This window comes from Balaenoptera physalus (assembly GCF_965194825.1).
Source record: "Balaenoptera physalus genome assembly, chromosome: 13".
Taxonomy (NCBI): domain Eukaryota; kingdom Metazoa; phylum Chordata; class Mammalia; order Artiodactyla; family Balaenopteridae; genus Balaenoptera; species Balaenoptera physalus.
The window spans coordinates 37,522,628-38,497,802 of NC_138892.1; the positions used below are offsets into that span (position 1 = coordinate 37,522,628).

At 35.2% G+C, this 975,175-nt stretch overlaps 2 protein-coding genes across 21 annotated transcripts; one reads left to right on the top strand and one right to left on the bottom strand.

The window, feature by feature from the left end:
• Nucleotides 1-357,991: 357,991 nt before the first annotated feature.
• On the top strand, nucleotides 357,992-824,893 carry PPFIA2 (PTPRF interacting protein alpha 2). 15 transcript variants are annotated; one of them, XM_082418868.1, is made up of 34 exons: nucleotides 357,992-358,873; nucleotides 364,678-364,928; nucleotides 444,306-444,359; nucleotides 625,891-625,914; nucleotides 638,168-638,269; nucleotides 649,640-649,804; nucleotides 655,822-655,896; nucleotides 685,295-685,411; nucleotides 710,414-710,635; nucleotides 719,388-719,534; nucleotides 720,582-720,716; nucleotides 725,728-725,814; nucleotides 726,242-726,325; nucleotides 726,588-726,719; nucleotides 728,266-728,328; nucleotides 732,253-732,344; nucleotides 736,789-736,924; nucleotides 738,639-738,859; nucleotides 741,298-741,535; nucleotides 745,153-745,182; nucleotides 746,238-746,368; nucleotides 748,095-748,249; nucleotides 759,621-759,714; nucleotides 784,625-784,706; nucleotides 788,932-789,132; nucleotides 797,280-797,342; nucleotides 798,593-798,622; nucleotides 800,192-800,385; nucleotides 804,297-804,394; nucleotides 811,498-811,673; nucleotides 812,556-812,624; nucleotides 819,398-819,557; nucleotides 820,746-820,837; nucleotides 822,838-824,893. In XM_082418868.1, the coding sequence occupies exons 2-33, from the start codon at nucleotides 364,680-364,682 to the stop codon at nucleotides 820,802-820,804; spliced, it is 3,885 nt and encodes a 1,294-aa protein (XP_082274994.1). In that variant the 5' UTR covers nucleotides 357,992-358,873; nucleotides 364,678-364,679; the 3' UTR covers nucleotides 820,805-820,837; nucleotides 822,838-824,893. The 15 variants fall into 15 exon arrangements, with proteins under 15 accessions (XP_082274994.1, XP_082275001.1, XP_082275003.1 ...); XM_082418875.1 differs by having other exon boundaries at nucleotides 800,210-800,385; XM_082418877.1 differs by lacking the exon at nucleotides 820,746-820,837.
• Nucleotides 824,894-825,710: 817 nt separating this feature from the next.
• Nucleotides 825,711-973,949, bottom strand: ACSS3 (acyl-CoA synthetase short chain family member 3). Of its 6 annotated transcripts, XM_082418962.1 has the most exons (17): nucleotides 973,507-973,633; nucleotides 958,877-958,951; nucleotides 940,286-940,430; nucleotides 924,547-924,735; nucleotides 920,736-920,870; nucleotides 914,743-914,883; nucleotides 905,941-906,021; nucleotides 905,765-905,860; nucleotides 878,295-878,446; nucleotides 869,027-869,130; nucleotides 854,844-854,939; nucleotides 852,026-852,089; nucleotides 842,616-842,697; nucleotides 840,337-840,459; nucleotides 828,248-828,347; nucleotides 827,987-828,162; nucleotides 825,711-827,146 (listed from the first exon to the last, which is right to left on the bottom strand). In XM_082418962.1, exons 3-17 carry the CDS (start codon nucleotides 940,415-940,417, stop codon nucleotides 827,078-827,080), a joined length of 1,740 nt encoding a protein of 579 aa, XP_082275088.1. In that variant the 5' UTR covers nucleotides 940,418-940,430; nucleotides 958,877-958,951; nucleotides 973,507-973,633; the 3' UTR covers nucleotides 825,711-827,077. The 6 variants fall into 6 exon arrangements, with proteins under 6 accessions (XP_082275088.1, XP_082275087.1, XP_082275089.1 ...); XM_082418961.1 differs by lacking the exon at nucleotides 958,877-958,951 and having other exon boundaries at nucleotides 973,507-973,949; XM_082418963.1 differs by lacking the exons at nucleotides 958,877-958,951; nucleotides 973,507-973,633 and adding an exon at nucleotides 942,105-943,784.
• Nucleotides 973,950-975,175: the final 1,226 nt, after the last annotated feature.

Here is a 975,175-nt window from a genome sequence, read left to right on the forward strand (position 1 = left end):
GACTGTTACCCAATGACTACTTTCCAGTAACAGCTTTACATAAACTCTACTGTGAGACAGAAACTTAGAACAACAATGTATTCTGCTCAGAGTTGAAAGGTTAGCTTCGACGCTGCTTGCACATTGTGTATTTCTGCTTAGCCATCAGATTTTAAATCACATCTATGTGTAATAGTCACTGATTCAACTATTAAGTTAACATTTATCTAGTTATATGAAGTCTCATATTTATAAACAAATGAAATTCAGTAAATTAGTAGAATTGTCTATATTAACTCTTTATTCATATTCAAATGGCTTCTCCTTTAGACTGATAACTATTAACATGATAAGAAACTCTTAGTGTGTCTTAGTGATTCTAATTAGATGTGGAAAGGTAGTAAACTGGGCTCAATTTTATTTTTCCCATTGGAGTTCATTATTGTTGCTGTTTTAAACTATATTTGATATAAACATTCTCAAAAAGGATTATGAAGGGAACCAATTCCAAAAATCCTGGGCATAGAACGAGTGTATTCAGTGAAAACGATGCAGAAACCAGCGTATTTAACCAGATAAATGAGAGTTACAGAAATGCCTAAAATATTTTTCTCGATATTCTTTTTCTTTTTCTGAATTTTTGAATTTTATTTTATTTATTTTTTACACAGTAGGTTCTTATTAGTTATCCATTTCATACATATTAGTGTATACATGTCAATCCCAATCTCCCAATTCATCCCACCACCACCACCACCCCCCGCCACTTTCCCCCTTTGGTGTCCATACGTTTGTTCTCTACATCTGTGTCTCTATTTCTGCCCTGCAAACTGGTTCATCTGTACCATTTTTCTAGGTTCCACATATATGTGTTAATATACGATATTTGTTTTTCTCTTTCTGACTTACTTCACTCTGTATGAGAGTCTTTAGATCCATCCACGTCTCTACAAATGACCCAGTTTCATTCCTTTTTATGGCTGAGTAATATTCCATTGTATACATGTACCACATCTTCTTTATCCATTCATCTGTTGATGGGCATTTAGGTTGCTTCCATGTCCAGGCTATTGTAAATAGTGCTGCAATGAACATTGGGGTGCATGTGTCTTTTTGAATTATGGTTTTCTCTGGGTATATGCCCAGTAGTGGGATTGCTGGGTCATATGGTAATTCTATTTTCAGTTTTTTAAGGAACCTCCATACTGTTCTCCATAGTGGCTGTATCAATTTACATTCCCACCAACAGTGCAAGAGGGTTCCCTTTTCTCCACACCCTCTCCAGCATTTGTTGTTGGTAGATTTTCTGATGATACCCATTCTAACTGGTGTGAGGTGATACCTCATTGTAGTTTTGATTTGCATTTCTCTAATAATTAGTGATGTTGAGCAGCTTTTCATGTGCTTCTTGGCCATCTGTATGTCTCCTTTGGAGAAATGTCTATTTAGGTCTTCTGCCCATTTTTGGATTGGGTTGTTTGTTTGTTTAATATTGAGCTGCATGAGCTGTTTATATATTTTGGAGATTAATCCGTTGTCCGTTGACTTGTTTGCAAATATTTTCTCCCATTCTGAGGGCTGTCTTTTTGTCTTGTTTGTAGTTTCCTTTGCTTTGCAAAAGTTTTTAAGTTTCATTAGGTCCCATTTGTTTATTTTTGTTTTTATTTCCATTTCTCTAGGAGGTGGATCAAAAAAGATCTTGCTGTGATTTATGTCAAAGAGTGTTCTTCCTATGTTTTCCTCTAAGAGTTTTATAGTGTTTGGTCTTACATTTAAGTCTTTAATTCATTTTGAGTTTATTTTTGTGTATGGTGTTAGGGAGTGTTCTAATTTCATTCTTTTCCATGTAGCTGTCCAGTTTTCCCAGCACCACTTATTGAAGAGACTTTCTTTTCTCCATTGTATATCCTTGCCTCCTTTGTCATAGATTAGTTGACCATAGGTGTGTGGGTTTATCTCTGGGCTTTCTAACCTGTTCCATTGATTTATATTTCTGTTTTTGTGCCAGTACCATATTGTCTTGATTACTGTAGCTTTGTAGTATAGCCTGAAGTCAGGGAGTCTGATTCCTCCAGCTCAGTTTTTTTCCCTCAACACTGCTTTAGCTATTCGGGGTCTTTTGTGTCTCCATACAAATTTTAAGATTTTTTGTTCTAGTTCTGTAAAAAATGCCACTGGTAATTTGATAGGGATTGCACTGAATCTGTAGACTGCTTTGGGTAGTAGAGTCATTTTCACATTGAATGACCTTCACGTTATCTTTTGTTGGGAATGCAAATGAGTGGGCTAAAATCTATTATATTTTAAACTCTTTAAATGTAATTTTTAGCACTGTGGGATTTTAGAATGATCACGCCCTGGAAGCAATATCGGTGGGGAAACTCTTTGAAAACCAGCATCTGCATTAACATTTTTAATAAAAATAATTATTCAAATTTCTAAAATAGTGTGCAGTATTAGAACTACCTAATTAATAAGGAAAGAATGTCATTTCTCTACCCTATGATCTTTTGGCCAAATCCCAACTAATGTTGAGTTTTGCATTGTCATTCAATATGCCAATTCATAGTTAATTGTTGCCATTTCACCCTTAGTTCTATTTGGCATTGTCAGAGAAATTATTTAAAATTATTGAAATTCAAGATGCCTGGGGATTAAGTAGAGGAACGAATAATTTCAATACTCTGTAGGATTTTGAAATTTCTGGCAGATGTTATTTGTAAAAGATGCATTGTTCCAATTGGATATTTTCATTTTAACTGTTTTTATAGCTGATTTTGCCCAGTACATTACAAATTCTTGAAGGAGAACAAAATAATCTGTTTTCTTGGGAAAAATATAAACCTAATTGAAATAATGAGCTACTGGATCCATCAGGTTACTTTGTTGTTATGGTAGCTTCAGTTTTAAAAAATAAAGAAAATAAGATGTGCTGTAAGTTTTGAGTATGCTTTTATTATGAAAAGTTTATCTTCTACAGTGCTTAGTATGCAAAGTACTTGTCTTTAATACAACACGCTTAATTCCATAGGGCGGACACTTTCATGAGATTTCTATCTGCAGACAAGAAACCAGAAAAAAAAGAAAGAATAATTGCCTAGATTTAACTAAAACTATCAAAGCATATGAGACAAATTTTTTTTTTCTTTTTATACTTCCCAGAAAATGTAAGACTGCCCTAGACTGTTGGTTTAAGAACAGATCATTCTTTAATTTGAAAATAATCACAGAATTTTGTCTAGTGTTGAAAGGTACAAGATCTCAAAATCTGCATCTGCCTGTCAAAGATTTCCATCTAACTAATGAAGCATTGTGACAGACTATTAAAATACATTTTCTTAAGCTAACCTGAATAATTAATTTTAGTGGCATCAAGTTTTCATCAGGTTTAATTCTTTGCAATTGAAAATTTTACTTTTTTTCCCCCCTGAATTAACTAAAATGTCACTCTTCATGAAGAAGCATCTCAGGAAATAGTCTGCACAATGCCTAATGTTAATAAAGAGTTCAAAAATTCCGTATTTTATGAAAATCTCTTAACTATCCCAAACTCTCAAGATGATATATTTAGTGAGTATTAACAATGGGTCAAATCCTGATTTAAGTTTCTAGGAGCACATTGATTAATAAATCACAGCTCTTGCCCTCAAGAAGCTTATGGCTTAAGGGGGTAAAAGATAATTCAATGAGCCATTAATATACAGAATGAGGTGTGATATAGAAATTAGGGGATGTGTAGAATTCTGTGGGAGCAAGGGGCACCTATTTCAACCTCAAGAGACCAGGGGAGGTTCCCCAGAGGAGGCAATTTATAATCTGATTTCTAAAATATAATTAGGAAAAAGGCAAATGGTGTCAATGGAGGCACGTTGGAAAAGGGAAGCACTTCAGTGAAGAGCTCTCAAGGTGCATTAACAACTTTATTGCTGTATTGGAGTTAACGCCAAATTGTGCCTGTGGAGAGACAGTTCTCCACAGGTCTTTCACATTTCTGTACATCTTGTGAGCAGACATTAACTGCTATTTTTCTAGACCATCTTTTCAAGAATGTATGTATAGTAAACAGCTTTGCAAGATGGAAGTAGTGTTTTCTTCTTGGAGCAAAGGACAGGTTTGTTTCTTGTCCACTATAGTAATATCTCCTTCTGAACAAAAGTCAGGCTCACTTACTGCCCATTATCAAAGAGTCAAGGTCCCTAAGCTTAGGGTTTCTCTTCTGTAGTGCAATGCACGGGATGGGTAGGCATCACGTGGCCCCTTTCACATCCCTCTTTGGGAACCCAGGATCAGAGAACTGGCTCAAATGCTGTTGCTTTCATTACTGCCATTTCTGTAGTAATAAAATTCTTTGTCTCTGAACAGTAATCTTGTGTATTATGTCAGCATCTATGAAACTGGCAGGCAAACTTGTTAGCTAGCAAACAGGGTAAATTTCAAGCCAGTAAAAGTCACAATCTCAGACTCCTTAAAATAATTAGAAAATAATTTCTCTCTATTTTCTTCCTGAAAGAGAGATGGAAAAAAAAGAAGAAGATTCTGTAACTCTGTTAGTAAGTGAAAGGTTGCTAATTCATTATATGATGATTATTGTGGCTAGATCATAACGTTTTTATTTAGGTAAACAAATGTTATCAGTCAGATGAAAAACGCCCCATTTGTTCAAAGTTTAATAAACATATTCTTTGTTATAAAGTATTTTTTTTTTACAGAATGGAGTGTTTATGGAAAAAGTAATGGGAACTATTATGAAATAAATGGGGTCAATTATTATTGTAATAGTAACAAATTTCTTTCTGCTCTGACACTTTTAAAAATGAATTGTCAGAAATACTGTTTATAAAAATACACAACAGAAATGAGAATTATTGTGCAAAATATGGCTTAACAGCATCATTCATCTACTCATGTTTATTGTTATCTGTTGTGTACCAAGCACAGTTCTAGATATGGGGGACACAGAAATGACCAGCAGACAAAAGCCTTGCTCTCATGGCACCATATTCTAATGGAAGGAGGAAGATAATAAATAAGTAGACAGACAGTTGTATAATATGTCCAGCTGTAGTTAATGCTATGAGTAAAAATAAAACATGTTTAGTATATAGAGAATAACAGCAGGAAAGTGTCATTTTTTTCATAGAATGGTTAGAGATGGCCTCTATGCTAAGGTAACATTTGAGCAGAGAACTTAAGAGTGGAGGGAGCAAACCCTGCAGGATTCTGAGGAAGAAGGTTCTAGGCTGAGGCAAGAGCAACTGTAAAATCCGAAGGCAGGAGCTTGCTTGGGATGTTTGAGGAGCAACTAGAAGGCCAGTAAAACTGCAGGACAATGAGCAAGAGAGTTGTAAGAGAATGTGGTCAGAGAGGAGTAGAGTATGAAATCATGGAAGGCCTCTGGACTTTGAATTTCACCTTGAGTTAAAAATCTTGGCTCTGCCATTTACCAACTAAATGTCCCTAAAAGAATTCATCAAAGACACCCTAGATTAGTGAGAAGACCAGGCAGAGAGAAAAGAAAAATATTTCAATTCTACCCACAGTATAGTTTACCAAATTGCTCTTAAGTCATAACTAACTTGAGGAGAAGGGCTTCCCTATATCTGGAAAACGCAGATCAAAACCAATAATATTCTAGACAAAAACCATAAAAATTATAACTATATTCACCAGTTCACTCAGTAAACAACCCTTTTGTTGACTTTTAATGAAGCCATCAGGTTTTCCACTAGGATTCTTTAATTTCTTACCCAGTTCTGTGGTATGATTTGAAATTTATCAGAGACCTGTAGTTGTCAAAAGGTCCTTGCTATGAATCTTCTTGAAGATGAAGCACTTTTACAAAAGCATCAGAGGACAACAATAACTGTCTATAAATGACAAACGACTTTATTTTATTTATTTTTTATTGAAATACAGGTGATTTGCAAGGTTGTTAGTTTCTGGTTTACAGCAAAGTGATTCATATATATATATGTGTGTATTCTTTTTCATATTCTTTTCCATTATGGTTTATCACAAGATATTTAATATAGTTCCCTGTGCTATACAGTAGGTCCTTGTTGTTTATCTGTTTTATATATAGTAGTTTGTATCTGCTAATCCCAAACTCCTACTTTATCCCTCTGTCTCCCTTTCCCATTGGTAACCATAGTTTGTTTTCTATGTCTGTGTGTCTATTTCTGTTTTGTAAATAAGTTCATTTGTATCATATTTTAGATTCCACATATAAGTCATATCATATGATATTTGTCTTTCTCTTTCTGGCTTACTTCACTTAGTATGATAATCTCTAGGTCCATCCATGTTGCTGCAAATGGCATTATTTAATTCTTTTTATGGCTGTGTAATATTCCATTGTATATATGTACCACATCTTCTTTATCCATTCATCTGTTGATGGACACTTAGGTTGCTTCCATGTCTTGGCTATTGTAAATAGCACTGCTATGAACACTGGGGTGCATGTATCTTTTTTAAAAATTAATAAATAAATAAATTTATTTATTTTAACATCTTTATTGGAGTATAATTGCTTCACAATGGTGTGTTAGTTTCTGGTTTATAACAAAGTGAATCAGCTATACATATACATACATCCCCATATCTCCTCCCTCTTGCGTCTCCCTCCCATCCTCCCTATCCTACCCCTCTAGGTGGTCACAAAGCACGGAGCAGATCTCCCTGTGCTATGTGGCTGCTTCCCACTAGCTATTTATTTTACATTTGATAGTGTATATATGTCCATGTCACTCTCTCACTTCATCCCAGCTTACCCTTCCCCCTCCCCGTGTCCTCAAGTCCATTCTTGACATCTAATTAGAGTATTCTCTGGATATATGCCCAGGAGTAGAACTGCAGGATCATATGGTGACTCTACTTTTAGTTTTTTTAGGAACCTCTATACTGTTTTCCATAGTGGCTGCACCAATTTACATTCCCACTAACAATGTAGGAAAGTTCCCTTTTCTCCACACCCTCTCCAGCATTTACTATTTGTAGACTTTTTAATGATGGCCATTCTGACTTGTGTAAGGTGGTACCTCACTGTAGTTTTGATTTGCATTTCTCTAATAATTAGCGAAGTTGAGCATCTTTTCATATGCTTTTTGGCCATCTGTGTGTCTTCTTTGGAGAAATGTCTATTTAGGTCTTCTGCCCATTTTTTGATTGGGTTGTTTGGTTTTTTTGTTATTGACTTGTATGAGCTGTTTGCATATTTCAGAAATTAATCCCTTGTGGGTCACATTGTTTGCAAATATTTTCTCCCAATCCACTGGTTATCTTTTTATTGTTTGTTTATGGTTTCCTTTGCTGTGGAAAAGCTTATAAGTTTGATTAGGTCCCTTTTGTTTATTTTTGCTTTTATTTCTATTGCCTTGAGAGACTGACCTAAGAAAATATTGCTATGATTTATGTCAGAGAATGTTTTGCCTATGTTCTCTTCTAGGAGTTTTATGGTATCATGTCTTATACTTACGTCTTTAATCCATTTTGAGTTTATTTTTGTATAGGGTGTGAGGGAATGTTGTGACTTCATTGATCTACATGTGGCTGTCCAGCATTCCCAATACCACTTGCTGAAGAGACTGTCTTCTCTCCATTTATATTCTTGCCTCCTTTGTCGAAGATTAATTGACTACAGGCGTGTGGGTTTATTTCTGGGCTCTGTATTCTGTTCCACTGATCCATATGTCTGTTTTTGTGCCAATATCATACTGTTTTGATTACTGTAGCTTTGTAGAATTGTTTGAAGTCTGGGAGAGTTATGCCTCCAGCTTTGTTCTTTTTCCTCAGTATGGGTTTGGCAATTCTGGGTCTTTTATGGTTCCATATAAATTTAAGGATTATTTGTTCTAGTTCTGTGAAAAATGTCATGGGTAATTTGATAGGAATCCCATTAAATCTGTAGATTGCTTTGGGTAGAATGGACATTTTATCAATATTAATTCTTCCAGTCCAAGAGCATGGAATATCTTTCCATTTTTTGAATCATCTTCCATTTCTTTCTTTTTTTTTTTTAACATCTTTATTGGAGTATAATTGCTTTACAATGGTGTGTTAGTTTCTGCTTTATAACAAAGTGAATCAGTTATACATATGCATATGTTCCCATATCTCTTCCCTCTTGCATCTCCCTCCCTCCCACCCTCCCTATCCCACCCCTCTAGGTGGTCACACAGCACAGAGCTGATCTCCCTATGCTATGTGGCTGCTTCCCACTAGCTACCTATTTTACGTTTGGCAGTATATATATGTCCATGCCACTCTCTCACTTTGTCACATCTTACCCTTCCCCCTCCCCATATCCTCAAGTCCATTCTCTAGTAGGTCTGTGTCTTTATTCCCGTCTTGCCACTAGGTTCTTCATGAACTTTTTTTTTTCTTCCTTAGATTCCATATATATGTGTTAGCATACTGTATTTGTTTTTCTCTTTCTGACTTACTTCACTCTGTATGACAGACTCTAACTCCATCCACCTCACTACAAATAACTCAATTTCGTTTCTTTTTATGGCTGAGTAATAGTCCATTGTATATATGTGTCACATCTTCTTTATCCATTCATCCAATGATGGACACTTAGGTTGCTTCCATGTCCTGGCTATTGTAAACAGAGCTGCAATGAACATTTTGGTACATGACTCTTTTTGAATTATGGTTTTCTCAGGGTATATACCCAGTAGTGGGATTGCTGGGTCGTATGGTAGTTCTATTTTTAGTTTTTTAAGGAACCTCCATACTGTTCTCCATAGTGGCTGTATCAATTTACATTCCCACCAACAGTGCACATCCTCCGTTTCTTTTATCAGTGTTTTATAGTTCTCAGCATATAGGTCTTTCACCCCCTTGGTCAGGTTTATTCCTAAGTATTTTTTTTTAATGCGATTTTAAAAGGGATTGTTTTTTACTTTCCCTTTCTGATATTTCATTGTTAGTGTAAAGAAATGCAACTGATTTTTGTATGTTAATCTTGTATCCTGCTACCTTGAAGAATTTGTTTATCAGTTCTAGTAATTTTTGTGTGGAGTCTTTAGGGTTTTCTATATACAGTATCATGCCATCTGTCTATTTTACCTCTTCCCTTCTAATTTGGATGCCTTTTATTTCTTTTTCTTGAATGACAACAGACTTTAAAAGGCATGGGTTAAATACCTGATTACAATGTAATCGATAAAGAAACTTGGTTACAATAACTAGTTTTATGACTGATTATAATAACAACCCTTAAAAACCTTAATCTCTGGCAAAAACCAAGAAATAAGTAATTGTGAACTGTTTGTCATAATAGCATTTCCTGATTGGGACACTTATGTTTTCATCTTCCTCTCCTAAGAAGGCAAAGGTAGGTAAACTTAGACCTGCCTAGCAATTAATGTTCCAATATTTTATCCTATTTGAAATGACACAGATAGTCAATGAATTCTCTTCATTTAACTTGGTTTAGCTTCAAGTTAACAAAATCTGGAGCAACTATTATAGATAGACATTCCCAGAAGATAATTATTTGTATAGAGTTTACCCAAAAGCTCTTATTTACATTTACTTAAAGTTTCATCATATCAAGTCACTTTACTTGCTAAAAATTTGCAACAGATATAATAAGGTCTTACTTGCCCTTAATAAACCAACATACAACAGAATTATTATACTTAACACTGATGACTCTAAAGAGCTCATCACAAACCAGTCTCGGCAAGCCATCTGGAGGCAGAGGCATTCCATATTCACAAGATACACGTATACGCACATATATCCATATAGACACAGAGATCTCACAGTTTTCCTGCTAGAGTTTAAAACGGCGGCTCTTTCTTTTTGTTTTTTCCTTCAAGCTCAGGAATTAGATGCAAGTTCCTGAGATTCCCAGATAGACCATTTACATCTCAAAGGCACAGGAAGAGAAATACCAATTCCTTCTAGAAAGCTAACTTCCTCAACAACATATACAAAAACCAGTTTTAGAATGTCAAAAGAGTCCTATCTTGGACATCTTCAGGGATTTTTTTTTTTTTTTTTTCAGTTTCTAAATAGCCAATTCGGTTTAAACAAATAACAGTATTAGACAATAATACATATCATTCACTCACATTCACATGCCTCACTTTCAGAGGAACATGAATCCGCATTCAAGTTACTAGAACTCCCTAATGAGGGTCAAAACCAGGGAGAGAGAACAGGATTTGAACTCAAGGTGCTCTTGCACACACTCCAGATAAAAGCCAAACCAATTACAAAAGGCTCACTTTGATACAACAGTGGAGCCATTAGAGACATTGTTCTCCAGGTCTCAAGGAGTCCTGAAGCCAAATAGCCTTACAATAAAAATATAATTTTCTTTCATTTATGAGGGCATACCTGAAGGTCTCAGTTTTGCAAAATATACCCTAGGGGAACTGCAAGATAGAACAGAGCTCTGATCACCCCAGCACCATATTTCTTCTGTTTCTCCTAAGCCTACTATGACTTGTGCAGCCTGAGCAACTGAATGACCTACTAAGGGACTCAGGATGGAAACTAAAGCCCCAAACCATCCTTCAGGAGTGTACTGTAGTATCGTGTCCTTCATTCCTGCTATATACAATTCATTGTATGTGCCCACATACAGCTGAGCATATACAGCGTGTTTCATGCCTAGCTCTCTTCATACATCCTGTAGTTCTCCCATGGTTTACCAAGAGAGAGGTGTAGTAGGTACATCCCCTTTGTTAGGCCAGGTGACACGACAGGTGGCCCTTATCCAGGAGAGCAGGGAAATCACTTCATCCTCATTGATGGCCCCATATAAGCACTGCCACAGGGCTGGGTGGCTAGTCACAGAGGCCATCTTTAACATTTCCTGGCCAGTTAACACAATGTCGTCCCAGTGCTGGGGCGCCTAACCTTCACCTCAGCTATTAGCTCAGCATCTGTGGCCTTTCTTAACATAGAAAGCAATAGCCAGCCCCCAGCCATAGCCATAACCTTATTGTCTAACTTCCTTTTTCCCACTGTAATGGCGTCCAGTATCTCCGCAACAGCCTTACGGGTGTCTATGAGTTCTCTGTACTCTCTTGCAAGCCCCCATTCCTCAAGGACGGCCACCACTGGGACCCACATACTAGGGACAGCCACAACAGGATTACCCCTACAACTTTTGGGATTACCCCCGCACCTTTCAGGCGACGGGCTAGTGCATGGCCCCCGCATTTTCCATTCCCTGTCCTTATGAGACAGGAGGGTGGGGGGCAGGGCACAACCATTAAAAGAATGACACAGCCATTAAGAATAACAGGATATGACAAAAACTGGTTAGAACTCATTAGGCTCAAGGTGGCAGAAGATTTGACTTCCAGAAGACCTTGAGCCTCCTTATAAACTCACTATAATATATTAGCATACTAAATGACACACCCACGAGCACCATGACAGCTCTGAGGCCGGCCCAATTCCTGGAAATCCCTGCCCCTTCTCCAAAATAGTTAGAATATTCCTACCACCCGTTAGCGTATAAGATTGCCCAGCCCATAAAAACTAAACTCCCACGGCCCAGGGCCGCTCTCACCTTCTGAGACAGACTGCATTCTTCCTATGGCTAATGTGTCTTTCTAAATAAACCTGCTTTCACTTTACTATGGCTCACTCTTGAATTCTTTGCTGCCCGAAGCCAAGGACCCTCACTTGGCGGGCTGTCCCAGGGACTCACTCGGGACCTGGGACGTGACCATTCTCTCACACACCGTTTTCCTGCAACGCGTATTTCCCGACATCTCGGCGCTCACGGGAGTTTCCTCAGGATCTCGGCTGGCTCCGCCAATTGTTGGGCTGCACCTCGCTGCAAGCCCCGTACTTACCCAGCTTCAAGACTGAAGAAAGAGCCCGGAGTCAGCAACAGAGACATCAATGATTTAATGGATAGGGGGAGCTTACTTGTCTGCAGCAAGGTCCTGGAGCGACACCTCACCGTGTGTGGATGGCGAACAAGACATGGCAGCAGTCTTCACTCCCGGGAGAGGGGCGGTTACCTGTTTTAGTGGAAATTGACATCAGGTTGGCTCCCCCCTTACCAGGGAAACCAGCAGAGGGGCACGCCCCTCACCGCCCCTATGATAAGCTATCCTAGTGGAGATGTTCTGATCTAAAGCTAGAACAATCATTATCTGGGGACTGGGGCAAGTACGTAGGAAGCGAAGAGTGAAGTTATTTATTGGTTTACAGCTTTATTTTTCTCTCGGCAAAATTTCTTGGAACTAAGTCAGGTTAACAGGTGATCTATAGTCTCTTCTGTCATAGTGACACAGATGCCTTCAATTCTCAGTTGTTATTTGTTGTCATTCTTCCTCTCAGGTTGGAGGATAGATCATTGTTATCTGGGGAAACAATCAGTCTAGATCTATACCACCTTTTGTAAAGTCATGATTGCATAGCAAGTTGCTGGTGGTAGTTATTTCAACTGCTACACATATCAGGTTTTCTTGTTCTTTTTGTAATATCATTTTTGGGGATCACTTGATAGGACGGTGACTGTATAGTAGGGTATTGTAACCAAAATTGGGGTCCAGCTGCTCGCTGCTCAAAAGCCAATAAAGAGGCAAGTTTGGTGGACAGGAAAGTTTGCTTTATTTTGGTTGCTGGCAACGGGGTGGGGAGGGCGGATGCCTGTCCAAAGGCCGACTCCCCTCCTCCCACAACCAGTGGGCAAGAGCTTTTATAGGTTAAGGGAGGGGGCTACATGTAGAAACAGTACAGTCAGCTCTGACAGTCATCTTGAAATTGGTCATGCGATGGTCTGATCAGCGTCATCTTGATTGTTTTAAGTACAGTTAATCTTCAGTTCCAGGGTCGGTTTGTTCCCATTTCCTTGAGGCCAATTCTAGGAATTGTGGCGGCTTAAGTCATGGCTACAGTCTGGCCATCATGTAGTTAACTTCTTCCACCTGCTGGGGGTTTCAGCATCTACAAGACAGCCCACAGGATATGGTTCAGAATATTATCTATAGCCCTTGAGAAGGAACTAAAGTCCTTGACTATGCTTACTGACTAAGCTATTATTATTTGGTTTCCTGTGACTGTTTTCCTTTGTTTCTGCATTTTCTCACTTCTCTGATTAAACTTATTCTTGGGCTAAGGTTTTTCCAAGACAAAAAAAGGCAGGCGGAGGACGTGGGGGGGGCAAGGACCATAGGGTCCTGCTCCATTTCAGTATAAGATGTTGGAGATCACACATTTGAACTGTGCCACTCAGACAAATACGAGGAGCATAATTATAATCAGAGTTTGTAGACTTCTAAGCCTATATCCGAGAGTACCTAAATTAAACAAAGAAAACAGATCCCATCTTCATTCTGAAAAGTCTACAGAACCAGATTTGGAGGTATTAGCCAAATCAATTAATTGCATAATTTCTTCATTGGTTTTTCAGATCTTCTTAGTAATTTTAAAATTCTCGTAAATTTTGTAGAGATGAAAGTACAACAATTTTTTCCTCTCAAATGGCATATTGACAACCTCAAGATGCCAGTATTCTGTCTAGGGCTCCTCTGTTTCAAATCATCATATTTCCAATCTCATGCAGTTCTTAGTGAGATTGTCTAGCTCCTCTGTCAGTCATTGAACCATGGCAGGTAGGAGCTTCCTCACTTTCTGTGTCTCCTTTAAAGCATAATATGAAAAGCCCTGAGGACAGAACAAAGCTATCTAGAATTTCCATTGAGTGACTAAGGTTTTGAACCTCAAATTGAGGCCCAGTTTTTTTCCTTCTTGTACCAAGTTATAAAGGGAGCTCTTTTTCAAAGAAGGAGAAATAGGGGGCCCAAATGGACCCTGTGTAATATCAGAGATCATCCTGAAGACAGACATCACTTTACTGAGATAACTAGACCCTGTCCAGCTTTTTGAGAGTATCTAATACATTATTATTATTATTGCCATAAATTCAATACCAGGCTTTGGAGTCTATCCAATGATGTGGTCTTGGCTATAATACCCCTATGGGGTACCTCAGTTTCATTGCATGGTTTCAGCCCCATTCAGAAGTAGTTAGGTGCTAGGCAGGAGATTATAAAGTGGAGACATGATTAAATAGATAAACGGTTAGATCTGATAGGGAATCTGACGCTTACATATTAAGCCTTCTTTGTAAGGTCTGTAAATGTAACAGAGGTAAGATGCAAGCCATCAGTTTCCTATTTTCTTTCTCAGACTTAACTCTGGACTATTATGTTATCTACCAGATTAAAAAGTCATGTCTTGTTTGAGTCCAACTACTGATGAGAGCAAATGTGTTTTTACAAGGGATTGATACTTAAAGAAATTGGTTGGCACTCAGAGGTAAATGTACTCAAACCAAACAGTTCAATTGTACATTTTGTTTGAATCATGAAAAGATTGCAACCAGGGATTGGACTCATACCAAGGAGTATATGAGGATTCAGAAAGCAATGTGAAGTGTAAAATGTGTAAGTATTACGGTTAAGAAAAAAAAAACACATATTTTTGTAAAAATTCAAAACCTTAATCCAGCAGGGGACAGAAATCATTCAGGAAAATGAAGAACAGAGGCATGAAGATTAAAGCAAGACAATCTGTAGCTCTGGTGAACTAGATCTTGTCCTGCAGGTTTTGGGTGTATGCTGTCTTCATCCTACAGTTATCCTCTTGATATGAAGCCCTTGGTTGATGAAGTCTCCTTCTGATGACTATCTGCTTCTGAAGTATTCTTAAGAATCCTTTATTTTATATCTCTCAAAGGAATGGCAGTCCAAGTATTGAAGTATGAAGCTTTGCATCTCTTTAGCTGAGATCCATGACTCTGAGGATCTACACCACAGATTTTAATTGCTATGTTAGTGGTTAGAAGTACCTAATACAGTTGTTTCCAAAGTAGTTCCAAGGCATTTTCCATCTTATTTCTTTTTCAGAAGATAAAATCTCTGAGTTCTATCATGTAAAGTTTGAGAGGACATGAAGGAAAAGCAGCTTGTCCATGTTGGTGATAAAACTAAATTATTGCATGAGTTCTTTGAAGTAGTTTGCCATGTGCTGTTGTCTGACTATGTAAGTTAGACTAGAACGTCAGAGGAGAAATACCCACCCTCATATAGTGACATGTAATAACTTTATATGGTGACAGTTGATGGGTCTCAGAAAGTATGGATCTCATTGTTATGAGAACATTCTTAGTGAAGTCAAAGAGTGACAGATAATTTTGCCCACTTGAATTTAAATGTGCCATTGCCTCTCTCTGCTTTGTTAAGGATTGAGTGTAATCTGAACAATAAAGTTTCTAATTACACGACAAGGCTTTCAAAGTTCTATAATAACAGTCCCAGGAAAATGAGTACCTTTATCACTGGAGAAGTAGGTTGGAATTCCCCACACTGAAAACATGAAATTAAGTAATTTTTGCTACTTCAGAGCCATGTCTCTTTCGCAAGGCTCATGCTGAGAATAAGCAATGAACTGGACATGCTATAAACTCATAGCATATGTGAAATCTATTTGCAAGTGTTCAATGGGACCAGGAGGCTTGGGTTCTTCTTTTTTTTTTTTTTTTTCTTTGTGTATTTAACATACTTTTATTTTTATTTTTATTTTTTTTAACATCTTTATTGAAGTACGATTGCCTTACAATGGTGTGTTAGCTTCTGCTTTATAACAAAGTGAATCAGTTATACATATACAATACGTTCCCATTTCTCTTCCCTCTTGCATCTCCCTCCCTCCCACCCTCCCCGTCCCACCCCTCTAGGTGGTCACAAAGCACCGAGCTGATCTCCCTGTGCTATGCGGCTGCTTCCCACTAGTTATCTATTTTACATTTGGTAGTGTATATATGTCCATGACACTCTCTTACCCTGTCACATCTCACCCCACACCCTCCCCATATCCTCAAGTCCATTCTCTAGTAGGTCTGTGTCTTTATTCCCGTCTTGCCACTAGGTTCTTCATGGCCTTTTTTTTTTTTTTTTCCCCTTAGATTCCGTATATATGTGTTAGCATACTGTATTTGTTTTTCTCTTTCTGACTTACTTCCCTCTGTATGACAGACTCTAACTCCATCCACCTCATTACAAATACCTCCATTTCATTTCTTTTTATGGCTGAGTAATATTCCATTGTATATATGTGCCACATCTTCTTTATCCATTCATCTGTCGATGGACATTTAGGTTGCTTCCATGTCCTGGCTATTGTAAATAGAGCTGCAATGAACATTTTGGTACATGACTCTTTTTGACCTATGGTTTTCTCAGGGTATATGCCCAGTAGTGGGATTGCTGGGTCGTATGGTAGTTCTATTTGTAGTTTTTTAAGGAACCTCCATACTGTTCTCCATAGTGGCTGTATCAATTTACATTCCCACCAACAGTGCAAGACTGTTCCCTTTCCTCCACACCCTCTCCAGCATTTATTGTTTCTAGATTTTTTGATGATGGCCATTCTGACTGGTGTGAGATGATATCTCATTGTAGTTTTGATTTGCATTTCTCTAATGATTAATGATGTTGAGCATTCTTTCATGTGTCTGTAGGCCATCTGTATATCTTCTTTGGAGAAATGTCTAGGTCTTCGGCCCATTTTTGGATTGGGTTGTTCGTTTTTTTGTTATTGAGCTGCATGAGCTGCTTGTAAATCTTGGAGATTAATCCTTTGTCAGTTGCTTCATTTGCAAATATTTTCTCCCATTCTGATGGTTGTCTTTTGGTCTTGTTTATGGTTTCCTTTGCTGTGCAAAAGCTTTTAAGTTTCATTAGGTCCCATTTGTTTATTTGTGTTCTTATTTCCATTTCTCTGGGAGCTGGGTCAAAAAGAATCTTGCTGTGATGTATGTCATAGAGTGTTCTGCCTATGTTTTCCTCTAAGAGTTTGATAGTGTCTGCCCTTACACTTAGGTCTTTAATCCATTTTGAGTTTATTTTTGTGCATGGTGTCAGGGAGTGTTCTAATTTCATACTTTTACATGTACCTGTCCAATTTTCCCAGCACCACTTATTGAAGAGGCTGTCTTTTCTCCACTGTATATGCTTGCCTCCTTTATCAAAAATAAGGTGACCATATGTGTGTGGGTTTATCTCTGGGCTTTCTATCCTGTTCCATTGATCTATATTTCTGTTTTTGTGCCAGTACCAAACTGTCTTGATTACTGAAGCTTTGTAATATAGTCTGAAGTCAGGGAGCCTGATTCCCCCAGCTCCATTTTTCGTTCTCAAGATTGCTTTGGCTATTCGGGGTCTTTTGTGTTTCCATACAAATTGTGAAATTTTTTGTTCTAGTTCTGTGAAAAATGCCAGTGGTAGTTTGATAGGGATTGCATTGAATCTGTAGATTGCTTTGGGTAGTAGAGTCATTTTCACAATGTTGATTCTTCCAATCCAGGAACATGGTATATCTCTCCATCTATTTGTATCATCTTTAATTTCTTTCATCAGTGTCTTATAATTTTCTGCATACAGGTCTTTTGTCTCCTTAGGTAGGTTTATTCCTAGATATTTTATTCTTTTTGTTGCAGTGGTAAATGGGAGTGTTTTCTTAATTTCACTTTCAGATTTTTCGTCATTAGTGTATAGAAATGCAAGAGATTTCTGTGCATTAATTTTGTATCCTGCTACTTTACCAAATTCATTGATTAGCTCTAGGAGTTTTCTGGTAGCATCTTTAGGATTCTCTATGTATAGTATCATGTCATCTGCAAATACTGACAGCTTTACTTCTTCTTTTCCGATTTGGATTCCTTTTATTTCTTTGTCTTCTCTGATTGCTGTGGCTAACACTTCCAAAACTATGTTGAATAATAGTGGTGAGAGTGGGCAACCTTGTCTTGTTCCTGATCTTAGTGGAAATGGTTTCAGTTTTTCACCATTGAGGACAATGTTGGCTGTGGGTTTGTCATATATGGCCTTTATTATGTTGAGGAAAGTTCCCTCTATGCCTACTTTCTGCAGGGCTTTTATCATAAATGGGTGTTGAATTTTGTCGAAAGCTTTCTCTGCATCTATTGAGATGATCATATGGTTTTTCTCCTTCAATTTGTTAATATGATGTATCACATTGATTGATTTGCGTATATTGAAGAATCCTTGCATTCCTGGGATAAACCCCACTTGATCATGGTGTATGATCATTTTAATGTGCTGTTGGATTCTGTTTGCTAGTATTTTGTTGAGGATTTTTGCATCTATGTTCATCAGTGATATTGGCCTGTAGTTTTCTTTCTTTGTGACATCTTTGTCTGGTTTTGGTATCAGGGTGATGGTGGCCTCGTAGAATGAGTTTGGGAGTGTTCCTCCCTCTGCAATATTTTGGAAGAGTTTGAGAAGGATAGGTGTTAGCTCTTCTCTAAATGTTTGATAGAATTCACCTGTGAAGCCATCTGGTCCTGGGCTTTTGTTTGTTGGAAGGTTTTTAATCACAGTTTCAATTTCAGTGCTTGTGATTGGTCTGTTCATATTTTCTATTTCTTCCTGGTTCAGTCTCGGCAGTTTGTGCATTTCTAAGAATCTGTCCATTTCTTGCAGGTTGTCCATTTTATTGGCATAGAGTTGCTTGTAGTAATCTCTCATGATCTTTTGTATTTCTGCAGTGTCAGTGGTTACTTCTCCTTTTTCATTTCTAATTCTATTGATCTGAGTCTTCTCCCTTTTTCTCTTGATGAGTCTGGCTAATGGTTTATCAATTTTGTTTATCTTCTCAAAGAACCAGCTTTTAGTTTCATTGATTTTTGCTATTGTTTCCTTCATTTCTTTTTCATTTATTTCTGACCTGATCTTTATAATTTCTTTCCTTCTGCTGGCTTTGGGGTTTTTTTGTTCTTCTTTCTCTAATTGCTTTAGGTGCAAGGTTAGGTTGTTTATTCGAGATGTTTCCTGTTTCTTGAGGTAGGCTTGTATTGCTATAAACTTCCCTCTTAGCACTGCTTTTGCTGCGTCCCATAGGTTTTGGGTCGTCGTATCTCCATTGTCATTTGTTTCTAGGTATTTTTTTATTTCCCCTTTGATTTCTTCAGTGATCACTTCGTTATTAAGCAGTGTATTGTGTAGCCTCCATGTGTTTGTATTTTTTACAGATCTTTTCCTGTAATTGATATCTAGTCTCATAGCGTTGTGGTCGGAAAAGATACTTGATATGATTTCAATTTTCTTAAATTTACCAAGGCTTGATTTGAGACCCAAGATATGATCTATCCTGGAGAATGTTCCATGAGCACTTGAGAAAAATGTGTATTCTGTTGTTTTTGGATGGAATGTCCTAAAAATATCAACTAAGTCCATCTTGCTTAATGTATCATTTAAAGCTTGTGTTTCCTTATTTATTTTCATTTTGGATGATCTGTCCATTGGTGAGAGTGGGGTGTTAAAGTCCCCTACTATGATTGTGTTGCTGTCGATTTCCCCTTTTATGGCTGTTAGTATTTGCCTTATGTATTGAGGTGCTCCTATGTTGGGTGCATAAATATTTACAATTGTTATACCTTCCTCTTGGATCGATCCCTTGATCATTATATAGTGTCCTTCTTTGTCTCTTGTAATAGTCTTTAGTTTAAAGTCTATTTTGTCTGATATGAGAATTGCTACTCCAGCTTTCTTTTGATTTCCATTTGCATGGAATATCTTTTTCCATCCCCTCACTTTCAGTCCATATGTGTCTCTAGGTCTGAAGTGGGTCTCTTGTAGACAGCATATATATGGGTCTTGTTTTTGTATCCATTCAGCCAGCCTGTGTCTTTTGGTGGGAGCATTTAATCCATTTACATTCAAGGTAATTATCGATATGTATGTTCCTATTCCCATTTTCTTAAATGTTTTGGGTTTGTTATTGTAGGTGTTTTCCTTCTCTTGTGTTTCTTGCCTAGAGAAGTTCCTTTAGCATTTGTTGTAAAGCTGGTTTGGTGGTGCTGAACTCTCTCAGCTTTTGCTTGTCTGTAAAGGTTTTAATTTCTCCATCGAATCTGAATGAGATCCTTGCTGGGTAGTGTAATCTTGGTTGTAGGTTTTTCTCCATCACTTTAAGTATATCCTGCCACTCCCTTCTGGCTTGCAGAGTTTCTGCTGAAAGATCAGATGTTAACCTTATGGGGATTCCCTTGTGTGTTATCTGTTTTTTTTCCCTTGCTGCCTTTAATATGTTTTCCTTATATTTAATTTTTGACAGTTTGATTAATATGTGTCTTGGTGTGTTTCTCCTTGGGTTTATCCTGTATGGGACTCTCTGTGCTTCCAGGACTTGATTAACTATTTCCTTTCCCATATTAGGGAAGCTTTCAACTATAATCTCTTCAAATATTTTCTCAGTCCCTTTCTTTTTCTCTTCTTCTTCTGGGACCCCTATAATTCGAATGTTGGTGCGTTTAATGTTGTCCCAGAGGTCTCTGAGACTGTCCTCAGTTCTTTTCATTCTTTTTTCTTTATCCTGCTCTGTAGTAGTTATTTCCACCATTTTATCTTCCAGGTCACTTATCCTTTCTTCTGCCTCAGTTATTCTGCTATTGATCCCATCTAGAGTATTTTTAATTTCATTTATTGTGTTTTTCATCATGGCTTGGTTCCTCTTTAGTTCTTCTACGCCCTTGTTAAATGTTTCTTGCATTTTGTCTATTCTATTTCCAAGATTTTGGATCATCCTTACTATCATTATTCTGAATTCTTTTTCAGGTAGACTACCTATTTCCTCTTCATTTGTTAAGTCTGGTGTGTTCTGACCCTGCTCCTTCATCTGTTGTGTGTTTTTCTGTCGTCTCATTTTGCTTATCTTACTGTGTTTGGGGTCTCCTTTTCACAGGCTGCAGGTTTGTAGTTCCCGTTGTTTTTGGTATCTGTCCCCAGTGGCTAAGGTTGGTTCAGTGGGTTGTGTAGGCTTCCTGGTGGAGGGAACTAGTGCCTGAGCTCTGGTGGATGAGGTTGGATCTTGTCTTTCTGGTGGGCACATCCACGTCTGGTGGTGTATTTTGGGGTGTCTGTGGCCTTATTATGATTTTAGGCCGCCTCTCTGCTAATGGGTGGGGCTGTGTTCCTGTCTTGCTAGTTGTTTGGCATAGGGTGTCCAGCACTGTAGCTTGCTGGTCGTTGAGTGAAGCTGGGTCTTGATGTTGAGATGGAGATCTCTGAGAAATTTTTGCCGTTTGGTGTTACGTGGAGCTGGGAGGTCTCTTGTGGACCAGTGTCCTGAAGTTGGCTCTCCCACCTCAGAGGCATGGCCCTGATGCCTGGCTGGAGCACCAAGAGCCTTTCATCCACACGGCTCAGAGTAAAAGGGAGAAAAAATAGAAAGAAAGAAAGAAAGAAAGAGGCTATAATATAGTGAAGTAAAATAAAGCTATTGTAAAGCAAAGCTATACATACAAAATCTCACCCAGAAGCATATACATATACACTCACAAATAAAAGGAAAAGGGGAAAAATTAATATATCCTGCTCCCAAAGTCCACCTCCTGAATTTGGGATGATTCGTTGTCTATTCAGGTATTCAACAGATGCAGGCACATCAAGTTGTTTATGGAGTTTTAATCCGCTGCTTCTGAGGCTGCTGGGAGAGATTTCCCCTTATCTTCCCTGTTCGCACAGCTCCTGGGGTTCAGCTTTGGATTTGGACCCGCCTCTGCGTGTAGGTCGCCTGAGGGCGTCTATTCCCCGCACAGACAGGACGGGGTTAAAGGAGCAGCTGCTTCGGGGGCTCTGGCTCCCTCAGGCCGCGGGGAGGGAGGTGTACAGAGGAGGCGGGGCGAGCCTGCGGCGGCCGAGGCCGGCATGACGTTGCACCAGCCTGAGGCGGGCAGTGTGTTCTCCCGGGGAAGTTGCCCCGGATCACGGGACCCTGGCAGTGGCGGGCTGCACAGGCTCCCGGGAGGGGCGATGTGGAGAGTGACCTGTGCTCACACACAGGCTTTTTGGAGGCCGCAGCAGCAGCCCCAGCGTCTCACGCCCGTCTCTGGGGTCCGTGCTGATCACCGCGGCTCGCGCCCGTCTCTGGAGTTCGTTTAGGCGGCGCTCTGAATCCCCTCTCCTTGCGCGCCGCAAAACAAAGAGGCAAGAAAAAGTCTCTTGCCTCTTCAGCAGCTGCAGCCTTTCCCGGACTCCCTCCCAGCCAGCTGTGATGCGCTAACCCCTTCAGGCTGTGTTCACGCCGCCAGCCCCAGTCGTCTCCCTGCGATCCAACCGAAACCGAAACCCGAGCCTCAGCTCCCAGCCCCGCCCGCCCCGGCGGGGGAGCAGACAAGCCTCTCGGGCTGGTGAGTGCTGGTCGGCACCGCTCCTCCGTGCGGGAACCTCTCCGCTTTGCCCTCCGCACCCCTGTGGCTGCGCTCTCCTCCGTGGCTCCGAAGCTTCCCCCCTCTGCCACCCGCAGTCTCTGCCCGCGAAGGGGCTTCCTAGTGCGTGGAAATCTTTCCTCCTTCACAGCTCCCTCCCACTGGTGCAGGTCCCGTCCCTATTCTTTTGTCTCTGTTATTTCTTTTTTCTTTTGCCCTACCCAAGTACGGGGGGAGTTTCTTGCCTTTTTGGAGGTCGGACGTTTTCTGCCAGCGTTCAGTGGGTGTTCTGTAGGAGCAGTTCCACGTGTAGATGTATTTCTACTGTATCTGTGGGAAGGAAGGTGATCTCCGCGTCTTACTCTTCTGCCATCTTCTCTCCCCAGCCTCTTGGGTTCTTCTTGACCATGTCTCACGCTTATACTGGTGACAGAAATGATAGGCACTGGAGACATACTCAGAAATTTTAGTAAAATTCTCCCACCTCCAAGTGTTGGCTGAGTACAAAGGCTATTTTGTCTTCAATGTTGTGGGTTAATTTTGTGTAAAATATTTGCAAATTTACACTTGAAGACCTCTGCAACCGCCAAGGGATCATCTTGGAAGCACTAGAGATTATCCTCCTGTAATGTGCATCTAGATTTCTCTCAATAACCCTTTTGTCATTTGGCAGATGGTATATATCTATCTAACCATTTATTTTATTTGGTAAGTCATTTTTTATTTTGGAATAAATCATATCAGTAGCAATGAGATAAAGTGTATGTATAATGAAAACTTACAGTCTGATTGTCTCTTATTCAAAAGGTTGATGAGGAATATGTAAACTATACAAAATGTTGGTCAACATTTATTATCCACTATGGAGGCCATAATGATATATCTGACCAGAAACCAGAAAACCTAAATCTTCTAAAAAAGCATAAATCATTACCTACTTCAAAACTTTATCAGATACTTGAGACTGTGGAAGGCACATTTAGATTAAATGAAGTTAGTTTTGCTTGTTCTTAATCCCAGATTTTCTTTTTCATATACAAGAAAAATGATATGTTAGGTTTAATTAATTGGATCCATTAGCAGCAGCAGAATTTAGCAAATTGTTAAATTATGCCAGTTCCACAAAAATGTCATTAGATGCTTAAAATAGGAAATTAGTTAAATTTTTATAATGGCTTGCGTTTAAACAAAATACTCATTCCATGGAATCAAAGTAAGTCTTTTGGAAGCTCATCCTGGAAAAGGAGATATATTTAGCATTATTAAATTGCTGTTGTAAATTTCGTTTAAAAGTTAAGAAATAAATTTAAAGTTTTTTGGGTTGATAATGCAACTAAAAGTTTTTGTGTAGAGTACAGTGTTGTTATAGGAAGATGGCTATTAACTAAATTAAGAAACCTACAACATGGAAATGTACTTGGGATATGTTATGGTACACACAAATGTCCAAATATATGATTTTTAAAATATATACATACTTAGAGTAACTGAATAACCAATTGTCTGTAACAAAACTGATGTCAAGTAGAAGTAAATACTTCAGCATGGCAGTGAGTACCTTTTTTTTATCGCCCAGTATCATTCAGAGTTTAGAAATGTTTGAACCTTTGAAGAACTATCTGTAATTGAATGTATCTTACCATGATATTGAACTTTTAAATAAGTGATTTCTCTAAAACTTGGTTGCACTTCACTGAAAATCAATGAGGCGTCTTTAAATATTCAACAAACAGAATGCCAAGAGTCTCTATTTTTTTAAGCTTTTGGAGAATTGCAGTATTGAAAACAAAGTTTACAAACAGAAAGACTTGGAAATTTATCCATAAAAAGCAAACGAAGAAGAGAACAAATTAAATGATAGGAATTCAAACAGTATATAAGATTTAGTTTGAAATTCTAGAATTGCATTTGGAATAAGTTGATTTTGATAGAGATCTCATTTTTCATTGGTTAATTTAGATTCTGTACAAGAATGCTAAGAAGGCATATAATTTTGCAAGATCTAAATTTGGCAAAACATTTAAAGCAATTATAAATAGAGATAACTTACTTGGTAAGTTTTTCATGTAAATCTTTGTCAGAGATAAATTTTCTGACTGCAGGTAAAAATGATGTGCTTATGCAAATATTTACCATGAAATATTTACTCATTTAAATAATATTAGAATTGAGAATATCCTCTTTTTAGCAGAATTTGCTTTGAGCTTATCGGTTATCCCAGTTCTGTAGAGAGAATATTTTCTTAGTGAAAAGTATTGTGATCACAGAAAAGATTCTATTGAAGATATCAACATCAAATTTATTAACCCTCTGGTTTTGAAGAAGATTGCAGAGAATTTTATAAAAATATTAAATAATGAGACAAGTAAATATACATTTTTTAGAAAAATACCAGTGATATGGTGTTGGGACAGTTACAACTAAGGAACTGATTAAAAGCATTAGCCTATGTACCAGTATTATTTCTGCTGTTTACGCTATTTTTTAGTATTCTGATAATCAAGATAGTTTCCTCCTTTATTAAACTCTTGTGTTATCTTTACTGTCTAAATAGAATTTTAATTTTGAAAATATCTTTCAATAGAATTTTATACATCCACCAGCATAATAAAACCAAACTTTAGGCAAGCAAATAATATTTCAAATATTTATATTAGTATAATTATTTTAGTGACCTGTATTCACTCTTAAAATGCTTTCAGTTTGGACAGTAGATGATATGATCTCTCCAGCTCATGGGGTAAATAAAAGAGAAATGGTAGGAAATAAAGTTAAAAAGGGAGGCAGGGGTCAAATTATGAAGGACACTGAAGGTGAGGGTAAGGAGTTTGGATTCTATGGGAGAGACAGACAAGGAAAGAATTATTTGTCACACATTTAAGGTGCAGGAAACTGAGCTAAAATTGATTTACCCTATGCCTTGAATAGTCTATTACACCATAAGATTCTATTTTTAACATGAAAATAATATGATAATCGTGATGCTCTTCCAACTGTTAATTGGTTGTAGAATCACATACTTTTAGGAAGAATAAGTTTTTCATGAAAGCTTATTGTATTTTATGAGTTTAGTTTATCACGTTGAACTGCCAACACCTTTTTGGTGAAGATTAATTTTAATCTTATACGATGGCTTTGCCATCTGGCAAAGAACTTCCATACACTTAGTCAAAATGTGGTACACACCTGAATTCAGTTCACCATTTTCCCTCCTTTCCCTATTTGGCTTATTGGATTTAAGGTGTTTGAAAATTCTTTATTCTTTGTCTGAATAATCCTTTCCTTCAGGTGTTTGCCTTTTATTTCACTCAGGTGTATGGTCTCAACATAATGTGGTGTTCATTCTTATCCAGCAATCTCTCCACTTGTCTTTTGCTTAATGTTTTTTTCTACATGGTTGACCCATAAGAAATTATCAATATTTGAGCTACAGAAACAACAATTTCAAAAGTTTTAACCTATTGCATCTCCTCTTGCTTCTTATCCTTCTTGTCTTGGATACCTAGATCACTTATCTCTTTTCTCTTCCTTCTTCTCCAGTTAGTTCTATGGCATCATTTCATCCAAATAATTTTTATTATTTTAACATCCTGGGGTTTTCATAGTATATTAGGTTGGCTTCATATTGTATTAGATTATTAGTAAGCAACATTTTTGAGCACTTTCTACATGCCAACTATTTTCTATGGGCTTTACAAGTATCAACTCCTTTACTCCTTCAAAAAACCCTATGAAGTAGATGCTGTTATTATCCTCATTTTACAGATGAGGAAACAGTTACTGATGGTTTAAGCAATGTTGCCATAGCCACACAGATAATAAATAGCCAGGTCAGAATTTGAACCCAGGCACTCCTTACTACTATACCATACTACATTTTATAATTAATAAAGGTGGAGGGGGGATTGGGAATTAACACAGTATAGGACACAATAGGGCAAAAGCAGTAATTCCAGTGAAAGGGCTAAAAATAAGTTATTTGGTTTAAATAGGGTCGTGTCAAATTTAGACTATTTCTGGCAAACATAACGATCACAGAGGAGTTTTTAAACGATGGAGAACTTTGGGGACTCGGCTTCTGCAATACACTATGGAGGTTGTAGAAGCCTACTATTGGAAAGAGTTCCATCCAGAGATATTTATTTTGAAAACTATTTAGGAAAGAGTGGGGGCAAGTCTAGTCCCTGAGCTAAAGGACTAAGAAGAAAAAGGAAAGAGAATATGCACCATTCAGTAATCTGATGTATCCTTCAGGGATGTCCCTGCTCAAGGTACCAGTGATCTAGGGGACAAGAGTTGAGGGAAGTTCTGAAATAACAAAAGCCCACGCAGGAGGGGCTCATATAGATGGGCCAAGTTCCTCACAGAGACATTCTGGAGGAACTGCCACTTATTACCTAGGTTCAATATTTGTTGATGCAGCAGGCAGTTTCTACATTGCTGATTGCGTGCTCATCACAATCAGCTGGGATGAGGTTCTGATTGTGATAATTATGACATTGCTAAGAGAATCTTATCACACTTTCAAAATAATCATATCGTATTCCAAACATCTCAAATTTATGCATTATGTTGTTAATAAATGATAATGTAAAATTCTAAGAAAACAGTCATACCCCTAATAAATCATTGTGTATATTTATAGGGTATGGTAGAAAATAGATTTGATATGAATGCTGGCTCTTTGAATGTGGGTAACTTGAATATGTATGATAACTAGTTGTGTAAAAGTTTAATTTCTGGCCTCATAGCATATAAATCAATTGTGATTTGTTGAATATAGTTTCAGTTCATATATAACTGTAGCAAATGAAAGAAAAGTGAGACAAAGATCCTTAAAGAGACTTTTCTCATGATCCAATTAGATAAAAAGAAGTTGCTTTGCAACAAGAAAATGTTCCACTTTTAGCCTGTAGGAGCTTTAAATCTTGGCAATGATAACATGGTGCACCAAATCATACTAACTTAGGAGTTTTTTCTCTTTGAGCAAGATCAAGAGAAGTTAAATCCTCAAGGTACGTAGAGTCCTAAATTCCTTGAAAATTTAGGGGACTTTTACAGGCAAAGTTTATACATTGACTTTAAATCACATGTTTTCCGATTGTCTAAGACAAGTCATATATACAGTATTTGTGTTAAAATGGGCTACTCTGATACTTTCATATATATTATACCTATTATATAGACTATATAATAGTGTGATTGCACAGCATTAGGTTATAAATATAATTATTATTACAGCTTATAAATTTATATCAGGATAATTTAAGGTATTTCAAAAATTGTTTTTGACTAATGATATATCCTAGCAGGGGTTGATAGCTTTAGGACACAGTATGTAGACAGTATGTATATCTGCTTGTAGTGATCAAGGTGAATTCAAATGATAGGAAACTGAGGTCATACTTCCTAGCAGCATGCTGCTGAGCTGAAGAAATTTGTAGGCTTATCCTAGTTCTTATAGAAAAAAATTGGGGGAGTAAATAACTCATGACTTGTGGTGTTTGGAGTTAAGGGTAGTGGTGAAAGGTGTTAGGATCATAGAAACCAGTCTCCTTTATGCCTGGAGCATTCTGAAATCTCGAAGTTGGCTGATGGTAGGGAAGGCTTACAGTCCTTTCAAGTTATGTTTAAATGTTGAAAGTGTTAAACTAGACTTGCACTGTCCAATATGGTAGCCTGTAGTCCCATGCCTTTACTGAGCATTTGAAATATGGCTGGTCCTAATTCAAATGTGCTCAAAGTGCTAAATACAAATAGGATTTTGAAGATTTAGTATTTAAAAAGAGTGCTATATATCAGTTTAAAATATTGATTACATGATAAAAGGGTAATATTTTGGAATACTGGATTAAATAAAAATACATTAACGAAATTAACTTCACTGTTTTTTAAAATTTTCTTTTTAATATTGTTACTGAACTATTTAAAATTGTATATGTGACTAGCATTTGTGGTTCATATTGTATTTCTATTGGACAGCGTTGAGCTAGCCTAAAGTCTTGCTTCTCTATTCATTACTCATTTATTTTTTTATTTGAAAAGAGGATAATTTAACTGTTAAGTCTGGGAAAAGGAGCTGACTACCCAGACTCAGTCCTTCCCTCTCTCCCTTCTTTGGGAGGCAGCCTGTCCATCAGAAGCATGCCTTATCATCTGCTTTTCTGCCAAGGATTAAGGAACCTGCTCCCGGAGGCGGCGGTGGGGGTGGGGGGGAGAATACTACAGTTTTCCAGCTGTGCCTATGACTGGGTAGGTAATTCCATCTTATTTGGGGTGATGTATTAGCAGGTTCTACCAGCACAGTTCTAAGCCATTTCCTGTAAACAAGTTTTTAAAAATAATCACACATATCGGATCTCCATCTCCATTTTTTTTTTTTTTTTTGGATTCCTGTATCTATCATGTAGTTTGATTTTATCTCAGATAGGGAAAATTCTCCTTTATGTTAGGACCTCTCAAACTCTTAACAGCTGGAAGAGAGAAGGGATTGGAGAGTAACTGTCTGTATCCTGACAATCAACATGACACAGATGCATGAGTTTACTGTGTATTAATTGATTGTCGTGGAATATAACCAGGTTTGAGCCATCCCAACCTAATATCAATCAAGAGGGTAGAGTCTGGGGCCAAGAGGATTCTAGCAAAAAGAGGCTGAGCAGTAGACTGCCAAGGGCAGGGGCTGGAGAGGCAGAAGATGGGGTTTGATGGAATGGGAAGCCACAGGAGGTCAGTCAGAGAGTGCCTGACCCCTCCCGTGGAACTGTGCAAATTAGAGACGCCTGTGGAGGTCTTCCAGAAAATCCTCATTTGAATGCCTGTCTCATCAAGAATCCTAATGGCTGGATTACAATACTAATCATTTAAGAGATGGTTTTTCCTTTCCCCCAACTATTCTCCAGGTCTTAGGTTTTCAGAGAAGAAAGAGAGATACAAAAGTAGCAGAGTGAGGTGGGAATGACAAATAAGAAAAGTGCAAGAATAGACAATCTCCTCCTTCCCTGCGTACTAAGTCATGGTTCAGGCCTTGAATTGATTGTGAAACCAAATTTTCTGGTGAAACTCTACGAGATATTTTAATGCGTGAAAACACATAGTGAAATGGAATGATACGAGAAAGCAAGAGACCTGTCTGAGGAGTCCTCAAGGAGTAGGAATGGGAGAGGTATTACAGCAGGGATTATTAAATGTTACTCTGCATCAGAAGCACTTGGAGGGCTTGTTAAAATACAAATTGCAGGTCCCATCTCCAGAGTTTTTAATTCAGTAGGTTTGGGAGGGTCTCTGGGGCCTGAGAATTTACATTTCTAAATTTCCAGGTGATAAAAGAAATTTTCCCATATTGAGGTATGGGGAAGTCATTCTGGCTTACACGTGAGTTAACCTGAATGTTATGCTAATTAGAACAGCCTGTTTTTGGCCTATTGAACATATGTTGTACATCTGCTTTAATTATTAAAGAAAAGAGCACACTGACCAGAAGTAAAGATTGTCCATGTTAAAAATAAAGATTCAGTGCCTCTCTTCCTGGGACGCCAATGCTGCTACTCCTTTGATGATAAGGCTCCCTTCCCTGGTGCCAAGGCCACACTGACTCACTGTGTACGTGCTGGTCTATTGTTTTTGGAACCTTGAAGAAATGTATCCCTGACTTGTTGATTATTCTTTATTCTGACAAGATATAAAACTGTGCTGAAAACCATGCTTCTCCAGAGCAGTTTCTTAGAGTAATCTGGGAAATTGGCTGCCAGGCTATCGTCGTCAGTTTGGCTCAAACAAAACTCTTTTCTATTCTTATTATTGTTTGTTTATTGATTATTTTCATCGACACAGGTGATATTAATACTAACATTGATAGTTTGGAGACCTACTTTGAGAACCACTGTTAAAGGCAGTAGTAAAACAATTCAAAACAACAATAACAAAACAATCTTTCTGTTTGCATCCATGAAGTTCAGTCTATTTCCTAAACCAGTTTATAGACAAAGATGGGTGTATAAGAAATGTTTATTGCAACTTTATTTGGAGGAGCAAAGCATACCCATAAATATGGGACTGGAAAATTATGGTATATCCTTAAAATGGAATATTACATAGTCACTAGAATCACATAAAAACATATCTCAGAAGTATTTTCAAATTATAAAAATCAAGTAGCCCAGCAATGTGCATTTTTTATAAATAACACATACTTGCATATGAATTAAAATCATATGGAAGAAAACACAATAATATGTTAACAGTGGTTATATCCTTGGCTGAAGTCAGATGGTAGAGAGTCTGTGGAAGGAATTTGACTTTGGAATTTATATTCTTCCAAAACTCTTCCATCAACTGTTTGTATCAATGAAAGAGTAATAGTTTTAAAGAATCTGTGCCTTTGCATATGGTAGTCCACGTAAGCTTAATGCTCTTCTACCTCTTCTTTGCCTGAAAAATAGCAGCCTGCTCAAGTATCTAATCTTCCTTATGAAAATTTCTCCAAGTTTTTCCTCACTCAGTAACCCCACTATTGTGGGCTGAACTGTGTCCCTCCCAAATTCCTACGTGGAAGTCTTAACCCTTAGAATGTGACTGTATTTGGAGATGGGACCTTTAAAGAGGTAATTAAGGTAAAATGAGGTTATAGGGGTGGACCCTAATCTAACATGACTGGGTTCCGTAGTTTAGGACACAGACATGTGTGCACATAGAGGAAACACCACGTGAGGGCACAGTGAGAAGGCAGCCACATACAAGTCAAGGAGAGAGGCTTCGGAAGAAACTACATCTGCCACCACCTTGACCTTAGACTTCTAGCCTTTAGAACTAAGTAATAAATTTCTATTGTTTAGGCTACCCAGTCTGTGGCACTTTGCTATGGCAGAGTCCCAGGAAATAAGACACCACGGTGCTTTGTTCATACCACCCTGAAACATTTGCCACATCACATTTTAATGTGCTTATATTTCTTGTTATCCAGTAGATTATAACACCTCTGTATTAGTTTTCGATTGTTGTTATAACAAAGTGCCACGAAGTTAGTGCCTTAAAACAACACTAATTTATTATTTTAGAGGGCCAGTACCAATCTCCCAGAGCTAAATTCAAGGGGTCAGGATATTTCTGAAGGCTCTAGGGGATGAGCCATTTCCTTGCTCATTCAGAATTCATTTCCATGTAGTTGTAGGACTGAGATCTCTTTTCTTTGCTGTCTGTCAGCTGGAGACTACCCTTGGTTCCTAAACACTCCCTGCATCGCAGAACTAGCAACAGAGTGGTGAATCCTTCTCACTGCCGTTTCTTTGATGTCATCACATTTCTCTCTAACTGTAGCCAAAAGTTTCTCTGCTTTTGAAAACTCATGTGATTAGATTGGGTCCACCCAAATAATCCAAGGTAGTCTCCTCATCTCAAGGTTTATAATGTTAATTGCATTTGCAAAGTTTTTTTTTTTTTTTTTTTTGCCATGTTAGGTACCATATTCACAGGTCACAGGGATTCAGCCATGGACACCTCAAAATTTACGGGCAGATTTCATTCATTTTTTGCATCCTTTACCAAAGCTTGACAAATAGATTTTACACCAAATTTCTTACCTTGAACATGCAAATGAAAGCCATAAAGAAAGAGACAATGGGAGTGAGGGAGGGAGGGGAAAAGGAAGGAAAGAAGGAAAAACAGAAGAAAGGGAATAATATATCCCCAACAGAACTTCACCTTATCAGGTAGAAGTCCTAGCATAATGTTCAATACATAATGTTTAGTTCAGTTTAGTTAGCCATCTACTATATTAGAGAAGGCATATAAAAGGCATTTAATAAATGTTTTGAACAGATCTGAGTCATAATGGTTATGAATTTAGCTGTTAATAAACTCACCAATGACTAATATACAGAGGTAATAACAATCAATTTCAGTAAATTGTATTATCTATCATGGTTGGAAATGAAATGCTTTTGCTAGTCAATTATTCTGGTTACGTTGTAAATCATATGATCCTCTGTAATTTTAAAGTACTAAAATAAAATAAAATACTCTTTTTTTAAAAAAAAAAACTTTGTTTTACAATAAAGAAAACCCTGAAATTCTTGAAGTGAGTCATATTATAAATATCTTTCAGAGTAATGTCACCAACTAGAGAGACTACTTTTAAACAAATTCCAGAGAAACCAAAATCTTTATCCTTTCCTGGAAAAACTGACTTATTCTACAAATGCTATTTGACCTTGGAGATGCCACAGTAATTTCTAGATTTAGGTATAATCTCCCTAGAAAAAAAACTTAGTGAGTAAGTGGAATTTGTCATGTGTTACTTTCAAAGCATACTGATGAGAAGATAATCTGTTTTAGTCATCTTGGTTGAGTTTTAAGGGGACATCCTTGAATAAAATGCAAAGGCCTTACTCAGCAGCAGATAATTACTGGAGTGGGACGGTTCATAGACCATCTGAGAAAACATGATGCCCTTGATGAAAGCATTGCAGGATTTCTCAGCAAGACAGGGATTATAATCATAAAGTTGCTTTCTTGACACTTTTAAATTTTCTTCAACTAACTAAATTCTCATAGATCTCTTAGTATGGGTGTTGTCAGTGCATAGGTTTTCCTGTCAATTGTTTTCACGGCAATCTAAACACTTTCACTTTAAGCTAAGCCCCTGGCAGCTATATATCTACTGGCAAGCTTTTTTTTTTTTTTTTTAAATCTGAGAAAAACAGTATTAGGTTCTTTAGGTTAATATTCCAATTCCAGACACATTACATCAGTACACCTGAAGTGCTTTGCTACTATGGTAACGCATAATTCTGAAGTGCACAGATGATATTTATCATGCTCTATTTCTCACTTTGTGTACAGGAGGAAGCTCCGTGCAGCCTCCGAAGAGCAAAGGTGGTGGCGCTGGGCCAGAGAAGGAAACGGGAGGACTGGAGATGGATCGCCTGACTTGCAATTTCCTCAGTTTTCTCCCTCCTCCGAGTGACTATCCGATGAGAAGCATTTTTTCTTAATGCTATAAAGATGGATCTCAATTATCCATGATAATTAAGTTCAGAGTCAGAAAAAATGAAATCCACTGGTAATCAAAAACACTAATTTAATTACAAGTTTCAGTTTCCCCTCCTAACAATATTTAACAAATTTGCTGCAAAGAGACTAAGTGGAATTATTTCCTTTTTCCACTGTCATTCCTTTCCTTTTTCAGTTTCTACTAGAAGCACCAAAGAATATAAGGAGGGAGTTTTCTGGATAATTCCCAAATTGGATAATCAACTTCTGAATGGCCTAGATTGAGAATAAGTTTTCTACAACAAAAGATATGTGCACCACACAGTATTTTATTGTAATTATATATTTTCTCATCATGAACTGTGTTTTTTATGTTACACATTTCATGCTCATCAATTTGGTGTGTGTGTGTGTGTGTGTGTGTGTGTGTGTGAGGAGTTGACAGTGATTAGTATGACATGGTAATGCTGCAATTTAATGACCTAACACTCATAACATTTTTTTGCTCTTAAATTTTTATCTGGATGAAACATCCTTAATGTTCTTATATTATCAAAGAACAAATAGAATTGTGACTTTATATTGCAGTTTGGTTACTAAGTTCATGGGTCATGTTTTGTTATGGTTCCAGTAGTTACACCTGGCTTCTCTGTGAGTTGAGGGTCCAACACTGAGTTATTTCCTCTTGCATCTTTCTGATTTTATATTTAATACTAGATATAACAAATGGGTAATAAGCCCAATCTCATACACATAATGGCTGAGGAAAATTCTTATTTTATTCTTTAGAAACAGAGATTTATTATCACTCCTGAAGGTGTCATTTCTATGATTGCAAAATAAAAGCAAACATATAAACTCTATAGTTCTTAGAAAAGTCTTGATAACATGTTTATCAAAGCATCTCTGGAGAGTTAAATTGCTGCTTTAGAACTTATTTGTCCTTAGGAAGTAGAATTTTATTTTTAAAACTTTCTCTTGTAACAGTGATTTTTCTGTAATCTGAAAAGAGTGCAACATGGGTGGAAAATTCTCCTTATTACCATGTTTCCATCATGCACCAGTATTTAAAAACAAAAACTTGATTTGCTTACATTTTCCAGATGCTCATCTTTTCAAAACTATTTATTAACTGATTAGTGTATGTGAAAATTAATCATATATAAACCCTGTTTGAAAGAAATCATATGTGAGGAACAGAGGGCATGCACATAATAACTAACATATTAATGCATAGAAGGTGGAAAAAAACAGAAGAGGGTATAGATAAAACACTATGGAAATTTAGAGGAATAGAAATTATTACAGATTAGAAGAGATTTTGGAGGAGGAGATTAATTAATAATTAATTAATCAAATATTTACTATGCACTTACTATATGCTAGGGAAAGCAGATATAATTCTTTCCCCTTACAATTAGATGGGAGTTAGCAGTTGAGTTGGGCTTTGAAAATCAAGTAGGACTTAGAAGCATAAAGATAAATGAAAAGATGGTTACTTGAACTATGGTTCACTTTTTCTCTATATATCTATCATCTATCTATCTATCTACTATTTCCAAAGTTGGACTGTCTGGATTTGGAACTTCAATTTGATTTTATGAATATTAAAAAAATACTGGCTTGAAATGACAAATAGACAAGGCTCTCTTCTCTCTCCTCAAATGTATGGGTGTGTGATCTGTCTTCAGTAGAATCACAGTGCTATCAGGAAAGCCTTTTGACTCCAAGAATTTATTGCTTAATTTATAAATCCTGGGGGCATGAGTGACCTATAAGGTTCCCTTTGTCCCGCATATTCTGAGAGGTCAGATGTTGTGGAGTCCAGGACCACCTGCCTGCTACCTTATCTTCCCTGACATTAGCTGCCACCAGTATTTTAGTAGGGGGAGACATATTTCTGCCACCTGAATTTTAACCTGAAATATATACTTACATGACAAAAATATGAACCAGAGCTTCATAGAGTTGAATCAGTGCTATTAGTATTTGTTTTAGCCACATTGTGGTGAAACTGACTTTTTTCAGGTGGAGACAAACATTAGTTCTCTAGGGAAACAAAGTTCCAAATAGGCAGGTTATAAGCAAACTTTTGGAAAATACTTGTACTCACAAATGGTGGGCTGCATATATTTGTCAAGAAAATATTAAATTTTGATAAACTTACTTGTTTGGTGTCTTTCTCAGAATAAAGAATGTATCTTGAACAGCAGTGAAATGTCTAAATATAAGCCATGAGCATCTTCTTTCAGCCTTGTCAGACACTTTTATACAGTAGGTAAAGAAGACAATGACATTTATTTATTGTGATAGTTGTTTTAGCAGCCTCAAGGTTGATATAGCCCTGGAGGTTTTTTTTTTTTTTTCATTCCTCTGTGTATGACTCAATATATTTCTCTTTCTTGAGGCTCACACAGAACTATAAAGAATGAATAATACATGTAGGAGGTGTTTATAATTTCTTCCTTTGGGACAATTACTTTCATCAATTATTAAGGGCTGATAATCAATGTTGATTATCTGAAAATGGGCTAAGAAAATTAGAAACTTGGTAGAAACATATGCAATTTATGTACTAAGGGAGAATAATATAAATTAAGGAGGCAGTTAAAAGATTTAAAAAGGGCTTTGAGGCTTATGTATCATTTCAGTTAGCCTTTGATGTTTGAGATGGGGATGCTGTCAGAGCAGCCTGTGGGACAGATAAGCATAGAGTGAGCTAGATGGTGAGTGAGCAGCAGTTAAGCTAGTATAGCCAGAGTTGTTAGCAAGACCAGAAAGGATGAAATGATCGATAACATCATGAACCATGTGGGGATGTGGCCAGGCCTGAGTTTCTAGAGGATTGAGAGGATTTAGACTAATGTTTGGGGGGCAAACAGCCCAAAGAGAAAGCATTTAGCCTTGAGACTGCTTGCAGAACAAAACCGAAAGGTGGGAGTTTGAGGGAAACTACATCCAACATAAGGCAGTGCCAGGTAATAACAGAGTGTTGCAAGAGCAACACAGAAGCAGCAGAAATAGCAATTATAAGACCTGGAATGTCAAAAAATTAGTAGTAAGGACTAATAATGAAAAAAATTAGCCCCTTAAAGATAAACATATATGTAAAGGTAGTAAGCACAGTGTAGGATATATGGTAAGCATTCAATAAATAATATTTGAAGTTGAATCTGAAATTCAGAAGGATTCCAGCAATCTGTAGCAGCCAACTTGTAGAGACTACTGTCATATTAAATGAGGACAGCGAGAAAATATGTGATAATCCTAAAGGATCAGGAAAGAGACTTCGTCTCCAGTCACAACTACCTAGACGAAGACTTAGAATATCCTGAGAATGTTTTGATATTAAATTGCATTTGGGGAATCCCCTTAAGAAATTAAGTTTATTTGTGACAAATTATTGTGTGATATTGCATATGTAAACATTTCCCCTTATATCGCTGTTTTCTTTTCCCTTAAACTAATCCCTTTTACAATTTCGAAAGTCTATTTTATAGAACTCTGTATGTGTTGAAAATTGGCTCATCCTAAAATAGATACACTGAACCATTCATTCATTCATTCATTTACTCAGCAATTATTTATTAAGTGTCTTTTTAAGGGTCAGATATTATAAAACTTGTTGGCAAAGAGGGAGATTAAAACTTAGAAACATAACAATATACACTAAGAGCTCTGGAAGCATCAAAGAAGCAACCAACCTTCTTTGGAGGAGATACTTTCACATATGAGTTGCAATTGGCAAGGTAAAGATGATGGGGGAAGGATCTTCCACCAGGAAGATTAGTTTGCAAGAGACATGGAGATATAAAAGGGTCTGATGTGGTTGAGGAAATGGTGAGAAAAAAGTCATGTGGCCAGAGTCTAGCAATCACCAAAATGAGATTCATTGGCTTGGACCATGAAGGCCCTGAGATGTTGAGTTAAGAAGTATGGGTCTCATTCTTTACTCTGTCAAACCAACAGATATTCTGAACTACAGAAGTGACTTGATCTGAATTATGTTCTAGAATGTTAACGCCAGCAGTAGTTGAAAGATAGACTGGTGCGAAGAAAAACCAGGTCTAGGAGGGAGAAAACAGAGATAGTTATCACAATTCTCCAAGGAGGAAATAAGTGCTTAAATATAAAGGTAGTGAGGATGGAAAATAGAAACCAGATTCAAATGTATTTCTTAAATAAAATTCATGGGATTTGTGTCTAGTGGGATATGGGAGGTGAGGGAGAAGAAGTAATTGAGACTGGTTTGGAAGTCTTCATTCTGAGAAACGGATTCAATGATGATATAAATGAAGATTAATAATAGAAGAGGCTGTTCCAGGTTCCCACCTGCTAGATCACTGCTTCTATAGGAAAGCATTTTTATCCAACTGGCATCCAAACAGGGACTAACACTGTCAGGGTATTGCTTGGTAAGCCAGACTTAAACATAAAATAGAAATCACACATAAGAGATATGTTCAACTGCTTATGCTTTGGCACGAGTGGCAAGCAACTTTCTTATGCAGTGGTATGAGCAATGGCAACATCTCTTGTTTCCATATTTTTCCTTTAATGTTTTCCCATGCATGGCAAGTTTTCCATATGCTCTGCTGGGTAGATTCTTGTTGCCATATGGCAGCATGTAATATGAGAAAAAAATCATAAAGAAGATCCTTCTAAATGTCTAAAGGGATTGCTCCTGGAAAATCATAATTCCATGCTGGGTTGCAGAACTATTCTTATTAAGCAGAATGTCTAGGTTAAGAGGTTGGCCAATGCAGAAGCCATTAATGTATGGATGCTGAAGATGTAGTAAGTTTCCTACATTTCTTACCAAAAAAAATAGACAAATTGAACACAAAATCAAAACAAAATTGGTCACAGCTTGATACTCTTGGGGATAATTTTACTCTTGCATAGGGGAAAGCTAGACAAAGAGATACAGTGGCTGCTTTTGCTGAATTATCCCTTGTAGAACTGAATATCTATTTCTTCTCAATTCAACTCAGCAAACATTTTTATGAGTATCTAGGTATCTGGAGTATTAAAAGATGAAGACACTGTGTGAGTAGCACTGTGGTTATGGTATCAGACAAATCTTTTGTCTGAAGCCTGGTTTAGTGGCTGTGTGCTCTCAGGCAGATCACTTCACTTCCTTGAGCTTCAGTATCCTCATCTCTAAGATGGAGGTAAGAGTGCCTACCCTGCAGAGGTATCAAGAACATTAGAAATAATATCTGTAAATGTTTTATGATACTACCTGTCACAGTAAATGGAAGTCATTGTTATTTTGGCTTTCACCTCTATACATACACCAAGCCTGGTAATTCCCTTCAATGATAAACAACTTCCAACTATATTTGGATTTTATTCTTTTATTTTGTATATATTGACCAAATACATTTAATGTGAATTTAGAAAGTTTCAAACTGCTGTTTTCACTAAATTTGGGGCTCTATGTGACGTTTTACTCACTGGTGATAAAACTAAGTAGTTTAAAAGATGGACATTGTGTGATCATTCAAAATGTTTCTTATTCTTCAAAATGATACGGTTTTGAATAATTGTACAGTGGTGAGGAAGTTTATTAACAGGGAGACAATGACTTGCTTTTAAAAATGAATGTGCAGTTTCTTAAAAATTTAATTCACTGAAATTAAAGATAAATGTTCAGCTATTTAACATTTCTGGTAGCCCTGGACGGATGCATGGATGTTTTACTTATTACTAATAATTTTGAAACACAAATTGGCATTACTCCGTTTGGTTTGGTTTTGCTTTGTTTTCACTGAGATAATGCTGGGAACAAGCAACCACAAGGATCTCAACAGGTTCCAACAATAAACATTTATTTTTCTCTCTCGTGGGTCTCCGGGTCAGCTGCTGTTTGGCTGATCTTGGCTGCGCTCCTCTGCTTGAGCTAGTGTAGGCTAAACTCCCAGCTTTGGTTTGGATTCAATTCTACTCCACGTGCTCTATTCCAGGATTCAGGGGGGAAAGGGCTACATTGGGCACATTTTTCTGGCAGAGTCTGAAAATTCTAGGAGGCCAAGTCAAGTGACACAATCACCTTTACAGCCCTCCATAGTATGTGGTGTGTATATCTTCACTTATACCCCATCTGCAAAGGCAGGCCAAATACCTAGACCAAATGTTATTGGGGTGGAGACATATGTACCATGTCAAAGGAAGGTACCACAAAATCAAATGCCAAAGGGTGTGGATGTGACTCTGTTAGAGGGCAGTAATGAAGAATTGGGAACAAAGACCCAATATACCACAGTATACAATAAAAACTATGTTGACTCAACCACACAATGAATCAAATAAACTTTATGTTATTCTCTTTAAAAAAAGCTAATATGAATACATTTAATAATTTCTGCCCGTTTGTACAATGACTATATAGTTTTTATTTCACGTAATAGATATTTACTGAAAACCTACTTCCAGGACTGCTTCATAATGTAGGGCCAGCTGTGCTCTAGGTTGCTATGTGAATGGAGCCCCCTGAGACTATGCCACACAGTTGCCCTGCCTCATGATGTTAGAGTACAAAGAACTGAGGAAAGAGAGTTCTAGAATCCTACGGATGCAACTCCTGGCCCACACTGTGCTGACGTTAGCATCTAGGGGTCACAGATCAGATGTCTGTAAGAGGACACCAGACAGTGACATAAATGGGAAAGCAGATTGGTTATGGTGCAACAGGTATAATAAGCTGCTTGTATTATGATTAAGAACAACATTTATATTTGCCTAGTACATGCCTTTTAAAACACTGACTTGAACAAAACTTTATCATCAAGGATGAGTTTGTCAAACGAGGAAGAGAGGCAGACATTAATCAAAGTAATTATGCAAACTGAGATGTAATTAACTATAATGTGTACTACCAAAAAAAATTTGTGAAAAGCGAAAGTGAATAATGGATTCTTCTCTAGCCTGGAAAAACTTATCCATGTGGAAGCAAAACATAAGCAGACCCTCTGGGTCAGAGAGGAACTTGGAGCTGAAGTAAGATGGAACTGAAGTAAGAACAGTGGCAAGGGTCATTTTGGTTTCCTTATAGTGAACCACGTTTTCAGTTTAAAAGCAGCACCTATCGGGCTTCCCTGGTGGTGCAGTGGTTGAGAATCTGCCTGCTAATGCAGGGTACACGGGTTCGAGCCCTGGTCTGGGAAGATCCCACATGCCACGGAGCAACTAGGCCCGTGAGCCACAACTACTGAGCCTGCGCGTCTGGAGCCTGTGCTCCGCAACAAGAGAGGCCGCGACGGTGAGAGGCCCGCGCACCGCGATGAAGAGTGGTCCCCACTCGCCACAACTAGAGAAAGCCCTCGTGCAGAAAGGAAGACCCAGCACAGCCAAAACTAAATTAAAAAAAAAAAAAAAAAAAAAAAAAAAGCAGCACCTATAATTGGTACTAATTGTCATTACATATTTCAATGTATGGATAGTATATAAAACATTCTGTACATGTATTGCCTATAGGGAAAGGAATTAGGTGGCAGGGGCATGAACGGGAGGAAAACTATGAGACTTTATTTTTTAGAGAAGTTTTAGGTTTACAGAAAAAATTGAGCAGAAAGTATACAGAGTTCCCATATGGCATGTCCCCCCTTTCCCATCAACAGTTTCCCTCATTATTAACAACTGGCATTAGTGTGGTACAATTGTTACAATTGATGAGCCAATATTTATACATTACTACTAACTAAAGTCCATAGTTTACATTAGGGTTCACCCTTTGCATTGTACATTCTATGGGTTTTGACAAATGTATGACATGTATCTACCACTCAGTTTCCTACAGAGTAGTTTCACTGCCATAGAAATCCTCTCTTCTCCACCTGTTCATCCCTCCCTCTCTCTGAATGGAATGTTACTTTTTACAGTATATGTTTTTGGTCCATTTTAACCTTTGTGGCCTGGGTATATATAACTTAATTAACAATCATAATTAAAAATTTTAATTCCTAAGGCTTATAACAATAATTGAATGGAAACCTCACAAACTGGTACCAGAGAACTGTACCACAGATCAAGACTGTGTCGGCAGAGGCAAGCATGCTCTCAAACAACAAGCACAAGCAGGCATTGGTCAGACTCAGAGACAGTGGGTGAGAAGTCATAATGCACAGGGAGGGTATCAATTTTAAACAAGGGTGGATGATAGAGAGTTAAAAATGTGGGCCCAGAGTACACACATATGAACCCTGCAGTGCAATGATTAAGGCTGTTGAACCCATGAGTGTTGGAAAAGCTGCATCATAACTGATAGGACCCATGATTTCTGCACTGGAGGTAGACCGCGTTAACCCAGCCCTGTCATGGCCTATGCAAGTGTGTGTCAGAGTTTTGCTTGGAGTTCTGTGGGAACACAGAGGAGGGCACAGAGTTAAATCAAAAAAAAAAAAAAAAAAAAATGTGTCCCAGCGACAGAATGTGATGAAGCACTAGACTCCATTACCAGTCACAAATACCTATTGAACAGAGATTCTGAGTTCTGCAGCATTATCACTAGAAGACAATGAAAGGACTTTCAACTATTAGAATATTTTGCTTATTTTTACTAGATAGTATGAATAAGTAATTTCTGTCTTCTTTTATTACTAATGATTGGATTTTATTGTTTAGCGACACATCAAGTATCAACCAAACTAAATCTCAACCCTTCTATTTATCTAGCTTCTGAATTTCTTTTCTACATTTCTAGAACAAATTTATGCTTTCATTCCCTTTCAAAATGCATGAAAAAAGATTAAGTTGATATTGAAGAGATGACATAATGTTATAAACTACCGAAGAACATGAAATGCAGAAGAACTGAATGTAATCATTTTAGGTTAAGAGAATGGGGAAAGAAATCTCAGCCATGTGTATTAACTATGTGCTTCTACTCACTATATTTGGTTTAGTAGGACATATGCAAATCAGCCCAGCCAGAGAATGCACATATGTTGGAATTCCTCCATGTGTTATCTGCTTTTGTTGAACAAGTTAACAGGTTGTTGTGCAAGTAAAATGTTCCACTCTTACACATCTGACCTCTTGCCAAAGCCTATTTATTTTACTTCATAGAATTTCAAAAATTCAACTTCTTGTCTGCATTTCCACAGCCATAGTCTTTATCTAGCTACAATAATTTCTGGCATAAAGTCTCTGATCACTGAGTGACCTTTAAAAATGCAAATTTCATCATGCCTCCTGCCTGCTTAAAGCTCTTTACTGATTCTCACTGCTCTTAGAATAAAGTGAAGAATCCCTCGCATGGCCTCAGTGCCCTGTCTCAGAGGTCGCTGTCCACTTCACCAGCCTCCTCTGTCACATCCTCCCTCCCAGCAGCTCAGACGGTTCACATTCACGCTCGCCTCCACCAGGGAGCTCTTTTCCATTCTCTCCCACTCCTTTGCTTGCTTGTAACCCACAAAACCCAACTCTGACTAATTTAAGAAGGGAAAAAAATATTAAAAGATGTTTGGAGGCTCACAGAATTATTGGGAGGGCTCTAGAGAACAAAGCTTGTGGCCATGCTGCCAGAACCACATCCCAGATCACTCCAGACCTGGTGCAGTGCAGACATAACGGTCCTCAACGCCAAGCCCCATATGTGGCTATTTACTCTGCCAAGTCTGTTGCCCAAGCAACTCATTATCGCTGCATCAGCTGATACCTACAGAAAACATCCCTTCCATTTCCCATTCATTTTGTGTCACTCGTTCTCAGTTCAGTCTTTCATATATGTATATGAATGTGGCTGCACTTTAACCGCAAAGGATGCTGGGAAAATGAGTATCCGGCATTTTTAACTTCTTTTCACTGGCATGGACTCTGCCCCTACAAAAACTCATTAAATGATAAATTTTTAAACAAAGGGATTTAGATGCTGTCTGGCCAAATAACAATATTAGTTAATTCCTACTCATTCTTCAGCACTCAGCAGAAGTATAACTCTCTTGAGGATGTCTCCATGGGCCACCCCCTCCTCCCATTCCAGGTCAGGTCTCTTAGTAGTTACACTTTCACAAAACCCTCTACTTATTTTCCATAGCATTATAACTATTGTTATTAAATGATTAATTGCATAATTCTTTGCTTAATTCCTATCTCTCCCTGCTAGAATATAAGATCCATGAAGATAATCACTATGTCTATCTTAGTCAAACCTTTATATCTATATATAGATATATAGTAGGTGCCTAATAAATATGTTTTCAATGAATGAATGGTGCAATGAATGACATAGTCCTCTTTAGAATGCTTTCCAAACAATATTGTCTACAGTTTAAGGGATTCCCTACTTGATGGCAGCTTATAAACTACCCATTTCTTTTGTTGAAAAACTAGAGATGGGAGGTGTACGGTTGGGAAAAAAAACTTTTGCTCTGCCTTCTTAGGTTCAGTAGCTGGAGTCTGCAAATTAAAATGGCAAGTGATAGATTAACAGAAAAAGGTTTATCATGCATTCACATGGGGCCTCCAAAAAGAAAAAAAAACAGTGAAAAGATGTGGTTAGGCTTGAGAGCTTATATATCATTTTAACAAAGTCAATAAATTGTGGAGAGGTGACAAGATAGAGAGAAAGGCGTTTGGGCTTCTAAGGGCAGTAAACTGTGGGAACGTAAATATATGAAGACAGCCAATGGAAGATGTGTTGTTCAGTAAGGTCTGTTACACAGACTAGAGTTGGTGCCATCTCTGGTTGATGAGTTGAGTTGTCTTCAGTGTTTAAGGGTCATTGTCCTCTTCCTTGTGTGGAAGAGGGGAGGGGGAACACCTTTACTAAGATAAATTTACTTCCTACTTTTAGGCAGAAAGGCAGAGTTCAGAGATTTGCTCTTGTGTCTATTGTTTCTTAATTGTCCTCAGCTCAAAGTAATTCTTATGCTAAAGTGACATATTTTGAGGTGGCCTGTTTGATCCATTTCAGAGGATAAGCCTTACATGTGTTAAACAAATTTGCACTAGTGATTTAGGTTAAGAAGATGCCAATTCAGCATGCATTATAAAAGAACTTAATACTTCCTTTGGATTAGTTTCTTAGTTTTATTTTTCTAAAGTTTTTACACTTAAACTCATTTATAGAACTTTCTCAAAAAACTTTCATGTTTTTGAGCTATGTTACCCAAGTCTCAAACCTCTCCCTTAATTTCCAAAATTATCTTTTCTACCTATCTTTTCCCTAGTTTAGGCTTCTGAAGGATTTTGCACTGCCTTATAGTGATTATCTGCATTTTTTCCAATAGGCAAGTTCTTGGTATTCTTTTCAGAGTATACATGGATGCCACAGTTTCATATAGATCACAGTTATGAAGATCACAGATCATGCTTTTCAGAGAAGCAATGTCATAATTTGGGGTTCTATTTTTACCTAAGGGCTAAACAACACATACAACAAGTAAACCCATTAACATACGGCAACTATAAACTTTATAATCATGCAAAGTAGGGAAATTATGTTCCAAGCCCTATAAATGAACTTAAGTAAATAAGCAAATAGGTAAAGGGACTCGCTATTAAAATTTGCTAGATTTAAAACCAGTGTACTAACTATTGAATGGACAGTTTTACATGTATGAGTGGGTGAATAAATCTGGTTTTCTTGTACATCTGTTTTAATTGTTCTTATCTCTTCTCCACACTTCCACTCTTCTCTCTTTTTGAGAATTATTCTTGGAAAGGGCTCAATTATTCAATAAGTATTTATTTATCCACTCTGTGCAAGGTGCTAGATTACACTGTTGAGCAAAACATACCCTTCATTGTCCCTTATGGAACCTACAGTCAATGAAAACTCAGAAATTTTGTATGGATGGTCTTCAAAAAACTAAAAATAGAATTGTCATATGATCCAGCAATCCCACTCCTGGGCATATATCCAGACAAAACTATAATTGGAAAATATACATGCACTTTTATGTTCATAGTAGCACTATTTACAATAGCCAAAACATGGAAGCAATTTAAATGTCCATCAACAGATGAATGGATAAAGAATGAAATAATGCCATTTTCAGCAATATGGACGGACCTATCATATAGGTCCTATCATATCTCAGTAGTAGAGATTATCATACTAAGTGAAGTAAGTCAGACAGAGAAAGACAAATACCATATAGCACTTAACATGTGGAATCTAAAATATGACATAAATGAACTTATCCAAGAAACAGAAACAGACTCACAGACATAGAGAACAGATGTGTGGTTGCCAAGGTGGAAGAAGGTAGGGGAGGGATAGATTGGGAGTTTGGGATTAGCAGACACAAACTTATATATAAAATGGATAAACAACAAGGTCCTATTCTATAGCACAGGGAACTATATTCAATATCCTCTAACAAACCATAATGAAAAAGAATATGAAAAAGAATATATATATATATGTCTATAACTGAATCCCTTTGTTGTTGAGCAGAAACTAGCATGACATTGTAAATCAACTATACTTCAATTACTTAAATAAAATAAATTTTAAAAAACTCAGGAATTTTATTGAACTATGGCAGATACTTATTAAAGAATCACACTGACACACAATTACTATCTACAATTGCACAATTACATAATGACTATCTGCTGTGAGAGACAAATATGGGATGATGAAAGCATTTAGAAGGGTTTGTTATCTAGTCTGGAACGGTCAGGAAAAGCTCCCTTGAACAATGTTAAAACAGGCAAAAGTGCATACAGGTATAGCAGTGGGATGGGGGATAGTGAACGTGACAAGATGGAGGCACTAGCACTTGATGACACTGGAAAGTGTCTGTGGACTGGATGAATAGAGGCTGTGTGTGTATGTGTGTTGACAAAGATTCTCTTCTTGACCAAACTCTAGTCAGGCTCCTCTGAACTCTCTTCTCAACTAGGCCCTGATTTTTGAGCTTCTGTGTTCAAGAATCTTGCTAAGTCAGTTTAGCCAGAATCTCCTACCCTCAATATGTGATCAAGTTCCTCATCCTCTACCATTCCCCAGGTGATGTCTGATCACCCTGACTTGCCTTCAGCAAGAGTCTGGTTGTGTTGTTATAGCCAGAATCCTCCCCAATCCTTGATATTTCCTTTTAGTAATTTTCCATCCACTGATACCCACCTCCTGCTTTTTGGTTATAAATTGCCATTTTCCCTTGTTCTATTCAGAGTTAAGCCCAATATCTCTCCCTTACTGCAAAACCCAAACGTGGTACCCATATGCCTATCATGATAGTCCCCCTGAATAAAGTCCGCCTTACTATCTTTAACAAGTATCATGAAAAATTCTTCTTTAACAGTTTAAATATTTCTTTTTGTGCTAGTTCCTCAGCTCTCTACCTTATGCATGGCTCATCACCAATAGCTTAGAACCATGAGGTAGAAATAGCTAAATATATGGGTAAAGTTGGCCTTGAGTAGAGGGTAGGCATGGCATGGACCAATGAATGAAGGAAAAAGTGAAATGCCAAGCAGCTAACTGTACTCTAGAGCTGCACATCAGAGAATAATGGTATCTCCTATTTGCCTGGCCATTATTTCTGTTTCTTTTAACAAGAGAGGTGCAGCTTTTGAGTAAACTAAACTCCTTGATCCATTAATCTCACATCTGCCTCTGTTCCATCTCCCACACCATGCTCTCTGCCTGGAATGCCCTTCTGGCCCGATTAACAATCTTTTACCTTGATATCAAATTTGAAATCTTTCAAATTCAAGTGGTTCTTTTTCTTTTTCTTTCTTTTTTTTTTTTAACTTCAAAGCTCATGATTTTTCAGCTATAGCAAGAGGTTGACTCTCCTGGTTATTGTTCTTTGTACCATATGCTTTAAACTTCTCGGTCCCTTTATATAAATAAATAAATAACCACTTGTATTTCTATTTAAATTGTTTGGGGCCCACAATCCCTCTCTTATTCATACTGTAACTGCTTAGGATAAATTATAAGGATTTAATATTCTTGTTGTGAATTTGCTTGCCTCAGGCTGCTGCCAAACGTATCCAGGAACATTAGCAATTTGCAGCTGTTCCAAACCACCATCATTTTATAAAACAAAAACCAAACTGCACTATGATTACATAGAAATTAGAGCAATCAATAGACATAGTGTTTCCCTTCACAATACATATAACCCGGTAGATTATAAAATAGGCTGTTAGTGCACAACTATATACTTGTATTATTCATTATTTTTTGTGCACAAATGTATGAGCTATGGCAGGTATAATGAGAACGGAACTGAGTAGCGAATCCAGTCCTCGTTCTATATAAGGGCAGTCTTATGACCTTGAGCAAGATACCCACCTCCTTTAAATATAAGCTTTTCTATATGTAAAACTGGAATGATCAACCCTTCCCTGACAGGGTTGTTAAGCAGATGTGAAAACTTTTTGGAAATGCAAAATTTAAGGTGTGATAATGGTTATTGAACCCAATAAAATAACCATAGACTTGCAGAGTAAAGTACGTTTAAAATGGTACTGATGTTACATACATTTCCTGCAATTGGATGAAATCATCTTTACAAGATGGAAAAACTGAAGCTGGCTGTGTTGTTTTCTCCTTGGCAGATGTTGCTATGTGATACGCTTTGTTCCTTTGGGAAAGCCTCAGAAAACTGCACATTCGTTTTAGCACTAGCTGTATGCCTGTGTGAGATACCAGAAAAAAGATTAGCCTTCTGCAAGAAATATGCTGAACAGTGCATCAAACCCGTTAATGCACTGAATCTATCAGACCTAATTTCTGGACTGCTTGATTTGTAGTTGCTAAAATTTACATGTTATTGTAATAAAAATTAAAATAGGCATTTAAGTAAATTTGTTGTTTGTAGAAATTAGCATTGATTTAATCAAGCTGCATTCAAGATCTTCCTACAGAAGTTTTGTTTATCAATGAAAAAATAAATTTTAAAATATTATACAACCATTTGAAAAACAACAACTGATTATCAAAGATGAGAAGGCTGGTTCTTGGCAGAATTTCAAAAGGACTTTTACAAAATGTATTTAATATGTATGAATAAATTAATTAATCCTCTCACCATTCTAGTGATGAACTCAAAGTAATAAAATATATGATACCAGTTTTCTGCATAAGGATACTAAAGTAGAAAGGTTATTACATGCTGTAGGCCATTCTGAGAATCAATGTCTGAGCAGGAAAAAAAAAAAAACTTTGGTATGTGCTCTGGCTCCTAAGAAGGAAGAAATGTCATTTGGACTTTGTTTTTCTATTTGGGGCTTTTAGTGGTCTACCTCAGATTTACTACACTCGCATGTTATTTGTTTTGCTTTGTTTTGCTTTTTTTATGCACTTTTTTAATTTTAATTTTTTAACTTTAATTCTTAATTTTTACTTTTGTATTGATGTATAGTTGATTTATAATATTATGAGTTTCAGGTATACAACATAGTGATTCAGTATTTTTACAGATTATACTCCATTTAAAATTATTACAAAATAATGACTATATTTCCATTGTGTTGTACAATATATTCTCATTGCTTATTTTATACATAGTAGTTGTATCTCTTAATGCACATGTTATTTGTATTCTCCTCTTCTCAAGCCACTTAATTTTCTCTCAAATAATATTTAACAAGGAAAGCAAATCTCATCCATATGTGGCGTGATGCACGTAGGTTGCTTAATACATAGTATTTGATTGAATTGCTGAGAGTATAATTAGAAGAGAAGAGGCGGCTACTTTAGTGAAACCAAAAAGAGGAAAATGTTCAGTTTGCTATATCTCTTTATTTGGTAGGCCTCTGGAAGACTGACTTCCTAAAGGGTACCTGATGGTCATTTCTATTTTGCTTGTTTAATAGTATTCTCTTCACCCAGGCTGCTATTTCATTTGGTTTTAAGTGACGCTGTCTGTGTTTCAGCATGGTGAGGGAGTCCTGCCACATCTGTTTGATTATTACCTGGTATGCCTGGTCCCAGAGTGGGCTTCATTCCCAAAAGGCAGGTGGGGCGTTGATCACACAGCTGCTCTACATGGATAACAGTAGAGGCTGCTACATTATTTTTATGCCATCTCACGCAGCTTTTTCAGGAATATTACATTTTTATATGATGTATGTGTCTATCAGAAAATAAGCTTCAGTGAATTGTGAAAATACATCTGTTACGTTTTTATATGACACTTGGTTCTTAATTGAACATAATTCATAGTAGTGTTCCTCACACCTCCCCGAGTTATATACATATTTCTATCATTCAAACACTTAATTTTATCAATTAAGCAATAATATATAACATTAGGTAAATGTTTCCTACTGCTTTAATTATCTAAAAACATCTGTTAAGAGATGAAATAGATTAACAGGATGTTGATACACCAGCTAGTCATAACCAGATTTGTATTATTACAAGCCAAAAAAAAAAAAAGCAATACAAATAAGTAAAAGCTGAAAATGAAAGCTTACTTGTAGATCAAATGAGGTGAGGAGAAAATTTTTTATTATGTTTTGGTCCATTAGTGTATGGTGAACTGAGTTTGGGCCATCAAAAATAGCTTTAGAAAGAAACAGATTGATTCATACAGGAAGGATATAAGGGAATTTTCATGACCACACTAACCAGTTCATTTATGTCCCAAGAGATGGCAGTTTCATATATGAGAAGAGATGTGGAGAGAATAAGGAAGAGCAGGAAAAAGAAACCAAACTACTAAAAGGACTGAAATGAAACCCAAAAAGAAAGCTTAGAGCAAATGGATTTAGACTTGAAGGAGAAAATGGAATATGAACAGGGAATGCCTTTGGGTATTTCAAGGTCTGTTGGGACAAATATTGTCCATAGCTATTTGTGACCTCTGAGTCCAGATAATACATATGGTTGTAAACTTCATAGGTGATTTTGATCACATAAGAGTTAAATTCAGCATTGGACACCTCAGCATTCCTTAAAAAGAATCATTAAAAAGAGCTTAGTCCTTGGACTTAGTTGAGTACGTTATTTTAGTATCTTGAGTATGTATCTTGTCACATGTGTTTTTTTCAAACATTTTACTATGTTTATTATACAAGTTATATTTAATGTAAAAATTATAATAAGTGGAGAAGCAAAGCAAAAAATTTTAACTTTCACTGTGAGATATGTAATGTTGCTGTTTTGTATTATATACTCCCCAAATTTCATATTTCATATACATATACATACACACATACCACACAATATTTTATATGATTTCATAACTTTTTTCAGTTTTCTTAAATATATTTCCATATCTGAACATATTTCTGTTTTAAATATTCATCTTAAGTAGGTATTTAACCTCTCTCCAGACTGATTTTGTCAACCTTATTCATTTTTCGTGCAAAATTTACTTAGCACCTACTATGTTCCAGGTAATGAATAACACAAAGTCTCTGTTCTCATGAAGCTTACATTGTAGACAGATAATAAACAAGTAAAAGACATCTCCAACGAAAAGATGATATCAACTCAGAGAGTTGAAATTGCTACGAAGACAATAAAAGGAGACAAATGTGGTAAAGGGTCACTAGTGAGAGAGGGGAGTTGTAAGGCAACGCTCCCCAACCTTTTTGGCACCAAGGACCGGTTTCATGGAGGGGTTGAAGGAGGGGTGGTTCAGGTGTTAATTCTAGAGATGGCGAGCAGCAGATGAAGCTTCGCTTCCCAGCCTCTCACCTCCTGCTGTGCGGCCCGGTTCCTAACAGGCCTCGGACCGGTACCTGTCCGTGGCCCGGGGGTTGGGGACCCCTGTTGTAAGGTATCTGTCTCGGGCTACTGTGGGAATTATGTATGTAAAAGGTTTTGTATGATGCCTGGTGTATGGTAAGTACTCAAATAGAAAAAATGATAATAATGATAGTGACAGAGTAATGTATTATGGTAGTGCCTACTGTTAAAAGATAAACTGAGGCATATTAAAATTTTTAAGAGTTTATTTGAATAAAAATTGATTTGAATCCGGCAGTGCCAAACTGCAGGTGGTTAGGAGCACTCCACCCACAGTAGGCAGAGGAAGGACTTTTATAGAGAAGAAGCGTTAGAAAACCTAGGAAATTATTTGACTGACTACAGCTTACGTGGCTGTATTGATTGGTAAGGCCTAGTTTCCTATTTGTGATTGGTCGTCCTTAGGTTTCAATTTCTTAACCTTGAGGCATTTCAGGCTTAGATTTTGGTTGGCTTTCATAGGCTACTAAGGCATTAGGCCATGTCAGTGTAATGGCCTTCTTGTTTAATTAATTTAACACTACATTTGAATATTATGTAGTTGTTGTATTCATTCTTTGGCCTCTTGTTGCCCCTGCCCCCAGTTAGCCATCTTCCAAATGATGCTTTCCCATTCCTGATAAACTCTTATTATTAAGCATTATAATTTTTAGTATCTTTTGTTTACAATTTTAAATTTCTTGAGGGTCAAAAATAATCTTGGAAGCAAGAAAAAAGGCAACATTAAATACACCACTCATTTGTAAAGGCCTTAAACATTTTTTTTAAGTGAATTAAAAAAATTGGACTTACCTGTTATAAACAGTAAAATTAGTCTTCATAGCAGCCTACAGATTTACAAACGTTTTTTTTTTTCAAATAAAGGAGGTACTTAGTTGAATTAAGCAATTCTCAGAGGTTTTTAGGGAAAAATTATGTCCTGTATCGCTTCTTATCACCCAATTTTGCTTCCCAGACACAGACACTTACAACTCTTTTTTCTGTTTTTGTTTCCCTAGGTATTCATCTTTTTGCTCTCTCCAAAGATTCTTATAGTGCTCTAAATCAATTTTGCATATTTATTAACACCCTCTGGTTGCACAAAGATCAGCTCTCTGTTGTATAACTCTTCTCCATACACTTATCTCCTTTCTCATCTTCTTAATATGGCTATATCATAGTTTTGGTTACATCATTCATTACTGTTTACATTTAAAAACAAAGTAAGGACTTTCATGCAGAGTCAAGAAGTGGTTATATATCCTTTCTCATGCAACTTTTTGATTTTCTTAGAATTAATACTTTTCTTATTTGCCTGGTTTTCTATGTACTTAAGTTTTGTCCCTATGCTTCACTGGAGCCGTTATAAACACGTTGACAGTATTTTCCAAAATGTCAACATATCAAATCACTATCAGCTTGCTGTTTTCATGGTGGCCATCTTCCCAGAGAACTCAGTCCTTCACTCCCAACTGGACTGGTTAATCAGGAGGTTAGATGCACAGCTGCCTTTGGGAACCTCTTTGACCTCATCATGGAAATTCTCTTTTCCTCTTTCCTTTGTTAATTTCTCTCTTTCCTGGAGGGCACATCCTCTAGCAAGTTCCTAAGAAGGGGTAATGATGGAGAAATCTTTCTTTTACACTTGATTCATAATTAGAGGCATCTGGATTTCTAGATTAAAAATTATTTTCTCTCAGCGTACTGAAAGCTGTGCTACAATATCTTTCTAGTGTCATTCAAGTCCAATGAAAAACTTATTTTTATGCCTTCTTGAGTACCTGTCTTAACTTTTAAAGAGTTTTTAGTGTCTTTTTTTAATCCCTGATATTCTGAAATGTTATAATGATGCATTTTGCCATAGATAATTTTTATTATTTCTCTCCCTCTCTATCTCTCTCTTTTTCTGCAGGATATTCTGTGAGTTCATTTACTAGGAGATTCAGGCAGTTCTGGGTAAATTTATGTTAGTACTTTGGGGTTTTTTTATAAGTTACTCTTAAGGTTTTCTTTCTGTTCTTCATTTCTGATGTTTCTTTTATCTAATGTTGAACCACTATGATCCTTTAATTTTCTCATCTTTTCTTCTTCATTTTCCTTCACTTTGCTTTTTGGGAAATATTAGCATGATTTTCAAGCCATTGTCTTGATATTCTGAAATCTCAGGTAGACATATATACAAATACATGTATAATTGGATTTTTTTCCCATAATTTGTTTCTTCGTCTACCATCCTGCTCTTTCTTTAAGGATATTCTATTTCCTGTTATCTCTCTGAGAATATTAGGTTTTGTCTGGTAAATCGTCTTCTGTTTTTTATATTGTCTCTACTCTTTCATGTTTTTCCTTGTGTTGATTTTGATCTTTTTCTTTCAGACAACTGCTACTGAGACCCACATAACAACTCAGTTTGTATAAAGCAAGGAGAAGCACCTATTTTGAGCAATTTGACATCACCTTTTGTTGTATATTCAGCAGGTCAACTCTCTGGCAGAGACTTTTCTCCAGAAGACAGAAGCTCCACATATTCCAGGCTCACTGATACTTACTTTCTATTCTAAACCCAGAAACTAGCCTGTAGTACTGCAGGCAAGACATACTGGCAAGGGGTTGCTAGACTTATAGAAGCACTATGATCAGACACACTGTCCACTGGAGAGTAGAAGGGTCAAAGGAGAGATAACAGAAATTTTCCTCCTACTTGTGGAATGTGCTGGGATGCACTGATTCTTTTTTTTACAAAGACAAACCTAATCTCTTAACCATCCAGGAAAGAGAGAAACCTGCCATTTTGGTTATAGTTATAGGAACTAGGCACTTCCAGAAAAGCCAAACCATGCAATTGATCAGTGAAGGCATAATTTTCTACATGTGCCGCAATAGAGTCAAGTAGGACCTGCTCTAGGCTGATATGTTCTTTGCCTGCATGGTCATCGTGTTGTAGAAAAAAGGAATCAGATCCATTTATCCTAAGAAATGAGAGGCAGTTTAGTGTAATCTAGCATGAGACTACGTGCATAATAAGCCACTGGTCAATACCTGTAATAATTCTAAAACCCTCAGTTATTTCCATCTGTAAGATGAAGATAACAATTCTAGTTTACAGGATTGTCATGAAGGTTAAATGAGAGAACCTATTTAAAGTCTCTTACATAATGCTTGGTTCATAGCAAAAGTGCAACAATGACTGAGTATTATTATATGTACTAGAGGCTAAGAATGAAGGAGAAGAATGATTGTAAGTAGAGAATCTGCCACTTAACTTGTACTTCAGTTCAGTCCCAAAGGATTGAGGCTATTGTAAAGGTGGCTCTAGGTCAAGGAAGTGGTGCTTGGAGGTTATGGAGCTATCGGAGACTGACCTAGGGTTTCCCTCAGTGATTAGCAATGCTTTGAATAAGACAAGATTTAGAGTTATTAGTTCTCTAGACATGGGGCATTGAGAGCCACTGTAGAGGCATCAGCAGGCAGCAGCAATAGAGATTTCTGCAGTCTTGACAGTGACAGGAGATGTCACCACAGCGTGTCAGAGTGGAAAGCAAGAAGAATATAAAATGCTTCAGGCTTGCTAAGAGGACTAGTCCATGGAGCATAGAAGAGCTATCCTGTGGGGATTCCAAGAATACATGGGAGGCATGTTAATGCCAGTGGCAGTGGTGGTGATGGTGGTAGTAGTGGGGGAGTTATTAACAGTCCAGAAGGATAGGTATGGATGCAGGCAGGAAAACACTGTGTTTCTTTGTGACTATTATTGTGATCCTGTATTTGTGTTGTTGTTGTTGTTGTTTTTTACTCCCATGATGAGGTGGTTTGGTTTATGAGGATTATAATTAAAATAGATTGTTGCCGCTACCTGAAGTCAGTCTGGAGGAACTCAGTTGAATTTCTTTCTTTCTCTCAAGTACTCCACAGTCTCTGTAAGGCATTTCTGAAGTCCTCCTTGTTTCTTTGGTGTGAATTGCCTTATTTTCAAGGACCTCAGATCCCCACATCTTCATGCATTATTTCCATAGACCTTTGGAATTTGTTATGAGGTTAATATGGAGATTTGAAAGTCAAATATTATGTATGTTTAACCCCGGATTTGAAGAATATTTTTCATTTTGGTGTTCAACAATATCATGGGTTACAATGGCTTTTGTAGGCCTAACCACTAGGAGGAGAAACCTTATAATTTAGTTGGCATTTCACTTGGATACTTTCTTTAAAGCATTGTTAATATTTGAAGCCTCTGGGGGTGGGATTTCTTTGTCTCATGTGCTTGATTATGATTTGATAATAACTCCATGGTATAAAGTTGTAGGAAGGTGTAACTTTGACTAAGGGGTCCAGGACCTTGGTTTCTGGCCCAATGGTTTGATATGCTAAGCTTGAAGTTACACATATCCTGCCTTCCTGTAATTTTGCTCAACTTGTACCTCCTTACTGGCCGAGAAATTGTTGCATGTTCAGCAACCATTTTCTTTTCTTCTTTAGTGAAATGAAAAATAACTATTTCGCTGGAAAGGGTGTGGAGAAAAAGGAACCCTCGTACACTGTTGGTGGGAATGTAAATTGGTGCAGCCATTATGGAGAACAGGATGGAGCTTCCTTAAAAATCTAAAAATAGAGCTACCATATGATCCTGCAGTCTCACTCCTGGGCATACATCTGAAGAAAACTCTAATTAGAAAAGATAAATGCACCCCAATGTTCATTGCAGCACTGTTTACAATAGCTAAGATATGGAATCAACCTAAATGTCCATCAGCAGAGGAATGGATAAACAAAATGTGGTACATATATACAATGGAATATTACTCAGCCATAAAGATGAATGAAACAATGCCATTTGCATGGATGGACCTAGAGACTATCATACTAAGTGAAGTCAGACAGAGAAAGACAAATATCATATGATATCACTTATATGTGGAATCTAAAATATGGTACAAACGAACTTATTTAAAAACAGAAACTCACAGACATAGAAAATAAACTTATGGTTACCAAAGGGGAAGGTGGGAGGAGGGATAAATTAGGAGTTTGGGATTAACACATACACATTACTATATATAAAATAGATAACCAACCAGGACCTACTGTATAGCACAGGGAAATATACTCAATATTATGTAATAACCTATAAGGGAAAAGGATCTGAAAAAGAATATATATATGGAATATATATATGTATGTTTAACAGAATCATCTTGCTGTATACCTGAAACTAACACAATATTGTAAATCAACTATATGTCAATAAAAAACTATTTCATAAGAGAATTCTGACAATATAATGATGTCAGAAAAATATGTCATCTTAAAATTTCACTTTTTTAATTTTTATTTTTTGTCAAAGCATAGTTGATTTACAATGTTGTGTTAGTTTCTGGTGTCACTTTTATATTTCCTTCCTAACCAACTATTACCACTCACTACCAGTTAGTTGTCTATTACTACCAATTCTAATTTTTCAATAGAGTTCAATTTTTTTCCTGCTACCACAATCTTTGCTGTAGTTCAAACTCTCTTTACCTCTTGTTTGTGTTTCTGCAGCAAACTCCTCAGGTATCTCCCTGCACCCAATGTCTCCCTTCTTCAGTCTCTAACACACAGTCATCAAGTGGTATTCCTACTAAAGATAACCAATGTTTAACATTTATAATTTCATACAGAATAGAGTCCAAATACCTCAGTGTTATTTAAAACCCTTAACAATTTGAACTCGATTGGACTTTTCAATATTGTTTCTCACCCTCACCTCTCCATTTCTTGTCCCCCCAATGACGAACAGCTTTTCTGGTTACCTTGCAGAACAGTGAAAATAATTTACTCTCTTGGACTAGAGGATCTTTGCTACACATCTGTTAAAAATCTATGTATCTTTCAAGAATGAGCTCAAATGATCTGCCTCATGAGCACTGCTCTCTCCTGTAGCTATGCTTTATCTCTTATACCACAGGATGCCATGTTTTAGATGCTCAAGGTTAGAATTGTGCAGGCTGGCTCTCTTATCTGTCTCACAGGACAGTGAATCCTGAGAGAGCAGGGACAGTATTTTTTGTATATGGTATACCCCCACCATGTCTAGCAGAATACTTTAAATAGTTTCTCAGCAAATACTTATTGAGTTAAATTAATTGTATTGATTTGAGTCACTTTTCCATTTTAGGTTTCCCCAAAGACATGGTAATATTTTTAAGTTCATAAGTAATACAATCTATAAAGGTATGTCTCATCACCCTTGCTTAAATTTCCACCGATGAAGCTCTGCAAAGCAAGCTACAATTCAAAAGTCACATAATGACCACTAAACAGAATTCATTCAGAAATTTTATAATCCAAAATTTGAAATAGCATAGACTTCATTATGCAACAAAAAATGTGTTGAGAGCCTAGTATGTTTCAGGCATTGAGACAAGTGCCAGAGACTCAAGAATGAATAATCCAGTTCCTTTGTACAATAGTTCCCAGTGCAGTAGAACATTTATTTTAGTCTAATAAAAATGTGTTGAACACTTACTGTTAGGTGACACAAAGATAAGAAGGTCTCTGTCCTTAAGCAACCTATACCCTATAAGGGCCAAGACGAATGCATAAAGAAATGGCTATAGTACAGAATGTGTTATAATAGAAAAATCCATAAGGGGGTTTTGACAGATGGAAGAGAGTAGATTGCCTAACGGATCTGGAATGTTAATGACAGCTTCCTATATAGATGTGTAAACTCGTAAAGAATTTAAAAATCATGAGATAAGTGTTATATGGTAGATTTATGAACAGTATGCATAGAGTCAGACAGGAGACAAGACAGAAGTTAAGCTGGGCCCTAAAAATGAGTAGTATTCATCAAGAGAAGGGAAAATGGCATCTAAGAAGAGGGAACAGAAAGTACAAGTGCAAGGGGGCGTGCATTATTTTAGGGACTGGTACCTAGAAGCCTGTGATTGTAAGATGGGGGAAAATGGCAGGCAACGAGGCTGGGAAAACAGAATGGAGAGGGGTGAGATTGAGAACGGCCTTGTGTGCCAACCTAAACAATTTAGACAATGTTTTCGGGGCAGGGAACTCTTGAAAAATATTTCTTCAATTTTAACATTTAATTAAAGTACAATATACTACAGTAAAGATCATATACAATAAGTGCATGGCTTGATGAATTTTTACAAGCTCAACACAACCATCAAAATCAAAAGACAGAGCATTCAAGCACCCCATGAGCCCCTGCTTGCCCCCCATTCCAATCAGTACTCCAAGGGTAACTACTATCATGACATCTAACATCATTGATTAATTTGATTATGTCTTTTAGATATGAAATCACCATATGTACTTTTTGCATGTCTGCCTTCTTTTGCTAATATTTGAAAGACTCATTCACATTGCTATAGATGGTTGTAGATTATTTCCATCTCTGTAGGTTATTCTATTGTATACATATACCATATTTTATCAACTGTACTGTTATTGGACATTTAGCTTGTTTTCAGTTTGGGGCTGTTTTGAAGTATTTCTCTGAGCATTCTAGTACCTGTCGTCTGGTGAATATGTATGCATTTCTGTTGAGTGTGTATCTATGAATGGAATGTCTGATGTTTGTATCAATTTAGATTCCATAAGTACTCCTGTTGCTTTACACCCTCAACAATACACACTAAAGATGTTTAAGAAGGGGAAATGCATTTATTAAACAATTACTATGATATTTTATGCCACTATTGGGGTAGTGGGGTAGGTATCAGTACATTGTTATTCTCATGTTACTAATAAGGAAACTCATTAAAACTAAGAGGGTAGCACAAAGTCTCATAATGTGGATAATAATTAACATTTCTTGGAACTAATTATGAGCTAGGGTCTATAGTTGGCAGAATAATGCCCCTTAAGATGTACATGTCCTAATCCCTGAAACCTGTAAATGTTATCACATATGGCAAAGACTTTGCAGATGCAGTTAAATTAAGGATCTTGAGATGGGGAGATTATCTTGCATAATACAATGGTGGCCCCTAAATGCATTCAATCACAAGTGTCCTTGTAACAAAGAGGCAGAAGGATATTTCAGACAGAAGAGAACATAATGTGACCAAGGAGGTAGAGATTGGAATGATGCAGCCACAAGCCAAGAAATAGTAGCCACCAGTATCTGGAAGGGGGAAGGAACATATTCTCCCATAGAGCCTCCAGAGGGAACACAGTCCTGCTGAAACATTGATTTTGGCCCAGTGAAACTGACTTTGGACTTCTGGTCTCCAGATCTGTGAGAGAATAAATTTCTGTTGTTTTAAGCTATTAATTCTGTGGTAGTTTGTTATAGCAGCAGTAGGAAATACAGATGCTAAGCAATGAGCTAAGACTTTTCATGCATTACGTCAGTTAACACTATGAGGTAAGTGTGATTAACCCCATTTTACAAAGAAGGGAAGTGAGAGAGTGACTGAATAACTTCCCCAAGGGCACAGAGCGAGCAAGAATCAGAGACAGGATTTGAAAAACAGAGATTATATAACTCCAAAGATAATACTCATGACCCATATAGTAAGTAGAAGAATCAGGCTCCAATCCAGGTTTCTCTGACCCCCAATGTCATAATATCCCTATAACATGCCATGTAATGGATTTGTGTTGCTAGAAGCTTTAAGAAACATAATGGGGCTTCCCTGGTGGCGCAGTGGTTGAGAATCTGCCTGCCAATGCAGGGGACACGGGTTCGAGCCCTGGTCTGGGAAGATCCCACATGCCGCAGAGCGACTAAGCCCGTGAGCCACAACTACTGAGCCTGCGCGTCTGGAGCCTGTGCTCCGCAACAAGAGAGGCCACGATAGTGAGAGGCCCGCGCACCGCGATGAAGAGTGGACCCCACTTGCCACAACTAGAGAAAGCCCTCGCACAGAAACGAAGACCCAACACAGTCATAAATAAATAAATAAAAATTAAAAAAAAAAAAAAAAAAAACCATAATGAAGGATAGATTAGAATGAGAGTCAGGAGATAGGGAGACCAGTTAGGAAACTAATTGAATTATTTAGGCCAGAAATGTTGAGATCCTGGACCAAATATAAATGGGACCCTAGAGTAGTAATAGAATGGAAGATTCTTTCAGTCACAGTCATTACATTACAGACTGAAGGTGCATTATTTTACATCCGTAAATCAATGATTGAATGAGTGAGTAAATGACTGAATGAATACCTTCTCAGGATTATTGTTCTTTAAATTGCTTCAGATCACAGGGGAAATTTCTTGCCTGATGGTAGAACCATATAAAGAATGCCTTCAATCTACAAGAAACTTTGTTTTTGGTATCAGTTCAGAACCTTGGATAGGAAAAAAAAAAAAAGCAGGATTGGAAAGAGGTTGCTTATTTTATTCTATATAAACTAGTGGTTTCCAGTTCCCTATGCAGAAAATGACTGGAAATTATGTAGGATGAAAGAACCCAAAATAATAATATGAGACTCCAAGGTCAAGGCATCCGTTTCTTATCAGGGAATCTCCTTGTCACTCACATGTCTTTAGAAATTCTGGTTATAAAAGTAATGCATGTTCATTTTCAAAATTTTGGAAAACAAAGAAAAAGTATAAAAGAGATAATACGAAACACTCATTAGCCCACCACTCAGAAATATTTGCAGCTAACATTTTGAATTTCTTTGCTATGTATGTATGTTAACCCATTTGGGATCAGAGAGTATCTGAATCCTGATTTTTTTCACCTATTATTTTACTAAAAGGAATTTTCTATTTCTTCCAATATTTTTCCAAATTAAAAAAATAATTACTTGATTTATTCAACAAACATGGATTAAGCATCTATTATATGCCAGGTATTATATGTTTGATGCTGAAGATCCATTGGTGAAAAGTACCTGAGGTCCCTGCTTTCAGAGGTATGGTCGTCTAATGGAAGAGATAGGAATTTAACTGGCAATTAATTGAGAAATCTTTAGATCTTTAGTCACAGGACCTCCTAAATAGCTCTTTTTGAGAGGTGACCGCAGGTGCGTATAAAAATATAGTTGTCACCGTTAATTCACTGGCAGTCTCTTAGCTTCTTTGCTTTTTATTCACAGTAAGCCTCTCATAGTTTTCCTAGAGTAGACACCTGAATCATGGCCTAGCTGAATTTTACAGATTAACATCTGGAAGCCATTTTACAGTTCTCTCTATAGCTCTTTCTTGGGTGTTTTCTTTGAGTTTCTGAGGGGGCCATGCCACAGGAATTACTCCCTTTGTTCCTTAAAACAGTGTCCTGTATTTAAGTGCTGAAAGAGAGAGCGAGATCTTCCACTGCTTTACCATTATTTACCATTATTTACCATCTAGTTATAAAAAACTTTACTATACCTAGACCTGGCATGTAGTTGATCTCCCATAGATGTGACTTCTTCAAATGCAAAAATGTTACTGCATTACTGTGGCATGCACCAATAATAGACACGATTGCATTTCACTTTCTCTGCATAATCTTTAACTCACTGAGTACATGTATGGCTATAGGTCATTCACATGCTATTTCTCTTATTTTTATTTTTTTGAGGAGTCATTAAATTTGTGCCATGTGTACCTCTACCTCTGTGCTTTGAATTGGCACATAAGTACCTACATGCTTTGAATTAGTATTTGTCTAAGGCCCAAAGGATGTATACTCAAAAATTATACAAAGTCAAATATCTACCCCTATATGGAAGATTAAAATGTCCAAAAGAGACCCTAGTTCTCCATATTTAACTGAACTGAAAGAAAAATACCTCTTCCATTCTTTTACTACTGAAACCACTTTCCACCATCATAGTCTAACTTCCTGACATACTTTGCCATTATCGCCCAAAAAAGGGATCCCAAAAGAAGGGAGTATGACTTCTCAAGTTGCCTGGCTTTGGCTCTCCTGCTTGTTCTTAAATGTGTAACAATCCAACAAGGGCCTTCATAAAAGTTGCAAGCTTTTCCTTCTGTGGCCTTGACTGTGTAGGCATTTTGAAGACCAGGGAGAGGAACATATGAAGACTCTGGTCTTTACCGTATTTCTTTTGGGGTGCACTCATTTTTTCATTCCAGACTGAGCTCTCCCCCAGGCTTCCTTTAGCATTATATAAGGTTTTCTTGTTTCAGTACTTTTCATTGGTGTATAGTTTCCTATTGGTGCTACAACAAATTACCACAAATTCAGTGGCTTAAACAACACAGATTTAATGTCTTATAGTTCTGCAGGATGGAAGTTCAATACTGATCTCACTGGGTGAAAATCAAGGTGTTTGCGGAGCTGTGTTCCTTTCCAGAGGCTCTAGGGGAATATCTGTTTCCTGGTCCTTTCCAGCTTCTAAAGGCCACCCAAATTTTTTGGATTGAGGCTTTCTTCTCCATCTTTGAATCTCTCCCTATCTTTCTTCTGTAATCACTCCTTATGATTGGCTCTCTTTTTTGCCTTCCTCTCCCACTTTCAAGGGCCCTTGTGATTACATTGGACCCATCTGGGTAATTCAGGATAATCTCCCTACTTTAAGGTCAGTTTATTAATTAGCAATCTTAATTCATTTGCAACCTTAATTCCTCTTTGCCATGTGACAATATATTCACAGGTTCTGGGATTAGGACATGGATGGCTTTGGGGAGCCATTACTCTGTTACCACAATTGGGTATTATAATCATATATTTACTTGTCTGTATGTTTTATGAGAACATGAAGTCTTTGGAAGTGTGGTATGGGTTCTACTCATCTTCTCTTCTCAGTCCCAAGCAAAATACCTGGCCATAGTATTTGTCAATAAGTTGTTGTTGAGTAACCATTTGAAGTGTTACCTTGTAAAGAAAAACAAAAGATGTAAAATAAGTAAATGGCACTGTAAGACTTGCCAACGGAGGTGTTAGATATATGTAGTCTTGTAACAAGTGTGACTTTATTCTAGTTTCATTTCAAATGTCTTTTTAAAAAGTTTTTTTTAAGTTTAGATTTATAGAATAGATGAGCGGAAATTAAATGTTACAAACTCTGGGAAGCATTTCATAATATATCGTTTTAGAAAGAAAATCAATATATGCTTAGGTTATTATAACTACTAAATAGGTAATCCAACAAAAGCAATTTCCTAACCTTTAAAGAGGGGAAAAAATGACTAAGGAAATAGATTTTATATTTAAAAGTTACTTGTTGTGGTCTTTAAGGATCTTTTCCTCTGTCACTCTGCCAGGTTCAACACACTTACCCCTGTAGATCTTAGGGAAAGGGAAAAGATTTCTTTGTGTTTATTTGGGGATCTCAAAATGTATGCGCTGAAGGAAATTACAGTGGTGACTTTAGCGCTCAGATTAATTAAATCTTGAGTTTTTCAAATGTGTGCCTATACTTTGGAAGATTCAAAGAGGAAAGATGAAAAAGAAGCAAACTCTAGGAATACCTAAACAATGTAAACCTGACAAAGCTCAAAATTATTTACAAGAAAAAGGAGGGATTCAAATGTCAATGTTTGCTTCTTCCTCAATAAAAGTTTCATAGAATCCATAATTTCAACATTTTTCCCATTATAAATGGAGGAGTCAGCCATATTAGGATATCAAATATGAGTTTCACCAATTACTAATCTCTGGGTTAGACCTCATTTGCTCAGGCAGAGGGGTTGAAAATGTGGTTCTGGAAAGAGACTGCCTGTCATCTACTTTTAATTCTGCCATTTCTTCTTTGTGTGACTTTGGGAAAACCTATTTTTATTTATTTATCTCAATTTTCTTATCTATAAAATTAGGACACTAGCAACTTCCTGATAGGTTATTTGGAGGATTAAGTGTGCTAATACATATAAAGTATAGAATAGTGTCTCTTCAAGATATGCTATCTGTTACTACCTGAAAGACTAGCTATAGAGTCAAGGGAGAGGTATGAATGTGTCAGCTCTGTACCCTGCATGCAGACAAAATATTACAATACCTCAACGCTATAGTTTAGGTTGCTGGCTAACAGTCTATAATGTAATAATATAGTACAGTAGGATCACTCAATAACTTACCTTCACCATGTAAAGGGGTTTTACAGCACAGTCTTTTATTTGCCCTAAAATATTCATTTTTATGATACAATAGATTGGCACCAAGTAATTCTGTGCATACACAGACTAAACTCACCAATGTCAAATATGAACCTCAATTAAAATTTAATATGTTTGCCTTATTTGAAAATTTTCCTTAGGTTTAAAACAGATGAAAAAGACTTGCTAGTTATATGACATTTGAAATGGCATCTGGCTAGAAGCCCCCAGTGCAACTTCTCCCCACCTCTCTATAAAAACTTATAAAGACAGGAATGAAAAATTAAAATTTGCAATAATACTGAAAACAAAAACCATAGCCAAATGACAATCCCTAGATATTCTGAGGTAGATGACATAAGTTTGGCAAAAACTATTAGTTTCACTTCTTGGCACACCTGGAAAAATGGGAAAAAAGGGTAACATGTACAAGTATTTCGTGTACATATTCACTTGTAAAATGTATAAATATACACATATGGTAACAGATGCATACAACAGGTGGTTTTTAAAGAGCATTTTGGAAAGCCAGAACAATTTGTTTTGCTCAATCCCAAATAACATTTGAAAAATTCAATAGTGCATTTGCCATTCATAGTTTTGCATCTGAGAATGTTTAGTTGCAATTTCTAAATAGTTGCTTCCAATTATTCAGTGAGGGTGTTTAAATGTTTAACAACTAGCTCTCTAATCAACCAATCAAGCAATCCACTTGTGACCCTATAGCTTAGCATAGAGCTTGCCACAGTGTAGGTATTTAATTAATGTTTCTTAATATCATTGCAAAGAAAAAGTTTTCTCAATTTAATAAAAAGAGGTAAATATAAGGAGTTTTATAATCTTATTCAATAATTCCATGATAATTGAACTTTAAAATATAGAAAAATAAATAAATACATATAGAAAAATATTTCAGAATCAACTTTCTTAATCATTATGTCATTACTATGAATTACCAGAGTCATATTGTTAGATTTGTGAAAACCACACTTTAACTTTTTGAAATGATATCAAAACCAGACAATTTATACAAATTTAGTAAAATTTCTAAAAAATATCTAATGTAAAATTTAGGTTTTGGGCTTCCCTGGTGGCGCAGTGGTTGAGAATCCGCCTGCCAATGCAGGGGACACGGGTTCGAGCCCTGGTCTGGGAAGATCCCACATGCCGCGGAGCAGCTGGGCCCGTGAGCCACAACTACTGAGCCTGCGCGTGTCTGGAGCCTGTGCTCCGCAACAAGAGAGGCCGCGATAGTGAGAGGCCCGCGCACCGCGATGAAGAGTGGCCCCCGCTCGCCACAACTAGAGAAAGCCCTCGCACAGAAACGAAGACCCAACATAGCCAAAAATAAATAAATAAACAAATTAATTAATTTAAAAAAAGTAACAAATGTTCAAGTACAACTGGTGTCTTTAAAAAAAAAATTAGGTTTTAATTAGTCCTATAATTTAGGACTAATTCAAGAACGCACAATTGCCATGACCAACTAATTTGAACTCTGACAATCTTGGGCTCCTCCCTAGGCTCCTCCTTCTTTCCTGCTCTGTGTTTAGTTAATCCGTTATGTCTTATTCATCTTTTTGTTGTTTCCTGCCTTAATTCCCCCACTCCAATCCAGGCTCCTCAAACCTGAATTATAATATCATTTGATCAACACTTCAAGATCTCAATATCCCATTTCTTCCTATTTATAGCTGACAAATTAATCCTTGTTATTCTGTTTCTTCATTTTATTCTTATATTTGAAAATCTTCCAGGGTTTCCTTTGTTTACAGGATAAATAAAGTCCAAAGTCCTTGGTCACCTTTAAGACCCACGTGATTTGGAACCAATGGATCTTTAAAACTAACTCTCACCAATCCTCCAGTCCATTAGGTTTGGTTTTCTCTTTGGTTTCCCAAATATGCCTCGCTTGTTCTGTCTCTTGCTTTCCTCTTCTTTTGTCGATTTGAATCCTATTCATTTTTCAGCTGCATTGGGTTAAATAGCTAATTTATACTGTTACTTTTAACTCCCCTATTTTGTTAACATTTTTAGTACACACTGTTGGTACCCCACTCATGTCTCCTTTGCACTGATTATTTCAATGCATCCTAGTGCAAGAACCATTGGTTCTCTCTCTCTCAGTTCACACAGGGCAGAAATCACATCCTGGAGGAGGTGGTGGTTAATATTCCCAGCACCCACCCTTAGCTAAGGTTAGATGGCAGTTGGAGGATAAACACTCCATTTTTCTCCCCTGTCAGGAGGAATAATTCTGAGTTATAGTCTAGCGTCTCTTAGAGTTCCCCAGTTGATCACAGTGGGAACTGGCCATGGGAACCCACTAGATAACGTACCCCTTCTTGGCTTCCCTCTCTTCCCCATCTCATGTTTCTGCCTCCTTACCAGTGCTTCTTATGATTACCTCCCCAACGCACTGTTTACTCTCAAATCCTTGTCTATGTGGGGGGGATTCTAACCTAAGACGACACTCCAGGATAGTAGAATCCTCTTTTCTTCCAGACTGCTGCATTGTTTATACTTTGTATCAATCATTTAGCATGTAATTCTTTTCATCAACAGCATTTATCAACTATGTGTCTTTCACTGTTCTAAGCATTAGGGATACTATGCTGAGAAAGACTGGGGAAAGTTCTTCCCTCCTTATCTAGTGGGGGGGAGACAGAGATGCAAGCTAATAAATGACAATAAAATGTCATCATATACTGTCATACATAGGCATATTGCATTATATGCTGCCTTGTATTGAGCTGATTTGTTATAACCCTGATCAAAGCACTGTGTGGTAGAATAAACACTAGTCCATCTGGATTCTCCCTCATTGAGAGTCAATGACTCATATCATGCTTTCCTCAGTTTGAGAGGCCACTTGCCAATCAATTTGGTTTGTTTATTCTGCTAGGGTCTTTCTTTTTAAACTAATATCTTATTTTCTTTCAGACAAGCTTTTAATTCAAGCTGGGTTAATAAGGCTAGTACTCTAGGTCTAACAGGCTCTATCATTAGAACAACTCTAAAATATACTGAAAAGATAAAGCCACAAGCCAGTAAAGGTGTAATTTGTTGATTGGAGGATAAATTCCAGTGGCAGGTATACATCTCACTGGGGACTAGGAAATAATGACCCCATATAGATCTGATTGAATTACTGAGCTCATTTCCTGGAACATGTTGGACTTTTGACTGATAGTTATATGCCTTTGGTATTACTTAAATTTTAGATTGCCATCTCTCTGACTAGATTTTTAGTTTAAAGGATTGAATAGTACCTTTATAATTTTCCCACCACAGTATTTGGCACAATCTTCTTTAAATAGGCCTGTTGTAGGTACTCATTATTTTTGAAAGAATAGATTGATGAATAATATTAATATAAAGATATGAGATGTATAACTGAATTACATCAGGAAAATTTTAACTGATAGGTCACATTCCATCTGTATTTTTTGTTAACAGAAGACATAATGGCTAATACAGCTCTTTAAAATGTATATTATTTGCTTTCTTATCTGAACCTCACCTCCCTTCAAATGATTTAGACATGAAATATACAGTTTTAAATTATGTCAAATTCAATAACAGAATAAAAAAAGAAGAGAGACAAGCTTAGAGAAGCATAAGGAGTTTATGTCACCAGATTTCTCAGATGACCTCATTACTACTGCTGGGCACAAAATTTGGCTTAGTTTCCTGGCAGCTAAGGCAAAAAAGGAAACATACTGGGCTAAGTAATATTCATGTCTGATATCAAAGGCATAAAAATTCCTCTGCAGGGGCAAATTATTTCTTGGAAATAAATTTAGTGAGACATATATCATGGAGATTTATGCATAATGGGCAGCCTGTAGATTTGATAATATCTTCGTTTTTGTTCATATCAAAGGAATAAAAACACTGTCAGATAAAGAGTTTTTGTTTGACCTCTTATAAAGGTTTAGAGCAGAGCATTAAATCAGAGGAAGGAATAGCAAATAACTCAGTCAAGGCATTTCTATGGGACACTAAGCTATTATGGTTCAGGTACTTCATGTGACCCATGTCTAATTTATTACAGAGACAGAATTGACCAAATCCAGCTGAACGGTGACTTACCATCTCATGAAACTGTCATTCTCGTATATCTATATTTTAAGATAGTCTTTAACAAGTGCTCTTGACAACTTTAACCATCAGATGTGAAGGGGTAAAGCTGTCATTCTTCTATGATTCTAAAACCTGAATTAATATTCTTACCTGAACAAAGGGCTAACTTACTTTGTTATGGATGTGGGTAGGAGGCACGTCTACAGAGGCTTATTTTCCTCTTCAAAAGAACTGCATATTCTCATTAACTCTCAAGAGCTCCTAATCTTATAACATGGAAGAAAATTTGGATGGGAAATGTTGAGGGAGTGTATATTGACCGACTTCATAGTTCCAAGAATTTAAGGGTGGCCTCTTTAGAACAATATGATTTCAAAAGATTTGCCTCTTGACTCAAATCTGCTAACTTTCTAGCTGGCATAATCTACCGTTGGGTTATTGAATGAATTTTTACCTTTACTTATTTAATTCTGTACTCCTATGTTCCATTTCATTTTTTTGTATAGAGATATCTTACCAATAAAATAAGTTCAATTTATTGTCAATTCAAACATTCATTCATCAAACATTTACTGAGCATCCAGTGTTGAGGACATATCAGTCAACTAGACAGTCCCAGCTGCTATATTCACAGAGATACAATCAAACAGGGAAAATACATACTGAACAGTAACTATACTTTCATTTCCAGTAACATAATACATCAGAAGCCTAGAGATATCCTTTTCATATGCAACCTAAAATTTATAAATAAAATATTTAAAAAATATAAGCCACAGGGAGATTTACTATGAAGTTTATTGAAGCTTAAGTTTCAGGGCCCCTTCTAAGGTCCTAGCAAATTTGTATTTATTCTTCGGTATCCTTTTTCTTAACAAGTCTCCTCCAAATTATACAATGTTCAGGTCCTACCAAAGTGATCCTTCCCTGTATCTATTCATAGATAAATGAATGAGAACATAAGAAAAAAATCTCAGAGGTAACATACATGGAAAAGCTGTGAATCCAGAAAGGTGAATATCATTAAAACAGAACTCATCCTGGAAACATCTATGCAACCTCTGTGGCCCTGGTAGGGAGAGACACAGCACACTTTGGATGGAAGTTAGATAGGAAAATCCCTTCACAAAATCAGGATCCCTAAAGGTGATATCTTCATTGGGTAAACCTAAAACAAACAAACAAACATACAAACAAATAAAACCCCCCAAACCAAAAACACACTACAAAAAGGTACACTGATGATAGTTGTCTGTTTGGGATTTGTTCTGGTGGAGTGCAAAAAAGTACTTCTTAAGAATTCCTAACCTCAAGCCTGACCTCAGGAGGATTTGGGGCCAGAATTAAATGCATTCGTTTAACCCCATGCTTAAAATTTAGTTAAAATGTCACACCAAATTCTGTTCACACACTAAGCAGTTATTTCTTGGGGCTCTTCTTCTCTTCCTTTATCATATGTTGCTAAAAGAATCTAATGGACAATTCCAACATTCAGCTTGGAAATTGGTCAGCCTAAATCCTCAAGTTCACTAGGAATATTTTATATATTAAAGTTACTGTGGATAACAAATTTACCAATTGTTTTGCTACTACAAAAGTACAGCTCACCATGCTTTCAGTCTCTAGTATTGGATTCCTTGTGACTCATTCAACTATACCATTTCTTTGCTGCCTTTGCAGCCTCTGCCCACTGCCCAGTCTCAAAAGTAATGTCACATGTTCCAAGTTTTGTTCCCCAATTCTAGTACCAAATTCTGTATCAGTAATGTATTGCTGCAAACAAATAACTCCATAACTTAGTGACTTAATATAGTAATTTAACCATTCTTCATGATTCTGTGGTTTGGGTGGGTTGTTCTTCTGCTGGTTTCTTGTGGTTCACTCATGTAGATGTACTCACCTCAAGGACTGACTGGAGGCTGGTCTCTGTCTCACATGGTAGAGGTAGCATTCCAAGAGGGGAAGCTCCGTGCATAAGTACTTAAGCCTGTCACATTTGCTGATATCCATTGGCCAAAGCAAGTCCGATGGCTAAACCCAGAGTCAATGTGGGGACCACACAAGATTATGAATATTGGAAAGTGTGACTCACTGGGAGTGGTTAGTGTTAACAATCTACCACAATGAGATAGAAGTTGAGCTGCTGCTTTTATATAACTATATAGCCAACTAGTTTCAATTTCTTAAAATTATTCCTAGTTGGAGGATATAAGGTTAATCAAAATAAGAGAGCTGGTGAATAGTTGGATCCATCATATCTGATAAATTGTAAACATTTTAGTAGCAATGAATCTTCTTTGGAGAATTTTATCAATACTAAGTGACTCTGGTAAAATATTCTACAGTGGCTGATTCCCAAAACACAAACTCTTGAATTTAAGAAACGTTATTTTATAGTGGAAGGAGCAGATTTTTGAGTCACTTATTTGAGTTTCGTTCCACTTAATATATTGTAAAATGAGAATGCAAAGCTTCTGTTATTATCTCCTCTGCAGTGGCCATGCTGAGAAAGTGTGTTCTGCAAATGGAGTTCATTTTCCCAACAACAGATCCACAATATCTCATAATATATTCTGACACTAGTGAGTCATTGGCATCCTTAACTGGTTTTCCTCATTTCTTTCTTTCCTTCTTCGTTTTTCTTCATTTTCTTTTCCTTTTCTTTACACAGTAGCACAGATATACATATGGGAACAAAATTATTTATAATAGCAATAATTATCAGATTGGCTAATTTTCTTGTTTCCCAGGCAAAAAAAAAGTTGCTAGTGATTTCCAATTTTCTACTGTTAATATGTACATAAAGAAAAACAGTTCAAAAATAAGCTATGAAGAAAGTGATCTCAAATTGCCTTGGCATTTTTAACTCTTTTCCCAGAAATTTCACCACTACTCAATTATATTTGTGATGGCAATTAGAATGAATAATGCTGATAATTAAAATAAGATAAAGGCCAAAATGCTTAATTTCAGCATGGTTAAATATATTAATTTCCAAGATGAATAATCATAAAAGACAACATTTGAGAGCTTACCATGTGCCAGATACTATGTTTAGTTCTTTATATACATTATTTTATTTGATTCTTAAAAACAGGCCTATGAGTTATCATTTACAGTTTTTATTGTTTGTTTGTCTTACTTTAAAAAAATTGAATATAGTGATCTACAACGTCATTAGTTTCAGGTGTACAACATAGTGATTTGATGTTTTTATAGATTATACTCCATTTAAAGTTATTATAAATAATTGGTTATATTCCCTGTGCTGTACATTACATTCTTATATCTTATTTATTTTATACCTAGTAGTTTGTGCCTCTTAATCTTTCTCCTATCTTGCTCCTCCCCCGACTCCTCTCCCCACTGGTAACCATTAGTTTGTTCTCTGTATCTAGGAGTCTGTTTCTGTTTTGTTATATTCATTCATTTTATTTTTTAGATTCCACATATAAATAAAAATATATGGTATTTGTCTCTCTCTGTCTGACTTACTTCACTAAGCATAATAGCCTCCAGGTTCATTCATGTTGTTGCAAATGGCAAAATCTCATTCTTTGTTATGGCTGAGTAATATCCTTGCTGAATTCACTTATTAGCTCTAATAGTTTTTTTAGTAGAAACTTTAGGGTTTTCTATATATAGTATCATGCCATCTGCAAACAGGGACAGTTTTACCTTTTCCTTTCCAATTTTAATGCCATTTATTTATTACTATTATTTTTTCTGATTGCTATCGCTAGGACTATGGCCAATACTATGTCAAATAGAAATGGCGAGAGGGAGCGTCCTTGTCATTTTCCTGATTTTAGAGGAAAAGCTTTCAGTTTTTCACCATTGAGTATAATGTTAGCTATGAGTTTGTCATAAATGACCTTTATTATGTTGAGATGTGTTCCTTCTACACCAGCTTTGTCAAGAGTTTTTATCATGAACTGGTGTTGAATTTTGTCAAATGCTTTTTCTGCATCTATTAAGATGATCATGTGATATTTATCCTATAGGTCTTTTTTAAAGACTATTCAGACTCAGGCTTAGATAGCTTAAATAAAATACTGAAGGTCAAAGCTGGCAATTGGTAGTGACCAAAATGTACTCAATTCTAATTTTAAGCTAACTGCCTTAACTGCTAAGCTCTATTATCATAAGGACTAATTAGTAAACAGTAAATAAATTTTGGCTTCTCTTTTAGAAAAGTATCCTTCAGACTTATCTCACTTAACATTATTAAATTGTATCTCATTGTATAAGTTATATGGTGATAAGTTACAGATTTCTTTGTACGCAAACAAAAGATGATTCCTATGAACAAACATTTCCTGAGTAATCTGTGCCACTATCTCTAACCCCGTTTCCACACCTTTTCCTTCTTAGAGTAAAGGTGCTAGAAAATTAGTGAAAAAAACAATTATAGTCCCTACCCTCATGGAGCTTACAGTCCAGTGAGGATACAAGCAATATGTAAGCAAAAACTAATACATGTACAGTCATAAAAATATAGTACATGCTCTGAAGCCAACACTCTGACCTGGAAATGTTCTTATCAATCTAGGTGATTCTGATTCAGGTGGTCTGGGGACTTCACAGGGAAGATCCTGGGAGGCCTAAACAAGGGGTTACCAGACATGACTATTTAGCAAGGTCAACTGGCCAGCTTCCAGAGAAGGAAGATATTAGGGTTCCATCCCAATCAGCTAAAGCAGTGTGCTCCCAGAATCTGTATTTGTATTTACAGCAAGAATTGTTGAAAGAGCAAGGTTTAGGAAATGCTAGCATAAACAATCTCCTATGAACTACCTGTATAGCTACTTCCTGTTTAGTATGAAGGTTTTAAGTAAGTACAATAAAGAAAACATACAAGAGTACACTGAGTATTCACTGAAGGCTAAATGTTACTCCAAATAAAGATTGAAAGGAGATATAAAGTTGTTAAGGTATTTACCTGGAGATTTTAAAGGCTAGAGCTAGATTTCTAGGAAATACTGGAAAACAAAAAATTTGAGGAAGTAAGAATGCTTGAGGTCCTGAGCTCTGACAGAGATAAGGGAACAGGAAAAACATGCCCAGCTTCTAGTAAGAAAAACTACTAATCTGTACCAGGGCCCAATAATAGTGGTTCTTTCTAATAATAACCCTTAAAGTACCAGTGAATTAGCTATTGTTTGTTACAGTTCTGTACAACGTTAAGCATTTTGAAGGCACTGACTTTTTAACCTGTAAAGTTTTTTGAAGCAGTTTACTCTTATTATCCTCATTTTTTTAAGATGAACAAACTGAGGCTTGGAGAGATCAAATAACTTTCCAGAGGTCATACAACTTATATGTGGCAGAGCCACGATTTCAATTTGTCCAATTTACTACAAGGACAGGTTCGAAGGCTTGAAGGAATTGTATTCTTTCGCTGATTTTAAGTTGCACATTGTTTCCATATTTTAATACCTAAAAAAATTAGACGATGTTTTTATAATTACAGTCGATAGCATTTTTTTCTTTCTTAGTGGAACATAAAATTGATAGTGCTGTTGCAATCACTGGCATTTTCAATTCAATAAATTGAGGTAGCAGGTCACCTTATGCAAATATTACCACACTAATAGTGAATAATCTGCCTCTCTCCATGCCTAGCTTGCTATTCTTTATTTTCTAATCACAATTTTTTATTCAGAATTTTACTTACTTTCACGTTATTTTCATAAACATTTTGATACAAGCTTAATGTATCTAGTTGCAGACCTCAGCTGCAACTGTGAGGGATTGTTGATTACCATCAATCTACAGATAGTATTTAAACTGATTCCATTATATAAGGAGCTCAGTTTTTTTATAAGCCTACTACCCACCTACTCACTTTCCAGATAAAGAAACTGAAAATCAGAGAAAGTAAATTATATGCCCAAAGTCAGGTAGCTAATAAGTGACAAAACTAGATCTTAATCTTTAGTTGACTAGCTCTTTGTTAAAGTGCTTTCTAATGTACAACACTACTTTCTACATCAAGATGTTGAAACTCATGTATATTATACTCCCTCTTCATTCTTTAAGGAAAAGTCTTAAAAAATGTCATTATTTGTAGATAAAGACAAGCTTATTTTAAAATTTTATGGAGTTCAAAGGAATTAAAATAGCTGGAACCATTTTGAAAAACAAGAATAAAGTTGGAGGAATCCTATTACTCAATTTTAAGACTTACCATGTAGCTACAGTAATTAAGACAGTGTAGTATTAGTGGAGGAATAAACTCATGTACTAATAGAATAGAATAGAAAATGTAAATATACCCACAAAAACATGACCAATTTCTCTCTGACAAAGGAGCAAAAGTATTCAAGAAAGAATAACCTTTTCAACAAATGCCACTGGAACAATTGGACACTGATTGGCAGAAAAATTAACCTTGACCTGACCTTACACTGTACAAAAATTAACTCAAAACAAATCATAAATCTAAATGTAAAACTGTAAAACCTGTAGAAGAGAACATATCTAAGAAGTCATCATATACTTTTCCATTAAATAGATAACTTTTAGTGTTCTATTTTACTTCCCTTGTTTCTGTTACTATATATTTTTTAAGTTATTTTCTTAGTAGTTGCCCTGGGGATTATAATTAGCATCTTAATCTGCTTCACATTAATAACAACTTAATTTTAATACTATACTAAAACTTTGCTCCTAAATAGTGCCTTTCCCAACCTTACTTCTTTGTGCTATTCTTGTCATGCAAAATACTTCTTATATATTATAAGCCTATTAACAAAATTTTATAATTATGGCTTTATGTTGTCTTTTAAATCAGATAGCAGGAGTAAAGAGTGCAAACAAAAATACATATATACTGTATTTTATATTACCTATGTAGTTACCTTTAGTGGTGTTCTTTATTTCTTCACGTGGATTTGAGTTACTATCTATTGTCATTTGATTGTTTTTTAACAAACTCCCTGAGGATAGGGCTCTTTCCACTGAGCAAGCTTAGGTAAAATACAGATGAGTCCTGTGAATGGGGCTTTTCCAGAGAAATGACAGACATGTCAAATAGTGACAGTTCTCTAGGAATTAGACTCTTGAGGAAGCTTCAAAACAATTCTTTCCCCTTCAGTGTCTGCTAGGCTTTTGGCTTGCATACCTACCATGGTGTGAGTCTGCTAGTTTCAAGACTATGGTGGAACTAAAAAGAGGGTCATGGGAATAAAGCAAGTTAAGAGGCCATGAAACTCACTGTTCTCACTGAGATTCAGCCCTTTTTCTTGAATACATGCTCCTTGGATGATTACAAGCCTTCTGTTTAATTTCAGGAGTTCTGAAATTTAGATTCTGACAATTTCTGATAGTGTTCTCATTGCCTTTATGGAGTAATGAATTTTGAAAGGTTTTCTTCTCTGACATTCTGAAAGAGCTTCTCCTGTGCTCATTTTTTAAATTCAACAATTAGAAACTAATATATTTCCCCAAAAGCAATTAGTAGCTTTTGAGAACATGGAATGGAAGAATGGATGCTGGGAAGTCAGTTGGCAAATATTCACTACAGCAAGTGGTTCCTGAGGGTTTTGGAACCTCTCTATTAAAACTTTCATTTTATTGGATCTAGTTCCATCCCTATAGGGTGAGAACAAAGAATCTAACTAATATGCTTGTTGTCATGATATTTGTTTAATACAATGATTTATACATTAGAATCAGACAGAACTAGGTAGCAATCACAATCCCTTTACTTATTAAGTATGTGTTCTTGGGCAAGTTATTTAACCTTTATTAATTTTAGTTCCTTCATCTGAAAATTGGAGATTATCTGAGAAAATCATGATATATGATAGACAGACACTGTAAAAATGTTGGCAATTTTAAGCAATCATTCAAGTTAAGAACATCTTTTTTTCACAGGTAATGTTAGCAAATGTTTTGATGTCTTTTTATAGAACTTGGCAAGTATATTAAAATAATTTCAGGTAATAATTTTTTCTGATTCAAAATAGGGATCATGACTTGATAAAAGATGTGTTTTTTCTAAATGGTGAATTTATTTATAAAAATATTTTTAAAGTATCAAAACATCTGGTAGTTAAATATCCTTTGTTTGAAAGAAACATAATTTAATGGAGGATTAAATTGGATTGTTTTGGACACCCTAGGACATAAAATATTTATTCCCAAATATAGGTGGTGGTTTAGTGTCAAAAACTGATTAAAGAATCATACTAGCTAGTATGTTATTACTAACTTCTGGTCAATTTACTTATTCAAAATTGAACTTCCATAAAGACCCTCTTTTTGAATTCCAAAAAATACCCCAAAACTTTAACTTGACATTTCATATTATGCTTCTTCTTTTAAAAACAAAGAACTCAATAATTACTATCTATCTATTTTTTAAATATATAAACATAAAGGATGAAAAACAGCACACACACACACTTTTTTTTCCTTTCTGATACAAAAATAAGATTATGTCATGGACATTTTTCTGCATTTTTTCTCGTGTTACAGTAGTTCTGTGCTGTGATATTCCATCTGAGCCAGCTAAATATTATCAGGCAAGCTAATGCATTCTTTTTGGGATTAGCTAACATCCTATGACATGGATTTATCACAGTGACGCACATTTGGCAATGATTAAAGATATTTTCAACTGTTATGACTTACAGGAAGTGTGGGAAGTGCTATGGGCATCTGGTGGGTAGAGGCCAGTGATGCTGCTCAAAATCTTATGCTGGACAAGATAGGCTCCTGTATGAAGACGTATCCAGCCCACAGCGTCAGTAGTGTCAATTCTGAGAAACTCTTGCTTAATTGTATACTTTCTCACCTCTTTCCTTTTTGATTTTTTAATACCAAGTTGCAAAAAGTCCATTTCCTGTCTTGGTTATAAAAGTCTTTTCAGACACTAGGTTTCAAATACAGTTTCTTAAGTTTTCTTCTAATATTTTTATTTTTACGTTTAAGTCTTTAATAAATTTGTTTGTTTTATGCTGTGATTTGGAGTTTGCCAGCACCACAGATTCAGTAAACTATCTTCTTTCTCACTGAATTAAGATACTATTGTTGGGTGTTGGGGGATCTCTATTTTGTTTCTCTGATTTATTTGCATATTCTTATACCAACAGCTCATGGTTTTGATTATATTAGTTTTAACATCTAGTAAGGCAGTATAATCACTTAAATAATTGGTCAGGCTAATCTCCCCTTAACTTTTACTATTTCATATTTTTTTGCCTCTTTTTAACATTTATTATTTCATATGGTCTTTAAGATGATTTTGTCCAATGTTGAAAAAATCTTTGACATGTATATAATTATAATATTGTAAACATAATATTTTATAATAGTCAATATTTTATACATTATATAATAGGCTTATGTAATTAGATAATATTTTAATTACATAAAATAATATATCAAATCTATTGTTTTTAACTTCTTTTAGAGTTTTGTTAATACATTTCTCTATTAGTTTATTTTTATTGCTCTCTAGTTTTCCATTGGATAAATTTACTAAAATTTATTTATCTAATCTGCTGTTGATGGATATTTGACTCATTTCCAGTTTCTGGCTCTCACAAATAATGCTGTTATAAATGTACTTACATATGTCTCTAGATGTACGTATATGTGAATTTCTTCTGGGTATATATGTAGTAGTGTGATAGCATTGTCATAGGGCGTGTTCATGTGCAGCTTTAGTCCATACCACTGAACAATTTTCTAATGTGGTGTGCCAATTTATCTTCCTACCAGTAGAGTGTGAAAGCTCCTATTGCTTTGCAACCTTGCCAATATTTGATATTGTCTATCTTTTCATTTTATCCATACTGCATTTGTGCAGTTGTATTTCATTTAGGTTTTAATTTCCCTGATGCCTAATCCTCTCCAGAGTGGTACATTTTTTACAATTGATGAATCTATATTGACACATCATTACTCTTGATGCTTTATATTCTATGGATGTATTTGATTTTTGATGCTGATCTAAGTGGTACCATTTAAATATTTTATTTTGTAATGTCAGATGATGGCACATAGAAACACAATACTTATAAAAAATGATCTTCTATGGCAATCTTGCTAAATTTACTTACAGCTTAAATTTTTTTTTCTGTAGATTTTACAGAATTTATAAAATACTATCATATTATCTACAAATAATGTTATATTCCTTTTCTGATTTTTCAGGTTTCTTCTTTCAATTTTTCTATTTTTTATACCTTGCATTTACTTTTCTTGCCTTAGTGTTCTATGTCTGCCAGTACAATGTTGAACAGAAATTGTGATATGCTTTATTTTTCCAAACTTGTTTGTGAGCTGAACTTGAATTTCCTGAATCTTTTGCGGGGAGGTGAGGATAGAGGGTATTAAGATACTGCATTCATACTTGAGCAGTCTAAATTATTTAAGGATAAGTTTGTTTTGTCTCTCTTTTGGATACAGGATCACTTTCCAGTCTCTGGGTCTTTTGTCTGGTGTCCAGAGTGCCTTAACATCACTGATAGTTACAGTGAGAGGCACAGTGGTTGCTATTTTCATGGGCTAGTGGTTCACTTGCAAGCAGTTTGTTCACTGTGTTCCCTTTTCTCCTCAAAAGCTGGTACTCTTTCAGTGACAATAACAGAGAACTCAACTTGTCCATCTGGCTTCTCTGTTCTTTGGGGGAAATTAGGTTATTTTCCAAGGAACAAACAGTACCATGACTAGGTGTAAGCCAGGCTCTCTTTGAAATCAAGAGTTGGCTTTAATTCTCAGTTCAGTTCTCTGCTGCTCTTACCTTGACTCTCGTCTATACATCTCTGTCCTTCAGGATTCCACTGGCGCCCAAAGCCTTGTTCTCCTCCTCCAGGCACTGGAACCTATTGGTTTGAGAGGGATAGAGTAGAGCGATTATGTTGGGCCTTGTCCAAGGCCTGAAACAGCCATCTTCCTTATCTCTCATTTAGAAAGAACAGTAACTGTTTTCAGCTTTTTTTGTGTGTAAATGGGTAGTGAATATTCTTTATTAAGGTGTCTACAAGTTTTATCCTATTTTTAGATATTCTGAAAGGAAGAAAATTTTACACATTTTAATAGGGGAGTACCCCCCCCCCCCCAATTTCATGTAGTGTCCTTTTCAGTAAGTTAAGTGCTGCAATTCTTTGAAAGAAAATATTACAAACAACTCATTTGAATGCTGAATTGTGGGCATTAATGGTTATTTATAGTGAAGGCCATGTCTAGTAAATTCCTTGAATTCTTTTGGAAGCAATGTTTGTAGAATTCTTATTAGGAATATGCTTTCTATGAGATTTTAATAGTAGTTCTATTTTTATCCGGAAAGAAATGAAGCTTACGATACTAATTTTCTCATTTAATGGATTTTCTTCCCTTAAATAGGCCCAGTTCTCTAATATGGGGTGTGAGGCAGTTTGCTTTAGCCTGTGCAGAAAAGTGCACTTACATTATATATGGGAAGAAAAATTCAAGTAAAATGTGATTTTAACCTCTCTTTGGGAACTGAAGAAGTCTATTCCTAAATTTTTTTCATATCTCAATTTGGAGGCAGTTTTGCAAAAGTAAGGCTTTCAAATTACACATGAACTATTTTCTACGATGTGTCAATTAGTAGGAAAGAACATATTTTTTAAAAAAAATGCATCAGAAAACACAAAGGATATGTTTTTATTGATTTAATAAGTATTTCGTTGTGTGCCTACTCTGTGTTAGGAACTGCTCTAATCACTGGAAAAACTGGTGAGCAAGACAAATGAAATGCCAGCCCTCAGGCAAGTTAAATTTGTGTTTGTGGGAAGATAATAAATAGAAAAACAAATACATATATAACATAATATCTGGCAATGACAAGTATAATGAAGGAAAATAAAGCAGGGAAAAGGCATAGAGTTGAGTGCATTTTAGACAGGACACTGTCATCTTGAGTAGCAGCTTGCGAATATATACATACGTATGTGCAGCTTTTTACAAGAAAACAATCATTTGAATTTGAAATTTGTTGCCATATATTTATATGTAGTATTTACTCATAATTTTATCTATCTGTGACTGTATGTTTCCTTTCTTTTCTCCATACTTATTTTTTCTTTCTGATTTTTTAAACACTTGATTGGTATAGCATTTTATTGGTCTTCCCAAAAACAAAAACAAGAAACCCTTCATTTTAATTTATCTTTTCTACATTTTTTGTTTTTTATTTCCTAAATTTCAGCCTCTATCCTTATTATCTATATATTTTCTTTTAAATACCTTCTAATTTTTCAAAATGATATTGAGTTTTCTCTATTCTAGGCTTTCTTCTTAGTAATTATTTCATTGAAATCTACACATTTCCCTTTAAATAACACACTGAACATACTCTCCTAAGCACATTTCAGAGGTAGCCATGAAAGATAATAAACCAGGAAGAATCTTCTAAATGCAAAGCCAGGGGCCATGGAGGACAGTGATAAGGAAATTTCTCTCAGAGAGTAGAACCAGGAGGTGCCAAATGAGCTATCCAAGGAATTACTCCATAGTAATGGAGTAATGGAAATAACGTGTCCAACCATTGTGTCATGTGGTAAAATGCAAGTGTGTACCTTCCCTGTGCTCTTCTTCCCTTTCTGCTGGTGGAAGCAGATATGATGCTGTGAACTGTCACTTTAGACAGGTGGATGGAAACTATATAAGGATGGCAGGGTGATATTGGTCCCTGTTAATTGCAGAGTTGTATACTTACCTTGAACTCTCGATATGGACATTTACATGAGATATAATTTAAATACCCATTTTGCTTAAGACATTGTTTATTGTGGGTCTTCATTACAGCTGTTGAAACTGTATCCTAAGTAGTACCAATAAGGAGGAACATTTCTGGAGGAAGAAACAGAAGAACTGTGGCCCTGGGGCAGAACTATGCTCACTGCTTTAAGGCTGAGCTGTGATTCCTGCTTGGCTGGAGCTCATTGTGCAGAGATTGAGACAGAGGAAGTGAGGTCAGAGAGGTGACAGGAACTGGATGTGTGAAACCTTCTACATCATAGATTTTATTGGATTTTCTCCTAAGGGTCCTGAGAAGCCACTGCAATTTTGAGAGCAAAGGAGTGACATGAGTTGATTTATGCTTTAGAAAATACATGAGGTGTGAAGTCCTATTCTACAGATGTAAGAATATCAAAATTTCTAACTCAAAACAAACAAACAAACAAAAAACCCAAGCATGTCTTTTAGTCTCATAGTAATTTAAGGAAAAAAACAAGAAAAAACAACTGAAGCCTTGCCCCTCACTAGATATTACCTCATTATTGCTGAGGACATCTTTTAAAATCACAAATCTGATCCATTATTTCTCTGTTTAAAAACCTTTGATACTTCCCCAGGGATAAAGACTTTCTGATGTTTTTACAATATACCTAACTGGGCTGGTTTTCTGACATTTCCTCATACTATAACATGGGCACATGGAAGCACTCAGACAATAAGTAACAGTAATTATTGTGTGCCATCTGCCATCTACCGGCATAAATTATGTTCCAAAATATACCTGTGAACAAGAAAGACAGTATCTGCCCTCATGGAGCTTAGGGTTTTAAAAGGAAGAGAATTAAAAAGGGGATCATATGGGGAAGGTTTTATTTTCTAAGCCTGGGGTTGAAGGCTATCACTTCTGCTTATGTTCCATTCATTTAGGCATAACGCAAAGGAGTCTGGGAGATGTGACATAGCTATCTATACAGGAGGAGGAGGAGGAAATGGGTGAGCATGTAGCAATTTTTGTCACAATTTCTAATAAATTTTGTGTATAAATGAATGAATAGTGCTTTTAAATTTCATAGGAAAAGGAGGACACATCTAAGAACATAATCTCTTCCTTCTTGTGAAGGTGAGTATTTTCTTGGTGTTTTGTTTGATGGAGTTTTGGGTGTTTGGTTAGTTGAGATACTTAAGTTAGGTAAAGAACGAAGAATGTTCAAGGGCAATTACTTACTGACGGAGACACAAGTAATGTAGACACTTTTATTTTGCTTCTTTTTTCCTGCCTATAATGTAGTCAATGCAAAATTTAAGTGTTAGGGTGGTTTTTCTTCCTTATATACAAATTTGGACTTGGGTTCAATTAGTTATTGTACAGAATTCCTTGTAACCAGAATAAAAAGCTGAATTACAGTCATAAACTGAATGAGTAATGTGGCATATGATAATCTATGTGAATATAATCATCATTTAAATGCTCACAAATCATTAAAGTTAATCTTCCATTACAGCATTACATGATTTCCTTATTCATTCTCTGAATATAATACTAGAATACCTTAATCTTTTTATTTTTAAAAGTTCACTGTAAATTAATCTTTGTTACATCAAAGAAATTATATGTTAAAATCTATTTTCTTTTATACATCTCTAACAAATGTCATTGCCCACATCATAATCACATTTTAAGCTGTTTGAAAACAGGAAGTTTCTACCTGAAATAACCAAATAACCAGGAAAACATCTGTTGGCTTTTTTTTTTTTCCTGGAAGTAGTATGTGTGCCTCTCTTTCATGATACTGTAACATTTTAGAAAATAAAATCACCTTTGTGACTTTCTGATGTATGCAAGTGCCATTTTGTCCATGAGTTGCAAAATAAGTAGGATTATAAATAAGTTTGTTAGTGGTTACTCATACTTGGTTGATTTTCTACTGTTACAGTGAGAAGTTTCAAGGGTCCAAATATATAATTTGATAAAAATAAAACCATCTGAGAACTAGAAGATATATAAAAGTCATCCAGTCAAACATCCTCATTTTATAGATTAGGAAACTTAAGTCTAGAAGACAAAGTAACTGGACTGAGGTCCTAGAACTTTCTAGCAACAAAGTGGAGATTGGCCATACCCACCCATGCTCACAGTCCAAAGATTTCCATTCTCATCAAATTTAAACTTAATACATGTAAAATCTCCCTATCAAATATATATTAACAGTTTCTTTCTCAAGTACATACACATTTGTGTTTGTAGTGAATATATAAAATGGATAAAATCAATATTGATAGATAATTATATAAATATTCCAATGAGTATTATTTTTTATTCTTTTACTATTAAGATCTCTTAGTGAAATATATGTGTGTTTTATGGTGGGAGAGGCTGTGTCTTTGGATGTAGTAAGGGTTAAGCAGGAGCTATTCAGAAAATGAATGTCCCCAGAGAAAATTGTTGCAGTATTACAATTCAGTCACACACATACATGCACCACACACACACACACAAACACGTTTTGAACCAATTGTTGTCTTTTTGGTCAGTGATGTTTATCAATTACAATTATCACTATGGGTACTTAAGTATTCATCATTCAGTCATTCATATATTCACTCATTTAACAAAAATATATTGAGTGTATACTGTGTGTCAGGCACTAGAGGTGCTTAGTGCAGCTTTTAACAGCCATACAGAGATATGAAGAAAGATATTAGTGTTCTGAACCTACCTACACATTAGAACTTCTAAGGGCTGCACTATAGATGTAAGGATAAAGTTGAAGCAAAGAGGTCCTTGCTGGGAATTGCAGTTTAGCTTGAATGATGCTAATCTCTGAAATTCAGCTAAGGTGATCTTCAGTGTGCCTGTGCCCTTAGGAGACTAGAAACAGTATACCTTAATCCTCTCTAGAAGAAGGTAACATAATTTTAGTATCCAAATTGTTTCTATCAACAATTTCTCAAATACAATGCCTGACATTAAAAGCCTAAACAAGAGGAACCAATGTGGAAAAAATAAAGCAGTAAAAACACTTGTAACAGTCGGGCCCTATGATGTTAAAGAAATTGTGTTGGGAAAATGTGTTCTGTTAAGTCTGTGGGAAGCCCCAGTTGGGGAATCACAAAAAAACATTCTTGGAGTTCTGAAATAAGGTCATGCCATATACAGTGGATAATTATATTCCTTTTGAAAGGTAGTTTCTGAAATGCATTTGATCCCTGATAGAGTCTCTGACCATAAGACATCAAGTGACCATTCATCCAGAAGTGTCCATTGTAAGACATATGAGATCTATCGAGTCATCAGATCAGGCAAGACCAGTACTAATCTTAGAAGAAGGAAGTGCTAAATCCAGATTGAACATGAGCAGAACCCCATAGCACAAGCAATCTGCATGAGCAGGCAGCACAGACCCCCACGTCATCTCCCACTCTTGTCCCACTCCCTTCCTCAGCTGATCCCTACAGCCATTAAGGAGATCCCTTATAAGCAGCTGATAGAGAAGAAAAATTCCTGAGCTGTGTTGGCTTGGTATCTGGGGGCAAGTAAAAAATGGAGAGCAGCACAATAGTCTCATTTAGGGGTGGTCTTGAAAGGCATGGTAGGGGAAAATCTTCCCAGTAGGTGAACCTTTGCACAGTGCATGTGGGTGGCTCAAGATAAGAGTACATATAGACTCCTGGGCAGTGACAAATGGCCTGGCCTTTTGGTCAAGGGCCTGTAGAAGACAAGAAGCTCAGGAACAAAAAAGGACTGGGGTAGAGGCATATTCATAGATACATGGGAGTGGGAAAAAAGTGTGAAGATTTTTATATCGTGTATTATTCCTGCAAGAGAGCATCTACCATGGATGAGGCACTAAACAAGTAGACCAAGTAGACGAAATAACTCAGCCAGTTGGTATGAGCCAGCTCCTGATACTGGTTAACTTCAGTGCTATACCATGGGTGCATGAATAAAAAAAGTCACTTTGGCAATACTGTAGGCTATTTTTGAGCCCAACAACATGAGGTCTGATTTAGCTAATGAATGTCCAAATTTACAGCAGCAGAGACCATTCTTGAGCCTCTAATATGACACCATTCTACATGAGGCTTCCTCTAGGAAAGGCCAGCAATTTGATCTGGCAGGAAAAATACCTTTTCTGAGTATGATTTGCCTTTCTTACCTGCAGAGCCTCAACCAATATCACTATCTGAGAGTTTATGGAGTATTTAATTTCTGGCCTAGGATCTCACATAACATTGCATCAAACCAGGGGACCCACTTTATTGCAAATGAGGACTATGATCATGGGATCCACTGGTTGTATCACATACTGCACCGTGCAGCCCCTTTCTGAGAACTGGAATGTCCTGCTGGAGGCATACCTGAGGCACCAGCTGGGAGTTGATATCTTACAATGATGGGACACCATACTCCACGGAACAGTGCACGTCATGAATCAAAGACCTTTATATGGCACCAGCCATGCTTACTCCAACTCCCAATGGCCCACTTGGGGAATGTGTGTTGCCTGTACCAACAACTATGAGCTCTGCATGTTAGGGAACACTTTCACCAGGGGACACATGAGAGGAGCATTGAACTCTAAGCTATGACTGCCACGGCACTTCAGGATGTTTGTGTCCAGGGACCAGTAGGCAAGAAGAGGAGTTACCATCTTGCAGGGGTTATTTGCCCCAATTATCAGGAAGAGTTAGGGCTGCTGTTACTCAGTGGAAGTGGGGAGAACATGTTTGGCACCCAGGCAATCTGCTTAGGTGCCTCTTTTGACTCTCCTGTCTGTTGTGAGGGTAAATAGCTAAGTTCAGCATCCCCAACCTGAGAAGATCTTGGTGACTAGGGGCTCAGTCCTCTTAGGATGAAGGTAAGGTCTGGGTTGGGCCACCATATAAACCAGCAAAGGTAGTAGATGAGCGTAAGGGGAATCTAGAATGGATGGTATGAGAGATAAGTGTCAGTTACAGTGTGAGACCAGCTGCAGTACAATTTGAATTCCAAATAAACAGCAAACCTTTTTTTTTTAGTATTATTACAAGCATGTTTTATGCAATATGTATACAAAAATTATTAGGTATTCTGTGTTTCACTTGCTAAAAATGGTCACCCTACCTCTGGTGGACATGGGGTATGCCTGTGTGCCTCCCAGACGTCTCATCAAAAGACTTGTCCCCAGTGCTGGGAATGCTGTCAGCAGATGCCTTCAGCTGTTGGCCCTTTTAGAGATTGCCTCAGATACAGAGACTTCAGCTCAACTGAGCTCACACCCCTCCAGGAATGTCTCGCATCCCATCACTCACTGGAGCAGATAGATAAAAGTCTGGCCACTTTTACCAGATGGGCACAACTCTGATAGGACACTTCAGCTTGAGAGGTCCTGGTGGGGTCAGCTGATGCTGTTGGGCCTCTGCTACATTCAAATACTTCTGCTGCTGAATCCTCCTGCCCCCTTCTCCTTTCCACAGGTGTCGATCCCAAAGGAACTCCCAAATAAACATCCTTCACACACCAAACTCTGTCTCAGAATCTGCTTTCTGGTGGAAGTGAACTGCTACATTCTATTCCCCTGGACTTCCTTGTATAAGAGACAGAAAAAAAATCTGTCTTTCCTTAAGTAATTTTTTATTGAGATATAATTTATAGGCATTAAAATTCAGAGATTGTAGGTGTAAAGTTCAATTAGTTTTGACAAACATACACTCATGTAACCCACACCGTCATCAAGATACAGAACATTTCCATCAACCAAGAAAGTTTCCTTTTGTATCTTCCCGATCATTTCCCTGACCTCCACAAGAAGCAACCACTGATTTGATTTCTATCACTGTAGATCAGCTTCATTGATTCTCGAATTTAATATAAATAGTCATGAACTATGTATTATTTTGTATCTGGCTTCTTTTATTCAGATTAAGGCTTTTGAGATCCGTCCATGTCATTAAGAGTATCAATATTAGACTTGTTATTGCTGAGTTATTATTCCATTGAATCACAGTGAGTTAATCATTCTCCTCTTAATGGATGTTTCCCACTTGGGACTGTCATGAGTAAAATTACTAGGAATACTTTTATCCATAGATTTATGTAGGTATATGTTTTCATTCCCATTGGACAAATATGTAGGAGTGGAAAAGTGCTGGCCCATAGGTTAAATATGTTTTATTTTTAAAGAAACTGTTAGTTTTCCAAAGTGGTTGTACTATTTTGTATTCCCACCAGCAAGGTTGGAGGTTCTGGTGGCTGTACGTCCTCTCCAACATTTGGTACTGTCAATATTTTTCATTTTAACTACACTGGTGGAAATATACTGATGTCTTGTTGTGGTTTTGATTTGATTAAATATCACTATTTGATATCCCTGATATCTAATAATGTTGAACACTTTTCATGTACTTATTGACCATTTGTATATGTTTTTTTGTGAAGTGTCTGCTCAAATCTTCTGCTTATTTTTGAAACAGGCAAAAGATAAACATATATATGATGTATATAAGATATACATTATAAATATATGATATGTCATTTGTCATATACATGTGTTGTGTATATTTTCTCCCAATCTGTGATTCACCTGTACATTTTCTTAATGTTGGATTTTGGTGAAGAGAAGTTTAAAAATTTTGTTGGTGTGCAACTTATCAATTTTTCCTTTTATAATTGGTGCTCTCTGTGTCTTTTTAAAAGTCATATTTATTTTGAGTTCTCTTCATAAGAAGCTAAAATTTGTCCTAACAGATATGCTTTTTCATAGTAACAAAATAAAATTAAAATATTTCAATTTTTAGTTTAAAACAAATATATATGTTCCTTAAATGTGAATTTCTTTAATTTTTCTTAACCATTTTAGGTCTCAGTTGATAACTGGTAGATGTGAATTCATATTTAAGCATATTTCATCATATCAGAAAAGAAAAAAAGATTTTTAAACCTCATAAAATTTGTATAGCATATTTAATTAACTAAACAATGTATTCTACTATTAGTATAAATATTTGAGGACTGAGTATATAGTCAATATTTTGGAACTGTTTATGTTTGACATACTTATTATATTATTAGTCTTTCCCTATATTATAAATGCTAAATAAATTTTCAACATTATAAATTTTCTGATAATGGTGTGTGTGTGTATGTGTGAGTGTGTGTGTGTATTTGAAGTATGTGCATTTGAAGTGGAAAAATCCACTCAAGATTTTCAAATGAGTATAATATTTTTATACAATGGAAAAAAATAACTCAGTCTAAGAGTATGTTCATTAGATAAGAAAAGCAAATGATAAGAAAGTTGTGCTCAGTAACATTATGCAGAAGAAATCTGCTTACATGCTAAAAATAGAAGACATGCTATTGAGCAGGATAATATTTTCCAGTGATTTATATTCAACACTTGCATTTGTGCTGAAATGGGAGGCACTTACTTATAAAAGCACTAAGATGCCTTTAAGTAAAGCACTGAAGGAGGTTGGTAGTAAGTTAATAAAATACATTTCAAAAGGAAACACTTAAAATTCAATCCTTTAAAAATTTATCTAACCACCAGTTTTTAATTTATAAGGTGACACCTATGGCTGATTTTTAAAATATATATAAAATATCTTATCTCTATGTCTCAATTTCTACAATGCCTTTCTTTCAGTTTTAAAAAAATATATTTTCTGGTGAATAGTTTATTTACACCCATTTTTTCCTGCTTTCTTCTTTTTTGCTATTGTTAGTTTATCTTGAACTTATTTATTTATCTTGTACAAGTTCAAATCCTGGCTCCACTGAGCATCAGCTATGTGAATGTGAACAATTGATTAATATATGACACTGATATAATAATAATGCATAACTCACAAAATTGTGGTGGAAAGCAAATGAAATTATGCATGTAACTAGCTTAAAATAGCACCTGGGGCATTTGGTAAGCATTAAATAAATGTCAACCATTGTTACCAGTATTATATATGCATACATATATCTTAGTCTGCTTGAGCTGCCATAACAAAATATTATTATAGACTGAGTGGTTTGAAAAATAAAAATTTATTTCTCACTGTTCTAGAGCCTAAGAAGTCCAAGATCAAGGTGCAACTGATTTGGTTTCTGGTGAAAGAGCTCTTTTTGGCTTACAGTTGGCTGACTCCTCACTGTGTCCTCACATAGTAGAGACAAAGAGAACTCTCTCTCTCTTCCTCTTCTTTTAAGGCCACAGTCTTTTATCTGATCAGGACCCTGCCCTTACAACTTCATTTAACCTTAATTACCTCCTAGAGACCTTGCTTCCAGATTCATTTACATTGGGGGTTAGGGCTATGACATGTGAATTTGGGGGGAATACAGTTTAGTCCATAGCAACATATTTATAAAATATCTATCAATTATATTTATTTTATGGAAGGAATCATGTGCATATAACATGAATATATGCATATATATATACAAAATATATAAATATTCCTTATAGAAATAAATATATAATATACATTTGTATATAGTTTTGTTTATATTTGTATTTAATATATAAAGTAATAAACATAAATATTTCTTATAGAAATATAATTATTTCTACAATGAAAACTAGATTTTTGCATCTATCTACAATGATATATATACATGTAGCTTATTCACTTTGTTGCACAGCAGAAACTAACACAACATTGTAAAGCAATTATACTCCAAGATATAAAAAAAATCTACAATGACTGTAATTTTTAAAGGATGCCATAAAAGATGCTATTGGAATGCCTATAATGTTTATACAAGACTAGATGACTCACACACCATTTCCTCTTCTTATTTTCTTCTCTTTTTTCCCCCACTTTTTCACCAACATAGCAGATTGCTATAAATGACAACACACTGGTGAAGAATTGCTGTTCTAAAAATGGGCAGAAGACCTAAATAGACATTTCTCCAAAGAAGATATATAGATTGCCAACAGACACATGAAAGAATGCTCAACATCATTAATCATTAGAGAAATGCAAATCAAAACTACAATGAGATATCATCTCACACCGGTCAGAATGGCCATCATCAAAAAATCTAGAAACAATAAATGCTGGAGAGGGTGTGGAGGAAAGGGAACACTCTTGCACTGTTGGTGGGAATGTAAATTGATACAGCCACTATGGAGAACAGTATGGAGGTTCCTTAAAAAACTACAAATAGAACTACCATACGACCCAGCAATCCCACTACTGGGCATATACCCTGAGAAAACCATAGGTCAAAAAGAGTCATGTACCAAAATGTTCATTGCAGCTCTATTCACAATAGCCAGGACATGGAAGCAACCTAAATGTCCATCGACAGATGAATGGATAAAGAAGATGTGGCACATATATACAATGGAATATTACTCAGCCATAAAAAGAAATGAAATGGAGGTATTTGTAATGAGGTGGATGGAGTTAGAGTCTGTCATACAGAGTGAAGTAAGTCAGAAAGAGAAAAACAAATACAGTATGCTAACACATATATACAGAATCTAAGGGAAAAAAAAAAAAAAAGGCCATGAAGAACCTAGTGGCAAGACGGGAATAAAGACACAGACCTACTAGAGAATGGACTTGAGGATATGGGGAGGGGGTGGGGTGAGATGTGACAGGGTAAGAGAGTGTCATGGACATATATACACTACCAAATGTAAAATAGATAGCTAGTGGGAAGCAGCCGCATAGCACAGGGAGATCAGCTCGGTGCTTTGTGACCACCTAGAGGGGTGGGATGGGGAGGGTGGGAGGGAGGGAGATGCAAGAGGGAAGAGATATGGGAACATATTGTATATGTATAACTGATTCACTTTGTTATAAAGCAGAAGCTAACACACCATTGTAAGGCAATTATACTTCAATAAAGATGTTTAAAAAAAAAAAAAAGAATTGCTGTTCTATATGCTACTAATTTTTTCATAAAAAATCATATGCTCATATACTTCCAACTTCAAACATAATCTCAAAAATAGATGGTCATTCTCTTCCTGGTGAATGCTGAGAAAGAAAATAAAAGCAGTTTGTGGTGGAGGATGAAAGCAAATAATCACCCAGCATGTGTATTTGGGGTCAAATAAAGGAGTTTTTTCAAAATGATTTCAAAACTGTCCTAACACCTTTGTTTCATATCTGATAGGAATCCAAAGGGGTGCCAGTCGAGCTGAGCTGCTTGATGTGTTTAGAACATTTCTGGGTGTGGATGCTGTTAACCCAACAGTGAATGTATCATAAAATTAATTTCCATTCCTAAATTTTTTAAAATAATATTTCTTATTCCTTGGGGTACTGGATTTTTTCTCCATGTGGTTTTTATGGTTAAAATCAAGAGATTAATATAAAGTATTTCCTCCCATGGGCACAGTGGAAAAGTACAAAGTAAAATACGCCATACATTAGAGAGAAGAAACATAGGTGATAGCTGGAGGTCTAAAGTCTAGAGTTTTTTATTTTTAAAATGTTTATTGAAATATAGTTGATTTACAATGTTGTGTTAGTTTCAGATATATCTATCTATCTATCTAGATATATATTTATATATATAGACAGATATTCTTTTTTAGATTCTTTTCCAGTACAGGTTATTACAAGATGTTGAGTATAGTTCCCTGTACTATACAGTAGGTCCTTGTTGTTTATTTTATATATAGTAGTGTGAATATTTTAATCCCAAACTCCTCATTTATCCCTTTCCCTCACTTGCCTTTGGTACCCATAAGTTAGTTTTCTATGTCTGTGAATCTATTTCTGATTTGTAAATAAATTCATTTGTATCATCTTTTTAGATTCCACATATAAGTGGTATCATATGATATTTGTCTTTCTCTGTCTGACTTACTTCCCTTAGTATGATAATCTCTAGGACCATCCATGTTGCTGCAAGTGGCATTATTTCATTCTTTTTTTATGGCTGAGTAATATTTCACTGTATATATGTACCACATCTTCTTTATTCATTCATCTGTTGATGGACCCTTAGGTTGCTTCCATGTCTTGGCTATTGTAAATATTGCTGCTATGAACATTGGGGTGCATGTATCTTTTCGAATTATAGTTTTCTCTGGATGTATGCCCAGGAGTGGGATTGCTAGATCATATGGTAACTCTATTTTTAGTTTTTTAAGGAACCTCCATACTGTTCTCCACAGTAACTGCACCAACATTCCCACCAACAGTGTAGGAGGATTCCTTTTTCTCCACACCCTCTCCAGCATTTATTATTTGTAGACTTTTTGTTGATGGCCATTCTGACTGGTGTGAGGTGATTTAGACAGAATGAGGTGGCAGAGGAATATGTTTCAGATGAGGGAACAAGATAAAATCCCAGAAGAACTAAGTGATGTGGAGATAGGCAATCTACTTGAGAAAGAGTTCGAGTAATGATCATAAAGATGATCCAAGAACTTGGGAGAAGAATGGATGCACAGAGAGAGAAATTAAAAGTTTTTACAAAGAGTTAGAATATATAAAGAACAACCAAACATATCCAATGTATCATTGAAGACTACAATAACTGAAATGAAAAACACACTAGAAGAAATCAATAGTAAAATAAATGAAGCAGAAGAATGGATCAGTGGGCTGGAAGACAGAGTAGTGGAAATCACTACTGCAGAGCAGAAAAAAGAATGAAAAGAAATGAGGACAGTTTAAGAGACCTCTGGAACAACATCAAGCACACTAACATTTGCATTGTAGGGGTCCCAGAAGGAGGAGAGAGAGAGAAAGTGCCTGAGAAAATATTTGAAGAGATAATAGCTGAAAACGTCCCTAACATGGGAAAGGAAAGTGTCACCCAAGTACAGGAAGTGCAGAGAGTCCCATAAAGGATTAACCCACAGAGGAATATACCATGACACATTGTAGTCAAATGACAAAAATTAAAGATGAAGAGAAAATATTAAAAGCACAAGGGAAAAGCAACAAATAACATACAGTGGAACTCCAGTATGGTTATCAGCTGATTTTTCAGCAGAATCTCTGCAGGCCAGAAAGCAGAGGCACAATATATTTAAAGTGATGAAAGGGAAAAACCTACAACCAAGAATACTCTACCCAGCAAGGCTGTCGTTCAGATTTGACAGAGAAATCAAAAGGTTTACAGACAATCAAAAGCTAAAAGAATTCAGCACCACCAAACCAGCTCTACAACAAATGCTAAAGGAATTTCCCTAGGCAGAAAAGGTCACATTTAGAAACAAGAAAATTACAAAATGGAAAATCTCACCAGTAAAGGTGAACATACAGTAAAGGCAGAGTTTTAGATTTTTCAGGAATCATTATTTTTGGACAAAGCAGTTTGTAGAAGGATCTAAATATATATATATATATATATATATATTTTTTTTTTTTTTTAATCTGCCCACCATGTATATTTAATGATTGTACTGTAAGGTCAGACTACCTGAATTGTGTCTTGAATTTGCTCCTCATTGCTCTGTCACTTTCTCAGTCCTTCTGCCCTTGGTTTCCTCACCTGTAAAAGAGGAATAACAGTAGCACTTCTATGTTAGGCTTATTATATTAATCAGTCCTTGAGATTATACCAAGCAGTGTGCCTGACACTAAATAAAACAGTAGTGTTACATATTATTGTTAGCTTATTAACCATGCTTTCTTTACTGGCTTCTCTGTTAAATCTGGTAACAGAGGTGGGTCGGTAATTCCGACGCTGGACAATCAGAATATTCCATTCTTCTTGTTGCACTCATGGGTTTGTTTGAAAATATGATCTGAAATGGACCAATCAGAGTCTCCTGTGGACTTACTTCATTTCTGGACTTTATTTTTCTTAAACTGAGATTCAAGCTTAGGGATTGTACCACTAGTATCCATCTTCCAAGGAGAGCAAGGAGAGATGGTCTGGGGGGAGGGAGAGAGAGAATCTGATAATACTTGAATATCTAAATCCATTTATGCCAGAAGGGAGCACAATTTACTCCTAGACCATTTAGTTAGTGGGCCATTAATTTTCTACCCTCCTGTCTTCCCTCCTTCCTTCCCTCCCTCTCTTTCTACCTCCCTTTCTCCCTTCTTCCTTTTACTTTTCTTTTTCCTCTCTTCTTTTATTTATGCTGGTTTAAATTGGTTTTCTATCACTTGCCATTTGACCAATACATAATGAAGAAATTATAATAATAATAATTTTAATATAGATTTAAAAGATTTGAATGGGGACTAATGCAGTGCAGACACAGCACTGGAATTTGAGGTAATTGGGTTTTTTTTACATAATATTGAATCAGTCCTGTGAAACAGTAGGGCATATTGCTTGATAAAAATTATTTATAGGACAAAAATCACCCTAAACATTGCCTGCTTATATAACGAAATTTATCTCGCTTCTTGAACTTATTTCTGCTTATTATGAAGGAAATCATTATGTGAAAACATTTATTCAAGGAATTCACTCTTGTGTATTATACATATTGAAGTTTAATGTCATTAATTGAATTTCAGTAAATCGTAGCTTCTTGTTTAGATGAGAATCAATCACTGAAGAAAAAGTCATTGATTTTCCCCCATAAGCATCAGATTAATATTTACAAAGGTAAAGAATACCAAGTTTGGAATCTTGTAGGCTTGGACTTATGATTAAAAATACATGACATACTTATAGACTCACAACAGCCAAATGGAGTGAGGTAATTATCTGATAACAGTTTTCAAAGAAGATATCTTGGCATTTACCAAGATTCGTGGAAAACCTACTAGGATGATTACTATGGCAGTGAATGCAGAACATGACATTCAAAGTAACTGACAAAGTTCAGTTTTCTTTGTGCACTTGCAAGAAAAAGGACTTAGAAGAAGAAGGCTTACAATGGATCAGATTGAGTATCTTAAAATGTTGCTATCACATAATGGCATATTGGATCTCATTCAAGGCCTCTTCACTGCCACATTGTTTAATGGAATATGTCTGTATGTGCATGGATCTGGCATATGTTCAACACATCCTTGTTAAGCCATCAAGAAAAATAATGGTTTCGTATTACAGGAAAGGAAGGAACCTTACATTTCAGGACTTAACATTTCTAGACTGTCAAAACCTCTTGGTTAGCTCATTGACTTTTCCATATCTCTTTTGTCTTTATTTTATTAAGAAGATACAGTTTCAGAAAATTTTTTGCTGATTTTACTTAGAAGAGACACTAAAAATGTTTATAACTCTAAGTCTCATTTATCTTTCAAATCCGAGGTTAAGTTCTACCTACTTCCCAAATCTTTGTCTGATTTACAGTAATCTTTCTTTGTTGAGATCCTCAGATAATTGTAAAGATCAATTATCTTTACTAATTGTTTAGTACTCATTGTTGAGGCCACTGGAGGTGGCAATAGAAATCACATCTCTACCCCACCCAAATTCTGAAGCAATTAAAAAACAAGACAAATGGGGCAGACAGGGGATAAAAAATACCGTCTTCATTACTGATAAACTTGATATAGGTAAATGTGTCTTATATCTTACAGGCAAACAAGTTTACTAACAGTGTTCACCAGAATATTATAAATCTACTGTAGCAGAGATACCAGCTGCTTACCAAATCTGCATATGCTTTCAATATTCCCTAGCTCCCTTGCAGTTAAACTGAATAATGTGATGAGTTCTAGACAATGCCCTATGACACATATGGTATGTCACCTCCAGGTTAAAGCATCTAAAAGCTGCTGTGCAATGTTTTGTCTTCACCTTAGCAACATTACCAGAAATTCATATGCTCAAGTGGTACAATGGCAAGACATAAGCCGACTGGATCTCTGACTCATTGCTTGGAAGTGAGTAGCTCTGGAGAGCTGCTGATCCAAGCCGACTTTGATACATGAAGTCACTGAGATTTTGTTACCTCAGCATTGCCTATTTCAACAAAACAAAAACTCATTCCCAGCTAGTTCTGCATACAACTTGTAGAATGGGGCAGCAGAGTGGAACACATTCTTTCTGTAGAGAGAAAGGACAGCAAATGGCTGGGCTAAACATGCCCAGTTTCTTTTCAGCCACTCATGGATCGTTGGTGGGGTGGAATGAGTGAAGAGATGCAATGATAGTGGAGCTCCTGCTACATATAAATAAATATCAAGAGTGTGAAAAAGAGTTCAACTCCCCTAACATCTAGCTACTCTTGTTCTATTAGTCTACTGGGTTTATCTAATAAGCCTGTGGATTACCAGTGTTCCCTTTGGAGGAAGAAGTCATTAGCCTACATGACACTCCTGCTTCTACCTTCATGAGACCACTTCTTCTACATAAACTACTGCTCCTTTGGGTATTTTTCTCAGACCACTGATGGGCAGTACAATTTTGTTGCCACAAGGCTCTGAAATCGGACAACTTTCAATATTAGATTAACATTTAGGTCACACGTGTAAAACATTGAAAATTCATTTCCATGTCTATTTCCCTTCCCAGATTGTTCCAACATAGCCTATCAGGAATTCATGACAGCGTCAAATGACCACATTAAGCTATTCAAATAATGAAGTCAACATGGAGATACCCCAAATTTCAACATGAGCCCCTTCATATTATCAATCACTAGAGAGAAACTGACATTCAAGAAATTAAATCCTCTTGCATGTTAAACTCAAAAATGTAAAAATGTAAAGAAATTGAAGTTTAATATCAAATACTCTTGTTCCTGGTTGTTAAATTTCAAAGAAATTAAAATTGAACGTTTATCCTTCTCTCTTTCTCTTTTGCATCTGAGCTTGGGGGGATTTCCTGTATTTGGGGGTGATTTTGGACTTTTTCAGCAGCTGCACCCTAGAAGAACTCAGAAGTTAATTAATTGAATGCCAAGTCTCTAAGTGGTTCACATTTTTAAAGTCCAAATACTTTATAGAACACACATAAGTATACTGTGCTCCCAAGCCTATTGAATTTAGAAAACTAACCATTCCCCATTCAACAGAAGTTATTTCAGGCAAAATTATATTGCCAAGAACCATTAGGAAAGCCTCAATTATTTGAGTGAAGGGGAGTAGGATAGGGAAAGCTTCTACTGCCACAGTTTAGTCTCACTAGGATCCTAGTTAGTTTACACCAGAAACCTGGGATTCATGACTGTGAATCTACACACAATAAGGGAAATTCTCACATTAGCATGTGAATTTTGGCATCATACCATTATCATACCTAGGAACAATATGCTCATGCTTCCTGTTTATGCATGATGAGTGAGGTGTCGGGCACAGTGTCTGGCTTAGTCTGCTGCTATAGCAAACTATCCCACAGTCTCCATGGTTTAAAAAAAAATCTTTTTTTAAAAACATGTTAGCTGCTAGTCACTTTAGATCACCTGGGTCTGTTCCACATTTCTTTTTTTCTTTAAATTAATTAATTAATTATTTATTTATTTTTGGCTGCTTTGGGTCTTTGTTGCTGCACGCGGGCTTTCTCTAGTTGCAGCGAGTGGGGGCTACTCTTCGTTGCAGTTCACGGGCTTCTCATTGCAGTGGCTTCTCTTGTTGTGAAGCGCGGGCTCTAGGTGTGCAGGCTTCAGTAGTTGTAGCATGCGGGCTCAGTAGTTGTGGCTCTCGGCAGACTCTAGAGCTCAGGCTCAGTAGTTGAGTCTCCTGGGCTGTAGAGCGCAGGCTCAGTAGTTGTGGCGAACGGGCTTAGTTGCTCCACGGCATGTGGGATCTTCATGGACCAGGAATTGAACACGTGTCCCCTGCATTGGCAGGCAGATTCCTAACCACTGCGCCACCAGGGAAGTCCCCACATTTCTTTTTTATTCCAGGATCCGGGCTGAAGAATCTTTGCTTATTTGGAACATGCTGTTCTCACAGCAGAGGGAAAAGAGTAAGAGAGATGGCCACACACACACAAAAAAAAGAGCAGTGGCTATTAAAGCTGTTGTGTGGAAATGATGGATATCACATTTGCTCACATGCTGTTGGACCAGAGCAAGTGACGTGGCCAAACCCAACATCAATGTGACATATGTATACTCTTCCACAGGAGGCACTGCAAGTCTTATGGCAATGATGAGATTCATAATTCACTTACAGAAAGTAGGAGTAATATTTGGAAACAATACAAGCTATTACTACCTCTTCTTTGCAAAATTTAAGAATTGTAAATGAGGTCATCTAATTGCTGGGTCTCCTTCATCCATTATACTAAATATATCTTAAGTTCCATTTCCTCCTTGAGCCCCATACTTCAGGAGCCTTGTATTCATTAAAATCTGAGTTTTGTCTAGTGTAATAGCATCTACAATCTCTCGTGAGAAGACATTCATTTTCACACGTTTTCAAAACTTCTTCTATGGATTTGTTTAGGCCCCAAATAAACTAGCTTCCTAGGAAGTTTTATGATAAATTCTTTGACTCATAGTTTTGAATGGTGTATTTTTAGTATTCCAAGTGTATCTTTTGGATATTAACTTCCAATTTAGTAGCACTGTAGTCACAAAATGTCTAATAAGAGTGATATTTGAAATTTGTTGAGAGTGGTTTTATAGTTTAGTGTGGGGTAGGTTGTGTAAATAAGTCATAAGTGCTTGTAAAGAATGTGTATTTCTAATTTGTGGATGCAGAACTCCATATGTATTCATTAAATAAAGATTATTAGTTGTGCTTTTCAAACTTACTATATTATTAACTTTTTTTCTGCATGACTCATCAATCATTGAGAAAGGCATACTGAAATACTTCATTATAATAGTCAATTCATCAGATTCATCCTCTATATTTGCCTTACATATGTTGAAGGTATTTTATCAAGGGCTTTCGGTTTTATAATTGTTATGTCTTCCTGTTCAATTGAATTAGATGGCACATAGCCTCCTAGTAAGAGAGTTCCTCTTTTGGCCTCCTTTGCAACCAGTTGTATCCATGTACCCAAGTGCTAACTAATGAGATAGGAGTAAAAATGTAACAACTTATGTTAGAAGGAAGATGATTGCTTTCTCTCTCTCTTTTTTTCTCTGTTCTGTTAGCTGAGACATGGACACATTGGTGACCCAGCTTTAGGCTCTAAAAGAAAAAAAAAAAGATGAACAACACTCCTGATGGTGGTGGACCAATGAAGCCGAAGGACTCTGAGTCTTCTAATGACCTTGTTGTCATTGCTGCTACCTTCCCTGGACTGACTGATCTCTTGCCCCTGGACTGTCACAGGATAGAGCAGCTGTATTTGAAGCCTCACTTGTTTCCGCATCTCAGGCTGTACCCTAACCAAGTTCACTGGCTTAAAGTCAAATTGGTCTGATAGTAAGAGAATCACCCCAGCTCTCTTTTCATTAGTATTTTCCTGGTATACTTTTTCCAGCCTCTTAGATGAAACTATGCATTTTATTATATTTTAGGTGTACTTTATAAAGAGCATATAGGGTAGAATGTTTTCCTCTCCAATATGAGAATCTCTGGCAAGTTCAGTGTATTTAATTTTATTGTTATTGTTGATAATTTTGGACTTGTTTTAACATTATTTTTTCTCTTTTGCCACATTTTTGTGCTTCTTTTTATCATCTATAGTCTTACCTAAAAGCTTAATTTTTTTCTAATTCTTTCTTCCCGTACTTTTGTCAATGATATTGTAATATAGTTTTTCAAATAATGTTTTGATCCAGTTTTGAGTTTTATGGAAATTAAACAGCACACCCCTCAACAACTAATGGGTTAAAGAAGAAATCAAAAGATATCTCGAAACAAAAAAAAATGAAAACACAACATACCAAAACTTATGGGATGTAACAAAAGTAGTTCTAAAGGGAAGTTTATTGTAATTAAGAAAAGAGAAAGATCTCAAGTAAACTAACACCTCAAGGAATCAGAAAAAGAACAAACTAAGCCTAAGGTCAGCAGAAGGAAGGAATTAACAAAGATCAGAGCAGAAATAAATGAAATTGAGAATAGAAAAAAAAACCAGAAAAGATCAATAAAACTAAGTTACCTTTGAAAAAAGATAAGCAAAATTGACAAACCCTTAGCTAGACCAAGAAAAAAGAGAGAAGAAAAACAGATAAATCAGAAATGAAAGATGAAACATTACAACTGATACTACAGAAATACAAAGAATCATAAATAGACTCCTATGGACAATTATACACCAACAAAGTGGATAACCTAGGAGAAATTAATATATTCCTAGAAACATACAACCTACCAAGAGTGAATCATAAAGAAATAAAAAACCTGAACAGACCAATACTGTAATGAGTAAGGAGATTGAATCAACAATCAAAAACTTGCTCCAAAACAAAAGTCTAGGACCAGATGGCCTCACTGGTAAACTAAACTTTTAAAGAAGAATTAATACCAATCCTCTCAAACTCTTTCAAAAAATTGAAGAGGAGGAAATATTTCCAAACTCATTTTACAAGGCCAGCATTAGAACATTGTGTTTTTAAAACCTTTTCTCACATATTTATGCTTACTCTTTTGCAGACTGTATTTTCCAAAGATGGCCATCATAATATATCCCATCCCACATGCTCTTCTGCAATGTGACCTTTCCACTTCCTCATCAAGAAGTGAGACTCTCTCTCCACTCAAATCTGAGTGAATACTGTGACTGCTTTGACCAATACTCTATGTTGGAAATGACACTGTTTCAATTCTGAGCAAGGCCCTTAAATGGCTTGAAAGTCTTCCACTTAACTACTTCTTGGGATTAAGGTTGTTAATAATTTTTTAGTATAAGTGTGCCTCAGGCAATATTTAGGATATTTTATACTAAAGAAAAATTGTTTGTTTACCTGAAATTCAAATGTAAGTGGGTATCCTATATTTTTATTTGCTGAATATGGCAACCCTACTTGGAAGCCAACAGACATACGAGAAGTGTGATTAACATGAAATTGCCATCCTTGAGCTCAAGCTGAGTGGCCAGAACTTGGAGGATGAGACACCATTTGGAGAGAGAGAAGCCAAGGAGCAATGAGGCAGAAGACATATGAATAAACAAGGCACCTTGGATGTAGCTCCTCCAGCCCCAGTGATTGCAACTACCAGCTAAGACTTTCTCAGATTCCTGACACACAGAAGTTTAAAAAAAGATTTATTTTAAGCCCAAAACTTTTGGGGTGTTTTTTTATGTAACAATTAATAATTAAAATAAATTTGAAATTTGAAAAAAAATCCTGATGTCTTTGTAGGTCTAAATTTGTTGTTATTCCTTCTAAATTCTTCTGGTTTTGGCCATCTTTGGTGACATACTCATAGGCGATTGCTTTTAACAGGTGGGAATCCTAAGTACCAGAACTGAAATTATTCTCCTGGAGGGAGAGAGAAAGTTTGCTGGAACCAGGTCCCAGATTTAATGCAGGTGTCTCAATTTTAGCTCGCAAGAGCTCACCAGAGACCCAAAGTTCAGTACTCTGGTCTAAACAATTATACGAACAACACCCCCTTTCACCTTCACTTACCACTAGCTACTCCCTATTCAGGTTTCAGCTCATGGGTTGTTGTTTTTTCTTATTTTGGACAGAGAGGAGGTAACATGGAGATTTCTCTCAGTCCCTATAAATTTAACAATGTATTAAAACGTATGTTTTATCTGGAAGTGCTTTTTAGGAGAGAGCCACTCAGATATCTGCCATATTGCATAATTTCCTTCTGTTGTTTCTTCAGAGATTTTGAAATGGTTCTTATGAGAGACAGATTCATGTTCTGTGGTCCTAAAGGAGCTACACCACTTCTTTGGTGGCTGTGAGGGAGCCCCAATTCCTTAGGAGCATCGATAACCCTCTCTAAGACCCAACATGATAAAAAGTTTGAGAAGAATTTCATTTTTTTAGGCCTTTTACTTGAAAAAAAACAAAACAAGATGGCTCAATCTGAGGCTTTAATTCATTTGGATTTTGATGTCTTGAATTTAATTTTTGTCTCTTAATTTCTTCCTTGGAATATAAAATTGAGAGAAAATTTATTTCACATTTGGGAATCTCTACTGGCTACTATTATTGGAATATCCTAATTCAATATTTGATTCTATGTGTAGAATCTTAGATAGTTTATGTTGGACAATACGAGTGGGTTTAATTTGAGATGGGAAATAGAAATGAGAGGGTCCTGTTGGATTTAAGCACAAAATGGCCTTGCAGTTAATTCCTAGTGGAACAGGAAATGAGCAATCCTCCACTGCAATTAGTTGGACACAAGGAGAAAATCATCAAGTTCAACTTGTGATGGTACTGTGCCTTCAGTTTGGACATTGTGCAGTTTTATACAGTTATATAATTTTACTTATCACGTGAATGATTGGACTACTAAAAGTATTTTGCACCATAGATCATTTCTCTGATTAAATAAAAAAGAGTAGTTGCCTGGCTAAGTGGGTCATTAGCTGAAATTTTGCGAATAGATTCTTCAAGTTTGATTTGCAAGTTTGGCTGTGAGCCTTTTAGATAAATCTTCTGAGTTAAGTTTTTAAAAATTTCTGGGCCTAAGAATAAAGATTTTTCTTCCTTGTCATCAAAAGCAGTCTGTAAATATCCCTATTTCATAATAATTAGATTAGCCCTACACTTTTCATTTTGGAGGGATTAGTCATAATTCTAAAATTTTTCTCAACCAGTTTAATTGATTGGTATTTTAAATCATTTCAGAAATTTTGAGGAACAAAATCTACAACTGTCCACCAATGATTCCAGGAAGGTACTAAAAGAAGTAAAGTTTGGTAAAGGGAGAAGTGGCCTCATGAAAGAGGAAAACTGTCAGGATTCTCCTGTAATCTCCATCAAAGGGGACAGGTAAATCCCCATTTAATCATAAGCTTAAGGTTTAAACTCAATAGGTTAGGAGAATTAATGGCTAAAGAAGATTAGTAGGGGGATGCCTCTTCCCTACACTTGATATTTCCTTCTATCTGGAGGGAGTCCCAAAAGTGTAACCTTCCTAGCCTCTCTCCTACTCCCCCTCACTCACTTCTTCCCACAAATGTGGAGTGAGTTATTTTATTGGAGAGCTTGGAAAAAGGTAGTGTGCATGTGTATTTTAGTTCCCTTCTCTCTCTCTCTCTCTCTCTCTATCTCTCTAATGCAGGTGATTTTAAAATTACTTAAAGACGCTCTTTAAAAATTTCTGGCCCCCCTTTCCCGGGATCTAATTCAGTAGGTCTAAGGTGGGCCCAGGATTTTGCATTTTTAACAAATTCCCAGGTGGTGCTGATGCTGCCAGGCCAGGAACAACACTCTGGGAACCACGGCTGAAATACAGCTCTGCCCAAAGAAAGCGCACATTCTGCTCTGCTCCTCCCCCACCAACAGTTACGCAAAGGCAGCTTCTGCCCCTGTGGTAGGCTCAGCACTAGGATTACCTCTAACAAGGTTGGTGTCTGGCCAATCCTGGGTCAATATACAAATGCCTCCTTTGTCACAAGTGGAAGTGCTCTCCCTGATTTTGATTTTCTAGCTGTCTTGACATTTTGTCTATATTTTAACTCGATCAGAATTTGAGTAGGAAAGAAGGGTGCTATTGCTGCCTCACCTCAGAATCTCAAAATTAATATCTATGCCCTCCTGTAGTCTACCTGCCTGGATTTTAGGAAATGTAGAGAGAAGGATGATAGTTCTCTATCTTTGTAAAGTCAGTATGCAATCCAGTAATGCCCTTTGTGCACTTGAACCCGATGCTGATTAAAGAAAATCTTACAGATAAATATTATTGTCACCTCCCAAACAATGAAATATTTCACTGTTAGCTAGAATTTTATACGTTATCTCAAACACATGAAATTCTTTTTCTGTAGAGTGGACTATTAGCAACCTGTTTTGAAGAGCTAATGCTGCTGAAATCATTAGGATGGGACTTTCGGGAATGATGTCTAGTGCTCAGTGAGTAAGCCATCTCGATATATGCTATCCCAGGAAGTTAATTTTTCAAGTTTGATTAATCATCGACTTTATTCCTTCAAGGTTTTCTGTCTCATGCTGGGTGGATTACAGTCCAGCGACTACTCCTAGCAGCTAGCCAGCTGGTGATAATTGCTGTTAATTTCCTGGTATTTGGCAACCAATTGTTCCTTGACAACTGGAGGGAGATAACATAAGAAAGTGTCAGAAGGGAACTGCAAAAATAACATTTATTGTTTTTGCTTGATTATAAAAAGTGATACATTCTTACAGTTGAAAGTTTTAAAAACGTGGAAAACAAAAGGAAAAAGTAAGACTTTAAACACAATCCTTTTATTCAGAGAAAAGCATAATTTTTGCATAATTTTAGTGAATTTCTCATCTCTCCATCATCTTTCCTTACATATCCTGATATGTACATACACACCACCACCATCACTACTACCACTTCTACTAAAAATTTAGCATCGTTCTGTTTTTCCAGCTCTGAATTCTACTTTTTTCTATTTAAAAATCAATCCTCAGCATTTTCCATCTTTAGTTTTCAGAAGAATTATTTTTCATTGCACTACAATATTCTATCATATGGTTGTGGAGTATATAACCAGGAGCAAAAAGGTAATCAAACTGGCAACTTACCCTGAAATTCTTTGTAGAATCCAGGAGGAGTGATTCTCAAAGCAGTCAGATAATATTATTTCACTTGATATACTTTAGTCTAATGAGGGCCTATGCAGCCAAAGAAACAAGTCTAGTGTTGTAGGACATATGTTATGTTTTTACTGTATATATTAATCAGTCAAAAACCCAGACTTGAGGAAATGAGAATTTCTTTATTTTTTAATAACTAAATCTGAGTCTCACCTAGATCTATCTTTCTGAGTTATAAATAAATTCAGTCATTATTAGGAATTCCCTTTCTCCCAGGTATGCAGTGTTTCCATAGTCCAATGCAATATCAAGATATTTTCTATGTGTAAGTGCTGATTGAGGTATAATGCTCGCTTGTCCAGCCTACAGGAGCTCCTCCGATGCTTAAAAATTACTCTGAAAGATTGGTACTTGCATTAGTCAGTGTTCCTCAGAGAAGTAGAACTAATAGAATACATAGAGATAAATGTGAGGAGATTTATTATAGGAATTGGGTCATGTGGCTATGAAAGCTGAGAAGTCCCACAATATGTCATCTGCAAGCTGGAGAACCAAAAAAGCTGTGGAATAATTCAGTCCTATCTAATGCCCGAGAGCCAGGAACTTTGATATCTGAGGGCAAGAGAAGGTGGATGTCCCAGCTCAATAAGAATGTCAATTTGCCCTTCCTTTGTCTGTTTTCCATTAGGGTTCCCAGTGGATTGAACGATGACACCCACATTGGTGAGGGGGGATCTTCTTTACCCAGTTTACTGAATCAAATTCTCATCTCTCCTGGAAATACCCTCACAGAAACACCTGGAAATAATGTTTTACCGGCTATCTGGGCATCCCTTAGGCCTGTCAAGTCCACACATAAAATTAACCATTACAGCACTCATTGGTGTTCCTGGGTGCCTATTCTTTGGGTGCATATCACAAGTATTTCTTCAGAGTCTTACCAATGTCCCCAGCTACTGCCCTAAAGTACTTAGGGGTGGAACGTACCTTCTGCCCTCCAAATTTATTTTAGTCTGTGGGAAATATCTCCTTTTATTTTCATGCTCTTTGAAGATATAATATTTTTAATGAAATACGTTGTTAATTAAAATAGGAAAAAGCACTGTTTTCCAATAGTTCCTGTTTTGGTGAGCAAAAAATCTCTAAGACAAGGAAGTATCAAGGACTTGGACCAAAATGAAAAGGACATTATATAAAGTTTAATATATATTTTTGAATACAAGAATGGATGAATGAATGAATGAATGGTTAGCAAACTATGAATAGCAAGGATTTCTATAGTGTGTTATTATTCAAAAAATCACCTGTATTGTCTTATTTTACTTCACAACGACTCTGAGGTATAGAAATCATTATTCCCATTTTTTTAGAGAAATTGGTGCTCAAAATAGTTTCGACATGCCCAGAGCCACATTTGTAGAAAATATCAGGTCTGTGGAGTTTTGATCCTAGGATAAATGTTCATTTTGCCAAACATGATTCATACAATGGAGTAACCACTAGAGAAAGAAGAAATAGTACAAAAGTCTAAGGAAATTGAGTATATAAAAATCCACAGCAAGCATTCAGAGAATGGAGACTGATGACTCAGAAATGAAAAGAACAACTCTGTAAATTTCTAACTAGTACATATGCGACTTGTTGCATCAAGGGAGACACTCAGGAGAAAATGTGCTTTGTGAAATAGGATGAGAAAATATCTGGAAATCAAAACAAAGCCACACAGATAAAGAATTTTAAAAAGTGATGTAAGTAGGAGAGTAGAGAAACAAACTGTTCTACTGGAGCTCTAAAATCAATAAGCATGTTCTATTATAGGAAATCTAGATTTCTGGGAAAAACAATGTAACAATGTAATAAATCCCCTGAGTGTCATTGATTCCAAGAATTCAGTATAGTTCCTGGAAAGTACCTATGGTTGATTATTGACTCCCAGCTGAGGGTTGTAGACCTAACATGAGCAGCTGGGAGATGTGCTCATTGACAATGGGATGTAACAGACAGCCTGCCCCTCCTTAATCTAATCTGCTGGATGCTAGTTGCCCCTGCTAATTTACAAGGAGGTGAATGATATTTCCAGAGAAGGGCTCCCAAAATCTTAAAGAACTGTGCAAAGTGACTTTGAACAGAAAACTGAAGTACTTCAAAGAACAGTGATGTTTTTAAGTGAATTCAGGTATTACAAGAGGTACTGAAAAAGGGCATTTGGAGTCTAAATCATAATGTCAGAATCCTTGGCGAAGAAATTAGCTCACCTCACAGGAATCAGAAGAATGTGTTTGTTTTTTGCCTGCAGACTGCATGGCTTGTCCAAGAATGCACTGAGCTGAATAGGGAGGAGAGATTCAAATTCTAAGATAAAGGAACAAAACTGTGGAGAATAGAAATACTGGCTATTAAGAAACATAAATAATTATTTAGAAGAGGCTAAAAATTAAACTTTATGGTCTCAGATGTCTCTAATATACCAATTTTTAGCATATGGATAATAAAAAAACTAAACATGCGATTATTGCATAAGGTGTAATGTTTAACCTCAGTGATGTCATAAAGAGTTGTCGGAGTGGATTCACAAAGGAAATAAGTAACTGGAGCTAGTTAAAAAGCAAATACAAATCAGGAGAGGAGAACCAGCAGTAATCAACATCAGGAAGACTTATGCTAATGTGTTGGATTGTAGAGTGGATTAGGGCTGTTACTGATACATAGATGTGAGTACATTCTCTTCCTAATGGCAGTATATATATTTTTACATCCATTCATCTTCATGGGGTTAGGAGCTTCTTGGAGAAAACAATATCAACTATAGAAAAATGGAACAAATTAAAAACCAAACAAGCCTTGACTTTTTCAGTACTTAGGATGTCAGCTAGATAAGCACTACTGGTGAATTGAGGCATCAGGAGGCATCAGAAGACAAATTGTAAAGGAGTAGGGGGCTGGGAGTGGAACGTTTGGCACCTGAGAAAAATTATTTTAAAGGAAAGAAAATTTCTGATCATCAAAGGACAGCAGTGGCTTAAACTATAATTGGGAACTGGAAGAAAAGTGAATCTGTAACTCACTTCCTCCCATTTCCCCCAAGGCAGGCAATTTTGACTGGACCAGATCTCCTTGTGAATATTCTGGTGAAATTTGCCAGCTGGAAGATAAATGAAGGTCTTCCAGGAGCCGCTGTATACTGACCAGGTGTCCTTTTAGCAGATAATTTCTGTTTTTTTAGGACTGTTTATTATAAATAAACCTACAATGGATTTATGAGACATGACTGTATTGGAGAACAGAAGTTAGTCACATAATCTTTGTAGTTACATGATTAATAGGATATAAAGCCTGAGAGAACCCCAAGCTAATTAGCTTCTCTGTAAAATTTGTAACAGTCTTTGTCAGTGCTGGTTACTCTAACCTAAAACACACTTCAGAGTGAAAGCGAGTTTAGGAAGGTGAATCTGATGGGGTTAGGGCATCCCAAATTTTGATTTGGCATTGATTGTGGCTACTCTCTTGTGACCTTTGTGAACTAGGAGTAAAGCTCAGTGCTGGATAAGACTTATTCTGTGTGAGTCTGATTGAGAATTGTGCCTTTTGGAGGAGGGTGGTGCTATTACTTGAACTAAAGATGAACTGAGGTCCCATAGCCAGGTATGTGGGATAAATGAGCTAGCAAAATCTAAGTCTCTATGATTTAATGTTGAAGTGACTTCAAACTAGGGAGCATTTGTGAGAAGGTAAAAGGAGAGAAGTGCTGAAGAAATATCATTATCATTTCAGAGCCAAGTACATAAATGCTGCTTCCCTACAATCCTTACATTTGAAGGTGACAGACTAACAGATGGAAGGAATGGATGATGCATTCCTGACACAAACTACAGAACTGGCACAGAGGCAAATTGAGGGACTTTCTGGACATCTGCTGGAAGTCTCAGTTGGCTAAAATCAGAGTATCTGACAAGTTCTTGACCTGCTTTGCTGGTGACTTCATCTCCCAACGGGTAAAGAGAGCAAGAACAGAAACTGCTATTCCAATTTTGACCCTCTCTTCCAAAGAATTGGTGGACTAGAAGAGATGGAAAGCCTTGAGGAAAAGAAACAATATTATTTTGTAAGTTACTGTGCCATGAAGGGAAGACTGGGCCTAAACTGACCTATAATCTAGATATTGTGAAGGCCAACTCCATAAAAGTCAGGGGAAAATAGGCTCACTTCCATGAGATAGAGCTCTACAAGGGAAGAGTTGTGAGTATTGGTTTTCGATTGCCGCTATAATAAAATTACTACATAATTGATGGCTTAAAGCAATGTCCATTTATTACCTCACAGGTTTGTGGGTTAGAAGTCTGGGCACAATGTGGCTAAACTGGATTCTATGCTCAAGGCATTGGAAGGTCAAAATTAACATGTTGTTTGGGCTGAAGTCTTACCTGAAGGCTCTGGTGAAAATTTCACTTCCCAGCTCATTCAGGTTGTTGAACAAATTCATTTCTTTGAGGTTATAGGACTAAGGTTTCTATTTCCTTGCTGGCTGTCAGCCAAGGGCTAGTCTTTGCTTTTAGAGGCTGCCTGTGTTCCTTCTCCTGCTTTTTATGTGGCTCCTTTCAGTAACAGCAGATTGAGTCCTCTGACCTCTGCTGCATCTTTCTGACTCCATCTGGAGAAAATTCTCTGCTTTTAAGGGCTCATGTGATTAGATTGGGTACACATGGATCACCCAGGGTAATCACCCTTTCTTCAGGTCTGTAACTTTAATTATATCTGCAAAGTCCCTTTTTTCATGTAAAAGGGGAGGGATTAGTGCATGGATATCTTTAGGGGCCAGCCATTCTGCACATTAAATGAGAATTTTCTTGATAAGATTTAAACAATACATAGGATCAAAGTAAGGCATGGCAAGTGCAGATAAAATTTCCCTTGAGCTAAAAATTTTAAAGAATATGTGTACAAAGTTTTTAGAAACTTACATTTTAAGAATAGTGTCAGGAAGACTAATACCCTAAATGAGCTATGCATCTGAAAATGTTTAAAAAATACCGAAAGGACAATTACATTTATATTTTCATTAAGAAGATAGAGAATTTTAGGCTTGGAGCCAGCTGAAAGAAGAGTATTAATGAATATCCAAGAGATGAGGAAACTTTTCCTTTAAAATAAATTATCTTCACACTGGAAAACAATTCAATCAGGAAATATAAGAAATAATTGTTTTAGCTGCTCAAATGAGTTGCATCATTTTTTTTGTTTTTTTGTTTTTTTTAAAAATTTATTTATTTACTTATTTTTGGCTGTGTTGGGTCTTCGTTTCTGTGCGAGGGCTTTCTCTAGTTGTGGCAAGCGGGGGCCACTCTTCATTGCGGTGCGCAGGCCTCTCACCATCGTGGCCTCTTTTGTTGTGGAGCACAGACTCCAGACGCGCAGGCTCAGCAATCGTGGCTCACGGGCCCAGTTGCTCCGCGGCATGTGGGATCTTCCCATACCAGGGCTCGAACCCGTGTGCCCTGCATTGGCAGGCAGATTCTCAACCACTGCGCCACCAGGGAAGCCCAAATGAGTTGCATCTTGACCTACTCTAGCTGAATCATATGCTAGGGCAGTGAGAGGATTTAAGAAAAAAAAACACCAAACATAATCTTTGAGAAATCATATTGAATGGGAGAGATTCAAGAAATACAAAGCATGAAAGCATTGACTCTGTCTTGTTCTGTTCAGTATTTTAGACAAGGACTTACACAAGGATACAGAAAGGTTTGCTTAGAATTATCTTGTTCTTTAATTAGGAAGAGGAAAGTTAACACACATTAAACCTTCCCAAAACTGTGATTTGAATGTTTATTATTGGAAACTAACAATGAATACTCATTCAGATGTTATAAATTGATGTGGACACAAATGGTGGTCAGATAATATTCTTAAAAAGATAAGGGAGGATTGACAGTGCCTGCAGACTCGTTTTGTGTGTGTGTGAAACAGAAATATAAAGATGATATATAACAAGTTCTCATATCAATCGCTAGTTTTTCCACATTAAGGAACCAAAAACTTTTAACCAGAATGGAGAAAATAAATTTTCTCTGGTCTGACCTATAGTTTTTTTTCCCCAGAATTTGGTAATTAAAAAAAGATTTTGTCGGGCTTCCCTGGTGGTGCAGTGGTTGGGAGTCTGCCTGCCAATGCAGGGGACACAGGTTCGAGCCCTGGTCTGGGAGGATCCCACGTGCCGCGGAGCAGCTGGGCCCGTGAGCCACAATTACTGAGCCTGCGCGTCTGGAGCCTGTGCTCCGCAACAAGAGAGGCCGCCATGGTGAGAGGCCCGTGCACCGCGATGAAGAGTGGCCCTCGCTTGCCACAATGAGAGAAAGCCCTCACACAGAAACGAAGACCCAACACAGCCATAAATAAATAAATAAACAAATACTTAAAAAAAAAAAAGTAAAAGTCTATTAATTAAAAAAAAAAAAAAAGATTGTGTCATGTTCCTCTTGTCCTGAACAATTTGTACTTAGTAACCATTTTTTATTTCAAATTGTAAATTAAAACAATATGTTCATTTTTAGGCAAATGAGTTTTGAATACCTGTTATAGATCAGAGGTGGCTCCAGGAAGAGTTGTACTCTTTCTTGAATCTCTGCTTGTTTGTGGGATCAGTTTTCTTATTCCTGAAATGCATTACTAGAGATAATTTCCTCCAGTGAGCGTCTGTTGAAGGTAAACTTCCTCAATTCTTATATGTCTGAAAACGCCTCTATTTCACAAGCACAGTTAGATGATAGTTTAGCTAGGTATAAAACAATATAATTTTATTATAAATAAAATTCTCTTAATTTATTTCAGATAGTGAAAGGTATAATTCCTTTGCCATGAATTTTTTGGTTGCTGTTGAGAGTTCTGTTATCTATTAATTGTTATTATTTTCTTGATAATCTGTTTTCTCTCTTTGGTTGCTTCTCCTTGTCTTTAGCATTCTGCAATTTCATTTTGAAGTATCAAAGTATGGATTTCGTTTTGTTTCATTTTTCCAAAATTGTTTTTATACTTCTTGATTGCTGATTTTTGATATCCTTTATCAATTCTATATATTTGTTAGCTATTTTTTTCCTTGAAAATTTGCCTCTCCCCCACTCTCTCTACTTTTTACATTGTATACCTTTACAATTTGTCTTTTAGAGTCCTTAATCTTTTTATAGAAAACTTTTCTCTTTATCTCTGCCTGCTACATTTCAGATAATTTCTCCAGTTGTAACTTCCATTTTACTAATTATCTCTTTTATTTCTTCCAGTTTTATTGAGATATAGTTGACACACAACACTGTATAAGTTTAAGGTATACAGCATAATGATTTGATTTACATACATCATGAAGTGATTATCACATTAAGTTTAGTGAACATCCATTCTCTCATATAGATACAAAATTAAAGAAATGGAAAAATGTTTTTTTCTTGAGATGAGAACTCAGGATTTACTCTCTTAACAACTATCATATATAACATACAGCAGTGGTAATTATATTTATCATGTTGTACATTACATCCTTAGTACTTATTTATCTTATAACTGGAAGTTTATACCTTTTAACTACCTTCATCCAATTCTCCTTCTTTCCCATCCCTCACCTCTGGTGATGACAAATCTGATCTCTTTTTCTATGAATTTGTTTGCTTGTTTGTTTGCTTTTGAATTACAGTTAACCTACAACACTATGTTAGCTCTTGTTACACAACATAGTGATTCGTTATTTCTATACAACTAATTATCTCTTGAGCAATTGGTCTACTATTTGACCAAGTCATTAAAGTTTATTTTTATTTCAATGACTACATTTGCAATATTTATAAGTCCTTTGGCTTCTTTTCCAAAGTTGCCTGGTTTTGTTTTCTATAGATTTCTTTCTCATATTTTCAATTTTATCTGTATAATTATTTAAAACATCCATTTGATAATATTTAAACTAATAATTACATAATCTGAAATTCATGAGAGTAACTACCATATGTGTTGCTTCCACTGACTCTCACTCACAGTGTTTGTTTCCTCCTATATTATGGAAATCTGCATATTTATGCTTATTTTCATGAGAGCTTTATCTATGGGAATCCTACAGGACTCAATTGAATATTTGCTTCTGTTAGGCACCTATGGAATTTTATATATATATGAAATTCATACCCTGAAATTATATGATGGCAGGACTTTGGGAATTTTTAGGAGGAAACTTATTTGTTTCTACCAGGATTCTAGACTGGACAATGTTTTATTTGTTAGGAATTAGTGATCTTTTGGATATGAATGTAAGAACCCAAGTTGGCTTATGCAGGAAAGTGAGGTTTAGTGGGGACAGATGAGTTACAGAAAATCCATAGAGTTAGTTACTGGTAGATAGATAAAACCCAGCTCACCTGTCTGTCTGTCTCCCTCTTTTCTCTCATTATGAATTATTGGAAAAGGGCATATTGGGTCAATTCATATGGTCTGAAAGCATGTTCACATCATATGAAATGGATTTTAGAGGACCTGCTCTTTAGGTAGGTAGAAAATTAAGGAAGGAATAATAATAATTTTGAGAGACTGGAAACTATTTTTTGGTGTAATGTAGGCTGACTATGAGCTCTCAGTTCCCAAATACTAGGCTTATTTAGCAAGTTATATTTGAAAATTGATGGTATTAGCACATGAACAGATGTACCCAGTGAACATAAAAATTAGAGAGCAGAAACATCATTAAAAATCTAAATTATGGTACCTAAGAAAAGAATGGAGATGGATTAAGTGTGACTATCCCAGAGGACTCCCTCATACATGGCATAGAGCCTATGGAGGGGGTAGTGATTCTCTGGGTGCCAGTAGTGAGCAACATACAGAGGAAAGTGTGCCTGTCATCACCCTCAGATGCTGCAGCACAGTGGCCAGAACACAGATGTATGAGATATGACACATGATTCCAACATAAATCCAACACATGAGCTCAAGCCAAAGGGTTGGTCAGCAGTATGCTGTTGGCAGCTCAAAGCCCTGAACTCACCATGTGCCCCATGTCAGTGAGCATCACACACAATCAGCTTGTCAAGGCCATTCTGGAAGCTCAATCTTATATAAATAATCCTGTGAAAGAAATAGTACACTGGCTTGCAGGGAGCAATTGTCTCTTTAGGCCACCCTCTAGGAAATAAGGCCCAGCCCAGTGGACCCTGAAATGACCCATAGGCATGAGTCCTGGAGCTCCTTGGGGCCTCTGGTTGAACCCATGCATAGGATTGAAATTTGCAAAGTGCCTGGAAAGGAGACACGGGGACCAGGGGCTATACAGGTCCTAATCTAGGCCTGAGACTTTCTACCTGTATATCACTGCAGACTTCAGCTGGCACAGGCACAGGAGGAGGACTTTGACAATTTTGAGAAAGATCCTTTAATATCTAGGGCCCCTCGAAGAGCAGAACCTGAGGCAGGGGCCCCACTTGCCTGGATCTAAAGGAGTTACTGGTCTCCATTATGAACTCCAAGAGGGCAGGAAAGAGTATGTTTTCTTCACTGTTTCCTCAGTGCCAAACACTTGATAAATATTCAAAGAAGGAATGGACTGGAACTTGATTGCCACACACATTAAAGGTTAATTAATCATGACAAAATTTTAACTTAGGGTCCTAGCCCTTAAATGTAAAGTATATATCATAAGATTTAAAAAATATTACTGTGATAATTCATGTAAAGTACTTAGAAGAGTTACTGGCAGAAATGTATAATTAATACGTATTAGTTGAACGTATAAATTAATTAATCCATGAATGAAAAAGAAAGTTTTTTAGATTTTCTGCTTGTAGAGCTTTAATTCGTCATTTAATTCATGATTTCTGACTCTACTGTGACTTAAAAAATTAATTTCAGAAATGGTAGGTCCTGTCCCTGATTTACTCTGGTTGGGTAAAGGTCCAACCTTTACCTGGAGAGAATGTAGACTTTGCTGGAGAATATGTAGACTTTGTCTCCTGTCCTTTTTAATTTTTTCTTTATCAAAGAAAGGAACCTCTGGGGTGCCAGGCACCAGTATTTAGCTTAGTGTTTATATACAGTAGGGGCTTAATAAGTTTTTGTAGAACTTAGTTGATTTTACTGAAATAAAATTGATTGGTTATATTGATGTTGCTCTGGCCTTAGAACCTGCCAGGGTCTGTATAGAAGTTCCTAGGATTTTCTTATCTGCCCTATTTGTGTAGAGCCCTTGAAGATTCTGAGAAAAATCTGGGTTTAGGTTTAGAGACTTCCCACTAGAAAGGCTAGAAGTGAACTTAGAGGGGTTAATTTCCTTGGAGTATTTCCATATTTTTCATATTAAAAGTAGCACTCTCAAAGGCTCAAAGATTACAGGAAACATAACTTAAATATTTGAAGCATGTAGAATAACGCTAATTTTTCTTTTATTCTTAAGTTATGTACATTGTATAACAAACAGAAAAATGTTGGATATTTAATTTATCTGTAGGACTCTAACTCATATTAATAAAAAATATGCTGAGAGTTGTTCATAACATACCTTTTCTTGGAAAGTCTTTGAGGGCTAAGATTATTCTTTTATACATACATAGAACCCTCATTCTCTGGCGTATTTTATCTTAAAATAACAACCACTGTCTGAAAAAAATGTATAATTCCTTTGTAGCTAAAAGCTAGATATATCTCTGCAGAGGTCTGGCATATTCCGGAGGAGAATAGAAGAAAGTCTGTAATTTTATTTGAACTTGAGATTAAAATAACCAAAATATGTACTCCTTTAAATTAAAAAATCTTTTTAATGTTTTTGTATTTAAAATGTCATTAGTATATAATGACACACAACTAGTATCTTAAAACTTTGGCCACATGTTTCTCACCTTACATTGGACTGCATTAGGATAACAGCTGTCGGTATGATCTGACATAAATTGAGGAGTCTGCTCTTTTCCACTGTAGTCCCCGCTACCCATGAAGTCCCAGATACCCATAAAGTCCCAGCTACCCATAAAGTCCCAGATGCCTGTGAAGATGGTGTCAACTTCAATAATAAGTACAGAACTGTCCTCCCCAGAGCATGTCATGATCCTCTTTATCACAAAGATTCAACCTGAACATTAACATCATGCTAACTGGCAACGTGTAGTTGATATTAGAGAGTTTACTTTGTTTCCTTTTCTAAGGAATAAAGGAAAATAGATAGATGAGTTGCACCATGAAGAATGCATAGCTGGACAACAGCTATTGTTCCCTTGATTGCTGATGACTAATAGGCATAGGAATTTCCCATCAACTAATTTAAAATCACTGTTTGAACAGTATAGCTTAAAATAATTCCCTAAATACTTTCTTACTTAGAAATCCTGAAACAGTGGCAACGGCCTCTATGCTTTTGATTGTTATAATGATCATCACTTTTAGGTTTAATCAATCTGAAATGGAGAGCACTTTTTGGCAAATGGGATTCGTTTCTATTGAGTCTCACCATCAGACCCGTGAAATATATCAGTACACCATGCACTGAATCACCTGTAAAGGTGGAATATGCTCAAAAATTGAGGGAGGGTGTCTTTTAGCTGCTTTTCTTGTTGTAATTGAATTTTGATAACTGAAAGCCTCTACATTCAAAATGTCTTCAAATGCCAATTGCTCCACACTGTATGCTTCTTATTCTTTCTTGAAATTGTAACTGGTTATAACATCAATAACTGACTTTTAGTTCATTTGTGTTCATTTGAGCTATTTTGATGTTGTGTGCATGCAATATGAATTATAAATGAAGAATGCAAAGCAATAATCTCACTAACTAATTAGATCTTGCTTTTTAAATTCTATTGCTATTAAATGCAGTAGGTGTGTGTATGTGTGGGGTCAGATAGGAAAGAAAGCTACTATTATTGATACCATTCTTCTGGAACAATGTCATCAGTTCAACCCAATGCATATTACCCACATCTAGACATGCGTAACGTTAAAGATATATGGATATTTACAAAAAAGTAATAACATCTAAGTGAACAGCAGAAAAATTAGTGTCTATTTAAAGCAGATTAATAGATGAAAAGGAAGTTCTAAGCAGGTATTTGCTCCCTACATGTCTTACAGATTTCTGGATCTTATTTTTAGAAAAATGTCACCATTATTTCGGGCCATTCATCACTGAAATAAGCAAGATTACAGACAAAATGCAGCTGTAGTAACCTAGTTTAGGCTTAACATATATTGAAAACTTAGGCTTAAAATTAATTTGGAAAAATTTAGAATTAAGATTGCTCCATCCCCAAGCTCCTTCAATATCCTTAGCAGAGGATATTCAAGAAGCTTTAAAGCAGCAGCTTGGCATCTAACTACTTTTGTTATTAGTTATGCTCTAATCTTTGCCTCAAAGCCTACATACATCTGAGCTCTTGCCTGAAGTCCATCTCTCCTAGGTGGGTCCCTGCCACAGTTTTGTGCCAATCTCTTTCATGTTGAATTTAACACTGACCTTTTACTATATTTTCTGGTTATGTTGTATTTCTCACCTTTTGGTCCCTGTATTAGTTTGCTGGGGCTGCCATAACAAAGCACCACAGACTGGGTGGCCTAAACAACTGAAATTTATTTTCTCACAGTTCTGGAGGCTGTAAGTCTAAGATTAGGGTGTCAGCAGGGTTGGTTTCTTCTGAGGCCTCTCTCCTTCACTTACAGATGGCTGTCACTTCCCTGTCTCTTCACATGGTCCTTCCTCTGTATTGTGTTCCGTACATGTCTGTGTTGAAATTTTCCCCTCTTATAAGGATACCAGTCATATTGGATTAGAGATCACCCTAGCGACTTCATTTTAACTTAATTACCTCTTGAAAGACCCTATCTCCAGATACAGTTACCTTCTGAGGTACTGGGGTTAGGATTTCAACATATAAATTTGGAGGAGGGCTATAATTCAGCCTATAAAAGTTCCCATCTTTTCTTCTCCTTTTACAACAGCAACAACAGTTATTATGATTTTCATAGCTAACATTCATTGAGCGCTTATTAGAGACCAGACACTATTCTAACTGCTTCACTTCTACTGTGCCATAAAGATTAGAGCTCTGATCCCACGCTTTAGATTGCCAACCCTGTGACATGAGTCTTGTTACCCTCTGCCAGAGTCTCTGATGTTAGCTGGTTGATACCTGACTTTGTAGAGACAGGATTGCCTAGTAGTTAATCAGTGTGGGCTTTAGAGCTGGACAGCATGGATTTTAATTATAGATCTGCCCTTTATTGGTTGATTGATCTTGGGAAAGTTACTAACCTCACTGTATTTCAGTTTTCTCATCTGTGTGAAAGAGGAAATAATATTAGCTATAGAGTTGTTGTTGATGGTTAAACGAGTTAGTACAAGTAAAGTTCTTAGTTTTTCTGGGTGTGTGGTAGGCACAGAGAAACACTGAGTTTAGTGCATCCTACAATAATGCAATTTTGGATAAAATGTGATTGGCAATCAGTTCCCATCCTCTGCAGCAGCCTTAGCCCAGTCATTTCATTAACTTCAAATATTTTAACTTCACATTGTACAGGTTATATTTTTTGGATCTCACATATGGTATTATGATGGAGTTTCACTGTACTTGTTCTATTTTAACTCTTACTACGGTTTCATTTTTTCCTGACACTGGGATTCCTGCTTCTGTTTCTATACTTGCCTTGATAACATCTGTTATTACCTTTTATGTAGGTATCACCTGCCTGAATTGCCACCTAACTGTTACTCTGTGAGTACTATACCAGCCTGCTTTTGCTTCTGACTGCTGCCTGTAATAGGTTTGCCCTACTCCATTGAATATGTCTAATTCCTCACCTGGTTTGGTCATTCTAGTGCTGACATCCCATACTGGAATAAGGCATGAGCCCTTAAAATTCACCATCTGCTGCAAAGAATTTTGCTATCTGTGTGTAAACACAAATAACCAGTAGGTGACCATGTTCACTGGAGTGATAAAATTAGTTTACTCCAATTACTCAGCAATGTATGTCTTCAAGCTTCTACCGTCTCTCAGTGTCTCATCCAATAGTTAGCTGTCAATAAAATTCTTTGTTGCCCTGTGCTCGAAGTTGTGGGCATGGTAATAATATGTTTAGAAGGTGTCATAGTACATGAGTTAAGTCTATCACCTCTGGCGTCATATTGATGGGTCTGAGTATCAGCTCCACCACTTACTAGCCTAATGATTTTAGCCTCGGTTTCCTCATCTGTAAAACTGGCATATTTGGACCTATGGAGAAGATGCAGTGAAATAATTTACTAATCAATTACATGTGCCAAGTGCTCTACAAACATTATCTTATTTGATAACCATAACAACTCTCTGTGTTAGTTATTATTATTCTTGTTTCATTTACAGAAGTGTTGTGATCCAACCAGAGTAGACCCTGCATTCTTTCTACACTTTGCTACGTTTTCTGGTAAAATATCTTCTATTATTTGGATGTTCATATATTATTTATGAGCTTCCTGGACAATGAAAATATGTTATGTTTTGCATCATGCTAAAACCAGCTCTTACTCCTGATAATTACATACTATATATATTTTGAATAAGTAAATTAATAAATTTCCTGAAAGTGATTTTATAACAAAGCTTTATCACATGGGGATCTGTCATGGCAAATAAAGAGAATTGTATTTTTTCACTTTTCTAACAGAACAGTCATATGTGAGAAGGTGTAGAAATCCCATGTACAAGAAGGATAAAAGCAAAAGACACTGACCAGAAAAGATCATTGTTTTCAGTAGAGGTCATATTGGGACTATCTTTTTTTCTGGAAAAAAGTTGCATAGCTTTTTAAAAAAGGTCATTCATGGGATGGCACAACTCAAATTTAATTTTGTCTTATTTTAAAAAATGACAGGAGAAATCTTTTAAGAAAAACAACTATAGTAGAAATGCCACATATTAGAAAAAGGTGATACTATAATTGGCATCAGAACCATAGTCTATTTGGGCTGAGAATGAACTTGAGTGATGATCCAGTCAAAGCTCTCAAGATAAAATGAGGAAACTGAGCTCTGACTATGCCATGTGCCTTGCTCAAAATCACACATATAGCATCAGAGCTAGGTTTAGGACCTTGGTCCTATGTCCTTAAAAAATATAATATTAATGGATGTTGAGAAAAATGGCCCTTAAAACTTTGTGTACTTTGTACAGATTTATTCTACTATAACAAACATGTTAGACTTGCCTCATTTAGGCTCACTTGTCATTAATGTAATTAATTCACCTACTGATATGTGTATTTGTACCACAGTCACTCTCAGTTCTGCACTGTAGCTTCTTTGTCAAAACACTCATTTATGCTATGTGCAGTCATTCAGTTTGCTCTTGATTGTATTTTCTTTTTTTGCTCTATAAATGTTAGCTTCTTTTTATTTATTTATTTATTTTTAACATCTTTATTGGAGTATAATTGCTTTACAATGTTGTGTTAGTTTCTGCTGTATAACAAAGTGAATCATCTATATGTATACATATATTCCCATATCCCCTCCCACTTGCACCTCCCTCCCACCCTCCCTATCTCACCCCTCTAGGTGATCACAAAGCACTGAGCTGATCTCCCTGTGCTATGCAGCTGCTTCCCACTAGCTATCTATTTTGCATTTGGTAGTGTATATATGTCAATGCTACTCTCTCATTTCGTCCCAGCTTATCCTTCCTCCTCCCTGTGTCCTCAAGTCCATTGATTGTATTTTTGAATACATGAATGATGTTATGTAAATGTAATTTCATTTTGAATTCATTTAGAATAAAACCTAAAGCTAATCGAAGGGAAGCTGCCATGACATATGGAACCTGGAACACCTGTCTATCTTTCTTCTTGAGAAGATGGTGATCATCTATCCAAGGATCGGTAGAAGGGATCATTGTTAGGTTGACCACATTTCCTGCTATTGTTTCTGTTCTTATTCTCTTCAGTGTCACCACATGTGGACATTTCAGTGTATTAGACTTTTCTGAAAATGTGGGGTTTAATACTATACCAATGAAAATAGCTTATAATTGAATATTAAATACTCTTTGTTCTAAAACATTCCCTTTAGCCACAAGAAAGTTCTCCTCTGGTTACTCTGTTGCATTCTCATTCTCTCTCTCTCTCATCTCTTCCCTCCCCTCTCTGCACCATTCCCCCCACCAATCCCCCGTCTCATTCTCCTCCCCCCCCCACCTTCTTAACTTCCTCCTCCTTCTCACCCTGGTCCTCCCCCTTTCTTCTTTCTTCTCTGCTCTTTTACCTTGAAATTCTCATTGATTTATTATGAAGTTCAGTTTAGCTATGGCTTTTGTCTACTTCATTATTGTATAACCTAGATTCAGCTTCCTCCCTAATGAGGTTACATCCCTGTAGCAAATTTGGAAACAAGGAGTTTTGCTTCACATCTGCTGCTGAATCAGTTCCATGCTGCAGCTGCTAATCTTACTGCCTAGCCCTCTTCCTCCAAGTGATGTTTCAGGTAGATATTGTCCTACACAAAGATGCCCCCCTTTTTTTACAAGCATCTAGGGCATCCATGTTGCAATAATAATGTTTTTCCATCTTGAATTTAAAAAATCTTGCTTTACTTTCTCTTTGTATGTGTCATTACTTGACCTTGATATTATCTAATCCAGTGCTTGCTTCTCTGTTTACTGAATCAGGAGATTTCTAATTCTTATTCTACTTGATTTCCATACCATTACAGCAGGTGGCATTTGATAGGTATTTACGTTTCTTGTTAGAGGAAAACACAGATGACTTTTTATATGCTTCTGGTCTCTTAATTTTATCTCCTAACCTTTGGCTTTGGCAAATAGCATCAAGATTTAGTAATTATGGAGCAAGAACTTAAATACAAAAAGGAAACGGGTCCTTTCCTAATAATTAGTAAATGTTATATCTAATTTTATAGTTTTACATCTATTATAGAATTAAATAACATCTTTAACATCTTCTGAAATGGCAAGACCCTGAGAACTCAAACAACTTTAAGGTTATAACCTGTAGACATGTCAAACTCATATCCAAAACCCAACTCATCATTCCTACTACAAGTTGTTTTTCCTCCTTGGTTTCTATGGTACTACCATACATGTTCCCTTGCCCAACTGTAACACATGGGTTCATCCTTGACTTTGGTCTCTCCTTCACTTCTTAAATCCAAATCTTCTCCAGTGTCTGCTTATTCTAACTGTTGAATATCTCTTGAATCTTTTATTGTCAGTCTATCCCTACTGATAACACCTTGCAACAACCTGCTAACTGGCTTCCCTGTTTCTAGTCTTGATTTTGTTCATTCTGTTCTTCACACTGAAAGAGGGATATTTTTAACATGAAAATCTAAGTGGCTTCTTCCTTTACTCAGTTCAATGGCTCTTAGTTGTTTTTATGATACAATCTAATGTTACATGGTGAATACAACAGCTCAGCTGCCCACGCATTCAATTTTCCTTTTCCCATATCCAAAAACCCTTGGTTCTATTGGTTCCCTATGGTTTTAGGGATATTGATTCCAACCAGGCTCCAAGCACTGAGCAGGAGACATGGGTGAGACAAATCAGTCCCTTCTAATACCTAGCTTTCATATGACCTAAATTGACCCAACCAAAGTGAATTTCAGGATTTTTCTGTAAATAGGACTTACCTTCCCTTTTTGTTTTTTTAATGCTGGCCGTGAAGAGGAAGCAAGTAGATTTGGAGAGCTGCTTACAGTTACTTTAAGACTATCAGTACAGGTATTGGGTTGCCAAAAGTGAATCAGTGGTGAGGTATTGGATCTGAGGAGAGGAAAGAATAAAATGGGTCTTACTTTAATTGTTTGCCCACCCAGCTGAGGATTTAGAGGTGATTTTTCTGTTACTTGGTGCTGAAAGCATCTTAACTGATACCTCTTACCCTTAATTTAATCTCTACAATAGAATTGTATAGAATTTCATTCAGGTCACTCCTTCTCTCCTTTCTGGGTCATTGCACATATAGCTCGCCGCTGTTGAACAGTTTTCTCTCTTTTATGTTCACCTTTTAAAAACTTGGCTAATCTCCAAACATTTTTAGGTCTGAGTTTTGATTTCAGAAAGCTTTCCTTCCTCCAATTTCAGAGTTGGTACCGCTGTTTTGTTCTCCTCTCTCACAATATTTGTGATATTGGTTCTTGTAATTATATACTTGTCTGTACCTTCAGTAAAATTAAGTGCTTTCATGATAGGGATCATGTCTATATGGTTCATTACTGCATCTTTGGCACCTGGTTCAGTGCACGGCACATGGTAAACATTTATTCATTCACTCAGTAAATATTTATAAAGTACCTAATATAAACCTGGGACTCTTCTAAGATCTGGGTTTAGAACTGTGTATATTACAGATCTTATATTAAGATCTGGGTTTAGAAGTTAGTGAGTTAGTGAGGTTAGTGAGTCCTCCGCTCGTAGAGTTCATATTCTAGTGGGTTGATATGAAAAATACACCAATAAACCAATAAATATATAATAGGTTAGGTGGTGATAATTGCTATGCAAATGAATAAATCAGGGGGAAAGCAGAGCAAATGAATGAATAAACTTCAAGAAGTTGGGCTTTTGTTTTATGTTTATTATGGTATATGTTTATTATGCTAATTTAAGACACTTAATTGTTCTGGTCATTGTTGACCTAAAATAGATTGCCAGATATTTCTCCAGCAAAGATGGGTTTATTTGGGATCAGTAGAAAATTGCAGTTTATGGTATGCAACCATGGCCAGCTATGTGCAAGTAACCCCATGGCAAAGGAAGGAGAACACTTTTATAGAGGGGAAAAGGAAGTTGGAAGGGCTGTAGCAAACAGAATCCATGGCTTTTCATTGGCTGGAAAGAAGAGTCTTCCTTCTTGCTGTTGGGCTCTGCTATTGTTAAAGGGCGTGAGAGCTCCCCCTTCTGGTCTCCTGACTCTATTTATTTGAGGTTTCTGATTATTAATTTTTTACACATTTAAACTGTCCCTAACAATTATTTCCTAAAGAAAATGCTTTACTTTTTAAAATAAATGCCCAGTAGTTGGAAGAGCATTGTTTAATCATCACCTCCCAACATTTCTCTTAAACCTCCCTCCAAGTCTACATTTTTAAAGCAATAACGTTATGAAGTAATATTTCTAAGAATCTGTTAGCCACCTTCTTAGCCTTTTATTCATTGTGTTTGAATAGTTCAGATTATTATTAAAGTATAGGTTATTATAACTTAAAATAATAAATCCTAGAGATTATTTACGAATATTTAAATTCCTCAATCATATCTTTGAACAAGTTGTCACTTTAAAATTGCCTTTAAAATGATATCTCAAAGTGACTTTTTCGTTTTCTTTCCAGAATCATGAATTATAAATTATAGTATAGAAGTATCTATGAGACAAGACTGAAAAAGAGGTAGTTCATAACATCTTTGAAGTTGTTTTAAATTACCGTAATTTCAGCTTTTGAGTCCTGATATAATTTTCACTGAAACTAGATACATATGCTATCATAAAGGAAAGAGGTTTTTGTTGTTATTTTTTATGAATGTTGACCTTTTAAAAAGATACAAAAAACTTCCATTTCTTTAAATTATAGGTATTTGGAAATATAAGTTTTTAGTTTGACAGCAATATTTGCTTCTTGTGTATGTGCTTCTTTTAAAATTTATGTACATATTTATTGATGTATAGTTTTTTTTAGAAGGTCCACTTTCCTTTGCAATATTAACAAAAATATCTAACATATCACCATATTTTCTTTTGTTATTTTATATAAAAAGCGGTAGAAGGGTGTATTTATTTAATCAATAAATATTTAGAATGCCTAATGTGTGCCAATTACTGTGTGCTCTTTACTCTCAATTATTAAAATCAGAATATTACTATAACATTATTTAAAAATATCAGCTAGAGTCTCAGCAAGCTATCTCATTGAAAAAAAAATTCTATGATTGTTTGGAAATCCTTCTGTACAACTGAGATGGATTCTGTAGCTCAGAGATTTAAAGAGCAGAGAGGAAAAGGATGTTTCTTCCAGAGGATAAATATGACTAAACTGGAGAACCCCCAAGAGTATCTAGACTTAAATGGACATGAGACAGTATAAAAAGTTTGCTTTAATATTTACTTACTTGGTAACAAGTGAGAGGCATAGTGCTAAACTGACATTTTGTGCTATTCTGCTCTTTCAACTTTGCAACAGTGAAGCTTTCAGATATCTCTGCTGGTTTTGCATTATACTCTTAGGTTAGAATAAAACCTATGCCTCTGTCTGTCTTACAGCAGCACAGCACAGGGAGATCAGCTCGGTGCTTTGCCATGACCTAGAGGTGTGGGATAGGGAAGATGGGAGGGAGGCTCACAAGGGAGGGGATATGGGGACATGTGTATACATATGGCAGATTCACTTTGTTGTACAACAAAAAGTAACACAGTATTGTGAAGCAATTATACCCCAATAAAGATCTATTTTAAAAAACAAAACCTATGCCTCTAAAATTTCCTGCTTGCTAAGCACACCTTGTCTGGGCCATTGGGACAAGTAGGGCTCAGCTTACAAGGTACATCATGGCAGTTTGGTAGCCAGCCTCTAAGATGGTGCCCAGTGATTTCTGCCTTTTTGTATCTATACCTTTATGATTGCACCAGGGTTGTCTCTGTGATCAATAGCAATTAGAAGAAATGATGGTATGTCACAAGGTTAGGTGTAAAAGACTGGAGCTTCTGTCTTTTTCTCTCAATCACCACTTGCTTTAGGGAAAGTCATAATGTTTTGTGAGCAGGAGAGGCCTCTGCAGAGAGGCCCATGTGGTAAAGAATTGAAACCTCCATCAGAGGTCACATGACTGAACTTGGAAATGGATTTTCAGCCCCTTAAGAGGATAGCAGCTTTGGTTGACTTGACTGCAATCTCATAAGAGATTCTGAGCCAGAACCATGCAGCTAAGCCCTGCCTGAATTCCTGACCCTCTTAAACAGAGCCGAGATAATACATGTTTGTCAACGTAAGCTGGTAATTTGGGGGGTATTTTGTTACACAGTAATAGATAACTAAAACACCTGTAAATTATTTTTGTCTTTTGGTTTCATAAACTAGGCCATGGGTTCAGCACAATGAATTTTCAATAATTGAAATCTATTCTTAGGGAAAACTCAGGAAAATTTATAGAGACTTGCCATTTTTTCCATGAAGTAGAAAATGCTTGTCATCTTATTTTTTCAGGCTTCCTTTTCTTAAACCCATGGACATGTCTTTAAGGAAGGAAAAGAAGGAGAGAGGACATGAAAGAGGGACAGTGGGGCAGCATCTTGAGTGCTTGCTATATTTCAGGACTGTGCTAGGCAACCTACCTAATCTTGTCAACAATGTCAACAAATCTTGCCAACACCCTTTTTACTTGGAAAAGTTAGATGACATCATGCAGCTAAAACACTTCACAACCAGAATTCAAACATGGCTATGCTTGAGTCCAATGACTGATTTTACATTATACAAAGCTACTAAATAAAAACATCAAAGACTTAAGTCCATAATGTGTGAATGCTATTTTGTCCAGTTCAGTTAAAATATTTGGGGAATCCACTCTAAATATCTGTATCGAGAAAAATATCTGTATTGACAGATTTGTTGTATGGATAAAATGATAAAGCAAGTGCAAAAAAAGCTTTCACCACTGCAAAGCACAAGGCAATATAAGACCTGGTATGATTTTTATAGGTCTTGTGATGGATGATCTGTTCATGGATAAAGCTGCTGAACAGAAGTAGATTTTATCATTTTGTATGCAAAATGAGTTTTTAATACACGTTAGCTTGATAATCTGCATGTTTCTACATGACTGCATAGATTTAAATTTTTTTCTCTACATGTACCCAATATATATTTATTTCTTGCATTGAGAATCTATTTTTGAAATATTTCTATGTATATAAAATTTGTGAGAGAAAAATAATCTTCAAGTTGAGTGTATAGAATGTTACCACTCTACATTGTCTGAAGTGCAAGAGTGTAGATGGAATAGTTTTCAATTGCTGAAAATATATGTGTTAATGTCAGTTTTGGTTACTTTATCTTATATTTGCCAATTGGTTTTAGATATGTATATCATTTTGTAACTGCTTAATGTTAGCTGAGGCATTACCAATGTGCATTTCTGGGAATGATTTGTTTCGATTAATACCAAAATAGATTTGCAATTGTTCCTTTCACCTTAATGTGTTGGTGGCATGTTTGTACTTTTGTTTTACTGCTTTACTAATGTCAATTCTAAAAGCAGCCATATTTACTAACAAAGATTACTAACTTATGGTTATAGCTAGGTAAATAAGGGAACAACTGGATAATTCTATGTGCAAGCTTTTGCTTTCTCACAGGGAAATGAAGAATCAAGTGAAAAAAACCTGAAAATGGAGGTTTGGCTGGTCCTCAATGATTGCTTTGTAATACTGATGAGCCACAGATTAGATCTCAGTATCCTTATATGTTACAGAAATGTTTGCTAAATTCTTTTTGAAATTATTTTGAGTTCCATGACATAGAAGACCAGGAATTTATTTTGTATCTACACATAATGAGTTAAGACTAGAGCCCAAGCAGCTGACTGGTTAAGGCTTCTAACATGGGATTGGGGGCAACGTACATACTTTGGGCCAAAGAATGGGAAATTGTGATTAAAAAGGAAACCACATAGAGGTAGGCTTGTGTTGGCCCCTTATTTATTAGATCCTTAAATATATATATATATATATATATATATATGATAAATTAAAAATAATATAAAATTTTTTAGGTTTTTTATTTATTTAAAAATAAAATAATTAATAAAAAATTAATAAATGAATTAATGAAACTGGAGAAGCAATCATATGCCAGTCTTTCAGGTTATGACAAGGTTTTGAATTTTATCCTAATAGAACTGGGGAACCACTGAAGGGTCTTAAAGAGGAGGTGAACAGATTTTAGATTATAGAAAGATCATCTGATGGCAAATTGATTAAACTAGAGGCAATAAGTCTGATAATATGGCTGATCCGGGCAAGAGATGCTGGTTTGTTAATAAGAATCATTAGACTGGGATGCAATTCTGAACAGTTGGTATATTAACTAGAAAGTAATATAAATAAAGTAATATGCCAATGTTTGGCTGCAAGGAGTAGAAAACCTATCTTGCAGTGGTAAATATCTAGTTTATTTTTTTTAACAGACTCCTAAAAGTAGATGGTGGCTAATGTTGGTTCAGGATCTCAGTGATATAAGGACCAGTGTCTTTGTAGTTCTTTGGAAAATCTCATGTTTGTTTTCTCTTGAATACAAAAGTGATGTGGGATAATGGCTGAAGAGAAAAGGGTTCTGCTAGGTACATATATCCCTTTTTATCACGAAAGGAAAAGCTTTCCTAGAAACTCCTTCAGCAGACTTCCTTTTAAGTCTTTTTGGCCAGAGCTAGATCCCACAGCCATCCTAGCTTGAGGGGAGGTTGGGAAATCAGGGAAAAATATGGTCATGATTTATTATCATGATCCATCACTAGGGTGCCATATTGCTTCCCTAATTAAAATCATGATCTTCTTCTTAGTAAAGAAGAAGGGAGAATTAACAGTGTCTTCCACAGTTAGCCATTTTGACCACAGTGGCACAGTGAAATAGGTTTCTGTGACTCTCTGTATTTAGGTGTAAATGTGCTGCTTCATTGGCTGATTCATGTCCATGATTGTTTGTGATAGCCTTAATTAGTGAATATGTAACCTAAATGGATGTGAAAATTCAATTAAAAAATAAAGCTTCTCAAGCAATTTAATTTTCCTTATCTCCCATTTTTATTTATATCATCCATACACACAACCTGTACCAACTAAAGCATCTCTCTCTTTAGCCAGACTGCCGTAGAGCTTTTTGGTTCCATGACGATAAAATGTATGATTTTCATTTCAGTGAGAAGGAATTGAAATACAGGCTTCAGAACTAGAATGTCAAAGGATACCATACTACTGACCTGCATTTAAAATTTTTCATTATTCAGAGTTCTATTATTTTAAACTTTTTCATCAAGGCAGTTGATTTTTCTTGTGTCAGTAGTTCCTCAATAGGAGAAAAATCATATGATTATGCAGCCTTCACAAACTGCTTCAGTTCTTTGGCAACAACGGCTGAAAGGATATTAACTCCAGGGAGCCTTCATCAGGCTTGAAGAACTGTGGCATCTGGCGTGTTAATCAGGGATTTTTGTAAAGTCAGTAAAAACAAAATATCTCCCATGTATTTTTAATTCGTTTAAAAAAATTAAATGCCATGGACCTTTAAATGTTATCAATTTAGTAACTGAATAACAGTAATCAAGCTCTTTGTCTGTTGAAGTGAAGGTATTATGTGATTTCCTAAGAGGTAGTGAAAAGAGCTTGCTTCTTAATTTATCTTTAAGGGAGAATTGAATGTCTTAAGCAGTTTTGTTATAGAGTAATTTTTTGGACAGAAACTAAAAAATATGCGACTAAAATATATAATCAGAAAAAAAGGAAAGCTAATAATCTTAGCCAATGAAATTAAATGTATGTCATGTCTTGTACTATTTTCTATAATGTTTTCTATTTTCATATTTTATATTTATATATGATATATTTTTATTGTTATGTACTATAAATAAAGACTAAGCTGCAAATAGATATGTCTTATTCCATAAATGTGCTTACATGTTAGAATATAGGCTAAACAAAAATATCTTACTCATCAGAAAAACAAAACAATTGACAATGTAATTCTTAGAGTCATTGAATTTTAGATTACAGAGATGGTTTGAGATCAATTGCTTAAACCTATTCATTTCTCAGATAAAGAAATAGATAGCTCAGGTCATTGAGTTACCTGTTCAAGATCTCACAGCTTATTAGGAACAGTCAGTACTAGGGTCACAGGCTCCCAATATTCAGTGTTTTCTCATGATCCCAAATGCATATTCCTAAATGTACAGATATAGTCACTACTCAAAACAGGAAATCCTTCAACTGTACACTAACAGCAGATAGATGGTGTTGGTCTATTAGGCACCAAAGAGCCCCTTACGTAGTTACTCTTTGAACCTCAATTTGTAGAAGGGTGGAATCTGTGGCAGGGTGGGAGATAGTTGACTGGAAATCATTTGAGGTTTGCCTCATTCATTCATTCATATAACAGATATACATGGAGTATTTGTCAAGTGCCATGTATTGTTTGAGGCGCTGGGGTTATAATAATGTACAAGACATAAAATTCTTCTCTTAGCATTTGCATGTAGAGAAGATAAGTAGGGATTAAGCAGACAAAGGAATAAACAAGAAATGTATTTACCTGGATATGTTCATTCTTAAAACCTTTAATTTCCCAACTCTGAGAGATCCTACTCATTCTTTGAAGTACATGCAAAATCCCCTATTCTTCAATATTTTTAAAGTTTGTAGAAATTTCTTTAGTAAGGGAATTATCTAGCCTTCTTTTGGCATTGCACACTAGAAAACTGTGGGCTTTGGAATAAAAAACACCTGGGTTCCTATCTGCACTCAAGCACACATCGTATTTGTGACTTAACTTTCATAAGCTTATCTCCTCACCTGCAAAATAGACCTAACACTATGCCCAGCACATATTATTAAATAGGTACTCAATAGATGCTATTTCCATTTACTCCCATTATTCTTAGGGTTCGCTCTACATTGAGAAATATAGATTCAGTGCCTGAGTTAAGCCTGAATAAATCTCCTATCTAAGGAACCTCTATCCAGAATCTAATTCTCTTAGAAGTATAGAGTGAGTAATTACCAAGAGTTGGTGGATAGCAATATCTTGATATTATGTCCTCTAGCTGAGGACATAATCAAGTCTTCACTAGGCCTTTCTACCATTTTACGGGTAATAAGACCAATAAATCCCATGGACATTAGCCCTTTGTCTATGTGTTTTGCCATTTGTCTGGTGATTAGAAGTAGTGTTGTGTGGGACAAAATGTTGATGCATTAGTAAGTCCACAGATGGTGGCTCAGATAGAAGCATGATGGGTAAGGAAAGCAAATTCAAAAGCATAGTAAGTGTCTATTTCCACAAAGATTTTTTACTGCTTCCTTCATGATGGAAGAGATCCAGTGTAGTCAATCTGTCATCTTCTAGCTGGCTGATTTTATTAAGGCTTGATAGCATGATGAGGTTCTAGATTTAGTCACTACTTCTAAAAAACTAGGTGACAGTGGTGGAAGAGAGATAAGTCTTCATGAAGAGAACTCCATGGTGCTATGCCCATGTGTGTTCTTTATCCATGCCAGCATGGCCGCCCACCTTGTTATGAGTCCACTGAGCAAGCTCTAGTTTGCTGGGAAAGAGGCTAACCTACTTCCAGAGTAGGTGAACATGTGCATCAGATTATTAATGGTCTGCTTCACTGTGAAAGTGTTTTGTTGAGTATTTCTTCCCTAATGTTCTAGTCACAAGTCTTTAATCTTGTTTCTTACAAGTCCCTAATCATTAGCCACAGCCCAGTAATAATTGGTACAGCTCCTTCCCTCAAGCCATCTATCTTTGCAGACAAAGTCACAATGAGATATATGGCTAATATTCCGCCAGCTGAAAGAATTTTCTTTAGTCTCTGACCTTCAGAGTCTTTCAAAATGTGGCGAAAATAGTCCACTTTTGGATCTGTGTCTGGGCTTTAGACATCTTCCATCTATTGGTCTATGTCATGTGGTTTTGATTATATTTACTTCATGGCAATTTAATAAATATTAGTATATACTTCCTTTCAGCATTTTCCTTTAAAAATATTACTGCCAATACTTGCATATTTCTTCTTCTATGTGATCTTTTATATTAATTTAGTAAAACTAGGTAGTTCTATTGTTTAACTCAGTTACTCAGGGCCTATTTTAAGACTTTTATTAGAACTGAGTATATATTTTGCCTGGTTTTGAAGGCCCTCCATAATAGAATCTCACTCAAACTATTTAACTTTGCCTCAATGATCAATCAGACTCTTTTCCTTAGAGTAACTCACACAGCTATTTAAATTAATAACAGCAATAAAATATTTTGAACGTACTATATTCTAGTTGCCAAGAAGTTCGCAGAAGTTGGTCAAATATACTCCCTTTCTTCTAAAAATTTGCAATGTAGTAGAGAATATTTGTTATTCATGAGTAACAATGGCAAAAGCTAATCTGTAATATATGTTCCATAGTAAAAGTGTGAATGAATTATGGACCCAGCCTGCCCATCCTGTCTCCATCACTTTCTCAGTGTTATCCATCTTCAAAGCCCAGATGAAAATAATTTCCTACATGAGGTCTTCTATCATGACTATACTTCACAGTGATCTCATTCATTCCACTACATTTCATAATATTAACTATATAACTAACACTGAATCCATTTCCACTTTGTGCTAGATATTGTTGTAGTGCTTTAGAAAAGTTTATTCTCCAGATTTATATGGGAGGATGCATTACTATCATTCTCATTTTATTTAGGAAAGAACTGAGGCTCAAAGAATTTTCGTACTCCAAAGTCATTCAATTAAAAACTGGTAGAGTTAGAATTTGATCCTATATTTGTTTGGCTTCAAGGTTCAGACATTTTCCAACTTATTTCCTCTTTACTCAGATTAACACTAATTTAATAGTCATATTTTTGTCATTTTTTTTAGCTTCCCATTGAGCCATGTATATTATTTTATTCCCTCAAGGGCCATTTGTCACTAAAATTCTATCAACATGTTGGCTGAGCTTACTCAGCATTATAAACAATTCTTTTATACATTTAACAAATTTTGAGGTCCATTTCTCCCTTTAAAAAATTACTCTTTTTTTCCTCATTTATTTATCTATTTATTTATTTATTGACATTTTTATTGGAGTATAATTGCTTTACAATGTCGTGTTAGTTTCTGCTGTATAACAAAGTTAATCAGCTATACGTATACATATATCCCCATATCTCCTCCCTCTTGCATCTCCCTCCCATCCATCCTATCCCACCCCTCTAGGATGTCACAAAGCACGGAGCTGATCTCCCTGTGCGATGCAGCTGCTTCTCACTAGCTAGCTATTTTACATTTGGTAGCGAATATATGTCAGTGCTACTCTCTCACTTCGTCCCAGCTTACCCTTCCCCCTCCTTGTGTCCACAAGTCCATTCTCTACGTCTGCATCTTTATTCCTCTTCTGGCCCTAGGTTCTTCAGAACCATTTTGTTTTTTAGATTCCATATATATGTGTTAGCATACGGTATTTGTTTTTCTCTTTCTGACTTACTTCACTCTGTATGACAGACTCTAGGTCCATCCACCTCACTACAAAAACTCAATTTCGTTTCTTTTTATGGCTGAGTAATATTCCATTGTATATATGTGCCACATCTTCTTTATCCATTCATCTGTTGATGGACACTTAGGTTGATTTCATGTGCTGGCTATTGTAAATAGTGCTGCAATGAACATTGTGGTACATGACTCTTTTTGAATTATGGTTTTCTCAGGGTATATGCCCAGTAGTGGGATTGCTGGATCATATGGCAGTTCTATTTTTAGTTTTTTAAGGAACCTCCATACTATTCTCCATAGTGGTTGTATCAGTTTACATTCCCACCAACAGTGCAAGAGGGTTCCTTTTTCTTCACACCCACTCCAGCATTTATTGCTTGTAGATTTTTTGATGATGTCCATTCTGACCGGTGTGAGGTGATACTTCATGGTAGTTTTGATTTGCATTTCTCTAGCGATTAGTGATGTTGAGCATCCTTTCATGTGTTTGTTGGCAATCTGTATATTTTCTTTGGAGAGACGTCTATTTAGGATTTCTGCCCATTTTTGGATTGGGTTGTTTGTTTTTTTGGATATTGAGCTGCATGAGCTGCTTGTATATTTTGGAGATTACACATTTGTCAGTTGCTTCATTGGCAAATATTTTCTCCCATTCTGAGGGTTGCCTGTTCATCTTCTTTATGGTTTCCTTTGCTGTGCAAAAGCTTTTAAGTTTCATTAGGTCCCATTTGTTTATTTTTGTTTTTATTTCCATTTCTCTAGGAGGTGGGTCCAAAAGGATCTTGCTGTGATTTATGTCATAGAGTGTTCTGCCTATGTTTTCCTCTAAGAGTTTTATAGTGTCTGGCCTTACATTAAGGTCTTTAATCCATTTTGAGTTTATTTTTGTATACGGTGTTAGGGAGTGTTCTAATTTCATTCTTTTACATGTAGTTCTCCAGTTTTCCCAGCATCACTTATTGAAGAGGCTGTCTTTTCTCCATTGTATATTCTTGCCTCCTTTATCAAAGATAAGGTGACATATATGCATGGGTTTATCTCTGGGAAGTCTATCCTGTTCCATTGATCTATATTTCTATTTTTTTGCCAGTACCATACTGTCTTAATTACTATACTTTTGTAGTATAGTCTGACATCAGGGAGCCTGATTCCTCCAGCTCCATTCTTCTTTCTCAAAATTGCTTTGGGTATTCGGGGTCTTTTGTGTTTCCATACAAATTGTGAAATTTTTTGTTCTAGTTCTGTGAAAAATGCCATTGGTAGTATGATAGGGATTGCACTGAATCTGTAGATTGCTTTGGGTAGTATAGTCATTTTCACAATGTTGATTTTTCCAATCCAAGAACATGGTATATCTCTCCACCTGTTTGTATCATGTTTAATTTCTTTCATCAGTGTCTTATAGTTTTCTACATACAGGTCTTTTGTCTCCTTAGATAGGTTTATTCCTAGGTATTTTACTCTTTTTGTTGTAATGGTAAATGAGACTGTTTCCTTAATTTCTCTTTCAGATTTTTCATCATTAGTATATAGGAATACAAGAGATTTCTGTGCATTAATTTTGTATCCTGCTGCTTTACCAGATTCATTGATTAGCTCTAGTAGTTTTCTGGTGGCATCTTTAGGATTCTCTATGTATAGTATCATGTCATCTGCAAACAGTGATATTTTTACTTCTTTTCCAATTTGGATTCCTTTTACTTTTTTTTCTTCTCTGATTGCTGTGGCAAAAACTTTCAAAACTATGTTGAATAATAATAGTGAGAGTGCGCAACCTTGTCTTCTTCCTGATCTTAGTGGAAATAGTTTCAGTTTTTCACCATTGAGAATGATGTTGGCTGTGGGTTTGTCATATATGGCCTTTATTATGTTGAGGTAGGTTCCCTCTGTGCCCACTTTCTGGAGAGTTTTTATCATAAATGGGTGTTGAAGTTTGTTGAAAGCTTTTTCTGCATTTACTGAGATGATCATATGGTTTTTACCCTTCAGTTTCTTAATACCGTGTATCACATTGATTGATTTGCGAATATTGATAAATCCTTGCATTCCTGGGATAAACCCCACTTGATCATGGTGTATGATCCTTTCAATGTGCTGTTGGATTCTGTTTGCTTGTATTTTGTTGAGGACTTTTGCATCTATGTTCTTCAGTGATATTGGCTTATAGTTTTCTTTTTTTGTGACAGCTTTGTCTGGTTTTGGTATCAGGGTGATGGTGGCCTCATAGAATGAGTTTGGGAGTGTTCCTCCCTCTGCTAAATTTTGGAAGAGTTTGAGAAGGATAGGTGTTAGCTCTTCTCTAAATGTTTGATAGAATTCACCTGTGAAGCCCTCTGGTCCTGGGCTTTTGTTTGTGGAAGATTTTTAATCACAGTCTCAATTTCAGTGCTTGTGATTGGTCTGTTTATATTTTCTATTTCTTCCTGGTTCCGTCACAGAAGGTTATGCTTTTCTAAGAATTTGTCCATTTCTTCCAGGTTGTCCATCTTATTGGCATATAGTTGCTTGTAGTAATCTCTCATGATCCTTTGTATTTCTGCAGTGTCAGTTGTTACTTCTCCTTTTTCATTTCTAATTCTATTGATTTGAGTCTTCTCCCTTTTTTTCTTGATGAGTCTGGTTAATGGTTTCTCATTTTGTTTGTCTTCTCAAAGAACCAGCTTTTAGTTTTATTGATCATTGCTATTGTTTCCTTCATTTCTTTCTGATCTGATCTTTATGATTTCTTTCCCTTTGCTAACTTTGGGTTTTTTTTGTTCTTCTTTCTCTAGTTCCTTTAGGTGTAAGGTTAGATTGTTTATTTGAGATTTTTCATGTTTCTTGAGGTAGGATTGTATTGCTCTAAACTTCCCTCTTAGAACTGCTTTTGCCGCATCCCATAGGTTTTGGGTCATCGTGTTTTCATTGTCATTTGTTTCTAGGTATTTTTTGATTTCCTCTTTGATTTCTTCAGTGATCTCTTGGTTATTTAGTAGTGTATTGTTTAGCCTCCACGTGTTTGTATTTTTTACAGTTTTTTCCCTGTAATTGTTATCTAGTCTCATAGCATTGTGGTCAGAAAAGATACCTGATACGATTTCAATTTTCTTAAATTTACCAAGGCTTGTTTTTTGACCCAAGATACGATCTATCCTGGAGAATGTTCCATGAGCACTTGAGAAGAAAGTGTATTCTGTTGTTTTTGGATGGAATGTCCTATAAATATCAGTTAAGTCTATCTGGTCTAATGTGTCTTTTAAAGCTTGTGTTTCCTTATTTATTTTCATTTTGGATGATCTGTCCATTGGTGAAAGTGGGGTGTTAATGTCCCCTACTATTATTGTGTTACCGTCGATTTCCCCTTCTTTGGCTGTTAGCATTTGTCTTATGTACTGAGGTGCTCCTATGTTGGGTGCATAAATATTTACAATTGTTATATCTTCTTCTTGGATTGATCCCTTGATCATTTTGTAGTGTTCTTCTTTGTCTCTTATAATAGTCTTTATTTTAAAGTCTACTTTGTCTGATACGAGAATTGCTACTCCAGCTTTCTTTTGATTTCCATTTGCATGGAATATCTTTTTCCATCCCCTCACTTTCAGTCTGTATGTGTCCCTAGGTCTGAAGTGGGTTTCTTGTAGACAGCATATATATGGGTCTTGTTTTTGTATCCATTCAGCCAGTCTATGTCTTTTGGTTGGAGCTTTTAATCCATTTACATGTAAAGATACATAGGTTCCTATTACCATTTTCTTAATTGTTTTGGGTTTGTTGTAGGTCTTTTCCTTCTCTTGTGTTTCCTGTCTAGAGAAGTTCCTTTAGCATTTGTTGTAAAGCTGGTTTGGTGGTGCTGAATTGTCTTAACTTTTGCTTGTCTGTAATGTTTTTAATTTCTCCATTGAATCTGAATAAGATCCTTGCTGGGTAGAGTAATCTTGGTTGTGGGTTTTTCCCTTTCATCACTTTAAATATGTCTGGCCACTCCCTTCTGGCTTGCAGAGTTTCTGCTGAAAGATCAGCTGTTAACCTTATGGGGATTCCCTTGTATGCTATTTGTTGCTTTTCCTTTGCTGCTTTTAATATTTTTTCTTTGTATTTAATTTTTTGATAGTTTGATTAATATGTGTCTTGGTGTGTTTCTCCTTGGATTTATCCTGTATGGGACTCTCTGTGCTTCCTAGGCTTGATTGACTATTTCCTTTCCCATGTTAGGGAAGTTTTCGAGTATAATCACTTCAAATATTTTCTCAGAGCCTTTCTTTTTCTCTTCTTCTTCTGGGACCCCTATAAACCCCAACAAATGTTTGTGCGTTTAGTGTTGTCCCAGAGGTCTCTGAAACTGTCCTCAATTCTTTTCATTCTATTTTCTTTATTCTGCTCTGCTGTAGTTATTTCTAATATTTTATCTTCCAGGTCACTTATCTGTTCTTCTTCCTCAGTTACTATGCTATTGATTCCTTCTAGAGAATCTGTAATTTTATTTATTGTGTTTTTCATCATTGTTTGTTTGCTCTTTAGTTTTCTAGGTCCCTGTTAGACATTTCTCGTATTTTCTTCATTCTATTTCCAAGATTTTGGATCATCTTTACTCTCATTACTCTGAATTCTGTTCCAGGTAGACTGACTATTTTCTCTTCTTTTGTTTGGTCTGGTGGGTTTTTACCTCGCTCCTTCATCTGCTGCATAGTTCTCTGTCTTCTTATTTTGTTTAACGTACTGTGTTTGAGGTCTCCTTTTGCAGGCTGCAGGTTCATAGTTCCTGTTGTTTTTGGTGTCTGCCCCCAGGGGGTGAGGTTGGTTCATTGGCTTGTGTAGGCTTCCTGGTGGAGGGGACTGGTGCCTGTGTTCTGGTGGGTGGGGCTGGTTCTTGTCTTCCTGGTGGGCAGGGCCACATCTGGTGGCATGTTTTGGGGTGTCTATGAACTTAGTGATTTTAGGCAACCTCTCTGCTAATGGATAGGGTTGTGTTCCTGTCTTGCTAGTTGTTTGGCATGGGGCGTCCAGCACTGGAGCTTGCTGGCCATTGGGTGGAGCTGGGTCTTAGCGTTGAGACGGAGATCTCTGGGAGAGCTCTCGCCGACTGTCATTACGTGGGGCTGGGCAGTCTCTGGTGGTCCAATGTCCTGAACCTGGCTCTCCCACCTCAGAGTCTTAGGCCTGACACCAGGCCGGAGCACCAAGACCCTATCAGCCACATGGCTCAGAAGAAAAGCGAGAAAAAAAAGAATGAAAAAAATAATAATAAATTAAAATATTATTAAAATAAAAAAATAATTAAAAAGAAAGAAGAGAGCAACCAAACCAATAAACAAATCCAGCAATAACAAGCACTAAAAACTATACTAAGATAAACATAAAAATCAAAAACAAATCAGTGGCAGACAGCAAACCCAAAGTCTACAGTTGCTCCCAAAGTCTACTGCCTCAATATGGAGATAATTCATTGTCTATTCAGGTATTCCACAGATGCAGGGTACATCAAGTTGACTGTGGGGATTTAATCCACTGCTCCTGAGTCTGCACTGAGATATTTCCCTTTCTCTTCTTTGTTCACACAGCTCCTGGTGTTCAGCTTTGGTTTTGGCCACCCCTCTGTGTGTAGGTCACCCTCAGGCTTCTGTTCCCACCCAGACAGAATGGGGTTAAAGCAGCAGCTGATTAGCAGGCTCTTGCTCACTCAGGCCGGGGGGAGGGAGGGGTACGGTATTTATAATTGGAATGCGGGGTGAGTCTGCAGCGGCAGAAGCCGGCGTGATGTTGCAACAGCCTGAGGTGCACCGTGTGTTCTCCTGGGGAACTTTTCCCTGGATCACGGGACCCTGGCAGTGGCGGGCTGCACAGGCTCCTGGGGGAAGGGGTGGGTGTAGATAGTGGCCTGTGTTTGCACACAGGGTTTTTGGTGGCTGTAGCAGCAGCGTTAGCATTTCATGCCCGTCTCTGGAGTCCGAGCTGATAGCCGCGGCTTGCGGCCATCTCTGGAGCTCTTTTAGGCCGTGCTCTGCCTTCTGTGGGCAGACAGGGAAGGAATCCCCTCTCCTCGTGCAACCCAAAACAATGGTCTCTTGCCTCTTTGGTAGTTCCAGACTTTTTCCCAGACTCCCTCACAGCTAGCTGTGGCACAGTAGCCCCCTTCAGGCTATGTTCACGCAGCCAACCCCAGTCCTCTCCCTGGGATCTGACCTCCGAAGCCCTAGCCTCAGCTCACAGCCCCTGCCCGCCCTGGTGGGTGAGCAGACAAGCCTCTCAGGCTGGTGAGTGCTTGTCGGCAGTGATCCTCTGTGCAGGAATCTCTCCACTTTGCCCTCTGCACCCCTGATGTTGCACTCTCCTCCGTGGCTCTGAAGCTTCCCCCCACCCACCACCTGTCTCCACCAGTGAAAGGTCTTCCTAATGTGTGGAAACTTTTCCTCCTTCACAGCTCCCTCCCAGAGGTTCAGGTCCCATCCCTATTCTTTTGTCTCTGTTTTTTCTTTTTTCTTTTACCCTACCCAGGTATGTGGGGATTTTCTTGCCTTTTTGGAAGTCTGAGGTCTTCTACCGGTGTCCAGTAGGTGTTCTGTAGGAGTTATTCCATATGTAGACATATTTTTTATGTATTTGTGGGGAGGAAGGTGATCTCCACTTCTTACTCCTCTGCCATCTTGAAGGTCCCCCCTCAAAATCTCTGCTTTTACCTTGAGAATTTTTCAGTACACATCTTTCTATTTTATCACTAAGTGATCCTATAAAATAGTGAGTTTAGAAAGTGATTCATAAATATTCTAGTTTAAAATGTAATGAGAGTCACGTTTTGATTGACTATACCTGACAATTTTGTCTAAAATATTCATTTCCTTCACTGTTAGTTTTTTCAGTGTCTATTTGTTAACTGCCTAATTTATTATCTTTTTGCTAGACTGGGGATATGGTGGCAACTAAGTGAGGGTAAGATGAGGGCACACAGGCAGGAAACCCATTCTAGTTTGCAGTATTCCCAGAGAATGTGACACCTAACCTGAGAGCTGATGGAGGAGGATTAGCTAGACAAAATAGAGGAAGAGCACTTTAAACAATGGAAAAAGTATGTGTAGAAGTTCAGTGGTTTATGAGAGCATGGAGAATTATTGAAGCGGAATACGTGCATTGGTATGGAGTGGGACTTGGGAGTGTGTGATAGGAAATGGGGAGAGAAAAGACCTGAGTTGTGTGGAGGGGAATGGTTATACAGCTTTTGAAAAGACTGGACTCAGTTGGGAAGTCAGTGAACTGTTCAGATACTTCAAGAGGAGTATGATACTCAGAACATGGTAGGAGAAAGATTATTTTACTCTGGCTCAACTTTGGAGGATGCATTGGGTTGCAGAAGGTGTTAAGATTAAAAGCAGATAGCCCAGTCAAGTGGACAAGTTAAAAAGATACTGGAGGTGGAACCGGCAGGACTTTGTGATTGAATGAATGCAGAGATTCAGGAGTACCACAGACTGAAAACAGTAGACCAGCCATATGCAACCTGAAGCTACAATTTTTGAAGAAAATATTAAAGCATAATAAATGCAAAGATGATTATAATTATAGGTGTTAATGAAATGAAATATTTTATAAACACAGTGGAAATGAAATATTTTATAAACACTATTTAAAAATAATTTCTAGGCAACACATCAAATGTTAAAATGGCCCTCAGATGTGATCAACATGTAAAGGCTGTTTTGAGATTTTTGAAGTGCCATAATTTGTTCCATTCCTGGTTTTATTTACAAACAATATTTACTTAGCCAAAGATACTCAGGAAGACAGTGATTCTTTCTTATACACAGTGATTTGGCTAGTTCAAACCTAACTAACTGTTATATTAACATTTTTCTGACAATGTAGAATGTGATGTGGTGTTTTTAAATATATGTATTTCATTGCTATTATATGTTCTTGTTGCTATGAGACATTAGTACTACCCAGAAATCCTTCTTTCTTATTTGTTATTCATTTCCTCATTGCTATCAAACCTCGAATCTTTACAAATTATTTCATTAACATTTTTTTTCCCTCAGATTATTCCATTATCCCTATAGGTGAAATGTACAAGATGAAAATTAAACTAAAATTAAACATAATCAAACATGATTTCATCAAACCTCAGCACATATTCTTTAATGAATGTAAATATTTTGTCTCATTATACACTAATGTCCTAAGAATGAAAGTAAATTACATAGAAAAATTGCCAATAAAGAAAAGGGGAAATGAATAACCTAATTGCAATGAGAGGATAAATGATTATGAATATTGTTATGTTATTTAATTGCAGTATACTCTTTTGGTGCCAGTATTACTCAGTTATTTAATCCAAGTTACTGTCATTTGAAGTAATGCTTATTCCAGGGTACAATAGAAGGCAAACACCAGTGGTATAGTAACACTAATTAGAATATTTTCATCATATTGGTGAGTTAAATTTGTTTTCGATGTTTTATTTATATTCTATCTACCTTTGAGAGTATTTGGATATCTCATTTGATAAACACTTTCATATCTTTACCTTTTTTGATCCTACTAATAATACTGTTAGAAAATTATTTTTATCATCATTTTATGTAAGAGAAAAATTGAGACTTGGTGAGGTTTAGTGACTTTTCTGACAACACCAAGCTGGTAAATATCAGAGGTGGCACTCAAACTTAGATGTTCTGACTCTAAATCCTATTTTTTTCCTATATCATCATTATGCTTAAAAAAATGATGAAATGTAGTGACTCATTTTCAATTCCACTGGCATTCATTAAATGCCTAATTAGGTGCTGAATGTTAGTTACGTGCTACACCACTCCAGTTGCGAAGGCTAACAGCAGATCTAGTCTCAGATACAGGTAACTTCAATACATTTTGAAATATGCCTTTTAATTTACATTTTTGTTGAGTTAGTATATTCTTTGAAAATGCAAAAGAAATACCATCCACTGTGAAAAATGTGAAGAATCAAATTACAATTCAGATTGTTTTCATTAGAGTCCAGTGGTAGGATAGGAGGTGACAGTCTATATTGGTAACTCATCTGTGAACAAAGGTTTCCCCACCCTGCCTCACTGTGGTACTAAAGAAAAGGGTTCAGTGAATCCAATAAGCATAAGAACCCAAGTATGGTCCTCTGCCATTTGTCAGATTTTGCACAGCTTTATTCAGCCAAACAACATGGCACACCTCATTGCCCTAGATCACAGGAACTAGTGGACTATTTCAAGTGCCATATTTAAAGTAATCTCTTTTTAAACAAAGAGGACCTATCTTTTTCAGTGGTTTGAGAGATGAACTCTAAGTAGCTTTTCACAAATAAAAAGAAACAAATACATATTTCTAACAGGCTTCCATATAGTTTGGAGAGAAGCTTATTTTTGAACTAGAAATGGGACTTATTGTTTTTGTCCTTCAAAAGTAGTCTTAAAAGAAAGAATAATATTAGGACTACTTTCTTTTATTGGAGTTCAACATTAAATTTAAATTTCTTGCATTAAAAAATTTCCCCCATTGGGACTTCCCTGGTGGTCCAGTGGTTAAGAATCTGCCTTACAATGCAGGGGACGGGGGTTCGATCCCTGATCGGGGAACTAAGATCCCACATGCCATGGGGCAACTAAGCCTGCGAGCCGCAACTACTGAGCCCGCATGCTCTGGAGCCCGCATGCCACAACTAGAGAGAAGCCTGCACACTGCAACAAAAGATCCCACATGCTGCAACAAAGATCCCGCGTGCTGCAACTAAGACCCGACGCAGCCAAAAAATATATATATATATATATATATTTCCTCCGTTATATCAGCTTGAGTCTTGGTTGAGTTTAGATAATGTTTTCAATTACAAATATTGATTTATTAGGAATTTACTAAAAATGAAATGATTGCTGATAGAGCAAGCATTGCTCCCAGTTTGCAGCAAGTTGATTATTAGGTTAATAGACTTTAAGTAGAAACCCTCATAGGTAAATAGTCAAATACAAATTATAATGCTCTGAATGAAATTATCTTGGGGAATGTGAACATTTTAATATGCTTGAAATTTTTATTCATAGCATTTTTTTTTTCCAGTTTACTTCTTTTCATAGTCAGAGAGAGAGGAAAAAACTGCTTGTTGATCTTTGGAAGCCTAGTTTTTAGTCAGTGCTATTTGCTGTTGAAATTCCACTGGAACAGATTTAAAGCTTAAAGGATATTGAAAACCTTTCTGTCTGAGCATGAGGTCTCTGAAGCATAAACAAGCTTCAAGAAACTACCATACAAATCTCAAATTATTGAACTAAGGTAAGGAGCTCCAGTTTTATAACCTGAGCAGATTCTCTGTACTTATTAAAGAATTTTTAAAGAATGTAGCCCTGGAAAGTACCAGTGAATTTACCCTATCTTTAAATGCTTATAAATGCCCTGTATTGAGCTGATGGAAGATTTGAAAGCATTTGCGAGTGGGGAAAAAGTTATCTAGTGCTGCTGATGGCAGCTGAGGAGACTGCCTGCGTTTGGTTCGTAAGGGGGCTATGTCTGAGGGAATACTGATAGCGTTGCCAAACAGGTTTTTCTGCCAGACACTCAGCAAGCCAAACTGAGATGCCGAGGTTTGCAGCAAAGAGTTTATTCACCAGGCAACCAAGTGAGGAGATGGGAGAACAAGTCTCAAATTTGCCTCCCCAAAGGAGAGGGGCTCAAGATTATGTATGAGTTTAAGAAGCAGGGTGGTCTGAGGCATGAGGAAAGATGATTGGAGATAAGAAAAAGGTGAGGTAATCGTCATTCTGCACAGGGTCAATTAAGCTACAGGCTTCTTCATGGGATGCATGTTTAGAAAATTTCTTAGGTCACTTGATTCATCCAGTTTTCCCTTTGAAACCCAACTCCTTCACTAAAGCAACTCCCTCCTCTATTTCCTCCTTCCTCAGAGTTTTGAGTATGTTCAACATATTCTGCTGTCTGAACATGATGCTTGAAGGCATTCTATGCTACTTGTCGCCATTGGTACACAGCACACAATGTTCCCTAGTTACTGCAAAAAGATTATATTGTACCCTGGTATCATGGTAAAGCTTTCTAGAATCAAATATATTTCTACAATTTTTGCTAACTTTCTTACCCATATGTAGGTCCAAGTTTACCACTTTCATGTGCTTTCCTCTATCTTTATAACTTTCAACTTTAAATTAACTTTTGAATATAAGTTTTTATTCTAGCACATGAGCTTTTCTAGGGCTCTTAATTCAATTAGTTTCCTTAAAGCCTTTTACCTGTTTTTGAAGACTTTTTTTAACTTAATAATGTGGGGGAGATTATAGCCAAAATACAAAATACATTTAAATGACAGAAGTACAAAACATGATCCTGTTGGAAGAAAAGCTGAGATATGATGTCAAGTTAATCTTACATTTTCTTTTCAGACTCACAGGCAATTTATGTTTTTGTTAACACATGCATATAGATTCACTGTAAAGCTTTTTGATTTGGATACAGAAAATTGAATCTACATGACAGTACTCCATGGAAGCATATATTCAGATAGAGAAACTTCAGCTACAGAGAATATAGCTAACTGGATTTTTGTTCCAGCTTTTCACTCTCTCTTCAGTAACAGGATTATACATCCATACCCTTTACCATGCAACTTTACAGTGCCCTCCCACTCTGGGAAGGTTGTCCTCCCCTGTCCCTTATCTGGGTTCAGCAAGTGACTTGCTTTGGCCAGATATTGGCAGATATAATGCAAACAGAGGCATGAAAAACATATGTGTGATTGTGCCTCCTTTCCACTGTCATGGGAAGAACATGCCAGGTCAGCACTCTGGTCCCAGGAGGAGGATGACAGATACATGGAGCAGAGCCAACCAAACCAGGTTGACCCCAGATCAGCCAACCCCCATCCTTTCCAGTGAATGAGCCCAGCTGAGACCAGCAGAGGCACTCAGTGAAGCCTAGACTAGAACAGACAAACTCTAGCCAACCCACAACTTGTGGGCTAAAAAAAAATTTATTGTATGCTGCCGAAATTTAGTTGCTTTTTTATAAATGCAGAATTATTGTGGCCATAGTTAACAGATATAGAGGAATACTTACATAAATAACTGAAACATAAGTTTCACATAACAACTCTTTTTGTATGCTAGCTTAACGTTATTAAATACTATGTACTCTGATTTTTTCTATAATTATGCTATTTTTATTTTTCCCTCTTTTTGTTTCTATTTCATTATTTAAAAGTGATGGTTGTAATCAACTAGAATATATTACATGGCCACTACCGGATCTCCATCCAAAATATCTTTATCATTTTGTTGTTTCAGTTCTCCTGGACTCCTTCCATATTCCTCGTGACATCTCATGTTCTGTCCTTAAATGTGACATAGTCAGTTTGGAGATCTTGTTACTGTCAAGCTAACACATAAGATTGGCAAGGCCAAGCCCAAGGCTTTATTGATCCAACTGGTAAAGATACAATGAGCCACTTACAGATTTAGACCATTTATTACTTACATAGGCAATGGAAAGAAGATTAAACCAAAGGTGTCAGTTCCCTGTGATTCTTGTTCCACACACTAAGAAGGATAATATTGAAACAAAAGGGGCTGGATGATGGCAATGAGATCTGTTGGAGACACCATTGCTGAGGAACCAAAGACAGACTGTAGCTATGTGGGTTTATATTCTGACACTATACTGAGGGGGATGGGGTAGAAAGCCCCATACTTCATCAAAACCCAGAGACCATGAGAAACTGTTTTGTAGATTGCCTCCCAGGGGAAAAAAGGTGAGTAGGAAATGGCCTCATAACAGCTCCTTAGAGGCATCCTATCCTCTTGTACTCCAAGAGAATCATAAGGCATCCTGCCAAGACTCAGATAAGCTGTGATTCAAACCTCTGTCTATTTGGATATGCACAAGGTAACCAGGACTTCATGGCAGTTATTCCCCTAGAGTTAACACTATCTGATTTTGTTACAGCAAATGCTCAAAGTTCACAGACTTTGCAGAAGTGTGACATGCTCCAGGAGTCTATGTAAAAATAGTAATGGCCTGTTTTACTTGTTATCACAAATGGCTACACAATAAATATATTAGCATCTTTCTTATAAGTGCACTTAGTAACTGATTTTTACCTCTGACCTAATAATTGTTTTCTCCTGCATAATTAGCATTATGCAAGTGCTGGTAATTAAAGGGTTACTTAAACCTCTTTTGGAAGGAAGAGTAATTTTCTGCCTCAAGTCTGAATTAACTATGGACTTAGGCTGCACAGTGCCATGAGGTTTCTTGTGTAACACCAATAATTTTCCTCCAGAAGCAATTTGTTCAAAGGCTTTAATATTTAATCATTTCTTTTGATATTATTATATTATTACTATGCTCTAGTAGTTTTTTGATGGCATCGTTAGGATTTTCTATGTATAGTATCATGTCATCTGCAAACAGTGATAGTTTTATCAATGAATTCCATAAAGTTACAGGATACAAAACTAATATAAAGAAATTTGTGGCATTTCTATATGCTAACAACAAAATATCAGAAAGAGAAATTAAGGAAACAATCCCATTTATCATCACATCAAAATTAATAAAATACCTAGGAATAAACCTACCTAAGGAGGCAAAAGACCTATACTCCAAAACTGTAAGACACTGGTGAAAGAAATTGAAGATGACACAAAAAGATGGAAAGATATACCTTGCTTGGATCGGAAGAATCAATATTGTTAAAATGACCATACTACCCAAGGCAATCTACAGATTCAATGCAATTCCTGTCAAATTACCAGTGGCATTTTTCACATAACTAGAACAAAAAAATTTTTAATTTGTATGGGAACAGAAAAGAGCCAAAACAATATCCAAAACAATCTTAAGAAAGAAGAACAGAGCTGGAGGAATCATGCTCCCTGACCTCAGACTATACTACAAAGCTACAGTAATCAAAACAATATGGTACTGACACAAAGACATACAGATGAATGGAAGAGGATAGAAAGCCTAGAAATAAGCCCACACACTTATGGTCAGTTAATCTACAACAAAGGAGGCAAGAATATACAATGGAGAGAAGACAGTCTCTTCAATAAGTGGTGCTGGGAAAACTGGACAGCTACACATAAAAGAATGAAATTAGAAGATTCTCTAACATCATATATAAAAATAAACTCAAAATGGATTAAAGGACGAAATGTAAGACTGGATACTATAAAACTCCTAGAGAAAAACATAGGAGGAACATTCTTTGACATAAATCATGGCAATATTTTTTTGGATCTGTTTCCAAGAGTAATGGAAATAAAAGCAAAAATTAAAAAATGGGACCTAATTAAACTTAAAAGCTTTTGCACAGCAAAGGAAACCATAAACAAAATGAAAATACAACCTATGGAGTGGGAGAAAACATTTGCAAATGATACGACTGATAAGGGCTTGATTTCCAAAAGATACAAACAGCTCATACAGCTCAATATCCAAAAAAGCAAACAACCCAATCAAAAAATGGGCAGAAGATCTAAATAGACATTTCTCCAAAGAATACATGCAGATGACCAACAGGCACATGAAAAGATGCTCAACATCTCTAATTATTGGAGAAATGCAAATCAAAACCACAATGAGGTATCACCTCATACCAGTCAGAATGGCCATCATCAACTAATAAATAATAAGTGCTGGAGAGGGTGTGGAGAAAAGGGAACCCTCCTACACTGTTGGTAGGAATGTAAATTGGTGCAGCCACTATGGAGAACAGCATGGAAGTTCCTTAAAAAACTAAAAATAGATTTTCCATATGATTCAGCAATTTCACTCCTGGGCATATATCTGGAAAAGGCAAAAACTCTAACTTGAAAAGATACATGCACCCCAATGTTCACAGCAGCATTATTTACAATAGCCAAGACATGGAAGCACCTAAGTGTCCATCAACAGATGAATGGTTAAAGAAGATGAAGTATATATACACAATGGAATACTACTCAGACATAAAAAAGAATGACATATTGCCATTTGCAGCAACATGGATGGAACTAGAGATTATCACACTAAGTGAAGTAAGTCAGACAGAGAAAGACAAATAGCATCTGATAACTTATATGTGGAATCTAAAAAAATGATACAAATGAACTTATTGACAAAACAGAAATAGACTCACAGACACAGAAAACAAATTTATGGTTACCAAAAGAGAAAGGGGAGGGGGGAGGGATAAATTAGAAGTTTAGGATTAGCAGATACACACTACTATATATAAAACAGATAAACAACAAGGACCTACTGTATAGTACAGGGAATTATATTCAACCTATATATTACTATGCTAGAGAAAGATACTAATTAAATAATAGTTTGGAATTTGTATTTCAAATAGTATTGTCAGATGTAAGTTTTTTTGTGACTAAACTTTTCAGAGGATGCAAAATATTATTACATTAGGGCAGTGAAAATACTTTGTATGATGGATACATGTCATTAAATATTTGTCCAAACTCATAGAATGAACCCTAAGGCAAACTATGAACTTTGGGTGACTATGATGTGTCAGTGTAGGTTCATCAATTGTAACAAATTCATTACTCTGGTGGGGGGTGTTGATAATGGGAGGGGCTATGTATGTGTGGAGGCAGGGGTATACAGGAAATCTCTGCACATTCTCAATTTTGCTATAAACCTAAAAATGCTCTAAAAAAAAGGTCTTTTAAAAAAGACAAAGATTTATTACAGTTCAACCATTAAGTTGTACTTACTAAAATGTAGTTTATTTCACAGTAAATTCCATTTCCTTATAAATATAGAAAAATATGAATTAGATCATTGAAATTTCTATACAGTCAGAAAATGTCTTTTTCCATAATTGGCATGATTATAAAATTACTAAAATAACTTCATTAGGTTTTTCATGACCATACATGGCTTGATTGTTCTGAGAGAGATAAAGCAATTAATTATGCACATGGTTTCCACAATGTTTTGGCTAATGAATCCATCAAAATAGCAATTTATATCTCTTAAGATACTTTTTATAGGACATAGGTAAAAGTAAAAATATCCCCAAATATTAGGGTTAACTCTAACGATTTAAAATAGCTATCCTTGAAGAAATTTTGCATGACAAGTTTAAAATTAGATAATGGTTGATGCAAAGATGTTAAAAATAAAAGATGGAAAAGAAGTGTGTTCCTTTAATATACACAGTCAACAGTTTCAACACTATAAAAAGAAGGCCATTTCACAACTTTCCTAGAAATTGCATTGAAAAAACAAAGTTATAACATCAAGCTTCCGGCCTCATGCAGATCCATCTGGAAATTGACTTCTTGTCTCTCAGCATTGTGTGCCTCAGCTCAGTGACATTTGGATAGCTATTGGGCTCTTCTTCCTGGCTTCTCTCCTACTTTCCCATCAAAATCAAGAATCTTTTAGCGATATGTTAACTCTTCTGGGACCAAAGCTTCCTTTAAAAGAGTAATCATGATTTTACTAAAAAGTCTTCATCAGTGTTGTGGAAGCGTTGACCCACATTATCTTCCCCAATAGCAACGTTTTGCTAACTGTGTGTGAGTACAGCTGTGCTAGACCAAAATACTTCTGAATACAGTTTCCAGGTGTCCTTACATAGCAGAAGCTAAACAATGTTGCTGAAAAGAAAAATAACTAAGATTTTGAAAGTTTTTTGGAAGATCTCAGCTTCTTTTTGAAATCAGACCCTCAGAGTATGTCTAATAAGGAATTAAGAGTCACCTGAAAGAAAAAGAAAAGAAAAGGGAGGGGTGCCACAGGAAGATGTTCTTAAAATTATTCTAAGAAGAATATTGGTCTAGAAGCCTGACTTAGTCTTTCTCACCTGACTGGGGAGATTCTATATATGGTATTTTACATTCAATTTTATGCAAGGGACAATTTTAATCACTTGATAATGATGAGCTAGAGGGGTAGGACTACTTGGTGTCAATTTCTAGATTTTTCAGAGGGTGCAAGTCATAAGATAGTATTATAGATTTGTTAGGAACTAGAGATTTTGCCTGCTTAGTTGAAGTACGTCTTTCCCTTTCTCAAAGATATATATATACACACACACACACACATATATATATATATACACACACATATACACACACACTATATATGTATATATATGTATATTAGTTTTTGAGAAAATTTGTTGTTATTTAGCTGGATTATTTTATTATAATTTTGTTGTGGTCATTAGGGTTATTCACAAATCTTTTGTTTCTCTGCCTTTGTTGCTTTGGCTGAGAAATTGTGAGCAGATACTGTATGCATAACTTCCAGGTGTTAACATACCAGTGTGGGATGCAGACTGTACCAGCGTAGGTCTGTAAGTGACCTCCGTGAACAGCCTCTCTGCTGACCTGCATTGGACATGTAGCATGAGGGAGAAACAGACCTTTGTTGTCTCAAACCAGAGAGATTTGGGGATTGTTTGTTACTGCAGCGTAACTTAGCCGGCCTTGCTTACCCTAATACTCATGATTTCTCTCTTCCAAATATATCCCCATGGTTGCTGAATGATTTCTAATTTGTTAAAATTTCTATCAAAATATCTTGTTGGAACACATTAGTTTTGTTATTCCAATCATCATATGGTGTTATATCATTAAATTACATTCCACAAAATTCTCATCCTTGTTTCTACTTCTAAGAGAATTTGTACCTGGTTCTCCATGCCACCACTTGGTCAGATCATACTCATATCTTCTCTGATTTTATTGTCTTAGTTGTCATGTCATACAACCTTAGCAGTTAACATTAAGGAGAGCCTCCACTGACCATATGTTTGACTCTTAAAATTAATAAACATCTTGCATAAATTGGTGTACCTGATACCTACTCATGCCACTGCTTATAATACAGGGATGTATCGTCTTCTGAGAAGCTGCTCTGATCTCACATACTAGGAAAAGAAGTTTTTCCCTCCCTCTGTTTATAACATGGGGGAAGATTTTGTTTCATTTCAACTGGCAACACTGACTATAAACATAGCAAATTCTTTCGGGGATTGATTCCACGAAGTCATAAAGTTTTATTTAATAACATTTAAAAATAAGGTCCAAAATAATGTAACTAAATTAGCTTTTCATCCAACAACAAAGCTTTAAATTAAGATGGATATTGGAGAACACAAATTTTGCATCAATCGTTAGAACCTATAATGTTACATATGACATTCATTTCTCAAGAATTTTATTTTTTCTTTTGCAGTCACTCTCTTGTGACTTAATTTGCAGTCTGCCTGCCACAACTAAGACCCCATGCAACCAAATAAATAAATAAATAAATATCAAAAAAAAGAATGGCTAACTATTTTAAAAAGTTTTTTAAATAAAAATAATCTTTCCACCAACTGATGCTCTCTGGCTTTGACCTCTCATTCATCTATCTTGTCTTCTATCCTACCTCAGTCATATATTTCCATGGAAATACCCCTAAGGCCCTGTCCTTACCACAGTTACAGCCACTCCAGATTTCAATTTTGTTGTATTTCACTCTCTAACCACATCCTCTTTTTATCATTTACCTCGAGTACCTAGACCTCAAGCCTCCTTCAATCTAACCAGTACCCTCACTGCATTCATATGGCCATTATTTCACTGTTCTTCACCCTCCTCAAATCTTTTTCTTCCACTCAGCTTAAAATTGTGATCTCTGATTTTAATTCCTTGTGTATACTCTCTACTCCCTTACTTTATGTTATTCTTGCTTTATTTTACTTCCTTAGCAAAACATGTCTTGTCTAATTAAACTATTCTCTTATATACCAGGCTCCCACCTGTGCAACATAAGGCTGGGAAAAAAGCACAACTATGCTAACTTGTCTCACTTTAAATTCATGACTTTGAATCACAGATGGATCCTTCATTATGCCCAGCAATCTTACTCTGTATCCCTAGTCATTTCATATTTCCTCTTCTAGATGACTATTTATTTTCTCTCCTCCTCAAACTCTCAACACCTCTTCATCCTCACCTTACTAACTGCTTCACTGAGAGAATTGTGGCAAGTATCAGTGAATTTTCACAGAAAGCCACTACTACATCTAACAATCTACCAATATTAGCACGTTCATACTCCAGTCTTCCTGCTTGTCGCCATATGTGTATTCACAGTGTTTCTATTTAAAGACTACCCCTCTGCTTATGCACAAGATGCCATCTACTGTCACATACTCAATGCCTTTGTTCCAGAAATCCTCTCATCTCCAATATGATTTTTTACTTGCTAGTGGATTGTATACAAATATATTGTTATTTCTTCTGTCTGAAAATATTTCTTTCCCCATTAGCCTTAATGCCGTTTTTCCAAAGAAGATATACAAATAACCAGTAGGTACATGCAAAGGTGTTCAACATTATTGATCATCAGGAAAATGCAAGTAAAAACCACAGTGAGATATCACCTCACACCTGTCAGGATGGTTATTATCAAAAAGGCAAGAGATAAATGTTGGTGAGGATGTGGAGAAAACGGAGCACTTGTACTTTGTTGGTGTGAATAGAAATTGGTACAGCCATTATGGAAAATAATATGAAGGTTCCTTAAAAAATTAAAACTGAACTACCATATGATCCAGCAATCCCACTTCTAGTAATGTATCCAAAGGAAACAAAATCACAAAATCACTATCTCGAAGAGACATGCACTTCCATGTTCACTGCAGAATTATTCACAATAGCCAAGATATGGAAACAACCTGACTGTCTGTTGACAGATGAATGGATAAAGAAAACATGACATATATGCCCAATGGAATATTATTCAGTGTGAAAAAAAGAAGGAAATCCCGCCACCTGTGACAACATGGATGAAACTGGAGGGCATTATACTAAGTGAAGTATACATACATAAAAAGACAAATACTGTATGGTATCACCTATACGTGGAATCTAGACCAAGAAAAGTCAAACTAATAGAAACAGAGAATAGAATGGTGGTTACCAGCAGCTGGGTGATGAAGGACATGGGAAGATATTAGTCAAAGGGTACAAAATTACAGTTATAAGTTCTGAGGAATTTATAGTACAGCATGGTAATAATAGTTAATAATACTGTATTATATACTTGAAATTTGCTGAGAGTAGATCTTAAGTGTTCTCATCATACACACAAAGTAACCATGTAAAGTGATGAATGTGTTAATGAACTTGATTGTGGTAATCATTTCACAATGTATACGTATATCAAAACATCAGGTTTTACACTTTAAGGATATAAAATTTTACCTGTCAATCATATCTCAATAAAGCTGGGGGAAAACTCACTATTTCAAATTAGTTCTTTTTAGAGTAGAATATGATTTGTTCCAGACTTAGCCACACATTTACATATTTTAGCTTCTAATCATTTTTCTTAAGTTGTACACAGTTTTCTTATGAAAAATCTTTTTAGGCCTTGATTTCATAATGAAAAACTAAATACTATTCCATAAAATAACTGGTAAACCTGATGTTGCAAATTTACCCAATAGAAAATACACTCTTCCAAGAATTTATTTGTCAAGATCCTGTAAACAGATTTTATTCCAATTGTTATTTCTGTCCTCACATGTCCTTTATAGAAAAAGGACATGTTGCTGTGTTTCAGATTCATCAGTATATTTGTTTAAGAATTCTGTTAAATATGAAAAGGAAGTTGATCTTAAGAAGTACTATAAATGGTACACATTATTCTATAGGGAGGAAATATCTCATTTAAGTCATATGCCTGCTTATTCCATAAATAATTCACAGATATCTTTGGCCAGCTCAAAATAGAGTCCTGCTAACTCACAAACTAAATGTGGAACTTGTAAGAAAATAACAATATGGGCAATTCTAGTTGCACAATTTTAATGGCAGATTATTGCAAAGTTTATTTGAATTTTTTGACTTATTTTCTTTATGGATTATATTCTACATATTTTGGATAGGCTCTTTACAATATTTAGTTTACAAAAATGGTACCACACTTATAATAATCGTTGCTTCTAGTTAATAGAGGTATATTTATTTACCTAGAAAATGCTCTAAGATTCTTAGATTTTATTAGTTTATAATTTATGAAGTTGTAAATTGTTTCCTATATATTCATGTAAAAGGTGTTATCATGTAAAATATTTTGAGCACCTTTTTGATATATTTTTTAAAGTCAAGTTTATAAGCAATAAAAGAAATAGCCTGATGAAATTTAATTGTGAATCACTCCATTTCACTGGTTTTTACGTTTTTATGTGCATTTGGAAAACCATGCATAGAGTACCTCTATGTATAAATATGTACATACGTATGTATATATGTAGCAAATTCTTATGATTCACTCAACTAATTAAAAACACCATCAGACTTCTTCAACAATCACATAGTTTTATTTGTGATTCTGATTTTTTAATCTGAAGAAGTAGACAAGGTGAGAAGGTGAAGACATGAGACTTTTAAAAATGGAATTAAAATAGTTGTATTAAGTGAGTTTTCACTTAGAAAATAATCACCATTGGTGACTATATATTTGTCATGTTTAAAGTATTTTACAGCATGCTTTTGAAATTATTTTTGAGTCAGATTTATGAGTGATAAAATAATTAGCTCATTGTTAGACTTCATATATAATGGAAATGTAGTTGAATTCACACCCACATTTTTAGAGTCAAAACAGCAGTCTGAAATTTTAGCCTGGTAACCTTGGGCTACATATAAGTTCGAACAAAGAAAACTTCAAACACCAAACAAGAAAAAATGTTTCATTTCGTATACTGAATTAAAGTTCTCACCAAATTCTATTAATCTGTGTTATACATTGCCTTAAGGGATAATGGGGAAAACTGATTAGGGAACACAGTCACACATGTAAAAATTACCTGACATTATAATATAAATGTAAGCTAGATCAGAATCCACTCATCAGTTGTACCATTTCAGTGGTTCTTTTCAACCTACCATTGGTCTAAAAGACATGAATTACCTACAGGCATGATATATTGATTTCCACTGTCTAGAAAGAAAGTAAAATATTTCAGTTGAGCCAGTACACCAACACCAAAGTTATTTTTCTGACAACTGCACAATATGCATCCTGCTTTGTTTAGAAAACCGATTAAAGTAAGATATCAAATCAAATTTGATCTCTTTCTGTTGTAGCAAAGTCAATACCGTGACTTTCCCCCTTTCATTTTTTCTCATATTTTTATTTTGTCTCCATGAGAGTAGTCCTAGAGAGTGTGCTGGATTTTTCTCTCTTTTCTCTCCACCCCTAGATTCACCGGATGTAGTAAGAAGGAAGTAGGAAGTACCTAAATGATTAGTAAAAACTATGAGTCCCAGAGAATGAGAGATAAACTCCATAAACCTTGGAAGCTTGCCATATCTGTGTTGATCCCAGGGACCCAGAAGTCTGCAGCATGTCAGGGTACTCTCTTTAAAGAAGAAGACAAATTTCTATACCTTACACAACTCACCCATGAACAAAGAGGCACAATACCTGCTGAGCTTCTCTGGATGTTGGTGATATCAGAGGTGACATTTCACTCACTGAGTAACCCATAAGCTTTGGGTGGGATCTATCAAAAGTGGATTCTGTGGAAAGTGTATGTAGTGGTGCCCACCATCCTGCCCCTTATCTGGATCCCCTACTGAACTCAGAAGATGCAATAATAATTGAATAGCTGTATCAGATTTTATAAATCGCCTCATTTATAAAATTTTTGTATCTTGCATTTATGTAACCATGTAACATAGCTTAAACTTTTTAAAAAGGCATAAATAAACAACGAAAATGTCAGTTGAGTGTAGAATAAAAAGAATAAAACTAGAAGTGCGTTTGCTTTGCTATTTTTTTTTAACATCTTTATTAGAGTATAATTGCTTTACAATGGTGTGTTAGTTTCTGCTTTATAACAAAGTGAATCAGCTATACATATACTTATATCCCCATATCTCCTCCCTCTTGCATCTCCCTCCCACCCTCCCTATCCCACTCCTCTAGGTGGTCACAAAGCACCGAGCTGATCTCCCTGTGCTATGCGGCTGCTTCCAGCTAGCTATCTATTTTACATTTGGTAGTGTATATATGTCCATGCCACTTTCTCACTTCGACCCAGATTACCCTTCCCCCTCCCCGTGTCCATAAGTCCATTCTCTACGTGTACGTCTTTATTCCTGTCCTGTCCCTAGATTCTTCAGAACCGTTTTTTAGATTACATATATATGTGTTTGCATATGGTATTTGTTTTTCTCTTTCTGACTTACTTCACTCTGTATGACAGACTCTAGGTCCATCCACCTCACTACAAATAAATCAATTTCGTTTCTTTTTATGGCTGAGTAATATTCCATTGTATATATGTGCCACATCTTCTTTATCCATTCATCTGTTGATGGACACTTAGGTTGCTTCCATGTCCTGGCTATTGTAAATAGAGCTGCAATGAACATTGTGGTACATGACTCTTTTTGAATTATGGTTTTCTCAGGGTATATGCCCAGTAGTGGGATTGCTGGGTCATATGGTAGTTGTATTTTTAGTTTTTTAAGGAACCTGCATACTGTTCTCCATAGTGGCTGTATCAATTTACATTCCCACCAACAGTGCAGGAGGGTTCCCTTTACTCCACACCCTCTCCAGCATTTATTGTTTGTAGATTTTTTGATGACGGCCATTCTGACTGGTGTGAGGTGATACCTCATTGTAGTTTTGATTTGCATTTCTCTAATAATTAGTGATGTTGAGCAGCTTTTCATGTGCTTCTTGGCCATCTGTATGTCTTCTTTGGAGCAATGTCTATTTAGGTCTTCTGCCCATATTTGGATTGGGTTGTTTGTTTCTTTAATATTGAGCTGCATGAGCTGTTTATATATTTTGGAGATTAATCCTTTGTCTGTTGATTCGTTTGCAAATATTTTCTCCCATTCTGAAGGTTGTCTTTTCGTTTTGTTTATGGTTTCCTTTGCTGTGCAAAAGCTTCCAATTTAGATTCCTTTTATTTCTTTTCCTTCTCTGATTGCTGTGGCTAAACCTTGCAAAACTACGTTGAATAATAGTGGTGAGAGTGGACAACCTTGTCTTGTTCCTGATTTTAGAGGAAATGGTTTCAGTTTTTCACCATTGAGAACGATGTTGGCTGTGGGTTTGTCATATAAGGCCTTTATTATGTTGAGGCAAGTTCCCCCTATGCCTACACTCTGGGGGGGTTTTATCATAAATGGGTGTTGAATTTTGTCAAAAGGTTTTTCTTCATCTATTGAGATGATCATATGGTTTTTCTCCTTCAGTTTGCTAATATGGTTTATCACATTGATTGATTTGCATATACTGAAGAATCCTTGCATTCCTGGGATAAACCCCACTTGATCATGGTGTATGATCCTTTTAATGTGCTGTTGGATTCTGTTTGCTAGTATTTTGTTGAGGATTTTTCATCTATGTTCATCCGTGATATTGGCTTGTAGTTTTCTTTCTTGGTGACATCTTTGTCTGCTTTTGGTATCAGGGTGATTGTGGCCTCATAGAATGAGTTTGGGAGTGTTCTTCCCTCTGCTAAATTTTGGAAGAGTTTGAGAAGGATAGGTGTTAGCTCTACTCTAAATGTTTGATAGAATTCTCCTGTGAAGCCATCTGGTCCTGGGCTTTTGTTGGTTGGAAGATTTTTAATCACAGTCTCAATTTCAGTGCTTGTGATGGGTCTGTTTATATTTTCTATTTCTTCCTGGTTCAGTCTTGGAAGGTTGTGTTTTTCTAAGAATTTGTCCATTTCTTCCAGGTTGTCCATTTTATTGGCATATAGTTGCTTGTAGTAATCTCTCATGATCCTTTGTATTTCTGCAGTGTCAGTTGTTACTTCTCCTTTTTCATTTCTAATTCTGTTGATTTGAGTCTTCTCCCTTTTTATCTTGATGAGTCTGGCTAATGGTTTATCAATTTTGTTTATCTCCTCAAAGAACCAGCTTTTAGTTTTATTAATCTTTGCTATTGTTTCCTTCATTTCTTTTTCATTTATTTCTGATCTGATCTTTATGATTTCTTTCCTTCTGCTAACTTTGGGGTGTTTTTGTTTTTCTTTCTCTAATTGCTTTAGGTGTAAGGTTAGGTTGTTTATTTGAGATGTTTTCTTGAGGTAGGATTGTATTGCTATAAACTTCCCTCTTAGAACTGCTTTTGCTGCATCCCATAGGTTTTGTGCCATTGTGTTTTCATTGTCATTTGTTTCTACGTATTGTTTGATTTCCTCTTTGATTTCTTCAGTGATTTCTTGGTTATTTAGTAGTGCATTGTGTAGCCTCCATGTGTTTGTATTTTTTTACAGATTTTTCCCTGTAATTGATATCTAGTCTCATAGCGTTGTGGTTGGAAAAGATACCTGATACGATTTCAATTTTCTTAAATTTACCAAGGCTTGCTTTGTGACCCAAGATATGATCTATCCTGGAGAATGTTCCATGAGCACTTGAGAAGAAAGTGTATTCTGTTTTTTTTGTATGGAATGTCCTATAAATATCAATTAAGTCCATCTTGTTTAATGTATCATTTATAGCTTGTGTTTCCTTATTTATTTTCATTTTGGATGATCTGTCCATTGGTGAAAGTGGGGTGTTAAAGTCTCCTACTATGATTGTGTTACTGTTGATTTCCCTTTTTATGGCTGTTAGCATTTTCCTTATGTATGGAGGTGCTTCTATGTTGGGTGCATAAATATTTACAATTGTTATATCTTCTTCATGGTTTGAACCCTTGATCATTACGTAGTGTCCTTCTTTGTCTCTTGAAATAGTCTTTATTTTAAAATCTATTTTGCTACTCCAGCTTTCTTTTGATTTCCTTTTGCATGGAATATCTTTTTCCATCCCCTCACTTTCAGTCTGTATGTGTCCCTAGGTCTGAAGTGGGTCTCTTGTAGACAGCATATATAAGGGTCTTGTTTTTGTATCCATTCAGCCAGTCTATGTCTTTTGGTTGTAGCATTTTATCCATCTACATTTAAGGTAATTATCGATATGTATATTCCTATTACCATTTTCTTAATTGTTTTCAGTTTGTTATTGTAGGTCTTTTCCTTCTCTTGTGTTTCTTGCCTAGAGAAGTTCCTTTAGCATTTGTTGTAAAGCTGGTTTGGTGGTGCTGAATTCTCTTAGCTTTTGCTTGTCTATAAAGGTTTTAACTTCTCTGTCGAATCTGAATGAGATCCTTGCTGGGTAGAGTAATCCTGGTTTTAGGTTTTCCCCTTTCATCACTTTAATTATGTCTTACCACTCCCTTCTGGCTTGCAGAGTTTCTGCTGAAAGATCAGCTCTTAACCTTATGGGGATTCCCTTGTATGTTATTTGTTGCTTTTCCCTTGCTGCTTTTAATATTTTTTCTTTGTATTTAATTTTTGATAGTTTGATTAATATGTGTCTTGGCGTGTTTCTCCTTGGATTTATCCTGTATGGGACTCTCTGTGCTTCCTGGACTTGATTGATTATTTCTTTTCCCATATTTGTGAAGTTTTCAACCATAATCTCTTCAAATATTTTCTCAGTCCCTTTCTTTTTCTCTTCTTCTTCTGGGACCCCTATAATTCAAATGTTGATGCGTTTAATGTTCCCAGAGGTCTCTGAGACTGTCCTCAATTCTTTTCATTCTTCTTTCTTTATTCTGCTCTGCTGTAGTTATTTCCACTATTTTATCTTCCAGGTCACTTATCCGTTCTTCTGCCTCAGTTATTCTGCTATTGATTCCTTCTAGTGAATTTGTAATTTCATTTATTGTGTTATTCATCATTGTTTGTTTGCTCTTTAGTTCTTCTAGGTCCTTGTTAAACATTTCTTGTATTTTCTCCATTCTATATCCTAGATTGTGGATCATCTTTACTGTCATGGCTCTGAATTCTTTTTCCGGTAGACTGCCTATTTCCTCTTCATTTGTTTGGTGTGGTGGGTTTCTACCTTGCTCCTTCATCTGCTGTGTGTTTCTCTGTCCTCTCATTTTGCTTGACTTTCTGTGTTTGGGGTCTCCTTTCTGCAGGCTGTAGGTTCGTAATTTCTGTTGTTTTTGGTGTCTACCCCAGGTGGGTAAGGCTGGTTCAGTGTGTTGTGTAGGTTTCCTGGTGGAGGGGACTGGTGCCTGTGTTCTAGTGGATGAGGCTGAATCTTGTCTTTCTGGTGGGAAGGACCATGTCCGGTGTTGTTTTGGGGTGTCTGTGACCTTATTATGATTTTAGGCAGCCTCTCTGCTAATGGATGGGGTTGTGTTCCTCTCTTGCTAGTTGTTTGGCATAGGGTGTCCAGCACTGTAGCTTGCTGGTGAGTGCTGGTTGGCAGCGATCCTCTGTGTGGGAATCTCTCCACTTTGCCTGCTGCACCCCTGATGCTGCACTCTCCTTCATGGCTCCAAAGCTTCCCCCCGCCCACCATCCGTCTCCACCAGTGAAGGGCCTTCCTAGTGTGTGGAAACTTTTCATCCTTCACAGCTCCCTCCCAGAGGTGCAGGTCCCATCCCTATTCTTTTGTCTCTGATTTTTCTTTTTCTTTTGCCCTACCCAGGTACGTGGGAATTTTCTTGCCTTTTGGGAAGTCTGAGGTCTTCTGCCAGTGTTCAGTAGGTGTTCTCTAGGAGTTGTTCCACACGTAGATGTATTTCTGATGCATTTGTGCAGAGGAAGGTGATCTGCACGTCTTACTCCTCCGCCATCCTTAAGGTCTCCTCCTGCTTTGCTTTTTATGCAGTGATCTTGCCATGAGGTATGACAGACAGATCCATAAACAACACTAACTTCCAATTAGTTAATTCGCTCATGGGGTAACTAAATGACTGGTTAAATATTAATCAATTTTAAGTAAAAATATTGTCATTCATTCACAAGTCTTTTCAGCAGTACCTGGTAAAGAATTGAAAAATTCTTTTGACAGAGATTTCAAATATCAACTTTTTAAATAATTTTCTCATGCTACTGAATTCTGTTTGTGATTTTCATTGTGAGCTGGGAGGTAGTATGATATAATAGTTAAGAATTTAGGCTTCAAAAAATAAATGAACAAACGAAACCAAATAAAAACAAACAGTAGACACAGAGAACAGATTAATTGTTACCAGAGGAGAAGGGTAGGAGGAAGGGTAAAATGGGTAAAGGGGGTCAACTATATGGTGATGGATGGAAGGAAACTAAACTTTTGGTGGTGAGTACCCTGTAGTATATACAGAAGTCAAATATAATATTGTACAGGTGAAATTTATTCATTTATTTTATTTTTTATTAATTAATTAATTTTATTTTTGGGTGCACTGGGTCTTCGTTGCTGCGTGTGGGCTTTCTCCAATTGTGGCGCATGGGGGCTACTCTTTGTTGTGGTGCACAGGTCTCTCATTACAGTGACTTCCCTTGTTGTGGACATGGGCTCTAGGTGTGCGGGTTTCAGTAGTTGTGGCATGCAGGCTCAGTAGTTGTGGCGCATGGGCTTAGTTGCTCCATGGCATGTGGGATCTTCCCAGACCAGGGCTCGAATCCATGTCCCCTGCATTGGCAGGCAGATACTTAACCACTGAGCCACCAGGGAAGCCCCATGCACACGTGAAATTTATACAGTGTTATAAACCAATGTTACCTCAATAAATAAAAAGTAATTGACACATTAAAAAAAAAGGACATTCCTTAGTAGCACACTTCACAAAAATAAAAAGAATTTAGGCTTTTTAGTTAAACTATAGATATTCAAATGTTAAATGTGCCACTTTTAAATTTTGTGGTCTTTAGTAGATTATGTCTGACCTTCTATTTTCCCCCATGTAAAGTGGGGATAACAATGGTAATTGATCAGAGGTTGATGTGATGTTCAAATGAGATAGAACATGTAAAATGCTGGTGACAGAGAAAGCCTTCAATAAATGCTATGTTTTGATATTCAGGAAACTACATGTTAGCTTCTTCAACTGTAAAATTTAAAGTCCTTTATAACCTCAAAATGTTAGATTTCTGTTATTTTAGGTCATGTCAATGTAAACTGAAGTAGACATTTAGTCAGTTATTCAGTGAACAGAGAAAAGAACCACTCTATAATCAAGGTTTATGAACAAATTGTAAGGACCAGTTTTATATTAATGACCCACTGAAAAATTACTCGTTTTTTAACTGTAAGAAGTCAATCTCATTAAACCTCCTTTTTAAAGCATTTAGATATGCCACAGATGTAGTTATATTGTATGCTAAATTGTCTTAGCTCCCAATTACCTCACCCTTTTCTTCCAAATTATTATATTTTTTCTTGTCTCCCTCACATTATGGATTTTGCAATTAGAACAAAGCATGTATATAATTAGCAACTTAATTTAGGTTGAAATAATGTTCTCATGTTGTGCTTGGTGAAAAGACACAAATTTTTCCTTTTCTAAAACATCTTAATTCTCTCCTTACCTGTCACTAAATATTTGCTAAAGATGATAATATTAATGGAAATATGGGTCCATTTTCTCTTCCAATAGAAGAGCAAAAAAAGACTGGAAAAAAAAAGTTTATTGGCATTTGCAATTACAGAGGGTCTCACAGGAGAAAATAACTGGGTAATTGTTTTGTCAATTTAGAGATCATACACAGAATTATAGCATTTGCGTCATTTCACTGCAAGTCTTGAATTGATAGCGTAAACTATTTGGGGACGATTTTGGTTTCAAAATATGCAATGGATTTTTTTCCATCAAAATCAATATCTCTAAAAATGTGTGCATGATGAATGAAATTTTATGCCTTTAGTGATGACCTCCACATTTCTCAACTATTTCTTACTGTGAAGTACAAAGTAGCTACCATAAAATGAACTTGCATCAGGCTGTCCATTGTTTTCTTCAAATTGTACACTGATTTCTTATATTTGGATTTTACTGCCTGACCTGAAATTGGCTCACTGATTGTGATACATCTCTCTGTGCTTCTTCTAGTAATTGTTTGCCAGAAAATGTGGCTTACACATTAAATGCTAAACAGTTTGTGTAGGATTGGCCGATATCCATGATGACCCAAGAATAAAATGCATGGTATATAATGAAATATTGATAACTTTCATGACATAAATAACACTGAAACTAGCAAATTCCATTGAAACCCTTATAATTAAAAAGGGCTTATAGTCACAGACAATCATAATTTTAATATTGCTCAAATATTGTTATTTAAACTATGGAAGAAATTAATGTGTATATTAATGATGAATGAGAACATCACAAATATCCTGTTGGAAAATCAGCTTTATCTGCGACAGCAAAGAAAAGACTTCTGGCCCCTTCTCTCTAATTCTCTGTTACTCCTAAATTTAGTCCAGGTCTCACAAACATAAATGCCTGAGAGAACTGGAACATAAATGGGTAAAGAGGGTAGAATAACAGACAATAAATGTGTTTATGAATCCCATGCATGGTATCTGCCTAATTTCACTGCTGCTTATAACAAACAGCTCATACAGGTCACACCTTGGTTGAGACTAGTTTTAACAACTTTGTTTAGACTGTATCCTCACTTTGTCTAACCTGTAGCAACTATTGTCTCTGCTTTCCACCTCCAATAACTCAAGTACACTCTGCACGCCTCTACACTAGTCGGCTAAATAACCAAACTGATTACATCATTTCCTGTTGAAAATGTCCTTAGTTTTCCTTTTACTTCATGCAAACACTTCACTTTCCAATACCATCCTCTGCCTCTGGCCTCACTGCAGCAGCCCATGCTCTAGACACATGAATGTCTCACTGAGCTCTTTCAGTCCCTCAAGATTTTTCAGGACTAACATCCATCTTTTAATATCCCTCACTCCTGAAAATTTATATAGAATGTAAATCCTTCTTTTAAAATCTACTGTTTTTCATCCTGATTCTACCTAGATCCATACACTTCTCACACTGTATTGCAATTTTCAGTGCCTGTGTATGTTTCTGGAACTTGGCTTCCAGGACAAGGAAAATTCTTGTTCATATTTGCAGCAAAACCTAACAATATCTATTACTCAAGAGATTTTCAACTAATGTGTGTGTGTGTGTGTGTGTGTGTAGAAACAAATGAGTGAGCTAGCAGTGTGGTAAAATTAAAATCCAAATATGTGCACATCAAAGTATGGTAAATGTTTCCTATAATTTTTCATGTAGTGGAGATTGGTTTCAACAAATGTGAAAGTATAGAGAGAAACAAAAAATGCAGTGAGAGTTTTCAAAGGAAATGGTTCCTTTATTTCCATATTAGCAGAGATTAGCCTGCACATGTATCTACCATTGTTCCTTAGCCTTGACCCAAGTGCCTTTCATATCTGTGGTTCTTTTATGATTTGCTACTTTTCTGTAGAGTTTTCACTTGCTTTTCATTTAAACAACAGAACTGTCCTTGAAATCTCAATGTTTTTAAAGTAACTGAGCTCTTTAGCTGTCTGTTTCTGAGATAACAGACTTTTCTATGATATCCTGCACTTGGGTCTCAATTACACCTCAAAAGACAAAGCCAAAAAACACAATAAAGTTTAATTCTGTGCATGAATGTGTGTGTGTGTGTGTGTGTGTGTGTGTGTGTATGTTTAAATAGGGTGGGCTAAAGCTAGTGACTCGAAAATTCAGTGTAGTATTCTAGAACACATATTATTACCTAGGCCTCCATAAAAACCTTTATTTTTCTTTGCTGAACTTAGAATATTGCTATTGCCTGTCTTTGTGATGATTCTGCTCTATTATTGTAACAACTCTTAATTAAGCTTCTGTTAAAACTGATTATAAAGACTGATGGAGGAACAAAGTCGTTGTCTACTTTTTAAATAAAGGCGATTATGTATGTCTAAGATATGGCATAAAACACAATTTTCTTATCTTAATTTGTGTTATTTTTTCTGATCTCTTTAAAAAACATTATCCACATTTTTATTAAATCACACTTTAAAAATAAGAAATGTTTATATTTCTTATTGCTGAGTTACTTTAATATTTCTCTGTCCTTTTCCATTTCTTTGGTTTACTACAAAGTTCTAAAACTGTTCTCTGTGATTTCTGTGTTCCCCAGAGAGTTCAAATTATGAATTGAAGCTTTAGTGTCAAATCCAGTTAGAATAACATCTCTGCCAATTATTTCTATCTTGATTAAGATATTTAACGTTTCTAAGCTGTAGAGAAAATAAGAATAATACTAGAATCCATGTCATAAAGTTGGGAAGATTAAATAATAAAATGCATGTAAAACAGACTGCAAAGTATCTAGCACATTAGCATTCAATAAATGTCAGTTGTTGGAATAATGATGAGGTCAATGATGATGATGATGCTAAATATTTTCTCAATGTGCATTTACACTGCAACACCTTTGCAACCCAGCTTCTACCTGCATTGCTTCACATATATAACAATTGCTGCCTATAATGATAACCATTCATCACATTCAATAAGATCTTCTAACATGCACCAGGCACTGTTCTAGTAGATGGAGATACAGCAATATATGAAGAGACAAAAATCCTAGTCCTTTTGAAGCTTACATTGCGGTTGAGGGGCAATAGATAATATGAAAATAAAAAGTGCATTATGTTGTATTTTAGGTGATGATAAGTGCCATGGAGAAAAATAAAGCAGGAATGAAGGAAAGATAAATAGGAAGCAATGATGAAGTTTTAAATAGGGCAGTCATGGAGCTCCTACTAAGAAGTTGATATTTGAACAAAGACAAAAAGAGGTTAGAAAACACTGTGTCACTTGAGGATATGGGGAGGGGGAAGGGTAAGATGTGACAAAGTGAGAGAGTGGCATGGACATATATACACTACCAAATGTAAAATAGATAGCCAGTGGGAAGCAACCGCATAGCACAGGGAGATCAGCTCGGTGCTTAGTGACCACCTAGAGGGGTGGGATAGGGAGGGTGGGAGGGAGGGTGACGCAAGAGGGAAGAGATATGGGAACATATGTATATGTATAACTGATTCACTTTGTTATAAAGCAGAAACTAACACACCATTGTAAAGCAATTATACTCCAATAAAGATGTTAAAAAAAAAAAGAAAACACTGTGTCAGTTTCCTAGGAAAGATCATTTCAGGTACAGGGTAAATGCTTACTAAGTGTGATGATCAGAATAAAGTCAGATGGTTATAGGGGTCAGGATAATGCTACAGATCAGTTCCACTGTGATACAGGTCATTACTATACTTTACTTTTGTTCAAGGCAGTGGAGGTTTTGAGCCCTTGATCATCATATCTTTTCAGATTAGGATTTCTGTATGTGTCTGTTTACAGAAACAACGGACAAGAGAGCAGCAGAGGGCACTCAAGTGGATCATTTGATTTCCACACAGATCCTTCCCTGTCCTCATTGTGTGAAAGCATCTCTACTTCCTGCTGAATGGAGTCAGTATCCCAGGGAGGATGGTGAACGCCTCTTTTTGCCTGTTGCTCCCTTGACACAGGAAGTCTAAAGCTCTGACAACAGCCATAGCTTAAAATTCAGTAGGCCCTTGTGGCATCTCCTGACAAGAGTGTGCCTCCTTTGGGCACTGAGGCCTCTAAAACTGACAAGACCAGAGTCATGGGGCCAGGAAGCACAAAATCCTCCAGTGTGTCGTTGGAAGGCATGGTAAGTAGGATAACTCCTGCTTCCTGGAAGGACCCGTGTATCTTTCCTATTGAGAATATAACACTATACCGTGGTCTCTGATTTAACGAATACACTATGTCCTGAGGGGATAACGCATCATCTTTTCAGAATGCTTCCTTCAGTTACGCCTTTAGAAGACTGTTGCAGCCTTCTACGGGAATAGCTGCTTCTGGATGGCATGGCACAAGATTTGATCAGTGGATTCTATGGTCATGGTCTCATTCTTATACCTCCTTCACTGTCCAGGGGGTCCCCTGGTCAGATGCTATGCTGTGTGGGATTACATGCCTATGAATTAGACATTTCATAAGCTCCTCACAGTAGGGTTGGCTGAGGCGCTGCAGGGAGGAAAAGCAAACCCAACCCACAATAAGTATCTCACCCTGTGAGGAAAAACCCCTGGCTTTTCCAGGATGGAAGGCGGATCATGTAGCTAATTTGCTCCCTGACCTTACTAGTAGTTACAGTAAATACTGCCTCTTGGTTTCTGGCAATTAAGTACTACCTCTAGCATCTGTTATTTCCAGGTCCCCATCATTCCATGAACATTAGCAACACCAGCTCTCTGACCTCCTCTCTTCTACTTCCCTGGACTACAGAGGATATCCACCAAGGGATTTCTTAGTGATGATACCCCTCTCACCACACATTCCTGAAGGACTTGCTGAATGGTGTGTTCTTTGGATCTTCTCATGGATCTTAATCCTCTGGTGGATTTTTTGCCCTTACATAATATAGCCATTTCAGTGTGCCCACTCCTCTCAGCCTCTTAATTCCTTTCCCAATCATCTTCCAGGGTAATTTAGGCATTTTTATTTCACTTAGACTCAACTATCATTTTTTCCAGGCATCTAACAGCCATTCCAGCAAATACTCTACTCCACCTGATGGTGTTCTAGGTAGAGTATTAAATTCATGTCCTGAGGAAATGCCCTACCTCCTCAAGTCAATGAATTCTTCCTTAGGCAGTCTTACATTCTGGCACTCTTGACCAAGCACTCTTAAAATGCAATCCCGGGAGCACCCCCGGCTCCTGCTGGTAAATGCCTGCTAAATCTTGCAATTCCTTAATGTATATAGTTTCTAACCTTCATCAGGCTGAGCACATCCTCAGCTGGATTATGTTGGGATGTAACATTTGTTATCAGCTTGGTGTCCAGGAGAGGAGGTGGAAGAACACTTGATGCTTCATGAGAGAGAGGCTCCTGCAGCATATTCCAGCAGAATGAAATGTTAGCTCTTACCAGGGAAGAGTGGATCACCTCTCTGCTAGACCAGAGAGTCTGAGAAGGTCAGGAGTCTCCATCCAAATGTCCCCAAATCATAGTTTAGCATCTCAGGTTTTCTCTACCAGGCCCTAAACTTTGTATAACATACTTGACTTGATTGAGCATTCAGATATCTCTGAGGCTTTGTGACTTCAACAGTCTTCAACAAGATGGTCTACTATGTCTGTCCTTCTACTGCAGGTAATAAGAAGCTCTATCACAGTGGTTCTCTGTCCCAAGTATTTAGCCATTGACTACTTTTTTAATAGCCCTCAATCTCTCTAACTAATAAGAACCTACTGTATAGCACAGGGAAGTCTATTCAATACTCTCTAATGACCTATATGGGAATAAAATCTAAAAGAGAGTGGATATATGTATATGAATAGTAACTGATTCACTTTGTTGTACAGCAGAAACTAACACAAAATTGTAAATCAACTATACTCCAATAAAAATTAACTTAAAAATAGCCCTCAATCTCTCATTATCATTCCATAAGGTATCGATATAATTTAGCAGTACCCAGTAAACTCCACTGCCTTTCTAGGTATCCCCCTATCCCCCAATTTTTTAAATGCCTACATCATTTCACCTGCCAAGTGAAAGTCTCCATTGGGACTGTTTTCTTTCTTCTTTTTTAATTTTCAAGTCACTACAGGTAAAATTGCTAGCAAGTACACTGCCACTTTGTGTCAGTGACTAGCCATGTCCCATTTATTAAACACAATGACATTCTCTTCACCTTTTGGGTGGTGGGTGAGCCAGTCCCAAATCCTAATCTTATTGCCTGCTTTCTTACATCACCCTACTTCTGATACCACTTATATTAGTCTAGGTTCACCAAGAAGCAGACATTGAGATGCGTTAAGTAAGCAAGGGTTTTGCTAGAGAAAATGCCTCTAAGACAGAAAATGAGAGGGAGTTGGAGAAAGCTGGGGGAGGCAAGTCTGACCCATGGTAAGGGAAAGTTAGGGGAAAGCAGCTTAGTCTGCCCTGCAAGTTCAGAAGCTTCAGCGAAATCACTAGAGAGTCCTGGAGCTATTTTAGGGTTCCTGGTGTGTTCAATCATTGGTGGGGAGCAGCCAATAAGGAGTATGGCCTTGGTGAAGATATGGCGGTGGATTCAGAGTGCAGCAGTTGATACCTGTGGACAATTAAGCTCCCTAGAATTGGAGGTTTGTAGGTGCATCCTCATGGCTGCCACATTAGATGAATAAAATATAACACGTTAGTTCAGGGGTGGAGAGGAGTGGATTACAAACTCAAAGCTACAGAGGTGAGGCAGGTAATATAAATTAACAAAGTAGGCAACCTGGCTACTGGAAAGAAACAATGCTCAAGCGTGAAGATAAGAGCCTCAGTGTTGGAAAAATAAAGTTTGGTGCTTGTGAGGGAATGACTGTTGCATGGAGAAATTGGAGTCCACCATTGTCAAGTCATCTGATATATTTTTTTTAAGAAGCCAGAAATGTACATATTTATATGGATATTAGTTTTACATACTGAAAACTAATTTTACAAAAACCTGTTGGGCTAGCACAATAGATGGCATTAACAAGTTGATTTTGGTTTAAAGACTTCAAATATGCACTCTTCCATTTAACTAATCTTAGTAGAGGATTCATTCTTCTCACCTTCCTTTCTATTTACATACTACAGGGAGAATGCTCTAGCTCATTCTGCAGTCCCAAATGTGAGATGGGATAACTCCATCACCTACTCTTTATTCTCTGTGCCTTCTAGTACTTGAATTCCTGGCAATGCTGCACAAAGGCAAAGGTTTAGGACAACGAGGTGAGGAAAATTCTGCCCTCTTGTGCTGCACCACTGTCATGGTGATTGCCAAGGATGCCTTCCACCCTTCCCTACTAGTTTCCATTGATACACTCTTCTTTCCTCTGGCCCTTGCCAATGATCTTTCCCAGGCTTACTGCCACCATTGTATATCTGTTACCATTTCAACTCAAAACTAATAGCCACTTTTACACTATTACACTCTTTTCTTTAGACAAAATACTTTCCACACGTATGTACCTGTAACTTGCCAGCTCTCTTCTTAATGCAGATGGGCAAACTGAGAAAATAAAAGTGCCTGGAATTTTTTTCCCCTTGTTGTAGAACCTCAGCATCAAAACTTTTCTAAAGTTAGAATGGGCTGAGAGCTGATGTTTACTACATTAGAATGTGTTTTTTTTTTCCCAGTGAGAAGATACATAGTTTTCATCTGAATCTTAAAGGAGTCCTTGACCCAGAAAATATATATGAAAATTTGTGTTCTTTGTTTTTTTTTTTTCTGATTCAGAACCTCTTTTATGAGGGAAGTGCACCTCAATCACCCTTAGGGCACTTTTCTGTGTTCTCTGTTTCAAATCCATGACTTTCTCATCCACCAATAATAGAAATTTAGAGAAGTAAATGTTCTCTCCTGCACACTCCTCCACACCCTAACCGTTCCTCTCTTAGAATTAGTCCCACTCAAGAAATACGTGATTGCATCATTCCACCTTTCTTCCCTTAAGTGTTCATCCAAAGAAAGAGAATTTAGAGAGATCGAGTCCCATTCGCAGGCATTATTTTCAACCCCTAGTAACCTCAATCTAAACTACTCAATTGCTTATTCTCAATGCTAAAAGCAGTTTAAACTGAGAAATAAGAAATGTTATTATTTTAGCATGTGTAGATATAGAAGTCTCATTCATCCATTTCCTTATAAAAACAATGCCACAAAGCTTACATTTCCCGTAAGAATGTTATTGAGGATGTCGTTCAGTGCATTAAAGAGGGTCTTTTGAAAGGGTCCATGGAATAAATTTCACTCTGATCTCAGAACCAGGAAGAGTTATTGCTTCCTTGAGAAACTAGTTGTTTTTATCTTAACACACTGAGAATGTAACTGAATAAATGCCATTCTTCTGGAAAGCTTGGAGCCAACCTGTGAACCCTTCAAAAAGGTTAATGGTATTTATTTTGTATTAAGCTCATGCTGGCTCCATTTTACTTCCATGCTTATTTTCTCTCCGCCTTGTATTTCTTCTCTTTTTAGAATTTAATATTACCTTGCTATATGGTATAACGTCTTTCATTGTATATCTTCTTAAAAGTCTTTTCTGGACCAAAGCAACATATAAATACATTGCACAAAAAGTCAAAACACTCCTCCAACTAACAAGTTCCTAATTACACTGAATGGCCACATCTGAGGCTTAAATATCATGTAAGATTTTATGAGAGCCTTTAGCCTGCCCAATTCTGACATATTACCACAGGTGGGATTAATTTTAGAGTTGTTTCCTGAGTACATGGCGACATTTATTGAAAGCACATTGCAGAACGAATGCACAGAGTGAAATTCGGTTATGTCTATCAGCAGAAAACTTGTGAAGTGTGGCTCTACATGGAGGCTGACATTCTTCAATCCCTGCTTCTCACCAGTGTCAAGATAGTCCTGTGAGATGTGACTTCCTGAAGAAATAATTTGACCTTCTAAACCTAGACATTTGTAGAGAATAATTTGCTGCTCTTCCGTCTAGATAGAGATAAAGAGAAGAACATCATAAGCAGGCTAGGGTTTCATTAAATTTCTGAGGCTTCAACTCTGTCTTAGATCAATAACCTCTCATAAAAAAACTCAGACCTTAGTTGATATTGTCTTTAAAAATTTTTTTTGCATGTAATGATTGTTGATTCCTCTAGTTTTTTCTCTGAAAACTCTATACTGTTTTATTGCAGTGTGGATAAATTTACTCTTGCTATTTCATGTATTACAATTTAAAATGCCATTCATAGGGCTTCCCTGGTGGCGCAGTGGTTGAGAATCTGCCTGCCAATGCAGGGGACACGGGTTGGAGCCCTGGTCTGGGAAGATCCCATATGCCGCGGAGCAGCTGGGCCCGTGAGCCACAACTACTGAGCCTGCGCGTCTGGAGCCTGTGCTCCACAACAAGAGAGGCCGCGACAGTGAGAGGCCCGCGCACCGCGATGAAGAGTGGCCCCCGCTTGCCGCAACTGGAGAAAGCCCTCGCACAGAAACGAAGACCCAACACAGCCAAAAATAAATTAATTAATTAAAAAAAAATGCCATTCATGTAGCCTACATTTAATTAGACTACTAACAGGTTAAACATTCATAGGAAAATTCACTATTTCAAAATGGTGGACATCACATCTCCACTGCTTAGGACCCTTCAAAAGCTTCCCACTGAATTTAGAATGAATCTAAAATCTGTACCACGACTTGCAATTCTCCCCTAGTCTGATGTCTGCCTAACTTCTCTGACCTCACCTCCTACCATTCTCCGTTTCATTTTCTGAGTCCAGTAATACAAGTCTTCTTTTATTCCTCTAATAACCAATATGGGTTTCCTCTCAAGCTTTTGCACTCACTCCTCCCTTTTCATGGAAATTTCCCCTAGAATCTTGAAATGGGTCTTTCTTTTTATAAGTAAACCTAAATAGCGGACTTTTATGAATAATAGTCTATAATATTTATAATAGACTACTTCCCTGTGTCCCCACTCAATCACCTCATCACATCATTCTTTTGTTTATTTTATACAGATTAATTCATTTGTTTGTTTTTTATTATAGTTACTTCCTGTTTGTTTTCCATTAATATGGTATTTCTGCAAGAAGGTATCTTTTGCCTTCCAAAAGGCATTTTGTTGAGATTGACCAAACTGGAAAGTTGAATGGTCTTGAATATCTTTTCTTATGGTTCATTTATTAAACATCCAGTGTAAATAAATGTGAATCTGATGTTTTTTAAATCTCAAATTAAATACATAAGAAAACAATTTTCTACTTATTTGGAGGTGACATCTCTGAACCAGGAGATAAATTCCGAAATAATTCAGCAAGTTTCATTTTGCACCTACTATGAGTTTACTCTAGTACATGGTGGGGATAAAACAATGAAAAAGACAGATGTTAGTTCCACCCCTAAAGATATTATAGACTAATAGGTTCCTTGTCAGAGCTTCACTGAAGTGTCAAGCTTAAATATCTGTCACACCTTTTGATATGTTTTGAGGTTTGTGTATCTGCTTTTACTCCATTACCATCTGGACAGTCAAGAAGAATAGCATAATGAAAGGAAAAACTGTCCAAAGTATCTGTCATTTGATTCAATTGATACACATTGTGAAGATAAATCTTACTAATAGGGTAAGCAAGAATGAGCATTGTCATACTGTGTATAGCAAGCTGGAAATACAAACATAAAAGCAAACAAAGGAAACCCAGTTCATGCAACAAATCCAGTTCAAAGTGAATTCAAGGTCTACAGAAATGGGACCTGGGTAAAAATTTTTAACTGCTTTATATTATTATTCTCTTCAATTATATGCTATAGACTATTTCTAAAATGTGTTCTAATGTGGGAAGATATTTACAAAATAATAAATAATCCCCAGTGATGAAATTCTATTCTCCATTTCTTACCAAAGATATTTTAATCCTTTAAGGTATCATTATTTTTGCACTGACCAAAATCTCTTTGTGGAAAACCACTGGTGTAGTATGTGTGTGTGTGTGTGTGTGTGTGTGTGTGCCTGTGCATGTGTGCGCCTATGTGTGCATTGTTGCATATAACCCTTATATTTTTCCCTATTTCATCTGATTCCCTGTCTTATACTATATGCATTCTAGGGTTTCTGCTAAACTGCTATTCTGTATTAAATTGCAAATTCTCATGAGGAAATATCTCTTCTTTCTCTAAATAGATTTAATATAGTCATACAAAGGTTTATTACCAAGACCTTTAGCTATATTCCATAAATATGCCCAAATAAGAGCATGCATTATTTTTCATATCATCAGACTCAAGGATAATATTCCTGGGGCAGCTTTATAGCACTCTATAATATTACATGTATGTAACTTTTTTGTTGCAGTTACCTAGGAACACATTGTATTTGAAAATGCTTCCAAGAGTCACAGTGAATTTGTAGAAGTAGAATTGAACCAAGTACAAAATTTTGCTTTATGAATACAGTTTACACTAAACTCCTTTGAAAAATCATACCCTGAGATGTGGTGATAAATTTGCTTCGGAATTAAATAGAAAAAGTGTAGCTTATACTTAGTCATATTTGCTAAAATACTAAAAATTGCCACATCTTTTCTCACATGACTTGGTTGCTAGACTACATGGTTAATGATGTTTAATCTATGAAGGTGTGAGTACTCCCTTAGTACTCTGACAGGATGTTTCAGTTAATTATTTCTCCTATAATTTATCTTCAATTTTGAATGTGATTCCAGAGGCAAAAGGTTTAAAAATAAAAATATATTTGCTATATCATTTTGCTTTCTGGGTGAGGAAATATTTGGGCCTGGAAAGAGTTTTACTCCAAACCAGTGCCCAGTGTTAGGAAATGCATGGCTAGAGCAAGCTGTGCTATTCAAAAGTGTTCTGCTTTTGCCTTTTTGAATAATATAAATAAATGTCCTATTCTTTCTTGCTTATTGAGTTTTTTGCTATGGGTCTAATTTTATTATATTATTATTAGTCACTAAATACCATTTCAATCGGTATACATTTTACACAAAGTATCCTATTAACTTGTACCAAGATTACTGGTGTAAAAAGCAATCTGTATGTGACCTTAATGTAATTAGAGAATTATGTAATTGCATAGAGTTCTGATTGGTTTTATTTGATTTGGACAGGCAGTGATCCACATCTCAAAGATGCAGGGAGCATAAAATATTCCTGCAGCAAATGTAATACTGTCTGAGTTTTACATTTAAGATGATATGTGACAACCTATATTTGTTCTATATAATTTTTTTAAATGGCAGTTCAACAAATTCTGCAGATGAAATAACCCAAAACACTATACTCATTTACATTATATCTATAAGCCAGATATCGTCTGGGTGGAATCTCCCACCCCTTTGAAATCACTTAAGATAGGCTCAAACTTCCAAACATAACCTTTGGAAACCTAAGCCCTTTCTCTAACATTGTGTGAATTTATTGGAGCTTCTGTGGTTATGGTCTCTGCCTTCAGGCTTATGCTTTTGTACATGCTGTTTTATCTCATACAACTCAGAAGCGAAGCTTATTTCCATTCACAATGTTTTGGGGAAAATATCCTACAAAAAATCACTCGTAACTGATGTGGTCCATCAAATTGGAAAGCATATTATGATGGAAAGCATATTATGATGAGGTGCTAGAGTTGGGAGAGGAGAAGCTGTATATTGAAGCAACAGAATTAACTAGACAGTAAATAATTTCCACTGGATACTTCTCACAGGTATTCTTGCCACACACGTCTCTGGTTCTTCTGACTCTCTCTCTATTCTTTCTTTGTCTCCCTGGTTCTTCTGACTCTCTCTCTATTCTTTCTTTGTCTCCACACACTTTCCTCTCAAGAGCAAAACAAATGCCTACCCTTGTCTCTTAATAGAAAAGTTTAGTCACGTTGTATCTTGGTTTTTCCTGATACTAACGTCCATAGGACTCAACCTCTACAGAAAGTAGGTTAGCAGGGAAAATACTCAAAGACCTTTCCCTTCCAGGGTAAGTTCTTCTTTTTGCTTTGCCCATATGACTTTTGTGAATGCAATGTTCTTATGTGAATGAAGCAGAAATGGTTCACTTGTAATAGCTGAGGGTTTGACAATCTCTAGTTACGACCACAGGGGGCGTCTTGAGATGGTTGGTTAACTTAGCTCCTCACAGAGCGGTAGCTTCATCAGTCACCAAGTTTACCCTATGGTAGAGCTACTTCTGTAAAAGTAAAGCAGTATTTTCATAGGAAAATAGTTCAAGGGCTTCTTTCTCTGGTTTCAAAGGACCAGACTTACCACTTCTCACAGCATTATAAGGGAAGTGAGTCTTCTCTTTCTGTGTGACAAGTATATTCCAGATATTTGTAGTATTAGTAATGAAAACCTACGTTTATTAAGTAATAAATTGCTAAATTTTTAGTATCTACCCTCATAATAAAATTATATTAATTATGTAATAATTTCTAAATTGGAATATGTGTTATCAAATCAGGTAATACCTTCTTGTCTTGCTATTTTCCCAGAAATAATATCTGTAAAATATAAAATCTATTTCCAGAGCAGAGTCATTGATCCAGAACATCTGCATAATTGTCTGTTTAGAAGCTTCAAGAGTTACAACAAAGAAACCAAAAGTATTTAGAAAAATTCTGGGCCCTGGCAGGCCAACAGGGCCGATGCAGACCTGAAAAATTATTATTAAAAATTAACACAATAGGGTTGAGATTTTGCTTTCTATTTCACATTCAATCTATCCACTTTCTCTGAATACACACACTCACACATACAATTCATTTTTGAAAGAGAATATTGAAAATATTTATTTTAAAATAATAGACTTGATTATACAAAAATGTCAGACATATTACCATAGACCTTTTATGATCATATTTTAGACGTGTCTTTGTATTTAAGAAATGTTTTATGTAGTTGCTTAGCAACAGTCTGGTCATTTAGTTCAAAAATGATCTCTAAATCACAAAGTCTTTTGTCAAATAGAAATCAAATAGTCTGTTTTTTTTCATGTACAGGAAAAAAAGCAGAAGTCTATTGTTATATATAAAGGGCTATAGTATGAAATGCTGAAAAATAACATTCTGACTAGATTATTTGTTGTGATCTTTATTTTATGTCTTTTTATTTAAGACATTAATAACAATGAAGTCAACTGTTCTTCACTCTGTTCAGTTGCTGGTTAATGTGACATCCAATTTATATCCAAAAGGTTAAGTGTGTGTGGAGAGCCTAATCTTTTAAGGAAAAGCTATATGAAAATGCGCTCCTTTATTTTCTGTTTTTGTATTGCCTGAAGAAGGGATTAAGTAGGGACTTAATATTTAAAACACATAAACATGTATTATATGCATAGTACTTACTTGTATTGTAGAAACTTGTAACATTCTGCCTGGTATTAGAGTTTTGTGCATATTTTATCCTCCACACTAGTCTCTGTGTTCCTTAAAATCACAACCCTTTCTTATTCATCTTTGAGTTCCTACATCTAGTATATCTTGTATACAACAGACACTCCATAAATGTGTCAAATTGAATATTTAATAATAGTAATAATCATAATAACAACCATGACATTTTTGAGCAGTTATCTATGTGTCATGTATTATACCAAGTACTCTCTTTTAACTGTAGAGGCAAGTATGGTTATTTTTCCTGTTTATATCAAGGACAGAGGAGAAAGAAATCTTACATTATAGCAACTGTAAGGGTTGGGAAACACTGAAGTAGAAGACCAAGAATTGCAGTCTTCCATATTGTGATAAATAAGGTAAATTTAAATGCTTATACTCTTAAGATTGCTGGGTTTAGCTATTGTTTGTCACAAACTTAGATCTCAAAACACAGCAAGAATAATTGTTTATATCTTAGTGTAGCAGGTATCTGTTGATTTAGCCTGTGCACCACCTATTGTCTCTTCTGGTAACAACATTCTGTTTTTTTCTTAGGGCACCTCCTACCTTCCATTCTCAGTTGATGGGATTACAGTGGGATAGTCCATCCTCCAGCTGCAGGTGTGGGAACACGATCCAGGCCTGGTCTATGACAGTGGCCTTCCCTTTGGCTATCCCTGTGGTAATCAATACAGCAATGACTATATGACCCAAACAAAGGAAACAACTGGTAGCACTAGATGTTTTGTTGCAACTGGAGGAACTTCTCCTTTCAATGGGATTGTTGAGCTGGTTGGACTTAATCTAGAGCTACTTGTAGTCACTATTTCTTTAGCAGTGTCCCTGTGAGACTGAAGCTAATGAAGAAGAAACAGTGCCAAGGCAGACATCACAGAATAATCGTTCCAGACAATATCCACAGATGGGTGATAAAATCATTGGGTGAAAGTTTGAGGAGAAACAATTTGTTCGCATAGTCTCAAAAGTGTCTCTTCCAAGTTATTTATTAGTTACAAAGGAAGCAATGTTAACTTTATAATGGAGAATCCTGGCAGAGAAACCTTAACTTATCAAGGTTAACATCTCCAGAAATAAGATTTATTGACATTGTGTTCCTTCAATATTATGCATTTAGAGAAGATAAAAAGTCATTACTTCTGTGGTATTCTTGCCAAAATTGCCTAACTTCAATCTAATCATTAGACAAGAAGAAACACCAGACAAACTCAAATTGAGACCTATCTGCAAAATAAGTGACCAGTACTCATCACAAGTATTAAGGTAGTGAACACAAGGAAAGAATGGAATTTTCACAATAGGAAGAGGCTGAAGTGACAAAACAACTAAATGTGTGATAGCTGTCTGGATTGGATCTTGGGAAAGGAAAAAAGACTTTAGGAGGAAAAAAAAAAAACCCTAGTGAAATTCAAATAAGGTCTACCATTTACCTAATATTACTGTTCTAACATTAATTTCCCAGTCATAAAATTGTATTTTGGCGATCTAAATAGTTAACATTAGGGAAAACTGAATAAAGAATACATGTGAACTCTTTGTAATAGTCTTCCTAATTTTCTGTAAGTGTAAAACTTTCGAAATCAAAAGTTTAAAAAAAACAAAGAAAGAAATGTAGTCAAGAGATAAAGAACAATAGATTCCTGGCACTTTATATACCTCTATCCAGCTATATTTCCACACACTAGGCTTTTCAGGTACACGAACTGAAAAATTCTTTAATCATTTTAGCTGGATTTCTCTCATTTCCAAGCAAAAGCAATATGCCAAATATATATTTCTTTTCTTTGCCAGTGAGTTTACCGTGTCCTGTCTAGAAAATGCCTCATGACCAATGAAATGTTTCACAGAAGGGAATTTTCCAGATGGCTTCTGTATTCAAGGCAGTAACTTCTTTAAATTTTAATACTTTTGCATGGAGGCATTTCTATAATGTACTTTTCACTTTCATGTCTTTGTTGTAGAGTGTACTGAAGTTGATTTTTCATTCTTTCAGTGATTTTCAATTCATCACTCTAAACATCTTCCATCATATAATGTGTTGGTATCATGATCAGTTGAGGTGTAGAAATGTATGTTTCTACATAGATTGACCTTTGATTAGGATTTACTTTGTCTCATAATTTTTATGAATCACCCTTAGTGTGTATGGTTTTACATACATTTTCTCTGCTGATAACCTATGTATAGCATTTCCTTCCCTCTAGAATTTTCTGCTATACATTTGCTATTAGAAAGCACAACCTTATTGAAATCAAATCTAAACCAAGAGTCATACTGAAAATGAGGGTGTCTCATATGATCAGAAGGCATGGATTTTGTGATATCCATTTTGGACAAAGCGATTTTGTTGGTTTTGTTTTCTTCGTATTTGTAACTATGGACTACAATCTATAATGGTGAATATATTGCATATGTGACTTTGGGATATGATAGTGTGACTTAGTTAGAAGTTAAAGTTTGTTTCAATTAAAATTTTTCAGCATTTGTTTTCCTAATAAGTCATCAGTACTCCTGTTCACCATGATACATTTCCCAAAATGGCCTAAGAAAAATGAACATCACATACTGACAAGAACTAAGAGTAACTCCCTTGAGCAGATTAAATGTGTCTCCGTGTGCCAGGGCCTGTGATTACCTCGCCCTGTTTACAGAGTCATTCATGATGTCCCTTTTGTGACAGGTCCTTTATCTTAGCTGATGTGAATTAGAATTTTCTTTTTTGTCTGAATGTCAATTCCCTACAGCCACCCTACCTGCTTACTCCCTTTTATCTTGGGTTCCTTCAAAATTTGTCTCTGCATACTTACTGGGCTTGTACTTAATCTGAGCTGATGGCACTTCTTCTTATGGCCCATATGCATCTATTATTATCTATTCTTTGTTTTTTTTTTGCTTCCTTCAATCCAGCAGCAGGTATACTGTATTGTCATTTCCTTGGCCTGGAATCAATGGTCTCTTCCTGCCAAGTGCCATAGATAGCTTCAGAGCCTTTACTATAAACAGCATGGAATTTCTCAAAGGTCTCCCACTGATTGTTCACCAGATTAATCTCTACTGATAGTCTTAATTCATAAATTGACATTTTAGCAGTCCTTTCTAAATTTTTTTCCCATCAAAGTGCCAATTAATTTTTATTGTTTGTAGGGATTGGCTCTTAATCATTTATTGTTTGTTTATTTTACAGCACTTACATGTTAAAATATCTACTCTTAAAGAAGGAGAAAAAGAAGAAATAAACACGAAGATTCAGAATCTTCCACCCTGTCTTGTTCTTGTGAACTGTTTTTCCCTCAACCCTCCAAACAGACTATAATTGTGAAGGGACTCTTTCTGTGCATTCTGTCAATTCTGATCATCAGTTGCTAAGCAAATTTATTGATAACTGACTTTGTTCAGAGTATAGTGTTCAGTAAAAGCGAAATGATATAATGGAGAAAACCTGTGCAGGGAGCCAGAAGAGGTAGCTTTTAGTCCCAGCTATGCCTATATATTTCTGTGTACTATTGTGTAAGTTCAATTCCATCTTCTGAAAATAGTTAGGCTTGACTACATAAACTAAAATTGCTTTCATCTCTAATATTTTATGAGTCTACTGTGCTCCTTAAGGAATTCACAATTTAATTGAGATGTGAAATGAGAAGAGTGGCACTGGCTGCAATTCTTATAAGAGTTCTGCAGCACATGGACCATGTCTTATTGCTCTATGGTCCTTAGGCCAAGCATAAGCCCCAAACAGAAGTTCCAATTTTTTCCTACTGAGACACAAATGACAGATGACTTTCACATTCATAACACCTACTCAAAGGGGTACATAGGATTATGAGCTATTCCATGTCCAAATGGTAACTTACATCCTCCTCTGTCATACTGAAATCCAACGATACTCTTGAACCTGCTGTTCTTCATGTATTTAAAAATCTTTATTCAAGAGTAACTGATAAACTTTAAATAAACTTTACATATTTAAAGTGTACAATTTAATGTGTCAGCATATGTATACACCTTGAGAATTATCACAATCAATATAATGAACATATCCATCAATTCCAACAATTTCCTTGTGCTTCCTTGTAATTCCTCTTTTCTACTTCTCCATCATATTATTCCATCCTCAGGCTACTACTGATCTGATTTCTATCACTAGAGAGTAGTGTGAATTTTCTAAAATTTTAAACAAATGAAATCAAGGAATGAGGAGATACTATTTTGGGAGGAGGTGGAGGTCTGGCTTTTTGTACTGAATGATTATTTTGATATTTATTCATCTTGTTATAAGTATAAATAGATCATTAACTTTTATTCTTGGTCATATTTTATTGTATGAATATACCACAGTTTGTTAATCCTTTCCACTGTTGGTGGACTTCTGTTTGTTTCAAGTATTTGGCTAATACAAAGTAAAGCCACTGTGAACATTTGCGTATATGACTTGTATGGACATACATTTTCATTTATTATTGGGTAAATACCCAGGAGCAGAATAACTGAATTATATGGTTGGCATATGTTTACATTTTTAAGAAACTGCTATACTTTTTCAAAGTAGTTATACCATTTACATTCCTACTAGCTGTGTATGAGAGTTCTAGTTCCTCAACATCTTAATCAGCATTATGGTCACTCATTTTAGTTTCAGCCATTTTAATAGGTGTGATTGTATATCATTGTGGTAAATTTGCATTTCTTTAATGATTAATGATGCTGAGCATTTTTTTGGTGTGTATATGATAGAGATTTGTGTATCCCTTGTAATGTGTCTGTTAAAATCTTTTGCCCATTTTTTATAAATTTGGGTTTTTTGTTGTCTTATTGCTAAGTCTTGAGAATTCTTTACATATTACGGATATAAATTATTTATCAGATATATGAATTATACGTATTTTCATTCAGTCTGTGGCTTGAATTTTCATTCTCTTTATAGTTTCCTTTGAAGAGTAGAAGTTTTAAACTTTGAATGCTAATTTATTTTTGAAATAATAAATGGCTTGCAGATTCTGGAAGAGTAATTTTGGAATATAACCACTGAAAATAGGAGAAGGCGAACACAATAGGTTACTATGTGTTGTCAGATGTAGGAAAGAGCTAAGGACAAATACTAAAAGTCCAACAATATCTATCCATTACCTAATTCTTTAATATTAGAGCTCCCAAGTTTTAGCAGAGCTTATGGCTATCATGTACAGGCTATATGGTTATCACCTACAGGCTACATTCCCGGCTTTCTCCACAGCTGGTGTATCTGTGTGACTAAGTTCTGGCAAATAGGGCGTAACTGGAAATAAAGAATGACATTTGTAGTCATGCTCATAAAATGAAATGTACTCGTGGTCTCTTGCCTTCTTATTTCTTGCTTGTGGCAGATAGCAAGTACTGGAACAGCGTCTTTTGCTCCAAGGATGGAAGTCATGTATTCAGGACTACTGATTGCCTTCTAATCTCAGGCTCCTTACCTCCAAAGAGGTAAGGATTTATGAGAGATATAAGAACCATCTATTTTCTTTGTTTCTTTGTTTCTATATCTTTGGATTTCTTTTTTATAGTAGTTTAGCTTGTGCTCTAATTAATTACGTCAGGATTATTAAAGAAAAGCAGGTATCACAAATTTCTAAAGAGGTATAGAAAACAAGTTTGTTTCATATATTTTAATTTTTCTGAAGTTTGATAATGTATGGAAAACACTTTTAAATACTAAAATTGGACTATTTCCTCAAAATAAACTGTGTATATTTTCACATTATAGGGATGTTGAAAGGATTCATCTGCCAAATGATTTTTTAATGTGTAACCTGAGTAAAATGGGCTTCTTCAGAGGTCATTTTAAAATCTAATGGATACTCTTCTGGAATGGTAAATAAGATATCTGATCTCAAGGTTAGGAATTATTGCCTAATTACATATGCAGTGGTTACTTCCTTCCCAACAAATTTGCTGATGCACACATATACGCATATGTATATATACACACCTATGAATGTAATCATGCTTAAAACTGATAACTCAGTCTTTACGAATTGTACAGATCTGTTTTTTTATTGTATTATTAGGTTTAAGATTTGTACATTTCCCAAGGTCTGGACATCTTCTGGTTGAGCCTTGATTGCAGTTTTAAGCCTAAGGTTAGTAAGTGGGAGTTGTGGTAGTTTTTGACCTTGATAGTATTCAGAAGCTTATGTGGTTCTTGACGTCAGTGTTTCCTGTTTTGAAGTTGACTATTTACCATGTAGGCTGAGGAGGTTGCTTTGATCTTAGCCTTTTGTAAGGGTTGGCCACATGAATTTACGAACTTGCCAGGTTACTACCCTTTATGAAAGCTTTATTCACAGTCTTGTAGCAATTTTTATTTAGGTGAGCAAGTTTTATGCAGGCAATTGGCTATTTTTAAATCAGTAGGACTACAGCAGCAGCCTTAGCAAATGTAGGTGGACAGTACTGCCTTTAGCAATCATGCACGGCAGAGGCAAAGGATTTGGTTATAGAGAAAAAGTGTATTAGATTTCTGTGGCCGTGTAACACATTTCCATAACCTTAATGGCTTAAAACAATACAAATACTATTTCATTGTTTCCATGGTAAGGAGTCCAGGCAAGTGTTGGCTGGATTTTCTGCTCAGGTCTCCCACTGTTGCAGTCAGGTGGGAGCAGGGGCTGTGTTTGTATCTGAGGCTTGAGGACCTCTTCCAAAATCATTCAGTTTGTTGGCAGAACTCATGGAAGATTCCATTTTTCTTTTAGACCAACCCAGAAGAATGTCTCTCTCACACCTCTCCTTATTTTGTCTGTCTGTCTGTCTGTCTATCTATCTATCTATCTATCTATCTATCTATCTCTCATATATCAATCTATCCATCCAGCTATCTGTTTTGCTATCTACGTATATATCTATCTATGACCTATTTATTATTGTGGTAAGAATATTTAACATGAGTTCTACTCTCTTGACAAATTTTGAAGTGCACAATACAGTATTGTTAATGGCAGACATAATGCTGTATAGCTGATCTCTACAACTTACTGAATAATCGAAACTTTACAACCGTTGACTGGCAACTCACTATTTCCCCTTTCTCCTCACCCCCGGCAAATACCATTCTACTTTTTGTTTCTCTAAGCTTGGCTTTTTTAGATATTCATATAAGTGCCAGTATTTATCCTTCTGTGACTGCCTTATTTCACTCAGCATAATGTTCGCCAAGTTCATCCATTGGTGAATAGTGTTGGGAATACTGAATATTCACATGCACAAGAATTAAATTGAACCCTTGTCTTATACCATACACAATATCACCTAAAAATGGATTAAATACTTAAACATAAGATCTGAAACTGTAAAACCCCTAGAAGAAAACAGGGGAAAGCCTTATGACAATGGTTTGGATATAACACCAAAGGCAAAGACAACAAAAGAAAAAATAGACAAGTACGACCACATCAAACTAAAAAGCTGCTGCATAGCAAAGAAAACAATCAACAAAGTGAAAAGGCAACCTGCAGAATGAGAGAAAATATTTGCAAACCATGTACATGGTAAGGGGTTAATTTTTAAAACATATACAATTGAACTCTTAAACTCAATAGTAAAAAAAAGAAATGACTTGACTGAAAAATAGGTAAAGGCCTTGAATAAATATTTCTTCAAAGAAGACATACACATGGCCAACAGGTGTATGAAAAGGTGCTCAACATCACTAATCCTCAGGGAAATGCAAATCAAAACCACAGTGTGAAATCATCTCAAACCTGTTAGGATAGTAATTACATATATATAAAAAAGACAGGTATTGGTAAGTTTATGAAGAAACTGGAATCCTTAAATGCTATTAGTGGAAACATTAAATGGTGCAGATGCTATGGGAACTATGTGGAAGATCCTCAAAAAAATTTAAAAAGGCACTATTATATGAGCCAGCATCCTGTTTCTGAATATATGTCCTAAAGAACTGAAATCAGGATGTTGAAGAGACATGTACACTTTTATGTTCATTACAGCATTATTCACAACATCTAAGATATGGAAACCACCTAAATGTCTGTCAACAGATGAATGGATAAAGAAAATCTGGCATATACATTAATGGAATGTTATTCAGCTTTTAAATAAAAAGGAAATTCTGCCACTTCACTTTACTAAAGGACTTACCTGATCAGGTCAGACTCACCTAGGATAATCTCCCCAATTTAAAGCCAGTTGATTAGGTATTTTAATTATCTGCTAAATCCTTTCACAGTAGCGCTTATATTAGTGTTTGAATAACTGAGAGAAGTTGTATACATTAGGGGCCAGAAATCGTGGAGTCAGGGAGAGGCTATCTTACTCTTATCAATTCTGCTTATTTCAGGGAATCTCTCCTAAATAGGTCTTTAGACATTAAGGTGAGAAATAATTTTTCAGCTTCTTAAATTTTTTCTCAGCTGAATCTACAAACTGAGGCCTAAGTTTTTATTCATAAAGAGAGTTGAGTTCCAAGTAGTGCTATAGAGCTCTGATGACATTTTAAACTAAGATTGTTCATGCCGGGCACACATGCCTCAAAGTCAAGAGTAACCTTCAACCAACCTGCTCTGGAATTGTAATTACTGAATTTTGAATATAGCTTTAGATATCTGAGCCTCAATGTGTCATTTCACTTACAATGAAGTGATAGATATTATTTGTAAACAAACAAAAGGAAATAATTTCCTATTATAAAAAAAAAAAATCCATCTTTCAGGGCTGTGATAGTGGAAGAAAACACAATGACATTATTGCAAGCTTCAAGGATAAGACCCCAGTAGCTCTCATACAAACAAAATGGCAGGGTAGGCAGAAGCTTAGTAAAGAGAACTAGGGAAAGAGGCAGTCAATAAAAGCCCTCCTGGGATCATAGACAACACTAGGATTTGGAAAGCACATATACTACTAGGCTGAGCCCACTCAAGAACAGTCAGGGCAAGAATTGAAAGCATACCCCAAGCCTCACACAGATCAACAGTGTCTGTCTGAAGTTTCACAGGGGCTAAAACACAACTTCTGACTGAACACTGACAGAATAAGTTACTCTAACCAGGGGTGACTACTCAAAAGCCAAGTTTTTAAATAATATCAAAGTCATCCCTGGAAATCTCAAAGACCATGCGCATGCCCAAGGCTGCATTCTCTTAGTAGTGATCAGAGAAGAAACTTCAAGCTATCATTCCTGGCTGAACATGGGAAGAAATATAAAATCTCTGAAATGTGATAGTCTCCAAACCACACAAACACATTCAACAAAAACCTAACTGGCTAAGGAGGCTTATGTGTAACCTTTGACCAATAAGTGGTTATGCTGACCCAAGTGGCCAGGCTTAAGAAAATAAAGGGTTGGGGGACATGAGCAACAAACATGAGTCTGCACACTGCAGGGGAAATACACTTTATAGAATCATTTTTTTCAAGTCACTAAACAAATAAACTAATGACCTAGCAAGTAACAATTCCCAGGGGTGATAAGTATCTAGAACTTGTACAATATATTATCAAAAAATGTCCAGTTTTCAACAAAAATAATGGAATGTGATAACAACCAGGAAAGTGTGACTTATACATAAGGAAAAAATTAGCAGTAGAAATTTCTCAGAGAGTGGACTGAGCAGAAGAAAAACTTCAAAGCAGATATTGCAAATATATTCAAAGAACTAAAGGAAGCAAAGCTTAAAGAATTAAAAGAGAGTATCTCTTTTATATCTCATAAAATATTGAACATCAATAATGGAATAGAAATTTTTAAAAGGAACCAAATTAAATTTCTATAGTTGAAAAATACAATAACTGAAATGAAAACTTCACTAGAATGGCTCAACAATAGATTTGAGAAGACAGAACTTCAAAAAATCAAAGAACTTAAAGAAAAAGCAATAGAGTTATGTAATCTAAAAGAGAGAATACGGAATTAAGAAAAACTAACAGAGGCTCCCACACAAAAACTGCTAGAACTGATAAACAAATTCAGCAAGGTAGCAGCAAACACAATTAACATACAGAAATCAGTTGCATTTCTTTAGACTAACAATGAAATATCAGAAAGGGAATGTAGACAAACAATCCCTTTTAAAATTGCATCAAAAAAAAAAAAAAAAACTTAGGAATAAACCTCACCAAAGAGGTTAAAGACTTATTTGATGAGAACTATAAAACATTAATAAAGGAAACTGAAGGTGATTCAGAGAAATGGAAAGATATCCCATGCACTTATAGAAGTGCACTTACAGACTGGAAGAATTAATATTGTTAAAATGGCCATACTACCCAAAGCAGTCTACTGAATTAATTCAATCCCTATCAAATTACCCATGACACTTTTCACAGAACTAGAACAAATAATCTTAAAATTTATACAGAATCATAAAAGACTAAGAATTGCCAAAGTAATCCTGAGGAAAAAGAACAAAGTAGGTGGCATAGTCCTCGCAGACTTCAGACCATACTACAAAGCTACAGTAATCAAAACAGTGTGGTATTAGCACAAAAACAGGTATATGGATCAATGGAACAGAATAGAGAGTCCAGAAATAAACCCACACACCTATGGTCAATTAATCTTCAACAAAGGGGGCAAGAATATAAAATGGGGCAAAGACAGTCTCTTCAGCAAGTGATGTTGGGAAAGTTGGACAGCCACATGCAAATCAATGAAGTTAGAACACACCCTCACACCATAAACAAAAATAAACTCAAAATGGCTTATTGCACAGCAAAGAAAACCATAAACAAAATAAAAAGACGACCTACAGACAGGGAGAAAATATTTGCAAATAATGCAACCCACAAGGGTTTAATTTCCAAAATATACAAATAGCTCATACAACTCAACAAAAAAACAAACAACCCAATCAAAAAATTCACAGAAGACCTAAATAGATATTTATCCAAGGAAGACATACAGATGGCCAATAGACACATGAAAAGATGCTCATCATTGCTAATTATTAGAGAAATGCAAATTAAAACTACAATGAGGCACCACCTCACACCAGTCAGAATGGCCATCATTAAAAAGTCTACAAATAACAAATGCTGGAGGGAGTGTGGAGAAGAGGAAACCCTCCTACACTGTTGGTGAAAATGTAAATTGGTGCAGCCACTATGGAAAACAGCATGGAGGTTCCTCAGAAAACAAAAATAGAGTTGCCATATGATCCAAATATCCCACTCCTGAGTATATACATAGACAAAGCTATAATGTGAAAAGATACATGCACCCCTATGTTCATAGCAGCACTATCTGCAATAGCCAAGACATGAAAAAACCTAAATGTCCATCAACAGATGAATGGATAAACAAGATGTGGTGTATATGTGTGTGTGTGTGTGTGTGTGTGTGTGTGTGTGTGTGTATACAGTGGAATATTACTCAGTCATCAAAAAGAATGAAATAATGCCATTTGCAGCAACATAAATGGACCTAGAAATTATCATACTAAGTGAAGTCAGAAAGAGAAAGACAAATACCATATGATACCACTTATACATGGAATCTAAACTATGACACAAATGAACTTATCTACAAAATAGAAACAGACTCACAGATATAAAGAACAGACTTGTGGTTTTCAAGGGGGAGGGGTCTGGGAGGGTTTGATTGGGAGTTTGGGACTGGCAGATGCAAACAATTATATGTAGGATGGATAAACAACAAGGTCCTACTGTATAGCACAGGGAACTATATTCAATATCCTGTAATAAACCATAATAGAAAAGAATATGAAAAAGAGTATATATATGCATAACTGTATCACTTTGCTGCACAGCAGAAATTAACACAACATTGTAAATCAACTATACTTCAATAACATTTTTTAAAAGATGTGAAAAAAACAAAAAGAAAAATTAACAGAGTCTCAAGAGAAATGTGAACACAATTAAACACACCAATGTATGTAATAGTACTACCAGAAGGAGAGGAAAGCAAGAGAGAATAAACAATTAAGGAAATAAACGCTGAAACCTTCCCAAATTTGATGAAAAATATGCATACATGACAGTCAAGTACTTCAACAAACTACAAGAGAAAAAGGAATCATAACATCAAGCTGACTGCTCATCAGAAACAATAGAGGTCAGAAGGCAGTGGGATGTACATGTACAAAAGCAACAACTGTCAAACATAGAGTGTTATGTCTAGTAAAGCTATTTTTCAAAAATGGGGGTGAGATAAAGCCATTCCCAGATAAACAAAAACTGAGAATTTGTTGTGAGTAGATCAACCTTAAAAGAAATATTAAAAGACTGAAAGCAAGTGACAGAGAGTAATTCAAAGCCATAAGAAAAAACAGAGTGCCACTAAAGGTAATTATGTAGGTATTATAAAATACAGTATAATTGCATAGTTTTTCTCCTTTCTTCTCCTGACTGATTTAAAAAGCAATTGCATAACACAATGTGTGTATGATTATATTATTGAGCATATAACACAGAGAAATGTAATATATTTGACAATAACAGTATGAAGGAAGAGGATGGGAACAAAACTATGGTGAAGTAAAGAAATTACACCAGGTAGAAGAAATAAAGAAAACCAGAAAGGGTAAATAAGAAAGTTCATACAACAAACTCTAAACACATATACATGCTTTTACTTCTTTAGCTTTCTTAAAATATATAAATTATATAAAGCAATAATTATAACATTGCATTGTTCAGTTTGTAAAATGTATAAATGTAGTACATATAACAGTAATAGTATAAAATATAAGGAGGAAATGGAGTTATATAAGAATAAAGTTTCTATATATTATAAGAATTGTCAGTATAAATCTGAAGTAGACTCTGATAAGTTAAGATGTATATTGTAAATCCTTGAGAAACTGCTTTAAATGACTCAAATTGTAATTAAAATTTGCTTGAGATTAAAAATGTTACACTAAACAAAAATCTGCTTAATATAAAATAAGTCAAGAGAGGAGTGACAAAGATGGAAGTAGGAAGACCCTGAGCACACATCCTACCATGGGCATGTCAAAATTACAACTATTTACAGAAGAAATATTGATGAGAATACCTGAAAACTAACAGAAAAGATCTTCTACAACTAAAGATATAAAGAAGGAACCACAACAAGACAGACAGGAGAGACAAAGATGCAGTATAGTCAAGATCCATATCCCCTGGTACACAACCCATAAGCAGGAGGATAAGCACAATTTCAAAGGTTCTCCCCAAGGACTGAAGTGTTCAAGCCCCACATCAGGCTCCCCAACCCAGGAGTTCTGCACTGGGAATATGAGCCCCCACAATGTCTAGCTTTGAAGGCTAGTGGGACTTGCTTTGGAGAGAGCCAGAAGGATGTAGGAAACAGAGACTCTGCTCTTATAGGGTGCACACAAAGTCTCACATGCTCCGAGACCCAGGGCAGAAGCAGTAATTCAAAAGGAGCCTAGGCCAGCCCCAGTTGCTGATCTCGGAAATCCTCCTGGAGAGACAGGAGACAATTGGGGCACATGCTGGGGACACAGATGCTGGTGGTAGTCATTTTTGAAAGCTCATTCTACCATGAAGATACTGGTGCTAGCAAGTGACATTTTGGAGTTCTCCCTCTAGCTTATTAGTGCCAGAATCCAGCACCACCCACCAGCCTGTCTGCACAAATTCTACGACTTTCCAGGTCAAGCAATTAGCCTCACAGGGACACAAACCCACCCATCAGTAGGCCAGAAACAGTCACAGCCACCCCCTCCCCAGACCCCCACCCTTCTAGGACTCAACACTGCCCACCAGATGGCCCAGGACCCAGTTCCACCCATGAGTGGGTCAGTACTAGCCCTGGAACCTCCAGGACCCTGTATCTAGCCATGTTGGGACCTGACCCTACCCACCAGTGGGCTGGCTCTGGGAGATCCTGAGCCCCATAGCCAGCCACCCCAGGAACCAGCCTCAAACACCAGTGGCTGGTAACGTATATACTAGACAACCAACAGGACCAGGGATAAGCCACACCTACCAGTGCACCCATAGTAACTGGCCCCACCACAATAAAAGGGCCCACACAGCCTACATAAGGGGCACCTCTAGAAATATAGCTTGGGTGAACAGAGGGGAGTGTGCTGCTGGACCCCATAGGACATCTTCTACATAAAGCCACTTCTCCAAGATAGAGAAAAGTAGCCAACCTACCTAATATTTAGGAAGAAAAACAGAGAATCAGGCAAAATGAAGCAACAGGGAAATATTTTCAAAATGAAGGAACAAGATAAAATTTCAGAAGGGCCAAGCAAAGTGGAGATAAGCAATCTACCCAATAAAGCATTCAAGGTAATGATCATAAAGATGCTCAACTAACTCAAAAGAAGAATGGATGAACACAATGATAAGTTTAACAAAGAGCTAGAAAATATAAAGAAAAATCAAACAGAGATGAAAAATGTGATAACTGAAATAAAAAGTGCACTGGAAGGATCAATAGTAAATTAGATGATACAGAGGAACAGGTCAGCAAACTAGAAGACAGAGTAGTGGAAATCACTCAAGCTGAACAGAAAAAAGAAAAACAGAGTTAAAAAAATAGAAGAGTTTAAGAGATCTCTGAGGCAACATCAGGTGTACTATATTCATATTATAGAGGTCCCAGAAGGAGAGACAGAAAGGGGCAAAGAACATATTTGAAGAGATAATAACCGAAAACTTTCCTAACCTGGGAAAAGAAACAGACATCTGAGTCCAGGAAACACAGAGAGTCTGACAAGATTAAACCAAAGACATTCACATCAAGACACATTATAATTAAAAGGGCAAAAATTAAAGATAAAGAGAGAATCTTAAAAGCAGCAAGGGAAAAGCAACTAGTTATGTACAAGGAACCCTCAAAAGGTTATCAGCTGAATTTTCAGCAGAAACTCTGCAGGTCAGAAGAAGGTGAAACAATATGTTTAAAGTGATGAAAGGATAAAACCTACAACTAAGGATGGTTCAATATCTGCAAATTAATCAATGTGTTATACCATATTACAAATTGAAAAATAAAAATCACATGATTATTTCAACAGATGCAGAAAAGCTTTTGACAAAATTCAGCATCTATTTATGATAAAAACACTCAAAAAAGTGGTGGGTATAAAAGGAATACATCTCAACATAAAAAAGGCCATATATGCCAAGTCCACAGCTAACATCATACTCAAAGCTGAAAAGCTGAAAGCATTTTCTTTAAGATCAGGAAGAAGACAAGGATGCCCAATCTCATCACTTTTACTCAACATAATATTGGAAGTCCTAGCCACAGCAACCAGATAAAAAAAAGAAAGAAGGGAGGGGAAGGGAAGGGAAGGGAAGGGAAGGGAAGGGAAGGGAAGGGAAGGGAAGGGAAGGGAAGGGAAGGGAAGGGAGAAAGAAAGAAAGAAAGAAAGAAAGAAAGAAAGAAAGAAAGAAAGAAAGAAAGAAAGAAAGAAAGAAAGAAAGAAAGAAAGAAAGAAAGAGAGAGAGAGAGAGAGAGAGAGAGAAAGAAAGAAAGAAAGAAAGAAAGAAAGAAAGAAAGAAAGAAAGAAAGAAAGAAAGAAAGAAAGAAAGAAAAGGAATCCAAATGGAAAGGAAGAAGTAAAACTGTCATTGTTTACAGATGACATGATAGTATATATAGAAAACCCTGAAGATGCTGCAAAAAACTGTTAGAACTTATCTGTGAATTTAGCAAAATTGCAGAATACAAAATTAATTAACAGAAATCTGTTTCTGTTCTGTACACTAACAATTAACTATCAGAAAGAGAAATTAAGAAAACAATCCCATTTACAATTACATCAAAAATTATAAAATAGCTAGGAATAAACCTAACTAAGGAGATAAATGATCTATACTCAGAAAACTATAAGGTACTGATGAAACTAATAGAAGAGGATACAAACAGGTGGAAAGATATACTGTGCTCATGGACTGAAAGAATTCATTTTGTTAAAATTACCATACTACTACCAAAGGCAATCTATAGATTCAATGCAATCCCTATCAAAATACCCATGGCATTTTTCACAGAACTAGAACAAATCTAAAATTTGTATGAAAATACAAAAGACCCCCAAATAGCTAAAATAATCTTGAGAAAGAAGAACAAGCTGGAGGACTTTAACACCCCAGTTACATCAATGGACATATCAAAGTATACTACAAAGCTACAGTAATCAAAACAATATGGTACTGGCACAGAAACAGAAAGATAGTTCAATGGAACAGAATAGAGAGTCTAGAAATGAACTCGCACTTATATGGTCAGTTAATCTATGACAAAGGAGGAAAGAATATACAGCGGGGAAAAGACATCCTCTTCAATATACATGTTGGGAAAACTGGACAGCTATATGTAAAAAAATCAAACTGGACTACTTTTTCACACCATTTACAAAAATAAATTCAACATGGATAAAATACTTAAATTTAAAACCTAAAACCAGAAAACTTCTACAAGAAAATAGGCAGTACATGCTTTTATTTTAAAATTAAATATTTTAGGGGATACATCTCTTCAGGCAAGGGAAACAAAAGCAAAAGCAAACAAATGGAACTATATCAAACTAAAAAGCTTTTGCACAGCGAAAAAAGTCAACAGAATTAAAAGGCTGCCTACTAACGGGGAGAATATGTTTGCAAATGATATATCTGATAAGGGGTTAATATCCAAAATATACACAAAACTCATACAACTTAATATCAAAAACCAAACAACTCAATTTAAAAAAGGGTAGACAACCCGAATAGACGTTTTTTCAATGAAGACATACAGACAGCCAACAGGCACATGAAATGATGCTCAACATCACTTATCATCAGGGAAATTCAAATCAAAATCACAATGAGATATCACCTCACACATGTCAGAATGGGTTTTATCGAAAAGATAACAAATAAGTGTTGACAAGGATGTGATGAAAAGAGAATCCTTGTGTACTGTTGCTGGGAATACAAGTTGGTGCAGCCACTACAGAAAACAGTAGAGCAGTTACTCAAAAAATTAAAAATAGAATTACCATACAATCCAGCAATTCTACTGTTGGGAATTTATACAAAGTAAATGAAAACATTAATTCAAAAATGTATATGTACCCCTATGTTCATTGAAACACTATTCATAAAGCTAAGAAATGGAAGCAACTCAAGTGCTCAGAAATAGATGAATGGATAAAGAAGATGTGTGTGTGTGTGCACACGTGCGTGTGCATGTGTGTACATCCAATAAACTCTTTAAAGAAGAACAAAGTTGGAGGGCTTCAACTTTCTGATTTCAACCCAACTGCAAATTATAGTAATCAAGACAGTTAGTTATTCCAGTGGTACTGACATAATTATAAACATATGGTCAATTTATTTTTGAAAAGTGTGCCAAGAAAATTAAATGGTGAAAAAAATAGTCATTTCAACAAATGTTGCTATGAAAATTGGATGACCATGTGCAAATGAGTGTAGTGGGACCCTACCTCAAATCACATGCAAAAAAATACAATATAATACAACACAGTACAATAAAAGGAAAATAACTCAAAATTGATCATAGACCTAAATGTAAGGACTATGAATATAAAACTCCTGGAAGAAAACATAGGAGTAAATCTTAACAACCATGAGTTAGGCAATGGTTTCTTAGGTACTACACCAAAAGCACAAAGGCTAAAAGAAAAAAAAATGGACTACATCAGTTAAAACTTTTGTGCTTCAAATGATACCGTCAAGAAAATAAAGTAAAATAAGTTTCATAGACTGGCAAATACATTTGTATATCATATATCTGACAAAGGACTTGTATCCAGATATTTTAAAAGGACTTACTTTTCAATAATAAAAGACAAATAATGCAATTAAAATGGGCAAATAATTTAAACAGCCATTTTCTCCAAGGAAGATATACTTATGACCAATAAGCACATATAAAGATGTTCAGCATCATTAATGCCAATCAAATCAAAAGCACAATGATATACTACTTTACACTCATTAGGATGGCTATAACAAAGAAGACAGACAATAACAAGTTTGGCGAGGATGTGGAGAAACTGGAACTCATACATCATTGGGGATAGTGTATAATGGTGCAGCCATTTTGCAAAACAGAATGGCGGTTCTTCAAAAATTAAAACACAGTATTACCACATGACCTGAAATTCAACTCCTAGATATACACTCAAATGAAATGAAAATATTTGCCACACAAAAACTTGTATATGAATGCTCATTACAGCATTATATAGCAGGGGGATTGAAGATGTTCTAAATTAGATTTTCACAATGGTTGCAGAACTTAGTGAATATACTGAAAAATGTTGAATTGTATACTTTAAACGGATAAATTATACAGTTTGCAAATTAAATCTCAATAAAGCTGTTTGAAAACAAAAACAACAACAAAAAGAGCAATGACATACAAGGCCAGGGACTTTCTGAAGCTGTACAGGATAATGTATTTAAGATCACTTGACAGAAGTTGGTCCATCCTAAGCCTCTGGGGTCACAAGGTACAGAAAAAAGCAGAAATGTTCTACCTTAGAAATATGCTGACGGTGATTCTCCAGTTGAAACAAATGAGAAGACTAGAGGAAGCCTTTCTTATGCCACAGATTTCAAAAGTCTCTACCCTTATTAAATGACCTAAAGCACAGGACTAAAATGCTTGCTGACATAATAGTGTGAAAGCATAGAGCCCCAAAGAGAAATAAATTAGAAAGGATTGAATTAAATTTAAAGGCTAGATGGGGAGAGAGTAAAACAGCATATGGTGGCTGGAACTGGTAGCAGTGCAAACTTCTAGACTTTGTAAGAAGGCAACAATAGCTCAAATGTTGCATGAGAAAACAGTATGAGTAGGTGGCTTTCCCAGCTCCAAATGAAAAACATTTAGTGAAAAACATTAACTCCTCAATGAGAACTTTCTCCTGATTGTGTTTCTTAAAAGTATGTTTAAATATACACTGACACTGAGTGTCTGACTTCCCACCATAGCTAAAATAAATATTTTCCCCATTTGTTCTCCTTCCTTCAAAAACCATTGAATTTCTTCTGTGGTCTACAGCAGTGATTTTTAACTCTGACTGGACATTAAAATACCCTGAGCCAAGATGTCCTTCAATAGGTAAATGGATAAACAAACTGTGATATATCTATATGTTGAAATTTTATTCTTCAATAAAAATAAATGAGCTCCGTGAAAAGATATGGAAGAATCTTAAATGCATAGTGGTAAGTGAAAGAAGCCAATCTGTTAAGGCTATGCTCTGTATGATTCCAACTAGGGTATTCATGTGAAAAGGCAAACCCGTGGAGACAGTAGAAAAATCGGCAGTCTCCAGGGGGTGGTTGGAGGAAAGAAGGGATGAGTAGGTGGGACACAGGGGACCTTTAAGGCAGTGAAACTATTCTGTATAATACTATAATGGTGGATACATATCATTTTTTTAAATAAGGCACATTGGAGACTTTGGCGGAGATAAGCTCAACTTTATTGGTGCTATGGGATTTATAGTTTTCTCAGTAGACAAAAACTGATACTATAGCTGCAAGTATCCAGACCTCTTCTTGCAGAGATTAAATGGAATAAGAAGTTGGGTAGGACTTTAAATTCATCAGGCTTTAAATTCTTTCATATGAATAAATTATTTCAATTTTAAACGTAAAATTTCTTTGGACTGCTTTTTTCATATCTTCCTGTGAATTAATAATGGAAGGGATTTATATTCAAATATGGAGCATATCTTAGTTGTTATTTTATCACTAGTAAACTTAAACTCATTTAATCTTATTGCAGAAACTGATGAACTATAATGACATGAACTGACATAATTTGGGTTGGGAAATAGTAAAGGGTATTACATTGGATTGAGCAACACTTGGAGTTAATTTGACTGATACATTAAAATAGTTTTAGGATGGGTTGTGCAGCTTTTTGTGGGATATATCTTACCCATCATCAGATCAAAGATAGTCCAAAAAGGAGCCATTGGTATTTTGGTTGGAGCCTTTTGGTTATGGCAGTGGGATAATTCTGAGAAAAATGCTGATGTGCTCACCTGAGAGGGAAAATCACATCCTAGGTAGATCATAAGTCAAATGATCAAGTCCTATAGCTGAGATTGAAGAAGTCCTCGGAGGTTGACAATGGCCACTCCTTTCTTTAGCAAGTCTGCCCTAGAAAGGAGGTTCCTAGGATGGGCTGTCCATTAGAATCACCTGAGGAGCTTTAGATAGTACCAGTGCCTTGGTAACACCCAGGCTAATTAAAGAAGAATACCTTGGATGAGACCTAACATCACAGAGAAGTAGACATGACATTATTTAGTGAATTTGGAAGAACACATTGAATGTATGCAGATCACCCACTGCTTCCTGTCCTCTGAGTACAGAGAACTATATTATCTACGCCTTCTTCTTCAGGATCAGGTACTCGTGGGTGAGACCTGCAGAATTCCTCTCAGGTTTGTGACTGGGTATGTAAATCTGACAAATTTAGGATAAGTTATTAGAAGATTGCCCTTCTCCAACTTAGATTTGATCACTAATTAAAGCTGACAATTTGATCTCTGTTATGCTTCCAAGGTTGTCTCTCCATTGGTTCCAAACTAGGCACCCAATTTATTAGCTCTGTACAGTCCTAACTGATATGTCCGTGAAGCACTTAGGAACCAGAGGACTCTCAAAGAACCCAGTTGCAAAGAATACAGCTAATTTCATATGTGCTAGGTTTATAAGTAGCCTCCCTCCTGTTCTTTTGTTATTCTCTCTTTCTTACACTTGAATTCTCTCTCCTAGTTATTTCTCTCAGGCTGTGTGCTGCACATTGGCTTCATCCTTTCTCTTTAGATAGACAAGCTTGTCGATGAGTCTCTTTGTAGCTCATGGTGACTCTAGGTTTCTATGACACCGGTTTAAACACCAACTGAACAATACCTTATAACTCAAAGAATCAATACCCACAAACTAAGTCCCTGAATCAGAAAACATAAATTTCCAAGAGAAACAATAAGATTAGGTTATTTTGGAATATATGCCCATTTTTGTTCCCATCAATTGTGTTTGCAGGGAAGTCACAGGTGCATAAGAGGGCAGTTCAACCGTTTATCAGAGCCTGGGTCTGGGGATGCTTCTCAGAGAAGTGTTGGCTGGGAAGGCATCCCATAGTATACCTACAGAATCACCAGCTTTCTTCTATTTCTATATTTATTCCAGGTCTTCTAAGTAACCTTCAAAGAGCCATTGAAACCTTTCATCCCACAATTGCAAAACTACAAAAATTCTCATTGTAAAAATAAATGAGATAATTGTATGCACCATTTTGAGAATTTTAGGAAAAGCTCATTTCATTGTATATTTAGGTAGTTCAATTGTATATATGAAAATTCAGGTGAAATAGGAGTAGTTGTTTAAACTTCAAAAGTTGTTACTATTTTTAAAAACATAGAATGATTATTGCAGGCAATACGACCTTGGGAAAGATAATCACAATCATTTTATTTCAATAATGATTATTTTTAGACACTAATTATTGCTCCATAACACTTATTTTTAAAAAATTCTTTAACGTGTGTATTAACTGCACTCTTGAATATTTGATTTTGTTTAAAAATAGTCTCGACTGAATTTTACCTCTCTCATGAACTATATAAAAATTGATTTTTGCTTCTCAAGAAAAGGGTTGAAAATGTAGCTTGTTAAGAAAGGACTGTTTCATTTTGTTTCCTTCCCCATGTTCTCTTGCATTGTTTGATTCTTTTCATCTAGTTGTACTTTAATGTTGTAGGGCTTGAAAATTTCCTAGGGAAATGAAAGTGCCTGTTTTGGTTTCCCCTTTTATTAACCAATCATTGATTAGAAGCAGTACTTTTTATAGTTGAAAAAGCACTGGACAGAACTTCGGAAGACCTGTATTTGATTCTACCCCTCTGACTAATGAACTGTATGACTTTGGGTTGGTGACGGTATTTCTGAACCTCATCTGTTTTCTGAAACTCCTCACAGTTTTCTCATCTGTGAAAGGAATTACAATATATTTTCTTTAATTACCCTTCTAGCTCTGATATACTCTTCTATGAATGGCTCTGTGGCATGATTCTTGTTTCACAGTTATTATGGCAAACAATTACATGACCAGAGAATTACATTTAAAAATGTCTGTGAAACACCATCAGAGGCTCACTGTCAATGAGAGACACTTGTACTACAAGAACTTTGCAGAGAATCCTAAAAAAATGCTAGTAAATCTTGATTTATTCACATGCATGAACATTTTCTCCTGATCCAAATGGTCTCTGAATTTGCCTGAAGAATGAAATGCTATGGTGGTAAAGGCGGGGAGTGTGCCCAGAAACAAAAGATATGAGATTTGAAACTTGTGCAAAGAGTAGGCTCTTTTCTGAGAATCTGAAAGTAAGTCCACCAAATCCAAATTTAGGAATGCTTCATGGTTGGGGTCCATTCCCAGTTTTGTTCATTCATCCTGTTATCTTTAATGTTTGCTTTGAGTCATGGGCATATGGATGAAGGGGGCACACAAAACAGAGGTCCAGGCTCTGAACTGGTATGACATCACTCCCATTGCCTTCTAGGGGTCAAAGAAAGCCACAGGACCAAGCCTTGTGGAGAAATAAGCTTCATCTCTTAAGGGGAGGAGCTGCGAAGTATTGAGGTTATTTTTGAAATCTATACATCCTTAAGTTTTGATAAAATTAGCATATGATATATACCTTACAGAGTTTTCATGAGCATACAGTGCCTGTTTCAGTGCCTGACAAAGAGTAGCCACCCAACAGATATCTCTTTATCAGCTTCATAATTATTGTTAAATATCTTACCTGTGTTTAGGTCATCAGGATAACCAAATTCTGTTACTTTTACTCCTATTTTGCGCTTCTTCTCTATCTTCTCAACAACGCCTGTTGCTACTGACTGAATTGTGACTCCCCCCACATCACTTCTCACCATGTTTATTGAAATAACCTCTTAAATACTAAGCAACTAGCTAGCTATCTCTTTTGAGGAACTATAAACTCCATGAGGGCAGGACCCTGACTTTCTGATTTATAGTTGCATATTTATTTCCTGATACAGTACATTCTCACAGATGTTCCACAAATGTTTGCTGAGTGTATGAATAGAAGATTAAACTCTGCATACAAATAGTTTTAGAAAAATCAAAATCTTGTTACTCTGTTTCTTTATATTCCTCCAATGGCTCGCCACAGTGTTCAAAATAAAATTTAAGTTTCTTAGTTTAATCTACAAGGCTCTCCATGATCTGACCCCTGCCTCTGAAACTTCATCTATCACTCTTCTGGTACATGTAACCTATCTTCCAGAAGTTTTCTGACTCAATTATTATTTACTGAAAGATGTCCTTTTCCCTTGGAATAGCCAGATGTCCCTTATTTAACTGGAGAAACTCCTAACTGTCTTTAAGGCTTAGGTCAGTAATTTCCTTCTCTAGGACATCCTCTTTGAAGTTCCAACATTAGCCAAATGTTACTCTTTTTATCTCTTAGCATACTGTGCATAACCATGTCACAAGAATTATCAACCTACAAATCAGATGCTACGTTTTTCATCTCCATATGACCTGCAAGCATCTAGCATATAGTAGATGTTTCATAATTACTATTTGAATGAACACAGGCAGGATAGCAGGTATGGAGGAAGTGTAGCTTTAAAATTCATTGCCAGGAATTTGATGGAGTATCCCACTTAAGCCTGGAGATGTATATTTCTTCTATTATTAAAGTCTCATTCGAGTTTTCCCCCACTAAATGGACTAAATTGACTTTCTTTGTTGTTAAAATAACTCTTGGTAGTAAGCCTGGTGTTACTCTATCCCCAAATGACTATTGTCCTAACCTTTTTTTGCACTAAAGCTTGACTTCATTTCTTTTTGACTGGTGGATTATGTTTTATTCCTGAACAATTTCAAAAGACTTTGACTACCCCAAATAAATCTATGTTTGTATGATGCCAAACGATTCATTTGGTAGTGGCTAAATTACTTTGGCATCTTGAGCACAGAGCCAGTCTCAGCTTCTTCAATAATAATAATGATATTTTGTTAGTATAAGTGCCTCCAGGAAAAAAGAGAAATCCAGCATCGATTTGATAAGACTAATGTTTAAGTGGATCCTGCAGCATTTGCTCTTCAATGGAAAGAAAAATGATAGTTGTACAAAGCAGCTCGTGAATCCTGTGTGTGCCATTGGTGCATCAGTTAAAGTTGCCCCAGGCCACTTTTTACTTACTCTTCCTTGATTTACTGTCTTTCTTAAAGTGGAATACAAATGCATTCTAAACAATTTTAGGTCACCTAGGGCTTTTCCATTTTTCCCAGCTATAGGCCAAATTTCTAAATTCTTAACTATTTAGAGGAAGAATAACAAAAAAGCACATAATTTAGTAAAGAAAAATACAGCAGAACATCAAAAATAATCTACAATATGTGAGTAAGCACATTTCCCCATTTCTTAAGATTAAACTAAAGCTAATCCTTTCATAAATACACTTGATAATTTCAAAAGACGAGTGAACTTCTTTTGGGAAAATTTTTATCTTTTATTTTTCTTGGTAATGTTACCTAAGATTGAGCATGTGCTTTCATTGTGTATTAATTCCTCTCCTTACTGCACTAAATAATAACTGACATACTTAAAATGCAACTTAGGATGAGTAGAGGTTTTCTTGATGAAAACTCACATCCTCTTTATTCAGGTGAGAAAACTGAGGCCCAAGGAAAGCATGTGACTAGGACAAGGTCATACAACTGTGGACAAAGAATGCCACCTGTCATTTCAGTAAAAAAAGGATGTTGCAGCCATAAAGCCATCAGCCACTGCAGCTGCCCCTGACGATGTACCCTGAGGGAAATTCAGGATGGAGAAAAGCAGGATAATGGTCCTAGATAGTTAAGGTACATATCAAGGGAATAATTTCAATAAGCTTAGAATCTTGCATCTTCCCATATATAGAAAAGCACTAAAATCATTAACCTTGATCATTAATCTGTTTTTGTGATTAATAGTAATCTTTTGATGTTTGACTACTTTCTTTTTTTTCATCATAAACTCCTATGTATCCTGGCTTCTCTGTACCTCTTTGGAACAATCCCTCACAGCTATCTGAGAGGCAGTATCCTGGGCTTAAGTCCTCAGTAAGTTTGCAAAATAAAATATAATTCTCAACTTTTGGGTTGTACTTTTTTATTTTCAGTCGACAAAGCTATTTAATTCAAGAACTAAACCAGGTATTAAGACTTCAGTCTCTTTCTATTCTTCCACTACATCAATATATTTTTTATTCTACTTGTTCTTTCGGTGTTATCTTTCTGAATTCTTATGAATTAATTATTTTAAAGATAGCTATACAGTTTAAAAGCAATGAGAAATTTAGCTTAATGAAATTAGTTTTAAGAAGGATTTGTTTATAATGCAAGACAATTATTATCCAGTCCTAATTTTAAAAAGCTCTCTTTTTGACAGTATTTTACATAAAAAAAAATTAATATTTAATTAATGTTGCTATGAAGATTGTAAGTCTTATTGAGAGGTTATTTTGGGATATACTCTATAGGCAAGACATATTTTGGAAGTAAAATGTATAATCTATTTTTAATTTGTATTGAATTTTATTTTTACTTGATGCATTAGGAATCGCTTGGGAGTATTTATTCTAAAGCGTTGTTCTGGATCTGCTTACAACTTCTTATTACGTTGCACTCAGTATCTAAAACAAAATAAATCTATATACTGAAACCAGATATATTTATGATCAATCCAACTTTGCAGTTCTGGTTAGATCAATATTCATGCAGTCAAGATACAAATATGTCTGTATAGTATTAAATAATGGCTGAGTTCCTTTCCTTTTAAATTAAATCATTTGTACACATGTTGAAGTGCTATAATGTATATGAATTCCATACAGTTTGCAGTTTGCTATATTTGTAAATACATGAAAAGAACTTGCAAAGTTTTATTTACAAAATTATGGTCTAGATGAACAAGAATGCAAATATTCTTGTATATTTCAAGATAAAAAGGGCATATAGGTAAGTATTTATATGTGTATTTATTTTACGATCTTGTTCATTTAATATCACCTAATTTTACTTTTAAATGTGTATCAACCTCTTTTAAGATGTCATTGTCAAAGAGCAATTTCTCATGGTTCAAAGCATTTCACAGCTCTTACTAATTAGACTTTTGTAACAACACTATGAGGAGTAGGTATTATAATTTTTATTAGGGAAGAACTAAAAAGGCACAAATACTTTTAAAAACATGTATTTTCCCAGCTAGTTTTATTGTCAAAATAAGTGGGACGAGTCTCAGGTTTCTTGAGTTTTTGTTTTACTACAGGTCATGCTAAAACCTTATTTCTTTCTCTAGTGAAAACAGAGAACTGTGTTTAGATTAACTTTGATAGCTACACATTCTCAAATGAACTGTTTATTAATTAAGAGCGAAATGATAACTAGCATTTTGAGTGTGTGTATGAATGTGTGTGCTGATTTGGGAAAGGAAAATCATGATAATAAGAAAGTGAGAATGTTTCTGGAAGAGCATTAAGAGTGTTTTCTGTGATTGCTATTAGCCTGACCTTGGGAGAAAAAGAAAGAAATGACCAAGAAAAGATCTCTGGACAAATGGCGAGGAAGCACTGAGGAAGAAACCAGCTTAAAACAGTATCGTTGAATCAGTCAAATAACTATTCAGTTGTAAGTAACAGAAACCCAGTTCAATCTGGCTTAAGCAAGAATAATTCTTATTACAAAACATCCCAGAGACAGATCTAGTTTCAGGCCAGCTAAATCCAGGGTTTTGACCCTTCTGATGTCATCAAGATTTTGCTCTACAACCTCTCAGCTCTGTTCTTGGTGGTGTTTTACAGCCTGCCACTTAGGAGTGAGATCTGTAAAAGAGGTATACATTTAGGCGTCATCACTGGATCAGTGATGATTGTATCCCTGAGAAAGGATGAAATCACCCAGGAGAGGGTCCTAGAGTGAGAAGAGAAGAGGACCTTGAAGAGAATCCTGGAAAATACTAGCATTTCAGGATGAGGCAAAATAGCCCAATAAAAAGACTGAGAAAGAATCTCCTGAAAATAAATAATACTAGGAACACAGAGGCCATGGGAAAGGTTGAATGTGCCATAGATATACATTTTCTGGCTATTTGATTTACAACAATTTCTTTTATTTCCAGAAATAGTCTCTATACTCAGGTATGGCCACCAGGATTATATAACTTGACTTCTGGCCACAGCTGAATGCCTTAGTGGGTCCAATTGAGCCAAGCTGGCCCTGTCAGGTTCTTGTTTCTAATAAACTGAAATTTAGAACTGAGAGACACAGATACCACTTATGCCATGCTGAGTCAAAGCAAACAAGTAAAACAAATTAAGTAAAAATAAAGCCAGGGACAAGTTGGGAAGTAGAAGAGTTTAAAGAGTCTCAGCAGGGAAAGAAGCATCTATTGGAGAAGGTTGAGGAAGGAAAAGCATAGGGACTGGGAAAGTTTTGGTTTTGTTTTGTTTTTAAGGTGTAAAAGACTTGAGTATGTTTTAATATATTTGCTTCCCCATTCTCATCAGATGAACTTGCTTCCTGAATCACAGAGAAAATAGAACTCAGTAGATAGAAAATTCCTCAATTCCTTGCCACCAATGCTGGAACTATCAGCATCTTCGTTCATTCCTTTGTTCTTCTTTGCATCGTGTCACAAAGGAAAAAGGTGCCTGTTGGGTAATTTACCCCACTCTAATATTATAAGCAGATCCCCAAATTAAATAACCTAATATGTAGGGGTCACTTTATAGCAAGATTAATGAAATGAAGTCCAAGCCTGCACAGCAACCATCCTAAATTCCAGGGGTCTGTCTGCAAGGTCCAAATCCAATTTGTTCTGGCTATCGTTTGGTACCATCTTATAGCTGCTCTCTACTCTGGCTTAAATATGCATGAAGATGATTCTAGGACCTGAATCTGGCTGTGACTTCCAGGACAGCACTTGCAATTCTAATATTCCTAGTCATCTGGCCCTTGAGAGACCCGGACTGAAAAATAATTGAAAACATAAAAATCTGCAGGGCCTGCAGTTTACCTGCCTGACTCCAACCACCTTCTATATACTTCTCTTTCCCCCAGGAAACAAAAGCTTTGATCTGCTTCAGTTTGAGAAGGGGAGCTGGATGGAGGACAGGAGCCGACTGCCAGGTTCCACTGTATGGCAAGTTTTTCCTGTTTTCTCAAGCATATTCTCTAGGATTATTGTATTCTCAATGCCAAGCACACGGCTCAGTACATAGTAGTATCTCAATACAATTTTGCAGAATATGTGAAAGAATGGATAAATGAAGGAACAGGTGGATAATTTATGCCAGTTTGGGAGAGGGCAGGATCCAGAGTACAAGAGGAAGGACACATTTTCAGGAAGAGGAACTTGTTTTTTCTGCTGAAACCTTTCTGTTCTGCAGGGAAAGGAACAATAGGGATTCTGCCTCACACACTACAGAAAATCAGATAATAGGTATTTGATGTTCTTTTAAATTCTAAGAATAGTGTTCTGTGTGAATAAAGAATTACAATAATTGGGAATATCTTTCAATGTTTACTTCTAATTTTCATTTCCAAGTGAATTAATTGAAATAGTCTGACACAATTTTCTTATTTTGGAACAACCAACATTATTAAAATAAGTTATGATTTTAACAGCTGCAAGTTTTAAACTAAGCATGACTATTAAAGCAATAATCTTGGGTTTGAAAACAAAGTGGCTTATTTACATTGCTACAATTAAAATGTGGCTCTGTTTGATCAACACCTTTGGGTTTGTTTTTTTTTTTTAGAAAAAATACGTATACACAGGCTTTTAAAATGCTAGTGTTCACTTTCTGCAACTTTCTTCTTTAAATCAGGCAGAGAACAATTCTTATTCCCTAATTCTCTTGGAAAATTAATCTAAGCCAGGCAGAAGCAACTATCTAGAAATGGGCTTTATTTTATTGTATGTCTAATAGGTTACCCTGGTCCTGAATTTTTTCATATTGTCTGGTTTTATCTCATTATTAAACCATCCTGCAGCACTGTATCTGTTTGATAGGCCCTTTCTGATGAATAAAAAAGCAAACTCCTTAAAGATCTCTTTTCAAATTGCAAAGTGTTGGAGACCCTTTAGAATATAGGGAAGTAGATAAAAAGAAGTGTAATTTTGTTACTGTAATTGCACTTGGCCTCCGCTTAGAGCAGAAACCAAAGTTATAGTGGGTAATACAGTTTCTGTGGGGCACCTGTCAGGGATAGTTTACAGTGATGGTTGATTCTGTGCCAACTTGACCGAGCTAAGCTATGTCCACATAGCTGGTAAAACATTATTTCTAGTTATGTCTGTGAGGGTGTTTCCAGAAAAGATTAGCAATCTATTCTGGAATAGATTAGCAAGAAGGTCCTCCTCGCCCATATGGGAGAGAATCATCAATTCCTTGTGGGTCTAAAAAACAAAAGGGCAAGGTGGAAGAAAGGCAAGTTCTCTTTCCTCTCTTCTTGAGCTCCCCTCAGACGTCAGAGCTCCTTTTACTCAAGCTTATGGTCTCAGACTAAGAGTTACACTATTTGCTCTGCTGGTTCCTGGCCCTTTAGACTCAGACTGAATTACACCACCAGCTCTCCTTGTTCTCCAGTTTATAGACGGCAGACTGTGTGACTTTTTGGCCTCCATAGCAGCCTAAGCCATCCTATAATAAATCTCCTATATATGTATAAGAGATGATTATAATTAATATAATAATAATTATATTATTATATATAATAATCTCATATGTATATACATATATATATATCCCATTGGTTCTGTTTCACCCTAATACATTTACATTTATCTTAGAGAAACAAGATTGAGATAAGAAAAGACATTTGTAATTTTAAAAATTAATAGTATTTAATATAACTTGAAGTGGGGCTTTACTCTTGCCCTAAATTCAGCCTGTGTTGCTGTGATTATAATTGGTGCTGTCCACCAATGTTTCTGGTTCTCCTTCCAGACACAGGGCAGGCTTGTATGTCCTAGCCTTCTGGATGACAGGCATGGACATATGACTTCCTTTGGCAAATGAAGTGTGAGCAGAAGTGACATGTGTCACCTGAGAGTAGAAGCCTTTGAGAACTGAGATATCGTTTGTTGTGTTCTTTTCTTCCTGTTGTGGCAAACTACAACATTTCAGGAGGTGGACTCTCCAGCAGCCTACAACCCTAAAAGAGGATGAAGTAGAGCAAAACCTCCCTGCTCACCCAAGACAGACAAGCAGCGTGAGTGAAATAAACTTTTGTTTTAAATAACTCTGATTTGGAGATTCATTTAAAAAAGAAGAAACTAGCTATTTTTACTAATATAGGAATTGATCATAAGTAGTAGGAGTCCTCCATAAAAACTAAAAAGTAATACATGATGTTGGCTTAGCAGCTGGTGGTTAAGAAGGCGATCAATGTTATGTGGTGACAATTCATGTTATCCTGTGGGAAAATATTTGGTAAATCTGTCTCCTGAGGAAACTTGGGAGGCAAATCATGTACACACAGAACTCTCAGCTTGAGGGGAAGAAGTCAGAAAACAGAATGCCAATGTATATATTGGTTGTTGTTGATTGCATTTGCCCAGGAATTGCAGAAAGACATGAGCTCAAAAAAGAATTTGTTGGCTCTGCAAGTAATAAATAACAGGACTAGATATCCCAGAAACTTAGAGCTTTAAAATAATGGCAGAGACAGGTATTTTTAGACCCTCAACAGTGAAGATAGAATTGAAAAATGCTTTAAGCAACAAAGATATATATATATATATATATATATATATATATATATAAACTCCATCTTACCACATGTGTCAGATGGCTAAAGTCCAAAACACTGACAACATCAAATGCTGGTGAGCATATGGAGTAACAGAAACTCTCATTCATTTCTGGTGGGAATGCAAAATGGTACAGCCACTTTGGGAGACAGTTTGACAATTTCTTAAATTAGTCTTACCATATGATTCATCAATTCTGCTTCTATGTATGTACGTACCAAAAGGAGATGAAACCTTATGTTCACACAAAAACCTGCACATGAATATTTATGGCAGTTTTCTCATAATTGCCAAAAATTGGAAGCAACCAAGATGTCCTTCAGCTATACACCTTAAACTTGTACAGTGATGTATGTCAATTATTCTCAATAAAACTGGAAAAAAAGATGTCCATCAATAGGTGAGTGGATGAACAAACCGTGGTACATCCATACAATGAGATATTATTCAATGATAAAAAGAAATGAACTATTAAGCCAGAAAAAGACATCGAGAATCCTTAGATGTATTTTGCTAAGTGAACGAAGCCAGTCTAAAAAGGCTACATACTGTATGATTCCAACTATACAACATTCTGGATAAAGCAAAACTATGGAGACGGTAAAAAAACGATGGTTTCTAGGGTCAGTGAACCCCACTTCCCCCACACACACCTGAAAGTAGACTGGATACTAAGATGTGGAAACAGCACAAACAATCATTTCATTTTGACTGGAACTTTCTGTTGATATTTGAGTAGCACTGAAGAAGGATGAGGTACAGCAATTGGCTTATTTTTCATTCTCAGCATGGCAAAGGAAATACTAGCTGAAACGAGAATGAGAATCTAAGGGTTTGGTACAAATAATTTGCATACTTATGAGTTCTAATTCTATGTAAACTTTGGGGATCTTCAGGTAAATATTTACCTTCTTATTACTCTATTGTTTTTGAGAACAAATAGTTACCTTTTGGAATGTGTATTGGGTGTGTGTATGTGTGTGTGTGTACTTAAGTGCATTTGACCCAGAGCTGCACAACTGTAAAATTAAGAAGTCTGTGCAAACCACACTTATAAGAAACCTGGAATGAAAACAGACTTGGGTAACCAGAGTATAAGTAGACATTTCAGTACTGCAGTATGGTGGGAAGAACCTGGGCTTGGAGGTCAGGCAGATTGAGATCTAATTCAGGCTTTACTGCTAGGGCCCTTGAGAAATTTTTGTTAACCTCTATGAGTTTTAATTTGCAGGTGGGATTAATGATCCCCATAGGATTACCGTGATCATTAAATGAGATGATACATGCAAAGGGCTTGGCTCATAGTAGAAGCTCAGTAAATGTTAACTAGTTTCATTATGCTGATATATAGAAACCATTGAATAAATAGTGAGTCAAATAAGAAAGTAAATCTAGAGAGACACGACCTTGGTCTGGGCACCATAGAGATCTTGGTCTAAGCTCCATATAGATCCTTTCGTACAAATAAGTAAGCTTTTCTTTAAATTCAGTCTCAAATATTTACTGAGCAATTACTTTAAGTCCTATATTAGACTAAGCTATATGAATTTTAAAATATATAAACCTTTTCTTCAAGATGCTTAGAATGGAGTTCAGAGAGTGATTATTTATATATCCAAGACAAACACAGCAAACATTGTCAAAAAGTGAATGCTAATTGGCAAGTGAGGCAAGATTACTATGATGTGGGAGTGTTGGCAAAATTCAAGCGGAAAATGAAGGATTTTATCTGGGTCTTAAAAGAGGAAAATGGCTTAAATAAATGAGTATGTGGAATAGAACATGAGAGAGGAGTAAGTGACTGATGTTGAGTGTTAACTATGTTGCAGGCACTATCTACATATATCACAATATATAGATAGGGCCTGATACAGTGTTTGCATACAAACAGATGGATGGTGTGTGTGTGGGGGGGAGAGATATGGAGAATGAAGATGAAGACATTGAAAACTACTCCACCAAGAAATTTGTCCAAGCTCTTATAGCCAGAAGTGGGTTTACCAGCTAAATTCTGACTCACAAGATTCTAATATAGCATAACACTTCTTGGGTATTTTTTTGAAGAGAGGTAGTAAACTATAAGGTTAGAGAGGTTAAAGTCAAATTATTTGCTTAGATCATGTCTGCTCTCCCAGATTCACAAAGATTTCTGTATGGATCAAGTGTAAGGCTGGACCCTCAAGTTGGAGAGAGGGAAAAAGATGAAGATGTGTAAATCTTATTATGGAGTACTAACTAAATTTTTTATTTGGATTTTTACCTTGTAAGTTCAGAAATAAATTCTTGAGATCACTATTTCTTTTTTTTTTTTTTATAAACATCTTTATTGAAGTATAATTGCTTCACAATGGTGTGTTAGTTTCTGCTTTATAACAAAGTGAATCAGCTATACATATACATATATCCCCATATCTCCTCCCTCCTGCATCTCCCTCCCTCCCACCCTCCCCATCCCACCCCCCCAGGCGGTCACAAAGCACCGAGCTGGAGATCACTATTTCTTTTATAACATTTGTTTTCATAAAAACTTTTACCCATTAAGAATTCCTCCTACTTTCATATGTATTTTCTGGTAAGCATTGTGTTCAAAATTCACAAGTTGACTTCAGCAGGCAGAGTGGTGGAATTAGATTGTATTGCATTATCAAAAAGAGAATCTGGTAATTTTTCATTTTAATACATTTAAACTTGTTTAGATTATAATTTTTGTGCTGGATATAATATGACTTGTATTTACAATACAATTTTATCATTATACCATATAATATTGAAATACAGCAGGTTGCACATTATTAATCATTAATAATGACTAATTTGTTTGTCTGTCAAACATTTATTGGAACATTACTAAGGTCAGTAAAAGAATTATCATAATTTATTCTTACTGTGCTTGAATACTTTATGAATGGCTTTAATTTCTATAATCTTTAATGAGACATCTTCAAAGGTAAGTGAGTATACATGGATTGAGGAAATAGTTACTGATATTCTATATCACAAGTAAGTTATTTTATCAGTTTTATATGTTTGTTTTGCTTCTACTGTTAGTTAACACTACCTATTAACATTGTTATAAAATGTTGTTGGTATCTCCTTTTTGTTCTCTTGGTGTAGAGTTTTTTGACAGTCACATTAATTTTCTACAAAATGCTGTGTTGACATATTCGTTGCCTTTCACACAAAGCTTACATAAAGTTTGCTTAGATCGTCACTGGATTTTTCTCTCATCAGCTTAGTATATTATTTTTATGTGAAGTTATTATTGTTGTTTAGTTTGTGCTTAAAATTGTATGTTTATTATGATTTTCCTAACAGTTGGCCAACTATCTTATATCATATGTATTAAAATTGTAAACTAGTCACAATATTTACTGTCTTTTGGTGTTTTGTATAAAAATGTAAAACATATTAACTGTATATAATATTTATAATATAGGAACATATAAAGAAGAAAATAAGTTACCCATAATTCTATGACCCAGGGATAACTACCATTAACTTTTAGGTGCATTTTGAGAGAGAGATAAAATCGATACATAGATGCAAAAATCATAATAGGAATTTCTTGGTGAAGTTACATTCAGACACACATTTCTCAAAAGAAGATGTACAAATGGCCAACAGGTGCATGAAAAGGTGTTGAACACTACTAATCATCAGGGAAATGCAAATCAAAACTGCAATGATATATTACATTACACATGTTATGATGGCTATTATCAAAAAATCAGAAAGAAACCAATGTTTGGTGAATTTGTAAAGAAAATAGAACCTTTGTACACTGTTGGTGGGAATGTAAAATGGTGCAGTCACTATGAAAACCAGTGGGGAGGTTCCTCAAAACATTGAAAATAGAACTACCACACAGCCACTGCTAAGTATCTAACCTGCCCCCAGCAGAGACCAACACTGAGTCCCCAGTATGGCACCATTCCCCAGGGTGAACAACCAGCTACCTGGTGACAGGTTTATTACACTGTACTGCTTCCATCATGGAAGAAACTGTGCTTTATTCTTATTAGAATAAATACTTACTCTGGATATGAACTTACCTTCCCTGCACACAATGCTTCTGTCATAACTATAATCCAAGAATTTACAGCATGCCTTATCCACTGTCATGGTATCCCACACACACTGTTTGTGATCAAGGAACTCTCTTTACAACAAACTAAGTGTGGCAGTGGTCTTATGCCCATGGAATTCATTGACCTTACCATGTTCCCCATCCTCTTGAAGCAACTGGCTTGATAGAACAGCAGAGTAGCCTTTAGAGGACTTAGTTATAGTGCTAGTTAGGTAGTAATATTATGCAGGGTTGGCAGCAATGTTCTCCAGAAGGCTATATATGCTCTGAATCAGCATCCAATATAAGGTCTATTTTCCCCATAGCCATAATTCATGAGTCTAGAAGTCAAGAGGTGGATATGGAAGTCACACCACTCACAGTTACCTCTAGCTGCAAAATTTGGGGCTCCTCATGCCTCTGAATCAACAAGCAAGGAAGGAAGTTACTATTCTGGCTGGGGTGATCGATCCTGATTACCAAGAGAAATTGGACGGCTACTACACAATGAAGGTAAGGAAAATTATGTCTGGAATACAAGATATCCCTTAAGGACTTCTCTTATTACTACCATGACCTTTGATTAAAGTCAATGGAAAACCATGATAACCCAATTTAGGCAGGAAAATTAATCACCCAGGTCCTTCAGGAGTAAATGTTTAGGTTATCCACCAGGCAAAGAACCATGAAAACTGAGGTTTCCTGGAGAAAAAAATCTCTCTTAAGACTGAAGCATTAACTTCGGCCTGAGTTTCCTTCTGTCCTCTAGATTTCAGACTCAAGACTACAATATCAACTTGTACCTGAGCCTTTAGCTGGCTGACCTGCCCTACAGATTTCAGATTTGCCAGCTCCCACAATCACATGAGTCGATTTCTTAAAATAAACTCTTAATATATATGTATGTGTATATCCAGTTGGTTCTATTTCTCAGGAGAACCCTGACATAGCAAGTTTCTAAAATTCTCAGCTTAGCTCTTATATGGGCAAATAAAACTACCTATATTATAAAGTTGTTATGAGTAAAAAATGAGAAAATGCAATCAAATTACTTAGAAAAATATCAGACAAATCATAAGTACTTGATAAATACTAGCTTCCACTCTTTTACTATTACTCTGATTTACAAAGAAATAGTATTCTAGGTATAAACTTCTGTTTTTTAGCTATATCTTTATCTCAATCTATTTTAATATAATAATTTCACTTTGCTTTTTCTCTAGCAGACTCCAGGAAATGATTAAACTTTCTAGGTATTAAAAAGACCAGTTCTTTTTGACAGCATATTCATTGATTAACTCAATTTTCTCAGGTTGGCTGAACACACACCTTGAGTCTCTGAAACCATTGTGCAATTATGATTATTGCTTAATGTCCACAGAAAATCTATGATCAAAGAAGAAAATGACAAGAGATCCACATCTTCCCCAACAAGGCTTTGGTCATTTGGGCCTAAATGTTGGCTTTTGGTAAAAATATTTAATGAGCACCTACTATGTGCCAGGGTCTGTTCTACAGACTGATTAAATAGCAGTAAGCAAAGCATACAAAGTCCCTTTTTCTCATAGAGGCTGCATTCTATAAGCCCATTGAAGGCTTTTCCTTGGAAAGAAAACTAGCCTTTGGAGGGTTTTGAACACAAGGGAGGTGTATGGGAGAATATGAATAAGGGTTCACATAATGTATCCTGTCATAAACAAAATAAACTCTTTGCATGATAAGATAAGCAAACAGAAATTAGGTCACCCTTTCTGGTTGTAATTCTCCAAATAAATGATATATGGTACTTTTTCCACAAGTTACAAACTCCTTAGCAAAAACAACTTTACCCTTCACATGCAATTTAATGTCTGAACATATGTTATGTTTTTGTTATATAATCACCACGTTTGAAAACTGTTTTATTATCTTGAACAGAATAATGTAAACTTGGTATAGTTAGTCGTCTTTCATTTTTCTTTAAATTCCTTTTTTGTTTATTTTTTATTTGATTAAAGTTGAATAATAAGGAGAAAGAGAGAAAGTTGCTAAAATAAAGTCCTTGAGTAATTGGGAGAGTATTAGGATTTGCACGCATAAATTTGAACAACCAGCAATCTGGGGAAAAGCCCTGATTTATAGCATTTGCCAATTTTTATTATATAAATACTCCCTCCCCCCAGTTTTCATTGTTTTGTTCAATTTAATAGTGATTATGACAGGAGAGTTAAGAGCATCTGCCTAAAAGTTGTCACTTACCCCAATTTTTTTTCTAGCCTTTTTTTAGGAACATGTAAATATGTCTGCCATTTTATCAGCATTACTGGAACTGTACTCATGCACGATCACCTCTAAGATGAAACAATATGCAAGCTCATTTTTTAAAGTAATAGTAATTCTCTTCTTTCATTCTAGAAAATGAAAAATAGAAACAATAATAAAGCTACTATACTTATAGTAAAGGCACTGAGAGATTTGAATAAAATGGCAACATTAAATTAGGGTCATTTCTACTCCAGCAGACCAGAACTTAAACTGATTGAAACAGGAGACCTTCAAGATGTGAGAGGAGTAAGACATGGAGATCATCTTCCTCCCCACAAATACATCAGAAACACATCTACATATGGAACAACTCCTACAGAACACCTACTGAACACTGGCAGAAGACCTCACACTTCCCAAAAGGCAAGAAAATCCCCATGTACCTGGGTAGGGCAAAAGAAAAAAGAAAAAACAGAGACAAAAGAATAGGGATGGGCCCTGCACCTCTGGGAGGGAGCTGGGAAGAAGGAAAAGTTTCCACACACTAGGGAGCCTCTTCACTGGCGGGGATGGGGGTGGGTGGGGGGAAGCTTTGGAGCCACAAAGGAGAGCACAGCAACAGGGGTGCAGAGGGCAAAGCAGAGAGATTCCCACACAAAGGATTGGTGCCGACCAGCACTCACCAACCTGAGACACTTGTCTGCTCACCCGCTGGGATGGGTGGGGGCTGGGAGCTGAGGTTCTTGCTTCAGAGGTCGGACCCCAGGGAGAGGACCGGGGTTGGCTGGCTGTGTGAAGACAGCCTGAATGGGGCTAGTGCGCTACAGCTAGCTGGGAGGGAGTCTGGGAAAAAGTTTGGACCTGCCAAACAGGCAAGAGACCATTGTTTCAGGGTGCACAAGGAGAGGGGATTCCTTCCCCGTGTGCCCACAGAAGGCAGAGCACCACCTAAGTGCGCTCCAGAGACGGGCACAACCTGCAGCTATTAGCTCGGTCCCCAGAGATGGACATGAACCACTAATGCTGCTGCCACTGCCACCAAGAATACTGTGGGCAAGCACAGGTCACTACCCACACACCCCCGGAAGCCTGTGCAGCATGCCACTGCCAGGGTCCCGTGATCCAGGGACAACTTCCCTGGGAGAATGCACGGCATGCCTCAGGCTGTTGCAATGTCACACCGGCCTCTGCCACTGCAGGCTTGCCCTACATTCCAATTATGACAACCACACCCCTCCCTCTCCCCAGCCTGAGTGAGCAAGAGAGCCCTAATCAGCTGCTGCTTTAACCCCGTCCTGTCTGGGTAGGGAACAAACTCCATAGGGTGGCATACACTCAGAGACAGGGCCAAAACCAAAGCTGAACCCCAGGAGCTGTGTGAACAAAGAAGGGAAAGGGAAATTTCTCCATGCAGCCTCAGGATCAGCAGATTAAATCCCCACGATCAACTTGATAAATTCTGCAACTGAAGAATTCCTGAATAGACAGTGAATGTTCCCAAAATTGAGACAGTGGACTTTGGGAGGAACTGTAGACTTGGGGTTTGCTTTCTGCATCTAATTTGTTTCTGGTTTTATGATTATCTTAGTTTAGATTTTAGTGCTTCTTATCATTGGTGGATTGTTTATTAGTTTTGTTGCTCTTTTCCTTTTTCTTAATTTTTATTTATTTTTTATATATATTTTTTATTTTTTACATTTTTATTTATATTTTTAATTTATATATTTTTTTAATTAAAAAATTTTTTTGTTTTTCTCTTTTTGTTAGTGTGTATGTGTATGCTTCTTTGTGTGATTTTGTGATTAGGTTTGCTTTTACCATTTGTCCTAGGATTCTGTCTTTTCGTTTTTTTTTTCTTTCTTCCTTTTCTTCTGAGCCGTGTGGCTGGCAGGGTCTTGGTGCTCCGGCCGAATGACGGGTCTCAGCCTCTGAGGTGGGATAGCAGAGTCCAGGAATTTGGACCATGAGAAACCTCCCAGCCCCACGTAATATCAATTGGTGAGAGCTCTCCCAGAGATTTTTGTCTCAACTCTAAGACCCAGCTACACCCAATGGCCAGCAAGCTCCAGTGCTTGACGCTTCATGCCAAACAACTAGCAAGACAGGAACACAACCCCACCCATTAGCAGAGAGGCTGCCTAAAGTCATACTAAGTTCACAGGCACTCCAAAACACACCACTGGATGCAGCCCTGCCCTGCAGACAGACAAGATAAAGCCCCACCTACTAGAACACAGGCACCAGTCCCCTCCACCAGGAAACCTCCAGAAGTTACTGAACCAACTTCACCCACTGAGGGCAGACACCAAAAATAACGGGAATTATGAACCTGCAGCCTGTGAAAAGGAGACCCCAAACACAGGAAGTTAAACAAAATGAGAAAACAGAGAAATATGCAGCAGATGAAGGAGCAAGGTAAAAACCCACCAGACCAAACAAATGAAGAGGAAATAGGCAGTCTACCTGAAAAAGAATTCAGAGTAATGAGAGTAAAGATGATCCAAAATCTTGGAAATAGAATGGAAAAAAATACAAGAACCGTTTAACAAGGACCTAGAAGAGCTAAAGAGCAAACAAACAATGATGAACAACACAATAAATGAAATTAAAAATACTGTAGAAGGAATCAATAGCAAAATAACTGAGGCAGAAGAACGGATAAGTGACCTGGAAGATAAAATAGTGGAAACAACTGCCATAGAACAGAATAAAGAAAAAACAATGAAAAGAATTGAGGACAGTCTCAGAGACATCTGGGACAACATTAAGTGCACGAACATTTGAATTATAGGGTTGCCAGAAGAAGAAGAGAAAAAGAAAGGGTCTGAAAAAATATTTGAAGAGATTATAGTTGAAAATTTCCCTAACATGGGAAAGGAAATAGTTGATCAAGCCCAGGAAGCGCAGAGAGTCCCATACAGGATAAATCCAAGAAGAAATATGCCAAAAAAAATATTAATCAAACTATCAAAAATTAAATTAAAAAAAAAAATTAAAAGCAGCAAGGGAAAAGCAACAAATAACATACAAGGGAATCCCCATAAGGTTAACAGCTGATCTTTCAGCAGGAACTCTGCAAGCCAGAAGGGAGTGGCAGGACATATTTAAAGTGATGAAAGGGAAAAACCTACAACCAAGATTACGTTACCCAGCAAGGATCTCATTCAGATTCGATGGAGAAATTAAAACCTTTACAGACAAGCAAAAGCTAAGAGAATTCAGCACCACCAAACCAGCTTTACAACAAATGCTACAGGAACTTCTCTAGGCAGGAAACACAAGAGAAGGAAAAGACTTACAATAACAAACCCAAAACAATTAAGAAAATGGTAATAGGAACATACATATTGATAATTACCTTAAATGTAAAGGGTTAAATGCTTCAATCAAAAGACACAGACTGGCTGAATGGATACAAAAACAAGACCCATATATATGCTGTCTACAAGAGACCCACTTCAGACCTAGGGACACATACAGACTGAAAGTGAGGGGATGGAAAAAGATATTCCATGCAAATGGAATTCAAAAGAAAGCTGGAGTAGCAATTCTTATACCAGACAAAATAGACTTTAAACTAAAGAATTACAAGACACAAAGAAGGACACTACATAATGATCAAGGGATCAATCCATGAAGAAGATATAACAATTGTAAATACTTATGCACCCAACATAGGAGCACCTCAATGCATAAGGCAAATGCTAACAGCCATAAAAGGGGAAATCAACAGTAACACAATCATAGTAGGGGAATTTAACACCCCACTTTCACCAATGGACAGATCATCCAAAATGAAAATAAATAAGGAAACACAACCTTTAAATGATACATTAAACAAGATGGACTTAATTGATATTTATAGGACATTCCATTCAAAAACAACGGAATAAACTTTCTTCTCAAGTGCTCATGGAACATTCTCCAGGATAGATCATATCTTGGGTCACAAAGCAAGCCTTGGTAAATTTAAGAAAATTGAAGTCGTATCAAGTATCTTTTCCAACCACAACACTATGAGACTAGATATAAATTACAGGATAAAATCTGTAAAAAATAGAAACACATGGAGGCTAAACAATACACTACTAAATAACCAAGAGATCACTGAAGAAATCAAAGAGGAAATCAAACAATACGTAGAAACAAATGACAATGAAAACACGATGACTCAAAACCTATGGGATGCAGCAAAAGCAGTTCTAAGAGGGAAGTTTATAGCAATACAATCCTACCTAAAGAAACAACAAACATCTCAAACAACCTAATCTTACACCTAAAGCAATTAGAGAAAGAAGAAGAAAGAAACACCAAAGTTAGCGGAAGGAAAGAAATCATAAAGAACAGATCAGAAATAAATGAAAAAGAAGTGAAGGAAACAATAGCAAAGATCAATAAAACATAGCAAAGGTGGTTCTTTGAGAAGATAAACAATATTGAAAAACCATTAGCGAGACTCATCAAGAAAAAAAGGGAGAAGACTCAAATCAACAGAATTAGAAATGAAAAAGGAGAAGTAACAACTGACAATGCAGAAATATAACGGATCATGAGAGACTACTACAAGCAACTGTATGCCAATAAAATGGACAACTTGGAAGAAATGGACAAATTCTTAGAAAAGTATAACCTTCCAACACGGAACCAGGAAGAAATAGAAAATATGAACAGACCAATCACAAGCACTGAAATTGAAACTGTGATTAAAAATCTTCCAGCAAACAAAAGTCCAGGACCAGATGGCTTCACAGGTGAATTCTATCAAACATTTAGAGAAGAGCTAACACCTATCCTTCTCAAACTTTTCCAAAATATAGCAGAGGGAGGAACACTCCCAAACTCATTCTATGAGGCCACCATCATTCTGATACCAAAACCAAAGATATCACAAAAAAAGAAAACTACAGGCCAATATCACGGATGAACATAGATCCTCAACAAAATAGTAGCAAACAGAATCCAATAGCACATTAAAAGGATCATACACCACGATCAAGCAGTGTTTATCCCAGGAATGCAAGGATCCTTCAATATATGCAAATCAATCAATGTGATACACCATATTAACAAACTGAAGGAGAAAACCTATATGATAATCTCAATAGATGCAGAATAAGCTTTTGACAAAATTCAACACCCATTTATGATAAAAACTCTCCAGAAAGTAGGCAAAGAGGGAACCTACCTCAACATAATAAAGGCCATATATGACAAACCCACAACCAACATCGTTCTCAATGGTGAAAAACTGAAACCATTTTCTCTAAGATCAGGAACAAGAAAAGGTTGCCCACTCTCACCACTATTATTCAACATTGTTTTGGAAGTTTTAGCCATGGCAATCAGAAAAGAGAAAGAAATTAAAGGAATCCAAATTGGAATATAAGAAGTAATACTGTCACTGTTTGCAGATGACATGATACTATACATAGAGAATCCTAAAGATGCTACCAGAGAACTACTAGAGCTAATCAATGAATTTGGTAAAGTAGTAGGATACAAAATTAATGCACAGAAATCTTTTGCATTCCTATACACTAATGATGAAAAAACTGAAAGAGAAATTAAGGAAACACTCCCATTTACCACTGCAACAAAAAGAATAAAATACATAGGAATAAACCTTCCTAAGGAGACAAAAGAATCTAAAAAAAAAAAGGTTTTGAAGAACCTAGGGGCAGGACAGGATAAAGATGCAAACGTGGAGAATAGACTTGAGGATATAGGGAGGGGGAAGGGTAAGCTGGGACGAAGTGAGAGAGTGGCATGGATATATATACACTACCAAATGTAAAATAGATAGCTAGTGGGAAGCAGCCGCATAGCACAGGGAGATCAGCCCGGTGCATTTTGACCAGCTAGAGGAGTGGGATGTGGAGGGTGGGGGGGAGGCACAAGAGGGACTGGATATGGGTATATATGTGTACCTACAGCTGATTCACTTTGTTATACAGTAGATACTAACACAGTATTGTAAAGCAATTATACTCCAATAAAGATGTTAAAAAAATAAATAAATTGATTGAAACAAAGCATCACAAGCTAATTTGTGGAATCTTGATATAAGATATTGGTTACTTCTAATGTGGCAAGAAATTCATTCAACAGTCTTCCTTCAGTTTAAAACGAACATCATGTTTTCTGTTTTGTAAAACAATGGTACAATTCTAATAAATTTAGGTGCTGATCAAGACAATCTTTCATTCTAAGTTTACGCATAGAGATTTTCACTATTCATGGTAACCAACTGTATTGCTTTATATTGCTTTATTGAGCACACTATTTTGTGATAGGTTTTAGAAGAAAATGTATTTTTCATGTGTGTTTTAGAAAGATAAGTAAAGGAAATGTTGAAGCATGTCATAGATGGAGCTCCCCAAGAGGGAGATTCTGAGAAGAGATTTGTATGTGAAATTTATTAAGGAGTATTTCCATGCCTGTGGAAGGAAAGCAAGAAAGGAGGTCGGCCAAAGGGAGAAGTTGGGCTGTGATGCAGTCTCAGCAAAGACTTCAGCGAATTCCAAAAGAAATCCTGAATGTGATATGACCCTTCAGAGTTTTCCTTAATTCGGGCAAGAGTGTCAGATTTAGTAGTCTTGCACTGACCAATCATTAAATGCAGGGTACTCTGGGCAGGAACCATGGCCTTGGTTGAGGAGACTCTCTTCAACTATGGTGATTCTCAAAGAAGGCTACTTGATGGTAAGTTTTATGTATTACCTTGACTAGGTTACAGTCCCCAGTTACGCAGTCAACTACTTATATAGGTGTGGCTGTGAAGGTAATTTTGGTTGATGTTTAGTAAGGGAGATTGTCCTAGATAATCTGGTTGGCCTTAATTCAATAAGTTGAAAGTCCTTAAGAAAAGAGCTGTGACTTCCTTGAGGAAGAAGAAATTCTACATGTGAATAGCAGCTTTAGCTTGAGCCCAAAAGGTCAAGCTTGCCCGTCCTGATATCCTGCTCTACAGATTTCAGACTTACCTTGCCAGTCCCTATAATTGGGTAAGTCAATTTCTTGCAGTCATTTTCTTCATATATACCTTCTCCTGGTTCTGTTTCTCTGAACCCTGACTGATACAAGCTGACAGCTAAAAACTGTCTACTAACAGAATGCCCAATAGCTGGTTGATTAAACCTTCAGTCCTTAAGGGATATCTCAGATGGACTTCACAGTGTTCACTATGGAGTAGTTAAATTATTCCTTGTTCTCTGCCTTTCACATTCAAATTCATACTTCCTACCACATGCCAGGCAGAGAAAAATAAGAGAAGACTGGGAAGAGCTATTACTCTATTGTACTAAAGGTGACTCATATTCAGGAAGCATACATCCAATTCAAGCAGTCTTAAACTACATAAATTGAAAATCTGGAGGCAATGCTAGCTTCAGGTGCTGCTGAACCCAGGGATTCAAAAAAAGTTATACATTTTTGGATTCCCATCCTTTATCTTTCACATCTGCTTTCATCTGGATTAAAAACATTCTCACCATTTGTTGGCTTCTTCCACTGCTTAGGATTTCATAAACCTCACACAAGCAAGTCTGATGCAAACAAACTAAGAAAAAAAAATCTACATATCAAGCATTCTGATTTTAGAACAAGTATTAAGTTTTATTTCTCGTGTTTGAATGATAAGAGTAACACTTAACCAACCACTATGAGCAAGGAAGATAAAATATGCTGATTGAATAACAAAGTCTGGGTCACTAGCCTACCACTGGAGATGGAGGTTTTTAAGTTTCATGAAAGGAAAGGAGCTGGAACACTGACAAGGAGGTGATAGTGAGATACCTGTCTATAGCTGGGAACAATCATTATAAAGATTTTTAAAAATCCACTGCAGAATAAGAAGATGACAAGGAAGGTTGTCTTTCTCAGCCTGGACTCTGGGAAGAAAAATAATCTATTATTATTAAATAAGTATTAGTATATAAGTAATATGTAAGTACTCATTAAATAGGTATGTTTAACATATACAAGTATAAAATGAAAAATCAAAGATAAGAAATGACAATGTTTTATAAAAATCCATGGATTTTAAAAAGAATAAAATAAAACCTACAGAATTAAAGTATATAGTTACTGAAATTAAAAGCCCAGTAGATGGGTTAAATAGCCAGTTAGTCACAACATAAAATGAGATTAGTAATATAAAAAATAGACTGAAGAAAATTACTTAAAATGCAGCACTTCAAATTAAAGAGAGAAAATTTGAAAAATTAATATAGAGGGAGATTCAACATGTATTGAATAGGAATTCTGTAAATACAAATGAAATGGAATGAGAAACAGCAATATTTGAAGGGATAAAGGCTTAACGTTTCCTAGTATTGATAAAAGACCTAAATCCTCATGTTCAAGAAGCACAGTCCATTCCTGAGGAGAATAAACAAAAAATAGAGCCATACCTCAACACATTATAGTGAAAACAGTACCAAAAGCAGGTGAAGGCAAAAGTCAGATCAGGTACAGATCAATGGTCATTTTTGAACAGTAGACTTTTCTTCTTAAAATCAGAAGAAAGTAAACTATTAGCTTCAATGTAAAGAGAGAAAAATAGTGTCCACCTAAAAGTCTATTCAGTGGTGTGTTGGAGCCAGCTCATCCTGACTTGGAAGAGCAAGTTGTTAAACCATTGGCAGATCCCAGGTTCAAGAAACAAATATAGTCCCTGAGATAGTAGCTATGAATTTTTTTGAACTGAAACAAGACTATCTCATATTCCAGAAACTCAACATAACTTAAGTAGGGAAAACAAAAAGAAATACATTTGCTGACACATCTGAGTGAAAATTCAGAACACCAAAAACAAAGACAAGATCATAAGTGAAGCTGGAAGAAAAAAAGAGGAAAACTAACATCAATCTGTTTGTCAACAGTTTTCTCTATATCACTAATAGGAGTCATTAGACAGTGGAATAATATCTTTAAAGTGATAAAATTTAGAACTGTATGCTAGTCATATATGTGTATTTTAGCTAACTCTGTTTAAGAACTTGTATGTTTTAATATGAATTGAGCTAAGCATTTTATGCTTTTCTTTAAAAATAGGAATATATTATATATTATTATCTTTTCATGTTACACTAAACTTAGAATGGGGTTTGGACTTCTAAAAGTTTTATATTCCCGTTATAATATGTGTTGGCTTATTTCGGTTTCTCTTTTATATTTTTATAATAAGAAATCTGACTCAGAAAGTAAAAGTAAATATTATCTCAAATCTTCTGTAAACTTTTTAATATTTTGCTATGGAATTCATAAAAGTTACCTCTATATACTTAAAGAAGTATATTAGTTGCAAAAGGAATGAAAATGAAACCCAGTTCATCTTTTTCATCAAATCCTTAGATCATGTGGAAGTACAAAAGCAACCTGAGGTTGCTGGCTAGAAAAGATATTTATTACTTCAAAGGAATTTGGCCTATTTGAATTCCTAACTCTTCCTGGAAGTCTGTCTATATCTACAGCCTTTGACCAACTTGTCAGTCTGATAAATGGACTGATTCACCCCACAGAATAGGTTCTGATGGGCAATATGAACAATCTTAGCTGTCTTCTTTTCTTATCCCATTTCTTTGTTTTGTTCTACTTTCACTCTTCATGATAAACTATTTTTAAAAGGATGAATTTTGTGTATTTTATAATTGTTTTTGACCAATACTTTGGTTAAAATTTTATATAAAAGGAATTTGATTAATAATAAACCATTGTACTGGATTTATATTTCTATTTTCCTTACCCTGAAAAGTCTACAACATGAATTCTTCAATGTTTATTTGACCTCCATTACTTAAACACTTCAAAATTAGTTTTTTGGGGGATAGGTAAAATGAATTCTACCTACCAAAACTTTGAGTAAGATTTTGTCCTATCCTAGGTTTAGCCTATCATACAAAATGATAATAGTGTGTAGTTTATTCGTGTCTTTAAAGATAATCATAAAATACTTAATTTTAATTAAATTTAAAACATTATTCTTAGGGACCTTCAAGATGGCGGAGGGGTAAGACATGGAGATCACCTTCCTCCCCACAAATACAACAGAAATACATCTACATGTGGAACAACTCCTACAGACACCTATTGAATGCTGGCAGAAGACCCCAGACTTCCCAAAAGGCAAGACAATCCCCACGTACCTGGGTAGGGCAAAAGAAAAAAGAAAAAACAGAGACAAAAGAATAGGGATGGGACCTGCACCTCTGGGAGGGAGCTGTGAAAGAGGAAAGTTTCCACACACTAGGAAGCCCCTTCATGGGCGGGGACGGGGGGTGGCGGGGGGAAGTTTCGGAGAGACAGAGGAGAGCACAGCAACAGGGGTGCAGAGGGAAAAGCAGAGAGATTCCCACACAGAGGATCCATGCAGACCAGCACTCACCAGCCTGAGAGGCTTATCTGCTCACCTGCCGGGGCGGGTGGGGCCTGGGAGCTGAGGCTCGGGCTTCGTAGGTCAGATCCCAGGGAGAGGACTGGGGTTGGCTGCATGAACACATCCTGAAGGGGCTAGTGCGCCACAGCTAGCCGGGAGGGAGTCCGTGGAAAAGTCTGGAACTGCCTAAGAGTCAAGAGACCATTGTTTCGGGGTTCGTGAGGAGAGGGGATTCAGAGCACTGCCTAAACGAGCTCCAGAGATGGGTGTGAGCTGTGGCTATCAGCGCGGACCCCAGAGGTGGGCATGAAATGCTAAGGCTGCTGCTGCCACCACCAAGAAGCCTGTGTGCAAGCACAGGTCACTGTCCACACCTCCCCTCCCGGGAACCTGTGCCCCGTGATCCAGGGACAACTTCCCCAGGAGAACACATGGCACACCTCAGGCTGGTGCAATGTCATGCTGGCCTCTGCTGCCATAGGCTGCCCTGCATTCGGTACCCCTCCCTCACCCCGGCCTGAGTGAGCCAGAGCCCCATAATCAGCTGCTCCTTTAACACCCGTCCTGTCTGGGTGGGGAGTAGACTTGGGGTTTGCTTTCTGCATCTAATTTGTTTCTGGTTTTCTGTTTATATTAGTTTAGTATTTAGAGCTTATTATCATTGGTAGATTTGTTTATTGATTTGATGCTCTCTTCTTTTTATATATATTTTTTAATTTCCTTTTTCTCTTTTTGTGAGTGTGTATGTGTCTGCTTCTTTGTGGGATTTTGTCTGTATAGCTTTGCTTTTACCATTTGTCCCAGGGTTCTGTCTGTCCTTTTTTTTTTTTTTTAGTATAGTTTTTAGCACTTGTTATCTTTGGTGGATTTGTTTTTTGGTTTGGTTGCTCTCTTCTTTCTTTCTTCTTCTTTTAATTACTTTTTTATTTTTAATAATATATTGTTATTTTTTATTTTAATAACTTTATTTTATTTATTTATTTTTCTTTCTTTCTTTCTTTCTTTTTTTTTTCCTCCATTTTCTTCTGTGCCATGAGCTGACAGGGTCTTGGTGCTCTGGCTGGGTGTTAGGCCTGAGCCTCTGAGGTGGGAGAGCTGAGTTCAGGACATTGGTCGACCAGAGACCTCCCAGCTCCATGTAATATCAAATGGCAAAAGCTCTCCCAGAGATCTCCATCTCAATGCTAAGACCCAGCTCCACTCAATGACCAGCAAGCTACAGTGCTGGACACCCTATGCCAAACAAATAGCAAGACAGGAACACAACCCCACCCATTAGCGGAGAGGCTGCCTAAAATCATAATAAGTTCACAGACACCCCAAAGCACCACCGGACGTGGTCCTGCCCACCAGAAAGACAAGATCCAGCCTCATCCACCAGAACACAGGCACCAGTCTCCTCCACCAGGAAGCCGACACAGCCCACTGAACCAAACTTAGCCACTGAGGTCAGACACCAAAACACAAAGGGAACTACGAAACTGCAGCCTGAGAAAAGCAGACAACAAACACAGAAAGTTAAGCAAAATGAGAAGACAGAGAAATACACAGCAGATGAAGGAGCAAGGTAAAAACCCATCAGACCAAACAAATGAAGAGGAAATAGGCAGTCCACCTGAAAAAGAATCCAGAGTAATGAGACAAAACATGATCCAAAATCTTGGAAAAAGAATGGAAAAAAATACAAGAAACGTTTAACAAGGACCTAGAAGAACTAAAGAGCAAACAATGATGAACAACACAATAAATGAAATTACAAATTCTATAGAAGGAATCAATAGAATAACTGAGCAGAAGAATGGATAAGTGACCTGGAAGATAAAATAGTGGAAATAACTACCACAGAGCAGAATAAAGAAAAAAGAATGAAAAGAATTGAGGACAGTCTCAGAGACCTCTGAGACAACATTAAATGCACCAATATTTGAATTATAGGGGTACCAGAAGAAAAAGAGAAAAAAAAGGGCTGAGAAGATATTTGAAGAGATTATAGTTGAAAACTTCCCTAAGATGGGAAAGGATATAGTCAATCAAGTCCACGAAGCACAGAGAGTCCCATACAGGATAAATCCAAGGAGAAACAACCAAGACACATATTAATCAAACTATCAAAAATTAAATACAAAGAAAAACTATTAAAAGCAGCAAGGGAAAGGCAACAAATAACATATGAGGGACTCCCCATAAGGATAACAGCTGATCTTTCAGCAGGAACTCTGCAAGCCAGAAGGGAGTGGCAGGACATATTTAAAGTGATGAAAGGGAAAAACCTACAACCAAGATTACGTTACCCAGCAAGGATCTCATTCAGATTCGATGGAGAAATTAAAACCTTTACAGACAAGCAAAAGCTAAGAGAATTCAGCACCACCAAACCAGCTTTACAACAAATGCTAAAGGAACTTCTCTAAGTGGGAAACACAGTAAAAGGAAAAGATCTACAGTAATAAACCCAAAACAATTAGAAAATGGTAATACGAACACACATATCGCTAATAACCTTAAATGTAGATGGATTAAATGCTCCAACCAAAAGACATAGACTGGCTGAATGGATACAAAAACAAGACCCATATATATGCTGTCTACAAGAGACCCACTTCAGACCTAGGGACACATACAGACTGAAAGTGAGGGGATGGAAAAAGATATTCCATGCAAATGGAAATCAAAAGAAAGCTGGAGTAGCAATTCTCATAACAGACAAAATAGACTTTAAAATACTTACAATAGACAAAGAATGACACTAAATAATGATCAAGGGATCAATCCAAGAGGAAGATATAACAATTGTAAATATTTATGCACCCAACATAGGAGCACCACAATACATAAGGCAAATGCTAACAGAGATAAAAGGGGAAATTGACACTAACACAATCATAGTAGGGGATTTTAACACCTCACTTTCACCAATGGACAGATCATCCAAAATGAAAAAAATAAGGAAAGATAAGCCTTAAATGATACATTGAACAAGACGGACTTAATTGATATTTATAGGACATTCCGTCCAAAAACAACAGAATACATTTTCTTCTCAAGTGCTCATGGAACATTCTCCAGGATAGATCATACCTTGGGTCACAAATCAAGCCTTGGTAAATTAAGAAAATTGAAATCATATAATGTATCTTTTCCAACCTCAATATTATGAGACAAGATATCAATTACAGGAAAAAAATCTGTAAAAAATAGAAACACATGGAGGCTAAACAATACACTACTAAATAACCAAGAGATCACTGAAGAAATCAAAGAGGAAATCAAAAAATACCTAGAAGCAAATGACAATGAAAACATGACAACCGAAAGCCAATGGGATGCAGCAAAGCAGTTCTAAGTGGGAAGTTTATAGGAATACAGTCCTACCTCAAGAAACAAGAAACACCTCAAATAAACAACCTAACCTTACACCTAAAGCAATTGGAGAAAAAGAACAAAAAAACCCCAAAGTTAGAAGAAGGAAAGAAATCATAAAGACCAGATCACAAAAAAATGAAAAAGAAATGAAGAAAATGACAGCAAAGATCAATAAAACTAAAAGCTGGTTCCTTGAGAAGATAAATAAAATTGATAAACCATTAGCCAGACTCATCAAGAAAAAAAGGGAGAAGACTCAAATAAATAGAATTAGAAATGAAAAAGAAGTAACAACTGACACTGCAGAAATAAAAAGGATCATGAGAGATTACCACAAGCAACTATATGCCAATAAAATGGACAACTTGGAAGAAATGGACAAATTCTTAGAAAAGCACAACCTTCTGAGACTGAACAAGGAAGAAATAGAAAATATAAACAGACCAATCACAAACACTGAAATTGAGACTGTGATTACAATTCTTTCAACAAACAAAAGCCCAGGACCAGATGGCTTCACAGGCGAATTCTATCAAACATTTAGAGAAGAGCTAATACCTATCCTTCTCAAACTCTTCCAAAATACAGCAGAGGGAGGAACACTCCCAAACTCATTCTATGAGGCCACCATCATCCTGATACCAAAACAAGACAAAGATATCACAAAAAAGGAAAACTACAGGCCAATATCATGGATGAACACAGATGCAAAAATGCTCACCAAAGTACCAGCAAACAGAATCCAGCAGCACATTAAAAGGATCATACACCATGATCAAGTGGGGTTTATCCCAGGAATGCAAGGGTTCTTCAATATATGCAAATCAATCCATGTGATACACCATGTTAACAAAGTGATGGAGAAAAACCATATGATCATCTCAATAGATGCAGAAAAAGTTTTCAACAAAATTCAACACCAATTTATGATAAAAACTCTCCAGAAAGTAGGCATAGAGGGAACTTTCCTCAACATAATTAAGGCCTTATATGACAAACCCACAGCCAACATGGCTCTCAATGGTGAAAAACTGAAACCATTTCTACTAAGATCAAGAAAAAGGCAAGGTTGCCCACTCTCAGCACTATAATTCAACATAATTTTGGAAGTTTTAGCCACAGCAATCAGAGAAGAGAAAGAAATAAAAGGAATCCAAATTGGAAAAGAAGTAAAACTGTCACTGTTTGCAGATGACATGATACTATACATAGAGAATCCTAAAGATGCTACCAGAGAACTACTAGAGCTAATCAATGCATTTGTTAAAGTAGCAGGATAGAAAATTAATGCACAGAAATCTCTTGCATTCCTATACATTAGTGATGAAAAATATGAAAGCGAAATTAAGGAAATGGTTCCATTTACCATTGCAACAAAGAGAATAAAATACGTAGGAATAAACCTACCTAAGGAGACAAAAGACCTGTATGCAGAAAACTGTAAGACACTGATGAAAGAAATTAAAGATGATACAAATAGATGGAGAGATATACCATGTTCTTGGATTGGAAGAATCAACATTGTGAAAATGACTCTACTACCCAAAGCAATCTACAGATTCAATGCAATCCCTATCAAACTACCACTGGCACTTTTCACAGAACTAGAACAAAAAATTTCACAATTTGTATGGAAACACAAAAGATCCCGAATAGCCAAAGCAATCTTGAGAAAGAAAAATGGAGCTGAAAGAATCAGGCTCCTGGACTTCAGACTATACTAAAAGCTACAGTAATCAAGACAATATGGTACTGGAACAAAAATAGAAATATAGATCAATGGAACAGGATAGAAAGCCCAGAGATAAACCCAGGCACATATGGTCACCTTATTTTTGATAAAGGAGGCAAGAATATACAATGGAGAAAAGACAGCCTCTTCAATAAGTGCTGCTGGAAAAACTGGACAGCTACATGGAAAAGAATGAAATTAGAACACTCCCTAACACCATACACAAAAATAAACTCAGAATGGATTAAAGACCTAAATGTAAGGCCAGACACTATAAAACTCTTAGAGGAAAACATAGGCAGAACACTCTATGACATACATCACAGCGAGATCCTTTTTCACCCACCTCCTAGAGCAATGGAAATAAAAAGAAAAATAAACACATGGAACCTAATGAAACTTAAAAGCTTTTGCACAGCAAAGGAAACCATAATCAAGACGAAAAGACAACCTTCAGAATGGGAGAAAATATTTGCAAATGAAGCAACTGACAAAGGATTAATCTCCAAAATTTACAATCAGCTCATGCAGCTCAATATCAAAAAAACGAACAACCCAATCCAAAAATGGGCAGAAGACCTAAATAGACATTTCTCCAAAGAAGATATACAGACTGCCAACAAAAACATGAAAGAGTGCTCAACATCATTAATCATTAGAGAAATGCAAATCAAAACTACAATGCGAGATCATCTCACACCGGTCAGAATGGCCATCATCAAAAAATCTACAAATAATAAATGCTGGAGAGGGTGTGGAGAAAAGGGAACCCTCAGACACTATTGGTGGGAATGTAAATTGATACAGCCACTATGGAGAACAGTATGGTGGTTCCTTAAAAAACTAAAAATAGAACTACCATATGACCCAGCAATCCCACTACTAGGCATATACCCTGAGAAAACCATAATTCAAAAAGAGTCATGTACCACAATGTTCATTGCAGCTCTATTTACAATAGCCAGGACATGGAAGCAACCTAAGTGTCCATCAATAGATGAATGGATAAAGAAGATGTGGCACATATATACAATGGAATATTACTCAACCATAGAAAGAAATGAAATTGAGTTATTTGTAGTGAGGTGGGTGGACCTAGAGTCTGTCATACAGAGTGAAGTAAGTCACAAACAGGAAAACAAGTACTGTATGCAAACACTTATATATGGAATCTAAAGAAAAATGGTTCTGAAGAACCTAGGGCCAGGACAGGAATAAAGACACAGACGTAGAGAATGGACTTGATGACATGGGGAGGGGAAGGGGAAGCTGGGAAGAAGTGAGAGAGTGGCATGGACATATATACACTACCAAATGTAAATTAGATAGCTAGTGGGAAGCAGCTGCATGACACAGGGAGATCAGCTCGGTGCTTTGTGTCCACTTAGAGGGGTGGGATAGGGAGGGTAGGCGGGAGACACAAGAGGGAGGAGATATGGGGATATATGTTTATGTACAGCTGATTCACTTTGTTATAAAGCTGAAACTAACACAGCATTGTAAAGCAATTATACTCCAATAAAAATGTTAAAATAAATAAATAAATAAATAGGCAAGTCACAGAGTGGGAGAAAATATCTGTGAAATGTAAAGAACAAGTATCCAGGACATATATAATTCTATAGTTTAATAATAAAATTCCAACAATCCAATTTTTAAGTGAGCAAAATATTTGAACAAACCTTTCATAATAAATACTGGCCAATAAGCACATAAATAGTGCTGAAGATCATTAGTCTCCAGGAAATGATAATTAGAATTAGTACAAACCCTACCAGACTGAATAATATTAAAGTCTGAGCAAACCGTTGTTGGTAAGGATGTGAAGCAGTTGCAACTGACATATATTGTTTATATAGAAAACGGTACAGTCACTTGGAGGAATGTCTCACAGCAATTCCATTCCTAGGTATTTACACAAGAAAGATAAGAATAGATATTCATAAAAAGGTTTGTACAATAATGTACATGGAAGCTTTATTCATAGTAGCCTTAAACTGCAAATAGCCTAGGTGTCCATTAATAGAAGAATAAATAAACTAACTATGGTATAATAATAATAGGATGAAATACTATTCAACAGTAAAAAGGGAAAATGTACTAATATACAAATGACATGAAAAGTTCTCTAAATAATTATGCTGAGTAGAAGAAGCCTTCCAGGAAAAAGTGCATACTCTTTGACTCCATCTAAAAGAACTTCTAAACAGGCAAAATTAAACTATTCAGGAAAAAATATCAGAACAGCGGTTGCCTTTTGGATTGGGGAATGACTGGGATAAAGCATGCTGGCGATGCCAGTGTTCTGTACCTTGATCGCAGTTTTGTTACACAGGTCTGTTTGCATTTGCCAAAACTTTGTTAAAAAACACTTAAGATTTGTGCATTTTTATGTGTGTTTTATGTCAAAAGAAAAAAAAGTATGAGCAAAATATTGAATTCTAGTTATATATGCATGCCTAAGTATTTGGGGAGAAATGTACTGATGTCTGAAATTTATTTTGAATTACATCAAAAAATAAGATGGATTGATGGATAGATAAATACATGGATAAATATGAAGTAAAATAAGTATAAAACATTTTATGACAGAATTCAATGGTAGATATATGAATGTTTGCTATAAAGTTCTTTCAACTTTATTGATGTTTGAAATTTTTCATAAACATTTTGAAAAAATTAAAAAAAATAAAAAACATTCTTAAATAAGTTTAGCTAAAATAAAAATTATTAGAGGCCTTGAAAAATATCACTAGATGTAGAAAATTAGTGTTAGGATAAGGAAAAATTTGGAGGCTATATTTTATATGAAAAATGTTAGAAAAGAAGATGTTCAGTCTGAAGAAGAAATTAATAAAAGTAGACATAATGACAGTCATCAAAGATTTAAGAACTTTCAAACAGTTTTCTTTTGAAAGAGAAATTAGTGTGGATTATTTGAACACATTTTAGGTTACTTTGTAGAAACCCTTTTTAATAACCAGCAATCCAACCTTGGAATTGAAATGAATAATTATGTGATACTGGATATATGAAGGTATGATATAAAAACAATTCCTGAATTAGATGAGGTCTGGGATTAGAGTATAGCAAGTATAGCAGATTTTTGGTTTTGCTTACAGGAAAACAAATGGTGCAGAAAGAGAACGTGGGGCAAGAGAAATTTGTTTTTGAGAAAGAAGAAAACAGAGCATGATTATATGTTAAGAAAGATAATTCAGGAGGAAAGGGAAATATAGGAGAGGGACAGAGAGGGATATAATGGGAGCAGAACTCTAGACTATGATAAAGCCAGTAGAATGTAGTCATAAGTGACAGATAAATCTTTGATAAAAATGAAAGTAGTTCATTTCTTGTGATGGAGGTGAGGCAGAGAATACGAGTACAGTGCAGTAGATTGAGGCATATCATGGTGAGAAAACGAAAGTGTTCTAATAACCTATGAATATATATCTCAACTGCCTAGTCCCTGAAAATTCTGAAAAAGTTTGATTTTTGAATTTTCTAATTTCATGAGAGAGAAATAGAAAAAGAACAAGAAGGATACCAACATTTACAGAATACATACTACATTCCACACACTAAAGAAACTTTACTTGTGTTATCACATTTTATACTCATAAAACTCCTGAAATAAAGGCATTAGTGTGACTATTGTATTGATAAGAAAACTGAGAAACAGAGAGATTAAGCTCTTTGCCCAATATGATACATTGAAATGACAAAGTCAGGATTTAGAACAAAGGTCTGGCTGACCTTAGACTCCTTGTTCTTTCCATACTCATCATTGCCTAAATAATTGAAAACTACACGCCAGAAACCCCATTCAAATTCATTTTAATGAAAAATTAATACTAATATGTTTTTAAAATCTTTCCTAGGGTGCAAATTTTATGATAATGGTTTGAAACAATTATTATAAGCTTTCTTTATTTTCAGTTTTCAAGGACTTAAGACCACATTGGCACTCTTGTGGTACTTAACAGACAATCCCTAAGGAGGGCACTTAGAAACTAATATGTAATTTTTATAGTTCAAAATATGTCTTAATTTGCTAATTCATCCATTTTGTTATATAATTTTGATGCCCAATAACTACTTATTTTTTTTTGAAAATGACAACACACCATATGTTTAATGTAAAAAATCCAGCACTATTTTCACAAAGTCTTGAATTTCAGGTAAAATATCTTGTATTTTGAAAATAGTGCAGTGTCAGAAAGTAACTGTCCACACGGTGATGAATATCAGTAATTCTTTTTCATTTGTCTACAGTACGAAAATCAGTTGTGTATTCTGCCATTTTATTAGTGTGTATGGTCATTTATAAATCAACAGCTTAACTTTAACAAAAATTTTGCATTGTTAGCAGGTAAATATCTGATGCTATCTGTGCATGGGAGATTCGATAATACTTGAGAAATCTTTATAAACTGGAGAAAAGAAACTCTTATTCTGCTTTCTCTAATTATTATTAATATTAAAAAATCTCAGAAATATTTACATCATCAAAAGAGTTATATATAAAGTTAGTAGAATGCAAAATAATTTTGTTGGAAGTCAAACTGCTGCACAAAGAAGCATACTAATATTATATGTAACTCCACTCCCCTCCCCTCATCCTTTTTAATGATGGAAACAAATAACCAAGACAGAACAGGTCTTAGAAAATGTTAAAAATGTTAAGGTTGCTCAAAATGCAAATTTTCAGGAAAAGCGTTATACAATATATAGGGATATAGAAGACAAGTCTGTTGTTTTTAGAAACACAAGTTATAACAATTTAGAAATATTTAGATAAATTATTTTATGACACTCTGGATGGTACATTATAGAGAGTCTGGATTATGTTGACTTCTTAAAAAAAAAAAAGAGTATTGAGCTTCTGGAAGGCAGTTAGGTGGATCCTTTTGATCCCATGAAGCTTTTATTCTTTGGGCAGTTTATTTTAGTTATATTTTTACTCCTAGGGTGTGGTCTTACTCTATGCATGATTCCTACTCTTAAGATTTGGCTTTCAAGGATTTTACCTGAAATTGAGTGAGTGACAGCCTTGCAAGGAAGTCCTCTTCACTTTGGTCAAGCTGAAATATCATGGTGTGACCATGATTCAGCCGTGCAGCATTAGGTCTTGCCCTTTGCATTTGCAGTGCAGCTATTGATCAAAGACTCATAAGGAACCCCCACATAGGCTTCTGTATCATCATCATTAGCCTTGCAGTTAGCAGCCACTTCATTAGCCTTAACTTCAATCTGTGATCTTTAGTTCAGGGAAACCATGGCTCGCTCATATTCTCTGTCTAGTTTTGTAATTATTTATGGTACAGAATACGTCCGACACCAATTACTCCACTGTAGCTGGAAGTGAAAGTTATATAGATAAATTATTAACCAAAACAGAATGAGGGTTTTGTTTTGTTTTTTCTCCTAAAAACTCTTTCCTGAAGGGTATGTATTGAATCAATTTTAAAATCACAGGTATTCTATGTATATTGTAGGAGGGAGTAAATCAATATTACCTTTTGTAACTTATGCTATTTGTTGTTAACTGAGCTTTCTAGCATAAAGTAAAATTATGCAGGTATTAAATCAAAGAAAGGAAGTAAGTAAAAACACTAATTGTGCAATTCATGGGAAAAAGCAGTATGACCACTTTAGTTTTTCCTTTTTAGAACTTTACACATTCCCCAGCTCCGTTAATTGAAAAGGCCTAGAGGCAATGAAAGCATACTCGTATTGAGCTCTTCTAGCTTTCACATACTGGTCTCTAAGTATCTTTTCCCAGTAGAAAAAAGAGGCTTCTTGAAAACATGACTGATTTCAAGTCTGGGTCAGGAAATGTACAAGACAAGCCTGACATCCCGTTGTGCTGGAAAGTAAGTTATAGAAAATAAATGAGGTGATATCAAAGTTCACAGGAAGTGTCACTGACTAAAGATGAGAGAGTGTGAGTCTCAAAAAAAAAAAAAAAAAAGACTGACTTTGTTTAAAACACAGTGAGTACTAAAGGTCATGAGTTTATCACAGTATTTAAAAGAAAGGAGAGAGAAAGAAAATTCACTCCAGACCACAAGAAATAGATAGCATAGCAATTATTCTAACTGAATTTAAAGTATGATACTTAAGAAAAAAAGAATTACTCAATTATTCTATCTTTCCAACATAAACTATAATTCTATGTAACAAAAAGACCCTAGTAGGTGGAGAAAACTGTCTTTTATAAGAGAAGAATTCCACGTAATAAATGCAGAAGAAATGACATAATTAGAAAACACTCTTTTGCTACTACTAACAAAAGAACTGATTTGGGCAATGGCCAATAATGGATGCTAAAACCATTAGGTGAAACTTGATGGAGAATTTTGCAATGAAGGAATCAGACTGCAACCATATGAAACTACATATCAATCAGTATCACTGAACTGAGACAATTGGACAATATGTGTCTCCAAAGAGATGCAATATGATGAAGAAAGCATCGCCTATAAAATATTTTTGCAAAAAAAGAAAACAAAGTACTTGAATTGAATCAAGTTTTTAAGGACTTATATCCAGCCTAACAGAATACAGTGTGAAATGCCACAGGAAATAATCACCCAGACCAGACTGTGGATCATATATAACTAATCTAATTTCCTCAAAAAAGCAATGACAAGAAAAATAGAGTGGGAGGAGGGGAGACTTTTCTATATTAAAAAAATAAAAGAGACAGACAGAGAGAGAATGATTTAGGAAATACAATACCAAATACAAAGAATGGACCCTTTGGATTGGATTCTAATTTTTAAAAAAGCAAATGTAAAAGGATATTTTTCAGACAATTAAAGGCGTTTTAGCTGATAATAAGAAATCGTTAATTTTTTTAATTGTTCATAGTAATAATGACATTATGAATTTTTAAGAAAATTACTTTCTTGGGCTTCCTTGGTGGTGCAGTGGTTGAGAATCTGCCTGTCAATGCAGGGGACACGGGTTCGAGCCCTGGTATGGGAAGATCCCACATGCCGCGGAGCAACTGGGCCCGTGAGCCACAACTACTGAGCCTGTGCGTCTGGAGCCTGTGCTCCGCAACAAGAGAGGCCGCGACAGTGAGAGGCCCGCGCACCGCGATGAAGCGTGGCCCCCGCTCGCCACAACTAGAGAAAGCCCTCGCACAGAAACGAAGACCCAACACAGCCAAATAAATAAATAAATAAAATAAATTTATAGAAAATTACTTTGCTTTTGATGTATACTAAAATTGGGTGAAATGATATGCTGTCTGGGATTAGCTTTAAAATACTTCAGCCCTATCCCCACCCTCACCACTTGTCTTTCCCCCCAAAAAGGGCAAAGAAGATAGATTGAAACAAGTACAGTAAAATATACAGGATTTTTGAAACTGGGTGACGGGAGTCACAGGAGCTTATTTTACTCTACTGCTGTGTATGTTTGGAAATTTTATTAATGCAAATTTATAACAAGGTAATAAAGATAACTATGAAGTTGTATTTTACTGTCTTTGAAGAGAAATGTTTAAAACAGGCCTTATTTTAAAATGTGATGTTAATTTCCTCAATGGTCCTAGACAGGAACTTGAACTCAGTTCATATGTAGCATCAGTATGACACATATACCCAGCAGGAAACAGATGGCACCCTCAAAGAAGTTAACTGACAAAAGTTTAATGACTGAATTATTTTTAGAGATGAGTTCAGGGTGAAGGAAACCAAGGGATGGTGAAGCCTAAGGGATTTATGGAAGCAAGTATTATCCTAGGCCTGAAAAAACAAGGGCAGGGAATGAAACAGTGTTGCTGGAATCTTTGAGAGCTGGAGCCCTGGGAATGGGCCAGAGGAAAGGAGCTAGAGCTGTGGAGACAAGACATGTCTTGTCATGCAGGAAAAGCATCATCTTCTATTCCCCTGCTGCTGTCTTCCATCTCCGTAGTCCAGCTGGAAATCAGAGGCTGCAGTCCACAGAGGGCAGACTACAGGAGCACACAGTAGGGCAGAGGTGGGCAGAGAATTGATGGTAGATGGGGGAGGCGAGGAAAAGTGCAATGGAGAAAAGTATTAATCTAAGTGTTTATTCCACTAAAAATCTGGTTCTGATTTGAAATAATTTCGAAACGTAAGGTGAAGTTTTACAAGGTTTTCAGAAGTTTCATAGTATGGACAATATCTGTCAAATTTGTGTTTTTGTAATTCATAAGTTGCCAATTGCTTCCAAATCTTGGCTTTTCTGAGACAACATGGATGGACCTTAAGGGTATTATGCTAAGTGAAATAAGCCAGAAAGAGAAAGACAAATACTACATGGTATCACGTATATGTGGAATCTAAATAAAAAGTCAAACTCATAGAAACAGAAAGTAGAAAAGTGGTTGCCAGGGACTGGGATGTTTGAGAAATAGGGAGAGTTTGGTACAAACTGTCAGCTAAAAGATGTCTGTGGTCTAAGGTTCTACTGAATAACATGGTGACTATAATTGATAACACAGTACTGTATAATTTAAATTACTAAGAGAATAGAACTTAAATATTCTCACCAAAAAAAAAAAGATAAATATGTTAAATGATTCCTTCCTAGATGGGAGGAATTATTTCACATGTATATGTATATCTAATCATCATGATGTAAAATTTAAATATCTTACAATTTTGTCAATTATAACTCGATAAGTGTGAAAAAAATCATTCATTGCCTTAAGTGGAAATACTAACATGTTACATTTTAATAATATTTGATCACTATATTTATATTTTAGAGTATACTAAAATGTTCTTTTTCCCAATGCTATACTTTCTCTTTCACTTGCCAAACTTTTTAATAACATTTTAACCTCTGTTTTTATTTTTATTTTATTTTCATTTATTTTATTTTTATTTTTTATTTTTTTAAAGAAATTCACGTTCTTTATTTATTTATTTATTTATGACTGTGTTGGGTCTTCGTTTCTGTGCGAGGGCCTTCTCTAGTTGTGGCAAGTGGGGACCACTCTTCATCGCGGTGCGCAGGCCTCTCACCATCGCGGCCTCTCTTGTTGCGGAGCACAGGCTCCAGACGCGCAGGCTCAGTAATTGTGGCTCACGGGCCCAGTTGCTCCGTGGCATGTGGGATCTTCCCAGACAAGGGCTCGAACCCGTGTCCCCTGCATTGGCAGGGAGATTCTCAACCACTGCGCCACCGGGGAAGCCCCTCTGTTTTTAATAAATACGGTCACTTGAAAGACAAACAACCTGAAGTTAAAATTACTATTAATCTTTAATCCAAATGATAATTTACAGAATTCTAAAATGAAGGTATCCATGAAAAAATGGCATCCAATAATTTTAAAAGCTGTGTCATGAATGTGGCAAGAATTTAAACACAAGAATTTAAATAAAAGACGTGTTGGAAACTATATTTGAAAAACTGCGTGGACCAAGATCATGCTATTTCTTTTAATTTCAAAACTGTACTAAATTGGCAAGAAAAGAATGAATTTAGTCAAGAGATTTTGAGCATCACAGCCCCATTCAATTGTGTATGCACTGTATAACTGAGTGAATAAAAGCTACGTTACAAGTTAGGATTGAATCTCTGTCCATTTGACACACATATTCATATAGTTTTCAGTAAAAGAGAAATTACACCAGGTCAGTTAAACAGGCAATGAAAACTTTTTTCAAGACTATCACAACAGAAAAGAGAGACTGCTGTAATAGGGCAGAAGTATTGAACTCAACTCCACTGAAACGAAAAGTGGAAAAGTACTGAAGGACATGGGGGTGTGGGAGGGGAGGCTCAATGAATGCGAATAGGCTAATTGATGCTTATAGAAGTTAGGTTCCTACCCTCCCACAGAAACTGGGAGATAGGGGTGATATCTTTCTTGATGATTACACCTCAGAGAAATGAATCCCAGGTCCTTGAGAAGGACATTCCTGGGTTGTAGAAGATTTACATCTCCAAAGGGCATAGAAATAATTTACAAGTGCAAGTTTTCTAAAGTAAATGTTCTAAGAAGGGAGATCAGGGGCATATACTAAAGAAGAAACTTGGTTGAAGTTTAGTAAAGCTGAGGGGAACATTAAGGAAAGTCCATCTTGGTCAGCTATATCAATATTCAAATTATTGGACTGAAATGAAGATGTCATAAAACAATGTATTTTGTATTTGATGTTTTCAAGGCATTTAGGGATATATTACTATTCAAAGTTAATCTTACGTTTAATCTCTAGAGAATCTGGTTAATTGTACATTTTGTTTTACTTCAAGGAGTTATACTTTCATAAAACTAAGGCTTCCATATACCAGTAAAACGATGTGAGGACTCTATGTTAGACTGAGTAAGCAGCCAATTTGTTGTCATAGATAATGAGGGGACAGGAGCAGCCCAACTGTTGAAAAAAGTAATAAACCTGCCTGTTAACTACTGAAAGGAATTCTGTTTACCAGGGATCCTTTGTGGGAGGGCTGGCATAACCATAAATTGTAAATCAAAGCATAAACAACCATTGTATGACAAAAAATTCTTTCAGGCAATTCAGTGAAGAAAATCCACCAGAAAATTGTTCTCTTCTCTCTTTTCTAATTGATATGCAATTTATGTTCCAAAAGGCTCTAGTCTCTTTTGGCTTAAAACTTTATACCTGCCGCTCCTTAAGCTGTCTTGTTTTTAAAGCTGGGTGAAAGTACACAGGGGAATATGTCGGTAGAATATTTAAGGGCGAATAATTCTACAAAATCCCTTGGAAAATGTAAGCAAGGAAAAATAAGTTGTATTTTTAGAACAAAGACAAATCTAAGGTTACCTTCTCTTAGATATGACCAAAATGCTGGAATTGAAGACATTTGGAATAAATATGTTTTTATACAACAAAAGTGATTTATTTAGGTACAGAAAGAATACTTGCAAATGTCTGAGGAAAAAAACAAGAAAGAAAAAAAGACAACAAAGGATTATGATGAAAAGTTGTGGAAGTGGGGAAAAGAGGCCATTTTCTGAAAATATGGATGTCCAGTTTACATCTCAATGAGAAACTGAACATTAATATTAGAAGCAGTTTATAGATATAGCCTTATACTATTTGTAGTTTTGTAGCTACTCATGCTTAAATCAATCATTAGAACATAAAGTATAGCTCATTTTTGTATAAGTTCACACACTTAAAAATATATTTATATGTATATGTTTTTTTCCTTTTCAAGCTCATTCTTCTCTGTCTGCTAATAAATTTGAAGTTATTCAAAGCAAAGCTCACCACCAAAGCTCTCCTATCAATTACATCTATGACTGTGTTTTTTTGTTGTTTGTTTGTTTAATCACCTGAAGGAAGATAGATAGATGAGTCACAGCTCATATATCTGATCTAGGACTGTAATCTAAGCTCCAAAGCAAATACCAACAGTTTACCTGGCATCTTCTCCTGGGTGTCTGAAAGCACCTCAACACATCCGAAGTTGAATTAAACCCAAACGCAATCCTGTGAAAGGCAGCACCCTGCTCACTTCCTTTTCCCTCACCACCCTCCTTATGCAGTGCTTTCCCATGACTTGTGACTTTTACATCTTAAATGTTTTTTGAACCTTTTTGCTTCTCTCCATTTTTACTGCCACCACCTTCATCCAAGCTAGCATCCTTTGACATCTACATAATTGCAACAGCCTGGACCAACCACATCTTTCTTCCTTCCCCTTTCCTCACCTCCTATACCAACATATTTCTGTCACTTTTCACTTCAGGTGGAGTGAGCTTTCTCGAGTGTAGAGCTAACCACCACATCAACCTCATCTTTCAATTTTTTAATGGCTTCCCTTTGCTTTTAAAATAAAACAGAATTATTTTATATGACTTTCAAGAGTCCTACCTTGCCAGCCTTATCTCACCCCAGGCTTTCCCTTGCTGTTTCACAGCAACCACACTGGCTTTCTTTTGCTCTTTTACCACTTCACTAACATACTACATACAGGCATACCTTGGAGATATTGCACGCTTGGTTCCAGTCTACTGCAATAAATGAATATTGCAATAAAGTGAGTTACATGGATTTTTTTGGTTTCCCAGTGCCTATAAAATTCACAATCATACTATATTGTAGTGTGCAATGACATCATGTCTAAGCAAACCATGCACATACCTTACTTAAGAAAAACTCTATGGCTAAAAATGCTAACCATCACCTGAGCCTTCAGTGAGTCGTAATCTTTTTGCTGGTGGAGGGTCTTGCCTCCATGTTAATGGTTGGTGACTGACCAGGATGCTGGTTGCTCAAGGCTGGGGTGGCAGTGGCAATTCCTTAAAATAAGACAACATTGAAGTTTGCTGAATCAATGGACTTTTTCTTTCACGAACAATTTCTCTATAGCAGGCAATGCTATTTGATAGCATTTTACCCACAGTAGACTTCTTTCAAAATTGGAGTCAATCCTCTCAAACCCTGCCTCTGCTTTATTAACTAAGTTTATGTAATATTCTAAATCCTTTGTTGTCATTTCAACAATCTTCACAGCATCTTCGCACTGTGAAGTTTCCATCTCAAGACACCACTGTTTGCTCATCCATAAGAAGCAACTCCTTATCTTTTCAAGTCTTATTATGAATTATTGTAGCAATTCAGTCCCATCTTCAGGTTCCACTTCTAATTCTAGTTCTCTCACTATACCCACCACCTCTGCAGTTACTTCCTCCACTGAAGTCTTGAACTCCTCAAAGTCATCCATCAGGCTTGGTATAAACTTCTTCCAATCTCCTGCTAACGTTGATATTTTGTCCTTTTCCCATGAATCATGAATGTTCTTAATGGCATCTAGAACGGTGTATCCTTTCCAGAGGTTTTCAATTTACTTTGCCCAAATCCATCAGAGGAATCAATATCTATGGCAGCTATAACCTTAAGAAATGCATTTTTTAAATAATAAGACTTGAAATTTGAAATTACTCCTTGATCCACAGGCTTCTGACGGATATTGTATTAGCAGAATGAAGACAACATTAATCTCATTGTATGTCTCCATCAGAGCTCTTGGGTGACCAGGTGCATTGTCAGTGAGCAGTAATATTTTGAAAGGAATCTTTTTCTGAGCAATAGGTCTCAACAGTTTGCTGAAAATATTTAGTAAACCATGTTGTAAATAGATGTGCTGTCACCCAGGATTTGTTGTTCCATTTAGAGAGCACAGGCAGAGTAGATTTAGCATAAATTTTAAGGGCCTTATTTGGGAATGGTAGATGAGGATTGGCTTCAATTTAAAGTCACCAGCTGCATTAGCTCCTAACAAGAGAGTTACTTAACCTGTCCTTTGAAGCTTTGAAGCCAGGCATTGACTTCTTCTCTCTAGCTGTGAAAGTGCTAGATGGCATCTTCTTTCAATATAAGGCTATTTCATCTACGTTGAAAATCTGTTGTTTAGTGTAGCCACCTTCATTAATGATCTTAGCTAGATCTTCTGGATAACTTGTTGCAGCTTCTACATCAGTTCTTCCGGCTACACCTTGCACTTTGATATTATGGAAATGGCTTCTTTCTTTAAACCTCATGAGCCCACCTCTGCTAGCTTCAAACTTTTCTTCTGCAGCTTCTTTACCTCTCTCAGCCTTCACAGAATTGAAGAGAATTCAGGCCTTGCTCTGGATTAGGCTTTGGCTCAAGAGAATGTTATTGCTGGTTTGATCTTCTATCCAGACCACTGAAACTGTCTCCATATCACCAAGAATGCTGTTTAGCTTTCTTACCATTTGTGTGTTCACTGGAGTAGCACTTTTAATTTCCTTCAAGAACTTTTCCTTTGCATTCACAACCTGGATAACTGTTCAGTGCAAGAGGCCTAACATATGGCCTGTCTCAGCTTTCAACTTGCCTTCCTCACTAAGCTTAATCATTTCTAGCTTTTGATTTAAAGTGAAAGACGTGATTCTTCCTTTCACTTAAGTACTTAGAAGCCATTGCAGGGTTATTAATTGGCCTAATTTCAAAATTGTTGTGTCTCAGAATAGGGATTTCGAGGAGAGGGAGAGAGATGAAGGAACTGCTAGTTGGTCAATGGAGCAGTTAGAACACAAACAACATTTATCAATTATGTTGGCCATCTTATATGGGCATTATTTATGGTGTTCCAAAACAATTACAATAGTAACATCAAAGATCACTGGTCACAGATCACCATAACAAGTATAATATTAATAAAAAGTTTTGAAATATTGGGAGAATTACCAAAATGTGACACAAAGACACAAAGTGAGCAAATGTTATTGGAAAAATAGTGTCAATAGATTTGCTCAATGCAAGATTGCCTTGAAGCTTCAATTTATAAAAAAAAAAAAATGCAGTATCTGCAAAGTGCAATAAAATGAAGTATGCCTGTGTATCCTGTCCTCAACTAGAGATTTATGCTTGCTAGTCCCTCCACTTGAAATGTTTTCTCCTCAAATGGCCGTATAGGTTCTTCTTTAAGGTCTTTGCTCAAATATCACTTCCTCAGCGAGATCTTCCCTGACCATCCTATTTAAAATTTAGAACTTTTACCCCAACTTCTACACTTCCTATTGTTCCCTCTATTCTTTCAATGCCCTAGTTTTTCTCCATGGCTATTATCATCTTGTTGTATACTATATATTTTATTTATTTTGTTTATTTTATGCACCGTCCCATTAGAATGTAATCTCCCTGCCTGAAGGCATTTTTCTCTGTGAACTGGTAATATCGAAGAGCCTAAAAGAGTACCAAGAACATAGTGCTGCATATTCTCCATTTGCTTTACCAGGTCTGCTTCAAGTTCTTTCCCTGCATGTTCTGTGCTATGGGAGGCTGGCCTCTACAGATTACCAATTTGGACTCCCTTGCCCTCTGGCTTTATACTTGCAGAAATTTGCCAGTGGGAAATACTTTCAGAGACTCAGAGGAGAAAGGAAATTTAGGGTTTATATTTATTCCCCTTGAAGCACCCCAATAGTGGCTATGTTTGTCCATTTAAGGTCACAGCTGTCCCATAACACCTTTCCAAAGGTTCTAGGATCCCCAGGTCTGGTAACTGCTAGCTGTCCTTGCCCCTCAGGGGACAAGTCTTCTGTTTTAATTGCTAGGCTTTTGTCCTGTTTCTTTTATTCCTTCAACCCTTCCTACACCCTTGTAACTTATCCTTCATTGAATCTCAGTTACCCACTTGAGTGTGCCATCTATTTCCTGCAGGTACGCAGACTGATAAAGTAAGCATTTAACAATGAGACCAAAAAAATAGTGTTAATAAAACTATTTCTAGGAAAATAAGATGTGTAAAACATGGTATATTTCTAAGTACACTGTTAATGCTCAATAAATATGTACTAATTATTAGACCAAAATTTATTCTCAATATTGGCATCAATAAATTCTGTATAGCATTTTGTATACAGTATAGCATTTTAGCATTTACTACAGCACACAGTATAGCATTTTACTAAATCCATCTGCCCTTTCCCAGGTTAAAATGTGTCATCAATAACCAGAAAGTAATATAGTAATAACTTTATTAAGACATGGGTTTTCATGATTAATTTGTTGTCATTTTATAAAAATTCAAGTGTGTTCTCTAAAACTGCTGCAGTAGCAAAAATATATTTACTTTGTTTTATGTTAGCTGGGTGACTCCTCTGTGTACAATAATGTAGTTCAAATACAGCTCAATTTATGATGCAAGAAGAAGATAAATCATAGAACAAGGCTTCTAAAAATAGCCAGTGATTACCTGTCAGCAATCTGAGCTTCAGACTGCTATACAAAGCAACTCACTTCTACTTAATTGAGACAGTAGCCACAAAATCCAAATGGCCAAATATAAAGCTATGGGGAATTCAACAATTAATTTAAAGGTATGTTTTGAATTCTGTGTTCTACTTAACGTTGTGCATAATTTTTTTTAGGAAGGTAAATCTACATGATGCTACTTATGACTTTTAAAAATTCTCCCTAGTGAAGAAATCAACACTGCAGCCTTCTGTATGGAATTCCTCTTAAGCTCACACCTGAGCAAAATGTAATCTCTAAGACATTGCATGGGATCCCAGAAGATCTTTAATGAGCTGAGATAAGAATTACACTGATGTCTACAGGGAGTCCTACAACTTCTTCTTTGCCAAGAAGATAAAATTCAAAAGAGGGAGGACCAGAGCCTTTGGTCAAGATATAAACTTAAAAAGAAAATTATACAATTTTATTTCTATAGCCACACTATGTAATTTATTTCATACTGTAGTTATAAGTTTTAAACTACATAATTAGTAATTTTAGTTTTGGTCATTTAATCTAGTCATTTACTTTTATCAGCAGTACAAAATACATGATTCTAAATAAATCTGATGTTGTTTAAGGCCAAATGTCCTTTGAGACATTTCAAATAAATCCATGTGGAATCTATATTTCTGTCATTCATATCCACTATGACTACAAAAGGCAAAAAAAGCTTCATATTCCCCTATTTTCCACAAATTCATTTAATTCAAATTCTTCTGTGTCAACTACGTATGACATTTGTCTTCCAGATTTATAGTTAAGCAATTTGTCAGAAATCTCTTCACTCCTGGTACATAGAACCCAACCAGCTGTTTTCAATTTTTATCCCTTCCAAGCCTTTTGGCTCAGTGACAGTATCTCACCTCAAAAAAAGTCATTGATGTCTTGGGATAAGATGATGAATAAGAAATTCCTTTGGAAATTTCAATATTCCCTATATACAAAAATTGTTGAAAATCATATTTTATTCACATTATCTTCCAGATTGATTTGTATCTTCAACAACAACGTACTTTTTTTTTTCCACTCTGTTTGGAAACTTTGTTATCTATATTCTTATCTCTTGGAGCTAGTAATGCCATTCTTTCTTTTTTTTTTTTTTTTAAATTAATTACTTAATTTATTTTTGGCTGTGTTGGGTCTTCGTTTCTGCGCGAGGGCTTTCTCCAGTTGCGGCAAGCGGGGGCCACTCTTCATCGCGGTGCGTGGGCCTCTCACTATCGTAGCCTCTCCTGCTGCGGAGCACAGGCTCCAGACGCACAGGCTCAGTAGTTGCGGCTCACGGGCCCAGTTGCTCCGCGGCATGTGGGATCCTCCCATACCAGGGCTCGAACCCGTGTCTCCTGCATTGGCAGGCAGATTCCCAACCACTGCACCACCAGGGAAGCCCCCATTCTTTCTAATTGTCACTTATTCTCAGCTCTGGAGTATACAGTGTCCTTGACCAATTTCCACCCAATGCCGCATTTCCGCCTATGCTAACTGTTTGAGGATGTGGACAGACCCATAGCCACATTTTACAATTGTAGGGTCTGCTTAGGGTTCCCCTGGAGTTGTGCAGTGTGTGAAGTAGGATTTCTCTGTGGATAGGCAAGAGAAACAAGCTTAAAATCCTACAAAAACATTTGCTAAGTATTTCCCTAATGTCATCAGAGAATTAGTATAGCTGACTACAACTACAAATGTAGGTACCCATAATATCACACCACGCAAAAATTGCTTCTGGGAATTAAAGGCTCTTCCAGTTCCTCAGTCTAATGATAAAAATGGCCCAAAGTTCAGTCTGTTCACAGATCACTTAGGATAAGGAAATGCCTTATCATGCTCCAGAGAGTCTAATTCTGAACATTTCCCACTCCAGAGTAAAATAAAGACTGCTATGCTAACTGTTGTGAGTGTTCATCTTAATTTGTCTAATCCAGCTACAATTTTAAAGATCTAAAAAGTCTAAGTTCAATGAAAATCTATGGAAGATTTTTAATCAAAGTTAATTTAAATTTGTTGATATTAAAATAGCTTAAAATGTAGTCAATAAGAAGATCAATAACTTTGTTTTTAATTCAATAACTTCATTAATTCAATAACTTTATTAATACTTTATTAATCAGATCATGTGACTTTTTTCCTCATGGAATTAAGATTCCCTGCTTTGATGATTTCCACTCAATATGGAAATCATAAGTTTTAGCTTAATCAGTATTCAGTGCTTAGATTATATGGCTATGTAAATGTTAAATGTTATTCATTGTTGAGTATATTGTGATTTATATTTCCTTTCTTGAATATCTTTTTATAAGGTTAATAACTTTTTTATTTTTTCATAAATTTGTTGTTGTTTTTGAATTCTCTGGTGAAAGCCTATAATCACAAAGATGATAAAATATGAAAGGGTAATGTTGAAGAAGACACACCAATGGAAAATTAAAATGCCAAAAGTTCATCATATTAGTAGAGTTTTGCAGAGAAAGAGAACAAATAGGATGTGTGTATATATGTAAATATGTATATCTCTATCTATCTGTCTATCTATCGAGAGATTATAAGGAGCTGGCTTACACAATTATGGAGACTGGCAAGTCCAGATCTATAATGTGGACCTGCAGGCTCAAGCCCCAGGAAAGCTGACAGTGCAGCTCCAATCTGAAGGCCAATAGATGAAGACTTAGGAAAGCAATAGATACAGATAAACTCCAAAAATAGTCTGCTGGAGAATTTGCTCCTGCTCAGCGAGGCCATTCTTTTTGTTCTATTTAGGCCTTCAACCGATTAGATGAGGCGCACTCACACTATAGAGGGTAATCTGGTTACTTACACTTTACTGACTTAAAAGTCAATCTCATCCAAAACCACTCTCCAAGTTGATACATAAAAGTAAACATCACATCCATGACCTTATTTAAAATTATATCCCAACATAATCAGGTTTTCCTCGCAATATGTGTATCTTAGGAAAATTTTGAGAAAAAATATGGTCTCCTCCCTACATGATTATTTATTTGAAATAGTAGTTGGCTTTGTTGCATCCCCTGGGGATACAAAAGGTCAAATAAAGAGAGAACATGACTTTTCAGTGACTAGAATTGAAGCAGAGAGAAAGAAATAAACTATAATTTTTTAATACTTATGCTGCTGTCTCTCTGTTCTTTTTTTTTAAATTGTCTCTCATACTTCCCTAGACCTGTGCTCTACAATGTGGAAGCCACTAACCACATATGCCTCTTTAAATTTAAATTAATTAAAATTAAATACAGTTAAAAATTCATTTACTTGGTCACACTTGCTACACTTCAAGTGTTCAATGGCCACATGTGGTTACTCTACTGCACAGTGCATATATATAGAACATTCATATTACCACGAAATGGTCTATTGAACAGCACTGCCCTAGACAAATAATATAGAATTATTAATCATGAACAAATATATTGTGCCTGTCTTGTGAGAAGACTGAAGCATAAGTTGGGCTTACAAAGGCTGCTTGATTCTTTTTACCATTAATAAAAGATGCTTGAAATCCAAAACAAATAAAACCTGAAAGAAATCTTACCTTTAAAACACTCCATTAGGATTTCTTGGTTTTTATAACTCAGCCTATGACTCAATTGATAATAAAGGCCAAGACATGAGAAAGAACATGACATATTAGAGGAAAAGCAATGTGCTTCATATTTGGGAATATGGCACACGAGGAAGAGTGCTGGCCTGTCAGGGGCAGGTGAAGAGCTAGGTTCTGAAGGTGTATGTGAAACATATTAAGAAGTTTAGTTTTAGTCCCAAGGACAGTAGAAAAGATATTCAAAATTCTTAAACATGGAGGTAGCATAAGCAGATTATTTTCTTTAGAAGCAGCTCTTAGTTTTATGAAGAAAGCAAGCTAGAAAGCAGATAGGATTTAGAGTTAATCTTTTCTGGATTCACATTATTTTTTTGTCTGTCACAATCTGGATGGTTTGGTACAAGTTCCTTAAATTCCATCTATCCTAGTTTCTCATTTGCAAAATGGAGCTAATAATACTTCATGAGTTGTTAAGATAAACAAATGGAATAAAATATGTAAAGTGCCTATTGAATACTTGATATTCAATAGGAATTTTGTAATTTGCTAGTGCATAGTCCTTCCCTTATTCACATATGTTTTTATTGAAGCTATCAAAAGATATGAAATGGAAATTATGCAAGTTTATATTATATTTGAGCCCATAGCTCAAGATGATTTATACATGGTTTAATTGCTGGGAAGTATAAGAAGTTTGAGATCAGGTAATAGCTTGTCAATCAACCTGTGACAGCTCTGAGTCCAGCAACATCAGGATATAAATGAACACCTCGTATCAAGTGGAAGCAGACATCTTGCAGATGTACTGAACACCTAACTTACCAGCTATTCTGAGACCCGTCGATATAGCATTAGGCATGGTCACAATACATACAAAGGAGAAAATAGTTTTTATCATATCAAAATGTTTTTCAGTTACTGTCATGGTTCACTGGGTACCACAAACCCAGAGGTGTGCTTTCAGTCTTCAAGAGATGTGTATAATTTATATTTTCTACAACTGAGAATACATATTATGAATATACTTATTTGATCCCCTCATATGGCTAGAAAGCTTTCCTCCTAGAGAGTCACCTAACTTGTTTTTATGCTTCATTCAGGCATCTGCTCAAATGTCACTCTTCCAAGGGCACCTCCTTGACCATGTCACCTAAAATAGCATTTTTCCACACTAATTTGAAAAGAAACATTCACCCCAATGTTCATAGCAGCACTATTTACAATAACCAAGACACGGAAGCAACCTAAGTGTCTAACGATAGATGAATGGATAAAGAAGATGTGGTACATATGTATAATATAGCCATAAAAAAGAATGAAATTTTGCCATTTGCAATAACATGGATGGACTTGGAGGGTATTATACATAGTGAAATGTCAGATAGAGAAAGCCAAAACTGTATGTTATCACTTATATGTAGAATCTAAAAATATAAAACAAACTAGTGAATGAAACAAAAAAGAAACAGACTCATAGATGTAGAGAGCAAATTTGTGGTTACCAGTGGAGGGTGGGAAGTGGGGAGGAGCAAGATTGGGGTAGGGGATTAAGAGGTACAAACTATTATGTATAAAATAAATATACTACAAGGATATATTGTACAACACAGGGGATATATTTTTCTATAATAACTATAAATTAAGTATAACATTTAAAAATTGTGACACTACATTGTACACCTGAAATTTATATAATATTGTAAATCAATTATACCTGAATAAAATATTTTTAAAAAATAAAATTCACAGAAAAATAATAATAATAAAAAAAAAACATTCAACTAGTGAATACATTAGTAGTGTTGATAAGACTTGGTCCTGTAGTCTTGCATTTATTTATCTTGGATTGTTTTTAAAATTCAAATTGCCACATTTGAAATCTCTCACTAAATGTCTTGAAAAATATTTCCAAAGAGGTTACTTGAAGGAAAACCTAACTACTAATTATCTTGTTCTCACATGTGACCACTAGCACATGACAAGGAATGGACAAAAATTGTGTTTGTACCAAATATTTTCATCTTTGTGTTGGGAACCTGGAAAGGCTTGAGTCTAGATATTTCAAATAGCCTGGGTATAACAGTCAGGAAAGTAGAATTAAAATGATAAAGTACTCATCTTAAGAATAAAGAAAAATTTATCAAACCTACAAGTCTACTCTACATTTTCCAGGAAGTCATTGTCAGTCATTAGTTCTGTTTTGACTGGATTGTTTTATTATCTGTAAAGCATTGTCGGTTTATGCAACGATTTGAATATTTTCTTTAAACCTATTTTATAAAAATGAGTGGAAAGCAGAAAAATAAAGTGCTAATACTTAATGATTATTCAAGTAAGACAAAGATGGAAATTATTGGGCATGTTAAAAGCAGCAAATATTTGGCCTCAATTAAATTCTTAAAAAAAATAGCAGTTTTCCAGTGTTTTAAGTTTTACTCAGAGGATCAAATTTGATCTTTGGCAACATATACTGTTAATTGTTTTCTTGAAGTGACAGGCTTACTCTGTTCATTTTCAAATAAGTGTCTGCCAATTACCCAAGTCTGAATAACCACAGTTTACTTGCCAGTTGTTCTTTCAAGTAAAAATGTTGTTTCATGAAAAAGGCAGCTAGTTTCAGCTTTCAAAGCAAACAATTTGTGCAAGTTCTTTTCCTTGAGACTACCATGGTAGTTTAGGCAGGCAGCAAAAGTGCTTTATGCATACTTCCCAGTTTACCGCATACACTATTAAAATAATGGTTAGGTTTTAATAAAATTAATAATTTTTACTATTTCATTAAAGACATTCTTAAGGGAAACTGATTTTTTTCTGCAAATACATGGCAGTGAAGAATGTAATGATTAGTAGTACAGTTTGGTGATACAGCCTTGATCCATGCTAAGGCACCAATAATTTTACCCACTGTTACTTTTGCACTATCTAAATTGCCCACAACAATTAATTAGCATACAGAATAATGTTAAAATAAATAATTTTGTTTACAATTATTAAATAAATTATACAGGCTTTAAATACTCAGAATATTGAATGAAGAAATAAGTATGTTAAAGAGAGAAAACACAGATGCACAAAATTTAGACTCAGAATGAAATATAATCACATAAAATATTTTTAAATTATAAGAGATTACTATGTTCAATAGCATTTTCATGAATTATAAATATTTTATGTAATGGATAATTCTCTAGAGAAATGTAAGTTATCACAATGTGCCCAGTAGAAGGTATGTATGGAACACCTGAGGAAACCATTAACCATGTAACTTAATATAGTGATACTTAACTTCCTCTGGACAAATAAAGGAGTAAGATAAGCAAAAAAAATATGGGTTGATAACAATAACAATGGTGAACTTCACATGTCATATTTTACAATGCACATGAATAGAGAGTTTAATGGAATAGAATAGAAAGTGCAGAAATTGACACATCACTTTCATCATCATCATCATCACCATAGCTAGCATTTATTGAACACTTACTATATGGCAAGTACCGTCTTAAGTCTGTAACATGTCTTAACTCAAAATCTTTATAACACTCCTGTGAAGAACTCTGCAGATAAAGAATCAAGCCATATAGTCACACAACCTGGATATAGTTTAACAACTGTAGAAGAGTATTTTTTAGATAAAGTGTTTTAAAACAGTAGGAAATGGATAAATTTATCTATAATGTTGATGTGAAAAATGGTTATATGTTTTAAAAGCATCTAAATTCTATTTTAATGAAAGAATTAAATTTAAAATGAAATTAAAGTATTAGAAAAAGTAAATGAAATGATGGTAACTGGTTAACAGTTTGCAAAAATATACTTTACCTCACAATTTCCAAGAAAATTAATTACAGAAAGATGAGGATTTAGATGTAAATATAAAGAAAACCATAAAAGTTATTATAAAAATACAGCCAAACATTTTTGTGTTTTGGGGATGGAGAAATCTTTTCTGATAATTCTGCAAAGACTGTAATTCAATGTGAAGTTTGGTAAATTAGATTACATGCACATAGAGGACATGTATGGTAAAAACTAACAAACAAATAAAAAAGTACATAAACAATAAAACACAAATGTTACTCTCAGGAAAATAGTTGCATCAAGTATGATATGCACAAGATGAACAATCTAAATACATAAAGTTCTATAAATAAATATTTGATTTGATTTAATACTTGATGACAAGTCTAAAAAGAAAAGATTTACAAAACAGGAAAGATAATGGCCAAGAGATAACACGAAAAGTCTTATTGTTACAAAATCAAAGATGTAAGCACTAAAACAATATCAAGATCTTGTTTTTCACAAATTACATAGACAATGATTAAAAGAGTAATATCAGCATAGGTAAATAAGCCCTCGTAGTACACTGCTGTTGCAAATTTAAATTCAAAGAATTTTCTGTAGGAAAATTTGTTACCTATCAAAAAGTCTTCAAAATGTCCATACAAAATGTCCAGAAATTCAGTTTACCATATATTATCCTAAATAAATAACAAAACATGTTATATATACAAGTTTATATATATTGAGGTACTATTTATAATAGTACAAAAATCAGAAAATCTCTAAATGTATATGAATTAGGAGCTTCATTTAAAACTAAGGGTACATCTAGATATTCGCCCTTTCCAAAAATAATACACAGTAGACCTTTGAACAACATGGGTTTGAACTGCATGGGTTCAAACTTATATGCAGATTTTTTCAATAAATATTTTGGAAAAACTTTTGGAGATTTACAACAATTTGAAAAGAATCATAGATGGACCACCTAGAAATACTGGAAGAAAATTAATAAAAATTTAGATATGTCATGAATGCATAAAATACATGTATATACCAGTCTATCTTACATAGCTATAAGGTAAGAGATAGTTAATATAAAATTAATATGTATTAGTTTTCTTACAGTTTTATAACTTCGCTTTCAAAGAATTACATTACTATACAGTATCTCTCTCTCTCTCAGGTAGTGTCTCTCGCTCTCTTTTCTTTTTTTAAATTTTATTTATTTATTTATTTATTTATTTATTTATTTATGGCTGTGTTGGGTCTTCCTTGCTGCGCACAGGCTTTCTCTAGTTGTGGCAAGCAGGGGCTACTCTTTGTCATGGTGCGTGGGATTCTCATTGTGGTGGTTTCTCTCGTTGCGGAGCATGGGCTCTAGGTGCACGGGCTTCAGTAGTTGTGGCACGTGGGCTCAGTAGTTGTGGCTCGTGGGCTCTAGAGCGCAGGCTCAGTAGTTGTGGCACATGGACTTAGGTGCTCCACGGCATGTGGGATCTTCCCAGACCAGGGACTAAATCCGTGTCCCCTGCATTGGCAGGTGGATTCTTAACCACCACACCACCAGGGAACTCCCTCTCTCTTTCTTAATTTAGAAATTGTGTGTCAGCCTACCATCACAGGTAAATGTCTTTTTAAAAATGTAACAATTTATCCAATACTGTACTATGAATTTGACTGTAATACTGTATGTCAAAAAGTTCTATAACAATTCATTCATTAGTATATAGGCTAGGCTACCTTGAAGCAATTATATCAATTACACCAGGCTATCATAAAGAAATCATGTTACCGCTTCTTCATTATCAATGCATGAATCATCATACTTGCAAATAAACAGAAATTTCACTTCACATTATCTTTTCATTTTTGATGTCTAGTATTAGTAATATGTAGAACAACTACAGTGTTTTGTACCATATAAGACAATATTGATGTAGGTATTGACAGATGATTCAATTTGAAAACAGAGAATGTAAACGTATGGTATCAAAAAAGAGACTGTAGACAATCCTGCAGCCTGTGGAACAAAAACCACATTTACAGAAAGATAGACAAGATGAAAAGGCAGCGGGCTACGTACCAGATGAAGGAACAAGATAAAACCCCAGAAAAACAACTAAATGAAATGGAGATAGGCGATCTTCCAGAAAAAGAATTCAGAATAATGATAGTGAAGATGATCCAGGACCTCGGAAAAAGAATGGAGGCAAAGATCGAGAAGATGCAAGAAATGTTTAAAAAAGATCTAGAAGAATTAAAGAACAAACAAACAGAGATGAACAATACAATAACTGAAATGAAAAATACATTAGAAGGAATCAATAGCAGAATAACTGAGGCAGAAGAATGGATAAGTGACCTGGAAGACAGAATGGTGGAATTCACTGCTGCAGAATAGACTAAAGACAAAAGAATGAAAAGAAATGAAGACGGCCTAAGAGACCTCTGGGACAACATTAAACGCAACAACATTCGCATTATAGGGGTCCTAGAAGGAGAAGAGAGAGAGAAAGGACCAGAGAAAATATTTGAATAGATTATAGCCGAAAACGTCCCTAACATGGGAAAGGAAATAGCCACCCAAGTCCAGGAAGCGCAGAGAGTCCCATACAGGATAAACCCAAGGAGAAACACGCCGAGACACATAGTAATCAAACTGGCAAAAATTCAAGACAAAGAAAAATTATTGAAAGCAGCCAGGGAAAAACGACAAATAACATACAAGGGAACTCCCATAAGGTTAACAGCTGACTTCTCAGCAGAAACTCTACAAGCCAGAAGGGAGTGGCATGATATACTTAAAGTGATGAAAGGGAAGAACGTACAACCAAGATTACTCTACCCAGCAAGGATCTCATTCAGATTCAATGGAGAAATCAAAAGCTTTACAGACAAGCTAAAGCTAAGAGAATTCAGCACGACCAAACCAGCCCTACAACAAATGCTAAAGGAACTTCTCTAAGTGGGAAACACAAGAGAAGAAAAAGAACTACAAAAACAAACACCAAACAATTAAGGAAATGGTAATAGGAACATACATATCGATAATTACCTTAAACATGAATGGATTAAATGCTCCAAACAAAAGACACAGGCTTGCTGAATGGATACAAAAACAAGACCCATAAATATGCTGTCTACAAGAGACCCACTTCAGACCTAGGAACACATACAGACTGAAAGTGAGGGGATAGAAAAAGATATTCCATGGAAATGAAAATCAAAAGAAAGCTGGAGTAGCAATACTCATACCAGATAAAATAGACTTTAAAATAAAGAATGTTACAAGAGACAAGGAAGCACGCTATGAAATGATCAAGGGATCAATCCAAGAAGAAGATATAACAATTATAAATATATATGCACCCAACATAGGAGCACCACAATACATAAGGCAACTGTTAACAGCTCTAAAAGAGGAAATCAACAGTAATACAATAATAGTGGGGGACATTAACACCTCACTTACACCAATGGACAGATCATCCAAACAGAAAATTAATAAGGAAACACAAGCTTTAAGTGACACAATAGACCAGATAGATTTAATTGATATTTATAGGTCATTCCATCCAAAAACAGCAGACTACACTTTCTTCTCAAGGGCACACGGAACATTCTCCAGGATAGATCACACCTTGGGTCACAGATCAAGCCTGAGTACATTTAAGAATATTGAAATCATATTAAACATCTTTTCCGACAACAATGCTTTGAGATTAGAAATCAGTTACAGGGAAAAACATGTAAAAAACACAAACACATGGAGGCTAAACAATACTTTACTAAATAATCAAGAGATCACTGAAGAAATTAAAGAGGAAACCAAAAACTACCTAGAGACAAATGACAATGAAAATACGATGATCCAAAAGCTATGGGATGCAGAAAAAGCAGTTCTAAGAAGGAAGTTTATAGCTATACAAGCCTACTTCAAGAAACAAGAACCTCAAATAAACAATCTACCTTTACACCTAAAGGAAGCAGAGAAAGAAGAACAAACAAAACCCAAAGTTAGCAGAAGGAAAGAAATCATAAAGATCAGAGCAGAAATAAATGAAATATAAGCAAAGAAAACAATAGTAAAGATCAATAAACCTAAAAGCTGGTTCTTTGAGAAGATAAACAAAATTGATAAACCATTAGCCAGACTCATCAAGAAAAAGAGGGAGAGGACTCAAATCAATAAAATTAGAAATGAAAAAGGAGAAGTTACAACAGACACCACAGAAATACAAAGCATCCTAAGAGACTACTACAAGCAACTCTATGCCAATAAAATGGACAGCCTGGAAGAAATGGACAAATTCTTAGAAAGGTATAACCTTCCAAGACTGAACCAGGAAGAAACAGAAAATATGAACAGACCAATCACAAGTAATGAAATTGAAACTGATTGTAAATCTTCCAACAAACAAGAGTCTAGGACCAGATGGCTTCACAGGTGAATTCTACCAAACATTTAGAGACGAGCTAACACCCACCTTTCTCAAACTCTTCTTAAAAATTACAGAGGAAGGAACACTCCCAAACTCATTCTATGAGGCCACCATCACCCTGATACCAAAACCAGACAAAGATACTACCAAAAAAGAAAATTACAGACCAATATCACTGATGAATATAGATGCAAAAATCCTCAACAAAATACTAGCAAACAGAATCCAACAACACATTAAAAGGATCATACACCACAATCAAGTGGGATTTATCCCAGGGATGCAAGGATTCTTCAATATACGCAAATCAATCAATGTGATACACCATATTAACAAATTTAATAGTAAAAACCATATGATCATCTCAATAGATGCAGAAAAAGCTTCTGACAAAATTCAACACCCATTTATGATAAAAACTCTCCAGAAAGTGGGCATAGAGGTAACCTACTTCAACATAACAAAGGCCATATATCACAAACCCACAGCAAACATCAGTCTCAATGGTGAAAAACTGAAAGCATTTCCTCTAAGATCAGGAACGAGACAAGGATGTCCACTCTCACCATTACTGAACATAGCTTTGGAAGTCTTAACCACGGCATTCAGGGAAGAAAAAGAAATAAGAGGAATACAAATTGGAAAAGAAGTAAAACTGTCACTGTTTGCAGATGACAGGATACTATACATAGAGCATCCTAAAGATGCTACCAAAGAATTCATTATCATTAACTAGAGTTAATCAATGAATTTGGTAAAGTAGTAGGATACAAAATTAATGCACAGAAATCTTTTGCATTCCTATACACTAATGATGAAAAATCTGAAAGAGAAATTAATGAAACACTCCCATTTACCACTGCAACAAAAAGAATAAAATACATAGGAATAAACCTACCTAGGGAGACAAAAGACCTGTATGCAGAAAACTGTAAGACACTGATGAAAGTAATTAAAGATGATACAAACAGATGGAGAGATATACCATATTCTTGGATTGGAAGAATTAATATTGTGAAAATGACTATACTACCCAAAGCAATCTACAGATTCAATGCAATCCCTATCAAATTACCAATGGCATTTTTTATAGAACTAGAACAAAATATCTTACAATTTGTATGGAGACACAAAAGACCTGGAATAGCCAAAGCAGTCTTGAGGGAAAAAAACAGAGCCAGAGGAATCAGGCTCCCTGACTTCAGACTATACTACAAAGCTACAGTAATCAAGACAATACGGTATTGGCACAAAAGCAGAAATATAGATCAATGGAAAAGGATAGAAAGCCCAGAGATAAACCCACGCACCTATGGTCAACTAATCTATGACAAAGGAGGCAAAGATATACAATGGAGAAAAGACAGTGTCTTCAATAAGTGGTGCTGGGAAAACTGGACAGCTACATGTAAAAGAATGAAATTAGAACACTCCCTAACACCATACACACACAAAAAAACTCTAAATGGATTCGAGACCTAAATGTAAGACTGGGCACTATAAAACTCTTAGAATAAAACATAGGAAGAACACTCTTTGACATAAATTATAGGAAGATATTTTTTGATCCACCTCCTAGAGTAATGGAAATAAAAACAAAAATAAACAAATGGGATCTAATGAAACTTCAAAGCTTTTGCACAGCAAAGGAAACCATAAACAAGATGAAAAGACAACCCTCTGAATGGGAGAAAATATCTGCAAATCAATCATCGGACAAAGGATTAATCTCCAAAATATATAAACAGCTCATGCAGCTCAATATTAAAAAAACAAAAAACCCAATCCAAAAATGGGCAGAAGACCTAAATAGACATTTCTCCAAAGAAGACATAGATGGCCAAGAAGCACATGAAAAGCTGCTCAACATCACTAATTATTAGAGAAATGCAAATCAAAACTGCAATGACGTATCACCTCACAGCAGTTAGAATGGGCATCATCAGAAAATCTACAAACAACAAATGCTGGAGAGGGTGTGGAGAAAAGGGAACCCTCTTGCACTGTTGGTGGGAATGTAAAGTGATACAGCCACTATGGAGAACAGTATGGAGGTTCCTTAAAGAACTAAAAATAGAATTACCATATGACCCAGCAATCCCACTACTGGGCATATACCCATAGAAAACCATAATTGAAAAAGACACATGCACCCCAATGTTCATTGCAGCACTGTTTACAATAGCCAGGTCATGGAGGCAACCTAAATGCCCATCGACAGATGAATGCATAAAGAAGATGTGATTATATATATATATATATATATATATATATATATATATATATACACAATGAAATATTACTCAGCCATGAAAAGGAACGAAATTGGGTCATTTGTAGAGATGTGGATGCATCTGGAGACTATCATACAGAGTGAAGTAAGTCAGAAAGAGAGAAACAAATATCGTATATTAACGCATATATGTGGAACCTAGAAAATGGTTCAGATGAACCAGTTTGCAGAGCAGAAATTGAGACACAGATGTAGAGAACAAACGTATGGACACCAAGGGGGGAAAGTGTCGGGGATGGGGTTGTGGTGTGATGAATTGGGAGATTGGGATTGACATGTATTCACTGATGTGTATAAAATGGATGACTAATAAGAAAATAAATAACTAAACATTTAAAAAAAATAAAAGACCAATGATGACAAATTTGCCATAATAATGAACTCAAGCCTTGGCAAAGAGGACTAAAACAAAGGGAATAAAAAAAAACAGCACTGTAAATGTTTTTTCTCTGTCTTATGACTTTCTTATAACATTTTTTTTCTCTAGCTTAATTTATTGGAAGAATATAGCATATAATGCACATTACATACAAAATATGTGCTAATTAACACTTTATCTTATCAGTAAGACTTCTGGCCAACAGTAGTCTATTGATAGTCAAGCTCTGGGGGAGTCAAAAGTTATATGCAAATTTTCAACTGCATAGGGTGTTGGTGTCCCTAACCCTCACATTGTTCGAGGGTCATTGTTCAAGAGTATCCATATTTATTGACCTAAAACAATGTCCATATTTGTATTTGTATACCTATATTCAACCTGGAAGTTTCTATATAGAGAGTATTCATAATTACTTTTTAAACATATTTAATTAATTTTTTCATTTACATAATTTCTGCAGTGAGGTTTTATTCATTATCGTAACAGAAAAAATGAAATTTAATGAAAGATAAAGGGTAATTTGTAAGGACTGTACTTATTAGTGTTAAGAAATAATGTCACTTAAATTTTCTCAGTTCAGTCTCCCAAGGCAAGAGAAATAAAAGCAAAAATAAACAAATGGGACCTAATCAAACTTGCTTTTGTACAGCAAAGGAAACCGTAAATAAAATGAAAAGTCAACCTACAGAATGGGAGAAAATATTTGCAAATGATATGACTGACAAGGGCTTAATTTCCAAAATATACAAACAGCTCTTACAACTCAACAACAACAAAACAAACAACCCAATCAAAAAACTGGCAAAAGACAAAACAAACAACAACAAAAAATTGGCAGAAGACGCAAATAGACATTTCTCCAAAGAAGACATACAAATGACCAACAGGCACATGAACAGATGTTCAACATTGCTAATAATTAGAGAAATGAAAATCAAAACTACAATGAGGTACCACTTCACACTGGTCAGAATGGCCATCATTAAAAAGTCTACAAATATCAAATGCTGGAGAGGCTGTGAAGAAAAGGGAACCCTCCTACATTGTTGGTGGGAATGTAAGTTGGTGCAGCCAGTATAGAAAACAGTATAGAGTTTCCTCAAGAAACTTAAAATAGAGTTTGCCATATGACCTAGCAATCCCACTCCTGGGCATATATCTGGACAAAACTATAATTCAAAAAGATACATGCACCCCTATGTTCATAGTAGCACTATTTACAGTGGCCAAGACATAGCAACAACCTAAATGTCCATCAACAGATGACTGGATAAAAAAGATGTTGTACCTACATACAGTGGAATACTACTCAGCCATATATAAGAATGAAATAATGCCATTTGCAGCGACATGGATGGACATAGTGATTATCATACTAAGTGAAATAAGTCAGAAAGATGAATACAACGACCATTTGATATCACTTATATGTGGAATCTAAAATATGACACAAATAAACTTATCTATGAAACAGAAACAGACACAAGGACATAGAGAACAGATGACCTGTGGTTTCCAAGGGAGAGGGGGGTGGTGGGTGGACGGCATGGGAGTTTAAGGTTACCAGATGCAAACTATTATGTATAGAATGGATAAACAACAAGGTCCTATTGTATTGCACAAGGAACTACATTCAATATCCTGTGATAAACCATAATGAAAAGAATACAAAGAAGAATGTATATATATGTATAACTGAATCACTTTGCCGTACCGCAGAAATTAATACAACATTGTAAATCAACTATACTTCAATAAAAATAAAGAAAAAGAAATAATGTCACTAATGATTAAACTGGTATGAACTCCTAAGAATATTACATAACACTTATTAAATCTCTTTCATTTCCAATTAAAATATAGCCATATAATTTGGGAAAGATGAAAATTACTTATAACAATTTAAGCAGGGGCTGGGAAAATTGATAATTTAAATCATGCTAAATGTGCCTCACCAATTTTTTTGAAAAATGTCTCTTACCTACTGTTTAAAAATTTCTGTAGCAAAAGCTTTTTTTTCTCTTGGATTTTTCCATGAAAACAAACTTTGAACATTTCCAAAAGATTCAAACTTCCTATTTCTTGATAGTTATGAATAATCTGATCTGGAGCTACAATGGATTCCTAACTTGAATGCTTCACTTGGAACTTTTCTGAACTCCAAAAGGCATGTTGGATTAGGAGGTACAGCCTCTAGTCCCAAAGGCAGAATATTTTTGACACAATTTATGTCACAGAGGTTGCAAACCGGATGCCCACTTGTCACATCCTGCTTGAAGTCATGTTTTCCTTGGCTTACATGATGTTTCAAAAATGTTAAATTATTTAACAACAATTTTAAAATGTTTCATTTCATAGCAAACTGAAATTTGGGATTCTGGGCTCCATTATTGCTACCCTGCATGACAAAAATCTTCTGGAATAAAGCAGCCGTGGGGCTACCAGGATGGGGCTTTCACACTTAAGTTTGTCACACAATATCTGCATTGCTCATTGTCTTACTTGTCTGACTACTTTATAGAAGTTGAATTTATGACCACTTCTTTAGGCTATGTCCAAAGCCTTGCCTGACAGAAAATGATTTCCCAAAGTGCTTGCTATGTCATCAAATTTCCAAAAATAAAGACATTTTTTGGCTTATGAAACTCTACAAAATTTCCAGGCAGAGAGCAGACGTGTATCATGGGAAAGATTAATAATTTCATTCTCATGTTAACAAAGATTGGTTTGTTAATGCCCAAGTGGGGAGGAGAGTTCTAAGTGAAGGTCATATATAGGATATGTAAGTGTTCATGAAGGATGCACTTATAAGCAATGGGTACCAAATGTCTATAAAAGTCTGAGTGATCAGGCTGTGGAGAGGAGAGTTAAAATGACAGTTCATAAAAAAACAAGAGAGTTAATTTACTTTTAAAGTTAATGGGTAAAAATTCCCTGACCTGTGATGAACACAAACAGCAGGTTAAAAAGATGCTCACATTGGCTTTTGAACTATTTTGAATAAATTGCAGATTTTGAAATATGTGGTTAAATATACGTATTTTTAAAAGAAGACCAACATATGTTTAATATTCTAGGGTCCTTGATCTCAGAAGTGCTTTTTAATTCTCATGCTTTTCTTGCTTTTCATGAAAAACAGTTTTGAAATCTGTTGTTTTCTCTTCAAGACACATGCAATTAGTTTTTTTTTTTTGACATTGCTCTAAGAGTAAACATGATTAAATGGTAACCATTCACACAGCCATTAATAAAATGTGTATTAAATTCATACTTAAAATTCCCATGTAGTTCTTTCTGTAAATCTATTCAACTTTTTGAATTTTGTCTCATGTAATTTTGGAACTGAGATTTACCACAGTCAGCCATTATCAGAATTATTTGCTGCCATAAGGGATGATAAAAACTGGGTCAGAGAATATAGGTCTAATTTGAGGAAATAGAGTATATGCTCTTTTTACTCATTCAAAAACATTTACTAAAATCTGATTCCATGTTACTTAACACTAGTCCTTGCTGAGGAGGTTCCTGTTCATAAGGAGCTACCACCTTAGCCAGGCAGAAAGACAGCTATTGACAGAAAGACAGTAACTAGTACAATGTGATAACTGTTTAATGATCTGAGGCAACTGCAGAGGGAGCACAGGAGAAGGATAGATTAATATTGCTATGAGAATAGGAGAGTTTCCCCCAAAAAAGCAATAACTGTGAATTGGACTTAGAAGGATATGATATTATCACATAGCAAAGGGATACAGAAAAAGCACACGGTAGGTTCAGGGAGCCATAAGTAAACTCATGATTGAAAAATAACTTTGATGAGAGATAAGATTGTGAAAGGGTATTGAGACCAGATGGCATGTTTCATACTGAGACATTTTCCAAGGAAAATTGAGGACAACTGCAAAATATATACCAAGAGTCTTGGAAGTTATATATACCTTGAACAATTTCATGTACAGCAGTTTTTTCTAAAAATATAACGTGAAATAGACTATGATATAGTAGCAGGGATGCTCCTCACAGCATTATCTAGAATACAAAAATTTGGAAGTATCTTAAATGGGCAACAATAGGGGCCTGAAATAGGGGTAGAGCTTTAGAATAGATCTTTAGAATTACCTACATTTTGATATTTAAGGATAAGATTTTATAGTTAAAGCAAACTGAGTTATACAAAGATCAACTTCATCTCTAATTCTTTCAAGACTTGAACTATTTCTCACATCCCCATCTGCAATATTCCCATTGACTTTAACGACTTGCGAAGAAGTTAATATATTCAGAGGAGGCCTGGGGGAAATGGCTGTTTGGCAAAGTGAGTCTGATGCAGAGAGAGCCAGGTTTCTGCACTGTATCCATTTATTCACCCTCACCCTTTGGCACCTATTGCTCACATGTTTCATTCACACTTTTTTGGGACAAATTTATCACTTTTCTCCTAAAATGTGATTCTTAGTATGTCCAGTATATACTAAGACAACCTCCTATCAAAGGCAGTTTTTTTATTCATTCTAACTTCTAAATTTTTTTTTTTACTTCCTAAATTATTTATTTATTTATTTATTTTTTATACAGTAGGTTCTTATTAGTTATCTATTTTATACATATTAGTGCATATATGTTAATCCCAATGTCCTAATTCATCCCACCGCCACCCCCCACTTCCCCCCTTGGTATCCATACGTTTATTCTCTACATCTGTGTCTCTATTTCTGCCTTGCAAACCGGTTCATCTGTACCATTTTTCTAGATTCCACATATATACGTTAATATACGATATTTGTTTTTCTCTTTCTGACTTACTTCACTCTGTATGACAGTCTCTAGGTCCATCCACATCTTATTTAACTTCTAAATTAAAGAATGGCATATGAAGGCAGACAGCTTCACTGCAAATTTTGCCTCCACCATTTTCTTTTTCTTTTTTTGATTTATTTATTTATTTACTTATTTATTTTTGGCTGCGTTGGGTCTTCGTTGCTGTGTGTGGGCTTTCTCTAGTTGCGGTGAGCAGGGGCTTCTCTTTGTTGCAGAGCATGGGCTCTAGGTGCACGGGCTTCAGTAGTTGTGGCTCGCAGGCTCCAGAACACAGGCTCAGTAGTTGTGGCAAACGGGCTTAGTTGCTCCACAGCATATGGGATCTTCCCGGACCAGGGCTCGAACCTGTGTCCCTTGCACTGGCAGGCAGATTCTTAACCAGTGTGCCACCAGGGAAGTCCGCCTCCACCATTTTCTACCTGAGTGATCTTTGGCAATAAACTTAACCCTTCTCTTCCTCAGTTTAATCATCTGTAAAAATTTGGAATAAATTAAAACTTACCTGTTATGGCTTGAATTGTGTCCCTCAAATATTTAAATATTGACGTCATAACCCCCAGTATCTCAGAATATCACCCTATTTGGAAACACGGTCACTGAACATATAATTACTTAAATGATGTCATACAGGAGTAGAGTGGGCCCCCAATCCAATGGGACTGGTGTCCTTATCAAAAGGGTAAATCTGGACACAGACATGGACAAAGGAAGAATGCTACGGGAAGATGGAAGCAGAGTCTACAGGCCAAGGCATACCAAAGAGTGCCAACAAACACCAGAAGCCAGGAGAGAGGCATGGAACAGAGTCTCCCTAATAGCCATCAGAAGAAACCAAACCTGAGATATTTTGGCTCTAGACTTCTACCCTCCAGAACTGTGAGACAATACATTTTTGTTGTTTAAACCACCCAGTTTGTGGTACTTTGTTAAGGCAGCCCTAACAAACTGATATACTACCTCATAGTACATTTGAGAGAATCAAATGTAAAGCTTATAGAATGATTCTTCTCACATAATAAGCTAACATTTTTAGCCATCAACTAAAAGAGAAATAAAAGTCTGGGTACAGTTGTTCTTTGTGGTACTCCTCAATTATGACAGCTACCTAGATCTAGTCTGCTCTCTGTAAGTTGGGTAAACTAAAACTTAGCACTTAAATAACCAACTCACCATTTAAAAAAAAATTCCCGTGTGAACCCTTCAGCTAGACTGCCCCCTGTCCAAAGAATGCTGTCATCTTTTTCTTTTCTTACCCCTTCAATTTGATGCAAAAACTTCAACTCATTTTTACCTTTTCTATTTCCTTCATGATTGGTCACAAAATCTTATTTTTTTTTGGTGTATGTTCAGGTTTTCATAACATAACATTTAGGCTATGTTAATGGTCTCCATATTGTTTCCCTGTATATAAACTCTGCTGCTCAGCACATTATCCTGAAATGTTTTTTTTGAGCATGTCATCACCTTGCTAGAAAATGTACAGTGTTTTCAGAAACTGGTTTAAATTCTTTAACTTGACATTCAAGACCTTTTATGATTAGACTAACATTTAATTTCCCAAACTCATATTCCACACTCAGGAAGTTGATTTCCATTTAGCAGTTATGCCCAGGGCAGAGAGCATAGCAAAAAAAGCCTCCTGTTTTTGCATTTCACCTTCTGCCAAACAAATACTATGGCTCAATTTTTTAATAAACTGTCTTCTTTGTTCCCAGAATACTTCACTGCTATTATTTTATTTTATTTTATTTTATTTTTTATTTATTTATTTTTATTATTTTATTTTTAATAACTATGTTAGACTTAGGAAAAAGTTTATAAGATAATATGGTGAATACTTATTTACTAATTACCCAGAATAAAATACATAGCCTTAAAAAATATCCTCAGAGGTTCATTATGGGCTCTTCCCCAACATAACCTTCTTTATTAAACTTCATAGAAAACCAGGTTCATAAATGTATTTATATTTGTACTATGTTTCTACCTTTAAAAAATATATAGTATTATTTGTACATTTAGTATTTTATATTTACGCTGTATGTATCCCTCTACAACTTGTTTTTTACCCCAAATTATGCCCTTGGGACTCATCCTATTGATTCATGTAGCTCTAGTTCACTTATTTTTCCTTTTGTATGGATTTTTATGTGTGACTATATCAAAATGAATCCATTATCCTGTTGGTGGACATTTAGTTGGCATCTGATTTTATTCCATTCATTTATCATTCATTAAAGAAATATTTATCAAGCATCAAAGATACAAGAGGAAAATGAATTACCAATCCTCCTGAGGCTTACGTTCTAGTACAAATCCATCCTCTTTTACAAACAAACATGAATTTATCTAGAGTAAATTTCCAGTGATGAAATTGCTGGGGCATTGATTATACATATCTTTAACATCAGTAGAAACTTTCAAATTTTCCTCCATAATGATTATACCAGAATATTAGAATGTTATTTGATCTACATCCTCATTAATACTCGACGTTGTCAAACATAAATTTTACCAACCTGATAGTTGTAAAATAGTTTCTCGTTATAGTCTTAATATGCAATTCCCTAATTACTATAGATATAAAGTTTTTTTTAAAGTTCATAGGCCATTTGTGTTTCCTGTGCTTTTGTCTATTTCTTGTACTGGAATATTTGACTTTTTAAAACTGATTGGTAGGAGTTCTTTATATTTTTTTGCATGCTAATCTTAATGCCTTTAAACAAAGTTTTATAATTTTCTCTACAAAAGTCAACACTTCTTTTGATATATTAGTCTTACCCTATATATTAACTTTTAAAAATGATGTTTATAAATTACATTTTCTAATTGTTTGTGTTTGTAAATGGATTTTATTTGGGGATCTAAGTCAGGGGTTAGCAAATCTTTCTATAAAAGTCTAGTTAGTAAATATTTTCAGCTTTGTAGGCCAAGGAGCAAAATCCAGCAACTGTTCTCACCAAAAAGCTAAGAAATTTTTTACATTTAAAATCATTTTTAGCTCACGGGTCTTAGGAAAACAGGCAGCAAAATGGATGTGATCTACAGGCTGTGTAGTTTGCCAATCCTTTTACTAAATTGTAGCAGACTTACCAAATTCTATTGTTAAGTGTAATAACTTGTAGATTTGTGTGAATGTTCTAGTTAGGCAATCATATTGTATAGGATGTGAAGTATTCATACTTTTCTTTCTAATCATCATAAAATTACTTCTTTTTACTGTATTTGGTTAGGACTTCCAGAAAAATATTTAGTAAAAGTGTGTTGATCGTGTTATACTCTTGTTTTTTGTATAAAACGGACCATCATAATATTTCACCATTGGGTATGGTATTTGTTATGGGCTTGTATTGGAACATTTGTCAGCTTAAGGGACTGTCTTCTATTCCTAGTTTCCTGAGAGTTTATTATTATTATTATTACTATTATTATTCTTATTTTACTATAAATGCATATTTAATCATTTTTACTTATTTTTCTTCTTTTAAATTAAAATTTTATTTTCCCCTTATGACTAAAGAAAAGCATATGAAGATATTTTCTCATGTTAAACTTTTTTGATTACTTGTATTAAGCTTTGCTGAATAAGATTTGCTGCTATTTTACTTAGAATTTTTCATCTATGTAATATATAAGGTTAATCCATAAATTTCCTTTCTCATATTGCCCTTTTCTGGTTTTGATATCAACACTATATTAGCTTCATAAAGTGAATTGGAGAGTATACTCATTTTATGATTATTTGAAAGGATTTGCATGTAATTGAAATTATCTGTTTCTTGAAAATAGGCTTCACCTACAAAAACATCTGAGATCAGTAGGTTTAGGTATGTATGTGTGCAGATTTTAAACTATTGATTCCATTTCTTTAATGGTTCTATATCTTTTGAGATTTTTAGTTCTTAAAAATGAGATTTGATAAGATATGTTCTAGGAAGAATTGCTCCTTTTACCTAAGTCTTCAAGTTTATTGGCATAGATTTGTATTACTTTGAGTTTTAAGACATTTTATTATGAAAAATTTCCAAACATTCATCAAATAGATTAATAAACTCCCCTGTACCCATTTGCCAACATCATTTATATATAATTATATAAACATTCTACTGTTTAATTTCATCTATCTTCCTGACACACTTTTTTTGGCACAAATCCAATAAATCATATAATTTTTTCTGTGAATAATTCACTATGTATTAATTTAAAAATTAATAATAATAAATAAATATCTTCTAATATCCATCTGCATTTAGCTTTCCTTTTTTTTTTTTTTTTGAATGCATCCTTTGGGGAAAAATTTAAGCTTCTAAGCTCAGTCTGGTTTTCTCTGTAGTTTCTCTCTTAGAATGAATTAGTTTCAGTGCTCATATGGCCTTGTTAGTCATTTTATCTTCATGTTTAAAAGCTATTCTGTAATTATAACATTGCATATAGAAAAACTATGCAACTTGAAATTAGAGAATCTGAATTATAGTTCTCACTTACTATCTACATGCAATTTGCAAGTTATTTAGGTCTTCTGCATCTCTGTTTTCTTAATTGGTTCAACAGAGCAAAGTATTTTTATTTATCTCCTACTGAGAATTCAAGAATTTAAATATATATTAATATACTTGTAAATTTTTAAATGCTATAGAGAATGTCATTTGCAAAAGCAATATGAAATGCTGTATTAATCAGTGCAAATTTCTCTGGACTTCTGAATGGAGAACTCAATGTGCATGATCTACTGATGGCATATAAGTAGCCCAATCTCTGTATATTAGGGATCAAGTTTTAAGTTTGTCCTATAATATTTGATATGAGCAGAATTTTGCAGAGGAACATAATTTAATAATAATCCTACTGCTGCTGGTTTGGAGTTGGGTAAAAGAGGTGATGATATTTTCAACTCTTAAAGATTTATGTTCTATCCAATGGCAAAAAGAATTCTCTTCTGTCCCAGTATTTATACTTTGAAAATTATAGCAGAGGTGCTAGGACAGTATGTCTCCATACATTTTCCAGCTACCACTTGCAATCTCTTTCATTAATTCCCATACTCATTTTCCTAACCCTCATATTAAAATTTTATACTGGATTCTAGGCTTAAGCCAATTTTTGGTTGTTGAGATATAAATGAGCAAGAAGTGTAAATGGAAAATGTGTTATGTCGTCTTTTTCTACATGCTTGTTTAATTGTGGTACTGGATACATTTGGGTGATGATGGAGTTAATTTAGCTTAGTAAAGAGGAAGAAAAAATGGAGGCAACGAGGGTAACTGGGTATCCTGAGCTTGTATTAGGACATTTGTAATGCTGAAATATGAGAAACTTGTTCCTATTTCCTGCCTTCCTCCCAATCAGTTTGCATATATACAGAAATGTGTTAGTTCCCAAGGGCTGTTTCAAATTCTTACTGTATGCAAGTATCTGTATGTACATATGTTCACACACACACACACACACAAAACCCTTTGGCATTTGCAATTTTGCCTTTGTAGCAAAAGATACGGCTTTAGTCCAAAAAAGATATGATGAAATTGCCTTAGAAATAAAGGACATGGATGTATTGTCTCTCTATTCTTCTTCTGTGTTTAGGGTGATATTTGAATCTTAAATGTCTACTTTGCACAATTGCTTATAACATAAATCAATGTGACAATGGCAATAGCCCATGTCAGACTTTTCATGCCAGCTGATGTCCAGTCATTAAATAACTCTATCAGTCACCATGATGCTTGGAATTGAGAAAGTTATTTTATCACACATTAGTCTGGCAATGAATAAAAGGCCAGTGGCCATTTTGAGTGTTAGACTTCTGTTTCTACAGAATATATAAAACTATAAAATTGATCCAACTAAAAAATGCTTCCACTTCTGCAGATACTATAAAGTTGTAACTTTTTTTTTCCCTAGAACTATAACTCACTTACCATCAAAGTATCAAAAACTTCTGAGTGCTTATTTTTGACAGCACGCTGGAGGGTAGATATTGAACCATCAACAATGACGAGAAGAAAACTATGCAGGATAAGATATTGACAACCTGCTCAAGCCACCCTAAGATGAAACCTAAATTTACTAGAGCTTATACTACTTCTATTGTATGATTCGGCAGGTATATACCAGTGTGACATACCACCTGGGTGTTCTGATTTTTCAGGCAGTTCTTATGACATACAAGTTGCTAACAATATTGAACTTTATCATTGTTTAGAACTAACTTTCTTATTTTAAAGGGATATATGATCAGGAACAAGATGTTACTTAATGTGGGGGAGAGAGAAGAAGTTTTGTGAGAAGTGTCTGGAGGAAGTGAAAAATTGGATGTGGAGAAGGAGAGCACAAGATGGTTTATGCTCAAACTTGCTTACACTTACTAGTTTTGAAATCTCTAAAAAGAGTCCTACAATTAAAAAGTGAAGGTAAATGTTTTCAAAGTGATTTCAGAATACAGAGAATATACAGTGTCATCTCAGGGCTTAGGAGACAAAGTGTGATCTTGAGTGGTTGGTAGTCTTTTTTCAATATCCATGAGGATCATACTGCAGCTCTGACACCATGAGAACTGAAACATTATTAATGTCCAGGAGAACTTCACATCTAGATGGAAATGAGTAGAAAAACTTGAATGTCTTTGGAATTATATAAAATACACATTGGTGACCTTCAAAAATAATTGGAGATTGGGGAAATGGTGGAATGAGTGTTATGGTGCTGAAGTCATTCCCTTTAAAACTAGAAGGTGGCAAAATAGGGTAATACTAATAACCTAATATACATAAATATAAGTTACATAGGTAGGAAGGGATGGTGTCTCATGATCTTAACAGCCAGTGGTATAGAGGGAGAGAATATTTTTATGTATTGCAAAAGGTTAATGAATTATCTCATAGTCATACTGTATTGAGTACTAAGACAAAAAGCAAAAACAAAATTCTGCTTGTGGGACTTTCTGCAGACTAACTGTTTGAAAATAATTGATATGTAGCTGTTCTAATATCTTCAGTTCAATATCTTTATAGTTGAACATCTAAATCATTTTGTTCATTGTTTCATCTGACTTTGACTTATAGTGGCTTCACTTCTTTCACATTTGGTGATCCTTGATAGACTTTATAGCTTCACCTTATCCATTGAGAATCTAGCATAACACAAATTGGGAAATCTTTTTTCCTAAGACAATTTACTTCTACATTTACTAGTATCCAAGCTGAGATCGTTTCAGCCTCCTGATGATCATAGTCAGTGGGGAAATCACAGACTCTGTGTCTCAATTTCATTCCATCTAAGACTGAATATCCTCACGGCAGTGTTATTGTTGGTTAATGTCCTCAGAACAACCATTTTTAGGGCCATGTACCGCTCTAGCGCTGGATCTTTTTTTTTTTTTTTTTTTTTTTTTTAACTATGAGAAGATAATTAAAGACCACCTTATGTCTTGTGAAACCAACTATGCCTTCTGGGAAGTGTTCTATTTAGGATATAGTTGGACTTTGTAACAATGGTCTATCAATACACTTAGCCACTTGCAAACACAATGTGCGAAGCAGAAGAAACATTAACTATATACAGACATTTGTCATCAGTACCTCCTGGAGCTTTTAGTGTTAGAATCTACAAAATAATCTGAAATACTGGTGTGCTATGCTTCCTCTTTTACCTGACATTACTCTTTGCCTTTTTAAAAAAATCTTGGAAGTCACCAGTTGGAGAGTTTTCAAACATGGTAAGGCACTTTATTTCTGGGGTTTTTGTTGTTGTTAATCTTAAAGTTTATGGTTTTCTCATTTTGAAAAAAATTTATACTTGAATAATTATTTGGAAAAATATATTTTAAAAAGAGGAAAAATGACAACTGTAATTCCTTCATATAGAAAAATAGCATTATCATTTTGAATTATTCAATTCTAGCACACATATACATTTTTACTAATATATTTTCATTTAATATGAATAATTGATAACATATTTTCATTTAGGGAATAGATTTTTAAAAAATAAATTTATACGATCAATCTAGAAGTTCAAATAAACTTTAAAAATTGAAACAAAATATGGCATAAAATTTTAACACCCTAATGTAACCACTCTAATACTTTAATAAACCCTATCAAGATCTCTAAGTATACCCCCCCACACACGATTTCCATATATAGCATATTATGTAATATCATGTTATACATGCTGTTCTATAACTATCCTTTTCTCTTAATAGTATGTTCTAAACTGCACAGGAACAACTTTTAAGAAAAATTGCAATAAGTATACAGCTCAAGAGAATAGTTTAATTGAGACAGTGAAAGCTTAGATATATAACATTTATTCTCATCTTTTCATGAGATCTTTCAAATATGTGCCTTTATAAATCATTGCCATCTGTGATTTGGTTCGTTTCCATTCATTCTTGCATGCATGTATACATTAGGCATTAATTTCACTATTGAGAGTCCATTATTTTGAGTGCTAGAATTAGATGCTGGGAAACAAACGTAGCTCTGCCTTTGAGACATACCAACTCAGTGAAGAGGAAACAGAATTAAATACATATAAAACATATTCATGACCTATATAAAAAACACTGGGGGTACTTAGAGGAGTGGGCAATTCTTCCTAAGGGGGAAATTGGTTTAAAAACCCTAAAGAAGAATATCTTAGTTGAGTCTTGAAGATAAAAGATGTTTGTTTAACTTATGGACTTGTAAGACTCAGGGTGAAGGAGAAGAAATACGAAATAGTATCTGGTATTCAAGTAACAGCAAGTTCAATATAGTCAGTAAGTCAAAGTGTAAGATTATTAAATTATAGGTAGTAGTGGTAGCACTAACCAAACCTAATTAACAAGAAAGTTAATCAGGTAGAAAAAGACATTTTTCTGAATTCAATTCATTTTCAGTGATATGTACTCCTTGTATTATCAGACACAGCAATACATATGTATTATATGCTCTCCTGCTATGATGGTGAGATTAGATATTCATTTCAGTAAACACTTGAGTATGTTTTAATTAAAATGCCTTCTGAGAAAATGGAATGTCGCATTTTTAAATAGAATTTCAGGTTGCTATAGTAACTAATAAAACTGCCACTATTTATTCAAAATAACATAAAAAGCATCTTTAAAGATGGTAAATCACTTTCAAAGTATCCTGACCATTAGTTACTGATATTAAATTGAATTGTATTAACAATTAGTTGAATGTTTCATGTGTGAGAAGCTGCAGAAAATATATATAGAAAAACAGGAAATAGAGATACCATTTAAAAGCTTATGTGTTAGATGGAAACAAATGTTTAATGCACCTTCTACAAAAGAGAAGACGGTTTCTTTTCACTGATCAGCTCATCTGTTAAGTTCAAATCATCCAGTACAATTATTTTTTGTTGCTGTTCCCATGAAAGTATGCAAGCCACTGAAGCATAAGGGTAGCTAAATGAGGGAAACAGTGAGTGACATAAGTGAGTAATGCATCCTGGAAATATGTAGCTCTTATGGTAAAATTCCTGCAGGAATACCTGTCTCTATGTTGTAGACCTTCTCACACTGGAAACAAAAGGTCAACTGCAAAAAGGTTTAAATATTTAGTTTTTTCACAATATAATGAATGCAACTTGAATCTAAGATATTTTCTGATACAGTTTGAAAGTTAGTTTAGTCAAATTAATACATAATCATGTTTGTGTTTACCTAATAATGGCAGAGACCGCTAGATTATTAAAAAAATTAAGTCAGGAGCTTGAGGTCAAGAATCCAAGAATAAAAGTTAAGAAGAATGCCAGCCAAAGATTTCAAAGACACACTCAAGGCTTGAAAGCAAATTCCAAAAATTACACGTGTGCATACTACTAGTGGACAACATGATGCTTTCTCTTCTTTTTTGAGAAAGCAGCATATTTGCTCTATTGTTCTAGATGTTCTTTCTCTGGCTTTCGTTTCCTCATCTTCATTTTCAGGATGGTGAAAATAATGCATACTGCAAATGGAGAAATGATTTTAAGGATTCTAGCACAGTGCCAATAATCTTTGGTTCCTTCTTTTGCCCACTGTCTTCAAGTTTCATAAGATTTTATAAATCCTACTTTGCCACAGAAATTTACAGAAGAGTGTTTTCACTGAAGGCATAATTTTGAAATTAAGGAAGAGTTAAAAAGTCCTGCATTTTTTTTAAAAAATGAGCAAACCACGCATGGCAAAGCAAAGTAATTGGTTTCATCGATAAAAAGATGCAAACAGATTCTGAGATCCTTTGTCTTATTAGTGCTGACATGATTCATTACTTACATTTAAGAATCCCATCCACATTGTTTTGCTTCTATGTCGTTGTATTTCCTAGAATAGTAAAAGAAAAAAAGTATATTCTTTCCTTTATATTGTTTTATTTTTCCGTTTAAAGAATTTGAAAACTTCAGCTGAAATCCTCCTTACATCCTAATGTCTTTCAGGGTTAGTCATTTATCTGTGAGGGTTTCAGGAATTTTTTATGGAGTAATGGAACAGACATAAGCATTTCTTATTAAATGGCTCTATAAAATTTTTTATGATAATTTGGAATCAGAACTTAATTTTTAAATGTAATTTTCATGAATTAACTATTTTCCTCATTTGTTCTAGCAATATTTGATGGATAGCACATGTTTTCTTTGAGAAGACAGAGTTAGAAGGTATGATCAGAAGAAAAACTTAAATCCTACCAGAGAAAAGAACTGCTAGGCATTCATAAGAAAATAATATTTTAAAACTACGACTGGACATTTTATTATTTTTTTTAAATAGTAAAATGAAATAAAATGATGTCTATCAGCCAAAAATTATCCAAGAAACAGATGGCAAGAAAAAAATGTTTTGTGTATCATCAATTAGTTCATGTTAGTTCTAGCATTCTAAGGAAAGAAAAACTCTTTTCTTAAAATTTATTTATTTTTCCAATGTTAAAGATAATTACCCTGTTATTAAGGTGGTGAAATCAAAGCATGAAAATTAGCTGCTAGAATTAGAAAATTCTGAGTTTTCATCCCATATCCACTGCATATATATTACTTAACTTCTGTAAGACCCAGTTTTCTCAACTATAAAAAGGAGAAAATAGTAAACAACTGTATGTAAAATATGAGATTATACGTGTGACACTTTTAGCAAACAGTGTGTTGTTGATGGTAAACAATCAATAAATGTTATCATTACACTTATATTTATTTTTCTCTCAGCATACAGTGTTATATACTCAACATAATTAATATACATTTACTTCATACTTCTACTCCCCTTGCACGGTTAACTCACTGTTGATCAAGGTAAAGCTAGTGGTGAAGCTTCAGGAAAAATATGGTTTTCAATGCCATTTCTACATTTCCCTCAAATTTTAATAATCATTAGAAAAAGATAAAAATATATTGATATATTTATACTTTTTCCAAGGAATACTATAATATACCAAATAATCAGTTTTTGTTCTAGTATCATATTTAAGTAATTTTTTAAGAGGTGGAGGAGGGAAAAAAATGACTACGATTTCCTTGAGTACCTTAGTATTTAAAATATTTGCACATCCTGAATGCACATATATTTAAGACATAGTAGTGTATATTTAGGCCATAAAAGGCCCTGAAAAGCATAATGACAGATATTTAAGGATTAAAATATCAAAGGTAATTTTACTACACTATAGGAATATTCCTGAATTCCATCTAATTTTCAAGTAAGTACTTACACCAAGTAACATGAATAATTATATGCTCCTCTAAATTTGTATAAAACCATTTTCATGTATGCACTATATGACTTTAACATATCAGAGGAAGTGCTTACAAAATGCAGAATGTTTTAATCAGTGTTTTATAAACTATTTGGGGAAAAGCTTGACAGTCAATTGGAGAAAACCAGTTTAGAAAGAGTTTACCACACATTGTTTACTGCATTCAATCCCTATCTGCACACAATAATCACAGTGGTTTTCCATTGTTTCTATATATAGGGCTTTATATTTTAAAAATTTTATGTCTCAGAATGAGTTTATGAATTATGTTATCAAATTTGTAGATTTCTTTTCTCAAACCAGATTATACATTCCTAAAGAACAGAATTCCTTTTCATCTAACTTTGAATGAACACCAATCAGTACCTGGTACTCATGGCTGCTTGACTGGATTAAATTGAATTGCATGAAAGACTTCTGGAGTCTGATTTTAGGAGACTTAAGTTCACATTCTAGCTCTTCTGTAAATAATCCGTGGGTTACTGAACTAGTTGCAAACACTTTGAGTCTCTGATTCCTCAGCTGTGAAATAGGGATCATAACATGCTCTGCCCTGCTGACCTCAAAGGTCTATTTAGTACAATAATATGAATAAAAGTGTGTCGGTTTATCACAAAAGCATTGCTTCCGTTCTAATCAGGCAGGAGCTCTCCTTTACCAGCTGGTACTAAATTATAGAGCCCAGATTTTACAAGGCCAACCTTGGGTGGCAAAATAAACAGTCCTATTCCCACTTCCTTTCTCATCAAAAATAAAATAAACTATGTCCCCAAATATTAACTGATATCCTTTTCTATAGAACCAATTATCCAGTAAAATTAAGGAGGTTGCCAAGGACAGGAATATGGTTATGTCTATTAAAATGTTGAGCCTAATAACAGATCTGGACAATTTTATTAATTTGATTATTCATTTTTAATTTGCATTGTGCTTTGTCAACTTTGATTTGTGTTTGAATTGGATACTTATGCCTTGCCCCAAACTGGATTTGCATCTCAATTGGGCAAATTTTTTTTAAACATAAAAAACCTCATAAACCAACTACAAACTTTTATCAGTGCTTTTATGATAGTGTTTCTGGCAATTATTCTACTGAACTGTTTTCACTATGATACTTAACATATATTTGACACTTCTATTAAACTCTCTATAATCAGCTGTGTGAGTGTACCATTTCCTGATGGACACTGGCTGATACAGAGTATAAAGGATAGTACCTAAAAAGAGAAGGAAGCTACTGCATGTGAAGGATTTTCATTTCACTAAAGGAGTAATGACTTTATCCTATAATCAGGGTTTTAAGCAGAAGAGTGGGATTTTCAAATTTCCATGATTCTCCTAGTAGTAATAATCCAAGGTCATGGGAACCCAATACATCAAGAGATTCTGAAATTTCAGTATTGAGCACGTTCAGATCCTGTGGTTTAATAAAAAACAAATTAACAAATAGCTTGCTTACATCAGTTTATTGATTGCTTTAAGGTATATTTAACCCAGATGGAACAAGATACTGGAAAGAAGGCTTAACAATATTAGTCTTCTCTCAAAAATACCTTCAGACTCCTCACACAAACATTTATGAGCCTCCATTCTTAGCCCACTTTGTTATTATCATTATTTTTTCTTTGTTCTACTATCTCAAAAGTACTAATTGGCATGTCCCTGACATCTTACCTTAACTCGATTTGTATGTTGTTCTCATTTCTGAGAAGAAGTCTCAGGGACTTTACTATCCTGTATAATGTATTATGCAATTTTTCTTACTCCCTTTTGTCGAAGTCAGGAACAACTTATTCCAATAAATGTTCTTGTTATTTATTCTTTTCAAGGCTGCTGGCAAATTTCCACATAAAGTTGCTCAATCTTAAGTAAGTTGATGAGGGGGAACAAAGATTTCCATTTAAAATTGTGTGTCTATGGTATGTAGGGGGGCCAAAGAATCTATTAAACGTCAGATTTGGTTTAGAAAATCATGTGGAGGTTGGATGGGGATGAGGCAGGAAGACCACAGAGGATGCTATTTCAATAGCATGAATAAGAGAAGTTAAGTGAATGAGGATAGAGTGTAGGGAAGAGATTTAAAAATTAGTCACCAAATGCAGAAGATGATATTAATAGAAGAGTTGCTGAGTAAATGTGGAAGATAATATAAATAGAAAAGTTGAGGATGGTTGTAACTTGAGTGAAGCTTGGTAAATGACATGACTATTTCTGTCATTCTATGTAGGATCTCATATATCGCTGGTGGGGTTATAAACTGGTATTTCTTTCCTCCCATTCTCTCTTATACCATTTTAATTAGGCCTTCACTTCCACTACTCCAGGGAAAGTGCTCTTGGAAAGGACACCGATGACTTGTGTGTTGCTATACCCAGATGGTCAATTCTGTTCTCATTTTATGTGACCCCTTAGCAGCATTTGACAAAGTTGATCACTATGTACTCCTTAATATACTTTTGTCACTGGTTTTCTGGACACTAAACTCTTGATCTTTTTCTTTCCTCTCTGATCACTCTTTGTTTTTTACAGTCCATTCTCTTGTGAACTTTTAATGTTTGAATGTCCCAAGGGTCAGCTCTTGGTTCTATTTTCTTCTCTACATACAACCACTTCCTTATAGTCTTACCCAGGGTACTCTAACTTTTCCCAAATTTATATCTCCTGCTAAGAACTCACTCTCAAACTCCAAACTCCTCTGTCTCAAACAGAGTATAAAACTTTCTTTAATATAGAAATAGCTCACACAACTCAATAACAAAAAAAAAAACAAACAAAAAAAAACCCAATCAAAAAATGGGCTGAAGACCTAAATACACATTTCTTCAAAGAAGACATACAGATGGCCGATAGGCACATGAAAAGATTCTCATCATTGCTAATTACTAGAGAAATGCAAATCAAAACTACAATGAGGTACCACCTCACACTGGTCAGAATGGCCATCATTAAAAAGTCTACAAATAGCAAATGCTGGAGAAGGTGTGGAGAAAAGGGAACCCTCCTACACTGTTGTGGGAATGTAAGTTGGTGCAGCCACTATGGAAAACAGTATAGAGGTTCCTCAAAATATTAAAACTGGAGTTGTTGTGTGATCCAGCAATCCCGCTCCTGGGCATATATCTGGACAAAACTATAATTCAAAAAGATACATGCATCCCTACGTTCATAGCAGCACTATTTACAATAGCCAAAACATGGAAACAATCTAAATGTCCATCGACAGATGAATGGATAAGAAGATGAATATTATTCAACCATACAAAAGAATGAAATAATGCCTTTTGCAGCAACATGGATGGATCTAAAGATCATCATAGTAAGCCAAATAAGTCAGAGAGAGAAAGACAAATACCATATGATATCACTTATATGTGGAATGTAAAATATGACACAAATGAACATATCTACAAAACAGAAACAGACTCACAGACATAGAGACAGACTTTTGGTTGCCAAGGGGGAAGGGGGTGGGGAGGGTTGAATTGGGAGTTTGGAACTAGCAGATGCAAACTATTATATATAGAATGGATAACAACAAGATCCTATTGTATAGCCCAGGGAACTATTGATATATTCAATATCCTATAATAAGCCATAATGGAGGGACTTCCCTGGTCGTCCAGTGGTTAAGAATCTGACTTCCAATGCAGGGGACGCAGATTCAATCCCTGGTCGGGGAACTAAGATCCCACATGCCACGGGGCAACTAAGCCTGTGCACTACTGATCCCACGCGCCACAACTAGAGAGAAGCTCGCCCGCTGCAACGAAGAGCCTGCATGCCACAACTAGGACCTGGCGCAACCGTATAAATAAATATTAAAAAAAAACATAATGGAAAAGAATATTAAAAAAACCTGTATATCCGACATCTTTACTTGGATGCCAAATAGATATTTTAAACATGTATGAACACACCCAAAACTACGCTCTTGGTCTTTCTTCAACAAACTTTTCTTGCTAGACTTGTCATTTTAGGTGATGGCAACTCAAACTTCTGGTTGCTCAGGCTAAAAGTCTTGGGGTTATATTTGACTTTTATATATCTTTACACACCATATACATTTTCTTAGAAAATCCTTTTCTGCTTAACCTTCAAGTGCAGGTATCCTCCACTTTCTGAAATTTCACATTAGTCCATCTCACTTTTGTGAAAGACCTACATTAGTACATATTGGCTTTTTCCATAAAAGCAAAAATCCTCTTCGAATTTATTTTGGCTAATGAAAACAGGTACTAAATTCTTACTCAACTAAATTTTCAATGGAATTAAATTCTTCCCTGTCCCTGCTCAACAGTCCTTCCAATACTCCTAAACCTATTATATTTTTTTCCCCATAATGCTTATCACCTTCTAGCAAACTCTGTAATTTACTTATTATATGTATCATCTGTAGTCTACACCTAAATGTAAACTCTATGAAGGGAATATCCTTTGTTTTCATTCATTAATATATTATGGATACAAAATGATGCTTCTCATAATATTTTTTCAATAAATACTTGCTGAATGAATAAACCATTTCACAAATCATTTTGACATTGTGTTGTGATATAGAACATTCACATACTCTCCAATAATTCCACTTCAAATTACATATACCCAAAAGAAATTATAGCATATTTGCACTAGGAGATATATACAATCCAAAATACATATGGGACTCCTATAACTCAATAGCAAGAAAGCAAATAACCCAATTTTAAAAATGGGCAAAGGACTTGAATAGATGTTTCTCCAAAGAAGTCATCCAAATGGCCACTAAGTATGTGAAAAGATGTTCAACATCACTAATCATCAGGAACATGCAAATCAAACCACAATGAGTTATCACCTTACATCTTTTAAGATAGCTATTATCAAAAAAACAAAAGATTACAAGTGTTGGCTAGATTGTGGAGAAATGGAACCTTTGTAGACTATTGGTGGGGCTGTTAAATGATACAGCCACTATGGAAAACAAAATGGAGATTACTCAAAAAATTAAAAATAGAACTACTATATAATCCCATAATAGCACTTTTCGGTATATATCCAAGAAATTGGAATCAGAATCTAAAAGACATATCTGCCCTCCCATGTTCATTACAGCACTATTTACAATAGCCAAGATATGGAAACAACTCAAATATCCATTAACAGATGAATGGATAAAGAAAATATGGTATATACATACAATGGAATATTATTTGACCTTAAAAAGAAGGAAATCTTGCCATTTGCAACAACATGGATTAACCTGAGGACATTATGCTAAGTGAAATAAGCCGGTCACAGAAGGAAAAATACTGCATGATTCTACTTATGTAAGGTGTCTAAAAAAGTCAAGAAATAGGAATAGTAGGAAATAGTCAAGTATAGGAAACTATGCAATGAATCTTAGTAAAAATGTTGAGTGAAAAATGCAGGTTCAAACAAACTACATATGGTGATGATAAATATAAAACTCAGAATACAGATTTGATTAGGAAAGGAATGCATAGTAAATATAAATTAAGGTTAATGTTATAGTTTTTAGTTGGTGTTGGATTTATGGTACTGTTTGTTTTTATAAAGAAAGAAAATAAGACAGAAAGAAGACTATATATGAACCAATCCTAATAGTATATCATGAACTATATGATATTTTATAATAAGCCATGGATCTAATTCTCTGCACTTAAGTTCCAATTGGAATTCGGGGAGAAATTGTTTATATTTCCCTTGGTTGTGCTTCAACTGGCATTTTATTCTCGTCTCATTAGAAGGCCTAGGACTCTTCAGGGCAATTATCTTTTACTTCCCTGTCCTGGGTGTCTCAGTTCTTATAGGAGCATGCTCAATAAGCTATTTGAATAAAGTTGTATCTGTGTCATAGAATTAACAAATCTTTAAGTGTGATCCAGAATACCAAAAGTTCAAAATACCACCCTATTCGTGTGGTTTCAAAAAGTGGAAATGTATTCTCAGCATATAGGTAGGGGAATTTGGTTCAGCAATGTACTCTCCTTAAAAGTAGGCAAAAGCAAAAGTAGTTTAATTTTAATGACACCAGATACTCTGGTTTTTGAACTAATTTAGAAAAAAAGTAGAAATATGAGTAATTAACTACATGGATGAATTAAAATGAAAACAGCTACTAACATGATGAAATAATATTTAAAAATCAATTTCTTTGAAATATTGTCAAATTTAATTTGGGATGTTTTGGCCACTAAGAACTCTTATTTGGCTCTCTAAATGCAAATGTTCATTTTATTGCTTTTAAAAAATTTATGTGTATTTTAAAATTCAGCAGTATCTTGGTTTATAATTTTATTTTATCCTATAGACATAATACAGCAAATGTGATGATGATGGTGAAGACAATATACTGTTTAGCTATGACACCTTCTGAAAATAATAATTAAAAAATATTATTATGAATGCATGTACTAGAAAACCAACGAAAAATAAAATCCAGATCAAATAATTGGCAAAATTTAGGAAAGAGCTTAGAGTTTTAGTCATTATTATTAGTCATATTTTTCTTACTGGAAGAGACTTATGAAATATACCTCTAATATTCATAATAGTTCCAGGAGAATAATAGGAGTTTAATGTTTCAAAACGTGCTTAGCAATACATGAATAATATGCTGCAAATTGTGTAAAAACAGTTATAATTATTTTAGAATCAAAGGGTAGATGATAAATAGGAAAAGCCAAGTTTTTTGGCTGGGAAATATTTTATTCTTTCCATAAGGGGATAGAAAGTTTACTCTATCACTTTCCTGGTTCTTTACACTGTAAAAGGACTAGATAAAATGAACATGAAAAATTGTCTCTAGTGATAAAAATATAAATGCCATACTAAAGACTTAGTAAAACTTTCTAATGAAGAAATGGTTTATAATTTTATTAAGTATGTTAATTTTATGCAAAAATTTCCATCTTTATTTTAAAGTATTAGTTAAATTAAAGTGCGTTTATATTTTAATATTTAAAAAAATACTCTTACATTTCACATGGAGTCAATGACCCAAAATAAGGTGGGTTTGTTCATTTTTTTTTTCCTAGAGATGTTATCCAAAATTAGCATTGACCATTATTATAATATAATTAATTCAGATGACAGTGGTCAGCAAAGCAGCATTAAAATCATTTATCATATTAAAGAAGTATTTTCTCATGTTTAAATTAAATATAGGATACCCGAGTTATTATAATATACTAGGAGCTCTTACTCTATCAGCTCAAAACTCTCTATATCTTCACAGTGCATAATCTGTTTGATATTGATAAACAACTTGCTGATTATTTCTTATATTAAACATAACTACATTTTGGATCAATAAGAAAGCTGTAGCCCACTGGAAAAGAGAGAAGAAAACCAAATCATAGTGGGTTAACTGATTTGCATGCTCTGAGATGTTACCAGCTGCCGCTCTTAATAATAAATGAAGTCATCACTTTCAGCAATCTGGAAAATAAACTGAAATAATTATGTTTTCAATTTTGATTTAACTGAAAAACAGTTATTGGGAGGGGAAAAAACATTCTCCCAACTGAAAAAAAACTGTAGTTCACTGACAGCCAGGTCAAGTGTGTATTTTTTACAGTGGCCTAATTTATTGGGTTGCCTATCCAGTGAAGTGAAGGCAACCTCAGAGGGCCTTAATACAGAGGTCCAAGATTAAAACTCAAAAAGCTCTATATTGACAGTCGCCAGATATTACTTAAAGGCACTGTTTTGAGATTAATACTCATTTCTGACCTTACTTTATATAAATAGCTAACATTATTAAACACTTTAACTTGCTTTTCTGGTACAGTAAATATCACATTTAATCACCAAAATACACCTGAAAGAAGGTTGATGCTATTATGATCCCTATTTTAAATGTAAGGAAACAAATTTATTCACTTGCCCAAGGTCACATAGTAAATGACAGAACATGAATTTCTACAGTCTTTCTGATTCAGACCCTTAGAATTTTTTACCCCTGTGATGCTGACTTCCTATGTGCTCATTATTAAACCACTATTTACGCTGAGGAATTAATATATAGGTCACATATTTGGTTTAAGAAATGTTTTCAAGAGAAACAAAACAACTCTTTATATTGGCACATAGCATAGTAGCCACAATCTAGTACCGTGAACATTTAAGAGCCCAGTATTCCAGAAAACAGAGCTAGAAGTACCCAGTAGACAAGTTAAAATATTTATTTTATTTGATCTTATAAGTTAGTAGTTAGATACCAAGCTATAGCAATTCAGGGTTACAATGTACGATTGTGGTGTTGTACACCCCCAACTCTAGTGAGCACTATTCATGTTGCAGACTATGTAGCTGAGATGATGCACTGGAAGTATCCAGCTTCTGTACACATACTTCCAATACTTTTTAGACTTTTGATTTCAAAGAGCTAACACTGGAACACATATCTTTTCTATGTATTTCACTAAGCAGAAAATAACTAGGAATTAGTATTTACTCTCTTCTAATCCAGAACTAAAATACAAATTAAGAACAATATAAACTTACATAGTCAAAGCTTTAAGTATGTTCAAAGACAGCCCAAAAGCAATATGTCAAATGTAACAGGTTAGATTTTTCTAGGCAAGTGTCAATAGTAAGAGTTCTGGAGTCTGTTTTAATCTAGATTCTGTTTTTCCTTACTAACAATAGCACCTATCTCATAACTAGCTTTGCAAATTTAATGAGCTAGTGTATGTAAACCCCTAGGCACAGTGCTTATGACACAGACTAGTTCAATTAGTGTTCAATAAATGTTAACTAGTTTTAAAACAGAATTGCAAATATAGCAGAAATAATTGCTTGTTTTATAAATAATTCTTACAAATTAATGAGAAAAAATAAATTATAACTAAAATAGAAGTAGGCAAACAAAAGAGGAAATATAATTAGTACATAAATATTTATTTTAAAAAATTCAACCTTGGTCATTATCAAACTAATGCAAAGTAAGGCAAAATGAAAAAGCATTTATTATTGTACTCATTAAGCATAATATAATAAATAATATTTATACTGGAGAATGTGATATAAAAGTAGTTTTATCCTTCACTGATGGTGATGTAGTTATACAACTGTATTAGAAATATATTAAAAAAAAAAAAAAGAAATATATTAGGTAATATGTATTAAAAGGAATCTTTATGTTAACAATCTTTGATCCAGTAACATCTGTACTGTGGATCTTATCTAATGAAATAACCCTGATATAAAAATAAATACATAAATATACTCTAATAAGGGACTCTTACATAAATAATAGTTTATATAAGAATATTACATACTATTAAAAATAAACATTATGAAGAATCTGTAGCAAAAAGGAAAATCCTTGGAGTTTAAAGTGAAAAAGAGAGTAGAAATTGTAAGTATGTAAAAAGATAAAAGAAATCCTAGCTTGAGATACAACATCACGTCACAGTAGTTGTATTAAATTGGTAGCATTCTGAGTGACTTTTTTCTTGCCTCTTTCCATATTTTGTAATATGGTTACAATACTTTTATAATTTTAAAATACATATTATAATACAAATGATATTAAATAAATTTGTGATTATTTACATTGTCTACATTGGAAAGTTATATTGAGAAACTATGGTGGCAGCCCAAAGAGGAAATATATCAAAATTGTCTGAGAATTAATTTTTAAAGCCTCAAAACAACCACAAATAAAAAGCACAGTTTCTCTGCCTGTATTTAGGTATAAAAATTTATAAATTGAAAACATTAAGAAGAAATACCGGGCCTCCATATGAGTTAAAAGTAGAAAGACTAGACAAGAACAGCACAACATATATTATTTCATATATGAACAGTAAACAATATAAAAGAAGATTTTAGTCTTTGGGAACTCTGTAAATAAAAATAATACCTACATTCCTTTATTGTCTATCACAAATCAGGCATTATGCTCCACACAGGGGATAAAAATTTAAAAGATTTAAACATAGAATGTCCTTTCAATAAGTCCGAGGTAGTTTATAGTATACTGAATGAGCAAAATGGCTATTTCTGAACTTTAGAAAAAAATAATATAGTTTTTCTGCATTTATATTATGAAGCTGATGTAAAATATCAAAAATTTTTTATTTTGAAAAACAATGTAATCAATTTGACATAATTCATATATATTGAACCTGTGGTACACACACACAATAAAACTTACATTCAAAAAAAAAAAAACTCTGAGGCACATTTAGGGAAAAAAAGTTAGTTGAGTTTAGAGTTTAGAAAACACATTGTGGAGAAGTTTATATCTTAGCCAAATTTTGAAGGATGAGGAATGTTTGATAAACCAAAAATGCTAAGAGGAAGAAAATACAGCCTGAGCAGAGATATTATAGAAAAAAATATCATAGAAGAGGTAGCTTGGTATTATTATAATGTAAATTACCAGACAGGAGTAGCAAGAGATGAAAACAAGGAGATAGGTAATGGAAAAGCATATGTGAAATATTTAGGGAAATAAGCTCACTAGTTCCTCTCTTGCTCTGGGCCATGGACCTCTGATTACCCAACAAAAGTAATTAACTGACTTCCTTTCAAAATTGTATATATTAATAAATGCACTCGATTATTTTGCATACAATTTTAGATAGTTCACTGAGCACCCAAAATCCATTAACTATGTGACAAGTGAAAAAAAACAAAACAAAATAAAGCAGCAAAAACTAATCTCATTAATTAAGCAAAAATTATGTCAGAAAAAAAGGAGCTGTAATTTCTTTACCAGAAAGTCTACCAGTAAATCTAGCTTGTTCTAATTCTGAAATACATTCCAAATCAATCCACCTTTTCTCACTTCCAAAGCCCCCTCCCAAACCTAAACCACTGTTTGGCTACCTAGAAGACCTCTTAGTTGGTATCATTGTTTCCGTTTTGCCTTCCTATAATCTATCTGTACTCTGCACTGCAGCCAGAGTGATCTGTCTAAAAGGAATAACAATTCATGGTACCGCTGATTAAAACTCTAAAGGCATTTTATTGCACTTTGATTAAACCCACAGCAAGTACCAGGGTCCAGAAGACTGGTGCTCTGGCCAGGACTGACTTCCCAGCCTCACCTGATACCCTCTTTCCTGCTGTGCCTGAGCTCTAACCCACTGGCTTCTTCATCCTCTTCACCTCCCAAATTTTTTCCTATCTCAGGACTTTGAATCTGCTCTTTCCTTTGCATTGTATGCTTCTCCCAACCTTATCATGATTGATTCCTTCCTAGAATAAAAATCTCAGCTCAAATGTTTACCCCTGAGAAAAGAATTCCTTAATAACCCAATCAAAAGTACCCTGCTACCCTCCAGTCATTATTTCAATAATGTATTTTTATAGCAATTATTAATATCTGATACATTGTGACTATATGATTATTTACATTATTAGTCATTTTCTCTCTCCCCCCACCCCACACACCCTTAAGTAGAATTTGACTGTTTTCTTCTCACCATTCCTATCTGCTTGGCACACAGTAGGTAGTCAATAAATGTCAGTTAAATCAATTTCTCTAAATAATTGAGACTATGTATAGTGCAGTATTTAGACTAAGTCTAAAATATTAGCTTCCATGTGTGTCCTGAACAAATGTGTTAAAGGAATGGATGATGTCTTTTAGTATTGTTTCATGTTGACATTTCTGAGATGAACAATTAACCTTTGCAGATGGATTTAGGTTTACATACAATACCCTAATTTGTTTTTCAATTACCCCTTTTAAAGAAATGACTTAAGCAATTTTGCTTAAAAGTTTGAAATTTCTATATATCTAAAGGGAACGTAAAATTCTCTGTATTTTTCCTAACTCCTCTGCCAAGTTGTTTTTCTGCTTATTTGCAGAAACATAGCTGAAAACTGTTTCTCAACATTGCTACTTAGTAGGTACCATACAGTCAGTCCCAAATATTTGGAACTAGTGAAATAAAAATTTGGAATTGTAGATATTTAAGTGCTAGAAAAACAATCATTAACATGTAGCATAACTTCTATTTTTTAAAATGCATTATGAAATATGGGTGGGATGACCATATGTTTTGGTGTGCCTGGGATAGTCCTAGTGTATGTTTGCTGTCTTATCTTTATTATTTATACTTTTATTCTCAAAGTGTCTCAAAAAGGATGGCAAATTATATACTAACTATAAATATGGGTAATATTTAGCTTTGGTAGCATTATTTGTCAAATGGTGAGGAAGGATAATAATAGACTCTACTTTTATAGGTTACTGTATGGATTAAGGAATTTAGTGCATGTAATGTGCTTAGAAAAGTACCTGGCATATGATGCATGTGAATAAATGTTAGCCATTATTATCTAGTTCCGATGGAAAGGATGGACGAGCAAAAGCTGCCCAGTTAGGCAGAATGACAGCATTTAGTGGATCCAGAAGCACTGGCCCTTCACAGATATCTTTTCCTATTTAGTTGTGTTCAATTTTCCACCTGATTTTTCTATGTAAATGGAAGCCAAATAACCACCCACATCACCTGCAGTCCTTTAAAATGATTGCTTCCCTTGTAGGTAGATTTTCCTGGCGTTTGACTTCAGTAGGAACAGGTTATGCTGAACAAAATACTTTGAAAAAATATAACATATGGACATTATTTGGTTAGGAATACAGTAATACAATTTTTTTCATGTGGGGAAGGAATTGGATTTTGGATCGTGTAAGAACTGGAAGACTGAGGTAATCTGTTTGAATAGAGGTATAGTGCATTAGTTAATATAGCTCTTCTAGGCCTCTTGTTTTAGAACAGCATTCATTTATTTACCTTAGGTAAATCACTATCAGATGGAATAGACTCACAACTGAAATGAAAGTACATGTATTACATTCACGGCCAACACCAGAGGGCTGTACTATTCGTGTGTTCAGGTCCTGTATTTTATGATAAAAAAGGATTTGGGGATTCCTCTTTTAGAATCTTCAAGAAGCAAAATGTAAGAAATATAACTCTTTTGTTTTTCTTTAAGGGAAACACAATTTTGTCATTCAATTTATGCATGGAGAATTCAATCATAATAAATATAAATCAGTTTACATAAATTTCTCAGGAAACATCTCTAGTAGTAGAAACATAATTGGTCAGGAGATCTTCACTCTTGAATATGTCTGTGTGAAAGTTCATTATTTATTTCATAATGCTAAGTTACCAAGGTATTTATAATTCTTCTTCATTTATAAATTAATTACACGAGGATTTTGGAAAAATTGCTGACTTATATTTGTCTTTTTATATTCATTGGTCCTTAGTTTACATTGTTATCCAATTCTAAATATATTCTTCTGTAAGCAGATCTTTTTGGGAAATCTACAGGTAAAACCATCTTGATCATTGATAGAGAACAGTTGGTTCTTCTACTCCCAAATTTTGTCTCAGGACAAAGAATATTCAATGCTGATTTTTAGTCCACATTTCCTCAGACTATTGTCTTCCTTGCTCAGACTATTGTATTTGTGGGAAATGTTTTAATTTTATTTTTTTAATTTATAAAAAGTGGCAAATATGGTGCACTTAAATTGTTCATTACAGTGCAAAAATAGATCCTTAATTTGAATTTACAATCAGTATCAGTGGCTTGGATTTATAATACTTCCTATAGAATAAAACAAAAAGTAGAGATCATTTGCCAATTAACTGGTTGTGAAATACTCTGAACCAGTGGAAAATTATCTGGTTTGTGGATGACAGAAATCCTATATGATTGTAAGGAGCTGGAGGATGATGGCTTATCATAAAAGGATGCTACTGTGAAAAACAAGAAACTGATGACAGATATTCTGAAAGTGACTAAGAAAATGACAGGCAAGGCAAAGAAAACTCCTAAGAAATAACATGTCTGATATAAGCTGTCAAATAGTAACTTCTACGTGAGGTTGGATTTGTATTGGGTTAGCCAATATAAACATCTTATGGAAAATCCCGAACGAACTTTTTGGCCAACACAATACATCCAGCAAAATTGATAGATTGTTGATTGTGAAATGAATTACTGAAGATTTGATTAGATTCCATTGAAAGAGCAACCAGGAAACATGTAGTGTTACTGCTTTGTCAAACTAACCATTGGATTACTTTACATATTGACTCTCTTCTACATACATGAAGGCTGAAAAACAATTGTGAACCCCCTATCCAGTCATTTTTAGTGCATTATCTGAGACCAATCTATAGAATTACTACATGCTAGTTTTGGAGATGATTATCAATTTGGATCATGCATTTGTTCATTTATCAAATAATTATAATAATAAACATAAAAGAGCAGGCATTTATTGTGCAAAACCCTGGAGATTCACTACTGACAGAATAACTTGTTTTCTTTGGATAATATGAAATACTTTTTGGATCAAATGGCATACTGGTAACATGGGCTTAAAAAGTTGGGTTTGTTGTTTAATTCTCTCAAGTTAGAGTTGATTGACATTTTTTCATCTATCTTATAGAAAGAACTAATTGATAAGGCAACTAAGCAAATATCCAGAAATATTTCACAGTAAAAGCACTACTGATAATATTTATTGAGCTTTCATCACGGGTGACGCTATATGTTCAATCGTTCCTCACAACAACCTTAGGTCAGTTGTATCAGAGTAGGGTAATCTACTTTAACAAATGGCTTATCCCAATGGTTCAGTTAAATAGTCAAAGGGGATTATTCCTGGTAGATGGGCAGAGGTACGCCCACATACACCTGCCATCAGCTGGTGGAATCAGAAAGAAAGCATGAAGGAAAAACACTCTCTTCTTAATAATCTTGGTCCAGAAGAGACAAACATTACTTCTGTTCAGATTCCTTCAGTAAGAACTAGTAACATGGCCACACCTGGCTACAATGATAGCTGAGAAATGGAGTCTATAGATGGGCAAATCTTGCCCAGCAAAACCTGACTAACATAGAAGGGGAGAGAGTTGAACAGCTAACCTACCTGCCTAATATGTGTTAATGTGACCCACGTTTTACTGATGAGGAAATTGAGTCATAGAATTGTTGAGAAACTTGCTCAAGATTACACAGCTAATAAGTGGTATATCTGGGAATTTCACTGAGAATGTGCTGCCTTTCATTTCCCATCTCTTAATTCTCAACTACTATTTTAATTAATTTATAGTAAATTGCAAGTTACTTTTTAAATTCCCTTAGTTTTCTCATGTTTATATTTTGTTTTTCCCTAACTAGCATTTATACTTAATAGCAGAGACTCTGCTTCTTTCTGTTTTTGTAACACTCTAATATTTTTGAGGCTCTGAGATCACTTCAACTCATAATTAATGTTCAGTAAATCTTATCTGAATGTCAGATTACAAGTTAATGTTTAACTTAATTTAGAAACATAGGGCATGATGTAGGAACTGATGTAAGAAAGGAATGGAAGTAATGGCTGAGTTCAGCGTCTTGGCAAATTTTTAGAAATAAATTACAATGTAAAGTTAAACTATTAGCACAATCTCTGATCTAACCAAGGAAACGATGCATGTGACATAAACAATAACTAAACTTTTTTTTTTCTTTTGGTATCATTTGAAAAGGTCCTTTCTAAATAAGCTGTTAATATTGTATGGCAAATAAAGGAATGGTTGCTATACAATGCTTAAGCTTATTTTTAAATGCATCAAGGTCTGACTAAATGAATAAAAGCCATACATTTATGTCCAATTTTTTCAGAAACAATAGAAACATTTTTCCAACCCAAATGAACCAAATTTATTATGCAGGTAGTAAAAAAAACACACTATAGTTAAAAGTACTCTGATGGCCAGGCATAATTGTTAACTTACTGAATAATCTTTAAAAATATTTTATATAACATTTCCCTGCCAATTTCTGTAGAATATGTTCTTTTGGAAGGGAGAGGTCAGATTCCAGACATGACCATATCACAACTGTAGAATTCATGGGAAATATTCAAGAAAAATTATATGAACCACTCTAAAATTTTCCAGGTTGACTACATGTTGAAAGATAGAGATAAATCTTGGAATTAAATGAATGTTGGATTTTATATAGGACATCTGGAAAAGCAATGTCTTTGTAAAAGACAAATTTAAGTGGTCCTTATTTTGACACATTGAAATGCCTGGTCACTATGTTGGTGAATTTAGAATTTTCTTTATAGATTGCTTTCAAATCTTGAACTATTTCTATTACTATTACATTTTTATTACATTACTATTTCCCCAAATTTAGGCACTTTGACCTTTGACATTTTTACCGTTTTGCAAACTGTATTAACTATTATTTACTAAATACTATATTTAAATCAAGTTTTCTTTTTTCACTTAAAGAAATTTATTTTAAAGGAAAACTTTATATCGTGCCTTTAAATAAAAAAGCATCAATTTTTACAAATAAAATATAAAAATTAATAATAAAAATAAAACAGTTTAATTAATTAATTAATTAAAATAAAATTTATTAAATTTTTACTTTAACAAGTATGCAAACTTTTTCCAGATAATTATTACTTGAAAAACATATATTATCAAATCTAGAAAGGTGTTAAATAAAGACAAATAAGCAATAAAGTGAGATTTTCCTTTTGAAATAATTAGAAAGATTGAAGAGAATATTTGTCTCAGTATTTGATTTAATTTTTTTAACACTGTGTTCACATAAATGAAATCATCTTTTACCATCAGTGGTATGATCCACAATTGGGATGTATCAAGAAAATGTACTGAAGATTTTATTGGTATGAAAAGCATTAGTGTTTCTAAGGGGATTTGACTATATCTTGAGCTTTTGTGTTACTGCTACAAAGAACAAGAAAATTGCCTTACTTATTGACAGTAAAATAGGTCGTGAATTTTTGCTACAGCCATTCTCTCTGACTCAAGTATCTTCACTCCCATTTCTGCCTGTTAAACACTTCTTCATCTTTTAAATCCCAAATTCAGTGCCACCTCTTCTAAGAATTCTTTCATGATCACAGTCAGCAAAACTTTTCTTCTTGGTTTATGACTATTGACCTAGAATCTCATCTGGTTTAGCGTATGCCTCAGAGTTTTTGCTTTTTAATTATTACCAGTAGTGCATTAAAATAAACTGACATGCAATTGGTTAACTCCACTCTGCCCATTTTTTACCGTCATATTTTCTAGTAGTATCTGAAATACATGTGCAGTGCACAGAGTTTTCACTTCAAAGTGCACACAAAATGGAAAAACAACCAGTATCAATCTATCTCTTTTCCACTGCGTTTTCCAGGCACAAGTGAACAAACAACTCTCTTCAAGGGCAGCATGAAGAGCAAGACCTTCTGAGCCTCTGCTAGGCACTGATGTGACCATCAGCTGTGTCATGGCCCATTCACAGCCTGTAAGATAACGTGAAGCTGTGTGAGAACAGTTAGCATTATCAGTGGGAAATTATAGGTTAGCTGTACAAAATGTGAGCAAGAAAAAGAGCCTGAGGCCCATGGTTTAGAGAGCATAGAGATTCTGAATGTTCTTGTTTCTACAGTTTTGCCACTTATGATTTGATATAAATACATAGTATTAAAATATGCATTTATTTTATGTTTGTTAACATTTTGAAATTTTGTTTGCTTACATTTAACATCTGCCATGGGCCTCATGATGATATCAATGGCCCATGAAAGTAAAAAGTCATAAAATCTGCTTAAGAGGCATCAGCATCTACTTCAAATGTAAGTCTTCATTTTAAGAAGATGGTGCCCCACAAGATGAATAATTAACTCACGTAGCTGTAGAAAATGTGTTTATGGATTTCTCTCGAACCATGACTTTTATTTAGAGCAAATAACTACTCTTCTAAACTAATTTCACATTTTTCCCCAAATTTCTTTTACATGTACAAAAGGTAAGACAGCCACTTTTAATGTGTTGCTCCGTTAGCAGAACTTTGGGAACAAGTAAAGGATAATTGTTTCATATCAACGATGACTTTTTCATCAGTGTTATCTGATGCTTCAGAGAGAAAATCAGCTGTTGAATTAATCTACTGCTTTCATTTCATGAATTCAAAGTAAAGCATTGGGAAGTTCATTTTGTACAAAGTGAAATACCTGACATTGTTATGAATACTACTGTAAATTCAGTTTAAAAATTCAACATTGAACATAAAATTTGTGGTTTTGTAGTGAAAATTCAAACACAAATTTTGATGGAGCACAATGTCATGGAAAACCTGTTTTCTTATCAAATTCAGAACCCTCAGAGGAGTAATGTGGTTTGATTTTGATTGTGGTGCACACACAAATTTATAATTGTGTAGAAACAAGCTGTGATATTCTACCAATCAAAATAAAATTGTCCATGTTCACAAGTATTTTTGTATTATACACTGTTACCTAATTAAACTATTTTACAGTGAAGCTGATAATAAATACTGATACTACAGCATAGCATTATGTGCTTTCTTTCTTCATTGCCTATCAGCAACCAGATTTTTAAAATGTTGAGCCTTTGATGAAACTACCTTGTAAATTAAGTGCCTTAGAATAATATTGAGTTTATTTTATGAATTTGTGTTCTAAATTGGTTGCATTTGGCCAAAATCATTTGGAAGCCTAAAACCAATAAATAATGCAATAACAGTCTACAGCTTTTAGAATTCTTGGTAAGTTACAATTACTGAAAATGACACTTGCAAACAGGAATTCATTTGTTTCCTACAAAAGCAAGGGAGGAAGTAAACAGATTAGATGATAGAAACATAAATGGTATATGAGATATAGTTTTGAAATAGGGTAATTATTATCATATATTGATTTGTCTTAAGACTCTTTGAAGGAATTTGTATACTTAATTGAATAAACTTACATTCTATGCCAAAACTGAATTAACTCGAGAAGCCTAATGATTTTGCAGCATCTAAATTTTGTGACATTTAGAAAAGTAAATATAGAGTTAATTTATTGTTTAGTTTGCTGTAAACTGTAAGAAAAAGTTTCTCTGAGTTAAGGCAAAAAAGACAAGTACATTTGAAAATATGTGGGTTGAAATAATTATCTATTTCAGTATAAAAAAATAGAAGTGAGAGTATCCTCCATTTACCAGAATCTTCTCTGAGTTTCCTTTACCTCAGTACCTATCGGGAGATTATTTCCTCAAAGAAGATTACGGTCTCTAGAAGTGGTTTAATTAAACACGTCAACCATTTCAAATGTACCAACCATAAATGCAATTTTGAAGATAATTTGCAGACCACTTTACGAAAAAAAGAGAGACAATTTATTCCTCAGAAAGATAGAAGACATGACATTAGAATAAGATACGTTTATAGATCTCAGTAAAGTTTATGCATGCTTACCAAGAATAATTTTGCATATGGAGTATATGAGTGATTTAAAAAAACTATTAATTGAAGCATATGTCTACAAGTTCACAAATAATATGTGTACATCTCCAAAGAGTTTTACTAATTGAACCCAACGATGAAATCAAGAAACAGAACACTACCAAGAACACATAAGCCCTCTTTATGCCCCTTTCTACTTGCTATTAAGCTATAGATCTGTTTTGCCAGTTTCAAATTTTATATAAATGGACTCATACACTATGTAGTCTTCTTTATTTGGCTTCTTATCGCAAAATATTGATAATAATGTTTCCATATTCCCTAATATTTATAGTTCTGGTTAACTCATTCTCATTATTCTGTAGATTTCCATTATGTGAACATACCAAATTTACTTACACATTCTAATTTTGATAGACATTTTGGTAATTTCCAATCTGGGCTATTGGAAAAAAGTGCTTTATGAATATTTTAGTGTATGTTTTAGTATATTTTAGTCATAAGGTCATATGATTATAGTTATGATTATAACTATTTTATATATCCACCACAAATAATAAAATAATTTTTAAAGTCAATAAATAAATATTTTAAATTATGTGATTAATTTTAGGTCCCCTTACTCTCTCAAAACTGTCCCAGTTTGAACAATAAAATAAATGATCACATTAATAATAACATGTTCTACTTTATTTTATCAGTCTGCAAATAAGAAACTATTTTGTTGTGTGTGCTTTTTGTTCCCCAGATAAAAGGACACAATTATTTACTATGAATAAAACATTTATGCAATTTGCAATTTGCTTTGACTGTAATTCAAGTTGAATACAGTTCAAGATGGAGCATTAACAGAAAGTAAAATGTTCCTTGCCATTACTAAAATTTTTTTTCAAATAGTGACCAAATCCAATTTCGAGTGAGTAATTAGAAGCACAAAAAAAAATTTAAAAACTAAAATGATTCACTTTAAAAATCCATTTTATTTAATGGGCAAATGACAATATTGAAAAAGAAATAACATAATTCAATATTTTGAACACTAAAAATTTCCATACTTGAAACTACAGCTTAAAATATTATTGTGGCAAGTATAATTTAACATTGTGTTATTAAAGGGAACCCTCTTGCACTGTTGGTGGGAATGTAAATTGATACAGCCACTATGGAGAACTATGGAGGTTCCTCAAAAAACTGAAAATAGAACTACCATACGACCCAGCAATCCCACTACTGGGCATATACCCTGAGAAAACCATAATTCAAAAAGAGTCACGTACCAGTGTTCACTGCAGCACTATTTCCAATAGCCAGGACATGGAAGCAACCTAAATGTCCCTCGACAGATGAATGGATAAAGAAGATGTGGCACATATATACAATGGAATATTACTCAGCCATAAAAAGAAACGAAAGTCATGTATTTGTAGTGAGGTGGATGGACCTAGAGTCTGTCATACAGAGTGAAGTAAGTCACAAACAGGAAAACAAGTACCGTATGCTAACACATATATATGGAAAAAAAAAAACCACAAATGGTTCTGAAGAACCTAGGGGCAGGACAGGAATAAAGACGCAGACGCAGAGAATGGACTTGAGGACATGGGGAGGGGGAAGGGTAAGCTGGGACGAAGTGAGAGAGTAGCATTCACATATATACACTACCAAATGTAAAACAGATAGCTAGTGGGAAGCAGCTGCATAGCACAGGGAGATCAGCTCAGTGCTTTGTGTCCACCTAGAGGGGTGGTATAGGGAGGGTGGGAGGGAGATGAAAAAGGGAGGGGATATGGGGATATATGTATACATATAGCTGATTCACTTTGTTATACAGCAGAAACTAACACAACATTGTAAAGCAATTATACTCCAATAAAGATGTTAAAAAAAAAAAACTTTACATAACAGTATTGTAGAATGAAAGAATTCTATTTGAGGTTTTTTGCTAACTATTCTTACAAACATTTGTAATTGATTTTTTTATATTTAAAAGCTTTCTTTCTTTTAGTAAATAAATAAGAATCTTTTGAGATAATCATTATACAGCTAAGTATATTGGAAATATCCAAGTTCTAAGCTTCTTCTTATGAAGTGAAGTGCTTTGCGGTTGTGTATTTTAAATGCATATTTTAAATTTTGATTGTCAAGGCTTTCCAAAAATGGCAAATACAGCATTGTCCAGTTATATCATAGTTTTCAGTGTTAACTGGCTTTAAAGGAAATGGTGAACTGTTCAAAGAAGAGTGAACTATTGCATTGAGAAACATTATGTTCCCATACAACAACCTGCTAGGGTTGCTACAGGTTCATGATTTTTCCACAGAGGCACATGTCTTTTGATATTATGACTATTGGCTTGATGTTTTTCACTAAAATATTGGTAAAACTTTAACTAACTGAAATGATATCCTTTAGTAGGGCATGTGGCCTTTAATCCTGATTTATACTGCTTTTATGTATGTAACTATTTTGTTTAAATTTCTACAAGCCATAAAGCCCTAAAGAATTCATTCATTTATTTAACAAATATTAATTGAGAACTTACTATGTGTCAACCACTGCCTAGGCTTTGGGACTATAGTAATGAAGTAGATAATTCTAGTGAGAGGAAGCAGATGGGAGGATACATATATCATGAGGAAATTAAAATGGTGATGTGAGAGAAGATAGACTATGTAGTTACTGTATGGTGAGAGAAAGTCTTACAAAAGAAATAATGTTTAAGACAGGACCTTCCAAAATACAGCAGGTGAACCAAAAGATGCTTTCAATTTCTCACGTTATTTCAATGAGAAAAAATGTTACAAGATAATTCTATTCAGATACTAAATGAAGCATCAGAAGAAACAATATTTAGTTTTAGTTATGAAAGTTAGAATACAATAAGCAAATTACCTATCAATGTGCATTTCTGCCAGCCCTTTCAAAGTTTCATGAAGTAGTGCTCTCTTTCAGTAGGTATTTGACTAAATAATTTTGAAAATTACAGCACACAATTTTACTATTATCGAATCTCAATGCATATTGGACTATTAAAGTGTCTAAGAAGTCCTGCAGTAGAGAAACCTATTTCATTTTATTTAACCCCAAATTTTCCTAGTATGATATTGATATTTGATTTTTTTTTCATAAAGCACCTATTAAAACCCATAGAAAACTTTTAGTGCATGAAATGCATTTTGAGCCATGTTGGAAAATATGTCTATATCACCAAACACTAAAACGAGATTTGAAAATTTTAGTCACAGGAGAATAGCTAAAGGTACACTTCAAACTATATCTGGAAGGAAAAAAAAAAGGATTGCTTAATCTCGAATGAATTCTGAAGGATTTCAATCATTGATATTTACTGATAGGTGACATGAACAAATATCATTTAGTTCTATATTTAGCTTTTATGTCTTGAATACTTCTATGAACACCTGCAAGGAAAGGTGGCCCGCGAAACAATTCTTTAAACATATATATTCAATAAATATATACATATTTGATATGTATGTACTTAGCTTTCCATTCAAATAAATTAGTAGTTGAAAATGGAATATCTTATGACAGAATATCATGGAGTTATTAATTCATTTAAATATATTTTGTTTTAAAATAGCATTAAAGAATTTCCTTGTTTAGCATCCATTTATGAAGAGATTTCCATAGCCATAACACCCTTGCTATGCTAAATACTTTTTAATTCCAAAAGCCCACCAGGATGAGGCATAGTAACAGCTTGCATGAAAAGAAGGAGGAGTTGTTCAGGCACATATCCCATTTTTATTTGGTATTGTTTGGAATATGGAAGGCATCTCGCATTTTATTCCAATTAGTTTGCTTCACTCAAGTAATTAGCTGAATGTATATTTCTGGAAAAACTATGTAGCCTGTAGAACATTGGCTTTGTTAGCCATGGACCAAATGATGCAGGCCATGTTGAGGATTTTGAATTAGATCCTAGAATCAAAAGAAAGACACTGAGGACCTTTCAAGTGACATGATCCTATTTGCATTTAAACATGATTTTTGGGGAATAGATTGGATTGAGGGAAAAATAGTGAGCTGAAGGTCAGTATAAATGTTCAGCTTACTATTTTCCCCTCATTTTGATTATAGATCTCCTTCCTTGCCTGCTCTCCCATTTTAAGCAGAGAATCCTGAATCACTCTCCACTTCTTATGAAAGTAACACTCATCAAGACCAAACATCAAAAGAGAAATAATCAAGAAGCAGACTCTCAGTGTAGGGGAACAGGAATCACTTATAGGCAGGGGCATAACCAAAGGGAGCACGGAATATGAATGCAATGGTGGTAGTCAGTGAATGTTTCAAAGCCCAGAGTCTTAAAAATCACTGCTCAAATCAATTTTACTTAATTTATATTTCTTGGCAAGATTGTTGGCTATGTAATAAATAAGTATGATAAATGTTAGGAATTAATACTATCCTAATATCATATTTTAAACTTTTGACTGAAAGAGAAAACAGTCTGAAGAGGTAAGGAGACAAATAGGACAAATAGTAAGAAAAATTACTTTAAAATGATAATACTTAATCCTGAATGATATTTTGGATGCATGAATTTTTGTGTTGGCTCACAAAGCTGAAGATAAATCATATTTGAGTTGATTAATTATTTTTGCTAAACTCAGATTATATTTGATATTCAAATGAAATTTAGCATCACTTTTGAAGTAACTTGCAAATTAAAAATGTATTGCTTACTTTCGACTCATCTCATGTACATTATGACCAAATAGGAGTAATGTTTTAAAAGAAAAGAATAATTATCCTTTAAATTATGTTTATAGTTTTAATTATTTTCTTAAAATTGTTTTATTATGCAAAACCTTTTGCTTTGATTGTATCAAAGAAAAAGATTTATTAAGCCATACATTTTATGTGAGATAGAACATATAGATTTTATATATATCTAAGAAATTCAACATATTTCACGTGATAATTGACACTCATGGCTCTAAAAGTTTTTCTTACACAATACAGAAAAATAAGTGTAAACGTAATCAGGTTAATAAATTATCTTTTATTTTTATTTCTTTTTTTGTACATAGATGCTCTCTAATTTTAACATCAAGTATTACGGGAAATACGTTCAATTCATTCATTTGTATCACTTAATTAGGAGCCTATTAGTACTACAAAATTAAGCATGCAACAAAATAAACCTATATAAGCATTTTCAAGAGATGTCAAAAATATGGGAGCAGGTGGGAGAATGGTAGGCATCCTGGAAACTATAGGTTACTGAAAAGACAAGCTCTACACTACATTCCTATTTGAAAACCACATCCAGATTAACTATAGGCTTCATATTCTGAAAGAAAAAGGAGGTAACAACTTAAGAATACTAGTATTACAGGATAAAGTTATTAATCATTATGAAGAAAGAAACACATTTTCCTTAAAAACCCTTCAATCTTCAAATGTGATTCATCATGTCAGAATATTAATTGTAAAAGATTCAGGATCTTGTCAGCAAAGTCTCACAAAGCATGAGGAAAATAGAAGGGCGTCATTATGTATCAGCCTAAAAAAATTTAACCAGACCAAGTGTTTTTCAGACTTGCTTATGCTTAGTCATGGGCATGAAGCATGTGATAGGATGGCTGGGCACCTCTTCAGCTGAACGTATCACAAGTAAAAGTAATGACTTTCTCCTCTACATTTTCAGAGCATTTGATCATAACTATTCTTGTGTGAGTCTGAGTGTGAGTGTGTGTGTGTGTGTGTGTGTGTGTGTGTGTGTGTTTATTTTATACCTGAAGTCTACATCTATACAGTTAATTGCTCTAATTTTAAGTGTATGGCTGGAGAAAGTTTAATATATGATTTTTCAATATGAATACATTTATATAACCACTACTCAGACCAAGATATTGAATTCCAGAAGATTCCCTCATTCTGTGTTCCATCCTAGGGTCCTTCCTCTAGAGATAACCAATATTCTGATATTTATCATATTTATCACCATAGATTTGTTTCACCTATCCTTGAAGCTAGTATAAATAGAGTCATATATTATGCATGAGTTCTTTCAATCAACATTTGTGAGATCTATTTATGTGTGGTTATCGCTAATTTGTTCTTTTTTATTGCTGTGTAGTATTCCTCTAAGTATGCATAGTACATAATCTATATATCCATTCTATTGTTTATGGCCATTTAAGTTTTTTCAAGTACTTGGGTACTGTAAAGAAAGCTCCTATGAATAAATGATTTGTAACTCATATGCACTCTTAGGAATATCAAAGAGTAGAAATAATAGGTCTAAGGTAAATGTAGGTTTAATTTTCCTAAATACTACCTAAAAGTTTGCCAAAGTGGTTGTACCAATTTACACTAAAATCAGCAATGTATGAGGGTTTTCCTTACTCCCTCTCTGTTCTAACACTTGGAATGTTTTCTCATTTTAATTTTAGCCACTGTGGTGGGTATTCTGTGGTTTTAATTTGCATTTCTTTGATTAATGATGTGAAACTTTTCATATGCTTATTGACTATTTGAACATCCTCTTTTGTTAAATGCTTGGTCAGTCTTTTGGCCATTTTCATTTAAATAGAGTTTTTTTTTCAAATCGAGATTTTTAAAATATTTGCTTAGTAGAGTCCTTTATATTCTCAGTATGAGTCATTTGTCCAGTATATTTATTGTGAATAATTTCTTCAAGTATGTCTTATTTATTAACTCTCTTGATAATAATTTTTGATGAACAGATAATTTAATGTTGTACAGTTAGAAATTTTCAGTGAATTTTTTGTATGTCTTACTAAAGAAACCTTTGCCTACTCTAAGGTCATGAAGATATACTCTTATGTTTCCTTCTACAAGTATTATTGTTTTACCTTTCTCTTTTGCATCAATAGTCATAATTGAATTTCTTCTTTATTATGGTAAACATAAGAGTACAGATTTCTTTCTTTCTTATTTATATTTAATTTTCTAGTACCATTTATTGAAAAGGCTACCCATTCTCCACTGACTGGCATTGGCATGTTTATTTATAAATAAAATGACTCAGTATATATAAATCTACTTCTTGACTCTCTATTCTAGTCATTGGTTTATTTGAATAGTTTTATGCCAACATCACACTCTCTTAATTATTATAGCTTTATAGTAATCCTTGTAATCTGATGGTGTAAGTCTTATAAAATTTCTTTTTAAAAAATTGTCTTTGATATTCAAAGTCCTTTGGATTTTCAATAAATTTTGTTTGGGAACTCTAATTGTGTTAGAGAAATACCAGTTCATGTTTTAGTCTATAAATCTTTATTATAGTAAGCAAGGCTTTGTTATTTTATTATAATATTATTTCACTGCTCTTTCATTAGCAGAAATTCTTCCACAGTAAAACTGGAGAAAGCACCAGTGAGATGCAATTTTTATTATGGGCAATTACAGATTTTTTCATGTGTCGTTGGAAATTTTCAGAATATCTAGACTCATCAAATGATATGCAAGAATGGGAAATTCACAGTATATCTGACCACATATTGAAAAAATTTCGAGTTAAAATTCCAAACAATTATCTAGGAAATTTATAGTTTAGCAGTTGAAACTTTTAGAAAAATACTGTGATAGGATTGTGATCTTTTAATGCAGTTTGAAAAGATCCTTTATGTAGATTTTAAGATTCAACAACATTTTTTTTTAATTTCAAAACTCCTCCATATCTTCTTAGCAAAAGCAGGAAGGAGATGGTTTGTTAGCTAGAAAAGTTTGTTTGATTTAGGAAGGTTTTGTGCTTGTTGTCTGTTGTATTATAGGCTTGATCATGCTTTAATGCAAACACTTGAAAGGGAAAATTTGAATGTAAAGGAAAAAGAAATAATAACCAGTGGTGTGAGTTGAGGTTCTTGAGAGGGCAGGAAGGTGTAGGTTAGAAGCTCAGATAGAAAAATTGGGCTTGGATGTGATGAGGGACACCTCTTTTGAAAGGGAAAGAACAGAGAAGAGAATGAGTATACATAAAGGCTTGCAAGATTGGTGGAAGGAAGCTGAATGACTTCCTCTTTCTTTTCTTCTGTCAAATAGCAAGGGAGGTCATTTGCTGACAGGGAGGGGCACAGAGAATAGGATACAAGGAGTGGAGAAATTTGCAAATAATTTATAGAGTGAGAAAGCAATTTGACCAGAGAAACTTAGCAGGTCAGCTATTGGGTGGGACTGAAGGTTAATGTTAGTTTTGTTATCATAAATTTGCTTATTGTAGAATTCTTTCCAGAAGTAAGTGTAAAATTGTCCTCTTGTGTCACCACAAGCTATTGTGTTTCTAAAAATCTTTTCAAAACATGTTATCTCACAGAGGTTTATTTCAATACAAGTCTAGATATTCTGATTTCATTGGGAAACATTCTTTGATAGAGAATGTTAGTTATTACGCTTGGAAATTTTAAGAAAGTCTTTATTTTAATTTCCCTAGATTACAAAATTTCTTGTTCTGTCTGTGGTAAAGAAGGAAAATAACTGTCAACTATTACCTGTATGATTGATCATCAGCTACTTAAAAGTCATTATAAGGTCTGGTTATGTTATATAGATAGATATAGATATAGATACAGATATAGATAGATAGCTCCCCCCTACCTTAGATGAGCTTCCCTGCTATCTTCTGTTCTTTATATTCCTTTTAATTGTCAGGTTTACAACTATTAACACCTTATATTTGCATAAAACTTTAAAGCTTGCCAAATATTTTCTCCTTTCTTGCCCAAGTTCACTCAACCGTTATGCTACACATCTAGGCCACAAACGCAATTCTTCTGAATCTAACTCTAGTTCTGTTTTCACTATACTACAGGAGGAATAGTAATACACTTATAGCTAAACTGATTTAATTGTACTGGGAGGATTGACTTGTATTTATTTCTGCATATGTTGTTATTTGAACATGACTATTCAAATACATGATTTTCTCCTTTTATGGAGAAAATTTTACGTTTCATAAATATCTCATACAAACTCACTATCAATTAGTCAGATGATGATTAAATCCAGTGGACAAATGTTTTAAAAGAATCCTGTAATCATTTCTTTCTTACTTTTCTTGGCAAAAGAAAGAATACTTTATAGTGTATATATAATTTTACCCTAATTTATTAGTTTTGTAAATGTAGAGTTTTTATTCCAGTATTTGTTAGAGTGGGGCATACTTGGCTTTATAAAAAGGAACATTAAATAACACTCAATAACGAAGAATTTGAATGTCTGCATTTCAACTCTATGTATATTTTAGAGAACAAGTTCAAGCTTTGAAGATGTGGTTCATGGTTTAAGTCAACACTGGTTGAGATCCAGAAATAAATAGCATGACTAATAAAGAAAAAAAAGTTTCTATTTCCTCATGATCCACATGAAATTCTTTTTTGTTGTGTTTTCTACATATATAACTGCACAAAAATGACAATTGAAATGTCTCTTTGAAAATCTTCTCAAACTTGAAAAATCAAGACAAGATTATTTAAAGTTTAGATCTATGTGAAAGATTTGAACAGATATTTCTCCAAAGAAGATAAGCACATTAAAAGATGCTCAATTTCATTAATCATTAGGAAATGAAATCAAAACCTCAATGAAATACCATTTTAAAACCACTAGACTTGCTGTGATAAAATAGATAGTAACAAGGGTTGGCAAGGGTAAAGTGAAATTTGAACCCTCATACATTGTTGGTGGGAAGGCAGAATGGTGCAGCCACTTTGGGAAACAGTTCGGCAGTTATTCTAAATATTACATAAGAAGATATCCAGCAACTTCACTCCTAGGTATATACCCAAGAAAAATGAAAAAAATATCCACAGAAAACTTGTACATGAATGCTTATAGCAGCCTTATTCATAATAGACAGAAAACAGAAAGAACCCTAATGCCTATCAACTGCTGAATGAATAAACTAAACATGCTATAGCCATCACAATGAAATATTATTTGGCAGTAAAAAGGAATTAAGTACTGAAACATGCTACAACATGATGGAACTTGAAAGCATCATGCCAAATGAAAGAGGTCAGTCACTTCAGTATTATATGATTCCACTAATATGAAATGTCCAGAATAGGCAAATACATAGAGATAGAAAGTAGATTAGTGGTTGTCTATGTGTAAAGAAAATTGCATGAGACAAGTTAAAGAAACAAGGAAGACTTTCTTCAAGACTATCATAATAGGGGAGGGAGATTGAACTCAACTTCTCTAAACAAAAGGTGAGAGGATTGTTGAGTGACTAAATGTGTAGGAATGCTAAGGTCGATCCCTTCCAGGAAACACAGGGCTCTGTTGACCAACTTTGGTTCAAGTGCACAAATGGCTTTGCTGAACCTCCTTGTCTGCATCCAAAGTTCTCCCTCTCTTTCACTGATTTTCCACACAGTCTGACAACTTTCCCACCCTTCCGTAGCTCCTTCTCTATTTCTTTATACACAAACATTTCAAGGACTATGGCAAACAGAATCTGAGTTGGCATCAACACCCAGAGACCCAAAGCATTGTCTTGCTCTCCTTCTTTCTCTCTTGTTCAAATGAGAACCTATAGGAGCCAGGTAATAAATTGAGTTTTGGTGAAAGTCTAGCCCACAGTGAATCCACTGGGTCTGCACACCAATTCAGTGCTCATTTTCTCAATTCCTGACCACATAAATGGAATTGGTGTACTTGGCAATAGGGGTGACTCTACATTGAGTCCCTGGTCTATGGCATAAGAGCTAATGTACTATGGAAAGCCAAATGGAATACTTTGAAACTACTCCCCCAACCTCAACTCCATCCAAGAAAACAATATTTTTTCCTGAGGAGTATGATGAAGATTAGTGCAACCATTAAACACGTAAGAGATGCAGAGGTAATGGGGTCCTATCACATATCCATTTAATTTGCTGTTGTGGTCGTTGCAGAAATTAGAGAATTACCCATAGTCTATTTCAGGCTCTACCAAGTAGTAACTCCAATAGTAGCTGTTGTGTCACTGCTAGAGCAGATTAATAATACCTCTGGCATATGGTATGTGTTTTTTTAATTTCACACATGCATTTTTTAACATTCCAATTATAAAATAAGTCAGAAACAGTTTGCATTCATGTGGGATGGATAAAATTAACTTACAGTTTTGTCTCAGGACTATGTCAACTCTCCTGCCCTGTATCAAACTAAAGTCAAAAAGATTTGGGCTACAGAGAAATCCCATATAAACCATATTGAACCACACTGATGGACATAATGCCAATGTGACACAGTGAGCAAAAAATGACCTGAGTTAAGAATATATATATAGATCCATATTACTGACCATTGTCTTGGTCAACTGGTCAGAGGCTTGGATGAAAAAAGACTGAAAGGTCAGAGACAAAATCCCTAACAGAGGTGTGCAAATGGACATATGGCACAGGACACAAAGTAAAAAATTTTGTATTTACTTTACACCAGAAAGCATCCACCATGGAAGAGGCACTGAACAATGAAGTAGACAAAATGACTTAGCCAGCTTTCTTCAGTGACCACCCCCAAAATGGGATGAAGAGCAGAATAAAAAAGTGGCCAAAATGGAAGACGTGGCGGCTATTTATGGGCCCAATTTCATGAAGTATTTTACCAATGTATATCTAGCTACAGCTGCCTCTGAATGTCTAACTTTAAGGAACAGAAGCCAGTACTGAGCCCACCATATGAGGCTATTCCTTGAGAACCATCAGGCTATGACCCTAACCAGCAGAAGGCTATAAGGCAGTTTTACACAATGAGAGCAGGGAATAATGCATGTGAAACCCATATGATCCACTTGGGGTTCCTCCTGATATTCCCTGGTCCCCTGGTAACTGTGGATAGACATATGCACTACACTGAGAAAGGTATGACTATCAAGTGTCCAGACCATACAGAGGGGGTGTTTTGGAAAGGAATTTTTTTTACTTAGTAGTGGTTAATTAACTCAATGTTGATATGTTATACTTAGGCTAAAAAACAAACTAACTCTTCTTATTTTTAGACAAAATTTGTCTTCTCTATAGACTTTCTCCATAGACTTCTGAATACACTATCCTATATAAAAGTGATAATGAAGGTTACCTTGAACTCAAGGTGGTAATAACTCTGTAATACCTTTGTTAGAAATTATGAAAATTTTATCCACTATCATACCATTGTCTCAGTATATTTTCATCAGTTGTTTCCCATCTTAATTTAGACTGAGATTGATTCAAGAATATTTTATTTAGAAACGTATTTCAAACATAATGATTAATCCATATGTTTTCACTTTCAATAAAGCAACAGACAAATTTTAGAAAATATCTCCGTTTTGTTGGTTATCCTTAAATGTTATTGTGTTGAATAGCATCTGTTTACCCCTCCACCTTTTTACACTCTGCTCTCTGACCTAGGAGGCTGACCTGGATAGCCTATATCAATGGGTACCCTTTCTGTATAGCTTCCAGTACAGAAAATTGGAAACTGTGGCAAGAGATCAGAAAAAAGTAGGAAAGTAAGGTTAGGAAACTTGTTACCCTGAAGTCTTTCCCAAAGGGGTTCTTTAAATTGGCTGTTTTTCTCAACAAAAGGTCACATCTCCTCTCAAATTGGTCATTTAAATATGAGTATGCGCTTCCAAGTTCTTTTAACTGTTCCTCCTTCTTGTCTCTTTTGACATACAGGTGGTACCTACCCTCAGGGTATCACACTATCCTTTGTGGTTTTCCAAGATACTACCCGTACTTTTGTAAATAGTGTTTTAAATGAAAGTATATAATAATTCAGTGTTTCTCAATATTTTTTTCATAGTAATTCAGTGTTTCTCAACATTTTTTTGCTATCTATCTCCTATAGAATCTTTTTAGACATTGCTTTTCTAATCGCACCCACCCCCCATCTTGTCCTTCTCCTGCTATTAAATACTATTATAATATTCCAGATTTTTTACACTCAAAACCCAATATCCCCCACTTGGGGGTACCCCTGTTGAGAATGCATGGAAAACTGATAAAAGAAGAAGTAGCCTAATGGGATTTAAGGGTTGCATACTCATACCATCAAGGACCTCAATTTTGGGGAAGAAATACAACATAGTAGGCTTACAGGAGATGTGATACATGCCTTAAATCTCAGCTCATATATGCCCAGAATGGATAGATGTGGGAACCAAGAGATGACAGTGAAGGTGGTCCCTTTCAATATTACATATAGTAACATTCTGAGGAATTTTTCTTCTTATCACTGCAACCTTGAACTTGGTAGGTATGGGGGTTCTAGTACCCAAAGAAGGAATATTTGCTCAAAAAAATACATTCATGATTCCAACAAATTGGAGGCTAAATCTACTCCTGGCCATTTTGGGCTTCTCCTGTCTCTAAATCAACAAGAACAGAACTAACTGGGGTTACTGATCCCATTAGCTGGAATGTATTGGGCAAAAAGAAGATTATTATTGGAATCCAGGAGGTTCACTGGGTGCCTCTTTTTACTTCTTTGTGCTTGTTTATAGCCCTGATCAGTGGAATACTGTGGCAATGCAAGGTGTCAGATTCTGTAGGAAAGATGATTTGGTTTACCACACTAAGGAACCCTGTCCAGAAATTTACTGGCTAAGGGTAAGGAGAATACGGAATGTATTGTGGATTAAGGTAGTTATAATCATCAACCAAGGTCTTTTGACCAGCTAAGGAAGTGGTGAATTAGCCATATTTAACATTATTTAAGTCTTTATCCCTCTTTTTCTCCCACTTTCTTATATGAAAACTGGTCGTGGTTAATATTTTAGATGTCAGATAGGAGTATGACTGAATGAACATGCTGTGGGTCTCTATGTGTCTTCTGTATTGGGAACACATTCAGGCCAAAGACAACAGTGTATGTTGAGAAACAAAAGGATGAACAGTGCCATATATCTTCTGTTTGTCTTTTTAGATTCACTCTTCACTCTACTCTCCTTCCTGAAAAGTACGCCTATATTGACCATCTCAGCAGGCTCTCTTGTCCTCTTCCAATTGAATTTGGCCAGTAAAGAATCTCGGACAGATGATCAGAAGGAAGGAAGACAGATAAACTGGTTATTTAGTGCACCAGCCATTTACCTATGGAATTCTTCAAGGGTTGCCACACTACTAACTTTAAAAATAATCTCTTTAATAAACCCTCCTCAATTTATCCTAATTGAATACATCATCTTTATCTTGCTGAGACCTTGACTTATACATTACTTCTGATATATTTTTGTTTATATGAGCCTAATTCCAAGATTATATACTTATGTTAGTCATATTACCTATAACATGATATTCAATAAGAAACTAAACTGGAGGAGTATTTTTTGCCAAAGAAAGTAATCTGAAACTTGAAACCTGTAAAATTAATTGCTACTGTGGAAAAAATAGAAAACAATCTGACCTGATAAGTTCAACTATAAGAGTGTAACATCATTCCAGTGAAAACCAAGTTTTTTTCAGAAGACTGTATGGTAATTTACAAACTATTCTACTGATGGGCAAGAAACCTAATTGAATTATTCTCTATATTTGCATTTTTTTGGGCTCACATGCAGGTAAAAATCATGTATACACTTAATGTGTCTTAACTGTATTTAGCTTAGTATGCGATTATTTTTAAAAACTAATACTTCTATTTATAAACTTTACAACCCCAAATATAAAACTAGAGGTGAATTCAAGTATTTTTTAAATGTAATTAAATGATGTTCGTTTCTGATTAAATGGATTAAATGTATCATCGTCACTGTTTTGTCCCCAGGGTATAGCACAGTGAATGACCTACTTTTCATGAATTACAATAAACTATCAATATTTATTGAATGAACAAAACCTAGTTTAAAAAAAAAAACTACCAAAAATATCCCATGAAAATTCCAAGAGTCTTATGTAAATCTAAGCTGAAGTCAAAATAACGGGAAAATGCATTCAATGTGACATTGTTCACAATTCTCGAATTTCTTTTATATAATCTTTTAGAGATATAAAACAGAAAAAAGTTACCATTATTTTAATAACAAAAATATGAAATCATTCTAGTCAACTCTATCAATTAAAATAATGAATGATCCAGATATTTAAATTAATACTCACAATTTTCCAGAATGGGAAATGAACCACTTCGATTTTCCTCCTTGTAGTCTAATAAATTTTGTTGACTTAGGCCTTTTTGGAAATCCACATCTTTCAAAATTTGCATTGTGGCCCATCAAATTAAAAAGGAGAAATACCTGTTCTATGATTCAGAGTGCCGTCTGTTCATAATGATGTATGTCTACACACCTCATATATGTGTGTGTTTATTGAACCAGCTATTGAACAATTTTTATTAATTTATACCCTCTAAGAAATTGTTGTTCATACAAACTGTGTCCATGTCATGACTTGATTGTCCATAAAACAGAAAGATAAACTATAATTCAATAAAGGGAAATTTCTAAAATTAACAACTAAAGCAATCATCTAACAAGTTCTATTAAACTCCTCTCTAGTGATTTTAATGAAAATTACTAAGTTCCTTAAAGGAAAAATAATTCAAATCTCCAATCTATGTGCTTCAAAAGCTTTCATTCAAATAAGAGAGATAAAGAATAATCGTCCTTCCCAGTTTCCTCAGGGCAGTCTGAATTTATACCTGTGTTCCTGGCTTAATTAATGAGATGCCCCTTTCATTTTCAAAGGTGGCCTTGTTAGGTCAATAAATCATGTGATCATCCTAGAGATAATGCATATAAACCAATAACTAAAATATAAAGTGGTAAGTAATTAGTATCTGGAAATAAGAAATGCACAAAGCAAGTACCACTGGAATTCATAATTGGGTGAGTTCAGTTCTCCCTAGTGATCAGGGAAGGCTTCAAATCAGAGGTGGCAGTACGTCAGATCTTAAAGAAAGAGGAAGATTTCAATAGAGACAAGATGTAGGGCAGGAAGCTTATTCAAAATGTGTATATATTTAATGTAAAAAAAATTCACATTAAAGTTTGAATGTAGATTAAAACGTAGTTTTTAATAACAAATCTGTTTCTCTTTTTTTACTGACCTTGCATCCACCATTCAGCGGGGGAAATTTCACATTTTAGTTTTATCCAGTTTTAATCCTCTTCCATGAAGAGAATTTAATCAAGAGACATACACAATAAAACTAAATGTTTAGTCTCTCATATATTTTTAGTCTTCCATTCAGAAGAGTATTTACTGTGCACTATTTGCAATGTTTTAGCATTGTTGATTTTTTATAAGAATTTTAAGAGTAATACTATATTTAATTTTAATTAGTTAAGACTGCTATATTTTTCACTCCAACAATACGTCCATTGCACTTTGCCTCATCTTGAGTGAAAGGAAAGTGGCTGCTGGTATTTTGGGGTTCCATTGAAAATGTTAGGACTGTGTTTAGTTTGGGTCAAGGGTGATATATTTTTGAAGGTCACCGAGTACTGTCATGCAGAGTTCTGTTATGCTAGCTATCTCAGTGTAGCAATGGCTTCCCAGAACTACTCCTACTACTGTCTACTGTGATAATTCACCCTACTTCATGACATGAGGATGCAGGACAAGAGGATTTAATATCATATGAACATGTTTTATGGCATCAGAGACCAGAAGTATGTGGGTAGTGATGGAGAAAAAAAAAGTCTAAAATGTATGAAATGTATGGAGCCAGAAACTAATCTGTAAACAAATTCTTCCAATTATCAAATTATAAAATTGTCCAGGGAGTCTCTCTCTGTCTCTCTGTCTCCGTCCTCCTCTCTCTCTGTCTGCCTTTCTTTATCTCTGTCTCTCTCTCTCTCAATATGTATGATGGGCATTGCTTGACATAGAATTAATCAGAATTCAGTTTTGTAGGGCACAAACCAGTAGCAATACTACCGAGAGTTAGGTCTGAAATCAGAGACCAGTAACACCGATAATCCATTTCCTTTCAGTTTGGTTAAAGCATGATGGTGCTTCCTGACAGACTTAGTCTCATCTCAGCACTTTCTGTGACTCCCCACTTGGGTTCACCTGCCTAAGTAACCTTGAAATGACTGTCAGAATCTAGCAGCCAGCACCTTCACTATCTTCCAGGTCCCACATCAATTTACGCAAGAATTTTGGGGAGTCAAACCCTACCATTATTGCCTAACTATGTCATATGACCACTTACTCTGCTATGGGAACCCCAAGATTGATGTGGGAGAAGATAACACCTGGGAGATAGTTTTATTCCGTAATCCAAAAGGAAATGAACCAGGACGTCCTCTCTCTTTCTCATTATCTGACTCTTCTTTCCATGTCAAAGACTGGAAAGAAAAATCAGAGGAGGACTTTTGCCAATTTCACTTTCTTCTCTCTCCCTGCTTCTACAATCCCACAGGACAGAGAAGGACTGGCTTATCCCCATTCTCTATGTCCTAATTTCTTTCTACTAAGAACAAAGAGCCTTAAAGCCTAGCTGTCACGGGAGGAAGAGGCATCTTCTCTTTGCTATGGCTGTGTACTTTATTACTACTCTTCAAAATGTTAAGTGGGAGATTAAACAAACTGGTAATTTTTTTTTTTCTCTCCATAGAGCTGGTTCTTCATGTCCAATGTTCTTGCTAAAAAGAACAAAATCCTACCCTTTCCTTCCCAGGAGCTATAAACTTCCTGGCTTAGTCCTGGAGGTGGGAGATGGAAAACCCAAACATGATTTAAAGGGGAAATTAAAATGCATGTGGGTCATCATTTGCAAAATATTAATCATGATACACAAGCTTGTATCTTTTAGCAGCTTTTCTTTTTCCCTTATCTTGGTCATAACCCTTCTTTTCAGAATGGAATACAGAAAAATGATGAAAACAGATCCTGAAGCACTTTGAAAGTATAGAAAATTGATATTTTTAACTTAAAAGAAAAGTTCTGCTCCACCCCTTGTTAGTACCCTTTGAAACTATGAATTTTATTTTCCTGGGATAAAAAAAAACTTTCATGACCAAAGTTCAAGAAGAAATACCTATATGAGTATTGAAACTTTTATGCATATTAATAAAAGTAATGTGAGGTTACATTTTTATCAGCACTCTGTCATAACTTACAGCATAACTCTCAAATCACATACCTGATTTATTTTGTTTTAAATACTTATTTAACAAAAAAAGTTAAATTATGTAGGCTATACTACCAAACGGTAACATAGAGTCCAAACTTAACAGAAAATTCTGTTATTCTGATGCCTAAAAGTAATATAATAAAAACATCCTCCAGTTTGTCATATTTTCTGTGATAGGAAGAAAGGGAAGAATTCAGTCTTGTCTTTAAAATCACTTTTAAAACTACCTTTTTCAATCACTGCAACTATTTATATTAGATATTTACTGTATTAGGATAATGAGGCTGTTAATTTTCTTCACGATCAAAAATCTGGAGGTTACATAGTACAGGTCTAGCAGAGATACTCAAGAATGTCTTCAGGGAACCATGCTTCTTCTATCCTTCTCTTCCACCCTTAACATACATTTTCTTCCCTGACTTACGAAGGCTCTGAACTTCTGATTATCATGCTCATGTTCTAGAGATGAGGAAGGTGATAAGAGAAGGTCAAAGGCAAAGCCTAATTTTCAAGAGATTTTGACATTTCATTCAGGAGGTAAAACCTGGGGCATCCTTCTACATTCTACTGGCCAAAACTCTATATCCTGACCAATCCTGTAAGGAGGTTGTAAAGAGACTGGAGTAATGAGTATTTTGCTTCCCAGTTTCTACAGAAAAGGAAGGAAGAGAGGTTTCCAGTGAGCTGTGAGTGAGCCAACTGCCAGCATCTGCCACACTGACATACGGCTGTCTTTTGGCATGAGTTCAAACTTAAAGGAACTTTGAAAATACCATTCCCTATTTACATTCATGATTAAAAATTACATTTCTATGATAAAGCCTTATTTATAGTAAATGTTTATGATTTGGGATAAAGAGACCATTAACTAGTAACTATACCATTTTACATGCTATGTGGCATCTAGTGTAATTAAAAACTAATTCTGATCTATCATGGCAAAGTTTCTTCATGACTGAGACAACAATTCTTAGTCAAAACCACAGTAAGCTGACAATATTTTAAGTTATAATAAAAAGTCAAGGTGTTCAATGTTAACTTTTCCCCAGGAAACAAAAGCAATTGATTTTCAATTGAAATTCTACTTGAGCCTCGGTGAAAAAATCCTTTGGTCACCACATCCAAAGGTATACAAAAATAAAAAGGGAAAGGCAAAACTCATGAATGAGGATGAACTTATTCAGGAGAACGTCATATTTAGCTCTTTTATTTTCTTTAGGTAAAGTTCTTCATCATTGCTACAGTTATTATATCTGATTAGGCACTATAACTAGGGCAGGATGAGAAGTTTGAGGATAAGGGTCAGGTGGCGTCTTGAGTTTGTATGAAACAATTTACTGTACAAGGATAGACACCTGGTATATGTTTAATAAATAAGGAAAGAAATTTGTGTAAATGGAGGGATATATGTAATTCACACAATTTCTATGGCAGAAAATGCCTAAAACCAACTTCTGAAACTAAGGTCTCATAAGAAAATAAATATCCTAAAATAAGACTCATGATGGACAGTTTTGAGAACTTTTAGATAAATACGCAGACATTATCCATTCAGGAAATATTTATAGACCATCTATTCTACGCTAAGGCAAAGTTCTAAGTGATGAGAATACAATAGCAAATGAGAGAGATGCAAAGATGTTTGAACCATACTTTAAAATGTTCAGCCTACAGAACATGATATTAGTTTAAGAGCCAATAACTAGAGGCCATTAGCTGGTGTAATCAAGAGTTACAGTCTAGGGTGGTCAATCTCCATTGTTTTATAGGACCAACGCTTTAGCGGTGATTACAATAAGGGCATCAGATATCCATGTGTTGAAAAACAAATGGTTTTCTAGTTGGCATACTGGACTTCAGAAGAGGATTTATATTAGTGAAAAGTGTGGCTCTTGCCTATTATGATGAATATTACACTTGGGGATTAGTGCAGAACTTAGCAATATTCAAGAAATATCCATTCGTTAAAATGTCTTAGAACTACTTCCTTCCTTTACACAATAGAGCATTAAAAGATAGCAAATCATGAATCTTGTGTCCTACAGTCAGCCTCAGGCAGGGTGACAGCTTGCTGCCTGAAGATGACCATAACTATGACAGAACATTGTTTTATCTGCCCTTTGTGCAAAGTGTGGTTGGTGTCCCTGAAAGGACAGAGAGCTGGGAGAAGAAAAGGAATACAGAGGAGAAGGGCCAGGCCACCCCAGACCTCTTTGCCAATTGCTGTAATCTACAAATATAAAACTAAGAAAATAAAAATTTGAAAATTGTGCATGATCAAATCAACTTAGGAAAAATGCATTCTTACATTCTACAAGTAGTGTACGAGGGTTCCAATTTTCTACAGGATAAACATTTAAAGGTAAGCTTTTAAAATTCAAAAGTTAATCTTAGGATAGAATAGCAGATCATAGCCCCCCCAAGTTTGTACTTAGTAACCTCAAATCTTCATTTTATTGTGACTCTCTGAATGGAACCAAGCAGTTTTATCACCTACTGTAACTACTAAATAGTGTGCATTTATTTTGCCTTTCATTCTTTTAGGCTCTTATTTCATTATCTGCTATTCACTGAAAGTGGTCACATTTCTCACATTTCTCAGGTGTGGTAGGCTGAATTATGGACCCCAAAGATAACTAAGTATTAATCCCTGAGACCTTTGTGACATTGTGTAGCAGAATATACTTTGCAGATGTAATTAAATTAAAGATCTTGAGATGGAGAAATTATCCTAGATCGTCCAAATGGGCTCTAAATGAAACCCCAAATTGGGAAGCAAAGGTAGATTTGACACAGAAGAAAGCAATGTGACCACTGTACCAAGATGCTACACTGCTGGGTTTGAAGATAGAGGAAGGGGCCATGGGCCAAAAAATTCAAGGAATACAGATCTAGAAGCTAAAAAAGTCAAGGAAATAGATTCTTTCCTAGCACCTCTGGAAGAAGCACAGCAATGGCAACATCTTGATTTTGACCTAGTGAAACTGATTTCAGACTCCTGACCTCCAGAACTCTAAGAAAATAAATGTGTGCTGTTTTAAGCCAGCAAATTTGTGGTAATTTGTTACAGCAGCCATAGGAAATTAATAGATCAGGTAATACATTCACATTTTAATAGGATTCTTAGGGGACCTGTACTGTCTTACCTTATAGGAATAATTCTTTTTTTTAATTTAATTTTCTTAAATTTTATTTATTTTTTATACAGCAGGTTCTTATTAGTTATCTATTTTATACATATTAGTGTATATATGTCAATCCCAATCTCCCAATTCATTACACCACCACCACCCCCTACACTTCCCCACTTGGTGTCCATACATTTGTTCTCTACATCTGTGTCTCTATTTCTGCCTTGCAAACCAGTTCATCTGTACCATTTTTCTAGATTCCACATGTATGCTTTAATATACAATATTTGTTTTTCTTTGACTTACTTCACTCTGTATGACAGACTCTAGGTCCATCCACATCTCTACAAATGACCCAATTTCGTTCCTTTTTATGACTGAGTAATACTCCATTGTATATATGTACCACAACTTCTTTATCCATTCATCTGTCGATGGGCATTTAGGTTGCTTCCATGACCTGGCTGTTGGAAATAATGCTGGAATGAACATTGGGATGCCTGTGTCTTTTTGAATTATGGTTTTCTCTGGGTATATGCTCAGTAGTGGGATTGCTGGGTCATATGGTAATTCTATTTTTAGTTTTTTAAGGAACCTCCATACTGTTCTCCATAGTGGCTGTATCAATGTACATTCCCACCAACAGTGCAAGAGGGTTCCCTTTTCTCCACACCCTCTCCAGCATTTGTTGTTTGTAGATTTTCTGATGATGCCCATTCTAACCGGTGTGAGGTGATACCTCATTGTAGTTTTGATTTGCATTTCTCTAATGATTGGTGATGTTGAGCAGGTTTTCATGTGCCTCTTGGCCATCTGTATGCCTTCTTAGGAGGAATAATTCTAATGGTGATATCATATATGGAGTAGGTAATCCTAGGAGATATTTGGGGGTAAACAAATTTTTGGTGTCTCATCAACCACAGATTCTACATGGTAGCTTATTCTTAAACTTCTGTAATTGGGAAAGTACACAAAGATCTTTAACCTTTGTATAAATAACAGACAGGATTCCAGGGAACAAATTCTATGTTCCCCCAACTCAATGTGTAAGTAAGAATGTATATTTATTCTTAATTTTTTTTCTTTACTCCCAAATCTATGATCACTAGAGGTATTATCTTGACTTTCTTTGGCTCCAGTAGAAGGAGGTATAGCTGAGAGGTTTGCAAACGCAGGCTTTGGGATTTGATTACAAATTGTGCTAGAAGATACAATGCATGTATATCAGAGTTCATTATGTGAAGAATGAAGGAAATAAGCTTTATAAAGTACTTATTACAGAGCCTAGTATATAGTAAACATTCAAAAGTGGCCATTATTTATTATTATTATTATTATTATTATTATTATCAATGAAGTTATCAATGAGTGACAGTTGCACATTGATGAAGAACTCAGATTCTGAAGTCAGACTCCCAGGATCTGGGTCCTGGCTCAGACAGGTATTAGGTGTATTACCCTGGATAAGTCATTTATCATCTCTGTCTCAGTTTCCATCTTTATAAAATGGTTTTAATAACAGAACCAACTCACAGGGATGTTGTAACTACTGGATGAATTCATGAATGGATGTGTGAAGAGTCATTTGTAGCACCTAGAGGCTTGGTAAATTTTAATACTTCATATTATTTATTGAAGAATTACTTTAAATTCCCTACCTTACCACATATGAGGGTCTCACCTTTTCTGTCTGTAGAGTCTTATTTGTTTGTATGTGGGTACTGTAAACAAAGAATGTTGGCCGCCATTCTAGTTCTACATGGATCAAGCCATTAGCCACTGCTAATGTTGTCCTGCAACGGTGCACCTGAGGAGAATTCAGGATGGAGAAAAACAGGAAGCATTCTGTGCTATGGATACCAGCCCTAGATACTTAAGATGCATATCTAAGGAATAATTTCTATGAACCCAGATTCTGGCATCTTCCCACACACAATAAAGCACTAAAATCATTATCTTGAGATGTTTGTTCTTTGTGATTAGCAGTAATCATTTGATGTTGGACTACATTTTTTATTTCCAGCAAAAAAACTCATAAATATCCTGGCTCCTCCCTTACCTCTTTGGAGTAGCCTCAGAGCTATCGGAGAGGCTGTTTCCCAGGCTATAGCCCTAAGTTAGGTCCCTGAATAAAACTTAACTTGCAACTTTTAGGTTGTGCATTCCCCTTTCAGTTGGCAGTGGAGAAAACCTGAGTAATCTGATGTTGTGTTTCTGTGTCTCCCAGCCTGTCACATAGCTTTTGTCACAACACTCTGTGTACCAAACACTGTTGCCTGGATCCCACAGACCAGTGGGGAAAATCCCCTATTAAGTGGCCCCTTTACTCAACCCATTTACACAGTGCTTGGTGATAAAGAGGCTTCTGCAATTCCAAAAGCTTCCTTGGGGGCAACATCCTCAGGCCTGCCACTAGGGTGCAAATTTGTTTCTACTTTTGGGAAAGGAGCCTTTTTTGCCATGATAACTCCCAGGCAAATACCTAATGGAGCTCACCTTACATGGAATCTAGGCTCCAAGTTCAGGTTAGGCATGGGGAGGGAGCAAAGCACCCTAAACAAGCATCAGAATCAAGGTCAGAAAGGAACAAACAAAATAATACCCTGAATTTTATGGATGAGTTTTTCTTCAAAAATGTTCATACAAATTCATAAAATTTGATTCCACAAACACTATTTTGATAAATTTTCTTAAGCACAACATTCTTATATTGCATATGTGCAGAGTATCATATTTACTCTTGAAAAAAATACCCTGGAATAGATACTATTAACCCCATTTTGCATTTGAAGAAACAAAGATTAAGATGAGTTAGGTAACTCAGAAAAAGTCACAGATAAAGGAGAGATTCGGGATTTAAATCTATGCCTACCCATTCTCCCAACAGCAGATAGATGTGCCAATGTGCTTTTAATCATTCCAAACACTGAACATGTAGGTTGTTTCCAATATCTTGCTATTAAAAGTAATGCCACAATGAATATACATGCACATTCATCTTTGTCAGGATTTTTATTGCCTCTAGATAGAATAGCAGGAAGTAACACACAAGGTCAAAGGGTATGTAATATTTTTAAAGATTATTTTTTAATACATGAGATTGTTTCTCAGAAGGGTTGTTCTGAGCCTTACTCCCAGCAGGTGTAAGAGTGCTTAATTGGTACACTTTCACCCACGCTATTATTCTTTATTCTTTGTGAATTTGACAGGTAATACAGAATATTAATTTAAGCAATTCATGATGAGGATGAAAATTTTTGTATGTTTATTAGCCCTTCATATTCCTTCTATGAGTTGTCTACGCATATCTTTTTTATGTATATAATTCCCTGTGCTATACAGTAAATCCTTGTTGTTTATCTATTTTATGTATGGTAGTTTGCTTAAATTTCCATGCTTAGATTTTCTTTATGGTGGTCTTGTTTTAATAGATAATTATATCTAATAATAATATATTCAGATTAATTTTTCCTTTATGATTTATTTCATGATTTTGTGCTTAGAAAACTTTATTATCTCTCTCCCCTAGACCATACACACATGTTCCCCTATATTTCCATCTTGTTCCTTTGTAGTTGTATGTTTCACATATAATTCTTCAAACTGTTTGGCATTATTATATTATATGGTGTAAGGTTAAAATATGAGTTTATTTTTTCTCAAATAGCTAAAAATTTGTAGCTATATCATATGTTGATTTATCCTCAGTATTCTTATTAAAGTTTTTAATTAAGCCTATATTACAGATATTATCCTCTACTTTTCTTTTTGCATTTTTGTACTATCTTTGTAAATTTTTTGCATCATTTTAGTTTTCCTTTACTATCTACAAGGACGCTTATGATTCTATAACGCTAAATAACAAAGTAAAATCATAGCGTTAATAAGTGATGTGGCCAAGCCTGGATGTGAATGCAAATTTTCAAACTCTAAATGCCATGTAGCTATCATCCTGCCAGTCTGTCTCCATTTTATTTCTCCTCCTTTTTTTCTTCTTATTTCAGATAGCATATATTGTTCTTATATTTTAGTGATAACACATAGTAAATGCAGTCTAACATTTTCTTACATTTCTTGCGGGACTACATTTCAAGAGTCAACTTTCTGCTACATTTTTAAGGCAATGTCTCCATTACACCCTGCAATAGTCTTTTCATTAGCTTAAGGCCACTTCCTTCCCTTAACAATTCCTCTAGTTTCCTTTTCTTGAATAATGAATACTATATCTTAGTAGTTTGCTGTTCAGCACAGATAAGATGTGCATTTTCTCCTTGGAATCTTCAGGTCCACCTGGATGCTGCTAGAACACTCCCCTCAGATCTTCAGCTTGAGGACAGTTCAATGTACAAATTTCTCCTGTCTGGCAGCCTTTAGCCAGTGTCGTTCTGCAAGATTAAGGAATTATCTTGTCCTTTTCATTTTGCCTGTTCTTCCAACACTGAAGGATGGTATTTCCCCCCCTGGATATTTTGAAATAAATGGTATTTGTTTTGCTAGCCTCAGAATGGCTGCCCCAACACACAGTGCCATTCATGTCCCAGGACTGACATCCCTGTTCAGAAATTTTCTCAGTTGGCCAAACTACATCGTGGGTGCATAGTGTCCAGGGCAAATGCTTATAGAGAGGGATAGTAATGACATAAAACTGAAGAAAGCAGCTTCAGTTTTGGTACAGATCCTGTTGTTTCAAGGGCACCATCCATGTGATTTTACCTGAATCTCAAACTCACGACTTCCCTGTGTGGTGGTGTTTGTTTCATCCACCAAAATATAGAGCAGCTCTGAGTATTTGCAGAATGTGGCACATCTGCTGTGTAGCAGAGGAAATACCTCCCACAATTTGGCAAATCAGAATTAGTACTCTCCCTTCTAGGGCCATGGAGACTTGGACACTTGTGATTTCATGGGTAATTTGAAGAGAAAGCAGAGGAGGTGGATGAGTCAATCATTGAGAAGTGTTAGTCACCAACGTAAGACAAAAGCCATACTTGTTTAAGAATTCTAATATTACACAAACTACAAAGATTTAAAGACTTGTGACACCTCATTTCAATCCATATCCCTGAGAACTGTTCTTGCAGTCCATGATTTCAGGCAAGCTAATGTAAAAGTTCTGCCTGCTTCTTGCCTATGCTTTGTACTTTTTCCTATCTATTCCTTTTCATGGAACCCAGCTGTGTGATGTCTTTGTGAGACATGATAAGTGGTTGTAAGTTGACTCTGACAGGTTTCCCTCTCTTACCATTTTGCTCTATTGTTTCCAACCACCCCTACATAGTTGCTATGTTTTTCTTCATGAATATCCAGATAAAAGTTACACTGGCCCTGAAAACCATCTGAATCATTTTCCATTCCTTCTCTACTTCACTTATCTTTAAGAGGCACACATAATGAAGTCCTGTTCCTGTTCTCTTGGATCAACAATTTTTGGTTCAAGAGTATCTTCTATTTTGTTTCCTCCTCCTCACTCAATTATTATTTTGTACTTACTTGAAACAATTTTTCAAAACTTATAAGACAAATTGTTAGGAGTATTTTCAGTGGCTTGCTCATAGTCATATACCTGATAAATCAGTGGTAGAGCCCAAAGTGGATGCAAGGATGTTAATCTTGTGGATTTACAGTTTAAAATTCTTTCTAATATACTCATTACCTCATTGGAGGTTATTAATCATATTATAGCTAATGATTACAAACTAATATGAAATATATTTTTGATGCACTATGACATAATGTGAATCCTTCATAAAGCTAAAAACATATTGCCTTGATCATATTTGGTTCTATAACAATTGATTAAAGGGAGTAAATGAGACAATAAATATAAGTGGTTAGCACAGGGTCTGGAACATAGTAAGTACTCAATAAGTCTTTGCTATCATTATTTATTAAGTGGCTAATAGATGTCAAGTAAGCTACTATTCACTCTATAGCTAAGGAAGCCTTTAAAGCAAATTATTTAATTGTTCTGGATTTCTTTTTGGGCTTTGACATTTTCCTTGGGTTTATTATATCTACCCACTATCATTTCCAGTATAATTGAAATCTCAGTATATCATTAAGTGATTTAGAATTTACATGTCAGAGAGTGGTATGTTTTCTTCATTTATTTAAGTTCCTTTAGTTGCATGTTGTAATGAGCCAGCCAGGTCCAGAATTGTGTTTGTTGGAAAGAAACACACTCTCATAAGTCCAGTTATGACTATTTGTCATAGTTTCTGTTTGAAAAAAAATATTAAAAACCTTTAAGATGTTTTTATGCTGTAATATTTCTTACATAATGAGTATATCAAATGAAACCTTGTGATTGAAAATAAGCAATTGCAATGTAATAACATGGCTTCAGTTAGTACCAGATACACATTAAGGCCATAGTTAGGTAAGGGTAGTTTCTAAATCTCCAATGTTTAAAATGAAAGTGTGTAATAATTTATTTCATAAATACACAAAGGCATTTTTTTTTTACAAAGGGTGCCTAACAATTTCTCTGTATGAAACACTATCAGGCTGTATTTCCATTAGCAACCTAGGATGAAAATGACCACCACAGCAATGTCCTTAATACCTCCTCTTCACAGAAGCCATATTTATGGTTATGATTGGGATTCCAAGACTCAGATCCTTCTATTTTCACAGTCTTCAAAGACAAGATCTTTTTACACATTGTTTCTTGCCCTTTCAATTGTCCAAAGTTAACCTTCTGTTCCTTCTGGTGGTTGTGACACTGATCTCTATTCTTCCTCTGGTCTGTGTGAATGATTCAGAAACAAGAAGAAACTGAACATATGTGTATTGCTTACCATCAGTCAGGCCTTTCTGCCTATGCATTATCCTCTTTTGCCCCAATATAAAACAAACCCACGTCAGAAGAGGTACCGTGTCTGAATATGAAGTGAGATAAATCAGAGCAGCATAACATGTAGGATGTGACATATCCCTTGTGGAGAAGCAGAGCCCCAGTTTTCTTTGAGAAGGAAAGGCTGAACCTGCCAGGAACACATATCCTTCTGCATTGTTTAGTTGCTTGCATTGAGAAATGCAGATGAAGAAGCTTGATTACATTTGGAAAGAGGCACACCCAGGTATTGCAGTTTGCTCATGGTAAATCTCTCTCTTTTCAGTATTCCATGTTTCCATTTTTTGCTCTATCCTGTGTCCCAGTTTAAAGAAAATCTCAGTTATCTGTAGGTCAATCCCACTAAGGTATTGATCTGAGAGTAATTTAAGGGAAAGGTTTTCAGACTAGATGTGTGTATGTGTGTGTGTGCCAAGAGGTAAAAGAGAGAATTTGAAGCTCTGGAATAAACACAGTATATTTAGTTAGGAGTGCAGTCAATTGCATGTTAAAGAAACCTGCCTACATACTCAACTAAATAGAGATATAATCTAGTTGTGCTATCAAATATAGTGGCCACTAGCCGCACATGGCTCTTATTTAAATTTTAAAATACATTAAATTAAAAATTCATTCTTCAGTCTTACTAGCTGCATTTCAAATGCTCTATAACTTTGTGAGGACAGTGGCTACTGTATTGGGCAGCACACAACAACACAGAAATTTCCATTGGACAACAATGGCAGTCACAGCACTGGTGACACTCGGGCTCCTAGATTCTTACTAGGTTGTTCATTGTGTATACTTGTCCATGAGTCCAAGCTTAAAGTGACTGTCCCATCTCCAGGCCTCATGTCAATGCTCCAGGCAAGTAAAAGGGAAAGAGTAAGAGCCAACAAGCTGATTACAGCTGATTCTCTCCTCAATTATTTTTTCCAGAAAAATAATAACTTTTCCAGAATCTCCAGTTACCAGGCTCTTTATAGCACTTGGAACTGAAATGGGTCACATGGCTTCCCCTGACTGGGAGAAAGTCTAGGGTGGTGGATATTTCTATTGACACCTTGCTACTACAAAAATTCAGAGTTCTGATGTAAGACAGAAGGAAATAATCAAAATTGAGTAGGCAACATCACAGTTTGAAACTCATGGGATACCTCTTTTTTACGGCATCAGTTTTACTCAATTTTAAGCAATTTAAAATATTTGCTTTAAATTTTTGATAAGCAAATTTAAAGTAATTTAGAATATTAAAGTGCACATTAAAAGAAAAATGAATATGATATACTGTACAGTAGAATATAAAGTTATCATGGTTTTTTAGATAGAGCTTGATAATACAAAGAAATGTTGTCCTTTGGCATGACCACTTTAATATATACATCCACAAACTTTGGGGATCCTTATTCTTCCTCTTCTGCTATTAGGAGGATTTTAGTTAATTATTTTAAAAATATCTATCTATCTATATATATATATAAAATATACATAGTACTTCCTTTATTAGTAGATTTTTCATTTTCGTAGGAGGCTGTAAAAAACTGATAAGTCTTCAGGATGCCAGGAAATAACGAGTTCTCCACCATGGTGAGAGTTGAAAAGATTTTGGTTGTTTGGGGTTGTGTGGGAACCAAAGCTTTCTGCAGTCCCTCAGATAAGCCTCAGTGACTATTAAGTATAACTCATGATACTAATCATCTCCCTTAAAATGCCCTTTAAACTTTACATACCATCTTCTTAAAATTAGAAATTAGATTTTGGATTTCCAAATAATATGGTGATGGAAAGAAAGCATCAATCTAATTCTTCTGCCATCAAATGATTACTCTCAGGATGTGACTGTGCATTTACAGGCACCTTTGTTTGAAAGTCCTGTAGAAGGTCTTTTCTAAGGTAGCATTTTTGTGTGTGTTTGTGTGGAGAATGATACCTTTTTCCTTTCCTGCAAAATAAGTGATTTTTTGGAATGGCTTGTCTTTCTTTATTCCAATCACATTAACTTTCTTAAAAAGTACGATTTCTTTAATGACCATTATAGATCTTCCAGGACCTGAGCCCAATAGACTTCCTTGATCATGATCTTAGGACCCTCTATGTCTTTTCCTAAGCCTCTACTTTGAACAAATCTGATGACTCATATTCCTCGACAATGCTATTTGTTCCCTCTTAGAGTTTTAATAATGCTGTTCCCTTCACCAGCATGGACACAGGCTTAATGTACCACATGGGTTGTACCATCGAAGGCTGGTCATAGATTAGTTGACCATAGGTGTGTGGGTTTATCTCTGCACTTTCTATCCTGTTCCATTGATCTCTATTTCTGTTTTTGTGCCAGTACCATATTGTCTTGATTACTATAGCTTTGTGGTATAGTCTGAAGTCAGGGAGTCCGATTCCTCCAGCTCCGTTTTTTTCCCTCAAGATTGCTTTGACTATTCGGGGTCTTTTGGGTCTCCATACAAATTTTAAGATTTTTAGTTCTAGTTCCGTAAACAATGTCATTGGTACTTTGATAGGGATTGCACTCCATTCAGCAAGCTGTGTCTTTTGGTTGGAGCATTTAATCCATTCACGTTTAAGGTAATTATTGATATGTATGTTCCTATGACCATTTTCTTAATTGTTTTGGGTTTGTTTTCATAGGTCCTTTTCTTCTCTTGTGTTTCCCACTTACAGAAGTTCCTTTAACATTTGTTGTAGAGCTGGTTTGGTGCTGCTGAATTCTCCTAGATTTTGCTTGTCTGTAAAGCTTTTGATTTCTCCATAGAATGTGAATGAGATCCTTGCCGGGAACAGTAATCTTGGTTGTAGGTTCTTCCCTTTCATCACTTTAAATATATTGTGCCACTCCCTTCTGGCTTGTAGCGTTTCTGCTGAGAAATCAGCTGTTAACCCTATGGGTGTTCCCTTGTTTGTTATTTGTTGTTTTTCCCTTGTTGTTTTTAATAATTTTTCTTTGTCTTTAATTTTTGCCAATTTGATTACTATGTGTCTCGGCATGTTTCTCCTTGGGTTTATCCTGCCTGGGACTCTGCACTTCCTCGACTTGGGTTGTTATTTCCTTTCCCATGTTAGGGAAGTTTTCAACTATAATCTCTTCAGATATTTTCTCGGGTCCTTTCTCTCTCTCTCTTCTCCTTCTGGGACCCCTGTAATGTGAATGCTGGTGAGTTTAATGTTTTCCCAGAGGTCTCTTAGGCTGTCTTCATTTTTTTTCATTCTTTTTTCTTTATTTTTTCTGTGGCAGTGAATTCCACCATCCTGTCTTCCAGGTCACTTATCCATTATTCTGCCTCAGTTATTCTTCTATTGGTTCCTTCTAGTGTATTTTTCATTTTATTTATTGTATTGTTCATCTCTGTTTGTTTGTTCTTTAATTCTTCTAGGTGTTTGTCCTTTAATTCTTCTAGGTCTTTGTTAAACATTTCTTGCAGCTTCTCGATCTTTGCCTCCATTCTTTTTCCAAGGTCCTGGATCATCTTCACTATCATTATTCTGAATTATTTTTCTGGAAGGATGCCTATCTCCACTTCATTTAGTTGTTTTCTGGGGTTTTATCTTGTTCCTTCATCTGGTACATAGTCCTCTGCCTTTTCATTTTGTCTATCTTCCTGTGAATGTGGTTTTCATTCCACAGGCTGCAGGACTGTAGTTCCTCTTGCTTCTGCTGTCTGTCTTCTGGTGGATGAGGTTATATAAGAGGCTTGTGCAAGCTTCCTGATGGGAGAGACTGGTGGTGGGTAGAGTTGGATGTTGCTCTGGAGGGCAGAGCTCAGTAAAACTGTAATCTGATTGCCCGTTGATGAGTGGGGCTGGGTTCCCTCCCTGTTGGTTGTTTGGCCTGAGGCAACCCAGCATTGGAGGCTATAAGCTCTTTGGTGGGGCTAATGGCAGACTCCAGGAGGGCTCATGCCAAGGAGTACTTCCCAGAACTTCTGCTGCCAGTGTCCTTGTCCCTGTGGTTAGCCACAGTCACACCCCACCTCTGCAGGAGACCCTCCAACACTAGCAGGTAGGTCTGGTTCAGTCTCCTGTGGGGTCACTGCTCCTTCCCCTTGGGTCCTGATGTGCACACTACTTTGTGTGTGCCCTCCAAGAGTGGAGTCTCTGTTGAAATCCTACAATCAAATCCCACTAGCCTTCAAAGTCTGATTCTCTGGGAATTCCTCCTCCCGTTGCTGGACCCCCAGGTTGGGAAGCCTGACAGGGGGCTCAGGACCCTCACTCCAGGGGGTGAACTTCTGTGGTATATAATTGCTCTCCAGTTTGTCAGTCACCCACTCGGCAGTTATGGGATTTGATATTATTGTGATTGCGCCTTTTGTGCCGTCTCATTGTGGCTTCTCCTTTGTCTTTGGATGTGGGGTACCTTTCTTGGTGAGTTCCAGTGTCTTCCTGTCAATGACTGTTCAGCAGTTAGTTATGATTCCAGTGCTCTCACAAGAGGGAGTGAGCGCATGTCCTTCTACTCTACCATCTTGAACCAATCCCCCTAGCAGTGATTTTGTTTATCATTGCTGTTCCGTACTCCATTTTAAGAACGTAACACTATTTACTTATTCTACTGCTGATGGTTATTTGGGTTTTTTCCAGTTTAGTGTTATTATGAAGAGTACTGTAATGAATATGTAGCACTGTGTTCATATTACATGTTTCTGTTCACAACCCTACTGTACATTGTATATTGTATCTACCTGGGGGTGGAATTGAAGAGATGATTAGAGTCTGATTTGTTAGAAACTACAAAACCATTTTCCAAGGAGATTGTACCAATTTCTGCCCAAGCAGCTGTACATGAGAGTTCAAATTGTTCCTCATCCTCACTGACAACTGGCATTGCCAGCTATGCTTGCTATTTTTTAAGGCTTTCTTTTGGGTGTAGTGTGGTATCTCATTGTTGGTTTTCATTTTCCTTTTCCCTGATGATTAAGGATGTGAAACACTTCTTCACAACGTTGAAGTGAAAATAGAAATGAAATTTTCCCTCTACTAAGAGCAAGGAAAACAAAGCGAACAATGAACAGGCTAGAGAAAGAAGAAACATAACCTGGCCTGAAAGAGTTAATCACTCCTAGTTTTATTTTAACTGTTACTAATCTGTAGTGTCTGTAGTTAGATTTGTCCTTCACAAAACTAACCTGTCGCCCCTAATCCTATGTAATTTAGGTAATTTCTCTTGTAGCAAATCACCCCTTGTAGCTGTTTGCATTTCAAAAAGGAGGTCGCAGACAGATAACCCAGAGATGAAGGGACCCATTTACCAGGCTGCCTGATGTTAGCAGTGACTGTTTTAAAATACTGCAAGAAGAAGAAGAATGCAATACCTTCACTGCTTTGATCTTTATCACTTACCCTGGATTTCGAGTTCCACCTATAAGACCCCCTGTAATTCCCCAGGACAGGGGGGCACAGTTTTTGAGGCACTGGCCTGTTGTGTCTTCCCTTTGCCTGGCAAAGAAAATAAAAAACCTCTCTATTTCTTATCCTCCAAATCTGCCTCCTTATTTCTATTTAACATCGGTGCACAGGGAGCCAAAATTTGTTGGCAACAATATACCTAAAGGCAATTTGGATTTCCTCTTTTGTGAAGAGCTTGATCAAGTCATTTGTCTATCTTTTTTTTTTTTTTTTTTGGAAAGGGTCATGTACTTTTTCTTGTTGGATTTTTTTGAATGTGAAATATTCTGAATGAAAGTTCTCTTTAGATATAAGTATTACAAATATCATCTCTCTGCAGCTTGGCTTTACATAGTGCCTTTTGATAAATAAGTTTTAATAAAAATGTATTGCAACTGGAGAGACATTGGTACTATGCAGCAGAACTTAATAAAAATTTCTATAGGACTCTTTCTGTCTCATTCATCAGTATTTCCTTCCTCCCCCCACCTTTTTTTGATGGTCTATTTAATCAATTTGTGCCCATAAGTTCCTGTAAATCTGTGCTATAATTCCCTTTACTCTCCTGTTCCAATCCTTAAATATCTTTTATTTTCAGATATTTATTTTACTTGTGAATAAAAATACATTTGTGACAGGAAAATATTAAATATTTCAAGCTCCCAAAACTTTATAAGGAACATGTGTTGCTTGCTGAGCTGGGTGATAAGAATGAGGAAATTTGCAAGACCTGAGAGGCTGAGGGATAACTGCATTCTGCTGAAGAAGAACCCTGAGGGCGGATTCCAAAGGTTGAAAAGCTGTAGTCCTGAGGCTAGAGAGGCCTGTGTGGAAAGAGAGAGCGACAGGAGGAGGAAGGAATAGAAGGTTCTTAGAAAGATTTTTCTGAAGTTCTGCTATGTGGTTGCAGTAAATCTCCATTTTCAGTAAAATCTACATTGCAAGTTGTTGCTTTTTAGAATTGTACTTTGGGGAAGGGTGTGCAAAAAGTTCCTTACTCAGGATGGGAAAAATAAATGAGATGCTGACCATGGGAACCCCATCACACTTGGGTTACCTGCAATTCTAACTTAATATCTGCACAGTGTAAATATGCTATTTTTCGGTTGCATTTTCAGTTAACAATAGAAAAATGATTTATAGCCCTACAGCAATGTATTTATTACAACAAATAAAATTATATCATATTTTTCCAATCCACTATACTTCTCTAAAATGTAGACATGTGAGAATTATACCACAATATATTTGACTTGGGCTTACCTTTGAAAATTAGTCTTTTTTTTGCTACATCATATTCATACTGTTAATTAAATTACATTGGTAATATAGAAGGTCACTTGCTATTCTGTATTTACAAAGTAGGTTTTATCTTATTTGATGTACTTTAGCCGTGTCCTTGTTCTTCCCTCTCAATTACATAATTTAAGAGGAAGTGTGGTTTTATTGTGTCCAGCAAAAAGAATACTGATAAGAATGAACAGTAAAAGTAATAATTGCCTATCTTTTATATTGGCATTTCTTTTTGAAAAAAAAGTGAATGTTGTACCTTCAGAGGGTACTATCAGTACTATTATGTTTAAAAAAAATATTTTATTATGGTATAACACTAATCTTTCCTCTTCCACTTGATTCTCTAATGTTTTCTCTTCTATAGCATTAGAAATTGATAAAATTAACTGAACTACTATCCCTGACAGATGATAACTCCTGTCCTCCTTCCCACAAAAGAAAGACTTTCACCTAAGATTACTATCAAAAGAATTTCAAGATGTCTACAATTTTGTATGCATGCAAAATTCTTGTAACATGTACATTCACAAAGGCATGTACATTTACTGCTAAAATTATCATTGGCGAGAACTGATATAATGGGGAGGGATGCCAATGTCCTGGCAGGTGAAAAAGGGAGAAGATGATTTCTACAGAGAACCTGAGTGTCAAAACGAGAGTCTTGATGGAATGCTTTGTTTAGACTTTCGACAGAATTTTCAAAGTCATGAACTTTAAATGTTGTTAATTCCAACATTTTAAAAATGACAGATAACTAATTTTGTGTTATATCTTCTACCCCCAAAAGTTAATTTTTTGTCTTTGTCTGGTTGTCAAGGGCTGATTAGGTAGCACAGAAACTGATTACTAAAAGATTCCTTTTTTAAATTAAGGAATTCATGCCTACAACCTTCCAGAATGAAAAAGATTTCTACTCTTTTGCCACTGGGATGAAGAGATATTTTTTGGTAATGGAGTGCACATGAAATCAGGCAAAACGTTCAATAGACACAAAGGGAATATTTGTTGAAGTGCCTCCTCCTTTTTTAGAGTCTGGACATAGGAAAGTACTATTTCTGTACATTCTGCCTTCCACGTGTCTATGGACAATGACCATCAAAAATTCCCAGCAGCTAGTGGCACCTCCTGTTGGAAAAGTTACTCTGCATGAGTTTCAACACTCAAGGAAGGTGTCCTAAAGATTCTTTTACTTCTTTCATTGGTCTGGAGAGAATGTTACTGCACAGGTGCCAGTTCTCCTTGTGGCTTTTTTTTTCTCCTCAGTTGCCTTAAAACTGGTGTCTAAATAAGGCAGGCTATTACTCTTTCTGTATATTTTACTGAATCAGGGGACATGTGTCATACAAGAGCAATATAGAGTGTCCCCAGTCCTGCTGAATGTTTTCCCTGCCATCGGTTTCATGATTCTTCACTTTGCTTCTCTTACCTAGCTCTAATAAGCAAACAGAGAAGGTAGCAGCGATCTCAGTGGTTTTTCTTTCATCCAGTATGTATCACCCTGTTGATAATTTTGTTTTCTTGAGGCCAAATATCATTAAAGGCAAAAACAAATTACTAAAGGCAGTATGTTGTCGTATGAAGAGAGGGCTTTGGAGCCAAGGGTTTTCAGTTTAAAAGTGGCTTTATCATCTACTCAGGAGTGGGGACTTAGTCAAGTTACACATCTTCTGTGACTTAGTTTCCCTAATATAAGATGGTGAAAACAACACCTAGCAGGAGGTGCTATGTAATTAGATACATGAGATATATAATGTTCTTATAACACAGCAGGCATGATTTAAAGAATAGCCAGAAGTCAGAAGTAAAATTCAATTTCTCTGTCCCTAAGCAGCTTGGAATATAATTGGAAATACATCACACACACACACACACACACACACACACACACACACACACACACACAATCAGTATTACAATATAGTATACAATTTTGCCAGATGATTGATAGGGATGATTACTAGGGAATTTTAGAAGTCCAAGAAAAATATTCTGTGACATTCATAAGCTAGTGACCTTTTCTGAGCCAAAAGCACCACAGTGAAATCATTGTCTTAGGCAGGTTCTTTTGACAGCAGTTGCCCCAAGACACCAGATGTGGCTGTGCAAAGTTAGAAAGCTACTGCACAAATTTAACAATGTGCTAAAGGCCAGAATTGTACAGACAGATAATTCTGTTTACGCTAAAATTAAAAACATTTAAGTACTGGGGGGAGCAAGCAGTACAAATAGGTAATTCACTCACCAATGTTAAACAGAGATGAGCATAATTTTCTTCCACAGATAGATTGGTAGCATTATTGATTTGAAATGAATTAAATTGCACCGAGCTACTTATTAATCCATAGAAAACCAACTGGGGCTGTGAATAAGTACCTTTCCAAATTTTTTCCCTAGCAACTTTACACCCTGGTGTTAGTGTTGAATTTAATAAAACAGGGCCAAAGAAGCTGTGGCAATTGAAGCATGAAGCTTAGCTGCAGAGCTAAGGGAGGCCACACAGGGCTTTATCCCGACCATTTCCCAGATATGTAATATCCACAGAATGTACCTCAGGATATGCTCCCCTCCAGATTCTTAGTCCTCCCCTTACTCTTGGCCTCCTACATACAGATGTAGAAAAGATTCAAATCCTAGTGCCTAATAGCGTAATAATAATAACTGTATTAGTCTCCATTTGTTTAGTACTTTACAGTTGGCAAAGTGCAGTCACGTATATTTTCAGTAGTTTTTATTGTTTGTGTTTCCTAAATTTCTAAAGATATTTTAAAAAAATATTTTTTCAAAAGTTGTATAATATTCACATATTATTGGAGGCTTTTCTGAGAATTAAATTAAAAAATCATTTAAGATGTCCCTATTTTAAAATAACTTTAGACATATTAGATGAATGGAAATATAAGAAGTTTAGTCAGAATAATTATGTTTCTCGGTAGGAAAGGAAATGGAAGTGTGAAGAATCTGGATTTTGCTTAAGAAATCAAAATGAGATGTTTGAAATGGGGCCTTGAAGATTCTGGGCAAAAGAGAAAACAGTAACATTTCCCCCTATATCTCAATTCAGCTTCTTTAATGCATCTGTGCAGCATTAATATGGCTTTATAAGTCTTTAGAGAAAGAGATTGGAGTTTCCAGGACTGTAAACTTAGACACTGAGAATAACAAGTATTCTCTGAGTATTGAAAGTGACTCTTAAACACAGCATGCTCAAGGACAAATACCCAAGTCGACAAGCATGTCTTGCTCACCATCAACTCTAATAAAGATGTGCTGGGCAAGTCGCAATGTATCTACCAGTGTTTCTGACAAGGAAATGAATATTTTTAAGAAGTATTGCCCTGAGTGGGCAGCTGAGTGGGCAGTGATTCAGCTCTTCAACTATAGGAAATCAGTAGTAAAGCATAAAAAGCCAAAAACAAGTCAAATAGAGAGCCTTTTACTCTGTGTGGGGTGTGTGTGTGTGTGTGTGTGTGTGTGTAAGCGAAAGAAAAGCATCTAGTATAGGTAAAAAGTTGAGGTTAAAAAAAACATTGGAAATGATTTTTTAAGTGCTATAAAACATTGAGTATTTCAAAGCAATGCTTCTGAGGTTTCCATTAATACTATGTTTTCTAAGAGTTTCAACATCCTATTTGGGGAGGGTGCAGAAATAATGAGACTTAATCATGCTATCTCTATCTTTTGGTCTGTTCAAATATGTTGTGAATATAAATTTAATCTACAGCTGATATGAGACTCTGTCCAGGGATATTTTAGTATGATAATATCATAATAATAATGTTTAAACTATTATTAAAATGAGAAGTCTGGGCATTGCTCATGTTTTTCACAGGCTATGTAAGGTCACAGCAGAAGGTGGACATTTCAAAACAGCAGTTTACTGAATACAACTTGCCATACTTAATGCAGGAGTTAAAAGTTAGATTTTACTAAAAAATGAAAAGTCTTGGACAAATATAAAACTGAATGTGACACCATAACAACAGCAAGCATAATTCAAGTGTCTCCTGAGCAAACCAAGAAATACTGTCATTCTGGTTATATAAAGAGTGTCAAGGCTTCCCTTGTGGTGCAGGGGTTAAGAATCCACCTGCCAAGGCAGGGGACACAGGTTCGAGCTATGATCTGGGAAGATCCCACATGCCGCGGATCAACTAAGCCCGTGCGCCATAACTACTGAACCTGCGCTCTAGAGCCCGTGAGCCACAACAACTGAAGCTTGCATGCCTAGAGCCCATGCTCCGCAGCAAGAGAAGCCACCGCAATGAGAATCCCGTACACCGCAACGAAGAGTAGGCCCTGCTCGCTGCAACTAGAGAAAGCCCACGCACAGCAACAAAGACCCACCTCAGCCAATAAACAAACAAACAAATAAATAAATAAAAAAGAGTGTCAAATGCCCATTTGGTTTAGCAACATGAAGCTCAAAGTTGACATTAGCTATAGGATATTGGTGTGGGTTGTAGAATGAGTGGGAGCTAATGAAATGGAGAGATTACAAATGAATATATCAGGAGATTGGCTGTAAATGGGAAGAGATCTAGAGTAGTAATTGGGAGAGTAGATGGGTCCTAGGAGGGATTTAAAAGGTGGATGAGACTTGAGCAGGTTTATATGTTTGAAATAAGGAGTCAAAAGAAAGCAAGAGGTTGATAACAAAAAAAAGAGAGAAAGAAGATCAGTAGAACAAAACATGGTGAGAGCTCCAGAGCACCGGCATATACTTGAAACCAATTTAAATGAATTTTGAACATTTTATAAAAAGTTCATTTTTACTTGTGTGAAACAAACCTAAAGTGAATTAGAACCAACAGAAATAACAGAAAAAGTACTCTTATTAAGAAGGGATAAAATAATAAGCTATGAAGACAAGGCTTCAGTAGTTTGAAATGAATTTCCTTATAAAATACATTAAATAAATGAGAAAATATTAAGAAGACTGATCATGGTAGTAATGGGTTTTAAGTTTCATGAAATGCTGTGATAACTAGGTCAGAACTTTCAAGTGGAAATTGACTGATCATCCTTAGAGATGCAAAATATTCCTGGAACTTATAACAAGGATGTTATTAAAGTGCTCAGATAAATATAATTCTGGCTCAAAATAATAAGCTTTCATTTATCATCTTAACTCTCAATAAAATTTGCCTCCAAATGTTTTTATGGAAAATAACATTCTGTCTTATAGTTTTTACAGTTTATGGATGAGAACATCTGAAACCCTTCTAGGATTTAAAAAAATGTTTTTAAAGAGTTGAAAACCAGTGAAACTGCTGCTATAATGAGATATAATTAAAGAATTCATCTGTTTAAAACTTTGGTTCAATTCAGTCATTACTTCACTTCTCACATAACAATGTAACTCAATAAAGGTTGGGTTTATTGCCTACATTTGGCTGTGTCATTCCATCCTTTTATTATTTATGCCACTACTGGAAAGAAATCAATATCTGTTTATATGCTATAGCTGATAAAATTAAGGTTTCTTCATTATTAAGGTACATGATATAGTGACTCTAGTAAAAATCTAAAAATGAGAATCACTATATTGTATTATAAGATTGTGACTTTCTCACTGGGTAACAATACAAACATCAGTCTATCTTTTTTGATATTTCACTGCTGCAAGTGGAACTGAATGAGATAACATTTCTCTTCTACAAAGATATAGCCATCCTATCCTCCATAGCATTTTAACAATACTATGACTATTAATGATATAGTCTATTATTAATGTTACTATTTATTTTATCCAATGTGTTCAAATATTTATTTTATTATTTTTTTTTTAGAGGATTCTTTTTTTTAATTTTTTTTTATTTTTTTATTTTTTAAACATCTTTATTGAAGTTCAAATATTTTTTAATGAAACAGTTTTCACCTGCCATCAGAGTGAGTCAACATAATTTAACTGATTTTTACTTGTAGTGGTGAAAAACTTACAATGTGGGTAAGAAACTAATATTTTTCTCATGCAGTGAAGGAATGCACATGAAAGACACCATATTTGCAGACACTTTGAGAATAAGAGATGGATTTCAAAATTAAACATGCCTTTTAATTGAAATAAAAAAATGTTTTAGTGTGTGACTTCAGTTTAATTTTTTAAATTATTCCAAGAAAAGGTAGAGTAATGTAAAATAAAGAAGTGGGGGCTTCCCTGGTGGCGCAGTGGTTGAGAATCTGCCTGCTAACGCAGGGGACACGGGTTCGAGCCCTGGTCTGGGAAGATCCCACATGCCGCAGAGGAACTAGGCCCGTGAGCCACAACTACTGAGCCTGCGTGTCTGGAGCCTGTGCTCCGCAACAAGAGAGGCCACGATAGTGAGAGGCCCGCGCAGCGCGATGAAGAGTGGCCCCCACTTGCCGCAACTAGAGAAAGCCCTAGCACAGAAACGATGACCCAACATAACAATCAATCAATCAATCAATCAATAAATCTTTAAAAAAAAAAAAAAGCATAAATTTTGACTAGTTTTACTCTCTTTTTTATTATAGTGGTTATCCATATGTGAAAACCTTTTGTAAACTGTGAAGCCATATACAAAGATTTTCTTATTAGTGTATTCCTATTCTGGTAATTATTAATAGATTGATTCTTTTTATCAAAACTTGTGGTAACAGGAGAGTAAACATTAAGGATGGGGTTTATGAAACTGTGAAATTTTATTTTCATTTGTCATAAAGTTTGATAATTATACACCCACACATCCTGGCCCCAAACCCTTTTGAAGTAGCATAGTCTGCATATTCATTATTTAATTAATACATTGTTAATTAACTAATTTGATATTTTTATTATTTTTATTATAGACTAGGTGCTATATAAAATATAAATTGTAGCCCATCATTTAAGTCACATGCATTTAATTAGGTTTTGAAAATCCTAATTACAAAATGATTCAGTGACTTAGCATAGAATTAAAGAAAATTTTTCCTGTATTACTGAAACAGCTTTTCTTAAAGCATCTTTTTGTTCTTCACTGTGAACTTTAGCCACACAATGTAAAGGTAAACGGAAAAAAATAACTTGAAAGATAATTCAGTATGGCATGTGAAGTGGAATAATTAATTCTTCCACACTATACCATATTAAGGGAAATGTCCTATCTCAAGTGAACTTGGGAGTGAGAAATGCAGGGAAATTAATTAGTGTAGAGGAGGGCATTTATCATAAAGTGGAGATGAGGAATGAAGGGTGCTTGTGAACAAGAAGTAACTGGAAATGGTGATGATATCCAAAGGACAGAGCTTGTCAACAGGAACTCTTAGCCCATAGCATTGCTTCATGCCAGGCAAGGGTCATTTTCTGATTCCTAAAGGTCATCTAGTTCCCTGGAGCACATGAAGAGAGGCTGGTATCAGGGAGAAGGAGCCACTTTCAGGAGGGTGGAAATTAGAAGTACTAGGCAGAGTGTCACCAGCTACATGGACAGAGGTTCAGAGGAAAACTCCAACCCTATGAAGGGAATTGGAGACATCTGGGGAACTATAGTAGAATCATCAAACTATGCAAATATGACAGAAGTAGGGGGAAGATGCAGCTCACAGGGCCCTAAGGTACTCAGGAATCTCTTCTAAACTGTAGCTCCAAAACATGTCTTGAGGAGGCTGATTCCAGAATCATACTGCTGACTTCCACACATTTCAATGGAATAAGTAAAATATAATGGAGGCATCAGTGACTGTAGCTGAACCATGAAAAATTCTCAGTAACTTCAAAACACTAGAAATTGTACAGAGCACATACTCTGGCCAGACTGTATGTGTAGTGAGGTGGATGGACCTAGAGTCTGTCATACAGAGTGAAGTAAATCAGAAAGAGAAAAACAAATACTGTATGCTAACGCATATATACGGAATGTTAAAAAAAAAAAGAAAGAAAATGGTAGTGATGAACCTAGTTGCAGGGCAGGCATAAAGAGGTAGACATAGAGAATGGACTTGATGACATGGGGTGGGAGGGCGAAGCTGGGGTGAAGTGAGAGTAGCATCGATGTATATACACTACCAAATGTAAAATAGTTGCCTGGTGGGAAGCAGCCGCATAGCACAGGGAGATCGGCTCAGTGCTTTGCGATGACCTATAGTGGTGGGATAGGGAGGATGGGAGGGAGGCTCAAGAGGGAGGAGATATGGGGACATGTGTATGCATATGGCTGATTTGCTTTGCTGTGCAACAGAAACTAACATGGTATTGTGAAGCAATTATAAAAAATAAAGATGTATTAAAAAATATATATATATAAAATACAATAAATAAATATATAAAAATATAATCATGTAAAATGAGATACACAAAATAATGATAGATAGTTGGGATCTGTTGGTTCAGAAAGGAAATCAATTTCAAAATTGCTGAGTCTTGACATGGAGAACAGACTTGTGGTTGCCAAGGGGGACGGGAGTGGGAGAGGGCAGGACTGGGAGTGTGGGATTAACAGACTTAAACTATTACATATAGGACGGATAAACAACAAGGTCCTACTGTACAGCACAGGGAACTATATTCAATATCTTATGATAAACCATAACAGAAAAGAATATGAAAAAAAAGAATGTCTCTATGTGTATAACTGAGCCACTTTGCTGTAGAGGTTGGCACAACATTGTAAATCAACTATACTTCAATAAAAAATAAATTAAAAAATTGCTGAGTCTCTAGGAAATAATAATAAAAGTCAAAAACCTATGTGTGGACTTCTGCTTCTGGCCAAGATGAAGTGACAGAGACTCTACCCTACTACCTAAAAACAATGAAAAAATAAATGGACAAAATCTGTAAATCAAAGTATTCAATACAGTGGACATAAAGCAAGGAAGGACAGTGATCCCTAAGAGACATGACAAAAATGAGGTGAGCTCTTCCCAGTTTTTTGCCTTGAGAGAGCTTCCATGCTGTGTGGCACAGGGAGGGGGTACCTAGGTAGAGATGGCCATGGTCCCTGAGTTAAGGAGTCTGAGCTGAGGTCTGGAGAAACCAAGGTGGAAAGAATTCTGCAAATCCCAACACCTGAAAAGAGAGCTGCACAGAGATCTGCAGTGGATTCCCTGAGTATTGAAGAGAATACTGGTCAGTGCATGACTGTGAGAAAACTCCTCGAGGCTGGGGAAAGAAACGCCCTAAAGGATGGGGACGTTGTTTATAAGCATGACATGAAATACAGGACCCCTAAAGTAACAGATTAGTTAATTTCTTTACATAATAGCTGAGAATACTCTACATCAAAAAAGTCAAAAGACAATGATAGATAAAAATGTATGCAATAAATGGAACAGATGAGAGCCAGTTTTCCTTAATATGCAAAACAATGCATAGTTAGTTAAGGAAAAGATTAATAGTCCAATGGAAAATGAAAAACACTGTAAAGGTACAGAGTATGTGGAAGGGTGATTATTGCAGGGTCATTTGTAATTAAAACAATTTTTTTTCTGTATTCTATCAAGAAAAATGTGGTTGAATATATTTTGGTACACTCACAAAATGAAATATTATTTAGCATATAGAAAGAACAAGGGAAATCTCTATATCCTGATATGAAGAGAATAGGACAGATTATTTTGGAAATAAAATAAAATTACAGAATATTAATATCGTATAATCCTACATTTGTAAAAATTATAATAAACAAATGTGTTTGTAATATGAAAAGAAAATAAAATGGAAAAAAGTTTATAAAATGACATTAATAATGAATAAATATAAGAAAATAACATACCAAAGGCCAATATATCTATGAATATATGGATGTATTAATAAAAATACTATCAGATTTGTAAAAATATAAACAGTTGATGAACAGCAGTGTTCATATCTGCTATGTAAAACAGAAATTATCAAACAGTTAGTGTTACAGATTCTGGAGTCTGAGCTTGAGTCCCAGCTATACCATTGACAAGAGTGGTTATGGGAAAATGGCTTAACTTCTTTAAGCCTTAATTCCACATCTCTAAATAAAGCAGGTATTGTCTGTTCCATTGGGCTATCATGGGAATTAAATGAGAGGATGAATGTAACAAACCAGCCAAAAAGACTTGGGTCATTAGTAATGAAAGGCAACATGTACTGATTGTTCACCATGTACCACATATTCTAAGAACTCTGTATGAACTATTTTAGTCTTCAATAGCTCTATGGATGGAGACTACTACATAAGTGGATATGTATATATTTATATCATATATAGTGTCCAGAACATAGAAAATATTATGTAGATGTTTGTATTATTGTCATTGTCATCCTAATTTCCTAAATTTAAAGATAAGGGAGCTGAGAGTTTAAATATTAAAGGTTAGTTTATCTATCAAGGAATTTACCTTGAATGTGAATTTAGAAGTGTGGCTTTAGAACACAATCTTTATTTTATGTGCACTTATTAGGTAAATAATACCTATGATTGTTATTGTTAAATTATTTGATTCATGTAAATATGAATATTTGTATGTTCACAGACTATGTCAAGGAAGACTGCATCAAGCCATTAATTTAAAAATACAGATATATGAATTAAAAATAAATTATGTAAGTATATCTATATCTGTGCATATATTTGTATACTGTCTACCTCTATACATATGAAGTATCTGTCTATAAATGTGTACATATATATCACATTAAAATGTAACAACTTATATATGTACAACAAAAATTAGCACGTGCATTTGATTATTTTGCTTGTAGTTCCTAATATAAAGAACATAATTTTTTCTTGTAGCTAATGAACAATAGTCAAAAGTTTGAAACTTGTTTCATTGAATAAAATTGCTAAATATACGTTATGTGTTAAAAATGTATAGTTATAATATATTAGAGAAAATAGTGTTTGTTTTCTATGGATATGAAGAAGTATCTTCTTCATATATGAGAGGTATGAGCGGTACTTTTGCTTTTGTGCTATCACCAACCTTATAAGATGATTATTTTTATCTGCAGAATGCTATTTCACATGTTAATGAAAGAGTATACTTTGTTCATTTCTGTTTTATTTAGAAGCCTCTGATATTGTTTAATATAAGTAGTTGATCTTTTAAAACCCTGTCTCTTATTGTATCTCCCTCATGAATAGAGGCTGCTTCAAAATACTGAAATATGCCTCATATGATGGACATAACACAAATTAATAGAATCTCTTACTAATGCAGAACTTTTAATGTAACCATGGTTTCATCATTGAACATTTCTATTGTTAGTTCCCTATTCTAATGGAGAAAGGCAAAACAGCAGGACTTTTTGATATCAGGATAATCTGAATGTAAAATGACAGAATAAAATACAAAAGGAAGATAGCTGAGCTTTATGTGAGTATGGATTTAAATATATAATCTTAATTTCCAAAAGGTAAAATGGATTCCAATGCCAAAGCAATGCCTCTAATTTAAACTATAATTTATTGTGAAGAATGAAGTGCATGATGAAACATTAAGGCAAACTGTCAGTACTGATGCTTAAATGTTGTGATTACAGTTGCTATTTGAGGGTAGAGATCATTTTGCTTGAATTACTTGCTGGTAAATTTATTGTTCAAATAATATGGTCCCTAAAATGTGGTATAAAATGGATAGCTACAATCAATAGACCTGTGATTTACATATCTGTTGTAGATATTTTCATTGTTAAGTTGCTGTGTATAAAAAGAAATAAAGACGGCAAACCTGTGGGAAAAATGTTGAAGATGCAAATTACAGATTATGCTATTAATTCACTCAGTGGCAGGGAAATTTTCAGGCATACACCAGCTTCACATGTTAATTGGAAGAGAGTAAATGTTCTAAAAATACGTAAAAAAAGAATTAGCTTCTTTGGTAAATAATATTAAACAATACTATGTGATAGTGAAGTTAAATTGTACATCATTTATATTGATGGATAGATCTGTGACATAATTGATTAAATTAATAGTTGTAATGTGAAGTTTAATTTTAAAAGCTCCCAGAGCAAAATATTCAAAGATAATAAATTAAGTTTTCTTTGACCTGTCAGCCAAACATTGATGGACACAGGAAAGGATACTCCTTTTTCGATAATTTTGCCCTTACCCTCATCAAATTACATTCAAATAAACAAAATCCTCCTACCTTATCCTTTAGAATACTGTATCAGAGTTCCAAGTTAGGTTTTGGCAGATTTTTAAAAACATGTATACATTCTTTAAACTGAGATATAGTAATGATGATCTAATGACCAACAGTTAAATAACTTCTTGAAAAAGATCTCAGCATGGCATTTTTAAATTTCCATGACTTATTTTGAGCTACTACAGACTTTCCATATCCATTTTTTTAGTTGTCTAGTATTGGAAAACATTTCCTAACAAATCAGAGATGCAGATTACAGGAGTAAACATTTTATTTTAGCTCTAGCTTTGATTCTAAAGCACTGTATAAAATGAAAAGAGTAATTTAATACCTATGGCCTGATTACCTTATAGGACAGGTTTTATTATTATTTGTGTTAGTATTACTATCAAGGATTAGTGTTTTTTTTAGTTCACAATGGGATCATGAAATGGTGTCATTTATCGTGGTAGGCAAGAATTGGTCTTACTATGGAAATCATATATTATTCTCAAATTCCTTACATGTGAATAAATTGTTTGCACATGGAGGAGTTAGAAACTTACAAATGTATTTCAAGCCTCCCATACTATACCTACTACTGAGCATTTTATTTGATCATACTTGAAATTCTTTGAAGAAATGCAATATAATTAGCTTTCTTATCTTCCACAAATATAAAATGTGTGTGTGTGTATACATGTGTGTTTATGTATATATAAAATCTAGGTAAATGTTTTTAATCTATGATTCAAAGACAAGCAAGCGATTTGTTTTATTCTGTTTTGTGCATTTTTAAGTTAAAGTTTTTTAAAGTAACTTTACTCATTTTCAGAGATCTAAATGAAAGTGTACTGGCAGCACTCTGTTTAAAGGTGTCATATAATGACTACATTTTAGCATATTTTCCTTTTACAGTAATTAAATTGTGAAGTGCATGGCCAGAATAGCTCCTGATGTGAAAAATTCGCACTACAGTCATATCATTTAAAATTGATTTATCTTAGAAAACTGACAGTATAATGGATATAACGTCATTAACCTTGAAACCAAGATCTATAATTACCCAAAGTTGAAAGGAATAAAGGTCACTATCTAAAGGTTATCCTCAATATCGTGATCTAATTTCTAAAGGACAAACTACTTCATCTAACATCCACTGTCTAAGTGATCACAAAATAATCATTGTAAATTAGTCTAAACTAAATCACCTTGTCCATCTGTAGAGTTCCTTTGTCCTATAATAGGTAAATGACAAAGGAAGGGAATATTGGATTACTCTTGTTGATGCCCACATGGTGCCTGCCCCATAAACGTATGCAGCCTATTAAGCTCGTGGTGTTTTATTAATCTTAGCCAGATTGGCCGGTGTGGTTAGTCCTTTCTAAAATGTTCCTTCCTTCATCAAATAAAGGTTTTTCTAAAGTTTTTCAAGAAGATGACATCACTGCAACCCTGGAGTCTTGAATAGTTTTCCCACGTGAATAAGTTAAACAAACCTTGAGGTTACAGAAAAGCAATTAATCCAGTCATCTGAAGGACTTTTAGGCAGAAACACTGCCTTCAATTTACATGGTAAATACATTATTCCAGTAAAAGACAAGAAAATAAATAAGTACAAATATTATTTCAGAAACGTTTCAAGTAATGTAATGTGGGTATGTAAGATAATATAAAGCAAGATAAATACCTAATATAAGTATGCATGTAGGAAATAGCTATAAATAATATGAAGAGACTGGGTATAGAACATTTCATGGAGATCGTAATTGATAAATGATAAATGATAGTAATTGATAGTAATTGATAAATGATAGTAATATTCCTTAGTTGTAGGCTCATTTTACAATGTTATGACTACCTATTTTATTAGTCATATCTTCAACTATTTAGCCAATTTTAAATGTGCATAATGCCTTATGTGCAGTTTGAATTTACATTTAGAGTACATTCGTATGGAATATTATAATTTATTCATTAAAATTAGAGCTTTTGATATAAGTATAATGTAATGTCTTTCCTAAAATGAACCAAAACATAAATTACACATTTAGATTCTTAAAATGTAATTTTTATGGCAATAAACATAACAGGATATAATGATATTCTTAAACACTGACTGACAGTAATATTGAGTTTATTCTTGCAGTAAAATGGAGAAATTAAATTAAATTATATTTTCCCATATCAGGAAAACTAACTCCCAGTTTTAATCCCAATATAATTTTAATATTCAGTTTTTGAAAATAAGAACCCAAATATTCAAAGTATCTTAAAGTACTTAAGAGATTCTCCTATAATATGCCTCCTGTTTGGAAAAGTAGTATCTGTGAGGTAATTAGTTTTAGTAGCCCACATTTTACTTAAGATTTTGAAAATCGTTCCTTCTAAGAAAATGCAAAATCCCAACATTTGGAGATGAAAATATTTTCTCATAACTGCTATCCTTGATGGTATCAGAAATTAGCCTGAGACTATTATAATGCTCCATCAAATAAGTGACATCTTGGTGAAGTAGGTGAACAAACAAATAAACCTGAGTTTGACCTAGAGTAAAGCAATTTTGAAAAGTTATTCAAGTGAACAATCTATCTTTGCATATTTCAGTTTAAAATTCTAAAATGTCACTTTTTTTCTTTTAAATTCAGTTTGTCAGCCACTTTCTGCATTATTAGAGTGATATTTAAGCACATACAAGTTTTTACCTTTTCAAAGCAAAAATAATACCTTAGGATAGTTTAATTCGATGTTGCTTGCTTTTTAAAAATTGAAGTATAGTTGATTTACAATGTTGTGTTAGTTTCAGGTATACAGCAAAGTGATTCAGTTATATATATTATACACATATATATATTTTTTCAGATTCTTTTCCATTATAGGTTATTATAAGATATTGAATATAGTTCCCTGTGCTATACAGTAGGTCCTTGTTTATCTATTTTATATATAGTAGTGTGTATCTGTTAATTCCAGACTCCTAATTTATCCCTTCCCTGCCCTTTCCCCTTTGGTAACCATAAGTGTTTTCTATGTCTGTGAGTCTACTTCTGTTACATAAATAAGTTCCTTTGTATCATTTTTTCAGATTCCACATATGAGATGTCATATGATATTTGTCTTTCTCTGTCTGACTTACTTCATTTAGTATGACAATCTCTAGGTCCATCCATGTTGTGCAAATAGCATTATTTCATTCTTTTTATGGCTGAGTAGTATTCCATGGCATATACTATATACCACATTTTCTTTATCCATTCATTTGTTGATGAACGCTTAGTTTGCTTCCATGTCTTAGCTATCGTAAAGAGTGCTGCTATGAACATTGGGGTGCATGTATATTTTCAAGTTAGGGTTTTCATCTTTTCCGGATATATGCCCAGGAGTGGGATCACATGGTAACTCTATTTTTAGTTTCTTAAGAAACCTCCATACTGTTCAAATGCTTATATTCTGATACAAAGACAATGACAATAACTATATTAAAAAGTTTTTTATAAATTCATTAATAAACTAAATGGTATATTGGTGGCTTAAATGATAACATAAATTCTATATAATTTAGTTATGTATTTTTTAGATGAAGCCTCAAAATTGAGAGGGTAAAGCAAGGTATGTTTATCTATCAAGACCACCCCTGACTTTTATCTGCTTGTACAAATTTGCTCTACTGTGTGTGACCTCTAATTCTTATCTCAGCTGCAAATACTAGGTTTTGCCCGATTTCTCAGGTCTGGAATTACTGGTGCTAAGAATAGCTGGCATTTATTTAGCTCTGTATATAAATGATCTCCTTTAGCCTATGATATAGATACTATTTTATCCCAATTTTATACATAATGAAATGGGAAACAAGAAAATCTAAATAATTTGCCTAAGGTCAGCTGTCATATGAGAGGACTTGAAACCAGGCAGTCTGCTGAGATGATGCTTTTAGTACTATATTTTATTTCCTTACTTAGGGCAGATGTCCTCCCTTGCTCTTTCAGCCTCTCATGGGCTGAAATTCTGCTTCTATCTATTTATGAGTAAAGCCCACATGCTGCCAGGCATTCTACTTGCCCCTACTTGACTGCTGGATTGTGACCTATTATGTATACACATGATGATTCAGATGCTCTGCCTGCTGAAATATTTGTGTATAATTTATCAGTATATCTCAGTGGTACATCTCCCTGCCTGCTTTTAGTTCCAAGACTCTCTTTATATCCTGACTTCCTCCTATACTTGCTGAACTCCTTCAAAATTATTAAAAACAACTCAGATGACTTCTACAATAATGTGGAGTGGAATATTGAGTCACAATGGTAAAAAGAGAAAGAAAAACAGGAATGTTTTGTAGTTAAATCTCAACAAATCTTAGTATCATATTGGGTACGGGATCAAAATTTAGAATTAAATGGAGATTCCAAAATCATGAACCTTAGTTATTGGGAGGATGGATATGTCATATAGAGAAAAGGGACACCGAGAGGAGTTAGGAATAAAAAGGAAAAGAAAGAAATTTAGTTTTGGCTACATTAAGTTTGAGGCAAAGGAGAAACATATGAAGAGTATCTTGACGTGATGTTCACATGTTTATTCAATCACTTTGCATAATATCATTTTTTTTTTTTTACTTTTTAAATATCTCATAGTGAGATGTAGGAGCTCAGTAAGTTGTACTAAGAGGCACATGATCTTCAGGAATTTCATTGTAAATTTAATTGTAATTATTAGACGAAGGCATAGATTGATATCTAAATTTGCCATTTTCAAGGCCAATTCATTTCAAATTGAATGTGCTATACTTAATTGATAATAAATTAAAAAAATATATCAAATGATCTCACTAAGGCAGAATCTGCTTTACAGATATATTCAATTAATCTCAAAAAATTTCAGTGTTAAATTTGAAAATACTCAATAATTTTTATTTGTGACCTTAATAACTTTAAAGTGAAATAAAAAATCAGCCTAAAATTTTCTAATAAATGATGCTTAAGTTTTAATTGCTGGTAATTTTTAAGGTGTTTTAATAAGTATCTTATTACAGAGTTCCATATTATAAAGAAACAGAGGTTTGAAGGAAGAGATTATAAGATTTATTCCTGATAATTTGCTTAGGCAAATTTATATAATTATTACTTACAATATTTAAAATATTCAATCAATTAATGCATTTATATTTAGAGAGCAACGAATATTTTTTCTGTTTTCTTTGACTTTTTCTGTTTTTTTTTTTTTTGACTTATTTAATTAGAATACTGAAACCCAATTCAACAGAAATTAATTAAAGGAGAATTGTATTTTTTGCTATATCTTTAAAACTGATTGCCCTTAGGTTCTGAAGGGGTTTAGAAATCACTAATACAGTTTTGTGTTTTTTAAAATTTGCAAATATTATTCCAAATTTGTCAACTTTATTATAACCTGGAAGTATCTTTATAGTCATAAAAACCACATGATAAAAAACAAATGCAATGAGGAAATAAAGAACAGTTTTGCAAAGAAGTACATTTTGTATTTAAGCTTCTCCGTAACTTAATAGGAATATAGAAGTGAAGTATATTTTTTTATTGAAGTACTTGATTTACAATATTATATTAGTTTCACTTGAATAACATAGTGATTCAATATATATTATACTGCATATGAAGTTATAAAATGTTGGCTATATTCCCTGTGCTGCACATTACATCCTTGTTTCTTATTTTTTTTATACATAGTAGTTTGTTACTCTTAATCCCCTACCCTTATCTTGCCCCTCCCTGCTTTCCTCTCTCACTGTATCTGTGAGTCTGTTTCTGTTTTGTTATATTCATTTGTTTGCTTTATTTTTCACATTCCACATATAAGTGAAAACATATGATATTTGGCTTTCTTTATGTGACCTATTTCACTAAGCATAACACCCTCCAGGCCCATCCATGTTGTTGCAAATGGTAAAATTTCATTTTTATGGCTGAGTAATATTTCATCATATATATGTATATGGCTTCTTCTTTATTCTTTCATCTCTTGATGGACACTTAGGTTGCTTCCATATCTTGGTTATTATAAATAATGCTGCAATAAACACTGGGATTCATATATCTTTTTAAATTAGTGTTTTATTTTTCTTTAGATATGAACCCAGGAGAGGAATTTCTGGATCACCTGGTAGTTTTATTTTTAATTTGTTGAGGAACCTCCATACTGTTTTCCACAATGGCTGCAACAATTTACATTCCCATCAACAGTGCACTAGGTTCCCTTTTCTCCACATCCTTGCCAACACTTATTATTTGTTGTATTTTTGATGAGAGCCATTCAGACAGATGTGAGGTAATATCCTGTGGTTTTGATTTGCATTTCCCTGGTGATTAGTGATGTTGAACATCTTTCCATGTGCCTATTGGCCATCTGTCTGCCTACTTTTGAAAAATACATATTCAGGTCTTCTGCATTTTAAAAGTAAGATATTTGTGACATGCTTCTAGGGTCAAAAGTTTCTCTCTCTCTCTCTCCACACACAAACACGCACACACATTATGGGTCTATGGTTTGAAAAGTACCATACAATAACTGATATTTATAACCATAATACTGATGAATTGTCTGATGAAAAGAAGATCTGTAATAAATATTCTGGAATGAACGAATGAATACTAGAATGTAAATTCCATGAGCACAGGTTTGTTTTGTTTTCTTTTGTTTATTCACTGCTACATTCTCAGCATCTATAACGTTGTCTGGCATATCACAGATGCTTAATAAAGCATATATAGGATGAAAGAAATGAAATTTATAGATAAAATTAATAAGAGCAGCAAAAAATTATCTGAGCAGAAAAATGCTTCTGGCTACTTGGATTAACACTGCCAATCCCTATAATCTTAATTCCCAACCAAGCATCAAGTATCATCTTGGATTTCTAATTTAACTTCTTGTTCTTCCTCTCCCTGTTATTTATTTCCATATAAAATTAACATAATGCCAAAAGATCTTTACTCTAAATGTCCTTTGGTTTCTTAATCACTAAAATTTTAGGGTCACCTATTTGAGCAAGCTAATAATCTCATGTCTGATAATTTAGATGTCTCACTCCTCTGTATGCAGGTCATCTCTCAGTCAGATGATCCTTCTCATCATTTAACCCTTTTTCTCTGCTTCTCTCATGCTCCAAATAAAGTCTGTATATTTGTTCAAGCCATTTACTCATACTTTTCCCTCCTAATGTAACACACAAAGAACATTTAAAACCAAGTTCATATTCACTTAATTTGAGATATTACTCATTTGATTTGCATAAAATTTCACTGGCTTATAATTTTACTTTTTCATCCTTAAGTCCATTGTGGTTTTGTCTTATTTCCCCCTTAGGGACCCAAGGAGTGAGGCCCCAGTTTTCTTCCTGCATAGTTAATATTAAGCAATATACTGTCATCATTCAATATATACTTGTTCTGTAGAAAAAAAATATTCTTGATGCAGTCCTTCTTTTTCATTGCTTATATAGAATGGAAAAGGGGAAAAAACCTGAAAATGGCAACAATATCCAAAGAATAGTGATATGTGAACATATTAGAAAAGATACGGTTTTGAAAAGTATCCTTATGTACTAGTCAGGCTGAAGGAATAGCAACTATTGTGGATCTGTGGCAGAGGGAAAAAAGCCACAGCAAATTGTGATGATTCTTCACATTTCTGTTAGGTCTTGGCATGGCCACTTCTGCTCACATTCCATGAACAGAAACAAGTAACATGACAAGGTCTATGTCAATATGGAAGGGACACATACTCCTTCCACAAAGGGCAGTGAAATGAGCATTGCAATAGGTGGCGATTTATGATCTTCTTCAGGGAATATTGTGAATAATAGCAAACAGTAATAAAATATACCACAATATGCATTATAATAAAGTAACGAGATGTGTTTTCCTGTCCCAAACAAAACCAGTCACAATAATATATTGTCATTGTATATAAACTCAGGTCTATGCAAGTTATAAAGATTATACAAATAGTGTATAAAACTAATGGGTATCTAATACCTCATATACAGCTCTGATTACTAATATTTTGATCTCTGATTGCCTTAAGAATCTCATGCTATAAATATTCATCTCAAAGAAAAGCACTTATGCATATACTTCAAAGTTTGCATACAATTTCGGGGGATTCTGGAATTTTCTAATGCCCACCTAATGACCACCTAGAGCACTACTGACTCCCAAGACAAGAACTCTTATTATATCTTTTCAGCTTGCTTCCATCTCTTTCACACCATTAGTAGCCACATTTCATGGATAGCTACTATTTCTACCTGTAATCTTCTTAAGCCATTGTGATTTGTTTTCTGCAATTATCACTTCAGTGAAACTTCCCTTGCTAAATATTCTAGTAATGTCTATTGCTAAATCTACAAAATATTTTCCAATTTTTATCATACTTGATTTCCAGGAATATCTGACACTAGTCACCACTCACCCCTTCCTTCAAATGCTTGTTCTCTTTCCCTGGTATCCGTGACATATACCCTCCTATTTTCCTCTCTTGTCTCTGCGTATTTCTTGTTAGAATTATTTCTTAAATATTTGTGTTAATTGAGGTTCTGTGACTCTACCCCCATCTTGTCTAATTCTATACTCTCTTCATTGTCAATATTGTTCACTTCCATTGTTTCAAATGTCACTAATGATTTCCAAACATTTATCAGAGGCCCAGATTTCTCATTTGATAGATTAGCATTTCCAACTCCTTTTGAATATCTCTAATTGGATGGCTCACAGTCAGATAACAAAATTCAACATGATCAAAAGTGAATTCATTCTGTTTTCACTGAAATGCACTCCTGCCTGCTTCGTATCCCACTGAAGGATGGTTCAATCTTCATATCTTACCTATTGCTTTCTTTCTTAGTTCCCAATTTTTATCCTGTCCCTTCCAAAATGTGCTCTAACTTTTCTTGATTTAAAACTTTCCTAGGCTTCCTATTCCCCTCAATAAATTTTAAGCTCTAACAAGATTTACATGTTCTTTCACATATGGTGCTTAGATTTTCATTCTTTTCTTTCAGTCTAAGCCTCTCATCTCTACACAGTAGCCAAATGGGCACTTTCCCCTGTTTCCTATGCAAGTTATAGATTATCTGCCTCTGGTTATTTGCCCTTGCTGTTACATTTTCACACTATTTATTCACAGACTTATTTAGAAAACACTTCTCATCCTCAGCTCTGATCTCCCATAAGTAGATTAGATGGCTCTTTTCTGTGCTCCTATATCACCTTCATTAAATCTGTTGTCATATTGTGTGACTCCTGACTCCCTACACAGCTGGTTCCTAGATGATGCATGGACACCTAAAATTATGAATAAAACACTTATTTACAAATGTATAATACTATAAAATAAGTTTCAATACCCAAAGACCCATTTTACAACCCCAAAACTCTAAAATTCATTGGGAAATTAAATGAAAATAAAACACTGATGTACACCACAACAAATATTTACTAACCATGTTAAAATGATTACTAAAATAAATTTAATTATATAATATGCCAGTTTTCATAATTTGAAGATTACTCAAAGGATCCTAATGAGACTTTAACACCAGCTTGTCAGGAGTTCAGTTACGGTTTCCCTATACAAACCTAACCTGGACCCAGTTACAGTTTGGCATTATTTGATGATAGTTGTCTGCCACAACATACATATCTGTGAGATGATTTTGCATTCTGTGGCTGAATAAGATTTCAGAGAACATCCAGTAGGCTGGCACTTGGTTAGTATCAGGGTTTGTTGTTGTTGTTGCTGTTTTTTGTTTCTTTGTTTTTGTTGTGAGCCCAATCCAGAGAGATAACACTGGAAAAAATATTTGGGGTTATAAAGGACCCAAAATTTCCCTTCCCACTTCCCAAGATAAAGTGTCATATGGGACATCACCTTGAGGCAATGGGAGCCTCAAAGTACTTTACCAGCAAGGTATATCAGAGGCCATGGAATTGAAAAGCTCACAAAACAAATGAAAATAGTCAAATCACTCATTTTATCAAGTCTATTAAAAACACACAGAAACAAGGGAAAAGAGATAAGATATGTTAACACAGATGGGATAAGGTGCAGTGGGGAAGGATCACACTATCTGAATGCTGGGGTAATCTATGTTCAAATGTCCTGTTCCTCTTTCTGCCATATCAACCGTCCTCACTGATGATGTGTTTACAAAGACCAGAGTTAAAGTTTGAGCTGGGGGTAAAAAGGCAGAAGATGCTCTGGGTAAATGACACACACTTGTTTTACTAGAGAGATGCAGGGACAAATACACCTGGGCAATATTTCTAGCTCTCCTATTAGCCTAATGGACAGCTATGGATTTTATATGTGTTACTTGGGCAGAAGACATATAGGGTGATAACTGAAGTCACCAATGGGTGGCCAAATAAAGACTTCATGAATGATAATTTTCATGTGTATCTTGTGTATCCTGAATACTTAGAGACTCTTGTATATTTGTTCTTACATATATTTACATATTATAAATATATGGTACCCAGATGTTTCATGAGTATTAAGTATCTCTGATCTTTCCATCTTATTCTGTCTATTGTTTATTTTATACTTAGCAATCCCCATGAATTCTGTCCATGTCTAACAAACATTTTACTTACCAGTTACTAATCTATTCTTAAAACATTTTAAATATAAAACATTTGCCTATATTTTGCAAACCACAAATTTATTCATCTAATATAACTGAATAGTTTTAATAGCAACTGTACATCTCACAAAGGTAGATGGTGTGGTTGACTGTATTTGCCAAAAATGGCTTCAAAAATACTCTTCTCACCATGTGATTTTTGATGCTTCTCCCATTGAGAGGTGGGGGGTCTATATTTCTTCCCCGTGAAACCAAGTTGGCTTGTGACTGTCATCCAATAATAGAGTTATGGTGGAATTGACACTATGTGACCTTAAAAGTTAGGTCATAAAAAGTGAAGGAGCTTCTGCCTTGTTCACTACTTCTTTTGACTTTGGTGTGATATCTGACTGCCCTTAGGCTGCCATGTTGTGAGGAAGCCCAAATCATTCTATTTAGCAATATTACAAAAGGAAGCCATGGGATTAAAGAGAGAAAAAGAGATCTCCCCTGTCAGCCCCAGCTGCTTTAGCTGCCTACACCTCCCCTCTTCCAGGTCTAGCCACCATCACACTACAACCACATGAGGAATTCCAAGCCAGAACTACCCATGTGAGCACTTTCCAAATTCCTGACCAACTGATACCATAATAAATAAGAAAATGACCGTTGTTTTAAGTTACTAAGTGTTGGAATAATATTTCACTCAGTAATAAATACCAAAACACTTGCCATTTCCCCACATGGTCTTGAACTCCCTTCCACATCTCACCCTCCATATTCATGGGCTATGAACTTGAGTCCACCCCATTTAAGACTGAGCAGAATATAAGACTCAATTGCTAAAGACATTACACGTAACTGTCATTTTGAAGAGTGTTTTCTACATGACTTTAACTATCTAGAACTTATTATTAAATTATTCTTAGTATTGAAGATGCTGTCTTCTATTCATATTCTTTCTAAAGCATACATTTGTATTCTTCATTGCTCTGTGAATCTTTAAACTATCTAAAACGAGGATTACCCATATCAGTTATTTTCATCGTTTAATTTACTATCCATAACTGCTTGCACATGTCTTTAAATGGTGAACACTAAGGAAAAGCTCATTTTCACATTGGTGATTATTTTTTCCGATGATTTCTCATGCAAAGAACAGCAGTGATCACTGATCTCAACTTCATGCAGTTTATTTGTGTTGCCAATTGATTCAAAGAAATAATTGGATTAGTATCAGTGATACCAATGATCAAAGTAGATAGGTAATCATAAGTAAGTCTGAGTCAAGTTCTGGAAGATTTATATTTAATAGGAAAAGTCAAAAAGTAGATATCAAAAGTCAAGATGTACCTGCCTAGTTTCTTCAGGTACTTGAGCTAGAAAACCCAGGAATTAGTACTACTGAGGACTCATCTGTAAGATTGGAGTTATATTAAAACTCCCAGCATAAAATTCCATAATTCTTTAATTCCAAAGCATGGTTCTCTGAATTGGAGCAGAAGCAAAACTTAAAATCTTTATTATGGGGCTTTGTGTTAGAATAAATCTCCTCTCTAGATAAAAACAACTGTTAAATACATTTAAAATATTTCTTTAATATTTTACCTCATAGTAGTCTAAAGAGGAACATAGATTTTTCCCATGAAATGTTATTTTTCCTTTAAAAAGGAGAAAAAGTTATTTCATAAGGTATCACTGTTCTAATTTATTTGTTTTCAGTGCCCTCATATTGCTCTTAGATTTGATGTTAGACACTGAATGATACATAATAAAATGTACATAATAAAATTCTCTGAAACTTGTCTTCTCTTATTACACTTTGACTTCAAAAAATAACTAAATATTTGCTCCTCTAGAACACTAAGATTCCTTAGTTATAAATTGAAATCCCAGCGACTACTTGTCAAATTGCTACATATTACAGTAATCTCATATAAATGCATAGATAAAGGCTGATTAATGTAGCCTTTTACAAAATATATCTTGTGAGAATTGATACTTATACATTTGTGTGGAAGCAAAAGAATCAGCAACTATGTGCTTATATAACTTTCATATTCTACAGTTTGCTTTTTTAGACAGGTAAAAAGAATAATGTGTAGCATAAACGCAACAAGTTACATGAAACCTATATAATAAACAATGCTTACTAGCTGTGACAGAATTGGGTACTAATTGCATGACCATTGATTCCAATTAATTGCATTTAATTTATTTTTTTAAATGTACATATAACAGAAAGTTTAAACATATCGTCTACATACTTTTTATTTCCACTATCACTTTCACAAACAGTACGTGAGAGAAACTGGATGAGTTTTTACCAACATCCTCTTTATTCTTCTTCTGGCCTTAAGGCTAGACTACTTTCCTAGGCTCTCTTGTAATTGGATGCTGCCATGTGAGTTATTCTCACCAGTGGCATATGAGAAAAGGATGTTTCACTTCTGGACCAAGGATTTTAGAAGTGGGTATGCTGCTTCTCCCACCATCTGGGTTCAAAACCCAAGGAAATGGTAGAGATCAGACAAGAAAGGACTCTAAATTACTGCATGGAAGAAAGCAGCCCACTCACCAATTCTCACCTTGGAATATTGAAAAAGTAAAAAATAAATTTCAGTTGGCTTTGTGACCCATTATTTATGTGGGATTGTTTTGTTGCCTGCTCTAAATAATACAGTGTAATAATATTACATGGCCTAATTTTTTAATGGAAATAAAATAAATTTCATGTTCCCACAAAACTATAGGTAGGTAAAGTGTATGATGGGAGTTATTAAATTATCTATTCAAACCGATCTTAAATTTTAAATTCAACAGTAAGCATGATGTCAGTAAGCATAATAAGAAAATGTAATTTAATTGTTTCAATAATGTTAACATTAATAACAGAATATGAATAATACTCATAACAGTTAATAAAACTGTTGTGAATATAGGCAAAATATTTTCATAAATGGTTAACTCTATAGCTGAAATGAGGTGACACTGAAAGTAAAATGTCTATTACAACTATAAATATTTGCTTTATTTTGCTTCAAAATTATATCTGCACTCAAAAGGCAACTTACTGACACTTACTAAATCTTTGTTACTGTCATGGCCCATACTTAATTACTCATTTTCTTTGGCACCTGATCTTAGTACACTTTACCTTGACATAAAAAACCGTCCTTGGTTTAAATAGAACAGTGCTTTTTATTATTATTACTATATTATGTTACTAACATACCATGTGATATTCAGAATATCTAAAGAGATGGAAGGGCTGGCCACTATAGTAAAAATGAGAGTAGTTGTATGACATGCTCCCCTTAAAAGAGCATATAGACAAAAAGACCACATTTGAAATAAAATGTGCAGAAGAAGAATTAGTAAGTGTGCCTAGTGATACTGTATGCCTCTATGGATTAAATTTTTTCATTGATGTTAGGCATTAAAACTAATAAAAGAGGTGGGTTCCACTACCTCTGCCTAAACCCAGCTGACTTTTTAGAAGATAAGCATATTTCATCTTTTTTTTTTAATTGGAGTATAGCTGCTTTACAATGTTGTGTTAGTTTCTGCTGTACAGCAAAGTGAATCAGCCACACGTATACATATATCCCCTCTTCCTGGATTTCCTTCCCATTTAGGTCACCATAGAGCAGTGAGTAGAGTTCTCTGTGCTATACAGTCTGTTCTAGCATATTTCATCTTAATCATTGATCCTTGGCTATCAGAAACCATTAGGAGTAGAAGATAACCTCAGCATAATAATTTGTTTTATATTTGTTTGGGAGACCTTTTTGCCTTAACTGCAAAATATCAGCTGTTTTCTTGTTCTGTACTTATTTTGTTCCCAAATTTCTTCAGATTTGTTTATTTAGTGTTCTCAAAATGGGATTCCTGACCTAAAAGTATTCTATTACCTGGGAACTTACTAGAAATGCAAATTCTCTGGCCATATCACAGACCTACTGAATCTGAAACTCTAGGCATGGGGCCCAGAAATCTGTGTTGTAACAAGCCCTCTAGAGATTCTCTTGCTTACTGAACTTGAGATCCACTAAACTAGAAGAACTGGTACAGGGGATGACTACATCGCCTAAATGTTATTTACACTCTTTGCAGTGGTGTTAAGGGTGAGAATGTGAGAACACATAGTTTCTAAGCAGAGAATGACCATGAAGAATATTTCTTCTTACTAAAATACTCTTTACTCCATGACTGTTTCCTGCCATCCATTATCAAACTGTTCCTTTCTGTGATTTCAACTCTCAGGTAGCTTTTAACTCTGTTGAGTCAATTATATGTGGGTATTATATTTAGAATTAATACTTCTATTTGATATATGAATAGGAGTCAGGCAAATCAAGACTTTCCTTGGAAATACTAACAACATTTGAGGCTGTACTTGGCAAATGTTGATTACCAAGGAAACTAGAACCAAGGTTTAATAAGGAAGGAATTCTTGTACAAAGAGACATTTCAACTGTCTTTAAAAATAAGGTTGCTGAGGTTTAAAGAACATTTTATGTCTTCTGGGGAATTCCAGAGAGTGAAAGTTATGAGTACTGATATATGATTAGTATGATAAAGCTATTATTAAATTAGATCTATATGAAAATGGACTTGGGTGCCTCGTGACTTAACGAGTTTTCCTGTGGTTAAGAGTATTTAAGTCAACATCAAATGGTAGCTTAATTGGGTGATCTAGATACTTGTTATGCAAAGTGTGGTTTCATTTGGTAGTTGTTATAGGTGCAGAATCTCAGGGTCCACCCCAGTCCTAGCTAATCAGAATCAACAATATAACAAGATCCATGGGTGATCTATATGCACATTATGTTTGAGAGATAGTGCTCCAGTTGACATCTAATGAATCTTTATATTACTCTTATACTTAATTTAAATAGGTTTATGTTGTGATGCAGAATTTGAATAACAGTCTAGAAGAGATGGGGGTAAATATGTGAGCTTGCGCTCACATTCTACTGTGAGGTCATTAACTTAATTAAATGCTGCCCCCAAAATGAAATAGTCTGTTTCCTGAATACTGCACTTAATGTAAGTGAGCTGGTATTTGAATACTATTTCTGTAGTTAGCTTTGAACTATTTGCTTTACACAAAAGTGAAACATACCTTTTGGGTTTACTGCACTACATCATGAGGATATTTGTACTAACTTCCAAATTATACTCAATGTTGAACCCTTCTCCCAGTTCCCTCCTGCATACCATCTTCCTTTTCACTAAAACTAGGATGTCTTAATTTCCCTTACTGAAACCTTTCCTTTTTGCTTAGAGTAGGTAGTGGTTTTGTCTTCTGCTTCCTCCCTATTCCTGATGGGTCTATATGAACGGGCAGCAGAGGCAGAAAGAAAGGAGAATACTTAAAGTGGTGTATAGGTATGGGGGAACTGGAAAAGATCAAGGGAGCAGACTTTGCTCAAAGCTGAAATTTACTCGGGCAGGGAGTACTTAACATACAGTTCTCATTGCCAAAGCAATGGAAGGAAAAGAGCTGGAGACGTAATGAGAAGTGACAGATGCCGCCACACCCTAGATTGACTCAGGTCTCTACAACCAAGACTTCCATGCCCTGGTCCTGGGAGAAGGAAGCCGCTGAAAGAAATGACTAGCACGGAAGGCCAGAGAGCCAGAAGATCCCCAAGCCTGTTCCCGGCCCCAGCAGTGCGGGCCAACACACGCCTTCCTGTAGAGACCTTTGTGTGTGGGAAGCCCGGGCGAGGAAGAACGCACCCCCTTCTCACACCTGCCCATCCCCAGTTCTTGCTTTCGCCTGGGGCACTGGGACCAGCGCGAGCCGGCAGCGGCTTTGGGGGAGTCGTGTGTATCCGCGAGCGGGTGTGCGTGAGGAGGAGAGCAAAGACGTGATTACTTCAGAATTTATTTAAGGGCCGGTGGAAACCACTGCAGCAGCTTCCAGGGGAAGCCCTAGTTTCAGAGGAAGAGGAGGTGGCGGCTGCCAAGGAGTGGGTGGGGGGGCGGGGGGGGTGGTGGAGGGACAGGAGGAGAAGCAGCCGCAACAGCACAAGGCAAGTAAGGAGAGAAGCTGCTACAGCATCCGCACCGGCGCCCAGCAGGTTGGTTCTCCGGGCCAACTGACGACAGCAAAGAGGCTTACAAAGAGGCTAGGAGGCGAAGCTGGGTGTAGGGGGGCTGGCTGCTTGCCTTTCTGGAGAAGAAACACCTCTTTTAGGTGAAATAAGACACCCTAGCTTGGAAATAGGCAGGGGGCCAGGAAGGGACCTGCCCTGCTTCTCGAGTCCCTGGGGACTCGCTTCCCTTTAGCTTTCCAACTCCTGGCGGTAGCCACAAACTCCAGAGGGGCTCCGGGTGGGTGACTGGGTGGAGAAATTGCCTTCCAGATAGTCCTCACACCTTTCCCCAAAGCTCAGGTTTCGGGGGCCACACTCTGGGTGGCCCGGTGGCGGAGGGAGAGCAGCGTCGCTTGGTTCAGTTTCTACAAGTCAAACCCAGTTCTCACTTGCCGGCTCCCCGGGTCTCCAGCAGCACGCGGGGAGCTGCGGCTGCTCCGGCAATCGGGCCGCTGCTGCTTTAAGAGCCGCCTCCCCCTCTCCTCCCTTTGACAATGGTCTGAACCGAGCTCTGCTTCCCAAAGCAAAATTTGTAATATGCCATTTTTCCGATGGACGCTTCTCCTTTTGGCTGCTGACGGAGCCGCGGGAAGATGCCGAGCTGCTGCCACGCCACCCAGCCGGGGCACGTTCCAGAGGACGCCGGGGCACCCGACTGTCTAAGCTGCCTTTCTCCTCCCGTTGCTAGGGAAATGGTCCACGAGTGCCGGGTGTGAGCCTCCCCGCTCGTCAAGCCGGAGACTGCGGTTGTCAGTGATCAATTGAAGAAGCAGGACCCGAAATTACAGACATTAGGTACAGAAACTGTATTTGAGTTACACGGTCCCCCCCACCCCGGCTTTATTTTTTTACCCCTTCCCCCACCCACCACCACCACCCCGGCCCCACCCCGCCCCCAGGGAAGATGAGATGCAGATTCCCTCCTTGTCAATCACTGTTCCCTACCTCTTGCTTTCCATCCCCATCCTCTCCCTTCTCCTATTTCTCTACCTTCTCCCTACTTGGATGTCTCCTGTTGGGCAGGATGAACAGTTTTGGTGCAGAAATCACGAAGTCAACTTCTTCAGGGTGGTGGCGGGGGGGTGTGGCTGAGAGAGAACTGTCCAGCCCGCCGTATGGTGTGTGCAGGCTCTTTGGCCAGCTGTAAATGCACTGGGGTAAAGAAAGTGCAAAATACTTCCATTAAAGGGGATAATAATATTTCCTGAGGACAGGGGACTTCAAAGAGTTAACTAGGAGGAGGAATATTCATGTAATGTAATCAGACAATGGCTAGGATTTCTCTCACGGAATTATTCCTTGTGGGTTAACTGAGGTGGAGATAGGTCAGTTCTTAAGACTAAATCTTTGCAGAAGAAACTGACTACAGAGAATAATTACATCTTTTTCTCTAGTAGGATCTAAATCCTAAAGATCTGTTTGAATAAAGTGATTCATTGACAGAAAAAAAGCCTTTTGTAGCACTGTCATATCTGAATAGGTACTGTTTGAACAGCACATATTGCTAACAAACACACTGGATCTTGAAACCCCTTGGGTAATGACTCCAGTGGGCATTCAAAACTTTTATTTTGAAATCTGAGGGATTTAGAAGACAGTCAAGGTTATGTGCTAAGAAAAAAGGGAGTTGGTTTTCCTGGTATAAAATTCTTCAAGCTAAATTTAAGCACTGAGATAATTAAACCAACGAGGTGTTTTGTTTTGTTTTGTTTCTTTTCACAATAAAATAATGTCTCTAACTAGACCTTGAAACTTTCAGTAATTTAATGAACAGGGGGCATCAACATCTAGAAGAGTATAACATAATCCATATATCAATTGACTTTGGGGAGGGGATGACGAAAAGGCAAATAGCAAAGCAAATTGTTAGTATGCCCTTTCTGGTTTTTCAGGAATTATGTGATACACTGCAGTTTTTAATATTGAAAATGATTCTAAAAGTTAAAAGCGGTATATGAAATAGACTAGAGGTTGAATGACCATAGCCTTCTGTACTACGCAAGTTGCTTCAGATTTCATCCATTCTGTAAGAGGGTGTTTGACTCTTACATTGAATACAGATTTTTAATAGCTTTTAATACCTAAAAATGTGCATTGAGGAAATAAGTTATACTATATTTTAAGGAATATACAACTATTTTGTAATTTATATTAGACAGAATCTCAAGATTCTGTTTTATTGCAAGAAACTAAGCTAGCTCATGAAAGTGGCCTTATTTTTTGCAGACAAATTTTTTCCTTCTAATTTTGATGAGAAGACTTTAGATTTACTTATTTGGGTTGACTGTGAGGAAGAAGAAGCATGTATTCATCTTATTTCCTAAGTAACTTTTGCATAGCTTGATTTTTTTTTCAATTAAATTTGAAAAGTTTAGAGCACCCATTGGAATTAAACCTTTAGGCATGGAAGCAGAATGAATCATAAAGGTAAAATATTCTTTCTGCAAAGATGAATGTTGGTCATTTTATAATAGAAATAAATACTTGAATTTGTAATAGTCCTTTATAATTTTACAATCTGTTCTCAGTCAGGTATCCTACTGCACCCCTACAATGGGCTTGCTAAAATAAATGCTTGCATTATTATTCCTACTTTACAGAAGAGAAAACTGAAGTTTGGAGACATGAAGTGATCTGCTCTGGTTCACATGCCTTGGGAGTAGAATTGAATCAAGTTCTTTTGAGTGTAGATTTTCTAAATCCCATCATAGCATCTTTCAACTAACTAAATCAAAGACCAACTTTTATACTGATCTAAGAGCCTGAAGTCTGTGAATGTCTGATGTCTCACGGTGATGACGTTTGTTAGAATTAGGGTAGAATATTCAGAAGAAAACTGTAGCTGAGGTAATCACTACAGTCATGTTTTTCCTTGGAATTTAAAGTTGTTATAGGTAATTCAGAGTAGAGGCGGGCTAATAGCTTTCTTCAGGAAGGATATGATTTAAAATACAGTTCTGAAAATGTTTAACCTTAAATTTAAACCTTGCAAGTGTTTTGGCACAGCTTGTCACTGTGCTACCATTTCCTCTCCCAGTATTTTGTTTTAACCTTAAATGTCAAAAAGAAACACATTGGCTCCTTATAATGATTTCTCAGAATGACACAGCTGTTCAATGTGTGGATTTTATGCATGGCATGTGAACTAATTGCTTTAAATATTTAAATGTGTTGGAACATTTTTTTTTTTGTTTTCCAATTCCTTTTTAATTAATGTAAAGAAAAGTTGTAACAGTTAGAAAAGAGTCTCATTTTTTCCATCTCTGTGATATTGTTTGAATGAAATTCAGGTTAAAAAAAATCAAAAAATATATTTTCATCCATTAAGTGGTTAACAATAATATCAAATGTATGAGTGTGAGTGTGTGCATGTGTGTGTTGTGAGTTTGTGTTTAAATACATCCTATATATCTACTCTGCTCTATATTTTAGGGTTAATACGAAATTGAACAATTCAAGTTCTTGTCTTCAGGGAGCCCAGTGTTTTGAATGATGAGCAATAATTCAAAGCATTACCTTAAATTGTTCTAAAATTTACCACCGCCTTAATTCTTTTGTATAGGCTATCAGTCACAAAATACTTTCCTTTATCTTTTAAAAAGTTTCTCCTGGTTTTCAGTGGGCCCTGACCAAATTATTCACAGATAATTGAATTCTCTCCTCAGTAACCCAATTTATAGCAAGAATCATAAAAAATAATTAACTATTGAGCTGTTAAGTCTTGATATTTTATTTGAAGATATCATCAGAAATATTTTCCCCAAGGACAGGAATATGTAGGCAGAAAAATGAATTGACAATGTATTATAAAACCAAAGAACGCTCCAGGATCAACAGCCAAACCAGCCTTTCTCCACATAAGACTTCTGCAAAACCAAGCCCTCTAATTAACAGCTCCTGGCCTCAGTACAACTGAAATTGAGATGGATTTGATTTTTTTTTAAACATAAGATAGAAAAGAGAAAATAAGATAATTTCTGATTTTAAAAATGCTACACAATAGGTCAATGTTACATCTTAATGTCTGTGTTTTCTATTTTAAATGAATAATTTAAAAATATTCTGAACAGTTCATTTATTTTATGACTGACTCCTGATTAGTAGTTAGGATGTGAAGTTTATACATTAGCTAATGTAATTTATGGCATCTGTTCTGTGGAATATTTGAAAGAGTGTTAGTTTGTATTGTTCGGATGGAAACCAGACAAAGCAGCTCACAGGAAACAAAGGAATAGTGTAATTGGTAGTATAATAACCTAAACAAATTTATGCATCTCAGTCTATTTCATAAAGCATATGTCTAATTCAGTCAGAATCACTTGTCTACTTTGTGTAGACTACTGTAGGAATTCAGGAAGAGAGTATATACAAGTACTGGGTTGGCCAAAATGTTCGTTCGTTTTTTTTCCTTAAGCTGGCTCTAGTAGCAATTAGTTATCTTTGACTTCATTCAAAACAATTTTGTTAGACTGTATGTGGCAGCTGTCATATTAGTGTGCATTTAAAAAAACCTTATCAAAATTGGTGAATTTTTGTGTAGTCATTTTAATATTGAAGATGGAAGGAAAAAAGCAACATTTTTGGCATATTATGCTTTATTATTTCAAGAAAGGTAAAAACACAACCGATATACAAAAAAAAGATTTGTGCAGTGTATGGAGAAGGTGCTGTGACTGATCGAACGTGTCAAAAGTGGTTTGCAACGTTTTGTGCTGGACGTTTCTCACTGGACGATGCACCACGGTCGGGTAGACCAGTTGAAGTTGATAGCGATCAAATCGAGACATTAATTGAGAACAATCAACGTTATACCATGCAGGAGATAGCCGACATACTCAAAATATCCAAATCAAGCGTTGAAAATCATTTTCACCAGCTTGGTTATGTTAATCACTTTGATGTTTGGGTTCCACATAAGTTAAGTGAAAAAAACCTTCTTGACTGCATGCGATTCTCTACTTAAATGTAATGAAAATGTTCCGTTTTTAAAACAAATTATGATGGGCGATGAAAAGTGGATACTGTACAATAATGTGGAATGGAAGAGATTGTGGGGTAAGTGAAATGAACCACCACCAACCACACCAAAGTCCAGTCTTCATCCAAAGAAGGTGATGTTGTGTATCTGGTGGGATTGGAAGGGAGTCCTCTATTATGAGCTTCTTCCAGAAAACCAAATGATTAATTCCAACAAGTACTGCTCCCAATTAGACCAACTGAAAGCAGCACTTGACGAAAAGAGTCCAGAATTAGTCAACAGACAACGCATAATCTTTCAACAGGATAACGCAAGACCGCATGCTTCTTTGATGACCAGGCAAAAACTGTTACAGCTTGGCTGGGAAGTTCTGATTCATCCGCCGTATTCACCAGACGTTGCACCTTCAGATTTCCATTTACTTAGGTCTTTACAAAATTCTCTTAATGGAAAAACATTTCAATTCCCTGGAAGACTGTAAAAGGCACCTGGGGGTTTCCCTGATGGCGCAGTGGTTGAGAGTCTGCCTGCTAATTCAGGGGACACGGGTTCGAGCCCTGGTCTGGGAAGATCCCACATGCCGCGGAGCAACTAGGCCCGTGAGCCACAATTACTGAGTCTGCGCGTCTGGAGCCTGTGCTCCGCAACAAGAGAGGCTGCGATAGTGAGAGGCCCGCACACCGCGATGAAGAGTGGCCCCCGCTTGCTGCAACTGGAGAAAGCCCTCGCACAGAAACAAAGACCCAACACAGCCATAAATAAATAAATAAAATTTAAAAAAAAAATCATTTAAAAGGCACCTGGAACAGTTCTTTGCTCAAAAAGATAAAAAGTTTTGGGAAGATGGAATTATGAAGTTGCCTGAAAAATGGCAGAAGGTAGTGGTACAAAAGGGTAACTACGTTGTTCAATAAAGTTCTTGGTGAAAATGAAAAATGTGTCTTTTATTTTTACTTAAAAACTAAAGGCACTTTTTGGCCAACCCAATAATAAAATGGGAGTTGTAAAGTCAAGAAGCTTTAAGTTAGTTGTATGAAAAAAATTAATTGATAAAATTAAAAAGTAAAAGCTAATTTTTATATAAAATGAATACTCAATTATTTGGGGATTTTCTAAATGACAGAATGAACATTAATTCATTCAATTATTAAATACAAGCATCATTTACTTCCCACCTGTTAAATGCCAGACACTATGCTTGCTGTTAACAACATAATAACGAATAAGGGTAAGATGGAGGTATTAGCTATAAGTGATTTGTAAACTTGCAGGGAAAGAAAGGTGATCAATTAATAAGCTTAGTAACATCTTATTATAAACTGAATTAGGTGGGGTTAATCATGAAAAAAACTTTGAGAAGTAGGTGAAATCAAGCTGTGTTTTGTAGGTAGGAGATATTTAGACTGTCATGAAAAGAGAAAGCATGTTAGATGGAGGAAGTCAGTGAATCATATTTCATTGAAGTCAAAACTTTTAGCATCATTGGAATTGGGGCAGTGGGTAGAGGAGAAATAGACAATTAGGTTGGTGAGTTGCAAAGAGTTTGGAGAGTTGAGGGTCAGGTGGGATTATTGAAAACCATTTTTTTACTAAGACTTCCCTCCCTTTTACTTTTTTTAAGCAATGATGTGTGAAGTGATGCCCACAATTAATGAGGACACCCCAATGAGCCAAAGGGGGTCCCAAAGCAGTGGCTCGGACTCTGACTCCCATTTTGAGCAGCTGATGGTGAATATGCTAGATGAAAGGGATCGTCTTCTAGACACCCTTCGGGAAACCCAAGAAAGCCTCTCACTTGCCCAGCAAAGACTGCAGGATGTCATCTATGACAGAGATTCGCTCCAGAGACAGCTCAATTCAGCCCTGCCACAGGTATGCCTCCTGGGAGCTTCTGTCCTTCCTACTGCAACTGAAAATGTGATAAGACTTAAATAAGCTTTGCTTTATTCTCATTCTTAGAATTACTTTTGCCCTTAGTAGATATGATATGCAAATTTTGGTGAGAAAAACTTAAGAATAGATAATTAATTCACATGCAACCTTGCCTCAAACAAAATTGTGGTACTTCGGTGGTGGGGGATTTGAAACATGAGTTCCTATCTGGTCTTTCTCTTGAAAATTTTATCTGTTTTTTGGTGGAGGTGGAAAATTACCTGTTGATCAGCTTTTAATTACAAGAATGTGGGAAGAGGTTTCTCCTTCTTACTTTTTAAACACTATTATGACATTTGGAAATATGTACTTTACATTTTCAGTTATGTAGTCTGTCTTTGGAAATAATAGTACTTTGGAAGTCTGCTGTCCAATATTTTTTATTTGTCTTTCTTTAATAATGCCTGACACCTGCTTAAAATTCTTGAACTTATTGATGTATTACCCTCTCTTCTGAAAACAACATTTTGACCAGTTTCTTTAAAAAAAAAAAAATTTTGGAAATAGGAGAAAAGGCAAAAGTTCAGCTTTATTCTCACAAACTTAAAATTGTTAGATTTTAACAATTTTATTTTATAAGTAAATATTTATAAAAGAATTATTTTATATGTACTATGTAATAACATGTTATATGCATTATGTATATGTATATGTAATAATAATATTACTATTATATGTAGTAATATTATAAAAAATAACAATGTTATTTTTAATATATTATTGTCATATGTCTTATTTTATAGAAAAAACAACATTTTAAGGATTTTCAGCTAATTTATATACAAATTTAATAATGAGTCAATTCTCTTATTTAAGAATAGCATAATTGTGTTTATTTTAGGTTTGAGAAAAATCATAGAATATGAATGACGTTTTTAATAATCACCCCTCAATAAACTATATTTTTCTTTTAAATACAAGTTTGATTGGCCCTCTACTTAAAAGACAGTATAGCAAATGTTCAAGAGTTGACCTCTCTCCATGAAGTTATGTCTTGTAGGAAATATCTTTTCATAAACATTGAAAATTATATAATCAAAGTTGATAAAATTCTAAACCCAGCCATACTATTAACTTGCAGTATGATGTTGAGATATTCATGACTCTCCGAATAAAAAGGATCACCTAGAATGCTCTGTCACATTCCCATTAGGTAATCCCATAACTCCTGTCCCAGTTCTTTTCATTTTCAGTCTGCCTTGTGTTGAGATGCAATAATATTTCCAATAACTCTAACCTGTTGGTACACTAATTTGTTTAATCACATAGAATATGTTGATTCATTTCAAAAGACAGCTATCATATCTTCACTAAGAATTATATTTTTGAAGCTAGACATTTCAGTCTTCGCAATTGTTCTTCATAAGGTGATTTCTAGAATGATTATCATCATGCTTACTCTCCTCAAAGATTATTTGAGTTGGTTAATGTTGTTAACCAGGATTGGTCTCAGAACCAATCACACTATTCATTACCTTCTGTGACAAGCACAGAATGGGGCAGTCATTTCTCTTTGTGGACAGAGTGTTGCATTAGGAAATATAGGATTGTATTATATTTGGGGGTAAGTTGAGCATACTTTTATTATGTATTAGAACAGCAGAAAACTGAAGTTTATAATTGAGTTGCATAAATGCCATGTATTCCCCAATTTCCCCACACTCTTCTTGAAGTTGACTCTTTGGTCGTAAGTGTAGGACTACACATGTATTCCTCCTACAGTTATCTTTTTATATTTTATTTAAGCCTGATGCTATCAATTTGGGATCTTAACACTATCAAGGTGATTCTAAGAATAATTTGGTTTTTAAATTTTTTTTCTCTGTCTATAAACACATGGTTGACTATTTTATAAGGATGTTGTAAAAATAAAATACTAGAACAAGATATTTGGGAGGAAAGGAGGAAACTGGAAGTGTTTTCATACATAACTATATTGTGTAGATAAATCTCTTCTTAAAAGTACAGGAATGAAAATAGTTTAATTGTAGCATTCAGTTATGTTGAAAATCTAGATTATAATACCATCTAAGTTAAACATTTTTGTATTTTAATTATACTGGTGCACAATCTCTTATCTAAACCCCTTGTGTTTTAGAGTTTCCCCAATTTTCTGTATGTGTACAATGTATACTATGGAACACTCCACTAGCCAGATTCTGGGAAGCACCCTATAATTATACACTTTCATATTTCTGAAGAGAATTCTATGAATATTCCTACTGTGTGGAAAATATAAAGACTATAAATGACCTCATGTTAGTACGGTCTGGTTTTGCCACCAATCAAGTTTGCAATATACTTACAAATAAATATCAGTTTTCAGAGTATTTGAGTTTTGGAATTATAGATTAAGGATTATGAGCCTGTACATTTAGATGGTTATAGTTCCAATCTCTTTTATAAATAGTTTGACACATTTTTTCAATATTTATTTGTATTCTACTATTAGAAATATTTAATACCCCTAGCAATCCACAGGTCCTTAAAGATAGTGATGGTCCTGTCATTTGTTAAAGCAAGTATTTAATAACCTCATCTGTAACTTTAGGGCTATAAGTTTTTTGCAAGTAATAGAGGAATATAAAATTCTTCTTTAATTGGTATCTTTGAATCTTTTAAAATATTTTGTGAGCAATGTACCTGCGCTGTTTGGTGGCATTGCATTTGACATTTACCTGGAAGGAGAAAATGACTCCCATAAATGCGAGTTTTGAGGCAGAAATAAAGTATGTAAAATTGAAAACTACTACAATAACATAAAAGTAAAATTTGTTTTAGCAAACATGGGATAGAATTCAAAGCAGAGTCAAACTTTATGACATATCATGTTTTCAATTGCCTATACAATAGTTTTTAGTTGTTGATGATTTAGTGCTTTGCTTTAGTCATTTTCTCTCCTATAACATTTTTTATGAACACATGCAGCAGTGATTTTAACAATCCTAACCATGAAAAGTATTTTGTAGTCATATTGTTTACTTTTTCATTATGTGATGGAGTGTAACTGTGTTTAACAAGGACTGATAATTCATTCCACATTCTAGGCCTGATGTTTCTAAGCTATACACCGATTTTCTACCTTTCTAATGCACAGATCCATTTAATGTTCCATGGAACCTGAGATTCAACATGCCCAAACTCAGTTATCATCTGCCTGCCACTCGACCAAATCTGCCCTAACTCCTCACCCAGACAGCTGAGAGTCCTCATAGCTGATTGCTTTCTTCCCCATCTCTGAACTGGGCCATACTGTTTTTTTCTCTTAAATAATCCTCAGATATCTCTATTCTTTTCTGTTCTTTGGCACCTGACCCTTAATTTCTTTTTTTTGCTCTATCTCCTAACATTTCCACTTTTGTAAATGTGTCACATTGTTTGCTTGAATAATAGCACACTGCTTGCTGTGTCCTGACAAACATCATGCTATTCCAGTCTTTTTCCTTCAAGCATATTCCTTTCTGCCCATAAGTTCTTCCTCAATATCTTTGTCTGGTTCATTTCTCATCCTAGCCAAGACTTTGTCTGTTCTAGGAAGTCTTCTCTGAATTCCCAAATACATGTCTTCTGTGTTTCTTACCCTTATCATTTTATCATTATATTATCTGTTTATGTGTCTGTTTCCCACCCTAGACTATAAGCTCCTTGAGAACAGGAGTATATCTCAATGACCTACAACCCTCTGGATCAGCAGAGTACCGGGTCCATAGTGAGGGCTTTTAAAGTAAAACTAAACTAAATGTATATGCATTTTGATGTAGAAAGGGGAAAAAAATTGACATAGGAAGATCTGGTTTGTAATGTGTTTCTATCATACATTATCAGCTTGAGTCAGGACTTCAAATTGACATGCTACAAAAAGTGGTTAATAATAATACCTCACAAGGTAGTTTGTGATGATTAAGGAAAGTAATATAAGTAATTGAGGCATTTATTTATGAGGCATTAAATACGGAAATGCTTGCATTTGTTTCATCCAGAATGCTAAAAGATGAACTAATTTCTGCATATGTATGTCAATGAGTATTAGAATAATTTGCTAGGAATACTGATAAAATAAACAGTCTTAAAACATTTTTGAAAACAGAGCAAATATTTACCAATTACTAATATGTTCACTAAGAATATTTAAAGGAGAGGTAAGGGGAGTGAAACTTCCATTGCAAAAAGCCGTTAGATATAAAAGTTTAAAATTTCTTTTCAGCACCTGATATAGCATATATTGAGGGTCTTCTGTGTATTAGTAAATGATTACATATGTTGTAAAGGGGATAGAAAAAAAGGAACATAGTTTGGTTCCCAGAGAACTTAGGAAATAGATATAAATGGATCCAAATTAATATAGTACCAGAAGATTATAGAAGTACTGAAAGTATTTGCACCATAATACTGATATGTTATTAACTACAGAAGGTTTCATGTGGAAAGTGATATTAGAGAGATATTTTTAAGAAACGGTTAGAAAGGGCTAGAGGGTATTTCGCATCAGACAGTACAGTTGTGCAGAGAGGATCCTGCTCAAGGACATGTGGGGGATTAAAATTCAGCCTGTGTTCTGCTTTCCAGGCTAGGCTTGGTGTTCCTAATTTGCATAAAGGAGACAGTTGATCTAGCAGTATACCTGGTTAAAAAGAGAAGAGTAAATAGGAGTTAAATAAGGAGAATAACTAACAGATTGTTTGTTGAAGGGCTGTAGGGTAGGAATGAAGTTTTGTATAGTGACAGTGGAGGATTGCAGCCTGTTCATATGTGTGGTGAAAGCTAAGGACAGACATTTGTATACAGGGTAATCAGTAGAAGTTTGAGTGAACTAGTGACATGATAAGGCAATAATGAAGGAATAATATTCTGCCATTTTGATCTAGGAGAGGTTATATAATACTCATGTATCAGTTATCTATGGCTAAAATAATGCTATGTAACAAACAATGCAAAACCTCATTGTCATGCAAAATAATGGCTTTATGGAATTCAGCTGACCTTGACTTGGATTGATCTTGGCTGGGCTCACTATGCCACTGGCTGGCTGAAAGTTGGCTTAGTCAACTGTATGTTAACTGGCTATCTGATCTAGGATGGCCTTAGCTGCACCAACAGGGGCCCCTCAACTCTATTCGTGTGTCTAATCCTTCAATAGGCTAGTCTTTGCATGTTTTCATGGTGATGGCAAAGGAGTAAGAGCAAAGCAGAAACAAGCAAGTACTTTTAAGCTTCTGCTTGGGTCTTTTTTTCTTTTTTTTTGTAATACCCCTTGGCCAAGCCCAGAGACAGAGTGCAAAGCAATGCAGCATCACATGGCAAAATTACAAAGACAGATGAAACACAGTTACCATCATTTTGGTCATTATTTATGTTAGGAGAGCTTACTGTGATAATATAATAGTTCTGGTGAGGTGTGGGAATTTGAAATAGCATTGTGAACCTTGAAACTAAGAAAGACATGTTAATGTAAAGAATGTTGAGGAGAAAGAATGGACATAGCCAGATAATGAACTAAACGGCCATGACTTTGGACTTAAGTTAGAAGATCTGAATTTGAATTGGAGTTCTTCCACTTATTAGCTGAGATACCATTGGTAAGTAACTTGACTTCTCTGAAACTCTGTTTCCTTAATTGGAAGGAGAGGATGATATCTACCCTAAGAGTAGTTAAAAGGAGGTGTGTGTATGTGCTTCAGAAACCCTAAACATTATAAAATGTCACCTGGTATTTTTCATAAACTGGGATGTGCCAGTATATATTCTGATGAGGAATTAAGTTAAAAGAGGCTACTTGTGGAGAAGAGGGATACATTTATATTTTAACATCTTAAAATACAAAATATTTAAGTGAAACTTACAGGGAGTTACAGAAGTCACTTTTATTCTAGAGGCGCTCTACCTAGGTATCTTTTGGGCTTGCTACTTACTAGCTTAATAACCTTGGTCAAAGTACTTAGTTCAAATAACGATAGAACCTGCCTCATAGGATCATTATGAGAAATAAATGAGCTGGAACATGGCAAATGATCAATTCAGTGCCTTACAGATAGTACATGCTCAATAATGTTACATGCAGCTTTTGATGCTGTTATTATTACCATAGATATTATCATCATTATCCTTAGCCAAACTTAACTGCACAGTTTTACTGGGTAATAATGAACACCAGCACAAGTTGAAAGCACTAAAAATCCTTACTCTCCACAATCTTTATCAAATTTTGTAAGTTCTTTGATTGATCATTCTTTAAGGAAAAAAAAAATCTTAACTACACTCTCTTAAATGGTTTTCCCAAATTCTTCACTTCCTCAATGGCCAGTCTCACATGTCCCTTGATTAAGTCAAACAACACCCTTCCTGTTGTGCTAAGAAGATAACATCTGGATTGAGCTCCTTCCTTTTCAATGAAACCTAATGCCACCACATCACATACACAAGAGTTATAACCCTCGCTCCTGTCAAAAAGAAAGATGCTGCATATTTTGCTACCTCTGATTATAGTTATTCTATTCTTTTTTTTTTTTTTAATTTTTATTTATTTATTTATTTATGACTGTTTTGGGTCTTCGTTTCTGTGCGAGGGCTCTTCTCTAGTTGTGGCAAGTGGGGGCCACTCTTCATCTCGCTGCGCGGGCCTCTCATTATCGCGGCCTCTCTTGTTGCGGAGCACAGGCTCCAGACGTGCAGGCTCAGTAAATGTGGCTCACGGGCTTAGCTGCTCCGTGGCATGTGGGATCTTCCCAGACCAGGGCTCGAACCCATGTCCCCTGCATGGGCAGGCAGATTCTCAACCACTGCGCCACCAGGGAAGCCCAGTTATTCTCTTCTTAATGTGTTTCTCTTTCTTACAGTTAGGTATTTTTCCCCTGGCCAAATGAAATGGTATTCACCTGAAGCCTTTATTTCCTGTTATTTATAACCCTTTATTTGTCTTTCTTTATATCTCTTTTTTTGGTGTGGTCATGCCGTGCGGCATGCAGGATCTTAGTTCCCTCACCAGGGATCGAACCCATGCCTCCTGCAGTGGAAGTGTGGAGTCCTAACCACTGGACCGCCAGGGAAGTCCCTCTCTTTTCTTTTTTTAACCCTTATAATCAGGCTTCTCTCATCACCATTCTCCTAAAACTACACTCCTGTATGCCACCAATGGGTACATGTTTTGCAAATCTAGTGATCCTTTTTCATTCTTCATGTTCCTTGGCATCTTTGTGCCAAGTGATGCTATTATTTCATCTTGAAATTCCCATGTCCTTAATTCTTCATAACCATTCCCCTCATAGGCTACAAGGTATGTTGTTCTTCAGTACTCACTCTTTTCCCACATACCCCCATACACTTATTTATACCCATACTCATCTTTATTTACCTATGTTCTCCAATCTTAAGCATTGCCTTTCTTGTTTAAGACCAATACTTCCCTCCAAATCCTTGATCCCCTCCTTTTCATCTCCTCCTTTGACTTTTTTTATCTCCAGCATCTTCAATTTCTCCCTCTCCCTCTCCCTCTCAACTGGCTTTTTGGTAACATATTCAAATCTATTCCTTAAAAGTAAATGATGGCAAGTACAATACCAATAAAAGAGTTCCTTAACACTGTGTCTCCACTTAGCTACCAATCTATCTTTTCTTTTCCTTTATTTCCCAACTTGTCTATTTTCACTGTCTCAATATCTTCATCTTCTATTCACTTTTTGAGCAACTGCAGTTGGGCTTCTCCTCTAACATCTTGCTAAAAATTACACTACCAGTAACCAATTGATGAATGCAATAGGTTTGTTTTATTAAAATTCACTGCAAAATTTGACACTGTGATTAACTCCCTTCTCAAAAATTACTTCCCAAAACAAAACAATAAAAAAAAAACTATATTACTCTCTTAACTTTTATGACACCACATTGTCTTCATTCTTAAGTCTTTTTGACTTTTTTCTCATAATTTTTTTCTGTGAGCAATTCCTCATCTAGACACTTTTTAAATGTTAAATAATAAATAGAAGATGAATGATAGTAATAGCTAACATTTCTGAACACTCTGCCTATGCCAGGCAATGTTTTTATTAAAGCATCCAGATATTAAAATGGAAGTCTTTCTGTTTGAGGGGAGGCTAAATAAGTGAGGTACAAGACTTTATTTGCAGGATGTGCTAACATATAATCCAACTAATAAATCCAGTGTTAGGTAAAACTCTATTTTAAGACTCTACAAAGGTTGGTAAAGTTAAAAGAGAGACAGAACTGTTTTGCATAGCTGTTGGTCTGCTGTGCATAATCTCCTGCTCCATGTATGAGGCATGGGGTGATTCCTATTCAACTTAGCCAAGTGAGAAGGGCTTCAGGGGAAACATTCTGAGCTTGATGTGTTTCCTCCAGAAGCTGGAGAATATAGAGGCTGAAGTCTAAACGTCACAGCCGTGGCTGGAGATGCCCCTGCCTCTACGGCAGACTGAAGAGTCATTTCTCAGATAAACTGCAGCTCCTCCAATATCAAGACAAAGATTAATTTTTTGAAGAGCAAATGGTTCCCTCAAAAGGGGATATTACTTAGGGTTATCTTTGTGTAAACCCACAGACTGAGTAGACTGTTAGAAGCCCAGGTTTCTAAATGGTGAACAATGAGTAACAAATTGGGAGATTGATTTCAGAGAAGAAACTGAGAGCAAGTCAAGTAAAACTGGGGAAGAACCTACAGAGGGGTTCTTTGAGAAAGCCACGAACACGCCCCAGAAGAAGGCTCAGTGATTGTGTATTTGCCATTCAGAAAGCCCTGATCATAGATGACAACTAGGTCAGCCCATATCACTGTGATCTTTCTCCCCAATTTCCCCTTCCCTGGCCCTGATTCTTAGAAGGGTCAGAAACTGTTGCTATGGGTGGGGGATGTCAGAGTAAAGAGAGACCACCATGCCCTCATCCTCCAATTCAGACCTACTTCAAAGCTTGAAACAAGCCTGAACTACGTGTGAAGGGTGGGGGATGGCACATCTTTAGGTTGGATAGGAGCTCAGAACTAGTATATTATACAGCCTTATATTGAACCAGAACTATGAAATTGTTAGACTGCATAATTTCAGAACAAAAGGACAGATGGTTTATTTTCTAAGCATGAGCAGAAAAGCTAAGACATCTGGCTGAAATTTCATTTGGGGTTAATTTCTTCACATGAGGGAATCAGAGGAGATATAATAGTATTCATTTCTGAAACCAGCTCTTTCATTAAACTGGTTAGATGTATTATCTCAGTTAATCCTCAAAACATTCCAATTGTGGTTGTTATCATTATTCTCATTTTAGAGATGATAAAAAACTGAAACTTACTAGGTTAAGTAACCTGTTCAAACAGAATTTCATTCATGGCTTACTTTTGTTTTATTCTAAGCCATCTTCTTTACTTCATTATGTTCATCTAGATTTAAAGAAGTATTAAACATCTGTAGAAACCTTTAAGAGACATGGGCCACTGAAAGCACTTATCAGGACTACTCCTAAGTTCTAATAAGGAAAATTTTATTAAAATAAAATTATTATTAATGAAATGTGAAATGATTATTAGAGTTGGTATAATTATACTGAATATAATTATTCAAGGATCCCAAATCCTCATATTTATGATACCATGAATTTGCCTTTTTATGTGTCTTTTTTTAATTTAATAAGCAAGACAGTATAGGCTTCAGGGAAAAGTATTTAACTAGAAATTACAATACCTGGATTTCAGTTTCAATTTTGCCAAACCCTGTGACGACAGAAAACCATTGAACTTCTCAGGCTTCTGTTTACTTACATATAAAAGATGGAATTCTAGTACTGTTTAATATGTTGTATACTTTTGCCAATTTCAAATGATTATAAAGGGTATGCACCTTAGCTTTATTTATTCATAGTCATTTAATACAGAATTATTATTTATTCAACAAATATTTTAGGGCCTGCTCTGTGTCAGGTTCTGTGTTTACAGTATACATATATATTTTTTTTTATTTTAAGACCTTGGCCAATTATGGTTTCTAGGAATATGCTGTGGTAATAAGAATACAATGCCTATAATCTACTGAATATTATATTTATTTGTAAATTCTCTGAAACTATTGTTTCTAGTTATTTTATTGCCTTTTATTCTCTACTGTGATGAACCATCCATGTTCCTAGAATAGGCCAGTTTCCTCTTCGGTGTTCTAGATCTCCTCCCCTCTTGCTATTCTAGGATAAAACATTTTCCCTCTTTTTCCTACATCATCAATGTTTCCATCAGTAATGGATTATAACGAATAGCATTAAATATGCTTATACTTCTCCCATTTAAAAAATCTATTAACAACCCTGCTCTACCAAGCTACCACCCCATTTATCTTTCCCTTTACAGCGAAAGTTAAAAATTTTTTTTCCTATACTTGTTCTTTCTAATTTCTCTCCTCTCATTTCTCTTGAATCTATGCCACTCAGGCATTCACTGCATCAACTTCATCTAAAATGCTCTTGCAAACATTATCTATAGCTTCCATGTTGCTAAGTGCAGTGATCAATTCTCAATCTCCGTTCCTGTTTATCATTAGACACTTTTCTTGTACTTTTCTTAATTTGGCTCTAGGACAGCTCACTTGCCTGGTTTTTCTCCTACCTCACTGGTCACTCCTCAGTCTTTATTGTTAGTTACTTCTCATCCTCCTGACTCATTAATTCTTGATTACTCCAGGTCTCAATACCTGTACCTTTTCTCTTTCTATCTCTATTGACACCATTGATGATCTCTTCCATCTCCTGGTTTTAAATACCACCTAAATGTTGATGACTCTGGAATTTATGTTTCTAATCCAGACATTTCCTCTGACCTTCAGACTCATGCTGTCAAATGCAGAAATTTAACATGTCCAAAACTGCGCTCATGACCTTCATTTAGTCTTCTGCATCTCAGTTAATAGCAATGTCAATCTTATGTGGGCTTAGGCCAAAACCTTGGTGTCTTATTTCTTTCACATTCTGTATTCAGTTTAGCAGTTAAGCCTCTCAGTTCTATCTTCAAAGTATGTATAGAATTGAACCACTATAATCACCTCTACAACTACATCTTAAGAGTAAGAGTCACCATCTTTTCCAAGAGATCAGAATTTTGCTAACTGGTCTCCTTGCTTGTATCCATGTACCTTATCAGTTTACTGCAAAAACAACAGCAAGAGAGATCCTGATTCTGATAAAAGGTAAGTCAGATTTTGTTTCACATCCGCTCAAATCTCTGAAATGCTTTTCCATCTCAATGTAAAAGCCCAGGTCTTTAAACTGGTTCAGAGGTCTAACATCTCTGCCTCCTCCTCTTTATCCGTCTGATATCATATCCTGCTATTGTCTAGCTCACTCACTCTACTCCTACCATCCTGATGTTCTTGTTTTTCAACACGTCAGGCATTCAACTGCCTTAGGGACTTTGCCCTGGCTCTTCCCTAGGCCTGGGAAAGTTGCCTCCCCATAAAACCATGTGACTTGCTCCCTCAACTCATTCTGAGCTTTACTCAGCTATCACCTTCTCAGTGAGGCCATGCCTGATCACTCATTTAAAATTATAATAGCCCCCTCCTTAATACTCCCAGTCCTTCTTCTCTGCTTTTACTCCATAGCACTTATAACCATCCAACACAGTGCATATTTTATTTCTTTGTCTTGTTTATTATCTCTTTCTCCCTCACTAGATTCTATTCCATGAAGCCAGGGGATTCTTTTTTACCAGTTCACAGCTGTGCTTTCTGCCTACAACAGTATCTGGCATTTAGTTGTTGTTCAAAAAAACTAAATAATAAAATGAAAGCAAAAATTATTCCTTTGCTTTTTGAACACATTCTCTATATTTTGTACTTATATGGCAAGTCATATAGTCATAAACATGTTAGATAGCATATATTAAATATCTTGATAAAACAAAAGAACAAATACAATTTATAAAGCCTTATGGCTAAAGTGTTTATAATGCTAAAGTCATAGTATATATGAGTCTGGTGTTCATATTACACCTCAAAGCCCCTTCCAGAATGAAGTGAGTTTTATATCAAGAGGTGGTGGCATTTTGAATATTTTACAAATCAGAGCATGGGAGATCAGAATGTAAATGACTTGCTTTGAAGGTATAAATAAGGATATTACTCCAAGTTCTTTTGACTTCAAATTTCATTTCTTTTAACATTTTTCATGCTCTTTTACTAAGGAGTTTACTTCCGAAATTAAGCCAGCTTTCATAAAAGAAATGGTATAAATAGTTTTGTGATGTTACAAAACTACTACCACTGTTTGACATCTATATCTGACTTTCATTTTATGGAAAAACAAAGATAAAAGTAGAATGTTTGAGTTAGTTTTTATTTTTGAAGCAGTTTATTTATTTATTGTTTTGCTTGCTCTCATTCTCATTCTCTAAAAATAAATATTAAGAGAAAAAAGCCATTAGTATTCTCAAGATGAATTTCTTTTTTTTTTTTTTTTTCACACACACACACTGTATTTTATTTTTACAAGAGATAAATAGACTGACACCAAGCATTGTACATGGATGACCACAACAAAAGCAACAATGATTGCAATTACCAAACATGAAACACACTCAAGATGAATTTCTAACCTGAGTTTTCCAATAAATTTTATAATGTACTTTGGTATACTTAATATTAGCACGCATATGATTCATTTGTTTTTTGTTAATCTTTGAAGAGAAAATCTAGATTCAGTAACAAAGACGTTGAAATTCACACTATTTACTTTTTCCTGGATATTTCTCTTCAGAGCCTTATGGCTCAAAGCTAGGTAGCAACCATAAAAATGCTGTAGTTTGGGAAAAGAGAGAGAGTTTAGAACTACAGTTGTGGAATTCTTTTAAAAACATGACTATCACACCCTAGCTAATTATATCATACATCTTTGTATTGACCTCTGCAATTTAATTAGTTTACGAAATAGTAGCTCTGTGTTAGCTTATGCTGCATGGCCCTTAGTAAGCCCTTAAAATTTCTTGTCTGATTATTTAACAGTCTTAAAGATTATGTGATTTAATCTTATTGAAGATTAGCAGGCCAAAGGTACATAGGACTTGAATTTTAAATTATACTTTGTATTCTAAACCAAGTTTTATTTGTGGTTCTAGTGATTTTTTTTTACATAAAAGTCTACTAATTTCCCCCAAACATGACAGAATTTATTGAGTGAGATTCTGAATAATAGGTAATTTCTTTCTTGATCCTTGAATTAGGACACATTTCTCCCAAAATGAAATTTTTAAATTCTTTTTTGCCTCCCATAAAGTGAGATCCCTTATCCTGGAACTTGGAATGGGTACTATGGGAACAAAGTAAATCTCATCTCTCTTGGCTCTTAACCCCTCCTCCCACCCCTCCCAGGAGGTGTTCAAGAGATCAGATCTCAGGTTGCTTTCAAAGGCAGGTATAAGAATTAACAGTTATTCCTCAAGTTTTTTGGCAGAAGATTTCCGCTTTGAAATGCTTCTTTGACTGCAAGCCCATGTTAATTTTGATGTTAGAGGAAATTGTTGAAGAATGGGAATGATTAGAATTTGACACTACATTGTTCTACAGTAAACTAATTTTTCTGGTTATTTTTACCTATGATTCTTTTTATGCCCACTTTTACGGTAAGCTGCTTTAAGATATATATTTTAGCTCAAATTTTTTTCTATTCCTGTTAGAGTTTAGAAAATTCACTTATGTTTTGGTGACTTATAGTAGATTTTTAATTGACTAAGTTAAAAAAATACTGGTTATTAATTTGAAAGTTTTTCATGATGAAGTTCTCACCTAATGATCAATTAATTCCAAATAATGGCAATATTATTTTATCATTGTTAATTTTATATATGGGAAATATTATTTAACAATTCTTATTTAAAATGTCATTTAAAGATTTTATTGCCTGATATATTCTGTCATCAGAATGTGGTCTTATGAACTATATTCAGTCTGTACAAAATATTCCATGGCAGTTTACATTGCTAGAGATAGAAGAAACTTATCTACTAGCATCTTTTTCATAGAAAAGATGTGATTTCTAAAATCACATTTTTAAAAGTAACATTGTTAAGTAAATGTAACTTTTCTTTTAAAAATGTAATTTCTTTTTACAATTCCAAGTCTAAAGTTCTACGTTGGTATAAATCACAAGTTTTAATGACTCCCACTATGATTATAGAGTTCCTATTTCTCTTTACAATTATATTAATTTTTGCATATGTTTTGAAGCTTTTATTAGTTGCATTCAGCTGAATCATTGTTGACTTCATGGCCAGTTTAACCTTATGTCATCATGAAGTGTCCTAGACAGGCCTTTTCTCATAAATTCTATTGTGTCTGATTTTAATAGTATTATAGCAGATTTCTTTTTTGTTAGTGTTTGCACTGTGCATCTTTTTCTATCCTTTTACTTTCAATGTGTCTGTGTCTGTACATGTATCACAAATAGCAAATAGTTTCTGGATTTTATTCTGGATTTTATTTTTATGCAGTCTGTCAATCTTTCTTTTTAAATTATTTGGTCTCTCTATATTTACTGTGATTACCTGTATATTTGTACTTAATCTACTGTCTTACTAAGGACTTTTTATTTTCTCTATATGTTTTGCATTTCTGTTATTAACATTTCATGTCTCCTTTTGAATTGATTAACTATGTTTTTTGATCATTCAATTTCCTCCCTCTGTTACTCTGGCACTTTTACACTCTTGCTTTTCTTCTAATAGTTAATGTATAAATTACAACATCCGTCTTCAGTGTACCAAAGTGTAATGTTTTGTTTTTTTGTTTTGTTTGTTTTGTTTGTTTGTTTTTAATTAATTTTTATTGGAGTATGGTTGCTTTACAATGTTGTGTTAGCCTCCACTGCACAACAAAATGAATCAGCCATACACATACAGATATCCCCTCCCTTTTAGACTTCCCTCCCATTTCCAAAGTGTAATGTTAATGTGTACTTTTCCTACCTTATATTTCCATGCATATGATGTGAAGATATTATTTTGTAGCAGTCTAGAGGCAATATTTCCCTTAGATTTATTTATACATTTACCACTTGTGTTACTAATCACTCTTTCTGGATCTCAGATCTTACATCTGAGGTCATTTTTATTCTACCTGAAGAGCAGCCTTTGATATTTTCTTTAGTGTAGATCTAAAGATAAGTAATTTCTCAGCTTAGGGCTTTCTGAAGATGCCTTTATTTCACCTTTATTCTTGAAGGATGTTTTTGCTGGGTATAGAATTTTAGGTTAGTGGTATTTTCTTTTGGCACTTTTAACATATCATTTTATTCTGAACTTCATTGTTGCTATTGAGAAGGCAGTAGCCAATTTAATTGTTGCCTCCTTGAGAATAACTTGTATGTTTTTCCTTTTGGCTGCTTTAAAGAATGTTTCTTTTTTTTAAGAAGTTTTACTATGATGATCTTACAATAAAATGTATTTATTTTTTCCTGTTTTGTGTTCATAGGTATTACTGACACTGTAACTTAATGCCTTTTATTATTTTGGGAAAATTTTAATTCATTTTTAGAAAGCATTGCTACCGTCAAATTCTGTTTTTCCTTTCATTCTTTTTTTTTTTTTTTTTTAATTTTTATTTATTTATTTACGGCTGTGTTGGGTCTTCATTTCTGTGCAAGGGCTTTCTCTAGTTGTGGCAAGCGGGGGCCACTCTTCATCGCAGTTCGCGGGCCTCTCACTATCGCGGCCTCTCTTGTTGCGGAGCACAGGCTCCAGACACACAGGCTCAGTAGTTGTGGCTCATGGGCCTAGTTGCTCCGCGGCATGTGGGATCTTCCCAGACCAGGGTTCGAACCTGTGTCCCCTGCACTGGCAGGCAGATTCTCAACCACTGCGCTACCAGGGAAGCCCCTTTCCTTTCATTCTTGAATTCTACTTCCCGTATGCTTATTCTTCTCATTTTGTATTCTATGCCTCATATACCCTTTCTTTATTTTCTATCCCTTTGTCTCTTTATGATTTATCAGGAATCTTACTTGTACCTACCTTTTTGATTCACCAGTTTTCTCTGCTGTATCTAATTTGTTGTTGAGCTCGTTTATTTGGTTCTTTATTGTGTTTATTGTCCTTTTCAATTCTACAGTTTCCATTTGTTTTGTCTTTTAATTTTCAGTTTCCTGTGAAAATTTACCATCTTGTCTTTTACCATCTTGAACACTGGAAGTATAGTTATTTTGTCTTTTAGATAACTTCAGTATCTGTAACTCCTATGTCTATTTCTGTTGTTTTCTATTTCTGTTATTGTTCATTCTTATTGTCTTGTCATCTCATATGCATGGTTATTTTTGACTATGTGGCAGTCATTTTATTTGTAAAATTGTTAGTGGAAGTCATTTTGGTTATAGGATTATATTATCTTCCTCTGAAGAAAATATCTATTTATTTTGGCAAGGTGGCTGGGAAAAGTAGCGATCCTTAATCACCTCCATTCAAATAATTTCTGGGAAGATCCTTCATCCAGGAGTTATTCCTTCTAGAGTACAGCCCTTGAGAGTCTCAACTCCAAATGAGGAGGATTCACCAGGGCCATTCTATCTTGTCAGGAATTGACTCCAATTCCTGTCCCTCTAGCCCCATGAAGCTGCCAAATGTGCTGAGCCAGTCCCTCTAAACTTAGGGAAAAAGCAACTAAAGTTCTGAGATCTAGCCTTCTCCTGATCCCAAACTCTCAATTTTTTACTATCTTTCTTATTGTATTAGATCATAAGTGAACCAATTTTTTTTTAATGTGGAACATTTGTAGTTTTTCTTATCAACAAAGCTCGTTCAGCTTGCAGTATGCCATTACTAGAAGCAGAAGGCTATGAGCTTTAATGAGCTCAATAATGTAATTAATTGAAAAGACAGCTTAAAGCAATTTTCTTAAAATAAACATGCCCAGTTCCATGAAAAATAGTAATCAATTATCTTTCTTAATTCATTTTCTGATGTATTCCTAATTTTGTTACATATTCCTGCTGGATTCTGGTTGTCAGTTAACTATTCCAACAGTGTTGAAAAATCATCACTTTTCCTCCAGCATTTCCTCCTTCTAATACTCCTCCACACAGCTGCAAAATCATCTATTTAAAATTCTAATATGACTATGCTACTCCCTTTCTTAAAATGCTTCCATGTCTACAAAAAGAAAACAAAAAACAAACAAAAAACCTCCAAAACTACTAGAACCAATAAACTAGTTCAGCAAGGTCACAGAATAAAAGATGAATATGCAAACATTGACTGTGTTTCTATCTAGTATCAAAAAGTAAAAAAATAAATTAAGAAAACATTTCCATCCACAATAAAGTCAAAATAATTGAGAATAAATTTAACAAAATACATAGCTTTATATGTACTGAAACTGAATACTGAAAACACACACTGAAAATTATAAAATATTGCTAATAAAAATTAAAGAGATCTAAACAGGGAGAGACATTCCATGTTCATGTTTTGGAAGACTCAAAATTAAGATAACACATATGCACACATTGATCTATATACTGAGCACAATTCCTATCAAAAATGTCAGCAGGCTTTTTTGCAGGAAGGAGGAAGGTGATTCTAAATTGTATATGAAAAGGCAAAGAACACTGAATAGCCCAAACAATCTTGAAACATAATAACAAATTGAAGGACTTACAGTTACTGATTTCACAACTTACTCTAAAAGTGCTGTAATCAAGATAGCTTAAGGATAAACATATCCTTAAAATAGATTAAGCACAGACATAAGGATAGAACAATGGAAGACAAGAGAGTACCAGACAAAACTCTTAGATTTATGGCCAACTGATTTTTAACAAATATACCAAGACAGTTTAATGTGGAAAATATAGACTTTTCAACAAAAAATGCTGGGATAATTGGATATTCACATAAAAATATTAATTTAGATTCTTACCCCATATCATACACAAAAATTAACTCAAAATGGCCCAGAGACCTAAATGTTAGAGCAAAACTATGCATTTTAGAAGAAGAAAAATTGGAGAGAATCTTTGAGACCTTGGATTAGGCAAAGATACATGGCACTAAAAACATAAGCCATTAAAATTGATATATTGGACTTCATCAAAATCTAAAAATGGATACTTTATAAGCCACCATAAAGAAAAATGAAAAGACAAAGACAACTAGAAGAAAACATTCCCAAATTATTTATCTGATAAAGGACTTGCATTCAGGATATAATAGGAACTCTCACAATTCAATAATAAGATAGTTAAAATATTCCTAAACAGAAAGTGATGTCAACAACATAGTCTAATAATAGTTCCTCACTCATACTGCCCCCTCAACAACAACAATTTGGCATTCCATTCATGGATTAAAGTGCCTTTGTGGAAGCTGTGGGGTTCAGCACTATATGCCAAGAGATCTGGGAGGAGTCTCACCCACTGTGTATTGAGTAATAGACATATAGACCCTGGTCCCAGCTGTGGACCCTGCAGTGGCCCGTGAACTGTCTCCAGCCCCTCTTGGCTGGGGTCCAGAAGCCACTGGAGAACAATGTCTTAGACAATCACCAATAATCAAGAGAGCCTTTGTGGAAGTCCAAGTTTCCAGTGGACAAGTTGCAGCACCAACAAAATTGGTACACTCACTATGGAAAAGAGTATGGAGGTTCCTCTAAAAAGTAAAAATAGAATTATCATATAATCCAGCAATCCACTCCTGGATATATATCCAAAGGAAATGAAATCAGGACCTCAAAGAGATATCTGCATTCCCATGTTCATTGCAGCATTATTCACAATAGCCAAGATATGGAAACAACCTAAGTGTCTGTTAGCAAATGAATGGATAAAGGAGATGTGATATATACATAAAGGAATACTGTTCAGTCATGAGAAAGAAGGAAATCCTGCCATTTGCAACAACATGGATGGACCTTGAGGGCATGATGCTAAGTGAAATGAGTCAGATAAAGATAAATACTGTGTGATATCACTTATATGTGGAATCTAAAAAAGCCAAAATCATAGAAACAGATTGTAGAATGGTGGTTGCCAGGGACTGGGGGCAGGAGTGGAGAGGTAGTATGTGGAGGCAGAATAAGGAAATGTTGGTCAAAGGGTACAAACTTCAAGTTATAAGATGAATACTTTCTGGGGATCTAACGTACGGCATTGTGACTGTAGTTAATAATACTGTATTACATACCTGAAAATTGCTGAGAGAGTAGAACTTAAATGCTCTCAGCACAAGGAAAAAATAGTAATTATTTGATGTGATGGAGGTGTTAACTAATCCTGCTGCAGTAATCATTTTATGATGTTTAAATGTAATCAAATCATCATATTGTAGACCTTAAACCTACACACTGTTATATGCTAATTATATCTCAATAAAGCTGGAAAAAATTAAGATATCGGAACATTAAAAAAGTGGGCAAACAATTTGAATAGACGTTTCACTAATGATGATAAGTGGATATCAATAAACACATGTAAATCTACTCAACACCTTTAGTCATTAGGAATTCCAAACTGAAACCAAAATGAGACTGCAGTTCACACCCACGAGAATGTTATAATCAAAAAGACAGCCAATATCAAGTGTTAATGATGTTGTAGAGAACCTAGAACTTCCATAAATTGCTGACTGGCATCTAATATAGTACAGCCACTATCAAAAACATTTTGGCAGTTTCCTAAAAAAGTTAAACATAAATTCCATTCTTAGAAATCTACCCAAGAGAAATGAAAACATACGTCCACATATAGTCTGTTTACAAATGTTCATAACAGCATTATTCATAATAGCCAAAAATGGAAGTGGAAAAAACATCCCTCAACTGGCAAATGTATGGACAAAATATTGTATATCCATGTCATGAAATGCTATTCAGCAACACCAATAGCAAACTACTGATACTACAGCATAAGTGAAACTAAAAACCATTATGCTAAGGGGAAGAAGCCAATCACAGAAGATCACATAGAGTATGATTCCGTGTATATAAAATACCTAGAAAAGGCAAAGCTATAGAGATGGAGAGTGGATGAATAGTTTCCTAGGGATAGAGGTGGGAAAATGAAGTGACTGCAAGTGAGCACTAGGGATCTTGGGGTAATGGGAATATTCTAAAATTGTATTGTGGTGATGATTATATAACTCTATCCATTAAAATCATGGCATTGTACACTTAAAGCAGATGAATTTTATGGTATTTAAATTATTTCTCAGTGAAGGTGTTAGAAAAATATTTTTTCACAGCTCCTAGTCCTCTAGAACAGTTTTCAAAAACTTCACTGAAAATAAGAAATCACAGTGCTTGTTGACATTGACATCATCTTCTCTGGATATTTCAATTTCATATTTTTAATAATCACCTCAGGTAACTCATATAATTAGATTTGGAAAACACTAATATGGAAAATAAATTATTAATCTTCTTACTATATTTCAAAATCTGATTTCAAATCCGCCTCTCTTCCTCCTAATATTCCACTGTCTGCCTCATAACTTAAATTACAAGCCTAAACTTCTTATTAATACTGTCTTGCTCAGTGTCATTTCATGTATTTTTTTTTTTTCTCCAAATGCATTCTCTGAGAATATAGAGATTTTATCTTATATCTCCGTATCTCCCCAAACTACTAATGCAGTGCTGAGCCTGGCTTTATCTGCAGTTAACGATTGTTAGATGTTTGAAGAGGTTCACTTGGGGTTAAAGAGAAAATCAAACTGTGAGCACCAGAGGCACAGGGAGAGCACCTATCATTTTCACCACAGTATTCTCAGATCTGAGTGCTATATGCACCTTAAATAGAAAACAGTGGTAACATGAGACCATGGTTTTATCTGGGACAAATATTGATCATTTTCAAGCTGAGAGACACTCTATTCCTGCCCTCGATGATTTTGCATATTTTCAGAAGACACAGATTCCTAATCAAAACATTATAATAAAATGTCTATGTTATAGAGAGGCATGTTACTAGTAGTAAGGGAACATAAAGGGCAGGCATGTAGGTTATCCTGGGGTGTTACTGTACTTCACTTATAGAAATGAAAAAGGTAAATGAAAGATGCCTCTGCCTTCAAGGAATGCTTAGCTTATTTGAGGTGACTGATGATTAAACCTATATTTATGATTATATATGACAAAAGTTTGACAATGATGGAAGTATGCAAATAAAGAACAAGAGCAAAAATCTCAGAGTAGTGGAATAGGGGAAAAGAAGAAGCATGTTGATCACAAATTTCCAAGTACTATATTAACTGACTCCTTCAACTGTTTTATTTTGTTCTCATGAGAGTCCAATATAAAATAAAACTTCTTTTAATTAAAAAAATTTAAAAATAAATAAATAAATAGTATGATGTTGAGGGGAAAAAAAGAAACATTATGGATTAAAACAATCTCATCAAAAAAAAAAAAAGAAAGAAAGAGTACTGAAAGTAGTCCCTTTAATTCTGTTTTATTTATAGTAAGATAAAAATCTCAGAGAAGTATGTTTTCTCTCTCACACTACTGGTAAGTATCAGAAGCAGGATTTAAATACAGGTTTCCCTAATTATTTTATTTTATATATATTTATTTATTTAAAAATTTCTTTTCTTATGGTAAGGGCACTTAACATGAGATTTACCATCTTAATTTTTTTTAATGTGCACAATACAGGATTGTTAACTACAACACAATGTTGCATAGCAAATCTCTAGAATTACTCATTTTGCATAACTTAAATTTTATACCATTGCACCTTTAAAATGTAATCTCCTTTTTTTTTGAATTTTATTTATTTATTTTTATACAGCAGGTTCTTATATACATATTAGTGTATATATGTCAATCCCAATCTCCCAATTCATCCCACCACACCCCCACCTCACTTTCCCCCTTGGTTTCCATACGTTTGTTCTCTACATCTGTGTCTCTATTTCTGCCTTGCAAACCGGTTCATATGTACCATTTTTCTAGATTCCAAATATATGTTAATATACTATATTTGTTTTTCTCTTTCTGACTTACTTCACTTTGTATGATGGTCTCTACATCCATCCATGTCTCTACAAATGACCCAATTTCGTTCCTTTTTATGGCTGAGTAATATTCCATTGTATATATGTACCACTTCCTCTTTATCCATTCATCTGCCAATGGACATTTAGGTTGCTTCCATGACCTGGCTATTGTAAATAGTGCTGCAATGAACATTGGGGTGCATGCGTCTTTTTGAATTATGGTTTTCTCTGGGTATATACCCAGTAGTGGGCTTGCTGGGTCATACGGTAGTTCTATTTTTCGTTTTTTAAGGAACCTCTATACTGTTTTCCATACTAGCTGTATCAATTTACACTCCCACCAACAGTGCAAGAGGGTTCCCTTTTCTCCACACGCTCTCCAGCATTTGTTTTTTATAGATTTTCTGATGATGCCCATTCTAACCGGTGTGAGGTGATACCTCATTGCAGTTTTGATTTGCATTTCTCTAATAATTAGTGATGCTGAGCAGCTTTTCATGTGCCTCTTGGCCATCTGTATGTCTTCTTTGGAGAAATGTCTATTTAGGTCTTCTGCCCATTTTTTGATTGGGTTGTTTTTTTAATATTAAGCTGCATGAGCTGTTTATATATTTTGGAGATTAATCCTTTGTCTGTTGATTCGTTTGCAAATATTTTCTCCCATTCTGATGGCTGTCTTTTCATCTTGTTTATAGTTTCCTTTGCTGTGCAAAAGCTTTGAAGTTTCATTAGGTCCCATTTGTTTGTTCTTGTTTTTATTTCCATGACTCTAGGAGGTGGGTCAAAAAAGAGCTTGCTGTGATTTATGTCAAAGAGTATTCTTCCTATGTTTTCCTCTAAGAGTTTTATAGTGTCCAGTCTTACATTTAGGTCTTTAATCCATTTTGAGTTTATTTTTGTGTATGGTGTTAGGGAATGTTCTAATTTCATTCTTTTCCATGTAGGTGTCCAGTTTTCCGACCACCACTTATTGAAGAGACTGTCTTTTCTCCATTGTATATCCTTGCCTCCTTTGTCATAGATTAGTTGACCATAGGTGCGTGAGTTTATCTCTGGGCTTTCTATCCTTTTCCATTGATCTATATTTCTGTTTTTGTGCCAGTACCCTATTGTCTTGATTACTGTAGCTTTGTAGTAGAGTCTGAAGTCAGGGAGTCTGATTCCTCCAGCTCCGTTTTTTTCCCTCAAGATTGCTTTGGATATTTGGGGTCTTTTGTGTCGCCATACAAATTTTAAGATTTTTTTGTTCTACTTCTGTAAAAAATGCCATTGGTAATTTGATAGGGATTGCATTGAATCTGTAGATTGCTTTGGGTAGTATAGTCATTTTCACAATATTGATTCTTCCAATCCAAGAATATGGTATATCTCTCCATCTGTTTGTGTCATCTTTGATTTCTTTCATCAGTGTCTTATAGTTTTCTGAGTACAGGTCTTTTACCTCTTTATGTAGGTTTATTCCTAGGTATTTTACTTTTTGTTGCAATGATGAATGGGATTGTTTCTTTAATTTCTCTTTCTGATCATTCGTTGTTAGTGTACAGGAATGCAAGAGATTTCTGTGCATTAATTTTGCATCCTGCAACTTTACCAAATTCATTGATTAGTTCTAGTAGTTTTCTGGTGGCATCTTTAGGATTCTCTATGTAGAGTATCAAGTCATCTGCAAACAGGGACAGTTTTACTTCTTCTTTTCCAACTTGTATTCCTTTTATTTCTTATTTTTCTCTGACTGCCATGGCTAGGACTTCCAAAACGATGTTAAATGACAGTGGACATCCTTCATCTTGTTCCTGATGTTAGAAGAAATGTTTTCAGTTTTTCACCATTGAGAATGATGTTTGCTGTGGGTTTGTCATATATGGCCTTCATTATGTTGAGGAAGGTTCCCTCTATGCCCACTTTCAGGAGAGTTTTTATCATAGATCAGTGTTGAATTTTGTCAAAAGTTTTTTCTCCATCTATTGAGATGATCATATGGTTTTTACTATTAAATTTGTTAATATGGTGTATCACATTGATTGATTTGCGTATATTGAAGAATCCTTGCATCCCTGGGATAAATCCCACTTGATCATGGTGTATGATCCTTTTAATGTGCTGTTGGATTCTGTTTGCTAGTATTTTGTTGAGCATTTTTTGCATCTATATTCATCAGTCATATTGGTCTGTAATTTTCTTTTTTTTGTAGTATCTTTGTCTGGTTTTGGTATCAGGTGATGGTGGCCTCATAGAATGAGTTTGGGAGTGTTCCTTCCTCTGCAATTTTTTGGAAGAGTTTGAGAAGGTTAGGTGTTAGCTCTTCTCTAAATGTTTGATAGAATTCACCTGTGAAGCCATCTGGTCCTGGACTTTTGTTTGTTGGAAGATTTTTAATCACAGTTTCAATTTCATTACTCGTGATTGGTCTGTTCATATTTTCTATTCTTCCTGGTTCAGTCTTAGAAGGCGATACCTTTCTAAGAATTTGTCCATTTCTTCCAGGTTCTCCATTTTATTGGCATAGAGTTGCTTGTAGTAGTCTCTTAGGAAGCTTTGTATTTCTGCGGTGTCTGTTGTAACTTCTCCTTTTTCATTTCTAATTTTATTGATTTGAGTCCTCTCCCTCTTTTTCGTGATGAGTCTGGCTAAAGGTTTATCAATTTTGTTTAGCTTCTCAAAGAACCAGCATTTTTTGTTTTTAAGGAATTCCTTTATTTTTATTTTTTATTTATTTACTTATTTATTTTTGGCTGCGTTGGGTCTTCGTTTCAGTGTGAGGGCTTTCTCTAGTTGTGGCAAGCGGGGGCCACTCTTCATCGCGGTGCGCGGGCCTCTCACTATCGTGGCCTCTCTTGTTGCGGAGCACAGGCTCCAGACGCACAGGCTCAGTAGTTGTGGCTCACGGGCCTAGTTGCTCCGCGGCATGTGGGATCTTCCCAGACCAGGGCTCGAACCTGTGTCCCCTGCATTGGCAGGCAGATTCTCAACCACTGCGCGACCAGGGAAGCCCAGAACCAGCTTTTAGTTTCATTGATCTTTGCTCTTATTTTCTTTGTTTCAATTTATTTCTGCTCTGATCTTAATGATTTCTTTCCTTTTTCTAACTTTGGGTTTTGTTTGTTTTTCTTTCTCTAGTTCCTTTAGGTGTAAGGTTATATTGTTTATTTGAGATTTCTCTCATTTCTTGATGTAGGACTGTATTGCTATAAAGTTCCCTCTTAAAACTGTTTTTGCTGCATCCCATAGGTTTTGGATCTTCGTGTTTTCATTGTCATTTCTCGCTAGGTATTTTTTTATTTCCTCTTTGATTTCTTCAGTGATCTCTTGGTTATTGAGTAACGTATTGTTTAGCCTCCATGTGTTTCTGTTTTTTATGTTTTTGTCCCTGTAACTGATTTCTAATCTTATAGCCTTGTGGTCAGTAAAGATGCTTGATATGATTTCAATTTTCTTAAATTTACTGAGGCTTGATTTGTGACCCAAGATGTGATCTATCCTGAAGAATGTTCCATGTGCACTTGAGAAGAAAGTGTAATCTGCTGTTTTTGGATGGAATGTCCTATAAATATCAATTAAATCTATCTGGTCTATTGTGTCATTTAAAGCTTCTGTTTTCTAATTAATTCTGTCTGGATGATCTGTCCATTGGTGTAAGTGAGGTGTTAAAGTCCTCCACTATTATTGAGTTACTGTCAATTTCCTCTTTTATAGCTGTTAGCATATGCCTTATGTATTGAGGTGCTCCTATGTTGGGTGCATATATATTTATAATTGTTATATATTTTTCTTGGATTAATCCCTTGATCATTATGTAGTGTCCTTCCTTGTCTCTTGTAACATTCTTTATTTTAAAGTCTATTTTATCTGATATGAGTGTTGCTACTCATACTCATGGAATATATCTTTTTCCATCCCCTCACTCTCAGACTGTATGTGTCCCTAGGTCTGAAGTGGGTCTCTTGTAGACAGCATATATATGGGTCTTGTTTTTGTATCCATTCAGTGAGCCTGTGTCTTTTGGTTGGAGCATGTAATCCATTCACATTTAAGGTAATTATCGAGATGTATGTTCCTATTACCATTTTCTTAGTTGTTTTGGGTTTCTTTGTGTAGGTCCTTTTCTTCTCTTGTTTCCCACTTAGAGAAATTCCTTTCGCATTTGTTGTGGAGCTGGTTTGGTGGTGCTGAATTCTCTTAGCTTTTGCTTGTCTGTAAAGCTTTTGATTTCTCCGTCAAATCTGAATGAGACCCTTGCCGGGTAGAGTAATCTTGGTTGTGGGTTCTTCCCTTTCATCACTCTAAATATATTGTGCCACTCCTTTCTGGCTTGAGAGTTTCTGCTGAGAAATCAGCTGTTAACATTATGGGAGTTCCCCTGTATGTTATTTGTTGTTTTTCCCTTGCTGCTTTTAATAGTTTTTCTTTGTCTTTGATTTTTGTCAGTTTGATTACTATGGGTCTCGGCGTGTTTCTCCTTGGGTTTATCCTGTATGGGACTCTCTGTGCTTCCTGAACTTGGGTGGCTATTTCCTTTCCCATGTTAGGGAAGTTTTCAACTATAATCTCTTCAAATATTTTCCCCGGATCCTTTCTCTCTCTCTTCTCCTTCTGTGACCCATATAATTCGAACCTTGTTGTGTTTAATGTTGTCCCAGAGGTTTCTTAGGCTGTCTTTATTTCTTTTCATTCTTTTTTCTTTATTCTTTCCATGCGGTGAATTCCACCATTCTGTCTTCCAGGTCACTTATTTATTTTTCTGCCTCAGTTACTCTGCTAGTGATTCCTTCTAGTGTATTTTTCATTTCAGTTATTGTACTGTTCATCTCTGTTCTTTAATTCTTCTAGGTCTTTGTTAAACATTTCTTGCATCTTCTTGATCTTTGCCTCCGTTCTTTTTCTGAGGTCCTGGATCATCTTCACTGTCATTATTCTGAATTCTTTTTCTGGAAGGTTGCCTATCTCCACTTCATTTAGTTGTTTATCTGGAGTTTCATCTTGTTCCTTCATCTGGTACATAGTCCTCTGCCTTTTCATTTTGTCTATCTTCCTGTGAATGTGGTTTTCATTCCACAGGCTGCAGGATTGTAGTTCTTCTTGCTTCTGCTGTCTGTCTGCTGTCTGTCTGGTGGATGAGGCTATTTAAGAGGCTTGTGCAAGCTTCCTGATGGTAGGGACTGGTGGTGGGTGCAGCTGGTTGTTCCTTTGAAGGGCATAGCTCAGTAAAACTTAATCTGGTTGTCTGCTGATGGGTGGGGCTGAGTTCCCTCCCTGTTGGTTGTTTGGCCTGAGGCGACCCAGCATGGAGCCTAGAGGCTCTTTGGTGAGGCCAATGGCAGCCTTTGGGAGGGCTCACGCCAAGGATTACTTCCCAGAACTTCTGCTGCCCGTGCCCTTGTCCCCGTGGTGAGCCACAGCCACCCCCTGCCTCTGCAGGAGACCCTCCAACACCAGCAGGTAGGTGTGGTTCAGTCTCCCATGGGGTCACTGCTCCTTCCTCTTGGGTCCTGATGCACACATTACTTTGTGTTTGCCCTCCAAGAGTGGAGTGTCTGTTTCCCCCTGCCCTGTCAAAGTCCTGCAATCAAATCCCGCTAGCCTTCAGAGTCTGATTCTCTGGGAATTCCTCCTCCCATTTCTGGACCCCCAGGTTGGGAAGCCTGATGGGAGGCTCAGAACCCTCACTCCAGTGGGTGAACTTCTGTGGTATAATTGCTCTCCAGTTTGTGAGTAACTCACCCAGCAGTTATGGGATTTGATTTTATTGTGATTGAACCCCTCGTACCATCTCATTGTGGCTTCTCCTTCGTCTTTGGACGTGGGGTATATTTTTTGGTGAGTTTCAATGTCTTCCTGTCGATGATGGTTCAGCAGTTAGCTGTGATTCCGGTGCTCTTGCAAGAGGGAGTGAGCATACGTCCTTGTACTCCGCCATCTTGACTGCAATCTCTTTTAAAGCACTTAAGGTTTTAGAGTCAAAGATAGTCAAGAACAATATTAAACACTTGATACTAGTTGTTTTACATTTCTGGAGTAATAATTTAACTTGAAAGTTTATTAAATAAAAAAATGATTCTTAAGAATGATGACATACTTTAGAACCAGAATTTTTTTCTATTTCATCATCATAAACTTAAATATAATGTATATAATCCTAATATACAGAGGCCTCAAAGGGATTGCTATATTAATTTGTGACATCTCTTCAGTAAGAGATTTGTCAAAAACAGAAGATCAGATATAACTAAGAGAATTTTTTTCTGATGCTCTGAGCTGATTTTCAACACAGTTTGTGACACATATTTTGCTGATTTTCCATTTTGAGTCCCATACTGACCTTGTCCAATTTTGGTCTGTTCTTGGAAGTTGTTTTCTTGTATATTGCTTTCTTTGTGCTTTGCAGAAAATGTTCAGATATCTACACCTACAATTATTTAAAGTTCAATTTAAGCAGACCTTTATCATCTCTTACACAAGTAGAGAGATGCTTTTCTCAAAATTAGAATCATAATGTATGTAATTTTATATGCTACTTTTCTCATTAAACATATTATGAGCAATTTTTCCTGTCATTAAATTTTCTTTCCTTTTTCTTTGATTTTGCCTCTGTGTTTTTGCTTTGGCTGTTGAACTGGGTTTCCTTGCTTTATTCTCTGCAGTATATATAAGAAAAACAAATTATTTGTAATTAAACTAGTGAATCCTGTTTTTCTTTGGAAAAAAAATCATCTATATTTCTTTATTTAGCAAGATTAGGAGAGTAATTGTATCACTTTTGCAAATGCTATAAAGTAGAAGAACTGGATATTTCTCTGTTCTTGCTCTTTTCCCATACTGAACTTCCCCATCTGTGTTAGCATAAATCCATATTATTAGAAACTTTTATATAATACTTTTACTCCAACGTATATTGTCTATACTTGCATTCAGGTTTTCAATTAAGGAGAGGCAAAACGGCAGTAGTTGGGACCTGACCTATTAAATGAGGGGCATTTAATAGCTGCTGAACACTTAATTGAATGTTTGTATCATTCCTGTATACATCATTTACTCATTTTACTATTTTTTACCTTTGGGTTCATCTCTTGGCCAGATGGAATGTAATCTTAACTAAATTTTCTAGGAAAGATATTTGAGTGGTGGTATATTTTCTGAGCCTTTACATATATGACAGTTTCTATTAACTTTTTATATGGTCAAATTCCATGTTATATTCACTTATATTCCTCATATCATGTTGTGACATAGGTTTTAATAATTGAAATCTTTTATAACTGCTCTTCATGCACCCCTGCACTACTAACTCTTCAGACTAGTGACTAGAATCAGAAACAGAAATGATAGCTACTGTTTAAGACCTTGTGTTCCAGACACAGTTCTAGGACTTTACATATAAAACTATCAATCTGAACCACTTACCCTATGGACTAGAAGTACTATTATTCCTCTTTTACAGGTGAGGAAACTGATATGGAGAGGGTTTAACTCACCTTCTACAGGTTGCAAAGTAGTATATGTCAGAGTTCCAATTCTAACTAAGAAAGTCTGATTTCTGAACTCTCACACTATCAGTCTGCATGGGTATACTTATATACTGGTATACAACTTTTGGTATTATTTCAAACTTATATATCTTTTACTTAACTGAAATGTCCTAAAAGGAAAGGTTGGTTTTTTTTTTTTTTTTCCTGTTAAGATATTAGCAAAATAAAGCCCTTTTGTAAACCTGAGACACTTAGGTCTACTGACTCTAGACCTTGATATACAAAGAAAAAGCATTGCCTCTGAAATTTGAAGTGTAGATTTCAAGTTACATGAACCTATTCAACCTCTCTGTGCTGCAGATTCTTCATTTTTGAAGAGTTAATGAGGTTCACATACATAGCCAAGAAAAATCAGCAAAAAGGACTGAGCCTTCATATTCAAGTATTTCACACTGTCATGTGGAGAAATGCAGACACACTGGAAAGTTCCAGTTCTAGTCTTAGTTCTCCCAGACAGACCAGAGATAGTTTTCTTTTAACTGCTGAGTTCAAATAAGAAAAATAGAAAGGGGGATGAAAAAGAAGACAGCATTTTTTGAGCAGCCAGCACCAGGCCATCAGATTAGCATCCAAAGGAGGACTTCTGAAGGCAAAAACTGAATTTAACTGAGCTTTATAGCAGTGGTGGCAGTGATGTTAGCCAATGGAAGTGGTGGTAGTTGCAATCAGAGTTAGCAGTGCCAGGATGTCCGGAGCTACAATGTAACAATTTCATTGTACTTTTAAAAAAAAAAAACTGTTTTAGTTGATGGTGTCTATTTTTTATCTTAAATATTTATAATCCTAGGGAAAGTAATGACTGTTTTACATCAGAAATTTCTCAGAAGCAAAGCCTGTATCTAATTAAACTTTGGGTATTCCCAGCACTGTACATGATCTAGCATATTGTAAATTTCCTGCAAATTTTTGGTGAAGCAGGGTGGGCAAAAGGCAGTTTCACTGAGTTTCAGAGAAAATGAATTGAGTAGAATTAGAGATTTCAAGTAGAAAGAAATGTTTCAAGAAACTTTGCTATAAATAGGAAGATACAAATGGGTGGTAGCTGATGGGTAAAGTGGAATCAAAAGAAATAAATGTTTTCTTTTCTTCCAGATAGAATAACAGGATGTTTTTACACTGTCGGTACTGATGGAAATAATCTCTATAAATTTGTGATGTATGAAGGAGTGGGGGGAACTTTCGGGGGTTACATTTTTGAGGAGGTTTTGGGAATGGGAGAATATATAGCTTTTTACATAGGAGAATACACAGTTTTTTGTTTTTTTCTTTTTTTTTGTGATAGTAAATGAGATGTTAAAGTATGTCAGTAGAGGTGCTAGAGAGCCTGTGAAAGTTCTCTGCTGGTTGTTTCAGTATTCTTAGTGCAGTAGGGAGCAAAGGAATAAGTTGAGAATGAATATGGGTGATAAGCTAGGGATAGAAGAAAAGATATGAAACAGTTTTCTGAGAGAATGAAAGAAAAATGAATTAGGATGTAGGGTATGATTGCTAAAAAGCATTTAAGGATCCTCTTAAGGTTTGTTATAGTACCTATTGTTTACTTGTTATTTTTTCTTATTCAGTTTGTGTATTTATGCATTCTCCTCCCCCTTTTTTTCTTGATTAGAGTACTCAAAAGGTTATCTTTTGTTGTTTTTTTTCACCTTACTGACTTTTATTTGGCTTATCAGCTTTATAATATTTGTTTCCTTATTCATCAATTTATTTTTTTTTATCATTTTCAAATACTTTATTCTCTCTTCTGTAGGTTTATCATCTTGTTCTCTTTCTAACTTTATATGTTGGATGTTTAATTCACTTATTTTCAATTTTTCTTCTTCATTACTATGAATATTAAGGATTTTTTTCTTCTGAGAACTGTTTGGTTTCTCATCAATAGGTTCTGATATGTAGTGTTTAAAATATTCTGCAGTTTTTAAAAATTATATAATTGAGTAAATAGTTTTGAACTTTTCAGATGAAGAAATATTTTTGGCTTATTTTTCTAATTTTATTAGTGTTTCTATCTTTAATACATTCTGATCAGAAACTGTGGTCTTTACTAGTGCCAACTTTCAACTTACTGATTTTTTAAAATATTCTAATATGGTAAAATTTGTGAACTTTCTAAGGCAATTTGGGAAAAAACTTTATTCTATTGTTTTTCAAGGTAGAAATTAATGTATATGTTATCTAGACCTATCCTATGCAGTTCTTCTAAATTGTTATTTAATTTTGGTACAGTTGATCTCACATGAACTGAGAAAAGGCTGAATTAATTATATAGGAAATTTAATAATATTTTATCATTTCTTATAACTACAGAGCTTTCAAGTTATCAGCCAGGTATAACACAATGTCATTTTGAAACATAGTAAGTATAACAATTAACAATCACCGTTAACAATGTCAAATACAATCTTTTAAAAGAAGATATTGTATAAATCTTTAGTGTTATTTTTAAGATTATTCAAATTTAGAGATAAACAGTTGTAGCCAAGCCAAAAGATGACTGGAAATACTCTCATATGAAACAGTGATATTTTTCTTTTTTTTTTCTAATATTTTCAGATAGCTCCAATATTTAAAATAAGCAAAGTAATAATAATTTGAAATTCCCTAAAATGTGCTTCAATCTTAGACATTTTAGTTGACAATTTAGATCAAATTAACAGAAAATATCATTTATAATTTATCTCATTGAGAAGTGTCTTCTAATTTTATCCTCTAATTTGTGCTTTCAGATATAAAGCACCTTAAGTTGGGGGGGGGGGAATTATCCCATTGTAATATGAAGAATTTTCTCAATGAGTTGCTTTATAGACAGAAATTCTAGAGTGGCTTTATATTTCATAATTTGAATTACAATAGATGTTTTTGCAAAACTTAATGCACTCAACTGGAAGCTTTTCAGTGTATACAGGGAATTGTATTCTATTAAGTGACGACATGATTATTTTTATGAAGAAGAGTAATTATTTTCTTGGACACCTGGAGAATGTGTTAGAATTAAAATACCAAGGAAAGAATAGGTGACTGTATTGATAGGAGAGATTGTGTCTCATTGATTCTCCTAAGTACCTCAATATGGACAGCTTTCTACAGAGTGATACACTTTGGTCATTGTTTTCATGAAAGTAAATTCAAATTATTAACATTTTATTTATTAACATTCTTTTAACTTTATATATTTAAAACAAATTGTAAATGTGCCATATATCATTTCAACTAATCATCACTATAAACTGAGGTGGTTTGTGCAATCTTGGCTGTGTATCTTCTGTAAACTGACAATGCATGTCCTTCTTATGTTTTCAGCTATAGGCAGAAAGGGTACAGTGAATTAGTCAGTATTTCAAAGTGTTAATTATAGGTTTCAAAGAGGTTGTGTAGAGTTAGTGGAGCAGTGAAATATGAGGCAGCCAAGGAAAGGCACAGCATATTCATAACCTTTGTGTTCCTGAACATGTTTGCCTATATGCTTTAACCTGTACACATGTGCAACTAAATTTTTAATTGAGGCTAGGCACAGATGATAGAAGGTTATATCCTCAGGCTAGGTTCTGTTGGTTGGTGTTATATGCCAGTGGACATGTAATTCATGTATTTCAGAGACCTGACAAGTTGCAGAGGTAATTAGTATCCTTTATGCTTGACACAAAGCACTTTGTGAACTATCAGAAGAGAAATTTGGAAATAAATCATGTCATGGCAAAGCAGCGAGACCAGTTTAGATAAGCATCAAGTGGGCAGGTTTTTCAGAACGAAAATCTTCCTTATGCAGGTTGGAATGAAGCAGTCTATAACATCTATATCAAGACCTAAATATTGAATAATAAAAAGTTACTCTGTAGAACCAGAGCTTGCCTGAGGTGGTGTACTGATTTGTCTTTGGGAAGGCAAGGAGAAGAAAAAACAGTAACTATTTCTTAAGGGATATTGCTTTGGGAAGCTGACGTTTCATAAAGAAGTGAGATAGGTGCTCTTTCTCTCCTGTGGTTCTGTGATGTTAGACAATCCTTTGCTGATAAATGAAGAATTAAAAAAAATTTTTTTTGAGGCAAACTACAGAAGCATTGTTACCTTTATCTTAAAATATATTTGCAAGTTTAATCCCAGATCTAGCCAGTTTAGATTTGGGAGTAAGGTATATGTTATATGTACATTATGAGAATTCTCATATGACTTGATGGACAGTGAATCTTGTTTAGAGAAAGTCTATATTAGAAACAGGTTGATATACATGAAATCAAGTTCTTATTGTTGATTGCTGTATAGCGTATTTTAATATTATTGCAAGGCTCAAGATACCACTTGATTTTTGGTTAAGATTAAACTTTGCTGGAAAATAGGAGTTGGGGAACAGAGTGAAGGTGTGTCATACCACAGAACTCTGTCTAGGTTATACCTATTTTATACATTGCAACATCTATGTGAAGTTTTGCATGAAAAAATATGATTTTAGAGATAAATGCTATAGACAAAGTTTTCTCTGAAAAACAGATATGTTGTCCCTTCTGGACAGTAAGAACAATTATAAATCACAGATCTAAACTAGTGACCTATATCTATCACTACAGATATATTTTGGTTTTACTACATATTGTTTTAAATAGTAAAAATGGCTAATGTATTAAATTCTTATAAGTTATCAGATACTCCATTATCTCCTTGAAGTCCTTACAAAACCTCTGTGAAGCTGATATTATTATTGTTTTTCCAGATGAGGTGTAGAGAGAGTGATTGTCGCGTCCATGGAAAAACAACAGTAAATGATGAAGCCAAGGCATAAGCTCCAGCAGTCTGATCCCAGAGCTAATTTTTCGTTTTAATCTACTAACTATGGATTAATTTCTAAACTTCAAATTTGGGAGATTTCACATAAAGTCTGAAATTCTAATCTCTCTAAAAACTTGGGTAATCTGGTGACTAGAGTTTGCATTTCTTCATGGGACCAGTAAGTGTGAGCTGAGCAGCAACTGGCCCTTTAGACACATTTCTGCAGGGCTCTCACAATTGCCTATGCTCACAGGGGTTGAGACCCTGAATGGTAAAAGTGATCATGTTCTCCTCTTTGTTTTGATCGCCAAGATATTCAGAATGCTGTTTGTGACCAAGCAGTAAATTTTTTCCCTCTGGTATTGATTTTTAATCTTCATAGTTCACTAAATTTTTTTTTATTAGTCATCAATTTTATACACATCAGTGTATACATGTCAATCCCAATGGCCCAATTCAGCACACTACCATCCCCACCCCACCACGGTTTTCCCCCCTTGGTGTCCATACATTTGTTCTCTACATCTGTGTCTCAACTTCTGCCCTGCAAACCGGTTGATCTGTACCATTTTTCTAGGTTCCACATACATGCGTTAATATACGATATTTGTTTTTCTCTTTCTGACTTACTTCACTCTGTATGACAGTCCCTAGATCCATCCACGTCTCAACAAATGACTCAATTTCGTTCCTTTCTATGGCTGAGTAATATTCCATTGTATATATGTACAACATCCTCTTTATCCATTCATCTGTCGATGGGCATTTAGGTTGCTTCCATGACCTGGCTATTGTAAATAGTGCTGCAATGAACATTGGGGTGCATGTGTCTTTCCGAATTATGGTTTTCTCTGGGTATATGCCCAGTAGTGGGATTGCTGGGTCATATGGTAATTCTATTTTTAGTTTTTTAAGGAACCTCCATACTGTTCTCCATAGTGGCTGTATCAATTTACATTCCCACCAACAGTGCAAGAGGGTTCCCTTTTCTCCACACCCTCTCCAGCATTTGTTGTTGGTAGATTTTCTGATGATGCCCATTCTAACTGGTGTGAGGTGATACCTCATTGTAGTTTTGATTTGCATTTCTCTAATAATTAGTGATGTTGAGCAGCTTTTCATGTGCTTCGTGGCCATCTGTATGTCTTCTTTGGAGAAATGTCTATTTAGGTCTTCTGCCCATATTTGGATTGGGTTGTTTGCTTCTTTAATATTGAGCTTCATGAGCTGTTTCTATATTTTGGAGATTAATCCTTTGTCCGTTGATTCGTTTGCAAATATTTTCTCCCATTCTGAAGGTTGTCTTTTCGTCTTGTTTATGGTTTCCTTTGCTGTGCAAAAGCTCTGAAGTTTCATTAAGTCCCATTTGTTTATTTTTGTTGTTATTTTCATTACTCTAGGAGGTGGATCAAAAAAGATCTTGCTGTGATTTATGTCAAAGAGTGTTCTTCCTATGTTTTCCTCTAAGAGTTTTATAGTGTCCAGTCTTACATTTAGGTCTCGAATCCATTTAGAGTTTTTTTGTGTGTGTATGGTGTTAGGGAGTGTTCTAATTTCATTCTTTTACATGTAGCTGTCCAGTTTTCCCAGCACCACTTACTGAAGAGACTGTCTTTTCTCCATTGTGTATCTTTGCCTCCCTTGTCATAGATTAGTTGACCATAGGTGCGTGGGTTTATCTCTGGGCTTTCTATCTTGTTCCATTGATCTATGTTTCTGTTTTTGTGCCAGTACCATATTGTCTTGATTACTGTAGCTTTGTGGTATAGTCTGAAGTCAGGGAGTCTGATTCCTCCAGCCCCGTTTTTTTCCCTAAGGCTGCTTTGGCTATTCCGGGTCTTTTGTGTCTCCACACAAATTTTAAGGTGATTTGTTCTAGTTCCGTAAAAAATGTCATTGGTAATTTGATAGGGGTTGCATTGAATCTGTAGATTGCTTTGGGTAGTATAGTCATTTTCACAATATTGATTCTTCCAATCCAAGAACATGGTATATCTCTCCATCTGTTGGTATCATCTTTAATATCTTTCATCAGTGTCTTATAGTTTTCTGCATACAGGTCTTTTGTCTCCCTAGGTAGGTTTATTCCTAGGTATTTTATTCTTTTTGTTGCAATGCTAAGTGGGAGTGTTTCCATAATTTCTCTTTCAAGTTTTTCAGCATTAGTGCATAGGAATGCAAGAGATTTCTGAGCATTAATTTTGTATCCTGCAACTTTACCAAATTCATTGATAGCTCTAGTAGTTTTCTGGTGGCATTTTTAGGATTCTGTATGTAGAGTATCATGTCATCTGCAAACAGTGACAGTTTTACTTCTTCTTTTCCAATTTGTATCCCTTTTATTTCTTTTTCTTCTCTGATTGCCATGGTAGGACTTCCAAAACTATGTTGACTAATAGTGGTGAGAGTGGACATCCTTGTCTCGTTCCTGATCTTAGAGGAAATGCTTTCAGTTTTTCACCATTGAGAATGATGTTTGCTGTGGGTTTGTCATATATGGCCTTTATTATGTTGAGGTAGGTTCCCTCTATTTCCACTTTCTGGAGAGTTTTTATCGTAAATGGGTGTTGAATTTTGTCAAAAGCTTTTTCGGCATCTATTGACATGATCATATGGTTTTCATTCTTCAATTTGTTAATATGGTGTATCACATTGATTGATTTGAGTATATTGAAGAATCCATGCATCCCTGGGATAAATCCCACTTGATCATGGTGTATGATCCTTTTAATGTGTTGTTGGATTCTGCTTGCTCTTATTTTGTTGAGGATTTTTGCATCTATATTCATCAGTGATATTGGTCTGTAATTTTCTTTTTTTGTAGTATCTTTGTCTGGTTTTGGTCTCAGGGTGATGGTGGCCTCATAGAATGAGTTTGGGAGTATTCTTTCCTCTGCATTTTTTTGGAAGAGTTTGAGAAGGATGGGTGTTAGCTCTTCTCTAAATGTTTGATAGAATTCACCTGTGAAGCCATCTGGTCTTGGGCTTTTGTTTGTTGCAAGGTTTTTAATCTCAGTTTCAATTTCATTACTTGTGATTGGTCTGTTCATATTTTCTGTTTATTCCTGGTTCAGTCTTGGAAGGTTATACCTTTCTAAGAATTTGTCCATTTCTTCCAGGTTGTCCATTTTATTGGCATAGAGTTGCTTGTAGTAGTCTCTTAGGATGCTTTGTATTTCTGCGGTGTCTCTTGTAACTTCTCCTTTTTCATTTCTAATTTTATTGACTTGAGTCCTCTCCCTCTTTTTCTTGATGAGTCTGACTAATGGTTTATCAATTTTGTTTATCTTCTCAAAGAACCAGCTTTTAGTTTTATTGATCTTTGCTATTGTTTTCTTTGTCTCTATTTCATTTATTTCTGCTCTGATCTTTATGATTTCTTTCCTTCTGCTAACTTTGGGTTTTGTTTGTTCTTCTTTCTCTAGTTCCTTTAGGTGTAAGGTTAGATTGTTTACTTGAGATTTTTCTTGTTTCTTGAGGTAGGCTATAAACTTCCCTCTTAGAACTGCTTTTGCTGCATCCCATAGGTTTTGGATTGTCGTGTTTTCATTGTCATTTCTCTCTAAGTATTTTTTGATTTCCTCTTTGATTTCTTCAGTGATCTCTTGGTTATTTAGTAACGTATTGTTTAGCCTCCTTGTGTTCGTGTTTTTTTACATTTTTTTCCCTGTAAGTCATTTCTAATCTCATACTGTTGTGGTCAGAAAAGATGCTTGATATGATTTCAATTTTCTTAAATTTACTGAGGCTTGATTTGTGACCCAAGGTGTGATCTTTCCTGAAGAATGTTCCATGTGCACTTGAGAAGAAAGTGTAATCTGCTGTTTTTAGATGGAATGTCCTATAAATATCAATTAAATCTATCTGGTCTATTGTGTCATTTAAAGCTTCTGTTTCCTTATTTATTTTCATTTTGGATGATCTGTCCATTGGTGTAAGTGAGGTGTTAAAGTCCCCCACTCTCATTGTGTTACTGTCAATTTCCTCTTTTATAGCTGTTAGCAGTTGCCTTTTGTATTGAGGTGCTCCCATGTTGGGTGCATATATATTTATAATTGTTATATCTTCTTCTTGGATTGATCCCTTGATCATTATGTAGTGTCCTTCCTGTCTCTTGTAACATTCTTTATTTTAAAGTCTATTTTATCTGATATGAGTATTGCTACTCCAGCTTTCTTTGGATTTCCATTTGCATGGAATATCTTTTTCTATCCCCTCACTTTCAGTCTGTATGTGTCCCTAGGTCTGAAGTGGGTCTCTTGTAGATAGCATATATATGGGTCTTGTTTTTGTATCCATTCAGCAAGCCTGTGTCTTTTGGTTGGAGCATTTAATCCATTCACGTTTAAGGTAATTATCAGTATGTATGTTCCTATGACCATTTTCTTAATTGTTTTGGGTTTGTTTTTGTAGGTCCTTTTCTTCTCTTGTGTTTCCCACTTAGAGAAGTTCCTTTAGCATTTGTTGTGGAGCTGGTTTGGTGGTGCTGAATTCTCTTAGCTTTTGCTTGTCTGTAAAGCTTTTGATTTCTCCATTGAATCTGAATGAGATCCTTGCAGGGTAGAGTCATCTTGGCTGTACGTTCTTCCCTTTCATCACTTTAGGTATATCATGCCACTCCCTTCTGGTTTGTAGAGTTTCTGCTGAGAAATCAGCTGTTAACCTTATGTGATTTCCCTTGTATATTATTTGTCATTTTTCCCTTGCTGCTTTCAATAATTTTTCTTTGTCTTTAATTTTTGCCCATTTGATTACTATGTGTCTCGGCGTGTTTCTCCTTGGGTTTATCCTGTATGGGACTTGCTGCTCTTCCTGGACTTGGGTGGCTATTTCCTTTCCCATGTTATGGAAGTTTTCGACTATAATCTCTTCAAATATTTTTTCAGGTCCTTCCTCTCTCTTTTCTCCTTCTGGGACCCCTATAATGCGAATGTTGTTGCGTTTAATGTTGTCCCAGAGGTCTCTTAGGCTGTCTTAATTTCTTTTCATTCTCTTTTCTTTAGTCTGTTGTGCAGCAGTGAATTCCACCATTCTGTCTTCCAGGTCACTTATCCATTCTTCTGCCTCAGTTATTCTGCTATTGATTCCTTCTAGTGTAGTTTTCATTTCAATTATTGTATTGTTCATCTCTGTTTGTTTGCTCTTTAATTCGTCTAGGTCTTTGTTAAACATTTCTTGCATCTTCTCGATCTTTGCCTCCATTCTTATTCCGAGGTCCTGGATCATCTTCACTATCATTATTCTGAATTATTTTTCTTGAAGGTTGCCTATCTCCACTTCATTTAGTTGTTTTTCTGGGGTTTTGTCTTGTTCCTTCATCTGGTACATAGCCCGCTGCCTTTTCATCTTGTCTATCTTTCTGTGCATGTGGTTTTTGTTCCACAGGCTGCAGGACTGTAGTTCTTCTTGCTTCTGCTGTCTGCCCTCTGGTGGATGAGGCTATCTAAGAGGTTTGATGGGAGGGACTTGTGGTGGGTAGAGCTGACTCTGTCTCATTGGCGTTCCTTCTTTATATCTTTAGCTGTAGAGATCTTTTCTGGTAGGTTTTTGTCTTTTCCATATGGTTGTTCTGCAGTTAGTTGCCTCTTTAATAACTGGTGCTGGGAAAATGCAAGTAATAAAGCCCTCCTTATCCCACTCTTTGCCTTGGTTGTGTCTTTTGGCTCTGACACACTCTGAGAGGTGAACCCAGTTCTGAGGTCACGCCAGAGCCTCAGCTCAACAGTCTCCCATAGTTCACTAAATTTTTGTGTGCATTTATTTTTAGGCACGTGAAAGTCTTCGTAGAATGCTTTATTTGACTACTGTGCTAAAATCTCTTCTGTAATTGTAATAAAGACCTTGGGTTTTAAACAGACATAAATTTTGTCATAAAGAATTTACATAGATTGGCATTGAAGAGTATTAGAGCTACTATAGTTCTGCCATGTTGTCCTTAGGTTTATGAAGTTTATGTATCTAAAAATAAAATGTGGATGGTATAGTACCAGTGCTATACCATGAGATTATGAAGAAAGAGGTAGAGTTGCTTTTAGAAAAGACTTGTAGTAAAATAATATTTTTCTAATGGTATAATTGTGTAGAATATGCTTTGTGAGACCCCCAATTCATTTGAAATTATGTCTCAACAGCAGCTACCTAATCATTGAGAGCAGTCTTAGAGATCAAATTGCCACTAAATGTATGTGTGTGTGTGTGTGTGTGTGTGTGTGTGTGTATGTATGTGTGCTTATTAACTGGAATGAAGTCAACATGTGTTAACAGAATAAAAATTCTGCAGGATTCACTCTACCAGATATAGAAAACATAGTAACCACAAGCTCTGCCCAATTTCAGCTTAAAAATGCATTAAAGAATGCAAAAGAGCTTAGAACATATGCAAAACAAAATATATAGTCCTGTTGGGGGGCAACAAAGTTGATCAGGGGAATTTTTCTAGGAGAATCTCTGGGATCAATGTGAAAGAATATCCAAGCTTGACCTCATCTACACCTGTATCTCCATTTCAGTTTTCTCTTTGTTGTAGAACTAATGTAATTTCTAATAGTTGCAGCTAAGCAATAAAAACTGTCAATTTTTTTTCCTGCTAGGTTGTTACAGTTTATTCATTAATCACCTGCCTGCCTGTTGTACTTTCCAACTTAAGATTTATGGCACATTTTATGTGCCGATTCTAACTTATTTAGTATTACTTCCCCACAGAAACATTTATTTTTTTTCTTAACATATAATATTTTATCATTTTTGTGAGCTTTCATTGGCCAGAGATTTTTGCTTGTAAGTAACAGAAGTTGATTCTGGCTAACCAGAGCCAAAAAAGAATTTATTAGACGTATGCAAGGCAGTGTGGAATCTCAGAAAGAAGACCTAATAGTTAGGTCTCAGAAAGAAGAGGGACCAAGGAAAATCCAGCGATGTGAACAGGAACAAAAGAACAGTCAATGGGGTGTTGGCATATGAGCTGTATCATCTACAATTCTTTTCACGCTATACGGCACTCTGTTCAAAATTCACATACCCAGGTGAAAGAATTGAAACAGCCAAAGTTGACACAAGCTCATATCTTGGCCACAAGGGGTCAATACTTTAATTGATGGTCCAAGAGTATGTGACAAAGAGGGGCAGTGTTCCAAAGAAGTTGAATTCTCATTAACAGAAAAAGGGATTAAATGCTGTGCTAAGAAACCCATAAATGACACTTCTGTTGGAGTCTTAAATTCTATCCTTTTAGTTCTATTTATATGTATGTAGCTCTTAGCCATTCAAGAATGAAGTCTGTATACGCATTTGACATGCAGACCCAAATGTATTTAGTGCCAGTAATTTAAACCAATTTTTCTTCCAAAAAACATTTTAAAATCAGTTAGAGCTTTTTCCAGAACGATTTCTCTTCCGAATTAAAGAATCTTGTTGAGAGCAACTGTCTTCACAGAAGAAAGTAACAATTAGGGATTTGATTCTATTTGAAATTTAAGACGTGGCCATATGTAGTCCATGCTTTCTCACTGATTATATCACAGGTTAGTTCACAAGAATCATACTTGACTTCTTAAAGCAGAGAATGTCAATTCAAAAAGAGTCACGTACCACAATGCTTATTGCAGCACTATTTAAAATAGTCAGGACATGGAAGCAACGTAGGTGTCCATCGACAGATGAATGGATAAAGAAGATGTGGCACATATATACATTGGAATATTACTCAGCCATAAAAAGAAACAAAATTGATTTATTTGTAGTGAGGTGGATGGACCTAGAGCCTGTCATACAGAGTGAAGTCAGTCAGAAAGAGAAAAACAAGTACCATATGCTAACACATATATATAGAATCTAAAAACAAAATGGTTCTGATGAACCCAGGGGCAGCATAGGAATAAAGTTGCAGATGTAGAGAATGGACTTGAGGACATGGGGAGTGGGAAGGGTAAACTGGGATGAATTGAGAGAGTAGCATTGGCATATATACACTACCAAATGTAAAATAGCTAGTGGGGAGCAGCTACGTAGCACAGGGAGATCAGCTCGGTGCTTTGTGACCACCTAGAGGGGTGGGATAGGGAGGGTGGGAGGGAGACTCAAGAGGGAGGAGATATGGGGATATATGTATATGTATAGCTGATTCACTTTGTTATACAGCAGAAATTAACATAACATTGTAAAGCAATTATACTCCAATAAAGATGTTTAAATAAATAAATAAATAAAGTTTGCATTAAATATCAAATAAATAAATAAATAAAGTAGAGATTGCCAGCCTATGTTTAAATTGCATTAAATTTTCTTGAGGCTTACTAACTTTAAATACATTTAGAATGGTTACAGTTTGCTAATAAAACAAACATCATCTTTAACTGTAAGAAAATTAAATAATGCTCTTTCACACTCAAATATTCTTTATATTTAAAACAAGGATTTTTAAATAAATTAAGCAAAGTATGTCATGATGTTATTTACCAGACATACCCTATTTTAAAAGTCAGTGGACATACACACTATTTTGAAATGAGTTTGTCCCACCAAGATATGAAAATATATATAATTGCAGGAAAGTAATGAATTTTTATTCAATGATCCTTTTAAGATCTATGGTTGAATGCTGTTTTAAATACTGATTTAATTAAACTAAGATAGATACAGGTGTTCAGGTAAAAATTTTAACTCCTCCAAATGCATCAGTTTGACTTAAATTTCTCTTTGATATCATTGGTATCTCAACATGTTTAAAAAAAAGAAGCAGAAGAAGTGTGACACAGAGATGAAAATTAGGCTTCTATTTCAAGGACATCTCCTCATTAAGGGGTAATCACCACACTAAGAAGTTTTTAATGGCAAATAATCAGGAAGCACTATTAGGATCAGAAATTTGTATAATGGGAGGATTGACATCAGAATAGTGACTACAGTTACTGATACTGTATTGTATACTTAAACTTTGCTAAGAGAGTAGATCTTACATTATTGTGGTAATCATTTCACAATACATATGATATCAAATCATCACACTGTATACCTTAAACTTGCACAGTGTTATCTGTCAATTACATATCAATAAGGCTGGAAAAAACTGTCTATATATAAAGGTCAATCGTATGTATTGAGCTATAATTATGTTGATAATAATATGCTCAATTTTGTTTTAAATTATTTCATAGAGAATATAATTGACATATAACTTTTTACTAGTTTCAGGTATACAGCATAATGATTTGATATTTGTATATTACACTGGGAAGTGATCACAATAAATCTAGTTAACATCCATCACCATACATAAATACAAATTTTTTCTTTTGATAAGAACTTTTAAGATCTACTCTCTTAGCAACTTTCAAATGTACAATACAGTATTATTAACTATAGTCACCATGTTGTACATTATATCCCCATGACTTGTTTATTTAATAACTGTAAGTTTGTACCCTTTAAATTTGTCCTAAATGGTAAAATATACAAGGTAAAATGAGATCAAGGGTGTATAAGCCATTAGCTTCTCTTAAATTCATGTGAAATATATACTTTTGCCAATAGTAGTTCATTTGATTTATATAATTTAGATTTCTTTGCCTAAGTTTTGTACATCCAGCTTGCAGAGCATTACTTAAATTACAAACAAGTTTTCGTTATTCACCCTAGCATTGAGGTTTATGTTCATAAAGTCTGACAGCAAATGCTGCATTCCTCTCATTCATGTTATGGCCCTCACCTGAATGTTATGAAAAAAAAAAAAAAAAAGCTGAGGAAAAGCACATAACATTTGATCATTACCTTATCTGCCCACACCCAGTAGCTTTTTTTCACTTGAGCATTCAACATGAAATCATCTGAGAAAATGTATACTTATTTATCATTCCCTATTTTTAAAAATTTAAAATGTTATTTATATAAAACTTAGAACACAAGCACGAATTTAAGAACATGTACCAGATTCAGCTATTAGTATGTAGCTATTAACATGTAGTAAATTCAGCTTTAATATAATGAAATTCTCTTAATATTAGTAAACAGGGGAAATAGATGAATGAAGATAAAAATAAATGTATAGAAAGTGTTCCCAAGATTAGCACTTTATGTAAAAAATTGTGTTATTACTATGGTCTGCTGTGTATATTAGGAAATTATCTGCATATATATACCAGGGTTCTTGTGCCGTTTTGTGAGATTAGAGCCAAGGAACACTTTCATTTCTTCAACAAATTGACCTCCTATTGCCTGCAAGATTAATAAGAAGAAGAATGACTCAGGGAAATTTGTAAACAGACTTTCCTTTTCGTTAATATCCATTGACCATTTAAGGATATTTATAACAAATTCTCCATCTTTACCTCTTGGAAATGATGTGTTGGCATGTGCTCTTGACCTAATTCCATGCCAAGAATTAACATATGTATCCCTGTTCATTGCCTTTATTTTCATAAAATAATATCAACTTTATATTCTTCTTGGTTCATTGGTAAAGCCAAAGGCTCTTCCCTTATTCAAGTACATTATCTCCATGAACTCTACCATGTATCTTTTATGAAAGTGTAGTTGCAAAACATAATATTGTCATAAAATATTGTCTGAAGGATATTAAGATCCTCTATTCCTTTGGATTTTATATTCTAATTCTTTTTCTTGATTCAAACAATGTAATTTCTCTCTCATATTCATAGCCTCTAAATGTCAACCAATATCAAAATTGGTCATCTGTCTTCTCATTTTACATGGACTCTGAAGGTGAACTCACCCAGTCTCATGGCATTAAATACAATTCATAATGTGACAACTCCCAGATTTCATCTCCGGCTAGTAACGCTTCCTCAAGGAGGACTCACAACTGCAACTGGTTGTTCAATAGCTCCATTTTGACACTGAATAGGAATCTCAAATTTAACATATCTGTAACTTGAACATCTAGCTCCCCCCCAGAATTGCTCACCCAATTGCCTTCAACATCTCTGTAATAGCTTCCATTCTTCCAGGTGCTTAGGCCAAACATTTGAAGTCATATTTAATTTTCTTTCTCTCATACACACACGAAAACCAGCATTTAATCTTTTTGGCTCTACTTTAAATACATAGAAATGTGTGCATGTCTGTATATATGCATGTACTACACACACACACACACACACACACACACACATTTCCCATTTCATCTGCCCCTCTATCTCTTTGCCCATACTACTCTCCTCTGTTTTCTTCCCTCCAATCACACTGGTACTCTGGATATTCTTCAGAACTCTTCCTGGAGTGGTCTTCTCCCAGAAATCTACATGGATCATTCCTTTACTTCATTTGGATCTTTAATCAAATGTCATCTTATTGTTGAGATGACATTTATATATAATGTCACCATCTCATATAAAGTGACTTCTTCCATCTTTGACTTTTTCATCCACAGCACTTATTGCTAACAGACAAATTATTTATCACTCATCACTGTTATCTAGAATATAGGCTTCATAAGAGCAAGGATTTTGTTTCCTTCTCTGCTATTTTCCCAGTGGCTAAGACAGTAATGGACACATAGTAAGTATTCAATAAATGTCAATGAATAAATGAATCAGGTTGACGTAGGAGTTAAATCAGACAGCAGGAAACTTCATGGCAATGACGTGGGAAATATGCTATAGACAGAGTACACTGGTAAACCCATGACACACCCCTAACACATTAGGATTTCCAGAACTTCTTAGGGGTAATTGAAATCGAGTTGCCTTAGAACTGTAGAAGTTGGCCTTGCTGGATCAGTGAAATGTTGTCTATTACTTTCATTATAACCCTGTCATGACTTGATTATGGAAGCTGGAGGAAAGTGTAAGTTTCATGAAGCAGTAGAGAGTATACTCTTTGAGAGGGGCTGTAGAAGCAGTCTGCCTACTTTTGTGTCTTATCTCTGCCATTCCTAGCTGTGTGACTTTGGACAAGTGTCTTTAAGTTTCTGGTCAGTCAGTTTTTTGCCTGTCAAGTAGGAATAAAAATAGTACTAACCTCATGAGTTTGCTATGAAGATTAAATGAATTAATATTCTTAAAGCTCTTAGCATAAAGTCAGTCCTCACAACAGCTTTGTTATTATTATTTATGGTATTTTCTAACAAATTTGCACTGAAATATTAAAGGGAACCACAGAAATACTAATTATGGCTATGTATCACACAGGTGACAATTTGTCTTATTATTAATTTCTATTATGCACAAAAAGAGCAAGAAAATGAAAAAAGTTAACATGAAAATAAAAAATTTAATATTTCAGGCTTCCAAAAATAGGTTCCAGCCCTTGCCTTGAGAATAATGAGTTTATGATAAAAGCAAACTTTACTTACTCAGTGGGACTCTAGCCCCATCATCACTTCTCTTGGACATGTGGTTGAATATAACAGAACATTTAAGGAAGTCTTAGGTACTGATAGGATGGTAACTTCATTATCCAAGTTAAACACAGCACAATTGGAAGTATAACCCAGTCTTTTTGTGTGTGTGGTTGATATCTAAGAAAAAAAAAAAGAACAGTGATGTCCCACCAAAAAATCCTTTTATGTTATTGTTAGAGCCAGAGTGAAAGGACTGAGTCACCCACTAAGCCACCTGTTAAATCACGATGTTTCAAACTGTATCTACCTTCAGAATATATTTGAGAGTGGGCTGTTTGTTAGTCATAACTGAAAACATTATATGGTACCAAAATGCAACCTAAAGACACGTAATCTCTATTACTGGTACTTATTATTAAACTCTTACTCTAAGTTTCTAAGTCTGTTTAGAAGTATAGGCAGCCCCTTTTAAGGCACATCCTTATGAAACAAAATTAAAGTCAGTTGAGAAAGACACATTTGCCATTAAGGGATTTTAGCATTTTTGTCCTATACAGGAACAATATTATTTGTGAGGTTCTCTTTGAGAGCAATAGAAAATATTAAGGACTTTGTATCAAACTATCAGGATGGTACACTGATATAAGCCTCAACACTTTCAAACTTGCAAAGTGATTTCTCTAATACTTATAGATTTTTGTTGAATATTAAAGATGAAAATGAGACCAATATATAGTATGTACATGTGTGACATATAATATATGCACATTATGTATGTTTTTTTTGTGTGTGTGTGTGTGTGTAATTTTCATAGTCTTGGGATAAAGTCGCACCCTGTAAAACTTGATACTAAAAATAAAAAACTTGAAGAGAAAACAGATTTTACTATAAAACAGCTAAACATACATGAAAAAGATAAAATACATATAAAAATTAGAAAAAATTATATGTAAGTTATTTGACTACACATATTAAATTATCTTAATATGTGAATAGATCTTAGAAATCATTGAAAAAGATAAACTTTCCAATGTTCCAAAGGCCATGAACAATTCATTCAAGAAGAAATGATAGGGACTTCCCCGGGTGGCGCAGTGGTTAAGAATCCGCCTGCCAATGCAGGGGACACGAGTTCTATCCCTGGTCCGGGAAGATCCCACATGCCGTGGAGCAACTAAGCCCATGCACCACAACTACTGAGCCTGCGCTCTAGAGCCTGCGAGCCACAACTGCTGAAGCCCGCGCACCTAGAGCCCGTGCTCCGCAACAAGAAAAGCCACCGCAGTGAGAAGCCCATGCACTGCAACAAAGAGTAGCCCCCGCTCACCGCAACTAGAGAAAGCCCGCGCAGCAACGAAGACCCAACACAGCCAAAGAAAAAAGATGTGATATATTCTCCCCTACTGAACTGAATCGGCAAGTATTGATAATTTCCATATTGCCAAGACTATGGAGAAATAGTCACTTATACACAATGTTGATGTAAGTAGAAACTGGTAAAACATTTTTGTAGAAAAGTATGATTATATGAGTCAAAATTTAAAATTTGTATATTTTTATTTACTTAGTTTAACTTAGAATTTATCTGGAGGAAATAATCAGGCAAGTGTTCAAATATGTACCTACAAGGATGTAAGTCAAAATATTGTTTATAATATGCAAAAATGGTAGGAACCTAAGTATCCAACAATAGAGGATTTGATAACAAAGTCTAGTGTATTGAAATGGTGGAATGCCCTGTAATCATTAAAACATATGCTACAGAGATATGCTTATGGACTTTGAAAGCTCTCAATAGATTTTTTATTTTAATTATTTATTTTTGGCTGTGTTGGGTCTTCGTTGCTGCACGCGGGCTTTCTCTAGTTGCGGCGAGGGGGGCTACTCTTTGCTGCAGTTCATGGGCTTCTCACCGCGGTGGCTTCTCTTGTTGCGGAGCATGGGCTCTAGGCGCGCGGGCTTCAGCAGTTGTGGCTCACAGGTTCTAGAGCGCAGGCTCAGCAGTTGTGGTGCACGGGCTTAGCTGCTCCGCGGCATGTGGGATCTTCCCGGACCAGGGCTCGAATCTGTGTCCCCTGCATTGGCAGGCGGATTCTTAACCACTGCGCCACCAGGGAAGCCCTCTCAATAAATTTTTAATGAAAAAAAAAAACTACCAAATATCAGGAGCAATATGACAATAAATATATATTTATAAATATATGTGTGTGTATGTGTGTGTGTGTGTGTGTGTGGCATGTGTGTGTGTGTGTGGCATGTGTGTGTGTATACCATTACTTTATTAATTAGTTAGCGGAGGTGGACAAGCCAAACAATGTTTCTGCTTCCATGGAGTGTATGTTCTCCAGAGGAAAGTCTAACAACAGCTATGCACACAAATTAACAAGATAAATTCAAATTTGATGATTTTTCTGAGGAAAAGAAAGGAATAATTCTTGCATTAGGCGAAAATGATGAGCACTTAAAAAGGGAACTCTGGAAAGAGGACTTTGAAGTAGTCATGTTTGAACCGAGATTTACATGAAAAGAAGGAGCTAGTTATGAGAGAACTGAGGAACACTGCCTTTCTGGAAGAGGGAACAGCAAGGACAAGGATTCTCAGGCCAGAATAGGCTTGCAGGGCTGGAGCAGGAAGAAGGTCTCTTGCACAATGAGAAGTGTGTGACAGAAAGTCTGAGATGCTGGTAGTACAATGGCCCTGGTGGGTTGTGAGTATTTAAAAGAAAAAGTGTACTTTAATCTTAGTGCAATGTATGAATTTTTTATAGTTACAAAAAATAATGAAACAATTTTATTTTTAAAATTATCTTGCCTTATAAAGTAAAAATTCACATAGAATCTTTAGCATTGCCTTCCTAAGACAACACTGTTTTGCCTTCCCTAACAGTTTAACAGGGAATCAGGTTCATTGAATCACAGCTAATTGTAAAGCTTTCAAAATTAGCAGAAATCTTCCATTAAGGGCCCAGTGATTATGTTTACTAGTATTTCTGGCCTGATTTGTTATTAGGTAAAAGATGCTGTTACAGTGTAATCTTATGCATTTTAACAACTGTGTTATTCCCAATCATTCCAAGTAGCCTATAAACTGAGTCTCTTATATTAGCATTAATTCCCTAAACACAGTAGATAGTAACAATCCATTTTATTTTAAGGCACTTCGCAGAAATTAGTGGCTCTATGTAATTAGTTTAATGTTATTGAATGTCACTATTGCTTCATGTTAACTCAGCTAAATAAATATTAGTTGTAATTTTTGTACAAGTAATAATTTTACCAAAATAACCTCAGAAAACTTTTTATTTGAGGTTTATTGACTTGCAAATAATTTCTAAATGCATTTCCTTAATTTCATAGTAATTGGTAGATGGGTCCCAAAATCTCTAGCTTTGACCAATAAATATTGACCATTTTAAGCCATTTTCAATTTGATTCTAAATTATGTTGTCATCTTCTTTACTTTTATATTTCTCAAAATTAAAAAAACTAATCACAATAAAAATAATTGCTATACATTTCTACCTGATTTCATTTTAATTTTATCTTTAGCTTTAATACATACAAAGTGCTATTAAAAATGAACAGAGTCAAAGGAAGGGTATCACACGTGGATCAGAAAAGTATTTTTGTATGTTAATTTTCTAAGATTGTGGAAATAACAAAAGTAACACAATAAATAGCCTCATTTAAAAAATAAAGGTGGTCATGAAATTCTCCACTAAGGCAACACAATACTGTAGAAGCTTTCCAGGTTTAATTAAAATTATAAAATACAGCTTCTCTAGGTGAAACCACATTTTAAAAAAATGCTCAATGCTTTCCCACATGTATAAGAGAATACTTATGCGTCATACAATGCTAAACTTTTATGGTTTTCATTTTAATCACATAAATTTTAGAGAGGATTTTATGGGCTCAGTGTTGAATAATCCCTAATCTTCTAAATTGGTGTTGTCCATTCCTAGAGAATAGTATTAATTTGTTTTATAAACCTTTTAGAACAGTACTCTTTAATAGAAATAGCTGCACATGTAGTTTAAAATTTTCTAGAAGTCATTTAAAAACAGGAAAAATAAATACAGGCATACCTCATTTTATTGCACTTTGTTTTTTGTGCTTTGCAGATATTGTGTTTTTTTACAAATTTAAGGTTTGTGGCAACCCTACCTCAAGCAAGCCTATCGGTGCCATTTCCAACAGCATTTGCTCACTTTGTGACTCTGTGTCACATTTTGGTCATTCTCACAAAATTTCTAACTTTTTCATCATTATTACATTTGTTGTGGTGATTCGTGATCAGTGATCTTTGATATTACTATAGCAAAAAGACTAAGACTCCCTGCAGGCTCAGATGATGGTTAGCATTTTTTAGCAACACAGTATTTTTAAATTAAGGTATGTACATTGTTTTTTAGACATAATGCTATTGCACACTTAATAGACTACAGTTCAGTGTAAACTTAACTTTTACATGTACTGGGAAACCAAAATATCTGTATGACTCGCTTTATTGTGATATTTGCTTTATTGCAGTGGTCTGGAACCAAACCAGCAATATCTCCGAGGTGTGCCTGTAGGTGAAATAATATTAATAATGTGTTTTATTTAAACCAGTGTATCCAAAATATTATCATTTCAACATGTGGTAACAGCCACGTTTCCAGTGCTCTGTGGCCACCTGTGGCTTGCAGCTCCAAATTGGGCAGTAAAGCTTTAGAACATGCACTGATCTATGATTTAAGAGTCCCTAAAGTTTCTCCAAAAGATAAACTATTTTTTAACAAAGATAGTTAACACAGCAGAAAGAAGTTAAAGGACTGATTAGGCAGTTTTGCATCATGACAAAATAACCAGCTGTATCACCATAATTGGCTTGCGTTTTTGCATTTTTCCTTTAAGTAGAATGTTTTGGCCTGGGTAGAAAAAGTCTTGTATGCTCCAAGAACCTATTGTATTAATTCACTGAGACTGCTTTGCATTCTATATTCCACAGACACCTCGTTTCCTCTCAGGCCTATGACTTTGAACAAGTCATTCCTTCTATCTGGAATAAGCTTCTCACATTTCATGAGCAGTCAAAACTCTACTTATATTCAAGGCTTGGCTCAAATGACACACCCTGTGTAAATCCACCTTCGACTCCCACAAGCAAATTAGTTGACTCCTCAATCATGGGGCTTCCATAGCATCTTTGTGTGTATGTATTTTCTATACCACCTGTTGAACTGTAAATTGATTTGGCTTTTATATGATTATTTTACTTCCCTCTCCCTCCAACCGTACTATGGACACACTGTGAGTAGGTACTATACATTATTCATTTTTGCCAGTCTGACACCAGTCAGAGGATAAACACAAGGTAGGTCACTATTGTTTATATATTAAATTTTGCTACCCCAAAGTATTATGTACTTCGACTTTTTTTAGATAAACTACAATTCTGAATTCTTCTTATAAATTATCTGCAGGTATTAAAAATTCCCAAGGCACATGAACTTTGCATGTGCACACATATATGTAATATGATTCTGCAACTTTAGTGGGACCTGCTATTGTTATTTATTTTATCTCATCTCATAGATGCTCACTTTTTGGAGGGCCATGACTCTTCATCAAAGAGATCCTCATTATCACTAAGTTTCATTAAATATTTTACAGCTATTTTTCACATCATGAAATCATTTTATACATCCTTTCCATGTTTTTTGTGTATTTAAACATTAGCTCCTCTAGATTGTAACCTTTTTTTAAGAGTAATGATTATCTTTATTTTAAATCAACTCTCCCCATAATACCACACAGTATTCTGGGCATAAAGTAGGTACTGGGTTCAATAAAAACTTGTTGGTGAACTCAAAATATTTCTGCATAACAATTATGTGTAATATTTAAGCGTTACTAAATAGTAATATAGTTAAACATATTTATATGGTGTAATTTATAATAAACTAATTATTTAAGTGCATGTTGAATGCCTATTTCATACTTGAGTTCATTCATTCAGCATATTGAGTGCTACGAATCCAGCAAATGTGCTGGATACTGAGCATGCATTAATGAATACAAGGAACAAGATCCTGCCCTTTTGTATTTTACAGTGTAATGAGAAATAAAGATAGAAAATATATAAGCAACAATACATACAAAATACTCTTAATTCAATGAGGAACAAATGGCTGAGAAAGAATAACAAAGGGAATCCGCATATTCAATATTTATTTCTTACAGTTCTGGAGGCTGGGAAATCCAAGATCACTGTGCCAGCAGATTTGGTTCTTGGTGAGCGCATTCTCTCTGACTTGCAGACCTCTGCTTTTTCTCTCTGTCCTCAAATGGAGGAGAGAGTGAGAACTTTGGTGTTCCTCCTGTGTTTATAAGGGCACTAATCCCAGCCTGAGAGCCTCACCCTCCTGACCTAAAGCTAAGCACCCTCCTAAAGCTAAGCACGTCCCAAAAGCTCTACCTCCTAATACCATCGTTATGGGGATTAGGCTTCAACATGTAAATTTGAAGGAGATGCAAACATGCAGTTGATAACAACTGGCATTTAGAGTTTTGTTTGAGGAGGATACACTAGAGAAGTAGGTGCAAAACCCAGAGAGTGTAGTGTCACTGGAGGCTTCCCTCCCAAAAAATCTTTTTGTGGTTTTCTAGTGCACTTTGGATAAAACCTCAAAATCCTTATTGTGATCTATAAATCCCAGTGTTTTGAAAAAGGATACGAACAACTCCAGGAAATGCTACTGACACATAGTAAAATGGACTTAAATAATTTGGTGATGTCAACAAGACTGGCTTCCCTGGAATGGTGTATTTGAAGCCAGACTGGAGTGAAATAGGCAATTCTTATAGTGGAAGGAACTAGTGGAGACAACAGTTATAATTGTGGCTGTCAATGGCAAGAGAGAAACATAGTAATGGGGAAAGAAAATGGACAGAGAAAAGATACATTTAGACAGGGACATGCTACAGCACCTTTCTATATTGAAGGGGTGTGTGTGCAGAGCTGCATCAGCTTGCAAAATCTGGGCTAGAGCGTGGCTCTAGACAAGTAGTCACAGTGCCATTGGCGGTGGGGGAGGGTCTCAGAAAGAGAAGCTAGAGCTGGGTGTTTGCCAGCTGCCCTACTTTTCTTATTCCTATCCAACAACCAGCTGCTAGGAGCGAGTGACAGGAAATTCCTGCTTACATCCCATGTTTTCTCTCACTTTCTCTAGTTACCAGTCTGCTGTTCTTTCTCTTTATCTCTCTCTTTCCTTACTCAACTCTTGTAAATCTAAGCTTTCAGCCACTTTCTTTTTTACTCTTTTTACCTTCCCAGAATATATATAGCTTACTCTTCTGAGGTTAATTTAAATCAGAAAAAGAGTTCAGTTCAGGGTTTATCAGAAGAACAGTTATGTGGTGAACTGAAGCATAAGTAATAAGCCTCTATTTAGATAGTCTTAGTGGATAACCTCATTACTATTTTTACAACACACTGAAGGAGAAAATGGTAGATTAGGCAGTGATTGATATTTATTTATTGAGCACTATGTTTCATATGCTGTTTTAAGTGCTTTATGTGAAACATGTTATTTAAATTTCACAATAACCCATTTAGTCAACTATTATTTTCATCCTCATTGTATAGATAAATAAAGAGTTTAAGTGACTTAATTAAGATCATGCATTTCCGAAGTCTTGGAGCCAGGAGTTCACTCAAGTAGTCTGACACAAAGTCTGCGCTTAAATTCTACTGCCTGAGGCACCAGAAATGGATGGATGTCCGAGCAGAGTTCCAGAATCATGTGGTTCCTCAGAGATTGTGCCCTCTAAACGAATGGATCAGTTTGACCCAAGCCCCAAAAGAACGGAACCATGTCTCTGTCTAACACTTATAAGCAGCAGCTACAACACCCACGCTTCATAAGAGCTGCCCTTTGCTGAATGGTGCCTAAGTGCCAGGCGCTGTCCCAACCACTTTACTTGTGACATTTTCATTTAATCTTCCCGATAATGTTGTTCGGGGGCCCTTGATGATCTTTATCTCACAGATGAGGGAAATAAGATTCACAGTGGCTGAGTCATTTGCAACCTAACCACTAAGTGTTGGAGGAGGCAACATGACTCCAAAGTCTAAGTTGTCAATCTCAAAATCTTGGATACTTTTACTTGTTCAAAATTCTTACTGAGTTTAGCCATTTCTCCATAGTCCATCTCTATTTTCTAAACCTTTTTATCTCAATTTGGGAGTCACTTGTAGGTGACATTTTGTTGATTTTTAAAGTATATAAAATATAGAAGTCCGTACTTTGAGCATTCTCAGTGAAGTTTATTTCCATTCAAAATGTTTCTTTTTACTCAATTTTTATAATCAACTAACCTATTTAGATTTCATGTTTGTTTGTTTTCTTCTTTGTTGCTTTTACTGGTAATTGTCCTCTGAAATATTTCTGTGGTAATTTTTAGCCACTTTAAAATTTTACTTTACTTTTTATATTTCTCAACACTGTATGCATTTGAAATGTAAATTCAAATATAATGCACAATGCCAGAAGTGGCACTAGTAATCTTTTATATAATGATATAAAACTATTTTGCAATACATGTTCTGATACCATATGCTTTGGAATGTGAAAAAAAACCAAAAAACCCAAAACTTTGGACGGAGCAAATTTTCAGGTTCCATGTTGTATTCCTATAAAGAATAAGAATCTTTATTCCTTATAAGAATAAGCACATCATTATTTTTTTTCACACGCTATGACAAATTTTACATTTGGCAGAAGAAAACATCTTTAAAAAGCCTAAGAACAGGAATTATAACTTATTTTTTAAATTTGAAAGTGATAAACATACAGTTAGTGCAACTTTGCCTTTGATGAACAACTGTAATGTTTCAAAACATTTTCATTTACATATCCACTGTGATCTTTGTAATTACTTTTACAGTTACATAGGTTTATCTTTGCTTTTCAGATGAGGCAATGGTGGGCCTCAAAGGCTAGCCTCAGAGAGCCAAATAATTTTAAATACAGGCAAGTCCAGAATTAGCTAGATGGCAAAGATGGAACATCCCCCCTTACCTTTTTTTTTTTTTGTCATTTCGGCCCCTACTCAGGGACTTCACTGGCAGTACTGAACAACCCCATGGACGCAAGAGGTGCCCCCAAAGAGAGTCAAAAGATACTACCCTCCCAAGACCCAGCGCCACTCCTAAAGACAACCAAAAGAAAAAAACTCAGACAATTCCCCTGAGAGCTGCAACAGTCAGTAGGAACCCAGCCGCAAACAGAGTGCAACCCACATTTCTGTCCAGCCATATTTGGGGGACTCCCCCCCACCTGACTGTTGCCAAGCCAACGAGACAATCAGGAAGGCAGTAGCTTTCCCTGGGAAAGAATCAACAACCAATGGGTATCCAAAAGCAAATTCACAAGTCAGGTCAAAGATCTAATTCTTACAAGTGCTTTTTGCCTGCCAGTCTGAATTTGGGAAGGAAGGGACAACCTGAAATTTTACTTTCCTCTCTCAACCAGGCACCACAGAGAGAAATCTGGGAGCGCTGACTTTGATAAGAATTCTTACCCTTTGCTTTCTTCTGCCAGTTTTCCCCAGGATTCTGCAGGCTCTGGAGCGAGTGGGATGTCCCAGCGGGTCTCATCCTGTCCACCAGAAGCTCAGGAGGCGGCGGAAAAATAGTTTTCCCTCTACTCTTTTTTAGTGAGTGCTTGGCCGAGAACCCCCTTGTTTCTAGGGCACCTCGTAAGTGGAAAAGCTTATCCAGGTTAAAAGTTCTTGCTGTGGCCTCTGTAATTCACGGTTATCTTGGGTAAAGTTAACCCGCTTGTTCGGCCTTAAAACAGAATTTATTCCCCTGACGCCTCACGCTGGGCCCAATCCAACTTCAGTCCGGCCCAGTCTGACCCGGAACCAGTCCCTTTTCTAACTTGTCCGCGGTCCGACCCCAAACCCGGTCCCGTTTCTAAGTCGGACCCACATCTGACCCGCACCTCGGTCCGTTTCTTAAGTTGGACGCAGTCCGAGTTTCCGCAGCGAGCCTGGAAAAAGATAAGTTCAAACACAGTCTGAAAGCTCCTCAGGCAAAAGCCGCGGAGGCTCCTCGAGCGACCGACCCAGCACCTCCTGAGGCGGCGAGAAGGACTCGGGCCCAGGGCTCAGCAGGTACTACTACGTCGGGGTGCTCGTCGCTCCTGCGGCCGTCGGGGGTCTTATAGCGGTTCCCTCTTCTCACACTAAGAGCTCTTAAAAAATAAACTGAGGCATTTAAAAAAGTTTAGGAGTTATATATGAGCAAAAGCCGATTCAGTCGGGAAGCATCCATTCTAGCAAATGGAAAGGAGCTCCCAGGAGCTGTTCAAAATGAAAGACTTTTTTAGGCAGACGGGAGCGGGAACGAGGAAAATAAACTAGGCAAAAAAGCACGTTGGTTACAGCAAAGTTACTTTCCTTTAAGGGATGGCAGGCGTCTCTCAGGCAGATTCCTTAACTAAGGCTGATTTGGCGATTCCTGACTGGTTTAAGATGCCATTTCTGGGAGAGCCAACACTGTAAATTGTCTCAGTTTGGTGAGGGGCTTAGCGGAAGCAACTCCATTTTGGGCTTCTTGGCTTTTTTTTGTTTTTTTATTTATGAAGCAGCTTTTTTTTTTTTTTTCCTTGGGTTTATTTATTTTATTTTTAATGGCTGTGTTGGGTCTTCGTTTCTGTGCGAGGGCTTTCTCTAGTTGCGGCAAATGGGGGCCACTCTTCATTGCGGTGCGCGGGCCTCTCACTATCGCGGCCTCTCTTGTTGCGGAGCACAGGCTCCAGACGCGCAGGCTCAGTAGTTGTGGCTCACGGGCCCAGTTGCTCCGCGGCATGTGGGGTCTTCCCAGACCAGGGCTCGAACCCGTGTCCCCTGCATTGGCAGGCAGATTCTCAACCACTGCGCCACCAGGGAAGCCCCTGGGCTTGTTGTTTTAAACAAAGAATATAATCTTTTCTAATGCAGTATAAAATAGAACAATAAGACTTGAAAAAGAAGCAGAAAAAAACATCTTACTGACTTACACAGCTAAGAAAAGACAAGGTCGGGTAAAAATAATAGGATCTTTACCTTTATACATCGCCCACCTCTCCACTACTTTCAACATACTGTGCATTACCAAACGTTAGAGGACTGATTTCACAACAAAGGGGGTGCCTACATGCCTAACAATATTATTAGTTCCCTCTTTTCTTCTTTGGTGATTCCTTATCCACAGCCAATATGCAGCCTGTAAACATGTTCAGATCTTGCCATCCTAAAAAAACAAACTTCCTATACTAGAAATGCAGATTTTCATTCCCAGATCCTCTGAATCAGAAACTTTTGGATGAGGTGTAGGATATGCCTTTTTATCAGCTTTCAAGTTTACTCTATGTGCAAAGAAATTTGAGACTGACTTACAAGGTAAAAGTAGCAGGACTGAGTGATCAATTAAATGTGACAGAGAAGGGAATCATACAGGGGTTTCTCAAAGTTTGATCTAGGTGATGAACGTTGGTATTATTAATTGAGGTATGAGGGACAGTTGAAAAGATAAAGACTTCAGTTTGGATATACTATATTTGAGATTTCTTGGTGACATTAGGCACCAGGACAGGTAATGATTTAGGAATCATCAGTATATATTATTGCTGGTGGTTATGACTCTATGAATGAATGAGATCATCTGAGAGAATCACAGAGCAAGAAGACAGATGGGTCAAGGATAGAATTCTGTGGAATACCAGTTTCAGGGGAGCTCAGGTGAAGAAGCAACCATGAGGAATCTGAGAAGGAGTGATCATGGGGTTAAGAGTAGAACTAAAAGAAAATCCAGTATTTTTACGGAAGACAAGTTTCATGGATTAAGATTTTAAGGAGCAAAGATTTACCCATGCTATAGTAGTACTGACATCTAATAAGAATTTTATTTAGCAACATATTGAGATCATTGTGCCCTTGACAAGATAAGATTCAGTACAAATGTGGAAACGGAGACAAGTTTGGAATTGAATGATTAGTGAAGATATGGAGAGAGAAAAATGTATACTACACCTAAAAGATGAACTAAAAAGAGGAGAGATAGATACCTGGGGGATGATTTAGGGCTAAGAAATGTATATTCAGAGACAATAATTAATGTTGCTTAATATTATAAGATGGGGAATCAGCATGGTGATAAAATCCACTAAAAGCAAACTTTCATGTTTATAGAACCATCTTAGAATCCAATAATTTGTTTTTCCTTTCATTGTGATTACTCTTAACTAACCTATACCTAACTCTAATAATCAGGGTAGAAGCTCACTTTTGTTTTAGGGTATATTTCATAATTTTTAATTTACATATTCTTGACAAAAGCTTATATTACTAATATGAATAAAGTAATTTGACCACTACACAATTTTTGTTACATCAAATATTCATGATAAATACTGAAAAAAAACTTTAAATCAAGAAGAAAATATGTCTGCAAAAAGTCATTTACACAATTATAAAATCATAAAAATTTGAAATAATTTTATGTATTGTATTTATTTTTTTAAAAAAGAATATATAACAGAGCAAGGTCTGCTTAACCCTATCACATTTTTAAACTGCTATTGAAACAAATCAGATTCAAAAGTCAGTAGTCAATTGGTCCAATTTTATCTTTGAGGATAAATTTGCCCATTAATAAAGGTTTATATACTATATACCACCTTTAGTAACTTCTTATAATTTCTTGAATCCTACAATGTTTTATTTCTGTGGTTTTGATTTTGAGTATCCTTTGATAGTAGAATATCAGATCTAAAGGCTTTTCTGAGTTAGAAGAAATAACTCTGCTTTTCAAAGTTACTCAAAGATAGCAAATATCTTAGCTCTAACAATATTTGCAATACAGTCTCCTGTGCTCAAATATATTTTATTACAGTACATGGTAATTGTCATGGAACATGCAATAGATAACTTGCATCCAGTCTACTCAAAGTCACTACTTTAAAGAAGAGAAGGAATGAATCTCTTTCCATAACAGTGTTTGTGTGTGTGTGTGTGTGTGTGTGTGTGTGTGTATAAGTGTGTGCATATATATATGAAAAGGATTAGGTAGGTTAAATTAATAACACCTCTAAACCACACGTTCCACACACCACCCCTCCACAGGCACAGGAAATGGCCAAAAGTTATGCAAATTAATTTGCCGCAAAGGATTTGCCTCAAATTATAAAAAAAAAAAAATCTGTTTTTTCCTCAGGGTCCTGTATCTTCATTTTCCTTCTTCTGACTCTTTACCACAACAATCCTACATAAACAAATCTAATTTCTTAGAAACAAATATTTTCAACTCTTGGTCTACTAAATCAGAAACTCTGAGTAAGATATGGGGGTCTGTATTTTTGTCATCTTCATGTTTCTCTCCTGGAATAGTGATACCCATGGTGACATTCATGTAAATATATGTTATGTGGCTTATTTTTAAATGTCCCTCAACAAATTTATCTGAATAGGATTATTCTTATCACATTGGTTATGGTATTCTGTATTGCAGATTCCATACCCCATATATATATTTGTTTAAAAAAATTAATGTCAGTACTTCCTTATTGATCATTCTACCCTGATTTGAATGGAAATAGTATATTCATCCAGTCATTCAATCATATTTATTGAGTGCCTATCATATGTAAGCATTGATGCAGGTGCTGGGAATTGAGCGGTGAACAAAACAAAGTGTTGGCCTTAAGGAAACATGCTGAATAGTGAAGGGGAGAGAACTTGAGAGCATTTGTAACATTTTAGAAGTTTTTATTGATTGATTTTCATTTTACTAAAGAGAACCTATGTTCTCTTGCAGTTTCTAGGTTAATGTTATTACTAAAAAGTATAAATTGCCCTCTTCTGAATAATGTAAATCTAAATCCAATAGTATGATATAGTTATGTATAGATTTTTCAGCTCAAGTGTCCTATAAAACTCTTCATAGTTATAAATGTGACTTATTTAATTTATCTGTTTTTCTTTTCCCTTCCTTCCCCAAACTAATTGAATGTATCTCCCTAAGTCTGAGCTGAGAGTTGTCGTAAGGGAAGAGAATTGTAACTAAAATAAATAATTATATTTTGTAAATCAGTTTTAAATAATTTATCATATAGCATAACATTTAGTGAATCAGAATAGCCTTAAGGTCTTAAACATTACTGAGAAATTATCTCATTTGGAGTGTATACTTTCCAGTAAGACCTCCCAGTTGAGAGGGAGGGGGAAGATATCTTCCTTTTTATGTTTAATTCATTACACAATTAAACATGTTCATTACATAAAATTTAGAAATTCAGAGGAAAATCTACATTTTCTATGTAAGCCTTCCACTTCTCTCATTAAGTAATGTCTATCTGTGATTTATTTCAACAACAAAAAATGATTCTAGATTCATAATAAACCCAGATTTAAGATTAAAATTATTTTCTTTCACATGCAAAAAAAATCTTGTTCCTTAAGAGAAAAAACATCAAGGTCAAAAGGTAGAACTCTATATCCTTTTAAGTGTATGAGGTTTAAGGATGAAAGAGTATCTTTTCATCTAGTGGAGAAAAACATAGCAGGAGATCAAATAGGTCAGGACTAATTGGATCCCATTTTAGTAGGTTAGTTTTTTTTTTTGCCTATATTCAAAAACACTGTCAAAAAAATCTTTAATTCCTTTCCTGAGAGAAGAATTCATGATATGGCTTGAGAAATTCCTTGATCAATAATGAATTCTGAAGAAATGAAAATATAGTAATATGTATTGTAGACAAAAAGTGTTGCTGAAGCCATTGTATACAAGAAGAGTTCAAGAGACCATACTTAATTATAGGTCCCAATTAAACCTGCCAAAATACTTAGATCTGTTCACCTTGGTTTATGTCTCTGCTTCATAAGATAAGCCTGGTTACTTCATGGTTTTGTAAGTCAAATATGCAAGGTTTAAATGTGCAAATATGCATTTTTTAAGTCTTTTTCCCTAAACTTTTTATTCAGTCACAATGTCTCCTGATGAAATTATGGTGCCACATTCTTTATTATTGGATTATGAGAGTGGAGAGCCTGCAGGCCACATACCTGGTAGAAGAATTGAAAAGCCAGCTTTTTTTCCGCCCCTACCTGTATGTGATTCAACATAAAACAAAACACATCAAAACAATATTGCAATGACTACTGTTGTTGCTACTATTGCTACTTATGCTACTACCAGCTAAACCTTATTTGCACTTGCCATGTGCAATCATTTACTCCCCCAACAATCATGTGAGACAGGTACTATTAATATATGTTTCATATATGAGACAGTAAAACACAGAAATGTTAAGTAAGTAGCCCAAGGTTACATATCTAATCAGTGTCAAAGTCAAGATTCGAACCTTGGTATCCTGGCTCTAAAGCTCATACTTCTAAGCAAGCTATACAACCCCATGTATTAACACGAACACGAAACTGCAAGACAAAACCACAATATGTTGAAATTAAATTAGCTTATATGTTGATTTTATGATTGCATAATTCTGGATAAATTCTTTTGTCATTTTGGGGGGGCCTACTTGTTCAGACAATTACATAACACTGGAAATTAGGACTGAGGTTAGGGAGCTGCCTAAGGAAATTAGGGTTGAGGAATATAAAATGCAAAACCATTTAGAAGAAACAGAAGTCAATTGATGTGTAGTGGTGATCAGTTGAGCAGAAACATATGTTTTCTAAGGAAAACATATTTTTATTTTTTTGACTAGTGTGTGTGTGTGTGCGCAGAGTGAGGCTAGATCATCTGTAAATGCTCCTATGGGGGGAATTCTTTACATGGAGTTTTAAGAATGTCATATACTTTCTAGTGCCTCCTTGAAAGGATGCTTTTAAATTGCCTTATTTATTACTAAAGCACTAGGTAGAAATAAATTGGATGCATATGTTCATATTTTTACTATGTGGTCAGATATTGAATGAGGAGTATTTTAATCTATGTTGTAAAATATCTCAGGCTAAAAATAAAGTGTGAGTCATCTGCCATGATGGTATATTCAGCAGCTAAAAATCACAGTAATCACAGTGCTTTTTAAACATTCTTTTGTGTCAATTTGACTGAGTCATTCGTACACAATTGAAAAGAAATTGCTTTTTCTTTATAGGATTCCATATCATACCTGATAGTTACATGTGGCTTTAAGGTATCAAAATTCAGTCTAGTAGTAGTCACCACAAAAAAAATATTTTTCTTAGAAATTTAAGAATTCTTAAATATTCAGAAATGGCCAAGACAACAGAAATGTATATGGAAGAAGATACATTGTGAGTTTTGCATACTTTTTATAATTCATACTGAGAATTGTTAATAACAATGCAGTCAATCAGTTGATCACTTAGTGTTTTTTCCCCAACATTCCTTTACTTTTAGAAATATAATTAGAGTTGTACAAATGCATAAAAACCAGAACAAGAAAAATGCTTATTTCTTTTATTGATTCATTGGTACAAAAAATTTAATTCTGTGAAATATTTTTATTTTATTCATGAGCCCTTATATGGTGAATATTATTAGAGCTGTGTGAATATTGAGTTTAGTTGCTGTATTAGTTATCTATTCCTGTTTAGTTGCTGTATTAGTTATCTATCCCTGCATAAACAATTACACAGTTGTGCAAAACTCAAAACCAACTGACTTAAAACAACAGCATTTATTATCTTACAGTCTCTGTGGGTAGGGGTTTGGTGTGGTTTGCCTGGGTCCTCAGACTCAAAGTCTCTCATAAGCCTGAAATCAAAGTATCAGCCAGGGCTGCAGTCATCTTAATCTCAAGTAGGGGAGGAGTGGCTTCTGAGTTCACTTACATGGCTTTATTTCCTGGCTGCTTATTGGCATGAGACATTAGTTTCTTGCCACATGGACCTCCCCATAGCAATACTTGTAATGTGGCAGCCTCTCCAGAGGGTTGAGAGACACAGAGACTGAGAGAGACAGAGAGAGAGAGATCACAATTTTTGTAACCTAATCTCAGAAGTGACATCTCATCACTTTTACTACATTTTCACAAGTTCCAGCTCATACTCAAGGGGAGAGGATTACACAAAGACATGAAATTTAGGAAATGGGATCATTGAGATCCATTTTAGAGTCTTCCTACCACAGTTTCCAAAGATATCATAAACAATATTGTCAAATAAGTGAGGTGTATCTTTTCTTCCCTTTCCCTTTTTGATAATTTTCTTGTTTATGGAATTCTATCCCTGGGTGTTACCTCTGGTCTGAAATGATGCATCTCCTTCCCATGACTGATTAAAATTCGCTTTGAGCTATTATCCCTCAATAGGTACTTGTTGAAGTAATCTTATTTTATGTGCAAGACATTTGGCAAATGCGTTGTGGACAATGAAAGAATGAGTAACTTCATGTACTTCTTCCCATTGAGTTTGCACTTGAGGTGCTTAAGATTGGATAGAATCTGTGGAAATGGTTCACTTAGTGTTAGTGACTAATTCTAATAATGTGTTATCTTTTAATTATGCCTTAGGTTTCAATGACTTAGAATAGAAAAATAATGTATCATGGGAGAATATCAGGTACTGGGACCTGAAAGGAGTTACTTTTTGGCAGAGACCTTAAGACGGCCTTGCTACCACCATATAGGCAACTGTCTACTCCAAGCCTCCTTCCATGGCTTTGGGGTTTTTTGAATGAATGTATTTTTTGAGAACCCACAGAACATAGTTAGATAAATCTCTGCTAAAGGAGTTAGAATTTATATGGAAAGAAAACACATAGAATGATAATGTAAGACAATATATTGGGTTGGTCAAAAAGTTTGTTTGGGTTTTTCGTAAGATCTTACGAAAAACCCGAACAAACTTTTTGGCCAACCCAATATATATGAAAATAAATATAATGAAAATTCAGTGGATGGAATTTTTTAAAATTATATTTGACATTTTTATTTTAGGGTGCAAAAACAAAAACAAGCAAACAAACTCCTGGCTGGGCTGGTCAAGAAAGTGTTATTTGTTTTGAATCTGAAGTATCTTCATACATCCTGTGATTCAGGCCAAGCCTACTCTGGCTTGCATTTTTAATATCCCCTTGTGGTAGGTTGAATAATGATCCCCCAAAGATGTCCACGTCTTAATTCCCAGAACTTGAAAATATGTTACCTAACATGGTAAATGGGACTTTGTAGATATGTTTAAAGGACTTGAGATGGAGAGATTGTTCTGAGTACTTGGGTGGTCCAATGTTATCATAAGGGTCCTTCTAAGAGGGAGGCAAGAGGGTTAGAGTCAGAAAAAGAAGATGTGAAGGTAGAATCAGAAATTAAACTGGTGCTCTTTGAAGATGGAGAGTTGGGACTATGAGCCAAGGAATGTAGGTGGCCTCTAGAAGCTGGAAAAATCAAGAAAGTGGATTCTCCACTGAAGTCTCCAGAAGGAACACAGCCCTGCCAACACCTTGATTTTCAGATTTCTCATCTCCAAAACTGTAAGAGAATAAATTTGTATTGTTTTAAGTCACTAAATATGTAGTAATCTGTTAAAGCATCAATAGGAAATTAATACACTCCTTATCCCCGGGGATTCCACTCATCCACCACCAGGCTAGTTCGCTTAGTCCTTCTAGGTAGTCCTTTTGGGTCAACTACATTTCAAGATGCACTCCTTCCTGTGCAGCCCACATCTAGTCCTCAGAAATGTGTGTGTACGTGTCTGTGTGTGTGTGGGGGGGGTGTGCTTTGGGGTTAAGGAGTGAGAAACAGGGACAGGCTTTGGTGCCCATGTCTGAAGATGCCAAACATCCTGAAAAACAAAGATACTGTACTATACACACAGAAGATAACAAATGTTGGTGAAGATGTAGAGAAATTGGAACCCTTGTACACTGTTGGTGGGAATGCAAAATGGTGCAGCCAGTGTGAAAAACAGTATAGAGATTCCTCAAAAAATTAAAAATAGAAGTACCATGTGATCCACCAACTGCACTTCTGGGTATTTATGCACAAGAATTTAAATCACAGTCTCAAAATGATTTTTCACTGTGGCACTATTCACAGCAGCTGAGATGTGCAAAAGATGTACATGGATGATTGGATAAAGAAAATGTGATATGCGTACACACACACACACAGACATACACACATACATATATACACACAATGGAATATTATACAGCCTTTAAAAAGAAGGAAATCCTGCCAAATGCAGCAAGATGGATAAACCTTGAAGATATTATGTTAAGTAAAATAAGGCAGTCACAGAAGAACAAATTCTGCATGATTCCACTTATATGAAGTATCTAAAATAGTCAAAGTCATAGAAGCAGAGAGTAGTGGTTTCCAGGGGCTATGGAGAGTGGGAAATGAGGAGTTGATATCCAACAGGTATAAAGTGTCAGTTATGTAAAATGAGTACGTTCTAGAGACCTGCTGTACAATATTGCGGCTACAGTTAATAGTACTGCATTGTGCACTTAAAATTTTGTTAAGAGGATAGATCCCATATTAAATGTGCTTAATGTATATAAAATGATATATATTTTTTCCTACCCAATATGTCAATAATGCCCCATTAAGAGAAGATGCTTTTCAATTCTGGCAGAACTTTTCTTTACAGTATTTTAGCAAGACCTGGTGCAACTCCTTGCTTGAGGATGTGAGGATGCTTGTCACCATAGCATTGTTCTTAGCCTTTGGGCCAAGCTAAAATTTAGAAGGATTCCAATTTTAATATTGGGTTATACATAGCTACTGCATTATGTATTCAGGATTCGCAGTCTAGTTTTGGGGATGCTGGAGGCAAAGGAATAAAGACTAATCTACCATCTAAAAGTAACTGCAGGCAGTTCTTACTTTGCATGCTACTGTGTTAACTGAAACCAGTGCATGTTGGAACCAGAGGAGCTGTGGCCTTGCTTTACACAGCAACTGAATTGCCACAGAGCCATGCAAAACCAGGACATAGTTCTTATATTCACCAGATTTGGTTAACACTGTATCGTGCAAAGTGAGGACTATCTGCATTTATTGCCCAGAGGGCTTCATTTAAGAGAAATAGCCGAATTTCTTTGCCACCGCACTAATCTCAAGAGGCTTAGAATTCTATGCACTTTGGAATTCTTATCTGGCTGTGTGGCTCAGTTGAATGCTCTCATTTACATCTGGGAGGAATAATAAATAAGGAAAAATAAGTTTCAGAAATATTAAAGAAAGGAGAGATCCGAATATAAAATATTCCAATTTTATTTGATTTACCATATCTTATAAATCAAAGCATATTTATTATAAACTTTGATACTTGGTATTGGTTGGGTTTTTTGGGAACCTGTTCAGTTGAATAGAAGAAAACAAGACTGTCTATAGAACATATACCGACTATAGAGCATTCTGTCATTGACTAAGTCTCCAGGTTGGAAGTCTCTCGCACTATGATATAATCTCAATTAGTCTAATAGCATAATATCAGTACATTTTATGCTCTGATTTCAGTCAGTTTCATTTTCTTTTATTTAATAGTATTTTGAGAATGTGATATTGATATTGCAAACATTGATTCATATCAGAATCCCGGTAGCATCAATTGAAATGGAGCTGCTCAGAAGAAAAAATAGAGAAATTATAGTCCTCTTGCTATTTCTGGTTACCATTATAGTCATCATTCTTTACTTCAAAAACAGAAGAGATAGGAAGTGAATTTAAAATCTATTTCTTATGATTTAGAACTTGATAAATTTTTTTCTTAAAAGAAAATAGCAATATAGAGGGAAGTTGTCTGCATATCCCTTAGATTCAAATTAGACTTCTTTCTGAAAATTTTGCATATCTTATTTTAGATAATGCTACTTATTACTGTTTTATCTAGTTCTCATCTCTCTACCTGATTCCTACATGACTATTATTTCCAAAATTAAGGTATTATCATGAAATACTTAATATTTAGCTGAAAATCCTGTGCCAAACTTGTCTGTAAGTGTGAACTTAATGGATTTGAAAATATTTCATCTGCTTTCTTGCCAATTTCTCATGATTACCTTGAAAAACTATATATGTTAATTGGTCTAATACATAAAATTTAAACAGATATAGTTAGATATTTGTTAGAAATATCTGTAATATACATATTTATTTTTAAATAAACTACTTGCCCTATTTTTGTTTTCAGTTCACAATCAATTCTTCCTTGTAGTTATTTATAAATCAGAATGATACATGTCTTTAAGGTACTGCAGTCAGTGGAATTGCTGATAATAGTTGCAAAAGAGATATATTTTATTCTTTCCTCTAAAAAAATCACCTCAGCATAATATCCAGGTTTTTTTTTAACCCAGTAAAAGTTTTAGGCTATTATTTACTGAGTTAAACATAAAACCTGATTTTTTAAAAAGGATGGGGTATTGTATTTTTTCCTAGATATCTACTTGTGTTTTGTATCAGGGAAAGATCAAACATCATATAATTGAAGGTTTAATTGTAAATTAAGATCACAGTAATTGAGTCTGACTCTCAACCAATAAAGGCTGATAGACAAATTTCCACAAATTTTGTGTACCTAGGATCATAACATTGATATCCTCTTTTAAATGTTGGACCCTTCCTCTCAATTGCTATAGCACATTTCAAACAGGCTTAAAGCTGCCCACCATGGTATATAAATATGTGACGTCAGATAACACAACACTGAAAGAGGAGTAAATTGTGTATACATTCATGAATTTTATACAAAAAATAATTCTTACTCTACAGCAAAAAGGTTCCTCAAACTTTAGTAGGGAGAATAAAAATTACATATTTAAAAAATACTATTGGTGAAAAATTTATAAGAACCAAAGCCATAGAAATGCATGAAAATTATAGGGATAATTGAGGAGGTAAAATATGAAACTTAGGATCTCTTGCCTTTCAGGGAAAATACATTCTAGAAATTTAATGGAGATTCATACCTAAAATTAATCTGTATGTTGGTCTCATCTACATGCATGCTAATGCTTATCTGTTTCAATGTATATCATTATGTAATGTGTCCATAGACTATTTTATACATGTATAATCTAATCTGTACCTGTACATTATTCCATGCATAATAATAGCTACTTTTAATTGATAATTTACTATAGGTTATCAATTTAACTTTCCATGAACAATTGTAATTAATACTCCAAGGTCCTCCTAAGATAAGTAGTAAGACATAGGTTGACTTATTTTATATGAGGTATATAAAGCAATTTGCCCAAGGTCACATAGCTAGTAAGTAGTGAAGCTAGGCTTGAACCTGTTCTCTTGATCACTAAGATATTTCTTCTTGCATGTGTGTTACATCTTGTACGCTTGAGGTAGAATTAAAGGGCTGTTGGCTACTCCTCAGCCAGGTTCTCTTGGGATGATTGGTCCTCTGTTGTGTTAACAAAAATATCTGATCATCAGTCTTGCCATCCAGAAGTTTAAATTCTGCAGTAAACTCAAAGATAATCAGCTTCTCAATGGCTGGTATACACTAACCAAACCAATATATATCCAGAATGAAAATGTACTAATATAGGATAATGAACGTTTCAAAGTGATCCCAAGTACTACTGTCAGCCAATCAGCTTGCCCTCTCCTTATAGGAGTTCATGGGAGGCTAGATTCAACATAAATTTATGAAATTCCTTTAACATTTATTGGTCATGCTTTGTGATAACTACTGAAGATACAGAGATGGTAAGTGCCTCACTGAGCTAATTTAGCCCTCAAATGAATGGCAAAGACAGGTGAGTAGAATGACAATTATAAAATGATGTGGTAGAGTTGTGAGTGGGTTAAGTGGAAGATGCTGTGGAAGTAGCAGCAGAACCATTACCCCAGCTTGAGGGACTCAGGAAAGTCTCCTGAGAGGAGGTGATGCCTGGGCTGAGTCTCAAAGGGTAAGATTTATCCAGAGGAGGGAGGGGTGGCTTTCTAGGCAGAAGGATCTGTGGTGCAGAAGCATAGAAGTAAGAAAACACTTGACACAAAAGGGAAGTACAGGGTTCATTATGATAGAGAGTATAAGGTTTCTTTTGAGGAAGTGGTAAAAAGTGAAATAAGAAAAGTCTAGAACTATATAATGAATGACTTCATGCATAAATATGCTTGATATGTTTTTCATCCTAAAAAGAATAGGATCTTATTAAGGATTTTGAGTATAGGAGTAACATATACATATTTGCATTTGAAACACATCATTCTGAAGTAGTGGTTCTTAAACTTTAGCCTGCATCAGACTCACTTGGAGGGCTTGTTAAGAGTTTCTGATTCAGCAGGACTGGAGTAAACCCCAAGAAAATGCATTTGTAAGTTCCTAGGTGACACTGATGCTACTAGTTTCCAGGTCACATTGTGAGAAACACTTCTCTGGAGAAGAGATTGTATAAGGATGAGAGTAGAAAAAAGAACTCAAAAAAGACACTATTTTGGAGAAATCCAGGAATAAGGGAAAAATAAAATGAGGCTTTGAACTAAGGTAGTGAATGGAGTGGATGATGAAAGGGGGTAGTAGATTGAACTAAGCAGATATCTAGAAAGAAAAATTGACTGGCTTGGTATTTGAATACCAGAGTGAGGGAACACTCTATTGACTTCCAGAAATCTCGATTGACTGTTTATTGGAAATGCCAAAAGAGATAAATGCTGGGAGAAGAAATTGGATGGAGGCAGTTGCCCAGAGTAATGGCAGAGGAGGAGAGGAGATGAGGTCTGATTTGGCCATATTAAATTTGAGATAACAAGTACCCATCAATGTGTAAAAGTTGGCAAAAAGGAGCTGAGTCTGAGTCAGGATTTAGCAAAAGGTTCCCTTTATCACCTCAGCCATATGGAAGGGAATAGACAAGAAAAAGAGCAGGACAGAAAAATCATAATGGAAAGTGCTTCAAAGAGGGCACTCCATGGAAAAGGCAGAACCTTAAATCTCTTTGGTACTTTCTTCAGAAAACCCTATTCCATGCAACACTGTCACAATTATGTTTTTGATACATATTAGATTTCCTGTCTAGGTTTGAGTTTGAAAAGGATACTTTGAACTTAGAAATATATAGCAAAAATCTTTGGAATTTTACTTTTTTGCTAAATCCAGTGGCATTAACGCTCTTATCTGTAGGTCAGACAAGGATATTCTTTTTTCCATCAGAGAATATCCACCTCACCTCAGAAAAATTCTGCTTGCAATTTTATTCATTTCTTCTACAAATATTGAATAAGTATGTTTTCTGCCAAGTCACTATGTGGCATGCCAAGATGTCCTCCACATTTTTTTCCACACCTCCACTTACTCAAGAGAGCATAATAGTTAAAAATCATTGCCTCTGAAGTTAGCCTGTTTAGCTTTTAACACTTAGTAGTTATGTAACCTTTGTCAAGTCATTTAAACTCTTGAAGACTAAGTTTCATCATCTTAAAAATGGTGAAAATAATCAGCTAAAAGAGCTGGGATGCTTTTTAATGAGGCAATAGAAATTTCAGCATGGCATCTGGTACAGTAAATGCTTAATAAATGTTAATTATTATGTTACCCAACCAAGGTCTTAGGGCAGACTTACCCAGTGTGCGTTCAAAAACAAATACAATTCCAGCAACATGAAATACTCAGACATTGTCACTTTATAAAATTTCCCTTTACAACCCCTATATGTTGTAAATTCAGCACCTTATTTCTCTGAATTCTTCCTCATGTTATTCTTCAGATTGACATTCTGAAAGATCCTTGAAGTCAGAGAGGATGTCATAGCCTCTGGATTCCATACACCAGATTCAGTGTGGTGCCTTGTGCTTACTTTGTGTGCAGCATGCACTTGTTGACTAAATTGTCTTTGTCATTCTCATGCCCTACTAGACTGTGAACTCTTTGAAAGCTGTGACCTTGACTTATTCATCATCATGCTCTCTGTGTCCAGCACAGTGCCTCAGTCATAACAGATGCTCAGTCATTCTCATTTGAAGGAATTAATTGTGTGGCTCAGGGAAAATTCAGATTTGGGCTGGACTATGCTCACAGTAAGAGTGTAGATATTTTCCTTTATTAAAAATTTTTAAAGAATGACTAAATAGGGCTCTTTCTGGCTTCCGCAAGAAAGACGATTTATTGGTTGTGTGTGTTTCTTGCTTCTTCTCTGCCTCCCCGGAAATTTACCCTGTAAAGTTGCCAAGGAAACACTAACAGCTTAAGCCTGGTAGAGCAGGAAGATGCCTCATTAATAAACTCAGCTTCATTATTTGGATGCTTGCCTCAAGGAGCTGGTGTTCTGGGATGAAAGATTGTTTCCATTAAGCCTTATGTAAAAAACTGAATGATTTTTTAAAAGAAATTTTGTTTTCTGACTGTTAATCATTGCCAGTGCTATGTACCTACACACTATGAAATGTTACATAAAAATAAACATTATTGATTTTTAGTTTAATGTATTTGAACTGTTTATTAATGCTCAGCACATATGTTATATAAAGTTATCAAGTATTGATTTATTTATTGTGCAATAATTAGGGTATCAGGTTTTTAATTTGAAGTATTGACAGTATTTCACCAGAAGATAAATTTAATGTATTGTTTATTATCTATTAAATCATTTTGTGTATTTTCCTTCTTATGAACTAGAAACTCTGGGATATATAGAAATGTATTGCCTCAAGATAATATAGAGTTGAGTGTCTTTTTTAAGGAGGATATCTCATTAGTGATGTATAATGGAAAAAAATGTACATTGTGCTTGGGGTTATAACACCCAGGATTTCAAAGCTTCTTTGGAGCATTTACCGGCTGTGTGATCTTGGGCAAGTCATTCATTAACTTGTTCATTCAGGCATTCGAAAAAGATTTGATGTACAGACACTATTACCTTGAGCCATGCTTTCAAAGTGATACATGTATACAACAATTAGAAATACTTCATCATTTGTATACTCTGAGACTTGGCTTTTTTAGGTATAAAATTATATTACCTGCTTTACTCATTCAGTCAGTCATTCATCCATTCAAAAAGTACTTGTTGAGCTCCACATGCGGCCAACTGCTCTAGAGGCTGATGAGTGGCGCTCATCCCTTGCTGAACTCCTGACAACATTGTTCTTTTACCTTACTCCTTTGGGCTTGGAGTGGTTATTATGACTTTCCGTCAGTCTCCATGCTTCACATTCCACTGGATCCATTAAACCCTCCATACCTCTATAAAATATCCTCTGATTAAATGCTCTTTTACATTGTTTTTGAGTTAGCCTTTTGTTTCTGGGTAGAACCTTCACTGATTTAGACAGTTAGTTATATTTGGCTTGTTTTTTGCACAGCAATGGAGCCAGTGTGGCTGGGTGGCATGAGAAAGAAGGATATGGCAAAAGACAAGATCAGTGAGGTGGGCAAAGCCAGATCATCACAGGGCTTGCATGACATAGTAATAAGTTTGTATTTTGTTGTAAGATTAGTGGGAAACCATGGAGGGGTTTGGATCATGGGAGTAATCTGATCTAATGTGCATTTTAAATAGATAGCTCTGACTGCAGTGTGGAGAATATATGAGGAATGAGGATACAAGAACAGATGCAGGGACAACAGTTAGGAAGATCATTCTTTAGCCCAAGGGAGAATATTGTTGATTTGGTCCACGGGATCAGGTTGGTAGTAATGCAGGTGGTAAGAAATGGTCTAATTCAAGCCATATTTTAAAGATAGAATTGGCAGGATTTGCTGATGGATTTGGACCTAAGAAACTGGGTAAATGGTGATGTCAAGATGGACAGTACTGGGACAGAAACCTAATTTGGGGGAAGGTTTGAGGTGAGAATCAAGTTTGATTTTGCATTAAGTTTTAGATAACTGTAATACACCCAAGTGGAGGTTGTAGGCAGTGTAAATCTCTGAGGATAAAAGGAATCCAGAATTCATTAGCATACATGGTACTTAAAGCCATGGTACTAAATAAAATTACACAGAGGGTGAAACTCAATGGATACTAAGACCAGAAAAAGTATTTCAAGAAGGGTGGAGTGGTTAACTGTGTCAAATGTGGCTTAGAGACAAGAAAAATGATGATGAACCTTGACAGTTGATTCAGCTAATTAGATGTCATTGGCAGCCTTGATAAGAGGGGTAACAGTGATGTAGTGGGGACAAAAGCCTGCATCGAAAGAGAATGGAACTTGAGGGACATTTGGGAGGAATTTTTCCATAAAAGGGATGAGAGAAATGCTTAATTTGGATATTTTGAATATATGAATTTTGTAAACTTCTCTACAAACATAAAATACCTCATATTTTTAAAGACCTTGAAACAAATTTTAAATATAATAATTCAGTAAATATGGTTGATGTTTTACTATTTTATATTGATTTCACTATACTAATATATATATATATTTCTTTTTTATAAATTTATTTATTTATTTATTTGGCTGCGTTGGGTCTTCGTTGCTGCACGCGGGCTTTCTCTAGTTGCGGCGAGCGGGGGCTACTCTTCTTTGTGGTGCACGGGCTTCTCATTGCAGTGGCTTCTCTTGTTGCGGAGCACGGGCTCTAGGCGCGTGGGCTTCAGTAGTTGTGGCACGTGGGCTCAGTAGTTGTGGCTCGCGGGCTCTAGAGCACAGGCTCAGTAGTTATGGCACACGGGCTTAGTTGCTCTGCAGCATGTGGGATCCTCCCAGACCAGGGCTCGAACCCATGTCCCCTGCATCGGCAGGTGGATTCTTAACCACTGCGCCACCAGGGAAGTCCTATACTAATATATTTTTGATAGATTGTTTAGTGCATGAAAATGTACTCTATATTGAAATATAATCACTTTCTCTGAAGATATTCTAAAATAATTGCAAATTACAAATATGCATAAATCAAATTTCAAAATACTCATAGCTGGTAACAATATTGTAATGCTTTAAGTATTTTCATATTATATAAAGTGATTCTGTAGAAGAGTAGTACTTGAAAACTTGATATTAACTTTAAATGTAACTATTAGGTTTTAAGATATTCTGGGTCTGATGGCATGTGCAATGTTAGATTCAACTGACTGTTTAGAATTTTCTATTCTTCATTTTTAATGTATTTGATACCCAAGCTACCTTAACATCTTTTCCTTGACCGTAACTGGCTGATCCTACTCTTCAGGAATAAAAATAAGGATCCAGCAATAGTCCTGAGTGAAACCTCAACTTCTAATATCCTCCTTTTTCCCACCTCCACACAGAGGAAGCAAGATTTACAACATCTGAACTTAATGATCTGCAGGGAAAACCACATGATTAATCCCTATAGCTCCATCATTCAAATTGTCTGTCAAGGGAAAAATATGTCAACTTTTAGAGCAAGGGAAAAAGGTGCAGATGGGCAACCAACAGCATCAGTGCAGCACAAAGTGGAGTTTATTTTAAACCTGGGTGGAGGTGATACCCATGCTCCAGGCTGCCTTCAAATCTCACTCTGCCTAGAGCTCTGACACTGACTGCTCCACTCCATCTGTGGCTCGCCCTTCCCAAGCCTTAAGACTTCTGATTCATGGGTCAGCCTTGAATTACCAGGTTTCCATCTCAGAAGCAGGGTTTTCCCATATTAAAAGAGACTGACTCTATACAGCTTGTGTCAAGGACTGCTAATAACCTCGCTCAGGTATTTGACACCTTGGAGAGGGAAGTGAAACCTTCATTACCTGAATTTTCTTTTTAAGAAGTGAATTGGATTCCATAATTAATAGATCCTAGTTTATTTAGTTCTGTGTAGATAACAGCAGCCCGTATAAAGGAGGCTATATAATGCTGATATTAAGCAGCAAGCCGTCCCTGAGCAGCAGCACGTGGGCAGGTGCCAGGTTGGCTTGCCACACTTCTGTAGATTTGACTGGGAAGGAGACAATGAGTCCAAATGGATTGAAAGACTATATTACATATACAGCATAAACAAAGTCTCCGTGGTGTCAGCTTTCCACACCCCTAGAAGGACCAGGACTAGGGTGAGACAAGTAAGGTACTTAGGGCACAAAGTTTAAGGAGTCATTCGCTCTCAGGATTGTACAAATGTCAGCTTGTTTTTGCAGATGTCTAAGAATGAGGTGCCTAGGGTATAACATTTAAGGAGGCACTCACTCTCAGGATCCTGCAAGGGCAGGATCAGCACCTGTATGACCCTCAAAATGAGTGCCTCCTTAAATTTTGCACCTTAGTCACATCAGTAGCCTAAATCTAATCCTGGACATGGTCGCTAGGCCCACAGGACAACACTAAATTGGATGAGCCAGATGACAGACAACAAGAGTGGCAGGCTGCTCTGTTGGGGAGGAGCCCACTCCATATTGCACCTTAGCAGTTTTATAGCCTGCAGATGGATCTGAGGATGGGGGAGATGAGTGCAGTGGAAAGTTCCATGCCTCATTGGTGCCAGGGAGGAGAATGAGAAACAGCCATGTGTAAGGTCTTCATGACTTGCTTACCTTGTCATGTTCCTGGGAGGTCCACAGGATATTCCACCAAGACATGGGCCAGCCTAAGGTTAGCCATGCCTACATGGGCCACGTAGATATGTGCAAGGTCACCAGGATGCCTGGATAAAGCTGTCCTCCTACAACTGGTATTAAAAACACAGGTTTGGAGTCAAACAAATATATTTTGTAACCCCACTTCTTAATAGCTGTGTGATATTGGGTAAGTTATATAAACCTTTTAGCCTAAGTGAGAAAAGAAATAACTACTTTATAAGGCTCTTATAACTACCCTATAAAACTGTTTATAATGTATATAAAGCATTTAAAGAGTGCCTGCATGTAGTAAATGTTCTGTAAGTAGTTATTATTTTATTAGCTATTAAATCTAAATGAATATGGTGTACAACATAGTTTTAAAAAATTCCATAACGTAGTAAAAAATCAAAGTTTGTTTTGAATGTTTTAATCAAACAAATAACATTATTACAATAGTAAGTTTAAAAACTATCTAGGAAATCAATGTTTTTACTTTTTAGTGTCTCCCTTTTTGTTATCTATATAAAAATACATGTAAATAACAAGATAGACAAATTTGTCAAAGATTTAAGTTATATTTTGTAGATAAGATATTCAACAACCATCAGAAAGACTGACTCACTTTCAACTATTTTCAGAGTTTCTCAAGGGATTTATTTCACCTATTAATTTTACAACATAAATGCATTCATGCACACTTATGCTTGTTATTCACACCTGAAAATTTTTTTTGCATCAAGTGATAGATAAACCATGTTTAACTTGGGCCTCTATCCAAGTAGGACACTGTCTCTCAACTTACACTCAAAATAGAAAATAAGATCAAAAAAAAGTTTTTTTAATTAAAAGAATAAACAGAATAAAAGAATATATCTGTATTCTCTTTAGAGCCATGAGTTCATAATTTGCTTTAATTCAACATGTTAAAAACAGAAATACCAATGCCTTTTCCATTCATCTTCAAAATACTATTGTTGCTTTAGTTTTTTTCAAGACCATGACTATCATGAAAACTTTAAAATTTTACAGATCTGAGCATTGGCCCAACTTTTCTACAATGGCAAGAAATCATCATGGTAGAACTTTTAATTAACAAGATGACAAAATGCCTCAACTAAATTGCTAAAATATTTTTTCTCTGAATTAATTTCCCTATTATCTCTCTGATAATGTCATCAGAAATTCTATTGTTAATATAATTTATATGCCTTTCTATGAATAACGAAGGTATTAACTCAAAATGTACTTAACACCTTTTTTTTTTTTCTTTTCATTTAAAATGTGCTTGGAAGAAACCTTTCATGTGAATAGAACTTTGTTTTTAGTCATGGTCATAACAGGAGTATTATCAAAAAGTGCAAAGGGCTGTGTGTTTTATTTTCTGTTAATCTAACACTTGAGCCATTTTATTACCATTTTATTTCACTCCATGAAATTCTACAACAATTTTTAAATTATATTTTATCTTTGGATTCAAAAGGAATGCTAATTTTGTTTGCCAATTTATAAATATGTTTCATGCTTAATTTTATTGTATACTGACATGATTTACTTCGATAACAATAGAAATGTTAAAAATCACATAAGATCAAATAATTTAGATGATTATGCGTGGTGTTGGAATAAAGAATTTCAATAGGGTGGAGAGGGAGGGCCTTTTCAAAGAGACTTTATATTGCAGACATATTAATTAGGATCTTTTAGTGTTTGGGAGCCAGAAACTTATCTTAAAGTTGCAGGCAGGGAGAACATCCAGTTTCAAACATTGCTCAAATGATAGTATCAAGGACTTAGACACTTCCATTATATCTTACAGAATCCATATTGCCTTAATTCTCTGGCAGGCCCCTACAACATTTGAAACAATTTTTATAAGCCTCTTTTAGAACTAGAACGGGGAGGGAAGAAGTTCCTCAAAGGGACTGGGTAGGAAAAAATATTATGTACAATATATGCATTACGAAGAAGACAGTAAGTTTCTTGGCAAGCATTCTTGTGGTTGCCTTATCATTCATGGCCCTTAATAAAATATGCATGCAGAAGTTCATCACTCATCGAGTTCCTGTTCAAAGTCAGCTCCTTCAGATGGGAACTTTCACCACACCATCCCTTCCTTCTTCTCTGCCCTGCCTTTAATGTTTCCTTCACATGCTCATTAGAGTCCCATGTTTATTGTTAAGATTCCCCATTTTTGAGATACCAGTGAAATGATGTAATTGAGTCCCAAGTGAATTAGTAACATGTATTCTTAATGATATCCAGGTGTTGGCTGTTTCTCTGATCATAGATATTTAAATTTCTTTTCCTTCTATCTTCACTGAATTATCTTTCTTTCATCTTTGATTTCTTACTGCAATACATTTCCCCAGGTTCCTCAAACCTATCCATTCAACTAGATGCAAACAGATAACAAGTGACCAGGGTCACAAGAAAGAAACTTTTTAGCAAAAACGCTAACTTATCAATTTAACCCCAAACTCCTATTCATCTACCTATGAGCAGACAGTTTTTTTGTTGTTGTTGTTTTGTTTTTTCATTTGGGAGGAGTGGGGGGATGGTTTAAAAATTAAAACAGTTGCAAACATTAAAGTCCTGAGAGATTTTACTTAAAAACCTAAAATTCTAGCTACTTTTGAAAAAGCCATATGATTAGTAACCCTGTGACCAAAGCCGTACAACTGATAAGGCTGAGCTCTAGTTGTTCCTAAAACAGCGCACTTGCTCTCGAGTTTGTCACAGCATCACCCATTTCTTCATTTGTGATACCTTTGTCAATTGTAATCATTTCTCAGGCATGATCTACTGTGGTTACCGATTTAAGATTAGAAATCAATCCTTATAAAAGAATAGCTAATCTGTCCATATCTGTTTGTATTTTCATCTTCTATGTATAGTAATAGAGTGAACTGTAGATAATTAGATTTTTTTGGAGTTTAAGCATTTTCCATGGGTTCAATATTTGCAAATAATATGTTAAATTGCAGTTTCATTAAATTTTCTTTTTTCTATTCTGCCGTCACTTCAGCTCCTTAGAGAATGAAACATCTGCTTTCCCACCTAGAGCCATTTTCTTTACATATTTCAAGAATAATTAGTCTGTTTGTATTTTTTTCTATTTACAGATTATACAGAGTTGGAGAAAATATCTAGATTTTTAGATACAACAATTGGTATATATAGCATTACAGTGTGTAAGATTGTCTCAAAACAAAAAAAAAAATATAGCTGAGTGCCCTAACTTTGTAGCTAAAGAAAATATGACACTGTGGGACTGGGAAATTCTCCATGCTGTTGAGTAGCATTTTACAATCGACACCTCTCCCCTTTTCAGGATATCGAATCCCTAACAGGAGGGCTGACTGGTTCTAAGGGGGCTGATCCACCGGTAAGTTAGATTCTTCATTAAATTTAACTATTGACGAAATGAATTATGTACATACCAGATCATCAGAGTTACTTGTATACAATTTGTCATACAGGTAACTTTTTGAAATAGTTTCTTTCAAAACTTTATAGCTATTGCTGTAACTAATACAAAAATGTGAACTGGCTCTGAGGTGTCATTTAGTGTTTTAAAAAGTTTTAATACTCATAAAATTCATCTCCATACATTGATTCTAAAAATAAGAATAAAAGCTTCATTAGTATGTGTAAACATCTTATGTCCTACTAATGGGCTACAAAAAAAGTTAAAACTTTTTGGAACTTGAGAGTTTACCATTGTAAATAAGTGCATGATTTCAGTTGCAATATACTTTCTAGTTACTGAGAAAAAATTATTTTAGCCCATTTTTTTCACAGTATTGATTCTTGATATTGCTGTTTCTTTCCTGCTTTACCCAGGAAGCTTCTAGAAAATTGGAGAAAGTGCTTGAAAGTTTTAAAAGATTGTCATTTTTAGGCAATAACAAGAGATTGATAGTCTAGTATTGGAACATTGTAGTCCTTTCTGTGATGGCTGATTTCAGAAAACATTGAGTAAAACAACATTCCTGTGATTTCACGCTTGAGGCACAAACATGAGTTCATGGTGTATATCTAAAGTAATAAAATTCAATTTATTTCAACAAACAGCCAATGCATAAATTTGTATCACTGCTTGCTTTTCACTTAGCACTGTGAGGTTTAATGTGGAACACACAGAATCCTGTGTTGTCAATTTTTAGCTATACTTCATCTAGGCATCTAGCTGAAGTATATAATTACTTTAAGACACCACTGAAATGTTAAAAAGATAACTTTCAATTGTAGCTCTTTCTCTCACTCTCATGTGTCTCATGATGTTGTCTAATCTTCATAATGCTCCTAAAGTAGGCTAAACAACATATTTTAGTCCTTTCCCTTCCTTTTATTTTCATTGTCTAAATTTATGCAGGGAAAAAAATGTACTGTCTTCAGATAGCTGCTTATATTTAGTCCCTGAACCTATTATACTGCAGCATAAGACAAGATGAAATGTAAGTCAGTGTAGTAGTGTAGGTGACTGCTTATGTGATGTAATTTCATCCTGCTGCTTTGTGTTATGTTTGTGTATAGCATTCAACCTTTATTAGAAGAATAAATCCATTTCCTTTAAAGTACCTCCCTCACTGTTCACTGATTCCTGAAAGAATTCTGCGATTAGAGATAGGTTGGTTTTAAGAGGATTTGTCCCTTGTTCAAAACTAAACTAAACACCTCTCTTCTGCATGTGACCATAAAACTCTTACCTGCTATTTACATGTTAAAATAAATTAGTTTATCATATCCTTTCAAGAAAGCAAGTTTCTAAACATGGAAGATTGAGTCAGCATAAATCCTAGTTACTGAAAGAAGCCCCTTACAGGGGAAAAAGGTCACAGAAAGGAAAAATGGTGACCTAAAGGCAAACTTAATCAACTTCATTCCCAAAAGCTAAAAGTGAACTGTATATTTGTATTTTTATACTACATATATGTATGTCTTTTTTTCTTTGGACATAATTTATAATATTATGAAGATATAGGTCCTCTCTTGGCCATCCCTTACCATAATGATGGGTATTTTATACTGCTACCTACATTTTCTGAAATTCAATGATAGTGCTTACTTTATAACTTTTTGTAGAGTGGAAAACATCACACAAATGTCAGAGTACATAAATGTATGTATACTGTTAACACCCTAGCTTAGACAATCTAGGGTGTTAACAGTATACATACATTTAGTGTTTCCCATTGTTAAAGAGACATTGAGAGGATATTACCAAGAGCTAGGTAATAAAATCACTTTTTAATCCTCTATAAAGCTTATATAAAGTAGTCCAAGTATGAAGGTAAAATGGTAATGGTGTCTAGAGTTGCTTCAGTCATTTAAGAATAAGGCTTTGAATTAAGCTATTGTTTTTGCCCCCAGGTTAGAAAACTGAAAGTCAGATTAAATTATACATAACCTAAGTCCATTTGAAGTTTCATATTACTTTTTCTTTCTTTAAAAAAAGGCTTTTATAATAGATTATCTGAATACTATTATTCATTATCCATTTCTAAAGTTGTGTCTTTTTTATAAATGTTGACAGTGTATTACTAAACCCATTCTATGATGAAATTTTCATTGGTAAGAAATTCAAGTTCCTATAATTTTTTCTCATTGAACAGAATATATAAAGTGTTGAATGAATGGTCTCTTACAAGGATATGTAACTGTGGAGTAATTTCTTTACCAGTATAATAGAAATATCAGATACATCTTTAAATATAAATGGTATATTTAAAAATTGAAAAATTTTCTGTGGGTAGATATAAATATTATTTCTGAAGCATTAGAAAAAAGTGAATTTTGCATTTTTTCAAATAGTAAGCATGTATAAAAAGTTGTGTCAAATTTGCAAATGTCATTATAAATAACTTTGCATATCTGGTAAGAATAAATTTGAGTAACTCCAGGAGTATAGTTTGCATTAATATTTTTAACAATAAATGTTAAATAGGTTTTTTGAAAATTCAAGAAGTCTCAGTTTTAATGCTAATAATGAAAGAGAGAATCACTCATTCATTATTTTCAGGGGCAATTCAAGAGTTTTATAATGGCTTTCTTCTGAAAAGAATTTCAAAAAGTATGTTTTTAAATTTGTAAACTGGAAATCAGTTGCTGCTGCAAATAGAACTTGCAGATTTTTCTAAATCACATAGTTATCTTAGAAAATAAACCCTTCTATCATTAAGAAAAATATTGTCCCTTATGTTAACTTAAAATTGTCTTTGAAAATTTGTATCAAAGATATTCTACATTCTGCATATATTTTTCATTCACAAAAATTAGATCACAGATTAACCTCCAGTGTAAAAACATAGCATATATTTACATATAAAAATAAAAAGAAGGAAATAGATAATTAAAATCTAAAGGGTAAAATATCATTATTAAGTGCTTTTTTTAATATACCATTTTGCTATAGTGTTTTAAATTTAAAATATTAACATTATTAAAAATGAAAAGCTTGTGAAATGTAAGGTGTCACGGATATCCCTCATTATCAAGTTGTCAGGTCATCAGGCCGGCCATTAGGAAGGCCAGGGTAAGGTCTAGGTAACTCAGTTTCTGATAGCCAAGGGGATTTTGGATGCTGAAAAACAGGTATAAAGCATGAATAGTTATACTGCTATACCAGCTGAACCTGGTATCTGGAGAGCTGTGAATATGCAGGTCCATGTGGTACCAGTAGTGTGACAGATCACCGTCCTGTTTTGAGCCCATGAGCCAGTGACATAGAGGTGTTGGCCAACCCTCAGCCTGGAGCCAGGATTTGTCCCAGACTGCGAGCTAGGTCTAAGTCTGCAGGTGGGATTTAGTAGCTCGGCTGGCTTGGCCACAAAAGTTAAGTTTCGTGATATAGATCCAAGCAGACTAATGTATACAATGAGGGGAGTTTCTCTGTCATTTGGTTTAAGAAACTTTCTGATTATTTATAAACTGATATAAACTAGCTACTTACTTTCCTATTATTTCTGATTCTTTTTGAGGGTTAATATGGACAAAATCTAATAAAGAGTAATGTGGGACAAACCCTAGACTATACGAAACAAATTCCTGAACACACTGGTCAAGTGTCGAAGTGAAGTGTCTTGATAGTTCAGAGTTCTGTTATCAGTGTTTGAATCAAGTCCACCTCATTGCCTTATCCAGGACTTACAGCAAGAATGCCACTGGGGCTATTCAGTTCCTCCCTTGTTTTTCTTTCTATTTGTTACCCCGGAGTGATAAGATCTATAAATTTGCTTCCTACACAACTTAGTATTTTAATTGTTCTAAGTTTCCTTTATTCAAATGCTAATGGTTCTCTTTATTTCTAGAGTGTGATGAATAAGTGAATATGCATCTAATTGGTATCCTTGGGCTTGATATGCACACTGTCCTGAACATTCTCCAGCTCTATTAATTCTTTCCCCACTGAGGAAGCAGAATTGTACATTCCATGTTTTTGTACTTTCTGTTCTCATTTTAATGGTCTTCCTGATGGTTCTTAGCAATTTGAGTAAACACTCCACAGAATTTAAAACAAATTCAATTTCCTGAGGGTGCTATTTAGACCAGGTTATATATTTTTCATCTTGTAGATAGCATTAAAATTTTGAAGTCTCCAGAACTGATCTTAATTTGATTATTCAAAAAATGCCAATATTCTACTCACTTGCTTCAAAAGATAAGGGAATAAAAAATGTGAGTCTGAATTGTTATCTAATTTAATTTCTTTCAGCCTGAATGTTATATTGCTATATTACTAACTTTCATTCTCGTATTTGTTTAGTTAGAATTCAGTGTATATTTGAGTGTATGCTGTGTGCTAGACCTTTGTTTAGGTTTTGGAAATACAGTGGTAAACAATTCACAGTTTCTTATTTCAGAATCTTACAATATAGTGGAGTAGACAGGTTGGTAAAAACATTACAATATAATGTAAGCACAGGATGAAATGAAAATAAGAGGATCACATAATCCAATTGATGGGAGTAAAAAGGGGCTGGAGGATCAAGGAGGGCAAATAAAAGAAAATAATGTCTAATTGTAGAATGAGTTGAAGTTTGCCAACTGAGAAAGGTGGAACATGGAATTTTAAATAAGGAAATACTATATGCATAAGTTAAAAATTAGAAAATAACTTAGAGTGGCTAGAGTAGGAAATAAGCTGAAGGATGGGAGGTAGTGGTGAGATAGAAGGTAAAAGATTAATCCAGAGCAAGAAGTAAGAAATTTCATGGAAAAAAATTGTACTCTATACTAAAGAACATGAGGACCCATTAAAGTCTTTAAACAGGAGAGTCACATAATCAGCTCTGTCCTTCAGAAACATTTTTCTGACTCTAGTGGAGAGTGAGTTAGAGAAACGACTAAGCAGGAAAACCATTGAAAAAGGCTCTTGCAGTCATCCAAAGGAGGGATGACAAAAATGATAATGGTGATTTTTTTTGTCTGTCCTACTACATTATAAAACTAATTGAGGCAATATATCAGGAGAAAGTCAACATTTTATTTTGTTTAAAACAATAAGTTTTTAGTATGAGCCTGTCAAGTGACAGTGAGAATGGAGAGGAATAAACTGATTCATGAGCTATTAAGGACTTAGTGAACACACAAGAATAGGTGGTTGTTTGGAGGAAGGAGAATAAAACTTATTGAAGAGTCAAGGATGATTTTGAACTTTCTAATTTGGCAATTGAGTGGATAAAGGTACCATACACAGAGACAAGAATCCATGAGGTAGAGCATTTCTGGAGGGGGGATATTGAGTTCAGTTTTGGACACATTAAATTGAGGTGACAGAGTTGGGAATATATGAATGATTTTGGAATTTAAAGGTCAGATGTCATTTATAGCCATTAATTTGAACATGTAGAATAGTTAATTGACACTGTTGGAGCTGATGAAATCATTCCAAAAAAATGTATTCTGAATGAGAAGATAAGAGTTCAGAATAAGGCCCTGAGGAAGAAAAGCATTTAAAGGTCAGAGGAAAGGGAAAGGGAAAATTAAGAGGAAGAGTATTCCTCAAAAAATATAAAACAGGTTGGTTACAGGAAAGAATACTAGGAAAGTTTGTAATCATGAATGCCAGGGTCAAGAGAGGGTGGTGAAAAGGGTTATTAGCAGTTTCAGGATGTTGAGAGTTCAAGAACAGTGTGCCCCACTGAAATTTAACAACAAGAGGATAAAGGGTGGTCTAGGTGAGAATAATTTTAGTGGAGTAATTCAGGTAGAATCAAGTTTCCAGTGGCCTAAGAAATTGAATGGAAGATGAGAATTGGATTCAGTGGCTAAGGAAACAATTTCTAAGTGTTTAATTATGAAGGAAGTGAAAAGAAATAATAGCCAACATAAGCGATGAGGCTGAGAGACAATTATTTTAAGGAGAGAAAATTTGAGTGTGTTGAAACATATGGAAAGCACATAGAGAGGGAAAAGAATTTACTGAGGAAAGAGAAGTTAATTAATAGGTCATTGGATGAAGCAGAAAAAGATAGACTCCAGAGCATGTTACATAGAAAGAGAAATGTCACTTCAAAAGTGAAATGGAAGTAGAAGAAAAGAATGGAAACTGATGCAAACATTTTTGTAGGTGGGGATCTTACAAAGTTGCGAGAGTTTCCATTTAATGGTTTCTATTTTCCCCACAAAGTTAAAAAGACCTAATTAGCTGACAGTAGTGGGGAGATGATGGGTTAAGATATTTCAGGAATATAGAGAAGATGTATCTAGCCATTATGGATTGTGGGAGAATTAGGTAGACCATAGATGGATTAGTGGAAAGTGTCTGGGTACACTTGTAGGCAGTGAATTTGTAGCGGTTATAAATAAACTCAAAGGTGTGTTTTCTTTTCCTCCAACAGTACTCTGTAGCTCAGGTATGGGAGGGGGGATGCCTACAGTCATTTTGATTTCAGGTTGTGGTTCTGCCAGTCAATTACTGGGGAAGGCCAATGGAGCAAGATAATTGAGGATATTAACAAGAATGTCATAAAGTCTAAGCTGAATAAGAATTTCAGTGAAGGTAGGAAGGGATTGATGAAGCAGAGTGTTCAGGGTCTCAATAAATTTGAAAAAAGGGTGTAGGAAGAGGGATACAGAATTGTGGTGAGAGAGTAAAATGCTTGATTTAAGCATTTTAGGACCAAAACATTCCCAGGTGCTGGTAAGAACCAAGTTGTGGTCATGGAAATGGGTGAAGTACAGAGGGAATGAAGCTCATTGAAACTGGTGACATCAAGGAACTGAGAGACCAGTTGGATGGATTATCTATGTGGACCCTGCAGTCTTTTCTACCTATATTTACTCCCTTGATAATCCTAGCCTGTTTTACAGTTTAAGTGCCATCTACACACTGATAACTGAATAATTTACATCTCTAGACTGGATCACTCCCCTGAACTTCAGACTTCTATATCCAACTAATATTTGACATGTCTACTTGTATATCCAGTATGAATTTAAAGCATAACAAATTAAAAACTGAGCTTCTGGTCTTCTCTGTCACTCTCCACAAACCTCCTGCAGTTTCCCACCTATCAATTAATGGCTATTTCATGCTACTATTTCCAAAGTTAAAACCTTAGAGTCATCCTATGAGTTCTGTCTTCATAATTTTTTGAAAATTTACCCAATTTTCAGAAAGACCCCTACAAAATTACCACCTTGATCAGAACCACCATCCTTTTCATATGTCCTTTTTCAGTGAACCAAGCAGGATAAATTTCTTAAAATATGAGTCAGATCATGTGACATCAAGGCTTAAATCATTGTTGGCTTCCCATCAGAATAAAATCCCCAAAGCCTATGGAGTGGTTTCTAAGACGCTTCATGACTTCTCACCTTACAATTCCTCTAGGAACTCATCTCATACCTTCCTTCCCATAGTTCATTCCAATTTGCTATCCCTTTACCTGGGTATGCTGTTGCTATTATTCCTTCTGCTTACCATACTGTCTCCACAGATAGCCCCCAAACCTACTCTCTCACTTTTCTTGGGTCTTTGTTCAAATGCTAATTTATCAGAAAGATCATCCAATATTCTTTTCTCTGCCCCTATGTGTTTATTGTTTGTTTTCCTCTACTATAATATAAACTCCATATAGTTAGAGGCATTGTCTCTTTTGTTCACTATTATATTCCAAAGGTCTAGAATAATACTGTCATGTGAGTTCCTCAATGTATACTTGCTGAATGAATAAGAACAAATACTCTCAAACACATGATTTATATGATCATATTTGTGTGCTTAATGTATTGATAATAACTCTAGCAGAATACCTTATGGAGAAAGGGATTGAGGCTGTTATAATAATTCTGGAATGAGATTACACGAGTGTACTTCAGATTATGGTAGTGGTAGCAAGACTTAAAATAGCAGAGAATAAAAACCTTACAAAGGCAGTATTAATAGAATCTTCTGGTGGGAAAAGAAATAGGACTCAAGGATAACTACAAATATTGGCCACTGGGAAAAATAACATCAGTGCAAAAATCATAAGGATATATTTGGGTACGAATATCTTATTTATCTTGTTTAATATCATTAAATATAATCCCTTTGAAAGCAGAAATTTCTGCCTGGTTTATAACTACACTCCAACGAACAAATGAATGATGAAGAGGAATTTAATAGGTCTTCAGATGGAACAAATGGAAATCAAGTATTGAAAATTTCAATAAATAAGAAAGTAAAAGATGTGAAGTGGAACTTCCATTGTTGATTCAAAATTTTACTTAGAGCCTCAAAGCTTAGTACCATTGGTGATAAGCATCTCCGCATTTCATGGAGGAGTGCTAAACATACCACAGACTTATTAGTTAATAATTACAGTAGTATCAGTCCTGCCACTGTGAATCACCACCTTTAGCCTCTCTAAGTGAAAACCAGAAAGGACTCATTAGCAGAATTTCAGCTGGTAAGAAGTAATGCAGGGTTTTTACTCTCATGAAGAAGAGAAGCGTGTCCTTCTCCTAAGCCAAATGGGAGTGGACCCAAAGGAATGACTCATAGAAGAAGGCAGTGTTATCTCTGTGTTTAGATATTTATTCAACAGCTATATCAGCAGGCAATTCCATGGAATATATGAAAGGCAAGGGGAGAAGGAAATTAATGTGTATCCCTTAGAGTTGGAAGATATACACAAAACAACTGAATCAAATATTTGCTTCCTATGTGCCGGTGTGGATAGGGGATAGGGAAGAAAGGAATCAGTAACTTCATTTTAATTATTTAACTTATCAATATTTTTAACTAGTCAGAATAGGTACTTAAAATATTGAAGTCATGAATATGTAGCCAAAATAATGAAAAATAGTTCGTATGCAGGAATTTTATCGTGAGAGAAATGTAATGCTTTGTATATATGATACCAAAAGATTTCCATGTTAGGTAATTTCCTATTCATTAATGCATTACTGATTAGACCTATTTAAGCGTCTGTATTTCAACACAAACTACTTATTTAGAGGGCACATTTGAACATGGTTTCCTATATTCAAACATTTAAATCATGTTTAATATGAAAGTGAACAAAGAGATATGAATTATAGACTAACATCCAAAAGTTGGGTTAGAATAACACTGAATGTGGAAGCACTTTTGAGATCTCTCAGCATATTGTTTCACTGGTGATTAATGTGTTAAGAAACATTTTAGAAATGATTTTTCCAGGATAGGAGAAGTTATTTGGGAAGCTGAGAGTAACAAAACAACTTCGTGTTAGAAATAAGGGTCTTAGTTGTTACTGTTAATTTCTAATCGATCTATAAGAATAAAGGTACTTGAAATTTTTTTGAGGGAAAAGCAATATGTTAATGAAAAAGGACATAATAAGTAAAATAAATTAGGAACTTGCATTATTGCAAAGATATATTATTTTTGTTAATAATAAAACAATGAACTATATATTAATATATACTCAGTTTTCTGATCATATAAAGTTTAATATGAATCATTTTAATTTACCTATCTTTGTTCTTCAAAATCCCTATTACAATTCTGTCGAAAATAGTAATATAATTTCAATTACAGACATTGTAAATACTTGTATTTTATTCTTTTCCTATCTTTTCTATTTCTCTTTATTTTTATTATACATAAATTTATTTGTACATATGTGTGTGTATTTATATATAGGATATATAAGCACATTTGAGTATATATATAAATATATGTAATATATATAAACGTATATATTTCTTTTTTTTTAAATTTTAATATGTACTTTCTCCTACAAAAAATGGGACTTTTTTAGTTTCTTGACTAAACAAGAGGCTGGTTTCTAATTAGACTGCTCTTATCCAACATAATAAAGTGGGACTATTTTTATTCTTGATCAAAGATGCTTATAATTTAGGGTGTTTATCTGAAAGACAGATGGATGAATACAGCTTTATACATGTAATTGCTCATTAAAATGTGAAAAATATAAAGTAAGAATAAAAGTTTATTTAGGAAACATATTTGTAATGCTATTGTGTATGCAGTACTATTCCGGGACTTTAGAAAAAATGAAAGATATCAATTCAGTGCTATAGATTTTTGCACTCTAACTGGGTAGCAATTGTTTCTTTTTAAAACATGATTGATAAGTGTAAAAAAATGGTACATAGATAAATACTTTTGTGTTATATGGAAATAATCACAGTAAGTGTGTTTAGGGGGGATTTTATTTTTATTTTTTTGGAAGACTTGTTTTGAGAGGTGAATGTTGAACCAGATGTTGAAGATCTAATTTGCATTAAATTAAAATCTTTATTTTGGATGGAAGGAATTAAGGATGGAAGGGTCTTTCTTTCTCTAATATCCAAAAGTAGTTCAACTCTATAGACTTTAGCAACTCACAAAACTGGCTACTGCAACTTATTTATAGTACATGAGTTTAAATTTAATTGCTGAAGTTTAGAGTATAAAATTAAACCTGGTCTTGGGGTATTTTTTTTAAAGTATATGTGAGTTATTTTTTTCTAGGAAGCCCCAGACACCCTCCATGCGCCTCTGCAGCTTAATGGCTAAACACCTGTTCAACCTCAATGAGATTAGACTATGGGCCAATTCTTATTTGGCCGTTCCAGAAAAGAGTCATGATTGCACCCAGCTGGCCCTCTAAGAAGGAGGGTCTGATGAGCCATTCCTGCACAGCCTGAGGCAGTAGAATTTGCACAGATTTAGGGCTGCTGCTGTTGCTTTTCCAGGGATCCCAGTGAGGTGATGCACTACCTCCTTCGGCAAAATGAGAAAGGAGCTAGTTTTCTGATGATTTGCCCCATTCTACCACTGGTATTCATCAAAGTTTGGCTGAAGAAACTGCAAACTTCTGTGGCTCCCCTATTTCCTCATTAGGCTTCCAGAGGAGGCAGCATTAAGGCTTACTTGTCCTCTAGGCCTACCTAGGAACTTGTGTCTCCATGTGAAGGAACTTACCTGGAAGGAAAACAACTTATTCTAGCTACCTTTCAGTAACTACATTGTCTTTTTCAAATGGACACTCAGGGAAACATGAATCAGCAAAATGTGAATGCTGAAATTACATGCATATTCTCTTTTTTCACTTAACATTAATTATAATCACTACAGGCACTTTAAAAAGGAATCTGATTATATATTCATAACAAAGTTATTATTATGCAAAATTATTATTTTCAATTGAAATCTATGTTGTTTCAAGAATACCACATAATAGGAATATGCCTTATGATAGGCTATTAAATTATTTTTCAAAAGATATTTCAAGTTGTTGAAATATAAAATTATAAGTATTATAGGAAAAGTAGAAGAGTTATAATATTAAAAATTTAATATTGGCTAAAAATATTCATCAAAGTCCCTGGAAAGTTGCAAAATCATCTTTTGGCTATATAACAAATTCTCCAGATATCTTATATTTTACTCATAGGAACAATTTATATTTTTATTGGAGTATGGTGGAAAGTTTTGTGGTAATGCTAGTTATTTTTACTATTTTTCCTTTTCTTCATCATAGATTAAAATGAGTAATCCACATGAGTGACTATTTTTCTTCTATGGACAAGCTTTTTGAAAAAAAAAAAAAATTAAAAATCTTGGTATTCATATCCAGAAACACTGGGTTTCATTTAATTTACATTACCATTCTCTAAAAGGCCAGGAAATTCACTAAAATTTGACATTACAACCAACACAATTATTTTAACTTTTAAATAAATGTATATAAGTAATTGTATTAAATATAAGTAGAAGTAATTGTATTAAATATAAGTGGAAAAACTAGTCAATGTGAAATAAAGACTGAATGAATTTTTTTAAACTATGTGTAGTTTATAAAGAAATCTAAAATATGGAAATAAAGGTTGAAACTAAAATGACATAAAAGATATACCATATAATACTAGGTAACAAAATAAAGCAGGTGCAGCTATATTAATATCAGAAAGTGTAGTCTTTCATAAAAAATAATAAATATAAAAAGAGATACTTAAATATAAAAAATGGTATACCAGGAAGGTAGAAATTTTAAATGCTATGTACCTAATAACAAACACTTAAAATATAGAGAACAAAAGTTAGCAGAAATAAAAGGAGAATATAAATGCCCTATGTCATGGTGGAATATTTTAACACTTCTTTCAGTACCTGACTGAACAAGAAGATAAAATCTGTAAAGATAATGATAATATGAGCAACGTGATAAACAAGCTTGTCCTCAGTGATATATAGAGAATCTTGCATTTTATTTCCCAAAATTGACCAAATGTGGATCATACAGGAAAACTCAACAAATTTCAAAGAACTGAAATCATACAGAGTATGTTCTCTTACAATAGCAGAATTCAGCTAGAAATTGATACAAAAAATGAAATTAAAAAATGATAAATACAAAGTACTTAAGTTTTTGGAAATTATGCTCTATGCTTCTAATTAACTCGTTGGTCAGAGAATTCAAACTAAAAATAAGAAAAAAATGTTGAATTTAGTGATATTAGAGTACTACATATTGAAACATATTAGGAGGTAGTTAAAGCCCTGCTTAGAAATTTATAGCATTATTATATGTTAGAAAAAATAAAGGCCGAAAATCAGTGATCTAAGCATTATCTCAAGAAGCTAGGAAATAAAAGAGCAAATAAAACCTAGGGTATAGAGAAAGAAGGCAAAAATGAAGCTAGCAGGAAAAATTAATAAAGTAAAAATATTTAAGTAGAGTATAAACAAAGCTAAACGTTGGTTTTTAAAAAAATTAACTGATAATTCTCTGGTGGGTTGGTAAAGTTCAAAATAATGAGGCTATTTTGAACCCAATTTATGCTGATGAATTTGAAACTGTAGATGAAATGAGAAAATTCCTAGGAAAACACATCTTAACCATGTTAACCCAAGAAATTAAAAAGTGCAAATAATACTTCACATGAAAGAAATGGAATCATCAATTAAAAAATCCTCTCACAAAGGAAAATCCAGGGCCAGATGGCTTCACCTGTGAATTCTGTTATCATTTAAGGGAGGAATTATACTATTAAAATGAAAAAGCACTTCCCAAGTCGTTTTATGAGGTGTATTATTTTTCTATTGCTGTGTAACAAATTACCACAACCTAAGAGGCTTAAAGCAACACACTTATTATCTCAGTTTCTGTGGGTCAGAAGTCTGAGGATAGCTTAGGTGGGTCCTCTGCTCAGAGTTTTAACTGGCTGCAATCAAGGTGTGGGCTAGGTGGCATTCTGATCTGGAGCTCCTGGTCTCCTTCCGAGATCACGTGATTATTGGTATATATGTCTATATATACATGTATGTGTGTGAGTGCTTGTGTGTATATGCACATATACACATACGTGTGTAATGATGGTTATGATCTCCATTACCTTTGCCATTCATATTCTATTTAGTTAGAAGCAAATCACAAGCCCTGTGATGCTCAAAGGTAGGCCCCATATTCATCCCTTCTATAAACCCCCTGCCCATGCTCAAAGGGAGGGGTTTATAGAATGGATGAACATGAGGGACACTCTTGGGTCTGTCTGCTACATGAGGCCAAAAAGTCTTAAAGTAAGACCTGAAATATTACCAAAATGTTAGTTAATTAAATGAAGCAATACATAAATATATGACATCAGGACCAAGTTGGGTTCTAGAAATGCAAGGTTATTTTAACTTTCACAATTCAATGAAAGTAATTCTCTGTGTTAATTAATAGAGAAAAGAATTCATATGATCATCTATACAGATGCAGACTAAATGTAGATAAAAATTCAGCATTTGTTTATAATGATATTTTTATATCATATAATGATCATGTAATGACTTAATATCATTACATATTAATGATATAATGATTATTTTTAATGGTAAAATTTCAACATTCTAGAAATAGAATGAACTTTCTTATTAATTAATTATTCAATGTCATTATTTTATTCAAATGTTTATTGAGCAACTAATATTTGCCAGGAACTCAGCTGTTTTCCCTGTTTATATACACTCATGAGAATGTCTTCCTTTAAAATACTGACAGCTCTCCATGCACATTCACTATACAGAGAAGATTACTCTACTTATCAAAGTACTTACACATCAAAAGTACACACAAAGTACTCTACACTTACCATAATGTATAGCTGGGTTTATTTCTATTGAATAATAAATATTTTTCTCCCACCCTTCTATGTTTATTTCCTTCCTTTTTATTTAACCAAACATAGTAGATCTTCCAGATCTTTCTATATTTAACAGCTGGAGATGTCTAACTTTCAAAATTCATTTAATATAATTACTCCCTTTTAATGGCTAGATCACACAAACTTACTTCTTGGCCAACTATGCGAAATTAATGAAATAAAAAATCTTTGAGGAAATGTGACTTTCACCCTAGTTTGGTTTTTTTTTAAGTGTAAAGAAGATAGATTATAGAAGATAGAAATAAATTATGTGATATACTTCCCAGATAATTTGGAGCATGAAAATTTTGTAACCTGTAATAGTTACACTCATTGTATAGAAAGATGCCAGCACCAGAATGAAGATTTAAAAAGTTATATTCTTTTTGTTGAACTACTCTGTGCAGAACTTTAATTCTACAAACAAACCACCAAAATGCAAACATAGTAAATGATAATTAAGTAGAGGTTTATATTAATATTCTTTTAAACTACTGATAAATGTCTGGAATTATGTTTATTTTATGTTTGTTAACATTGGGACTTAATATATCGCAGCATAAAAATGTTTCCAGTATAAAATAGCCTTTACCTGGTATTGTTTTTAGAGGATGTAACTAGTATTAAGCTAAAGAGTGCAGTTGATATCTTGGATCGTATGGTAAGACTCCCTTCCTTCCTTCCCTCCTTCCTTCCCCCCTTTAAAATTTTTACTTATGGATCTATTTCTTTCAAAGCACTAATCAACTCTTTACATTGGATTACATGGCAATCAGTCTTGATTTGCTTATCTAAACTAAATGATGTTGGATGCCATAAACAACACAGGAAGAATGCTGTGTCCTAGTCCTTAAGAAATGTAGTTCTAAAGTCATCAAGGCATTAACTTAAGTTCACATTTTTAATGCTATTCAAACAATTTTAAATATTTATTTGGACATAAAGGAATTCCATTTTCAAGATATTGTAGTAAGAAAGGTTGCTGTAGATACTCAAAACGAAGTTTCATTTATATTAATGTTGAAGATGTGTCAAGAATTGAAATGTATTGCCAAAGTGTAACTCTAAAAATGCAGATTTTGCTAAAGTATATAAAGGTTTTATTTAACTATCACATCAAGCAGAGTATCCATAGCCATTCATCTAACTCTCTTATTATTTTCTATCAAGGTTAGATTTAATATGAATGACTGAGAAGGCAACTTTCTTTCCTTTGGCAAGCTAGTTTTTATGGAAACCAAAAAAAAATTTCCTTTTGCAGATCTATCTATAATCCTTGCTCTCAGATTAATAGACTGCAAGTTTTATATTTAGTTTTTTTGAACTTTAGATGTTTTTTCTCAACAGCTCATATAATACAAAGTGTTATTGCCTTATGTCTTCCCTTTTCCTTTCCATTGTTTTCTCATATTTTATCATTAATACCTGTTTAGATTTACAGGTGTTTTTGTTCATTTTATTTTCTTCCTCACTTGTACGCTTCACTCCTCAAGTAATTTTGTTACTCTTCTCCATTTCTTAAATACTCCAGTTGTTTCTTGCTAGCTTCCTTTGAGTATGCACGATGACAAAGTTAAATTAAGAAATACTCCAAAAAGAAGGTGAAATATCCTATGTTCTTAACTGATCATACAGAGCATGTGCGTGTACACACATACACACAAACACGTTACTATATTTATGTTTTATCTTACATTTATACATTTATATTTAGTATGTATATATGTATACATACATATATATGTAAACTTAAATACTCCACTGAAATTATACATGTTTGGCTGGTGTTGTGAAGGAAAGAACAGGGAGCTATAATTAAGAATGGAAGACAAGATCAAGGAAGTTCTCTCTGAGGAAGTGACTTCAAATAGATGAATTACCTGACGAGTAGATGATGAATGATCTGGTAAGATGTAATAACATAAGGAGAGTAGTGGGTTAAATAGTGTTCCCCCCAAATTGATATTTACCCAGAACCTTGGAATGTGACCTTATTTGGAAATATAGTCTTTATAGGTGTAATTAGTTTAGGATCTTGAGATGAAATCATACTGGATTTACGGTGGGCTCTAAATCCAGTGACTATTGTTCTTATAAGAAGAGGAGAGCACACAGAGAGACACGTAAAGGAGAATGTCATGTAAAAATGGAGACAGGGATTGGAATCATGCACCTATGTATCAAAGAATGACAAGGATTGCTAACAATCACCAGAAACTAGGAGAGAGTCATGGAATAGAGTCTCCCTCAGAGTTTCCAGAAAGAACCAAACCTGCCCAACTACTTGATTTCAGACTTCTGGCACCCAGAACTATACATTTCTGTTTTAAGCTACCAAATTTTTGGTAATTTATTATAGCACCCTTAGGAAACTAAGACAGGGATTAAGAGTGACTAAAGTTTAGTAAGCTAAAGACAAAGTACATTTTCTTGGAGTATTACATTTGGTTGGAGTAAGAGAAAATAGCCAGATCATGTTGTGTCTTACAGAAGCGTGGATTTTATTTCAAGTGCTATAGGAAGCCATAGGAGAGTTTATGTGAGAAAATTACATGAGATTTATGTGTTAAAATAATATGCTGGATGCTCTTAAAAACTGAGTAGAATAGGACAAGAATTGAAGCAAGGAGAACCTGGTAAGCGGGTAGGCTACTGTAGAAGTCCAGGTAAGAGATGGCGGGAGTTTGGTGTAGAGTCATGGCAACAGAGAAGTAAAGCAGGCTGAGATCTGTTTTGAAGTTAGAACTGATGACTTACTGATGGATTGAAAGTGCATGATGAGGAAAAATTTTAAATGCCTTCCTAAGTTTTGAGCTGAGCTACTGGGTAGATGTTCATGAAATTTACCAAAACAGAGAACACAAGGAAGATAAAAATTGGGGAGGAGTGAGGAAGGAGGATTTTTTTAAACTTTTTATTTTATATTGGAGTATAGCTGATTAACAATGTCATGGTAGTTTCAGGTGCACAGCAAAGTGACTCAGCCATACATATACATGTATCCATTCTCCCCCAAACTCCCCTCCCATCCAGACTGCCACATAACATTGAGCAGAGGTCCCTGTGCTGTACAGTAGGTCCTTGTTGGTTATCCATTTTAAATATAGCAGTGAGTACATGTCGATCCCAAACTCCCTAATTTTCCCTCCCCCCCCCACCCTTCCCCGCCACTCCAGTAACCATAAGTTCGTTCTCTAAGTTTGTGAGTCTGTTTCTGTTTTGTAAATAAGTTTATTTGTATCATTTCTTTTTAGATTCCGCATATAAGGGGTATCATACGATATTTCTCTTTCTCTGTCTGACTTACTTCATTCAGTATGACAATCTCTAGGTCCATCCATGTTGCTGCAAATGGCATTATTTCATTCTTTTAGTGGCTGAGTAATATTCCATTGTATATATGTACCACATCTTCTTTTTTTTTTAATTTTTTTTTTTTAATTTTTTATTTATATTTATTTTTGGCTGTGTTGGGTCTTCGTTTCTGTGCGAGGGCTTTCTGTAGTTGCGGCAAGCGGGGGCCACTCTTCATCGTGGTGCGCGGGTCTCTCACCGTCGCGGCCTCTCGTTGTGGAGCACAAGCTCCAGACGCGCAGGCTCAGCAGCTGTGGCTCACGGGCCCAGCCGCTCCGCGGCATGTGGGATCTTCCCAGACCAGGGCTCGAACCCGTGTCCCCTGCATTGGCAGGCAGATTCTCAACCGCTGCGCCACCAGGGAAGCCCCACATCTTCTTTATCCATTCCTCTGTCGATGGACACTTAGGTGTCTTCCATGTCTTGGCCATTGCAAACAGTGCTGCAATGAACATTGGGGTGCGTGTATTCTTTTGGACCATGTTTTTCTCCAGATGTATGCCCAGGAGTGCCATAAACAAAATGAAAAGACAACCCACAGAATGGGAGAAAATATTTGCAAACAATGTGACCGACAAGGGATTAATCTCCAAAATATACAAACAGCTCATACAGTTCAATATCAAAAAAATAACCAACCCAATAAAAAAAAATGGGCAGAAGACCTAAACAGACGTTTCTCCAAACAAGATATATAGATGGCCAAGAGGCACACGAAAAGATGTTCAACATTGCTAATTATTAGAGAAATGCAAATCAAAACTGTAATGAGATATCACCTCACACCAGTCAAAATGGCTATCATCAAAAAATCCACAAACAATAAATGCTGGAGAGGGTGTGGAGAGAAGGGAACCTTCCTACACTGTTGGTGGGAATGTAAATCGGTACAGCCACTATGGAGAACAGTATGGAGGTTCCTTAGAAAACTAAAAATAGAGCTACCATATGACCCTGCAGTCCCACTCCTGGGCATATATCAGGAGGATGTTATTTAGCTTGACATATGTGAGTTCTTTACGTGGATTGAGATTTAAATTTCAGGGACTACAGTATGTAAATAATATTTAAAAGCATGGGAATAGTTAAGGTCATCTAGGGAGAGAGTGTAGAAAGAGAGAAGTCCAAGCCAACACTGAAGCAAATTAGAGGAAAATATGCAATATAGGACATTAAATAATTTCCTGCTGGAAAATATATGAATGTTTATGAATGTTATGTTATAGAAAGAAACAGAGGTAAGTAGGGAACCAAGTTCTATTCCCCCACTATAGTGAATATAACAGATTTATTTGTATATAAACAAGGGTTTCATGAATCAAATGATTCAAAGGTTAGGACTGTTTGCCTATCATCTTGAGAAAAATTTTCCTCAGCAATACATTCAGAGTAAGTCTCTGGAATTTCTGTGCTTTTAGTCTTTATGCTACTTTTTACTATTTAAGATGGGATAAGGAATTACTGAAGCAAATTGCCAATGACATTTTTGTAAATCCACAAATCTAATTCACATTGCTTTTGATAGCTTCTATGAGCAATAAACTTCAATAGCATTTTGTCCTTAATTTCACAGCCAGTTCAAATAGTAAACTTTAAAATGTTTATATGTAAAATCCACATGAAAAGAAAGGTGGATGCAAACATATAGCCAATCCAAAGTTTGGTTCATCAATATGGTAGAACTGGTCTTTTACAGTCAGTCCATTTTTACACTTATATACTGTAGAACTGGAACTGACCTTACAGACTGTATGGCTGTATACCTTTACAAATAAGGGAATCAAGATTCAGAAAGACAAATAACCTTCTTGTGGTGGTCATATCTTGTTAGTGGCAGAAGTGGAACTAAGATCACTGGTTTTCTTTTGGCTGGTCAAAGCTGCAACTGTGGAAACCCCTCTTTGGAATTAATCACAAGGGGATGATGTCTTTAAAAGGCAATATTAGATTTTAGTTTCATTGAGGGAAAGAACAAAAGAGAGAATATTTATTAAATACTGTGATTATATGAGATAGAAATAAAATCTTAAGAAATGACCCTAGGGTTTAATCCCAATTTTATCACTTTAATAATTGCTTTGATTTTAGACCAGCTACTTATTCTCACAGAGCATCAGTTTTCTCATCTGTAAAACTAAACCAGCATTTCACTGTTTTGTGAGGATTTATCATAATCCTTTAGTAACTATAATTAAGATTCTGAGCCTCTTGTAGCCTTCAGACATAACACCATTAAAGTAACACAATTTTGAATCATCACCTTGGAAGCTGGCCTTGATAGGAAGAATCAAGTAGAGGGAAGAGGGAGAAAATAATGAAAAAAGAGAGAAAAGAAAATAACATTTTTAAGTTTTAGTCATGTATATACAACATTGATACATTGACATTGTATCATGTACATGCCAGAAGATTTGTCTAAGTATTCCTGTTCCACTCTCAACTTTCAGAAGACTCTGCATGCCTGTGCTACAAAATGGGTGGGGGGAAATTTCTCTTTGCATTCTTGGGCCCTCCCTAGCAATAGACTACTGTAGCTTGTTATACATTGTGAAGAGCCAGGAAAAGGGAGACTGGGAGTTCATAGTTCTACTCCTCCAGCCTTAGTGTTAAGCTGGTTCTGTGCATCAAGCCTCAGGACAGGGTCTTTCTCCACTTTCCTGGACCTTCCCTAGTGGTCTAGAGTTTTCTACCCTCGCTCCAAGGCAGCTGACCTCTGTCTCAAATCAGTAAGTGTTTCCACAAGCTAGTCTCCTGCCCTTCCTCCATGGCAGTGGACCTCTTTTTTATATTATTGCAAAGTCCTAGAATTAAGTTGGTTTCTTCCTCCTCTCCCAATGGCAGATGTTTTTTTCCTACTGGCCATGATGGTTAGAGGAGGTGGATTTCTATTCCACTCCCAGTGGCAGCTGACCTTGTCCTGGGAACAAGGAGTGAGAGGATTCTCTGTGCCCTCTCTAGTGGCAGCCAACTTCTGCCTGGGACTTATGGCAGGATTTCCCTTCCTTTCTTTTGCAGACAGATGACTTTTCTTATCAAAGAAGGACAAGAAAGATGTTAGATGCTAAAAGGGTTCTTGCCCTTTCCTCAGTGGCAGACACATTTTTCTGTTTTTATGCCTATCCCCAAGCAGCAGTTGAGCCCATCTTATAAAAAACTGATGGTGGAGCTGGTGCAGGAATTCTGATCTCTCATGATAGCCCACACTAGGCTTTTAAGAATTTGTTAAAATGTGAGTTTATTTCTTCTCACCTACTTTTATGACTGCTTTTACTTGTCTCAGCAGTTTGAGTATCCTGTGTTTCCTCAGAGGGTCTTGTCAACCTTGAGTATTTGGTTTATCTGGTTGCCTTGCATCCTCAGCTCTCTGATTGTTAAAGGAAAAATTATGATGTTTTTAGATCACCTTTTTTTTCTCATTGTTAGCATAGGAGCAATGTTCTCTTAACACTTTCTATTATCCTAAGTGGAAGTAGAACTCCTCACCCAATTTATTTTGTTTTTTTTATTTTTAAATTTAAATTTTATTTTATTTTATTTTATTTTGTCCACGCTGTGCGGTATGCAGGATCTTAGTGCAGCATGCGGGATCTTAGTGCGGCATGCGGGATCTTAGTTCCCTGACCAGAGATCGAACCCGTGCCCCCAGCAGTGGAATCTCGGAGTCTTAACCACTGGACTGCCAGGGAAGTCTCTCACCCAATTTTTTTTTATCCAGTATTAGAATTTATTATTCTTCCTTTGGTTGGTTACTAGGTAAACTCTTTACCTAGTACTGATGAGTGATGTGAACAAATAATATAAAATTTTGAACATTATCATGGGCCTTAGAAGGTGAGAGTTAATACTCTGAGAGACTTGAGGGAACTAAGGGCACTGAAGAAATCGCAAATTCAAACTTCCTACCTCATACTCAAGAAATGAGATTCTTGAAAGAAATGGTGGATAAAAAGAAAAATCACAGTCATTATTCATTCTCTGCTTTATATCTTTCCTTCTTTCTCTCTTTTTCTATTTTTTAATCCCCCCCCTCGTTTTGCTTTCCTCCCCCCTTCCCCAATAGCTGAATTCTAGTTAATAAAATGTGCTTAATGTATGACTTCTTTGTACTTGGCTTGATATTAAAGATTTTCTAGACACTGTTTCCATGCTACATTATAGCTTCCCTCTATATCCAGAGAAGAACTTCTGTTCCATACAAACTTATATTCTTATTATCTTTCCCTCCATGTTTTTGCTTATATATAGAATGCATTTTCCAATTCATATCTTAACTCTTAATTTTTAAAACATCTGAATTCTCAGTAACTGAATTGCTACCACCACAACTTATTTGTACATTTAACATTTTTAAAATAAAAATCTGACTTTAATCCAATAAGTGAAGTAAAATGATCAATAAAAATAAATTTTAAGTAACAAATGCATTTTCACTGCTCATTTGATCATTTACAATACGCTGAAGCCTGTACTATATCTTTGAGCACTATGCAAATATAGAACAAAACTACTTTCTGTTGGAACTTTTAAATAAAGAGCACCACCTTGTGGGAATATATGCTTATATGTAATGGAAGACAGGAATATTAAAGGAATAATAATTCATTTAAAAAACAGTGCTTATAATTTATACTATACTAAATTATTAGCATAGAAATAAAACCTCATGCTTTTTCCTAAGGAAAATTAAAAGATGGAAAGATGGAATTAGAAAAATTTTATTATGCAATCATACATCAATTTTTTTCATATTTAATGAATCAATAAAAATCCTCTGTAAAATTATAACTACTAATGATTCCTTTTATAGGAACATTATTTTAGAACTAATTTTTAGCATAACATAATAAATAGCATTATAAGGAACTATTAAGATGACCTGACCCCCCAAAAAGCCTTTCTTTAAAAGTAGGGAAACCAGAATTGAGGGAGTGAATTTAGTGTGTCCACAAACTTATGTATGACCAGTGGAGGGCTAGACGTGGTCACGAAAACATCATTCCTGTTTGCCTGACTGGTTTTGATCAATTGTCAGACATTAGAATATAGTTAATAGTTCACTGACCAGTACTGGGGAATCCTTCATTGATCTGTACCGGGGAATAGATTACTTAACAAAAACGAATTTTGTTATCATAATTTAAAAAATACGTAACATATAATATACTATTGTCTACTTAAAAATAATACTCATTTTTCTAGAATCTTTCTGTGGCACATTATCCCTATTTTTCTAACAATAGATAATTAATGCATCTAGTATTTCATGGAATTTAACTTGAAAAAAACTTAACGTTTTTTATGGATTAGATTGATACTGGTTCTTTTAGAGCTTCCACATTTGACATTATTTCATCTCAACTTGCTTTCAAAGGTTGGACTAAAGTTTGGTGATATTCCTCTTGCAATTGGGAGCCCAGAGCTGGAAAGTATTTCCTTCTCCCAAATATAAAAAGAACACAGCTTTCATCATCTTGCAAAATCAAACATTGTATTTATGCTTTGGGATTCCAAATCACCTTACTACTTTTTGATAACAAGTCATATCACTCTTCTATGCTGAAACTGTGGAAGAATAAAACCCATTCTGGTATTTGTTCTTTTAATGGTTTATTTTTTAAACATGGGATTTTCTTAAGCCAGATTTTCCCCACCCTGTTCTAACATGTTTGAGTTGGGCAATTATTTCTTATGAAACTAAGCATCTGACTTTCATTCTTTCAGTTTGTTAGACTCTTTATATATCCTGATTCTGTTCTTTGCTCCTTATTTCTGTAACTTTGAGTGATAAATATAATTTGTAAATGTGCCTTTGTGTCTTCATATACAGCAACAGCAAACTATAAAGGTTCAGTTACAAAAACTTGAGTGTTTCTTCTGGTGGCCAACATTCAGGTGACTCACAATCCAGTTATTCATTCTGATAAGAAACCATCTCACCATCATATCCTCCAGCCTGCATGCCCTTATCTTTTCTCCAAAAGCCTCAACTCAGATAATCAAACCCACCAGGATTATTGGACTATAGCAATATTTATCTCTCTATTCTTATAACCAATTGTAATTCAAATAAATAATTTTACTTGTAGCTATTTTCATTCATAATTTATTACATCTAATTAAAGTATGACTCTGAAGAACTACTAGTCACAGATTTATTGGATTTTGCATGATTTCAGACATCATTATACAGGGTAATTCATGGTAGCTTTAGGACAGGAGTCTGTAAAGGTATTTTAGTAGTTGAGAGGTCTTTGGTGTTTTTCTTTTAGTTTTTACATGGGCCAGGTGTGTTCAATAGACAGCAGTGGCAGAGGTTTCAAGATGGAGAGCAGAGCATGAGAAGTCTCTTGAGACTTTGATTCAGAACTCATACAACCTCATTTCTGGAGCATTCTATGGTCCTCAGTATATCATGTGCCAGTCCAGATTCAAGGAGTAGGTAACTGTACTCCACTTGTTAGTGGGTGGATCTGCAAAAAAATTGTGGTCACTTTTGTAATCTACCACAACCAGACTTTGTAGCCATGGAAATGGAAATGGTACTCTTTTTGGGTTCCTGGACCACATTCCAATGTGTGTGTGTAGGGGGAGAAGTCTGATAATTTAATTCAGTTCTGACACTATCTATCCAGAGGTAGCATCAGATTCCACAGGTTGAGGGCTCAGTCACATAAGACCCCACCCCCCACACCAGATACACACACACACACACACACACACACACACACACACACACTTACACATTTTCAGACACTAGTCAGTTGTAAGCTCTGGCTAAATAACCTGTGCTTCTGACCAATAGGCTACAGATTGGAGGTTCCAACAGCCCCCTCCTTGAGTTTGATTAATTTGTTAGAGTGGCTCAGCAAACCTGTTTACTCACTAGATTACTATTTATTATAAAAAGCTATAACTCAGGAACAACCACACGGAATAGATGCATAGGGCAAAGTATGAAGAAATGGTGCAGAGTTTCCATGCCCTCTCCAGGTGCACCACTTTCCCTGAATCTCCACTTGTTCACCAACTGGGGAGCTCTCCAAACTGTGTCCTTTTGGGTTTTCATGGAGGCTTTATTACATAGTCATGATTGATTAACTGCTTGGCCATTGGTGACTGAACTCAATGTCCAGCCCCCTCACCCCTCCCCGGAGGTCAGTGGGTGGGATTGAAAATTCAGATCCTCTAATTACTTGGTTGGTTCCACTGGCAACCAGCTCCCTTTCTTAGGAGCTATCCAAAAGTCACCTCATTAACATAACACTTTATCACTCTCCACACTTAGGAAATTACAAGGGTTTTGGGGGCTGTGAGAGAGGAATCACACAAAGACCAAATGTATATGAGTAATATATTTTGGTCATCTGAATGACCAAATATATATATATATTTTTTTTTTTTCACAGTATCACCATACACACTGTGAGACAATAATCAATGGGACCTGGAATCAGAGAAACAATTGAAGAAGGGAGAAAAGTCAAATTAAATCATTTGACCTAAGTGACTTTGTTATTGAAAAACATAACTTACGTGCTTAAAGATTTGCAGTAAAGTTGACTTGGATTAAAAGTCTGTTCAATTTTATCACTAATTCCCTTCCCTAAAAACTGACCTTAGACATGTCATTTATTTTCTATAAGTTCTGATTTGTTTCTTCATTTGCAAAAAACTGGAAATGATAATAGCTACCTCATTAGGTGATTGGTTGGGTTAAATGAAATCATGAAAGTAAAGTGCATAACTGTATGCTTGATAGAGTAAGGGCTCAAAAATGTCATTAGTATATTATTTGTAGAATTAATAATTTCCTTAGTAGTATTATGAATAGTGTCCTGATTACAACAAAACACATATCAGAAAGAAAACTCATTTGAAAGTAATCTGTTTTGGACAAGGTGTGATTGTATTGTCAATGGAAATAGTTGCTGGGGCATTGAAAATTTTAAACTGGGGTTTTAGATGGAAATCACAGGTAGAAATGTCCATATAGAGATGACATTTGAAACCTTGGGAATGAAGGAAATTTGGAGCAAAGATCTGTACAAGAAAAAGAACAGGCAGCCAAAACTAAATATTTAGGAATTTAGAAGATTAGATTATGATTAATTTGGCAAGTTTGATCAAATATATAGGATAAGATGGTATTTTTGTTGTTGCTTGCTTTCCTGGCACTAATTTTTGCTCATCATGTTTCCAGTCATTGGCATTGTCACCAACTGTTAGAATACTTTTCCTCTGTAAGGACATTTCATGCATCCCCAGCTTTCCATGATTAATGATCTCAGCCTGAAGCATAGTGTAGGTGAATAATAATAGCTCAAGAAATATTCTAATTTAATAAAAGAGAAGACGTAATGTTCATAATATAAATAAGATTCCAAAAATGTTATGATAGTCCTTCATATTGCATAAACATTCAATTTAAATGTATCTAATCATATATATTTGTATGTAATCATGTTCACATTCGAGGATCATCTATCATATCTAAGTTTCCCCTAAACTCAAAACTCAAGTATTTATTAAAAAAAAAAAAAGTTATTCCTGTTAGTTGAGTATAAAAGTAACAGTACCAGGTACAAATGGTAGTAACTAATTGCAGTTGATATAGGAAAACATGGAATCATCTGGTTCTTTCAAAAACAACCTCACATTCATTTTATTAATGGCTCAACATAGGGCAGAATATTGTCCAGATTATGAACAATTTTGGACTCCTATATAGTTATTATAATCTTAGTGTGAACTCTTTTTTTAATTGAAGTCTAGTTGATTTACAATGTTGTGTTAGTTCAGGTGTACAGCAAAGTGATTCAGTTATACATATATATATTATTTTTCAGATTATTTTCCATTATATATTATTACAAGTGTGAACTCTTTAGTGAAATATTATGACAGTTTCCAGTTCTATATAATAGACGTTTACTGAGCATATATTCTGTGAAGGATGTTCTTCTTTATCAATTAAGAAAACATTTATAACCTTTGTGTGAAACACATATACTTTAACTTTCTTAGTTTAAATCCAGAAATATTTTCCAGCATTAATAAAACCTGTTGTGACTGCATAATGTATTATATTTTATTGCTGACTTTAGGAAAACTAAATTTTTCAACTGAGTAGACATTCTTTATAAGTGTGGTTAGGGGGAAAGTGTGTGTTTGAGTCATGCTAGATGTGGGAGGGGATGTAGGTGGTTGTATTTTATTTTTCTAGGCTGTAGGCGGTATGTTGATATGTCGGGGATATTTCAAGACTCAGGAGTGAATGTTCTATTGTAGTTTCTATTTGCTTTTGTCAGAGATCTGCTGAATGTTGTTTTTGTCGCAGGTGGTATTTGGAAATTTGATCCAGAGGAACATGTTTTAAGAGAAAAAAAGCGGGGGAAAATTGATACCAGTCAAATCTACTCCTACACTACTCATCTGGTAGTTGTTATTGCTTTTGTAGTTTTATTTTGTTTCCTCATGAGGCACATAGTGATGAACAAGATTGTTGGCTTTCCTATTTGACACACTAAAGGCTTTGACAATTCCCTTGCTAATAAGTACTTCCTTCAAAGGAGAGAAGAGAAAAGCCACAGGAAACTAGGGAAGAAATATGGCAAGGAGTCTCCAAAATATATTGAAGTAGGGAAGAAAATTTAAGACAATAAAAAGAAAAAATTGGAACTGTAGTTTTCATCTCACCATATTAAATATGGAGCTCTAAGAAATCTTTGCATAGAGACTCCACATTTATAAAATGATTATCATCCTGGATAGATCATATATGGGTAAAATCAATTAGACAAACATTGCTCCAGGACCCATCCTCAGCTCTCTACTTATCTCTCTCCATAAAATCATCCAAACTTGTGACTCCAAGTATAGCTTTAAAAATTATCTATCTCTATAAAGATAAATTTCTCTCAACATATGCTATTTATTACTTATTATTGATTACTTATGTTTTTCCTGAGTTCTAGATCCACTTTACAACTTGCATGTCACAAACACCTCAAGTACAAATCCAGTATTGCCATCATTTTTTCCTCCTATATATTATATTTCAGTAAATGGTTCTACCACCAAGTCAAGCACTTCAGTTCAACACTTAAATGTCATTCTTGAATCTTTCTTGTTCCTGAACTACTCTTTCATCACCAACTTCCACCAATGTACTCTCCAATTTCCATCCATTAAATCTTTAAAATACATCTCAAACCCAAACATTCCCTTTCCACTGTTAGAACCCTGGTCCCAATCGCTGCTATCTCTCACCTGGACCTCTGCAGCAGCCTCCTCATTAGATTCCTTACACACAGCTTCCCTCCCTCAAATTGTTCTCTAACTTCTATAATAAGTGGCCCTGTGACATGTACATCTGATCACAGCATAGCTGCGGTGGAATACAGGAAGAAGTGAGGTGGATCACCGGAGATGGTAGTCAAATACTTAAGTTCTTACCGCTGGGCTTTAGAAAATCAGGCAGTCACTGATGATGAAAGATCAAGCATTGCCCTATGAGCATCGGTGTCAGAGACAAACTAACGGAGGCAAGGACACTGAAAAACCTAAAACATCAGGTTGTTGAATGAATTTCCTGTCATTTTTCAAGCCATTAAGAATGGCAATAGGAATAGGTTGAGAACCTGGACTTCTGCCCCTACCTGGAATTAATGAGGCAGCAACCACTTCACCCACTGGAGTAGTCAATGGAGGCTTGCTAAAACATAAAATTTAAATAAGATTCAGGATTCATAACATAATACCCAAAATGTCCAGGTTTCAATAGGAAATTACTAGCATAGCAAGAATGAGGGAGAGTTCAGACTGAATGAGAAATGACAATCAACAGACATCAATCCTAAGATGGTACAATTGTTAGAATTATCTGTAAAGGATTTTAAAGCAGCCATCATTAAAATGCTTCAATGAGCAACTATAAACATGCTTGAAAAAAATAAAAAATAAAGTCTCAGCAAAGAAATATAAAGTTTCATCAAAGTAGTAGAGGATATAAACGGAACCAAATGGAAATTTTAGACCTGAAAAGTACAATAACAAAAATAAAAACTCAATGGCTGGGCTCAACAGCAGAATGGAGAAGGCAGAGAAAAGAATCACAGAATTTGGAGATTTAAAAGAAATAGAAATCACCTAATCTGAAAAAAGGAATAAATAAACTGAAAAACAACATAGTCTCACACACATATGGAACTGAAACCAAATCTCTATCATTCATGTCAATGCAGTCTAAAAAAGAAAAGCGAAAGAAGGTGGGCTGGAAACGTCTTCTAAGAAATATTAGCTGAAAATTCCCCATTTTCCCATTCTAGTCAAATTTCTGAAAACAAATACAAAGAAAAAGTCTTGAAAGCAACCAGAGAGAAATGACATGTTATCTATAGGAAAAAATCAATTCAAATGATAGTGGAATTTCATCAAAAACCTTAGATGTCAGAAGAAAGTGGTGTAGTATTTTTTTTTAATGCTGAAAGAAAAGATCTGTCAACACAATCTTATATCCAGTGAAAATAACCTTTAAAAATGCAGGGGATAATCAAGAAATTCTCAGATGAGAGCAAAGTAAGAGAATTTGGCACCCATAGACCTACTCTAAAAGAATGTCTAAAGGAAATTCTCTAAACAGAAAGGAAATGATAAAAGAAGGAAACTTGGAACATTAGGAAAGAAGAAAAAACATGGAAGGTGGATAAATATAGACTTTCCTTCTCCTCTTGAGTTTTCAAAATTATGTTTGATGGATGAAATAAAATTATTACACTGTCTAATGTGGTTCTCAAAACTAATTATGATGACAAGTACTGTTTATGAAAATTGTATTATAATGTGCAGCAAGTTCCTTAAAGGAAAAATACTTCACTTTTCTCCACAAGAGGGCAGTGCAAGAGCCTCTGGGGGCTCTTGTTTTAACTGTGGAGAATTAATGTGTAAGACATGAAAATGACTCAATTTCAAAAAGTTATTAAACAGCTTTCCCTGCTCTGGGGAACAGCCAAGTTACATTTGGATTGGACCACTTCATCAAGTCACCTGAAGACCAGAAATATGCCCTTTGCTCTAAAGAATACAAAATGAAAGCTTAAACATTTTTTCATTCCACAAAAGAAGCTTATAGAAATCATTCTGGCTATGAAAAATGGGAATAGTTAGCTGCAGCAGGAACATTCAAAGAAAGAATGGAGACTTTTTGCCTTATACATAATTTTAAACCCTTAACTATAAAATTCATATTGCAAGCTACAAAACGATGCCAACCTTCAAACCAACAATTTATGTAGAGCAGCTCATGAGAACAAAACCCACTATTAAAAAGATTACAGACATTTCTAGAAATGAAAAAAAGCTCCAACTTCTATTTGCATTCATACTTGGTGTGGCAGGGTACAAAAACTGCTTTACTGAAAAAAACAAGTGGTAACATTTTACTTATATGCCAAGCCATTCCAAAGTGAATACCAGCTTACCACAGAGAGTACCTATAAATAGATTTTTTACTTCCAAGTTTTGCTAGAGAGTCCAGCAGAGTTTTAAGTACCTGGTTCTCTCATTTTTGGCATATATTTTCCTGAGATCCCAGTAAAAATAGAAACAATCCCTCTATTACCCCCCCACAGAACACACAGCCACAAAACAAAAATAAAATTACCTTAGATATCATCATAATAAGGGATTATGGCTAATTTTACACTCTTCTATCTTGTTTAATAGTTTCCATTGTCTCATTATCTTTTTCTATTTAATTATACAGTTTTCATCTGTATAAATGTGTGATCTTTAGTTTATTAAGATTTCTTTCCTTTGATCATAAAATTCCTCCTGCCTGAAATGCTGTGTTGCTATATCTACCATACTCTTCTCTATTGGCCAGCTCCTTTTTAGCTTTCAAGAACAAATTTAAAAGTCACCTCCTCTGGGAAATCTCTGCAAGTATTTTCTTGCTGTCCTTCAAGAAAAAAAAAAAAAAATGAAGAAGAAAAAAAAAAAAAAAAAAAACCCATCCTAACCTAACCATGACTACAGCACTAGTTGTTTTAGCTGAGTACCTAGGTGACCATGCATCACATTGTATTAGAATTGTTTGCATATCTGCTTTCCACAAGGTTGTCAGAAACTGGAAGGTGAGGACAATGAGAAATTTTTCACCAAATCTCCTGTACCTGGCCCAGTACCCAGCACAGGACTCCATTGTCTGGTCTAGTAAATATTTCCTGTATTTTCTGTTAATGAATACTTTTGAGAGTTGTATTTTGATAAGAAGTCTACATTAGCACCATGTAAAAACACCTGTAGACAAATATATGCTATCGCTTATATGTGGAATCTAAAAAAGAAGATACAAATGAATCTATTTACAAAACAGAAATAGACCCACAGACAGAAAACAAACTTATGGTTACCAAAGGGGACATGTGGGGGAGGGATAAATGAGGAGTTTGGGATTCACATATACACACTACTATATATAAAACAGACAAACAACAAGGACCTACTCTATAGCACAAGGAACTATACTCAATATTTTGTAGTAACCTGTAAGGTTACTAGAAAAAATCTGAAAAAGAATATATATATATATATATATATATATATATATATATATATATATATATATATATAGCTGAATCACTGTGCTGTACGCCTAAAACTAACACAACATTGTAAATCAACTATACTTCAATTTTTAAAAAACATGTGTAAAAAAGATGATTCTAAGAATGCTCGTCATATATATGTGAATAAGGACTGTGTTATTTCATTGAAGAAAAATGTGCTCACCACACTGTGGTGTATGCAATATATTATGTAAAGGCACATGTATTAAAGATATTTTCTAGGAGAAAAAAGAAATATATTAAACACCTACTTCTTGTACATTTTAATGGTTTACAGCAGTAGAAATATATGGCCTAAATGAACATAGTGTGTGTCCCTAATAATGGACACAACTATTATTCACTCAGTATATATTTGACTCATCCTTGACTTAACATTGCTGATATTTATAACTAACATGTACTGAGTAGTTATCCTGTACAAGATAATGTGCCAAATCCCTAAGGCATTATGTCATGTCACTAAGTCATGTTACTAACTTATGAGGTAAGTACTATGATTACTACCATTTTACATGTGAAGAGGGTTGTTGGGACATTGTAACTAGAACAGGTGAGAGCCAGAAATGGATATCAGGTCTGTCAGGAATGAAGTCTTTGCCACTGAACACACTTCTCCTAAATGTTTAGGAGCCATCATAATGCAGTATTGGAGTGAAAGTGTTTATGGAAGCATAAACACTGAATAGTAGACATTGTGGTAATTATGTTGTAACTTGGCTGAGGTGATATCTTCCAAATTAAAATTCAACAATTCACGAGTTAGATATTCTGTATTTATCACCAGAAAAATGTTGAAAAAGAATGAAAAACAAATTTTGAATTTTGCCTTTTGCTTGTCTTTTTATATAACAATTTTATACTTTCATACAACATTATCATTTGTTTTCCCTTCATTTTAACATACCATTGACCTTTGGGTTGGTTGAGGTAGAGGATTATTCTAGTGTGTGTGTGTGTGTGTGTGTGTGTGTGTGTGTGTGTATGCACACATGCATACACACACACACACACACACCACATCTTCTTTATCCATTTACCTGTTGATGGACACTTAGTTTGTGTCCATATCTTTTTTTTGATATTGAATTGTATGAGCTGTTTATATATTTTGGATATTAACCCCTTATGGGTTATATTGTTTGCAAATATTTTCTCCCATTCAGTAGGCTGTCTTTTTGTATTGTCCATGGTTTCCTTTGCTGTGCAAAAGCTTTTAAGTTTAATTAGGTCCCATTTGTTTATTTTGCTTTTATTTCTTTTGTCTTAGGAGACAGATCCAAAAAAAATGTGCTATGATTTACGTCAAGAGTGTTCTGCTTATGTTCTTTTCTAGGAGTTTTAAATGTACAAGAGATTAATCAGCTTTTTTAAAAAATCTTTACATCTAAAAAAAATTTTTTTAATGATGCATAGGTTTTAAATCTATCGTTAAATCATATATTAAAGCTCATTCGATGAATATACATTTTATTGGTGTAATCGATACATTATAAAATCACTATATATAAATATATCTCCTCAGATCTATGTTATGTAAATATTTACAAAGCTTATATGATCTAATTTATGTCCATTTCTGATCCTGATATTAGCCACAGAGCTTGTTTTACCTTTCTTCTTGGCATATGTCCCTTCTGGAAGAGGTAGAAAGGTCAACTAATTTAGTTTACCCAGGGGAGCCTGCTCAGCCTCCCTTTGCCTGTGGTCCTTTTCCTCCATTCTGTTGGCTCTGGGCCACACCTTGCTGTTCTAGCACTGAGAACAACAGGAGACTGTAAACACTGTGTGTCATTGAATCCCTTTGCTCTGAAAAGAACTATCTCTGAAGCCTGCAAATGGGATCAGGAGGCAGCAGCTTCAAAAAATGAGAACTCAATAGATATTTTGCCTTGCATTCTAGAAATCAGGTGGAGAAAGTAAAAACAAGAACAGAGCTGTTGATTGCTAGTTAGTTCTTGTGAATGGGATGTAGTCACATATGAAATAGATGTTAGTCAAGATCACCTGGCTCAAATTCCTCTCTTTACAAATCAGGAAACTGAGACTGAGAAAGCTTAAATAGCCAGCCCAGGATCAATACATATTTAACAGCTTAAGTGCCTGATAGCATAGTGGTATTATTTTAAGCTGTCTTTGGGAATAAAAGTGCTTTACTAAGTATGTCAGATAACCAAGGAGAAATTCTTTTTAATACCAGTAGTAGTACTTTTCTAATACTAATCTTAGATATTACTATTATATTCTAAAATTTCTTTCTCCTGAAAATTATATTAAAGGTAGGACTAAAACTTTATTTTATGAAATTAAACCATTATATTAGCTTTATGGATCAATGAATGTTCATGGTTTAAAACTAATAAATAACCATATTAAACCTTCTTTTACTTATTATATTTCTTGAGTAATTTGATTGCATCCAATAGTGAATTTTCAGAAATCAGTATTTTGCTTATAATTCAAATTGAAGAATATTCATGGGTATTTTATCATTAAATGTTATAAAATGAATATTCAGATATTAATAAAACCTCAAGGCATTTACCAGATAGAACGAAACAAAATATATGTAGCATTTTTGTTTTGTTGTTCGTAGCATCATATATGGCCACAAGAGGGCAATCTATGAAAATAATTGAAATTCCAGGGACCACCTCAGCAGCATTTAATGTGTGGATGTTGTGAGTTATCTTTGATCATGAATTTAGTATTATTGTCAGAATATATAAAAGGGTACCATTTTAGCTATATAGTATTTAATTTTTTTTCAAACTTGGAAATGAAGACAGATTAAGCTACATATTTTCCTTTAGGTTGTGATGTTTACAGCTATGCAATTGATACATCCCATGTGTGACACCAGAAAAAGATTACACCCTTCTCATAATGATGTAGTGGAAAAACAGTTGTAATGAACAGCGAGTACTGTCCTAGGAGAGTGACTGTCTTTCAGTGATCAAAATGACTCTAATTTTTAAAGATTGTCAAGGATTTTGGTGACCCTTGCCTAATCACTGATAATCTATTTTCAAGCACATCATATAAGACCTAAGGCAAAAAAGGATCCCTTATAGATTAAGATCTATTTTGAGAGGTAAAAGTGGATTGATTAGTATTGTCTATATCCCTATGACTCAAGGTAACGTAGCATAAAATGAGTACTTTCTTTACTAGGATCAAAGAGGAAAAAAGGGTTTAGAGATTAAAGAAAGATTTGATATACTGAGTACTTCAGAAATCTCTGCCCATGCTAACCTCCAACCCAACAAATTCCCAAAATAACGCACATCATTCAAAATGTATGCTTTTGTTCTCAGGGAAATAATGCAACAGAGTTTCCCAATTGAATTTCTGGAAGCAGGTGTCCTTTATGATAGCATCACCTTAATTCCTGCCAAGAACATACTGTTCAGAACACAATTCCAGTTTTATTTATTTCATTATTGTTTGCAGTACTCTTCCCATTCCACCAGACATACTGCAGGGTGACTCAAACAGCTTGGCAGAATTTCTATTTATATCCAACATTGTGTCTATTTGGTTACATGCCTTAATTTTTAAAAGTATGTGATTTTTTTAATTTAATAAGGATGTAGTAATAATACTGGATTAAATATTTTCTGGAATTATATTTTTGTGGTCCCTCACACCATGTAAATTTGAGATTTTATAAGTTGAAATAGGCTACATTAGTAGAAAGCATCCCTTTGATGTGCAATGGAAAAAGCTTGAAAATAGCTTCTTTTTCAATTTACAGAGAAGAATTCTTTCAGGTAGCTTTAAAGTCCTTTTTGACCTAGGATAAGTCCTCTCCACGTGCTTTAATGTTCCTGTAGTAGGTAAGATGTGTACATTACACTTACAAACTTGCTATAAATGGTATCAGCATGAGTTTATAATCTAACTTAGAAAAGGAGTAACAAAATCTAGTGTTAAATATCCTGCTATGGGAACTGGGCATTTCTCTCAATTAAGTAAGGCCCTATGTTTGGGTTTTTAATGAAATCTGAGAATGATTGCTATTGAGAATTGGTCCTCCCTCTTTCTGTGACTTATGCATCACATTTCTCTCTATCACAAACAGCTAAGGTATAGCACATAAAAGGATTATGGGGAGTAAAAATAAAAGAGAGAAAGAATCAGGAAATAACAATAATACTTAGAAAAATACTGGAGAATAATAGAAATATAAATGAAATCAATACATCTTTTATTTTACTACCTATAATGCTAGTTATTTTCAAATAAGATGTTCAAATACAATCTTCTCAAGAACTCTCTCAGGTATGTGTTATTGTAGCCAGTTTACAGCCTTAGAAACCATGACTTTAAAAGCCAAGAATCTTGCCCAGGGACACAAAATAGCCGCTATACAAAGTAGCAGAGCCGGGATTCAACTCATGCCATCTGAATCCAAGCCAGATGATTTTTTTTTTTTTGGCTCTTGTGAAAATTTTTAATGACCATTACTGAATTACCAGAACACTAGAGATCAACAAATTTCCTGGCCTAATAGAAGAAGTTGAGAGAGAAAGGATATAAAAGGAGGAAAAATAGAGGAAGAGCAAAAAAGAGGAAAAGTTTGCCAGGACTGGAGATGGAGAATCTTGGGCTCTGTATCTGAGAGGCACCAGAGCATAGTGGAGAGATAGAAGCCACTTCTCTACACATATGCTCCTACTCACCTGCCTCCCATCCTGAACCCTGCTCTACGCATGTGTTGTCAGCTCTCGTGGTCTGTGCATAAGCTGTGTATCACCCTGTCACCAAATGTGATAAGGCTTCCTCTCAGATACTACAGATGTGTCAGTAAACTTTGGCTGAATTTTGAAAGCTCTTTGGGGCTTTTTTTCAGGCTTTTTTTTTTTAAGCTGGGAGATTTTTGCTAAGTCTGACCAAGGAACCTTGCAAGGAAGATCATGTCGTGACATTAATGTATCTATGATACCAGCTAAGGTTTTTAATACACAGCCTTCAGCTCTTTCCTATCACACTGAGTTTTCCTGCATTTGTGGGGTGCCATCTGAAGGGAGTTCAAATTTCAGTAATGAATCTGAGGGCAAGCATAATTTTTCTTGCTAAATTTCTTGTTTCAAGATGTGAATATAGGCTCTGAATTCCTCATTCACAGCTCTTTCCAAGTGCTTAGGACATGTCCATGCAAATTGGACATATTACAGACAACCTTGACGTATCACAGTTATGGAGATTGATAAGCTTAGGCCGCAACCATAACCCTAGTTAAAGTGTATAAGTACACAGTAGTGACATGTCCCATAATGTCATGAACTTTTATTTAAATGACCATAGTTTTGAGCCAAGTTTCTCTATGACACAGGACAACTCTTTGCAAGACAGTGGTGAGCATGGGGTAAATTCTAGTACCACTTCAGACAGTGATTAATTTATATGGACAACATCATAGCATCATTACCTCTATGCTTTAACAGAGTTAATGTCATTCTATATGAAATTTGCCCAATTATTCACATTTTAAATGAATATTTAAGTTACTCAAGTGCTTTGTTAATAAGGTAGCTCATTGCAAGATGGCCTAACCTCCCTCACTTTTGCAAGTTGATATCATATTTAACATATGAAAAGACTTTAAAATGTATATAACCTGTATTTTAGAAGTTGTTACTTCTATCAAAATTTTGTGAAAGGCCAAAACCAGTAAAGAGTATGTCATTGTCTAAATTCTCATTGTTGTCTCTGGTAGAATTTGAGGGGGAAACCTTTAAGATATTTCATCATCATCCTTATCATGATTAGATATTGTATATAAAACTGTGACTTGGGACAAGTGCTAAGCAACGTACAAATTATAGGATTGGCCTGGCTCGGAACCTAAGAAATTAATAATTAAAAAATTGGGTATACAGAAAGTAACAGTCATATATCTACTCTATATTTTTTGGATTTGCACGTTGGCATGTGATTGTCAACTACTAGGAAGAGTGTATTTTGACCTTTAGTGTTTGTAGAGATGAAGATCCGTTTTTCAACCTACCTGTCTCTTCCATTGAACCTGTTCCTTCCCACTCACTGTTTCACATGGAACCTTTGCCCTTGGCAAGGGGAAGCTATATTAATCACAATAACCAATTAGTGCAAAATAATATGAGGTGATTCAATATAAAGGATTATTAGTGTTCTGATCAAGAAAATAGTGAATATTGTTTTAGGTTGTATGCCTGTGTGTTTTTTATTATTCTTTTTATGCAGCTATTTGAGTAGTGCCCAAAATTTAGCTGACTTGTTTACAGGAGATAAAAGAGTACTAAGTAAAACTTGCCTTTTTTAACCCCAATATCACAGTCTTACTTTCATCACATCTTAGGTGGAAAATGATGTGCTTAACACTTCTCTATTCAAAATAGACTCCAAACTCAAAAACATGATATCTTTAGCTAGCACATAATAATTTCCATTTCCACAAAAACTTTCTTGGTGTCCTGATTTATCTAACTTGAATTCTACTTTTTAAAGTATTCTTGTATAAGTTTTTTAAACTAACATGTATCATAATAACACAGGCTATTTATCCTGATGTCTATGGTTCTTCATAACAATACAAAAATTAGAAATCTTTTAAATTAACCATTCAATAGATATTGTTTTAAACATTGAGGCATAGAAAATATAGTGGTGAATAAGGATCTTTACTTTCATGAGGCTTACAGTCTTAATTTATAGGTGAAAATACAAAAGTACAGATTTGTCTGTCACATTTTATGATCCAACTGTCAATATATTAATGCTAAAGGTTAGTAAGCCGTTATACATGCTGTTTAAAAGAACTGACAGTGAATTGAGGGTGATGAATATACAAATAAGTCTAATGTAAGAAATACAGTTACAAGCCTTCTAATAAAACTATAAACAGAATCATCTGGGAGTATATGAGAGGAAGAAATTATACCACTGTGGCTGGAGGTTTGTATACAATAATGAATAATTACTATATGAACATTTATATTTTATATCAAATGAATAATTACAACATAGTAATCACACAAGGATGATTGCACCTGTGATAAACTTATTTAGGATGCAAGATTTTCCTTTTCTCTTTCCCATTTTACACACACACAGGCACACACATAGAGTCCTTTTAAGAAATCAAAGTTGAATACTCATTTCTCTTTTGGATCACCTGCAAGCTGAATTTTAACCAACCCTGTGGTTCGTTTTGCTTGTATACTTTTTGGTTTTGTTTGGTTTTAACTACTTTGGCCTACTTTTAGTCTGAGTGGAAAAACCTTATGCCACCTAACCATGTTTTAAAGCTTTCCTCCTTCCTGAATCACCCCTGATGATTACCGGCTTAGGTAAAATTAGAAAAATCAGTTTCTTCAGAATCAGGGACATAGAGAACAGACTGGTAGTTGCCAGGGGGGACAGGGGAGGGGGAGGGATGGAGTGTGAGATTGGGGTTAGCAGATGTAAGCTTTTATATATAGAATGGATAAACAAAAATGTCCTGCTGTATAGCACAGAGAACTGTATTCAATATCCTGTGATAAACCATGATGGGAAAAATATTTTTTTTAAAAATTGTATATATATGTATAACTGAATCACTTTGCTATACAGCAGAAATTAACACAACACTGTAAATCAATTATACTTCAATAAAAAATATTAAAACTGAAAAAAAAAGAAAAAAATGAAAAATTAGTTTCTTAATTTTTATGGTTTGTTTTGATTACCAAATACTGTTATCTTTCTATTTTCACCAAAAACTCAGTGTATTATTTATATATTGGGAATAACTAATGTCTTTTTGTTTTTCTAAAGAGTGAATATATATTTTGGGGCCTCCTACCTGTGTAAGCCTACAATTCTACTATGCAAAGTAGCTTGTTTAAAATGGACATTTTACTGACTTCCAGGGAATAGTGTTGTCACTTTGGTTTGTGTATGTTAACTGGTCTTCATTCATTCAATAAATAGTCATTGAGTTGTAACTTTATGTGAGGCACTGTTCTAAGCCTTAAGGTTACAGCAATGAGCAAAAAAAAATTCCCTCCCATTATATAATTTACATAATTCTAGTAGGAGGAGAAAATGAGTGAGTTTCATTCCTTGTCATGTGTTTTTGTATCAAATTTGTATAAGAAAATGTCCAGATACATATCTTAATCATCAGGACATTTGTTCTTCGTTCAAATGTCTGGTTTTAGGAGCTGTACCCACATACCCACCAGATACAATTGTGGATATACTGGATATACAGTCTGAAAACAGGTGGTAGTGGGAGTCTTATATTGTAAATGTAAGTTACTCTGACATCTTTGACAGATCATTTCACTGCTCACATTTGTAAACTAGTGATATATCTTTCAGCCTTAGACAGAAAAAATGATGTCCCAATTCTATGTAGTAGATGGATGAAGTTAATGCTATATCATTTTAAGCCATTAAAATTGCCTAAGTTCCTCATCACTTTAATGAGCATTTATAAATACCAGTTTATATTTCTCATGATACTTATTCCTTCTTATCTACTCTTTTAAATTAGTTCATGCATTTTGAGTGTCTCTATTTTCACTGTTTTGAATACTTCCTGAAAGTCTTTTATCTCTAAATAAGTTGGAATATTCCTCTTGAGGGACCCTACAAGATTGCTTTTCTATTCACACTTCCACTTAGTTCTTGCAGGAAGGCTAATCTCCCATGCGATTAAAATAGATTGATATTGGATGCAATTGGAGGTTCATTATCAAGCGTGCTCTTCATTGCAACTTCTGTCTTTCCCGAGGTAGTTGTGGAAGAGCATATTCACTGTCTTGTTTTCCTTTTGTTTTAAAAAACTTTTAAATGCATTTTTACCCCCTTACCTTAGAGTTAATATATTCCTGAAATGGATGAACTTCACTGTATATGTGTATTCTTATTCACATCAGTTTTATTTTCTTCTAGACTATAAATCTTCTCTCTTTCTTTAAATTATAATTTACTTAACATTATTGCTAGATTACCCTGGTTGTCCCCAGTATGTTTTCTTTAGTTTTGGAGGTTTTGTAACTGAGATGTCATAATTCTGGGGGAAAATCCAAAGTATTGACAAACTGGGCTTGGTCTATTCTATCTGGTCCATTTTTCCCAGACCTTCCCTGACTGCTTCAAATGCCAATTTTTTTCATCTCTGACCTGCTTTCTTTTTAAACTTCTGCCAGTGCTTTTAAGCCATGTTTACCAGGGCCCTAGGACTGTGTCAAGATGCCCCAAGGACAGTCCAAAAGGGACTCTGAACAGGCAGGTCTCTGATTCTGCTACCTCTGCCTCAAACAAAGAAATCCCACTCTTGTATATCTTATATTGTGGGCTTCCGCATTTAATTATATTTAACATACATTCTTCCATTTAGAAAAAAGTTTAAATTACTAGTTACTGGATTATGTCAACATTTCACTCAAAGAACCTATATTATACCCCTTAGCACTGACATCTAGCTCTCCAGATTATTTTGGTGTTGGTGTTGAACTCTATATCAAATTGCAAACACATATTGTTTATTGGTATATTCCCATCCTGACCTTCCATTAAAGTCAGAATAGGATAATAATTATGTGATAATTTGTCCCTTCATTGGTCACCACTGTGGGCTTATGTGACCTGGTTGGCCAGAAAAAGGCCACCTTCTTTTTCAATCCACCTGGCTTGTTGTCCAAGTTATCAGCTTGGACAAAAGTCTCCCCGCTCTAGATAGGAGGCTCTTGCTTCAAGCAGGAGCATAAGAGAGGGCTGCTCCACCAGTGAAACACCAATCCTAGTGTGATGCTTACTGGCGCCTCCTTTTAGCTCCCTTTAGCTTTTTTAGCCTTTTAGCTTCTTTTGCTGGTCCTTCCTCATTTCACTGGATTCTATAATATTGGGATGCTAGAAGATTCTCTCTCTACATTTACTCCTATACACTTAAGCCTATACACTGAAGACTCCCAAATTTATAGTTATTTCCAGGCTTCGCCATTGAAATCCAAGCTCCTGTGTCCAACTACCTCCTTGACATATCCTCATGAATGTCTAATAGATATCTAAAACTCAACATGTTGAAAACTGTGCTCTGGATGGTCCTTACAAACCTGATCCAACCATAATCTTCCCATCTCAGTTTATGGTAACTCCATCCTTCCATTTGTGGTAGGTAAAATTCTTGGAGTTCTGCTTGTCTCCTATTTCCTTCACATCCAAATCTACCTTCAAAATATTTTTAGAGTCCAGCTAGGTCTCACCAGCTTCCCCACTGCCACGTTGGTCTGAGCCACCATCTGCGTTTACCTGCTCAGCCTCCTAGCTTGTTTTCCTTGTTCCACTCTAACCACCCCTCTCCATGCTCTTTTCTCAACCCACCAGTTTTGAATGGTGACTTAACTCAAAAGAAGCAGTGTGATGATGTTCACAAACAATCTTTGTGTTTTGATTTTTATAATATATATATGTATGCAAGTTTGTTAATAATTAAAGATGCTTTTTAAAAAAAAATTATATCCATCTTCTGAATTGTTGTATCCTCAGTGCTTAGTGCAAAAGTTAGAATGTTATAAGCACTCAATTAACAATTGTTGAATTAATGAGTGAGGGATCTCATTTAGAGAAGTTTGGCAGGATATTGTTATCTATAAAAGTGCCATGGGCATAAAAAGCAGAATTTTTTAATATAAAATGTTTTCCCAATTATTGAGAAATAATATATTGTTGATTAAATTTCAGTTTTCTTGGCTCTACCTTTTACATTTAATAACTATTAGCTGAAGCTAATTATTACCTGCATTCATTTATTTAATAAATATTTATTATAACTTTATGGCAAATATTGTCCTAAGCACTGGAAATACAACAGTTAATAAAACAGAAGAAAATACATTCATCATAAAATGAACAAATATATAGATATATAATGCAGTGAAGAAAATAAAGCTGATTAAGGGAATAGAGAGCTGCAGTGGGGATTGGGAGTATACTTTTTACACTCTCTTCAGACAGGGACTTCTGGAAGTGTTGACATTCGGGCAGACACTTAAATAATTCATAGAAGGAACTATATGAATATTGGGTGGGCTTGGGGGAGAGCCAGGCAAAAGGAATAGCAGTTGCAAATACTAAGGGGTGAACATGGTTAATATGGGATTTGAAATCACAACTAACTAATCTCTTCTTCCCTTGCTCTAGCTCCTGTCCTCCTCCCCTGCTCTACTTCTTTCCATTGCACTTATTCCTTTTTGGGGTACAGTATAATTTACTTATTATGTTGGTGGTTTCTGCACTTCTTTCCCACTATAGTGGAAGCTCTACAAAGAAGGATATTTGTTTATTGTATTCACCAATGTACCCTAAATGCCTAGAATAGCATGTGACTCATAGCTTCTGCTCAGTAGATCTTCACTGTATCAGTTGACATTATATTTTGGGGCCTGCAAGGAGACTGTGTGGCCACTGGGTAGTGTGCAGGGGCGTAATGGCATGAAGTAGACAGACAGGGCCATGATCAAATATTGCATGGCTTTGTAGGCTTGGAAAGGACTTTGGATTTTCTCTGAAGTGTGAAAGGAAAGTATTAAAGAGTTGAGAGAAAGAGAATGGAATGGTCTGATTCACATATTTACAGACCTTATAGGCTGCTGTATGAAGAACACAATTCACATTTTCTAGGAGCTCCTAGTTGAGTGGACAGGTGCACCAATATGCTAATAACTCACCTATTGCAGACCTTGTTAAGGGCTACAACTGAAGTGCAGACTAGTGGAGTGAAAATAAAAAAGATTCTGGACTGGTGGGACTTCATAGAAGAGGGGGCACTGGATCTGGATCCTGAATTTCAGTAAAAAGAGAATTCTGGGTAACAGAAGGCAATCAAGAAAGGCAATACAATCTATTGGTGAAAAAAAAGAAATTTAGAAAGTAGATTTGATTCTGAGTGAGAGGGTAATGATGACACTATGCTTTACATACATTATCTCACTTGATTTTCACAACACCACCAATGAGTTAAAACCTATTTTAATCTCCACTTCTCAGAGAAAGAAAACTGACACTCAGAGAGGCTAACTCAAAGTTTTGTTGGTCAAGAAAGTAGAGACATGGGGGTTTGAATTTGGATCTGTTTGACACTAGAGCCCATGTACTGAGTTGATGATTTAATGATAATACAATCATAACTCAAAGACATATCCAATTCCTTGCATCTAATCAGTTCAATCAAATTAACATTTTTTGCAAGACTGGGGTTTCCAGTGTATATAATGCTGTCCAAGACACTGTAATCATATTACTAATTATGTGTCCTTTTGATAATTAAATCAAAGCATTTATAATATAGATTTCTGCCTTTGTTATGAAATGTTAATATTTATGTTCCTTTCATTTATTTATGTGTGGTGAATGTTAATTACAAGGCAGATAAATTGAAGGAATTAATAAATGCCCACAATTTATCATGACATAATAAACTCTTAATTCTGTGTCTGCAGGGCCTCCTAATCAACAAGCTACAAAACTGTGACTTGACCATAGTCATTTAGGTGTCTGTCTACATTTGTAGCTAAGAAGTTGTGATTCAGTAATAATAATTCACTGTCAATATGTTCAAAATGAAGTTTTGCTGAGGTCATTCCCTAAGTGGTGGTTAATCATTCATTCCTTATTTAGTTATTGCACTGAAGAATGTACTAATAACACAAAACAGGTCACATGACCTGGATTTAGACGAGAGGGTAAACATAAAAAATGGAATTTAATGGAGAACAAGGTGGGAAGATAAACTTCTCAGAGAGGAAATATTAGCCAGCAAATTTTGAGGACCAGGGTACGCTAGATCAGTGTTTCTCAACCTGGTTCACATAATGGCACAAAGAGGAAATCATGATATTTCTACATCACAGTAATGTAGACAGAGGAGCATACTCAAGCCTACAATTGAGCACCTCAGGAGCTCTGGAAGTCCCAGACTTTGAGGAGTCACCCTGAGACTGAGAAACTGGTGTTGCAGCACACCTGTAACCTATTTGCAGCACACTAGTTGAGATGCTCTGCCCTAGTTAGCTCAGAATGATTCATGGTATGACCAAGAAGAGCAGGATATCGTTATCTCTCTTATATTCAGCTTGACTATAAAATAAAAGGATTGCACTATGTCAGTGATCCCTTAATCTTGTTTGTATGTTGAAAAACAAACGATTAGAAAAATACTAATTTGGCATCCTTAAACTAATTAAACCAAGATCACTAGAAGTGAGGCCTAAATATTGGTATTTTTTAAAGCACCCTAGAGAATTATAATGTTGGAAGATTCTAATGTTGCTAGATGATTGCTAGGGTCTTTTATGTCTCTAACTATCTGAGATTTTAAATAATGTTTGGAGATAGTATATAGCAACCTAAGTTTAGAGGCGAGTGAATATGTGGATGCATTAAAGGGACAATCAAGGGAAATCCGTAAAAGAGACAGTCCCAGAAAAGAGATTGCAAGCCACTGGCACTGATGCTTAAGAAGATCCCTTGTAGACCTGAAATTGCCAGGAAGCTTCTCTTTCTCATTGTGACAAAATCAAATAGAAGTATCAGTCTCAGACTTTGAGATGAGAGAAAAAGATAAGCATAGGTGCAAATACATGTAAGCGTATAAAGAAAGGGATTTCACTATAAAACTACTGTTAATCTGTGGAGGGTGAGTGAGCAAGCAGGGGAGAAAGGCCTTAAATAGATTGGAGAAAAGTTTATTCAGCTGCTGTGAAAGGAGAAAGAGGGAAATAATGAGGGGCAGGCAGCTTAGGGAGCACTGTTGAGGTGGAGCCTGGCAAGCTTGAAAGTGCATTAGTTGTATGATGTGCTCCATCAGCACACATCAACTCAGGTTGTAGCAGAGAAGATGGACAATTGGATTAAAACAATTCTTTACTGAATGAATCAAATAAAAGTATATTAGGAAAACAGGATGACGATATCGGCAAGAGAATGGAAGTCATAATAGACCATGGCTTCTTGGTTAGGTGTGGAGAAAGTGGAAATAAGAATTGGCTGATAAATTGGGAGAAAACTGGGTTAAATGATGTCTATTTTCATGATGTCCAAGAAAAAATATAGTGGAAGTATAAGAATATGGGAATGAGAGAATGAGGATTGATTGTTCTGGGAAATACCCTCTACACCATGTGGCAGGGATCCCATTAAAGTAATACTTCTGGCCTAACTTGTACTCTTCCAAGAAGAAATGATTTCCTGGGTAAGCCAGTCTGAGAGAATGAACTGGGATGCATGGCTTACTTTTTTGGTCCCTCATTTTATCAGTTTGTGGAACTGCCTGCCTCAGGGGCGCATGCATTCTAAACTGCTTTTTGCCACGCTGTAAACTTTGTAGCTTCTCTCAACCCACTCATCTATAGCCAAAGCCTTTAATTTAAGGAGGTAAAGTCCACTGATTTGCTCACATATCTAAGCTATGTTCTTTAATATGGTTATATTTCAATATTCTCTCTCTCCCCTACATGATTAATTCATACCATTCTCTCACTTCTCAAACATTCAAAACACCCTTCCCCAACCTACCCTCAGCTGATGGCCTTGCTTCTTAAGTTCCCGAGGATTTGCACAAACTCGTACCACCACAGTTACCAGCATAGGGACTCACATACTCTGTCTTCCACCTGTTATCAAATATGGGGTCCTCTTCCTCTCTAAAGCCAGTTTCTGTTCTCATAGATTCTGTCTCCTCTCAGCTACTCAAGGACATTGCTCCAGAAATTTGCCTCTTTTCATTCTGCATCATCAGTTTTTCATATTGTACTAGAGCCTTTCCCTCAGCACAACATGTTCTTATTTCTCTCCTTTCTTTCTTTGCCAGCCACTGCCCCACTTCTTTAATTCCCTTTGCAACACTATGCTTTAAAGTGTTGTATAAACAGTCTCCAATTTCTCTCCTCCCATTTTATCTTAAACTTAACTTCAATCAGCTTTTCTTCCAACCCTCCACCAAGCCAACCTTCACATTGTTAAATCCGAGGGCCAATCTTCATCTTAAGTGATCTCTCAGCATCTGATACAGATGATCACTCTCACCCCTTGGATTCAGGTTTATCACTGGCCTTTCAGGACGCATTACTGTCTTGGTCTTCCCCCTACTTTGCTGATTGTTTCTACTTATTCTCCTTTGCTGGTCTCCCAGGATGCTTACTGTTGGAGTGCATTAGGGCTTGGTCTCTTACCTCTTCTCTCCTCTATTTACATTCACTTCCTGATGACTTCATTCTAGTCTTTTGGTTTTTAGTCTGTATGCTAATTTGGGCTCCAGATTTGTATATTCAACTTCCATTGTAACATCCCTATTTAGATGACTAATAGAAACCTCAAACTTAACATGTGTAAAACTGAGCAACTGAATTTTCCCCAAACCTGCTTCACTGGCAGTCTTCTCCATCTTAGTTGGTGGCGATCTCATTCTTCCATTGATCAAGCCAAAAACTTGAGCAACTGCTCAGGTCAAAGGACTTGCAGTTGTACTGGATTATTTTCTGTCTTTCACAACCCACAACTGATCCATTAGGAGAATCTGAACACTTCAATAATATTAAAATAAATAGTTCATCACATAGCCAGTCACCTAAAAATTTTTGGATGTATGAAATCAATCAATCAATCATGTGTAAGTCCCCTTTTCATATTCTGTACTGAATTAAAATCAGTGGTGGATAAAGCAGTGCCAAGATATAATTTTGAGTTATAGTGTGGTTTTGCAATCAGATAAACCTGATTTCAAATTAAGTGACTTTCTCACTTACCAGCTGTGTGACCTTAGACAAGTTATAATTTTTCTAAGACTCAGATTCTTTATATATAACTGAGGAATAAAATACCTCCTTTAGAAGGTTTTGTAAAAGTCAGCACTATGACTGGCATAGAATATGATTCAATAAATGGTAACTATTGAGCCATTGTTTTTGCTCTTAACAGAAAATAAAACAGGATAGTGATTGGCTTTAGCTTCCAAAGAAAATTCTTGGAAAAAGTATAATTAAGGAGGAAATAATGTACTTGCTACCATGACAATTTGGCAGTAGAGATTTTAAAAAGAAAGAAATAGTCTAAAGATTAGTTTAGTCCACTCCACAGTTTTGCGTAATATTGCCCTTGTTCCTGTGTTATTGCAATCTTTCTAATCTTAAACATGGGATTATGAATGGAGTGTCCATCCATATAAGTTAATTTTTTTAATTGCTTTATTATTCCAAGCTAACCATGGTAATGTTATCCTAAAGGTCCTTGCATAGAATTGGTTACGATCATGATTTCTCTCATCCTATCAGTTAAATCTATTTCTTCTGGGGTGGTATAAAGTGTTTAACATAAAGTGAACCAGATGAAAAGCATTAAAACATCTGTCTTGTTTGCTTGGAATATACCTTTATTTTCTTTAATATGATATTTCAAAGCTCTGTGAATGTGCATGGAGAATTTATGTGTACATTTGGGTGAGTGGATACATATGTGTGCAAAGTGAGCTGTCTCAACATATATATTTAAAATCTATTTCCTAAACCGCTACATGACAATATTTAATAAAAACAACATGGGTTGGTAGTTAGAATATCTGGATTTGTTCATTCTTCTTTTTGTACATTTCATTCAGCAAAGACTTGCCTATTATGTACCAAACAGTGCACTCAGCCCAAAGTTGGACTGTTAAATATACAACATATTGACTGTAAGAATCTGGGAATGAGAATAAAGATTTTTGAATTATCAGGACTAGTCAGCAAGTCAAAATGAGGTAGTTAATATTAAAATGCAATCCATGTAAAAAGAGAAGCAAACCAGCCAGAAGAGAATCTTTAAAGCATTTGCCAAATATTTATTGGATGCCTATTCTATGACATGCATGGTACTGGTTCTTGTTAGGGACAGACAAGAAGTTCCATATAAGCCACAACTTTTGCACACTAAGGAAGCTTCTTTTACCTCAAATTTTAGCTAGGAATTATGCTTCCTGATTAAAAAAATAAAATTCAAATTCTTTATGAGCAACTGAGAATTCTCTGTATTCTGATGCAGTAGTTCTAGTGCAGAGTATCTGAGAACATATATGGAAACTGGACAGTAGATAAGATTTGTCCAGAGTGGAGGTATTCTGTTTGGTAACAGATGGCTAAGAATTTTATCAATTTGTAAGGAAAAGTGAAACTTAATGTAAAACTGTACCATATAGTAGAGCATGTAGGGCATATTCCGGTTCAAGTTCAACATATAATACTATATATGTAGTTATCATGCCATAGAATGGACCTCCTACTTCTCTACTAACTCTTTTTATGTGTATAAAGTCAGAGCTCTGAAACTTCTTCAGGTATCATTATAAAAACCTGAGCTATGTGGGCATCTGGTATCCAGAGTGGTAGATGAGGGAATAGCATCCTATCATAAAACTTTAATGTGATTTCTGTAAAATCAGACTGATGACATATATTTCAGAACATAAAATAAACTTAACATAATGTAATGAAATTATTGACTTGTAGAATTTAGAGTTCTAATCAATTAATATTTTTCTGCTAAAGGGCCAAACAAAACAAAAAAACTCAATGCTGAATTTCATACAATTAATATTTGTAATTTAAGCATACAAGTATTCATAAGCTATCATCATAATACATGTAAACATTTGTGAAAAATGTGGTTCAAGAGAAACCAGAGTGAAAGAGAAGAAAAAATATGAAAACAAGATAGCATTTAAAATTTTTCTAAGTTGAGTTCTGAAGACAGTATATGTGCAGGTATGTATGTGTATGTATGTGTATATATATATACACACAGGTGTAATGTATATACACGTGTATGTGTATATATGTACATGTGTGTATAATTTACACAATATACATATATACATACATATATAGATACATATATAAAACTTTATGAGATAATGTAAAAATATAACACATTATTATCAAGATATGGATTAAAGACAAATTTAATATTTTTGTTTTGCTATAAATGGAAGCTTGTCAATTTCAATTTCCATATGCTTGATTTTTTTTTCTTGGTCTACATGGTCACAAATCTTGAGGGATACTAAGGATTGTCTTTATTTGGGACACCCTCAGTGAATGGTTAACTAGCTAAAAAAAAATTCTTGAACTTGGCAAAAAGTCTCTGAGGCATTAGAAGATTTTTTTTAATTGAAATACTTTAATGCAAGATCTCATTGCTAGACTTGATGACACCCGTTACGTCGAGCATCTCTTTGGCATGGTACAAAATGCTGCTTCCCCTCAGTTCACCTGCCTTTCACTTCTGTTCTAACTGTAATAGGGGTCTGGTACATCATCTCCCTTCAATAAAGATTTGTTGAATCAATGAGTGAGTGAATGAATGAACAAACCTTACACACGTGTGCACAGCCAGCTGTATCAGAATGTGGGAAACTCAGAAGCAGGATGTAAAAGTTTTGGCTATCTATACAGGGTCATCTTTGCTGCATCCTGAAAAGTTCATGATATAAAGACAAGGATACAGATATAGATAAATGTGCATAATTATGAATATATATTTAGATAGATAAATAGATGATTGATAGATACATGATAGATAGATAGGTAGATAGATAGATAGCAATATATACTTAATTACCTTCCATATGTCATCCATATGGATTCACTAGGATGTATTTCCCATCTGGGCTGTAAATTTCACTCCATCTGGCATGACTTCTAACTGAATGCTTGGCTATAAAATTCTTTGTTATAATGCTGTGATGAAAGTTGTATTGATATCTCTCCTCTCTCCTTTCCTCTTCCACCTCCTCCTCATCTTTCTTGCTCCTCTTCTGCACTCTCTCTCTCTCTCCTGTTCTTCATCCAGTATGACACTTTCCCCCTGAGCATTTATTGGAAACTAACAGCAAATGAGAAGCCCTTTTCAGTGTATTCCTTTAACTCCCCAAATTCTTATCATTCTAGCAAATTTTTGAGCTTGTTATCCAATACCTATAAATGAATGAAAGAAAAGCTATATTGAATTGCTTGTCTTGAAGCAGAATATGTCTAATAGTTATTTGTTGAAAAAAAAGTATGTTGAAGGGATATAAAAATGTTTGTGCTTAATCTTCCTGACAGGATATGAAATAGTAGCTCTAAAGTATTTTTGAACTTTTTATAAAACCAAACTGATAACATACATTTCAGAAGGCTTAAGAGTAATTATTCCCAGAGGCAGAAGGGTATATTATATGACTTCTGGGAATCTTCTCTGTAAGTCTATTAAAAACAAGTGTCTGGCTTGAAGACTTTTATTTTACCCATTTTTTAAAAAGTGTAATTTAGTTATCCTTTTGCTTTTTCATTTTCAGTTTTTTTCTGTAAAAATTCAAGTGCTTGAGATAGCTAGCATTAAACCTTCTAGAGTTAATATCATTAATTTACTTCTGTTGGTGAAAGATATATCTTGAGAGATTTTAGGGAGTGGTCTGTAACAATTGAAACAGACTATTATTTACCCATCATGTGGCAAACATTGCCTGAAAACCAGTTGCTACCATCAGCACGTTAAATTTTGTTTTACATAGTAATATTGTACTTTTTTTACTTTTAAGTTAATAATTAGAATAGTCTTATTTTAAATCAGAGACAACTAAACTGAGTATGAAATTTCTTGACAAGCCACAGCCATCCTGGAAAGCTATTTGGAAAGCTAACCAAAAGTATGAGAATATGCCTCTACATTTCATATATTTTTATTTTTTATTTTATTTTTATTTTGTAGTTTATTTTATTTTTGGCTGCTTTGGGTCTTCGTTGCCGTACGCAGGCTTTTCTCTAGTTGCGGCGAGCAGGGGCTACTCTTCGTTGCGGTGCGCGGGCTTCTCATTGCGGTGGCTTCTCTTGTTGCGGAGCACAAGCTCTAGGCACGCGGGCTTCCGTAGTTGTGGCACGTGGGCTCAGTAGCTGTGGCTCGCGGGCTCTAGAGCGCAGGCTCAGTAGTTGTGGCGCACGGGCTTAGTAGCTACACGGCATGTGGGATCTTCCTGGACCAGGGCTCGAATCTGTGTCCCCTCCATTGGCAGGTGGATTCGTAACCACTGCGCCACCAGGGAAGCCCTCATATATTTTTAAAAGACAAGTATGTTCTAATTTTACTTGATTTCATAGGAATAGGGTGTTCATAGACTAAGTCTCTTTACTAATTTCACTTGAGCAAATGTTTCTATATGAAAAAACACACCTAGTGGACTTACTTCTTATGCCCTGAAATGTTTTCAGCCATATTTTCCCAACTGTTCTATTTCTATGCCATCTCATATCTTTTCACACATGGATCCTTCTCTTGGAAAGCCTTCAACCTCCTATTTTGGCAAGGGTCACTCTGATACATCCCTTGAATTAGATGCTTTTCAGATGACCTCACTTAGTCTCCTTTAGGTTAAGTCAGTCGTCAGTATTAATTAAACTGCATTTCAGTTGTCTTGCTAGTTAACTGTCTCTTACAATTGATGTTTCTCCCACCAAATTTAAAGTTCCTTGAGGACAGATACTGTGTCTTTTATAGGTATGCCCCTAGCATCGGGAAACAGTACCAGGCCTCTATAACCAAAATGGATAAGGTAGGATTCTGTATCCTAGCAATTTTCAGAACTGGGCACCACTTTTATTATTGCTGCTAGGCAGAGAGAGAAAATTGAGTTGTCTCCAAATAGACCTTCAGAACGATGAAATAATGTTATTATCATAAATAGCCTACATAGAAAAAAGAAGTTTGGGGAAGAATATATACTTTGGCAATTTCAGCAACATTTAGAATAAAGCAGTGTACTTAAAATAATTATGTATTAATACTATTTCTCCTTCCTACTTCTTTCAACATTAATTCATACTGCTTTCCTCCCCTCTCCACAAAAGAAATATGAAAAAGAAAGAACATATATTCTTATTGACCAAATACTTCAGATTTCCTAGCTTATATAGTTTGCTGGATGATGCAAATTCAGCAAATATATGAGATTATGCCAGGAATATGTGATATTATACCAGAAATATTTGATTTATTGTCTATTCTACAATAATAATAAGAAAAATAGTGAGTCATTTGATCTAAATTATATCAGAAACAACTTACACACAAGCATAAAAGTACATGGGGGTTATAGTTGTACCATAATAATCTATTTGGCAAACAAATTTTTCCTTTAAATCCTGGGTTCCCAAGAAGCTTCAGGTTTGTTTTTGAGACATTTTTTGCACTCACAACTCTTGAGAGCATGAGTTACATGGTCCCACCCACCATAAGAGGAATTATGATCCCAACATTAATTTTAAGGGGGAAGAACCAGAAATTTATATATACATCACTGATTACCACAGCTAATATGTGTATATAGTTACTTTATTTGAGAATCAATGGAATAAACCCCATGTGGGCTAAGAAGTCAGAAGGGTAAAAATGATTAATTTGAAAAACAAAATAATACGGCCAATTAAAATAATAATGGAAAAGGAAAACATGACTTTTCAAGTAAACTTGCAGTGATAATTAGAGTTACAGTTAAGGAGACTAATCATTTTAGCAAATAATACATACTTTATACAGGAAAAAACATTTTTTAAAAATAATTATTTGTGCTTAAAAAAAAAAAGGATGAGAGCACATCAAAGGGTAACAGGATCCAACGTGAAGGATCTCCCAGTGCCCAATGCTGGGACAATTTAAGCATCAAATAAATGGTATTATAACCCAAAGTATAAAATAAATATACCTGAGTCCATGCCAATATAAATAAATGATCGAAAAAATAATTGGATGAGAGAAGCAAATCTTCTGTACAGAAGAATTCCGTGTAACATATGTACCTACTCCCCCTTCCAGGAGGTAAAGCTTAATTTCACCCCTCCCTATCACTTCTTTGAGAGCATGCTAATGACTAACTTCCAAAGAACAGAGTATGGAAAGGGAAAAATAGTAACTTTACTATTAGTTGAAAAACCTAACAAATATTACTTTAACCAAGTGATGAAGGTTACCATCGCTAGTAATATGTGGATATCATGTACGCCCAGTATGATGTGATGAGGTCACTTCATTAATATGAGGTGATGAGAAAGTCACTTCACCCCTGTGGTATTCTTTTCCAAAACCCATAACCCTAGTTTAATCTTGAGGAAAACATCAGACAAAATAATGTAAGCATCAGATCAGGAGATATCCTACAGAATACTTGACCAGAAATTCTTGATAGTCTTCTAGAGACTATCAAGATCATGAAAAACAAGGAAAAGCTAAGAAGCTGTCACAGCCCAGAGGAAACTAGGGAACCATAGAAATTAAATAAATGTGGTACCCTAGATTAGAACCTAGAATAGAAAAGGGACATTAATGAAAAGACTAGTGAAATCCAAGCAAAGCCTAGTTTAGTGAATAGTAATGTACCATATCAGTTTATTAGTTTTAACAAATGTACCATAGAAATGTAAGATGTTAACAATTAGATAAATTGGGTGAGGGATATATGGGAACTCTTCATACTATCTTTGCAACTTTTCTATAAATCTAAAATTATCCCCCAATTAAACACTTATTTAACAAGTTATCTTCTGATTTATTTAGCAGCTTGCTAAGTACACAATTACCTACTTACATAATTTACCAGAATATAGGAATACCATCTAAGGAAATGAGAATTTTTTCTCCTTCTTCCCCATTGATATTATAAATTTGAATCATGACTAGACAATCAAAAGTAAAAATGAATAATAATTTAAGTTTTAAGAGCTCATCACCATCATATTACCTTTATAGTCTTCAGGTTCAAAGGAGGTGGTTCCTGGTTCTTGATTGTAAATAACTATGTCATCTTAGATGCATTCACAAAGACACCACTTTTGGTTCATGCTAGTCTCTGTCCTCCTGAAGTCTCCACCTTTGAACGATGTGTAAATGGAACATTTATTTTTACCTCTAAAAAGTGTAAAGTCATCTGAATATGATCTTTTATACAGACTGAATAATCTGTGTGAAAAGACATAGAAAAATGAACATGCATTGCAACACAGCCTAAATATTTGTAATCAATATTTTTAGATCTTGGGTCAAAATTTTTCATGTATCTAAAGTATGTTTTATTAATTGCTTTCTATATACATGAGATAAAGTTGTAATTATTTAAAACAAATGTATGGTACTTTTTAAAGCATTAATTGTGAAACAATTTTTTGAGTTAACGTGGGGGAAATAAGAAAACAATGATTACATTCATATTCATGATGTTCTTTAAGAGTTTAGAAAAGTAAAAATAATTGAAGCATTTTATTTGATAATGTGCCTAGTATTATATAGCCTTACTGAATTATATGCCTTGCCCCTGAATGTCCTAGCCAGCTAAAATATGATTTGATCTATACATTTAAAAAGAACTGTTTACTTTATTAAAAAAAAAAACAGGCTTTAAAATTTAAAATCTCGTTGAACAGACTGGGATTAACAAAGAGATTTAGAAACATACAGAAATAATCGTGATGAAATAATAATTTGTTACTAGATACAGCTTTAAACAGTATAGGAAGCATGCTTCAGGTTAGTCAGAAGAGGTCCTCTGAATTACACTGTGCATGCTTCCCTGAAATGAAACTGTATGTTATTGGTTAACCAGGATATTTAGCATAATCACTCTGCTAGACTGTGGTGGAGGGAGGTGATTATCACTGAGAACAGATGGGCAGGTCCACAGCACTGCCAGATTCTGCACAAGCTCCATTTATTGTTGGTTCTTGCTTCTTTTCCTTCGGTGTTTTAATTTTTTTTTTAAACATTGTATGTTCTAAAGAACTAGCTGCACAAAAGGTCAGTAGCCGATGACCTTTCAGCTTAGATTTCAAACGTAGGAGAAAGATTCAAAATGCTATCACTGTGTATCTAAGAAGGATGGGGCAGATTTCATTTTACCCTCTAGCCTCCCTCAATGCATGCACGGATTTATCTGTACGCTAAGCTCTCTGCTCTGCATCTCTAGCTCCTTGTGGATTATATTGTCTCTCTGATCAGAAATGATTTTCTCGGATATGAACACCGTTTCTGGCTCCCCTAAAGTGCATCCTCCTAATGGGACCCGGTTTTACACTTTTCAAGTAAGTGTGCTTTAAATGGCTTCACTACTTAGGAAGTTAATATATAGTCAAACTTTTAATAAAGAGAAAAATAAGGGAAGGAAAACTGCAAAGTGTGAAAGTATTAAAGAGGATGTAAGATATAGATTATGTGCATGTCAGTTTAATCTGTTTTTTTTTATATGGAGATGAGATGGCATTAGGATTCTCTGTGAATTCAAGCAAAATAATAGTGAACCCTTAATTTTCACAAGGATTCTTAAATCTGCTACAGTATCATCTTTTGAGAGTTTATGAGTTATTCTCCTGAAATTGTTATTCATGGATATAATATGGTGAAAATTACAGAGCTACTTCCCTGATATATCACAGAGAGGGTAGAATTAAAAGACATTTTAGGGAACTTTGCAAACTATGTTCTCTGGGCTTAGGAAAATGTTTTGTATTTCATATACATAGCTTAACATAACTCCTGTTATTTAATTTTGTTATGTGTGCAATATACAATCAATCAATAATACAGTAGCTTAAGTACCAGGTTTAGTATGCTTTTCAATTTGAGATAAAGTAGAAACTCATTAAGATGGAAGATTTTCTGTGTTATCAAAAAGTCAAAATGATTTACAATATAAATGTAAATGTGAGTTACAAAGCTGTTACCTACTAAATGTATTTCAACTGCCTGTGAATAAATCAGTCATCAGTCTAGAAAATGGTTGTCTAAAGTAAATCATATTCTACTTCATTTTTATCCTCAAATTGCATTTTTCAGTACTAAGGTTTACTTTGCAATTCAGTCATATCATCATTAGATTAAAAGGAAAAATGAAACTCTTCTCTGTATATTTTACACTATGGGAATATAAACAGCCTAACATTTAATTATTTTAGCTATATAGTTATAATGCACTGAAAAAATAAATGTAAAGACCTAGAGAATTAATATAGTAGAGGCAGCATGAATTATTTTGAAAGGGGGCTCTGAATAAATGCACATCTAATTAAAGTCTCTTGCCTTTGCAAACTATAGCAGTAGATATAATTACTCTCTCTCTCTCCCCCTTCTTACACTGCTGTTTTTAATTCTGTCGCCTGTCCTGCCTTACACTGATGTCTACTGATAGTGCAAGTCTGTGCTGTTACAGAATATATTTACTTCCCAGTGGCGATCAGCTTATTGTGGCAGTGACTCAAAATGCAATTGCCCCGGGGCTGTTCTACAGAATTATTACTTTTTCCTTCTTCATACACTGAGATATAAACACTCCTTACAATATATCCCATAGCTGCCTCTTAGGGGCAGCTTTTGACATTGGGTATTCTGCTTCAGTCTCTTAAAGTTTAAGGGTCAGTGAATTCCATAGCTCAGTCATGACACAGGCTTTTTACAATTCTTTCAGTAGATCTTGCTGACACATTTCCTGGCAGGTGATTTTCTTTGAAAACACACTAGAATGATTTTTAACCATTTATTTTTTTGTTGATGTTATAACAATTCATGTAAAAACACTAGGATTTCAGATAAAATAGAAATGTTGGCAAATATGAACTCTATTCTCCTACATTTTTAAAATCATAAAATGGTATTTGATCCTGACATTCATGATAACAGGCAGTGAGTGTTTAACTTTTTGTTGCTATTGTTTGTTTTTGCTTTTGGTGGAAGAGAAGGAAGAAAGAAGGATGGTTTTTAAAGCATGAATATAAAGGTTTATAAAAGTTGACTCTTTGCTTTTATTTTCAAAGGACTGAATTAAACAATTATTTTTCTTATATATATGTATTAACCTATTCAATGCGGTATACTTTCTTTGGTTGAAATACTGTCATGAGAAATGAGATGCTGTAAAAGTAACAAACCATTTGTCAAAAAATGTATCTTGTGGAAATGATTAGTTAAATTTTCAAAAGTAGTTCTCATTATAGAATGGCATAAATGCATTTCTGAAATGATTCTGCATCAAGGAATTGAGATTTTAATGCTTACTTTCTTAAAATTATTCTTGCACAAGAGTTAACATATGCAAAAACATTTAAGATAGCTTAGCATGAATGATACTGAGTTTCAGTTCCATCTTCTCATCAAATGTTTAAACTAGCTTGTCATTTTTGCTGAAATTGTACAATATTAAAATTTAAAAGTAAGATATAGAATGTATTTGACCTGAAGGGTTCAAAGGTAAAAAGACAACAAATAAGAAGCTGAAGGATATTCTAATTACAAGCCTTTCTTTTTCATTGTATTTTAATTTAGCCAAATACATTCATACTTCTACACACACATGCAAATACTATTTTGTATAGACTAACACTTGATTTAAATTAATTTCCTTATAAATGAGACCTCACTTCAATATTCCGTGAAGATAATTGTGTCTGCATGTTTCTATTCAGAGGTTCTTAGACCCTGGGTGATGCCAACACCCAATTTGCACTATATATTTTATGAATAACTTATCACCCAAAATCAAGTTTTAGAGTATAGTTGCCTAGAATGATTTTTGATTGACAAAAATTAAAATTAATTATAATATTTGTATGTATTAGAACTGTCAATTTATGGGGCTCAAATATGTACAAATGGGAAACCTACCTTCAAACAAAATTATATTATATTATATATATATATGAATGCAGTAAAAATTCTTTTAAATTTTATGTCCATAAAAATGATGTCCCACAGCTCAGTGCTTTGTGACCACCTAGAGGGGTGGGATAGGGAGGGTGGGAGGGAGGGAGACGCAAGAGGGAAGAGATATGGAGATATATGTATATGTATAACTGATTCACTTTGTTATAAAGCAGAAACTAACACACCATTGTAAAGCAATTATACTCCAATAAAGATGTTAAAAAGAAAAATGATGTCCCAACATCATTTCACATTTAGCTCTATTTTTGCAAGTAAAACCATTTAATATGCTTTACTAAACTTCTAGATTAGCTAATCATGACTTAATGTGTTAATTCTCCCAGAGGTATTGATGAGCAACACGCTACCCCCTCATTTCCTAGAGATTAAGTATCTTCACCTAGACGTTTTCAAAGTCTGCGCAGTCCTAAGATTTCATGGGAGTTTGTCAGTAGTTGCTAGAGACAGTAGGGAAGAGGAATACATTCTTTTGAGGTTCTTAATGTTTCCTGATTCTACATTTACCTATTTTATTCATTGGAGCTCTATGCAAGCTTTCATGAACTACAACAACAAATAGTATACTACTATCAAAAAGAAAGCAAAAGTGGTTTGTAAACCACTTCCTCAAACCAAAGGAATATATTTCTGATGGGAGCAGTTTTGATCTATTGAATCCACAGAGCAATTATTTCTGCTTAGAATACATTTCTTTGCCATTTCATCCTAGTATTAATAATAACATTAACTGCCAAGAATGTGTGTAAAAGTCTTTGACTCTGTTGTCCACTGGTACCCACTGAAAACAAGAGAAAGACACTTGGTCACAAAATATGGAAACACGTTAATCTGCCATTTCCATGTTTAAAATACTTTATGTATCCCCTGTCCTTAAAGGATAAAATTCACTTCTTTAGCTTGTCATAAAAAAGCTCTTCCTGGTCTGGAGCTCATGCAACATACTGCTTTATTTACCTGCTTTCCCAGAAATTTGTCTGTATGCTTCTGTTCTTTGCCTCTTCACTGAACCTGCCCGTTGGAAAATTGTTTTTGCTTAAAGACTCATCTCAACTGCCACCTACCCGGTGAAGCCTTCACTCATTCACCTGATTCATGCATGATGTATTAAGTATATTTCCTTTGATCATTTGCCTGTTTATACCACTACTGAAGCACTTATTATGCTTTTTTTTTTTATTGGAGTATAGTTGATTTACAATGTTGTGTTAGTTTCAGGTGTACAGCAAAGTGAATCAGTTATACATATACATATATCCACTCTTTTTTTTTTTTTTTTTAGATTCTTTTCCCTTATAGGCGATTATAGAGTATGGAGTAGAGTTCCCTGTGCTATACAGCAAGTTCTTATTAGTTCTCTATTTTATATATAGTGTGTATATGTCAGTCCCAATCTCCCAAGTTATCCCTCTCTTACTATGCTTTGTTTGAATCCCCGAGAACATTTTATTAATCTGTGTCCCTAGCAAATGGATACTGCCAGTATCTCTGTATAATAAGCAGAGGCATATATTTGGAAGGTAAATGATTAAAATATGAAAATTCAACACAATAAACAACAAATTCTTTTTGTGTTAACTATATAAGCAGTTGGTGAGACATATATTAGTAGAGAAATATCTAAAGATATATAAAGGTAAATGTGTTTAATACTAAGCCTTTGTATACCAGTGTTGGGTTCCTCAAAATAGGTAACAGTTACATTAGTGATCTCAGGAAAGCTTTAATTTTATTGTTTTTAAAATAGATTTCTGTTACAGCTAGATAAAACCTTTTTGAGATTTTTTTCTTTGTACCTCTTTACCATTCCTTATTAATTGGGGCATTTCATATTTTATCAAGAGAACTTTAAAATTGATTAATATATTATTTTTCACTTAGCAGATACTATTACTTGAAATATATAGAAGACTAATGGGCAAGTTGGAAGTCTCAATTGCATGAAGAATTTCACTCAAATTCTTAATAATTAGGATGGGGCACCATATCTTTGTGATCATATGAGGTTGAGGTAATTTTGGCTTTTCAGGGAAATAAAACCCAGATTTTTTTATATTCTATCATTTTTTTCTCCCTGGGAATACACCATTATTTTTCTATTATTTGGAGCATATTATAACTTCTTACTGTTGATATTTTTTAAACGTACTGGAAATATCTATCAGAATGCTTGGAACATGTTATGTATTTAAAAAAAAAAGAAGAATGAAAGCAAAGTAGCCTAATGGAGATAAAAAAGACAGACCCTTTGGCTCCAAGGTTACAGAGTAATATAAGCAGACTTCCCCAGCTTAGTGAGAGAACTGAGGTTTTTCTCTGTTGCCCAACTGTATGCAGTCATGATTATGATTATGACTGGTGGAGCTAACACAAGAGGTATTTCAAGCAAGCTGACTGACATGTTTAAAGGTACATATTGGTGTCTGGGAAAGGCAGAGTTTAGTATAACTGGAACATAAGCTGGAGAAGGAAATGGCTAAAAGTCAATGTGCAAACTCCAGAATATAAAAATAGGTTTGAATGTCAAGTCCAGATCCTCAGAAACTTGAATTTAGGATTCAAGGATTTTCAGCGAAGAATGGCAAGCTTCAATTTCCTGTTTAGTTAGAATACTGGATTGTGCCTTGGCTGGTTGATAGGACAGAGAAAACTATTCAGTAGCTTTCCAAAAAAATATAGAGCAATTGTCATGATTTCCCTGCTTTACAGATGAAAAAAACTGTTGCTCAAAAAAGGCACTTACGTAGTTGTTAATAATGCAGGGTATACATAACGTAGTTTCTGTCTGAATCTGGGGTTATGGAACCCAAAATTCCACAGTCTTTTCCGTATAGTCTTCTGCCGAAATTGCTGATGATTACATACATCAGCAAAAGTATTTCAAGCTATATAATTTCTAATCCTGTTGATCTATTAATTCAGAAACTTCTAGAAATTTAACTCTACTTCTTCAAAACATTGTACTACAGCCTCACTGGGTTTTTAAACTTGAGGTTCTTATTCAGTTACATCTCCTCATTTAATCCTTATTAACACAGTTTTCTTCTAGTTGGAAATATGTTTTTATAGTAATCAAATTGCCTATCAAATTGTGCTGAAAGGCAAAAAGGGAAATTGAGGGGGAAAAATCTTCCCTAAACACGCACCTTTGTTAATATAAGAATGCTCTGTATATCAGTGAGACCAACCGTAGAAAACAATGCGTAGCTCCTGAGCTCCCCATAGGAAATCATATGTCTTCCATCTGCAGAGGTTTGTGCTTAATAGAATTTGGCTAGGCAATATATTCTGAGAGGACAGGCACTGTGTACTTTTTTTTCATTGTTAAATCACTAGCACCAAGCAGTGTCCAACACACAGCCTTGATTTAGTAAGTAGGTATTGAATTGAATTACAAATTGAAAAGGAGTATGTATTCTGATCTAGAATGACCTCTCCATAGGAATACATAAATGGTTGTAAGATACCCAGCATAGCGTCCACAAATATATTTCACTTATACCTAGCTAACATAGCTTTATATTTCAAGTATTGTCTGCAGGGGAAGGAAATTGGAAGTAGCGAAATTAATTAGGAGGCTCTTAAGATAAAGCTTTTAATGCACGGAGCACAGTGCCTGGTGGTTAGTAAGAGCTCAATGAGCAGCAATCACAACAGCAGCGACCAAAAGTGGGGTCTGCAAAACATACTAGAGGAGGCAAGGGTATGAGCATAAAGGACAAAGGAAAAGTCATTAAGAGATTCAAAGGAATCCATTAACTTACTGAATATAGGAGACAAGAGAGAAAAAGGCAAGATTACCTCTAGTGAGGGAGAGAGAAATATGGAGGAGGAGCAGCTTTGCAAAACAATATATTGAGTTTGGTTTTGGACAGATTGAGTAGACAGTTGGAAATAACCGGTTTGGCTCTGAGGAGGCAGGTCTGCCTGAATAGTAGATGTAAGTGTGGGAGGCGTCTGCTTACAGAGTAGGGAAAACTATGGAAGTGGATGAAATGACCTTGGCAAAGAATGAGGAGAATGGGGATGGGGGTGGGGCTGGGTGTGAAATCCTTGGACCCACTGACTTACCCAGAATTATTATCTCTTGGAGTGTGTGTGCTTGGTTTATTTTGCAAACACAGTTTGGAAGCTTTTTCCTAATCACCTCTCCTTGAATATCACCTCTGAACCTAATTCAATTTAGGTGCTCCTGCCTCTTTGTGTGTGTCTTTGCTTTATTTTGTAAATGCGTTTTGGAAGCTAGCATTTCCTTTTAAACCCCTCCTTAAATATTGTCCCCAAACTTTAATTCAAGTTAAATCCTCCTGTCCTTAACACCTTCACAAAGTAACTTGATGTATGTCTATTGTATTATTTATTATACCATATTTAATTTTTTACTTATCTCTCTTCACCACTAGTCTGTGAACTCCTGAAAAGCATAAAATTTATTTTACTTAACTACTCATATTTGTTTATTGACACCTAGCCTAATGCTTGTCGTATAGACAGAATCTGTTTTTTGAATGAATGAATTCATGTGTAAATTGAAGGCTAGCTAAAATTAATCCTCTTATATTAATTTCTGAAATCATTTGACACACCTTGTTGAATATCCCCATTATGCCAGACTTTAATGATGGTGAGCAAAATACCAGTTTTCTGTGCTCAAAAGTCTTAGTCGCCTCTTGGAATATTATCCAACAGTCATAATAGCACATTATTTGGTTCTCTGAAAATACTTTGACTTTAAAGGTTCATATAGATATTACTATTATAATTTATGTAATTCCAATTAAATAATTCTAATTCCAAATCTATTTTTAATTCTGGTTCACAGTTAACTTTTCCACTGTTGGTTCTTTCTTTTATATTTTCAAAATATTTTACAAATAATAAGAATTATTCTCAAAAAATAAAATTGTACAATAGTTTGGAGCATGACTTTTGAAATTAAACACATGGTTCAAAACTAGTTTCCACCGTTCACTAGAGTCTGGCTATAAGCACGTGAAATTCTTTCTTTTCACTTCCCTTGACTGTCTATTGGAAAACAGTAGAGCATGTCATGAGCTTATCATGATGCTAAATGGATTATTTATAGAATAATATATAACGTATTTACTTCCAATAAAGATGGCATTCAATCAAGATTAGCTAGTGTTGTTTTAATGATTAATGTACTTTCTAAATAATAGCATAATTTATTCCACAAATGATCTTTTTTCCTTTTGTTTATTTTAAATTTAGGAAAAAATTAATGCTAAGAAAACATATTCACCACTTTAAATACTTTAAGTGCTTCATATATACGCTAAGGGATCTTATTAAAATATATTTAATTAACTTTTCAAGATCTTAATTTTATATTAAATATTTTTGTGCTTATAGAATATAAGCTTTCAGAGAATTGATTTAAGTATCCCTTTGAAAGTATACTTGGATTCCTTTTATAAATACATTTTTGGTATTTTTCAATTGTATTTGGTAAAGTCATTTTGACGTTTACCTTATATCTTCATTATGACTTTTATTATCATCTCAAGTTTTACACAGATACAGATGCAAATTTAAAATGACCAGTTTGTGAAACTGGCTAACTTAGGATATAATTCAAAATATCTACAAATTAAAAGAGAGTGGCTCACTTTGTATGCTGGGTGCTCCACACAATATGTAAAGATTTAGAGTAACTACTAAATTTATTTAGAGCCAACCAGATTTGATGCTATTATTGGCAGCAGAACTGTCAAAGAATTGCTGAGTATGTTAACAATGCTAAGGAGTGTATAACATTTTTAAAGAACATCACAAAATTATTCTCTAAGTTATATCACAAAGCAGAAGTTGGCAAAGTTACATGGACAACTGAGCAATGTCATTAGGAAGAAATGAACATAATCTAGTTCTTACAGCTTAAATATTCTCAATTTTAATTATGTTGGTGAAAAAATACAGAAGATACACAAAAAAAGACATACTTATTTGTCGTTTTCTATCAAATGAAATCAATGCAAAAGCGACAGTTGTGAACTACAATGTAATGATACACTGTTACATAGCATACTGTTTCCTTTTATTTTGTATTGTTTTTCTCACTAAGCACATCATTAATCTTCTCTTTCTAAAATAATCCATCTTTGAAATTACAGTAGGCCTACAAGATGCTAAAAACATCATTCTTTGAACTCCTAAAACAAATAAGCTATTTTTATAAAATATTATAAACTCACTATATTTGAAAAGTTATAGTTTATCATTGTTAAAGTATATTATGTGTTGTAATATCATTTTGTTTAGATGTTAAAATATTTAATGCATAAAAAATCAAATATTTTAACAATAATATAAGGCAGTTCAAATATTTGCATACACATTTCTTTCATTCAAGAAACACTCAGAGAAATTGCTTTAGATGTGGTCTACATTTTCAAGGAGCAATTGTTACAATACATAATAAGTAAAAATAAACATTAGAATAGAGAATCATGCAAAATACAGTGATGTCCTAAAAGAATCAGTTAATTTCAAGTGTGTCTTTGAGAAAGACTTCAAGTAAGAACATTACTTTTAAAAAATAGTAAAGAATTTAAAAATAACTATATCACAGAAATATAAGTGAAAAAAATTCTTTCAGCCATTGTATACCAGCCATGTTCTATGACTGGCCAAGGGGCCATGATCTATGGGACCATCCTAGACAGACCTCTGCCACTGCAGGGCTTTCCCCAGATATTCAGTGTCCTGTATCTTCTTGCAGTTCCAAAACATAGTATAGGCACCAGGCCTCTGTGTCTTTATTTATGCTTTCTCTGTGTCTGTGTTGTGTCATGTACATGTAGAGACACTCATTCAATACAACCTTATGTCCCTGACTTCAGATTATACTACAAAGCTACAGTAATCAAGACAATATGGCACTGGCACAAAAACAGAAATATAGATCAATGAAACAGGATAGAAAGCCCAGAGATGAACCCATGCACCTATGGTCAACTAATCTGTGAGAAAGGAGGCAAGGATATACAATGGAGAAAAGACAGTCTCTTCAATAAGTGGTGCTGGGAAAACTGGACAACTACATGTAAAAGAATGAAATTAGAACACTCCCTAACACCATTCACAAAAATAAACTCAAAATGAATTAAAGACCTAAATGTAATGCCAGACACTATAAAACTCTTAGAGAAAAACATAGCAAGAACACTCATTGACATAAATCACAGGAAGATCTTTTTTGACCCACCTCCTAGAGAAATGGAAATAAAAACAAAAATAAACAAATGGGACCTAATGAAACTTCAAAGCTTTTGCACAGCAAATGAAACTATAAACAAGACGAAAAGACAACCCTCAGAATGGGAGAAATTCTTTGCAAATGAATCAAAGGACAAAGAATTAGTCTCCAAAATATATAAACAGCTCATGCAGCTCAGTATTAAAAAAACAAACAACCCAATCAAAAAATGAGCAGAAGACCTAAATAGACATTTCTCCAGTGAAGATGTACAGATGGCCAAGAGGCACATGAAAAGCTGCTCAACATCACTAATTATTAGAGAAATGCAAATCAAAACTACAATGAGGTATCACCTCACACCAGTTAGAATGGGCCTCATCAGAAAATCTACAAACAACAAATGCTGGAGAGGGTGTGGAGAAAAGGGAACCCTCTTGCACTGTTGGTGGGAATGTAAATTGGACAACAGTATGGAGGTTCCTTAAAAAACTAAAAATAGAATTACCAGCAATCCCACTACTGAGCATATACCCAGAGAAAACCATAATTCAAAAAGACACAGGCACCCCAATGTTCATTGCAGCACTATTTACAATAGCCAGGTCATGGAATCAGCCTAAATGCCCATCAACAGACGAATGGATAAAGAAGATGTGGTACATATATAAAATGGAATATTACTCAGCCATAAAAAGGAATTAAATTGGGTTATTTGTAGAGACATGGATGGACCTAGAGACTGTCATACAGAGTGATGTAAGTCAGAAAGAGAAAAACAAATATCGTATATTAACGCATGTATGTGGAACCTAGAAAAATGGTACAGATGAACCGGTTTGCAGGGCAGAAATTGAGACACAGATGTAGAGAACAAACGTATGGACACCAAGGGGGGGAAGTGGGGGTGGTGGTGGGGGTGGTGGTGGGATGAACTGAGAGATTGGGATTGACATATATACACTAATATGTATAAAATAGATAACTAATAAGAGCTTGCTGTATAAAGAAAAATAATAAAATAAAATTTAAAAAAATACAACCTTATGATGATGGTGATCATGAAGAGGAAATACTTCTTCTAAGAGGCTTTCATGAATAGAATCGTTCCTGAACTAGCATGGTATTCTGAAAAGAGCAATGACTGATTTGTTTTACTAAATCTTAAATATTCAACATTTACTCTTTTTTAAAGCAAAAAACCATTTTGCATAACAAGAAATAAACTATATATTTTCTTTGACCCCGAACATATGTATTGATAGAGGGTAGAGAAAGCTAGGGAAATCCAGAAGGGTGAGGCTAAAGGAAGAGCTGCAACATTGGCCTTGGAAAGAAGAATGCTTCGTTTTCTAAGAAATAAAGCATAAAAGGTGAAAATGGATCAAGAGATAGAAAGATGGCTGTGTCTGGGATAATAGACATCAAGTGGCAATGAGAGTGGAGCCAAGATTGGAAGCATAGTTTTGGATCAGTCTTAAAAAGTGAGTTTCTGTGTTAATCGCCCTAAATGGAAATTGGAATGGGAATAAATATTGGTAAATGTGGCAAAAAAAATTAAGTAAACAAAGAATCAAAGTGCTAACGAGATTAAGGTTGAACTGTCTGAACATGGGTCAGTCTTCAGTCTTAATAAACATAGGAAGTAATATTTTTGATTGAAATTATATTTCACTTTTTTTAAAAGAGGGGAAAAAAAGCTCACTGAAAAATTACGCTTTACTCAATGCTTCTATAATATGATGTTATAGACATAAGTTCCAAGAAAGTGTATTTTATTTAACAGTGATTCCCAGAACATTCCATCATGCCTGGCACATAGTAAGCTCTCCAAAAATATATGTAGAATGAATAGATGTTCTTTAATAATATAAATTTAAAGATTTTTTAACCTCATGAAATATTATAACTGAAATAAAGTTAATATAGTTTATACTATTAGGTAATTATCAAAGTTATTTAAATATTTTGCCTATATGTAATATTAAAGATTAAATGGCAATATACAACATGTATTTAGGGAAATATGAGTAAATAAAACATTGTAAGTAATGATAAGAATACAGTCATAACTTATTATAAGCTAAACAAAAGTTAGCGGAGTTTGTGCCTTTGTGGGGAAAGCTCAACATACAATCATATATATATAGCATGCCACAGGCTAGATTATCTAGAAAATTGCCCTTACTTTTCACATTACATTAATATAATTTCATTTAATATAGCCTGTTAGGGTACCACATTTTAAGATAAATCTTTAATATGGAATGCTGTCTATATAATTTATTAAATGAAAAATAGATCTTTGAAGAAAAGATGGAAAAAATTGTGGACATTACGTAGCCCAGGGAAAGGAATATGGAAGAAAGACATAATCTCTTCCACTCAAAAGAAATGTTCTTTTGATTTGATACACTGTAATTGTTCAGCATATGTGGTGAGAAAACTGCAGGAATACATGAGTCTGAATAAAAATAGAAGTTTCAGTTGGATATAGAAAATGAGTTTATGACTATTGGGGTGATGAAACATGAAAGTGGGTAGTTGTCAGTGATAGCTCAATGAAACCTTTATATTGGGGATTTTCAAGAGGAGGCAGAGTACAAAAGGCAAGGTGCAGGTGAGATAGATTTGAGTCTCATATCTGCAACTTAAAACGTGCATATGCAAAAATTACTAAACTTCACTAAGATTCAATTTCTTCACTTTTAAGTAATGAGAATAATACATTTCTCAGGGTTGATGTGAGAAAATGTACTTGAAAGCATTTTATACATTTAAAAACAGTTCAGTCAAGGCTCTTTTACAAGCAACAGAAACTGATTATGGTATGTTAGTCAAAAGAAAAATGTATTTGAATGATATGGGAAACACTTTTATTGACTCATACAGTAAACTGAGTGCCTGGTTCTATTCTATGCATTGGATAATTAGTGAGTAAGTGAAAAATGAGGCTTTTATTCTGGTGGGACAAAACAGATAATAAATAGGATAATGTATAGCAATGAGAAAGTGAAACATGAAGCTTATATTCTAATTGGATGAAACAGATAGTAAAATAAATAGGACAATGTATAGTATGTTAGATGGTGATAAATGCTAAGGAGAAATATAGAGCATAGACAGCGGATAGGGAGCATTGAAGTGCACAGTTTAAACTTTGGGCAGTGGAGGCGTTGTGGAGAAGAGGACATGTGAGTAAAGACCTGGAGGAATCAGAACAGCTTTGGATCTCAGTATGAGAATGAACTGAAGGGTGTACTCTTCACAGTGCTACCACCAGATAGGTTAACTCTACCTACATTCCCTCCATTCGAGATTTAAATTCAAGAGAGAGAAGTCTCGTTGGTCCAACCTGGACCTCACTTAATCATAAACGTGCCATCATCTACTTGTCTTCTGCCTGACTTGCCCAACCTCTGTCCCAACACTTTTCCATTTACTATAATGAGGTACACTACAGACAGAATGCAGTGCTCAAACAGATTTTAGCCTTTCTTTAAGAAAAGAAAGTATCCATTACATCTCTATATTCCTCACTCCTCCTAGAACTTCCTTTCCCCATTTTCTACTTGTTTGCCCCAAACTCACTCATTCTTTCAAACCGTTTACAATATGTGTCTTTCATGGATATGTCCATTCCCAGTTAGGTTCATTACCCTCCTTGTTGAGATCCTATAAAATGTGCTTACCTCTATCATAATAATTAACACCAATCTACTTTAAGTAGGCAGGTCTGTTTCCCCATTATCCTGTGAGTTCCTTAAAGACACAATATATATTTGTTAGCTGAACGAATTATGAGTGCTCAATAAATGTCTGGATATATAAAGGATACATGTCATTTTCCCAAAAAGTCACAGGGTGCCTTTTATACCAAGCTTTATGTTGAGACTATGTCAATTAAACTTGACATTGTAACTACAAAATATGAATTATCCAACAGAAGATAGTTATCTTGCCTCTGTGTGTGTGTGTGCGCATGCATGCATGTGTGCATTATTGTTGATGTTGTTTTCTTTGTTTATTTGGTGGAGAGGAGATGTAATTAACAAAATAATGTTCTGTAAAAATTTTGAAAGAAAAAAATTTAAAACATTCCTAAATTTTAAATAAATATATTCATTCTTATTTAATGTCCACTAAATGATATCAGGATCTATGCACTTCATGTGAACTCCATATAACACTTAGATGTTCCATTTCAATCTGTTTGATGCTCTACATTACCATGCTGTACATCAGCTTCAATTTTATTTCACTATCTAATATTTTCCTAAAGTTATCAGGTTTGAATATTAAATCCTCATTAATCTATAGTGCTATAGTATAGCAGTTTGAAGGCAGACAGACCTGAGTATCTCTGCCACCTACTGGGCATAATCTCTCTAAGTTCATTTTTTTCATCTGTAAAGGAAGTAGATAGAAATATTGCCCTCAAAGGATTGTTATTAAGGTCAAGTGAGATGTTTACCATGGGGCTCAACATGCACAAATGTAAAACAAAAGTACTTAAAGCATAACTTTTATTAATATTATTATTAAAGTATCAAATATTTGAATGGAATACTTTGTTTCTCAAGACTATAATTACTTCCTACTAACTATCAATGGAAATTCTCTCTGGGAATTGATATTGGGCTTTCAGATTTTACATTATTGACTATAGTTTATTTTATCCTTCCTGTCTCATGGATCAGAATAAAAGATTCTTAGAACTGTTATATGGATTGTCATACTTTAGAATACATAATTATCCAGAAATGCAAGCTACCATATACCACCCCCAGAGATGATTCAGAAAATCTGGTAAGGGCCAAGGAATCTTCATTTTTAAACAGAATTCCAAGTGTTGTCTATGCGGAAATGTCACTGGGGAAACAGTGGACAGAAGATGGAGTTCTTTTATCACTATAAAAGGTACTTTCTATTTGAAGGATAACTGGTGGGTAGAAGGTTAAATATCCACAAGGCCTTCTTCTAGTTATAAATAATTATTCTGTTTTAGAAAGACATGATTTTGATTTGTTGTGATGAATTCATTTAGTTATATCTTTCATGGACCAATTTTTAACTCCAATTGATGTATGAATTATGAGAATTCCAAACCATTTCTTTGCATTAAAATAAGCTAATTAAATCAAGGACCAGCCCTCAATAATGATGACCTTTAACTTATCCCTCCTTTAGGGGATGTGTTTGTCAGGGAATTTCCAAATTCAGACTTAATATATTGCTGTGTCAAGAATGATACTCATCTGTTGTTAATTAATGATTTATCTGTCACCCAGAAATTATGTAAAATGAAATAAAACCTTTAAATTATCTACTATAGTAAATGTGACCAGTTCTGTTTTAAAAATTCTGATTTTTAAATTAAATTGGAGCCTGATTAAAGTAATAAGTGTTCATTAGAAAAGTTATGTTATGTGGTTGCAGTTCCTGGACTACATAATTCTTAAATAACAAGTAAGCCCTCTTGTGTGTTTGATAATTATCTTTATGCCTTCAGCTGAATTTCAATAATAAGGCCTATGAAGTGTCACTTTGCTTTCATAAAATATCTTCCCTTATGTCAAGATGTATTTGCAAGTTCAAAATCACAACAAGTTCATAGGAAAATTATAATGTTGAAAAAGTCATGAAGAAAGCACTAGTTTATTATTGGTTATAAGTTCATTAATAGCTGTCTCAAGATTTTTTTGAATTTAGCTTCAATGAGAAGATAGTCAGCAATCTTATTCTAATCTTACAAAATAAGCATCATCATTAGATATATTTTAAGAAAAAATGCTTTTAAAATACTTGAATTATTAGTGTTGATTAATGCCTCTGTCTCCTGCACTTTGTGCTATATTTAAAAAGTGCAACAGTCACTATGCAGACATTTTAACATCCAGCAGGATCATCCTAGAACAGACAAAATTTTCTGAGACTTCGTGGCATGGTTGAAGGAGTGTAAGATTCGAAATCAGATCAACAGATATCCTGCCAGTTACCACCTGTGTGACTTTGGGCAAGTTATTTAACTTTTCAGTTTCAGTTCTCTCACTATAAAATGAACATAATAAAACCTATCTCACAGGAATTTTATGAAGATTAAAAATGGGTAAACTACCAAGTACAGAGTAAGCTTTTAATATTAAAAATAATGATGATAATAATAATAATATTAATGATACATGATTTGGTTTCTAACTTCTAGGATAACCACCAATGGTTCTCACCTCCTGAAGTTCATGCCTTTGTGTAGACCTCTCCTTCATTAAATTATTTTCAGAGTATGTATATATCAGATGAAAACATAAGCAGTTAAATTGACTTATTTTAACATGTGTTTTCATTGAAATATTTCCTAAAATATGAGATTTTATTATCTAAACATTTTCAAAATCTTTGCTTTAGCTCAGCAAAAAGTGCTTCAAGCAGCTCTTATAAAATGTATACATATGTATATATATATATATATATATATATATATATATATATATTCTGATGACATTTATATGATCTTGACAGGAGAGATTTATTTACTGTGTGTCTCTGATAATATTAAAAGCTTATATAAGCTCATAAAAGTAAACCTATTATAATTAATAAACAAAACAAAAACATTAATCATATACCAGGCTCAAGAAAAATAGTAATATAGAGAAACTGGACCTTATCTAAGGAGTTAGCAAAAGCTGTTATATTAGGTAAAATTAGTTAGGATTCAGTTGAATGGAATATTTTAAAATTCTCAAAATAGCATTGACTACAACAAGAGAGAAATTATTTTCTCTACTACATAAAAGAATACCGAATACTAGTGGTCCATGTCCAGCTGCGTTGGAGGCTGGTATAGCCATGTGGATTGTGCTTTTGCCAGGAAGTCTCTTCACTCTTCCCCTCTTCCCTAACGCTTATTCATTCTTCAAACCTCAGATCTGAAGTCATTTTCTCAGGCAAACTATGGTAGATACTGATACTTGCCTCCAAATATCTATTATTTTATTCTTCTCTATTAAAAGTGACTTAATTAGGCACATTTAATATGGCTATATCATCCTCCCTTACAGCTAGGTATGGCTGTATGACTAAGTTCTCACCCACCAATGTAGTAGGACTGGTTGTGTAATACTTCTAGGAAGCTCTTGAAAGGAGAAAGGCACCATTCCCACTTTATTCCTTATTGATAGTTGGAATGCAAAGCTGATTGTTGGAGCTCAAGAAGGCATCTTTGATGATGAGGTAGAAGCACATTCTCAAATTGGCAGAAACAAAAGAGAAGGAATATGGGCCTCTGTTAAATTGGAACTTCCATAAATAGCCTTGGACCACATACATCTATCAGTCTTTTATGTGAGACAGCAGTAAACTTCTCTCTTGCTTCTGTCACTTTTATTTTGTGATTTTTATATCAACTGAACCTTATCCTAACTAATATAACAGCTGTTGCTAATCCATTAGATAACTTCAAGTTCCTCTTGTTTTACAGGTTTATAAGCACCATACTCTTTTCTAGTTATCTCATTATATAATTGTATATATATATACACGGATTTTTTAAATGAAAACTCCAGACAACAGAGCCCATGTATGTTTTTGCTCACTTTTTTCCACTGAAGCCTATCTTGATGCTGACCACAAAGTCAATATTTCATAAATATCTGTTCTATAAGGAATGATCATAAGGTCAATATGTATGAGCTGAGATTGATAAGCTTAAGTGGAACTTTAAATTTCTCATAAAGCACAGAGTCCTCTGTTTGTACTGGTTGTCTGTCCAGCAGTAGTAGTGGATTTAAGACTATCTGCTTTGTCATAAGACTTAGCTGGTGAGAAAAGTAGTGTGAGAAATACTCTCTGTTTTGGTGGGATGATGAAATCCACTGTCCTCATCACTCTGATGAAATTCACAGTTTCCAGGTTTCTTAATTACATTTATCTTTACTTTCAGGAACTATTTCCATTGTGGAGATGGGGGTATTGAAAAATAGTTATTAAGCATTTGTTCACAAGTCTACAGTAAGATAGAAATTTAACAATCTTAAGGTGATTTTAAAATCTCACAAATATTGCATCTTTAAACTTAGAGGATATTCTTCACCCTCTTAAATACTTTGAAAAAAATTTAAATATATATATGATTTTTTGCTTCATTATGAGAATTCTGCCAGTTTTCAGAACCAAAAAACCCCGCAATTTTGTTTCAGTTTATTTAGCATTCAAATTAGTTTTGATACAATTCCATGAAAGCAGGAGAAAATATCAAAAGAATTTGGGTTGCATGTCATCTTACCTCAGGAACACAAAGCATTACCACAAAGCCTTACCAAGCAATTAAACTTGGCAAATGTAAGAACAGCCGTGAAGCACAAAAGAATCAATTAAATTGTTTAATTGATTCTTGTTTAATCAATTAAATTGTTTCCATAAATGGACATGAACGTTAGCCTTCTCAGGGGAGTGGAGGGTTTTTTTTCCCAAGAAAAACAAAGTCTATAGAGGCACCATGTTAACTACAGGTAGAAAAGCATTCGTATGTATTTTGCTCATGGGAACTGGAAAGTCAAAGGCTATTCTAAGGATCATATTACTAAATAGGTAATTGGTGGGTTGTGTAAATTGTTACCATTGCATTCATTTAGTCTTAATAAAAGGATGTAAACATTTATGCCTGGAAAGCCAAGCACAGTGGCATAGAAATAAGAATCATCTTCCTCTAATTCTGACCATTTTTTATTTAATGGGATTTCTCTAAGTTTTTTTTTTTTAATACAAGAAATTTTAAAATTCTGATGGGGCTTCTAAAACATCAAGAAAAGAGTCAATAATGGTTCATGAAGTTTTAGTCTTAGATATATTCTAATTCCTTAAAAAAAGATAATCAATTGCTATTAAATAGAATTTTATATTATCTAGACTTCTCCATTAATTCCCTGATTAAAACAAAAATATATTAACAAGCAATACATCAACAGATGGTAAGACGTGACATGCAACCTGCTGGTTGTACAGAAGTAGATGATAAAAGAGGAAATGTGGAAGTTATTTTTCCTGCATGTGTACAGAAAATGGATATGCAGCCCATGAGAACTATTTTTGTATTGCGATATTAGAAAATTTAACATTAAAAGTGCAATTGAATACCATCTGTATAGTTGTAAGCCAGAATCATGATCACAGATCAGACATATTAAGTAAAGCTCTAATGAGAGGGTGAAAGTCAGAGGTACAATTCCTACTGAGAATGTTTCCAGACTAGAACAGTGTACAGATTGGATTTATTTTTTCTTTCAGTTGAGATATTAGAGTGCTTTTAAGTTAGAAAAAAATATTGATTGCTCTAGGAACTTGGGGTCAACTAAAGCTTCTTTAACAGCAGTAGATATTTCAAAAACAATTTAATACATTTAAGGACTGTAATTAATTTCTATTCTACAGGAGCATTGTAATTAACAGTTTTGAAGCTTCTAGCAACAGTGATTGAAACCATGCTGCTCTTTTTCTGTGTTCCGTAAGGGGTTTATAAATTCTTACCTGGGAAAGTGAAGAAAGACTTGTGATTGTGGTTATCAGGCCAAACCCAGGATCAGAATCACGAGGTGAAAGCTCTGAAATTAGAGGCAGAGTGGAATGTGGGGATTCAAGTTCACCAGAAAGAACCTAGAAGTAGAGACAGCTTGTGAAACCTAGGTATTGACTCTGCTGTTTCCCCTTTGAGGATGCAGTCTTGCTAAAGCGAAGTGTGGGTCAAGAATCACAAGAATGGGTGTCTGTAAACATTTTTTAAATGGACATGCATAGATTGTTGGCATTCCCAAATGATGACATAAGATCTAAGTATAGAACATTATGTTGTTATTAGAAAGAAATTGGCTATTTTCTCACTACTACAGAGAATGTGATAGCAGCTGTGTAGCCACCCTTTAGGGAGTCAAATGATAAGGAAGAGACAAGCCATGATGTGCTACTGCTTTGGCTGGTACCCCTTCTTTTCTTAAGGTCTGTGACTTTCACCATTTAATTGGGAACTTATAGTACATGAATACATCTGTGCGGTTTCTTCCCACCAATATGCGACAAAATCTGATAATCTGAAGATACTCATATTTGACATTTGGAGCATGATATTTAATTAAACTTATTAATTTAATTAATCAAACTTCTTATTGCCTTCTTATGATATCAACCAAGCTATATTAGTTCCTATTATATATTTTATAAGTACTTTTGAGTTTAGGTTATGAATTTTTATTAATTTTCCTTAAGTATTTTCTTTACATATGATACGTTAATAACTCACCCTTATTACTAAACAACAAAAAAGGCTTTTCTAGAAAAAGAACTTTATTAAACACTGACCTTTTTTACATGATTATAATTAGAATTATAAGAAAATCCTTATTTTATTGTATTCTGTTTTATAAATAAACAGTAAAACTGACTTTTTTTAATACAGTTCGATGAATTTTAACACATATATAGATTCATGTAACCACCACCACAATTCAGGTACAGAACTGTTCCGTTACTCCAAAAACTTCCTTCCTGCTATCACTATGCCATCACACTCTCCCTCTATCTCTATCCCCTGGCAATTTGATCTGTTCTCCATAATTATAGTTTTACTTTTATCTTTCAAGGATGTCATATAAATGGAATCATACATAATTTAACCTCTTGAGACCAGCTACTTTCACTCAACCTGATACATTTAGAGATTCATCCAAGCAGTTGTATGTATTAATAACATGCATGTTTTTAAAAGCTTCTTATACATAGTTCTGGAGGTAATTTTTGTTCCAAATGCCTATATCTTTTTCCTAGTAAATATGCCATTGACCAAATTACAAATTTAATATCTCTTACTAGAAACAGCAAGCCTTAAACTACCAGGCCAAAACAATTTTTATTTGATCTCTATTCACAATAGTAGTGTGGGAAAAGGCAAGATTTTATTTTAAAAATTTGCTAGAGGCTTTATCATAAAAGCATTTTAAAATTCCATGTTTAAAAATGTTCTTTTATTAGAAATCCTTTCAACCATTTTTATCCCCAAGTATCAGAATAGAGACATATACTTTGTGTTTAATGGGAAGAGTTGGATTTTAACAAATGTAGTTTATATTAATGATCAATTAATTTTTATTTTCTAAATATCTGAAAAGTAGCAGTTTGGAGGAATGGCCAAAAAAAAAAAAAAAAAAACTCAACATGTAAAGTGGTGCTTCCCAACCAGAGAAGATTTTGTTCCTCCAGGGGACATATGACAATGTTTACAGACATTTTGTGGGATTTTTTTGGGGAGGGAGTGAGGGGACAATATCCTAGCATCTAGTGGATATAAGCTGGAAAATTATTAAACATTCTACAATGCACAGGGCTGTCCCTCGCAACAAATAACTATCCAAAATGTCGCTAGTGCCAAGATAAAGAAACCTTGAATAGGGTGTTGTATTCCACAAATGTTAGCAATTAATTTTCATCAACATTTTCTAATTTATATACAAAGACTATATTATTTATTATCATTATGCCAATTTCAGAGCATCCAAGTTTTGACACTTGTATTTCAACTTTTTGTTATGAAAAATTTCAAAATACAGTGAAACTGAAAGAATAGTACAATGAAGATTTGAATCACCATGTCTTGATGCACAACTGTTAATGTTTTGCAATATTTGGTTATATTATGTCTATTTTTTCTTTTTCTGAACAATCTCAAAGTAAGTTGTGTAGATCATTGCAATTCATCATGAACTCCTAGGAGTAAAACATTCTCTTCTGTAACTACAATCACATCACATGTACGAATATTAACAATAATACCCCAGTATATATCATCTAATACACACCTCATATTCCAATTTTTACAATTGTTCCAGAAATATGTTTTATGACTTTATTTTTCTTTTGAAGAGGATCAAATCAAGGATCACACATTGTATTTGTTTTCTGTCTCTTTAGTCTCTTTTATTCTAGAATAGTTACCCAGCATTTTTAGCATTCAAGGATCCGTGGTCCTTGACTATCATATTTTCCTTTGGCAGTTGTGAAACAGTAACTTTATAATCCTATTATCCCTTCTATTTATTAGCTGGGATACTACTGTAAAGAAGAGCATTGTCTTATTAGCTGTGGATGAGCTATAGTTCCACCTAAAATAACAGAGCAACTCTGAATTACCAATAGAGTAAAGAACTGATGCTATAGAAACTTTCTTATTTTGTGTGTGTGTGTGCATAGAGATTTTATAGGTGAAATTTCTCACATTAAAATAGCACAAGAATCATTTTAGACACAGTACAATCAATACAGCAGTTGTTACACAGTATTGACAACTTTGAATTGTCTCACAAAATTTGGATATATGATTTACAAATATCTTTTTCATTCAGTAAGTTTCCTTCTCATTTTGATTATGGTTTTCTTTGTTGTGCAGAATCTTTTTGGTTTGATATAGTCCCATTTGTTTATTTTAGCATTTGTTTTCCTTTGGAGTCAGATCCACAAAAACATCACTAAATCCAATGTCAATGAGGGTACTGTCTATGTTTTCTTCTAAGAAGTTTATCACTTAGATCTTACATTCAGGTCTTTAATTCATTTTTGAGTTAATTTTTGTGTGTGGTGCAACATAGTGGTCTAGTTTCATTCTTTTGCATGTGGCTGTCTAGTTTTCCCAACACCATTTATTGACGAGACTATCCTTTCTCCATTGTATGTTCTTTGCTCCTTTGTCGTAAATTAATTGTCCATATAGGTATGCATTTATTTGGGGGCCTTCAATTCTGTTCCATTGATCTGTGTGTCTGTTTTTTGTACCAGTACCATATCGTTTTGACTACTGTAGCTTTGTAGTATAGTTTGAAATCAAGGAGTGTGATACCTCTAGCTCTGTTTTTCTTTCTCAGAATTGTTTAGGATATTTGAGATCTTTTGTGGTCTCGAATTCAAATTTTAGAAATTTGTTCTAGTTCTTTGAAGTATGCCATTGGAATCTTTACTGAATTGAATCTGTAGATTGCCTGGGTTTTAACAATATTAATTCTTCCAATCCATGAACATGGAATATTTTTCCTTTATTTGTGTCTTCTTCCATTTCTTTTGTCAGCGTCTTATAGTTTTCAATATAAAAGTCTTTTCAGCTCCTTGTTTAAATTTATTCCTAGATATTTTTTCTTGAGGCGATTGTAAATGAGATTGTTTTCTTAATTTGTCTTTATGATAGTTTGTCATTAAAGTATTATATAAATGCTACAGATTTTTGTATTTTGATGCTGTATCCTGTGACTTTACTGAATCCATTTATTGGTTCTAATTTTTTTTGGTGTACTCTTTACGGTTCTCTCTATATAGTATCTTGTCATCTGCAAATAATGACAATTTTACTTCTTTCTTTCCAATTTGGATGCCTTTTATTTCTTTTTCTTGCCCAATTGTTGTGGCTAGGACTTTCAATACTATGTTGAATAAAAGTGGAGAGAGTGGGCATCCTTGTCTTGTTCCTGATCTTAGAGGGAAGCTTTCAGCTTTTGACCATTGAGTATAATGTTAGCTATGAGTTTACCATATATGGCCTTTATTATGTTGGGATACATTTCTTCTATACCCCCTTTATTGAGAGGGTTTTTTATCATAAATTCATGTTTACTTTTGACAAATGCTTCCTCTGCATCTGTTGAGATGATCATATGATTTTTATCCTACATTTTGTTAATGAATCTTTCAGTGTGGCAAATTAGTGTCTCCCCTTACCCCCTTCTCTCTCTCTCAAACACACACACACACACACACACACAAATCTTATTATGGACTTATGCATTTTTATATTTTCAGTACATTAAGATCAATTAATCAATTGTAGACATTTGTTTTTATACTCAAGTTATCCCAGATTTAGTCAGTGGGAGCTCCTTCAAGCTGACCCTTGTGTCCTTTGACATGCCTCTGTTAGTCTTTGAATGCTTATTTATTTTCTGTCACAGAAAAGTTGTATTTCAGACTCACCTTCCTTTCCCTTCTCCAGACATAAAATCAGTCAGTTATCCAAAGGATCTTCGTTTCTTTTTTTTTTTTTTGCCTTTATTCCTGGAGGATATTATTATCAGGGGTCCCAAGTGAACACTTGAAGTCTTTTTTATTTTTTTTTTTAATTTTAATTAATTAATTAATTTATTTATGGCTGTGTTGGGTCTTCGTTTCTGTGCGAGGGCTTTCTCCAGTTGTGGCAAGTGCGGGCCTCTCATTATCGCGGCCTCTCTTGTTGTGGAGCACAGGCTCCAGATGCACAGGCTCAGCAATTGTGGCTCACGGGCCCAGCCGCCCCACAGCATGCGGGATCTTCCCAGACCAGGGCTCGAACCCGTGTCCCCTGCATTGGCAGGCAGATTCTCAACCACTGCGCCACCAGGGAAGCCCCTTCGTTTCTTTTAATGGTAAAATGTCTTTAGAATCCAGGATCTGAGCACCAGAAGAGCTCATTACTAATTTTTAGTAATTGGGCACAACTCCAGGTTATCATGTGATCTATTTACATTGTACTCAGGAAAGCAAATAGCTCAAGATGCAGTCAAATTGAGAAAGTAGCTGCATTTATTCTTCTATTCATTAAATATTTGAGTATGTGCTATGTGGTAGTCACTGTTCTTGAGGATACAAATTGTATCCCCAAGATAGTCACTGTCACTGAGGCTACAAGGAAAGTTTACTGTTGTGATGGTGCTTACACTCTGTGGAAAGGAGATTGAAAATAATAAATAAGCAAATAAATATTTAGTATGTTATATGATGATAAGTGATGTGGGGGAAAACAAAGCAGGACAAGGTAGGGGCCAGAGTAAAGGAGACAGAGTAAAGATGTGGTGGCTATTTTATAAAGGAGTCCAAGGCCGGGGGGGCTTGCTGAAATTATGACTTTTGAGCAGAGACCTGAAGGAGCTGAGCGTGTGAACCAAGCAGGTTATAGGCTGGGGGAATGGTAGGGCTGGGAGGAAGGCTAGTGCTTAAACTGAAGGAGCAGCAAATATAAATCTGAAGTGGAAGATAACTTGATGTGTCCTAAGAAAGCAAGGGGACCAGTGTGGCTGGAGCCAGAGTGATCAGATACGGTCAGGCAGAGCTGCATATCTGGCATGTTCTGAGGGATACCCTAAAGCAGTTCTCTCTTTAGCTTCCCTAGCTATCAATTTTCATAATCTAGTATTAAATTTAGCAGTTTGGCTTATTAACAGGATTAGGGAATATTTTACATGGAAGGCCACCTCTACATATGAAATTGGAAAGAACACACTGGCTTTCTCTTCTATTAAGTTCTTAATACCTATAATGTATCAAGAAATACTGTTTCTCATCATCTTGGACAAAAATATTCTAGGGCCAAAAAAGGAAAGAGAAACAGTTACAGTATTCTGTATATAATTTTGGAATAAGTGAATGAAAAGATTATTGAATAGATTTAATTATCATAAGGTTATAAAATAGAGGGAACCAGGGTTTTTGTGGGGTTTTTTTCTCCTACCAACATTTAGAGTACACACCATGTGCTCTGTCCTAAGCAGTTTACTCACATATTAGCTAGTTTAACTTTATAATAATTCAGTGTGGTAGTACTGCTATTATCCCATTTTCAAATGAATAACTTGCTCAGGGTCAAACAACTAGTAAGTGGCAGAGCCCAGATCTCAACCCAAGCAGTCTGCTCCCGAGTCCTTGAACCAATATACTAGAGTTCCTCTAAGTATCAACATGCTGCCATGTTGCTAGTAGCAAGGTAAAACAGAGAGAGGGCGAGTTGGTAGTTTATACAGATATTTTTTCTCCTAATATTCTGCCTTTATGTCTCTATTAAGTTGTTAGACATTTTTTTCCTTTATTTTTCTCTATCCCCAATGCGCAGTTCAATGCTCAGAATATAGTTCAGAAACGTTAATAGCAGTAACTAATCACTACATGGAACTCCAAATCTGGGTGATATGGAAGAATATTCTATAGCTCTTTTCCCAAGGAATTTTCAATCCTAAAATCATCCTCAATGTAGTCCCATTCTAATTAGGTTCTGCAAATGTTGATGCCATAACTGGTTGGTGTAATCATAGCATAGCAAAATGGAAAAAAAAAATCCTCAATATGAAAAAAAGATTGAACGAGTTAGTTCTCTGTTGACTACAGGGAATGTTCTAGAAGAATTCTTTTACTAGAAGATGCAATTTAAAATAGGCCATGTAGGGCTTCCCTGGTGGCATAGTGGTTAAGAATCCCCCTCCCAATGCAGGGGACACAGTTCAAGCCCTGGTCCGGGAAGATCCCACATACCGTGGAGCAACTAAGCCCATGCACCACAACTACTGAAGCCCACGTGCCTAGAGCCCATGCTCCACAACAAGAGATGCCACCACAATGAGAAGACCACACACCTCAACAAAGAGTAGACCCCGCTCACTGCAACTAGAGAAAGCCCGCGCACAGCAACGAAGACCCAATGCAGCCAAAAATAAATAAATTTATTTTTAAAAATAAATAAATTTATTTTTAAAAATAAATAAATAAATTAAATAGGCCATGTAAATGAAAAAATAAATTGTGAATCTAGATTTATAGGTCAGTCAAAATCAGCAAGACAAATTTATCTTCAGTTAGTTTCAAACTGGCTTTCTATGATGGGATAATATCACCTGGTAGACACTGTGGAACTATTTTTATAAACTGCATTACAGTTTATTATGTTGCAATTAATATATAAAATTGTAACTTTAAGTTTCATCAATAGATACAGACTTTTTTTTTTTTTACAGTGAATGGGACAAAATTTCTCCCCCTTTTTAACAAAAGTGTCTATCATTCATGAATGTTAATGAATGCATCAATTTTTGAAAATAAAACAAGATAGCATAAAAGGTACATAATAGATTATTTTTAATGAGTCATGCATTCTGTATTTGTCTTGTCAAAAATAGCAGTGTCTCTTATTGCTCATAATTCAACTCCTATCACTCCGCCTAAACACATTTCACGATTTGACAACACAGCAGTTGTCTTTCTCTAAATTTAAGTTGCAAGAAGTGAAGGGCAAAAAAACCCCAAAAACACCCAACAAACTTTAGTATGGACTTTGCAAGTTATCAGTAGGGCCTATGAGTTTTGAAAATCTTAATTTAAAATTTTATCAACATTTAGGGAAAAATATACAAACTAATGTTAAATGCAATTGTAAAGTTAAAATAGAGCATCTTTTGTCCTATTTTTACTGGGTTTAGTCACAACAGGCTTGTTCTTTGATAGGTTATTTTTGGCTCCTGATGTTAACCATACAGAAAATTATCATGTATTTGAGAAATAGAAAGTAGTAGTGATGAGCACAGATTGGAAACAAAGAGGAGAGGACAAAGAATTGCTGAGCTTTGAGGTAATTGGGGATAATGGGCTAACCTGTGTCCTAGATTTAGAGACTTTGTGAAAGAGCTGGTAGATATGGCTCATTCTCTCAGGATTGTTTTTCAGTAGGGGATGCCATTTAAACTCCAACTTTAAACTTGGAGTTTAAATTTCAGATAGGCTTGACTTCAAACACCTTCACAAACTATTACCAGCTCTGTAACCTTGAGTAGTTGACTTAACCACTTCTAACCTACTAAAAAAATCGATACAAGGAATAATGATAGTGCTCATATCATGTGTTGCATATTAAGTAAAATAGAATATATAGTTTTTGCACAATTCTTGTTTTCATTAAGGCTAGTGAAGCTATTGATTGGTGATATTATTTAATAGCTCCTTAATTCCACAATGAAAGTGTTCTGAACTTTTTTAATATTCTAAATTTATATTTATTATTTGATGTTAAATTAAAAATACAGGGCACAATGTTCAATGTACAGTGTAATCCTATTGTTATAAATGTTTTTGAGTGAATGTATTTTTAAAATTCTGGAGGTATACCCTGAAAGATATTACAACCAGTTTTTTCTTTCCAGAACAGTAGGATTTGAAGTGGTTTTACATATCGCAAAATACTAAAGGTTTTTCTTTTTGTTAGATTTGCAAGATTTTAGGTGATTTTATTTTGTTTTTGCTTACTTGTACATTCAAATTGTTTTAGAGTAAATGTACTTTACGTTTTTGCTGAGAGATAAAAGTTACATACAATGCTAATCTTAGAATATAATTTTAATTTTTCACTTGTACATCAGAGCTAATAAATAAGGTACAAAGTTCTTTCAAATTATGGAAAGCCTTCTAGGTATTTATCATATACTTTGTTTATTAACGATAAATGAATATAACAGCTCCATTATCACCAGTGCATCCCTTTGGTCTAAATAAAATTATTGTGAGCTTGTTTATCATTTGGCTCTGACCTGAATAAACCTGAAGAACTGAAGCATAGAAAGATGACATGATTTATACAAATCGTGATACCATGTAGGTAAATTTTCAGCAATATTAATGAAAAAGCATGATTCAAGATAAGTGCATATTGGTGACTAAATTAAATAGTTCAAATGTTGGTTTGTTTTAAACAATTCTATTTGAATATCATTATGAAGAAAAGTAGAAAAATACCTAATTTAGTTTTACTTTAAACAGTGGTTTTCTATTTCTGGCTACACATTTTTATGATTTTAAATAAGTAATAAAAAATCTATATCCTTATTTAACAAAGGATAATGTTTTTTTGTTTTTGTTTTTCCAAGAATTTATTTATTTTATTTATTTATTTCTCTGTGGCTGTGTTGGGTCTTTGTTTCTGTGCGAGGGCTTTCTCTAGTTGTGGCAAGCGGGCGCCACTCTTCATCGCTGTGCGCGGGCCTCTCACCATCGCGGCCTCTCTTGTTGCGGAGCACAGGCTCCAGATGCGCAGGCTCAGTAATTGCGGCTCACGGGCCCAGTTGCTCCGCGGCACGTGGGATCCTCCCAGACCAGGGCTCGAACCCGTGTCCCCTGCATTGGCAGGCAGACTCTCAACCACTGCGCCACCAGGGAAGCCCAAGGATGATGTTTTGAAAAAATTTAAACTGAAATAATTTTCCCATCAAGCCATAGTTTCATTGGTAGCTTTTAACCTTTGACACTGAGTAATAATGTAGAGAATGGGTTAAAGCCTGACCCTCTATAGCCAGAGGGGAAATAATAGGAATGAGGGACAGGAATTGAGCAGTCAAGATACAGTAGGTAAAAGAGAGGCATATAAGGCAGAGGGAAGATTTGACCATAATGGACTTCCTGTTAGATACTCTGAGATGAGATTCTCTCAGCTAGGGGCAGAAAGGAATTTGGTTTCCTTAGCATGCCTATTTCCCCTGTAGGACATATAAACCTGTGAATTCCCAGACCAAATCTTCCTGAAAAAGGACACACTGAAAGGAGCTGATTTGAGAATCTGTGGGCTTGCCATTGGGGTAGGTGTGAGAAGAAGCAATTTGACCCAGCAGTAAAGGTGTGTGTAGGAAGGGGGGACACCCATCCAAGGAAAATCAATGGACCTTGAGGCTTAGGTAAGTTTAAGCTGGCTGGCAATGTTGACCAGCTCCAACAGACATCCCAAGCTACACTAACAAGCTACATTAAGACTGTTTGTGAATATAAGACTATAAGATGGGAGACGCACCACTGGACAGACAAGGAACAAAGGAGGTAGGGATAGCATCCTTTGAGGCCCCTGACTCTTGTTCTTCTTTTGTGAGCTTGTAGAAGCCTTACCACCCTGAGCTGTCATCTCAGACAGTAGCCAGAGTACAAAATATGGAAGTGCTGGGGAATCAGAGCTTTACCTGAAGGGACTGTTTAAATTATCAGACTGGATTAAGTTCATTTCTTATCCACCACCCAAGGTGTGTAGCTTCTTCAGGAGAATTAGGTGAATTACATAGTAAACAAACAAACAACTCACTCTACCTTCAAACATAGTGCTAGTTACATTTATGACATGGTTACTGTAGTGCAGTTCTGACACTGGCTACCTATAGTTAGCACAGACTTCATAGTTGAGGGCACAATCCTCTGTAAGACTCTTCATACTTCAGACACCAGTGGCAAGCTCTGGGGTTCCCAAGCCACCCATACTTCTGACCAACTGGCTCTAAACATGAGGGTCCCTACTGCTCCCTCAGGTTCAATAATTCACTAGAACAAATCAAAGAACTCAGGAAGCCGCTATACTTACAATTAAAGTTTCACTACAAAGGATACAAATCAGGACCAGACAAATGTAGGGACACTTGGGTGAGATCTGGGAGGGTCCCAGCTGTAAAGCTTCTGTGTTCTCAGGATGCATCACCCTTCTGGCACATTGATGTGTATCACCAATCAGGAAGTTCATCAGGCTTCAGGTGTCCAGAGTTTTTGTTGGGGTTTTATTATGCAGGTATGATTAATTGAATCACTGCCCAAGTAATAGAACTTGATCTACAATCCTATCCTCTCATTGGAGGCCATGAGGTCAGGCTAATATCACCTGGCTCAAGCCTCCAATCCTCTAATCACATGGTTGATCTTTCTGGATTGCTCTGACCCTATCCTGAAACTATCTGAGGGCCTATCATGAGTCACCTCATTAGCATAAACTCAGGTATGGTCTAAGGGACCCACCATGAATAATAAAGATACTCATCACTGGGGGCATTCCAAAGTTTCAGAAGCTTCCTCCTAGGAACCTGGGACAAAAGACCAGACAAATGTGTTATTATACAAGAGTTTACATATTTTAGAAATTGTATTATTGTTAGAATTTTAACAAAATTCAATAGTTTTCTGAAACAAACTTTTATACCATCAAAACATTTCTTGTACTACATATATGTGTATAGTTGAGTATACATATACATAGTATACATATGCGTAGTATATACATAGTATATACATAGTATGCATAGTATATATATCAGAGTGTATACAGGTATGTCTCATATATATGAGAAAGAGTATGTATTAAGTGGGATGGCACCATTTGCACATGTATCCTATGTAAATTCAACTATTCATGTACTGCAGCAACAAAAGGGGAGACAAATAACCATTTAAATGTTACAGAAGATTCCATGCAATGAACATATTCCCCAAGTGAATGTGATATGGGAAACCCTAAACAATTTCTGTAGTAGATCCTGTGCTTCTCATGGTGTGAGCACCTTGTGAGGCTGAATGCAACCCCTGTTTTAAAAGATACTTCTCGTCCATTAAAAAGTACATATTGTACTTTCCATACAAAGGAGCCCCATGGCAGGGAAGGTCATCCATCTGGTGCTCTTCCTCAGTGGGAGTGATATGTTCTAACTTGGGAGGAGAACTGCCTGGAATGGACTTAGTGTGATGTAGGATGTCTCCAGTGTGTCTCCAGTGTGATGCCTCCCTGAGGGATTATCTAGAGTGGTTTTGAATAAATTGGTTTTTGCCTTATGAGCTGACTTTAAAACCTAACCCTCTCCACAGAAAAGGTGTGATTTCCCTGTAAACATGTATATGTGACAGATTTAAGGACACCATATTCAGGTTAGCCTTTGGCAACTAATTTTTAAAAAAACAAAAGTGAATAGTTGTAGATTTGCCCTAAAATAGAGTGACCAGATGACAGGTAAAAGAAATATTTGTTGCATAATCTATGACATTTTTTGAGGCACAGCTTTTAATTTTTTACATGAAAGACATTTTTAGGAATCTAATTTTCTCATTCTTGTTTCTTAGGGCAACACAGTTTCAGTTATGTTAAGTAACATCCATTTGAGCATTCCTGGGAGTTTAACACTGTGTTTAGGAGTTGGTCTATCATTTTATAATTGGAGTAAATGGGGGGGACACATGTGATACTCATTAAAATATTTTTCTTTAACCTATTGTAAATACTTTCAGAAAGAGGTATGTGTATTTCACTATATAGACTCACTATTGTGCTCAATTTGCCTGTTTTAGAAAGATCATTTGGAACAGAGCATCCTGGGTTCTGATTCAATTATGCCCCTACAAATCTGCATGATGTGGAGCAAGTATCTTCCAGAGAGTCAGTTCTTTCTTTATAAAATAATATGTTTGGACTAAATGATCTCTAAGACCCCTTCAGCTTTAAAAGACTATATTTTTATAAGTTTTTTTCAGTTCAAATATACAGCCTCTGAAGTGTCATTTGAATAATGATTAATTTCATAAGTATTCAATGAAGATGAATGTCTTCTACTTACAATGTTAATCAGAACTAATATCATTCAAAATAATTGTTCTTCATACTTAAGTCTATTTTACAAAATGAATGAGTCATTCATTCTGTGAATTTTTATGTCATTCACACAGAACTCTTTAGAAGCCATTTTTATTTCTGTCTAAAGGAAGAAATTTATATAGAGTAATTTTTGTTGATTTTATATACTTGAATTGAAACAGTGATTTGTATTAAAGATTTTAAAAATGAGTCCTCTTCCATGATACCATACTGTAATGTAAATATCTCTATTACAGCATTTATCACGTTTTATAACAATTATTTGTGTATGTTTTTCCCCTCAAAAGTTCAAAGACCACATCTTACTGAGGTTTATACTTTAGCATCTACAGTGATGCCTGCCAAGTGATAATGGTTTAATATCTGTTAAATGAAAAAATTAATGAATAGTGACCAAAGAATGTGTCATTATAGAAGCCAAGAGTGGAGACAGTTTTAAAGAAAGAAGCAGTAAGTTGTATCAAACCGATTATTAGAAGTGGATTAAAAGGATCACTGGATTCAATTCATTAGAAATGAAGCCAGATTACAATGAACAAATTAAACCAAGTGGAAGCAGTGAAGTTAGACCACTTAAGAAGCGTAGTTATGAAAAGGAGAAATCTAAAGCAGTAGAGTAGAGGTTGTAAATATATTAAAGGCATTGTTTTTAATTTTTAAATATGTCAATGGTATATAATGTGTGAAGGTCACGCTGAAGGATCCAGTGGAGATGCTGGGAGAGAAAGGTACCCAGGGTGAGTAGTGGAATGACACATCAGAGGAGGTAGAGGAAAATAAAAGTAGTTCATAAACAAATTGGTATATTTGGAAAGGAATAGATGACTGAGTTCTTTGGAAAAGATACTTTAAAAAGAAAATGAATGCATGTGTAGAAAAGAGGGCAAGATAAAGAGATGCACACGTAAATAAGAAAGACTAAAGATGGAGGCCATAACTTCTCTGGGTAGACAATGTTCATTGTCCATTGCAATGAATAATGACTTGTAAGAATCTCTCTCCTTGCCTAATACCCTTCAGGAGTATTCATATTACCATATTAGAATTCTCCAGAGCAAGTGGTTATTGTTCAGTCAACACAAACTCTCTTATAAAATGGCTATACACTTTGAAATATTCATCAGTGAACCGTTTTTAGCTATCACCATTAGTCCTAACAACACAAGAGTTTTCAATGTTTTTCTCTAATAGTATTGTTTCTGTAATTATCTGTAGAATAAAAGCAAATTATCTGTGGACAATAAAAACTGCACTTTCTCTGAATTATTTTCATTTTATATGCTGGCTTAATCATTTTTTACTTAAGTTATAATTGTATGATCAGAGAACATTTGCAATTAACCATTGGTTTAGATTAGTTTACTGTATTCTTCTTAGTAACTTACCACTTTTAGATTCATTCAATTTTTTTTCTTCTACTGGATTTTCGTAATTTTCTCCTCCTGTCTCCTAAGTTATATTTATTTTTCTGCAATGCTTGGCAACAGATAACTGCTGTAAAACTGGGTCTGAAAAACATGCAGGACCATCCTCTTCTCATGAGATAAGAAAACTAGAATTAAGGTAGTTCTGTCAATATTAACTTATTAAATGATTTTTTATCTTTGATGATATCTCTGTTTTATGTCACTAGCAAAAAAAAAAAAAAATGTGAACACGGAGTATTTGTTACAGTTAAAAGAAAGTCTAGCCAGAATTCACTGTACATAAGCGGCTGTCACTGGACTCTGAATATTACTGCCTCCATTTTGGTGGAATGAATTGGCTCTGTCCATGTTGCTGCCTATCACATGTCTCAGATTATAAACCGCAGGTGGAAGCATCCAAATGGCTGAATGTACTGGTGCTCTGGTCGTTAAGGATCAGGGTAAGCATCTGGCTTTTGGCAGTGAAATGCAGACCTTTCCTTCCATCAAGACACATGCATCCATTTCTCTACCTCTCTCTCTCCCAACCCAGTTACAGTCTGGGCCCTCTGTATCTGCAGGTTCCGCATGTGCGGATTCAAAAATTGTGGACAGGGAACCCGCAGATACGGAGGGGCCGACTGGACTAGCCATTTTATATAAGGGACTTGAGCATTAGCGGATTTTGGTATCCATGCATTGTCCTGGAACCAATCCCCCGTGGATACCCAAGGATGACTATACTTAGTTCAAGTGGTGACCGCCTTGTCTGAACTCGTCAATGAAATCATTCTAGAGAATTTTAAGAGAAACAGGAAAAGAGGAAGCTCTGTACTTGTACACATAAAGTTTGGGAGCAGTATGGAGTCCCATCTTTTTAAAACTAGGGAACCTAAAGAGAGAAAGCAGACTTTCAGAGGGTAAAAGGGAAAAGAAAAAAGAAGATTAAAGAGAGGGGTACAGATAAAAACAGTGAGTCTGTTGACATTCAAGTACTCTTTCTTTTCTTCATTGCTGAGACTCAGTTTTATTTCTATCCCTGAATTTTATGACACCCATTATTCTTATAATAATTTATCTTTCTTAAACTAATTCGAGCTGTTTATCTGTTAACTATGGTTGCTGTAAGTACATTCCTTATTTGTAGGTCAATTAAAATGTGATAAAGTATGGTGAAATTTGATGTAGATGAGATAGTCAAATATTTATATAGTGTTTGACATTTATAAACTTTTAAAATTATGAACTAAGTTCTACATAACTCATGTCATATAGGTTGGTATAGTATAAAAATCCTATTAAAAAGGAGAAAAAACAAAGAAATTATACCCTTGCAAAAGCCTCAGTTTTTTTGCTTAGAGACAGAATTAGTACTTCAACGTTTAAACTTACAAACAATAGGTTATTTCCATTTCAACAAATTACTTGCTTACCTGAGTGCATTTCTTTTGAAAATACTTTAGTGTCTACATTCACAATACAAAGGATCTAAAATTCTTCCAGGATTCAAGTAGTGAGTTTTTCTGTTCAGCATATTAAAATTTTCAATTAACCTTCACACTATAACATTTCTGGATTTTAGGGGCCTCTTCTTGAAAAGCTTTTCAAAATATTTATCCCAACTTATAAGTATTATTTAAAAATAATACAGATAGCAGAATTTTAAGTTGGATAATTGTTGATATTAAAATGTATTTGTGCTTTTTATATCTTCTTAATTGTAGATATATAACAGCTAGTTTTTACAAGAGATGTTGAATTATACTCACAATTCCTGAATTATTATCACAATTATTTTTATCAAAATATTATTGCTTTTTAATTTATACATATGATCGGAAGAAGAGTAGATATTTTTAAAATTGTTTTTCTTTAAACTATAATGTATGACCATATTTATTCCTTTTTATTTATTGAAAAGTACCCACATAGAACTTCATTTCTATCAGACAGGTGACTTCACACTTTTCAACATGAGTGCCTATTCCAAGCTCTGTGTGTTATACTTCTCTATACTCGAACCCCCTGGTTCCCTCTTACATCATCCCATTTACCTGAACTCTACATCTTTCTTCTCTTACCTCCTCCATGAAACATCCCTGATTATCTCCCCACACTCTATTCTCCTTTCCTTGAACTCCATGTGTAATCTTCCAATAACTATCTCAAAAGAGTTAATGCAAACATGAAATTAGATGGCATCTCTACAATGATTGATATATTTTAGGTGCTCAGTATATACAAACTCTCCCTTTGATGAAGTACATAAGTATCTAGACAGAAATTTTGACTTGACATTAACCAAACCAAGCACCAAATGGGTGATGTTTCATAATACTTTAATTACATAAATATATACACATATATATTTTGAAAAGAAAGTGAAGAATCTTTGGAAAGTGATGGCTTTTACCTAGAAAACAGAAGTTAATTGCTTGCATCTGATACTAATTCCACCAGAACTCTGTGTTATAATTAGGACAAAGTGGTTTGTGAAACTGTCTGAGTAAATGCTCTGGAGAATACAAAAAATATTCACCAAGAGAAGACAAACCTTTTATCTACATAGGTTTAGGAACCCCTGGGGTGCCTACAGCAATGTCTCTACACACTGCGGTTTTCTCCTGAACCACACTTCATGAAGCCATATCTTTCCTATGCGCATCCTCATACTATGGGTAAACCTCCTCTGAAAGTTGTAATAAAGTACGAGTTTAGTTGTGTATTTGTAAAATAGAAATAGAAATCAGCAATTAGCTTTTCATTTTGGAATCAAAGCTCATTTATTATAATTTGTGCAGAATGTTTTTTGCATAAAAGATGGTTTGTTGATGTCTATTCTTCCTGATCAGAAGTCTCAATAGATTAAATTTATCGGCTGTTTTTAGATAGATATATTTTGTTAAATTTTCTAAACTAAATCCTCTATGGTCACCAAGATATCATTCCTATAATGATAGAATCTGAGGTACCTATACTAGAGCTGAAACTTAACTTAGGTCTCTGTGATTCCAAATATGGCCTCTTTCTCCTATCCTATGCTTTCTCTTGCTTACAAACATAAGGTTCTATGATGTTTAAAAATAGTAAAGGCAAATTGTTGACATATTTAAGCTAAATTAAAATATTTAGAGCTACAAATTTAAGATCTGAAAATGTCTTTTTTGAAAAACTGAGAGCCCAGTTTTCTGCCTGACAAATAGTAGGCTCTTAATGCATATTTATGGACATTTATTAAATAAGTCAGTTCAGTTTTTATTTAAAACATAAATAAGACATCCTGATAAATCTAAGTTCTTTTCAAAATACATATGATTCTCTGTTAATATTTTATAAGAACAATCAAATTTTGAGGTCATATCAATACTTGTAACTAATATATTAGTACATATTGCTTTTCACAAATAATTCTTCATCCAGTGCTAAAGGATTTTCTCTCTCTTTCTTTCTCTCTCATACACACATGCAGAGTTATGTTTCTTAAAAAAAAGAGATGCCAGTACTTCTGATAGTATTTTAAACATCTTACCTATACTACCTCTAGTTTCTATATCATTTCAACCATATTTTACCATTCTTGCATTTCAGCCTCTGATACCTGTATTCCTCAGAATCACAAGTATAGCCAATAAATGTCATTGAAAAAGACAAAAACAAGAAAGGAGGTGCACAGCTCTTCTGCCTGTTAGTGTGAAACAGAATAAGGTGTTATACTTTGTTTGGAGGAGGCCACATAGGTCAGCCACAAATTAGCATTTGAACTTTTTATTCAGGCTAAATGAGTCTACTGGGATAGGATGTTAATTAATTTGAGCAGATGTATGTCAACATCACTCTAGGGAAATAAATGAGCCAAAAGACTGCAAAAGAACTTAGCATCATGGAAAAAGCACTGGATGAGAGAAAAAAAATGTAAAATCATTTAATAAATATTTTTACTTTGCAATTTTAAAGAGAACATCCCATTTAAATATGGAAATGTTTTCTTTTGATGTTTTTGTGAACTCTTTGATATAGTAGAACTTGAATTCATTCTTAAGTCTAGAATTACTGAGCCCTAAAAACAAAGAGTCTTTTAAGGGCATCTTGGGTATAATTTTCCATATATTTATAAAATTTCTTTAGCTTGAAGTCATACTTTTGGTCATGCAACAAAGAAAACACTAGTTTAACTTTGGGATAAAAATTATTTTCCTTTCAAATGAATAAAACTGTGGAAACCCATAACAGACAACTCCATGAAAGTCCAATTTTGCATCGTCTTTTCTTGGCCTTTAATTGTCTTACCACCTAAAATATGTGCACGCATGTGCGTGCACACACGTGCGTGAGCACACACACACATACTGCTGTCACCACACCCACATTCCATTTTTAAAAAGAAAAACAAGGCTCTTTAACACTTATTTTTGAAATGTAGCTAGCTGTTATTATCTGAGTTTTGTACCAGTTAGAGTATCCTGAAGCAATTCTTGATTCCTTTAGAGAAATGGAGGATGACATTTTCTCCCTGTGTTTTAAAATTGTTTCAGGTTCAAAATTCCTTAATTTTCAGAACTATTAACTTTGGGATGAATTTTAAAAAAGAGATTAAGCTAGCCAAATAGCCCTATATTGTATTTCAAGAACTTATAAAAACAAGTTTTATGCTTTTCTATTGCAAAAAGAACTAAATTTCAGCCTTTTTAATACATAACATACCTAGAAATGGCACTAATGCCATTGTGTAAAATAGAATGGAAACATGCATATGTTCATAACATGTATTGCAGTGCATGTTTCCCCAGGCAACTCCAGCCAGAGTGTAAATTGGCAAGTAGTAACCCATATTTTACTATCTGTGCCCTCACTTGCCATTGCAGGTCTTTATATCCTTAGCATAGGGCCAGCCACAGCTTCAATTATTTTAAAAGTCTCCAGAGATATCTCAGGAGTTCTCCTAAATAAATTCTTTGAGCTACTGTTATCTTCATTGACTGTCCTGGACTTTTTTTTTTTTTTTAATAAATTTATTTATTTATTTATTTATTTGTTTGTTTGTTTATGGTTGCGTTGGGTCTTCATTGCTGCGTGCAGGCTTTCTCTAGTTGCAGCAAGCAAGGGCTACTCTTCGTTGCGATGCGCGGGCTTCTCATTGCGGTGGCTTCTCTTGTTGCGGAGCATGGGCTCTAGGTGCGCGGGCTTCAGTAGTTGATGCATGTGGGCTCTAGAGCGCAGGCTCAGCAGATGTGGCGTGTGGGCTTAGTTGCTCCATGGCATGTGGGATCTTCCCGGACCAGGGCTTGAACCCGTGTCTCCTGCATTGACAGGCAGATTCTTAACCACTGTGCCAACAGGGAAGTCCCTGGACTCTTTGATATACATTGCTCTATAGCTCTGTGATCACACTCAGATGGGCTTGTCTCCACTATCACCAATATGCCAGGGCCATGATGTGTTCCGTGCAGAAGCATGGGAATCCTCTCTCTGGGTGGTCCAATTATTGGCGACTTATTTGTATTTTACTTATCTGGATTTCCTGATTATTGTCAGTGAGCTTATCTAAAGTTATAAATTATAAGAAAATATATTCTCATTAGGGTAAAGAAATATACATATTAACTATGCATCAATCCATCATTTGTTTTAAATACTGATTTAAGTCCAAGCATCACAAATTGAGAAGTATAGAGAACATTTGGAAAACCATGAATATAATTCTCTGTCTATTTCAATTTAGTTGTGAGAAGAATCAGGCATGATACAATAGTATTCCTTACTTATAAGGCAGAGTAAATCATCTATATCTCCTCTGAGAAGTGAGCCAATATCTGGGATCCCAAGAAACTATACTTGGTAAACCCAGTAGAATATCATCTTTTTAGGGTGATTTTGTTTCACAGGATATCTTTAGAATAACAAGAAAATGACTCAAAAAGGTTTTGAACATTATTATTATTCCTACTATAATGGCAGATTTCAGCAGGACCACTTGGTTCCAGGGAAAACCCTTTAGTTGTGCCATCCTATGGCTCTTATTTGAGAAGTGCTTTAGTTTACCAAAATATGTACATTTCTTGTCAGTGAGAGTAAGTTAGCTTCTACAACTTTCTTTTCTCCATTCTACAACTTTTTTTTCTGCATTCTATAATGTATTTCTATGACATATAGATTTAAAACTTATTCTGTTCTGTTTCCAAAATGCATTGTGGATTTATATGAAAATATTGTTTATTTGCATTCTATGTCAGATAGCATCAATAAAATATGCAATATAATTTTATTATAATACTAATATTTGGAAATCTAAATAAATTTAGATGTGTCAGATAATTAAATATATTTTCTTACTCCAGTAAGAAAAATAAATGAAAATGTTGTGGTGTTATATTTCTACATATTAACACTTTAACAAAATTGAATTATAAATACATTAACGTAACAAATTCTTCAATTCAAAGAGAGCTATGTTAATGGCTGTCATGAAATTTGACCCAGGTACAATTCCATATTTCTACCCTTCAGATTTTAGGGAATGAAGGTGGAACATTTCTATGCCACCTTTTGGCTAATAAGACAGAAAAGCAGAATGCACATTATATTTTATTTTTATTAGTTGTGTAAAATTCTTAAAAACATACATAAAACATTTGAACATATCTTTAAACGATATCACTAAAATGTTTCATCGCTGATGAAGTTAAAAAAAAATACCATATTTCACACCCAACCATATTATATGAACCAAATAAATGAAATTAGAAGAGAATTATGGTGTAGTTGAAAAATTATGATCCAGGACCACTGATTCCCAGCACATGACTTATAAGTGGAAACCCACCATCCTTTAAGGAGCTTGCTGATCCCTTTTTCTATGATAATTCACTGGGCTCTTGATAAACGTAATATGTTAGTCAAATCTCAATGTGTGAGGCTTAGTGCATTTATAAATTGTTCATATAAATGTTCACACAAATTAGGCCATGGCTTTTCTATAGACACCTTTCCTGAGCCTCTGATGATATTTGAGACAAAATTTATGGCCAGAGACTTTGTAAGTGCATTTTAGCATAAGTATTAATTCTCTCAAACCATTAATACTTTTAAGTAAATTACCCATTTAGTGAGCTAAGTGCTATTTAATTTGAAAAGGCTCAGTTATGATCTGAAATTATTTAACTCTGAATAATGGCCTAGACTTTCTGTATTTTCAGGAATTAGTTTAAATAATAGAGAAAGAAAATTACTATAGCTATTCACCTATGCAAAGACTAACTTTAATGATAGCTGGTGGAAATTGCTGAAATAATGCTACTTCCCAGAATAATTGATAGCCTTTGTGATAAGATCTTTGAATAAGAAATCATTAACTATAACAATTATATAACTTTTTAAAGTTGATCAATTTTAAAGATCCTTCTCTACTCTGGTAAGCAGAAAAGAAAATATGCAAGAATTCTAACCAGAGTGAGTTTGACAGAAAGGATTTTAAATATTCCTTTAAGGTTTTGGTATTTGGGGATTTTGAGAGTCTACCCTGTACAAGAAGCTGCTGATCTGGAAATATCCCGATGAATGAAAGTAGGCCTGATTCCTCCACACATGGAGCTTTCTTTCAGTCCTGTTGGCAGACAGTAATCACTCTAAATAGTGTATAGCTGTAAATTAAGGAAGAATATTCAGTTCTCTAAAAATATGTAAAAATGACTTTCCTTTAATTTGGAGAGGGAATAGAAAAGGTTTCCATAGATGAACATAATTATATTTCTTTTTACCTCAAATCTAGTGTCTCATAATTCTCTAGCAGTCTCTGTAATCATAATTTAATGGTAAATTGAGTTGATCTTACCAGTTATTCAAATCTAAGTGTGAACAGGCATGGGAATTTTATCAATCAGAATAACCAAGATTGCAAGAATGCTTGGTAGGATTTACATTGAAATGGTTAGGTAATCTTAACTTCATTTTATGAAAAAGACTATTTGTGTGTGTATGTGTGTAAGTTTTGGAATCGAAGAGACCTGATAAACCACCTCGTATTTAATACCTTCTTTTTCTTTTGAAAAAATAAAAGTAGGGGCCATCAAGATAACTTAGGTCATTTATATAAATAGAAAAAAAATTTTAGCAGCTTAAGAAGTTGAGTTGCTACTTCAAAATTATGTTGAATCTGAAAATTAGATAACCTGACACATTCTTGCTAATAAATGAAAAATGCAAATATAAATGTAAGAAGTGCAAGATGTATACTCCTGATGTATACCTTACATTTTAGCTTCTCTTAGATCTATCATGAATTTCAGTAATAAGGACCCCAACAATGGGTAGCTCTCAGGTTTCATGCTATATGTGGAATTTCTCTCTTAAATTGGTTGATTGCCATTGATAAGGTTTTTGCTTGATGTCTTACCAGCCACAAAAGTTAGTGTAGGGGGTAGATAAATGGAATCAAAACAACCTAGTAAGCATTCATTAAAAGCTGGCTCAAATTTTCCCACTTCCGTTTGATGACAAACCCCACTTCACCGCCTACCTAATCTCATCTTAAGCAACAAGTGTTCACTCATAGAATGAACTATCAACACATTTTACATTTAGTTGGTGAAAAACAGTTCAGAATTTTGCATCTTTTAAAATGCATGGAAAATTGTAAGAAATATTCTATAAATAATCACAAAACCAAAGTCAATCAAGTTCAACAAGGAGCCTGTTTAAAATGTTAGAATGTCAATAAACCCATCCAATTATTCATAATATATATTATTCACTTGATAGCCATAGGTTTTTGTTTATTCGTTGGGTTAATTTTGGTAAAATAATCATCACACATTTACCAATGAATAATTATTGGACTATCTTCACCCCAAAGTATTCGGCCTAATCAGTAAGTTTTCATTATGATAAATAAGTAATGATAACTAGAAAGTGTGAAAATATAGTGTACATTATTTAAAGTATTTGGAAACAGTTGGCAAGTGACCTAGATGCACCCAATCCAGTGATTCCTCATATCATGGCTAGTCATAGACTAGTGGTATCAGAATCACCAAGGGTGCTTCTGAACATAAACATTTATTAGTTCCTTGCCAACAACTTTTTATTCAGTTTACTTAGGGTTAACCCCTGGGAGTCTCTATTTCTAAAACCTATTTGAAGTATCCTGATGGGCAGCACGGTGCAGGAGCCACTGAATTTGACTGTGTCCTCTTATATTTTATCGGTGCCATATGCAAACACCCAGAAGAAGTGTAACTGTAGTATGTACATCTCTGAGCCTTAGGCTTTTTGTTCTTCAGACATGGGTTGAGAGTCTGGATATTTTTTTACTCTTCATTTACAATTAAAGTGCTATTGTTTATTTTGCAAATGATCTCAGCTCTATCAAGTTACTGATTTGCTGATTTGTGCTCTAATCTTATTCTTGGCCTGTATGAAAAGAATTAAAATGTTTTGTGTTTTACCAAAGTATCAGTGAAAAGGTTAACAGAAACCCATGACTAAAGAACTACTTATTTTCTCCTAATGAAAGTCTGTCACTGTTTGAAAATTATGCCTATTAAGATTTACAGATTATCAATTCAAAGAATCTCAGATTAATGAGATATAATCTCTTCTGGGAAAAATAGGAAAAGAATGCCAATGTTATTCTTTAGTTATAGTTATCATATTTAATGAGATTTCATTTAATGAATAACATGTGATAATGATTTTATACACATTATTATATGTTATAATATAATACTATATTACATACCATATAATCTAAATTGGAATTATAGTTTGAATACTTCCCATTTTGAAATCATGGAAATAAGTTTTTAAATTAACATTATCTTATATGCATTTCTCACAACATGTAGTACAGAATATTAGAAAGGTTATTTAAAAAACTTTGTCAACTACATTAGAAAGTACCATATATATGTATATATGTATATACATACATATATGAAAGAGAGAAAGATATGTTTTCAGAGCTTTTAATCTTCTAATCTATATAATGAATGTCTAAAAGGCAGGCACAAAATCTACCACTTCCAGAATTTATATGATCACAAAAGCCTGTGTTTTTAAAGTATTTAGAGGAGCTCTCTTTGGGAAATGCTGTTCTAAAACCAATTCACTCCCTTAAGATTTGCTCACAAACCATAGCCTTTGATCCTATTCAGCAAAGAACTTCTACCTTTAAAGACAGGAGAAAAGCCTTAGTTATTCAAATATCCACCCAGCCTTGTCACTGAGAATTTAAAATGAATTCATATGGTACCAAACAAGAAAAACCCTGGCATACATTTCACACAACCTTCAGTTATTGTGCTGAAAATATTGTATAGCTTTTTAATTAGCTCAGGAAACATTTCTGTTTCAACTCTCAAAACTAAGAACTTCTACTTGATCTGTTGCCCTTTCACCTGTACAGAAACATTTTCTTCTGTGAGATTATTCACCACACCTCAGACAAAACTCCCCTTTTTCTCAAATATCTGCCCAGAAAATTTCTTAAACATTTTGTTCCTAGATCTGAGGAAGAGAAAATAGGCTTTCTCTTGGATTAGGGACTATTAAGTGTAAATCTTAGCCGATTTGGAGGCCATGTTTTCCTCCATTAAGTTGAAAAAATTGGAAGAAGCCATTGTACAGAAAAAGAAAAAGTAAGTAAAAAAGATTTAGGGGAACCCTCTTGCACTGTTGGTGGGAATGTAAATTGATACAGCCACTATGCAGGACAGTATGGAGGTTCCTTAAAAAACTAAAAAGAGAACTACCATATGACCCAGCAATCCCACTACTGGGCATATACCCTGAGAAAACCATAATTCAAAAAGACACATGCACCCAATGTACATTGCAGCACTATTTACAATAGCCAGGTCATGGAAGCAACCTAAATGCCCATCAACAGACGAATGGGTAAAGAAGATGTGGTACATATATACAATGGAATATTACTCAGCCATAAAAAGGAATGAAATTGGGTTATTTGTAGAGATGTGGATGGACCTAGAGACTGTCATACAGAGTGAAGTAAGTCAGAAAGAGAAAAACAAATATTGTATATTAACGCATATATGTGGAACCTAGAAAAATGGTACAGATTAACTGGTTTGCAGGGCAGAAATAGAGACACAGATGTAGAGAACAAACATATGGACACCAAAGGGGGAAAGTGGTGGGGTGGTGGTGGTGGGATGAATTGGGAGATTGGGATTGACATGTATACACTAATATGTATAAAATGGTTAACTAATAAGAACCTGCTATATAAAAAAAATTTTTTTTTAATTAAAAAAAAAAGATTTAGGAAGAAGTAGAGAAGAAAGGAAGAAAGAGATCTGGAGACATTAGAGTTCCTAGTTTCAGTTGCCCCAGAGACCCAGACACATCCCAGTCTATGAGTTCCAGGACAAACCCCACTCTCCTGGAAATATGTCCTACTTTGGCTTAAGAAATTTAATTTGGGTTGCTGTCATTTTTGTAGTTGACTACCCAAAACTGTATCTCCCAACAATCGAGTTCTACAGTGTTTTTTTCCTATATAGATCTTGACACCACTTGTATCCTACCTTCCTTACTGCTGGCATTTTAGTTCAGGCTCATTATTTTCACTTCAATTATTGAAGCACCTTGCTAACTGGTCCCCTGATTCTAGTGTTAGCTTCTTTCAATTTAAGTTGCAATATCTAACACGTTACTTGTAGAAGATCAATTTCTAACAATAGCAACAAAATTGTATCAACTCAATTAGAATTCTTCTGTCTAACCACTGCCTTTAAGATAAAACCCAAGGAATTCCCTGGCAGTTCAGTGCTTAGGACTCCATGCTCTCACCTCCAAGGGCCCAGGTTCAATCCCTGGTTGGGGAACTAAGATCCCACAAGCCGTGCAGTGCCACAAAAAAAAAAAAGATAAAACCCAAATCTTAAAATGCCATAAAGATAATTCTTAATCTGGTTCCCAGCTACTTTTCCAGATCTGTCTCTTACCACCTACCCCATTATTACCACCAAAACATATACTCTATATTTCAGTTATCTACTGTTGCTGAACAAAAACTCCCAAACACACTGGCTTAAAACAACAATAGTGATCAATAATGATCACTATTTTTCATTATCTGGTAGTTGACTGGATGATTCTCACTTGGAGTCTCTCATGAATTTGCAGTTGGAAAGCAGTTGGGGCTGGAGTCATGTGAAATCTCAACTGGGCTGGATATCAAAGATGGCCTCTTCACTCTTATGTCTAGCAGCTCAGCGCTCCTCTGCATCTTCCCTCTTAGCAGTGCCAGAACTTCTTGCATGAAGGCCTACAAGAAGCAGGAGGCAGAAGTTGTTAGGTCATTTAAGGGCTATGCTTGGAGCTGGCACACTATCACTTCTGCCACATTGTATGGGTCAAAGCATCCACAGGGCCTTTCAAGATTCAAGAGGGTAGAGAGATGGAATCCAGTCCACCTCTTGATGATGGCAGGGTAAGATAATACTTCAGAAGAGCATTCAGGGATGGGATACACAATGTAATATATTAAGCATTTACTTGATCAGGTTTTCTTCCCCACCCCCATCCCCAGTGTAGAGTTACAAGGTTTATATATATGAAACTGTTCATTCTTCAATCTACAATTTTTGAGATGCTGATTAATCTTATTAAGCAATTTTACTGTTTAATTATTTTAAAGTACAATAATAATTTTAGTTATATACCATTGTTTGTGCTATTATAGTAATGATAAAACAGATATCTCAATTCTTTAAAATTAAGTTGGCTGTACTGAAATGATTTCTTAGAATTTTTGTCCTCAGCATATTCATCCAGACCTCAGTGTGGTCATATAGAAAAGAGCATGTTGAGTAAGAGAGGGATCAAATTCTTAATTAGGTTATTCTTATTAAAAAACCCATAGTTTCAGAGTATGATCTTATTCTTTCTGAGAAAGGTTTTGGGGAGACAAAACTGAGACTGTAATTAAGGATGTGGCAAGAAATACATGAATACCCTTGCTTGAAAAGGTATTTATGTATACAACTAAAAAACTATTTGTAAAATAAGAATTTCACAAAGATAACTCTGAGAAGTAAAGTTTTATAATACAGAAATAAGTAACTATAAAATATAACCTTTCAAAAATAGATCACTTTCTTATGACAATATCTTCCTCTGAATATTATAGTAATGTAATATATTGAAGTTTACTAAATTTAATAATGCAGTACCCAATAATGAGTACATTATCACTATTTCATTTGGATATGGATAAACCCAGCATTTTATTTGTCATTTATCTCTTCATTCAGTTACCCCACAAACTTTTATTGCCCATCTGCTAAATGCTAAGTGCTGTTGTCTTGGCCTTGATATGTTGACATTGCCAACAAATTCTGAGTGTATATTTCTAGCTTGATCATTTCCCACTCACTGTAATCTGTGTTCACCCTAGCTATGCCAACTAGATTGCTTTCACCATGTTCTTTGTCCTTCTACTTGCCAAATTCAATGAATATTTTTCATTGATCTCAATGCATCATTTATCACTGTTAACTCCTTCCTTCTTGAGTTCTCTCAACGGGATTCTAAGACAGCTCAATCATAGGGTTCTTCCAATTTCGTTCGCAAATTTCTCCCTATCTCAGACTCTTCCTCTCTTTAGCCATTAAATATTGATTTTCCCCAGAGTTCACTTCTTAGTCCACTGGTCTTTTCACTTAAATGCTCTTTCTTCACATTTTTATTCATATATTTGCCTTCACTCCCTCTTATGTATTAATGACATTATAGCAGAGGCATCTTGACTTTATTTGTAACTTTTCGTTCTACTAAAGAATTATCCCATATGCATATCAAGATTAGTTGAACTCAAATGCCAAATAAAACCCCCATTAAATAGTACTCTTACACTGCTCTGTGGAGCTACCTCAGCCAGAATCCTCAGCGTCCATTGAAACCAGATTCTGAACAGGACACTTGTTTCTGTTCAAGTCCTCTAAGACCTGTTTACTTCCACTATCTGCCTTACTTAGATCGTCAAAATATATCACTTTAATCCCCTACCTTCTGGCTAATTGCATCACATCATTTTGTATATTTAACCCTATCAAAGATATCCCTTTACTATTTTTCCAAATAAATTACTTCCATGATTTTACAGATGCTCTTCCCTCGGTCTGGAATGCCTTAGCTTCACAAATGCCTAGCAAATTCTTATCCATCTCTGAAGACTTAGCTCAGATCTTATGTTTCCTCTATGTGAATCCTCCCCTAGGCCATGAGCTCGATAATCTCTGGATTTTCCCTGCTTCTTAAACATCCCATACAGCCCTATTATAGCACTTAATGCATTGTATATAACTTTTTTCACTTGTCTATCTTCTTGGCCAGGCTGTGAATTTTGAAAGGCCAAAAATTTGTCATTTACTCTGTATCTCCTGTGTCTAGTGCTAATTAATTGGTCTATTTACCTGGGATTAAAGATTAGAAATGTTTTTATACTAAATTATTTGTTTTACCATGAAGTTCACGAACTCATCTCAGAAAGAAAACTGTCTTTGCTTCAGAATGTATCTTAATGGCTTGGTTTTTTTTATTAAGATAAAACGGTCTGAGTCTGCTTTGGGATAGACAGAGACGAGTACACTGCTTCAAATAATAAGTTAATTGGGATCTGTGGATATGGAGAGAAAATAATAGAGCCCCCAACAGGAAAATGGTCAATTAGACAGCAACAAATTCACAGTGATGTGGAGAAGAAGTGGCTAAAATAACATTTCAGAATAAGAATGCCTCATATTCAGATTACTATTATTCTGTTGTTACTATGCATTACTATTATTTATTCTGAGATTCCTATTATTTATTAAACATGCAAGTGCCTTATGTGAATGATGTTTTGAGACTATTTAGGAAAAAAGGCCATATTCAAGAATTCAGAGAGATGAAAACTTTGAAGTGAAGAGGTTGTTGTGAGAACGAACATGCCCATATTTTTAAAAACATTAAGGAATGAGTTGGACTTCCCAGAGGACATGATATGGAGCTAACCAATAATATTTAAATCTCAAAATGAAAAAGGCCTCAGTTGACATCTAGGTCATATTTTTGTAGAAGCTAAAATTTCTATCAGTTTCTCTAGTGTCTAATGTATGTCATTAGATATCTTAAAAGTGGATTTTTTTCTTAGAGTACTTTAATTCTTCACTTGTCAATTCAAATACTATCTCCAATTATGAATGGTTGTGACTGGTATCTTTCCAATAAAGCTTACTCAACATCATTAAAGAACAGAAAGTTCTAGGAAGATAGTGGCAAAGCTAGAACTATACATAAATGAAAGCAATAATAAATATATGTGGCAATGCTCTTTCCAAAGAGACATGTGTGTCTAAAGGATGCAGTCAGGTTGGGACAGATGGGAGAGTATGATTCACTACTTGTGTGGAGGCAAGCTATGGCTCAAAGACATTGATTTCTGCTATTTATTTCTCTTGTGGGAAACTAAGCCTCCTTATACTTTTGCTAATAAAAAGCTTACCAACTAAAGCTATGGAATGACACAAATATTTTCTTTGCAAATGTATTATTATAGTTCTATAAGAAGCACCTGCAGTCTCTTCGTGTAAAATCATAGTATCTATTGTAATGTTAGTTTAATGACTGATCTCAGAATTCCTAACTGAGGCTACAGGAGTCATGAATTAATGTTGTTATTGTTTAAAGGAAAATAAATATTCTAATTCTCTTCTCACTTTTTTTAAGGTAATAATAGTCCTTAGCTGGAAAAACACAACACAGTTCTGCTTCATTTCCTTATTACATTTTTCCTAGATACTTTTATTGTTCCTATAATTAGAGATCATTTTCCTTATTAAAATATTAGTCACATGGAATTTACATCATTTGTCAGAGAACTTTATAGCAAATCATGGTGGAATATAGCTCAAATCTGCAATTCTCTTTGTTCTTTAATTTTGTTGCCTCTTCAGTTAAATATATCACTGATCCATTTACAAGTTAGTCAATAAGTTAACAGTTACCATAAAGTGAAGAGTATATAATTTTGTATTAGACTGAGGCTCAGAAGTAGACTTTTGATACCTGGATTTGAAATCATTCAAAATGTATAATTGATCAGTACATTTTTTGGTAATAAAATGAAATGTAAATGAAACTTATACACTATAACTTAGGTTTGTAGTTAAAGTGAGCATGGTGTCATAAATTGAGCACAATTTCCACAGAAGATAAATACATTTTGTCATGGACAAATAATTTTACTGCCAACATCAGAATCTAGGTACTGGAAAATATTATTTTCTTTTCCCTTCCAGCACACCCACCCCCAGCCTCTGCCACACTTCTCACTGCCAGGCTTAGGGCATGATTAGGAACTGAGGAGTCACAACATGCTAACTCTTTCCAGACTGCAGAAGAAAACAATCACAGGATCAGAAGCTCCGAGATCAGTGGTGTTCAAACTTCCTAGACCCTAAAACCCTGACTTATAATAAGTCCACTGCTTTCCAATGTGATGCTCTTTTTACCTCCTGAAGTGAAATTCATACAAAATATTAATATAATTCATCTAAATATATAATTTTTAAAAAGTCAATGTAACACTCTAACTGAAATATAAAAGAAGTGTAAAAGAAAGTTAATGCATAGTAAATGGCATGTATTTTAATATGTAAATGTTCAGGCATGTTCAGACATAATGAGCGTATTAGATGCCTTTACTTATATATAGGATCTCTGTGAATATGACAGATGAGGTATTATATTGGTGACTTGAGTCACTGGTAGTTAGACTTTCCAAAATGTTTTCAAATAAAACAGGGTCTGGTTAGTATTCCCTTTGCTGTTGGGGTATCATTACTTCTAGGCCCTCTCAGCTGAAAGAGCAATTAAATATATGCATGTTAATCTATCTGTCTGACCACAAAGATATGTATCTAGATAGCTATCTAGATAAATTAGATAGATAGATAGATAGATAGATAGATAGATAGATAGATAGATAGATAATGTAGATATATAGATCTATATTTGTTTCCTGCAGCTGCTGTAACAAATTGCCACAAACTGGATGGCATTAAAAAATTTTTTTAAAAAACAGAAATATATTCTCTCACAGTCTGGAAGCTAGAAGCCCAAAATTGAGGCACAGTCCAAAACTGAGGCAGAGCCACACTCCATCCCAAGGCTCTAGAGGAGAATTCCTTCCTTGCCTCTTCCAGCTTTTGGTGGGTCTAGGCATTCCTTGGCTTTTGGCCACATTTCTCCAGTCTCTGCTTCTGTGGTCTCATTGCCTCCTCTTCTTTCGTCTCAAAACTTCCTCGGCTCTCTCTTATAAGGATACATGTGATTGCATTTAGGGCCACCAGGATAAACTAGATTAAGCTCCTCTCTAGATTCTTAACTTAATCACATCTTTTGCCAAGTAAGGTAATATTCATAGGTTCCAGGGATTAGGACAAACACTAGGGCTCATTAATGATCCCACTACAATATTCCTCTATATCTCTATTAAGCTAAGCATGAATTCATGGAATGTCTCTAACCCTAATTTGGTATCATATTGATTATTCTAGTCTTCTTCCCTTGCTTCTCTATAACCTATTACTCCAAGAGAGAGACCTGGCTGTCACCATCAGCCATCCATTTACTTAATTGTTCAATTCCATTATATATCTATAGTGGTTTCAAAACTGTTAAGTTGTAGCCTGGAGCAAGTCAACTCCTGAGCAAGTCAACTCAAGAAACTGTCTTTTTATCAGAAGCCTGATCATGGTTATCCTAAATACTCAAGAAACCACTAGTCTTTTGTTTATTGATCACTTTAAAGGCATAATCAATCTGATTAATACTAAAAAAAAAAAAGGAACTATTTTGTTGAGCAATAACAATTTTTTCACAAGACTGTTTTATTTTCCACAAAAGAAAATAAAGACTTTTTCAAATTATCATAGATACTGTAAAGATAACACGGGGAGCCACCAAAACAAATTTACTGTGTTGTATATTTCTTCTTGGAGGTTATGATTTTCCTTTGGCACTTGATTCCCCACCACAAAAGTCAACTCCTCTCATGAGAACTTCTTATAGAAACATTAATTTTTACATAAAATTATCTCGCATTAGTATGGACAGCTGTTGAGAAGGCGCTTATGGACAGGGTAGTCAGATTTGACTATGCTGTGGACAATTTCCTACAGCTGAATTCATTTGAATAGCACTCATTAAAAAAAGAAAATGCCTGCCAATGAACAGTGTGTAATGCAACAAGAAAAAAAGTGGAAATGACTGGATTTCTCAATAAAAGAATAAACTGTTTTGTTCTTATAATAGAAGACTGTTTAGCAATTAAAACAAAGGAACTACAGCTACATGTATCCATATGGATAAATTTCAAAAACAATGTTAAGTAAAAAAAAAACTAAGTTATTTATACAAATTTTAAACAGAATACTACATGTTGCTTACAAATACATATATGTATATAATATGTAAGAATCCTTATGGGAATAATATACTCCAACCTCAGGATAGTGGATTCCCCTGGAGAAAGAGATAAAGGTGGACTAGCTGAGGAGGTACAGGCTTTAATTGTATTTATGATATGTAATTATTTTTTCCTAAAGAGAGACCTAAAGTTAATATGGAAATATGAAACATCTCTAAAATCTTGATAGGTATAGGTGTCTGTCACATTATTACTATACTTTTCTATATGTTACTTTCATTGAAATGCACCAAAATATCTTAGAATTCTAAAATGTAATAATTTTTTAATATACATAATTACTGCAGTATGTAAATTTTTGTTTGCAATAGTCCTTGTTTTATCAATAATAACACAAAGGAATACAGAGACATATGCATTATGTCCTTAAAAATATTTTTAAAGCCCTAAAGAACTATACTTATTTAATACTAAATGGTTGATAAATTCCCCATTTCAAAGTTTCCTTCCTTAATGAGAGATAATTTCTTCCATCTATTTTAATGGCAACTTATCCTTTGCTGAGTTGGCTTGACAAGGCATTGTCTCATATGAGAGATTCATTTCAACCCTCATGGTGAGTTTGCAGGGAAGGTTTTCTAGTTGTGTACGTATTTATTGTTGAACGTGAGGAGGTTCTGAGACGATAAATCACTTTCCCCAAATTAGTTGTTGAGCTGGTATCAAACACAGTTTTTTCCATTCTTAATTGCTTACTCTTACAATAAATCTTTCACCTTCCTTAAATATTAAAGAGAACTTCAGAAGGTCTGTCAGGTATTTACTCCCTGATTTGTGTGTTTATTCTCTTGCTTTGATAAGGCAGGAGTGGTAGTTGATGAGACATACAGAATCTGCCTAAAAGAGGCAATCTACACAAACTTCTACTGGTTCACTTGTTCTCGCTCTCTCTCTCCCCTCCTTCCTCTCCCTCCCACTGTGGGAATTCATTTCAGTAAACAAGGTCCTATTTTGGAATGCTCATTATCCCTGGTTGGGTAAAACCTTAGTTAAGTTTTCATTGCTTTAATCAGATTTAATAAAAAGACATTGAAGTTAGTGAAATCAACTTGGGAGGATAAAATGTGCTCCAAGCAATCATGCCTAAAAGAAATGGAAAATGAAAAAATAAGGAATATGAAAGTAAGTAAAAGCATTAACATAAGTACTGTGTCAAATCCTGGAAAACACTGGTGAAACAAAGAACTCACTCACTAAGAGAAAGAAGGGATTCGTTGTTGTTGTTTTTTTTTTTTTAAACATCTTTATTGGAGTATAATTGCTTTACAATGGTGTGTTAGTTTCTGCTTTATAACAAAGTGAATCAGCTATACATATACGTATATCCCTATATCTCCTCCCTCTTTCGTCTCCCTCACACCCTCCCTATCCCACCCCTCTAGGTGGACACAAAGCACCAAGCTGATCTCCCTGTGCTATGCAGCTGCTTCCCACTAGCTATCTATTTTACATTTGGTAGTGTATATATGTCCATGCCACTCTCTCACTTCGTCCCAGCTTACCCTTCCCCCTCCCCACATCCTCAAGTCCATTCTCTCCATCTGCGTCGTTATTCCTGTCCTGCCCCTAAGTTCATCAGAACCATTTTTTCTTTTTTTACATTCCATATGTATATATGTAAGCATACAGTCTTTGTTTTTCTCTTTCTGACTTACTTCACTCTGTATGACAGACTCTAGGTCCATCCACCTCACTACAAATAACTGTTTCATTTCTTTCTATGGCTGAGTAATATTCCATTGTATATATGTGCCACATCTTCTTTATCCATTCATCTGTCGATGGACAATTAGCTTGCTTCCATGTCCTGGCTATTGTAAATAGAGCCACAGTGAACATTGTGGTACATGACTCTTTTTGAATTATGGTTTTCTCAGGGTATATGCCCAGCACTGGGATTGCTGGGTCGTTTGGTAGTTCTATTTTTAGTTTTTTAAGGAACCTCCATACTGTTCTCCATAGTGGCTGTATCAATTTACATTCCCACCAACAGTGCAAGAGGGTTCCCTTTTCTCCACACCCTCTCCAGCATTTATTGTTTGTAGATATTTTGATGATGGCCATTCTGACCAGTATGAGGTGATACCTCATTGTAGTTTTGATTTGCATTTCTCTAATGATTGGTGATATTGAGCATCCTTTCATGTGTTTGTTGAGAATCTGTATATCTTCTTCGGAGAAATGTCTATTTAGGTCTTCTGCCCATTTTTGGATTGGGTTGTTTGTTTTTTTCATATTGAGCTGCATGAGCTGATTGTAAATTTTGGAGATTAATCCTTTGTCAGTTGCTTCATTTGCAAATATTTTCTCCCATTCTGAGGGTTGTCTTTTTGTCTTGATTATGGTTTCCTTTGCTGTGCAAAAGCTTTTAAGTTTCATTAGGTCCCATTTGTTTATTTTTGTTTTTATTTCCATTTCTCTAGGAGGTGGGTCAAAAAGGATCTTGCTGTGATTTATGTCATAAAGTATTCTGCCTATGTTTTCCTCTAAGAGTTTTATAGTGTCTGGCCTTACATTTAAGTCTTTAATCCATTTTGAGTTTATTTTTGTGTATGGTGTCAGGGAGTGTTCTAATTTCATTCTTTTATATGTAACTCCAGTTTTCCCAGCACCACTTATTGAAGAGGCTGTCTTTTCTCCATTGTATATTCCTGCCTCCTTTATCAAAAATAAGGTGACCATATGATCATGGGTTTATCTCTGGGCTTTCTATCCTGTTCCATTGATCTATATTTCTGTTTTTGTGCCAGTACCATACTGTCTTGATTACTGTAGCTTTGTAGTATCGTGTTAAGTCTGGGAGCCTGAATCCTCCAGCTCCATTTTTCTTTCTCAAGATTGCTTTGGCTATTCCGGGTCTTTTGTGTTTCCATACAAATTGTGAAATTTTTTGTTCTAGTTCTGTGAAGAATGCCATTGGTAGTTTGATAGGGATTGCATTGAATCTGTAGATTGCTTTGGGTAGTGTAGTCATTTTCACAATGTTGATTCTTCCATTCCAAGAACATGGTATATCTCTCCATCTGTTTGTATCATCTTTAATTTATTTCATCAGTGTCTTACAGTTTTCTGCATACAGGTCTTTTGTCTCCTTAGGTAGGTTTATTCCTAGATATTTTATTCTTTTTGTTGCAATAGTAAATGGGAGTGTTTCCTTAATTTCTCTTTCAGATTTTTCATCATTAGCGTATAGGAATGTAAGAGATTTCTGTGCATTAATTTTGTATCCTGCTACTTTACCAAATTCATTGATTAGCTCTAGTAGTTTTCTGGTGGCATCTTTAGGATTCTCTATGTATAGTATCATGTCATCTGCAAACAGTGACAGTTTTACTTCTTCTTTTCCAGTTTGGATTCCTTTTATTTCTTTTTCTTCTCTGATTGCTGTACCTAAAACTTTCAAAACTATGTTAAATAATAGTGGTGAGAGGGGGCAACATTGTCTTGTGCCTGATCTTAGTGGAAATGGTTTCAGTTTTTCACCGTTGAGAACGATGTTGGCTGTGGGTTTGTCATATATTGCCTTGAGATGATCATCCGATTTTCTCCTTCAATTTGGTAAAATGGTGTATCACACTGATTGATTTGCGTATATTGAAGAATCCTTGTATTCCTGGGATAAACCCCACTTGATCATGGTGTATGATCCTTTTAATGTGCTGTTGGATTCTGTTTGCTAGTATTTTGTTGAGGATTTTTGCAACTATGTTGATCAGAGATATTGGCCTGTAGTTTTCTTTTTTGTGACACCTTTGTCTGCTTTTGGTATCAGGGTGATGGTGGCCTCGTAGAATGAGTTTGGGAGTGTTCCTCCATGTGCTATATTTTGGAAGAGTTTGAGAAGAATAGGTGTTAGCTCTTTTCTAAATGTTTAAAAGAATTCGCCTGTGAAGCCATCTGGTCTTGGGCTTTTGTTTGTTCGAAGATTTTTAATCACAGTCTCCATTTCGGTGCTTGTGATTGGTCTGATTATATTTTCTGTTTCTTCCTGATTCAGTCTCGGAAGGTTGTGCTTTTCTAAGAATTTCTCCATTTTTTCCAGGTTGTCCATTTTATTGGCATATAGTTGCTTGTAGTAATCTCTCATGATCCTTTGTATTTCTGCAGTGTCAGTTGTTACTTCTCCTTTTTCGTTTCTAATACTATTGATTTGAGTCTTCTCTCTTTTTTCTTGATGAGTCTAGCTAAAGGTTTATCAATTTTATTTATCTTCTCAATTAACCAGCTTTTAGTTTTATTGATCTTTGCTATCATTTCCTTCATTTATTTCTGGTCTGATCTTTATGATTTCTTTCAGTCTGCTAACTTTGTGGTTTTTTTGTTCTTTCTCTAATTGCTTTAGGTGTGAGGTTAGTTTGTTTATTTGAGATGTTTCTTGTTTCTTGAGGTAGGATTGTATTGCTATAAACTTCCCTCTTAGAACTGCTTTTGCTGCATCCCAAAGGTTTTTGGTCGTTGTGTTTTCATTATCATTTGTTTCTAGGTATTTTTTGATTTCTTCAGTGATCTCTTGGTTATTTAGTAGTGTATTGTTTAGCCTGCATGTGTTTGTATTTTTTACAGATTTTTTTCCTGTAATTGATATCTAGTCTCATAGCATTGTGGTCGGAAAAGATACTTGATATAATTTCAATTTTCTTAAATTTACCAGTGCTTGATTTGTGACTCAAGGTATGATCTATCCTGGATAATGTTCCATGAGCACTTGAGAAGAAAGTGTATTCTGTTGTTTTTGGATGGAATGTCCTATAAATATCAATTAAGTCCATCTTCTTTAATATATCATTTAAACCTTGTGTTTTCTTATTTATTTTCATTTTGGATGATCTGTCCATTGTTGAAAGTGGGGTGTGGAAGTCCCCTACTACTATTGTGTTACTGTCAATTTCCTCTTTTATGGCTGTTAGCTTTGCCTTAAGTACTGAGGTGCTCCTATGTTGGGTGCATAAATATTTATAATTGTTATATCTTCTTGGATTGATCCCTTGATCATTATGTAGTGTCCTTCTTTGTCTCTTGTAATAGTCTTTATTTTAAAGTCTATTTTGTCTGATATGAGATTTGCTACTCTAGCTGTCTTTTGATTTCATTTGCATGGAATATCTTTTTGCATCCCCTCACTTTCAGTCTGTATGTGTCCCAAGGTCTGAAGTGGGTCTCTTGTAGACAGCATATATATGGGTCTTGTTTTTGTATCCATTCAGCCATTCTATGTCTTTTGGTTGGAGCATTTAATCCATTTACATTGAAGGTTGTTATCGATATGTATGTTCCTATTACCATTTTCTTAATTGTTTTGGGTTTGTTATTGTAGGTCTTTTCCTCCTCTTGTGTTTCCTGCCTAGAGATGTTCCTTTAGTATTTGTTGTCAAGCTGGGTTGGTGGTGCTGAATTGTCTTAGCTTTTGCTTGTCTGTAAAGGTTTTAATTTCTCCGTCAAATCTGAATGAGATCCTTGCTGGGTAGAGTAATCTTGGTTGTAGGTTTTTCCCTTTCATCACTTTAAATATGTCTTGCCACTCCCTTCTGGCTTGCAGAGTTTCTGCTGAAAGATCAGCTGTTAACCTTATGGGGATTCCCTTGTATGTTATTTGTTGCTTTTCCCTTGCTGCTTTTAACATTTTTTCTTTGTATTTAATTTCTGATAGTTTGATTAATATGTGTCTTGGTGTGTTTCTCCTTGAATTTATCCTGTATGGGACTCTCTGTGCTTCCTGGACTTGATTGACCATTTCCTTTCCCATATTAGGGAAGTTTTCAACTATAATCTCTTCATATATGTTCTCAGTCCCTTTTTTTTTTTTTCTCTTCTTCTTCTTGGACCCCTATAATTCGAATGTTGGTGCATTTAATGTTGTCCCAGTGGTCTCTGAGACTGTCCTTCATTCTTTTCATTCTTTTATCTTTTTTCTGCTCTGCAGTAGTTATTTCCACTATTTTATCTTCCAGGTCACTTATCCATTCTTCTGCCTCAGTTATTCTGCTATTGATTCCTTTTAGAGAATTTGTAATTTCATTTATTGTGTTTTTCATCATTGTTTGTTTACTCTTTAGTTCTTCAGGGTCTTTGTTAAACGTTTCTTGTATTTTCTCCATTCTATTTCCAAGACTTTGGATCATCTTTACTATAACAACTCTGAATTCTTTTTCAGGTAGACTGCCTATTTCCTCTTCACTTGTTTGGTCTGATGGGTTTTTACGTTGCTTCTTCATCTGCTGTGTGTTTCTCTGTCTTCTCATTTTTCTTAACTTACTGTGTTTGGGGTCTCCTTTTCGTAGGGTTCAAGTTCATAGTACCCATTGTTTTTGGTGTCTGCCCGCAGTGGGTAAGGTTGGTTCATTGGGTTGTGTAGGCTTCCTGGTGGAGGGGACTGGCGCCTGTGTTCTGGTGGATGAGGCTAGATCTTGTCTTTCTGGTGGGCAGGACCACATCCGGTGGTGTGTTTTTGGGGTGTCTGTGAACTTATGATTTTAGGCAACCTCTCTGCTAATGGGTGGGGTTGTGTTCCTGTCTTGCTAGTTGTTTGGCATAGGGTGTCCAGCACTGTAGCTTGCTGGTCATTGAGTGGAGCTGGGTGTTAGCGTTGAGATGGAGATCTCATATTACATGGGGCTGGGAGGTCTCTGGTGGACCAATGTCCTGAGCTCGGCTCTCCCACCTCAGAGGCTCAGGCCTCACTCCTGGCTGGAGCACCAAGACCCTGTTAGCCACATGGCTCAGAAGAAAAGGGAGAAGAGAGAAAGGGAGAAAGGGAGGAAGGGAGGAAGGGAGGAAGGAAGGGATTGAAGAAAAGGAAGTTATTAAAAGAAAAAATTTTTTAAAATGATTAACAATAAAAAAATTTTTAAATAATAAAAAAAAGAAAGAAAGAAGAGAGCAACCAAATAAAAAACAAACCCACCAATGATAGCAAACACTAAAAACTATACTGGAAAAAAAAATGGACAGACAGAACCCTAGGACGAATGGTAAAAGCAAAGCTATACAGACAAAATCACACAAAGAAGCACACACATACACACTCACAAAAAGAGAAAAAGGAAAATTATATATTTATATATATATATATATATATATATATATATATAGTAAAAAAGAAAAAGGGAGAGAGCAACCAAATCAATAAAGAAAACTACCAGTGGTAATAAGCTCTAAATGCTAAAGTAAGATAAACATAAACCCGGAAACAAATTAGATGCAGAAAGCAAACCCCAAGTCTACAGCTGCTCCCAAAGCCAATTTTGGGATGATTCTTTATCTGTTCAGGTATTCCACAGATGAAGGGCACATCAAGTTGATTGTGGAGATTTAATCCGCTGCTCCTGAGGCTGCTGGGAGAGATTTCCCTTTCTCTTCTTTGTTCGCACAGCTCCTGGGGTTCAGCTTTGGATTTGACCTCGCTTCTGCGTGTAGGTTGCCTGAGGGTGTCTGTTCTTTGCTCAGACAGAACAGGGTTAAAATAGCAGCTGATTAGGGGGCTCTGGCTCACTCAGGCTTGGGGGAGGGAGGGGTACGGAATGTGGAATGTAGGGTGAGCCTGCAGTGGCAGAGGCTGGCGTGTTGTTGCAACAGCCTGAGGTGAGCCGTGTGTTCTCCCAGGGAAGTTGTCCCTGGATCACAGGACCCTGGCAGTGGCAGGCTGCACAGGCTCCTGGGAGGGGAGGTGTGGATAGTGACCTGTGCTTGCACACAGGCTTCTTGGTGGCTGCAGCAGCAGCCTTAGTGTTTCATGCCCATCTCTGGTGTCTGTGCTGATAGCCACGACTCACACCCATCTCTGGAGCTCGTTTAGGCGTTGCTCTGAATCCCCCCTCCTCGCACACCCCGAAACAATGGTCTCTTGCCTCTTAGGCAGGTCCAGACTTTTTCCCGGACTCCCGCCCGGCTAGCTGTGGCGCACTAGCCCCCTTAAGGCTGTGTTCACACAGCCAACCCCAGTCCTCTCCCTGGAATCTGACCTCTGAAGCCCGAGCCTCAGCTCCCAGCCCCAACCCATCCCAGCGAGTGAGCAGACAAGCCTCTCAGGCTGTTGAGTGCTGGTTGGCAGGGATCCTCTGTGCGGGAACCTCTCTGCTTTGCCCTCTGTGCCCCTGTTGCTGTGCTCTCCTCTGTCGCTCTGAAGCTTCCCCCTCCCCACCCCCCGTTTCCACCAGTGAAGGGGCTTCCTAGTGTGTGGAAACTTTTCCTCCTTCACAGCTCCCTCCCAGAGGTGCAAGTCCCGTCCCTATTCTTTTGTCTCTCTTTTTTCTTTTTTCTTTTGCCCTACCCAGGTACGTGGGGAGTTTCTTGCCTTTTGGGAAGTCTGCGGTCTTCTTCCAGCGTTCAGTAGGTGTCCTGTAGGAGCTGTTCTACATGTAGATGTATTTTTGATGTATTTGTAGGGAGGAAGGTGATCTCCCCGTCTTACTTCTCTGCCATCTTGAAGGTCCCCCAAGAAGGGATTTTTAAAGTATTTTGTGATCTGCGCTCTAGTAGAGGTGTGTTGACATTAGAATAAATTGTCTATCAAGAGCATCTACATTTACCAGGAGGTATAAGGAGGCATCTCAGGGATCCGGGTTAGATGAGTAAATTTTCCACAAAGTATTGGTCAAGACTAAGGCACTGAGAAAACTGATGTATTCTTGGATGTCTTCAGTTCTAGTTGGGGCCACTCTGTACTTTTCTCTCTCTCCTTCCCTTATCTCTTTTACTTCCTTTATTTCTCTCTTTTTTCTTCGAAGTTAGGGAGTAAAGGATTTGGAGACAGTGTCTGGCCAATGGGGAGGATTTGTGGAAAAAATGGGAAAAGTCAGTCAAATGTTTAGATGCTGAATTTCCTCTACTACATAATTGTCCCAGCAGAGATTTTTTTAAACTTTATATCACATCAAATCATTATCCTCTGTTTCTGGTTTCTCTATGACTGTTTCAGATTAAACTTTTTGTTTCATCTATAAAATACTTATGTACATATTTAAGTGCTTTATTGGAAGAGACTTCACCTTCTGCTTTCCACCTAGGTTTTAGGGCTATATTGTACAAACAGTATGTGCTTTATAAATTAATATTAACTGATGTAAAAAAACATAAACTTGTCAGGCACTGGCAGGGAACCATTCTTGGCTTTTTAAAAATACTTCTATTTTTTATTTTCTCTAATAAAGTCATGGGGGAGGGGGAAACAAGATGTCTTTAGCTGTTATCTAAAATAAGGTTGGTACTTGAGTAGTTTGGAATATACAATTAAACACTTTATTTGTAAAGCACAGTAAGAGTCTGAGATAAAAATTACAGTTTTTGTGTAATATTAAATATCTGAATATATTAGAGTAAAATTTGGAAATTATACTGAGCCAGTGAGGATTGCTATGTTGATAATTCAGAATGGATGATACATTTATCTTGTTTCATGTTTATCTTCAGCTAATCTGATATGGAAGTAAATAATAGCTGTCAGCTTTGCTGTGATTATTGATTAATTTTAAGTGCTTTGATAATTAATTCTTATAGTGTATTCTACACATGCTGAGATGCTGACTATATTTATAATACTTGTATTTTCACTGAGGACTTAGCTTTGATGATGTGTGAAAAGGAATTTGTGGAATTTGAAAATCTGGCTTAGCTCGTCTTTTATGACTTGCCTGATTTAGTGAAGTGACTAACAGCACAGTTTGCTAATGCTTTTTTCCTAGTTCTTACCTTGTATTTTATTCTCGTTTCATACATAAAAGATAGATTTGTACTGAGCTACAACAAAGGCCACATGAGTGAGTTTTTCAAGTTGTAAGTCTTATAATAGAACTTAAATTTTCATACAATTCCTAAATATGAAAAAAAGTCCTATAAATTTCCTTATTTCCTAATGATAAATATCTTCTTGCTCTTCAGCCTTCATTTCCTCATATGAAGAAACATGTGATAGCATCATAAAAGAGACCAAAATGAATAGCTTTTACATAATTATTCAGTTTTGGTGGGGAGGATAAGGTTGGGGAGGGGCTCTATCCATGCTCATGAACTTTCTTCCTTCCCTCCTTGCCCAAATTGTATCTGGATGGAGAGGAAATATTAGGTATTTTTTTGACATTGAATTAGATTTTCTTAGTTTTAGGTGTCTCACCATGATCTCATAGCATCTGCTGTGGTGAAATTTTACCTTCCAGGAAATTGAGCATCATGACCTGGTATCCATTGTTATGTGGCTGGTCCCATCTGATCTTTCAAGTATTGTTCTGGAACCCACTGCTGATAACTATATACCTGGCCTTTGCCTGTAGTCAAGAGTTCCCAAACTCTGGGATGCTCTTATATTTAACCCAGGCCTCTTGAAATCCACCATCATTCTCAGAACTTCTGTATATCCCTTGGTGTCCATTGTCCGGAAGATTTCAACCACATATTTCATAATTCAGGCTGGAGTGTGCCATATCTGCTGAGGCTACTCTCATGTTTATTTATCTAGACAACTTCTCCTGTCATTACTTTATTGTGTCATGGAGACCATAGCAATTGGTAACACTGGGGTTTCTCTGAGGGCATTGGAGTTTGCCAAGACTACACAGGGGGAAGCAGGAAATTTCCAAGATGATCAGTTTCTCCAGTCAATCTGAATTGATCAATCAATCTGAATCATCAATCTTCCTAAAACTCTTTATGTGTCAGTTACTTTATCTGCTCTTTCTTCTGACATTATGGTCTATCATCTCGACTTTTGTTCTTAACAGATATAAACTCTCCTTTGGTTGTTTCTAGAAAAAGTTTTACTTTCTCTTTTGAAAGTCTGCTTTGCTATGAATTTTTAAGTTAAGTTTGAAATTCAAAGTTCAGTAATAAACTTTTAGTCCTGGAGATTCCCTCACGGTCTTCTCTAAAATAATTCTAAAAGAATGAAAAGTAACAAGAAAGTAATTTAATTTCCAAGAAGGGAAAATACATTGAAAATAGTTCAAAACTTTGGCCTCCTTAATTGCACTCCTTCTTTTACTTGGTTAAATATCCAGCAAGGAAGTGATGATTGAAAGATAAATATGATATTATTCAAGGTTACTAGGAAACAGGATAGCACAATGACTTGAAGAAAGGAAATATGAATTTAGGAACCATTATAATTGAAGATGATCTTTGTCATAACACTGATAAGTTGTAATTTATATTTCACACATTTATCTCTGTAGTACTATTATAATTCAGAACAATTTTTGCACCCAATTTCATTCCCACTCAAAACTTTTACAAGTTTTTTTTTTTTTTTTTTTTTTTTTTAATTTACTTATTTATTTATTTATTTTTGGCTGTGCTGGGTCTTCGTTTCTGTGCGAGGGCTTTCTCTAGTTGTGGTGAGCGGGGGCCACTCTTCATCGCGGTGCGCGGGCCTCTCACTATCATGGCCTCTCCTGTTGGGAGCACAGGCTCCAGATGCGCAGGCTCAGCAGTTGTGGCTCACGGGCCCAGTTGCTCCGCGGCATGTGGGATCCTCCCAGACCAGGGCTCGAACCCGTGTCCCCTGCATTGGCAGGCAGACTCTCAACAACTGCACCACCAGGGAAGCCCTACAAGTTTTAAAAACTCATAAGTAGTGAAAATCACTATAGAAATTCTGCATCTGAGTATAATCTACCAGCCCTTATTGCTATAGATTTTGAGGTCTGCTCCGTTGTACTCTTTTGTTTGTTTGTTTTTTAATAACCTGGGCCTGAAGAATAGGATAAAAAGGGTATTAGAGACATACACCATTTAAAGAATATATGTATATATTTGATAGACCCTAGAATCATAAATGATCTTTGGAGAAAATTAGTATGTTTTATAGACTATTGTTTTATATTAAAATGTTTCAGCAATATTTATAACAGTACCATATTGAATACCTATAAGCATTTCGAACATTTTAACCAGTGTCCTTTTCATCTAGTTACCCACTGCATTTTATTCATCCCTTTCTTCAGCCAAGGTATTGGTGACATTGGATATGAAACTAAACCCTACTTTTCTCAGACGGCTAAGTGCCCCTTCACAGCATTTCATACCAGTGTTATGATACAAAGTTGGAATGTCAGCTAAATTTTGGCCAAAAACCAGTTACATGAGAGACACATTATTAATAGAAAACTCTTAAGTGATATTTGATAAATGGAGACAACTTCTTAATTGAGATAAAGGGGCTTTTGCTTTTATCAATGAGAAGCTACTTCTGTTAATATGTTGAGAGAGAGGAAGATGCAAATAACAAATTTAAAAACTTTCCTAGGCATGCTGCTAAAGAGTAGGTGGTTATGGGATGGGGGAAGAAACAAGCAATAGGCAAAGTTCATGCTTTGATAATTCCATCATAATATCAAGAACTTTCTAATAATTAATACCTAAAATTCTGAAAATGGAATAGACTGTATCCAAAAAAGTTGTGCTTCTGTTAACTAGATATTCACAAAGAAGCTGGATTTTCTTTTACACATAGAGTAAAGGAAAATCCTAACTGCATAGTATCTTATGTGTTTGTTTGATTATTGATTTCTTGCATTTTTCACCCAGTTCTCCTTTGGCTGAAAGCAACAGATGCATGTGAACTAGATCAGTAACAGGGAGTATTAATTATAAAGGTTTAAAGGACCTCACAGAATCCAAAGATGGGAGTGAAAGGATTATCTGACTTTATGAAAACTGGCAGGCTGAGCCAGTCTCAGGCTGCCAGCTGAGCTGTATGAACAGACTCTCAGGGACTGCATGATTATTATCTCACTTTCCTTTTTTATGTCTGCTCTATCCTCCTTTCTCTACAAATTGGCTTAGTCATCAGTTTGCACAAGCCTGAAAATATCCACCCCAGAATCTAAGGGTACATAATCTTCCAGCTATGAAGTCGACAGCTCACTAGTAACAATCTCTAAATCTCTAATTTGATTGGATTAACTCATCTGTTAAAGCCAGACCACCCAAGTCATAAGTCTCCGTCCAGCAAATGTCATGGCTGCATTTATTTCAGAAGACTATTTTTGATCCAACTGTGACTGAAGTTGTGGTTGGGGAGACAGGCTTACATTAAAGATAATGCTGACGTTTTAGGAAACTGAGCAGCACGGTTCTCAGGAAGTGTGTCCATTACATTTATTTTCTTAATTAACATCTACTTAATTAATTTTGTTACTTCCAGAAGTGAAATCATAAACCTGGGAGTTGACCTCTGACTTTCTTTCTAATTTTCAGATTCTGTCGTTCCCATTATTTCTTACCAATTTTGTTATTATTTTAGCCCTTAAATTCACCTCCTTGACTCCAGTCTTACTCCATTTCAGTGTACCCTCCTGTGTCATTCTCCTTAAGAAAAAAAAAAAAAAAAACTTCAAAACCTCCCCAGTACCCTTACGAGAAAATCTTCCCTTTCATGTCCTGCAAGGTTTGTGGGAATGAAGACCTTCTTCCTTTCTATCTTATATCTTGCCATATCTTCACATGCCAATATGTCAGTCATCTGATCACTTACTGGTTGCCAGTTGTTATCTTCGTCTTCATCATTTGTTTGTATTGTTTTGTTTTGCTGCACTTTGATTGATCCAGCCTTAGCCTAGGGAACTCTTCATTATTCAAAATTCCATCCAAACATTAATTCACCCTGAAAGTCTCTGATCCTTTGATGTTGCATTTTGGTTCCCTTTTCTGTGATTTCATGGTATACTCTACTTACACTATCATCATATTTCTTCTGTACAGGTAGTGTTGTTACTTAATTATCTGTCTCTTATGCTCTACTATAGTTTTCTGAAGGGCAGGGGCATTATCTTTTATCTGTGAATGTGTAGGGCCTTGTTGAGTCCTAGGCACATTGTAACTAATTACTCAACAGGCATTTTTTTAATGAATAAATACCATACTATTTATGACAGTTTGATTTGCTGGCATGGTTTCCATTTCCTGGATATAAGAAAACTGAAAAATTTCCCTTGAGAAAGGTGAAAGATATAGTAGGAAAATAATTCAAGTTATATTTTGAATATAATTCCAAAGAATTATAACTTTTTGCACCTTAGGTTTCTCACTAATAAAATAAAGAACAAGGAATAAATGATCTCTAATAATTCTTCAACACTAAAACACTAATATTATAGAAAAATATTGACTTTTTAGTGTTTAGTAGTAACATCAGTTTTTTTAATCATAAATATTGCTATGGTAAATAAAAATTATGTGTTGATAATTGCACTCCAAGCTTATCACCAAACTAATATAAATGAATTTGAAGTATATTAAAACATAACAAAAAAACAGATAAACAGGTGTAAGTCTCAAATGTATTTCTGCTTCCCTGACTTCCACAGAGCCCTAAAGTGTATATCCAGCTGCATACTTCACGTCTCCCCTGGGATGTCTAACAGATACCTCAGACATCCTCAAAAGAGGATTTTCCACTCTCAAACCTTGCATCTCTCCAATCTTCTCCATCTCAATAAATAACAGCACCATCTATTCAGATTGCTTTTTCTTTCTTTCTTTTTTATTTTTAGGATTCATTCTTGGTCTCTCCCTTTTCCTTATATATACCTCATCCCCCAGTTCTCAATGGAAATCAGCAAATTCTATCAGCTTTACCTGACATCATGCATCCAAGTATCCTAATTTCCTCCCAGTGTTAGATGATGTCAACTCTTAACTGAAATATAGCAATAGCCTTTTAACTGGCCCCCCGTGCGTCCATATGTCTCCCCACCATAGCAACCAAAGTGATCCTTTAAAATACCTATCGAGGGACTTCCCTAGCGATCCAGTGGTTAAGACTCCGCACTTCCACTGCAGGGGGCATGGGTTTAATACCTGGTCAGGGAACTCAGATCCCACATGCTGCGTGACCAAAAAAAAAAAAAAAAAAAGTATTGATCGCATCTCACATCTTCCATACTTAAACCCTCTAAGGCTTTCCAGTGTACTTGGAAAAAGAATTCTTCAAATCCTGACTCTGGCCTTCATAGGCCTTCTCTACTATGCTCATGCCTGCCTGGAGTGCTCTGACCACAGATCTTTAACTCACTCTTTTTTTTTGGGGGGGGGGAGTTTCTGTTACTTTTTTTTTAATATAATTTTATTTTATTTATTTTTTATACAGCAGGTTCTTATTAGTTATCTATTTTACACATATTAGTTTATATATGTCAATCCCAATCTCCCAATTCATCCCACTACCACCACCACCCCCACTTTCCCCCCTTGGTGTCCATACGTTTGTTCTCTACACCTGTGTCTCTATCTCTGCCTTGCAAACCAGTTCATCTGTACCATTTTTCTAGATTCCACATATATGCGTTAATATAAGATATTTGTTTTTCTCTTTCTGATTTACTTCACTCTGTATGACAGTCTCTAGGTCCATCCACATCTCTACAAATGACCCAATTTTGTTCCTTTTTATGGAACAATGGCTGAGTAGTATTCCATTGTATATATGTGTCACATCTTCTTTCTCCATTCGTCTGCTGATGGGCATTTAGGTTGCTTCCATGACCTGGCTATTGTAAATAGTGCTGCAATGGGGTGCCTGTGTCTGTTTGAATTATGGTTTTCTCTGGGTATATGCCCAGTAGTGGGATTGCTGGTAATTCTATTTTTAGTTTTTTAAGGAACCTCCATACTGTTCTCCAATTTACATTCCCACCAACAGTGCAAGAGGGTTCCCTTTTCTCCACACCCTCTCCAGCATTTGTTGTTTGTAAATTTTCTGATGAGGCCCATTCTAACCAGTGTGAGGTGATACCTCATTGTAGTTTTGATTTGCATTTCTCTAATAATTAGTGATGTTGAGCAGCTTTTCATGTGCCTCTTGGCCATCTGTACGTCTTCATTGGAGAGATGTCTATTTAGGTCTTCTGCCCATTTTTTGATTGGGTTGTTTGTTTTTTTAATATTGAGCTGCATGAGCTGTTTATATATTTTGGAGATTAATTCTTTGTCCTTTGATTCACTTGCAAAGAATTTCTCCCATTCTGAGGGCTGTCTTTTCATCTTGTTTATAGTTTCCTTTGCTGTGCAAAAGCTTTGAAGTTTCATTAGGTCCCATTTGTTTATTTTTTTTTTACTTCCATTACTCTAGGAGGTGGGTCAAAAAAGATCTTCCTGTGATGTATGTCAAAGGGTGTTCTTCCAATGTTTTCCTCTAAGGGTTTTATAGTGTCTGGTCTTACATTTAGGTCTTTAATCCATTTTGAGTTTATTTTTGTGTATGGTGTCAGGGAGTGTTCTAATTTCATTCTTTTACATGTAGCTGTCCAGTTTTCCCAGCACCAGTTATTGAAGAGACTGTCTTTTCTCCATTGCATATCCTTGCCTCCTTTGTCATAGATTAGTTGACCATAGGTGCTTGGGTTTATCTCTGAGCTTTCTATCATTTTCCATTGATCTATATTTCTGTTTTTGTGCCAGTACCATATTGTCTTGATTACTGTAGCTTTGTAGTATAGTCTGAAGTCAGGAAGTCTGATTCCTCCAGCTCCGTTTTTTCCCTTCAAAATTGCTTTGGCTATTCAGGGTCTTTTGTGTTTCCATACAAATTGTGAAATTTTTTGTTCTAGTTCTGTAACAAATGCCATTGGTAATTTGATAGGGATTGCATTGAATCTATAGATTGCTTTGGGTAGTATAGTCATTTTCACAATATTGATTCTTCCAATCCAAGAACATGATATATCTCTCCATATGTTGGTATCATCTTTGATTTCTTTCATCAGTATCTTATAGTTTTCTGAGTACAGGTGTTTTACCTCCTTAGGTAGGCTTATTCCTTGGTATTTTATTCTTTTTGTTGCAATGTTGAATGGGATTTTTTCCTTAATTTCTCTTTCTGATCTTTCGTTTTTAGTGTATAGGAATGCAAGAGATTTCTGTGCATTAATTTTGTATCCTGCACCTTTACCAAATTCATTGATTAGCTCTAGTAGTTTTCTGGTGGCATCTTTAGGATTCTCTCTGTATAGTATCATGTCATCTGCAAACAGTGACAGTTTTACTTCTTCTTTTCCAATTTGTATTCCTTTTATTTCTTTTTCTTCTCTGATTGCTGTGGCTAGGACTTCCAAAACTATGTTGAATAATAGTGGTGAGAGTGGACATCCTTGTCTCGTTCCTGATCTTAGAGGAAATGCTTTCAGTTTTTCACCTTTGAGAATGATGTTTGCTGTGGGTTTATGTATATGGCCTTTATTATGTTGAGGTCAGTTCCCTCTATCCCATTTTCTGGAAAGTTTTTAATCATATCGGTGTTGAATCTTGTCAAAAGCTTTTTCTGCATCTATTGAGATGATCATATGGTTTTTGTTCTTCAATTTGTTAATATGGTATATTGCATTGATTGATTTGCATATACTGAAGAATCCTTGCATCCCTGGGAAAAATCCCACTTGATCATGGTTTATGATACTTTTAATATATTGTTGGATTCTGTTTGCTAGTATTTTGTTGAGGATTTTTGCATCTATATTCATCAGTGATGTTGATCTTTAATTTTCTTTTTTTGTAGTATCTTTGTCTGGTTTTGGTATCAGGGTGATAGTGGCCTCGTAGAATGAGTTTGGGAGTGTTCCTTCCTCTGCAATTTTTTGGAAGAATTTGAGAAGGTTGGGTGTTAGCTCTCCTCTAAATGTTTGATAGAATTCACCTATGAAGCCATCTTGTCCTGGACTCTTCTTTGTTGGAAGATTTTTAATCACAGTTTCAATTTCCTTACTCATGATTGGTCTGTTCATATTTTCTGTTTCTTCCTGGTTTCGTCTTGGAAGAATATACCTTTCTAAGAATTTGTCCATTTCTTCCAGGCTGTCCATTTTATTGGCATAGAGTTGCTTGTAGTAGTCTCTTATGATGCTTTGTATTTCTGCGGTGTCCGTTTAACTTCTCCTTTTTCATTTTTAATTTTACTGATTTGAGTCCTCTCCCTCTTTTTTTTGATGAGTCTGGCTAATGGTTTATCAATTTTGTGTATCTTCTCAAAGAACCAGCTTTTACTTTTATCAATTTTGTTTATCTGCTCAAAGAACCAACTTTTAGTTTTATTGATCTTTGCTATTGTTTTCTTTGTTTGTATTTCATTGATTTCTGCTCTGATCTTTATGATTTCTTTCCCTCTGCTAACTTTGCGGTATTTTTGTTCTTCTTTCTCTAATTGCTTTAGGTTTAAGGTTAGCTGGTTTATTTGCAATGTTTCTTGTTTCTTGATGTAGGTTTGTATTGCTATAAACTTCCCTCTTAGAACTGCTTTTGCTGTATCCCATAGGTTTTGGATCGTCGTGTTTTCGTTGTCATTTGTCTCTAGGTATTTTTTGATTTCGTCTTTGATTTCTTCAGTGATCTCTTGGTTATTTTGTAACATATTGTTTAGCCTCCATGTGTTTGTGTTTTTTACGTTTTTTTCCTTGTAACTGATTTCTAATCTCATAGCGTTGTCGTCGGAAAAGATGCTTGATATTATTTCAATATTATTTAATTTACTGAGGCTTTATTTGTGACCCAAGATGTGATCTATCCTGGAGAATATTCCATGTGCACTTCAGAAGAAAGTGTAATCTGCTGTTTTTGGATGGAATGTCCTATAAATATCAATTAACTCTATCTGGTCTATTGTGTCATTTAAAGCTTGTGTTTCCTTATTAATTTTCTGTCTGGATGATCTGTCCATTGGTGTAGGTGAGGTGTTAACGTCCCCCAGTCTTATTGTGTTGCTGTCGATTTCCTCTTTTATAGCTGTTAGCATTTGCCTTATGTATTGAGGTGCTCCTATGTTGGGTGCATATATATTTATAATTGTTATATCTTCTTCTTGGATTGATCCCTTGATCATTATGTAGTGTCCTTCCGTATCTCTTGTAACATTCTTTATTTTAAAGTCTATTTTATCTGATATAAGTATTGCTACTCCAGCTTTCTTTTGATTTCCATTTGCATGGAATATCTTTTTCCATCCCCTCACTCTCAGTCTGTATGTGTCCCTAGGTCTGTAGTGGGTCTCTTGGAGACAGCATATAGATGGGTCTCGTTTTGGTATGCATTCAGCAAGCCTTTAATCATATGAAAAAGAAGGGAATTTACATGGCATAACAAAAGATATGCAAAACTTAATGAAACACAATTCTCTTAAAGTTCTCAAACTTATTTTTATAGGATGCAGAATGCACTTGAAATGATTAAATGACTTAAGCTGATTCTTTTTTTATTGCAAACTGTTTTAACATCAGCTTAACCCCTATGCATGGTATTCAAAAAGAACACAGCTTTTGAATTAGAAAGATGACTTTAGTTAAAACGAGGATTGAATTTAGGAAAAGGCTGGGGTTTCTTCTGAAAGGAATCTTCAAGTACCAATATGTATAGAGAAAGAATACTAATTTTGGTTACATTTTCCCCCTTAATGTTAAATATAGAAACTATATAATACCTTTCAAAATAAAACCCTCACATAAGATAATTTTGGTTGGAGTATTTAATCCACTCACATTTAAGGTGATTATCGATATGTATGTTCCTATGACCACTTTCTTAATTGTTTTGGGTTTGTTTTTGTAGATCCTTTTCTTCTCTTGTGTTTCCCACTTAGAGAAGTTCCTTTAGCATTTGTTGTAGAGCTGGTTTGGTGGTGCTGAATTCTCTTAGCTTTTGCTTGTCTTTTGATTTCTCCACTGAACCTGAATGAGATCCTTGCTGGGTAGAGTAATCTTGGTTGTGGGTTCTTTCCTTTCATCACTTTAAATATATCATGTCACTCCCTTCTGGCTTGTAGAGTTTCTGCTGAGAAATCAGCTGTTAACCCTATGGGAGTTCCCTTGTATGTTATTTGTCGTTTTTCCCTCATTGCTTTTAATAATTTTTCTTTTTCTTAATTTTTATCAGTTTGATTACTATGTGTCTCGGTGTGTTTCTCCTTGGGTTTATCCTGCCTGGGATGCTCTGTGCTTCCCAGACTTGGGTGGCTATTTCCTTTCCCATGTTAGGGAAGTTTTCGACTATAGTCTCTTCAGATATTTTCTCAGGTCCTTTCTCTGTCTCTTCTCCTTCTGGGACCCCTGTAATGGGAATGTTGCTGCGTTTAATGTTGTCCCAGAGGTCTCTTAGACTATCTTCATTTCTTTTCATTCTTTTTTTCTTTATTCTTTTCCATGGCAGTGAATTCCACCATTCTGTCTTCCAGGTCACTTATCCGTTCTTCTGCCTCAGTTATTCTGCTATTGATTCCTTCTAGTGTATTTTTCATTTCGTTTATTGTATTGTTCATCTCTGTTTGTTTGTTCTTTAATTCTTCTAAGTGTATGTTAAACATTTCTTGTATCTTCTCGATCTTTGCCTCCATTCTTTTTTCGAGGTCTTGGATCATCTTCACTATCATTATTCTGAATTCTTTTTCTGGAAGGTTTCCTATCTCCACTTCATTTAGTTGTTTTTCTGGGGTTTTATCTTGTTCCTTCATCTGGTACATAGTCCTCTGCCTTTTCATTTTGTCTGTCTTTCTGTGAATGTGGTTTTCATTCCACAGGCTGCAGAATTGTAGTTCTTCTTGCTTCTGTTGTCTGCCCTCTGGTGGATGAGGCTATCTAAGAGGCTTGTGCAAGCTTCCTGATGGGAGGGACTGGTGGTGGGCAGAGTTGGGTGTTGCTCTGGTGGGCAGAGCTCAGTAAAACTGTAATCTGATTGTCTGCTGATGAGTGGGGCTGGGTTCTCTCCCTGTTGGTTGTTTGGCCTGAGGTGACCCAGCACTGGAGCCTACCCGGCTCTTTGGTGGGGCTAATGGCAGACTCTGGGTGGGCTCATGCCAAGGAATACTTCCCTCAACTTCTGTGCCAGTGTCCTTGTCCCCACTCTGAGCCCCAGCCACCCCATGCCTCTGCAGGAGACCCTCCAACAGTAGCAGGTAAGTCTGGCTCAGCCTCATATAGGGTCACTGCTCCTTCCTCCTGGGTCCTGATGTGCACACTACTTTGTGTGTGCCCTCCAAGGGTGGAGTCTCTGTTTCCCTCAGTCCTGTCGAAGTCCTGCAGTCAAATCCCACTAGCCTTCAAAGTCTGATTCTCTAGGAATTTAGGAATTCTCCCTCCCATCGCCAGACCCCCATGTTGGGAAGCCTGATGTAGGGTTCAGAACTTTCACTCCAGTGGGTGGACTTCTGTGGTATAATTCTTCTCCAGTTTGTGAGTCACCCACCCAGTGGTTATGGTATTTAATTTTATTGTGATTGTGCCCCTCCTACCATCTAAGTGCAGCTTCTCATTTTTCTTTGGATATGGGATATCTTTTTGGTGAGTTCCAGTGTCTTCCTGTCAATGATTGTTCAACAGTTAGTTGTGATTCCGGTGCTCTCACAGGAGGGAGTGAGCACACGTCCTTCTGCTCCACTATCTTGAACCAATCTCCTGACTCACTCTAAAATGTCACCTTCTTACTGAAGTCTTCCCTGGTCAAGAGTTCAATTCATGTTTCTTTCAACGTACTATGATCCACTTTCTTTTGATATATATATTACTATGTAAAATAATGTACATTTATGGTTATTTATTCTGGGGATTTCCTTCCCACCTTTCACATATATGTATGAGGTCTATTTTAACATGTAGAAAACATTTATTAGATAATTACTTTCGTTTTAAGAATTAATGTTCATTGGTTTAAAGTTATAATTCTCTTATTCTCTCATTTATTAGCCTTAAATTTTAAATTGTGACTCATATTTTTCTTCTCTTAATTCTAGCAAATTTTAACATTCACCTTTATAGAGCTTTGTTAAATCTATATGTTGTCATTTACAAACTTAATTAATACCTTTTTATATTTTGGTCTGCATTCATATAGTTAATACCTTGATTTCCCTTTAATGGTTTAAATTGTTTGGCAGATAACATCATTTTAAATTGCACTTTAATAAATATAATATATTCAAGTCTAAATTCCCTTAAATATTTCAATATTGTAAACTTAGTAAATTTTTTTACTTAAAATAACAGTTCTAACTAAGCTGACACAGAACAAGAAATAGCCTTGGTCACCATTGTACCTAGAACAATCTTGATGTATAGATACTTTATCTCTATCTCTATCTCTTTCTCTTATCTCCATCTATATATCTATATCTATAATTGGAATAAATATAAAGTTTATATTTTTCCTGGAGGTTATTCCTTCATGCTGGACTATTGGATTGGACTTTAGTTCTCTCATTGGACCTCTCATTTTTTTCTCTCTCTTCCCCCACAATTTTTTTTGTTTTTGTTTTTTAGTGCATTACTCATGATTTTAGAATTGTGCAATATAAAATAAAAGGTTAAGAATATTAGATTGAAAATAGGAAAATAGAATTTTGAGGAAATTAAATGTTACTTCATCATTTGATGCTGGAAAGGAAAGTGAGATATTAGCATTAGGCTCAGGACTCTTTTTTGATTGGCTAGAAAAATCTATAACAACCTCATTTTTATATTTTGTTTCTTAAATCTTTATTTAATATAGAGAAATGTCTTCTTTTTAATGAAATCCATTAAAAGAAAAATAATTCTCATTTTGGCAGTCAGTTTTTTATTCCTCTGACACATTGACTCTGATAGCCGATGCCTTCTTTGCTTTCAGATGAGTTCTTCTTTGTGTTGAAAAGAAAACAGTTTCACTAATGAGTTATAAATGAAGATGTTTGATTTCTTGCATTTCATCTTCTAAAATTGTAACTCTTGGTGCAATGCTTTAATTTTAGAAATAATCCAAAATTAGAATATGATACATTTTACTGATATTGAAAAATACCACAAGTGTTTATTTTCTTAGCTGTTATTATAAAATATGTTTTTTACACTCATTGGTTTATGTCTAATTGCAGAGTGCACATGACTGTTTAATGTGTAAAATATAATTTTCTGTTGTTCATGCTGCTGATTCTGTTGTGTGGGTGAACACCACAGTCCCATGATTCTGAGAAAAATAAAACTTGCCTTTAGCACATTTCCTCTGCTGCTGATTATAGAGATAATTATTCTGATGTTTCTGTGGAAATACTTTTAATGATGCGTTTTGTAGCTTGTGTTGCTGGTGTAATATTTCTGTTTGTTTACTTATTTACAAATTTGTAAACTTAAATTATATTTTGTGGGCATAGACAATGATAAGTCACTACTGCTTAGGGCTGAACACATAAGTACCCAGTAATTTGAATGGAATGTGGATTCCCTCTCATTGTCAGGAACTCATTTTATTTCATTCCATAGAAGTTATATTTGTCCGCTTCCACTTATAAAAAAGCTCTGTTCAAAACAAGTTCTGTCTCTAGAATATATGCAGTATGTATGAATATTATTTTCAGTAGAAAGCTGATGCTTTATCTACTTCTATTCTGAAAGGTGGAGTCCTATGCATTTTACCTACTCTTTTGTTGAGTCTGATTTCCTGTTACCTGTAATATTTTTTGGGTTCTTGATCCTTTTCAATCAACCTGTATGCTTTAAGACTGTACCCTGACATCCTCTGTCTATTAATGGTGGCTGCCCTAATTCTTACTTACTGGATCAATGGTGCTCTCTCATTCATTCAATAAAAATTATTGTGTGTCTACCAATGGCCAGGCATTATTGTAGGAACCGGGATACTGAAGTTAAAAAAATAAATAGAAGACTCTCCCTTGTGGAGCCTACATTCTAGTGGGAGTGACTGGTGATGATGATAAATATATAAATAAAATATAGAGTGTATCAGATAATCATTAAGCACTAAAGGGAACAGTAATTCTGGAGGTATTAGGAAAGGCTAATCTGAGTATTACATTTGGACAAGAACTCAAAGGAGGTGAGAAAGGAACTGTGCCGATATTTGAGAGTGTGTGTGTGGTGTCACTGTATACCCTGTCAAAATGAGTTTTAGTCAGGAGGGTTTGGAAGGGAATAGAAAGAGTGGAGGTAAATACCATGAGTAGAGACGACTTCTGGTTTTTTTGCATGAATTATGGCTCATTTTTAATTTGTATATGGCTCCTTCCAGAAATTGTAACCCCTGTTCTTACAAAGCAGGTTTAAAATAAAAATATAATTTTGTTTAATAGACTGCTCCTATCAGAGGTTGTCCCTATATTAGTTTTTCTTTTGTCTGTGGAATGTGAGCTGGTGCTAAATTTAAATATAATTTCAGAATGAGATTAAGAAAGTATAATCTACTCTTACTTTGCATATTTGTTAAAAATTATTTAGCACCTCATAGAGCTCCAGATAAAATGATTTATAACTGAAATTACATTGTTACTAATACCTTTATAGGCGTACATTTCTTTTTGTTAATTAATTTTTTTTGGAGTATAGTTGCTTTACAATGTTGTATTAGTTTCTGCTGTACAGCAAAGTGAATCAGCTATACTTACACATATATCCCCTCTTGTTTGGATTTCCTTCCCATTTAGGTCACCACAGAGCACTGAGTAGAGTTCCCTGTGCTATACAGTAGGTTCTCATTAGTTATCTATTTTATACATAGTAGTGTACATATGTCAACCCCAATGCCCCAATTCATCCCATTCCCCCCTTTCCCCTCAGTATCCATACATCTCTATATCTGTGGAGACAACTTTTAAAAATAATTTTATTCTAAAGAAAAGCAGAAAAATGGGATGGTGGTAGGTAGGAGATGGAAGGATTAAAAATGCATTTTTTAGGATAGTTGAAATTGCAGCATGTTTATATGCTGATGGGAATGGTCCAGTGGAAAGAGAAAAGTAATGATGCATCAGATGCCCATTTCTGGTTTCTTAGTCTGTTTTCATGTCTTGCTTATGTAGTACTGACACCTATTAAAATTAGATATTGATTATCCCACTTCCTACAGGCAAAGAAAACATTATGATTCAAAAAAATAGATCAAGACACAAATATTTTGAGCATATAATTGGCCTGGATTTTCTTACAAAATTAACTGGATTTCCCATCAGTTTTGCTATTATGCCATTGCCTTGGTTCTGATCAAAGTCTAATTTAAATTCTCATGGAGAGAAATTCTTTATTTTAACCATTAGGTCATACTCCTATCTAGAAGCATAAATATAATTCTGTTATTAGGATTCAAAAATATGAATAACTATATCTATTAAAACATATAAATCATATGTGGACTAAACCTATGCAGAACTGTTTGACTATGAGGAGATAGAGATAAATATCATTAAGAAATCAAGTATGTTAAATATTTTTAAATATCTGATATTTGTTACTTCTAGTTTTGTAACTTAACATTAAGCTGAAAAATACATTATTTTCTGTTTACATTATCGTATGAGGAATGTATTAACATGTCAAAATTATCAATTCAGTTATTTGACATTCTATAGACACCTAGTTGAATGACTAAATGTTTACTTTATATCAAATCCTAGTAATGCCTTAAGAACATAGTTTTAGAAACTGTGTCCATTTTAGAAATTGTGTCTTATGTTAAAGCAACAAAATCCCATCTAAAACTAGTTTTAAACCATGAAGAGATTTACCAGTAACTCAAAATCCAAAAAGAAGGTAGGACTCAGTACTAGGTGGTACAGTACTTGAACTGTGTCATCAAGAACACAATTTCATCTGTTTCTCTGCTCTGCCCTCCAGAAATGTGTTCTCCATCCCCAAACAGGCAAAACTCACAGCCACAAATTATCTTCCATTAGCAACCAGGGCCACATGAATCTTTATTCACATCTAGTAGAAGACAGAACACTTTCTATTTCAGGATTCCAAGTAAGAGCTTCACTGAGGGTGCATCCCTAAGATAGTGTCCTGAGGACAAAGAAGTAAAAATGCTGATTATCTCAAGTCAAAAAGGTACTCTGAAATTAGGAGATTAATTAGCTTTTCCCAGACTACCTGGGATGCACGTAGGAGGGGAAAACAACTGTTCTAAAATCTGGATATTTAGAAAGGAGAAAAGAAGCCAACAATGTCCACTACTGAGACCTAGATTTTATTAGAATGTCTTGATTTTTAAATTTTATCTCTTTTACTAATGACTAGATTTCTTAGACAAGCATAGTGGAGAAATTTATAGGAATTTTATTGTGTAAGTATATTATCAATTCAATGATAAAATATTTACTGATTTATTAAATTTTATAGATGAGATGTGCTTCTTGCCTTCAAGGAACTCAGAGTCTCACCGGGAAGAAAGATGTGAATGAACCACATTTATAGTATGTTAAGTGTTATAACCAAGTTAGTACACAGTGCTAGGAAAACATATATAAATGATCTGGATTAGTTTCCTAGTGCTAAATAATAAATTACCACAAACATAGCAACTTAAATTGGATGTAGAGAGAGCAGCACTGGGGCCATGGTTTAGCTGCTATTCATGAGTCAGTATGGGTTTAGCAAGGTAAGAGGTTTGGGTAGAAAAATTCAGTCTAAGCTCTTGCTGAAGTTAGTAGAAATTTTTCATTTTTCAGTATCCTTCACATTATGGATTTAAGCTCTAGTTTCTCAGACAACACAGAGTACAGATACCACCCTCAGACTGGGGAAGGAAAGGGCAGGAAAAAATCCCTTATAAATAGAGCTTTGCCAAAACAAATAGCATTTTCAAGAGGCATGCAGATGAGAAAAAGGACACAGTATTCAAGAATTGAAATAATTCAAATGTTCAAATGACCAGAATGTGTAAAGCAGTGCACACGAGCATCCATGAATATGTAGCAGAAGAGGTGGAAGGCAAAGAATATTTATTTATGTTGAAATAAATTTAAAAGACAAAACAAAACTGGAAGCTAGGTTTTGGAATGGGTCAACCACATGAAGACTAAAACTTCTCACATTGATGAGAATATAGAAGGTGGTCAATTCTGAGAAGGTGTGATTTCTATACGGGTCTCAATGAATAAAGAACTATTTACTAAATAGAAAAATGCCAGCAAGCCTTATGCCTGTTGTACATGAAGCATAGGAGACTGAGAGAGACTGGTTAGCTGATTAGCAAAACTGGTTTCCTTTCCTTCCAGGCACTGGGCTACAGGATATGTCCCTTCTTCCCTTGCTCTTAAGAGCAGCCATCTGACAGATTTATGGCCAATGAATTAGTGGCCACAAAAGCAAGCACAAGTTTCTGGCCTGTAAAATCCCATGTAATCTTTTGACAGGTGCGTGTTGATTCCACAAGCAAACTAGAAGCAACATGTTAAAGACCACAGAACTTCCATCAGCCTGGGTCCTTGATAGAGTGTGTGGAACAAAGTTCCCAGGCCCACTGATTAGAAAACAATTCCATTGAGATTTAAGACTTTTTCTGTTGTAGAAGCTACCATTACCTTAACTAATACAGAATATTGTCCCCATGAATAAGGGGGTAGGAGAGTGATGCATTCCAAAGAAAGCTTGGTTTCAGTCAGGCCAGGCAGGTGGAAAAGAATTCTGTGAAGAATTAAATAAGAGAGTTATTATCATAGAAAAGGGCTTCTAAGGAAAAATTTGGAGGGGAGGGAAACAAAGTGGGGTAAAATAAAGAAGTGATGTAACTTTTGCAGTAATATGTAGAATGGATTGTACTACTGAGCTAGAAGGAACTTGGGGGCAGAAAACTTGTGTGATTTCCTAGTCAGAAATATTTCTATTATGTACTTAAAGAGAAGTAGAATGATTGATTCAAGTTTTTATATCTAAAGCTTTCTGTATGAGAACTTTTAAAACATTTTTTTCAGAGATCTAATCTTCAGATAGGAATGATAGTCTATTTTAATGTATCATATCTTCTGAACATAGAGACACATAGAGTTACATTGAATTTTGCCTATATTGTATTTTATGTATAGAATCCACACTAGAGGGTCAATGCATATTTCTAAAAAGAAGGTATATGTGTACATATGAGAATACTTATTCATTTTGGGGGGAGGAATAGGCAGTAGAATCAAAGGAAAAATATAACCTGCAACGGATTATTTTGAAGCAGTTAAATAGCTAGCTTTAAATATCTTGAATAGTGCATGTTTGCAGTCCAGTTTATATTTTTTACATATTCAAATCTACAGATTTAATATTTTCAAAAAGTCATGATGGATCAAATACACATAAAAAGCTATATTTTAAGTATTTTCCTTAATGCATCGTAATTTATTCCCCTAGACAAATGTATTCTCTGATTATGTTTGGTTGGAATAAAAACAATTGCAAAAAATCAATTCTTGCTCTTATTTTTACATAACAACCTAGAGTGTAAACTTTATAATACAAAATCAAGCAGTTCTGAATGTATTGATAATTTAACTTCTTCATAAGATAAAAAAATTGATTTGTATATAAAAATGTGCAATGGTTTTAACAAAAGTCTATTAACATTTCAAAATCTTTCCATTTGGATGCCTTATCACTACTAAAAATCATACTTCAATTAAGAAAACAGCCATATTGAGTACTTATACATAAACTGCTCTTGCTATTGTGGATCATACATTGCAGAAGCTTGCAATATATTGGCTCTTTCCCAAGAATTCATGATTAGTAAAGATTAGAATAAACCTCAATTAGATGATTAATATGTCAAATTACCACTCACTAGAGTTACTGTATTGAGCAGTATTTATTAAGGACTGTTATCTAGGGTGTGTAGAAGGCTCAAAACTCACTTTGATCTTTTGTTAGTGATCCTTAGGCCACACATTTTCTTTCGTGTGACTCCTTAGATCTGTTAAGTGTCAGGAATAGGTTGTTTTCCATTAACTCTAGTCATTTAGTTATACTCTAGCAATCCGTCTATGAATATTTAACACCACTCTTTTTTTAAAAAAAAATGTTCTATAGTTTCTGGATTTATGTGATTCTCTAACATTAAATACAAAATAGGACAGCATATAATAAAAAGAAGTTTTAACTATTATCTTTTATGATACTTTGATAATTTGACACTACCCCATCTTTTCTCCCTCCCAAAAAGCACTATACTGGCTTCCCATTGCACGTACAATAGAATCCAAACTCCCTCCCTGGGCTACCAGACACTGCATGGTATGAATGCTGCCTACCTACTCTCTTTTCACACACTTACTGTCATCCATTCTGTTCCCAACACACTAGCTCTTAGAATATACTATGCTTTTCCCACCAGAAAAGTTGTGTGTATGCTCTCAGGAAAGCATCCTGACTCCTCCCTCACAGCTATTCCCTTGACTGACTGCTTCTTAACCTTCAGATCTCAGACACCTTGTCTGTCTTGTTATTTGTTATTCTGCCAAACCTGTCAAAGTACCTGACACATAGTAGGTCACCAAAAAATATTTGTTGAAGGAAGGAAAGAAAGAAAGCAGAAAGGAAAAAGGGAAGAAAACAACAGTTGTCTTTTGCATTGTGAGAGGTTACAAATGAATAAACCCAGATAATTCCATTTTTAAAATAATCCATCATAAATATTATGATAAGCTCTAAATAGCATTTTGTGTAATATGCCTCTACAGCTAAAGATTGTGCAGGTTTTAGCAGCATATTAATTACACAGGACTTGAAACTTTTTTTTTAAATATACCATTTCATGCGATTTGACATACTATAGATCTCTGGATGGCTCATTATAGTAATGAAAGCAACATCACTGTAAACAATCAAAGTTACATGCATGCAAGTGTACGGATGTAGGCTCTCCTATTGCATGCTTATGTAATGTGGGTCTCTCTATAATTAGCTAATCAGTTCAAATAATTTTTCCTAATTTAATTTTCTTCTCCATTTCCTATTAATAGATTGTCATGGTTGACTTACCTGATGTAATTAATAGCTTGGGAACTACATTATGACTGCTGAAAGGCATCATTGAAATGAATCTTTAAATATTTTCAAGCTATTTAATTTCCTTTCTTAAAGACAAATTGAAGAGGATAGAATCAGTTTGAAGAGAATAAGAGTTTCAGTACAACATTAATAAAACATATAGTTATTTTAATTGACCAATTTGAGAATTCATTCAGTTAGTTATCTCATATATTTTTAATCTTTAGAAATTATATTGTTACTTTAATTGAAGAAATTATCATTAAAAAGGTGGGAAATTTTATGAGGGAAAGTAAAAAAGAGGAAAAATTTCAAATATATATATATTCAAATTTCATATAACTAAAAGAATAGGATACCTTTGTATTTCTTGTGTATCATTGACTTTACAAAATGGACTTTTCCATTTAGCTTTAAATGAGTAGACCAAATAGAATTGTAAGGGCTTGCTTCAACTTAGAACTGCAATTCTTTATGACTTATTTATTCAACAAAATATTTGAGTACCTATAACGTGACAGCCAGTGTTCTAGTTAAATTAAGGAATTATTACAAGATAACTATGTCATTTACTTACTCAGTTGATATTTTTTGAGTTCTTAATACATGCCAGACATTATGGTACATTCTGAGGCAACAGCAGTGAACAAAACAGTCTTTGGCCTTGTGGAAATTATTGTCAAGTGAAAAAAGAAGAAGATAGATGGATGGATAGAAAGGTGTTAGGGAAAATTATAAGGCAAGAAAAGTGATTTAGAAAGTGCTGGAGAAGACAAGGCGATGCTTGGAAAGGTGAAGATGTCTGCAAGATTATAATGATGGGTTACAGTATCTAAGATGGGTATCTAGGGATGTGAGGACATGAGGCAGAATGAAGAGATGATATGCAGTGGATGTGGGTACTCCTAGCTTTGGAGAATAACTGAATTTTGGGTATTTGAGGGAATAGTTAGAAGTATAGAAAATGGTATATAGAAATGAGATATTTAAAATTTAGATTATGGTAATTAAGGTGTAGCCTTTGATGTTAGCAGAACATAGCATGACCTTGAAAGTGGGTGGCTAAGATATGATTGAGGATCAAATCATTGAAAACAAGAAGGTCAAGATTCTTTTGCATGAATGTTGAATCATTAAGAATTCTGACTGGAACAAAGAAAGTGGCTTTGAGCCAGATGTTAAAATATTTAAGGTATGAGGGAAAGTAATTCAATTACATCTTTAAATTACTACAACAAAGAAAGGTAGCAGGCAGTGTAGCCTAAGAGTTTGGGCTTCAAAACTGGAGATTTTCCAGAAGGAAATAGACAGTGACAATGAAGAGTAAGAGCTCCTATACAAGAAATTTCACTGGGCACTCAGCTACTTCCATATCAGACAAACATTGCTGGTTTATCTGGTGGGTATGGTAGATTGATGCTCAACACCATCCCACTTCTAATGGGTCTTGATGAATAGCAGAATATGGAAAGCTAGAACCTACATTTTCAAGATTCTCTTGCAGCTGGAGCTCCTGATATGATTTGATTCAGGTTCAGTCAATCTCATGACCTCTCGGAAAGCTCTCTTTCTGTGGCTTCCGTCCTATCAGCTGAAAAACACAACAGAGAGGTATTTAGGGCTTCTGTGGAAGAGTTAACAGAGGTCTCAGCATCTTGTTAGCCAATTTGTGGATGCGGAGAGGCAGGGAATGTGGCATAGATCTTATTGGTGCCAGCTGTAGCAGGTATGCTGGGCTTCTGGAGCTGCCACTGCTGTTGTTTTCCTGATCACTGTGTGGTGCCTGAAAGCTAGAGACTTCCTGATTGGGAAAAGGTAGCAGTTCCCCTTGATCCTTGTTCTGTGGGGTAGTTTTAGGATTCGTTACTAAATATTTAACCTAAAGTAGGTTTATTTAGCCCTCCCAGTGATTCAGTAACTTAATATGCTATGACGAATCCCCCACTAGCTAGAGTGGATTCTGGTCTCTCTAATAGCATCCTTTTTAATAGAACAATATCCAACAGTTAGAAAGAGCTACACAGAATTCCATGTGATAGTCATACAGAGAGAACTTAAGGAAAAATGTTACATGAATGACTTTTTTTTAGCTTCTCTTTTGATCATGAGGCCTTCCCTTTGGCTCTGTAGAATGTAAGGGTAATTATTTGAACATGTTTTCCTCTGAGTTTGATAGAATTTCATGTCTGGCATTATAAATATCTTTCATTAATTACCTAGTTACCTGAGAACTTTACTAAGTGCCATGACAAGTGATCTACGTATTCCAGGTGAGTCTTTTTTCTTAATTAACCTTCTAAAACAATTAACATAAGAATGGACACATTTATATAAAACAAATAAAACAGCTGCATTACTTTGCTGAGGTTTCTTTGACAAGGTATTACAAACTGGGTGGCTTAGACAATAGAAATTTATTGTTTCACAGTTCTGGATGCTCAAAGTCTGAAATCAAGCTGTTGGCAGGGTTAATTTCTTCTGAGAGCTGTATGGGAGAATCTGATCCATGCTTCTTGTTGTCTCAGGGATTCCTTGGCTTTAGATAGTCTTCTCCCTGTGTCTTCACATTGTCATCCCTCTGTAAGTGTCTGTCTCTCTACCCAAATTCCCCCTATTTATAAGAACACAATCATATTGGATTAGGACCCAACCAAATGACCTTATCTTAGTGTGATCATCTGTAAAGATCTTATTTCCAAATAATGTCACATTCGTAGATACTGGGGGTTAGTACTTCAACATCTTTTTGGGGGAACACAATTCAACCCATAACAAAAACCAAATAAAAATATAAATGTCTGGTAACTGAAAGGTAAGTGCATAGTAGAGTTGATAAAGGGACAAGAAGTTTGTATGTTATATCTAATTCACTAATTTAATCTCAGTAAGAACTCTATCAGGAAATATCATCCTTATTTTGCTAATGACTAGACTGTCATGGTATTTCTTATTTCTTAGTTTGATAAATATACCAGGACTATGTAAGATGTTGATATTCTGGGTATTTGCATCATTCAGCCAAATTTAAACAAAAAACAGTATTTGTACGCTGAAGTTCTAAAACTAATCTATTTGAAACAAATCCAATGCACTTTTTTACTTTTCTATACTGTTTTCCCCAAATAGAAATTTACATAAGAATTATAAATCTAGAAACATCCTTTCCTTGATTTTCACAATCTTCATAGAAAAAGATAATATTGTAAGAACTATTTCAAACATGAGGAACAGAAAAGTTGGTATGCTGAGAATTTAAGGTCCTTCCAGGTATGTGATGCTGCTATGGTGGAAACTTTTGGTAAGAGTTTCAGTAAGAGGTGATAAGGACTGTGGGGAAGGAGAGGAGGAATAAGATCCCAGAAATGTGTCCAGGGTAGAGTTTATAAGTCTTGATGATTTATTGGATGTGTAGCAATGAGAAAAAAGGAGTTTAGAATGACTCCCAGATTTCTGATTTGAAAATAATGTCATAAAATAATGTCATAAAAGCATCTACGTGTATATAGAACCATATTCAAAAGGAGAAGACATAGAGTAAGTAAGTTTTGAGGACATTGAGTTTGAGGTGACTTTGAAACATTCAGGTGACGTGCACTAAGTTCAAATATGAGAATCTGAGCCGATGGGAGAACCCAATGATAGTCTTCGGAGGCCTGAACTGAACATCAGAGTAAATGTTCAAGAGCAGCCAATTCCAAATATGAGTCATAAATCAGAAAACCAGATGAAACTGAAATAATTGTGGCACAATACTTAGAAATTTTTCACTAATTACATTTTTATTAATTTAATTATATAAGCCCAGTATGTTGTGCAATATAAATAATATGCATTTGGATTTGTATATTATTTGCAGTTATTAGAGTGTGTTTATACATGTTAGTTAATCCTCAGGATTTCTGAGAAACAACAGGTTTTGTCCTACATGTAAGTTTCCTTTTGATTTACACTTGCCAATGATTCAGTACATCGAGTTGGCGGGAAAGAGGGGTGTAGCACTGTCGTAGATTACATTACTGTTGAGTTAGCATTATCTGCTATTTTTCAAGTGCCAAATACTGCTCATTACAGGTAAAGTATAACTTTGTCAGTCCATTGTTTATAAGTGATTTAAAAATACTAAAAAGAAAATGAGTGTTATAAAATTCATGGAGATGTCAGTAATAGGAACATACTATACTTTCTCTCTCATTAAATTCCTCTTAGTTTTCATGTATATGATCTCACAGATTAAAGTTAATAGCAGGAAAGAACACTGAAGGAATGCCAAAAAATACATAAGAAGAAAAACACTGAGAATCCACAAGTGATTATTCTTTAAAATAAAAGCATAAGTGACAGCTTAAATACTAAAATGTCATAGAATAACAAATGAGTTAATTTATTTCTGCAATATGTTATCAAGGAAAGGACAGTAGATTGCAGAAAGGAAAAGGCTAAACCATGCAGGATAGTTTAGTAAGTTTACTATAAGAAATAGAAGTCAAATCTATTATTGTATAAAGGTAATTATTTTGAATTTCCAACTTTGTCAATAATGTGTTATTTATTTGTATCAGAATACTATGATAACTTCCTAAAGTTTTTTTTCCTAATTTCCTGGTCTTAATAAAGTGTTTACCTATATGTGAATAAGTTATGAGAGAGTGCATCCCTCCAAAAAGATCCTAACTTTGTGTGGGTGAAAATGCTCATTTAAAAAATAACTTCTAAAAGGGTTAAAATAAAGTATCCTCACTTACAATTAATCCATTTCCTCAGATGATTGCAAAAAGAAGTTACAGGCATTTGTTATTATTTAGCAACTCCGTACATGAATTACTATCATACATTGTAAAAGTCAAGGCCTTCATTCTGCTTGTTGCATATTACTTAAATTAGTCTACTCCCAGGGTAAAAGGAAGGTAAGGTATTCTGAATGATAACATCAGTAGGAGTGTACATGTAGGTAGGGCTTAAAGAAAAGAAGAAATTTTCTGAGCAGGTCTGCTTATTGGACTGACTCTACGTACAGAGTTTGTATGGAAGGGTTCAGGGGAGGAATCTGGGCTGGGACAGAGAAGGGCAGGACCAATTTACAAATACAGTCTTTCCTTAGATTCTTCTAGTTCTATTGAAACAGACTTAAAAAGATTTTCTATCTATCCTCACAATTCCAATTCAATCTGCTCATGTAGTACTGATTCAGTGTGTCTTTAAGGAATAATCATATAAATAAATGAGAGGATGAAACACAAATACTTGCATATCACTGTTATTTTTATTTTTCATTTGTTTAATTTATAGAACAATGGGGTTTAGTTGTGGCACTGAGGGGGAAAAAATCATATATAAGACAGGCTGCTAATTTATTGCTATTTAAATGTCACAAATGACCAGTAAATCTAGATTCATTTGATAAATTGCTATTAGAAAACTGATCTTAAGAGGTCACCTACCTATCTATGCTTGATTATTCTACAGTTACTATATGTTATTGATCTATTTCAAATGACATAGCTTTTTAAAAATACATAAATAATTTAAAAAATAAAAGTGTTAATTTCTTAGTTTGATAAATACACTGGGACTATGTAAGATGTTGACATTAAGAAAATCAGGATGAAGGCTTTATGGGAACTATATCTTCAGAGCTCTTTGAAAAGAAGATAAAACTGTCTTTGTTCACAGATGACATAATAGTCTCTGTAGAAAATCCAAAAGAATTATCAAAAAAACTCCTGGAACTAATAAGTGAGGTGGTAGTATACAAGGCTAACATACTAAAGTCAATCACTTTCCTATATACCAACAATGAACAAGTGGAATTTAAAATTAAAAACACAGCACCATTCACATTAGCACCCGCACAAGTGAAATATTTAGGTATTAATCTAATAAAATATATACAGATCTATATGAGGAAAAATACAAACTGATGAATGAAATTAAATAACTAAACCAATGGAGAAATATTTCATGTTGATGGAAAGAGGCCTTCTATAAATCTAAAAGTATTTTATAATAAACAGTTAAGAAAGTAAACATTTTTGAAAAAAGCTAAAATTATAAAAGAAAATTCAGTAAAAACTAAAACAATCTATTTATTTTAATGGTTGTATAGTATTCCATTGTGTGGAGGTATAATACTGTATGTAATTATACATGAATTAATGGGCATTAAGTTGTTTCTAGTTTTTTTGCTGACACAGAAAGTGGTGCAATGAACATACATTTACATACCTTTAAAATAATTTTAATAGTATATGGCAGGATAAATTTTTAGAAGCAGAGTTAAGTCAAAGAATACCTGCATTTTCAATTTTGATAAATATTACCAAGTTGCCTTCCAAAGAAATGTGTGACTTTACATTTCCCTAGTTGAATGTGTGCCTACTCTGCCTAAATCACCTTATAAATGACATTTGTGGCATTAATGATCTTATATATGACAACTATAATACTATGTGGAAACACTGGCTTCCTTTTAAAAATGAAGAAAGTATATTTCTAGTCACTTAAGATATTTTTTATGTTTATTGGCCTATTGTGTTACTTGGTAAACCCTCTTTTTCTGCCTTTTACCCAGTTTTACAAAACAAATTTGCTTTAGTTTTTTTTTAATACAAGATATTCATGTTTTTAAAAATTTATTTATAAATTTTCATTGTTTTGAGTTAATCTTACTAAGCTCTTATTTTTCATTGATAAACACTGTCACTGTTTGAAAATGAAAAATATCATTTTCTATTTTGTTAGAAAGAAAGTGTTAAATCCTTCCCATTAGCTGTTAGACTATTTTAGGAAAGGAGTCTTAATGGTATTTGAAATATTATAAATGCCTTTATTACACACAAGGTTACACATATGCTAATGATGAAAAGAAAAAGGCAGATGATCAAAGCCTATAACAATAAAGTGCTGTATTAGAAAATGAGGCGTGCCAATGAGATGCCTATGAACATAAAGTGGTTCATTTCTAATTTGCAAGGTACCTTTGGAAAGCTAGGTCCATACTAAATGTGCTTTTATGCTTAATTGGCCTCTTTGGTAAACCTGCCTTAAATTATTAAAATGTTCTCTGAAAGCTCAAGCCTTTTTGGTTTTGAAACTGAATACTGTAAATTTTAACTAATTCAGTGTAGTAGCACATCAATAAAATGATTTCATAAAGCTCTGTTCTTGTGTCCATACTAAGCCAGCTGAAAACACTATGCTAAGCAATTTATTCATCCCATAATTATGTCTTGAGCCTCTATCTGGGGCTAAGCTTTGTGTTGGGTACTGGAAAAGATAACTAAGACACAGTACTTGACCTTGAACATGTGCCAGTCTAGGTGGAGGTCAGTCAAGGAAAGCTGCAATGACATCAGAGGCCACTGAGGCATGTATGGAAGAGGGACCCCAGATCCAGCTGGAAGAGAGAGAAGGTGACAGTTGTGATTTTAAGGGAAGATTAGAAGTCAGATCAACGGAAAATTGTATTTCAAGCTGGGATACAGCATTGCAAAGTCCACAAAGTAGAGAATTGAGGGAATATGAGAAATGTGGTTTGGCTGAGGGCACCTACTTGTGGAAGACGGGATAGGAGAGGTAGAGGTGTGCCAGGCCATCTGGTGTCTCTTGTGCCAGTATGAGGAGTTTAGATTTTGTCATACAAACACAGGGGAGATGTTACGGGATTTTAACTGAAGGAGGATAAGGCAAGATCTACTAAGTATTAGACACACTGTTAGCTAACACGCTGACATTGATGGACACTACGGAAAATAGAACTAAAAGCAGGCAGAAAACAAAAAAATCACATTGTGCATCTCAATAGGCCCTAAGGGATTCAATTTACGGTCAGCCCTTTGTATCCCCAGGTTCTGCTTCCAAGGATTCAACTAAGGGCAGATCAAAAATGTTCGGAGAAAAATAATCAAGAAAGTTCCAAAAAGCAGAACTTGAATTTGCCACAGGCTGGCAACAATTTACATTGTATTTATAACTATTTACATAGTATTTACATTTTATTAGGTATTATAAGTAATCTAGAAATGCTTTACAGTATACAGGAGGATGTGCCTAGGTTATACTCAAATACTATGCCATTTTATACAAGGGACTTGAGCATCCTCAGATTTTGGTATCTGTGGGGGTCCTGGAACCAATTCTCCTCAGATACCAAGGAACAAATGTACTACAGTAATTGTAGCACTGATTTCTTTAGTGCTATATGTTTATGTGTGAAACGCTTTCCATGCCTTGAGTCATCTAAACTACACAAGAATCCTATGAGATTGTAACTAGGCTATTATCTTTTTTTTCATGGACAAATAAAAACGCTCTAGTGCTTAATTTTGCGATGCTAAAAGAGAATGCAAATGACCCTTCCTTTGAATAGAGAATGTCTGCTTGTGTAGCTATTCTTGGTCTTTCAAGATAAACAATCAGCTCAGGAGTTGGAAACAGGGAGATCTTTAAAGGACTCCTGACCAGGTATCCAACTATAAATATTAATTCATTTGTTAATTTTATTTTTTGCATTGAGCATGAATTATGTTCCTGATATTGAATTAGGTGCCTGAAACATGAAAGTGAACAACACAATTTTTTTCCCCTCATAGACCCTCCAGCTTTCAGTGTAATTTTATATATTTGAAATCAAATTTTATATATATATATATATAACGTATATATATATATATATATATATATATATATATATATATATATATATAACATATATATTCTTGTCCAGTGCTTTATGAAACAATACTATTTAGGACTATTTTTCTATACCATTTTTTTTCTTGTTTTTTGGTTTTATTCCCTGCAGAATTAAAGTACTTCTTCACTCATCCAAGTATTCCAGAGTATACCATTTAAATTGGCATGATTGTAAATGTATTTTAGTAAGTTTAATTATGGATATCATTGTATATAAATCCTGATTTGCATTTCTGATTATTTCCTTATAATGATATCCTGGAGTATATACTATTTGTTTAACAAATAACTTTGTACAAGGTTATACCAGTTAACACTCCCACCAGAAAAGTGTTCAATAGCAATGATGAGAGGGTTTTTTTAAAATGTAAACATTATCTCTTGACGTATTGTTGGAAAATGTTCAGAGATGGGTCAAAAGTGATCACAAGATTGAACCAGAATTTTTAAGGATCCTCTTTGTATGCCAAGGAGTTTTTCAGCTTTCACTGTTTTGCTTGAAAATTTTTCAGAATTTTCTATTGCTAACAATGACTACTTTTGGAAAATCTGTCATTTATTCTGCAATAAAAAGCTTATAGTATGTGGCTTTAGCTTTTCCTAGTAAATTGTTGTGGATTTAACAACTACATATCTATCCCATTTCCATTTGAAGATTATGGAAGAGATGAAGATGGAAAACAAGGAAAATAAAAGACAGCTAATTAGAGTATTTTAATAGGCACATAAACTTCCCTAGGTGAAGCTCAGTTTTGTGTAGGTGGATATGTTTTCACACTTGGCCTTCTTTTTATTCTTTCTTGTCATGAATATTTTGTTTACAATAGCAATTTCTTTGAAGACTCTTCTTTTATGATTACTATACAAAATTAGTACATCATAACATTGGTTTGGAAAAAAAAAAAAAAAGTAGTTATGAGTGAAGACTCTGGGTTATACCCTGTGTTTAAATCCCTGCTCTGCCACACGTATTTGTGACTTTCTGTACCTCTTTTGTTTTCACTAAAATTGGTATACTCATGAAACTTATCTCATGGTGTTGTTTTTAAACACATTAAAATCTGTAAAGAGCTTTGAATAGTATCTTGTACCTAATAGGTGATAAATAAATTTTAAATATAGAATATGATTATAAATATATTTATACATTTTTCTTTTAAAATTCTGTTCAGTAGTCAATGATTTTATTGTGGCTGTACTGACAGATTAAAGTTACACAAGTATCAAATTCAAACTTAAAAACAAATGTGAATTTATATGTGAAAATTGGAAAAACTAACATGTAGACAAGCTTGAGGTTCAAATTACCCAAAGCTCATGAGAAATGTATATTTCTGAGGGAAGTTATTATACATATAATATGTACACATACACACATACACATCTATCTCATGTGTTTATTTGTATATCTATTACTATGGGAATATATATATATATATATATATATAATAGCTGTTTGAAAAATATTCAGTTCTTGGGGGTTCAGCTGAAATTTGGAATGTGTGTGAAGATAATTTGGAATCTGCCAAGTGAAGAAACCAAAATATAAGGCATAGGCAATTAGGTGGTTGGAATAGTCAGGTTGCTCTTTATCTGTGGAATATGTTCCTTTCTTTTTTCCTCTTCTAGTCTTCCTTAACATCTAACAGATAGAATATAATGGTTCTGAACTTTTTAAAATGTTCACATTACTTCTGATGAAGAAAGACAAGGTTGAGTTCTCACAGAAATGATCTTGAGTTCTTTGTTGTCAAGGAAAAGGGAGAATATTTTCTTTAAAGGTGGTGTCAGGCTTCCTCTTTTGTTCAAGTTCTGTTTTCAGAACTCTGACCTGTCCTGGATCCACAGAAGCCTCATTTGATTGTGGGATTGAGTGGAGGTGGCCTGGAGCTTTGAGCTTGGGGCAGAGAGAAACCAAAGACTGAATTTCACACAAGAAGCCATCATGCAATTTCAAGTTTAAAGAGAAAGTTAGGAATAAAGAGCTAAAATTGAAATGAAGGGTCCTCAAATGGGGCTGGGTAGAGTGAGCAGGTTCAGAAAGGAAGGCCTGAAAGTAGTCCCTGAAGCAAGAGGACATGGTTAAGAGGGAGCTCTCAAGGGCCCTAAGATCCTCGGGACAGAGATGACTTTATGTAAATCACTGTAGTTAAAAGCTTGTTCACCTCAGCTTTATTGGGATTTGGCCCAGATATATCATCTCAGATCAAAGGTAGGAGAAGAGGATGATGGAATAGGCACTCTAGTAATATAATTTGAAGGTCTTCCCTCATCAACAGGATGGCTAGTGTTAAAAACCTTCTTTCCCTTACCATTTTCTAATTCCTGTGTAATATCTGAAGTCCTTGAACCGCTGTGGAGTGGTAGTACCTGATTTCCGCCATCCATATATCCATACTTCACTGGGAATTAATGGGCAGGTAGTTCTGCTTTGGTTCAGACCCCAATGAAGTGGTCTTGTTCCTCCTATTCTTTAAAATGCCTTATTTTTTGTGTAATCATGGTAGAGAAAGACTGGTCTAGATGAGAGCCACATCTGTCCCATCACCTATTTTTGTAAATAAACTTTTATTGGAACACAGCCATACCCATTCATTTACATCTTATCTATGCTTTTTTTGTGTTCCAACAGTAGAGTTGAGTGGTAGGAAAGAGACTGTATGGTCTGCAAATCCTAAAATATTTTCTATCTGGCCCTTTGCTATCCAACTGATAGTCCTGATCAATGAAGGTAATATATCTACTGTAGACCTTCCTGGTTATATAATATCTGAATATTATGTCACATTTTTCACAAAAGACATCGATAAACATTAGCTTCAAGATAAAGATGAACAGAACAGTATAGGAATAGAAAACCTAATATATGTGTTTAATTTAATTTATCAACAAATAGTATCCTTAGTATATATCAGTAATGTATTTTGTTTGGAGTAAAGAATGAGCCACAATCTATGTGCTCAATGAACTAATATTCTAATAGAGAAAATATGCATAAACAAATGCAATGCTATGTGGCAATGTTAAGGTAGAGTTATATGCAAAGTGGTATCTGAACACAAGTTAGTTCTGCTGGTGGTGAATTGGGAAAAGTTCTATACAGAGTAGGCATTTGACCTGGGCTTAAAAACAAACAAACCAAAAAAAAGAAAAAAGAAAAAAAACCTTGGAATTTGCCAGGCAGACAAGAAAGAAAAAGTATTCAAAGAGAAGGACATGCATGAGCAAAGCATATCAGTCCTTTTGGGCTGCTATAACAAAAATACCACAGATTGGGTGGCTTATAAACACCAGAAATTTATTTCTGACAGTTTTGGAGGCCCAGAAGTCCAAGGTGAAGCACCAGCAGATTCAGGGTCTGGTGAGGGGGACTAGGGACTGTTTCCTGTTTCATAGATGACCATCTTCTCTCTGTGTCCTCTTATGGTGGAAGGGGCTAGGTCTGGGGACTCTTTTATAAAGGCTCTAATCCAATTCATGAGGGCTTTACTCTCATGACCTAATCACCTCCCAAAGACCCTACCTGCAGATACCATCACATTGGAGATGCTTTCAACATATGAATTTGGAGGGAACACAAGCATTCAGTGTATAGCAGGGTCTCTGATAAAAAGTAAGCATAGGGAATATCTTATAAGCCCAGTTTAACTGAGCATTATGTATGACCTCCAGTTTCCTCAACCTTGTTCCTTATGCCTGCATGGCAGCATTCTCATGGTAATAGCAGCTGCTGAAATACTTACTGGTACTCCATCCTTACTCTTCATCAAGAACCTGACAAAGTCAGGGTAGCTCTGTTCTGTGTTCTGTGCTTTAATGAGCCCTGCTCTGGTCCTCCTTTGATCTCATTCATGCCACCAGAACAGGTGTTCTTCAGGTCAAGAGGATATGCTCAACTAGGTCCTCCACTACCCCTTTTAGGTCATCTCTATTTACCAGGAACCCTGAAATGCCCTGACCCAATAACCTGAGCCTGCTCCCAAGGCCTGAAGGGACCTCTTCCTTTGTCTATAGACCTCATCTCTGACATGTGCACCCATAGAACCATTGAGCCAAAGAGAGGCTGTTTGTAGTGGAGGAGCTCAAACCTGTGGGCCAGATTGTACATGTGCACACATGTATTTGAGCCTCTTCACTGTGTGGGACGGAGCTGTTTTTGGTGGGAAAGGAAGGCGGACAGCACTCAACCTCCTTTTGTACTCTTGTCATAAGCCCTGCAAATGTTATGGGCAAACCTGTAGCCAGATGCCAGAAAACAAGCACTAACTGCTAGGACCAGTACTCACTGTAGCTCTGGGTACAGATCAGACCTGCTGGCCATCACTGTAGTTCTAGATACAGATCAAACCCACTTGCATAGAGAGCAAGAGCTCAACAAAGACATCAAATAAAAACTGTCATGGGGAAAATACTTGGGTAAAAAGAATAGAATGCCGGATCCTGTCCTTTTGATTGATTGACAAGATTTTCTCTTTCCAAAGATGCCTTGTAACAGTTAGTCTTATTACTCTGAATACATTCAGGTGCAGCTTCTTTTTAGCATTTTAGTAGTTTGGCACTTCTGTTTCCTTTCCATAGTCAACCTGCTTCTGAGCCTCAAAAATTTATGAGAAAGAAGATTCTGTGTTCATTAAGACTTTTAAATACTTGGGAAATACCTAATCTATGTGTAATTAGTTTATAATTAAATTATTTAGTATGAAACTGCGTGTAAAAGTATCTGACAACAAATAATAATAATCTGCCTCCAGAATATCAGTCTATCTTTAATTGTCTTACTTTAAATATAGTATTATTTTGCTCAAATTGCCTTTTTTGTATTTTTTTCATAAACTGTAACAATCCAAAAGATTTTCTTTTTAATGAGTTTTTAAACTAAGCATTGCTTAGCAGTCTGCCCCAGTTTTCTATACCTTGTAGATTCAGCTTAAAATAACTTCTTTGTGTGTTTATGCATAAGTATTTGCATGACTACTTAGACTTTTGAGGTCAATTTTTAAAATGTAAGCTTTATAAATAGGAAAAAATGAACAATCTCCTCAACCTACCAGGGACCCAGGAAAATCAATTTCTGTACAAAGATTGTAGATTTCAGTTCCTATTCTACCAAAAGGTTGTCAGAAACTGCATAAATGACAAAAAAACTGTTTGCATTTTTTTGTTTTATTTTTTCAGTTAGTAAAGGTTATTCTTTTTACAAAACAACAAAAGAGTGAATAGTCCTATGTATCTAGCCTTGGCTAGCTAGAGTTGCACAAGAAAATTTGATCAGAGTCAGGTTATGGAAAACTTTGCCTTGCTAAACCACTTGATCTTGGGCTTTTTTTTTAACAGTGTGATGAGCAGATCTGAATTTCAGGTATATATTTTTTGAGATCTGAAGTTTTGTCTGGAGTGTAAAGATTCTAGAAAGGAAACTAGTTAGAAGGCTGTTACCATAATCCTTACCAGAAGAACTGATGTGGACCAGGGCTGTGGCAGTGAAAGGGAGAAAATGAGAGAAAAGGACTCACCAGAGAGAAGTGGTTATGGGAGGTGGGAATGTTTAATAAAACACTGGAGAATAAAAACCACACATAGGATTTCAAAATAATTGAAGAGCTCTTGTTTGGTGTCAAAGTGAAATTAAATATCCTCTCTCTGTCTCTCTGTCTCTGTTTGTCTCTCTGTGTCTCCCTCTGTTGCGCTCTCTCTTTATTTCCTCTTTTAAAATTTCTGTAGGTAGATGGCTTTTGATGGAGGCTGGGCTTTCTCCTAGAGGAGACTTTCCAAGTAAAGGGAGCATTATAAGTGGTATTAGATAATAGATGATGGCCTACTTTTACTAATTGTAGATATTGTTTAGATAAATGATGAAAACTAAATTTAGATTAACTTGAGTTCAGATTGTCTAAGGCTGAGGCTAAGAAAGAAAGATTGAAAGGTTTACTTATAATGAGAAAGGGTCATTTGATCTATTATCTTAAAATTATAAATCAGGTCAAGGCATGGATTCGATGAAAATACGGTATTCCACTGGGAAACAAAGTAGTGCCCCCAAAATGCACATCCCTTTTTCTGAGAGAAAATGTTCCTTATTATGCAACTTCCTCTCAATGCCAGGGCTCAGATCTCTTTCTCTTCAAAGCCACACTAATGTCTTTAGCTCTATGCATCCTTGGCTTCCAGTTTTCTTGTTCTTTGACCTACCTTAGCAGCAAATTGACAATAGGAGTATTAGAAGCACTAAATCTACCTGAGTCAATCTTCATCTTGGAAATAATATTGTCTTTCGCATATTCTTTAAAAATTTTCATTAAAAAATAAAAATATTAATGATAAATGTAAAGATTTAGTAAAACAAGACCATATATTAGCTTCTATAAACTGGCTAGTATTATTTAGTAATAATAATCCATGCCTCAAACATTTGCAAAAGCTGATAATGACATGTCCACTTATTTACTCAATCATTTGATAAATATGTTTTGAGCATCTGTTGTGTGCCAAGTATTTCTCTAGGCTCCATAACATAACATTGTCAAAATAGAGAAATGTGCCTGTGTCATGGAGCTTACATAGTGTTCAGGGGGACTAGACAATAAACACAACAATTTAAGCAAATATATAGTATGTTAGATAACAATAAATATCCTGGTTGAAAATAAAGCAAAGAAGGGTGTTGCAAATTTAAGTAAGGTGGCAGAGAATGCCTTGATGACATGAGGGAGAAATTCTCTGGGAAAAGGCAAAGGGAGTAGCAAGTGCAAAGGCTCTGAGGTGAAAGTGTTCCTGGCATGTTTGAGCAAAAAGGACAATTCTGCTATAAGAGAATAGATTAGGAAAAAAAAAAAAATCAGTGATAAAATCAGAGTAGAGGCATGCAGATCGTGTAGGACATTGTAGGCAATAGCGGTGACTTTGGCTTTCTTTTACTCTGAGTGAGGTAAGAGGCCCCTCGAGGATTGTGAGCAGTGGGTGGTGGTGCTGGTCTGACTTTGGTGTGAACAGAATCTCCCAGCTAGTGTTGAAAATAGACTGAAGTAGGGCAACTGCTATTATTGGCAGTGGTTTTGACTTCTTCCCTGAAGCAGCTTTATCTGAATTAATCTGATTATGAAGAGCAGAAGTCAGGAGTACAAGAGTTAAGTCCATGGACAAACAGAAACAGCAGCTGAGAAATCAGGCTCAAATTAACAGATAAAATTCAGAAAAGCCCACAGTTCAAAGAGATGGGTCATATAGCAGGTCGGGACTTGAACATCATTAGCACAAATGAATGAGTGACCATTTGACACCCTAAATGCTACTTAATATAATACCCAAATAAGACAAAAATCTGATTATGTTAATTTAAGTTATATTTTTAAAACAAATAGTTTACTGTATTTTTTTTGGAAATAGAAATTGAGCAGTTTCTATTGTGTATCAGTGGCAGCAGGTTGTTAGCTTGACAAGATGTTGGAATCTATTTGCCAAAAGTAGTGTTGTATGTGGAGTGTGCTCTTTGATCTGGAAGCTTTCCAATCTGAAATGGCTAAAATTTGGGGTAAAATGTATAAATGAACTCAAAATAAATAAAAGCTTATGGAAATTATTTAATGCAATGAAGTTTATGGAATGCTCATAGTATTCCAAGCACCTTACTACAAGCAGGGGCGGGGCAGAGGTGGATCTTACAGGGATGCATAGGATAGAGAGGGCATATACTGCAGTGGTTATGAGGTCAGGCTTTGGGCCAAAGAGACTAGAATTCCAAACCTGATACTTGGTAGCTTTATGACATTGAGTAAGTAATTTAATCTTTCTAAACCTCAGTTTCCTCAAGTGTAAATGGTGATTGCGCATCTGCTTTATATTATAGGTCTGATGGAAGATTAAATTAAATGATTATATAAAGTACTTTGCAGAGAGTCAAGCATATAATAATGACTCATTTAATGGTGCTAGTTGCTCTGTTGCTGCTTTTTGTCTGAGTTTAAGAGTTCACAAGTTACGATATCAAACTCTACATTTCATAATGTTATGTGTTATAAAATAGATTGGATAGTATATAGATAGATGGTTAAATGTAATTGCAAGGAAGAAAGTACTAAAGGTATCTGGAGGAATCAAAAAAAGATGTCAAGAGGGAGCCAATAAGCTGGATTTTGAAGAATGCATTCAAGTTTCCAGGTGGAGGTCATCATTCATTCATTGTCAGTCATTTAATTAATATGCATTTATTGTGTGTATGCTATATCCTGGAATCCTGTGTTGGAACTGCAAAACTTTATAAGAAATAATCTTTGCCAACCCTTTTCCACTATGATGAGAAAGAACAACTTGTAAAAATCAACTGTTAAACTATGTGAATGTGTATTTCCTAAAGCTGCCTGTAAGTTATATGCCCTGAGAGTAGAGTGGAAAGAAGGTAAAGGTTGATTCTGTTTACAGTAATGAGAAAAGGGAAATCCTGCAATATCCATTCTAGGTGCTTTACACACTCACTTAACCCTTACAACAACCCTCTGAATTAAGTATGTGTTCCTCATGTCACAGATGAAACTAAGGTCCAGGGATTTTAACTATTTTGTCCAGGTCACTTAACTAGCAAGGGGAAGAATTAGGATTTGAAGATGACCACAGCTAACTTCGTAGAGGGGAGGGAAGTGCATGTTGCTATGTGCCCAAAAGAAAAGAAAACCTGGAACATTTGTGAGCATCTCTAATGACAACCACAGATGGCTCCCTTCTCTGAGGAACTGGTCAGTGTTGTGTTGGCTGAAGTAAGACAGTAAAGGAAGATCATGTCCTTAGGTTTAAGGTTTCCTGGTAAGGGCTGGAAATAGCAATGCAGAATATTGGAAGCGTAGTGTTCTGGAGGGATTATCAAGTAGGCATTTAGGCATGAGGAATAATCAGAGACCCAGACACGGGATCTCACAAGAGATGAAAAGTTTCCAGGAAGTGCTGGGCAGCCCATGCTGCCATGAGAGTTATGTGATCAGCCGGACTTCTCATTTTTAATAGAGAGTCCTAAGACCTTGGGCATGAAGAAATTTGTTCTGTAAATTCAGGATCTTTACAGATAAATAATGTTAAAGCCAAGTGTAAAGGTCAGAATCTTTGTGTTTAGTTTCTCATTTTGCCACATTCCTACAAGGAATTCTTAGTTATTGTTGAGTGTGACACAGGGAGCCATCAGAAACAGGGAAATCATTTTTGTTTGTACTTTAGGATTCCAGAATTTATAATACTCATTTGTATTAGAGTAGGACTAGCCATATGAAAGGGGAGGCACTAAACTCTTTAAGGGAGATAAACAAAATCCTTCTCAGACCTCTAACAGGGTCCAATCTATATACAATCGAATAGAATTGAATAAGAACTTTGTGAAACCCTTGTGTGCTATGGATATCACTGTTTACATCATCTCTGCCTTTTAAAAGGTATCAGAGCCACAGAAATAGCCATTACCAAATATCTCACGGTAATTATTGGAGTACCCACCCTCCAGAAGAATGGGATCAGGATTGGATATGATTGGTGATATCATGAAAATGTATGCCTTTTAACCTTGGACTCAGAGAGTGCATGATTTATACCTCAGGTGAGAAAGGGAGGGACCTTTGGTCTTTACCCCTTACTACCTGGCTGTCTTTGAAGAATTTTTTTAATCCCACTGAACTCCACTCTCATCATCTGTAAAATAGGGAAAATAACATTCACCTCATAGGTACTCAGATTTAAATGGGATCTGATGGAAAGTGCTGAGCATGGAACATACATAGTGACTCATCTTCCCTTCTTCCCCTTTCCCTGTTCTTCAACGATATAATTATTATTAGCTGAGCCAATATCTCCAAGGTGAGAATTAACTCAGGGAAGAATGTGGACTCCCATGGGGCATTGCTTTTGACTGTGCCTCTCTGCTCTGATGTAGATTAAAAGAGAGGATTGAGAAAATGAAAGAGAGAAGGAAAGTTAATAGCCCTTTTTTTGAAGTTATCAGCAATTTTCTTAGCTGGAACAACAGCAACAAATAACAGTCAGGGACTCCCTTTAGTTGTTATAGTTTTTGACAGTAGAAGATGGAGAGCAGATGTGGAATGGTTCACCCTTCGAAGAGGCATTGCAGAGACATGGAACAGAGACAGGATGTATGTCCTGGCAGGGAGAATGTTCCATGCGCTCACTGCAGGGTTGGCAGGGCCTACAAAGATGAATGTGGCAGAAGTACTGGAGTCCTTGCAACACCCTACTTGCTAACTTATAGTGTTGGTTTATGGCCAGCAGGCCAAAAATGCCACCAGAGAGAATATCATAATAATTTTTCTCTTCCATTACTTGATGCATAATGCTTTTCTTTCCCAGAGGGAAATATGCATTTTTAAAACCCTATAATTGTACACCCTGAGATGATGCAATAAGAGGGGCACAAAAGTTCATAACCTCAGTGTAATCATGAGAAAATATCAGATAAACCCAAATTGAGGGTCATTCTACAAAATATGTGACCAGTCCTTTTCAAAAACATCAAGATCATTGAAGACACAGAAAGACTGAGAAACTGTCACAGATTAGAGGAGGCTAAGAAGACTTGATGACTTAATACAGCGTGGTATCTTGGATTGGATCCTGGGACAGACTAAGAATATTAGTGGAGAAACTTAGGAAACCTGAATAGTTTAGTTAATAGTCTTGCGCCAATGTTAATTTTTTAGCTTTGATGAATATTCCTTGGTTATATAAGATGTTAACAGTAGGTGAAGTTGGGTAAAGGATATATAGGAACTCTCTGCACTGTCTTCGTAACTCTTCTGTAAATTTAAAATTTTTTCAGATTACATATAAAAAAACCTCTATGGCATATACTACAGTGTGCTCTCACCAGCCAAGCTAACTATATGTAAATTTATGAGAAAAGCAGCTATTAGGTTTTTTGTTTATATTATCAGCATTTGGGATACTGTGTCCCCCTCCTCCAAATCAATTTTATTGAAGAGCCTGTGAAAGGAAAAATTATGGAAAAAAGAAATTGAGCAATGCCCATGAAATGTGAAGGAAATGCTTTAGAACTAGAACTTTAGGTTGTGTTTAAGAGGATCAAAAAAGGTCCTAACTATGAGTTATGTTGATGTATTTAGACACAAGACCATCATGACCATCATGAGAGCAGAGAGGAGGCCTTTTTATAGTTCATCCCTATTATGTTTTCTTATGTAACCTATATGCCAAAAACCTATAGGGAAACCTGTGTTCTAATAAAAGAAAATTAATATAAAGAAGATTAATTTACAAATAATCTTGGTAAGAAAAGATATTGTCACCAGTCTCATCTAGGAATTCAAAGGCATCTCATTTTTTTTAATACTTAATTTTCAATATTGTTGAGCCAAAAATAATCATGAAATGACCTGAAAATGTAACCTGGGTGCAAGAGCTTCTGTTTTCATTTTTATTAATCACAAAGAACAATCTCTAAGAGGATTATTTCTGTAGTCACAACTGTCATTGGTGAATAAAGCGTTTGGTTGTCTCTAGGGAAGTGGGACTGCTGCCAGACAGCTCATATGCATGAGGAACTAAGCATGGGTTAGAACATACATTTTGACCTTTATGATTTGGGACTCTTCATTATGGCAGATTTTCATTACTGATTGTTGAATTTTTAAGAACAGTCTGTAACCCTACTCTCCAGGGAAATGGTGCTCCAGTAGGGCTAAAGCCATTTTAAAGTCTATTAAGTCAGCTCTATTTGCTCTGAGCCATGTCATAGTCAAGAAGAAGAGCAAGCTGTGGTACATTGCATAATATACCACCTTCTCGGGTTTATTTTTATGCCTCAAATCTGTCTCCTTTTCTGTCGTACTAAACCATCCTTCTAGTCTTACTCATATAAACATAACATCATCAACATCCCATGATACACATATACTCAGCATATCCCTTCTGTTTCATTTCTGGATGTTGAATTATCCCATACTATCCCACAGGGCTGGGTGCTAGAAACATTAAACTCTGATCATGTGTATTAAAGCTGACAAAGTCTGTAGAGTCAAAGTTTATTGTTATCAATTTTTTTCCCTTCACCTAGATTTGATTATTTTGCACATTTGTTTCACCTGTTTCTTTCTCTGACTTTTTAATCTGAGACATTATAAAGTAAGTGGCGAATAACATGGTGCCTCACCCCTAAAGGCTTAGCATGTCTTTCTCCCGTTTTAACTGCTGTACTATTATCACACCAAGGAAATTTCACATGATACAATGCTATTGAAGAAATAATCCACACTCAGTCTTCTCCAGTTCTCCCCAAAATATTCTTATTCTTTGTAGCGTTTTAATTCAGTCCAGAATTTAATCAAGGATTACACATTGATCCATGATTGGATCTTCCATGAGCTCCCTTTCCTCAAACTGATTTGCCTATTGAAGAATCAAGCTGATTCTCCTTTCTCACATCCCGTTTCTCAAATACCTATCTCCCTCTATATAAAAGAGAGAAATATGAAAGGAGAAAGAAAGGAAAGAAGGAAGGAAGGAAGAAAAGAAGGGAGAAAGGGGAGAAGGGAGGGGGAAGGGGAGAGAGGCAATACATCACTTTCATCTGTCCCAAATTTTTCATGGTACATTGCTGTAAGTTAGAAAAACTCCTGAGACACAAAACAATAAGACAAAACATGCATTGGCATCTGTGAAGTTTTCCTTAATCAAGTTACAATATTTCCTCCCTATCTTTTTCATTATGCTACGCATTGCAAATAAAATTTACTTCCTGTATTTTATAATTAAACATTTTATTATATGTATGTTGCTTTTCTTTGAATAGGAATTTGACTAATAATAATTAGTCAATAATTTTGACTAAAAATAATTTGACTAATAATTTTGACTAATAACAATTCATGAGAACTCAAGCTAGAAGGAAGATTTAAAAATTGGAGCCTTATGATATTGCACATTTTTGATTCAATTTATTTAAATATATTTATTGCAGAAAATTTTAATAGGCCAAAATTTACAATATATCAGAAACTGCATACTTTGCTCCCAATTTAACATAGAGTAACAAATTTTATATGTCACTCTAAAGATGTGTGAGGAGGTGTGTTCTCTAAATTTCTTTTAGGGGATAATTGAACAAATACATTTGAAGACTTGTGTCCTAAACAATACTTTCACACCTTCACTTCCTCTCACATTTGCAACACCACCTTTCCCATCCTCATTCTCAGTCGCTGACTGCCTCTTACTCAGAGAAAACAGAAATTCCCATCATCACATATCCCCACCCCCTTGCATCTCATGCCGCTATGGTCTTTCTTCCCTGTTGTTACTGTGGAAAAACCTGCCCTGTTCCTGGCAAAGACCAATCCCTTCCTCAGCTCCCTGTTGCTTACTCAGACAATTTCTATAATCTTCCTCTCTCTCTATGCTTTTCTTTCCCATCAATGTTCAAAACTCTGTTATTTTCCAATATTAATAATAACATTTTTACAAGTTCTCTTGACTCCACTTGTGGCTTTAATTACACTCGTCACCCCAGTTTCTCTCATTTCCTTTACAGCAAAATGACTCAGAAGATTGTGAATGCTCGTTGTCTCCAGTTTCTTCTAATTCTCTCAGGCTCTTGCCCCCAGCTCTCCAGTGAAACTGATAATATCAAGGACATCAGTGATCTCTGTGTTGCCAAATCCAGTGATTAGTTTTTTGTCTCCAGGGGTATTTGGCAGAGTTGATTACTCTCCCCTTGCAACGTCTTCCAGCCTTGTAGTAATAACATTTCTATGTTTTTTTCCCCTCCCTCTCAGACCACTCTCTCCTAGTTTCTTTTATTGGCTCCCTCCTCATCTCCCCAACATCCAAACACTGAGAAGCACACCAGACTCAGTCTGTGAACCTCTTCACTTTTTATTCATTTTATCGCATACCTTTGGTAATCTTGGCTGAATTATAGATTTGAGTACATTTTATAAGTAATGACTCCCACATTAGCGTCTTCAATGTGGATTCCTCCAGTAAACTCCAGACCTCAAAAAAATACATCTTCGTTTTCTAAATGGCATCTCAATTTAACACATCGAAAACTTAGTTCTTAACTCCCTGCCCCTTGCTCCAAACCTGCCCTTTTCATAATTTTCCAGATCTCTATTCTGTTTTCCAGATGCTTTGGCCAAAGTTCTCCAAATCATCAGCCATCATCCTTGACTTTCCTCTTTATGTCACACCCTCATATAATTTTATAACATATTTAAAGTATATTCATATATACACTGGCTACTGAAACTGGCTGCTTCAGTCTGGTCCAAGTCACCACTGCCTCTCTCTGGATTCTTGCAAGAGCCCTCTCATTGATCTCTCTGCTTCCTTTCTTGCCACACTTCAATCTGTCTCTCCAGCAGCTACCCAAAGAATTACATTAACACAGAAATCCCATCATGTCACTTCCCTGCTCAAAATCTTCCAATTGCTTCCCCAAAGCCAAGTCCTCACAATGGCCTATAAAGTCCTACATGCTTGAGGCCCAAGTTACTACTGGGACTTGGTCTCCTTCTGTTCCTTGTTCACTCTGCTCAGAATACTCCGTCCTTTATACTTGCCCTTCCATCATACCAGAAGCACTGCACCCACCCCTTAGATATTCATGTCTTATTCCTTCATCATCTCCTGCCTTTGCTTAAATGTCACACTCTCCCTGAGTGCTTTCTGCCCTCCCTATCTACATTGCAAACCCATCCCTCCCTGTTTTGGTTTACTCCTTAGCACTCACGCCATCTACTATTCTCTATATTTGCCTATTTGTCTTCTTTATTTTCTGTCTTCTCAGCCCTCACCACCAACCCTGTAAGGATGTAAGCTCCCTAATGGCAAGGATTTTTGTCTATTTTGACTCAATATGGTCTCCTACTTTGTTTCCATTTTCTGACAGAGTGCTGGATCCTCAGCCAGAAAGCCTTTCAATGTTTTTGAGTGAATGCATGCATGGAGGAGTGTAATGAATTTTTGAAAACAATGATAATTGAGAGATTTTCTGGCTTTTTATTTTGCAACTTTATTATATCAAACATAAACCGTATAGTACTTATAAGATACTTCTTTCATACAACAATTTGTAAGACTATTTTAAATTGTCTTCATAGTCAGGAACATAAAACTCTTTCTGCTTAGATCTGAGTAAGTATGAAGAAAAAGGGAATGGTCATTAAATTCTGTAGCAGTTGGAGAAGTGTTCACTGAAATGCTATAACTTGACCTAGGCCCGAAATAAAGAACAAAGATTTAGAAATGTAGAAGGGTGAATGAGAGAATGAAATAGGCAAGAGAAATGATGTGAAACTGAACTGAACAGGCAGGAATGTACGTAAACATGATTTTTTTATTCCCTGAGGCAGAGCATTCCATTTAAAGGAGTAGTAGAAGTTATGGTTTAGGGCTGTAGGTAGAGGCTGTACAGGGTGACCTTGAACAAAAGGCTAAGGACTTTTATCCTCTAGGCATGGGGTGTTTATCAAATATTGGGTTGGCATATTTTGATTGGAGAATGGGGGAATGAAATGGCCAAAGAAGGTGTTGGGATCAGTGCATTCGAGCTGTAAGATGAATTAAACATAAGAAGGATTGAAGGTAGAGAACCCAGATTGGGTTTTAGTAGAGTGGGGATAAAGCAAAAAAATATTAATGCTGAACTGAGCGAAAATATCAGAAGGTAATTTTCCAAAAACAAGACAGAATAGAGAGAGGTAGTAACTGGTAAGAAAGGGTTGCAGAAACCTAACTTAGAGTGGGTGAAAAGGGAAGCCCTCTCTCAGAAGATGGCATTGAAGAGAGGAGAGCCTTCCAGGCCTAAAGAAAAGCAAATGGGAAGTCCATCTTCAGGCAAGAGTCTGATGTAATAGAGGAATGGGTAAAAGTAGCATTATGCTCAAGTGGGAAATGGCAGGAGATGGAGCCAGAAATTGTCAGAGGTCTTGAAGAAATGAAGTCAGATAACCACTTACAGTTGGCAAGTTAGGCTGTCATTTCCTTTCATTGAAAGATTCTTAATAGAGGAGTTATGCGTCGAAGAAAGTAGAATGAATTGAGGGTGTTAAACATGAGTGAAATCAATGGAACATGTATAAGCAAATGCCTAAGTGCCAAAAGCAGCAGCATAAAATGAGAACAAAGCAGAAAAGACTGGTGAGACTGAAGGAAAATGCACATTGGAAACATAGATGGGGGTTCTGTGATAGATAATCTGAGGGTCTGGAAGTCTAAGAAGTCTGAAGAAATGTTTGTTGCTTTTTCCATTGCACAGAGCTACTTAAGAAAAATTACTTATATCTGATGAATGTGAATCTGACACCCAGATTTCCTATAGGATCTAAATATGCAAACTTCAGCAAACCTCTAATTGCATTTAGTGCTCTTACTTTTGCATTTTCTTAAACATAAACATCCAATTTAGAATAAATAGTATGTTGCTTATTTAGGAACATTAGTGATGGCAAAATTGTGATACAGAGAACCATGGAAAAGAATGATGCTGATAGCCCAGATGCATTTCTCTCTCTTTGACAATTATGAGCTTCCATCAAGGCAGGTGTTTATGTTTATGCTGAGTTTCTAATGTTTGCATTTGCAATTTTCGGTGGGCTGCCTTTCTAGAAGTATCCTACAAAGCAAAATAAACAAACAAAAAAATCAGAATTTTTTGAAAGGTGACCTCATAGCTCCTAAAATTCCCTGGGTAGACCTATCTGTGAATCAGCAGACATTATAAGTTTGAGTTGTGTATTTCCAAACCAATTAATTTGTTTAATTCAATATGAATTTATTAAGCATCTACCATATGCTCAACACTGCTAAGATGTTTATTCATAATACCAAGACGAATGTTATGTCTTATAATGGGGAAGATCTTGTAATGGGGAAACTGGACATATATTCAAAAGAAAGACTATAATAATAAGAACAAATGATATAAGATGATAGATAGATAAATAGGTAGATAGATAGATGAGAGAGAAATATAAGGACCATTTATTTCTAACTGGGGGAATATTTGAGTAACCTTCTCTATAGTGGTAGAATACAAAATGGATCTTGAAAAATGGGTAGTATATCAATAGGAAATTATGCATAAATAAACCCATGTACTTATGGTTGATTAACCTACAACAAAGGAGGCAAGAATATACAATCCTGAGGAAAGACAGTCTCTTCAATAAGTGATGCTGAGGAGTTCCCTGGTGGTCCGGTGGTTAGGACTCGGCTCTTTCACTGCCATGGGCCTGGGTTCAATCTCTCGTCGGGGAACTAAGATCCCACAAGTTCCATGGCATGCCCCCCACCCCCAAAATAAAGGGATGCTGGGAAAACTGGACAGCTACATGTAAAACAATGATATTAGAACATTCCCTCACACCATAAACAAAAATAAACTCAAAATGGATTAAAGACTCCTAGAGGAAAACATAGGCAGAACACTCTGTGACATAAATCATAGCAATTTCATTTTGCATCTGTCTTCTAAGGCAAAAGAAAGAAAAGCAAAAACAAACAAACGGGGCATGTTAAATGTGAAAGCTTTTGTACAGCAAAGGAAACTATGGACAAAACAAAAAGATAACCTACTGAATGCAAGAAAGTATTTGCAAATGATACGACCAATAAGGGGTTAATATCCAAAATTTATAAACAACTCAATATTAAAAAAAAGAACCCAATTAAAAATGGACAGAAGACCTAAATAGATATTTTTCCAAAGAAGATATACAAATTGCCAACAGGCACATGAAAAAAAAAAGCTCAACATTGCTAATCATCTGAGCAATGCAAAAACCACAATGAGATACCACCTCACACCTTTCAAAATGGCTGTCATCAAAAAGTCTACAAATAACAAAAGTTGGTGAGGAGGTGGAGGAGGTGGAGAAAAGGGAACTGTTGTACACTGTTGGTGGGTTTGTAAATTAGGGTAACTACTATGGAAAACATTATGGAGGTCCTCAAGAAAACTAAAAAGAGAATTACCATATGATCTGGCAAATCCACTGCTGGGTGTAAATCTGAAGAAAACAAAAACAGTAATTCGAAAAGATACGTGCACCCCAATGTTCATAGCAGCATTGTTTACAATTGCCAAGTTATGGAAACAACATAAGTGTCCATTGATGGATGAATGGATAAAGAAAATGTGGTGTGTATGTGTGTGTATATATATACATTATATATATATACAACAAAATGTTACTCAGCCATAAAAAAGAATGAAATTTGCAACAACATGGATGGACCTAGAGAGTATTACACTTAGTGAAATAAGTCAGACAGAGACAAATACTCTATGTGATCACTTATATGTGGAATCTAAAAAATACAACAAACGAGTGAGTATAGTAATAAAGAAACAGATTCACAGTTATAGAGAAAAAACTAGTGGTTCCTAGTGGGGAGTGGTAAGGCATGAGATAGGGGTACTACTATGTATAAAATAAATAGCCAACAAGGATATATTGTACAGCACAGGGAAATGTAGCCATTATTTTGTAATAAATTTAAGTGAATTATAATCAATAAAAATATTATACCTGAAACCAATATAATATTGTAAATCAGCTATACCTCAATTAAAAATTTAAAAAGTAAGAGACAATAGTACTGGAAAAGGAGATGATGGATAGATACAGGAGATATCAAAAAAGCAGAATGACAAAACATGATAATCAGTTGGAAATTGTGACAGAAAGACAAGGAAAAATCTTTGTGTTATTTGTCTCTGCCTCTTTTAATTTGTGTGTTTGTACGTGTGTGTGTTGGTGGTAATTGCTCCCAGTTATGATGGAACAGGGAGGGATAGCATGTGATCTTTAAGAACCAATCGTGCAAAGAGACATGTACAACCCTATGTTCACTGTGGCATTATTTACAATAGTCAAGATATGGAAACAACTTAAGCGTCCACTGATGGATGAATGGACAAAGAAAATGTGATATATATATATACAATGGACTATTACTCAGCCATAAGAAAGAAAGAAATCTTGCCATTTGTGACAACATAATGGAACTTGCAAGTGATTTTCACAATGCTAAGTGAAATAAATCAGATAGAGAAAGACAAATACTGTATGATCTCACTTACAGATGGACTCGTAAAAAAAAAGAGCTTATAGATACAGAGAACAGATTGGTGGTTGCCAGACACAGGGTGAGAGACAGGCAAAATGGATGAAGGCGGTGAAAAGGTACAAACTTCCAGATATAAAAGAAATAAGTCATGGGGATGTAATGTACAGCATGGTGACAATAGTTAACAATACTGTATTGCATATTTGAAAGTTGCTAAGACGGTAGACTAGACTAGACTTCTTGTGGTGATTATTTCACAATATATACAAATATCGAATCATTATGTTATACACCTGAAACTAATATAATGTTATATGTTAACTGTACCTTAATTTTAAAAAATCCTGTCAAAATGGCAGATGATGAGAATTGTTAGTAGTGCTGGTAGGAGGAAACAGATGACAAAGTAGTGCATTTTACTCATTTGCAGATAAGAATTGGAGTGGATTCTGGTTCAATATGGCCATACCCTCTGTATGTGACAAATGTTTCACATTTGTCTGATCCTATTCTCGAAATGCAAATATTTTTAAAAACCTGGAATAATAAAATGATAGGAAAAGACAATGAAAGATCAACTCTCTAATTTATTTTATGTAGTATTGTTACATAACAGAACTTTTCTTTGGACAAGTGCTGGAATTCTCAGCAATGATTAATATATTCACAAAGTATTTAACAATGTAACATGTATTTTAAATCGCTAATTTAAATGTGAAAATGAATAAAAATTTAAACAAAATGCAAATGCTAATCAAAAAATCAGATTATGGGACTCATTACCCTCACGCACATTCCAAATTATTTGCAAGTCTGATATATTTTTTACCTTTTGTCTTCTATGGTCATTTATATTAATTGCTTTTTCTGTCCAGTTCTGTCCAGATCCTTTAAACATCAGGCTGGCCATCAGACAACTGTCATTATTATGATTTTAGGTCCAAATGACACCTTTTTCTCTCCATAATAGAAATAACTGGAATTGACTATCAAAGAATTCTGAGGGGGAACTTGAGAGCCTGGATATGAAATATCTTCCATGGAAGCTGATGACTAATGTGACAGTGCCAGTCCTTGTAGATCGGTGGGGCTTGGGGATAAATGGCTTACTCCTAGAATCACCTGTGACATGAGCTTCCTGTCCTTAAAGATATGAGCTGTGTGTTCCAATAATAATTTTAAAAATTAATAATAATAATAATGTTAATCAGCAAGTACTTATACTTGCTAAGCACTTTACATGAATAATTTAGTAAAGTCTCACAGCAACCTAATGAGGCTGTGTGATTAGTTCTGTGATTCATCCCTATTTTACAGATGAATCATATGAGACACAAAAAGGTAAAGTAAATTTCCCAAGGATACACAGCTGCTAAAGGAATGGAGCTGGGATTCTAACAAAAACAGTTGTGTCCAGAGCTGGACATTTTAACCACTTACCTAATTTACCTTCCCAGAAGTCACCTTTCTTTCTCATGTGAATAAACTAATGACAGACTCACCCCCAACAGACATTCTAGATCAGCCGAGTCATGGCCATTGGATGTTACAGATGCTTCAAGCTTGACACACGGTGCTGTGCATGTTCACATGTTTTTCATCCCTAAGGGAAGCTCCCTAAGGTCAGAAATCACATTAAGTTTTACAAAATATGAATATCCATTGAATAAAGGAATCAATATATACAATTTTAAAAAAGAAGTCTAGTCCCAGGGTTTTACATGATTCATCATTTGACTATAAGAAGAAGATAGAGTTGACTGGCATATGTTTTCAGGTTTACTTAAACATTAATATTTAGCTAAAAGATGACATATTTCTCTTTAATTTCACTTGTACTTTCTCATCAACAAATTGGAATTGACAGTTATGTAAAAACAATACATTTAGACAGACTAAAAATGTTATTTATTATTGTTATAATGATTACTATTAGCCAGGAGTGAATATATAACTCTTCTAAACTGAAGATGTATAGTTCATTTCCTACTGTTACTAGAAAGAACTACATGAATTAAGCATGGCATACTTATTAGTTTTAAGATGTAATCACTAGCAGATTTAAGGATTAAGCAACCAAATTTGAAAATATTTGTGTACATTTATTGAATAGAGTTATCATTAGGAATCTGCAATGTTAAAATATTAATGTTTATAGTAAATAGAATTTTTCTTAAGTAGTTTGTGCTTGAATATGCATTGGTAATAGCATTTTTTAGAAATACAATGGTTATTTGTCCTTTCTCTGAGCTTATATCCTAAAGTTTCTGCTTCATACTATATATGATATTGTGTTACACTGTCCATGTAATAATGAATGAGAGTGGCAGTACTGTGTAGTGCTTTAAAAACAGAACATTGACACCAGACAACTGGCTTCAAGTACTAACCTTTCCATATAAGACATTAAGACATGTAAGACACTGGGGAAATTACTTAAATTCTCTGTGCTTCCATTTCCCCTCATACAAAATAAGATGTGCATAGTAGCAAGATTAAATAATTATCCTGAATATTAAATAAGTCAACACATGTAACGGTCTAGAACAGTGCTTGAAATATAGTGAAAATTATTGTTTGGTGCTATTATTATTGATCATATGAGTTGTGTTGTATCTAAAAACTAGTTTAATTTCTACCCCTGAAAATGTATGATAATATAACAGAGATTATCTACAATGAACTGACTGAAATGTGAAACCTAAAGAGGAAATGTCCTTTCAGAATGTTTAATTGTCTTCAGTAAAAACTTGGTATTGAAAGATAACTATTTTTCTCCAGGAAATCTTGGTATTGAATGATAACTAATACACCAATTAGTTTGAATAGTTATAATGGATAAAATTTGAATTAGTTTAATATATTAACTACTTTCTGAAAACAAAACTTGTGATCATAAATGAAGAACTTTGACCAATGTCTCAACTCCTCTAATCCATTGCAGCAAGTTTCACCCAACAAAGCAAACCTACACTCAAAAAAAAAAATCTGTGACCCATTGACATAGTGACTTTTTTTTTTTTTTTTATTTATGGCTGTGTTGGGTCTTCGTTTCTGTGCGAGGACTTTCTCCAGTTGTGGCGAGCGGGGGCCACTCTTCATCGCGGTGCGCGGGCCTCTCACTATCGTGGCCTCTCTTGTTGCGGAGCACAGGCTCCAGACACGCAGGCTCAGCAATTGTGGCTCACAGGCCTAGTTGCTCCGTGGCATGTGGGATCTTCCCAGACCAGGGCTCGAACCCATGTCCCCTGCATTGGCAGGCAGATTCTCAACCACTGCGCCACCAGGGAAGCCCGACATAGTGACATTTTAAATAGAATTTTCAACCATTAGCTAATTGTAAAGTTTATCCCCTTAATAAAAATATTAGCACTTTAAGTTAGCAATGCTGTTTATATTTTAATAGAAAATATTTAATATAGAAAAACATTAAATTATGCCCAAATGGAAACAAAGTGGAGATTTAAAGCTGAGAAGATTAAATATGGTTTTATGCTTTTCTTGCTAAAATAAGGGCCTGGCCCTCTATGAAATGTGTATTACCAATTCTATTCTGTTTTCAAGGTACCGTAAGGAATATTGCTATTATTTCAACTTACCAAAGTATAAATAAATTAGAAAGTATGAATTTAAATAGTATGGAAGCATGATGGCAAACAAAGCCTGTTAAATGTTTGAATATATTCGACAATATGAAAACAATATCTTTTAAAGCCAACCTTGGCTCCCACACTTAACATTAATCCCACTCCTCTGGAGTGTTCCTATAGCACTTTGCACACTTTTAATCATAAGGTCCTGTCCCACTCTATATAACTATCTGCTTTGTTTTCCCCACTAGATAATCAGCATCAGTGTGGTTGAAACTACATCTTATTCAAAAGTGTCTAGCAGAGAGCCGGGCTTAAAATAGTGTGGACTAATTTTTTGAATTTGTGCATTATGCGTACCTCAAGAGCTTTTGACTCTTACCCTGGTGGCTTTAGGCCATTTATTTGGTCTTATATAGGGCAGTAAAATGAAACAAAAATTACTAGAATACAATGGAGTTATTAACAAGGAAATGACTTTTACCCAGGCACCTGGCATTTAATTTTTTTCAGTATCCTCTAAGAATATATTACCATAGATGAAGCAGTTCGGCATTTTAAAAGTGATTCCTACCCCAAAGACCCTTCAAGTTTCTGCATGAAGACAAGAACCAATTTACCTTTATATGTTCACCAAACCAAAAAAAAGGGGATGGGGGTGATTCTATCAAGTACTTTGAAATTATTACATTTATAATGTTATAAATTCCCAAGTGTTCAGCAAGGTATTTAATTAAACTTGAAATCTATATCCTATAGAATTGAAAATATTAGATCTCAAAAATGGAAAACCTGTCTTCTTTGAAAGTCATTTTCCATTTTGATTTTTAAAAACGCTATGTAGCTTTCTTTCCCTTATAGTTTTTTATAATAGCTTTATTAAGATATAATTTACTAACTTTAAAATTCACTCTTTTGAAGTGTACTCCTCAGTGATTTTTAGCATATGCAGAGAGTTGTGCAACCTTTACCACTATCTAATTTTAGAACATTTTTATAATCCCCACCAAGAAAAAAAACTTGTACCTATTAGCGTTAATTCTCCATTCCCCTTCTCCTCGAAGCTCCTGGAAACTACTACACTACTTTTCTTGGTCTATGTATTTGCCTATTCTGTACATTTCATATACATTTCATATAATTGGAATCACACAGTATGTGGTTTTTGTGACTGCTTTCACTTATCACATTTTCAAGGTTCATCCATGTTATACCATGTATCAGTATAGTTCATTTCTTTTTATTGCTAAATAATATTCCACTGTATGGATCTACCATCCAACGGATAAAACTTTGTTTATCCTTTCATCAACTGATGGGCATTTGGGTTGTTTCCATTTTTTGGCTATTATGAAAAATGTTGCTATGAACACTCATATACAAGTTTTTGAGCAGAGATGTGTTTTCATTTCTCTTGGGTATATAACTAGGAATGGAATTTCTAGGTTATTTGGTAACTCTATGTTTAACATTCTGAGGGAGTGACAAACTTCCAAAGTAACTGCACCATTTTGCAGTCCCACCAACAATGATAAATGCTCTATACAACTTTTCATGATGCACAGTTGAGTTGCAGAAAAATTGTCTCTACTTTTTAGAATAAATTTCAATTTTTATCACAATATAATATATATCACAGTATATCTGGAACATGTCTGTCACCTCCTTAGACTGTAAGCAGAACTTTAGAGCTGAAACCTATTTCATCCATCTTTGTGATACCAGCACAATTCTGACACATGACAATCACATAAAAAATGCTGAATTAATAAATGGTGATGTGAATTTATAATTTAATAAAAATGTTTTTCTGACTTCCTTATAATAATTCTATCTGTGAAGTAATTCTTCCAAGTGAAAGCCTTTCAAATAATTGAAGGTAGATCTCATCCCCTCTTGTCCTCTCAATCCTGAGGTTTTGCATTTCTTCTTCAGACCAAACATCTTAACAGAAAGCACTTTCACTGATGAAATGTGAATTTTTTAGTTGACTGAATTATTTTAAATACAGTTCATATTTTATGTGATATAAACCTAGATTCCTTGTGTTTCTTTTATGAACTCATTAATTTTTTTTATGTCACATTTAATCATGTGTCTCACAAACTAGGTAACCCGCAGAGAAAAAAATTCCAAGGATAATTCCCTGATGGCTTGAATCGTGTTTAATGTTAATTCAATATAGGAAATCAACATCTCTAAATATTTTATCATGTTCAACTTCCACTTTCTGCTCATGTGGCAAATATGAAAGTCTGAAAGACCTTCACAGTACAAAAGCCTTGGTAAAATGCAACAAATAGGCTGTTGAAAAACCAGTGCAGTGTTTTCTGAAGACTTGAGCAGCCTGATGACATTTGCTGATCCCAAGAACTAAAAACTCGGGGTTTAATGTCAATGGGGTATGCTGGGAGCAGGGGAGGAGACAGGGCCTTGAATCTAGGAAGAAAGTGAATAACTAAAACCCCTGTATAAATCCAGAACCACTGAAGAACTACACTCCCAGAGACAGGATTGCCTTGAAGAAATCTACCATCAGCAAAAAGATGTCAGACTCTCAGTATGAACCTGAGTTAAGGTTTAGAAAATAAACAGTTATTACCACCATACTGCCCTTGAAAAGGATTTGAGTTCAAATTTTTAAATTACTAGTCCCTGCTTCACAGTGCCTAGCAGAAGGAAAAATATATTCTCTCTGAAGGAAGTTCTTTCAGCCAGACCTCACAGAATTCCCACACATTAAGATAACCAAAAAAAAAAAAAAAAAAAAAGATAACCAAACATGAGCTTGCAATTTCTATTTTAAATCACAAGAAGAACTAAGTTGCCTTGTGCTAGAATCAGAAGACACAATAAGTAGCAAATTTTATTTCCAAGGATATCAAATTTTAGAATTATAATACACGTAATAGAAGTTTAAATTGTTTAAAGAAGAGCGCTTCTAGGGGCTTCCCTGATGGCGCAGTGGTTAAGAATCCTCCTGCCAATGCAGGGGACAGGGGTTCAAGCCCTGGTGCGGTAAGATCCCACATGCCACGGAGCAACTAAGCCCATGCGCCACAACTACTGAGCCTGTGTTCTAGAGCCCACGTGCCACAACTACTGAAGCTCGTGCGCCTAGAGCCCGTGCTCCGCAACGAAGAGTAGCCCCCACTCGCCGCAACTAGAGAAGGCCTGCGTGCAGCAGCAAAGGCCCAACGCATGCAAAAATTAATTAATTAATTAATTAAAAAAAAAAAAAAAGAATAGCACTTCTAAAAGAATGAACCTGGTATGGCATGTTTTAAAATTCATACCTCAATAGCTTTATCAGGAACAATATTTTAGTTATATTTTTTCTAATGCTAATCCATCTGCATTAAAGTTTTCATTACTAAATGTGAACAGTTTAACATTGGCTTTATTTAACAAATGTAATCTCTTTGACAAACCCAGAGAGAGGAGCTGGCGATACAACAGAGGCAAGAAAGTCTTAGTTCTGGCCCTCACAGAATTTACCATCTAGATGGAGAGTTATTTATATTGGATTAGAATGAAAAGCTTTTAGTCTTCTGTCTTAGTGGGATCTGAAGATTTACTAACCTTGATGAACAAAAATCAAAGGAAGAGTGGAAAGAGTAATTTAAAATGAGAGATATCTCACCTAAAAATCTCATTAATTTTAATGTTTTATGTATCATTGTGTTCTAAACAATTCATATTTCAACATCTGTCAAGATTCTTCAACCAATTAGGGTCCTCCTTTTGTGTGTACCATTGACTTCACCACTCAAATGATTCTAAGAGTGATTTTTTTTTCAAAGCAACAGAGCAAAATTAGCAAACTCATGGCTAATTAGAAGAGGACTAAACCTTCTTTAATGCATTAAAAGCAGAGATTTAGAAAAGCTAATTTGATTTTTGCTTACTTGTGAAGTATAGATACAGGGTTTTTAAAGAACACAAGCAAAAGGCAATAATAAATTTCAGAGTAATTAAGTTATTGCACAGTGAGACTGGGTGCTAGTATGTATTTAATAGTGTGGGGCTGTTAAAGAAAATGTAAAAACTCAGCACGAAGGAAGTGTTGAAAATGTTTTTTTCCTGAAAAATAATCTCCTTTTACTTTTTCTTGTATAAAATTCTTACTCATAAAATATGTTCTTCTTCTTTTTTTTTTTTTTGCCACTCTTCATCGCGGTGCGCGGGCCTCTCACTATCGCGGCCTCTCTTGTTGCGGAGCACAGGCTCCAGACGCGCAGGCTCAGTAGTTGTGGCTCACGGGCCCAGTTGCTCCGTGGCATGTGGGATCTTCCCAGACCAGGGCTCGAACCCCTGTCCCCTGCATTGGCAGGCAGATTCTCAACCACTGCACCACCAGGGAAGCCCTGTTCTTCTTCTTGATGTACATTATTAAACAAATTATTTCAACACCGAAAGATAAAATTGGGAAAAAAGAACATCTGAGTATATACTTTGACTCAAAGCTATTTTCCATTCTCCCAAGAAACATTAGCTTAAGTAAATTAAAAACAAGTAAGGAGTGCTATGGTCTCTCAGTCAAATAAAGTGACTTTCCTGTGTTGCTTTATCTGCATAATGTGGACAAGAGTCAATCATTCTAATGCAATTTATGCATGTAAACAAAAGATAATAATCTAAAACATGGTTCTGCAGTTGAAAAAAAATTTCTACAGAAGTTTATAACTTGGACTATTTGCAAAGCATTAATATTTGAAGAAGACGTGAAAAAAACATACAATTTCAGAACAGGATGGCAAATAGGGTTCATCTCCTGTGCCAGTTTGGGTTACTAAGTAGTTGCTACTTAAAGTTCAGATCGAGGAATTTTACAAGGCTGCTTCAAGAAATAAGTGATTATTTCATGTTGTCTCAGGCGAGGGAAGATAGAGTGCCAACACATGTGATTTATTTGATGAAGCTGTAGAAAGACAGTATAAGATAGTAAAAATCAATGTATTATGTACATGATTATACATTTCACTCTCTATATGTAATTTTATGCTCATGTATGTTTATGTAGCAGTTCAGTATTGCTAAGACTTGTTCTATAAATGAATAAATATCTGTAGGATGGAGGGAACTCAAGAGTTTTTCCTAACTTTGGCTAAGTCTTTGCAGATTTCTTATGAGCAGTTGAAGAGGTTAAGAATATATGTGAGTTATTTTCCATATATTTTCTTCTTGAAAAATTTATCTTGAAGGGTACTTCCCAAGAAAGTAGAGTCTTCTGAGATTCTTCATGCTTCTATTGACCAGAAAGATACTCAGATGTTAGGGGAAGTTTCCTGGAAGGAAAAGGGAAAATGACATATTTCTTATGTACAGTGTTGTTTTAACATCTTTTGTTTTGTTACTGGGGAAGGGATATCAAGATTGTCAAAAAGGAATGGAAAATTTCTAATGGCAACAATAAATGAACGCTGTTGAAATTAAAAGAATTGGATGTCTACAAGAAGACTGAATGGTTATTAAAAGGAGTATGCCAGGGTGTTATTGCCTTGATAAATTTAATAAGGCCCAGAATCCTACCCTTAGTTTGGCAAGTCCAGAATTTTGTTGCTTTCAATGTCTCTGAGTGGTTGTTAAACTCATAAGAAGGAAGATAATGTTAATAATGGCATTCACCTGCTTAAATCCCTTCCACAGCTCCCATTGCCCTTCACCGAAGACCAAAATAATTAACATAGCTTACACTACACTGATTCCATACTGAACTGCCTTTTTTAAACAGTTTTATTGAAGCATCATTCACATGCCATCTAATTTACCCACTTAAAATGCAATTCATTGGCTTTCAGTAGATTCACAGAGCTGTGCATCCGTCACCACAATCAATTTGAGAACATTTTGTTAACCCCAAAGAACTCCTGCACTCCTTAGCTATCACCTCCTCCAATCTCCCCATCTCCCCTAGTGCTAGCGACCACCAATTTCCTTTCTGTTTCTATATATTTGTCTATTCTGGACATTTGATATGAATGGAATTAAACAATACATCGTCCTTTGTGACTAGCTTCTTTAACTTAGCATAACATTTTCAAGGTTCATCCATGATATAGCAAGTATCAGGACTTTGTTTCTTTTATTTCTGCATAATATTCCATTTTATGTAGATACTACATTTTTTCATCCATTCTTCAATTGTTGGACATTTCAGTTGTTTCCATCTGTTAGCTATAATGAATAATGCTGCTCTGAACATTCATGTTCAAATTTCTGTGTGGACATATGTTTTCCATATTCTTGGGTATATTCCTAGTAATGGAATTGCTGGATCATATGATAACTCTATTTTACCATTGGAGACAGGGCCAGACTGCTTTTCAAAGCAGTTGTGCCATTTTACATCTCCATCAGTTGTGCCATTTTACATCTCCACATCAAGGATGTGGTTTCTCTACATCCTTGCTAACATTTATTATTTATCTTTTTGATTATAGCCATCCTAGTGCATGTGAAGTGGTATCTCGTGGTTTTGATTTGCATTTCTCTGATAGTTAATGATGTTGAACATCTTTTCTTTTGCTTATTGGCCATTCGTACATCTTTAGAGAACTGTCTATTCAGATTCTTTGCTCACTTTTAAACTGGGTTTTGTTTGTTTTTTTAATAAATTTATTTATTTATTTATTTATTTTGGCTGTTGGGTCTTTGTTGGTGTGCTTGGGCTTTCTCTATGTGGGGTGAGCAGGGGCTACTCTTCTTTGTGGTGCGCAGGCTTCTCATTATCATGGCTTCTCTTGTTGCAGAGCACAGGCTCTAGGCGAGAAGGCTTCAGTAGTTGTGGCACGTAAGCTCAGTAGTTGTGGCTTGTGGGCTCTAGAGCTCAGGCTCAGTAGTTGTGGTGCATGGGCTTAGTTGCTCTGCGGCATGTGGGATCTTCCCAGGGCAGGGATCGAACCTGTGTCCCTTGCATTGGCAGGCAGATTATTAACCACAGTGCCACCAGGGAAACCCCGAAACTGGGTTATTTTTTTATTCTTGATTTGTTACAGTTATTCATATATTCTAGAAACAAGTACTTATAATAAGATACATGATTTTCAAAAATGTTCTCTCATTCTATCAGTTGTCTTTTCTGGATGATTTCACTTGAAGTGCAAAATTTATTACTTTTGATAGCGTATTAGTCAGCTCAGCCTGCCATAACAAAATACCATAGATTTGGTGGCTTAAACATTTATTTCCTCACAGTTCTGGAGGCTGAAAATCTGAGTTCAGGGTGCCAGCATGGCCACGTCCTCGTCCTGCCTTAAACATGGCTGCTTTCTTGCTTTTCCTCAAATGGCAGAGAGAGAAACCTCTGCTGCCTCTTTGTTTTCTTATAAAGGGCAATAATCCAACTGCTATGACCTCATCTAAATTTAATCATCTCTCAAAGGCCCCATCTCCAAATACCATCACATTGGGGGTCATGAATTTGGGTGGACACAATTCAGGCCATAGCAGATGGTGTCCAGTTTATCTATTTTTTCTTGTGTTGCTTGAGCTTTTAGTGTTGTCTCTAAGAAGCCATTGCCTAATCCAAGATTACATTTTACCCCTGCGGCTTTTTCTGAGAGTGTTATAATTTTAACGTACTCATGGTTTTTTGGACATTAGAAAATTGTTTATGCTGTTCCCTTAATCTGGAAATGTTTTTACTCAACAGATATTTTGTCTGGCTAACTCTTATTCATTTTTCACATGATGCTCCCTCCATACACATACCCACTACAGGGTTTAGTTGAACTGTGCCTGTGCATGCTGAATACCCTGGTTACAGCTCCATTATAGCATTTCCCACATTGTATTGTAATTGCTTCAGTTACCTTTGTTTACTGTGTTTTTTCCACCATTGTAGATATTGTAATATCTGAAAAACATTACAGGATCTCCTATGTGTTGGACATTCAATAATATTTTGTGGAGTCAATAAAGGAATTATCAAAATGTCAATTTATTAATTTACAGTGAGAAATAGAATTGTCAAATAACCTGGTATCCAAACTGAGCTAACAAATCTCCTCACTGCAGGACACTACACAGAAAATTCAATTATTCTAAGAATATTTCTTGATATCCATAGACTCAGAACATGTTACTGAACTTTTAACGGTACTGTGTCATGGTAGTGTGTCCTGACAATTCCAGAACACACATACACTTGCCTCTCCCCCATCCCTGATGACTCTAATCCTGGAGCCTTGACTCCCTTTCAAAGACAAAGTCCTTAGAAGAGCCCTGCCAGCTCTTCTTTTCCTATGTCTTGTTTTTCTCTGTTATTTGGTACCATCATCTCCCCCTTATCACTGACAATTTCTGCTTTAATTATATATCAATACAACATAATAGGACACAAAGTGTTATTGTCTGAGCCCTGTTCCTCTTCTAAATACTGCACACAGTAAAATTCTCCAAGGCAGGACAACAGGATTTAATATACTTTATAACTTTCTACAGCACCCACTACCACATTTTAACTCGGTGGATAGCAAACAATGCCATAGCCCGAATATTTTTGGTTATATAATTATAACTCTGTTGATTGATAGAGAGACATGATTTAGTTTGTCTTATTTAGAGTTAGAGCTTTGTTGGGTTATGTTGGGAGATTTAAATATTCAGCTTGAATGCTATTTTGTGTGCCTGGGAGTGTTCGCCACAGCAGGTGTTACCTAACCAGATGCTAAAGCCTTTTAAATTAATACGCGGCATCTTGTCAAACATACCTCCTGCTTTACACTGTCAGAGCTGTTGAAAATTCGCTTTTCCTGCCAACAGGGTTTTCGGTTGGCAGTGACTCAGCCCTGACATGCTTTAGCTACAATGCTTACTGGGCCAGGTGATTTTACTAATGTATTTAGAATGTTGAGTTTTAATAAATTTCCAAATTTTTCAAGCACCAAATAAGCAAAGATATCTTTTTGGACATTGGTAGAGATAAAAGATTCTTTCCCTTTCTTTCCATAAAGCTGAGTCAAGATCAAGGACAAGATCATTAATTGGGTTATAGAATTAGAAGCCTTGGTTCATCTGTTAGGATTTCTCTCTGGTGACCTTCCTCTCTCTTCTTCCATACATCTGATACAATAAGATCAGGCCTAAGGGCTTTTTCTTTTTTGGCTAAAAATACACTGGGAGCTGGAGGAGGTTAAAGGGAAAGGACACTTGAAGTGGGTAACTTTAGTCTTGGTTCTAGGCCATTGATTTTGTCTTTCTCATTCCAGTAATAATAGGCAGAGGGCAGGATCTGGGAGTTAGAGAAGCTACTCAAACTTAGTCAGAGCCCAAGGGGGAGGGCTCTTCATTCAACATGGTTCATCCTAATCACTTGGGTTAGGAAATCTATAAAAGGCTTTAGGCTGAAAACCTGGATTCTGGCCAGAATTCTTACAGGCAGCTGGGCTCCTCTCAAACAGCATCTCATAGCAGCCAACACAAGGATTCACTGAAAGCTCCTCAAATATGTTTTATCCTGTCATTTCATACCTGACGCTAGACAATATCTTGAGAGTTGTGTAAGCCCCAGGGTAATGGTTATAGATGCAATCAGAGAAGTGAGGAGAGAATAATAGCAGATAAGATCAGAGACATGTGTTCTAAGGCACTTTAAAGAACAGTTTTACGATGTCCAGAGAATTTCCTCATAGTTTCTATCTTTATAGCCATTAATATTATGGCTTAGTTTAATAAGAGAACATAGAGTGTTATTTGATGTGTTTTAGGTAATAATAACCCAATTAACTGATCAGCAAGAATTTACTAAGTGCAAAGGAACAAAGAGGTCAGACAAGTCATTTTCTCTTATAAAAATGTGCTGATTTTACTCTATCACATTACTTTTGATAATTTTTTAGCATTCTAGTCCACTAATGATACAGTGACCCTCTCTTCTTTATTGTTACTCTTGAGAACAATCCTGCTGTCCCTGATTTATCATTAGGAGTGATATTAGGATCTTCCCAAAAAAAGAGGGGATGGATGATTGGCAATGAGATTTATGTAAGTGATATATTTGTCAGTTATGTGACTCTCCAGTTACATTTCAGTTAACATAAAAAAAAAAAACTACACAATTTTTTTTTAATTTCCTGAAGCATCTAATGAAATATCCCATCCTAATATGGAAAATTTGGTCTTGGAAGAAAAAAAATTGTATGTCAAATAACTACATGTAGCTCAAAAATTACTGAGTATATATAATTTATGGACATCTATTGTAACCAGGACCTATGCTAGTCACATTTTTACTAATGTCTCATTTTTTTTTTTTTACTCTAAGACTTTATTTTTTAGAGTAGTATTAAATTTACAACAAAAGTGATTGGTAGGTACACAGATTTGCCATATACCCCTGCCCCCCATGCATGCACAGCTTCCCATGTTATCAATATAGCCCCCATCAGATGGTACAGATAGCCTCCTCTGTTATCAACATAACCCCCATCAGATGGTACAGTTCCTACAATTGATGAGCCTACATTGACACATTATCACTTAGAAGTCCATAGTTTACATTAGGGTTTATTCTTGATATTGTACATTCTATGGGTTTTGAAAAATGTATAACGACATGTATCTGTCATCATAGTATCATAACAGAGCATTTTCACTGCCCTAAAAATCCTCTGTACTTTGTTTTTTCATTCCAACCCCCTCCAACTCAACCCCTGGTAACCACTGACAGTAAAAATTACTGTCTCCATAGTTTTAACCTTTCCAGAACATCATGTAGTTGGAATCATACAGTATGTAGTCTTTTTAGATGGCTTCTTTCACTTAGTAATGTGCATTTCAGGTTTCTCAGTGTCTTTTCGTAGCTCGATAGTTCATTTCCTTTTAGCACTAAATAATATTCCATTGTATGGATGTACCACAGTTTATTCTTTTACCTATTGAAGGACATTTTGGTTGTTTCCCGGTTTTGGCAATTATGAATGAAACTGCTATGAACATCCATGTTCAGTGATTTTTGTGGATATGAGTTTTCAGTTCATTTGGGTAAATACCGAAGAGCATGATTACTGGATCATATGGACTAATGATTTCGTTTTTACCCACACTAACCCAATAAGAAGGCACTGCCACCTACCTTTCCTAGATATAAAACTGAGGGTTAAAAAGTTCACTGCTATTGGCCTAGATATTAATCTAGCTGTGTTTCACTCTGAAATCGGTACTGTTTGGACCAAGCCACATGTGACTTCCATGTAGGCAGAGTATAAGGCCAATTTACCTGTTAGCCACAATGAAAGCACCACTTAAACCTCATGATACTTTTAGGAACCCTTGGAAAAGTTTTGATTACTTTTAAAATTAAAAGAAAAAAATGAATATAATTCAGTCTGTATTATATTAATCTTTATATCAGCACAGCCATAAAATAAAGATTTTAATATTTTTTTATGAACAGAGGGGCCCACAAAGGCAAAATTACATAGGGCCCACAGAAGACATAATGCAGTGCTGGCAGAGTCGTCAATCTTGGGGTTCTGAAAAACTAAGTGCCTCTAAATGTGTTTGCTGCCAATCCATGATAACATTGCATGCTCTCCAAAATTCAACCACAAAGCCAAATTATGTCAAACAAATGTTGTTAAAGAGCACATGATACCTGGGGCAGCTCTATACACACACTGACAAATTAAAATCTGGAAAGCAGAGCAGGGATAAAATATAAGACGGGCACATTTCAGTGAGTGTGTAGCAAGTGAGGCATGATAGGAACACGACTTGATGACCAGACAGCCTGAGGCTGCCTGACAGCACCTGTATTTGACTCAACAAGCATATACTTTTTGTATGATGCCAGTTACCTTGATTGGAAGATTTTTGAAAACAAAGTTACCCAGTACCTATGGCCACATCTATACCATGAAGTGTCTCTTGTAGCATGTTTGATTTTAAACAGACTTGCATCTCTCAGGTCATTATTAACATAATCTTCTTACATTAACATAATCTTCTATTATGCAGTTTTAGCAAAAAGACAAAACAGTTGTCTTATTGGAATATGGATACTTAAAAAATCAAGGGGACACAAAATAGTATTTGCATAAAGTTTGAATCTCATTTTCCTTTTAATTTGGGCAGCCTTACTCAACAATTTCTGTGAAAACTCTAAAAGTCCAGTTGTGCCTGTCAAATTGTATTATTATGCAGGCATCTCTACCTTCGAGCTGTCTAGCCCAGTGCTGACCATGAGGCACGGCTGTTTCAGACAGTAATTTTGGATGACAGCTTTCCCTGAGCTCATGCAAGTCTAGGAGGCAATTATAAGACCAGAGGTCATTAACACCGCATTTGATTATATAACATGAGAAAATAGGAAAAAATATATGTAGAGAGGGAGAGATAAGGTATTGATTCCTATGAAACAAATGCTTTTTTGCTTCCAACCTAAATGATTTCCAAACTAAATTTATAAAGACTCCTGTGAATTTATAACAACAAATATTCTGAGATATGTATAGATATAAAATTTAGGGAATATATTAAGTCTTTTAGCTGCTTTGTTTTCATCTCTCCAATGTAATACTTCTGTTATTAATTCTAGAAAGTATGTTCTATGGTGTGGAGAAGGAGATGGGTATCTTTATACATGTAAATTTATGACTGTTTATATCCAAATAAATATAAATTTAAAATCCAAAGCTTTCCACCAAGTATTACAAATAGAATTGCTAGAAGAATTTTCAATTTTCAAAAGATGAGACACCAAAAGATAGTAAACTGGGGACACAGCCTAAGGAAGTCATTATAAAAACATGTTGAAAAAAAAAAAAAACATGTTGAAGTAATTAATTTATCTAATTTAAATGCTAGATGGTCAAGTCAGCATGCTTTCCTGCCATATGCTTTCCTCAGAGCTATTTTTGAATTGCACAAATGTTAGATGGTTGGAGAATAAACTTAAAAGATGCTTTTTTGTGGTTGGTGAGGGTGTTGGTGGTGCTTAGGAAAGCTGAATTCCAGCTCATCCTTTATTTTTTCTCTTCTCTTTCTGACTGATTTACACTCATGGTTTTTCAGCCAGTGCTTACTCAGATATATGGTTGCAGAAATAAGGCCATTGTCAGTTCATTAATTAAGTGGCCCACAGAACGCAAGTTTAATTGAAAGATAAAGAGTGTTAAAATTGTAATGATGATGAATGGATTGTCATAGATTACTCTGGAGGCTACTGCCTGGTGTCAATGACTTGAAATTAAAAGGTTGAATTCCCCTTCTGTCATGCAGCTTCTGCTGACCTGCTTTTATGAGGTGAGGACTCATCTACTAAGTCAAGGCCTTTCAAACTTATGGTTAATGAGAAAATATATCCTTTTTCTTCAAATAAACCTCCTCAATTAAGCACACCATCCGAAATGAGGCCAGGAAGTTAGTCTCTTTCCGTCCTTCCATGTTTAATATTAGATACCAGAAAATGCATTTAAAGATGAACGTGCATAAGAATAGAATGTTCCGTATCTGTGTGAAGATGGGCAGCCTGGTAGGTTGTGGTGATTTACAGGGTGGAAAAAGGAAGGATGGCCTGAGGAATCTCTGAATCTATACAAAGTTTGCCCGACCAGGATGTCTCTATAGAGCGTTAAGTAGGCACAAGAACTGAATCAGTCTGTACTTTGCTGGTGTATCTTTCACTTTGAGTATACACATGGAGGGCCCAAAACAAGAGAAGTTTCTTTGCACTAAACTGATTGAGAACAACCCACTAACTTAAGGGCTGTTAACTGAAATACTAGCAGCTCAGGAACTAGAATTACTCAAGTTCACCCTTAGCTCACTTGCCAGCACTGACATTGTTGTATACTAGCCTGGGCCTTGCTAGAGTTACTTAATCTCTTTCATTCAAGTTTCTCATCTGGGGAGAATAAGGCTGTCATGATGCATAAATGATATAACATGTAAAATTCCTAACAATATCCCTAACCTATAATAAGTGCTCAAGAAACGATAGGTTAAGAAGAGGATGAGGCGGGTAGGAGAGAAAAGAGGTAACTCCAAGAACTTAGTGTTAAAAATTGACAATAAAGAAACTTTGAATTTTATGCAATTTATGAGACTTGTAACTTAGAATTAGGAGGGCACAGAAATTAGACGACTTGTGTTCGTTTGTAAGAAATGATGCTTTCCTTTGCTGTACTACTGAAACTAACACAACATAGTAAATCAATATAATCTGATAAAATTTTTTAAAAAAAGAAGGAAAATAAGAAAACAAGAAGGCAAGAAAAATAGAAATGATACCTTCAATTTTTTTTAAATACAGGAAGAAATTTATTTTAATTTGCTCTCTTTTTAAAGGAACTGCTGCTCTATATCATGAGTTGAATTAGTACTGAGGGGGATTAATGTAGCTAGAAATGATTCACTCTGAGTAAAAGTACATTGAGTGGTAAATGCCTGAAAGTGTATAAACATTTTGAGAGTAGGGACTTTAACTTGCTTCGTTCACTGTCATCTCCCCAGCACATAGGGAGTGCTCATGTGAATGTTTCTGTGTGTGGTATGCATGAATACATGCTAAGAAAGAAAAGGGCACTCCCTTCTGTCTGAGGATATTTCTATGGCACTGTGTGTCCTGACCACTTTTTAAAATTCCAAGAAAAAAAATACAGAGTGGGGAGAGTCATTTTGGTTTTTGGGAAAGTAAGAATTTTGGCAGGCTGTGTTTGTGGAACAAAATGGTCTGAAAATTGTTGAATATGGTTTGTGATTGGCAACTGATCTACTAATTCTGTCTCAGTGATTCAAAGCAAACTCAGTTCTTCTTATAGACTCCTTGAATTCAGACATGGTGAGGCATGAATGAAATTTTCCTCTAACATTTATCCTTCACTGCCTTCAGCTTCTGACAATACTCTGTGTTACACATGATGTTCTGTTTCTCACCTTTTTTAACGCAAAATCATATTTTTGAATTCTTTCCATGTTGCTATATAAAGATCTAACCAACTTATTTTGCCTTTTACACAATATTCCATCATGTGCTTTTACTATATTTGATTTATCCATTTTCCAATTCTTGGCCACAAAGCCAACTTTCGTCAGAATCTCTTATATTCTGATGTCTATAGTATATTTTCAAGAGCAAATTACGAACCTTGCATCATTTCCCAAATCCATTTGGCCATGCTTTTTTTCTGGGGAGCTTGTGGAAATACTGTTCTATGGAATATAGTTTGAGAAACTCTAGATTAGAGAAGTAACATATGAGTTAAACATGAATTTTTACTTTGAGAATGAATAAGACAAAAATAATGTGTCCCATGAACAAATGATACATCTGAATGCATGAATTATTTAGGAACAATAGTATTACTTCATATATGTGCAATAAAATATAGCAGACAATAATGCCATTGCTGTGTAGAATATAGTATGGTATAATTTCAGATATAGGCAAATATAATATGGTATAATTTCAGATATAGGCAAAAACAACAGCTACAAAGCAAAAAGAATATCAGGCATGTTATATATTGAGAAAATTCTAACAATCTCACTCAGAAAAAGAAATAACTCTAATTAATTATACCTTTTAAAAAATGTTTTTGGTATTAAATTTAAAGTTTAGGGAAAGTGAACCATACACATATTGTTACAACAAGGATTTATTGAATATCTACGATTTCTCAGAAACTCTGCTAAGTCCTGAGGCTATAAAAATAAACAAGGTAACAAAATTGTCTTAAAGGATCATGCTGTTTATTTGGAGATGAGTACATAATTCAATTATTATGAAAAAATACAGTAAGTGTATTGATAGACCTTGAACAAGGTATTATAGATCATTAACAAGGCAAGCTGGTGCTTTAAAAATAAGTCAGGCAGAGAGGATAGGGAAGAGGATTCTTGGTAAAGGAAATAATATGTGAAGGAAATAGAAAATAAGAGAGATGAGAAAATGGAAAGGTGGAGATAGAAACAGGAAGAAGAAATCTGTGTCAGATGCAGAAGATAGACATACTAAGAAGAAGGTATTAGAGAGGAAGAGTTACCTGTAAGTCAACAGTGCCTCTAAGCACATAAACTAATATTTCTTCCTGTGTGGCACTTTGGTGATGGGTTTTGAGTGCTTATTAGTGATGAAAATTCCTGATATGCCTCAAATGTGAATTCTGAAAGATCTATTAGGTCAAGTGCAACAACTATGCCTAAGTTATCTCCATATCTACAGCACTTAACATAGGGTCTGGTATGTGTAGATGCACAATAAATGTTGTATGTATGGATGGATAGTTAGAGGGATGATATGTTTGTATTAATTGCTACTGTTGAAAAATTTGATGATTTTCCATTTTCAGTGAGAAGAAAACAGTGTTGCAGAAATTAAAGAGTTTTGGAATCAAGGTGGATTATTTTTAGCTGTGTGACCTTGAGCAAGTTATTCATCCATGCTAAGCTTCAGTATTCTCATCTGAAAAATAGGAAAGAGATGAAGTAATTCATATAAAATACTAAGTTCAGGGCAGAGCAAAGTGGCTCCTGCTCAAATTGGTAGTTGCTATTTTTCAATGAGAAATAAAGCTAATTAATTGTGAAAGGGCCATGTTTTGGATGGTTTGGATTTTAAAAGTTAAAATCTGTTTAAATTTGATGTGCTTAAAAGTAGGAAGTTCTGAAAAGTTTTGTGAGCTTGAGGAAAATATAATTTTTCAAAGACTGAGGAAGGACAAATTAGAAGGGGAAAGATTGTGATCGGGAGAGGGAAAAAAAAAAAAACCAACAATCTATTGTAGTCATCCACTATGAAACAGATTGTCTGGATTCAAAGCCTAGCTATACCATTGACAAAGTATCTAACTTTTGAAATTTTATTAACTTCTCTAGGCCTCAGTGATTTTTTAAAAAAGATTTTATATTCATAGAGCAGTTTTAGGTTCATAGCAAAACTGAAGGGAAGGTGCAGAGATTTCCCATGTACCCTCTGCCCCCACGGATGAATGGTCTCCACCATTATCTACATCCCCTGTCAGGGTGGTACATCTGCTACAGTTGATGAACCTATATTGACACATCATTATCACCCAAAGTCCATAGTTTACATTATGGTTCACTTTGGGTGTTGTATGTTTATAGGTTTGGACAAATGTTTAATTACATATATCTGTCATCAAATATCATACAGAGCATTTTCACCACCCTGAAAATCCTCTGTGCTCTATTCATCACCTCCACACCCCCAATACCTGTGGCAAACTTTCATCTTTTTACCGTCCTCATAATTTTTATTTTTCAAGAATGCCATATGGTTAGAATCATACAGTAGTAGCCTTTTTCAGATTGGCTTCTTTCACTTACTAATATGCATTTAAGGTCTCTCCATGTTTTTTCCGGCTTGATAGTTTGTTTCTTTTTAGCACTAGATAATATTCCATTGTCTGCATGTGCTACAGTTTATTTATTGCTTCACCTACTGGAGGGCATCTCAATTATTTCCAAGTTTTAGCAGTTATGAGTGAAGCTGCTATAAACGTCATGTGCAGGTTTTCTGTGCGGACATAGTTCTCAGCTACTTTGGAGTGACATTACTTTGGAATGAAATACCATGGAGTGAGATTGCTGAATTGTATGGTAAGAGTGTTTAGTTTTGTTTAGTGAGATTTTAGTATTGTGTTACAGAGTTTCATTAGGATTAATGAGATAATCAATATAAATTGCTTGGCAGAGTGCCTGGCATATTGTAAGGGCTCAGTCAATGTTAACTACCTTTACTGTTACTATTATCTAGGAAAAGTTGATTAAAAAAATACTCAGTTCATGTGATAGTATGGATGGAGGAGTAGGTACAGAAGAGAGAAATGTCAATGAAAAAGTGTAAAAACATTTGATGATTAACTCCATACGAGGCATCTGCACCTGTTGCAGTCCTAGATATGCAGGATGTTCTTGTCTAACACTTGTTGCTCTGAATGGAAGGAACACCCTACTTCCTAGTTCTCCACACTCCCTTTGGAATAATTCAGAAGAATCCTAAATGGTAATTATAAGTAACGATTATATAATTCTCCAGTTAAAAGAAAAAGGATTGCTAAATGCACTCCAAATCTCAACCATATAAACCTGATGGACATAGCCTCATCCACCAGAGAGCAGACAGCAGAGGCAAGAAGAAAGAACTATGATCCTGCAGCCTGTGGAACAAAAAACACATTCACAGAAAGATAGACAAGATGAAAAGGCAGAGGGCTATGTACCAGATTAAGGAACAAGATAAAACCCCAGAAAAACAACTAAATGAAGTGGAGATAGGAAACCTTCCAGAAAAAGAATTCAGAATAATGATAGTGAAGATGATCCAGGACCTCGGAAAAAGAATGAAGGCAAAGATTGAGAAGATGCAAGAAATGTTTAACAAAGACCTAGAAGAATTAAAGAACAAACACCCAGAAGAATTAAAGAACAAACAAACAGAGACAAACAATACAATAAATGAAATGAAAAATACACAAGAATGAATCAATAGCAGAATAACTGAGGCAGAAGAATGGATAAGTGACCTGGAAAACAGAATGGTAGAATTCACTGCTACAGAACAGAACAAAGAAAAAGGAATGAAAAGAAATAAAGAGAGCCTAAGAGACCTCTGGAACAACATTAAACGAAATGACATTGACATAATAGGCGTCCCAGAGGGAGAAGAGAGAGAGAAAGGACCTGAGAAAATATTTGAAGAGATTATAGTTAAAAACTTCCCTGACATGGGAAAGGAAGTAGCCACCCAAGTCCAGAAAGTGCAGAGAGTCCCAGGCAGGATAAACCCAAGGAGAAACACACCGAGACACATAGTAATCAAATTGACAAAAATTAAAGACAAAAATTATTGAAAGCAACAAGGGAAAAACGACAAATAACATACAAGGGAACTCCCATAAGGCTAACAGCTGATTTCTCAGCAGAAACTCTACAAGCAAGTAGGGACTGGCATGATATATTTAAAGTGATGAAAGGGAAGAAACTACAACCAAGATTACTCTACCCGGCAAGGATCTCATTCAGATTTGCCGGAGAAATCAAAAGCTTTACAGACAAGCAAAAGCGAAGAGAATTCAGCACCACCAAACCAGCTCTACAGCAAATGCTAAGGAACTTCTCTAAGTGGGAAACACAAGAGAAGAAAAGGAACTACAAAAACAAACCCAAAACAATTAAGAAAATGGTCATAGGAACATACATATCAATAATTACCTTAAACGTGAATGTATTAAATGCTCCAACCAAAAGACACAGGCTTGCTGAATGGATACAAAAACAAGACCCATATATATGCTGTCTACAAGAGACCCACTTCAGACCTAGGGACACATACAGACTGAAAGTGAGGGGATGGAAAGAGATATTCCATGCAAATGGAAATCAAAAGAAAGCTGGAGTAGCAATACTCATATCAGATAAAATAGACTTTAAAATAAAGAGTGTTACAAGAGACAAGGGAGGACACTACATAATGATCAAGGGATCAGTCCAAGAAGAAGATATAACAGTTATAAATATATATGCACCCAACAGAGGAGCACCTCAATACATAAGGCAACTGCTAACAGCTCTAAAAGAGGAAATCGACAGTAACACAATAATAGTGGGGGACTTTAACACCTCACTTACAGCAATGGACAGATCATCCAAAGGGAACATTAATAAGGAAACACAAGCTTTAACTGACACAATAGACCAGATAGATTTAATTGATATTTATAGGACATTTCATCCAAAAACAGCAGATTACACTTTCTTCTCAAGTGCACACAGAACATTCTCCAGGATAGATCACATCTTCGGTCACAAATCAAGCCTTAGTAAATTTAATAAAACTGAAATCATATCAAGCATCTTTTCTGACCACAACACTATGAGATTAGAAATCAATTACAGGGAAAACCCGTAAAAAACACAAACACATAGAGGCTAAACAATACGTTACTAAATAACCAAGAGATCACTGAAGAAATCAAAGAGGAAATCAAAATATACCAGAGACAAATTACAATGAAAACATGATGATCCAAAACCTATGGGGTGCAGCAAAAGCAGTTCTAAGAGGGAAGTTTATAGCTATACACGCCTACCTCAAGAAACAAGAAAAATCTCAAATAAACAATCTAATGTTACAAGTAAAGGAACTAGAGAAAGAAGAACAAACAAAATCCAAAGTTAGTAGGAGGAAAGAAATCATAAAGATCAGAGCAGAAATAAATGAAATAGAAACAAACATAACAATAGCAAAGATCAATAAAACTAAAAGCTGGTTCTTTAAGAAGATAAACATAATTGATAAACCATTAGCCAGACTCATCAAGAAAAAGAGGGAGAGGACTCAAGTCAATAAAATTAGAAATGAAAAAGGAGAAGTTACAACAGACACCGCAGAAATACAAAGCATCCTAGGAGACTACTACAAGCAACTCTATGCCAATAAAATGGACAACCTGGAAGAAATGGACAAATTCTTAGAAAGGTATAACCTTCCAAGACTGAACCAGGAAGAAATAGAAAATATGAACAGACCAATCACAAGTGATGAAATTGAAACTGTGATTAAATATCTTCCAACAAACAAAAGTCCAGGACCAGATGGCTTCACAGGTGAATTCTATCAAACATTTAGAGACGAGCTAACACCCATCCTTCTCAACCTCTTCCAAAAAATTGCAGAGGTAGGAACACTCCCAAACTCATTCTATGAGGCCACCATCACCCTGATACCAAAACCAGACAAAGATACTACAAAAAAAGAAAATTACAGACCGTTATCACTGATGAATATAGATGCAAAAATCCTCAACAAAATACTAGCAAACAGAATCCAACAATACATTAAAAGGATCATACACCACGATCAAGTGGGAGTTATCCCAGGGATGCAAGGATTCTTCAATATATGCAAATCAATCAATGTGATACACCATATTAACAAATTGAAGAATAAAAACCATGTGATCATGTCAATAGATGCAGAAAAAGCTTTTGACAAAATTCAACACCCATTTATGATAAAAACTCTCCAGAAAGTGGGCATAGAGGGAACCTACCTCAACATAATAAAGGTCATATATGACAAACCCACAGCAAACATCATTCTCAATGGTGAAAAACTGAAAGCATTTCCTCTAAGATCAGGAGCAAGACAAGGATATCCACTCTCACCACTATTATTCAACATAGTTTTGGCAGTCCTAGCCATGGCAGAGAAGAAAAAGAAATAAAAGGGATACAAATTGGAAAAGAAAACGTAAAACTGTCCCTGTTTGCAGATGACATAATACTATACATAGAGAATCCTAAAGATGCCACCAGGAAACTAACAAAGCTAATCAATGAATTTGGTAAAGTTGCAGGATACAAAATTAATGCACAGAAATCTCTTGCATTCCTATACACTAATGATGAAAAATCTGAAAGAGAAATTAAGGAAACACTCCCATTTACCATTGCAAGAAAAAGAATAAAATACCTAGGAATAAACCTACCTAGGGAGACAAAAGACTTGTATGCAGAAAACTATAAGACACTGATGAAAGAAATTAAAGATGATACCAACAGATGGAGAGATATACCATGTTCTTGGATTGGAAGAATCAACATTGTGAAAATGACTATACACCCAAAGCAATCTACAGATTCAATGCAATCCCTATCAAACTACCAATGGCATTTTTTACAGAACTAGAACAAGAAAGCTTAAAATTTGTATGGAGACACAAAAGACCCTGAATAGCCAAAGCAGTCTTGAGGGGAAAAAATGGAATTGGGGGAATCACACTCCCTGACTTCAGACTCTACTACAAAGCTACAGTGATCAAGACAATAGGGTACTGGCACAAAAACAGAAATATAGATCAACAGAACAGAATAGAAAGCCCAGAGATAAACTCACATACCTATGGTCAACTAATCTATGAGAAAGGAGGCAAGGGCATACAATGGAGAAAAGACAGTCTCTTCAATAAGTGGTGCTGGGAAAACTGGACAGCTACATGTAAAAGAATGAAATTAGAACACTTCCTAACACCATACACAAAAATAAACTCAAAATGGATTAGAAACCTAAATGTAAGACCAGACACTATAAAACTCTTAGAGGAAAACATAGGAAGAACACTCTTTGACATAAATCACAGCAAGATCTTTTTTGACCCACCTCCTAGAGTAATGGAAATGAAAACAAAAGTAAACAAATGGGACCTAATGAAACTTCAAAGCTTTTGCACAGCAAATGAAACTATAAACAAGACGAAAAGACAACCCTCAGAATGGGAGAAAATATTTGCAAACGAATCAACGGACAAAGGATTAATCTCCAAAATATATAAACAGCTCATGCAGCTCAATATTAGAGAAACAAACAACCCAATCCAAAAATGGGCAGAAGACCTAAATAGACATTTCTCCAAAGAAGACATACAGATGACTAAGAAGCACATGAAAAGCTGCTCAACATAACTAATTATTAGATAAATGCAAATCAAAACTACAATGAAGGGGCTTCCCTGGTGGCGCAGTGGTTGAGAATCTGCCTGCCAATGCAGGGGACATGGGTTCGAGCCCTGGTCTGGAAGGATCCCACATGCCGCGGAGCAACTGGGCCCATGAGCCACAACTACTGAGCCTGCACGTCTGGAGCCTGTGCTCCGCAACAAGAGAGGCCGTGATAGTGAGAGGCCCGCGCACCGCGATGAAGAGTGGCCCCCGCTTGCCGCAACTGGAGAAAGCCCTCACACAGAAACGAAAACCCAACACAGCCAAAAATAAATAAATTAATTAATTAATTTAAAAAAAAAAACTACAATGAGGTATCACCTCACACCAGCTAGAATGGGCATCATCAGAAAATCTACAAACAACAAATGCTGGAGAGGGTATGGAGAAAAGGGAACCCTCTTGCACTGTTGGTGGGAATGTAAATTGATACAGCCACTATGGAGAACAGTATGGAGGTTCCTTAAAAAACTAAAAATAGAATTACCATATGACCTAGCAATTCCACTACTGGGCATATACCCAGAGAAAACCATAATTCAAAAAGACACAGGCACCCCCAATGTTCATTGCAGCACTATTTACAATAGCCAGGACATGGAAGCAACCTAAATGCCCATTGACAGACCGATGGATAAAGAAGCTGTGGTACATATATACAATAGAATATTACTCAGCCATAAAAAGGAACAAAATTGAGTCATTTGTTGAGACGTGGATGGATCTAGAGACTGTCATACAGAGTGAATTAAGTCAGAAAGAGAAAAACAAATATCGTATGTTAATGCATGTATGTGGAACCTAGAAAAATGGTACAGATGAATCGGTTTGCAGGGCAGAAATAGAGACACAGATGTAGAGAACAAGTGTATGGACACCAAGGGGGGGGGAAGCGGCTGGCGGGGGTGGTGGGGGGTTGGTGGTGGGATGAATTGGGAGATTGGGATTGACATGTATACACTAATATGTATGAAATGGATAACTAATAAGAACCTGCTGTATAAAAAAATTAAAAAAAAAACAAAACCTGATGAACAGTTAGGTCAAAATGGTATAGTGGAGAAGCACTGGACACGCAGTCTGGAGAACTGTGTTCACAGCATAACTCACTCTCTGTGGGCTGTGAGCTTCATGAACTTCAATTTATATCTTGGTAATTCAGTTTCCTCAGCCATAAAATGGGAATGAGACTTCCTCACTATTTATTTAGAAAGCAAGATGAAATAATGAATGTGAAGATAGTGTCTGAAATTTGCTAGAAAGTTAATAAATGTAAGACTAATCTTAATGGAGTCACTAAATAGTTTGCTCAGAATCAGTGCCATGATAGTAAATTAAAAATGCAAAGTCATCTGTCAGCAATAACATCTTGACTAATTTCTGTCGTTGGTTATGAACACATGATTGTTTCAGTGCACTTACAGATTTATATTTTCTTTTTTCACTAAGCATAAAAGCATTCTGTTCTATTATAGAAAGTTTTGATGACAACTACATAGCAGAAAGCTAAAAACAAAATCCACTGATAATTTTACCACCTGGAAATATGTAATGTTAATATTCTGAAATATTTCCTTCTGATCTTTTTTCTTTCTGTAGATAGCAAGCTAAATCTCTAGAAAGATAAACCAGATACATGTTTTGTTTAAAAATGGTATGATGTTAAATGTACAGATTTGATTAATATTTTGCCTTGTAATATTCATGAGTATAGGATTAATTTTAAATATATATGTTAATAATATACAATGCAGAATCTTTGTTACTTTCTTCTTTTCTCCATCAAAACTATGCCATTTATATGAAGAAAATTTTTTTATGGAAGTGTTTATTGTTTTCTACTTGTTGCTTATTTCCATTCTCCACTTAAATAATATACTCAGAGAATATCAACATTTAAGCGGGCAGCAATCAGAGGAGAAAACATTTATCTGTAATGCCAGCCAAATGTAGCAATGAACTCTTTCATCTTGATTCTAAACTAAGTCTACTCTGAGGTCTTTGAAGTACCCACTTGGTTTGAAGCCACTCAGAGAAACTTAGCACAATAAGTGGTTTGAAGCAAACAAAAATATAAACCCTAAACCTTTCCCAGCTTTGCATAATCATCATATTCATTTACTTTTTGCTAAATTTGCCTTTGTGGAGATTAGGTTAACCAAACCTGTCTCCTCATTTTGTTTTTCTTTTTGATCTTCTGACAGTGCTTTACCAGCCTGGTGCCAAATTTTCCCAAATATTTACATGCATTTGACAAGCATCAATTTTATTACTGAGTATCACTGTAAAGAATTTAATGTTAATATGGATCTATTACTATTTACTATTTTTCAAAATTATTTAAAAATATTTGTTTGTAAGTTAGAGTAATGGAATAGTTGAATTAAGTGTCTTACCCTTCTTTTTAAGCAAACTTTATTGTGTCTAAATGCATAAATTAATAAGAGAATGTTAGATAATGTTATCAAGTCTTAGATACATTTATTATTTATTATTTTGTAAGATACAAGTGCATTCTCTTTCTTCCTCCTATTAAATAAGTAAACTTCTTAGTCTCTAAATAGTATATTTAAGAATTTTTTTTTTTGATTGTTGGTGGTGGTTGTTGGTTTTTTCTTATGATGTAGTATGCTCAGTCTAAACATTGCTATCTGGAACGAGAGTATGAGATCTTTGGAGTTGTTCACAAAATTAGCCAAATTTAAATTGTTCTATATTATTAATATGTTATCTTACTAATGTTAAATTCAATATGATGTATCTGATACATTTTGAAATATATTTTATACACTCATCTGAGCAGCATATTATAATATGTATTTGTTAAGTACCGTGTACTAGCATTTTTTTAAAGTTGGAACCAAGTTAATTTAATAACAGCAATGTACATATAAATAACAGCAATGTATAGTCATCTAGGCCATGTTTTCTATTCTCTACACTCAAAAGTTTATATTTTGATTTTTTTTTCTTCTGCTGGAATACATTTTTTTAATCTGGAATATGTCTTCAAAATTTTTTGTTCCTCTTTCAGGAATTTGCTGCACTGACAAAAGAATTAAATGCCTGCAGAGAACAACTTCTAGAAAAAGAAGAAGAAATTTCTGAACTTAAAGCTGAAAGGAACAATACAAGAGTAAGTATTAAACTGCCTCTGCTTGGAATTAATTCCATGTATAGCTCAGTGCCTTATCTCTAGTATACTCATAGAAATATAAGCCTTTAAAAACTTGAGCAAGACTTTAAGCAGACGCCAACTCATGGTCTGTTACTTAAATTAAAGGAGAATATACTGTACTACAAAACTCAAAACAGGAAGACAGGAAACCTAAATTACAGTCTCGGCTACTAAATCATTATGTTGCCTTAAAAAATGTTAGTATTTCTTCTGGTCTTTGCTTTATTCGACTTTAAAAAGAAGAGTTGTATTTCAATAGTGAGTTTCAAACTGTTGCATTGGAGTGGGTGGGCGATACTTCAGAAGCTGGTGGTGGGTAATGGGGGAGGGCAATGGGTTTGAGAGGGGAGCATGAGTTTTGACTTTGGGGTGCTATGAGGGCATGACCTGACATTCATCCTCACCTCACCCCAGAAAAATAACAATTTTTTAAAAGGTGTTAAAAACATAAAACCACTGGAACAGGACTCTCCTAATTAAAAGAGGCACACCTTTTCTATTTTAGAAGATCATTAAGGAGACTTCCAGTTCTGATATTGTGATTTTATGAACCTGATGGAATTTACAATATTCTGTTCTTGGAAACCCATGTATTTGTTTAATCTCATAACATGCCATGTAACATTAAAGTTTAAAATTCCATCAAAGATGCTATATTTTCTAGTTTGGAAGAAAAAGTCACTAAATTTCATAAAATATATAAATCGCCGTATTACCCATAAATAAGAGAAGTTCCTCTAGTAAAAGAATGTAGAGAAAAACCACTTTGGTGTGATAATAGTTCAATCTCAATGTGAAGTAGGTGAAAATATTTTAAGTGTTAGAGCTATGGCAGATTAATGCTGAGAAGGTAAGTTACAGTTAACTGTATATTCATTGCATGCTTGGTCTTAGAGAGTAATATAAAAATGACAGCTCCACAAACAGTCAGCTTGTGCCCATGGAATGAGCTTGTGCCCATGGAATGAGAGATACCATTGCATGCATAGTAGTTATATGATCAAACTTAGTTTCTTATTTTTCAGGGTCTTACTTTAGGGTAAAGAGTATTCACAGGGTATGTACGTAAGGAATCGGTTTTCATTGAGACTTTGATGAGCCAGTCACGTGGACTGCCTCTTATAGGACATAACAAGAGCAATTTAGATCATGTTACCAGGTGTCAGATTAATTTTTTCTGTCTCTTTCTCCCTCTATATATTTTTCCCACCCTTGATTTTTAAATTATACTTTTTCCATACAAATTTAAAGTGTATTCTGCCATGAGATTTATTCTGCCCTATTTCACTATTTTCTATTTTAATGCTTTAGGCAACATTCCCTAGTGTAACTCAATACAGCCCAATGTAAAAGCACGAACAGGAAGCTAAAAATGGAGGGAAATGCAAACCTCTCAGTAGACTTCCAACTAATCTTATTTAAAATGCACCAGAAACTCTTTTATTAGCCATGTATGTATTTCTCCTTTATTCAGCCCTTTAATCCTTTCTACAGCCCTATGAGGGAAATATTATAATTATACCCTTTTTACAGATGAGGCAACTGAGCTCAGAAAAGGGCAGATCACTTACCAGAAGTCACACAGTTAGTAAATAGCAGGGAAGGGATTTGAAAGCTAAGGCAAACTAACTCCAGAGCCTGTGCCCTTCTCCATGAGGCCATCAGCACAATTACTCAAGTTAGATCCATGAAGAAACTCAAAGATTTACTACAGTTTAGGGGAAACATTGCCTAAGAGTAGACCACTGTAGTATGGAGTGTGTTATGCCTTCTTGATTGTGACTAATTCCAGAGACTGGGAGGTTTGGCAACAGCATCCTCACAATTTTCATCACATTACACCCCATGAAGCTTGGAACTACCTATCGTTATTGCATCTGCAAAGGAATTTTTGGTAACAAAGAAAGCAAAGCAAGCTGTACTTGAAATACCCATTCAGGAATCAAAGTGAGAGAAGTACAAATATTAAGTTCCATTAGGGTAATAGAAACTGAAGCCATTGATTTTTAAACATGAATCATAACTACTTTGAAAACATGAATCAAGCTGGAAAACATTTTTCTACCTTTCCTAAAGCAATGATGTGGAGGATTTTTGTTGTTGATTATGTCAAGGAAAATAGATTTATGAAACCTTCCTTGTGTAAAATATTGATTATATAACAGCTTCTTAAGTTACATAACCACCTCTCACCCTCCCCCACCACCCCAAAAATACCCAGGGCTGAAAATCAGACCACCTTCTTTCTTCCTCCATAATGCCCTGCTAAATTGAGAACATCCAAATAAAATCATCCTAATGTTATCCATGATTATACAAAAATTAAAACTTCATAAATTGTAGTGGGTATTTACAGAAACATTCAATCAAGTTTTATTGTTTAATGTTTCCATACTACCAAAAATGTAGAAAAAATGATGAAACAAATTTTGTTATTCCTAAAACTTCTCTGACCATACCTAGGCAAGTTATACTTACAGAAAACAGCATTCCTGCCATTATTTCAACATCCTCAAATTGACTGCTAAAACTTATGTTTTGGCAGAATTATCTGAATTAATGAAAAAGTAAAGGAAAACTAGAAATATTAATATAGTTATTATTTCTTAATATCAGAGTAGAAAAGTTTTGTTGTTGTTTCATTGTTGTTTTGTTGTTTCAACTGTTTTTGTGCCTGAAGATCTCAAAGGATGGTTTATATTATTAACAATGTTTCAGAATGCAACTATTGTATGACTTTGAAAGAGAAGTTAGGGTTTCAAGAGCTAGTCTTAATGTCAGTTATGAATAATTACACTGTAATTTCATCTCATAGGTTATAAACTAAAAAAAGAACAGTTATCTTTAGTTCAAATTAAAGACTGAATTTGAAACATTCCTTACTATGCCTTTTTGTTTTGAGCCAAAATAATTATGTTAAGTAAATGTTCAAATACAATCAGACACCTGCCATTAATAAAGAAAAGCTTCCCATTCTTGACAAACCTGTTTATACAAGTTAACCAATTCCGTCCAAACTTATTTCCTCGATGAGTAGAACGTACAATCCAATTGAGAAGGGAAGACCCTAGTAGTTGAAAGCAGGTGAAGATATGTGTGTGCATGTATGGATTCATGTATACATACTTATGAAAGTGCTACAACAAGATATGACTGATACAAGAGTGAATAAGATAGGACATATACCCTCCCAACAGCTATTTCAATGTGGGACTCAAACACGTACATTAGAAGACACATAGGGTATCTAAACCATACTTGAGAGTAAAGGATGCTGAGTGGACTGATCATGAAAGCAATCAATTTGAAGGTTTTCATTTTCAGATGTTAGTATTGTGTTATGTGACCATATTACAGAGGCCAAATTAATTTACAGGGCAGAATGCATTTCTACTTGAAAGCCATATGTGATTGAAAATAATTGCACACAAGGTTATGTTGAATTCAGATCTAATGGAAATATTTATAGTTTTAGAAATTTAGCTTAAAAATCCCCAGTGAGGCAGTATGTGTATATGCATATACGATATGATATGTTTGTGTGTATACATATGTAGGCTGTGGTCATTTAAAGTGAATTCCAACATAGATGAATGGCCACTCACATAGTCCCTGCAGTCCTTTGAGTGTACCAAAGAGAGTGCCTTCTGCAAGATTTATGAAACATTAGACTAAAGTTTGGCTCCCAGCAAAGGTGTACAAAGTAGTAGACTGTTAGTGGCATCTTAGGTAAGTTCCTTTTTATTTGTATTTTCATTTGAAGTTTAAAGCTATAGAAACATGCTAGATTAGAACATTTTTGGCCACATTCTCCAAGATACATAATGTACATTCATTATTACTTCAATTCAACAAGTACTAAGCATATATTATATAGAATATTTTCCTAGGCATCGAGGAGTATTCAGAATAAATTTTTAAGCCCTTAAGGAGTCTGTTTTATATGAGTAAAAACACAATTGGTTGTATTGTTATACGGATGAGAGTTCCTAATTGCACAAAACAACACAGTTTGCTATTTTAATCAAGAAGGCATTAATTAAAGCATATAAGAAATCTCTAAACTGAACTTCCAGGCACAATTTCTAGGACCATGTTTCTTAGCTTTGTAAGTTTATTTTACACCCCAAGTCCCAGAAACATGCAGCGTCTGCTAATACCTGTGCCGGCAAAATGGATGTCCCATGCCCAGAATGTTTCCTCATCTGGATCCCCTCAGAATCTGTCCTGTGCAGGGAGCTCTGGTTGGCCAGCTCGTAAGTCACATGTCTGCCACCTGGTGGTAAACATGCCTGAGAAGTGTTCCTTGAATCCTACTGTGGGAAGATGGCATTCAGAATGTGGGGACCTATCAAACATGGAGGGTATATTCAAAAGATTTGGGGAAACCTGAAATGGCAGTCTGCACTACCACCCAGATTTTATCATACCCTTTTTTCATATTAAAATTCTAAATAGCAATACTGATATGTATCTACCCAACAATACAAATAGACTTCTTAAACAAAAATAAAATCACCCTTTATCAAAAAAGAAGGTTCGTAACGTCTAGTTAACTGCATCCAGCTTCGTGTATGGGGTTCTTCAGTGTGTACAGTCTTGCTCTCATTAAATCACAATCTTAATATTCTGTAACCTATGGACTACTTTAAATGTTCATCAGAATCAACATAACCAATATAAAATAGAGTAAAATGGTAAAAGTATAACAAGAAAATGGGAAAATAATATATACTATGTGTATGATACAATAAAAATAGAAAGATCCTGTTTTCTCCAACTCGTTACAAAGTCCTATTGGCAAATAAAAATTCCAATTCTAAACCTTGATTCCTGGACCTGGGTCTATACCCATATATATCGGGTCTGAAACTGAGAGAAACTGAACCTTACTTCCATCACTAATTCTGAGTGTATACTAATTGCAGGATGATAGCATCCCAACCTAGCTATGTGTTATCTCTCAATTTAAATTAAAATAGATTCTTCCTTGGGTCACTTAACCATTCTTTAGGATCATCTGCTTCTGAACGATGTGATAGCATGGTGAAGCCAGGGCTGGGAGCATCAGTCAATTGCATTAGCCCTTTCACTGTAAGATGAGTTTTTTTGGGCAGAAGTAATATTGTGTATGATAACAGGATATTAAGCAAAAATCTAATAAGATGGTGTTGCTGGTAGAGGCAGAGCCACTAGAAAAGGCAAATCCATATCCAGAAAAAGTTTTTATTACAGTAGCAAAAGACAGCCGCCTCCCTGATGGAAGGGATTTGATGTAATCTGCTTGATTCAAGATGAGTAGTTTGTTTCTAGGTATATTGCACCATGTCAGGGCTTCAAGGTTGATGGCTACAGCAAGTAACTTGGCTATTCAGCTGGGGTGGTAACCCTATCAACTTTAATGATGAGAAGCCCATTTTGTCAGGTCAATGAATAACTTCTATCCCTGAAACCATGGTCACTATTTTCTGCCCATTGAGCAAATGCTGTGGTGGCCAAAGAAATGAGTCAATATCCACAGGATGAATCATCTTGTCTACCAGATTATTGAATGCGTTTATACCAGTGGGTACCAAAGATATAGTCCTAGCTTAGAGCTAATACCCAAAACAGTTTTGTATTCTGTTTTCCTTAGCTGTTACCATGCTACATGGTCACAGGTCCCTTTAGGGAAGATTTTCTGATTATCTATTGCTTTATAATAAACTACCCCCGAATTTAATGGCACAAACAATATTTTACTATACACACAGTTCTGTGGGTCAGGGATTCAGAAAGGGCACAGTGGTGACAGCCCTTCTCTGCTCCATAAGGTTTGGGCTCTCAGCTGGGATGACTTGATGGCTAGTGACAGGTAGCTGATTTATTTTTATCAGAAAAAGCAAAAAGCACTGATATATAGTGTTTGTTAATTTCTGTGGTGTAAATACTCCCACTGTGGCTGTTTTCAAACTTCCAACATGTTGTCACTAAATGCAGAGTTGGGAAAAGATGCACAGTAGTGAACCATTATATAGTATTTCTACTATCAAATACCATTGAAGTAAACAACCCTATGGGCATGAGTAATAGTATAATATAGTAAGATAATTAGGAAGTGATATATTTTGAGCGTTTACTATCTTTTAAAAACATTTTATTTAATTATAAGCTTACATAATTTAAGCTTTAACAATAACTGTGCTTAGCTACCAGCTCACAAGATTTCTGAAAATGATCCTCTCTCACAAGATAGTATGGACCAGCTTTAGCATATGATTTTCAGGTGGTGACTCAAATATCTGGAGGCTGAAAGATCTACTTGTGAGATAACTTCTTTGCTCTTGTGTCTAGCACCTGGGCTGGAGTGACTGAAGGACAGACAGATTTAACTGGGACTTTATATCTGAGAACCTCCATATGACCTCTGTGGCACAGTGGTCTCAGAGTAGTGAGTTTTTGTGTGGTGGCCCTGGGACCTAAGAACAAGTACTCCAGCGAACTAGTTGGAAACTGCATTGCCTCTTAGGACCTAGACTCAAAAGTCACAAATTGTCACCGTCACCATACAACACAGGTTGATCAAAACAGTCACAGGCCCAACCAGATTCAAGAGGAGAGAACATAGGCTATGTTTTGCCAGGCAACTACTTAATGACTGAGTCATACATGGTCATCAAGACAAATAAGATGACGCTTATCAGTGAAGCAGAGCAACCCATTGGAATTTGGTGGATAAGGTAAATCAGATTCATCTGAAACTTTCTAAATTTCCTTTTTCTAATTCTTGGTGGTACCTTTTTATTTTCATAGTAGTGCCAACATTTCCAAATAAGACACCTGGTAAGGCTCTGAATTCATCATACATTGTAATTCAGTGACCTCTCCTAGATCAGGCTCTTTATCTTTTTTCTGTTATGTCTTGGGACCTCAGTAAGAGGCTGTTATGAGCAGCCATAGCAACTATTGAGTTCTCTGAGCCTTGACCTAAAATTTAAAACCTTATGCTTCTCATTTTCTTTCTTTAAACTCCTCAGTGCAGCTCAAAGCATCCAGCTCACCTCACTGTCCTTATATTCTTCCTGCCCTTCAAAATGGTCTTTTGTACATATGACTCAGTCCATCAAAGCCTTACTTTCAGAGACACCCCATTTCAGGATAACTCAGGTGGTAATTTCAGTAGCTATCCATGAACCATGGAAGACAATGCCCCTTTTTTGATGTTAATCTAATTATTACTTTGTCAAATCTGTCTGGGTCAGATATCCCATATTCCCATTTGTCTGAAGAGTTGTTACTTATAGCCATAGCTGTTAAAAACTACTGTTTTAATCAGGGTTCATTTATTCATTCAACCAAAAATTTATGAGCATTACTATGCCAATCTTCTAGGCACTGAGAGATACAGCAATGGACAAAATAGGAAAAAAGTAAATAAAAACGCTTCATTTCCTCATGGGCCTTACATTATTTTTTGGGAGACAGACTTAAACAAGATAAACGTATAAAGTAAATAGTGAATTAGATATAGACAAATGCCAAGGGGGAAAAACAAACTGGAAAGGAGATATTTCGTGCAGAGGGTGACTAGGGAAAGCCTTGTTGAAAGGTGAGATTTGACGAAAACCATGAAAGAGACAGTGTAATGAGATGGTCATGCATATGTCTGAAAGAGAATGTTTTAGGCAGAAAAAAACAGCAAGCACAAAGGCCCTGATGTAATAGCATGGATATCTGATAATGTTAAAAAACAAAACAAAACAAAGCTACGAGGAAACCAAATCAGCTAGACTGGAGTGAGCAAGAAGAATAGGAGATGAGTTCAGAGAATTGAGATCCCTTTGGTACTTTTAAGGACTTTGGCTTTTACTTGAGCCAGATGAGAAGACCTTGAGGATTTGAGCAGAGGTATGAATGACCTGGCTTCCATTTTAACTTAAATAGTGTTTTGAGAATAACCTGATGGAAGGATGAAAGCAGGAGGACCAGTTAAGAAGCTACTATAATAATTTGTGGGAGATAATGGGTATTGGGCCCAGGTGGCAAGTGGATGTAGTGGCAAGTGGTTAGATTCTGGAAGTTGTAGGAACATGGAAAAGATTGATTTTAAAGACTGAACTATAAATTTTAAGATGGGTAAGAAGAAAGTGAAGGCAAGAGTACGGTGAGAAGTAGTAATAAATTCCTACGATAAAGAGATGGAAGGTGCAAGTATTTTTAGAGTTTGAGCATTTAAATAACTGAACTAAACTAATGATTTGTGAGTTGTATAATAAAAACTGAAATTAGTTGCATTTATTGATAACAGTAGAGTCTATTGTGAAACCATAATTGTGAGTTACTGAAATAGGGGGGAAATTGAGACCATTGGAGTACACAAAGTCTAGAAATTTAGATGCCAATATGCTGGAGAAATCGTTTAAATGAGTTATAAAAATCACCAAGAATTACAACTGTTGTAACACTGGAAAAATGACAATAATCTAGTTGCTAAGACATTCAAGGAACAATGACCAGGGTATGGCAGATGACTATTAAAATGAAAGGTAGCAGTCAGTATGACCTGATGTACTGTCATAGCATTCTTAGTTGCACATAACAGAATTCACTCTCTAGCTAGTTTAAGTAGACAATGAATTTTAACAGAAATTAAGAAATGCTTACCCAAAACAGTCTGTAGCCTAACCTTTCAGGAAAAAATTTTAGAACTTCACTGCAAAGCTGGTAAACAGATTTTTTTCTCCTTTTCTGTGCAAAATCATGATTCCACCTCCCATTGAGCAAACTAGATACCTTCACCAACTTATTTATATGGTTTATAACTTAGTTATACCACTCATTTCTTACATGTGTGTAATTAACAGAACCTCTGTGGCACCGAACGCTGAGAATTGTAGTTTTTTGCACTCTATGTTGAGAAGGTGGGATTAACATTGTGGGAAATTTGCCAAATGTAAAGAGTGTGATTGAAAGATTTAGATAATTTCCAATAACAGATGTCCTTTATAGCTTCAATATAATACTCATATTGTGTTTCTTGCCTAGAGGGTACAGATTATATCTTATATAACTTTGTATCCTACCTACTCCCATGCAATATTAGAAGCTCAAATAGTTATTAAATTACTGTATAGATGAAGACATCTCTAATTTACAGTTAGAGAAACCAGTTTTCTTGTATTATGTCTTGTTTCTTTGTAAGTATATCATCTACCTAAAACATACATACATACATATATATATATATATATATATATATATATATATATATATATACCATGTTAATTAGCTTAAGCTTTTAGGAAATAATGCCAGTTAACCATGGCTGCAGATTTAGCTTTGATATAGGCCAGAATGTACACTGGAAAATTTACCTAATTTATCATTTTTTTCTATTCATTCAATAAATATTTTTACATATGCATAGATGCCAGGAACTGAGCCAATACTCAAATACAGAGAAGATCAAGACAGACATGGTGCCTAACTTCATGGAACTTATATTTCAATGAGGAAATAGAATGAAATTTAGTAAAACAATTTTTAAGAAATTACACACATTATATGAAGAAATGAAGCAAGAGAATGAAATGGAGAGTTATGAAGACTTGGAAGAGAGAGACCTACAAATGCTTTACCTAGAGTAGTGGGCAAATGCTTTATTGAGAGGGTGATATTTAAACTGAGACTTAAAGGTGAGAAAGAGCTGACCAACTAAGGAGCCAAAGGACAGTATTTCAGGCAGAGGGTACAGCACGTGTAAAGGCTTGGAAGACTGAGGAACTGAAAGTAGGCTGGCGTGGTTAGAGCAGAGTTTGCCAGAGAAAGACTAACAGCAGATAAAGTTGGAGAAATAGGCAAATCTCTATAACCTATGTGAAACAGCTTGGATTTAACCAATGCACACATGCATCTATAGAATTCAAGAGAGTAGAATACCATGAATATAATCAGAGATTGGTAAATAAAAGAAAAGCTCTTTGAAAATATTAACTGTATCATCTTCATATTGAAGAACTTTTAATATTATTTTGATGCTTACATATGACTCCGGCTGACTGATCTATATACCTTTAGGATCTCAGATATGTGTGGGGGTTTTTGTGTTAATAACAGGCAAAATTTTCTGACACATTGAACCATAATTAGTGACAGTGAATATGGCAAAATTAACTTATTAAGAACTAAGAAATGTGATACTAATATGTGACACTGAAATTAAAAGTAGCATTGTTAAAAACAAAAATTTTCATTACAGTATAAGCTTTAGGAAAAATCTTGAAAGAAAATAGTTTTTCTTTACTTCTTTCCACCTCAGTATCTTATATCTGCTTTTTCCTATATTGTTTCAGTAACTCCTGCTTATTTTGCCTAGACATCATTTGTTAGCCTATGCTTTTCACTAGCCTTCTGAAAATCTCTCCTCCTTACTAGTCATATATTATTCTTCACTAGTAAAAGTTTAATAACTGATAACAGTTTTTTATTTTCTTTTCATATATCTTTTCTTTTAGTTGCAGAACTGACTTATAAAATAAAATGAAGGTGAAACTCCAATTCACAGACCATTTAAAAGCAAAATTTATCTGGGAAAAGTTAGAGCATGGAGTCTGGAACCAGAATGAAACATTGTTCACTGGACTTTCCCCTAGTCTCTATCATGGCACCAGACACTGACTGGTGAATGTAGGTTCCAGAGTAAACAGTTTAAAAATTATGTCCTTTAACCTCTTTTCTCAAAATGACTATTGCTGGTCTCAGTTACTATATTCCAGTTGGCTGCATATATTTTTCTATTATGTAATCTAAGAATTTAATTGTGAATAAAATCATTAGTGTTACCACTATAATTACTATAACAACATATGATTATCACTATAATCACATTTAAAGCAACATGATGATTATACTCATTTCCTTCAATTTAAAAAATTTAAATGATCAGATATAAGTGAAATTAATTTTGACTTTCAATTCTATTCTCTAACAAAATCATCATGCTTTGTTCAATGTTCTTCAGTCATTATCCTATTGGATCGTATTATGGTGTGTTCTAGCTCTCCTCAATTTAAATTGAAATTATTAAATCTTCTAAAAGAATGCATATAATTCACATTATATTTTAAATTCAGTAAATTGTTATGTGATAGAAATGCAATTTACTTTTAATATATTTTATGAACCCCGGTTTATGAACTCAGGTTTGTGCTTCATTGATGCTATCTGTAGTATAATCTGAGGTTATCATTAGATACTATATAAATCTGAAATCTACTAAAATGGAAATCATCTGTATGTATTAGTGACTTGTATCCATAAGATAATTACATTTTCTGTTAAACCCAATAGCTGTTACTGGAGCATTTGGAGTGCCTTGTGTCACGACATGAAAGGTCACTAAGAATGACGGTGGTGAAGCGACAAGCCCAGTCCCCCTCAGGAGTGTCCAGCGAAGTTGAGGTTCTCAAGGCGCTGAAATCTTTATTTGAGCACCACAAGGCCTTGGATGAAAAGGTATAGTATTGTGAAAGGATTGTTATAATTTTATATGTCAACTATACTTCAATAAAGCTGAAATTTAAAAAAAAACTACTGGAAGAAAAGGTATAGTATTGACAAAAGATTTCAAGTTTAACTGTGCTTTTGTCATCAGCATCAAGTTCATTGTCTTCATCCATGACTCTTACTGACTGCTGAAGTCAGTCAGTTCAGAGGAACACGTTTGAACTACAGGAAAAATCACTAAAAAAAAAAAACGCACCCTGACTATTGCATGTATATTGGTAATATTCATAACCATTTTCTTTTTTTTAATACGTCTGAATCTATGGTTTATCAAGACTTCTATTATGGCACATTAGAGTCCTAGTCCAGATGGCCATTTGAAATTTAATATTGTCATTTAACCTTTCTGTTTCTCCCTCTCTCTCTCTCATTCTCTCCCCACCCCACAGTCTCTATCCTCCCTGCCCCCTCTGAAGTGCGTGGCTATAGCTGCCAACATAGGAGACTATTAGCTGACAATAAAACATATCTTGAAGTGTAAATTGGAAATACTTTAACCTTTAGAGATTCATATTAGAAGCATACAATTTTATTTTGGGGGTTTCTAATATCTTAGTTCTGAACACACATTTTTAAGAGTTTCTGCGGGTAACAGCATAAGGTATTAGTAGAAATATCTGCTTTAGGTCTTTTTTAAAGTAACTGTAAGTTTCTCTTAGCTGTTACTCAAATAAGCTCTATGGACATTAATAAGCCAATATGATGATAATATTCTTTGGATATTAGTAAGGCTTATGACATCATTTCAATTCTGTAAAATTTCAAAGAATGAATTTTTTAAAATTAATAAGGCTTTAGGATTTTGTACAGTGGGAATTGGGGCACTTCATTGTAAAGTATCTAACAAGTTCTGAGCATTAAAATCCAAACTAGGGATTATTACTCAGTTATATATAGATTTTGAGCATACAGATACTTTTGCTCTATTTAATATTTATATACATATATATTTTTATCATCAGTCTTTCAGATGTTCTTAGAGCAGGGGATTTATGTGGAGTGTGTGCATAGCATATCTATAATTCTGTCTTCTAGATTATTAAGAAGAAATTGTATCTCATTTTTAATTTTAGTATGAGAGGCAACTAGTTTATGAATAATTTTGAGTAAAACAGAAATGGATATTATATAAAAATCCCTGATGAATATAATATCAACTAATATCAAATATCAAATAATAATTTAATATATGTAATGTTTACTTTCATATTATATTTCATTTCTTATTACAAAACTGCATTATTAAGAATTTGCAAGACTTTACATTTATAGAATATCTATTATGTGTCAGACTCCTTGGCATATATTTAGCACACAAAGATAAGTAAGACATTTTCTTTACAAATGAGGAGTTCATAGTGCTGGAGTTCACATGTCAATAAGAGGGAGTGGTAAGAAGAGATATATATGATGTGATATGGAGTCACAGGAAAAGTTGTGACTAATTTTTCCTGAGGAAGTGATGAGAAAGTCAAGAATGTCTTCACAGAGGGGGTGACATTTGGTCTGGGTATTAGAATGTGTAAGGATTTTTTAAGCAGAGAAGTAAACATACTCTAATCAATATGATCAATATGTGAACTAACCCAGAGCTTTGAAAAGAGCATGGCCTGTTCAGAGAAAATTTAACAGTTTTGAATGACTTGAATGAGGGACTTGAGAATGAGTGATTTGAGATGTTCCCTAGATGTGCTCACTTAGGTGAGGGATGCTTTTATGAAAAAATGAATAGAAGGCAATAAACAGCATTTAGGACAAATAATCTAATGGGTGTGAGTACATTTAAGAAGAAAATGGCTGTAGTACAATTTAGGATCTAAAAGTAATTTAGTATATAGATGTTCAGTGAACTTAGCATAACTAAATGAAGTATTTCATACTGTGACCCTAGGAATTGTAATAGGGTTTAGTAACTCACCAAATGTGCCCTGGACATTGGTGAGTTCAGGGCAACAGAACTGATTATCAACTAAGTAATACCTAACAGCCTGAAGGAAAAATATTATGAGCTTGGGCTTTGGAGTTAGACAGACCTGGACAAGTACCTTAATTTCTCTTAGTCTGTTTTCTCTTCTCTTGAATGAAGAGAATAATAATACCTACCTAATAGCATTGTCTGACATGCAAAGCTCCTAGCCAGTACTTAGCATATGGCAAATGCTCAGTAAATGTTAATGAATGTTATTGTTAATGATAAATTTCAGCATTTGACAAAAATTTCAAACTAAGTGAAGATATTGGTATCACTGTTGATTCACATGCTTATTTAAATTAGCATTTCATTTAGTTATTAAGGGGTTAATATGTGCCTAAGCACCTTCATAAACAATTCCCCTAAGAATAGCTCACAGCTTCTTGTGTAGATCAGGAGAGGTAAGGAGACAGACATATGAACAAGTAATTACAATATTCTATTTTAAGTGCTATGGATATTATGTTAAAACATATATGGAACATCAGAAGAAGATGCAATTAATCATATCGAGGACAAGAAACTACCAACTTTACCACAGAAGGTTTAGAACACAGGAAGAGATAAATAAAATACAAAAGATTGAGCATAGCTGTGTACAGTTACAATGACTGGCAGTCTTCATTATTGATGTCCTTATTTACATATCCACTGAGTTGTAGGGTAGAATTTACACAATTATCTAAGACCAGCAGTGATTTTGACATAAGTCTCCAACATGTTTACCAATTCTGTGGGCTGGAGGAAATGAGAAGTATACATGTGTTTTTCAATCACTCAGATATCACTGAGTATTTTTTTAAAAGATATACTGGGTATGCATGGGAAATGTAACCAAAACACATGTTACATACACTCCACATCCTGTGATCTAATATCACAGTGCCAAAACTGGATTTGAATGTCTGGTCTAAGATTCCCTCACGATGCTTTCTGTTGCAGGATTGATAATTCCAAAATAAACCCCTGCCATACCTTAATTTAAATTTGAAATGTATGCTCTTCCACTCAAGTCCCTCTTTATCCTGCAGCATACTCGTCATTCTTAGGGACTTATTTTAATCCTCAGGGATAACATTTCTCTTGAAACATCTTTTATTGGGGAAAATTTTTTTCTCTTTAATTATTGTTTCGTACCACTACGAAGAAAATAAATGTAACAGATGAAATTAGAAATCAAAAATTCTAGATGTACATAAATATATTTGGGATGTACATAAATATATTTGGGAGGTTATACTATAGCTCTATAAATAAGCAATCACTGTATCTTAAAGACTATGTGGACAATAGATTAACTGAATGTAATTAAATAGCAAAAAAACTAGAAAAAGTAAAGTATATAGCCAAGACCATGAACTGTGTACTTATATTTAGGAAAAAATTAAAACTATAGTTTTTTCACGCCTAGATAACTTCAAAAGAACACCAAATTCAACAAGAAAAATAAGGATATTATGGCATTCTGCTGGTGCTGTGCTCAGAGAAGTGCAAAAAGCTACAAGCCTATTTTTTCTTACCAGTGGAGTTCCAGTTATGTAGACAAGATAAAATGTTAGATTTCTTTATACTCTAGAAAGTTTACTCCTTTGGATCCTCCCATTGTTTTTCCTTTACCAAGTTTAGCAGAGATTAGTGCAAGATGAAGCAAATATGTTTCATTCATTTGAGTCTTACCCAAGAAATAAATACAAAGAGAATACTTCATTCTCATATAAATGTGAATAAAGCATTCATATCATAAATATATTAATATTTGTAATATCAGTTTTTACATTTATAACATGAATTCAAAATATATTCAGCAGTTGTTTTATTTTCTTGTGAAGAGAGTTTTAGGTTCATTACTTCGTGTATAATATAATTTCAAGTTGCAAATGCTGTTATAAATTTATTGAGGGGTGATTTTTCGTATTGTTTGAAAAGCTTGATAATTTTTACTGCTCGAAGGCTCAATATAATAAGAATATACATGCTTGTGGTAAATTTGAAACAGTTCGGAACAGTTTCTGTGATTTTCAGTTTAACAAAGAAAGGAAGACATTTAACCCGCAGTATAGCCTGGTTTCAACTGCTCCTTATGTGGCTTGCATGACTCTTTTAGGAACATCCCAATGCATCAGTATGTCTTTAAATATAGTGCCTTAACCTCTTTACTGCAGCCTAAATGTGATCTGATTATGTTGCATACGTTGAGATTAATTTATATTTAGACTGTTTCATATTGCTGTTCTCATCAACTAGGATTCTTAGATTTTTATCAGAATACCTATATTTTACAGCTGCTATTTTAGGAAGTGGACATAAACTTTACAATCATCCCTATTAAATAACAAGGACACCTACTAAAATATTTGTTGATATCTGCATTCCACATATCAACAATCCTCCTCATTTTCATGCCTTTGGGATGTTTACTTTGTTTGCATCCAAGCACTCATGAAAAAAGTATTCCCCAAGTCAAATCATTAAAGATTTCCTTCTAAGAAGCTCTTGTTCATTTATGAATCAGCATTAGTTTTATGCATTTTTATGAACAATTGGATATTTGTCTAACAGCACTGGTACCTGGCAGCCCATCTGGCGTACTTAAATATCATGAAGGATCTTCTGTGATTATCTTTGATATCAAATGTCCATTTATGTATGTATTACTAATTTTCAGAGAATTTGAACATAACTAAGTATAATTAATATTAAAATTCCAGTCAGACATTAATTCTTCTTATTCAAGATGTATTTCAGGAGTTAAGTGCACCCAATCACCTGAATATATTTCAGTTATCATTATACATTACTAAAATAATTGAGATTTTTAAAAATTTCTAATTAGATTCTAGATTCATAGGATATCACTTGTTTTTTGTTTGTTTGCTAACTAGAAAATAATTTTGTAACTTCAACTTTAAAATTACTATGTATCTAGGTTTTTAGATATTTTGTGTATTTAACTTATATTCCCAGTTAAATCTTACTAAAAAAATAAAAAGACCATTAATTAAAATATACCATTAATAAATTACTAAAATGAATGTTCATTTAAATAATTTATTTCTATAATTAAAATGCACACTGTTATATTCCCATGGAAAATCAATGTTAATTCATAAATAATCTAAAACTCACCATGAATTCCATATTGAATTGAAGCTATAAATTTTGTTGATTTTTTTTAAGGAAAATCAAACTGCTGTAGTCATTTATTTTAGTTTAGCCAAATTTCTTTCTCTGAACTTTTCTACTTTTGACAAATTTAATATGGAGCATATCTATAGATCTGAAGATATAATAACTAAAACAATTTTAGAAGTTCTAAGAAAGCAAGGCTCAAAGAAACACTTCTCTGAGTTTCATTTGTGTGTGAAACATTTGGAAATCATTACTTTCAAACTAAATGTGCAGTCTTTGGTTCTATAAAATATAATGGTTTAACCTTTGGTATCTGAAAAGTATTTAGGAATTCCGGAGTAGATATATACTTTCCAATCCCTCAATAACAATTTAGACCTCTAACTAATACAAAATTAATTTCATGAGCAATGGACAACATTTTTCAGGTTCTAAGAATCCTTTGCTTTTAGACACATTATTTTGTACTAAATGTCAAAGGAAAACATAGTTATTATTTTAAAGAAGTAGAAAGTTTTTTGCCTATATCTTATGCTTAACCAGTGACTTTTTCAGATGAATTCATAATAAACTTTTGAACTTTGCCTCCACTTACTATGAATCAGAATTAAGAACAAGAGGGGTTGATCTTCAACCCCATTGTAAACTCTGTCACGAAACACTAGAAGGACTTGCTTACAAGAAAATCCCTTAATACAGTCATACTATGAGGTGACAATGTAGTCATAGTATTCCTGCGCACTTAAGGCTATATATACTTTAATACTTTTTCAAATGTGACGGTCTCTGATAATGTTAATGGATTCAGCACAGTTTAATATGTATGGGATGTACATTACTGCACATATTTTGGTTTTTCTTCTAGGTAAGGGAGCGACTGAGGGTTTCTTTAGAAAGAGTCTCTGCACTGGAAGAAGAACTAGCTGCTGCTAATCAGGAGGTAACATACCAAACTTTCTCCTCTTTTGAGGTGCAATATCGCTAACCTTATACCCCTTGTGTTTCACGTCACTTTTATTAAAACTGTCACAAAAAATAAATTATATTTGGTATATGCCACTGAACAAGGTCTGTTAAAACTGGTTGCCAGAGTCATGCTTTCTGATTTCTGGTGATTCAGATCTGTCACTAAGAGATGAAAGGAGAATTATCATGAGCTAGTGATATGAGAGCTAGTGAGGTGGGGATTTAGAAGGACTGCAGTCAGAATGCAGGGCCTTTTGAGAAGTAAAACACAGCTCCAAAACTGGAAAACATGTCAAATATCTGTTAAATTTAGAAAATGTTACAAATGAAGCATTGTGCCCATGTTTAGTGGCATCATTGGATCCACTCTTTTGCTCTCGTTCATGACTCTAAGGAAGTATTTTATAATCATCCATGGGATTTAAAGAGTTGTTTTTTCCTTAGAAGATTTTACTTCTTTGGTTATTTGTCTACAAATGAACTTGGGTCATTAGATAACATATAGATAGGTGAATAGGTGATAGATAAATAGATTTCAAATTAAATGTATATAGGGCACTAAAATAGCCCCATCTCACTCTGTCTCTCTGCCTCTGTCTCTCTCTCCCTATCTCAGATAATTTACAAGGCTACCTTTTTTCAGAAGTTTATTCCAGGAATGCAAATGGGGGTATTATTATTACTAAAACTCTTTAGTAGTAACTTCCTACGTTTAAAGAATTAAGGAAGTGGGAGGCCAGTGTCATTAATTATAAGTCTTACCAAGAGATTCTTAACGAAGTAATATTTACATTTACATTTCACACATAAACAAATACACATTTTCAACCATGCTAAAAATCTTGTCTGTTACAAACTCCCTAGTTTTTTAAAATAAGCTAGGCCAATTAAATGAGCTTCTATAGGCTTTGGTTTGTCCTAGGTTCAACAATTTAAACTTCAGAAATGAATTTCCCATTCTCACAGATAGTTTTGGAGTTATCACCCTTTAACACTTTTCTTTATATAATCTTTCCCATGGAGACTTCATCCATTTCTCATCCATCCAAGGCTTCAATGATGACTCTGGTGAAAAAGAAACCAAATATATAGCTCCAAAGTCCATGCATGCTCTTTTCTGAGCTCCACAAAAGATTGTAAACATTGGTTTGGCATCTCCACAGGACTTTGCTTTGCTAATGTTTGTATAAATTGTTCTCTGACACACATGTTCAGCAGGGGTTAATCAAGGATTAAAAACCAGCTTAGGGTTTGATAATGAAGACATGCACTAAAGGGTCTGTAACCACTTATAGGGACCGATTTTTCTAGTTTACACAAAGGCGCCATATGTGCTGGTGGGCCTGGATCTCCACTTAGTTTTTCCTTGTGTCCCCTTAGATTCTCTATGGTACATTAATGCAGTGAAATAATCAGTCTTCTTAAAAAGAATATGAGATACTATATGTTCTGTTCTGAAAAGATCCAAAATGTTCTACTATACAAAAAAGGAAGAAGTTGCAGAGAATGCTCCCAATTTTGCACAATTACAAGTAATAATAACACATTATTATAGGACTAGGAAAAATAAATTTTGGATATAAATACCAAACTGTTATTATTAGTTGTCTTTGGTGTTTGCAAATATGTACTATATATTTCTGTAGTGTTTGATTTTTTTAATAAATTTTCATTACGCTTATAAAGAAATGAAATAATAAAGATATTTTAGAGTCAGATGCCATTTTCCATATTAGATTATTCTATTGGTAAATTAATAATAACGATAGCTAATATTTACTGAGTGCTTTAAATCTCTAGGCTTTAGTCTAAGTGCACATATATCAGCAAAATGATACTGGAAGTTAGGTACTACTATTGTTTTACAAGTGAGCCCAGAGAGGTTATTTCTCTTAATGTACCACTGTTCTCTCCTACTTGAAAATGTGGTTATCTTTGAATTTATCTTAGCTCTATGTATTTAGGTGATTCCAATCCATACATTTAACTGTCCACAGTCTACCCTACATCCATTTACTCGCAGCTTTTTCTGTATACATTAAAACTACCATAGTTCAGATCTTCATTATTCTCAACTGGGATATTACAGTATGTTTTCTGCTATATAATTCTTCAGGGTTAAAACAGCTAAGCAAAGCTCCAGTCATATTGATTATTTTTCATAATATTTTCTGATGTAATATAATGTAACATATGCCATATTAATATACTACTAACATAATAATATAATTTACATCTTTATATATGTTAATAATATAATGGTATCTACTACTAGACCTGTAATATACTATTGAGCACCCCTTCAGTGGTCCTAACCTAAAAATCACCCTTAACTCCTATTACCCCTACTGCTCTGAGTCATTCTAAGTTCTTGTTAAGTTACAGTATTCACTGTTTTTGAAAGCAGCCAACATTTTTCCTGACTCTAAATCCCACTTATGCTAATGTCTCTCTTGGAATGTCTCCACAACCCCAATCCACCCACTGACATCATACTTTCCCATTTAAACTCAAGTTCAGACATCACCTTTATAATGAAATCTTTTATGATTTCTTGCCAACAGTCATTGCTTCTTAGTTTAAATTGCTTAATCTCATTGCTTCAGCATTTATTATGACTGTTCAACAAGTATTAGAGTTAATTATATACCTGTCTAAGCCTAGGTTGCTAGTTCCCTGAGAAAGAGGGCTATGTCTTGCTCATTTTTGCTTATTTCACTCAGTACAGTGATATAAACCTTGTGATCAATATATATTTGTCAGATTGCGTTGTATAGAGTTCATTCTACCTGGTGTTTTCACATTATTCCTTGGCTATCCCCTTAATAGATAGTTTGAACAACCTTAGGCATGCTCAATAAACAGCAATACATTGATCATATTATTAAATTAAGTTGTTTGTTCTTTCAAAATATAATTATTGAGCAACTACTATGTGCAGAAAATTCTGTGAGTCCCTGACAGGAAGAAATAGAAAAAATAAAATAATTAATAAAGCATTATGCAAATGTTTATATAATTTGCACTCCAGTGATGGAGACAAACATATAAACATATAAGTAGGATGTAATTTAGTACAGAACTAAATTAATATAAAATAGAGACCCAAACAAAGTGCAAAAGAGCAGAGAGAAGGGTATTCATTCTAAACCAAAGTATCAGAGAAGGCTTCACCCTTGAAGGAAAACAATGACTTGGCTTCAAAACTGTGGAGAAACATTTCAAGCTGAGCAAACAGTATGATGAAGGAAACCTAAAATTGCCTGTTTTAGGAATAATGGATTATATTGTATTGGTAAGAATTAGGGTATGAAAAGATGAAGAAGAGGAGTGTAGAGAGTTGATAGGATGCAGATCCTAGAGAACCCTGAATGCCATGCTCAGAGTCTGGAATTTATACTTTATGAAATGAGAAAGCTCTGAAGGTGTAGTTTTGTTTTTGTTTTGTAGTGTTTTGTTTTTTGGTTTTGGTTTTGGTAAAGTGAAATCCACTGAAAGTATGTTCTTTTTTTTTCTTTTTGTAAACTGTGGGGTTGGTTGGAGTAGAGCTGGAAAGTTGACAATCGGATATGGCTAGCTGACATAGTCATCTGATATGTGCTTTTGATAATGATACATCAATTCAACAGACATTTATTGAGCATTTTCTGTTTGTCAGTCATTGCATTAAGTACTGGGTATAAATATATTGATAAACTAAGATATTAATAAAGCAACAATTCTCTCAAGTCTGTTATGGAAGATAAACATGGTAAAAAGTAACTATAATAAGGAGTTATTATTTAAGGGATCCAGAATTTCAGTTTGGGAAGATGTGAAAATTTCTGAAGTTGAATGGCAGTGATGCTTGCATAACAATGTGAATGTACTTATTGCCACTTAGCTGTACACTTAAAATGGTTAAAATGGTAAATTTTATATTATATACCTTTTATCACAATAAAAAGTCATTACAATACAATAAGACTAAAGTGAAAATGAAAGTACAAGCTTTAGTAGTATTACAAAGGAGAGTACTTAATTGTATGGGCATGAATGAGGAAAAGCAGATAGTGTTACAAAAATCTTCCTAGAAAATTCCTACAATTTGCAACAACATGGATGAGGATGAACTTTGAGGGCATTAGGCTAAGTGAAATAAGTTAGACAAAGAAAGACAAATACTGTATGATCTTATTTATATACAGATTCTAAAAATGTCAAACACAAAGAAACAGAGTAGATTGGTTGCCAGAGGCTGAGGTGTGGGGGAAATGGGGAGATGTTTGTCAAATAATATAAACTTTCTGTTATATTTATTTATTTATTTATTTATTTATTTTTGGCTGTGTTGGGTCTTCGTTTCTGTGCAAGGGCTTTCTCTAGTTGCGGCAAGCGGGGGCCACTCTTCATCGCGGTGCGCGGGCCTCTCACTATCGCGGCCTCTCGTTGCGGAGCACAAGCTCCAGATGCGCAGGCTCAGTAGTTGTGGCTCACGGGCCCAGTTGCTCCTTGGCATGTGGGATCTTCCCAGACCAGGGCTCGAACCCGTGTCCCCTGCATTAGCAGGCAGATTCTCAACCACTGCGCCACCAGGGAAGCCCAAACTTTCTGTTATAAAATGAATAAAATTAGGGGATCTAATGTACTGTATGGGCACTATAGTTAACAACACTGTATAGAATACTTGAAATTTACTAAGACAGTAGGTCATAAATGTTCTCACCACACACACACACACACACACACACACACACACACACAAATAGTAACCATGGGGATGAATTGGGAGATTGAGATTGACATATATACACTAATATGTATAAAATAGATAGCTAATAAGAACCTGCTGTATAAAAAAATTAAATTAAATTAAAAAAAAGACAAATGGTAACTATGTGAGGTAATAGGTATGTTAGTTAACCTTATAGTGGTAATCATTTCATAATATATACACATATCAAATATTCACATTGTATACCTTAAACTTACACATGTTATTTGTCAATTATATCTCAATAAAGCTGGAAAAAAAATTTTTTAAGTCTTCCTAGAGGAAAAAATTTACCTAGAATTTGAAGGGTGACTACAAAGAGCTTGTCAGATGGAGTTGGAGGAAGAAAAGGGAAGCAGGCAGTAGTAGAGATGGGGATGAGGCTGCAGAGAAAGGCAAATCTGAGTTAGGGATGCCTAGACCCTGGGCTTCGTCCTGTAGACAATGATGAGTCAGCAAAGGGTTTTTAAAAGGGAAGAAATATAACGAGATTTTTAAGTTTGCAGACCAGTGTATAAAAATTAAAGATGAAAAAATATATATCCTAATCAAGGTACTGTGTTTATAGTTCAGATTTGTAAAAATCACTACTGTTTCTTGAAAGAAAGGTCTAGTGTTGCAAAATACAGAACTTGAACTTGAACAATCTGGCATTTCTTACGTTCTTTTAGTAACGGGAAATATAGATATAAATGAAAGAATCAAAACAATATTGTAAATAAATATATATACATAATGAAAATTTGCTGTCATTTTATGCCTCTTTGAATAGCCCCGCAAGGGCAAATTGTATTGTTAACACTGAATACATTTTCCAGGCCATTGTCCTAAAAAAGTGAGTCCAGATTATTTAGACACAGAAAATACAATCAAGCCTTTATTTCTTGCAGAATATTTTTGTTACTGCTTAAAATTAGAAAACTACAAAAAATGTACAATAAAAGGAAATGCAGAGGAATAAATAGATTACATTCTAACAATGTGTTCTCCTTTAGCAGAAGCCCATATGCTTTTTTAATTATTTAATTAAACCAGACAAAATGGATTATTCAGAAGCTACAGTAAATATTCAATTGACAGACTAATTTTCAGTGAATACACAGCTGTACTTATTTTAAAAGCTTTTCTACATGATTGTATTATATATAAAAAGAACTGGCACATTTAGTTGTAGACTGAACTATATTTTTATGTTGCTTTCATTCTTTGTCTTTTTTTTATTCCAACCACTGAATTTACCAACTTTCAATTTGAATTTTCTTAAGGAAATTAGAATTTCATGTTACCTCATCTACAATCAGCCTTATTCCTGAAGCCTAATTTCCTAAGGAAAAATTAAAGAACTTTGTGAGCAAACCAGGTATCATTCATATTCAGAAGAATATTGGATCAAGATGGTGAGGGGAGCTAGAGGAAGCAGATTCACATTTTGGGGGTTTATAAGACCACAGAATACGGCCATTGTTTTAAATACATTATGCATTTAATCATCACAACAGTCTTTTGAGTTGAGTTAAGAACCAGTACTCTGTTGAATCCATGGAAATGAATGGAAATATGGAAAAGGTAAATAGATACAGGCAAAGGTGGAACCTACCCCCAAAAGCAAATAAAAGGCAGGGAAGGAGCAACGAGAGATGTTATGTGAGACTCAAGTGAGTCAAGAGTCCTTGAAGCAAAGAAATGATAGAAAGAGGGAGAGAGAGAGAGAGTGAGGGAGAGAGAGAGTTTTAAGTGTAGGGATTGGATGTGGTCAACAGTATTAAATGTCTCATGAAGGCATGTAGGAGTATGTCTAATATGAGGTGATTAGATTTACAATTAGGTCACTGAAAATGTTTGCAAAGACAGTTTTAGTAAACTATAATGGAAGGAGAATGCTGTGATGAAAAGAATTTGAGTCAATTAGAAGTCTAAAAATGGGAGACAGTGAGGAATACTCATTTGAGAAGTTTGGCAATGAAGGAGAGAGGAGGCTAAAAGCTAAATAATTAGGCAATATTGAGAGACGGCCTGTTGAAAATGCTTACAGCCAATGCAAAGGAAGAAGAGACAAAGGAGAAGGTGATTATTGATGGACAACACGGAAGAGGATAAGCGTGGTTTGGAGATCAATGGCAAGTAGTGGAACTCCTTCCTCTGAGAAATGCAGGAAGGAGAACAGAATGTGTAGTAGCGAGATGAATGAAGATTTTGATTTGGAGAGGAAAAAAGACAGCAATTTTATCAGAGAGTCTTCCCAAGGAAATGGGTTATCTGCTAAGGGAAGTGGAAACAGAGTTACTTTAATGAGTTTAAGGAGACTGAGAATACGATAATGTAGAATATGGCAAAGAGTCAATAAGACTAAGCAAGGACATTTTAGGGTGGGATGGTAGACCCAGAGGAAGTTCTCATTACATTACCCTGGCAAATTAAATAAAGCCAGTTTCCACAGAACTTATGAACTGAAGCAACATGGATTCACCATAGTATTTCCTTATCTAATCTATGAAGTTCTGTTATTCATCATAATTTGAAAGGAAGAGATACAAATATGAAACTAACGTTGTCTCAGATGACTTTGGTCCAGAGGTAAAATGTTTCCCTAAACTTGACAGTGGTAAAAATCAGGAAGCTTCTGAAATCCATGAGCAACTCTGTATTTAAATAGTTAGAAAGATATTTGATAAAGATGATCCAGAAAAACATGTGGAAAGTGGAAAAGTTGTTGAGCAGTAATTATTAGAAAAGTTTGCCTTGGGGGAGCTGATAGCAATACTCATCTAAATTTATAGGATCACTTATTTGCAGAATTAGTGAAATGACCAAGTAATTTTTTTTCTTCAAATTAAAACTTCCATATCTGTCAGTGGAAAATTCCAGATGTAGAAAAAGACACCACTGAAAAAATTCTTAAGTTAAATTATTTCAGAACCCTAAAATTGATAATTATTTATCTTGATAGACCCTTTGCCAGTTACTCATTTTTTGGTTCTTTTAATTCTTTTTCTTTCCTGTTCTATGAGATAAAAGCAGAGTTAATACTTTATGTCTCTCACTGCCTTTAAAAAATGATTAATCTTACAACGGCTTTCTAATTTCCTGCATGTTTACGTATACCACACATCCTAATTCAGCTGATTAATTTAGTTTCATCATTAGTAACTGTATGAAACGGTTTTCATTATTAGTAAATTCCATGACCAACTGTGAATTAACATTCTAACAGAAAGTCAAATATAAGTTTTGTGCTTTATTAACATTGAAGCAAGTCACCATGGCTCAATTTAACAGAAAATAGTATTTTTTTAAATGACAACAGTGTTTGCATAAGGTAAGGGCATCCTTGCGGCTCCAAACTTACATCCCTTGAAGACAATGAAAAATTCTCTGACATGATGTTTTTAGATTGCCTGCAAAATATTACGAGTCTCCAATAAAGCCACTTATTGGGAACCTACTCTTCCTGTTGGAGTTGTATCATTTTGGGTTAGAAAATTATATAGTTCTTAATTGATTTTGTTTAATGGAAGAGTTTAATCATAGTTGAATAATGTCCTTTTTTGCTTTATATTGATAAACTCGAAGTTTCAACATTGTCAAACCCATAGTTATTTGCAAAGACCTAAGGTTCGTTATTATACCTCTAGATGTTTCTTTACGATGATACTGCATTATAAAGACAAGTGTAGAAACTGTAAATTACCCAAATTATTATCATCAATAGAAAAATGTCTTCTTTGCTGTTGATAATTGTACTGTTCCAGTACAAAGAATCTTTCACAAATTGAAAGAAATCAAGACATCTTACGACAATGTATGTTAAAACCCAACAGTGAAAAGAGAGCTAAAGAAATTGCTGTTTGCTACTTCCACTGTTTTTACTATTTCCAAGACCTCTACGCAGCAATTGTTTAAAATTGTCTCCTGTTGTTTATGAGACTTTTGAAGTCTGTTCGTAAGTCTTTTCAAACTTTCCTGTTTTGGTTAGAATCTTTTCTTTGACGAAAGTATAAGGTTTGTTTTTCTTGTGATGGCAGACTTGGTTGTTTTATCTTTGCACATGGAGATCATGAACTGTTTTTTTCTCTTTCTATTAATAGCAAGATCATGCTTGATATTAATACTTTGATCATAAGCATCACAATTGATTATTTTACACATGTGTTTATTAGAGTATTCTTATTAATTTTAAAGCTAAATATTTGAGAGATTACTTATCTTTTTAAAAATGTAAGTGGAATACTGAAATTTAGTGAGATACAAGGTACAAAGTAAAAATAAAAAAGAATATTAAATTCAAGTCAAAAGATTTCAGTTTGAGTTGACTCCTATATCTATCACTTACTGATTCTATAATCCCTGGCAATTTATTTAACCTCTCTGCACCTCAGCTTTTTCATCTGTGAAATGGAATATTAATAAATTTTGGACTAGCCTATCTTTCAAAGAAGTCATGATGTTTAGATAAAATAATATACAAGAAAACAGTTTGTAAACTTGAAGTACTAAAGCTGTATTGCTATTATTACGTTCAAAAGGTGAATATCAGGTAGTTATTAGTTAAGTAGATGAAAACTCTCTTCTGTTGACAATTTGAACATGCTGATAAAATAACAGTACTTTATTTTATACTCAGAACAAAATCTCCTTTTATTAAAGGAACAAAAACCTTATTGTTCATAGGATGATTCTGTAGCACATGCACTTTATAAATGATTTTGCAATTCACTCCTTTATGCAGCTTGTAAAAATAATAGCATCTACAAATTTGAGGGAGATTATTGTGTGCCTGGCACTATGCTAAGCACTATACATATCCCCCAACACACAAACACACACACACACACACACACACACACACACTTTTCAGTTAATCATCAAAATGAACATCTGAGAGAACTGTAATTATTACTAGCATTTTGAAACTGAGGCTTCAAAGAACTAGGTGAATTGTTTTGCATGTTATCACTAGTCAGTAGCAATCCAAGTCCAGGATATCAGACTCCAAATTTGAGTGTCTAACAGTAGGCACAAGGCTGCCTGGCCTTTCTCTTAATAACAAACTTTCTTTATATATGAAAACTGTGTTTCCAAATCAACAGTTTACCTTTTACCAGTAATTTAAATTCATCATGACATCTTTATATTTGTTGTATTTCTGTGGATTAGTTCAAGGATCATAGCTTCACTATATTGACAGAAAGATAAAATAGGCATTAATTAATGACACGCATTAAATCAATTAGTTAAATTAACCTGCATTTCAACTGCCACATATTGGGTTGAAATTAAACATTTAACTCTACAGAAAAGATACATTAAAACATCTAGATGCTATTTGCAGTTATTTGGATAAATTCAATTACTGGATTTTAAACTTTGCATCTAAATGTTTTCCCTTGGTGTAAACTTCGAGGTGACGCTGCCTGAAGTCCTGAAATAAACAGCATGATAGCATTGTATTAGTCCCTATACTTTCAGTGTAGAAAATGTGAGACCTCAAGTTCTACTAAACAATATCAGAGGATTTCTGCAGCACTTGTCTATTCCCATTTCATTGTGGCAGGGAAGAACAATGGATCTCAAATGCTGAAAAATTTGTAAGTTCCAAATAGGTGAGCTTTGGGGATGCTAAAAGGAAATGTATGGACAAAAAGGATGCCCGAATTGCTTTAATCTGTTTTGTGTATGTGAGTGTGTGTGTAATTAGTAACTTGACTTCTCATGATTTTACTTTTTACAAAGTTGATGGCAAAAAACATCACAAATTTGATCAGCTTGTATTTACCATATACTATTTATTTGTCTTAGTCTTTTGGGCTGCTAAAACAAACTATTATAGACTGGGTGGCTTAAACAACCAACATTTATCTCTCACAGTTCTGGAGGCTGGGTAGTCAAAGATCAAGGAACTGGCAAATTTGGTGTCTGATAAGAACTTGCTTCCTGGTTCATCGATGGTGCCTTCTTACTGTGTCCTCACATGGCAGAATGAATGAGAGAGACCTCTGGGGTCTCTTTTATAAGGGCACTAAAACCCAGTAAATGTGGACTCCACCCTCATGACCTAGTCATCTCCCAGAGACCTCACCTCCTACAACTATCACATTGGGGGTTATGATTTAAGATATGAATTTGGCGGAGGGGGACATAAACATTCAATCCATAACCCCATTACCAGCATTTAGCCAAACTGCGAAGCTCCGGGGCACAGTCATTCCCAAGAGTGACCTCACTTCTGACACCAACTGCAAGTTCATGGGGCTCCCAGATCCATTCTTAGTTTTGATAATTCACTAGAAAGGCAGAACTCACTGAAAACTATTACATTTACAGTTATGGCTTATTACAGGGCAATGATACAGATCAAGATTAGCCAAGGAAAGAACACACAGGGCAGAGCCTGGGAGGGTTCCAAATGCTAAATTTCCATTGTCCACAGGATGCATTACCTTCCTTGAATTGATGTGAGATAATTCTCCAACCTGGGAAGTTCACTCAAGCTTTGACTGTCCAGAGTTTTTATTGAGTTTTACTTTATTCATTACATAAGCATAATTGATTGTTTGTCCGTGTGGTTGATCTCCGCCTCTAGATCGAGACACAAAGACTCCTAAATCATGTGGTTGGTCTTTCTGACATTACCAGTCCCAATTTAAGACTATTAAGTGTGACCAGCCCCATCCTAAGATCCACCGTAATTAGACCTCACCCTAAACGAAAACATTCATATCAGGTATGACGCAGATTACCTCCAAAAGCTAAAGGCAAAGGCCTGACTTCTCTTCAGGCAAAGCCAAATTCTTTACTACACAGCTAGAGATCATCTTAACTGGCTATCCTAACTGAAGATTTTTTAATGAACACTTAGTGTTAATAATATCTCCTTATTTAATAACATGCTGATAAAGCCAATATGTTATTTTCCACTCAGAAAACACTGTAATTGGGAGATAAGGAGGAACAAAACCTGTAGGTGGAATCAGAATATGTGTTGAGGAAGTTTTAAAAAATCAATTAACAAGAGAGAAAGGGAGAGAGAGAAAGAGAGAGAGGGAGAGACATGTGGAAGGGAGTGGGAGAAAGAAAAATATAGTTTTCTTAAGAGAAAATTGCAATACAGTTATATTATAGTGTCAGAAATAATTTGGGGGCACCTACTGTTTTGGGGCACTGGGCCGGGTCAAGCACTTAAGTGCTGTGTTTTCACAGGCTTCCAGGCAGTTTCAGTCATTTACCTCTCTTCACCTTCAGGTTTATGGATCCCCACATTATGAGATAATTGCTGTTATTAACAGAGAGAATTTATTGAGATCCTGCTAACGTCTCGTCACCTTATAAGGCAGAATGTACTGTCACTATTTTAAAGATGCAGAAAACATGGTTCTAAAGCTTGAAGTAACTCACCTGAAATACACAGCTAGTAAATAATTGAGCAACTGCTCTTTTGTTGAGTCTATTCATTTCTTCAGATCCCTACTTTTAAAAACTCTTCACAAGGTATTGATTATTTCCTACTGATTCACAGAGGTATAGCTATTTTCTATCCAAGGAATTGGATGGATTTGCACTCTCACTGATGTTTCTGTTGTATCAAGAACAAAAGGACAGGGAAGGAAAATAAGTTAATATTTCAATATTAGAAAAAGAGAAATCTACTGATATCCTTTTTAAAAATTATTCTTTCCAATACACAGAAGCCTCTCGTAAAGAGGAGAAATAGAAAGGTTGTCCACCCTAGGGCACTAGTTCTCCATCCTGGCTGTACACCTGCCTCACCTGTAGAGCATCTGAAAAATACAAATGTATCCAGAAATTCTGATTCACTGTTAGCATGAGTCCTGGCCATCTGCACTTAAAAAAATTATATAGTTTGATTCTGATTTGAGCCTATAGTTGAGAACTATAGTAGAGAAAAATCATGGGCTTTGAAGCAGACAAACATAGGTTTGACTCAGTCTGCCATTTACAAGCTATGTGACTTTTACAAATAGTATCATTTTATGGAAAAGGAAAAAGGCACAGAGAAGGTAAATAACTTAAGTTCATACGGTCAGAAAGTGGTAGAACAAGAATTCTACTTCATAGTTCATGATCTTAATCAGTACTCTGTAAAATCTACTGGACATGTACCAAGTACTTTTTGGGTCTTGAGGACATACCAGTAACCAAGTAAGAAGTAACTCCCTTCCCTCAAAGAGCTTATGTTAGAAATTTTTGATTTAAAATTAATTTTAGGTAGAGAAAAATTCTATAAAACAAGTTACACAGAGCTATGGATAGAAAGCACTGCAGATATAATCCACACTTATTTTTAGGTTTTTTCTGTGTTCTCTCAGTTCGTACTTTTGTAATATTAACCAATGCCATCTAAAACATTCTTATTTAGACATGAGTTTAGCAAAGAGCATGTGAAAAAAACATATCCACTTCATCAGGTAATTGCATTTCAGGGATAATTTATTCTATGTTTCTACTTATTTAACTGAAATTGGAAATAATGTATGAAAGTGAATAGAGAGAATAAGTCTAAAAATCAGGAAGTAGAGTTATAACTGTGACTTTCACTGAGTCCATTTGAACAGTTTATAAAGAAAAAGATGGACGTGGGCCACTATACCGGGGATCAGCAGACTTCTTTAAAGGGCCAGCTAGTAAATACTTTAGGCTCTGTGGGCTAGAAGCTCTTTACCACAACTACTCTACCATTATAGAGCAAAAGCAATCAGACAGTTATGTAAATAAGCGAGCTTGGCCCTGTTCCAGTAAAAACCTATTTATGAACAATGGAAACTGAATTTCTTTTAAGTTTTATGTATCACAAAGTATTATCCTCTTTTGATTTTTTTCAACTATTCAAAATGTGAAAACCTTTTTTATCTTGTGGGCCTGACAAAACTAGGCAGCCTGGAGGATGTAGTTGGCCACCCCTGCACTACATGATCACTTAGGTCATGTCCTAGAGGCTTACTCTGTCACAGCCTTCAGCAGCCTTTCACGGGGCTGCTGCCTCTACCTGCGATACAGCAATAGCAAGAAAAAATTCTCTGTACTTGAAGACTTCACATGCACTGGTCCTCAAACTGAAGGGTGTATAATGGTCACCTGGAAGAATATTAAAATGCAGATTCCATTTTAATGAAATCTGCATTTTAAGGAAGCATCACGATGATGTTGAACTGCTAATAAGAATCTTGATCTAAATATAACATAAATATAGGACATAGAATCCATAAACTGCAGATTACAACACAGTGAGATATGTATCACAATAGAAAGAAGGAGACAAAAATATGAAATGTTCTATGAGAAGTGGATAGTAAGAAGCAGTTAAAAGTTAGTGTGGGCAAGTGGAGGGAAAGTGGCAAGTGCAAAACCATCATTCTATCTATACTATTCAGCTGGGTGCTGTGAATATATTCTGCCCTGGCTGATGACAAGAAAGGAAAGGAGTAAGCATACTCCAAACAGGAGCTGTAACCACCACCCCTGGGCATTTACTTTCCCCCTAAATGGTTCTGCTGTCTGCTAGCTCTGTGACTACAGGCAATTTCCTTATAACCTCTTTGCGTCAATTACCTCAAGTCTAATAGAATTTACCTCATCAGGTTGTTGTAAGGGTTAAATGAGTTAATACACTATCGACTGAAAAAAATGCACAAGGTGAGAGTTGGGAGTTAGGTTTTCTTTGAGGCAAAATGAGGACTATAGCCCAGGAGATAGCATTTCAGATAGCTCTAAGAAACTGCTCCGAAGAGGTAGGCGGGAAGGTCAATATATATGTGATTTTGGTGAAGGGGGTGTACCTGCAATCAAGTACATATTTTTTACAGAAGTTTTCTCCTAGTTTCACGAAGGTTACTGCTAGTCACGAGGAGCAGATATCACCATGAAGGATTTTAGTGCTTTTCTAGATATGAGGAGATGCAAGAATTGGGCTCATAAAATCTTCTCCTGAAAATATCTAACCATCTGAAGACCTGTTCTGCCAGTTTTTCCCAGAGCACAGAGTGCCTCATTCTTGATCTCCACCCTGAACTCCTTTCAGGGAGTGTTGAAGGTCAGCAGCTGCAGTGGTTCATAATTTAATCTTCGTAGAGGTAGATGGCAAGTGTCGATGGCAAGTGTCAATTTGTAGTTGACACATGTAGAGTGCTTAAAACTGTTCTTGGCACGAAGTATCTTTCAGTAAATATTATTGTTATTGATGTTGACGTTGATCTTTTTAGCCATGATACTGTTCGCCTCCTTTTTAATAAGATGATTGAACTGAGATCTGGAGAGGTGGAGTGTGTGTCCACAGTGGGACTGATCAGGTGACAATTTACTGGGGATGGGAAGAGGCTTACCATTCATTCTCTGTAAACTTCATTTTCTTCACCCATAAAAATAAGGTATAAAGACCACATAAGTTGTGGACCCTTCCCATTCTGGCATTTTATAATATGTACGCATTTAAAAATCACATAAAAATAAAATTGAAACGCGTGCAAACAAACATAACGCAAGATTATTACCTTTAGAACCCAAGCGAATGGATTACTTTAAAAAGAATTGTTCAGAATAATGGGTTTAGTATGCTGCTTTTGTGATTTCTAAGGAAGGAACTAAATGGATAAAGCCTTTTTATTGCCCTGGCTTGCTTTTTTATAAGCAAGGATGACTAATGGATATTGTTTCTGCCTTCTACATTTTCTCAAGTACTTTCAAGCACTTTGATATGCTTTTCTTTCCCTTAAGACTCTTTTCCTTAGCATAACAGAGATAAAAGGAATTGTTCCAGGACACAGCCTATAATTTTGTCACTTCTGCCCTGATTGGAGAAAAACAACAACAACAAACCTCAACTGTGTACTTACAGTATTAGCCCTGCCTGGCTGAGGAGGTCAAATTTCATGGTGCTGAAAGAATAGTATAGTCCATCTCCAAAGAGATTTATTTTATTTTTTTCATAGGCTTGTTGGCCATTTTGATTTTTTAAGCATTATTAAGGTATAATTAATATACAAAAAATGTACTTATTTAAAGTATACATTTTGATGAGTTTGGACATATGCATACACTCATGATGCCATCACCACAGTCAAAGTAATAACCATATATATCACCTCCAAAAAATGTCCTTGTGTTCTTTTGTTGCTTTTGTTTTGCTTTTGTTTTTGTTTTTGTCATAAGAACACTTAGATGAGATCTATCCTCCATTAAAAAACTACTGAAAGAAAACAATTTAGGTGATATAAACCAGCTTTATTTAACACGTTGTGAAGTGGACAGTCTCTTTTCAGAAAACTGCAAAATGGGATGGAAGGCAAGAAGCTTTTATAAAATAGAGAATAAAGAACAAGGAAGAGAAAAATAGAAAATATCTGATTGGCTGGGCCCACACTGTTCACCTTGTTAGGGGTGGGAAGGTCCAGAGTTGGCTTGGTGTTTGGAGTTGACTGACTGGATATGCTGCTTTTCTGGTCAAGAAGAGCATTTACAAGGACAGAGTTACCTAAGTTACCTAAGGTCTGGTTTGCTGATGTGGGTCCATCTTGGACCTGGAAAGTTATTTCAACACCTCCTAACATATCTTAAAGTGCACAATACCATATTGTTAACTATAGGCACTATGTTGTACAGCAGATCTCTAGAACTGATTCATATTGCGTAACTGAAACTTTATATCCATTGAGCAGCAACTCCCCATTCTCCCCTGCCCCCAACCCCCAGAATGCACCAGATATCTTTTCTGATCTCTGCAGCTAAGCAGGGTCCAAGCCTGGTTAGTACTCAGATCACAGAGATGAATTTTAATGTGATGTTTTAAAGGATTCAAATATATGTTAATGGAAATATAGCATCTTTGGATTACTAAAACAGAATGTTCATTCTAAAACATCCCAAATTTCCTGACAGCAGATGGACTGCAGTTGAATAAACAGATGACAGAGATGTGATTAATATTATGTAGACCTACCTTTATTAATTTAATAATCAGTATTTGCTTGATGAATTTAATACTACTTTGTATACATGAAATAACTAAAGAAGAAACTTTTATTCATGTCAGCATAATTCATAAAAGAATAAATATTGAGACTTTTGAAGACAGACTCTTAGTCACAGAGCGTACCTGCTACTCTATAAACTGATGACGTAAGTTCTCATTGGACTATTCAGTTTGCTGTGACCCTCTTCTCAGCATAACTCAGTCTCCTCATTTTGCTTTTCTCTTTTGTTTATTTGGAGGAGAAGGGATATATGTAATCAGTTGTCCCTCTGCCTTTAGCTGAAGCCCAAACCAAATTAGCATATTTTGATACTTCTGACTTTAGGGAGTAAGGGACCTAGTGGTAGTGACTGTGGAGAGCACGAAGAAGTAAGCCTTTGTTCTATGTCAAGAAGTACTTTATCACAATCAATACCTTTAGTAAGTCCTATTTGCTTTTCTCATTGTGAGACAAGTGTTAAAAGATAAACTGAGGCATATTAAAAATTTGTAAGAGTTTATTTGAAAAAAAAAATCAAATCAAGCAATGCCAAACCAGAAGTGGTCAGGAGTGCTCCACCATAGGAGCCAGGGGAAACCCTCAGAAATAGTGCAGGAGCAAAGAAGAGAAATTATTTGATTGGCTATAGCTTAAATCCTAACTGGCTGTTTGTGATTGGTTATCCTAAGCGTTTGGTCGTGTAATCTTTAGGCGTCACAGGCTTAGATTTTGGTTTGCTTCTGTAGGTCGCTTGGGCATTAGAGCCACCTCAATCTAATGGCCTCCTTTTTTAATTAAACTATTTTTTAAGTAGGATTCTGCTGTCTTCTTTAGGGAGGGAAGTTATTAGCAATGGCATCTTCCAGGGTGATGGAGATTGCAATGTACTTTTTCCATGACATTCAAAACTTCAAACTAAATTGCTGCCACCATTCTCAGCACTCAACACTGAATTATTGCAGTTGTTTTACATGTGGTGTTGTACTTCTCAGTGTCATTTGTTTACCTCAATGAATATTTTCCACCCCTCCTCATTTATTTATTTGCTTATTTATATTTTCAACTGAGGCTTGCTTTCTTGCAGTGAAAAATAAAATTTGTTCAGTATGTGTTTTCCTATTATTGACACTTTGGGAAAACTCTTTAGGACTTCTTTTTTGCTTTTGTTCTCTGGATTAATTCCTCTACTTTACCACACTAACAGCTTCCTTGGCCATTTTTATTACTATTCTTTCATCTAATGCCATTCTTAGCTGCTACTCTACTACAATAGCAGTACTGTGCCTGAACAATATCCACTAATACTGTCCAATTTAAGTTGTTTTGTATTTTCTGAAGCCATTTATATGCTTCTAATGAAAATGCCAGCATTTGATTTTATTATCGTTTTAAATATTAAAGAACTATTTGAATAGTGGAAATAAATAAAAATAAAGAGTAACCAAGTATCAGAAAAATGTAATGACTGAAATACCAATTAGATGAAAAGGATAGAGATAGTTTGGTAGAGAGTTGTAATTTAGATCAGAATTACATATCAATAACTATACTAAAATACAGCTATTGTTGAATGTTACAGTTAACATTGGAAATAGAGATCATAATCATTCACTGTAAAAACAAATCTATCTAAGGAAACATTTGAAATTTTATTGTTCTTTCAACCACTGTCTTAAACTTAAAACTAAAAATAACAGTTTTGCATGACAGTTACTGTTTTAAGAATGGTCTTAAAAATCTTTAATATTATCTTAAAAGAATTTTTTCATCATTAAAAACTAAATAAGCTTAGATTCCGTAGTCATACAAGGTATCTTTATGTTTTTAGATATAAGCAGATGTAAAATTTGGAAATAGCCAAATTGCATGTACTGTTTGTGTACTATCTTTTTCATCAAAGCGTCACCAGAAACTTACTGGTGATGTGCATTTAAATTTTAACATCCAGTCAGTTCATCTAATGGGAATTAGAAAGGCTGGTCAGCCAAAGTGGAGGAGGTTAAAGATACAAGTATGTAGTATGTTCTAATTAATTCAATAATTATTTATTGACTGAATAGTATAGTGGTAAAAATTCTAAGCAACCACCAAATTAAACTATACTTCCCACCTCCAAGCTATTTGGTCATTCATTAGGATAAATGGATTCATTCTTTAAATCATTAATTAAATAACTATTTTTTAAACTTGACAAGAGGTGAATCCTCACAATACAAACCTCTGATTCCCATCTCAAGACAATTTGATTGTTCGTTGGATCAGTTACGTTTCACAAGTTTTCAGTCTATCCATTCTCACTGAAAAACAATGAAAGTTAATGTTACACATGAGCTGATCAAACTTCATTGGACTACATGAAGTTGCTTTTCACTGGTTTTAATTTGCTTCAGTGTTGCTTATAAATCTTATGTCCAAAAGCCGGAGCTGGAAAGTGAAATTGCTATTGGCTTAGTATCCTTAGTTCTGTTTGAGTAAGTGTCTCAATCTTTTTGGTTTTCCAATTAATATATAACAACACAAATCCAAACTATTGTGTCTGGAGAGTTGAGTTGCTTAAGTGTAAATTGTAAATCCCTGCTCTTCTACTAGTTGCTTTGTCTTTGTTTTTTTCATGTTGCAACCTCAGTGTAATCTAAGCCTGGAATTCAGCTAAATTAGAATAAGTTATCTGTGTAGAAGCAAATTATGTGTTGGTGTAGTGAGACTTCTGTAAGTCTCACTCTTGGAATTGTTAATTGAATTTGGGGTAAAAATAGATGAAAAGAATCTTTGTTAATTAGATGTGGGCACTGTCTGGAAGTTGTTGTTAAATACGTAAAGGCAAATATGAATTTAAAAACATCAGAATGAAGATCCCTGGAGAATTAGCATGAGTATGGTAGACATGATTTATTTTAAAAGGTAGCTGGGAAATTTTCAAGGTAAACTGAAATGCCTGTGCCACAAAAGAGTTATAAATAAAAATGATAAATAATGTAAACAGCATGATTTTTATTCGTAAAAATAATTGAAGACATCTTCTGTGTCTAAATTGTTTTGCCAAATCAGGGCAGGTAAATTCCCCTGCTATCAGACCACAGAACTGTAGTCCTGACCTAGATAAATATTTGGATTGTGTATGCAGTGAATCATTTCATTAATTTTCAAAAGGCATTATAGCATAATGCTTAAAAACCATCCATTTTGAAGGTAGCATACCTGGATTGGAAACCTTTGTCATATCTTTTTCTGTATGATCTCAAGTATATTATTTATGCCCTTTATGTTATTTCCCTTACTTATAAAATAACAATAATAATACCCAGTTTATAAGGTTACTGGGAAGATTAAATGAAATAATGTATGTAAATTTCTTTGCATGTATGTGGCATATAATTGATGTTCAACATAGAGCAACTATTATTATTGCTAGCAGTTCTTAATTATACATTTAATTTCTAAACTCCTATTCCTTATTTGTCTTCCTTCCTTATCCAACTTCAGGGAAATGTCTCGTACATTGACATTTTCAAAAAGATGAGGAAGAGGAAAAAAAGTGAAAATTAAATTAATTTACATTGCTTTTCTGTTTCCACTTTAAGAATTTTGTTGGCAGAAACAAATTTCTAGATACCCTTGGAATTCCACTTTCCATCTAATGTCAATCTATCCTAAGTCTAAAGCATATAAACACAGTGTGTACTTCAGTGCACCTCAATCATATTACCTAGGCTACAATACACTTGTAAATGTTTTTTTTTTAATATTTTAAGACACACTGAAATTGCCTATTACTTTATATTTATAGAGTATCTCTTGTAGACTTTCTTTAAGCTGACCTTCCATGATCCTATCCTTATCCTCCTTTACAGTTGTCTTTGTCTTCTACTTTGCCTCCTCACACTGAGAGTTGTGAATATCCTACAAGGCTATGTCAATATTTCGTGTTCTTTTCTTTCTGTATTTCCCCAGTGAGCTCTTCCATGCCCAGGGCTCCTTTTTAACCTTGAATCATGTAATATGAACTTTAGGAAAGACTTCAAGTTCATATGGTCTTTTATGTGGATAACTAATTTGCTTCTCCATGTATACATTCTCAAGTATTTTTCCATCCAATTTTTCCAACTCCCTATAGGACTTTTCCATTCATACAGTCTGCTGTCATTCAATACTCCATAAATATTTCTAGAGTGCTTTCTACTTGTCAGAGAGTTTACTAAGAACTGGGAATAAATAATCAATCAGATATAGTTTCTGGTCTCAAGGCACTCAGTGTCAAAATGGGCAGTCAGAAAACTAACAGCCAATTGTGCTAAAGAGTGATAATTTGTATGATATGAGTTAGTGGAGAATGCTAAGGAATTATGTAACTTAAATCACTGGGATGCCACCCATCCCACAGTGAGTGACATATAAGCTAAGACCTGAAAGATAACTGAGAAGAGTTAAGGAGGAGGAAGAGTGTGTAAGGAAAAACTCTGTCCTACCTCCTGTGATTCCCCTTTCCGCTCACACTACTGCTACACTCGCAGCACTTCCAACACCAGCTGTACGGGAGTTTTTCCCTTACCAAACAATTCACTGCAACACCAGCAGGGTGTCCTATAGTTTAACTCAATTCTGACACTGTCTACCTGGAGGTAGCACCAGATCCTACAGGTTAAGGGCTCAGTCCCACAAGACCACTCCCACCCTACTTCAGATGCCAATTGCAAGTACAATTTGTCATCTGTGCTTCTGACTGAATGGGTATAAATCACAGACTCCCACTAACCCCTCCTTGGGTTTGATTAATTTGCTAGAGCAGCTCATAGAACTCAGGAAAACATTTACCTAACCTACGTTTACCAGTTTATTAAAGGGTATGATAAAGGATACAGATGAACAACCAGATGAAAAGATACATAGAGTGAGGTCTGGAAGGGTCCCGAGTTTAGGACCTTCTGTCCCTGTGGAGTTGGGATACATCACCCTCCCAGTATGTGGATATGTTCACCAACCTGGAAGCTGCCCAACCCCTGTACTTTTGGGAATTTTATGAAGGCTTCATTACATAGGCATATCAGTCATTAAGTTCACTTCCAGCCCCTGTTTCCTCTCTGGAGAATGGTGGGTGGGGCTAAAAATTCCAAGCTTGAAATCACAGCTTGGTCCTTCTGGCGCTGAGCCCCCATCCAGGAGCCCACCCGGAATCCCCCATTAGAACAAAAGATGCCCTGAATGCTGTTGTCAGGAATTTACAAGGGTTTTAGGAGCTCTGTGCATGAGCATTCCAAATGAATATAAAAACTCACAGCCAAGATGGCATTTTGGGTGTGTGTAACTGCAAGTCCTTCAATAAGCTAGAACATGAAGTATGAATAAGAAGATAAAGGTGATCATTATTACATTATAAATGCTTACAGTACATCATATACAATTAAGTATTTTACAGTACAAACACACTAAAACGTAGGTATTATTATCCCTCATTTTATAGCAGAGGAACGTGAACTTGAGGTTAAGAAACTTGTACAAAGTCATACAACCAATTACACCTAGAAGGGCCAGGACTCATCCTAGGCCTTTTAAGAATATTTAAGAATGCTATGCTTCTCGGAATCACCTTCCAAATAAACTACTGTGCGAAATTATTTGTCTCAGGGTCCACTCTCAAGAAATCTTAAACTTGGAAGAAAAGATAGTACAGATGAAATGATGTAAAGAAGAAAAATTTATATAATGTGCTGAGCACAGTTTTTGGCACATTGTAAGAGCTCATTAAATGATTGTTATTTTATTGTTGTTGTCTTACTGCTTCTTTCTTTGTTTCCGTCATTTACTAGAATGTAAGCTTTTTGAGAGAAGGGCTTTTTTCCCCAGTGGTGTCTCATATTTAGAACAATGATCAATGAATATTTGTTGAATAAATAGATTAATACATTTTAGGGACTTCCCTGGTGGCACAGTGGTTAAGAATCCGCCTGCCAATGCAGGGGACACAGGTTCAAGCTGTGGTCCGGGAAGATCCCACATGCCGCGGAGCAACTAAGCCCGTGCACCACAACTACTGAGCCTGTGCTCTAGAGCCTGCAAGCCACAACTACTGAGCCCACGTGCCTAGAGCCCGTGCTCCACAACAAGAGAAGCCACCACAATGAGAAGCCTGCGCACCGCAATGAAGAGTAGCCCCCACTCCGCAATGAAGAAGAGCTCCTGCTCGCCACAACTAGAGAAAGCCCACGCTCAGCAACAAAGACCCAATGCAGCCAAAAATAAAATAAATAAATAGATAAATTTAAAAAATAAATAAATAGATAAATTTAAAAAATAAAGTGCTGCAAGGGACTTCCCTGACAGTCCAGTTGTTAGGACTCTGTGCTTCCACAGCAGAGGGCATGGGTTCGATCCCTGGTCGGGGAGCTAAGATCCCGCATGCCACGTGACACAGCCAAAATAAATAAATAAATAACAATAATAATAAAAAAATAAAATGCTGCAAGTAAAGAACTGTCAACAACTCTCCATCTGGCAAAAAATATCCTTCAGGAATGAAAGTAAAATAAAGACATTCGCAATGAAGGAAACTAAGAGAATTTATCATCTGTGGGCCTGCTCTAAAAGAAAGTTAAAGGAAGTTCTTCAGGCTGAAGGAATATGACCCCACAGATAAACTTGGAAGTTTAGGAATAAATAAAGAGCAACAAAATATGAAAAAAAATACATTTTAAACACTTGAGAAATGTGAGAATATAGAGATATGAAAGAGACTCTATTATTTTCTCCCAAATCACATTTCTCTTAAGAATCACATGTTTCTGTGCATTTCCTGATACCTGAAGTTTCCAAGATGTCAACTTTCAGTGATGTTTTAGCTATCTTTTGAAGAGGACATCTTACATCATATGAAGAACTCACTAAAACATTTTTATGAATCTCAAACTTTTGTTTTCAATAATGAATTTCATTTTCTGAACTCTCTGCCTGGAAAGTTTTTCTCCCAGATAGCCACATTGCTTCCTCCCTCTCATCTTCAGGTCTATACTCAGAAATCACCTAATTCCTAATTAAACTGAGCCTCATAGCATCCCTCCCTTGCTTTAATTTTCCCTTTGCAATTATCACCATTTAAAAATGTATTCCACTTATTTTTGTTTATAGTTTGTCTCACCCAACAAGAATGAATTAAAGAACTTTGCCTTTTCCCCCTATTAATTTTCCTAATACCTGATATATCATCAGTGAAATATCAATGAATATATGTGAAATGAATGCATCTCTCCAGGTCATCAAGGAAAACTGTTTTTCAGAGAAAGAGGATAGAAGAGAGTCTGTTGCAAGACATGCTAGGAACCCTGAAATAGTCTGGTAGAAAAAGGGATGGGGGCTGCGGAATTTTCCTGACTAGAAGACTGACCACCAAGACCACCAGTAGTCCACTGTGTGAGCTCAGAGCTTGTCAGAGATTGATAAGAGCCAAAAACAACCTGACAGAGGCAAAGGTTTAAAGAAAAAAACTTGGAAGGCTGCCTTGGGAATATAATGGGTTTGGGAGTGCCTAGAAGCAGGGGGTCAGGCTGTCAGAAGCTTAATGAGCTATCAGGAAACACAAAGAAGGGTCAAGGCAAAGCAATAAGCCAGAGAGCAAGAATCACACAGATGCCAGAGTTTTAGCTGAAGTACGTTAGCATTTTGAGTCACCTGTCATTCTTTTATCTTCTTCCTTTTTTTTTTTTTTCCTCCTCGTCATCACCTTGACTAGCCAGGATGAGTACCCGTACACCCTCATGTATTCTTTTTTCCTAAAGAACTCTTTTTTTTTTTTTTTTGCCCCAGATTTTTAAAAAAATTTTTTAAACTTTTTATTTTGTATTGGAGTATAGCCGATAAGCAATGTTGTGATAGTTTCAGGCGCACAGCCAAGCGACTCAGCCATACATATACATGTATCCATTCTCCCCCAGACTCCCCTCCCATCCAGGCTGCCACATAACATTGAGCAGAGGTCCCTGTGCTGTACAGTAGGTTCTTTTGGTTATCCTTTTTAAATATAGTAGTGTGTACATGTCAATCCCAGACTCCCTAACTATCCCTTCCTTCCACCCTTCCCCACCCCCACCCCCGGTAACCATAAGTTCGTTCTCTAAATCGGTGAGTCCGTTTCTGTTTTGTAAATACATTCATTTGTATCCTTTCTTTTTAGATTCCTCATATAAGCGATATCACACGATTTTTCTCTTTCTCTGTCTGACTAACTTCACTCAGTATGACAATCTCTAGGTCCATCCATGTTGCTGCAAATGGCATTATTTCATTCTTTTTTATGGCTGAGTAATATCAGATGTGAACTCGTTAACGGTTGATCCCCAAATTCCCCCCCACCCCCGTGAGTTGCATGCATCTTTTTATAAATAAACACACCCCAAATCTCTGTAACATATGGATCTCCAGGAGCAGGAGAGGTGTCTGGGAAGCACCTGGCTCGGGTTGGCCAGAAGGGCACATTTCCACCTCCCAAATAAGTGCAAAGACACTTTTAGTTACAAGTGACAGAAAACCAATCCAAACAAGTTTGAGCACAGAGGGGACATTTTGGGCTTATTTTACTGAAATGCCAGGGATAGAGCTGATTTATGGCTAAAATCAGCAGCAGAAGTAATTCATCAGGACTCCAGCTTTTCTACCTGCTTCTCTATGAGGAGGAACTCATGGCAAACAGCACTCTGATCCTATCCCACCAGCTTACGTTCCATAGTAGAAAGGAGACTCTTCCCCCATATCTCTGCCAGAAACTTCTCTCAAAGAATGTTCTAATTGCCCTGGCTTAGATCATGTGCCCACCCATTTGCCATGAGCTCTGGCCCCCTGATTGACAGTCTCTCTAAGATTAGAGTGGGGAAGGAAAATTCCCCAGTGAAAATGTAAGATGTTGGCACCAAAAGGAATATGAATGAATTCTGGGCATTTTAAAACAAATGTCAACAAACACTTGACAAATCATGGTTAATCAGTTAAAATGACTGTAGAAAAGTTTCTCTTGACCAGTGTTCCATGGGCCTCAGTGAATTGGTATGTGTGGAAATGCATGCAAAATTCTGCCTACACGTGAATCTGTCCAGGGAGGGGTCCATAGTTCAATGAAGTACAAAGGATTCCAAGGTGGGAGGGTAGCAGAACTTGGAAAGGAAATGCTTCCTCCCCATCCTCACCCACCATTAACTTCCCCTGACTTAATAGAGCCCAAATGCAAAGCCATGTGAGACAATGTGACATAGTAAAAAGTATAAAGATAAGGACTTTTATTTGATTCCTTAGTTCTCATTAAATTCTCTTTATCTCAGTTTAATCACTTGTTAAATGTGGATCATAGGACCTAATTTGCAGATTAAAATAGTTCAACACAGTTCTTGGCACATAGTGGGTTTCCAGTGCATTGTTGCATTTATGTCACAACTGAGTAAGCAACAGAGACTCCCCAGAAGTGATTTGTCCTAACCACCACGCCATCCTATTTGTAATAGGTCATGCTGTTTAACAGTGAGGGATCCAGTCCTACTTAACTATTCTAGACAAGTCACTTGAACCCTCCCTTTAACAGCTTTTTCTGTCAGTAGAGCCCAGAGAATGTTTTAAGGTTATCAGCCACTTTTCGTTCTGCTTGCTATATTTGTAAACCACTTCTCAAGCCACCTACTGCATTCCTTTGTCAAGCCAGCTGGGAGAATTTCCTAAAGAGGCCTGTGCTACCTCCAGCTACAGATTTCTAGGTGACCTTCTCTGCCCTTTTGAACACACAGAAGAGCAGACCCAACCCCCAAAGTTGTATTTGCAGGAGAGAACATCTCACTTTCCCCAGTGTGAAAGGAAAAAGAATCAAGCTTATTAACACCTACAATAAAATCAGATGCTGAAGCTTTGCTTTCATAACTACCCAGGATAATTTGTTATTGAGCAAAAATAGAACAGAATATAATCATATTAGAATGATAGAGAATATAGAGGATCCTGCATCAATTCTCCAGTTTCAAAAATCTAATTTGCAGGACTGATTTTTTAGAAAAAGTAAAGTTTGCATGTTAGTGGTTGAAAAGTTTGTCTTTCTTGGAATTAATTGCCATGTATATATTTTATGAAAAACTGGAAGTTTGTAATTTTTTAATATAGTGGCACAACCATATTTGCATAAGGTTTTCCATGTGAATTTGGTGTTTTGACTTTTCTAATTAAGGTCATTAATTTATCATTTCACTGAGTCATTCAGTAAATCTTTATAGATGGACTGCTTTATTTTAGGCACTAGGGTGTATTTGATATTTATCTGAACTACTAAACAAATTGAAGTTATTCTGTAAACTAAGAGTTAAGTTTGATGTTTAAATATTTTTTAAAAAGGTCTCTCTTCACTTCTAATTAAATAATGGAAGAAAAAGCATAGAATTTTAAAATTTATTGTTACTGTTGTCATAACTTATTTAAGTCATGGATGTTATCTTAGTGAAATGTCAGTATACAATACTTTAATTAAAAAATTCATAATAAAGTTTTATTATGTATTGATTATAATATAATATTATTGATTTATGCAAGAGAAAGATATTAAGAATGTAATATGAAAATGATATATCCAGGGACTATTTCATTCTTGTTTTTTCTTTGATGTAATTCATTTCTACACTAACTAACATGAGAGGAATGTCTGATGATTCTCAAGCACAGTAAATCTTTATCTTTTGTTATTTCTGAATGAATTAGGTTTACATTCTTTGTTTTTCTATATCCATTTATTATTTAATTTAACATTTATATTGAATCCCTGCACATACTAATGTGATGTGCTGCTTCATATGAAAATGTTGTTGTCAATAATTTACTCCTTTGAAAATTATTTTCCCATGAGATATCATTAGGACTTCTGCTAGCTAAATAAACAAGCAAAGTGAGTACAAAAATAAAGGAATAAAAAAAAATAAAAAAATTAAAAAAAAATAAAGGAATAAAATATTAGATTTTAATGAGGAAGATACACACCAAAATAAACACAGATATATTGTACAAAGTATAATGGCTAGGTACACTTTGTCTGAGAAGTAGGTTTTTCAGCTGACTTTTGAAAGCTGAGATTGTGTCAGCTGTAGTCTGAGCTGGGGAAGAATCCTTCAGGCAGGAAGATCAGCAAGTTCCTCAGTTCTGGATGAGAAAGTGCCAGGTCTGTTTGAGGGACAGAAAGGAGGCCATTGTGGCCGAAGGAATCATGTAGGGTGTTATAGACCTTGTTAAGAAGTTTAAAATTATGCTAAACAAGTTGGGAAAACAGAGCGGTTCTTTGGCAAGCTGAAGAGTGACACGATATAACTTAAGTTTAAAAGATGAATCTGGCTGCTTTGTGGATGATAGATTGTAGATGGGCAAGAATGGGAGTAAGGGAACCAATTATTTGGTGATTGCAGTACTACAGGAGAGACGAGCTTTTACAGAGTTGTTCTTCATTATGTGGTGATATACCCTTAAGAAATGATAAGTTATGTGTTGAATTGCTGGAGGTCATATGCAAAATCACTTTTTCTCATGAATATATCATTGGCATGTGGGCAGCAATGGCAGGCAGCAGGACACATACCCAATCTCTCCATGTCTTTTGTTTACTTGATAATTCTTTGTCTGTGTGACATGTTGGTCTCATAATTTCAACTTATAATTTTAACATGATTCCATATTTATTTAATATAAATATTCAATATAAATATAAAATTCAATAAATATTCAATAAATATTGAATCATATTAAACTTATATGCTTAATATGTACTAAATACTATGGACATTGATTTCCCCTAGAACCAATACTGACTCTATATCTGAGTTGATACTATAATAAAACTTGCCAAGAAACAAATAATTTATGGTATTAATGTAATGTAAATATTTTCAAAATAATATGTATGAATAGCAAATATATTTTTAAAATGCTGTAATGTGATTTTCTACTCTATATATTATTAAGATCACTTAAACTACAACTATCTGGGAATCTGTTTCTTAGTTCAAAGTATCATGTGTATAAATCTGAGCTAAAATTTTGAAAAATTAATTGCCTTCTGAGAATTTTTTGTTTGTAAATTAACTATATTTGGACTAGAAGTGCTAAAATAATGGCCGTTAAAATAATGACAATGAGACCAGTTTAATTCTAAGTGCTCATGATAGTGGCACAAATTGTTTAAGTCTAGCTTATTTATTTGCTTGTTTTAAAATTGCAGATGTGCTGTCTCTTAGGGAAGATGAATGTGCTCACAATTAGTCTTTAGTTGTCAATTTTCTGATTTATCTTTCTTTCATACTTTAAAAATTCAGACTAATACAAATTTTATTATATTTCATAAGTTAAATTAAAAAGTAATTTCTGAATTAATAACACATGGGTCATGCCACTGATTTAAAAACATTTCAAACCAGATAGATACATTTTCCAACTAGAAAATATTTTCTTAATTTCACATTCCTATAAATATCATAAATGTTATTTGAAATGCTAACCTAAATCTTAGAAATATTTTTGAACTAATAATATGAGTAAAATTTAATGTTTATTTTCTGACTATTTGTTTGTATTCATTAGTTCTTAGCCACAGTCAAGTAAACTCAGTTTTCTTATATTTCATGCTCTATCTTAGATTTTAAAGGCATAGTGCTTTTATTTTACAGATTGTTGCCTTGCGTGAACAAAATGTTCATATACAAAGAAAAATGGCATCAAGTGAGGGATCCACAGAGTCAGAACATCTTGAAGGGATGGAACCTGGCCAGAAAGTCCATGAAAAGGTATGACACATATGACATGCTCTTACATGGAAGTGTTTACTTGCTGTATCATTTGACAGGAGTATGAAATATTAGTGTCATTCATGTAATAAACATTACTGTGTTTTGACTTGTTGATCAAAAGTGCAGTATTATTTCCTTTATCATTAATTGCTCCTAATTTGATTCTCTCAAAAATATGTGTGGGTTTATGCACATATATATATTTGAATTTTTCATTACTTGCTATTAACTTGATTCTCTTAAAAAGAATTTAATTACATATCTGTTTGAACGTATCTATAATTGAATAAATTATAAATCGAATAAATATCTAAATATATCTATATATCTCTATAGATATATTAATAATCTATATCCAGGACTGTTTAAAGTACAGTAACAATAATTTTGATTTATAAGTGGTATTATGTACAATTCATGACTAATCTATGGCTTATCACTGCAAAAAATGTTTTATAATATCTTATTTGACTTATTATTTTCCATGTGTTTGATAAGACCACAGCAGTACTCCAGTTAATGAGAAATTACGTAAAAAGATATCTGAAGTCATTAGACTTTTACTGTTTTTTAGAAGGAATTGATTTTCCTTTCGGGTGGGGCATAGACCCAGGCCAAGGAAACCAACAGTCTGTTTGGCGCTTTTCTGTGCTGAACCACTTGTTCCCAGCACAGGAGAAAGAAGGTCAGTTGCTGGTAGGTCTGGAATCAGATTAAGATGACATAGGCATTTGCACATCCTGCGCATGAGGCTTAGACCATCTCCTGGATATTTGCAAGTTATAGCTCTGGATGCTTGAGCTCCTTAATCATCAAGACCTCATAAATCAGGTAGCTAAATTGGTGTCATTTGGAATATCAGGAGGTTTTAAAACATAGCGATTAAGAAGCAAGTGACCATACCACAAAACAAATAGCACTAGACTTCTTATCATAAAATAAATTGAGCACTTCCTCATTTTTCCAGTTGAAACAAATGGAGGAGCTTCTTATGTTTCCTCCTTCAACTGTAAAAGCAAAAGAAGCCAAGTCAACCAGACATTTCCTGAGACCGCCATCAATTCTGGTGGCTGAGAAGCAAACAACTCTTCATTAAAGGCTTTACTATTTTAGCCTTTATCCATGTATTTTATAGAAATCTTAAGCTAGGTATTAACAATAAGCTACAATCTGACAGCTAGATTTCATGAGCTATATTTCAAATTTGAATAAAACTTATTCCTCTTTTCTTCAGATAACTAAACTGACATTAATTCAGTAAATAAACCACCAAGCTCTTTAGAATAGGGCATTTGCACACAATCCTCAGTTTAGGAAACTAACATGTCATTTTACTATTACTGTTTCATTTTAATTATGTCATCAGTAATACAGTGCTATACCTTTCCCCAGAGAATTACAGAATGACATTGGTTTGAGTATGAAAATGGACTTTATGGTCATCTTGTCTTTTTCTTAGAAGTCTTCAAAATATAGTGATGCCATATTATGCTAATCTGGACTAAAATTAAAGAAATATGCTTTCAAAGGCATAAAGAACTTAAGATCTTGTCTATTCGCTAACAAACCATTTGGTGCTTAAAGCATTCCTCTAGTACTTCTGGGGAGTGGGGTACTCATACATGTAGTTTTTTTCAAATATTATTTTTTTTAAGATATAACCCCAAAATATTTAGGCATTATAGAATATAAGACAATTCATGTCAGATTAATTTTCAGAAACTGATTACAGAATTAGGATGAGGACCTATGAATAAATGATGTTTGTCTCTATTGGACTCAACAGATAGTGGTATATATGTGGAGGATTCTGAGTATTTGAAGACCTAAAGTACTTGTCTTTAACTTTCTTTGCCTTCCAGTTCTGGGTGAAGGCATTTCAGCCAGTGTAGAAGAGAAATTCTGTGCCATTGCTAACTCACTCACACTTTTTTATAGATGTAACTAAAGATTTTTAAACATTGTGATTATCGGCATACTTATTTTAAATTTCCCAATATTGTAGGAAGAGTGATTTCCAAATGCTTTGAAATAATGATATACTAGTATTTTAAAAAATATCATGCCCCTATCCTGCAATGTAATCCTAAAATATATGTCATATTTTTTTTAATTTTAAAAATAAATAAACTGTGCTTTAATTCATATTACTCCTGAGATGATTCAAGAAAGTACTTTAAAAGTTTTATTTATATCATATTTCTTTGCCTGATATTTCCTTTGTTTTCAACTTTATTGAGATATAATTGACATATAAGATTATATAAGTTTCAGGTGTGCAATGTGATGGTTTGCTCTACAGATTGTGTAAAATTAAGGTATACAGTGTGATGATTTTGTATAAGTATATATTGTAAAATGATTACCATGATAAGATTAGTTAATTCATTCATCACCGTGTGTGTGTGTGTGTGGTGAGAACATTTAAGATTTACTTTCTTAACAACTTTCAATTATACAATATTAACTATAGTCACCTTGCTGTACATTAGATCCCCAGAACTTATTCATCTTCTAACTGCAGACATTTTTTGATAAAAGCTGAAATAATATCCTAATTATTATTTTTATCATCCTTTTATAAATACTGCTAAATTATGCACCTGAACATTATAAATCATTTTTTCGAAATTATCCCCAATAACAGGATTATTTAAGGTATGTTAATACCATTAAATAACAAGTGTTATAAGATTGTAATTTAAATCCTAACACTTAATTTTTCAGTAACAAGTGTTTAAAAGGTATATTAAAACAAAGGAAAAGAGAATATTATTTTGGGGAGTGTCTATATTGGGGAGTAGCGAAGGTTATCAGCGTAGGATGACTGTAGTATTAGTGTATAAACTGCACAGGGGTTGTTTGGAGGAAACATGAAACTATTGTCAGGTACTGTGGAGCTGTCAGAAAGTGACTTGCAAATCCTAGTCACAAGGATCGCCCTTTGTTTAGGGCAGTAAAGTTACTTAAATTACATAGTCAGGGTGGGTTATTAGCCAACAGGAGAGGTTTTACGGCAGTGGCTTGAAAACTCTGTTCACAAAATAGTTGATAAAAATAGTCTCATAAAAGCACACTCTGAAACAGGCCTATTACTCATAGAAAAGTTGTGTAATTATTACCAACATTTTGAAAACAAAAATGAAAAGAAAAAATAAGCTTAACTGAAACAATTTTGTTTCTTTGCGCCATGGATTTAATCAGGTGTTCTAGAAGAGCATAATTATCCACGGGATAATAAAAAAATTTTCAGAACACTAAATTTTACCTAATTAAAAGTTCAGGGCTAGGATTCATAACTTTCTTCCTGTTGCTTTCCAGAGGGGAGTTAACTTGTGAAAAAGAAATTTTAATAAACATGCTTCATTTGTAAAAGAGATAGTAATGCTCCTGGCTCATATATTCTGTACTTCCAATTATTTTTTCCAGCTGCAAATGTTTGCTAGGTAATGTGGGTAAGTAGTATGTTAGGCAGTGGTTGAGATTCAGAAGACATTCCCTGTAAAATTTGCAAAAGTGAAAATAATATGCAGTGAAAAGAATCTGCCCAAATTAATATTGCAAAACATGATGAATAAAGTGGTGTCAAAAATGATACTAGAGTTTAAAGGAGGGATACATTAATTGTGACAGGAAGTGTCAGAGAGGCAGTGTGGAACAGTGACTTGTTTGAAGTCAGTAGACCTGGATTCAAATCCCATCTCTGCCAATAACTACCTGGGTGTCCTTACTCTGTAACCTCCCTGAGTATCAGTTACAGGTAAATAGTCATGCCTAACTTGTAGCTTCGTTGTAAAGAACAGAAACACTGACTATGAATGACAAAATTCTTGACACATTGATTACAAGCAATAAACAGTATGGTTATAATATTTATTAATACTGTGTTCTCATGGTCATTAATTTTTCAATAAATATTTAGCGGTGACCTTATTGAAGTGCTGGGAAATTTGTCCTGTTCTGGGTGGTTGGGACGCTAATGAATAGGGCAGATGAGGGCACAGACAATAAACACATACATGGAAAAGGGAGTGAATGTGATCAAGGGGCAGGTGCGAGGTGGGTGGGGAGGATAAGTAGACATGGCACTGAAGGGCTTTTCAGGAGGTGGAGTTTGAACCGGAACCCAGAAGAGTACAGAGAGTCAATGGAAAATCTTAGAGTTTTTGAAACAAAGTAAACACTAAGTGCAAATGCACCGACAGTGGGAAAGAGCTTCTTGGGCACATTCTTGGGAAGAAAGGATTGCAGGGTAATGTAGTCTAGCTGTCAGGAGAGGGAGAAGCAGGAGACAGGGCACACAGGGGCGGTGAGCAGGGGCCAGATCATTTAAGTTCTTGTCGGCTGTAACAGGGAGTCCAATTTTATTTTCAGAGCAATGGGAAAACATAGAAGTGTTTTAAACATGGAAGCATCCTGATTAGATACTTTTTAAAAAATCAGTTGCACTACAATTTTATGTCCATTTATCATTTTTTCACATATAAGATTTCTGAAGCAGTTAGAGACTTTTTTTCCTTTTCTTAATTTTACAGACAATGAAATTGATGCCTACTTAGAAAAACTAAATGACTTATTTGTCCAGAGCAGGACGAGAACCCCGGTCTTCTCACCTCCTTTGTACTCTCATGTTCCTTCATGCCAGGATGCTTTCTCTAGGTGTTATTATTGATTTTTGAAAATTCATTCTAATCCAACCTTATTTTTTTCTGATCTTTTAGTCTTTCATAATTATACATATTTATTTGTCTAGAGTTGATTATTTTATTCTACTTGAGTATGATTTTTTTTTAATTCTTTACTTTTTTTCCCAAAAATCTCTGTTATATTTTTTTACTCTGAACAGATGCTCCAAGGCAGTGGCATTTAAAATTTTTAACTACTATGAGTATGGCTTTTAAACCTGGGCAAGAGGGGTCCACAATTTAGCAGGTCTATCTCTGGCCCTCTGTGCCTCTCCCTAAGGATGAAGAGTCCGTGGGACCAGGGGAAATTGCACAGGTGTGAGCCACACCAGCACCCCTTTTTGACCACACGCCAAGTTCCTGGCAGCCCAGACTTTCTGACCACACAGACCTTAGCCTTCAGGGCCTGTACGAGCTTGTTTCTAGGAGCAACATCTGTCCCTGCCCGCCCTCCGGTGCACCCATCCCTGGACCTAAGAAGAGGCCAAGAGATGCCTGTTTTTTGGGTCCCACGGAGTTTGAAAGCGCTGACTGAGGTATCCACATATACACAGGTAAAACAGACCAGTATTCTGGAAGGAGCTGAGGCTGAGAAGAGAAGGAGAGCAGGCTACAGTCCAGGGCCTTATCTGGGTAACTAAGTTCCGGTGTGGAACTTCAAGGAGTCTGAGAATTATTCATTCTGGCCTAAAAGCCAGTGTGAAGGTATTATTTCAAGGAAGATAGTAGGACATATTTTTATTTGACAGTTTGTTAGCTTGATGTATAATTGTTACATATTTGGAGTTATGGCATGTAGGCCTCTCTTTGCTCTTTTGCCTTGGGCTCCACACACTCTAAGGACCCATCTGCTACCCACTGTAAGAAATATGATTTAGTTGCAACATTTTACTGCGCATGCACGTATGTGTGCATGTATATGTATACATCTGTGTGCATGTGGGTGTAAAACTGAAACTGAAGTTTCACAAAACAATAGTTACACTTTACTATATGCAATGCATTTTGATATTTTTTTGTTTATTAGTGACTGAGGAATTACCGTAGTTCTTCCCAGAGCTAAGGGTGGCTGATCTTTCCAGTGATCACACAACAACACATCCTTGACACGTCATGGGAGGTCCTTTCCAAACTGGCTGGCCTCTTCTCACCTCTCAAGCTTCTCTGCTTGTCACCCCACTTTGAACTTAGGTACTCTGCATGAACCGAGCTGATGCTCCCCTTTTCAAAAGTGTTGCCCTTGTTATTCTCTCCTCTTAGAATTTGACATTAATTTGTGACTGTTCTTTAAATTAATAAAATGCAACATAATAGTTGGGTAATATGTAAATGTGCAGGCTGAAGAAATATAAAATCAGAAATAGATTTTTGTTTGCATTTTTTCACTTCTTTAATTCATGCCAGATAGGCAGAAGAACTTGGCCAAAAACATGTAAAACAAAATGAAGAATCGGTGGCAAGAATAATTCTGAGATCAGAAAATCTAGTAATTGTCTAATGGTTGCATTCTGTACATGAAGGACACTGAGCTGAAGTTTTATAAAAGATGAAATATGGGATGTGCCTTTACCAAAAGTAAGGGTTTTGTGGATTTTTAGTGATACAAGGCTGTTTTAGACTGAACCACCAAGGACAAAAATGGGCACTTAGAAAAAGTTGATATAACTATGTGAGCAATATGCACCTCAGTAATGACAAAAGACCTTTAATTCCTCATGCTATTGTGCCATATTATGAAATACCATAATATACAGATTCTACATAGTCTCATACAAACCTGTTAGCTGTATGTTTAAATGTTTGGCTTATGAATATACCACATATCTATTTAAAAATACTATAAGATACCAGTTATCACAAATGCTATTCTTTCAAAGATCTCTGCTATGTTCCAGCTGAAAGCCCTCATCCATAGGGATGTGTCCAGTTATTAACTGTATTTTGCCCATTTTTATGCCTTCTTCACTCCATGTCAACTACTGCCAGTAACTGTTCATCCAAAAATTCAGTTCTTTGTTAATTGTGGCTTATTTTATGCATTATTGATTAAGCCCCAGTTTTTTCTCTGTATCAAAGATAATTATCATTTGAATTTTTTTACATCTGAATAGCCCTAACAGAATATTTTCTTCTGTGTGTTGATCCCCTGTGTAGTGATCTAATTTCTCATAATGACATGATAATAGTGTATACTTCTCTTTTAATTCATCAATTGAATTTTCAAGCAATGAAACGAAACAGAACTATGGGGTTTATGAATTTGCTATTTTGGGATTGGCACACCTCCTAACAAAAAGAAGGTCCAAGTATAGCCCTCGATATATGAGGCAGGGGTGGCCTAGAGGACTACGATTGGCTAGAAAAGGGCCCAGAAGAGGCAAGGTTAGGCTGTTTCATGGTTCATCCATATGCACAGGAAGTTAGACTGTATCAATTTTATAGGAGTTGAGTATCAATTTTATAGGCTAGGAAGATTATGACCAAAAGTCATCTTTTATATACAATGGCAAAAATAAGAAGTAAAAATCTTCTAATGTTGTATGGAAACTTACTAAGTTCAAAACAAATCTCTCTCTGAATGCAGTGACTTGATTTTTATGCTTTCACTATACTTTTTTTTTTTAATTTATTTATTTATCTATTTATTTATTTATGGCTGTGTTGGGTCTTCGTTTCTGTGCGAGGGCTTTCTCTAGTTGCGGCGAGCGGGGGCCACTCTTCATCGCGGTGCGCGGGCCTGTCACCGTCGCGGCCTCTCTTGTTGCGGAGCACAGGCTCCAGACGCGCAGGCTCAGTAGTTGTGGCTCACGGGCCTAGTTGCTCCGTGGCATGTGGGATCTTCCTGGACCAGGGCTCGAACCCGTGTCCCCTGCATTGGCAGGCAGATTCTCAACCACTGCGCCACCAGGGAAGCCCCTTTCACTATACTTTTAATAGATGGGAAGTGAAAGTGGAATTGACTCCTCCATCTTTAATAACAAATTTAGTATCATTTATATTATTAGCCCAGATTCGAGAGAAGCAGAAAAAACAATTTTTTGCTGAAGTAGGATAGTTTCAGACTTTAAAAGGCTGAGTGATTCACAAGAGTTTGACAGAAAGTTTGTTCATTTATCTCTGTCCTATTGGCATAATTTGAGTGTCTAGTCTGTGACAGGGACTCCGCTTTCTTATAGGGATATAGAGAAGAACAAATACTTTTCCTTCCCTCTTCATTGCTTTGTCTGATCTTTAAGCCAATCCAGGAGAATTTTTAAGTCCATCATTCAGATGTTCTGCAATTGGCCTAATTTTATTTTTCACTTTGGTAGAGTTTATCCATCTTAACATTTCTCATGAAGCACGAGTTCCCCAGAAATTTAGTGGATGTTTTACAGAACACACTCTCCCCAAAAAAGAGATTTCTCAGGACAAGAATATTAGTATATATTATGCTATTACAATTTTGAACTGTTATCTTTACTATAGTATTTATTAAAATTTATTAAAATTGCCCAAGGGGAAACATAGTACACAGTGTTTCCTAAACTTGTATGACCAGAAATTCCCTTTATCTGCAAGAGAATTGCATGTGCCAAAATGAGTATTCTGAAAAATATTCCTTAATGCTGGCTCTGGCCTTTTAAAGATAGGCAGACTGTTCTTCAAAGCTGTCTGTAAACCTCATTAACAAAAGGGCTACATGCCAATGAGAACAAGATAAATAACTTGTATAAAGCCCTTTAAATTTTCCAAAAGTACTTTTACATAGTTGTTTTATTGGATTCCTGTAATAACCCTGTGATGTTTGTAAAGCAAAGATTACTGGCTCAAAGTCAGATAGCTTGTGAGCAGGATGAGCTGAGATAAATAGTGTAACAAGTATACAAATATTAAAAGTGAACATGGGTGAAAAAGGTAGCATATAAACTACCTGATTTCATGGATTTCAAAATATAAGAGTATTTACTTTAAGCAAAGTCTTAAATCTGTCCAGATGTCTAAAAGCATGAAAGAGCTTATTAGACTGAGCATGAGTCTTTAAAAAAAATTAAAAAAAAAAAACAACAAAAAACCTTAGACAAAGAAAACTTTGTTACACCCGTGAGTTACACCGTGTGATGTCTCCACAATCATCTAGTCAAGTGTACTTCTCCAGCGACTCTTACTGTGCTCTCCTTTGCCATCAGTTTTTTTCTTCATCCATCCCATTCCTATAACATACAAAGTTCTTCCAACTTAAAAGAAATTCTCTTTTGGTCCTACTTATAGCATCAGCTATTGCTCTATTTTCTACTCCCCTGTGCAGCAAAGCTCTTCGAAAGGGTCATCTACTCACTCTCCCTAGTTGCTTTCTTTGCTTTCTTTGTAAACCTATTCCAGGAAGGTCTTTGCTCCACCACTACACAGAAACCTCTCCTGTTACCATCATCACTAATTTTATATTGCTAAATACAGTGGCCAATTCTCAGCCCTTCTTGAGTTGATGTCATAGTTGTTCACCTTTTTTTTTTTTTTTATTAGATTTGCCTTTATTTTTCACTTGCAGTATAGGAAACTTCACTCTCTGTTTTTCTCTTCCCTCACCAGTGGCTCTGTCTCAGTCTCTTTCCTTGGATCATATTCTTCTTCCTGACTTCTTTTTTTTAAGCATCTAGATAGGTACTTTATGTCCAGTGAGAGATTATTTTGTCCTGAGAGTTACATTAAATTTGCTTTAAACTCCTATCCCCATCCAATGGAAACTCCTATATACTTTCCAAGATTTTTTCAAATTCCAGAAAGTTTACATTCTCAAGGTCAGACCTTGCTCTAATATTTATTTGTTTGTTTATTAAAGTATAGTTAATTTACAATATTATATTAGTTTTAGGTGTACAACATAGTAGTTGAGTATTTTTATAGATTATACTCCATTTAGAGTTACTATAAAATATTGGCTATATTGCCTGTTTTCTTCTTGAATTCTTAATGTTGAGGTGACCCAGGGCTCGGTTCTCCATCTTTTCTGTCAGTGATTTCAATCAGCCTCATAGCCTTAAATGCTGTCCATATGCTAATGACTTACAAATCTTTACCTCTACAGACGCTACAACCAAGTATATATATATATACAACTGCCTATTGAACATCTATCATCTCCACATGTGTATCTAAAAGGTACTGAACCTTAAAATGTCAAAAACCTTACCTTTTGATATTCCCCTCCAAAACTCCCTGCATCTTCTCCATCTCAAATGATGGAAATCTCACCTTTCCAGTTGTTCAATGTAAAGAATTTGGAGTTATCCTCAAGTCCTCCCTGTGTCTCACACCCCACATCACACTGTAAAGAAATTCTATTTGCTCTACTTTCAAAATATATCCAGAATCTGCCACTTCTCACCACTTCCACTAAGCACTCTGCTCTAAACCACTATCATCTCTCACCTAGATTATTGTAATCACCTCCTTCCAAGTCTCTCTGCTTCTCTTGTGGGCCCTTATTGTCTATTTTTAACATGACATGAATCAGAGTGATGCTTTAAAACATAAATCTGAACGTGTCAATCATATGCTCAAAACTCTGCAAATGTTTCCCATTTACACAAGGCTCTGCATGATTTGACTTTCCTCATTTTATGACTTCATCTCCACCATCACCCCAGCCACACTGGCCTCCTGTTGACTTCTGACTTGCTCTTCCTTCTGTCTAGAATGCCCTTCTTCCAGATATCTGTGTGGCTATCCTCACTTCCATCAAGCCTTTGTTCAAATGTCATCAGTATATTCTAATATTCTAATATAAAGTATAATTCATTTATTTATAATGTCTATAATTTATGGTCTGTCACCCCAGCTAAGAATAAACTCCATGAGGGTTAAAATCTGTTTTATTCCTGATGAAGCTTAGGTGCCTAGAACAGCTCGTGGCACATGGTAAGCCCTTAATAAGAATATGTTAAATAAATAAATACCACACTATTTTAACTATTATAACATTAAATCTTGATCCTTAGAGTTTAATTATAATATCAGCTTTTGAATTCCCATTTTTAAACCCTATTAATATTTTCACTGAAATTGCTTAAATAAATTAATTAATTTGGGGAGAATAGTCACCTCTATGATATATTATCTTGCCATCTGTAATATGTTTTGAGTCTCCATTTATTTGTGTATTGTTTTATGTTCTTCTATAAAATTGTTTAATTTTTCACATAGAGGTATTGCAGATTGTTAGATTTTATTTCTTATATATTGGTTCAATACAGTGTGGAATAGCATGGGTCAGAATGGTATGCTTGACTTTATAGTCTTTAAAGTATCACTTCAAAATCGGTGGCCCCTCAAAATCAAATGCCACCCAGGTACTATTGCAATAACCCACTGACGTACAAGCTAAATGAAACCATTCCATACCAATCACTGGCCTGGTTTTGAAGTTCCACTAACAGTAGTGTCATTCCCTAACTGAGTGGTTCTTCAGAGGTTTTCCTTTCTCCAAGTTATATCAGACTGAGGCTTAGTTTCACCTTAAGTTCCCAAATGCATCAAGATGACTGAGCCAGGAAGGTTTTTCCAGTCTTAGCCACACACCAAGCTGGAACCTGCTGACACTGGATAGTGAACTCAGGTCTCAGTCCAAACTCTTACTTCCCTCGTGGTAAGTTCTCCTTGTGATCTCTTGGAGTCCTTTCTGATCTAGTCAATTGTCTTAGTCTGTGAGAGAATTTGAAATAACACTGAACTTCACAATTAAACGGAGAGCAATTGAAAGTCTCTCAACATCATTAATCGTTAGAGAAATGCAAATCAAAACTACAATGAGATATCATCTCACAGCAGTCAGAATGGCCATCATCAAAAACTCTACAAACAATAAATGCTGGAGAGGGTGTGGAGGAAAGGGAACCCTCTTGCACTGTTGGTGGGAATGTAAATTGATACAGCCACTATGGAGAACAGTATGGAGGTTCCTTAAAAAACTAAAAATAGAACTACCATACAACCCAGCAATCCCACTACTGGACATATACCCTGAGAAAACCATAATTCAGAAAGAGTCATGTACCAAAATGTTCATTGCAGCTCTATTTACAATAGCCAGGACATGGAAGCAACCTAAGTGTCCATCAACTGATGAATGGATAAAGAAGATGTGGCACATATATACAATGGAATATTACTCGGCCATTAAAAATAAACGAAATTGAATTATTTGTAGTGAGGTGGATGGACCTAGAGTCTGTCATACAGAGTGAAGTCAGTCAGAAAGAGAAAAACAAATACTGTATGCTAACACATATATGTGGAATCTAAAAAAAAAAAGAAAAGAAAAGAAATGGTCATGAAGAATTTAGGGGCAAGACGGGAATAAAGACACAGACCTACTAGAGAATGGACTTGAGGACACGGGGAGTGGGAAGGGTAAGCTGGGATGAAGTGAGAGAGTGGCACGGACATATATACACTACCAAATGTAAAATAGATAGCTAGTGGGAAGCAGCCGCATAGCACAGGGAGATCAGCTTGGTGCTTTGTGACCACCTAGAGGGGTGGGATAGGGAGGGTGGGAGGGAGGGAGACGCAAGAGGGAGGAGATATGGGGATATATGTATATGTATAACTGATTCACTTTGTTATAAAGCAGAAACTAAAACACCATTGTAAAGCAATTATACTCCAATAAAGATGTTAAAAAAAAAAAAAAGAAAGTCTCTCTTTTCCTCTCCCTCCGGAGGTTTCATGCTAATTGTGCAAACCCCCTCCCCCCACCACCCCGCCCCATCAAAACACTGTGGAAGAAATCATTTATCAAGGCTCCACTAAATAGTCTTCCTCTGGGACAGGGGTGTATACTTTTCTTATATTTACATATCTAAAAGGACTGCTTAGTAATTCTTCCAGCTAGAAAGATCCTCTTCAGTGTTACTTCTGTATTCTATATCTGAACAAAGAAACATTTGAAGACTTTCAATTGAAAACAAAAATAAAAAACAATAACAAACAAAAAAACTCCTTATGCACACTTCATCTCCTTATATCTTCTAATTATGTAGATTAAGAATTTTACAGATGAATGTTTTTCCACATTAATAATTCAATATTTTTATTTCATGTTGTAATATGAGAAATAGCTACTTTTTATATTTATGAGTGTTATTAACATTGATCATGGCAACAATTGACTAGAAATTTCTCATCTTTTATTTAGATTTAAGACACTATAAAAATGAAGTATATGTCTATTAAGCCACATACATCAGCTAGTGAATGATGTGTATTCTAGTTTAAGCATTATAAGAACTTCAGAATAACAGAAATTCCTCAGATGAAAAGATTCTTAAATTCAGTGGAAATTAAAAAGTGGCCTAGAATTTCTGTAAAGATAATAAATCTGTTTTATACTTATTAACAAAACACTACTGATCACATTAAACTAAGAACTGACAAGCAAAGGTCTATTGCTGGATATTTTAATTGAATAAAATTATCAGGAATTTACTGTATCATAATGAGTTTGCATATCTCAGTGTTTAACAGTAAAATTATTAATGGAGAAGTAACTATAAGAAATCATCTGGGGGGCTCCCCTGGTGGCTCAGTGGTTAAGAATCTGCCTGCCAATGCAGGGGACACGGGTTCGAGCCCTGGTCCAGGAAGATCCCACATGCTGCAGAGCAACTAAGCCCGTGTACCACAACTACTGAGCCTGCACTCTAGAACCTGCGAGCCACAACTACTGAAGCCTGCGTGCCTAGAGCCCGTGCTCCACAAAAAGAGAAGCCACCGCAATGAGAAGCCCGCGCACCTCAACGAAGACCCAATGCGGCCAAAAATTAATAAATAAAAATAAATACATTTATTTAAAAAAAAAAAAATGAAATCATCTGGTCTGGAAACCTTCCAAGCAGGGCAATATTTAGTCAATTCTATTACAGAGGTTTGTTTCTTCTCATCTTTCAGAAATAAGAGATAAAGTCAAGTTGTCTCATTTGAAATATTACATTGAAAAATAATTAGTTGATTCTAGAGTCTAATATTCTTGGGTCTATTATCACATCTTTTATTACATTTATTTCACCAACAATTTTATTATTTTATTACTTTGAAGCTTTTCCTCTTTATGCCAGTTTTTTAGGTTTGATGAATAAATTAGACACAGTTATTAGTAAAGTGCCTGGATAATATAGATCTGTGGTTCTTAATCTCAACTAAACATTGCAATTACTTAGGGAGATTTAAAAACAATTATATGTCTGGACCCCACCCTTGGATATGGTCTAGAGTGGTTTCCATTCTATATTTTTATTCAGTTCTTCCAAGGATTCTAATGGTTGAGAATAACTGATGTGGAATACAAATATTAGTTCTGCTTTGTTATAGGCTCTAGGTTGACAGGGATTGTAAATAAATGATTTACATATAATGAAACAGATTTAAGGAGTCATTGTGGAATTAGAAGTAACAGCTGTGAATTCTGTGCTGGAGAATTTCAAATCAAAGGCAAAATGTTGTTATTTGTTGGACAAGATTTGAAACCTGAAGTCAGTTCTGATTTTTGAGAGCTAAAAGCAATATGGAGATTAACAAAAACAGTGTAAGCTGATGCCCAAAAGCCATAGCCTTGAAGCATTAGGAATCCCCAGTGCTGAATTGCTATCTGGTCCTTATGAATTTGGTTAATCGGTTGCTTTATTTGGTTTATTCTTTTTCCCCACATTATGCTGCATTTAAGCAGGAGTCTTCATATTCTGAGCACCCAACCTAGTGTCTGGCGTATGGTAGAAGCTAAACAGAGTTTTGGTGATTGAATGAATGAATAAATGAAACAATAAGTAGATATAATGAATGGATAAATGAACAAGAGAGAATGAACAAAAAAAGAAAGAGAGAGAAAACTGACAAAAGAAGGAAGAAAGGAGAGGGGTAGATAAAGAGAAAGTACAGACTCCTAGGAATATGAAACTGGAATGCCTTCATTCAAATCTTAATCTTATGACTTTTTAGTAGTGTGACCTTAAGCAAAATACATTCTGTGCTTCAATTTCCTTTTCTGTATCCAAAAGGTTGTTACAGGGATTAAAGAGTTTATGCACATAATGCATGTGGAACAGTACCTGACACTTAGTCAGAACTTAATAATGTTAGGGAAATGGAGTAATTGTTACAAATGAAAGCTTAGAGCCAGAAAAATTTTTAGCTATAAGTTCTTGGGTAAGTACTCAATAAATGTTAGCTATTATTATAATTTGTCATTATTCTAATGAAAGATACAGTCTTATATGGGGATTTGGAGGCAAATCCAAATTTGAGAATTTGAAGTAAAATGAGGAGTACAATGATCTCTTGGAATAAAAGGAAATATTTGCTAGGATATCAGATTGACTGAAGTCTTCCAAGTCCCTTCTTTGGTCAAGGCCTGGTCTGAGATTTACTCATATAGTCCACATACAGACTTCATTATTAGCCTATGGAATCCCTGACTGGTTCCATCTTTCATTCTGTTATGTATATTTCTTTCATCCTAATACATTGATGACTCGCATGGAATTTACAATGAACTATCAGCTCTAATTTTTGTAACTTATTATTTTTATGCCTATGAACACTTCCTTTTTATGGATCTGGGTTTTTTTTTTTTTCTTTATTCTTTGTTCTACATTTCTTTAGTGCTACATTTCTCTTTTCCTCACAGAATGAAATATATTTTATTACTTTCCTGTTTTAAGGATTTCTTCATATCTGCTGAAGAATTATTGGTGCTGGATATTTATGTTAATGATTGAAAATCTTAGTGTAACTTCTTTGACCAGACAATCAATAATTCATCTCTAACCATAAAATTTCATAGAACTATTTTCAAAAATGAAATGGAACTGCTTATTGTTTACCCCTTAAATGCTGATGAATTTTAAGTATATCTGTGCCTCTAATATCTGAATTAATAGTAAGATAAATTCCTAATTTCCACTCTTTAGCATCTTTTTCTATTTTCTCTAGAAAGATTAATAAACCATGAGAAGTAAAATGCATAAAAGAAAAAAAGAGCTTTTTGAAATTCATTAGGAGAGAATCCAAGACTTATGTTTTAGTCATGAAAAACATGGGCAGGGAGGTGTCAAAAATGTACAAGTCAAGTTCAGAAATATGTTCATAATAAAGTTTAAATTATCAGCTGCCATAGTGACTATAGTTAACAATACTGTATTGTGTATTTGAAAGTTGCTACGAGAGTGGATCTCAAATGTTCTCACTACAAAATAAAAATGGTAACCATGTGAGGTGATGGCAGTGTTAACTAACCTTATTGTGGTGATCATTTCACAATGTATATATACATCAAATCATCACTTTATACACCTTAAACTTACACAATGTTATATGTCAGCTATATCTCAGTAAGTCTGGGGAAAAATTGTCTACTGCCAAGTGTAATAGATCCTGAGGAAAATGAAAAAGGTCAACCAAATATTCATTCCACATGGGCAGCACCATCGAACTCTAAAAATTTATCATTAACATAGCTCCTAAATCCTCTGGAATAGCTTGTCAAGAAATATCTATCCAAGGGAGAAATCAATTATTAAGTTATGTTAATATAGCAATTTAAATGCCCTCTATTCTGTACACTCAAGAGGCACTCTCATCACTTAAAAAGCAGTGTGAAAAATTATTTATTATTATGTTTAACAAACTGCTATTCTTTGGCAGGAGAGCAATGTATGGCCACAAATATATGCCCAAAATAAGTAATAACCATTAAAGGAGCATAAAATGCAGAATTAAAATGGTCACATTAGTAATTTAACTGTACCACTGTTTTTTAAACACGTTAGAGTATTCTTTAATATATGCTAAAGCTAGAAGTAGAGTGAAAAAAATATTAATGGTTAGGTCATTTTGCCAGAGATTATCAAATTCAAAGAGAGACCTATTTCCATTTTTTACCTGGTGTAATATGGAAGAACATGTCTAAATTCCTGGCTTCATCTCATGAGAAGTCACTGTGACTGTGACACGATGAGGCCTCTGGGGCTTCATTTATTCCACTTGGTCTTACACATAGCCTGTCTATTTTGACCATATTATTTATTTTAAGGTGCATTTATAGCAATGGTTTCCTAATTTTACTTCAAATTTTTCCACTCTTATAGATAATTCATCTATATAGTGCTTTTAAAACAGGATAAAAAAAGACTAAATTCCCTCTCATAAACTTTATACAATGAAAGCTAAGTATATTGTTTCTATATTTCTTTTCTTTTTGAATCCTTACTGTTTTTCCTAAAACTCATCATTTTCATTAATGGAAACATTCATTCATTCATCCAACAAATAGATTTTTGTGGAAGATGCTATTCTGGTCACTAGAGACATAGAAGTAATCAAAACATTTATTTAGTCAACAAAAGTCTATTGCATCATGTGCCAGGCATCTTTCTAGACACTTGTGATACACCAAAGAGTAAACATATGAAGGCTCTTTACCTCCTGAAGTTTATAATCCAGCAAGTTGGAGGAGGTTAGCAGAAAATAAACAATAAATATAAATAAGTAAATCATTTGTCATGTTAGAAGATGATAAATGCTATTGAAGAAAAAAAAATTAGAGAAACACAAAAGGATCAAGAGTCCTAGGGAGACATAGGGATGGAGACAGTTTGCACTTTTAAATAAGGTGGTAAGGATTGGCGTCCTTGAAATTGTTGAGGTTTTTATTCATGTGGGTGACTAGGAGAAGAACATTCCAAGCAGAAGGAAGAACTAAGCAAAGACTGTAACTTGGGACAGTGATTGACTTTATTAGAGAAACAATGAGTTTGCCAGTGTGGCTGAAGCAAGAGAGCAAATGGGAGAATAGTAGCAGAGAGTTCAGAGAGGTAAAGGCATGGTGGGAGGGGAAGGCAGTAGGGGAGGGGAAGGGGGATGGGGCAGTGGTTATTGCTCACTGTAAGTTTTCACTCTTGTGGTGAGTAGAATGAAAAACCATTGTAGTGTTTTGAGCAGAGGAATAACTTTATCTATCATGTAACAAGATCACCATGGATCACTCTGGTTGTTTTAAGAATGAACATAAAAGGACAAAGTTAGAAGCAAAGAGACCAGTTAGGAGGTTATTACAGTGATTCTAGTGAGAGTAGATGATGCAGACAAGGGCTGGTATTGAGCAGGAAAAACCAGCTACCAATCCCAGGTGAGGATTTGCACGGAGGATGGCAAAGATCATAACAATACCAACCACCAGAAGTCGGAGCCCACATGCCTCAGCCTATTGCATCTTCTGGGGTTTCGGAGTCAGCAAAGAGGACTGACGACAACAAGGAGCTCCTTGACATGCAGAAGGTAGCATACATGGGTAAGATTCACATGTACTGCAAAGATAAAGCAAACATGTTTTCCTAATAGATTGCCCCTGCTCTGCTCATAGAATCTTCCTCTGGTTCCCATCTCACCCAGAGTAAAAGTCAAAGTTCTACGGTGATCTCAAGAACCCACATCATCTGCCCATCTATATCCACTCCCATCCTCTTGCTGTAGTTCATTCCATTCTAGCCACACTGGGTCCCCTTGAAAATTCTAAACCCACTTGTGTCTCCCAACCTTTCATCTTTCCAACTGGAACAACACTACTCACAGAAAGGAGAAGAGAGGCAGCAAGATCAGCATCTGTAGCCTGCACAAATCTCCCATGACTAGGGAATTGGTCCTTCCTGGTAGCAGAGGCAGGACAATGGACTGCACGCACCCCGCTCATGCTGCAGGGGAAGACCCGTTCTCTTCCCATGAGGGACAGATACACTGGTGGGGCTGGCCAGGTGACATACAGCACATGCAATACAAGGAAGTTCACTGCATACCTAGAACAGGGAAAAGGTTTCTCCTAATGAGGAAGAAGAATCTGGGGCCAAGTTACAGCTTGACACCTAGCTTCCATGTAGGGGAATATTCCAGATGCAGGACATTGACTGGGCAATCCTGGAGAGGGTTGGCAGTTTGCATGAAGACTGCTTCCCCAACAGGTGACAGCAGTAGACAGCATGAAAATGAGTCATATTTATTCTATTGCAAAGATAAGGCAAACATGTTTTTCTAATAGACTCAGTAAGAGATGGGAGAAAAAGAGAGGACTTGGTGGTGACTCCAAAGTTTTTCAGCCTGTGGAAGCATATGGAAGGATGGAGTTTTTACCAACTGAGCTGGTGAAGGTTGAAGGTGAAACAGATTTGGGGAAGAGGCACAGGAATTTGCTTTTGAACATTCTGAGTTTGGTTGGACTGCCTATTTGATATTCAAGCAGGAAAATGGAGTAGCAGTTGAACATACAAGAATATACAGGTTAACCCTGGGATAGAGAGAAAATTTAGGAATATATAGTTTAGTGAGTGAGACAGACAACAAACAAAATACATATTACATGGCAGAAATAAAAGACCTCTCTGATAAAGTGATATGTGAAGAGATCTTTAAGATACATTCTTGGTCACCTTTGATGATCCTCCCCTCTGACTCCACAGGTGGCCTCATCCAGTGTTATAATTTTTCATAGGAAACATCCATGCCCTGCCTACTCCTGACTGCAGGCTCATGCAGCAGCCTAAGAGACTTCACTTTGACATCTCACAAGTTACCTCAAACTTTGTTTCCAAAACCCAGTTCTTTATTTTACCCCATCCTAATCCCAAATCTGCTTCTTCTGAAGATTCCCCCCTTTTCTATAAATAGCAACACCATTCTTCTAGTTGAAGACCAAAATTCTTAAAGTCATGCTTGAGTCTATGCTTTTGGTCACATATCACGTCTAATCCATTGAAAGAATATGACCAATTCTCACAAGCTTCACTGCTAACACCCTGGTCCAAGCCAGCATTATCATCCACCTGGATTATTTAAAAGCCTCTACAACTCATCTTTTTAATTTTATCCTTTACTCCTACAGTCTGGCTTTTACAAGAAAGCAGAGGAATGCATTGAAAATGTGAGATCATGCCACTCCTCTGCTCAGCACCTTCATAGGGTCCCCATCTCACCCAGAGTCAAAGCCAAAGTCCTGCAATGATCTCAAGAACCCGCATCATCTCAAGAACTCATATCATCCTTCCGCCTACACCCACTCCCATCTTCTTGCTGTAGCCTATTCAATTCTAGCTACAACGGGTGGCTTTAAAAATCCTATACCCACTTGTGTCTCCCAGTTTTTGATTTTTCTGTTTCCTCTGTCAAGTAAACACATAATTTATGCTTTCATTCTGGGTTTGGCTCAATGTTTTCTTTGCATAATCAATTTCCCTAGTATATGCTTGACCCAAATACTGCATGTGACATCTTATACTGAAAAAATTTTCATTGTCTCTCTGAAATTCAAATTTACCTGGGTAGGTGAAAAATTCGGGAGATGGATGATGGTGACAGTTGCACAAAAATGTGAAGATACTAGTGCCACTGAACTGTACAGTTAAATATGATTAAAATAGTATGTTTTATATTATGACTTTTACCACAATAAACAAATTTTTTTTAATAAAAAAAAAATAAAGTGCATTCCAAAGGAAAAAAAATTTTAACTGGGTACCCTGTATTTCATCTGGCAATTGTAACTGTGGGGAAGTGGGAAGGAAAACTGGATGCTGAGCAGGCAAGCAAAAATTGTCCACTACAGGTAGTTAAGAAAGGCTTTACACAGACCACCAGGATCATGAGATGAACAGGTTGGTATAACTTCTTGGTATAACACCAAAAGCACATAAAGGAAAAAAATGATAAATTGGACTTCATTAAAATTAAAAACGCTTTCAAACAGCGCCATCAGGAAAGTAAAAAAGACAATTGAAATACTGGAAAGAACTATTTGTAAGTCATATATCTGACAAAGGATTTGTATCCAATTCTTATACCTCAATAATAAAAGACAAATAACCCAATTAGTAAATGGGCAAATACTTTGAATGGACATTTCGCCAAAGGAAATACACAAAAGGTCAATAGGCATAAGAAAAGATGCTCAACATAATTAGTCATTAGGAATTGCAAATCAAAACCACAAGGAGATTCCACTTTATACCCACAAGAATGACTATAATAAAAAGACAAGTTCTGGTGAGGATGTGAGGAATTGGAACTCTCGTGATTGCTGGTGGGAATGTAAAATGGGGCAACCACTTTGGGAAATATTTCTTCAAAATGTTAAACATAGAATTATCATATGATCCAGCAATTCTTCTCCTAGGAATCTCCTAGGAGTTCCACAAGAACTGAAAATGTATGTCCACAAAAAGGCTTGTACACAAATGTTCACAGGAGCATTATTCACAGTAGTCAAAAGGTGGAAACCATTGATGAATATATAAATTACATGCAGAATATTCACATGGTAAAATACTATTCAGCAATAAAAGATGTGAAATACTGATAATATGCCACAACATGAATGACTCTCAGAAACATTATGTTCAGTGAATAAAGCCAATCACAAAAGACTATTCTGTGATTCCATTTATGTGAAAGGTACATAATATGCAAATCTATATTGAAAGAAAGTAGATTAGTGGCTGCCTGGGGCTGGGGATGGGGGTCTGCTATTAGGGGACTGCTAATGGGTATGAGGTTTCTATTAGAGGTAATGAGAATATTCTCAAATTAGATTACATGGATAGTTGCACAACTCTTTAAGTATTCTAAACACCGTTGACATTTACACTTGAAATGGTTGAACTTTATGGTATGTAAATTAGATCTCAATAAAGCTATTTAAAATAAGCATTGGGTTTTCCTTTAATTCACTCATTTGCCCTTTATGTTAAAGTGCCACAATTTATTTTAAAGGTAGACCAAGATAATAATGATTTGGAACAAAGTTATATATTCTTTTTCTAAGGTATACACCACAGGTTTAAGATGACCTTTCCACTCCAAAATTATGAAAACATATATTAAGCTCAGCACAAAATATATTTAAGGTGATTAGAACAGATGAAATATTACACATTTTTAAACATATAATGTCAATAAGCACTTCAGAGAAAAATTGACTGTTCAAAAATTTTCCATGGGTAGTACTAAATTCCAAAGTAGCATAAAGACTATGCAGTACACATCTGTTAAAGAAATTGAAGAGGTTAACATTTTGAAAGTTTTATTTTCGTTTTCTGATTACTGTTTATATTTACTTAAATTTCTCTTACCTTGAGCCTATTAAAAAATTTGCAACTTTTAGACAAGATTTTAATGGACTTCAGGTGCACAGATTTGGAAAAATCATTTTTCTAATTAGAAAATTAACATCATTCAGTTGCACTGAACAAATATTTGTAGAATTTATACACGTGTGTGTGTGTGTGTGTGGACTGTTGTATGTATATTCATATAGCTATACACACACACACTACATTCTTGTTACTTGTCAATACCATCCAGCATGTGTTATTTTATCGTTTTGATTTTTATGTTCTGATTAAAAGTAATATGGTAGGGGGCTTCCCTGGTGGTGCAGTGGTTGAGAATCCGCCTGCCAATGCAGGGGACACGGGTTCGAGCCCTGGTCTGGGAAGATCCCACATGCCATGGAGCAAGTAAGCCCATGCGCCACAACTACTGAGCCTGTGCTCTAGAGCCCATGAGCCACAACTACTGAGCCCACGTGCCGCAACTACGGAAGCTTACGCGCCTACAGCCTGTGCTCCACAACGAGAGAAGCCACTGCAATGAGAAGCCTGTGCACTGCAATGAAGAGTAGCCCCCGCTGTCCGCAACTAGAGAAAGCCCGCACACAGCAACGAACACCCAACACAGCCAAAAATAAATAAATAAAATAAATAAATTTATATATATAAAAAAAAAGTAATATGGTAAAGGGTAGATGAAATGACCTGGGAATTCAAAGTTCTGCATTTTAATTCAAATCAACTTCGTGTAATTACCTAAGTCTCAGTTTCTCCAAAGTTCTTAAGGACTCAAATCTTAAATGTAATTTTTCAACAACATAAAACATTTTTCACTGCAAAAATGTATTTTCTAATGATTTTTTTAGTTTCTAAAAATTGCCATTTTTTAGTTGACTAGAGGAAATTCTCAATGTGAGGAGGCAGAAATTCTATTAAAGCTTAAGGTTGCCTCATTACTTGTAAGTGGTGTACAGAGTTTGAAGATATTTGCTATTATTACAGAAATCCTGTAATATCATACCTTAGTTATCCCAAATTTGGACATAATTGATTGGCAATTCACCCTAGCCTTTCTCCCTAAACCAGTTCTCAATTGCTGTCTAATGAATATAAAAAGGCTTTTCCCAGTTCAATGTACAGATAATGGTATCTTATATAAATGTCACTATCAATGTTTTTGGGTTTTGTGTTCATAAAAACTGTCTAAAATGTTGGTTTTTTATTAGCTTCACAATAATACTGCTCTGCATTGTATGTGGTGTTGCACGCCCCAACGGAGGGGTTTAACTTTGGAAAGGCAGTTCCCTTTCACTAAGAGCAATTGCTAGGCATGTTCTCAGCTCTCATCCCTCTGCAAGCAATCAATCCCAGCAGCAAGGGGAATCAAGACTCTGAAGGAGCAACTGGTCAACTGATCTTTGATCCTCTCCAACATCTCTTACACCTTTTACTAGATAATAAGAAGTTTGGCATCTGCAATGCAAAAGTTCAGTAATATTTTCGAAGTACTAACTCTGCAGATCCAACTGGTATCTTAAGATGCTATCTTAAGACTGACTCTATCTTTCTCTGCCCTTTTAATTTTGATTTGTCCAACTGTTTCTCCACGTGTTAGGTAACTGGACTTACCAATACCTCTTGCCATTTGTTTGCTTTCCCATTCTCTCTATTTTATCTTTCTCACTGCTTTTGTGATGCTTTCTATACTCCTCCTTTTATCCTACAGTCAGTTTTGTCTAATATGATATTTGCATTCCAAAATATCATGAGTTATGCAAAATTGCAAAATAAAAAACACAGGGCTTATGGGGGAAAGGGGTTTGCAGTACAACACTAAAACCTTTATCAATGACTTTTAAAAGAAATAGAATACTATTTCTAGTATTTCTAATACTAAAAATAGTAGCACAGTTTTACACATGTTAAATGGTTAAGGATTGCATAACTGCTGTGATAAATTTAACTCTTTACTTTGAAAAAGGTCTGAAGTTTGCTGATCACAGTGGGTGTCAGAAGGGTTATAGCTGTGAGCTATTGTGAAGTGGTGGAAGGAGGAGTATCTAAAATCAGACAGGTGTAACACAGATATGGATGGGCTGACTCAAAGCGCTTGATGAAGTGTAAGGTTGGTGTTAGATGTTTGAGGAAAGTGCATGTGTGCATTTTGTATATTCCTACACTGATTGATTCAGCTAGGTCTGGTTTTCTGAGTTTAGCCAGTGATTATCAGGAATGAGATTGTACATAAGAAAACACAAAAGTTACATTATGTTCAAATTGTTTCTTAATGTATCTATCATGCTAGAATGAATTCATATTTTCCAAACAAGCATTCTAGCAGAATTGGTAGTACTTTTTTTGCTTTTTCTCAGTACTTTCCTATTTCTAGGTTATTGTGATCTTTTTCTCTTAGCACTTATTTCTCCCCAGTTCCTGCACTGTCTTCACCACAAAATTTCTCCAGTGCAGCTAGGCTGTAGGTCATCCTTCTGAAGACATGGGTTACCCTGGTTTCCAGGCAGCCCCTTCAAAAAGAGGAAAAATCATTCTCAAAGTATTTAAACTCTTCAGCCCCTTTCCTGTGGATTGTGTGCACTCATGACTTTTATGTTGATAGCAATATAGAAAGCAAGACTTTTCTGTGCTATACCTTTGTTCCAGCTAGGTCAGATTCACAGCAGGAATAACTTTCTTTAAAAGAAAAGTGTAAGTTTTCTTTTACTGAGAGTCATTGAAAATAACACTTGCAAATTCACAAAGGATCTTGAATAAAGATAGAAAATATTACATAGTTTCTGTGCCCTTATTTATTATTTAATAATAATATGCTGTGTTACATAAATATATTATTTATTTATAATAAATTTTATATGTAATTGATTAAATATAGCTGCCACTTATTGAATGTTTATGATATATCCATGTTTTGTGCTAAACTGTGTATAATGTAGCGTATATAATAGCTTCCAGTTCAAATGCATCTATTAACCTATTTGAAAATTACTGATCTACCTTTATATTTTAATGTCAATTAAGAGTTTTCTCAGAAACTTAGTTTCCCTCCAAAGCTAGTTCTGTTAGAGTTCTTATTTCTCAGTATGAAATCTTTATGTCTCATATCTTTAAGTTCATGAATTTTAAATTAAAGATGAAGAAAATTCTAAGTGCAGTTTCTTTCTCTTTTCCTGCAGCGTTTGTCCAATGGTTCTATAGATTCAACTGATGAAACAAGTCAAATAGTTGAACTACAAGAATTGCTTGAAAAACAAAACTACGAAATGGCCCAAATGAAAGAACGTTTAGCAGCCCTTTCTTCCCGAGTGGGAGAGGTGGAACAGGAAGCAGAGACAGCAAGAAAGGATCTCATTAAAACAGAAGAAATGAACACTAAGTATCAAAGGGACATCAGGGAGGTAAGTGATTCACAACACTTTCAGTCTTTGCTTCCTGAATGCTGTCTCTGAGCTGTTTTTCCATAATTTCCCCTAATGGCATACACTCTTTACCTTTTCTCAAAAGACGGTAAATCAGTATGCATTATATTAGTTACGAAACTTGTTCACTAAGGCAAAAATAGTTTACTTCATCACCCCTTTAAATATGTATGGAAAGAAAATGTTGGTATCAAATCTCAGAAGTAATAAATGAATTTTTTAATGTTTTAAGCTGTTAACTTTAAATAACCCTAGATTCGGGTACGAATAATGAATTGCTATACTCTTAGCAGATGGGAATACTCAAAGACATTACTTTAAAAATATCCCTCTTATTTTGGTTTTCTGTCTGTGAATGTGAAAGTACATGTGTGAAAGTGGGAACCTTTCTTTCTCTATATGTTCAGTTCTTACTAAACATCACTTCATCTATTTGAAAAAGTGAGTAAAGTTATGACAAAAATTACAAGGAGATGTCTTATTTGTGATATTGCCGAATCATCTTACCAGCTAAGGTGAAAAGTTTAGAATCTTTTCACTGTTATCACTCTATTTAATTAAAAAGAAGATTATCTATATTTATGAAAATTTTATTTTGTGACTTTTTGCCTTTTCCATTTTTACATGTTCTTTTAAATCATTTTATTTTCTTTTATCTTTTGTACATCATTAACTAGCTGTTATTGGAGTGGACTCTATGTATCCAATTCTTTTCTTCCCATTCTCCTTTGAGCCCATTTTATCATACTTTTGCCTTCACGGTCCCATCAAAACTGTTCTTATCCAGTTTGACCTCCATGTTGCTGAATCCAGGAGACACTTCTCAGTCCTTTGAAGCACTTGATCTAATTACCACTTCCTGGTGTATTTCTTCAGTTGCTAATAGCACACTACACTGTTCCTGATTTTCCTTCATTTTTACTTGCTACCCCCATCTCAGGCTCCTTTACTGGCTCTACTTCTCATCCCCAACCGTGGAATGCCTTCCCTCCTTAATTTGCCTTAACTCCCCTGGTAAATTCATGCCGTTTCATGGCTCCAAAAACTACCCATGGTTTTATGATTCCCAATTTATATCTCCACCTTATCCATCTCTCCTGATTTCCAGATGCCTGTATCTAGATCTCTAATGGGTTTCTCAAAATTAACATTCTCAAGACTGTTTTCCCGATATTCCCCCCCAAGAAGCCAGACTTACTTGCAGTCTTACATATCTCAGCTGATGGCAACTCCATTATTGGTGCTCAGACCAAAAACCTTGGAACTGTCCTTGGTACCTCTCTTTCACTCACACACGGCATTTGCTTCATCCATAAATCTTATTACTTCCAACTTCAAAATATCTCCGTCCTGTGACCTCTTCACACACTCTTCACGGCTCTGCCTTATTTCACACAACCACCATCTCCCATTGGATTATTCTAAGAGTCTATACTCAACACAGCAGCCTCAGTAACCTGTTGCAGTATAAGTCAGATCAAGTCACTTTCTCCTTAAAACTCTTCAATGGCTACCTATTCTACTTACAGTAAAATCAAAGTCCTTGCAGTGGTCAGCAACCATGTACAATCTCTACTCCCACCCTCTGACCTCTGGGAACTCATCTACTACTCTTGCACTTTAATCCACTCAGTTCAGTTACTGTGGCCTCTTAAGCAAGCCAGATCTATTCTGTTGCATTTTCTTTTCCTTCTGCCTTTTACTCAAATGTCTTAGTGAAGTGTTCCCTAACCATGGTATTTACACATATACACGCTCCTTCTTCTTTCATTTTTTAAAAACCTCACAGAATTACTGCCATCTGACACAGTACGTACTTTGCTGATTTAGTTGTTTGTCATATGCTTCCCTCTCCACTGTATATAAAGATTCATAAGAGCTGGGGTTTTTTGTTTTGTCTAGTTTTGTTCACTGCTCTATTTTAATCACGTACACAACTACTGAGTATAGAGTAGGCACTCAAAAGCTCTTGTTGAAAGGATGGATATTTATGGGTGTTAGGTGTAAACATCAAAAGGCATGGATGAAATCAGAATATGTCCCCAAACAATGCCTACTATCTCAGAGTAAGGTAGATGATCCGTGAAGTGGTTGTGTCACCGCACAGAAAATGATACACCTTTTTATGATGTTAACAGTTCAGGAATGCATCTCTCATCTTCACTCCTCCCACAACCCAAACTCAGAGAATTTATAAAGTAGATGAAGTTTAACCCCTCTTCTATATTACTGTTAAGGAACACTAAGATTTTTGACTAGTAAACCACCAGGGCCATTTCTTGAGCTTTTGCTCATTTTCTATTTCTTCATTCTCTTAGTCCCACAGATTTAGCTGTTTTTCTTTCACTTAACACTCACCTACTCTATTAATGCTTGTTTAATCCAGTGTCATTTGCAGGTAGAGCCCAGTATCTCCAGCTCTCCCTTTCTTATGACCTAAGTAAAAATAACCCTTTGATTCTAATAGTCTTTGGATGTAGGTGACAAAAAGCTAAGTCAGATTTAAAATGTCAATCATCTATATGATGCCAAATTTTTTTTTTTTTTAATTAGGAATACCTTCTCATAGGTAAGGTGTTCTGCTTTCACCAGGAATTCTTTTTTTCTTTTCAATTTATTTATTTATTTGTTTTTATTTTTGGCTGCGTTGGGTCTTCGTTGCTGTGCGTGGGCTTTCTCTAGTTGTGGTGAGCGGGGGCTATTCTTCGTTGTGGTGCGCGGGCTTCTCATTGCGGTGGCTTCTCTTGTTGTGGAGCACGGGCTCTAGGCACGCGGGCTTCAGTAGTTGTGGCTCGCAGGCTCTAGAGTGCAGGCTCAGTAGTTGTGGCGCACGAGCTTAGTTGCTCCACAGCATGTGGGATCTTCCCGGACCAGGGATGGAACCTGTGTCCCCTGCATTGGCAGGTGGATTCTTAACCACTGCACCACCAGGGAAGCCCCCTCACCAGGCCCTCACCAGGCCCCTCTTTTACAATATAACTACTCTTATCAGCTCTATAAGTTCTGGGTAGTTATATCTTAGAAGAGTTTCACGAGAAAGGAATATTTCTCATCATTCACCTTTGCAGGGGCTTGCAAACACAAATGTTTTCAAAACCAGGCAAACAATATAAATGTGTGAAGTGCCAGGTGCAACAGTAGGAAGTGATAGGGTTAATGAGACCTGGACAAGGAGCCTGTACTCTGTCTGCCTTTCTAGATGCATCGTGTATGTGTGTGTGTGTGTGTATTAAGCACACTGTGAAGGCCAAATAAAATATTTCCCATAAGATTCAGGATGCAGGCCATGGGACCCTGGTTTATATTTGATTTCTTTAATTCCTTCTGTCCTTTAGGGAAGGTACTTGTAATTGTCCCATTTTTCTCAGGTGATGTAAAGTAACTTGTCCAAGGCCTATCCATTATTCTCCCCAGCACACCACCTTCCCCACCCCCCAGCACCAGGAAGACTGGAGGACTACCCCAGCTTCAAAATCTGTGCTTCTTCCACTATGAGCAGCTTCCAAAATCAACAAGATGCAATCATTTACTCAGTGATAGCAACTATCATAAAAAATGCAGCTGCACTGTAACTGCTTCCTAAATAATCAGTCTTTTGGTCTTTTCAATAAGCAAGAAAATGTGAAAATCACATACTTTAAAAAGGTATCACATAACACTGAAAACTCCAGACTTCGCTTTTATGTATTCTTGAGCTGTGGTCACGACAAAGTCTACTAGATTGCATGATTTTAAGTAGAAAAAACAAACAAGGTGATTCTCCTTGCTACCCCTATAGCACTGCTAACACAGGATGATTTATATATGATATAAGCAATAACTATTTGTTGAATTAATTAGGAAAAAATAGAGAATAGGAAAAAACTGACCATATAATTAAAAACTGAAATGCATTTTGCTGTGCATGTGCATAGTCTAATATATCTGAAACAAATTGTGTAAGTATATTTCATTAATGGTTTCAGAATATATTTTTGCAATTATTCTTTGTCAAGAAATAAATCTATTCAAAATTTACTTTTTTTTTTTTTTTAAGCCAGGGTGATGATTACATCTGTTTAACTTCTTGTATGTTTACACAGTTTACTTTTGTTTGAAGTTTTGTCTTAAGCGCTCCTTAAATTGACTGTGAATTCTTGGAGTTAGGGTTAAAGCTTGGCACAGTACCCAGACTAGAAAATATAGTCAGTCTCATTACGGAGGCTTAGTTTACCTCTCCACTCTTTTTTTTTTTTAATTGGGGTATAGTTGTTTTACAATGGTGTGTTAGTTTCTGCTGTACAATGATGTGAATCAGCTATATGTATACACATATCCCCTCCCTCTTGGACCTCCCCCCCCATCCCACCCCTCTAGGTAACCACAGGGCACGGAGCTGAGCTCCCTGTGCTATATGGCAGGTTCCCACTAGCTGTCTGTTTTACACATGGTAGTGTGTCAATCCCAATCTCCCAATTCATCCGACCCCCCTTCTCCCCTGCCCCATGTCCACACGTCTGTTCTCCACGTCTGCATCTCTATTCCTGCCCTGCAAATAGGTTCATCTGTACCATTTTTCTAGATTCCACATATATGCGTTAATATACGATATTTGTTCCACTCTAATCAAGAAGCCTACTAATCGGGTATTTGGATACTAATATCTCATTAAATATATTGATATGCAAAGAGTTAGAATTTTCTGTGAAGTATTTCAGTTATATTTTGTTTTGTGAATAAAAACAGCTTATCACTCCAACTTCTTATTCTTAAACATTCTTTGAATGTTCACTATGTGATTATATGAGTGAATACATATCAATTTTGTCTTTTCTATTATCTGAAACATGGAGTTATATTTTTCACTTTACTAGCTCTAAGTTACTATAGAATTATATTTATTTGATATAATGAAATCCAGTTTTAACATAAACTTCAAGTTAAGAGAAAATTAATCCTTTACACAGTTTTTCGCCTTTTTTTAGGCAGCAGTTTTCAGGAACTAGAGAAAGCTTTCTTTTTTAAAATTTCCAAGTAACACACAGCGAAAAGATACTTCTCCAACTTGTAAATTCAAATTTTATTTTTGGCAACACAGCCTGCGGTTATAAATTGAATCTCCCATATGAATCACTGAATTAAAAATGAAATACCAAAGTCACATCCAACGACTCCTATATGTAATATATGCCATAGTCAAATCAGCTAATTATAGGCATAATAGTAAGAAAAAATAATACATAAATAATAATAAAAAGCTATTATTTATTTAGTGTGTATTGTACATGGTAATAAAAATGAATAATGATAAAAAAGGAGCTAGAATTTACTGAGTGTATATTGTACATAAGACATCATGCAAAGCACTTAAAATATATCACAACAATGTCATGTATTAACATCCCAAACAAAAACCGAAAAAAAAAAAAAAAAGAAAAAAGAAAGAAGATGAAGTTTAGAAAAGCTAAGCAGTGTTTACCCATAACAGGGTTAATAAGTATCAAAAACTAGGATTTAAAGCAAGTATGTACTACTTCGTGCTCATGTTCTAAAGAAACATGTGTATGCCTTTAACTGAATTTATGGCTATTATAATTTTGTAAGACGTTTATATATGTAGGCTAAATTTAGAATTTTTTCTTGGGCTACAAAATTGACATAACATTCCCAGAGTTCTGTATGAAAATGAAATTAACAATACAGAATTAACAATTGTAAGCAGCACTCTGAAGGAATAGTCTAAGATTGAAAACTCTACCCTCATTGGACTAAAAAATATAGGAAACAGAAAAAGTCAAAATCTTAAGCAGAAGCTTTTTAAATAGTAGCTTTTATTTGGATGGCTAAAATCTAGGGATGCATATATAATGTTGAAAAAAATTAGTTTGGATAATTTTTGCCAAATTGATGGATTAATTGTTTCATACATTTGAACATTAATATTAACATAATTAACCAAGTAGTCTTTAGTTTGGTCTTGAAGTTCAGCAAGACTAAGGTAGTCAAAAAGTCAACAAAACCTCATTCCAGGTAGAAATGTCGCAGAGTGTGTTAGTTTCCTAGGGCTGCCATAACAAATTACAATAAAAGGGACGGCTTAAAACAACAGTAATTTATTCTCTCATAGTTCTGGAGACTATAAGTCCAAAATCAAGGTATCAACAGAGCCATACAGTATTCCCTCTGAAGGCTCTGGTGAAGTATTCTTCATTGCGCCTTCTAGCTTCTGGTGGTTGCTAGCAATCCTTGGTGTTCTTGGCTGGTGGCAGTATAAAGATAATCTCTGTCTCCCTTTTCACATTGCATTTTTCTCTGTATATCTCTGTCCCCAAATCTTCCTTTCCCTGTAAGAACACCAGTCACTGGATTTAAGGCCCACCCTATCCTGTATGATCTCATCTTAACTTGATTACATCTGTAAAACCTTATTTACAGATGGTATCACGTTCCCAAGTCCTAAGTGAACATGAATTTTTCACTATTCATCTCAGTACATAGAGATATTGTACATAAAGAAAGTGTCAAGACATTAAGCTATGTATTTGCAAGGCTTTGTAGCTCAGATTTTAAATTGAAGATGGAGGGGAACATACAAAGGTATTGTCAAGAAGCAAGTCGGTCAGCAGGTTGGGAATAAGTAAGCAGGAAAAAAGACTAATGGCAAGATGACAGATTAGGCTATTAAGTGGGAGTTAGGGTAGAGGAGTTTTCCAGGATGATCCTAAATTTCTGTGCAGCACCGTGTCATTCACTAGTCAAGTAATACAAGGTAGGGGAAGGCAGGGAGACTAAGGACAACATGATGAGTTTCTTTGTAGAATATGACTTTTTAATTAATTTTAATTTTTTATATACACATAACTTTCAAAGTCAAATACTATCAAGAGAATACAAATCTAAACACACATGTGCACAAAACACATACATATACACAAAGCCACCACCTACCTCCCATCTCACTTCCCTGAAATTCTTAATTTCAACCCTTTTAGCCATTACTTCTGGTATTTTCTCTTATTTAAACTTATCCTATGTCTTGCTATTATATTATATGAGGATTTTAACTCTCTTATTCTTTCCCTTCCTTTCTCTTACACCCATCCTTCCACTATAATCATCTCAAAATCACATTCAGTTTTACCATTATTATGACTATGTAAATAGTTCCACAAATGATCCAAGTAGTCATTTTCAATGATAATATTTCCTTTTGTACAGCTTTCTGTTTTTCTAGGATTTTATTAATTACGTGATAAATAAATTTGCTTATTTTTAAATGGTAAGTCTTCCCACCCACTCCAACAGTTTGGTTTCATAATTTCAATTCAGATTATGGACAATGGTCATGCAGATAATTTATCATTCTTATTTTTATTTTCTTTGAATCACCTCTGTTTCCTCTGCTCTCCACCTCTGATCTGTACCAAATTTTTTATAAGCCTGTTTCATTCTTCTAGCTATTGTTATGGGATTTACCTCTACTAGCACCTTGAAAATTCAGGAGAAAAAGTGACCAAGATCCCTGAAGTAGAAAAGGCATAAAACCCAGAGTACAGATAATGACTGAACTTTGAGGGAAGGTGGAACACCTGTTCTAAACTGAAAGATAGAGGTTAAGGATTTGTGTGGATGTAGTTAAATTTCCAGATGGTGGTGAGGGAAGATAAGGAAGCTGAAGGACTGTCCATTTAAGGGCTTCTATTTCTTTTGGAAAATTAGAAGGGAATTTATCTGTTCTGTGCATGTGGCAGGATAGACTCTGGATCTTGTAGGAGAGTAGCAAAGAGACTGCTTAGGAACAAGTGGTCAAAGAAACCTGGATGGTAATAAATGGAAAACACCACCATCTCCTCAATGTCAGGCTCCTTATGCAAAGGAGCTTCCCAAATTATCAGAAAACCACACCAGGCCCAAGATGCTCACTTCTGCAGCTGATTTTTCCCAATATCTCAAAAAAGTAGGTTATCTACCTACTAATAAATTCCCATGTAAGCTACTAGGAAGATAAAATCATTTCCATGTTATCTATGAATTATATGGTTTAAAATTTTTGCTTAATACAATAGTTAATATTATATTAATAATATAGTATTTAAAATTATCGCTTCATTTGCACCAATAACTGATTTTCCCCTAGAGATTTGTGTTCATTGAGTTCTCTAAATTCTTTTTAATTGGAATATATCATATTCCAATTAAACAAGGGAAATGGTTAAGTTCCAAAGTAAATTCGTCAATTCATTTGTGAGTGTGATTCAAATTTACTTTTTTTTTCATTTTTGCCTTCTCTTTTAACCACTGAGCTATTCTTACTTATACATGACAATAAGGATACTGATGATATTTATTATCCTTCTTTGAAAATCCCTTTGCAATTTGGAACTATAGCCACCATTTTACCAATTTTATGGTTTGCAACTCTACCCATAATTATACTTATTTCTACTGTGTAATGATCTAATTTTTCTTCTACTTCTTTTCTAAGAATACCAATTCTACAGTAGGGAGTTTTAAAATGTACTCCATTGCATTCTCAGAGAGAGAAAGCTTTTTGCTAACCCAAGACGTGAGAAGAATTCTGACAGATAAGTTGAGAAAACTCACATGAAATCTTGCATCCCCTTAATGAAAAGAAAGGAATGAATATTTACCTGAAGAAAGCAATAGTTTCTTTTATATCTCACTATTTAATTTAAATAATAAGATAATATATAAACTAAGAATCTGATTTTTTATATTATTTTAATTGTAGGCCATGGCACAGAAGGAAGATATGGAAGAAAGAATCACGACCCTTGAGAAGCGTTACCTCAGTGCTCAGAGAGAATCTACCTCCATACATGACATGAATGACAAACTAGAAAATGAGTTAGCAAATAAAGAGGCCATCCTACGGCAGGTTCAGTATCTCTATCTTGGTTCTGTTCTGGTCTGTGTGTGTTCTCACCATTCTCACAAAACGTGGAGTAAATAAAATATAGTATTCCTTGGTAATCAATCATTCTCTAAAATTTATAACCAAGCTAACTAAACAGATGTGATTTTTAGTGTGTAATCTAGAAATCTATCTTAATAATGATAAAAATAATGACTAATATTTACTTTGGATCTAGACATGAACCAGAAACTGTGCTAAACAGTTTACATGTATTACCTCACTTAAATCCAACCACCACCTGTAAGTACAATTATTATACTGTAAAGTATAATAATTATTATACAATTATTATACTGAGGAGTAAAGTAAGTACAATTATTATACTGAGGAAACTAAGGTTCAGAGACATGAATGCTCTCCTAAGGTCACACATATGGTAATTGCAGTCAATAATGGAAACCTAGGTCTATTCGGCTCTAGAGAAGGAGTGGGCAAACTATGGCCCATGTGCCAAAACTATGGCTCTGTTTTATAAATAAAGTTTTATTGAAACATAGCATACCCATTCATTTAATCATTGTCTATGACTGCTTTTGTGCTACAACAGTAAAATTGAATAGTTGGAACAGAGACTTTATTACCATTTGGCCTTCACAGGAAAAGTCTGCCAACTTCATCTCTAGAGCCTGGACTCTCAATCATTATGCTACATTCCCTCTCCTACTCCAGCTAATGTTACGATTCTCAGTATGTTGCTATTACGGTGTATCTGAAGTCTTAGTACTAAGTTGTATTCCATTTGTCCAAGTTAATACTCACTATTAACTTCTTTTCTTTTTGCTGCCCTCAGTAAAAGGTTTTCTTTTTTTAATGTGCTGAATTTATTAAGGAATATGGATAAGTAATATATGAAAACATGAGAACAATAATCTCTTTGCACAGTAGGTATGGTAGTAGTAGCTTATTTTAACTCTAGAAGAGTGGCTTGAAGCCCACAGCCCCTGGTGACTGGTGTTTGCTATCCTAACTGTGGCAACTTAAGTGTCTCTTTTTTCGTCCCCATTTCAGATGGAAGAGAAGAACAGACAGTTACAAGAGCGTCTTGAGCTAGCTGAGCAAAAGTTGCAGCAAACTATGAGAAAAGCTGAGACCTTACCTGAAGTAGAGGCTGAACTGGCTCAGAGAATTGCAGCCCTGACAAAGGTACTGCAATAAAACAATTGGTCAACCTAGATATACTTATAGAAATGACTAGTAATCAAAATGGAATATATAAAGGTTTTCTTTAGGCTTCATGAAGATTAAGTTTATTTAATCTTTACTATATTGGTCTGTTATTTAGATGAATTTTTATGTTACACATCTTATTTATGTTGAAATGAATGACTGATATATATATGATGTGATGATTCCTTTGCCTATTTAACAAAAACAAACAAAATATCACATCCTTAGAGTTAATTTTCCATGGTTATATTTGCACATATGGATATACATGAGACATAATAATTTAGTAAGCTCAACATAAATTGTACAGTATTAGAAATGTAGGAAATATCATAAGCAGTTGATTCCTTTCTGACTATGGTATGAAAAAATTTTGTTAGAAGTTGGACATTAGATTTGTAGAAGTCTAAAGCCATTAAATAGTCAGAAAGTGATTTTAATAGTTGTAATTTCTTCTGAACCAATTAAAATCAATAATATTCTGAAGAATGTTCAAAATTAACTGCTGTGTTATGGACATTAGATTCTGCAATTATATGCATATTTTAGAACTTAGCAACCATTATAATGCTAAAACGACTATTCTTACCTTTCACAGTCAAATAGAATGGCATTGCTTGAAAGTCACATGTCACTAGAATAAAAGTACAGATTTTGTCACTAAAAGCATGTTTGACTTTTAATATCAATTCAAAAATGTACACACATTTTAGATGTTCACACAGTCATTACCATGTGCTGTTTTCCACACCACTGCAGTAAATGGGTCAGATAGATATATGAACTGCAAGTTATAAATTCTGGCATTAGGGATTATCCAAAACAATTGATGCAGCAAAATAAAAGTAGACACATATAGTTACTTTTGGAAAAGTAAATAATTAAAGAGGAACAGTAAACTGATGCCTATTAGTTAAAATAGGGTAGTTAAACAGGTAGTGAAAAGACAAACAGTTGACAAAGCAGAAAGTATTGGAATAGTTGGTTGTAGAGTATTGGACTAACTAGCTGAATGAAACTTTAGTCTGATTAGTGTGATACAATCTGGATCCTTCCGTAGTCACAGACCATGCCATAAACCACTCTGGAAATTTCAGAAATGTGTGATTTCTAAAATAAATATAAACTTATTTAATTTTAGAAATATTATTGAAATTATATAAAAAGTGCAAACATAGTAGTAGTAGTATGCTATTTTTTCTTGCAAACACATTTAAAATTCCTATAATATGGATTAAGATATGTATACTTAGGTTTTTCATCTGAGGAATATAAAGAACTTTTATGAAGAGTTATCTTATTGAACTGAACTATTTTAGGGGGAGTTAGGCAAGTGGCTAAATAATAAAAGTAACTTTTGTAATATTTTAGTGTAAAATAATCATCAATATTGTCATAAGTAAAATACAAGAAAGTCTGGAATCTCTCCCCCAAAAACTCAATTTAAAATTCAGCAAAAAATTGCCCCAAAGAATAAAGCATAATTTAAAATATAATACTTGATGTATGAGGCTTTAAATATTCCTAAGAATCCTTAATTTAGAATGTAAAAAAAAAAACTTAAAATAGGTGTCTCATCTGTTTTGCCCTCTATTTTATTTTATTGAGGTCATATTTGATATATATATTCACTTATGCACCCAAAATAATTTCCTCAGTTCACTCCTACCTGATAATATATTGCTAAAATTCTACTTCATCTGGAATTAAAAGGGGATAGAAAGGGAATTAAAAGGGAATAGACCCTTTTGATTTCCTCACTTTTCAGCAGTTTTATCTCTCTTAAAAAGTATGAAAATGTTAGAATTCACTCTGCTTGTCCTTTTTACTGCTTTCTCTCCTGACTGGCTCTGTATCAACATTATTTCAGATATACAGTTTTTAGATTATCGCCATATTTAATTCATTATTCACACGCCTCTGGTGCTGAGATTTTATTTTCAGTGTACTCCCTCTGCTTGTAACCCTTTTATAACATTTGAAGATCAGTCTTTCATTTGCTCTCCCAAGTTTTATGGCTAAAATGATTTTTGACCATTTTCTTATCTCTGTTCTCAAGACCTTTAGGGACTGTCTCTAGAACCGGTTTTAGTTATTCATTATTTCAATTCCAATTTGTTTTCAATATCTTATTATTGACCTCCATAGTCTTTTCTACTTCATAATGTTTTTGACTTCTCACTGATTTATGATTTATGCTTAGTTTAAACCTAGGCTCCCTCTCCTATATTTTGAATGATATTGTTAACAATCCCTCATATATTTTAAATGACCTATAAGTATTTTTTCTACTTTTATTATCTGCCACTATTGTTTTCTTCTCTTTGGCCCTCCTCTTTTTAAATTTGATTGCTTCTCCATTTCCAAATATATTCACATTCTTCTCAAAACTATTTCTGCCTATAAAAGAGAACTGTAAATTTTTCTTCTAAAACTTTAGCTCGTTTGAAAATTGCCTTGTCACATTAAAGAGTGAAACCAAGATAAGCCCTATATCCCATCAGGGAGTCAAAAAATAGCAGATTGTTCTTATGTGACTATAGTATTTACACCAGTTGCTTAAATTGCAGTCTTCATAAGGTTAAGGTGAACATAAATCAATAGTGGTTGCAAATTGATCCAGTGTTTGTTTAGAGATGATGTCTGAATTTATTCTTTGGTTGATAAGAGTATCTTTTTTTCTGCCAGTGTGGTGTGTGTGTGTGTGTGTGTGTGTGTGTGTGTGTGTGTGTGTGTGTAAAAATAGGTAGCTAAAGCTCATTTAAGGCTTTTAGAAAGTCAGAAGTATTGAATAATGGCTAGGGATAAAATTAAAAATTTGGCTTTGGTGAGTGTATATACAATTAAATAATAAACATTTTGGGATCCCAGTCTTATGATTTATGATGTTTACTTCTTTAATTAAAATGCATATTCCTCAGCAAGGACATAATTCATCTTGAATTCCATAAGGTATTTCATTCATTTTTAGTACCAATAAAAAGTATCAACAATAACAGTGATTTAAACATGACAGAATTCTCGTTTAATCTCTGAACTGAATTTTCACGTTTGGTGTGTTTTCAGTAGTTAAGATGGAGACAGCTAGAAGTTTTAAGGACCTTTGAAAGATCTACTGACTTACATGTATATTTGAATAAACAGTTTTAGAAATTGAAATGTTCATGCCTTGACTACCTTGAGTCAGTCACCAGATTAATTGTCATAACATTAACTGCTTATTAAAATGTACTTTTGAGAGATTACAGATATGTTTAAGAATTTAAAATATATAATTTCAGCAATATTTTGATCCATTTACTGTATTCTTTTTTTTTTTAAAGTCTTTATTGAAGTATAATTGCTTCACAATGGTGTGTTAGTTTCTGCTTTATAACAAAGTGAATCAGCTACACATATACACACGTTCCCATATCTCCTCCCTCCTGCATCTCCCTCCCTCCCACCCTCCCCATCCCACCCCCCTGTATTCTTAATTGAATTATAAATTTTAAAAAATATTATAAAATCATTTTGTGGCAGTTGAAGACTATGGTAGCATTCTGTGTTGCTTCTGGTTGGAAATTTGGGGAGAGAAATTGGTTATTTGTTATTTCTTCATTATTATCCCGATTTATGAAATAAGAATATCAGAAGGAAAATCTTTCAAAATGTAAATGTTGAGTTATTATTTGCATAAGCACAGCAGTTAAATGTTAAATGTTTATTTTATAGATTAAGTTGGAATTTGTTGCATAAAATAGTACATATGCATATGAACCAATACATGAATAGGTTACTATTTCTTTTCAGGTACTGCACGATATATTTATATATAGTCCTATATTTACATAAAGTAAGTTTCACTGTTTTAGAATAAACTTATAAAATGTAATAGAATATGCTCTGGAGTTAAATTTTGTTATCCTGACATAGGATACTTTGGCTGTTGTGATTATTTAACTTGTAATTATGATTAAAATGTTGATGTAACTTTACATGTAATCTGTGCATAACATACTAATACAATTCAGCTATCAGCAATGTCACATGTGTTGAACACTCTGCATCTGTGGTTACCTGACATTCACCTCCAAGACATGTAACTAACCTTGGCACTGGGCAAACATTAGCTCACAAAAGGCACTGTGCTGCCTATTAACTTTAGGGCACTATTTTGTTTCCATAGCAACAAATCAATGCAGAATCAGTTTTAGAGTGGTCCCTAGTATCATTCAGGAGAATTCACAATAAGTTTCTTGTCCTCACAGCATTATTGTCACTTTATTTGAGGACTTTTAATCATTTTTATTTAAAATGTCGAATCAAGGCTATGTCTAAGAATAGGCGCTGAGGTTCTACACCTACAGCCATAGTGTATATTCAGAGACCAGAAGTCATTTTGCAAGTTTGCCAGTGCTGCTGAGGAAACTCAATCCTGCTTAAATTGGAAAATACTCATAATAATTAACCCCATGGCTTAGCTTTCTCTCTGATTTCTACAGAGCTGGATTTATAATAAATTTTGTTCTAAATTTATTTCACCTGAGTCATTGCCTTGGCCTACTCCTCAATATTGAGGTACTTTGTTTCCGTTATTTTTAAGTAATATGATAAACAAACAAACAAACCAAAATATAAAACTTTTAACAATCTATCAGAGACATATTCTAGTGTTTGGTTTCCCATAATTCCAATTATTACATGATTCTTTCAGAGTTGCTTTAATTCATTCTGTAGTGGTCTTTCATTGCCAGCCATCACTAACCTTCCATACCTTAGGTTGGTAGCTTTTTATTTGAGCATATCATTATTTTTCACTTATAACCATCAACTTCATCATGTTCACCAGATATCAGTGTAGTTCTTTCCACATAAAATTCTATTAAAGTATTAAATTTGCTGTCACATTTTTCTTTTAAGCATTCTGTGCTATGTTCTGTTCAGTGTCAGTGCCTTTAGTTCTGATTTTTCAATTTTGTCCCTCTCCTTTTCCTTGACTCGTTAGTCTGATCCAACCTCTTCTACCTCATCTGATGATTATCAATATGTTATGGAAGCTAAACTACAAGAAATGATCTCCATACGTAGGAAGGTAGTCCTACTGGACTTTACTTTCTATTGCTAAATAGAATTCATCTAAGTTTTTCTTTTCATTTGTAAAAATTATGTTACTTTTATTTATTGATAATCGACCATCTGTGCAGTTCAGTGCTTCAGGAGCTTAAGATTGGACAATGGCAGGTTTGTGTTCAAACCATGCACAGTCTGCATGTTACATTTGGCTGATTTCATTGCTCATAAATAACTCCAATGTTTTGCTGATGCTTGGATGTAACAGGCCTTTGTAGCTGACACATTTCAAGCAATGCTGTTCAGCTGCCTGTTTAAAAAAAGTTTATTTTTTGAAAACTACATTTGCAGTTGGTAGTAGCTTGCTTTACATTTTATTTCAGTTTATTTAGAGGAAAAGTGTTAACCATATCTTACATGTCAGGTGCATTCTTCATATTTCTTAACAGGCTGAAGAAAGACATGGAAACATTGAAGAACGTATGAGGCATCTAGAAGGTCAACTTGAAGAGAAAAATCAAGAACTTCAAAGAGTATGTATTTTAAGACCATCCCTCTCAAGCATCAGTTTACGGATTTATATTCTACATATAAGAACTGAATGTCTTTCTCAATTATGGGTTATATTTAAAATCATATGAATATGCCCTGTGCATTAAAAAAGTTTCTGCCAATTTAATCAAAACAGACATAAAATTAAATCCAGTTTTAAAACTAGAAAAAATACAAAAACAAACCCAAATATTTTTAAGTGATTTTTATGTTAAATTTATTTATTTATTTTTTGAATGTAAGGCTAGGCAAAGAGAGAAAATGAACGAGGAGCATAACAAAAGATTATCCGATACTGTGGATAGACTTCTGACTGAATCCAATGAACGCTTACAGCTACACTTAAAGGAACGAATGGCTGCTCTAGAAGAGAAGGTAAAAGGACCAGTAGAATCACATGATTATTAGCTATGTTCTTATGATCATGTTTGTTTTACACTCTGCTACAATCATTGCATTGTTCAGATGATCCATTTACTTTCCTTAATTTAAAAAAAAGCCTGATATATTCTTAAAAGTGAACAAATAGTTTCTGTAAAAACATGTAAGATCAATTTTTAAATGAATAAAAAATGTTACATGGTATATAAATCTTACATATTAGCATGATCATAATAGACAAAGGTATTAAAACGTGTTGCACTTTTGAGATGAAAATATTTCATTTGTCTTTCACATGGTATGCAAAAAAGAAGAGTAAGACAAAAATTAGTATTTTGGAGTGTGTGGGGAGGCTTGTTTTGAACCATACAAATGTTTCAAGTAACTGAATCTACTGCTAGTCTAAAATCCAAAATGTGAGTGAGTTTATATCACCAACAGCACTAGTGTCAGTCCCACCACAGAGTTTAGAAATGCAAAACTTTCAGCTGCATTGTTTCCAAAAAAGTGTTTCGTACAATCTACAATTTCATTCACAGTTAATATGTCCGATTAATAGTTGGTGACTACCAGACCAGCAAGAGTTAGTGAGCTGGTTGCCAATTTCAGAGTATAAAAAAAGGTAGGGACTAAAACCTAGGTGTAGAAATCATTTTGGAAATTTAGATTGAATGCCAATCGCTACTTAAGCTAGACATTTTCCCCTGCTCCATACAATAAACCAAAACAGGAAAAATGTTTCAATGAAATGTTAAAGTAGTTTGATTAATATACCCATTAAGAAGTCATAAGGCATGCCTTCTTCCCATTCAGCGCCAAATGCATGCCAATAACCACACTCTTATTTTAATTTAACTCTATAAATTTGAAAAGAATACATTATTTTAAATCATGCTTTGTAATGCTATAAGAAAAGCATAAAGCTTTTACAACAGTAATACTTTTATGGCAAGGATTTTTCTCAAATCTATGATGCAAGTTATTTCCACATCATGATATGTAACATTAGTTTTTTTAAAAGCTAATATTTCATTTTTATTTATCTAATAATTTAAACATTATTAGAAATTGTTAATTCTGTATTTGAAATAAAGATCCAGAAAATGAACTTTTAAAAAAATTTGATCTTACAATTTCTTCTTTCTTCGGGTAATAAAAATGAGTTTACCTGAATTCTTCTCTATGATAGCTTTGGCTAATATTTTGCTTTTTATTCACTTTTTCTCATTTGAAAAGTAACCTAATTATTTCAGATTTTAAAAAGACTGGGAAGAGGCAGTCAGAAATAGCTTAAAAGTTAATGTTTATCTTATTTGTCAATCCAAGTGTTACAAAATGACATTTCCTATTTAAATTATGTATTTCTAAAAATGTTAAGGTGTCTTGTTTAAAGATTACATTGAAACTTGGTTTCCATGGAAACCAAAAAATAGATGCACCAAGGAAGGAATCAAAGAAGATTCTTGAGTGATAAAAAATTAACCTACACATTTAATTATTTTCTGTTTTATTATTTATCTGTTTTTTTTCTTTTCTGTAGAATGTCTTAATTCAAGAATCAGAAACTTTCAGAAAGAATCTGGAAGAATCTTTACATGATAAGGTATTATGGAAGCTTACATTTTGCCCACTTTTCTATTTCGCATTGGTGAATATTTTGTTATAAAATAAATTTGATAATAAATAATTTTAGGATGTTATCTTTTAAAAATATTTTTACTTTTATATTATACATACAGAAAAGTATACATATATAGGGAGAGCTTGATGAATTTTTACAAACTAAACAAACTGAAAATCAACATCCTGGAAGCCCCACTTAGTTAGCATATAATCACTACTCTTATCCTAAAGGATAATCACTATCTTGACTTCTAACAGAAAAAAAATGGTTTTGACTTTTTTCATGCTTTATATAAATGGGATAAAAATGTATGCACTGATTTGTGTCTAGTTTGAGATACTATTTTAGCAGAAATGTATTAAATACCTACTGTGCATAAAATTGTTCTGTTATATTTGCAAACATGACCTTAGTTCTAAAGTACCTGAAAAGTCTAATTGAGGAGAGAAAACACAAAGCAATGAGTTGTAGAGTCACAGATGCCAAGTGTCAAATGAATGAAAGACAGTAAGAACTACAGGTAGGAGAGATCAATATACATTGCTGCTATAAAGAAGGCTTCAGAATGCTTTAAGGAAAGGTAGGACTGTTTTGTAAGACCTTCAAATACAGTGCCTGTGCCATGATTGCAAGTGCTTAGAGTGGGGAGGAGGTGAGTAGTGAGTTTGATATCTTAAATAATAATGGACATAACAGTTTGGCTGGAATCAGTTATTCTTATTGTAGGGTATGTGATAGACTAGGCAGATAAGGACCAGATTATAAAATGTTAAAAGCTGTAATTGTTAATGTGTTTTCCTCCTTCCTTAACATGTAAAATTCTTGTTAGCAATTTTGTCTTATGTCATTTTGTTCAGCATCGGTAAATGAAATAATATAAAATCACCAGCTTAAGAAGTGACTTATAGATGTATATTAAACAAAAGATGGAAGGAATGGAAACAGAGAAAGGAGAGAGAGAGGGAGTAATAGAAGGAAGGAAGGAAGGGAGGAAGAGAGGGAGGAAGGGAGGGAAGGAAGGAGGGAAGGGAAGGAGATCTGGCAACAGTATGTCATTTGGAAGGTATTGGAAAAGATGAGAGAATAAAGATAAGAGAGAACAATTGTACATTTAACTGTATTGAATACCACATATTATGATGTTAATTTAAAAAATAACTATTTAGTCCCACAGTCAGGATGTACACACCCTTAAACCCCGAAAGACAGGTGTATTAGAGCAATACAATATGGTGCCTAGAAGATAGCATCTAATTCTTTCTGAAGTAGTTCAGAAAGTCTACAATGAAGAAGATAACGTTTCATCAGGCTCTTGAAGGCACATTTGATCTTAACAAATAAAGAAGGGTAGGGAAGAAGACGATAACTATGCAATAGCCCAGAGAAAACAAAGATGGTTGATTTGCCGAATCACCAGAAGTTTGCTGTATCACCAGAAGTTTGCTGTGACTGGTATGTGTTTAAAGAACTAGGGTGTAAACAGATTGTGAATTCGGGACTTAATCCTGTTGTGGAATGTTATGTTATCCAAAGCTCTGTGTGCTTCTGGCAAGATCCCCAGAACCCACTCCCCAACCTCCTACCCAAGCCTGTAGCTCCAAAAGTCTGCCCAGGCAACCCACAGTACTAATCATTCCATGCTTTGCATTCCTGTTCATGTCAATCACTAGAGGCAGCAAATCCCAGCTCATACCTCATTTCTGAATATCGTTCCATACAGCTGAGCACGTTTCCTCATCTAACCACATCTCCTGTAACTCCTCAAATTTTCACTCGATTATCTTTAAGTCACAGTCCATTATTAGTAAATATCCTTCATATACTCAACCTCTTCTTTTCATGTTTCTCTTCATTATTTTGATCTCTAAAATTTGAAGTTCCTAGGACTGTCCTTGGATTTCTTCTCTATGTTCGGTCCCTGGTGAGTTCATGGATTTAAATACGATCTGTAAATTGAGAATTTGCAAATTTAGATCACCTATTATACTTCCTCTTCCCTGAGGGAGTACATACATTCAAGAGTCAACCCAGTATCTCTATTTGGACACGTGGTCATCTCAGTCTTAACAAGTAATTCCGCAACCCCCCAAACACCACCACCACCTAACCTAATCACCACCAGCAGCAGTCTTGTCAGTAAATCACAACTTCTTTCTCTTAACTACACAGGCTAAAAACTTTGGAGCTGTTCTTGACCTCTTTCTTTATCACACACCCCATAGCCAGTCCAATAGCAAATTCTCTTAATTCTATCTTCAAAATACAACCAATATCCTTGCCATTCTCTTTCTAACACCATTGTTGTCCAAGCCATAATTCTTTTGCCCGTTTTTGGAAGAACATAATAATTTTATATCTTCTCTACTTCCTAATCCCATTCATCAGTCCATTTCACAGCCATCAGAATGATCAGGTCACTTCTCTGCTCAGAAATCCCCCAATCATTTCCTATCTCACTCAGAGTAAAAGTCAAACACTTTAAAAGTGGTTTGCAAGGCTTTCAGGTCTACCCTTACCAAACCCTGTAAGTATGATTTTCTACATCCATTCCCATTTGTCTCTCTCCTTAATCTCTCCAATCCAGTCACAATGGCCACCTTATCCTCTCCCTCACCAAAATAGTCCCCCTAAGAGGCATTTGCACCTGCCATTTCTTCTATCTGCCATTCCTTTTCTTAATGTATATTTTAACTCCCTCCCTTTCTCTAGGTCTTTGCTAAAATATCACTTTATTGGAGAGCCCTTCCATTATTCTCCTATTTTCTCCTTCCTACCAACATCCTATAAATCCAAATTGTTTATTGTCTTTTCTACTAGATTGTAAATTACATGAGGGCAAGAAATTTGTTAGTTCACTACTATATCTTAGGGCCTAGCACACAAGAGGTGGTCAATGCATATTTGTGGAAATAATGAATAAATGAATTAATAAATGCAATAAGAAACTATCAAATAATTATAAACAAAGATTTTATTTGATCAAACGTGTTTTTTAAAATGATACATCTAGCAGAGGAATGTGTGAGAAAGAGATTGAACGTAGCAATACATCGTGGAAGCTGGTAAAATAATTCAGGAAAAAGGTAAAAACGTGTGTAATGTAGGATGGTGGTAGAAAGAATTTTAAAAAGAGCAGATAAGAGAAACATTGCAAAGACCACATTGACAAAAAATTGTGGTGAGAAAAGAAGTATGAGTCCAGTAAAATGTCCAGCATTGGCCACATGGAGGGAGAAAAATAACAGCAATAGAAAATCTGGAAGGACACATTTATAATGTTATAAAATTTATAATCACAAAAACAAAATTAAGTCCTTACATGAGTATTTAATTAAGGGCTATAAGATCACCCTCATCTTCATAAATTTGCAGACTGAAACTGTTAATGCCAATCTGAGAAAATTATCAGATGCATAAGTTATTGTACCAATATCGAGCTAATAATTTTAACTCATATCAAGTGATAATTTTTTTCTCATCGTTTTAATTTAATCTTCCTTGTCTTTCACCCATGTGTCCTTCGACCATTATAGGATGGTAGAAATCCTTTACTTACTGTAGACCTTTTCTTTATTTTTTTAAACTGCTATACTTTCTACTCAGATTTTGAAGTGATGTATACATAGCTGGTCATGACCTTAGTTTTCCCATATGTTTAGAAAAACTTAGCATTATGTTAGGGAATGTAGATAAAATTTTATTGATTTCTGCTGTCATACTTTCATTTCAAGGAGAAAATCAGGCATTTTTTTGCTGTCATGTCTAACAATATGTAATAAAAATATGTTAATCATTTTCTCCATTTTTAAAAGTCATTAAGCTTGGTTGTTTGGTTTATCATAGTTGAGTGTTGGTACTATTGGCATATGCATATCATCTGAGTAATGCCTCTTTGATTTTTAGGAAAGATTAGCAGAAGAAATTGAAAAGCTGAGATCTGAACTTGACCAGTTGAAAATGAGAACTGGCTCTTTAATTGAACCCACAATATCAAGGTAACATTAAATAAAAAGATTTTTCACCAATAATCAATATGAATTTCCTTATGGTTTCATATCTCCTCAAGTAAAATAAATAAGTACCTCCTGTTTCTCAGCAGGCATTGCCCTGTTTTGATCCCTTACTGATTTACAGTTTCTACACTCAAAAATAATTCTCTAATTTAGAAATTCTTCCCTTAAGTATGCAATAAAAATATAAATTATTACCTTTTGTATTCTGTATTTAATATATATAGAACTATGTCTTCTTATATATTATAAATTGTAAATGAAGAAGTGGAACCATATATACAGAGATTACATCTCTTTCCAGGAAGAGTCATTTTCTCTACATGCAGAAATGTTTTCAATGTTTAATGTTGCTGAAGAAACATCATTGGTATGATCACTTAGTATCTGACTATTTTGTTAAACTAATTACAATAAAGAGGGAAGGAGAAATTAAATGTGTTTAAAAAAAAAAACTTCAAGTAAACTTGTTTGTACTCATCTACTTTGACTCAATACCTAATCTTAGAAAAAAAAAAAAAAGCAAAGAGATGCTTGTTTACTCTCTAGATAGACAGATCGAGCTCAGTAATTCACATATAATTTTCCTTTGTGCTTGGAGCCTTTTATTTAAAGTTGATAAAAAACCATAGAGGGATTCACCCATTTGAGCATTTATTTGTTAGACAACGCAGTATCAGCTATTTGAAACTTTTGGCCACCACAGACTTCTAAAAGTCCATTTTTCTTGGTCTTATGCTTATCCTAAGAATGTTAGCTCCACGAAGGTTGGATATTTTGTCTGTTTTGAGTACTATAATCTCAGCACCTAAAAAAAGAAACCTTGTATATAGTGTACTCTCAATAGATATTGTTGAATAAATGAATATCTAGTAAAGCATTTTTTGGACATTCAGGTAAAAAATCCAAATTAAAAAAAATCCTAAGGGGCTTACATTCTCTTCAATGTGAGTATTAATAAGAACAAAATTCAGTATTTTGAATTCAGTTTAGTAAAAGAAACACAGTTCTGCAGGCATAAATACACCCAAGGAACTTTTAAATATGTAGGTCTTTAATTTTGAAAATAATGTTTATTTTTCTAATGTTTTATTACAGTTTATATATCTGAGGCTATTAATTAAGTGATATACATGGTGGTGATGATGATGATGATGGTAAAGGAGAAAGAAAGAGCTGATAAAATACCAACAGAGTAAATACATAGAACTAGCATTATTCAGTCAACAAATGAAACATATTTTAATAAGACCAAATGGCCATTTCATTGTCTTTTTGACCTTCAGTCTCAGAAATACAGAGTTCTAGAAGTATTGTCTAAAAGTCATCACCTTAGTGAGTCATCATGGCAGACTAACAATGTGACATTTATCCACAATGAAGGATCATCAGGGAAACTTGGGAACTACATACAGAGCAACTATTCTTTGATACAATGGATTGTAATAGAAACAACACTAGACCAAAAATAAGAAAATTGACATTCCTAGGTCTTAGACATACAATAACTAGCAGTTTGATTTTGGAAAACCCATTTTTCCTTAATAAGTTCAAATATATATATATATGTATATTTACATAATTATATAAAATAATTTTTATAAAATATATATGTATATTTACATGAATTATATAAAAATATTTTTTATAAAATAATATTTTATTGACTATCTCACAAGATTACTTTGCAGGTAAATGAGACAAGTGAGAATAGTGTTTTGTAAACAGTAAATCAACTCACAAATATAAAGTATTATAGGAATTATTAAGATAGCTAATTTATAATGAGATAACTGAATATTTATTAAACAGCAATTATTTCTTGAACATTCATATTTCTGAGTGCACATAATTGAAAAAAAACAATAAAGAAAACAGAAAGTGCATGAGAACTTCATCTACTAGTTTTTGATCTTACAGGTGGGGAGGTAAGAGTTGAGCTAAAGTGATTATCAGTGACTAATATCCTCTACTAGAATCTCATCTGAGAAGAAAGTAAAATGAGTTCCAGAGTGGCCGAGAAAGCCTGATTTGGCTCAACTCAGGGGAGAGGGTAGGATCTGGATAATTGAAAAGGACAATGAAGGACATCCCAGGAAGCAGAGAAATGGGTAACAGGTTTTCTCTAAGAAAATTCGTACTTGATTTATCTATTGAAGCTCCTTTGTGAGATTATATTCAAGAGTCACAGGAGATTCAGGAGGGAAAACTACCTGGTTCCTTGTTTAAAGGAACCAGTGACTGTATTGTAACTTACATCTGCAAGTGCCTCTCAAAATATTGTACACCAAGAATAATTTTAAAACTGAAATATATGGATATACTGCCTCTGACAGATCACAGAGTTGAATAAAAAGAGAGAGGTGAGGAGTAACTGCTTTAGATGAAGTATAAGCAATGGCTCTTCTACAATTGGTGTTGGTTCAGGTCTTTGTTCTTTCAAGATCAATTAAGTACTTTCTACTTGTGAGACACTGTGACATTGGAGATACAGTGGTGATGGTAGTGAAGAAGACATGTTCCAGCTGGAAAATGCAGGAATATGAATTTGAGGATTGTTATAATAGAAGGAATACCAGGAGCTAGAATAGTATATGAGGATGGGACTTTTAAGCTGAGACCTTAAGAATAGTAACCACATAAATGTTTGAAGAGACGATTTCAGGCAGAAAGAATAGCATGTTCAAAGGCTCGAAGCAAAAGAAAGTATAAGTTTGAAGAAAATGACAGACAGCACAGCTAGACGAAGAGAGAAGACAGAGAGTAACTTGCAGTGAAGCTGGAAAGTAGGAGGGACCCAGGTAGAGAACCTTGTAAGGACACTGAAGAATTTTGAGCAGGGCTTTGATGAGACCAGATCTGTGTTTTGTTTCATGTTTTTATAAATGACTTGGAGTTGGGAGATAAAACAACAAGAAAACAATACTCCTAGGATGATGTGTTAAAATTTTAGAAATTCTACTCTGATACCCACAGAGACATTACCCTAAGCAGCCACAGACTAAAGGTCCCTAGGATGTTCTGACCTAGACAGTTAGGACTGTATTATAATCAATTGCATCCATTCATTGTCTTACCAGATATTTATTAAGTTCTTCTTGTATTCTAGGAATACCTCCTTGAGCATACAATAGTGACTAAAATCTGAACTTTGTCTTCATGAAACTTATACCCTCTGCTATAAATAAAGACTGAGAGTTGTGCCATTTAATGACTATGGCCTGGTTGGTTAGTTTTTAATATATGACTAATTCATAATAAAGCCATTTTGCTTGATTAAGTCTCAAGTTCACTGCTATAAAAACAATAGCTGTCATCTATTTGGGGGATGATTCTTTAGTTCATTTGCTTTAATGTCCAATTTGGCAAAACAAAGACATGCATCAGTTAGGTCAGTGTCTTCTACTTTTTCAAAAACCCAGACCTCACCTAACCTTTTATAATCTTGCCGAATATTTGGGGATGTTTGTCTTTGTTCACAAAGAGAGCTAAGGGTGAAAGCATAGTAGATCAGCAGGAGCCCCAGGTTCAAGAGAAAACACGGCTTTAAGCATATTTCCTAATGATGATGGATCATTTTATAGGACAGCGTGTTGCATTTGTAATTATCATCATTATCATAGCAGTAAACTGAATTTGCTGTAAATCTCTATATAGATAAATATACTTGGAGAAACCTTTAGTGCACTTTGATTACAGTGTACTTTATTATCATGTTTTTTGAAAACCAGTGTGACGATATTTTCCAATTAGAATTTTCCAACTGTTTCGTCTCTAAGCAGATATCAGAATTAAATGTGCTTATTAAAAGATTTTTCTTAATCTTTTTGGAACAATGTCTTATCAAAAGCTGAAAAACTCTTCTGGTGGAATATCTGATTTTATTAAAAAATAAGATTATTAACCTTGGGCCAATCTGATTTTAAGTATTTTGTTGATTTCCTAAATTGAAAAATAAAACATTGGAAAATAGATAATTCTGTGACCCAGAAGTTTACACATTTTTCTCTTAGATTAATGAGGAATATTTAAAACAAATGCAGTGATAAATAGCATGTACTGGGATATCCACTAAATAGCTCAAACTAAGAGTTGTTGGAATGTAAACCAATGGATTTCGGTTGTCAATCTTAACGTGTTCCATTGGACTACTGCTTTTGAAAATAATGATTAATAAACAGAAAGGTTTTTTAATATTCTAAAAAGAGAAAATGAACTTGACCTTCAGAATGAAACTGAGACTGGGGTTTCTGACATAAGCCTCCGAAGAGACCTCTGAGAGTTACAACACTTCAACACTTGTTTTCTTCCTTGAAGTTTTTTCTCCTTTGAGGATTTGTGCTTTACTGCCAATTAAGCAGTGGATAGTGATTTGCTGGTAAGTTTAATTTTTGAGATTGAGCATATTTTATGTTTTCCTTGTTTCCAGAACTCATCTAGACACCTCAGCTGAGCTGCGGTATTCTGTTGGATCCCTAGTGGACAGCCAGTCTGATTACAGAACAACTAAAGTAATAAGAAGACCAAGGAGAGGCCGCATGGGTGTGAGGAGAGATGAGCCAAAGGTTAAACTTTTTATTTCAAGTCTTTGATGGTTTAAGTAAATGCACTCTTCCACTTTGGATAGTATTTTAATACTGGGATAATTCATTTTTATTAGTTTCAGGTGTGATATATAACATATTTTTTAAACTATAACTAACATATAACCCCTACTACGTACCAGAAGTTGAACCAAGTATGTCCCAAGTATTTATCCACATAACCTTGTAAATTGAGTACTATTTTATACTAATTTCAGATGTGAAAATATTGAAGCTGAGAAATTTTAAGTGTTGAAACTTACACAGCCATCAAAGTGATAGAGTCAAAACTTGAGCCTGTATTCGTGTGATTTCAAATTCCACACTTTTATCTATTATGCCATATTGCCAAACAAATGGACTTTTGGTTTGCTTGGGCATTTAAGCAATGGCACTCATATCGTTAATTAAAATTACATATTTTAATAATAATTACTGTTTTAATAACACTTTGAGGAAAATGTACACAGACTATTGAAAGTGTTTATAGAAGGCTGTTCATGGTAAGCTGCAGTGCCAGCCTTTCATTCAGTCAATAACTTAAAATCTGTAGGCTGTATATGTTGAGTAAGTATACAGTTGCATTCTATAGAGAAGTAATATATAGTTCCTGTGTGCCCTAAGTATAGTTTGTTTTCCTCAACCTCTTTTATGTGTCCAAAATACTATATAACCTACTTGTCCTTATTTATACAAGGCTCTTGACATCCTTTGATTTTTTAGCTGGCAACTACATGTCATGTATAAGTTAGTCCCTCGTAGTAGGCATTCAATATCTAATGAATGGATAAATAAATAAATGAACAAATGAAGAATAAATAAATCCATCTCAGTTCTTTTCTCAGTTTTATGTGGTAAATAAATTAGTGCTACTTGGTACCAAAACAATTTGTAACACAAGTACTTACTCAGGTCCTCAAATCTGAAGTACTCAGAGCAGTATCTTGTGGTCCCCCCAAAAGTCTTTTTACACCGTCACAAAAATGAAAAACAATTTTTTAGAAAGCAGAAAATCTAGGACTGCTCTCTTACTTTCAACCATCTCCTACCTTCAGATCACTTGAAAAGCACTGGTCTGTTGGTTACTCAAGACTTTTGTTCACATGGAGGATTTATTATATTCATTTTAAAAACTTAGTCATGTAAATTATTGTAGTATGCCTTGGGTTTAAAAAAATCAGTGAGGCATTTAAGTGACCAGAGCACTGGAGATGAAATTAAAACTCTGTGCAATACTTTTTTTAATACTTTCTTAGAATGTTGGGGAGAGAATTCTTGTGTAATTTATTGTGTGGTAATATTCGTACCCTCAGCCTAATTAGTATGAGATGCAAATGCTGAAGTACAAGTGAATAGAGATTGTTATATTTGAAAACAAGTTAAAATGTTGCAAAGATAGATGCTTTAAAGTAATTGCTGCCTTGAATTGGGGTTGAACTAAAAATCATGCAGAAGTTTATCATTTTTATTCCTATTAAAATATTGATATTTATGCTGAAAATTAGTACCTACCATTATTTAGGTATCAAGGAACTATTTTATTGAAATGATAAATTAAAATATTAATAATCAGTTCTACTTTTGCCAAGTAAGCTATAAAAAATAAAAGCATGTATGTTTTTAGTTTTTATTTTCAAAATAGTGCTTTGAAAATGAGCAGCATGATAAATACTGTGATTATTCCTTTACCATCTAGGTGAAATCTCTTGGGGATCATGAATGGAACAGAACTCAACAAATTGGAGTGCTAAGCAGCCACCCTTTTGAAAGTGACACAGAAATGTCTGACATTGATGATGATGATAGAGAAACGATTTTTAGCTCAATGGATCTTCTCTCTCCAAGTGGTCATTCTGATGCCCAGACCCTAGCCATGATGCTTCAGGAACAATTGGATGCTATCAACAAAGAAATCAGGTGAGTTCAATGATTTTTCATGGTCTCAAGTGATTAGAAGACCTTGATTCTAAAAATGAGATCATCAGATCACAAACATTGGCATCACCAGTAAAGCTTATTAGAACTGCAGCATCTCAGACCTCACTTCACACCTACTGAATAAGAATGTGCATTTTCACAAATTCCCGGAATAAAATTAGGACAGCTTTTGTAAGAAACATATGTGAAAAATATACAGATTAATGATGATATTAGAGCCATATAAAAGAATGAGGTAAAGGTGAAATCTTTGATGAGTTTTCCAAATAAACTGAAAATCTGGGTAGCATTGGATTTTTTGTTTGATTAAACTTCAATCTATCTCTTACTCAACTAGTTCCTCTAAGTTTTACTCTCCTTTACAATTAATAGAATACCTAGAGTTTAAAACTACAATTTTTTGTATAGCAGAACCATATTGCCTCTCACCAGAAGGTTTTTCTGGAATCATTTACCACCAATCATTTTAAAGTACAAAATTTCTTTTTCTTTTTCTTTTTTGAAGAGGAGGCTGTTTTTCCATTGGAATGTGTTTGAACATTAATAATGTTGTACTGTGTTACTTGATTAAACCTTCCTTTGGGATTCTGATCTTTGGGTGAAGTTAAAATGCACCATGAATTCACTTTGTTATAGAGCAGAAACTAACACAACATTGTAAAGCAATTATACTCCAATAAAGATGTTAAAAATAAAATGCACCATGAACATAAACTTCAGAGTAACAGAATTCATATTCTTTGTGTAAGTGAAAAATTAAAATTAAGAGTAAATTTGCCTCAGTATTTGTATTGATTTATTTTTTAGAGAAGTTTAAGATTCACAGCAAAATCGAGGGAAAAGTACAATGATTTCCCATATACCCCCAGCCCCACACATGCATAGCCTCCCCCATTATCAACATCCTTAACCAGAGTGGTACATTTGTTACAACTGATGAACTTACATTGGCACACTATATCATTCAAATACATAGTTTACATTATGGTTCACTCTTAGTTGTTTGGAAAATATATAATAATGTGTATCCATCATTATGATATCGTACAGACATAGTATTTTCACTGTCCCCAGAATTCGCTGTGCTCTGCCTTTTCATCCCTCTCCCCGACCCAACCCCCGGAAAACACTGATCTTTTTACTGTCTCCATAGTTGCCTTTTCCAGAGTGTCATGTATTTGGAATCATACAATACGTAGCCTCTTCAGATTGGTTTATTTCGTTTAGTCACATGCACTTATTGTTCCTCCATGTCTTTTCATGGCTTGATAGCTCATTACATTTTAGCACTGAATATTGTTCCACTGTATATATGTACCAGTTTATTTATCCATTCACCTACTGAAGGATATCTTCATTGTTTCCAAGTTTGGATAATTATGGATAAAGTTGTTCTAAACATCTGTGTGCAGGGTTTTGTGTGGACATAAGCTTTCAAATCCTTTGGGTAAATATGAAGGAACACAGTTACTGGCTTATACGGTAAGAGTATGTTTAGTTTTGTAAGAAACTGCCAAACTTTTCCAAAGTAAATACGTAAAAAGAAAACTTTGCAGTGATCATAACCTTGAAGTTAAAGGTTATATCATAGGAAATCACAATAAGCCATTTGTAGTTAAGAGGAAAATATCTCAGGAGAGGTGGTTTCTTACTCCATTTTTCAAACAAACTATACTGGTAAACAGTTTTATTATATCAATATGCAAAATGTGTATAGATTCAACTTAAATAGGATCTTGAAGCAACCCAGCTAAAGTTCTTTATTCTTTGTGTCTTTGTAATAAATAATGTATACATATTCTTGAAGCTTCTCCTTATTTAAAGAAAGAGTAATAGTGTTTTATCTTCTCAAAAGCATTTATAGCAGCAGTATTTTTTTTTTAAATTTTAACTATCTATCTCTCATATCTACATTATTAAATTGCTTGGTGCTTATGTAAAGGCAACTTGGCTAAGTCAGGGTTTTATTTGGCCAAATTATAATTATGAATGACCATTTATTGAGGATTCTATCAGTTATACTTTTTCATTGGATAGGAGGTAAGACTCAATGACTTTGTTGAGATTTGGGTTTCTAAAAGTCTCATATATTCGTTCCTGAGTACAAATGTAAGATTAGGATTAGTGGCAGAAGTTAACTAGGCACTCAAGGTTTTAAAAGAGTTTTAACAGGTGGTAGTATAGAAATGGGGTCAAAATGAAAGTTGGGAGGAATTATGTATCATTTGAAAAGAAAGATTTTCTAATTTTCAGCCAGGAAGTCTCTGGAATTTATTGAAAGTTATATTGGCTAGAGAAAAAAGAAAATATTAGATTTGATATAAAGTGTTCACAGAGTTATTTATTTATTTATTTAGTGGATTCCGATTAACATTATAACAGCATAAAATGTATCAAAATTAAACTGTATCTTTCAGACTAATTCAGGAAGAAAAAGAATCTACAGAGTTACGTGCTGAAGAAATTGAGAATAGAGTGGCTAGTGTGAGTCTGGAAGGCCTGAATTTAGCAAGGGTCCACCCAGGTACCTCCATCACTGCCTCGGTTACAGCTTCTTCGCTGGCCAGTTCATCTCCCCCCAGTGGACACTCAACACCAAAGCTCACCCCTCGAAGTCCTGCCAGGGAAATGGATCGGATGGGAGTCATGACACTGGTATGATGTGTCCAGAGAACCTTTGCTTCCATTAGAATTACTGATGCATTAGCTGAAATCTATTCTAGTCTAAAGGCTTTCTGTGTGTTTTATTTTTTTTCTCAACAAACCTATGTGGTAGATACAAATATTAATCCCACTATGAAATGAGGAGACGAAGCCTACACAGGTGTAACTTTCCCAAGGTCACATAATAAGTAAATGGAAGAGCAGAAATCTAAATATCACATCAGAAATCTGAATGACTTAAACCATTAAATTCGTTTTTACTGATGATACCTTGATGATTGAGACTGGGTGGGTTATTTTTAACACAATAAGTTTCAAAAATTATTTATTATAATCGCTTCAATACACCAACATAGACTATTATAATTTTATAATGTACATAATATAATTTTAAAAGAAGAGCCATCAACAATAGCAGCAATTTCCCAATTGAGTTTTATAATTCATGTCAACATTTTCACCCTTCTTTATTCTTTAATTCTTTATTTCATGTATCTTCTTTTGGGATTAAAAGTTGGAAACCTAAATTAGGAAGTACCCTTAACATAAGAGAGAAAAAAATCAAAGTACTCCTTGCTAAAAATAATGTTAGGTGGAATGACTACTGAATGTCATGATGTTTAGTCACTTGATTCTCGTGATAACATTTGAAAATGTTATTATCTCGAGCGAAAGTAACTGAAATGTTGAGAGTATAGGTAAATTGTCCTTGTTCAACACAGCTAGTAAAGAGGAGCTGGATTTTTTTTCAGATTTGCTAACTCAAAAGCATATACTGTTCTTTTTTTTTTTTTTCTGTGATTACCTGGGAATATGTTGAAATGACAACAATAATGAAGATTTAAATATTCTGAACTCTTTATGGAGGTAAAATTCTGTTTTGTAATGAATATTAAAACTATGTTATTAAAACAATAAAATTCCAATTAAAAATAAAAGTTTGGGGATAGAGATTAAGTAAAATGCAAATAGGTCAAATAATAGTTTGTATACTGCAAAAATCTAGCACAAATGTAACAAATGGAGGAGAAATTAATAATACAACAGAAGAATATTAAGTGTATATAGTGTTTTTGGTCAGAAGGCTGTGAAACTTCTATAAAAAGTGTCACAATGCCTGCATCTCTGTGTATATGGATGTGTATAATATCTGAACAAAGAAGTTTAACTCAATCTCTAAATGGTATCTTTAAATAAATATGTTGCAATAATGTGTATTGTGGCAAAAAAAACCTGTAAAAATTATTTTCATTAGAATTAATTTATATAAATGCACACATATGTGCATATGTATGTGTGTATGTATATATATGATACTCTCACCCCGAGGGGAAAACTACCTTATAAGTAAATAGGTTTTAAAATTTTATCTTCATAAAATTTCTATTATGTCTATCAGTTTAGATATCTTTTTCTTTAACTTTGCGACTGAGAATTGAAACAGAAAACTGTTTATATGGTGAGGCAATATTTCCTATATCCAAACTCTTTACAATTATGGAACTTGCAAGTAAATCTGTATAAACGAGAAATGATGAAAAAAAAATTTTTTAAGGAAATACTTACCTCCTTAAGCCATTGAGTTTCCTATTCTTTGCTTATTTCCAGACTTGATATTAAAGATATTTTAAAGTAGATAGCACAGACAATGGCAAGTCCAAACAAAGGCCAGCTAATCAGAGCTGATCCCAGCTAGATATAGCACAAACTTTTAGCCAATGTACTAAGATAAACTAACCCAATATACTGATCTACATTATGATCTGCTTATTTTAGAAATCTAGGAACCGTCCATCTGATTTTATTAACTAAAAATGATATTGTCTCTGGCTTAGTTTATTCATATGTAATTGATGACCTACTTATTATCAAAGCTACAGTAAGAATATTGGCCCACAGAGCATAATTTAGTCGGCATTCAAATCAAGAAAACTTTGGTTATTTCTGTATTGCTATTATTTCCTTACATTTTTGCAACCTAGTATTCTGCCCTTTTAAATATTTTCATTATATATTAGCATTATAACCCTTGACAGTATTATTATTTTTATAATAATAAAATAATATATTCATAGCCATTTAGACATAATGTTTGTGTATGTATGAATAGGATACCACTGCTTTCATGCATTTTCTTGAGCAGTTAGTTATAAATAAATCAGTGGTAAATGAACATTATTATACTATAATTAGAGTACTTATAAGATATTTAGAGGGACTTCCCTGGTGGTGCAGTGGTTAAGACTCCACGCTCCCAATGCAGGGGGCCCCGGGTTCGATCCCTGCTCAGGGAACTAGATCCCATATGCATGCCACAGCTAAGAATTCACATGCCACAACTGGGGAGCCTGCTTCCCACAACTAAGGAGCCTGCCTGCTGCCACTAAGAGACCGGGTGCAACCAAATAAATAAATAAGAGACACCTAGTTCAAAAAAAAAAAAAAAACAGATTTTTAGAGCATTTCCTGAGGGTAAAAAAAATATTTAAAATGTTTAATATCTGACTCAGAAAAACAAAAAATAAAACCCAGGAAGTCTTTATCACCTAACAAAACTTTGTCATCAAATTCGTTATTGTTATAGTGAAAGACAGGAAGGTTTTCTTTTACCTGTAGAAAATATTGGAGAAAAAAATAATTTTGTTGCATATAATTCATGTTTGAATATTCAGAGCAAAATTTGAAATTTTAGGGACAGAGGGACAGAGATTGAAAAGACATTGTATTAATTCATATTGTATATGTTTATATGTTTTGCAAACATTATTATTTGTCCTGATAATAAAGCCTATTTGTATTTACTTTTACCTCACCACAAATCCGTAGGCATAAATAACATGTTAGTGATATCTAATTAGAATATTGAATGAGGTAAATCAACCCATTTTTCAATAGCAGCAAAAATGTAAAGTATAATGGAATAGTTTAGTAAAATGTTTTACTTACATAAGAAAAATTAACAAATATTAAGTGAATAAGTTTTATCTAAGATCATAAATAAATAACTATTTTAAAAAAATTCTCTAAAAGAGCACTGACAAGAAAACAGCAGCCCAGAAATATGATATACTGAGGCCAGAGCTTTTGGTATTTGGGAATGGGGAGTTTGTTAGGATGCCAGGAAGTTTGAGATCACGTAGGAACAACATATCCGCCCCGAGAAGGTCCAAAGCCCTGCGTAGATGAGACAAAAGGGAGTGTTTATAAACTACAAATATGTGCATTGGATCTTCGTTTACACATAATCTTTTTCACTCCCATCCATATTTTCTCGGGAGGATATAGTCTCATATTTACTTCTGGCTAGCTCACTCCATATGTGCTTCATATTCCCTAAGGTCCATGTCTCATGTCTCATGTTTTACGTATATACACATGATCCCATCATGAAGACCTGTCCCCTGCAACATGCCATCTGGAAGTTTCCTCTCTAAAATAGCTCCCTGGAGGAATGCTTTTATAACGGTTAAAAGACATTTATTTTGAAAAGAATGGAATGAAAACAAAAAAAAGAGTTAAATTATAGATACTATTTAACTTGTGACATGGTCAAATGATAATCATTAATTGGTTCTGTTTTATGTCGCTTTTATTGCTGCCAACCACAGCCAAGTGATCTAAGGAAACATCGGAGAAAGGTACTGTACATTTCTTTGATCTGATTACTAACTGAACATTGTTTTTTCTAAGATTTAAAATTATATTTCTTCTAACTGAAGCATTTTATAAAAATTTCTTCATCAGAACTTCTAGAACCATATATCTTTTAGCTATGCTTTCTACAATCTGTCTCTCTCTCTCTCTCTCTATATATATATATATAAATATATATGTTTTAATGTACAATGGTGCTATGAAAAAATGCAGCATTGTTTTTAAAAATACCTTTATTGTACAATTAAGTTGATTGTTGAAAACTCTTGCAGTTCTATATATCTATCTCTGACAAAATTTATGGTATCCTGAATTGTTCTGGACTCTGAACTAAATTCTTTAAAGAAATCCCTTCCATCCCATCTGCTTATGGTGCTCTGTATGCCTTTGTCAATTTTCCCATGAGAGGTAATGAAATGAAAAAATTTGCAGAAGTTCTGTTCTTACCTTTTATTACTCTCACTTTAAAAAGAAAGCTTTTTTCTTATAAACTGCAAGTCTTTTTTTAAACATCTGGGAACACATTTAAATAGCCTAATTTAAAACACTTTATCTGATAAAGTTATATTTTGCCAACTTCTCACTTCAAAAATCTCCCACTTAAAAATGTCCATGTTATGATAACCTGACTATGCATATTTTTAGTGAATTAGCTCAAATATGTGTTCAATAATTTTTGTATAGCTTTTACATTCTGATATATTCAAATGGATTCCAAGATAGCTGTTTCATAGTCCCTGGATATTGATCTATGGTGTTTACTTACTCTTAAATAATAGTTTTGTGTAGTGAGTGTATTTCTGTGTGTGTGTGTGTGTGTGTGTGTGTGTTAACTGGAGTGTCTTAATTTTTAAATAGTTATGAAATTCATACTCTTTAATAATGGAATTTATATATGTAATACCTATATGCCCCAAGTTTCTTGTTTTGCTTTTATACTAGAATTACTCAAATAGCCTTGCTTTATTGATTCTCCATTTTCATCAGTTTCAGTTGAAATTTAGAAAGAGTTCATCTGATGTATCGTTTTTGCTTCTAGATTGCAGTGGTAGAAGAAGATGGTCGGGAGGATAAAGCAACAATTAAATGTGAAACTTCTCCTCCCCCTACCCCTAGAGCCATCAGGATGACTCACACCCTCCCTTCTTCCTACCACAATGATGCCCGAAGGTATGACTCTCCCAGCACACTGCACATTGTATGTTCTCGTTCCAAAAATATTCCTCCTTCTTTCAGTGTTATCAAACAGACTACTTAAAAATTTATATAAAATTTTTGATTTAAGCTATAATTCTGCTCCCTCTCCACAATGTCACTTGTGAAAAAACCAAATTTTCATTCTGAGATCAAATTTTCAGTTTTAAAATTAACTGTATATTTATGGTCTTGTTACTAGCCAATATTTACGAGAAGAGCTTTTCTACTTTTAGTGGATATTTCCTATTAAAATGGAGTCAGACTACAGAAGGACTTATTAGAATAGTTACAAAAAACTAAAGGATTCTAATACAAGCCTATAAATTTGGCTTCTAGTGTAAGGATAATTAAGGTCTGAAAAGTCCATGCTTGTACCCCAGTTACTTTTAACAGACAGGTGTGTAAATCACCCTATTGGTGCTGCAAGTGCCAGCTATAACAGCTCCTCCTTAGAGAAGAAAAAAAAAACATATTTGCCAAAATATTAAAAGAAAAGTTTACATGGGGAAATACCCCATTTGTCCTAGCAACTCTTCATACTGTCCTTTCCATCTGCCTAAAAAATTGAAGCAGATCTCTATAATAATGCCATAAATAAGTCTAAGCATGCAATTTGCATCTTAAATGTATGTTCTTTCACTGTCATCAATTACAGCATCTCTGAACACTTAATTGATATAACCAAATATAATGACTTAATGATTAATACTTTAAGAATCTGTCTTCTAAATAGTATGTGTTTTACAATAAATGTTTTTGAAAACAGAGCTTTCTGTGCCAGCAGACTTTCTTTTTCCTGTTTTGTTTATTTTTAATTTTTAATGTGAAAAAAGTTACTCCAGATTCAAAACTTATACTTACTTTACTCTCAAAAAAAAAGAGTGAAATATATTGTAACATATGAAAAGCAGTAGCTTTTGGAGTTTAGAGAATATGAACTCAGATTAATTTGGATGAATAAAGTTAAATAACTTATCACGATATTGTCAAATTAACGGCTGTAAAGAAGGATAACAGTATCATTGAACCTATCCTATTAATACAGTGTCAAATACATTGACCAGGAATGGAACCTAGATCAACTTGCTTGGAAGTCATTTCAGCTTATCATGTACCTAAAAGAATACCTGAGAACTGTAAGAAAAAATATACAGTGATCACTAGGGTATATGATTTGTTACTTCAAAATCTCACAGGTGATTTAAAATTCAATGAATTAGTCTCCAAAACTGAGAGAGAGAAAGATAGCTAGAGGAAAATCCAGTAAAACCATGGGCTAGAATAGAGCATAAACTTTATTAGCTATGTTTAAATTTCTTATCATAGGTCATTATGTTTAAGATCTAAAAAACAAACTCTGCAAGAAAGAAATAGGTAAAGAGTCAAGGGCTAATTTATAGAATTTATAAATTAATAAACCAACCTATGCTCATTGATTAGTTTGATATTGCATGAAAAATAAGGAAAATATATTTGGGAAAAAAAGAAACTTTTCTAGAGAAAACTTGGAGGCTCAGGGCCCTAAGCCTGAGGAAATCACACTTTAATATGCTTAAGAAAAAACATGGGAAAAAAAGGAGAAAATAACATTCAAAGTGTACTTGTTCCTCCTTTTGTACTTTTATCAAGGAATTTAGTCTTGTGTACCTTGTGGATGCTACACCAGAGCAAACAGTTTTCCCTCTTTCGTGTTTTACAGTAGTCTAACTGCCTCCCTCGAGCCTGAAAGCCTTGGGCTTGGCAGTGCCAACAGCAGCCAAGACTCTCTTCACAAAGCCCCCAAGAAGAAAGGAATCAAGTCTTCAATAGGTCGTTTGTTTGGTAAAAAAGAAAAAGCTCGACTTGGGCAGCTCCGTAAGTATGCATGTTTGACTTTCCACTGCCATTCATTTTCCTCACTTCTTAGCATCCATCTGTCTTTTGTTTCATTTCTCATATTTTTATCTTTTTCCTACCTGACAAACTTTCCATTTTAATCAGCTGTATTTAATCCAATACAGCTGAATAAAGCTTGACAAAAGTTTCAAAGGAAGAATATTGTAAAACTTTCAGTCCTTTTGATTTCTCTGTTAATAACAATACCTAGAATTTATGTAATGTTAACACTGTGATAGACACAAGGACCCTCTGAGGCAAGTGCTATAACTGTCATCCTTTATATTGATGAGTAAACAATGTATTAGTAATTTGCAGAACTGAGATAGTTGTCCTAGGGCCATGTTTCAAAACCAGCTTAAAACCATTGAATATACTGCATAGATGTGTATAAGAGCTTAGCTGTGTGAATTTAAAAGCTCTTCTGTTGAAAAAATGAAGAACCCTACAAAAAATCCAAAAGTATTCTATTTAGGTCAAAATAAAGCATTATAAAGGGCATAAAATGTAAAAAAAGACGAGGTTTCTTTGTTTTAAACTGTCACAACTTTCCACTAACAAACTCAACAGCATGTAGGTGGAGAGACAGAGGGAAGAATCGGGCAATAGGGATTGTGTTAGAATTAATTATTGTTGGTGACTAATTGAATAAAATAGATCAGTACATTTGAAATGACCCTAGGTAAATATATAAATACATAGATACCTTGTTAATAGATGGATGGCTAGATAGATAGATAGATGGATAGACGGAGAGTCTGAAACAAAAAGAATATGTGAGATATATTTTCTAAAATGATGATATATACACTTGGTCTTTTTTTTCTTTGGTGTCTTCCTACATATTTACTTTTTTTCGGAAATCTCTTTTCATCATCTTGGTTATTTATGATTGCCTCTTCTTCTTCCCTGCTCTTCTCTTTCTATTTAATTTAGAACTAGAGTTAAGTTACAGGGAAAAGGATTTAGCTTCTACCTCTAATGGTAAGTGATGAACAGAATGATACAAAGTTCTTAGCACCCCCTTTGGATTCTGAAATAAAGGAATTATTATTCACAAGTAATGTCCCAACCCCTAGACTTAGTTTCCTGCCCTGGCACCGCAACAGTTTCTGAGAATAATATTCATTTTTGCAGATTTACAACCATGATATTATTCAAAAATATCTTTCCCCACTTCCACAGCATGAAACCCACACAAAACATCAGAAGCCATAGGAAACCGATGTTTATAACACATGAGCAGCCAGTTGTGTGATTGAGTGTTACCATCAGGAGAATTAAATCCTCTTTGGTTTTCTCTTTCTCAGGATAGGAACCCCTTAGGATATAAAAAAAGAAAAGTATTATTGCATAAGGAAAGAAAAGAAAAGGTGATTACTTGGGGGATATAAAATGTACATGCCAAGACATTGTTTTAAAATTTGTTTTATTTTATTTGACAACTATTCATAGTCAAAATCAAGGTATCCAGGATATAATTTAAAGTCTAGAAAAGTATAGAACCTTCTAGAAACTTAGCCTTTTTACCCATTTTCAGTGACTGTGTGTCTCTATGTCAGAACAGATGAGAAGGGAATCAATTACAATTAGGTTCTTATCAACTCCATCCAAGTCAGAAAATAGCAATAGCTATTCAAGATCACATTATAGTCCTGAGAAGATTTCTGAGCTCTGAGCAATTTTGTTTTACTCCATAGAACAACCGAGTAGAAACAAAGCCAGTGTCAGCAGCATAGTAAGGACTACAATGCTGATGAGGAAGACAAAGACAAAAATCTATACCTCTGGAGCTATACAGAAGCTACACTGAGAGTGAATCAAAGCTCCTGGAGAAACCAAGAATAAAGGTCTTTATTGAAAATAATATTTGAGAAAATAAGAAGAAAACACAGGCACAAGTAGGTTTCAGAAAGTCATATTTTTTTCCAGAAGAAATGGTACATTGTACCACTAGTGCTTTGGTTGAGGGATATGGACTCATGTTTACTTGTGTCCTGAAAGATGTACATCCAGGTTGTGAGGGGAGGACCATGAAAACTTACCAAACCCAGGGGTTACCACTTAGTGCTGCTGATTCACACATCAGAAGAAAGTAGGGAAACATCTCTAGTGATCATGATTTTAATATCTTGATCTAGAAAATTCAGACATGGGAGCACTGTCAATGTTCTTTCTTCTACCAATGAAAATAGAAATAGAAGATAGGAAATGATGGCATGGAAAGTAATATGGTAGAGTGATGATGGTGTCAAAGAACCAAATTTGAAGTTTTGGACCGTGTCCCAAGATCTAGAACTCTTAAAGAGTTTAGCTCATAAATGCAAAGAAACGTAAGTTAACCTGAGAGTAGCTGTGCTAGATGCCTTTAAATGAAATGAGGTGTGGAAGAAGAAAACTTTCTAAATAGAACTATGAAAATGTTCACTCAATTCCATCAGGAATGACAAACAGAAATTCTTAGTAATTCACAGAGAAGAATAATTGTAAGGGGGACATTATTTTCCTTATATAACAATCTGAAAAGCTAGGGTAATAAAGTGAACTTCGATTATGATGAGTCAGTCAATGTGACTGCATTGATAACCACTAACCATGTAGAATCAAATTCAATATACATATAATCTATTTTTACAAATGTGTTATAGCAGAGGCAATATAAATGTGGAAACTCCAAAAGTCAAAGGAAGCAACACATTGAAAAGCATTTGAATAAAGCTAAAAATACTTTAAAGATAAAGTATTTAAAAAGATAAAACATATATATGAACCATGCCTCCTTGAAAGTCACAATTGAATATGGGGAGAGTGTCCTGGCAGAGGAAATATTCCTTCTAGCAGACTTGGGGATCTGGTTTTAGTTTCTCTTTCTCTCTTCTTTCTTCTTTCATTTTCTTTATATATTACAAGCACCAATTTGAAAAGATGCAAAAACAGGTTCGACAATCTCATTGAGGGACACGGAGACAGACCGGCCAGTAAATACCTCTGCTTACTTCCTAGAGCATACAATAGATTCAGGATGCAATAACACCCTTTAAAGACTTAGCAGCCCAATGACCACAGCTTTTCCCCCCTGATTAATGCATCCAGATGCAATGCATCTCTGATATTTCCATTAATCTTTAAACATGCTCATGTCTAATCTATATTTTAAAGGTCATCATTAATCCTGCCACCTTCCCAAAATATTGACTTATCTTTTCCCTACCCTTATAATCCAAGCTTAAGTGAGTTGTCCACAACTACTATTTTTACTTCCTCATCTGTCAATCACTTTACAACTTTCCATATCCTGACTTTCACACATAAAATTCTAGAAACAAGTTCAGTTTTAACCAATATGGAAGGAAAGGCTAGATAGTATCAAAGCAATTTGAGGATGGTAACAAACTCACAGCTATATTTATGATAATGTAAACTTAAGTAGTAGATCTGAAATAGGTGACCTCTTCCTAAAAACAGATTCTAAAAAATTTTGGTACAAAAGCTGTATCTAACAAATAATAGATATAAGTGAATGGCATAGACATGTAAGAACAATGTCAAAAAAGCCACCAACCAAAATAAACTGATTATTGGAAAAACTGCCTAGACCAAAAGGGGAATTATAAAATTCTTATGTTTATTATTTTTGTTTAGTAATTTTAAAGTTTAAAGAAAATGAATAAAATGAAGGTGTACCTTATGTGAACAAGACATACAAATAAGTGGGCCTATTCCAAAACTCATTTTTGCCTCTATCTGCTTACTTGAAAAGCAAAACTTCATCCAGAAAAGAGGCACTAACAAGAAGACACTGAAGCCCAAGAGAGTTGATATCTTGAGGGGTTGGACAGGGGGAATGCTGATAATCCAAAGTCATTTATTTATTCCTACTTTGAGTGAATAGCATATGTTGAGCCAATGTGAAGTACAGAGAACCAACCATGGACTTTAGGAAAATGGTTAAAGCATGGCATTGGCATCAAAGAACGTTCAATTTAGTGAGACAGATAGTACATAAACATGGACAACCTTTCATTTAAAACAAATCAAAAACTTCAATATGTTTCTGGCCCAGAAAAGTTTTACTTGCTACATTGTCTGTCCTGTCAAGACAACCATGAACAGGAGTTCTGAACCTCAAGATCCATGATTAGGCATCAGTAATTGGAATCTTGACTGGCTTGACTTTTAATTTTATCTGAAGGCATCAACCTGTTTTGAAACAAAGCAAATTAAATTGTGTTTAAAATAGGCATATCAGATTAAGCTCGTTTGTTTCTTTGACAAAGCTACTCAGTAACAGAACAGGAAAGGCATTTGGATGAGCTGTGACTCACGACAGCCCTGTAGACAAGATGTCAAAATGGGGCTTGGGTGATGGAAAAACTTGGTGGGATTTATAACTGGTTGCATAATCCTCCTTTATAGTGATGATAAGTGGTGTGATGCCACCTTGGATCCAGGTTTCTAGTGACATGATAAGGATTCACCCTGTTCTTGATCCTCACATCCCCCAATCACTTGGACATGAATATTTCGACAGCCCAGTAATCTGATTTATGGATCACTGATAGGGAAAGAAATCACAAATGAAAAAAAAAAAAATCAGTGTTCTTCCTTAAAGACTACCTCAAAAAACTGAGATTTGGAAGGTCCAAAATATCCCACTTTAAAAGTATAACTCTCAGGAGCATTTTTTACAAGAAAAATTTAGAATTTTCAGGTAACTCTAAAGTCAATATATTAGTCAATAAATTTAGTCCACATTAATAGATGTACTGCATTGAGATAAAAGAAGACTTTTCCATTCTATTCTGCTGTTGTAAAACAAGAGCCAAGGAATAGTATCCATTTCTGTTTACTACACTTTCAGAGGCATATCATAACCTCGGAAAAAGGTTGGAGAGGATTAAGCTGATGAGGGGGATTGAAATTATGTGAGGAGTAGCTAAGTACAGGGGTATGTTTATTCTCCTTGCTGACCTGTCTGGATGGCTGATTAAGAATATCTGAAAAGCTGTTATGTGGCGGAATCTTTGGTCTTTTTGTTGTTGAGTGAGGATACAAAACTGTAGCCAAAGTGTTAAAGTTGTAGAAAGACTAACCTCATCTCAGTGTAAGAAAGAGAATACTGGTGAGTCGTAGTTATATACAAACAAGCTAGCTTGTCAAATAATGACTTATTTGTCACTGGAGATGGTCAAGCAGAAGCTAGGTAAATACGAGGAAGAACTGTTGTGGAAGGGGTCCAAGAATTAGAAAGGCAGTTGGGCTGGATGATCTTTAAAATCTATTTCAACCCCAGTAATCCTGAATCTATGAAGCTCTAACATTTAAGCCTTAGACCCAGCAACTCTTCCTTCTACAAAATATATGCCATGAGTTATTTACTATGAAAATGCCTATTATTTTTTAAATTACAGACTTTCAGAATTAGAAGATATCTAAAGATCATGTAGTGAGCCACATTCTGTACTATACAGAAACTGAGATGATTTTAACAATCATCATGGCAAAGCAGCTGCTTGGTAGGAGAATTGGCAGTGGTTCCCAGATGTCACTTCCTGGTCTAGTGCTCCAGACAATATACTCTTGGGACTGTTTCCATCAAAAAATACCTCATTGAGCTCCTAGTCCCGTGGAGCATGTTTGGGAACTTAATGAAATTAAAGACATGATTATTTTTTTCAGAAAGTTTATAACTTCTTGAGGATATTACACACAAATGCATAAAAAGTAAAGAATAATTCAAGGCAATAATAAAAAAGATATCACAGAATATATTATAAATTTTCTTATAAAACATATAGACATAATGTCAGTAAAGAGTTCAGATTATTAGTTTTTCTCTCCCTGGATATGTTTGATTCTACTAGGAACATCTCAGTGCCGTTTTCCTTCAGAATTGAAAAGGTTAAAGCTTGAGTTTCAAATAGGACTTATCTCTGAAAAAAAAGGGTACTGAAGCCACATGAAAGGACAAACTCCCAGGGAAACATGATGGAAAGAAACCTGGTTCTTTTTATGGTTAGTTAGGAAGTGGGTACAGTCTGGGGTCCAGAGTGTGAAACCAAATTATTAATATCAAGGAAAAGAAATGATCAAAATTGAGGGTCAAGTTACCAAGCTGTGGAGAGATTGGAAATGCAGAGACTGGGAGGCAGCAAATTGAAGCAGACACAGCACAGGAAATGATCTAGGTTCCAGGGTCAAGTATCCAAGCAGGAGTGAGAGTTAGCAGTCAGAGCAATCAAGTACCACGCTTTAGAGGCAGTTAACCAGCTTAGGAAAATGGTAATAGAGAATGAAGAGGTAGTGGTGTTAAAACATTTGCTACTTCGGGGGAGTCATCTGTTCCATATGATTTTAACACATTTACTGCCTAGGAAACACCAGCCCTCCCACGCCTTCAGAGAGTCCTAATAATAATGACTGTAAAGAAAAAAGAACAGAACACACGTGACTACCCTAGCAGATGTCAACAGTGAATGGTAAGCATAAAGAAAAGAGGCATTACAAGAAGGAAACAGAAATCAAAGACAGAGATTTTCAAGAATGGAGAATTGATCAAAATATAGCAAAGTTATGGAAAAAATGGTAAAAGCAGAAAAATATATGTAAATTATACAGGTAGTATCTCTAATTACAGATGTATAAAATGCATATATTGTTGAGTAAAAAAATAAATAAAAACTACTCTTGCAAATTTCCTTTAAGTGTATATGAGAAGCAATATATTTCAAAGAGACTTTTTTGCCTGGTAAATTGCAGTTTTCTTTCCTTTATGGTCATCTGTCAGATTATGTAATAATGGTCTAAATTCTTTGATTTGTTATAATCAGCATAATGAAGAAAATAATTTCACACTGACAGAAACAACATCAACATTGCACCAGCATTAGTTAGCAAGTACCTTTCTACATGTAAAATGTGGGTGGCTGTGCTGGCCTTTACCCCGAAATTCAGATTGTTCCTAGATGTTATGGGACTAGAAAATACAATATAATTTCCCAAAGTATCAATTAGAGATGAGTCATGCTCTGCATAGTGAAAGGGTCTTCTTTTGAAGAAAGCATTTTTTAGCTTCAATTGTGAATGCATTTGTTACATACCATTTATGAGCCAGGCACAGTGCCTAGGTGCATCCTCCAGAGAACTAACAGACTAAGAGTCATGAAACAATTAAGTAATCACTTACAAATTCAAGTGCACTTAAAATCAAAATGAGTGGTATGGATTAATACCGAAGTGAGGTCAAGTAGAAGAAAGATGAAACTACTGATCAGCAGCAGATTATAGTCTTAATCTCCCTGGAATTGAGTTCCCTTTTTAATACGATAACAGGGAACTCTGCTGGAAAAATGGAGATACAGAGCTTTTGCAATGTGGGTTTTGGCCAGAAATTCCTACAGACTTGTACCTCAAGGGTCAACATGAAATAAATTATTCTGATTGGAGTCTGAGGCCCAGGCATCATAGAGATATTTGCCTTCACAATCCTAATGAACAGATATCTCCAACGAGTACCATCCAAAGATCTGGGCATATGAAGGTCCTTCCTCAAATTCCTCAGCCTGGGTCTTAGGTAACCTCACACTTTGTAGCACCTCTCTTGAAATTCTCTAAAACCTTCCTTCTGGTGCCTGGGAGAGGTTGGGGCTGGCAATGCCATCCGGGCAGAACACCCTCACCCAAGACCTGGACCTGTGTAGATCGAGTCTCTAGAAGCATTCAAATTTTTTTTTACCTTTCAGACCCTGTAACTAGCCAGGAAGGCAGTGCCATCTGGGCAGGGTGACTAATCCAACCAAACCATGTGCACCTGGGTCCCTGTTTCTCCCTAACTCCCTACCTCATATCTGGGGTTGACCAGATTCCTTGGGGAGCCCAGAGACTTGCCTATGGGGTTGTTCTGGACCAGTGGCCTGACCCTGGTTCAGAAGGATTGTCTAACAATTGAATCACTCACTCCTGCTGTTAGAATGGTATCATATGAGATTGGACCACACTAGATTGTCGTCCCACTAATTTTGGGTTACTCAAAATGTTTGTATAGAAAGGGGTTGGAAAAATATTTGACTAGGCCCCTCACACCGTAAAAGTTATCCTGTCTCAAACACTTCCAAGTACTTGACAACCTCACAAAAGAGAGTGTGCCTGAGTGATAGAGTGCCCAGAGAACTTCACCGAGGACATGAATTTTGGCTTGGGCTTTTGCATATGCAACCACTAGGGGGCCGCTGACAAGGTGATAAGCAATTTATTATCTGAATGTACACTGGCTCATGGGACTCAAGCCTTCTATGCCTGAGCACTTTATGCCATGAGATGGGTGGAGTTAATGATGCTCTCTCCATATTCCTAAGGGGTCTCCTGGAGAATAAGAAACCCTTAGCATCCACCAGCCATTGTTTCTCATTGGGGACTTTCTTGCCATTTCAAGATGGGCAAGCTGAAGAATTTTCTACTCATTGAAGGAAGTTTAGATTTCTTATCTCCTACCTAATATATATCGGTTGCACTTTGCAGTCGTTGCGACATCTAAAAATGTGGCCCTCTTCCTCCATAAACATATGCAAATATTTACATTCCCTCTGGAAACTGGTACTGTCTCCAGTATAGAACCACTACTATATAGCACTGCTGAACAGGAATATAATGCAAGCCGCACATATAAGTTACATATGTAATTTTTAATTTTCTAGTAGCCATATTAAGATAAGTAAAAAGAGACGGGCAATTATTTTAATAATGTATTTTATTTAAACCAATATAGAAAAAATTATTATTATTTCAACATGTAATCAATATAAAATTATTAATTAGGTATCTTATTTTCTTTTTTTTTGGTACTAAGTTTTCAAAATCTTTTGCATATTTTATACTCAGAGCGCTTAATTTGGACCAGCCACATTTCAAGTACTCAGTGCCATATGTGATTAATGAATACATTGGTCTAGATGAGTAGATATTCCTAAAGTCCACACAGCCATGGGATCCCACTGATAGCTAGAAAAAATTGAAGCAGACTCTCACCAGATTTAGATAATCATCCACAGAGTAAAAGAGTTCATAAGCAGGTTTGCCTGAGGTCATCCTACCAGTTAGCTGGTCAGGTGGTTGGAAAGACAAACCTGGGATTTATGGGGCAGCTGGATCAGTTCTATGAAGGAATGTTTTTCTCATCTAGAAATGTTTTATTTGGGCTTAAAAAATGCACATAATTAGACTTTTGCTCCTGCTTAAGGGTACGGTTCTACATATGCTGCTTAAAAATAATTTTGCCTACTATGGCCTTAAGTGTCATGTTCTATCGGCATTTTCAAATGGGATGTGTCGACAATTCTTTATTAAATTCTTTTCAAAGGATATTAGATTTTGAAGTGCTCAGAGTATTTCCAAGCTCCTCATGCTTTTTATTTTTATAATTTTATTTATGAGAAGAAAAGTCTAATATCTACTTTTTCTGGGTCTAGTTTTGACTCACAAAATTCCTCTAGAGCTCTCTTTGTTTCTCCTCCAGAGCGTTAAGTTTTTTAAAAACTGTTCTTTTCTCTAATTAAAATGTTGGGTTCTTGAAAAAAATTTAAATCTAAATTTAAATCATTTAAACTTAAAATTTAAATTTAAATATTTAAAATGTTCTTTGCTCAGAAGGGCAAAAAGCCTGGTTCATTCAACCGTGTAGTGGTTGAAAATGTCTCATTGTTTATAGAATGGGTCTACTCATCAATCTCTGTGTCCCCATCTGGACTGATCAAGAATTTTTAACTTTTAAGTGAATCATTATTCATTTCCATTTATGTTTCAAGAGAACAATTTTATTGTTAATTGCAGATTGTGAATAGTAATTTATGGATGTACAGTAGGGCAAGTATACCAATGAGAGAAATAAAATGAAAATATTCACTCACTGTGCATAATGGAAATTCCCACATTTAAAATTGTTTCCCAAGAGTACTTTAGTCAACTAGTGGATGCCTTTCCTAATGATACCAACAATGAAAATCATTCACAATAAAAAGTTCTTTAAGTATTAATTGCATATGTACATAATTGAATAAATTTCAGTCCTCAAACTCTGAATCCCTGAATAAGATCTAGACAGCAATCAATGTGTTTTCAATTAAAGAGGACTTTCTTATAATTATCCAGTTCAGTAACAGAGTTAGTAGGCTATGAGATTAACTTATTTATATCAATGATCCAGAATTAATAATACTGAGTATTTAAATTATTTGTTAAAATGAATTATGAAAAATAATTACAACAAAATTATCTTTAATAGTACTTATTTACTGATATATTGGTGAATGTTTTTGTGTAGACTTTTAAGAGTTAATATTAGCTTAAATCTTTCTACTTAATCTTGAGCTTAAATGGAAATTTAAATCTCTTCCAATTAAAATGACTTAAAAATAATGAGCATTTTTCATTTACCTTGACTTCATGTTTTTTACATAGTAAATAGCAAAGAGAAAACAGAGCCCAGGATTAAGTTCTCATTTTTCAATTACAACAGATAATTTATGAACAATGATATGTTTAAAGATACTAAATAATTGCTTTGTAAAATTGTTTGGTGCCCAACACACTTTCCTTTCTTCCTTCTCTTATTCCAAGGTTATATATATCGGATATACCCCAAAGCCAATAAAACTGACACTACATCAAATAATTTATGACCTGCTAGGTAAAAACAAGTCTTAACAGGGTCTTTTGAAGAAAGATTTAGAATTTTTTCAGGTATTACTATAAAAATTACAAAACAAAACAAAGCCTGCCAGAACATAGGAAGTTCTGGAAGTTACGTTGGTACTGAAGGATATAGGAGTCATCCAAGTGAGCAGAATAGGGTTCCAGAACAAGATACAGAAAGTTTTGATAACTCAGCAAATGTTTATCCATTCTCTCAACTTGGAATTGAAGACATACACCTGAGTTTCTGCTCATTGGGCTATCATTTATTTCATTATATATGAAAAATTTCACGTTTCAAACATCGAAAAAAACCTCACACACTGCACAGTTTTTTCATTTTTCGTAAGGAAAAATAGACATCATAGCTTTCAAACTGTATATTCAAGTGTTTGTCAGTGTACAGGCTACATGTATTATGTTGCTACTAGGTGCAATTGAATGGTCTACCAAGAGGTACCTTTTATTTTTTTCATTGTCTCAGTGTATGTTTATGTATGTACCCATGCCATTGAATGCATATTGTGTTAGAAATACAAAGGCAGGCCAAAAAATTTTTTTTAAAAATGTAATACTAAACAATTGCTCAAATAAACTTTTAAAAATTTAATTTCAGAATTGACACAATATATCCAACCTAATATGAATAGTTACTTCTTCACAGGAGGCTTTATGGAGACTGAAGCTGCAGCTCAGGAGTCCCTGGGGTTAGGCAAACTTGGAACTCAAGCTGAGAAGGATAGAAGACTGAAGAAAAAGTAGGTTTGGAGATTTTTTTTTTCTCCTTTTTCTAACTTTTACTTACTTTGTGTCATTGTTTGTGGGGAATTAAAAATAGAGTAATTGGAAACAAAACAATAGACAGAGGCCAGTAGTGTCCTGGTCTTCCCTAAAACTATTTGGTGCACCAGTTTCATGGTTATAATGGGCTAACTATTAAAATAAAAATCTTTGGCCCGTAGTAGAAATAAACATTTTTTTTCTAAGAGATCATTTATTTCAAAACTCAAATATATTTAAAATATTTAAATGTAGCCTTACAAATAATGTAATATTCCATTTGATGTTAAATTCAGTACTGAATTGGTATGATAAAATGAGAGAGTATCCAACTTCATGTTCCTCTCACAACAGTTAAAGGATCTCCTCTTAAAATGGAGTATTTAAAAGGAGAATGTTTCTCTGACTGATTGAACATAAACTTATTTTAGACTCACAGCAGATTGTTTTGCATCTGTCAGGAAACTGATAGTGTATTTTTTTCATTCATGTATAATATGGAACCTTTAAATGACTTGCAAAACTGGCAATTTTGGAGTCTCAGCAGCTGTTAGAAAGCAAGTGGGTCCATATATAACATATTTTTTAAAAGCTTAGTAACATTTTCACTGATGAAATAGGACCTTTAGACCGTGTTCTTTAAAATCCAAAGAATTTCTCTTTATTCCAGAATCATTTGGTTGGTTACTCCTTTTCTTCCCTCTCAAATATTACATTGTGTTTATAGTTTTCATATTAACCTTCTTTCCTATGAAAGAATGTTCATTGCTCTAGTCATCATTATTGTAACATGGTTATATTAGTCAGGCTAATGTGCACGTGGTTATACTAGTCAGGCTAATTAATTTACTTCATATTTTGCCTTCTCGCTTGCTTTGCAGATGTTTGCTAATAATGAAGAAATATGTAGTTACAAGTTGTAGAAAAGTCCACTAGTCTAATTGTGTCATTAATTTTCTACTTACTAAAATTAGTTATATACCTAAATTTAGTAGGAATACTGTGCAGAAAGAAGAAGTGACTGTGGGAGCATTATTTCTTGAAGACAATTAAATGCTCAGTCACATTCCACACTAATAAATATTTCCTCTTTCATTACTGATTACTCAAAAGTATATTTAAATATTATCACAATATGTTCCTATCAATACATGTTATATTTTATGGTTATTTACTGAGAAAAAAAAATCTCCTTTGATAGACTCTAAAATTTCTTTGATGTCTAAAGGATTTTGAATGTATTTATTTAAGATTGCTTTAAATCTAAATGAATAAGAATAATCAAAACCTAGCCTGGCTAATGGACATGGCTTATTTCCCTTAAAAGTTAATTCTCATTTTTCCCACAATGAAATATTTACAAATAATGGCAATCTGGCCAGTTTTCATATTGCATATAAGGCAATGCCTCACATAGTTCATTTGTTGTTTATGGACCAAGTTAAGTGTCCATTTTAACAGCTACTAAAGTTAAAAAATTCCAATTATACAATGACTTGACAATATCATAAATTTAGAATTAAAGTTTAGCAATTGTTAAGTTTACACACTGTTGGATTGATTTGATATTAATTTTATGGAATTATTTCTTGAATCCTAAGTATCCTCATAGTCAGAAAGTGATTTTAGTTCTGGACTTGGTTTGAGATCTTACTATGCTTGACTTTATTGTTTCATTTTGCATATGTTTTGGCAAAATATAATTTTTAAATGTAGTAAATAGAATACTAGTCTTGAATATTAAGAAGAATATTAAAAACAAACTATAATACAACAAAGGCTAACATTCCTTAGCACAACTATTTCCTATAGAATAATAACATTTGGGTTAAAATGGATCCAATAAGGCTAGCATTGTTAATCAACGAAAGGACAGCAATCTCTCTCTTATTATTGATAATCTCATAGCAAAGCCCTATGAACACAAATATGCAACCTGTATTTGTAAGACATATAAGGAAGTGCTAACACTTATTCAGGACTTCCATGGCACCATGCCTGGGTTTCTGGGTTACCAAAGAGTGAAGTGCCTTCATGTAATGGGTTTTACAAGATAAGCAACGTAAATTATTTTTAAATGACATAGTTTCAAAATTTACTTCTATCAAATGTATTATTAATTATGATTAAATATTGATCACGTTCTCAAATTTTCTAAAGCATTTACAATTTTATTTAAACAATTCCAATATTCTTTCTTTTAAGACACCATATCCTCTTTAAGTGTGCTTCAAGGAATCATACTCTTTTCTGTGTTCAGATTTCATGTGTACTTGTCTACTTTCAAGATGGAAAAAAATTCAAGTACTTTTTTTGGAAAAATACACAAAAAAATGGAGCAAACTATTTCAAAATGTTGAACACTATAGATTGTACATGCATGGTTGCAATGACTGTAGTTTCTTAACAGTTGTTTTTCTACATTTTATCTAATGACCAAGCCAAATGATGTGTCCAGGACATAGTACTTAGACCTATGATTACTGTACCAAAGTTCGTATCAGAGATTCATTAGTCTACCTGTGGGAATAGCAGAGCTGGAAAAAAGTCTTCTTTTTAACTTTGCTGGGATATCAGGTATCTACAGTTGACAATCTGTGAACTTAAATTTAATTGGAAGAAATCTTTAAATAAGTTACTTATGACACATTTTTAAAAACCATATGGGGGACATACTTTCAGAAAGCAGCATTCAAGACATTCCAAATTCTTGCAAAGTTCAGAAATTTGCAATGTTAGCAGTCCCAAACAAAGGTCTAATTTGAGGTGCATTTACCATCCAGCAAATTAAACACATGTAGATTAAAGCGTTTTGCTTGGTCTGTGTTCCTACTTTGTTCTACTTCTACTTTGCTTTCTGGTGCAGACATTTGTTTTTCTTATATTTCTAGCTACTGTCCTATGATGATAAATAAGAAATCAACAATACTGGATCTGTTAAAGCACCTACTGTTCTAAAAATTCTTGAGTTGAGTATTATCTTCCTGAGTTGTGTATTATCACTCAGGTGCTATTCTTCCATCAGAACAACATCTAATCTTAAGGTCTAAAGTCAATCTATTGTTATTCTACCTGGTTCATTTTTACTACATCTTATCTTTGTTGTACTTTACTTTAAATCTTTAATTCCATAAATTTCATCACCAGGCTTATATAGAGTACAGTCAATACCTACAATAATTGCATCAAACTGAAACTCATCTTGTAATCCTTCGAGTACTTCATATTAATTTGTCTAGCCTTCCCCTTTAAAATTGGACCAGTTTTTCTGCAGTCTTGTCGTATAGTTCTCCTAATCTTTAAGGATTGAGTCACTTATTATTTGCAATATGTGTCTCCGTATTAAAATTATGATTCTCCACAGTTTTCTCAATGTGTCACTACTCTCTGAGATCTTTTCCATCATCCCTTGTTTGATTTCATTGGATGGCAAGCATCTTTTCTGATTTAACACAAACTGAACATCTTCCCCATTTCTAAGACTAGACCTGAGAACTTCACTTCTTCTCTTTTATACTTATCATCCTGATCTTCAAGAACTTATTTCCCTTTCTTAGCTCTCCAGCAAATGTTTTAGACTAAGACCTAAAGCTACTTGCTCAGGATGGCCAGTGAAAGTCAACCACACAACTCCAAAAAATAACTGCACAGCATAATAGAAGCTACTGCAAGGTCAAAAACGTACGTGGTCTGGCCCACCAAAAACCTCAATTTATGAATGTTCTGTAACTTCCTAACTCCCCGAACTTCACTTAGAATCTAGGTGTGGGTATTTTAATACCCAGTAAATAGAAACTCTGTTCTTTGCCAAAGTTTAGAATTTATTTGGTAATAGACAAAGGAGTCAGACAAAAAGAGATCAAAATGTCAGCTTTATTACTGATACAGCTGATAGAACATGAGTTAGGTATATGGGAAAAGGGAGGTTCCTAAAACTGAACCCCCAAGTTAGATAAAGTTACCTGACACAGAAAGAGCTGGGTAGTCATAGGTTTCCAAGATGTGCAAGTATAAGCCCCATCTCTCCTTAAAAATAGCATCTACAATATTATGATTCCATAAATATGTTACTCTAGAATCAATAACTATGAACTCACAAGGAAGAAAATGAAATTTTATGTCGTTAACATCTTTGCCTAGAAAAGAGTTTTAGAAGTATCAATATATTTGTATTAATATCTCTTCAGATTTCTTACCTTATTTTTTCTCCTGGAACATATCTAGCTGCCAATTTCCCGTATCACCATCTCTGGAAATGTGTTGATAAGGTTTATGACAAACTTCTTAAGATCTGTAAATATATTTTATGCATAAGATTAATTGAAAATTGTAAAAGTATTGTTTTAAAATAATTTTTCCTCAAAACTTTAAACATACTGCTCTTCCGGCTTCCAGTTATGTCTAATGTCAACTGATTGTCATTCTTTTACGTATAACATACAGGATTTCTTTTTCCTTTCTTTCTCTCTCTCTCTTTCCTGAAAGTTTGAGTTCTCCCTTTATCTTTGAGGTTCAGAAATGTCATAAGTATGTTTATATTCAAATGATTTTTATGTTTCATTTTTCTATTTCATTACTTTCAATCTAAAGACTTGTTAGACTAGACTGTGTTACATGTACTGACCTAAAAGATTTTTATTTCTAGACTTAACTTTGATTCTAAGAAGCTTATTTTTACAGACTTATGAGATTAAAGATGAAGTTGTCTGTTTCATTAGTAATACACCTGTCTAACTCTCACGACAGTCCTTGGTAGGCAGTGAATGTATTAAAATTGACAGAATACCCAGTGAATGGTTACTTAGCTCCAGAAATACAAATCCTGAAATATCTGTCTCATTTTTTATCTGCTAATGTTTTTCTCCTGCATTTTAACACTGTGGAATTTTTTAATTAAAACATATATGCATGTTGAAATCTTCTGTATCTTGAGACTAAATTGAAAGATACCATATGAATATTAATATACTGACTAATTTATCATTTTCAATCTTTAGATATAATATAGGTAATATATTATTATATGTTAGATTTGCTATGTTCTCCTGAATGGATATCACTGCTAAGTGAATATGGATTTCGTATTTGAAATCAATTTTTCAACATCATTAAAATGAAATTAACATTCCAACTCAGCCATCGGCAGCATCCTCCAGAGAAGTAGTTTTATCCTTGGAGCATAACAGTCACAGTTCATCACTACCAATGAATCTTTATGTTAGGACTTCAAAGACATAAAAGTGAAGCTCTATAGATTTAGTTAATTTATTTCCATTGCGATCCTAAGGGTCTCCTTCAGTGCATAGACGTCAATATGTTTTGAGACTTGGCACTTTTAATCTTTGGCATTTGGAAGTTTCAGAGTTTGCATATCTCTAAGCAAAATAAATGTCACTGAAAATATTCATAATTAAAGGTATCACAGAAACTCCACAACATTCTTTCATACAATAAATACTTGTTAAGTGCCTATATGCCAAGTTAAACTTATAAATGAGTTGTATTCCAGAGGTTAATTTGTAAGACATGTGTTAGAAGCTTTGAATACATTTTCCCATGTAAGTAAGGTCATATATATGGAAGGTAAATGTCTTTGCTTCCCCCACAAAAATATATTTTGTAAGAATGTTATAGGCACTAAATTTGGCTGAATAAAACAAAAAGGGGAATTCACTGGTAGGATATTAGAGTATCTCAGAGATTGCAGAAGCAACAGTGCCAGGACAACTGTAAAATTTCAACTATGACAGATTATGAAATACTTCTCTAGAGTGTTGTCAAGAACTCGTCTTTTCTATTTCACATTTTTAAGTTCCTAGGTGAAAGAATCTGATTGGCCTAATGTAGAAGAGATATTTGTACTTGGATCAATTAGTTATAGTCAAGAGTTCATTTAGCACAGACATGGTTACAGGGGAACACTCTTGGGCAACCAACTCAAAAAGCTCTAATAAAAGTAGAATATTTCAGAACCTAAACCCAATGTTCTCAATATTTATCTGGGAAAATGTGTCACAGTTTCCTACTTGGAATTCCAGAAGTTTGTCCTCTCTGCCTGCACTGAGCTAGAGCTATCATTGCCTTACCATCTGATCATGGATAGCCCTGCCAAGCTCCAGCCATGGACAATTCTAAGAATTTCTTGAACCTAAAAAATACTAATATCCAAAGGCTAAAGGCCAAAATCCATTGAAATTTGTTAGGAAAAATGAATCTGAGGAAAACCAATGTGCTCTTTATATATATGTACATATGGAGGAAGGAAGAAAACATGGAGGAAATAGGGCTGCTCTTATGAACCTACGGTGCAATGTTAATAGATTACAGAGTACGTAGAACCAGAAGCCCGGTATTGTTTCCATATTTGCTCTCCATGAAAAATGAAAAGAATAAGATAAGAATTAATAATAGTAAGTGAAAACTCAAGATAGTTACATGTACCAGAAGAATGACCACCTTTTCTAAAAAATAAAATCCATATTTGTCTTGACTGAAGTAAATCCTGGATTAATGGAACATGCAAATGATAACTTTTCACTCATTCACTTAGTGCCTATTATGTCCCAAGAACTGTGTTAGAAACTACTGATATTTGAATTATACAGTTCCACTCTTCAAAGAGCTTATAGAGACACAGTCATGAAAATAAACTATTGCACTTAAGTATTTCAGTGGCCATGATCCTTTCTCTAAGTCTCTGGTCTTTGAATAGAATGAGAAAAGTGCCATAAGCCTAAAGCCACCTAATGTTCTTATTTAACGGATGTTTTCTGAGCTAAAGACTGGTCACCTCACTGTTAGTTCCCAAAATAAATGTGAAACATCTATTAGGTTATTTTTGAACAATAAGAAAGGGGATTATTTATCACCAGGAGTAAATGGAGTTCCTTAAGAATAAGCTGTGTCCTTAAACTTTTCAAACATTTTCCCGCTGTTGAAATACCACATATTGAGTTTAGCAAGGTATTTCAATTACTTTCTAAATGAACATAAGATTGAAATGAGACTAACAGCATGGAAATATAACTGGTGGGACCGTTGTAATCACAGGGGCTGAACAAGTGAATTGATGACGACTGAGTGAAACAGAAGGTGGTGGACTCAGCCTTTTCATATTTGATTTAAATACGAATATGAGATTTGTGAACGCATGAAGCTAAAGGACATAGTTAAGTTTTAGATAAATAATTTTGTTTAAGGAAGACCTTTAAAGAGAGATGCACATCTAGCAAGATGAAGTTTAATAGGGTCATTTATATAAATCTGCATCCAACTTCATGACCATACATATTGATTACTTGTGTATAGGGGGATATATGTCATTTAACCGCAGCTCCTAAGAAAAATGTTTCTACCAAAAAAAGACAAATTAGCAATGCCTGATAAAGATATTGATTTCCAGTATCCAAAAAGCAATTGATAAGGCCAAAGCTCTATGCACTGACCAGATCATAGCTGGATATTCGGTTAATTTCTGGGAAACAGGCTTGAAGTAGATGTATTCAGACATATATTCAGAGGAACATGACCAGCATAACAAGATGACACCAAACCATGTCTTCAAGCAGTGTTAGAAATAATTAGGAACATGTGGAGTGTAGACAACAAAGATCCAGATGCTACTAAGAAAAAGAGCAATCAGGTGTATTCTTTTGGCTGCATGAGATCTTGGGCCAAAAGTGAGAGATTGTTACAAATAAATCTGAGCTGCGTCTAAGAATTGTTAACAATCAAAGATCTGAGAAGAACTGACCGCTTAGAAAGAGAGTTGTTCCTCATGATTATGTCCAACATAGATCTGCCAAGCATATGGACGTGGCAAAATTATTATATGAGGGATTCAAATTTCAGCTGAGAGATTGGAGTACATGCTCTTTAAATTGCCCCTGCCTTGGGATTCTGTGATTCTCTACACAATTCAAAAAACTAGATGCAGAGAACCTCCGCTTTTTTAAACATTTGCAATGCTTGGCATAGTGTAGGTACTCAAAACATATGTTCAGAATAAATGAACACATGACTAGAAGCTGGGTGGAAAAAGAAGACGAAAAACTAAGAATATGGAACAGGAACTAGGGCAGTGACTTTCACCCAGATGACCAAACCAGAAGTCTGGGCTTTGCCTTTACCCCTCGTTCTGCCTTGTCCTTACCCTTCCTCTAGGCACCTGCGTACATGATCACTGTCACCTCCCTACACTATTACTCCAGATGCTAGCTCTTTAAAATCTCTCAAGCATGTTGATTTTCTTCTTTTCTTTCTCAGGCCATCATACTAAAACAATGTCTATACTTCCAGCCTTGCCTTCTTCTCATCCATTCTTCACACTTCAGTTAAAGAGATCTATCTAAATCATATTTCTAAACTTGCCTAAAATCACTCAATCATTTCCTAGCATCCCTAGGATAAATTCCAAATGCTTTTATATAGCCCCTAAATCCCTATATTATCTGGTTCCTGTTTATGTCACCAGCTTTATCTGTCTCTACTTCCCATCTTACATGTTATGTTCTTAACATACTTTATATCTATTTCTTGTTTATAACTACTTCTGTCTCCTTGTGTGCGTATATCCTGTTCCATCTTCCTCCTCATCCTTTGTGTAGTAATGATAATAATGATCTACTTTATATGTAATAAATATTTAATAATCACACTGAGTAGCTGCAGTATGCTAGGCACTGTTCTACACATTTTACATGTATTTTCTCTTTAAGTTTTTACAAAGATTTTGAGGTGGAAACTGCTATTTCCTCCACACATGAAGAAACATAGCTTTCCAAGCACTGTGGTATATAAAAGTGCAGGTTTCCTGAGCCCTGTTTTCTCTGAATTATTTAGGATTCGGGATAAGGCCACAATTTAAAGAGTATGTAGTCCAGTCTTTCAGCTGGACCTTGAGTACCCTATCTAATTTTAAATGGTCTCCATGAGGAGTCAAAAAAAATCTCTCTCTTTATACTCTGAAAAGAGTAACATAATTTTTTTCATAGAGAATAATTAGTTTCTTATCTGACCCCATCCCATCCTTCAAAATGAGCAACAAATGTATTCAAATTAAACACCTTTTTTTAAGAATGAGAAATGGAGGTAATTTCAAAGTGGTGTAGCTGCTTTATAACGTTGATTTTTTCTGATATAATTAGCCACACATATTATCCCAACGTTTGATATAAGAATAGTAATTCTGGACCTATACCCCGAGAAAACCATAATTCTAAAAGAATCATGTACCACAATGTTCATTGCAGCACTATTTATAATAGCCAGGACATGGAAGCAACCTAAGTGTCCATCAACAGATGAATGGATAAAGAAGATGTGGCACATATATACAATGGAATATTACTCAGCCATAAAAAGAAACAAAATTGAGTTATTTGTAGTGAGGTGGATGGACCTAGAGTCTGTCATACAGAGTGAAGTAAGTCAGAAAGAGAAAAACAAATACCGTATGCTAACACATATATATGGAATCTAAAAAAAAAAAAAAATGGTTCTGATGAACCTGGGGCAGGACAGGAATAAAGACGCAGACATAGAGAATGGACTTGAGGACACGGGGAGGGGGAAGGGTAAGCTGGGACGAAGTGAGAGAGTAGCATTGACATATATGCACCACCAAATGTAAAATAGATAGCTAGTGAGAAGCAGCTGCATAGCACAGGGAGATGAGCTCGGTGCTTTGTGACCACCTAGAGGGGTGGGAGGGAGACGCAAGAGGGAGGGGATATGGGGATATATGTATGCAGATAGCTGATTCACTTTGTTATACAGCAGAAACTAACACAACACTGTAGAGCAATTATACTCCAATAAAGATGTTAAAAAAAAAGAATAGTAATGATCACTAATAAATAAGCTATGTAAGAAATTTAAACGTGTGCTTGAATCAATCTAATGTTATTCATCCCAGTAAAACGTTCAAAGTTAGTGCCTAATAGCAGGGATAATTAAGTTCCTTTATTAAAAGAAAAAAAGTGACTAATTAAGGTAAATTTAAATATAATGCTGACTGACATCTTAATTGGGAGAGCATTCTCTATATTTATTTCCAGAAATATAGGCTCTTATATTAGCTCTGTATGGTAATTTTTATAAGGACTTTGAAGATGTGCTTTTTTCCCATAGTTATTTAAAATTAGCCTTTCAGGAAGCAAGCTTCTCTACCTTGTTTCCACATTTCTAAGAAGGGCACTGATTACGTCCTATTGCTAGGATTTCATAAAAAATAATTCTATAACAAAAGACTTTTCATTCAAAAATATATATGTATGTGTATATATGTTATATTTTATGCATATATATATATATATATACATGAACATACAATTAAATGTCTTTATTTCAGATTCTACATACTTAAAATTTTAATTTGGGGCTTGACTGGGGTATGATTGCTAGGCAAATGAATAACAAAAATTCTTGGAAGAATAAAGATTTTTTAACCTCTTTTAAAGAGTCTCAAATATTTTAGCTATTTTGAATCAATATTAACTTTAAAGAAAAATTATTTCTGAAGAAGTATGATGATGAACCATACTTAAAACTTCTGAACCATTTTCTTTCATGTGTAAGGATCACTAGAAATGTGCTTCGCTATTTATTTTTATCTGTATCCCATCATCTGTCTTTATATGTAAAGCAATTTCTGCCATCACCCCGGGTGCTCTTGTATCCACATAGAACAACCATTCACAACTTAACCTTTAAGTTCACAGCTTCATTACTTCCAATGTCATTCTCTACTCCAAGTCAGACACCTCTCATGCTGTATTCTGAATCTTATCATCCCCAAATCATTCCTGTTTGAAAATTGCTAATTCAAGCATATCATTTCTTCCTATCTCCTCCCTTCAGCTCCCTTTATCAACTTCTTCTACTATTGTCTTTTTAAAAACTTCTATCCTTTCCCAGTGCATCAGCCCCATTTGGTCCTCTTCTCTCTCCCTGTTTAGCTTGAATTCTATGTCCATAATTTCACCACACTCAAAAATTCCTAAAGCCCATCACTCCTCTTACATTTGGTGACATCCACATTGTAACTACAGCCACCAATGAATATTCTTTCTCCATGGCTACATTTGGGCACCTCTGTGCTGCAGGAGAAAATTAATGCAGGGAAATTTGGACCAGCTTCATTTGGGAATTCAACACTGCCAAGTAATCCCAGTACTTTTCTCTCACCAATCTTCTTTCTACTCTCTACAACTTCTGTTGGAGACCTCCACTGTCCTCAAACCCACATCTTCTGCAGGTGCGTTCACATTCTACTTCAGAGGGAGAGAAAAAAAGAGACCAATCTGAGTCCTCTGAATTATTTGCTGCCAAATCCACACTAACACTTGCCCCCATCCTGCTTTATTACAGAAACTAGGTTAATCTCTTCTTACTTAAGAGCATCCTTTCGCATTTTGTCTGTCACGTTATGCTAGTTTCCCACTTGTACTTACACATTCAAATTCTGCTCTCTTCGGTGTAGTGGCCATCAGCATTTAAACATTCTCAAGTTTCACCTATTGAAAGAAATCCTTTCTTCATTCCACTTTTCCACTTCAGTTACTACCTGTTCACTTCCCAATCTGGTGTTAATAATTGATTTTTAAAATTTCTGAGTCACCAACTTGAACCTTAAGAAGCAAGAGGCAACTATATTCCACATATGGAGTTCATTTAGTAAATTATTTCTAATATGAACTTGTACATTCAAAGTTAGCTAGTTTATAAACAGAAGGCCCATTCATTCAGTAAGAGATCTAGAAGATTAAAGTGAGGCAACTTAAACATTTAAGAATCCTGTTTTGGAATATAAGATATATGTTAGTTGATAATGTCTTCTTGTTTGTGTCTGGATGTATGCTGATGTTCCCAAGGAAAATATTGTGCCAGTAACTGGATTGATCTTATTCATTAGAGAGTACCTTAAAACCTGTTTTCTAGGTCAATGAAAAATTGTTATTTGCCTATTACTTACAGTGGTCTTTAACTGAAAAATGTTAATTCTTGACCAGAATCTCTCTTGCTAGTCTCGTAACCTTGACAATCTGGAGTAGAAAGAAAAAGAATAAGAGGTTATATGTTCCTGTAAATAACTGCCTGTAGAAAAGAATAGCAGTTTTTATAAGAAGAAAAATCACTTTATCCAGACCAAAAAAATTATGCAAATATATATTACCTCTGATATGAATTTATAATATATTATCACAAACTCTCTTAGAGTTATTTACGATTATAGCTTTGTCCTTTGCAGAACATATTTTTTGAAGGTCGTGAGCTGAAATACTTAATATTCTAAAGTGAAATAGCTGCTCAGTATTGCTCTTAAACTAATTGACTATAGAGGAGGAGAAAGTTCATAAAAACTATGAAAAGTCAGATAACTTATATATATTGATAAATATATTAGAACTTTAAGCAATACTTCTTGAGTGATGCCTTTATATTTGTGTTCCTGTTTATTTTCATCATTTCTCTTATGTTTTATATTCAGGGTATTTCTATAGGTTCAAGTTTCCTATTTTAAAAATGATAAATAAATATGTGAGAAATATTAATATTCCACTGTGTACAGATTTGTTCAACTTGTTTTATTGGAGAGCAATTCCTAGGTAGCTAGTAGACTGAGGAAGATTATTTTGTCCATGGTAATAACTGGCCCCAAATACTTTTGGCAATTTTCATGAAGAGCACAGAAATTGCCCTTTTCTCAGAACTCATCAAAGAGTTCACAGGTATGTTGACAGGAAAACCACTTTAACCGCCTGGAATGTATCTCTTTTGGGTCTTAATTTTCTTTCTGTTGCATATATGATGTAAGAAATATGCCTTCAATTTCTTAGGACATTGTGATGCCAATTTGTATGGACAATTATGTTTTCATTTATGTGAAAATTTAAAGAGCTTGCCACAGCTGTTCTGCAGCTAAGGTCAAAGAACATGCATTTCTCTAAAATGCACATTTAATGAAAGAATACACAGTTTCTCTGAATGAATGTGTTTGGAGGAGGCATGTGCAGGGTGTGGCATCGCATGTCCAGCTTCTCTTTATAATGATTGTGCAATAAAAAAGGGAGCTCTCTAACTTGCGTCATTTCTTAGATAGGAATCTCTGCTTCATATTTTGTTATATTGACTCTATTTTATGAGCTATAGTAAGTTTTATTTTTCTAAGAATTAGTCTATTATGCTTGTACAGAAATTTTTAAATAATATTCTCATGGCCTTTTGTTGGATTATTTAAATTCCATATTTTCCCAGTGCCTCTATTCTATCCAGGGAACAAGTGGGCTACTTCAAACACTACATTTAAATCTACGTTTTTGTGATGATTTTTGGTAGCATTGGTGAACCAATCTAGTTCATTTTCTCCCTCAGAGCAACATTTATAAACAACTGTCCAGATAAATAAATGCTTCTACTGAAAGAACCCAGTTAGCACAGCTCAACATTTACATTGGCAGTTCAAATAGAGAAGGAAGAATTCCGTGTGGCAGGGGAAGAAGAGTGATAGAATTTTTTTTATACTTTCTCATGATCTGATTAGTGGCACATAATTATTATTGTTACAGCACTTGTTAGAATTATAAAATTATGGATCTGGAATGTACAAATTTCTTCTTGCCTCAAATTAAGTTCAGGAGATTGAACATCAGAACCTACTAGTGATTTTGACGAAACCACGTACGTGAACTAGAATCCAGACATTCTGACCCTCAAACCAGTGCTTTCTTCAAGTTGCTGCCTTTCCAAAAGTCTGCTGTATTTTTCTTAAGGTCTAACAGTAAGCTTATAAATCTGTATGAGAATCTGAGCACCACTTAGTAAGTTACTGCTTCTATTTGTAAAGAGTAGCCTGAGGCGAAAAATATTCTTTAACAAGCTGCCTGACTTCCTCTGGGGGTTTACTAGAGGCTGGGAAAATGTGGTCATGCATGTTTCAGAGTGGCTCATTTTCAAGAGACAGACTTACTGGTCAACTATTAGAACTGCCCTCAGCCTGATTATGCTTTTGGACGCAGTGAGTATGTGTGTCACGGTGAAAAAAAAAAAAAATACCATGTCTTTCTCGTATCTGAGCTTCCACACATCTGAAATGATGCTCTTGTTTTATTCCATGGCTTTCTTTGGATTGAAATGTATCCATTAACATTTGTGTGCTTTTCTTTTCCATCCGTCCTTCTTCATCTCATGAAAAGCACGTCAGGGTAAGTTGAATCACAATGGCTGCTGAACATGTTTATTTTCGGCACCATCCTCTTTTTCTTTTATCTTTAGTATTTCTCTTTTCAGTTGTAACACAAGCTGCACTGCCTCTGACCTAAAATGAAAGTTGTGAAGTGTATTCATTTCCTTACCATAAAGGGAATCATTGGTTCAGAGAAATGATGTTCACATTCAGATTAATCATGTTGTCCTTTCAGCCACTTCAGTTTCTTCGGTTCTATTACACGTATATCAAAAGGCAATCCAGATGACATTTCCCCTGTTTCTCAAGTCACTCTCTAGGAGTTAGTGTGACATTCAGTGAGGCTTAAGTAATAGTTGCAGGCCACTTGAGTACTTTTGACTGTGCTGCAAGGCTGAGACTGCCTGTATGTTTTTCCTAGTGCTTTGTGGTTCTCCACCAGCATTATATTCAAGAGATAAGTTTATTTGTTGATTACTAAAACTACACCTATATGAAGAAGGTTAAATGCTGGATCTTCCCCAGAAGAACTTTTACACTTAGATTCCAAAGTAATCCTTGGTTTTGGCTGAACCCTTTGGTTTTGTGTGTTCTTTTCTTTCCTATACTACTAGTTAATTTTTAAAGCTTTGAAAAGGTATATTACTAAGATTACTGTTTCAAATTTCAAATCCTGCTTTTTGAACTAAACTTAGAATTTGTTATTTATTTCTAAAACCAACTGGGCTTCAAAGTAAAACAAATTATGCATAATATTATAAAATATTACCTTCGTGTAAATGTCTGCATTGGTAACATGGTGAGCTACAAAACACTTTAGATCGAGAGAGGTTTTGCTTTTACATTTAAAGCAAAACATTTTGAGGGGACAAGTAAAATGGCTCCAATAAGATGCAATTATTCAGGAACTGTGGAGAGTGTCACTAATTGGCAATATGGATATTTTATATACCAATAAAGGTCATGTGCTTTGTTCATTAATATGGTTTATATTTGTTATATTTTTCCTACTCTAATTTTAAGTTATAGTTACTATTACTAATTATTTAACAATGCAATATTTACTTAAGTAAGGATAATTTATGATATTAAATTCTAGGACGTGTTCTTGCAAATGCAAGGTAAGCTGTTATTAGAATACTATTCAGCTATGCTGGCCAAATGCAAGTTGTAAGATCTTACTTTTTAAAAACAATCGATATTCTGACATTGGATTTTTAAAGCATTATTTTCATGTCATCATGAATTATTGGCCTAATGATTTTAAGTTTCATGAGGAAATTGAAATAATGAAAATAATGTCAAGAAATACAACTTCATTCCCCCATCCCTTTTTGAATGAAATATTGAAAAATAATAGATTCATAATGCATCAATATTTATGGACTTTAAGAAACTGATATAATTACCTTAATTGGAAAATTCAATTTCTTGTCCTGCACATGCTCCTGGAATTTAAACATTTTAAGACCTCAAAATTATTCCCTTAGTACAGTTGCTAAAAGAAAGCTTAGGAGGTTGAATGTCAGGAGAAGATAGTACAAACATAGTAAAGACGTGGGAAGATTTGAAGTGGAAAGAATATTGAATTAGGAATCAGAAGACAAGACTTTAAGCCCCAACTTTCCCATGTGTTTGCTGCATACTTTTGAGTGACTGACTTATATTCTGTGTACTTTCTAATATTGCTGTCAACTTCCCAATACTCACAAGAGTATGAGAAGATATGAATAATCTCAGAAGCATAGAAACTATAAACTTCAAATCTGAGTTAAAGAGGGCTCAAAATTAGATGAAGCACTAAAGCAATCTAGTCTAAATGGCATCCATATAAACCTGAAAAATTACCAGTGTTCCTCCAGTAAGTCCCCAATATACAGTCAGGAAGGGACTGGGAAGAACAAACCACAGTGTCTTGCAAAAGTGAAATTGTTTACTGGAAAGTAATACAAGCCCCTCTAGTTTTTAATAACAACATGAGTAATTGTATTGCTCCTTCGCATTTGTGCGTGCGTGTGTGTTTATACCCTTTCAATGGTTTTGAAAGTGATTAAATTCAAAATAAAATGAGGAGTGAAATTATGTAAATCCCTACTCAAATTCACAAATAAATTTCTTTCCTGAGACTGTGCCCTCCATTTCAAGTAGCTTGCAGGGAAAAAAAAAGGTCTCAACATGAATGAACTTTGGTTTTATGTAATCAAATAATTTCAAGCAACCTAGCATGTATTCTGAGAATCTAAATAAAACACTACTTAAATGTATAATGGACTTTTATATGCACTACATGTGAAAATGTGCCATAACAGGATACACAAACACACACACTTGCACTTACACACAGACAAAATCGCAGCATGCCGTGCTTTCAAAATCAAGTCAACCTTGTTAATGTCGGATTTGAAACTCTTAATTTTATGGAGCTAAATGTGTTTACTTAGGTAATCAATGTCTGAAGCAGCTGATTGGGATTTGTAATATATTTCTGTTTAGAATAATTATGTTAATTAAGATATACATTTTCAGCTTACAGAAGTTAAAAAATTTGAAGTGGCACCATATTTCCTTCATATTTGCTGACCAGAATTTCAAACAGTTTCTCAAATACGTAATTTTAATTTTCATGGAATTGATCAACAGATATAGATTTCTGAATGATGAGATTATAGCTCATTGTCTGGTTGAAATTTGAGGAGATCATGTTCTATTTACCCTCTTGACTGTTGAAGTTTATGGGAACAAGAAACATTTTATAATTAATAATGGTGTGAAGTCTATGTAAATTTACTGTTATATTATGTAGGGAAGATTTATTCTCTGTGCTACACTGTTAAGAAGTAGATTCAATTGTCAAATTATTTTGACTTATATTTCATTCTTGGTTCTTATCGAGCCACATATTTATTTCTCCCGGTTGTATCAATAAGTAAGTACTTGTTGTGTGCCACAGTAAGTAAATAAGCCCTAAAGATAAATTATTCAACCAGAGAATTACTTTGTATTACAATAATACAAAATTAATTGAACTGAAACAAATTACAACAAATTCAGCTTTTCCATCCTGATTATACAAATGGGGCTAACCTCCTTCCTCTGGCCAAGATTCAGAGCCTGTTTGTAGTAGGGAACAGCAAGAAAAGAAAAGTCATAGCTCCTTTTTTCTCTTATAGGGTTGAGGACTGAAATGTGTGATAGTGAGGGGGTAAAGACTATCTATATTGGCCAGGAAGTCACATAAATGTATGCCTAAATATGAATGAATAAAAAGGAGAGAAATAAAGGTGGGAAACTATCATTGTCTTTAATTCTAACAAAGAGGCGGTTGTTACTATCTTCCTTTTACGGTTATGAAAAGTTCAGAGAGGTTAATTAGCTAAAGGATAGTGTGGGGTGTTAAGAGGCTGACTCTGTGACCAGGTGGCTGGCACTCAAATTCTGGCTCTGCACTCACTGACTCTGTACTCCAAGTGGCCTCTTTTCTTCAGTGTCCTCATCTGCAAATGTGTATCAATATGTATCTTATTGGATTGTCCTGAAGATTAAATGACTTACACATATAAAGCACTGAGGATAGTGCTTCACACATAGTAAGTGATATATGCATGTCAGCTGTTATTATCTGAGATCTAAACCCTAATTTGTCTGCATAAAGAAACTTTGGTCTTTCAAACCATGGTATTATATCTCAGAAGGATATGAAGTGGTTCATATGAACAAGAGAGCACATTAGATAAAGTTCTATTATAGTACTCACTGTATTCAATTGTAATACAATTTATTTAATTACATTTAAATACAATTTTAAATTTTAAATGAGAAGTATAGTAAGTGCAATAACTAGAGTATATACACGTTATAATATTTGTGTAGAAGAGAAAATTAATTCTCCCTGTGAAAGGTCTTGGCATCTTAACAGGAAGGATAAAGCATAAATTTTGTCAGAAAGATAAGTGTGAGTTTGTCACAATTATGATGCAAAGAAGGATGCTCTAGGCAGAAGAAAAAGGTATATACAAAGTCATAGAGGGTAAAATAGAATGAGGTATTTGGAAAATGGCAAGTATTTCAGTATTGCTTGAGCAGAAGAAGCTGGGAGATAGCCAAGGGCCAGATCACCAAGGGTCTTATTAGTTGGGCTAAGATATTTGACTTATATTTTCAGTTGCCTGCTTAAAAACCTCAATGGGGAGATTTTTAAGCAGGCAACTCTTACAAAAATATTTGTGTTTAGAAAGGTCTTTCTGGAAGTTAGAACAAGGATGAGAGGTAGGGAATACCAAAGGAGAGGCAGACTCTGGGAGTTCATTTCCATGATCTACAAATGAGAATTTGAACAAAAGCTTTGGTAATAGTTGATCAGTTTACAAAATGTCATATTTAATGTTAGAGAGGGCACATTTCTTCCTGCAGCCAATCTGTGTAACAGGTAAGCAAAATTCTTACTTCTTTTTAAGATGTAATAAGTAGTTGGATATTAACGAAGACATAGAATACTTAAAAGCTGCCCTTTGATCAAGGATCCTGGATGGTTGTCAACACTGAGAGTTCATGGATTACAAAACAGCAATCTTTCAAAAGATATTCTTGGCTAGATCCTGCAAAGAAAAATGCATGGTGCAGTAGAAGAGCAAACTCTCATCTCCAGGACTTTAGTCTTGGGTGGGAGATGAGGCCCATGTATGTGCTGCTCATCAGCAGTCTTTATGAGCGATGCTGACACTATGAGTTTCCAGATTTTGAAAGATAAAAAAGTCATTGTGGGATCTGGGATGATCAAAAATAAAAGGAAGTTTTATGATTTAGGCAAACAGTAAGATTCTGATAGTGGAAGAAGAAGAGAAAGAACTTACCAACTCTGGAAAATGGTACTTGCAAAGATGGAATTATTCATGTTCATATTATTTGCCAAAGTAGGTTTTCAGTTCTAGTGAAAAATAAGGAAGGATGATTAGAAAGGAAAACCAAGACTAAACCGATTTCAGTCTTTGTAATCCAGGTTAAGGATTATGCTTTAGGCATTCGAGGAACCATTGAAGGGTTTTCAGAGGATAGTGCAATGATAAATAGCTCACATATTGGCCGTTTCCTTTGTACAAGTCACTGTTGTCATCACATTACATATATTTTCTTATTCAACTCTCATACCAACCCTCTGAGGTAGGTACTGTTATCAACTTCATTTTACAGATGAGGAAACTGAGGCACAAATAGGTAAAGTGACTTGTCTTTGGATGCACAGCTAAGAAGGGAGGGCACCAGGAATCCAGCCCAAGCATTCCCACTTCAGAGCCCACTGTATTACCTACTCTGCCATGACAGCAGATTTTTTTCATGGCAGTGTATTGCAAGGGTAAGAAGCTTGGAGAGTGGGGCCAGTTAAAAGACAGAAAAAAGAATAATGGCAGTGAAAATAGAAAGTGAAAGAAGATAAAATACAAAGTATGAATGGGAAATTGACAGGCATTAAATGGAGGGTGACTGAAATGGCCAGTCTGAGTGACAAAGGAAATGATACCATATGGTATTTAGACAGTCATGTCGCAAATTGGCAGTCCCAAAATAGCATCCTAGGCTAAGTGGTCTGAGAATAAAGTCTCTTTTCACTGACAGCAATGAACCATCCACATTGGGAAAAATACGGAAAAGGAGACTTTCCTGCCCCCATGGTTTGTGAATTTTTGAGTAACTAATGAATTTCATTTCTCAGAGTTTTATCTTCTTATTGAATTTGTTGATTTACAAGTTGTTCTCCCAAACTGTAAGGGTACGAGAACAGAGACTTTGTATGCCCCCGGACTAGGTTAGGCAGTCAGTCATTAGATTTTTATAGACCTACCACGTGTCTGGTTTTTGTCCTCAAAACAAAAAATAAAACTGACTAAATCTCTGACTCAATAAAATGTTAAAGATATTCTAGGGAAAATTGTTCAGTACTAAGGGGCCTATAAAAATAAGTAGTAAATATTGCCCCTGGGTCCAGGGTAGGATGGCTTCTGAGAGGAAGTGTTTTTGTTGTGTCTTGAAAATCAAGATAAAGTGAGTGGGAAGACAAGACAGGAAGGTGTGTGGATATTGTTTAGTGGGAAGGAAACAGAGCTTAGAAATGTAAGCCTATTCCACCTATGAGGTCAAAACTGAAATAATTGGAGGAGGACATAAAACCTGAAAAGGAGGAGCCAGACATTTCTATTTGGATGGAATCATTTAAGCAAAATCATACTTGCTTAAATTAGTCTGGATTAGGATTTAGGAACTACAAGCCTGGAAAATACCCTTGATTTATTTACATTTTTAGACATTCTCAATCCTTTATCTAGAAATCCTTGGGTCTAGACTTTACTAGGGTGCCCACACTTTGTTCCTGTCTTCAGATCAGGCACAAGCAAGTGCAGGCTGCCCTCTGCACATTTCTGTATGAACTTGCCAATTACTCACACACCTGAGCGTTCCCCAAGTGCTGGGCCTTCTTAATGTGTCACATTCCATTGACAGTAACTCACTGACACCCTTATCAAGAGAGTGTGAGGCCTTTGGAGGGAATCTAATGGTATTCTTTATTGCAGACAAGAATGTGTTCCCTGAAAATACTCAGTGACTCAGAAGTTTTTCTGATTCAAAATGACCTTCCCTTACAATTAGTACTTTTCTTTTTTTTGTTTCCACACAGGAAATGACAATCCTGTACCTGAAACTTCCTCTAGAAGGAAGTGCTACTGATGTCCTCTAAAATCTGGTCTAAAACTTAAAACAAAAATGGGTGCCCATAACTATAGTAATGTATAAGTGATTTGAGGGGAAGGGATGGTTAAATATTAGATTGTCTAAAAGAAAGGAAGGAAGGAAGGAAAGAAAGGAGGGAGAGAGGGAGGGAAGAAGGGAGGGAGAAAGGAAAGAAGGGAGGGTAGAAAAAAGGAAAGAAGGGATGAAGGAAGGATGGAAGGAAGGAAGGGAGGGAGGCAAAAATGTTTCTTCAGGCCTGAATAGAAAGACAGTAATTTCAGACGCAGGTGTGTACTGGGGAATGTGATTATGACATCGCTCTGGAAGAACTGTCACTGAACCTTTGAAAAGGTTGACTCTGGGGTACAGAGAGAATGCATAAATTTCTACACATGCACTGGACGAACAGAGAACACCAGTATATACAAAATGCCTGTTTGAGCCAAATCAGTTTTATATTTAGTATTTCTAATATTTTTCTGACAGTGACTTCAAAATATCTAATGACAACAAGCATGGCCCCATGAAATTAATGCAATACGTGCCCTTAATAATGTTATGAAAACATCATGTATTAAACTCAGTGATTTCCAACAATTAGAGCATTACCCATATTGCTTTATTTTTCTCACAGTGCCTCTCTCTCCAGCCAATATGCCCAGATATATGTCTCTTATAAATTCTGTATAATGCAGACTTTTTTTATAATAGAGAAGAATTAAATGTAATATTGCTTTGAGAATTTCAATGCATTTCTTTACATAATTAAAACTGCCCTTGGGTTAAGGAAAAGCAGGTCTGGAGTTAACATCATGTAGCACACAGTCCTAGAGTAAAATCCAGTCATCCACTCCAATCTGGCCTGTTTCTCACAGTTTCAAGTGTGTCATTTCAAAGGCCTCTACTTGGGATTTAGCCCTGTCAGCTGAGGACCAAATGTCAGAATCCACTGGACTTGAGCTCCCTTATTTCATTATCTTTGCAAACTCTTACTAAAGTTATTGTCCTATAAGAGTTTGTGATTTTTAACACAATAAACAAAGCTAAAAAAAAGAAAAATTTTCCAAGGTTTACATCATCCAATGATTTCTCAAACAATTGTATGATAAATTTCTGTTCAAAAAGAGAATAGGATTTGAACACACTGGATTACCTCAACCAGATTCCTATCAGGGGTCGCAAACCAGATCAGACTCTTGGAATCGTGTGGAATGGGTGCTATGCTGACAAAGTGGCTAAAAAAATGGACTAAAAAATACATTATGGGATGCAAGTTACTGAAACAAGAAGCAGCTAAATATAAATACTGGCTGACATGTTCAACATTCACAACTATTTACAGAGCACCTCTTTGGTGCCTGACTTTGTTCTAGATAATTCAAATGCACTTCTGAACAGAGTATGTATATGAAACATTGGTCCTCCTTGAGCTTATTTTCTTTCATGCGATGACAGATTGAGGAGTAAATGACACTGTATGTTCGAAGCTAAGTGCCATGGAAAAAAAATAAGGCAAGGAATGGGGATAAAGAATGTCTGCTTGGTGTTATGGGAAGGAGGGGAAGAGACATTCAGAGGGAAGGAGACATTTGAGTAAAGATTTAAAGTATGTGAGGGAGTAAGGCATGTGAAGATAGAGGGGACAAGCATTCAAATAGAGGGAACAGCAGATGCAAAGGTCCTGAGGCAGAAAAAGGCCTGGGCTGTTTCCAGGGAGCAACAAGGAAACCAGTGTTGTGGAGTGAGATGGGAATTGAGTCAGAGAGATGAAGAGGGTAAGGTGGATCTTAACAGCTGCTTGAGCTTTTATTCTCAGTGAGACAGGTAGTAATTGGAAAGTTATGAGCAGAGAAGTTACATTATCCAATTTAACTTTTAATAGGATCACTCCAGCTCATGTGGTGCATTTTTTTATTAAGGAACTAGTCAGAATTAAAATGTTCTGGTTTTCAAAAATGGCGTATGTACAACTCATGTAATTCGCTTGTGAAAATGTTATGTGCTTCCTAGGTGTTGAGTGCATGTTGACTTGCTTTTTTGCTAAATGTAGCAAAAACCAGTTGTAAATGTATACTTGTTTCTTCCCCTTTAATGCCACTCACCTGTCACATAACTGGAAGTATTTTTTTCCCTAATGGATATAATATTACAACTCTCAATAATGCTCTTGGCTCTGTGGAAGCCGACTCTAAATTTTCTTGCACGTAGTCTGTGTTCAGTCCTGCCTCTGACCCTCCACCCTTACTGCTCATCCAGATTGGAATGTCATCTGTAACTCCTTCCCACCAGCCCTTCAAAGTCAGTTCAGTTGCTGCAAAGCCTTCACTGATCATTTCCATGGCTACTAACCCCTTCTCCAAAATCCTCACCCTCAGAATATGCATCATTGAGTTTTGGCATCTAATTGTACATTGTAGTATGTTTTTAAACAGTTTCATGTGTTTGCTTTTTCTACGTAACCAGGGATCTCCTGGAAAACTGGGTGCATGTCTGTATTTCCACAGGTCTCAGCTAACAGTAGGTGCTCAATAAGGACCTGATGGTTGGTTGTTTAACCCTTCAACCCATTTCCGTCAATATATCTGTCACAGTGAGACTATGCTATTCAAATCTGGTTTTCAATGAAGGAATGTCACTGGGAAGCCTGAGGGAACGGGTGAGGGTAGAGCAAGCCAGGTGAGGGAGCCCCTCTAGTTTCACCTTGGATTCATGGCACCAGTGTCGCTGTTCCCTTTCCCAGGTGCTGAATAGCTTTACATGCTTCTTTGCTATCCCATGAAATGAAAGAGCAGTTGATTTATGTGTCTCTTCATCTACTATAACTTTAATTTTTGTTTTGCCTCCCTGGTTCTTTGTCACACTGCATTTTTTTTGGTAGCATCCATCACAGACACGGAAAGTTTTTGCTATAAATAAAAAATAAAGGCATTTTTATTATATATTTTAACATATTATAGTCCACCACAATGAACAATTAATCACTTGGTAGTAGGAAATAATTAAATGCTTCATTTTGGAGTTCCTAAGCATGAAAGACACACAGTCAACGTAAAGCAATATGTGTAAAAATGTGTGTGTAAGATCAATGCATCTAAGGAATAGAGAATATATTTTCCAATATAGTCCTGGCCAGGTATATATCAATTTGAGTTTCAAAGAAAACAGAAACTTGCTATTTCAATCATGAGCGATCTGCAATTGGTTTTGTAGATGGATGTCAAGGGTCAGTAGTAGAGATAGTGATTAAAGATGCATTTGTCAAGGTTCTTTACAACTTTTTGTTATCAGAAACAACCATTTGTTGTCATTGAGATGTTTTGCTTTCATTAAAACCAGTAGTGATTATAAATGGAAATAAGTGTACTATTGAATTTTACACCTTACATTGCTTTGTAGTGATGGAAGTCAATTTACCTCGGAGTTCTCTTCAAATGAGAAGTAATTTTGTAGTCTATACAAAAAACTAACTCCTGAGATAGCCACCTGGACCCAGAGAGCATACTAAAATCAAGCATGTCACTTGAATGGGGCTAAAATGACCAGCTTGATCTTCTGCCTCTATAAACAGGCATTTATCTACTACTGAAATAACAAGGGAAACAGGCAAGACAGATGGAAGAAGCCTCATTTAGATCCTGTAGTGCATGCCAGAATATGCATATGTTGGCCAGTTTCTTGTTTAAGGGATAAGATATTTGCTGATAATAAAATTCAGCTTCTTAGTCCATTAACATTTAATGTTTGAATTTTAGTGAATAAGTGTTGGGGAAAATTATTTTTAGATGTCAGTGTTTCATTTCTAATAAAATCAATGGATGATTTGCATGTATTATTCAAAGGAAGAAGGATTTCTGTTATTTCTGTATTAACTCATAAAAAGTTTATAAAGGATTATTGGGTTTTTTAAAAATATTGTCATTAAAAATAATCACAGCCATCTTTTCCCATATTACCTGACTAATAATCTTTGCTGTATACTTCAGGCATGAACTTCTAGAAGAAGCTCGGAGAAAGGGATTACCTTTTGCCCAGTGGGATGGGCCCACTGTAGTCGCGTGGTTAGAGGTAAGAGAGTTAAACCAGAAGGCTCTTAATCCAATCACTGCTAACTTGATAGTATTTTTAGAGACAAGTAAAGACCGGTTCCTGACATCCTAGTTTTCCAATAGTCTGGAATAACTTATAAAGAGAATATTTGCTTTATCTAGGGACCCATGGGCATTCTTGTGATTTTACTCTGATGTTTTCTTGTGATTGTGGCAGAAGGAAGCAGGCCGTGAGATAAAAGAAAGTTTTGGTAAATTCTATCTTCTTCATATCTAGAGTAAATCAAGAAACAGTTTTTGAGTGATACTTCTGTTGTTGCAAGAAAACATCTGTCCCAGTACATCAGTCCAGAGCCCTTCCTCATCAGCAGGTTAACAGAGAAGAGGTATCTCCATATATTTAACACTTCTGTCTTATCCAAGATATTGCTGCCATTCCTTTGCTTGTAGTGTAATTCCTGAAACTAGTTCTTTAAGACTAGGGGCCAGCTGGATTTAGACATTTGGAGTTATGCAGGAGAAGATGCATCCCCTTGTTCCCTTCTGTGTCTAGACTGAATGTTTTAATGAAACAAAAACTACATTCAGCATTTCCTGCATAACACAAGGGTCTGGAAAAGTGAGTTAATACTTGATCAGCTTGGAGGCAGCAGGAGCAGACCAGGACAGTGAATGAAATATATATTTGACCACAAAGGGCCCCTTCATACCACTTATCAATAGTTTTCACTGCCCCTTCCATTCAGTTCTGTGGGCTGTTGGTAGCTGCTAGGATATGCTGACGTCAAGGCAAAGAAGAATACAGTCAGCCCTCCCTATCCATGGGTTCCCCATCGTGGATTCAACCAAACACATTAAACCTGAGACAGAATCCGAAGATGATGAGCCCAACAGTAAGGGACTTGAGCATCTGCGGATTTTGGTATGGGGTGTCCTGGAGCCAATTTCCTGAGGGTACCAAGGGACTGACTGTATGAACTTTTCTTGCTTGGCAGAGGCAGTTAAAACCCATTGTTTTAAAAGGTTCGGGATTATAAAATTGTCCACCTTCATTATCATATCACATCCAGAGCTAATGAATTAATCAATAAGGAACAATCAAAACTCACTTGAGTTTAAAAAATAATCTTATACAGATAAATATAAAAACATGCTGCATTTTTTTTCTTGGACTGAGTGAAAGAAGGCTGTGTCTTGCTTTATTTTATTCTTTTATATCAGTCAGGGAATTTTTAGCTTATTAGTGATCAGAGCTGCTTCTTCCAAATATTTCTTTCAAATTACTATATTTAAAAAATCAATTATAAGACAAAATGCTTAAGAAAGCCCACCTCAAAATTGAGAGCAATTCTTTGTTCAGTTTCACTCCAGTAAAATGAGCTGCAGTTTGACAGAGAGTTAACTGCTATTTTGGCAAGTGATGAACAAATCCTTTATATATTAAAAAAACAAAACAAAACAGATTTACTGACATTAAGGGGCTAGGAAATGACAGGCAGTGAAGTTTGTGCTAATTAAAACTATCCTGAGCACGCAGAAATTGCTCATAATGTGTTCCATAAAGTGACTTTATAAAATGACTTTATACAGTGACTTCACAACTATTTACAGAGCACCTCTTTGGTGCCTGACTTTGTTCTAGATAATTCAAATGCATTTCTGAACAGAGTATGTATATGAAACATTGGTCCTCCTTGAGCTTATTTTCTTTCATGTGATGACAGATTGAGGAGTAAATGACACTCTATGTTAGAAGCTAAGTGCCATGGAAAAAAAATAAGGCAAGGAATGGGGATAAAGAATGTCTGCTTGGTGTTATGGGAAGGAGGGGAAGAGACATTCAGAGGGAAGGAGACATTTGAGTAAGGATTTAAAGTATGTGAGGGAGTAAGGCATGTGAAGATAGGGGGACAAGCATTCAAATAGAGGGAACAGCAGATGCAAAGGTCCTGAGGCAGAAAAAGGCCTGGGCTGTTTCCAGGGAACAACAAGGAAACCAGTGTTGTATAATAAGTGAAATTATACAGTGGAATAAACAAGATGAATAGGTGGGTTATCCAATGAATGAGAGCTCTTAACTTTCACCTCCTTTAGTATCTCCTTCAATGCACAGCCCACTAAGAGTGATGTGAACAAATAAGTCTGATGCTTCACACACCATTTATCGACACCAAAAACTTTGTAGAAGTCTAATCAGGGATGACCTTGGTAACCATGTATTGGCAAGCATTTGGGTAATGTTAACAAGTGTGGAAATCCAAATATCTTAGCATAGAGGAGATGAAAAGAGGTGACAATCTTTAGGGTCCAGTGAAGGTATATTTAGATGTTTAGTTATTTTGAACAACTTGAGTTTACAAACTATGAAGTCAAGTCCCATCTTCTGTCATAGCTAATCATATCTGTCAAGGCAAGGTCAATTCCTTTGCCTAATCTGTAGGAGATACTATATTCAGTCATGCACTGTACCTATATCCCCTCTCTCCTTCTCTTATCTCAGTCACAGCCCAGGCCACATTGACTGAAAGATTTGACTTTTTGTGTTTCCTCTACAGAGGCAAGCAACCCTTTAATATGGCAGAATTTTTTAATTAAAAAAAAAATCAGTGTTATCTATTATCATGTAACAAATTATCCCAACACTTAGCATTTATTTTCCTCCTGGCTTCTGTAGGTCAGGAATCTGGACATGGTTTAGCTACTGCCTCTGTTCAAAGTCTCTCACAAGGCTGCGAGCAAGGTGTCAGCCAGGACAGCAGTCATCTCAAGGCTTGACTTGGGGAAATCCAATTCCAAGCTGACTCAGTTCCTTGCTAGCTGTTGGCCAGAGACATCTGTTCCTTTCCCTGTGAGCATCTCAAAGGACGACTCACAGCCCTGCAGCTGGCTTTCCCCAGAGCGAGAGCAGGCAGGAATGAAGCCACAGTCTTTTCATGACCTAATCTGGAAAGTCAGATCCCATCGCTTTTATCATAGTCTTTTCGTTACAATAAGTCACCAGGTCCAGCCCAAACTCAGAGGAAGAGGACGATACAAGGGCAGGAATATCAGGAAGTGAGATCATTGGGAGCCATCTTAGAAGCTGCGTAACACAAAGTCTTAGAAATAATAAAGCCGAATCCCTTCCATTTTACAAATGAGGAAAATAAGGCTGAGGTTTAGAGGACTTACTTGACTCGCCAATGACAAGGAAGGAATTAGAGCCCAAGCCTTCTGATTCTTGATCCAGAGCTCTTGGCATTGTACACTGCTGATTTGTAGTTTTTCTTCTCTTACTCTCTCACTTTTTCTCACTCTCATGCTCTCTCCTTTTACTCAATCTGTTCATATCAACAAATAAAATCAACAACAACAACAAAAAAAATCAGTATTTTGGCTGTTTAAAACCAAAATTTAAACTGCTCACTTGCATGTGCCCTGTTTCTTACTCATAGCTAATGATGGAGGTGGAGGGGGATAGGAATGGAAAGAATATTCCTTATTTAAGTGTATGTAATTCAGATGCTACAACACAGTGCATTCACCCTGTGCTGCAGATAATGTGCCGGGCATTATGCTGTGCTCATTGCACTACCAATTCAGTTGTCTTTCCAGAGCCTCACAGCAAAGCTGAAGAATCACAATCCCTAATTTCTAAAGCATTATTCATTTTGTAACTCTCTTTAGCTAATGTTTTCCAGATGTTTATAATGTTAGCCTCTTCCATTAGCCCAGCATTTCATTCTCCAAAAAGTATTTTCATATTTAGCATCTAATTGAGTTCATACACCTATAGGTAGATAGATTGGAAATGTGGCTTAGCCACATTAAAGCCTTTGATCAAAGGCACTCAGAATTCCAAAGGAGAGTTATAAACTGAAGTCGTTTATAAAACAAATGTTAATTGAGCCTTTACCAAATGCAGCTTGCAGCTGTTCTTGTCCTTAAACTCAAGAGGAGATTTGGTGAGGTGCAGCTATTATATTTATCCCTAATAATATAAATTAGTTGTTAAATTGCAGACCCTGAAGGCTACATTTCCAATCTTTGTTTCCATTACTGCCTAACTGGTTTTTTTGAATAAATTATTTAATGTCTTTGTGCATCTGTCTCTTCTGGGGAAAAAATAATAGCATCTCTTTCATGGGGTATGGTAATAAATGAGTTCATGCAAGTAAGGTACTTAAAATAATGTCTAGCACATAGACATTGTTAATGGTTAACTATTATTATAACCTGGCTATGTATTTTTCCCTATCCAACAGCTCTGGTTGGGAATGCCTGCTTGGTACGTGGCAGCCTGCCGAGCCAATGTGAAGAGCGGTGCCATTATGTCTGCTTTATCAGACACTGAGATCCAGAGAGAAATCGGAATCAGCAATCCTCTGCATCGCTTAAAGCTCCGACTAGCAATCCAGGAGATGGTTTCCCTAACCAGTCCTTCAGCTCCTCCAACATCCAGAACTGTGAGTCCATTTGTGCTCCTTCCCTCTCCCAGTGCCGGGTGAATAGCAGCATCTCCAAGTCCGCAGAGCAAAATTGTGGCAGCACACATTTCAGTGTCAGCATGAATTATTCTGAGGAAATTTAGTTTGCCCTCCATTAACCTTGCTGCTACTTTTAATAGGTTTTCAACTGAGGAACTGTGATTCCTATCAGACTTGAAGTCTGCAACCAAGACAGACTTTTGAGCTAGGCTCTAGACTAAAATTTAGATTTTTCTCCCAAGCAACAAGACGAAGAGTTTACTCTTTTTCAGAATTTTTCTTTTTAATGTAATCCAACATCTCAGGAGATGAGCAATAGGCATTAGTACTTTTTGAAGATGTAATGCCAAACTCACTACTTCTTTTTTTAAACACTTTTTTTTTTTAATTTATTTATTTATTTTGGGCTGTGCTGGGTCTTCGTTTCTGTGCGAGGGCTTTCTCCAGTTTCGGCAAGCGGGGGCCACTCTTCATCGCGGTGCGCGGGCCTCTCACTATCGCGGCCTCTCTTGTTGCGGAGCACAGGCTCCAGACGCGTAGGCTCAGTAATTGTGGCTCACGGGCCCAGTTGCTCCGCGTCACGTGGGATCTTCCCAGACCAGGGCTCGAGCCCGTGTCCCCTGCATTGGCAGGAAGATTCTCAACCACTGCGCCACCAGGGAAGCCCTAAACTCACTACTTCTTAAGCAGTTTTCATAATTATGAAAGTACCTTAGTATTTAATGTTTTATAAATACCAAGTGGATTACCTTCCTTCAAAACCTGTTTGCCTTTTATTTATAAATCCCTATTTCTCTCATTTCATCCCTATCTTAATATTAGGAAAGAACAAAATATCTAAAAAAAGGCATGCCAGATGACAAATTCAAACACTGAGGAAAAACTCCCAAATAATATTCATTCTTTCTTTAGTCCTTTCCCAAATTATATCTTTTGCTGATAAAGGATATGATTTCTGTTGTTAAATGGATTTTTCTGGTCCCATGTCTTATGCAAAATAATAAAATATGGAAGAATGAGGTAAGTTTGAATAGTGGGAAAAGATAGAAAAGTGATATTACTTTATTTCAGTTTTCAGGCACAAAGCTAACTTGAGTATAAATTTTTACATGTGGTCTTAAACATAGACCATGAATTAGAGAAATTTGCTTCATATTTATTACATATATTCTTGTATTCCTTCCCAGTGTACTAGATTCCAATGCTAGAAATACAAGGTCAAATTTAAAAAGTGTTTATCTTTCTTGTATAATTCCATCTTAACTTCTTCCTAAGAAACATTTAGGAGAAAACATATACTTTAACAAATTCTTATATATAACTTGTATAACATTTTAAAATGTATATAAATGTTGTATACTATAGCTGAAATATTACTGAAGCTAAAAAATAATTCAGAATATGTTTAAAATAAAAGCTGAGAAGGCTATTAAAATAGTTACGGTAAACTGAATTCAGATCTGATGACGAGTGTCCTGAGTAACTTCCAGCTGAGGGAGAAGTGTCATGACTGGTTTATGTTAACACTCTTCTCCTAAGAGCGAATTTGAACAAAAATATTTAAAATTCCCAATCTTGCAAAAGTAAGAGCAATAGAAGCCCCAACTTCAAGATGAAAATAAGAATATAATTTATTATTTCTATTTAGTATCCTAACCTATTTCTTAAAGAAAAATTGAATAATTAAGCACTGTTTTTCTAAAGCTGTCTAAGCAAACTGAAAGAACTCAAATCACAAGCTATTAAAGGTAAGAACATACTCAGTTGTTCAAAAAACAGCCAGATGTGAACAGAGCTTATGAAACCTTTCTTGATCTATTCTCAGTTCGCCTCAAAGGCTTTATTTCCTCAGATCAGGATCCCAACAACACAGAACTACTTTCAGTTTCCTAAACTTTTATGATTTGGGTTGATTATAAGCTTTTTCAATTGCTCTTCCCTCTGCCTAGAACATTCTTTCCACTCCAAGATCACCATTCTTCTCCAACTCATCCTTCATCTAATGATTCCTGAATGTTCTTCCTCTAAAAAGTTTTCACTAAGCCCCAAAGTCTGGGTTTTCTTCCCTTCCTGAGTTACTACTCTGTATACTTATAAAAGCTATTTTATAATTTTCTCTTCTTGATTCATCCCACACTAGGCCAAGCAAGTATATTATCAGGTTTTCCATAGTCCCCAGGCCTTAACTCAGTGCCTGGCAAATTGTAAATAGTCAGTAAATATGCATCTTAAAATGATGATTGTACAAGTCACTCTACTCACCAATATAGAGGATATGAGATATGTATGCCCTGATTACAGAGAGGGCAATCAAACTAAGAAAAGGAAGATGTGTTCACCAGCAGGTTTAGTAGAAGATGACATAGTTTAATTCCTTAATGTGAGATAGAAGCAGAGTGCCGTGGAATTCAAAGGAAGGAGAAATCACTTCTGGTTGAATAAGGCTTCAAAGAGGAATTAACATTTGAAAGACAGGTAATATATTGTTAATTATTAAAATTATTAATATTTTCACTATTAACTTTTTGATAGAGACCTTTTCATTCTATTTTCTTTCTCATTTTATAAAAATGAATTATTTTCACATAATATATTATTTTGTACTTTTAAAACTTAGTAATATAGCATGAATATTTCCCCCATTTTATTAAGTATGCAATTGTAATATTTTTAATTGCAGCATACCTCCTTAATGGAAATATCGTAATTCATTTAACCAAATCCCTAATATTGGACATTTTGCTTATTTAACAATTTTCTTTGTATTTCTAATACCATAGTGGATAAGCAAGTAGTTATATTATTGCATTAACTGAACTGTAGTAATTTCCATAGCAATATTTGTATACAGGGCATTTATATTCTTATTACTTTTGAACCTTAATTGTCAAATTGTATTGTATAGTCTTTTTTTTTCCTTTGTCAATGTTAATGATTACATTGCTTAAATTTACATTTTAAAAATTACTAGTAAAGTTAAATTTTTTCATATGCTTATTTATTTTAGCATTTAAATAAATTACCTATTCATAACCTTTTTCATTTTTCTATAGGATTATAGGAATATTCATTTTTTTACTAATGTGTAAAAGCTCTTTATTCACAGAAGACATATGCCCTTTGCTAAATATTGATGCAAGTTTCATAAGAGATAAGTTGTCTCTATTTGCTTTAAAAATAATCTACTGAGTGCTTTTTATTTCTTTTACTCCATCTATATGGAAGTATTTACTTGTTTCTAATATATTTCAAATATGATTTGCTTTGCAAAAAAACTACATGTGAATTTCTAGGAATTAATCCACTGCATAAAGTGAAACTGAAAACATTTTAAAGTCATCACCTAAAATTATATAATAGGATTCACACTTTGAAAATTCAAAAGGAGTTGGTTTGGGTTTTTTGTTTTTTTGGTTTTTTTAAGAAATGTTATCATGTCTTCTAGAACACTGCACGTAGTTCTGATCCTACAAGATTTTCCGTGTGTTTAGGTTTGGGTTTGGGTTCTAAGAAAGATGTATCTTGTTCATTCACTCAAGTTCTAAAGAGAAAAAAACAAGATACTTAGATTTTTTTTTTTAAACTGAACAGAACTCTGCCTCCTTTTCTGTCTAGACGAAATGGGCTAACATTAGAAAAATCTAATGTTTACATTTATTATTACTATATTATTTACATTTTTTATATCGTTGGGCCAGCCCTAATCTTCCAGCTTTCTGTTTCCTCTTCCTAAGCTACAGTTACTGTAGAAAGCCTCTTACAAAATAGAATAGAGATGGAGATATCAGGTAATTGAAATATTTGGTTAAAGAGGTGTGTCATAAAGAATAAATAAATACTTTAAATATTTTATCTTAAGTAAAAATATGTAAATGTTCAGGCACTTGCAAATTTAGATGAAACCCTAGGACTTTTCTTTGAGTATAATTCCAATGCCTGGAGTTTCACATTATGTATATTTAATAACTTCATCCATTAAACATCTTCAATTTTTAAAATTTGAGTTTCTTTTTAAAGTGATAACTTGAAGATACTTGAAAAGCTATGTGAGTGCAGAATCTTCCTGGAAATTTACCAATTCTTCCCCAGACTTTGCTGAAGTTGTATCTCACTGACAATGTGTTTTAAGATTTACCTTTATCTGGTCTTTCCAAATAATTCAACTTAGTGTTCACACATGAGCCAAGTTTATTTAATTTTGGCTCTATGTAATATTTATTTAAATTGCCTAATTTTTTAAAAAGTGCAGTGGAAGTAGACAGTTTTGGCAACAAATATAAATGATCTTTAGTAAACATATAATTCAGCAAATTTGAGCAGACATGTAAGGCATAAGATAGGCTTCAGCACAATGTATGGGGAAGATAGCATTTATTAAACTAAAGATTTACTTGGGTAGAGATTGTTTAATGAAAATTCTAATGAAATTGTAGTAACAGCCAACATCAGTGGAGTACTTACTGTCAGTCCCTGTTCTAAGTGCTCTACATGCAATAACTCATTTGAGCCTCAGGACAATGCTATGAGATGGGTACTTTTATGACATCTATTTTACAAATGGGAGAAACTGATGAACGGAGAGGTTAAGTGACTTGTCTAAGGTCACACCCCAGGTGGTTTTACCCCATAGTCTATGCTCCTAACAAGTGTACTCTCCTGCTTCTTGAACTCTACCAGTTTTCCTTCTTTTTTGCAACATTCTCCCAGTCTACTTTGGTTCCACTTTTCATTATTACTAACCTCCTAAGCCTCAACCTTTAATGTAAATAAGGTGAAATATAATTGTGTAAAACTAGTCTTATTATAATGAGAAATATTTCTCTTCTTATGGTGAGAAATATCAATTCAGATAAGGGAAAAATGTGGATCTAGGCCATTTTGAAAGTGAAAAGTAAATTTCAAATTAATTTACTTTGTAATTCAATTATAAAGTAAAAAATTCTTCAGAATGACTTATGTAGTAACAGAAGTTACTTCTAGCTAGATAAAGTTTAGGATTATTCTGAGGTCTGGCTTCTTTACTTATTTTGTATTTCTGACAGCAAGAGAATTCTTTTCCTCCAATTAATTTTCATGAGTTATCCCTTAAACTCATTTTAATATTAATTTTTACATCATAATTCTGTCCTGAATGATTTAATTAGTTAAGTGCTTTAATTCTCAACATCCTTTAGGAATTTTCCTACTAGATCTCATTTGATAATACTATCTGAATACTCTACTCCATCTGGACTAAGGTGAGGCCAGCAAGGCACCTCAAACAAAATTGAATGAGGCACTCACTGTCAGTACCGGCCTTGCACTTGCATGATCCTGAAAGTGAGTGCTTCTTTAAATGTAGCCCCCTTGACACCTCACCTACCTCATCCTAGTCCCAGCCCTGTATCAGAATATATTACATCATAATTTTAAATTATTTGTATTTTTTCTAGTATGAGTATGCAGTTTTAGTCTACTTAACAGATGTAGAATCTAAAATTTAGAGAGGTTTAGGAAATGTCCTGGATAGTTACTGAGAAGTGGCACTGCTAGAACTCAAGCCTCTTGATTATAATTTGGTAAATTTCCAGATAGTTAAAATTTTAGGAAACATTTGCTAGACTCAAATGATATTCGCCACAAAAAAAAAAAAAAAAAAAAAAAGTCTACTGGTTTGCATTCTCCAGCTCAGATACTGGGGGTTGCAGCGTGGACTGATGTAAATGATTTTCAGCGGCTCTCAGAAAACCACAACCAAATTATATGATACTTGTCCTTTATGCTTTTCCAAGCTACTTTTTGCATTGTCTTTATCCTTGGACCCAAGGCACCAGAGTCCCTTGGTTGCTCAAAGCATCCCACTCTAGCTATTCTCTAAGATGTGCTCTTTGCTGAAACACTCATGCCCTAAAGCACCCTTTTATGACTTACCCTGTTGAAAGTTCCATCCTTCAAACTGGTGGTAAAAAGAAAGAAATCTGAATAATTGACTTACTACACATGGGTTTGTTTATAAAATAAACTTGTTAAAACCTCAACTAATGCCTAATTGATTGGGTTGTTTAGAAGTCATTTTATGGATTACTTTACCAGACTCTAGAGCAGGCAGTGCTCCTCAGAAGTAAAACTGCAGAGCATGAGTGAACAGCTAACTTACAACTTCAGAAAGTTTGGCAACCATACTTGAGAAAATTGCCCTGGATATATACTCATTTTGCATGTAAAGATACAGACAAAGCCATAGCTTGCAGAGTCCTACTCACCCTAGAATATGGTGATAGACTGGCAAATATAGACTTTAACCTGTGAAAGAGATTATACATGTATGTATTCTAGTATGAAATAATACTGGTCAAGTTTCTTATAGAAGGAGGGAGATCTTCATTGTTCGGATTCACAATCAAGGTCGAATCTTTAGAAATCATTGTAAAACAATCTGGCCTGAATGAATTTCCTCTCAGGTAACCGTCACTGAAGGTCACGTTGAACAGTATAGCCACTCAGGCAAAACACTGTCGTCACTGGGTGTAAAGGGAATGTGACAGATGAGTGTAAAATTCTTTTTAACATAGTACACGGCTCAAAAAGTCAGTAAAAGCAATTTCTGCCAAATGATTTAATGATTCATATATTCATACACAACTTTCTGTTTATAATGAGCACCATTCCTGGAAGCTAGGGATAGGAGGGAGAGGCATTTAATGACATGGATGACTGCTGTATTCTCAGTATATTTTACAGTTGTGCACAGTTTTATCTTTTAGGAAAAAATTCATATATACTCAAAATTCCAAAATGGTAGGAGAATGAGAATTCTTTACATATATATGATGCTTATCCTTTGAGATTTTATGCCCATATGGTTTACTTATAATTATAAATATTTACTACTCAACTCTGTTTTGTTACTCAACTATATATATGAGTAATTCTCTTATACATGAGATTTATCTTATGTCAAATTATATTCATCAATTTAGTTTATACGTAGTTATTTTTTAAATTATATTAAATTACATTATTTATAATAGAAGATAAGTCAACAAGGTACTATGTGTTGGTAGAAAAGGCAAGAGAGAATTATGGTGATGACTTATGTCGGGGTATCAACTTTGCTACTTCCAATTCTTTGAAACTAGACCCCTTCCAAAACAAGTAACAAGCAATACATAAGATTAAATTCCACTGTAACTATAGAATTGATGTGCTTGGACAATATTGAAATGTTCATAAATATTTCCCAGTAAAATGGTGGAATTTGATGGGAAGTGGTTCCCAGTGATCTGTGTGTTACTAAGTGGACTTCGGTCTAGAAATTGTATGTATTAATACTTCAGTGTATAAAACAAACATCCTGGGTTGTTTTTTTAGAAGGCAAATGAGACTTCATAATAGAATAGTGCCTGCTAGAGGGAAAATTTCCTTTTACATAATGTTCTTCTCTATAACAGTGAAGGATACTGCTAAAAAATTAGGAAACCTAGGTTTTGTGACTTCTGACAATATTTAGTGGAAAAATACCTATTATTAACTCCAAAATAGCATTTCTCTTCTTTTTTCTCTATAAGAATATAGGAAAACAACATATTTACTGAACTGTAAAAGGAAGAGGTCATTTGGGAAAAGCTGATATTGGTTTCCAAACAGGTTATGATAGAGCTTTCAGCTTTGTATTTACAACCAGTTTTCTCTTTCCAAGGACATTGAAGAATTAAAACTTTGAGAGCAAAATATTGGTAATAACACAAAATACATGTACCTTTGTTTACTGAAGAAAAAAGTAAAAATATTCTTCTACAGATCAAATTTATTCAGTTCTCCATGATGACAAAAAGTGGATCCAATAGCCGCATACCTTTGAAATGCAAATTTTGATTAAGCCTTTTTCCTGATTAATAATTACAGAAGTATCATTTTAAATCTATCCCATGTGAGCTTCACAGCATGCCTCCTTCTATTTAATCTTTTGAAGTAGAAGAAAAAGGCAGCTATGAGAAACTAGCAATGCTGTCTCTTGTGCATGCTATAGAAGCAAGAGCATGGTCGTGTTACTGTGGTACCATTAACTTACAGTGGTGCTGCGTTTCTTCTTTACCACTGCTTCCCTCCCATGGATCCCACTGCTTCCCTCTGGGCCTCCTCACTAGCCTTCAGGCAACGTTTGGGTGACCCATGAAGAAATGGAAAATCTTGCAGCTCCAGCAAAAACGGTTAGTCTTTACAGCTTTGTTGAACATGAAGAAAAGTTATTTTGCTGCTATTTGGATGGAAAAGCTATTTTGTTTATGATAGATCAGAGTAATGGGGTATGTTTACACAGTAGTATGCAGTGGTAACTGACATTTTTCATTATGGTTTTATTTCACTGACCCTAGACATTTTTAAATGAAGCTGTACTAGATTGGCATAATGTGGTTAATATAAGAGTTTGTAACATGCAAACAATAATCAAGAATTTAATGACACTTATTTATCCATTTTGCAACATTGGAAAGTTTTGATAACAAATATCAGTTAAAATTGAACATATTCACAGGTAATGCATGTTACCAAACCCAATTAAATTTGTAATAGAATGTGTAGATTGAATACTCATTTTAAATATAATTATTTAGTTTCTTGTACTTTACCATCTCAAATACAGAGCTTCCTCCTCCCACCCGCATGCAAAGTGTTCATTTAGTACTAAAAGCACAGACTTAAAAAATTCATCGTGACTCATTGTAATTGTCAGCTTTTAAAAATATATTACATATAGTCATTTCTTATTTAAAGTAACAAAGTTGGGCATGCCATGCATTTTATTATGAGAAACTTATTTTTAATTTAATGTCCTTTTAATTTTATTCCTCTTTGAAAAATTGATTATCTAGTTTATGATGAATAAAAATGCCAATGTTGTGTACTAATTACACTTTTAGTTTGTTGTGCTTGGTCTTTTCTTGTTTAGTTTTGTTTGTTGTTAGTTCTTGCTGAAATCCATTTGATTACCACAAAGTTTTGTTAGAAGGATGCAGTTACTTTGTCCACTCCATTAATTTACTTTATATAAGATTTATCCATCATATGTATGTATACACATTTGTGTATTGTATATTTGTATGTATATAATCAGAAATTTTTGTCATAACTTATTACATTTGTAAAATCCCACACTTTTAAGAATTAAAAAAGGTTTGGAATGACCAGATCAAATGTATCATGAAAATTCCATATGTTGTATGTGTGTGCATTTAATCAGAATAAATTAGAAACTGTGTAGGTGCCTTTGTAGTTGCCCTTGAATGGCTCTATTGATTACTGTGGATCTGAATAAGGATCTGTGTATTTATTTGTCTGTGTCTTAATTAACATTTTTAATACAAAGCAATTTTGCTTCTACTAGAAAAAATTTACTGTATTAATTTGAGATTAATTTATCTTTATCTGCTTTATTAATCATTTCCTGCTGCTAACACAGAAAGAATCTGAGGAAGGAAGCTGGGCCCAGGTAGGAAATTCATATGCTTTAAAACAATATCATTTAGTAGGCTATGAGGATATAAAGTAAGAAAATTGTATGTCATAATATTATAAGTCTTCACTTAGCTTAAGATTAGGCTAATCATGTATTTGACTTTATTATGTTTACTACTATATAGGTCTTTTAAAATCACCATATTTTGCAAAGAAGATGATCATCATTTTATACCTGGCCTCTTTTGAAAGGAAAATTTCATTTCTCCTTTAAAAGAATGAACTGTAACTTAAATTTCTTGGAAATCACCCCTGAATATATTTAATCAGCAATCATTTATGTTGGATGTAAGCAGGGAGGGGAGATTTCAAAAAGCTTATTTGGAATCACCTATGCTTTAAAGTATAATGGAAAGTGTGTGAGAAATGGTGTTGGAGGGACATGTGTTAGCCTTGTGACTACACGTCAGAAGTCTCTCCCATTTATTGAGATGGCATATGAGCCAAGCATCTGTACTTTGAACAAACATATATGCTTGCAAGGAAGCTGTTCCTTTTTCAACATTTCCACATGTTTATTACTAAAAGAATTAATGTGTGTTATAGGTAATGTGATTCAAACTTTGACTGTAAGAAAAATTTTTGTAGTTATTACTAGGACCTACATTTAAACATTTAGTAAATGGGGGTTGCATTAGGGTTTTACTTTAGTGAGAATTTCATTTTTTAAGAACACACAAAATAAAGGGAACACCTAGATTTTCATTAGAAATACATGTTATAATTGTGAATTTGTTGTTTGATAAGGAACTAAATAGAAGACATTGTCAAATTAATAGAGATTAATAGTTCTTTTTAAAAATTGCTTTAGAGATGATGGTTGATTTTAGTTTTCATTTTGGCTTTTAAGAACAGTGGTAAGATCAGTTCATATTGTTATATTAAAGAATTAAATTGTCTTACATTTTGATCATGCTCTGCTTCTTTAAGTACAGAGTCTGTATTGATTGATATCTACGAAAGACTGATTGCATCAATTTTTATAGAATACTGGCTGCATGCTTCACTAGGTAACAACAATGGCCACATAAAGCTTCAGCATTCTATCTCTCTAGCCTTGTGGCTCCTTTCTCTATTCATTTACTGAGGTTTCTGTTTTCACATCAAGATTTGCCATTACACCATGGCAATGGTAATAGTAGCATTGAAGAGAAGGAAATGGTGGCATATTGGCTAACAGATAAAAATAAAATAAGTTAAATTAAATAAATCTATCAATACAAAGAAAGGATCTTTAAGCTCAGCATTTGTATTATATCATTCATTTTAGATTTTGAATTAAAATGCATATTTGTATAAAATGTAATTCCTTTTGGGCAAACAAAGTGAACATAATCATTCTCTTTAGGCAAGGACTTTGATACATGTACCCAGAGTTCTACTTTGTACCAAAATAAATCAAATATTTAGAGGCTAAATATTATTTCCACTTTGTTTCAGTATATCATAGGAATTAAATATCAGTTATAATGATATCCCATACCCTCCAATTACCGTCCCATTTTATTGGCTAAGAAACTTGACTGCTATAAAACAATTCTAGTGTCCGGTTTTTCTACAGACCCTGGCATATGGAGATATGAACCACGAGTGGATTGGAAACGAATGGCTTCCCAGCCTGGGGTTACCTCAATACAGAAGTTATTTTATGGAATGCTTGGTAGATGCAAGAATGTTAGATCACCTAACAAAAAAAGATCTCCGTGTCCATTTAAAAATGGTGGATAGTTTCCATCGGTACGTTTTTTCCAAAAAGTAATTAAAGTGAAAAATAAATAATTGTATATATTACTAGAACATAAAGAGATATTTAAGAAATATAGAATATGTGCTCTTCGAAACATCTGTGTACATCTACTTGGCAAAGTATCTTTATACAACAAATTGCGGGGACTATCTAATGTAGAGCTGGGTGCATATTACATGCCCAAAGTTTATGGAACTGGACAGTACAAAATTCTCATACAGCATAGATCTTTTTTTCCCCTGTATCTGTAGGAAATTTCATGTTTGTGATTTGTATCTATATATGTTTTAATATTAGAAAATTATTTACTAAGAATAAAATCATCAGCCTCGACTATATATGGAGTTATAAATTATATAACTTAGGCATATACTAGAAAAAATTTTGAGAAGGAGTTCTCTTCTGAAGAACATTTTTGTTTTTGTGTAAACCTTTTAGTGCTTTTGCTTATTTGTACATTAATTTTCAGGAAAACAAATACTGAATGGGTTGTGAGACATTGGTAAGAGCACAGATAAATGAAAGACAAATGAAAATTAGTTTTTCAAGTTGCTTATCATCTAGGGAGTAAAAAAAGGGTTGTTATAATACCATGTCATAAATGTTATGTTGAAGCCTTATCTCTTTGTAGGTTATCTGCAAAACTGTCAGTTGTATTATGATTATTTTATATACAGTTAGTTATTATAATAAATTAATAAATATAAATCTAGACAATTTGGGAAACTACTTGTTCACATCCTGGCCAACATTTAATTAGTGATGGAAATTAAAATGGTATAAAAATCATATATGTTAATGACTAAAGTTAGGATAAAGAGATAATAATTGAGATTCTTCAGTCAAATTTATCAAAATGTTTTGAATCTTAACACAGTTGTTTACACTGTTGGATTAAATTTAGTAGAGATAAATATAACATTGTTTTTAAAAACCATTAAGATGCTGGATGGGGAATTCATGATTTAAAAGCAGTTCAAGTGAAAAAGATATGTGATTTATAGTTGACACAAAAATCTCAGTTCTGGTTAATGGCTTGACAGGGCATATTTAGACTGTGTTTATTGGAAGGCACAATAAAAGTCCTACCATGTGGTGAGATAACAATAAGAAATTTTATTAATTTATGGACATTAAATTGTTATTGATAAAGTGGTAAAAATCTGGGGGAAAGGAAGGAATTAAAGAAATTTGGCTTGGATAAGGGAGGACTTTAGATAAGTTTTCTTATGTTTTAATATTATGTGATAGAGTAATATTTGCTGTCTTGAACATGTGCTTTTCTAGTACAAATAGGTATAGATAATAGGGTGAGTGATTTATGTTTAACAGAAAATACAACTTTGTATCACTCTCAGTTGCTCTATAGTACACACATTGTGAGGTAGTGAGTTCCCTGTCACTGAACATTTAGGGCCTCAAATTTTGTGTGGTTGCAATAGACTTTTAAATATTAGAATTTTTGATGACACACTTGTGCCTGTTTTCTATTCTTCACTGGATCAACTTTTAATTGCTTTATTATTATAGTAGAAATGATTCATCCAGAGATCAAGTTTTCTTTTTTAAAAAATAAAAATTACTCAAATGGCAGGGTTCTTGTTTGTTCTGGGAAATACACAAGCTTCATCTTTATGCTATGCTTAGCTCTGACTTAAAGCAAGTAATACTTTACTGCATATGGCATCCCATTGTCTTTACAGCCCAGTTTTCCATCTGACAAGACATTATTGTAACAACATATATCCTTTTTAAAGCACAATTTTACATTACATACAAAAACTTGGCAGAAGTTAGGCAAGACCCAGTGGTTTAACCTCAAGCTGGCTAATGTCTATGATGGTTTTTACATCAGTATTATCTGGTATTCCACTGAATTAGTTTGCTTGGGCTAGCATGACAAAATAACATAGATGGGTGGCTTAAACAACAGAAATTTATTTTCTCAAAGTTCTGGAATCTAGAAAACAAAGATCAAGGTGTCAGCATTATTGGTTTCTTCTCCTTGGCTTGCAGATAGCTGCCTTCTCACCGTGTCCTCACATCGTCTTTCCTGTGTGTGTGTTTACTTCCCAGGTTTCTCTGTGTGTCCAAATTTCCTCTTATAAGGACACCAGTCATACTGGATTAAGGCATACCCTGATGATCTGATTTTAACTTAATTACCTGTTTTAAGACCCAGTCTCCAATCACAGTCACATTCTGAAGTATTGGGCGTTAGGGCTTCATTGTAAGAATTTGGGGAAACACAGTTTATCCCATAACAGCAATTAATGCAGATTTCTTTCCATTTTGCTCTGATTCTGAAATATTTGAACTCAGCATTGTTCTTATTAAAATGCAGGGCTTAGAAATGCATCCAGCACTTAAGAGTAGCCTGGCCAATGTGTATGTCTAAATTTGTCTATAATTCTGAACATTTAAGAAATCACTAATATTCAGTGCTCTTTATTCTTGAGGCCTAGAGATTCTTTTTACCTATTATACTCTTCCACATCCTTTATATATAATATCAGTAAGTCTTCTTTCTTCTCTCTGAACATCTCTGGTTTCTAGATTTTCTTTTCATGCTTTTCTTTGTCCTTAGTGTGACCCTTATTTTGACAGCATTTCTTCCTCAACTAATTTCCCTGTCCCCTAGAATTACCTATTTTCCCTAACTCCTGTGTTACTACCAGATTATTCTCTCTTAAACCAAAACCTTTTATTGTCATTTTTATCCTCCTATGAAAATTGTCCAATAATTTTTATCACCTTGATGTGTTCTACACTTACTCTGAACGCAAACTTTCCTTAATATAACCCCATTCTCCATATAAAATCTTATTCCTCCTAACTTCCTGGCATAGATCTTCACTCTGGACAGAGGAGCTATCACCACACATTTAACATTTCATCAGCAATCCTATGTTCATGGTGCTCCATATCCTTTACTAACCCTCCCTCTGCCTGATCCTTTAAGGATCAGTCAGTTTTCTGCTCTTCTACAAAATCCTTTCCACATAGAGTTTCAATATCTGCTGACTTGTTCCTTTCACATATTTCTGTATCACTTAGAGTTGGTGGCGATTCATTTTGGTATTTGGTTCTGTATGTTATCACTTAACTCATTCATATTTTTATTATTTATTTATAAATTTATTTATTTATTTATTTATTTATTTATTTATTTATTATTTTTGGCTGCGTTGTGTCTTTGTTGCTGTGCGCAGGCTTTCTCTAGTTGTGGCGAGCGGGGGCTACTCTTTGTTGCAGTGTGCGGGCTTCTTATTGTGGTGGCTTCTCTCATTGCAGAGCACGGGCTCTAGGTGTGCAGGCTTCAGTAGTTGTGGCACGTGGGCTCAGTAGTTGTGGCTCGTAGGCTCTAGAGCTCAGGCTCAGTAGTTGTGGTGCATGGGCTTAGTTGTTCCGTGGCATGTGGGATCCTCCCAGACCAGGGCTCAAACCCGTGTCATTCTTAACCACTGCGCCACCAGGGAAGCCCCTCATTCATGTTTTTATATTATTTTTCTCATCAGCTAAAAAGAAGAGTATCCCTTTCTTATAACTTCCTTCTTGTCTCCATAATAGTGACTCTTTTCAAAGGAGTAAAATGTTCATTTGTCTTCAAACAATGTTGAAATAGCCTAATGGAAAACAAAGACATGTGGATGAACAACATAATCCAAGATTATTTTTAAGACTGTGGTTATTTTATTTCGAAAATATTTTTTTTTTACTCTTTAGAAACACTGTGTGCTTAGAATAACTATAATTTTAATTCCCTCCAATTCTAAAGGATTTAATTACAAATGGAATTTATTAACCTGTTGCCTGAAGAAGTAGTGCATAGTGTTGACTATGCCTAATCATCTACTGAGTAAACTAAATGTGTTTTCTCCTTTAAAAAAAAAAATAACAGAACAAGTTTACAATATGGAATTATGTGCTTAAAGAGGTTGAATTATGACCGAAAAGAACTAGAAAGAAGACGAGAAGCAAGCCAACATGAAATAAAAGGTAATATGTCTTTCTTTCATATCAAATGCCTTTTTTTTTCTGGGATTTTTAGCTTTCACTTTTATGAACCTAAAATGCTGTATGCATTACAATTGTCATTAAGTAACGTAAGTGTTCAGCTAGAAGAGTGTCATCATTATTTCTTTTTCATTACTTTTCTGATTAAAACTCAGAAAAGGATATCATCACTTTATGAGATAGATATCCCATTTGGGGAATATTCTTGATTTTCTGAATTGAGATTTATTCCTCTGAACCTATTACTTATATATTCTGTTTATCCTAAAGATGCCTTCACATAGATAGTTTTGTCAGACTTTTAATAGAACATTCTCATTATGATTCAGAGAAACATGGTATATAATTTATTTACAGCAGTTTATCCCTGGTTTGCATCATTTGAATTTTATTTCAGTGACCAAATATTTTATTTTTATAATATAGTTGTTGAAATTATACAGGGATTTTTATATAGAAGTTACAGAGGGAATTTTCCCCTATAAATGAGACTAGTCCACTAATAATTTTAGCTAGGAATGATTTTAGAAACATTACTAACTGCTGCAACTATTGTTTGTACAAACCAATAAGATACTTCCTATAACAGACTTATTAGAAAAGTACTGTATTTAGTAATTAACCCTTTAAATGTTAAGCAGTACCTTAATATACAGGGGAAATAATTGTTTAAAAAGAACAACATGTTAGACTTCATACTTGTTAGAGACCACTTTATTTTTATTACTGTTGTTGTTGAAGGAAAATTTAATGATTAGGTATAAGATATAAATATCTACGGGACTTTTTTGGGCAAAAATCATAAGCCCTTTTATGTCTATTTATACTTTTTAATGGAAAAAAGCCTCAAATTTTTGGAAGAAAATTTTGAGTAGAAGCAAAATAAACTCCTTATATTTCTGTTTACCATTACCCAGGAGTTGATATATGGAAGCATTTCATCAAATTCAATAAGTGTTTGTACATTAATTGTTCAAAGTTAGGCACGAGTCTGTTTATTGTAATCCTCACTGCCTTTAGGGCTTACCTAAGACATGAAAATAGTATATATTACATGTTACCCTTCCTTCCCATATTAAAGTTTAGCACTGTTTTATTCTTTCAGATCACCTATCTTAGACTTCTGTAATTTTCATTTGTGATAAATATTGTCAGAAATCACTTTTATCTTTGGCAGTTCTTGGATAGTACATTAGTTTGAGTGGAATGGGTTTGAATGCCTGTGAAGGTGATTGATTAAAAATATTTTTCTATATATGGTTCATTGGAGAGTAGACAGACACACAACAGATTTCTTGTAACACTTCATTTGACTCATTACCTAGGAGCAAGAAAATGTTCTTCCATTATCAAAATTGGGTTATTTGATTTCACTTTATTTTGGGGACCCAGGAAATTGCAAGTTGTTTTTAGAGCACTGCTGTTCAGTTGAATTGAAATTTGGGAACTAATTGGCCAAAGAAAGACACCAAAAGGAAGTCTGTGCTTGACCTAACAGAAGATGTTTTAGCACACAAATAGATTTTACCCATGGGATATCCGTTTCTGGTTTTCTTTTTTGAAGTATTTTTTCCAATTAGATTTTATTATGCTTGGTCTCATCACATGAAATGCTTCTTATATAGACAGATGATTTGGCACTACATCAAATATTATATTAGTATTTGGCAATTGCTAGTTAGAGTGTAGCTCTGAGAAAAACTGCCAGGATTCACTATGATTATACACAGGCAACTCCATGTGTGATGTAGCTGTGAGTGAGATCATATATAGCTCGTTTCCTATAACTGATCTGATGACATTTACAGGAATAACTCTTGACTGTGACTAGGGGTCTCGGTCATTATCTGAAGTGTTAATTAACCTTGACCTTAATGAACAGCTTTCTGCAGTGAGGAGACAATGTGAATATCAAGAATCTATAAGCATTTAATTTGTTGCTAGGAAACAGTCAACACTGATCTCTAGACATTTATTGTTTAGGTCAAGAGGATCCTTACAAAGCTTTAAAGTCAGAGCATAAATTTTGCTTGGAAACAGATTTATAGAAAGGGATCTGATTTACAAAATGAAAAAAAAAACAAAACTATGTTGTTCTGAAGAAGAGAATTTGGTATTAGTGTCTTATTTACCTTTACCCTGTAAATAAATGGATTATTTTATATTTATTATTTCATGAATAACTACAGGTATGGCAATGGAATTTTTGGTAGACGTATATTTACAGAAATATGGTAACTACAAAATATGTCATAACTATCAAAATATAAATCCAGCTCCAGAAAAGAAGAAATACTTCCTATTTACAAATCCATTTAGTGTAAAGAAAACTCGACATTTTTGTTGAACTATTGTCCCATTAGTTTTTTAAATGTTGCATTTAGTAAAAATAATTGGAGAACTGTTACTGCCAAGCATACATACCTACCCAACTTTTGAAGTGCAAGTGTGGTATAACCAGTAGGTAGAACTAATCAGTTGCTATCAACAGCAGCTGACTAATGTAACCAAAATATAATACCAACCACCTGACATCCTGTTTTCTGAGGTCTAATGCCTCAATGGAAAAACTAATGAACGCTCAGAGGAAAACATATACTTTAGGACTGACCAGGGAGACCCAGTGAATATATATATAATATAAAATTTCCATAGATAGTAAGGATTATTACCTAAGTCCTTTGCTTTGCTGAAGACATGGGGAAAGAAAGAGCTGAAACTCTGAGGGAGACAATAAACATCCTACTTCCTGAAGAAACTCATTCTTTGGCTGGAGCAGGATATAGTAATGCAATTGTGGAAAGTGGGCATTTTGAGTCTTCCCTCACACGTTTCTCATTAAACCAAATCCAAAGAGAGACTTAGGGCCTTTCTTTTGAAATAAGATTGTTCAAGCCACAATAGGAGTTAAGTAGAGGTACGTGAGGTATATATACCTTCCAGATTCATATGCAAATGCTTTACCACCACCATGGATTGGTAGAGACGAAAAGAGTACAAATTAATCTGAGGAATTTCCACTTCTGACTATAATGGAATACATTAAATCAGATCAATCTTCAACCAAGAACAAGTAGAAAAACTAGATCAATCAATAAACAGCTGTTTGAAGGCAGCAGAAAGCAACTAAGACACCCAAGACTTGAGAGGCCATGATCTTGAGCAAAAGAGAAATGTGTTGAGAGGTAAGCCTGTCATTCTCTGCTGCTTTTCCCTGTCTTACAGAACAGGGGAGGGAACATTGTAATTTAGAGGTGCCAAAGCTGCCAGGCCTTGAGGAACCAAGAACCTGGAGAAACAGGAAATAAGTAAGCCTGACACTTTATGCAAAGTTCCTCTTGAGGCATTTTTCAGTCATAAAGTCAGGGATTTTATATATATATATATATATATATATATATATATACACACACACATATATACACACACATACACACATATATATATATATACACACACACATATATATACATATATATGTATATATATATATAAAACGTCAAATAATGGGACCAAATGAGGAAAACCAAAAGGAATAAAACAGAAAATAGAAATATATCCACAAGTGACCCTGGATGATTTTTTTTCAGACATGGACTTTAAAACAATTGTGATTAATGCGTTAAGAAAATAGGTGACAAAATGGAAAATTTTTAATAAATAGCTAGAATCAATATGTTAAGAAATGATTAAATGGAAATTTTAAGAAGCAGAAAGTTTAAACTGGAACTAATAATGAAATAAAAGATCAGTTGAAAATATCTGGCCTGAAACGTGAAAAGAAATAAAAGGATGAGTGATACAAAACAGATCATTAGAGACTGGACACAGGGAGGAGTCTAGTATAGGTGTAATTGGAATCCCTGAAAGAGAGGTAAGAGAGAATGAGGAAGAAGCAATAGTTGAAAAGATACTGGTGGATATTTTTTTTTAATGAATGGGAACAACAAGCCACAGATTCAAGACACTTTATGAATGCCAAGCAAGATTAAAAAGAAAAAGGCTGGGAGAACACATCTGGGCACGGTAAAGCTGCTAAAAACCATGACCAGAATAAGACAAAACAAAATAAAACAAACAAACAACAACGACAACAAAAATTTAGAACCTTCCAGAGAAGACTCCACATTACTTTCAAAGGAGCAACACTTGAGCTATCTGACTCCACAACTGAAATAACAACCAGATGAAAACGGAATGACATCCTTAAAATGCTGATTGAAACTAACATCTCACCTAAAACTCTATAACTGTATCAATATTAAAGATAGAATTAATATATTTCAGATAAATAAAATCTGAGAGAAAACATCACCAGAAAATCCAAGGAGAAAAGGGAATATGAACATAGAGAAATATCTTCATATTCTCTAGAGATAGGCAAATATTTCTTATACATGACACAAAAATCATTAACCCTAAAGGAAGATAGATAAACTGAAATTCATTACAATTAAGCACTTAGGGTCACTGAAAGAATTAGGAGAGTGAAAGACAGTTTCAGAGTTGGAAAAGCTATTTGCAATACACATCTACAAAAGACTCATATCTAGAATATCTATAGAACTCTTACAAATGAACAAGAAAAGGATATATGTTTAAAAAATGAGAAGAAGATACATAGGAGCTTCATAAAAAAGGATTTCCAAATGGCCAGTAAATGGATACAAAATTGCTTAACAAGCAGGTATCAGGGAGTTACAGATCAAAACTAAGATAAGATACAAAGGGATAGTTTGCTAGGGCTGTTGTAATAGAGTAACACACATTGGGAGGTTTAAACAACAGAAATGTAGTATCTCACAGTTCTTGAGGCTAGATTAAAGTATCAGCAGGGTTGGTTCCTTCTGAGGGCTGTGAGGAACAATCAGTTCCATGCCTCTCCCTCACCTTCTGGTGGTTTACTGGCAATGTTGGCGTTCTTCAATTTATAGAAGCATCACCTTGATCTCTGCCTTCATCTTCATATGGTGTTCTCCCTGTGTGCATATCTTATTTCCAAATTTCCGCTTTTAAGAAGAAAACCAGTCATACTGAATTAGGACTCAGCCTAATACGCTCATTTTAACTCAATTACTTCTGTAAAGACTATATCTCCAAATAAGGTTACTTTCTGAGGTACTGGGGATTAGGACTTCAACATATGAATTTGTGGGGAGGCGGCAATTCAACGCATAACAACATAATGTTACCATAATGGCTAAAAACAAGCAAATTAAAAAAAAAAAAAAACCAAACAAGTGAAAAATACAAAATATTGGTAAAGATGCAGATTTTCATGCACTGCTACTGGGGGTTTTAAATTGTGAGAGTGGTATTTAGCAATATCTGCTAACATTAAATGTATGTATAAAACATGACTCACCAATTCTGTTCCTTGCTATTTACTCAACAGCAATATGTATATATACAGCCAACAGAAAAATACATAAATAAGAATGTTCAAAGCAGCACTATTTTTAATAACCCACAGTAGAATCCACCCAAATTTCCATCAACAGTATAAGGGATAAATTGTGACATAATCATACAATGGAATACTAAATAAACAAGCTACTGCTATTTGCCATAACATGAGTGAACCCTATATTGAGTGAAGATACATATTGTACAACTTCATTTATAAAAAACTAAAAAATCAGGCAAAATTAATCTGGGGTGAGCATAGTCAGAATATTGGTTATTGTTGGGGTGGGGATAATAACTGAGAAAGGACATGCGGGGACCTCTGTGGTGCTGAAGTATCACTTTATTGCTTTAATGTTATACACAAGAAAATCTAAATTGGTTATAAATTAATGCATTAGGACAAATTAGTAATGCTTTTGAGGAACTTAATATATAAATACTCCCCCCCCCACACACACACAAAGAAGAAAATACTAATAAGATTTTTGCAGGTAATTTAAATTGGGGAAATGAACAGTTGAAGTTGAATAGTTCCCAAAGTATTCTTTATACTTTTTCCAGGTAAGGTATAAATTTCATTCTGAAAGAAAAAAAAAATAGGAAAACTTACTTTTACTGTACTAGTAAATTATGGGTTTCATTTCCCTTTCTAGAAATGAAAAAATGTTTTAATTCTTTTTTTAGAAAAAAAGTTTTAATTCTTTTCTCATTTCCCCTTAAGGATTGTAATTTAGAGGTGCCAAAGCTGCCAGGCCTTGAGGAACCTCAAGGATTAGAAAAAAAGTTTTAACTCTTTTCTTATTTCCCCTTAAGTTCCTCAAAATTCTTTCTTTTCAATGGAACATTCTGGTCCTTCTGACTGTTTTGCTGGCTATTATGTAGTATTATGTCAACTCATAATGAGAAGGAATGGAAAAAGGATAAAATATACTTTGATATGTTTTTGTCTAAAAAGGTATATATGACATTTTTCTCTAAAGGTTTTAGTTTTAGAAAATAAAATTCAAAGTGTTTTGTACCTTAGTAAAATATTGCGTTTCAACCTAAAAGGAAAAACAACTTATGACTTGAGAGTGGTTGATTTTTGGATTAGTATGTGATTGAGAAATAATGGATTGACAAAATAGTAGGGTAAGTATCAAACTATTGAGTGCCTGTTCTCTTACTATTCTGTTCTCTGACTTATTGCTTCAGATGGGAAAAAAAAAGTTTCTTCTAGCCTATACACAATAGTCAGGTAGTAGTTTAAAAATACTCTGATGAAGAACCGTAGTAGATTGTCATCTTGCTCTCTCGACTGAAGAGCTGTATATGGACACAAATAAGAAATGTCCCCATCTGGTGGTAAAAGCATTGAACTTCAGACAGACTCCTAGAGCTCCAGAATGAAAACAAGAAACACTTTGAGACATTATGTTCCATGTGATGGAAATGCTCTCATTTCAGTGATAACAAACACTCTTAAAATCACAAATTTTTTTCTGGGCCAGAAGTAGAAAGGGTTAGTTATTAGAATGGTAAATACCTGTAACACAAGGAGCCAGCTGCACTAGGGAGTGGATAAAGAAGCCAGCATAAATGCTGACTTGGCCAGACGCCTGTGGCTCATTTCAGCTAGCAGTTTTTATTTACTATGCAAAATACTGCAGCCTAAAATGATGCACCTCTTTTTCTAGATGTGTTGGTGTGGAGCAATGATCGAGTTATTCGCTGGATACAAGCAATTGGACTTCGAGAATATGCAAATAATATTCTTGAAAGTGGTGTGCATGGCTCACTTATAGCCCTGGATGAGAACTTTGACTACAGCAGCTTAGCTTTATTACTACAGATTCCAACACAGAATACCCAGGCAAGCCCCTTTGTGCTGTAGTTGCACTATGCCCTGGTTTATGTAAGGACAAAGTAAACTTTTAGGAAAAAAAAGTTGGCTGCGTATTCATGATTTCTAATGGGAGTTAGTTCAACCTTTGATATATGTCACTGGGACTTTAATTTCAAGCTACTGGATTTCTAGCCAAAACAAAATCATAAAATTAAGTAGAAAGGGATTTAGAAGTTATGTGGTCCAACCTCCCACCTGAATGCCAGATTCCCCCAAACGATATCCCTGACAGATGGCCTTTAGTCTCTGCCTCTCTCTGAGGGGCAGTCATTTCTATTTACATGTCTGAATTATACAGACACTCAGCTCTGGGTGTGCCATTGATTCCCAAGTCTGGATAATTATTTGAATTGCTGGAGTTCCTTAAAAACTTAAAATAAAACGTGCAATCTACATCACAAGCCTAAGAAATCAGATATCAAGAGATAGGGCACAGGAACCCTAATCATTTAAAGTTTCCCCAAATTATGATGATTGGCCAGGTTTGAGAACTACCTGCATAGACTTGATAAAAATGTTGCAGTCTAACTTTACTTTTTATTTCATTTTTATATATTTCAAAGTTTACATAAAATATTCAATTGGAATAAAGTAACAAAGTGAGGTCAAACCCTTTGACCTCAGACGTTTATGTGAGGCTGTCTCTACTGTCCACAGACTAAAGAAAATTGCCCTTCCTTGTGTTTATAGTTAAAATTTACAATGGCTTATAAATATAGAGGATGAAAAAAATAAGACCCCTGTAAATAAAACAGGGTATTGGAATGTTTTCTCAGGTAAATATAATCGCTATGATTTTTCAAATAAAAGGTGACTTCAATGATGTTAACTGTAATCTGATCTCAACAGGCAAGGCAGATTCTCGAAAGGGAATACAATAACCTCCTGGCTCTGGGAACTGAACGGCGACTGGATGAAGTAAGTCTTTGTCTGTCATTCAAAAGGGACCTGGGACAGTACAAGTAAAATGGCTTTCAAGGACTAGTGCTCAAAATTAATCAGATGCTTGTTCTATGGATAGAATCTAGAATTCTCCCCACTATTATTCTTAAATATTTAATTTTACTAATTTGATTTGGGAAAGAACTTTATGAATTCATAGATATTATCATATCAGCAGTTAGAAACACTAAGAAGTAATTCAAATTCAGACATTTTTCATGAGCTATGACAGCAAAATAATGTTGAGCAAAAATTTTTAAAATTGTAAGTAATGATAACACTAGTCCTAATAAATTCAGCTCTTTAATAAGGGATGTGCTTATTTCTTAAATATCAGTATATCTTCACAGGAAACTTTAGGATATTAAAAGGAAGAGAAAACTTGCTTTCAATAAATGGGAAGCTTTTGATTATTTTAGATATCAATATTGTGTTTTCCTTAAAAATATGAGTAACATTTTAACAGTCATAGGAATTGAAGGTTATATTGAGTGTAAGAATCTCTACACATAGTATATGCATGTTTAAATGATTTGGAAAATAGTAAACATGTAAGTAGTCTCCCAAGATGAAGGAATACAAGGGACGTTAGCACACTCTGTGCATTGATAAACTGTGGATTTTAATATTCCTTCTGAGTTTTTCAAGGATCTTTCTGGAAAAAATGGGGAGGAAACCTGAGTATGAAGTGGAAAATACAGTGATGCATAATTCTGTGTTGCAAAATGCAGGTGTTTCTTGGCTGTAAATAAAAGCTGATTAAAATAGTTTTGTGAATGAACACAGCAGTTCCTAAAATGAGACAATAATTCCACATTCAAATGGGCAGGGCAGGTGATCTTGGTTTTATAAAACCCAAGCTGTCCTTTTCAGAGGAGGTTAGACAGATAAGCTCTACAGTCTTGACCTCAGCTAACTTCCTGTAAATTCATACTCCTGTCCAATCAGGATAATGATTAATATTTTTGAAAAACAGTTAATATTTAACTGATTTTAATTTTATAACTTTGATAATCTTTTCAATACTTATTCTTTTTTTAAAATTTTTTATTGAAGTATAGTTAATTTACAATGTTGTGGTAGTTTCTCGTGTACAGCAAAGTGATTCAGTTCTATGTATATATGTGTATATATATGTGTGTATATGTACATATATATTCTTTTTCATATTCTTTTCCATTATGGTTTGGTTTTTTTTTTAATTTTTCTTTTGGTTTTTATTTATCCATTTAGCCACTTAAAATTTTTTTTAATTTTAAAATTTTCTTATTGAAGTATAGTTGATGTACAGTATTATATAAGTTATGGTATACAACATAGTGATTCACAATTTTTAAAGGTTATACTCCGTTTATAATTATTATAAAATATTGGCTATATTCCCCGTATTGTACAACATATCCTTGTAGCTTATTTTATACATTATAGTTTGTACCTCTTAAGCCCCAACCCTATTTTACCCCTCTGCCCTTCCCTCTCCCCACTGGTAACCACTAGTTTGTTCACTGTATCTGTGAATCTGTTTCTTTTTTTGTTATATTCACTAGTTTATTTTTTAGATTTCACATATAAGTGATATCATATAGTATTTGTGTTTCTCTGTCTGACTTATTTCACTTAGCATAAGACTCTCCGAGTCCATCCATGTTGCTGCAAATGGCAAAATTTCATTCTTTTTTATGGCTGAGTAGTATCCATTGTATATATACATGCAACATCCTTTTTATCCATTCATCTATTGATGAACACTTAGGTTGCTTCCATATCTTGGCAATTGTAAATAATGCTGCTATGAACATTGAGGTGCATGTATCTTTTCGAATTCGTGTTTTCATTTTTTTCGGATATATACCCAGGAGTGGAATTGCTGGGTCATGTGGTAGTTCTACTTTTAGTTTTTTGAGAAACCTCCATACTGTTTTCCACAATGGCTGCAGCGATTTACATTCCCACCAACAGTGTAAGAGGGTTCCCTTTTGCCACACCCCCTCCAGCATTTCTTATTTGTGTTCTTTTTGATGACAGCCATTCTGACAGGTGTGAGGTGATATCTCATTATGGTTTTAATTTGCATTTCTCTGATGATTAATGATGTTGAGCATCTTGTCACATGTCTGCTGGCCATCTGAATGTCCTCTTTGGAAAAATGTCTATTCACGTCTTCTGCCCATTTTTTAATTGGGTTGTTTGTCTTTTTGTTGTCGAGTTATATGAGCTATTTATATATTTTGGATATTAACCCCTTATCAGTCATATCATTTGCAAATGTTTTCTCCTGTTCAGTAGGTTGTCTTTCTAGCTACTATTGTGGAATTCTCTATTTCTCCCTTCAGTTCTGTCAGGCGTTGTTTCATGTATTTTGGGACTCTGTTGTTAGGTGCACATAATTACATCATTTTGATGAATTGACCCTTTTATCATTATAAAATATCTCTGTCTTTAGTATATTTCTTGGTCTTAAAGTCTATTTTATCTAATATTGGTATAGACACTTTACCTCACTTGTGGTTACTGTTTGCATGGTGTATATTTTTTCATTCTTTTGCTTTCAACCTATTTGTGTCTATGCATCTAAAATGTCTCTTGTAGGGAGTGTATAATTGAATCTTGTTTTTTTAATCTGTTTTGATAATGTTTAAGTCATTCACATTTAGTCTGAATGTTATTTATATTTAGAGTAATTATTGATATGGTTGGATTTCTCTCTGCAATTTTATTTTTTTCTATATGCTTCATGTCTTCTTTTGTTTTTGTTGTGCTTCTGTTCTTCCTTTACTGTCTTCTTTTGTGTTAAGTACTTTTCTAATGTACATTTTAATTCCTTTGTGGTTTCTTTATTATATTTTTGAGTTACTAGTCTCAGTTTGTTCTAGAGATTATAATATGTAATTTATCACAATATACTTCAGATTAATACTAACTCAATTCTAATAAATTATCAAAACTTTGCTCCAATATAGCTCAATTCCCTCCCTTACCCTTTGTGCTATTATTGTCACATATATTGCATCCAATGTGTTATAAATCCAATAAGTGTTATAATTATTGCTTTATATGTCTTTTTAAAAATTTAAGAGGAGAAAAAATATATTTATAGAATTTTTTATATTAAACCACATGTTTATCATTTCTGGTTCTTTTCATTTTCTTCTGTGGATTCAAGTTACTGTCTGGTGTCCTTTCCTTTCTCCAATATAACTCTATTCCCTCTCTATGTTATAAACCGGACAATTGTTTTTTAACTCAGAGAATAAAAGAGAAAATATGTTTGTAGTGTCTTTGTATTTACCTATATAATTGCCTTTTGCTCTTTATTTCTTCATGTGGATTTGATTTACTGTCAGGTGTCGTTTCCTTTTACCCTGAAGGACTTCCTTTAGTATTTTTTATAAGGCAGGCCTGTTAGCAACAAATTCTCACTCTCTGTTTGTCTGGGAGTGTCTTTATTTCACCTTCATTGTTGAAGGATACTTTTATTGGACGAAGACTTCTTGATTGACAGGATATTTTTTCTTTCAGCACTTTGAATATGCCATCTCATTCCTTCTGGCCTCCATTGTTTCTGATACAAAATTAGCTGTTAATTTTATTGTGGTTCCCTTGTATGATACATCAATTTCTCTCTTGCGTTCAAGATTTTCACTGTCTTTTAGCAGTTTTACTATGATGTCTACTTGGACTTTGGATGTGTAAATTAATGTTTTTCATCAAATTTTTGAATTTTTGGACTATTATTTCTTCAAATATGTTTTTCTGCCTAATTCTCTCCTCCTCTGGAATTCTCATTAAGTGTATATTGTGTGTTCAATGATGTTCCATGGGTATCTGAGGCTCTGTTCATTTTTCTTCATTCTTTTTTTCTTTCTGTTCTTTAGACTGAATAATCTCAATTGCTGTATCTTCACGTTTGCTGATTCTTTATTCTTCCAGCTCAAAGATGCTATTGAACCTCTCTAGTGAACTTTTAATTTCAGTTATTTCACTTTTCAATTCCAGAATTTCCATTAGATTCTCTCTCTCTGTATATATATTATATTATATATAATACATATCATATAATTTATGCCTCTCTATTGATATCCTCTATTTGATGAGTATTTCCTTTTTTTTAACATCTTTATTAGAGTATAATTGCTTTACAATGGTGTGTTAGTTTCTGCTTTATAACAAAGTGAATCAGTTATACATATACACATATCCCCATATCTCTTCCCTCTTGCAGCTCCCTCCCTCCCACCCTCCCTATCCCACCCCTCTAGGTGGTCACAAAGCACCAAGCTGATCTCCCTGTGCTATGTGGTTGCTTCCCACTAGCTATCTATTTTACATTTGGTAGTGTATATATGTCCATATCACTCTCTCACTTTGTCCAGGCTTACCCTTCCCCCTCCCCATATCCTCAAGTCCATTCTCTAGTAGGTCTGCGTCTTTATTCCTATCTTGCCCCTAGGTTCTTCATGACCATTTTTTTTTTTAGATTCCATATATACATGTTAGCATACAGTATTTGTTTTTCTCTTTCTGACTTACTTCACTCTGTATGACAGACTCTAGGTTCATCCACCTCACTACAAATAACTCAATTTCTTTTTATGTCCATTATGGTTTATTACAGGATACTGAATATACGTTCCTGTGTTGTACAGTAGGGCCTTGTTGTTTATGTATTTTATATATAGTAGTTTGTATCTGCTTTTAATCCTTATTCTTAATTGTTGAATCAAAAAGATAGTCTGCATAAACACATACACACTTTTAAATACAATTATTCTCCTTAAAAGTTGGAAAAATAATTTTAATAAAAATTATTAAAGATCTGTCATATCTTTAGATTCTAAAATGCAGACTGACCTGAAGTAGAGGTCCAGTCAAGGACACAAGTCTATGTGGGTTCTAGTGTTGCTTCTTAAAAGTAATGAACAAGTTGAAAGGCCTAAATGGAACGTTATTATCTGCCTTTAAAATATGCTGCCTCTTTTTATTACTAAAAAAGCACATGATTTTGTCATTCAAACCCTCTAGTCGCTTTTGTCTCAGTTTTTTGTTTGTTTCTTTGTTTGATTTTGGTTTTGTTTTTTGAGTGTGAACAAAAATATCTAAACAACTTAGCTGGAGCCAGAATAGACTTGTTTCTGGGGCTGATCGCATTCAGATTCCACTGAAATGATTTGAGAAGTGCTCATGTGCTGCTACAGACAGAGGATATCCTCAGCTGAGAGCATATCATCTTTCAATCTCCTCTCATGGAAACCTTTTCCTGTGATGTTGTGGCTTATAGTTCCCATTAACTTTCTGCAGTAACACTATGTTGAAAGAGCAGAAGTTAAGAAATCATGATTTAAATTCTCAACTTACTGGCATATTTTTGAGCCCTTATCTCACACATTATAGGAGCTGTACATTCCTACAATGTAATGTAATGTTTTATAGAACTGAAGAAAATTTATGCTCATGCAACAACTTCTCCAAGATTCAAGAAGTCAGAGAGGCCACAACTGTGAAATTCTGCTTCTTTTTTCCATTTATAAACATTTGGAGGTCTAAGGCAAAGTAAAATGCAGCAGCTGAGAAGAGTAGCAGAAATCTCTTAAAGTGTAAAATGGCTATCAAATCTAAGCAAAATTTATATATTAATAATAAGGATTCTAAAAGAAAAATGGATAAATGTAATTACATAAATGATTTTATTTTTCCCAGATTAACCTTGTATGCTACTTAAATTAGTAGTCTATGATGAAGAATACTTTATAGTGTTTCTTATTTATAACAATGATGAATATCTATCTATATTCTCTATGCCCAAATGAAGTCACCTGAGCTAGCAGAGTCAACCACACATATTTAACTATAATTTTAGGGAGTAGACAGTCCTTCCTTTGATGAAAAACTTAGTGATATAAGAAGATAAGATCTATGTAGAATGATTAATATTTTCCTTAGATTAGAAACAAAGAATATAATCAGTCAAATGGTAAATTACATATTGTTGCTTACCAATTCAGAGAAAATAATTGTTTGTCTGCAGGTACAATATGTATGCACAGACAGGGAAGATTTTATGCAATTAAGATATAATAGAATCAGCAACAAGAATTACATTGTAAAACAGCAACCAGAGTTACATTATGCTTTTAGTGGCATCTAATGAGCACATGTATTTATTAAAAGGAAGGTGACCATTTGCATAGGGTTTTCAACAAACTACAAGTTAATTCTGTATCAGCTGAAATCTAGCAAATGACAAATTTAGTTTCTTACACAGAATATAAATTATAGTATCCCATATGAGCCAGGTTGTATCAAATATAGATTTCCCATAACATATATCTTGTATACATAAAAGCAAAATTCATGAAATAGTTCATCAAGTGTGTGAACCAAATAGTGTTTACCCGATACTTATTCAACTAAGTATATCATCTCATACCATAAAAACAGTTGGCATGAAGTGCAACAAAGTATACCAAATATTCTTTTTGGAAAAACTTTGGGGTTTTATTTTAAATTGTCAAAGATTTTACTTTTATATATGTTTTAGATTCAAAATCATATGAACTTTTTAATAAAAACATTTCTATTTCACATATCCTGCATTCTCATTTTGGAATCAATATAACCCTCGAAATAAAGTATAATATTCCATATGTATACTTTACAGACTGAATGTACATAATCAGTGTTACATGTTTTAAGCACCTGGACTAGTTTATTTGTTTTCATTACATCAAATTGTATCTCTGTACCGGCAGAGTGATGACAAGAATTTCAGGCGTGGGTCGACCTGGAGAAGGCAGTTTCCTCCCCGTGAAGTACACGGAATCAGCATGATGCCTGGGTCCTCAGAAACATTACCAGCTGGATTTAGGTTAACCACAACATCGGGGCAGTCAAGGAAAATGACAACGGATGGTACAGTAGTTTTGCATTTCTGCTTATAAAGTAAAAAGCTTGTTTAGCAAATGGTATCATTCTCTGATCTTGCATAGCTTTCTGGAATTGATTCTTTTCTTAAGTTGGTTTGCTCTGCTTGAAGTTTACTTTGCTTTCATCAGACCATACTCTTTTGTAAGCTGCTAATGCATGAACTCATGGCACTTTATTCATATTTTAAAAATAATTTAAAATATCCTAAAAAGGACAATTTTGGCTAATGTCCACATCTAGGAAGAAAAACATCTGCATGATTTGTGTTTCTTTACTCTTCTATTCACCAAGTAAATAATTTGTTCAGAGGATGGATTTGGACTAAAGGTCCTTAATAAATGGAAATTAACTCCACTGTCGCCCTACATGCTTGAATATTGCAAGTTTTCTATTTCATCTTAAAAACTCAGACTCATCAGATATTCTCACCTATGACCAAGGCAGAAGGCCTTAAATAAACAAGCACAACCATGAGAAGAGAATTAAACAAACACAAAACCGACAGTAATTTCCCAATTAGTATTTCCTTCTGTGGACATTAGACTTGTGTTATATACTTCACAAAGGAAAACAGCCATTCTGGAGGAGAGACAAATTTGAAGTTGTAGTCACAAAGTTATGTCTGTCTGGGAAGCAATTAAACAAAAAAGTCCCACTCTCTTTACTGAGACAATCACCTAGAATTATTATTTCTTGTCAAGGTGATAGTTATCATGGCCCTTAAAATAAGTTCCAGTATAAACCATGATCTTTGATCTATATTTCTTCTAAGTTGTTAATATTATGGAACACATTAGCAAAATTCATGAGGAATTTAACATGATTAAAATGAGTATAGAAGCTTTTCAGTACTGGAGGGGAAGGCAATCCATCATACTGAATTCTCCAAGAGCAAATCTTTGCTTCAAACGCAGGAGCACCCAGGGGAACTGTTCTTGTTAACAGATTTCATCTAAGGAGGAATACACAACTTGAAAGCTCAGTTGATCGCATTGGAATAAATTTTCTTTAGTAGCTTGTCTTGAGAAAAGGAATATGAGTGGCTTCTATCTGAGAGAAAGAAGGTCTATTAATATGTTCAGATCCCTTTATGCAGGGAAAATAAATCTTTCTCATCTGAAATTTTGTACTCAATCATCCAAGTCCCTCTAAAGCCCTTTTCTCCATTTGCAGTTCCTTCATCAAGACTGCAGAGGTTAGACAACTCCACTGTTCGCACATACTCATGTTGACCAGCCACTCAAAGGAGGCAGCACTGACTTGCTGTGAGTAGTTTTCCTTGGCTGACAAAAAACAAACCGCCAAAAAAAATGGAACCTACATAGACTAGTAAATATACACGATACTCTTTGGTGTGGCCTAGCAGTACAGAAGTGAGATAACCCCTTTGAATTGCTAGAGAGTGGAAAGGTTCTTTATATTGTAACTCTTAATCTAGGATTTCCTATCACCATCTGTCTGCTATGGTTTAAGGCCCATCTGTTGGAGGCCTGTCACTATCTTACTACACATCAATGGGTTGCTACTACGCTGGCTTCTACTTTTTCGTAGCACTTTATATTGATGCGTATAGCATTTTACTGATGAGAGTTTGGCACTTACAGAATAACACACTTTTAAGTGAGTATTTTATATAGGGGAAGTTGAAATAGGCAAATAGTATTCTAGTAGGTACCCAGAGTCAAATAGTGGCAGAATCAGGAGAATGATTTGGAGGTGATTTCACATTAAAAACAAAAGTATAACTGAAAAATTTGAACTTCTGGTATGTTGTTTTTCATCAATGTGATTAATATTTGTTGAAAACGTATAGGAATTTTAAGTATCTGGGGTTTATAGCAGATAGAAACAAAGTGAAATAACATTATAACAATGGCGGACAGGACAGAAAACCATGCTATATAATAAGATATAAGGCATTTGTGCTTCGAGAAATACTAGTTGACGGAATCTACTTCCAAATCCATATGAAAATGGAGTTTTATTGAAAACCAGTCTTAGTAAAACTGTGTTTTCATAGAAAATAAATGTCAAGAACTCATAAACATTTTTTAATCTACAACTGTGCTTTACCAAAATATTCTACCATTTACGATGAATTAAAATTTTGGGAAAACACTTTTCAGAGCAATATTGAGAACCAAATGTGTGCACAGGGATGGGGAGAGGAACCGCTTATCTTGTGCTGTTTATTCATTGCCTTGAACTAAAAGCTCCACACAATCTACTGATGGTCTTTGGGGCCTAATATAGGAGCTGATATGCTGCCTTATTTGGGTCACTACTTGAAGCTGCTGATGATAAAACAAAAAGCTTTCAGATAAGAGATTTAATTTCAGAATGTAAAACCCTAACATTAAAAATTTAATTATGGTATACAATTTGGCATCTCATTAGGCATGATCTAAAATTTGTAATAATTTGGCTAAATAAGAGGCTTTCCAAAATACTGTTTGTAATAGTTTCTACACATAACATGATAATTTACCAGGAACTAGAATTAGAATACTTCACTAATTTACAAATGACTATTTAATATGTTGAATAGTGCTTGCTTCTTAGCTCTTGACTGATGGGTAGAATTACTCTTTAACTATTTGTAATCTGTATTTTGTGCTTGGCATTCTAGTTCATATTTCCTAGTTTTTACCATTACATGGGATAAAGGTATTTATTTCTAATAAGTTAATCTGGGACAACCAATTTCTATTTTGAGGAAACATTAGCATTTTTGTTATTAACACAGTTCAGAACATATTATTTATCTCGTATCGGGATAGTAATTGTGATCTTTTCCTAAGTATATTATGACTGGAAAGAATCAGTGATGCCACAGATTCTTTATATGTTACTGATTATCATTATGTTTTTGTCACAATTAAACAAAGGTCTCTTTTGAAGAGCTCTAAAATATATGAGTTAGAATACAGATCTATTCCATGGAATAGGTCAACTCAACTCAATTTATTAATGAGCAAGCTGTACGCTTTTCAAAAGGAGTGCTAACATTTTCTGTGACTACCTTTGTTTATATTATCTGCCAAACTTTTACAAAGTTGAGCAAATCTTATTTATGAACCTCACCTGCACAAAATTAGAGAGGAGTAAATATTAATTACATACAGCCATTGGTTAGACCTGAGATGATATCCTACCCTTAGGACAAAAGTGGGCAGGATGCATGGAGGTGCACCAAGAGTCGCAGAGGGAGATTTTCCAATCTGGGATCTTTCAGTAAACTAATGCTGTCCATTACATATTTTAGATGTCGTCTTTTCAGTCTACTCTACCTAAAGTGCACTACCATCTAAGAAGATAAGCAGTGAAAACCTTTGTGAAGACTGAATTCTAAGGAAATAATCACAACTAATGGTTTATTAAGCTGAAAATGTGATTTTGGGGGGAGTCAGATATTAAGTTTGATTAGTTTACTACAATTGTAAGAAAATGCTTAAGTCATTTGAATAATGAGCATCATCCACATCATAAATTCTGTACAACGATGCTTTTATGAAATGGAGCCACTTGTTTTTTCATGTTTTATTGTAATATACTTGGCATTTATGTATTACTGTGTATGCATTTCTTTTTAAATGTGTAAGTCTTATGTAAATGGATATAAATATGATTTTTTTAAAAAATAAAATATATGGTTCATGGAGTCTTGAGTGCAAACATTTGACAATTCCAAGTACTGTTTGTATTTACCATTCCACCATTTTTACAGTTTTTGAATTGTAACAAATTGATATGTTTCCTGGAAGCATGTTTCATGCTTCCACATGTTTCTCCTTCAAGTCTGTCAGTCCTTAAAGCTGAAAACCTGCCTCTGATCATGTAAAAAAGAATGATTTAACCTGGAACTGGAGCCAAAAATAGACCTTTAAAGGAAATCAGGGATGTCCTATATCTTTAGAAATAGCACTGTGATGGCTCGATCTCCTTTTCAATACAAAACAAAGCCAAACTGTTTACAAGAGTCAAAAGCAATTATTTAAAAAAATTTATAAAGAAAAAAAAAGATCTCTTCTTATTACCTGTGGACCAAGAAAAACAAACAAACAAACAAACTTTACTAAGAACCACATGTTCACCCAAATACCTTGAACCTCCAGCCAGCACTGTTCAGTGAATGTCAACCACTGCAGAGTCTGAGGTCATTTCCACTGGAAAAAACAAAACCCCAGAAACCTTTCCCTTTTGTCAATGTGATAGGGCATTAGCCAGACTCATGTCTAACGTTATATGCTTTTAGCCGAGAAGGCCTTGTTGCGACTTCCCTGAAGTCAGTCTTATCAGAGGAAATAAAGACAGAATGATTAACATATATAGTGTATAAAAGTATAGAAGAATAATCTCTTACCTGTGGCTTTATTTGGTGGTGTTACTGTTGTTTATTCTTTGTTTATATGGGAGATTTCAAAGTAAAATCTATTTAAGAATACCATTTATCTAACTGCTGATTTTCTGCTGCTTGATCTTATTAACAGCAAGACCTGTCATTAGTAATTCCTTTTTTGTATTTAATTTGCTATGTTTGCACGTACATTACATTTGTTTTGATGTCGATTTTTGTTTAACAGATTCACTCAAAAGGTAATGGTAACAGAAACCCTCTCCATTGTCAATAAACAAAAATACTTCCAGTTCTCTGTTTAAGCTTTATTTTCTAGTCACATATAGTTTAAAATTTTACTTAAACTATAATGAAAATCATTCTTGTTAGTGATCAATCTTTTATCTTCAAAAGTGAGTCTGCCACAAGAGGGAGCACTAAACTTGCTTATGAAAGTGATTTAAAATTTTCTAAAAATGTTGCCTGATTAGAAACAATGGGAAAGAGCTTTTTAAGTTCGTCTGAATATGGGGATCTTGACTTACAGAAATGAAATATAATATAGAAACTATGGTATCATAATAATACAAACTAGATTTGTATCTACTGTTCTGCACAACTTAATTGCATAAACAGTTTTTCCCCTTTAAGAGATCACCTAATAAGAGATATTAACCATTTAAAATAGACTCTAACATACAGGGATATAAAAGATCCAGTTACTTGTCTCAAAAACCATAAAATATTCTTCAATGTATAATATCATTTTGCCAGATTCCAAAACCCATTTAATGGATTAAGCTTAGAACCTTGGTTTTCTTCCTTTTAACTATCTATCAACATTATGAATTTTCATATTTTTAATAATCAGAGCCTTTACAAATATAAGTTTCTATAAATAAAACTGCTTTTTAAATGTAAAGCAGTTCTCATTTGTATATACTTAGTACATTTTCACAGGCAAAATAGCTCAATTAATTGGCACTTTTCTATAGATTTTAAAAGAAAATATTTACATTTTAATTTTAATACCTTACAGTAAAAAAATTCTATGCAACTACCAAAAGATCATGCAAAATTTATTTCAGCAAATTACATTTTTTAGTAACATTATATTGTTATTTTTAAAGGAATTTAATTCAAAATATTTTAAGGACTATTGAGTGAAAGTACCTTATGGTAAGTATTAAAATAGAAAATTCCTTTTTTTTTCTTCCAAAATTTAAGCAATCTGATGACTGTATCTTTCTTGTCCCACATTCAGTCTTGTGAGAGGAACAGTACTTTCTCTGACCCTGCAAAGGAGATCACTTTCCTTAACCAGATGCAAGAAAACACCACTTACCCGGTCTTGTGCACTGTTTTCCAATCCCACTCAACAGGAAAATAACCCAAGCCTGCTTGCTGAAATGTCTCTCAGATTGATTACCACGAAAAGTGTGCACGAGGATCAAAGATGTAATCGTTAACACAATTCTTGTATATGCCTGGGTTTATACCTTGCAGATGAACTATGATACACATTCGGCTAAAGAATTTGCCGTTTCAAATTAACTGAATTTTATATGAAAAAATAAGGTAATACATCTTAATGCTAAGACATTAAAAAGTGTAAGATTACAGTTGTGATAAGATAAAATGTACTCAAGAGAAGAGACAGTTTAAGGAACCCAACAGCTTCAAATTATAAGTTGAATATCTATCTAATTAGTTGAACTCAGTCTACTAAAATAAAGGGAACAGTTAGATGAATGTATTTTTTCAGGTGTAACAATCAAAAAGCCAATTTTAGCAAATAACAATTTACTTTGAGAAGCCATTTATTTTATAGGCTACAGTCCAAAAAATCCTATCATTTTCAGAATGTCTTTATACAAGTTGTAAGCAATTTTTATGAAACAAACAATAAGCTCTTACCTATTATCTCTCATATATATTTCGTGATATGTTACCAGACTATATGTTAAGACAGTTGCTCTTAAAAATAATGTTCCTGATGGACTGAAAGACTGAGGAGTACTTTAAGAACCGTCAAAGACTCAGTGGGTATGGTATTTGTTGAGTTTAAATGTATTCTTTGATAACTGATCTCATGTAGAACCCTAAGTAAACCAAATATGTAACTATCTATATCTACCTACTCTGGTTAATTGGCACATTATCATAAGCTTATTAACAAAGACTAATTTTCAGTTATTTTTTTAATGCTCAATAGTTTTACAGAAGTTTAAATGGAAAGATGTGCTTTGGATGTGACAATAGTTTTTTAGTGAGTTATTTAAAAATTAGAGATTTCACATAAAATCTGGATTTTTGGTTTCTCTTAAAACTCCTCCTGGTTTTTAGCTAATGTAAAAACTTGTACATTTCTTCCTGAAGAGCTTTCCTTGCCAGTTTCCCCATTTCTACACATTTCCTTGTTTCCAAAAGAAGCTGGAATCATTAAGAAGTATACAGTCAACTAAGAACCTGAGAGAGGAGGAGGGGCTCCAAAGAGCCCTCATCTCCATGACAAAGAGACTGGATTAATTGACCTCTATGCCCTCTGCCAGCCTGTGATTTCCCTTGACTAAGTAACAAAGGATTGAAGAGAGCTGTACCTTGGTTGGTACCCAGCCTTCCCTCAGGAAATGTGTGACTAGACAGATTCTCCTACCTAGAAAATCATGTCTAGATGATTACCTAAAACTTCCCATTTCATCCATTTCATTTAAAATAACCATGCATGTGGGCATCTCAAGAATATTAGAAAATATTCAGAATTTCTATAAGAAAATTATAATTGTTTTCTGACTTCACTTGAGTTTTAGGTCTTGGGTCAAAGCTGCAGAGTCCTAGTTTCAGGAAGTGGCTCGATATTAGTGTCACTTTCAATTAAAATGTTTTTTTGGGGGGTACAATTTTTATAAATCGTATGTCAGATATATTTTTCTTAAATCGAAGTTCTGGAAAATCTATAATGAGCAATGTTACAGGTAACCAGTAACAGTGCTAATTGGGCTAATCAAACAGAAGGCCTTTTACTGGACTGCACGTACATTGTTTTTAGACCAAGCTCTACAATTTACATTTCAGTTTGCATGTAATTTCTATTTAAATATTTATTTCTGGGAAATAATTCCAAAAACTAACTCCAATTAGAAAAGTGACAAAAAAAAGAAAAAAAAAGTCACAATGCCTGCTTCAGCATTTCTTCTATGTGCCCAAAAATGCTGGGGTCTTCAATTGTAGGAGATACCTGGAAAGAAAATTAGAGCCAGATGAAGGTGCTTCATTGAACCCCTTCCATTCTATACAATTAAACAATTATATGCAATCTTGTATTCCCCATTATCTTATCATACTCATATGGAAAGTTTCAAAACAGGGAACTTTGAACTCAATATTTTAAAATGTATCTATAGTAAAATAAACTGGTCAGTTAGCAAAACTATTGGTCCTAGATGGTACTTTCTTTTATGGGCCTTTCAATAAGCGTCTATAGAAAGAATTTTTTTTTTTTGGCATTTGCGCATACAACCACTCCTTACTGTTGCATCACTTTTTATTAGATCTTGATGATTAAAAATACGTATATTTGTGCATGTATAATGTGCACAAAAATTAAAAGAATGCATATGCTTGAATCAGCCTAAATTACCTAAAATAATTTTCACTCAAAACAGGAAAAATAATGAGCATATATATCAATTAGAATTTTCAAAATATCTATAGCCAGCCTCTCACTCACTATTAGTCACTAATGATGGCAATGAAGGAAAATTTATCCTTAATTTAGTAAGACTGAGTTTCCACAAGTTTGAATTTGACATATTTACTAACAGTAAAATATTTTCACATACTGGTTATTATAATCAAAAGTATATGGTCTTAATTAATCTGTGTTTCTCTACAAAACCCTCATTCCTACAGAGATAATGGCTATGCAATTTCCCCCGTAATATTAAAAAAGAAGTACTGTTATGTGTTTTTTAGGGACATAATTCATGCTTGAGAACCATTTAAAAATCTTAGTTGACACCAAAGAAGTGGGGGAAAACATTTCAAAACCAAGCACTCAACATCCTTGATAATTTACCTTATATGGCTTGCCATTGACAAGGGCAGACAGAGCTGAGCGGGGAATTTTGCCAGATCTGGTTTTGGGTAACTGTTTCACAAACACCGCTTTTCGAAAAGCAGCCACCGGGCCAATGCTCTGTCTAACATGTTTCACAATTTCTTCTAAGACTTGTTCCTCTGTTGTACTTATATCTAGGGAGAAAGTTCAGATGGTAAGCTCTGGATTAACTTTAATCATTCAGGGCCCCAGCAGTCGGGGAGGAGAAAAACCTCTCACCTTTTTTCAGCACGCAGAGTGCTAACGGGACGTGACCTTTCAAAGGGTCTTCCTTGCCAACAACAGCGCAGTCGGCCACAGTGCCATGGGAAAGGACAGACTGTAATTTAAAAAAAGCATTCATTTAGAATATCTATACACATATATATGCAGTATTTATCATTTCAACTGGGGAAAATAGTACACGTCAGATAACTTAAAAACCCATAGCTACCTCTGTGAAAATTACTACCAATTCACCATTCACATCACTATTATTGAGGTGATTGGTTAGGATTGGTAGTCACTCAGTAAAGGCTGACTAAGCAATTAAGACAAACTGCTTAGCTTACCTGGAAAGTAAGGGAATGATTTCTTCATCTCAATTGTTTATTAATGAAGTCTGGGAAACTATGCAGTGATACCACTTGGGAACAAATTGCAACGAGCCTCGGAAAACAGATGGCCTCATGGTGTTTTGGCTTCAGTGCTGGCTACCATGAGGACACCTTCCAGAGGAACCCAAGGCAGCCCCATCAATAAACAGTGAATTGGGGTTAACCCTGGGGGTCCAGTGGTTAAAACTCTGCACTTCCACTGCAGGGGCCACGGGTGTGATCCCTGGTTGGGGAACTAAGGCATGGCACGGCCAATAAGTAAATAAAATAAAATTTTAAAAAATAAACGGTGATTTTATTTCCACCTCTGTTACTGAGCAATGAACAGAGCACACTTCTCTTCCTGAGTGACCACCCATCCAGAGAGGATTTTCCAAGATGTGGAGAAAAGGCTGGACGTGGAGTGAAGCCCTGACATCAGATAATCACCACTGTTGACCAACCATTTTCATATTGTTCACCCTAAGCTCTAAATGCCTTAAAGAGCAAAGCAAATTTCTATCTGGAATCACAAGAACTCAGAGAATAGAGTAACCACATGAAATACAGAAGCTTAGGATTAAAAAAAAAAAATTCTGCTGTGATGGGACTTTTAAAAATAAATGTTCAAAAAGTTCTTTTCTGGGAGATTAATATATATTTCAGTTACTCCAAACCCCTATGGCTGGAGAAAACAGTGAGCAAACTTGTAACCAAGGGCTAGATTGGCAGTCCTCATTCTTTCCTCCATGCATTCATTCAACAAACATCTACTAATACCTCCTATCCTCCAACCTCCTATATCGCAGTAGGCTTGGTGGTGAGCAAAAATAAGCTGGGTACTGTCTCACGGTGCTTACAGTCCAGTAGCGAAGGGTGATATTAATAAATAATCATGAATATTTAATTACTATGAATGTCTAGATGTAAAGTGGTACAATCTTTGGGGAAATAACTTGGATTTTTAAATGAGAGATAGAGCCAAAGCAACCAACGTGGCAGAAGAATATGGCTCTCAGAGAAACCTGCCCTTAGGAAGTGACTCAGGATGAGCTCAGGTCTAAAGGGTCTGTATGCAAGGACCCTTGCATACAGGGGCGGGGCAAAAGCCCTGTGGAAGCACCGGGCTTGTACCATTCAAATCTAAAAGGGACCAGTGTGGCTGGAAAGCAGAGAGCAAAAGTGAGAATGGTGTAAGAGGAAATGAAGCTACAGAGATAGAAAAGGGCTGTGAATGCGAAGGGCTTCCAACTATTTTAGTAGCATTGGAAGGTAATAAAGCACTTTCAGGAGGTAAGGAGGCGATGCAAGATCAGAATGGATTTTTTAACAGATCTTATTTTTTCAGAATAGTTTTAGATTCACAGCAAAATGGAGCAGCAGAAAGTACGTTGTTCCCATATACCTCCTGCTCCCATTTACACACAGCCTCCGCACCATCAAAATCCCTCACCAGAGCAGTAGAGTTACAACTGCTGAACCAACACTGACACATCACTATCACCCCACTCCACAGTTTATGTCAGACATCACTCTTGGTGTTGTACATTCTATGGGTTTTACGGCACGTATCCATGATTATAGTATCTTACAGAGTAGATTCACTGCCCTAAAAATCCACTGTGTTCTGCCTATTCATCCCTCACCTTCCAATAACTCCTGGCAACCACTGATCTTTTTTACTGTCTCCAGAGTTCTTTCCAGAATGTTAATATAGTTGGAATCGTACATATCTAGCCTTTACAGATTGGCTACTTTCACTTCAGAGTGGATTTTGAAAAACAAAAACTTACTTTGGTTCATTGTGACGAATAAATAGAAGATTGTTGAAGGTGGGTGTCATAGTTTACCCAGGGAAACACCCAGAGAGGCTACAATAGTAGACTAAGGTTATAGTAGTGGGTATAAAAGGATTCCAGAGTTTTCAGAGGTAAAATGGACAAAATTTGATGATAAATGGGATATGAAGTAAGAAGTCAAAGGGGTTAAAGATGATTTTGTGGTTTTTGGCTTGAGTAGCTGTTTGGATAGTGGTGTCATTTTCTAAGCCAGAAAATGCTGGTGAGGGCTAGGCTTGGGAGGAAAAATCATGTATTAAGTCTTGGAGATATTCCATTTGAAGTACCTTTCAGACATCCGAGTCAAGGCAATTGGATCTGAGGAGAATCTTAATCTGAAAATGTGTATCTGAATGCCATTAATGTATAAATGATAATGAAAGCTATGCACATGGATGAGATTATTTGGGGAGAAAGCAGTGAGAGAAAAAGGTAAAAGCCTTAAAGAACTCTTAACATCTAAGGACCGTATGAAAAAGGAAAAGCTGACAAACTGGACTATTAAGGTACAGTCAGAGAGGGAAGAGAAAAACCAACAAAATCCGAGACATGCCACTAAAAATCCCAAACTTTCTATGGAAAAAAAAAATTAATCCAAGCTGAAAATGAGCTTTCTCTTCTCTGAACTCCTAGAAGACTCAGTGAACTGCTAGAATGTTTGGTACAAACCCAGTGGACTATCTCACACTGCCCCTAATTAAGCATGCAAATCAACAGTGCCCCGTAAACTATTGTTAGCATCAGCCTTGAAGTATTCAGTTGTGAGGGCTGCCATCAACATAGCTTTTGACTCCTACAGTGCTCAGGATGGTATGCGATAAATAAATGATTTTTGTACTATATGTTTTATTAACTTCATTGCTGAGATGAAGGTGTCTACGCCCTCTTTCCTTTAGTTGGTTCCTGACTCAAAAGCTTCTGCAAAACACATACTACACAGACCATACAATACCACCTGCTCTCACTGCTTCAGTGTGAACTCTCAAAATGTTTCCCATTTGTTAAGGTCTTATTTTCTTTTCAGTCTGTATGTTGAGAGTAGAGACACATTTTATTGTCAGAGCTTTGTTTGGGCAGTTAGTCTTGACGGTCACCAGCCCGTGGAAGAGAATACCTTCTCTATAGCAGGTAGGACACAGACTTGGTAGGTTCAATCCTTTAAATCCGATTTAGTATTCCCTTAATGAGTAGAGACAAATACTTTTACCTGGCTAGCCAGAGTTTTAATGGTCAAAATCCCACTTATTAAAGTGTTCACTGGTGCTTCTATACCTGAGTTTTTGAAGTTTTACAGTTTAAATCACTGTTAAAAAAAAAAAATCATACATCCAGATATTTTGCACATAACCAGTATGACTATAATTTTAACTAAATTGAACAACAAAACTTCTAGTCTGCCATTATTTCACCTTGCTATTTTAACTTCCATCCTTGGTCTCAGTGTTTTTAGAAGTGGATGGGAAAACGCTGACTGGTTTTCTATAAGGGCAGAGAGTATTTTAAAATCAGAAGTAATATATAACACAATTCCTTGTAATATCAAAGTTTCCCATTTTTTGCCAACCGAAGATATGATTCTTAAAAATCTGTGAGAAACATGTCATTCTCCAGAATTCCGTGCCATCTGTAAATGAAGTTCATTATAGTGGATAAAACATTATATTATTCTATCAGTGTTAAAAAGATGCCACAAAGGAAGAGAGGCAGCTTTCTGTGTTGGCTCCACAAACAGTATTTGCATGCCAAATAATGATTTCAACAACTGAATTGTGAAAAGGGAAAGCATCAAAATATGTCTTGGCAACATATTGGGACAGAAGCCCACCAAATGTCCTATGGGGGAAAAAAATCAAAAGCCACATTCATATATTCCCTCCATATAAAATTCATGAAGTATCTGTGGTTAACTGGCATTCAAGTACCCAAAAAACTGACACAACTTAAAAGGTAATTGTTTCACCCAAAGTGAGCATATAAATGTTATGGTAACAGTCCTGGCAAGTAACTGTCATTCTTGGTTTCTGCAGTACTGCCATTTTTGTGTAAATTTTATTTGATTTAAATGGCTTTATGGTTTTAGTGGGCTAAATTACACAGGTTTCTTAATTATGTTTTAAGTATTTTAATTTTAGAAAAAATTAGTTTAAATCAAGCACCCTCGTAAAATACAAGGAGCCACTCTGCAGTGGGAGATTGTCTTTGCGATGGGAAGAGGAGGAATATTGTTTTACCTCCTCTGACAATGGAGTCATCTAGGAAACTGCCAGATTCCACATCTTCATCAATATTCATATCAGTGCCCAGGAAAATATTCAGCAATTTTACAACTATTTACATCCAGTAGTCATTTAATGTTGGGTAGAAATGAAATTGCATGGCATCTTTGTTGAATGTGCACTTTATGGAAATATATTCAATCTTGAAGAAATTATTCCTAAAATAGTGAACAAAATAGCTAACTTGAAAAACAAACAGTGATGCATTGGTCAGAATAACCTTCGAAAGGGCAAATTGTATGCGAACACTGCCCTAGGCTTTAAATGCAGTATTTTAACACCAGATTTCCAAGTTTCCAAGGATACTCTTAGGATTATTTGACAAACTAAATCTTAAACTAAATCTTAATCTACGAGTGAAAGAATGAAATCAGGGAGCCCAATTTGTTCCCTGGAGATGTCTCTGCATGAAAAGATCTGCCCACAACAGTGAAAGAGAACTAAGCAGAAGGACCACATTGACTCCGAGTAATTTGAGCTCGCATGACCTGAACTAGCAGATTTAGGACATGTTCTTCTTAAGAATACCTTGAACTTCCACCTAAGTGTTCCAACTGTCCAGCTAGATGGTAGGCTTTCAAAGAGTAATCAGCTCTTCAAATAGATTTGGTTATTACTTGATATTTATAGAAGGCCCTCACATGCATTGGGATATGCAAGGATAATGTCCTCTTAAATTTCTAAAAGCCATTGTAGGACTCTATTTTCTTATGTCGAGAACAGAAAAGAACATAGCGTTTCCTGAAATGTTTGTGATGTAGTCATTTTAGTAGAATTTCTGTTTGATTTAGTCTTATGTAAGGTGATAAATTTGTCAAATGTTACTTTGGGAAACTGAAAGAGCTCAGATATTTTCACTGTATGTAAATAGACATTCAGTCTCTTTTTATTTTCTATAAATAATACTCCCAATGGATTTAAGACCCTCAAGTCCTATTTCAAAAAATTAAAGTGGAATCCAGCATTCATTATTAAGAATCCCAGAAAAGCATTTAAATATAAAATAAGGTTTGGGCACTTTAGTAAAAGCTGTCATCAATATGAACATTTCATGTACATATTATCAATTTGTTAAGCAACTTTGCTAGGAGCTGGGAAAAAGCTGGTAAAAATGTTGGTTTTCAACCCTCTAATAGATTCTAACATGGAGAAGACAACCCAGAATTGAGATATTAATTTCCTTATTAGACATAAATATACAATAAAGAATTAATCATTTAATTCATATAAAGGGAGACATTCACTTCAAGAAGGCTTAAGGCTGAGAGGTGTCCTGTTACGTGCTATGAGCACTCTAAGACCCAGGGACAAAACTCCTGTTAGATGTCATGGATTCTGGCACAGTTTTTTCAGTTTTGCTGTTTTAACTGCCTATCTTCTGCCTGCCTCACTCTGCTGTTACATATAGTGAGAAGCATGTCAGTAGAAACATTAAAGCACAATATATATTTGAATAGGTTGACACTCTTCATTCTAAAAATAAAAGAGAGAACTAAGAATTTTGACTGATAATAAGAGCTATGCACATGTAATCTCTGTATTTTGATTAGCTGAGTCTGCCAGAAATGGACGTAATTTCCTATAAGCAAGAAATTAAAAGTTCCTGAAGCCAGAACCACCTTTTGTCAACACACCAAAATACATGAAGCATAAATTTCCATTTCAGGTTATCACAAAATTCACAGTTAGTTAAAAACAATATTATAACAGCAGATTAAAGTCACATGTTCCAAAATATTTTATAAAATTATTTCCTTTTACTCAAATAATATCACATTGACTGTCACTAAGAAAGAAAAGCCTACATGACAAGAAGTGTTAAGTTTGGGCTGAAGTTAAGTACAACCTTTTGAGAAAGTGACCATTTTTTTAATTGGAGAAAGGGGAACTATGATTCTGCATACTCTCATCCTACTGCATTATCAGTCATACTGCTTTAAGCATTTTCTTTCATTTAAACTGCAGTTTGCCCCATTCCATTAGAAAACTATTCTGGGTTTGGTTCTGGAAAAGATGGAGTAAGTACATTCCATCTTATCACTTCCACTAATTGCGATGGAATACGTTGGGCTAAAATTCATACCAGAAGACTCTATCAGAACTTGAGAGACAACCTGATGGTGAGTCCCTTGTTTTTTGTTTGTTTAGAAGGTTTTGGTTTTCATTGTTATGGTTTGTTGGTTTGTTGATTTTGCCTCCTATATATTCTGGCCTGGGTTCTACATCAGTCAAAAATGTGGAACTGTCAATAAGTACAGACAGAAAAAGCCCTAAGAAATGCCTGCTGTGTCCACCTAGAGGTCCAGGAAAAGCAGCAGAGGAGCTGGGAAACAGAATCATTTTGATTTTATCCTCCCTACTCCAGATGGACACCAATGAAGAAGCAGTGCCCCTCTTCCTTCCTACAGAGCTGTAACCACCTTGTTGACTCTTCACACCTTTCACCAGGTGAATACAGCCAAAAAGCTGTGTCCTCTCCCTTCTCCACTATCACTGTGCAGCAGATCCTGGGGATGGAGCGCTGGGGACTCCCCCATCTTACACCAAGAGAGCCAGGAAAGATTCAGTACCACTTGTCCTCCCCACCAGCAGCCATCCAGTTCCTGAGAGTTGATCCCTGTTGACTAGCTCTGCCCTATACCAGGCAAGTGCTAGCAAAGAGACAGAGTCCCTTCCTCACCCCAGGGACGCTGTGTAGGTAGACCCTGCAGGACTGAACCCCAGCAGGAGTACGGGGAGGCTGAAGCCCTGACTTTATACCGAGAAGAGCAGTAAGAGGGAGCCCTGGGAATCAAAAAGTGAAGAGTAGATCGCGGAGAGAAAGGAGCTAGAAAAAAGGATATTTTAAATCTGAGTATGATGTCCTGAGCCTACTCTAAAGTTGTATATGCATGAATCCAACCAGAATCAGCACAGCACAGATTTTGAGCACTTAACTTGAGTTTCAGATTGGCTTCTGGGAGAAAGACACAGTGAGATGGACTAGAATGGCACTGTAAAGGCTTTGAAAACAAAATTGACACTGGAACCACAATCCACAGAAAGTGGGTAAGGACATGTGGTATGATCTTAAATGGCTTGACCATCTGCTAAAATAAACAATCACAAGAACAAAAATCCAGATGATTTTAAAAGGATCCAAAATCTCATAAATAGTCAAAATATAAAACGTAAAATTACTGGACATGAAAAGAATTAGGAAGACCTAAACACTTCTTTAAAAAAGATAATCAACAAATGCCAAACCCCAATCCAAATATTACAAATATCAGATAAAGATTTTAATGTAGCTATTATATCTGTAGGGGAATAAAACTTTCTAGATTTCTTCATTGGTCCTATAAAAAACCCTAGCCTCCTGAGACTCTTCAAATACCTTGAGAATTTGATCTACAGCTGTTTGTTTAGTTAATTGCTCTGATATGAAAGGATAATAAAATTTTCTAATTTCCCTGGGTGGGCAAAATGCTTACATCCTAGACTAGATCCCTAGGTTAAACTCATAAGGTGCTGGGGAGACTGGCTCACTATCTTCCTTGGTATTTACATGTCAAAAAGATGAAGGCTTAGAAGTTGGAAACATTTCTAGGTTGTAAAAGTTGAGACACACAGGGCTATCTGCCTCCTGGAGAGATGTTATGTACATATCAAAGAGCTGGAGTTTGGATTCAGGCTATTATGTGCCCAAGGAGACCTCTTTAGGAGGGGGAAAGATAGCTGCCTCCTTCCTCTTTATAAGCAGAGAAAAATAATTTTCCTTATTTCTCATCTATGGTGTGGCTGGCTACTTATGTAGGGAGATTTCCCATCGGCTCTTGTTGGGTCACCTAGGGATAAGACCGGGAGTAAGAAAGCAATGACACACTTATTATTAAGAAATCTGTCTTTGACAAAGAATGCCTCATTTGCACGTTTAGGATAAAATTAACAAAGATAAATATTAAAAACTCCACAGTAACTGTGGCCCAAAAAGTATGGGCAAGCACCCTTGGAATGAATGGAGAAGTTCTCAGCAAAGAAATAGAAGCTACAAAAAAAGAACCAAATGACTTAAAAGAAGGGAGAAAATGTAACATGAGGGAATTAAAAAAGAGAAAAGGCAAGACGGAAACCAATAATAAACTTGGAGACATAAATATAAATATATCAATACTTAAGTTAAATGTTAATGGTCTTGAAAACACCAGTTAAAAGATAGAAATTGTAAAATTGGATTAAAATAAGAACAAGACCCAACTATATGTTATCTACAGAAAGGCCACAGGAGACGTAATGATCTAGATATATTAAAAAGGAAAGGATGGAAAAAGATAAATGATACAAACACTATTAAAAACATGATTACCACACAAAGCCAACTTCTGATCAACAAAAATTACTATAAATTTTTTTAAAAATCAATATATTAAAACAATAATACATTGCAACTAAGTGAGGTATATCCCAAGCAATGCAAGGCTGGTTCAACAGTTGAAAATTAATTACTGTGATTCACCATATTAACAGGCTTAAAAAGAAAACCCACACAATCATATCAATAGAAGCAGAAAAAGCATGTGACAAAATGTAACATTCTTTCAAGATAAAAAAAAAAAAGATAGAAAAAACCCCAGCAAATTAGTAATAGAAGGAAACTTCCTCATTTGATAAAGGCCATCTACAGAAACATCTACAGGTAGCATCATTCTTAACGGTAAGATATTGAATGATTTTACCCTAAGATCAGGAACAAGACGAGGGTAACTGCTCTCATCACTCTTACTCAACATCATAGTGGAGGTTCTAACCAGTTCAAAAAGGCAAGAGAAAGAAATAAAAGACATTCAGATTGGAAAGAAAGCAATAAAACTATCTCTATTCACAGACAGCATGATTGTCCACACAGGAAATCCCAAGAAATACACACACACACATACACACAACTCTTAGAACTAATAAATGAATTTAACAAGATCATAAGATACATATCAGTTCATAAAAGTCAATAGCAGTTCTATATCCACTAGCAATGAAAATTTGGAAACCAAAATTTAAAAAAATTTCTATTTACAATAGTTCAGAAAACTAAATACTTAGGTATAAATTAAGAAAACATGTTCAGAAATTGGGTCATTTGTAGAGACGTGGATGAATCTAGAGACTGTCATACAGAGTGAAGTAAGTCAGAAAGAGAAAAACAAATATTGTATATTAACGCATCTATGTGGAACCTAGAAAAATGGTACAGATGAACCGGTTTGCAGGGCAGAAATAGAGACAGAGATGTAGAGAACAAACGTATGGACACCAAGGGGGGAAAGCGGCTGGTGGGGGGGTGGTGGTGGTGAAGTGATGAACTGGGAGATTGGGACTGACATATATACACTAATATGTATAAAATGGATAACTAATAAGAACCTGCTGTATAAAAAAATAAATTAAAAAAAAGAAAATATGTTCAGAATCTGCATACTAAAAAGTATAAAATGTCAGTGAAGCATATCAAAAAATACCTAAATAAATGGAAAGACGTACAAAGTTCATGAATTGGACAATTCAGTATAGTCCAGATACCAATTTTTCTCAACTCGATCTACAGATTTCACACAATCCCAATCAGAATCCATGCAGGATTTATTTTAACTATAGAAAAGCTCATTCTAAAATATATATGGAAAAGTAAAGGAACAGAATATCCACAATGATTTTTGAAAAGTGGAGCGATTTTGAAACTAGTGGACACTATTCAACTCTAAGACATTCTATAAAGTATCAAGACAGAATAGTATTGGTGAAAAGATAAACACACAGATCAATAAAACAAGAGATACTCTAGAAATAGACCCACTCAAATACTGTCAGCTAATTTTTTACAAAGGTGCAAAGGCAATTCAATGGAGAAAGTCCAGTCTTTGCAACAAATAACATATGGAAGAATTGGCATCCACATTAAAAAAAAAATCCTCAACCTATATCTTGCACTATATACAAAAAAACCCCTCAAAATGTAAATGTAAAGTGATATAAAATGTAAAACAATAAAACTAAATGTAAAACTATAAAATTTTAGGTGAAAACAAAGAAGAAAGTATGACCTTGGGTTAGGAAAGAGTTCTTTGATAAATATTATCATCTATAAAAGAAAAAAATGGTGCATTAGACTTCATCAATATGAAACACACCTTTGCTCTATTAAGAGCACTTTTAAGAGAATAAAAAGACCAGTCACAGACAGGAAAAAAATACACATTTGCAAACTGCATATCAAACAAAGGACTTGTATTCAGAATACCTTAAAAACTCTCAAAACTGAACAATAAGAAAAACAACCCAATTTTTAAAAAGATGGGCAGAAGATTTTAATGCCAAAGAAGATACATGAATGGCAAATAAACACAAGAAAAGGTTTCCAACATTTTAGTCATTACAGACAATCAAATTAAAAGCACAATGAGATACCTTTACACATCTATTAGGATGATTTAAATAAAGAATAATGGCAATTCTGAGTACTAATGAAGATGGGAAGAAACAGGAGCCCTCAGACACTATGGGTGGGAATATAAAATGGCACAGACGCTCTAGAGAAAAGTTTGGCAGTTTCTTATAAGCCTAAACATACACTTAACATGTAAACCAGCAAACTCACTACAGGCGTTTATCCTAGAGAAATGAAAACTAATTTTTGCACAAAAACCTGAACTTGAATGTATATGGCAGCATTATTTATAACTGCCTCAAACTAGAAGCACTTAAATTATCCTCTAATGGGTAAAGGAAACATAAATGGGTTAGTACACCCACACAGTGGAATACCGCACGGCAACATAAAAGGACAAATAATCGACATACACACAACTTGAATGGATCTCAAATGCACTTTTCTAAATGAAATAGCCCAGTCTCCAAAGGTTACATACTGTATTACTCCATTTATATGAGATTCTAGAGAATGCAAAAACATAGGAACAACAACAAAAAAAAATTAGTCGTTCCCAGGGGTTAGGGGTGGGGAGGGTCAGAATAAAAAGGTGACATTATGGGGAAATTCTTTGGCAGTGTTGAAATTTTTCTGTATCCTGGTTCTTGGTGATGGCTACAAGAATCTATACAATAAGTAAAAAACTCATAGTATTATACAATAAAAAGGAGGATTTTACTCTATTTTAAGGTAAAAAAAATTGAAAACATTTTAAAATACTCTTCTGGGGACTTTGTGTAATTTACATTGGAAGAAAATTCTCCGGATTTAAGAGTACAATAAAATGTTTAAATCACACACCCAGTAAAGACTATATGTAAACCTGGTTATCAACAGGCGCAAATCAAGAAGCTAGAAGCAATCAAGTAGCAAGGATCAAGAAGCAAATGTATATAGACTCTCCCATAAATTACAAATATATGTAAGTGCTTAAAATTCCTCTCTACCACTCAGGCAGGAATCAGGGGAATTTGGAGAACAGGAAAATCCACAGGAGAGAAAGTGAGGTGAGAGAAATACCAGAGCGACCAACCGAGTCTATGCTTCAAAGGAAGGGTCTGGAAATTTTCCAAGTGGAATGACATAACCTCAACATTGACTTCAGCTCAGTTCTGTCCCTAAACACTACCTGGAATAAAAGACCAATAGTCATCAATACCTCTTCAATGGCACCTGCAGAAATCCTGTGACCTGCAACATTTATCACGTCATCAACTCGAGACATAACATATATGTAACCTTCTTCATCCATGTAACCAGCATCCATGGTGTCATAGTATCCCTGAAAATAAAAATAAATAATGTCTGATTAGCATGTAGTATTAGGTAATGTAATCATTTTTAAGCTTGGTAAAATATAAAATGTGATAGAAATAGGTTTACTATATTCATTTGAATTTTTTTCATAACTAGCCTATGGAATTAAATTACTTTTGATTTTGAAAGCCTACTAGAATCTCTCTGCTCCCCTAACAGCCAGGAATAAAAGTGTTCTTATATATGTTCACGTTAAGTGTTTGAACTGAGAGTTGTAAAGCTTATGAACCCAATTTCTTCCTTTTAATGGAGAAGTAATAGCTCAATATTTCCAGTATACTTTCGTATTGCAAAGTAGTTCTTTGATAGATTTCTTCTTTAATTGTGTTAATTCTTAAAAGCATTAAAGCTCTCTATGAATAATTACAAAATAGACTACTAGTTTGTTAACATAGATTTGGATTGCACTGGAGCTTCAGTGAAATATAGTTAAATAGTAAGTATAAAATTTAATTTTTAATCAACTCAAGAGTAGCAGTACATCTTCACTGGTCCAGATATCACAATAGAATGTAAAATCAAGAAGAATAAGAAGTAGAAAGAAAGAAATATTACTTCCCCTAATGCTTCTGAGTTACATTAATACCTGTGTTACAAGCATGGGCTTCAGGACAAATCCAGGTGAGTCACTATTTGTGTTTCTAAATCTTCCTAAGACTCAATATGTTCATCTACTAAATAGGGTAATGGACCATACCTTACAAGGCTGTGAGAAGCATGCATGAGATGGGGCATATAAAGAGGGCAGACCCTGGCACATCATGAGCCCTGAATGATTGGCAGCTCTTACTGCAATTACTATCAGAGAGTAAAGTTAAGACATGGGCTCTGGAGCCAGAATATATGGGTCCAAATGTCAGCTCTGTTACTTCTAAACTGTGGGCAAGTTATAGAACCCTTCTGTGCTGTTATTAAGTCCTTAGAGGAAAGGGTTGAGGTCAGGGTAACAAGACAGAGTATAGATTCACTACATATAGTTTAATCATAAACTATGGTTTATGGGGCTTTGAAGGAGCTTTCAGTGTTAAAGGTGGTCATGTTGAAAACCACATGCACATATTATGAGCCATTGTCAGGTTGTAATTAATCACATCAGTACTCTGATGATTTGACTGTGGCCCATCAGGCAGATAGATTGGGCTGATTGGAGTCAACTCTACTGACAAATCTTCTCTGCCACAGTCCCTGGGGGCACGTTTAATCTTGGCTACTGAGGTCATTTAACCCTGAGATGTCTTTCTAAAGGAAGCTATTTTAATTCTTGTCATTTTTCTAGTTGATTAGGTTAGCTGTCCTTCACTCACAAATAATAAAGATAGAATGCTAAATAGACTCACCTTTTTTAAAAATGAAATTCTAATCATTCATTCTTTTTTACCCAGTGTATAATGAGGACCAGGTATATCTCTCAGGGAAAGAAACAGAAGCGAAGAAACAGCAGAAAGATGATAGTGGGACCCTTTCGCGTATTATCAATTATGTGCTGTTATAAACACAAACCACAGAGTAATAGGTAAATGATAAAACAGAACACAGAAAGATACTTTTTGTTATCCAGAGCACTGGAGGTTAGGCGATGAGAACACAGTCTCTACCCTGTATCTGTATTATAAAATAAAGAACTCAGAGGACACTCAGGAAAGAATGTCAGTAATAGTTAAAGGGATTTTTAAAAATACAACTTCTGGCAAGCAGAACAAATTTTGCTCACATAACCAGCGGAAAGGAGGTAAAGAGGTTCTAATGACAGTGTCCAGTTCTGATCAGATGTTCTCAGTCTGTGCAGAGGGATCCAATGTGAGAAATCATACAGAAAGTCCCCAGAAGTTTTAATTTAACAAAACCTTTCTTGATATGAAAGGCTGTTAAATTTCAGAAAAAGCTGCTAAGAGAAATGGATAAATTTCTATGCCCAGAGATTGATAAAAACTATTAAAATGACTTATTTAGACATTTGAGGTTTGGGCATTCTTATCCCTGAGATCTGGAAACTGGTCCAAATAACCTTTAAAAGTTGCTTTGTGATCCATGATTCTAAAAGCCAGCCGCTCAACTTAATAGGCAAGAACTAGAGAGAAGTGTGTAAGATGATTAAAAAAAAAGGTACAATAAAGTTCTTACAGGAAATTTTTCAAAGTATAAATGCTTGAATGCCTCCTGATTCTTCCAGAGTCCTGAAAAAGCTCCAGGTGGTAATGGCAACCTTATATAAAAACAGAGCAGTGAGAATTATGATGAAAGTGGTAATAAAGACAGATTGATTACAACTAACAGTTTTTCACTGTGATGGACAATTACAATTCAAATCCCACATTGAATTGTAAACCCTAAATCCACTGGACAGATCATGTCTAACTGAGGCTGAAGTGGTTGACCATGACATAGCAAAGTCACGAAGGGATGACTGTGGTTTCTGGGAAGGGCACAAAAGGCACACACATTTGGCATTCAAATAGTTATTAGCATCAATCATTGTTTCAGTAAGAAGCATAACATCTGCAAAAAGGAACCAAAAATGCATCACTGAATTACTTTTTGAGAGAAATATCCTTCCACCATAGGCAAACAAATCTATTTTTTTGAAGTATCAAGGTACCAACTGCCACCTTTGCCAGTCTCTTTGTGATAAGATGTTCCTATTAAACATCCCACGAACAGTCTTATCTTCACAATCAATGTGCCTCCCCACTCTGAGAATTCCCTCTCACTCTTCTCTCTTCTGTTCTTTCTTTTCATGAGCATCCAGACCTATGAGATTTCTCACCCCTATGAACACATGAAGATAGGTGAGCATATAAAGTAGAAGGTAGCGTATATCTGTTCTTTTCAATCAATTTCCTCTTATATTTCTTTCATTCCTCCGTAGTATGAAACAGGTGTTATACACACAACAAGGGCTTAATCTTTATCTATCATCCATCTGTCTATCTATCTATCTTTATATAAACAAATGAATTCTCATATCGGTTCCCTGTAGGAAGTATTACCTAACAAAAATAACCGCTCAGTGTATTTTCAGGAAACTTTTTAGATGCTTTATAGTTTAGAAATTTAGATACTGTAAAACTTAAAGATTTTCAAAACCCTACCCTCCTGTACTCACAAAAAACACCAAGTGAAGCGGTGACTTCACAGGGCAGATGTGAGAAAATGGAAAATGAAGTAGACATGGTTACTGCCAACATGAGGCAACATCACACACCTTCTACCCCAATATTGGACTTCTGAGACACTGAACTGTATTCTCACATTCTGTCAGGCAGAAAATGCTGTTACCAGTGGGATCCGCTGCCCAGCTGGGATTGCCCATTTCCTCTATGTCTGGCCTACCCATAGGTCCTCCCTTGCTAGGTCTTCTTTTTGTAATATTTTAAGATGGAGGAAAAAAGGCTACATCAGCGTTTCTGGACCCCTTGTAATTTCATAAAATGCATGCGAAAGCATTTTGTAACCTGAAAAAAAAAACCCCAAAACTACAGAGATGCTGCTATATTGTTGCTGTTGCTGTTGTTACTATTACTGTTCATCACTAAACCTGCAGGAAGGCAGCAAGCTGAAGCAGATGATCCCGTCAGGTCCTTTTACCTGATTTTTCTATGTTAATCTTTCTAATGAACCTTGTATATAATTTCACTTTATCTGTTTGTTTTAATTGTTAATATTTTTATAACAAGTGTAAAAATCATCATTAAACATTGAAATACAATGTGAATATGGCAACCACTAAAAATCATTTATTTAGCAGCATTTACAGGATGCTGAGGGTAAACAAATGAAGAGGACGCTGAGAAGAAATGACAAATCAAAAGCCAACATGGGCCACAAGAGGAAACACTAATGAGTGAAGCTGACTATACTCAAAATATACAACTAGAACAATAAACCTGACAGAGATGCATTCCGCTTGCATATTAAGTAAGAAATAATTTTCAGTTGTTTCCCCAAAAATGTACCACAATATAGAGTTCTTTCTGTGTTTCATGGGGATATTCTTTTAACAGACGCTTGGGTATAAGAAAATACCTCCCTACAATAAGAATAAAAAGGCCACTGTGATAATAAATGGCAACTAACATTCAGGCTGTACTGGGGACAACAGAGAGTGGTGCGGTCTGAGATAAATTTGAATGCACACACCAGGTCGAGTGGCAGCAGTTGTTCCTTAGTTCCACAGATACACAGACACACAGAAATCCTGATCCAAATCCGTAAACACAAAACACTGCCCATACGAAGAACAATGCATACAGAAGGGCATATTGTTAAAGAAGTGTCTCATCCGTTTTATCTACCCCAAATCTAAGATTCTGGTTCACCAGCATCCACGCACTGCCTCTTCACAATAGAGACTTCTGAGTGTTTGCAATAATAATCCAAATGAGTTAGTACTTAGTGTATCGAATGTGAGCTGAGTTTCCTGGTGGCCTAGAATGTACCTAATTGAGTGTGTGCACGTGAGACCAAGAGTTTAGCATTTTCTGGTAAGGGTGTTACTGGAGAGAAAAGGAAATCTTACACTTCCCAGAAGTTGGTTAAGTTTGCAATCTCCATTCTTAAAAGAAGATGGCCTGATAATCTGTGTTTTCTCTTACTTCCTGAAAAAAATTTGGTACTAGCAGTTAGTAACATATAGATTATATTCTTATAATTAATTAAAGCCTAGAGGATTACAAGTAGAGGTAGCCATCCTCCAAAATAAGTAAACAAATAAATAATAAGCTTTAAGGATACCAGCTTTCTCAGCTGTTGCACAAAACTTTAAATATCTGCATACATTTTCTGAAGAACAGGGACAGTAGGGATTTTTATATCATCTGTGAGAAAGGTCTGCATAAGTTTGGATATACCTATAGACCTTGGGAATTAAGTATAACATAGCAAGGGTATATCCAGGAAGAGATTACAGAATAGGAAGGAGAAATCCAAGGCCAAACACAGTATTAAAGAGGGACCAAGGAAAAAAAAGACCATGAACAAAAATAACCAAATCACAACTGTATGAGAACCAGGATAGTATGTGAGGGGCCTCCAGAGCAGAGTTTTAATAATGACTGAGCGTTCAACAAGGTCAAGTGAAGTGCAAATTTTGTTTGAAAGCGGATTCAACAGAGGTCATGGAACTTAGTGACTGAGATGCTGTGAATCTCCCCCAGGATCGCCATTTCTGCAGAGTGGAGCCGAAAGAACTGGAGTGATCAAGGAGTAAGCAGGAAAGTAAGTGCAGGCAGTAAGGTTAGACTATACTTTTTAAAAGTTTGCAGGTGACTGGAAGGAGAGATGTACGTCAGGGTTTAATGCAGAGGCAGGCTGATTTAGGATGGGGAAGAGTTGAGCAGAGTAGCCAATGGAGAGAGGGTGGAGATTTGAGAGTTAGAGAAGAAAACACCAGAAGAATTATTTGATCATCTAATTTATTTATTCATTCATGGATGCATGCATTAACTCATGCACTTTCTTTATTCAGTCAAGTATTTGTTGAGTGCTTGGTATTCCTAAAATCACTGTGTTAGACATTAATGGAAAGAATATATAAACTATTATTATCTGAGATGCGTGGAGATCCTGGAATATTGTATATTTACAAGAAATTTAGTAATTTTTAGAATACATATAGGGAGAAAGACTGTAATGAATGATGTCCACTCCATTAAATTAATGACATAACATCAAAATGTAAACATTTAAGATATTTGTCAGGCAAGTTTTACAGCAGATGGTTAAATCCTATACTGCCAGGAACTCTTGGAAGGGAAGTTTTTATCACCAGCCAAGGTATGCACCTGCTGCAAATGGCATATGTGTCTGGTCCCAAGTCATTTTTGAGATGCCCCTAGAAAACTTCTTCATTATCCCCAAGTCTAACTGAGGAACAGGCTGGAAAGCAAGATATGAAATCACAATTGGTAATTAGTAGGATAAAATAAGAGAATGCTATCCATTCTTCACTAATAAAGTCTGGTGTCTAAAAATTCAGATGTTATTTCAATATTGAAAAGAGACTCTAAAGAAGGTACCTTGGAAAATGCCATTTATTGGTCCTAAAGAAAAGCAGAAAAGAAAAGGGAGTTCCAGAATTGGAAGTGTGTACATATATATATATAGTTGCTTTATATATATATTATTGCTATATATATATATATATATATATATATATGTACTTCATATATATATGAAGTAAAACATGTGAGAAGAGAAGCAATAGTCTCCAGAAAGAAGTTAGGTGTATATGAACTAGAGCAGAATTTTTTTGCAGTATTTGAAATTAACGCTTTTCTTGTTGCTAACCTAATGATTTTTCTATATTAAATGCAGGTTTTCCTTCTGGAATAGTGAGTGCACTGGGGCTCTACTTCTAAAGTTCTAGAAAAAATACTTTTTTTTTCTGTAGTTACAATAACATAAAAATTCATTGGACTGGCAGAAGGAAGGAAATTTTCTGAAAATACTAAGAAATATGTCGGGAAATGCCTATCCTCATCCTTCAAATACAAGACCAAATGTTACCACCCTGTGATACCTTTCCTAACTCTTCCCAAACAGAGTGAGAAGGTGAGTTTTGTTACAAACTATCCAATTGTGAATGAGGAGTTTCTCTTAGAGAAAATCCTTTCCAAAGAGAACATTCTTAAGCGGTAAGAGAAATAACTGAGGCAGCAGTAATGTGGGGTGTGTGTGTGTGTGTGTGTGTGTGTGTGTGTGTGTGTGTGTGTGTGTGTGTGTTGAGGGGGAGGTATCATAGAGAAATCCTTAAATAGCTAATGAAGGAAGAGCATGTCCATCACTGTAGAAGGTAAACATCCCTGATCAATCTGAAATAAAACTCCTAGATGCCTCCAACCCCAGATAAAGGATGATCTGTACTCACTGCTCCATCAGGAATCCCCATTTGCAACACAAATACTGTAAATTGAAGACAAAACTCCTGTTCCCTAGAGAATTCTGGAGTTAGATCCCAACTTTGCACTCCCAGTATTTCCTACAAGGTCTTTAGGCTCTACTTGTGATTTTCCTACGAAGCTACTTTTCATCTCCCCAGAAGAGACTGATTAGGCCATAATTTCTTGCTCTCTGGGCAGACAAACAACTGGGTTAGAAATGTGAGTTCTAGCTGTGTAACTACTAATGATGTTCAGATTCCCATGTCGAAAATGAGATAATATCTGTCCCACTGCCTACCGCACAGTGTTGTAAGGCTAATAAAAGATCATACTAAAATCTGCATAGGAGATTTAGAAAGGAATGGGATTACAATTACATGACATCCTTGGTTTATTCAAAGGATACACTGGTGAAGGAAAGCCGTACTGATCCTCTCCCAAACAGCAGCACAATAAGTGACCAAATCACTCCTGCAAAACTATAAGGATGTGAACAAACATCATTAAGGACCAAGTGTTCAATAACTGCAGGCTGAGAAATCGGCAGGCACCAGAGTACAAGCCGCTTAGACAAGGCCATCCAGCTCCCTGGCACCCCATCACTGCCTGCAGGGCACAGGCCAGCGGGACACAGCAGGAGGCAGACAAGCTGCACTTCCAACAGCAACAACCATGTCTGGTCAGGGAAAAATGTGTGCCCACGAATCAGGAAGAGTCAGAGACCTATGGCTTTAACAACAGTGAGCACTGTGGTACTGAGGAAGGCACTGCAGTTAACCTTTTCTCTCATGCCCTGCACGGTGTTGCCTGGAAATTACTGACTCATATTTCTGCACTTTGAAGCTCTGGTTGCAATTACAGAAGCACCTTCTAAAATTCATGAACATTTTGTATTCATAGCAATTCAGGTATCATAACTTTCCCACAAAATTAACTGCCTGGCGTAAGTTTCAAAATCAAAAGAATTTTCTACCATGCAGGCATGCAGTTTTCTCTTCTACTAGAAAGATAAATCCTTTGAAAGCAAGTAATCTACAAGAACTGCAAGACTGATGTTTATTACATCCTAGGGTCTACAGTAGTTTAGGAATCACTTAAATGTCTACCTTCTAGTTTAGGGATCCCCAGAGGAGGAAAACAGAGATTTCTAGAAAGCCTTAACAAAGGAGTTAAAAGAGCTGAAGTGGATCAAGAGGTTTTATCAAAATTACCACATATCATTATTTCTGGTTTGGGGATGAGTCATCTTAACATGATAAACTGAATCATTATGCTTAGTACCTTGCAAAACTTAGAAATATGATTATAGCTTCAGATTTTAAAGAAACTGCCAGAGAAAGATAGTTTCAAATGTTATTTATACTACTTGTAATAGATTTTACAGTGAAACAAGAAGCTATAACTGTATTTACAAAAAACAAACAAATTTGGGATTAAAACAGTGAGATGTAATATTTTTGCTGACTTACTTTAATGTAGTTTGAACCCCATACATTTCAAATATTCTACGCAGCTTTTTCCCTCTATTCTTTCTAATCACTACAGGTATAATTAGTGAACATAAGTAGCATTAGGGAATATTTTTCTTTCAAAGAATATTCCACTTAATTATTATACAAGTAATAAAGAAAAGCATGGGCATGAATAATGGAGAAGAATGGACATCTATCTCTGGCTGGCGGTCTCTCCCCACGGTAGCTTTTAATGCCAGCTCCGTTTTAAGCCTCTTAGGGACCGAGTCATTCTTATTATTGATGGCCTCACCTCATATCCATGCAAAGATAGTATAATATAGCAATACAGCATATAAACTAGAACTTTTTCTGAAAAAGAAAAGGTTATATTTTTGCTTTTGAAATCATACGGCAAGAAGCCACACCTATAGTTTACCATTGGTTATTATTTCTTAGCAATCACTGTACATACTCAGGAATCATGGGAAGTAAGAAAATACAACCTAAAAATTGTTTGCAAATAAAATGAAAAATTTATGAAGACTAAATTGACAATGAAATTGTTAAGATGTTAAAGTTTATAGATTTTCAATTAAATATATATCCATTTTGATTATAAATTTTTCAAGTTTCTTAAACATTAGAATTTCAGATATTTTGTAAACCCTGGAAACCATATATAATCTCTCATCAAACACCTTTAAAAGTCCACCAAGTGGTTCTGGGGACTCAGGTAGCTGGTCCCTGGAAAGGACCCTGGTTTTCAGATGACAGACCTTTAGAATATGGTCTACATGGAAAAAATCATTCTCTTCTCAAATTACACACTGCTTTTTTAAACCTCGGTAATTTTTATTAAGGCAAGAAGGTGTGCTTTTTCCCTTCCCTTAATTCAATTAAACATATATCTATTATGTTCTCTTAAAAAGCATTCATCAGCCATTTTCCATTCTGGATGAATGATGTGTGTCCCTTCAGAGCATACAGAATAGCTATAGATGGATACAAGCAAGTCTTCCTGATTAAATACAAAAACATCCTATGCATACTGCGAGCAGCTATTGGGATGCATGAAATATTTTCAGGTCAATGAGTTAGACTGGAATGGCTACTGGAGATGAGGGTTTCAAAAGGAAATCCTTGCTCTAACAGATAAAAATGAGTTCCTGGAATAAGGTTTCAAGACTGTTCTATTACAAAAAGAGAGATCTTGGTGGTAACGTTTTTTCCTCATTATTTCTACCTTACTTTTTGAATATAATTATATATACATAATATTTTCAAATACTTAGTTTCACTGTTAACTTAAGGGATGAATCAAAGTCCACTGCATGTCATAATATATTGTATCATCAAATAATTTATAATGAAATCTCAGAATCTGAGATCTGTACAATAACATTGCCTGTTTAGGAATAGAGAGGGAAGAAAATCTTTCTGAATTGGCGACAACCTAAAGCACAGAATGTTTTAAGGCAATAAATAGTTCTGTTATTTTCAAGTACTTGAAGTAACACTAATGGCTATGAGAAAAAAATTGTAGTTTATGTGCTTTATTATTTCTGAATGGATGTGGCGTGAGGCCACTGATAATTAGAGTGACAGGATGCATGACGGGTTTAAAACTCTACTGGCATCAAATGCCACCTTTGGGATCTTGCAAACATTGCTTTATGAAATAGATGACTCACTTAGAGTTAGGGGTTATATAAAATGCAAGCTGCTAGAGTGCTTTTAAAAGCTCTCACAAACCATGTGCTTCCCTAAGCTAGTTAAGCATCCATCCACAATCTTGTTCAGATTAATCATTTAGCAAGCCTTCCTCTTGTCCCCAACAATTTTCCCCCTCACAGGTAAGATTTCAATCAGCTCTATGTTAATATGGATTCTGATTCAGAAAAATATGAATAGAAATGGTATATTCAGTATTAATTTTTCCATTTGCCAGCAACATCTTAAAATTTAAATTAAAAAAAGTAATAAAGTGTTCACATGTTTACTGATAACAATAAAAATCTGAGAAGAAATATACATAAAGTGCATCTCCTCTACTAGCCTTTTATAAGGTTAAAGTATCCCTACTTGAAAAAATACATTATTTTTAAAATAACTATTTTTCATTTAATTTTCAAAGAACTTAAAATGTTTTATTAACCTGAGTAAAATCTTATACCAATCTGAGAATGCCAAGTAATAAGAATTCTTTTAAATAAATAGGAAAATAAAACTTTTTTAAAACCACATGCAATGTTCTTTATTCAAAACAGCTCATTCTGGCAAATTCTACTACTTAAGGCATATCAGTAGAGATGCCAATATCATGCTAATCAGAAGCAATAAAGCTACCTGTATCAATTATTAAAATGTCACATACTGTGTGTCTCCAGCTTAATCAACTTCCAATTCAGCTTCTGCTAGCTTAACAATTTTAAAGTCCTGATTTAATGAAAGTACGTTTGAATATTTTTACTACAAATTTTAGCACTTTGTCTATCAAATGAACAATGATAAAAACTGCTAGCAAGAAATTGTGGTACTTGATGAGTCAGGGATTATATATTGTACTATTATCTAACCCAGTAATTACACTTTTAGAAATTTATTCAGTACTATTGTCATTATCAGAAAAGAAGACAACACAAAAAGGATGTTCAATACTGCATTGTTTATAATCATAAATATTCAAAAAAGACTAAGAGGGCTAGAAAGGGAATAAACATTTTTAAAAGGCAGAGTAAAATTTAAAATGCTTGCGAGACAGGGTTAAGGAAAAACAAGAATACATGAGAATAAACCAAGTTGTTCCAACAACCTAAAATGCATTTCAAAAAGTGGAAAGTCATATATATTACAAAATTAACACTGTATTACTGAAGGGTCAGAGTACAGAAACTTTATTTACTTCTTTATATTTTTGGTACTTAAGTTACTTTTATCATCTATGCATTACTCGTATAATCAGAAATATTTTTTAAAAGATGCAAGATTTATCTTTTTACAAGTCCTATCTAAATTGGTTCCACTTTATGGGGCTTCCATGTTAAAATTACAACAGCTGGCATTGAGTATTCTCAAACAATTTACAAGCTTTTTCTGGAACCTCTTCACTAGTAATATCATTGCAGCCACTCTATTTTTTTCTTAATTTTACATACCAATTCTTGCTCTTTTAAACAGTAGCACTGAAAATTTTGCTTACTTTACCACAATGTTTCCTAAACACCGAGCCTTCAGTTTTTGCATGTTGTCATCCAAAATCATAACTGCAAAGTAAAATATAAAAAAATAAATAAATAAGTAAATAATTGAATAAAAACACATAAACTTAAGGCTTAAATGTTTCCGAATTTTCTATATGCAGCTTCCCAAAACTCTAGCTTTAAAAAGGCATCCTTTAATTCCTGTAAGACCACAAACATACATAAATAAGCAAAAATGAAAATTTAAAGTGTACATGTTTTTAATTTTTAATTAGATAATGAATTTTTGCTCAGAATCACCCTTAAATAAAGACATAGTATTTCAAATACACTGGTAATTTTTAAATCTACGTTTATATCCATTCAAACATACCCCTCCATTCTGTCAAAAATATTAAAAATATGTTCAGCTTTTCAAAAATTAAAGGATATAAAGTGTTAAAACACAGACAAAACATATTTCAAGCAATAAAAATAAAGAATTTAAAAGCCTGGCAAACTCCTTTTTCTGATTTAAGGCTTAATATCCACTTATGATCTTTAAGGTCAATTTAACCTTCCCAAATATTATCCCAGTGTGTTCTATGCTACACTGTTAAAATCCTGAAGGATTTCAAGAGACCAAAGCTTGTATCCACATGCAGTCATCTTTAGTACAAACTAGAGTAAGGATATATCATCATGTTTTAAGCTTTAATAGATCCTTTATGTGGCTTCATCCATCCAGGTTATTCTACTGAAAAATGCTATAAGAAAAGAAGAACATTATCCCCAGAAAAAGTTAATTGCTCCTGTGTGTTCCCAGAGCACTTTGTTTCAAAATTCTATTCTGACAATTATTAACGGTGTAGCTATCTGTCCCTCACTAGATGTGAGCTCATTAAGGGTGAAGCCATGATAATTCATCTTTGTCTCCCCAAATCCCAGTACGGTGGCCAATTTACTACGTGCCCTGGAACACATTCTTGCTCTATTACCCCTCCCATTTCCCTGTCTAAAAAGTGGAAAAAATTCCCTTCTCATAGTGTTGTACAATAATTACTTGAAAAAAAATATAGTGATAACCTTGTGTAAGATACTCAATGAATGTGAAATTAAGTATTACATTATTTTGAATGTTTTTCACACAAAAATGATTTTCTTTCCTTTCCCAAAAGGATATGGCTTTTTAAAAGTATAATATTAAATGTTACATTATACTTTTGAATCTCTGAATAACCATAAAAATCATGCGTCATAAAGTCATTATTTCCTTGGTTATAAATACTTTAGTTCTAGCGTTTAAGCTGTGCTGTCTGTAAGCCAATGGCTTTCAGACAATGAGAAACATCTGTACTGAAATTCCATGAGGCATCAAAGCTTTAACTCCTTCTTACAGCTGGATATGAAAATGGTACTGAAACACTGACAGGGAACATAGTTAACATCTCCCACAGTCATCAGCCCCTAAAAATGGTTCAACACAAAAGCAATTTTTCTAATAAAAGGAGTAGGGATGCCAGAACTGTTCAAAGGGAAGATTTCATAAAGCTGCATTCACCCTTCCATGCCTGGAGAAGTCACTGACTTCACAGAGTATCTATTTTTGCCCTTAAAAAAAAATCGTACATGTCTTTTTATAAATATATCTGCTAGGTTAAACCAAATGATCCTTAACCGGTCATTGTTCTAGAAGGAAAATGTAATATTTTTACATCAGAGAAGCAAAAACACATCTCTAAATTTTGTAATTTACATGCAAATACAAACTGTATGCAGGAATTGTATTCTGTTCCTGGATGCTGGGTTTAAGCTAAATTGTGCGACCTTATGCAAATAACGTAACTTCCGTACCTCATTTTCCTTGTCTGTAAAATGAATGTGTAAGACTAAATCAAGTCAGCCCCTCTGGCTTCTCTGAAATATCAATGACACTACTAGCTAAGACTTAGTTCAGTCTTTCTACCAGCAGGTGCTATGTTACTGCTTCACTGTGTTCCATCAGCAACCCTATGAAGCATATAGCATTATTATTCCCATTTAGAAATAAGGAAGCTGAATGTTTGATTTGTGTAACAATGTATAACTTAAACAAGTCACCTTGTATAAGACATACAACTAGGAGGTGAAATCCAGGGGATTATTGAACTATTATAATCACTACCAATAATTTTAAAACAAATATGGAAAAGATAGTGTTTCTCATTGTCACATACTGCCAGCAAGGATGAAATTATTTTTCTTTTTAGAATCCGTACTCTTTATATTCATTTTTTTTAGCCAACAAGGTTCAAAAGCTTTATAATCACTTCTACATTAAAAGATAGCATATATAATGGGAAAAACTGCAGCTTTTATAACAGAAACAAACAAACAAAATAAAACATAATGGTTTGCATTGTCTTCAGGACCTAACGAGCTGTGTTACCTTAGGAAAGTTATTTAGTCTCTCTGGGCACCAGCTAACTCATCTCTAAAATGGGAATAATATTGGTAAATTAAATATACCTCAGCATTAGTTGAAAAGATGTATGCAAAGTACTTGGCACCTAGCATGTATTCCATAAGTGTTAATCTCGCATACATATGCTTAACTTGCCTTATATTATGACAATCATTTAGAACATGTCCTTAGAAGTCAATAATCTTACTTTTGATCAAATTGGCTAATAACAAAAGTTATCACAAAAAGTTAGACATTTTTAATACAAGGCATTCACTCAATCAAATACTTATTAAGCACCTAGTATGTTTCAAGCAATATGATTCACACTAAATACAGAAAAATACCAAATTTATTAACATTACATATTTCAAGTAATCAGGGTAATTTCTCACCATTGTATCCTGGAACACTTTTTCCTGCTTGCCCTGGAGGAGGTGTTTTAGAATTACCTAATCCAATGCATGATGCTGTAATTGGGGAACCAGTCTCTGGAGAAATAAATATTATTTATCATTTAATATTTCAACTTGAGATCATGACGTCTCTTCAGTGCCTGCACTGCCCCCTCCCTCCACAGAATTTCACTGCATGACGAATAGATAAATAGTGCAAATGTACTATTTAAAAATGAAACAAGTCCAGTAATTTATACGATATTGACATTTTTAAAATTTAAGGACACAAATTTAGAATAATATATATAGTAGTGGTTCTTTTAAAGACAAGAAAGGCCTCTCTAGTGTTTTCAGCTGTGGATCAGAAGGCATGAAGACTGGAGAATTACGTGACTGTGACAGTTTTACAAAATATGTTAAAAACTGAAAAATCTCTAGAAAAGATGCTTTCTTTTAACTCATCTAAAGCTATTTTATCAGGGTAAATAACAGCAATGGGCAAAATATTTCTGTTATTTATAGTTTAGTCTCTGGAACAGGTAACATGAAGATTTTTTAAAATATATGATCAGGATCATATTCTAATTTTTTAAGATCTACATTTGCCTAGAGACCTTGCATCTAAAACTGAATTTACCAATGCTTTATCAAATTTCGCTTAAACCTGTTGCTCCTGGACTTCTGAAGGCCCAAAACCTAGGAAGGAAGCTATTTATCTTATGCTGATCATTTCCTCAAGACCAGAGACTTATTCACAATTAGCCTTCATTGATTAACAAAAATGTTACATTTGTCTTCTCTGTCTCAAGTTGTAACTCAGAATAACAGCAGCTATTACATAATAATCATAAGTTCTGAAACTGATAATTTTCTATAAAAGAATGCATTCGTTATTATTGGCAAATACAAGTTTGGAGTTACCAGAATATTTTGAATATGAGATTTGTCTCTATGGAGGGTAAGATAAGAGGGTACTGATTGTAAAAAGTTTCAGAACTACTGGCTTAATATTATACACTTAAATGTACACCTACATACACCCAAGGGATTAACTGCCAAACCATTCAGATCCAAAGTAATCCAAAATATTAAAAACTTCTATCTTCCTAAGGACTCAGAATGTATTTCTTCCACTCTGGTCTCCACCATGATTTATCATATATTTGTATCACTTTAGAATGATGGGAAGAATTTATTACTGTTCTTTGCCTTCCAGAGTAGTTCAGTTTATTATTCACGTTTTGATGGCGTCTCAGCTGGTATCAATAACAGAAGATGAACTCTCGAACTTTAAAACCCAGCTCCTGAGTGACAGTCCAGTGCCTAAGGTGCTAAGCCAGATGGTCACCGCTGAGGAGAAGCAGCGAGTCACCGGAGAAGACATTGCTGATGTTAGACAAAGAATTCTCAAATATTTTCATATCATGACAAAAAATCGGGAGGTATTTTATGACATGGCATTCTATCAGCTGTGAGCATTCTCCCTACAGCACCATCAAAGCATGGGAAGAAATCCACAGGTTTGGAAATTTAGCAGCATTTTTCCCTTTGCCTTTTGGAAAACGTCTGAGTACCTATCTCAGCTACCCTGCAAGAGCAGTGAGGTAAGAGCAGTGGTGATGACAGGTAGCAACCCTGCAGAGTGAGGTGCTGAAAGGAAGGTACTCTGACATAACAAGGTGACAAGAAGAACAGAAGCTACTAAGACACATGAGGAAAGGCGATATCCCCTTCAAGAGGCTGCCCCTCCCCCTCCCACCCTGGTGAGAAGCAGCTTCTGAAGTCAATCTGCTATTTTTAAAGCATATCTTGTCAAGTTTAGGTGATCAGTAGGGGCACTCCGATCATCTGAAGTTCAAACTCTTGACACTTCTCAAGCCCGTAAGGCCTCTCAGCCGCTTGTCACCAGATAGCTCTAGAACGTACAAATGTACCTTCCAGTGGCTCTAATACCTAGCAATGGTTCTAGTATCTGCTGCTTAAAAGAAAAACAAAAACCCCACAACAACAAAACTCTAACTGCACCCTGCTTCATCTCATCTCAGTGTGGATTCTTACAAAAGACATGGGCACTCTGTTCTTCTGATAACTGGGAGGAAGGGAGTGTGGGAAAAGGAAGGGAGAATAAAACCTACTCTTAAATAAAGACACAAGAAACTGAAGCGCTGCCAGTATCTACTGCCTAAGTTGACATTATACATCCTTCCTGAGATTCTTAAGCATCTCTTCATAGTGATTACATATTCATAACCTTTAACCTTCAGCTGTTTTGTTGTAGTTTATGATTGTAAAGCAACTATGAAAAGCATATTTTTCTATATGATTATTTTGACTGAATTTTAAGGGCAATGAAAAGTATTATCCATTCAGTTACTTCAAGAAGATAATAGAAGTTTATACTTTGAACATTAATAATTTGAGCATCTTGTTGTCTTTATTTTGCGCAGGGGCCATGCTCATCTTCTCTATATCGTTCCAATTTTAGTATATGTGCCGCCAAAGTGAGCACTTACTGACTTTATTTTGATATTCATTTAGAGCATTAAAAATGAACTGTTGGTAGTGACATGCAAAGGATACAGTCAGACAAAATGATAGTTCCTAGGAATCTAAGTATAATAAGGAGCCACAGTTAGGACAAAAGTGGGATGAGAAAGACCATAATGGTCGTTACAGAGACTTTGGTTTTCTCTCTTTATACCCCTGAACGTCCCAAGACCCAAGAACTGATCAATCTGCACCGTAGGCACACAGATGCATGCTCACACATTCATGCACACAGACTGTATAACCACCCTGGCTTCCCAGCAGGTCCACATGCAGAACAGGCTTCCAGTTAGGGAAAGCCCCAGGCATGCTGCAGTCCTTAATCAAGCTCCAAAGGACTCCCAAAGCCCCATTTCAAAGACGTTCTAAAAACATCTGCTTCACACTGCCCAGGCTATAATTAACTGGCTAGCAGTTATCTAAGCAGACAGGAAATCCAGATGTCACATTTTGACTGGGAAATAGCTACACTGAACAAACCAGAACATTCTCTTTGAAGAAAAGAATTGGACACTTCATTTGGAGAAATCTTTCCAAAGAGGTCCAACCTTAGAAAGACAATGCTCAGCAATTCACCAGCATAATTTCCTTAGATAAGAGACAACCAGGAAGAAGATGGCAGGAAATTGAGGGCTGTGAAGAATACGTTACCTTGGTATGTTTTATATTCACACTTCATAAGAAGCTAATACAGACATTTCACTATTATTTTAGTGTTTTTACTGCCGCACTCCACCTTACTGCATTAGTGAGCTGTTACCTAAATGAATTTTCCTTAAAACTTCTGAAGGAAGAAAAGGAGAGAGAACTAATAAACATAATTTTTTCAAACATGAATTATGCCATGTACCATGTGCTAAGTGCTTTTTGTTTATATTATTGCATTTAATCCAACTATAAGCTGATAGGGAGAAAAGGAAATATTATTTTAACAGATGAAAAGTACTAAGGCCTAACATAGAAAAATTAAACCATTTGTCCTGGTTCGCATAGTTCTTTCAGAGCAGGAGAAGAATGGCATAGATAAGTGTGCCACTCATGAGGTTCCCATGTAGAATACAGAGGAGAGAAGAAAATAGAGCTCACCCAGACTGCATCCCAGCAGAGGAAGAAAAACCTTTGTGACACGGAGTGAGTGCAGTCTCTCATACTTGCAAATGGAAGTAATGGTGGTAGTACCACTTATTAGCAAACATTTATTGAGCAGCTATTATGTGCTAGGTGCTGTCATTAGAACTGGGGATAGAGCAATAAACAAGTGACCAAAATCCCTGCCTTCGTGGAGCTCACATTTTAACTGGGGAAACAAACAATAATAACATTCAAAAGTCTAACACACAGCATGTCAAAGAGTGATAACCACTAAGAACATAAAGAAAGCACAGATAGGATATGAGAATAGGATATGAGATGCGATGGGAAGGGATTGCAATTTTAAACTGGGTAGCCAGAAAAAAACTCCCTGAGAAGTGACATTTGAGTAAAGACTTGAAAGAAGTGAGGACATGTGCCTTATACATATCTGGGGACAAAGAATCCAGGAGAAAGGAACTGCAAGTGCAAAGGTACCAAGGTAGGTTTATTCCTAGAGTATTTGAGGAACAGTGAGGCAGCCATTGTGACTGAAGCAGAACAAATGAAGAAAGTATTAACAGGAAATGAAGTCAGAGAGGTAGTGAGGAGACAGCTCACGTAAAACTACTTCAAAGTCCTCTTAAAACCTTAAGTTTTTAGTCTGAGTGATGTTGCGAGCTAGTGTGGACCTTTAAACAAAGAAGTTAATGAATCACAACAATGCAAATAGAATTTACTTAAATATTTGGGCATCATGTAGGTTTTATGATCAGGTTTATTTAATTTGGGGTTTTGAGAGAGACGTGGGAGAAAGTGATGGACAGATGGGAGCTGTTTTAGGATGGCTGGTTAATAACAGAGATTCCTGTGGCTTTCTGAACAGCAGGAATCAATTCACTAGATTGACAGAAAGACTAGAGCTCAGTTAGGTGGTAGATGGGAGACAGATTGCCCATACAAGCCAAAGACAATCACTTTTGTTATATAAGTGTTAGTGTTTCTACAAATCAATACAGCATTTCTGAAAGGCAAGTTGGCAGTTCTTATAAAAAGTCTTAAAAATGGCAATCTTTCTAAAAACTCTTAAAGGTTGAGCATAGCCTCTAACTCAGTTGTTCCACTTTAAGGGCTATACACAAGGAAATATTTGTAAGAGCTCACAAATATTAAGCATCAAGGATGTTTACCACAGTATTGTTTATACTAGAGTTTAAAAGATTGTCCAAAAAAATCGGAATTATTCCATATTAAGGAGTAATGCAAAACCAAACACCATAGGAAAATGTCTAGTGATAGGAAATAATTCTCACAAAATATTGTTTAGATAAATGTTGTAAAACAAAATGCACAATGTGATTTAATTTTTTAATAAATAATATACATTGGGCAAAAATATACATCTTGGCAAGATACACATTCAAATATTAACAGAATTTCCTAACACCATTTCTGAATGGTGAGCAAAGGAGAAATTACATTGAAGAGTCCAAAGGCTACATCCACAACCTTGAAATCTCTCCACAGTGGTGGATTAAAGGTGGGTGCAATTTGTTTAATACTTCTTCTACCGTCTTGTGATGGCTTTGAGTAACAGAAAAGAGTGAAAGTGATGCTTTGTCAGTTTATAGGCACAGGCCTTAAGAAATTCAGAACACTGTCTCAGGAACCCGTGAGGCGCCATGTAACATGGTCCACTACTCTGAGCCCGCCAAGCTAAAAATGCCACTTGCAAGCGTTCCGGACAACAGTCCTAGCTGAGTCCAGCCTTCCAGCAGTCCCAGGCATGAGAGTGAAGCCATTTTGGAGCCTCCAGACCAGCTCATTCACCACACAATCCTCTCTCAGTTGTCTCAATCAACAGTACTTGGAGCACAAAATCCCTAGCTGATCTCTACTCATATCTTTGATCCATAAAATCATGAGATATGGTGGTTATTTTTAGCCACTAGGTTTTAGGGTAAATATTTTTTACACAGCAATAGATACTTGGAACACTTTACATTAAGAATATTACAAAATTTTTCAAAAAAGAATTGTGCATGTAATTATATGAAAACACTGTCCTAGCCTGCAGTTGAAATCAGGTTCTTCTTGTGTGCTCTGAGAATCATTTGTATCAGCAGGACCAAAGTCTAATCCCTGACATTTTGTGCTTAGGAAATGTTTTCTGACTAGTAAATACATACTTACATAATTTTAGGCTCTGACTCCCATTATTGAGATCAGTGTTCTTAAAAAATAAGTAGCAGATCACACAATGCAATCCCAAAATGAACAAGAGAGCAAGAGAAATAGAGGACTCAGGAAAGAGAAAAAAACTGTTATGTTACTGTGGCAATTCTGTTACAATCTTTTTCTTATTCCAAGAATGCTATTCAAAGGTCAGTCCTTTAACAAATATTTATTGAACATACCCAACTTTCTTAATGCATTTCTTTTGGGGAGAAGAGAGTGTTAAAGATGGAAAGACAAGCCTAACAGAAATAGAAGTTATGTGCAAAGTTGAGACGTTAGACCACCAAGGACTGACTGCAAGTTATTTACCAGAGCAAAGCTTGCAGGGCTGGTGTGGGTGGGGGGTGGACCAGGGGTGAAAGAAGAGAAATAATAAGGAACAAAATGAGAGGGGAGGAAAAAAGGCAGATCGCAAAGTGTTAAGAAATTTGGATATTATTCTGGGAACACTGGGGGACTCAGGGAGTTGTAGCAGAGGAGATTTGTTCAGAATGGCATTTTAGAAAAAGCTCTTCAGTTGCAAACTGGAGCACTAAATTGAGAAACCCAACCCAGTGCAAGAAATCAGTTAGATGTTGGTGGTCTGATGCAGGTGAGTGGCAGTGGAAGATAAGACCAAGTTGGAGTTACACTCAGAATCAAAAGGCCTTGCTGATGGTTTGGATATAGGGACAGGGCAAGAGGGAGAAATCCAGGACAACCCCCAGGGTTTTGGCTTATAGATGAAAGACAACACAGAAAGAAGAGTAGATGTGAGTGAGGGCTAAGAGGAAGAACATTATGGCAGGTTCAGCTCTATAAATAAGAGCTCCTGCTGAATCTGGAAATCTGTCATTGTGCTCCCACCGTGGTTCTAGAAACACTACATTTAAGCAATATGTATTTTAGATGTTGGTGGCCCATGCAGAGAGCTAAAGTCCTGGAAAGAAATCAATTCAGTGGCACAGGGCCCTTGAGTCATATTACTCACAGCATCATGATGGGCACAGAAGCAATTTGTAAAGAAACCATTCTCTACACCTCTAAATCTATACTGTGAGCTATAAATAACTTGCATGGTGGTAGCAGAAAGAAAGTAGAAACAGTGAGATGTACACCAGTGAAAGAAGATCAATTTAATCTTTTGTGTTCACGAGACGGTACGATTACATTTTAAAATACTTGATTCAACGCAGCCTACCTTTTGGTACTGGAAGCAAACCATTAATTCAAGCTGTGAGACACTGGTCTTATCCTACTCTCTTACCAGCACACTGCCTCTAACCTTAGAGAAACTCATAAATAACCTGCAGTTGAATTAGATTAAAAATGCTGTATTAATGAAGGCCTAAGATAAAACATAAGAAGAAAGGGCTCTGATCAACACAGAACAATGACAGTTCTGGTGCTAATCTTAACTAGCTAATTGACACTGGGAAATTAAATTCTCTATGATTAATATTTTCATTTATAAATTGAGCTCTTATGTTCTAAGTTTTCTTGAGTCTGGACTATCTACAGACCAGGATGCTAAAGATGGCCTTTGTATTCATGAAGGATTATTCACAGAAAGGAAAGGAAAGGAAAAGAAAAATGTTTATTGAATGTTACTATAGGCCAGGAACTTGCTGCATTGTTCATACACATTTCACTTCATTTCAAGCTTTCTACAAGCCTGTGAGCAAACACATGTGCACTAGATTAGAGACTTGCAAGCGGCTACAGAGTAAGTGGCCAAACCAGGATTTAAACAGTCTTATTGGGATTCAGTATCACTTTTTACTACCCACATTGCTTTTCCAAGGAGAATAGTCACCTGTTGTTTTCTAATTAGAATGGACAGCAAAAGAGGAATTGGGAACTACTACTTTATGGGGCCAAAGGGCCCACAGTGCAGAGAATTACATGCAACAAGGGAAAATCAAATTTCCAGACAATAAGGTTTGTCAAGGGAGGGTTTAGGAACTCTTTTTCTTGTAAAGATCAACAAAAACATGACATATTTTCACTTTTCTAGAGTGTATTAAATGAGATTCTTGCCAAGGGTAGGACAATTAAAATAAATGATATTTCAAAGACTGAACCAACTTTATATGATTAATCAATTTCTTAGTGTTTAGTCTCTTGTCAAAAATTATCACTAATATAATAATGAGCATAAATAGAGATTCTAAAAAGCAATTATATATATCTGAACTACTTCATGTATAGTAATCATATCTGAAAAAAAACACCAACTTGGTGTTCTTCCCACATTAAAATGCTGTAAAGATGAAAATGTCTGATTCAATGGCTGCTATTTGACTTGGGATATTCATTTTCAGATGGAATAATAATTTGTAAACAGTTATTCATTTCAAAAAGAGAAAGCCTCATCAAGCCTAACATTTGACAAAAGGTTATTCCTTCCACAAACCAAATTCACATAGCTTACCTCTAAGCTCCTGCTTCTCAAATTATCAGTAAAAATCACCTACTTTAAACTAACAAAGACTTGCTCCAAATGAGAAAAAAAAAATGCTGTTGCCAGGCAACAAAGATGACATCAAGACATTTTTCCTCTCTCACCAGATGAATACTTTCACAGTCTTACTAGCTGAACATTGCTGACATGACACTGTGTCTATATGACTGCTTTTCCCAATCACAACTTCTCATGCCAAACTATCTACAATTTCTTTCCCATGAATGAAAAAAAGAGATGAGTTTATTTTTGACCATTCTGTTGAGAAAAACAAAACTCATCAGACAATAGTGATTCATTCATATTACTAAAGACTCTTTACATTCTACTATTTGAAAGCATCATAGGGTATATTCTGGACGAGCCAGTTCATGGGGTAGTGGCACTGCCTATCCAGTCTAACCCTGAGCTCCACAGTGTGTATTTCAAAAGTCTACTTCAATCCACCGTCTTTGAAAATGCAGGCCTATACTTTAACCAAACCCTACCACCACAGCCCGAATTTGATGGGCTCAGAAAATATTAAGTAAAACCCAGAAAGCAGGGAATGACAGTTGAAAAGTAAAACCTAGGAAGGCAGCATTTGGTTGTATATATAGAAATATTTTACTTCAAGATCTGCAACCAAAGGAATGTATGCTAGTGGCTATTGGCACCCAAACCACTGAGAACAGATTTTTGAATAATTAAAGATAGAGTCATCAAGACAAAGTCACCAAGAAGATACTTTCCTCGCTGTACTGTCAGCCATACAGAGCTTTTTATCCCTTAGCCCTAGGAAGCCATTTTGCAGGAAAACGTACAGGATTTTGCATGGGGCACAAGCTAGGTATGCTGAAGATGGAAGAAAGTCACACATCTAGCACATAGGTGTAACATGCTTTAAAGAAAGGCAGAAATAACAAGAGTCATAAAACTCCCAATGTGGAATTCCAGGGATGAAGAGAATACCCTGTCACGGACTACACTCAGAACTACACACTGACAGACTGAAATTCCTCTTCAGTAAGTATATCAGTTCAGATGCCTGAAAGTGGAAAGTGTGAAAGTGCAAGGGTAACCAAGGAAGAGGACGATCCAGAAAAAAATGTGGCTTAAACTTTGACACACTACCTATCAAGTCTCAAATCACATTCAGTCTACCCAGGAGGAACGAGACAGTCCTATATTTGAGCCTGTATCATTTCTCATACAGATCTCTGGTTAGGATAACTGTTATTAAACTATAATGAATTATTCCATTTTGTGGTTTTGATTCTTGTAAATAAAAAATATTGCTGCCTTTAAAAAATCCTGGGCTAATGGATCTTCTCCAGACACACCTAAGGATAAGGACTGAATTTGGTCAGCTTAACCAATTTTTGTGGGTTAGAACTCTTGTCCCAGTTGTCTATCCTCAGGAAGTATATCCTACCAAACAGTGCAAAAATAAGGAGTATCAGGTCAAGTAGCCTTGACACATTTTAATAATATGGTATTAGGATGTGTGTGCCTTTAGGATCAATGATTTTGATTTAAGAACCAGCATGACAGAAGTTTGCTGGAGCCTGTGGGTCCATTTTAGTATTTAGGCTATATATAGAATATAGTTACTTCAGAACTAGCAATTGCAACTAAAACTGCAGCAGTTCAATCAAACAGGGAGAGAAATGCTGTGATTACTTCAAGATATAAGAACTCAGCAAAGATGGCTCAAGGCAGATAAAGTAAGAGCAATAACTTCAATGGCCACCAATGTCTCAATCTATTAGGAGATTACCATTTTCTCATTGAAATCCCTCCTAGGGGTTTTAAAAATTCTACGAAGAATTTTACTCCTCCAGTAAAGTGATGGAAAACAAACAACAAAATCACCCAGTGCTACTCAAGTTGGTGGTCATTACCTCATTTCAATTACTTCATCACTACAGGGGCGGGGGGCATCACTTAAAACACTTTGACATAAGGTTTGTATCTTCTGATGGAAACCACACAAATTTGTTCTGCTAGCAGGTGGAAAGAATCATTGATTCTTTTGATCTAAACCCTTCACCAAGTTGTCCCTTATAAAAGCTACTGTGGAACTTGAGTATTCTAACTTTGCAGTGGTTATCTTTATTTAAGTGACTGACAGCAAGTAAAAGAATAAAGTGCTTCTACATAAAATTAAATAACATTACAAAGTGGGATGCCAAACTTTTTTGTTGTAGTCATTTCAAAACTAGTGCCATATCTTATAGTAAACAGGAAGGAAAGAGAGAAAAGGAAGGAAAAAGAAAGGGAAGAGAAGGGAAGGCCGGAAGGCAGGAAGGAAAGAAGGAAGGGAAAAAGGAAGGAGGAAACTTCAAAAAGGGATAAGGTCTGCTATGTTTTGGGTTTTAGTATTTGTTTAATTTTTTTTTTTTTTTGTACTAGGTGATTCACTCAAAAGGAAAACAGTTCCTTCATAGGCATCTTAAATCAGAAAAATAATTCTTGCAAAGGACACAATGCACTGCACTGACAGTTCTTTCTTTGTGCTGTTTGATTTCTGGAAAAGCTCATCTTAGTACTAAAAATGATCTATAACAGTACAGTGTTTTATCTAGTGATTGTACAACTGAGGGTAATGAAGTTCTGGCTGTTTATTTCTTTGTACACAAATTATATCTTAAGGGAACAATTATCTATTCTCTTAATTTCCCCTTTTCAAATTATGATTGTAGCACCTCTATTTCTTAACCCCTATTTAAAAAAATGAAAAATTCAGTCAATAATCCAGATGCTTCCAATCATCTTATGGATAAATTACTATGAAGATAAAGCATCTGAGTAAATGACAATTTGTCTATTACCCAGAATTATGAATCAAATATATACAACTCTCCTATATAAACTTAGCAAGACCAATTTCCTTCATGAGAGCATTAAATGTTTACATTATTACAATCCAAACCAAGGGGTTAATGCTTCAGTGGTGTTGAACAGAGACAATTCTTTATTAAAATGCCCCCACAAGGAGTTGATCTGTTCTCTGATTTTCCACAGATTAGCTCTCAATTTAGAATCTTAGGTATTATTTAAATCAGACATCAAAGAGTGTTGATAGTAACAGATCAAAAGAGGATGTTAGTCACTAGAAATCTGTTGTTGCTAATACAAATTTCACTTGGGTAACAAAAACAACATTGTAATATAAATGGATTGACTGCAGAGTGCCTTCTTATAGCCCAAGTCACAGGAACTAATCAATTTTCACCCATACCTTTTAGTTACTTAACATACCCCTTACTAATTCCAAATTACACATCACAGTTTCTTAACAACTCATTTGTACACATATATTAATGTAATCAGAGAGCAAATTCATAAATTATGCATTGTATGGAAGGCTCATAAAAGTGTGTGATTATATAAAATAATATCAATTTCTAAGTCAATAACAAGTAACAGCAACCTTGTAGAAAACTTGAAATTTTAAATAAAGAAAAATATTCCTTTGGGCAAAGCTTAACCTTCCTTCAAATGTTATCAGGTTTTTGCTGATCTACCTCTTGGGGAAGTGCATGACCATCTATTTGATATGTAAAATATTAGGAAATTCATAAACATGCTAGAAATATCAAATTTTTCTTTCTTTTTTCTAAGAGTTAATAATAACCCATAAAGTGCTTGCCTTTCCCCCCATTAATCTGATATCACCTTAAGAAAGGTGAACAGTTGCAAATATTAAACTTGAGTATCACTTTGCAATTATTTAACACAACATACAACTTTGAAAATACTGAATTGATTTCTTCTATGCAAATGAATAAAGATTCTAACTAAATTTTCTGTTAGTAGCAGACACCTGCACCACGTAGGATAAATTTCTTTTATAAAGGACAAAACCACTAACCTAGCTAGCTAGCTAGCTACCTACCTACATACCTATCCCTATGTATGTATTTGTGTACTTCAGTTGGGCAAAATATCAAATGCTGTAAAATTAAATTTGGGGGATGGAAAGAATCCGTCATTATTAGTAGAAATCCACTCTGTTTTAAACAGTAATGAGCAGCCATTCAAAGCACATTGACATAAAGTGTCTACTAATTCCTTCTGAACAACAGGGTCAAAGAAAAGTTGCAAATTCAAGTGGAACTCAGTACCCACGAGAGACCTCTTATGCTTGTTTCTCAGGCTTTAGTGAGCTTTTTTGTAAAGCTGGATGCACTAACTACATACATCTGCACAGGCTATTATGTGCAACGATATCAATAAGAAAAAGTAAAGGAATCATAATTTTATTTATTAATGTGTTGGTTGCCCTCAACAAGCTTTAGCATAGTCACCTTTAAGGGAGCCAGGGGTGGGGAACAGAACTCTTCTGCAAGCATTTGTGTAAGGTCACTGTGCATTGGAAACAAGTTGTATGTTGACCAGGAAAGGAAAACCACCTTGGAAAACCATCTTAAAGCTGATAAAATATTTTCCTCTTTATGTCCAGAAAAATAACTGTTAGAATTTTCTGGATGAATAGGGGATTCATCAAGTCTATAAACACTCTTCCTTGCAAGGCAATAATTCTTCACTTGTTTTTTATGTATTTTACACATAGCACTGCTCTTTCTCCAAATTGAATCTTACCTTTTTTTATTTCCCAAATAGTTACAAATCTGAATTTAGATAAGAAATTTCTCCCTTAGCAAATCAAATTACAGAGAATAGAAACTTTCTTTCTGATTTGCATCTTATTTAAAGAACATGTATTCTGCTCTGATCATTCATGTTATATTTCATATTATAATGAATATAGAAAACACATTTTCTAAAAGAGCAATATCCAAGAAAATATAAAAGTATAATTTATCAGAATCAAAGAGTTCTAAAATATTAAACACTGAACTTCAGTTTTAGTCTCTCACTTGATCTTCTAGATCTTAAAATCAGACCTAATTTTTGCTAGAAATTTTATTAATTTTTTAATCCAAATTTGATGCCTTGCCCAAAATGCTCAGAAGATGGAAATTCTGAAAATACTAACATACAATTGTTGATCTAATTAGTTGAACTGAGTAGGACTGAACTGAAATATATACATAGGAAGGCTGTAAAGGCTCTGATAATTCATAGCTACTTTCAGTGGGCCAAATGGAAGAGCCAACAAAATCACTACATTCGGTGACAAGGAAAACAGATTCCAGGTAAACTACTTACTTTCACATATGTACACAATCATTCCTCAAAAGAAGCAGCAGAAAGTCTTTTTTTATCTGTACCAAAGTTTTAGTCTATCCACTTAATATGACAAGGTGTTTCCCAAGGATCAATTAGTGGGAGGAAAATAGAGAATAAATAAGTAAATAAATAAATTACATATATAATGATAAGCGTTTTGGTGAAAAATACATTTGTCTGTTGAATGCTAGGCAGAAGAGATTTGATTTTATTGATCATAAGAAAAGAGCCAGAGAACCACAGGAAATCCTATAAAAGAAACGGTGCTTTAAAAAAGTACTCCTGCAGCAGTGTGCAGGGTTATAGGAAAGCAGGGAGCACAGAGATGACTGAGGAGGATAATTTAAATCAGATGACAGTGTGGCTGCTGCAGCTCAGAGGCAATGGGAGTACTGAAGATGGGATGAATCCAAAGGGAAATCTGAGATTTAGTGACTCACTGGATATACGAAGCAAAGAGGATGAGAAGCAAAAGTGGTCTTCAGGGCTTTATACCCAGGGACCAAGAGAATGGTAGCATCAATGTCATTTAAGAAGACTTTTTAACAAAAAGATAATCAAAGAACTGCTTATTTCTATTGACACCAGAGCCACCTGATTTCTGAGTTTGTGCCTGATGGTCATAATTCAGAATTTCCTCCTATCCTTGCAGTGCCTCTGAGCATGTCTGCAATATTTATGTACGTGTTTGGAAAATGCTCACCAGTTTGCCACCAATGGTCTAGGACAGGTACTCTGAAGACCTTTTTGGACCATTCCAGGGTCTCCACGTCACATCGTTCTCCAGCCACAAATAATGTTTTGAACCTGAATATTAGAGAGAGAGAGTGAATTCAAATTATTCCTTGAAAATAAACTGAAATAATTTCATCTACCTTCTTTTAAACATTGTAGAATCTAATCACATTAATTCTGTCAGAGGAAAACACTGTAGAATGGTTGTAGAATGGTTAGAGGCATTATTTGTTTGGACGCGATATAACTAAATGCATAGCACAGCACTGGAGAGAGATGCTTCAAAAGTAGAATTCACAGCTACAGCTTCTCAGTTCTGAGAAGAGCAAATGAGTTGATCTTTGTAATATATCTGTCATATTCACCTAATAATCAAAAATGAAAAACCTTTTTCCTCCTTGACATTATCTCTGCTAATTTTAGCTCCAAATTTGATTGCTGTATTCTACTTAAGTCTAAACACAAAAATACACTCTGGAGTATCAGCTAAGGCAACAAATATGCTCATAAATATGATGCACTTGCTCCTTCTCATGAGTTACTTTGGTAAAGATTATTATGATTTCAACACATATTTCCCCTATTCCAAGGACATATTTAGGAAAGATAAGTGATTTGAAAAGAAATGCCATTGTGGCCTTCCAGGTTAAAAAGCCTCCTATCAAAAGGAATATATGATTACTAAAAGATGAAGAATCCTTTGCAGGGAACATCATGCCACAGTGTAGAAAGGATGAAATAGGAAAAATAGAATCGAGTTGACACTACTGGTGGTTCATTGAGAGAATGACTATTTTTTTTTCTTCTATTCTCAATGCCCTCATGGCCTGTCATCTGTCAAAGGGTCTGTCATACAGAGTGAAGTAAGTCAGAAAGAGAAAAACAAATACCATATGCTAACAAATACATATGGAATCTAAAAAAATATAGGGTCTGAAGAACCTAGGGGCAGGACAGGAATAAAGACGCAGGCGTAGAGAATGGACCTGATGACACGGGGAGGGGGAAGGGTAAGCTGGGACGAAATGAGAGAGTGGCATGGACATATATACACTACCAAATGTAAAACAGATAGCTAGTGGGAAGCAGCCGCATAGCACAGGGAGATCAGCTCAGTGCTTTGTGTCCACCTAGAGGGGTGGGATAGGGAGGGTGGGAGGGAGACGCAAAAGTGAAGGGATATGGGGATATGTGTATACATATAGCTGATTCACTTTGTTATACAGCAGCAACTAACACAACAATGTAAAGCAATTATACTCCAATAAAGATGTTAAAAACAAAACAAAACAAAAAACAAAGAATGTGTGTATAAGAGTTAATTCATTATCATCAAAATAAAAACCAAAAAAATAAAAAAATTTAAAAAAACTAATCAAATAAAAACCTGCCTACCCATCCTGAACATGTAGTATAGCCACAGAAGATTTTTTACCCTTCCCTTAACTTACATCATTTCATGAAGATCTGATGAAGATTCAAATATTCTCACTCTGTGCTCCAACAACATGCATTTCCTGCCTCTGCTACAAACATATATCTCATTCTGTAATTGTTTGCTTCTTGCCTATTTCTCACAGTGTACTGTGAGCTCCTTAGGATCATTCATCTTTATGACCTCGATATCAATCAAAATACCTGGGATTTTTAGGTACTTAAACTTTAAGCAAACTACATATATATTTTCAATTCAAGCTAAAATGTAATCAAATATGTATTCATTTATAACTTGCTTGAAATTAAAATTTGGATTATCAATTATGACCTCATCAGACAGAAATGTTACAGCAGGATGAAATAAATAGTAACACATTAAGCTATTAAAAGTAAGTTAAAGTATAACAAAAACTAGTGTAAAGTTTTAAAGTTTAAAAAGATGTTGATACATCTATGATTTTAGATGGTATGTAAAAATAAGACAAAATAAAAATATAAACGCCATATTGTTGATAATCTTATGACTGAAAAATATGAACATATTTTAATTGTATCTTATTCAAACTATTAGCTTCCTGATTTTTCTTAAACTTCTGTGATTAAGAATATTATGCATTTCTAGGGTAAACGAGGAACAAGTGATGCCATTTGGAGACGCAGGCCTGCGCCTTGTCATGAAGGAGCTTATAGAGTTTTCTAAGGAATTTGGATTTCTCCATGAAGGTGGTGAGAAGCTAATTAAAGCCAATTAAAGATTTTAAGCAGGAAAGTGGCACAGTGAAATTTTTGCTTTAGGAAGACGCCACTGGCAGGAGTGGGGAGGACAAAAGGAAGGTCAGGACAGGAGCCCAGGCGCCCTGGCTTTGGGAGGCTGCTGCCATCACAGAGATGGTGAGACTTGAACCCAGGCAGCCCCCGGGGACCCCCGGGGGAAAAAAGTGGAGGTGGAGACGGGGGATTATCTAGGAGGTCTGAGCAACAGGACTTATTACTACTGACAATTCCTGTTTCCTTGAAAAGCCTTTTAGGAATACATTGTATGTCACTGGAAGAAGAAAAACCAACACATAAACAAACCAAAATTGAAAAAAAAAAAAACAAAAAAACCAAAAACCCAAACTTTCAAATACCTGACCTTAAATAAAAGTAAAATTAAAGAAAACATGATTAGGAGGAAAACACGGCTATCCATGACAAATTGTAGAAGCAAAAAAGACTGAAAATGTCCACTATTCCTTGCTTTTGTGCTGCCTCAAACTGTACTAAACAGACACCTTTAATGACTGATCATTGATACATGCTTCACACTTTATCAATAGATTAACTTTAAAATATCATATTGCTGTTGTATAATATCACAGTAAATTTGAGGAACAGAAAGAACACACACACCTATATGTACATATTGGGATTTTTGTTGTATTTTTGCCGTTTATGACTACAAGGGGTTTCAAGCATGGTTTTCTTACTAACCAACAGAGGAGCTATTCTTTGTATTTCATTGAAGGTGTAATCATTTTCTGGAGCATATTGTACCTTTTCCACCTTCTTTCTTTGAAATAGCACATGTATAACAGAATTTACTAGTCCCAAAATATAGAAAGGTATGATATTCAATAAAGAATAGTAAAAGTGGTGTCTGCCTTCTCTGCAAGTCAGAAAAAATCCCCCCATTTCCATTAAAATCACTTTACTATTTACCAAAAGCAGAGGAAAATTTTGGGGCTCATTGGTAATTTAGAAAAACATCAAATAGTATAGATGATCCCCTTTCCCTAAATACACTAGAAACTATCACACTACTTTTGTATTAAAGTTCCTAAAACTGCCCCAAAGTTATTATTTTTCTCAATTACAGACTTCAAATTGTATAATATTAATGAGTATAAACACATTATAAACAAAGATAAAATTCAGGAATAAGACATGACTGACAATTTAAAATCTTTTAATAAATATTTAATCCAATATTATTTAACTCCTAATTCCTCACAATAAATAAAACCATGATATGTAATTTTATATTTTTATAACCAAATGATTACTTAAAAACTGTTAGTATAAATCTATAATTGAAAGATAAATTATAAGATAATTTAAAGATAAACTCATGCCTAAAAGCAAGAGTTGTATTCTTATTTTTAAAAAAACACTTAGCCCTTTAGGCTTGCAAAAAGGGAATTGAAACATTTTTCAACAGCGAAATTTCTCATTAATGACCTTGCCATTATTTTATTAATATTACAAACAGATAAATGCCCCATATTAAAAAATTCAAAAATATATTTTTGTTTACAAATTCATTTCATAAAAGTGAATGCGGAGTTAGTGTTTAATGCGGACAGAGTTTCAGTCTAGGAGGTGAAATATTTGGGAGATGGATGATGGTGACAGTTGTACAACAATGTGAATGTACTTAGTGTCACTGAACTGTACAGTTAAATATGGTTTAAATAGTATGTTTTATATTATGTGACTTTTACCACAATAAAAAAAAACTTTAAAAAGTGAAAATTAGCCATTTTTCACAGTAATTTGGACTCTCTGGAGAGTAAATTTACCCATATTAATTATATATGTCCTGTCTCTGCACTGTACAATATGGTAGCTTCTAGCCACCTCTGGCTATTTAAAATTTAAATTAGTTAAAATTGAAAAAAATTAAAAATATCAATTTCTTCATAGTATTAACCTTTTGTCAAGAGTTCATTAGTGACATGTGGCTGGTACCTACTATATTGGAGACATCAGTTTTATTGGATAATGCTTCCCTAGATTGTTATATACTAATTCAATATATGGGAGATGCTCTGATAATGGTAACACATGGAAAGATGAATCTACTTCCAGATGAATAATACTAAAAGGATAAACAAAATGACAATATACAATACCCAGAGTAGAAAAAAGGGGGAGAGAGATTAATGGGAATGAGACTTATACCTCTTTCCTCAATTCTATATAAAATTGAGTATAATTCAAGACTCAAATTAAGTTGAAAATTAAGCAAAAAGGGAAACAGAAAAATGGTAACGTTGTTAAATTAATTTTATTCCAAAATACACAGGAAGCTGCATAGTAATGGATAAAAAGCCAAAGATAGATTATGGTGAAGAATTCTGAGGTAATAAAGTAGGGGCAGAAGAAAACTAAAATGAATATTTCTTTCCAGGTCCATAAACCACCAAACAAGAGAATATTACTCTTCACTTGTGCCAACAGAAGTTAAATAAAAATAGTTTATTTCAGTGATGCCTCATCAACTCTAGTTCACACAACAGAACATCATTATTTTTTTCCATCAGTGTCCCTGTGGTTATCTCCATCTCTCCTTCATTCTGTTTTCTTCTATTACTCCCCACTAGAAAATTCAAATTACCTTTTGAAAAAACTCTCCACCATTGTGTTACAGTTATTTATTGCATTTATTTTGGCTTCTGTTTAAACATAATATCCAATTATAATTAGTATAGTAACAACTATATAAATTCCACAACATATTTCATCAGTTTTTGCTGCTGCTTTTTCATATCCCATACCATTCCCCTGTGTGCATTTTTCCTGTCAAGAAAGTCTCTGGGTTTTAAGTTCTCTTAGCTTTGTCCATATGCACATTTTTCTATTTTGCCCTCAGTCTTCAATAAAAATTTTTTGTTTAACAATTCTCCCTCAGAACTTTGCAGATCTTTCACTATTGTCATCTAGCATCTATTGGCATCGGTTTGGATTTTCCTCTTTGGTGCTCTGTTGATTCCTCTGGCAGTTCTTTGGATTTTATCTATAGCCTCAGTTCATGTTTTGCAATTTTCAAATGACCTGTCCAATGAGAATTTAGTTATATTTAACCTTCTTAGTACTTTGGTGGCACTTTCCAACTAGGATCCACATCTTTCTTCAATTCAGTAACATATTCAATTATTGGCTCTTCAACTGTCATTTTTTTTTTAACAATTCTTCCATTTTCTTCTGAAATTCTTACTAGATACATTTGTAGTTTCCTATTCTTCCCTCCAAGTCTCTTTAACTGTTCTTTCAGATTTTTTACTTTGTCTCTCTGTTTTACATGCTGGGTAGTTTCCTCAATAAAATCCTGTAATTTTTAACAGTCTTTCCTTGTGCCCATATATTTGTTTCATTTATTTAGTTTACACTATCCATTGTACTTTTTAATTTTTTCATACCCAAGTTTAAACATTTTACATAAGAGTTATTAGTTTATGACTCTGATTATCCTTAACATACTTATTTTCAAGTTTGATTTGGCTATATTACAAAAATTATCTCAATTGGAACGAATCCATGTTCGGTTGATTTTATTAGCATTAGAGTTCTTCGTGTGTTTGGAATTTTATTTCCCACACTCTTTTCGAAATAGAAGTTCTTTGTTTTTGTTTCTATCTCCTTCTCTCTCTCTCCTGTGCTCACCTTCTCTGTTCAATAGGTTTGTGAGTGATATAACTATCCTCTAGAGGTCCAATGCCATAATGATGATTCAGAATTATTAATCCACAGTAATACTCAGGATATCATAGATCCTATTCTAGGATGACAGATGGGCAGTTTGGTTCAGTCTCTGGTTGCTTTGTCTCAGTCAGATCCCTAGACCAAAGCCTGCTATACGTCATAGTCCCAGAAAACAACTGAGAGTCATTATTATCAGCCTCCTTTCCTGAGTGGGGAGGAACACTCCAGCCCATCCTCAATCACTGAGCAAGCTCTGACTCCATGACCTAAGCAGGGTAATACTGAGTCCCTTTACTCTGCCAATGTATGCTTGTACACCTAGCAAGCCTCTGGCGTCAGCCACCCTTAACGCTTTGCAAATCTAATCCATTTCCAGTCCACAGAAAAGTTTATTTTTCAGCTCAGCTCTGATGCTCTGCTTCTTGTTTTTCATATTATCTCTCATTGCTGTGTAATGGGAAAAGAAAGGCTGCATCAAAGTACAAGGTACTGTGTTATCTTGAGTGGAAATCCAAGCACAGAATTTTTTCTAACTTTACTAAAGTTGAACTAGAAGATCATGGGAAAATAAATCACTATGATGTGACAAAGAAGAGCAGTGAATTAGAAAGCAGAAGATGATAATAACAGCTAAGGCAGTCTCTGTTATGAACAGTTCCAAGTGCTTTGCATGGATTATGTACCTTTTATGTTCATTATATTCTTGTACTATTACTGCTCTTATAGTCCACAAAAAAAGAAAGAAAGAAAGAAAGAAAAGAACAGAGAGGCTACATAACTTTCTCAAGGTCACACAGCCAGTAAATGGTAGGTTTGAACCCAGGGAGTCTAACTCCAGAGTCAGAATCTAAATTACCATACCATACTGCCTAGTCCCAGCTTTGCCCCAGAGTAGCTTTGTAATCCTGGGAATGTTATTTCACCTCTTTGTACCAAAGTTTTCTCTACTGTGAAATGAAATCATTACACTAGATGATTTCTCATCTATTTTTCCAAACTCTAGTTGTCTGATAAAATGAACTTACAGTTCTGGTTAGTTACCTATTTCAGAGTACCCTCTTAAATTGGGGGGAACATCTTTAAATTTATTTTAAAACAATCTTTAATGAGCTATGTAACATTTTAAAAAGAAAACTTCATCACTTAAAATGTTCTATAGAAGGAGAGATAAGCAAACTGCAAATCAATCACGAGCCTGCAATTACAATATCAAGCGAATGTCCATTCAGTAAGTTAGTATGAAATGTCTTGAACGTAAATATAAACTTAAAAGTATAGCTGTATGAGAAGACTTGGGTTCTCTAACTTGGGTTCTCTCTTGTCTCTAACCCAAACAACTTTTCTTGGATCTTGGTTGCCTAGTGAGATAGTTGGATTTTGGAGGTCCCTTCTAACATTCTCTTTAGTCCACAAGTGAGAATCTATCAAAGTAGATCAGTGAAGGTATTATTTGTATAGACTACAAATAGATGAAAAGGAAAAGCTGCACTTATGCCATGAATGACAAGAATCCCTGGGTCAAGTTAGTTTCCTAATTTACCTTTCATAGGAAGAGTATGTCCATGGAATTTAGTTAGGAGTGTGGGCTCTAGTCAGATCGCCTGAGTTAGTTTCTTTCTAAAGAGTTACTTAAACTCTCTGGCCCTAATTTCACCCATCTGTAAAATGAGAGTAATCACAATTCCTACTTATTGTTATAACCAAATGAGATAACAAACTTTAACTGCTTATGCCTAGCACATAGTAGGTGATCAGCAAGTGTTTGCATTTATTAATAGTAGTCATTTGAATAATTGAGGCTGTTTATAGAGTCTGCATTTCTAAATATCTATTAAAAACATAGGTTCACATCATCATGAATAACTTAGATGCCTAAAGACAAAGGGGCATGATTGGGGGAACTTATTGCAATTTCTCTTACCCTAAAATCTCGTATTCCATGTCTATACCTATTAGTTTGAAAGAGTGATGTTTTAATAGGTATTCATTCGGTATTGTTTGATGCTTTATATTTCAGGCAAATTAGAAATGGTTCTTGCCTTTACAGTAAAGGATATCATCTAAAACCCATGTATAAACGGGAAAAGATGATGCAGCAAACAAGAGACCTTAGCTTGCTGGTCACACATCTACATGCCCTGTAATCAGAATGCATTTGTCAGAAAAGAGACACTGCAAGAACAACAGTCACTGTTTCTTCAAAACCCCTGGAATTGTCTTAAGATGTGGAGACTATACATAGCCTCAGATGTTTTTACCAAAATCTATGTTTCTACGCTTTTGACTGAAATGGAGACAACTAAGTTGAAATGTAGTGAATAAAGGAACAAAGAGAGAGTGAATAGAAATATAATAGAAGATTCATTTTATGAACACATTGTATGCTCATTTTATGAGCATTTTACGTAAATCCAGATCCATTTTTTCATAAAACAAAAAAAAACAGAGGAAAAAGAAACAAATAAAACCACTGACACTGCCCAAATTGAAATCTTCTTGCTTATATCTGCAATTGCTGTATGATACCTGTTTTAAACCCTTCTTGGGCCATAGCAGCATAAAATTCATAACATCTGGCATTTAATTTAAAAAATTCAAACTGACTTAATTCAAACCCACTTTTGACTTGAAGAAACTACAAAATCCTTTTAGTTCATGATAGCAGTGACCTATTTCAAAAAGGTTCAATAAGATTTGATGTTGGAAACTGCCTTGAAGACACAAATTGCTATAATTATCTTTGAATATACATATCATTAAACTAAAATGAATGGCAATAAACCAGCATAAAAATACCTAAACTATTCAGAGCACATTATTACAAAACAATAGAAAAATAGTTTCCTTCACTCTTTCAACATAGGTAATTTGGACTATAGTTTCCACGTTTTATCTCTATAAGTGAAATCAAATAATATTTCCCTCTATTTAGACTATTAGTCTGTTTTCAAAAGACAGATGTTATATATATATATATGTGTGTGTATATATATGCATACACATATATGTATGTGTATATATATATACACATACTCATTGTAAGTTACACTCAGCATTTTACTTTAAGGAAAATATATAAGCTGAGTAGTTTAAAAAAGAGAACTATTTTGATAAAATTTGAACAGAAATAAACAGGATATGGTATTAAAAAATATTCACAGTATAGTTAAATTTCCAACTATTTCAAAGATTTGTTTAGAACAGTCATTCTTAACATTCAGAACCTTTGGCTCTTTCCATAGTGGTACTGCAGTGATAGAAAAAATATATAATGTTCAGTTATTCATTCTGATTGCAGTTTTTAATGTAATTTGCCCTGTGCATCCCGAGTTCACCTTGTCAGAGAGTACTGCTTCCCCAAGGCTGCCCCAGGGTCCTGTTGACGGATTGCTCTAATTGCAGTTGGCGCTGTAAACAAGGCAGCTACTCCATGCTCCGCCAGCACACGAAAATAAGCGCCAGCATCTGGTGTTCCCACAGGCTTCCCCTACAAGGAGATTCATTTAAAATGTCATTGGGTAAAATGTCTCATATTTCATTGACTGTTCAATACTTACACATTTAACACAGCAATATTAACAAAATGGGGTTTTCAACATTAAAACTATTTATCTTAGTTTTAAAATATTCCCATGTTCCATCATAAATAAAACAAACCAAATGCCCAGGCATCAGAGAGCCCATTTGCTCCAATACTGCATCCTAAAAGCTTTTCAAATCGCACTTTTCCTTTCATAAGTTTTGAAAGATAAAGGACTGGAAATATATATATATCACATTCAAATTAATAACATAAAACAGTCTTGTATTTTCCAAGCAATTAAATACATTGTTTTGTCTGGCAGATTATATGAGAAATGTGGTTGCTATGAATTTCTAACATTAAACTTTTTTTCATGATCGCTATTAAAAGTGACAATAGCAATTCTCAAAATATATGAGAAGACAGAAAAATCTGGAATCACAGTGATTTCTTTTTTTTTTTTTTTTTAAGATTTTTAGAAATTTCATGTAATGTCTGAAACATTTATATTAACATATTTCCATACATATTTCCATACAAATACAAATATAAGATTTTTAGAAATTTCATGTAACGTCTGAAACATTTATATGAACATATTTCCATACATATTTCCATACAAATACAAATATAAGATTTTTAGAAATTTCATGTAATGTCTGAAACATTTATATTAACATATTTCCATACAAATAACCCAATGAAAGTTTAGTATTAGTTGTTTTGTTTGTTTTTTTATACTGCAGGTTCTTATTAGGCATCAATTTTATACACATCAGTGTATACATGTCAATCCCAATCGCCCAATTCAGCACACCACCATCCCCACCTCACTGCAGTTTTCCCCCCTTGGTGTCCATATGTCCATTCTCTACATCTGTGTCTCAACTTCTGCCCTGCAAACTGGCTCATCTGTACCATTTTTCTAGGTTCCACATACATGCATTAATATACGATATTTGTTTTTCTCTTTCTGACTTACTTCACTCTGTATGACAGTCTCTAGATCCATCCACGTCTCAACAAATGACTCAATTTCGTTCCTTTTTATGGCTGAGTAATATTCCATTGTATATATGTACCACAACTTCTTTATCCATTCGTCTGTTGATGGGCATTTAGGTTGCTTCCATGACCTGGCTATTGTAAATAGTGCTGCAATGAACATTCGGGTGCATGTGTCTTTTTGAATTACGTTTTTCTCTGGGTATATGCCCAGTAGTGGGATTGCTGGGTCATATGGTAATTCTATTTTTAGTTTTTTAAGGAACCTCCATATTGTTCTCCATAGTGGCTGTATCAATTTACATTCCCACCAACAGTGCAAGAGGGTTCCCTTTTCTCCACACCCTCTCCAGCATTTGTTGTTTGTAGATTTTCTGATGATGCCCATTCTAACAGGAGTGAGGTGATACCTCATTGTAGTTTTGATTTGCATTTCTCTAATAATTAGTGATGTTGAGCATCTTTTCATGTGCTTCGTGGCCGTCTGTATGTCTTCTTTGGAGAAATGTCTATTTAGGTCTTCTGCCCATTTTTGGATTGGGGTGTTTGTTTCTTTGATATTGAGCTGAATGAGCTGTTTATATATTTTGGAGATTAATCCTTTGTCCGTTGATTCGTTTGCAAATATTTTCTCCCATTCTGAGGGTTGTCTTTTCGTCTTGTTTATGGTTTCCTTTGCTGTGCAAAAGCTTTGAAGTTTCATTAGGTCCCACTTGTTTATTTTTGTTTTTATTTCCATTACTCTAGGAGGTGGATCAAAAAAGATCTTGCTGTGATTTATGTCAAAGAGTGTTCTTCCTATGTTTTCCTCTAAGAGTTTTATAGTGTCCAGTCTTATATTTAGGTCTCTAATCCATTTTGAGTTTATTTTTGTGTATGGTGTTAGGGAGTATTCTAATTTCATTCTTTTACATGTAGCTGTCCAGTTTTCCCAGCACCACTTATTGAAGAGACTGTCTTTTCTCCATTGTATATCTTTGCCTCCTTTGTCATAGATTAGTTGACCATAGGTGCGTGGGTTAATCTCTGGGCTTTCTATCTTGTTCCATTGATCTATGTTTCTGTTTTTGTGCCAGTACCATATTGTCTTGATTACTGTAGCTTTGTAGTATAGTCTGAAGTCAGGGAGTCTGATTCCTCCAGCTCCATTTTTTTGCCTCAAGACTGCTTTGGCTATTCGGGGTCTTTTGTGTCTCCATACAAATTTTAAGATGATTTGTTCTAGCTCCGTAAAAAATGCCATTGGTAATTTGATAGGAATTGCATGGAATCTGTAGATTGCTTTGGGTAGTATACTCATTTTCACAATGTTGATTCTTCCAATCCAAGAACATGGTATATCTCTCCATCTGTTGGTATCATCTTTAATTTCTTTCATCAGTGTCTTATAGTTTTCTGCATACAGGTCTTTTGTCTCCCTAGGTAGGTTTATTCCTAGGTATTTTATTCTTTTTGTTGCAATGGTAAATGGGAGTGCTTCCATAATTTCTCTTTCAGATTTTTCATCATTAGTGTATAGGAATGCAAGAGATTTCTGTGCATTAATTTTGTATCCTGCAACTTTACCATATTCATTAATTAGCTCTAGCAGTTTTCTGGTGGCAGTTTTAGGATTCTCTATGTATAGTATCATGTCATCTGCAAACAGTGACAGTTTTACTTCCTCTTTTCCAATTTGTATTCCTTTTATTTCTTTTTCTTCTCTGATTGCCGTGGCTAGGACTTCCAGAACTATGTTGAATAATAGTGGTGAGAGTGGACATCCTTGTCTCGTTCCTGATCTTAGAGGAAATGCTTTCAGTTTTTCACCATTGAGAATGATGTTTGCTGTGGGTTTGTCATATATGGCCTTTATTATGTTGAGGTAGGTTCCCTCTATGCCCACTTTCTGGAGAGTTTTTATCAGGAATGGGTGTTGAATTTTGTCAAAAGCTTTTTCTGCATCTATTGAGATGATCATATGGTTTTTATTCTTCAATTTGTTAATATGGTGTATCACATTGATTGATTTGCGTATATTGAAGAATCCTTGCATCCCTGGGATAAATCCCACTTGATCGTGGTGTATGATCCTTTTAATGTGTTGTTGGATTCTGTTTGCCAGTATTTTGTTGAGGATTTTTGCATCTATATTCATGAGTGATATTGGTCTGTAATTTTCTTTTTTTGTAGTGTCTTTGTCTGGTTTTGGTATCAGGGTGATGGTGGCCTCATAGAATGAGTTTGGGAGTGTTCCTTCCTCTGCAATTTTTTGGAAGAGTTTGAGAAGGATGGGTGTTAGCTCTTCTCTAAATGTTTGATAGAATTCACCTGTGAAGCCATCTGGTCCTGGACTTTTGTTTGTTGGAAGATTTTTAATCACAGTTTCAATTTCATTACTTGTGATTGGTCTGTTCATATTTTCTGTTTCTTCCTGATTCAGTCTTGGAAGGTTATACCTTTCTAAGAATTTGTCCATTTCTTCCAGGTTGTCCATTTTATTGGCATAAAGTTGCTTATAGTAGTCTCTTAGGATGTTTTGTATTTCTGCGGTGTCTGTTGTAACTTCTCCTTTTTCATTTCTGATTTTATTGATTTGACTCCTCTCCCTCTTTTTCTTGATGAGTCTGGCTAATGGCTTATCAATTTTGTTTATCTTCTCAAAGAACCAACTTTTAGTTTTATTGATCTTTGCTATTGTTTTCTTTGTTTCTATTTCATTTATTTCTGCTCTGATCTTTATGATTTCTTTCCTTCTGCTAACTTTGGGTTTTGTTTGTTCTTCTTTCTCTAGTTTCTTTAGGTGTAAGGTTAGATTGTTTACTTGAGATTTTTCTTGTTTCTTTAGGTAGGCTTGTATAGCTATAAACTTCCCTCTTAGAACCGCTTTTGCTGCATCCCATAGGTTTTGGGTCGTCGTGTTTTCATTGTCATTTGTCTCTAGGTATTTTTTTATTTCCTCTTTGATTTCTTCAGTGATCTCTTGGTTATTTAGTAACGTATTGTTTAGCCTCCATGTGTTTGTCTTTTTTATGTTTTTTTCCCTGTAATTCATTTCTAATCTCATAGCGTTGTGGTCAGAAAAGATGCTTGGTATGATTTCAATTTTCTTAAATTTACTGAGGCTTGATTTGTGACCCAAGATGTGATCTATCCTGGAGAATGTTCCGTGCGCACTTGAGAAGAACGTGTAATCTGCTGTTTTTGGATGGAATGTCCTATATATATCAATTAAATCTATCTGGTCTATTGTGTCATTTAAAGCTTCTGTTTCCTTATTTATTTTCATTTTGGATGATCTGTCCATTGGTGTAAGTGAAGTGTTAAAGTCCCCCACTATTACTGTGTTACTGTCGATTTCCTCTTTTATAGCTGTTAGCAGTTGCCTTATGTATTGAGGTGCTCCTATGTTGGGTGCATATATATTTATAATTGTTATATCTTCTTCTTGGATTGATCCCTGGATCATTATGTAGTGTCCTTCCTTGTCTCTTGTAACATTCTTTATTTTAAAGTCTATTTTATCTGATATGAGTATAGCTACTCCAGCTTTCTTTTGATTTCCATTTGCATGGAATATCTTTTTCCATCCCCTCACTTTCAGTCTGTATGTGTCCCTAGGTCTAAAGTGGGTCTCTTGTAGACAGCATATATATGGGTCTTGTTTTTGTATCCATTCAGCCAGTCTATGTCTTTTGGTTGGGGCGTTTAATCCATTCACGTTTAAGGTAATTATCGATATGTATGTTCCTATGACCATTTTCTTAATTGTTTTGGGTTTGTTTTTGTAGGTCCTTTTCTTCTCTTGTGTTTCCCACTTAGAGAAGTTCCTTTAGCATTTGTTGTAGAGCTGGTTTGGTGGTGCTGAATTCTCTTAGCTTTTGCTTGTCTGTAAAGCTTTTGATTTCTCCTTCAAATCTAAATGTGATCCTTGCCGGGTAGAGTAATCTTGGTTGTAGGTTCTTCCCTTTCATCACATTAAGTATATCATGCCACTCCCTTCTGGCTTGCAGAGTTTCTGCTGAGAAATCAGCTGTTAACCTTATGGGAGTTCCCTTGTATGTTATTTGTCGTTTTTCCCTTGCTGCTTTCAATAATTTTTCTTTGTCTTTAATTTTTGCCACTTTGATTACTATGTGTCTCGGCGTGTTTCTCCTTGGGTTTATTCTGTATGGGACTCTCTGCGCTTCCTGGACTTGGGTGGCTATTTCCTTTCTCATGTTAGGGAAGTTTTCGACTATAATCTCTTCAAATATTTTCTCTGGTCCTTTCTCTCTCTCTTCTCCTTCTGGGACCCCTATAATGCGAATGTTGTTGCGTTTAATGTTGTCCCAGAGGTCTCTTAGGCTGTCTTCATTTCTTTTCATTCTTTTTTCTTTAGTCTGTTCCGCAGCAGTGAATTCCACCATTCTGTCTTCCAGGTCACTTATCCGTTCTTCTGCCTCAGTTATTCTGCTACTGATTCCTTCTAGTGTAGTTTTCATTTCAGTTATTGTATTGGTCATCTCTGTTTGTTTGTTCTTTAATTCTTCTAGGTCTTTGTTAATCATTTCTTGCATCTTCTCAATCTTTGCCTCCATTCTTATTCCGAGGTCCTGGATCATCTTCACTATCATTATTCTGAATTCTTTTTCTGGAAGGTTGCCTATCTCCACTTCATTTAGTTGTTTTTCTGGTGTTTTTTCTTGTTCCTTCATCTGGTATATAGCCCTCTGCCTTTTCATCTTCTCTATCTTTCTGTAACTGTGGTTTTTGGTCCACAGGCTGCAGGATTGTAGTTTTTCTTGCTTCTGTTGTCTGCCCTCTGGTGGTTGAGGCTATCTAAGAGGCTTGATGGGAGGCTCTGGTGGTGGGTAGAGCTGACTGTTGCTGTGGCGGTCAGAGCTCAGTAAAACCTTAATCCACTTGACTGTTGATGGGTGGGGCTGGGTTCCCTCCCTGTTGCTGTGGCATCAGAGCTCAGTAAAACCTTAATCCACTTGACTGTTGATGGGTGGGGCTGGGTTCCCTCCCTGTTGGTTGTTTTGCCTGAGGCAACCCAACACTGGAGCCTACCCGGGCTCTTTGGTGGGGTTAATGGCAGACTCTGGGAGGGCTCACGCCAAGGAGAACTTCCCAGAACCTCGGCTGCCAGTGTCCTTATCCCCACGGTGAAACAGAGCCACCACTCGCCTCTGCAGGAGACCCCCCAACACCAGCAGGTAGATCTGGTTCAGTCTCCCCCAGGGTCACTGCTCCTTCCCCTGGGTCCTGATGCACACATTACTTTGTGTGTGCCCTCCAAGAGTGGGGTCTCTGTTTCCCCCAGTCCTGTCAAAGTCCTGCAGTCAATTCCCACTAGGCTTCAAAGTCTGATTCTCTAGGAATTCCTCCTCCCGTAGCCGGACCCCCAGGTTGGGAAGCCTGACGTGGGGCTCAGAACCTTCACTCCAGTGGGTGGACTTCTGTGGTATAAGTGTTCGCCAGTCTGTGAGTCACCCACCCAGCAGTTATGGGATTTGATTTTACTCTGATTGCGCCCCTCCTACCGTCTCACTGTGGCTTCTCCTCTGTCCTTGGACGTGGGGTAGCCTCCTTGGTGAAGTCCAGGGTCTTCCTGTCAATGATTGTCCAGCAGCCAGTTTTGATTCTGGTGCTCTCGCAAGAGGGAGTGAGAGCACGTCCTTCTACTCCGCCATCTTGGTTAATCCTCCCACAGTGATTTCTGAGCAATGACCTTTTCAATTAAATGTCTCACTCCAAGAAAAGCAATTTCTAAGAATTTTTTTAAAAATCCAATAAGATATCTCAAAATATGTAGGTTTTCCACAGCCTCAAAATGACATTATGCATGTTCAAAGGATAATCCATTCATAAAAATTTAACAATTTTTATAGACTATACAGTTCAAAATGACACAAAGCATTTTTTAACTGATGTTCCTGCAAAGTGGAAAATGAGCATGGCATAAATAAATCAGTAATTCTGCAAAAATTCAAAGTGCCCCATAAAATCTATGTTGGCCCAACCATATCCCCTCATTCCTCAATACATTCTCATCACTGGTACTTCTTCCTTTGTTTCTAAAGTCAGGTGACTGGAATGTTAATATATATATAATATATATTTCACAGTCAAATCCTTTTGGAAGGGGTTGGGGTAAACAGGTTTCCTATTTTGGACCATTTCTTGAAACTAAAAAGTCTTAAAGTACATCAGGAAATTCTAAGAGATGAGTGACTCTATGTAATATTTCCTAAACTTTGTCCATATCCCCCATCTGAGTATCCCATGGACCTTGTATTCTGGAAAACACGCTTGGGAAACACTGAACTATGGTAAGAAAAGGAAAGGAGAGGAGAGGAGAGGGGAGGGGAGGGGAGGGGAGGGGAGGGGAGAGGAGAGGAGAGGGGAGGGGAGCGGAGGGGAGAGGAGAGGAGGGGGAGGGGAGGGGAGGAGAGGAGAGGAGAGGGAGGAAGGAAGGAAAGAAAAAATTTACTAGAAGTCAACTCAGAGGTCTCCCCAAATAGAGAATAATAAAGGAGTGGATGACAATATGAGGCCAACCATAGCCGTTTAATAATTTTGATTCACTATCCACTTCTAATTGGATCTTTGCTAGAGCACTATTTAGTTTTTACATTTATTTTTTTAATAGTTACCCTTAATATTCTTTAATGTAGTTATATTTTCCTTTTTTTTTACTACCTCTTTGTTATATTCTGTTGCTTCTTCTCGTGCTCTTTTAATACCAAAGAAGATATTTGTTGCAACTAGAAATTCATTTTTATTATCACAACTATTCCAAAACATCTGATTTCAATTTATTTCATTACTATCCCATACAGGTCAACACATTGACATAGTATAAAAAGCTGCCAGATACAGTCTGGCAACTCATGTATATAATTTAACTCACAAATTTTGAAGCCTTGAGCATATCAGCACTAACTGTACTATTTCTAACCAAGGGAGGTAAACATTTGACTTTTATTTCTTCAAATCTGTCTTAGGCACTGATCACCTTGTGCAGTAGATTGTGACTTTGGAAACTTGACCTCACCCACGTAAAAATGATTTGTCAACTGACCTTATGCAATTGACTTGCCCTGTCAATGCTGCCATTTTCTTGCCTGCTAAATAAGAATAAATCACTTTTCCAATATGATTCCGATAAGCTAAAAGCACTGAGGTAATATTTTAAGATGGTTTGACCTCTACTGAAGAATGATATTTTATAGCCAATTAGAGTTGAATTCCACTGCAGTGCCAGCGTCATGGGACAATGATAATATACTCACTAAAGAATGCTATTAGTGTCATAATGAAAATGCTATACCATAATGATTACCTACATGGAGGACACAGTTTGATGTATTTTACAGTGCCTTCAAATTAATTGTATCTAATGATAATGAAACAATAGTTAATTAGAAATAATAGTTAATAACTGCACTATACTTTTTATAGATAATATAAAATTGTTACTGTTGCAATTCTGACCCTGCACCAAATTTCCAGCAATATTACATTTATTGAGCATAAAAAATCAAAATAACATGTCATTACAATTAGGATACTAATGGAAGTGATGCATAAAAGCTCACAATGTTTTTTGTAAGTCAGTTGAATTAAGAAAGGTTCAATTGTTTTGTCTTTTATTGTCCATTCCTCAGAAGATCATTTGAAGCAATGAGTGATATTTCCTTATTTTGGAATTACATTAATTTTTATATATTTTATTTTTTATTTTCTTAAAAATTCTATTTGATCTCAAATCTTGATTAAAATATAAGTTATGATAGAGCAAAGAAATTATTGTTCCCCAAAACAGCCTGCTGATTAACACAAACATTAGGATCTGAATGATATAAACATCTCAGCAAATATAATACAGCACAGAATAAGATCTTTCATCAGAAACCATTGTTTGCATACAAACAGTCATAATACATTAAACAGTGCTAATATATTCATTAATTTAATAAATACTTATTGGTCATCTACTATGGTCTAGACACTTTTCTAAATTCTGGGAATAATTATTTGAACAAGCCAGGTAAGGTCCTGCTCTAAGGGAACTTACACTCTAGTAATTGGGGGGGCGGGGGTGGTGCGTGTAGTAGTAGTATTAAAAATTACATAGCAGGTGCTATAAGCTATTTTGTGTCTAATAAAGGGAGAGACTACAGTGATAAACATAGGACCCATATGTTCTCAGCATCTATCACCACTAGCACCTTCAGAAAACTGAAGCAACGCCAGTAAGCCTCTTTCATTATGAACTCTAAATGCAGATGACTCAATGCCTTATTGATTTGATCCAACACTCTTCTCTCCTGCCCTCCTGCACATCATAGGCTCATGTGCACACACAGACATGCATGCACACATAAGCAATATGACTCCTTTATAATGCTTTTTAAAAGTAACCAGTAACACACTAAGTATGCTGAGCTGCTTGGAAAAAATGACACTGACTCCAGAACTTGCATATTCAGTAAGGGGCAATAGCCCCAAACCTATTCAATTTTAAAATAAGAAGATTCTAAGATTATAGGGATTTTTAACAAACAACATATACACCCAAAGCAGTAATGCAGCTAACTTAAAATCTCTTTAAAACTCAATCGATGTCATTACCAGTTGCTTTGATTCCCTGCCTCTACACTAAAGTCTACAGTGTTCATTGCTACCCAGAAAACAAAGGCAGAAAGCAATCCCTAAATGGCAAAGCAGAGATTATGAGCTTTCAGCCGTTATAAATCATGACTTTTTAACATCAGAGATTTATAAAATATCAACTGCTTATATTTATATTGTGGTTAGCAAAGGTACAAAGCACAGCAAACATGACAGTTCTCTTCAGATACCAAATATCTTAAAATTAACCTTCACTTAAAATTGTCTACCACTTACTGCTTCAATGTGTTAATATTAATAGACCACAGATGTAAGTTCAGAGTTAGAAAACCAGGTAATGCCTAGACTTCTCACACAATTTCCAGTGAGGTTAAGTTTTCAACACAGAAAAGTAGTGAAATACAACTTAAAACAAAGGTATACTTAAACATTAGAATTAAATTTTTGAGTAAAAAAAAAATTGGCTTTATTATTAATCCTATGATTTCAGTTTATTCAAGGCTTGGGGGGTCAATGGTACTTGTGATTTCTCAGACTTTGACATAAAATTTTTGAGTCAACTACAGTTTTTGCCTCTTATTGTGGCAGGATTTGAAATACATTTGGTCTCTTTTTGAACACTACTTCTGAGAATGTCATGCAAGGCATGTTTTTACTATAGTTCTAAGGAGAAGACAGCAAAAATCCCTTATGGACTAGTTCTGAATTTCATTTCAGCATACAGGTGCAGCAGTGTCAGCTTATTTATTTAGGAAGGGTGATGAAATTGACAATAACATTTGTTGAGTTCCTACTACATGCCTGGTATCAAGGGATGCAAGTTTGGACATGCAACATCTAAACCTGAGACTTGTTAAAACATAAGCAATTTTCCAGGGCATATTATTTAGTGAAAAAAGCAAAATGTAGAATAGTGTGCATACCATTTGTACAATGCTGTTTGTATACAAAAAGAAAAGACACTGCTTATACATGAATGAACTATTGTAAACAAGAGATTGATTGCTTCCAAGTGAGAGAAACTGGACAGCTGGGAACAGAGGGCAGTGAGATTTGCACTCTTTACCCTTTTGTGAGTTTTGAAATATGCACCAAGTGCATGCAGAACCTTTTTTAAAGATGGGCTTTTTCTTTCCTGAAGTTCCTCTCTTGATAACTCACATTATCTTGTGCCAATTTTGAAAACATTACTGCTGCTTTAAAGTCAGATGGGATAATTGCCCTATGCCTTAAGACCCTCAGCCCTAAGAGTCTATGTTACTATAGCAGACTCCTTTTTGTTTGTTTGTTTTGCTTTTTTGTGGGTTTTTTTTTTTTTTTTTTTTTTTGGTAAAAAGGAAAGTTTGCTTTATTTTGGATGCTGGCAACCATGGGGGAGGGGGAAGGGCAGACTCCTATCCAAAGGCCAACTCCCCGCTACTGACAACCAGTGGTCAAGAGCTTTTATAAGGAGTTTTTTTTTTTTTTTTTAAAGTAGATCTTTATTGGAGTATAATTGCCTCACAATACTGTGTTAGTTTCTAGTAAAAACTTACCTATAAGTATAATTTAATAACTAAAAATTTATATCGACTAACTCATTATTCACTAGAGATTTCCCATCATTCCATGGCCCTCACCTGTGAGAATATGCTTTTATCTTGCTTTCCTTCATTGTATCTATACCACCATCTAATTTTACTCTAAACCAGTGATTGTCAACCCTAAATGTACATTAGAACTTCTTGGAATGCTTTTAAAAGGTACCAGTGCCTGGTCCCCACTCCCTGAGATTATGATCTAATCTGAGATGGGGCTGGACAGTGTTATGTTTTATGTGTTCACAAAATAATTATAATCCACAGCCAGGATTAAGAACCAATGCCTAGTCCTTAGACATTAAGCATTACCCAAGGCTAGGCTATTTTCCAATATCCACCTGCCTGGTTACCCTACTGGATGAGCCTAGAATTTAACACTAACCTTTGCTGCTTTTTTCCATATGTTATTAATAAATGAGCCAATCAAAGTATTGGTAGAAGAATATACTGATAACTGAAATCTGATAATAGGAGGCCATCTACTGAGAAAATAATTGGAGAGAAATGCCTCATTGCTCCAAATTCTTTATGCCTTGATCTATAAACCAGACTCCAGACTGGAGATATATATATATATATGATTTGTAAGACTTAGCATGCTGAGTACAAATGCCTTATCTCCAAAGGTGGAATGATTAACCCCAGCCCAGCTGCTCTTTCTGTGCTTTCAAGAGACCTTTGAAAATTAAGTTTTAGTTTGGGATTTTACTTTGGTTGTATCACTGCTTGAAATCAATATATCTTTATCTTTTAAATGAAGGGTTTCTGACCTGAATTTCAGGGGGGTTCATAAATATTCTGATTTTTTTTTAATGTGTATATGTTCATGTTCCTAGGGAGGGAAGTCAACTGCTTTTATCAGATTCTGAAATCCCTTTCATAACCAAAATGTTTCTACATATATCCCTAGGTTTCTAGGCAAAATCTCTTCAAAGATTTTGTTTTGCTCTGAGAAACAGCTTGGATGAAGCGAGAGGGCAGATGAACAGGTAGATATCATAACATCTGTTCATTTTCTTCTCCACAGGGTAAGTAAGTTTCCCTAGTCCTACCCTTTTAATCCACTTTTATCAAAGGGCTACAAATAGTCTCAAAAACCAAACTTAGTGGTCTACCTGAGGTCCCCAACCAACCTGTCTTCTTTTCCCTCCTATTATTTTGATTATAAGAATTTGCCAGTTGTGTAAGTCAAAACCAGTCGAATATCAGCAATTTCACCTGGTTCAAATTAATGCTTTCTATAAACTTGTTATTTTGACAATCCCTCTTCACTGTCTCCTGTGGTAGATACCACAGGGATGCAATTCCTCAGGCTTGAGCCCTTGCCTTTCTTCAGTTAAGAAGGACATGCTCTAGCTTCCAGCCTGAAAAAGTAAGATTTCTCCATGACTATATTAAGGATGTGTATGTTTATCTATAACTCCATCTAGATCTATCCCTTTTGTACAAACTTTCACCTGTAAGATGAATAAGGTCTGAGAACCTAATGTATAACATAGTAACTACAGTTGATAACACTGTATTATATAATTGAAATTTGCTAAGAGAGTAGAACTTAAACATTCTCAACAGAAAAAAAAATTAATATGGGAGGTGACGGATGTTTTAATTAAGTAGATGGGAGGAATCCTTTCATAATATGCACATATATCAAATATCCTACAATTTTACTTGTCAATTATATCTCAGTAGAGTTGAAAAAATCAAAAATAGATCTATTGCTTTTGGTTTGGTTCTTCCCCTGCCTTCTCCCATCTCTAGAGTTGACCATACTGGGCCTTGTGGTGATCCTACCCCCAATGAATAAACCACTGCTTCCACCTTGGTCATAAAAATACTAAAAAGATGCTTACCCCCAAAAGTATTAATGGCAAGTAAATGAAGCAGAGCAATGGAATTGGTAATTCTGCAGACCCAGTGCTGAGCTAATTAGGGACTCTGACATATTTACCGTTCTCAGCAGTCAGAGAGCATTTATCACTAGGATAGCTGGTAGTTCAAGGCTTCTAGCAGGACTGCTTTCACCTCTGAATTCCTCCACGCTGATGAGCAATCACTCTGCTATCCTGTACTAGAGGAACAAATTCAGGTTTTCTTTACTCATAGTGAGTAGTGAGACTTTGCTGTAAGCAGAGAAATTAGATGGCTTCTTGCATTATTACCCTAACAGATTTCTGCCCAGAAAGTAAAGTGTGGCTATTCCGTATGTATACTGCTATTCAACCTGAGGCTGTACAAAGCCTGACTCTTCCGTACATCCAATAATTTACCAGTACAACCTTCAACATGCTCCTATTTCTCCACGTTAAAAAAAAAAATGAACACACAAATTTTCTCAGGAAACTGCTCTGATCAGGGTGACTAACCATACCCAAATTGCCAAAGTTCTCTTCAGTTTTTGTCCTACCAGACCTCTCTCTGTAGCACTTGGCCCTGCTGATCCCCCATCTTCTGGAAAACCTCCCCTCCACTGGTCTTCAGGACACTTTTCTGATTCCTCCATCGCCTCTCCAATTTCAATTTATATTGCTTTCTTTTCTCAGTCTTCACCTCTCTGCATATCTTGATCACCTTAGGGACTTAAATTATTAACTCTTCTACATCTCTAATTCTGAAAGTTCTTCTGAGTTTCAAACCTGACTTCCCAATATCATACAAATGTCTGCACAGCCCCTTTAAACTCTACATTACCAAAACTCCTCCACAAGAGCTGTTGCTCCCACACTATCGTACTTCAGCTGATAACTGCCATTAATCAATTGTCCCAGCTGAAGACATCAAAACTATTTTCAACTTCCTTTTTTACCTCTGTCTTACAATATCCACTTGACACTCCAACATCCTGCCTTTGCCTTAATGTTCAGATCACTGATACCCTGGTTTTGGCCATCTAGTTTGCAGTACTCAAGTTTCCCAATTGTTCATCTTAAGATTATGACTAGAGAGCACTGCCTTTGGAGCCAGAAAACCTTGTTTCAAATCCCAGCTCCATCACTCTTGTGCCACTGGTAAAGTTATTCAATGTCTCTGATACTCAGTTTCTACAGCTGTAGATCGGGATGCAAAAAATTTGCCCCATGGGTTTGGAGACAGAATTAATTAAAACCATATAAACTTCTTAGAGGAGTTCCTATCATCCAACACTCAATCCACAGTAGCTATTACTTGTACTGTCTCATCCACAAAGCTTTTCCTGTCTACTCTAGCCCTAAACTTCTCTTAAGGGACTAGTAGACAGATTTTTGAGCCAAGGTGGAATCTAAACGCTGCCATTTACAAGCTATGTGACCTAAGGCAACTTATTTGTTTTGAGCCTCATTTAGTTCCATCATCAGAAAATTGTATCAAAACAGATTCAAGAATTTATTGTAGAGTATTAATGGTTCAATGTAATAGTTTCTGGAAATTTTTTCACATCTTCTATACACTGTAAGAAATTTCTTAGGTAGTGTCTCTTCAACTGGTTTGCTTTCTGTCCTTTACATTAATCTTAATTATTTGACTATATTGTCAGTGCTTTCAGTGCAAGGAGTGTATCTGATACACTCTGCTTCCCTATCAACCCTAGCAAAATGCACAGCTCACAATAGGCACCAATAAATATTGTTGATGGAGCTATGACAATAGCTGCACTTGCTTGTTCTAACATAAAACACAGGCACACAGAGAGAAAAATACACTCAAAAATAAAAATCTTTGAACAATTAGTCATGTGAGAAACCTAAAAGATGCTGGCATCAGCTTTATAATCTTTTCCAATTGAGATGATGAAATTATATAGCTGGGATCAAAGTAATAACTGAGTCATCATTTTTCTCATTCTGTACATACATAAAAGCTCATTGCCATTATACTAGATTTAAAAGAAAGAAATAACTTTCTATTATATGAGGAAAAAGGGAAAAGTCTCTGATGTGTGCCTATTGAGTGTATTAGTTAGCAATAAGTGTGGCTACTAGTCTTAAAGAAGTAACATACTCTATGCTGGAAAGAAGCATATCTCTGTCCTTGAAAAGGGGATAATCAATAAAGAAAACAGGTTAATATAGGTGGAAGTGCAAATTTCTTGCAAAGAGAAGATAACTCTATATATGCAAGTGACAATTACATTGTTGAAAAGAAGCCTGGGAGGGGCTAAGAATTCAGAACATCCATGTGTGGAAAAATACATCATAGGATGTCTTCATGGAGGTTACAGATCCAGTGCAGCACAGAGCAGAAAACATAACATTGAAGAAACACTGGGGGTGATTTAACAAGAGTGTTCAATACAAAAATAATTTGAAAGTAGTTCAAAGAATTATCCTCAATATTCTCAAACATGAGACTTTCATACTGGAAAATGGGTTAACGTTTTGATTCATGTATATACAGTGATAATAATGTCTCATATTTTATACAAATTTATATTGTACATACTGTCATATTTTGTATATATTTTATACATACAAATACATATAATAATGTTTCTTTGAAGCTTTCAAACTAATTTCACATACATTGTCTTATTTGATTTTTATACAAATAAAGGAAAGTATAGAGCTCATTTCTACACTAATCATTCTATAAAGAAAGAAAAAAACAGGGGTATCTAAACTCTTCCATCCTCCTATGAATTCAGGAAAAGAACATTCAGTAAGAGATTATCAAGCTGAATACTCTGAAGTTTTCAAAGACATATAGGCAGTTTAAAAGCTAGTAATGATAAAGCCCATCAAAAATAGAAGTGAAGGGTTATAAATGTTCGGATAATAATGAACCATGAAATGTGTTATATTATTTGCAGATTAAAGACTTCAAGGCCACTCTCATTTCACTCACAAGTTCTACTCTGAAAGGACAGATCCTTGAGGGGAGAGACCACTGGGTTATTTTCCACAACTGCTGCTCATTCTTCAAAGTTGGTAGGAGCAGGATCAACACATCTCTGTGTGCTGATTCCTTTGCCTGGTGCTTAGAAGAGAACTAATGGGCTCCAAAGGGAGTAGCCTCTAGTGTTCTGATGGCTGCTTCACAGTTGTGAGGACAAACACACTTTGAAAGGAGAAATGTGAGTACCTGAAAATTCAAGCATTACAATGGCCAGATTGCGTGGGAATGAATGGTTAGTGTTTATATTATAGAATTTTATTCTGGGAAAGAAAAAATTCATAGTTTTGAATAATAATAGTAGCTTATAATTTCTAATATTTATTGTACAATTATATCCTGGCAACTCTCCTAAGGGATTTCAATGGATTAATCAATTTAATGCCATGTAAGAAAGGTACTATTAATAGTGATATTTATAGATGAGAAAACTGAGGCTGAGAACAGTTAAGTAACTTGTCTGAGGCCAAATAATTAATATGTAGAAGTTTCAGGAATCATGCTATGGAAGTCTGAACTTCCATGCTTCCTCTCAAACGTTAAAAATTTTCATTATTTTAGAATGAAACCTTTCTTCAGTAAATGTGCTTGGAAGGTGAGCATCACTCACTATGAAAAGAAATTGGAATTAATTCCAGAGTTAAAAAATTAAAATATGTTATCAAATAATATATTTATTCTAGAAAAAAAAACAACAACTGACTTGGAGAAGATTCACAGAAGTGAAGAGCTGGGAGAATACGTGTCAATTCTCTAGCTTTAATGATGAAGAATTCCCAAGGAGGGTGAATTCATTTGTCCAGGGTCATACAGGTAGATGAAGGCAGAGCAAGATAAGTAACACGGATATTCATATTTCCAGTCCAGTGACCATGCTACTACAACACAACTCAGAATCTTAAATCCTCTACTTCTTCTAACTAATGTATTGCCTGAGAAGGCAGAATGTAGTACGTATCTTCAAAGATAATTTTTGAATTATTAACAGACAACCATCTGCCCTGGTTAATCTAGTGAGGATACCAAAGAGTTTACTGAAATGGCTTGCTGCTATGAAATAAACAATTTGTGAAATGCAAACAAATATAAAATGAAAGCAAGCTTTCATTCCTTGATTTCAAAGAGACTGTTATTACATAAAAATGGCAATTGCCATATCAAGGTCAATTATACCAACTGGTTTATAATTTAATGCCAAGATAGATTTATGGTGACTAATAACTAATAATCCACTCTAGGTAATAACTTATCCAAATTGATTTCTTTTTCTTTTTTATTTAAAGTACAATCTATTTTATTTTGTGTTATTTTTATATACAAGCAGTTTTATATCATTTTTCTCCATTTACACCTTTGTTGAGGTGTAATTAACAAAAATTATATGTATTTAAGGTGTATAACTTGATATTTTGATACATGTATACATCATCAAATAATCACCACAAACTAATTAATATATTCATCACCTCACATAGTTACCATTTTCTTTTTTCTTTCTTTTCTTTGTGTGTGTGGTAAGAACACTTATGATCTACCCTCTTAGCAAATTTCAAGTATGCAAAACAGTGTTGTTAACTATAGTCACATTGCTGTACATTAGATCTCCAGAACTTAATCATCATGAATACCTAAAACTTTGTATCCCTTGGCCAACATCTTTCTACCCAACAGCAGAAAAATATACATTCTTCCCAAGTGCATACAAAACATTCTCTAGGATAGATCATATGTTAGGTCACAAAACAGTCTTTACAAATTTAAGAAAACGGAAATCATTCCAAGTATCTTTTCTGACCACAGTGGAATGAAACTAGAAATCAAAAACAGTAAGAAAATAGGAAAATTCACAAATACATGGAAAATAAACAACACACTCTTGAACTACCACTGGGTCAATAAGGAAGTCAAAAGAGAATTTTAAAAGTATCTTGAGACAAAAAGAAATGAGAACACAACATACCAAACTTGTGGGATGCAACAAAAGCAATACTAAGAGGTAAATTTATAGTGATAAACGCTGTCAATAAAAAAAAAGAAAGGTTTCAGATAAAATAACTTTACATCTCAAGGAACTAGAAAAAGAAGAATAATTAAGCCTAAAGTTAGCAGAAGGAAGGAAATAGTAAAGACTAGAGTAGAAGTAAATCAGAGAATGGAAAAACAATAGAAAAAATTAAAATTACAAGTTGATCTTTTTGAGAAGATAATATCGACAAACCCTTAGCTAGGCTAACTAGGAAAAAAAGAGAAAAGACTCAAATAAATAAAATCCGAAATGAAAGAGGAGACAATATAATGGATGCCTCAGATATTAAAAGAATCATAAGGGACTACTATGAGATGTTTGTCAGCTAAGCTGGTTTCTTGTTCAGCCACACTACCATTGTGGAAGCCTGGGTTCCATTGTACTAGGCAATTGAAATGTGTGTACAAGATACATATTTGTACATTAGCACCCAAGCAAAGATAAGGAGAAAGACAGGACCAAGGAGGATTTGCTTGCCCTTGAGAAGAAGGGTTGGGTTTTGATTTAGCAGATGCCAGGCCTTCTGAAAAAGGGGGCAAATAGGAAATAGAAGAGAGAGGCCAGAAAACATATGAGTATAACCACCATTTACAAACACACACACACACATGCCCTCATACACACAGCAGGTTGCTAAATTTGTTTATACATGAAAGTTCCTATATTAAAGTACTGTTTGTTACATTCTTCCTCTTTGACAAAACCTCTATACCAAGTATGTCCTTGTCCATATGTTGCTAGGGATAGGTCTGTTTCAATCAGCATGCATTAATAAAATAAATTTATAGAAAGGTACTGTTTGTTTTCTTCCTCTCAAAAATAAGGACTGAATGATTCAGAATTGGTTTACATACTTTAATTGGTCAGTCCAATATGGCTTCCAGAATTGCATACATTAAATATGTCCAGGTCAATGAACAAAATTAAATCTTTGCTTATTAAAAAATATAACGGATTACTTAAGTTGCTCATGAAGTTCTCTAGTAAGGAGGATGTTAGAATTACTTTTTCCTCTCTCAGGGAAGAAAGTCCTTACTTACAAATGAAGTTGTTGTGTTTTTTTTTTCTGATATATTCATTCAGGCATTTATTTAACAAATATTTATTGAGAACTCAGAATGTGTCAAAAACAAGGCTAAAAGTTGAGACTTGATGGTGAGCAAACACTAACATGATAGCTTCCCTCTCAGAGTTCAGAACAGAGAGGGGCAAATAAATCAAAGGAGCCTATAAACTAATGTGCAATGGCAACTGTGACACAAGTCAGGAAGGAAAAACCCAAGGTGCTTAAGAGAGACTACAAAGATTTGACCTAGTCAGAGAGGTCAAGGGGGGCTTCCCTCAGGAAGTGACACTTGGCTGTGCTCTAAAGTATAAGAGGAATATATTTCAGGCAACAAGTAGGAAAAGTACTGTAGCAGAAATGAGCATAAGAATAACTTCAGAAAAACAGGAGCATGTTGTGCCTTAGAAGGGAAGAAAGTGACTAAGATAGAGTGAAAGTCAACCCTTTCAAATGTTGAAAAGTCAAGTATGAAGAGGACTGAAAATGTCCATTGGCATCTGAAAAAATAGAGGTCACTAGGGAAATTATCAAAAAGCTGTTATTATGAAATGATGATGACAGAGGCCAATTGGAGAGGATTGCAGAGTTAAGTTCTAGGTTAGAAAACGAAGCTATTGGGTATAGGCAAGCCTTTAAAGATGAAAAGAGAGTATTGTAACTGCAAGGGGACAGAGAATCAAGGATTTTTGTGGGGTTTTTTGGTTGTTGTTTGTTTGTTTTAATGAGAGAAACAGGGATGTGTTGAAAATTTGGTGGTTATCAGGAAGCTAAAACCAAAGCAGACAACCAGGATTTCCAACATGTTTTTACCCTGCAGATGTTGGGCTATATGTCCTCTATGGCAAAAAAGAAAACCTTATTTAAATATCCACTGTAAGCTTTTATGGTGAAACACAGATTGTTTCAAGTGGGTAACTCTTATGTACTTAGAAGTTAAACTGAATATCCAACTTAGTTATAACCATTTTCAATTTTTTTTCAGCCATTGTAATTATAGATTTGTATTAAATTCCAGAATATAACTTTTTTTAACTTTGCTGAGAAAAAAAGGATTCATTCGTCATTTATTCATAAGATATCATGAACCATTTGCATTCAATAAAAAGAGAAATGTTTTATGAACTGGTTGCTGTACTCTAGATGATTTGGGCACAAAATGAACTGCAAATCTCTTAATACTTCAGAATATCAATTTTTGTTAAATTAAAATATATCATTAAGGAAAAATATTATCACAGATACCAATTCACTGTCTACCTCATTTATAGCTTTGAAATACTATAATTCATTAAGAATGAAAATAAAACTTTGATCAACTGTATATGATTTTATTTCTCTTTAGAAAAGGTAATCCTATGAAGGTATGAATGATCTACTAAGCTATTCTGTTCACTATGTAAAGAATGTATTTTTATTATTTAATGGGAGATTTTAGTTTCCTAAATAAAAAATACTAATAATACTAAAATAAAATAATACTAACATTAAATTGGTAATCCAACTAAAATTGGGATACATGTGGGACGATTATTTGGTGGAGGTTAATAAAGATTTTTTTCACTTGCTGGCCTAGTGACAAGTCAGGACTCTTCTATACCTTTGTTTTGTGTTAATTAATCAAGCAAGCAAGTTTTTTCCCGGCATTTTGCATGTTCAAGTTGTCAATTAATCTGCTTAGAAATGGTTCATTCACACAACGAATTTTACCTACCTCCTGAAAGGCACTGTGCTGGACACTGGGGGTACATAAATGACAAACATTCCCTGCCCTCAAAGAGTTTACAGTATCACAGCACTGTATTTACAAGATCAAAGGAATCTAGATGGTATAACAGAAATATAAAGAACTTCAATCAGCCTGAGGAAGGCAAAGAAAATATCAGAGAGAAGATGAAATTTAAGTTGATCCCTTAAGAAAAAGAGCCACTCAGCTACGTGATCAGAACAAAAGTGGAATTTTAGTAGAGGAAACAACTTAATCACTGGTAGTTCTGTTCATGTAAGTGCCAGTAGGACTGGATTGTTGGGTGGGAAGCTGAATTAGAGGCCAGGAACAAGAGACATACTTTAGAGGTAGGCAAAGGGCAGATGACTATAGATCATTTGTATCATGCAAATGAGTTTGAATTACGTTCTTTGACAGGAGTTCCCTGAAGCCTTTTCTGTACTTTTTAGTTATATTTTTTATATGAGATAATTGTAGATTCACATGGAATTGTAAGAAATAATACAGAGATATGTCGTGCACCCTTAATACAATTTTCCCTATCAGTAACATCTTGCAAAACTATAGTTTAATATCACAATCAGGATATTGATATAATCAAGATAAAGGACAGTTCCATCTCTACAAGCCCTCCTCATGTTGCTCTTTTGTAGCCAAAGGTGTTTATTATGCAGAAAAACAATTGATGTTTGCATGCTTACCTTGTCTCCTGAGACCTGGTTGAACTCACTTATTAATTATGGGTTTTAAAATATGTTTTATAATTTCCTACATAGACAATCATGCCATCTGCAAATAAAGACAATTTTATTTCTTCCTTTCTGATATGTTTCTCTTTTTGTTTCCATATATTGCCTTATCAAATTGGCTAGAACTTCCAGGAGTATATTGAATAGAGTGGTAAGAGTGGACATCCTTGCTTTGTTCTCAGACATCAGGGGAAGTACATACTCTTTTATCATTAATTACTGGCCACTGGCTGTCCCTTTTGGGGAGGCCTAGTGGTGACAAATTCTCTAAATTTTTCTTCATCTTGAGAATGTCTTTATTTCTCCTTTATTCTCAAAGTATATTTTGGATGAATATAGAATTCTGGATTGACAGTTCTTTTCTTTCTACACTTGAAAAACATTGTGTCACTTCCCTCTGGCTTCCCTAGTATTTGAAAAAATCCTGTCATTCAAACGGTTTTACCCCTACAGATAAGGTATCCTTTCTCTTTCACTACTTTCAAGATTATTTCTTTTGCCTTCAATTTTCAGAAGGTTAAGGTTTTTTTGTGTGAATGTGGATTTCTTTAGAGTAATCTTGTTTGGGGGTTTGCTCAGTTTCTTAAATCTATAGATGTATATCTTTGGCCAAATTTGAGAAGTTGAGAAGTTTTCAGAAGTTTTCCATTATTTTTTTGAGTACTTTTTTCAGGCCCACTCTCTTTCTCCTTTCCTTCCATGACTGAAGTCACAAATGCTAGATCTTTTGTCATCATTCCACATATCCCTGAGGCTCTGTTAGTTTTTTCTTTTCAGTCTATTTTCTTTCTGTTATTTAGATTGGGTAATTTCTATTGTTCCTTCTTCCAGTGCATTAATTGTTTCCTCTGTCCCCTCCATGCTGGTATTGAGCCCATCTATTGAGTTTTTATCTTGGTTATTGTATTTTTCAGTTCTAAAATTTCCATATGTTTGTTCGTTATAGCATCTATATCTTTGCTGGAACTTTTTATTTCTTTACTGTGACTGTCTATTTTTTCAATTGTTTCAAGAATGTTCATCATCAATTGTTGAAGCATTTTTACCACAGTTGCTTTAAAGTCTTTGTCAGATAATTCTAACATCTCTGTCATCTCAGTATTGGTATCTATCAACTCTCTTTTCATATTCAGCTTGAGATCGTTTTAGTTCTTGGTATGAGAAATGATCTTTTCATCAAATCCTGGACATTTTTTTGTATTATATTATGAGACTAACTCATATTTAAATCTTGTTTAAAGTGGCTTACTTAGATTTCACTCCAGCAAAGAAGGAAGAGGTAAGGGTAGAAATCCAGGTTCCTCATTTGGCCTCCATTGATACCCAGTTGGGAAGATGCACTTCGTTACTGCTGTGTTGCTTCTAGTTCTAACGGTAGGCTTCCAATGGCACCTCCCTGGCTGGACAAGGTTCCCTGTTACTGCTCCCAACATGGCGTCCACTGACACCACAGGGAAGAGACAAGTGGTCTTGTTATTGATGGTGAAAGTCCTGACTTTCTACTAGGCCTCTACTGACTCCATCCCAATGGAGAATGGAAGGGGTACCTCATTACTGATAGGTGAGGGGGATAAGTCCAGCCTCCTTATTTGGTCTCTACTGTCATTGCAAGTTCAAGAGGTCCTCATTACAACCTAACAGGGATGAAAATCTTGGCTCCCTAGTCAAACTCCTTTGACACCACCCTGTGGGAAGAGGGAGGGTTATGGCTCCTTCTTAAAGCCTGACAATTTTGGAAGTCTAAGCTTCCCACTTAGCCTTTGCTGTTTGGTGGTGGGGGTGGGATTATGGAGTTTTCTGTGGCGTTTATCTGGAGTAGAGCCGTCTAAAAGTTTTATGTCTTGCTTACGATGCTCCTTCCTAATTCTTTGGCTTGAGAGATCAGGCTTTATTTTTTTCTTTTTGGAGGTTTGTTTTTTTTTTTTTTTTTGGTCTGCAGTTGTTGGCATTTCTGGATTGCCAGTTTCTTCAGACACAAATCTAAGACATATGAAGGAAAAGTAAAACCCAAGTTCTCATCATTATGTTGTTTCTTGAGTCCCAAGGTCCCTAAAGACAGTTTTCCTTCTTCTCTCCACCTTTCAGTCTTATGTTTGTTTTAGACATAACACCTAAAATGTTTAGTTCTACTTAGTGGGAGGAATAGAGAAAAGTATATCATCTCTATCTTCCTGGAGGCAGAACTCAACCCTGTGAAAAATTTTAAGCAATGAAGTTCTATCTTGGCCTTTGCATTTTAGATAGATAATTGTAAGTGAGGAGAGCTCAGAAATTGAAGTTTGGGTAGAGATGGCCTGGAAGGACTTCTGAAGGCAGGAGTATTTGTTAGAACATTCTCTAGACTGGCTATCTGAAATATACAACTGGAAAGGATAGGCACCACACAAGTGAGATCAGAAGCCAACCACAGAATACACACCAGTCAACAACATACTAGCTAAACTATCAGCCTTGAACATACAGCAGGAGACATGGAAACAAGAGGACACTTTTGATAGGTACTAAAATGTAAATTCAGTAGAATGTAATGAGCAATAGGTTATGATATGTAAGGAGAATGAAGTTAGAATCACTTCTTGATTCTTAGTTTGGATGACTGAGTGAATGCAGGTAACATTAACAACACTGTAGAGTATATGGAAAGCAATGTCTTTGCAGGAAAGAGAGGAGATACTGAGTTCATTTCACATTGTCTTGAGCATAAGGGATGCCTGGGCCATCTGAAGGTGCCTAATAATAAGCTGATGCTTAGCAGGAAGGTCAGATATAGAAAGGAGGAGTTGGGAGCCTTGGTTTAATTAGTAATACTCAAATCAAACTGCATGGAGATTATCTAGGAAATATAAGCAGAATGGGAAAAGAGGGCTAAGAACAAGACCGTATTAATCCCCAATGTTTAGAATCAAAGTAAAAGAAACTAAGAAAGGAAAAGGAGGACAAGCTGTCAGAGTGGTAGAAAGAGAACAGAGGAGTAGCATACAATTTAGTTCTATAAGCATTTATTAAGTGTTTAGTGTGTACTCTGCACTATGCTGAGACTGGTTTTTGAGGCTCCCACACTTTACTAGGTATAAATTCAGGACAGTGTGGTCAGCTCACTAACAGACATATGTTCGGGGAGGGCAACGGAACCACAAAAGGGGAACCGAGCACAGCCAAAGACTATGAGGAAATTTTCCAAGAGATGATTACATCTAATCAGAGTCTACAAGGATAGGTAGAATTAACCAAACAAGGAAAGAGAGAGGGAAAGTCATGCCAGGCAAAAGAAACAGCCTGAACAATAGCAAAAGGGCAGGGGGCTCAAGAAAACAGAGAGAATTACCTTCAGTCAGCAGGGTTGATGCCACTGAGAGAAAAAATAAAATCAAACTGAAGGGGGCCCTTTGACTTTGTCATTTATGAAGTCACTCTTCACCTCTGATACAGCAGCTTTATAAAGCAATGTGGAGAGAAACCAGACTTCAGTGAGATGAACAATAACTGGAAGAATATAAAGTTCACACAGTATGGGAAGTGTATTTTTTCAAGGAACTTAGTGGAGAAGAATATAAAGATGGGATATCTAGAAATGTGCAAAAGTCTAAAAGGCTTTGTTTTGTGATCAGAGAGAATTGAAGATGTTTACAAGTCGCAGGAAAGAAACCAGAGTGCAGAGATAAGGTTTAAAAGGTTAAAAAAAAGATCACTCTTTTGTACAACAAATACTTTTAGAGCATCTACAATGTTCTTGAGCACATCATTCCAAGATAAAGACAAACAACGGAGCCCCTTGCATGGTGTTAAAGTCATGTTTTAAATAAACTTGAGAAATATAAAAAGGCCAATGGTAAATGCACAAAAATTCCATGTACTTCAGTTCTAAAGGCAGATTCATACTTATAAATATAAATACTTTTCAATATAATGGCACCTTTGGCTTTGTCACTTTATGTTAGCAATTTCACAATTCATTATAAGTATTCAGTGTTGAGGCTTATTTTGTTTACTTCAAGGGGAATTATTATTTTAATAAAAACATTTATTCTATTGCAAGGATTTTGGTATGGGACAGATGTGTCAAGATTATTTTATGTTTTAATTATTACAAACACCACAGTGCATGTTAAGTCTACAAAGGACAAAGGCATAGTACAAAATATGTGAAGTAGTGCATGATGGCTTAATACTTGTGTCAAAGTCTGCCTTAGTATCTCTGAGCATTCAGAGACAGAAAACCAGCCAGCTGAAAATGAAGAAACACTCATGTCTTTAAATGGTGACTGGGACTAGGAGACTTCCATGAAGATCAAGAATAGTCTCTAATTTTTTCAGAATCATTGAGTTAAAGAATTTTAAGATTGTAAAGAACTTTGACATCATCTAATACTATTATCCACACCTCGCATAAAAAATTCCCTTCTTCAAATTTCTTTCTTGATGTTGACAGACTTTAAGTGAAAGAGAGCCTCCTATTTGAGAACTTCCCTATTCTACTAACGGACAGTTAAATTTTCTCTGATTATTTCCGAAAGATAGTCTCTGGAACTCCACATTACTACACTACTTCCTTTATATGTGGCAACTCTTTAAATGTCAAAAGATACTTAACATACATGCACACTAAATATATTATTTTTATCAGACTAACCATTCACAATTCCTTCATCTCTTTCTTGTATGACATTTTCACCCTGGTCCCTTTCATCCAAATTCTTTCTAAAAGGTAATGGTTTTTTCTCCTCCTCATTAAACTGAACACAGATTTCCAAGTGTGGAAAAATAAAATAAGATTACAACACTGCATATGGTGAGTATTTTTTTAAAGCAGTCCTATCAGCCGCTCATGTTTGAACTCATAATACACAGGTATTTAACCACATAAACTGCAACCAACTCAAGTTTCCCTTACTTCATTTTTGCAATTATTTTTAATATAAATATAAGATTGTAAAGATTTCCATATTTTCCCATCTTGTGTTTTTTATCCCAAAAGTCCAAGATCATTTGTATACTGATTTAGCAAACCACCAATTTGCTATCCCTCTCAAATTTTGATCTCCTACATATCTGATAGGTATGTGTTTTAACTATTTATATAAGGCATTTGCTAAAATTAAATAGAATAGGCATAAGAGCAGAATTTTCCAACATACACACAAAAATATTATTCCTGGGTAACATTAGTCCATGCAACAGAATCTAAAGCAGTTATTTATTCAGCTATGAATCTGATCAGTCTATGATTCTCTCCCTTATACATATAGCAATCATCAGAAACTACCAAAAATGTCTAGCTAAAATCAAGAAACCACGTATTTGAAATCCATTAATCCTATAAGAATACAAAGAGGTGAATCTCTGTTGCTTGTTTTATGATGGCTGTTTTCTAAGACTCTAAATCAGTATCAGTCTAGTAATATTTTCTAGAAAGGGATAGACATCAAGCTTGTTAGTGTATATTTTTCAGAATATAATTTTTATGTCTTTGTTCAACACAATTTAAATAGTTGTTTATTTTTTTCTAAATATATATTTCTTTCTCTTAAGAAATAACTGGAAGAAGACATAAAAACGTCCTCTGCCCCCATTCAATTTTCATTTCCTACTTAGGACTATTTCTCTAAAACTTTTAGTAAAATTAATATTATGTATATGTGGTATTAATTTTATTTTATTACCTCATATAAAACTGTTGTGTTTCCATGTAGAAGAGGTCCATAACAGATATAGGAATGTCCGACAACCCAGCCTAAGTCAGAAGCTGCCCACCACACCTAAACAAAAAGAAGATAATAAAATGCATATATCTTAATCAGAGAAATGTCATGTAATGTGAATTTAAAACCATAATTACCTCTCCAGGTTTAAGTCCATATACAGAAGACATTGACCAGTTAAGCATTACAGCGTATCCTCCAGTGGGCCTCACCACACCCTAAAGAAGAGAAAAGGTGAAATTAAAATCAATAGACAGTGTGTTAAAAGATTCTCTCTCTTCATACTGTCCACTTAAGAAAAGTTCCTGTTTAAAGTATTTCATATTCTATAAGCTATAAATAACTTTGGCTTTCATATAATTGTATCTGAATCACTATTTCTTTGGCTCCTCCAATAATAAAAACAGAATAATTTGTCCGTATCAGTCCATTTGTAGAATCCATTCTCACAGACCATTCTGGACCTTCTAAAGAAAACATGATTTCACGGAATCACATGCAATAAAAAAAATTTCCAGTGGTAACATAAATTATCAACATTACAGGGAATTCCCTGGCAGTCCAGTGGTTAGGACTCTGTGCTTCCACCTTGGGGGGCATGAGTTCGATCCCTGGTCGGGGAACTAAGATCCTGCACGCTGCGCACGGCCAAAAAAAAAAAAAAAACAAAGACTTAGCATGAAATTTTCAACAATTACATTTTCACACATATTTCCAGAACAAAAATGGAAACTCTCAAAATTAAGTGCACAGAAATGTCAAAGGTAGCTGTGTGCCTAAGATACAGACTACTATAAGGATGTTTATTCCTTAATATTATTAAATAATAACAGGATGCTTAGAGGAAACAGTCATATTCTAACTGGATTCTTAATACAATGCTACCCTTGTGGTCACACTATCACAGTATCAGAGCTGAGCAGTTCTTTAGTGATGAATTCTCAAACTCTGAGGAATCAATCCTGATGAGCTGGATCTAAGGCTGACAGATTTTCCTTTTATTACATTTGGGCAAAAGTAGGGATTGTTAACACCACAGTACTAAAGTTTCTAGCAGCTATCCTTGACAGTGAACATATTCAATGTTAATATAAGATTAATTTTTGAAAACTGAGCATAAGAGTTATCATAAATAATAACTGATAGTAAATTTAATAATTAATTTCATTTATTGCTTCACTATAAACATTAATCATCATTGGCTCAAAAAGACTTAATGATGTGACTATTCAGAGCAAGAAGGTGAATGCTTGCTAAGAAATATGTTATATTTCACTCACAAGTATTTTCAAGCACCTCTCAGTAGAGCAACTAGAACTGCTTTGTGAAGAAGATAATTATTTTACCTGAAAGGGCACACATGGTCCTAATTAACGAATGTGCTACTAGTTGAACTTTTTTGGAACAGTTCTGTAACTGTAACACACATACATGAATCAGGAGAATGAAAAAGAAATTGACTTTCTGTTTGTTACTAAAATTGCTGCTCTCCTCAGGTACCACTAATAAAACATAGGTATCAAACTGTGGAATACATTTTATCTGGTCTCTTGGCAAACATCACAGGCAACTTTGTTGGCATTTGATGGGTACTTTCTAGGTTGTATGACATGGTTAGCATGCAGGTGGCTCTCTTGATCACCTTGGGAGTATTAGAAATCCTAAGCCCCTGCCAGTAAATTTCACACATGCATTTTCCCACGTAAACTGAGCAGCTCTTTACCGAGTATATGCTGTATGGTCTTCCACCCATTTTGCTAATTTGTTTGTCCTATTGAGAAGGTCTTTTCCTATAGTTCAATACCTTGATGAATTTGATATTAATCAACTTGCAAACACTCTTTTCTAAAAATTTTTATTCGTTTGGTAGAGGATAAAATGTGAAGTTTTTCCATAGACAATATGCTATCCATATTCTTTGATAATTAATGTCAGTCATGATTTCACTTAAGATGTTTTAGAATTTCTCTTCACCTGCCTGTCCCTGCATTTAGAGGTCATTTTTATAAATAATTCTAAATATCATTATAAATGGGTAAATTTTTATATTAAATGAGGGTAAGATCAATCAACTGGAAGTTATAGAAAGGAATAAAAGGCTAAGGAGAAAATAAATGAGTAGTAATTCACTTGTAAAACTTAGAAGATATTTTAAAGGATAGGTTATCAAATTTCTGTTTGCCTCTCAAGTGAACCCTTCTTTAGAGGTTATTTACCAATGTTGCTTTGTCTGTAAAATGGTGGCTACCTAAATCCATGTGACCCCAAAAAAGTTAGACGTAAAAATGAGACCATACATGAAAAAGTATATAAAATTATACAGGCTAGAATTTAATGTCCTCCTAACAAAATTATTTCCTTAATTCTAGCAATTACTGTTTTTTTTTTAATTTTTCCCTGTGGTAATACCACACAAAAGGCAGAAATGTTAAAAATTTAGAGGTTATCGTCGAACATTCTCATTAAAAACAACTAAAGTGGAGCTACAGGAGACAGAAAAGTCATGTCTGTTTATCATTGGTCTTTGATATCCACTTATTTTTATTTTTTTAAAGAATGAGTATAAAAATTTTCTTCAGACTTTTTTTTATTCATTAATATAGATTATTGATATGAAATATCAGATGACAGTTTTCAATTTACCGGGTATTTGGTATGGCGTAGAAAATAAAACTGCATAATTTCACATTCTCCATGTAGATCTTTTATAAGAAGTTCAACAGTAAAAAAACTGAAAGATTAGTTTTAAAAAGAGAGTTTCTTTATTATAATATTAATATGTGACTAACATTAAGATGATAAAGCATTTCTTGTCTGTAATCATATTTTCCAGGTAATGATAATTAAAATGCAAAAGATAAACCCTGTTCAGCCTCCGAAAATACATAAACCATGCTCAAAAACACCTACAAATCATTATACTCTAGTATGCAAAATTAATCAGAAACAAAAAAATGGCATTTTGAAGTATGTTTGAAGTCTTGAGTATGAGATATAAATATTATTCAACATCAGTGCTTACCCCTAAAACACAAGCATGCTGCATTTCACTCTTTTGAATATGTTACTTTATGTACTTACACCCTATCTACCTTAAAAGTAAAAATAGATGATCTAATATATTTTCAGAAAAGTCCTGTAACCTGCCAATACACTGTTCTAGTTTTTGTAGGATCAGCCATAATACTTCAAGTCTTCTGGAGAACTTGAAAAACATCCAGGTGGGACTAACACTCCATGTCCCTAATAAAGACATGAAAGTGAATTCTATCTCTCTCAGAATAGACAGGTGCTCTTTAAACAAAACACTTTTAATGTATATGGGTATTTTAAAAATTCAGTCCCTACAAGTGAAACTAAAGGCTGATTATTCATCATCCAGGAATGGGACGGCAGTTATCACAGGTGGTTCTTTATGATTTCCAGTTTAATGAGCTGCCTTTGAAGACAAGGAAAGCCACGAAATATTATAAATGGGGCCATTAACATAAAACAGAAAACATGTCTGTATCAAATGTGTACTGTTTGGTTGCCACAATTAAAAAAAAAATACAGTTGAAATAACATCAGTTGTAGTAGAAGAGAAAGGAAGTTTGAGATGTGTGGTAAGATTAAGAGTTTGGGAGTCTTTAAAATGTTTTTTAGTAGATCTATAAAAATCTGAATGGCAAATCTCAAAATATTCAGGTAAGAGAAGTCTAGATAGAGTAACCGACAAAACCTCATACTTCCTAAGTTGAGCCCCTCTATCACCCTACTCTGTAATAAAGACTTGTACAAGACAAATATACATATTTACATACATAAAATAGATATTCATTCACACATACATATGTAAATACATATGCGTATATGTCTATATGTACACGTGTATATGCCTATGCTTTGTATGTATGTTGATATATACATTTCAATTCAGTCTGGCAAATTAAGTAAAAACAAAACAAGAAGAAAGAGGAAACAAAAATATACCTGAAGAAAAGAAATCTATCACCAAAGAACAGTTGGAGTCAGTGAGTTGAAAAGTATGAGGTATGGTTCTGCTTACTTAAAAAATTCAACAAACCAACAATACTCTCGTTCTTATAGTGGTTTTACACGTGATATCCCCTCTTCCTAGAATGCACCCTCACCCCTTTTCTGAACCTGGTTAGCTCCTACTTGATCACACAAGTACTTAACAACACTGTGAAAGTGTCACCTCTTCTGGAAGCCATCCAAACCCACTAGGTTTGTGTGAAAAGCCTCTCCTTCCTCTTTCATGGCCCCAAGACCTGCAAACTTCTCTAAGCCTCTGAGCTCTAACAACATCCACCTACTGCTAAGTCTTCTCCACCACTCTGGGCACCATAAGAATGCTTTTGTGTCTTCAGCATAGAATAGGCAGATAATACATTTTCCGACTGATTAAAAGAGTGAACAGTTAAATGAATAAGCACATATACGAAAACTATAATTTTTTAAAAACATTCTTCTTTGTTCAAGAGAAACCCTGAAACCTTCAGAATTTAATGAATCATATTAGTAGAAATGGAATGATTCCATTTGGTATATTTCATCAAACATAAAATCTCTTGCTGTAGACAAGACAATGACTCTGAAGCTGCCCCTATGGAGGATACTTTAGCAGCAGTATAATTTTTTATTGGTCTGAACAACTGTGAGATAAGGGGCAAAGTTGTAGCAAATGCAGCATTTTACCTGCAAGAATTGTACCACAGATTTAAAAAAAAAAAGTTTACAGGTTTTTTAATTTGACTTTCTCTTATTTTCTTTTACAGTATAGAATATGAATAAGTCACCTAACACGTAGGAATAAAAGTTAATGTAAATTATATAAATTCACATCAGGACAAAGGACTTATCTACCACCTTCCTGTCATGCCTTCTTTTCTAATTCTTTGCTTTTGGTTTCTTTTCCCCTGTGCTCCTTTGGCACTAATTTTTTTGTTTTTGGGGGTTATCTCCATACCTCCATGACAGCAAGCCGGAAGAAGATAAATATGACCATCACTAAATCTCCCACTCCCAAAACGACACCCCATCCAGATGAGGGATTCTTCTATTGTGTAGTTCCTTGAAGTAACCTGAATATAGGTACCCAAACCAAACAGGATAAAAGTGTACAACTGGACAGAAATGTATGCAAAGCAGCTCAGCTGTGGTTGCTAGAATATGTGCAGCAGCTAACAGATTAACCTGTCATATAACAACCTGACAAATCCAGGGTTGGCAGATGCAGAGATGCAAATATGCCCTAGATATATCTGAAAATTCTAACCAAAAAACAGACTGCATTGTGTGTGTCTTATATGTGCCTATGAGAAAAGAGCATTTTTAAGCAGAATATTTTTATGGGCTCACAACATTATTTTTCCTCATGAAGATCAAAGATCAAGAAAACAAATTATATGATGACATGAAATTTATATTTAAATGCTTTGTAAATGCATGTGTGCTCATCTTTCCTGTACTTTTATTCTGGGAATCCCAATATTAAAAATTCAGGTCCTATTAATTCTGATTATGCCTACCAAAAATGAAGTGAGAATCTTATGAATAAAGAGGCATCTGGATACTCAATATCTTGTAATAACTTATAATGGAAAAGAATCTTAAAAAAGAATATATATATATATAACTGAATATATACATATATATATATACATAAAGCTGAAACACTTTGCTGTACACCTGAAACTAATACAATATTGTAAATCAGCTATATTTTAATTTTAAAAAAAGGCATCTGGGAGCTAACTGGAAAAGTAGGAGATTATTTAACAAATATTCAGATGATCTACCATGGCCCCATTCTAAGGTTAGTGCCATAGTGGATTCAGAGATGTATGAAATATATTCTAAGACCTCAGAGAACATACAATGTTATGAAAATAAGTAAATAAAAAGTAATATATTAAAAAGTAGAATAAAATAAGTGGCATAAATATTTGTTGGCAACATATAATTTCAATGCAATTGAAATTCTGAAGTCCACTGGAGGGTTAAGGGAAATGTTTCTGAAAGACCTTGAGAAACGACTACTTTGTCTTGCCATTCTGCATGTCCTACTCTGTAAAACCTACTCATTCCCATGATTTAAACACCATTCCTCTACAACCAATGACGTTCCAAGGGTCTATCTGCAAATCCAGATGTATTCTTGGATGTATTCTTTCACTTCCAGCTACTGGCTGGGCATCTCCATGTTAATGTCCCAAGGATACATCATACTCAATATGTCCAAAACCTCCTAGTTTTCTCAGCCCCAAACCATTTTACTTTGTTTCTACTTTAGTAAATATTCGAAACCACTCTTCTATGTTCTCAGGTTCAAGGTCTTGGACTCCTCCTCTGCCTTACTCTTACCCTTGAACCAAATCTGATTGTTCCCTAATAAGTTTGCTGTCCTAAGTAAGGTCCTAAACTAAACACAGCCTGAAAAACCAATCTCCTTGTTTCCATTATGTGTATTTGCCTATCTGCTCAACAAAATGTTGCAAGGGTTACCTTCCTTCATATTTTTCTCTCTTTCTTAAGAAGCATTAGTGCTCTCCATTCCTTACATACAGTATATAAACGAAATTTCTTGGCTCAATTTTCAGCAATTGGCCCCTGCCTATATATCTGGCCATTTCTCTTCTTTATCTGCACCAAATGCACTAGCCATCCTGGAACCCTCCTTACAAACTCCTGCCTTTGCTTATGTCGACCCAATCTACCTGGCATGCCCTCCTCCCCATTATGTCACCTGATGAAGAAGTTCTATTCATCCTTCAAATGTTAAGTGCTTTCCCTGACATCTCCCTGATAAAACAGCACTCCCACTCTTTCTAATACCCTTACTCTGCTTTATTTTTCTTCATAACACATCGCAGATTGCATAGTTCTTTATTTGTTTACTTCCTGTGTCTAGCCATAGAATGTAAACTTCTAAAAGACAGATATATATTTGGGTACTCAGTAATCTTTGTTGGATTAATGGAATTTAATCCTTCAGACACCATCCAATCTCATCTTTTCTTCAAGAAAGCAAGAAGTAGGGTTGCCCTCTTAGGGCAAGGATCACAGACTATCTTACATTATCTGTGTTGATATATATTGCAATCCCACTATGCTGAAGGGGATGTGGTTTACTCACATTTTTATCTCTTTTAGCACCTAATGAACACTCAATAATGCATACTGAATTGAGCTAAATTCAATGTGAATAGAAATCTCCAAACAATTAAATCCTTCTCCAATCTATAGAAATAGATTATCTTCAGGATGGTACTACATTACAAGGAAAATGAAGATGATTAAGACATCAAACAATCTTCAGTTTGGGCATCTAGGAATCCCACAAAGAACTTCTTGACCCAGAGAAAACCTGGAATAGCTAGGTTTCTTCCTTATTTGGAACCACCATTTTTCAGATTTAATGCCCTGTATATTACTTTTATTTTATTTCTACTACACTAAGTGAGTCAGCTTTGAGTTGATGACAAGCTCTTCTTCGGCCCTCTCATAAGGATCCCCATCCAGGCCACAGTGAATTTCAGTGATTTAAAGTATTGAGGTGGCACAAAAGTTTTTATAAGATTCCTTCAGCCTTTTAAGGAGCTAAATTGATTTTTTTTTATTTGGTTAGGTTATACTATGTTTTCAGGGTCAGTGGTTTCATCTCATGCTGATACTTTTATATTAGATTATAACTTGCTGAGTCCCCTTTTATTTTACAACCAAACGTTCATTTGGACTCTATGTGGCTGGTGCATAATGCAGAATTGCAAAAAGTGAAGGGTAAGGATTGCATCCAGCAGATCATTTGGACTGCTTAAACAAACAAATCTTAGAGTCTGCAATATAAGAAATATTTATTTTTCAGATGACCAGAGTTCTTAAAAAATCATAGGGCTTTGATCCTACAACAACACAAATATCTTCATGTATATGCATTAATTTATTTATGCACTCAACAAAAATTTGAGTACCAACTACATATAAAACACAATGGTAGACCAAAATGTAATAAAACATGGTCTCTGTACTCAGAGAAAATATATCCCTCTACCAAATGTTCTCTTTTTCACAAGCAAGTGAATTTTATATAAAACGTCTTAAGTCTTAATTTTCTTTTATTTACATCTAAACTAACAGAATCACTATTTTAAGAGTGTTAGCAGGTAATTTTTCAGAATTCTGATGCTACAGAGGTCCAATATTAATAAAGAGGCCAATGCCCTATAGGATTCAAGTGATTGTAAAAGTCCCTTTGCCTGCTAACATTCTATGATTCAATGAATATTGAACTCCTTAATAAAGATGAATAGGAAGATGATATCACAAGTCTTTATGAAGTTATATGAAAAAAACAGTATTATTTAGAGATACTAGGCAAAAGTGGTATTTGTTTGGTATCTGACACATTCAGGATTATTGACACTTTTGACTTTGTTTTGTGAAAACACCTTTCAGGGTAAAAGACTTGAAAAAATCCTTGAGTGTCTTCAGTGCTGCAAATCAAATAGTTCAATCCCCTGGATAAATCCCCTGTTGTTCAGACTGTCTAGGCCAATTCTCAAAGTTTCATTTTTAACGATAAATTGAATTCCTCTAAATCAAAAATCAGTTTTCATATTGTATGAAAGTTATGCCTCAATTTAAAAAATAAAAATATTTCATTTAAAATATATTTTATAAAATTTTATTAAACCAACTGATATTCAATCAAATATATATTAATTTTAACAGCTTACTAAAGCAATTGAATATTGCTGATATTTGTGAAGATTCTGAAAGAAATAAGGACAAAGCATTTGACATTAAACATAATGAATATTTTTATATATTTAGACACAATATGTCTTTAAGATAGAAAGTACTTTCAGTCAGTAGTCAAATATTCTCGGTGCAAAAAAATCTGCTACTATAAGTATCCCTAAGATAGTGCATACCTTTGGCAACCCCGTTGTTCCAGATGTGTAAAGAATATACAGCGGATGTTCGGAAAGAACAGGAACACAATCATGTGACTGTGCTTTTGCCATCTCTTCATCCCAATCAAGGTCACGACCTGGAGCCAAAGGAACCGGCTCCTACAAAGCAAAAATATAGGAATATGCACTGAACAAAGGAGATTAAATCAGAAGAACACTGGAGAGTAGCTAAATCTATATTAGTCTGAGCATCTGACTGAAATCTAGGCCTATAGAGCACTAAATATCAGACTTATGACTCAGTATCTCAGGGTCACGAGTTAAGATAAATGTTCATAAAACAATCCAACAGTTTGATGTTGGCTTCAACTAAACTTACAACAGAAAATGTTTTATTCAAACCTAGAGATATCCTTAAGAAATTCAATATGATGCAGGCATGATTTCATCAAGTCAGAGCTTAACTAGCAGAGGTTCATGCTTCTATAAATGCATGTACACTAACACCTTTATAAGCTAACTTCTATTTTCTTTTTGACCTGAAACACACACTTTATTTTTTTTAATTGGGGTATAGTTGCTTTACAATGTTGTGTTAGTTTCTGCTGTACAACGAAGTGAATCAGCTATATGTATATATATATCCCCTCCCTCTTGGACCTCCCTCCCATCCACCTCCCCATCCCACCCATCTAGGTCACCACAGAGCACAGAGCTGAGCTCCCTGAACTACACAGCAGGTTCTCACCAGCTATCTGTTTTATACATTTTAGTGTATATATGTCATTCCCAATCTCCCAATTCATCCCACTCCCCCTTCCCCCGCCCCGTGTCCACACGTCATTCTCTACGCCTGTGTCTCTATTTCTGCCCTGCAAATAGGTTCATCTGTACCATTTTTCTAGATTGCACATATGTGTGTTAATATACAATATTTGTTTTTCTCTTTCTGACTTACTCTGTATGACAGACTTTAGGTCTATCCATGCACCCCAATAGTCACTGTAGCACTATTTACAATAGCCAGGACATGGAAGCAGCCTAAATGTCCATTGACAGATGAATGGATAAAGAAGATGTGGTACATATATACAATGGAATATTACTCAGACATAAAAAGGAACGAAATTGGGTCATTTGTAGAGACGTGGATGGACCTAACTTCTATTTTTCATAACCTATTTCTTTTACTTTGGAACTACTGTCTTCACAATGAAATCTCAACTAACCCACTAAAATTTCTCTTTATACAGGGCCATTTAAGAGTAATACTGTGGCCATTTTTCCAAATGAGAGAATATTAAATAACTTTCAGGGGTGGAGGAGTAATCTACATTTGCTTTTTCAAGAACAAAAATCAGTTTTGAAGTTAATGAGAGTATGAGACATATACAAAAAGCTATCCAAGTCTTCCTCCATCTACGTTATTGACTAATATGGTAGAAATGTTTGTTTTCTTTTTTGTTCCTAGAACCAAGCTCTAGTGTTATAAACTTTATAATAATAGAGCCATGAATTAGACAGACACATCTTAAGTTAGACAGACCTCTCTAAAAATGGTGCTAATGAAATAAGCCAGATAGGTGAAGAAGAAGGAAGTGGCTTATGGAAAAATTACTCTAGTGGGGAGTTATAGCTATTTAATTCTAGTTATGATCCAGTACATATCTAGTTATTTTATGAAATGTTGACTAAGCTCAAGATGACACATCAGGAAGTTTACAGTTGGTGAACTTGTTAGTAGGCACAAGGCAAGACTACTCATTCCTCAGTGAAAATAAGTTCACCACTTAGAGAGTATATATAGCCATTCACTTCATCAAGGTGAATCCCTGAACTAAGTCCAGAGACTCTGACAGATTTTTAAAAGCCAGGCCATTTCCACTTTTCTGGTTCCCTAATGTTTTGATCAGGGTTGTAGAAACTGGTCATATATTTAAGTGGGTACATTTACGGATTAACACTTCAATATAATATCACAAATATGATGCCTATATGAATATGCACATTGATAGACAACAATCTGAGTTGACCTTCATGAAGAGGAAGTTTTAGGCCCAACTGGTTTCTCCAGCCTCACCTTGAATGTGCCCTGGATGTGCCATTTAGATAAATAAAAACAGATAACTGTGACCAAATTGTAAATTTCCATTTGTTTTCATGTACCAGATAAACACGACTAATTTCAAATTATCAAGCCCTTGCCATCACAATTACGGACCTATAAAAAAATCATAACACTGTGTAATAAAAAAGGTCAATTGATTAATCACAAAAATAATTGCAGATAAAATGAAATGAGGACTTGAATGAATGGTTATTCTTCAGGCTAAGAAATACAGGAATGTAAAAAGAAGATCTGATGAAAGGAAGAGAGGGGAAAAATCAACATTAGCCTTTACATACATGTGTTTACTTCTATAGACATGCCCTTCCTAAATGTTATCATTCTTAAAATGCAGTCCTGGGGGAAGCACCAGGGGTGACTGATGTGACCTGCCAGTTAAGCCGTCATTGCTTGCCTGAGGCTTAGGAGTGGCAGCCAGGTTTTTATTTCCTCTGGCAAAAATGCAATCCTGGTAATGAAATGCATCACCAAGCCTCATAATTTGTGTCTCTCTAAGCTCAAAGCAAAGCCAGTCCACTGGGCTTAATAACTGCCTCAACAGCCTGTCAGATATGAAGGACAAGAGACATCCAACTAAAATAAAGGAAAGTCAAAACAGAGGGAAAGGTTTCAAGAAAAAGAAAGAGGGAGAGAAAGGGAACTAGTTATGGGAGAGGGAAAGGGAAAGTGGATCTCTACCTATTAAGAGGGAAGAGAAGCCTACCAACTTTTTTTTTTTAATCAAGTGTAAATAGACTAAATATTTATTTAAAAGGCAGAGATGGTCACATTGGATAAAAAAATTAAGGCCCTAAAATATGTTATCTATAAGAGAAAATGTTTTAAAATATAAACACATTACTGGTTAAAAAGAAAGGGATGGAAAAAAGTTACACTATGCAACAAAAAGTACAAGCAAGATTATATGGTTATGTATCAAAGTAGATTTTTACAAAATACCAAACGATAATGAAAATGAGCAACTGGAACTCTTGTAATTTTCTGGTGGAACAGTAAAATGATATGTCCACTTTGTAAAATTATTTAATAGTTCTTTATAAAGTCAAATATACATCTAATACATGAATCAGCAATTCTACCCCTAGGTATTTACACAAGAGAGATGAAAACACAGGTCCACACAGACTTGCACAAGAATGTTCATAGTAGCCTTAGTCATAATAACTGCAAAGTAGAAATAACCCAAATATCCATAAATAGAAGAACGGAAAAACAATTTTTGATATATTTATGGTCTGAAATACTACTCAGTAAAAAAACAATAAACTACTGATACATGCCACACAAGGAGTATATCTCAAGAACATATTGAACAAAAGAGGGTAGACACAATAGAGTATATATGGTATGCTTCTATTTATATGAAGCCTAGGAATGAACAAAAATAATCTATGACAATACAAATCAGAAAGCATTTGCTTCTGGGGATGGGGAATGGTTGACTGGAAAAAGGAACAAGTATGGAGAAATTCTATATCTGGATTTGGATGGTAGTTACACAAGTGCATGCAATTTTGAAAATGCATCAAACTGTACTCTTATGATCTGTCCATTTTATTGTATGTAAACTCTATCTCAAAAATTAAAATAAAATAATAATTTGAGTACCTACAATGTGCATATTATATTAAGATGTGAATAATGCTGAATAGAGATAGTGTACAAAAATTAATAATAAAAAAAGAGGAAAAAGAAGATATTTGCCTGAGAAAAATCTGAATAGGAAACATTCATATCCATATCCAATGTATTTATAAAGTAAAAGAAAACAGCACATATCTTGTTGGTTAAAAGTCATTAAACTGGGTTTAAATCTTGGCTCCACCACTAATTAGCTGTGACTCTGGGCTATGACCTGTCCATGACTCAGTTTCTTCATCCGTAAAATGGGGCCAGTAATAACATCTACTTTATTGGTTTATAAGAATGTAAGAATTAAATAAGGAGTATCTGAAAGTACTTTGTGCTTAGCATTAAGTTTTTTGTAAATTCTACATGAATTCATACATGTGTGAATAGTACACACACACTAAACACTTGTGTGTGTTTGTTCCTACCCTTCCTCTAACCTTCTCTTACCCAAAGCCTTCTTTATTACTGACTTTGCATTCCCTGATTGAACAGCAACAAACCTTTTTTAAAAACATGCTGGAGGTCATCTGAAAGAAATTTAAAATTCTTCTTCGAGACAGTAAAAATATTAAAATCACTGAGTGCAACAGTTCATGAACCACAGACTACTAAAACTACACAGGAATTTAACGTGGTAACGCGAATTGCTAGGTGGTAATCAAAATGAGAGAGCTTTAATGCTCTCTGTTCTTATGTCTTGTCATTTAAGCATTTTCCACAGATAACCTCTCAAGAGTTCTACAAAATTATACATGATTCTTTGCACACTTTTAATTTTCCTTCTGCAAAATATTTTAATCTGCTAGAAACCCAAATTGGTCCCAGTATAAATAGCTGGAGACTTAGCTTGGATGTAGAAATGAGGTGATCATTAGGGCAAATTTGTTAGAAAAAGCATTGTAAAATATAGTCATTGATCTATTTACTGCTTTTCCTTCCTTCACAGATCACAGAATAATTTATCTGTTTAGAATATTCATATTTTGTTTTCCTGAACATAGTTTTTATTTCTAGACCAATTACTTTTTCTAAAGTTTTTAAAAGACATCTTAAATGCAAATTAATCAAGACTGGGTAGCTGAGAGTTTAAGCATCCAGTCAGAGTATACACATTCAGATCATGACCCTGACAAAACTTGCAGGTGAACCACATTGCTTAGAAATATCGAAAAAAATAAGAAAAAGTTATGTCATGAATGCATATATGTAGATACTAGCTTATCCTTGCATAGGCATAAGGTAAGTGATATTTAATATAAAATTAATAATGCGGTAGTTTTCTTACTGTTTTATAACTTTGCTTTCAAAGAATTACATTACTATACAGTATGCCTCTTTCTCTTGTAACTGGAAAAAGTGGGTATCAGCCTATCATCACAGGTAAGTGGTTTTTTAAAAAATTTAACAGTCTTTCTAATACTGTAGTATGAATATGACTGTAATGCCATATGCCATAAAAACTGTATAATTATTCACTCATTAGTGTGTAGGCTGGGCTACCATGAAGCAATCATATTGCTGCTGCTTCTTTATCAATGCATGAATCATTATAGCTAAATATGAATTTCTTTTTCACATTATCTTTTCATTTTTGATGTTTAGTGTTGTAATACGTAGAACATCTACAGTGTTTTGTATCATATAAGCCAATATTGATGCAGGTACTGATAGACAATTCATCTTGTAAACAGATGACATAAACTTATGGTATGAGTAAATATAGTTATAAATCTACTTTCTCTTCCTTATGACTTTTTTAATAACATTTTCTTTTCTCTAGCTTACTTTATTGTAAGAGAATACAGTATATAATACATATAACGTGCTAATCAACTGGTTATGTTATTGGTAAGGCTTCCAGTCAACAATAGGCTATTAGGTAAGTTTATGGGGGAGTCAAAAGTTATAAGCAGATTTTCAACTGCCCAGTGGGCCAGTGTCCCTAACCCCTGCATTGGGTCAACTGTATTATTATTATAGTTATAATGTAAATTAATAAAGGACACCACAATAGACTACACATTAATTCTAATTCATTAATATTACAGATACTCCTATGTTCCACTCTTTTTGTTTTAAGTTCGTTTTTTATAATGACAGAAAATATCATTCTTTTTTGCCAAAAATAGTGACATTCCTGAAGTATTGTATATTCAACAGTTTATAAATCAAGTGTTCCTTTCAAATGGTCAAAAAGAGTCATCCTTAGCACATCACCATAAGCAAGGACCAAATTCAATATTCAGATTACCATATTTGGACGATTATAAATGAGAACTTTATCTGGCTTGTGTTGTCCTATTCTCAGAGCTTCTTCTAGAAGTGGTATGTATTCTACCTTCCTTCCAGGTTCAATGCCAAACGATGCTGTAACAACGACCTTGGGCTACAATGAAAAATAAGTAAATAAATACATGAGAAAGCTTAACCATCCTAATTAAGGTAACCTCAATATTTCAGATGCAGGCTGACAATTTAACATTTCTTAAGAAACATTTGAATGATTCTGTTCTCTATTAAATAAATGGCCTGAAAACCAATAAGCTATTTTTAAATGTTATAGCCCTAACCACTTCCACATAAATCTCACTTACCTGTTCAGAATTCCACACTTAATGATGTTTCTGGCTAATAAACATGAGCTGTTAAAAAATACTTTCGAAAGAATTCATTAAATCAGGTAGATGTAAATTTGCCATGAACCAGTGAAATGGAAGCCTAGGGCCCCCTCACTTGCAGAGGCCTGCATAACAGCTGGTTGTTGCTGAAGTTGTAGCATTTCTTAGCAGGGGGAGACCCAGCCTGACTGCTATTAGGAAGCATTTCTAAAGTTTTTTATGTAAGCATCTCTGCTTGAACACCTAGAGAGACTGCAGAAGGAAGAGACCTGAATCTCCAATAATTATTTTATGATTCTTTTCTCATTCCAAATACATACTCATTTTCACCAAATTTTATATTGTAATTTTGTCATATTTTTCTTAAAAGGGCCCTCATTTAGTTTCAAGCCCCACAAAGCCTGAACATGGCCCCGTCATTAAGACACACTTGGCACTCTTCTTTACTTGACAACTTGCTAGTCATTCTTCAAGATATGCACAGGTGTAGCTAAAAGGCTTAGGATCAATCTTCCTTCCCTGGTAGATTCTGAGCAGGCCTCAGATATCCAACTGTAGTCAAAGTGTTTCTTTGTCCCCACCTCTGCACAGGAAGCGCTCCAAGGCCAAATTTGGACCCCGTTATCTCCCTGTCTCCTATGCCTATTACAATGCTTGCCATACCATAAGCTCTCAACAAATATTTGTGGCAATGAACCAAAATTCTCATTAATCTGCAAAACAAACATATCTTTGTTCTTTTAAGTACACCTAAAAGATATCTTCACGGAAAAATCCAAAGCAAAGGAAACAGATAATAAATTACTCAGGAGAAAGATAATCAGTCCAACACAGTGCACCTATTCCTGAATTTTGATTTCTGGTTACAATACATTTCATTTAGGGAAGGTTTATATAATGTCAAATATATGCATATATAGCACTTTCTGGTTTTTAATATCATTTAATATTCATGGAGCTGAGGCCCAGTGCAGTTGCATAGCTTGCTCTAGGTTAGAAGTGTTGGAATCAGAAAGAGGGCCAGTACTGACAATTTCAGAATCTTCCTCTTTCCACTATTTCAAGCTGCCTTTTAAAGGCAAAAAAAAAAAAAGGAAAGAAATGAAAAAGTAAATCTTGTATCCTTTTTTAATATTTTTAAAGGTCAGACATTTGAATATAATTCACATTTTAGTATCTGAAATATGTACACAAATAACTCCAGATAACATTCCGTAAGATTAGAATTCTGAATTCTGAATAAATGAAAGTAAGTTACACATCAAATTAAAAACATATATAGAATATATCAAAAGTTGAATAATTTAATAAAGTCAAAATTAGATTCTTCCTCTAGAAAATAATCCCTTTCACATTTCTATTAACAGCCTTTTATTGGAGGTTTTATTCCATCTCAAGTGGACTACATTCTTCCCATCTTCATCTGTTAAAATAAAACTTTTTCTTCGGCCTAATTAGTTGAAAATCACGACATCAAAATCATCCCTGGTTTCAATTATCATCCAAATATCTCAGGTATGTATCTCTATCTCTGTCTCCTCGCCATTAATTTGACTTGCTCAATGGTCCCGCCCATAAGAATATGCACTTACTGCCTAAACTCCTTAACAAGGTTGGGGGTGGGGGAGGTGTCTATGTGTGTGTGTCTTATGGATGAAAACTCCTCCAGTGATACAGCATAAGTTTTATAAATTCTTATTTTATATATATATATAAATTTTCCCACATCGTATAAAATCTTTTAAAAAAGAAACAATACCTTTGCCCAAATGGTGTTTAAGATTTCTGTAGCTGAAAAGCTAGAGTCTATAGCTTCCTCAGAGAAGTCTCCAGCTGCCCACTGATTTGCAGATCAGTGACTGACTGATACTTCCCCCCCCCTAGATTTCCCTTCATAAGCACTAACTCAACATGTTTTTAAAAAGAGAGAAAAAAAGAGAATCCAGCCAGTTAGTGTGCAAACCAGCTTCCTAGTTCTAATAACTGATCTATTACCAGATGAAGTCAGATATGTAAAACCTCACTCCATGCCTAGTACTCTGGGGACCCTCAATATATATTAGTTCCCTTTTCTTTGTTAAGAATGTTTCTCATCCTGGGCTTGTAAAACTCTATAAAGGTCAGTCATCTCCTACTCCCATAATGACCTTCCTTCTTTAATCTTCCCACTGCTGTTCCTCTCCTGCACATTGCCCACTAGCCACTGATTCACAAAGAGACCACCTACCAAAGGTTCTCATTCTAACCTCTCTCACATCATACTGCAAGACTTGCCTCCTCTTAACATTGCTTAAAACATGACAGTCACCTGCTCAAAAATTCGACCGGTCAGCGTCTACAGGATGCAATTCAGACAATAACTGCCTTTTCAAGCTCACCTTCTCTCCCTCTTCAATCACATTGTTCTATTTGCTGTCCTTTAAATGAATTTTTACCCTTTCCTGCCTCTCATGCTAGACTCTTATTCTTTTTCGAGGCTTTTGGATCCCACTATGTCATTCTCTTCAACTAGCTGAACTTTAGCCAAGACGTAACTCAAATCTCACCTCCTTCAGGAAGCCTTCTTCAGCCACCCCAACTAAAAGATATCATTCCTGCCTCTAAATCAGGGATCTGCAAACTATGATTCAGAGCCAAACTCTGCCCAAATTACATTCTGTAAAGTGTTGTTGGAACACTGCTTTGCCCTTAGTTCCTGCAGTGTCTAAGGCTGTTTTTGTGCTACCACAGCACAGCTGAGTAGTCGCAATAGAAACCATGTAACCCGAAATGCCTAAAATATTTACTATCTGGTAACTTACAGAAAAAAGTTTGCTGATTCCTGCTCTAAATTCATAGAATAATAACAGCTAACCTTTTTTTTTTAATGAATATTATATGCCAGGCACTGTGTTAGTGTTTTAAATTCAATATCTCAAAGATATTTCACAACAGCCTTTCAAGTTTGTGATTTTAGTACCCCATCTAAACGTGTAACTTCACCTGTCCCTAACACCCCCTCTTAACCACTGTGCTATACCACCATTCCTGGAAATATATAGATTATAAAACTAGTCATGTGTCCCATCCATTTGATAAGTATCATTTCTTAACCAGTTCCAAGGACAGTACCAGGCATAGAGTGGAAGCTTAATAAATACATGTTGAATGAGTAAATTAGTTATTATTTTTCTTAAATGTCTTACACAAATATACGGCAAGTTAACTTGAAAGGCTTGCACTTATATGTTATATTCTTCACAGTATCTAGAAAGATGTCTACCACATAGGACTGACTCGAAAATAAAATTTTGGTTAATAGTGTATGCCAAATAAAAAGTAAACTTTATCTCATTTGATAGGAGGATCTAATAAGTACAGATCACTCTTCGATGGTTCATCCACAGATAAATATGGCTGTACTATATGCAGCTACTACTTGATTTCTCCAAATAAAGCACTTACCTTTGCATGATCAATGCGACTGCTTAGTTCTCTGGATGCAAATCCCCCAAATATGAGACTATGGATGGCTCCTATCCTAGCACACGCCAGCATGGTGTACATCGCCTGGGGGATCATGGGCATGTAGATAACCACGGTGTCACCCTTCTTGACACCATGCTTGACCAAAACACCAGCCAGCTTAGAGACCTATAACAACATCATCAGATCAGCAAAGTGTTCTCTGTGATAATTCACTAAACTTCTCAGTTACAACAGTAACGCAAGAAGATGATCACCGCCCCCCGGCCCGTAGTGGATTATAGAAGTCTGAGAAATACATATTTGATGATGGTGGTAAGAGTTTAGATGGTGACAATGATAACAGACATCTGGATTATAATAATTGACTACAAACCAACTTACTATTATTATGCCATATGAATTCCATGGCTTAAATTTGCTTAATTATTCATTCAACAACATTTTTACTAAGCAACTATCATGCTCCAGACATTGTGTTTAGGGTTGGGAACACAACACTGAAAAACAAAGACGAAGACTTGTCCCTGTGGAGCTTTTATGCTAAAGGGGCAATCTGTCAAGTGAGCAGAAAAATAAAATAATTACAAATTTATTTATATGTTGGGTTAACTGTTGAAGGAAACAGTTAAGATCAAAAACCTACATATGATAAAATTTGTTGCAAGAAACCTTTTCATGGGCAATTACAGCAAGCTGTGGGAAGTATGCCAGATCTAAGTGAGGATCTAAGAAGTTCAACATTCTTTTATTTAAAAAATATATATTGAGTTCCTATACATCACACACACTCTTTTCTGATACATCAGTAAACAAACAAGACAAAGATCTCTATCAGAGTACTTATGTTTTAGCAGAGGATATGCAATAAATGTAATATTTATGTATTATGTTAAAAGGTATTGAGTGCTATTTGATGGGGGAATAGAGCAAAATACAGGGGATTGGGAGTGCAGGGGATGTAATTCTCAATGGGACGATCAGAATAGTCCCAAAAGGGACTTCCCTGGTGGTCCAGTGGTTAAGACTCCACACAGACTTCCACTGCAGGGGCCATGGGTTCAATCCCTGGTTGGGGAACTAAGATCCCGCATGCCGCAGCACGGCCCAAAAAAAAAAAAAAAAAAAAAGATAGACCTAAGAAAGTGACATTTTAGCAATGACACATAAGAGGTTGAGACTAAGTGGATATCTGTGAGCATACTATTTCAGGCAGAAAGGGCACCAGTACAGTGGCATAAGGGGGATCATAGGTGATGTGACTGAGGAACGTAGAGGAGACCAGGGAGCTGAAACAGAAAGAACAAGTGAGAAAGTAAGTGGTCATAGATCAGGTCAGAGAGCTAAAGGGTCAGTAGGGATCCACTGGGCAAATGGAAGGACTATGGCTTGGCTTTGAATGTGACTGTTCAAGATAGTAAACAGAGGAGGCCTGGGAGAAGGAATTAGGCCACACTGCTATTTGAGGTTCCTTTCATTTCACTCTGCCTCTCCTACTTTTTGAACAAGTTCAAAGGATTCTGAATCCTGATCATTATTCCTTTTTCTCTCTATTCCCTTCCTCTGTGCAAATGGGGAAAGATGTGGTCAAGGTTAAGGGCTCTGGGGAAAGACAGACAGTAACAAACAACTCTCTCAGTGTTTTATCCTGCCCTATATTGCAAACTCTAATTTAGTGCAATTTTTTAAGAACCCCAAGTTGTCCAGTAGAAAGTTACAAGAAAGATAAATCAAATATCAATCATGAACTTAAATTCTATTATATGGAGCTCAAGAACCAAGACAAACACTAAACGTTATATCCAAATATCTCAGTGTAAACCCTGCAGAAAGTGGCCATGCTCTGGGATCGCATTACTGGGTGTCCTGTTTAAGGTACAGCACTGGGAGAGATCAACGGGAAGAGTTTGTCCTATTTACAGCTATAGCCTTGGCACCTTAAATAGTGTTGAATAAAAAGAATTTTCAACCAAAACCCAATCTAGCAATGATTCAGTAACTATAATCCTGTCTTACTTCACAACGTTGCTGGAAGATGTCCAAAATTTTTCTGTCCTCTGAAAGAAATGAAATCAATAAATTCAAGACTTTCTTTATAAGAAGGATCTCACAATGGCTAAATGTAGCCCCAAGATGTATTTAAGGTGGGGTCATGTCACACCTAAAAAAAAAAATGAGCCAACATATTAAACTTAGAAGGTTTCATATGCAAATTCAGATTTCCAGGTTCTCTTGAAAAATTGGAAGGTCTAGCCACAGTAGGTCTGTGTTCTTGAATGACAACAATCAACTGAACCCAATGATCAGCTGCTGGGTTTGCCATGAACTTGCTATTCCCTAGGGCTATTTATAACAGAGCTTGCATTTTTCTTTCCTTCTGGGTTTAAAATATATTCTTCTACATCCTGTTTATTTTGTCATCTGCTTACAACATAGTTCCATAACCATAGAGGTGTGATATATACAGATAATTGATTTTTCTCTCATCCATGTCTCCCATTTATATTAGCTGCCTGGTTCCTGCAGGCATCTGAGTTGTTAACCACTGCCTTGAAGACAATCTTCAGTCAAATTAAGCTGCACTATGTCTGTATCATCAATAGATGGTGCCCATTTGGCCTTGTTAACCTCCCTTCTTGCAGCTACTCCTCAATGTTTAGATACCATACTAACCACACTAAAGTTGCTCTGAAGACGAAAGTTTTACATGATCAATAGAGAAAAATATCTTTTTTAGTAGTTTCTGGGGCTAAATGTCACTCCAGTAAAATTTTCCATTGTTACTTCTAAATTTTAAAATATATATATTTATTTTTATAAATATGAAAATGAATGGGTAAATATGTTTCAGGTAAGACTTCTAATAAATAAGCTAATGAAAAATGAAATATTAGCTCATAGCAAAAGATGGGATTGATTTAATATGAAAATATATGAGAATGTTTCATTAAAAAATATTCCTCATTAATATTATATCTAGTGTTGGGACTTCCCTGATGGTGCAGAGGTTAAGAATCCGCCTGCCAATGCAGGGATATGGGTTCAAGCCCTGGTCCGGGAAGATCCCACATGCCGCGGAGCAACTAAGCCCGTGCGCCACAACTACTGAGCTTGCGCTCTAGAGCCCACGAGCCACAACTACTGAGCTCACGTGCCACAACTACTGAAGCCCGTGCGCCTAGACCCTGTGCTCCGCAACAATAGAAGCCACCACAATGAGAAGCCCGCACACCGCAACAAAGAGCAGCCCCTGCTCGCCGCAACTAGAGAAAGCCTGCATGCAGCAACAAAGACCCAATGCAGCCAAAAATAAAAATTAATTTATTAAAGAAATATATTATATCTCGTGTTGGTTAATTTGGAAACCCCATAACAGAATACTTAATAGTCTTACTCAGATGCAAAAATAATCATTTTGAAGATAAGTGTAAGCAACAGCGAGCAATTAGAGGAAATATCTAGAAATCTCAGTCACCTAAGAGTTCATAATCAATCAAATAAAGTTCTATGAAACCAACACAAAGGACAATTTGATTATTGCTATTTCAGGGTTCACCTTGTTTTCATTGGCTTTTTGATGGAAAATTATCAAACGGAAGATAGATATTATTTTTATTCAATGTTATATTCTTATTCTACCATAGGTGTCTGAGTGTAGATTTATAATTTCTATTATTATCCAAAAGGAAAAAAAATTAACATGTATTTCATATAACCTACAGTTTCTCAACTGAAGAAAAAATTAAATCATGTGCCACTCACCCAATCCATATTAATCTTTGTACCTTCTTAGAACTATTTTAATTTATCAACTATTTAATAGTCTTATACAGGCACAAATCACTAAAATTGGTTTTCTTTCTGACATCAAGGGCAATACATAACCCATACAATCATGGTCAGGCCATGATACTCCTCTAACATGAGGATAACTGACCTGGGGACGAAGCCTGAAGAAATGAAACAAATGTATATATACATATTCATTTAGAACAACAGTGTTTGCTTTTTCCCACTAGTTATTTATTACATGAACTAATTATTATTTTGGTACTAATTTAAAGTTATTTTAATATCTAAGTATCCTGCCATTGATTCAAGTTATATAGTATCTGCTATGTGTCCTATACTGAGGTCAAGTCGGCAGGTACAAAAATGAGGAAGATATGTTCCTTAAGGCAAAGAAATTCACAGTCCAGGAAAAAATATCATACATAAATAGTAATGATAAAATAAGAAAATGCAACAAATATTTATGTAATATAAAACGGTATACACATATATTTGGTTTATATATAACGCACATATATTTGGTTTAGATGCAAGTAAAAACTTTAAATTTTAGAATGGTAAAACAAAAACATGTAAGCATAAATAATGAAAAAAACTTCAGTAAAATTTTTATGTACTCATTCTGGAGAATCTTCATTCCAAAGCAGTCTGTGAAGAAAGACAAATACCATATGATATCACTTATATGTGGAATCTAAAATATGACATAAATGAACCTATCTATGAAACAGAAACAGACTCATAGACATAGAGAACAGACCATGGGGGGAGGCGGGGGAGGGATGGATGGGGAGTTTGGGACTAGCAGATACAAACTATTATATATAGGATGTTTAAACAACAAGGTCCTATTGTATAGCACAGGGAACTATATTCAATATCCTGTAATAAACCATATTGGGAAAAAAGCAGTCTGCGACTTAGTAGAATTTCATGACCAAAAGCCCGTGACACAAAAATAAACATTAGTCAAAACTGATCAAAGACTATGTTCTATAGAGTAAATTAGCACTTGCTTCACAAACTGCCAGTGTGTCCATCTAAAGAAAATCGTGTTTGTATGACAAAGATAGCATTGGTGTCCAAATTATAGTAAAAACATAACAATCAGAGGCAACCTCAGGGCCATGTCAAAGAAAATTACACAAAAGAGAAGACAAGAGAAAGCATGTTTTTCAGCGGCGATGATATTACTCTGCAAACCCTGGTCGAATCAGTATCAGAAAATGTAACTACTTTAAAAATCAACTATAATATCTGAGGAAACAGTTTACTAAAATTGGGGATGAATGACCTGTTCTTCAGAATATATAGAATTCCCCACAGAAAGAGATAATTACCTAAAATACCTGCATTTTACTTTTAAACATATAAGTTAATCACATATTTTGTACATACACAGACATCATACACACGTTTTTGGTTTTTCTTGTACACAAATAGAGAGCCACCAAAAAGGTAAAAATTTATCTCTAATGAATTGTTTCTTCTTTTGGTCATGCACTAGCCATGCATCCAGGTAAATAAATACCTGTGAAAAGAATCAGTTATACTAAAACTGCTTAAGACCTGAAATAATACTAAAACTATCTTTTTGAAAGGAAATCTTTCAGGAATGCAAAATACTTTCATCTAACATAAGAAGCTCCCAGAAATGTAACTTTTTAAGACAGTGACTATTTATTGGATATGAAATTGAGATAATTCTCATTTAAATATGATGCTATATTAAGTCCATTCAATTGTGAGATATTCCTTTCAATAAAAGGAAAGTGGAGGTGATGTGATGTTATTAAAAGAGAAATCTTTCCTCAAAAGATAAAAGTATACCATTTCACACAGAAACGAAGACCCAACACAGCCATAAATAAATAAATAAACAAATACTTAAAAAAAAGTATACCATTTATATTCAAGAGTAAAACGTATTATTACTATCTAAAACAGAGAATATATATTCATATTTTAAAACAGAATTCTATTAAATTAAAAAAAAAGTAAAAAGTAGTATCTAATTTTCAAAATAGTTATCTGACAGTGAGCTAGAAAACATTTTCTAACACTTTTCCTTTCAAATAATTTTCTCCAAATGAAGGAATAAATATCATTACTCAGAATAATCATTTTTCTCATTCCCATTTTCTTCACAAGTGGGTGTCAATCAATATTTCGTCATTTTAAGACTGTGTATTTGCAAGCAGAATGAAATGGAGAATTGTTTAATCCATTTAGTTCAGGCTCAAATTAACCACAATTTCAATAATCTGTGAGCTTTCAAGACTAATGTGATTTCAGACTACATTTCACAGAAATTTAGTTCAACCCTACATTTCTCTATGCATATGTGCTCACAGACTTGATAAGGAATATGTTCTTCCATTTCTTTAATATTCATATGTTGTGATTTACAAGTACATCATCAAAATTTATCACATCTTATAAAGGACACTTTGTTCATTTTAAAATAGTACCTCTATGTAACAGTCAGGCCATTGTTGACAGAGAAAATCATCTTACATCAAGGAGAAGTCCAAGGTCTAAAAGAATAGAAAATGTAATTGATGCCTACCATTTACTCATGACATGACTACAGAATGTGTAATAAAAAGGAAAGGAATTATATAGAAAAGAAATAATTAATTATTGCCTCCACTTTTTCCCATTTTAACATCTTTCCACTCTAGGCGTTAATGGTCGAGTAATAATGACTTCCTCCTGCTTTTACTCACTTGATAGTTTCTGCCAAAGTTCCTAATCCTCATGGAATTTGCTATTTGGATCAGGAATTTGCCTGAGAAAGTAAAGGCAGTTCAGAATGGATAGAGCAAGAATTCAGGGTGAAAAAGGTTGTGAGATGGCCTGGAAAGGTCTAGTGTCATATACTGTATCTTTTAGAGCCTTGTTAAGCTCTGTTAAGTTTAGATTTATCCTAAGTTCAATGTGTAATAATTCAAAAGTGTTAAATCCTCTGTAGAAGTAGGCACTTTCCTTATTCTTGCAATGAAATTATTATTGCAAGATCTAGGGTTGTGACACTGGGGATAAAAATAAATAATACGATTTGAGAAATACTTCATGTAGACTGTATAGGGACTGATGATTGATGGATGCAGGGAATAATGGGAGGACGGGAAGAAATGGGCCCAGATTTTTGGTTTTAGTAACTGGTTGGAAAGTGATTTTGTTCACAAAGTTGGTTCCTGGGTTTGAATCAATGTTCCCTGTTAAGCTTGAGGCATGGAGATGGGAAGGTCAAAAGTTTAAAATGGCCTTTGGAGGGCAGAAGACAAAACTTATTAAGGGAATGCTAAAGGAGAAAAAAATACAGCACTGAAGCCCCAGTGGATACCAGGGACCATGAATTTGTAGTAAACCCGTATTTTTAGCGAGGTAATTTTCCTCCAACAGGATTCAACATATTAAGATACAGGAATGAAGATAACAAAGAACTGGGTTGATCTAAAATGTAAACTAGATAGCTAGTGGGAAGCAGCCGCACAGCACAGGGAGATCAGCTCGGAGCTTTGTGTCCACCTAGAGGGGTGGGATAGGGAGGGTGGGAGGGAGATGCAAGAGGGAGGGGACATGGGGATATATGTAGACGTATAGCTGATTCACTTTGTTATACAGCAGCAACTAACACAACAATGTAAAGCAATTGTACTCCAATAAAGATGTCTAAAAAAAGAAAAAGTAAACACAGTAAGCAAAATAAAAACAAATTTCTTTAAATAAAGAATTGGGTTGATCCAGGTCTGGAGTTCTACCACAGAGGTGAGGTGGAACAACAACAGGTAAGACAGGTGAGCATATTAGCAAGAGAGTTGTGTTGTTAAAGAAGCTAACCAGGATAGCTGATAGACAGAAACAGAAGAACTTAGGTAGTGACTACACACAGTCAGAACCATTTAAAACTACGATATTCAAATGATATTGTTCTAAAAATGCAGACTGTCTGAAAATGTGGTTTTGCTGTATTGTATACCAGAGGTTTAAAATAGACACTCTGAAAATTATGAGGCCAAACTTACATATGATCTTGACCCTTTCCCCACCTTCCATCTACCAAAAAAGCCAAACTCTAGGGTTCCCTCATGCATCTGTTTCCAGCTGATCCTCACAAAGTCCTCCTTTTGTCCTTGGGACATCTATGACATCCCCCTTTCCCTCCACTGTTCACCCCATCCCTTAGCTTATCCCACCTCAGGCAAATCTCCTTCTCACAGATCCCTCCATATAATACATCAACCTCTGTAGCTCTTTAAAATGCTCAGAAAGACCTCTCAAAACTAACTCACTGGTCTCTATCTATCTCTACACTTTCCTCTAATTGAACCTGCTTTTCTCTAGCACCAATATTTCCAATAATTTTTCATTTGTATTCATTTTATTTCCCTCCCTTAATCCCTTGAATTATGAATATTGCAAGGATATTGACTTTATTATTTGTCACTGCTAATGCACTGTATTTCAGCTATATTATGTGTTAAGCAGTTTGGTAGCTAGATTGGAACCCAAGCACCACTCAGAAAAGTACCATTCGAGATATATGGAGAAATATCATACAAATTCCAATTAAAGAGTTCTCAAATGAATTTTTAAAGCATAGCTGAAGTCAAAGGTGATTACTTTCTGTATGTTTCCTAGAGCATTTCTAAAGAAAATATTCCAAGTCCTGAAGCAAGTTTTATTACATTTTTAAAAATATAACCCACCTGGACTGAAATGAAACAAAATTCAACTATTAGAGAAGTCATTTTTCACAATTTTACACTCCCATATCTTTACATAGACATTCTAAAAAAATCTAACAAAATGTGGTTAAAATATACATTTTTCCAAATTTATGTTTAAAAAGGTACAGAATCCACTGTGTTTTATTAATAAAGAACATTCAATTCAATACCAATTTATGTAAGTCATCTAGATATGGCTATATTCTTCAATGAACATAAAAGCCATGATAATTATTGCTCTACATATTAGTATATATAGTATTAGTATATATAGTAATAAGCATGCAAAAGGTAAAACAAAGTTAATATTTTAAAACAGTTACAGTGTGGCTGCTATAAACACCATATTAAAAGGCTAATAATGGAGAATACTTTTTAAAGTAGTAGTAAGTGAATTAAAACCAGATTCCTTTCTCTTGGTCTAATAAATTGTTTAATGTTGTATTTCTCAACCTGGGGTCTGTGGAGATATTCTCACAGTTGTCCATGAGCCTTCTATGAGAATTTTTTAATTTTGTGTTTTAATTTTGATGATAATTTTTAAAAATTAATAAGGCAAAGCATATTCTGGATTATATGAGCACTCATGCAATTTCACTGTATTTATTTGTATTTGTTTTTTATAATCTCATGCATATTAATCAAAAGCCAAATGATATCACTTTTTTTATAATAAAATTGTATAATAAAAGGCTTTATGAAAGTTCAAGTACTACTGAGTGACAAGAGAATTGAGGTATCATAGGGAACATGTTGCCAAACTCAAAGGACCCAGGGCCACAGCACTCAAACCATAAGCACCTAGCAATCAGTCATTCCATTCTAGCTCAATATCATTAACTATATGAAATTAATATTGTCAATTTGAGATTGATTGACTTTGTACATTTGTTTTTATCCTGCTTATAAATCAGATACGGCTTTATATATGTATTGAGCTATAAATAAAGGATATTAAAATCTAGTTTTAATTGCACATTAAAAATAATTAAGTCAATACAAAAAGTATGTAGGAATGTTTTTTCTTTATGAACTGTTTGTATGTCTCAATTTTGAGAGGGGGAAAAATGGTTTCTTTGATTTTTCTTCTCATAAAGAAAGACAAATATAAAAGAAGCAAGAGATGTCAACAGGAACCTTAAATCATTTAGAACAATTCTGCACTGATTATTTAATCAAAGCTTTAATTGAACAAACACCCCCAATTTTTACAGACAGTACATAAAACATGACAACTAGTCTGGGTACACCAACCACACTTCCCAGAATTTGTCTGTGTTCCTGTTAACCTTTAATGGTTTTGTTGGTCAATACATCCTAAAAGTCAATCAATATATATATAAATGGCTCAATTTATATTGAGAAGTTGCTAAATATCGCAGGAGTGGTACAAGGACATGAGATCATTCCAATAGTTGGGTCTGTTCCCAACAGCATTAAGATCAAAAGGAGGCACACATATCTTTAAAAAATGAAAAATTCACAAATATAATGCATACCCTAGTAACTAATAAACAAAGCAACATAGATCATCACACATGCCAAGAATATATCATAAATATCCACAAATAGATCAAATTTCCCATAAAAACTATATATGATAACGCTAACATAATCCAGCTTTATAACAGAAACAAAATGATCTTAAATCAAGTATGGTATGAGAAAATGAACAATCAATTTCCCCAAGAGCTCCAATCTTCACAATAATTTTGCCGAATGCAATATGCATTGATTTATTAACACTTATTTAACTAGTACAAATGGCAAAAATATTAGCATAAAACTGTCAAGTGAATTAATAATGTTAACAGCATCATTTCCCATGTGTAGATATTTATTGATTTTGAAGTCTTATATGAAAATATTTCACTTCATATACTTGAAATATGATTCTATCCTCATATCTTTATTTGCATCACTAAGCCAATCAGTGTCTTCAATTTATGTTAATTAGCTTTATCCTCTGCTTGCTATGAAAATTACGTCAGGTCAAATAATTTCATAGTTTCATATATTTATTATTAAAGGTCAGAAACTGAAAGTTGATGATGTACCCAGCTGTCCTAAAGTTGCTGACTATACAACAGGTACAGGCGCTTGTCAACAGAAAAAGAATAATTGTTACCAATTCCTTGCACTTCCACTTGTAGGAACATATTTTTTTCTTTTTCTCCTCTGCCCCTTCTTGACTTTAGTAACTGTCTGCCTCCTTCCTTTATTCTTCAACAATCTTTCTATTTGGTTTCCCATTTAATTCATCTTGTTGGCCTAATTCATATTTTGAAGAGAGCTTCCTAAAAGGCAGAGGTTGGAAGGAGGACTTCTCATGGGACATGGCCCTTGATTTCAGAGTAATTTTCTCCTCTAAATTATTCAACCTTCATAATTACAGCCACTGCCATAATTATGTTTCAAAAATTACCTTTAGTAGAGATAATAGACACTTTCAGTTTGAATTAAATCAGGAAAATTTAGTACACACTGGGTTTCATCAATTTTCCCTGTATACATATATTCACAAAAATTTCTCAAATGCCCTTTAGGGGTCATATTTTTGTTTAGTGAATATATACATAAAAATTCACAATTGTTTGAATACTAAAAAAAACCCCAAACTTACCACACGCAGAGGTAAATTTAACATGAAATTAGATATAGAGAAAATAAACTCAAAGTAGGAATTTCTAAAAATGATAAATACAATATATAATATATACACACACATGCAAACATAAACTCACACACATTCCTTTTTTTTCACTGAGGTTTGACATAACTACTAATTTGAAAAGAGCTAAGAGAAGGACACAATGAACACGTGTCTCCTGGAATGCAGATCAGAGTTGTTAGTATGGGAAATTCAAGAAAGAAACATTCATCTTGAACTACCAAGCCAAATGTAAATAAGCTAAATTTTTTCCCAGATAATAAGAAGTTAGAATTTAGTTGGAAAGAAGATCAAGTTCTACTACTGATACAATTCAAAAATAAAAAGTTCCTACAATAAAGGAAGCTAGAGTCACTTAGAAATTCTAAATGGTAGCTCATTCACTCATTCTTCCATCATTCAACAAATGTTTTCTATGGGCCAGGCACAATCTTGTGAACAAAACAAAAAAATCCCTTCCCCCATGGAACTGACATTCTAGAAGAGGAAACAACACTAAAGAAGATGGATAAATAAAATATATAGAATGGTACTGAGTAACAAATAGCTAAATTTTTAAAAGAAAGCAGAAAAAGGACGCATGAAGTGGTGTGCATGGGAACATTTATTTTTAACATGGCCAAGGAAGATCTCACTGAGAAAATAATATCCAGGTACCAGGAACCATAAGATATCTGGAAGAAAAACCATCTCAAGCAGAAGGTAGGCAAGTACAAAGGCTCTAAGGTGGGAATGGAGCAAGCCAGGGGAGTTCACTGCAGGAGGCATGGCGGGGTGGGGTGTGCAGTGCAGTTCAGTGGGGCTGGGGAGTCGGTCACAGGAGCCAGATCACGAAGCACCACAGCTCACCGTAGTGTGGTCCTGAGAGTCCTCCGAGTCTGGCTCCCTGGAGCCCAACCTCCCTACCCCCGGCACTGTGCTTCATTCCAAAGCCACTGCGGCGGCCCTAGATTCTCTCCTCCCAGGATCTCTGCATGTGCCATTCCTTCTGTCTCCAGGACCCTCCCTCTCCCCACCGTTTGTCTTCCCACTTTTGGTCATTTGGGCTCATTTTAGACACTGACTCCTGCAAAAGCCTTCCTATGCCCTGTTAACCCCTGGCTGAGCTGGGTGCCGTTCCATGTGCTTCCACAAAATACAACACTGCGCCACACAACCTCTGTTATGTTCACATGGTTTTTTAGCTCCTAGAAAAAATAGGGAATGAGTTCATTCACCTGTATCCCTTTGTCCCTAGCTAGGTTTGGCATACAAAAAAATGTGTTGAATGAGCGAGGGATCTTGAACCAGGCCAAATCTCTCTACAAATATCTTAGTAAAGGGTTGTTTTAATTATCAGCTCCACACAAAAGATGACAGTTTAGGAAACGCTCTACTTCTGAATCATTCTGTAAAATCTTCAGGTTCTGCATGTCACTGAAACACTTTAGCCTGAAATTTGTTGGTTCACTAGTTAATAAATGCTAACTTAAGTTTTACCTCGGCAGAAACTCCCAGCAGAAATGAGACAGTGGGGATTAAAACAAGTACAGGGCTTCCCTGGTGGCTCAGTGGTTAAGAATCTGCCTGCCAATGCAGGGGACACGGGTTCGAGCCCTGGTCTGGGAAGATCCCACATGCCGCGGAGCAACTAAGCCCGTGAGCCACAACTACTGAGCCTGCGCTTCTGGAGCCTGTGCTCCGCAACAAGAGAGGCCGTGACAGTGAGAGGCCCACGCACCGCGATGAAGAGTGGCCCCCGCTCGCCACAGCTAGAGAAAGCCCTCGCACAGAAACGAAGACCCAACACAGCCAAAAATTAATTAATTAATTAAAAAAAAAAAAAAACAAGTACAAAGGCACTTCTTTTTGTTTGTTCTCAGGGGCATTACCTATTAAATCTTTCTTGCTCTGTCTTCTCTACTTAATAAAATAAAAGCCACAGGGAACCAGGAACGGGTAATCAAAGTGGAGAACAAAGCCTCCGTCTTTCCTAACAGTCCTTCCTTTAGTACCTCAGAGAAGAAAAGCCTGCGGAATCAGAAGCTGTCAGCAGGTGAGAGAAACAGGCCTTTTAAGTACTCTGATGTCAGGCTAAACTGAAACCAATGAACCAGTACAAATCTCAAAAGGGTCTAAGAGTCTAGACTCAATATTAGAAAATCAAGTTGAGTTAGCAGAACGGCTTCTAAGCAAAATGTGTGTATACTTATCATATACACTTATTGAGTAAAAAGAAAACAACAGAAAATGCGAATAGAAATAACCATTATTTAACTCTTCCAATTTTATGTTTCTAAAGTGTTTTCTTTGACTCTGAGGCTTGGTCATGTGTCAAATTCAATATACTGATACAGATAATATATTTATAATGTATAAATAAGTTTCCTAATCAGTATAGCAATTAAGATTAACCAGTATCTTAATATTAACCTAAGTCTTAAGTATTAATAAAATGAGACTGTGGCAATATGCCCAAATCATAGGATTAAGTTTTTAAACATAGACTAAACCTTATCTAAAAGCTGAAAATGCAAACCTAAAATAAAACAGAATATAACAGGTTATCAGGAAATTTGTGTTATCTCGTAATAAAACACAGCCTCAGATGAAAAACAAGGTCATTTGGTAACAGAGTGCCTTAACTCCTCAGCCCTAGTGTGAGCTCTGTCTCTGTACACTTCATTCTGAAAATACACAGTTCCCACTTACAGACCAATGAAATATATCCAACAGTATATCTGCAGCATTATTTCCTTCTGTTCTGTATTCAGTTGCCCAGTATTTGAACTCCCTTCTTATTAGATTGGAAATCCCCTAGTATGAGTTCTAGAGAGAGGCAGGGCCCCATTCCTACTAAGAAATAAAAAGACAACAAGACAGTTCCTCCCAACTGCCTGGGACTTTGGGCATGTAACCTAAATTTGGCCAACTAGATGTACCTACTCTGTCAATCTAGAAGTCGGGTCAGCAAGTCTACTTACTAGACAATTTGTGGATTCTTAACTTTCCACTGCTGCCCCTTCTCCCTTGGGGTGTGCCATTTTTCTGAGCCTAGTTCTAAAGTCTTCACTTTTCATAAATTCCTCTTATGTTCAAATCGGCTGAAGGAAGAATTTGTTGCTGCAGCCAGGCTGATACGCAGCCTGTGCAAAACCACCTTTTCTCTCCTGCTTGTAGCAACTCAGGATTGGGGCAGTAATTGTTTTGTCTCAGTTGCCTTTCTTGAAATCTCTTAGAAAACTAAACACAAATATTGCTGATGCAAAAGGATATTATTTCAGAGAGCCAGGGGAAGTTGACTGAATACTCTAAAAATTGCATGAAAATTCTAAATGAGACTTTTAAAAAAAAAAAAAAAAGGCAAAGTAAGAGAATGTGATTCGAAAAGCCTCCATAAAAGAGCAAAGGCCTCCAAAACCTAGCATGACAGACTCTGCTCAACCAGAAGTTCTCAACTAGTGGTGATTTTGCCACTCCAGGGACATTTCAGCAATGTTTGTAGACATTTTTGGTTATCACAGCTGGGGAAGGGGTGCATCTAACGGGGAGACCAGGAATGCTGCTAAAAATCCTACAGTGTACATAATAGCTCCCCACAATAAAGAATTATCTGGCCTAAAATGTCAATAGTGTCAAGGCTGAGAAACCCTGCCCTCCACTCTACCTCCCTTCAAGTCATAAATAAATAAATGCCCTCCCCCAGAGCTAGAATAACTCTCCCACAATTCATAATACTCAAATACTTTTATAATTACTTATGCAATCCCACTTCTACCCCAATATTAAAAGAAAAAAAAATCTCATAACTTATCTGTCAATATCATGATCCATCTGAGAACTACCCAGATGGGAAAAAACTAAAAAAAGAGCAAATAAGGGAAAGTAATGAGCATGTGCAAAGAGCTTTAAAGGGCCAGGAAGCCTGAGGGAGTGGCAGGAAATATGGGTTGAAAAAGGGTTGCGTTCATGGCCAAGAATGCTGGGAAATGAAGTTTCACAGCATGGGTGCTGTGATCAGACTCCAAAGTGTCTTGTACATCACAGAAGTCCCGATTTTGCTCTCTGAATAACGATAATTTTTAAAGAAAAGATTTTTAAGTGGGGTAGAGAAATATGTTGTTTCTTAGGAAGAAAATCCTAGTGTCACTTTAGGTGACAATCTGACAGGAGCAGAGCCTGGTAGTAGGGAAGTTAGGAGGTTAGGAGACTACTTCAATAGTACAAGAGCTGAAGAGAACAGCTGGGCAAAGGTGATGGCCATGTGGATGGAAAACGAAGGCCAGAGAGAATGTAAGCATGTTCTTAGAGATTTGTTAACCTCTTCCTTTAAAATAAGTATCTTCCAGTACTGTAAAATATAATTAAGGAATAAAAATACTTTAAATGAGTTAACACACCTCTATTTCCAGTGTGCACCAAAAGTACAGTAACATGTCAATGAACTAAGAGAATTAAAGTTATGCAATGAGAATGTATGCTATTTAAATAATTTCTGTATGATTTCCAAATAACATGTACAGAAAGTTTATAACATTACCTGCTCCAGGACTTCTTTATAGGTAATAGTGGCTTTAGTATTTGTAACAGGACTGTCATAAATGATAGCAATCTTATCTCCTTTACCATTTTCAATATGACGATCGATGGCATTGTAACAAATGTTAAGCATCCCTTCCACAAACCTGAAAAATAATTGGAAAGTAAAAGTGAATGACTTTTCAAAATATATATTGTTACTTAACTAGGTTTCTATAGTCTAGGTTTCTATAGTTTCTATATAGTCTATAGTTTGGCAGAGCTGCCCTTAAAACAGTGTTCCCCCGTGCATGTTATGTCAGGTAATGATGGCTGTAAACTAAGATGGTACAGAAGTGACACTTTTAATAAATATGTATTTATTTTCATGTGCACAAGAAGAAAATATACCTCACACTTCAAGGTGACAGTTTTGTGGATTTTATTGCTTAGGATGAAACTAGAGTATACAGCACCAAAATAATCTACTTTACACGGATGAAATGAATTGTATATAAGTGCAGCACAGATGCATTAAGCTGAGAGGGCAAATAGTAGATGCACGACTGAAGTCTGGGTACCTGCTGTAAAAAGACAGACTTACTGGAAAAATCAGTTCTTCTTTGAAAGATGTATATATGTGTGTGTGTGTGCGTATATATACACACACACACACATATTTGTTTGTTTCAGTTAAATGCAATACCCCCAATTTCACAAAGAATAGGTAAGTTCTTTTCTGCATGTTTGAAATGCTTCATAATCTGAATAAACAATCAAAATGCACATAAAACGTTAATAGCTTTTAAAAAACTTTTCAATTCACCACTCTTTATCTCCATTGCTGAGTGCGTTCCTTTGAAAATAAAGACATAATGTAGATAGATGGAGATAATTTTTAAGAAAATACAGCTCATTTTCCTGAGCATGGAATTTGCCACTTTTTTAGAAGGAGAGTATTAGATAAAAAATACAAGTATAGTAATGGTCCATTTGTTCCAATGTCAGACTAGCAAATATTATAAAAATGCAAAATAACAGGAGGAAAATATTGAAGCAACAAGAAAAGGTCCCGTTAAATAGCTGAGTATCACTGTCAGGTCTTCGCTCAAAGAACCCTGTGTGAAATGAAGCAGAGAATTCAGAATGCCTATAGATACAGTGGCAGCAATAAGAAATAACAGATACAGAAGGCAGTAGGAGAAGGAATCATTTAATCAGCATCAAATGACCCTGTATACATCAGTAACGGTGACTATGACGACCTTACAGTACAGCACAATGAGTAATTAATACAATGATTCTGAATTGTCAAGTGCAATAGATGTGATGTTTGCTCAGAAACATTGTCTCTTCTCCTCACCCCTACTTCTATTAAAAATATTTTGTCTCTTCCTCTTGCCTCCATCTTCATCAGCGGAGAATACTTCCCTTGACTTTGGGGTCATCCATGTGATGTCAGCTCTGGCTAATAAGCAGTCATGCAGCATGCACTTGCTTGAAAGCGCTTGACACGACTGGGCTTGCTCTCCTGCACCTACACCCTCTCCAGGAGAAGAGCCTCCAGGTATTACTGCTGCCTCCTCCTCAGCCTGGTGCCAAGAATGAGTATTTGCAGATGGGAGCAGAGCCCAAAAGAAGCAAGGAGCCCAACCCAGCCAGACAGATGTCTTAGAACAGCGGCCCCCAACCTTTTCAGCACCAGGGACCGGTTTCATGGAAGACAATTTTTCCATGGACCCGGGGGAGTGGGGGGGGGGGGATGGTTCAGGCAGTAATGTGAGTGATGGGAAGCGATGGGGAGCGGCAGATGAAGCTTCGCTCACTCGCCCGCCACTCACCTCCTGCTGTGTGGCCAGGTTCCTAACAGGCCGCAGACCGGTACTGGTCTGCAGCCCGGGGGTTGAGGACCCCTGTCTTAGAATAACATTTCCAGTTGTGTTGATCCCATGACAACCTACAAATTAACGGATGAATAAATAGCTTATGGCTCAGAGATTTTTATGGTGATATGCAGCATAACTGTGGCCATAATTAACTAGTGCACCAAGAAAAAGTAAAAAATATTTACTCAATATTTTGGCAGAAATAAGGAAAGATACTTTATAGAATTTTCCCACAAAATACTTATTCATATTTTTGTGTTTTTGCTTTTATTTCTGAAAAGAATACATTTCAGACACAAGAAAGACTGACTTACTGGAACACTTCTTGATGATGTCATTATCCTCTATCTACCACTTCTACTCTACCACTCTTTGTGCTCAATATTGAATTATGCCCATAACATTTCACAAAACAAGGAGCCCTCTCAATTCCAAAGATTCATGGAGGACTCACTTTGTCATTTGCCTTATTGTTCTCCTACTTCTTACTTATTCCTTCTAGATATCTGTTGAAGGAGTTCACAGAGAGGATGTGACCGCAGGTTGACCTGTCAGCTGGACCCAGGCAATCAGAGGATCCCCCCCTTCCTTGAAACATGTGTGCCACCTACTATTCCCATACTAGTAGCTGTTTCAAGGACATAGCCTTGAGAAAGCAATGTGTTTTTGAGTTCATCTGGACTGAATATGTGTCTGAACCCAGATAAGGACATTATTTTCAAGATTCTTGTGGGTGGGTGCGGAGATCTACTCATCTTCTGGCCACCCACAACACGCCTCAGGCACAAGTTTCCTTGCTTATTAAATCTGCCACCCACCTACCATTCTGGAGGGGTCTGCCCCTTTCTTTGGGCTCTCCTTGCCCTCCATGAATGGGGGCCAGTTTGCGAACCAACAATATCTTTCATGAAATCTTCTTCCTTTGCCAAATCTTTAATTGACAGTAATTTCTAACATTCTATATCCATCCCTTTGCTCACTCTATGTACATTCCCTGGGTGATCTTTATACTTTTATGATTTCAACTTCCATCTTTAGCTCCAGCTCTGATCCCCTTCTGAACTCCATTCCCTTATAGCCGACAGCCTACTGGACATCTCTCCTTGGAAATAATAATATGTCCAAAACGATAATCATTTTCACCCCACCTCCAACTCACAACCCATCTCAACTGCAAACTTGTTCCTCCTCCTGTTTTCCATATTTCAAGGAACCACCTCGCACCCACTGCAAGGTGTAGAAACTCAAAAGTTAGATTTGATCCCTCATTCTCCACATTCTATCAACTGTATGTATTGTCACATCTGTCTTTGCAATTGTTCAGTTCTCTCATTGATAACCTGGTTACACTTCCTTCCTCTTAATTAATCTCCTTGCCCTAGCTCTTACCCCATCCTCTCAAGTCATCTTCCTTTGCTACTAGAATGTCGTTCCTCAAATTAAATGTTATCACATCAAATGGCACTCAAACTCATTTAATACCTTTCCATAAAGCTCAGGATAAAAAGTACATATCTTTAGATGATATAAAAGACCCTTCATCTACTCAGCTTCATTTCCCCTCATCCAACTTCCCATGCTCCAGCTATATTGAATTACAAAATGTGCAATTCTTAGAGTTCACATTATTCAAAGAATTTCTGTGGCTGTCCTTCTCCTTTACCACCGCCCTCTCCCAAGTAGTTCCAAAGCCCTGTGCACATATCTCTACAATACTACTTATCATATTACATTAACAATTAGTCCACTTACTTAAATGTTTCCCTCATTTTACTATAATCTACCTGACAGCAGAGACTATATTTTCCTTATAGTCTGAGGATCTATATATTAGGCACCCAATAAATATTTGATAAATGAAGAATGAAAATATTAGTAAACATTCAAGACACTTTGGATTTAGGATCCATGTACAGTAGCCAGGGTAGTTTTTACTATTTTATTTTAAAGTTGAGGGAGCCTTAAAAAGAATAATGCACAGGACATTTGGCTAAGAATTGGAGAAAGCCATACCTGCAACCCAAGTCTCTGGACATCCTGACTGGCGTCCTAGTCCACAATATCCTATTAATTCATTCATTTATAAATATATATTTTTTCTATTCTCGAGTTCACTGATTCTTTCCTTTGTGATTTTCATTCTGCTGTCAAACCAATTCAGTGAGTTTTTATTTTCATTATTATATTTTTCAGTTCTAAAATTTCCATTTGTTTTTTCTTTACATCTTTTATTTCTTCGCTGAGGCTTTCTATTTCTTAATTGAGGCTTTTAAAAAAATGTTTCAAATCTGTTCGTAGTTGCTCGTTTAAGCATTTTTTTAATGATGGCTGCTTTAAAAATCCTTGTCCAATAATTCCAGTCTCTGTCACCTCAGTGTTAGCATCTACTGATTGCTTTTCTCATTCAAGTTGGTATTTTCCTCGTTCTTGGTATGACAAGTGATTTTTGTTTGTATCCTGGACATTATAAGTATTTTATTAGGAGATTCTGGAGCTTATTTAAAGATCCTATTTAAATCTTCTGTTTTATCAGGCCTCCTCTGATACTGTGTCAGTGGGGGAGGGAGACAACTCATTACCATCAGGTTCAGGTGTAAGTTCCAGCTCCCCATTAGGCCTCCACTGACACTCACGAGAGTAAGGGGTACCTCATTACTGCTGAGCTAGGGTAAAAGTTCAGGATCCCACTAGGCTTCCATTATATCATCCTGGCTGATAGGGGGGAATGGCACCTCATTTTGACTCCCCACATTGACTCCACTGACAATGCCAGGGGCAAGATCCTTCTTACCGCTTTATCTTAGCCATAATGAAAGTTCCAATTCCTGATATAACTTTCTCTGACACCACCAGGGGAGGTGGTGATGTTTAGGACACCTTGTCACAGCCTGGTAAGAGTAGAAGTCTAGGTTCTCCATCACCTTTTCACTGGTGAAGATGGGATGGGAGCCACAGAGCCTTCCATAGTGTTTGACTGTATTAGGGAAGTTACCGGCCAAAAATGTCCTGTCTTGGCAGGCTGTCCCTCTCCACCCCTTTTATCTTTGGGGGGGAAGGTCCAAAGAAGTTTTTGCTGGAACATTTTTCTGCACCCATTGGTGTTTCTAGGTTGCCACCTTCTCCAGCACTCAGTATAGGATATATAAGACAAGAAAGAAAACCTAAGGAACTCAGTGCCACGTCATTTCTCATGTCCCATAGTTCCCAGTTGATTTGGTTTCTTCTCTCCTCCTTTCAGAGTCTTCTTATGTGTATTTTATATATAATGTCCTATGTTTTTAGCTATATTTAACAGGATGAATTGGAAAAAGTGCATTTTGTCCAACTTGTCCTGAAAGTTTCTAAGTAATATTTATTGATTCCTTATTCTAGACCAATATTTCATGTGTATGAAGTCATCTAATCAAAAAACAACCCTAGGGACCCTTGTGCACTGTTGGTGGGAATGTAAATTGGTGCAGCCACTATGGAAAACAGTATGGAGGTTCCTCAAAAACTTAAAAACAGAACTACCATAAAATCCAGCAATTCCATTTCTGGGTGTTTACTTGAAGAAAATAAAAACATTAATTCAAAATGATATATGCACCCTTATGTTCACTGCAGCATTATTTACAATAGCCAAGATGCAGAATCGACCTAAATGTCCATCAATAGATGTGTTGAGTTGATCAAGAAGATACATATACATACACACACAAACACACACACACACACACACACAACCTGGAATATTACTCAACCATAAAAAAGAATGAAATTGTGCCATTGGACCTAGAGGGTATTATGCTAAGTGAAATACATCAAAGAAAGACAAATACCATATATTCTCACTTATATATGGAATATAAAAAACAAAACAAATTAACAAACAAAACAAAAGAGAAACAGACATACAGATACAGGGAACAAATCGGTAGTTGCCAGAGGGGAGGTGGATAGGGGTTTGGGCAAAATATGTGAAGGGGAATTAAGAGACACAAACTTCCAGTTATAAAATAAATAAGTCACAGGGATGTAGTATACTACATAAGGATGTAATATAGTCAATAATACTGCAGTAATTTTGTATGGAGCCAGTTACTAGACTTATCACGATGATCATTTCATAATGTATTTGTCAGATCACTATGTTGTACAGCTGAAAAATAACACAATATTGTACATCAACTGCACTTCAACTTAAAAAAAACCTACCCTATGAGGTAGGTACTATTGTAAACCCCATTTTATGTATGAGGAAACTCATCTGACAGCAACTTGCTAAAGGCAGCATATTATGGAACCAACCCCATGAACATCAAACAGCAGTAACTCTACAGGCAATACTCAAAGAACTTCAGATTTTCTTTCCAATTATTTGCAAATTTTGGGTGGTTTAATATTTAAATTACTTGTACCCTAGCATTTTCTTTTTGAAGGATGCCCTTAAAGAAACTTAAAGAATTTTAAGGGTACCCTTTGGGACAGACAGGAAGGAAATTCAAACAGAGGGAAACGCCTGCAAGCAATGTTAAGCAAGAACTGTTGCAGAAAGTAACACATTGGCATGGCTCCAGAGATGGTTATAGATAATGAATATACTGCTATAAATTGGCTAAATTTAAGGACTGGTTTACTGCAGATGACTGGACCAAGTGACCTGCAAAGGGCCTCCTGGCTCAAAGATTTGATTTTTCTACTATGAGAAGATTCTTATTTCATTTTAAATCAAATCATTTCAGTAAAGGTCAACTGAATGCCTTCTATGTGCTGTCTCTTCACTACCCCTTCTAAATTTATGAGAAGGTTTTAAATGGTTTGTCTCCCCAGATTATTAAAATAACTAATGCTCACTGCGGAAAACTGAGAAAATATACTTTGGAGTATTTTATTGTTTCTATATGTAAATATTTTGCCTCTATGTTTAAGAGTACATTATGAGTTTTTTCCAATGATCTGAAAAATTCTTAGAATGCGTTTAATGAAGGCATAATAGTCCATTCAACTGCTGTTCAATAATAGCCTCTGCAGCACTATTTAAGCACAAAGTTATCCTGCATTGTTGCAAATTGCTTTTCACAATATTTTCATCATTTTAAATGATCCCAGGATGATGTTTCTTGTAGAGAAATATTGGTCACATTGCTTTTTATTACATATGCCAGCAAGATTCCTACAATCAAACACACACACACTTTCACACATCAAACAACCAAACTGCTTTCTGGAAATATTGAATCAATTTATATTACCGTCAGCATTACCTGAAAGTTCATTTTATCACACTCCTCTAAACACAGATTCTTCTCAATCTTCTTCAATTTTAGAAGCAATTTTAGAAGTTTTAATTTTGGTTTATGTGATTACTAGTATTAAACACAATGTCTTACCTATTTTTAAAAGCTCTTTATATAGGACATTGAATTAAGTCTGACATTGTTACAAATTATATTCTCAGTTTATTCACTAATTTTAATTCATAGTGTTTCCTGATATAAAGATATTTTAAATTTGTATGTAGTCAAATAAACTCATAATTTTCCTTCACATTTTTTCCCTCTAAGATAATTCATACTACTCTCTTCTGATAATTCATACTACTCTCTTCTCTTCTTCATACTACTCTCTTCTGATTTTTTTATATTGATGCCTTAAATGTACCATTAATTTATTCATATATGTATACAATCTGTACGTAAAATCTGTTATATATTATATACATGTGCTATGATATGTGTGTATATATATTATATATAGATATATATATATTATGACGTGGCAGTACGATTATATTTATTTATCAGTAGTCAATTTGCCAAGCATCATTTTTTGACTAATCCTTACTGTCCTCATTCATTTGTGATGCTCCATTCTTCCCATATGTATTAGTATTTTATATATGTATATATACACACACACACACACACACACACACATACATATATCAGCACCTTTGTCAGGGCTATATAGCTACTAGATATAACTACTGGAATGTTCTACCAATAGAGTCTTTGACTAGCTCTCTTTTTAAACTCAGTCAGATTTAATTCTGTTGCAAAAAGGAAAATAACTTCATACTCTTTATCCTACCCAACCCCTGCCCTGAATTCCTTCTGCAGAAAATTGGAAGCAACCTGAATGTACCCCATAACCTACTTGAATAACAGAAAAAAATATAAACCTGAAATAAAATTGAAAGCAATATGGAGCCACTAGAAATGGTGCTACCCCCAGATGAGAACACTGGAAAAAATTTTTAACATATAAAACAGATAGGAGCAAAGTGACTGCTCAATCCAGAAATCATGAGAAACATGACAGATCCAAGGGTACGGTACTGAAAGATTTCTGTGACATTTTATATATTGCTAAGTTAAAAGAAAGAAAAGGAAGGTGTAGAAAAATTTATAGAACCATACCACAGAATACTCTACATTCATGAGGAACCTATAAACCCGAAGAAGGAAATACAAAGGCTCACCAAAATCCTCTCTCAATAAAACTCTGAAATAACTCCCAGGTCAGAGGGAGGTAGCAATAAAGAATGGGCATTGGTGTTTAGATGGAAAATTAAGACATAATCAAACACACACACATCATACACTATTTAACCTGTCTAGAGTCTTTCTAAAATAAGTATAATTTCTGCATGGATGATCGTCCCAAAGATTCAGGACCTGTAAAATAGGAACAAGGCTCTGTACAACTTCTAAGAGGCCTAGAAACTCTACATACAATTGCCAGCTGGAAATCCCCTCTTCGCCCTCAAACAATTACAGGAAGAATGACTCTAGCAATCAAAACCTGTATTCATTGACAAGTGAAAAAGGATCCTGACTTGGGTTTTGAAATGTACTCAGCTGCCTGCTGAATCTTGACACTCAGATGAGCATGTGTGTGTGTGTGCATGTGTGTGTATTATGTGTATGTGTGTGCATGTATGTCTGTGTATATGAATTAGAAGACAAAATAAAGCTGAGGTGTGGGGAGGGCATATTCTCAATATAAATAACAAGAGGAAAGGTATATTTGCAACTTCAATAATACTTAAAGTGTTCCTACAAGTCAATAAGAAAAAATTTTTAAATCCAATAGGCAAAGAATTTAAGCACACTATCCACAGAGAAAAAAAATGATAATGGCCAATAAGCATAAAAACGGTGCTCAGTCTTACAAACATCAGGAAAATGAACATTAAAACAATAACGAGATGCCATTTTTCTAAACTGGATTGGTATAAAAATATAATACACACTGTTGGTGAAAGAAAAGAGAAATTGGCATTCTCACGTAAAGTTGGTAAGCAAATAAATAAGTTCAGCAATTTAGGAGTGGATATATATACTTATCTCCAAAATGTACTTTTAACTTAACCAAAGCAAGTTGCTTATGTGTTCATCTCTGTGTTGCATAAAAGCACAAGAAGGAGTCTAGGAAAATGGACAAGAAAGTATTAACAGTAGTAAATTCTGGGCAAGAGAAAGTTGGGGGACAGTATGGAGAAGGGATGGTCTATATTTTTATATGATACGTACTTCCTGTTATTTAATTTTTATGAGCATGTATTTATATATTGAATACATGATTTATATATATTTAAATAACATTAAAAGCTTTAACAGTCTAGATGGCTTGTCTCCTAATGTGACTGAATCATCAACTCTATAATCAGTATAACTACCATTAATGAAAAACATTCTAATTTAATAAAAACATCTTCTTGAATATTCTTCTGGTAAAAAGAAGCATTTCTTACACTTACAACATCTAAACTCAGTTTTAAGAACTAAAATTTGGACCATAAAAACTTCATTCTTTTTATTTTTCTCACCAGTATTAACCTCAAGCAGCTGAACAGTCAATAATAAATAGCTAGATAGAATCTTCAAATCACATAGAGAGATCTGTCATAAATTTGTGGTCATCATTCCTGCTGTCCATATCATTTGGGTTGTCCTCATTCCAGGCACTTGTAAGACTGCACTTTCATATCCACTTGAAATGAGGTGTGGCCATGTGGCTTGCTCTGGCCCATGAAATGGCAACAGAAGTAATGCAAGGAGTCTTCAAGAGCGAATGCATGCTGACAACTTCTTCTCCCTGCCACAAGGATACTCCAAATGGCAACTGCACTATTAGCTTATATCCTTGAGTGAGGGTGGATGGCATGGAGCAAATCTCTTGGGTAACCCAAGATAAACCTGTAGTATAAGTGAGATACTCCTGGGCTATTTTAAAACAGGGAGATTTGAGTGTTGTTTAGTCCTGCAGCATAACTTCATCTATCCTGATACAAAAGTCTTAAGATCCATAAATTTTCACAAATTCAAACAAGCTTTAAAATTGTCATATTTCATAATTTAAAAGGCAAAGGGATGCATTCCAGGACAAACGAAACAGGAGGAATCTCAGCTAGTGTAATTCTATAGTCACTACAGTAATGTTAGATTCCTTGAAAAGGAGTCAGAGACGAGCCATCATCATCAGTGACTGAGTTCACAGAGGTGGGGCTGAGGGTCTTCAGAAGGGGCTCAGAAAAAAAGAAAGGTTCTGAAATTCGTTCTAGATGACCTGGACATAATTTTCTATTTTCCTTTGCCTTTTTCTCATCAACCCCTGCTAGCTTACATCTAGCATAAAACCTTGGACTCAGCTCTTTGGAAGAAATCTGCCTTGAGTTGTATTTCTTCTGTTCTTCACTTTAGCTTACCCTAAGTCTTCTCTGTCTTTCCTAATATTTGATTCTAGCCTACCCTGCATCTGACTTTGGCTTTCTTCATCAAATGAGTTAGACTGGAGTGTGTACTTGGCCCACACAATGGGCTAAGTCAGTGAATGTGGGTGGATGTCTGAAAGATTTTTAAGAGGTAGGGAGCCTGACAAGTGCCATGGTCTTGACCTCTGGATGCCAGAAAAAGCTACTGTCAAATTTTCACATGATTCTTCTGTTCCCATCAATTCCTATAACCATCAACTTCCCCTCTGTTGAGGGCTAAATTTTCTTTTTTAAGCATGTATTTATTAAGTCAGTTTTCAAACATTACAAAAGGAAATAAAACGCTGACACTCAAAAAAAAAAAATCCTTGTGTCAGGGGAAAATTGATAGCATTTACTCTGTGGATTTGATTACCCAGCAATGTAAAGTCAAATTGGTAAAGTCTAAAATGTTCCTCTCAATTCCACCACTGCCTCCTTTGCCAAGAATAAAATTGATTTAATATACTTTCAACAGTGTGGCCTATGAAACTCTTTCACAAACTGCCATATTTTAATTTGCATAAAATAACTGTTGAAAGCTTCCTACAGCACAACCATATTTAGTGGTGACAATGTTGTAACCCTCTCTGTACTCTCAGCTGCTATCTGTACCCTGCAAATTTTCATTATTAAATAACTGGAAAGTCTAACTTATAATTTACCTTCTGATATGAGTTTACTTCCTTCAGATCAGATTATAATTTCCTTCCTTGATGACCTCCTATGTGGGTCTTCATTTCATCACAGTTTCAGAAAAAAACAAAAACAAACTCCAAGCTCTTTTTCAAAAGTTAAATAAACCTGAAGCCAACATACTGAGAACAATTCAAAGATGATGAATACATCTGGTTATCTGTATACTAAAACACTAAATCTATACACTAAAATAGTGATGAACATATAATCTTTATAATTGATAATTCATTATTTTATAAGAAGACTATGGCAGATTATAACCCCCAATATTAACTGTCAATAATCCTTTTAAAACATTTTTCTGTTCAACAAATTTAACAGTAAATAGCTTTGTTGTTGATTAGAACTGAGACTGTGAAGGAAGGGGAAAAAATATAACTGGGTATATGTTCTCCACTCTGAAAGGCAGACTAATTTGCAATAACTATAATAAGAAGCAAAATGTGCAAATTTCCTGACAGAAGTACAAACTAAGTATGGTGAAAGCACAATAAAAAAGAGATTAATTCCAACTACAGATATGTGGTAAGGAGAGGGCTGGATGTTGTAAGGAATGAATCAATAGTTAACAGCTTGGGCTTTAAAGTCAAAGGCCAAAGTTCAAATCTCAGACATGTTGTCTACTAGCTGTATGACTGTAGGCAAATTAACATGTCTAGGCCTTTCTTCCCTCATCTATGAAACTAGGAAAATAAAATAAAAACCAACTACATAGCACTTACTCTGTACCAAGACAATACTATGAGCATTTAATACAAATTAATTCATTTAATTCTCCTAACAACTCTGTGTGTATACGAATATCACCCTCATTTTACAGATGAGGAAACTGAGGTATAGAGAAGTTAAGTGGCCTATCTGAGGTCCACACTGGAGCGTGACAAGCTGGGACTGGATGTCAGGCTGTCAGGCTCTGAGTCACAACCACTATTCTGTGTGGATGAGTTAATGTGAGAGAACTCTACACCCACCATGAGCACAATTTTATATACATGTCATTGACTCCTTTCAATAATACTATGAGGTGATTACTATCACTACATACATTTACAAACGAGCACCTGGCTTAGACGAATTATGAAAGAACACTTTTGTAGCAATGGGTACAATGAGCTGGAGCAGGACAAGAGGAGAGAGGACTGATAAGAGAGTTTTTGCAATAATCAAGTGTGATGATAAAGATGGACATGAGGGAGAGATCTGAGAAATACAGAAGAATGAAAAGAAAATTTTTAGAGTAAAAACAGGAAGAGAATGAAAAAAGTATCTATCAAAGAAACCAGGACTCTAGAAGGGTCAGCAACCCTAGCCTCATGCCAAATCTGGACCACCACCTGTTTGTGTAAATAAAGTTTTATTGAGACACAGCCACACTCAGTTGTTTATATATTCTCTGTGGCTGCCTTTGCTTGACAGCAGCAGAATTGAGTGGCTGCAATGGAACCTATCTGGCCTGCATAGCCAAACATATTTACCAGTTTGCACCTTAAAGAAAAACTCTTCCAATCCTTGCTCCAGAGAAGCCCTGTCCAATAGAAATTTCTGTGATGATGGAAGTGTTTCATATCTCCACTGCTCAACAGGGTAGCCACTAGCCACAAGTGGCTGGCTAAATTTAAATTCAAACTAATTAAAAGTAAATAAAATTTAAAATTTAGTTTTTCAGTTGCAATAGCCACCTTTCAAATACTCAATAGCATCATTAGCCAACGTAAATTAAATTTTATTTAATTCTAATTAAACTTAAATTTAAATAACCACAGATGGCTTACTGGCTACTATATTGAACAACACAGCTGTGGGGAATTTCAAAGAGGTAGATGTGGTCCCCAGAGTTAAATACTATAGAGAGACCAAGCAAGGTAAGGACTTCAAATCAATCCATAGAATTAAGCAACAAATAGGCACTGATGATCTTTGGGAGAGTAATTTGGGTAGAGTGATGAGGCCTGAGGCCACCTTTCAGTGGATGCAAGAGTGTAAGGGAGAGGAGGACCTGGAGAATAGACAACATGGCCAAGAAGTTAGCATGTAAAGAGAAGGGGAATGTTCTAGCTCCTCTTATCCTGTGCAAATCTTTCAACTGAATTTTATTAAAAGAGAAGGGTGAAACATGAAAGTAGCTGAGGGGATAGGGACTGAAAACTAATGGAAATACTGTTTGTTTTTTAATGGCATTGGCAAGTGGGAAAGTAAAAAACAGGGCAAAGTTCAGGTTCTGTTTTGGAAGTCTAAGTGCATCAGTGCCGCTGAAAGAAGAGATGTGTGTTTTGGGGTGGGAGCATAACAAGAGCTAAGGCAAGAAAGACCAGTGCAAACCTTACCTTAAAAGCCCTGAAAACCTCATTAAGGAAGGGGAGGCCATTAAAGGGGAATGCCCTCTTCAGAAAGGGATTTCAGGTCACTCTTGGGATGCAAACGGGGAAACAGAATCAGTTAGGATCTATTGACTAGCCTAGAAAGTCACAGGAACTTAAAAAAAAAAAAAAATGTGGGGGAGGTATAGAAACAAATCAAAGGAGCTAGAAGTAGGAAGAAGGGTGTATCAAAGAAAACTGAGGTCACATCATCTCTGTGTATCAGGTTTATGTTCTCTTTAAGGGACACCTGAAATAAGAAAGAAAAATACATAATTTTGAAGTAAGAGAGGGAATAACATTTTGTTAATTACCAATAATGTGCCAGGTTCTGAGTTTGGTAATTTAAACTGAGTTTGGTAAATCATTTGATCCACGCACTACCCCTTCAGGAAGACAATGTTATTCCTATTTTACAGATGAGAAATGAGGCTTAGAGAGGTCAAATAACTTCCCAGAATTATCAAACTAACACATGGCACACTGGAACCCAGTGCTTTCCCACTCCAGGGAAAATATGATGAATTTCCAATTTTCCATGTCTGTGTGCTAATTTGAGTAATTCTTATACCCTCACTAGACACTGTTTCCTGTGGGCAAAGACCATGTGCTAGCTCATTAATGGCACACAGCAAATACTCAATAATTATTTTTATTTTTTTAACATTTTTTAATTAATTAATCAATTTTATTTTTGGCTGTGTTGGGTCCTCGTTGCTGCACGCGGGCTTTCTCTAGTTGCAGTGAGCAGGGGCTACTCTTTGTTGCGGTGCATGGGTTTCTCATTGCGGTGGCTTCTCGTTGCGGAGCACGGACCCTAGGCGCACAGGCTTCAGTAGTTGTGGCATGCAGGATCAGTAGTTGTGGCTCACGGGCTCTAGAGCGCAGGCTCAGTAGTTGTGGCGCACGGGCTTAGTTGCTCCGCGGCATGTGGGATCTTCCCGGACCAGGGATCAAATCCGTGTCCCCTGCATTGGCAGCAGATTCGTAACCACTGTGCCACCAGGGAAGTCCCTCGATAATTATTTTTAAATAAATGTTACAAGTGTGAATGAATGTGATTTGAAGTAGTACTCTTCTGACACATTAACACAAATAAGTAAAAGAGTCTCATGAGGTAACTGCTCAGCAAAAACAATGACTCACTCAAAAGACTACTATTGCACACAAACAGAGAAGGCTTTAAGCATTTTTAAGAGAGCATCATATTGCTTTGTTCACACTGTGACATCCCATCTAAATTACAGGTACTTGGCCTTGGGCACTATGAACTGACTGTTCCAGGAAACCCTCCAAATTGGGTAACTGCTTACTTGGGGCAGCATAATAACCTCATGTTAATTGAACCACTAGGATATTGTTTTTGTAAAAGTAGTTGGAAAGCACATCTCTCTATAGGACAATATTTTAACAGAGAAACATAACGCGAAGAGAAATATGTTCTTTAGCCCTACTGATACTTTCCACATGAGTACACTCAGAACCTAGCCCCATCCCACCAGCTTTCGCCACAGATTGCCCCCATCTCCACATGAAAGGACAGCCCAGGCATCTACACCTCTGCCAGATCATCTCGGATTAAAACTGAGTGAATTGCCAGTGATGAGAAATGCAGCCAACAGGAAAAAGAATAAAAAGAAAGACTTTCAAGAAATCAATACCTGTTATCTGAACTGGATCCACTGTCAACAGAGAGAGAAGGCATGAATGAATGATCCTAAAGATCCCCAGGTTGTGAGTCATGCTTGGCAGCTAAATTCAAATCAGAAGATGAGGACACAATTTTATCTTGTTTGTTTTATTTTTATTCTAGAGGAAATGCAGGAAAAACAAAGAATTGAAGCAAAAGGAAATGGGATTCAGCTTAATTCAAACAAGGAAAAGATAAAAGTATAATTAAAACTAAAGGTCAAATGTAAAAGTGAAGATCGAGATGTTTAAATTTCAAAGCGTATATTTATTAAAATTTAAATATAATCCCCAATAAATATACGTTTAAAAGTACATTCTAAAGGAAAGTAAACTTCATCAGTCAGCCCTATTCAAGAGAGCTACTTAGGACACTCTTTGGAGCAGTGGTCCTCAACCAACCAACTCAGAAACAGGTCATGATGAGCTCATAAGGAACCAAACTCCAAATCAGAGCAGGTTCCTAGAAAACCAGACAGAGAGCAGGATGCCCATGGGGACCCTAAGCAGGTAACCCTGAAACCTCAGAACCATCCAGGGAATCAGGAGGGGGCAGAAGAGGAGGTACACCCTCCAATGCGAACCGATATTTGTTGGAAGGGAGAGAAGATGCCTTTTAGCATTTAATCCTGATGATAGCCATGACAACGTGATGAAGAAGGAACAAAAAGGAAAGGGGAAGAGGGAGAAAGGAGAAGAGAGAGCAGCCCCAGCACCATGCAGGGCAGGAGAAAGCCAATTTGTTGACATAGTGTCATCTTGCTCTGGTTAAGGAGAAATGGGAAGAAGAGAGGGGAGAAATAGGTAAGGATTGAAACTAATGTGTTCTAAACCTTAGGACTTTAGGACTGCACATTTTTTCTGTGTTCATATTACATCTTCATCTTAACTATCCATTTCTCTCTCTTTAAGGCTATAACTCAGGCAGAATGATACGCTGCAATGTTCTGATGAAACTGTCCTCTACAGCTGACGCTCCCAGAAGGCAGACATCACATTCATTAACTCATTCTGCACACTTAGCTCATGTCCACAGAGAGATGTTCTATACAAGCTCTTATTAAAGTAGAAGAATACAATCAATCATTTTAGAAGGTCTAAAAAGAACGTTTTCTTCCCATTGAGCCTTGTAAATTATTCTGAGATTGTTTCTATAAAGACTATGTAATTGAGGGAGATACACAGGGAGCATCAATTTTGTTTGTTTTACTGCTTAAAATAAAGCGATCTGAAGCAAATGTGACACAATGTTAAGATTTTACAACGCCCAATGTTCAGTGTCCACTAAATTATTACCTTTATTTATTCTCTAAATGTTTCGTAAGGAAAAAGACTGTGGAGTCTTATTCACAATATTTATTAATATTTTTGGCGAAAAATTTTGACAATATACATCAGAAAGTGTATAATTTCTCTTTGACCCAGAAATCTTCTAAGAATTCATCAGCAAGAAAGAAGGAAAGAAAGAAACAGAGAGAGACAGATGGACAGTGAGACACAGGGACAGAGAAATCTTTGGAACGCTGTGTCCAAAAAAGCAAGTATTTCTGCAAGTAAAGAGAAACCACCTAAAAATCAACAGGAAGGGATTGTGAAATAAATAATCTTACATTCACCCAATATGTTTAAATATTCTGCATACACTAAAAATCATGAAATAGAAGAAAAGAGGAATGGAAACATCACAACTTATTCCAAGTGGGAAAATGAGTTATCAAACAATATGAACAGTGTAATTCCATTTTTCTGTAAGAACAAAAATAGAGACCCAGAGAGTCAAACAGACTGACAAACAGAGATAATAGATTTTTAAAAGGCACAACACATACACATACAAAAATTATGTGTGTACAAAAACTGGTGGTGAATCTGAATAAGGTTTGCAGTCTAACTAACTGTATTGTACAAATGTCAATTTTGGTTTTGATAATGTACTATAGTCATGTAAGATGTTACCATTGGGGAAAGCTGAGTGATGGGTACAAATGACCTCTTTGTGCTATTTTTGCAACTTCTTATGAGTCTACAATTATTCCAAAATAAACATTTTAAAAGAAAATAAATAAAAGACTGAAGGGAAATATACCGACTATACCAAGATATATACTAAGAATTATTTAGATATTGAACTATAATTGATATTCCACCTATTTTGGCTTTCCTGAGTTTATCTAATTAAAACAAAGTAATACTGCACCTTTGTGGGGGAAAAGCATAAACCTAAATTTCAATCAGAATTACTTTTGAATAAAAAATGTCAATGAAAAGTAATTCAAAACTTAGATCTCAAACCTAGGCTTTGTGATTATAAAACCTCTGCTCTTTTACCTAAGCCAGTTATATCCCCTCCAATTTCCCACCTTCACTCTCACCAAAACAACTTTACACATAGACAGAAACTAAATCCAACTTAACTAACAAGATACCACTGAGTGTAAGTTAAAACATTAAGTAACCTATTGTACAGCACAGGGAACTCTACTCAATGCTCTGTGGTGACCTAAATGGGAAGGAAATCCGAAAAAGAGGGGATATATGTATACGTATAGCTGATTCACTTTGCTGTACAGCAGAAAGTAACACAACATTGTAAAGCAGCTATACTCCAATAAAAATTAATAAAAAAAGAAAAGTAGACAAAATTTTGTTTTTCCCTAGTTTTATCCTCAAAAAATCTAAGACCAAGGTCACAAACTACATTTTTGCTCTATCCTTGCCAATTCTCCCACTATCTACATATCATATCATAGATAAAACATTTTCCATTCACATTTCGATAATTTGAAACTTGGATACAGTGCAGCCTGCTCAATTATCCAAGAGTTCATTATCCAGCTGGTGCTAACCAAGCCCATTATGTCTCTTTATTCTCTTTTTTGTTACTTGTCTTTTCTTCACCTTCCTGTGTGTTAGCACCTCTAGCAGAAAATGAGAGGCTGCACAAAGGGATAAAATTAAAATTGGCTGACTCTTTTACTTATTAAAGGATTCATTGGTTACAAAATGACCACTGTTCATCAAAATGTGAGCCTGAATGCTCTAGTTACTCACACCTCAACAGTCAAAGGTAATTCAGAGTAGAGTTGATTGTAAAATAAAAGCAAATTTTATTACCCATATTTTCAGAAAATAATAACTAGGTAGCTCATATCACTCATGATTACTCTCCTTTTATTAAACAGGAAAATGAAAGCTATCTTATTACAAGCAAAAACAGTTTTTTCCTTTGATGTATGAAATCATACCTCAAAGTTATACTCTACCTGGACTCTCATTCAGCACCTGGAATAGTGTCTGGCATGTAGGAGGCATTCAAACATCTGATGAGTGAACAAGAGAAAGAACGAGAGAATAAATGAAGGAACAAATGAGTTAGGAATGGATAAGTTCTAGAGCCAAAAAACTCCACTCTTAACAGGTCAACAAATGTGTGTGTGTGTGTCTGTGTGCGCACATCTGACTTGTTTTTAAATCTGTTAACACCAGTAGTATGAGGATAAAATAGGATTAACTGGAGAGGAAATATGACACAATGAGAAGCTGATACACTCTAAAGTCTAACAGATTTGGTTTTTCATCCAAGATCTGCCACCTGCATTCTAAGTGAACATGAGCTAGTTACTTAACTTTCCCTAAATTCTTCTTTAAGAACGTATTCTCTTGAGAAGTTAAAAAACTATGGTAAGGAGTATTACTGGTGCTATTCTTACTGTGATAATATATTTTGTATTGTGTAACACTTCAACACACACTCACATATGTGCATGCACACACACTCATACAAGTACACAGGTACAGAGTAAAATCATCTTTTAGGATTTAAGAGATTTTGATTTGAGTATTATTATTTCCATCAAATACAATATTTGAAATAACTAGATATTTAATAAGAAAAAGAAAATCTTCCTAATTAAAAATTTTTTCTAATTATAAATTTTAAAATTAATCCTTTTATAAATTAATTAAACTAAGGAAAGGAAATTTCATTAAGTTGGATCTACTAAGGCTGTAACAACAAATTACATTTCAAGCAGTTCTTGAAATATTCGGGTGAAATGAGATGTTTAGAGTAGATATATGTAGAAGATCTTGAGCAGTCAGAGCTCAACATTTTAACATAATAATAAAATCAGTTTTGCACTTTTCTAAAATTCAAGCTTTTATCAGATTAAGATCAGCTTTTATTCCCAACAATGTAAATATTAACATTTTTATCATTTGTGGTAATACCATAAATGTATCCTAGAGAAATAATATTTTTATCTCATAGCTGTCACTTTTTTCTTTCTTTCTTTTTAAGTTTTTTAAATGGAGGTATAATCCATAGATAACATTATATTAATTTCAGTGTATAACATAATGATTCGATATTTGAGTACACAGTAAAATGTAAATGATCACAGTAAAATGATCACCATAAGTCAAGTACCATCTGTCACCACACATAGTTACAAATTTTTTTTCTTTTCTTATGATGAGGACTTTTAAAATTTACTCTCTTAGCAACTTTCAAGTATGCAATTCAGCATTATTAACTGTAGTCACCACGCTGTCCATTACATGCCAGGACTTATTTATCTTGCAACTGGAAGTCTGTACCTTTTGACCACCTTCACTCATTTCACCTATCCCTAACCCCCTCCCCTTTGGCAACCACCAGTCTGTTCTCTGCATCTATGAGCTTAGTTTTTTGTTTGTTTTGTTATTTGTCCTGGTTTTTAGAATCCACATATAAGTGAAATCATATAATATTTGTCTTTTATTACTTTTAACCAGTGGGCTTTCTTTGGTAAATAAAATTTGGTTTATCTGGTTAAGATATTTACTAAAAAAAAAAAAGACTAAAAAATGATAATCTGGTAACATGATACTGATACAACTCTTAAATCTGAAATTCTTGGAACCTGATATGTGCCAAGACAACTTTCCCAGTCCATACTCACATGGGAACTTGGTCTGTACTATATAAGTAAAGTATTTCCCTCCTTGCAGTATGTGTGTCTTTGGCTTGAGGACTCGATAAATATGCTGAAGAGAAGCAAAAGGAGCCAACTGCCTCATAATAAAACTTAGACTCATGAAGACAAGAAAATTTCAGACCCTCTCATGCCTAGATAGAAAGAAGATTCATGGATCATTTTGGGTCTTGGTGGGATGGATGATTCAGGTAATATCTACCTGTAATTTACATAAGAACCTAGATTTAGAAGATGGATTAAGAAAGTTAATCTCTATGTGGTGAAGTTGTAAAATCAGTTTGATGGATATATACAAGGTTATGTGCATTCCACTGCAGAGATAACAAAGGTGACTGAGATCTGACCCCTGCCCTTCTATCACCTAGTTGTGATTTTTTTAATTACTGGTAAGAGAAAAGTATCAGTGGAGTATGAGCTTATACAGTGGGTGTATAGTGACTAAACGGAGATGGGAATTGAGCAGTCTTTGCCAAACTAGCTTAAAGGGAAGTAAGATTCAAGGTGATGGGCTTTTTAGGAAAGAACCATTTGTCAAGAAGACATGTACAAGTTGACTGTGGGAAAACAGTGAAGATTTGCATTCCACTAAAATGAGAGGAGAGTGGAAGACACATAGAAACTTAGGAGACAAATGGGAGAAAGGAAGTTACATCTCTGATTAAACTTTTTTTAAAATTTTAACATTGTTTTCATTCCTTTGTACTTTCTAGGTACAGTCATATGACAACCAGACAGAAGAAGTTAAAGAGTGTAGTCACAACTCATTACCAAAATTAGGCTTTTACCATGTGACCCAATGGGTGTGAAAAATTAAGTCTACCGCTATATTACAAGTCACTTAATCTCTCTGTCCTTTAGTTTACACAGTCATAAAAATGCATTATAACTATACCTATCTCACAAGGCGTCAGAAGGATTCAAAAAATACATAGTCTTAGCATAGCATCTGACCCAGAGCAAGTGCTCCATAATTAGCGACTGCTGTTGTATTGCCATGGGTGTTATTACTGTTATTATTATCATTATTGAGAGGCATGCCTCAGTTTTAAAGAAAGGAATGAATAGCTTAGTCATGAGCTAGAGAATAATCACATGTGAGTTTCCTTCTCAATCTATTACAGACTCTCCAAATATTATTGTGGTTCACCCCCTAAACACTCAACGGAAAATTTAACATTTTTAGATCATTTGTTCCCCAAAGTTTTGCAACACCTATGGTATAACACAGGTAAGTGAGACAGCCCACAACTCATGGTCCTTGTACTGGATTTCAAAAATAAGATATTCATATTAGAACCAAGAGAGACAGATACAATATGATTCCTAAAAAAACTCACCTCTGCACTTAACATATGCCATTTATCAAGGCCTGTCCACCTGCACTAGGATCAAGATGAAAAGCAGCGAAAGCAAAACAGCAAAGAACACTATACTTGAATGCATTAAAAAAGTAATCAAAATCAACAACTGCCATAATTACAAACATACAACAAGTCCTAGCATTTTCTTTTACTGAGAAGTTGGAGGAAAGGAAAATTTTCAAATATTCATAATTAGATGAATTAATTAGGCTATTTATCACCATGTTCTCATAAAAATAATGTGAAAGCATACTACAAGCAATGAGTAATGTGGTCATTATAGATTTTCCTTAAGCCAGAAAACCAACACAGCATTTTTAAGGGAAGGGCTTAATATTGTTTTCTACTGTCCAGGAAACATTTCTAAAGTAGGTAACAATTAATATAAAGCCCCTCTCCCACCACTTTTGGGACTGTTGTACACATTTTAAATATTTTATATAAAAAATACAGTTTATTTTTTCAAAGAACATCAATCTATTATTCCAGATATAATAGGGATATTTTCCACATGTTTCTGATATGTAGATGCAGATTTTTTAAATTACTTTTAGTGGTTTCAGTGGAGAAGGGGTAAGAGAAGAAAAAAAAAAAAAACTAAAATTAACTAAGACAATTATTATAGAAACAATATAATGTAGTATATATTTAGATAGAGTACAGACACTAAATTCAGACTGCCTGGGTTCAAATCCTAGATCTGCTACTTACTAGTTCTTTTGTTTTTTGTTTTTTTAAATTAATTAATTAATTTATTTATTTTTGGCTGTGTTGGGTCTTCGTTTCTGTGCGAGGGCTTTCTCTAGTTGTGGCAAGCGGGGGCCACTCTTCATCGCGGTGCGCGGGCCTCTCACTATCGCGGCCTCTCTTGCTGCGGAGCACAGGCTCCAGACGCGCAGGCTCAGTAGTTGTGGCTTACGGGCCTAGTTGCTCCGCGGCATGTGGGATCTTCCCAGACCAGGGCTCGAACCCGTGTCCCCTGTATTGGCAGGCAGATTCTCAACCACTGCGCCACCAGGGAAGCCCTACTTACTAGTTTTATATGTTTAGGCAAGTTTCTTAAACTCTCTGTATCTCCATTTCTATACCCGCTAAACGAGAATAAAAGGTACCCTACGTCACAGGGTTGTTAGAAATATTAAATAAATTCAAGTACTTAAATAAATTCAAGTACTTAGTATTGTACCTGGCTCATAGCATGGATACCATAAAGCTTAGCTGTTCTCACTATATGCTGGACACTCACTATTTATGTACATGAGCAAACTTACTCATTCTAACAGTCCTAGAAGTTATTATTATAGATTATATATATATTGTTGATTTCACAATCAATAAAGATAGTCAGGCTGGATTACACACAGTAACAATGGCAAACCCTCAACAACTTGAAAATACGTTTACTTCTCACTCATGCAACTTTACTGAGGCTTCAAGTGGACTCCCGGAAGCATTGTCATCTATGCATTTTTGCTCAGCAATCCAGGCTACAGGTGCTTCCACGATGGATCTGACAGACCAGAGGGGACTAAGGATTGAAGCACTGGCCACTAAATGTTTCACCAGGAAGTGACACGCCTTAGTCCAGTTGCATTAGCCAAAGCTAATCACATAACCACGCCTGGGTGGGGAAATCCAATCCTCCTGTGTGCTCAGAAGTAGATAACAGACATTGCTGAACAATAATACCCACCACAGTCCCCATTTTATAATTATTTGGGACAATGTATTGTTCAAAGAGTGGGGCCTAAGTTTTAACCCAGATCAGTTTGTTTTTCTCCACTAATAATGATCCTCAAGAGTTTTTTTCTCCTACCCACCAAAATAGCTTATCGCAGGGGTCCCTAACCCCCAGGCCAAGGACCGGTAGAGGTCCACTGCCTGTTGGGAACCGGGTCGCAGAGCAGGAGGTGAGCAGTGGGCTAGCGAGCTAAGCCTCATCTGTTGCTCCCCATCGCTCCCCATCACTTGCGTTACCACCTGAACCATCCCCCCACAGCCCTCGCCGTCCGTGGAAAAATTGTCTTCCACAAAACTGGTCCCTGGTGCCAAAAGGTTGGGGACCGCTGGCTTATCGTACAAATTCCCATTAGTAACAGTGACAAACTTCATTCGGCCTTGATTAAGCAGGGAGAGTTGGGAAGAAGGCAATGTCAGGGCATTTGTGGTTTAGAAAAGCGCTAAATTCTCAATTGAGAATCGATGAAACGCTACGAAAACTTTAATAAAGTGTGGAGAGAAAGCAAAGTGAGATTAGTGCAAAAGTAGATTTTTCTAAGCTCCGATGCATTTGCCTATGGTTATTTTAGCAAACAGTCAATAATAATGATTTTATGTCCCTTCGACTACTAAATTTTTTTACCATTTTATTGTACTAATTCTTTTCTTGCACAAATATCTATATTGATCATGTCTACAGCAGATACTGAGCATTCTTTCTTTTCCCTTAATCTTCCCAAATTTCTTTTACTTAACTGATGTCACTTGGGAGACATCTTAAAAATTATACTTGGGAAATGTTGTTATTCTAACATCAAAACCTAAGGAGAACGTATTCCTATTGTCCAGAGTTATCTCTTAAATCAAAGACCTACAGACTTTAGATGCGTTTCTTCCACTGAGAGCAACTTACATTTTAAATCAGTAAAATTCACTACTTACCTAAAAGTTATAAATCAAACGCTATCCTTCTCTAACATTGTATTTGAAAAAGCTGTTTTCAGCTATTCTAAGATTTTCAACTGGACTATTTCAAACTGGAAACTCTTAAACTTCAATTTTCCTAGATAGTATAAGAATAATACTTCTCCTTTCTATGCACTGTCGCTTACCTCATTTGGCCATAATACCAGCAAAAGTTCATATAATTCATACTTTTTACAAGTTCTCTAACCACATGGTTTAAATAATTAATTTCTACATTCAGATGTGCTTCCTAAAACTGTAATTTAAAGAAGTTATTACATTCATATATATTATCACAAAGATTCATTAGCCTCCCACACATTTCTCTCTCAAATGTCACACCACAATGGAAAGCAATGATCTCCCTCATGGAGTTGCTGCTTAAGCAGAAATTCTTCAAAAAAAAGAAAGAAAGAAAAAGAAAGAAAGAAAAGAAAAAGAAGAAGGAGGAGGAGGAGAAGGAGAAACAAATAATTTCAACCACTGGATTTTTTTTTCTCAACTAACAGTATATAGCATGAACAAAGGAAAAGTAAGCCACCTTCCAGGAGGTGATAAGAGTTTGGACTTTCTCCCACACTTGGTCACAACTGATTGAATTTCCACTGTTCATTGATTGTGCCATTTGTCAGGCAATCCATCCTTGCTTATGTAATCGTAGCATTCCAGTAGTTCACTCTGTTCTGTCCTGAACGTTCAGCAGCATGACAGAGAAAATTACACACAGAACAGCACCAAGCCGCTGACCTTTAGAATATAAAATAAGGCCGATCTTTTGAAATTGGTCTTTGTTGATGAGGTTATCTGAGGGACAGTATTTCTAACAGGTCATTTTTCATGCTGACCAGGTACCTTAATAAAATATTTTTTATTTATAAAAAGTGATAATTTAAATTTTAAATATACCTGTACTGTGCACAATATTATGAATAAATTCATTTCATTTACAGTTTGTCAAAAGGGGACACATTTTTCATCTCTAGATAAAACTCTCACCTTCAAACCAGAATTAAATATAATTTTAATAATACCTGATAAATACGAAGGAAATTTTACAGGAAAGAAAGAAGGAGAGAGAGAGACTGAATTTCTGAAACAGCTTAACATGGCTGACTAATTGTTTGCCAAAGAATCAAAATTCAGTAGAGGAATTAAATTACTTTCTGGTTATATAAAATCCACATTATATTTTCCTTATTTGTTTTCTTTTGAAAGAATGTCAAACTCAGAAAAGTTGCAAGTACAAGATAAAGAACTTTCTTCCCTCTGAACCACTTACTGACATGATGTCTGAAACCCCAGAATAATTTAACAAATCAACAAATCTTAGTTCTTTCATGTTTTTTTAACTGCCTCCTTATCTTCCCTGTCAAACTCACAATCAAATGCTTAGATATCTAGCTCACTAGAATCTCTGCAATATACAACAAGAACATATAGATCTGCTGAGTAGCTTTTTACTCCATCTTTCAGACTTTTCCATTTTGTTTCTTCCATGAACTTGTGGTATCTAAAGAAAAAAAAAAGATAAGAAACCACACAAAGTTCAACTTGTAAAAACACGGAGTCCTGTTGATGGGGAACAGGTTTCAAAATAAGCAAAATTCCCTTGATTCCTATTTCACAGATTTCTTCACTTCTGCCTTTAAACAAAGGATTCTCCTAAAGGGGGAGGAGGGGAAAGTAAAGATAGTGAGGAAACTATTTTTCAGGTAACCCAGACACCTCCACATGCTATCATCTTGTGTCCCCTTCCTGTCACTGTCAAACATCTCCATGGACTCGTTTGGCCTACCATCAGTTCACCCCGTAATGCAGGATGCTGGCTTTGGCTTTCGTCTCTCCATTGACATCACATTATTAAAACTCACTGAGGATCCCTGAGTCAAAACTGCTATCTTTCAATCCAATAGCCTCAAAACATCTCTAGAGCCCTTTACCGCTATTGATTTGCCCTATTTTTATCTCTTTTCTCCCTCTTACTCCATGGCACAAAAATATCCTGCTCTTCCTTCTACTACTTCTTTGAACAAGCCTCATTCACTCTCATAGGTTTTTTTTTTTTTTCCCCTTCTACTTGTCTTCCAAGTTCAGTTTTTAGTATTTTTTTTTTCTCTCTCTCCCTCTCCTCTTTCTCCCTCTAAATTGCTCTCTCTCTCTCCCCACTCGGCATTCACCAAGCTTCAGCTCTCACCTCTTTACAAATTTCAGTCAAATCTATAATTCTACAAGTCCTCGCCAAGTTTTCAACTCATTATCTTTAATTTCACAATCAATTCCTCCACTTGGATATCTGAGTCAAATTGTCACGTTGACCATAACTTCTTTACTTCCCTACACCCCACTGCCAGGCAGTCACTATGTCTAATTTAGCTTGGGACAGCAGTCACTCAGTTCCAGCCAAGTGTTGCAATGCAAGAATGCTGACTCACTGCTGACAGATATTCTGCTTTTTTTTTTTTTAAGAGAAGCCCCAAAAACTGAATCATTAAAGGAAATTTAGATTTTAGATGAAATCTTCCAATGTTTAAATACTGACAACTACTTTAAAAAGCAAACAAACAAAAAGCACCTGGGTCACACAAAACCTATCTGCAGGATTACAATCAGGTTGTGACTTACAGCCTAAGAAGTGAATGCAAATGCCTTAGCTTCTATTCCAAGCCTTCCAAAACCATCCTGAAACTACCTTCTGAATTCGAGTACCAGTAACTCAAAATAACCACTAGAAGCCAACTGTTCATTCTATCTTACAAGCATATTTGGTTCTTTCTCACCGCTATCCCTCTGTCATGTTTGTTCTGCACACAGAAGTGTTTTTCTTTCTAAGTCCTACTTTAAGATTGAGTTTAAATGCTATCATTTCCCTGAAAACTTCCTGGACCATATTAGCTTATATATTCCAAAGACATTAGTACCTAGTACTGTGTGTCAGGCACAGTCCTAGACGTTTTACATACTCCCCATCACCACTATAATCCTAAGAAATTGATACTATCATCATTCTTATTTTATTCTTATTCAATAAGGATATTGAAGCCTGTCCAAAGCAAGCGGCAGACCTGGGGTTGAACGCAAACATTTCTTGTTCCAGTGCAGAACGAAGAGTAGTAAATTCAAGTTTTGATCATCCACTATGTGACATGTGTTTTGTGCCAGGAAATTTTTAATCCTTAACAAGACTCACCAGACCATTTACAATATGGCTCTCTTCTTCTTCTATTATTTCTTGATAATTTCCCTGCCTCATTAGCCTTCTTTCAGTTTCTAGAATTTACTGAGCTACTTCACACCTCACGGACTTTGCACGTGCTGTTTTCTTTGTCTGCAATGTTCCTCTCTCCTTCTCAGTCTAATCTCTACTCATTGTGATCTCAGTTTAACCATCATTTCTTCAAGACTCCTACCATGATCCTTCCAGAAAAGATTATGTTAAATCCCGTTATTTCATAGCATCTACTGCAACTCTAAATAAATAATTTAGGTTTGTAATAATTTATTTAATGTATGTCTCCCCTACCGCTGTGTAGTGAGTTTCTCCACTATCTCTTTCATCATTTTCTCTGTACTATACACACAGTGAGTGAATGATTGGTGTCTTTACCACTTATGAGCCATTTTAAGACCTGGAGGGATTAAACAACCTTTATCTCATAGCTAGTAGGAAACTGAGATCTTCCATGTTAACCTAAACAATTTCCATTATAGAGATGTTAACCAAGCAGAAATCATTTTCTAATAATCTGCATTTAGTCAGAGACTTTTCCTTTTCAGCTTATAGTCACTGTTAATGCATATTAAATTCTAAACCAAACAGTATGTGAGAGTCTGATCATTGAATGTTGTTTAAATAAAAATAAACTAAAATAGAATTGCAATGCTTCCAAAGAAAGGCATAAGGGATGACTCAGACTGAAGAGTTAACCACGATGCATGCAAAAGTGAATTGTCTAATTCTTCAGAATGGCAGCTGGATTTCAATTTCAGGAAAGGCAGCAGGATGTCTAATTCATCAGGAGAAAATAACCAAAACATCCATTCTGTTGTTCCAGGATTAGAGAAATTACTAGGAGTTCTAATTGCTTCACCTTATATTGCAGTTCTCTACTGAAGTCTCTATGATAGAGAATTTAGTCCCCCCAAAGCTAGGTGTCAACAATGTGAATTAACCAACAAACTGTGAGGAAAGGTGGTTTTTTACATGTTCCTAAAGCACCTACATGTAATTTGTCTTTCAAAGATCTCAGTGATTACAGTCCCAGAAATGTATTTTACAGGGCTATTGCCTACAATAGAAAGTCCCTAGTATATCACCCTTAAAGATTTCTATTCCACGCTCACACTACTGCATTTGTAAACTACTATTGGGTAGTTTACGTCATTATGAAAGCTAATATGCATTACTATTTATGTGTTGGGGCTTTTGGTAGGCCTGTAGATTCGGAGGGGAGTTTACTTTCATGAAAAATGAACAGACAAGCTTATAATGAGGAAAGAGAATCCCTCTCGCCTCTCGGAAGCCAAAGGGCATCAGAGATCTTGACTACACCTATGTCAGCTCCACCTAGAAGAGAACAATTAGCTGTAGCAACCCCTCCTCATTTTACTTAAGAACTTGGCAGTCAACATCTCCCTTCCCTCGATCCCAGCTTCAAAAAGAAGTAAGCAAAGCACCTTCACATCAAATTGTGCCTGTATCCACTTACCACCCCCCAAGACATACAGAATCAAAAATCATCAGATCTATGTATCCTGTTATCTATCACTTTTCAAACTCATATGTCTGTTCTGTCCTAGAATCTAGGGACATAAATTAAAAAAAAAAAAAGACATTTGTCCTGCCCTTGAGTTTACCTTTGCAGAAAAATGTTAACCAATGAGAAATATCTGCAAATAGGATTCAGATTGAAACCACTTATTGAATGAAGCTTCAGATTGGATGTATGGTCTGCTATGTCTACTTGCCTCCCCAACTCTGCTCTGCCAACCAAACTCCTTAGTAAGACGGAATCACACTGCTAAAATAAATACAGACTCAAAGATTTATCTGTTATTCACTTTGATCTGTTGGGCTGCTGTAAAACAGGTACAGCCACGTGATTCCAAGAGTACAAAGAATTCAGATACAATATTGTCAAATGTCAGTGAGCTACAATGTACTGAATTTTTGAAAATACCTACAAGGACCCTTTGACAAAAATCCTCATTAAAAAAGGAACATTTTATGCATACAAATTTTTTTAAATTAATTTATTTATTTGTTTTTATTTTTGGCTGTGTTGGGTCTTTGTCACTGCACGCAGGCTTTCTCTAGTTGCAGCGAGAGGGGGGCCACTCCGTGCTGAGGTGCGTGGGCTTCTCACTGTGGTGGTCCCTCCTGTTGTGGAGCACAGGCTCCAGGCGCGCGGGCCCCAGCAGTTGCAGCACGCGGGCTCAGCAGCTGTGGCTCGCGGGCTCTCTAGAGCACAGGCTCAGTAGTTGTGGCGCACGGGGCCCAGTTGCTCCACGGCATGTGGTATCCCCCCCGGACCAGGGCCCGAACCCACGTCCGCCTCATTGGCAGGCGGACTCCCAACCACTGCACCACCAGGAAAGCCTGCATACAATTTTTTTAAAATTTAGGCAAGCAACTCGAAATTAAGAAGAGCAAAAAACATCAGAGAGAAAATCTCCAGATCTTAAATATCTATTTGATGGACACTTTGATTTCCACATTCTCTGCACTCCCTTGAGCCCTCACCAACTTCAACTAATCCTCTAGAAACCTGTCCTTTCCTTTCCATTGCCACTGCTGTTGCCTTAGGTCTGGCCCTCATTGGTTTTTACTTGGAATATCCCAGTGACTTCTTTTTTTTTTTTTTTTTTAAATAATGTGTGGCAATGACTTGTGAACCAAAGGACCCGATGCCCAGAATCAGGAGATTAGAAAGCAGCAAGTCCTTTTAAAGGGTTTTTGGGTTATTTTTTTTTTTTAAATCTTTTATTTATTTATTTTTATATTTATTTTTGGCTGTGTTGGGTCTTCGTTTCTGTGCGAGGGCTTCCTCCAGTTGTGGCAAGCGGGGGCCACTACTCATCGCAGTGTGTGGGCCTCTCACTACCGCGGCCTCTCTTGTTGCGGAGTATAGGCTCCAGACACGCAGGCTCAGTAGTTGTGGCTCACGGGCCCAGTCGCTCCGCGGCATGTGGGATCTTCCCAGACCAGGGCTCGAACCCGTGTCCCCTGCATTAGCAGGCAAATTCTCAACCACTGCGCCACCAGGGAAGCCCCCCAGTGACTTCTTAATTGGGTTCTCTGCACACAGTTTTATGCGAAGGATGGTCACGTAAATAATTTCAGTTCCATACTTTATGACAGATATATCGACATAGAACTTTTTGAGAACACATTATTAGGCGAGACAATAATCCTGTGTTTTGATCTCAGAAACACTAGGATTTCCTGTTCTTAAATAATTGTGGTATTAAAGTACAAAGACAACTATTCTTCCTCTAACATTTATAGGGTCTATTTCATTAAGACTTGGTCTTAACCCTTTAATAATCTTCTTACTAGTTCTACATTTATATATGAGAAAACTGAAGCACAGAGAGATTAAGCAACTTGCCTATGAACACACAGCCAGTAACTGTAAGGGCCAGAACTCAAACTCAAAATTCTGGCACCAGAGACCATGCTGTTGACCATCATGACTCCTACCCCTACCCCTTCGCTGCATGCATACCGAGTGCTTGGGCCACTGTCCAGCACATAAGAGAGGATCTGAAAAATCCTCTGAAACACTACTGAAAAAATTGAACTGGATGGGGAAATGTGCTCAGATTCTAAAGATAAAACCATGTAAACAGCTCCAAATAATCAACAGAGGACAGAGCATGGTGGTGACAGAGAACAGTCTCCGGTCAAGATGTCTTTCTCCATTTCAGGTTCCTACTTTCTACAAGAAGACATTTGTCACCATCATCAAAAAATCTACAAACAATAAATGCTGGAGAGGGTGTGGAGAAAAGGGAACCCTCTTGCACTCTTGGTGGGAATGTATATTGATACAGCCACTATGGAGAACAGTATGGAGGTTCCTTAAAAAACTAGAAACAGAACTACCAGATGACCCAGCAATCCCACTACTGGGCATATACCCTGAGAAAACCATAATTCAAAAAGAGTCACGTACCACAATGTTCATTGCAGCTCTATTTACAATAGCCAGGACATGCAAGCAACCTAAGTGTCCATCAACAGATGAATGGATAAAGAAGATGTGGCAGATATATACAATGGAATATTACTCAGCCATAAAAAGAAATGAAATTGAGTTATTTGTAGTGAGGTGGATGTACCTAGAGTCTGTCATACAGAATGAAGTAAGTCAGAAAGAGAAAAACAAATACCGTATGCTAACACATATGTATGGAATCTAAAAAAAAAAAAAGAATGGTTCTGAAGAACCTAGGGGCAGGACAGGAATAAAGACGCAGACCTACTACAGAATGGACTTGAGGACACGGCGGGGGTGGGGGGGGCGGGAAGGGTAAGCTGGGACGAAGTGAGAGAGTGGCATGGACTTATCTATACCACCAAATGTAAAATAGCTAGTGGGAAGCAGCCTCATAGCACAGGGAGATCAACTGGGTGATTTGTGACCACCTAGAGGGGTGGGATAGGGAGGGTGGGAGGGAGACACAAGAGGGAGGAGATATGGGGATATATGTATATGTATAGCTGATTCACTTTGTTATAAAGCAGAAACTTAACACACCATTGTAAAGCAATTATACTCCAGTAAAGATGTTTAAAAAAAAAAAAAAAAAGAAGGCATTTGTCAAATGCAAACCTGACCATGTCATTCCCCCGTCTCACTGCTGGGACCTTGGAAATGGTAGTGGGAAACCCCACTGTAGTGTTTTGCAAACTTTTACAGGAAACATCTCTCCCTAATGGCTGGCTGATGAAAGCAACCACACTCTTAAGGCCCATGGCCCAAAGAGCAGCCACAACTCTTGAGTTCTGACTGTGTGACTCACCCTTAATACTCTGGCAAGTTTGACATTTATTCTACAAATGTATCTCTGTTTGTTACAATATAAAAACAATGTTTATAACTACTTATAACTGCAACTGTAGGAGGAAAATGAAAAACAGAAAACTTCATTCCTACCATGATTTCTAGCACCACTTACCTGTATGCGCATTCTTTCTGGGTACCCCGTACTGCAGCTTCATATACAGGACAGGGCTGTGGACCTAATCCGAGCTACTTGGCATGATACCTAAATCCCTTCCCAATCTAACCCCTGACTCACCAGCCCCCTTTCCCACCTCTCCAGCCAACACAATTATTCGCAACCATATCAACAGTCAAATTTCAACCCGTGTTCCACCTCGTGGACTTTAATAATTAGACCTTGTCGACTTTGAGAAGACATACCCACCCTTCCAAACCCTACTTAGGTGTGATCTTATTGAAGTCGCTCCTTGACTCTCTTCCTCCGAGTGTGTGGATACTTGGTAACACTCCCCTAGTTTATCCCTCTTCTTGCACTTGTTTCCCCGTGGCTGCTTCCCACACTAGACTGTGCTGTCCCTGGGGGCTGGCTCTTGCTCAACTAAGCAGAGCCCTGCCATACAGGTAAATTTCTGTCTATAGGAAGCGGGGCTCACAATAGGTAACCGAATCCTTCAGGACAAGGCAAAAGAGCTGACTACGAAATTGAAATTAAACACAAATTAAAAGGTCTGAGGCCATCTCCAGTCTCATTCTCTGTCCCAAAAGAACTCCATGTTCCGGTGCAGGGGACGCCAAGCCTTGGCACCCAAGAGAGAGGGGGGTGGGCGAAGGCGTCACTTACCAACTGGTGGAAGGCGAATGTCTGTTCTCCAGCGTTTTGGTCCAGGGCTTGTACCAGCTGATCTGCTCCGCGGCTTTGCCCCAGAACCTCTCGGGGTCGGCCACCGAGGCCGCGAAGTGGGTCTTGTACTCGCAGCCGCCCGAGGACAGCGCCCGGCAGCCCCGGCCCCCGAGAGCGCCCCGTGGGCCGGGGGCCACGTACGCCCTGCGGGCCGGGCCGGCTCCCCGGGCGGGAGAGGACGCGGGCAGGGACCCCCCGAGTCCCCCGGCTCCGGTGACTTTGCGACACTGCAGCCAAGATGGCTTCATCGCTGCCGGCGGCGCCCCCCTGCAGGCTGCGCTGCCCGCGGTCCCGAGCCCACTCCTCGGGCGACCCCTGGGGCGCTCGCGACTTCCTGGGCCCCAAGGGGAGCAGGCGGGAGGCGGGGGCAAATTCCGAGGTGTGCCCAGAGCCCGGGAGTTTGGAAGTCACACTGGAGTCGCCGGCAAAAACCGACCTGGAGCGGCGCGGGAAGCCACAGGCTGCAGCGGGGGCGGGGAGGTGGGCTCACAGCGTCCCCGCGTGGGGCGAGAGCGGCGCCGCGCGAAACCCGACGCCTCCGCGCGTCTCCAGCTCCGCGACTTCGCCTGGAAAACCGCGCTCAGGCTGCAGAGCGGCCTCCCTTCTCCGACGCACAGGTACCCCTAAGGTGAGGCCGACGGACTCAACTCATTGTTTTCTAACAAACAAGCTGTGCGCAGCTTCTCGGGGTTGGTCTCTGGAGAGCGAGCCGGTGGAGCGGCCGCGCCTCGGCCCGCAGCGGGAATCCGCCAAGCTGGGCTCTACGGCCCAGCCCTTGAAGTGTCGAGTTTTCTTTCTTTCTCTTTAAAACAAAGCTCCATCCTCGGCTATTTAAAAAAACAAGTGGCACCTGGGCAAGGGCTGCTCCAGAATTTCTCAACAACTGAGAGAGGCGGAGGGGAGGAGGGAGGTTGCCCGACCGAATTGGGAAGTGCTTTGGGGGTGCCTGGCGCTGGGGAAGGTTACGCCGTTGGAATGGGGATTCACTTGCCGACTGGACTCCCCGAAGGGTCTAGGCAGAAAGCAGAGTGACTTGTTGCTTTTCCTCCCTGCCCATTTGCCTCTTTGGCGTTTCTTTGCCCTTTTTTTTGGATGAGACCCCACGCCCCCCCCCCGCAAAAAATTTTAAGCCCAAAGGAAGAACAAAATCAAGATGAATCAAAAGAGAAAAAGAGGAAGCTGAGGAAAATTAAAAGAGAAAGGCGGTGTAGAGTACCGTCTGGGTTTAACATTCTCCAGATTCCTTCACTGGTTTTTCTACCCGTTAGTGCATTTCAGATGCGATCTCGTTTGCCTTTTGTTACGCCAAACATGTTCTGTTTGGTGTGACGGTGTTTGCAGTTTTAAATGTAAAGATGTGTATTCCCAAATCTGAAGTGAGAAATAATGAATGCCCCGACCCTGGGAAGATTGTAAACTTGAGAGGCTGTAAACAGATTTTTTTTTTTCTGCAGGAAAAGAATAATGTGAAGATAAAGGTTAAACAGAACAGAGATAAATCTAATGCAAAACAAAGAACATTTCTTTAAATAATCACCTCAGCTATTCCCTTTCAACTAAGAAGGCACTAGACTTTTCCCTAACACCTGCAGCTACTCTCTACCAAAGG

Coding starts and splice junctions, on each gene's coding strand:
- PPFIA2 (XM_082418868.1), top strand. CDS start 364,680: ATGATGTGTGAAGTGATGCCCACAATTAATGAGGACACCCCAATGAGC. Junction 710,636..719,387: donor ATCAAAGGGACATCAGGGAG/GTAAGTGATTCA, acceptor TTTTAATTGTAG/GCCATGGCACAGAAGGAAGA. Junction 759,715..784,624: donor GATAGAAGACTGAAGAAAAA/GTAGGTTTGGAG, acceptor TGTATACTTCAG/GCATGAACTTCTAGAAGAAG.
- ACSS3 (XM_082418961.1), bottom strand. CDS start 973,814: ATGAAGCCATCTTGGCTGCAGTGTCGCAAAGTCACCGGAGCCGGGGGA. Junction 878,447..905,764: donor ACACAACAGTTTTATATGAG/GTAATAAAATAA, acceptor ATCTCCTTGTAG/GGGAAGCCTGTGGGAACACC. Junction 828,348..840,336: donor CTGCAGGTGCCATTGAAGAG/GTATTGATGACT, acceptor TTTAAATTACAG/TCTGTCCTTTCCCATGGCAC.